The following is a 1,101,711-nucleotide window of genomic DNA, read 5'->3' on the forward strand; positions in this document are numbered from 1 at the left end:
CGCTGTTCTTCACTGTTTTCATACGGAATCTCTTCCTCGGTTTTCCGAGGGAAGCAAGCATATGAGGAAATTCAAATTGTAAAAAGTCAAGCTTGAAAAATCTAAGTGTTTAGTCTTAGTAAGATGGTAGCTTCTTAAAGCAAATACCATTGCTGAGTTTTATGTACGTGAAGAGAAGTACAATGAATTCAATTACGAGTACAATTGCAATGACAACTAAGGCAACTATTTTTGTCTTTTGCCAGCAAGGGTACTTCTTCTCTTCCAATGGTTCGGCAGAACTATACTCACTCATGAGAAATGCCAAAACGGTTTAATAGAAAAAGTGTCATTTTTTCATGTCCGAAGACTCGAAGGTGCAACACTTCCAAAATACCGACGAACTCAGAAGAGCAGCATGGCAGTATCTTCTTGACAACTTCTTTGAGTTCTCCAGGTACACCTTGGAAAATGCTGAAGAACTCCGACATAGAGAATTTGGAGAAATTGCACTCCAATACTACATTGACAAACAAAGGGTAAACAAAGGGTAAAATAAGACTAAAACTTAACGTTTAAAAAGTGACATTTTTATGAGCTCCGAGTCACCGAGAAAACTTGGTCAGATGTTAGCAGCTTACTTCCCTGAGGAGGATGGAAGCGTTACATACGTAAGGTTCAAAAACAACGAACCTGGAATTGCGTACCAAATTCGCAATTACATGACCATGGAAGAGTACGAAAGGTTCCTACAAGAGAAACCAGCTCTAAACAACTCAGAAAAGAAAGAATAAAAAGTTTAACTCGTAATTGTTTATTTTTTTACTTGTATGGGCAAGCTGCAAGAATGAAGTCGACTATCTCAGTCTTTGTCTTGACCAGTTGGACTGCTCTTGCGAGTACGTCTGTTTTGCGGTCTCCAGCTGGTGTCTGACCTTCGTAATTGCGCATGTTCTTGAGAGCTCCAACTGTAAATGGTTGTAGGATGAAGAGTCTCTCAGACTGCTTGAGGTAGTCTTCACGGTCACGAACCGAATCTGTGGTACGAGTCGAATTGGTCGACCTTAGGGAAGAGACTGAAAGCCTGTCGTCTTCCATAGGAGCTGTAGCATACTCTTTGCGTAAGCGGTTCAGGCCTTCTTCGAAGTCTTGGTCTCTCTTCGATTGGGATTGAGATTGGAATTGCTGGGGTGGAGCTTGCTGGAACATCCAAGGGTTGGGGAAGTAAGGCATAGGCTGAGGAGGGTAGTTCGGGAAGCCTTGTAGTGGAAATTGGTAGTAACCTTGAGGTGGAAATTGGTAGTAATTTGGTGGAGGGACTTGCTGGAACTGAGGTGCAGGGGCTGGTGCTTTAGGTTCCTCTGGTTTGGGAATGGACTCGGTTGGTGGGACGTCGGACATTCGTTTGTGGCTTAACCATCGGACCACAACGATAAAAATCTCTGCTACTAGCAGTACTTCTACTGACAGTAGAAGTACTTTTACTGACAGTAGAAGTACTTTTTCTGACAGTAGAAGTACTTTTACTGACAGTAGAAGTACTTTTACTGACAGTAGAAGTACTTTATCGTCGAAAACCCTCTCAAATTTTCCTTTTTACTGACGGTAGAAGTACTTTTACTGACAGTAGAAGTACTTTTACTGACAGTAGCAGTACTTTTTCTGACAGTAGAAGTACTTTTACTGACAGTAGCAGTACTTTTTCTGACAGTAGAAGTACTTTTTCTGTCAGTAGCAATGGTCGAGGTCGAACCTACCGACGAGGCAATTTACCTAATTGAAATTAACGAGCTTGTTAAAGACTTCCTCAGGCAGAATGTAAAAGGCAAGCTTGTTAGCGGTTGGATAACGGGAAGGGCTGCCTTGAATCTCGAGACTTCGACTGGAATTCCAATTCAAATACCAGACGGGACAGCCTACGATGGCATAAAGCAAGCAAAGAAAGAAGCTCTTCTCAAGTTCTTTGCCAAGCGTCCTTGGATACTACTTCCAAACAAGGAGAACCCTTTCCCAAGAATGAGCCAAATTCTCAAGGGTCTCCTTCACTTCTCGGTCAGCCGTTCTACATAACCTCAGAAGGCGACATCCAACCAGTTCAGTAAACCTTAACGTTTAGAGTAAAAACATTTTTTTTCATTTTTTTGAATGAAGCAAGTTAAATTCGTCCCACACCAATCTCAATGGACCGATGAAGAGTTTCAAGCCATAGTTGAAGACGTTGAGAACGACATAGACGGCGAACTTGAAGGAGCTCAAATCACAATTGCAACCAAAATTGCAGGAGTCAAGGAACAGATAGCTCCACTTAAAGCTACCAAAGCTACTCTTGACCTCATGGATAGTTACCGTTTAGATGTCAAGAGTGGAATAAGACATTTAAAATTAAAACTTCTAAACTACGAAGCTATACTCCAAAAGTTAGCAGAAATGAGAAGACTTTACCAGAGCTACTTACATGTAAGGGACTTACCTTCAAGCAGTCCGACCAAAGATGAATTTTCTGACATTGTCCCAATTTTGTCCGAAAGTCAGCTCAGATGTTTCGAACTGCTCCCAACATATCCGGAATATGAACGTTTGCCTGAACTCTTCCGCAATCTCAAAAAACGTTTTTTGGTTCTCATGTTCCAAACTTTTATCGGAAGAGACAACAAACGTTCAGAAGAAGAACAAGATATTATTTTAAACTTGTTGTATGACTTAACTGTCATAACAAGCTTTTTGAAGTAAAACCGTCATTCTCAAACCACTTCATTTTTCGATGTCCGAACAAGCACCGAAGCCAAACTCAATGGCAGATGTCCTTTCAAGGTTGCCAGACAAGCGCCCAATTCAAATTCAAATTGCCCAATTGAAAGCTCATCTGACAAACACCATTAAGACTCTCCAAAGTTGTCTTATGACAGAGATGACCAAGCTCAAAGCCGATGTCCTCATGAACCAAGCTTCCAATGAGAAATGCCTGAACGATTTCGCGGAAACCTTGCGCAATTACGAGAGAGAGAACCGAGACCTTTCCAGACTCATCTACCGTTTCTTCGAAGAGATAGATGCCATCTGGAAGGTACTCGGAAAGGACAGAACCTCCAACACCGTAATTCGTGAACACAGAATTGAAGAAGGAATTGTCGAGGAAGAAGAGAAACACGAAGAAGAGGAAGAGGAAGAAGAGGAAGAAGAGAAACACGAAGAAGAGGAAGTTTGGGCAACCCTTGTTGCCGATGACACTTACGAAATTTCCCAACCCTACCCATACAAAATCCGCAACAGGGAGACCGGCAAGGTTCTAACCCCAGTCCTCAACAACTTGGGACACTTGAACCTTAACCTTCGGAATCGCGGTTCAATCTCCATGGGCAAGCTTGTCGCAATTCAATGGGTTCCAAATCCAGGCAAGAAGACGAAGGTCAGACACATTGACGGTGACAAGCTCAACAACCGTAAGGAGAACCTCGAGTGGTTCTAAGAGTAAAAAAAATTTATTTTAGGGGGAAACCCCAAGTAAATTTAGGTGTTTATTTGGATAAGTATGTGAAATTAAGGTCAATTTGCAAAATTAGTTCCCGACCTTTGAATTGGACTCTTTCGTCATCCCAGTTGCGTAGGAGGTCGTCCCAGAGAAGTTGGTAGAATTGCCAATCCAAGGACGATTTGTCCTCCCAGGCATTGAGGATGTACTGCTCGTAGAGTTTCATGACCTCTGCCTTGCACCAGACACCCTCTCCCTTGGAACGTAAGGCTTCTTCGAAGTGCTCGAATGCGATTGGCTGCATGACCATCCGAAATGACACTTTTTGTCCGTTTGGTCAATGTTCGTGTCTCGTGCCATAGTCGACGAAAATACAGACAAACAGGTTATATATGAGTTTGAGACCAAGAATGGTGTAACTCGACCTGTCCGATTCAAAGACTCCGAGGGCGACCATGAAATTAAACGGAAATTACCTAGGAAGGAATATAAAATGGACTGGTTGCCACCACCTCCACCTCCACCACCTTTACCTGTTCCTCAAGTAAATAAGCCTTTCCCGTTCCCAAGAATTCCCACATTTTAATTCAAATTCGAATAAAAATTTTTTATTTCATGCAATGTTTTATTTCTGTGCCGTCTTCAAGTATGCCCCAGTACTTACGCTTGGAGAGGACATGAACTTCGGTGAAAATTTTGTCCAATTTGAATTGACCCATCTTCTCACCGACTAAACCCATTTCAATGAGTTTGTTGTATCCTTCTTCGTTCGTCATGAGTGCGTCAATGTTCTCATAGTAAACCACAACTTTGGATTTGACTTCGGAGAAGAATTTGTTGTAGTTGTCAAGGACTGCCTTTGCGAACTGAGGGTAAGACCAATGTTCGACAATAGGTTTTAATGTGGTTACTAAGCCACTTTGACCTTGAGTGAATTCGTACTTCAAAACAAAAGGAGAAAACCTTTCAACAAAGTTGTCGACCTTCTCATAATGTTTACTCTTCATCTCTTGAGGTTTCTTAATGGAATATCCCCATGTCGAATTCATAAGCAATTTGAGTGTCATTGCAAGTTTGGGGTTTGAAGCTTTCCTAATATCATACAGTTGTTGTATGACTTTTCCAACTGTATAGTTCCTTCCCGGGAACTCACCATCTTCGTTTGGAATTCCAGTCGGAATATATTGGACAAACCTCATGTATGCAGCGTTAAGGTCGACATAGTATATCTTTTCATCTGAGTCGAACTTGTCGCAACCAATTGGTCCAGTTTGTGGAAATTCAAGTGAGTCTCTTATCTTCTGAGAAACTTCTCCTGTTATCTCATAAACATCGTCGAAGCAACCTGTTTCATATAAAACCTTCTGACCTAACTCAGATGCTCTCCAATACAATTTGACGTCAATTGGATGTCTCAATGGAAGTTTATTTATAGCATCTTGAAGTTCTTGCAACCTCATTGGAAGTTCTTCTGGTTCAGGTTGGTATCCGAACAATCCAACTCCTTGTGGAATTGTGTACTTCTTTTGTACTAGAACTTTGTCTGGAACAACTTTTGGTCTTGCTAACAGTGAAAAGTTTGTTTCGTCTTTTGGTACAAAAGTTTCTGTCAGCTTGTCATCTGGAATTGGTTCCAACAAACCTTTCTCGAAAAGAATGTTTACAGCTCTGACAATGTTGCACTTGCCTTTTCCGAACAATGGGTTTGTAAGACTTTCGTTCAACATGAAGTGGTTGTGGACAATTACAATCTTCAACCATGGTAAATTGAACTCAACAACATAGTCGTCATGTGAAGAACCTTTAGCTGTAGGTATGTTGACTCGGATATTGACATTTGCCAACGGTGCAATTTTTGCCAATTGACCTCTGAGAATGTACCTTGTCTTCACACATGACTCAAGATACTTCATCTTCTCATCTGTAACAAGACCAGAGTTCCTGAGACATGTAAGAATACAAGGTTCATTGACAATTGTTTCAATTGAATTGTAAATTCCATACCTTGTCAAGTCAATGTCAGACTTATTTATGAACGGGAAGTATCCAGCATGTTGTCTGACTGCTTGAGGGTTAGGTTGGTACCATTCGAACTTGACACTTGCAATTCCTTCAATTGCATTCAAAATGTCTGAGTCGGAGTCAACCATTTGTTCTCTCTTTGTAGTCTTGAAAGCGTCAAGAAGTTTTGCGGCTGTTTGTTCATTGCCATGTGCATAGTAAATGTGACCATCCAAATCTGTTATGGTCAATCTGAGATTGTGTCCTTTCTTATTTCCGTCTTGAATTGCAGCAAGTACACCCATGAAGCCTTCTTTGTTCTTTCCTTCGTCAAAGTTTACTGTAAAGGTTCGACCAGATGTAATTTGACTTCTAACTTCACGATACTTTTCATATGCATATCTTGTTCTTTCCATGGGAGCATGTGCGTCTTCACCTTTTCCTTTTTTCCTTCTCAAAGGATGCAATTGTTCGTCATGTTTCCAGTAGAATCTGGCAAAGCCGTCGTGTCCTTCAACTTGAGGTTCACTAACATCGAAAGGCATGTCCATAAGACGTTCTTCTTCTAACCTCTCTAGTCTGTTTGGATAATTGGCACGTGCTGTTTCCAAATCCATTTCGTAGCGAAGACCAGACAATTTGTCATAGACTTTTATGGGTCTTCCCTTCCTATATTTAAAATTCTTCGAAACTCTCCAACCATATTTTTGTAACTCTGCTTTTATTCTAGCAGATTTTCTATCCATTCTATATGGGGGCATTTTTATAAAAATAAAAAAATATTTTTTTTCTTTACTTTACATAACCGCCTGCTGCCATAAGTCTTTGACGCCAACCCATACCAGCTAATGAAGGTTGACTTGGTTTAGTTTCCAAACTAAACTTTGGTTTTGGTTTATCTTCAGTTTTTGGTTTTTCTTCTTCTATCGGTTTTTCGTCACTTTTCGGTTCCTCGGGTTGTACCCCACCTGCAGGAACAGTTGTGTCGTCAACATCTTCATAAATATCATATGCCATTTGTTTTTGTTTTCCTTTCAACTTTTTGTGTTTGTTGTAAAGTTTAGAATATTTCGACTCTAAGTCAATGAGATGTTCTATAATGAACTGTTGGTCAGTGAAGTAAACTTTTCCATCTGTTGTCTCGAAAGCTCCTTCAGACTTCAATATTTTATTTGTGAGAGTCTGTTTCTTTTTTGAGATACTAGCCGTTCCATTTCTATGAAAAGTGACTTTATAGTTAGGGTTTGTATTTCCAGACCTGGCACTTTCTATTATTGAATTTTTCTCTTCATCTGTAAGTTCTTTGACAGGTTTTGACAATGGTTCTGAACTTTTTGTTTGTGGTGTCAAATCTACCGTTTCAACTTCTTCGGTCATTTTCAGGTCCGTAAAAAATTTTAGTTTGGTTTGTTTTCAACTGGTTGTTTAGGTTTTTTAAGTCGGTCTAAAACTTCCTGAGGTATAGGAAGAACTTGACAAACACGTGGTGTAACTGCTGGAAGTCGACAAATCCATCTTGAACCCATTTGTCTCAATGCTGTATTGTTCATTTCATCTCAGTAAAAAATTTTACATTCCCCACGTTTGAGGCGGTTGCGGTTGGTTATTGTTTACCCATTGTTGTGCATGGTTATATCCTCTGTTAAAGAATCTTTCACCTTGGTCCATATAGTGTCCTGCTTGGTTATAGTAGTCATTTGCTTTGTTATAATAGTTTCCTGCTTGTCTTCCTACATTGTCCATCCATCCTTGAACTTTTCCTCTTGTTTCAGGATTTGGAATAAGATTTGTTGCATCTCGTGCTACCTCCCAACCTTTCTGTACAGTTTGTATAATAGGTTGTGCTTTCTCTTTAAGTATACCTAATGTACTCAAAATCTTCTTTCCAATTCCAAATGCACCTCTAGCTATTGTTCCCACTGCGGGCAAAAATCTGGATGCAACTCCTGCTAATGCGCCAAATAAACCCATTTCTTATAGGGTAAAAAATGACGAATCCAAACAAGGACCCCTATGTTTCTAAAGCGACAAAGAAAGCACTCATGATAAAAATCTTTAGTTCAACACCAAATGCTTGGTTTATGGATATCTTGGAAAACATTCCGAGGTATAGAGAAGATGGACCTCCATACTGGTTAATATTTGTTGGTCAAAACACAAGATACTGTGAAGCCATACCATTATGGTCCAAAAATATTTTAGATGTGAAAACTGCTTTGACAATATTCGTTGACAAATACCATCCAACAAAACTGACATCTGACTGTGAAAGTTCTTTCAAATCAGATGATATTAAAAACTATCTGCGTTCAAAAAATATAAACCAATATTTCATTGTCGACCAAAACCATTCTGCTCTTGGTGTCATTGACGGTTGTATAAAAATATTAAGAGACTTAAACCAACCACAAGGTGGTGAAGCAAATGAAATGTCATATGACGACAAGTATAGACACTTCCCAGGCAAAGATGAGACAAGTTTTAAATATTTACAATAACCGTAAACAAAAAGGTTTGGGAAACCACTCCCCCGAAGAAATGAAAAACAACCCTGACTTAGAGAAAGACTATATATTTAATAATTTAGTCAAAAGAGACAAACAAGAAAGAATGCCGGGCTTCAAACTTCAGAAAGGTGACAAAGTAAAAATAGAAATACCTAAACGCGACCCATATGAAAATACTATTGACTATGACAACAATGGGAACTCGACAGGTACTCACATTCGTGTTCGTAAAAATAGAAGAAAGTATACAAGAGAATATTATGAAGTTTTAGGCAAACATGGCAAAATGTACACACTGCAAGCAGAAGATAAAACTACTATTGTCAGACCTCGTTTCAAACTTGTCAAAGTTCAAGGTGGTATACTTTCAAAGACAGTTCCTAACAAATATAAGACAACTCCTGACGAATATGCTAAAGAAGTTGAAAATGACGACTAAGCAATTCTATACCATGCGTAAACTGTCATGTAAGGTGGCATGTATTCTTTACTTTGTCCCGTTGTATGTGTATATCCTGTAACGAAATGTGAATGGATTCCTTCTCCCTGCGTGTCATCCCAGTAACAATTTATAGCAAACTTAACGTCCTCTTTAACATCATATCCTTTACCTTTTGTCATTCCCTCCAATCCCAATATCTATGCTTATGCCAACCACCTTCAGATGTAGTTAATCTACGTAATGTGTGCCAGGTAAATTTCACCTGAAATCGTTTTACTTCCACCTGTTTCCTTTGAAGAGTTTGTACAATACAAAAACCTGTCGACTATTTGAGTCCAAGTTCCAAAACCCAGAACTGTTTCTGGATTTGTTGAGTTCATTGACGTATAAATAGAGCCTATAGGATATAATGTTTGAAGTATTTCTGTCTTTAATGTTTGAAGCTCTGTTTTGTCTGCTTTCTTGTCATATAAATCTTGAGCAGTGAATTTAATATTATGTTCATCCTTCATGACATAAACATCTTTACATCTAATGTTCTCATCGTCGTTATGTCGTCATCCGATGTTAAACCTTGTGGAAAGTTAGGAGGTTTATAATATAATACATCCCCACCAGTTTCTCAACCGTTCCTTCAATACTTTCTATAGCAACAGTTTGTAAAAACTTGTATGTGTATGGTTCTTGTCTGCTTTATTTTCAAGGCTAACGTTTAAGTCTGTTATTTCAGATATAGAATGTGTATGTCCAACGTCACTTTTCCTGTTTAAGGTTTCTTGTAAGTTTGTAATATTTGCAATGGTATGTATATGAGTCTTTTTAGAATATTCGTTTTCAGCTCTTGTCACTTCACTTGACATTTTATTGTCAACATATGTTTTGTCTGCTAGTTCAGGATGAGTATGTTCTTTGTTGCATAAGCATTGTTAGCTCTTTCTTCTTCTTTTGCTATTGCATCGTCTACATATTCTTTGTCAGCTTTGTTGTCAACATCTGCCTTCAAAAGAAGTTCATTTATAGGTTTCTCGTTTAAAGTTCCTTTTGTTGGATTTATACAGACAGTATGGTTCTTATTGTCTTGAAAGAAACTCATCTGTCATTGGGTTTAATGTCAGTTTTAAGTTTCCTTCTTTCAATGACTCAGATATCTTAGAATAGTTTGAAAAGTTTGTTGTGTTCTTATTTAGAGCTTGCATAATGAGTTGTCGGTTGTGTTGTATTTCTCTCATGGAAGCAATATCTTTCGACATTTTTATTCTAGATAAAATATGCTTCCAATAGAAAAAGAAAATTCAAGAGTTGCTACAACTAAACCATTAGATGAACTTTTTACTAATGTCGGTCAAAAGTTTGAGACAGAGACCGTAAAGCATGAAGGCTATCGTTTTGACTACCCATTAAGATGGCTAAGAGACCCATCTGTCACAAAAGCTATTGGCTTTCGTAGAATGAAGTTCATTTCAGAAGCCATACATGGTTTCCCATTTACGGTCGGTTTTGAAGTTCGATACTATAACAAAGAAAAACATACGTATGAGAAATTTGAACAGGGAAAACTTTTACAAGTTAGTTTGCTTGTAAACTTAGAAACAACTCTTCAAGCTTTTCAAGAAAAAATAAACGACATCTATATCGAATATGCAAACCAGTATAACATTGACGAAGGAGAATACCATCTCGATATTATTTATGACAGGAAAATGCAACTGTTAAAATCAATAAAATAGAAGACCTTGGAGAAAACGTTTATATTTCTACAAAATATAACAACTTGGCATGGTATAGATTTATGAGGATGTTAAATCAGCCTGCAGCATATCCAGTACACCCAGACTTTTATGAAGTCGAAAACCCTAATGGAACATATGAAAATGTTTTCGACCAAGATGCTATTATTGTTCATGCTTCATTTTCTGGCGCCCAAAACTCTTTCTTATGCTTGGCAAATGACTTTTACGAAAAACCTACAAAGTTATATGAACCGCCGAGTGGAAGTATTTCAGACTTTCAAGTATGGTTTACTACAGATGGAAGAAAAAGAATAATTCCATTATACCATGCGTTTTACTTAGAACTTAGTTTCATATACAACTACTATCGAACGGTAAAAATATAATTTTTAATACGGTTGAGGTGTTGGATTTGGTTGCCAACTAGACTGTGGTGCAGGTTCAGGCTGTTGTATAACAGGAGCTTGTTCTTCTGGTTCAGGGTCTTTAGGTATAATACCAACAAACTGACCTACTCTTTTACCAATATTTTTGACTCCGTTCCATACTCCTCTTCCGACAGATTTTATTCCATTCCATATACCTCTTCCAACTCTTCTGAAGAAGTTTCCAATACTACTGAAGAAACCCATTTTACTATATGTAAAAATCTAATGTCCGCCTAGTCTCTTACGTTTCCTGTTGAGTTCCATAGCATTCTTTAACTGGAGCTCATACATTCTGTTTCTCCTCTGGTAGAAAACATATTCTGGGTCAACTCCTGTGTTCGCGTCATCTGCATAAAGTTGTTTATATCCCACTTCAGGGTTTGTATAAAACTCTTTCCATCTCATATTTGCATACCATGGTGGCAAACCTAACGCAGCGTCATTTGACATGGCAGTTTGCATTTGTACATCTGTTGGCACTTGACCATAGTTTGTCATTGCAGTTTGTATTCTAACTTCATTTGGAATATTCTCTGGGTTTGGTTGTCCAGGTTGCTGTGCATTCGCTAAGTTCTGTGCGTCCATTTAATATTAGATAAAAATATCTCTTACGAGTACATATACTGAACATTTGCAGGCATTGGTTCATCTTCATATTCTCTGTACTTTTCTGCCGTCAAATAAATAAATGACACAATGGAAAAAACCTAAAACAAGTAGTCCTATTTCAAACACATTTACTTACTAATAAAATTTCTTTGTTATGACACTTTCTCCAGTTTATAGGACCTCTCTCATATTCTATCTTGTCATATATAAACTCATAGTCATGTATGTCCTCTAACCATCTCATAACGGTTTCCAAACCACTTTTATCGGATGTAAAGTAAAAGCATGGACAGTTATGTAAACGTCTAAAGTTTCTAAAGAGTCTCTCAAAGTCCAGTCTACTTGGTATTGAAAATCCCATGTGTTTATAGAACGGCGGGTCCACTATAAAGAAAACATTTTCCTTGTCTTTATATTTTTCATACAACTTCTGTCCAATGACATCTCACAAACTCTATACCTCAATATATTTTTCTATGTCCTCTTTGAAAACATTTGTATAGTTGAGATATAAAACTTTTGACATGAGTGTTTCAATGTCATGAACTCTTATAGCACCACTATATAATAGTCTAGCAGATATACTATCCCAGTCTATATATTCTGCTTTTTTCAAAACCTCTCTCACAATATTTTTCTTATCTAATGGTATACGTTCCATCTTACCTATAGGTATCTTTTCTTTAACTCTTTCAATATATTGTTTGTGTCTGGAATATGTTTGAGACGGTCCATATAGTTGTCGAAGTCATTGCATATAATCTTTGAGTCTGGGAATATTATATGACATAAATGGGATATATAGAAACTTCCACCGAACAAATCTACAAATGTTAGACCATTCGGTAGTTTCTTAAGTTCTCTCAATATAATATCTTTACATCTACTCTTATTTCCAAAGAACGGTAACGGTGGTTTTGTAAAATTCATTTATATATAATAATAAAAATGTTTTTACCCGAAAAGTGATGGAAAAGTGACAAAAACGTGAAAACATATATAATTTGTGAAAAGCGACACCATTAATATGATGTAAATAACAACAGTTTTGGTTTTGTCACCGGCTGGTCGGCTGGGGTTCGGTCCTCCTCTTGGGTCTTGGCAAAATTTCTTATGGGCTAGAGGCGCAAACGCGCCTGGAACCCACTACCTTTTTTTTTTTCATTGTTTTATTACTTTCTCTTTCTTTTCATATTAATCATTGTTTTATGAATTTCTCTTTCTTTCATATTAATCATTGTTTTATAGAATTCTCTTTCTTTTCATATTAATCATTGTTTATAGAATTCTCTTTCTTTTCATATTAATCATTGTTTTATAGAATTCTCTTTCTTTTCATATTAACATTGTTTTATATAATATATTTCTTTTCATATTAATCATTGTTTTGAATTTCTCTTCTTTTCATATTAATCATTGTTTTATATAATAATATTCTTTTCATATTAATCATTGTTTTTATGAATTTCTCTTTCTTTCATATTAATCATTGTTTTATGAATTTCTCTCGATATTAATGAATGCCTCTTAGTATTGCCATCAAAGCGAATTCAATAGAAATTGTCCAATCCTAGTTGATCATGGTGCAGATGTTAACATGAAACTTATTCTCTTTCTTTTCATATTAATCATTGTTTTATCTAATTCTCTTTCTTTTCATATTAATCATTGTTTTATTACTTTCTTTTCTTTTCATATTAATCATTGTTTTATATATAAATTTCTTTTCATATTAATCATTGTTTTATGAATTTCTCTTTCTTTTCATATTAATCATTGTTTTATCTAATTCTCTTTCTTTTCAATTAATCATTGTTTTATTACTTTCTCTTTTTCATATTAATCATTGTTTTATATAATAATATTTCTTTCATATTAATCATTGTTTATAGAATTCTCTTTCTTTCATATTAATCATTGTTTTATAGAATTCTCTTTCTTTTCATATTAATCATTGTTTTATATAATAATATTTCTTTTTCATATTAATCATTGTTTTATGACTTTCTCTTTCTTTCATATTAATCATTGTTTTATATAATAATATTTCTTTTCATATTAATCATTGTTTTATGAATTTCTCTTTTCTTTCATATTAATCATTGTTTTATCTAATTCTCTTTTTTCTATTAATCATTGTTTTATTACTTTCTCTTTCTTTTCATATTATCATTGTTTTATAAATTATCTTTTCATATTAATCATTGTTTTTAAGAATTCTTTCTTTTCTTATTAATCATTGTTTTATAGAATTCTCTTTCTTTTCATATTAATCATTGTTTATAGATTCTCTTTCTTTTCATATTAATCATTGTTTTATAGATTCTCTTTCTTTTCATATTAATCATTGTTTTATCTAATTCCTTTCTTTTCATATTAATCATTGTTTTATTACTTTCTCTTTCTTTTCATATTAATCATTGTTTTATATAATAATATTCTTTTCATATTAATCATTGTTTTATGAATTTCTCTTTCTTTTCATATTAATCATTGTTTTATATAATAATATTTCTTTTCATATTAATCATTGTTTTATCTAATTCTCTTTCTTTTCATATTAATCATTGTTTTATAGAATTCTCTTTCTTTTCTTATTAATCATTGTTTTATAGAATTCTCTGAGTGGGGGACAAACTCGCCCATTGTCACTTTTTCATTAACCTTAAACTTGTAATTTTCATTATTTTTAATTAACCTTATTTCTTTCCCAATTCCTGATTTATTTTATTCACTTACTATTAAAAGTCACATTTTAATAAAATATAATAATTTATTTATAGCATTTTTTACTATACTGTAATAAAAAATTAATTATAATAAATTAAATGTTTATTAAATCAAATGTTTTCTTTGCAATAATATTTTTAATGTTGAGTAAACAATGTTGGGATCAAGTGTATCATTTTTCAGACCTTTCTGAACAGCTTCAAGCATACTGATGCATTCGACTTTTTTAAATTGTGTCATTTCTTCGAAATCTCTTGTGACTTTTTTGATAACTTTAACACTTCTCTCTGAATCCAGACCTTTAATTTGCAACTTAATCAGGAATGAAGGAACAACACTGGAATATAACTCGATGACAAGTTCATCGAGTCGAAGATTTCGCCTTTCTGGGAAGTACTGGTGCTTCAAAACCTTGAAATGTGATTCCGAGATGTTGTTTGTTCCATCTCCTTCATTTCTATAGCGAAGCATCCACCTGTCAAGATGATGGCGCCACTGTCGGTCAAAGTATTCACGGGCAGCAGGTTCCTCATTTAAAATTTCTTCTAAATTGTTGTAAACTTCATCAGGATCAATTTCTTCCTCTTCAGAACCAAAGACCAATAACTTCATTAAGTTATAGAAAGTTTCGAAGTTGGAACGATCTTGAAACTTTTCAGCCTTTCTCATGACAGCGCGCAACACATGAACGCCACACCAAATGATCTGGCATAAGGGGATGGCTGTTTCAACAGCATTTGTGATTTGAGGTGCGCAGTCCATTGAAAAATAAGATGGTTCGCGATTGATGGAGCCAAAATATGCTGTGAGACAAACTTGTATATTTTCACTTGTGTCGGGCCAAACGAAAAAATACAAAAACGGAAAAACAATTGATTCCGCGAATTTGCCAGTGACGGCATAAAATGGTATGCGAGAGCGCAAGAGCTTATAAGTGGAATCAATGTGATAAGTTTGTATTTGATGTGAAAAAGCATTTGCTTCGAATGGGGCGTAATAGAAAATCATACGATCTGGCTCGTGAATAAACTCGATGAGATCATCTGGAGAATGACTCTTAACCATGTCGACAAAAATTGCAAGAGATGTAACATCATCCGCTGAGAAACGGGTATTGATTGCATGAAGGCGTTTAGAAAACTTTTTTAAAGCATCTGTAGATTGTTGAAACATTTCCGGAATGATCCCACTATCAAATGGGATATTAAGATCTTTGAAACACCTTAATTGTGCGTAAACACGGTCTTGATTTGATTCAAAATATCTTGTTAAATAAGATCTATAAAAATATGATGTAATTTGTTGTGATTTGTTTGGAAAAGGGGCAGAATGATTGTGGGTGTTAATACATTTTCGTATGTGGTACTTGTCATCGGGAAGTGTATCAACAAGGAAGCGACATGGACAATTCGGCCACTTACAATTAAATTGGATTTGATTTCTTTCTTTCCTAGTTTTATATGAATAACTACAACCTGCTTGGATTTCTTGTTGCACTCCATACTTAAGCAACTCGATATATGTGAGTTCGTGATCTTGGATCTGCATTAAAATGAAATGATTTGAAAGAATAAAGAATTTTGAATATATTGGTCTTATTTTGATAAGCTTGGTCGTGTTTTGAATAGCTTGGCCATCTAATTCAATTATGATCTTTGAAAATTAGGTGAAATAAAACTAAACATAAATGTAAAACTAGGGATATGAAATTTTGGTTGTACACCACTTGTATGTGCCGGATACCATTGTGTCAAATTTTTTCTGAAATTAACTTTAAAAGTACTAAGTAAGATCATGAGATATAGCAATATATGTTTAAACCAACTTATATTTTGGTTGTACACCACTTGTATGTGCCGGATACCATTGTGTCAAATTTTTTCTGAAATTAACTTTAAAAGTACTAAGTAAGATCATTTATTTTTGCATAATATAATGCCAATATGGTTTCTTTTGATTTTATTTCATTTATAAGCAAATCAGATTTACCCAAAAACTCCACTCCATAAGCGTGCATTTGCTAAATTAAAAAGTGACAATGGGCTAGTCTGTCCCTTTCTCGAATTCTCTTTCTTTTCATATTAATCATGAGTGTGGTAGAATTTACGAAAAAGTGACACTTAACCTTAAATTTCCAAACACTATTTTTTGATTGTATTTTGTTATTTATATATTTATATATATATGTATATTTATATATGTATATATTTATATATGTATATATTTATATATGTATATATTTATATATGTATATATTTATATATGTATATATTTATATATGTATATATTTATATATGTATATATTTATATATGTATATATTTATATATGTATATATTTATATATGTATATATTTATATATGTATATATTTATATATGTATATATTTATATATGTATATATTTATATATGTATATATTTATATATGTATATATTTATATATGTATATATTTATATATGTATATATTTATATATGTATATATTTATATATGTATATATTTATATATGTATATATTTATATATGTATATATTTATATATGTATATATTTATATATGTATATATTTATTAGAAACTGCTTCATGCTGTGTTGAGTATTATTGAATAATTTGAAGTAGTGGTTTTTGAAATCAGCACCCCTATGAGAGCGCTGGCGACCGAAACACCACTAGTAAGATTGTGTATTAGAAACTGCTTCATGCTGTGTTGAGTAAGCTTCGATGTCTTTGTAGGATAGCTTTCTGAGAGCGAAACAAGATAGTGTTGAAAAAAAATTTTGAAAATCTGAGAGACTGTGCAAGAGCCAACGACCAAAACACTACCAGTAAGATACAGCAGTAGTAGCTGCTTCATGCTGCATTGAGTATTGTTGAATAATTTGAAGTAGTGGTTTTTGAAATCAGCACCCCTATGAGAGCGCTGGCGACCGAAACACCACTAGTAAGATTGTGTATTAGAAACTGCTTCATGCTGTGTTGAGTAAGCTTCGATATCTTTATCAGACCACCTTTAAATTAACCACTCACATTCTCACTGTGGTCCATCTAAAATTTGTAAGCTTTATGACATAAAATTATATTATATGCAGGATCCCACCTATTACTTAATCTTTTTGGAATAAATGTTTTATAATATTTATCGATTGATTGTAATTTTTTGTATAAAAAAAGTTTTTTATTTATATTAAAAATATATTCGGTTAATGATATTATCTTATAATTTGTAAATAAATCTAGTAATAAAATAACTTTAATAGTTGGTGTCACTTTTTCGAAAATTCTGGTTTTTTCAATCATTGTTTTATAGAATTCTCTTTCTTTTCTTATTAATCATTGTTTTATAGAATTCTCTTTCTTTTCATATTAATCATTGTTTTATGAATTTCTCTCGATATTAATGAATGCCCTCTTAGTATTGCCATCAAAGCGAATTCAATAGAAATTGTCCAATTCCTAGTTGATCATGGTGCTGATGTTAACATGAAACTTATTCTCTTTCTTTTCATATTCATCATTGTTTTATTACTTTCTCTTTCTTTTCATATTAATCATTGTTTTATTACTTTCTCTTTCTTTTCATATTAATCATTGTTTTATATAATAATATTTCTTTTCATATTAATCATTGTTTTATAGAATTCTCTTTCTTTTCATATTAATCATTGTTTTATAGAATTCTCTTTCTTTTCATATTAATCATTGTTTTATAGAATTCTCTTTCTTTTCATATTAATCATTGTTTTATATAATAATATTTCTTTTCATATTAATCATTGTTTTATGAATTTCTCTTTCTTTTCATATTAATCATTGTTTTATATAATAATATTTCTTTTCATATTAATCATTGTTTTATGAATTTCTCTTTCTTTTCATATTAATCATTGTTTTATAGAATTCTCTTTCTTTTCATATTAATCATTGTTTTATTACTTTCTCTTTCTTTTCATATTAATCATTGTTTTATAGAATTCTCTTTCTTTTCATATTAATCATTGTTTTATATAATAATATTTCTTTTCATATTAATCATTGTTTTATGAATTTCTCTTTCTTTTCATATTAATCATTGTTTTATTACTTTCTCTTTCTTTTCATATTAATCATTGTTTTATTACTTTCTCTTTCTTTTCATATTAATCATTGTTTTATAGAATTCTCTTTCTTTTCATATTAATCATTGTTTTATGGAATTCTCTTTCTTTTCATATTAATCATTGTTTTATTACTTTCTCTTTCTTTTCATATTAATCATTGTTTTATATAATAATATTTCTTTTCATATTAATCATTGTTTTATGAATTTCTCTTTCTTTTCATATTAATCATTGTTTTATGAATTTCTCTTTCTTTTCATATTAATCATTGTTTTATTACTTTCTCTTTCTTTTCATATTAATCATTGTTTTATTACTTTCTCTTTCTTTTCATATTAATCATTGTTTTATTACTTTCTCTTTCTTTTCATATTAATCATTGTTTTATAGAATTCTCTTTCTTTTCATATTAATCATTGTTTTATGGAATTCTCTTTCTTTTCATATTAATCATTGTTTTATTACTTTCTCTTTCTTTTCATATTAATCATTGTTTTATAGAATTCTCTTTCTTTTCACATTTATCATTGTTTTATGAATTTCTCTCGATATTAATGAATGCCCTCTTAGTATTGCCATCAAAGCGAATTCAATAGAAATTGTCCAATTCCTAGTTGATCATGGTGCAGATGTTAACATGAAACTTATTCTCTTTCTTTTCATATTAATCATTGTTTTATCTAATTCTCTTTCTTTTCATATTAATCATTGTTTTATTACTTTCTCTTTCTTTTCATATTAATCATTGTTTTATAGAATTCTCTTTCTTTTCATATTAATCATTTTTTTATTACTTTCTCTTTCTTTTCATATTAATCATTGTTTTATATAATAATATTTCTTTTCATATTAATCATTGTTTTATAGAATTCTCTTTCTTTTCTTATTAATCATTGTTTTATAGAATTCTCTTTCTTTTCATATTAATCATTGTTTTATATAATAATATTTCTTTTCATATTAATCATTGTTTTATCTAATTCTCTTTCTTTTCATATTAATCATTGTTTTATAGAATTCTCTTTCTTTTCATATTAATCATTGTTTTATTACTTTCTCTTTCTTTTCATATTAATCATTGTTTTATTACTTTCTCTTTCTTTTCATATTAATCATTGTTTTATATAATAATATTTCTTTTCATATTAATCATTGTTTTATGAATTTCTCTTTCTTTTCATATTAATCATTGTTTTATATAATAATATTTCTTTTCATATTAATCATTGTTTTATGGAATTCTCTTTCTTTTCATATTAATCATTGTTTTATAGAATTCTCTTTCTTTTCATATTAATCATTGTTTTATGACATTCTCTTTCTTTTCATATTAATCATTGTTTTATTACTTTCTCTTTCTTTTCATATTAATCATTGTTTTATAGAATTCTCTTTCTTTTCATATTAATCATTGTTTTATAGAATTCTCTTTCTTTTCTTATTAATCATTGTTTTATAGAATTCTCTTTCTTTTCATATTAATCATTGTTTTATGAATTTCTCTCGATATTAATGAATGCCCTCTTAGTATTGCCATCAAAGCGAATTCAATAGAAATTGTCCAATTCCTAGTTGATCATGGTGCAGATGTTAACATGAAACTTATTCTCTTTCTTTTCATATTCATCATTGTTTTATTACTTTCTCTTTCTTTTCATATTAATCATTGTTTTATTACTTTCTCTTTCTTTTCATATTAATCATTGTTTTATATAATAATATTTCTTTTCATATTAATCATTGTTTTATAGAATTCTCTTTCTTTTCATATTAATCATTGTTTTATAGAATTCTCTTTCTTTTCATATTAATCATTGTTTTATAGAATTCTCTTTCTTTTCATATTAATCATTTTTTTATTACTTTCTCTTTCTTTTCATATTAATCATTGTTTTATATAATAATATTTCTTTTCATATTAATCATTGTTTTATAGAATTCTCTTTCTTTTCATATTAATCATTGTTTTATAGAATTCTCTTTCTTTTCATATTAATCATTGTTTTATATAATAATATTTCTTTTCATATTAATCATTGTTTTATCTAATTCTCTTTCTTTTCATATTAATCATTGTTTTATAGAATTCTCTTTCTTTTCATATTCATCATTGTTTTATTACTTTCTCTTTCTTTTCATATTAATCATTGTTTTATTACTTTCTCTTTCTTTTCATATTAATCATTGTTTTATATAATAATATTTCTTTTCATATTAATCATTGTTTTATGAATTTCTCTTTCTTTTCATATTAATCATTGTTTTATATAATAATATTTCTTTATATTAATCATTGTTTTATGGAATTCTCTTTCTTTTCATATTAATCATTGTTTTATAGAATTCTCTTTCTTTTCATATTAATCATTGTTTTATGACATTCTCTTTCTTTTCATATTAATCATTGTTTTATTACTTTCTCTTTCTTTTCATATTAATCATTGTTTTATAGAATTCTCTTTCTTTTCATATTAATCATTGTTTTATAGAATTCTCTTTCTTTTCTTATTAATCATTGTTTTATAGAATTCTCTTTCTTTTCATATTAATCATTGTTTTATGAATTTCTCTCGATATTAATGAATGCCCTCTTAGTATTGCCATCAAAGCGAATTCAATAGAAATTGTCCAATTCCTAGTTGATCATGGTGCAGATGTTAACATGAAACTTATTCTCTTTCTTTTCATATTCATCATTGTTTTATTACTTTCTCTTTCTTTTCATATTAATCATTGTTTTATTACTTTCTCTTTCTTTTCATATTAATCATTGTTTTATATAATAATATTTCTTTTCATATTAATCATTGTTTTATAGAATTCTCTTTCTTTTCATATTAATCATTGTTTTATCTAATTCTCTTTCTTTTCATATTAATCATTGTTTTATAGAATTCTCTTTCTTTTCATATTAATCATTGTTTTATCTAATTCTCTTTCTTTTCATATTAATCATTGTTTTATTACTTTCTCTTTCTTTTCATATTAATCATTGTTTTATATAATAATATTTCTTTTCATATTAATCATTGTTTTATGAATTTCTCTTTCTTTTCATATTAATCATTGTTTTATTACTTTCTCTTTCTTTTCATATTAATCATTGTTTTATAGAATTCTCTTTCTTTTCTTATTAATCATTGTTTTATAGAATTCTCTTTCTTTTCATATTAATCATTGTTTTATGAATTTCTCTCGATATTAATGAATGCCCTCTTAGTATTGCCATCAAAGCGAATTCAATAGAAATTGTCCAATTCCTAGTTGATCATGGTGCAGATGTTAACATGAAACTTATTCTCTTTCTTTTCATATTCATCATTGTTTTATGGAATTCTCTTTCTTTTCATATTAATCATTGTTTTATATAATAATATTTCTTTTCATATTTATCACTGTTTTATAGAATTCTCTTTCTTTTCTTATTAATCATTGTTTTATAGAATTCTCTTTCTTTTCATATTAATCATTGTTTTATGAATTTCTCTCGATATTAATGAATGCCCTCTTAGTATTGCCATCAAAGCGAATTCAATAGAAATTGTCCAATTCCTAGTTGATCATGGTGCTGATGTTAACATGAAACTTATTCTCTTTCTTTTCATATTCATCATTGTTTTATTACTTTCTCTTTCTTTTCATATTAATCATTGTTTTATTACTTTCTCTTTCTTTTCATATTAATCATTGTTTTATATAATAATATTTCTTTTCATATTAATCATTGTTTTATAGAATTCTCTTCTTTTTATTAATCATTGTTTTATAGAATTCTCTTTCTTTTCATATTAATCATTGTTTTATAGAATTCTCTTTCTTTTCATATTAATCATTGTTTTATCTACTTCTCTTTCTTTTCATATTAATCATTGTTTTATATAATAATATTTCTTTTCATATTAATCATTGTTTTATCTAATTCTCTTTCTTTTCATATTCATCATTGTTTTATAGAATTCTCTTTCTTTTCATCTTAATCATTGTTTTATAGAATTCTCTTTCTTTTCATATTAATCATTGTTTTATCTAATTCTCTTTCTTTTCATATTAATCATTGTTTTATATAATAATATTTCTTTTCATATTAATCATTGTTTTATCTAATTCTCTTTCTTTTCATATTAATCATTGTTTTATTACTTTCTCTTTCTTTTCATATTAATCATTGTTTTATATAATAATATTTCTTTTCATATTAATCATTGTTTTATAGAATTCTCTTTCTTTTCATATTAATCATTGTTTTATAGAATTCTCTTTCTTTTCATATTAATCATTGTTTTATGAATTTCTCTCGATATTAATGAATGCCCTCTTAGTATTGCCATCAAAGCGAATTCAATAGAAATTGTCCAATTCCTAGTTGATCATGGTGCTGATGTTAACATGAAACTTATTCTCTTTCTTTTCATATTAATCATTGTTTTATACTTCTCTTTCTTTTCATATTAATCATTGTTTTATGGAATTCTCTTTCTTTTCATATTATCATTGTTTTATTACTTTTTCTTTTCATATTAATCATTGTTTTATAAATTCTCTTTCTTTTCACATTTATCATTGTTTTATGAATTTCTCTCGATATTAATAATGCCCTCTTAGTATTGCCATCGATTTTAAAGCAACAAACATTTTCAAATTCTTAGTTGAACATGGTGCTACAAATGACTAATAATTCTTTTTCCAACAACATTATTTTATATCGAAAAAAGCTATAGTAATGATGTTATTATTTAAGCATAAACATCTCATAATAATTTAATGTTAATTTATTGTATTAATACACTTTTCCATTATTAATTGAAATATCAGGGAATTAAAGATATATTTTGGATCGATTTTATGAATGAAATCCAAATATCAACTTTAAATGTATTGGATTGCATTAGAGATTTCGTTTTTTGATGATGACAACCGTTTTCAGGAAAGTTGTTGGAAGAAAGAGCAAAATTACTAAATGCCATCATATGAAAAATGATAAAATTAATGAATTGAAATAAAAAATGCATTATTTTTTTAATATGCCATTCCTATTTCACTCCGTTTTTGTGTCGAATTTATTGACAAAGGCTGTGACCATCAGTAGTACACCAATTATTAATGGTTCAACAATGACCATTACGAGATATAGTGATTGGAACAATAAAGTTGGTGAATTAATTGAGCAAAACAATATTGACACAGTAATTATCAGACCCGAAACACAGATGTTCAACACAATTACAGAAATCGATGGCTTAAAAGTTTCAACTTTCATCATTGATAATCTTTTTGTCACAACTTTTGATGAGAATGTATTCAAGGAAAATAAGTTTATCAAGACAGTTCAATTAACAGATTCAGTTACTGAAATCTCAGATTCATGCTTTGAAGACTCTACACTCGAGACAATTAATCTTGATCGTGTAACTAAGTATGGAGGAAGTGTTTTCAAAGGCTGCCTTAACTTAAAGAGTCTCTCAATAAATGCTGACACCATACCAAGTAGCTTTGCCCGTGGCTGCTATCAGTTGACATCAGTCAAATTCAATAAAGAAAAGACAACAATCTTAAACACCGCTTTCGCATCCTGCATTTCACTTACAGAGATCGATCTTACAAACGTTGTCTCCGTTGGCGATGGTGCTTTCAAAGATACTGAAATCACAAAAATTCATATCCCACAACAGTTACAATCCATTGGAGCAAATGGCTTCTATCGTTCCAAAATTACCGAAATAACAATTGATGATCGTAACAACCTCTACTTGGACATCGGAAGTGGTGCATTTGCTTATACAATGCTCAAAGAAGTCAAAATCCCAGAATACGTCACTTTAGCATCTGGTGCTTTCCAGAATAACCCATATTTAACAAAAGTTGAAGTATTAGGTGACTTAAACGCTTTGCCAGATTATTGTTTCTGCCATTGCCACTTACTCAAAACCGTAACCACCAAAAAGGTAACAACAATTGGAGTTCAAGCCTTCTACAATGACAAAGAATTGGCTGACTTCACAGTCGCCGATTTACAGGCAATTGGCGACCAGGCTTTCGAATTTTGTGGCAATTTGAAGATGACAATTCCAGCAACAACTCTTACAATTGGAAACTTCGCTTTCGGATACACTAAATCCGTGAAAATAGCAGAAGGAAGCCTGTTAAAGTCTGTCGGACAATACGCTTTCGTCGGCAGCCAAATCGATGAAGTTGTTGTCTCATTCGCAGTTGATATCGGTTCTTTCCAGGGTTGTCATAAACTTACAAAAGTGACAATCACTTCACCTTGCAACAAAATTGCCTCATATTGCTTCTGCAACTGCACAAACATTAACACACTCATTATCCAAGGTGGATTAGAATCAATTGACAGCTTTGCTTTCTCATCATGCTTCGGATTGAGAAATATTGATATTTCCAATGTTTCTGTTTTGAATTCTGACAGTTTCTCATTTGTCGAAATTGAGAAAGTCAAAATGTCAAATTGTGTCATTGCCAACAATGCGTTTTACGGATCATCATCTATTACCCAAATCACATTGACAAAAGAAACAAAATCATTTGATGCAACACCATTTTCTCAATTCAAGATCAAAAATGTTATTTTAGAAGATGGCAACAAGTATTTGACAGTTAAAGATGGTTCCTTTGTTTACTACAATTCTTCAACATTGGCATTCGCTTTGCCAGATGCTAAATCATTCACAGTTCCAGATTATTGCAAAGGAATCCAACATGGAGCATTTTCCATTGCAAGAAAACTCACAAAAATTGTCTTTGCAAATAAGATTGACTTAACACAAGTTAATTTGCAGGATTCTGCTTACATTTATCAAGTTACTTTCTCAATCAATGATGACAATTTGACAATTCCAAAAGAATTCTTTGCAAATTGTCAAAATCTTGAAAAAGTAATTTTCGAAACAAAGATAAAGACAATTCCTGAAAATTGTTTCGCAAATTGCATCAATTTGTACCAAGTTGTTTTACCAACAACATGCGAAACAATCGAAACACGCGCTTTCTATAATTGCCAATCACTTTCAAAGGTTGACATTTCAAAGGTAACTTCAATTTACCCAGAAACATTCATGAACAGTGGAATTTCTAATTTGAAGTTTGATAACTGTCACTTTTTGAACACATCACTTTTCAAGAATTGTTTCAATTTGAAGACCTTTGATTTCACAGGAATTATCTATGTTTCCAACAATTGCTTCGAGAACTCATCACTCAAAACAATTACATTAGATGAAAGAAGTTTCATTGAAGACGAAGCATTCAAAGATTGCCATCTTTTGACAAAAGCTGATTTGAGTTTAATTACATCCATTCCAAAGGGCTGCTTCTTGAACTGCATCAAATTAAGTGAAGTTGTCATGAGACATTCTGTTTTAACCATTGGTGAAGAAGCGTTTGCAAACACTTCACTCGTGGAAGTTGTTATTCCAGACAGAGTTTCATTTATAGGAAAGAGAGCATTCAGAGATACTCTTTCTCTTAAGACATTGACATTAGGAAAGGGAATTACAACACTCACATGGGAAGATGCATTATTCGTTCGTTCTAATGTCGAAAAAATCATCATCGACAAAGATTGCAAGATCATTGAAAGAGATGCTTTCGAATTGAATCCAAATCTCAAGATCGAATTCAAGGACAACAGATTCTTCTCATTCATTGATAATTTCATTGTCAACACATTGACATCAACATTATTGACATCTGTTGGTAAATTAGAGCCATTCATCAAGATCCCAACAACAATTGATTTCGTAAGTTTGGCAGGAATCAAACACGAAGAGTTCATTGATGAATTCCACCAGATCTACACAAGATACACTGACATTTCACAGACATTTGTAACAAGACCAGACAGAGCACAAATCATTGAAGTCCCAGAAACAGTCAAACAGATACAAGACAAACCAACAGGATACATTAATTACAAGAGATTATTCTACAATGGAACATACATGCAAGAAATGAGTGTTCCTCAAGCTGACGAAAGAATTGCAACACTTAGATATAACTTCCCACAGTTATACACAACAAATTATATAATTGGAGATTCTTGCTCTGATAACTTGGATTATGATGAATTCAAGTGGAGACATGTTTTGGGAATGTCTTCATTAGAGAAAGGAATGATTGCTGCTGTTTCTATCGCTGGAGTTGCCCTTATCGTTTCTTTGATCTTATTATTACTTATTGTCTTCAAGATGAAACGACACGGAAATTACGAAGCAGTTTCAATGCAGACAATTCTCACTTCTCAGCCAGAAAAAGTCTAAATAAACATTTGGATTTTTCTTAATTTTTCATTATTTTGTATTTTGTGTAATTTGAAATATTATGACTTTGCAAGATAGAATATGATATAGATAATTACAATCAATACTATTCTATGATGTTACGCAGCCATGAAACTTTGTTCATTCGGAAAGATTTCTTTTGAATCATTAATCAACGCTTAGATAGGGGTAAAATCAGACTTTATGAGGTATGTTGTATAATTATAGTTTGTGCTGTAATATGTCATGAGATCAGAATATGAAGGGAGTATATATGTGTTATTGTCACAGGTATATATGTGAGGATAGCTCAGTCGAGTCTGTAAAATAGTTTAGTAGAAGAAAAAGTTATATAAAGAACAAAAAATTAAAAATAAACATTATTAAGTGAAAACCAAAGTTTACCTATTTTATGTAAGGTTTTGTCTTTGTGGGTTGAGGTATATGACAAAAAAGATTGGATAATGCACTCTTGTCGGTCAAACTTCCGCATTCAAGTTATGAATGCGGAAGAGTGTCTCATTCTGGGAGACATGCAGAGGCAATGTCTCCCAGAATGAGAAACTGCGACCGACAGGAGTGCATAATGCACTCTTGTCGGTCAAACTTCCGCGTTCAAGTTATGAATGCGGAACATTGTTCCATTCTGGGAGACATGCAGAGGCAATGTCTCCCAGAATGAGACACTGCGACCGACAGGAGTGCACAATACACTCTTGTCGGTCAAAGTTTTGCAATCACATTCTGATTGCAGAAGATTGTCTCATTCTGGGAGACATGCAGAGGCAATGTCTCCCGAAATGATACCGTCATACCAACACCAATTTATTCCTTCTTTCCATTGTCATACAATTCAATATTTTTATCAATCTTAATCAACTTTTTTTATTCTTCTTTAATTCAATTTATCTTTCTCCTAGAATATCTATTCCTTTAACAGACATAAAATCACTAATCGAGCTTTTTCAATACTCAAAATTTCATATAAATCTTTGTTATTTTTTCTCTCATCGCTTATTTTATTAAATATACATATTTCCTCTCACATATCCCTCTTCATATATATTGGATCTCAACACTCATCTATTAGAACAATATATTTTCGCTTAATCTCATATTATTCACTAACAATCTTTCATCTTCTTATTTCTAGTTAACCTACCAATATATATATAGAATATATGCCCAATTGCATATTCAGATACATTAAATTCAAGAAATTCTTCTAATATTATTCTCCTATTCATAATAAAATCATATTTAGTCTCACATCACAATTCTATCAGTTCTCCAATATCATATCATATTGGTAACATCACATATATCTCTTATAATATCACTTAAATTTGTATTTTTTTATTAATTATATTTAATTAGTTCTACATTCTATTATTATAGAGGTTTGACAAACTCATCAATAGTTAAAATCAAAATCTATTCAGAACTTTGAATCTAATGAAAATTACATTTCGATATCTTTTTGCAAGCTTAATTTTTTGTATTATCTTAAAATACATTTAGTAATGTTATGTACATATTGAATTCAAATTATAGCGCAGTAACATGCAACTCATCTTGAGATTCACATTTCATTTTCACAATTATTGCATATATACATCAATAACATATTGTACTCATATATCTACACGACTCTAAACTCAATGACATCAAATAATGCTTGTAATATTTAAAATAATTTTTGCATTTTTGATTCTCAGCTTAACTTCTATAAATGTCACCAAAACATTTCATTCCTACCAAGAAATAATATATTAGTAATTAAGCGTTTATTACCATTGTTACTCACATCATATTAATTCATTTTTGTAATTTTTTAAATAAATGACTGGAATCATAAACCCTATGTACCCATATCAACATGTTAAAATTTCAAAGTCTGAAACTTAGTATACATTGAGTTTCATGAAATCAGATAATCTCGTAGATTTCTTAAATATTATATATTGCTGGCCAATAATGATGCAGCATGATTCTCCATCATATCAGCATTCTAAACATATCTTTATTTTGTCCATTGGCATAAATTAAGGGTGCTTTTCAGGCGATAAATGGTATTTTAGATACCTGGGGTATGTAAAAGTCAAAAATTGAGTGTATGTTAGATTTTCTGGGAATGTGAAATTTGTCAAATGACTACCAGAAAATGCACCACCTCCAAAATGTGTTAATTTTTTTGGTAAAGTGACACTTGTGAGTGGACATCTTGAAAATGCATAATTTCCAATATATGTTAAATTTTCTGGGAATGTGACACTTGTTATATTACAATCATAAAATGCAGAATTGTGAGATCAGATTGAATTAATTCAAGGTTCTTTTCAATTAATATTAATGACCATATTACGCATTTTCGAACATTCTAAACCAAATATATAAAAATGGGAGACGAATGTTAAATTTGCTAGACATGGGGGAGTTGTCTGCAAAGTTTTAGCTCTTATCTCTAACAAAAAATTAATTTTTAAAAAAATGACCGAATACGTTTCACAGCGAGAAAAAAATAAAAGGCAAGATAGAATTTTCTAGACATAAAGAAGTTGTTTACCGAGTTTTAGCTCTTATCTCTAACAAAAAATTAATTTTTAAAAAAATGACCGAAAACGTTTCACAGCGAGAAAAAAATAAAAGGCAAGATAGAATTTTCTAGGCATAAAGAAGTTGTTTACCGAGTTTTAGCTCTTATCTCTAACAAAAAATTAATTTTTAAAAAATGACCGAATACGTTTCACAGCGAGAAAAAAATAAAAGGCAAGATAGAATTTTCTAGACATAAAGAAGTTGTTTACCGAGTTTTAGCTCTTATCTCTAACAAAAAATTAATTTTTAAAAAAATGACCGAAAACGTTTCACAGCGAGAAAAAAATAAAACTGTACACTGATTTTCATTTTCATTTCCAGTCACTTTACTTATTATTTTTCTTTTTTTTTCATTTTAATTATAAATTATTTCATAATACGTTTATTTACATTACCATTTTCTTTATTCTTTTGAATTCCATACTAGACACTTATAGAATATTTTGATTGTTAACGTACTTCATTAGAATGAATCCTTACAAAGGGTATGTCGATCGAATTTACCTAATTGGTATTTCCAATCAGATTGAAGAAGGTAAAATGACATGGGAAGAAGCTTGCACCCATGTTCCTATCGCCCCAACCCTTCAATCAAATGATTTCAAATATTTAGATGTTTCAAAATCTTTTTTACAAAATCAATTTAGCTTACAGAATATCCCATTGCCTAAAGGCAAGAAAGGTCGTAGGGATTGACCCTACGACCAAATCAAAGCTCTTGCTGTGATACATGACCACTGGGCCTTTCCCTGTGGTCAAACAAACAATGGAAACGTTTGAAATTACAACAAATTGATGTATCTTATAGAGAAGTACGCAGATACTTCAAAGAAAATCATTTCACCAAGACGCGATTAGAGCATGCCGGGCCAGAAACAGCAGTAAGATATTGGGCGCTTTCACCCAATCTTATCTGGCACGCAGATGTTCATTATTTTAGGGGTGTTCGTGGCCAGTATATTTATGGCATAATCGACGATTTTAGCCGCAAAGTCCTAGCGTGTATACAAATACCAGATATGCTGGCAGCGACGACAGCGAACGTTGCGGCTTCCGCCTTCATTGAATTTGGCGCCCCTTATTGTTTCTGGACCGACAACGGTTCAGAAAATAGGGGCGCCTTCAAGATCTACTTGATCTTTGGGGCGTCCAATGGCGGCATACAGACTCTCATTCTCCTACCAAAATGGGAAGATTGAGAGATTCTGGCCGACATTGGAGCGCTGCCAAAGCATTCAGGCTATTCCTGCCTTTATTTATACTATATATAAACACACCGCATGAAGATCTCCCAATTAATCCATTAACTGGAACAAATTACACGCCAAATCAAATGTATCAGCTGAAACCGAAATACACAAATGCAGATACAGAAAGGTTGTGGCAAATATGGATACAGATACAGGCATGACCGCTGTTGACACATTCACAGCGTAATAATAAACATAATTTTTTAATTTCATTTTTAACAAGTTTTTTAAATGTATGTAATGAATAATTCATTAGAATATGATAATGCACATTGTAACAGAATAGAACAATCACCAAATTTTTTTTGAAATTAAAAAATAAAAAAAAAGTCTAAAGTAATCTAACCAAAAAGATATTTAAAAGAATTTTGGAAAAAACACAATAAGGATAATGATATTATTTAGATACACAATCGATGTACTGAAGAATAATCGGTAAAATGTTATATAAAATTAGATTATTTTACAAGTAGCTAAAAGAATAAAACTATAATATAAAAAATGAAGTTTAATGAAACAATAAAGGTTAAATAAATAAAAGATTTTTATTTTATATCATATTGAGAAGAAGTAACAGCTGACACTTGGTAGACAACTTCTTTATGCCTAGAAAATTCTATCTTGCCTTTTATTTTTTTCTCGCTGTGAAACGTTTTTTCATTTTTTTAAAAATTAATTTTTTGTTAGAGATAAGAGCTAAAACTCGGTAAACAACTTCTTTATGTCTAGAAAATTCTATCTTGCCTTTTATTTTTTTTCTCGCTGTGAAACGTATTCGGTCATTTTTTTAAAAATTAATTTTTTGTTAGAGATAAGAGCTAAAACTTGCAGACAACTCCCCATGTCTAGCAAATTTAACATTCGTCTCCCATTTTTATATATTTGGTTTAGAATGTTCGAAAATGCGTAATATGGTCATTAATATTAATTGAAAAGAACCTTGAATTAATTCAATCTGATCTCACAAAATATTTTAAATTACAAACTTTGTAGTTTGAATAGGTAATTAGTATTAAACTCAAATAACTAGTTTATTTTTGAATAAAATTATTTGAATTTATTCAATTTTGTGAATTTTCCTTCAAAAATCAAGTTTAAATATCTTATTTGCCATATAATTATAAATACAATGAAACATATTCGAAATTGAAAAGAATGACTTTTTCTGTTCTTTCAATCTTTCAATTTGAATTTTGCAATATTGGATTTCTCATCAAATAGCTATTAAAAACAACAAGCAATTTAACTTACATTCAAATTTATTTGTGTTATATTCAATCTTCTCAAAACTTATAATTTTCGGCTATAGCATAATTATATGCTATATAATATAATAAACCTATAATAGTATCATTCTTTCAATTATTTGAAGAGAAAACCGAAAAAATCTATTTTCGGTCTATAACAGATTAGTCATCGAATTTACATGCATCGAAAATATGAGATTTTAATCTAAAAATAATGTTTGAATATGAACTAATTATTTTTGAAAAATTTGGAAAGTGTAAAATATTCAAAGTTATGTGAAAATTTATGCTAGATATAACTAACATAAGATAGAGAATTGTAAATTGGAATTAATCTTAATTTGATTTTGTGTTTGAGCGGGCGCGTAAAGGGTTGGCGTCCTAAGGCGTCCTGATGTAAACTATTTAATTTTTGAGAAGTTTACACCATAATTGAATAGTTTATGGCGTCCTGAGAGGAGATTTCAATGGGGTATGGCGTCCTAAAAATAGAAGAAAATGATTTTTTCTCGATTTTTCTAGAAATTGAATTTTTTAAAAAAGAAAAAAATCAAAACGTATACATTCAAGAAAGACTATAAATGAAGATTTTTCTATTTTTTTCATTCTAAAACATCTTTTTTGGATAATTTTTTTTAATAAATATGTAAGAAAGATTGAAGAAAAAGTAAATTTACTTTAAGAAAATTCGTTTTACATGATGTAAGACCCATAACAACTATAAATATTCAATTATTTAAAATAAAAAAAGAAAAACAGATTAAATGTATCTCACATCAAAATCCATTGACCTAAGGATGTTAAGTTTCTGTTTTTAAAAGTTGATATTTTTTTTTAATTTTAAGAAAATTAATAGCATGTTATTAGACAATAGGAGTGTAATGATATTGACTAAACAGAAATGAGAGAATAGAGATATAATTTTGATAAGCAATATTGCGAACAAATTCTGAAGTAAAATCGCGATCAATAATTGAAAATTACGATCATGTACTGAAAAATGACGATCGAATTGAATGAATAGAATTATATCTAAGAAAAAATAAATTGTATTTAGAAGATGAACAAAGAAAGGTGTATGCTAAAAATCATTTAACAATAAATGGAAATAAAACGAAATTGTTAAAAGAAAAAAATGAAAATTGTTAAATAAGGCGTGTGGGCAATTTTAACGACATTTTTTAACGCGATACGAGCGTAAGTCCATAGAATGTGTTTTGAGGGAAACTATAAAAATCCAAAATAGAGGTAAGTGCGCCATTATTACCTGCGAAGTTACATGGAATAAATCGAAGAGTAAGTACAAGATGATCTTGCATCTTTCCAAGTAAATAAAATTTATTAAAATTAAGATGATAATATTCATTTATAGTATGTGTATGATGTGTTTTCAAAATTTCTTCAAATAAAATGCAATGATAATTTTTGAATAATTTTTTCTTGTGTATATTTCATTTTTTATTAGTGAAAATATCATTACATCAATAAGGAAAGCACAATCCAAATTCATATTAGTTAAATTAATCTACGACCAAAAGCCCGCCAAATTTGAATTAAACACGTTTTTTGATAAAAGTGTCATTTATGATTGTTGCATTTAGGGATAGTAGCCAATTTCGGTACCAATCTTGAAAATGCCTCGCCATGCCCGCAACATGGAAGAGAAGTATTGGTCTGATATTGAACTATCAATCAATGCAAACTGAATCACCTTGTCATGTTGCTCCACAGATACAGCAGTCTGAGTCCCTCGCTTGGTCATGTTGCTCCACAGATACAGCAGTCTGAGTCCCTCGCTTGGTCATGTTGCTCCACAGATACAGCAGTCTGAGTCCCTCGCTTGGTCATATCACACCAGATAAATAAAAGTTCAGCTTCACAATACTTACCTGCTCTATTATGTGATTTTTTCCAACTATCATATGTTAGTTGTTGTATTGAAGTTGAGTATGAAAGAATAATGTTGCAAGATTTCTCACCAAATAAAAAATCATTAAAGAACATTTTATTCTTTGAAAATGTATTTATGTTGAAAATAATGGAAGATGTTATTCTTGTTAGTTAGTTTACGAAGTTCTTTTGGAAGAAATTTGTTGAATATCTTTATTTTGAATGGGAATGAACTTAGGAAATTCACCACGAGCTCTTGAATAGGCAGAATTGTAATGGATGATTAGCTATGATGGGATTATACGATGTTGGTTTGTTCTAGAATGATTAAAAAGTTTTCAGGTAATGTGCTGATGCATTACAAAAGATGGAAATTATTTAAATAATAACATAGTTTAATAATATTCAATTTAACTGATTAAATATTTGAAAAATTATCTAATTAGGATTTTTTTAGTTTGAAAAGTTAATTTTAGGCATAGTGTATAAAATAAAAAGCATCTACCGTGTCAGAAAATCGAAAAGTTTTCCAAAAAAATCATAAATTTCAAATTTTGAAATAAAAATTGGTACTTTTTAATATGTAAAATAAGAAAATGTATTTTTTTTGAAAAATTTAGATAGAGTAGTTCTCTTTGTATCTAAGAGGAGTGAATTTTTTTTCTTTAACAAGATCTGGAAACGAACAATTGAAATTTATTTTATCAATATCAGGAGGAAAAGTTAAGATTCAATATGGGATTGGTTGGGTGTAAGGTAGAGGAACTATTGTGTGATAGTTGATGCTTAGAGTTGAAATTGAAGGAAAATAAAACGATAAAAATAAAATGAATACTACCATGGACCCGTCAGTAATAGGTAGTGAAGAGAATAAATCATCCTTACCTCATACAACAACTCATCCTTACCTCAGACAACAACTCATCCTTACCTCAGACAACAACTCATCCTTACCTCAGTCATTGACCATCCTTACCTCAGACAACAACTCATCCTTACCTCAGTCATTGACTCATCCTTACCTCAGACAACAACTCATCCTTACCTCAGACAACAACTCATCCTTACCTCAGACAATCATCCTTACCTCAGACAAAATCATCCTTACCTCAGTCATTGACTCATCCTTACCTCAGTCATAGACTCATCCTTACCTCAGTCATTGACTCATCCTTACCTCAGTCATTGACTCATCCTTACCTCAGTCATTGACTCATCCTTACCTCAGTCATTGACTCATCCTTACCTCAGACAAAAAGTCATCCTTACCTCAGTCATAGACTCATCCTTACCTCAGTCATTGACTCATCCTTACCTCAGTCATTGACTCATCCTTACCTCAGTCATAGACTCATCCTTACCTCAGACATCATCCTTACCTCAGTCATTGACTCATCCTTACCTCAGTCATTGACTCATCCTTACCTCAGTCATTGACTCATCCTTACCTCAGACAACAACTCATCCTTACCTCAGTCATTGACTCATCCTTACCTCAGTCATTGACTCATCCTTACCTCAGTCTAAGGAATATATATAAGAAATTATAGTGTTGGATGTCTCTGAGAGAAACTGAGTGTTGGATGTCAAAGAGAGACTGAGTGTTGGATATCCGTCTCTTATTATATAATTATTTCACATATTAATTAATTTATACCCACGAATAAAATCTTTGATAACTCAATGAATACTTGTCCAAATCTGATTTTCCAGTGATTCTGAATCTACACCGGCCAGAGATTCATATTTCGTTGCCAAATCGCGAAAATATTCATTATTGACAAAGTTATATCTATAATAGTATTGAACTAAAATATGGTTTTGAAAATTTAATATAATAAAATTATTTTGAATTTAAATGTAAAGTTCTGGTAAGGAGTTAAATTAAGAAAGAATAATTGAGTAATTGAGTGATATTTGATAAGTTAGGGAGAAAATTTCACATACATTGAAGTAAATATATGTTATTGCAAGAGTTAGGATGAGTCTATGACTGAGGTAAGGATGAGTCTATGACTGAGGTAAGGATGAGTCAATGACTGAGGTAAGGATGACTTTTTGTCTGAGGTAAGGATGACTTTTTGTCTGAGGTAAGGATGAGTTGTTGTCTGAGGTAAGGATGAGTCAATGACTGAGGTAAGGATGAGTCAATGACTGAGGTAAGGATGAGTCAATGACTGAGGTAAGGATGAGTCAATGACTGAGGTAAGGATGAGTTGTTGTCTGAGGTAAGGATGAGTATATGACTGAGGTAATGATGAGTCTATGACTGAGGTAATGATGAGTCTATGACTGAGGTAAGGATGAGTCAATGACTGAGGTAAGGATGACTTTTTGTCTGAGGTAAGGATGAGTCAATGACTGAGGTAAGGATGAGTCAATGACTGAGGTAAGGATGAGTCTATGACTGAGGTAAGGATGAGTTGTTGTCTGAGGTAAGGATGAGTCAATGACTGAGGTAAGGATAAGTCAATGACTGAGGTAAGGATGAGTCAATGACTGAGGTAAGGATGAGTCTATGACTGAGGTAAGGATGAGTCTATGACTGAGGTAAGGATGAGTCTATGACTGAGGTAAGGATGACTTTTTGTCTGAGGTAAGGATGACTTTTTGTCTGAGGTAAGGATGAGTTGTTGTCTGAGGTAAGGATGAGTCTATGACTGAGGTAAGGATGAGTTGTTGTCTGAGGTAAGGATGAGTCAATGACTGAGGTAAGGATGAGTCTATGACTGAGGTAAGGATCATTCCATTCCACATATATCACAACACCTACACCTTACACAACCCACAAATCATCTCCAAATTTCTTTTCAGAACTTCTTTTAAATGAGCATTTTTCAATCAACAAACATCCCTTCTTTTGCCCGCACAAAAGGTTTCAGATGTTATATTGTTCCAGAAACTCATGAAACAAAGTTCTAAATGAAAATCCACGGAATGAGCTTGTTCAATAGCATTATCAATAAAAAGAAATCTATGGTATCGCCCGCACAATACCAAAAGATTCCATTTTGTAATGAATGATTACTATGATCCAAGGATGGTTCCGTAGACTTGAAAATTTTAAATTGGAGGTTTAATTCAAATTTGGCGGGCTTTTGGTCGTAGATTAATTTAACTAATATGAATTTGGATTGTGCTTTCCTTATTGATGTAATGATATTTTCACTAATAAAAAATGAAATATACACAAGAAAAAATTATTCAAAAATTATCATTGCATTTTATTTGAAGAAATTTTGAAAACACATCATACACATACTATAAATGAATATTATCATCTTAATTTTAATAAATTTTATTTACTTGGAAAGATGCAAGATCATCTTGTACTTACTCTTCGATTTATTCCATGTAACTTCGCAGGTAATAATGGCGCACTTACCTCTATTTTGGATTTTTATAGTTTCCCTCAAAACACATTCTATGGACTTACGCTCGTATCGCGTTAAAAAATGTCGTTAAAATTGAACCGCGCCGTTAAATAATATATTATTTTTTAGTCATAAGAATAAAAATATAGTAGTTATAAAAGGAATTAGACTTCATATATCAATTCTTTTTCTCTGTAGATGTGGAACGTTTGCTTTTCGATCTCTTTCGATGAACTTGAAAATATAAGTTATTATCGCTGAGAATCCTTTCCGAAATAGGAGCTTTACGTTTAGGAGGATTGTCGGATGAATTTTGTTTTTTATTGTTTGATTTTGTTGTTATGGAAGATTTTTTCTTGTTTTTTTCAGAATTTTGCTTGCTATTAACTGAAACTTGTTTTGACGGCCCAACAATAGCATTTGTAGTAGGAAGAATTCCCAATAACGAGCGCATTTTCGATAATTGTTTTTCAATATGATCAAGAAGGTCCAGCTTATGTTCTAGATTACTAGACATTTGATTTGTAGAAGGATGGTTTTGATTTTCTGGTTCTAAATCTGTAGAGTCTGCAATATTTGAATTTTCGGAGCGAATTGGAGCATCTGAACCTTGATTTGTATCGGCTTGCTCAAAATTAGTTTGAATTGGAGTGGATGAATTAAAATCTGGATGATTTAATGTTTCATTAAATAATGCCATAATTTTTTCTCTTTTTTCATTAATAAACTTAGTGATCATTGTATCTTTATCTGTTAGATCGATCGATTTGAGTATATCTGCATCATGAACTGGAATATTTTCGAACAATGAACTCGATTCTATGGAACCATATGGAGAAATCTCGTTCTGAGCCAAAGAAAGATCACTTACGTTGTATTGTTTGATAGAAAAAATTGTTTTCTCAAGTTCTTTTTGAAAGCAGTCAAGAATATAATTTTTGTAGCTATCAGTGATAACGGTTTTTATATGGCGCTCGATCTTCTGGTTATTTTTGATGGCGTTATATTTATCTAATTGGATTTGAGATATCTTCTTAATAGCTTCATAAATGTTTGGATGTTTTAACGAAGAAAATTCTGAATGCATACTCTCGAGGCAATCATTAGTGAATATTGCAGTTGCATTATTATATTGAGATATTAAATTGTAGTGCGGCAACCAAACTTTGTTGAAATAATCAATATAATCTTTGATCGAATCAACTTTATTTTGATTAATTATATGCATTGTAAGTACAAATTCTTCATGAGACATGAATGGAGTAATAGAATATAGCTTAAATAAAGAATTTTGTAAAGTATTGAAATTTTTTGTATAAAGTGCTACAAGTTTCCTGTGTAAAGCTTGTTTGAAATGAAATAGGCATCCAATTATACGGACTTTAGGGAAAATTTGTTGAAGTGCCTCTATCATTCCCTTTTCAAAATCACAATGAATTTGAATTAGCTTTGAAAATTGAATACCCTTGACAGTAAAAATATATTCAAATGCCTTCTTATAAGATTCAAATGTGCGGTTTTTCATGAATATAAATAAAAGTGGTAGATATTGATTTGTTGAAGGTTCACAAATCATAATTGTTAGCATCTGTCCTTTTTGAAAATGTTTTGGTGTAATTTTAAAAGTTCCATCGCAAAATAAATCTGTGGCTTCTTTTGCAAATTGAATTGCCTTCTCAAAACCAAAAAACATCGTCTCACAATTTGCTTGAAAATCATGGCCAATGAAAAACTGCTCGCCATTTATTAAACAAAAATTAGCAATTTCATCGTCTGTAATTTTTTCTCCAACAGAAAATTTTCTGGACTTATTATAAACTTCCCTGACCAATGAATCTTTAATTAATGGGTTTTCATCAGTACCAACAGCAAGTTCTGTCATAAATTTTTTAATCTGCTGAAAAGTGCCGTTGTCTTCAGAAAATTTTGCCATTGCCTTATTGTATATTTCTGTCAGAGTCATTGATTTATGAAGATCATTTTTTTCATTTTGTAACTTTTTAAATTGTCTGCATTCGGGTATATGTTCCTTTTGTAAATCTTCGGAAACTGAACTGTTCTCAATTTTAACTAAATAACGTGCTTGACAAGAATGATCGATGCAACGGTAGTAACGTTCAATATTATTTGAATTAATAATATTTGTATGATCATGCGAATAAAGCATATCTTTGCGAACAATTGTATCAGGATATTTTCCAGTAACTGCGGGAATATTTTTAACTGCAATATAACTAAAATATCTTCTGACAGCTTTAGATTCATTTTCGGCGTATTTAATATTAAAATATTGAAGAACTTGTTTGATTATATTCGTTTTTTCATCTCTCGATGTTGATTTTTGGTATTTATCAGATTGTTCCCTGATAAATATTTTATTTTCGTCTGTAAAGTTTGCTCTTTTTTGATTAAATATAGATGATTTTCCCATTAAAAAATGAAATGATGCAAAATTTACGAAAACCGTTCGAAAATTGAATCAAAAATGAAAAGTAATACTTAAATGAGGAATTCTTTGAGATATTGGTCTTAGATTGAATGTAGCGTCATTCTTATATAGAATATATATTCATATCATCGGAAATATGATAAAAAGCATATAATAAATGTCAAAAAAGTGAACAAATAAGCAATAAAGATATTTTTTAAAAAACAATGAAAAGTAATACTTAAATGAGGAATTCTTTGAGATATTGGTCTTAGATTGAATGTAGCGTCATTCTTATATAGAATATATATTCATATCATCGGAAATATGATAAAAAGCATATAATAAATGTCAAAAAAGTGAACAAATAAGCAAAGATATTTTTTAAAAAACAATGAAAAGTAATACTTAAATGAGGAATTCTTTGAGATATTGGTCTTAGATTGAATGTAGCGTCATTCTTATATAGAATATATATTCATATCATCGGAAATATGATAAAAAGCATATAATAAATGTCAAAAAAGTGAACAAATAAGCAAAGATATTTTTTAAAAAACAATGAAAAGTAATACTTAAATGAGGAATTCTTTGAGATATTGGTCTTAGATTGAATGTAGCGTCATTCTTATATAGAATATATATTCATATCATCGGAAATATGATAAAAAGCATATAATAAATGTCAAAAAAGTGAACAAATAAGCAAAGATATTTTTTAAAAAACAATGAAAAGTAATACTTAAATGAGGAATTCTTTGAGATATTGGTCTTAGATTGAATGTAGCGTCATTCTTATATAGAATATATATTCATATCATCGGAAATATGATAAAAAGCATATAATAAATGTCAAAAAGTGAACAAATAAGCAAAGATATTTTTTAAAAAACAATGAAAAGTAATACTTAAATGAGGAATTCTTTGAGATATTGGTCTTAGATTGAATGTAGCGTCATTCTTATATAGAATATATATTCATATCATCGGAAATATGATAAAAAGCATATAATAAATGTCAAAAAAGTGAACAAATAAGCAAAGATTTTTTTAAAAAACAATGAAAAGTAATACTTAAATGAGGAATTCTTTGAGATATTGGTCTTAGATTGAATGTAGCGTCATTCTTATATAGAATATATATTCATATCATCGGAAATATGATAAAAAGCATATAATAAATGTCAAAAAAAGTGAACAAATAAGCAAAGATATTTTTTAAAAAAACAATGAAAAGTAATACTTAAATGAGGAATTCTTTGAGATATTGGTCTTAGATTGAATGTAGCGTCATTCTTATATAGAATATATATTCATATCATCGGAAATATGATAAAAAGCATATAATAAATGTCAAAAAATGTGAACAAATAAGCAAAGATATTTTTTAAAAAACAATGAAAAGTAATACTTAAATGAGGAATTCTTTGAGATATTGGTCTTAGATTGAATGTAGCGTCATTCTTATATAGAATATATATTCATATCATCGGAAATATGATAAAAAGCATATAATAAATGTCAAAAAAGTGAACAAATAAGCAAAGATATTTTTTAAAAAACAATGAAAAGTAATACTTAAATGAGGAATTCTTTGAGATATTGGTCTTAGATTGAATGTAGCGTCATTCTTATATAGAATATATATTCATATCATCGGAAATATGATAAAAAAGCATATAATAAATGTCAAAAAGTGAACAAATAAGCAAAGATATTTTTTAAAAAACAATGAAAAGTAATACTTAAATGAGGAATTCTTTGAGATATTGGTCTTAGATTGAATGTAGCGTCATTCTTATATAGAATATATATTCATATCATCGGAAATATGATAAAAAGCATATAATAAATGTCAAAAAGTGAACAAATAAGCAAAGATATTTTTTAAAAAACAATGAAAAGTAATACTTAAATGAGGAATTCTTTGAGATATTGGTCTTAGATTGAATGTAGCGTCATTCTTATATAGAATATATATTCATATCATCGGAAATATGATAAAAAGCATATAATAAATGTCAAAAAAGTGAACAAATAAGCAAAGATATTTTTTAAAAAACAATGAAAAGTAATACTTAAATGAGGAATTCTTTGAGATATTGGTCTTAGATTGAATGTAGCGTCATTCTTATATAGAATATATATTCATATCATCGGAAATATGATAAAAAGCATATAATAAATGTCAAAAAAGTGAACAAATAAGCAAAGATATTTTTTAAAAAACAATGAAAAGTAATACTTAAATGAGGAATTCTTTGAGATATTGGTCTTAGATTGAATGTAGCGTCATTCTTATATAGAATATATATTCATATCATCGGAAATATGATAAAAAGCATATAATAAATGTCAAAAAAGTGAACAAATAAGCAAAGATATTTTTTAAAAAACAATGAAAAGTAATACTTAAATGAGGAATTCTTTGAGATATTGGTCTTAGATTGAATGTAGCGTCATTCTTATATAGAATATATATTCATATCATCGGAAATATGATAAAAAGCATATAATAAATGTCAAAAAAGTGAACAAATAAGCAAAGATATTTTTTAAAAAACAATGAAAAGTAATACTTAAATGAGGAATTCTTTGAGATATTGGTCTTAGATTGAATGTAGCGTCATTCTTATATAGAATATATATTCATATCATCGGAAATATGATAAAAAGCATATAATAAATGTCAAAAAAGTGAACAAATAAGCAAAGATATTTTTTAAAAAACAATGAAAAGTAATACTTAAATGAGGAATTCTTTGAGATATTGGTCTTAGATTGAATGTAGCGTCATTCTTATATAGAATATATATTCATATCATCGGAAATATGATAAAAAGCATATAATAAATGTCAAAAAGTGAACAAATAAGCAAAGATATTTTTTAAAAAACAATGAAAAGTAATACTTAAATGAGGAATTCTTTGAGATATTGGTCTTAGATTGAATGTAGCGTCATTCTTATATAGAATATATATTCATATCATCGGAAATATGATAAAAAGCATATAATAAATGTCAAAAAAGTGAACAAATAAGCAAAGATATTTTTTAAAAAACAATGAAAAGTAATACTTAAATGAGGAATTCTTTGAGATATTGGTCTTAGATTGAATGTAGCGTCATTCTTATATAGAATATATATTCATATCATCGGAAATATGATAAAAAGCATATAATAAATGTCAAAAAGTGAACAAATAAGCAAAGATATTTTTTAAAAAACAATGAAAAGTAATACTTAAATGAGGAATTCTTTGAGATATTGGTCTTAGATTGAATGTAGCGTCATTCTTATATAGAATATATATTCATATCATCGGAAATATGATAAAAAGCATATAATAAATGTCAAAAAAGTGAACAAATAAGCAAAGATATTTTTTAAAAAACAATGAAAAGTAATACTTAAATGAGGAATTCTTTGAGATATTGGTCTTAGATTGAATGTAGCGTCACAAATTTCACAAATATAATTTACTATACAATTTTATTCATTTTTTTTAAAATGGCTGACGACAGTCTGTATCAACTAACTCAACTAGTCAAGCATAATGATTATTCTTCGGATTCATTAAATCAACTTTATCAATGCATAAGTACAATGACAGAAAGATCAATTGGATGCTTGAATTGGGATAAATTTTTCAAAAAAATCACAATGACTGATGAAGTTCTTTTACATTTTTTAGCATCCATTTTAAACATTGAAAAGATATCAGAATGTTTCAAGGATTCTATTTTTTATCACAATATTAATCTTGAAAAATTCAGTAATTTAACTGAAACAGAACAACAAACAATTTTAAATTCCTACAAAGCGGATAAATTTACATATTACATAATGTGCTCACAAATTGTAAAATCAAACTGGAACAATTTATCCCAAACTTTAGTTAATATCGCAAATCAATATTTGCCATTTTTAGATGAAGAAAAGCAAATATATATATTTACTGAAATAACTGGCAATTATCAAAATTTTGAAATTTCAGTTGCAAACTTGTTACTTTTTTATGAAAACAATGAAGAAAAATTAAGCAACTGTAATAAACAGAAATTCATCAAAAGTGACAGCTCTCAATTTTTTGACATTTGTAAATTCTAAATTGAATGAGAAAAATGAAATAATACTAAGCATAATACAATATTCTAGATTTAATTATAATTAGGAAAAAGTTAGTTTTGAGAGTACTTTTCATAGGCATATAGAATGAAATCTTCTGAAAAATAATATCACATAAACTCATATTATTTTCTAATATATAACTATTTTATATAAAAATCAAATTCAATGATCTTAAAAGCGAAGGATAAACCTCAAAATTTACGAATATAATGAGTGGGAATATAATGCTTATCTATCATAAAACCATATGAAATATCAATTTTTGCTTTACGCCTAATTTTTGACGACAATTAGCAAAAAATGTTAAATGTTAACACTCAGTCCATTTGAATATGAAAAATAAAATTGACTTTGATTAAATGTTTTTATTTATCATGCAATTCTTCTTGCGACCAAAGATTTGAATAAAAGTTCAAAAAATAAGATAGCTTAAAAAATAATATACGGTAGTGTTTACTAATAGATGAATAGTATATAAATTCTATTAAAATGGATTTGATCCAAAAAAATATAAAAAAATTTGATCATAAATAAAATTGTTTTAAATTACTTCTTCATTTAAATTATAACAATTATTTTTGGTTTTATATTTTTTGGATCAAATCCATTTTAATAGAATTTATATACTATTCATCTATTAGTAAACACTACCGTATATTATTTTTTAAGCTATCTTATTTTTTGAACTTTTATTCAAATCTTTGGTCGCAAGAAGAATTGCATGATAAATAAAAACATTTAATCAAAGTCAATTTTATTTTTCATATTCAAATGGACTGAGTGTTAACATTTAACATTTTTTTGCTAATTGTCGTCAAAAATTAGGCGTAAAGCAAAAATTGATATTTCATATGGTTTTATGATAGATAAGCATTATATTCCCACTCATTATATTCGTAAATTTTGAGGTTTATCCTTCGCTTTTAAGATCATTGAATTTGATTTTATATAAAATAGTTATATATTAGAAAATAATATGAGTTTATGTGATATTTTTTCAGAAGATTTTGTGTTCTTCTTCAAAATTTTATTTTTTATTAAAAAGAATCTTTACAAAATATACATTTACTTTAATTAATATTTAAAAACGTGCTCTATCAAAAGTTCCAAAAATTCAATATTTTAGCTTTTCTGAGGTGTCACTTTTGATGAATTTCTGTTTACAACAGAAAAATTAAGCAACTGTTTTAATTTAACATTGTTCCAGCAAATTTATTCCAAAAATGGAATCGAGCAAATGATATTTTTTGCTGTAAATACAATTTGTTGCAATAACACTTCTATCAATTTTTACAATCTCCTTGAAATTGAAGAAATGAATCCATTTGATTTTTTTTTATTTCTCAATTCAATATAAAGAGATATTAAATTGCGATGATTTTCCAAAAGTTACAGAAGTAATCACAGGTTTAATCTCAGCTTCAAATATTAATGCTATTATGCGAATTTGCCAAAAAATTTTGGATAAAATTACATTTTATAAATGTAATTATTGCCATATTACCTCAATATGGAATTTTATCACAAATGCAGCAATAATTCTTCCTGATGAAGATTTATTAATCAAATTATTAAAATTCATAGAAAAAACAGAAAAAGCAACAGATGAATTATTCGAACCGGAGAATGATTTGGGTTTCTATGAATATTTAAATTCGATTTTCTCAGATATTACATCTGCGAGAAAATAAGCAATTTCTCTTGGAATTTCTAAATACCCATGAAGATGACTTCACTTATGATCAAACATTGTGAGGTCATTTTTGATCAACAAATTAATTGAAATTCCGATCAAAAAAAAATTCACAAATTGGATCAAAAAAATCGAATCTCAAGTTAAAAATAAAAAATTTCTACATTTTTATCAAATTTAGATTTTTTTTTCAAATCATGCGAATTGATTGAATAATTGCATATTTTATCCCATGCATCTAGAAGTATGTGTAATATTTTTGCTTTCATCAAGAAATTGTCGAATTTGATCTTAATTTTTTTGAAAAATATACTTTTAGAAAAAGAAATAGTGATTGAATAGCTGCCCATGCTGTAAAAGGGTTATTTTTACAAGTAAAAAAATGTTATTTTTCGAGCAAGTCGAGGCTTTTTTACCATCTTATTTTTGAAAAATTTACGAAAAATTATATCTGAAAAAATGCTTCATTTTGATATCTTACAATGATAAAATACCAATGTTGCTGGGATATAATAGCTACACCTGGACATCTACTACATTAATGCGTATGACAGGTAAAGTTGATTTCAAAAGTATAGCCTGGAAAGATTACAATAAATCAACGATAATTCAAAAAAATTTCTTATAAGTTAACATAATAAAAATTTAATTTTTATATTGCTTGTATTATACTTAAGTATATAATATATTTAAATCTTAGAATGAAAATTCGGGACGCCCTAGCTATTCAATTTTCCCTTAGGACGCCCATAAACCTCTCAAAAATGTGATGTAAATATCACAATTTTGAGAAATTTACACTAGGACGTCTTAGGACGCCAACCCCATTTTTTACCAAAAATCACATGATATGCTTGTCCCACAAAAATGTTTATTTTAGGGTTGTTAAAAATATCAAAAAATAGCGTTTTGAAGACACGATGGTGTCTTATAATTTTCCCTTCCTTATTGGCGTGTAGAAATAAATGCGCCAATAGATTGAAGAAGAAGAATTGTTTTTCTCTTAATGAACTTTAATCCTTTTGATATAAGAATATTAAAAACATTAATATAATTTCGATTTCGGAAATTAAATTTCCAAATTTTTTGTCGATTTCGGAAATAAACATGTTTGCTTCATGACAGGATCCCGCATCCAACACGCAACAACAAAACACAAAATACACTTTTTGGTTCTTCCATCGTTTTAATCGTAATTTATGTAATACATGATTTGGATAAATTTTACAAAAATAGAACCTATATTATATTCTTTTCAAAGATTCTTGCAAATCATCAAAAATAATTGTATTTTAAAAACGATCAAATTATCCTTTCATTATTTTAAACTTAAATTAGTTTTTATGATTGACTAAAGCAATCATATTTATTCATCATTAAATAAACAAAAAATAATATTGAGAGTTATTTCAAAAAAAACACATTGAATTTATTAATTGGTCTCAATTTCAGTATTATAAATTTTATAATTTCAATATTTTGAAATACACTTTTTAATATTTCAATATTTATGATATTTCAATGTATTAAGTGGTCTCAAATTGAGCTTCTCAAATATAAGTTGGCCTATTCAAATAATAAAATTAAATAATATTTAAAATAATAAATAAAAGTGATTGAGGTCATAGCAAAACGGCTGTTTCAGTCATTAATTCTTAAAAATAAAAAGGGTAAAAACTAAATACAATGGTAAAATTCAATAGTGTCTGTGCTATCGTTCAATTTGAAGTGTCTTTTGAAACCGCAAGACACATTGAATTTTTGAATAGTGTATTATGGTTTGACAGACACCAATGAAAAAAAAATAAAATGATATTTATTTTAAATATATTGTAATAAACAGAAATTCATCAAAAGTGACAGCTCTCAATTTTTTGACATTTGTAAATTCTAAATTGAATGAGAAAAATGAAATAATACTAAGCATAATACAATATTCTAGATTTAATTATAATTAGGAAAAAGTTAGTTTTGAGAGTACTTTTCATAGGCATATAGAATGAAATCTTCTGAAAAATAATATCACATAAACTCATATTATTTTCTAATATATAACTATTTTATATAAAAATCAAATTCAATGATCTTAAAAGCGAAGGATAAACCTCAAAGTTTACGAATATAATGAGTGGGAATAGGCGTAAAGCAAAAAATTGATATTTCATATGGTTTTTATGATAGATAAGCATTATATTCCCACTCATTATATTCGTAAATTTTGAGGTTTATCCTTCGCTTTTAAGATCATTGAATTTGATTTTTATATAAAATACTTATATATTAGAAAATAATATGAGTTTATGTGATATTATTTTTCAGAAGATTTTGTGTTCTTCTTCAAAATTTTATTTTTTTATTAAAAAGAATCTTTACAAAATATACATTTACTTTAATTAATATTTAAAAACGTGCTCTATCAAAAGTTCCAAAAATTCAATATTTTAGCTTTTCTGAGGTGTCACTTTTGGTGAATTTCTGTTTACAACAATATAAGATCCTTATATAAAATATAAATATTTTATCATTTTATTTTCTTGTTTTAGAAATGTTTTTTATTGAAAAATCAATAAAACTAACTCCAAAATAAAATTTTTGATTTAAAGACACTATGATGACACCAGGCAAATCTTCCAAGACACCTATCGTCGGATTCAAAACTGGCAAAAAGCCTTTCGGCAATTTGTGAACGATTCCGAACCCTCATTTTTGAAATTTAATAAGAAAAAATAGAAACTTATATAATAGAAATTTATAAATTACCACCCTTAAAAGTGCCACAACCAAATTTTTCCAAAAGAATGTCAAGTTCAGAGCCAAAAAATGAAAATTGGCGCAATTACAGTGACCTTAAGCCAATTAATGTATTCGAATACCCAGACCAAGCATCAAAAATTATTTGGGGCATCAATTGCAATAATATTATACAAATATCTTCACAAATTATCGAATTAATAACAACCCACAAAATACCTATCCAAATGGCACTTTATTTCATAGATATTTTTTCACAAATTCGTATTAAAGAAATCAAATTATTTTCAGAACTTTATCAAAAGATATTAAACGCATTTTCATACATTTATAAACCGCAAAATAATAAATTAGCGACTCTTCTACATTATCAAGGTTTCAAATTCGAAAACTTCGAACCTATAATGAAAGAAGAAAAAATTCTGAAGTTATATTCAACAGAATCGCCTTTATACTATATTGCATGGGATAAAGTTAATGATCTTAAAAGTAAATTCCCAAATCTTGATATTAATCAGGAGATTAATGATATCACACCACTTGATTGTGCAAATAAATATGGCTCAGAATTATGTTTCAATTACTTGAAAAATTTAGGAGCTGATTACACTAATAAATCCGAAAAATATGCTGTTCAAGGCGGAAATAAAAACATTTTTATGCAAATGATAGAAGAAGGTAAATCATTTGATAACATGATTAATACAGCATTGGATTATCGAAACTATGAAATTGCTGAGTACCTTAAATCAAATTTGCGTCAAACTCCTGATTCAATGGCAGAAAGCATGTATTTTTGTAATTATAGCGTTGCTTCGTGTTTGATTTCTAATGGGGCTGATATCAACAAAATTTATAATCTCTTTCTTTTCATATTAATCATTGTTTTATAGAATTCTCTTTCTTTTCATATTAATCATTGTTTTATGAATTTCTCTCGATATTAATGAATGCCCTCTTAGTATTGCCATCAAAGCGAATTCAATAGAAATTGTCCAATTCCTAGTTGATCATGGTGCTGATGTTAACATGAAACTTATTCTCTTTCTTTTCATATTAATCATTGTTTTATATAATAATATTTCTTTTCATATTAATCATTGTTTTATAGAATTCTCTTTCTTTTCATATTCATCATTGTTTTATGAATTTCTCTTTCTTTTCATATTAATCATTGTTTTATGGAATTCTCTTTCTTTTCATATTAATCATTGTTTTATGGAATTCTCTTTCTTTTCATATTAATCATTGTTTTATCTAATTCTCTTTCTTTTCATATTAATCATTGTTTTATAGAATTCTCTTTCTTTTCACATTTATCATTGTTTTATGAATTTCTCTCGATATTAATGAATGCCCTCTTAGTATTGCCGTCAAAGCGAATTCAATAGAAATTGTCCAATTCCTAGTTGATCATGGTGCTGATGTTAACATGAAACTTATTCTCTTTCTTTTCATATTCATCATTGTTTTATTACTTTCTCTTTCTTTTCATATTAATCATTGTTTTATCTAATTCTCTTTCTTTTCATATTAATCATTGTTTTATATAATAATATTTCTTTTCATATTAATCATTGTTTTATGAATTTCTCTTTCTTTTCATATTAATCATTGTTTTATGACATTCTCTTTCTTTTCATATTAATCATTGTTTTATGAATTTCTCTCGATATTAATGAATGCCCTCTTAGTATTGCCATCAAAGCGAATTCAATAGAAATTGTCCAATTCCTAGTTGATCATGGTGCTGATGTTAACATGAAACTTATTCTCTTTCTTTTCATATTAATCATTGTTTTATGGAATTCTCTTTCTTTTCATATTAATCATTGTTTTATCTAATTCTCTTTCTTTTCATATTCATCATTGTTTTATTACTTTCTCTTTCTTTTCATATTAATCATTGTTTTATGACATTCTCTTTCTTTTCATATTAATCATTGTTTTATCTAATTCTCTTTCTTTTCATATTCATCATTGTTTTATTACTTTCTCTTTCTTTTCATATTAATCATTGTTTTATTACTTTCTCTTTCTTTTCATATTAATCATTGTTTTATATAATAATATTTCTTTTCATATTAATCATTGTTTTATGAATTTCTCTTTCTTTTCATATTCATCATTGTTTTATGACATTCTCTTTCTTTTCATATTAATCATTGTTTTATGAATTTCTCTTTCTTTTCATATTAATCATTGTTTTATGGAATTCTCTTTCTTTTCATATTAATCATTGTTTTATGACATTCTCTTTCTTTTCATATTAATCATTGTTTTATTACTTTCTCTTTCTTTTCATATTAATCATTGTTTTATGAATTTCTCTTTCTTTTCATATTAGTCATTATTTTATAACATTCTCTTTCTTTTCATATTAATCATTGTTTTATGACATTCTCTTTCTTTTCATATTAATCATTGTTTTATGACATTCTCTTTCTTTTCATATTAATCATTGTTTTATGAATTTCTCTTTCTTTTCATATTAATCATTGTTTTATGACATTCTCTTTCTTTTCATATTAATCATTATTTTATAACATTCTCTTTCTTTTCATATTAATCATTGTTTTATGACATTCTCTTTCTTTTCATATTAATCATTGTTTTATGACATTCTCTTTCTTTTCATATTAATCATTGTTTTATAGAATTCTCTTTCTTTTCATATTAATCATTGTTTTATAGAATTCTCTTTCTTTTCATATTCATCATTGTTTTATGACATTCTCTTTCTTTTCATATTAATCATTGTTTTATCTAATTCTCTTTCTTTTCATATTAATCATTGTTTTATATAATAATATTTCTTTTCATATTAATCATTGTTTTATGAATTTCTCTCGATATTAATGAATGCCCTCTTAGTATTGCCATCAAAGCGAATTCAATAGAAATTGTCCAATTCCTAGTTGATCATGGTGCTGATGTTAACATGAAACTTATTCTCTTTCTTTTCATATTCATCATTGTTTTATAGAATTCTCTTTCTTTTCATATTTATCATTTTTTTATGAATTTCTCTCGATATTAATGAATGCCCTCTTAGTATTGCCATCAAAGCGAATTCAATAGAAATTGTCCAATTCCTAGTTGATCATGGTGCTGATGTTAACATGAAACTTATTCTCTTTCTTTTCATATTTATCATTGTTTTATGACATTCTCTTTCTTTTCATATTAATCATTGTTTTATGACATTCTCTTTCTTTTCATATTAATCATTGTTTTATCTAATTCTCTTTCTTTTCATATTAATCATTGTTTTATGACATTCTCTTTCTTTTCATATTAATCATTGTTTTATAGAATTCTCTTTCTTTTCATATTAATCATTGTTTTATGACATTCTCTTTCTTTTCATATTAATCATTGTTTTATAGAATTCTCTTTCTTTTCATATTAATCATTGTTTTATATAATAATATTTCTTTTCATATTAATCATTGTTTTATGAATTTCTCTCGATATTAATGAATGCCCTCTTAGTATTGCCATCAAAGCGAATTCAATAGAAATTGTCCAATTCCTAGTTGATCATGGTGCTGATGTTAACATGAAACTTATTCTCTTTCTTTTCATATTAATCATTGTTTTATAGAATTCTCTTTCTTTTCATATTAATCATTGTTTTATCTAATTCTCTTTCTTTTCATATTAATCATTGTTTTATATAATAATATTTCTTTTCATATTAATCATTGTTTTATGAATTTCTCTTTCTTTTCATATTCATCATTGTTTTATAGAATTCTCTTTCTTTTCATATTAATCATTGTTTTATAGAATTCTCTTTCTTTTCATATTAATCATTGTTTTATCTAATTCTCTTTCTTTTCATATTCATCATTGTTTTATGGAATTCTCTTTCTTTTCATATTAATCATTGTTTTATAGAATTCTCTTTCTTTTCATATTAATCATTGTTTTATCTAATTCTCTTTCTTTTCATATTCATCATTGTTTTATGGAATTCTCTTTCTTTTCATATTAATCATTGTTTTATTACTTTCTCTTTCTTTTCATATTAATCATTGTTTTATTACTTTCTCTTTCTTTTCATATTAATCATTGTTTTATATAATAATATTTCTTTTCATATTAATCATTGTTTTATGAATTTCTCTCGATATTAATGAATGCCCTCTTAGTATTGCCATCAAAGCGAATTCAATAGAAATTGTCCAATTCCTAGTTGATCATGGTGCTGATGTTAACATGAAACTTATTCTCTTTCTTTTCATATTCATCATTGTTTTATAGAATTCTCTTTCTTTTCATATTAATCATTGTTTTATGACATTCTCTTTCTTTTCATATTAATCATTGTTTTATCTAATTCTCTTTCTTTTCATATTCATCATTGTTTTATAGAATTCTCTTTCTTTTCATATTAATCATTGTTTTATAGAGTTCTCTTTCTTTTCATATTAATCATTGTTTTATGAATTTCTTTCGATATTAATGAATGCCCTCTTAGTATTGCCATCAAAGCGAATTCAATAGAAATTGTCCAATTCCTAGTTGATCATGGTGCTGATGTTAACATGAAACTTATTCTCTTTCATTTCATATTAATCATTTCATATTAATCTAACTTTCTCTTTCTTTTCATATTAATCATTGTTTTATTACTTTCTCTTTCTTTTCATATTAATCATTGTTTTAATTACTTTCTCTTTCTTTTCATATTAATCATTGTTTTATAGAGTTCTCTTTCTTTTCATATTAATCATTGTTTTATGAATTTCTTTCGATATTAATGAATGCCCTCTTAGTATTGCCATCAAAGCGAATTCAATAGAAATTGTCCAATTCCTAGTTGATCATGGTGCTGATGTTAACATGAAACTTATTCTCTTTCTTTTCATATTAATCATTGTTTTATATAATAATATTTCTTTTCATATTAATCATTGTTTTATAGAATTCTCTTTCTTTTCATATTCATCATTGTTTTATGGAATTCTCTTTCTTTTCATATTAATCATTGTTTTATGGAATTCTCTTTCTTTTCATATTAATCATTGTTTTATGGAATTCTCTTTCTTTTCATATTAATCATTGTTTTATGGAATTCTCTTTCTTTTCATATTAATCATTGTTTTATTACTTTCTCTTTCTTTTCATATTAATCATTGTTTTATTACTTTCTCTTTCTTTTCATATTAATCATTGTTTTATTACTTTCTCTTTCTTTTCATATTAATCATTGTTTTATAGAATTCTCTTTCTTTTCATATTAATCATTGTTTTATGGAATTCTCTTTCTTTTCATATTAATCATTGTTTTATGGAATTCTCTTTCTTTTCATATTAATCATTGTTTTATTACTTTCTCTTTCTTTTCATATTAATCATTGTTTTATGAATTTCTCTTTCTTTTCATATTAATCATTGTTTTATAGAATTCTCTTTCTTTTCATATTCATCATTGTTTTATGACATTCTCTTTCTTTTCATATTAATCATTGTTTTATGGAATTCTCTTTCTTTTCATATTTATCACTGTTTTATCTAATTCTCTTTCTTTTCATATTAATCATTGTTTTATAGAATTCTCTTTCTTTTCACATTTATCATTGTTTTATGAATTTCTCTCGATATTAATGAATGCCCTCTTAGTATTGCCATCAAAGCGAATTCAATAGAAATTGTCCAATTCCTAGTTGATCATGGTGCTGATGTTAACATGAAACTTATTCTCTTTCTTTTCATATTTATCATTGTTTTATGACATTCTCTTTCTTTTCATAATTTTCATTGTTTTATGGAATTCTCTTTCTTTTTATATTTATCATTGTTTGATAGAATTCTCTTTCTTTTCATATTAATCATTGTTTTATCTAATTCTCTTTCTTTTCACATTTATCATTGTTTTATGAATTTCTCTCGATATTAATAAATGCCCTCTTAGTATTGCCATCGATTTTAAAGCAACAAACATTTTCAAATTCTTAGTTGAACATGGTGCTACAAATGACTAATAATTCTTTTTCCAACAACATTATTTTATATCGAAAAAAGCTATAGTAATGATGTTATTATTTAAGCATAAACATCTCATAATAATTTAATGTTAATTTATTGTATTAATACACTTTTCCATTATTAATTGAAATATCAGGGAATTAAAGATATATTTTGGATCGATTTTATGAATGAAATCCAAATATCAACTTTAAATGTATTGGATTGCATTAGAGATTTCGTTTTTTGATGATGACAACCGTTTTCAGGAAAGTTGTTGGAAAAAGAGCAAAATTACTAAATGCCATCATATGAAAAATGATAAAATTAATGAATTGAAATAAAAAGTGCATTATTTTTTTAATATGCCATTCCTATTTCACTCCGTTTTTGTGTCGAATTTATTGACAAAGGCTGTGACCATCAGTAGTACACCAATTATTAATGGTTCAACAATGACCATTACCGAGATATAGTGATTGGAACAATAAAGTTGGTGAATTAATTGAGCAAAACAATATTGACACAGTAATTATCAGACCCGAAACACAGATGTTCAACACAATTACAGAAATCGATGGCTTAAAAGTTTCAACTTTCATCATTGATAATCTTTTTGTCACAACTTTTGATGAGAATGTATTCAAGGAAAATAAGTTTATCAAGACAGTTCAATTAACAGATTCAGTTACTGAAATCTCGGATTCATGCTTTGAAGACTCTACACTCGAGACAATTAATCTTGATCGTGTAAATAAGTATGGAGGAAGTGTTTTCAAAGGCTGCCTTAACTTAAAGAGTCTCTCAATAAATGCTGACACCATACCAAGTAGCTTTGCCCGTGGCTGCTATCAGTTGACATCAGTCAAATTCAATAAAGAAAAGACAACAATCTTAAACACCGCTTTCGCATCCTGCATTTCACTTACAGAGATCGATCTTACAAACGTTGTCTCCGTTGGCGATGGTGCTTTCAAAGATACTGAAATCACAAAAATTCATATCCCACAACAGTTACAATCCATTGGAGCAAATGGCTTCTATCGTTCCAAAATTACCGAAATAACAATTGATGATCGTAACAACCTCTACTTGGACATCGGAAGTGGTGCATTTGCTTATACAATGCTCAAAGAAGTCAAAATCCAGAATACGTCACTTTAGCATCTGGTGCTTTCCAGAATAACCCATATTTAACAAAAGTTGAAGTATTAGGTGACTTAAACGCTTTGCCAGATTATTGTTTCTGCCATTGCCACTTACTCAAAACCGTAACCACCAAAAAGGTAACAACAATTGGAGTTCAAGCCTTCTACAATGACAAAGAATTGGCTGACTTCACAGTCGCCGATTTACAGGCAATTGGCGACCAGGCTTTCGAATTTTGTGGCAATTTGAAGATGACAATTCCAGCAACAACTCTTACAATTGGAAACTTCGCTTTCGGATACACTAAATCCGTGAAAATAGCAGAAGGAAGCCTGTTAAAGTCTGTCGGACAATACGCTTTCGTCGGCAGCCAAATCGATGAAGTTGTTGTCTCATTCGCAGTTGATATCGGTTCTTTCCAGGGTTGTCATAAACTTACAAAAGTGACAATCACTTCACCTTGCAACAAAATTGCCTCATATTGCTTCTGCAACTGCACAAACATTAACACACTCATTATCCAAGGTGGATTAGAATCAATTGACAGCTTTGCTTTCTCATCATGCTTCGGATTGAGAAATATTGATATTTCCAATGTTTCTGTTTTGAATTCTGACAGTTTCTCATTTGTCGAAATTGAGAAAGTCAAAATGTCAAATTGTGTCATTGCCAACAATGCGTTTTACGGATCATCATCTATTACCCAAATCACATTGACAAAAGAAACAAAATCATTTGATGCAACACCATTTTCTCAATTCAAGATCAAAAATGTTATTTTAGAAGATGGCAACAAGTATTTGACAGTTAAAGATGGTTCCTTTGTTTACTACAATTCTTCAACATTGGCATTCGCTTTGCCAGATGCTAAATCATTCACAGTTCCAGATTATTGCAAAGGAATCCAACATGGAGCATTTTCCATTGCAAGAAAACTCACAAAAATTGTCTTTGCAAATAAGATTGACTTAACACAAGTTAATTTGCAGGATTCTGCTTACATTTATCAAGTTACTTTCTCAATCAATGATGACAATTTGACAATTCCAAAAGAATTCTTTGCAAATTGTCAAAATCTTGAAAAAGTAATTTTCGAAACAAAGATAAAGACAATTCCTGAAAATTGTTTCGCAAATTGCATCAATTTGTACCAAGTTGTTTTACCAACAACATGCGAAACAATCGAAACACGCGCTTTCTATAATTGCCAATCACTTTCAAAGGTTGACATTTCAAAGGTAACTTCAATTTACCCAGAAACATTCATGAACAGTGGAATTTCTAATTTGAAGTTTGATAACTGTCACTTTTTGAACACATCACTTTTCAAGAATTGTTTCAATTTGAAGACCTTTGATTTCACAGGAATTATCTATGTTTCCAACAATTGCTTCGAGAACTCATCACTCAAAACAATTACATTAGATGAAAGAAGTTTCATTGAAGACGAAGCATTCAAAGATTGCCATCTTTTGACAAAAGCTGATTTGAGTTTAATTACATCCATTCCAAAGGGCTGCTTCTTGAACTGCATCAAATTAAGTGAAGTTGTCATGAGACATTCTGTTTTAACCATTGGTGAAGAAGCGTTTGCAAACACTTCACTCGTGGAAGTTGTTATTCCAGACAGAGTTTCATTTATAGGAAAGAGAGCATTCAGAGATACTCTTTCTCTTAAGACATTGACATTAGGAAAGGGAATTACAACACTCACATGGGAAGATGCATTATTCGTTCGTTCTAATGTCGAAAAAATCATCATCGACAAAGATTGCAAGATCATTGAAAGAGATGCTTTCGAATTGAATCCAAATCTCAAGATCGAATTCAAGGACAACAGATTCTTCTCATTCATTGATAATTTCATTGTCAACACATTGACATCAACATTATTGACATCTGTTGGTAAATTAGAGCCATTCATCAAGATCCCAACAACAATTGATTTCGTAAGTTTGGCAGGAATCAAACACGAAGAGTTCATTGATGAATTCCACCAGATCTACACAAGATACACTGACATTTCACAGACATTTGTAACAAGACCAGACAGAGCACAAATCATTGAAGTCCCAGAAACAGTCAAACAGATACAAGACAAACCAACAGGATACATTAATTACAAGAGATTATTCTACAATGGAACATACATGCAAGAAATGAGTGTTCCTCAAGCTGACGAAAGAATTGCAACACTTAGATATAACTTCCCACAGTTATACACAACAAATTATATAATTGGAGATTCTTGCTCTGATAACTTGGATTATGATGAATTCAAGTGGAGACATGTTTTGGGAATGTCTTCATTAGAGAAAGGAATGATTGCTGCTGTTTCTATCGCTGGAGTTGCCCTTATCGTTTCTTTGATCTTATTATTACTTATTGTCTTCAAGATGAAACGACACGGAAATTACGAAGCAGTTTCAATGCAGACAATTCTCACTTCTCAGCCAGAAAAAGTCTAAATAAACATTTGGATTTTTCTTAATTTTTCATTATTTTGTATTTTGTGTAATTTGAAATATTATGACTTTGCAAGATAGAATATGATATAGATAATTACAATCAATACTATTCTATGATGTTACGCGGCCATGAAACTTTGTTCATTCGGAAAGATTTCTTTTGAATCATTAATCAACGCTTAGATAGGGGTAAAATCAGACTTTATGAGGTATGTTGTATAATTATAGTTTGTGCTGTAATATGTCATGAGATCAGAATATGAAGGGAGTATATATGTGTTATTGTCACAGGTATATATGTGAGGATAGCTCAGTCGAGTCTGTAAAATAGTTTAGTAGAAGAAAAAGTTATATAAAGAACAAAAAATTAAAAATAAACATTATTAAGTGAAAACCAAAGTTTACCTATTTTATGTAAGGTTTTGTCTTTGTGGGTTGAGGTATATGACAAAAAAGATTGGATAATGCACTCTTGTCGGTCAAACTTCCGCATTCAAGTTATGAATGCGGAAGATTGTCTCATTCTGGGAGACATGCAGAGGCAATGTCTCCCGAAATGATACCGTCATACCAACACCAATTTATTCCTTCTTTCCATTGTCATACAATTCAATATTTTTATCAATCTTAATCAACTTTTTTTATTCTTCTTTAATTCAATTTATCTTTCTCCTAGAATATCTATTCCTTTAACAGACATAAAATCACTAATCGAGCTTTTTCAATACTCAAAATTTCATATAAATCTTTGTTATTTTTTCTCTCATCGCTTATTTTATTAAATATACATATTTCCTCTCACATATCCCTCTTCATATATATTGGATCTCAACACTCATCTATTAGAACAATATATTTTCGCTTAATCTCATATTATTCATTAACAATCTTTCATCTTCTTATTTCTAGTTAACCTACCAATATATATATAGAATATATGCCCAATTACATATTCAGATACATTAAATTCAAGAAATTCTTCTAATATTATTCTCCTATTCATAATAAAATCATATTTAGTCTCACATCACAATTCTATCAGTTCTCCAATATCATATCATATTGGTAACATCACATATATCTCTTATAATATCACTTAAATTTGTATTTTTTTATTAATTATATTTAATTAGTTCTACATTCTATTATTATAGAGGTTTGACAAACTCATCAATAGTTAAAATCAAAATCTATTCAGAACTTTGAATCTAATGAAAATTACATTTCGATATCTTTTTGCAAGCTTAATTTTTTGTATTATCTTAAAATACATTTAGTAATGTTATGTACGTATTGAATTCAAATTATAGCGCAGTAACATGCAACTCATCTTGAGATTCACATTTCATTTTCACAATTATTGCATATATACATCAATAACATATTGTACTCATATATCTACACGACTCTAAACTCAATGACATCAAATAATGCTTGTAATATTTAAAATAATTTTTGCATTTTTGATTCTCAGCTTAACTTCTATAAATGTCACCAAAACATTTCATTCCTACCAAGAAATAATATATTAGTAATTAAGCGTTTATTACCATTGTTACTCACATCATATTAATTCATTTTTGTAATTTTTTAAATAAATGACTGGAATCATAAACCCTATGTACCCATATCAACATGTTAAAATTTCAAAGTCTGAAACTTAGTATACATTGAGTTTCATGAAATCAGATAATCTCGTAGATTTCTTAAATATTATATATTGCTGGCCAATAATGATGCAGCATGATTCTCCATCATATCAGCATTCTAAACATATCTTTATTTTGTCCATTGGCATAAATTAAGGGTGCTTTTCAGGCGATAAATGGTATTTTAGATACCTGGGTATGTAAAAGTCAAAAATTGAGTGTATGTTAGATTTTCTGGGAATGTGAAATTTGTCAAATGACTACCAGAAAATGCACCACCTCCAAAATGTGTTAATTTTTTTGGTAAAGTGACACTTGTGAGTGGACATCTTGAAAATGCATAATTTCTAATATATGTTAAATTTTCTGGGAATGTGACACTTGTTATATTACAATCATAAAATGCAGAATTGTGAGATCAGATTGAATTAATTCAAGGTTCTTTTCAATTAATATTAATGACCATATTACGCATTTTCGAACATTCTAAACCAAATATATAAAAATGGGAGACGAATGTTAAATTTGCTAGACATGGGGGAGTTGTCTGCAAAGTTTTAGCTCTTATCTCTAACAAAAAATTAATTTTTAAAAAAATGACCGAAAACGTTTCACAGCGAGAAAAAAATAAAAGGCAAGATAGAATTTTCTAGACATAAAGAAGTTGTTTACCGAGTTTTAGCTCTTATCTCTAACAAAAAATTAATTTTTAAAAAAATGACCGAAAACGTTTCACAGCGAGAAAAAAATAAAACTGTACACTGATTTTCATTTTCATTTCCAGTCACTTTACTTATTATTTTTTCTTTTTTTTCATTTTAATTATAAATTATTTCATAATACGTTTATTTACATTACCATTTTCTTTATTCTTTTGAATTCCATACTAGACACTTATAGAATATTTTGATTGTTAACGTACTTCATTAGAATGAATCCTTACAAAGGGTATGTCGATCGAATTTACCTAATTGGTATTTCCAATCAGATTGAAGAAGGTAAAATGACATGGGAAGAAGCTTGCACCCATGTTCCCATCGCCCCAACCCTTCAATCAAATGATTTCAAATATTTAGATGTTTCAAAATCTTTTTTACAAAATCAATTTAGCTTACAGAATATCCCATTGCCTAAAGGCAAGAAAGGTCGTAGGGATTGACCCTACGACCAAATCAAAGCTCTTGCTGTGATACATGACCACTGGGCCTTTCCCTGTGGTCAAACAAAACAATGGAAACGTTTGAAATTACAACAAATTGATGTATCTTAGTTAGTATGGGTAAGTCGTGTACTGAGGCACTGCGCGCCTCCGTACACCACTTAACGGTTTTGACACTTTACGAAACCGGTAACGTATATTTTGCAACACAAACGACAACACTAACTTAACCTTAAATATTTACAAAGCCGCCAACCACTTCACCTCACTAACGACATCGCTAACGACTTCACTAATGTAAAAATAAACGTTTTCACAAACGACTTCACTAATGTAAAAATAAACGTTTTCACAAACCACTTCACTTCACTAACGAGCTCACTAATGTAAAAAATAAACGTTTTCACTAACGTTTTCACTAACGAACTCACTAATGAAAAAATAAACGTTCTCACTTACAAAAGTATTGCAACTCCTCCCATTGCTGTGCTTCACATAACAGCTCATAATCTTCTGACTCACTTTCTTCTTCATATAGGTCAAAATCACTGTCATAGTTTATACCTGTAAGTTTTGACAAAGCTAATGAAACACGCTTACCGTTTGTATCGTATGCTTGTATAAACTTTCCATTCTTCATTCCTTCATAAACGCTCAAACTAACTTTACCCTTTCTCCCTCGTATCTGATAGAATGTATTTTCACGAGGAACGAAGAACAAATTCTTGAACTCATGACCGTTGTAGTTTGTTATCTCAATAGTTTTCGTCATTACATCCAAAATAAAATAAAAATAATTTTAAAAATAAACTTAAAAATTAATGATATCACCACCCTCACACGTATGAAAACATAGCACAAAAATAAATTTAGGTGAAGTGGTGAGATCTCACCTCTTTTTTCACCTGTTTTTTCACCCTGTTGAATTCATTGCTTTATAACTCTCTTCCTTTCTCCAACTCTTCTAACTTCTTCTTAAGTTCAGCAATGTTGTCCTCATGAAGTTTAATCTTTCTCAAAATTCCTTCTTTATCTAATGGTTGCTTTATCTTTCTAAACTGAACTCTACCATCCTTCATAGTATGAATGTAAAAACCTTCTGGAATAGTTCCTGATTTAATGTATTCTACCAAAAACTTTTGTTTCATTGCTTCAGTGACTTTATTTGTCATTTCAATCAAATAAAAATTTTAATATTAAATAAAAATAACGTTATTTTTTCAGTAAGGAAACGCAGGAGTTTTACGATTTATTTGAGGAGTAGGTTCTGGTTTAAATGTTGGAGTCGGTTTAGGAGTTGACTTTTGAACAGGAGTTTGTACTTTCATAGGTTCAGGAGTCATTGAAGGTTTTGCTTGTGAAGGTGTTGGTTTTGACGTTGGTTTTGGCGAAGGTGTTGGAGTTTGTTTAACTTCAGCTACTTCAGTATTATTTACAACATTTGCTTTATTTCTTTTCAACATCATAATTGCTCCTGCTGTAGCTAGCAAACCTAGTGGGAGACCATATTTTATATAAGGACTTGACCAAATGCTATTTTTGACAGGAGCTGGTGGAACACCTAACCTTGGTGAGACTGCTCTTTGCCATTGTGCAGCTCGTAAGAAATATTCAATAGGTGCTCCATAATCGTTTGGTAAAGTTTGTTTCATAGATGGTGAAGGTTCGCGAGAGCTTGATGAAGAACTCATTTATAAGCTTTAAAAATAAACGTTCATCCTTTATTCCTCACTGTCGTCCGTGGCTAAGTTATAGTCATCTAATCTTATTATTGGGATGCCTGACTGTCTTACCTGAATGGCAAAGCAACAATCCCTCATAAATCCAATAAGTGGCTTTGGTACATTTTCAGTTGCTAGTTCAATAGGTTCTTTAACAGACAATTTGTATGTTATTGGAGCAGTAGATGTTTGACCTTGCTGGAAGCAAAAGTCCACTTCTGTTGGAAAACCACATAAGAAATGTGTGTTGTCATAGCTATCCCATTTATGTTCCACACTACCATCATCCACCAATGACCTCATAACATCTTCATTAAATCCTATCATATCATTGTTTGTATTGCAAGCGTTCGCAACCATTTCATAAAATACAGGTCCATATGATTTTTCAGGTTCTGCAGGCATATTTCCATAAGCTCCCATGGAAAGCTGAAGATATTTAAACTTAGGGTTCTCAAAATTAACATAATAGTTGTCTTTCTTTCTAAATAGTGCCCAAATACTTTTAACATTAATAGGCGATAAGCTGCTGTAAATGTTGCACTTGAACTATCTGTATTCTTTGAGAATGAACCGTCCATAGGAATCCAATCCATAACTTTAACAGGAAAACATAAAGCCTCGTTTGTATAATGTTCTACAAGTTCTGTATAAATGTTAGGGTCTAAAGAGAATGACTTTGGATGAATGAAACATTCATTTAAAATCCATCTTTGTTCGAAATAGTTGCTGGGTTACAGTTTGTAATAGTAACTGTTCCACTAGCTTCTACTCTTCGTTATCATAGTGAATGGTTCATTCCATGGAACAAATTTATTTGTCGGTGGATTTGAATCTGAAGCAAATGCAACTTTAAGAGTGGATTGAAAGCAATGATATCATTTACAGATATAGATGTGCATTGTAAGGCGTCGCTACTGAACTTTACTTTAAGCTGAATGTTTCCTGCAAAAGCTGGAATAAATCGAAATAGCTTCTAATGGAAGGAATCTTCTAACAGGAATTCTTAAACGAAGCTTAAAATCAAATGGTTTTCCTGCTGTAATTGGACCACTAACAATTTGTCCTGTTCTGCATGTTCCCGAATGACTCCATACATCTTCATGTCGAGTCTTTGAGAAAACATCTACTTTCTTTATTTGTTCGGTAGTTTGTGAGTTTGAAGTTATATATGCTTCTTCTCTTGCGTTGTCTTGAGAATATACGATACGACCATTTGCAAGGATTTGATATCCAGCAACTGCATAGAAAGCGTCATCGAAACCAATCCAAAATCCTGGTGGGTTTGTTTTATTGGAACCTGAACCAATTTCTTTATCTACAATAAATTGACCTTCCATTTTATACGTAATGAATGTATTGTAAAGGTCCAACATATTTTCACCAGGAGGTGAGAGATTGAATGTTACCCATGTGTTATCTTTAGCAGTTCCAGGTTGTGATGGAATCTTTGCGTCAGAATATTTTCTATTAGTGTCACCAATTTGAACTGCATTGTCTATGATATCGAAATATGAGCGAATCTGATGAATATGCTCTGCTGGAGTAAATTCGTTTAGCTGTTCGTTCTGCATGTATTTACTTCAGATAAAAATATCTATTTACTTCATTATTCTCACTCTTCTTCTTGGCATTCGTGGTGGAAGTTGTTTCTTGACATTTTCAATGAACTGTACATTCTCTTTTGTCTCAACTTCTTTCACTGGCGGGTCAGGATTCTTTGACTCGGTTTGTTTTTCAATGAAATTCACGAACTTTGCAATAAGCTCTTGGTTCGTTATTGAAAGTACATCTGGCTTCTTTTCTTCTGGTTCTATTGACTTTTCAGTTTGAATAGAAGGCTTAACATGGACTTCGTGGACTTCACCCTTGCCATACACCTTAATGTTGTCGCTTTCTGCATTCGCTAATGGAACCTTTCTTTTTCTTACGTATATTTTACCATCTTTACTCTGACTTACATAATAGAAAGGATGTTGTATTCCTCTTGCGTCATTTAATATAATAGACTCTCGCTCTGATTTTGACAAGCTCATTTTACATCGGTTAAAGTTTTAATTTTGTTTTTTATCTGCAGTCAAATGACTCAGACAAGCCCTACGGACAAGACCCAAGGGGTCATAGATGTTGAAGCATTGAAGAAAGAAATTCGTGAGCAAATTTTATCCGAACTGAAGGAACAAAAACAAGAACAAAAGCCAGAGAGACCAAAGAGAAAACTTAGTGAAAAACAACTTGCTGCATTAGCTGCTGGAAGACAAAAGAACCCACGTTTGCTGGCAAAGAAAGCTAGAGAAGAAGCAAAAGCAAAGGAAGAACAAAAAGCTAAAGAAGCTGAAGAAAAGAAAGAGTAAATGGTTTATTTTTATCCGAATTAAATGTATAGACAAATACCTTTAACTGTTGCGTTCAGTAGTGAAAACCCTGACGTCAAAATAAAGGGGAACAGAGTAACGTTTAAGTTTCCAACAGACTGGATTGTGAACATAAATGAAGAGAAGTACATTGGCATAACATCTATGTATATAACACGTGCTTTCAGAAAGGTTGACTTTATACTTCAAGTCGAGATAGAAAATGACGAACAGTCTTTAAGCGCCCAAAACATTCACATATACAAATACTTTAAAGACGATACAACATTGTTGCAATGTATGATTTCATTTAATGAGATGTTCGAGAAAAAGTTCAACATTGAAGTACAAACTTTACAGCCTTTACGTGAGTTTTTGCACAACTGAAAGAAGAAGGTAGTCAGCCACAACTTATAGACTTTCATTATGAATTTAATGAAAATGAAGATGGAACACATGACTGTCAGTTTGTTATATATTCACCATTCAATGAAGTAGCTAAAAAGAAAGAAAATCCATTACGTATAAGGTTTCAAATCTCTGAACCCAATGAAGACTTCAAGAATGTTTTCAATTATGATGCAATGCTTCCGAGGAAAAATGAATTTTCAAAGATTGTAACACCTGGCATTTGGGATAGAAAGCAAGCTATATTATATTCAAACTTAAGTAAGGGAGTTGAAAATGAGTTCATTGGTCATACAAGAACTTCACCACTTCCTAACCCTAAATACTATAAATTAACTGGCTTCAATCGTGAGTTTTGGATAGACATGTTCTCCACTCATGACCATAACTGCCCAGTGTTCTTACCTCCAGACCATAAGGACTGTCTCTACATTGAAGCACAACTCTTAAACTCTACCATCGCAGTATTGTAAAATCTACGCTAGTTTTATTTTTTCTGAAAAATTTTATTTGAGTGAAAGGCATGGAAGGTGAAGGACATTGGCAAACACTCGAACATGACAATGACTATGAAATCTTTTCAGAGTACCCATATCCAATTAGGCGCATATGTAACAAAAGAGTTGTAAGTGAGTTTGACAACGGTGATGGTTATATTTGTGTTTATTTAAACAAACATAAACTCTTTAAGCATAAAATTGTTGCAAATCAATTTATACCGAATCCTGAAGGACTTCGAGAAGTAGACCATATAAACAGAGACAGAGGAGACTTTCATATCTCAAACTTAAGGTGGGTGTCGAGAAGACAAAACATGAGAAATATTTCTGGTTCGAATGGCTATTGGTTTGACATTGTAGACACTCTTCCTGAAGATGCTGTTGAAATTATACAATACTCTAAATTTACTCTAGAAAATTACTACTATGTCCCAAGTGAAGATGCCTTTTACTATTTCATGGGAACTCAATACAGACGAATGAATGTCTTAAGACAGTATAACAAAGATTATATAAACATTACAGATGTAGAAGGAAGAAGAACAAAGCTGTCTATTGCAAAGTTTAAGAGAGACAATGGTTATACATAAATGACAAAAATATATGACCTCATGGGCTTCGCCCTTGCCGCTAGCGGCTTATTTTTATCACGAATGACCTCATTCATGACCTCACTGCTGACAAAAATAAATGACCTCAGAACTTCAACTTACGAATAAAGCTTGTTTTAGTCGTTATTGAGAAGTTAAACTTTTCAGCAAAGCAAGGACCAGAAGACTTACACAAGTCGAATGCAATCTCTTGACCGTCATGAAGTGCTTTGTAAAGTTTCATTAAACTGAACTCAGAGTCTTTGTCATATGTTCCAACAGGTATGTGAATGTTCTTATCTTCATTGTAATAGCATTGTATAGCTTCAGGAAACATTTCATTAGCGGTTAAAGCAAGAACGTCTTGTTTTACACCTTTGCAACGTGCATGGAATGCAACTTCATTTAAATCGTTAGTGAGTAAGTCTATGTAAGTCTTCTTTCCACAAAATATTGACTTGTATGCTAAACTTTGTTTTCCAGGTGTTATTTCTGCGAAGTCAGAATGGAACTGACCTAATGTTTTACCAATAAGTTCTCTACCGTATCTCTTCTTAAACTCTGCTGCAAGCTTTGGTATGTCTTCATTGAAAATATGCATGCTATCACAGTCCTGGTAAAATATTTGAAGTCCCATATCCTCAGCAGTACAGAATACTTCACACATTATTCTCTTCGACATAGATAGAATATTAACACCAAGTGGACAGAAGTTAAAGTGTCTGCAAATGCTTTTTGTTAGCTTGAAAATAGTTTTATCTGAACCATCCAAACCTTCGAACTTCACTATATGGTTGTAGTTTCTGATGGCATATCTTATAGCATCTTTGTCATCTACTATGGTTATTTTTGACTCAATAGGAGATAGAATAGTTTTGCCATAAATACTGTTCAGAATGAGCTTTATATTTTCTTGCAAAGGATTTCCTTCTTTCTTATACTTTAACCTTAACTCAAACAACTTCTTTACTTCATCTCTTATTCTAATATCTCTGTTTCCATCGTAATAGTATCCTTGCAACACTTCACATTTGACACCTTGATATTTTATGAGGTCTTGTAATGTTATATGGTCAACATACATTAAACAGCAAGTGTTTGAACTTCTGGGAACGTTAAGTTCTGGATTTAGTTCAGGGTCACAAACTATTAAAGGAAAGTGTCTGGGTATGCCAATCTCTGTTATCTTAATGAGAACAAAGAAGCCAGACATAAACTTTTCACCAATGGGTTCCTTTTGGTCGTCATCGAATAAATGTCTCATGAGATACTCTGTGCTTAACATTTCTTTCTTCATAACCTTTGGAATACCTTCTAAAGTATAAAGTCTTGCTATAGCTGATGGATATAATGAAACAGCGTCGAAATCAGCAATGAGTTTCTTTTCGCTCTTTTGTTTAATGTTATCTGACAGCATACATCTTCCACCTTGAATGCATCTCGAAATAAACTCTCTTGGTTTATTTGAGAGGTCATATAAATTTCCATTCGGGAAGTACACTCTGTTCTCAAATAATTTGTTAGCAATAGAACAAATACTAACGTAGTCATAAACGTTTAAATCAAACTCTTTCAATAAGTCATTGCGGAACTTTACAAAACCTTCTCTTAAAATTCTTACATCTTGTTTGCAATAGAATGTGCTATACTTTTCTAAGTCGAAGTGGTTTTCATCTATTCTGCAACCTTTGATGGAATCTATGTTTTTCATGAATGTATCTGCATCCCGGATAAACTTACATGCTTCAGAAATGACACCAGTTCTGTTGTCATTTGCTAACAAAACACTGCTGTAGTAGTTGTATGGAAATACTTCTTTCGGTCCTGTTTGTAAGTTAAACATAGCAGGAAATAGTTTAAGCTTCTTATTTATAACACTGTAAGAGTCTTTTATAATAATTGCCCTTCCTTTATATAAGCCAGTTATTTGCATTGTTCGTGAACCTTTAATGATGGGAGTTCCTTTCACTTCTGTCATGTGTCTTAAGATGAAGTTTATGTCATAACTGAGGTTATGGAAATATATTAAACTCTTGTCAGGAAGTCGCTCCAAAAATTCTGTTGCACAGTTCTGACCCCAAATGCTTTCACTCACTGAACCATCTTCACTGTCGTAACATATGTTAAAAGCTTTATGAAAGCCATCGGTACTGCACTCAAAGTCAGCAAAGAAAACGTGCTCAGGAATGAACTTGCACTTATTTTTATTTACTTCTTTTGACTCGGCTTTCTTCTTCAGTTGTACACAATACTTTGGAGCATATGTCAAATCTTTAAATGGTGCAAGGTTCTGTTTATATAAGTCAGTAGTATATGTGAAAAGTTCTCCATAAGAAATAGGTTCGAAATATTTGCACTCCCACAATGTTTTCATAACATCCCATAACGGTGTTGTTCTATCATAACGAACTACATATTTATCTTCTCTCTTTGTATAAATCTTCATCTGTTTCTCAATGTTCATTCCACCACAAGCTTTGAGAATTTCTATATAGTTGCGAATGAAATATGTTGTCATTGGTAATCTTTCATTTAGCATGTAGTAGTCTTCAACAAGAAGTAAGTCAATAGTTCGAACAGTTTTACATTCTTTTGGTATGTATCTCTTTATTTCATTATGTCTTGAGTCATTGAAGTAACCAATGGTAACATTAAATGCTATACCTGTTGCGTCAGAAATTTCTTGTACTTTACTTTGAGGAAAGTCTCTAACACGAATGACTTCTCTCATGTGGTCAATAGTCTCTCCATCTACTCCAGCCTGAATGCAAGCATAAACGAAACAATTGTCTTCTGTCATAAGTGTTGCAGTTCTTTTGTTCAATTCATTGAAATTTGGTAGCGTTCAAGATTTATAGGTAATGTGCAAAGATACTTCCAGAACTGACCGCTTCTCTTCTTATAAAACTTCTTTTCACCATTATCTTTCCAAAAGCTTTCTATAAGCGCTGGGTTTCCTGTTTGCTTAAGAGCTTCCAAAATGGCTTTCTGGTCATTTGTCAGTGTGCTTTCATCTCTATATGGTCTCTTTTTTGGTTTGCCTTTCTTTACATCTGACATCGTTAAGCCTTCATATTCTGTTAAATCATACATCTTTATTTCAGTAAGATTCTTTATGTTTGTCAAGAAGAAGTCATAGTGCATTTCAACAATACCTGCAGCATTTGCTTCTATCTCTGATATAAAGTTCTCCTTCAAGAGCTGATGTAGTAATGTTCCAATATTATTGAGGTTTAACGTAGAACATTCATACTTTCCACCAAGTTTATAACATACCATCCATCTCTGTTGTGAGTTTATTTTAATTTTCTCTAAGAGTCTCATGAAAACCTTACCGAAATGTTTGTGTAAGTAGTCTCTGTTTGGTTCATCTAAAGCTTCGATGTTAAAGTCAATGAGTCTATTGCCTGACTTCACATTTCTCTTCCTATTCTCTTCATCTTTCTTTAACCATCTCTCACCTTCTTTTGGTTTGTCGTCAATGGAACGAATGACATCGTTAGCTTTGCGAACTTGTTCTATAGCACTTTTAAACATCTCTCTTCTCTGTTTCAGTGTGTTGTCTCTTCTTCTTGTTTCACCAACGTTCGCATTTGTTATGTCAAACATCTCTTGACGAACATCATGCGAAAGAGCTTTACGAGTATGACCAACGTTCGCATTTGTTATGTCAAACATTTCTCTTCTTACTTCATGAGGTACTGAACGTCTATGATATAAGTCAATAGCAACGTCATTTAAAGGAAATGCTATTGCATGGACTTCGTCCTCGCCGTGTTGCGGCTTTATGAACTCATGAATTTTATCATAACTTATTGCACCATTATAGTCATTGAGGATGTCAGCGAGTGCCTTTTTGTTTGTTGCGTAATGCTTTGCAACATCTATATTAGCTTCTGTAAGAAGTTGTTTTATTTCCGAGTGTTCTAACTTAGACAACTTCCGATACATCTTTAGTAGGAAATAAAAAAATATTTTTTGAAAAAATTAGATTAGATTTTTTAAAGTTATTTTTCAAAATAATTTAATATTTTTATTTTAATGAAACACATGCAAGATTGCAAGTTCTTTTCATACAATGCTCTCGCTAATGCCATCAAGAATGAGTTCAATAATGCTTCAAATGTTAATGTTATCTTTAACAAGAAGTTTGTGAAAGAATCTAAGTTCGGTCAGTATGTCAGACCATTAGCTATCGTCATTGACCGCAAACGTTATACTTCACAAGAGTTAGCAGTAGTTTTGAAACAAAAGAGTTTCTTCGTGAATGTCAAAGATACTCATTATACTGTCATAAAGAACTCTAACATTGACTTCTTCAGTATTGTTTTAGATTTATCGCAGCAGAAAGAATATAAGAAAGGTGAAACAAATGTGAAATATTATCCTTCATCTCTGAAGACAATAACGAACAAAGATGTTATACAGAAATTCTTACCAAAGGTTGAAGAAGCTTCTATTGACATTGACGAAGGAAGTGAAATGGTTGAAGAAATAGACCCTGAAGCTTTATAAGCAAAAATATATTTTTGGTTAGTCTTCATATCGATATTTTACAACAATTCCCCAATGTATAAACTTTTCATACGCTTTTTCATAAGCTTTATATACCTTCAGAAATTTTGCATAATCTTTAGAAGCATTTAGATATTGTTTAAATGCTTTGTATTTCTTCAGAAATTTTGCATAATCTTTTACATGTTGTTCGTTCTCTTCTTCTGTCATGAGTTCCGAATATTCTAAATTCATGTTCTTTCATATGAGATAAAATTTTATAAAAAAATAAAATTAGCTTAGATTTTTTTATTCTTCCTCTTTGAAGTTATCGAAATATTCTGTTATTTTTTCCTTCAGTAATGGCAAGTCTTCTTTGAATGTAAGTATTGTGCAACCTTTGATGTCATAGTGTGTTTGAGGAAGAGTATTTTTGACAATTTCCTTTATTTGCTCATTCGGTGTCATTGAAATCGGTAAGTTTTCACGATAGAACCAGTTTCTGTCAGATTTATATATTTTAGCTAAGTCATAAAAGCTCTTGTTGTTTCTTCTAACTAAATGCAACATAACCATATCTCTGTCTTCTTCATTTTCCATCTCTTCAGTATAAATCATATACTTATAGTTCTTTTCCTTTCCTTTTGGTACTGAACGTGGTATTCTTTTCTGTATGCTTTTGTCTTTGGATTCAATGACTTCATCTTTTGCTTGAAGTTTCTTTTCCATCTCTCCACGTTCTTGTCTGTGAAGTTCATCTAACATCATGAAAATATAACAAGCATAACGAGGTGAAGTCCACATTGCTACAGCATTTACTAAAAGTCTATGAACATAATAACCTTTCAAACCAGGAGCCAAATTCTTGCGATTTTCATACGGAATCTCTTCCTCGGTTTTCGAGGGAAGCAATCATATGAGGAAATTCTTTCTAAAAGTTCTTTTGTCTGTTGGTTTTCAAACCAATGATATGCTTGCTTTGTAGAACGAAGAGCATTCATTATACTTTGCATCTGGTACATGTCATCTTTGACCGAACGAATGAGTCTCAATTGTTTGTTATACTGTATGTATTCGTATTCTTCATTTATGGCTTCATGAACGATAGCAATTGTTGTGTTCTCTAATGTTGACATTACTGTCTTTACATACAAAATAAAAAAATATTTTATAAAAAATTAGCGTTATTTTCTATCTTTCACAAAAGACCAAAAATAAACGCTTTACATGTATTTTTCAGCAACTTCGTCAAATAATTTTATAGCTTTATCTATCTCATCTACTTCAAACGTTTCTTTACCTTTCGTGGGAGCACCATACATTTTCTCAAACTTTTCAAGTAGTTCTGTTTCTGCAGCTCTCATATAATCATTAACAAACACAACCTTGACTCTATTGACTGTACTGTCATATCTTAGAGTTATATTATATGTCCTTCCTATCTTATATCTTTTTGTGTTGAAGTCCTTCGGTTTCTGAACGATGTAAAGTAAGCCTTCACTGCAACGTTCCGTATCGAATGAACCATATGTTATGAAGTTATATCCAACAACTGGGTCTAACCATAACAAAACTATTGGTATAAGACTTTTGTCAATGAGATATGCTGTAGTTCCATAGAATCTTACCGATATCATAAGCTCAGGATTTCTTGTCAAAATTTTCTGAGTAGAAGCAATTCTAACCCAGTCGTGTGTTTTCTTTCCAGATGGAGATAAAATGTCTGACAAAGAATATTTGTTGTATTTCTTTGAGTATCTTACGTTTAAATCACCTATTCTAACCAATTTGGTGTCATTGTCTATCTTTCTAACTGTTTCAAACTCATTGTTTGACATTTCTGTCTTTACATACAAAATAAAAAAATAAATAAAAATAAAACTAACTTTATTTTTTCTATCTTAAGGAAATTCACGATTTTCATACGGAATCTCTTCTCTCGGTTTTCCGAGGGAAGCAAGCATATGCCATTTTTTGACGAAGTGAAGATTAACACTTCGTCAAAAAAATCCCTGAAATCAAGAATTTTGTTGCTGAATTCAGCAAAAATAATGTTTAGGGTAGAAGGTTAGATCTCACCTGTTTTCTCACCTCTTTTCTCACCTCATGTTTTGTCAAGACTTCTTCGTAAATGTTTTGTCAAGACTTCTTCGTAAATGTTTTGTCAAACATGAACGTAAATGTTTTGTCAAGACTTCTTCGTAAATGTTTTGTCAAGACTTCTTCGTAATGAGCGTAAATCAGACAAAAATAATGTTTAGGTGAAGAGGTGAGATCTCACCCGTTTTCTCACCTGTTTTCTCACCCCAGTTATTTTATAAGCGTTTTACATGGTAAACGTTATTTTTTTAAATTTTGTGAAAACTCAACGGTTTGACACATGCCATATGCCATTTTTTGACGAAGTGAAGATTAACACTTCGTCAAAAAAATCCCTGAAATCAAGAATTTTGTTGCTGAATTCAGCAAAAATAATGTTTATGTTAACATGTTAGATCTAACACGTTTTCTAACCTCTTTTCTAACATAACTATTTACAAGCGTTTTACATGAATTGTACGATGTATATTTGAAATCTTAAACAGTTTCGTAGCTTCTATTTCTTCTTTTAGTATGTCAAAAGTTTTAACGATACCGAAAGTTTCTTTATACTTCTTCTTGACGTCAGATAGAAGGAAATCGTCAGCAGTTGGATAGTTTTTGTTCAGAAATGCTAACATGTCCATTTTATTTTCTACCGGCTTCTCTGCTTCTTTCTTTAAGTCTGCATAGTCGTTTCGCATACGTTCTATCTCTTTGACGGAGTAGTTATATCTCCTCATTGCTGCTTTACATTTAGAACATTGCGGGTTCATTTTTGCGTTATATTCTGAAACCTTACCTGCTAAAACAACTAAGGCGTCAATGGTTTTCTTTAACTCAAAAGCTGCTGGTTTTATCTGTTCATGCCATACCTTACCTCTTCTATCTTTATCTCTTATCTGCCATACACATTCTGCAACTAACGAAACAAAGTTGTCGTAGGTCTTAAATTCTTCAGATTTATATATGTCAGAAACATTCTTATATACCATATCGCAATCTTTGTCCATAACCTTATGGTTGCAATGAAAACCAAGGAATTCATAATTTACCTTTCGTATGAACTTCTTTATTTCTACTGAGTCAGTTGGTTTCACTTCAATTTCGTCAAATTCGGGAATAGTGAGTTTTTGTTGTTGGATTTCAGGTAGTTTAGGCAAATGGTCAATAATGTCCTGCATTTCATAAAGATACTGTTCATTTGTTTCATCTTTCGCACTACAGTCTAAATTACTTGTTAACAGTTCTTGCTTTATCTTCTGGATTTTTGTTTCGAAAGTATATGAAGAAGGAATGAAGTTTTTCATCTCTACCAACATTGACGTAGGATTCATAACTAACGAGTTTGGTGCTGTTGTTTGAATTGTTGTTGTGCCGATTGTTGAAATCATGTCTTTACATACAAAATAAAAAAATAAATAAAAATAAAACTAACTTTATTTTTCTATCTTAAGGAAATTCATGAAAATTCATGAGGTGAGAAAAGAGGTGAAAAAATGGGTGAGATCTCACCTCTTCACCTAAAATATATTTTTGGTCATTTACGCTCATTACGATGAAGAAGTCATGACAAAGCATGTACGATGAAGTTTTGACAAAACATAAACGAAGAAGTTTTGACAAAACATTTACGATGAAATCATGAAAATTCATGAGGTGAGAAAAGAGGTGAAAAAACGGGTGAGATCTCACCTCTTCACCTAAAATATATTTTTGGTGAATTCAGCAAAAATAAATGGTTCATTCATAACACCCTTTGTAAGCTCATAAAATGTTTGTTTTGAGGTCGAGCCACTTTTGGCTCCACCGTATTCTTTCAACCAAAACTCAAGAATTTCCTGCATGAATTTTGTATAAAAAGCAACCGTCTGAATTCCGGCGGTTGCTATATTCTTCACAAAATGCCTTATAATACTCTTCCCAGGACTTATTTTCCAACAACTTTCATGAGATAAATAAGAAATAACTTTCATTTTTCATTAGATAACTGTTATTTTTGACGAAGTGAAGATTTGCACTTCGTCAAAAAATCCCTGAAATCAAGAATTAATTCCCGTCAAATACAAAAAATGAGGGTAGAAATGAGGGTAGAAATGAGGGTAGAAATGAGGTTAGATCTAACCTTCTACCCTAAACATTATTTTTGTTCATGGACTTCGTCCTCGCCGCTTCGGTCTGAAAGACCTCAGGACTCAAAGAGTCCGTTTGCGTCTTTATGTTAAAATAAATGGTATCATTAATAATACATGACTGTTCTCATTCATGTCTGATTTACATCTAATGAAAAAGTTTAGAAGAATTTTCTTATTCTTTCTGGCATATTTTTGTCTTTCCAGTACTCCCGCTCTAATGGTCCCAGATGTGTTGGCTTTGACTCTCTCAAGTTCTTAGATGGTATAACATCTTCAACGCCTCCTTCATATCTTACTTTATAAGTGTCATCGTTTATGTTATAGCCAAGTATTTCAATAACCACTCCTCGCTTTGCTTCGTCAATGGTTTCAGCAAGTTTGCCATTACTACTTTCGACTAATTTATGTCGAGGATAAAATGCAATGGAGTCGTCAGCAGCTTTTATAAGATATCCATTACCTTGCGTAGAGTCTACGATATAATAGTTTCTACTTAACCTTAAACGTTTCTTTGTCAACGGTTTGTCGTCAAGAACTACACGAACTTTTGTACCAGGAATGAGGGTAAATTGTGTTGAATTTCTGATATTTTGTGTTTGGCTTCGTTTCTTTTGTATATACTTTTCTTCTTGTTGTTGTATCATTGAATTTGGTGTATGTCCTGTTGTAGAATGTGTTGAGGAATTATATACTTCGAGAAAATGTTTCATTGTTTCTTCGGTAAAGTCTCGCTCTTGATTTAAATCTCTGAGCGTTCTTATGAAGCGGTTTATGATGCCGAGTATGTTATGGTTATGGTCTTCAGTAGTGTAGTGAGTTATGTTATGCTTAATGAGAAAATCTGTGATTTCATTGCTGAGGTATGCACTGTCTTGGTCTGATGTTAAAGTACTTGGGCTATGTTCTGCTACAAACTTTTGTAAAACTCTTAACACTTCACGAGTTCCTTTATTTTTCATTGGATATGCATATGCTTTACGAGTGTTAACATTAATGAAGATGAGGAATGGTTTATGTCCTCCTTTTCTGCTTTGAATGAGAGTGTCAAATTGGTATGCGTCAGGAGTGTTGGAGTAAATTGGTAAAAAGTAGTCGTAAGGGTTTATTTTTGTTTGATGTACAACATTTTTGTCAAAGAACCTTTTCACTTCAGCTCTGTTAGTAAATCCCCAACTCTTTGCAGCTTCATTGAACTTCTTAAATGACCTCCATGGATGTTGTTCGAATACTTCTTTCAAGCTCATTTATGTAAAGTTAAAGATTTTATTCTAGGCTCAAGCGCGTTCATTGAACGCGGTACCATGCGAATATAGTCACAAATGGTGGCATATAATCTTCACCCAAGCCTGTTGGATTTGTTGTGAAAGTGTGTGAATGATTTCCTCCGGTTCAGTTTGTCGAAAAGTCTTTTTTGCTGCATTGTTATAAGATGGAGATAAAACATCATTGCCAGCTTCATACTCTGAGTTGTATAATGGGTGGTCTCTTAATGAGTGGCTATGGTCGCCAGAAAAGTTTGTAGTTCCCGTATGAGTGTGCGGTGGAAGGTTTGCTTCTTTAATTTTCTTCGAACCCCCTGTTTGCTTTGAAGAGTTAGCACAGTATAAGAATTTGTCTACAATCTGCTGCCATGTACCAAAACCTAAAACACTTGCTGGATTTGTTGAGTTCATTGACGTATAAATAGAGCCTATAGGATATAATGTTTGAAGAATCTGGGCCTTCATTGTTTGAAGCTCTGTTTTGTCGGCTTTATTGTCTAACATTGATGGTAGTTCATATGCTTCAAAGTTTCTGGCATGATCTTCGATATTCCTGCAACTCTTATCTAAATTGTTAAGAGTATCTTTTACGCTTGTACTCGGATTCTCTAAAGGTGCACTTGAACCCAAATCATAGTTCAATATTATGTCGTCTGCTCTAACAGTAGTGAAGGATTTATGTGTATGGTTTTTGTCTGCTTTGTTGTCTAAAGAAGTTTGAAGTTCATTTATATCGGAGATATTGTGTTTATGAGATTTCAAAACTTTGTTCGTTGCGTCAAGTTCATTTTTGTCCGCTTTACTTTTAATAGCATCTTCAAAAGTTATTTTTGACTTAACTCTCAAAGTAAATCTTGGTTCAACTAATACACCGTTAACAAAGAAGTATGAAGCATAAATTTCAGCGTTATAACCAAATGATTGTGGTGCTATACCTGTGTCATACTGTACAGTACAGTGTATGTCATAACCTTTAGCACGAATGAATTTATATCTTCTTTCATTAACATTTTTCGTCTTCACTTCTTCACTTCGTGTTAAATATCCATGATAGTCCGTTATAATCTGTTCGTCTGAACTTATATAATGAACATGGTTCTTGTCCGCTTTACTATTTAATGTAGCTTGAAGTTCATTTATATCGGAGATATTGTGTTTATGAGATTTCAAAACTTTCTTCATTGCGTCAAGTTCATTTTTGTCCGCTTTACTATTTAATGTAGCTTGAAGTTCATTTATATCGGAGATATTGTGTTTATGTTCTTTATCTGCTTTTTCGGCTAATTTCTCTTCTATCTCATTTATTTCAAGTTCATGCCTACCACCACCTCCCGAAGAAGTATTTTTCTTCAGCTCTTGAAGAACGTCCACTTCGCCATCTTTGGTGTCAATAATGAGACTTTGAGTTAAAACCTTTCCTGTCTTAATGGATGTTTGTAAAACTTCTTCTTCACCGTGTTCGGGGTCATGGTCGTCATCATATCTTGTGAAATCAGAGATGTTGTCATACATTAAGCATATCTGTCTCAAAAGTTCTGCTATTTGAAACTGGAACGAAAGATATACAGAACTTTCATCATCTCCTAAAGTCAAGTCTGCTTTCTTAAGTATTTCTTGAATGTATGCAATGAGAACAGAGTACCTTGGAAAATATTCGAACAATATTTCATTAGCTGTTGGTTTTGGTGGTTCTTCTGGAGTTTCTGTTGTTTCAGTTCCTTCTGTAGGTTCTGTTGGAGTTTCTGCATCTCTTGACTTCAATGCTCTTGCTCTCAAAGACCTAAATGTTAGAGCACCAGGTTTTACAAAGGACTTTATAAATGCTTTAATAGTTCCTGGTAAGTTATTGTTAGCATTAAGTAAGTTCCTTATGCTTCCATCATGTACGTCCATAGCACTATGTAAAAAATCTATACTTTTCTTGTAGTCAGCAATAGACTGACTGTGATTTTTTAAAGATTTGTCAATACCTTTAAGCCAATCTTCATGCATGTCTGATACTGAGCCAAGAATATCATTTGCTTCCTTTAGTGTATTTTGTGCTTCTCGTAAAGTATCCAATCCCGTACGTGCATTGTTTGCTATACGTCTTACAGTATCTATTTGACTCCTTGTTTCTTGCATCCAACCAGATAAAGTTTTAATAGTATCCGAACCATTTGAAATGAAGTTCAAAGCATTTTTAACGTCATCTAAAACTTGTTCACCAAGTACTGCCCATATCTTTCCGATTTGGTATTGAAGAACTCCATATGAAGCAGCTGTTAAACCAGTATTTATAAGGTCCCATATCCATGATTTAGCAGTTTTTCCATCCTTTCCATCCTTTCCATCCAAACCGTTTTCGCCTTGAATTCCTTGAATTCCTTGTATTCCTTGTATTCCTTGTATTCCTTGTGGTCCTTGAGGTCCGGTGTCACCCTTCTCTCCTTTCAGTTCATCTTTATGTTCGTTATAATATTCTAATGTCATAAGGTGTACATCATTACTGCTACCAGCAACGCCGAGAATTTGTTTCTCATTCATGACTAAATTCTTTAGGCATTTAATGTTGTCGTCAAATCGAAAGCTCTTTAACAATTCAATGAGAACATTTAATACTTTCACTAATGAGGCATCTACTGTAGAATTTATATATTGCACCGTTCCATCATTTATGATAGGAACCTTGCTTGTTGTAATGAATGGGTCATAAGTGTTAAAAGTATCGAAATCAATGACTTTTTTAGTCTTTCCATCGTCAATGACTAAATCATTGCCTTCAATGGTTAAAGTTGAGTTTTCGTTTACTAGTTCATGTGCTCTTCTTGCTTCATTTGTTTCATACGCATATGCAGCAATAGTCATATTTTAATGAGAATAAAATGTTGTTCTATTTGCAAAGTACAGACCCAAACGAATACGGGACAGTAAAGCTACAAACAAACTTAGGTCTTCAGAATGAAGCGCTTGCTTTCAGAGTTGTTGACTTCAATACTATCGCAACTTTTGTCATAACAGATGAAACAGATTTCATAGAGATTGAAATAGATGACAAAAGAAGTGTTATAACATTTCCTAACAGAGCAGAGTACAGAATAGATAAAATTGCTGGAGTCATAGATACTCTCATAAATGAAGAAACTATTGACAACATAGATGTCGAACTCTCTTCTGAGGGAACATTGAAGTTCAGTAGCAAGAAAGAGTTCAAGATAACACGAATGAGTCATAGAGTTCAATTGCTTCTGGGAGCATACCATATGCAACTACCTTTGAAAAGTGTTGACAAAACGATTGAGATGAAATCTGTTCCATACGTATGTTATGGCAACTGTTTGTACATTGAGTCAAAAATAGCTAATGTCACAGGCATTTCAGGAGTTAATAGTAAAGGTTCAGTAGAGTATAAATCTTTCTGTTATGAAGTAAATTCAATGTTCATTCCAAACGTTGCTGTCATAGCAACTCATTTAGGTAAATGGGTTCGCATTAGTCCTCATAATTTGAAAGACATGCAATTCAGACTTGTTGACTTTCAAGGAGAGCCTGTAGAACTGAAGGCACCAGTGCGAATGACTGTTGAAGTTGACTTTTTAGAAAATATTAAATGCAACAGCTTACAAGAGAACTCAGAGCTAAAAATATAAAGTATGAATGTTATGTATTAGGTCATGAACTTTGGTTGTTGCTGTTTGATGAAACAAATGAGTTAGTTATGTCAGTCAAGAGAACAGAAAAATATTGTGTTAGTGAAAACTGCACCAAGTCAATAAGATTAGGTTTGCATTATGAAGATGAGTTCGATACTGTTGAAGAAGTTTTGGATAGATATTACAAATTGCTTTAATTTACTAAAACATATTTCAAGCAAAGTTTATAGTAAGTAGATAGTTTTGTATACTCGTTTGAATATTTATACTTAAACTCAACTCCTGGAGTACCTGGTGTTTCAATGATGCGGATGTTACCTATTTTCATGAATATGGAGTTTGACCACAGCATTCGATTTCAGGGTCGAGATAGTCAATGACACATTGTTTCCCTGTTATTCGTGATATAACATTTTCAAGGTCCTCCTTTGTTAGAATTATTTGGTTCTTGCTTATAAGATTTGTCAAAAGCTTCTTATCGTCTTTGAGTAAAATTGTTTGGTATAACTGAAGAAGGTAATGGTCTACGTTATCTGAAGGATTTGTTTGAACATTTGTGTAAGGGTTGTCGTTGGCTTCTCTTGAAAGAATTTGGTCAGTGGTGGATACTCTAACTTAACATCTGATGTAGCGTTAGCGTTTGAAGCTGTGTTTAAATTCACGGCGCCATGCTCCAAGACCGAAGGTCCCGACTTAAGTTCTGGTTCTTTTTCTTTCAAACACTCCGAACTATAGTTCTTTATGACAATATTGTTTGTCGTTCGTGAGTCAACATTTGATGTTGGTTCAATTGGAACATTAACGGCACCAGCTAAGATGGATTTGCTTCTCATTTCATATAGAATAAAAACCTTTTATATGTATGAAATGAACAATATACTCGACAAGGGTTTGAATGTAAAGCTAACGAATGAAAATATTGTTGAATTCACTGAGACAGGTGCTGTGTATAAAGATGTAGAACTACTGAACAAAAGAGCTAAGGGAAGAAGCAGGAACATGAACAAAGGGTGGAAGCCTATAAAAATTTATGTCAATGATGGCTCAGGAGGTTCAAACATAAAGTATGCAGAAAGTTATAGAGTTTATGCTCTCAAAGGTGAAAAGCCTTCATTTAAGAACAGCTATTCTAACGCATATCCTCAAAAGCTAACGGATGGGGAAGTGGATGATATGAATGACAGCAAAAATATTAACAGAAATGGCGACAGAGATGCATGGAATTTGTTTACCATCAGTCAATTGAAGGTTAAACTTTAAAACAATGTTGGTCGTTCCCATGGAATATTTTTGACTTTAATGGTATTAGTCATGATATGAATCTCAAGGTATGAACGAGGAGAGATGAGAGACTTATATGCTTCCCAAATTTCTTCAAAAGGTAATGTTATACCTGACTGTTTCCAAATGAGTTCAATATCATAGCGTGAGAAACCTTGAAAGATAACGAAGTCAGTTATGAGACGTTTTATGTTTAAAGCTAAAAACTCCATGTTTGCATAAGTATTGCTACAGTTAAGTGGTAATGTCTGACTTTAGTATGATGTTAGCTAATGGTGAGTCAGGCTTTGACACTAAACCTTTTCCGGCGAAGTCGTCGCAAACGAGCAGAGTGTTTGAAGGATACTTTTTGAAGGGGTATTTTGAAAGTTTTGACAGAATGTAGTTTGTCAGTCGTTTCATATCGTAAACTCCTGAGTACTGACGTAAGTGGTGTTTGTCAATAATTCTTTCCATCTCCTCAGAAGTCTTTTGCATTCCTGACTGTATAAATTCAACGATGGCATAATATTTCCTCTTACGTCGAATGTAACGTTGAAGAAATTCAATGAGTTCACTGTCTGGAACTTTAACGACAGAGGCTTGAACTTTTGACATAAAATGTTTTCGCTGTTGAGTCCATAGAGTCTGAAGTTGCTGATATAATGATTTGGTCATAGTAAGAGTCGTTTCCTAAACGCTCTGTTATGAGTATATGACGAATGAGGTTAAATGTCTTACCTGAACCCATCTTTCCACAATAGAAATACACACCATTTGAACAGAACTCATAATCTTTGCTGAAAGGAAGAAAAGAGAAAGAGTTAAGTTTGTCTGTAGTTTCATTCATGTCTTCATCTACGTCATGTATTAAATGCTTCATTTTATCTCCATTAAAAATGCAAGTCAGAAATATTCAGAACATAGCACCGAGTCTAACTGACAAGAGTATAAAGATATACTATGAACACGTTATGATGAAACCTACCAAAATTCAAGAAAGTCAGTATACTTATGAATATCCAAGACACTGGGTAGAGTATGTAGGAGGTGAGAAAGCTATTGAAATCAGACAGGTTCGAAGTATTCCAGCAGGAAGAACAATATTATTGAAGAACTTTAATGTTTTGAGATATAATGATGAAACAAAGAAGCAAGATAGTTTTCCTGTTGCTGTGTATGTGAACCTAGACACAGGAGATGACATGAAAGTTTTTAACACAAAGCTTCAAACGGTAGTGAGAGAACAACTGACTGCGGAAGGACATCCATTACCTTCAGAAGTTACCATAGCATATAATTTTGAAACAAACTCAATAGATTTTAAAGTCATCTCTGCAAAGAAGTCAGGTTTTACATTTAATGAAGCAGATGTATATTCGAATGAAAACTTCAAAGCTATTGCATGGTTAGATAATGACGATTGCTTTAAGAAAATATTTAAATTCAGTGACTCAACGATGTCAATAGATGACCTTCGTGGAATGTTACCATCGACGTTTACAGTAGAAGGTTCAGCAGGATTGCTTACAAGATTGTCAATTGGTGGTATTTGGTCTCGTGAGAACATTGTTATAAAATCCAGTATAAGTGAATTTGCTGAAGAATCTATATTATGTCTTTCAAACTATATGTATTCGCCGCCGAAGCATTATAGTATAACAAACTTTGTCAGTAAGTTTAACATAAGACTTGTCGAACCTTCTTCAATGAAAGATGTTGTGCTACCTAAAGACGGAAAGGATGGACTCATTATTGAGATGATTTTAATAGCATATTAAATGAGCTTGTTCTTGAAGGTCATTCATGATGAAATAACTGTTGTAGAAGATGTTAGCAATTGTTCAGACATTTTGAAGCGTATAGATGATATAAGAAAGAAGTTAGATAGACCGCAAAGCGGTGAGGGCGAAGCCCGTGAGAACGCTTATGTTTCATTGACTTTCTCCAGTAACGAGAACTTTTATGAGATAATATTGAAGAGAGATGATTTTAATATGGTGTAAATGGTAGCTTGGGCAGCTTTAGGCGCAATGGGAACAAAAGCATTAGCATTTGGAGCAAAAGCACTTGGAGCTTATGACGCAGTAAATAAAATGAGTGGAGGAAGGGTTTCGAAGACATTAGATGCAAATAAAGGGAAGATTGGAGGCTGGGTTGCAAAGAAGTTAAGATTAAATAAAATAGGGCTCATAAATAAAGCATCCAATTTGGTTGCGACTGAGTCAGAAAATGCTTTAGGAAAGGACGATGAGTTTGCAAAACACGCAAAAGACTTTAATGACCAGATGAAAGGTGAAACAATGCATTTAAATAGAGTCGATGGAACTAAAGAAAATGTTTCTTCTCCACCAGTAGTTCTTCCGTATGGTCCCTATGGAATGTATGGAAACCCTTACGAAAGACCATTTGACCCATTGACTGGTGGAAGTAACTGGTATCATTACGGACGAAGAAGAAAGACAGTTAAGCTGGAGACAGACGTGAAGAAAGCAACTAAAAAGAAACCAAGGAAGAGAGTTATAAAGCAATGAATTCAACAGGGTGAAAAAAGGTGAAAAAAGAGGTGAGATCTCACCACTTCACCTAAATTTATTTTTGTGCTATGTTTTCATACGTGTGAGGGTGGTGATATCATTAATTTTTAAGTTTATTTTTATTATTTTTATTTTATTTTGGATGTAAATGACGAAAACTATTGAGATAACAAACTACAACGGTCATGAGTTCAAGAATTTGTTCTTCGTTCCTCGTGAAAATACATTCTATCAGATACGAGGGAGAAAGGGTAAAGTTAGTTTGAGCGTTTATGAAGGAATGAAGAATGGAAAGTTTATACAAGCATACGATACAAACGGTAAGCGTGTTTCATTAGCTTTGTCAAAACTTACTAACATTTATTTTGACAGTGACTTTGACCTATATGAAGAAGAAAGTGAGTCAGAAGATTATGAGCTGTTATGTGAAGCACAGCAATGGGAGGAGTTGCAATACTTTTGTAAGTGAGAACGTTTATTTTTTCATTAGTGAGTTCGTTAGTGAAAACGTTAGTGAAAACGTTTATTTTTTACATTAGTGAGCTAGTTAGTGAAGTGAAGTGGTTTGTGAAAACGTTTATTTTTACATTAGTGAAGTCGTTTGTGAAAACGTTTATTTTTACATTAGTGAAGTCGTTAGCGATGTCGTTAGTGAGGTGAAGTGGTTGGCGGCTTTGTAAATATTTAAGGTTAAGTTAGTGTTGTCGTTTGTGTTGCAAAATATACGTTACCGGTTTCGTAAAGTGTCAAAACCGTTAAGTGGTGTACGGAGGCGCGCAGTGCCTCAGTACACGACTTACCCATACTAACTATCTTATAGAGAAGTACGCAGATACTTCAAAGAAAATCATTTCACCAAGACGCGATTAGAGCATGCCGGGCCAGAAACAGCAGTAAGATATTGGGCGCTTTCACCCAATCTTATCTGGCACGCAGATGTTCATTATTTTAGGGGTGTTCGTGGCCAGTATATTTATGGCATAATCGACGATTTTAGCTGCAAAGTCCTAGCGTGTATACAAATACCAGATATGCTGGCAGCGACGACAGCGAACGTTGCGGCTTCCGCCTTCATTGAATTTGGCGCCCCTTATTGTTTCTGGACCGACAACGGTTCAGAAAATAGGGGCGCCTTTCAAGATCTACTTGATCTTTGGGGCGTCCAATGGCGGCATACAGACTCTCATTCTCCCTACCAAAATGGGAAGATTGAGAGATTCTGGCCGACATTGGAGCGCTGCCAAAGCATTCAGGCTATTCCTGCCTTTATTTGGGAGTACAATAATAACACACCGCATGAAGATCTCCCAATTAATCCATTAACTGGAACAAATTACACGCCAAATCAAATGTATCAGCTGAAACCGAAATACACAAATGCAGATACAGAAAGGTTGTGGCAAATATGGGATACAGATACAGGCATGACCGCTGTTGACACATTCACAGCGTAATAATAAACATAATTTTTTAATTTCATTTTTAACAAGTTTTTTTAAATGTATGTAATGAATAATTCATTAGAATATGATAATGCACATTGTAACAGAATAGAACAATCACCAAATTTTTTTTTGAAATTAAAAAATAAAAGTAAAAAGTCTAAAGTAATCTAACCAAAAAAGATATTTAAAAGAATTTTGGAAAAAAACAGAATAAGGATAATGATATTATTTTAGATACACAATCGATGTACTGAAGAATAATCCGGTAAAATGATGATATAAAATTAGATTATTTTACAAGTAGCTAAAAGAATAAAACTATAATATAAAATAAATGAAGTTTAATGAAACAATAAAGGTTAAATAAATAATAAAGATTTTTATTTTATATCAGTATTGAGAAGAAGTAACAGCTGACACTTGGTAGACAACTTCTTTATGTCTAGAAAATTCTATCTTGCCTTTTATTTTTTTCTCGCTGTGAAACGTTTTCGGTCATTTTTTTAAAAATTAATTTTTTGTTAGAGATAAGAGCTAAAACTTTGCAGACAACTCCCCCATGTCTAGCAAATTTAACATTCGTCTCCCATTTTTTATATTTGGTTTAGAATGTTCGAAAATGCGTAATATGGTCATTAATATTAATTGAAAAGAACCTTGAATTAATTCAGTCTGATCTCACAAAATATTTTAAATTACAAACTTTGTAGTTTGAATAGATAATTAGTATTAAACTCGAATAACTAGTTTATTTTTGAATAAAATTATTTGAATTTATTCAATTTTGTGAATTTTCCTTCAAAAATCAAGTTTAAATATCTTATTTGCCATATAATTATAAATACAATGAAACATATTCGAAATTGAAAAGAATGACTTTTTCTGTTCTTTCAATCATTCAATTTGAATTTTGCAATATTGGATTTCTCATCAAATAGCTATTAAAAACAACAAGCAATTTAACTTACATTCAAATTTATTTGTGTTATATTCAATCTTCTCAAAACTTATAATTTTCGGCTATAGCATAATTATATGCTATATAATATAATAAACCTATAATAGTATCATTCTTTCAATTATTTGAAGAGAAAACCGAAAAAATCTATTTTCGGTCTATAACAGATTAGTCATCGAATTTACATGCATCGAAAATATGAGATTTTAATCTAAAAATAATGTTTGAATATGAACTAATTATTTTTGAAAAATTTGGAAAGTGTAAAATATTCAAAAGTTATGTGAAAATTTATGCTAGATATAACTAACATAAGATAGAGAATTGTAAATTGGAATTAATCTTAATTTGATTTTGTGTTTGAGCGGGCGCGTAAAGGGTTGGCGTCCTAAGGCGTCCTGATGTAAACTATTTAATTTTTGAGAAGTTTACACCATAATTGAATAGTTTATGGCGTCCTGAGAGGAGATTTCAATGGGGTATGGCGTCCTAAAAAATAGAAGAAAATGATTTTTTCTCGATTTTTCTAGAAATTGAATTTTTTAAAAAAGAAAAAAATCAAAACGTATACAAAAAAAAAAAAAAAAAGTGGGGCTTCCAGGCACTTCGTGCCCTCTAGCCCTAAGAATTTTGCCCAAGACCCAAGAGGAGGACCGAACCCCAGCCGACCAGCCGGTGATAAAAACCAAAACCGTTGTTATTTACATCATATTAATGGTGTCGCTTTTCACAAATTATATATGTTTTCATGTTTGTCACTTTTCTGTCACTTTTCGGGTAAAAACATTTTTATTATTATATATAAATGAATTTTACAAAACCACCGTTACCGTTCTTTGGAAATAAGAGTAGATGTAAAGATATTATATTGAGAGAACTTAAGAACTACGAATGGTCTAACATTTGTAGATTTGTTCGGTGGAAGTTTCTATATATCCCATTTATGTCATACCGTATTTCCTGACTCAAAGATTATATGCAATGACTTCGACAACTATATGGACCGTCTCAAACATATTCCAGACACAAACAATATATTGAAAGAGTTAAAAGAAAAGATACCTATAGGTAAGATGGAACGTATACCATTAGATAAGAAAAATATTGTGAGAGAGGTTTTGAAAAAAGCAGAATATATAGACTGGAATAGTATATCTGCTAGACTATTATATAGTGGTGCTATAAGAGTTCATGACATTGAAACACTTATGTCAAAAGTTTTATATCTTAACTATAAAATGTTTTCAAAGAGGACATAGAAAAATATATTGAGGGTATAGAGTTTGTGAGATGTCATTGGACAGATTTGTATGAAAAATATAAAGACAAGGAAAATGTTTTCTTTTAGTGGACCCGCCGTTCTATAAACAATGGGATTTTCAATACCAAGTAGACTGGACTTTGAGAGACTCTTTAGAAACTTTAGACGTTATACATAACCATCCATGCTTTTACTTTACATCCGATAAAAGTGGTTTGGAAACCGTTATGAGATGGTTAGAGGACATACATGACTATGAGTTTATATATGACAAGATAGAATATGAGAGAGGTCCTATAAACTGGAGAAAGTGTCATAACAAAGAAATTTTATTAGTAAGTAAATGTGGTTTGAAATCGGACTACTTGTTTTAGGTTTTTTCCATTGTGTCATTTATTTATTTGACGCGGCAGAAAAGTACAGAGAATATGAAGATGAACCAATGCCTGCAAATGTTCAGTATATGTACTCGTAAGAGATATTTTTATCTAATATTAAATGGACGCACAGAACTTAGCGAATGCACAGCAACCTGGACAACCAAACCCAGAGAATATTCCAAATGAAGTTAGAATACAAACTGCAATGGCAAACTATGGTCAAGTGCCAACAGATGTACAAATGCAAACTGCCATGTCAAATGACGCTGCGTTAGGTTTGCCACCATGGTATGCAAATATGAGATGGAAAGAGTTTTATACAAACCCTGAAGTGGGATATAAACAACTTTATGCAGATGACGCAAACACAGGAGTTGACCCAGAATATGTTTTCTACCAGAGGAGAAACAGAATGTATGAGCTCCAGTTAAAGAATGCTATGGAACTCAACAGGAAACGTAAGAGACTAGGCGGACATTAGATTTTTACATATAGTAAAATGGGTTTCTTCAGTAGTATTGGAAACTTCTTCAGAAGAGTTGGAAGAGGTATATGGAATGGAATAAAATCTGTCGGAAAAGGAATTTGGAACGGAGTCAAAAATATTGGTAAAAGAGTAGGTCAGTTTGTTGGTATTATACCTAAAGACCCTGAACCAGAAGAACAAGCTCCTGTTATACAACAGCCTGAACCTGCACCACAGTCTAGTTGGCAACCAAATCCAACACCTCAACCGTATTAAAAAATTATATTTTACCGTTCGATAGTAGTTGTATATGAAACTAAGTTCTAAGTAAAACGCATGGTATAATGGAATTATTCTTTTTCTTCCATCTGTAGTAAACCATACTTGAAAGTCTGAAATACTTCCACTCGGCGGTTCATATAACTTTGTAGGTTTTTCGTAAAAGTCATTTGCCAAGCATAAGAAAGAGTTTTGGGCGCCAGAAAATGAAGCATGAACTATCACAGCATCTTGGTCGAAAACATCTTTAAATAAATATGGTTCATCTCTTACATATCGACTGTAAATATTTGCTAAAGGAAGTTTGACTTTCTGATTTAACATTCTTTGCAAATAATACCATGACATTGCAGTGAATTCTGTATATATTTGTTCGTCTTTATTTGGATTGTTTTCGTAGATTTGAAATGACACTTGTGAATTTTGTTTGTCATATACAATTCTCACATAAAGTGTGCTCTCGGTATTTGCATATTCATCAGCATATTTTGCATAACATGAATTTATTTTATCTTCTATATTTTTTAACGCAGTCTGTAGAGAAGATGAAAGGTCAACTTGTATTAGCTCAATTTCTTCCCACATTTTTCGTTTCCCTTCAGATATATAATCTATATGAAACTTTACAATAAATGGAAAACTTTTATCTTCTACAGACACAAACTTCATTCTACGAAAGCCAATAGCTTTTGTGACAGATGGGTCTCTTAGCCATCTTAATGGGTAGTCAAAACGATAGCCTTCATGCTTTACGGTCTCTGTCTCAAACTTTTGACCGACATTAGTAAAAAGTTCATCTAATGGTTTAGTTGTAGCAACTCTTGAATTTCTTTTTCTATTGAAAGCATATTTTATCTAGAATAAAATGTCGAAGATATTGCTTCCATAAGAGAAATACAACACAACCGACAACTCATTATGCAAGCTCTAAAATAAGAACACAACAAACTTTTCAAACTATTCTAAGATATCTGAGTCATTGAAAGAAGGAAACTTAAAACTGACATTAAACCCAATGACAGATGAGTTTCTATTTCAACAATAAGAACCATACTGTCTGTATAAATCCAACAAAAACTTTAAACGAGAAACCTATAAATGAACTTCTTTTGAAGGCAGATGTTGACAACAAAGCTGACAAAATATGTAGACGATGCAATAGCAAAAGAAGAAGAAAGAGCTAACAATGCTTATGCAACAAAAAGAACATACTCATCCTGAACTAGCAGACAAAACATATGTTGACAATAAAAGTCAAGTGAAGTGACAAGAGCTGAAAACGAATATTCTAAAAAGACTCATATACATTATATTAACCAAATACCAAGTCTTAAGGAAACATTAGAGACAAAAGCAGATAAGACTCATACACATTCTATATCTGATATTACAAACTTACAAGAACCTTAAACAGGAAAAGTGACGTTGGACATACACATACCATTGCAAATATTACAAACTTACAAGAAACCTTAAACAGGAAAAGTGCGTTGGACATACAACATTCTATATCTGAAATAACAGACTTAAACGTTAGCCTTGAAAATAAAGCAGATAAGGAATATGTGAATGAAATATACCAAGTTTGATAGGAACAACAAAAAAATATTGAAACTATTGTTGGTGACTTTTCTGTCAATGAAGAAAATAAATATTTTAGATGGGAGTTTGTACAGTCCTTAAGAAATGGTATACGGTATAAACTCATTCCGAAAAATAACAATGAAATGTATGTAAGCTATATAAAGAATGATGGTACACAAGTTAAAGTTCCATTAGACAACAACTGTTACTTAAACTTATATGGAGACGAACAAAAGAAATAATTTAAGAGTTTATGAAATGACAGATATGACATTGCCTGACCCAGCTCCGTACCATATTATTATGACTATGGATATGACGGCGGAGCACTACATGCAGATGAACAAAAGTTAACATTATATTTAGATTATTATAGATATAAAAGATATAATGCAATAGAAAAAACGAGAATAGTATATTATTATACAGATGACAAAAATAAATATTATAGTCAAGACTTTACCTACCCTGAAAACATAAGATTATATTATAAAAAATATTCTGACACAAACCAGAAGAAACCTGAAATGGTTGCACTATATTTTAAGTTCAAAAGAGACAATCCTATATTATCTCATATGTTTGATTTAATGAACCCAGTAGGTTCTATTTATACATCTATGGATGTAAGAGGTCCTCAAGCAATGTTTGGTGTTGGTGCATGGGAACAAATAGTCGACAGGTTTTTGTATTGTGCAAACTCTTCAAAGGAAACAGGTGGAAGTAAAACGATTTCAGGTGCAAATTTACCTGCACACAGTCACTACATAGATTTAAGTACATCTCAAGAAGGTTGGCATAAGCATAGATATTGGGATTGGACAGGAATGACAAAAGGTAAAGGATATGATGTTAAAGACAACGTTAAGTTTGCTATAGATTGTTACTGGAGTAACACTGAGGGAGGAGGAAGCCATACACATCGCGTTACAGGATATACGCAAACAACGGGACAAAGTAAAGAATACATGCCACCTTACATGACAGTTTACGCATGGTATAGAATTGCTTAGTCGTCATTTTCAACTTCTTTAGCATATTCGTCAGGAGTTGTCTTATATTTGTTAGGAACTGTCTTTGAAAAGTATACCATGAACTTTGACAAGTTTGAAACGAGTCTGAACAATAGTAGTTTTATCTTCTGCTTGCAGTGTGTACATTTTGCCATGTTTGCCTAAAACTTCATAATATTCTCTTGTATACTTTCTTCTATTTTTACGAACACGAATGTGAGTACCTGTCGGGTTCCCATTGTTGTCATAGTCAATAGTATTTTCATATGGGTCGCGTTTAGGTATTTCTATTTTTACTTGTCACCTTTCTGAAGTTTGAAGCCCGGCATTCTTTCTTGTTTGTCTCTTTTGACTAAATTATTAAATATATAGTCTTTCTCTAAGTCAGGGTTGTTTTTCATTTCTTCGGGGAGTGGTTTCCCAAACCTTTTTGTTTACGGTTATTGTAAAATATTTAAAACTTGTCTCATCTTTGCCATGGAGAAGTGTCTATACTTGTCGTCATATGACATTTCATTTGCTTCACCACCTTGTGGTTGGTTTAAGTCTCTTAACATTTTATACATCCGTCAATGACACCAAGAGCAGAATGGTTTTGGTCGACAATGAAATATTGGTTTACATTTTTTGAACGCAGATAGTTTTTTACATCATCTGATTTGAAAGAACTTTCACAGTCAGATGTCAGTTTTGTTGGATGGTATTTGTCAACGAATATTGTCAAAGCTGCTAAGATATCTAAAATAGCTTTGGACTGTAATGGTATGGCTTCACAGTATCTTGTGTTTTGACCAACAAATATTAACCAGTATGGTGGTCCATCTTCTCTATACCTCGGAATGTTTTCCAAGATATCCATAAACCAAGCATTTGGTGTTGAACTAAAGATTTTTATCATGAGTGCTTTCTTTGTCGCTTTAGAAACATAGGGGTCCTTGTTTGGATTCGTCATTTTTTACCCTATAAGAAATGGGTTTATTTGGCGCATTAGCAGGAGTTGCATCCAGATTTTTACCCGCAGTGGGAACAATAGCTAGAGGTGCATTTGGAATTGGAAGGAAGATTTTGAGTACATTAGGTATACTTAAAGAGAAAGCACAACCTATTATACAAACTGTACAGAAAGGTTGGGAGGTAGCACGAGATGCAGCAAATCTTATTCCAAATCCTGAAACAAGAGGAAAAGTTCAAGGATGGATGGACAATGTAGGAAGACAAGCAGGAAACTATTATAACAAAGCAAATGACTACTATAACCAAGCAGGACACTATATGGACCAAGGTGAAAGATTCTTTAACAGAGGATATAACCATGCACAACAGTGGGTAAACAATAACCAACCGCAACCACCTCAAACGTGGGGAATGTAAAATTTTTTACTGAGATGAAATGAACAATACAGCATTGAGACAAATGGGTTCAAGATGGATTTGTCGACTTCCAGCAGTTACACCACGTGTTTGTCAAGTTCTTCCTATACCTCAGGAAGTTTTAGACCGACTTAAAAAACCTAAACAACCAGTTGAAAACAAACCAAACTAAAATTTTTACTGAGATGAAATGACCGAAGAAGTTGAAACCGTAGATTTGACACCACAAACAAAAAGTTCAGAACCATTGTCAAAACCTGTCAAAGAACTTACAGATGAAGAGAAAAATTCAATAATAGAAAGTGCCAGGTCTGGAAATACAAACCCTAACTACAAAGTCACTTTTCATAGAAATGGAACGGCTAGTATCTCAAAAAAGAAACAGACTCTCACAAATAAAATATTGAAGTCTGAAGGAGCTTTCGAGACAACAGATGGAAAAGTTTACTTCACTGACCAACAGTTCATTATAGAACATCTCATTGACTTAGAGTCGAAATATTCTAAACTTTACAACAAACACAAAAAGTTGAAGGAAAACAAAAACAAATGGCATATGATATTTATGAAGATGTTAACGACACAACTGTTCCTGCAGGTGAGGTAAAGTCAGAGGAACCGAAAAGTGACGAAAAAACCGATAGAAGAAGAAAAACCAAAAACTGAAGATAAACCAAAACCAAAGTTTAGTTTCCAAACTAAACCAAGTCAACCTTCATTAGCTGGTATGGGTTGGCGTCAAAGACTTATGGCAGCAGGCGGTTATGTAAAGTAAAGAAAAAAAATATTTTTTTATTTTTATAAAAATGCCCCCATATAGAATGGATAGAAAGTCTGCTAGAATAAAAGCAGAGTTACAAAGATATGGTTGGAGAGTTTCGAAGAATTTTAAATATAGGAAGGGAAGACCCATAAAAGTCTATGACAAATTGTCTGGTCTTCGCTACGAAATGGATTTGGAAACAGCACGTGCCAATTATCCAAACAGACTAGAGAGGTTAGAAGAAGAACGTCTTATGGACATGCCTTTCGATGTTAGTGAACCTCAAGTTGAAGGACACGACGGCTTTGCCAGATTCTACTGGAAACATGACGAACAATTGCATCCTTTGAGAAGGAAAAAAGGAAAAGGTGAAGACGCACATGCTCCCATGGAAAGAACAAGATATGCATATGAAAAGTATCGTGAAGTTAGAAGTCAAATTACATCTGGTCGAACCTTTACAGTAAACTTTGACGAAGGAAAGAACAAAGAAGGCTTCATGGGAGTACTTGCTGCAATTCAAGACGGAAATAAGAAAGGACACAATCTCAGATTGACCATAACAGATTTGGATGGTCACATTTACTATGCACATGGCAATGAACAAACAGCCGCAAAACTTCTTGACGCTTTCAAGACTACAAAGAGAGAACAAATGGTTGACTCAGACTCAGACATTTTGAATGCAATTGAAGGAATTGCAAGTGTCAAGTTCGAATGGCATGAACCTAACCCTCAAGCAGTCAGACAACATGCTGGATACTTCCCCTTCATAAATAAGTCTGACATTGACTTGACAAGGTATGGAATTTACAATTCAATTGAAACAATTGTCAATGAACCTTGTATTCTTACATGTCTCAGGAACTCTGGTCTTGTTACAGATGAGAAGATGAAGTATCTTGAGTCATGTGTGAAGACAAGGTACATGCTCAGAGGTCAATTGGCAAAAATTGCACCGTTGGCAAATGTCAATATCCAAGTCAACATACCTACAGCTAAAGGTTCTTCACATGACGACTATGTTGTTGAGTTCAATTTACCATGGTTGAAGATTGTAATTGTCCACAACCACTTCATGTTGAACGAAAGTCTTACAAACCCATTGTTCGGAAAAGGCAAGTGCAACATTGTCAGAGCTGTAAACATTCTTTTCGAGAAAGGTTTGTTGGAACCAATTCCAGATGACAAGCTTACAGAAAGTTTTGTACCAAAAGACGAAACAAACTTTTCACTGTTAGCAAGACCAAAAGTTGTTCCAGACAAAGTTCTAGTACAAAAGAAGTACACAATTCCACAAGGAGTTGGATTGTTCGGATACCAACCTGAACCAGAAGAACTTCCAATGAGGTTGCAAGAACTTCAAGATGCTATAAATAAACTTCCATTGAGACATCCAATTGACGTCAAATTGTATTGGAGAGCATCTTGAGTTAGGTCAGAAGGTTTTATATGAAACAGGTTGCTTCGACGATGTTTATGAGATAACAGGAGAAGTTTTCTCAGAAGATAAGAGACTCACTTGAATTTCCACAAACTGGACCAATTGGTTGCGCAAGTTCGACTCAAACGAAAAGATATACTATGTCGACCTTAACGCTGCGTACATGAGGTTTGTCAATATATTCCGACTGGAATTCCAAACGAAGATGGTGAGTTCCCGGGAAGAACTATACAGTTGGAAAAAGTCATACAACAACTGTATGATATTAGGAAAGCTTCAAACCCCAAACTTGCAATGACACTCAAATTGCTTATGAATTCGACATGGGGATATTCCATTAAGAAACCTCAAGAGATGAAGAGTAAACATTATGAGAAGGTCGACAACTTTGTTGAAAGGTTTTCTCCTTTTGTTTTGAAGTACGAATCACTCAAGCGTCAAAGTGGCTTAGTAACCACATTAAAACCTATTGTTGAACATTGGTCTTACCCTCAGTTCGCAAAGGCAGTCCTTGACAACTACAACAAATTCTTCTCCGAAGTCAAATCCAAAGTGAAGTTTACTATGAGAACATTGACGCACTCATGACGAACGAAGAAGGATACAACAAACTCATTGAAATGGGAATGGTCGTTGAAAGATGGGCTGCTTTTAAGCTAGATAAGGTATTTTCCGAAGTTCATGTCCTCTCCAAGCGTAAGTACTGGGGCATACTTGAGACGGCACAGAAATAAAACATTGCATGAAATAAAAAATTATTTTTAAAAAGTGACATTTTTAAATTTATTTGAAATGTACGCTGAGTTTGTTGGAGAAGACCGTTGGGGAAACTTGTTTGTTAGATGAAAATATGAAATGGCATACCATTTTAAAACAATATATTTTTACATATATTAAATGCTTCAGGTTGAAAAACAAAGAACAAAAGTAGCAGATACAAAACCGTTAGACTATATCTTTACAAATGCTGGTAGGACTATTTCAGATGAAGAATTTCATCCCGAGCATTACAGGTTTGACTATCCAATTCGTTGGCTTCAAAGTCCTTCAGATGCAAAGGCAATAGGATTTAGAAGAGTTTTGTTTTCAAATAGAACTAACGCATTTATGTTCGCAGTATATTTTCATGGGCAGTATAAAGGTCCTGATGGTCTAATAGACAAATTTGACGAAATGAGAATCTTTACAGTTCGTTCAGACGAAAGTCTTGAGAAAACTCTAAATGACTTTCAAACTCAAAATGAACAAATATTATTGGAATTTCAAAAAAAATACGACTCTTTACTAAATGGAACATACTATCTGAAACTAGAATATGACAAGATGAACTCCACCGTTTCATTTCAAAAGATTGAAATTAACCCTCCAGGAGATACAGAGTTTTTATTTTGGGAAGTAGACAAACGTTCTTGGGCACAATTTCTTCGGTTACTAAACCAGAACGAACCATTACCAGATGGTCCATTTAAATTTATACTTCCACCAGCAGATTTGATGGTTTATAGAAACGTGTTTGACCCTCAAAATGTTATGTGTCATGCAAGTTTCAGTTCAAGCAACAATAGTTTTCTATGTATTGGTAAGGACTTTTATGACTTTGCTTCTAAATTCTACGAACCATCTAGTAACAGTTTCTCTGACTTTCAAGTTTGGTTCACAACAAATGGTGTGCAACATATTATTCCATTGTACTATGACTTTTATCTCGAATTGTCTTTCATATATAACTACGGAAAAGTGCTGAAAAAGTATTGAAAAATAATGTTTATGTTAGCATGTTAGATCTCACCCGTTTTCTCACCTCTTTTCTCACCTCATGAATTTTCATGATTTCATCGTAAATGTTTTGTCAAGACTTCTTCGTAAACTAAACGTAAATGTTTTGTGAAGAATATAGCAACCGTCTGAATTCCGGCGGTTGGTTTTTATACAAAATTCATGCGGGAAATTCTTGAGTTTTGGTTGAAAGAATACGGTCGAGCCAAAAGTGGCTCGACCTCAAAACAAGCATTTTATGAGCTTACAAAGGGTGTTATGAATGAATTCAGCAACATACATCCTGACCTCGTTCATTTTGTTGCTAAATTCAGTAAAAATAATGTTTAGGTGAAGAGGTGACATCTCACCCGTTTTCTCACCTCTTTTCTCACCTCATGAATTTTCATGAATTTCATCGTAAATGTTTTGTCAAGACTTCTTCGTACATGTTTTGTCAAGACTTCTTCGTACATGTTTTGTCAAGACTTCTTCGTACATGTTTTGTCAAGACTTCTTCGTAAATGTTTTGTCGAAACTTCTTCGTAAATGTTTTGTCAAGACTTCTTCGTACATGTTTTGTCAAGACTTCTTCGTACATGTTTTGTCAAGACTTCTTCATCGTAATGAGCGTAAATGACTCAAAAATATAATTTAGGTGAAGAGGTGACATCTCACCTGTTTTCTCACCTCTTTTCTCACCTCATGAATTTTCCCGAAATAAAAAATAAAGTTAGTTTTATTTTATTTATTTTTTTTTATTTTGTATAAAAGAACAGAAATGTCAACAATCGGCACAACAACAATTCAAACTACAGCACCAAACTCGTTAGTTATGAATCCAACATCTATGTTAGTAGAAATGAAAAACTTCATTCCTTCTTCATATACTTTTGAAACAGAAATCCAGAAGATAAAGCAAGAACTTTTAACAAGTAATTTAGACTGTAGTGCGAAAGATGAAGAAAATGAACAGTATCTTTATGAAATGCAGGACATTATTGACCATTTACCCAAATTGCCTGAAATCCAACAGCAAAAACTAACTATTCCTGAATTCGACGAAATTGAAGTCAAAGCAACTGACTCAGTAGAAATAAAGAAGTTCATACGAAAGGTAAATTATGAATTCCTTGGTTTTCATTGCAACCATAAAGTTATGGACAAAGATTGCGATATGGTATATAAGAACATCTCTGACATATATAAATCTGAAGAATTTAAGACCTACGACAACTTTGTTTCGTTAGTTGCAGAATGTGTATGGCAGATAAGAGATAAAGATAGAAGAGGTAAGGTATGGAATGAACAGATAAAACCAGCAGCTTTTGAGTTAAAGAAAACCATTGACGCCTTGGTTGTTTTAGCAGGTAAGGTTTCAGAATATAACGCAAAAATGAACCCGCAATGTTCTAAATGTAAAGCAGCAATGAGGAAATATAACTACTCCGTCAAAGAGATAGAACGTATGCGAAACGACTATGCAGATTTAAAGAAAGAAGCAGAAAAGCCAGCAGAAAATAAAATGGACATGTTAGAATTTCTGAACAAAAACTATCCAACTGCTGACGATTTCCTTCTATCTGACGTCAAGAAGAAGTATAAAGAAACTTTCGGTATCGTTAAAACATTCGATGTACTAAAAGAAGAAATAGAAGCTACGAAATTGTTTAAAGTCATGAACCATCGCAACATATACCATGTAAAACGCTTGTAAATAGTTATGTTAGAAAAGAGGTTAGAAAACGTGTTAGATCTAACATGTTAACATAAACATTATTTTTGCTGAATTCAGCACAAAATTCTGAGTAAAATGGCATATGGCATGTGTCAAACCGTTGAGTTTTCACAAAATTCCAAAAATAACGTTTACCATGTAAAACGCTTATGTTAGAAAAAATGTTATTTTCTAATATTCTAACATAAACATTATTTTTGAGGAAAAAAATGAAGGTTCTATACGGTTTCTAACCGTTAACAAGCTTGCCTTTTACATTCTGCCTGAGGAAGTCTTTAACAAGCTCGTTAATTTCAATTAGGTAAATTGCCTCGTCGGTAGGTTCGACTTCGACCATTGCTACTGACATTAGCAGTACTTTTACTGACAGTAGCAGTACTTTTACTGACAGTAGCAGTATTTTTACTGACAGTAGCAGTACTTTTACTGACAGTAGCAGTATTTTTACTGACAGTAGCAGTATTTTTACTGACAGTAGCAGTATTTTTACTGACAGTAGCAGAGATTTTTATCGTTGTGGTCCGACGGTTAAGCCACAAACGAATGTCCCACGTCCCACCAACCGAGTCCAATCTCAATCCAGAAGAACCGAAAGCACCAGCCCCTGCACCTCAGTTCCAGCAATTCCAATCTCAAACCAAATCGAAGAGAGACCAAGAGTTCGAAGAAGGTCTGAACCGTTTACGCAAAGATTATGCCACAGCTCCAATTGAGAGAAAGTTGTTCCCGGACCAAAAATATAATTTAGGTGAAGCCCACATTGCAACAGCATTTACAAGAAGTCTATGTACATAATATCCTTTCAAACCAGGAGCCAAATTCTTGCGATTTTCATACGGAATCTCTTCTCTCGGTTTTCCGAGAGAAGCAAGCATATGCCATTTTACTCAGAATTTTGTTGCTGAATTCAATAAAAATATATTTTAGGTGAAGAGGTGACATCTCACCCGTTTTCTCACCTGTTTTCTCACCCTCTTGAATTTGTCAAAACTTCTTCGTAAACGTTATTTTTTAAATTTTGTGAAAACTCAACGGTTTGACACATGCCCTAAAAATTATTTTACTCAGAATTTTGTTGCTGAATTCAATAAAAATATATTTTAGGTGAAGAGGTGACATCTCACCCGTTTTCTCACCTCTTTTCTCACCCTAGTTATTTTATAAGCGTTTTACATGAATTGTACGATGTATATTTGAAATCTTAAACAGTTTCGTAGCTTCTATTTCTTCTTTTAGTACATCGAATGTTTTAACGATACCGAAAGTTTCTTTATACTTCTTCTTGACGTCAGATAGAAGGAAATCGTCAGCAGTTGGATAGTTTTTGTTCAGAATTCTAACATGTCCATTTTATTTTCTGCTGGCTTTTCTGCTTCTTTCTTTAAATCTGCATAGTCGTTTCGCATACGTTCTATCTCTTTGACGGAGTAGTTATATTTCCTCATTGCTGCTTTACATTTAGAACATTGCGGGTTTTTTTGCGTTATATTCTGAAACCTTACCTGCTAAAACAACCAAGGCGTCAATGGTTTTCTTTAACTCAAAAGTTGCTGGTTTTATCTGTTCATTCCATACCTTACCTCTTCTATCTTTATCTCTTATTTCCCAAACACATTTTGCAACTAATGAAACAAAGTTGTCGTAGGTCTTAAACTCCCCAGATTTATATATGTCAGAGATGTTCTTATATACCATATCGCAATCTTTGTCCATAACTTTATGGTTGCAATGAAAACCAAGGAATTCATAATTTACCTTTCGTATGAACTTCTTTATTTCTACTGAGTCAGTTGCTTTGACTTCAATTTCGTCGAATTCAGGAATAGTTAGTTTTTGCTGTTGGATTTCAGGCAATTTGGGTAAATGGTCAATAATGTCCTGCATTTCATAAAGATACTGTTCATTTTCTTCATCTTTCGCACTACAGTCTAAATTACTTGTTAAAAGTTCTTGCTTTATCTTCTGGATTTCTGTTTCAAAAGTATATGAAGAAGGAATGAAGTTTTTCATTTCTACTAACATAGATGTTGGATTCATAACTAACGAGTTTGGTGCTGTAGTTTGAATTGTTGTTGTGCCGATTGTTGACATTTCTGTTCTTTTATACAAAATAAAAAAAAATAAATAAAATAAAACTAACTTTATTTTTTATTTCGGGAAAATTCATGAGGTGAGAAAAGAGGTGAGAAAACAGGTGAGATGTCACCTCTTCACCTAAATTATATTTTTGAGTCATTTACGCTCATTACGATGAAGAAGTCTTGACAAAACATGTACGAAGAAGTCTTGACAAAACATGTACGAAGAAGTCTTGACAAAACATTTACGAAGAAGTTTCGACAAAACACTTACGAAGAAGTCTTGACAAAACATGTACGAAGAAGTCTTGACAAAACATGTACGAAGAAGTCTTGACAAAACATGTACGAAGAAGTCTTGACAAAACATTTACGATGAAATTCATGAAAATTCATGAGGTGAGAAAAGAGGTGAGAAAACGGGTGAGATGTCACCTCTTCACCTAAACATTATTTTTACTGAATTTAGCAACAAAATGAACGAGGTCAGGATGTATGTTGCTGAATTCATTCATAACACCCTTTGTAAGCTCATAAAATGCTTGTTTTGAGGTCGAGCCACTTTTGGCTCCACCGTATTCTTTCAACCAAAACTCAAGAATTTCCTGTGTGAATTTTGTATAAAAAGCAACCGTCTGAATTCCGGCGGTTGCTATATTCTTCACAAAACATTTACGAAGAAGTCATGACAAATTCAAGAGGTGAGAAAAAAGGTGAAAAAAGAGGTGAGATCTAACATGCTAACATAAACATTATTTTTCAATACTTTTTCAGCACTTTTCCGTAGTTATATATGAAAGACAATTCGAGATAAAAGTCATAGTACAATGGAATAATATGTTGCACACCATTTGTTGTGAACCAAACTTGAAAGTCAGAGAAACTGTTACTAGGTGGTTCGTAGAATTTAGAAGCAAAGTCATAAAAGTCCTTACCAATACATAGAAAACTATTGTTGCTTGAACTGAAACTTGCATGACACATAACATTTTGAGGGTCAAACACGTTTCTATAAACTGTCAAATCTGCTGGTGGAAGTATAAATTGAAATGGACCATCTGGTGGTAATGGTTCGTTCTGGTTTAGTAACCGAAGAAATTGTGCCCAAGAACGTTTGTCTACTTCCCAAAATAAAAACTCTGTATCTCCTGGAGGGTTAATTTCAATCTTTTGAAATGAAACGGTGGAGTTCATCTTGTCATATTCTAGTTTCAGATAGTATGTTCCATTTAGTAAAGAGTCGTATTTTTTTTGAAATTCCCAATAATATTTGTTCATTTGAGTTTGAAAGTCATTTAGAGTTTTCTCAAGACTTTCGTCTGAACGAACTGTAAAGATTCTCATTTCGTCAAATTTGTCTATTAGACCATCAGGACCTTTATACTGCCCATGAAAATATACTGCGAACATAAATGCGTTAGTTCTATTTGAAAACAAAACTCTTCTAAATCCTATTGCCTTTGCATCTGAAGGACTTTGAAGCCAACGAATTGGATAGTCAAACTTGTATGCTCGGGATGAAATTTCTTCATCTGAAATAGTCCTACCAGCATTTGTAAAGATATAGTCTAACGGTTTTGTATCTGCTACTTTTGTTCTTTGTTTTTCAACCTGAAGCATTTAATATATGTAAAAATATATTGTTTTAAAATGGTATGCCATTTCATATTTCTCATCTAACAAACAAGTTTCCCAACGGTCTTCTCCAACAAACTCAGCGTACATTTCAAATAAAATTTAAAAAATGTCACTTTTTTAAAAATAATTTTTTATTTCATGCAATGTTTTATTTCTGTGCCGTCTTCAAGTATGCCCCAGTACTTACGCTTGGAGAGGACATGAACTTCGGAAATACCTTATCTAGCTTAAAACAGCCCTCTTTTCACCGACCATTCCCATTTCAATGAGTTTGTTGTATCCTTCTTCGTTCGTCATGAGTGCGTCAATGTTCTCATAGTAAACCTTCACTTTGGATTTGACTTCGGAGAAGAATTGTTGTAGTTGTCAAGGACTGCTTTTGCGAACTGAGGGTAAGACCAATGTTCGACAATAGGTTTTAATGTGGTTACTAAGCCACTTTGACCTTGAGTGAATTCGTACTTCAAAACAAAAGGAGAAAACCTTTCAACAAAGTTGTCGACCTTCTCATAATGTTTACTCTTCATCTCTTGAGGTTTCTTAATGGAATATCCCCATGTCGAATTCATAAGCAATTTGAGTGTCATTGCAAGTTTGGGGTTTGAAGCTTTCCTAATATCATACAGTTGTTGTATGACTTTTCCAACTGTATAGTTCCTTCCGGGAACTCACCATCTTCGTTTGGAATTCCAGTCGGAATATATTGGACAAACCTCATGTACGCAGCGTTAAGGTCGACATAGTATATCTTTTCGTTTGAGTCGAACTTGTCGCAACCAATTGGTCCAGTTTGTGGAAATTCAAGTGAGTCTCTTATCTTCTGAGAAACTTCTCCTGTTATCTCATAAACATCGTCGAAGCAACCTGTTTCATATAAAACCTTCTGACCTAACTCAGATGCTCTCCAATACAATTTGACGTCAATTGGATGTCTCAATGGAAGTTTATTTATAGCATCTTGAAGTTCTTGCAACCTCATTGGAAGTTCTTCTGGTTCAGGTTGGTATCCGAACAATCCAACTCCTTGTGGAATTGTGTACTTCTTTTGTACTAGAACTTTGTCTGGAACAACTTTTGGTCTTGCTAACAGTGAAAAGTTTGTTTCGTCTTTTGGTACAAAACTTTCTGTAAGCTTGTCATCTGGAATTGTTCCAACAAACCTTTCTCGAAAAGAATGTTTACAGCTCTGACAATGTTGCACTTGCCTTTTCCGAACAATGGGTTTGTAAGACTTTCGTTCAACATGAAGTGGTTGTGGACAATTACAATCTTCAACCATGGTAAATTGAACTCAACAACATAGTCGTCATGTGAAGAACCTTTAGCTGTAGGTATGTTGACTTGGATATTGACATTTGCCAACGGTGCAATTTTTGCCAATTGACCTCTGAGCATGTACCTTGTCTTCACACATGACTCAAGATACTTCATCTTCTCATCTGTAACAAGACCAGAGTTCCTGAGACATGTAAGAATACAAGGTTCATTGACAATTGTTTCAATTGAATTGTAAATTCCATACCTTGTCAAGTCAATGTCAGACTTATTTATGAAGGGAAGTATCCAGCATGTTGTCTGACTGCTTGAGGGTTAGGTTCATGCCATTCGAACTTGACACTTGCAATTCTTCAATTGCATTCAAAATGTCTGAGTCTGAGTCAACCATTTGTTCTCTCTTTGTAGTCTTGAAAGCGTCAAGAAGTTTGCGGCTGTTTGTTCATTGCCATGTGCATAGTAAATGTGACCATCCAAATCTGTTATGGTCAATCTGAGATTGTGTCCTTTCTTATTTCCGTCTTGAATTGCAGCAAGTACTCCCATGAAGCCTTCTTTGTTCTTTCCTTCGTCAAAGTTTACTGTAAAGGTTCGACCAGATGTAATTTGACTTCTAACTTCACGATACTTTTCATATGCATATCTTGTTCTTTCCATGGGAGCATGTGTGTCTTCACCTTTTCCTTTTTTCCTTCTCAAAGGATGCAATTGTTCGTCATGTTTCCAGTAGAATCTGGCAAAGCCGTCGTGTCCTTCAACTTGAGGTTCACTAAACATCGAAAGGCATGTCCATAAGACGTTCTTCTTCTAACTCTCTAGTCTGTTTGGATAATTGGCACGTGCTGTTTCCAAATCCATTTCGTAGCGAAGACCAGACAATTTGTCATAGACTTTTATGGGTCTTCCCTTCCTATATTTAAAATTCTTCGAAACTCTCCAACCATATCTTTGTAACTCTGCTTTTATTCTAGCAGACTTTCTATCCATTCTATATGGGGCATTTTTATAAAAATAAAAAAATATTTTTTTCTTTACTTTACATAACCGCCTGCTGCATAAGTCTTTGACGCCAACCCATACCAGCTAATGAAGGTTGACTTGGTTTAGTTTGGAAACTAAACTTTGGTTTTGGTTTATCTTCAGTTTTTGGTTTCTCTTCTTCTATCGGTTTTTCGTCACTTTTTGGTTCCTCTGACTTTACTTCACTTGCAGGAACAGTTGTGTCGTCAACATCTTCATAAATATCATATGCCATTTGTTTTTGTTTTCCTTTCAACTTTTTGTGTTTGTTGTAAAGTTTAGAATATTTCGACTCTAAGTCAATGAGATGTTCTATAATGAACTGTTGGTCAGTGAAGTAAACTTTTCCATCTGTTGTCTCGAAAGCTCCTTCAGACTTCAATATTTTTATTTGTGAGAGTCTGTTTCTTTTTTGAGATACTAGCCGTTCCATTTCTATGAAAAGTGACTTTGTAGTTAGGGTTTGTATTTCCAGACCTGGCACTTTCTATTATTGAATTTTTCTCTTCATCTGTAAGTTCTTTGACAGGTTTTGACAATGGTTCTGAACTTTTTGTTTGTGGTGTCAAATCTACGGTTTCAATTCTTCGGTCATTTTCAGGTCCGTAAAAAATTTTAGTTTGGTTTGTTTTCAACTGGTTGTTGTTGTTTTTTAAGTCGGTCTAAAACTTCCTGAGGTATAGGAAGAACTTGACAAACACGTGGTGTAACTGCTGGAAGTCGACAAATCCATCTTGAACCCATTTGTCTCAATGCTGTATTGTTCATTTCATCTCAGTAAAAAATTTTACATTCCCCACGTTTGAGGTGGTTGCGGTTGGTTATTGTTTACCCACTGTTGTGCATGGTTATATCCTCTGTTAAAGAATCTTTCACCTTGGTCCATATAGTGTCCTGCTTGGTTATAGTAGTCATTTGCTTTGTTATAATAGTTTCCTGCTTGTCTTCCTACATTGTCCATCCATCCTTGAACTTTTCCTCTTGTTTCAGGATTTGGAATAAGATTTGCTGCATCTCGTGCTACCTCCCAACCTTTCTGTACAGTTTGTATAATAGGTTGTGCTTTCTCTTTAAGTATACCTAATGTACTCAAAATCTTCCTTCCAATTCCAAATGCACCTCTAGCTATTGTTCCCACTGCGGGTAAAAATCTGGATGCAACTCCTGCTAATGCGCCAAATAAACCCATTTCTTATAGGGTAAAAAATGACGAATCCAAACAAGGACCCCTATGTTTCTAAAGCGACAAAGAAAGCACTCATGATAAAAATCTTTAGTTCAACACCAAATGCTTGGTTTATGGATATCTTGGAAAACATTCCGAGGTATAGAGAAGATGGACCACCATACTGGTTAATATTTGTTGGTCAAAACACAAGATACTGTGAAGCCATACCATTACAGTCCAAAGCTATTTTAGATATCTTAGCAGCTTTGACAATATTCGTTGACAAATACCATCCAACAAAACTGACATCTGACTGTGAAAGTTCTTTCAAATCAGATGATGTAAAAAACTATCTGCGTTCAAAAAATGTAAACCAATATTTCATTGTCGACCAAAACCATTCTGCTCTTGGTGTCATTGACGGATGTATAAAAATGTTAAGAGACTTAAACCAACCACAAGGTGGTGAAGCAAATGAAATGTCATATGACGACAAGTATAGACACTTCTCCATGGCAAAGATGAGACAAGTTTTAAATATTTACAATAACCGTAAACAAAAAGGTTTGGGAAACCACTCCCCCGAAGAAATGAAAAACAACCCTGACTTAGAGAAAGACTATATATTTAATAATTTAGTCAAAAGAGACAAACAAGAAAGAATGCCGGGGTTCAAACTTCAGAAAGGTGACAAAGTAAAAATAGAAATACCTAAACGCGACCCATATGAAAATACTATTGACTATGACAACAATGGGAACTCGACAGGTACTCACATTCGTGTTCGTAAAATAGAAGAAAGTATACAAGAGAATATTATGAAGTTTTAGGCAAACATGGCAAAATGTACACACTGCAAGCAGAAGATAAAACTACTATTGTCAGACCTCGTTTCAAACTTGTCAAAGTTCAAGGTGGTATACTTTCAAAGACAGTTCCTAACAAATATAAGACAACTCCTGACGAATATGCTAAAGAAGTTGAAAATGACGACTAAGCAATTCTATACCATGCGTAAACTGTCATGTAAGGTGGCATGTATTCTTTACTTTGTCCGTTGTTTGCGTATATCCTGTAACGCGATGTGTATGGTCTCCTTCTCCCCAAGTGTCATCCCAGTAACAATTTATAGCAAACTTAACGTCGTCTTTAACATCATATCCTTTACCTTTTGTCATTCCTGTCCAATCCCAATATCTATGCTTATGCCAACCTTCTTGAGATGTACTTAAATCTATGTAGTGACTGTGTGCAGGTAAATTTGCACCTGAAATCGTTTTACTTCCACCTGTTTCCTTTGAAGAGTTTGCACAATACAAAAACCTGTCGACTATTTGTTCCCATGCACCAACACCAAACATTGCTTGAGGACCTCTTACATCCATAGATGTATAAATAGAACCTACTGGGTTCATTAAATCAAACATATGAGATAATATAGGATTGTCTCTTTTGAACTTAAAATATAGTGCAACCATTTCAGGTTTCTTCTGGTTTGTGTCAGAATATTTTTTATAATATAATCTTATGTTTTCAGGGTAGGTAAAGTCTTGACTATAATATTTATTTTTGTCATCTGTATAATAATATACTATTCTCGTTTTTTCTATTGCATTATATCTTTTATATCTATAATAATCTAAATATAATGTTAACTTTTGTTCATCTGCATGTAGTGCTCCGCCGTCATATCCATAGTCATAATAATATGGTACTGGAGCTGGGTCAGGCAATGTCATATCTGTCATTTCATAAACTCTTAAATATTTCTTTTGTTCGTCTCCATATAAGTTTAAGTAACAGTTGTTGTCTAATGGAACTTTAACTTGTGTACCATCATTCTTTATATAGCTTACATACATTTCATTGTTATTTTTCGGAATGAGTTTATACCGTATACCATTTCTTAAGGACTGTACAAACTCCCATCTAAAATATTTATTTTCTTCATTGACAGAAAAGTCACCAACAATAGTTTCAATATTTTTTGTTGTTCCTATCAAACTTTGGTATATTTCATTCACATATTCCTTATCTGCTTTATTTTCAAGGCTAACGTTTAAGTCTGTTATTTCAGATATAGAATGTGTATGTCCAACGGCACTTTTCCTGTTTAAGGTTTCTTGTAAGTTTGTAATATTTGCAATGGTATGTGTATGTCCAACGTCACTTTTCCTGTTTAAGGTTTCTTGTAAGTTTGTAATATCAGATATAGAATGTGTATGAGTCTTATCTGCTTTTGTCTCTAATGTTTCCTTAAGACTTGGTATTTGGTTAATATAATGTATATGAGTCTTTTTAGAATATTCGTTTTCAGCTCTTGTCACTTCACTTGACATTTTATTGTCAACATATGTTTTGTCTGCTAGTTCAGGATGAGTATGTTCTTTTGTTGCATAAGCATTGTTAGCTCTTTCTTCTTCTTTTGCTATTGCATCGTCTACATATTCTTTGTCAGCTTTGTTGTCAACATCTGCTTTCAAAAGAAGTTCATTTATAGGTTTCTCGTTTAAAGTTCCTTTTGTTGGATTTATACAGACAGTATTGTTCTTCTTGTCTTGAAATAGAAACTCATCTGTCATTGGGTTTAATGTCAGTTTTAAGTTTCCTTCTTTCAATGACTCAGATATCTTAGAATAGTTTGAAAAGTTTGTTGTGTTCTTATTTAGAGCTTGCATAATGAGTTGTCGGTTGTGTTGTATTTCTCTCATAGACGCTGTTTCATTTGACATTTTTATTCTAGATAAAATATGCTTCCAATAGAAAAAGAAAATTCAAGAGTTGCTACAACTAAACCATTAGATGAACTTTTTACTAATGTCGGTCAAAAGTTTAGACAGAGACCGTAAAGCATGAAGGCTATCGTTTTGACTACCATTAAGATGGTTAAGAGACCCATCTGTCACAAAAGCTATTGGCTTTCGTAGAATGAAGTTTGTGTCTGTAGAAGATAAAAGTTTTCCATTTATTGTAAGGTTTCATATAGATTATATATCTGAAGGGAAACGAAAAATGTGGGAAGAAATTGAGCTAATACAAGTTGACCTTTCATCTTCTCTACAGACTGCGTTAAAAAATATAGAAGATAAAATAAATTCATGTTATGCAAAATATGCTGATGAATATGCAAATACCGAGAGCACACTTTATGTGAGAATTGTATATGACAAACAAAATTCACAAGTGTCATTTCAAATCTACGAAAACAATCCAAATAAAGACGAACAAATATATACAGAATTCACTGCAATGTCATGGTATTATTTGCAAAGAATGTTAAATCAGAAAGTCGAACTTCCTTTAGCAAATATTTACAGTCGATATGCAAGAGATGAACCATATTTATTTAAAGATGTTTTCGACCCAGCTGCTATTATTGTTCATGCTTCATTTTCTGGCGCCCAAAACTCTTTCTTATGCTTGGCAAATGACTTTTACGAAAAACCTACAAAGTTATACGAACCACCAAGTGGAAGTATTTCAGACTTTCAAGTATGGTTTACTACAGATGGAAGAAAAAGAATAATTCCATTATACCATGCGTTTTACTTAGAACTTAGTTTCATATACAACTACTATCGAACGGTAAAAATATAATTTTTTAATACGGTTGAGGTGTTGGATTTGGTTGCCAACTAGACTGTGGTGCAGGTTCAGGCTGTTGTATAACAGGAGCTTGTTCTTCTGGTTCAGGGTCTTTAGGTATAATACCAACGAACTGACCTACTCTTTTACCAATATTTTTGACACCGTTCCATACTCCTCTTCCGACAGATTTTATTCCATTCCATATACCTCTTCCAACTCTTCTGAAAAGTTTCCAATACTACTGAAGAAACCCATTTTACTATATGTAAAAATCTAATGTCCGCCTAGTCTCTTACGTTTCCTGTTGAGTTCCATAGCATTCTTTAACTGGAGCTCATACATTCTGTTTCTCCTCTGGTAGAAAACATATTCTGGGTCAACTCCTGTGTTCGCGTCATCTGCATAAAGTTGTTTATATCCCACTTCAGGGTTTGTATAAAACTCTTTCCATCTCATATTTGCATACCATGGTGGCAAACCTAACGCAGCGTCATTTGACATGGCAGTTTGCATTTGTACATCTGTTGGCACTTGACCATAGTTTGCCATTGCAGTTTGTATTCTAACTTCATTTGGAATATTCTCTGGGTTTGGTTGTCCAGGTTGCTGTGCATTCGCTAAGTTCTGTGCGTCCATTTAATATTAGATAAAAATATCTCTTACGAGTACATATACTGAACATTTGCAGGCATTGGTTCATCTTCATATTCTCTGTACTTTTCTGCCACGTCAAATAAATAAATGACACAATGGAAAAAACCTAAAACAAGTAGTCCTATTTCAAACCACATTTACTTACTAATAAAATTTCTTTATTGTGACACTTTCTCCCGTTTATAGGACCTCTCTCATATTCTATCTTGTCATATATAAACTCATAGTCATGTATGTCCTCTAACCATCTCATAACGGTTTCCAAACCACTTTTATCGGATGTAAAGTAAAAGCATGGATGGCTATGTATAACGTCTAAAGTTTCTAAAGAGTCTCTCAAAGTCCAGTCTACTTGGTATTGAAAATCCCATGTGTTATAGAACGGCGGGTCCACTATAAGAAAACATTTTCCTTGTCTTTATATTTTCATACAATCTGTCCAATGACATCTCACAAAACTCTATACCCTCAATATATTTTTCTATGTTCTCTTTGAAAACATTTGTATAGTTAAGATATAAAACTTTTGACATAAGTGTTTCAATGTCATGAACTCTTATAGCACCACTATATAATAGTCTAGCAGATATACTATTCCAGTCTATATATTCTGCTTTTTTCAAAACCTCTCTCACAATATTTTTCTTATCTAATGGTATACGTTCCATCTTACCTATAGGTATCTTTTCTTTTAACTCTTTCAATATATTGTTTGTGTCTGGAATATGTTTGAGACGGTCCATATAGTTGTCGAAGTCATTGCATATAATCTTTGAGTCTGGGAATATTGTATGACATAAATGGGATATATAGAAACTTCCACCGAACAAATCTACAAATGTTAGACCATTCGGTAGTTTCTTAAGTTCTCTCAATATAATATCTTTACATCTACTCTTATTTCCAAAGAACGGTAACGGTGGTTTTGTAAAATTCATTTATATATAATAATAAAAATGTTTTTTACCCGAAAAGTGACAGAAAAGTGACAAAGCATGAAAACATATATAATTTGTGAAAAGTGAAACAAAAAGTGACATTTTTAAAAGTGACATCATTAATATGATGTAAATAACAACGGTTTTGGTTTTGTCACCGGCTGGTCGGCTGGGGTTCGGTCCTCCTCTTGGGTCTTGGGCAAAATTCTTAGGGCTAGAGGGCACGAAGTGCCTGGAAGCCCCACTTCCTTTTTTTTTTTTTATACATTCAAGAAAGACTATAAATGAAGATTTTTCTATTTTTTTCATTCTAAAACATCTTTTTTTGGATAATTTTTTTTTAATAAATATGTAAGAAAGATTGAAGAAAAAGTAAATTTACTTTAAGAAAATTCGTTTTACATGATGTAAGACCCATAACAACTATAAATATTCAATTATTTAAAATAAAAAAAGAAAAACAGATTAAATGTATCTCACATCAAAATCCATTGACCTAAGGATGTTAAGTTTCTGTTTTTAAAAGTTGATATTTTTTTTTAATTTTAAGAAAATTAATAGCATGTTATTAGACAATAGGAGTGTAATGATATTGACTAAACAGAAATGAGAGAATAGAGATATAATTTTGATAAGCAATATTGCGAACAAATTCTGAAGTAAAATCGCGATCAATAATTGAAAATTACGATCATGTACTGAAAAATGACGATCGAATTGAATGAATAGAATTATATCTAAGAAAAAATAAATTGTATTTAGAAGATGAACAAAGAAAGAAAAAAAAAAAAAAAAAAAGGTAGTGGGGCTTCCAGGGGCTGCGCCCCTTCTAGCCCTGAAGATGTTTAGTATAAATGAAGTTTTTATTCGGAGGGCTTCCAGGCGCGTTGCGCCCTCTAGCCCCGAAGATGTTTAGTATAAATTAAGTTTTTATTCGGAAAATTGTTAGTCTTCTGGGTCGAAAACATTATATAATGTGTCGCTTTTCACAAATTATATATGTTTTCATGCTTTGTCACTTTTCTGTCACTTTTCGGGTAAAAACATTTTTATTATTATATATAAATGAATTTTACAAAACCACCGTTACCGTTCTTTGGAAATAAGAGTAGATGTAAAGATATTATATTGAGAGAACTTAAGAAACTACCGAATGGTCTAACATTTGTAGATTTGTTCGGTGGAAGTTTCTATATATCCCATTTATGTCATACAATATTCCCAGACTCAAAGATTATATGCAATGACTTCGACAACTATATGGACCGTCTCAAACATATTCCAGACACAAACAATATATTGAAAGAGTTAAAAGAAAAGATACCTATAGGTAAGATGGAACGTATACCATTAGATAAGAAAAATATTGTGAGAGAGGTTTTGAAAAAAGCAGAATATATAGACTGGAATAGTATATCTGCTAGACTATTATATAGTGGTGCTATAAGAGTTCATGACATTGAAACACTTATGTCAAAAGTTTTATATCTTAACTATACAAATGTTTTCAAAGAGAACATAGAAAAATATATTGAGGGTATAGAGTTTGTGAGATGTCATTGGACAGAGTTGTATGAAAAATATAAAGACAAGGAAAATGTTTTCTTTATAGTGGACCCGCCGTTCTATAACACATGGGATTTTCAATACCAAGTAGACTGGACTTTGAGAGACTCTTTAGAAACTTTAGACGTTATACATAGCCATCCATGCTTTTACTTTACATCCGATAAAAGTGGTTTGGAAACCGTTATGAGATGGTTAGAGGACATACATGACTATGAGTTTATATATGACAAGATAGAATATGAGAGAGGTCCTATAAACGGGAGAAAGTGTACAATATAAAGAAATTTTATTAGTAAGTAAATGTGGTTTGAAATAGGACTACTTGTTTTAGGTTTTTTCCATTGTGTCATTTATTTATTTGACGTGGCAGAAAAGTACAGAGAATATGAAGATGAACCAATGCCTGCAAATGTTCAGTATATGTACTCGTAAGAGATATTTTTATCTAATATTAAATGGACGCACAGAACTTAGCGAATGCACAGCAACCTGGACAACCAAACCCAGAGAATATTCCAAATGAAGTTAGAATACAAACTGCAATGGCAAACTATGGTCAAGTGCCAACAGATGTACAAATGCAAACTGCCATGTCAAATGACGCTGCGTTAGGTTTGCCACCATGGTATGCAAATATGAGATGGAAAGAGTTTTATACAAACCCTGAAGTGGGATATAAACAACTTTATGCAGATGACGCGAACACAGGAGTTGACCCAGAATATGTTTTCTACCAGAGGAGAAACAGAATGTATGAGCTCCAGTTAAAGAATGCTATGGAACTCAACAGGAAACGTAAGAGACTAGGCGGACATTAGATTTTTACATATAGTAAAATGGGTTTCTTCAGTAGTATTGGAAACTTCTTCAGAAGAGTTGGAAGAGGTATATGGAATGGAATAAAATCTGTCGGAAGAGGAGTATGGAACGGTGTCAAAAATATTGGTAAAAGAGTAGGTCAGTTCGTTGGTATTATACCTAAAGACCCTGAACCAGAAGAACAAGCTCCTGTTATACAACAGCCTGAACCTGCACCACAGTCTAGTTGGCAACCAAATCCAACACCTCAACCGTATTAAAAAATTATATTTTTACCGTTCGATAGTAGTTGTATATGAAACTAAGTTCTAAGTAAAACGCATGGTATAATGGAATTATTCTTTTTCTTCCATCTGTAGTAAACCATACTTGAAAGTCTGAAATACTTCCACTTGGTGGTTCGTATAACTTTGTAGGTTTTTTCGTAAAAGTCATTTGCCAAGCATAAGAAAGAGTTTTGGGCGCCAGAAAATGAAGCATGAACAATAATAGCAGCTGGGTCGAAAACATCTTTAAATAAATATGGTTCATCTCTTGCATATCGACTGTAAATATTTGCTAAAGGAAGTTCGACTTTCTGATTTAACATTCTTTGCAAATAATACCATGACATTGCAGTGAATTCTGTATATATTTGTTCGTCTTTATTTGGATTGTTTTCGTAGATTTGAAATGACACTTGTGAATTTTGTTTGTCATATACAATTCTCACATAAAGTGTGCTCTCGGTATTTGCATATTCATCAGCATATTTTGCATAACATGAATTTATTTTATCTTCTATTTTTTTAACGCAGTCTGTAGAGAAGATGAAAGGTCAACTTGTATTAGCTCAATTTCTTCCCACATTTTTCGTTTCCCTTCAGATATATAATCTATATGAAACCTTACAATAAATGGAAAACTTTTATCTTCTACAGACACAAACTTCATTCTACGAAAGCCAATAGCTTTTGTGACAGATGGGTCTCTTAACCATCTTAATGGGTAGTCAAAACGATAGCCTTCATGCTTTACGGTCTCTGTCTCAAACTTTTGACCGACATTAGTAAAAAGTTCATCTAATGGTTTAGTTGTAGCAACTCTTGAATTTTCTTTTTCTATTGGAAGCATATTTTATCTAGAATAAAAATGTCGAAAGATATTGCTTCCATGAGAGAAATACAACACAACCGACAACTCATTATGCAAGCTCTAAATAAGAACACAACAAACTTTTCAAACTATTCTAAGATATCTGAGTCATTGAAAGAAGGAAACTTAAAACTGACATTAAACCCAATGACAGATGAGTTTCTATTTCAAGACAATAAGAACCATACTGTCTGTATAAATCCAACAAAAGGAACTTTAAACGAGAAACCTATAAATGAACTTCTTTTGAAAGCAGATGTTGACAACAAAGCTGACAAAGAATATGTAGACGATGCAATAGCAAAAGAAGAAGAAAGAGCTAACAATGCTTATGCAACAAAAGAACATACTCATCCTGAACTAGCAGACAAAACATATGTTGACAATAAAATGTCAAGTGAAGTGACAAGAGCTGAAAACGAATATTCTAAAAAGACTCATATACATTCTATATCTGAAATAACAGACTTAAACGTTAGCCTTGAAGAGAAGGTAGATAAGGGACTTATGGCTAGTGTGTTAGTGAAGAAGGCGGATAAGGAATATGTGGATGAAAAAGATAAAGAAATTATAGAAAAGGTTGAATGGTATCATGAACGGACATCGAAGATTTTAAAAACTAAAGCTGATACAGGATGGGTTTCAGGATGTTTAGACCTTAAAGCAGATAAAACTTATGTTAACGATGAGTTAGAGAAGAAAGCAAATAAGACTCATACACATAACATTTCTGACGTAAATGAACTTCAAGAAAAGTTAGATGACAAAGCAGACTCGAAATGGATAGCTGGATATGTAGATGCAACAAAAGAATATATTTTCGCATGGACAGAAGGAACATACGCACAAAAATATCATAGACATAACATTTCTGACGTAAATGAACTTCAAGAAAAGTTATATGACATTGTGCTTCTAAGACAGGAACTCAATGTGCTTAAACAAAATTTGCCGAATCTTATTTACCCGGTTGGCTCATTATATGTTTCAATGAACTCTACCAGACCAGAAGTAGTACTTGGTGTTGGAACTTGGACTCAAATAGTCGACAGGTTTTTGTATTGTGCAAACTCTTCAAAGGAAACAGGTGGAAGTAAAACGATTTCGGGTGAAAATCTACCTGCACATAGTCACTACGTAGATTTAACTACATCTGAAGCAGGTTGGCATAAGCATAGATATTGGGATTGGACAGGAATGACAAAAGGTAAAGGATATGATGTTAAAGACAACGTTAAGTTTGCTATAGATTGTTACTGGAGTAACACTGAGGGAGGAGGAAGCCATACACATCGCGTTACAGGATATACGCAAACAACGGGACAAAGTAAAGAATACATGCCACCTTACATGACAGTTTACGCATGGTATAGAATTGCTTAGTCGTCATTTTCAACTTCTTTAGCATATTCGTCAGGAGTTGTCTTATATTTGTTAGGAACTGTCTTTGAAAGTATACCACCTTGAACTTTGACAAGTTTGAAACGAGGTCTGACAATAGTAGTTTTATCTTCTGCTTGCAGTGTGTACATTTTGCCATGTTTGCCTAAAACTTCATAATATTCTCTTGTATACTTTCTTCTATTTTTACGAACACGAATGTGAGTACCTGTCGAGTTCCCATTGTTGTCATAGTCAATAGTATTTTCATATGGGTCGCGTTTAGGTATTTCTATTTTTACTTTGTCACCTTTCTGAAGTTTGAAGCCCGGCATTCTTTCTTGTTTGTCTCTTTTGACTAAATTATTAAATATATAGTCTTTCTCTAAGTCAGGGTTGTTTTTCATTTCTTCGGGGGAGTGGTTTCCCAAACCTTTTTGTTTACGGTTATTGTAAATATTTAAAACTTGTCTCATCTTTGCCATGGAGAAGTGTCTATATTTGTCGTATATGACATTTCATTTGCTTCACCACCTTGTGGTTGGTTTAAGTCTCTTAACATTTTTATACAACCGTCAATGACACCAAGAGCAGAATGGTTTTTGGTCGACAATGAAATATTGGTTTACATTTTTTGAACGCAGATAGTTTTTAATATCATCTGATTTGAAAGAACTTTCACAGTCAGATGTCAGTTTTGTTGGATGGTATTTGTCAACGAATATTGTCAAAGCAGTTTTCACATCTAAAATATTTTTGGACCATAATGGTATGGCTTCACAGTATCTTGTGTTTTGACCAACAAATATTAACCAGTATGGTGGTCCATCTTCTCTATACCTCGGAATGTTTTCCAAGATATCCATAAACCAAGCATTTGGTGTTGAACTAAAGATTTTTACCATGAGTGCTTTCTTTGTCGCTTTAGAAACATAGGGGTCCTTGTTTGGATTCGTCATTTTTTACCCTATAAGAAATGGGTTTATTTGGCGCATTAGCAGGAGTTGCATCCAGATTTTTGCCCGCAGTGGGAACAATAGCCAGAGGTGCATTTGGAATTGGAAAGAAGATTTTGAGTACATTAGGTATACTTAAAGAGAAAGCACAACCTATTATACAAACTGTACAGAAAGGTTGGGAGGTAGCACGAGATGCAACAAATCTTATTCCAAATCCTGAAACAAGAGGAAAAGTTCAAGGATGGATGGACAATGTAGGAAGACAAGCAGGAAACTATTATAACAAAGCAAATGACTACTATAACCAAGCAGGACACTATATGGACCAAGGTGAAAGATTTTTAACAGAGGATATAACCATGCACAACAGTGGGTAAACAATAACCAACCTCAACCGCCTCAAACGTGGGGAATGTAAAATTTTTTACTGAGATGAAATGAACAATACAGCATTGAGACAAATGGGTTCAAGATGGATTTGTCGACTTCCAGCAGTTACACCACGTGTTTGTCAAGTTCTTCCTATACCTCAGGAAGTTTTAGACCGACTTAAAAAACAACAACAACCAGTTGAAAACAAACCAAACTAAAATTTTTTACGGACCTGAAAATGACCGAAGAAGTTGAAACGGTAGATTTGACACCACAAACAAAAAGTTCAGAACCATTGTCAAAACCTGTCAAAGAACTTACAGATGAAGAGAAAAATTCAATAATAGAAAGTGCCAGGTCTGGAAATACAAACCCTAACTATAAAGTCACTTTTCATAGAAATGGAACGGCTAGTATCTCAAAAAAGAAACAGACTCTCACAAATAAAATATTGAAGTCTGAAGGAGCTTTCGAGACAACAGATGGAAAAGTTTACTTCACTGACCAACAGTTCATTATAGAACATCTCATTGACTTAGAGTCGAAATATTCTAAACTTTACAACAAACACAAAAAGTTGAAAGGAAAACAAAAACAAATGGCATATGATATTTATGAAGATGTTGACGACACAACTGTTCCTGCAAGTGAAGTAAAGTCAGAGGAACCAAAAAGTGACGAAAAACCGATAGAAGAAGAGAAACCAAAAACTGAAGATAAACCAAAACCAAAGTTTAGTTTCCAAACTAAACCAAGTCAACCTTCATTAGCTGGTATGGGTTGGCGTCAAAGACTTATGGCAGCAGGCGGTTATGTAAAGTAAAGAAAAAAATATTTTTTTATTTTTATAAAAATGCCCCCATATAGAATGGACAGAAAGTCTGCTAGAATAAAAGCAGAGTTGCAAAGATATGGTTGGAGAGTTTCGAAGAATTTTAAATATAGGAAGGGAAGACCCATAAAAGTCTATGACAAATTGTCTGGTCTTCGCTACGAAATGGATTTGGAAACAGCACGTGCCAATTATCCAAACAGACTAGAGAGGTTAGAAGAAGAACGTCTTATGGACATGCCTTTCGATGTTAGTGAACCTCAAGTTGAAGGACACGACGGCTTTGCCAGATTCTACTGGAAACATGACGAACAATTGCATCCTTTGAGAAGGAAAAAAGGTAGTGCAGAGGATGGTCATGCTCCCATGGAAAGAACAAGATATGCATATGAAAAGTATCGTGAAGTTAGAAGTCAAATTACATCTGGTCGAACCTTTACAGTAAACTTTGACGAAGGAAAGAACAAAGAAGGCTTCATGGGAGTACTTGCTGCAATTCAAGACGGAAATAAGAAAGGACACAATCTCAGATTGACCATAACAGATTTGGATGGTCACATTTACTATGCACATGGCAATGAACAAACAGCCGCAAAACTTCTTGACGCTTTCAAGACTACAAAGAGAGAACAAATGGTTGACTCAGACTCAGACATTTTGAATGCAATTGAAGGAATTGCAAGTGTCAAGTTCGAATGGCATGAACCTAACCCTCAAGCAGTCAGACAACATGCTGGATACTTCCCCTTCATAAATAAGTCTGACATTGACTTGACAAGGTATGGAATTTACAATTCAATTGAAACAATTGTCAATGAACCTTGTATTCTTACATGTCTCAGGAACTCTGGTCTTGTTACAGATGAGAAGATGAAGTATCTTGAGTCATGTGTGAAGACAAGGTACATTCTCAGAGGTCAATTGGCAAAAATTGCACCGTTGGCAAATGTCAATATCCGAGTCAACATACCTACAGCTAAAGGTTCTTCACATGACGACTATGTTGTTGACAAAGACTTACCATGGTTGAAGATTGTAATTGTCCACAACCACTTCATGTTGAACGAAAGTCTTACAAACCCATTGTTCGGAAAAGGCAAGTGCAACATTGTCAGAGCTGTAAACATTCTTTTCGAGAAAGGTTTGTTGGAACCAATTCCAGATGACAAGCTGACAGAAACTTTTGTACCAAAAGACGAAACAAACTTTTCACTGTTAGCAAGACCAAAAGTTGTTCCAGACAAAGTTCTAGTACAAAAGAAGTACATAATTCCACAAGGAGTTGGATTGTTCGGATACCAACCTGAACCAGAAGAACTTCCAATGAGGTTGCAAGAACTTCAAGATGCTATAAACAAACTTCCATTGAGACATCCAATTGACGTCAAATTGTATTGGAGAGCATCTGAGTTAGGTCAGAAGGTTTTATATGAGACAGGTTGCTTCGACGATGTTTATGAGATAACAGGAGAAGTTTCTCAGAAGATAAGAGACTCACTTGAATTTCCACAAACTGGACCAATTGGTTGCGACAAGTTCGACTCAAACGAAAAGATATACTATGTCGACCTTAACGCTGCATACATGAGGTTTGTCCAATATATTCCGACTGGAATTCCAAACGAAGATGGTGAGTTCCCGGGAAGGAACTATACAGTTGGAAAAGTCATACAACAACTGTATGATATTAGGAAAGCTTCAAACCCCAAACTTGCAATGACACTCAAATTGCTTATGAATTCGACATGGGGATATTCCATTAAGAAACCTCAAGAGATGAAGAGTAAACATTATGAGAAGGTCGACAACTTTGTTGAAAGGTTTTCTCCTTTTGTTTTGAAGTACGAATTCACTCAAGGTCAAAGTGGCTTAGTAACCACATTAAAACCTATTGTCGAACATTGGTCTTACCCTCAGTTCGCAAAAGCAGTCCTTGACAACTACAACAAATTCTTCTCCGAAGTCAAATCCAAAGTGAAGGTTTACTATGAGAACATTGACGCACTCATGACGAACGAAGAAGGCTATAACAAACTCATTGAAATGGGAATGGTCGGTGAAAAGATGGGCTGTTTTAAGCTAGATAAGGTATTTTCCGAAGTTCATGTCCTCTCCAAGCGTAAGTACTGGGGCATACTTGAAGACGGCACAGAAATAAAACATTGCATGAAATAAAAAATTATTTTTAAAAAAGTGACATTTTTTAAATTTTATTTGAAATGTACGCTGAGTTTGTTGGAGAAGACCGTTGGGAAACTTGTTTGTTAGATGAGAAATATGAAATGGCATACCATTTTAAAACAATATATTTTTACATATATTAAATGCTTCAGGTTGAAAAACAAAGAACAAAAGTAGCAGATACAAAACCGTTAGACTATATCTTTACAAATGCTGGTAGGACTATTTCAGATGAAGAAATTTCATCCCGAGCATACAGGTTTGACTATCCAATTCGTTGGCTTCAAAGTCCTTCAGATGCAAAGGCAATAGGATTTAGAAGAGTTTTGTTTTCAAATAGAACTAACGCATTTATGTTCGCAGTATATTTTCATGGGCAGTATAAAGGTTCTGATGGTCTAATAGACAAATTTGACGAAATGAGAATCTTTACAGTTCGTTCAGACGAAAGTCTTGAGAAAACTCTAAATGACTTTCAAACTCAAATGAACAAATATTATTGGGAATTTCAAAAAAAATACAACTCTTTACTAAATGGAACATACTATCTGAAACTAGAATATGACAAGATGAACTCCACCGTTTCATTTCAAAAGATTGAAATTAACCCTCCAAGAGATACAGAGTTTTTATTTTGGGAAGTAGACAAACGTTCTTGGGCACAATTTCTTCGGTTACTAAACCAGAACGAACCATTACCACCAGATGGTCCATTTAAATTTATACTTCCACCAGCAGATTTGATGGTTTATAGAAACGTGTTTGACCCTCAAAATGTTATGTGTCATGCAAGTTTCAGTTCAAGCAACAATAGTTTTCTATGTATTGGTAAGGACTTTTATGACTTTGCTTCTAAATTCTACGAACCATCTAGTAACAGTTTCTCTGACTTTCAAGTTTGGTTCACAACAAATGGTGTGCAACATATTATTCCATTGTACTATGACTTTTATCTCGAATTGTCTTTCATATATAACTACAGAAAAGTGCTGAAAAAGTATTGAATGTGAAGATATTAGAAAATAACATTTTTTCTAACATCGTAGAAAACTCATGAAAACAATTTATTTTTGACACTTTCACAAAAAACATAAAAAAGTGAAGTTAAAATGAGATGTTTACTGAACTGGTTGGATGTCGCCTTCTGTAGTTATGTAGAATGGTTGACCCGAGAAGTGGAACAGTGCTCTGAGAATTTGGCTCATTCTTGGGAAAGGGTTCTCTCTGTTTGGAAGTTGTATCCAAGGACGCTTGGCAAAGAACTTGAGAAGAGCTTCTTTCTTTGCTTGCTTTATGTCGTCGTAGGCTGTCCCGTCTGGTATTTGAATTGGAATTCCAGTCGAAGTCTCGAGATTCAAGGCAGCCCTTCCAGTTATCCAACAGTTAACAAGCTTGCCTTTTACATTCTGCCTGAGGAAGTCTTTAACAAGCTCGTTAATTTCAATTAGGTAAATTGCCTCGTCGGTAGGTTCGACCTCGACCATTGCTACTGTCAGAAAAAGTACTGCTACTGTCAGAAAAAGTACTGCTACTGTCAGAAAAAGTACTGCTACTGTCAGTAAAAGTACTGCTACTGTCAGTAGCAGTACTGCTAGTAGCAGAGATTTTTATCGTTGTGGTCCGATGGTTAAGCCACCAACGAATGTCCCACGTCCCACCAACCGAGTCCAATCTCAATCCAGAAGAACCGAAAGCACCAGCCCCTGCACCTCAGTTCCAGCAATTCCAATCTCAATCCAAATTACTACCAGTTCCAATACAAATCGAAGAGAGACCAAGAGTTCGAAGAAGGTCTGAACCGCTTACGCAAAGAGTATGCTACAGCTCCAACCCTTGGATGTTTATGCAAAAACCTGCCCCACAATTCCAATCTCAGTCCAAGAGAGACCAAGACTTCGAAGAAGGTCTGAACCGCTTACGCAAAGAGTATGCTACAGCTCCAATTGAGAGAAAGTTGTTCCCGGACCAAAAAATAAAGTTTATGTTAGAATGTGAGATCTCACCTGTTTTTTCACCTCTTTTCTCACCCTCTTGAATTTGTCATGATTTCATCGTAAACTAAACGTAAATGTTTTGTGAAGAATATAGCAACCGCCGGAATTCAGACGGTTGCTTTTTATACAAAATTCATGCGGGAAATTCTTGAGTTTTGGTTGAAAGAATACGGTGGAGCCAAAAGTGGCTCGACCTCAAAACAAGCATTTTATGAGCTTACAAAGGGTGTTATGAATGAATTCAGCAACATACATCCTGACCTCGTTCATTTTGTTGATAAATTCAGTAAAAATATATTTTAGGTGAAGTGGTGACATCTCACCCGTTTTCTCACCTGTTTTCTCACCTCATGAATTTTCATGAATTTTATATATTAATGTTTTGTCGAAACTTCTTCATCGTAAATGTTTTGTCGAAACTTCTTCTTCGTAAATGTTTTGTCAAACATGAACGTAAATGTTTTGTCATGATTTCTTCATCGTAATGAGTGTAAATGACCCAAAAATATAATTTAGGTGAAGAGGTGACATCTCACCCGTTTTCTCACCTCTTTTCTCACCTCATGAATTTTCCCGAAATAAAAAATAAAGTTATTTTTATTTTTATTTATTTTTTTATTTTGTATAAAAGAACAGAAATGTCAACAATCGGCACAACAACAATTCAAACAACAGCACCAAACTCGTTAGTCATGAATCCAACATCTATGTTAGTAGAGATGAAAAGCTTCATTCCTTCTTCATATACTTTCGAAACAGAAATCCAGAAGATAAAGCAGGAACTTTTAACAAGTAATTTAGACTGTACCGCACAGAATGAAACAAATGAACAGTATCTTTATGAAATGCAGGACATTATTGACCATTTGCCTAAACTACCTGAAATCCAACAACAAAAACTCACTATTCCTGAATTCGACGAAATTGAAGTGAAACCAACTGACTCAGTAGAAATAAAGAAGTTCATACGAAAGGTAAATTATGAATTCCTTGGTTTTCATTGCAACCATAAAGTTATGGACAAAGATTGCGACATGTTATATAAGAACATCTCTGACATATATAAATCTGAAGAATTTAAGACCTACGACAACTTTGTTTCATTAGCTGCAAAATGTGTATGGCAGATAAGAGATGAAGATAGTAGGGGTACGGTATGGAACGAACAAATAAGACCCGCTATGTTTGAGTTAAAGAAAACCATTGACGCCTTAGTTGTTTTAGCAGGTAAGGTTTCAGAATATAACGCAAAAATGAACCCGCAATGTTCTAAATGTAAAGCAGCAATGAGGAGATATAACTACTCCGTCAAAGAGATAGAAAGAATGAGAAACGACTATGCAGATTTAAAGAAAGAAGCAGAGAAGCCAGCAGAAAATAAAATGAACATGTTAGAATTTCTGAACAAAAACTATCCAACAGCAGAAGATTTCCTATTATCTGACGTCAAGAAGAAGTATAAAGAAACTTTCGGTATCGTTAAAACATTCGATGTACTAAAAGAAGAAATAGAAGCTACGAAACTGTTTAAGATTTCAAATATACATCGTACAATTCATGTAAAACGGTTATAAAATAACAGGTGAGAAAACAGGTGAAAAAAGAGGTGAGATGTCACCTCTTCACCTAAACATTATTTTTTGCTGAATTCAGCAACAAAATTCTGAGTAAAATAATTTTTAGGGCTTGTGTCAAACCGTTGAGTTTTCACAAAATTTAAAAAATAACATTTACCATGTAAAACGCTTATAAAATAACTGAGGTGAGAAAACAGGTGAGAAAACGGGTGAGATGTCACCTCTTCACCTAAACTTTATTTTTGGGTCCTTTACGCTCATTACGAAGAAGAAGTCTTGACAAAACATTTACGAAGAAGTCTTGACAAAACATTTACGAAGAAGTCTTGACAAAACATTTACGAAGAAGTCTTGACAAAACATGTACGAAGAAGTCTTGACAAAACATTTACGAAGAAATCATGAAAATTCATGAGGTGAGAAAAGAGGTGAGAAAACGGGTGAGATGTCACCTCTTCACCTAAACATTATTTTTACTGAATTCAGCAACAAAATTCTGAGTAAAATAATTTTTAGGGCATATGCTTGCTTCCCTCGGAAAACCGAGAGAAGAGATTCCGTATGAAAATCATGAATTTCCTTAAGATAGAAAAAATAAAGTTAGTTTTATTTTTATTTATTTTTTTATTTTGTATGTAAAGACAGATATGTCAACAACAGAGAACACAACAACAGTTATAGTCCATGAAGCTATAAGTGAAGAATATGAGTACATACAGTTTAACAAACAGTTACGTCTCATTCGTTCGGTCAAAGATGACATGTACCAAATGCAAAGTATTTTGACAGCATGTTATGCTCCAGACACTAAACACGCAGACGACTGGTTCAAAAACCAAAGCACACAAGAACTTTTGAGTGAAATTTCTCTAGACCGAACTTTTTCGGTCTTGCATAAAACACATGAAAATCGTAAAAATTTGCCAATAAATTTAAGAGGATATTATGTACATAGACTTCTTGTAAATGCAGTTGCAATGTGGGCTTCGCCTCGTTATGCTTGGCATGTTTACAAACTTCTTGACGAAATTCATAGACAAGAACGTGAAGAGATGGAAAAGAAACTTCAAGCAAAAGATGAAGTCATTGAAGCAAAAGACAAAAGCATTCAGAAAAGAATACCACGTTCGGTACCAAAAGGAAAGGAAAAGAACTATAAGTATATGATTTATACTGAAGAGATGGAAAATGAAGAAGATAAAGATATGGTTATGTTGCATTTAGTCAGAAGAAACAACAAAAGCTTTTACGACCTTGCTAAGATTTACAAATCTGACAGAAATTGGTTCTATCGCGAAAACTTACCGATTTCAATGACTCCAAATGAAGATGTGAAACAAATAGTTCAAGATACGTTACCTCAAACACACTATGATATGAAAGGTTGTACAATACTTACCTTCAAAGAAGACTTACCGCTACTGAAAGAAAAAATAACAGAGTATTTTGACAACTTCAAACAAGTAGGGTAGATGCACTCTTTATTTTTCAAGCTTGACTTTTTACAATTTGAACTTTGTTTGCGTAGATATGAATTCTGAAAGAAGTATGAGGGTCTTGTATGACTTTGTACTTCTCCCATAGTTCATGTCTGTCAAACTTACCTGCCATGGACTCTTTCATAAGTTCCATGAAATCGTCTTCGGACAATCCGGGGAAAAGTATTATGTCAGTAAGTATTCTCTTTACATCCTTACTTAAACTCTTTGCTGTCTGTACACAAATGACAACTGAGATGTTAAAGTGTCTGAGCTTCTTAAGAATTCGACACATGTCTTGTTCTCTTTTCTTTAACAAAGGATGAGAAGCAAAGTCATCTAAGATAAGAAGACATCTATGAGGGTAAGTCTTCCAATCGTAAGATTGCAATTTCTTCGAAATGTATTCTATCTCTTTCTGTTTGTTTCTGAAGTGTTTCTTCTCTAATATTCTCTGCATTTCCTCATTTGGGTCTTTGAACTTCGAATTTATATACTCATTTATGGCATTATACTTCAAAACTCTTCTTTGGTACTTCTTTATCCAATCTAACAACTCAGTATCCTTTATACATACTAACTTAGACTTCTTTATAATATCTTTGAACGAATTGACGGTTTGGTCAAATTGACCAGAAGTCGAACAAATAACAACTAACTCATAGAATGGGTTCTTCTCATCTAGTTCTTGTTGTTGTGCAGCCATTTTAAGATAAGTGAAAGTCTTACCCGACCCAGGTGGTGCAATTAGACCTGTTATACCATTCTGAGCAAATAAGAACTTGTCATGTATAGGTTTTATTTGAGCATTTTCTAACTTCCTCTTGTTCTTGTTTAAAACATTCTCAAATTTCTTGTCAATGTCAGCAAACTTTTTTTCTAACATATTTTTAGAAAATTAAAATTTTTATCTTTTAGAAAATGTCTAGTGATTTCGCTATCTATATTCGAGACAAGCTTTTTGACTCTAAAACTTCTGTCGACCATAAAATCTTACATAGTGTAAACAAGAAAGGTGAATTTGTTCTAAAGTTCTGTTTCTGGGAATATGACAAGAACCATAAAACATTAAGCAGAGCAGTCTTAAAATTTGTCAATGACAGACTTGTTGACAGAGATGACGCCTCTTGGAGAGATGAAGTCCAACAAAACTTCTTAGAATGCAAAGAAGACACATGCGCTGTTCTTGAAGATGAAATAGAAAACAGAATAGATGAGCTATTAAAGGACAAAGAACTTTTACATAAATATGGTTGCGCCAAATTTGACATAACTCCACCAGAAAAGAAGAAGAGAGAAAAGAAAGAAAAGAAAGTAGAAGAAGAGAAGAAAGAACCTGAACAGTTCCAGAGAAAAAGAAATTTGACATGTAAAAATAAAATTTTATTTTTAGAACATTTCTGGTCAATGTCAATGTTCTCTTCCTCTTTAGGGGCAAACACTGGCTTAGACTCTAAAATCTTTTTACCCAATTTACCTTGAACTTCTACAACTTTAGACTCATAATATTCATAGTCGTCTGCTTTCTTTGGTTCATAAGGTATAACAAGTTTGTATGCTTTGCCTTCTTTAAGGTTTGAGAACCTTCTGTCAAAACTTTCTTTGACTGTTAACAAACCTTCTATGTCTAAGTCTTCAAATTTCGCACCATTTTTAGTCACAACAGCAAACTTAACTGGTTCGATGTTCCAAACTTTGCTGAATGAAGACTTTTCAAAATGGTAGAAGTAAACATTCAAATATGTGAATGGGTCTAGTTCTTCTTTAAGTCCTGACATGTACTTATTTACTGAGATGAATTTTGCCATCTTTTTCTATCGGATAAAAAAATATTTTTTTTAAAATTTACTCAGAAAAATTTTTCTTTGTATATACACCATTCTGAACATCTAAAAGACTTTTGACATTTGCCAAGAATGTTCGTTTAGAAGCTGCCATATAACCATATTCTTGACAATATTGTTTATACGAATCGTACAATGACCTTTCATCTAATGACACAAAGTCAGTTTCATCTATGAACAGTTCATAAACACTCTTGTTTGCTTCTAACAATGTTTGTCTCTCTTCTGTATGTGGAATTTGTCTTGGATTGAACTTAGAAATATCTAATGTCATGAAATATGAGAACAAGTGGTTGTAAAAGTCAGATGTCAAAGTTTCTGCTAAGTCGTCAAAATATTCTGTATCTTGCATATGAGCTTCTGACGTTCTGACAACTACATATCTTCTGTCAGAACTTTCTAACTTCATCGGAACAGTATTGTTTGAAACCATAATGAAGTTTGCAACATTTTCACAAACTCTTTGGTCTTTATACTTTCTTTCAACAACTCCAACTTTGTCTGTTATAAGACTCTTCAAAGCATCTGAGTTCAAAACTTTTGTTGTATCTATACTTTGAAGTTCATTGCAAACTATAAGTTTCATATTCTCAATTGAGGAGTTAAATTTACCGCAGATGTTTTCTAAGTTTGTCATATTCGGATTCGAATAACCTTCTAACAGTTTGCACAAAATATCTGTAAAGAATGTGTTCTTACCTGTTCCTTGTTTTCCAATTATAATGAGAGCAGTTTCATTTTTAGCACTTGGATGTTGTAAGATGTTTGCAAACCAACATAAGATATACTCATAAACCTTTTCGTTTCCATTGCATATAATTTCTTTGACATGGTCTAACCAAGCTTCTATAATATTTTCTTTCCATTCTACTTGTTCGTATTTATATCCAGTGAAGATAGAATAGAAGTTTGGAGAAGGTGTATAGAACTTTATACCTCGAACTGAAAAATCTTCTAACTTTGACAATAAGATATCCCAAGCATCTAACATCTTCATGCCAACTTGTACGACTTTTATTTTCTTAAGTTTCTGTCTACATTCTTGTTCAGACACTATTGTTGCTCTTGGTTTGTTAAAGACAACATCCCATTCTTTCATGACATAACATTCTGGGGCAGAGTCAACATAAATGACTAAACGTTTCAAATTCTCGACTGCTTTGTTATAGTCTCTAAATGGACACATATTTCTGAATGCTTGGAAGTCATAAAAATCTGAAACATCTATTCTGTACATTTTTATAAAAATAAAAAAAATATTATTTTTTTATTCTTGACTTTGTTGTTCCATTTGTTGCATTTGTTGTTCTTGAGCTATTTGTTGTTGAAGTTGTTCTTGTAATACAATACTTTCACCAGTTGCATCTTCCAATTCGAAACTTTCTGCCGTCATTGACAAATACATAGGACATAAAAGTTTTACAGGAACAAAGTTTGCGTCAACTAATGTCAACGTTATACTTGCCAAAGTGTTTGAGTTCACTAAGGTTGAAAATTCTGCATTCGAATGAACAATAGGCAAACCAGCAGAGAAAGTATTGTTTATACGCATAAGTATCTTTTGGTCATAATAGTTTCTGTCGACATTCGAATAACACTTTGAACCTAAGTTTGAAACAATATATAAGATTGGTGTGCTTAATGTCAATGGAATAGACATTCCTTGTATGACACCTTTTCCTGTTATAGGAAACTGTTGGTAGTAAAAACCAGAAAATAAGTTTTGTATTATAGCTCATATCGTTTATAGTAAACTCAGTCGGACATCCAAACATAATGAAACCTGCTCTAGTTGCAGCACATGTTACACCCGTCCTTAAAGTATTAAATAAGTCAACAAAACCTGTTGGTGGTATATCTGAGTAAGTATCTTCAAAGGAGTATTTTTTACCATTCACAACAATAAAGTCTTCTGGTGTCAAAAGAGCAAAACAGGCTTTAGTCGTCATTGTGTTTAAGGTTAGTTTACAATATCGTCCTTGAGGACTTTGTAAGTTTGTTGTTATAGAATTATATGACTCAGGGTTTTTAGTCGTAATAGTATAAACCATTATGTCTTCTGCCATTTATATATATTTAAAAGTTTTTCTGAAAGTGGAGAAGAACTTCATCTAAACTTTCACATGGCGTTTCTTGAAGTTCTCTGTCTAAGAAGTTCAAATATTTTGTAAAGACATAGAACTTTCCTTTGTCTACACGAACAAACAAAACAGGGTCTTTCATATCGTTCAAAAGTGTGTAAAGTCCTTTACATGAAATAAAGTCTATATTATTTTTCTTCAAACATCTTTCAAGAAGTTTTGACATTTTTACTTAGCAAATAAATTTTAATGAAATGTTGTGGTCGTCAAATATTTTTATAACGTCTGGGAAACTATATTTTAAGTTCAACGTTTCACCTCCTTTCATAACGTATATCTTGTCAATGACATTATATGAAACACCACAGCAACTAATGTCGGGTTCTATTTCTTTGATGTTTATATCGTCTGCCTCTGTCAAAAGTTTCAATAGTTCTTTCAAAATTTCATGAGGTGCAATGACATATGAGTTCACTTTTACAGGGTTGTGTTCGACCAAGTTTAACATTATACCTAAAGCTTGACAAATCTTCTCCTGAGTTTGAAGTTTGTCTTTCAGTTGTTGGTAGTCGTTTCGAATATCTGCAACAGAACTTAAGTCTCTGCTAACTTCAGGATATGTTGGTTCTTTTACAGGAACAATTGTTATACCATCTTCGTCTTCGTATGGTTTCCCCACTTCAACATCTCTGTCTTTGACATTGACAACAACACTTTGACTGTTTGTTTGAGTTGGTGAATTTAACTTCACATCTGCCACCGCCATTAAACCTTTTGAAACACTTACGCTTCTATTTTTTCGGAAATGACATTTTACTTAGAATAAAAAGATGGACGTATTCGGATATCTCTTCGAATTGAAGCAAAACAAGGTTTATACTCACAAACAATACAAATACATTGACAGAATAGTTCTTTACACAAACAATGGAAAATGTTATAGAATAGCAGTCTTTGCTGAACCTAAATATTTTCATAAAGCAAAGAAAGTTGGTATAACCGAGATGGTGAAAGTTCTTGAAGCAGACAAAAATATAACAACAAAACTGACCGATATTACTAAAGGAAAGTTTATAATACAATATTATGTCAAAACTGGCGTACTGTCAATATTTGACGGAGAGAAGTCAGTTCAAGAACAACTTACTGACCTGCTGCCAAAATCTGCTCGATGGAAGCTGTCGTTATACCAATCTGAGGAGCCCCAGCAGGTTTCATCGAACGAATCTTCAAAAGAGCATCTTCCGTGAAAAGTGCTATTGGTTTTGTAAACTTCTTTGCTCTCAATTCATCTGGACCGTCTCTGTCACCAGTATATTGTATTTGTACAGTACCAACAGTTGAAATACCACCCATAAAGTCTTCTGAGTCAGCAAATGGAATGCCAAGCCAAAAGTTTGAACGGTCTCCATTTGTATATTGAGTTTTTTGACCTCCTGTATGAGTCCATACTTTCACATATGGCATAATAGAACTTTGCATTTCAGGGTTAATAGTTGTTGTGAAGTTGTTGTTAAAGTTCATAGCATCTAATGTCAAGTTGTATGACCTCATATCCTCAACTGTAGAATATTCTTCTCTTGGATAATATTTGCCATCTATGTTTATATGATATTTAATACCAGGGTTGTAGAAACAAGAATAGTCATTTATAGTTCGTCTGAACAGTACAAACATAGTATCTGCATGTTTCATTGCAGTTGTTAAAGCAATATCTGTTCTTGCACCTGGGTCAGCACTTTGGTTTCCAACTTCACCTGCAAAGTCTTTGACAGATATTTGGTGTATAGGGAACATAAGTGGAACTGCAATATATTTGGCAGCTAAAGCATTTGAAATATCTGGGTCCAACATATAGACTGCAAGTCTGCTTTCTATTCTCTTGCATTCAAATTTTTCGCATGTGAACTTAACTGGGTCCCAAGCATCTCCAGCAGCATTGAAATAATAGTTTACTTCAGTGTTGAGGTTTGAGAAACCAAAGTCTAAGTCAACTTTGTCTTTGCAAAAGTCACAGAACTTGGCTCCACCAGTTCCAGCTACAGTAATGCTGAATGGGTCTTGTGTTGGTGCAATGACTAAGTTATTTTTGCTTGGAGTAAGTTCGATAGAAATTTTTCCTGCCCAGTTTGGCAAGTATCTTAAGAACCTAAAGATGAGGAAAGATGACAAAGGAACTCTAAGTTTCAGTTTTACTTTGGTTACTGCTGCTGCAGTTTGTCCAGAAAGGTTAACATAAACTCCTGGAACGTTAGGGTCAAGTCTTCTTATTTTCTCAATAGTTGCATACTGGTCTGTTTGTTCTCTAGCTTGTGGTTGTACTGAGTTTCTCAAAGCGAACCATTCATAGTTTGCCCATGTTACTGTTTGAACTAAGTCAGAGTTAGAATATATCTTATATCCCATGAAAACTTCTGGAGCATATTGGTATCCGACATAGAAAATTCCATTGCAACCTTTCTTGTCAGACAACTTGGCAGAAGGTTTTATTTCAATGTCTTGTTCCACGTATAAGAATGAGTTGTCAATAGAAATAATGTGAAACCTGTCGCAAGCAATATCTACTGTTGTTGAAGAACCTTCACCAAACTCACCTACGTTTCCATAAGAAACAGCAGTTGTATATTCGTAAGTTCCAGGAACTATTTCTGACCTTCTAATGGCATTGTCGCATTCGTTATACCATTCGGAAACATTTCCGTTCATGGCATCCAAAACTGTTGGCGTTATATTCTGAGCGGCGTACATTTCATATGGGTAAAAATATAGAATAGTTGGATTTATATATCATAATAGAACCCACTCGTACCAAGCTTTACTTTCTTCCTGACTGAGTTTTTAACTCTTCTTTTTCCTTCATTGCCACTACTTTCACTAGATGAAGTTACTTCTTCACTATTTTCACTTTGTTCTACTCTTCTCTTCTTCTTTGGTGTCGCTTTTGGTAACTTGCCCTCTGCTTCAAGTTGTTGCATCTTTGCCTCATGTTCACCTAGTATGTTGTTAATTTCCCATGTCCTTTTTGCCTTTGGGCTCTGGTCGCCCATCTCAGGTAACCTATATCCTAGAAAGATTTCGTCATAGTTTGTATTTGAGTCGTCGCTTATTGTTTGCATGACTCTTTCCTGAGTTTCCGGTTCAAGCTCTTCAAACAGAGCTTGACCATATGGAATAAGCTCGTTTCCAAATATATGTTTTTGTAGCCATTCTGGTTTTCTTTCCATGTTACCAATAATATCTTTTGTGAATGGGAAAGCTTTTACCCACTGTTTCAGTCTTGCGTCATTTATTTCTGTAGTTTCCAAAGGAGGGACTTGTTCGTTTCCTTCAGGCTCTTCTAGCTGTTGTTGCTGAACTATTTCTTCCATGTCTGGTTGTATCTGAACTTCTTCCTGTTGAGTTTCTTGTACCTCATCTGGTGGTATATAAGTTCCACCAGCTGGCACATATGTTCCATCTGCAGCATAATGTCCTACCTGACTTTTCGTTCTTAAGAAAGCATTTACTAGGTCTGTTTTGGTCTGTTGTAACTCTTTTTCTTGACTTTCCACAACAGTTGCTCTAACGGAGTCATAGGCACTTTGAACTGCCTGTCTCGTTGCTGCATCTGTTATTTTCGTCATATTTTGTGCTACTTCTCTTAACTCTTTGTCGAAACCTTCAGACTTCAGTTTCTTTCCAGATGAGAAGTCGTTCACTAGTTTCACCTTACTATGAAGAGCTTCGAAGGCGTTCTTAAAGTCAGCATTCATTAAAGCTTCATTTGAACTGTCTTCATCCGCTTGTATTTTTGTCCTTATTGACCCTATAAGTTGGGCTGCTTTAGCGTTGGCTTGGGCATCTAACCAGTCATTATTAGCTTTTATATATTCTGCGCTTTTCATTGCCTTTTGCATGGCTGCGTCGTTATTTTTACTTTCTTGTGCTAAGTTTTCATACTGTACGGTTTGGTTTTGCAACTGTAAAAGTTTTTCTGCCTTTACATTTGCTTCAACTTCTTTTTTATACTCATCGCTATCCATATATGTCTTCAGGCTTTTTGTTTTATCTCTTCATCTTTCAGTACTTTATATTGAGTAGTATGGTTTTTCAAATTTATAACATCTTGTTCCATTTTTGCTACTTCTGCTGCTTTTTCTGACACTTTTTTCGCATATTCCTCTGTACTTAGTTCTTTCAGTTGTTCTTCTTTCTTCTTTTTCTCTACGTTTAACTCATTGAGTTTCTTTGTGTGTCTGTCATATTCTAGTTTCTTTTCGTTTTCACTTATTTGTTTCTGTATGTCTATGTTTGACTTTTTGACATCTGTTATTTGATTTTTGAGTGAACTCAAATTCATTTGACTTTGAGGGTTATAAGCTGTTCCGTCTGCAGCTCCACCATAGCCTGCCATTTTCGCTAAAAGTGCCGCTCTTAAACCTCCACTCTGTGCACCAATAACTCGGTTTAAAAGCATAGGGTTGCTTGACATTTGTTGCAACATAGTGGGGTCATTCATCATTTGTTGTTGCAACTGTTGTTGTGGTGTCAGTTTTACTATTGGATGTTTCAATGCTCCCTTCCTCTTACGTATATTCTTACGTAGCTTACGTGGCATTTTAAGTGAAGTTAAAAAGCGGTTTTTGACAGATGTTTATATGACACTTTTTGTTCAGCACAAAAAACTACTCGGTCAAAGTGTTGTCGTTTTGTAAAATAACCGTCCTATCTCATTCTATAAGGGGAAAAGGCTTCTCAAAGTATACTTCCTTGGAACGCCTGTAACTTTTCCTGTAGCGACGATAGACCCTTACTTGTCCGGACAAAGTTATACTATTTTGAGTGCTCTACAAAAAAAGTCAACGGCGACGACTCTCAAAAACCGTTGTGTAAAAAGTTTTACCGTTGGACAAAAAAGTATATATAGAAAACAAAAAACGTTTATAGTTCATTCAATATTTGAGATGGAACGGTTTTCCAACGGTAACTATTAAATAAAATAAAAAAATAGAGGGGGTCTCCGTTGGTAAAACGGTTTATTTTAAACTTTTCTATGAGTAGTCCGAAAAAAACAGTTTATTTTTCATAATGGAAGGAAGAAAAAGTGTCGCAAACAATTCTTCGACTACCTCTGCAGTTAAAGTTCCTACAACTTATGTCTCACCATTCTCAAAACCCTTACGACCTCCTATAATACCAAAACAACTTCCTCATACAATTCAAGACAATTTGTCCAACAATTTGAGTTCTTCTTCTCAAAACACATCTGAAACAACAGATACAGTTGTCCAAACAGCACCAGAACAAGTTTCACATAGTTCTACAATTCAAGACAAATTGTCCAACAATTTGAGTTCTTCTTCTTCTCAAAACACAACAGAAACATCTGAAACAGATTTACAACCAGCACCAGAACAAGTTTCACATAGTTCTACAAGTATGTTAACAAGAGCACAATTTCAAGATTTAATTTCTCTTGAACAATATTCGAGTAACGAAACACAAAGCGACGACTGTAACCTCTCGCTACCCGAATCCATTCAAAGAAAATACGCCATGAAAAGACTGAAATTGTTGTATAAACTTCTTAACAATTGGGGGGTCGAAGACAACACAGATTATAGTGAAATGTTTAACAAAGTCATAGAATCTGTTAAACCAATTGAAAACGACATAAAAAATCCCGGTGTTCTTGTAGACCTTTTCGCCTCAAAATTACCAGTTACAACCAATCTAATAGCAACACAAGCTATAGAGCAATTTATTTTATGTTTTCCCAAGCAATATAGACAACACCTGAGGGAAACAAGAATAGGAAAATTTCAATTGGTGTATCCTACAACATACAACTATTACGAAGAAGCAAATGAATATGGAGAACTCTCATTCCATTTCACACTTTCAGTTCCTGAGGGAGAAGAAAAAGCAATCTATCATGTACAATCTCTTGCAGGATGTGAAGGAAAACCCACATAATAACTACTGTTGCAATTGACAAACCTGCAAGAGTCGAAGACGATGTTTTGTTCGCGTCCATTGCTGGTTTTGGCATGGGAGAACCAATTCCAATTTCCCATTTCACAGAATACTCAGCACAACATTTTCAAAATGTAGAATTCGTGTTCTACGACCATCAAAAGTTCCTGCTAACAAAACCAAAGAAACAATTTGTCTCAATATTTGTTGCTGGTCATGTGGCTGACAAAGAGCCATCAGATACTGACTATGAAGAAGAGGAGGAGGAAGAAGAAAACGATAGCGATGTCGTTCTTATCGAATAAAAACTTTAATTTTTTACTATATAATTTTTTTAGTTCTCCTCTAGGTTTTTCTTAGGGCTAGAAGGGGCGCAGCCCCTGGAAGCCCCACTTCCTTTTTTTTTTTTTTTTTTTTTTTTTTTTTTTTTTTGAAAGGTGTATGCTAAAAATCATTTAACAATAAATGGAAATAAAACGAAATTGTTAAAAGAAAAAAATGAAAATTGTTAAATAATATATTATTTTTTAGTCATAAGAATAAAAATATAGTAGTTATAAAAGGAATTAGACTTCATATATCAATTCTTTTTCTCTGTAGATGTGGAACGTTTGCTTTTCGATCTCTTTCGATGAACTTGAAAATATAAGTTATTATCGCTGAGAATCCTTTCCGAAATAGGAGCTTTACGTTTAGGAGGATTGTCGGATGAATTTTGTTTTTTATTGTTTGATTTTGTTGTTATGGAAGATTTTTTCTTATTTTTTTCAGAATTTTGCTTGCTATTAACTGAAACTTGTTTTGACGGCCCAACAATAGCATTTGTAGTAGGAAGAATTCCCAATAACGAGCGCATTTTCGATAATTGTTTTTCAATATGATCAAGAAGGTCCAGCTTATGTTCTAGATTACTAGACATTTGATTTGTAGAAGGATGGTTTTGATTTTCTGGTTCTAAATCTGTAGAGTCTGCAATATTTGAATTTTCGGAGCGAATTGGAGCATCTGAACCTTGATTTGTATCGGCTTGCTCAAAATTAGTTTGAATTGGAGTGGATGAATTAAAATCTGGATGATTTAATGTTTCATTAAATAATGCCATAATTTTTTCTCTTTTTTCATTAATAAACTTAGTGATCATTGTATCTTTATCTGTTAGATCGATCGATTTGAGTATATCTGCATCATGAACTGGAATATTTTCGAACAATGAACTCGATTCTATGGAACCATATGGAGAAATCTCGTTCTGAGCCAAAGAAAGATCACTTACGTTGTATTGTTTGATAGAAAAAATTGTTTTCTCAAGTTCTTTTTGAAAGCAGTCAAGAATATAATTTTTGTAGCTATCAGTGATAACGGTTTTTATATGGCGCTCGATCTTCTGGTTATTTTTGATGGCGTTATATTTATCTAATTGGATTTGAGATATCTTCTTAATAGCTTCATAAATGTTTGGATGTTTTAACGAAGAAAATTCTGAATGCATACTCTCGAGGCAATCATTAGTGAATATTGCAGTTGCATTATTATATTGAGATATTAAATTGTAGTGCGGCAACCAAACTTTGTTGAAATAATCAATATAATCTTTGATCGAATCAACTTTATTTTGATTAATTATATGCATTGTAAGTACAAATTCTTCATGAGACATGAATGGAGTAATAGAATATAGCTTAAATAAAGAATTTTGTAAAGTATTGAAATTTTTTGTATAAAGTGCTACAAGTTTCCTGTGTAAAGCTTGTTTGAAATGAAATAGGCATCCAATTATACGGACTTTAGGGAAAATTTGTTGAAGTGCCTCTATCATTCCCTTTTCAAAATCACAATGAATTTGAATTAGCTTTGAAAATTGAATACCCTTGACAGTAAAAATATATTCAAATGCCTTCTTATAAGATTCAAATGTGCGGTTTTTCATGAATATAAATAAAAGTGGTAGATATTGATTTGTTGAAGGTTCACAAATCATAATTGTTAGCATCTGTCCTTTTTGAAAATGTTTTGGTGTAATTTTAAAAGTTCCATCGCAAAATAAATCTGTGGCTTCTTTTGCAAATTGAATTGCCTTCTCAAAACCAAAAAACATCGTCTCACAATTTGCTTGAAAATCATGGCCAATGAAAAACTGCTCGCCATTTATTAAACAAAAATTAGCAATTTCATCGTCTGTAATTTTTTCTCCAACAGAAAATTTTCTGGACTTATTATAAACTTCCCTGACCAATGAATCTTTAATTAATGGGTTTTCATCAGTACCAACAGCAAGTTCTGTCATAAATTTTTTAATCTGCTGAAAAGTGCCGTTGTCTTCAGAAAATTTTGCCATTGCCTTATTGTATATTTCTGTCAGAGTCATTGATTTATGAAGATCATTTTTTTCATTTTGTAACTTTTTAAATTGTCTGCATTCGGGTATATGTTCCTTTTGTAAATCTTCGGAAACTGAACTGTTCTCAATTTTAACTAAATAACGTGCTTGACAAGAATGATCGATGCAACGGTAGTAACGTTCAATATTATTTGAATTAATAATATTTGTATGATCATGCGAATAAAGCATATCTTTGCGAACAATTGTATCAGGATATTTTCCAGTAACTGCGGGAATATTTTTAACTGCAATATAACTAAAATATCTTCTGACAGCTTTAGATTCATTTTCGGCGTATTTAATATTAAAATATTGAAGAACTTGTTTGATTATATTCGTTTTTTCATCTCTCGATGTTGATTTTTGGTATTTATCAGATTGTTCCCTGATAAATATTTTATTTTCGTCTGTAAAGTTTGCTCTTTTTTGATTAAATATAGATGATTTTCCCATTAAAAAATGAAATGATGCAAAATTTACGAAAACCGTTCGAAAATTGAATCAAAAATGAAAAGTAATACTTAAATGAGGAATTCTTTGAGATATTGGTCTTAGATTGAATGTAGCGTCATTCTTATATAGAATATATATTCATATCATCGGAAATATGATAAAAAGCATATAATAAATGTCAAAAAAGTGAACAAATAAGCAAAGATATTTTTTAAAAAACAATGAAAAGTAATACTTAAATGAGGAATTCTTTGAGATATTGGTCTTAGATTGAATGTAGCGTCATTCTTATATAGAATATATATTCATATCATCGGAAATATGATAAAAAGCATATAATAAATGTCAAAAAAGTGAACAAATAAGCAAAGATATTTTTTAAAAAACAATGAAAAGTAATACTTAAATGAGGAATTCTTTGAGATATTGGTCTTAGATTGAATGTAGCGTCACAAATTTCACAAATATAATTTACTATACAATTTTATTCATTTTTTTTAAAATGGCTGACGACAGTCTGTATCAACTAACTCAACTAGTCAAGCATAATGATTATTCTTCGGATTCATTAAATCAACTTTATCAATGCATAAGTACAATGACAGAAAGATCAATTGGATGCTTGAATTGGGATAAATTTTTCAAAAAAATCACAGTGACTGATGAAGTTCTTTTACATTTTTTAGCATCCGTTTTAAACATTGAAAAGATATCAGAATGTTTCAAGGATTCTATTTTTTATCACAATATTAATCTTGAAAAATTCAGTAATTTAACTGAAACAGAACAACAAACAATTTTAAATTCCTACAAAGCGGATAAATTTACATATTACATAATGTGCTCACAAATTGTAAAATCAAACTGGAACAATTTATCCCAAACTTTAGTTAATATTGCAAATCAATATTTGCCATTTTTAGATGAAGAAAAGCAAATATATATATTTACTGAAATAACTGGCAATTATCAAAATTTTGAAATTTCAGTTGCAAACTTGTTACTTTTTTATGAAAACAATGAAGAAAAATTAAGCAACTGTTTTAATTTAACATTGTTCCAGCAAATTTATTCCAAAAATGGAATCGAGCAAATGATATTTTTTGCTGCAAATACAATTTGTTGCAATAACACTTCTATCAATTTTTACAATCTCCTTGAAATTGAAGAAATGAATCCATTTGATTTTTTTTATTTCTCAATTCAATATAAAGAGATATTAAATTGCGATGATTTTCCAAAAGTTACAGAAGTAATCACAGGTTTAATCTCAGCTTCAAATATTAATGCTATTATGCGAATTTGCCAAAAAATTTTGGATAAAATTACATTTTATAAATGTAATTATTGCCATATTACCTCAATATGGAATTTTATCACAAATGCAGCAATAATTCTTCCTGATGAAGATTTATTAATCAAATTATTAAAATTCATAGAAAAAACAGAAAAAGCAACAGATGAATTATTCGAACCGGAGAATGATTTGGGTTTCTATGAATATTTAAATTCGATTTTCTCAGATATTACATCTGCGAGAAATAAGCAATTTCTCTTGGAATTTCTAAATACCCATGAAGATGACTTCACTTATGATCAAACATTGTGAGGTCATTTTTGATCAACAAATTAATTGAAATTCCGATCAAAAAAAATTCACAAATTGGATCAAAAAAAATCGAATCTCAAGTTAAAAATAAAAAATTTCTACATTTTTATCAAATTTAGATTTTTTTTTCAAATCATGCGAATTGATTGAATAATTGCATATTTTATCCCATGCATCTAGAAGTATGTGTAATATTTTTGCTCTCATCAAGAAATTGTCGAATTTGATCTTAATTTTTTTTGAAAAATATACTTTTAGAAAAAGAAATAGTGATTGAATAGCTGCCCATGCTGTAAAAGGGTTATTTTTACAAGTAAAAAAATGTTATTTTTCGAGCAAGTCGAGGCTTTTTTACCATCTTATTTTTGAAAAATTTACGAAAAATTATATCTGAAAAAATGCTTCATTTTGATATCTTACAATGATAAAATACCAATGTTGCTGGGATATAATAGCTACACCTGGACATCTACTACATTAATGCGTATGACAGGTAAAGTTGATTTCAAAAGTATAGCCTGGAAAGATTACAATAAATCAACGATAATTCAAAAAAATTTCTTATAAGTTAACATAATAAAAATTTAATTTTTATATTGCTTGTATTATACTTAAGTATATAATATATTTAAATCTTAGAATGAAAATTCGGGACGCCCTAGCTATTCAATTTTCCCTTAGGACGCCCATAAACCTCTCAAAAATGTGATGTAAATATCACAATTTTGAGAAATTTACACTAGGACGCCTTAGGACGCCAACCCCATTTTTTACCGTTTGAGCTTGAAAATAAAGAAATAAAAAAGTTTTTGTAGCAAATAATATGTAACATTGGTTTGCCAGAAGACAAGCTACAAGAATTCTGAATTTATTTTGAAATCATGAAGAGGAAGCCAAAGAAAGAATCATTCGTTATTGAATTTTATGAAAAATTTCGAACTCGTTTTTCGAATTGATATTTAGAATCATCTAATGAAATTATTTATTGTATGTACTATAATTTTTCAGTCTCATCACACTTTTCAATGCTCGATTTTTAAAAACTGTTTAAAAATGGAGCTTATATTGAAATAGTGTAGAGACTAAAAATTACCACAGACTATTTCAGAGGATTGAGTGGCAACTCAATCCTCTGAAAAGTCTGAGGTAATTTGCAAAATTTAAATGAAATAATTTTAAAAATTCAATGAAATAATTTTAAAAATTCAATGTGATTTTTCAAACTTTATCTATTCAATTGTGAATGATTTAGACAAAGGTTATTTTATACAGTATAAATAACGGAATATAAAATATCTTGGCCCAACTTTGAATCGAGCTAGTTTTGTAAAGTCAATTTTGTGAACCATTCAATGCAATAAATTTAGAAAAGTTTCAAAGACACTAGATTTTAAATGAAATTTGATAAAATTTTTTGAATAATTGAATAAATTCATTGGTGAGTAAGGATTAGGAATGTATTGTACAAGTAAATTCGCAAATAAACAAACAATGTTTAATTTTTCTATATGCAAAATCTAACAAAACTATATAAATATAAATAAAAATTAATAAATCTCTCCCTGATTTCTATCAAGAAGTCCTCTCATATACTTTCTGTCATTAAAAACTCTCTTGAAGTACTTGAAAATGATTCCAGAAAGGATCGAATCAGGACCGGTTGCATTCGAAATTTTTGCGTTGAATTCATCCAATTTAAAGCCACTGTCACTCAAAATGTAACAAAAAGCTATCAAATCAGGATGAATATTCTGAATTCCGAAGAAAACGCTTGGCCCTTTTCCAGATTTCGAATCATATTGAGACAAAGGCTTCAAGTTCTTTCCGAATATATATGTGAGCATGAAATAAAGCTCGGTCAAACCGGACAAAGACAAATTCATCAACGCGTTTGAGAACGCTGTCATAATATTTTTGTTTTTGAACATTTGCGCCAACAAGTCCAAATGTTGGTCAGCAATTGCATGAAATGTTCTCCACGCGTATCTTTGTGTCTCGTAGTTGCTGCTTTCCAATTGTTTGAAAAGAGAAACTGTCCAAAGATTATATGACTTTAAGAAAGAAATTGATTGTGGAAGTATCAATATCTTTCCAAACGCGCGGATGAAATATGCGTGGATGACTTTGTTCTGCAATCCGGGTGTTAAAAAGGTCAAACAGTTGAACGCGAGTCCTTTGTCATATTCAATTTTCGATGACAACAGACTGCATAAGTAATTGCAAATGCAATACAATGCAAATGATGACGAATCACTTGTTAACTGTACTAAGTGAGTGATCATTGAACAGATCCAATCATATTTGGGAAAAATAATTTTGTTAGGACTCATTGAAAAAACCGTCGCAATAATTGAGAACATGTAATTTGAATAGTTGTAAAGTTCCTCCAATGAAATGTATTCGATGTGAGGAACATACATGTTAACAAACAAAATTGTATTGGTTTGGATCTTGAGCATAGGAGCCATTATCCTCATAAATGCTTTGCTGTCTAATAGTGAAATCTCGTTTAAAAAGGCAAAAACGTTATTAAAGGAATTATAGAACTCTGCGACTTGATCTGGATGGCAATCTAAAATCATATTGAATATAGATACAATGACATCAAGGTTTTCCTTGCTCAAATGATTTTCAAGGTAATTTGTAATTTGACCTAAGAAATTTTCAAACAAAATCTCGATTTGTGTCGTTGTCATCTTCTGGTAATACTGAGCAAGTGAAGACCTGTCTTTTAGACCTGTTGTAGTGAAGAAATGAAGGAAAGTATTCGCTACAGATTTTTCACTTAAAACTTTGATCGTATGATTGATGATCTGATCGTCTACTTTGATTGGCCATGCTAAATACGCATTAACGAAGTACGAACGAGTTGGAAAATCGATTAATTTGTTGATGATATATCCAAGTGTGAGTAAAACTTTAGTATCTTGGAACATTCCAAGCATGAATGTAATGTTTGAGCTCGTAAACAGGTCTTTGAATATATCTAAGATGCACATAAGTACTAAATTTGATGTTTTTGAATTTACTTGAGCGAGAATGAAATGGAATTGACGGATAGTGACCTTAGGAGGTAAGTTACTCATGTAGATATCATTGTATTGAGCTCCATCAAAGAAAACTTTAGCTAACTTAAAATCATCTTCAAATGGAGAAAACAAAAGAGGACTGCCAGGATTTAGGAAGTTCTTGAATAATCGTTCGATAATACAATGATTCGTGATTGGTCTGTTTTCTTGGAAATTTTGGAAATTTTTCACTTCCTGGTAAGTAATTTTTAGTTTGGTAAAGTTGTACTGCTTATATGTACGATATAGAACTTGTATTGAGTCCTTTAATCGTTCTGAATTTTCTGAAAATTTAACGGTTAAAAATCTTTGATCGAAATGCGCGTATTTATGTTGGGGGATAGGTGTATAGGGATTGTTCGAATTAACACGTGCATAATTCATATATTTCGAGAAATGATCTGGATTATAAATTTCATTGTTGTAAAGGTTCTGTTTCTTATACCAATTGACTGACGCTTCTTCATATGACTCATATGTGTCGTAATTTGAGAGTTTCGGATATTCTTGTATGAAATCCGAGAAAACACCGGAATGCGTGAAAACCAATGACAATGGACGATATCTCTGATTTATTTTATTTGGAAATTGAGCTGCTGGGTCAATTGTTTCTGAAGTAATTAAGATTTTTTGGAGCCAAAGACGATTAAAACTTGATAGCTCCATTTTACTTGTCGTACCAGACAAATCAACCATTTCTTTATCAACTGCTGGCCTTTTTAACGTAAAAGAAATCGGAATTGAATTTTCTTTTTCTTCTAGCTTTGAAGTTATTTGTTCATACCACTTAATAACTTCTTTTTTATATATGCCAAAGTCATTGTAGCGCATTGCAACTGGTATTTTCGGATAAATATAATTTAAATTTTGTTCTAATTTATCTAAACTATATGATGAAGGCCCACTGTTATTTTCGAGAGAGCCCGATTCTTTTGAGTATTCTTCTTCTTCACAATCTATGGATATATTCGGTGATTGTGAAGTTTCAGTTTCATTCATTTTTCAAAAATATTCGAATCCCCCTGTCAAATTGACAAATTTGTTTTATTCACAAATAAGGGTTTCATTTTGCGAAAAAAACGTACAATACGCAATTTCGCTAAAAAAACATTTAGCTAGCAATTTCGACCTTTGACTCCACTCAAGACGTCACTTTTTTAATTTTGCGGTATCATATTTTTGGAAAATCTTTATGAATATTATATAAAAAGTCTCTTTAATATCTATATTTCATATTTTTATCGATTTTTCAAGTTTTTGCGAAAAGTATTCAATTATTTTTGCTATTTTGTCGGGTAAATGTCAGATTTGCGACATTTTCTGATATGATATTCAGATTCTACGTTGATAATAATGCTTATAGAACCCTCTTGCTATTGTGTCAAAATTGCGAAACCGATAGCAAAAATATCTCGCAATATCAAAATTGAGATATTGAGTGAATTATGCATTATAGAGATTAAAAATCTGATTTGTGAAAACATCTCATCAGTTTCTAGCTAATTCAAAAATCTTTACTATCTTATTCGATTAAAATGAAAAGGGAATAGTTTCATTATGCTTTAAATGGCAGCCTTATAATATAATCATAGTTTTCGCTCAATATGCAGCATTTTTTTTTCGAAATCTATGGTCAATATCCTAAATACTGATTGCTTTGCATTCATATCTCTTACATTTTCTATACCCACATCACTATTCATTGCTATTCCTATCTTTTTCATTTTTGTTTGTTTCTCATAATTTCTCAAAAAACATGATAACTTGATATTTGTAAATATCATACTTTATAACGTAAATAAGAACTTGACCTATTAAGAAAAGCAGTAATGAAAAGAAAATCTGAAATTCATAAAAATTACAAGTTTCTGATGACAATTAGCTTAATTAAACCAGGTACAAGATTATATAATTGTATTTTCTATCCAATTATCCATATAATATCTTATCCAGAAAAAATAACTTGATCAATACCAAATGATTTTTTAACTAGTAAATAAAGTATTTTCTTTACACACACATTGTATATCATAGTTTTTTTTTGGTTTCGCAAAACATCCAAAAACAAATATGCTATAAAAGTGACAATTTTAGCAAAACGAAACCCTTATCACAAATGATCTATAACTATATCTTATTATGATTTTAAACGAAAAAGCCCGATTTTTGTTTTATAAGAGTAATACAATTTGTCGAGTTCAGAACCTATTCAATCAGATGATTTACATTATTCAAAAATTGGAAGGGCATCGTTGTATTTACAATATGAATCTTCCGAGATATTTGTGATATATTAATAATCATTTTTATGTAATAATTTTTTTAAAAAATATTTTTTGTCATTCCCTAGACAATAATCAGAATTTACATAGTGAAATTAATTGCTATTATAAATTAAACAGATCATGGTGGTAACGATATCTTCAATTATTTTCATCATTTGAACTTTGAGAATTAAATCAAATATCTTAAAGCATCATGCTTCATGCACATAATATTGAATTATATTATAGAAAAATCAGAGATCTTTCATTTAAATATTTCCAAATAAAAAATATCAGACGTAAACAACATACTATATCAGATATTTAGTGATGATTTGGTATGACAAGCATAATGTATGCTTCAATACTGATCTAAAGAGTATTTCATGTAAATTTCGGAGAAATTTTACAAATGAAAACTTCATAAATGAAACGTATTAAATGAATATGTATCAAAAGCATAATGAAATCATGCTTTTATGATTATGCAACTGTATTGCGGACATTTTCCTATTATTTGATTAATCATAGCTCATTTTGGCTATTAACGATTGATTTCTTCATTTTCATCCCAACTGCATATTTTTGGTGAGTTTATTTGGGAAATTATCGTTGAATGAAAATTAGGCATAATAATATACACGATTCAATTAAGAATATAGCAAATATGGTACACTAGAATTAAAATAATCGAAGATGATTCGGAATTACTAGAAATATACGCCCTCAATACCAAATAATGATGAAATCGGAATTTGGCTCATCCAAAATATAACTGTTATGAACATCAATAGAACGATAATAACTAAGCAGTGGTGAATTGAACTATTGATGAATTTCCATTGATGATTAATCACTAGGGTTGTTAAAAATATCAAAAATTAGCGTTTTGAAGACACCATGGTGTCTTATAATTTTCCCTTCCTTATTGGCGTGTAGAAATAAATGAGCCAATAGATTGAAGAAGAAGAATTGTTTTTCTCTTAATGAACTTTAATCCTTTTGATATAAGAATATTAAAAACATTAATATAATTTCGATTTCGGAAATTAAATTTCCAAATTTTTTGTCGATTTCGGAAATAACAGGATCCCGCATCCAACACGCAACAACAAAACACAAAACACACTTTTTGGTTCTTTCATCGTTTTAATCGTAATTTATGTAATACATGATTTGGATAAATTTTACAAAAATAGAACCTATATTATATTCTTTTCAAAGATTCTTGCAAATCATCAAAAATAATTGTATTTTAAAAAACGATCAAATTATCCTTTCATTATTTTAAACTTAAATTAGTTTTTATGATTGACTAAAGCAATCATATTTATTCATCATTAAATAAACAAAAAAATAATATTTGAGAGTTATTTCAAAAAAAACGCATTGAATTTATTAATTTGTCTCAATTTCAGTATTATAAATTTTTATAATTTCAATATTTTGAAATACACTTTTTAATATTTCAATATTTATGATATTTCAATGTTTTAAGTGGTCTCAAATTGAGCTTCTCAAATATAAGTTGGCCTATTCAAATAATAAAATTAAATAATATTTAAAATAATAAATAAAAGTAAGGGTTTCGTTTTGCTAAAATTGTCACTTTTATAGCATATTTGTTTTTGGATGTTTTGCGAAACCAAAAAAAAACTATGATATACAATGTGTGTGTAAAGAAAATACTTTATTTACTAGTTAAAAAATCATTTGGTATTGATCAAGTTATTTTTTCTGGATAAGATATTATATGGATAATTGGATAGAAAATACAATTATATAATCTTGTACCTGGTTTAATTAAGCTAATTGTCATCAGAAACTTGTAATTTTTATGAATTTCAGATTTTCTTTTCATTACTGCTTTTCTTAATAGGTCAAGTTCTTATTTACGTTATAAAGTATGATATTTACAAATATCAAGTTATCGTGTTTTTTGAGAAATTATGAGAAACAAACAAAAATGAAAAAGATAGGAATAGCAATGAATAGTGATGTGGGTATAGAAAATGTAAGAGATATGAATGCAAAGCAATCAGTATTTAGGATATTGACCATAGATTTCGAAAAAAAAATGCTGCATATTGAGCGAAAACTATGATTATATTATAAGGCTGTCATTTAAAGCATAATGAAACTATTCCCTTTTCATTTTAATCGAATAAGATAGTAAAGATTTTTGAATTAGCTAGAAACTGATGAGATGTTTTCACAAATCAGATTTTTAATCTCTATAATGCATAATTCACTCAATATCTCAATTTTGATATTGCGAGATATTTTTGCTATCGGTTTCGCAATTTTGACACAATAGCAAGAGGGTTCTATAAGCATTATTATCAACGTAGAATCTGAATATCATATCAGAAAATGTCGCAAATCTGACATTTACCCGACAAAATAGCAAAAATAATTGAATACTTTTCGCAAAAACTTGAAAAATCGATAAAAATATGAAATATAGATATTAAAGAGACTTTTTATATAATATTCATAAAGATTTTCCAAAAATATGATACCGCAAAATTAAAAAAGTGACGTCTTGAGTGGAGTCAAAGGTCGAAATTGCTAGCTAAATGTTTTTTTAGCGAAATTGCGTATTGTACGTTTTTTTCGCAAAACGAAACCCTTAATAAAAGTGATTGAGGTCATAGCAAAACGGCTGTTTCAGTCATTAATTCTTAAAAATAAAAAGGGTAAAAACTAAATACAATGGGTAAAATTCAATAGTGTCTGTGCTATCGTTCAATTTGAAGGTGTCTTTTGAAACCGCAAGACACATTGAATTTTTGAATAGTGTATTATGGTTTGACAGACACCAATGAAAAAAATAAAATGATATTTATTTTAAATATATAAGATCCTTATATAAAATATAAATATTTTATCGTTTTATTTTCTTGTTTTAGAAATGTTTTTTATTGAAAAATCAATAAAACTAACTCCAAAATAAAATTTTTGATTTAAAGACACTATGATGACACCAGGCAAATCTTCCAAGACACCTATCGTCGGGAATCTAACAACCCTATTAATCACTATCATTGATATTGAAAAGTGACTTATCAGAAACATTCCGATCGCAAATTCATTACATGATTTCGCTTTTCAAATTCAAGCTTTCTGTATAAATTAAAGCAAAATCGTGAGCTGATGGTCGGAATCAAAGCTCAAAATTAATTTTAGATCGAGAATTTGAGAAAAATTCCAATAAATTTTGTCACTTTTTAGAAATTTCATGAAGAAATGTAATTATAACGAGCTCATGGAGTTAACTAAAGATTATCAAAATGTTTTTGATTCATTGTACAAGCTTAAGACATTTGATAACGCGGAAATTGATAAAATTTACGATGATATTAAAAAGAATTTGATTGAAACGAAAATTCTAAACCCAGAACAGATTGCAAGCAAAATTTCTAATATAGCACAATACAATAATCGTTACTTTAAATCATATTGGACAATTTTCAAAAAACTATTTGAAGAATATCGTATCAAAAAAGCTCCAGATATCACATCCGTATTTGATTATTTTGTTTTTAAAGAATATGGTATTGTTCTTGATCAAAAAAATCAATATTTCTTCCAGTTCTATGACCCTATCGCAATTTCAATTGATGTTCATGAAAAAAATTCAATTTTCATGGCAATTATGAATGATGATATGAAATCATTTATTGGATTCACAGAAAAAGAAGGATTTGATGAAAAGATATTATTCAATACTCATTTTTATCCTAATGAATTGCAATCATTACTTGAATTTTGTTGCTATTACGGCGCTGTAAATTGTTTTAAATTTTTGATTACAAAATTTGACTCAAAAATCACATTTTCATGCCTTCGTTTTTCATTTCTTAGTGGAAATGCTGATATCATGAATGAATGTTTAAAGCAAATAGAGCCTGACAGAGAGTGTATGAAGTATGCAATTATATCACACAACATAGATTTTGTTACTTTTTTGATGAATGAATATCATATCAAAATTTATTTATATGAATGCTATAGTTATAATAATCTTCAAGCATTTTTTGTTTATTTAGATCAAACAAATGATATTGATCTATGCTTAGTTTATTCTCCATTTTTTAATATTCCTTCTCTTTGCGAATATCTAATTTCTCATGAGGCAGATATTAATGCATCAAATGAATTTGGACAAACAGCTCTTTGTTCCGCAGCATGGATTGATAGTAAAGAAATTGTAGAAATACTTATTAATCATGGTGCCAATATCGAATCCAGGAATGAGTTTGAAAGAACAGCTCTTCATGTAGCAGCAAATAGAAATTGTTATGATGCTGCTGATGTTCTTATTTCTAGTGGCGCAGATATTAATGCAAAAGATAAAAAATACAATACACCACTTAATTTGGCTACAATATCTGGTTATAAAGAAACCTCTACACTTCTTATTTTCTATGGTGCAAATGTTAATGCAAAAGATAATGATAAAAAGACCCCTCTACATTGGGCTGCGTATAACAATCTCGCAGATATAGCAGAACTTCTGATTTCACATGGAGCCAGTATCAATGCAAAAGATCGAGATGGATTAACTCCTCTTCATTTAGCTTCGCATTATAAGTGCAAGGAAACAGCAAAAATACTTCTTTCCCATGGTGCTAACGTTCATGCACTAGATGGCAAGAAAAGAAAACCTATTTATTTTGCTTACAATAATAACGATAAAGAAATGATTCATCTGCTATCTTCGCATGAAGCATAAAGAATTAATCTTCATATTCTATAATGATTCCTTGTATCATTAATAAATTTGGAAATAAATAACTTGTGTGCTTTATTTTTTATATAGATAAGAATAATTTATGTAATTATTTAGAATTATAATTTAAAATTAATAAAGGATTAGTAACATTTTCATCAATGACCGTTCAAAAATCAAAGATATCATAACATCATCTTAGCTTTTTCATGAAATTCATAACAAGAATAGATATTTACATCAAAAAATCCTATGGTTCTTATCAAAAATGACCATGATTATGAGATATTTACATCATCAATATTCTATAAACAAAATAAATGCGATTTGTGTACGTTTATTATTTTCATTTTCTAATGTCTAATAAGGCCTATGATTTCAACACTCTTCTTTCTCCTGCATTTTCTAAATCAATTCCTAATTCCAATGCAGATTCAAACTTCACTCCCTCAACACCCATTCCAGTTGACATCTTTAAAGTTGATGTGATGGCATTTCTCAACAGTTTCAAAGAGAACAACATTCCAATCAAACCAATAACAGAAAACCAAGTTCATACTAGACGTACACTTGTTGATATAAAGCAAGCTGCTAATACAATGAATACATCTACAACCAGAAAGCGCGAATTCGAAAGAAGAAGTCTCAAAGCGGCCCCTCGTCAAGTTAACATTAAGTTTTAAGACTATTTATTATTTATTTTTATCAATTCTATTTGTTATATATTAATAAACGCATACTCATTCTGTTTTTGTACACATATCAAAAAAAATTAACATAATACTAATGTTGAATAAAATAACACACATTTATAAACAATAATATAATTAGTTTTCTACATTTTCATTGAACTTCTGTCCAAGGACAGATTCTTGCTTCGCAAAGGCCCTATTAAGGACCTCTTTCATTTCTCTTGATATCATATCAGTTTGGCCGCGTGGAGTTTGGAAATTAGTATTTGGTTGGTTTACATCTGCGCCATTTTCAATCAACATTTGTGCAATTTGGACATGATCTCTCAAAACAGCGTAATGTAGAGGGGTATTTGCAAATCTGTCAGGAATATTAACATCAGCTCCTTTCTTTATAAGATATGAGACCATTTCTATGTCAGAATTCAACATTTTACAAGCCATGACTAAAGGCGTCTCTCCAAAACCGTTTTTCTGATTAATATCTGCTCCGATTTCGAGTAAATAATCAAACAGATCAGAATTATTGTATTTGATTGATAAATGTATTGGTGCAAGTCCAGATTCATCAAAAAAGAAAATTGAATCAGGGAATTTTCCATTAATATAAGAAAATAGATCAGTTGCATGCATCTCAATACATTTAGATATCAATATACCGAGTTCTATATCACGACCAGTATCTAATAAGTAAATAACAAATTCTACATATCCAAGATCTAAAGCTAGCTTCGTAATTTCATTAAAATTAGCATCTACATCCATATCTATCATATGAATCGCTGCGTGAATATTATGATGTGCTAAGCAAAATTGAGTAGATGTTTTCAATTCGGGTTTATTTTCAAATATATAGTTAAATATATCAGTTGAATGATGAACAATCGATTGTCTCAAACATTCATCGTCAATTTCATTAAATTCTGTACATTTCATGAAAATTTCAAAATTTTCCCCAGCTGCAGCATACCAAATTAGATGATCTTTGTGCTCTCTTGTCAGTTGATATCTTTTATTCAAAAGAATATCCGTTTCCTTTTTTAAACCAATTTTCTTAATATCTTTTAAAAATTCATTTAAAAAACTCTCAAAACACTTTCTAGCTCCGTGAAATGCAGCAAATTCTATCCAAAGACACGGAGTTGGGAGATGAGAATGAATTTTTGTTTCTAATGGAGAAATTTCAACGATTTTCTTTCCAAATCTAGTGCAATATTTATCAAGATCATCAATTTTTATTAGATAATCTGTTGATGTAGGAATCACTCCGTATTCAACAAGATCATGACTAGCATTTGGAAATTTATTTCTAAATTTGATAATATCGTTGAATTTTTCGATTTTCCTTTCCATTTCTTTATATAAGTTCTTGTATAAAGTTTGCTGTGGATCTTTTTTGGTATGATTATATTTATTATCATTTATTTCAAGTTCAGCTTTGCGCTTTAGGTTTTGTAGTTCTACGTTAATTCTGTCTAAGGAATTTTGAAGCTCTTTAATTGATCCAAATTGCTCATTTAAAATTTCTAATTCAGGTGGAGTTTTATCGAGTCGAGGTAGTCCAAATTCATCCATAAATGCATATAAGAATATCTCATTTCCAGGTTTCATTGCTTCTTCATGAATTTTATCGAATTTATAAACTTTATTCTTCATTAAATGATTCAATAAGCTGCATGCTTTGTTTTTGAATATTGATGTAAACAGTATGGTCTTAAATTGAGCAGAAAATGTATAATTTTCGATAAGATTTAATAGTAAATCTGTGTAAAAGCTTATATTTGAAGGTCTAATGCGTGAAGCATATGTTATTTCGTTAGCAATCATTACTAAACCTGGATCACATAATACATATGTCGAATTTGAAATGTTTTGTGCGATTTCGAGTATATTTTCCGTTGAAATATGTTGTACATCATATTGAAACTGAAGATATGAAGTTATATACTCTGGAAGATCATAATGCATCATAGTCAGATTAACAAGATAAAGAGCACACCAAAAATAATGAGCTCCTTATGTGTTTTCTGTTATATAATTGTACAGGCTATATCATTTAGATTGATGTTACCTGGATTAATTCTAAATTTCTTAGATTCATCATTATTCAATTTTGCTCAAGTATCTCGAAATATACTTCATGTACAAAATTTATGTTCATACGAAAATAACCACGAAACCATATTTTTTGAAAAAAAAATCCACAAATTAACCAAATATTTGAAAAAAAAGGAAGCTATTTTCCTTAAAATCAGTTACTTATAAAAACTTATTATTTATTATAGTTGCATTGACCAAATTGGCCAATCTACTTTGTTTTCTCGTCTGTCTTCTGTACTTCAGCAAGAAGGAGTGTAGAGTTAAGCTCTCCTCTCTCGACTTTCTTCGTCTTTGTGCACATCTTAGAATCATTATCTTTCATAATTATACCCATTAAAATACTTATAGCGGCGCAAACACCACTGAACAACCAAACTCCCATTTGGTAGCCCTTCCATGTGTGTACTGGTTTATCTCCAACTTTAGTATCGTAAAGTGGGATAATTGCGCCAGAAATCATCTGGAAAACTCCGGCCATGAGGTTGAGGAAGAAGTTTGCAATGCCAACAGTTGATCCTGAAACAACAGGGCAATAATAGCTTGTTGCAATTGGATAACTGAGACTTAAAACAGGACGTGAGAATGTACCAATAATTGTCCAGTAAATCCAAATTGTAATGTATGTAGCCTTGTTACCAAGGAAGAATAGGGTGAATAATGGTGCTGCTATTAAAATAGCGCTATCAATTAAAACAATCTTCTTTGATTTCACCCATTTAGCGATCTGTGGCAAAATAATGGAGCCAATTAAAACGCCTGTATGGAAAGAAAGCATGGCTGAAGCTCTCTGGTTTGGAGTGAAGTGTAAAACATCTGTTAAGTAAATACCGCCAGAGAAACCTGCAATATTCAAGAAAACTGATACCGTGCCGACATTGAATAGAACAATGACCCAGAAATAGCCATAAATGAGGACTTGCCAGATATTTCTGAATAAGTTAGATAAACTCTCACAGAATGTCTCTTCTTTCTTAGCTTTGTTGGTTACATTGACTGGATCGAATCCTTGGCGTTCTGGACTACCACGGATGAAAATTAATACAAATGTACTTAAAACGCCGCCAACAATGCCAATGGTATGGAAAGCCCAGCGCCAGCCAAAAGTGTTGCAGAATGCTTGCAATGGTGTACCTGACAGGAAACCGCCGATACTGGAAAGTGCCATATTCAAACCAAGAACTGTAGGTAATTGATCTTTTGGATACCAATTTGAGAAGATTTTGAGTGCAGCGACGTATGTTGGCCCCGTTCCCAATCCTACTAAAATTCTTCCAAAGCTTCCAACACCCATGTTGTTAGAAAAGCCACAAATACTGGATCCAGCTGATGAAACTAATGCAAGGATTGCTAATACGATAGCAGGATCAAACAAATCGGACAGTAATCCCGAGAATGGTTGCATTACAGCGTATGTCCAAAAATATGACGATGAAAAGGTCTTCACTTCTGCTTTGTCGACACCATATGCTATGGCCATTTGATCTGCGACAACAGATGGACATGTCTTCTGGAAGTTTACTAACGTATTGAGAAGAACGATACTAACGAAAGCGCAAAAGCGCAGAATTTTGAACTTAAGTGGTCTCTTTGGTGGTGCTTGTACTTCTGACTCAGAAGGATTATCAAGAGTTATGGATACAATATCTTTGTTCTCCTTGTTTTCCATCACTTTGATTTGATTAGTTTACAACAAATCTTATATTCGTGATGAGTGACCAATTTTAAAGTCTATTAACATAGTGTATAAATAATGTAATATTGCAAGGATAACTTTTTTCAAATAAAATACACGATAAATTTATTCAATTATTTTACCTCATTTTTTAAATAAACTACATGAATTTATATTCCAATAAAATGATAGACGATGATGGCACTATCGTAATTTATTCAAAATTCGAAATGTTTACAAAATCGGAGAAAACGCTGGTTGGCCACATGATTTAGCTTATGTTTTATACACTATTTCCGAATTAAAAGACATTAAATCAATTTGAATATAATTCAAATTTTGGATAGCATTCAAATTTCATTTGAAAAATATACTTGCAACTTCAATACCTCAGATTTGATCGTTTACTTGGATAATTAGCCACAGCAAATGCATCGAAAGACTAAAGATGCAAATATATTATCTAAAATTCAAGTTCTAAATCAACCATCATCAAAAATTTTACATCTGTGATCAGTAGTCGTTCTTTAAATTGTATTTCGTCTAAAAACATCATTCTAATTAAAAATGAGCATTTATCTATTGAAATTCTAAGGTTTTCAAACAATTTCATATAAAACCTCATTAGATCACCAAATTAATAGGAGCCAATTATTTAAAAATCATATTATAAGAATTTGCTTTACTTTGAAACCATCAAAACTAATTTGAAATTTTGGATGACATTGATGTATCATCAGTAGTCATTTCAACACTAACCATCATACAGTTTTTATGAATCCAATAAATATACAAACGGAAAACTTTCAAACTACTTGTATTCTCTAGGCTGGAATATATTTAAAAAAAACAAAGCTCTTATCCAACATGCTTTAAGATGTATTCAAAGATTCCTTTATGCACTTTATATATTCGCCCTACAATCGAAATAAAAAATTATTGGAACAAATTTTTCTCTGAAAATAAACTGATTTGGTTTGAAATTAAGATATATTTATTTTTAAGACTATGATTCAATCAGGGTTATATTATTTAAAATAATTAATAGAAAATGTCATAAAAAAGAATCAGTTCTTGGTTTCTGGGAATAACTTAAGTACATCAAGTGTATACAACCAAGCGATGATGACTGGAACACAAAGAATTGTTGTCCAGAAAATCATTGTCGAAGAAACGCCCTGGCCTACACCAATTTCACATGCCATTGGGTAGACTGCAACAGCGCAAGTGACAGCAGCCATTGCAAGGACTTGTCTGATTTCGGTATTTGAAAGCTTCATAACCCAGCCAAACAAAACGCCGAAGAATGGGAATACGATGAATCTCCATACCAATCCAATGATGAACTCCGACCACTTGCATGCAATTAGTGAATGTTGAGCAAGGAATCCACCAACGCAGAACAAAGCGCAGGCAACGATTGGCTGGCCTGCAATCAGCATCAAACGGTCAAGGATTACAGGGAGTTTAAGTTTCGTAAGAGACCAAATGATTCCGATGATAATTCCTTGAATAATTGGGGATTTGAATACGGAAAGAATGGCCTTAATAACAACTTTGTAGCTGAATTTTTCTTCTGGCATATTGTTCTCTCTAAGGTACTCATTATTCTTGCGAATCTTCTAAATGGCGCCAAGAATCTGGTAAATGGGGACAATAACGATATCATTACTCATGATAATAACAGCGGTGATTGCGTTGTTTGCTTCGCCCCAAATGGAATTAAAAAGTGGAATTCCAATAATAACGTAGTTAACGTAAATAACAGGGAGTTGTATACTGATGAAAGTACCTAATTTGTCTTGGAAAGGTATAGCAAAGCATAAAATCGCCAATGTTATTTGACTGGCCAAGCTCATTAAAATGCATGCTGATAATGGCTTGAAGTTCATTTCGTAAAGGTTTCTGATTGCAAATGCACGGGCCATAAGAGGAATAAAAACTATTCTAAAATCAAATTTATTGATAAAACCAATGTATGACTTTGGAAATATGTTGAATTTGACGCATACATAGCCAATGGCTATTTCAAGAATGAGGGCAATGCCAACCCAAATAATCGGAGATAGTCCGTCATTTAAAATTTCTCACAAAATCTGGGCTCTCTCAATTTCGAAAAAACAATGCTGATCGTATATTTATTTAGGGTCATGTTCCGGCCAAGCAAGCCGTATCGTCATGGGATCACAGCGTCAATTTATTAAGGCATTTGAGGTTATTGTGTTAAATATATAATATATCTGATAAGCTAAATAGATTTTGCCTATAATATATGTGTAAATACTGAATATCGTCACAAAATAATTGAAATTTTCAAAAAATAACATTAAATAATCAATTGTTATAACAGAAAGTCACAATAATGTTCATTTGCGCTTTGATGTCAAGCATTTTACCATTTTATTATGAAGATATTATATTTCTCAATATTGTCATTAAACCTCAATGCATGTAATCATTATGCATCGTATCATAAGTATTATTTTTGAATTGAAGTTGTATTAAAGAAAATATGAATAAAAATACCTAAAATAAGAGAAATAAACTGAAAGAGAGATTTTAATATGATTATCTTGTACAACTAGAATAAGTTTGCCATTTTGATTTTGATCTGAAACTAACAAAATAATTAAAAATCAAAAATTATCGAGAGTTCGTTATGAATTTAATGTTGAACATTGGCAACCTTTGATTCAAGTAATGTGCAATATCCTTCAAGTTTTGAAATGGTATCTTCGAGGTTTGTGATGTCTGCTTCGATAACTGATAGGTTACTAAGGAATGATGCAACGCCAATCTCTTGTTCTTGAAGTGCTGTTGCCTTTTCTTTCAATGAAGAAGCTTCATCGACAAGCTCGCTATATTTTCCAATTGCAGCTTGATTTAACTGGAAAACAAGCTCAAAGTTATCAGAAAGCTCTTCAGCCTGGAGTTGCATATACTCTGCAATATTTTTTGTAAGATCATCTGCAGCGGCTTTGATAGGAGTTTCCTTTTGCTCAGTCATTTATTTTTTTGTTTTTTATGCGGAAAAAAAATTTATTGCTCACACAAAGGTGTTTATAAATTATGCTCACTCTATAAACTACCTTTATAATTCTCGGGCCTATATTGGGCCATGGTATCACAATTGCAAGAAAATATGAAGAAGATGAGGAAAATAATCACGATTCTTTTTTTGAACATATGAATAAGAGCTTTGAAAAAGATCTTCCACTACATTATGGCTAGTGAAAACTGACATTTAAATGAAAAAGAAAATCTCTAATTTCTGTTAAATCTTTGTTGAATGCAAATGAAAAAAAGACTCAATTATAGAAAATGTATCTAATCAATTGGTTTGCCAGTTAGAAATTAGTTTTCTGAAATAAATTGTTAATATTTCAATACTGAATCTTAAAATGAAGTAAATTATAGCTATGTTGATGAATTTCTATTATGGAATTAAAATTATAAATTTTGATTATCATCAAATATATAACAAATATCTTTAAAAAACAAAACAAAAATAATCAATATATAAATTAAACATTATTTGGTAAATCTTGAGGTACCAAATATGAATCAATTGGAATATAATAATATGAAACTTTTCTATCCTTAACATCAGTTACACTTAACTCTATTGGTGTCATCTTTAAAGGTTCAGCACATTCCAAAGTTGTTTTATCAAACAAAATTTGTCCTGGCTTTGCAATTTCCAACAATTTTTCAGCGATGGAAACAGGATCTCCATCTGCAATTGCAATAGGAGCAACATCAACAACTAATCTACAGAAAATAGGGCCACCTGTTGATAGTGCTCCTTTCCATTTCACTGTGAAATTCAACTTAATCATAAGTTCATGCAGAGCGATAGCTATTGATTCAAAGAAACCAAAACAATCTTCGACTTCTGTTATACCATTTTGATCTTCATTGAAAAGACCTGCAATGAAATAGCACCTTCCATTTCTTATATGCATGGTTGTTATATTAGAGAACTTGCCTAAAACACCGCCCAAACATTGTCTCATGCTATTCAATAGATTCATCACTTCTTTTTCTCCAAACATTCTTCCGTAATCGAGAAATTCACATAATTGTAAGACCACAAAACAACCAATTCCAGCGGAAAAGTTTATTGATTGTTCTCCGGAATGTATTCTTCTTGCAAGTGAATGCGGTATAACTGTTTCAAGCAAACTCAACGTTGTATTTGCTTCTGCTTGATATCTTTTATCATCTTCTGTTTCTTTAGTTATATCAAGGATTGACATTGAAACATAAGCATAAAAACCAGGCATTTCACTTAAATTCAATGAAATAGAGTCAGCTGTTGTTATACCATGAAGAGTTATTCTAAGCGGCCTATTGTCTCTCGAGATTCCTTTGAAAATAACGTTTTCCATTTTATCTTTTGCTTCAAGGAAATTTGCAAAACTTCTTTGAACATTATCCAACAAATTCGGTTGTTTCTTAAGTTCAAAGAAGATATTTAATATTGCTGCAAGATCGACATCACCTTGTATCTCTGATAAATCATAACTCTTGATATCAATGAAGCTTCCTTGTGTAGTAAACAAAAAGATTTTTTCAGGAATAAATTCAGAAACATTCGATTGCAACTGTGTTGAAACGCTTCGCTTAAATGTTGCTTCGTATTTGCTGAAATTACGTCTAGAAATGATCTTTTGGAGCCAATTGTTTATATAGAATGTATTTCTAAATATTTCAGGAGGAATTCCAGCCAAAATTTGTGTTGTCAAATTGAAATATTTTCTCAAATTCCTGGAATAATAAACAATTGGTCCAATATAAATTATCATTAACAGAATAATTGCTGCAACAGACATATGCAAAGCTGCCAAGAAAGAATGACTAATAACACTATTTGCGCCTTCTATATAAATCTCCGTTGTATTGGCTGTTTCTATAACAATATGGTCAACAATTAATCTGTTGTAATACAACCAATCACCAGTAGAAATGTTCAAAACAGAGAGATTCTTCGAGAAAATGTTTAATATTCCTCGTGTCGCACTCAAAAACAGCTGCATTTTGCTCTCTATCCCAAGATATTCGTAACCTTTATCACGTATAGAATAATGACTTCTTAATACTTCATTTGTGAATTTTTGCAAATCATTATTAGTTCCATCGAAAAGAGAAGCAATCATTGGATATTCTCTATATGTATAAGGAATATCATCATTTCCATATGTTAAATCTGATTCCAATCTCGAAGTATTCTTTAATATGTCTTTCGTCCAATCAACTAATTGTTGATGATCAAATAATCTGAGTTCTTCATTTTCGTAATTAAAACATTCAACAATTAATAAACTGACATATTGTAGACTGGAATATCTTCTTGTTGTATCACAAAGTTGAAAAATACGACCAATGAAACCTAAATTAACATGTTTTGCATAAAAAATCAATCCAAACATCGAAAGTGCACCAACAATAAAGAAAACAATCATTGAAACAGTGAACCCAATGATACCTGTTGTACTTGCTTCTTTTGAACTGTTTGTGAATTGATACAAACTTTCAACTTTCATTGCTTTTGATTTTTCCGTTGATTGACTTGTTTGTCCTTGACTTGCGCTTGTTAGATTCTTGTTGTTCTTCTGTTGGAGACCACTAGAAAAGAATGGAGATGATGAGGAATGGTAATAAACAAGCTTTTTGTCAATTTCGTTCTGTTTGTGAATTATATTACTCGCGATTTTTTCCGGAAGACTTAAATATAATGTCATTCGGAATGAGGACTCATGAATAACATAACTTCTAATAACTAACAATAAAATCAGGAAAAATACCAAAAAAGTGCCAGGCAAAATGTAAACTATCAATTTCAGAGTTTTATCAAATTCTCCAATCTCTTCTTCGGCGAGTTGCTTGAATCTATTGATAAATCTCGTTGTTAGATAGTTTATTGTATGAATTGTGCTTGTAATTGTCTTCATTTCTTCAGAACGGCAAATTGAATCTGAATTTGTGCCGTTTTTGTAGAATTCCTGGAAGTTTACAGCTAAGTTCCTAATGGAATTCGTAACTACACCAATTGTACGACCTAAGCATGCATGTATAGTTTGATTGAATAAAGTAATTTCAGAAAATGGAGTATTTAATGTATCAATCATTACTTTTCTTTGAGCTGTTGTAGTATAGAATGTCAATATCTTGTTTGGAAGTGCTTCTGACCCATTTAGTATGTATTCTGCCAAATTATTTGTTATATTTTCGTCTGTTTCAGGAATTGCACCCGATTTATACAAGCAAAGATGTCGAGCTGCAAGTGAAAGTGATGCTAGATCGATAATTACGTCTGATCCTCGTGTAATTATTTCTAATAAACTTGGATAACTCATTTGTCGTTTGAGAGTTGACCAAATAATACCAATAAAGCAAGCTATAATAACAATAAAGCTTAAAACAACTAAAGTCATTAACGCGCGGCTAGGACCACGCGATTTATATTTAACTCTTCTTTCTTGTTCAGCGTAAGTTGTGATGTTTGAGAGATATTCTGCATAACTACTGTTTGTGTCCTTCATTAATGTAGTTATTGCGTCTGTTCTTGTTTGATTTACGTTTTTATTTCCTTCAATTTTGCTTTCTATCATTGAGGAGCTAGTTTTATTGATGTACTTGTAGCATTCAAGGAAGGAGAATTTGTTTTCAAGGAGATAACTGAGATACATTGAAATTGCATCGATTGAATTTGGATAACATCTTAAAAGTTCATCGAAATGGGCTTGTGCGTCATTAATGGAATTTCTGAGTTTGCACAAACCTTCGTTCATAGAAGGAATGCTTTGGTTTAGAACTGCTGACCAAAATGAAGAAATACATCTTCGGCAACGAGCTTGAGCATTCATTGCTTTGACTTTTAGCGTTCTATAGAATATTGGTTGATCAGAAATTACATCTGTATGTTCCAAATCCAATAAATTAACAACAATTGTATCAAAATTTGATAATTTCGGATTTGATCTTAATGATTGAAGAATAATTGATTGCGTTTGTGCATTTTCATGATAATAATTGCATATCTGGGAGCATATCATCAACGAATTCTTATCAATAAAAAAATTTAATCCCCAACGAATGAAATCGAAGTTTGTTACTGCAGGCATTCTCATAGATGCACCAACTGTGACAATATTTTGGAACTCACGAGAAGTACTGATCTCCAAAGAAGAAAAAGCTTGCATTACATTGTAAGCTTCTTGAGTTAGAGCTACTTTTGCAGTGTTGTTACCAAATACCATTAAAGGAGGTGCTGGTGGTAATACTCCTGTACTTTGTTTGTATACTGAATATAGTTTCATTAAAAATCTGTTGGCATTTGCTCTTGTTAGAGTAAAGTATAGGAAATAATGAGCAATGTATATCACAATTATCACAAATAAATATATGATTGGCGTGATTCTTTTTGCGAAATATTTGATATCCATTAAAATTACCGAATACATACCTGAACTTAAGACTGTTAGTATATACACTGAATCTCTGGTATTCTGAAATACAGGATTTGCCATAAAATACCATAAAACAATTGGATTGCAAATAACTAAACATAAAATTGAAAAAATCAAGATATATATTGGTTTGTTCATGTCAAACAGACCTTCTAAAAGGCATAATAGTACAAAAAAGTAATCAAATGCAAGCACATTCATTAAATATGGTGACCATGGACGGAAAAGCATCTTAAAGTCAACAAATGTTGAGTGTCTGATCATCAAAACGCCATAATAATGAGCTGTAGCGGAAATCGAAACTGTCAAAATTCCAATAATGATACAGGCATATAATATTGGATCTCTGCGTTCATAGAATATAATCGATCTGAAGAGGACACCAAGATTAGAAGATGCTAGTACAAGAACAGTAGGGCATATCAAAATATTCGAAACGCAAAGATAATAAATTGTTTTGTTGGTTGTAGCTTTTTCTTTTGGATTTCTCCATATAACCATCATATGTATTGAGAAGTTGAAAATGTAAAAAACAGCGTAAATGAAGGTTTCGATTATATGATAAGTGAAATCTTTTGGACCAATGCCAAGATTGATAGGAAATGCAATAATTTTGATAATTATATCAGATGCAGACTCTGAGCCCCAAAAATCATCGGAGCTTGGCATTAAAAATATGGCTGCTATCTGAATCATACGAAGTATCATTGCTATTTGATGGAAAATAATACTAAAAGATTTAAATCTTGACATGTTTGCAGATAAATATTGAAAATTTGCTTGTAATTGATCCCATGTACCAGGTCCATCAGCTCCTTCCAATAGATTTTGACTGGATAAGCCTATAAAACCTTTAGAACGTCCGCTGCTTCCACTCGAAGTTCCTGAAGTTGTGCTATATTGAGAGTGGGCAGCATGCATATCAATCTCACAAAAATTGAAACGTTATTTCATAAATATTGTAAATTTGAACTGCAAAAATGCATCATGATATAGTTCTAAGAATAATTTAATATTCATATAAAATTTGTAAACTTCACAAATATAAAATCTATCATCATAAGAGTGAGAAATTTTGAGAAAACTCTTAGTAAGTAACAAAATCAAAACTATAAAATTGAAAGATTTACATAATATTTGGCGTGGCTTGAAAACCACTGGAATGAGTGAAGAATATTTAAAACTGTATGATGATTTTATCATGGCGTATGAGAAGCTCTATCACTTGCAATCGGATCAGCCTATTGATGAAGTTTTTAATCTTATTAATACTATTTTAGTCGATAAGTACAACATATCGCTATTTACAATTATAGGAAATATGATTTATGCAACTAGGTACAATTTCCGTTCTTGTTTGAAATATTTGGAATTATTGAATCAATTTTTCAAAAAATATTCGATAGCAGAATCAGATGTGATTGCATATTGTCCAGCAATCTATCCAGAATTTGATTTCTTTGCTAATATGGAAGAAATATGCCAATTTAGATTTTGGAAATCTATGATCAAAGGTGAAGATTCTATTGAATATATTATAATGCATGATTTAATTGATAAATTTAAAGACTATTCTATTCGCCACCAAATCGATGAAATTTTGATTAATAGCCATCAAAATTCACGTCTTTCTTTAATTGAAGCTTGTGCAATATATGGATCCGTCAATATATTTTATTTTATTCACTTAAACATGGAACAGGAAATAACCCAAGAATGCTTACAGTGTTCTATAATAGGTGGAAATGTCGATATTATTAACGAATGCTTAAAATTCAGAAATCTTGATAAAGTATGTTTGATTAATGCAATTATGTCTCATAATAATAATTTCCTCGAACACATTTTGCGGCATGATGTCATTCAGAAAGATGTGTTGTTATCTATTTTTGATTCCATAACTGACATAATTGAATCGCAAAACTTAAAAGCTTTTTTATTATTTTTCGAAAAGGATAAGAACACTGCTATTCCTTGGTGCGTTGGCTTCCCACAAATAGTTGAAATACTTAATGATGATGAAATTGATTTCTTGAAAGTTGATGATGATAATTGGAATATTCTCCACTATGCTGCCGTTTATAATAATATCGATATCTGTGGATTATTACTTTGTTGGCCTGAAATTTTCAAAAAATTGATCAATTCAAAAACTTGTGACGAATCTCTATCTCCAATTCACATATTAATAACAGAAGGTAAAAGTAACACTTTGATGATATCATTTCTATTAAATGGAGCAGATGTAAATGCAAAGGATTCTTCAATGAAGACTCCTCTTCATTATGCAGCTAGTGAAAATAACGTGCAACTAGCCTTTACTCTTTTGAAATTTGGCGCAGAAATAAATGCAAAAGATGAGAATGAGTGTACTCCACTTCATTTAGCATTTTATCATAACTGCAATGATATGATAACTCTTTTAATTTCGCAAAAGGCAGATGTTAATGCAAAAGATATTAATGGAGAAACGCCTCTAAATATTGCTATTTACCGATGCGATCTCTACAATGTAATTATTCTATTAAAATTTGGTGCAAATGTTATTGAAAAAAATAAATCAGGATTAACTGCCCTTCATTTGGCAGCAAGTGAAGGTTATAGTGAAATAGCAGTATATCTTATTTTTCACGGTGCAAATATTAATATATTATCAAGTAATGGTAGAACTCCTCTTCATTTAGCTGCGGAAGCTGGAAAGTTAGAAATGGTTCTAATTTTAATTTCTTATGGTGCTGATATTAGTATAAAGGATAATCATGGAAATACAGCATTTGATTGTTCATTAGATAATGATTTTACGAATGTTTCAAATTATTTTATTAGAATTGGGGTAGATATTGATGAAAAAAATGAAAAGGGAAAAACTCGCCTGCACCAAGCAATAGATGAACAGAATAAATTCAAAACCATTTATCTTATTAAGAGCAGCGCTTCTGTTCAAGTCAAAGACCTTGAAGGTAAAACACCACTTCATTATACTACAATAAATAAGTATCTTAACAGATATGAAATAATGGAAGAACTCATTTCTAATGGTGCAATAGTAAATGAAAAAGATAACGATGGAAAAACTGCCCTTTACTATGCAGAATTAAATCATGATAAAAATGCAGTTGATATTCTCATTAAACATGGAGCACAACAGAATTGAAAATATTTATTAATAGCATCAACTAGTAAACATTTTATCAGCTGATTTGCATTAATTCTATTACTGTCCTACCATTTGGTTTTTCCATGAATTAATTACATGTCAACCATTCGCGATAATGCAAAATTTGCACGCGCATTGGCAAAATAGTACTTGGATACTTAAAAATGCAATAAAAAAGTAATTATCATTCCAATGCTATCATAATTAGATTAGAAATTGAATTTAATACTAGATATTGTGTAAACGTAATTCAACAGATGTAAATGTATTGCTAATGCCAGAATTGCGCATAATATGAAATTGAAAGAAATATAAAGTGATAAAAAAGTGTCAATGTCAAGTCCAGAAAATCCAAGAATTGGGCAACTGAAAGCCGAGTTAGAAAAAATTGGACAAAGTGTTGCAGATCTTGATAACCACATAGATCAGATTTATTTGAAATACTTATCACAGCTCGAAGAAGTTTATCAACAAAAAATGAAAGAGCTTGAAGAGTGGAGAGAAAATGAAATAAATTCTGCACACAAGTTCCAAGAGGGCCAGGAATACTTAAATGATTGCAATTTCGAACACAAATTAGTCGAAATTCACGATAAAGTTTCAGAACTTACAAAATTCAAAGCAGGACTACTTAAATCGCAATTCCCTGAAGCATCACAATATTTCGTCGAACAAGGATACGATTTTTCATATTTGGGTCTCGATAACTCGTTAGCAAAGAAAGAAAAAGATTTTCTTATTACAGAAGATACACAGCAACCACTTCTTACAGATGAGGAAGCCCAAGCTGACATAGAATCAATCCGTCAACTTGATGATTGGAGACCAAAGGGAATTGAGCAAGGAAACCGCGTTTTAATAGAAATTCAAGGAATGCCACCAATCGTTGGAGTTGTTGGTGATTTTCTTGATAAAACATTCGAATTACATCTTGATTCCGGAAAAACACTCTTAATATCCAACTTAACTGTTAACAATGGTCTTGCAAAATTGTCAGTTGTGTAATTTTTATATAAAGATTTTGTTTGTTCATTAAAAAATATTTAATATATTTAATATATTTAATTTTAGAATTTTACCATATTATTATAACTGTAATGCTTACATATAAATTACTAAGTAGTGTTTTTCATAGTTGTTTATTCTACGAATGAACTATCAGGGATTTTATTGAATTGATAACTAGGAGAAGATCTTACATAATAACATCTGAACAGTAATTCCATCAGACTGATATTATTTATGCAAAATTGTGTCAAGCTTTTTTAAAATCTCATCAAAATAATATAATTTCTTCATAATTAAACTATGTAATATTAGCAAATCATATAAAATTGAATTTTTAGAAAAATAAATTATATCAGAAACAAAAATAAATAAATTTTGGTTTTGTTCTCGAAATTTATAAATCATCCTTCGAGAAAATAGATTTGTGAAGGGCCATTAACTTATCTTCTTTCTGTTCGATTAGTTCTAATAAAGCCTTATGTTCTTCTCCAACTTTTTCACGTCTAACGCGTCTTAATTCTTCGAGTGCAGAATGGCATTTCTTCATTAATTTTCCAGCTCTTCTTTCTAAGTCAGCAACGTTTGCCTGGCTTCCTTCCATAGTGTCTATTCCATCTAATGCGTCTGCTGTCTTGAATGGTCCATTTGAAGCTGAAACTCTTCTTCTCTGGACTTCATCCAAAGCAGATCTTACACTTTGACATCTTTTATCTAATTCTTTTTCTTCTCTATCGAGGTTCTGTTCTTCTTCTTCTAAATTAGCCAATTGCTTCTCAAGTTCAGCTCTTCTCTTTTCTAAACGTGCTTCTTCTAATTCACTTTGTCTCTGAGCTTCTTTGTCTGCAACTAAAAGCTGTTTAACGCGACTTGATTCTGCTTCTGCAGTAGACAAATTTCCACGCATTTTCTGGAGTGTTGCTTCCATTTGTGCTGCTTCTGTTTGGAGTTGTTGGAGTCTTCCTTCAAGCTGTTTCTTTTCCTTCTTTGCTGCATGTAATTGGCTTCTGAGTTCTGCTTCTTTCTTTTCACCTTCCGCTCTGATTTGTGCAATCATTCTTTGCTTGGCTTCTTCAGCTTGTGCTGCTCTTTGTTCTTCCTCCTTGCGAATTCTTTCTCTTGCAAGTGCATTCCTCTTTTCTATCTCTGCAAGTTCCGCTCTGGCTTTTTCAATTTTCTTTTGAAGTGGCTCCAAAGAAGGTTTTGGTTGTTTGCTTTGGATTAAGCGCTTTTTAGTCTCGAGTTCGACAGCACGTTCTTGATTCATGCGCCTCTTCTCTCTAAGTTCTTCTTTTCGACGTCTTAATTGATCATTCAAATCTGCAATTCTTTGTGTAGCCTTTAGTGACTCTTGTCTTGTCTTTTCAAGTGTTTGTCTGGCATTTTGCAATTCATCTCTTTCGCGTTCAAGAGTTGCTTCGAGATCATCAATTTTCATCAAATCGTCACCGATTCTGAATTCAGTATTCTTCATCTTCTCTGTTTCTCTCTCGAACTCTGCTTTAGCTTGCTCGAGCTCATTCTTAGCTTGGCGAAGTTGTTCGTCGTAATGTTCGTTTTTAGCTTCGAGCTGAGCTAATTCTTCACGAGCTGATGCAACAGCAGCCTCCTTACGACGAAGCTTATCAGTAAGTGTAGCTTCATCACGTTTAAGAGATTCAACTGTTAATTGTAATTCTGATGCAGCGTTTTTAGCAGCTTCTGTTGCAGATATTTGATCAGCAAGCTGCTTGGACAATTCAGCACGCTCGCGCTCATGTTGTGCTGTAATTTGTTTGAGTTCTTCTTCTAATTTAGCGACAGTTTCACGAGCTGCTTCAAGTTGAGCTTCTTCTTGAGCAACTTCACGACGCTTTTCTTCTTCTGTCTTTTGTAAGTCTTGTAATGTTGCAAGTTTGGATTGATATTCAGCTTTGAAGAGTTTGAGTTGAGATTGTAATTCAGCAGCAGTCTTTTGACGCTGTTCTGTTCTTGCTTGAGCCTCAAGAGCTTCTTGCTCCTTAAGTTCGACTTCTTTACGCTTCTGAGCAAGTCTCTTTTCGATCTTTGATGCACGATCTTTTAATTCTTGCATTTCGTTTTCTCTTATATGTAAAATTGTAGCTTGTTCATCAACTTCTTGCTGCTTAACTGCAACTTTTGAACGTAAATCTTCGAGACGCTTTGTCTTTTTCTCAATCTCTTTTTGTGCATTAAGTTTATCTTGCTCAAACTGTTCTTGAGTTTTCATTAAGTCATCAGCAAAGTCTTGTAATTGTTTTTCTCTTGCAGCAAGTTCTGCAAGGTGCTGTTTGTGTTTCTCGAATTCTTCTTTTAATTTAGCTTCGCGCTGAGATAATTCTGCATTTTTAGCTTTAATGGTATTGCCAACATCGTTCAGGTTGTCCATAAACTGATCGATAATTGGGTCACTGTCTGAATCAGTCGACATTAATTTATAAGTCCGTTTTATTTTTCTTTTTTTGATAGAATGTGAAATATTTATTGGTTATCAATATTTATTAATGTTGATGCCCGTTTATTTTTTGAATGCCTGAAATTATTTTCAAAATTTTGAAAATCTTTATAATTTCAAACATCAATCCTGTTTTAATACTCTCCTAGTATTTTTATATCTCAATTTCAATATCATTTATGGATCCATTAGATGCGTTCTTTGATAATTTAAATGAAGAAGCTCCAAATACAGCAAAAGCAACTGGAGTAGTTGATGAGGATGAATTATTATTAGAAAAGGAAGAAATCGAGAAAACTCCTGTTGAAAAACTTGAATCAAAGATTGAAATTAAACAAGAAGAGCAAAGATTACCAATTAGAAAGAATATTTATATTCCATCAAGCGAAATATCGTCTAAAAGTCAAACAGATATTGAAGATTTACGTAAAAGACTTGGCAATATTGTTGTTCACGGATTAAATGTACTATGCCCGATAGTAAATTGGACAGATTGCGGTTTACCTGCACCATTGATGTCTCATTTAAGACTTAGAGGTTTCAAACAACCAACTTCAATTCAATGTCAAGCAATACCTTGTATTTTATCAGGCAGAGATATTATTGGATGCGCTGTTACAGGTTCTGGTAAGACACTTGCTTTCATTATACCATGCTTACTGCATGTTCTCGCTCAGCCTCCAACAGGACAATATGAAGCAGCTGCAGTTATATTATCTCCAACCAGAGAACTTGCCTATCAAACACATATTGAATGCCAAAAGATATTCTCTCTTATGGATAAGAAATCTGCTTGTTTAGTCGGTGGAAATGATATCGAAAACCAATTACGTGCAATTAAGAATGGATCGAATGTAATTATTGCTACACCTGGTAGATTTATTGATTTACTTTCTAGTAGCGCATTCAATATTAAAAAAGTAAGTTATTTAGTTATAGATGAAGCAGATAGAATGTTTGATCTTGGATTTGAGCCTCAAGTTATAAGGATTGCAGAAAGAATGCGCAAAGATCGTCAAACATTGATGTTTTCTGCAACATTTCCGCATACAGTGGAAAGAATTGCAAGAAAACTACTCCAAAACTCGATAGAAATTGTCGTTGGACTTAGAAATGTTGTTACACCAAATATTAATCAGTCAATTTTGGTCACAAATGAAGATAATAAATTTAATTCTTTATTAAAGATCTTGGGAGATTATACTACCCAAGGTCAAGCATTAGTTTTCACAAATACCCAGGATAGAGCCGAAGATTTGTTCGGAAAACTCAATAAAAGTGGTTATTCAGTTGGATTGCTTCACGGATCAATGGATTCACCAGATAGGAACTCGATTCTCCATGACTTTAGAGAAGGAAGATTTTCTGTCCTTGTTTTGACTTCTGTTGGAGCTCGAGGAATTGATATAGCTTCAATTATTTGCGTAATCAACTACGATGCACCAGATCATGAAGCTGACTATGTACACAGAGTAGGTAGAACAGGAAGAGCCGGAAAGAAAGGCTACGCGTTCACTTTTGTCACTGATAAAGATAAAACAGCAGCTGCTGGCATCAAAAACGCGATGAAGAAAAGTGGATGTGAAATTCCTAAAGACTTAGAAGACTTGTGTCAAGGTGTTAAAGCTCCTGGCCTTAATGGTTTTTGGCGAGGAAGTGGATTCAAATTCGACAAAGAAGAAGCAAAAAGTTTACTTGCATTGAGAAAAGCACAAAATGATGATCCACTTCAACAAAAGGAAGAAGAAGATCAATGTGAAGAAGAAGCAAAAGAAATCATTGAAGACAAAAGTGTTCTTAAGGTCAATGACAATCTATACATCGGGGAAGCTAATATCAATGATTACACTAAGAAAGCAAGAGCGAGTGTTTCTTCTGCGGACAATTTAAATTCTGTAATGGATGAAACAGGAACAATGATCATCCAAAAAGGAGTTTTCTGTCCACCAGGAGTGAAACCACTTGCTGGAGAAAGACGTTTGTATTTGAGAATAGAAGGAACTACAAAGTTTGCTGTACAAGCTGCATTGAATAGAATCGAAGAAATGGCAAATGCTGCAGATCCAATCAAATCTAAACTCAAAACAAAGTTCCAATTATAAGAAAATGCCAAAAATAAGCACTGATTGACTTTTACATATCATATTAATGATTTCTGCCAAAGTATTTCTTAATTCAATAATTGTTAGTAAATATAGATATTTTAATGTATATTATTTTAGCACATATCTTTATAACATAGTTGAATTACGATTGCTGATCTTCTTAAGCCCAATTCATTTGTAATTGCTATTATTAAGGATAATTTTGATTTCTTAAAAAGAATATATGCGTCTATCTCAAATCATTTGGATTTTAATTTGTTAGAAAGTATATTGGTTATAACGGCATTATCAAAATTCAAGCTCTTCCAATTATATTTCTCAATGAGTTTTGTGTTCTCATAAATAAGAGAATTTGGCATGAGCATTGTTTGTATTTGTATCACCATCTGCCATACATCTTAAATCCACAGCAAAATCTCATTTTTGCGCCAAAAATTTTTATGCAATTCTTTCCTTTCAGAAAAATTTTTGAATATTTTGTAACAACTCCTGATGTATTACCTCTTTTGTTTCTATCATACGTTATCAATTTTTGGCGCCAAAATTTTGCACAATGGATTCAGAGGAGGAATTCGACAAACCACAGTTTAAACAGAAGCAAGTAAAATTCGAAATTCGTAAAGAACAACTTCTTCCTACACAACCGAACTTTTTATCTGCACCAAGGCCGCTTTCTGCTTCATCATTTTTCAATTTAGAGAAAAAGGACGCATTTCCTGTTAAACTACCAAAGAGAAGCAAATCTCAAATGATTTTAACAATAGATTTACCTGAATTGCCAAAAAACACGAAGACACAAGAAGAAATCACCAATGAAGTTATTGAAAAAATGTATCAATTAAGAGCTGATACGCCACCATATATTGAAACAGTTACAAAAACGTTATTACAAAACCGTAGCGTGATTCTTAATGATGAACTCGACAAACACATTTTTGTTGCACTTTCATCAATACTTCAAGTCAATAAGGAAAAGCGAGCATTGTTTATCGTACCTTCATCAAACATTTTAACATGGATTCGTTCATTTTTACCAGAAACATCCGCAAAATGGCCCGAAGGTCGTGTCGAGCAACAAAACGCATTATCAAAACTGCGAAGTGGCAGTACTCAAGTTCTTTTATGTATTAATACTAATACAAATAATTTAATTTTAGATCATATTGATTATATTTTCGTAGTTAAGGCAGAACTATCTACGAGATGTTTCCCACATATACAAGGCTTCAAAGGTCCAATACTATTCCACCAAACGCCTGGATATAATACAGATTTTCCATTTTCTTGTGAAAAGATTTCCGGAAATTTCGAATTCCAGACTGTTCCAAACATAGTTAAAGTTGCTGATTATGTTGGTGCAATACCAAAATTACTACAAACATTGAAAGGTCTGAAAACAATTATTATTTGTCCGACCAAGAAGATTTGTGGCGAAGTTATTGCACGTGCAGGCTCTTCAGTCTCGCACTTCACTAACCAGGAACCTTCAGAAGGTTCAACTTATGTTTCAACAACTGCATTTCTCTTTACAACCGCAAAATTCGACAGTTACATTTTTGCTGGTTTTCCTCCATCCCTTGACCTTCTTATGTCATCATGTCTTATTGGCAAGCAAGTTTCTATTCTCTTAAACATCCCGACCGCCCAACAAATGCAGAGATATTCACATGATTCTGCTGTTGATAGAACTGTTGTTTTCGAGGTTGTTAAAAAGGTTGTTTGGGGAGGAAGTTGCTACAGGAAAACTGGAGAGATTGTTACATTTAACAATCAAGAAATAGATGCAACTCCTGAAGGCCTTTCTGTTCTTTATACTTCCATGGCCAAACACGGAATTTGCGACTATATTCCTTTCGATGCAGAATCTGTTACAATCAAAGTTAAAACAATGATTGAAGAAATGAATTCTCCTTTGTTTAAGATCATTACACAATCAAAGTCTGATAGAAGAGGTTTGTACACTTTCAAGATGTCACAATTAGCCCATGATGCCAATCTTTCTCCAATGAAAATTGCAAATGACTTCAAAAGAATTGAGAGTCTTGGTGCAATCGATGTTACTTATTCAGGAAAAGTAACAATGTTAAGTTTGCATCAGCATTTTGGAGATAAGTCTTATCAAGAGATTCTCAACACAGTAACTAATGAAATGCAGAAGCACGAAGATGATTTCCACGATAGTTTCAACATTATTTACACAATCACACAATTACCAGATATTGCTAGAAAATACTATGAATCTGAATACAAAAAAGAAAGTCTCGGAGAGATCATGGAGATCCCATACGATAGAGTCGATGAAGACAAGATAAAGAAATTAGTAAAGAGCAGGTCAATTCAATGGACACCAAGAGTAGCTGCAAGAATATTGCAGGGAATTTCTTCGCCATTGTATCCTTTCGATATGTGGAAATCATCTGGTCATTGGTCAGCTTTGCAGAACTGTAAGTTCTCTGATATAATGAAAGCAACTCAAGATTTGTTGACAAGACAAATAACGAGACCAGATGAGGAAAAGAATTCCAAGAAAAAGTAGATTATAATAATTTGTTTGAAATATGTTATTATAAAGTTAAAAATTCACGTTTATTGAATATTATTTTAAAAATACATTTAGACCATTCCAATATTCATTTTGTAAGTAAATCGCATCAAAAATGAAATATGTTTTAATAAGGTATGATTTATTATCCTCGTGTACTATACTATGAAGTCTCTATATTACAGTTAAATGATTCCTACCCTTAGTATGATTCATATGACTTGGAAGAATTTCATGACATATGTTGTAGCTAATTAATTATTTGATATTTTAATTCTATTCACTAAATATATGCTAATATTACGATTTGGAAGTGAATGAAATTGGGTGGACGTTTTCTTTTTTTGTGTCAAAAAATTGAGTGCTTTACAAAGTGATGAATGATGAAATTATAGTAACTATGCCAGTTGTATCATCTCCTTTTATGGAAGAGATACATGCTGCATTTGATAGTATCCAGAAGTTAGAAAATTTGTTTTTATCTCCTTCTGCACCAGATTTATCATCATTTTATCACACATTCAAGAGACTTGTAGGCGAAGTTACATCATACGTTGGTCCATATCCTATTCCAGAAATTGATGAACTTCTTAAAAACACTCAAACACCATACGTTCCTACTTCGTTAGTTTCATTTTATACAAATTTCGATCCGAAACTTCCTCAACAACAAGGAAATTCGTACACAACTAAAATGGATCCAGTTATTCCACCATCAAACCCTACGGTTGATTTATTAAAATACCCTCAAATAAATTCAGTCCAATTTTCATTAATTGATACAAAAGAACAAATAGAAAGCCTTATATCTACGATTTCTTCATCACCTGATAAAGCAATTGGTGTGTCAGTCATAGATCATTATTTTCCAAATGTAATATGTGTTCTTTGCATATCAACGCGTGATTGCGAGTATCTTATTGATGTTCTAGAACTTCCTGATGCTATTACTTCTCTTGCTCCTATCTTTTCTGCCCGAGATATTACGAAAGTTTTCGGAAATGCAGCCCATTGCTGTAAATTACTTCATCAAGCTGGTATATCCGATATCTACAACTCATTTGATGTTACTACAGCGGCACAACACTTAAATATCTCTACTTCTCTTGAAGATTTAACTCAAGATTTCCGAAATCGTCTTCAAGAAGGCTGGATTCCTGATTCCGCCCGTAAGGTTGTTCCTCCTCCAGACTTCCCGCACAATAAAGTATGCGATTCCGAGAAATTAAGCCAAATTTTGACAGAATCAGAGTCAAATGCGATGCAAGATTGGCGAATTCGTCCTCTTTCACTATCCCAGATGCGCCTTGCCAGACAAAGAGTCCATTATCTCCTATATTTATACGACTCTCTGCGTCTAAAACTCACAGAAGAATCTACGAAACTTCTTGACAAAACCATTGCGATTTCCCATCACAAAGCATCGATGGATTGGACCAGTTACCGTACAATGATCATCAGCCCCAATGGTGCAATCCTTGCTGCAGCGTACGGCCAACCAATTCCTTCCGCAAATGTCCTGAGATCCATTAAAAACGCCCGACAAAACGAAACAAACAACGGAATTCTTCCACAAGCGATTATGTCCGATGCTGCTTTAACATGGTGCGCATTGACACTTCCAACAAACCAGAAGGCTCTGGATGCTGCTCTCATTGAGTCATCCCCGAAGCACAAGCAGATGTATGCCCCTGATCCGCATTCAATTCCAAAAAGACTTTCTGATGAAATTATCAAAGAAAAAAGTGTCAATGAAAATTACGAAATCAAGTCACCACCGTCTAAAACTCTTGATGAGATTGTTGCAGAGATCGGATGGGTTCCTTCTGAAGAGAACTTGGAATCTCCAAAGCGCCCAAGTGAAGTACATCTCGCATTGGACACAACTGTTTCTCCACGTGTTGCAAAAAGCGCAAAAGGAAAAACACAGACACCTGCTGGAGCTTATCTCAGGCACTTAAGAGATCCGGACCAGCCAACATCTGTTTCAAGACAAATTGATGGAATTCCTAGAACAGAAGCTCAGATTTTCGCTCTGGCAAATAATGTCAGATTACTTCAAAAGATCAATGGAAAAACAAAGACGAAACTTGCAGCTGCAAAAGAGGAAACTCTGCCTGATGAATCTCCTGAAGACGTCTTGAGAGCGTTGGTCGGAATGAATTATATTGATGAAGCTGACGCAAACCAAATAAAGGCAAAAATGAACGCGCCAAAACCAACAAAACCAGCGGCTAAGCCTGCAGCGAAACCTGCTGAGAAGAGAGGTAGATCGAAAGACTCGAAAACCCATAAATATCTTAAATATTGGTAATGTTTTTTAAATTAACTAAAATTTCACTGTTAATAATTTATTTTGCTTTTTGATTAAAATGGAAAACATCTTCTTTTAGGAATTATATCATGTTATAAGAATATATTTTTTATTAATTTCTTGATTAATGATCAAATTCATATCCAAATATCTCCGTTGTCTGTATTATTGAATGTTATCGTTCTAAAAACACATAAATATGGGATTTTAATTCCGAAAAAAGCAAATATTCAAAAATCAATACATCAAAAAATATAGTTTTTCACTTGAAAATTTTAATTTTCTCAAAATTTTCGTAAAAATTTATAAAATCAAATAAATAATTAATGCAGATTATTGGAATAGATTTTAAATCCGGGACCTCAGAACAAATTATTGATCTCTTTTCAAATTCATGTCAAAAATTCCGCCATTAAAAGTGACAATGAGTACACCAAAGATTGCTGGACAAGAGGTCCTTGAAAGAATAAATTTCTTGAACTCAATAGCGAGAACAGCAGCAAATCAAGAACAGCTTATACCATTGGCGCAATATTTCGGATCTGAAGCGATTTTAACTGCTCAAAGGTCGAAAATACGTACAAAACCAAAAAGAATTCTTTGTAAAAAGTGTAATGTACCTTTAGAATCCGAATACACATCAACCGTTTCTATTGGACCAAAATTCATTGTTTATAAATGTAAAATTTGCGGAAAAATCAAGAAAGATTACATTTCTGGTGAAAAAGAAAAAAGAACAGAACATACAGTTAAGAATTATCAAATTGGAAAAGGAAAAACTGTAGAAATTCAATAAACTTAAATTCCATGCAATTTTAAGTACTACAGTTATATATAATTGTTTTGTTATTTACATCTTACATTATGCACTACTTCCCATCTCATTATTTCTTAATTTTGAATAAAATATGTTTGTTTTTATATATTTTTCTTATTAGCTTGCTTGCAACATGCTTACAGTACTAGTTTTCTGTTAGATTGGCGATTATCATAATAAAGGGTCTCTGTAATTAAAATTGTGGGGTCTGAACTCGACATAATTTGCTCAGAAATATAATTATATTTGAAATGTAAGACATCACTCGTTATGCATTTTTACAATACTTTTGTGATTTTTTATTTTGAATATCTAACAATATTTGAGAAGTTTGCTGAAAAAAATTTTCATATCTAACAATAATCGCATTCATTTCCTTTTCATGTCTATTTGAAATGTTTCAATCAATGCTATAAATGACATGATATGAGATTTAATTTAATATCAGCGTCTCAAAAAGTTCTTTCAATTGCATAAAATTCACAATCCAATTTTTTCAAGGTGAAATTTAATTGTTGTAAACAGAAATTCATCAAAAGTGACACATCAGAAAAGCTAAAATATTGAATTTTTGGAACTTTTGATAGAGCACGTTTTTAAATATTAATTAAAGTAAATGTATATTTTGTAAAGATTCTTTTTAATAAAAAAGTAAAATTTTGAAGAAGAACACAAAATCTTCTGAAAAATAATATCACATAAACTCATATTATTTTCTAATATATAACTATTTTATATAAAAATCAAATTCAATGATCTTAAAAGCGAAGGAAAAGCCTCAAAATTTACGAATATAATGAGTGGGAATATAATGCTTATCTATCATAAAACCATATGAAATATCAATTTTTGCTTTACGCCTAATTTTTGACGACAATTAGCAAAAAATGTTAAATGTTAACACTCAGTCCATTTGAATATGAAAAATAAAATTGACTTTGATTAAATGTTTTTATTTATCATGCAATTCTTCTTGCGACCAAAGATTTGAATAAAAGTTCAAAAAATAAGATAGCTTAAAAATAATATACGATAGTGTTTACTAATAGATGAATAGTATATAAATTCTATTAAAATGGATTTGATCCAAAAAAATATAAAACCAAAAATAATTGTTATAATTTAAATGAAGAAGTAATTTAAAACGATTTTATTTATGATCAAATTTTATATATTTTTTGGATCAAATCCATTTTAATAGAATTTATATACTATTCATCTATTAGTAAACACTACCGTATATTATTTTTTAAGCTATCTTATTTTTTGAAATTTTATTCAAATCTTTGGTCGCAAGAAGAATTGCATGATAAATAAAAACATTTAATCAAAGTCAATTTTATTTTTCATATTCAAATGGACTGAGTGTTAACATTTAACATTTTTTGCTAATTGTCGTCAAAAATTAGGCGTAAAGCAAAAATTGATATTTCATATGGTTTTATGATAGATAAGCATTATATTCCCACTCATTATATTCGTAAATTTGAGGTTTATCCTTCGCTTTTAAGATCATTGAATTTGATTTTTATATAAAATAGTTATATATTAGAAAATAATATGAGTTTATGTGATATTATTTTTCAGAAGATTTCATTCTATATGCCTATGAAAAGTACTCTCAAAACTAACTTTTTCCTAATTATAATTAAATCTAGAATATTGTATTATGCTTAGTGTTATTTCATTTTTCTCATTCAATTTAGAATTTACAAATGTCAAAAAATTGAGAGCTGTCACTTTTGATGAATTTCTGTTTATTACATAATCACTCCAGATATGCATCCTTTATTTACTTTTTTAACAAATTGAAATAGCTTTTTTAAATATTTTTTAAAAAACAATTTCTAATTTGATGTTACTTTTATTCTTTTTCTTAGCGAGTTCAAAACTTAAAAACTACAATATTCCTTCTACATTCAGATTTGGACAGAATATGCTTGATGGAACAAGGAAAACATTTTGGTGGAAGGCTGGTCCTTACACAGGCACTAATGAATGGCCTTTTAATCCAGGATATTATCACAACTATCAATGGCTTGACAACTACAAATTAGGTTTTCTTGCAAACGGGTTTACATTTTTCGTTATTGCCGCTGTTGTTTTCTTAGTTTGCTGCATCTTCGGGTTTATCTCATATTTTTGCTTTAATGACAAACGCGATGGCAAGAGCAAATTAATCTGTATTTTTGCTCTTATTTTCATGTTTACTACAACTATTTTAGTTATAGCCTGCTTAATTTTAGTCATTGTTAATAATGCAGACAAAGTATCGATGGATCAATCAGTTACGAACTCTCCGATGGACAAAATCTTTTCGCAGCTTCGTACAATTAGTTTGTTATTTTCTAGTGCCGTTAAAGATATTGGAAACCAAAATAATACAAGACAAATCTATCGATGGATGAACAATTACATTACAGATCTTACTACTGCAGATGACGAGGCAAAAACCTTTCTTAACGCAGGAAATTATGTTTTTGATAAAGCAGATAAAGCAAAAGAAGATTATTTAAATCAGCTAAAATCATTGGCAGCAGCATGTAATAACTACATTAACGACTATAATGCCAATAATGGACTTAGCAAGAAAGGCTCAGATCTTGTTAAAGATATTTATGGATACGAAAGAATAGAACCAAAGACAATTAAGAATGTATTTGATGATAGAAATGGCAAAGATCAAGAATTCTTGGTGAACGTTTGCAATAACAAAGAAAAACTGACTCTCCTCCAAGAATCCTTCTTTGACTACATCAAAATGCATCAAAATCTCAGACCATACGTTAAGAGTCTTACAGATTCAATCTTAGTTCTTAACAAACGTGGAGTTCCTGCAATGGAAGCATGGATTACTGATGAGTTTAATCCATTCGTTGAAACTTTTCAAGTAACAGATTCAACAGCTGGTGATTCATTCGGAAATCATTTAAAATCATATAATAGCAATAACCAAACGTATGTAATTGTGTCAATTGTAGGTGCTGTCCTTGCAATTGGTGGTCTTGTCATGATCATTGTTTTCGTTCTTGCTCCAAAGATGAATATTGCTATTGCAGCATTTATTTGTGGCATTGGATTCATGATTTTATGTTTCGGCATTGGTGCATCATTCGGAACAACAAACTTCTATATATCATCCGATGATCACCTCAATAATTCATTTTCAGACAAAAACGCATCAGACAAAAACCAATTTGCATATTATAATATCTTTGTTTGTCCATATGATTCTATCATTGAATCCTTCAATTACCTTGAAACTCAAACAGAAGGATCTTTCTCAGGTTTCATTTCTAGTTACATACATTATTCTAATTATACAGATCAAATCGGACAATTGATAACCAAAATGGGTGACAATGGTTTAATTAAAAATAACCAAACCAAAATACCATTCTATACTGGAGATACCCAAGACAAGAGATATAATAGTTCAAATATACCAAGATCTCCAGCCCAGGCTAAACTTATTTCTGCTCTTAATTCAGCATTTATTAAGCAAAGAGTTTTCGATTTCAAAGAAATTCTGGAGAGAATTTTCACATTTACAGATTCTCCTTTTCATGATAAAAAAGACAGTTGGAAAGTTGTTCGGGATAGTTGTCAAGATTTTAATGAAAAAGATGTTAATGCTGTTAAAGAAAAAATTAATCAATGCAAAGCATCAGAAACTGATAATAATAAAAAGAAGAGCTATATTGAAATTGAGGAAAATAAATTCTTCAAGAAAATTAATTCACAGGAAGATTACGAGGCTATTTATCAGTATGCAAAAGATATCGATGCAGTTTATAAAGCTGATGAGGGACTCGCAAGTGTAATTAGAGAGTTCTTTGGTATGCATATGAACAAAATACACGCAACAATAAGCAGTCTCCATGAACTTAATAAAATTTATATTCAGCCTAACCTCAAAAATGGTACTGCATGGTACAATTTCGACAGGGCTGCTAATCAAATCACATCCCAATCTTGCGCAAAACTTGCAGAAGAGTATTCAATAATTAGAGAGGGTATTTACGATAAATCAGCTAAATATATGGGATTGGCAGCAATGCTCGGTTTGTTCGCATTAATTACATATGTTATTTCAATGCTATTTGCTGTTTTCTTCAAACTTTCATGGGGTAACAGAATGTCTAAAGATAAATCACCCACTGCTTACTCATACTCCAGCAAATCTTCGGTTGAAAATAATAAGAAGAAGAAACAAGAAGAAAAGAAGTCGGAATCCGATTCGTCTTCATTCTCAGAAGAAGCACCAAGACTTTCACAGCGCAGCATGGCTTCACAAAGAGGTTTGGCTTCTTCAAGACCATCTACACAACGAGGTTTTGGATCACAGAGAGGCCTTGCAACTAATAGAGGCTTTGTAGGTGCTCCTCCATCAAGAGGTCGTGCTTCTAATCGTGACTACTCATCAAGCACGGACAGCTCTTATACTTAAATTGGATGAGGATTTTAACAAAGCTATTTCTATCTGAGTAATTAATTAACGATAAAATAATATTTTGGTAATTCTGTTTCATATTATTAAAGCATTCGTTATAACAAATATACAAATTATTTGAATAATCAAAGACTGATATTCTTCAATGAATTTAGTCTTTGCAATTGATTCAGCAAACTTTTTTTCACCCTCAACTGTTTTTTCTCTTCATTCAGTCAATATTTAAATATTTAACTTCGCTTTGTGTTAATTCTTCTGCAAAATTAGCAATATCTTCACTAAGTTCGCTGCATCGTTGTCCAAGAGCTTTGATTGTTGCGTCGTAATGGTTCTTCATTTCGTTCTTCTCTTTATCAAAACGTTCTTCTGTTGTTGATTTATAAGTATCAAATTCTTTCTGTTGATTTGTGATTTCCGATTTAAGTTTATCGTTTTCAGCTGTAAGTTCCGAAATTGTTCGGTTCAATTTGTTGGCTTCACTCTGTAATTCAACTTGTTTGGATTTAAGGTTCTTGATTTCTTCGTTCATTTGTGACTTTTCGTCTTCGAATTTGCTCTTCATGTTTGTAATGATCTGTGTACGTTCTTCTTCAACTTTGTCATCAAGAGTGATGTCGCGTTCTGAGATTTCTGCTGACAAGTGTTGTGTCATTTCGTTGTATTGTTGTTGTGTCTTGTTCAGCTGTGATTTAGTTTGATCTAATTGTGCTTTCAAAATGTCCGTCTGGTCTAAAAGTTTTGTATTCTCTTGTTCGAGTTCATCATATTTTTGTTCACTCTCTGCGATCTCGTTTTAACGTTGAACCTTCATGTTCTTGTGAGGTTTTCGTTAAAAAGTTATTAAGCAAACCTATTAGTTCATTCATGTTGAATTTTGCAAAACATACCTGCAAAAACAAGAGCTAAATTTACCGCATCATCATCAGAATTTATACTTACACCAGTAAATATTAAATATTGTTGTATTTAAATGAGTTTATCTATTTTTTCCGGCATTGATAAGTCATATTAAGTTAATGATGAAATTTGATTCTATATACCTCGAGCATCTCTTATGATATGAGGATTTATATGCTTTTTATTTTTCGATCAATTTTCTATTGAAAGTTTAAGAGTTAACATAAGGATGTCAATTTGGAAGAAAAGTGAGAAAATTCCTAAAATGCTAAAAATGAATTTTCCAAACGTACTTTTTTATCTCATTTTTTTGATTTTGAAAAAAATTTGGAGAGAAGAACTCTTCGTTTTTGAATTTTGTCACGATGGGTTTAAAGTATATTAGACACATGTATTGATATTACTATTTTTGTATATTTTGAGAGAAAATCCCTAAAAAGTGAGAAAATCTGAGACGGTTTGAGAAAATATATAAACTATTGAAAATTTGAATTAAACTTCTAATTTGGAAAAAAGAAATTTGGAAAGAAGAAAATTCAAAAATCGAGATTTAGACTCAGTATCAAATGGAGAACAAAATGTTTCTTCATATGAAGGAAAAATTTTCTTGAGAAGAAATAGAGTTTTTAAAATTTTATTGTATGTAATGAAATAAACAAATATTAAAATTATTTTTTGATAACAAGAAAATTCCCAACAGAAAATATTTGAGACAAAGAAAAAAAGAAAATTGAAAAATATTACTCTCCTTTACATTTCATGAGATTTTCAATTTATTTTCATAAAATTGACAATTTTATACGTTTAGATGAAAATAAGTGATTTTGCTTGAAATAAAAATTATTGTTTGTTTACAGCTATCAAATAGATTTTTGCTATTTTGATTAAAATTTGTTAATCAAATTAATAATTTTTTTCTAAATATCTTAAATATCTGGATCACTCACTGATACGATGAATTAAACGATAAAAATAATACAAACTCAACTAAGTTTCCTGTCTTTCAACCAAAAAATATTATGCAATTTAAATTAAATTGTTTATTCAAAGATAAAACAAAGATAAAGTAATTATAATTATCATATACTTTATGAATAACTCTCTAATTGGATAAGATTTTCGTACAAATATTTTTATTAATATCGATAAGAATATGTTTACCTACTATCACCATATGTCGATAAACGAGAGTAGAGTGATTTTTATCATCGAAACTTTTTAAAAGCTGTAAGCAGGAAGTAATAATCTTGTTTTTTCTGAGTTAGTTGTAGAACTATTGATGCCCGAGTTATCATTGTGATGCAGAAGGATATCAATGTACTGACTGAAGGATATGAATTGAATTGAATTTTATTGAATTTCAATTTGATCAAAATTTGTTGAAATGATATGAATGTGTCAACTTCTGTATCATTCTCCTTCACTCCTTCCTTATTCTTTCGAGAACGAAGCTAGCTCAGCTTTCGCTGAGCGAATTGACACTTTTCATGCACTAAACGTACATACTCTCAAATTTATCGAAAAAATTAATACCACCTAAACTAGTATATTCTTATTTTAAATATGATATTATCCTTATATTCCACACTAAAATTCATTTAAATCAACTTTTAAAAAAGTTCGAATCCTGCGCGTCTCACTTTTAAAATTTTCCAAATGGAAAATTATATTCTCCTAAAGTGAAAAAAATTTTCCAAATTGACTTCCTTAGTTAACATTTTTAAGATATATAGTGTCATTATATACCATTAAGATTCAGATCTAAAAAGTGCCAAAAATTGCTCACAAGATTTCAGAATCAATTCCGATCGTAGAAGCAATTACTTTTTCTCCAAAAACTCTCGATAACTTTTTGCGTTATTTAAAGGCTATACGGATGAACATGCAGATTACATATATTCATTGGTCTTATTCAATTCCGAGCATAAAAATGATCCTGTGCTATAAAAATTATGCATTTTATATTTTTTATCAATACTTAATCGTCGCTTCTTTCAAAGAGTCCTTTTTTCAAACATAATAATGACGAAGCCTTCTCTTTAAACCATATAAAATGGTCATAAATTTTTCAAGAAATCTTTAACGCAAAATTTGATATCAAAAATTGTGCGCACATTTTACTCGTTTATATTTTTATCATATGTAAAACTATAACATTTTGAATAGCTTCTCAAAAATTAAAACTTCACAATCCAAAATTTTTAAAGAAAGAATACTATATATCGCTTTTTGTATTTTAAAATATTTTTTTCCTAATCAAAATCGGTTTTTTATGATTTTTCATCAATTTCTGATTTGATGCTACTTTTATTATTATCCTTAACCCGTTCAATCGTAAAAAATTATGACATTCCATCTGTTTTCAAGTTTGGGCAGAATATGCTCGATGGAACAAAGAAGACTTTTAGTTGGAAATCAGGTTTATATGTTGGAACAAATGATTGGCCTTTTAAACCAGGATATTACCACAACTATCAATGGCTTGATAACTATCACTTAGGTTTTCTTGCTGATGGATTCACATTTTTCGTTATTGCCGCAGTAATTTTCTTAGTTTGCAGCATCTTCGGATTTATATCCTATTATTGCTTTAATGACAAACGATCCGGCAAGAGTAAATGCATCTGCATCCTTGCCCTTGTTTTCATGTTCCTTACAACCATTTTAGTTATCAGTTGCATTATCCTAGTAGTTGTTGCAAGCGCCGATAAGGTCTCAATGGATCAGTCAGCATCAGGTTCTCCTATGAGCAATATCTATCAGCACCTTACTACCGTTCAAACAAGTTTTGCGTCAGGAATCGAGACAATTGGAAGTTCCGATAATACAAGGAACATCTATCAATGGATGAACAATTTTGAAACTGATCTCAATCGCGCCGATACAGCAAGAGCTGAGCTCCCCAATATTTCGTTGGAAAAAACACTTGCATTAAAATCATATACTGACAACTTAAAAGCCTTAGACGAAGCATACAACGCATTTAAACAGCAATTCGAAGCAAATACAAATGGCATTCAAAACGGACCAAATCTTGTAAACTCGATTTACGGATACGAACAACTTAATTATAGTGATTTATTACAGCCTCTGACAGACAGAAAGGAAACCGACCAGATGTACTTGGATGGTGTTTGCTCAAGAACTAATGATTTAATTTTTTTACAGAACTCCTTAAACGAATACATCACGATGCATCAGAAACTCAAAGGTTACGTTAAGAGTCTTACAGATTCAATTTTGGTTCTTAATTCCCGTGGTGTTCCAGCCATGAAAAATTGGGTTGACGAAGAATTTTCTGCTTTTGTTGACGCCTTCAAAGTAACAGACAACAAAGACACAGATTCATTCGGAAACCACATGAAATCATACGATGGTGGTACAAAGACATTCCTTATTGTTTCCATTATCGGTGCTGTCCTTGCAATTGGTGGTCTTGTCATGATCATTGTTTTCGTTCTTGCTCCAAAGATGAATATTGCTATTGCAGCATTTATTTGTGGCATTGGATTCATGATTTTATGTTTCGGCATTGGTGCATCATTCGGAACAACAAACTTCTATATATCATCCGATGATCACCTCAATAATTCATTTTCAGACAAAAACGCATCAGACAAAAACCAATTTGCATATTATAATATCTTTGTTTGTCCATATGATTCTATCATTGAATCCTTCAATTACCTTGAAACTCAAACAGAAGAATCTTTCCCAGGTTTCATTTCTAGTTACATACATTATTCTAATTATACAGATCAAATCGGACAATTGATAACAGAAATCATCGACAAAAAACTTCTTACTGTCAATAACGGTGCTATTCCTTTCTATGTAGGAACTGTTAATAATCCTAGATACAATGCTTCATACCAACCAAGATCTCCACCACAGACTAAACAGATTTCAGCTCTCGATGATACATTTGGTGAACTCGAACCAAAGGATGGCAATAACTTCGAATACACGAAAGTTCTTACAGCTGTATTTACTTATACATCTTCTCCATTCGTCGACCTTAAAGATACTTATGAAAAAGTAAAAGCTCAATGCAGTATTAATGGAAAAGATGTTGCGGAAGTTAAGGCTCAAATTACTTCGTGCAAAGATAATGTATCAGACGAAGCAACTAAGACTGCTGTAAACACAATCGAATCAAATGCATTCTTCAGGACAATTTCATCAAAAGAAGATTATAAAGCTCTTTACTACTATGTGAAAAATGTCCATGCTTTTTACCAAGCAGATAACTCAATTTCAAGTACTATCAGAAAATTCTTCGCCCAAAACATGAACAAAGTACATAATACTTTGGTTGATCTTTACAATTTAAACAGAACTTATATTCAGCCGAACGTCCAAAATGGTACTGCATGGTACAAATTCGATAGCGCTTCTAAACAAATCACAACCCAATCTTGTGCAAAACTTGCAGAACAGTATTCGGATATGAGAGAGAGCGTTTACGAGAAATCAGCTAATTACATTGGTTCGGCAGCAATGCTCGGCTTGTTCGCATTAATTGCATATGTTATTTCTATGTTATTCGCTGTTTTCTTCAAACTTTCATGGGGCAACAGAATGTCTAAGGACACATCATCTGGTTCTTACTCATACTCAAGCAAGGCTGACTCAAAGAAGAAGAAAGAGGAAGAAAAGAAGAAGGAGAAAGACTCCGATTCATCATCATTCTCCGAAGAAGCTCCAAGACTTTCTCAGCATGGTATGGCATCTCAGAGAGGTTTGGCTTCTCAAAGACCATCCACACAACGCGGAATGGCTTCTCAGAGAGGATTGGCTTCCAACAGAGGATTCGCAGGTGTTCCTCCATCAAGAGGTGGTAACCGTGGAGGTTCATCAAGCTCTAGTAGCTCGTATACTTAATTTAATTATCAATCAAAAAATACTACATTTAATTTATAAAAAAAATCGCGTTTTTAAACAACTTTATATTTTATTTAATAATACTTTTTTAGCTTATGTTTGATAAAGAATGTTGGTGAACAAATAGGGCAAAATTAGACATGTTAAATCTCAGTTCTTTTTGTATACAAATTTCAATTTTCAAATACCGAAAGTTTTTGAGATAGAAAACAAACACAGTTTTATAATATATTCACCTAGTTTTTGGGAGTCATGTTCAAATACTTTATCCATATGGGAGAACATACCACTTTCTGACAACAAAATTTTATTGACAAAAGAAATGCAATATTTGGATGTTTTGAAGATCTAAATTAATAATTAGGACTTCATGTCATAAATTAATTTTGTGGGAAAATTTTATGTTGACTGTTCAATCTACTTGACAGAAAGTCAGAAAGAGTTAAATGGTGTATGAATCAATTTATTCAAAAGAAAGTATTAAAAAAATTGTTAGTTAAGATTAAATAAATGAATAAAATAGTTTATTGAAGTTTAATGTCATTGTTAACAATAATTTGGGCTACAGCATCAGGAGTTGTTTGTCCTTGTTTTGCATTCAACAACTTCCTAATTTTCTCGTCTGCTGCCAGAAGTTTCTTATATTCGTCAAAGGCCTTTTCAACACCAAATCTATATTCATGGTCATCTATTGGTTTCATTGGAGAGAAGAAGTTCCTAAACTTATCTGCGAAATAGTTCATCAACTTCTTCTTTTCATCCTCGAATTTCATCTTCTGAAGAAGAAGCTTTTCATTAGAACTTGCTTGTTCTTCAATGATTTTAGTCTTTGCAAGGGCTTCTGCAAGCATTTTCTCACGTTCGACTGATGATTGAATACGTTTCTTCTCTTCGTTCAGTTTACGTTTATCTTCAATCAATGTCTGTTTTTCTTTTTGAAGTTTGTTATATTTAACTTCGCTTTGTGTTAATTCTTCTGCAAAATTAGCAATATCTTCACTAAGTTCGCTGCATCGTTGTCCAAGAGCTTTGATTGTTGCGTCGTAATGGTTCTTCATTTCGTTCTTCTCTTTATCAAAACGTTCTTCTGTTGTTGATTTATAAGTATCAAATTCTTTCTGTTGATTTGTGATTTCCGATTTAAGTTTATCGTTTTCAGCTGTAAGTTCAGAAATTGTTCGGTTCAATTTGTTGGCTTCACTCTGTAATTCAACTTGTTTGGATTTAAGGTTCTTGATTTCTTCGTTCATTTGTGACTTTTCGTCTTCGAATTTGCTCTTCATGTTTGTAATGATCTGTGTACGTTCTTCTTCAACTTTGTCATCAAGAGTGATGTCGCGTTCTGAGATTTCTGCCGACAAGTGTTGTGTCATTTCGTTGTATTGTTGTTGTGTCTTGTTCAGCTGTGATTTAGTTTGATCTAATTGTGCTTTCAAAATGTCCGTCTGGTCTAAAAGTTTTGTATTCTCTTGTTCGAGTTCATCATATTTTTGTTCACTCTCTGCGATCTCGTTTTGACGTTGAACCTTCATGTTCTTGACCTTCTCTTGTGTCTTCTGCAACTTATCTGCAAGAACTTCAATGTATTGCTTGAATTGTGCAACTTGATTTACTAATTCATCGTTTGATTCAGGTTCAATCTCGAAAACGTCACCAATACCTTCAATAACACCTTGCATCTTGTTGTTTTCTGTTGAAAGTCGGTCGTTTTCTTTGGATAATCTCTTGATTGCGTCTAATAACTTGGCTCCTTGGTCTTCAATGACTTGATCCAACGTGGAAGCTGTTTGTAAGAGCGCAATAGAGATATCTACGATGATTGGCGAGATCTTTTCCTTTAAATCACTGAGATCTTTGTTGGCTTTCGATGCTTTTTCGTCACGTTTTTCGATTTCCTTGGTAAAGTAGTCATTGATTTGCCTGTAAATGGCCTGGACTTTGGAAGCATCTTGAAGAGCATCATTGTGAGCAATTTTGTCGATGACAATTTGTAATTCATCTGGGAATGAAGAGAATTGCCATCCGGAAGGAGGAATTTGGGTCTCTTGGACTGTTTGTTGCTTCATGTCTCTGTACTTGGCTTCCGCTTCAAGCTCTTTGACCTTGTCTTCGGCATCTTCAAGTTTATGTTTCAAATCTAAGTTTTCTCCTTTAAGTTCGTTGCCTTCATTAACGAGTTCTGAGTTCTTTAACTGCGCTTCTGATAATTCTTGGCTTAGTTCATTGACTTTTTGCTCGAGTTGTTCGATTAATTTGTTCATTTCTTGTTCTGCTTGGTTCTCTGGCTTCTCTTCTTCTTCCTGGTTCTGCATTTCTTGCTTCTTAAGAAGGATTTCCCTAAGTTTTCCGATTTGTTGTGAGTAATTTTCGTTTAATAAGTTTAATGAGTCAATTTTTGCCTGTAAAGCGTTGATTATTGACTTAGAATCCTCTAAATTATCTGTTGCTTCCTTTAATTCTTGCATTAAAGCTGCTTTTTCGGCTTCTAATTCTTGGATTTTTTCTTCAGCAGCGTTAAGCTTTTCTCTGACCTCCTTTTGAAGGTAAGTAATTTCTTGGAGATGTCTTTCTTGTATTTCTTGGATCTTTTCGTGCTGTTCCTTCAATTCATCTTCGCTATTTTTCTCTTCTTCTGGGTTTACGTCACGAGTTCCAACGACAACTATATCATCTTCATCATTTTCCTTCTTTTGCTCCTTCTCTTTCTCTTTCATTTCAGCTTTGAGGTTTTTGAGCTGATTAATCAAATCGTTTACCTCGTGTTCATGGTTTTCCTTGGTCATTGCGTTCTCCTGATTCGCTGCATCTAACTCAGCTTGTAATTTATTGACTTCACGTTTGTTTTCTTGGTTGGATTTTTTCAGTTGATCCTTTAGATTTGCAATCTGGTCCTGGAGATCGTAGATTTTGTCCTTGAGCATTGCGTTTTTCTGCTTTAATGCCTGGACTTGGTTGTCATTATTTAATGAAGCTGCTGGAGATTTGAGGCCTGAAGGTGATGAAGGAGTCTGCTGAGCCTGGCGTTGCATTGATCTCATGTCTGGGCCGTTCTCGAATTTCTCAATGAGATTGTCAACGTTAGTAAATTTTTCGGCAAAATATCTCGAACTTGATTGAATAAGACGATCATTTTTGGATTTAAGTAACTTGGTTTCGACATCTTTACTTGATAACTGCTGTTTGGCGGCTTCAAGTTCTTTCTGGAGTTGATCAATTTTATTCTGAAAATTCTGTTTTGTGGTTTGAACATGCTCTGTCATGGTTGCATATTCTGCACTGCGTATTTGGTCGTGGTGCTCTTTTTCAAGCTTCAATTGGTTCTCGAGATCTTTGTTCGTTTCGGAACTAAGTTGGAGTCTGTGCTGTAGATCATCGATGTCGCGTTTAAGTTTACCATTTTCTGTCAATATATTGTGGTTTTCGGTCGATAACTGCTTATATTTGTCCATGAAGCCTTTGATCTGCTCAATTTGAGCGTTAAGATCTAGCTTTTCTTGTTTAAGAGTTTCTATTTGCTCTTGTAATTCTGCCTCGCGTGGGGAAATAGTTTGCTCCTCTCCGTCGGTGTTAGATTCTTGCTCAATGTCGCTCATTATTTTGTAAACTTTATTTTTTACAAAAATATAAATTACGACAATAGAAGATGTAAACAAATTTTCACTTCAATTTGAAAAATTGAGACCTCCAAATCGAAGTTTTCTAATAATATCTATTTTCATATGAAAAATGAAATCGTATCCAATCTTTCAATTTTGGACTTTTCAGTTCTCAATTTTTTTATCAAAGTTGATGACCAAAAATCTGCCTATTTGATAGCTTGTATATACTGCATAGGTAATAGAATGGGCAAAAACATATAACACCTCAAGTTAATTCAAGATTTTGTTTTATTCAAATTTAATTTCGTTTCATGAAACAAGACATGTTTACCAGCATGCCACATATAAGCAAAAAATAATAAATGACGCTGAACAATTGTCTTCTTTATGTTTTTGTTAAAAATTGACAGTCAGATCAAGTTCTCATAGCCTTGGTTTTGGTATCTAAGATTTTGAAGGCAAGTAGAAAAGTTTTTCATGACAGTTTTCATTCCACTCAATTGATTAAATAATTTGCAGAATATTAATATAACATTTTATATTACCATAATCATTAATTTTCTTATATCATAAGTGATACAAATATTCAACAATACATACTAAATTTATAACTTTTCAATATTCATAAATAAATCCGTAAACAAGGAATAATTGAAAATAATTCTGTCTATACACGGAACAATAATAAATCAAAAAAACGTATATTTAAATGGGTCTAATAAAAATATCTAGGGGCCATCAAAAACTATGCTTACTAAACCGGGAAGAACAAAGAGTGGAAGTCTTTCAATCCCGTCTCGAAGTAAGATATTAGCACCACAACAACAAAAGAAACCACAGATTCCTCCAGTTGATCAAAGTCCAAGTCAAATTGATTTAGATGCTGATAAACAACCAATTTCAGATCTTCCTATGCCACCATTTCAAGTCGTTTCTTTTAGACATGGCCAAGCTGGTGATTTAATTCCATTACCTTCACTTTCGACAGCTCCAAATGGCGAAATTCCTCAATTAACGTATCAAAAAGTAAAACAATGTATGAGAATTTGTGACTTTTCTGATCCAAATACAGATGTTGTTAGTAAAGAAACAAAAAGAGTAACATTAAACGAATTAATCGATGTTTACTCGAATTCTAAGATAATTCCTCGTTTAACAAGAGAATGTCATGCATCAGTTATTGAAATGTTCGCTACTAATGTCTTTCGTCCGATGCCTAACATTCCCCGTGCAGTTCTTATGTCAGATGATATTACATTTGAAGATTCTGCTTGGCCACATCTTAACTTAATCTATATACTATTCTTGAAGTTCCTAGAAGCGAATATTGACCAAAGAATTCTCCAATACCAGTTATCTCCAAAATTTATTTCTCAATTGTTCGCTGTTCTTGAATTTCCAGATGAACGCGAAAGTTCCCAAGCTAAGGCTGTTATAGCCGCCATTTTCAACAAGGTTCCTCCTCAGCGTCCTTTACTTCGTTTCATTACAACATCAATTCTTTCCGGAGTTCCAGAAGGAGTCTCTTTCAACGCTACAGGACACTTGCTTGAACTTTATTACCTCTTTAACTCCCAAACATTGCCACCTTTGGCTCCAGCTCAGATTCAATCTTTCGAAAGGGTAATTTTACCCTTACACCTTTTAAGTGGTCTGAAGGCGTATCACGGACAACTTGTCAGATGTGTCTTGTTAATGGTACGAAAAGACGCAAGATTATGTCCAACACTTCTTAAGTTTTTGGTCACACATTGGCCATTGACATTAGATCAGAAAAGTGAACTTTTTATTGACGAAGTTGGCCAAGTAATTGAAGAAATGCTTCCTGCTGATTTGAGGACAGTCATGGGAAGTCTTCTAGAGTGTATAACATTTGCTGCGGAGAGTCCTTCGATGACATTAGCTGAAAAAGCTTTGAATTTTCTGAAAAACGAAAGAATTAAAAACGCAATCACAGAAAATCCAAATGAACTGATGTCAATGATATTCCCAACATTGTTTAGAGTTGCTAGAGAACATTGGCACAAGAATGTACAGCTCATTGCTCTACAGGTAATGAATATATTGATGGAATTGGATCCAGTTGCTTTCAAAGCAAGTGCAAATGAATTTAAACAGAAAACAATGGTTGAAGGAACAAAGAAAGAGAAAAAGAAAATTCTTTGGCAGAAAGTCGCAAGTAAAGCCATCAAGAATGATAATACTATTGATGAAGCTTCTGTTCAGGCTGATATGGTCGCATATTTCGGTTATTCAGATTATAATGATAACACATGATAATAAGAATAAATAATTTTTGTTTGTTTTTTTATTTCATATGAAAATTATGTTTCTTCTTTCCAATGAAAAAATTATAATTTTATCAAATAAAAAATTACTAAATATAAATGAAATTCCAAATAAATGAATAAGTATTAATGCTTATGATAACAAAGCATTTTGCGTTATTTTGTGGTTTTCGGAAAAAAAATTTTTATCACATTTTTATTAGTTTGTAGATAACAATGAAATAAAATATATATCATACTAATACAAATACATAGAATGATGAGATAAACAATCCAAACATTTGGGAAAAATAACAAATATGATGTGAATTTTTTATCCCGCATGAATTGATTCTAGCAAAAAGTCTAACTCTTGGCTCATAACCGCAAAACCCGGGAATTCCATTATTTAAATAAGTTCCAGCTAAATCAGGATTGCAATACATTCCAATTGCAAAGCACCAATCTTTATGTTGAGGCTGTCCATCAAGTAAAGCATGTTTGTAAGGATCTTTAACAAGACCTCCAAAATGCGAATACTGATCGGTGGAAACATCAGCTTGAATATCTGTATAGTTATAACCGTATGCATTTTTTGATACATTTCGATCTGTGTCAAAGTATGGATTAACAAGCTGCTTCCAAGAGTTGAATATATTTTTTTGAGGGTACTCAAGGATAAAATGGTAGAACCCATCTTCTGTTATAAACCTTCTTTCGTTAAGATGTGAAAGGATGGAATATTTCCCAGCAACATCAGCATCAAGCGCATCTTTTTCGTCCGAAAAACACCGGTTAATGCTATGATTGTGCTCGAAAATCCGCAAATAGTAATATCCTTGATATTTTGCAGTAACAATCCCGTGATCGTAATATAATTCGAGGCCTATTACCTAAAATCTCTCGTAAACTATTGAAAAATAAATATAAGAATGAAGCCTCCATGCACTTATAAATATGTGCAGTAATGATTGTTTTTGCAGAATCATAAGAATCGCAGCTAAAACTGAGAATGTGAATTTTTGAGTGAATTAATATAGGTCGAGCTATTCCAAAAACTATCTCATAGCCCATAAAATCTGCACATGCACTATTAATTAGATCCTTCTCATAACTTTTAATAAATTATCTAAAATATTTGAAAATAGACCATGCTCGTCGTAAGTCTGCATTTATTATGAAACAGTGTATTGATAGTTAATCAAAAGCAAACAAACATTTTAAAGTATTTATTAAATAACAAAAATTAAAATCTAAAAAAATTAAAATTAGAATAAAGGAGGTGCAGATGCAGTTTGTCTTGGTATTTTTCTTTTGAGAGGTGATATTGACATAGGAATTGGCATCTTCACAGATCTCTTCAAACTTGTTTCGCTTGGAATCATCGGAATTGTTATCTTTTTCTCTTTCTTTGTATAAGAAATTGTAGCAGACATTCCCTGCTGCAACTGCTTGATCTGGCTTGTTAACTCTCTTTCTCTTGACAGAGGTGCAAGTTCTGGAAGTTTCTTTGGCGGCGGTGGCGGTGGATTCTCCACATCTTGGTTCAAACGAGCCTTTGGATGATATCTTTCCATGTTTATGAACTCTTCCATTTGTTTAAGAGCTTCGAATGCGTCCAATTGTTTCTCTTCTTCATTTTCTGTTTTTGTTTTTTCTTGTTTATTTGTATCATTGTTTTGTTCTTCTTCTTGTGTTTCGTTGTTTTCAACCATCATCATTTTTTGCTGGTTTGGATCAACAAGATTAAATGGTTGGAATCTCATTGACATGTTTGGTTTAATTCTCTTTATATGCTTCGCTTCGATTTCGAATGGTTTTTGTATAATCCATGTACTTTTATCGTTGATGTCCCAATGAGAATCATCAACAAAAGTTCCGACAAATTCGAAATCAGGTGACCACAATCTTGCGCAATTATCAATTCCACATGTAACGACAAAGTTGTTTTCAATGACAGTGATTGAACTGATTTCATCTCTGTGCAATCTATAGAAACCTTCTTTTTCTAATCTGACTTTGTCTTCACCTTCAATAATCACTGACCATTTCTTGAAATATCCCAATTCATCAGCTGTGTAAAGGAACTTTGTCTTGCTGTCGTAAGTGATCGCAGTCAAAGAAACACTGACTGTTAAGTCTTGGCAGAAGAAACTATCAACTTGTGTCAAATTTGGTATCGTAAAAATTGACAAATAACCGTCACTGTCACCAACAAAAACAAATTGGTCTTCGACCAAACAAATTGTCTCAATTCCGCTATCGAGATCTTTTTTGGCCATGACTTTATTGAGAACCGCATGGAAGCAAACAAGTTCTCCTGAGAATGTACCACTAACAATACCGTTTTTGAAGATGGCCAAACATGAAATATCATCATTATGACCTTTGAACCTTCTTGTGAGTTCAAATTTACCTTTTTCGACTTCTATATACATGAAAACTTCTCTGTCCCATCCTGCTCTTGCCAAAATGTCCTTTCCATCGACAACTCCGGTGATCATTGTCGAAATTAGCAAATTTCCATCGAGTTTCATCTCTTCGAGTAATCCACCTGAGTTATAGTTCCATAAACTTAACGTATTTTCGTAAGATGAGGTAAATAATCTCCGACCAGATAAATCCAAACAAGCGGCTGAGATATCGCTGCTTTCTTTGTGATTAGTTATCTGTATAGCATTCAGTTTTCCTTTTTCCGCTGAATGAACTTTGATACAACAAGCTGTATCTACAGTAACTATGTCTCTGAACTCAGGAGAATAGAAACAGCCAATAATCTGGCGATTATGGGTTGCAATACTCTCGTTTTCGATGGAATAAGAGACCTCTTCGCCCCACATGTTGAGAGAATTTGCTGCAACTAATAAAACTTTTCTTCTATCATCGAAAATGACAGCACTATATCTGTTCTCAGGTGACAAGAAAGATTGGTCCTGGAAAGCCCTTACTAATCGATAGTTTTGGGCATCCCATAATTTAAATTCTTTTTTGTTCGTAATTGTAAGGATATAGTTATCCCCAGATGTCGTATTATATTCAATCAAATGCGCAAGTACATTGTAATGGCCTCCAAGCTTGAAAATTTTTCTTGATGATTCGGCACTCCAAATGTAAGCATCTCTTGAGACTCCTATTGTAGCGATCATTCTCTGGCGCTCGCTATAAACAAATCTCATCATTGGTTCTTCTGAAATAAGTGACTGTATGATGTTAAAACTGTTATTAAAATTGTCGTAGCTCCAAAGATGGAGGGAACCATCAATACTCGATGAAGCAAAGCAGGATCTGTGCTTTATTGTAGCTATCTGTGTGATACTGTCATTATGGAATGATAATTTTGCCATTTTTGTGCATTTAAAATCTGTTCCTGATCTTCTCTTTGGCGCTGATAGATTAAACACTTCAATTATACCTCTGTCATCACCAACAAAGAAAGTGGCGCAGTCTGTAACTAATTCGATGTCGGAAACATGTATAGTTGTTGGCATATTGTATAATGGAGGTAAAGCGTTATCGATATTGTTTAAAGCAGCATTTGCTTCTTCTATTGTCATCAATTTAATCGCATTTCCTGATGGACTTGCGTCAATTGTGATTGGTAATTTCGTAAATGTTTGTAAATCATAAAAAATGAGACGTCTTTGACTTGTTGCTAGAGCGAGAACTTGGTAAGTATCGAAAATGGTGCCTGTAATGTATTTTACGCCTTCGTTTATCATTCTTGTAAATGTTAAATCATTTATTTTCCATAATCTTACGGAATCTGTACTAATTGTTATATATTTATTTGTCCTGGAACTAATAAGTATTGTCGATATCATATCACGATGCACATGCGTTCTACCTGGCTGTGGAGTTTTAATTTTATCAATAAAGTGCGCTGCTTCGTTAGTTGTAGATCCTTGTACAATTGACGCATCTTTTACGAGATATTGAACAAGTCGATTCCATGTGATACGTCCTTCTTTATTTGCATCAATTTTTTTGAATAAAAGTTCGAAATCTTCAGCAGAAATATGGCCATCTTGAATAACAGATTGAATACCTGATCTTTTCCATTGTTGTAGAGTGATGCTACCCACTTTATCAAGATCTGCATCCTCAAATTTTGTTCTTAATTTTGTCAAAAATCTTTGCTTCACAGCATTCTTTCTTTGTAATCGTTTTCTATCTATTCTTGAAATAGCATCACGCGGTGGTTGTTTCCAAATATGAGTATCTTGCGGAGTTTCATGAAGAGAATCAAACATTACAAGAGAATTTTGTTGACTATTTTTGAATAAAATATGGAAAAACGTATATTTTACATTTTTCTGACAAAAATTGGAAATGAATTATAAGACCTGAAAGATTTCAATTCCCCTTTTTCATTATCTCTCGCTTTTTCACGCACGCGATATCTTCTTTGAAGAAAGCATGTTTGGATAAATATACCTTAAGATTTAGTATATTTTCAAATCAAATACTAAAATTATGAAAGCATAGAACATGTACATGTACATCTTCATTAAATAGATGCATTTCCCTCCCTCATTTATACCAAAGTTTCCCATAATTATACTTCAATAATTTTATTTTTCAAAATTTTAAAGAATTAGCTATATGTCTACTTTAACGAATATAATTCACTTCAAAATTTCATGATTGAAATTCTTGAGAAATCCGAAAGAATAAATATCAAAGCGAATTTCAAATTGATATTCATAATGAAATCGAATTATGAGAATCTAAAAAGTTAACTTTATATGAAAATTTCTGTTTATTTAGATTAGTGCTTCACCAGTGCCATCCTTAAAGGAATTTTTCTTCTTGCAGGCGAATTTCTTGATTAAGCAAGCGACGACGACAATAATAATCAATGAGACAATGCCGATGACGACATAGATAATAATCATTATTACTGTGAGACCTGTAGTTTCGTCTCTCTCTTCATAGTTTAAGATATCGCCACCTGTGTTTGAGATCCTGAAAGCGTTATATTTGTTATATAGTCTTGTATCACGAATAACATATGGAGATTTTGTAGATCCACCAACTTCAAACGTGATACTTGATTTCTTGTCCTGATTGTTAACATAAACAGAGACAAAGTTCTCATATTGATCCTTCTTCTCTGCCAATTTATTTCCATTAGCATCATAGTATGTTGAGACCTTATTATCTTCAACTTTGATATTTCCATCATTAGTTACAGCGAAAACACAGTATTGTGCTTGTTTTCCTCCATCAAGCTTGTAACTTATTGAACCGAACATTGTAATTATTTCTTTGCACTTCATTTCAGTCGAATTCTTTGCAATTAAGAACTTTATATTGTCATTTCCCTTAATTCTGAAATAAGAATCATCAACAAATGATCATGCAACGATATCATGATTTACATTATAAGGAACTTTATGTTGATATGTGCCGGAGAATGCATCAATAGAATAATTCTCGTATTTAAGAATAAACATGTAAGATCTTGCTGAAACAACTAAGGCATATGAGCCATTAACATTGATATCGTACATACCATACTTGAAGTCTTTGATTTCAGGTAAAACGAGATATCCCCTGAGTACAGTTTCAAAATCTATAATATAATATCTATCTAAATAAGTTTCTTTCTTTCCCTTATTGATACCAAAACTATTGAAACTAATATTCTCGGTTATGTAGTCAATCATGAATGTTGTATAAGTTAATTCAAGGTCAGTGTTCTTCTTCAATTCACGATATGAAGTTCCATCGAGGATATAGTTATCATATGCATAAATCTTGCCACTAAGTTTATCGTTGTTTCCATAAACAACAGATTTCGTTTCATGGGAATTTGCGAAAACAATGCATATATGTTTTGACTTGTAATCATATGCATTGAAGGATATAGGTACACTTTCATTCTCATATTTGTTGAGAATAAAATCTAATGTAGTGCAATAACCCTTTTTGAGGCGAATTAAAGAATAATCTAAGACATTATTATCTGATTCAATAACTAATGTTTCTGGATTGTAGTAAATGCGTTTAAGTGTCTGTTTATTGACAGTGAACTTTTCTGGTGTTGGGAAAATAACAATAGAATCGTAGTTTTCAACAGAAGAGAATGTTAACTCAAGTTTAGCCTGAACTTGATCTGAAAATGATCCAGGAGTTTCAATTACTTTGGAAAGTGCATGAGAAGTCAATAAGAAACCAAGCATTGTATGGAATAACTTCGCAGTAACTTTTTCAATTTTTTCAGAACATTTGGATCATCATTCAATCTCAACCGCTCTCTCAATTTTCAGTATTGAAAACCATGTAAGATTTGGCAATTCAAATCATGAAAATTAGTCACCAATGATGATTTTAGAGTTAGATTAGAGAAGTGGAACATTATTGGGAAGAATCTAATTGATTTTGGGAAATTCGAAATTTAAAATTTGTTTTCAGAATTATTTCCTAATATTTTCTCAACCAATGCATTATGCCAGACTCATCCATATAGAATTCGAAGATTAATTAATTTAATTTTATTGTTTGAAATTTTCATATTGCGTGCAAGCAGGAATCAAAATAGTATTTGTAATTACATTAATTACTATATTGATTTTATATCGTATTCATATAAATATCAGAATAATTTGCAATTAGATATTAAGATCATAGTAGTTGCAATGTTTTCCAGACAATTTGTGATTGGAATTGCTTTGTTGGATTATGAGGATTTCAACATTTTTGATCCTGATATGCCATTGCTTCTTAAGGGATGAAGCACTATGGGAGATGACGAACTACTGTTCTCCAAAGGAGTTTGAGATGTACCTCAGAATATGAGAGCTGAAGTTAGACAATGTGAAGATTTCTTAGTCATCAATATTAATGATTGTTCATTTGAATATATGTCAATTATTATTATTTACTTCAATGCAAAATCGGATATAGATAAACATTGATCAAAATAAAATTCATAAAATTTAATGTCTGATAAAAGCATTTTTTTAAATAAATACAGCGAGCTTAGAAGTCTCTATAAATACTATATTGACTCATACACAGCATTGTATCAGCTAAAAACAGAAAATGAAGAAGAATTAAGCTCGATTTACAAAATGATCAAAACAAATTTGATTGATTCAAAGAATTATCTCCCAAAATATATCATAAAAGATATAGTTGGCATCATTCCGTTCAATAACCGCTATATAAAGTCATATTTGACTCTTATGAAATTCATCACTGATGAATATAATGTGAATGATGTAAGCAAAATTCCCATCATTTTTAACTTCGTTTTTTATAAAGAATATGGTGTTAAATTAGACAAATCTGCTGATTTTGAAAAAATGAATTTTATAAATTCAGACATCCATTCAGAAAATACTATTTACAGAGCAATTATGAATAACGACCTGAAAGCATTCATCTTATTCACAGAAAGAGAAGGATTTGATAAAGATAAAAAACTTGATAGCAAATTATATCCAGAAAACCGAGACAGATTACATTTATATTCTAATAAAGGATATTCATTACTTGAATTATGCTGTTATCACGGTGCAGTTGATTGTTTCAAGTTCTTAAGATCGAAATTTAACTCAGAAATAACTCAAAAGTGTCTAGAATTTTCATTTTTAAGCGGAAATCCAGAGATAATGAGTGAATGTTTGAAATATCAGAAACCATATGATGATTGCATGAGATATGCCATTATTTCACATAACATTGATTTTGTTACATTCTTGATGAATGAGTATAATATAAGTATCAATTTATTTGATTGTGGATTCTATAATAATCTTGAATCATTTTTAGTATATTTTGATCAAACAAATGATGTTAATAAATGTTTTGTTAATTCGGTAATGTTCGATATTGCTATTTGTGAGTATTTCTTTTCACTTGGTGCAGATATCAATGCAAAAATTGGAAATAAAACTACCGCTCTTCATATTGCAGCAAGGAATAACAGTAGAGAATTAGCCGAATATCTTATTTTGCATGGTGCAAATATCAATGAAAAAGATATATGTAATCATACCGCTCTTCATATTGCAGCCGAAAATAATAGCAAAGAAACGGCCGAAATTCTTATTTTGCATGGTGCAAATATCAATGAAAAAGATAAAAATGGAAAAACCTCTCTTCATATTGCATTAGAAAATAATAGCAAAGAAACAGCTAAACTTTTTATTTCATATGGTGCAAACATCAATGAAAAAGATAAAAATGGAATAATTGCTCTTCATTGAACAGCACAATATAATACCAAAGAAACAGCTGAACTTCTTCTTTCACATGGTGCAAATATCAATGAACAAGATAAATTTGGAGAGACTGCTCTTCATTTTGCAACAAAGCATGATAATAAAGAAATAATCGCCATTCTTACTTTATATGGTGCAAATATCAACATCAAAGATGATGCAGGAAAAACTGCCATCCATTTTGCAGCAAAGAATAATAGTAAAAAAGCGGCAGAATTTCTTATTTCATATGGTGCGAATATCAATGAAAAAGACATTTATGGAAAAACTGCTCTTCATTATGCATTGGAATGGGAAAGCAAAGAAATCACAGAACTTCTTATTTCACATGGTGCAAACATCAATGAAAAAGATGCAAATGATTATTCTACTTTATTTTATGCAGTAGATATTCAATCCGAAGAATCAGTCAAACTTCTTCTTTCGCATGGTGTAAATATCAATGAAAAAGATAATGCTGGGAAAACTGCTCTTCATCATGCAACAGAACGTGATAATAGAAAAATAACCAAACTTCTTATTTCATATGGTGCAAATATCAACATCAAAGATAATGCAGGAAAAACCGCTCTTCATTTTGCAACACAACATGATAATATAGAAATAATCACCATTCTTACTTTATATGGTGCAAATATCAACATCAAAGATGATGCAGGAAAAACTGCCATCCATTTTGCAGTAGATTATAATAGTAAAAAAGCAGCAGAATTTCTTATTTCATATGGTGCGAATATCAATGAAAAAGACATTTATGGAAAAACCGCTCTTCATTATGCACTGCAATATAAAAGCAAAGAAATCACAGAACTTCTTATTTCATATGGTACGAATCTCAATGAAAAAGCTCTTCACCTTACAGCAGTTAAGAAACAGTCAAATTTCTTATTTTATATTATGCAGTCATCAATAATAAGATTTTTAACGTTGCATAAATAAACTGTAATAACATAATTCTCTTAACTTTTTACGGCTCGAAAAAGTATCAAGCAACTATTCAAAAATTTAATTACTCATTTTACATAGTCATTTTGAATTACTTATACTAATGTATGAAAATATACTATTTCATTTAATTCATATGAATGATTAATATAATTATTAAGGTTGTTATAATATATACACTTTTACTAACATATAAAATATGATGACATATTACCATAAACCAAGGTAATATGATGAAGTCAGAAGAAGAGATGCATGTGTTTTCAAATCATTCTTCATTTGTTTCTTGATGATGTCGACTCCAACGAAGTTTGTCTCGATGATGTCGTCGCAAATGTACGATGCTTTGTGGAATATTGGCGATCCACAGAATACGTTGTGCTTATAACTCAATCCAACAATAACGTTCGTTCCTCTTTCGAAAGAAGGATAGAATTTAGAGAAATCTCGAGAACCGCAGTAATAGACAACTCGAACTTTTGTGCTCATGAACGAAGAAGATCCGATGAACTTTGTACCGGAACAAATTCTAAGAACACTTGGAACACTTGTCCCAATGAATGATGAATTTCCGAAATATATAACATTCTCTGGAACTTTATTAATGTTGAAACAGTTCTTGAACGCGAAGTTTCCAATTCTCTTCACAGAACTTGGAATTTTGAAAACGAGTTTACTGCAGTCTGTGAACGCATAATCAGAGATATTAACAATATTATTATTTATGGTGACTGACTCTAGATTGTTACAACCATAGAATGTTCCAGTCGGGATTGTGTAATATTCTTTCGTTGCTGACATTAATCTTTTTGAGTATTTGAAGTTGGTTGCTGAGGTAATTGGAGTATTCGATATTTGCTTTATATAAACTTTCTTGAGTTTGCTGCAATTTTTAAATACATAAGATGAAAGTGATACTTTGCAATCAAGATAAAAGTTATCGATCAATTTGTTTGCAAATGTAGAACTTTCTATAAAAGATATTGTTGTTCCTGAAGCAATCGTAATAGATTTTAGTTTGTATGGTGAAAATGCAGTTGAAACGATTTTGCTGATCTTCATTCCTGTTGGAATGCTTACTATTGTAATTGACGGTGCTCCACCAAAACAAGCAGAACTTATCTGGGTATAAGAATCAGGTACTGAATAATTAGTTAATGATGTGCATCCTGAAAAGGCCGTAGAACTCAAAGATGACATTTTAGACTTTGCCTGATATTTTACATACTTCAAAGATTGGCATCCTTTAAATGCATTATCTCGGATTGTTGTACAATTTGCAGGAATAACTACTGTTGTTAATTTTTTACAATTTGAGAATATATTCTTCCCAAATACTTTGAGTGCACAGAACTTGCCGAATGTGAATGTTGTCAACGATGTACAATCTGAAAATATTGAATCAGCATCCAAATTGACACGTGCATAGTCAGGGAATGTAATGATTGCAAGCTTTGTACAACCTGCAAAAGCATTTTGTTTAACTGTTTTCAATGATGTTGGAAGATCAACTCTTACAAGTGCTGTGCAAGAATAGAACGTTCCATCTTCAATCGTCTCTAGTTTGCATCCGCTTTGGAATGTCAAATTCTGAAGTTTTGTACATCTCCAAAATGCATTTGATCCGATGACAATAATGTAATTATAAATAAATGCAGATACTTTTCCTGCCGGGCAACAAACGAGTCTCTGCTTATTATATGTGTAAACAATTCCATCCCTACTTGTATAATGTGTGTTTGCAGAAGGAACGTATATACTGACTAGGCTTGAACAATATGCAAATGCAGATGGATCAAATGTTGAAACAGTTGATGGAATTGTAATTGTTGGTAATGATGTGCATGATTTGAAGACACCACCACCAAGTGTTGGTAAATTTGTTCCAGCTGCAAATGTAACAGATTTCAAACTTTTACAATATTGGAACGAATTTACTCCAAGAAATGTCAGTGTTTTCGGGAATGATATTGAAGTTAATGCTGTGTTATCAAAGGATAAATCTTCAATAGTGCTTAAAACCGATCCGGCTGGAATAGAGAATGTTGCCAACACTGAAGCATATTGGAAACATCTATCTTTTAATGATTTAACTTTTTTAGGTAATACGATACTTTTCAATTTTGAGCATCCAGCAAAAGCTTGACCTCCAATTGAAACAAGATTGCAATCTGCATTAAAACTTACTTTTTCCAGATAGCTATTATAATAAAAAGAAACACCTCCTATATTTTCAAGATTTTTGCCAAAGTTGATTTCTCTCAACTCGCAATACATCATGCAATAATCTTGAATATTTTTTGGTCCATTTCCTAGAGTAGTAATTTTACGAACTTTAGCATATGAAAATGAATCTCCAGCTATTACAGATACTGATGCTGGAAGAGTTATAGATAGAAAGGTTGTTCCATAGAAGCAAGCCCAGCCCAATGTTGTTACCTTGCTATTTAAACTTATGGTTTTTAAGTTTGTGCAATACGTTATTAATTGATTCAATAACTAATGTTTCTGGATTGTAGTAAATAGGTTTAATAATGTTGTTGTTGATAGTAAACTTATCAGGGGTTGGGAAAATAACAAAAGTATCGTAATTTTCAACAGATGTGAAAGTTAACTCGAGTTTTGACTGAACTAGATCTGAATATGATCCTGGATCTGCTACTACTTTGGATATAGCATGATATGCTAATAAGAAGCTGAGCATTGTCTAAAATGATCTTAGATCCAATCACTTATTTTTTTTTTTATGGATCTAAAAAAATTGGATCACCCTCTCAAAATGAACTGCTTTCTCAATTTTAGATTGCGGATCCAAAATGAAGGTATCGTATGACAATTAAATGTTTGATCCAATATTATAAGGCAAATTAATTTTTTTTTTTTTGAAACAATCAAATTGAAAATGTGGTTACGGATATCGTTGACATTCGATTTCATTGGATCATATTGTTTCATGTCATTCCATCAAAATTTATTTAAAAACCATAGAATATACTTGATTTCTTTGCGACAAAAAATTATTTATTGAGCAAATCTTACAATGCGTCGCATTTGATGAAGATCATATATCTCACATAATTGTAAAGCATTTTTGTTTATTCTTCAAAAGTTTTTGAATACATATGACTCCAGGAATTTGTTTCGAAACAGTTATTCTCAATTATGTGCTATCGATTACGATAACTTTTCGGATCCTGCATAATCCAAAATTAAATATTAGTTAAATTTGAATAAGGATTCATTTGCATCATGAAACTCATTAGATTATGCTTTTCGATATAGTAAATTTCTCAGTAACTCTACATTTTAAATAGCTTATTCATCAATTGGGTTAAATTCGGAATTTTTTTATAACATTTCCTGTTTATCACAAATTAATTGAGATTCTATTGTATTAAGTTTAAGAATTCTCTCAAGTGATTCTTTTGATGGCTGAACTATTGTTTATTCTCTATATTCCATCAGCTTTTCGTTTTTATTGGATAATTTTTTAATAATTTTTTGTTTTTATCTATCCACAAAGCGCACGAAATGTCCGCCGAAATGCAAGATAATAGTTACTATACAAAGATTCTTCTTGAAAAAGGTAGCGATTATTCAATGATTGACTCTAATGGAAACAGTTGTTTGATGTTAGCATGCGCTGCAGGAAATGCAGAGAATGTTAAAATGATTATAACAGCTTGTGAAGATATTAATAGAAAGAATAAAAAAAGGTCAAACAGCACTTTGTTTTGCAGCTAAAAATAACCGAACCGATGCCGCAATTGAGTTGCTTGGAAGAGGAGCCAAAATCGGAAACTCTATGAAATATACAAAAAAGAATGAAATGTCTGCCCTTATAAACATATATATATCAATCAAAGAAACTGAATGTTATTCATTTACCTTATTGTTAATTTTATAAATAAATGTTCTGTAATATTACAATTCTCTTTATATCTGATGATCTCAAACTTAAACTATACTATGTTTATAACTCACAGAATTTAGATAAAATAAATCTTAATTATAAATGCCGATTATACTTAATTGAAGGTTCGTTGAAAATGCTCTTTTTGAAATTCATTAATTATATTTTTCATCCAAAAATGTTTTTATTTGAAAGAATATGGTCGAAAGAGCACCGTTCTAACTGTCTTATTTAAAAAAGTCATTTTACCAAATCATAGCCAATATAAAGATTTGATGATAAAACTCATGTTTGACTCAGTGCCATGCAACTTATCAAAGGGATTCATTAACTTAACAATGCATACAATCACAATTTTGTTTAATATTAAGAGAATAATTGTCCAAGATTTTAACAATTGCAATATTGTAGAATATATAATGTGTTTATAAACTAGAAAGAAATAGAAAATCAATCTAAAAGCCACTTTTTGGATCATATCACAAAATCTGAAATCTTTTCAATAATTGAAAGAAAATACAAATTATCGGTATCGTCTCTCTCAATTTCAATGTTCAAATATAAACTAAAATCCTTTAATATATAATATTTTTCTGATTTTCTCTAAAATGGAGAAATTTTTTGACCCAATTGAAATTTCTTACTAATCTCTATATTATTTTGTTTTGTTTGTAACTTTACATAACTTAGATCTTAATCTTACATTATACCACATTAAACCTTCACCGGTATGTTTCTCAAGTTCTTGAATCTGATCCCAGCCATGTGGGAAGGTATTTAGATGAATAGCAACAATATCATCTGCAGATTGGGGTTTTCTGAAGCATGAAGGTGAATAGTTTTCTATATTGTTGCACTCTGGTATTGAATTCATTTTTATAGGTACTTGAACATCTAATGTATGTCCAACCATATGAGGAATGTTGCAAGACCCAGGAGTTTCTCCTATATGCCAAATAAACTCATTAAATTCTACGTCATCTGCCCAAATGACCTTTTCAATTATCCATTGGACTCCAAATTCAGTAAACTTGAATGCTGCTTTTCTGGAAAGAATCATTCCACTTCCACCTTGAATGAATGGGTTTGGATGACCAACACAGCCTCCTAAAACAATAGTATCTCTGTCTGTATCATATTTTGAATTTAATAAATTTACAAGTTTTCTTAGCCGTGTGATACTAACGGAAACATCATCATTGGATATCCACAGCCATTTATATGATGTATTATAATAAAAATAATAAGCAGCTGATTGTTTTTAAGCTGCTCTTTCACTATTTTTATCTGTTTTGATCATATACTGTTCTACTATTCCTGAATGATTATATGAAATATTTGGATTACCTTCAATGATATAGCTATATCCAAAATCATATAGATGTAGGAATTGTAACCAATTTGTAAACTGGAACTTTCTTCTGTGAACGCTTGACATGATATTACCTGTTACAAGACCAAAGAATATTCCATTATTCGGACTTGCTGATGTATTGACGCCGATATATACTTCAAAGAAGGGTACTTCATTCGTGTTCAAAAGTTTGACTGAGAGAATTACTGTAGGAACTATAAGAAGGATCTCCAAAAAAGAAGAGATCGAGAAACCTGAAACACAAGGCATTACTGATGAACCAACTCTGAATTCAATTTCATTCAAATTTTTGATTGAGAGCGCATATTCAAATAACAATTTTGCGTTATTACGCAATTAGTTTCCCTATTGGTTGATTGTTAAAAGAAACAGATTCCGATAATTTGCAAAATTGAATAGAAAAGTGAATTTAGATAAATTAGTGGATATCGTAACAAGGATGAGTATAAACGAATTATAAGTCTTATGAATTGAATATATTCAGAAAAATAGCTGGCGGATCATCTTGGTTTTTGACATTTGAATGAGAATCATCGATATTTTTGAATATAAGCGGTTTAAAGGAAAAGAGTTTGAGAAGATTAACCGATTTCTAAAGATAAAATAAAGCCTTGATTTTTGGCTAATGATTTTGTCATTGTCCAATATCAACATTTTTATCACGTGTATAATGTTACTAGAAACTGTTCCTATAGTGTGCAAATCGAACTTTCATTTTTTGAATCATAATTTTTCGGTTGGAATCCATGTATTATCATATATGACATCATTTTATACTATGTTTCAATTGTGGCGTTTGTCAAGCAATTAAAGAACATCATTCACCATAAAATATTTCGTATTTTTAATGCAAATTGTTCAAATTTAAATCAAGCTTACGTATATTTTTTGTATTTTAATTTGAATAATATATGGTTAGAAATACACTTTGATTAAATTAATATGAAACCAAATTAGATGAAATCTGGGATTTTTTTTTAATAGCCTTGTTTCTATTGCAATTTCTATTGCTGATACTACTTCCAAAAACGAAATTGAGAGTATGATATGTGACCGTTTATTTGGGAGAAATCAAACAAATTTTTTATGGAGAATAATGATAATCTTAAGACAAAAAGCTTATAAATGAAAACATTATTCTTAAGCAAGAGATAGAAAAGCTAAAATCTCAGCTAAACGAAGCATTGCTTGTTGCAAATCAAATTGACAAAATATTTCGAGAAAACATTCAGTTAATAAATCAAATCAGGAATTACGAAGCAATAAATGACGATTTGCAAAGGCGTTTAAGGATAATATTGCAAAAAAATAAAGATAATTCACCATGTTTACAAGAAAATGATTCGAAAGCAGGTAGATCATGTCAATCAACAAATACCGAATATCCTTATATTGATGAAAAAGAATTAGATCAAAAAATTTCAAATTTATCAAATCAAAATCAGTTTTATAGTACTCAAATCGCTAAACTTCAGCGTGATTTAAATATTGTTGTTTCATATTCATTAAATATTGTTGTTTCATTGAGATTACGTAAAGTCTCTCTATCGTTTTTCTGCCTCAATATTGAGTGAATCTCTATCAAAAATTTGAATGCGAGACTATATATGAAGGAAAAGGAGTTTAAATATTTCTGAGATGCCTTCACATTTCATGACTAAAGTTTCCTTTTCGTGGTCTCTGAACAATCATAATTATAAAATTTGAGAATATAAAATAAGATAGGAATCCTAAGAAAAAAAAATGTTAGTAATAATATAAAAATTTATTTATTTAAATGAGACCTTCACCCAGTACCTGTCTTATTAGTATTCTTTCTTCTGTCGATGACAAATTTCTTGACGAGGAAGATGGCAACGGCAATAACAATTAATATGCCGACACCAATAGCAACCCAGATTAGAACAACATATGTCAAGCTGTGATCATTTTCATCTCTATCTTCACTGTTTAAGCTGCCTGTACTTGTTTCTGATATCGCGAAAATATGATATTTGTTATATGTTTTTGTATTACGAATTACATAAGGAGTAACTGTTGAGCCACCAACTTCAAACTTGACACTTGAACTTGACTTAGTATTGTCAATATGAACAATAGCAATGTTATCATAAGAATATTTGTTCTCTTTCAAATTGTTTCCATTTTCATCAAAGTATGTTGCGACCTTACTATCTTCAACTTTGATCTTTCCATCATATGTTGCAGCGTAAACACAGAATTGTTCTCCTTTCTTTCCTTTGACCTTGTAGTCCATTTTGCCAAGAATTGTAATATATTCTGTGCACTTCATTTCTTCTGGATGCTTAACAAACATGAACTTAAAGTTTGTTTGTCCCTTAATTCTGATGTATGAATTATTGGCAAATGACCAGGCAACGCTTCGTTCAAGGTCTGAATGCTTTTCCTCGTGGTTTTGATTTCCGGAGAATGCTTGAATTGTGTATGTATCATATTGAAGCATGATCATGTAAGATTTTGCTGGAACATATAAGACATATGAGTCATTAAGTTTTACATCATACATACCGTACTTGAAGTCTTTGATTTCAGGGAGAATGACAGTTCCCTTTAACATTGTTTCGAAATTTGGAATATGATATCTATCTGAAGTTGTTGCATTCTTTTCTTTATTGATACCAAAATAGTTGTATTCATTTGATTCTGTTGTGAAGTCAATCATTAAGGTTGTGTATGTTAATTCAAGATTTGTATTCTTATTCCATTCATGATATGAAGATCCATTGAGGATATAGTTATCGTATGCATAAATCTTGCCATTAAGTTGATCGTTGTTGCCATAAACAACAGACTTTGTTTCATGAGCATTTGCGAAAACAAAGCATAAGTGTTTTGACTTGTAATCATATGCATTGATAGATAAAGATACAGTATCATTCTCATACTTGTTGAGAATAAAATCTAATGTGGTGCAATAACCCTTTTTAAGGAGAATTACGGAATAATCTAAGACATTGTTCTCGGATTCAATAACTAATGTTTCTGGATTGTAGTAAACACGCTTGAGAGCCTGATTGTTGATAGAAAACTTTTCTGGTGTTGGGAAAATAACAATTGAATCGTAGTTTTCAACAGGAGTGAATGTTAACTCGAGTTTTGACTCAACCTGATCTGAGAAAGATCCAGGAGCTCCTATCACTTTGGACATAGCATGAGAAGTCAATAAGAAACTGAACATTTAACAAAATGAACATCGACCTGTCCTCTCAATTTTTTCAGAACAATAAGTAATTCAAATTCAACCGCCCTCTCAAATTTAAATTCAAACAAGATTCAGAATCCGGGTATCGTATTACATTTCAAGATAAATGAATGAACTATTAGTGTATAAAGATAGGGAATATATATACGAAACATTATTGTGAAGCAAATTGATGTTTTTACGGAAAAATTCAAAATCAAAATCATGGTTGCAGGAATTGCTTATGATCTTTGCGTTGCGATCCTATTGTTTCATGAAAGTATTTCTGATTTTTTGTGGAAATTGTACATCGCTATATATGATCGTTTTGAAAAAAAAAATATTTTCTCAACAGACAAAACTAGACGTTGTTATTGAAGCATGAACCAAATCCTGAAATATTAGACTCTCTTCTGATATCATTATAATTTGGATTTCAAATCTCAGAGAATTCAGAGCTTAAAGCTAATTCTTATTCCATATTAATAGAACATGAGGAATAACGCTGCGTAAATTAACATATAATTTTATTAATAAATATTAGCATTAATGTCCTATAATATGCATAATTTTAAAGCTTTTATAATGTCTCCTCAAAAAATATCATCCGATATTTCATGTTCTCACAAATTTGTTAGTTTCGGGGCGGTTTCCCTCAATTGCTTTCAATTTCCAGTTATCGCTAACGATAACTTTTTTCCGATAACTTCATTGATTTTTACGATAAACATTAGTATGAGCTCATAGTTATAATGGAACTATATTATAAATTATAGAATTGTCTTTCGAAATCAGCATTATGGTTATTTTTTTATATAAGATAATGAAATAATATTGATTATTTAATATTTAGTGAATGATGCAATAAGGATTTATATTGAGTTGTATGTCGATATTAGCGTAATTATCATGATCATATCTACATTTGTAGTTTCACTAAATTGATAATATTGCCAAATCATTTTTTAAATTATCAAGTATAAATGCCAATAGGATTAATTTTTAATAATGATAAAAATCTAAGATAAATATTAGAAAAGATATATGTAATAAGAAGAAAAATATTTGTACACAACAATCTAATGCTTCGTAAGAATTATATTGAAGAATTTAATTTAAATTTAATCTTTATCCGTTTCTTGATATCACACAACATCTCGTTGATAACACTTCAAATATTCGATGTCGCGAGAAAACGTTTACGTTATTTAATGTTAGTTAATTTATATGTGTTTACTAGCATATAAAATATGATAAATGTTAGAAAAGATTCCAACAAACCAAGGCAAAATTACCAAATGAAAAGAAGAAATGTAAGTGTTTTCATTTCGCTCTTCATTCGTTTCTTGATAATGTCAACAACGATGCTAGTCTTGATAGTATATATTGTGATGATATTTTGATCTTAATATGACGTTCGTATCCTCATACGAAATAAGGATAGAGCTATAAGAAATCTCAAAGAACAATAGAAGTAGATAACTAAAAATTTATTGATACAGAAGATACCATGTTTTATTGCTTGGTTGATATTATTAAAATAATTAAAATAAAAATCAACTTTAGTTTTTCTCTATAAAAAAATATATAAATATATATAAAAAACATTATTGTAAAGATTTCTTTGCTTCAAGAGCTTTTCTATTTGCTTTCATCTTATCAATTCTCTGTTTTCTCTTATTCATCTTTGTCATGAAGATTGGTTCAATTGCCTGACCAGCGACTGTTTTCATGTCAGGTTGAATCAATTTCTGGAAACCTGTTACAGAGTTGAATTCAGGACCAATTGGATAAGACAACTGTGCAGCCAACTGCTTTGCATTTGTGTATCCTCTTGGTACTTCTGTGATTGCGTATTTGTTAGACGCTGTATCATTTTCTTCATTCAAAATGACACCGTCCAAATTCGCGTCTTTTCTTTCTTTGATGGCTTTTTCGATGATTGATTTTCTTTCTTTCTCCAAGTTCTCTCTTCTCTTCTTCGCCTTCTCTGATTCAACAGCTCCTAATCCTGTCCAGCTTCCCCAGCCAGCGATGTGTAATTCGTCCATTGAAGCAACATCTTTCGATGCTTCTTTCGCTGCTTGTTCTTCTTTCTCGCGTTTGAACTCATCTTCGTATCCGAGCATTTTCGCAAGTTCTTCTTCTTGTCCTTCCTTTGCGAAATCAACTGATGTGTTCATTGATTCGAGTTCTTCTTTCGTTGGCTGTTGGAAATTGGCGTTTATTGTCTTCTTCTGTTTCTTGTTGTGTCTCGACCATGGATTTGCTTTTGGAACTTTTGTTTGTGGTTTTTCTTCTTCTTTTTCTTCATCTTTCTTTGGTTCTTCTGTGACTTCTTCCTTCTGAACTTGTTTTTCTTCTGTTTTTTCTTGTTTTTCTGCTGGTTGTGATTTTTCTTCTGTCACTTTTTGTTCGTTATCTTTCTTGTCACCTTTTTTACGTAATTGTTGGACAGGTTTCGAAGCGACGTTGATGATACCTGATGAAGGTGTTGTATCGAAGTCTTTGATGGCTTTTTCGAGGTCTTCCATCGCGTTTTCTTTCTTTTGGGCGGCTTCTTTCATAAATGACATGTCAAGGAGTGGTTTGAGGTTGGAATCCTTGGCGGCTTGCTGTATAACCTCTTCATCTTCCTCTTCTTCGTCTCCGGCGGCTTCTGCTTTGAGGGCAATTTTGCGGGTTAATTCTTCTCCGAGTTTCAGCTGGTCTTCGTAGCTTTGACGGACATCTGCTGATGCTGCCTTAAGACCACGTGCTAAAACACGACGAACCCATTGAGATGTGTTCTTATGACGTAATGTAACTCTTTCTTTGGCACGATCTGCTTCAATTTTGGCTATTTTGGCCTGGAATGCCTCTGGATCAACTTCTGCAAGTTCTTCAAGAGGAATATCGGCCATTTCACGCTTATGTAATCTTCTGAAAGCTTTTGATTTGATTTTCTTCCAGCGACGGGCTTTCATTTCGTTGTAAAACTGGAGTCTTCTAAGATGTGCTAGTTGTTCAACACGCTCGCGGATTTCTTTGTCTGATAATTTGGACATTGCTTCGTCTTCAAGTGCGAGTTGGCTTTCACGTGTTAATTTCTGTTCTGTAAGGATGTTGTTGACTGTACTTGCAAGTTCTGACTTGACTGGTTGAAATTCTTGAACTTTCTTTTTCTCTGATTCGCCAAATGTGATAGTTCTTTGTTTATCAACTTCAGAGGCGACTATACCCCATGCATCGACATCTGATTTGACTTGCTCAAAAGCAGCCTTACGATTTGCTTTATTCTGGGCGACGAGAGAAGTCTCTTGGAGAGGTGCAACAGGATTCTGCGCCATCTTCTTGAGGTCACCAAAGTTGTTGACATCATTAAGATCTGAAAGCAGATCATTTACTGATACATTCTCATTCGACATTTCACTAAAAGATTTTACAAATTCAACCAGGACAAAATAGTTTTCAGGAATAGCAAATAGCCGTATTTATCTATAAAAATCAAAAATACTTCAACAAATCTCACTTATCTCTAATATTTCTTCAAAATCTTATCCAAATTTACTCGAAAATAAAATTAAACACATCGTAATGACAATACAAACATTACAAATGATCAATTGACATAAAATATAGAAGATTCTATTACATATTGTTTTAAGGTTAAAAATAAACGTCAAGTTAAAATCTAAAGTACTTCAATTCCTAATATGAAAGGATTGTTATCACAAATATATTCTTTACATGTATGCTACATTCTCTTACTCTAACATATTATGAAATAATTGAGCGTGTCAAGATAATTGAGAAAAGATTTAGATCAAAAATGAGTCTAATGTGGGCAACTATACGTAAATCTATATATTTTATTCTGTTTGTGAAGTTTATTTGGCAGACTATTTTTGTAATCTCTTGGTTGTTGAGATAGAAACGTAATTAGAGATGATTTTATGATTTATGATGTTTTTGAGATAAGAATAATGTTTAAATTATATAGTAGATAGTAATGATTATATTCATCGAGCTCGAGAAGAAAATAATTTTTTCAAAAAAAATTCAAAAAATCTTTATCAATGTGAAAAATACAAATTTGATAAGGGAAAATGAAAAATGAAAAAATTTTGGAAAAATAGATGCACATTATAATGGATAATGAAACGAATTGAATCATAATTTCTTCATAAATATTGCAATATTAGTAAAGATTTTATGATGAAAAAATTTAACTTGTTTTAAGGGTTTTATTATTAAGCTTTTTTCTTAGTATTAACAAAGTATAATGAATTTAGTGTAAATTCAAAGTATTAAAAAAATTAATATTTTTTGTAGATATACGAAAGGCTTTACGTAAAAAAGGTATAAAAAGTTGGGACTGGTAGGCATTGACAAGCAAGTAATTAAACATTTGAGTCAAAATCCATTAGAAATACGGGAAATCTTTTTGTATAATCATTTGATTGTAATATTTGACTAATGGTTCTCTAAGATTTTTCTTGATATATCGAAGAAAATTGAATTCTTTACTAATATATTTATTTATCGCAATTAATTTGGATCTTAAACCTATCCGATGTGATGATTCGATTTAAATCAGCCTAAATTTATGAGTCTTCACTTTATTTTGTAAATACGGGAAAGCTGAGTTAGTGAAAAGCAGAAGTAATAAATCTAAAATGACTTTTTCTCGAAAACGGCCCAATAAATGGGACTTGATATTTCAAGGAGTATAATAGTATACACTGATGAAGCATTTTATTATAGCAGCATCGGATTCTGAGAGTAATTTCATGAGATGCAGAATATTAATTTTTGAGGTATGAGTATGAGTGTAGGTTTATCATTCTAATGAAATCGAATCATGGTTAATAGTATTATCTTTCGAAAACAGCATTATTATTTTTTATCCAAGATATCTAACTCTTGAAGACAATTAAACGCTTCTTGAATGATGTAATAAGGAAGTATAGGAAGTTCTATTTCTATACTAATGCAATTACCATGGATAAATCTATTTGGAGGTGTAATTTGTATTTTCAATTCCAAATAACATAATAAATTATTAGTATTTAGTAAACGCGTTTTTGTTTAATTAAAAATCAAGAAAGTTTTATGAAATTTTTATTATAATTCTAAAATTAGACAAAAAAATATAAAAAAATAAGACAAAAATTAATAAAATTATCCGACATCAGAATCATCATCGAATTCTTCCTCCTGTTTCTCAACAGCGTACTTAAGAATCGCTGCAATTCCGCCAAGTTCTTGAAGTTGAAGACCAGATGAATGTTTTGATGAGAAAACAACAACCTCTGTTCCGCTATTCTCAAGGTCTGTCTTCAAGTTAAGGAATTCGAGTCTTGGAGCTAAATCTAATGTTCTGATGTAAATATCTGTAACAAGAAAGGTTTTAACTGCTCCTTCCTTAGCCAATCTGATAACATCTGCATCTCCGAGGCAAACCATGTTCTGATTATTGCCCATTGTAGACATAAATTCGTCATAAGCTTTAGCAGCAGTTACAGCCTTAAGAACGGAGACACGAGACTGTACTTCTGGTTTCAGTAAGACTTCGTCGAGCTCTCCAGCATCGCCATTGCTAATTGTTGCCTCGATAATTCTATTTGTAGCGAAAATATTTTGGAACTTGTAATTTACTTGGTTATTTCTGAGATACGTGACGAATTCATGCTGAAGGAAACCAGGAGATGCTACAATAATGGATGGCATGTCGTAAATATTTGGAACTTTAACTAATGCATCAGCTGTAAGGCCGAAGAATGTCTGCTTAGCTGTAGAATGCTTATCGCTAGCACCATGAGTTCTGATTTTAGGAATAGCCTTTGTAACGGTTGAAAATACAACTGATGTACTTCTTCCAACGACGCAAATGCTGGCGACGCCAGATTTCATGATAACAGCAGCAATGCTGGCTGTTAATGTTGGATCAGAAGCTTCTTTGAGTTCATCAAGTGTGAACTGATCCCAGCAATCTTTAATAAGAGTGAACGGTCTCGATGCGTCAAGGAGGACACGCTGGAATGATCCTTCCTTTGCATCGAAGAGGTCGTGAACTAGCCGACCACGAATATTCATTTCGTCAACGCCTGGTTGATAATCAACTTCCGTAACTTCAATTGTTGCAATTGCAAGTTTCTGTGTCTTGTCAGCGTTTCCTGTTGATGTTAATTTTGTAACTTTTCTACGAATTTGGCTTCGAAGACGATCACCAACTCTAATAACATTGGCAAGTGTCCAAAAATCTTCTAAATTATCAATGTTGATTTCAACTTGCCCGGTTTGGTTCACGACAAGATTAGATAAGTCGACCCTCATAATTAATAAAAGTGACAAAGATTTTAGGGACCTCGATGGAGAAAAACACTTCAAATCACATTTTTCGAATTTTTTATTTGTAGGAGAACTATGATATGTAAAAATTTTACCATTCAAGGACAAATTCTGGCAAAAATCCACCAAGTCGATTATCTTTTCCATTTAATCATAGAGCATAATATGTCAAAACAATCATAAATTGCTGTAAAAGAAACATAAACTCTTCGAAAAATAAATTAATTGAATTCAATTCATAGAAATCATGTTGCACAAGCAAAAGAGAATACTTCAGTGGTTTAAAAAAACTCGAATTATATGTTCTGAGATAGTATATAAGCTTTCTATGTATAAAATATTGCGTAAAAATGCTAAAGTATATGAAAATAAACAGATAAAAAAAAAAAAAAAAAAAAAAGGTAGTGGGGCTTCCAGGCACTTCGTGCCTTCTAGCCCTAAGAATTTTTCCCAAGACCCAAGAGGAGGACCGAACCCCAGCCGACCAGCCGTTGACTTTTTTGTCATGATTTCATCGTAAATGTTTTGTCAAGACTTCTTCGTAAATGTTTTGTCAAGACTTCTTCGTAAATGTTTTGTCAAGACTTCTTCGTAAATGTTTTGTCAAGACTTCTTCGTAAATGTTTTGTCGAAACTTCTTCGTAAATGTTTTGTCATGATTTCATCGTAAATGTTTTGTCGAAACTTCTTCGTAAATGTTTTTGTCAAACTTCTTCGTAATGAGCGTAAAGGACCCAAAAATATAATTTATGTTAGAATGTTAGATCTAACATGTTTTCTAACATGTTTTCTAACATGGTCTAAAACTCTTGAATTTTCATGAATTTTCATGATTTCATCGTAAATGTTTCGACAAAACATAGACAAGAAAGTTTTGACAAAACATAGACAAGAAAGTCTTGACAAAACATTTACGATGAAGTTTGACAAAGTCTCAACAAAGTCTTTACGATGAAGTTTGACAAAACATAGACAAGAAAGTTTTGACAAAACATGTACGATGAAACCTTGACAAAAACATATACGAAGAAGTCTTGACAAAACATATACGATGAAATCATGAAAATTCAAGAGTTTTAGACCATGTTAGAAAACATGTTAGAAAAGGTGTTAGATCTAACATTCTAACATAAAATATATTTTTGGGTCCTTTACACTCATTACGATGAAGTCTTGACAAAACATTTACGATGAAATCATGACAAGATAGAATATGAGAGAGGTCCTATAAACTGGAGAAAGTCTCATATAAACATCTGTCAAAAGCCTCTTTTTAACTTCACTTAAATGCCACGTAAGCTACGTAAGAATATACGTAAGAGGAAGAGAGCATTGAAACATCCAATAGTAAGACTGACACCACAACAACAGTTGCAACAACAAATGCTGAATGACCCCACTATGTTGCAACAAATGTCAAGCAACCCTATGCTTTTAAACCGAGTTGTTGGTGCACAGAGTGGAGGTTTAAGAGCGGCACTTTTAGCGAAAATGGCAGGCTATGGTGGAGCTGCAGACGGAACAGCCTATAACCCTCAAAGTCAAATGAATTTGAGTTCACTCAAAAATCAAATAGCAGATGTCAAAAAGTCAAACATAGACATACAGAAGCAAATAGGTGAAAACGAAAAGAAACTAGAATATGACAGACACACAAAGAAACTCAATGAGTTAAACGTAGAGAAAAAGAAGAAAGAAGAACAACTGAAAGAACTAAGTACAGAGGAATATGCGAAAAAAGTGTCAGAAAAAGCAGCAGAAGTAGCAAAAATGGAACAAGATGTCATAAATTTGAAAAACCATACTACTCAATATAAAGTACTGAAAGATGAAGAAATAAAACAAAAAGCCCTGAAGACATATATGGATAGCGATGAGTATAAAAAGGAAGTTGAAGCAAATGTAAAGGCAGAAAAACTTTTACAGTTGCAAAACCAAACCGTACAGTATGAAAACTTAGCACAAGAAAGTAAAAATAACGACGCAGCCATGCAAAAGGCAATGAAAAGCGCAGAATATATAAAAGCTAACAATGACTGGTTAGATGCCCAAGCCAACGCTAAAGCAGCCCAACTCATAGGGTCAATAAGGACAAAAATACAAGCGGATGAAGATAGTTCAAATGAAGCTTTAACAAATGCTGACTTTAAGAACGCCTTCGAAGCTCTTCATAGTAAGGTGAAACAAGTGAACGACTTCTCATCTGGAAAGAAACTGAAGTCTGAAGGTTTCGACAAAGAGTTAAGAGAAGTAGCACAAAATATGACGAAAATAACAGATGCAGCAACGAGACAGGCAGTTCAAAGTGCCTATGACGCCGTTAGAGCAACTGTTGTGGAAAGTCAAGAAAAAGAGTTACAACAGACCAAAACAGACCTAGTAAATGCTTTCTTAAGAACGAAAAGTCAGGTAGGACATTACGCTGCAGATGGAACATATGTGCCAGCTGGTGGAACTTATATACCACCAAACCCTCCAAGAGAAGCACCTGCACCAGGACTACCTAAAACATTTACATCGTCACATGGACATAGACACAGGCATGCACCAAAACCAACACAACAACCAACACAACAACCAGCACAACAACCACCTCCACAACCAGCACAACAACCACCTCCACAACCAGCACAACAACCAGCACAGCAACCAACAGTTCAAAACCCAGCACAACAACAACCACAAACAGAGCAAGGACATAAAAGAAGTAGAGAACAAGGAAACCAAGAATTCTTAAAAATGCTTAAAGAAGAGTGTGGTTTCCCAGATACTGTTGACTTTAGTGACAGATATAAAGAAGCTATTGGAAAGTTCAAGGATGGAAATACTGACCCGAACCTATTTAGCTTTATGGCTCAGCACCAAAACGGATATAATCTCAAACCTGGAAAATACAAGCTCGCTAAGGGATATGATTTAATAGCATATCATCCAAATGACATGGATGAATTTACTCCGAGATATTTGATGTCAGAGCTAAATGACAATTCAACTTTCGTCATGAAACGCGTAAAAAATAGAGACGGAACGAAAGAACAAAAGCTTATGAATGCGGATGACGTAGATAGGGAAATTGTTGAAAACGGTCTCGGAATATATGAAATGCCAGCAGATGAGGTACAAGAAACTCCACAGGAAGAAGTTCAGATACAACCAGACATGGAAGAAATAGTTCAGCAACAACAGCTAGAAGAGCCTGAAGGAAACGAACAAGTCACTCCTTTGGAAACTAACTTCACAGAACTAGATGAAGATTTGGAACAGCCGAAAAATCTTGACCCTCAACAAGAGTATGCGAAGAATATGGAATATTTCCAAGAGTCTAAAAAAAATTCGGCTGACATAGTAGAAGAATATCGAAAAATGTTTGCCGACATACAAAAGACTCCAGCACCAGATGAAAATATTCAGCATAGAATGGAAGCACTGAAAGAAAATGTACACAAATACAACAACCCTTTTTACTTACGAGCATTTAACGTTCAATCTTCGGATGAACTCGGTGAAAATAAAAGGTTAAATTTCAAGAAAACATATAGAAATGAAACATTGTTTAAAGTTCATTCAGAACCTAACCAAGATGGAAACAAACCTACTTTTGTTTCTGCAGACGATGGAACTACAATGAGATGGGGTCATAAAGCTAACCCGGATAGGTGGTTCATAAACTTACAACCTCAATTCCAAGAAGTTGTAGACGCAATGGAAGTCAATGGTGAACCAGATATAGCTGGTATTTTCAGCGCGGCTTTAATGCCATTGAAAGATATGAAAGATGCAGATATTTTGAACCAGTATGAAATGAACATGGCTGATGGAAATATAACACCTGACGTTCTAGAACATTTATCTCAAAGAACTACACAGAACCATAGAGATGGTATATTTGGTGAAGAGTTTAGAAAGAAAGTTAGGGAGAGCGAAGGAAGAGAACCTATTGTACATGACCTTGCAAACGAAAGTTTACAAAATGTCATAAAAACTTACTTTGCAGACAATGAACCGAGAAGGGATGAATATTTAAGAAAACTCAAATGGACAGTACCAAATGAAATGTTAGTATTGAAAAACATGTTCCTTGACAAAATAAAACCAACTACAGAAATAAACGACGCAAGACTGAAAGATTGGGTAAAAGCTTTCCCATTCACAAAAGATATAGTTGGTAACATGGAAAGAAAACCAGAATGGCTACAAAAACATATATTTGGAAACGAGCATATTCCATATGGACAGGCACTGTTTGAAGAGCTTGAACCGGAAACTCAGGAAAGAGTCATGCAAACAATACGCGAAGACTCAAATACAGACTATGACAAACTCTTTCTAGGATATAGGTTACCTGAGATGGGCGACCAGAGCCAAAAGGCAAAAAGGACATGGGAAATTTGCAACATACTAGATGAACATAATGCAAAGATGCAACAACTTCAAGCAGAGGCAATGAAGCAAAAAGAAGAGTTAAAAAACTCAGTCAGGAAGAAAGTAAAGCTTGGTCGGAGTGGGTTCTATTATGACATATAAATCCAACTATTCTATATTTTTACTCATATGAAATGTACGCCGCTCAGAATATAACGCCAACAGTTTTGGATGCTATGAATGGAAATGTTTCCGAATGGTATAACGAATGCGACAATGCCATTAGAAGGTCAGAAATAGTTCCTGGAACTTACGAATATACAACTGCTGTTTCTTATGGAAACGTAGGTGAGTTTGGAGAAGGTTCTTCAACAACAGTAGATATTGCTTGCGACAGGTTTCATATTATTTCTATTGACAACTCATTCTTATACGTGGAACAAGACATTGAAATAAAACCTTCTGCCAAGTTGTCTGACAAGAAAGGTTGCAATGGAATTTTCTATGTCGGATACCAATATGCTCCAGAAGTTTTCATGGGATATAAGATATATTCTAACTCTGACTTAGTTCAAACAGTAACATGGGCAAACTATGAATGGTTCGCTTTGAGAAACTCAGTACAACCACAAGCTAGAGAACAAACAGACCAGTATGCAACTATTGAGAAAATAAGAAGACTTGACCCTAACGTTCCAGGAGTTTATGTTGACCTTTCTGGACAAAACTGCAGCAGCAGTAACCAAAGTAAAATTGAAACTTAGAGTTCCTTTGTCATCTTTCCTCATCTTCAGGTTTTTAAGATACTTGCCAAACTGGGCAGGAAAAAATTTCTATTGAACTTACTCCAAGCAAAAATAACTTAGTCATTGCACCAACACAAGACCCATTCACTCTTACAGAAGTAGTGGGAACAAATAAAATGTCATTCGCCGACTTTTGCAAAAACAAAGTTGACTTAGACTTTGGTTTCTCAAACCTCAACACTGAAGTAAACTATTATTTCAATGCTGCTGGAGATGCTTGGGACCCAGTTAAGTTCACATGCGAAAAGTTTGAATGCAAGAGAATAGAAAGCAGACTTGCAGTCTATATGTTGGACCCAGATATTTCAAATGCTTTAGCTGCCAAATATATTGCAGTTCCGCTTATGTTCCCTATACACCAAATATCTGTCAAAGACTTTGCAGGTGAAGTTGGAAACCAAAGTGCTGACCCAGGTGCAAGAACAGATATTGCTTTAACAACTGCAATGAAACATGCAGATACTATGTTTGTACTGTTCAGACGAACTATAAATGACTATTCTTGCTTCTACAACCCTGGTATTAAATACCATATAAACATAGATGGCAAATACTATCCAAGAGAAGAATATTCTACAGTTGAGGATATGAGGTCATACAACTTGACATTAGATGCTATGAACTTTAACAACAACTTCACAACAACCATTAACCCTGAAATGCAAAGTTCTATTATGCCATATGTGAAAGTATGGACTCATACAGGAGCTCAAAAAACTCAATATACAAATGGAGACCGTTCAAACTTTTGGCTTGGCATTCCATTTGCTGACTCAGAAGACTTTATGGGTGGTATTTCAACTGTTGGTACTGTACAAATACAATATACTGGTGACAGAGACGGTCCAGATGAATTGAAAGCAAAGAAGTTTACAAAACCAATAGCACTTTTCACGGAAGATGCTCTTTTGAAGATTCGTTCGATGAAACCTGCTGGGGCTCCTCAGATTGGCATAACGACAGCTTCCATCGAGCAGATTTTGGCAGCAGGTCAGTAAGTTGTTCTTGAACTGACTTCTCTCCGTCAAATATTGACAGTACGCCAGTTTTGATATAATATTGTATTATAAACTTACCTTTAGAAATATCGGTCAGTTTTGTTGTTATATTTTTGTCTGCTTCAAGAACTTTCACCATCTCGGTTATACCAACTTTCTTTGCTTTATGAAAATATTTTGGTTCAGCAAAGACTGCTATTCTATAACATTTTCCATTGTTTGTATAAAGAACTATTCTGTCAATGTATTTGTATTGTTTGTGTGTGTAAACTTTGTTTTACTTCAATTCGAAGAGATACTCAAATACGTCCATCTTTTTATTCTTAGTAAAATGTCATTTCCGAAAAATAGAAGCGTAAGTGTTTCAAAAGGTTTAATGGCGGTGGCAGATGTGAAGTTAAATTCACCAACTCAAACAAACAGTCAAAGTGTTGTTGTCAATGTCAAAGAAAGAGATGTTGAAGTGGGGAAACCATACGAAGACGAAGATGGTATAGCAATTGTTCCTGTAAAAGAACAACCAACATACCCTGAAGTTAGCAGAGACTTAAGTTCTGTTGCAGATATTCGAAACGACTACCAACAACTTAAAGACAAACTTAAAACTCAGGAGAAGATTTGTCAGGCTTTGGGTATAATGTTAAACTTGGTCGAACACAACCCTGTAAAAGTGAACTCATATGTCATCGCACCTCATGAAATTTTGAAAGAACTATTGAAACTTTTGACAGAGGCAGACGATATAAACATCAAAGAAATAGAGCCCGACATTGCTTGCTGTGTGTTTCATATAATGTCATTGACAAGATATACGTTATGAAAGGAGGTGAAACGTTGAACTTAAAATATAGTTTCCCAGACGTCATAAAAATATTTGACGACCACAACATTTCATTAAAATTTACTTGCTAAGTAAATGGCAGAAGACATAGTGGTTTATACTATTACGACTAAAAACCCTGAGTCATATAATTCTATAACAACAAACTTACAAAGTCCTCAAGGACGATATTGTAAACTAACCTTAAACACGATGACGACTAAAGCCTGTTTTGCGCTCTTTTGACACCAGAAGACTTTGTTGTTGTGAATGGTAAAAAATACTTCTTTGAAGATACTTACTCAGATATACCACCAACAGGTTTTGTTGACTTATTTAATACTTTAAGGACGGATGTAACATGTGCTGCAACTAGAGCAGGTTTCATTATGTTTGGATGTCCGACTGAGTTTACTATAAACGATATGAGCTATAATACAAAACTTATATCTGGTTTTTACTACCAACAGTTTCCTATAACAGGAAAAGGTGTCATACAAGGAATGTCTGTTCCATTGACTTTAAGCACACCTATTTTATATATTGTTTCAAACTTAGGTTCAAAGTGTTATTCGAATGTCGACAGAAACTACTATGACCAAAAGATACTTATGCGTATAAACAACACTTTCTCTGCTGGTTTGCCTATTGTTCATTCGAATGCAGAATTTTCAACCTTAGTAAACTCAAACACTTTAGCAAGTATAACGTTGACATTAGTTGACGCAAACTTTGTTCCTGTAAAACTTTTATGTCCTATGTATTTGTCAATGACGGCAGAAAGTTTCGAATTGGAAGATGCAACTGGTGAAAGTATTGTATTACAAGAACAACTTCAACAACAAATAGCTCAAGAACAACTTCAACAACAAATAGCTCAAGAACAACAAATGCAACAAATAGCTCAAGAACAAAGTCAAGAATAAAAAAAAATATTTTTTTTATTTTTATAAAAATGTACAGAATAGATGTTTCAGATTTTTATGACTTCCAAACATTCAGAAATATGTGTCCATTTCGAGACTATAACAAAGCAGTCGAGAATTTGAAACGTTTAGTCATTTATGTCGACTCTGCCCCAGAATGTTATGTTATGAAAGAATGGGATGTTGTCTTTAACAAACCAAGAGCAACAATAGTTTCAGAACAAGAATGTAGACAGAAACTTAAGAAAATAAAAGTCGTACAAGTTGGCATGAAGATGTTAGATGCTTGGGATATCTTATTGTCAAAGTTAGAAGATTTTTCAGTTCGTGGTATAAAGTTTTATACACCTTCTCCAAACTTCTATTCTATCTTCACTGGATATAAATACGAACAAGTAGAATGGAAAGAAAATGTTATAGAAGCTTGGTTAGACCATGTCAAAGAAATTATATGCAATGGAAACGAAAGAGTCTATGAGTATATCTTATGTTGGTTTGCAAACATCTTACAACATCCAAGTGCTAAAAATGAAACTGCTCTCATTATAATTGGAAAACAAGGAACTGGTAAGAACACTTTTTTACAGATATCTTATGCAAACTGTTAGAGGGCTATTCGAATCCGAATATGACAAACTTAGAAAACATCTGCGGTAAATTTAACTCTTCAATAGAGAATATGAAACTTATAGTTTGCAATGAACTTCAAAGTATAGATACAACAAAAGTTTTGAACTCAGATGCTTTGAAGAGTCTTATAACAGACAAAGTTGGTGTTGTTGAAAGAAAATATAAAGACCAAAGAGTTTGTGAAAATGTTGCAAACTTCATTATGGTTTCAAACAATACTGTTCCGATGAAGTTAGAAAGTTCTGACAGAAGATATGTAGTTGTCAGAACGTCAGAAGCTCATATGCAAGATACAGAATATTTTGACGACTTAGCAGAAACTTTGACATCTGACTTTTACAACCACTTGTTCTCATATTTTATGACATTAGATATTTCAAAGTTCAATCCAAGACAAATTCCACATACCGAAGAAAGACAAACATTGTTAGAAGCAAACAAGAGTGTATATGAACTGTTTATAGATGAGACTAACTTTGAGTGTTTAGATGAAAGGTCATTGTACGATTCGTATAAACAATATTGTCAAGAATATGGTTATATGACAGCGTCTAAACGAACATTCTTGGCAAATGTCAAAAGTCTTTTAGATGTTCAGAATGGCGTATATACAAAGAAAAATTTTTCTGAGTAAATTTTATAAAAAATATTTTTTTATCCGATAGAAAAGATGGCAAAATTCATCTCAGTAAACAAATATATGTCAGGACTTAAAGAAGAACTAGACCCATTCGCTTATTTGAATGTTTACTTCTACCATTTTGAAAAGTCTACATATGACAAAGTTTGGAACATCGAACCCGTTAAGTTTGCTATTGTGACTAAAAATGGTGCGAAATTTGAAGACTTAGACATAGAAGGTTTGTTAGCAGTCAAAGAAAATTTTGACAGAAGGTTCTCAAACCTTAAAGAAGGCAAAGCATACAAACTTGTTATACCTTATGAACCAAAGAAGACAGACGACTATGAATATTATGAGTCTAAGATAGTTGAAGTTCAAGGTAAGTTGGGTAAAAAGATTTTAGAGTCTAAGCCAGTGTTTGCTCCTAAAGAGGAAGAGAACATTGACATTGACCCAGAAATGTTCTAAAAATAAAATTTTATTTTTACATGTCATATCTCCCCTTCTCTGGAACTGGTTCAGGTTCTTTCTTCTCTTCTTCTACTTTCTTTTCTTTCTTTTCTCTCTTCTTCTTCTTCTCTGGTGGAGTTATGTCAAATTTGGCGCAACCATATTTATGTAAAAGTTTTGTCCTTTAATAGCTCATCTATTCTGTTTTCTATTTCATCTTCAAGAACAGCGCATGTGTCTTCTTTGCATTCTAAGAACTTTTGTTGGACTTCATCTTTCCAATCGGCGTCATCTCTGTCAACAAGTCTGTCATTGACAAATTTTAAGACTGCTCTTTGTAATGTTTTATGGTTTCTTGTCATATTCCAGAAACAGAACTTTAGAACAAATTCACCTTTCTTGTTTACACTATGTAAGATTTTATGGTCGACAGATGTTTTGCTGTCAAAAAGCTTGTCTCGAATATAGATAGCGAAATCGCTAGACATTTTCAAAAAAGATAAAAATTTTAATTTTTCTAAAATATGTTAGAAAAAAAGTTTGCTGACATTGACAAGAAATTTGAGAATGTTTTAAACAAGAACAAGAGGAAGTTAGAAAATGCTCAGATAAAACCCATACATGACAAGTTCTTATTTGCTCAGAATGGTATAACAGGTCTAATCGCAACCACCTGGGTCGGGTAAGACTTTCACTTATCTTAAAATGGCTGCACAAACAACAAGAACTAGATGAGAAGAACCCATTCTATGAGTTAGTTGTTATTTGTAGTACTTCTGGTCAATTTGACCAAACCGTAAATTCGTTCAAAGATATTATAAAAAAGTCTAAGTTAGTATGTATAAAAGACTCTGAGTTGTTAGATTGGATAAAGAAGTACCAAAGAAGAGTTTTGAAGTATATGCTATAAATGAGTATATAAATTCTAAGTTTAAAGACCCAAATGAGGAAATGCAGAGAATATTAGAGAAGAAACACTTCAGAAACAAACAGAAAGAGATAGAATACATTTCGAAGAAATTGCAATCTTACGATTGGAAGACATACCCTCATAGGTGTCTTCTTATCTTAGATGACTTTGCTTCTCATCCTTTGTTAAAGAACAGAGAACAAGATATGTGTCGAATTCTTAAGAAGCTCAGACACTTTAACATCTCAGTTGTCATTTGTGTACAGACAGCCAAGAGTTTAAGTAAGGATGTAAAGAGAATACTTACTGATATCATACTTTTCCCCGGATTGTCCGAAGACGATTTCATGGAACTTATGAAAGAGTCCATGGCAGGTAAGTTTGACAGACATGAACTATGGGAGAAGTACAAAGTCATACAAGACCCTCATACTTCTTTCAGAATTCATATCTACGCAAACAAAGTTCAAATTGTAAAAAGTCAAGCGTAAAAATGTAAGTGTTTAGTCTTAGTAAGTCTGTTGTGGTGCTGGGGCTGTCGGTTCTTCTGGCTTTGGAAGGCATTCAGGAAGAGGGACGTGAGACATTCGTTTGTGTCCTGTCGGATGGAAGAACTTTTTCTGTCGGAAGGAAGGACTCGGAATGTCGGAAGGAAATTTTTTTCCAGTTGTCGGGAAATTTTTTTCCTGTCTGAAGGAAAAATTTTTCCAGTTGTCGGGAAAAAAGTTCTCAATTTTCGAAAATTTGAATGGTTTACGGACGAACAACAGGAAATTTTTTTCCAGTTGTCGGGAAATTTTTTTCCAGTTGTCGGGAAATTTTTTTCTTGTCGGAAGGAAGGACTCGGAATGCCAGAAGGATTTGACAAGACAATTTACCATCTAGAGCTACCTGAGCCATCTGAAGTCAAGCGTAAAAATAAATGGTTCATTTACTCTGCTTGTTTGAAGTTGTCAAAATACTCTGTTATTTTTTCCTTTAACAATGGCAAATCTTCTTTAAATGTAAGTATTGTACAACCTTTCATATCATAGTGTGTTTGAGGTAACGTATCTTGAACTATTTGTTTCACATCTTCATTCGGAGTCATTGAAATCGGTAAGTTTTCGCGATAGAACCAATTTCTGTCAGATTTGTAAATCTTAGCAAGGTCGTAAAAGCTTTTGTTGTTTCTTCTGACTAAATGCAACATAACCATATCTCTGTCTTCTTCATTTTCCATCTCTTCAGTGTAAATCATATACTTATAGTTCTTTTCCTTTCCTTTTGGTACCGAACGTGGTATTCTTTTCTGTATGTTTTTGTCTTTTGCTTCAAGCTTGTTTCTCTAGCTCTTCACGTTCTTGTCTATGAATTTCATCTAACATCATGAAAATATAACAAGCGTAACGAGGTGAAGCCCACATTGCAACAGCATTTACAAGAAGTCTATGTACATACCAACCTCTCAAACCATTTGGCAAATTTTGACGATTTTCGTACGGAATCTCGACCCGCGGTTTTCTACCGGTCGCAAACATATGAGGAAATTCTTCTAAAAGTTCTTTTGTCTGTTGGTTTTCAAACCAATGACGTGCTTGCTTTGTAGAACGAAGAGCATTCAAAATACTTTGCATTTGGTACATGTCATCTTTGACCGAACGAATGAGACGGAGTTGTTTGTTATACTGTATGTACTCGTATTCTTCATTTATAGCTTCATGAACGATAGCAGTTGTTGTGTTCTCTGTTGTTGACATATCTGTCTTTATATTCCGGATAAAAAAATAAAAAAAAATAAAACTAACTTTATTTTTTCTGTCTTAAGGAAACTCATGATTTTTGTGCTGAATTCAATAAAAATATATTTTAGGGTAGAAGGTTAGATCTAACCTGTTTTCTAACCTGTTTTTTTCACAAGCGTTTTACATGGTATATGTTGCGATGGTTCATGACTCTAAACAGTTTTGTAGCTTCTATTTCTTCTTTTAGTACATCGAATGTTTTAACAATGCCGAAAGTTTCTTTATATTTCTTCTTGACGTCAGATAGAAGGAAATCTTCTGCTGTTGGATAGTTTTTGTCAAGACTTCTTCGTAAATCAGACAAAAATATATTTTATGTTAGCATGTTAGATCTAACATGTTTTCTAACACGTTTTCTAACATGGTCTAAAACATACAAAACTCATGAAATTTCAAGACTTCTTCGTAAATGTTTTGTCAAGACTTCTTCGTAATGAGCGTAAATCAGACAAAAATATATTTTATGTTAGCATGTTAGATCTAACATGTTTTCTAACATGTTTTCTAACATGGTCTAAAACATACAAAACTCATGAAATTTCAAGACTTCTTCGTAAATGTTTTGTCAAGACTTCTTCGTAATGAGCGTAAATCAGACAAAAATATATTTTATGTTAGAATGTTAGATCTAACATGTTTTCTAACATGTTTTCTAACATGGTCTAAAACATACAAAACTCATGAAATTTCAAGACTTCTTCGTACATGTTTTGTCAAGACTTCTTCGTAATGAGCGTAAATCAGACAAAAATATATTTTATGTTAGAATGTTAGATCTAACATGTTTTCTAACATGTTTTCTAACATGGTCTAAAACATACAAAACTCATGAAATTTCAAGACTTCTTCGTACATGTTTTGTCAAGACTTCTTCGTAATGAGCGTAAATCAGACAAAAATATATTTTATGTTAGAATGTTAGATCTAACATGTTTCTAACATGTTTTTAACATGGTCTAAAACATACAAAACTCATGAAATTTCATACGGAATTCAGCAAAAATAATGTTTATGTTAGAATGTTAGATCTAACATGTTTTCTAACATGTTTTCTAACATAACTATTTACAAGCGTTTTACATGGTATATGTTGCGATGGTTCATGACTCTAAACAGTTTTGTAGCTTCTATTTCTTCTTTTAGTATGTCAAAAGTTTTAACGATACCGAAAGTTTCTTTATACTTCTTCTTGACGTCAGATAGAAGGAAATCTTCTGCTGTTGGATAGTTTTTGTTCAGAAATGCTAACATGTCCATTTTATCTTCTGCTGGTTTTTCTGCTTCTTTCTTTAAATCTGCATAGTCGTTTCGCATACGTTCTATCTCTTTGACGGAGTAGTTATATTTCCTCATTGCTGCTTTACATTTTGAACATTGCGGGTTCATTTTTGCGTTATATTCTGAAACCTTACCTGCTAAAACAACTAAGGCGTCAATGGTTTTCTTCATCTCGAACATAGCGGGTTTTATTTGTTCGTTCCATACCTTACCCCTACTATCTTTATCTCTTATTTCCCAAACACATTTTGCAACTAACGAAACAAAGTTGTCGTAGGTCTTAAACTCCCCGGATTTATATATGTCAGAGATGTTCTTATATACCATGTCGCAATCTTTGTCCATAACCTTATGGTTGCAATGAAAACCAAGGAATTCATAATTTACCTTTCGTATGAACTTCTTTATTTCTACTGAGTCAGTTGCTTTGACTTCTATTTCGTCAAATTCTGGAATAGTAAGCTTTTGTTGTTGGATTTCAGGAAGTTTAGGTAAATGGTCGATGAGGTCTTGCATTTCATAAAGATACTGTTCATTTGTTTCATTCTGTGCGGTACAGTCTAAATCTCCTTGGAGAAGTTCCTGCTTTATCTTCTGGATTTTTGTTTCGAAAGTATATGAAGAAGGAATGAAGTTTTTCATCTCTACTAACATAGATGTTGGATTCATAACTAACGAGTTTGGTGCTGTTGTTGCTAACATGTTCTTACAATAAAAATAAAAAATATTTTTTTAAAAAAACTAACTTTATTTTTTCTATCTTAAGGAAATTCATGAAAATTCATGAGTTTTAGACCATGTTAGAAAACGTGTTAGAAAACATGTTAGATCTAACATTCTAACATAAACATTATTTTTGCCGAATTCTGTATAAAACTCAAGAGTTTTGTGTGTTTTCTACGATGTTAGAAAAGTGGTTAGAAAACGTGTTAGATCTAACATTCTAACATAAAATATATTTTTGCTGTAAATTTCATGAAAATTCATGAGGTTAGAAAACGTGTTAGAAAACGTGTTAGATCTAACATTCTAACATAAACTTTATTTTTGGGTCCTTTACACTCATTACGAAGAAGTCTTGACAAAACATTTACGAAGAAGTCTTGACAAAACATTTACGAAGAAGTCATGACAAAACATTTACGAAGAAGTCATGAAAATTCATGAAAATTCAAGAGTTTTAGACCATGTTAGAAAACGTGTTAGAAAACATGTTAGATCTAACATTCTAACATAAACATTATTTTTGGTCCGGGAACAAAATGAACGAGGTCAGGATGTATGCAAATACCTTTGAATTCATTCATAACACCCTTTGTAAGCTCATAAAATGCTTGTTTTGAGGTCGAGCCACATTTGGCTCCACCGTATTCTTTCAACCAAAACTCAAGAATTTCCTGCATGAACTTTGTATAAAAAGCAACCCGCCGTTTTCCGCGGGTTGGTATATTCTTCACAAAATGCCTTAAAATACTCTTCCCAGGACTTATTTTCCAACAACCTTCTAAAGTCTTTCCTAAACTGCTGACACATCTTTGTTGCATTTATATAACCATCCTTGTCTCTACGTAAGACTTCAATACCGTTGTAAGTGCCTTTTGTGAATGTTTCGCCATTAGATTTGTTCGTGAACGTTTTTGCTTCGACTGTCATTTCAGTTCTTACAATAAAAATAAAAAATATTTTTTGGTGGGACGTCGGACATTCGTTTGTGGCTTAACCGTCGGACCACAAACGATAAAAATCTCTGCTACTAGCAGTACTGCTACTGACAGTAGCAGTACTTTTACTGACAGTAGCAGTACTTTTACTGACAGTAGCAGTACTTTTACTGACAGTAGCAGTACTTTTACTGACAGTAGCAGTACTTTATCGTCGAAAACCCTCTCAAATTTTCCTTTTTACTGCAACTAGCAGTACTTTTACTGACAGTAGCAGTACTTTTACTGACAGTAGCAGTACTTTTACTGACAGTAGCAGTACTTTTACTGACAGTAGCAGTACTTTTACTGACAGTAGCAGTACTGCTAGTAGCAGAGATTTTTATCGTCCAACTTTACAAATGTAAACTCCTATCGTTCTATTTTCTTCACTAGGGTCTAACACCAAAGTAACCTTACAAATGTAAACTTATATCGTTCTATTTTCTTCACTAGGTCTAACACCAAAGTAACTATGTACATGAAATTTCACTGCATAAAAGGAAAAAACCTGCGCGAATCGGGATTTGAACCGAGGTCTTCGACGTCTGTAGCGAGGTAGCCCATACCACTGAGCTATGAGCCGCTTGCATATTTTTAAGTAAAATATAGTATATTTGTCATACAGTGAAGGATGACCAAACTTAAAAAAAATAAAACTAAAATATATTTTTTTCTATCTTAAGGAAATTCATGAAAATTCAAGAGGGTAGAAAAGAGGTTAGAAAAGAGGTTAGATCTAACCTTCTACCCTAAAAGTATTTTTCAATACTTTTTCAGCACTTTTCCGTAGTTATATATTAAAGACAATTCGGGATGAAATTTCTTCATCTGATATAGTCCTACCGGCATTTGTAAAGATATAGTCTAACGGTTTTGTATCTGTTACATTTGTTCTTTGTTTTTCAACCTGAAGCATTTAATATATGTAAAAATATATTGTTTTAAAAAATGTTTTAAAATGGTATGCCATATAGCTTCTTGAATTTGTTAAGACGTATTTGAACGCGTTTTCCATCTGTATCTCTAGTGTTTACATAAGCATAGCCCGCCTTAGTAAAACATACTTGTAATTTCCTATAGTTTACGCCGGTATAAAAGTAGAAAGAGTCTTGTTCTTCGCTATAGTAGTAAAACTCAAACGTATGCTCGCCATAGTCTGTAATTTCAATTGCTTCATCTTCTAGTTCGTCGACAAATTCGAATACAATATCTCGAAATTTGCCTATGTTCTTATTGTTTTCAGAACAAGTGACCCAACGCAAGTTTTCAAGTCTATTGTCGTTTCTTATATGGTTTATATGGTCTACAAAAGGTAAATTGTTAGGGTTCGGTATAAAATGAGTTGCAATGACAACATGTTTAAAATAGTTTTTTCCACTCATCTTCATATTAGCATATCCGTTATTTTGCTCCCATTCGCTTAAAACTCTTTTTGTCTTTTTGTTTCTGACTTCAAAAGGCTCAGAACAGTGAATTTCATATTTCTCATCTAACAAACAAGTTTCCCAACGGTCTGTTCCAACAAACTCAGCGTACATTTCAAATAAAATAAAAAAAATATTTTTTTTAAAATATGTTGTTTTAAATGGTATGCCATTTCATATTTCATCGTCTAACAAACAAGTTTCCCAACGGTCTTTTCCAACAAACTCAGCGTACAGTTCAAATAAAAATAAAAAAATGTTTTTCTCTTTACTTTACGTAACCACCTGCTACCAAAAGTCTTTGACGCCAACCCATACCAGCCAATGAAGGTTGACTTGGTTTAGTTTGGAAACTAAACTTTGGTTTTGGTTTATCTTCAGTTTTTGGTTTTTCTTCTTCTATCGGTTTTTCGTCACTTTTCGGTTCATTTGACTTTACCTCACTTGCTTGAACAGTTGTGTCGTCAACATCTTCATAAATATCATATGCCATCTGTTTTTGTTTTCCTTTCAACTTTTTGTGTTTGTTGTAAAGTTTAGAATATTTCGACTCTAAGTCAATGAGATGTTCTATAATGAACTGTTGGTCAGTGAAGTAAACTTTTCCATCTGTTGTCTCGAAAGCTCCTTCAGACTTCAATATTTTATTTGTGAGAGTCTGTTTCTTTTTTGAGATACTAGCCGTTCCATTTCTATGAAAAGTGACTTTGTAGTTAGGGTTTGTATTTCCAGACCTGGCACTTTCTATTATTGAATTTTTCTCTTCATCTGTAAGTTCTTTGACAGGTTTTGACAATGGTTCTGAACTTTTTGTTTGTGGTGTCAAATCTACCGTTTCAACTTCTTCGGTCATTTCATCTCAGTAAAAATTTTAGTTTGGTTTGTTTTCAACTGGTTGTTTAGGTTTTTTAAGTCGGTCTAAAACTTCTTGAGGTATAGGAAGAACTTGACAAACACGTGGTTGTGTAACTGCTGGAAGCCGACAAATCCATCTTGAGCCCATTTGTCTCAATGCTGTATTGTTCATTTCATCTCAGTAAAAAAATTTACATTCCCCACGTTTGAGGCGGTTGCGGTTGGTTGTTGTTTACCCACTGTTGTGCATGGTTATATCCTCTGTTAAAGAATCTTTCACCTTGGTCCATGTAGTGCCCTGCTTGGTTATAGTAGTCATTTGCTTTGTTATAGTAGTTTCCTGCTTGTCTTCCTACATTGTCCATCCATCCTTGAACTTTTCCTCTTGTTTCAGGATTTGGAATAAGATTTGCTGCATCTCGTGCTACCTCCCAACCTTTCTGTACAGTTTGTATAATAGGTTGTGCTTTCTCTTTCAGTATACCTAATGTACTCAAAATCTTCCTTCCAATTCCAAATGCACCTCTGGCTAGTGTTCCCACTGCGGGCAAAAATCTAGATGCGACTCCTGCTATTGCGCCAAATAAACCCATTTCTTATGGGTTAAAAATGACGAATTCAAACAAGGACCCCTATGTTTCTAAAGCGACAAAGAAAGCACTCATGATAAAAATCTTTAGTTCAACACCAAATGCTTGGTTTATGGATATCTTGGAAAACATTCCGAGGTATAGAGAAGATGGACCACCATACTGGTTAATATTTGTTGGTCAAAACACAAGATACTGTGAAGCCATACCATTACAGTCCAAAAATATTTTAGATGTGAAAACTGCTTTGACAATATTCGTTGACAAATACCATCCAACAAAACTGACATCTGACTGTGAAAGTTCTTTCAAATCAGACGATATTAAAAACTATCTGCGTTCAAAAAATGTAAACCAATATTTCATTGTCGACCAAAACCATTCTGCTCTTGGTGTCATTGACAGTTGTATAAAAATCTTAAGAGACTTAAACCAACCACAAGGTGGTGAAGCAAATGAAATGTCATATGACGACAAGTATAGACACTTCTCCATGGCAAAGATGAGACAAGTTTTAAATATTTACAATAGCCGTAAACAAAAAGGTTTGGGAAACCACTCCCCCGAAGAAATGAAAAACAACCCTGACTTAGAGAAAGACTATATATTTAATAGTTTAGTCAAAAGAGACAAACAAGAAAGAATGCCAGGCTTCAAACTTAAGAAAGGTGACAAAGTAAAAATAGAAATACCTAAACGCGACCCATATGAAAATACTATTGACTATGACAACAATGGGAACTCGACAGGTACTCACATTCGTGTTCGTAAAAATAGAAGAAAGTATACAAGAGAATATTATGAAGTTTTAGGCAAACATGGCAAAATGTACAGACTGCAAGCAGAAGATAAAACTACTATTGTCAGACCTCGTTTCAAACTTGTCAAAGTTCAAGGTGGTATACTTTCAAAGACAGTTCCTAACAAATATAAGACAACTCCAGACGAATATGCTAAAGAAGTTGAAAATGACGACTAAGCAATTCTATACCATGCGTAAACTGTCATGTAAGGTGGCATGTAGTCTTTACTTTGTCCGGTTGTTTGCGTATATCCTGAAACGAAATGTGTATGGTTTCCTTCTCCCTGAGTGTCACTCCAGTAACAATTTATAGCAAACTTAACGTCGTCTTTAACATCATATCCTTTACCTTTTGTCATTCCTGACCAATCCCAATATCTATGCTTATGCCAACCTGCTTGAGATGTACTTAAATCTATGTAGTGACTGTGTGCAGGTAAATTTTCACCTGAAATCGTTTTACTTCCACCTGTTTCCTTTGAAGAGTTTGCACAATACAAAAACCTGTCGACTATTTGTTCCCATGCACCAACACCAAACATTACTTGAGGACCTCTTGCTTCCATAGATGTATAAATAGAACCTACTGGGTTCATTAAATCAAACATATGAGATATTATAGGATTGTCTCTTTTGAACTTAAAATATAGTGCAACTATTTCAGGTTTCTTCTGGTTTGTGTTAGAATATTTTTTATAATATAATCTTATGTTTTCAGGGTAGGTAAAGTCTTGACTATAATATTTATTTCTGTCATCTTCATAATAGTATACTATTCTCGTTTTTTCTATTGCATTATATCTTTTATATCTATAAAAATCTAAATATAATGTTAGCTTTTGTTCATCTACATGTGGTGTTCTAACGTCATCTCCATAGTCATAATAATATGGTGCTGGAGCTGGGTCAGGCAATGTCATATCTGCCATTTCATAAACTCTTAAATATTTCTTTTGTTCGTCTCCATAGAAGTTTAAGTAGCAGTTGTTGTCTAATGGAACTTTAACTTGTGTACCATCGTTCTTTTTATAGCTTACATACATTTCATTGTTATTTTTCGGAATGAGTTTACACCGTGTACCATTTTTTAAGGACTGTACAAACTGCCATCTAAAATATTTATTTTCTTCATTGACAGAAAAGTCACCAACAATAGTTTCAATATTTTTTGTTCCAACTAAACTTTGGTATATTTCATTGACATATGTTTTATCTGCTTTATTTTCAAGGCTAACGTTTAAGTCTGTTATTTCAGAAGATGTATGTGTATGTCCAACGGCACTTTTCCTGTTTAAGGTTTCTTGTAAGTTTGTAATATTTGCAATGGTATGTGTATGTCCAACGTCACTTTTCCTGTTTAAGGTTTCTTGTAAGTTTGTAATATTTGCAATGGTATGTGTATGTCCAACGTCACTTTTCCTGTTTAAGGTTTCTTGTAAGTTTGTAATATTTGCAATGGTATGTGTATGTCCAACGTCACTTTTCCTGTTTAAGGTTTCTTGTAAGTTTGTAATATTTGCAATGGTATGTGTATGAGTCTTTTTAGAATATTCTTTGTCAGCTCTTGTCACTTCACTTGACATTTTATTGTCAACATATGTTTTGTCCGCTAGTTCAGGATGAGTATGTTCTTTTGTTGCATATGTTGCATCTGCTCTGTCATGTTCTTCTTGAACTTTTTCAATGACATATTCTTTGTCAGCTTTGTTGTCAACATCCGTTTTCAAAAGAAGTTCATTTATAGGTTTCTCGTTTAAAGTTCCTTTTGTTGGATTTATACAAACAGTATGGTTCTTATTGTCTTGAAATAGAAACTCATCTGTCATTGGGTTTATCGTCAGTTTTAAGTTTCCTTCTTTCAATGACTCAGATATCTTAGAATAGTTTGAAAAGTTTGTTGTGTTCTTATTTAGAGCTTGCAAAATGAGTTGTCGGTTGTGTTGTATTTCTCTCATAGACGCTGTTTCTTTCGACATTTTTATTCTAGATAAAATATGCTTTCAATAGAAAAAGAAAATTCAAGAGTTGCTACAACTAAACCATTAGATGAACTTTTTACTAATGTCGGTCAAAAGTTTGAGACAGAGACCGTAAAGCATGAAGGCTATCGTTTTGACTACCCATTAAGATGGCTAAGAGACCATCTGTCACAAAAAGCTATTGGCTTTCGTAGAATGAAGTTCATTTCAGAAGCCATACATGGGTTCCCATTTACGGTCGCTTTTGAAGTTCGATACTATAACAAAGAAAAACGTACGTATGAGAAATTTGAACAGGGAAAAACTTTTACAAGTGAATTTGCTTGTAAACTTAGAAAACAACTCTTCAAGCTTTTCAAGAAAAAATAAACGATATCTATCTCGAATATGCAAAACAGTACAACATTGACGAAGGAGAGTACCATCTCGATATTGTTTATGACAGGAAAAATGCAACTGTTAAAATCAATAGAATAGAAGACCTTGGAGAAGACGTTTATATTTCTACAAAATATAACAACTTGGCATGGTATAGATTTTTGAGGATGTTAAATCAGCCTGCAGAATATCCAGTACACCCGAACTTTTATGAAGTCGAAAACCCTAATGGAACATATGAAAATGTTTTCGACCAAGATGCTATTATCGTTCATGCTTCATTTTCTGGTGCACAAAACTCTTTTTTATGCTTGGCAAATGACTTTTACGAAAAAACCTACAAAGCTATATGAACCACCGAGTGGAAGTATTTCAGACTTTCAAGTATGGTTTACTACAGATGGAAGAAAGAGAATAATTCCATTATACCACGCGTTTTACTTAGAACTTAGTTTCATATACAACTACTATCGAACGGTAAAAATATGATTTTAATACGGTTGAGGTGTTGGATTTGGTTGCCAACTAGACTGTGGTGCAGGTTCAGGCTGTTGTATAACAGGAGCTTGTTCTTCTGGTTCAGGGTCTTTAGGTATAATACCAACGAACTGACCTACTCTTTTACCAATATTTTTGACTCCGTTCCATACTCCTCTTCCGACAGATTTTATTCCATTCCATATACCTCTTCCAACATTTCGAAAGAAGTTTCCAATACTACTGAAGAAACCCATTTACTATATGTAAAAATCTAATGTCCACCTAGTCTCTTACGTTTCCTGTTGAGTTCCATAGCATTCTTTAACTGGAGCTCATACATTCTATTTCTCCTCTGGTAGAAAACATACTCTGGGTCAACTCCTGTGTTCGCGTCATCTGCATAGAGTTGTTTATATCCCACTTCAGGGTTTGTATAAAACTCTTTCCATCTCATATTTGCATACCATGGTGGCAAACCTAACGCAGCGTCATTTGACATGGCAGTTTGCATTTGTACATCTGTTGGCACTTGACCATAGTTTGCCATCGCAGTTTGTATTCTAACTTCATTTGGAATATTCTCTGGGTTTGGTTGTCCAGGTTGCTGTGCATTCGCTAAGTTCTGTGCGTCCATTTAATATTAGATAAAAATATCTCTTACGAGTACATATACTGAACATTTGCAGGCATTGGTTCATCTTCATATTCTCTATATCTTTCTGCCACGTCAAATAATAAATGACACAATGGAAAAAACCTAAAACAAGTAGTCCTATTTCAAACCACATTTACTTACTAGTAAAATTTCTTTGTTATGACACTTTCTCCAGTTTATAGGACCTCTCTCATATTCTATCTTATCGTATCTAAACTCATAGTCATGTATGTCCTCTAACCATCTCATGACACTTTCCAAACCACTTTTATCGGATGTAAAGTAAAAGCAGATGGTTATGTAAAACGTCTAAAGTTTCTAAAGAGTCTCTCAAAGTCCAGTCTACTTGGTATTGAAAATCCCATGTGTTATAGAACGGCGGGTCCACTATAAAGAAAACATTTTCCTTGTCTTTATATTTTTCATACAACTCTGTCCAATGACATCTCACAAACTCTATACCCTCAATATATTTTTCTATGTCCTCTTTGAAACATTTGTATAGTTAAGATATAAAACTTTTGACATAAGTGTTTCAATGTCATGAACTCTTATAGCACCACTATATAATAGTCTAGCAGATATACTATCCCAGTCTATATATTCTGCTTTTTTCAAAACCTCTCTCACAATATTTTTCTTATCTAATGGTTACGTTCCATCTTACCTATAGGTATCTTTTCTTTTAACTCTTTCAATATATTGTTTGTGTCTGGAATATGTTTGAGACGGTTCATATAGTTGTCGAAGTCATTGCATATAATCTTTGAGTCTGGGAATATTATATGGCACAAATGGGATATATAGAAACTTCCACCGAACAAATCTACAAATGTTAGACCATTCGGTAGTTTCTTAAGTTCTCTCAATATAATATCTTTACATTTACCCTTATTTCCAAAGAACGGTAACGGTGGTTTTGTAAAATTCATTTATATATAATAATAAAAATGTTTTTACCTGAAAAGTGACAGAAAAGTGACAAAACATGAAAACATATATAATTTGTGAAAAGCGACACATTATATAATGTTTTCGACCCAGAAGACTAACAATTTTCCGAATAAAAACTTCATTTATACTAAACATCTTCAGGGCTAGAAGGCACGAAGTGCCTGGAAGCCCCACTACCTTTTTTTTTTTTTTTTTTTTTTTTTTTTTTTTTTTTTTGATAATATCATCTGAGTAGATGTGTGTTTCCTCATTGATTACAAATCTACTTTATCACTGAGAGATGGAATTTCCTTAACGTACAATATAAAAAAGTGCAAGAAGAAATATGAGTGAATTCTTTTCAGTAAATTCTACGACCGCAAGTGATGAAACAGATCCAATGAGACTTGAATTAGATCGCGTGAAAGCTAAAGCTGCACAAGAGCATGCAAAAATTAAAGCATTAAAGAAGCAAGTTTCCGATTTAACATTAAAAAATCAGCTTTTAGAAGAAGAAAATAAATTATTACAAGCAACTAGAGTTGTTCCGCCTCAAAAGCCACAAGAAACTGTTAAAATGATTCCTCAAACAAAAGTTACCGAAGTTTTACTTGGTTTCGATCAACTGATTGAACAAAATAGTAAGGAAATTAACAAGCTCATGAATGATAGAGATCGATTATCTTCAGTATGTTTTAATTCTATATCATTAATTTCTTCTCAAGAAATTATTATCAAAAAATTTAAATCTGCAACACAAAAACTACTTAGATTTGTTAACCATTATGGAGAAACCTATGAATCAATTGTGCGTGACTTCAGATCCCTTGGAATTGATGTTTCTTCAGACTTAAATTCAATAAATCGTACCTATCAAGTTAATACAATCATTAATAATGTCTCTCTCGATAATAAAAAGAAGGTTGATTCTAGTGAGATTCAACAAATCTTGCAATTACTTCCAAAAACAAATATGAATGATGCTTCTCTTAAAACTGTAACTCAATATCTATATCAGCAGATTGATGCCGAAAAAGAATATAAAAACACTATAGAGGAATTAAGTAATCAAAAGAAGCAAGTAGAGGTCGATTACAATACATTATTAGCAAAACTTTGCACAAACCAAACAAAAAAGGTGAACTTAAAGCATGCAATGGAACAGATAGATATCTACAATCAGAGAAGTAAACAAGCTTCAAATCTTGAAAATCTTGTTTCAAATTTAGTCGATACATTTGCTTCATTCGGGGACAGATTTGACAATGATCCTGACATTCAACGCTGCTTAAGTCGGATTCGATTTTGGCTTCAGGGTTCACCAGCAGAAATTAACATAGTTCAAGAAATAGATTTCCTACTTGGAATGTGTTTAACAGAAAAGAAAGTCCAAAAGGTTTCGAATACACACGCGTACAATGACGATTCCTCTTGTTCATTCAAAGATCACAGGTATAAAAAGTGTTGCTATGAAAGGAATATGATTCGTCAGGTGAAGGAGTTAAAGGAATCAGTTATTGATATGAAAGACAGACTTGAAGATGTTAACCGAAGAAAATGCAGACGTTATTAATCTTCAATTTCAGTTATATTCGCTTTGTTTTTGATATTTGTAAATTTTATTGTTATTATTTTGATCAATCAAAAGCCGAGACTTTTTATTTTGTTTAATAATTTATGCGTCGATTAATACAATTTCATTCAATTTTTCTGAGAATTCGGATTTTTTGTTGGATCATCAGAAGTGAATAACGAGTCAGGAATTCTTTTCTAACAAATAGTCATAGAATAGTGTACAGACGATAATTACTGTAACAAATACCAGAAAATTCATTCCTAAATGAATTGAAATTCGGAAAACGATTCGAAATCACGTAATTTATTGATAACATAAGTATATATACTCTAATGAGCAACTTTTGTATGGTGTTATTATAATTAATGTCAAAATTGAGGTAAAAAAAAATCAAATGACAATCAAATCCATTGTCTTTCCTACTCAATCTGGGATTGACGAGTGGAATAACATCGAAAAGCCACCAATTGTGGAAGACGTTGAGATATCATCACCAGCGTCAACTTTCATCCACTACACGAATATGTCATATTTCCACCACGCATTATTCGCAAAAACCCATTTAACTGCATCAAGAGAAATCAATACAATTCAGTTATTTGATGATTGCATTAAAGCAGCCGATCATTTCATCTACGACCTTTATGCACGCAGATCTATTACAAAAGCACTCCTTCCTTCAGTCGATAGATCAGAAGTAATTCCAGATAATGAAACACCGCAACAAGCAGAAGAGCGTCAAGCAAGACAAGCAGCAGTTCGTAAAGCAACTGAACCTTTATTCACCGAACTTTACATTTTGTTAAATGACTGCAAAACTTTTGCTTCGGATACTGTCAGCCACTTAATCAGACTCTTCTCTGATAATGGCGTCTGGTCTAATGGCCAATACAGTGCCAATCTGATCCACGCAATCTGCAGATTGTTCTATCGTCTTGCAACACTCGATGAAATGCATCTTATCAAGCCATCTCTTGCAAACGACTTTTCCAACCTCATGAGCTACGCATTTTCCGGAAAAGGAAATCAAAATCAGAACGAATACATCCAATTAAAGCAATGGATTTCTGCTGAAAACTCAATCGAAAACGAGCTCCTTGACGGCACTAAGGAGATCCCAGAGGCACTCAGATCCAAGGTTTTTCACATTGTTATGCCAGTTTTGATTGATTTCATCGAGAAGAAGAAATATGTCGTTCCAGAAGATTTATACGCATATCTTCGTACTTCCCTCTTCATGATCAGATTTTTCACTCCAGATCAGAAATCAGATTCAAATGTCAAAGATTTCTTATTGAACCAGGCTATGGCTCACCCAGTTATTCCTCTTACAATCGAAATCGCCTCGACATTTACAGATCTTGTTCGTAAATCAAACGCTTTCCCGAATTTGAAGCCAACGAAAGCAAACTACAACTACGACCAGCTTCAAAGCGAGCTTCATAACTTCCTTATTACTTTCCCTGCCCACATTACCCTTGCTAACCAAGGAGATCTCGATGTTTCCCAAATTTACGACGAAATCTTACACTGCATCCAGCTGATTGGCCGCACAAAGAATGCAGTCCGCGAACTCCTTATCCAAAAGCTCCTCTATCCTCCGGACAACCCAACAATCAAATCTCCATTCGAAAGATCTGTTCGTATTGGCTTCTCCAACGCCGACCTCAAGACTGTTCTCCACATCATTTCCCTCTGGAGATCAGCCCACGACCTTCTTCGTGACCACTTTGCCACAATTACAAGATTGGTCACTCTCCACATCAACAGAACCGTCCAGAACTTCATCAAGAACGAGCTTGAGAAGATTCTCATTCGTTGCAAGAAGATGAAGGACCAAGTTGAAGCAATTATCAGCCCACTTCGAGAATTAACAGGAGATTGGATGAGAGGTGAAGAGAGAACTGGTCAGTCCAACATAAAGAACTTCAAGGACCATACAATTCTCGATAAATTGGCTCCAACTCCACCAGCAACGATCGAATTCATCAGAATTCAAGTTTCCCACATGATCAACGAAGGAAATGAGTTGCTCAGACCAGTAAAGCCAAAGGATAGAGGCCTTGGCAGCGACGATATCGCAGCAATTAACAATTTCTTGAACGCATCAGAGAATTTCGAGTCAATTCTCTTGTTCGATGAAGTTCTTATCGATGTTGGTGACCAATCCGACCTTTACTTCAGAGAAGTTCAACTCGATATCAACAACGTCACAGCTTTCCCAATCAGAGCTTCTCTTCCATTCGTTCTTTGCGAATACGCCCTTTCCGCACGTAAATCTTACGGAACAGAGAAGGACCAGCACGGAAAAGTCGTTCCAGAAAATGCCGAGTTAATCTTCTATCCACTGGCCATCTACGATGATGCCGCCAACAGAGCGCGCACGAAACTTGCTTCCAAGATGCTTATGGATGAAATTATGGGAGAAGCAACAATTTGCCTTTCGACATTAACAACGTTGATCTCCGATTTCACCTTCAATGCCTTCAGAAGCTACGCCACGATGAAATACATCCCAGACAATATCCAGGAAGGACTCAAGAAAACAGTCGATCCAGATCAGTGGCCGCAAAACAGATCTTACCGTCTTATTACTATGATTCAGCAGAACTCCTACTACTTGCACGGACAGAATCTCGATTTACGCTCTTTGATTACAAAAGTTGTCGATGGCTACATGTGCGATTCCGTCGAATCGACTGTTGGATTATTCGATAAATACGGTATAGCCTCTGGTATAGCAGTTACTAAGACTTTGGACATTCTCAATGATACAAGAAGATTATTATGCGAGGCAGGATTGACGTTAATGCCTTTCGAGCTCATGGTTAAGTCCGCTCTCGGCATTTCAGTACCATCTAGCTTCCACACGAGATTAATGGAAGGTCTCAAAGAAGATATTTGCCACAACATCGCATATAAATGCTACATGAGATCGAATCCAACGAGATTCTTCCCAGATAACCCAGGCGTTCCAGGTTCAGCTTCATTCGGTAAAGGTAATCTCGGTAAAATCCTCAGAGATGCACTTTTGCCAACATTCTCTGTCATTACTAACGAGCACTTCTCTGTTATCATCAGGCTCTTGGACTCTGGTACAATTGCTCAGCTCCTTAAAGACATCCAAGCAGATTTCAGCAAAAAGATTGAAAGATTCGTCGAACTTTACAACAAACAAGCTCCGAAATTACAGAGATTCAAGGATGAACCGATGAATACCCCAAGCACATTAGTTTTCGACAGATTCGAAGGTGCATATCGTTTCTTCGCCGAAGATACAGAGATTGAGAAGCTTTTCAAGGCCATGAAAGCTCTCGGCAACATCATGTCCATTGCCTCGATGTTGGATATCTCAATTGCAGTCAAGAAATTGACAAAAATGCACATTGCTGGCTTCTTGAGAGGATCATCCATCGATGGCAAGGAGTACAATGACGAAATCTTCAATTTCCTTCCTGAAGGATCTGTTGCATCTGATGCGATCAAGAGATTGGACGAAAGAGTCACCGGAAAAGACGTCCATCCTCCTTTCATATCAGCATTGATCCGTCAGATCTACGACACATCTGAGAAAACAGGAATCTTCGATGAAAGAGCCATAAATTACTTGATGTTCGAAACATTGACAGGTTTCGCCAGAGCCTGGTCTGTCCTTGAGTTTGTCTTCTGTATCAACTGCGTCGACAACAAGATGGGATCATCTCTGAGCCCACTCCAGGTCTACGGCGAAGGCGTGATGTTCATTGCCGGTGCAATCATCGCGATCATCGAGCAGGAGAACATCCACTTCGCAACAGACATCGGAAGGAGAATCATGAGAGTGAAAGGACTCGATTTCGCTTCTGCAAACAACGACAGACTCGCCAGATTTTGCTCTTTGTACGAGTTAGAGTCGAGTTCTCTTCACTGGGCAATATCTGTTATCTCTCCAATAGCTAAACAGATGAAGCTCGCTGACCAGTACGAAGACAAATAAACTAAACATAAGGAATCCTATTGCGATTTTTTTTATTATCAAAAAACCACTTTTTTTAAAGTGAAATCAAATCTATCTTATCTTTTGTATGAAATAGTAGTAGATTTCTAATTAAGGGTGCTTTTTTTCAAATTTTTCAGAGAGAAACAAATTTGAATGTTTATTAAAAGGTTATCCCACGAAGATCGAAACGACAGATTTCAAAATAAATAAGATAAACAGAATCAGTAGGCCCCAAATATGAATGATATGATCTTAGTTTGAAAAGTTACTTAAAGAATAAAAAGATTTGTGAATTACGTTTTAATTTCAATAATTTTTATCAATTAATTATCATGTTATGATTTATATATCAAATTTAATTTCAAATATAAGTAAATATCAATATTCATTATATGTATTTCAAATTTAAGTATAATTGGAGCTTTTGAATAAAACCATAATATTCCCAGCTTACATGATTATAGTTTATTATGTAATATCCGGTTTATCAGGTAAATAATAGATTTGAATTGTTACTTTTGAGGATTTGACTGAAAATAGTATAATGAAAATGGATCACTACAGAATTATTTTATATTCAATAAACCATTTTGCGTAAATGGTGGTTCTTATCATCTATCAAATTTCGTAAGAAGTCTCTTAAAAATCTTGGAGTTCTTCAAGAAACGATCTTGTTCAAGATACATGTCGAGATACTTTAATAAAAATAATCATAAATCGAAGCAAAACATCACGTTTGTTAATAATTTCAAGTAATATATAAAATTCAAGATTACAATGTCTACTGAATGCTAACAAAAACGAACAAAATCTCATCTCTCGACTAGAATATTAATATGATGCAGTTTTTTGTTTAGATCTAATATAAAAATGAATAAAAACTTTACGTTTACACTTTTCATTCAAGTATTTTACTAATACAGATCATGCTTTATCAATGCTAAGTACTATTCTTTTTAGAATAAAGGATAATAAGAAAGATATTTGTGATTTAAAATAATTTTTTAAAATTCACCTTTAACTCATCACTCTGTGAGATGTAAAAAGCATTCGCATTACTCATTCTGCTTAATTGATCAACTCCAAATTCCAAAAAAATTTCAAAAATTCAAAAATGAAAATCAAAAATCTGATTTTTCTCTTCAAAAAATCAATTTTGAAAAAAATTTGGAAAATCAAAGTATTGTATAATTAATCAAATCATCAAATGAAATCGTTTTTACTCATAAAAAACATCTGATTTTTGATTTTGATATCATTTTTGATAAAAACTCATTCTATAGTTGATGCAATGCCATGATTGCTGTTGGAAATATTATTTCCATAACAAAATTCTTATTTTAAGATAGTAAAATAATAAAGTTTTTATTTCAACAACAACAATTAAATAGATGAATGGAAACGCACTATATTCGCATAAATGTAGTAACTATCGTCTATATTTGAGTTACGACTATTCCAATCAAAATGTATAAAATTAAAATCAGAAATATCAAACAATTATATTCGGTACTGTGCACTCATTATAGAGGTCATCGTAATTTATAAGTAATTTATATCTAAAAGCCGACTTTTTTTTCTTATTGCAATAATTTTCTCAAATTTTAGTAACTTTTTCTATATTCAGGTTATTTGAATATATATCATAAGCGACGTAAGAACTCAAAATTACGAGGAATTCTGTCGTTGCATTTTCGAGATGCAAAATTTCGATTTTTAATATGGGGTTTTGGCAGGCGCAATCTTGATGTCATCTCCATATAGGAGTACAGTTGCAATATAATTAAAATTAACGAAGTTGATTTTAAATTGCATAATGCTGGAGAATAACTGACAATACAACTAAGAATACTCTACAAGATAGTTGCTAATTGTAGTAATAAATTAGACTCCACCAATCATTTCTTTCATCTCTGCCATAACGAGCAGAAAAGAAGCGATCAGCAACCCTAGGAAAAAAGAAGAAGGGTGTCACTTTTCGTGGGATTACCTTTGTTTATTAACAATTCCCGTTCTTAGTATAGTATCTTTATTATAAAATTAAAGAATAAATTTCAAATAATTTAGAATTCCATAAATACGTTATAGATTTCCAAGTAAACTCATAGAAGAATTACTGTACATATACTGATAAAATATTCGCAATTTATTTGGAAATCCAATGAGTTGATTCTTTGTACATTTTTTTTCCAAATTAAAAACTTCATTCACAGTTCCTAAAATCGCAAAATATTACTCTTGAGTATACTTTATCAAAATATTATTAGAATGTCACTTTTTCGATGGAACCTTCAAATTTGTGATTATTCAAAATATAAACAGAAAAACTTAATAAAACAATCTAGGATCTTTTAGACTTTGAAATATACGTTCTGAGATTATTCAATACTTGCATTGTTTTCAAAGAGCCACCTCAAAAATTGAATTGCTTATAGTTTAAAGATGCTAACATTTGAAAATTCTTCAAGTATTTTGTCATACTTCTGTAATTGATTGAATCATTCTTAATTTTTGATCGTTCGATATTCGAATTAAGGGTGCACACGAGAGGATCATGTAAACTTCAGAATTTAGAACCTTATTTTTAGGCATTATCTTGGCTACCTATTTAGGCTCGAAAAGCAAAAAATATCAAAAAATACAACTTGAGTCCATTATGACCCTTTCATGGAGGTAGTTTTTCTCCGCTAGTATTTTCCCTTTGAATCTCTTTACAATTCGAAATCAAATTCAAAACTCAGTAGAAGAAAGGAAGAATCGACTTACTACGGTTGTAATACGAATAAATACATATATTTAATTATTTTTATTTACATAATAATTGTTTGAAGCTCATATTCCATCAAATTTTTAAATAAAAACATTAAAATGTTGAAAATGTTCATATATTTTAATAGGGTTTTTGGCACTTTATTGAGGAATTACTACATACATAGTCGAACTGAACTTGATATTTTGAAATTTAAATTATTTATCAAAATTAAAATTTAACTTGAAATTTATAATTATTTAGTCATATTTTGCATAATTCTAAGTAGATTTTGTAAAAAATCAAGAAAGAAAAATTTTAACGTGCATTATTTTTTCTTTTTTATAATAATACATATTATTATATAATTAACATATTCATAATGTTTCACCCTTTCAAAAATATAATTCTCCTCCTCTCAAATAAACGTACATACGGGTGGCCTCTTTTTTCAAAAAATTAAAATTTGAAATTTTGGGCTCAAATATTAGAGATTTTTTTCAACCTTCAACGATATATGTTGTCTATATCAGACCTCCTTTCTTTTTGATACTTAACATTGTTCCTAAATCTTAGCCGTTAAGGCTGTTCTGAAAATATTTTTTTTTCGAAAAAATTCGAAAAAAATTCTTAAAATTCAAAAATCCCTTAATTCCTGAGGATTTTGGAAAAAAGTTTTTACATGAACATGTGTATATTATATGAAGTATATTGATAAGGTAAAAATCAAATTTTATTGCATATTCATCGAGAAAATAAACTAACGAATCCCTCAAAATTGAGAGGGTAATCCTCCTCCTCTCAAATAAACGTACATACAGGTGCACCCTTAAAATCCAGCATTTCTTATGGCTAACTGGTATCAAGATGAAAAATAAGAACTTTGCTAACTTGTGTGCTGCTAGGGTTACGTTAGGATAAATTTCATTTGTAACAAAATCAATTATTTCAAATCAAAAAATCAGATTATTTCAAAGATAAGGGAAAAAACTTAAATGAGACCCTTGACCAATGAATTTCAAAACAAATTTACTCATAATTTCTTTTTTTTTATTTCTTCTTCAATTCACAAAATTTTCTTACACTAAAACTCTTTTTTCTAAAGAAAAATTATTAATCTAAAAATCATTAAATATACAAAATCGGAATCAAAATTTTCCCTAAATATCAAATTTTTACTGCAACTTCATTTTAAAAAAAATTAAATAAATCAAAATGATAATATTATTTGGCGTTGTTTTATTTTCTACTTTCGGAAAGTAAATGTACTAATAATTTTCAATATCGAGAAGACAGTAATGATGAAATTCTTATTGGATGCTATGGATCAAGTGGTGATATTGTTATCCCTAAAACTGTCAAAGAGATAACTAATGATGATGGTTTTTGGTTTGCATTTTATTGTTGTAATGATCTCACATCAGTTAGTTTTGAAGAAAACAGTAGACTTGTTTATATTGGTGATATGAGCTTTGCCTCTTCTGCCATTGAATCAGCAGATCTCAGTAATTGTAATAATCTCACATATCTCTCTGGAAGTTTGTTTCTTTCTTGTAAAAAATTAGAAATAGTTAAACTTCCTAAAAATATAGGGTGTCCAAAGGTGCGTTTAGCACAGCGCTCTATATGAGACTATTAAAGGAGATATATGCTGATTATAAATATATAATAAAAAATATGAATATATGTATATGATGAGTATGTTGTATTTTGGCGCCATGCCGGGATATAAAATGAATTTTGAGACAAGAGGCGGTTTCGCGGGAAATTTTGGCGGGATTTTTTTCATTTTTTTAATGAATCATAAAGAAAACATCCTCGCTCTTGCAAAAAAATGCAAAGACTGTAAAAAAATCTACGAGACATTGGTAAAATGCTTCGGTATGGATGCTCCTAGCTATTCCACTGTAACGTATCATGTTAGGATGTATCACTTCATGAACAAAAAGGCGCCCATCATAAAAATTGACAAAAAATCGCCGGATCAAAGAAAAATCAAAGCAATTCTTCAAGCGCTAGATGAAGACCCAAGAGCATCACTCAGAAGGATAGAGGAGATGACAAAGATACCACGTACAACAGTCAGTTATTATCTGCACAATTATTTGAACTACAAACTAGCGTATACACGTTGGGTTCCGCACAATCTTAATTCAGTTCGAAAAAAATCTAGAGTCCAATCTTCGAAAGAGCTCCTCTCTATATTGGGTGCGTATCAATCCAAGAAGTTTCGCTTTTTAGTAACAGGGGACGATTCTTGGTTTCAATATGCAACAGAAGCCAAAATCATGTGGATCCCGAAGGATGAAAATCCGCAAACATTCCCGAAGAAAAAAATTGACACACCAATGATGATGTTGTCGGTTTTTTGGGGCGTGAATGGCATCATCGCAATTGATATTCTTCAAAAACCTAATACGATGAATGCTCAGTATCTAATTGACAATGTTCTTACTCAAATTATCAATTCTGATGAGTTTGAGAAATCCAAACAACAAAAACAAAAGTTTGCAATTCATTTTGATAATTCAAGAGTTCACAAAAGTCATAAGGTAATGAATTACTTGGTGGAAAACAATGTCAAAGTTGTTCCAAACCCAATTTATTCACCTGATATGAAACAATAAGAATTACCGAAAAAGTGACAAAACATCAAAAACAGGGAGGGGGTCTCAATTTTTATTACTTATATTATTTTACAATATTTATATAAATACTCTTTATAATATATTTTACTATAAAATTATACCTCAAATTCAAATATTTAAAATATTATTTACATAATTATCTCAAAATTATATTTTTATATATTATTTTTCATATGTATAAATCATATAATCTATATCTATGCAAATCTCATCTAAATTTTTTTGAAACAAACCGCTACCATTTTATAATGGTCCATCTTAAATTCATCATAAATTCTGGTACATGTTAGTACCAGAGTCTTCAAATCTCAAACACTCTGGTACCAACATGTACCAGACGCGAGTTTCAATGCCTCGTACGATTTTCTATTAAGATCTTCTTGAATGAGAAGGTCTTCATAGAAACTCGTACGAGGGCTTCTCTTTTAAATACTCTGGTACCTGCTGGTATCGGAGTCGACTTTACAGCCCTTTCCCCAATTTTGAAGCTGGGGAAAGTTTTCAAGCAATGAAAGGGAAGCTCTCGCTATGAGGTGAAATCTAGAATTTTTACCTCATAGCGAGTAATCCTTTGTTAATTGCTTGAAAACTTTCTTCAAATTATCAAAATTTCGAGGAAAGTTTCCTTGCTTCAAAGTAGAGATGGAGCCCTTTGAGCCACTGCATATAGGTCAGTGACTCAAAATAATCCATCTCTACTAGAAATCGCCAAAATTTGGGTCGCAATCTTTGAAATGCGACGCAAGTTTGGGCAATTTCGCGAGGGACTTGCTCCATTTGGTGCATAGATTCACACTCTATGCACCAGATGGAACAATTCTTTCGCTGACAGCGGGAAACTTTGTCTGAATAGTTTAACATTCAGACAAAGTTTCCCGCTGTCAGAGAGGGAATGGAAGGGTAAGAGGTATATATTCATAATGTATACCTCTTACTCTTCCATTCCTCAAGAAAGTTCAAAAACTTGGGTGCAATCAGAACTGATTGCACCCAAGTTTTTTGAACTTTATATAAGGAATTGTTGGCTATGATGTACTGATTCATGATCAGTACATCATAGCCAACAATTCCTTCGCAAACAGTGGGAAACTTTGTCTGAATAGTTTAACATTCAGACAAAGTTTCCCGCTGTCAGGGAGGGAATTAGAGGGTGGGAGATATATAGATAGACTATAAATCTCTCACCCTTTAATTCCCTCAAGAAAGTTCAAAAACTTGGGTGCAATCAGTTCTGATTGCACCAATTTTTTGAATTTTGTATAAGGAATTGTTGGCTATGATGTGGATAGCCGCTGCCAGACCAAATGAATTAACCGTTGTGAATAACGTTTCTGAATCTTTATTTAAAAAGATAAAATATCACGATTTTGGCTGCGTTAAAAATCAAAGAATTGATGTTTTTGTCAAAAATCTTTTAGAAGAAGTTGCACCCAATTACTTTTATCGTATTAAAAACGATTTACTTCAAACAGGTTTTATTCCTTCAATTAGAATTCGCGAGCCTCGATTGACAGATTATAAAACAAAATTGAAAAGAGAAGTTCAATCACGTTTATACCAAGTATTAAATTTTGTTCAGAATCAAGAAGCCAATTTGAATCCATTAAGATTTTTATTGGAAAATGCTGAAGAAAAACTTTCTCAAATAAATGAGAAGATACAAAATTCAATTACATATTTAAGATCGTTTGAAATTCCAAATGAATTGTTAGATACGTATATGTTAGAAATTAATGAATTTTGTTATAATTCTCCAGATTATATTTTAGAACATTTCGAAGAATTTTTAGAGGATTTCAAAGAAAAGAATAATTTAATAGACTAAAAAATTTATTATTTTTATTTATTGTGAATTTTAAATTGTCACTTTTTAAGTGTTACTCCCTATTGAAAGTGTCACTTTTTGGGTGTCACTTTTTCGGAAATTCTTATATACTCATTCAAGAGTTCACAAAAGTCATAAGGTAATGAATTACTTGGTGGAAAACAATGTCAAAGTTGTTCCAAACCCAATTTATTCACCTGATATTGCACCCTCTGACTTTTATTTATTCGGCACGCTAAAAAAGAGAGCTGAAGGACGCGAATTCGCGAGTCCAGATGATCTTGAAAATTTTGTAAGAGAGCAATTTGAGCAATTTTCTCATGATGATTTAAAGCGTGTCTTTCAAGCCTGGATCGATCGCTGCGAACGCGTGATTGAATCCAATGGTGATTATATTTAAATAAACTTTATATATATGTAACTTGTTTATTTCTATTCGCAGTATTCAGGTTTGTGCTAAACACACCTTTGGACACCCTATATTACAAGTATAGGAGATGGGTGCTTTTCTGATTGTGCATTAAAATCAATAAATTTACCAGAATGTTTAACATATATTGGAGATGGCGCATTTTATGGTTGCACATTAACAAACACCACTTTTCCAAAAAATTTAACATATATTGGAAATGGAACATTTGGTGGTTGTAAATTAACAAATATTACATTTCCAGAGAATATGACATATGTTGGAGACAAAGCATTTTATAGAAGTTCAATCCAAAGTATCACATTCCCAGGAAATTTAACATATATTGGAGATTATGCATTTAGTGAATGTCATTTAACAAATATCACAATATTTGGAATTGATCTATATATTAGTAATTATTCATTTTATGAATCCGGTCTAATTAATGTGACTCTTCTCGGAAGTGTTTCATATATTGGAGATAAAGCATTTTATAAAACGATAAATCTAACAACTATCACTATTCCAGGAAGTTTAACATATATTGGGAAACTTGCATTTTATGAATGCACAAACTTAACATATGCGGCAATCACAGGTAGTTTCACATATATTGGAAATTCGGCATTTTATCTCTGCCTTTCATTAAAAAGTATCACAATTCCAGGAAGTTTAACATATATTGGAGAAGCGGCATTTGGTGGTTGCATATCATTAACAAGTGCCAAAATTACATGTAATCTAGCATATATTGGACAATATGCATTTAGTAGTTGCATATCATTAACAAGTCTCACAATTTCAGGAAGTTTACAATATATTGGAAGAGAAGCATTTACTGGTTGCACATCATTAACGAGTTTCACAATTCCAGGTAATAAATATGATATTGGAGATTATGTAATGGAAGGTACCGAAAACATAACAAATATTACATTTCTAAACTGTCCAGATGATAAAAGTTCTATTAATGTTTTTATATGCTATATTAATCATCCTATAAATATTTCCATTCCTAGAAGATTTGTGACGTATGTCTATTGTATGGTTAAACGCAAAAGTCATTTATATGTAACAAGTCGAACAATTTTATCAAATACAACTAAATATTTGTTTGGTGAAAATTCAACATATGTTCATTATGATAACAAAAAAGGAATTTATGATAAAACAACAATTGAAGTTCTTGAATACATCTCTATTGAAAACAGCACCATTCCTCTCTTGATGCCTGAAACAGTAAATGACTTTATATATTATAAATCTCATCCTATCCATCTGTCACTTGCCATTATCAGTCTTAACTCACAATCAGTTTCATGAATAAAACATTTTTACATATTCGTATTATATATTTGTGATTAATCACACCTTCTAAACTTCTATTCCTCTCGAATATAAAGATTGTAAACAAGTCAAAATTCAAGAAAAAATTATTGTGAAATCTGAATCTTTGCGAGAAATTAAATTTGTATTGATAATATAGAGTGCTTTCTAAGTTAACATCTGATCCTTCAAAAAATAATGATAACTCGTGTTCAAGAGAATCAATACTATCAGGGAATTTAATATTACTTATATTACTAGATATTGTTAAATTATGAGGAAATTTCCCATTTAATTCTAGAGGTTTATCATTTAAAATTAAAAATTCCTTGGTAATGAAATTCAAGATATTGCATGAGCCAAAAGCACTGAATTCTACATTTTGGAATAAAGAGTGAATAGTTAAATAGTTAATTTTACTTCCATAAAAGATGTGTCTATTTAAATATGGAGTTGAAACTCCGTCAATAAAAGTTACATTATTTAATGATGGAATAAATGAATTTTTCACCTGAACTTCAATGTTTTCAATATTAGTATGGGCGAAGGCGTCAGATCCTATTATTTTTAATTCACAATCTCTATCAAAAGATAGTTTTGTTAGGTTGGTACATTTGTAAAATGCTAATGATGAAATGACTTCGACGGATCTTGGAATTGAAACATTTTCAATTCCTGATCCTGAAAATGAATATATGAAAATTCAACATGTGAAATATTTTTTGAATTGCGAAATTTATAATCAGGGATATTAACGATAGACTTTGGAATAAAAACCTTTCTAGAAGAATTCGTATAAAAATCAATGTTGGGAAATTCACTGTTATCTGACAAATAAATTGACGTTGTATTTTCAAACGCCTGCGAATCAAAAAATGTTACAGAATCTGGAAGAAATATTTCAAAAACTTCTGTATTCCAGAATGCATAAGCTTCGATTGTTGATAGTTTTGATGCAGACATAAATTCAACTGTTTGTAAGGAAGTACAGTTTGCGAAAGCATTCTGTTTAATGACAGAAACTGTAGATGGGATCGTTATGCTTGTCATTTTACATCCACAATATGAATATTCACCAATAATTTCAATACTATAGGGTGTCCAAAGGTGCGTTTAGCACAGCGCTCTATATGAGACTATTAAAGGAGATATATGCTGATTATAAATATATAATAAAAAATATGAATATATGTATATGATGAGTATGTTGTATTTTGGCGCCATGCCGGGATATAAAATGAATTTTGAGACAAGAGGCGGTTTCGCGGGAAATTTTGGCGGGATTTTTTTCATTTTTTAATGAATCATAAAGAAAACATCCTCGCTCTTGCAAAAAAATGCAAAGACTGTAAAAAAATCTACGAGACATTGGTAAAATGCTTCGGTATGGATGCTCCTAGCTATTCCACTGTAACGTATCATGTTAGGATGTATCACTTCATGAACAAAAAGGCGCCCATCATAAAAATTGACAAAAAATCGCCGGATCAAAGAAAAATCAAAGCAATTCTTCAAGTGCTAGATGAAGACCCAAGAGCATCACTCAGAAGGATAGAGGAGATGACAAAGATACCACGTACAACAGTCAGTTATTATCTGCACAATTATTTGAACTACAAACTAGCGTATACACGTTGGGTTCCGCACAACCTTAATTCAGTTCAAAAAAAATCTAGAGTCCAATCTTCGAAAGAGCTCCTCTCTATATTGGGTGCGTATCAATCCAAGAAGTTTCGCTTTTTAGTAACAGGGGACGAGTCTTGGTTTCAATATGCAACAGAAGCCAAAATCATGTGGATCCCGAAGGATGAAAATCCGCAAACATTCCCGAAGAAAAAAATTGACACACCAATGATGATGTTGTCGGTTTTTTGGGGCGTGAATGGCATCATCGCAATTGATATTCTTCAAAAACCTAATACGATGAATGCTCAGTATCTAATTGACAATGTTCTTACTCAAATTATCAATTCTGATGAGTTTGAGAAATCCAAACAACAAAAACAAAAGTTTGCAATTCATTTTGATAATTCAAGAGTTCACAAAAGTCATAAGGTAATGAATTACTTGGTGGAAAACAATGTCAAAGTTGTTCCAAACCCAATTTATTCACCTGATATTGCACCCTCTGACTTTTATTTATTCGGCACGCTAAAAAAGAGAGCTGAAGGACGCGAATTCGCGAGTCCAGATGATCTTGAAAATTTTGTAAGAGAGCAATTTGAGCAATTTTCTCATGATGATTTAAAGCGTGTCTTTCAAGCCTGGATCGATCGCTGCGAACGCGTGATTGAATCCAATGGTGATTATATTTAAATAAACTTTATATATATGTAACTTGTTTATTTCTATTCGCAGTATTCAGGTTTGTGCTAAACACACCTTTGGACACCCTATATTATTGACGAAGACTTCTTCTTTGAACGCTGGAAAATAGAAAATTTCTTTAAAATCTTTAGAATATATGATGGAATCTACAATTATTATGTATTCATTTTCTGTGTCAATCTTAAAATTGATTTCATATGTATTATTAAACATTAGAGGCGTGAAAGATTTCATATTTTTAGGAATTCTTAATTCAGATATTGATGTCCCTGTAAAGCAATCTTTTTCAATTATTTCAATTAGACAATTTACATGAAATGAAATATTTTTTAAATTACCACATTTGAAAAATGCATTGTTACTAATTTTTGTGACAGATGATGATATTGCAATTGATGATATATTTGATTCCGAAAATGCAAATTCTTCAATTTTCGTTACAGACAATGGAATAACAAACGATTCATTTATACATTTATAGAATGAATAGTTCCCAATTATTTGAAGCTGACTATTGTCTGAAAAGCTCAAGTTAGAGAAATGATAATATTTGTAATAATAAATAAGCTCCTGATTATTATTTAGAATAAGTACAGATGAAGGGATAACAATATGAAGAATTTTGGTGTTAATAAATGCATTCGGACTAAATTTTATTAATTGACAATTTTGATCAAATTCTATTGTTTCAAGAATGCTGCAAGATAAGAATGCTAAATCATGTATTTCAGATAAAGAGTGAGGGAAACTGAAATTTGTAATATTACAGTGTTCAAATGCAGATTCTTCAATAATTTTCAACTGTGAATTATCTAAAATTATAATATTGCTGAGTTTTGTGCAATATTTAAAACTGCTTTTTCCAATTTTAACAATAGATGAAGGGATTCTAATTGTAGATAATTTAGTATCTTGTAAACTACCTTCTGGAATAATTGACAATTTTGAATTTTCCGGAAAATTGAATATATATAAATTCAAGCAAAAGGAAAACGTATCTATTCCAAGTTCAGTTTAATTGGAATCCTTTTCGAAAAATACCTTTTCTAATTTTGATGAAGAAAACGCATTGTCTCCAATGAATTCAACTGAAGCTGGAATTGAAATAGACTTCATTATAACTTGATAAAATGCGGATGAAGCAATTGATCGCAATTGAGAATTATTTTGGAAAGTGATTGTCTCAATTGTAGATGAACCGAATGCATTTTTTTCTATGATCTCTACAGTAGATGGAATACAAATGGATCCTATTATTACTTTGAAAAATTCCTCTTCACCAATTTTTATCACATTTGATAGTATAACAGAGCTGGCATTGATTGAACAAAAAGCTTTATAACCAATTTCAGTTAAATTGGAGGTATTAGACAACGTTATATCATCTGCAATGACATTTCCAAAAGCTAATTCACCAATAAATTCTACTGAAGATGGAATTTTAAGAGAATTAATAGATGTTTCGTAAAATGCATAGCTTCCAATATATTGTAAGCTAGAATTTCCTGCGAATTCAATTTTTGATAATTTGACTGATTTGAAAGCATTATCCCCAATAAAAACTAAAGAAGATGGAAAGGAAATTATTGAAATTTTAGTTAAAATAAACGAATTTGAGAGTAATTTCAAAATATGGCTATTGGAATTGAAAATAACTGATGTTAATGAGGAACATTTTGAAAATGCGTTATTTCCAATAACTGTAACAGATGAAGGAATAACAATAGATCTAAGAGATGATGCTTCAAAAGAATAATCGCCGAGCTCTTCTAAATTACTCTCATTTGAAAATTGAATATCAGTTAATTTATTGCATTTATAAAAGGCATAAGGGCCAATTACCCTAACTGATGATGGAATGGAAATAGAAACAATTGGTATGGCTTCGAATGCATGACTACCAATATTCACCAAAACTCCATTTTCAGCTAATGTAATACTTCTTAGTGAATTGCATTTATTAAAGGCATATTCACCAATACTTCTAACATGTGAAGGTATTAAAAATGATATAATTGGAAGAGATTCGAATGAATGATCTGCAATTGATTCTAATTGGCTGTCTTCTGAAAGTGATATTTCTGTTAATATGTTGCATTTATAAAATGCATATGCACCAATAAATCTGACTGATGATGGGATATTAATGTGAATAATAGACAAGGATTCAAAAGCGTGCTCTCCAATACTTTCCAAAACACTATTATCTGCAAAAGTAATATTATTTAAAGAAGTACACGATTTGAATGCATTATCACCTATAATTTTAAGTGATGATGGGATGAATATATTGGATATTTTGCAATTTTCAAAAGCATTTGATGATATTTCAAATATTTCTGATTCTTGACTAAATGTTATATTTTCAAGTTTTGATCCAAAAAATGCCATACTTGCTAATTTAGTGACGTGTTGTGGAACATAGAAATTAGTGATATTTGAGAAAGCAAATGCGTAGGATCTTATTTCTTTAAGCTGACTATTTTTTTCAAACTCAATAACTTTGAGTGGGCATTGATAGAAAGCATAGTCATGAATAATTGTCACATTATTCGAAATAAAAATTCTTTCAATGTTTGAACCCCGAAATGATCCTTTTCCTATTTCTTTAATAAAAGATGGGACTGAGAAAAAATCATTATTCTGGCTCAAAAATCTAAAAATAGATTGATTTTGACCTGTATATAAGCAATTTCTGTCTGAAAAAAAGAAACTATTTGAAGGTGAAGTTTGTATATTAATATAACATTCATAACTAAAAGCACTAACGCTAATATTCATAACCCTCATTGGGATATAAAATGATTCAATATTACATGAAATAAATGCTTCCTGTCCAATAAATTTCAAAATACTATCATCAGGAAAATAGACATATTTTAGCCTTTTACATTCATAAAATGCGCGGTCATTAATTATTATAACACTTTTGGGAATATCTATTTTATATAAATTTGTTCCACTAAAGGCATTTTTGCCAATAAATGCAAGTTGACTGTTTTCTTTAAATCCAATATAGGATAGATAACGAGAATAAATAAATGTATCATCATGAATATGTGTTACTTGAGATGGTATTTCACTCGATATTATATTACCGAATGCTGGATAAATCTCTTTAAATAAATCATTTTCCGGAAAGACAATTGGATTACATGAAAATAAAGCATATGATTCAATAGTTGATAATTTCTTTAATAAAGACAGATTTAATTTAAGTTCCGATATAGTTGCCAATGCAAACTCTTCAATAATTTCAAGTTGTGAATCATCTTGGAAAACAATTTCATTAATTTTTGCCGTATAGAAAGCATATTTTCGAATTTTTTTAGCAGTTGATGGAATAACTATTGATTTTAAATATGAATTTGAGAAAGAATAAATGCCTATTTCTTCCAATGTTAATGGCAAAATAACTTCAGTTACATTTGGATAAATTGCAATGATTTTATTTAAATCAGATGAGAAAAGGCAATCATTCCTTCTAACAATATTTTGGTTTGTTTCATCAAAATATATATCTTTCAGTAATGGACAACCATTAAAGGCGCCCATTTGTATATCAGCAACTTTGGCAGTAATTGTAAATGATGATATTTTTGTTTTTGCAAATAACAGATTGGGAATTTTTATCAGATTGATATCAGATGGGATATTAATTTCTCTTAAATTATAGCAATATCCAAATGCACCTTCACCTAACTCGACAATTGAACTCGGAAGTGATAATATCTCGATTTCAGATTCATCGAAAGAATTTTCTTTGATTAATTTAAGATTACGACAGAAGCTCAAATCCAATATTTTGATATTGCATTTAGCAAAAGCATTGGCTCCTATTTCTTCCAGTAAAGGGCATTTCTCAAATTCGAATTTTTTAAAATTTTTATTTTGAAAAGCAGAATCGTTAATCTTTTTTAGTTGAGAAATTCCACTAAAGCTTAAAGTTGTGAAATATAAAGAATAGGATGCATGAGATCCAATGATTTCGCAATCTGCATCAATTTCAACAATGTTGGGTTGCCTAGCAGATAATTCATATTTCCAAAACATACTAGTAAGCGTTTTTCCTTCAGTTGTATAATGGTATTGAATTAATGAAAAAATGACCATTGTTATTACTGGGGTATACTTTTTATGTTATAAAATCTTTGATTTTATGAGTCAAAAGGCTCAGTTATAACAGATTAAGTAAAATCAAAGAAAGTTATTCAAAAAAAAAATCAAATGTGTTGTTGCATTAGATTCTATGATATTCTTAATAAAGAATGGTCCTAAATATTATCGTTATTAGATTTCGAAAAGACAGTCAATTAATTCAGAGGATACTTTCAAAAAGTTTTATCCAAAAAAAAATTCTGATTGTTTTATGCCCAGTCTATCTTTATTGATAAATAATGAATAAAACACATCAGAATGCTTTATTTCATTTGGAAGATTATAGTGTATACTCAAAAAATGTCAACCGCATTGATAAGATGAATATTTCATTGACAGTTTTCTAATTTTGGAGCTTTACTATCATTGACTGAAAGTATGCGTACTAAAGGTTAAGTGTATTGGGTAAACGTTTCATAATTAATATTTGAACACGTTTATGGTATATAAAGCATACTTGCATATTGCTAAGCGAAATTCAAAGAATAATTCATTAATTATATATAATTTTTACTCATATCAAAATAAGATTGTTTTTAAGCAAGTGAGCTGTTAATGCTGACAGGCTTAACTTGTTTTGGTGTAGATCCATGTTCAATTCCTATGTCATGGATGTTCTCAACAATGTGATATGGAAGAGTTCTGTCTTTGTATGTAAGATTGACCCACTTTGGATTCTTAATTGTGAGAACTGTCTTCTCACACATGAGATAAGCACGAATTGTCTGTGTGACAGCAATCAAACGTACTTCGCCTGTGATTGTGTAGCAAATTGCAAGTGGGCATGGATCTGTCTTTCCTCCTGTGATCTGGACAACTAAGTATTCATCGTTAGACTTTATACTGCCTTCCAACCTCTTAAAAAGCTTCTTGTTTGCAAGTGTTGCATCGTATCCGGAAAATGAGCGGGAAATTTCTTCCTGAAGACGGGCAAGACTAGCGGCTGGAAGTGCCCATCCTTCAACAATGACCATTGCTTGTTCGTAATTCTTCATTGCTTCGTTGTAATTAGCTAATAACTCGTTGATTGTACCCTGATTCATTAATGTATCGGCATTCTTATCTAATCCATTCATAATAGCCATCTTAATAGCTTTGTGGGCTTGAATAATGTTTTCTCTGCCACCAATTCCAAGATAAGCGAGTGCAAGATTTTCCCAGGACTTTCCTGACTTCATATCGAGTTTGACAGCCTTGTTAGCGTATTCAAGAGACTTCTCATGATTCTGTGGCTGTAAGCGACGGTAAGATAAGGAAATAAGGCTATAGATTTCTGGATTTGGATCGATTGCTGTGTTTCCTTCAAGGCACTCGAGAGCAGCAGCTGGGTTTCCGTCGTGAAGATTAGCTTCTGCCTCGCAGATGTAGATATCTGTGTTTGTCATGTCAAGGCGAGCGGCAGCATGGAAGTCTTCGATGAGTTTCTTGATGTCATGGTTCTTTCCAGCCTTGTACTCGATAAGTTTTACCTTTGCAACGAGGAATGAGTTTTCATTGAATTTTGGATTAGCGAGAAGCTCTTCAGTCTTCTTGAGGATCTCTACTTTGGCCTTTGGAGACTCTTCGTTTGTTTGAACGTGGTACCAAAGCTCGTTGGTAGTCTTTACATAGTCAGGTGAAGACATCGATAAAAAGTGTCGGTTTATTAATTCGGAAGAATTTAGTACGTTATTAGATGAGATATATTGTTTAAGTTTGAATTGATTTTGTATATGGTTCAGTTATTTAAATATCAAAAATTGGTCCTTCAAATTACTTTCATTATAACCAAAATTGAAAATTCTCAAATGAAATTGATGAATATAGTAATCGATATCATCACCTAAAGAAAAGAATTCGAGTTTCTAAACTTTAAACTGATTATGTGAAAAATTACAAAATATAAAAATTGTAATTTATGGATTTAGACAATTTTTATTTAAATATAATTTTAAAGAATGATAAATTGTCGTTACACTTTCAAAACATAACATAAAACTAAGCCACAATAAAATATTATTTTCATTTGCGTCCTGGAGACCTGGATCTATCTTTTCTTGGTGGGGATCGTGGTGGAGAGCGATCACGTCTTGCAGGAGATCTGCTTCTTCGTGGTGGATCTCTTTCCGGAGAGTAATCTCGTCTTGGAGGAGATCTTCTATGAGAAGGAGATCTTCCGCGCCTTGAATCTGGTGGAGATCGATCTCTTCTTGATGGAGATCTTCCACGACGTGGAGATCGACGGTCTTTTCTATCAAAATCGTCGTCATAATCAGAATCGTGTTTTCTATCTCTATTCTTTCTTGGAGGGCTTCTATCTCTCTTAGGAGCTGGTGGCTTTGTATCTTTTTCTTTGTCTTTTTCTTTCTCTTTGTCTTTATCCTTGTCTTTAGTTTCATTTTCAGTATTATTTTGTGGAATTTCAACAACCTTTTGATCTGCCGATTCGGCTGTTCTTGCCTTAATAACCATAACATCTTTCTCAGTTACGTTTGGATGTATTGGCTCTGTTTTCTCAATTTTGCGTTTTCCTTGTTTCTGCTTTTTATTTTTAGTAACAATAGAAAATCCAGAAAATGGGAATGGATTATTTGAATCCTCATATAATAATGGAGCCTTCTTGTATGTCTGGTCAGCCTTAATTTCGGCATGAATAGTTGTATCTTTAAATGGCGTTCCATTAATAGCATCAATTGTTTCGCGAATATCCCACTTGGTTTGGAGTATAACTTTAACGAAGCCTTCGAATCTTTTTGTATTTGGATTTAAAATCTTTTCAACTGTTTGAGGAGTACCAAAATCCTCAATGAATTCCTTGATTTCAGCTGTATGAGCTTCTGGAACTTTTGAAAGGATAAGATGAACTGGATTAGACATGAATTTTTTTGAAATTCAACGATAAATTATTGGAGATGTCACTTTTTGATGATAATTCCCCGCCAAAAATCTGAATTCAACCAACAAAGAAATAAGCTTATGAAGTCTTTTATTTTGAGAATGATTTTTACCATGTAAACCTGGTATCGTAAAATATTCAATAGGGGATAGTCATGGAAAAAGACCCTTCAAAAAAAAATATCAAAATCTTTCACTTTTTTAAAAATGTCTTCGGACTATAGTGATGATTTTGACGACAACTTTGATGATATTAATTTAGACAAGGCAGATAGGGCTTCAGGCGAACATATTGTTCCTAAAATGCTTGAAATGTATTCCCACAAGCTGAATTTTGAACTTCAAGGTAACTTATACGTCGATAAAACACGTGATTCAATTGAGCAGAACGATGCAAAAAGAAAGGCTTTACGTCCAGGAAAGGATATGAGAAGAACTGAAGAACAAGTTCTTGATAATCGTACAAAAGTTGTTTTATTCAAACTCTTAAACAGAAAAATCTTAGGTGATATTGAAGGTTGTATCTCTACTGGTAAAGAAGGCAACATTTACATCGGTCATCGTGGCGAATCCGCTCCTGAAACATGGCCAGAAAAATTTGCAATCAAAATCTTCAAGACATGCATTCTCAAATTCAAAGATCGTGCTAGATATGTTACAGGCGAGCAAAGATTCCAGCACCACTCCAAGTCAAAGAACTCAAGAAAAGCTGTTGTTCTGTGGTCGGAAAAAGAATTCAGAAACTTAAGTCGTCTTCACAAGAACGGTGTTCTTTGCCCTGAACCACTTCTTGTTAAGCACAATATTATCTTCATGGAACTCATTTTGAACAAAAATTCTCCAGCTCCAACCTTACGTCTTGCAAATCTTGCTACAAAGCAATTCCAAGACCTCTACATAGATCTGGCCAAGACTATCCGCTTCATGTACCATACCTGCGAGCTTGTTCATGCAGATCTTTCCGAATACAATCTACTTGTCAAAGGAACAAGTTTATACATCATCGATGTTGGTCAGGCAGTCGAAATAGACAACCCCAATGCCAACCAATTCCTCAGAAACGATATCTGCGTCATTACAAGTTTCTTCAAATCTCGTGGTGTAAAAACAGCTCCATTAAAGCTTCTTTTCGACTTCATCGTCGATCCAAAGCTCTACGGAAGCGAAGATGAAGTCCTCAGGAACATCATGGATGAGAAAGAAACAATTACTCCACAAGAATTTACTCAAGTTTACATTCCACAAAGACTTGACCAAGTAAATGACCCAGAAGCAGAAATTGCTGACTTAGAAGATGGCTACTACACCAATGCTCAATACCACGGTGCTTTCACTGGCATTATTCCTACTTACGTCGCTCCAGATGAAATTGATTTGGCAAGAATGGCCGAAGAAGAAGAGGAGATGGAGGAGGAAGAAGAAATGGAAGAAGAGGAAGAGAAAGGTGAGAAAAAGGAAACTCTTGACCGAAAGAATTATACAAAAGCTGAATGGAAGGAAATTCAGAAGAAACTTAAAGAACGGAGAAGAGAAAAGAGATTAACAAAGACTCCTAAGTACCAGAAGAGAAAGGCTTATAGAAAAGCTCATCCAAATGCCAAATAATTTTTTATATTTTTTTTATTTTTTATTTATATAGAGAAATAAAGATATCAAATGTATTTAATTTATTCAAAAAAATTGGTAATGTTAGTATTCGTTTCTTACTATAAAAAGTTTAAGAAAGATTTAAAAATTTATTACATTTCAAAGGTTAAAATAGGTAGGGAGCTCCATGATGTCTCCTGCTTAAACGTAAATTGAGTTTAGCATTGTGACGACTTTCTGCTTAGATGTTTCGACAACTTGTCCGTCAACGATGATTTCGTTAAGAGCAGTGTAGCATTGAGGTAGGTTATAAAGGATATGGAATTCAGTGATATCGCCGAAGTATTCTCTAAGTGTTTGGAAGAAGAAATCAAAGAATGAAACGACAGCGATTTCATTGGCGCCTTCTTCAACAGTGGCAATGCAATAAATAGCAAGATAACGCTTGTAAACGATCTTCAAATCGCCGTGATGGAATGTGAATGACATTTGTTCATTTCTGGAAACGCATTGACGGATGATTTCACTTTCAAGCTTTTGGCGCTCTTCAATTGATGGGCGTTCTCCGTAGTACTGAGCGAGACGAGTCTGACCATAGCGGTTCACGATCAAGAAGAATTTTATCATTTGTATTTCTGATTGTAGAAAAGTGACATTACCTGCCATTTCAATATTGGATGATATCGAATACTTATTATAGGAAAACCTTTATGGCCCACTTTGTCTAAATGGAATGAAAAATTGTTACATCAATAAGCGAACATTGATTATCTGATATGTTTTGGCTCGGATAGCCCTCGTTTAGAATGTTAATGTTAGACTGTATGTTTTAGGCAGATTTACTGTGAAGTGAGTCCAAAATATGAAAACATTTCTAATTATATCGTTAAAAAAAGAGTTAATTATTGGATAATAGCCTTCATCTCTATTTTTTCATAAAAATTTTCTTAGCAATCATATACCACGATTCCTATTCATCAAAATAAAATCATTTGGATATAAGAAACTACAAGATTTCTGTAAAATCGGAAAGTGAGCATTATTATTTTTAGTTTTCAGTACTATTTACATGACAATGGATGAAATAAATTTATTATAAAAATGAGATCAGATTTGATTTTGAAAGAATCGAGAAAAGAAAGAAACAATTAAAAAGCTAAATGTTTACAAAACAAGTCAAACAACTAAAAAAAACAAAATAATAAAAATTATATTGTTAATCAAATGTTAGACCTGTTCTGGAGTCTGTGGCTGTTCAACATTCACTGACACGTTCTGAGTTGACTGAGGAGGTTCTTGTTCGAGCTTTCCGGCAGCTCTCATAAAGAGAACGTGTTCATTTTCGTTGTGAGATTCACAATCAACGTGAACCCACGCTCTCTCTATATCAGGCATTCTTTCGACCTTCAACTGTAAGCTTTCTCCGATCCAATGGGCGAGTTCTAGAGGAAGATTTCCTGGAACTACAATATGGAGCTCAGTTAGATACATCGGACCGGCCTGGAATGCAATAACCTGTTCAACGGACATAATAAGAGGGTGATGGTGAGCGGCCACGTATGTAATGGATCTGATAATTTCGGGTGGTGCAGATTTACCGAGCATCATCTTGGCGTTCTCCAGTGCATTCATTGTCCACGAGAAGACGATGAAAGCAGAAAGAACAATGCCGCCGGCAGAATCCATCCACCAACCGAGTTTTGAGGATCCCCAGTACATAAAGAGGCCAAATGAGTTTGTAAGGACATCGTTTCTGTGATCTTCGGCAAGAGTCTTCGTAATAGGGTGTCCAAGAAGATAATAAACAATTGCCATGGTTAATTTGATACCAATTGTTGCTCCCATGATGATTATTGCTGGTAATGTTGTTTTATCTGGGACTTGATGACCGACCAGTGAAAGGATGCACTGTAAAATGATATAAAGGGCACATGCAGCCATAAGAACCGAGAAAACAAGGATACCAACGACATGAACTCTAGATTTTCCAAGAGGGTATTTGTCAAGGTCTTCACGAGTGAATTTGGAGTGAGCGGCAGTGCATGAGATAATTGTACCTGCAATTATATCAAGAGCTGAATCTGTAACAGAAGAAATAATTGTATATGAAACAGAGGATGAAACGGCAACAATCTTAGCAGCAAGCAAAAGTAAGTTAACTGTAAATGATATGTATGTAGCCCATCTGATGCAGCAACTTGCTTCCATGTTATCCTCAGGTAATGGGGAATCGTTTGTGATATCATTTAACTCTTCCAAAGTGTCCATCCATGAGTTCATTGATTTGTAGTATTTCTTGGTATTTCTTTTCTGTGATGAGATAGTGCATCCAACATCCTCAGGAGCAGCTTGAGCAATAGCCAAAGAACATTCTTCAAGAATGGAACTTGGAATTAAAGGCTCACAAATCGCACAATATCCTGTATTTGGATCTGATTTATCGTGAGTTAATGCGGTTTTGCATTTTGTGCATGTCTCTAAGACGCCTAGATGACGAGCCTTATGACAGATTGGACAAATCTGTAATTCTTCTTGAGGAACTTCTTCTTCAGTCATAATTACAATATTTTTGTCAATTTTTTGAAAATTTTAAAAATTCGGATAAGAAATCAAAGGTAGGTCAACAAAATCGTAACGATGCTTTCTTGATTTTGGTAATGGATTTAGACTATGTAGGTACTCGATGACTAATAGACGAAGAATGGAAGAAAACTGCAAGAGAGATTTCGAGGAAATATTATTAAAATTAACATTCGATTCTTTGACCTGCAAATAAACATATTTGTACTATTAATCGGTTTTACAAAATAGATATTGCGTTATTATATGTTTTGAAAAAGTATCTAGAATTTTTCCTAAGATACTCATTTTTCGAGATAAAATGATATACCATCTACTAGACATATGTGTATTGCTTCCCATATGTGGCTAGTAACTACAGAAATTGTAGTTTATGGAAATTTGAATACATTTGGTATCCTAAGAAAGACATTGTAATATTGAGCGTCTCCTATTTCAATACATCATAATGATGAAAATATAAATTCATGTAATCTGTCCTTAAATATGCTATCTAAACCTGTGATAGAAACTCAATTTCACCATTAAATATGAGAAAATTCCAAAATGTGAAATAAAACGAACATATTCACATATGAGATAACAACCATCTATATTAGGTTTCTCGATTCTTCATTTAAAATTCCAAAAAAAATTCGAAAATTTGAAAATCAAGTGAAGAAATACGAATTTTACATGAAAATTTGCAAAATGAAAAAATTTTGGAATTATAAACATTATTTATTTTTGATGCTTGTTCCAAGATTTGTCTTTTTCTTCATATATGATATGAATATTTTGGATTATAATTATAATTTATTTTTATTGACATATTTCATGATATTCATATAATAATTTGTTTTAAAAATGAATGAGAATATATTTATTTAAAAAAAAGAGAAAAGGTATTAGTATAGATTTTTATTTGAGCGTATTTAAAAGGTGCTACTTCAAAAACTTTATGTAGTTTGCTTTTGTAAGCAACATAAAACAACATCTTCAAGTTATTTGTTGCAATTCGGTGGATTAATCGTGAATTTTTGTTGTATATTAGTTATAAATTAGTTTTTAGTAGATAAATTCGTCATGTTCCCGTTTGTATCTCATTTTGTTTTTGCTTTATTGATGAAATTTCAATTTGTTGAGTGAACATCGACAAATTTGTTAAATCTTGTTTTAAGCGCAGCGGTAATATTTAGAGTCTATTAAATAGATCTAGACTTTCAGCATCGTGCATTATTTTTATGGTTGAGGTTAGATCAATCGCCTAACTCAGTAATGCATGTATGTAAAATGACTTTTTCGCGAAAACGGTCTTGCAGATTTTTATGAGAGTAAGATATCAATATATACAATAATGGAGGATTAATTTTATTGCAGTGGCTTACGATTTTCATCGTTCAAAGTATCGGGGCAAATTATTAAATTTTAAGCTATACAATTTCCTTTGTAGAGCTTTATATTTTGATAGAATAGAACGATTGGATATATTCTTATTAAGTATAAATAATATTGATTTTAAATTGCATATATGTCAACACTGTTTCTGACATTAATGTAAATACAAAGTACTAAACTACTATGCATGAAGAAAACTTCAATTTCTCTCCACAATTAAGAGAAGTTTGGAGTTTTATTACTGAGAAAAATCCGCTTGAAGTCGTTCATGAGAATTTTTTTCCCTTGCGAAATAAGAAATCAGATAAAATGTGTGAAATTGTTAGATAAACAATATTTTCGATGCGATGAAATTCTGTAAACAATTCCGCTGAAACTGAGTAAAAGTAACAACAGTTTAAAAACATCATCATGTATGTGAATCTTTACTAAATGGAATGTAAATGATGTCATCAGTTCAGTTATTCTTATTTAGAATGAATATTGAATCAAAAAAAAATGATCCTGTAAACAATTTTATCAGCGCCAGCAAACTATGATTCTGACTGAAATTATGGAATAAAGTATGTAAAGCATCTATTCTGAGATTATTTTAAAATTTATTTTAGATACAATGTTTATTGATTAGAATACACTATATGCACATTATATTTTACTTAATGTTGGATGAATTAATACGTAATAGTGCCTTTGCCTAGTTAATGATCAGATAATAAAATGAAAAATAAGATGAAAAAAAAATATGTAGTGGTATTATAGTGAAATATATGTATTTTAATAGATTTAATGTCTGCGGATAATATAGTCGATAAGTTTTGAATAAATCAAAGCATATGATAGTAATACTTCACTTCGTTTTGCATAATTGCATATTTGTATTTCTATCAATAATTTAGTGTATGATATCAAAATACTTTATTCTCTATATGTAATGTAATGAAGAAACAATCATACTCACTTCGATATAATCAAAATGACCCATTGATATAGTTTAAACTTTAATGATGCTTTTACAGTTTACAAATTGTCTTCGCTATCAATTTAAATATAGCCACCTGAAGTCAGAGCATGACAATAATTAACAAGTACGTTGAAATGACCTTGATAGCTTTCGCTTAGGATTTTAGTATTGAATGTAAATTTATGAAAATGAATTTCTGTTTTGATAAAATTGCGTTTCCAAATTGGGAGGATTCAAATTATCTGACAGATTATATATTCCTATTAGACAACATTTCAAAGATATCGAAAATTTTGATATTTTCTTCGCTCATTTGTGTCATTGATAATTGCGCCATGTGAACTAAGTTCAATTGTTTATTTACTATTTTTATATGCTGCATAATGAAGAATTGTTTTTCCAATTTTTATTAAGATTTGCACCATGTAAGATTAGAAGCTCTGTTATTTCTTTATAATTTTTACGCATTGCATAATGAAGAGCTGTTTTTCCCTTTTTATCTTTTTCGTTTAAATTTGCACCTTGTGATATAAGAAGTTCGGTAATTTCTTTCTTATTATTTTCCGCTGCATAGTGAAGAGCTGCTTTTCCTTTTTCGTCTTTTTCATTAATATTTGAACCACATAAAATAAGAAATTCGGTTATCTCTTTATAATTATTTTCTGCTGCATAATGAAGAGCTGTTTTTCCTTTTTCATCTTTTTCATTAACAGGTACACCATGTAAAATAAGAAGTTCGGCTATTTCTTTACTATTTTTGCATACTGTATAATGAAGAGCAGTTTTTCCTTTTTCATCTTTTTCATTAATATTTGTATTATGTAAAATAAGAAGTTCGGCGATTTCTTTACAATTATATGCTGCTGCATAATGAAGTGCTGTTTTTCCTTTTTCATCTTTTTCATTAATATTTGCACCATGTAAAATAAGAAGTTCGGCTATTTCTTTACAATTATATTCTGCTGCATAATGGAGGGTCGTTTGTCCATAATTATTTCTTTCATTAATATTTGCACCATGTAAAATAAGAAATTCGGCGATTTCTTTTTTTCTAATTGTTGCTGCATAATGGAGAGCAGTTTTTCCGCTTACATCTTTTTCATTAACATTTGTACCATGTAAAATAAGAAGTTCGGCTATTTCTTTACTATTTTTATTTACGGCATGATGAAGAGCAGTTTTCCCAAAATGATCTTTTTTATGAATATTTATTCCTTTTAAGATAAGTAATTCGGCTGTTTCTTTATTGTTTTTATCTGCGGCATAATGAAGAGCAGTTTTTTCATCTTCACCTTTTTCATCAATATTTGAACCATGTAAAATAAGAAGTTCAGCAGTTTCTTTACAATTTTTATCTGCTGCATAATGAAGAGCGGTTTTTCCATATTGATCTTTTTCATCAATTTTTGCCCCATGTAAAATAAGAAGTTTAGCTGTTTCTTTACTATTTATTTCTGCTGCACATTGAAGAGTGGTTTTTTCAAATCTATCCTTTTCATCAATATTTGCACCGTGTGAAATAAGAAGTTCGGCAATTTCTTTACTATTATATAATGCTGCAAATTGAAGAGCGGTTTGTCCAAGTTCGTCTTTTTCATTAATATTTGCACCATATGAAATAAGGAGTTCGGCAGTTTCTTTACTATTATATAATGCTGCTAATTGAAGAGCGGTTTTTCCAATTCTAACTTTTTCATTAAATTTTGCACCATGTGAAATAAGAAATTCAGTCATTTCTTTATTATTATTACTTATTGCAGTACGAAGAGCGAATTCTCCATATTCATCTTTTCCATTAATATTTACGCCGTGTGAGATAAGAAACTCGACCATTTCTTTATTATTATTAAGTACTGCACATATAAGAGCGGTTGGTCCACCTTCAGCTTTTTTATTAATTTTTTCACTATGTAAAATAAGAAGTTCGATTATTTCTTTATTGTTCCTACGTGCTGCGATATGAAGAGCAGTCTGATATTTTTCATCTTTTGCATTGAAAATCGCAAAGAGATGGAATATTGTAATCTATTAAATTAACAATGCAATAGTTGGCATCATTGGTTTGATCGTAATAAACTAAAAATGATTCAAGATTTTTATACAATTGACAATATTCTAAATTGATCTTTATATTGTACTCATTCATTAAAAATGTGATAAAATCAATGTTGTGTGAAATAATTGCATATTCCATACATTTTTCAGTTGGTTTCTGATATTTCAAACATTCACTCATGATCTCTGGATTTCCTCCTAAAAATGAGAGTTCTAGACATGGACCGGTTATTTCTAAGTTAAATTTAGTTCTTAATAGCTTGAAACAATCAACTGCTCCATGGTAACAACATAATTCAAGTAATGAATATCCTTGCATAGAAAATGGATATAAATCGCTATTAAGTCTCTGATCTTTATCAAATCCTTCGCTTTCCATGATTAATATGAATCTTTCTTTGTCATTATACACAATTGCTCTGCAAATTGTATTCTCCGTATGAATATCGAGATTGATTAATCTATTTTTTTCGAAATCATCGGATTTGTCTAATTTAATTCCATACTCTTTATAAAACAGGATTTTTGAAATAGATATAACATTACTGACCTCTTTGACATGATATTCATCAGAAATCAGTTTGGCAAGAGATAAATATGACTTTGTATAACGATTATTATACGGTATTATATGTAAAATGTCTTTTATTATATTTTGGGGAAGATTTTTCTTTGAATCAATCAATTCTGTTTTGATCATTTTGTAAATTGAGTTTAATTCTTCTTCTTTTTCAGTTTTTAGCTGATACAATGCAATATATGAATCGATGTAGTTTTTGTAGATACTTCGCAATTCAATGTATTTATTTGGGTGAATATCTTGATCAGACATGAAAAAATTTTAAAATTAAAAGTCATTTATTTGAATTTGAGTGAGACAAAGTTATGTTATACATGTAGAAATAGGGTTGCAAAGTTGGATCCAAAAGTGTAAATTTCCAAGTTTGAAAATCCCGCTTTTTGAGTAAGATCATGAATATCAAATGACACAATGTTACTAGTAAGTTCGAAAATGATATGATATTCAACAATAAACTTATTCTTTTTCAACATATTTTGATAAAATTGTAAGAAAATCAAAATATGTTATCTCTTATTTTTGGTTATGTATGAAAAAGTAGGGTTAGCAATTATATTCACAAAAAAATAACATTTACAAATTAATATACTTCAATCCTTTTTGGTTGCAGGAAGCGGAGCTGTCATACACTTATTAATGGTAATATATGTCTTATGTGTTGCATTTACCTTCGGATGGATCAATTCAACAGATGGAGTAGTAGAAATTTGTTGAATTACTTCTTTTAGCGGAGATTTGTTTAATAAATCGATCCACTCATTCATGTCTTCATTCTCAGCAAGAATTATAAGCGAATGTCTACTATCATACTTAATAAACATCGCTCCAGAAACAAATCTATTGAAACCGTTCAAAGTTAACAAGTTCGGAACTTCTGTTGTGTTTCTTTGTAGCCAATAGAAGCGTGGCATGCAATACCAACCGAATTCCCGTGGCATTTTCGACATAATATCAGAAGCTCTTATGAAATTCAACAATTTCGAAGCTGTTCCGAAGCACACACAAGCATATCTGAAGTTGTTATTGCCAGACGCAGTCAACATCAACTGAAGAAATGGCTGATTCAGAAAATCATCTCGAATTTTATCCAAAGACGAGAGCATTACAAGCTCATCTGCCTTCTCACGGCCATCTTCAATTGCCTGGATGATATAAGATTGCAAAATAAGGTCAATATTTGCATGATCCATGACAGATTTGTTATTATTCACCAAAGAGAAGGAATATGTGGCCACCGTGATAGATGTAGATCCATCATCATGTGTTAACCTCATCTGGTATAATATGGATGGATTAGTGAATTCAACCTGGTCAACAATATAATCGTAAAAAAAGAAAAAAGTGTCACCTGGCTCTGCCGCTGTCATAATAAAAGAATTTTGAGTTCTCATCATACCGCAGCCTTTTATGTCCTTTATTGCCAGGAAAGGTGGATGTGTGGACGAGACAAGTGCTGCGGGACATTTCTGGCAGAAAATTCTGTAAATAATGTCATCAGATGCTGATTCAACTTGAACTGGATTAAAAATGTTGATATGGCTATTGTTGAGCATCGACAATTCACCTACAGATGCGTAATCTGGTTGTGTATCAATGGAAGGGTTCATAATAAACAAGTCAAAATGAGATAACGATAAAAGTAATTTATGTCCGAGTTCTTTGGCTTCTTCCATTGTTCCTGTGGGAATTGTTGACGTACAGATGGTTGTCATGACATTCTGTCCTGCATATGATGATCCAATTGAGTCAATAAGCTCAAAAAGACTTGATGATATTGTTCCTTGAGAAAGTTCTGAAATAGAAGTAATATATTGTATGAGTAAGTCTTGTTCGGTCGATAAATCAAAGAATATGCTGTCTGCTGAGGGACATTGCATCTCAAAACAGTCTGGATAACTTGAATAAGCAAATTTGGTCCTATCTTCGCTAATTTTTGGAACTGTAAGAGTGTTCGTTAATATAATGAATGAGAAGTATCCGGATTTTAATGTTTTGATGCGATTGATGAGTTTTTCGATTGTTTTTGAAAATAGACCGTGATTTACTGTTAATTCTGACTTTTCTAGTACAAAAATGTTCTTTATGGGTGCATTGACAAGTGCTTGATCTGTATATGGGTATTCAACCATATTTACGTGAAATTGATTTGATTTGAATTTTTCGTCCATTGCAATAGGAATTTCATTAGCTGCTTTGCATGTACCACACAAGTATTTTGTACTGTCGTTAAAAATAATTGTTTTGGCGTTACAAATTGTTCCGCAATTTCCACATTTTGGAGCTTCTTCGAAACTGTATTCCATTTTAGGGATATTCTCTGGATCACTGATAATTGGAGTTACAGCTACAGTAAATGGAGCTCGTAAAAGTTCTTTATCACGCTTATTAATTGGAATAAAATTTATAGAAGATGTAATATATTTCTCTACATTAACTTTAGGATACTCTCTGACTTCTTCACGCTTTATTTCGGGCATTTGTGGTTTCGGAGGCCCCAAAATTGTTCGCCAAAAGCTTAAACCATCTTCTTTACTTTCCATGTTTATAATAAAACGTGTATGGATGTAAAAGTGTTTATTCATGAGCACAAGAAAAATCTGTTGTCCATGAGCAAAAATAAAGAGAAAACAGTAAAAGACTATCAGAAAACGAGCTTGTTCTCATGAAATGTTATTCACTCTTATTATAAGTGAATGAGGATAATATATTTGAGAATGAAACCGATTTCGCATGATCAGAAAGTCTTAATCATTTAAAAAAAAAATAGTTTGAATTAATATTAAATACAAATACATAAAAATCGTAATAAAAAGTATGCATCTGTACTCCACTTTCTGTTAAAACATATTTGATTTCTCCAAAATTTTTTTGAAAATCGAAAATTGAATTGAAAAATCTTTAAAATGAAAATCAATTTTTAATTTTTCTGATTTTTTTGGAAATTTTCAAGAAATTTAAATCAGTAAATAAGCATAAATTTATGTATAAATGAGGATTATGATAGGAAAATTTCAAAATGGAGAATTTTATTAAAATATTTCTTTCATTTCAAAGTTATACTAAAATATTGTGTAAATTTATTTTGTGAAATTTGAAAATAATGGATAGTAAATCTATAATTTATGATTATATATAATATATAGAAAGAATATTTTAAAATTCTCAGCTTTTTACATCTTTCTTCTTGCGGCAAGCTTAGCAGCAAGTTCTGACATTGGATCAGATGGTCTTGGAGGTGGCATTCCACCACCACCTCCAGATACAGGTCCGGCTCCTCCAGCTGGGGCAGCAGAGCCCGCACCAGCTCCAGAATCTGCCTGGAAGTAAAGTTTTGGCTCTGGTGGTTTGACTTTGGTAGCGTTCTTCTTTCTGAATTTGATCATATCTTGAAGGGCATTGTCTGTTGGCTTGACAATGCCACCGCCTCCTCCAGACTTCTTTCCTCCCTTCTTACCACCTTTTGCAGCGGGAGGAGGTGGAGGTGGTGCAGCGACATTAGCTGGTGGAGGTGGCGGTGGGGCTGCAGGTGCAGCTGGAGCAGGCCTTGATACTGTCTTAGGACCTGGTTTAGGTGCACCACCAAAACCTCCACCAAATGCTGGACGACTTGGTTCGGGTGGAGGAGCGGCAGTTACTGTTGCAGGTGGTAATGCTGCCTTATTTGCATTTGCCTTCCTTCTTGCAAGCATTGCAGCAGCGGCTGCAGCTGGATTTGACGGATCCGCAGCAACTGGGGCAGGTCCACCACCAACAGCTCCTGGAGATGTATTTGCTGCACTTGCACCAGAATCAGCCTGGAAATAAAGTTTTGGTTCTGGTGGTTTGACTTTGGTAGCATTCTTCTTTCTGAATTTGATCATATCTTGGAGAGCATCGTCTGTTGGCTTAACAACGCCTCCACCGCCTCCTCCAGACTTCTTTCCTCCCTTCTTGCCACCTTTTGCAGCTGGAGGTGGAGGGGGTGGTGCAGCAGCAGCTGGAGGGGGCGGTGGTGGTGGTGGCGCGCCAGCTCCAGGGGGTGGAGGTGGAGGAGGAGGTGCAGGACCACCTCCTGAGCTTGACTTATTCGGTGTACGTGAAGAACGTTTAGAAGATGACATACTTTTGCTTGGTTTTGCATCTGGGTTTAGTTTAGCGTTAGTATTTTGAATAACTTTAGCCATGACTTTCTGGGCAATAGCTTGATCTCTGAGCTGATCTTTAGTATAACCCATTTCTTGGAGTGTTTGGTCGACAATTGAGTTATCACCAGTGATTTGGATCGAAGTACTGTTGGATTGCTTGGCACCACTGATATAATCAACAGATTTGACATCAGAGATGATCATCTGTTCATCATCTTTGCGTCCGAATAAAGATTTCTTCTTTTTCTTTGGTGAAGCTGTTTTTACTTGTTTATAAAAGTTTTTCATTTCTGCATCATTAAGAAATTGCAATCCAATCATGCAGACATCGGATGGAAAGAGGAAAAAGTCTTTTGCTGGGGCTTTGCATTTATCCTTAAAGTCATAGTAAAGTTCGTGAGAGAAAAGCAGCTTGAGAGATTTGAAATCATAAAGATTGATATATACGCATTTCTGATTGTCGGCGTCTAAAGTTAGAATACCTTCAAATTTCTTTACCCAGACTTTTGGATCTGGAAAAGCAACATGAATCTGAGCAACTGATGCATAAATAAATGTATACTGAGGATTAGCTGACTTGATCTTATCTATTAGCTCGATAGGGACAGCTGCCTGCAGCTTCGGCATAATTGAAAAGTAAAATTGAGTACTTTAAAAAATATTTTATGCAATACTTTTTAAAGTGATATAATTTTGGTTAAGGAAATACTGAAATACGTATATAATCCTTAAAAACATTAAACAATGTCCTTCATTGAAAAAATGTCAGAAGTTGTTATCAATTATATAATGAAAATATAATTATAGACCATACAATATGAATTTAATTCCATTTGGGAAATTGTTTGACTAAACCTCATTTAATTGAAAATTTGAATTCCCATTGAAAATGCGACTAAGAAATATTGAATTAATTATACGAGAAATCTTATTTAATTTATATTAACCTTATTGAACAAAGATTTGAAAAAAGAGCATATTAATTTTGATTGTCCGCATAAAATCATTAAATCATCCTAAGAAAAAGCATCATTGCATAATTCTTCCCAATATTAATTTCTCCAACTTGTTATATATGGATGTCATTACATGTTGCTTTGAAATACTCAATTTTTTTTCAATGATTTCCAAAAAAAGAGAATTAATTCTTGGATATTCTATATTTTTCAATAACATACTTTGAAAAATTTAGAGTTAATTGCTCTGATATTGTTGATGTATCCTAATTGCTTGCTTAATAATCAAAGATCATCAACTCAATTGATAACAGGATGATTGGTTGCTGATTTGTGACAGAATTTGGAAATTTTAAAATTCAAGATGAAAGTCTATCTTATTTATCCAATTTTATAGGTTTTCCAGCATTTTTATGCTCATACAGCTCCATATTTCATAATTAAAAGGAAAAGTTAGAATCTAACGAAGGAAAAAAAAAAAAACTAAAAACCGATAAAAATGAAGAGAGGATCAACTTCAGCGAGAGGATACCTCCCAGAAAAGCCGTACAACATTTTGCATGATCCCAGAAGAGATAAGGGTGTTAACTCACGTCTCAAATCGGCTCATGTTACAAAAGAAGATGTTAACGATCTCAAAATTGAGAAGCAACGCTTGATTGATGAGAGAACGCAGCTTAAAGCAAAAATCGTTAGACTCGAAACCCAAAGCAAGCGCTCAACTCGCACTGGAACTTCTAATCAAAATTTACTTACACAATTAGATCGCGAATATAAATCTGTTGAGCACTTAATCAAGCAACAAAATGCTCAAATTAATGAATTACTTCGTAGCGATAATGCTGCAGAAAGGCAAGAACTCCAAGAAGAAGCAAAAATTATTTATCAAGAGAGACTTCGTCTTCATGATCTCCAATGCCAGCAACAACTTGACCTAAATCAAGCCAAGCGTGAATTAGATGAACTTTTATCCACAAATGGCCCTGCTGTTTATGAGAAACAAGCCAATAAGATTCAAATGTTAGAAGAGAAGCTTAAGAAATACGAAAATGCAAATGCAAAACTTGCAGCAAAGATCAAGAAACTCAAACAAGAAAAGAAAATACAAGAAGAAACTCAGAGCGGACAAGTTGGTATGCGCGCTGAGCAATTACGTGCTCAAATCAAGGAAGTTGAGCAGAAGACGGATGAAATCGAACAAAAGATTCGTGATTCCAAAGAAAAGCATGAAAAGATCATGAAAGAAATAAGGCAATCAATTATTGACCAAAACTCCAAAGATAACTAATGCCATTCGTTCTATTATTTTGTATACATTACCAATAGAATTAGTAAATAATTTTAATGTTCCATATTTAATAAATTGAAAATTATTTTTACTTTATAACCCAACAACTAGCTCAATAACAACACATAAGAATTTCAATCTAAGGCGATTGTTGTGCTTAGCTTATTATTTGGAATAGCTTAAAAATTTTTAACATATCTCACATTTCAAGTAGAAAAAGCCAAAATTGAAATCAAATTTATGGTTTTCTCCTTATAGAATGGATCATTTTCATATCAAATGAATTAAATTTAGATAATTTGAAAATTTGATATCAAATATTAGACTTTAGGTAAATATTTAGAGTTAAATAAGAGTTAGTTGATTTAATAATAAAACAAATAACTATATAAACTTTATTCTTGTTCAATTGCAGCTTCAATTTCTTCTTCTGGCATTTTCTCTTCAGTTCCTTCTTTATAGATATTAACATCCTGTCTCATTTCTGAGTCATCAACGAGGTCTTCCATGAAAGCATTGAACTGTTCGTCATCATCAGAAAGATGAGGTGTTAATTCTTTGACTTTCATCTTTGGCTTCTTCTCAGGTGGAGCACGGCCAGCGATGATGATTTCTGGGATCTTTTTCTTCTTAAAAACAGCAGCAACAGTGTCAGGAATGTTTGTAATTCTTCTATCGTAACAAAGAACGACAAATCCTTCTCTCAACTTGCCACCGAGATGTGTTCTAACAATAAATCTGTCTTCGTATGTTTCTTCATCTGTAATTTCGACATCTGCCATGTCAAATCTGCAATCTCTGTCATTTGTATCGATATGCTCAACATTTAGAACTACAAAGCGCTTGAGATCTTCATGTACGAATACTGGCTCGAATGGCTTCTTCCAAAATGTTATTGCATCAATATCGATGAATCTTCCAGTGAAAGGATCAACTAATCTGATAATCTTTGAGATCTTATGGACAAGAGCAACATGGCTGTGATTACCATTAGCACTTACGATCTCTTTAGGAAGGACAATCAAATCTTGTCTCGACATTGGTGGAAGTCTGACAAGGAATGAGAAACGGACATCGGCAGTCATCGATTGGAAGTCTTCGCTAAGAAGTTTTCCACTTTCTTTTGTTAAAATCGGGATCTTAGATTTTACAAAATTTACGAGTTTTCCAGCGCCAGCCTTATCTGGATAGTGGAAATCAAGGCCATCACTAACTCTTACAACACCTGTGCAGCCTTCATGGGCATTGTATGTAAGGATTTGCTGTTCTATCCAGAATAACAATCTCTTTGAGTTTCCGGCCTGGCGTAATTGAACGTTTGAGTTCCAGTGAGCACGTGGTGTAGCTGCCTCTTGGCAATCTGGGCACTGCTGAAGAGTGACTACGTAAGTAACAATAACAGATTGACGAAGAGTTACGTTTTCTGGAGTAACTGATTCTAATGTGAGCTCAACACGGATTCTTCTGGAGTGTGGCTCAGTGTATAAGAACTTTGCATCAACGATTTTGGCATCTTTTACGTTGGTCAATCTTGATAAACAAATTTTAAGGAGTTCTGGTGATTCAAGTGGTGCATTGATCCAATGATTTTTGTTTTCTTGATAGCGACCGCATCCTCTGCAATAGTTTACTGATAATGATTGTGGTAATTTGTCAGAAATTGAGTAATTTTTCTGTAAACAATCAACACACATATTACTTGGGTTTGGTTCAATCATAATGCCACAAATGCAGCATGGAATCTTATTTAGTGTCTCTGTGAACTCTGTCATCAAAAAATTTTTTGATCAAAAGATTTTATCGGAGAAGACATCAATCAAAAAATTAATGATTTCATCTTATCTGTTAGCATATTTATGGAAATTCACATATTAGAAGCCCAATCTCTCGAATTTTGATAAAATTTTGATTGAGGAATTTTGAAACAAATGATGCTAGAGATAGTGTCACATGAAATATTAATAAACATGACTTGACAACCACAGTTTGCTGTTCTTGACATCCTCATATATATATATCAATTAGAATCACAATCAATCATGACATAATATCATCCCACACTTGAATTTGCCAATGCTTTCCCCAAATATATTTATGTTCATCATTAGTTTTGAATCATTTCACCAATGATGAAGGATATTGTTAATCAATTTTGATAAAGATAATATTAAAGTATGATTCAGGAAAATTGGAACCAGGTAGAGTTAATTTACATAGGGTTCATAGCCAAATAAGATATAACCATAGGTTAAAATGGAAATCGGAAAAATAATGGGAAATATCAATATGATTTTGGAAAGTTTCCATATGAAAAAGAATGTTTGACTATAGGGCTATCATAATATGCAAAAAACCGATGATCATCAAAATATTTCGTTACTTATTTTTTTGAGGACGATAAAAATCTACGTTATAAGTAATGGATCGAAGTAGTTGGATCTCTCCAGACGATAAATCAATCAAAAAGGCAGACGCCAAGCGCCAGCGCGCAATTGATCGCGAACCCCATATTTTAGATCCACGTGTAAGAAAAATCGGTATAGATGTTGATGCAATCCAAAGACAAATCCAAGAAAAAAAGGAATTACAAGCTCGTGAAAAGGCTAGAGAGGATGCCTTTGATCATCAAACATTAGAGCATCAAAGGCTTCTTCTTCTTGGTCAGAAACGTTATAATGATCAAGTACGCCAGTTAAATGTCGAAAGAGAAGACTTCAGACATACATACCAACGCCCAGAACAATGCAGAGAGTTTGATATCTGGCGTAAAGATTACAATCAAGTTAACGCCCCAATCAGATACGAATGGAATGACCCAGCCCTTATGGCATTATTCCCTGATGATCCAAACAACAAACCATTCTTAGGAGGCGAAGTCGATGCTGATGGAATTTACGTTGCTGATCCAAGATGCGTCAACGGAAGCTACGGTGGAGCTGCTGGCCAGGCAGGTGCAGGTGGTGCTGGCGCAGCTGGTGCTCCAGGAGCTGCAGGAGCAGCTGGAGCCGCTGGATCAGGTGCTGCCGGAGCTGCTGGTGCTGCAGGTGTCGCTGGAGGCGCAGCAGGAGCCCAAGGTGGTGTTGCCGGAGCAGCTGGTGCAGCAGGCATGGCTGGTGCTCAAGGAGGCGCTGGTGGTGCTGCAGGAGTTGCCGGTGCTAAAGGTATCGCAGGAGCTGCAGGCGCACAAGGAGCCGCAGGAGCACAAGGAGGAGCTGCAGGAGCTGCTGGTGCAGCCGGTGCAACAGGAAAGCCTCCAGCTGGCTGGGTTGACCCACGTCTCGGAATCAGCAGCGGTCAATACTTCCAGGGTGAAGATTCCACAAAGTACGAAAGACAGGCTGCACAAGCTGCTCAGCGTAGAGAGTGGTACGAGGCTCAGATCAAGGAGAAACAAGCTCGCAAGGCTCGTGAAGATGCAGAAGATTTACGCAATCAAATTTACGAACTTCAGACACAAAAGAGAATCACAGAACTCCATGCTCAAACCGAAGCTCAGAAAGCCGAAATTCGTCGTCAACTTGCCGCAGATAATCTCAAACTTCTCGAAGAAAAGAAAGCTCGGGAACAACAAGACTGGGAATACGAACAAGCATACAACGACAACGAAAAACGCCATACAATGCGCACACGTACAATTGTCGAAGAAATGTGCCAAAGAAAGGGAGATCCACAAGACTACCGCGGCATGACAATTGAGGAACAGAAGGCAATTATCCTCGAGCAGAAGAAACAGATGGAAGATAACCAGCGCCGCCGCGAAGAAGAAGCAGAACGTGAAAGACAATGGCAGCAATACGAAGAGTACCTCAGAAATGAAGGCGATAAGAACGAACTCGAATGGTTAAAGAGGAAGCAACAGGTCAACATGGAATTGGCCGAATTCCAGAAGAAACAGCATAAACAGCAGACGGAGACCCAGAGATACCTGAATAAGGATCTCTACGGTACAAACGTCCCAGATGACTCTTACTATGAGCAATGGGGCCACTCCACTCGCTAAAGGTCAAATCAACAAAAATAGATTCAATTATTTTTTGTGTTCTTCATTTATTATATTTTATTTTAATATCTGGTTTTTTAAAAGTAAATAAAATTAATTATTATTATACGATTTTTTAGCTGATGCCAGCAAAATTTGATTTAATTTTATATTAATTGTAAATACAGTGATGAACAATGCACTCACTAGGTCTATATTTACAGAATATCAAAGAGTAGGTATGTGCAACAGATTAAAATTATTTTGTTATAATCATAATGCAATATATGAAGAAGATACTTCATCTCTTGCATTTTTATCAGTAAAAATGGAAGGCTTTTGACTCGGTATTAAAAATAAAACCTCGTTTTCGAAAATTTCAAAATCAAGGCTTAAAAAGGTATTTTAAGTAGTTTTTAAAAGAAGGGATTAGTAATTTGGAATGTAAAAATAATGCTTTTATAAATCATAAAGATTGGATTTATTTGGCCTGAGCTTCACGGATACGCTTGTAGGCAGCACGAGCTGTAAGAGCAGCTGGTGTTGTTGGTGTGTAAGCACCACCAGCGACAGCCTTACCGCACTTTGTGCAAGTCCAAATGCCAACAGCATTGCGCTTGACAGAATCCTTGCCGCAGAAGGCGCATGGGTACTTCTTACGCTGTGAGATTTCAATCTTCTTGATTGTCTTACGAAGGGAAGCACCATAGCGGACACCGTACTTACCACAGATACCTACTTTCTTTGTTCTGCGAGCCATTATTCAAAAAGACAGACCGAACAAAAGTGACAGAGATTTTGTAGAACCAACCCTAATGTAGAACACAGCACCCATTCTTTGTACATTATGAATCTACATTAAATTAGTATCCTATATTTATATTTTTTATGACTTAATTTTGATAGTTTTCGTTAGTAGTATAAGTGGACGGGTTGTGTGACTTTTTTTGTTACATCTATATATAGACGATGCATTAAAATATATTTATTTATAAATCATTAAAAAATTAACATTAATTTTAAAATAATTTATTTTTTTATCTTTTATAAAAGAAGCTATATATAGATGATGTCAGATATTCCGCGATTAATTAAACATCATTTAAATCCTGAATGGGTTAAACTTCAATTTAAAAATGAAGATTGTGAATTATTAAATGAATATGAAAGCCAAAATAAGCTAATGAGGTATAAATATAATGATAAAGAATATTTAATTTCATGGAATCAATGGAGTCATAATCAAAGACCTCATAAACGAGAAGAAGAAATTGAAAATAATGAAATGGAAATCATTGATGACATTAAAGAGGATGGAATTCCTAGTGTTAAATCCTTTTTCCCTTATCAATTCATCACATGGGGGAATTACGAAGATGAATTATATAAAAAGGAACCATTCACTCAAGATTCATTTTATTCAGCATTAACACAAGAAACAATATCCGATTCAGATTATCAAATATATCTCAATGATGCTAAAAATTTTGAGAATAGATTAGAATATTTTATTCATTATTGCAATAAAGACGTTGAAATTATGATTGACCCAATTGATAAAATTATCGAAGAAACATTTGTTTATAAAATTGACATGCTTCATAATCTTTCTTTATCATCGAATGCTTCAATGATTCGTTACGCTTTAGCATATAAAAACTTCAATCCTAACGAAACATATCCAGAAGAAGAAAATGTGGAATCAAGTTTTGAATTAACAAAAAAGTATTGGAAATATAAAATTGATTCATATAAGAAACAAGATGAAAAGGCGAAAAGAGATACCAAAAACAATGTTTCAATGGATGACTATCAATACTATCACGATTTAATCCTTTCATCTAAATGTAAAATGTGTGGTAAAGCGTTTACATATGTAAATAAACCAACATTGGATAGAATCGATAATGAAAAACCACATACCAAAGAAAATTGTCAGTTAATGTGTTGTTATTGCAATGTCGTGAAATCAAATAAAGATGAAGATGTTCAACGTTTAAGAATCAATTTAAGAAATTATGCATTAAAAAATAATTTACCAATGACTTTAGATTCAGTTGAAGCTTATCACATTCTCCGTAATGGAATTACTGGTGGTCTATCAAATGTTCAACATCGTGTTAATCTTAAAGGAATCACGCACATTAATAAACTTTCATATAATCCAGAAACTAAAACTGTATCAAATGAGGACACCACCAACATTATGACTCATTTCGTTGGTGTTGATTTTAATTCATTATATCCTTCATCATTTTCATCTAATCCTCATGATTTCATTCAATATACTGACCATAAATGTATATGCCGGGAAGATTGAATGGTGTTATCATTTGTGATACAGCAACAAAGAAAGCAAAAGCACTGGGAATAATTAAGAAGAAAAATACTTTATTCGTGGCTGAAGTAAAGGGTCACATTGATGAAAAATAATTAATGATTACATAAACTTTTTACCGATAATAAGAACTTAGATATTATCACAGATGAAAAAACAATTGGCAGTTTTATGTATAATTACATGAAATCAAACAATCTACCAGTTGACCAGAAACAGAGAAAATTAACTCAGTTAGCATCAACACACAACAATATCAACCATTTTTTTATTATCTATGGTATCTAATAGACAGATTTCATTTTATCATTGATGACATTCAATCAATTTTAACATTTACTAAAAACACTTGTTTTAATGAATTTGCGAACGAATTTATGAACGAAAGACAAAAGGCTGAATTAGAAGGAAATAAAGGAAAAAGTTTATTTTTGCAAGATTTCACTTAATGGATCATATGGTTACGATGCAATGAATACAAAATTACACAAAGACTAAAATAATGAATGCACAGAAGGCACGCGTTGCATGTATGTCAAATAAGTTTAAAAACATAAGAGAAATAGGTGAGGATACATATCAAGTGATGCTTAAAGATAGATTTTATAGATGTGATACATGTTTACAAGAGGCATTCTTCACTTTAGATAATGCTAAATACTGGTATTTGGTTTTCATTTATGATTTTATGTATAAATGCATGGATGTTAATCGTTTTCATTTCATTGAAGGTGATACTGATTCATCTTATTGGGCAATCGCTGGCGACCCAAATCTTCCTAACACTCAAGCATTTCAAGCAATTGTTACGAGAAACAATTTTATGATAAAAACATTTTCAAATTCGCACCATTTGATTTCTTCTGTTTTGATGAGAAATTTAAACCTAAATTAAAGAATAAAGCTGAAGAAAAAGCACATGAGAAGAAGTTATTGGGTTTAGCAATTGAGAAACAAGGTGATAACATGGTTGCTTTATGTCCTAAGTGTTATACATCATTCAACGGTTCAATTGATGGAAGTGATTTTAAAAAGATTGCACAAAAAATGAAGGGTGTTAGTTTAAGACAAAATAAGCAATTAACACCTAAAAAATATTTGGATATAATAAATGATAAAGTGATATTTGATGGTCAAAATATTAATTTACAACTTAAAAACGGGTCAATGACTCGCTTAACAATCGGTAAGACTGCATTAACAGGAGCACACACCAAGGCTGTATGTTGTGAAAATGGATGTTGTATGCCATTTATTTAAAAGAATTTAAAGTTTATTTTTAATGAAATGCCACAGAAGAGACAAAAGGAACCACAACAAATTTTTTAAATCCCATCACAGCATCAACAGCAACAACAACCGCCACCATTTGATACCGTTTTAGAAGAAGGAACCGTTAATGATGGTTTTAATACTATGATTCAAAGAGGTGGGCACCCTTAAACATTTATTTTATTTTTATATAAATGAATAGCGTAGATTTAAAAAATTTAATTGGTGATTTAGTACTTAATCAAAATTTTCTTAGTTATTATGAATTAAAATCATATCTCCAAAAACATATAATAAAATTAACGGGTGATGATATGGAATATTATTATCCATATTATAAAAATGAAATTTTGAAATATCATAATAAAATAATTTCTGAAATTAAAGACAAAATTAAAATAATGAATATTCAAAGGGAAAAACTAAATCACAACTTAACAGTTGAAAGATTTCAAAAATAAAGTATTAACAGAAGAAGATATTGATGAATTATATAAATTATATAATCCTGAGCCGCAAAAACAAAAGGTGCAAAACACCCAGGTCCTTCAGACCATAAATGATGCACAAGCTTTAATTTATGATTCATTAGTTAAACCATATTCAGCCCGACTTTTAAATGAAGATCAACTTTTGGAATTCATCCTTCAACATAAACTCGAAGCGGGAAAGTATATCAAACCTTTATATACAGCATATTTAAAACAAATAATAGAATACATCCAGAATTAATGAAGGAAGGAATGAAATCCAAAATCAAAGCAGATAAAATTAAACCACTTGCAACACCAAAACCTCCAACGACAGTACCGCCTCCTCCTTCAGTTAATCCTTCATCATTCACTTTATTATATCCATTTCAAACATTAAAGAAGCAAAAAGATTTTAAAAAGGATTTCAAGATATTAAATAAACCAATTGACCCAAAAATTCAACCGTTAAAGGAAAAATTTAGTCGCCCTTCATTTGCACCATATCCATATTCATACGAAATCGATCATCTGGAATCTTCAAAAGGAAACGTTACTTATTTATTTGCCATTAACATTAACACTAGATATTTATATTGCATTCCGGTGAAAGGGAAAACAGAACAGGAAACAAGAAGAGCTATACAATACTTACTAGATCATGAAAGAGTAGATAATATCAGGGGTGATGGTGATAAAGGATTTCAGGCAGCTATGACTCATTATTTCCCACAAATTAATTTTTTCTTCTCATCCTCTCCATATACGTTTCATAATAAAATAGTTGATGCGGTAATGAGAACTCTTAGAGATGCGTTAGGGGTTAACGGTCAGATATACTGGGATGGAAATCATGACTCCATCATACAACAGTTAGTATATTATTACAATAATACATGGCATAGAACTATAAACATGAAACCAGTGGAAATGAAAAATGATATTTCAAAAGAATGGGAATATATTAGAAAGCAAATGGAAAGGTTAAATGATGTTAAACGTGAACAAATTAATTTGGGGCTCATGAATTTTAAACAAGGGGATAAAGTTTTGATTCATCTCGATTATGGAAAAACTAATAAATCAATGACAAAAAGAAGACGAAGATTTGACACAATAGCTGAATTTGTTAGATATATTAACGGCAATGCATTAGTTGAAGTTGACAATAAATTAATAGAAATTCCGATTTATTTTATTACTCCATTATATTTAAATAATATTTAATTTTTTTATTTCGTAAGAAATGAGTGACAACAAAGCAGTCAAGAGTCCAGACGATGAATATAAAAAGAAACTAAACAGAATTAAATCAAAAATATGCTATTACAAAAAGAAGCCGCAATGCGGTGGGGTTGAAAACGATAAAGAGAGGAAAGAAATAATCGAAAAATTAGAAACTTACCGTTCAATCCTTAAACTGAGTGAAGCAAAAATAAAAGAATTTAATAGAATAAATAAATTGATTGGAAGAGATGAATTTAATAAAGATGAATTTTTAAACTCAATCCAAATTTAATTTTTATTCCTCTTCGACAACGTCTCTCTTTCCATCATTACTGCATAACCACATTTTCTCAGTTTTAGTGGTTTGTTATTTTTAGCAAGTTCTCGCATCATTTTTATCATTTCCTCCCTTGTTATGATTCGTGGTAAATTTTGAGCTTGTGGGGTATCCATTTATGATAAAAATAAAAATTTGTTATCACTTATTTTATCGTTAATGGTTTTAGGTTATTCAATAATTAATTATTTTTGAAGAACTGAAGGTGTCACCACGTCACCATGTCACCAGGTTAATTAACTTCTCTGAAAAAATGAGACAACATGACATTTTGACAACATCACAGGAGGAAGGTAGTTATGAATTATTTTTGAAGAACTGAAGGTGTCACCACGTCACCATGTCACCAGGTTAATTAACTTCTCTGAAAAAATGAGACAACATGACATTTTGACAACATCACAGGAGGAAGGTAGTTATGAATTATTTTTGAAGAACTGAAGGTGTCACCACGTCACCATGTCACCAGGTTAATTAACTTCTCTGAAAAAATGAGACAACATGACATTTTGACAACATCACAGGAGGAAGGTAGTTATGAATTATTTTTGAAGAACTGAAGGTGTCACCACGTCACCATGTCACCAGGTTAATTAACTTCTCTGAAAAAATGAGACAACATGACATTTTGACAACATCACAGGAGGAAGGTAGTTATGAATTATTTTTGAAGAACTGAAGGTGTCACCACGTCACCATGTCACCAGGTTAATTAACTTCTCTGAAAAAATGAGACAACATGACATTTTGACAACAATCCTGGAAATATGATGCAGTCCAAAAATAAAGTTAGTTTTAAAATTATTTTTATTTTTTTATTCCTATATAAATGACAGCAACAAACAACAACAACAACAACAACAACTATATCGTTTCTGATGAAAAAGTTATTGATTCATTAGCTGAGGAATTAGTTGTGGCAGAAACTAAAACCCTCAACGAAAGAATTGGTGAAAACAAGATTGATTTACATAACTACCTCAAACATGATGGAGGAAGAGGAAGGAAAACCGGTGTGGCTTTATTAGTAAATAAAATTTCAAATTTAACGATTATAGATGTTGATATCAATAAATCATACAATGATGAACTTAAAGAAACGGTTAGAAAAGACATTTTATCAAAACTTTCGGATAAAGATGTTATCGTTAAAACCGCTTCAGGAGGTCTTCACATTTATTGCAACACTAATTTCTTCTATTCAGTTTCGAACAGAATGATTAAATGTTATTCCTGCAATGATTATGATATTGATATAATGACTTCTATTGATGATTCAAAACGTTCATTAGTAGTCATGGCTGATTCAAGAGTTCGCAAGAATGCAACAGAACCAATCAATACATACTCATTCATTCGTGGAAGTTATGATTCAACATTAACTAGAACAGTGAATGATATATTAAATGATTTGAATATTAAGGTAAGAGTTGAACAGAAGAACGAAGAAATAAAGACTATCATGAATGAAAACAAAGATGTAAACATTGACGATAAACTTGCCCAGAGCATAGTTGATGGCATCTGTGATTTTGAAGTATATAATGACGGTGGAAACATGAATTTAGAAAAAGAAGTTACATTATTCACACTGTTTCAAGCAATTAATTCGTTACCTAATCATTTAATTAATGAAGCATACGATAACGTTTATAATTTCTGCAATTTAACTGAAAATGCAAAAAGTAATTTTGAAAAAGCACGTAGTAGATATGCACATTTAATGACTTCTCTATTTGTTTTGGTGAAGATTCTAAAACTATATCAAAAGGAATATTATGATGAATATGTTTTACCTTTATTACGTAAGCCAAAAATAACATTTGATATCAAACTTGATGACTCGTTTTTGATAACAGATATTAGACGCAGGGCTGAAAATCATCAGTATAAAAACAGTTCTGAAGTAATTGAGGATTTATCACGTGTAATCCGTTTTGTAGATTGTGGAAACAAATATTTCATTCAAAAGGACTATAATATCCACGACAAAATGAATCAAATATCATTCGTTCTTCAATCAAACATGAAAGAGTCACTCAAAATGATTAAATTATTTAAAGAAGAAGGTAAAACCATAACAGCATGGGACGTACTATTAAATCAATTGTCTTCATTAACCGTTAAGGGTGTTTGCTTTAAATCTGATTCCCCAGATGTTTTCTCAACGTTTCAGGGTTATAAATACAACATTCTTGAAAAGCCTGATTACTCAAAAATTGAGATGTTTATGGATTTCATTAAAGAAGCCATTTGTGATAATAACGATGAAGTGTATAAATATCTTCTCGGCTGGATTGCATCAATGATTCAACATCCTGGAATCAAGAATGAAACAGCAATTATTTTGAAAGGACTTCAGGGAACAGGTAAAAACAGATTCACAGACATTATTTCTGAACTTCTCGCTGGTTATTCATGTAAAAACATTACCGAAATAGGTGAGCTAACGGGTAATTTCAATTCGGTTGTTGAAAATAAAATGTTTCTTGTACTTAATGAACTCAAGAATGTAGGTGAAGACAGACTCGCAAACTTCAACGCTTTGAAATCAATTATTACGGATAATGAGATTAGAATTAATGAAAAGAATCAACCCAGAAGAACTGATCAGAACGTTGCAAACTTCATTTTCGTAACTAACAACGTCTACCCTGTCAAAATTGAAGTTGGAGACAGAAGATATGTAGTTTTAAGAGTTAATGGTAAATTCAAGGGTCAATTTGATTACTTCAAGAATTTGATGAATTCATGCACAAAGGAATTTTATGATAACCTTTTAACATATTTTATGCAATATGACCTTTCATCATTTAATGTACGAATCATACCGATGACTGAAGCCAAACAAGATTTAATCGAGTTATCAACAAATCCTTTAGATGAATGGATAAATACACATTATGATGAATTGAGTGCAGGTATGACATGTAAAAATGCTCTATTCTGCAAACCATCAGACATGAAAGACAAGAATTTCCAAATGAGCATTAAGGATAAATGTGATAGGAAACAGAGAAGAATAGATGGTAAACAAACATGGTGTTATGTTTTGAAAGAAGAAATGAAAGGGTTATATAAACAGGTTGAACCAAACGATAATGAGGATTCATTTACTGACGATGAAATACCTGTAAATGAGGCAGTATAAAGTATGATTGGAATTTATTTTTGCATTAATCCTCCTGTGTTGTTGTCAAAATGTCATGTTGTCTCATTTTTTCAGAGAAGTTAATTAACCTGGTGACATGGTGACGTGGTGACACCTTCAGTTCTTCAAAAATAATTCATAACTACCTTCCTCCTGTGATGTTGTCAAAATGTCATGTTGTCTCATTTTTTCAGAGAAGTTAATTAACCTGGTGACATGGTGACGTGGTGACACCTTCAGTTATTCAAAAATAATTAATTATTGAATAACCTAAAACATGAGACTTTGTCTCCGGACTCTTTGAGTCACTTAACGTAAACATTAACGTAAACATTTATTTCTGCAGTTCATCCATTACTTCATTACCTAATTAATTACAGACATAAAATATATTTAGTTCATTCATTGAACTCTATACCATGCGTAAACTGTCATGTAAGGTGGCATGTATTCTTTACTTTGTCCTGTTGTTTGTGTATATCCTGAAACGTGATGTGTATGGTTTCCTTCTCCCTGAGTGTCACTCCAGTAACAATTTATAGCAAACTTAACGTCGTCTTTAACATCATATCCTTTACCTTTTGTCATTCCTGACCAATCCCAATATCTATGCTTATGCCAACCTGCTTGAGATGTACTTAAATCTATGTAGTGACTGTGTGCAGGTAAATTTTCACCTGTAATTGTTTTACTTCCACCTGTTTCCTTTGAAGAGTTTGCACAATACAAAAACCTGTCGACTATTTGTTCCCATGCACCAACACCAAACATTACTTGAGGACCTCTTGCATCCATAGATGTATAAATAGAACCTACTGGGTTCATTAAATCAAACATATGAGATATTATAGGATTGCCTCTTTTGAACTTAAAATATAGTGCAACTATTTCAGGTTTCTTCTGATTTGTGTTAGAATATTTTTTATAATATAATCTTATGTTTTCAGGGTGGGTAAAATCTTGACTATAATATTTATTTCTGTCATCTGTATAATAATATACTATTCTCATTTTTTCTATTGCATTATATCTTTTATATCTATAAGAATCTAAATATAATGTTAACTTTTGTTCATCTACATGTGGTGTTCTGACATCATCTCCATAGTCATAATAATATGGTGCTGGAGCTGGGTCAGGCAATGTCATATCCACCATTTCATAAACTCTTAAATATTTCTTTTGTTCGTCTCCATATAAGTTTAAGTAGCAGTTGTTGTCTAATGGAACTTTAACTTGTGTACCATCATTCTTTTTATAACTTACATACATTTCATTGTTATTTTTCGGAATGAGTTTACACCGTGTACCATTTTTTAAGGACTGTACAAACTGCCATCTAAAATATTTATTTTCTTCATTGACAGAAAAGTCACCAACAATAGTTTCAATATTTTTTGTTGTTCCTATCAAACTTTGGTATATTTCGTTAACATATTCCTTATCCACCTTCTTCTCTAACTCATCGTTAACATAAGTTTTATCCGCTTTAAGGTCTAAACATCCTGAAACCCATCCCGTATCAGCTTTAGTTTTAAAAATCTTCGATGTCCATTCATGATACCATTCAACCCTTTCTTTAATTTCATTATCTTTTTCATCCACATATTCCTTATCCGCCTTCTTCTCTAATTCACTATCCACATATTCCTTATCTGCCTTCTTCTCTAATTCACTATCCACGTATTCCTTATCCGCCTTCTTCTCTAATTCACTATCCACATATTCCTTATCTACCTTCTTCATTATGTCATTTAGGAAACCTTCTATGAATTCCTCATTTAAATTAAATCTTCCAATCTTCAAAACTTTAGGAAATGCATTTAATGCGTAATATCTCTGTTCTTCTGGTGGAATTGATGTTATATCATCCGTTATTCCTTTAATTTTTGAATTCATAAATAAAATTTCTTTTATATTTGATATCACTGCACCACCCTTGCAAACGAATTCGAAATGTTCATTTTTCAATACTATCTCCAAATCTCCATATTTCAACCTTTGCGTTTGTTCTGCCGTCTTTGAATTATATGCATATATGGCGTATGTAATGGTCTGAAGGACCTGGGTGTTTTGTGCCTTAAGTTGTTGTGGTTTAATCATTTATTATGATTTAAAAATAAATATTTAATCCGTTATCTCATCACCTATTTTTTCTATTTGAAATTGCCATAATATTTCATTCATGAATTCTAAATCACAATCAAATAGGTCAGTTATTCTAAATTTAATATTTGATAAATCTTTTGAATGAAGAATAAATGAATTCCCAGATAATTGAAACGGATATGATAAAGAAAATGTGTTTAAGTTGATGGATAAAATGTTTTGTATTGATGGGTAAGAGTTAGGGTCTAATGTTTGATGTGAAAATCTCATTGGGGTATTAACTTTATCACATTTGATTAAAATGAAATTGGAACCGTGTCAGAATACAAAACATCCCCAACATCTTTTTCAAAATTTAATATCCCAACAATGAACGAAGATGAGGAGTACAAAATTTAATTTTCAGCGGAAATTTAATAAGGTTATTTATTTCATCAAGTTCAAAAAGTTTATCAGGTTTTGATTTAAAATTTTCTTCATACCATACGATAAATGATTCATTTAAATAACTTAAAATCGTGTTAATATCCCATTTCGTTATCACATTATTTATATACATATCATACGTTTTTTCATGGTCATCTTTAATAAATGATATATAATCTGAAGGGTCTAAAAGAATGGGATTAAATTTACCACTCACAGAAACGAGAGTAACATTATAAATTCCGCTAACTGTTAAATTTAATTCACAACTATTATTCGAAATAATATTGATAATTGACATTTTTATTACGATTAAAAATATGGTAAAGCGTTATTTTCCAGTGATAAATAAAACTAGAATAAGATTACCTCAAGAATTCATAAATTCAACGAATAAGAAATTCATTCATGTTATAAATTTTAGTGTTTTCAGAAAATATGAGTCGATGTCATATTCATCATCGGGTTATATTTCACTTCATTCAAATTTAGTTCAATCAAACCCATATAATGACCATTTCATAAGATTTTCAGATGGTATTAAAAATGTAATTGATAGATTAAAATATGAACAGATTGACAATATCGAATTTTTGGAATTTTGGTTTAAATATCCTGATGGAAAAAAGATTGAAGTTAAAGATAAAGCTGATACTATAACAAAAACAATTACAATGACCGATCCAGATAGTGGGGAACAAAAAGAAATAAAACAAACGATAGAAACTGGTGAAAGGTCAATTATTATCAATTATGATTCAAAGGATTATTATTCGATAATGTTAATGCTTGAATATTAAATAGCCTTAACAAAGAATTTTTCAAGTGATATTTTATATTCATCAACTATTTTATTATAAATATCATTATATGTTAAATGAAGTTCAGTTGTTGTTCCGTTCTATGATATCTTAATTGTGCTAATATCCTTTATAGGATTTATTTTTGCAACTGTTCCGCAGCATGAAACCTCATCATCTATGAAAAATTGAATCTTAACGTCTGAATCTTGAACATCACAAAGAATGGCGATAATGTGAATTAATGATTCATAAGGTAAAATAATTAAACCGGATTGGTCAATTAAATTTATTATTGAATCATAATTATTAATTATTATATCACGGTAAATTTTCATTAATTCAGAATTAATGTCTACTTTATATGGCGCATTGCGACTGGAATCGTAGATTCCTGGGTTCTCGATGTTTGATGAAAGAGGTGGGGGGTATGTTGGATAAGTGGGAATTTCAACGGGTTCTTTACCGGGTTCAGATAAAATGATTGGGTCTCCATCTTCTTTATTTTGCTCCTCCTCTTTCTTTGGTAAGTCACGAGTTAATAAATTGGACTGTGTTGCTGACCTTGTTAATTCAGGACTAACATTAACTTTAACATTTTGAATAATTCGTGATTTATCATCATTTACGTTATAACCAACCGTAATCTCTGCTTTTGCGTTTGTGTTCTTTTGACTTGTGAAACGTCTTCTCATTTATAATTGAATAAAAAAAAGAAAAATATATTTAAAGTTTTATTTAGTTGTTACGGTAATATCCCAAGGTTCATCCTTGTTTGCTTATACTTTCTTTGTAACTGCACCAATTATGTTATTGATAATGATTTGAGTTTCTTCCAGTCTTATTTTATCATTTACAATATCTTTAATCATTTCATTACATGCATTCTTAAAACCATCTGATTTTTCTAATTTACGTCTATCACTTTCTTTAATTAAATCAAAGTTATAACCTTGTTGAGAATAAAGTGGTTTCTTTATCAATTCCTTGAACGCTTCTGAAAGTGAAGATGAAGAAATTCTTGCCACTTGAATTGGTTTAAATTCTGCTTTCATTGCTTCTTTCTGTTCATTGAACACTGGATCGAATAAAGCAACTTTAAAGAATTTCTTAGCTGAAATTTCAGGTCTCAAATTTGCATATTGACCATCAAACTGATTAACATATTGAGGTAATCCGTTTGGTCCTTCTTCAATAGCGTTTAATTCTTCATTGAAATAAGAATATGGATTATGACGGTATGAAAGAATTGGTCCATCTTTACTGTCTCCGATATGTTGTTTAACAGCTTTTCCATTTACATCAAATTTCATAGGATAACGTTCATTATATGCTTTACGTTTAGGATAATCCGTCATTGTTAATTTATACCCATTTATGACTTTAATATTACCTTGACCATCAGTAACGAAAACTTCATTTATACCATCAGGTTTTCCATTTGGACCCGTAATGTCTGCTTCATGTGCTTCCCAATTTGGTCCTTGACGTTTGGCATATGCTTGAGCTTCTGGTAATGTTAAAACGTTTCTCATTTGTTTAACATCTTTTTGAAGACCGGCAACAATGTGGACTAATTCTTTCATTCCGTCTGGAACTTTCATAGTTCTATTATATGCACCCTTTTTGTTTGTCCCTTGTTTTAATGGAACCTGTAGAAGATTTGCATTTCTGTCATGTTTAATTATAAATAAAAAATAAAAATTAATTATAAAATTATTCGAATTAATGGAACCTTTATTTAAATCAACTATTATTTTTCCATGTTCACCTAATTGTTGATATTGTGTGTAAAGTTCATTAATGCTCATTGGTAAATTCACTTGATAAAGCATAACGTTCAACTGTTGACGACTAAACCCACTGAAAATGAAAAGGTGATAGTTTGATTTAATGTTTGTGCTTAATGCTTTAAAGTATTGAACAGCCATAAAGAATGAACACTGAATGTGTCGACATTGAGTTAATAATTGATTAAAATATGATTTCTCATTAGTTATTAGTTTTGATTTCACTGCATCATCTAGAAAAATTAGTGAATGCAAAAATTCTTATCAAAATTTGAAATAGAAAGTGTTTCAAATAATTCATCCCGTTGTTTATCAATAATTTTATCCTCTAATCCTTGCTTCTTGATTGTATTATATAATTCTTTATACATTAAAAAGTTTTTTAAATAATCTTCTGCTTCTTCTTGTGATAAATAAATAATTGGAATTTTGATTAAATGCTTTAAAGATTCAAATGTATCATCTGAAGGTGAACCTGAACGGTTGATATAAATTAACACATGTGAATAGGGGGAAGTGTTAGCAATAATGATAATTTGTTTTAATATCGTTAATGTTTTACCTTTATTTTGTTTACCAATTGCTGCAGTGATTGAATTTAAGTAACATTCAGAATATGGAATTTTCATTAATTTTTCCTTAGATAGAGCATTTCTATTATCACTCAATGCTTCATTAATCATATCATCTACATGTATTATATACTCCGCTAATTCTTCATAAGGGGTGGATGAATTTAAATCCATTTAATCAAAAATAAATTTATAATTTTAAACATTTCTATTCATCAATATTTCATCATATGAACTTCTATACTGTGGTGGTGTACCTGTTGGATGATATTTCAAACCTTCGTCCGGTGTCCATGTCCAATACGTAGTCCTAGTAAACCAAACCTGAGGAGGATTTGTCACCTTTGAACAGTAAGTGTCATTTTCACCCTGAATGATTGGATAAGCTTTCACTTGTACTGTAACTTGTGATTGAAAGTTTCTAATCCATCAAAGAATATACCCGCTCCATCACGTTGAACTGGAATAGTGCATAAGAATGAGGTTTGGTCTTTCCATGTTCTAGCTAATGGCTTGCCATTATCATCATTCAGTGGTCTAGTTAATGAGTCCTCGTATTCTTCTGTGCATTCATTCACTCCATCTAAATCAGAAGCTTGAAGCATACGTGTAAAGAATATGTCACCCACTGTGGTCATCGCTTGATCGGGGAAGTTTCTGGAATCTATAGTGACCTGAAGACCTCGAAGCATTGGATTTTCTAAAACCGTTCTTTGTATTGCATTCTTCGGAAATGCTAACACAACATCTGTAACGTTATGAAGAGCGTATGAGAAATCTGAGCTGATACCTTCAGGAGTGATGCAACCTCCATTTAGTGAACGAACGTCAATATGTTGAGCTGGAATCATGAATGGATCTTCCTTACTGAATAAACGTGGTATTGCTTTAACTGATTCTTCAATTAAACCGTATCCTGGTGTAATACATTTATCCTCTAAAACTTCCATCTTTGTGCATGAAATAATAACATCATCAACTGTTGCGTCAGCAGATGTAGCGGCTAAGCTTGTAATTAATTTGGCAGGAAGTCCGATTTGTTGGAATTTGCGATCATATTTATAAACATGATTCATAATCTTTTCATAATTTTCATCAGTTATCTTTTCATAAACGTAATTTTGTAAATCGGCAACTCTTAACGGGTCAACCTGACAAAATACTAAAGTATCCCTGAAAACATAATATTTAAGAATGATTTCACCAAATGATTTAGGATAATCATCGAACGCCTGAAATGCTAACAAATCATTTACCGGAATAATCATATCAAAAGTGACATCAACTTCTTCATTTGCTTTCTTGAAAACTTCTGAAGGGTCAATATATTTACCACATACTGAGTTATCATATTTTTGAACATTATTATATAACGAATGAACAAACTTTTTAACTTTCCTTTCTGATTTTGGTTTATATGTTGCAAATGCGAAAGATTCACGGGCACAATCCATCTGACGATAACCGGCATCACCTCTTTCGGTTTCTACTTCTAATTGTTTAAAGCTTTGATTTGATGATTTGTAACCAACGAATAAACGCATGCATTTAAAAGCGGCATCACATGTGAAAGCTTTATTTGAAACTAGAGTTACTTTAACTTTGCGTTTAATATATGTGTCACCTAATTGGTTCACATCATGAGCCGGATTTGTAATTCTTAAATGAGTTTGTTTATCATCAAAATATGGAGCATCAGAGTCATAGCATGAACTTTCAAGTTCTCTATAATATCTTCTACCATCATTCTTTGCGAATATTTCATTTATCTTTTCGAATGAATGAAACACATTTCCATTAATCGGTTTAGTGTTTGGCACCAAATAGTTAGTCGTCATTTATTAATAAATAAAAAATCAAAATTAAAAGATGAAAACGAATTTTTAATTTTAATGAAATAATCAACTATGGCCGCGGGTATATTTAAGAAACTGTGGGATAAAGTAAAAAGAGGAGCGCATAAAGTTTGGGAAACAATGAAGAAAGGAGCAGATTGGATATTTAAGAATAAAGAAGCAATTAGTGACATTGCTGAATCAATAACACCAAAAGCTGCCCCAATAAGAGAAGTTTTAAATAAAGGAGAAAAAGTTTATCAAAGACTTCAACCGATACTAAGATAAAAATAATATTTATTTATTTTTCCACTATCTACCTCCTATTTTATTAAGTATTCCTTCAGCAATTCCACCAATTGCGTTACCTGCTTGTGCTCCCATTGCCGGATTACCTGCTTTAGTACCTAATACTCCACCTATGATAGTTCCCGCCGTTTTCGCTACTGGTGCCAAAAAGTTTGCAACGGGTTTAATAATATTTTTATGAACCCAACCTGCAGCTTTCTTAATTCCATCCCATAATTTTTTAAAGAATCCTGCCGCCATTTCTGATTTAATATTAATTAAAAATATATTTCATCACTTATATTCTAATTTTTATTTAATGATAAATGAAACCAATTTTTAAAATAAATGAAACAGAGGAGGAAGAAATAAATGATGTTGGTAATGTTCAACAAAAAATAAACGTTGTTAAACCAATTACTGAAATAAAAAATTTTTCATCTGTTGAAGAATTTAATGACTATTATGCTAATAATAAAAAATTATTTGAAGAATTGACAACGTGTAAATTGAATAAAATGTTTAAAGTTGATGGATTCAAAATTTCAAAAATAAAAGGAGTGGTTAGTTTGAAATCTATTCCTCAATCAAGAATCACCTCATTAATGAAAATAGATGATTTAACAAAAAGAATAGAAATTATTGAAGAGCGAATAAATCAAATTATTGATTTCATAAATCATGACTCGTTGAGCCCGGGTCCTTAAAGCCCATCACTGAGTTCAAGGTTATATTCATCAAATATTTCATTATTAAATGCAACTTCTGCTAGTTTATTTATTTTTTCAATACGATCATTTGAAAGTCTATCGTTTAATTTTTTCTGAAGTTTTTCATTTTCTAGTTCTGAAACTTTATTTGGATGATATGTAAATTCATGAAATTCTTTGGCCTCGGTTTTGATCATTAATTTACAAAGAACTTTTGTGGTTGGAATTCGTTTGAACCATTTATTAGTTATATTCGTTATATATTCAATATCTGGAATTAATTCCCAAATTTTTGCATTTTCAATTAATTTATTATCAAATGCAAAAGCAATGGGTTTAATATTATGTTTACCTTTATAATATAAACTTTCTACATAATCATCGAAATAAACATCTACTTGTTTAACATTTTCAAGAATTGGTGAAAGAGCATCCATTAATTGATTGACGGTTACAAATCTTGATCCACTCATTTTCTTACGAATTAAAAAAATAAATTATTCAAAAATGTAAGACATGAATTTTTAAAGTTTATTTTTTAAAAATTTTTTTATTTTTTATTTCATTATGGTAGTGAATCTTTTATTCATGAAAATAATTATATCTGATTTATTTTATTCTCTCGTACATACTAGATTTGAAGAATTCGGAACTTTTACCATAATCTCCTAAATGTTTTCTTATCCCTAACGTGTGCCAGTTATTATATGAAACTGAATAAACTTTATCTTTATCTTTACACCTTTCATCACTTCCAATATATTTATATCTCAGTTTTGATTTAGCATTTTCATATTCATTAGCGTTTAATAATTCACAGTCTTCCTTTTTAAATAAATGTTTTATGTATTCAGGATTTAATACTCTACGTTTATATACTCCTAACTTAGTTCTAAAGGTTTTTCTACAAAATTTAGGAATTCCATCCTCTTTAATGTCATCAATGATTTCCATTTCATTATTTTCAATTTCATCTTCTCGTTTATGAGGTCTTTGATTATGACTCCATTGATTCCATGAAATTAAATATTCTTTATCATTATATTTATACCTCATTAGCTTATTTTGGCTTTCATATTCATTTAATAATTCACAATCTTCATTTTTAAATTGAAGTTTAACCCATTCAGGATTTAAATGATGTTTAATTAATCGCGGAATATCTGACATCATCTATATATAGCTTCTTTTATAAAAGATAAAAAAATAAATTATTTTAAAATTAATGTTAATTTTTTAATGATTTATAAATAAATATATTTTAATGCATCGTCTATATATAGATGTAACAAAAAAAGTCACACAACCCGTCCACTTATACTACTTTCGTTCAGATATTCTAATCATATTTTAAATAAATATATGATATTATTCTTCGATATTTGGATGGTGCTTTGCACTAACCAAATATCAAAGAATTCAATTTTTCAAATTATATATATTTTAATTTTCATCAAAACTCATAGAAAACTTAATATTTGGTTACAGTAATGCCTAAACATAATACTCTCCATAGTATCAAAGCAGATTCTTTTCAAATATCTCAAATCTCGAATTTAGAATCCACGTAAAGGGTTAATTTTGTTTTCTCATTAAAATAATTTTCCTGAATGAATGTTATTATTAAGATTGCATGATTTAGAATGACAAAGATTCCATTAATACAATTTTTATTTAACTGAATTCTAATCTAATCATACTAAAATGAATCATATATGCATTACTGCTATCTGTTTGCTACACATTTAATTAGGAATATAAATATTACACATAATTTGGCAAAATCTAATTTAGAAATTGACTTTGCTAAAAGATATACGCAAACAATGTTTATAGATATATGTGATGGACTAAGAGATGTAGTGAATATCTGCAAAACAATGAGATTAAATCCAAAAACAGAGTACTTTATACTTCGATTTTTTTTTCACATCACATTTTTAAATGGATAGTGAAACACTTAAACAGCAAGGAAACAAAAAGTTTAATGAGGGCAAGTATCAGTCAGCATATGACCTATATACACAAGCAATAGAACTTAATCCAAGAAATCATCTTCTATATTCAAATAGAGGCGCAGCTTTAATTAGAATGCAAAGATTTCGTGAAGCAATAGATGATTTAGAAAAATGCATACAAATCAACCCTTACTTCAGAAAGGCTCATGTTAGATTATTATTCTGCTTAATACATGCTACGAGCAATAAAGAGTTAATCAAAGCTGCAAATGAAAGAGCATTCTGCTTAATGCCAGGATTTGATCCACTGCATGAAGCAATTCATTGGGGCCAAGATATCAATCGAGAGATAAATAAGAAATATGTTGAATACTTTGGTCAGGGAAATAATTTTGAACAACTTAAAGAAATAACCAGTCGTTTAAGACAGAAATACAACGGAAATGAGGAATTATTGTTGCATGATCCGGAGTATCAACATTTTATTGAGAAAGTTCATCAATATTCTTTTGAAAATAGACCGCAGTATGAATAAAAATTTATTGTAATAAGAATATGAATATAATTAATGTTAGAATTTTTTTGGGCATCATTTTGTTGGATTTCAACTGGCGAGTATATTTAAAATTACCATACAGCTCTCTTAAAGTTTTTCCTGTAGCGTCGATGGCAGATGATACGAGCAAAGCTCAATTTCACAGTTTTTTTAATTTTACAATTTTTTTTGACAACCATACTATTTCAAAAATCGTAAAAGAATCAATACTTGCTTATTTTACAAAAATAATAATTACTTTATTAACTACATATGCAATCAATAAAAATTTTATAGTAATTGATGCCAAACCATGGAAATTTCATAATTTAGTTATATTTATCCATCTCCAGGTACAGTGGTTTTCAGGATTAGGTATATCGAAATCGAAGGATATATTAAGTACACTAATATAATAAACAATTTATTTATGTAAATTTATCGATAATAACTACAAACAGATGCCCAGTGGGGCTTATAATAAACATATATATCATCAGATACTCTATTAAGAATGTCATAGCCACTTACAACAGGTAGAGTGTCTTCTCTTCCCGAATGCCAAATAATTAATTTGTTCAATTGTATTGGTCTATCAGTAGAAATCGTTGTCATACTTGGACAGACATCAATACCAGTGAAATTATTCGACCTTAAGGCGCGAATCGAGAAATCATCCAGTCGAACGCCTAAAACTGATGTTGAATGCATTTCTTCATCAGTTAAATTAAATACTCGCCTAATAGAATCAGTTATAGTATCGTCACCTCCGATACTTTCGAAATATATTCGTTCAATTTGTTCTTTGTTTTTTTCATACATTTCTGCAGCGTATCTTGACATTATCCATCCGGAACCTCCATGTATGAAGGCAAAATCTTCATCAATACGACATAACTGGCCGAGAATAACAATATCTGTAAGTGGATTATATTTTGATTCTAATTCATCAATAAAATCTTGAAATTTTGGGACATTTATTAAACTATCTTCTGTTGTACGAAAATACCAACGTAATGTTGTATTTTTGACAAAATATGCTAGAGATTCAATAAATCCAAACGCAAAATTCTGATCTTCGCGCAAATTTGGATCAGTATGAAATAAAAATGATCTGCTAGTATAATTAGTTAAGTCTTTCGAAGAAATGATTAATAGTTGTGAATCTGGATATGAAGATATAAAATCTAATCCCCAATATTGATAAGTATGAATAACTCTCGATATATTTCCAGGAGTAACAACTAATATACCTACTAAAACTGATGCATTTTTGGTCGAATATTTCATTGAACGAGTTCGAATGTTTTTTTGCGGTAAGAGTCGAAAAAAGAATGATAAAACACCACTAATAATCAATATGAACAATGGTATGAGGATGTTATTCTTTGAAGTCCTCCATGATGGCCCAGAAAAACTAAATGTGTGGGAGATCTCCAAAAAATATAAATAATTTTGAAATTTTACCGCCAAAAATAGAATAACCTATGATTAATGAATTTGTTTTTATATCAAAGAATTCTCAAAAACAAATTATAGAAATTTAGATGGCAGGATGATAAAAGTGACCTTTTCAAATGTCTTCTCGCGAAACATCTGAACCAACTTCAGAATACATCTGCGTCGATTGTGGCGCTACAGTCAACATCCCTAATGGCACCAAGGATTCTAACTTAATCAAGTGCAAGATGTGCAGCTGCAATCTTCTTGTCAAGAAGAGACCAGAGAGAAGTATCCAAGTTGATGCGGTATAAGTACAACCCGAAGCATCAACAAATGATCGAGAAAACTTAAATTTTGCTTTTTCAATGTTTGCATTTCATAGATTTCTTCATTACAGAGTAAAACCGTCAATATACTTACATTACTTAACTTTAGTTTTTATATATCTTCTTATTACATTTTTTAAATCTAGCTAATATTATATATTATGCTAAATTGTTTGAAAATCATGCATTAAACTTTCTGCTTTGTCATGTAGATTTATAGTTAATCAGCCAAATCATCTCTATTTCTTGATTTTGTCATGAGATTCATTGATCTTTTCCAAATCGAATGTAAACTATTCAAATATGTCGAACGTTTTTTTATTAGATGTCTGCAGATCCTCAAGGCGAGTGCAGTGTTTCACTCTCCAAGACGTTGACGCTGACTCTTCCTAAAGAAAAATTTACACAAAAATCAAGTGCTTTAGTTAAATGCGTTTATGTTCCACCTTCATACATTTTTGCCGGCGCTAAGAGTGGCACCTTATATCGCTGGACTATTCCTGAGAAGCTAGATAACCCAGTTCTTTTACCATCTTATGAAGTTACTGAACATGAAGGTGTTATTTCAGTTTTATACTGGTCGACTACACTTCAATTGCTGTTTTCTGCTGGTGCTGACCGTAAAGTTCTTGTCTGGAATCTAGGACAGAAAACAATTCCTGAACATCCTCTCGTTCAAACAATTAGTGTTTTTGAACAAACACCACTTCATATAGAAGCATTCCAGAAGCATATATTCGTTGTTGAAATGCGTGGAATTACAGTTCTCGTTCAACAAACTCTCAGAGGAACCATGAAATCAGTATCTTTATTCAAAAAAGTCCATTTCATTGAATCTCGTACACCATTCTTCTGCATGTGCATATATTCAAACTCAAGAGTTGATAACAGCGGATATATCTACGCAGGATTCGAAAATGGCTCAATTGCACAATACGAAGTTCAATTATCAGATCATCCAACATTTACACAGATAAACCGCCCTAAGCATCTTGCAGATCATGGAATCTGCGATATCGTCTACAATCCACGTACAGAAAACATTTTGGCTTTCTCATATAATCATATCATTCGTGTTTTCAATCCAAAGAACTATTGCATACATTCAAAGATCATTAATCCAAACCAAGTCAATTATACAAGCTATTTCTGCACAAAACAAGGAACTCTTGTTTTATTAGACACTTCTGGCTCATTATTCATTTACAACGCCGAAGAAAGAATCACATTATTATATACAGAGAAGCTTGGACTTGGCGGACTTCAAATTACTCCTGTTTCCAAAGATACATTTTTATATTTAGTTCGAGACAGCGTAACTCTCTTCAGAATCAATCGCGGTACAGTCGAGAAGTCATATAAAGTACATAACAAGTCAGTGTTCTACGTAAAAACTACTAGAGACCAGGCAAATGACGTAATTTCGACAATTGGTGTTGACAAAGTCATCAGGACATGGGATCGCAATGATTTCTCAATGCGTAGTGAGTTTAAGATACCAACACACCTCGCAATCCTTTCTGGATACATCGGATTACGTGAAAGATTAATTGGAGACCTAATTTACGCAATAACTGGCCATGATAACGGCCAAATCATCTACCTCAATCTGACTGATAAGAAGAACGTAGAACTTCCTTCCAGACATAAGAATTCTATTTCATCAATGTCAGTTGTCTCAAATGAGATGAAAACCGTTATGTTTTCATGCGATTACGATGGATATATTTCCCTTTGGCAAATCGATGCTATTTTTGAGAGTTTGTCTTATGCAGCAGTTTCTATGGTCAAAATGTGGAAAGGACACAACAAAGAAATTTTGACAAGCTCTGCAACATGGATGTGCGGACAATTGACGCTTGCTACGGGAGGAAACGACAATATTATTAAAATTTGGAGAGAAAATGACGGAGGAACATTTGTTGAGACACAATTATTAGGACATACTGATTCTATCACCTCTCTTGAGTTCGATGGCTTCTTCTTGTTCTCAGGAAGTGAAGATTTTTCTGTCAGAATCTGGGATATCGAAAATAACGTTCAATTATTTGTTTTGAACAACTTGCATACTCATGCCATTCGCCAGGTATTCCCAGTTTATGATGAAAACAAATTTGCTTCATGTGATGCAGGCGGATCGATTTATATCTACGATTACGTGAAGAAACAAGTTGTTTGGGAGATGCACCATACAACAGACTGCACGGCAATCTACATTGATAAAGGAATGGAAACATTATTCGCATGCGTAAGGAAAGAACTCATTCCTCATAAGATGCCACCAGGAAAAGTATTCAGACAAGGATTGCCTTCAATCATGCCTCTCAAATCACAACTTTCTATCATTATGAAATAATTTTTTTTTTATGTTTTATGATTTCTTTTGTTATCTTTTTATATTATTAATAAACACTCTATTTTGTTTGCTTTTTACCAACTTAAAGCTTCTTTTGACCAAAATTATTTTTTGAATTCTTTTATTTTATTATCTATGACAGTATATTTCGATTAAAGCGTAATCAGTAACTTAAAATAAAGAAAACCTAACTTGCCATTGTTTCGGATCTTCGAAAAAAATCTTCTAAAAAAAACGTTATTTATGATGAAAGAAACGAAAAAAACACGAAATCCATTTTTAGAAACATCCTCGAAATTAAAGGTAACACCATTTTCTACCCAAGAGCTTGTTGTTGATCAAGCTAATATTCATGAAATCGGACCAAACGACCTTTCATTTTATCCAAATTTAGTGGCTTTATATATTCCTCACAACAAAATAGAAGTATTGAACAATTTAGAAAAGAATATTCGTCTTACACTGTTAGATGCTCGCGATAACCTCATAAAAGATTTAAATTTATCAAGACAAACTTTTCTCACAGAATTATATCTATCATCAAATAAATTACAAGATCTAGAACAAACACTCGCTAAAATCGTTCATTTAAGAAACTTAGAGGTCCTTGATTTACGTGGAAATCCACTGACATTAGAAAAAGGTTATAGACAAACAGTAGCTGCTGCCATGCCGTGGCTTAAAGTACTAGATGGACTTGACATTTCAGCAGCAGATCGTCCAAAACATACAATAAAAAGAGATAATTCAAATTCTAGACCTAGAAGACCACAATCAATTCTTCAGCATCTCATGGAAAGACCACCGAGTGCTGCCGATGCAGTAATTATTCGTAAAGCTAATAAAATACGTGCACAAACTGCATTGAAGCAACAAAGAGATGTTGTCGAAGAAAAACCTGTAGTTGTACAACAAAGAACAATGCCACTTCCTGATTGCTTAACGATAGGTTTAAGAAAGCAACCGAAAGAAGAGGAAGAACAAAAAGATAAAACTACAGAAATTCCAAGACGTAAGACTTACTCAAGGATGTACATCAAACGTCCTGTATATACAAAGACATCCGAGCTTAGTGATAACGATCAAAAGCTTATTAAGCTTAATCCAGATTTACCTCCTATTTTCACTCAACTTAAGAGTGAAAAGGTAATGGCCAATTAATGTTTTTTTTTATATTTGTAAACTGTATTTTCTATTTATCTAATCTAAATCATTTTGATATTATTTTTTTATAAAAATTAAATAAGGATTATAAAAATATCTGTTATTTTAGTATAAAATTTTAACTACATAGTCCAAATGAGTTATAACCAAATGATTTTAGAATTTTTATCTAAATTTTTATGTATTTTCGAGAATTTATAAAAGAAATGTAAGAAAGTTATGTGCTTTGAATCTAATTTTTCTGTTACAAGGCATTGAGTAACAAAAGAAATCACTAAATCAATGATATGAAATCGTCACTTTTGTTTCAAAAAAATGACCTCGTTAAAACCTGATGCAAACAAAATCTATTTACAAAATAACAGTAAATATGCAAATCAAGAATTCGCCGATCTCATTCCTCTGGATAATAAAGTCAAATTCCATAAAACCGGTTTAACAATCGGTAGAATCGTTGCTGATCCGAAGAAAGAGAAAGAAGCAGAGATGGCGAAAACAATCATGAAAAGTGACTGGGTTGCAGGTAAATTAGTCGATAAACCAATAAGAGATATGCAATCAGAATTAACTTTTGATCAAATTGCTGAAGAACAAGCTGCCGAGAAAAAAGCACAGAAGCGCATGAAGAGTTGGGGTCGCTCAGGCATGCAAGCTGGTACAGGAAGGCGACAACCCTATCAAGAAGAAAGAAGAATTCCTCAGCGTCCAGACCCAGCACTTCTAGAACCAGAACCAGATCCAGAAAAAGAGAGAATGGCCATACAGCAAGAAATGGCAAACAGATTCGGAGGAACTCCTATCAACGACAGTTCTCGACGTGGCGGATACGGTGGATTTCGATTTGGCGGAAGAGGCCGTCAGCAAGTCTCTATGCCTAGCGAGCGTTCATGGCAAACACCAGTGCAACGATACGGAAAACCTATCAGCTCTCTTGCTGATAGTAATTTACCTGTTGGCGGCGGATTTACCGAAAAAGCCGTTACATCGCAATCCCAGCCTCGCATGCGTCGCAAAGCCGAAGATATCAAAGCATACATGGCCGCACACGAAAAGAAAGAAGAAGACAGCGACAGATCAAGTTCATCAATGGATGAAATCGAAATGGAACGATTAGGACTCAACAAATCATCCTCATCAGATGACGAATCAGGCTCCATCAAAGAGGATCCCGACCAACCACGTATTATCTATTCCAGACGTTTCGGATACATGTTACCTGATGGAACATCCGTTAAAATGCCCGAAGAAGAAGAAGAAGACAAACACGAAAAGGAGAAAAAGAGAGCACCACCGAGAAGCAAATACCAAGACGCTGTTTCTATCAATCCTTTATACGATCTCCGCGAAATTGAAGAAGAAAAAGGCGAAACAACAGTTAAAAGACGTGGAGGAGTTGCCGGACACAAAGAAGTCAGATTAGTTGGAGCAGCAGCCCAGCAACAAGAAGAGGAAAACCAAAGGAAGAGAGAAGAGCAACAATCAAAGATTATGGCGTTGAAAGCTGCACAAGAAGAAATAGAGAGATTGAAAGAAGCGAAGAAGCAAAAAGAGCAAGAAAAGAAGAAGAAAAACAAAATGGATGAAGCGATCGAAGAACAACTGAATCAAGGGAAAGGATTAAACAGATGGATAAATGTCCATGAAGTACAGGAACAATCAATAGAAAACCAAAAAATGCTGGAAGAAAATCAGATGAATAAAGATAAAAACACAAGAAGAAGATTCATCCCAAGCCAATCGGATTCACCGCAATCATCTATTTCTCCTGTTAGCTCAGGAACAGCTGTGCAATTGGATGATAAATTTTATGATAAAATTAGAGATTTGATTACAACGACGATAACTGATTTATATGGTACCACTGCTGACAGACCCCTTTATCCTTTGTATATGAAAGAAAAACCTGTTGATGAAAACAACCTGTTGCAGCTTAAGGAGAAAACAGATTTCGTTAGGCCAGGTGTTGTATTAAGAGATCGCATCTCAAGATTGCCAATGAGATCTCAAGATCCTCCTGGAGCATTTAATATTGACACGGATTACAATGCTATCGAAGCAACTGACTTCAACACGAAGACTAATTTCAATGAAGAGGAAGAACACGTGTTCGTGGAAGAAGAAGAAATTGTTGTTATTGAGGAAGAAGAAATTATTGAAGAAGTTCCGGCGGATCAGGCAAAAGAACAGCCTGACAACAATGCAGATCTCGATGCACAGGCAGATGATGAAGAAGCTTAAATATTTTTTAATGTTTTGTTTTTATTAATTTTTATTTTAGTCTAAAATGTATTATTATTTATATATTTCTATGCTATTTTAACCTGCTACTTTTATGAAGAGGTGTCTTCATCATCTTTATCATTGATTTTTGCATCTTCAATATGAAAGATAAAGTTAGGTGATTCCTTCACGATTATTATCTGCTGCTTTATGAAGGGTGTTTTGACCTTTATTATCTTATTCATTTATATTTGGACCATGTGAATTAAGAAGTTTGACTGTTTCTTTGATATTTGGCTGGAATTACGAAGAGCAATTCCTTCATATTCATTGATATTTGCACCATGTGAAATGAAACATTCACGAAGCCAGAAATCTTTATTAAGTCTTTTTCTAAACTGCTTATGTTGTCAATAATTTCTTTTTTACTATCTTAAACTTATTTCTTGGCTCTATTTCTCTCTTTATCTTCCTTTACATATTTAACTTACTACTTTTTGACATCCTCTCATCTTAGAAAAATGAAACATAAACTTGAAATCATATTCTTCGCGTGTAAATCTTTCAATTCACTATATTTTGAAAAAGTTAAGGCTGCACTTACGTGAAGCGTCATTGAAAATTAACATTAAGCATCTGAATTGAAGGCCATGTCATAGGTGTGTAAGTCCATGCTAAAAAAAAAGTGAGAGAAAGACAAATTTAAATAAATATAGGGATGAAAGATCACCACAAAACAAACAATTTAAAGTTAACACAACGACAGAAAATTGATCAAAGATAACTGGAACTTCTATCAGAATAATAACGATCTTCTTCTAATTCAGATCCACGAGATTCAGAGTTATTACAATCTAGATCATTTGTACAAAACTCCTGAGTAGTTCCATTGTTATTTGTAGTCGGATGAAGTATATTACTATGCTTTGTATCATTTCCAATTGCGTCAATTTCATTGTATTTTATTCTTGCCAAATTTTCTTCAGATTTTAATTCATTTTCAGGAATTTCATGAATAGAAAGGACTTTTTCCAATTTCATTGTTAATTCATCATTTTTACCTTGTTGCTTTCTTATAAAATACAATCTAACTTGAGCAATCCAATTTCCTCGTTTTGCATCTTCAATCAGTTTCTGATTTACAAGTTGATACACTTCTTTTACATCAAATTTACCTTTAGGGAGTTCTATTCCAAGTTTATATGCGTAGTCAGAAACAAATTCATCGCTGGAAGGAAATTTGATTCTTTTTGCTTCTAATGCGAAGAAAATTGCTTGATAATAGTCATTTCTTGCAAAAAATCCATTCGCCCACATGTGGCTGAGTATGAGAAGTGCATGACCATTTCCAAGATTCGCCATTTTGTAGAGATTATATTGGATTTCTTTGAAATAAGGTAATTTAATTAAATTATTAAGACTAAACATGCTAAAAGTGGCTCCATCCGATCGTTCCTTATTCTCTTTCACTATATATTTATCTCTAAACGTGTTAAATTCATCTACTTCGTAAATTTCTTTCTTAAAAAGTTGATTATTTTGTAGCCATTCGCAAATTGTCGACATCTTTGTATTTTTAGGTATTTGAAAGGCCAAGTAATTCTCATAAAGCCGAGTTACCATTAAACCAAAGGCATAACAATCTGAAAATTTGTTTTCGTTGTTTTTATCAAAGTAAGTACCACCGATTCTTTTCTTCTCGCCTGATTCAGCGTTTCCGAAATCAATTAGCCATGCATTTTTGCCATTTACCATAATATTATTGTCAGAAACGTCGCCGTGATAAATTCCTCTTTCATTGAGAGTCATTAATACTCTGGCAATGCAAAAAAGCTGACAGATAGCATCAGTAATGTCTGTTAGCGTTTTTTTATGGATATATTTTTGGTGATATTCACGTAAAGTGTCGCCTTCTTTCTTTTCCGTAATTAAGAAAGCTTCGGAACTTTCGAATAGTTCCTTTACTGGGCTATTAATTTTTTTTAATACATCAGGATCAATGTAAAGACTGTGGCCAAGTGGTTTGACAATAGCTGGATGTGATATAAGATTTGGAAATAGGGCTTCGCGTATATATGATGACTTATCGTTATCTCTTTTTAAAATTTTGAAAATTTTGATTTTAGCCTTTTGTTCTTGATATATGCAGTTAAAAACACGACCAAAAGTACCTTCCTTGATAGTACTATCTGGATCAAGTTCAAAATCATTCCATTTGATTGTTAGCATATCAAATGATTCATCCATTTTCGAAAAATTTGAAATTTTTGTTTTTTTCATATTACTGCTAATAAAAAAAGTCGTATATCAGCATATGATTATTTATAGCTATGACATGTATAATTTAATAACAATAACAAAGCTATTTTTTTTATCTGCAGAGCTTATTTAGACTTGATTTATTCTTTACTTATGAATATTTCTGTTAAGCTCAATTCCAATAAGATTAATGAAAATATAGGTGGATAATTTAAAATTTGATTAGGTTAAATATTGGACTCCTAGGTCCATTCTATACATTTATATTGATAAATACTTGAATGATATAAGATCATTATGTTTCTTTATTAAAACACTTCGTTATGATAGAAAATTATTCGAAAATTTTAAGATTTCTAATTTTGCTTACAAGGACTGCCAGTTTTAAGCATATGTACTATAGTATTCCCTTTATGATGACATAAATAAATATGAGAACTTATTGAAATGGAATTTCATACCGAAAGAAGAGTTAATTGACCAATTTTGAAATAAAATAGTAACGTATAGCTTAAGAGAAGCTATTATGAACAATTTAATTTCATGATGTCATTTTTTTTTTCTTTTGAGGCGAAATTTTCTCATGAAAAAAATATTTTTTTTATCCTTCAATCAAAAAAATGGAAGATTTTTATACTGCAGTTGATCTTGTAGCCAATTTTGATGGTAAAAGCCAAGAGGAAATTAATGCATCCAATAATTTTTTGAAGGAGTTTACTGAATCTCCAGATTTTCCTGCTTTTGCAATCCAAAATTATGAATCTTGCGGAACTTTACTTCGTGTTAAATTCATGAACACTAAAATGAAAGATATTATTAAATTCCATGGCTCTGAACTACCAATTGAAATCATTGTTGCCTACAAAGATTTAATTTTCAACCAAAATTCGAACTTTAATGGGACAAATGATCAATCATTTATCAATATTCTTTCAGAGTCACGCGTTGCTACAATTTGGCATCTATATCCTGAACAATGGCCTTCATTTTGGTCAGATTTTCTCAATTCATTCAGCAAAAGGGATGTTATTACATTTTTCAAATACTTTGGTCTTTATTCAGAAACTTTAACATACGAAAATACGCAATTATTTACTCATATCAAAGATTCAATGCGTGCAGACGGTTCTGATCTTATTGTTACTAAATATCTTATTGACAACCTCGAACCAGACCATCTCGATGTCTTTGAAGCTCTTAGAATGCTACTTAAATGGGTAAGTTTAGTATTTGTCGTAAATAATGAATCATTAACTGCAATTTGGAAAGGTATTAACTCAAAAATTACATGTCCTGAGACTCTTAACATCTTCAAGACAATTGTAAAGCGCGGAATGCCAGATGAAAACAGAATTGCCGTTTTAGAGGTCATAAATCCACTCCAAATCGTGGCAAATGTATGCGAAACAGAAATAGATACAAAGATTGAGTGCGCAGTTGCCGCATTCCTATGCGCAGCCGGCGAATATGCAATTCAATATCAAATGTACGATGGATACTACGAAATGTCACTTAATTTCCTTCGCGCAGCTAATGATAACTCAGTTGTATCCATTCTTCCTTTCTTTGAAGCATATATCGAAGTAGATCCAGAAAAAATTCCAGATATTCTCACAGAAATCATTCAGAGGCTCTCTATTTTCTTCGAAAATGTTACTACATTGGACAGCCTTGACGAAGAAATCCTAGAAGTCTCAATTCACGCAGCGCAAAAGTGTTTGAAGAAAGACAAAGAAAATGTCTTAAATATTTTCATCCAATTCATTGACATGGCTAACTTCGATGATTTCTCAACTGCTGTATCCGTTCTCTATGTCATTTCCTCGATCCTAAAGAACAAACAGCTGAAGGACCACATTAATTACTTAGTTGGCAAATTTTCACCGATTGTCGGTTTAGAATTTCCCTGTGAAGTTCCCCTCCAAGAAATTTCTTATTGTATTTTTACAACGTACTTTTTGGCGGTTGCCGAAATTTTTGAGACAGATGTTATTACAGAAGTCTTCAACTCCTTGGTTAGAGCTAGTACATCGGAGATAGACAACGAAGAAGTCCACGAACGCATTACAAACGCGTTGTTTACATTAGTCAAGAAAAATGGAAATCTGATTCAATTCGATCCATCATTAATCCATCAGCTTGTCCAATACAAAGATGGAAACATCATAGCAACAAGCGCAATGCTCATCCAATACATGTCCGGCCAACAAGCTGATTTCTTCCAGCAATGTATGGATGAATTATTGGAAATTTTCAATAAAACACCTGAATCAGAACAACCGGACTATTTGATCTTAATCCTTCAGTTCGTTAGATCAATGACATACTCCCCTAACTCCACACACATACAGCCTGTCACTGAGTTCCTTATGAACATTATGCCATTTGCAACACAAAGTGATAAATTGTTGTCAAATTTCATAAGGACAGTTTACGCTTCCATCGAACATTACGGTTTGGAGATACTTGGATTGCTCATACCTGTTGACAAGGACACCGAATCATACAGAGAATTGTGTCTCGCGATCAAAGCTTTGTTGAATTCAAAGGAATTAACTGATCACTCGTGGGCACATGACTATATACAGCCATTGATAATACCAATCATTTCTATATATAACTCTATAACGCCACTCGACTGGAGCAACGTTTTGGGTGATGATGCTCGGTTGAAAGTTGAAATGACGGCAAGATTTTTGGAAATGATCGGCGTGGCGATCGGAAATCCAGATGAGCACTTGATTGACCAAGACAATATGACAACTATACTTACTATGGTGCAAACAGCCCTCCAAAATCAATACGACCATCCATCTGTTATTGCACCTTTGATTTCGTTCGTAAGGAGTGTAGTTCCATTGAATCCGCACCAGATAACACAGGATTTCGTTGGCCCAACACTTTGTTTCATACAATCAAGCAAGTTTAGACCAGATTCAAAAGAATGGACAGCTGTTGTTGAAGCAATCATCGAATTGCACTACAGAATGTATGTATCTACTGAAGGTCAGGCAAATGACTTGATTGGACAACATCTTCTTGAGTATTATTCTTCTTCTGGACAAGATGATATCCTTGGTTACTTAGAGAAGATCAGCCAAACTGCTTCGAATGAAGAACTTAACAGGCATAGAAGAAAGTTCGGCAAGCAGTTCTATATCAGACTGTCAAAGTTCATTAAATCATAAAAAATTCATGTATTTTTCTTTTTGTTTTAATCAGATTAATTTTTCTCTATAATTTAAATTCTTTTTTAAGGAAATCATTTTATTGAAGTTCAAAACCTTATTTTTGACACTTTTTCATATATTTTATTGTTAAATCAATCTTTTCATGAAGTTTCCATAGCTACATCAGACAGCAAATAAATTTAAACTGTCAATAGAGATTTTTATGAAAGATTTTTTTTATTGTTTTTTAATTTTTGATCATTTTGAACTTTTTCCAATATGTTCATAGATGTTTATTATTGTCAGTAATAAATATCCATTAATTTAGATAAATCAAAATAGAATGCATTTACGATAGATAAATTGAGATGTACGATACAATTACATCACTAATTTTACATTCGACATAAAAACAATATGCCTGATGATAAATATGCAGTCTCATTTAATGCTGGCGTAGATTTCTATAAGAAGGGCCAGATTTATCAATCATTGCAGTGCTTTGCCGATATTATCAATGAAGGTAAAACACTTTCACAGGAACCAACAGAAGAGTTTGTCAGATACTTTGCAAACACTGTAAACTATATCAGAATTATTTCTCTTTCAATTCAATCCCCTCTTGAAAAGAAAATTTCTGCAATTGAGGATGAATTCGAAATCAACACAAAGAAGATCAAAGAATTCGGAGATCAGCAAAAGAATTCAAAAACACTTCGTGAGCTATGTGTTGAAACAGCTAACTACATTTCACCTCTAATCGATGATCTTTCCATTGACTTTACTGACGAAAAGGAAACAACATCCACTTACAAGATTATAACTGCAGTTGCAGTCAGTGTGTCTATTTGTGCTGCTGCTTACTTCTTATTCCGCAAAAAGAAATTACCAGAAATCAAGACAGCAAAGAAGTAAGTAACTACATTATTACATGTACTAAACTATATCCAATTACATGAATCATGAAATATCAATTATTAATTATTTATCTTTAAAAACTTTTTTTAAACACTACTTTAATATTATTTTATCATAGGAACATGTTGGGTGTTGCATCCGTACACTTGAAATGGAGATTCAAAGTAATAATTTTTAATATTTTTATGAATTTAAACTTTATCAAAAAGATAATAAGCAGAAATGCAATTAAAATCCATTTGATAATAGTACTTATATTGTCTCAAGTTGGTGTCGTTTACATATTTCATATCAAACCGATAAGAATGAATTCATCTGATGATTCTTTTGAATTGGGAACATTGAAGTAATTTAGATATTATATTCCACAAGTTCAATATCCCAAACCAGATAATGCAGCCTTATGCATACATCACTTCTCACTTTTCAGATCCGTTTGGTATTCTACATATCAAAATGTATGGAATTACATTAAAAATTAAATCTTACGTTAGGATGCATAGGAATTGAATCCTAACGTAAAAAGTTTTTTTAATCTTATTTTTGTTATGTGCAAAGAAGAAGACGATGTTCAGTTTAAGCAGGAAGAGGTTGGAGGCATGGAAACACAGCAAGCTAAGAAGGAAGAAAATAAATATAAGGGCTTTCCAGAGCCAGGAAATGTTCCAGAACCTCCAGATAAATTAGTTAACCTTCCAAAACATAGTGCTGGCGTGAAGGAAGATTCTCTCAAAGTAAAATCTTTGCAGGAATTCCACGATTTAGATTTATCGGATATGTCGAACAAATGAAATTTGGAAAATTCTATTATATACCATTCTCATAGAGAACGCTCGACATATATTTATATACTCAAAGTACACGACACATATTCATGCGAATATGGCCCTACTTTCTTTGTTAATTAAGGATAACTATCTTCTCATGTTTATGTTTATTATCGATTATCTTATTGTTAGTAATAAAGATTATAATATCTCATACTATCTATTTTTTTTACAATAACGAACATCCACATTATAATTTCAATTTATCGAATTTTTCTATTCCCAAACAAGTCAATCCTATGAACGACATCTAAAATACCATCATTTTGCAAAACATGGAGCCTCATTTTACAAAATATTTGAAAAAAATAAATTAAAGGTAAAAAAATAAAAAACCTATGAGGAAGTTAGCAATAATGAACTTTACACATTTATTGTAGAATTTACAAAAATTTATTTCTTCTTATTCTTCTTGGAAGGCTGTTGAACTTCGCTTGTGCGATTATTTGCTCTATTTTCCTTTATTTTTGCAGCTAAAGCAGCATAAATGGATTTTCTGTTTTTATAATTTGGATTAAGTAATGTTTTCTTTTTTGTTTCTTCGTTAATAGAATAAAAATCGATTGAAACGCGTCCTGATCTGAAGAAGTCGCGGGGATGCGTTTTGTCTGCTTCTTCCTTTCCTGTGAATCCGCAATCCTTAAATGCAAGGATTAATTCCTTAATTGTTGGCTTTTCAACACATAATTCTTTGGAAATTTTTCTTCCATCGAATTCTTTTGTTGTAGAGTCAATGTAGCATGGATAACAAACAATCCTTGAACGAAGCATTTTTTTTTCTGGGAGTTTTTTTTGGCCATTCACTTATTATTGCCAATATTGAAATGCATAATAGGGCTTCAACTAACAAACAATTTTAGCTCATTGTTATTTGAAAATTTCAAAAATATTTGTTGGATCGTTCATATCTTTGTAATATATACTATTATACCATATTAGAAGATTCTATATAGAGGATTTAGAACTCATTACACTATAATTTCATGTAATTTTAATAGAATTAGAATAGATTGTGCTGTAACAATATGAAAGATAGGTTTAACTGACTATCACTCTATTGAATTGCTCATATATTGTTATGTATTATCTATATGTCAATATAACGCTCCATATAAATAAGTACATTTCAAAATTAATTTACAAAATGTGATCATTTCTCATTATTTATGAGCGAATGCTGCATAAATTAATCTTTTTAGACCATTCTATCAATTATAAGTTTAAAATCTAAATTGAATATCGCGAAATTTTTATAAAAATTTGTCACTTTTTTATCTAAGATTTTATAATGACTTTTCCAAATGTCACGTGGAGAGACATATATAACTATTATTATCAGAGAGGTCTTAAATCATTCATTATAAATAGCATTAGTAATATAGTAATTGGTCTTTTTATTGCGTTTTCACCAGTACTTCTATTTCGCTGCATAGATATTTCCAAAATAAATACTACGACAAAGATATCAGATGTAATTAGACCATTTTCAGAAGGATGGAAGCGCTCAAACTTATTCATTGAATGTTGTGTTGTTATTTTTTCGATTTACGTCCTAATTCAGATACTTCAGTTTGCTTACACACTTCCGACATTTATAAGAATATGGAAATATTTTAAAGAAACATTAGAAATTAAAGATGTCGATCTTTATGTTCTCGATTGGATTGAAATTTTAGATGCAATAGCACAGAAAGATAGTACAGTTCGCATTTCATCACTCGAAATCGCCCAAGAAATCTTACGAATGGAAAATTATATCACTGCCTTCGTTACAGACCCAGAATTACTTACATGGAAGCTTCCTTATATGAATCAGGCATGCCACTTCCCAATGACCCGGTTTTTCTTTTACATTTTCCAAATATCTTTGAATGGAACCGTAATGGACTCAACAGGAGCTTCAATTGTTAGCGATGTACCAGATATTAGACTTCCTCAAGTCAGAGATTCTCTTTCAAAGCGTTTCAAAGTTATAGGGTTCATATTATTTTTAATTTCACCTTTTTACTTAGCTTTTCAAGCTTTATACCTAATATTCCACTACTTCCAGTCAGTTAAGAGTTCTCCAAGTTCTCTTAGCATGCGAAGATGGTCTCCTGAAGCAAAATGGGCAATTCGAGAATATAATGAACTTCCACATCTGTTTAATGAGAGATTACAACGTGCAGACTATTTCTCTAACCTGTATATAGAGCAATTCCCACCGGATGCGATGCAAACTGTCTATAAAACGGTCTGTTTCCTTTGTGGATCGTTTATTGCATATTTTATTTTCATTGGTTTGTTTTCTGATGTTTCCATTGTTTTTGGTGCATTAATTGGCCAAAAAAGCATTGTTTGGGTTATGGCATTACTTGCTACTATATATAGTATATTCAATGGATTGATTAAGAAGAAGAAAAAGTCTAAAGATAGTTTAGAACTTTACGAAGAAATCAGAAAATTCATTCATTATGATTTCACTGATGAAAACCACAACGCTCTTTCTTGGGAAGCACAAAGTAAGTTTACTGAATTCTTCCAACCCTTGTGGTTGCATATTGTTATTGAACTGTGTGGATGCATCATTAATCCTGTTGTTTTCACTTTTGTTCTTCCTTTGCATTCTGAAAAAATTATTGATTTTGTCAGGAAAAATTCAGTTAGAAACGAAAATATTGGATGTATTTGCAGATTTTCTAATTTCGAGGATGTTATTAATGGAGGAAATGTTGCACAGAATGGAAAGATCAAGAGATCTATATCTAATTTCAAACTCTATGGACAGCAATCAATTAGAAAAGATCAGCCAAATTTGATACAATTTGATGCTGACGAAATGCAAGCATTAGTTGACTCAAATCAACCCGCAGCAACGCTAATGGAACCATCACTGACTGATGTAAGAAGTATGCTCCCTCCACCTTCATATCCAAGATTTTGAATCTTATATTTTTTTTATTTTGTTTCAAATAAATTATTATTGCTATGTTATATTTATTTTAAAAACAATCAATTTTTATTTATTGATTCTTTAAATTTGATGACTTGAATTGATTACTCTACATCTATAGATATGTAACAAAGAATAAGGATGACAATATCATTTATTACCATCATGGAAATCAATATAAAGTCATTTTTTAGGAATGAATTCGATTTTTATTCAGCATATTATTTTTGAATTATATTCATCTACCATTCAAGAAGAAATTATGGAACAATATAAGCAAGGATATATACATGTTGACTTCATTTCATCTCAAGTAACCAAATTCAGAAGAAGCAACTTAAAACTGCTTCAAGTTAAAGCCAAGTATGAATTAGAAGAAGAAATTTTTTAAAATAGAAATGATTGTTTAAGATTCAATAAGTACTATAAAGATATAGAAAACGGCGTTGAAAAGACGGTAATAACATTGATTATTATGTGATCTGCATTGTAGTTCGAAGTCTTCAACTGCTTTAGGAAAAACGCAATTGATTGAATTATCAATAATTACTATGTCATCCTTCCCAAAAGTTTTGGATGGAAATTTAGAAGTCACTTTGATTTTCACACCTGTTGAAGTAATAGCGTGTTTTGGATCCCTATTAAAAACATCTTTATTAATTTCCATTTTTCCGCAAAAATCGATTTGTTCAATATCGCGCAATCCTCTTAATGATTCAAAGTCAAGAAAAGCTACAGATGGTGGGAATCTAAAGGATTTTAGTTCATGATTAAATCCAAAAACATATGGACCGATTTTTTCGAGACTATCACCACCAAATTCGATGCTTTTCACATGATATAAATCATAAAATGCCTGTTTTTCTAGAACTTTCAAACGACTATGAGGCTCAAATATAACACTTTGAATATTAAAACAACAGTGGAATGCTTTTTCTGCTACAACTTCAACATTATAACCTATTTTCACAGAAGAAATATTTTCACATAATGCAAATGCACATGTGCCTATTTCTATAACACTCCAGACTTTATGAGAGTATACGACAAAGTGAGGGACATGTATCATACTATTATATGCAATATTAACTGCATTTGGAAATGAATCATTAAATACTCCAGTTCCAACCCTAACTTCTCTTCGAAAAACATTAACTATTGAATATGTGATACTATCAACTTGAAATGTTTTTCCAATATTCAATTCTGAGATTGAGATAAATTCAAAACTTTTTTAATAATAAAGAGAGTGTCATTTTTAAACACCAACAAATCCAGATAAATAATAGGTCTTACGGAAAAGGCGAAAAATGTTTCTTGCTAGCATATTGCTCAATGAAAAATGAGAAAACTCTTTAAAACCGTCACTTTTCCTAAGAAATTGTAGATCTATAAAACAGTATACTCTAAATGTAGCAAGTAACTAGAAATATACCTTTCAATAGCAGGAAGAAAACAATTGTAAAATCCAATTTTTTTATCTTTTGGATTATACTTATAATGGAATAACTCCTCTTAATTGTGCTTCAAAAATTATCATAAAAATTTCATGTAATCATAGATACTTTTACATATATCAACACAAAATTTCATATTTCGAACTCACAGAAATTGTTACACTAAGTTAATAGCTGAAATTTGTCCAAAGGGGGCGGCGACAAATTTGCCCAGCCAGTAAAGTATTCAATTTTTTTGCATTTTTTAAGGGGGCACACGAGAGGATCATGTAAACTTCAGAATTTAGCTTCTTAAGGGCGCACCCGTATGTACGTTTATTTGAGAGGAGGAGGATTACACTCTCAATTTTGAGGGATTCGTTAGTTTATTTTCTCGATGAATATGCAATAAAATTTGATTTTTACCTTATCAATATACTTCATATAATATACACATGTTCATGTAAAAACTTTTTTCCAAAATCCTCAGGAATTAAGGGATTTTTGAATTTTAAGAATTTTTTTCGAATTTTTTCAAAAAAAAATATTTTCAGAACAGCCTTAACGGCTAAGATTTAGGAACAATGTTAAGTATCAAAAAGAAAGGAGGTCTGATATAGACAACATATATCGTTGAAGGTTGAAAAAATCTCTAATATTTGAGCCCAAAATTTCAAATTTTAATTTTTTGAAAAAAGAGGCCACCCGTATGTACGTTTATTTGAGAGGAGGAGGATTATATTTTTGAAAGGGTGAAGCATTATGAATATGTTAATTATATAATAATATGTATTATTATAAAAAAGAAAAAATAAAGCACGTTAAAATTTTTCTTTCTTGATTTTTTACAAAATCTACTTAGAATTATGCAAAATATGACTAAATAATTATAAATTTCAAGTTAAATTTTAATTTTGATAAATAATTTAAATTTCAAAATATCAAGTTCAGTTCGACTATGTATGTAGTAATTCCTCAATAAAGTGCCAAAACCCTATTAAAATATATGAACATTTTCAACATTTTAATGTTTTTATTTAAAAATTTGATGGAATATGAGCTTCAAACAATTATTATGTAAATAAAAATAATTAAATATATGTATTTATTCGTATTACAACCGTAGTAAGTCGATTCTTCCTTTCTTCTACTGAGATTTGAATTTGATTTCGAATTGTAAAGAGATTCAAAGGGAAAATACTAGCGGATAAAAACTACCTCCATGAAAGGGTCATAATGGAGTCAAGTTGTATTTTTTGATATTTTTTGCTTTTCGAGCCTAAATAGGTAGCCAAGATAATGCCTAAAAATAAGGTTCTAAATTCTGAAGTTTACATGATCCTCTCGTGTGCACCCTTAAAAAAAATGCAAAAAAAAATGTAATAAAATAAAAAAATTTTTAGTATCGATAATCTGAAATATGTTGTTTACTTAAGCCGCTCGCTTCGCTCGCGGCTTAGTTTCGTAATTTCGTACAATCTTTTTTCGAACCTGTTCTTTTCTTAAGCCGCGAGCGAAGCGAGTGGCTTAGTTTCGTAATTTCATACAATTATTTTACGAATTTGTTCTTTTTGTCAACCGCGAGCGAAGCGAGTGGCTTTTTATTTTTAAAAAATTTTTTTTTCTTTCTTACTTTTTTTCCCCTTACTTACAAATTTGATAGTAACTTACCAAATCTCTCTATCATATAATAATAAATTAATCCATTTTTTGTTTCAAATCTGACACTTTACATTTCTGATATGTAAACCTGTCACTTTTCACTTCACTTCACTGGGCAAGTTTGTGCCCCCCTCTGTCCAAAGCATGGCATCATGCGCTGAAAAAATTTCATATAAGGTAATGGGAATATGAAGCTGCTTGGATATAGATTCCCAAAGAATTCTAAAGAGTATAAAGCAAAAGGTGTGGGTGAAACGAACCGGAGATACCTTACAACAATCTCTTCAGTTTTGATACAAGCAAATAAATTAAATCCATTTAAGGTGTTATCATTTATATGGGAATTAAGTACAATCCAATTTACATCGTCCATTAATCCTATAATTTTCCAAGTCTTGGGATGCTCTTTTGAATTTGTGGGATTGAACGAAGAACTAATGGAGAAAGAATTGATACTAAATACGTGCTTTTTAAAACCAAAGCCAATGTAGTACTCTGGACATATTTCATCAGAAACCCTAAATGAGTGACGCGATTTATAGAATAATAATTGTTCTGGATTATCTCGACTTGATGACGTTTCATATTCAATATATTGCATCTTATTGTCAGATAATTTGTCAATATAGTCTAACAGGCCATTGGACTTATCTTTTGGATTATATGGAATTGAAATCAAGTGTTCTTAGTAAAAAAGTATGTCAATCAAAAATGCATATTGCAGGTAATGTTAGGGGAGTATATATATGCTTGGATTTTTATATTTAATAATTCAATTTGATATTTGTCAAAAAAATGTGAAATAATGGCCTAAAATCTTTAAATAACAATGAATTATATTTATTTTTTCAGCAAGGAATAAAATTCACCTGAGAGAAAACTTCTCATATTTTGATATAAGAAACGTGACAAAATTTGATGATAGGGATTGAATGGTTTACAATGAATTGAAATTCTATCGACAGAATTTACATAAAAAAAATTAATTCGTCATGACCCAACTCTTCAAGAAAGCCTTTTCGAAAGTTATGGATGTCATCAGTTCTAATCCAGAATTCGATGATGTTATCGATGCCCTCAAGAAGATGAGCAAAAACGAACGCGAAATGATTGATGGCATGTCAAATGCTTTTGGCGAGCCATACGATATCTTTGTCAAGGGACAGAACCCAGCTATCTCCAACTCTCTTCAGCCAATTGGCCAATCAATGAAAAAGCAAATCAAGGCAATGAATGAATGCTTTGAACGCATTTCAACATTGCCAGATGTTTTAAGCCCACTCAAGGCAGATCACAGAGAATTCGTTAAAGCACACAAGGATCACTTCGATCTTGTTGAACAGCACAACAAGACTGTTTCAGATGTTGCAAAAGCACGTGAATTCTATGAGAAGCAACAAACAGGTTCTCCATATCGCCTTACAGCAGAGGAAAGCCTCAAGAACGCTGAAGCTAAAGAAGCTGAAGCAAAAGCTGCTCTCGACAAATCTCTCGGGACTTACTCTTCTGCTCTTCACGAATACGAAGACAAATTCATCGAACAGCTTACAACAATTCTTAGTACTGCTGCAGCTGAACGCCAGAAACTTGCCGCTGAGCAACGTGCAATTGCTAACGACATTTCAGAATCTATCAAGACTATCGCGTCATACAATGATAAGACAATCCCAAGACTGAAACAAGCCTTAAAGAACCTCGATTACGAAGTCGTTGACTAACTATCTTAATAAAATTAGCTTTTCTAAACTCATTATGATTGTTTTTCTGGAATTAAAGCATTTGGTATCTTTAAAACTTTTTGGGTGTTTCAAATTCAAAATAAGATTTTTGTCAGATATAAAAATAGTGCATGTGGATCATATCGGATTATTGTAGTATGCATATGACTTCTAAATAATACGAGTTTATGAAGTTTTTGTCGGAAATTGGTACTTTATCCATAAAATAATGCATACATGCATCTTTTACCCTCAACAAATAATTTTTATCGATTAACAATGCATATTTCTAAAGATACATCAACTAAACATAGAATCAATTTTGGTCTCATTTTGAATATGCAATAACGCGAAGTTTGAGATCCATACAGTAAAAATATCAAAAATAGCAAAATAATGTTTAACTTGAAATTCATATCCTTAGTAAATATTTTTTATGTTTGAATATTATGATCCAAATTCGAACATTGATATATAGATATTAAATTACTTGGGATAAAATCAGAAAACATTCATTTCCAGAGCAATATTACTATATCTGGCGAGGGTTACGCTAGGAAGTTGACACATATTTATATTTGATTGACGGAAATATATATACTATTACATATGGTGACTTTCCAATGCATATAAAAAGAAAGAAATATATTTAATATAACAAAATAATCTATATATTAAAAAGATGGTTCAAGCAATGCTGTAACCATTAAAATTCACGTAGAGAGGGATCTTATTCTCTTTGAACAGTTTGTTGATGAGTTCTCCTTGTTCAGATGAGAAACTTCTTTGACATATTTTAGTCATCATCACATCAACATAATCTCTTTTGTCGATGATACTTGAAATGATCTTATAAGTGTAAGATTCACCAAGTTCAACAATGATTTCTTCTTGTTCAGCAAACACTGTCATTAAAACATCAGTCAACATTTCGAATTCTTCAACATTGTTGATGATATTATCAGCAACTAAAGGAATCAATGATACAACACGTAATCTTGTTTCAATGCAATTTGATGTGTTCAAAATTTGAGAAATTGTTGTGATTATATATGATGCATATTTCCTTGATTGTTTGCTATAATCAATGACACATTTCTCAAGAATATCAAGTGCTTGTGATGAACAATTTTGATTGTCTTTCATCTCATCCAATGCAACAATTTGCAAGATATAAATCCATGAAGAACTAATTTGATCTTTCAATGAATTAATTACATTTGAAATAGAATCAACAATTCTCGTTTTTTGTTTATCATTAGCATCAGGATAAGCAGTTAAGTATGCTTCAAACAACTCATCTTGTCTGTTATATCCTGAATTATGGGAACTAATGATTGATAACTCAACAAATTTCAAACATATTTTGTAATGTATTATCCCAATCAAAACTTTTTGTTTGATTTCATTCCAAACTTGTTTCCAGATGTAATCTGGAGATCTAGCTGCATGTAACATTATATTCAAGATCTGCTTGAGAATAATCTTTCTTGGTTTATTGTTTTCATCATAGAACTCTTTATCAAATGCATCAATCATCAAATTAATTGAATATGAATCTAAATTTTCAAAATTAAGATCAAAATCAATTTGATTTCTGAGAATGAACTTAGTATATTCATTCCATGATGTTCTTATTGTTGGGAAACACTTGGACAACTTCTTTATTATACTATTTGGAACTTTTTTGATTCCATTCTTTAGATACTTTTGAATCAATATTTCAGAAAAAGAAAAAAAATCTTCAAACTTTGCAAATTGATTTGCATAGCTTGATAATCCAAGAAATGCTTTCAACATCATCAATGATCCTTGGCAATACATTAGGTTCTCTTTTGGAAAGTCTGAACAGAAATTCAATGATTTTTTGAGTAAATCATAACAAATATCATAAATTCCATCAAATATTGTAATCAGTGGATAATAGTATTCATTAATAATCGATCTTCTGATATTCATTTCTGCAATTTCAGTTTTTTCTTTGTCAATTTCAGAATTATCAAATATCTCAAGTTTTTGATCAATATTTATCATAATTGAGGTTTCAACTATTGAATTAGATAATATTTCATTGTATCCTTTTGAAGAAAGTTCGTGTAAAACATCTTGATAATTAAATTGGGAATTCATTTTCTTTTCTTTGAGAACAAATGATGTTCTAATGATTTCATAAGTATAATTAAATGTTTTTTTCGTCATTAGAAAGAAAATCTTCATGAATCAAGTGACTAATTCTTCTAATTAAGTTTTCAAAAACTTCTTTTTGTCTTGGAATCAAAATATATCTAAATAATTCATTAATCAAATCGCATACATTGTTTTTTGGTAGGAATTCAATGAATTGATTGAAGATTTCAATGTCTCCAAGAGATAAAAGCTCTCCTAATCTAAGTTTATCAATATAATCATGAATTTTGTATAAAAACTCACCAATTGTTTCATAATCACAAAAATTATTTTCAATGAATAAATCTAAACCTTTTTGATAGTTATTACTAAATATATCTGCACAACAAAGCAACTTCTCATTGTTTCTGTCTCTTTTAGGCTGCTGAAAACTTCTTTTCATTAACTTATCGAAGGAATTTAATAATTTACCAAGAACAATCATTGCTTCTTGTTGTTTATGACTTACAACGTCTGATTTTGGCATTGCTACATCACAAATATCCTTGAAAATTGATAAAATTGTTTTGTTTCCATTTCGTATTTGTGAATTCAAAATTGAAACCAAAAATTCAGGTGATTGAGAAAGTTTTTTAAGCATTTCACATGCATAATAAAACATTTCATCATTATTTTGGTTCAAAATAAATGAAATTTGAATGATTAACTGCTTATGATCAGTGATTAAATCAAATTTCTCCCAAATTATGCTTGCAAATGAACATGGAAGTTCTAAGTTCATCTTTGAATTCGTAGCAGCTACAATTTCTTCATAAACAGGGATAATAAATTCTTTTGCCATTTCTTTCGCGAATGGCTTTTTCCAGAAGTCTATTTCTGTATTCATTGATCTACAAATAAGCATAGCAATCTGATTGACTGTTGTTCTCTTTAAATTCTCTGATTCAATTAATTCAAACAAAGAATGATAAATTGCAATCATATCTAGATCGAGTATTGATATTTGATCATTGGGTTCTTGAACATCTTTAACAATATCACTTGAATCTTCGTAAACATTGTTCAAAATTGTTTTTGCGTAATTATTGAAGTTATCAATATGTATATTAACTGATGTATCAAGACTTCTCATTATTATGAATCTTATTCCTGCACTAAGAACGTTATCAATCAATTCTTTATCTGTATTCTTATATTCATGGGAATTCGAAGCATAAATGAGAATTTTGTATATAATACCTAGTAATTCTCCGATTACAACATGAAATCCTGCATAAGAAGAGAAGATTAAGTTTACAAATTGAATTGATTTGATTGAGGTTTCATAATTGGAATCTTTTGATATAAGAATTGCCAAACTGAGTAGATTCTTAGCAAGTTCTATTGATGGATATAGCTCAGAAGACGAAAATTTAAATAGAGAAATCATAAAATCAAGGGTTAGATTGCCGTATTTAGTCTTATTGGAATTGCAAGCAAGTATAAATGGATAAACAACACTATCAAGATCAAAATTGTCCGGAGATATCCCTTTATGATAAAATTTTTGAATTTGCTGAACTTGATACTTAAGATCTTTGTCTGAGAACATGCCAAGCGAGCTATTCAACAAGTCAATGTATTTGTATATTTCTTCAATGAGATTGGCCGAAAGTCCCATCAAAAAATTTAGAGTAAAAACTCAATTATATGTATTATCTCAAAATTCAGAAGCGTATTCGGATGTCTCTTTCAAATTTAAATTCTATAGAATTAACGATACCGATCGTTAATTAGCTGAGCATCATCTATCATGAACTGTTACCAGATTTATTTTCATAAAATTTTGAGAATATTTCTTGGTCTAGTTATTTTCTGGTAATAATTAACCATTTCTATTTTCTATCATGAACCTTATTAAAATAAAGCAATTCTGGCAAAAATTATTAATCTGACATGAATTTTTGAGATTTTTGAGTTCTGAAGCAAGGTTTATAGAAATCAAAAGAATACGGGTGTTTAAGGAATGGATTTGTTCATTGGTATAATTACAAGTATTTTGACGATGCCTACCGCATTTTTCATTAATTTTCAATCAATTTTATCGCTTCGATGCGCCCAAATAACTCATATCGTCAAATTACAACTTTTTTTAATAATTGTCAAGTCTGTATCCTTACTAATGGATTTAAAGAATACTTTCTATGTTAAAATTTGATTTATAGCTTTTATATTTATTTTATTTTTACCCAGATTTTCCTTACTTTTACCACTCCCCATGTAATTTCTGGGGAAAACGATAATTCATTTTTTTTATGGATGAATAGATCATTTTCCTAGAAAGGACCTCATATCTCTGGCTAAAAAGAGTGTCAGATCCTAAATAGGTTATTGATCTAGTGTACAAATCCAATAAAAAGCCTATTTTTTTGGCTTTTTTGGTGCTCATTTTTTCGAAGATCTACATGAATATGGGGAAACCATCGGATTTTTTTGGTTAACCCACATCTTCATGTAGTCTGGACTATCTTTCCTCGAAGGACCTCTTTACGGGTGTAAAAACTCATAAAGTTCTCAAAAGATTCATTCTCGATCTCCATGCTGAAAGAATTTACAATAAAAAAGAGATCTACACATCAAACTACAGCCATAAATGAACTGAACCCCTAAAGCTCAGCTCTTAGTTTATCAAAAACGTCGAAATCCTTCTCATTGCAATCAAATTTTCTCAATAACTCATAAGAAAAATCGAATTTTGATTAAGCCGATGTTATAGGTATCACAAATACTACAAACTTGAGCAATATCGAAATTGCCAGCAAAAGTTTGAAATTGCATTGCTCATATTTGTTTTGTAAACTAAAAATCTGCTTATATTATTCATTAATTTTTTATATATTATTCATATACTTTAATAAAAACAATACTATTTCACCTTAAAAATGAATTTCATAAGTCAATATTATTTTTTTGAAAATGTATCAATTTTCGATTAAAACAACATGAGAATAAAATTTACGCAAAATTATTTTAAAAAATGGTTTTAAAAATTTACAATTGATGAAGAATAAGATTGCAAGAAGTTTTGAAGTTTAATTTTAAGAAAAAAAATTCGGATATTATTCATGGATCTAAGTAATCTGATATTTGAGTATCGGCACTATGCATAAAACATATATTTATAGTTTTTTTGGAGTTTTATGATTTTAAATATATTCAAATTTGGCAATCCAATAGATTTTTAAAAAATAGGTAAATAAAAATAGATTACATATGCAGCAGATTTAGAACATGAAACAAATCTTATAGTGACCTAAAAAAAATTCATGATCCAAAAAAGAAAAAAATTGGCTAAATGGGAATCAAACCTTAGCATAATGAATCATTATGTCGGATGTTTCCACTACACTACACCAGCAATTCGAAAAGTACCCTTGGTGGTTCTATTTAATAGCTACTCCCAACGATAGGCGGTGTCCCCAGCTTTAGAGAGGTGGTAAAAGTAAGGCAAATCTGGGTAAAATTTTTTCATGTCTGATCAAGACGCTCATCCAAAAGAATACATTGAATTGAGAAATACCTACAAATACTACATAGATTCATATATTGCATTGTACCAGCTAAAAACGGAAAAAAGTGATGAATTAAATAAGATTTACAAAATGATCAAAGCAGAATTGATTGATTCAAAGAAACATCTCCCCGAAAATGTAATAAAAGACATTTTAAATATCATTCCATATAATAATCGCTATGCAAAGTCATATTTATTTCTTGCCAAACTCTTATATGATGAATATCATATAGAAAATGTCAACAAAGTTGAAGATATTTCAAACTTTCTGTTTTATAAAGAATATGGAATTAAATTAGACAAGTCTGTTGATTTTGAAGATATTTATTTAGGAAAACTCGATATTCATACAGAAAATACGATCTACAGAGCAATTATGCATAATGACTTAATAAAGTTCATCAGCTTTATTGAAACTAAAAGATTTAATAAATATAAAAAACTTAACAGCAGATTATATCCATTTTCTATGCATGGATATTCATTACTTGAATTATGTTGTTACCATGGAGCTGTTGATTGTTTCAAGTTCTTAAGAACCAAATTTAAATCAAATATAACTGAAACATGTCTAGAACTTTCATTTTTAGGAAGAAATCAAGAGATCATGAGTGAATGCTTGAAATATCAAAAGCCAAATAAAGATTGCATGATATATGCAATTATTTCACACAACATTGATTTTGTTACTTTCTTGATGAATGAATACAAAATAAAGATCGATTTAGAAAATTGTGGAATTTACAATAATCTTGAATCCTATTTAGTTTATTTCGATCAAACTCATTCTATTAATTATTGTTTAATTAATTCGGGAATATTTGCTATCCCATCTCTTTGCGAATATTTCCTATCAAATGGTGCAAGTATCAATAAAAAGTATATTCATGGATTTACCGCTCTTCATTATGCAGCAAAAAATAATTATAAAGAAATGACGGAATGTCTTCTCTCACATGGTATAAAAATCAATGAAAAAAATTATGATGGATTTACCGCACTTCATTATGCAGCAAAATACAATAGTGAAGAAATAGCTGAACTTCTTCTTTCATATGGTGCAAATGTCGATGAAAAAGATAATATTGGATATACAGCACTTCATTATGCAGCAAAATTCAATAGTAAAGAAACTGCCGAAGTTCTTCTTTTATATGGTGCAGATATCGATGAAAAAGATAATAGAGGATGTACCCCACTTCATTATGCAGCAAAATGTAACGGTAAAGAAACAGCAGAAATTCTTCTTTCATATGGTGCAAATATTGAAGAAAAAAATCAATTTGAAGAAACTCCTCTTCATATTGCAGCAGACCATAATTATAAAGAAATGGCGGAACTTCTTCTTTCATATGGTGCAAATATTGAAGAAAAAAATCAATTTGAAGAAACTCCTCTTCATATTGCAGCAGAACATGATTATAAAGAAATGGTTGAACTTCTTCTTTCACATAATGCAAATATCAATGAAAAAGATAATATCGGAAGTACTGTTCTTCATTATACAGCAACGAATAATTGCAAAGAAATAGCTGGACTTCTTCTTTCACATGGTGCAAATATCAATGAAAAAGATAATGATGGGTTTAATGCACTTCATTATGCAGCAAAATATAATAGTAAAATAACAGCTGAATTTCTTCTTTCACATGGTGCAAATATCGATGAAAAAGATAACATCGGAAGAACTGCTCTTCATTATGCAGCAATAAATAATAGTTAAGAAACAGCCGTGGTTCTTATTCCTCTTGGTGCAAATATCGATGAAAGAGATAATTATGGAAAAACCGCTTTTTATTATGCAACAAAATGCAATTGTAATGAAATAACGGAAATTCTTATTTCACATGGTGCAAATAAGTCGATGTTTCATTATAAGATGCTATTGTCATTGCTTTATTCAATAATAAATTTCATTAGAAATAAAAAATAATTATGCTTTTACGAATTTTTATTAAGCTGGTATCCGCGATCTAATGCTTCTTGGTCTGGTAGAATAAGCAGTCGCTGCTCATATTGGTGCTCCAGTAGTGATATTCCTTCACGTAAGTAAAATAACTGGCATAGCTTTACTATATTAGATGAATGAGTGAAAATTAAAGCTGATGAAAATGAGATTGAATTATCTTTGAGATTTTGAAGACTTAAATGTTGCCTATGAATCACCTCTTCATATGTAAATAATTCATTGAATATTCTCCTTCTCTAACTATCAACCTTATAAGAATTAAAGCTAAAAATCGTAATTCTTATTAGATTTACTGACCTTTTGATGAATTCATAACATATACAAAATGTTTTCATCAAGTATTCGCTCAAAATCAATACAGTTCCAAAAGTGAGATCATTTAATCAGGAATTTGATATCGTTATACTGAACATTCACTTGAATCAGTCATTGAATATCTTATAAAGAAGGTTGTTCTACTCTAGTGTGTAAAAAGAATGTTAATTTTCAAAAATATTAAGAATTTGATATCATTATACTGAGTATATACTTGAATCAGTCATTGAATATCTTATAAAGAAGGTTGTTCTACTCTAGTGTGTAAAAAGAATGTTAATTTTCAAAAATATTAAGAATTTGATATCATTATACTGAGTATATACTTGAATCAGTCATTGAATATCTTATAAAGAAGGTTGTTCTACTCTAGTGTGTAAAAAGAATGTTAATTTTCAAAAATATTAAGAATTTGATATCATTATACTGATTATATACTTGAATCAGTCATATAATATCTTGTATAGAAGGTTATTCTGACTTTGTGTTAAAAAAGAAGGTTAATTTTCAAAAATATTAAATAATAATTTTTTTATTGTTTCTCCACAAATACAGCGTATTTAGCGACCTGACCCTGTTCACCTTTGATATTCTCGCAGGTGTAATGGGTGTCATTTTCGCCGATAATTGTTAAAAGTTCGCCAGTTTCGACTGCGAGTGAACCTTTTCCGGTAGAGAGCTGAGCGGCTCTGACGAGAGCTATCTTAGATCTATCAATTTTTAAGCAAGCTGATGGAGCATAGCGTTTTTGGCCCAACGGATCGCGAGCAAGGACCCATTCGTGCTCTAGGTTATCGTAAGTAAAGATTTTCGTACCTGCGGTGATATTCATCTGGAATGGATGCTGAGATTGGAAATCTTTAGTGACTGTAGCAATAAATAATGGAGCGTCGATCTGGTTAAGAGGTGCAGCAACGATTTCGTATTGCGACAACTCCGTAAATGGTAAAGAAATCGGAACAAAATCTTTTGGTTTGATAATCATTCTTACGATGCCTTTTGAGTGAATAAATTGAGTGAAATGGATCTTCCATGGGATTGCGCTTTGCTCGAACCAATTCTTGACATCGCGATAGTTGTTTGAAAATGTATTGCAAGATGGAACGAGGCATTCGTTTACGAGGGACGAAATGAGTTGGATTCTCTTCGGATGGTATTGATTCATCTGTTCAATGGCACTTTCAACGAAATCTACGTAGTTATTGTGAGCAGTGTTGAATTTGCAAACAGCTTGCCTTAAATTGCATACAGACTTCTGGTAATTGGCGCAGGCATCCTTGAGAGCCTTATTGGCCTTCTCAATCTTATCTGTCTTTCCTGATTTCGTCACTGTCAGAAATTCTTTATAGGCTTTCTCTGCGGCAGTGCTTGCATTCGTGTAATCTTTGAAGCAGGATTTGGCAGTTTGCTTTGTGTTATGGCGATATTTGGTGTATTCATTGAATTTGTTCACAATTCCTTTTAATTGCTCTTCGCATTGGAATGTGAAGTCAGCCATAGGCTCAAGGATGGCTCCTTCGATAAAATTGGAGAACGAATCAAGTTCTGATACAATTTGCTCAGACATTGATCCTAAAATTTCTAATCTTTGAGTGTGGCAGCCAGGAATTCCGGGAGCTGCTTGCTGACTTTGATCTGGAATATATTTCTTGAAATTGTTAACTTTCAATGTTGGCATAGATGAAGTGTGTTTTTTGTATTCAGTTTTTACAGTGCGAATGTATTCACGAAGTTTCTTCATTCTCATATTGGATAGATCTAAATAGGCAGATGCCCATTCGAATCTCTTCTGTAGTGCCTCATTTTGTGCCTGAGTTGCATCAAAGTTGAGCATTTTTCAGAATTTGTCACGTTTTGGATTTTTCTCTACAAATTTCTTCCTTGATTCGATAATTTCCCATTCCAAAGTTCAAAGTTCGGTCATTGTCATGTAAATTATTGGCTTGGTCTAATGAACTATCCATGAGAAATGGATATTTGATAATTCATTTCCTATTACACAAACTCAATTAGAAGCCAATATGCTTCGAAATATTGAACAATTAACCTTATTGAAGATATAAGCCACTTGATAGCATTCTCATTGAATAATTGGCTCACATATGATTTCGATTTTATATTGATCTTAAATATATGTGATTCAATTAGATATGAGTAAGATTAGTCTTTTATGTCTCATTTGCTGAAATTAATAAACAAAACACCTATATGTTAAAATTCATCTAAATGTTCTACAAGCTATACCCCAATCAATCACATATATTCAAATGTATACTTTGTGTAACTCTTACTCCTTTAACAGCGCTTTCATAATTGCAATAATTATTTCAAATTTTAGGTAAATAAAATATATTTTGATGAAATTTGGTTTGTTGGTGCATATATAAAATATTTGCTAGATCTAATCAGCAAATCTAAAATTGTGTCACCATTCGGAACGATTATTGTAAACTTGCTATGCTACTTCCAGATAATTATTCCACTGTTTGGACAACAATTATCTCCAGCGAAAAACCATGCACAGTTAAAGTTTCTGAGCATGCAACACTCCATATAACAAATCTTTGCGTTGGCCGCGAAGAATATACTCCACAAACAGGACGCCTCGTTCTTTATGCTAAAGTTAACGATCAAGATGAAGTTGCACTCATTCCATTTACATTGGGCTCATTTGAATCCTCCCAAGTTGATTTCAATTTCAATGAAGGAGATGTTATTGTATTTACAGTTAAAGGCGCTAAAGCTTCAGTTCATGCATCCGGATTTCTAACAGGATTGCTTGCAATTGATATCGAAAATGCAAGAGAGCCTCTTATTAAGAATGAAGTTAAGGAAGAAGAAAAGTAAGACTATAGTACGAATAGAAAGTAATTTGTATTTCAAATAAAGCTTTTATTTTAATATATTACAAATCGTCAAAACTAATATTTTTGAATTTATATGATCATATTTTTAAAAAAGAATCATAATTAATCCTTGATATTTTAGGGCATGAATTTTTATTAGTTAAAAGTACTAGAAATGTAATGATGGCCATATAATCCGAGTTTTGATAATTGAATGACAGATTAAGCATTAAATTAAAAGAATTTGCAAAAAAATATTTGAATTATTTATAGTATATAATATGAATGTATTATATCCCAATTTTTTAGTTTGTGGACTTCTTGCAATCGACAATGAGGTTTTCGCCATTGGAAGAAAGAACTGTAACAACAACCTGGTCGTTTGTGTTGACGCATTCGTTGAAGAGGTCGATAACGCGCTGGCGCATTTCGTTGCCCTCTGGTGGAAGATCAACATCTTCACGGAGTGTGCCATCGAGTGTAAGGAGCTGTGTGTGGCCATCATCGATGTTGATGAGACCGTAATCGGAACGATCGACGAATGGAACTTCGATTTCGTGGGATGTTGGAAGGTGGGTTTCGTAACGGCGGCCTGTGAAGAGATCTGTGCCGGCGATACCAGCCTTAGCGTGTCCGTGCTTGCCTGTCTTGGACTTTGTAATATCGACAACACGGCATGGACGGCCTTCGATGAGAACGTAGCCACCCTTCTTGAGCTTGTTAACTGGGATTGTAGCTTTTTCCTGGGAGCCAGCATCGACTTCCTGGATTTCTAAATCATGATGGACTTCTTCTTCAGCTGAAGACATGTTAAAAAAATAATGGCCAAACTTCGAGAATTGAATATATTCTCAAATAATTGAGAGATAGGGTCTTGCAAAGGGTAATATTTTGCCCTTTTTCAAAGTTTCAATGCTGGCAAAACGATAAATATTTGCAAATCGAACAAATATTGTTTTTTTGAGTAATCCTGTCTCTGTGTATTGAACTGGAGGAATCTGTTCAATATCGGTTTTTAATGTTCGTAAAAATGTCAAAAATGCATATTTATTGTATTGTAAAGAAACACATCTCATCTATACAAATAGAATCTAGTTATCCTTGATCGCGGTCGATAAGTTTTCAATATCTTTCAATTATTTTATCACTAATTTTGGTTCAGATGCATTAGTATTTGATTGTATGAATAATATTTTTGAAAATCCCATTGTAAAATTTGAAAACCAAAGAATGGACATAACCGTCCATCTTGGAAAATATTTATTTTCTATAATTCTCTTAAAATTTTCTACATTTGTCGATTTTGTCAAAAACGTTTTTGAACCGATAGACAAAATATTGAATGTAACTTCACCCTCCACTATTCACTACAAAATTTTAATATCATGTACTAATTATGATAATGATTCTAGATTTTTGGGAATTGGCCTGTGAATTAATGTGTCTTCTCCATATTTCAAAAAGATTTCTTCTTTACTTATACTACCTTCAAAAATTCGGATATATTTCAGTTCTATCAAGTCAAATTAGAATAATTTATTGAATTTCTTACCTATTAACACTGATTTTCTACTTCAAAACAAATTATCTTCAGAATTTCCTTTTACAAGAAACAACATTTCACATCATCTACTTCTCATTCTGGTGTTAAGCTTTCATCCGATTTATTCGTAGGTTTTTTTATTGCGCACATTTTATTTACTTTAAATTTCAATAACTAGCTTAAAACCAACAATGTACATGAAGTTTAGATGTTTTTTATTGATTAAAGCTTGTCCTTGAGCATTATGAAAATTAATCTCTTTATTTTGCTTCCCTTTCAAAAGATATTATTGTACAGACGCAATGGATGCCATGCGCTTAAATTCTTTTATTTATATAGATAAAATTTTATATAGAATTAATAATCCCAATATCCTACCTTAATATCATATATACAAACATTAATTTCCTGAGTACAGATGAAATCTACTTCACAATAGCTGAATTCCCATAAATAATTGATAAAATTTGATAATAAAGATAAGAGTTTTCTTTTCTAATAACAATTGAATCTACTTATTGACTGATTGAATATTCATATCAATTATTTGCCTTGTTGTTTCATCAATATTATTTTAACCAATAAACATCTTTATTAATGAAACACCCTTTAACACTATATACTTTATTAGATTTCTAATTAAAACTTACCGGAAACAATTGAAAATGATCAAGATTGAAGATAGATCAGTACGCATTTAGATTTTTTCTCATATAAAGATATACATTTGATCTGAAATTATTGCTCTATACATAATGGCTATATCAAATACATCATAAAATTACAATATATATTTTTTGCACGTTTTTAGACCCTCCAATAAATTTGTAACAGAAAAAAAATGAGCTCGAGTCAGCAATCTGAGGAAAGCAGGAAACTGATTCAGCAAATGTTCCAGAAGGCTCGTCAGAGCACATCTGCAATGGTCCAAGAGCATCTTTCTATCGAACAAGAACGTACATATAGATTTAAGAATACGAAGAAAGGAATCCAAGAGAAATTTAAAGAAATTGATGAGAAAATTGAAGATGACAAAGCTGAATGGGGTGATGCCTGGGATAATGTTTTGGCTCAGACAAATCCAGTTGATTTCGATAAAGAACTTCGTAAAACAAGGGAGCAGTGCGAAAACGTTATTGCCATGAAGCTTGCATTCGTCAAGCAATTAGAACAAGAAGTTATGAAAAGAGATCATGAGTACGTTAATAAGATAGCAGCACAGAATCTCCAAATTGATAACATTGTTAAAACTATGAGAGACAATGAAAACAAACTGCGTCAAGAAATTACCACACAGTTAAACACCGTCGTTCAAAACTACGAACAATCACGAAGTGCAGATTCATATCGACTTTCACGTGAAGCTAAGGAAGTCGAAGCTAAGCGCCAAGAGAGAGAAAAGGTTCTTCTTCAAGAAGTTACAAATATGGCTATTGCAAACCGTGACGAACTTGAACACATCCGTCGAGTTAACGCTGAGAAGTACATTGTCCAGCGTACCGAGTTCGAGTATCGTCTTCAAGCTGCTCAGAAGGAATTAGAAGATTCCCTTGCAAAATACCACTTTTCCATGGAACAGTTAGAATACGATACTCGTATTCTCACAGATAACCAAGGAGAGCACGATGACAAAGCCAAGCAGCAAGCTAAAAAGATTTCACGTCAAAAGGATACAATTCGCAACCTCAAAGCCAAGTACTACGATGAAGAAAAGCACTTCAAGCACGAGAACCAGAAAACGACCGATGAATACAAGAAGATTGCCGAAAATTATCGTAAACTACAAGAAAGGTTCCGTAAAGTCGCTTTTGCCGACTTCAATGCATTCAGAGAAGTCTGGAACTACAACGAGAAGCGTCTTCACGACCTTGTTCTCAAAGTTATCGATGCGAATCAAATTATTACTTCACAACAACTCGGCAAGGAAGTTCCTCCTGTCAATCCAGAGTATGTTGCCCGTCTTATCATCGGCACAGAAGAATTTGAGGACCTTACGAAGACTCCGCAAGCTCCAGCAGAAGTCAAAGAAGATTCAGCCACAGAAAAGACCACGACAGGACTTATTTCGGGCAAAAAACTCTCAGAGAACCTTGAGCATCTTTGGCGCCTTGTCTCCGATGAAGTTGGTTTCCTTGTTGACGAACGTGTCAAGAATCTTATTAATCTTCCAGAAGACGAAGACCCCGAGACATCAATGATGAAGATCCGTGTTGACCTTTTGCTCCAAGATTTAGGCATCACTTCCGATGAAGACGCCGCTCAATTACTTTCTTATTTCTTGAAAGATACAGAATTCGAACTCGAAACTCCAGGTTTCGTTCGTCCACATGAAGTTCTTGAAGGTCTCCGTCGTTTCGTCGAAGCTTATCACCCAAGTACACAACAGAACCAGACAAGTCTTTTCGGCCAAATCACAGCCGATGCAACACAAAACACATCATCCGAAGTTGCCAGAGCCATCATCCAATTGCAGCAGAAGATGAAGAAGGAGTTGCCTGACCAGCTCAAATTCATCGAGAAGAAGACTGATGTTGTCACCGATGAAATGGAAAGAATATGGAAGACGGCATTCAAAGTCATGCAGAGATACGTCACAGAACTTGAAGAACGTGCGAAATTGATCGAAGAAACAGATGCACTTAAGCGCCAGAACGAAGAACTTGAACAAATCTTGCAGAACTCAATCGAATCAGAGCAAAATGATCAACTCATTTATGCTCCACATGAAACTGTTGACTTCTAAAAAAAATTAACTATATTTTGATGTAAATAAATTATTTATTAAATTTATGATTTTAAAATTATGCTGTTGTCTATAGCTTGTAAGATAAATTAATACCCAAAAAGAAAGAAAGAAAGAGATAGGTTCCTGTGTTTAGCTGGGAGCTCCAGAATGAAAACTCTGCCTTTTAAAGCCAATAAATTATCCCTAAGGATGGAAAAAATAAAGCACTCTCAAATTGATCCACATTCATATAATTTTTTTTTCGAATAAAATTATCATCATTCTATTTCAAAAGGTGTATTTTGTTAAAAAAACTTGAAAGAATTTCAATGTGATCATTTGGGGAAAAAAAGTGGAAAATTGAGTGTATTTTGAGCACCTTTTTTTACTTTTTTCCTCACTCTAAAATAAACTGCAAAAAAAAAATGAATAACAATCATATAAAGTAATATATAAATCATGTTGCTATTAATATTGATAAAGAGTTTAAAATTTGCTGGAGTAAAAATCTTAGTATAGGAGTATGTAAAATTTATATATGTTTTATTCATGAAACTGATTGTGAGTTAAGACTAATAATGGCAAATGACAGGCGGTTAGGATGAGATCTATAATATATAAAGTCATTCGCTGTTTCAGGCATCAAGAGAGGAATGGTGATGTTTTCAATAGAGATGTATTCAAGGACTTCAATTGTTGTGTTATCATAAATTCCTTTTTTGTTCTCAAAATGAACATAAACATTCTTATAGCCAAAGAAATTTTTAGATGAATTTGTTAAAATTGTTCGGCTTGTGACATATAAATGACTTTTGTATTTAACATATCCAGAATAACCACTTGAATTAAACATTCTTGGAATGAAAATATATGGAGGTTTAGTAGAAATACGAGTAAAATAAGTGTCATAACTGAATCTATTTGGACTGTTTAGGAATATAATATTTGTGATGTTTTCACATTTATAAAATATACTATCTCCAATAGTTTGTACATTCCCAGAAATCGCGATAGTTGTTAATGATGTGCAATGATAAAATGTAGTATGTCCAATATTTGTGACACTATTTGGAATTGTGATACTTGTTAATGATGTGCAATCACTAAATGTCCAATCTCCAATATATGTGACACTATTTGGAATTGTGATATTTGTTAATGAAGTGCAACTACTAAATGTCCAATCTCCAATATATGTGATACTATTTGGAATTGTGATACTTCTTAATGAAGAGCAACTACTAAATGTAGAATTTCCGATATATGTGACACTATTTGGAATTGTGATATTTGTTAATGAAGAGCAATTGTAAAATGCATATTTTCCAATATATGTGACATTATTTGATATCATGACATTTGTTAATGATATGAGATCTTTAAATAATTTATCTCCAATATATGTTAAGCTGCCTGAAATTGTGACAGTAGTTAGGTTGATCAATTCAGAAAATGCATGATCTCCAAAATATGAAACATTTCCGAGAAGAGTGAGATTAATTAATAATTTGCATGCATAAAATGAATAACTACCAATATATAGATCAATTCCTGAAATTGTGATATCTGTAGATTGACACTCAGCAAATGCATATTTTCCAATATATTTCAAATTTTTTGGAAGAGTGATATTTGTCATTTGACAACCATAAAATGCTTCATCTCCAATATATGTTAGATTTTCTGGAAATGTAACACTTGATAATTTACAATCAGAAAATGCACGATCTCCAATGTATGTTATATTTTCTGGAATTGTAATACTATTATTTAATAAACAACCTGTAAATGAAAAATTTCCAATATATGTTAAATTTTTTGGAAGAGTGATGTTTGTTAATTTACAATAAGAAAATGCGCCATCTCCAATATATATTAAACACTCGGGTAAATCTATTGATTTTAATGCACAACAATAAAAGCATCGATTTCCTATACTTGTAATATTTTTAGGAAGTTTAACTATTTCTAAATAGTAACACTCTTCAAATATTGATTCGTCGAGAAATGAAAGTTTATTACAATTGCTGAGATCTGCTGATGTAATAATTGACCACTGAAAGCTAAAATTATATATTCTGATTATTTCACTGTTTTCTTCAAAACTAACTGATGTGACGTCATATGCACAAAAATATATAAAATCTGAAACTATCACTTTGACATGTTTAGGGATAATAATATCACCACTTGATCCAGAACATCCATCAAGAACTGTATTTCTACTACCACTTTGATATTGAAAATTATTAATACATTGACTTAGCCAAAGTAGAAAATAAAACAATAGAAAATAATTTTATCATTTATATAGTTTTAAAATATGAATTTGGTGTGAAATGTTGTTTTTAAGTTAAATTTTGTTTACGACTTTTTATATTCATTGATTTTAACTGAATAACAAATATGTAATTTGAATTAAATTTTTGTAACTTATAAAAGTTGAGAAATGAAATCGGTTATTAAAAAAAATTCAGAAGTTAATAGAACATTGTATCAGATGTCACTAATTAAGTATAAAATTAGATTTTTCTCATATCTTTGGGGGAAAAAGTCATTTGATTTGATAAAATGAAAGATAAATAACTTGGAAACAAATGATATATATTCTGAAGTTGCTATACAATTCTGCATGTGAAAAGTTCTTATCTCATTTTGATATCATGAAGATAAAGCACATGTCCATCATATTTCATGCATTTATAATTGTGAGATGGACGATGGAAATTGACAATCTTTGAACGTTAAAATCAAAAAGCATTTAAAAGTGATATACATTCTCTGTTCCGATAATTATTTTAATTTGAATTTCTCACAAATTTGAATGTTTCATCGAAAAAGTGTATTGTTGCGAAGGAAAATTACAAAATTTACGTGTCAAAAATTTATGATGCATTAATTTTTGATAAAGATATTGATAAATCACTCCTTCTTACAAATTCAAGAACAAAGAAATACATTCGCATAATGGTTTTGACATCAAATTAGAGGATTCATGTAAATCTCTTTTTTTATATAAAGATTGGTTCATTTAACTTCAATTTTGCTGATACTAGTGCTGATAATTAGTACGAAAATGAACAATTCAGCAGGAATCAATATATTAGGTAAAATTATTAAAGATAAGGAACCTGGATATAAGATATATTCCTATACATAGCTTCATTTCTTGGTTATTTTAAAATACAATCACAATAGTTTTATTTATTGGTGAAAACAGAAATGTTAAAATTTGATGAAAGCAAACACTTTTATTTATTAATATCATGGTTAAAAGAATTAAGCGAAAGAAAAGAAAGTGTCGGTTGCTGTTTGTGGATAGAAGAACTGTACTGGGAAACAGCAAGCTGAATCAGAGTAGAAATCGAAATCGTCGCAGTCGCGACCGCATTCTATTCCTGACTTAATCTTAACATCAAGGACATCAAATAAATTAAGCATAGCATCTGATCCTGGAATTGAAAATTCCTGATTCTGGGTTGGCTGAGGTGTAGCGCTAAGGTAATCCTCCTCAAACTTGGCTTTGATGGATGGAGCTGGTGTCATTGTTGGGTTGACACGGATTGTCCAAAATTTCTGTTCAATATGGTTGCCCCTTAAGATTGGGAGTGTTTCGATTAAATCACGGCGAAGGTTAGCTTGCTTGTTATCTGTAATATAACCAAGCTTTGAAAATACACCGTTTATATTAGATTTTGATTTCTGAATTAAGATAGAAAGTTGCTTAACATTAACAGCCAAGCAGCCGGACAACCAGCAAATACCACAAACTAAGCAGCGCTTCCAGTCGTCGTTATCGTTTCTGATACAGTACTTCTTGATCTCAGATAAAATTCCATCGAAAGTATCAACTCTACGGAATCTCTGATATCTGTGCTTCTCACTACCGACCTCGCTCCTAAGCTTGAAGTATCCTTCCTGGTCATCAGCGACAAGGATCTTAAGGTAAGGAATGCTGTTCTTAGATTCCATGAAAGTTATGAAGTTATTTTTTTGTGATGTTTACATTATAGTGGGTCATAGCAAATATTTATGAAATATGAATCTACAACATAAATGAGTATTTTAAAAATCAAACTCTTTGAAATGATAAAATTCTCACAAAAATTGTGGCGGCTTTTTATTTTTTGTGGAAGTATGGGATCACAGCGGTTTTTCTCAAAATCAGTATTTGGCTACTCTATATTATATTCTATATAACTAATTATATATAATTCATCGAAATTTTAGGTTTGAAAAAATAAATAAAATTAATGAATTTATATGAACGATTGCATGCTATGCATAATAAATGGATTATGTAGATTTCAGTTAAAAATTTTCCTTTTCAAAATTCAATTCTGAAATTTTTATAGATTATAGTTCTATGGTTAGCAAATGCTATAAAAATGTTGATATGCGAATATCTATTGAAATTTGTCAAATTTGAATTCTGAAATCAAATTTAGTTCATTGAAAAAATAATATCTCTCAATTTGTGTTAAATCTTCCGTCAATCAGTCCTGAAGTGCGATGCTCATAATTTTTTATGTTTTGATTGGCATCATGCACCTATCCATTTCGTTTATTTCGATTTCCAATAAACAAAATGTCAAAAAAATTGCGTCAAAAATGCATATTTGTGCTTCGTGACAATCAAATACCTACTATAAATTATACATCATCTCATATTTATTCAAGTAACTTAAAAATTAAAGAAGAAATCCAAATTTCGTAACAAAAATTGTGATTATTTCCTTGTTTGATCTGAATAATCATATTTCATTTGGTAGTGTATACTTTATCAAACTATTTTGAATTATAAAAGCAATATTTCAATTGCAATCGAACCATTTTCATCATTAATCAATATTTTTAATATCAAGCACATTATCACTGAATAATTGCAAGTCAATTTGTATGATTATTTGATTAAAAATATAAAGTTCAAATTCAAATTTTCAATCATTGCCAAAAATTTATATAACCATAACTTTTAAATATTCAATGCATAATGTCCACTACAATATCTTTCGTAGTGTAATTAAAACGGCATATCATATTAAAGAAAACTATATTTTATCAGCTACACCATTGTGTAACTCAACTTAGAGAAAACCACAGATCAAATTTGATATATCTAACTGTATGCATTAAATGAATTCATGAAATTTCATTATCAATCAATATTATTGCAAAATTGAATATAAAAAGTTCTAAGAACTATGCTGAATAGAGCTGTATATCCCAAACCATCTATATTCTAATAAAAACATTCTGCAAAGCATCAACAAATCAGAAATAGATTGTCGTAATCTATAAATTGAATTATTTCAATATCTCTCGCATGATCGGGTAAATCTTTCAATACTAGGGCTCACTATTGTATGCGTCATTGAATTTATACAAACTTTATAACTTAGATCAAACTAGATTGTGATCACAAGATTCTGTTCTATATCTAGAATATGATGTGTCCTATGCTCTGTTTATATGAACAGATTCGGCAATGCTCATTTGCTTATGATTATTCTCTAAAAATTTGAGAATAGAGCACATGTCAAGAAAATAAAAATAAAAATATGTGATAAAAAAAAATATTTTCCTTTTTTTAAAACAGAAATTAACAAGTCTGACAGAAAATTGAGTCACTTTGATCCCAATAAGACATTGGGTTATATGTTGGTGCGAGAAGTCTTCTATCATCTCTGTTCTGCTGTCTTGAAACCAAATAAACAGGTTCGAAAACAGATCTTTTCACAGTTTCGTTCTTTCTTATAATTTGTGTCCTTGTTGGGGTGACCATTGAAGCCACAGCCTGTACAAAGAAAGGAGGAGCAATGGCCGAACTAACCATTGTTATAACTGTGCACCAATGTATTGGATTTGCTGTTGTTCTCCACATGACGAGATACATGTCTTTGAGCATCTCGATTGATGATATTGATGATGCAACAACTGCAACAAAAACATAGAGAATCCAACTGCCCCAAATGAAAATTAAATTCAATGCAGTGAAATGCATTGTCTCTAAAGTAACTGTGAACAGGATAATTAATATTAATGCGGAATATACAACTTGCTGGGCCTCATCTAATGAAGCTGCGTTGCCATCAACGTTATTCGCATGATGTTCAGTGAAAACGAAGTACCAAATGATGGTAATGACAATTGCTTGGTATATACCTCTCATGTACCACCAAAACAATGTCCTCTTGTTGCAAAAAATCGAATGTTGTGTATCTTGGTAAACGTAAGGGTGCAAAAAGATGGAACTCTCTTCAATGTCTTTGTCCTGCAAGAAGAATATGACAGGGAGAATGGTGAATATGGCATTGTAGCACATAATATTAAATGAATTGAAGAAGGAAGAGCCGGAGAAGCCGCTTGAGAACATAAATAATAACTGGATCAAGCAGAGAACTGTCGATTTGTAGAAACAGAACTGGCTGAGCCAAGATGTTCTGTATCCGGCATATCTTCCATGAACTAAGAGCAATCGCTGCAAAAATCTGTATTGGTGTAATGCAAAATCACCGGCTGCAGCTGCTTGCATTCCTTCCTTTCCATGGATGCCAACTCCGATTTGGGCTGCTCTGATCATTGGAACGTCATTGCCGCCGTCGCCAATTGCAAGGACTGTCTTGTTCATGCTTTTGATGCATTCAACAATTTGAGCTTTTTGTAATGGAGTGGCCCGACTTACAATTACGCATTTCGCTCTTGATGCGAGCGATTTGAAGTCTTCTACAAGTGGAGGTGATAATAACTCTGGTAAACAGGCTTGGTTGGTCGTTCCTTGGAGAGTTAAATAAAAAACAAAATTTGGAGAAACTTTAAATTGTGAATCTACGTATTCTTTTGCAGTACTAAGTAATTTACTGACCGGTGTTCCCTTGTAGGAAAGGTCTAAAATCTTTCCATCGCCCTGAATTAATTGAGTAGAGAAAGATATCTTAATTGCGGTCTGTAAAATATCACCTGTGACCATCCAGATTTTAATGCCAGCATCTCTGAGCATTGAAATTGTTTCTGGGACTCCTTGTTGTAATTTATCTTCAATTGCGGTCATTCCGAGCAATTCTGAGTCTTTTTCGAGATTATCATAGACAATTGCCTCATTCTCCTCTCTGTTATTGATTTCTCTTCTAATGTGTTCAATATTAGATATAAAAGTATTGAATTCTTGTTCAGAAAGCTCTTTTTGGGACTGAGCCATAACTCTCAAGCCCATACCAGCAAGTTGATATTGCTGTCCATCGAAATATTCAAAGGATTTCGGAACAGCGCAATTTTTAGAGACAATTTCGCCAGCACCTTTAGTAAGAAGCCAATATTTATTGGAATCAAGGTCTTTTACGATAACTGACATCCTCTTTCTGATATAATTAAATGGAATAACATATTTAATTTCATATCTCATCAAAGGAATGTTCAAACTCTCACTTTGTATGGAGAATATCTTTCCTTCTTGCGTAACAGTAATTCCTAGCCTATTAAGACCTTTAATAAATGAAATTTCTTCCGGAGATATTCCAATAGGTTCATTATTTTCGATTTTTAGGGTATGGCAGAGTGCTAGGCATCTTATTAGATTATAAACATTCATATCATGTTCGACAAATGCGTTATGTAATAACGGATCTTCATAAATTGTTTCTGTATCGGAAGAATAACCGTAAATGACACCTTTGGCCGAAAATTTCTTCAATTCCATAACGTTTTCGGTTAAAGTTCCTGTCTTATCAGTGAAAATATATTCAACAGCACCAAGATCTTCAATTACACTTGTATTTGCGCATGTTGTATGCTTTATTTCGGTATCATTGTTCCTTCTATCACTTAATATCATCTTGTTATCGAGTTCTATCCACAAACTGTAAATGAATTTACAGATATCTAACGTAACTTTGAGAGAAATCGGAATCATTGAGGTTGTCAATAGGAAGAACCTGACGTATAGTGTAAGCCAATCACGCCAATCGTATTTAGTAATCTCTAAATATGCGAAATCCATCATATGCTTGATTTGGTAAAAATTACCAAATGAGCCACAAGCGATTGACAGCAAAATTTGAATGCCGAAGACCCATTTGGAGACAGTATTAAGGAGAATCTCGATTTTTGTCCATTTGACTGGTGGTTTCTGGCTGTTTAGGCCAAGTTTCGTTTGCTTGCCGGCATATACGATTGTTCCTATGATTTTGTTAGTATTTCTGAGAATAGTACCCGCTTGGATAAAATTGGAACTCGTAATTGCGTGTAAATTGCCTTGTATTTCGACTGTACCGTTGAATAAATATAATTCTGAATTTGGAGGTTGACATTTTACTTTTGCGTTTAAATCTTTGAATGTAGATGGATCCATTTCGGCAAAAACAGGTAGCATTGTTCTTTCTTTGAGGTTTGTTTCACCATCAAGATTTGATGTTTCAATTGAGCATGTTCCATCTTTTTCGGAGGATTGAAGTACGATTATATCTGCTGGGCATTCTTTATCACGCTCTAAAATTATTACATCACCAACATGAAAATCTTTTGACTGAATTTCTTTCAAATCGCCGTTTACATAGCCTGTGTATTTTCGTTCATTAATTTTCTTATCTTCCCTGTGTAATTTGATGTCATCGTAGCCTTCTCTGAGGATTGCGATAACAAAAATAACAATAATTGGAAGCCATGTTGTCCATGGATTGACAGGTGATAGTTCTCTGAAAGATTGAAGAATACCAATAAGAATAAAGTAAAAATTCATAAAACGAGTGATGTGAGTGAACAAAATAAGCGGAAGGAATGAATACCATGTATATTTCGAGTTCACAACAACATTACTAGAATGTGATGAAACAGTTGACCTCACGCCTACATTAAAAATGCGTTCAGTCTCCTGTTTCTTTCGAGAGAAAACCATTTTTTTTGTTTGGAGAAAAAAAATTCACCGAAATTATGTCAAAATAAATATTCCATTTATCTTGTCATTTGATGTTAATACGTTTTTTGATTCTAAAATATGTTTCTGATCAAAGATTAGATTTTCATTTTTTCCTTCATAAATATTAACTCACAAGGATTTGAGAATTATTACAGTATTGTACGATATGCAATTCTGTGAATTATCACATGAGAAATCAAATGTTTTTAAAAATTCCAAAAAATATTTCTAGAATTATATCAATTGAAGATATTAAAAATAAGTGCTAGTTTCAAAAAAATGAATTGTCGATATAATGAAACATTTTAACTAATTAAAAAAAAATCTATTTCTTTTTTCCAGCGGGAGCTTTTTTACCTGCAGGAGCCTTATTTACTACAGGTGTAGCAGGTGTTTTGAAGTGTTTGAAAGCAATAAAACAGCCAACAGCTAATAAAACAGCGATAACTACAGCAGCAATGATATAAATTAAATTATTCTTCTTTGGTGTAGATGTATTTGCAGATTTCTCAACGATTTCATCCTTCTTAACAGGTTCTTCGTTCTGAATTTTTTCTTTCTTTTCTGGCTCTGGTTCGTCTATATTTTCATCGTCTTCTGGTTTGATATCTCTTGTCTTCGCGGCATTTGCTTTGTTGTTTGGCTCCATGAAGCCGCGTTTTTCTGCTAATTCAACAAATTCATCTTCAAGTGGTTTATCCCATGGATCAACATTATCTGTCTGTGGTTCTGAATCAGATACATCTGAAAAGGTAGAAAGAGCTGCAGATTCGACGTAATTAAAGCCTTGATTGTAATATCCAGGTCTAAGAGATCCTGGAGTCTGAAATGTATAAAGAGGCTTGGCTGGTTTGATATTTAGAATGTCTCCAAGTGGCATTCCAATGATTTCTGGAGACTTTGCGAAAGCTCTTGAAGCAAGTTCGATTCTTTGGCTTTCAAAGTAGCGTGTTGTCTCGGAAAGATCCTGTATCATCATTTTACGATCAACATTTTCTCTGATTTCATCCCAATCCATTCTAATAATTTCTCTTCTCCAGTTATGCCAAAACGGACGCATTCTAATTGCTCTAAACTTTGGACTTTTACCTTTAGAGCCTAAATTTGCGAAAACATACTGCATTTGCTGTTGTCTGTTGTACTCCATTGCAACATTTAACCATTTCAGTCTGTAAGATGTCATCTTGTCTCCATTTTCAGCTTCTTCAACTGCTTGTTGTGCTATTTTCTTTATTGCCGATGTTTGCAATGAGCAAACATGAACGGATGTTGGAATAGGCTCCATTCTTTGTTGATTTCTAAGAAAATTTAGAACGCATATCGATAAATTTTTTGTCATGTAAACTTGCAAAAAAAATTCTTGTAAAGACATATGAACTTTGAAAGAGTTTGTTTGGTTTTGAAAATCCTTTTGTCTGAATGAGAATTACACTCGCTTATCCAGAAAACGGTACACAAGTTGTTGTCGATATTGATGACCCAGCCGCCCTCAACGCCCTCTACGAAAAGCGTGTTGGCCAAGATATCGAAGGCGAGAAGCTCGGTGGCCAATTCAAGGGCTATCTCTTCCGCATCGGTGGTGGTTTCGATAAGCAAGGCTTCCCAATGAAGCAGGGTGTTATCACACCACGCCGTATCCGCCTTCTCCTCAAGACCGGCGCATCCTGCTACCGCCCACGTAAGGATGGTGAGCGCAAGCGCAAGACAGTCCGTGGTTGCATCATCTCCGATGAAATCTCAGCCCTCCACTGCGTTGTTCTCCAGAAGGGTGAAAAGGAAATCGATGGCCTTACAACAACAGTCGTTCCACGCCGCTTCGGTCCAAAGCGCGCCTCTACACTCCGCGCCATGTTCGGCATCACAGACTCCAAGTTCGATGCTTCCAAGCTCGTTCTTAAGCGTGAAGTCAAGCCAGGCAAATTCACATCTCCAAAGGTCCAGCGCCTTATCACAGCTCGCCGTGTTGCTCGCAAGAACCGTATGCTCAAGGAGCGTAAGGAGAAGCGTGAGGCTACAAAGAAGAAAGCTGAGCAATACCAGGCTCTCCTCAAGCAGCAGCAGAAGCAGTAAAGAATTATACTTATAGATGCTAAATTACAAAACCTTTTTATTTATTACTTTAATATATCGAAATTTCAAAATTTTGAAAATTTCGATAATTTGGTATCGAACCTTTATGTTTATGCATTATTTAGTTCATTTACTTTTAATTTTTGAAGATTTGGTTTCAGTTTAATTAATTCACAGAAATGTTCCTATCAATCTTATATTATCACTCAAATTCTATGATGAAATTGGAATATTTCAGTGATGCTGAAACTATAGGAAACAGAATTTCTCCTTTTAAAGAAATATTTTCGAAAAATTGTATCAAATATTTACACAGATCCCTAAATTCAAACCAAAATCTACAATTTCAGCCTCTAATAAACAAAGATATCATACTTAATTCGGAATTTAAGACTTTCCAAGATCGAGAAGTTTATTCTACCTATGTTATAACACTTTCCAATACAATATTCCAAAATATTACTGAAGAAAATGTTGCTGGTGGAGCCATTTATGCTACCAGTCCATTAATTTTAGAAAATGTTTTATTTCAATCTTGTAAAGCTTTACGTGGTGGAGCCATTGTATGTTCATCTAACTTATCTATTAACTCCTGCTCATTTATACAATGTTCTGCTACTGCATCTAAAGGATCCATTGAATTAAGAACAAAAGCTGTTGTTAACTTTGATTTCAATAGCTCTGTTATTCATAAATCCACTTCTCGTAACCATGGTGGTATTATGAGAAACTCCAAAGGAATTTTCAATATGTTTGATTCAAATCACACAACAGTACGAGCAAATGACTGTGTTGGAGACACAGAGATACAGAATGGGTTTGTATACATTACTCATGTAGTATTTCATAATATAAGTGCTGCAATGCATCACGGATGTCTTGTTTTAACTTATTCAGTTAATTTCGAAGTAACAGATTGTATATTCATGAGATGCAGTCAAGGATCAGTTATAACTTCAACAAGTGCTGCAATAACAGTTGATTTTAATCGTCAGTTTGGAAAAATTTCGGATTGTTTATTTTATTATTGTAATGCTGCTCAAGGTAAAACAGTTAATGCAGGAACACATGCTAAGATGTTTAATTGCAAGTTTTCCGGTACAAAAGATAAAGAAGTAGGAGAAAACGTAAATCATGTTGATTGCGAGTTCAATGCTAAATTTACACTATTTATAATTACAGGTATAGGTTTTAAGCAAGATCCTTCTTATGTAAGACCAATGCATGATAAAAATGTTGAAAATTTGATAATAATCTTGAAATCTCTTGGATGTGCAATTGTAACAGGCATATTATTCACAACCCTGCATAAAAAGATTATCCATTGGATACATGCTTCAAGAGCCATCAAAGGAACAAATTTAGTTTAGATTATTTTAAATAATAGCAAAATACTATATGTATTATGCTATATCATATGAACACAAACACAACATAGTGTTTGCTTCTTAATAATATATTAGAATAAAGATTTGTTTATTTATTTCATTCGATAGCTATTTCTATTCATGGAAAACATGTTCCAAACATTTTCCATGTTCAAGAAAATGCAGCTGAGAACTTGATATTAAGTAATTAAATAAAATTTTCTTATTCTAATTCAATTTAAGCTAAATGATGAAGTATTCTGTTAAATATCAAATCGAAACTTGACACTAATTCTACGATAGTCATTCGGTCTGTTGAGAATACTAATATAATATCATAATAAGAAACTTGGAATACTCAGAACATGTTTGTTTATGATCCTTAAAAAGTACTATTAGATGGTATTTCGATTATCCCATATAAATTATCACTTCTTATATAAAAAATTTGAGATATTTTTGCCAATATAGAATATAGCTTAAAAAGAAGAAGAATTGATAACTAAAAACATTTATTTACTTACAAAAGATTAATTCAGATCTGGAAATTTTTGATCAAAAATTTCCTTAATTAATTGAGGATTTGGATGTGGGAATGGAAGGTGATTAACTAATTTGAAATAATTTGAATATGAATCTATAGGTTTGTTGTCGTATTTGTGAGGAATTACTAAGTAATTTGTTTTTGTTACTTCAGCCCATTTTGAAAGCAAATTACTTCCTTCTTCACCTGATATTTGGTATTCAACCAATGTTGCTCCTTCATTGAGGAACACAGAATAAGCTAAATTAAAGATATTTGTCCCAATTAAAATTCTGGACCTAGAAACAATACTTGCTATATATGAAATAGAATCTGTATCGTGTATGACCTCAATTTTAGCCTTTGGATACAAATTCTTCAAAGTTGGAATTAAAAATTTCAATTTCTCAACAACAGTTATTTGTTTGTTCTTCATCTTCTTTGATGTGAACTTCTGTTTGATATCAGCAAATATTTCTCTGTCAATATTGAATATTTCTTGGAATCTAATTATATATCCAAGATTTTCATCGAAATTATGCAAATCTGGGTCAATATCATATCTCAGTCCTGTTGATGATGTTAAGACAGCACCATTCTTGTAGCAAACCTTTCTATCCTTTTCAATAATTTCGCCATCAAAAATTTTTTCAACAATTGGACGCAAATCGTTTTGATCTTTGGTGAGGACAAGGCAATGTCCTGATCCCTCATTACTTTTCGAATAGAATGATACAGGAATTATGACATCTATGATTGTTTCATAAGCAAAATGTGGATTTGCAGTTACAAACACAGCCATTACGGCCAAATCGTTTGGAGAATCATAGTAAGTAATATTGAAGTAATCCGCATAAGCTTTTGGATCGAAATTACCATTGTTTACGGCAACTGGTTGAAAATCATTTTTTCCAACGACAAATGGACGAACTTGAATGTCGTTAGTAATGAAAAATGAAATATCTGTATTTTCCCAGCAACCATTTCCAACTATAGCTGAAGCAAAATAGCCTTGCATTAATCTAGTGAATCCAATGGGATAAATATTAACGCTAGAGATTGTTTTTTGGTCGAAAGCGATTGGGTAGTTGCCGCATCGTGTTGTTATGATAGCATCTCCAATAATTGGATGTAGAACGTTAAATGAAATTTCTGAAATATTTCCTTGTCTATCCCAAATGCTTGACATATTATATGTTGCTTTAAATAGGCCTGTTTGTACATCAACCTTTAGCATTGACATTGCAGTTTGCTTGGGAAATTGTAAAAAGTCGCCAACTTTAAATTTAAATGACAATCTCGAATCATTGACTGATAAACTTTCTTGTTTTATATATGGGCAATCATATGAATAATCTCTGCTATTTGTAGGTAAGGCTGGAGGATCATTATCCGAATTAAGTATATAAATTGCGAATGTAAATGAAATAAATAGTATAATGGCAGTTGGAACGTACATAAGTATCTCTGTAAAAGTCTCGAATTTGTTAGAATTCGAAGATTGCATATTTCCTTTCAAAATTTGTCACTTTTTCATTCCACAACAAAGTTTACTGAAAAGGAATTAGGTCTCTGAAATCATAGAGTTTATGTATTTCTTGGATCTAAATGATTTCGTATAGGAAATTTTGGATTTCATTAAAGAAAAATTTAAATTGTTGTGTAATTCGACAAATTAAAGGGAAGTTTATCGAAACATATCTTTTATATATGCACATCTATCATTTAAGCTAGCCTGTCATGTGTTTCTTTAGTCTGTAATTGATCCTTCATCAAATGATGATGATATTTATGAAATGAATAATTTTGAACAAATAAGCATGCTATTGTGCTTTAAATGCAATATGAAGAGTGATATTGGATGATGATCTTGTACTAGCTGAGTCATTTAGCAAGATCTATCCTATGTATCTCATTTAACACTTTTAAAAAAAAAATGTTAAAAAAAAAGTGTTAAAATTTAAATAATGATAGTACTTACAGTTTATTTAGCATCAGTCTCTTCCATGAGAGCGACCATATTGTTCCATTTATTTCTATATTGTTGAATAAAAGGATGATTCACTAATTCTGTGGCTGTCATCCTTGTATCTGGGTTTTTATCAAGCAGTCTACTTAATATATCTTTTAGCTCAGTTGGTAGGCTAGGATAAGTTGGAAAAACTAAATCTCCGAGTGGTTGAATTCTAGAAACATTGTTTTTGGGATTATTAATGCCAGCTGAGTCGTATATTTGCTGTAAATCGTAAGGATATGTTCCGTAAATTAATACAAAAGCTGAAACGCCTAAACTCCACATATCAGCAGGTTTTGGCTTGTATGGTTCTTGATTTGCAACTTGAGGAGCCATGAAAAATGATGTTCCTATTTCTCCTGATAACAGCTCGTTTGGATTGTTCAGTTTCGTTGAAACTGAAAAATCACATAATGTAAGGACGGAATCGAAAATAAGGACATTCTGTGGTTTAATATCTCTGTGTACATATCCGTTGTTGTGCATATATTCTAATGCTCTTCCTACTTGATCTAAGAAGCGAATAGCGTCGTATGTCGTTAATTCTGGCTTTTTTGAGATTTGGAAAGCTCCGTATTTTGATAATGGCATTGATATAACATACTCATTTGAAGGTGTAACAAAAGATCCTAAAATTGGTAAGCAATTTGGATGATTTAAGGATTGAGCTATTTCGATTTCTTTCGGCTTTTCTGTGCCAAGTCTTTTATCTTTACGAAAAACTTTAAGTGCTATAATATCTGAAGTTCCGATTTTCGTAGCTGAGTAAACAGAGGCTTCTGCGCCTTCTCCGATTTTCTGTAAAATAGCATAACCTTGTAGTTCAAAATTTTCGGGAGGTTCTTCTTGAATTTCTGATTTTGAGTTTGATATTAGATTATCTTCGACTAAATTGGAGCAAAAGTCATCACAAAATCTATTAATAGGATTCCCTATTGGCATTAACAAAGAAGAAGTGGTTAATCCAGGTTCAGAAGCGTCACTACTCACAAAAATACCCAAAACAGAATTAATTTATCGTCTCTCATTGAATAGCTGCCAACTTAAAATTGAATATAATTATGCATTTTCTATCGAGATATACCATAATTCCTTAAATTGAATATCATTTAAAAATTGAAATTTCAAATGAATTTTTTTGAATAAGTTTTGAAAATTGATAATTGAAATAATTGTATTCATTTTTCCTTATTATTTGCATGTATCATAAAATAATACACAACATTTTTAAAATTTTTTTATTGAGATGATTAGAATATAATCTATGAAATTTCTGATGCCTTTTTCCCTATTGTAAGTCATGCAACACCTGCCATTGATATTTTTAATCGAATAATAAAAATATTGATTATTCTGAGGGTTGAAAAAAAAAATTCTGTTTCATCGACCATGTTCTAATTAAAGATTTCGGAATATTGACCTTAAATGGTCCTCATTTAAAAAAAAAAAAAAAAGGTAGTGGGGCCTCCAGGCACTTCGTGCCCTCTAGCCCTGAAGATGTTTAGTATAAAATGAAGTTTTTTGGGGTATTGGGGGCTTCCCGGGCGCGTTGCGCCCTCTAGCCCATAAAAAATTTTTGAGAGTCGTCGTCGTTGACTTTTTTGTAGAGCACTCAAAATAGTATAACTTTGTCCGGACAAGTAAGGGTCTATCGTCGCTACAGGAAAAGTTACGGGCGTTCCAAGGAAGTATACTTTGAGAGACTCTTTAGAAACTTTAGACGTTTTACATAACCATCCATGCTTTTACTTTACATCCGATAAAAGTGGTTTGGAAACCGTTATGAGATGGTTAGAGGACATACATGACTATGATTTAGATATGACAAGATAGAATATGAGAGAGGTCCTATAAACCGGAAAAGTGTCATATAAACATCTGTCAAAAACCGCTTTTTAACTTCACTTAAAATGCCACGTAAGCTACGTAAGAATATGTAAGAGGAAGAGAGCATTGAAACATCCAATAGTAAAATGACACCACAAAACAGTTGCAACAACAAATAATGAATGACCCCACTATGTTGCAAAAATGTCAAGCAACCCTATGCTTTTAAACGAGTTTTTGGTGCACAGAGTGGAGGTTTAAGAGCGGCACTTTTAGCGAAAATGGCAGGCTATGGTGGAGCTGCAGACGGAACAGCTATAACCTCAAAGTAAATGAATTTGAGTTCACTCAAAAATCAAATAAGATGTCAAAAAGTCAAACATAGACATACAGAAACAATAAGTGAAAAAAAGAAACTAGAATATGACAGACACACAAAGAAACTCAATGAGTTAAACGTTGAGAAAAAGAAGAAAGAAGAACAACTGAAAGAACTAAGTACAGAGGAATATGCGAAAAAAGTGTCAGAAAAAGCAGCAGAAGTAGCAAAAAATGGAACAAGATGTTGTAAATTTGAAAAACCATACTACTCAATATAAAGTACTGAAAGATGAAGAGATAAAACAAAAAGCCCTGAAGACATATATGGATAGCGATGAGTATAAAAAGAAGTTGAAGCAAATGTAAAGGCAGAAAAACTTTTACAGTTGCAAAACCAAACCGTACAGTATGAAAACTTAGCACAAGAAAGTAAAAATAACGACGCAGCCATGCAAAAGGCAATGAAAAGCGCAGAATATATAAAAGCTAACAATGACTGGTTAGATGCCCAAGCCAACGCCAAAGCAGCCCAACTTATAGGGTCAATAAGGACAAAAATACAAGCGGATGAAGACAGTTCAAATGAAGCTTTAATGAATGCTGACTTTAAGAACGCCTTCGAAGCTCTTCATAGTAAGGTGAAACTAGTGAACGACTTTCTCATCTGGAAAGAAACTGAAGTCTGAAGGTTTCGACAAAGAGTTAAGAGAAGTAGCACAAAATATGACGAAAATAACAGATGCAGCAACGAGACAGGCAGTTCAAAGTGCCTATGACGCCGTTAGAGCAACTGTTGTGGAAAGTCAAGAAAAAGAGTTACAACAGACCAAAACAGACCTAGTAAATGCTTTCTTAAAAACGAAAAGTCAGGTAGGACATTATGCTGCAGATGGAACATATGTGCCAGCTGGTGGAACTTATATACCAGCTGGTGGAACTTATATACTAGCTAGTGGAACTTATATACCACCAAACCCTCCAAGAGAAGCACCTGCACCAGGACTACCTAAAACATTTACATCGTCACATGGACACAGACACAGGCATGCACCAAAACCAACACAACAACCAACACAACAACCAACAGTTCAAAACACTGCACAACAACCACCTCCACAACCAGCACAGCAACCAACAGTTCAAAATCCTGCACAACAACAACCACAAACAGAGCAAGGACATAAAAGAAGTAGAGAACAAGGAAACCAAGAATTCTTAAAAATGCTAAAGGAAGATTATGGTTACCCAGATACTCTTGACTTTAGTGACAGATATAAAGAAGCTATTAGAAAGTTCAAGGAAGGAAATACTGACCCGAACCTATTTAGCTTTATGGCTCAGCACCAAATGGGATATAATTTCAAACCTGGAAAATACAAGCTCGCTAAGGGATATGATTTAATAGCATATCATCCAAATGACATGACTGAATTTACTCCGAGATATTTGGTGTCAGAGCTAAATGACAATTCAACTCTCTTCATGAAACGCGTAAAAAATAGAGACGGAACGAAAGAAGAAAGGTTTATGAGTCCGGATGACTTAGATAGGGAACTTGTTAAAAACGGTCTCGGAATATATGAAATGCCAGCAGATGAGGTACAAGAAACTCCACAGGAAGAAGTTCAGATACAACCAGACATGGAAGAAATAGTTCAGCAACAACAGCTAGAAGAGCCTGAAGGAAACGAACAAGTCCCTCCTTTGGAAACTAACTTCACAGAACTAGATGAAGATTTGGAACAGCCGAAAAATCTTGACCCTCAACAAGAGTATGAGGTGAATATGGAATCTTTCCAAGAGTCTAAGAAAAATTCGGCTGACATGGTAGAAGAATATCGAAAAATGTTTGCCGACATACAAAAGACTCCAACACCAGATGAAAATATTCAGCATAGAATGGAAGTACTGAAAGAAAATGTACGCAAATACAATAACCCTTTTTACTTACGACCATATAACGTTCAATCTTTGGCTGAACTCGGTGAAAATAAAAGGTTAAATTTCAACAAAACATATAGAAATGAAACATTGTTTAAAGTTCATTCAGAACCTAACCAATATGGAAACAAACCTACTTTTGTTTCTGCAGACTATGGAACTACAATGAGATGGGGTCATAAAGCTAACCCGGATAGGTGGTTCATAAACTTACAACCACAATTCCAAGAAGTTGTAGACGCAATGGAAGTGAATGGTGAACCAGATATAGCTGGTATTTTCAGCGCGGCTTTAATGCCATTGAAAGATTGAAAGATGCAGATATTTTGGACCAGTATGAAATGAACATGGCTGATGGAAATATAACACCTGACGTTCTAAAACATTTATCTCAAAGAACTACACAGAACCATAGAGATGGTATATTTGGTGAAGAGTTTAGAAAGAAAGTTAGGGAGAGCGAAGGAAGAGAACCTATTGTACATGACCTTGCAAACGAAAGTTTACAAAATGTCATAAAAACTTACTTTGCAGACAATGAACCGAGAAGGGATGAATATTTAAGAAAACTCAAATGGACAGTACCAAATGAAATGTTAGTATTGAAAAACATGTTCCTTGACAAAATAAAACCAACTACAGAAATAAATGACGCAAGCCTGAAACATTGGGTAAAAGCTTTCCCATTCACAAAAGATATTGTTGGTAACATGGAAAGAAAACCAGAATGGCTACAAAAACATATATTTGGAAACGAGCTTATTCCATATGGACAAGCTCTGTTTGAAGAGCTTGAACCGGAAACTCAGGAAAGAGTCATGCAAACAATACGCGAAGACTCAAATACAAACTATGACAAACTCTTTCTAGGATATAGGTTACCTGAGATGGGCGACCAGAGCCCAAAGGCAAAAAGGACATGGGAAATTTACAACATACTCGGTGAACATGAGGCAAAGATGCAACAACTTGAAGCAGAGGGCAAGTTACCAAAAGCGACACCAAAGAAGAAGAGAAGAGTAGAACAAAGTGAAAGTAGTGAAGAAGTAACTTCATCTAGTGAAAGTAGTGGCAATGAAGGAAAAAGAAGAGTTAAAAACTCAGTCAGGAAGAAAGTAAAGCTTGGTCCGAGTGGGTTCTATTATGACACATAAATCCAACTATTCTATATTTTTACCCATATGAAATGTACGCCGCTCAGAATATAACGCCAACAGTTTTGGATGCCATGAACGGAAATGTTTCCGAATGGTATAACGAATGCGACAATGCCATTAGAAGGTCAGAAATAGTTCCTGGAACTTACGAATATACAACTGCTGTTTCTTATGGAAATGTAGGTGAGTTTGGAGAAGGTTCTTCAACAACAGTAGATATTGCTTGCGACAGGTTTCATATTATTTCTATTGACAACTCATTCTTATACGTGGAACAAGACATTGAAATAAAACCTTCTGCCAAGTTGTCTGACAAGAAAGGTTGCAATGGTATTTTCTATGTCGGATACCAATATGCTCCAGAAGTTTTCATGGGATATAAGATATATTCTAACTCTGACTTAGTTCAAACAGTAACATGGGCAAACTATGAATGGTTCGCTTTGAGAAACTCAGTACAACCACAAGCTAGAGAACAAACAGACCAATATGCAACTATTGAGAAAATAAGAAGACTTGACCCTAACGTTCCAGGAGTTTATGTTAACCTTTCTGGTTCAGATGGAACTGCTGCAACTAAAGTAAAACTGAAACTTAGAGTTCCTTTGTCATCTTTCCTCATCTTCAGGTTTTTAAGATACTTGCCAAACTGGGCAGGAAAAATTTCTATTGAACTTACTCCAAGCAAAAATAACTTAGTCATTGCACCAACACAAGACCCATTCAGCATTATTGTAGCTGGAACTGGTGGAGCCAAGTTCTGTGACTTTTGCAAAGACAAAGTTGACTTAGACTTTGGTTTCTCAAACTTCAACACTGAAGTAAACTATTATTTCAATGCTGCTGGAACTGCTTGGGACCCAGTTAAGTTCACATGCGAAAAATTTGAATGCAAGAGAATAGAAAGCAGACTTGCAGTCTATATGTTGGACCCAGATATTTCAAATGCTTTAGCTGCCAAATATATTGCAGTTCCACTTATGTTCCCTATACACCAAATATCTGTCAAAGACTTTGCAGGTGAAGTTGGAAACCAAAGTGCTGACCCAGGTGCAAGAACAGATATTGCCTTAACAACTGCAATGAAACATGCAGATACTATGTTTGTACTGTTCAGACGAACTATAAATGACTATTCTTGTTTCTACAACCCCGGTATTAAATATCATATAAACATAGATGGCAAATATTATCCAAGAGAAGAATATTCTACAGTTGAGGATATGAGGTCATACAACTTGACATTAGATGCTATGAACTTTAACAACAACTTCACAACAACCATTAACCCTGAAATGCAAAGTTCTATTATGCCATATGTGAAAGTATGGACTCATACAGGAGGTCAAAAAACTCAATATACAAATGGAGACCGTTCAAACTTTTGGCTTGGCATTCCATTTGCTGACTCAGAAGACTTTATGGGTGGTATTTCAACTGTTGGTACAGTTCAAATACAATATACTGGTGACAGAGACGGTCCAGATGAATTGAAAGCAAAGAAGTTTACAAAACCAATAGCACTTTTCACGGAAGATGCTCTTTTGAAGATTCGTTCGATGAAACCTGCTGGAGCTCCTCAGATTGGCATAACGACAGCTTCCATCGAGCAGATTTTGGCAGCAGGTCAGTAAGTTGTTCTTGAACTGACTTCTCTCCGTCAAATATTGACAGTACGCCAGTTTTGACATAATATTGTATTATAAAACTTACCTTTAGAAATATCTGTAAGTTTTGAAGTTATATTTTTGTCTGCTTCAAGAACTTTCACCATCTCGGTTATACCAACTTTCTTTGCTTTATGAAAATATTTTGGTTCAGCAAAGACTGCTATTCTATAACATTTTCCATTGTTTGTATAAAGAACTATTCTGTCAATGTATTTGTATTGTTTGTGTGTGTAAACTTTGTTCTGCTTCAATTCGAAGAGATACTCGAATACGTCCATCTTTTTATTCTAAGTAAAATGTCATTTCCGAAAAATAGAAGCGTAAGTGTTTCAAAAGGTTTAATGGCGGTGGCAGATGTGAAGTTAAATTCACCAACTCAAACAAACAGTCAAAGTGTTGTTGTCAATGTCAAAGACAGAGATGTTGAAGTGGGGAAACCATACGAAGACCAAGATGGTATAACAATAGTTCCTGTAAAAGAACAACCAACATACCCTGAAGTTAGCAGAGACTTAAGTTCTGTTGCAGATATTCGAAACGACTACCAACAACTGAAAGACAAACTTCAAACTCAGGAGAAGATTTGTCAAGCTTTAGGTATAATGTTAAACTTGGTCGAACACAACCCTGTAAAAGTGAACTCATATGTCATTGCACCTCATGAAGTTTTGAAAGAACTATTGAAACTTTTGACAGAGGCAGACGATATAAACATCAAAGAAATAGAACCCGACGTTAGTTGCTGTGGTGTTTCATATAATGTCATTGACAAGATATACGTTATGAAAGGAGGTGAAACGTTGAACTTAAAATATAGTTTCCCAGACGTTATAAAAATATTTGACGACCACAACATTTCATTAAAATTTATTTGCTAAGTAAATGGCAGAAGATATAATGGTTTATACTATTACGACTAAAAACCCTGAGTCATATAATTCTATAACAACAAACTTACAAAGTCCTCAAGGACGGTATTGTAAACTAACCTTAAACACAATGACGACTAAAGCTTGTTTTGCTCTTTTGACACCAGAAGATTTTATTGTTGTGAATGGTAAAAAATACTCCTTTGAAGATACTTACTCAGATATACCACCAACAGGTTTTGTTGACTTATTTAATACTTTAAGGACGAGTGTAACATGTGCTGCAACTAGAGCAGGTTTCATTATGTTTGGATGTCCGACTGAGTTTACTATAAACAATATGAGCTATAATACAAAACTTATATCTGGTTTTTACTACCAACAGTTTCCCATAACAGGAAAAGGTGTCATACAAGGAATGTCTATTCCATTGACATTAAGCACACCTATTTTATATATTGTTTCAAACTTAGGTTCAAAGTGTTATTCGAATGTCGACAGAAACTACTATGACCAAAAGATACTTATGCGTATAAACAATACTTTCTCTGCTGGTTTGCCTATTGTTCATTCGAATGCAGAGTTTTCAGCTTTAGTAAACTCAAACACTTTAGCAAACATAAACTTAACCTTAGTTGACGCAAACTTTGTTCCTGTAAAACTTTTATGTCCTATGTATTTGTCAATGACGGCAGAAAGTTTCGAATTGGAAGATGCAACTGGTGAAAGTATTGTATTACAAGAACAACTTCAACAACAAATAGCTCAAGAACAACAAATGCAACAAATAGCTCAAGAATAAAAAAAATATTTTTTTATTTTTAAAAAATGTACAGAATAGATGTTTCAGATTTTTATGACTTCCAAACATTCAGAAATATGTGTCCATTTCGAGACTATAACAAAGCAGTCGAGAATTTGAAACGTTTAGTCATTTATGTCGACTCTGCCCCAGAATGTTATGTTATGAAGAATGGGATGTAGTCTTTAAAAACCTAAAGCGACAATAGTTTCAGAACAAGAATGTAGACAGAAACTTAAGAAAATAAAAGTCGTACAAGTTGGCATGAAGATGTTAGATGCTTGGGATATCTTATTGTCAAAGTTAGAAGATTTTTCAGTTCGAGGTATAAAGTTCTATACACCTTCTCCAAACTTCTATTCTATCTTCACTGGATATAAATACGAACAAGTAGAATGGAAAGAAAAATATTATAGAAGCTTGGTTAGACCATGTCAAAGAAATTATATGCAATGGAAACGAAAAGGTTTATGAGTATATCTTATGTTGGTTTGCAAACATCTTACAACATCCAAGTGCTAAAAATGAAACTGCTCTCATTATAATTGGAAAACAAGGAACTGGTAAGAACACATTCTTTACAGATATTTTGTGCAAACTGTTAGAAGGTTATTCGAATCCGAATATGACAAACTTAGAAAACATCTGCGGTAAATTTAACTCTTCAATAGAGAATATGAAACTTATAGTTTGCAATGAACTTCAAAGTATAGATACAACAAAAGTTTTGAACTCAGATGCTTTGAAGAGTCTTATAACAGACAAAGTTGGAGTTGTTGAAAGAAAATATAAAGACCAAAGAGTTTGTGAAAATGTTGCAAACTTCATTATGGTTTCAAACAATGCTGTTCGATGAAGTTAGAAAGTTCTGACAGAAGATATGTAGTTGTCAGAACGTCAGAAGCTCATATGCAAGATACAAATATTTTGACGCTTTGTCAGAAACTTTGACATCTGACTTTTACAACCACTTGTTCTCATATTTCATGACATTAGATATTTCAAAGTTCAATCCAAGACAAATTCCACATACCGAAGAGAGACAAACATTGTTAGAAGCAAAAAGAGTGTATATGAACTGTTCATAGATGAAACTGACTTTGAGTGTTTAGATGAAAGGTCATTGTACGATTCGTATAAACAATATTGTCAAGAGTATGGTTATATGACAGCGTCTAAACGAACATTCTTGGCAAATGTCAAAAGTCTTTTAGACGTACAGAATGGTGTATATACAAAGAAAAATTTTTATGAGTAAATTTAAAAAAAAATATTTTTTTTATCCGATAGAAAAGATGACAAAATTCATCTCAGTAAACAAGTACATGTCAGGACTTAAGAAGAACTAGACCCATTCACATATTTGAATGTTTACTTCTACCATTTTGAAAAGTCTTCATTCAGCAAAGTTTGGAACATCGAACCAGTTAAGTTTGCTGTTGTGACTAAAAATGGTGCGAAATTTGAAGACTTAGACATAGAAGGTTTGTTAACAGTCAAAGAAAGTTTTGACAGAAGGTTTTCAAACCTTAAAGAAGGCAAAGCATACAAACTTGTTATACCTTATGAACCAAAGAAAGCAGACGACTATGAATATTATGAGTCTAAGATAGTTGAAGTTCAAGGTAAATTGGGTAAAAAGATTTTAGAGTCTAAGCCAGTGTTTGCTCCTAAAGAGGAAGAGAACATTGACATTGACCCAGAAATGTTCTAAAAATAAAATTTTATTTTTACATGTCAAATTTCTTTTTCTCTGGAACTGGTTCAGGTTCTTTTTTCTCTTCTTCTACTTTCTCTTTCTTTTCTCTCTTCTTCTTTTCTGGTGGAGTTATGTCAAATTTCTCCGAACCATATTTATGTAAAAGTTCTTTGTCCTTTAATAGCTCATCTATTCTGTTTTCTATTTCATCTTCAAGAACAGCGCATGTGTCTTCTTTGCATTCTAAGAACTTTTGTTGGACTTCATCTTTCCAATCGGTGTCATCTCTGTCAACAAGTCTGTCATTGACAAATTTTAAGACTGCTCTGCTTAATGTTTTATGGTTCTTGTCATATTCCCAGAAACAGAACTTTAGAACAAATTCACCTTTCTTGTTTACACTATGTAAGATTTTATGGTCGACAGATGTTTTGCTGTCGAAAAGCTTGTCTCGAATATAGATGGCGAAATCGCTAGACATTTTAAAAAGATAAAAATTTTAATTTTTCTAAAAATATGTTAGAAAAAAAGTTTGCTGACATTGACAAAAAATTTGAGAATGTTTTAAACAAGAACAAGAGGAAGTTAGAAAATGCTCAGATAAACCCATACATGACAAGTTCTTATTTGCTCAGAATGGTATAACAGGTCTAATTGCACCGCCTGGGTCGGGTAAGACTTTCACTTATCTTAAAATGGCTGCACAACAACAAGAACTAGATGAGAAGAACCCATTCTATGAGTTAGTTGTTATTTGTAGTACTTCTGGTCAATTTGACCAAACCGTCAATTCGTTCAAAGATATTAAAAGAAGTCTAAGTTAGTATGTATAAAAGACTCTGAGTTGTTAGATTGGATAAAGAAGTACCAAAGAAGAGTTTTGAAGTACAATGCTATAAATGAGTATGTCAATTCGAAGTTTAAAGACCCAAATGAGGAAATGCAGAGAATATTAGAGAAAACACTTCAGAAACAAACAGAAAGAGATAGAATACATTTCGAAGAAATTGCAATCTTACGATTGGAAGACTTACCCTCATAGATGTCTTCTTATCTTAGATGACTTTGCTTCTCATCCTTTGTTAAAGAATAGAGAACAAGACATGTGTCGAATTCTTAAGAAGCTCAGACACTTTAACATCTCTGTTGTCATTTGTGTACAGACAGCAAAGAGTTTAAGTAAGGATGTAAAGAGAATACTTACTGACATTGTACTTTTCCCCGGATTGTCCGAAGACGATTTCATGGAACTTATGAAAGAGTCCATGGCAGGTAAGTTTGACAGACATGAACTATGGGAGAAGTACAAAGTCATACAAGACCCTCATACTTCTTTCAGAATTCATATCTACGCAAACAAAGTTCAAATTGTAAAAAGTCAAGCGTAAAAATAAATGGTTAGTCTTAGTCTGTTGTGGTTCTGCAGCTTTCGGTTCTTCTGGCTTTGGAATGGACTCGGTTGGTGGTACGTCGGACATTCGTTTGTGTCCTGTCGGAAGGAAGAACTTTTCCTGTTGGAAGGAAGAGTTCTTCCTGTCGGAAGGAAAATTTTTTCCTGTTGGAAGGAAAATTTTTTCCTGTTGGAAGGAAAATTTTTTCCTGTCGGAAGGAAAAACTTTTTCTGAAGTTCGACCAAAAAGTTCTCAATTTTCGAAAATTTGAATGGTTTACGGACGGACAACTGGAAAAATTTTTCCTGTTGGAAGGAAAATTTTTTCCTGTCGGAAGGAAGAGTTCTTCCTGTCGGAAGGAAAATTTTTTCCTGTCGGAAGGAAGGACTCGGAATGCCAGAAGGATTTGACAAGACAATTTACCTTATAGAGCTACCTGAGCCATCTGAAGTCAAGCTTGAAAAATAAATGGTTCATTTACTCTGCTTGTTTGAAGTTGTCAAAATACTCTATTATTTTTTCTTTCAGTAGCGGCAAATCTTCTTTGAAGGTAAGTATTGTACAACCTTTAATATCATAGTGTGTTTGAGGTAACGTATCTTGAACTATTTGTTTCACATCTTCATTTGGGGTCATTGAAATCGGTAAGTTTTCGCGATAGAACCAATTTCTGTCAGATTTGTAAATCTTAGCAAGGTCGTAAAAGCTTTTGTTGTTTCTTCTGACTAAATGCAACATAACCATATCTCTGTCTTCTTCATTTTCCATCTCTTCAGTATAAATCATATACTTATAGTTCTTTTCCTTTCCTTTTGGTACCGAACGTGGTATTCTTTTCTGAAGGCTTTTGTCTTTTGCTTCAAGCTTGTTTTCCATCTCTTCACGTTCTTGTCTATGAATTTCGTCAAGAAGTCTGTAAATATACCAAGCATAACGAGGCGAAGCCCACGTTGCAACAGCATTTACAAGAAGTCTATGTACATAATATCCTCTCAAACCGTTTGGCAATTTTTCACGATTTTCATAGAGTTTTGGCGACTGGGGTTTTTTACTTACTCGCTGTTCTTCACGATTTTCATGAGTTTTTGCGACTACGAGAAAATCCGTAGTCGAATTTTCAGCTTCATTTAATAGTTCAATAGTGCTTTGGTTCCTAAACCAGTCTTGTGGTTTCTTGGTATCTGGAGCAAAACATGCTGTCAAAATACTTTGCACTTGGTACATATCGTCTTTGACCGAACGAATGAGACGTAACTGTTTGTTATACTGAACCCACTCGTATTCTTCATTTATGGCTTCATGAACGATAGCAGTTGTTGTGTTCTCTGTTGTTGACATTTCTGTCTTTACATACAAAATAAAAAAAAATATTTTATAAAAAATTAGCGTTATTTTCTGACTTTCACAAAAGACCAAAAATAAACGCTTTACATGTATTTTTCAGCAACTTCGTCAAATAATTTTATAGCCTTACCTATCTCATCTACTTCAAACGTTTCTTTACCTTTCGTGGGAGCACCATACATTTTCTCAAACTTTTCAAGTAGTTCTGTTTCAGCAGCTCTCATATCGTTAACAAACACAACCTTGACTCTATTGACTATACTGTCATATCTTTGAGTTATATTATATGTTCTTCCTATCTTATATCTCTTTGTATTGAAGTCCTTCGGTTTCTGAACGATGTAAAGTAAGCCTTCACTGCAACGTTCCGTATCGAATGAACCATATGTTATGAAGTTATATCCAACAACTGGGTCTAACCATAACAAAACTATTGGTATAAGACTTTTGTCTATAAGATATGCTGTAGTTCCATAGAATCTTACCGATATCATAAGCTCAGGATTTCTTGTCAAAATTTTCTGAGTAGAAGCAATTCCAACCCAGTCCTTCGGTCTCTTTCCAAATGGAGATAAAATGTCTGACAAAGAATATTTCTTGTATTTCTTTGAGTATCTTACGTTTAAATCACATATTCTAACCATTTTGGTGTCATTGTCTATCTTTCTAACTGTTTCAAACTCAACCTTTAACATTTTCTGTTCTTACATACAAGATAAAAAATATTTTATAAAAAAAACTAACTTTATTTTTTCTATCTTGTATAAAAGATATGATTTCAGGGATTTTTTTGACGAAGTGTCAAAGTTCTCTTCGTAAAAAAATAACAGTTATATAATGAAATTTGGTCATTTTTTCACGATTTTCGTACGGAATCTCGTTCCTCGGTTTTCCTCGGGTCGCAAACATATGAGGAAATTCATGAAATTTGGTCATTTTTTTACGATTTCAGGGATTTTTTTGACGAAGTGTCAAAGTTCTCTTCGTAAAAAAATAACAGTTATATAATGAAATTTGGTCATTTTTTTACGATTTCAGGGATTTTTTTGACGAAGTGTCAAAGTTCTCTTCGTAAAAAAATAACAGTTATATAATGAAATTTGGTCATTTTTTACGATTTCAGGGATTTTTTTGACGAAGTGTCAAAGTTCTCTTCGTAAAAAAAATACAGTTATATAATGAAATTTGGTCATTTTTTTACGATTTCAGGGATTTTTTTGACGAAGTGTCAAAGTTCTCTTCGTAAAAAAATACAGTTATATAATGAAATTTGGTCATTTTTTCACGATTTCAGGGATTTTAGGCGACTGGGTTTTTTTTACTACTCGCAATTTTTCACGATTTTCGTACGGAATCTCTACCCTCGGTTTTCCTCGGGTAGCAAACATATGAGGAAATTCATGAAATTTGGTCATTTTTTTCAGCAAAAATATATTTTAGGGTAGAAGGTTAGATCTAACCTCTTTTCTAACCTCTTTTCTACCCCAGTTATTTTATAAGCGTTTCACATGGTAAACGTTATTTTTGGAATTTTGTGAAAACTCAACGGTTTGACACAAGCCCTAAAAATTATTTTACTCAGAATTTTGTGCTGAATTCAGCAAAAATATATTTTAGGGTAGAAGGTTAGATCTAACCTGTTTTCTAACCTCTTTTCTACCCCAGTTATTTTATAAGCGTTTTACATGGTAAACGTTATGAATTCGTGAGACTCTAAACAGTTTTGTAGCTTCTATTTCTTCGCTGAGGATATCGAATGTTTTAACTATGCCGAAAGTCTCTTTATATTTCTTCTTGACGTCAGATAGAAGGAAATCGTCAGCAGTTGGATAGTTTTTGTTTAGAAATGCTAACATGTCCATTTTGTTTTCTGCTTCTTTCTTTAAGTCAGCATAGTCGTTTCGCATACGTTCTATCTCTTTGACGGAGTAGTTATATTTCCTCATTGCTGCTTTACATTTAGAACATTGTGGGTTCATTTTAGCATTGTACATTGAAATTTGTCCTGCTAAAACAACTAAAGCGTCAATGGTTTTCTTTAACTCAAAAGCTGCTGGTCTTATTTGTTTGTTCCATATTTTACATCTTTTATCTTTATCTCTTATCTGCCATACACATTCAGCAACTAACGAAACAAAGTTGTCGTAGGTCTTAAATTCTTCAGATTTATATATGTCAGAGATGTTCTTATATACCATGTCGCAATCTTTGTCCATGACTTTGTGGTTGCAATGAAATCCAAGAAACTCATAGTTTACCTTTCGTATGAACTTCTTTATTTCTACTGAGTCAGTTGCTTTGACTTCAATTTCGTCGAATTCAGGAATAGTGAGCTTTTGTTGTTGGATTTCAGGCAATTTGGGTAAATGGTCAATAATGTCCTGCATGTCGTAAAGATACTGTTCATTTTGTTCATCTTTCGCACAACAGTCCAAAGTACTTGTTAAAAGTTCCTGCTTTATCTTCTGGATTTCTGTTTCAAAAGTATATGAAGAAGGAATGAAGCTTTTCATTTCTACTAACATAGATGTTGGATTCATGACTAACGAGTTTGGTGCTGTTGTTTGAATTGTTGTTGCTTCGACTGACATTTCTGTTCTTTTATACAAAATAAAAAAAAATAAAAAAATAAAACTAACTTTATTTTTTATTTCGGGAAAATTCATGAAAATTCAAGAGGGTAGAAATGAGGTTAGAAAACAGGTTAGATCTAACCTTCTACCCTAAATTATATTTTTGGGTCCTTTACACTCATTACGATGAAGAAGTCTTGACAAAACATTTACGAAGAAGTCTTGACAAAACATTTACGAAGAAGTCTTGACAAAACATTTACGAAGAAGTCTTGACAAAGCATGTACGTTCATGTTTGACAAAGCATATACGATGAAATCATGAAAATTCAAGAGGGTAGAAAACAGGTTAGAAAACAGGTTAGATCTAACCTTCTACCCTAAATTATATTTTTGGGTCCTTTACACTCATTACGAAGAAGTCTTGACAAAACATTTACGAAGAAGTCTTGACAAATTCAAGAGGGTAGAAATGAGGTTAGAAAACAGGTTAGATCTAACCTTCTACCCTAAATTATATTTTTGGGTCCTTTACACTCATTACGAAGAAGTCTTGACAAAACATTTACGAAGAAGTCTTGACAAATTCAAGAGGGTAGAAATGAGGTTAGAAAACAGGTTAGATCTAACCTTCTACCCTAAATTATATTTTTGGGTCCTTTACACTCATTACGATGAAGTCTTGACATTTTCCCGACTGTTGTCAAAATGTCATGTTGTCACCATTTTCAAAAAGATGTTAAATGACCGAGTGACCGAGTGACCCCTTCAGTAAACATCTCATTTTAACTCACTTTTTTTCTATCTTAAGGAAATTCATGAAAATTCAAGAGGGTGAAAAATTAGGTGAAAAAACAGGTGAGAAAAGAGGTGAGATCTCACCACTTCACCTAAATTATATTTTTGCCGAATTCAATAAAAATAAATGGTTCATTTACTCACAATATTTTTTTACAAAACGACCCCAAACTTTTAACTTCTTTTCTGCAGCTTCAAATGCTATCTTAGCGAGTTCATATTCTCTAAATTCTCTCTTTAAATCTTCTTGTTCCCATTGGTCTAGTTCGTATGGAGAATCTCTATAACCATAACATATCTCACGTTCATGTTCAAATTGTTTTTCGCACATTTTTCTAACTTCTTGTTCGAACAAAGGTTTAGCATTCTCTACTGTATCTTCAAGTTCTTCTTCATCTAATTTCTCATGAACTTTCTTGTCTATGGAGTCCATAATTTTTCCAACTGCTATGCAATATTTTGGAGAAGCCCACATTGCTATATAGTTTATAAGTCTTGGGTCTACATACGTTCCTCTAACCTGTTTGATTTCATCAGAAATTCCTGCATGAATTTTGTATAAAAACCAACCGCCGGAATTCCGGCGGTTGCTATATTCTTCACAAAATGCCTTATAATACTCTTCCCAGGACTTATTTTCCAACAACTTTCTAAAGTCTTTCCTAAACTGCTGACACATATTTGTTACATTTATATAACCATCCTTGTCTCTACGTAAGACTTCAATACCGTTGTAAGTGCCTTTTGTGAATGTTTCGCCATTAGATTTGTTCGTGAACGTTTTTGCTTCGACTGACATTACTGTTCTTACAATAAAAATAAAAAATATTTTTTTTAAAAAACTAACTTTATTTTTTCTATCTTAAGGAAATTCATGAAAATTCAACGGGTGAAAAAAGAGGTGAAAAAACAGGTGAAAAAACAGGTGAGATCTCACCACTTCACCTAAAATATATTTTTGGTTCATTTACACTCGTTACGATGAAGAAGTCTTGACATTTTCCCGACTGTTGTCAAAATGTCATGTTGTCTCATTTTTTCAGAGAAGTTAGTTTACCTGGTAGCACATGGTAACATGGTAGCACCTACAGTAAACATCTCATTTTAACTCACTTTTTTTCTATCTTAAGGAAATTCATGAAAATTCAACAGGTGAAAAAACAGGTGAGAAAACGGGTGAGATCTAACCATCTACCCTAAAATATATTTTTGCTGAAAAATGACCAAATTTCATGAGTTTTGGTTGAAAGAATACGGTGGAGCCAAAAGTGGCTCGACCTCAAAACAAGCATTTTGTGAAGAATATAGCAACCGGAAGAATTCTGGCGGTTGGTTTTTATACAAAATTCAACAGGTGAAAAATTAGGTGAGATCTAACATGCTAACATAAACTCACTTTTTCAGCACTTTTCCGTAGTTATATATGAAAGACAATTCGAGATAAAAGTCATAGTACAATGGAATAATATGCTGCACACCATTTGTTGTGAACCAAACTTGAAAGTCAGAGAAACTGTTACTAGGTGGTTCGTAGAATTTAGAAGCAAAGTCATAAAAGTCCTTACCAATACATAGAAAACTATTGTTGCTTGAACTGAAACTTGCATGACACATAACATTTTGAGGGTCGAACACATTTCTATAAACTGTCAAATCTGCTGGTGGAAGTATAAATTTAAATGGACCATCTGGTGGTAATGGTTCGTTCTGGTTTAGTAACCGAAGAAATTGTGCCCAAGAACGTTTGTCTACTCCCCAAAATAAAAACTCTGTATCTCTTGGAGGGTTAATTTCAATCTTTTGAAATGAAACGGTGGAGTTCATCTTGTCATATTCTAGTTTCAGATAGTATGTTCCATTTAGTAAAGAGTCGTATTTTTCTTGAAATTCCCAATAGTATTTGTTCATTTGAGTTTGAAAGTCATTTAGAGTTTTCTCAAGACTTTCGTCTGAACGAACTGTAAAGATTCTCATTTCATCAAATTTGTCTATTAGACCATCAGAACCTTTATACTGCCATGAAAATATACTGCGAACATAAATGCGTTAGTTCTATTTGAAAACAAAACTCTTCTAAATCCTATTGCCTTTGCATCTGAAGGACTTTGAAGCCAACGAATTGGATAGTCAAACCTGTATGCTCGGGATGAAATTTCTTCATCTGAAATAGTCCTACCAGCATTTGTATAGATATAGTCTAACGGTTTTGTATCTGCTACTTTTGTTCTTTGTTTTTCAACCTGAAGCATTTAATATATGTAAAAATATATTGTTTTAAAATGGTATGCCATTTCATATTTCTCATCTAACAAACATGTTGTCTGACTGCTTGAGGGTTAGGTTGGTACCATTCGAACTTGACACTTGCAATTCCTTCAATTGCATTCAAAATGTCTGAGTCGGAGTCAACCATTTGTTCTCTCTTTGTAGTCTTGAAAGCGTCAAGAAGTTGTGCGGCTGTTGTGACATTGCCATGTGCATAGTAAATGTGACCATCCAAATCTGTTATGGTCAATCTGAGATTGTGTCCTTTCTTATTTCCGTCTTGTATGGCAGCAAGTACTCCCATGAAGCCTTCTTTGTTCTTTCCTTCGTCAAAGTTTACTGTAAAGGTTCGACCAGATGTAATTTGACTTCTAACTTCACGGTACTTCTCATATGCATATCTTGTTCTTTCCATGGGAACATGTGCGTCTTCACCTTTTCCTTTTTTCCTTCTCAAAGGATGCAATTGTTCGTCATGTTTCCAGTAGAATCTGGCAAAGCCGTCGTGTCCTTCAACTTGAGGTTCACTAACATCGAAAGGCATGTCCATAAGACGTTCTTCTTCTAACCTCTCTAGTCTGTTTGGATAATTGGCACGTGCTGTTTCCAAATCCATTTCGTAGCGAAGACCAGACAATTTGTCATAGACTTTTATGGGTCTTCCCTTCCTATATTTAAAATTCTTCGAAACTCTCCAACCATATCTTTGCAACTCTGCTTTTATTCTAGCAGATTTTCTATCCATTCTATATGGGGGCATTTTTATAAAAATAAAAAAATATTTTTTTTCTCTTTACTTTACATAACCGCCTGCTGCCATAAGTCTTTGACGCCAACCCATACCAGCTAATGAAGGTTGACTTGGTTTAGTTTGGAAACTAAACTTTGGTTTTGGTTTATCTTCAGTTTTTGGTTTCTCTTCTTCTATCGGTTTTTCGTCACTTTTCGGTTCCTTTGACTTTACTTCACTTGCAGGAACAGTTGTGTCGTCAACATCTTCATAAATATCATATGCCATTTGTTTTTGTTTTCCTTTCAACTTTTTGTGTTTGTTGTAAAGTTTAGAATATTTCGACTCTAAGTCAATGAGATGTTCTATAATGAACTGTTGGTCAGTGAAGTAAACTTTTCCATCTGTTGTCTCGAAAGCTCCTTCAGACTTCAATATTTTATTTGTGAGAGTCTTTTCTTTTTTGAGATACTAGCCGTTCCATTTTTATGAAAAGTGACTTTGTAGTAGTTAGGGTTTGTATTTCCAGACCTGGCACTTTCTATTATTGAATTTTTCTCTTCATCTGTAAGTTCTTTGACAGGTTTTGACAATGGTTCTGAACTTTTTGTTTGTGGTGTCAAATCTACCGTTTCAACTTCTTCGGTCATTTCATCTCAGTAAAAAATTTTAGTTTGGTTTGTTTTCAACTGGTTGTTGAGGTTTTTTAAGTCGGTCTAAAACTTCCTGAGGTATAGGAAGAACTTGACAAACACGTTGTGTAACTGCTGGAAGCCGACAAATCCATCTTGAACCCATTTGTCTCAATGCTGTATTGTTCATTTCATCTCAGTAAAAAACTTTACATTCCCCACGTTTGAGGCGGTTGAGGTTGGTTATTGTTTACCCACTGTTGTGCATGGTTATATCCTCTGTTAAAGAATCTTTCACCTTGGTCCATATAGTGTCCTGCTTGGTTATAGTAGTCATTTGCTTTGTTATAATAGTTTCCTGCTTGTCTTCCTACATTGTCCATCCATCCTTGAACTTTTCCTCTTGTTTCAGGATTTGGAATAAGATTTGTTGCATCTCGTGCTACATCCCAACCTTTCTGTACAGTTTGTATAATAGGTTGTGCTTTCTCTTTAAGTATACCTAATGTACTCAAAATCTTCCTTCCAACTCCAAATACACCTCTGGCTATTGTTCCCACTGCGGGTAAAAATCTGGATGCAACTCCTGCTAACGCGCCAAATAAACCCATTTCTTATAGGATAAAAATGACGAATCCAAACAAGGACCCCTATGTTTCTAAAGCGACAAAGAAAGCACTCATGATAAAAATCTTTAGTTCAACACCAAATGCTTGGTTTATGGATATCTTGGAAAACATTCCGAGGTATAGAGAAGATGGACCACCATACTGGCTAATATTTGTCGGTCAAAACACAAGATACTGTGAAGCCATACCATTATGGTCCAAAAATATTTTAGATGTGAAAACTGCTTTGACAATATTCGTTGACAAATACCATCCAACAAAACTAACATCTGACTGTGAAAGTTCTTTCAAATCAGACGATATTAAAAACTATCTGCGTTCAAAAAATGTAAACCAATATTTCATTGTCGACCAAAACCATTCTGCTCTTGGTGTCATTGACGGTTGTATAAAAATGTTAAGAGACTTAAACCAACCACAAGGTGGTGAAGCAAATGAAATGTCATATGACGACAAATATAGACACTTCTCCATGGCAAAGATGAGACAAGTTTTAAATATTTACAATAACCGTAAACAAAAAGGTTTGGGAAACCACTCCCCCGAAGAAATGAAAAACAACCCTGACTTAGAGAAAGACTATATATTTAATAATTTAGTCAAAAGAGACAAACAAGAAAGAATGCCGGGCTTCAACTTCAGAAAGGTGACAAAGTAAAAATAGAAATACCTAAACGCGACCCATATGAAAATACTATTGACTATGACAACAATGGGAACCCGACAGGTACTCACATTCGTGTTCGTAAAAATAGAAGAAAGTATACAAGAGAATATTATGAAGTTTTAGGCAAACATGGCAAAATGTACACACTGCAAGCAGAAGATAAAACTACTATTGTCAGACCTCGTTTCAAACTTGTCAAAGTTCAAGGTGGTATACTTTCAAAGACAGTTCCTAACAAATATAAGACAACTCCTGATGAATATGCTAAAGAAGTTGAAAATGACGACTAAGCAATTCTATACCATGCGTAAACTGTCATGTAAGGTGGCATGTATTCTTTACTTTGTCCCGTTGTTTGTGTATATCCTGAAACGAAATGTGTATGGTTTCCTTCTCCCTGAGTGTCACTCCAGTAACAATTTATAGCAAACTTAACGTCGTCTTTAACATCATATCCTTTACCTTTTGTCATTCCTGACCAATCCCAATATCTATGCTTATGCCAACCTGCTTGAGATGTACTTAAATCTATGTAGTGACTGTGTGCAGGTAAATTTTCACCTGAAATCGTTTTACTTCCACCTGTTTCCTTTGAAGAGTTTGCACAATACAAAAAACCTGTCGATATTTGTTCCCATGCACCAACACCAAACATTACTTGAGGACCTCTTGCATCCATAGATGTATAAATAGAACCTACTGGGTTCATTAAATCAAACATATGAGACATTACAGGATTGTCTCTTTTGAACTTAAAATATAGTGCAACTATTTCAGGTTTCTTCTGGTTTGTGTCAGAATATTTTTTATAATATAATCTTATGTTTTCAGGGTAGGTAAAGTCTTGACTATAATATTTATTTCTGTCATCTGTATAATAGTATACTATTCTCGTTTTTTCTATTGCATTATATCTTTTATATCTATAATAATCTAAATATAATGTTAGCTTTTGTTCATCTACATGTGGTGTTCTGACGTCATCTCCATAGTCATAATAATATGGTGCTGGAGCTGGGTCAGGCAATGTCATATCTGCCATTTCATAAACTCTTAAATATTTCTTTTGTTCGTCTCCATATAAGTTTAAGTAGCAGTTGTTGTCTAATGGAACTTTAACTTGTGTACCATCGTTCTTTTTATAGCTTACATACATTTCATTGTTATTTTTCGGAATGAGTTTATACCGTGTACCATTTTCTAAGGACTGTACCAACTGCCATCTAAAATATTTGTTTTCTTCATTGACAGAAAAGTCACCAACAATAGTTTCAATATTTTTTGTTCCTAGCAAACTTTGGTATATTTCATTGACATATGTTTTATCTGCTTTATTTTCAAGGCTAACGTTTAAGTCTGTTATTTCAGAAGATGTATGTGTATGTCCAACGGCACTTTTCCTGTTTAAGGTTTCTTGTAAGTTTGTAATATTTGCAATGGTATGTGTATGTCCAACGTCACTTTTCCTGTTTAAGGTTTCTTGTAAGTTTGTAATATTTGCAATGGTATGTGTATGTCCAACGTCACTTTTCCTGTTTAAGGTTTCTTGTAAGTTTGTAATATTTGCAATGGTATGTGTATGTCCAACGTCACTTTTCCTGTTTAAGGTTTCTTGTAAGTTTGTAATATCAGATATAGAATGTGTATGAGTCTTTTTAGAATATTCGTTTTCAGCTCTTGTCACTTCACTTGACATTTTATTGTCAACATATGTTTTGTCTGCTAGTTCAGGATGAGTATGTTCTTTTGTTGCATAAGCTTTGTTAGCTCTTTCTTCTTCTTTTGCTATTGCATCGTCTACATATTCTTTGTCAGCTTTGTTGCCAACATCTGCTTTCAAAAGAAGTTCATTTATAGGTTTCTCGTTTAAAGTTCCTTTTGTTGGATTTATACAGACAGTATGGTTCTTATTGTCTTGAAATAGAAACTCATCTGTCATTGGGTGTAATGTCAGTTTTAAGTTTCCTTCTTTCAATGACTCAGATATCTTAGAATAGTTTGAAAAGTTTGTTGTGTTCTTATTTAGAGCTTGTATAATGAGTTGTCGGTTGTGTTGTATTTCTCTCATAGACGCTGTTTCATTTGACATTTTTATTCTAGATAAAATATGCTTTCAATAAGAAAAAGAAAATTCAAGAGTTGCTACAACTAAACCATTAGATGAACTTTTTACGAATGTCGGTCAAAAGTTTGAGACAGAGACCGTAAAGCATGAAGGCTATCGTTTTGACTACCCGTTAAGATGGCTAAGAGACCCATCCGTCACAAAAGCTATTGGCTTTCGTAGAATGAAGTTCATTTCAGAAGCCATACATGGTTTCCCATTTACAGTCGGTTTTGAAGTTCGATACTATAACAAAGAAAAACGTATGTATGAGAAATTTGAACAGGGAAAACTTTTACAAGTGAATTTGCTAAACTTAGAAACAACTCTTCAAGCTTTTCAAGAAAAAATAAACGATATCTATATCGAATATGCAAACCAGTTATAACATTGACGAGGGAGAGTACCATCTCGATATTATTTATGACAGGAAAAAATGCAACTGTTAAAATCAATAGAATAGAAGACCTTGGAGAAAACGTTTATATTTCTACAAAATATAACAACTTGGCATGGTATAGATTTCTGAGGATGTTAAATAAAGAGGCTGAAAAAACAGCCCGTGAAAAAAACAGGTAGGATCTCACCACTTCACCTAAAATATATTTTTGGTTTCATTTACACTTCGTTAGATGAAGAAGTCTTGACATTTTCCCGACTGTTGTCAAAATGGTCATGTCGTGTTGTCATTTTTTCAGAGAAGTTAGTTTACCTGGTAGCACTGGTAACATGGGTAGACCACCCTACAGTAACATTCTCATTTTAACTCAATTTTTTTCTATCTTAAGGAAATTCATGAAAATTCACAGCGTGATAAAAACAGGTATAGAAAACGAGGTTAGATCTAACTTCTACCCTTAAACATATATTTTTGCTGAAAAATGACCAAATTTCATGAGTTTTGGTTTTGAAGAATACGGTGGAGCCAAAAGTGGCTCGACCTCAAAACAAGCATTTTGTTGAAGAATATAGCACCGGAAGAATTCTGGCCGGTGGTTTTATTACAAAATTCAACATGGTGAAAAATTAAGCGTGAGCATCTAACATTGCTAACATAACTCACTTTTTCAGCACTTTTCCGTAGTTATATATGAAAGAACAATTCGAGATAAAAGTCCATATGCTACAGATGGTAATAGATATGCTGCACACCATTTTAGATTGTGATAACCAAACTTGAAAGTCCAGAGAAACTGTTTAACTAGGTGGTTCGTAGAATTTAGAAGCAAAGTCTATAAAGGTCCTATACCAAATACATAGAAAACTAATTGGATGTTGCCTTGAACTGAAACTTGCCAATGACACTATATACATTTTGAGCCGGTTCGAACACATTTCTATAAAACTGTCAAATCTGCTGGTGGAAGTATAAATTTAAATGGACCATCTTAGTTGGTAATGCGTTCGTTCTGGTTTAGTAACCGAAGCGAAATTGTGCCAAGAACGTTTGTCTACTCCCCAAAATAAAAACTCTGTTTATCTCTTGCGAGGCCTGTTTAATTCAATCTTTTTGAAATGATAACGGATGGCGTTCATCTTGTCATATTTCTAGTTTCAGATAGTATGTTCCATTCTAGTTAAAGAGTCGTATTTTTCTTGAAATTCCAATAGTATTTGTTCATTTTGAGCTTTGAAAGGTCATTTTGAGCTTTTCTCAAGACTTTTCGTCTGAACGAACTGTTAAAGATTTCTATTTCATCAAATTTGTCTATTAGACCATCAGAACTTTTATACTGCCATGAAAATATACTGCGAAACATAAATGCCGTTAGTTCTATTTGAAAAACAAAACTCTTTCTAAATCCTATGCCTTTGCATCATGATAGGACTTTTAAGCCAACGAATTGGATAGTCAAACCTGTATGCTCGGGTATGAAATTTCTTCATCTGGAAATAGTTCCTACCAGCATTTGTATAGATATAGTTCTAACTGGTTTTTGTATCTTGCTACTTTTGTTCTTTGTTTTTCAACCTGAAGCATTTTAATATATGTTAAAAATATATTGTTAAATATGGTATGCCATTTCATATTTCTCATCTAACAAACATGTTGTCTGACTGCCTGGAGGGTTAGGTTGGCTACCATTTCGAACTTGACACTTGCAATTCTTCAATTGCATTTTCAAAATGTCTGAGTTCGGCAGTCAACCATTTGGTTCTCTCTTTGTTAGTCTTTGAAAGCGTCAAGCTAAGTTGTGCGGCTGCTTGCTGACTTGCCATGTGCATAAGTAAATGTGACCATCAAAATCTGTTTATGGTCCAATCTGAGATTTGTGTAGTCCTTTCTTATTTCCGTCTTGTATGCAGCAAGTACTCCATGAAGCCTTCTTTGTTCTTTACCTTCGTCAAAAGCTTTAACTGTAAAGGTTCGACCAGATGTAATTTGCACTTCTAACTTCACGAGTATACCTTCTTCATATTGCATAATCTTAGTTCTTTCCATGGGAACATTGCGTCTTCACATTTTCCTTTTTTTCCTTCTTCAAGGATGCAATTGTTCGTCATGTTCCAGTAGGAATCTGGCCCAAAGCCGTCGTTGTCCTTCAACTTGAGGTTCACTAACATCGAAAGGCATGTCCATAAGACGTTTCTTCTTCTAACCTCTTCTAGTCTGTTTGGAATAATTGGCACGTGCTGTTTCAAATCCATTCGTAGCGAAGACAGACAATTTTGTCATAGACTTTTATGGTTCTTCCCTTCCTATATTTTTAAAATTCTTCGAAACTCTCAACCATTATCTTTTGCCAACTCTGCTTTTTATTCTAGCAGATTTTCTATCCATTCTATTATGGGGGCATTTTTTATAAAAATTAAAAAAATATTTTTTCTTTACTTTACATAACCCCGCTGCCAAAGATCTTTGACGCCAACCATACCAGCTAATGAAGGTTGACTTGGTTAGTTTGGAAACTAAAACTTTGGTTTTGGTTTTCTTCAGTTTTGGTTTCTCTTTTCTATGGTTTTTCGTCACTTTTCCGGTTCTTGACTTAATCACTTGCAGAAGTTGTGTCGTCAAACATCTTCATAAATATCATATGTCCATTTGTTTTTGTTTTCCTTTCAACTTTTTTGTTTGTTGTAAAGTTTAGAATATTTTGACTCTAAGTCAATGAGATGTTCTATAATGAACTGTTGGTCAGTGAAGATAAACCTTTTCCATCTGTTGTCTCAAACTCCTTCAGACTTCAATATTTTTATTTGTGAGAGTCTTTTCTTTTTTTGAGATACTAGCCCCTTCCATTTTTATGAAAAAGTGACTTTTTGTTAGTTGGTCTGAGGGTTTGATTTCCAGACCTGGCACTTTCTATTATTGAATTTTTCTCTTCATCTGTAAGTTCTTTGACAGGTTTTGACAATGGTTCTGAACTTGTCTGTTGTGGTTCAAATCTACCGTTTCAACTTCTTTCGGTCATTTCAAGTCAGTTAAAAAATTTTTAGTTTGGTTTGTTTTCAACTGGTTTGTTATGGTTTTTATAGTCGGTCTAAAACTTCCTGAGGTATAGGAGAAACTTGACAAACACTGTTGTGTAACTGCTGGAAGCCGACAATATCCATCTTTGACCCATTTGTCTCAATGCCTGTATTGTTCAATTTCATCTCAGTAAAAAATTTACATTCCCCAGTTTGAGGCGGTTGAGGTTGGTTATTGTTTACCCATGTTGTGCATGGTTATATCCTCTTTAAGAATCTTTCACCTTGGTCCATATAGTGTCCTGCTTGTTATAGTAGTCATTTGCTTTGTTATAATAGTTTCCTGCTTTTCTTCCTACATTGTCCATCCATCCTTGAACTTTTCCTCTGTTTCAGATTTGGAATAAGATTTGTTGCATCTCGTGCTACTCCCAAACTTTCTGTACAGTTTGTATAATAGGTTGTGCTTTCTCTTAAGTATACCTAATGTACTCAAAATCTTCCTTCCAATCCAAATCACCTCTGGCTATTGTTCCCACTGCGGGCTAAAAATCTGGATGCACTCTGCTAAGCGCCAAATAAACCCATTTCTTATAGGATAAAATGACGAATCCAAACAAGGACCTCTATGTTTCTAAAGGACAAAAAGAAAGCACTCATGATAAAATCTTTAGTTCAACACCAAATGCTTGTTTATGGATATCTTTGGAAAACTATTCCGAGGTATAGAGAAGATGGACCACCATACTGGCTAATATATTGTCGGTCAAACACAAGATACTGTGAAGCCATACCATTAGTCCAAAAATATTTTAGATGTGAAAAACTGCTTTGACAATATTCGCTTGACAAATACCATCCAACAAAACTACATCTGACTTGAAGTTCTTTCAAATCAGACGATATTAAAAAACTATCTTGCGTTCAAAAAAATGTAAACCAATATTTCATTGTCGACCAAAACCATTCTGCTCTTGGTGTCATTGACCGTTGTATAAAAATTTAAGCAGACTTAAACAACCACATAGGTGGTGAGGTAGCAATGAAATGTCATATGACACAAAATATAGACACTTCTCCATGGCAAAGATGAGACAAGTTTTAAATATTTTACAATAACCGTAAACAAAAAAGTTTTGGGAAACCACTCCCCGAAGAAATGAAAAAACAACCCTGACTTAGGAAAGACTATATAATTTAATAATTTAGTAAAAGAGAAAGACAAGAAAGAAATGACGGCTTCAAACTTAGAAAGGTGACAAAGTAAAAATAGAAATACCTACGCGCCCATATGAAAAATACTATTGACTATTGACAACAATGGCGAAACCCGACACGGTACCACATTCGTGATTCGCGTAAAAATAGAAGAAAGTATACAAGAGAATATTATGAAGTTTTAGGCAACATGGCAAAATGCTACACACTGCAAGCCAGAAGATATTGATTCCATCAGAATTTCCTGATGAACTTTGTATAAAAACAACCCGCTGTTTTTCCGGGGTTGGGTATATTCTTCACAAAATTGCCTATAAAATACTCTCTCCCAGGACTTATTTTCCAACAGCCTTCTAAAGTCTTTCCTAACTGCTGACTATTTTTGTTGGCATTTATATGAACCATCCTTGTCTACGTATGACTTTCAATACCGTTATATAAGTTCCTTTTTGTGAATGTTCGCATTAGATTTGTTCGTGAACGTTTTGTGCTTCGACTTGACATATCTGCCTTACATACAAAATAAAAATAATTTTAAAACTAACTTTATTTTTATTTCGGGAAAATTCATGAAAACTTCATGAAGGTTAGAAAACATGTTAGAAAACATGTTAGATCTAATTCTAACCTAAACATTATTTTTGGTTGTAGAATTTCATGATTTTCGAGAGTTTTAACCAGTTAGAAAACATGTTAGAAAAGAGGTAGATCTAACATTCTAACATAAATTATATTTTTTACGAATTAGCAACAAAATGGAACGAGGTCAGGATGTATGTTGCTGATTCATTCATAACACCCTTTGTTAGCTCATTAAAATGTTCTGTTTTGAGGTCGAGCCACTTTGGCTCCACCGTATTTTCTTCAACCAAAACTAAGAATTTCCCGCATGTGAATTTTGTATAAACTAACTTTATTTTTCTATCCTAAGGAAATTCATGACAAATCATGAGGTTAGAAATGAGGTCTAGAAAACAGGGTGTTAGATCGTAAACAGTCTACCCTAAACATATTTTTCTGAATTAGCGAACAACTTTTCTCTCAATTGGACTTGTGGCCATATACTATTGCGTAAGCGGTTCAGAACCTTCTTCGATTTGTATTTGGATATTGGTAGTAATTTGGATTGAGATTGGATTATGGAACTGAGGTTGCTGAGGAGATGTTGTGTTCTTCTGGATTGAGATTGGACTCGTTGGTGGACGTGGGACCATTCGTTTGTGGCTTAACCGTCGGACCACAAACGATAAAAATCTCTGCTACTAGCAGTACTGCTACTGACAGTAGCAGTACTTTTTTGACCAGTAGCAGTACTTTATGTCGAAACCCTCTCAAATTTTTCCTTGTTACTGCAAGTAGCAGTACTTTTACTGCTCGTAGCAGTACTTTTACTGACAGTAGCAGTATTTTGACGACAGTAGCAGACTGCTAGGAGCAGAGATTTTATCGTCCAACCTTACAAATTAAACTTATATCGTTCTATTTTCTTCACTAGGGCTAACACCAAAGTACCTATGTACATGAAATTCACTGCTAAAAGTGAAAACCTGCGCGAATCGGGATTTTGAAACCCGAGGTCTCGACGCTGTAACGAGGTTAGCCCATTACCACTGAGCTATGAGCCGCTTGCATATTTTAAGTAAAATATAGTATATTGTCATACAGTGAAGGATGACCAAACTTAAAAAAAATAAAGTTAGTTTATTTTTTTCTATCTAAGGAAATTCAGACAAATTCAACGGCGATGAACTTTGATAAAGCAACCCGCTGTTTTCCGCGGGTGGTTATTCTCACAAAATGCTTGTTTGAGGTCGCAGGCCACTTTTGGCTCCACCTCTTTTCAACCAAAAACTCATTTTTGTCGATTCAGCACAAAATTCATGAAAATTCAACGGGTTAGAAAACAGCGCTTAGGAAAACAGGTTAGAAACAGGTTAGATCACCTCTACCCTAAAATATATTTTCAATACTTTTTCAGCACTTTCCGTAGTTATATATGAAAGACAATTCGAGATAAAAGTCATTAGTACAACTGGTATAATATGCTGCACACCATTTGTTGTGAACCAACTTGAAAGTCAGGAGAAAACTGTTACTAGGTAGGTTCGTTAGAAATTTAGAAGCAAGTCATAAAGGTCCTTACCAATACATAGGAAAACTATTTTGCTTGAAACTGAAACTTGCATGAATATAAACATTTTGAGGGTCAAACCTGTATGCTCGGATGAAATTTCTTCATCTGATATAGTCCCTACCGTATTTGAAAGGATATAAGTCTAACGGTTTTGTATCTGCTATGTTGTTCTTTGGTTTTTCAACCTGAAGCTTTGAATAATGTAAAATATACTGTTTTAAAAACTTTAAAATGGTATGCCATATAGCTTCTTGAATTGTTAAGATATAGTTCTAACGTTATTTTCCTCTGTATCCTAGCGTCATAAGCACAGCCTTCCTTTGTTAGTAAAACATACTTGTATTTCTTTAGTTTACGCCGTATAAAAGTAGAAAGAGTCTTGTTCTTCGCGTATAGTAGTAAAACTCAAAACGTATCTTTACCATAGTCTGTTAATTTCAATTGCGTTATCCTTCTAGTTCGTCGACAAATTCGAACAATATCTCGAAAATTGCTTTTTGTTCTTATTGTTTTCAGAACAAGTGACCCATTTCGTAATTTTCAAGTCTATTGGTTTTTTATATTGTTTATATGGTTACAAAAGGTAGATTGTTAGGTTCGGTAAAATGAGTTGCAATGACAACATGTTTAAGATAGTGTTTCCCACCAATCCTCATTTCCTGCATATCCGATATTTTGCTCCATTCGTTAAAAACTCTTTTTGTCTTTTTGTTTCTGACTTCAAATGACTCAGCAACAGTGGAAAGAAATTTTCTATTTCCATCTAACAAAACAAGTTTCCCAACGGTCTGCTCCAACAAACTCAGCGTACATTTCAAATAAAATAAAAAAAATTTTTTTTAAAAATATATTGTTTTAAATGTATGCCATTTCATTATTCATCTAAAAACAAGTTTCCCAACGGTCGTCTCCAAACAAAACACAGCTACATTTCAATAAAAATTAAAAAAAATTTTTTTCTCTTTACTTTACGTAACCACCGCTGCCAAAATCTTTGACGCCAAACCATACAGCTAATGAAGGTTGACTTGTGTTAGTTTGGAACTAAACTTTGGTTTTGGTTTTTCTTCAGTTTTTTGGCTTCTCCTTCTTCTATTGGTTTTTCGTCCACTTTTGCGGTTCCATCTGACTTTAACTCACTTGCAGTATGGTTGTGTCGTTCAAACATCTTCATAATATTCATATGCCATTTGATTTTTGTTTTCCTTTCAACCTTTTTGTTTGTTGTAAAGTTTTAGAATATTTTGACTCGTAAGTCAATGAGATGTTCTATAATGGAACTGTGGTCAGTTGAAGTAAACTTTCCATCTGTTGTCTCATAAAGCTCCTTCAGACTTCAATATTTTTATTTGTGAGAGATCTGTTTCTTTTTTTGAGATACTACGCCCCAGTTCCATTTCTATGAAAAGTGACTTTGACATATCGGTTGTTAGGGTTTTCATTCCAGACCCTAGGCCTTCTATTATTGAATTTTTCTCTTCATCTGTAAGTTCTTTGAAGGCTTTTACAATTGGTTTCTGAACTTTGCTTGTTGTAGCGTTGTCAAAATCTACCGTATTCAAACTTCTTTCGGTCAATTTTCAATGTCCAGTTAAAAAATTTTTAGTTGGTTTGTTTTCATGGTTGTTATGGTTTTTATAAGTCGGTCTAAAACTTCCCTGAGGTATAGGAGAACTTGACAAACACGTGGGTGTGTAACTGCTGGAAGACCGACAATATCCATCTTTAAGCCCATTTGTTCCAATGCTGTATTGTTCAATTTCATCTCAGTAAAAAACTTTACATTCCCCAAGTTTGAGGCGGTTGAGCGTTGGTTATTGTTTACCCACTTGTTGTCGCATGTTATATCCTCTTTAAGAATCTTTCACCTTGGTTCCATATAGTGTCCTGCTTGCTTATAGTAGTCATTTGCTTTATTTATAATAGTTTCCGCTTTTCTTCCTACATTGTCCATCCATCCTTGAACTTTTACCTCTGTTTCAGATTGGAATAAGTATTTGCTGCATCTCGTGCTACCTCCCAACTTTCTGTACAGTTGTATAATAGGTTGTGCTTTCTCTTTAAGCTTACCTAATGCTAACTCAAATCTTCTTCGCAATCCAAATCACCTCTGGCTATTGTTCCACTGCGGGCTAAAAAATCTGGATGCACTCCTGCTAACTGCGCCAAATAAACCCCATTTCTTATAGGAGTAAAATGCGAATCCAAACAAGGACCCCTAGTTTCTAAGGCAAAACAAGAAAAGCACTCATTGATAAAACCAATTCTTAGTTCAACACCAAATGCTTGGTTTATGGATATCTTTGGAAAACATTCCGAGGTATAGAGAAGTGGACCACCATACTCGGCTAATATTGTCGGTCAAACACAAGATACGTGTGAAGCACCATTACCATTATAGTCCAAAAATATTTTTAGATCGTGATAAACTGCTTTGACAATATTCGCTTGACAAATACCATCCAAAAAACTAACATCTGACTTGAAGTTCTTTCAAATCAGACGATATTAAAAAACTATCTTGCGTTCAAAAATGTAAACCCAATATATTTCATTTGTCGACCAAAACCCATTCTGCTCTTGTATCACTTGACGAGTTGTATAAAAATGCTTAAGAGACTTAAACCAACCCCAAAGGTGGTGAGGTAGATGAAAATGTCATATGACACAAATATAGACACTTCTCCATGGCAAAGATGAGACAAGTTTTAAATATTTACAATCGCCGTAAAAAAAAGGTTTGGGAAACCACTCCCCTGAAGAAATGAAAAAACAACCCTGACTTAGAGAAAGACTATATATTTAATAGTTTAGTTAAGAGGATAACAAGAAAGAATGCCAGGCTTCAAACATTAAGAAGGTGACAAAGTAAAAAATAGGAATTACCAAACGCGACCCATATGAAAAATACTATTGACTATGACAACAATGGGAACTCGACAGGTAACTCACATTCGTGTTCGTAAAAATAGAAGAAAGTATACAAGAGAATATTATGAAGTTTTAGGCAAACATGGCAAAAGTACAGACTGCAAGCAGAAGATATAAACTACTATTGTTCAGACCTGCGTTTCAAACTTGTCAAAGTTCAATGTGGTATACTTTCAAAAGACAGTTCCTAACAATATAAGACAACTCCTGACGAATTATGTAAGAAAGTTGAAAATGACGATAAGCAATTCTATACCATGCGTAAACTGTCATGTAAGTGGCATGTAGTCTTTACTTTGTCCCGTTGTTTTGCGTTATACCCTGAAACGCGATGTGTTATGGTATCCTCCTCCCTCAGTGTTATTCCAGTAACAATTTATAGCAAATTAACGTCCTCTTTAACATCATATCCTTTACCTTTTTCATTTCCTGACCAATCCCAAAATCTATGACTATGCCAACCTGCTTTAGATGTTACTTAAATCTATGTAGTGACTGTGTGCAGGTAATATTTTCACCTGAAATCGTTTACTTTCACCTGTTTCCTTTGAAGAGTTTGCACAATACAACAAACCTGTCGACTATTTGAGTCCAAGTTCCAAAACCCAGAACTGTTTCTGTCTGGGTAGAGTTCATTGACGTTATATAGAGCCTATTAGAATAATGTTTGAAGTATTTCTGTCTTTAATGTTTGAGCTCTGTTTTGTCAGCTTTTTTATCATATAAATCTTGAGCAGTGAATTTAACTTTGTTTTCACTCCATGATAGACATTCTAGCATTTAATGTTCTTTATCCGATGTTAAACCTTCTGGAAAGTTAGGAGGTTTAAAATATAATCCACCCCCACCAGGTTTTTCAATCGTTCCAAAATACTTTCTATCCAACAGTTGAGAGAAGTTATGTGTATGTCCAACGTCACTTTTACTGTTTAAGGTTTCTTGTAAGTTTGTAATATTTGCAATGGTATGTGTATGTCCAACGTCACTTTTCCTGTTTAAGGTTTCTGTAAGTTTGTAATATTTGCAATGGTATGTGTATGGGTTCTTGTCGGCTTTAAGGTCTAAACATCCTGAAACCCACCCTGTATTGGCTTTACCTTCTAAAATCTTCGATGTCCGTTCATGTACCATTCAACCCTTTTATAATTTCATTGTCTTTTTCATCCACATATTCCTTATCTGCCTTCTTCACTAACCCACTAGCCAGATATGCTAACTCATCGTCAACATACTCTTTGTCAGCTTTCTTTTCAACATCCTCTTTTGTTGCATATGTTGCATCTGCTCTGTCATGTTCTTCTTGAACTTTTTCAATGACATATTCTTTGTCAGCTTTGTTGTCAACATCTGCTTTCAAAAGAAGTTCATTTATAGGTTTCTCGTTTAAAGTTCCTTTTGTTGGATTTATACAGACAGTATTGTTCTTCTTGTCTTAAACAGAAACTCATCTGTCATTGGGTTTAATGTCAGTTTTAAGTTTCCTTCTTTCAAGACTCAGTATCTTAGAATAGTTTGAAAAGTTTGTTGTGTTCTTATTTAGAGCTTGTATAATGATTGTCGGTTGTGTTGTATTTCTCTCATAGACGCTGTTTCATTTGACATTTTTATTCTTAGATAAAATATGCTTCCAATAGAAAAAGAAAATTCAAGAGTTGCTACAACTAAACCATTAGATGAACTTTTTTACTAATGTCGGTCAAAAGTTTGAGACAGAGACCGTAAAGCATGAAGGCTATCGTTTTGACTACCCATTAAGATGTTAAGAGACCCATCTGTCACAAAAGCTATTGGCTTTCGTAGAATGAAGTTTGTGTCTGTAGAAGATAAAAGTTTTCCATTTATTGTAAGGTTTCATATAGATTATATATCTGAAGGGAAACGAAAAATGTGGGAAGAAATTGAGCTAATACAAAGTTGACCTTTCATCTTCTCTACAGACTGCGTTAAAAAATATAGAAGATAAAATAAATTCATGTTATGCAAAATATGCTGATGAATATGCAAATACGAGAGCACACTTTATGTGAGAATTGTATATGAACAAACAAAATTCACAAGTGTCATTTCAAATCTACGAAGACAATCCAAAGAAAGACGAACAAAATATATACAGAATTCACTGCAATGTCATGGTATTATTTGCAAAGAATGTTAAATCAGAAAGTCGAACTTCCTTTAGCAAATATTTACAGTCGATATGCAAGAGATGAACCATATTTATTTAAAGATGTTTTCGACCCAGCTGCTATTATTGTTCATGCTTCATTTTCTGGCGCCCAAAACTCTTTCTTATGCTTGGCAAATGACTTTTACGAAAAACCTACAAAGTTATACGAACCACCAAGTGAAGTATTTCAGACTTTCAAGTATGGTTTACTACAGATGGAAGAAAAGAATAATTCCATTATACCATGCGTTTTACTAGAACTTAGTTTCATATACAAACTACTATCGAACGGTAAAAATATAATTTTTTATACGGTTGAGGTGTTGGATTTGGTTGCCAACTAGACTGTGGTGCAGGTTCAGGCTGTTGTATAACAGGAGCTTGTTCTTCTGGTTCAGGGTCTTTAGTATAATACCAACGAACTGACCTACTCTTTTACCAATATTTTTGACTCCGTTCCAAATTCCTCTTCCTACGGTTTTTATTCCATTCCATATACCTCTTCCAACATTTCGAAAGAAGTTTCCAATACTACTGAAGAAACCCATTTACTATATGTAAAAATCTAATGTCCGCCTAGTCTCTTACGTTTCCTGTTGAGTTCCATTGCATTCTTTAACTGGAGCTCATACATTCTATTTCTCCTCTGGTAGAAAACATATCTTGGGTCAACTCCTGTGTTCGCGTCATCTGCATAGAGTTGTTTATATCCCACTTCGGGGTTTGTATAAAACTCTTTCCATCTCATATTTGCATACCATGGTGGCAAACCTAACGCAGCGTCATTTGACATGGCAGTTTGCATTTGTACATCTGTTGGCACTTGACCATAGTTTGCCATTGCAGTTTGTATTCTAACTTCATTTGGAATATTCTCTGGGTTTGGTTGTCCAGGTTGCTGTCTCTCGCTAAGTTCTGTGCGTCCATTTAATATTAGATAAAAATATCTCTTACGAGTACATATGCTGAAAATTTGCAGGCATTGGTCATCTTCATATTCTCTATATCTTTCTGCCACGTCAAATAAGTAAATGACACAATGGAAAAACCTAAAACAAGTAGTCCTATTTCAAACCACATTTACTTACTAGTTAAATTTCTTTGTTATGACACTTTCTCCAGTTTATAGGACCTCTCTCATTCTATCTTGTCATATATAAACTCATAGTCATGTATGTCCTCTAACCATCTCATAACGGTTTCCAAACCACTTTTATCGGATGTAAAGTAAAAGATGGATGGTTATGTAAAACGTCTAAAGTTTCTAAAGAGTCTCTCAAAGTCCAGTCTACTTGGTATTGAAAATCCCATGTGTTATAGAACGGTGGTCCACTATAAAGAAAACATTTCCTTGTCTTTATATTTTTCATACAACTCTGTCCATGACATCTCACAAACTCTATACCCTCAATATATTTTTCTATGTCCTCTTTGAAAACATTTGTATAGTTGAGATATAAAACTTTTGACATAAGTGTTTCAATGTCATGAACTCTTATAGCACCACTATATAATAGTCTAGCAGATATACTATTCCAGTCTATATATTCTGCTTTTTTCAAAACCTCTCTCACAATATTTTTCTTATCTAATGGTATACGTTCCATCTTACCTATAGGTATCTTTTCTTTTTAACTCTTTCAATATTTTGTTAGTGTCTGGAATATGTTTGAGACGGTTCATATATAGTTGTCGAAGTCATTGCATATAATCTTTGAGTCAGGAAATACAGTATGGCACAAATGGGATATATAGAAACTTCCACCGAACAAATCTACAAATGTTAGACCATTCGGTAGTTTCTTAAGTTCTCTCAATATAATATCTTTACATTTACTCTTATTTCCAAAGAACGGTAACGAGGTTTTGTAAAATTCATTTATTATAATAATAAAAATGTTTTTTCCTGAAAAGTGACAGAAAGTGACAAAACATGTACGAAGAAGTCTTGAAAATTCAAGAGGGTAGAAAAGAGGTTAGAAAAGAGGTTATATCTAACCTTCTTCCCTAAACATATTTTTGTCTGATTTTACGAAGAAGTCTTGACAAAACATGAAACAATATATAATTTGTGAAAAGCTCCTGGAAGACCCGTATATAAGAACTTCATTTATACTAAACATCTTCGGGCTAGAAGGGGCGCAGCCCCTGGAAGCCCCACTACCTTTTTTTTTTTTTTTTTTTTTTTTTTTTTTTTTAATTATATAAAAAAAGTCTCTTTAATATCTATATTTCATATTTTTATCGATTTTTAAAGTTTTTGCGAAAAGTATTCAATTATTTTTGCTATTTTGTCGGTAAATGTCAGATTTGCGACATTTTCTTATAGATATTCAGATTCTACGTTGATAATAATGTGCTTATAGAACCCTCTTGCTATTGTGTCAAAATTGCGAAAACGATAGCAAAAATATCTCGCAATATCAAAAATTGAGATATTGATGAATTATGCATTATAGAGATTAAAAATCTGATTTGTGAAAACATCTCATCAGTTTCTAGCTAATTCAAAAATCTTTACTATCTTATTCGATTAAAATGAAAAGGGAATAGTTTCATTATGCTTTAAATGACAGCCTTATAATATAATCATAGTTTTCGCCTCAATATGCAGCATTTTTTTTTCGAAATCTATGGTCAATATCCTAAATACTGATTGCTTTGCATTCATATCTCTTACATTTTCTATACCCACATCACTATTCATTGCTATTCCTATCTTTTTCATTTTGTTTGTTTTCTCATAATTTCTCAAAAAACATGATAACTTGATATTTTGTAAATATCATACTTTATAACGTAAATAAGAACTTGACCTATTAAGAAAAGCAGTAATGAAAAGAAAATCTGAAATTCATAAAAATTACAAGTTTCTGATGACAATTAGCTTAATTAAACCAGGTACAAGATTATATAATTGTATTTTCTATCCAATTATCCATATAATATCTTATCCAAAAAAATAACTTGATCAATACCAAAAGATTTTTTAACTAGTAAATAAGTATTTTCTTTACACACACATTGTATATCATAGTTTTTTTTTTTTGGTTTCGCAAAACATCCAAAAACAAAATATGCTATAAAAGTGACAATTTTAGCAAAACGAAACCCTTATTTTATTTATTATTTTAAATATTATTTAATTTTATTATTTGAATAGGCCAACTTATATTTGAGAAGCTCAATTTGAGACCACTTAAAACTTTGAAATATCATAAATATTGAAATATTAAAAAGTGTATTTCAAAATATTGAAATTATAAAAATTTATAATACTGAAATTGAGACAAATTAATAAATTCAATGCGTTTTTTTTGAAATAACTCTCAAATATTATTTTTTTGTTTATTTAATGATGAATAAATATGATTGCTTTAGTCAATCATAAAAACTAATTTAAGTTTAAAATAATGGAAGAGATAATTTGATCGTTTTTAAAATACAATTATTTTTGATGATTTGCAAGAATCTTTGAAAAGAATATAATATAGGTTCTATTTTTGTAAAATTTATCCAAATCATGTATTACATAAATTACGTTTAAAACGATGAAAGAACCAAAAAGTGTGTTTTGTGTTTTGTTGTTGCGTGTTGGATGCGGGATCCTGTAATTTCCGAAATCGACAAAAAATTTGGAAATTTAATTTCCGAAATCGAAATTATATTAATGTTTTTAATATTCTTATATCAAAAGGATTAAAGTTCATTAAGAGAAAAACAATTCTTCTTCTTCAATCTATTGGCGCATTTATTTCTACACGCCAATAAGGAAGGGAAAATTATAAGACACCATGGTGTCTTCAAAACGCTAATTTTTGATATTTTTAACAACCCTAGTCGGGATCTACAATTGTATTCTCTTTGACATAGGATAAAAACATCCTTTCTTATAATTTCATTGTAAAATAAAATTTTCTTAAATTTATTGAATCCAAACTCAACTTTGCAACATTTTATTATCATAAAAACTAAGAAACATCAGGTAAACTTCAATTTGGAGAGCTTAAAATCATATCTAAATTGAAAAATAAGGGGAAAAAATTGTACCCAGATTTTCCTTACTTTTACCACTCCCCATGTAATTTCTGGGGAAAACGATAATTCATTTTTTTTATGGATGAATAGATCGTTTTCCTAGAAAGGACCTCATATCTCTGGCTAAAAAGAGTGTCAGATCCTAAATAGGTTATTGATCTAGTGTACAAATCCAATAAAAAGCCTATTTTTTTGGCTTTTTTGGTGCTCATTTTTTCGAAGATCTACATGAATATGGGGAAACCATCGGATTTTTTTGGTTAACCCACATCTTCATGTAGTCTGGACTGTCTTTCCTCGAAGGACCTCTTTACGGGTGTAAAAACTCATAAAGTTCTCAAAAGATTCATTCTCGATCTCCATGCTGAAAGAATTTACAATAAAAAAGAGATCTACACATCAAACTACAGCCATAAATGAACTGAACCCCTAAAGCTCAGCTCTTAATTTATCAAAAACGTCGAAATCCTTCTCATTGCAATCAAATTTTCTCAATAACTCATAAGAAAAATCGAATTTTGATTAAGCCGATGTTATAGGTATCACAAATACTACAAACTTGAGCAATATCGAAATTGCCAGCAAAAGTTTGAAATTGCATTGCTCATATTTGTTTTGTAAACTAAAAATCTGCTTATATTATTCATTAATTTTTTATATATTATTCAATACTTAATAAAAACAATACTATTTCACCTTAAAAATGAATTTCATAAGTCAATATTATTTTTTTGAAAATGTATCAATTTTCGATTAAAACAACATGAGAATAAAATTTACGCAAAATTATTTTAAAAATGGTTTTAAAAATTTACAATAGATGAAGAATAAGATTGCAAGAAGTTTTGAAGTTTACTTTTAAGAAAAAAAATTCGGATATTATTTATGATATCTAAATAATCTGATATTTGAGTATCGGCACTATGCATGAAACAATATTTTTTGTTTTTTTGGAGTTTTATGATTTTAAATATATTCAAATTTGGCAATCCAATAGATTTTTAAAAAATAGGTAAATAAAAATAGATTACATATGCAGCAGATTTAGAACATGAAACAAATCTTATAGTGACCCAAAAAAAATTCATGATCCAAAAAAGAAAAAAATTAGCTAAATTAGAATCAAACCTTGGCATAATGAATCATTATGTCGGATGTTTCCACTACACCGGCAGTTCGAAAAATACCCTTGGTGGTTCTATTTAATAGCTACTCCCAACGATAGGCGGTGTCCCCAGCTTTAGAGGGGTGGTAAAAGTAAGGAAAATCTGGGTAAAAAAAATCTCATTAGATGAGGCAAAAAGTGACTTTTTTAATGTGTTTTTTAAAAAAATCGTGCCAGCTGGCCAAAAAAGGTGTGCCAGCAGGCGTGCCAGTTTGTACAACCCTAATTTTGTATGATAGCTTACATCCTTTAATATTGACTTCAGCGAAATGCAAGGATAAAAGCTTAAGTTTGATCTGTGAAATAGAAAATTTGAAGAATGAACTCATATTAGCAAGAAATCACATTGAAGTAAGTGAATTTTAATAATATTGCAGATATTGATTCTTTTGTTCAGAAAGAAGTGAATGATTGCAATATACTCAAAATGATTGGAAGACCTGACAATCAGAAGACATTTGTTGAGCTTTTTTCCAAACTCCTTGAGACACAACAAATAGGCCAAGCTCAATTTGATTCCCTCGCGTTAGGTATTCCGCGTCGTGTCAGAGAATGTGGTGATGTCAACAAATTTTTACGTCGAATATCATGCAATCAAGGATAATATCATTAATGAACCACCTCCACATGTTGTAGAACAAGTGAATGAGAACGCAGTTAAATTATTATCTCATTTCCAATTAATAACGATGTATTGAACGATATGATATCTTGTAGTGAAATGTTATTCTTCGGTACCTTTGTTGGCTTAATTTTGACCTTTAAATTACTTTTAATTATAGTTACAATCCGATTTTTCGTTTCTTCCACTGTATTCCTACTTACCATCAACCGTGGCATTAAGTTCCTCTTCTCTAAAGACTCAAAGAACATCAAACAGAAGATGAAAGAGTTGGATCAGCAGTTACGTAAGAGATTCAAGAAGATTCTTGGCAGTTTCGAGGAATTCAAGTCATCTTTCGATCGCGAACTACTTTGGAAGAATCCAAGACAAACTATGGAAGTCGAATTATTTTTATTTTCAATTGCACTCATGTTTTACAACTTTGATTCAGCATTTGTGTTGGCAACATCAATATTGGGCCTTGGATTCGTCGAAAGATGGGATCCTTTCGGATTTTGCTCTCTCTAAGAAATTCTTGCAGAATTATTCACATTCTCACATTAATAATTCTGTTTTCTCTGTAAAACTCTTCATTAAAAGTGATCATCTTAATAAGAGTTCTGACCGACCACTTAACTCCTCTCAGTTTTTTCAACCCTTATCAATACGTTTCTCTTTTTAAATGTGTTGAAGCATTGAGAAATAAGTTTGTGTAAGGATTCAGACTTAGCAATTCTGAGGTCATTTTGGCAATTCTTTCCGACTTAAATAATGCAAAATTTACTAATTTTTTTTCAAAACTTCGCTCATCTAAGAATTGCCAAGCTTGGCAATTCGTGATGAACAAAATTTGCGCTTTTGGCAGTTCCGACATCCTTAGTTTGTGCTCCTGCAGAATACCATGAAAATTGACATAATTTGATTTTTTTTACCACCTTATTTCATAAAAAATATTACCACCTTATGTATTATTTTGATAAATGTTTGACGAAGACGTACAAACAATTGTTATAGATAATGGTTCATATATGTGCAAAGCTGGTTTCGCTTCAATGGAAGCTCCACATTCTGTTATCCCAAACATTGTTGGACGTCCAAAAAATAATCAACGATTACGTCAAGATTTTTTCATTGGAAATGAAGCTTTATCTATGTCTTGTATCCTCGACCTCAAATATCCAATTAAACACGGGATTATTACAAATTGGGATGATATGGAAAAGATTTGGCACTACGAATTCTATAATCAACTTCACATCGATCCAACAGAACACCCGATTCTTCTTACAGAATCTTGTTTAACTCCAGCTCTTTACAGTGAAATAACGTATTACAACAATTATTTTATTTAGAGCATAATAACACAAAAATTTTAGATTACACGACAAAATTAAAGGATTATGGAAAAAACATTAAATTATTTGCTAAAGCAATTGATTTTCCTTTCTTTTCATTTGCATCAAATTTTCCGACTTTTGATTATGCATACAACTAGAGATGCGATTTTCGGAATTTTTTTAGCCCTGGGATGTCATAACCGCTGCGGTTTTGTAAAATTTGTGATAAATTTTGACAATCCATTTTTTGTGGGATGTACGTTTATATCAATTTGCTCAACGTTTGCCGATCTATTGTACAATCCTACTCGAACACATTACGCAGCCCTGGTCACTCAAAGGCCAGGGCATACAATTACAAAATAGTAGAGTGAGGCTCTTCGAATTTCTTCCAATCACAAGGGAAGATCTTAGAAGAGCCTTACTCTACTCGAACACATTACGCAGCTCCTGTTCAACAATGAGCAGGTCTTACCACTTTGAGAGGCTTTCGCTCGAGTTCTGATGCAGATCCCAACGCGAGCGAGAGTCTCTCAAGCAAGCTTCTAATTTGTAGCTAGAGTTTCACTCTTATGAACTGGCAGCCAATTTGAGAGACTTTCGCTCGAGATCTAATGAAAAATCAGAACTCGGCCAAAAATCGCCCAAACAGGCTTGTAATTCGTAGCTCTAGTATTGATCGTATGGATGTGTAGCCAATCTGAGAGACTTTCGCTCGATGTCTGATGCAATATCAGACATCGAGCGAAAGTCACTCAAAACAGCTTCGACATGTCTATTTTGACGGCATTAAATGGTTTCATAGGAAATGTCTCAGTTGTTAATTAAGTTCACGTGAGCTTTTATGAATGAAAATAAGTAAAAAAAGAATTTTCTCAAAAAAAATTGTGTATGCATTGAAATTTTTATCTATAAATTTAGATATGTCGTCAATAATATAATATAATTTTAAATTCGTGGAGTACACTTGGGATAATTGAATATGGGCTACCCCATCCCAACCTCTCAAACTTCCTCTGAATTTGGACAAGGTATCCCAATCCCAAAGACCTATCTGAATAAAATGAAATAAGTATATTCTATATATTATTTATTTGCTAATAATGAGCATAAATCGCTAAAATTATGAAGAAATTAAAAATTAAAAATTAAAATTAGAAAAAATTGTTGATTTAATGAGAGAATATTGTATAAAAATAGAATTATTAGCTAAAATACGTATTAATTTTATGATATTTCAATCACATTAACGAAAATCGCCCATTTTTAATTCAAATGGGCGGGAAAAAAATAAAATTCCAAAAAAAAATTGAATTGGGGAAACGATAGGGGACGGGATATGAGAAGCCCCATATGTTTGGGAATTTTTCGCATCACTACATACAACGATCCAAAAATGAAGTTTGAATCAGTAACACAAAGTTTGATTAATGAAGATAAAGTTGCACCAAAATCAATTAATTTTGATTTTTGTGGGTCAAATCTGAAAAATGATGATTACATTGTAGAAACATCCTCTTCAAAACACAATCCTATAGTTGTTGGAGGAGATTTCGCTTTTGGATATAAAAAAAATGGAATTTAAAATCTTAATTTGGGTTCCATTTGGCACATCTTGGACAAAATTAATGCATGAGTTGTTAAAAAAATTTCCAGATATTGCACTCCATCCGGATTTTCAAAAAAATGAGCCAGAATTTTATTCAGATTTATTATATCATATTGGATATGACAAAACTTATATGAATCTTAAAGAATTATTAAAATTCGTTGATGTGACTGATAATGTTGAAATTTTTATAGATAAAATTCCTGGGTTTAAAGATTCTATAGATACTACGATCATTAAATTTGTAGACGTAAATAAACCAGATCCGCCACAATCTGAGGAGGCAGAACAACCTGAATAAACGATAGAATTTAAGGGACGACTACATTTTTTAAGAAACTCAGAAAAATTGAGAAGTAAATGAGATTAATCGGTTTCACCTCAATTACATATACAGGACCAGCGGCTTCCGAGATGGAATATTCCAAAGAATTTTAACAGATGTAACTATCAACAATCCTTTCTACTGATTATTTTTGAATGGATAAAAGGAATTGTTGATAATTGCATCTGGAAGTTGGAACAGAGGAGCGCCATAGCTCCCAATCCTACGAAAAAGAGTTATGGAGCTCCTACAGCGAACTCTTTGTTCGCTGATCTTCTGATCAGCAGAGACCCAAAAAATGTCGTGGATTCATTTTTCATTTTTTGACACTTTACAAAAAAATAAATGGTCAAAAATTTTAAAATGTCAGGAAAAAACGAAATACAAGTAAAGAAAACAGAAATACAAGAATACTTACCGAAATATGGCGGCGTTGTTGCATGTTATAAAGCTTTAGAACAAGAAAAACGGCCAGCCAAAATCGCAACAATTTGTTCAGATATTGATCACGTATTTGGAGCAAATCCAGCAGAAGACACTAGCACTTTTATGAGAAAAGTGGTTGCTTTTTATGAGCATGTCGGAGATAAACAACTTATTTCGTTGGCTGGATATTCTCATCTTATTTTAGCAGAGCAAATGGCAGCAAATAAATTCTCAAAAGTAGACATAAATAAGGAAATTGATAAAGCTTGTGCTTTAATTGATATGGCTGAACTTGGTGGAAAAAATCCTCTTATGAAACGAGCAATGAGTCTAAAAAGAAGGATAAATTTCAAAGACTACGTTATCCTTATTGTTTCTTTGACATTTTTAGCATTATTTATTCTTTTTATTGGTTGGGGTTATAGATTTCTTGTAGATCACGCAGATAAGTTCTAACCATTATATCATTTTGTTCTTGTATGCTAGTGGTTTATATGTTCTTATTTTCTTTAGCATTTGAAATCTTATTTCATTTATCTTTATAGATCTTTGATCTTTCTTTGAATAATTCCGGACAATTTTGATATCTTCCGTGTTGTTAAATAACATCATTCCATTTAGACCATCAGATAACCTAAACATTCCAAAATTCACCATGTTATAATATATGAGCAAAAGGAAGAAAAAGCGACTCGACTATATCCGCTAACTCAATAGCCTAAGTATCCTCCTCAATATTATCATCATCTACTACCTTATCCATATCCTTATTTGCTCCTATGCCAAATTATGGGTCGTGGTGATAAAAATGTTATCAATAAACTGTTATTTGTTTTTTACTATCAATCTCGCTTTGATTTTTTAATTTTAGAATACAAATTTGCAAAAGTCTAAAAGATAGTAAAAAGGAATGGCTATATATACAAAAATTTAATTGATACCGATTGTTCATATACTTAGCTAAATTTAACTTATTTTCACATGCAAATTTTATTCACATGGGGCTTGGTCGACATTGTGGTCACACAGGGTTCAAACTTTTGAATCAAAACAGTCACAATGCCTTTAAAATGATATCAATATGATGCGAACACTCCAAAAAATTATTAAAATGATGTCAATATGATGCTAACTTAAAAATCACTCTGCTGGACAGCTTGTTTGATACCAAAGATCAATACAAATAAGCAGAAATTCGAAACACCAAATCCAAATGCTTAAACATTTATGATATAAGTTTTTTCCGGTGAAATAAGAAAAAAAAATTTTTTTTTCAATGTCGTTCAAGTTTCCGCCGATTTATTCCTTCCCACCATTCTGGACAATTCAACCATGCATGGAAGCAAGGAGAATGCAGACCCAAACATGGTGCGATCTAATACTCTCATGGTGCAAAGCAAATAAAAAAGAAGACTTAAAAGTAGCAGATGCGTTAAAAACAGATTTATTCAACAATAAAGCAATCGGTAGAGCTTTATCTCAGCAAGATGCCGAATTCTTTTTGGACCAACTCGTTCAAAGACAAAATGCCCAATGGTCTGATGACAAACACACAAAATGCAAAATCATTTTCAGAAAGCCAGCTCAATGGGCAAATATTTTCTACCAATGGGCGGTCAAGAATAATCTTCAGGGCGTAGTTTTCACATTTTACGAACTCCGTGAAGGCGATGATACTCAAAGTGAAGCATTTCATAATATGGATCAAGAACAGATGCTTAAAGCAATTGAATGTCTTGTAAAAGAAAAGAAAGCAAATTTAATTAAAGCGGCCGACTTTGATGAGAATGGTGTTAAGTTCTTATGAAGTTACGATTCTACTTTATCAAAAATGTTATTTTATAGCTTATGTAAACCAATATTTTTTTCAAATAAAATTTTTTTAGATTTTACAATTTCACAACATGGACTTCTCTTTTAATATCTACCTTTGGTAGAATAGCAGTTCTCAATCAATTACTTGCCCTTATTTGAATCAATATTTCATTAAAAACATATCATTTTCTACTACCAGCATATAATTTATACTTAAAGAAACAAATAGAAATCCATTCTACTAAGTTATGTTAGCTGAAATATAACTTCTCAGATTATATTTAACAATTAATAGCATTTTCTCAAGTATATCTATGTTTTTGATACATATTATAGCTATGAAAATTGAATGTGAACTAAAGATGAGAATTGAAACTTATACTGCCAAGATCGAAAACCAAGTTCAAATTTGTAGTATGTTTACATCATATCTTCCTGAAAATCTTCCCAAACTTAAATAATTTACTTCCGAAATTGAAATTAACTTCCAAATCGGCATCACTACATGAATCACTTATACATTGTTTCTTAATGATAAAAATAAGCAAAATAATATGAAAATTCTCAATATTTACCGAATAAAACCTATTTTTATTACAACTCTCATTTAATATGCCTTTCGACATTGGCATCATTAAATTCAGAGAGTTCTCTCAATTCAATCTGTTGATTGAATTCAATTCCGCAACTCTTGCATCCACTGATAAACGACTGCTTGCAAGTTGAAGCCATCATCTTCTCACGTGGCTTTGCAGAGTCAGAGCAGAATAAGATGAAGCAAAAGCCTTCTTTTCCTGGTTTCTGGTAATGCATAGCGATGTATCTAGCTCCATCAGTCTTGATATCCTTCAATGAATTACCTGTTCCACATAATTTCAGGCCATTTCCTGTTGGTTCGCACATTCCAGCGACAATCTTTGGTCCTACCTTTGTAGCTAGCTTCTTTAAGGTTGCTGTAAGTTGTGCATCACATTTCCATGTGAATGCATCTTTCTTTTCTGGATGCTTTGATTCTTGGATTGCATCATGAAGTGCTTGCTTCTCAATCCTTTCTTCAGGTGATAGAGCAGCATCATCTTTAGTATTCTGCTTTTCAAAGTCGGAATAGTTAAAGTCCTTAAGATCATCAATGAAATAAGAGTCTAATCCTGATGTAATTGTACTCTTGAGCTTTTTCTCGATAGATGATCTTGATTGAACATAGGCTGTTCTGGTACGGAGTGGGCATGCCATTGGAATAAATATGACAAGTACATTTCCAGCGTGTCCACCTGTCTTTGGAACGTGAACAAGTGTGAAACATGGTTCTGCTTTATTCATATGGCTGGTGAGACCGTTGAAATCGCTTTGTGGACTGCCTTGAGAGTTAATTTTTTCTGCAATTACAAGTTTATCGGTTTGAATTGTAAGTTTAATGGCACGAAGTGTTGTATTGTGCTCAAAATCACGTATTGCGGACAATGTATCTGGAGGAATATCAACAGTTCCTATAGCTTTCATGATAAATGAAGTGAATTTTTCTTTTGATTTCATTTCGGATCGAATGCCGCCATCACGAACTAGTATGGTGTGTATTTCAATTTATCGGAGTATTTGTCCAAAAGGAGAGGGTATTCAAATTTCTGAAAAAATGATTTTATATCAGATGATGCTAAATTCGCTTCGGTAATACAAGTTCAGACTTCAAATAAGCTATCATTTCGAATTCATTCATTAGATCTAGTATTAATTAACCTTTGTTGTCAAAAATTAATCAATTACATCTTAGAAATCTGATTTGTATGAAGAGCTAAATGACATATAAATTATTTGTTTTAGTGGAACTTATAACAACGTAATATAATGTTAATTAGAACTATTGAATTCAATATTTTGTTACAGACCAATAGTTATATCATTTTAAGATATATGTTGAGCAGAAATATGCTTATCAAGACAAAGTTCAAACTAGTTCAATGTACATCCAACTGAATTTGATAAAAACTAAAAGAAATACGAGTTTCATTGTAAAGGATGCCATCTCATTATCTGTATTGGCATAACAATTATTAAATTTCTTAAGAACAAACTCATGTCTTAGGCTGAAGGAAAGAAAAAAATTTACAAGGAAGAAAAGTGACAAAATAATGAGTCATCCATTGGAAAATTCTTGGACTTTTTATTACTATAGCACAAGTAAAACTCAAAGAAGGTCTGAAGATTATTTGCAATGCATTCAAAAAATCTCAACTGTTACAACAATAGAAGATTTTTGGGCTGTTTATTCCCATACAATTCCTCCTTCAAAACTGAAGCCGAATACAGCACTCCACTTCTTCCGTGGTAACTATAGAGCAGTTCGCGAAGATAAAGAAAATCAAAATGGAGGAACTTTCTTCATTAAATTACTCAAAAACCATGCTTCTCAAGAATGGGAAAAACTCCTTCTTGATTTTATTTCAGACAACGTTAGTGATGATGTTACAGGTGCTGTTGTATCAGTAAAGTTAGATGCTGAAAGAATTTTAGTCTGGAATAAGACTTCTGATGATCCAAATCTACGTTTAACAATTGCAAATCAACTTGCTCAATGTCTCAACCTCCCATTCAAGAGCAAAATCGAATATCTTGCTCATCAGAGAATTGGAAATTCGAAATCAATTATTTACATCATTGAATCTGAAGGAGCTGTAGAACAACGTAATAACAGCAGGTAGTAATTACAGAATTTGTTTTGAATTCCAATTTTCGAGCAAAATATTTTATTTTTTATATTTCTGTTTGGATTAAGAATGAAATTCTCTCGTTTTAGAAATACAGAATGTTAATATCCTATAAAAAGCTTTGATTTTATGTTTTTCTGATATTTTTTAATAACTTTAGCAAATTCTGAATTTCATTGCTTCAAAACCAATGACGTTACAAATGTTTATTTGAACATCTTCAAAAGAATATTAAATCAATGAATTAATATCAACAATATTTAATTTATAACTTAAATAAAGATGATTCAGCGGCCAGATATGTTGTCACTAGCTGAATCTGAATAAAATATGTCTCATATGAAGTCAATAATAAACTACGAGGAGCATCATTATGGAAATATATCTTGAACAAGGATGTCTTTATGGCCTCTTTGAGCAACACTATGTCCATCACTTGTAGGATCAATACCGATAGATATTAATCAGCTATTAACTAAAGAATCAAATATGAAAAATAATTTTATAAGTAGCATGCTTTTACCTATATGGTTTAATGGTATCCAACAATCTTCGAATTTCCCAACATCATATTTGCTTGGTGTTGATTCCATCTAAAAGTAAACGTCTGAAATCAAGACGATAGCCATTCATCACGATGGAGGATGTGTAACAGCCACCATACTGATAAACTTGTTCTGTCTTACGGCTGTGGGAAAGTCTGAGAGCGCTAATTGTTTTCTTGGCGGAACATGCGGTGAACGCATTGCTTGGAACCAGTAACGAGCCCATATAATGGCGAGCCCTGCGAAGACCCATTTGGGATGGAACGACTAAGCACGCTGCGTTTGTGAGTGAGATACATGTCGCCGGATTCGTCCGGAAACTCGATTCAGATTACTCCTGTTCGTGATGGATCCCGGATTAAACAATTAATTTTGTTATTTACTTAAATTTTTTAATACAACTAACATAGAAGATATTAACATCATTTTTATTAAATAACATAAATTAAGAAATAACTCTGAAGCAGTAAACGTATTGTTGTGTCATGTGCAATCAGAAGGTAAAACGTTTACAGTCTAAGAGCATAGTTTTTCGTTTTGAATTAATTGAAATCGAAAAAGAAACTCTTTATGGTGTCTCTGCTTTCGCATATTTTACAATTCATGTAATTTTAACGAATTTACTCAGCATTAATTATATCATTGAGTTAATTCAATACTGAATAACATTATTTATCTAATTCTGATAAAATTATTGACGTAAGTACTCCATTCTGTATTGCTGGACATATTGCACATAATTTGCAAATGATTTAGATAATTTGTAGAAAAATATTTTAAAATTTAACATTTAGAGTGTAATGCGCAATAAAAATATAAAAATATAATGAATGAAGAAATAAACGACTTTATTTAATGCTTGTACAATATTATATTTAAAATTTAATTATTTTGCGTGGCGTAATGAATCCATTAGGCTATGATTTTCTACAAATACAAAAGGTGCGCCACCAATATCAATAATATCCTTATCATGAAGCCTAACAATAGATCCTTTCTTGAATATTGAACCATTAACTATAACTATGGCTCCAAGGCATTCAATGTAGAATCTAAGGTCTGTGCAAAGCTTAATTGCGCAATGGCGTCTTGAAATACTTTGTAAATTCAAATAAGCAAGATCTACGTCAGGTTTGCATTTTGGAGATGCTCTTCCGAATACTACGTTTGTAGATTCAATTAAACGAACATCTGTTCCACCAACTAAAACTGCGAATGATTTCTTTGTCCATTTTCCTTCAACTTTTGAAGTAATGACATCGAAAGATAAACCTTTAGTTTGTTCTTCTTGTTTGAGAAGATTATCTGTTTCTGATTTTATAAATTCAGTTACATCTTTAACAGGATCTTCTGAACCTGGGAAAGCAACTAAATCATGGTTATCAACAAATTTGTATATCTCGTCTTGATATTGACGCCATATGGCATTTTGTGATTCTATTGAACTTTGCTCTTTTTGACGTAATTTTTCGTCCATTGTGGTAATTGCTGTTGCTGTTCTTGACGGATGAAACATTGATGGGAATCTTTCGAGGAATGTTGTTGGAATGCAACGCTTGTTTTGATGACATAAACGAACTAAATTGTACGTTTCGAGTGTAGTCCATGGAACTGGACGATATGACAAAATATCATTATGGCTTTCATGGTTGACTCTTTCTGTTAGCTCTGGATCGTTCATAATAACTGTAAACCTTTCAACGATTTCAGAAGGAGATCTGTTTGGTAAAGCTGCTGCTTGTTTAGAAAACTCGCTGAATGGGCATGATAAAACAAGCCAAACTACTAATGTATCTTCTGATGCAGACCATGGCTGAGTGTTTTTTGATTTATCCATTCTGAGTATAAATTAGGAAGAGAAAAAGTGACAATATTTAAAAAAAATGCTCCTTTTCTGGATTTTTTCATTAGTAAAGGCTGAACTTCCTGATGATTCCCTAGGGGAGCATGTATCATTCTCGTCAACTGGTGCACATCCAATAGCTATGATTATAATGTTTTTATCATTAGCTTTATTATTAGGCTTCTACGGATATCATTTACGACGAATTATGAAAGAAATTACAACTGTATCTCCAATGTTTGATATTGCAGAAACAGAAACAAAGATGGAATTTACTATTGCCGAACGTGGTACAGAAGAGAAATAAATATGTTCATTCCCAATCACATAGTCCCATAAAATCATAGATTTTCGTGTTATTTTACAAAAATTAAAAAACAAAAACAAGATATGTTAATAAAATGTGTATTTTACAGTACCTGCTATTATTTTTGACCATAAATATTTTAAAACAGATAGTGCTGTCTATTATTTTTCATTAATGGGAATGATTCAATATATGATTCTGAAATTTGATGTTTTAAAGAATATTTCAAAATATATCACCATATATAACATATATTATTAAATTCTGTCATTATCTATAGTAAAAAATTCAATTATTTATCGATTGAATCCAATTCTTTTACATTAATTCACATATAAGTAAGCTAACTCCTAGAAACGAATGAAATTATACAATGTTAATGAGGATATTCTTAATAGGTTATGAATTACCCAAATTAAAAACCAAATTCGGAATAATTTTTATGACAATCATTGACTTTCAAGTTGTGGAGCTATAATATTTACGCAATTAAAGAAAATCAGATGTAAAAAATAATGATTTCAAGCGTTAAATAATATTATATAATTTTATACAAAAAAAAATCAGTCATTATTCAAACAAAATATAAGAAAAATTAATCCTCATCACTAGAATAATCTTGTATGATAACAATATTAGATTCAGCGTATTTCTGGTTGATTAATGAAGCAACATCTCCAAAGCCACATTCACATGCGACGATAAATGGAGATTTCATGAATTCATCGCATAAATTGTAATTTGCGTTGTTATTCAAAAGAAATTCCGTAAGTTTTAACATTCCATTGCTTGCAGCGTAGTGTAGAGCTGTTTCTTTTGCATGGTTTTGGTAGTTAATGTTTGCACCTTTCTCTAAAAGTGATTTCATATAATCATATTTTTCATTTTTTGCAGCTACAACGAAAGGAGTATCTCCAGCATAATCTTCAGAGTCGATTACAATGTTTGGAGCCTTTAGTAATAAATTAAATATCTCTACAACGTCACCTTGAACTGCATAATGCAATGGAGTCTGTCCTAAAGCTCCTTGTTGATTAACATCAGCGCCTTTCTTTATTAGATACTCTACAGCTTCTGTTCTATCATTGAAAACAGCACAATGAAGTGGATATCCAACTCTATCAAAACAACTTTGAATAAGTTGGGGATTTTGTATTAGATAGTGCTGTATTTCCTTTATATCTCCTGTCCAGGCTGCTCTGAGTATTCCTAATGGCACTTCTGCTAATGTAATTTCGGAATTTATTTCCTCTTCTTCTTCAAATTCTCCTTCTTCGTCTTCTTCTTCAAAGATCTCGCAATCTTCTTCCTCTTCGGCGATAGGGATAGGCTCTTTTGTAGGTGCATATGCTACAAATGATAAAGATTTGTAGACATTTTCGATACTTTTGAATTTTCGAACGTAGTTTTCTCCGAATTTTGCTCGAATCTTATCGCATACTCTATTTATTTGTTTTTGTGAGAGATCTCCTTTGTGCATTTCTGTAATTTTAAAAATCACGTTAATTGGAAGATTATAAAACTCATCATGCTTGATACAATCAGTATACTTGGATGATAGTTTTTTGCATTCATCTGAACAATCTAAAGAGTCCTTTATTTTCTGAGTTATTGTGTTAAGAAGTTCTCTCACACTCATCAGAAAAAAAAAGCTTTACACTCTTTCACCCACATTTTTATAAGTGTACCCTCACCATTTCTAGCCGGGGAAAGGGACTCATATTTATGTTATAGATAGAGTAGATCATAACTGTATCACACCTCGGAGTGAAGGCACACTTATTTTTATACTGTCTTCTCTTCTGGTCTTGCTAAGTATGATAACTATCTAATGTCTTATTGCAGCGTATATAAGTCCCAACAAACTCTTAATAAATACCTTACTTTCATAGCAATATAATGTTATTTCTCAATTATCGAATGATATTTTGTCATTCTCTAAACAAATGTGATTATGCTAAAAGTCTGTCTTATGTTTTGCGTGATAAATTTTGAAATCGAATTTTAAACAATCTCACTCAAAATCATTTGAATAAGCTCATTTACTACGATCAATATATGCCATTTTTGCCGAAAATGGCTACAAATGGCAAACACAGCCATCTGAAACAGTAATTATATAACAAATTTGATATTTAGAACTCAAAAATCATGGTAAGTAAGATCATATAACTTTATTTAACTCATTCGGATAAAAAGAAACATGATATGCTTGTTTACTTAAAAATTATTAGTTTGCAAACTTGAATAACATGTTCAATAATAGTAATTTGGAACATGGAGATTTAACATAGATTTTGTAAGCATGAGGAACTCATTTAACAGTATACTTTTTCCGTATACTGTAATTTGCTAATAATATCTTTAAAAGTCAACAATCAGATATTGAACTTTAATATGAATCATAAATTTGCTAATATTAACTTTACAAGTCTTCTAATTACTTGTTTTCAGGAGAAAAAACACCATATATGTTAACTAAGCACGTGAATTTGTTTGTTGAGTATGAAGTAGCAACATAATCATCTGTGCGCTGGTCCCATAGAGACATTGATGCTGAAATTATTGATTGACCTAAGTTTTCAAGAAGTGTTACCTGAACAAAAACAGAAAAATCCGAACTTATATCATTATGGATTTCGAATGTAATTGCTTTTGAAGCCATATCTAGAAAGTATTGAATATAATTATAATCAAATTGAGGATCTTCAAATATATCTTTTAAAATAAAGTCTGCTATCTCTTTAGCTCTTTCTTTCGGGAATTTTGGAAGCGTCTTCAGTTCAGCTTGCTGTTGATTTTGCTTCATTCATCAAATCTTCTCAATTATTTTCCAGGGGTTTACCGGTGTATTTACCCTAAATTATTTGATATAACTGACAAATGCCATGTAAAACTCTCAAAAGTGGGATCTCACGTTGCCGAAAATGAGATGTTTGCAAAACATTCATATTTCTTAAATTAATTCCATTTGCATGAGTTACTCTAGCTAAATAACTAAAAATCAAAATATGTCTTAGAATCTTTAATATATCAATAGTAAATGATAATGTTGAACTAAACAATCTTAATAACTTAATATGTTATGTCCTACACAATACAAAATCAACATCAATTACTCTCTAAATATCTATGCAAGTTCAATAAATGCAATATAAAATACATTAAGGAAAAATTTCAGGGGGTGACACCATTAGGCGAAACTACACTAAAGTTATGATTACTCTCGAGGAATATGGAATAATGAAGGAACAGCTCCTCCAAATGAGCGATGAGCACGAGGAAATGGAGAATCAGATAACAAAGCTGCAAGCGCAGAACTCTCAACTCCCTCTTTTGAGAAGTCAATTAGCCGAATCTCAAAAAGCACTGAAGGACCTTGAAGAGGAGTTCGCTCAAACACAAATTAAGTTAAATGCAGAATTCGATCGTCTAAGCGATATAAATGCATTAAAAACACCTGAAATAAGAAATCTCAAACAAAAAGAAGCGAATTTACGAGAGCAATTATCAAAAGCGCAACAGTATTATGATACTCTATTCCAAGAAGAATCAGAAATCGCTGAAAATCTAGCCAATGCCGCTGCACAAGAACAAGAAATTACGTTAGTCATAGAAGACTCTGGCGCATATTTCACAAAGCAAGAAGTATTGGTTCACCAACTTCAGACATGCAGATTTAGCCGTATACAAATCGAAGATCTATTACAACAATGCGAATTATTAAAAATAGAAAGAGAAGCACAACATGGCAGAAGGTTTAGATTGAACGGATGGAAGCAACAAGCAGCTACAATTAATGAACAACAATTAGTAGCGTATAATGATCTTGTTTCTTCATTTAATAAAAAATCTGAAGAAGTTCGCGCAGAAGAAGATAAACTATCATCAACGTTAAATGAACAAGCAAGAGATCAAACAAATCTTTCGGAATTAGAAATGAATATCGTTAAAATTGAAAAAGAAAACAGCGAAACAGAATCTAAAACAACAAACGAGATACAGACCGCCAAAGAAGAATTGGAGAAGCTCAAACAAAAGATTGCTTCAAACAAATCCGAAATTTCCGAAATGAAAAATACAATTCAAAATTACAACAGAAGCGAAGCAAAATCGATCCAGAAAAAGATTGGTATCGTGAGAGATCTCGAGAAACGCTTAATACAAGAGAGAAATAACCTTCCTGTCATTCAAATTGATTCTCCATACATAGAAGAGCTTACAAGAACAGTTGATGCAGAGATGAGAGAAAGAGAATCACTCCTAAGGACTGTTAAGGACCTAGAAAAGGAGTTAAAACGTGTAAAAGCTGATTCTGACAGAAAAACCGTTGTTATTGAAGAATTTTCAACTGTCAGACCATCGGATGAACCGTTATCTGATGAAGTATGCTATAGGGATTTCTTAAATCTCTTAAAAGAAGCAGAAATCAAACATCTTAACTACGTTTCAGATTTGCAAGGAATTGCTGAAATAATTTCTTGCATTGGCCAGGAAAACGAAGTTCTCCGTGAAACACTTTCTCAACTTTCAAATTAATTTTGTATTTTTTTTATATTATTCTTTATTTATTTTATATAAAGCATTCTATCTAATATAGTTTTATTACAGATCATTTGCCGTATTTGAAATGTTTAAATTTTTGAAAATATAATTTTTAATTTCAAAACAGGATTTTGAATGCCTACAATAAGGCTAAAATGAAGTTTTATAAAGTAGAACATACAAATATGTTTTAGAGATTATAAGTCAGTGCATATTGTATAAAAAAGATATAAATGAGCAGTAGAAACTTATTTTATAGAGTATCTGCTAATATGAAGTGAATGAATGCAATATGTAAATGATGTTAGGTGTTAAAACATTAAATAAGAGAAAAATAATCTTTAATCTATTCTAATCATTCATTTCTGGATCAAATTGTATTACAGCTCAAAGTACTTACATTTATTGAGTTCTTAAAAGATAATGTCATATGAATATCATGAAATTCAGTTGATCTTGATATTTAAAAAAGTGACAACATTTTTAATCGTTTAAAAATTCAAAAATGAGTGGAGATCAGAATAACGAAGAGCTTAGGAACAAACTCAGAGAGGGTATTAAAGAGCTTCAGGAATGTGCTAATATAGAAATCGCTGTTGGTTCACAGTTGGACCGAGTAAAAGCACAAATTGAAGAATTAAAGAGCCAAATTGCAGCAGACACAGCAAAAGTTGAAGAACTTTCATCATTATATCAAAATGATGAATCATTAGCTAAGGATGAATTGGGTGGAGAACCAATTCAACAAGAACCACCAAAATACGAAAAAGAAATTGATCAAATTAACGAATTAGAAGAGAAAATACGACAGCTTTCAAAAAGGAAGGCAGAACTATTAAGCAAAGCTCAAAAATAATCTGTTTATTTAAAACGTGAGCGAACAATAGTTGTATCTACCTGTCATGACTATACTAACAATGAGATTGTATGTCCTTACTTTATACTTGTTAATTAAAACGCTTGTTTTCAAACTTTAAATTTCATCAACTGATTTAGCTGTTTTAATGTGAAAAGTTTCAGGATTTCGTTTGGAGAAATAACGTCTGGGATCTCCAAAATTCAAATCATCAATATAAATAGCAGGTAGTATGATTTAATATATGATCTGTAGAATAACATATCAGTATTTGGTTAGTTTTTGAAAATCATATCCGAAATCTTTGATATCATTGTTTTCCACATCTATAATATAGAATTTTTTTTATTTCTAATTAATTTAAGGAGTATTTAAATATCAAACGATTATATGCGGTACAGTGCACTCATTATAGAGATAATCGTAATTTATAAGTAATTTATATATAAATTTACTAGTAATTTTCTCAATTTTTAGTAACTTTTTCTATATTCAAGCTATTTGAATATATATCATAAGCAACGTAAGAACACAAAATTACAAGGAATTCTGTCGTTGCATTTTCGAGATGCAAAATTTCGATTTTTAATGTGGGCTTTGGCAGGTGCAATCTTGATGTTATCTCCAAGTAGGAGTACTGTTGCAAAATAATTAAAATTAACGAAGTTGATTTTAAATTGCATAATGCTGAAGAATAACTGACAATACAACTATGTTTACTATACATGATAGTTGCCAATTGGAGTAATAAATTAGGCTGCACCATTCATTTTTATCATCTCTGCCATAACGAGCAGAAAAGAAGCGATCAGTAACCATATGAAAATAAGAAGAATGCCACTTTACACGGAATTTCCATAAGAAAAAAGAAGAAGAAGATTTTTTTTTCTAATTAATTTAAATAATATTTTATATGGTAAAACAGGAATGTGTCCTTATTAAAAATTATTAATGTCCGATCAAGACATTCATAGTAGTATATGTTGAAGGGTTTTGTGACTTTTTTTGTAAACGTAAGAATTCATACATTTTTGAGCGATTTTGTATCATTTTTTTTACATATGAAGTAAAAAATGTATGATTTTTACGGTTTTTATTCTTACGTTTTTGAATAAATCAAGATTTAAAAATTTTCAGAATCGTAAGAAATTTTCACTAAACCCATACATAATGAAATAAAAAAAAATAAAAAAAATAAAAAAATAAACTTTAAAAATTCATGTCTTACATTTTTTGAATAATTTATTTTTTTAATTCGTATGAAAATGAGTGTCAAGACTAACGACGTTAAAAAATTGGGATTCACAAACGAGGAAATAAAGGATATATTAGAGGAGGCGAGTTATGAAGTTAATAAATATTATTTAAGAAATTGTCAAAAATTCGCGGAGTTATTAAATGATTTAGATTATGATGGAAAAATGAATAAAGATGATGTTATAAATTTCTTATATCCCACATCTGAAGAAGAAAAACCTAAAGAACCTGATGTTTTCCCTGAATATTATGAAGAACGGATTAAAGATGATGAATATGATGAAATTGAAAGACTGGAAAAAATAAGAGATGAAATAGATGAAAAAATTAAGGAATTAAGAGAAGTTGAAAAATATAATGAGAATGAAGTAGAGGGTTTAATGAATATCCCAGCTTCAGAATCAGAAGTTCAAAAAATCTCATGAAGAAAGATATAAAAATTACTTTTTGGAATCTACTAAAAATTTATTAGATGGTGAAATAGATGAAACACTTTCAGAAGAAGGCACAAAATTTATTCATAAACATAAGTTACAATTTATTGACGATGGAGATTATCCATGTATATTACTTTCACCTCCTCTTGATTCTGAAAAATTCAAAAAGCACTGAAAAATGTAACATATGCAACAAATACGATTAAGAAAGAAGACCATGATATTTACACAAATTATTATTTAAATAAATGTACAGGTGTTGATAAAGTTTTTGATTTGTTAGATAAAATATCAAAAGAAACAATTGGTACATATAAAATTTTATGCGATTGTGGTTTCATTATTGAAGATACTAATAATGTTTCATATGAAAGAACAGCACCGAAGGAAGACGAAGTTGAAAGGTCTATACCATTCGTTATTAAGAATATAAAAGATATGAAAACTTATAAACATTATATTTATTCATTTATTTCAGAAAAATGGAAGCAACCCATAAAACATCATCTCATCATTTTATAGCTATTCATACATTCCTTTTCAAAGTTGTGAAATTAAATAAGACAGGAATTAGATTTAATGTATCAGGGTACGCATTCTTGAGTAAATTAAAATGTATTCGTCACGTCGCAGATGATAAAAATTTATGTGTTCTTAATTCATTTTATGGACTTTAGCCCTGGACTTTAAAAAAAATAAACTTTATTTTTATTTATTTTTTAATTTTTTATTCTTACATAAATGAACAAAAACGGAACAGCTAAAATGAATGATAATCAAATAAGAGCCGAAGGTAGAAGGTTATTTAAACGCTTCTATAACATTCCTGATGGTGTTAATCCTAAAACTCGTAGAAGTTATTTAAATGAAGCCATAGATGCATATGAAGGATTTGACATTTCATCAGAAAGTGAGAGGTTAGCAAGAATGTTAAACGTTAATATTGATTTTTATTATTGTGACCCTCAACCAGAAGACGTAGACATAAATAAGGTAGACTTTCCATTAGTGGAATCAATAATGATAGATCCAGAATTTGAAACAGTAAATATTTTATTAACACAGAGTCCATGTGGAAAACTTCACGCTGACAGAATTACAGACGTTGAAGCACTCACAGGATATAAAGTTTGCCCCTTTTGCAAAGAAGAAGTATATTCTATCCGTGATGACCCAGAAAGGAAAAACCAAAGAAGATTTTTAAAACATTGTGAGAAATGTAAAGAAAATAATGGAAGATTAATTCAAGACGTTCAATTGCAAAACACACAACAACCATATGCACCACATATCACGAAACAGAAGATATATCAATGGCTATTAGCTCACAATTTGCAGGAATATTATAAACCAACAAGATATTATATTACTTTTGACTTCGAAACATTAGAGACTAAAGAAGAACTTCAACTTTCTGAATGTGCAACTTTGAACGCTTACTTAAAACCATTTATGGTATCATCAACTGTCAAAATAAAGCCGCAAACGGACTCTTTGAGTCCTGAAGGTCTTTCAGACCGAAGCGGCGAGGTCGTAGACCGTGATAAAACATTTACGAGGAATTTTTGCTTAACATCAAGTGATTCGTTCATCTCTGATTGGATTGAATTTTTATTTTCAACCTGTTCATTAGTTGCTAAATCAAATATTGAACAATATGAAGAATTAATGAAGCCGCAAACGGACCAAACGGCGGGGACTTTGTCCCATACATTAAATGAAAAACAGAAGGAAGCATTTAAAGAACTTCTAGATGAGGAATTCAATAAAGTGAATATCATAGGTTTTAATTCGGGAAAGTTTGATTTAAATTTAATTCTTCGTGATTTAAACACTGCAAAATGGAAAATAAAATCAATGCTGGGTTCTTCTTCTCAATTTAAGCAAATCATTGTAAAGAAAACAAACTGTCCATATGAATTAAGATTTATTGACATCAGAAATTATATAGCGGGTGGAACATTAGACCAATTTACTCAAGATTTCGGAAACAATAAATCACGTGTTAAATCATTCTTCCCATATCAATTCATCACATGGGAGAATTACGAAGAAGAATTATATAAAAAGGAACCATTCACGAAAGATTCATTTTATTCAGCATTAACACAAGAAACAATATCCGATTCAGATTATCAAATATATCTCAATGATGCTAAAAATTTTGAGAATAGATTAGAATATTTTATTCATTATTGCAATAAAGATGTTGAAATTATGATTGACCCAATTGATAAAATTATTGAAGAAACATTTGTTTATAAAATTGACATGCTCCATAATCTTTCATTATCATCGAATGCATCAATGATTCGTTACGCTTTAGCATATAAAGACTTTAATCCTAACGAAACATATCCAGAAGAAGAAAATGTGGAATCAAGTTTTGAATTAACGAAAAAGTATTGGAAATATAAAATTGAATCATATAAGAAACAAGATGAAAAAGCAGAAAGGGATACTAAAAACAATGTTTCAATGGATGACTATCAATACTATCACGATTTAATCCTTTCATCTAAATGCAAAATGTGTGGTAAAGCGTTTACATATGCAAATAAACCAACATTAGATAGAATCGATAATGAAAAACCACATACCAAAGAAAATTGTCAGTTAATGTGTTGTTATTGCAATGTCGTAAAATCAAATAAAGATGAGGATGTTCAACGTTTAAGAATTAATTTAAGAAATTATACATTAAAAAATAATTTACCAATGACTTTAGATTCGGTTGAAGCGTATCACATCCTCCGTAATGGAATTACTGGTGGTTTATCAAATGTTCAACATAGAGTTAATCTTAAAGGAATCACACACATTAATAAACTTTCATATAAGCCAGAAACTAAAACTGTATCAAATGAGGACACCACCAACATCATGACTCATTTCGTTGGTGTTGACTTTAATTCATTATATCCTTCATCATTTTCATCTAATCCTCATGATTTCATTCAATATACTGACCATAAAATGTATATGCCGGGAAGATTGAATGGTGTTATCATTTGTGATACAGCAACAAAGAAAGCAAAAGCACTGGGAATTATTAAGAAGAAAAATACTTTATTCGTGGCTGAAGTAAAGGGTCACATTGATGAAAAATACATTAATGATTACATAAACTTTTTACCAATAATAAGAAACTTAGATATTATCACAGATGAAAAAACAATTGGTGGTTTTATGTATAATTACATGAAATCAAACAATCTACCGGTTGACCAGAAACAGAGAAAATTAACTCAGTTAGCATCAACACACAACCAATATCAACCATTTTCTTCTTATTATCTTTGGTATCTAATAGACAGATTTCATTTTATCATCGATGATATTCAATCAATTTTAACATTTACGAAAAACACTTGTTTTAATGAATTTGCGAACGAATTTATGAACGAAAGACAAAAGGCTGAATTAGAAGGAAATAAAGGAAAAAGTTTATTTTGCAAGATTTCACTTAATGGATCATATGGTTACGATGCAATGAATACACAAAATTACGCAAAGACTAAAATAATGAATGCACAGAAGGCACGCGTTGCATGTATGTCAAATAAGTTTAAAAACATAAGAGAAATAGGTGAAGATACGTATCAAGTGATGCTTAAAGATAGATTTTATAGATGTGATACATGTTTACAAGAGGCATTCTTCACTTTAGATAATGCTAAATACTGGTATTTGGTTTTCATTTATGATTTTATGTATAAATGCATGGATATTAATCGTTTTCATTTCATTGAAGGTGATACTGATTCATCTTATTGGGCAATCGCTGGCGATCCAAGTCTTCCTAACACTCAAGCATTTCAAGCAATTGTTACTGATAAACAATTTTATGATAAAAACATTTACAAATTCGCACCTTTTGATTTCTTTTGTTTTAATGAGAAATTTAAACCTAAATTAAAGAATAAAGCTGAAGAAAAAGCACATGAGAAAAAATTATTGGGTTTAGCAATTGAGAAACAAGGTGATAACATGGTTGCTTTATGTCCTAAGTGTTATACATCATTCAACGGTTCAATTGATGGAAGTGATTTTAAAAAGATTGCACAAAAAATGAAAGGTGTTAGTTTAAGACAAAATAAACAATTAACACCTAAAAATTATTTGGATATAATAAATGATAAAGTGATATTTGATGGTCAGAATATTAATTTACAACTTAAAAATGGGTCAATGACTCGCTTAACAATTGGTAAGACTGCATTAACAGGAGCACACACTAAGGCTGTATGTTGTGAAAATGGATGTTGTATGCCATTTATTTAATGAAATGTCATAGAAGAGACAAAGAGGTGGGCACCCTTAAACATTTATTTTATTTTTATATAAATGAATAGCGTAGATTTAGAAAATTTAATTGATGATTTAGTACTTAATCAAAAATTTCTTAGTTATTATGAATTAAAATCATATCTCCAAAAATATGATGAAACAATTACAGGTGATGATATGGGTGAATACTATCAGTATTATAAAAATGAAATTTTGAAATATCATGATAAAATAATTAAACGTTTAAGAGAGAACATTAAAGAAGAAAAATATACAAAGGGAAAAACTAAATCACAACTTAAACAGTTGAAAGATTTCAAAAATAAAGTATTAACAGAAGAAGATATTGATGAATTATATAAATTATATAATCCTGAGCCGCAAAAGCAAAAGGAGCAAAAACAAAAGGTGCAAAACGCCCAGGTCCTTCAGACCATAAATGATGCACAAGCTTTAATTTATGATTCATTAGTTAAACCATATTCAGCCCGACTTTTAAATGAAGATCAACTTTTGGAATTCATCCTTCAACATAAACTCGAAGCGGGAAAGTATATTAAACCTTTATATACAGCATATTTAAAACAAATGAATAGAATACATCCAGAATTAATGAAGGAAGGAATGAATTCCAAAACTTCATCATCCAAAATCAAAGCAGATAAAATTAAACCACTTACAACACCAAAACCTCCAACGACAGTAGTACCTCCTCCTTCAGTTAATCCTTCATCATTCACTTTATTATATCCATTTCAAACATTAAAGAAGCAAAAAGATTTTAAAAAGGATTTCAAAATATTAAATAAACCAACTGACCCAAAAATTCAACCGTTAAAGGAAAAATTTAGTCGCCCTTCATTTGCACTATATCCATATTCATACGAAATTGATCATTTAGAATATTCAAAAGGAAACGTTACTTATTTATTTGCCATTAACATTAACACCAGATATTTATATTGCATTCCGGTGAAAGGGAAAACAGAACAGGAAACAAGAAGAGCTATTCAATACTTACTAGATCATGAAAGAGTAGATAATATAAGGGGTGATGGTGATAAAGGATTTCAGGCAGCTATGACTCATTATTTCCCACAAATTAATTTTTACTTTTCATCCTCTCCATATACGTTTCATAATAAAATAGTTGATGGGTAATGAGAACTCTTAGAGATGCGTTAGGGGTTAATGGTCAGATATACTGGGATGGAAATCATGACTCCATCATACAACAGTTAGTATATTATTACAATAATACATGGCATAGAACAATAAACATGAAACCGGTGGAAATGAAAAATGATATTTCAAAAGAATGGGATATATTAGAAAGCAAATGGAAAGGTTGAATGATGTTAAACGTGAACAAATTAATTCAGGGCTCATGAATTTTAAACAAGGGGATAAAGTTTTTGATTCATCTCGATTATGGAAAAACTGATAAATCAATGACAAAAAGAAGACGAAGATTTGCACAATAGCTGAATTTGTTAGATATATTAACGGCAATGCATTAGTTGAAGTTGAACAATAAATTAATAGAAATTCCGATTTATTTTATTACTCATTATATTTAAATAATATTTAATTTTTTTTATTTCGTAAGAAATGAGTAAACAACGAAGCAGTCAAGAGTCCAGACAATGAATATAAAAAGAACTAAACAGAATTAAATCAAAAATATGCTATTACAAAAAGAAGCCGCAATGTGGTGGGGTTGAAACAATAAAGAAATAATCGAAAATTAGAAACTTACCGTTCAATCCTTAAACTGAGTGAACAAAAATAAAAGAATTTTAATAGAATAAATAAATTGATTGGAAGAGATGAATTTAATAAAGATGAATTTTTAAACTCTATCCAAATTTAATTTTTATTCCTCTTCGACAACATCTCTCTTTCCATCATTACTGCATAACCACATTTTCTCAATTTTAGTGGTTTGTTATTTTTAACATGTTCTTGCATCATTTTTATCATTTCCTCCCTTGTTATGATTCGTGGTAAATTTTGAGCTTGTGGGGTATTCATTTATGATAAAAATAAAAATTTAAATTATGCCGTTCTAAAGTTTGTGACAACAGTCACTGTGTGACGAGACCTGAAGGTCATGACATTTAGACAACAACACAGGAGGAAGGTAGTTATTCAAAAATAATTAATTATTGAATGACTGGGAAATAAATTTACGTCAAATATGTAATTTATAAAATCTTATGTCGACAGGCTACGTAGCACAGTGGTCTAAGGTGGTGTTATGGAGGGGTCAAGGTCTGTGGTTCGAACCGCGACGGCGCCGTATTTTCTCATTTTCTCATTTTCTTTGTTTGTCTTGTTTGTCGTGAATCAAAAATGTCATAAAAGTGCTCTATCTTCCACGGGAATAAATAAAAAATTTACTTTATTTCTTCTTTATTTCTTCTTTATTTCTTTGTTCCCGTGGAAGAAGGGTTTTGCTGTTTTTTCTCAGCCGAAATCAATGATTTTTTCATTTTTGGAATCCTTAGCGAATGAGGAATCTTTTCTCTCGTGGAAGCTTTGACCAAAAATATAATTGAGGTGAAGAGGTGAGATTTCACCTGTTTTTATGGTAGCACTGAAATAAAATTTTGTTATCAGTTATTTTATCATCATTTTATTAACTTCATCTTTAGTTAATAATTTGAATGGATTCACTAATGTTCCACCTTGAGTCCCAACACTTACCCCGGCTAATTGTGAAGAACCTGGGATAAGTACTCCATGAAATGATTTCATTGGTAACATTAATTTAGAAATAGTTGGCTTAATTAATGTTGTCATTTATGATAAAAATAAAATTACATAATTTAAATTTTTTTCTTTCTCATTTTCTCATCCTGTTTTGGTTTCAATAACTTTTCAAGTTGTTGTCTTGTCAGTAACTTTAATTTTAACTTTGGATCAAATATTGGGTTTCCTTCTTTATCTCTTCCAATAACACCATATGGTAGAATCTTCATTTATACTAAAATAAAAATTTAAATTATGCCGTTCACTCTTTTGGAGCTCCTAAAGTTTGTTTCACAAACATTGAGCATTCATTGAACTCTATACCATGCATAAACTGTCATAAATGGTGGCATGTAATCTTTACTCTGTCCCGTCGTTTGTGTATATCCTGAAACATTATGTGTATGGTTTCCTTCTCCCTGAGTGTCACTCCAGTAACAATTTATGGCAAATTTAACGTCGTCTTTAACATCATATCCTTTACCTTTTGTCATTCCTGACCAATCCCAATATCTATGCTTATGCCAACCTGCTTGAGATGTGCTTAAATTAACGTAGTGACTATGTGCAGGTAAATTTTCACCCGTAATTGTTTTACTTCCACCGGTTTCCTTTGAAGAGTTTGCACAATACAAAAACCTGTCAACTATTTGTTCCCATGCACCAACACCAAACATTACTTGAGGACCTCTTGCATCCATAGATGTATAAATAGAACCTACTGGGTTCATTAAATCAAACATATGAGATATTATAGGATTGTCTCTTTTGAACTTAAAATATAGTGTAACTATTTCAGGTTTCTTTTTGTTTGTGTCAGAATATTTTTTATAATATAATCTTATGTTTTCAGGGTAGGTAAAATCTTGACTATAATATTTATTTCTGTCATCTGTATAATAATATACTATTCTCGTTTTTTCTATTGCATTATATCTTTTATATCTATAAAAATCTAAATATAATGTTTGCTTTTGTTCATCTGCGTGTAGTGTTCTTTCGTCAACACCATAGTCATAATAATATGGTGCTGGTGCTGGGTCAGGTAATGTCATATCTACCATTTCATAAACTCTTAAATATTTCTTTTGTTCGTCTCCATATAAGTTTAAGTAGCAGTTGTTGTCTAATGGAACTTTAACTTGTGTGCCATTATTCTTTATATAGCCTACATACATTTCATTGTTATTTTTCGGAATGAGTTTATACCGTATACCATTTCTTAAGGACTGTACAAACTCCCATCTAAAATATTTATTTTCTTCATTGACAGAAAAGTCGCCAACAATAGTTTCAATATTTTTTGTTCCTATCAAACTTTGGTATATTTCGTTAACGTATTCCTTATCTGCCTTCTTCCCTAACTCATCGTTAACATATGTTTTATCTGACTTCTTATTTAACTCATCGTTAACATATGTTTTATCTGACTTCTTATTTAACTCATCGTTAACGTATTCCTTATCTGCCTTCTTCCCTAACTCATCGTTAACATATTCCTTATCTGCCTTCTTATTTAACTCATCGTTAACATATGTTTTATCTGCCTTCTTCCCTAACTCATCGTTAACATATTCCTTATCTGCCTTCTTATTTAACTCATCGTTAACATATGTTTTATCTGACTTCTTATTTAACTCATCGTTAACATATGTTTTATCTGCCTTCTTATTTAACTCATCGTTAACATAAGTTTTATCCGCTTTAAGGTCTAAACATCCTGAAACCCACCCTGTATTGGCTTTACCTTCTAAAATCTTCGATGTCCGTTCATGGTACCATTCAACCCTTTTTATAATTTCATTATCTTTTTCATCCACATATTCCTTATATGCCTTCTTCACTAACACACTTGCCACATATGCGAACTCAGTATGAACGTATTCCTTATCTGCTTTCTTCATTATGTCATTTAGGAAACCTTTTATGAATTCCTCATTTAAATTAAATCTTCCAATCTTCAAAACTTTAGGAAATGCATTTAATGCGTAATATCTTTGTTCTTCTGGTGGAATTGATGTTATATCATCCGTTATACCTTTAATTTTTGAATTCATAAATAAAATTTCTTTTATATTTGATATCACTGCACCACCTTTGCAAACGAATTCAAAATGGTCATTTTTCAATACTATCTCCAAATCTCCATATTTCAACCTTTGTGTTTGTTCTGCCGTCTTTGAATTATATGCATATGTGGCGTATGTAATGGTCTGTGGTTGTTGTTGTTTAATCATTTATTACGATTTAAAAATAAATATTTAATCCGTTATCTCATCAGCTATTTTTTCTATTTGAAATTGCCATAATATTTCATTCATAAATTCTAAATCACAATCAAATAGGTCAGTTATTCTAAATTTAATATTTGATAAATCTTTTGAATGAAGAATAAATGAATTCCCGGATAATTGAAACGGGTATGATAAAGAAAATGTGTTTAAGTTGATGGATAAAATGTTTTGTATTGATGGGTAAGAGTTAGGGTCTAATGTTTGATGTGAAAATCTCATTGGGGTATTAACTTTATCACATTTGATTAAAATGAAATTAGAACCAGTGTCAGAATACAAAACATCCCCAACATCTTTTTCAAAATTTAATATCCCCAACAATGAACGAAGACGAGGAGTACAAAATTTAATTTTCAGCGGAAATTTAATAAGATTATTTATTTCATCAAGTTCAAAAAGTTTATCAGGTTTTGATTTAAAATTTTCTTCATACCATATGATAAATGATTCATTTAAATAACTTAAAATCATGTTAATATCCCATTTCGTTATCACATTATTTATATACATATCATACGTTTTTTCATGGTCATCTTTAATAAATGATATATAATCTGAAGGGTTTAAAAGAATGGGATTAAATTTACCACTCACAGAAACGAGAGTAACATTATAAATTCCACTAACTGTTAAATTTAATTCACAATTATTATTCGAAATAATATTGATAATTGACATTTTTTTATTACGATTAAAAATATGGTAAAGCGTTATTTTCCAGTGATAAATAAAACTAGAATAAGATTACCTCAAGAATTCATAAATTCAACGAATAAGAAATTCATTCATGTTATAAATTTTAGTGTTTTCAGAAAATATGAGTCGATGTCATATTCATCATCAGGTTATATTTCACTTCATTCAAATTTAGTTCAATCAAACCCATATAATGACCATTTCATAAGATTTTCAGATGGTATTAAAAATGTAATTGATAGATTAAAATATGAACAGATTGACAATATCGAATTTTTGGAATTTTGGTTTAAATATCCCGATGGAAAAAAGATTGAAGTTAAAGATAAAGCTGATACTATAACAAAAACAATTACAATGACCGATCCAGATAGTGGGGAACAAAAAGAAATAAAACAAACGATAGAAACTGGTGAAAGGTCAATTATTATCGATTATGATTCAAAGGATTATTATTCAATAATGTTAATGCTTGAATATTAAATAGCCTTAACAAAGAATTTTTCAAGTGATATTTTATATTCATCAACTATTTTATTATAAATATCATTATATGTTAAATGAAGTTCAGTTGTTGTTCCGTTCTTTGATATCTTAATTGTGCTAATATCCTTTATAGGATTTATTTTTGCAACTGTTCCGCAGCATGAAACCTCATCATCTATGAAAAATTGAATCTTAACGTCTGAATCCTGAACATCACAAAGAATGGCGATAATGTGAATTAATGATTCATAAGGTAAAATAATTAAACCAGATTGGTCAATTAAATTTATTATTGAATCATAATTATTAATTATTATATCACGATATATTTTCATTAATTCAGAATTAATGTCTATTTTATATGGCGCATTGCGACTGGAATCGTAGATTCCTGGGTTATCAAGTGGCTGGTATGTTGGATAAGTGGGATTTCAACAGGTTCTTTACCGGTTCAGATAAATGATTGGGTCTCCATCTTCTTTATTTTGCTCTCCTCATTCTTCGGTAAGTCACGAGTTAATAAATTTGGTTGAGTTGCTGACCTTGTTAATTCAGGACTAACATTAACTTTAACATTTTGAATAATTCGTGATTTATCATCATTTACATTATAACCAACCGTAATCTCTGCTTTTGCGTTAGTGTTCTTTTGACTAGTGAAACGTCTTCTCATTTATATTCGAATAAAAAAATATATTTAAACTTTTATTTTGCTGGAACTTTTGAATCTATTATTTCCTGTATTTGTTCATGAAGTTGATTTTTAGCATTTTCATCGAAATTAATAGACCTAATATATTCATTAATTGCATTCTTATAATTATTTGATTTCTCAAATTTTCTTTTATCTGATTCCTTAACTAAATCATAAGTTAAACCTCGTTGCTGATATAATGGTTTCTTAATTAAATCTTTGAATGCTTGAGATAAAGCACCTGATGCAATTCTTGCTACTATAATTGGTTGGAATTGCTGTTTAAGTTCATCTTTAACATTTGCGAAAACTGGATCGAATAAAGCAACTTTAAAGAATTTCTTAGCTGGAATTTCAGAAATCTCAAATTTGCATATTGACCATCAAACTGGTTAGAATATCGTGGTAATCCATCCGGTCCCTCTTCAATAGCATTTAATTCTTCATTGAAGTAAGAATATGGATTATGACGGTATGAATTAATTGGACCATTTTCACCTTCTCCAATGTATTGTTTAACAGCTTTTCCATTTTCATCAAATTGCATAGGATAATGTTCATTATATGCTTTACGTTTAGGATAATCCGTCATTGTTAATTTATACCCATTTATGACTTTAATATTTCCTTGACCATCAGTAACGAAAACTTCATTTATTCCATCAGGTTTTCCATTTGGACCCGTAATGTCTGCTTCGTGTGCTTCCCAATTTGGTCCGTGACGTTTGGCATATGCTTGAGCTTCTGGTAATGTTAAAACGTTTCTCATTTGTTTAACATCCTTTTGAAGACCGGCAACAATATGAACTAATTCTTTCATTCCGTCTGGAACTTTCATAGTTCTATTATATGCACCCTTTTTGTTTGTTCCTTGTTTTAATGGAACCTGTAGAAGATTTGCAATTTCTGTCATGTTTAATTATAAATAAAAAATAAAAATTAATTATAAAAAGTTAATCAAATTTAATGGAACCTTTATTTAAATCAACTATTATTTTTCCATGTTCTCCTAATTGTTGATATTGTGTGTAAAGTTCATTAATGCTCATTGGTAAATTCACTTGATAAAGCATAACGTTCAACTGTTGACGACTAAACCCACTGAAAATGAAAAGGGTGGACAGGTTTGATTTAATGTTTGTGCTTAATGCTTTGAAAGTATTGAACAGCCATGAAGAATGAACACTGAATGTGTCGACATTGAGTTAATAACTGATTAAAATATGATTTCTCATTGTTTATTAGTTTTTGATTTCACTGCATCATCTAGAAAAATGAGTGAATGCAAAAATTCTCTATCAAAATTTGAAATAGAAAGTGTTTCAAATAATTCATCCCGTTGTTTATCAATAATTTTATCCTCTAATCCTTGCTTCTTGATTGTATTATATAATTCTTTATACATTACAAAGTTTTTTAAATAATCTTCTGCTTCTTCTTGTGATAAATAAATAATTGGAATTTTGATAAATGCTTTAAAGATTCAAATGTATCATCTGAAGGTGAACCTGAACGGTTGATATAATTAACACATGTGAATAGGGTGAAGTGTTAGCAATAATGATAATTTGTTTTAATATCGTTAATGTTTTACCTTTATTTTGTTTACCAATTGCTGCAGTGATTGAATTTAAGTAACATTCAGAATATGGAATTTTCATTAATTTTTCCTTAGATAGAGCATTTCTATTATCACTCAATGCTTCATTAATCATATCATCTACGTATGTATTATATACTCCTGCTAATTCTTCATAAGGGGTGGATGAATTTAAATCCATTTAATCAAAAATAAATTTATAATTTTAAACATTTCTATTCATCAATATTTCATCATATGAACTTCTATACTGTGGTGGTGTACCTGTTGGATGATATTTCAAACCTTCATCCGGTGTCCATGTCCAATATGTAGTCCTAGTAAACCAAACCTGAGGAGGATTTGTCACCTTTGAACAGTAAGTGTTTTCACCCTGAATGATTGGATAAGCTTTCACTTGTACTGTAACTTGTGAGTTGAAAGTTTCTAATCCATCAAAGAATATACCCGCTCCATCACGTTGAACTGGAATAGTGCATAAGAATGAAGTTTGGTCTTTCCATGTTCTAGCTAATGGCGCCATCATCATCATTCAGTGGTCTAGTTAATGAGTCCTCGTATTCTTCTGTGCATTCATTCACTCCATCTAAATCAGAAGCTTGAAGCATACGTGTAAAGAATATGTCGCCCACTGTGGTCATCGCTTGATCGGGGAAGTTTCTGGAATCTATAGTGACCTGAAGACCTCGAAGCATTGGATTTTCTAAAACTGTTCTTTGCATTGCATTCTTCGGAAATGTTAACACAACATCTGTAACATTATGAAGAGCGTATGAGAAATCTGAGCTGATACCTTCAGGAGTGATGCAACCTCCATTTAGTGAACGAACGTCAATATGTTGAGCTGGAATCATGAATGGATCTTCCTTACTAAATAAAACGTGGTATTGCTTTAACTGATTCTTCAATTAAACCGTATCCTGGTGTAATGCATTTATCCTCTAAAACTTCCATCTTTGTGCATGAAATAATAACGTCTTCAACTGTTGCGTCAGCAGATGTAGCGGCTAAGCTTGTAATTAATTTGGCAGGAAGTCCGATTTGTTGGAATTTGCGATCATATTTATAAACATGATTCATAATCTTTTCATAATTTTCATCAGTTATCTTTTCATAAACGTAATTTTGTAAATCAGCAACTCTTAACGGGTCAACCTGACAAAATACTAAAGTATCCCTGAAAACATAATATTTAAGAATGATTTCACCAAATGATTTAGGATAATCATCGAACGCCTGAAATGCTAACAAATCATTTACCGGAATAATCATATCAAAAGTGACATCAACTTCTTCATTTGCTTTCTTGAAAACTTCTGAAGGGTCAATATATTTACCACATACTGAGTTATCATATTTTTGAACATTATTATATAACGAATGAACAAACTTTTTAACTTTCCTTTCTGATTTTGGTTTATATGTTGCAAATGCGAAAGATTCACGGGCGCAATCCATCTGAAGATAACCAGCATCACCTCTTTCGGTTTCTACTTCTAATTGCTTAAAGCTTTGATTTGATGATTTGTAACCAACGAATAAACGCATGCATTTAAAAGCGGCATCACATGTGAAAGCTTTATTTGAAACTAGAGTTGCTTTAACTTTGCGTTTAATATATGTGTCACCTAATTGGTTCACATCATGAGCCGGATTTGTAATTCTTAAATGAGTTTGTTTATCATCAAAATATGGAGCATCAGAGTCATAGCATGAACTTTCAAGTTCTCTATAATATCTTCTCCGTCATTCTTTGCGAATATTTCATTTATCTTTTCGAATGAATGAAATACATTTCCATTAATCGGTTTAGTGTTTGGCACTAAATAGTTAGTCGTCATTTATTATTAAATAAAAAATCAAAATTAAAAGATGAAAATGAATTTTTAATTTTAATGAAATAATCAACTATGGCTGCAGGATTCTTTAAGAAACTGTGGGATAAAGTAAAAAGAGGAGCGCATAAAGTTTGGGAAAAATAAGAAAGGAGCAAATTGGATATTTAAGAATAAAGAAGCAATTAGTGACGTTGCTGAACAAATAGCAAATGTTCCGGTAAGGAAGTATTAAATAAAGGAGATAAGGTTTATCGACTACAACCGATACTAAGATAAAAATAATATTTATTTTTCCACTATTCCTCCTATTTTATTAAGTATTCCTTCAGCAATTCCACCAACTGCGTTACCTGCTTGTGCTCCCATCGCGGATTACCTGCTTTAGCACCTAATACTCCTCCTATGATAGTTCCTGCCGTTTTCGCTACTGGTGCCAAAAAGTTTGCAACGGGTTTAATAATTTTTGATGAACCCAACTTGCAGCTTTCTTAATTCCTTCCCATAATTTTTTAAAGAATCCTGCCGCCATCTCTGATTTAATATTAATTAAAAAATATATTTCATCACTTATATTCTAATTTTTATTTAATGATAAATGAAACCGATTTTAAAAATAAATGAAACAGAGGAGGAAGAAATAAATGAAAGTGAAAATGTTCAACAAAAAATAAACGTTGTTAAACCAATTACTGAAATAAAAATTTTTTCATCTGTTGAAGAATTTAATGATTATTATGCTAATAATAAAAAATTATTTGAAGAATTGACAACATGTAAATTGAATAAAATGTTTAAAGTTGAGGACAGAGTCCAAGACCCGGAGGGTCATGGATTCAAAATTTCAAAAATAAAAGGTGTTGTTAGTTTAAAATCTATTCCTCAATCAAGAATCACCTCATTAATGAAAATAGATGATTTAACAAAAAGAATAGAAAGATTGAAGAAAGAATGAATCAAATAATTGATTTCATAAATTCAAATAATCATTAGTTTCTTAAAGTTCAATGTTGAACTCATCAAATTCATCTTCATCATCATTACCTTTAGTGAGTTTATTTACTCTTTCAACTTTATCTTTTGATAGTCTTTCGTTTAATTTTTTCTGAAGTTTTTCGTTACCAAGTTCTAAAATTTTACATGGATGATATTTAAATCCGTTAAATTCTTTTTCCTCAGTTTTAATCATTAATCTACAAAGAACTTTAGTGAAAAGGTTTTGTTGTTTAAACCACTTATCCTTAATATTTGTTATAAATTCAATATCCAGAATTAATTCCCAAATTTTTGAATTTTCGATTAATTTACCATCAAATGCAAAAGCAATAGGTTTAATATTAAACTTACCTTTATAAAATAAACTTTCTATGCAATCATCAAAATAAACGTCTACTTGTTTAACATGGGTGAGAATTGGTGAAAGTTTATTCATTAATTGATTCACAGTCACGAATTTTGATTCACTCATTTTCATACGAATTAAAAAAATAAATTATTCAAAAAATGTAAGACATGAATTTTTAAAGTTTATTTTTTTATTTTTTTTATTTTTTTTATTTCATTATGTATGGGTTTAGTGAAAATTTCTTACGATTCTGAAAATTTTTAAATCTTGATTTATTCAAAAACGTAAGAATAAAAACCGTAAAAATCATACATTTTTTACTTCATATGTAAAAAAAAATGATACAAAATCGCTCAAAAATGTATGAATTCTTACGTTTACAAAAAAAGTCACAAAACCCTTCAACATATACTACTATTCATCCAAGCAAATACAGTGAACTAAGAAACATCTACAAATCCTATATTGATATATACAACGTGTTGTATCAGTTGAAAAGTGAAAAAGAAGAAGAATTAAATTTGATTTTCAAAATGATCAAAACAGAATTGATTGATTCCAATAAACATCCACCCAAAGATATTATGGCAGACATTTTAAATATCATTCCGTATAACAATCGCTATACAAAGTCATATTTATTTCTTGCCAAACTCTTTTATGATGAATATCATGTTGAAGAAGTCAACGATCTCACATTTACCCAAAGCATCCTGTTTTATAAAGAATATGGAATTAAAATAGACAAATTTTTTGATTTCGAAAAAGATGATTTTGAAAATCTTGATATTCACACAGAAAATACAATATACAGAGCAATTATGAATAATGACTTAGAAAGATTCATCACATTCACTGGAATCGATGGATTTGATAAAGATCAAAAACTTAAAAGCGAATTATATCCATATTCTCATGAAGGATATTCATTACTTGAATTATGTTGTTATCATGGAGCAGTTGATTGTTTCAAGTTCTTAAGAACTAAATTCAACTCAGAAATAACTGAAAAATGTCTAAATTTTTCATTTTTAGGTGGAAACAAAGAGATCATGAGTGAATGTTTGAAATATCGAAAACCAAACAATTATTGCATGGGATTTGCAATTATTTCATACAACATTGATTTTGTCACATTCTTGATGAATGAATACAATTTAGAGATCAATTTAGAAATTTGTAAATTTTACAAAAATCTTGAATCCTTTTTAGTTTATTTCGATCAAACTAATGATATAAACAAATGTTTTATTTATTCACCTATTATTGGTATTACATCCCTTACCGAATACTTCCTTTCACATGGTGCAAATGTCAATGAAAAAAAATGAATATAGAGAAACCGCACTTCATATTGCAGCATATGCAAATAGTAAAGAAATTGCAGAAGTTCTTATTTCACATGGTGCGAATATCAATGAAAAGGATCAAAATGGAGAAACCGCACTTCATGATGCAGCATATGCAAATAGTAAAGAAATTGCAGAAGTTCTTATTTCACATGGTGCGAATGTCAATGAAAAGGATCAAAATGGAGAAACCGCACTTCATATTGCAGCATGGAATAATAATAAAGAAACAGCCGAACTTCTTATTTCACATGGTGCCAAAAAATAATGTTCTTACATAAGATAATATTCTTTATTTTTTGATATTTTCGAAGATTGATTCGATTATAAATAAAAAATAATTCAATTTTCCCCACTGATTCTATACATTTCTCTGTATTTTTAGTTTTTTTTTAATCTTTGACTATTCTTTCAAACTTACAACAATCTATCATAACTTATACAATCACTTATAGCATATCTACCTACAAGAGATAAGAGAATGTACTTTTACTAGAAGTCTCTCATTTGATAAGAGGCTTCGAAAAAACTCTGCTCTAGTGTGGTGTAGCTGTGGTGCTTGGCCGACAAAGAGCGAGAAGAAATTATCTGAATTTTCTTCTTCTCCTATTATTATGATTTGAAAAAAAGTGACAAATTAGTCAATCATCGAAATTATCTCTGCAACTTGTTCTATTTTTATTGTAAAAATTCTTTTAATTGAAACAATTAGGTAGATATGCTATAAGTGACAAATTATTATTCACATGTCCACAAAATTTCTGATATGTCAAATATTGTTGTGATTCGAACAAATCCATTTCCAAGATGTCCGATTTCGAATGTACCATTTGGAGATTTCATTTCATGTTTTCCATCATCAATAACTGTTCTTTCGAATTTAAATCCTGAATAGTGGATACTGATATCTCCTTGTGTTTTGAAAGATATATTATCCATTTTTGATTCTTTATGATATAACAATGTCCTTTATTCCAGTAATTTTATAAAATCAACTTTTTAATTATTAACAGTATGTGTTAATCCGAATAAACTATAATTTAGAATATGACACTTTTTGGAATTGGAATTGCCGAGTTTAAAGTTTACTTTATCCGAATCAAAAATTCTTGTCATCAGAATTAAATTGATCCTTCTGTAATAGGAATCAACATGATAGAAAATATTGTTGAAGATATAGATATGCAAGATATATTGCTGATATATATATAAATAAAAGATATATAGTTGGGTATGCTGGCGGAAAATAATATATTAGAGAAAAATCTGTACGATTTTTTATTATCATTTTTGCCTGGAAAAGTGACAAAATTATAATTTTCGTAAGGCATCATAATTATTGAATTATAACTCGATTTCTATTAATCTAAGTGTAATATTCTCATACACAACTTTATTTAATAGCTCCTCATGCATAATTTTATTCGATTTATAACTTCAAATTATTTAATTTTTTGTGTATTTTGAGTAAATTTTTTAGCGAAGTCAAAAACCCAACTCAAGTGCCTTCGGCAAACCCAAATTTTAGCTAAAAGTGACAGAAAAAAAACGTTTAGTATTAAAAAAAGACCGATGAGAGCTTCGTTCGAAATATAGAGGGAACTGAGAATGTGCAACCATTCTCAGGGAATATTGGATGCTATTCCCGTTCCCTCTGTATGAAAAATTGAGGTTTTCAAAGGGAGTTAAAATAATATCAAATTTATACTAATTTACTTCAAAATACAAAAGTATTTGACAGCTAAAATTAGTTACTTTAGCAAGCCTATCAATACCCTTTTACGATTATTGCTACTTTTTTCGAAATAAAATAAATTTATTATCAAAACCTTTTTTTCTTAGTAAAAATAAAAATGTTATTTTATATCAAGTTTTTATTCATAAATTTTTATAATGTTGTATAAATTTGAAGGTGGAAATCTGTAATAATTTTATCTTGAAAAGACTTGGCATTCTCAACAACGAATTGAGGGGTATTGCATCCAAATTCTGTAATTTGCGTGAGAATACTAAGCTTGATTTCCATTGGGATACTTAATTTCGAAAAATACTGGGTCATTCGTTTTTGAACCTTTGCTGCCTTGACAACTTTATCAAGTAGGTCATCTAAACCCAATTGAAGCGTATTTAAGTTTGCTGATGAGTTAACTATTAACGATTTAATTTTATCAGTGAGCATTATAAATTTTTCTGTATCCAGTCTGATTGTAGACTTTTTTGGCTTTTTTTCAGATGGCAACGGATTTGGAATTTTGTCTCTGAGCCTTATATCTTGAGAAATTCTGTAATAAAATGAAGGAACGATAAAATCGATTAATTCATCACAAATCGATCACAATCTCATGAAAATTGTTCCGCCAAAGTAGTAATATTTAATTTTTTTGTTAATCGATTCTGAAATGTTATTTGTGAGAGCTAAATTTTCATCTCTTTCAGCGGCTGTCCATCTTTCTTGGTTTGATATCCATTGATTTTGTATGTATTTTGAAAATTCTGGGAATTTTTCGGCTATTTCCAGAATTTTTTTGAACGTTGGTTCAATCCATTCTTTCTTGCCATTTCTGCCGTATGCAAGATAGTTCATTTTTGTATCTAATATCAATTTGTCTGAACTCTCAAATGCATAATCTTTCAAATTTTTTCTGAACGCCCTCATTACATGAACTGCACACCAATGAAGGATAACTTCTGGAAAAGAGTTGATAATCGCATTTTCGATTTCTTGTGCACAATCTGACATAAAATATTTTGGTTTTACTTTTGCCCAGTTAAAAAATGCCTTGAGACAGAATGCAATATTTTCTGAAGTGTTTGGATAAACAACAAATTGAAAAATTGGGAATGCATGTGTATTTGGAAATTTGGCTGATATCATGTAAAACAACATTTTAAATTCAAGTAATGAATGGGTTGCATCAATAAAATGCTCTTTCACAATTTTGATTATGTCCAGAAATTTGAAAGAAGCATAATAAAAGATTAATTTCTTTGGTTTGTTGTAATTATCGACATCGAAATAAATTAAATCTTTTGGTGACTCTTGTTCTTTGATACCCTTAAATAATTGAGTTGACTTGAATTGATTATCATCGTACTTTTGAATACCTTTGATCTTTTTATTTCCTTTTTCCTGAATTGTTTTCATTTGATCTGAAGAAGTTAGTATCCCTATCTTGGGTACGGCGGCACTGCGTTCCACCTTACCCATGATAACGGTTTGACACTTTACAAAACTGCTAACATATATTTTACAACACAAACGACAACACTAACTTAACCTTAAATATTTACAAAGCCACCAACCACTTCACCTCACTAACGACTTCGCTAACGACTTCACTACTGTAAAAAATAAACGTTCTCACTAACGTTCACACTAACGTTCTCACTTACAAAAGTATTGCAACTCCTCCCATTGCTGTGCTTCATATAACAGCTCATAATCTTCTGACTCACTTTCTTCTTCATATAGGTCAAAGTCACTGTCAAAATAAATGTTAGTAAGTTTTGACAAAGCTAATGAAACACGCTTACCGTTTGTATCGTATGCTTGTATAAACTTTCCATTATGCTTGTAGTCATAAACGCTCAAACTAACTTTACCTTTTCTCCCTCGTATCTGATAGAATGTATTTTCACGAGGAACGAAGAACAAATTCTTGAACTCATGACCGTTGTAGTTTGTTATCTCAATAGTTTTCGTCATTTATATAAAAATAAAATAAAAAATAAACTTAAAAATTAATGATATCACCACCCTCACACGTATGAAAACATAGCACAAAATAAATTTAGGTGAAGAGGTGAGATCTCACCTCTTTTTTCACCCGGTTTTTCACCCTGTTGAATTCATTGCTTTATAACTCTCTTCCTTGGTTTCTTTTTAGTTGCTTTCTTCACGTCTGTCTCCAACTTGACTGTCTTTCTTCTTCGTCCATAATGATACCAATTACTTCCACCAGTCAATGGGTCAAATGGTCGTTCATAAGGGTTTCCATACATTCCATAGGGACCATACGGAAGAACTACTGGTGGAGAAGAAACATTTTCTTTAGTTCCATCGACTCTATTTAAATGCATTGTTTCACCTTTCATCTAGTCATTAAAGTCTTTTGCGTGTTTTGCAAACTCATCGTCCTTTCCTAAAGCATTTTCTGACTCAGTCGCAACCAAATTGGATGCTTTATTTATGAGCCCTATTTTATTTAATCTTAACTTCTTTGCAACCCAGCCTCCAATCTTTCCTTTATTTGCATCTAATGTATTCGAAACCCTTCCTCCACTCATTTTATTTACTGCGTCATAAGCTCCAAGTGCTTTTGCTCCAAATGCTAATGCTTTTGTTCCCATTGCGCCTAAAGCTGCCCAAGCTACCATTTACCCCATATTAAAATCATCTCTCTTCAATATTATCTCATAAAAGTTCTCGTTACTGGAGAAAGTCAATGAAACATAAGCGTTCTCACGGGCTTCGCCCTCACCGCTTTGCGGTCTATCTAACTTCTTTCTTATCTCATCTATACGCTTCAAAATGTCTGAACAATTGCTAACATCTTCTACAACAGTTATTTCATCATGAATGACCTTCAAGAACAAGCTCATTTAATATGCTATTAAAATCATCTCAATAATGAGTCCATCCTTTCCATCTTTAGGTAGCACAACATCTTTCATTGAAGAAGGTTCGACAAGTCTTATGTTAAACTTACTGACAAAGTTTGTTATACTATAATGCTTCGGCGGCGAATACATGTAGTTTGAAAGACATAATATAGATTCTTCAGCAAATTCACTTATACTGGATTTTATAACAATGTTCTCACGAGACCAAATACCACCAATTGACAATCTTGTAAGCAATCCTACTGAACCTTCTACTGTAAACGTCGATGGTAACATTCCACGAAGGTCATCTATTGACATCTTTGAGTCACTGAATTTAAAGATTTTCTTAAAGCAATCGTCATTATCTAACCATGCAATAGCTTTGAAGTTTTCATTTGAATATACATCTGCTTCATTAAATGTAAATCCTGACTTCTTTGCAGAGATGACTTTAAAATCTATTGAGTTTGTTTCAAAATTATATGCTATGGTAACTTCTGAAGGTAATGGATGTCCTTCCGCAGTCAGTTGTTCTCTCACTACCGTTTGAAGCTTTGTGTTAAAAACTTTCATGTCATCTCCTGTGTCTAGTTCACATACACAGCAACAGGAAAACTATCTTGCTTCTTTGTTTCATCATTATACTCAAAACATTAAAGTTTTTCAATAATATTGTTCTTCCTGCTGGAATACTTCGAACTGTCTGATTTCAATAGCTTTCTCACCTCCTACATACTCTACCCAGTGTCTTGGATATTCATAAGTATACTGACTTTCTTGAATTTTGGTTGGTTTCATCATAACATGTTCATAGTATATCTTTATACTCTTGTCAGTTAGACTCGGTGCTATGTTCTGAATATTTCTGACTTGCATTTTTAATGGAGATAAAATGAAGCATTTAATACATGACGTAGATGAAGACATGAATGAAAGCAGTGAAAAGCTCAACAGTTCTCTCATTCTTCCTTTCAGCAAAGATTATGAATTCTGTTCAAATGGTGTGTATTTCTATTGTGGAAAGATGGGTTCAGGTAAGACATTTAATTTAATTCGTCATATACTCATAACAGAACGTTTAGGAAATGACTCATATTATGACCAAATCATTATATCAGCAACTTCAGACTCTATGGACTCAACAGCGAAAACATTTATGTCAAAAGTTCAAGCCTCTGTCGTTAAAGTTCCAGACAGTGAACTCATTGAATTTCTTCAACGTTACATTCGACGTAAGAGGAAATATTATGCCATCGTTGAATTTATACAGTCAGGAATGCAAAAGACTTCTGAGGATGGAAAGAATTATTGACAAACACCACTTACGTCAGTACTCAGGAGTTTACGATATGAAACGACTGACAAACTACATTCTATCAAAACTTTCAAAATACCCCTTCAAAAATATCCATCAAACACTTTGTTAGTTTGCGACGACTTCGCCGGAAAAGGTTTAGTTTCAAAACCAGACTCACCATTAGCTAACATCAGTACTAAAGTCAGACATTACCACTTAACTGTAGCAATACTTATGCAAACATGGAGGTTTTTAGCTTTAAACATAAAGCGTCTCATAACTGACTTCGTTATCTTTCAAGGTTTCTCACGTTATGATATTGAACTCATTTGGAAACAGTCAGGTACAACATTACCTTTTGAAGAAATTTGGGAAGCATATAAGTCTCTCATCTCTCCTCGTTCATACCTTGAGATTCATATCATGACTAATACCATTAAAGTCAAAAATATTCCATGGGAACGACCAACATTATTTTAAAGCTTAACCTTCAATTGACTGATGGTAAACAAATTCCATGCATCTCTGTCGCCATTTCTGTTAATATTTTTGCTGTCATTCATATCATCCACTTCTCCATCCGTTAGCTTTTGAGGATATGTGTTAGAATAGCTGTTCTTAAATGAAGGCTTCCCTCCCGTGAGAGCATAAACTCTATAACTTTCTGCATACTTTATGTTTGAACCTCCTGAGCCATCGTTGACATAAATTTTTATAGGCTTCCACCCTTTGTTCATGTTCCTGCTTCTTCCCTTAGCTCTTTTGTTCAGTAGTTCTACATCTTTATACACAGCTCCTGTCTCAGTGAATTCAACAATATTTTCATTCGTTAGCTTTACATTCAAACCCTTGTCGAGTATATTGTTCATTTCATACATATAAAAGGTTTTTATTCTATATGAAATGAGAAGCAAATCCATCTTAGCTGGTGCCGTTAATGTTCCAATTGAACCAACATCAAATGTTGACTCACGAACGACAAACAATATTGTCATAAAGAACTATAGTTCAGAGTGTTTGAAAGAAAAAGAACCAGAACTTAAGTCGGTGAATTTAAACTCAGCTTCAAACGCTAACGCTACATCAGATGTTAAGTTAGAGTATCCACCACTGGACCAAGTTCTTTCAAGAGAAGCCAACGACAACCCTTACACAAATGTTCAAACAAATCCTTCAGATAACGTAGACCATTACCTTGTTCAGTTATACCAAACAATTTTACTCAAAGACGATAAGAAGCTTTTGACAAATCTTATAAGTAAGAACCAAATAATTCTAACAAAGGAGGACCTTGAAAATGTTATATCACGAATAACAGGAAAACAATGTGTCATTGACTATCTCGACCCTGAAATCGAATGCTGTGGTCAAACGCCAATATTCATGAAAATAGGTAACATCCGCATCATTGAAACACCAGGTACTCCAGGAGTTGAGTTTAAGTATAAATATTCGAACGAGTATACAAAACTTTCAACAGAATATAAACTTTGCTTGAAATATGTTTTAGTAAATTAAAGCAGTCAGGACCTTCGGTCTTGGCGCTTTGCGCCGTCAGTCAAAAAAATTTCAAGTTAGCAATTTGTAATATCTGTCCAAAACTTCTTCAACACTATCGAACTCATCTTCATAATGCAAACCTAATCTTATTGACTTGGTGCAGTTTTCACTAACACAATATTTTTCTGTTCTCTTGACTGACATAACTAACTCATTTGTTTCATCAAACAGCAACAACCAAAGTTCATGACCTAATATATAACATTCATACTTTATATTTTTAGCTCTGAGTTCTCTTGTAAGCTGTTGCATTTAATATTTTCTAAAAAGTCAACTTCAACAGTCATTCGCACTGGTGCCTTCAGTTCTACAGGCTCTCCTTGAAAGTCAACAAGTCTGAATTGCATGTCTTTCAAATTATGAGGACTAATGCGAACCCATTTACCTAAATGAGTTGCTATGACAGGAACGTTTGGAATGAACATTGAATTGACTGCATAACAGAAAGACTTATATTCTACTGAACCTTTACTATTAACTCCTGAAATACCTGTGACATTAGCTATTTTTGACTCAATGTACAAACAATTACCATAACATACGTATGGAACAGATTTCATCTCAATCGTTTTGTCAACACTTTTTAAAGGAAATGTCATATGGTATGCACCCAAAAGAAGTTGTACTCTATGACTCATTCTTGGTATCTTAAACTCTTTCTCGCTGCTGAACTTCAATGTTCCCTCAGAAGAGAGTTCGACATCTATGTTGTCAATAGTTTCTTCATTTATGAGAGCATTTAACACTCCAGCAATTTTATCTATTCTATACCCAGCTCTATTAGGAAATGTTATAACACTTCTTTTGTCATCTATTTCAATCTCTATGAAATCTGTTTCATCTGTTATGACAAAAGTTGCGATAGTATTGAAGTCAACAACTCTGAAAGCAAGCGCTTCATTCTGAAGACCTAAGTTTGTTTGTATCTTTACTGTCCCGTATTCGTTTGGGTCTGTACTTTGCAAATAGAACAACATTTTATTCTCATTAAAATATGACTATTGCTGCATATGCGTATGAAACAAATGAAGCAAGAAGAGCACATGAACTAGTAAACGAAAACTCAACTTTAACCATTGAAGGCAATGATTTAGTCATTGACGATGGAAAAACTAAAAAAGTCATTGATTTCGATACTTTTAACACTTATGACCCATTCATTACAACAAGCAAGGTTCCCATCATAAATGATGGAACGGTGCAATATATAAATTCTACAGTAGATGCCTCATTAGTGAAAGTATTAAATGTTCTCATTGAATTGTTAAAGAGCTTTCGATTTGACGACAACATTAAATGCCTAAAGAATTTAGTCATGAATGAGAAACAAATTCTCGGCGTTGCTGGTAGCAGTAATGATGTACACCTTATGACATTAGAATATTATAACGAACATAAAGATGAACTGAAAGGAGAGAAGGGTGACACCGGACCTCAAGGACCACAAGGAATACAAGGAATACAAGGACCTCAAGGCGAAAACGGTTTGAATGGTGAAGATGGAAAGGATGGAAAAACTGCTAAATCATGGATATGGAACCTTATAAATACTGGTTTAACAGCTGCTTCATATGGAGTTCTTCAATACCAAATCGGAAAGATATGGGCAGTACTTGGTGAAGAAGTTTTAGATGACGTTAAAAATGCTTTGAACTTCATTTCAAATGGTTCGGATACTATTAAAACTTTATCTGGTTGGATGCAAGAAACAAGGAGTCAAATAGATACTGTAAGACGTATAGCAAACAATGCACGTACGAGATTGGATACTTTACGAGAAGCACAAAATACTCTAAAGGAAGCAAATGATATTCTTGGCTCAGTATCAGACATGCATGAAGATTGGCTTAAAGGTATTGACAAATCTTTAAAAAATCACAGTCAGTCTATTGCTGACTACAAGAAAAGTATAGATTTTTTACATAGTGCTATGGACGTACATGATGGAAGCATAAGGAACTTACTTAATGCTAACAATAACTTACCAGGAACTATTAAAGCATTTATAAAGTCCTTTGTAAAACCTGGTGCTCTAACATTTAGGTCTTTGAGAGCAAGAGCATTGAAGTCAAGAGATGCAGAAACTCCAGAAGAACCACCAAAACCAACAGCTAATGAAATATTGTTCGAATATTTTCCAAGGTACTCTGTTCTCATTGCATACATTCAAGAAATACTTAAGAAAGCAGACTTGACTTTAGGAGATGATGAAAGTTCTGTATATCTTTCGTTCCAGTTTCAAATAGCAGAACTTTTGAGACAGATATGCTTAATGTATGACAACATCTCTGATTTCACAAGATATGATGACGACCATGACCCCGAACATAGTGAAGAAGAAGTTTTACAAACATCAATTAAGACAGGAAAGGTTTTAACTTAAAGTCTCATTATTGACACCAAAGATGGCGAAGTGGACATTCTTCAAGAGCTGAAGAAAAATACTTCTTCGGGGGGTGGTGGTAGGCATGAACTTGAAATAAATGAGATAGAAGAGAAATTAGCCGAAAAAGCAGATAAAAACCATGTTCATTATATAAGTTCAGACGAACAGATTATAACGGACTACCATGGATATTTAACACAGGATGAACAAATAAGCACTGAAGATGTTAATGAAAGAAGATATAAATTCATTCGTGCTAAAGGTTATGACATACACTGTACTGTACAGTATGACACAGGTAAAGCACCAGAAGCATTTGGTTATAACAATGAAATTTATGCTTCATACTTCTTTGTTAAAGGTGTATTAGTTGAACCAAGATTTACTTTGAGAGTTAAGGCAAAAATAACTTTTGAAGATGCTATTAAAAGTAAAGCTGACAAAGATGAACTTGACGCAACGAACAAAGTTTTGAAATCTCATAAACACAATATCTCCGATATAAATGAACTTCAAACTTCTTTAGACAGTAAAGCAGACAAAAACCATACACATGAATCCTTCACTACTGTTAGAGCAGACGACATAATATTGAACTTTGACCTTGGTTCAAGTGCACCTTTAGAGAATCCAAGCACTAGTGTAAAAGACACGCTTAACAGTTTAGATAACAGTTGCAGGAACATTGAAGGTCATGCCAGAAACTTTGAAGCACATGAACTACCAGCAATGTTAGATAATAAAGCAAACAAAAACCATACACATAACTCCTTCTCAACTGTTGCTATAGAAAGTATTGAAGGAACGGTTGAAGGAACTGGTGGGGAGGGCGGAGCCCCGCCGCACGCGGCTGCTTTATATTATAAACCTCCTAACTTTCCACAAGGTTTAACATCGAATGAAAACATAACAACGAAGAAAGAAATTAGCTGTAAAAATGTTTATGTCATGGACGATGAAAATAATGTTAAATTCACTGCTCAAGATTTATATGATAATAAAGCTGACAAGAACCATACACATAAATCCTTCACTACTGTTAGAGCAGACGACATAATATTGAACTTTGACCTTGGTTCAAGTGCACCTTTAGAGAATCCAAGCACTAGTGTAAAAGACACGCTTAACAGTTTAGATAACAGTTGCAGGAACATTGAAGGTCATGCCAGAAACTTTGAAGCACATGAACTACCAGCAATGTTAGATAAGAAAGCAGACAAAACAGAGCTTCAAACATTAAAGACTGAAATACTTCAAACATTATATCCTATAGGCTCTATTTATACGTCAATGAACTCAACAAATCCAGCAAGTGTTTTAGGTTTTGGTACGTGGAAGCAGATTGTAGATAAATTCTTATACTGTGCTAGATATTCAAAGCAAACAGGAGGCTCGAAGAAAATTAAAGAAGCAAACCTTCCACCGCACACTCATACAGGAACTACAAACTTTTCTGGCGACCATAGCCACTCATTAAGAGACCACCCATTATACAACTCAGAATATGAAGCTGGCAATGACGTTTTATCTCCATCTTATAACAATTCAGCAAAAAAGATTTTTCGACCAACTGAACCAGGAGGAAATCATTCACACACTTTCACAACAAATCCAACAGGCTCGGGTGCAGATTATATGCCACTATTTGTGACTGTATTCGCATGGTACCGTGTTCAATGAAATCTTTAACTTTACATAAATGAGCTTGAAAGAAGTATTCGAACAACATTCATGGAGGTCATTTAAGAAGTTCAATGAAGCAGCAAAAAGTTGGGGATTTACTAACAGAGCTGAAGTTAAAAAGTTCTTTGACAAAAATGTTGTACATCAAACAAAAATAAACCCTTACGACTACTTTTTACCAATTTACTCCAACACTCCTGACGCATACCAATTTGACACTCTCATTCAAAGCAGAAAAGGAGGACATAAACCATTCCTCATCTTCATTAATGTTAACACTCGCAAAGCTTTTGCGTATATAATGAGGAATAAAGGAACTCGTGAAGTGTTAAGAGTTTTACAAAAGTTTGTAGCAGAACATAGCCCAAGTACTTTAACATCAGACCAAGACAGTGCATACCTCAGCAATGAAATCACAGATTTTCTCATTAAGCATAACATAACTCACTACACTACTGAAGACCATAACCATAACATACTCGGCATCATAACCGCTTCATAAGAACGCTCAGAGATTTAAATCAAGAGCGAGACTTTACCGAAGAAACAATGAAACACTTTCTCGAAGTATATAATTCCTCAACACATTCTACAACAGGACATACACCAAATTCAATGACACAACAACAAGAAGAAAAGTATATACAAAAGAAACGAAGTCAAACACAAAATATCAGAAATTCAACACAATTTACCCTCATTCCTGGTACAAAAGTTCGTGTAGTTCTTGACGACAAACCGTTGACAAAGAAACGTTTAAGGTTAAGTCGAAATTATTATATAGTAGATTCAACGCAAGGTAATGGATATCTTATAAAAGCTGCTGACGACTCCATAGCATTTTACCCTCGTCATAAATTAGTCGAAAGTAGTAATGGCAAACTTGTTGAAACCATTGACGAAGCAAAGCGAGGAGTGGTTATTGAAATACTTGGCTATAACATAAACGATGACACTTATAAAGTAAGATATGAAGGAGGCGTTGAAGATGTTATACCATCTAAGAACTTGAGAGAGTCGAAGCCAACACATCTGGGACCATTAGAGCGGGAGTTCTGGAAAGACAAAAATATGCCAGAAAGAATAAGAAAATTCTTCTAAACTTTTTCATTAGATGTAAATCAGACATGAACGAGAACAGTCATGATATCATTAATGGTACCATAAATTTTAACATAAATACGCAAAGCGGCGGGCATAGCCCATGAACAAAAATAATGAATTTCATTAGTTAGAAAAATAACGCTAATTTTTTTCTAAGAAAAATTTTTATTTTGTATGTAAAGACAGTAATGACAAACATTGAGTTTGAAACAGTTAGAAAGATAGACAATGACACCAAAGTGGTTAGAATAGGTGATTTAAACGTAAGATACTCAAAGAAATACAACAAATATTCTTTGTCAGACATTATATCTCCATCTGGAAAGAAAACAAACGACTGGGTTAGAAATGCTTCAACTCAGAAAATTTTGACAAGAAATCCTGAGCTTATGATATCAGTAGCATTTCATGGAACAAGAGCATATCTTATAGACAAAAGTCTTATACCAATAGTTTTGTTATGGTTAGACCCAGTTGTTGGATATAACTTCATAACATATGGTTCATTCGACTCAGAACGTTGCAGTGAAGGCTTACTTTATATCGTTCAGAAACCGAAGGACTTCAACACAAAAAGATATAAGATAGGAAGGACATATAATATAACTCAAAGATATGACAGTACAGTCAATAGAGTCAAGTTGTGTTTGTTAATGATATGAGAGCTCTGAAACAACTGCTTGAAGTTTTTGAGAAAATGTATGGTGCTCCCATGAAAGGTAAAGAAACGTTTGAAGTAGATGAGATAGATAAAGCTATAAAATTATTTGACGAAGTTGCTGAAAAATACATGTAAAGCGTTTATTTTTGGTCTTTTGTGAAAGTCAGAAAAAAAGTTAGTTTTATTTTTTTTATTTTTTTATTTTGTATGTAAGAACAGAAATGTCAACATTAGAGAACACAACAACTGCTATCATCATGAAGCCATAAATGAAGAATACGAATACATACAATATAACAAACAACTTCGCCTCATTCGTTCGGTCAAAGATGACATGTACCAAAATGCAAAGTATAATGAATGCTCTTCGTCTACAAAGCAATCATATCATTGGTTTGAAAACAACAGACAAAAGAACTTTAGAAGAATTTCCTCATATGATTGCTTCCCTCGGAAAACCGAGAGAAGAGATTCCGTACGAAAATCGCAAGAATTTGGCTCCTGGTTTGAAAGGATATTATGTTCATAGACTTTTAGTAAATGCTAGCAATGTGGGCTTCACCTCGTTATGCTTGTTATATTTTCATGATGTTAGATGAACTATATAAAGCAGAACGTGAGAGATGGAAAGAAACTTCAAGCAAAAGATGAAGTCATTGAATCCAAAGACAAAAGCATACAGAAAAGAATACCGCGTTCGGTACCAAAAGGAAAGAAAAAGAGTTATAAGTATATGATATATACTGAAGAGATGGAAAATGAAGAAGATAAAGATATGGTTATGTTGCATTTAGTGAGAAGAAACAACAAGAGCTTTTATGACTTAGCTAAGATATATAAATCTGATAGAAACTGGTTCTATCGTGAAAACTTACCGATTTCAATGACACCGAATGAGCAAATAAAGGAAATTGTCAAAAATACTCTTCCTCAAACACACTATGATATTAAAGGTTGTACAATTCTTACCTTCAAAGAAGACTTACCATTACTGAAGGAAAAAATAACAGAATATTTCGATAACTTCAAAGAGGAAGAATAAAAAAAATCTAAGCTATATTTTTTATAAAATTTTATCTCATATGAAAGAACATGAATTTAGAATATTCGGAACTCATGACAGAAGAAGAGAACGAACAACATGTAAAAGATTATGCAAAATTTCTGAAGACATACAAAGCATTTAAACAATATCTAAATGCTTCTAAAGATTATGCAAAATTTCTGAAGGTATATAAAGCTTATGAAAAAGCGTATGAAAAGTTTATACATTGGGGAATTGTTGTAAAATATCGATATGAAGACTAACCAAAAATATATTTTTGCTTAAATGACGTCAGGGTCAATTTCTTCAACCATTTCACTTTCTTCGTCAATGTCAATAGAAGCTTCTTCAACCTTTGGTAAGAACTTCTGTATAACATCTTTGTTCGTTATTGTCTTCAGAGATGAAGGATAATATTTCACATTTGTTTCACCCTTCTTATATTCTTTCTGTTCGGAAAGATTTAAAGCAATACTGAAGAAGTCAACGTTAGAGTTCTTTATGACAGTATAATGAGTATCTTTGACATTCACGAAGAAACTCTTTTGTTTCAAAACTACTGCTAACTCTTGTGAAGTATAACGTTTGCGGTCAATGACGATAGCTAATGGTCTGACATACTGACCAAACTTAGATTCTTTCACAAACTTCTTGTTAAAGATAACATTAACATTTGAAGCATTATTGAACTCATTCTTGATGGCAGTAGCGAGAGCAATGTATGAAAAGAACTTGCAATCTTGCATGTGTTTCATTAAAATAAAAATATTAAATTATTTAGAAAAATAACTTTAAAAAATCTAATCTAATTTTTTCAAAAAAAAAAATTTTATTTCCTACTAAAGATGTATCGGAAGTTGTCTAAGTTAGAACACTCGGAAATAAAACAACTTCTTACAGAAGCTAATATAGATGTTGCAAAGCATTACGCAACAAACAAAAAAGCACTCGCTGACATCCTCAATGACTATAATGGTGCAATAAGTTATGATAGAATTCATGAGTTCATAAAGCCGCAACGCGGCGAGGACGAAGTCCATGCAAGAGCATTTCCTTTAAATGACGTTGCTATTGACTTATATCATAGACGTTCAGTACCTCATGAAGTAAGAAGAGAAATGTTTGACATAACAAATGCAAACGTTGGTGAAACAAGAAGAAGAGACGACACACTGAAACAACAGAGAAGAGAGATGTTTAAGAGCGCTATAGAACAAGTTCGCAAAGCTAACGATGTCCTTCGTTCCATTGACGACAAACCAAAAAAGGTGAGAGATGGTTAAAGAAAGATGAAGAGAATAGGAAGAGGAATGTTAAGACAGGCAATAGACTCATTGACTTTAACATCGAAGCTTTAGATGAACCAAACAGAGACTACTTACACAAACATTTCGGTAAGGTTTTCATGAGACTCTTAGAGAAGATTAAAATAAACTCCCAACAAAGATGGATGGTATGTTATAAACTTGGTGGAAAGTATGAATGTTCTACGTTAAACCTCAATAATATTGGAACATTACTACATCAGCTCTTGAAGGAGAACTTTATATCAGAGATAGAAGCAAATGCTGCAGGTATTGTTGAAATGCACTATGACTTCTTCTTGACAAACATAAAGAATCTTACTGAAATAAAGATGTATGATTTAACAGAATATGAAGGCTTAACGATGTCAGATGTAAAGAAAGGCAAACCAAAAAAGAGACCATATAGAGATGAAAGCACACTGACAAATGACCAGAAAGCCATTTTGGAAGCTCTTAAGCAAACAGGAAACCCAGCACTTATAGAAAGCTTTTGGAAAGATAATGGTGAAAAGAAGTTTTATAAGAAGAGAAGCGGTCAGTTCTGGAAGTATCTTTGCACATTACCTATAAATCTTGAACGCTACCAAATCTTCAATGAACTGAACAAAAGAACTGCAACACTTATGACAGAAGATAACTGCTTCGTTTATGCTTGCATTCAGGCTGGAGTAAATGAAGAAACTATTGACCATATGAGAGAAGTCATTCGTGTTAGAGACTTTCCTCAAAGTAAAGTACAAGAAATTTCTGACGCAACTGGTATAGCATTTAATGTTACCATTGGTTATTTCAATGACTCAAGACATAATGAAATAAAGAGATATATACCAAAAGAATGTGAAACTGTTAGAACTATTGACTTACTTCTTGTTGAAGACAACTACATGTTAAACGAAAGATTACCTATGACAACATATTTCGTCAGAAATTACAAAGAAATTCTCAAAGCTTGTGGTGGAATGAACATTGAGAAACTGATGAAGATTTATACAAAGAGAGAAGATAAATATGTAGTTCGCATGGATAGAACTACACCGCTATGGGATGTTATGAAAACATTGTGGGAGTGCAAATATTTCGAACCTATTTCTTATGGAGAACTTTTCACATATACGACTGACTTATATAAACAGAACCTTGCACCATTTAAAGATTTGACATATGCTCCAAAGTATTGTGTACAACTGAAGAAGAAAGCAGAGTCAAAAGAAGTAAATAAAGCTAAATGTAAGTTCATTCCTGAGCACGTTTTCTTTGCTGACTTTGAATGTAGCACTGATGGAGTTCATAAAGCTTTTAACATATGTTACGACGGTGAAGATGGTTCAGTGAGTGAAAGCATATGGGGTCAAAACTGTGCAACAGAATTTTTGGAGCGACTTCCTGACAAGAGTTTAATATATTTCCATAACCTCAGCTATGATATAAACTTCATCTTAAGACACATGACAGAAGTGAAAGGAACTCCCATCATTAAAGGTTCACGAACAATGCAAATAACTGGTTTATATAAAGGACGGGCAATTATTATAAAAGACTCTTACAGTGTTATAAATAAGAAGCTTAAACTATTTCCTGCTATGTTTAACTTACAAACAGGACCGAAAGAAGTATTTCCATATAACTACTACAGCAGTACTTTGTTAGCAAATGACAACAGAACTGGTGTCATTTCTGAAGCATGTAAGTTTATCCAGGATGCAGATACATTTATGAAAAACATAGATTCCATCAAAGGTTGCAGAATAGATGAAAACCATTTCGATTTAGAAAAATATAGCTCATTTTATTGCAAACAAGATGTAAGAATTTTAAGAGAAGGTTTTGTTAAGTTCCGCAATGACATATTAAAAGAATTTGATTTAAACGTTTATGACTACGTTAGTATTTGTTCAATTGCTAACAAATTATTTGAGAACAGAGTGTACTTCCCGAATGGAAATTTATATGACCTCTCAAATAAACCAAGAGAATTTATTTCACGCTGTATTCAAGGTGGAAGATGTATGCTGTCAGATAACATTAAACAAAAGAGTAAAGAGAAACTCATTGCTGACTTCGACGCTGTTTCATTATATCCATCAGCTATAGCAAGACTTTATACTTTAGAAGGAATTCCAAAGGTTATGAAGGATGAGATGTTAAGTTCTGAATATTTGTTAAAGCATTTATTCGATGACGACCAAAAGGAACCCATTGGTGAAAAGTTTATGTCAGGCTTCTTTGTTCTCATTAAGATAACAGAGATTGGTATACCCAGACACTTTCCTTTAATAGTTTGCGACCCTGAACTAAATCCAGAACTTAACGTTCCCAGAAGTTCAAACACTTGCTGTCTCATGTATGTTGACCATATAACATTACAAGACCTCATAAAATATCAAGGTGTCAAATGTGAAGTGTTGCAAGGATACTATTACGATGGAAACAGAGATATTAGAATAAGAGATGAAGTAAAGAAGTTGTTTGAGTTAAGGTTAAAGTATAAGAAAGAAGGAAATCCTTTGCAAGAAAATATAAAGCTCATTCTGAACAGTATTTATGGCAAAACTATTCTATCTCCTATTGAGTCAAAAATAACCATAGTAGATGACAAAGATGCTATAAGATATGCCATCAGAAACTACAACCATATAGTGAAGTTCGAAGGTTTGGATGGTTCAGATAAAACTATTTTCAAGCTAACGAAAAGCATTTGCAGACACTTTAACTTCTGTCCACTTGGTGTTAATATTCTGTCAATGTCGAAGAGAATAATGTGTGAAGTATTCTGTACTGCAGAAGATATGGGACTTCAAATATTTTACCAGGACTGTGATAGCATGCATATTTTCAATGAAGACATCCCACTGTTAGCTCAGGAATTTCAGAAGAGATACGGTAGAGAACTTATTGGTAAAACATTAGGTCAGTTCCATTCTGACTTCGCAGAAATAACACCTGGAAAACAAAGTTTAGCATACAAGTCAATATTTTGTGGAAAGAAGACTTACATAGACTTACTCACGAATGATTTAAATGAAGTTGCATTCCATGCACGTTGTAAAGGTGTAAAACAAGACGTTCTTGCTTTAACAGCTAATGAAATGTTTCCTGAAGCTATACAATGCTATTACAATGAAGATAAGAACATTCACATACCTGTTGGAACATATGACAAAGACTCTGAGTTCAGTTTAATGAAACTTTACAAAGCACTTCATGATGGTCAAGAGATTGGATTTGACTTATGTAAGTCTTCTAGTCCTTGCTTTGCTGAAAAGTTTAACTTTTCTATTCAGACTAAGACTTCATTCATAAGAAAGCTTAAGTTCTGAGGTCATGAATGAGAAAAATAATGAGGTCATTTATTTTTGTCAGCAATGAGGTCATTCGGGATAAAAATAAGCCGCTAGCGGCAAGGCGAAGCCCATGTGGTCATTTACAATACTGCGATGGTAGAGTTTAAGAGTTGTGCTTCAATGTAGAGACAGTCCTTATGGTCTGGAGGTAAGAACACTGGGCAGTTATGGTCATGAGTGGAGAACATGTCTATCCAAAACTCACGATTGAAGCCAGTTAATTTATAGTATTTAGGGTTAGGAAGTGGTGAAGTTCTTGTATGACCAATGAACTCATTTTCAACTCCCTTACTTAAGTTTGAATATAATATAGCTTGCTTTCTATCCCAAATGCCAGGTGTTACAATCTTTGAAAATTCATTTTTCCTCGGAAGCATTGCATCATAATTGAAAACATTCTTGAAGTCTTCATTGGGTTCAGAGATTTGAAACCTTATACGTAATGGATTTTCTTTTCTTTAGCGACTTCATTGAATGGTGAGAATACAACAAATTGACAGTCATGAGTTCCATCTTCATTTTCATTAAATTCATAATGAAAGTCTATAAGTTGTGGCTGACTACCTTCTTCTTTCAGTTGTGCAAGAAACTCACGTAAAGGCTGTAAAGTTTGTACTTCAATGTTGAACTTTTTCTCGAACATCTCATTAAATGAAATCATACATTGTTGCAATGTTGTATCGTCTTTAAAGTATTTGTATATGTGAATGTTTTGGGCGCTTAAAGACTGTTCGTCATTTTCTATCTCGACTTGAAGTATAAAGTCAACCTTTCTGAAAGCACGTGTTATATACATATTTGTTATGCCAATGTACTTCTCTTCATTTATGTTCACAATCCAGTCTGTTGGAAACTTAAACGTTACTCTGTTCCCCTTTATTTTGACGTCAGGGTTTTCACTACTGAACGCAACAGATAAAGGTATTTGTCTATACATTTAGTTCCGATAAAAATAACACATTTACTCTTTCTTTGCTTCAGCTTCTTTAGCTTTTGCTTCAGCTTCTTCTCTAGCTTTCTTCGCCAGCAAACGTGGGTTCTTTTGTCTTCCAGCAGCTAATGCAGCAAGTTGTTTTTCACTAAGTTTTCTCTTTGGTCTCTCTGGCTTTTGTTCTTGTTTTTGTTCCTTCAGCTCGGATAAAATTTGCTCACGAATTTCTTTCTTCAATGCTTCAACATCTATGACCCCTTGGGTCTTGTCCGTAGGGCTTGTCTGAGTCATTTGACTGCAGATAAAAAACAAAATTAAAACTTTAACCGATGTAAAATGAGCTTGTCAAAATCAGAGCGAGAGTCTATTATATTAAATGACGCCAGAGGAATACAACATCCTTTCTATTACGTAAGTCAGAGTAAAGATGGTAAAATATATGTAAGAAAAAGAAAGGTTCCATTAGCGAATACAGAGAGCGACAACATTAAGGTGCATGGCAAGGGTGAAGTCCATATAAAACCTTCTATTCAAACTGAAAAGTCAATAGAACCAGAAGAAAAGAAGCCAGATGTTCTTTCAATAACGAACCAAGAGCTTATTGCAAAGTTCGTGAATTTCATTGAAAAGCAAACCGAGTCAAAGAACCCTGACCCACCAGTGAAAGAAGTTGAGACAAAAGAGAATGTACAGTTCATTGAAAATGTCAAGAAACAACTTCCACCACGAATGCCAAGAAGAAGAGTGAGAATAATGAAGTAAATAGATATTTTTATCTGAAGTAAATACATGCAGAACGAACAGCTAAACGAATTTACTCCAGCAGAGCATATTCATCAGATTCGCTCATATTTCGATATCATAGACAATGCAGTTCAAATTGGTGACACTAATAGAAAATATTCTGACGCAAAGATTCCATCACAACTTGGAACTGCTAAAGATAACACATGGGTAACATTCAATCTCTCACCTCCTGGTGAAAATATGTTGGACCTTTACAATACATTCATTACGTATAAAATGGAAGGTCAATTTATTGTAGATAAAGAAATTGGTTCAGGTTCCAATAAAACAAACCCACCAGGATTTTGGATTGGTTTCGATGACGATTTCTATGCAGTTGCTGGATATCAAATCCTTGCAAATGGTCGTATCGTATATTCTCAAGACAACGCAAGAGAAGAAGCATATATAACTTCAAACTCACAAACTACCGAACAAATAAAGAAAGTAGATGTTTTCTCAAAGACTCGACATGAAGATGTATGGAGTCATTCGGGAACATGCAGAACAGGACAAATTGTTAGTGGTCCAATTACAGCAGGAAAGTCATTTGATTTTAAGCTTCGTTTAAGAATTCCTGTTAGAAGATTCCTTCCATTAGAAGCTATTCGATTTATTCCAGCTTTTGCAGGAAACATTCAGCTTAAAGTAAAGTTCAGTAGCGACGCATTACAATGCACATCTATATCTGTAAATGATATCATTGCTTTCAATCCAACTCTTAAAGTTGCATTTGCTTCAGATTCAAATCCACCGACAAATAAATTTGTTCCATGGAATGAACCATTCACTATGATAACGAAGGCAATAGAAGCTAGTGGAACAGTTACTATTACAACTGTAACCCAGCAACTATTTCGAACAAAGATGGATTTTAATGAATGTTTCATTCATCCAAAGTCATTCTCTTTAGACCCTAACATTTATACAGAACTTGTAGAACATTATACAAACGAGGCTTTATGTTTTCCTGTTAAAGTTATGGATTGGATTCCTATGGACGGTTCATTCTCAAAGAATACAGATAGTTCAAGTGCAACATTTACAGCAGCTTATACGCCTATTAATGTTAAAAGTATTTGGGCACTATTTAGAAAGAAAGACAACTATTATGTTAATTTTGAGAACCCTAAGTTTAAATATCTTCAGCTTTCCATGGGAGCTTATGGAAATATGCCTGCAGAACCCGAAAAATCATATGGACCTGTATTTTATGAAATGGTTGCGAACGCTTGCAATACAAACAATGATATGATAGGATTTAATGAAGATGTTATGAGGTCATTGGTGGATGATGGTAGTGTGGAACATAAATGGGATAGCTATGACAACACACATTTCTTATGTGGTTTTCCAACAGAAGTGGACTTTTGCTTCCAGCAAGGTCAAACATCTACTGCTCCAATAACATACAAATTGTCTGTTAAAGGACCTATTGAACTAGCAACTGAAAACATACCAAAGCCACTTATTGGATTTATGAGGGATTGTTGCTTTGCCATTCAGGTGCGTGCTAATGGAATCCCAATAATAAGATTGGATGACTATAACTTAGCTGCGGACGACAGTGAGGAATAAAGGATGAACGTTTATTTTAAAGCTTATAAATGAGTTCTTCATCAAGCTCTCGTGAACCTTCACCATCTCTGAAACAAACTTTACAAAACGATTATGGAGCACCTATTGAATATTTCTTACGAGCTGCACAATGGCAAAGAGCAGTCTCACCAAGGTTAGGTGTTCCACCAGCTCCTGTCAAAAATAGCATTTGGTCAAGTCCTTATATAAGATATGGTCTCCCACTAGGTTTGCTAGCTACAGCAGGAGCAGTTATGATGTTGAAAAGAAATAAAGCAATTGTTGTAAATAATACTGAAGTAGCTGAAGTTAAACAAACTCCGACACCTTCGCCAAAACCAACGCCTTCACAAGCAAAACCTTCAATGACTCCTGAACCTATGGAAGTACAAACTCCTGTTCAAAAGTCAACTCCTAAACCGACTCGAACATTTAAACCAGAACCTACTCCTCAAATAAATCGTAAAACTCCTGCGTTTCCTTACTGAAAAAAATAACGTTAGTTTTATTTTATTTGAACATTTTATTTAGAGTAAAATGACGACTAAAGTCACTGAAGCAATGAAACAAAAGTTCTTGGTAGAATACATTAAATCAGGAACTATTCCAGAAGGTTTTTACATTCATACTATGAAGGATGGTAGAGTTCAGTTTAGAAAGATAAAGCAACCATTAGATAAAGAAGGAATTTTGAGAAAGATTAAACTTCATGAGGACAGCATTGCTGAACTTAAGAAGAAGCTAGAAGAGTTGGAGAAAGCAGACGACAGTGAGGAATAAAATATTTCATTAGTTTTATTTTTACTGAAAATTTTTATTTGGATGTAATGACGAAAACTATTGAGATAACAAACTACAATGGTCATGAGTTCAAGAATTTGTTCTTCGTTCCTCGTGAAAATACATTCTATCAGATACGAGGGAGAAAAGGTAAAGTTAGTTTGAGCGTTTATGACTACAAGCATAATGGAAAGTTTATACAAGCATACGATACAAACGGTAAGCGTGTTTCATTAGCTTTGTCAAAACTTACTAACATTTATTTTGACAGTGACTTTGACCTATATGAAGAAGAAAGTGAGTCAGAAGATTATGAGCTGTTATATGAAGCACAGCAATGGGAGGAGTTGCAATACTTTTGTAAGTGAGAACGTTAGTGTGAACGTTAGTGAGAACGTTTATTTTTTACAGTAGTGAAGTCGTTAGCGAAGTCGTTAGTGAGGTGAAGTGGTTGGTGGCTTTGTAAATATTTAAGGTTAAGTTAGTGTTGTCGTTTGTGTTGTAAAATATATGTTAGCAGTTTTGTAAAGTGTCAAACCGTTATCATGGGTAAGGTGGAACGCAGTGCCGCCGTACCCAAGATAGGGATACTAACTGAAGATGCATTCAAAAAAGATGACCTGTTAAGTGGATCATCCAGATCAAGTTTTTTGTCGCATTCAATTTGAGCCATTTTCGGATCACCCCCTGTTTTATAAAATTAATAAGTACCCGACGATAGCATTGTGATAATGTGTGGTATTTCTTTGTCTCATCTTTGATTTGATTGTGATTATGTGTTCCATTATATTCTGTTAGGATATATTCTTCATCATCCTTTAGAAATGAGATACATGCTTCACATTTATCTGCACTGCACCTGAATTTTAATTTTGTTCCCCCTAAATTTGGATTTTTTTTTAATTGATATGGACAACCTGCATGGCATTCGTTATCAATGACAGCTTTCATAGCATCTATATAAGATAGCCTTTCTTTAAGTTCGCATGGTGCATCGATATGCATCGAAAAAATGAAATGAAATTTCAATATCAAAAAAAGCACAAAATTTGAAAAAATTCACAAATCTCGGTTTCTGAAAGAAAATGGCCTCTTAAACTTTGTGCATATATTCATCTATAAGACACATTGCATCCATATATTATTTAGCCAACACAACTTATCTGGTATCGAGAAAATTCAAAAAAAGCACAAAATTTGAAAAAATTCACAAATCTCGGTTTCCGAAAGAAAATGGCCTCTTAAACTTTGTGCATATATTCATCTATAAGACACATTGCATCCATATATTATTTAGCCAACACAACTTATCTGGTATCGAGAAAATTCAAAAAAAGCACAAAATTTGAAAAAATTCACAAATCTCGGTTTCCGAAAGAAAATGGCCTCTTAAACTTTGTGCATATATTCATCTATAAGACACATTGCATCCATATATTATTTAGCCAACACAACTTATCTGGTATCGAGAAAATTCAAAAAAGCACAAAATTTGAAAAAATTCACAAATCTCGGTTTCCGAAAGAAAATGGCCTCTTAAACTTTGTGCATATATTCATCTATAAGACACATTGCATCCATATATTATTTAGCCAACACAACTTATCTGGTATCGAGAAAATTCAAAAAAAGCACAAAATTTGAAAATTGCTCGGTTCTACATTCAAAATAAATTTCATTAATTTTTACGTACATATTAAGGTACTTATCTTCTACATATATAATCTTCATTAGATATATACAAGGTCAGGTATGAGGGGCTTCCAGGGGCTGCGCCCCTTCTAGCCCCGAAGATGTTTAAAAAAAGTTGGAATTGAGGTAAAATTAGATGTTTAGTTTCATGGAACTTGACTGTCCATTGCATCTGCCATTTGTTGGTCGTCTTCTGATGGTGTTCTTGAATGATATTCTTCTTCTTCGGGTACAAATTCGTCATCATCAGGTGAGTCTTGTGGTTCATCTTCTTGAGTAGAGTCTTCTTCTTCAACATCAAAGTCATCTGGTGTATCGAACTGAATGTATGAAAGCCAAATGTTGTATGTGTTTTCCAATTGGCTTTCAAACTTGAGATACATTCCATGCATGAGTGTTATTTCAGTTTCAACGTAGAGTTGCTGACGTGGCTTGAAGACATGCATGAGAATTGGTCCTCCAAATTCGTCCTTGAAAAACTTGCAGTAGCAAACATAAACTGAGATAGAGTCTCCTTCTTCAATGTCTTCTGCTTGGTTAACGAAATGAATAGCAATTTTGCGTACTTGAATTGTGTTGTTGTCTGAGTAAAATAATGGTTTGAACTTGGGGTTGAGTGAGCTAAGACATTGCCATTTTGCTGTTTCTTGTCCGTACTCACGTTCTTCTTCGTCATCCTGATATCCGTAACTCTTTAATTTGAATTCGACCCAAAACTGTTCGACTTTTTTTGCAGCTTTGGGTGGAAGACTTTCAATAAGCTGACATATAGTTCTGTCAACCATTATCTTTGTTATTGTTGGAAAATAGTTGACAATTGTGTCACCTAATTCGAATGGGTCAGGTGTTTCTTTTTGTAGTTTGGTAAAGTCTGCAAGAACTTTGTTGAGTTGTTCACAATATTCTTTGTTAAAAGTTGCAGCAACTCTTTCTTCTGGCTTTGAATTGAAGTATTCTTCAGACAATCTGAGTAGTATTTTGCGTAGTTCAGCGTTGCTGTGGTTCTTTGTAATACGGAGCTCGTTTGGTATTGTTTTTGGTAGTGAAAGTGGCTTTGGATTGAGCGAATTGCAGGACAAATTTGAATTTGAATTGTCTGTTCTGCTTGGAGAATGTGTAGATGCTGCAGTTTGATATTGAGGCTCTAAACCTGTGGGTGCTGAAAGTTTGCAAGCAATTTCTTCAGGTGAATTTGGAGCGAACACGCTAGCGAATGCCATTATGAAAAATAAACTGTTTTTTTCGGACTACTCATAGAAAAGTTTAAAATAAACCGTTTTCGTCAACGGAGACCCCCTCTATTTTTTTATTTTATTTAATAGTTACCGTTGGCAAACCGTTCCATCTCAAATATTGAATGAACTATAAACGTTTTTTGTTTTCTATATATACTTTTTTGTCCAACGGTAAAACTTTTTACACAACGGTTTTTGAGAGTCGTCGCCGTTGACTTTTTTTGTAGAGCACTCAAAATAGTATAACTTTGTCCGGACAAGTAAGGGTCTATCGTCGCTACAGGAAAAGTTACAGGCGTTCCAAGGAAGTACTTTGAGAAGCCTTTTCTCCATTATAGAATGAGATAGGACGGTTATTTTACAAAACTGACAACACTTTGACCGAGTAGTTTTTTGTGCTGAACAAAAAGTGTCATATAAACATCTGTCAAAAACCGCTTTTTTACTTCACTTAAAATGCCACGTAAGCTACGTAAGAATATACGTAAGAGGAAGGAGCATTGAAACATCCAAGAGTAAAACTGACACCACAACAACAGTTGCAACAACAAATGATGAATGACCCCACTATGTTGCAACAAATGTCAAGCAACCCTATGCTTTTAAACCGAGTTATTGGTGCACAGAGTGGAGGTTTAAGAGCGGCACTTTTAGCGAAAATGGCAGGCTATGGTGGAGCTGCAGACGGAACAGCTATAACCCTCAAAGTCAAATGAATTTGAGTTCACTCAAAAATCAAATAACAGATGTCAAAAAGTCAAACATAGACATACAGAAACAAATAAGTGAAAACGAAAAGAAACTAGAATATGACAGACACACAAAGAAACTCAATGAGTTAAACGTAGAGAAAAAGAAGAAAGAAGAACAACTGAAAGAACTAAGTACAGAGGAATATGCGAAAAAAGTGTCAGAAAAAGCAGCAGAAGTAGCAAAAATGGAACAAGATGTTTAAATTTGAAAAACCATACTACTCAATATAAAGTACTGAAAGATGAAGAGATAAAACAAAAAGCCCTGAAGACATATATGGATAGCGATGAGTATAAAAAAGAAGTTGAAGCAAATGTAAAGGCAGAAAAACTTTTACAGTTGCAAAACCAAACCGTACAGTATGAAAACTTAGCACAAGAAAGTAAAAATAACGACGCAGCCATGCAAAAGGCAATGAAAAGCGCAGAATATATAAAAGCTAACCATGACTGGTTAGATGCCCAAGCCAACGCTAAAGCAGCCCAGCTTATAGGGTCAATAAGGACAAAAATACAAGCGGATGAAGACAGTTCAAATGAAGCTTTAACAATGCTGACTTTAAGAACGCCTTCGAAGCTCTTCATAGTAAGGTGAAACAAGTGAACGACTTCTCATCTGGAAAGAAACTGAAGTCTGAAGGTTTCGACAAAGAGTTAAAGAAGTAGCACAAAATATGACGAAAATAACAGATGCAGCAACGAGACAGGCAGTTCAAAGTGCCTATGACGCCGTTAGAGCAACTGTTGTGGAAAGTCAAGAAAAAGAGTTACAACAGACCAAAACAGACCTAGTAAATGCTTTCTTAAAAACGAAAAGTCAGGTAGGACATATGCTGCAGATGGAACATATGTGCCAGCTGGTGGAACTTATATACCAGCTGGTGGAACTTATATACTAGCTAGTGGAACTTATATACCACCAAACCCTCCAAGAGAAGCACCTGCACCAGGACTACCTAAAACATTTACATCGTCACATGGACACAGACACAGGCATGCACCAAAACCAACACAACAACCAACAGTTCAAAATCCAGCACAACCACAACCAGCACAGCAACCAACAGTTCAAAACACTGCACCACAACCAACAGTTCAAAACACTGCACCACAACCAACAGTTCAAAACACTGCACAACAACAACCACAAACAGAGCAAGGACATAAAAGAAGTAGAGAACAAGGAAACCAAGATTTCTTAAAAATGCTTAAAGAAGACTATGGTTACCCAGCTACTCTTGACTTTAGTGACAGATATAAAGAAGCTATTAGAAAGTTCAAGGAAGGAAATACTGACCCGAACCTATTTAGCTTTATGGCTCAGCACCAAATGGGATATAATTTCAAACCTGGAAAATACAAGCTCGCTAAGGGATATGATTTAATAGCATATCATCCAAATGACATGAACGAATTTACTCCGAGATATTTGGTGTCAGAGCTAAATGACAATTCAACTCCCGTCATGAAACGCGTAAAAAATAGAGACGGAACGAAAGAAGAAAGGTTTATGAGTCCGGATGACTTAGATAGGGAACTTGTTAAAAACGGTCTCGGAATATATGAAATGCCAGCAGATGAGGTACAAGAAACTCCACAGGAAGAAGTTCAGATACAACCAGACATGGAAGAAATAGTTCAGCAACAACAGCTAGAAGAGCCTGAAGGAAACGAACAAGTCCCTCCTTTGGAAACTAACTTCACAGAACTAGATGAAGATTTGGAACAGCCGAAAAATCTTGACCCTCAACAAGAGTATGAGGAGAATATGGAATCTTTCCAAGAGTCTAAGAAAAATTCGGCTGACATGTAGAAGAATATCGAAAAATGTTTGCCGACATACAAAAGACTCCAACATCAGATGAAAATATTCAGCATAGAATGGAAGAACTGAAAGAAAATGTACACAAATACAACAATCCTTTTTACTTACGAGCATATAACGTTCAATCTTTGGATGAACTCGGTGAAAATAAAAGGTTAAATTTCAACAAAACATATAGAAATGAAACATTGTTTAAAGTTCATTCAGAACCTAACCAATATGGAAACAAACCTACTTTTGTTTCTGCAGACTATGGAACTACAATGAGATGGGGTCATAAAGCTAACCGGATAGGTGGTTCATAAACTTACAACCACAATTCCAAGAAGTTGTAGACGCAATGGAAGTGAATGGTGAACCAGATTTAGCTGGTATTTTCAGCGCGGCTTTAATGCCATTGAAAGATATGAAAGATGCAGATATTTTGAACCAGTATGAAATGAACATGGCTGATGGAAATATAACACCTGACGTTCTAGAACATTTATCTCAAAGAACTACACAGAACCATAGAGATGGTATATTTGGTGAAGAGTTTAGAAAGAGAGTTAGGGAGAGAGAAGGAAGAGAACCTATTGTACATGACCTTGCAAACGAAAGTTTACAAAATGTCATAAAAACTTACTTTGCAGACAATGAACCGAGAAGGGATGAATATTTAAGAAAACTCAAATGGACAGTACCAAATGAAATGTTAGTATTGAAAAACATGTTCCTTGACAAAATAAAACCAACTACAGAAATAAATGACCCAAGACTGAAAGATTGGGTAAAAGCTTTCCCATTCACAAAAGATATTGTTGGTAACATGGAAAGAAAACCAGAATGGCTACAAAAACATATATTTGGAAACGAGCTTATTCCATATGGACAAGCTCTGTTTGAAGAGCTTGAACCGGAAACTCAGGAAAGAGTCATGCAAACAATACGCGAAGACTCAAATACAAACTATGACAAAATCTTTCTAGGATATAGGTTACCTGAGATGGGCGACCAGAGCCCAAAGGCAAAAAGGACATGGGAAATTTACAACATACTAGGTGAACATGAGGCAAAGATGCAACAACTTAAAGCAGAGGGCATGTTACCAAAAGCGACACCAAAGAAGAGAAGAGTAGAACAAAGTGAAAGTAGTGAAGAAGTAACTTCATCTAGTGAAAGTAGTGGCAATGAAGGAAAAAGAAGAGTTAAAAACTCAGCCAGGAAGAAAGTAAAGCTTGGTCCACGTGGGTTCTATTATGACACATAAATTCAACTATTCTATATTTTTACCCATATGAAATGTACGCCGCTCAGAATATAACGCCAACAGTTTTGGATGCCATGAATGGAAATGTTTCCGAATGGTATAACGAATGCGACAATGCCATTAGAAGGTCAGAAATAGTTCCTGGAACTTACGAATATACAACTGCTGTTTCTTATGGAAACGTAGGTGAGTTTGGAGAAGGTTCTTCAACAACAGTAGATATTGCTTGCGACAGGTTTCACATTATTTCTATTGACAACTCATTCTTATACGTGGAACAAGACATTGAAATAAAACCTTCTGCTGACTTGAGAGGTAAGAAAGGTTGCAATGGTATTTTCTATGTCGGATACCAATATGCTCCAGAAGTTTTCATGGGATATAAGATATATTCTAACTCTGACTTAGTTCAAACAGTAACATGGGCAAACTATGAATGGTTCGCTTTAAGAAACTCAGTACAACCACAAGCTAGAGAACAAACAGACCAGTATGCAACTATTGAGAAAATAAGAAGACTTGACCCTAACGTTCCAGGAGTTTATGTTAACCTTTCTGGTTCAGATGGAAATGCTGTCACTAAAGTAAAACTGAAACTTAGAGTTCCTTTGTCATCTTTCCTCATCTTCAGGTTTTTAAGATACTTGCCAAACTGGGCAGGAAAAATTTCTATTGAACTTACTCCAAGCAAAAATAACTTAGTCATTGCACCAACGCAAGACCCATTCACTCTTACAGACGTAAAGGGAGCAAATCAAACGTCATTCGCCGAATTTTGCAAAGACAAAGTTGACTTAGACTTTGGTTTCTCAAACCTCAACACTGAAGTAAAGTATTATTTCAATGCTGCTGGAACTGCTTGGGACCCAGTTAAGTTCACATGCAAACAGTTTGAATGCAAGAGAATAGAAAGCAGACTTGCAGTCTATATGTTGGACCCAGATATTTCAAATGCTTTAGCTGCCAAATATATTGCAGTTCCACTTATGTTCCCTATACACCAAATATCTGTCAAAGACTTTGCAGGTGAAGTTGGAAACCAAAATCCAGGAACCGCAGGTGCAAGAACAGATATTGCTTTAACAACTGCAATGAAACACGCAGATACTATGTTTGTACTGTTCAGACGAACTATAAATGACTATTCTTGTTTCTACAACCCCGGTATTAAATATCATATAAACATAGATGGCAAATATTATCCAAGAGAAGAATATTCTACAGTTGAGGATATGAGGTCATACAACTTGACATTAGATGCTATGAACTTTAACAACAACTTCACAACAACCATTAACCCTGAAATGCAAAGTTCTATTATGCCATATGTGAAAGTATGGACTCATACAGGAGGTCAAAAAACTCAATATACAAATGGAGACCGTTCAAACTTTTGGCTTGGCATTCCATTTGCTGACTCAGAAGACTTTATGGGTGGTATTTCAACTGTTGGTACTGTACAAATACAATATACTGGTGACAGAGACGGTCCAGATGAATTGAGAGCAAAGAAGTTTACAAAACCAATAGCACTTTTCACGGAAGATGCTCTTTTGAAGATTCGTTCGATGAAACCTGCTGGGGCTCCTCAGATTGGCATAACGACAGCTTCCATCGAGCAGATTTTGGCAGCAGGTCAGTAAGTTGTTCTTGAACTGACTTCTCTCCGTCAAATATTGACAGTACGCCAGTTTTGACATAATATTGTATTATAAACTTACCTTTAGAAATATCTGTAAGTTTTGTTATATTTTTGTCTGCTTCAAGAACTTTCACACATTTCAGTTATACCAACTTTCTTTGCTTTATGAAAATATTTTGGTTCAGCAAAGACTGCTATTCTATAACATTTTCCATTGTTTGTGTAAAGAACTATTCTGTCAATGTATTTGTATTGTTTGTGTGTGTAAACTTTGTTCTGCTTCAATTCGAAGAGATACTCAAATACGTCCATCTTTTTATTCTAAGTAAAATGTCATTTCCGAAAAATAGAAGCGTAAGTGTTTCAAAAGGTTTAATGGCGGTGGCAGATGTGAAGTTAAATTCACCAACTCAAACAAACAGTCAAAGTGTTGTTGTCAATGTCAAAGAAGAGATGTTGAAGTGGGGAAACCATACGAAGACGAAGATGGTATAACAATTGTTCCTGTAAAAGAACAACCAACATATCCTGAAGTTAGCAGAGACTTAAGTTCTGTTGCAGATATTCGAAACGACTACCAACAACTGAAAGACAAACTTCAAACTCAGGAGAAGATTTGTCAAGCTTTAGGTATAATGTTAAACTTGGTCGAACACAACCCTGTAAAAGTGAACTCATATGTCATTGCACCTCATGAAGTTTTGAAAGAACTATTGAAACTTTTGACAGAGGCAGACGATATAAACATCAAAGAAATAGAACCCGACATTAGTTGCTGTGGTGTTTCATATAATGTCATTGACAAGATATACGTTATGAAAGGAGGTGAAACGTTGAACTTAAAATATAGTTTCCCAGACGTCATAAAAATATTTGACGACCACAACATTTCATTAAAATTTATTTGCTAAGTAAATGGCAGAAGACATAATGGTTTATACTATTACGACTAAAAACCCTGAGTCATATAATTCTATAACAACAAACTTACAAAGTCCTCAAGGACGATATTGTAAACTAACCTTAAACACAATGACGACTAAAGCCTGTTTTGCTCTTTTGACACCAGAAGACTTTATTGTTGTGAATGGTAAAAAATACTCCTTTGAAGATACTTACTCAGATATACCACCAACAGGTTTTGTTGACTTATTTAATACTTTAAGGACGATGTAACATGTGCTGCAACTAGAGCAGGTTTCATTATGTTTGGATGTCCGACTGAGTTTACTATAAACATATGAGCTATAATACAAAACTTATATCTGGTTTTTACTACCAACAGTTTCCTATAACAGGAAAAGGTGTCATACAAGGAATGTCTGTTCCATTGACTTTAAGTACACCTATTTTATATATTGTTTCAAACTTAGGTTCAAAGTGCTATTCGAATGTCGACAGAAACTACTATGACCAAAAGATACTTATGCGTATAAACAACACTTTCTCTGCTGGTTTGCCTATTGTTCATTCGAATGCAGAGTTTTCAACTTAGTGAACTCAAACACTTTAGCAAACATAACGTTAATTAGTTGACGCAAACTTTGTTCCTGTAAAACTTTTATGTCCTATGTATTTGTCAATGACGGCAGAAAGTTTCGAATTGGAAGATGCAACTGGTGAAAGTATTGTATTACAAGAACAACTTCAACAACAAATAGCTCAAGAACAACAAATGCAACAAATGCAACAACAAAGTCAAGAATAAAAAAATATTTTTTTTTATTTTTATAAAAATGTACAGAATAGATGTTTCAGATTTTTATGACTTCCAAGCATTCAGAAATATGTGTCCATTTCGAGACTATAACAAAGCAGTCGAGAATTTGAAACGTTTAGTCATTTATGTCGACTCTGCCCCAGAATGTTATGTCATGAAAGAATGGGATGTTGTCTTTAACAAACCAAGAGCAACAATAGTTTCAGAACAAGAATGTAGACAGAAACTTAAGAAAATAAAAGTCGTACAAGTTGGCATGAAGATGTTAGATGCTTGGGATATCTTATTGTCAAAGTTGAAGATTTTTCAGTTCGAGGTATAAAGTTTATACACCTTCTCCAAACTTCTATTCTATCTTCACTGGATATAAATACGAACAAGTAGAATGGAAAGAAAATATTATAGAAGCTTGGTTAGACCATGTCAAAGAAATTATATGCAATGGAAACGAAAGAGTCTATGAGTATATCTTATGTTGGTTTGCAAACATCTTACAACATCCAAGTGCTAAAAATGAAACTGCTCTCATTATAATTGGAAAACAAGGAACTGGTAAGAACACTTTCTTACAGATATTTGTGCAAACTGTTAGAGGTATTCGAACCGAATATGACAAACTTAGAAAACATCTGCGGTAAATTTAACTCTCAATAGAGAATATGAAACTTATAGTATGTAACGAACTTCAAAGTATAGATACAACAAAAGTTTTAACTCAGATGCTTTGAAGAGTCTTATAACAGACAAAGTTGGAGTTGTTGAAAGAAAATATAAAGACCAAAGAGTTTGTGAAAATGTTGCAAATTCATTATGGTTTCAAACAATGCTGTTCCGATGAAGTTAGAAAGTTCTGACAGAAGATATGTAGTTGTCAGAACGTCAGATTCTCATATGCAAGATACAGAATATTTTGACGACTTAGCAGAAACTTTGACATCTGACTTTTACAACCACTTGTTCTCATATTTATGACATTAGATATTTCAAGTTCAATCCAAGACAAATTCCACATACCGAAGAGAGACAAACATTGTTAGAAGCAAACAAGAGTGTATATGAACTGTTCATAGATGAAACTGACTTTGAGTGTTTAGATGAAAGGTCATTGTACGATTCGTATAAACAATATTGTCAAGAATATGGTTATATGACAGCGTCTAAACGAACATTCTTGGCAAATGTCAAAAGTCTTTTAGATGTTCAGAATGGTGTATATACAAAGAAAAATTTTTCTGAGTAAATTTTAAAAAAAATATTTTTTTATCCGATAGAAAAGATGACAAATTCATCTCAGTAAACAAGTACATGTCAGGACTTAAAGAAGAACTAGACCCATTCACATATTTGAATGTTTACTTCTACCATTTTGAAAAGTCTTCATTCAGCAAAGTTTGGAACATCGAACCAGTTAAGTTTGCTATTGTGACTAAAAATGGTGCGAAATTTGAAGACTTAGACATAGAAGGTTTGTTAGTCAAAGAAAATTTTGACAGAAGGTTCTCAAACTCGAAGAAGGCAAAGCATACAAACTTGTTATACCTTATGAACCAAAGAAAGCAGACGACTATGAATATTATGAGTCTAAGAGTTGAAGTTCAAGGTAAATTGGGTAAAAAGATTTTAGAGTCTAAGCCAGTGTTTGCTCCTAAAGAGGAAGAGAACATTGACATTGACCCAGAAATGTTCTAAAAATAAAATTTTATTTTTACATGTCAAATTTCTTTTCTCTGGTTCAGGTTCTTTCTTCTCTTCTTCTACTTTCTTTTCTTTCTTTTCTCTTCTTCTTCTTTTCTGGTGGAGTTATGTCAAATTCTCAGAACCATATTTTGTAAAAGTTCTTTGTCCTTTAATAGCTCTTCTATTCTGTTTTCTATTTCATCTTCAAGAACAGCGCATGTGTCTTCTTTGCATTCTAAGAACTTTTGTTGGACTTCATCTTTCCAAGGGCGTCATCTCTGTCAACAAGTCTGTCATTGACAAATTTTAAGACTTCTCTGCTTAATGTTTTATGGTTCTTGTCATATTCCCAGAAACAGAACTTTAGAACAAATTCACCTTTCTTGTTTACACTATGTAAGATTTTATGGTCGACAGATGTTTTGCTGTCGAAAAGCTTGTCTCGAATATAGATAGCGAAATCGCTAGACATTTTCTAAAAGATAAAAATTTTAATTTTTCTAAAAATATGTTAGAAAAAAAGTTTGCTGACATTGACAAAAATTTGAGAATGTTTTAAACAAGAACAAGAGGAAGTTAGAAAATGCTCAGATAAAACCATACATGACAAGTTCTTATTTGCTCAGAATGGTATAACAGGTCTAATTGCACCACCTGGGTCGGGTAAGACTTTCACTTATCTTAAAATGGCTGCACAACAACAAGAACTAGATGAGAAGAACCCATTCTATGAGTTAGTTGTTATTTGTAGTACTTCTGGTCAATTTGACCAAACCGTCAATTCGTTCAAAGATATTATAAAGAAGTCTAAGTTAGTATGTATAAAAGACTCTGAGTTGTTAGATTGGATAAAGAAGTACCAAAGAAGAGTTTTGAAGTACAATGCTATAAATGAGTATATAAATTCGAAGTTTAAAGACCCAAATGAGGAAATGCAGAGAATATTAGAGAAGAAACACTTCAGAAACAAACAGAAAGAGATAGAATACATTTCGAAGAAATTGCAATCTTACGATTGGAAGACTTACCCTCATAGATGTCTTCTTATCTTAGATGACTTTGCTCTCATCCTTTGTTAAAGAAGAGAACAAGATATGTGTCGAATTCTTAAGAAGCTCAGACACTTTAACATCTCAGTTGTCATTTGTGTACAGACAGCAAAGAGTTTAAGTAAGGATGTAAAGAGAATACTTACTGACATTGTACTTTTCCCTGGATTGTCCGAAGACGATTTCATGGAACTTATGAAAGAGTCCATGGCAGGTAAGTTTGACAGACATGAACTATGGGAGAAGTACAAAGTCATACAAGACCCTCATACTTCTTTCAGAATTCATATCTACGCAACAAAGTTCAAATTGTAAAAAGTCAAGCGTAAAAATAAACGCTTTACATGTATTTTTTCAGCAACTTCGTCAATAATTTTATAGCTTTATCTATCTCATCTACTTCAAACGTTTTTACCTTTCGTGGGAGCACCATACATTTTCTCAAACTTTTCAAGTAGTTCTGTTCTGCAGCTCTCATATCGTTAACAAACTTGACTCTATTGACTTACTGTCATATCTTTGAGTTATATTATATGTTCTTCCTATCTTATATCTCTTTGTATTGAAGTCCTTCGGTTCTGAACGATGTAAAGTAAGCCTTCACTGCAACGTTCCGTATCGAATGAACCATATGTTATGAAGTTATATCCAACAACTGGGTCAATCCATAACAAAACTATTGGTATAAGACTTTTGTCAATGAGATATGCTGTAGTTCCATAGAATCTTACCGATATCATAAGCTCAGGATTTCTTGTCAAAATTTTCTGAGTTGAAGCAATTCCAACCCAATGCCATGTTTTTTTTCCAGATGGAGATATAATGTCTGACAAAGAATATTTGTTGTATTTCTTTGAGTATCTTACGTTTAAATCACCAATTCTAACCATTTTGGTGTCATTGTCTATCTTTTTAACTGTTTCAAACTCAGTGTTTGTCATTTTCTGTTCTTACATACAAAATAAAAAATATTTTTTTAAAAAAACTAACGTTATTTTTTCTATCTTGTATAAAAGATATGATTTCAGGGATTTTTTTGACGAAGTGTCAAAGTTCTCTTCGTAAAAAAATAACAGTTATATAATGAAAAAGTGTCATTTTTTCACGATTTTAGGGATTTTTTTGACGAAGTGTCAAAGTTCTCTTCGTAAAAAAATAACAGTTATATAATGAAATTTGGTCATTTTTTCACGATTTCAGGGATTTTTTTGACGAAGTGTCAAAGTTCTCTTCGTAAAAAAATAACAGTTATATAATGAAAAAGTGTCATTTTTCATGTCCGAAGACTCGAAGGTGCAACACTTCCAAAATACCGACGAACTCAGAAGAGCAGCATGGCAGTATCTTCTTGACAACTTCTTTGAGTTCTCCAGGTACACCTTGGAAAATGCTGAAGAACTCCGACACAGAGAATTTGGAGAAATTGCACTCCAATACTACCTTGACAAACAAAGGGTAAACAAAGGGTAAACAAAGGGTAAAATATAGACTAAAAACTTAACGTTTAAAAAGTGACATTTTTAATGAGCTCCGAGTCACCGAGAAAACTTGGTCAGATGTTAGCAGCTTACTTCCCCGAGGAGGATGGAAGCGTTACATACGTAAGGTTCAAAAACAACGAACCTGGAATTGCGTACCAAATTCGCAATTACATGACCATGGAAGAGTACGAAAGGCTCCTACAAGAGAAACCAGCTCTAAACAACTCAGAAAAGAAAGAATAAAAAGTTTAACTCGTAATTGTTTATTTTTTTTACTTGTATGGGCAAGCTGCAAGAATGAAGTCGACTATCTCAGTCTTTGTCTTGACGAGCTGGACGGCTCTTGCGAGTACGTCTGTTTTGCGGTCTCCAGCTGGTGTTTGACCTTCGTAATTGCGCATGTTCTTGAGAGCTCCAACTGTAAATGATGTAGGATGAAGAGTCTCTCAGACTGCTTGAGGTAGTCTTCACGGTCGCGAACCGAATCTGTGGTACGAGTCGAATCGGTCGATTTGAGGGAAGAGACTGAAAGCCTGTCATCTTCCATTGGAGCTGTAGCATACTCTTTGCGTAAGCGGTTCAGACCTTCTTCGAAGTCTTGGTCTCTCTTCGATTGAGATTGGAATTGGAATTGCTGGGGTGGAGCTTGCTGGGGTGGAGCTTGCTGGGGTGGAGCTTGCTGAGATTGGAATTGCTGGGGTGGAGCTTGCTGGAACAACCAAGGGTTGGGGAAGTAAGGCATAGGCTGAGGAGGAGGGTAGTTCGGGAAGCCTTGTGGTGGGTAGTAACATTGAGGTGGAAATTGGTAGTAATTTGGTGGAGGTACTTGCTGGAACTGAGGTGCAGGGGCTGGTGCTTTAGGTTCTGCAGCTTTCGGTACTTCTGGCTTTGGAAGGCATTCAGGAAGAGGAACGTCAGTCATCCGTTTGTGTCCTGTCGGAAGGAAAATTTTTTCCCTTTGTCCGTAAAATATTTTCCCTTTGTCCGGAAAATTTTTTCCTGTCGTTCGACCAAAAAGTTCTCAATTTTCGAAAATTTGAATGGTTTACGGACGAACAACAGGAAAATTTTTTCCCTTTGTCCGTAAAATATTTTCCCTTTGTCCGGAAAATTTTTTCCCTTTGTCCGGAAAATATTTTCCTGTCGGATGGAAGGACTCGGAATGCTAGAAGGATTTGACGAGGCAATTTACCTAATTGAAATTAACGACTGCGTAAAAGACTACTTGCGCAAGGTAATGAAGCCCAAGGTCAAGTTCACCAGTATTTCTGGAAGGTCTACACTTCAGCTCGAGACTTCGACTGGAATTCAATTCAAATACCAGACGGACAGCCTACGATGGCATAAAGGACGCAAAAGAGAAACTCTTGTTAAGTTCCTAAACAAACGTCCTTGGATAAAAATACCAAACAAGGAGAACCCCCTACCCCATATGAAATTGGCAATTCAGTCTCTCCTTCACTTCTCGGGTCAGCCGTTCTACATAACCTGTGAAGGCGACATTCAGCCAGTTCAGTAAACATCTCATTTTAACTTCACTTTTTTTATGTTTTACGCATGTGAAGAAGAAGCCTTCTGGTAAGTTTTTATAGCCATATACATGGCACGCTTTGAGTAAAAACATTTTTTGAATGAAGCAAGTTAAAATTCGTCCCACACCAAATCTCAATGGACCGATGAAGAGTTTCAAGCTATGGTTGAAGACGTTGAGAACGACATAGACGGCGAACTTGAAGGAGCTCAAATTACAATTGCAACCAAAATTGCAGAAGTCAAGGAACAGATAGCTCCACTTAAAGCTACAAAGCTACTCTTGACCTCATGGATAGTTACCGTTTAGATGTCAAGAGTGGAATAAGACAATTAAAATAAACTTCTAAACTACGAAGCTATACTCCAAAAGTTAGCAGAAATGAGAAGACTTTACCAGAGCTACTTACATGTAAGGGACTTACCTTCAAGCAGTCCGACCAAAGATGAATTTGTTGACATTGTCCAATTTTGTCCGAAAGTCAGATCAGATGTTTCGAACTGCTCCCAACATATCCGGAATATGAACGTTTGCCTGAACTCTTCCACAATCTCAAAAAACGTTTTTTGGTTCTCATGTTCGAAACTTTTATCGGAAGAGACAACAAACGTTCAGAAGAAGAACAAGATATTATTTTAAACTTGTTGTATGACTTAACCGTCATAACAAGCTTTTTGAAGTAAAACCGTCATTCTCAAACCACTTCATTTTTTCGATGTCCGAACAAGCACCGAAGCCAAACTCAATGGCAGATGTCCTTTCAAGGTTGCCAGACAAGCGCCCAGTTCAAATTCAAATTGCCCAATTGAACGCTCATCTGTCAAACACCATTAAGACTCTCCAAAGTAGTCTTATGGAAGAGATAACCAATCTCAAAGTCGAAGTCCTCACGAACCAAGCTTCCAATGAGAAAGTCCTGAACGATTTCGCGGAAACCTTGCGCCAATACAACATAGAGAACCAAAACCTTGCCCAACTCATCTACCGTTTCTTCGAAGAGATTGACACCATCTGGAAGGTACTCGGAAAGGATAGAACATGCAACACCGTACTTCGTGAGTACCAAATTGAAGAAGGAATTTTCGAGGAAGAAGAGAAACACGAAGAAGAAGAGGAAGAAGAAGAGAAACACGAAGAAAATGAAGTTTGGGCAACCCTTGTTGCCGATGACGCTTACGAAATTTCCCAACCCTACCCATACCAAATCCGCAACAAGGAGACCGGCAAGGTTCTTACCCCAGTCCTCAACAACTTGGGACACTTGAACCTTACCCTTCGAAATTACGGTTCAATTTCCATGGGAAGGCTTGTCGGTATGCAATGGGTTCCAAATCCAAACAAGAAGATGAGGGTCAGACACATTGACGGTGACAAGCTCAACAACCGTAAGGAGAACCTCGAGTGGTTCTAAGAGTAAAAAAATTTTATTTTAGGGGGAAACCCCGAGTAAATTTAGGTGTTTATTTAGATAAGTAGGTTAAATTAATGGTAATTTGTAAAATTAGTTCCCGACCTTTGAATTGGACTCTTTCGTTATCCCAGTTGCGTAGGAGGTCGTCCCAGAGGAGTTGGTAGAATTGCCAATCCAAGGACGATTTGTCCTCCCAGCATTGAGGATGTACTGCTCGTAGAGTTTCATGACCTCTCCTTGCACCAGACACCCTCTCCCTTGGAACATAAGGCTTCTTCGAAGTGCTCGAATGCGATTGGCTGCTTGACCATCCGAAATGACACTTTTTGTCCGTTTGGTCAATGTTCGTGTCTCGTGCCATAGTCGATGAAAATACAGACAAACAGGTTATATATGAGTTTGAGACCAAGAATGGTGTAACTCGACCTGTCCGATTCAAAGACTCCGAGGGCGACCATGAAATTAAACGGAAATTAGCTAGGAAGGAATATAAAAATTTTTTACTTCATGCAATGTTTTATTTCTGTGCCGTCTTCAAGTATGCCCCAGTACTTACGCTTGGAGAGGACATGAACTTCGGAAAATTTTTCCAATTAAAACAGCCCATCTTTTCGCCGACCATTCCCATTTCAATGAGTTTGTTGTACCCTTCTTCGTTCGTCATGAGTGCGTCAATGTTCTCATAGTAAACCTTCACTTTGGATTTGACTTCGAGAAGAACTCATTGTAGTTGTCAAGGACTGCCTTTGCGAACTGAGGGTAAGACCAATGTTCGACAATAGGTTTTAATGTGGTTACTAAGCCACTTTGACCTTGAGTGAATTCGTACTTCAAAACAAAAGGAGAAAACCTTTCAACAAAGTTGTCGACCTTCTCATAATGTTTACTCTTCATCTCTTGAGGTTTCTTAATGGAATATCCCCATGTCGAATTCATAAGCAATTTGAGTGTCATTGCAAGTTTGGGGTTTGAAGCTTTCCTAATATCATACAGTTGTTGTATGACTTTTCCAACTGTATAGTTCCTTCCCGGGAACTCACCATCTTCGTTTGGAATTCCAGTCGGAATATATTGGACAAACCTCATGTACGCAGCGTTAAGGTCGACATAGTATATTTTTTCATCTGAGTCGAACTTGTCGCAACCAATTGGTCCAGTTTGTGGAAATTCAAGTGAGTCTCTTATCTTCTGAGAAACTTCTCCTGTTATCTCATAAACATCGTCGAAGCAACCTGTTTCATATAAAACCTTCTGACCTAACTCAGATGCTCTCCAATACAATTTGACGTCAATTGGATGTCTCAATGGAAGTTTGTTTATAGCATCTTGAAGTTCTTGCAACCTCATTGGAAGTTCTTCTGGTTCAGGTTGGTATCCGAACAATCCAACTCCTTGTGGAATTGTGTACTTCTTTTGTACTAGAACTTTGTCTGGAACAACTTTTGGTCTTGCTAACAGTGAAAAGTTTGTTTCGTCTTTTGGTACAAAAGTTTCTGTCAGCTTGTCATCTGGAATTGGTTCCAACAAACCTTTCTCGAAAAGAATGTTTACAGCTCTGACAATGTTGCACTTGCCTTTTCCGAACAATGGGTTTGTAAGACTTTCGTTCAACATGAAGTGGTTGTGGACAATTACAATCTTCAACCATGGCAATTTGAAGTCAACAACATAGTCGTCATGTGAAGAACCTTTAGCTGTAGGTATGTTGACTCGGATATTGACATTTGCCAACGGTGCAATTTTTGCCAATTGACCTCTGAGAATGTACCTTGTCTTCACACATGACTCAAGATACTTCATTTTCTCATCTGTAACAAGACCAGAGTTCCTGAGACATGTAAGAATGCAAGGTTCATTGACAATTGTTTCAATTGAATTGTAAATTCCATACCTTGTCAAGTCAATGTCAGACTTATTTCTGAACGGGAAGTATCCAGCATGTTGTCTGACTGCTTGAGGGTTAGGTTGGTACCATTCGAACTTGACACTTGCAATTCCTTCAATTGCATTCAAAATGTCTGAGTCGGAGTCAACCATTTGTTCTCTCTTTGTAGTCTTGAAAGCGTCAAGAAGTTTTGCGGCTGTTTGTTCATTGCCATGTGCATAGTAAATGTGACCATCCAAATCTGTTATGGTCAATCTGAGATTGTGTCCTTTCTTATTTCCGTCTTGTATGGCAGCAAGTACTCCCATGAAGCCTTCTTTGTTCTTTCCTTCGTCAAAGTTTACTGTAAAGGTTCGACCAGATGTAATTTGACTTCTAACTTCACGATACTTTTCATATGCATATCTTGTTCTTTCCATGGGAGCATGTGCGTCTTCACCTTTTCCTTTTTTCCTTCTCAAAGGATGCAATTGTTCGTCATGTTTCCAGTAGAATCTGGCAAAGCCGTCGTGTCCTTCAACTTGAGGTTCACTAACATCGAAAGGCATGTCCATAAGACGTTCTTCTTCTAACCTCTCTAGTCTGTTTGGATAATTTGCACGTGCTGTTTCCAAATCCATTTCGTAGCGAAGACCAGCAGTTTGTCATAGACTTTTATGGGTCTTCCCTTCCTATATTTAAAATTCTTCGAAACTCTCCAACCATATTTTGCAACTCTGCTTTTATTCTAGCAGATTTTCTATCCATTCTATATGGGGGCATTTTTATAAAAATAAAAAAATATTTTTTTCTTTTACTTTACATAACCGCCGCTGCCATAAGTCTTTGACGCCAACCCATACCAGCTAATGAAGGTTGACTTGGTTTAGTTTGGAAACTAAACTTTGGTTTTGGTTTATCTTCAGTTTTTGGTTTCTCTTCTTCTATCGGTTTTTCGTCACTTTTCGGTTCCCTGACTTTACCTCACTTGCAGGAACAGTTGTGTCGTCAACATCTTCATAAATATCATATGCCATTTGTTTTTGTTTTCCTTTCAACTTTTTGTGTTTGTTGTAAAGTTTAGAATATTTCGACTCTAAGTCAATGAGATGTTCTATAATGAACTGTTGGTCAGTGAAGTAAACTTTTCCATCTGTTGTCTCGAAAAGCTCCTTCAGACTTCAATATTTTATTTGTGAGAGTCTGTTTCTTTTTGAGATACTAGCCGTTCCATTTTTATGAAAAGTGACTTTGTAGTTAGGGTTTGTATTTCCAGACCTGGCACTTTCTATTATTGAATTTTTCTCTTCATCTGTAAGTTCTTTGACAGGTTTTGACAATGGTTCTGAACTTTTTGTTTGTGGTGTCAAATCTACCGTTTCAACTTCTTCGGTCATTTCATCTCAGTAAAAAATTTTAGTTTGGTTTGTTTTCAACTAGTTGTTGTTGTTTTTTAAGTCGGTCTAAAACTTCCTGAGGTATAGGAAGAACTTGACAAACACGTTGTGTAACTGCTGGAAGCCGACAAATCCATCTTGAACCCATTTGTCTCAATGCTGTATTGTTCATTTCATCTCAGTAAAAAACTTTACATTCCCCACGTTTGAGGTGGTTGCGGTTGGTTATTGTTTACCCACTGTTGTGCATGGTTATATCCTCTGTTAAAGAATCTTTCACCTTGGTCCATATAGTGTCCTGCTTGGTTATAGTAGTCATTTGCTTTGTTATAATAGTTTCCTGCTTGTCTTCCTACATTGTCCATCCATCCTTGAACTTTTCCTCTTGTTTCAGGATTTGGAATAAGATTTGTTGCATCTCGTGCTACATCCCAACCTTTCTGTACAGTTTGTATAATAGGTTGTGCTTTCTCTTTAAGTATACCTAATGTACTCAAAATCTTCCTTCCAACTCCAAATACACCTCTGGCTATTGTTCCCACTGCGGGTAAAAATCTGGATGCAACTCCTGCTAACGCGCCAAATAAACCCATTTCTTATGGGTTAAAAAATGACGAATCCAAACAAGGACCCCTATGTTTCTAAAGCGACAAAGAAAGCACTCATGGTAAAAATCTTTAGTTCAACACCAAATGCTTGGTTTATGGATATCTTGGAAAACATTCCGAGGTATAGAGAAGATGGACCACCATACTGGCTAATATTTGTCGGTCAAAACACAAGATACTGTGAAGCCATACCATTACAGTCCAAAAATATTTTAGATATCTTAGCAGCTTTGACAATATTTGTTGACAAATACCATCCAACAAAACTGACATCTGACTGTGAAAGTTCTTTCAAATCAGACGATATTAAAAACTATCTGCGTTCAAAAAATGTAAACCAATATTTCATTGTCGACCAAAACCATTCTGCTCTTGGTGTCATTGACGGTTGTATAAAAATGTTAAGAGACTTAAACCAACCACAAGGTGGTGAAGCAAATGAAATGTCATATGACGACAAATATAGACACTTCTCCAGGCAAAGATGAGACAAGTTTTAAATATTTACAATAGCCGTAAACAAAAAGGTTTGGGAAACCACTCCCCCGAAGAAATGAAAAACAACCCTGACTTAGAGAAAGACTATATATTTAATAATTTAGTCAAAAGAGACAAACAAGAAAGAATGCCGGGCTTCAAACTTCAGAAAGGTGACAAAGTAAAAATAGAAATACCTAAACGCGACCCATATGAAAATACTATTGACTATGACAACAATGGGAACCCGACAGGTACTCACATTCGTGTTCGTAAAAATAGAAGAAAGTATACAAGAGAATATTATGAAGTTTTAGGCAAACATGGCAAAATGTACACACTGCAAGCAGAAGATAAAACTACTATTGTCAGACCTCGTTTCAAACTTGTCAAAGTTCAAGGTGGTATACTTTCAAAGACAGTTCCTAACAAATATAAGACAACTCCTGACGAATATGCTAAAGAAGTTGAAAATGACGACTAAGCAATTCTATACCATGCGTAAACTGTCATGTAAGGTGGCATGTAGTCTTTACTTTGTCCCGTTGTTTGCGTATATCCTGAAACGAAATGTGTATGGTTTCCTTCTCCCTGAGTGTCACTCCAGTAACAATTTATAGCAAACTTAACTCGTCTTTAACATCATATCCTTTACCTTTTGTCATTCCTGACCAATCCCAATATCTATGCTTATGCCAACCTGCTTGAGATGTACTTAAATCTATGTAGTGACTGTGCGCAGGTAAGTTTTCACCTGAAATCGTTTTACTTCCACCTGTTTCCTTTGAAGAGTTTGCACAATACAAAAACCTGTCGACTATTTGAGTCCATGCACCAACACCAAACATTACTTGAGGACCTCTTGCTTCCATAGATGTATAAATAGAACCTACTGGGTTCATTAAATCAAACATATGAGATATTATAGGATTGTCTCTTTTGAACTTAAAATATAGTGCAACTATTTCAGGTTTCTTCTGGTTTAAGTCAGAATATTTTTTATAATATAATCTTATGTTTTCAGGGTAGGTAAAGTCTTGACTATAAGATTTATTTCTGTCATCTTCATAATAGTATACTATTCTCGTTTTTTCTATTGCATTATATCTTTTATATCTATAAAAATCTAAATATAATGTTAGCTTTTGTTCATCTACATGTGGTGTTCTGACGTCATCTCCATAGTCATAATAGTATGGTGCTGGAGCTGGGTCAGGCAATGTCATATCTGTCATTTCATAAACTCGGAAATATTTCTTTTGTTCGTCTCCATATAAGTTTAAGTAGCAGTTGTTGTCTAATGGAACTTTAACTTGTGTACCATCGTTCTTTTTATAGCTTACATACATTTCATTGTTATTTTTCGGAATGAGTTTATACCGTATACCATTTTTTAAGGAGTGTACAAACTGCCATCTAAAATATTTGTTTTCTTCATTGAAAGAAAAGTCACCAACAATAGTTTCAATATTTTTTGTTCCAACTAAACTTTGGTATATTTCATTGACATATGTTTTATCTGCTTTATTTTCAAGGCTAACGTTTAAGTCTGTTATTTCAGAAGATGTATGTGTATGTCCAACGGCACTTTTCCTGTTTAAGGTTTCTTGTAAGTTTGCAATATTTGCAATGGTATGTGTATGTCCAACGTCACTTTTCCTGTTTAAGGTTTCTTGTAAGTTTGCAATATTTGCAATGGTATGTGTATGTCCAACGGCACTTTTCCTGTTTAAGGTTTCTTGTAAGTTTGTTATTTCAGATATAGTATGTGTATGAGTCTTTTTAGAATATTCGTTTTCAGCTCTTGTCACTTCACTTGACATTTTATTGTCAACATATTTTTTGTCTGCTAGTTCAGGATGAGTATGTTCTTTTGTTGCATAAGCTTTGTCAGCTCTTTCTTCTTCTTTTGCTATTGCATCGTCTACATATGTTTTGTCTGCTTTGTTGCCAACATCTGCTTTCAAAAGAAGTTCAGATATAGGTTTCTCGTTTAAAGTTCCTTTTGTTGGATTTATACAAACAGTATGGTTCTTATTGTCTTGAAACAGAAACTCATCTGTCATTGGGTTTAAAGTCAGTTTTAAGTTTCCTTCTTTCAATGACTCAGATATCTTAGAATAGTTTGAAAAGTTTGTTGTGTTCTTATTTAGAGCTTGTATAATGAGTTGTCGGTTGTGTTGTATTTCTCTCATAGACGCTGTTTCATTTGACATTTTTATTCTAGATAAAATATGCTTTCAATAGAAAAAGAAAATTCAAGAGTTGCTACAACTAAACCATTAGATGAACTTTTTACGAATGTCGGTCAAAAGTTTGAGACAGAGACCGTAAAGCATGAAGGCTATCGTTTTGACTACCCGTTAAGATGGTTAAGAGACCCATCTGTCACAAAAGCTATTGGCTTTCGTAGAATGAAGTTCATTTCAGAAGCCATACATGGTTTCCCATTTACAGTCGGTTTTGAAGTTCGATACTATAACAAAGAAAAACATACGTAAGTTAGTATACAAGTCTCGTGTACTGTGGCACTGCGTTCCTCCGTACGCAATACTTGTGAATTTGACACTTTACAAAACCGTTAACGTATATTTTACAACACAAACACAAACACCAACTTAACCTTAAATATTTACAAAACCGCCAACCACTAATGACTTCATTAATGTAAAAATAAACGTTCTCACTTACAAAAGTATTGCAACTCCTCCCATTGCTGTGCTTCACATAACAGCTCATATTCTTCTGACTCACTTTCTTCTTCATATAGGTCAAAATCACTGTCAAAATAAATGTTAGTAAGTTTTGACAAAGCTAATGAAACACGCTTACCGTTTGTATCGTATGCTTGTATAAACTTTCCATTCTTCATTCCTTCATAAACGCTCAAACTAACTTTACCCTTTCTCCCTCGTATCTGATAGAATGTATTTTCACGAGGAACGAAGAACAAATTCTTGAACTCATGACCGTTGTAGTTTGTTATCTCAATAGTTTTCGTCATTTACATCCAAATAAAAATAAAAATTTTCAGTAAATAAAAAATAAACTTAAAAATTAATGATATCACCACCCTCACACGTATGAAAACATAGCGCAAAAATAAATTTAGGGTAGAAGGGTATATCTCACCTCATTTCTACCCTCATTTCTAACCTGTTGAATTCATTGCTTTATAACTCTCTTCCTTGGTTTCTTTTTAGTTGCTTTCTTCACGTCTGTCTCCAACTTGACTGTCTTTCTTCTTCGTCCGTAATGATACCAATTACTTCCACCAGTCAATGGGTCAAATGGTCTTTCGTAAGGGTTTCCATACATTCCATAGGGACCATACGGAAGAACTACTGGTGGAGGAAGAGTTCCATCGAATCTATTTAAATGCATTGTTTCACCTTTCATCTGGTCATTAAAGTCTTTTGCATGTTTTGCAAACTCATCGTCCTTTCCTAAAGCATTTTCTGACTCAGTCGCAACCAAATTGGATGCTTTATTTATGAGCCCTATTTTATTTAATCTTAACTTCTTTGCAACCCAGCCTCCAATCTTTCCTTTATTTGCATCTAATGTCTTCGAAACTCTTCCTCCACTCATTTTATTTACTGCGTCATAAGCTCCAAGTGCTTTTGCTCCAAATGCTAATGCTTTTGTTCCCATTGCGCCTAAAGCTGCCCAAGCTACCATTTACACCATATTAAAATCATCTCTCTTCAATATTATCTCATAAAAGTTCTCGTTACTGGAGAAAGTCAATGAAACATAAACATTCTCATTCATAAACTTCTTTCTTATATCATCTATTCTCAATAAAATGTCTGAACAATTGCTAACATCTTCTACAACAGTTATTTCATCATGAATGACCTTTAAAAACAAGCTCATTTAATATGCTATTAAAATCATCTCAATAATGAGTCCATCCTTTCCATCTTTAGGTAGCACAACATCTTTCATTGAAGAAGGTTCGACAAGTCTTATATTAAACTTACTGACAAAGTTTGTTATACTATAATGCTTCGGCGGCGAATACATATAGTTTGAAAGACATAATATAGATTCTTCAGCAAATTCACTTATACTGGATTTTATAACAATGTTCTCACGAGACCAAATACCACCAATTGACAATCTTGTAAGCAATCCTGCTGAACCTTCTACTGTAAACGTCGATGGTAACATTCCACGAAGGTCATCTATTGACATCGTTGAGTCACTGAATTTAAATATTTTCTTAAAGCAATCGTCATTATCTAACCATGCAATAGCTTTGAAGTTTTCATTCGAATATACATCTGCTTCATTAAATGTAAAACCTGACTTCTTTGCAGAGACGACTTTAAAATCTATTGAGTTTGTTTCAAAATTATATGCTATGCTAACTTCTGAAGGTAATGGATGTCCTTCCGCAGTCAGTTGTTCTCTCACTACCGTTTGAAGCTTTGTGTTAAAAACTTTCATGTCATCTCCTGTGTCTAGGTTCACATACACAGCAACAGGAAAACTATCTTGCTTCTTTGTCTCATCATTATACCTCAAAACATTAAAGTTCTTCAATAATATTGTCCTTCCTGCTGGAATACTTCGAACCTGTCTTATTTCAATAGCTTTCTCACCTCCTACATACTCTACCCAGTGTCTTGGATATTCATAAGTATACTGACTTTCTTGAATTTTGGTTGGTTTCATCATAACGTGTTCATAGTATATCTTTATACTCTTGTCAGTTAGACTCGGTGCTATGTTCTGAATATTTCTGACTTGCATTTTTAATGGAGATAAAATGAAGCATTTAATACATGACGTAGATGAAGACATGAATGAAACTACAGACAAACTTAACTCTTCTCTCATTCTTCCTTTCAGTAAGGACTCTGAGTTCTGTTCAAATGGCGTTTATTTCTATTGTGGAAAGATGGGTTCAGGTAAGACATTTAATTTAATTCGTCATATACTCATAACAGAACGTTTAGGAAATGACTCATATTATGACCAAATCATTATATCAGCAACTTCAGACTCTATGGACTCAACAGCGAAAACATTTATGTCAAAAGTTCAAGCCTCTGTCGTTAAAGTTCCAGACAGTGAACTCATTGAATTTCTTCAACGTTACATTCGACGTAAGAGGAAATATTATGCCATCGTAGAGTTCATACAGTCAGGAATGCAAAAGACTTCTGAGGAGATGGAAAGAATTATTGACAAACACCACTTACGTCAATACTCAGGAGTTTACGATATGAAACGACTTACAAACTACATTCTGTCAAAACTTTCAAAATACCCCTTCAAAAAATATCCTTCAAACACTCTGCTCGTTTGCGACGACTTCGCCGGAAAAGGTTTAGTGTCAAAGCCTGACTCACCATTAGCTAACATCATTACTAAAGTCAGACATTACCACTTAACTGTAGCAATACTTATGCAAACATGGAGGTTTTTAGCTTTAAACATAAAACGTCTCATAACTGACTTCGTTATCTTTCAAGGTTTCTCACGTTATGATATTGAACTCATTTGGAAACAGTCAGGTATAACATTACCTTTTGAAGAAATTTGGGAAGCATATAAGTCTCTCATCTCTCCTCGTTCATACCTTGAGATTCATATCATGACTAATACCATTAAGTCAAAAATATTCCATGGGAACGACCAACATTGTTTTAAAGTTTAACCTTCAATTGACTGATGGTAAACAAATTCCATGCATCTCTGTCGCCATTTCTGTTAATATTTTTGCTGTCATTCATATCATCCACTTCTCCATCCGTTAGCTTTTGAGGATATGCGTTAGAATAGCTGTTCTTAAATGAAGGCTTTTCACCTTTGAGAGCATAAACTCTATAACTTTCTGCATACTTTATGTTTGAACCTCCTGAGCCATCATTGACATAAATTTTTATAGGCTTCCACCCTTTGTTCATGTTCCTGCTTCTTCCCTTAGCTCTTTTGTTCAGTAGTTCTACATCTTTATCACAGCACCTGTCTCAGTGAATTCAACAATATTTTCATTCGTTAGCTTTACATTCAAACCCTTGTCGAGTATATTGTTCATTTCATACATATAAAAGGTTTTTATTCTATATGAAATGAGAAGCAAATCCATCTTAGCTGGTGCCGTTAATGTTCCAATTGAACCAACATCAAATGTTGACTCACGAACGACAAACAATATTGTCATAAAGAACTATAGTTCGGAGTGTTTGAAAGAGCCAGAACCAGAGCTGAAATCCGTGAATTTAAACACAGCTTCAAACGCTAACGCTACATCAGATGTTAAGTTAGAGTATCCACCACTGGACCAAATTCTTTCAAGAGAAGCCAACGACAACCCTTACACAAATGTTCAAACAAATCCTTCAGATAACGTAGACCATTACCTTCTTCAGTTATACCAAACAATTTTACTCAAAGACGATAAGAAGCTTTTGACAAATCTTATAAGCAAGAACCAAATAATTCTAACAAAGGAGGACCTTGAAAATGTTATATCACGAATAACAGGGAAACAATGTGTCATTGACGATCTCGACCCTGAAATCGAATGCTGTGGTCAAACGCCACCATTCATGAAAATAGGTAACATCCGCATCATTGAAATACCAGGAACTACAGGAGTTGAGTTTAAGTATAAATATTCGAATGAATATACAAAACTTTCAACAGAATATAAACTTTGTTTGAAATATGTTTTAGTAAATTAAAGCAATTTGTAATATCTATCCAAAACTTCTTCAACGGTATCGAACTCATCTTCATAATGCAAACCTAATCTTATTGACTTGGTGCAGTTTTCACTAACACAATATAGCGCTTTGCGCTCGGCGCCTTTGACGCCTTTTTCTGTTCTCTTGACTGACATAACTAACTCATTTGTTTCATCAAACAGCAATAACCAAAGTTCATGACCTAATACATAACATTCATACTTTATATTTTTAGCTCTGAGTTCTCTTGTAAGCTGTTGCATTTAATATTTTCTAAAAAGTCAACTTCAACAGTCATTCGCACTGGTGCCTTCAGTTCTACAGGCTCGCCTTGAAAGTCAACAAGTCTGAATTGCATGTCTTTCAAATTATGAGGACTAATGCGAACCCATTTACCTAAATGAGTTACTATGACAGGAACGTTTGGAATGAACATTGAATTGACTGCATAACAGAAGGATTTATATTCTACTGAACCTTTACTATTAACTCCTGAAATACCTGTGACATTAGCTATTTTTGACTCAACGTATAAACAATTACCATAACATACGTATGGAACAGATTTCATCTCAATCGTTTTGTCAACACTTTTCAAAGGAAATGTCATATGGTATGCACCCAAAAGAAGTTGTACTCTATGACTCATTCGTGTTATCTTAAACTCCTTCTCATAACTGAACTTCAAAACTCCTGCAATAAGTTTAACATTCATTAAGTTTTCTTCGTTATCCTTGTTTATTGTAGTATTTATGAGAGCATTTAACACTCCAGCTAATGTTTCCATCTTATATTCTACATTATTGTGAAATCTTATTTCGTGATTCTTTCCATCTATTTCAAGCTCCATGAAATCTGTTTCATCTGTTATAACGAATGAAGCGATAGTATTGAAGTCAACAACTCTGAAAGCAAGCGCTTCATTCTGAAGACCTAAGTTTGTTTGTAGCTTTACTGTCCCGTATTCGTTTGGGTCTGTACTTTGCAAATAGAACAACATTTTATTCTCATTAAAATATGAGTATTGCTGCATATGCGTATGAAGCTGACAGAGCTAAACGTTTATATTTTGGTCAATACTCTCTCACACTTACTGACAAATATATTGTTATTTCTGATGGAAATACCGAGAAATACATAACATGGAAGGACTATGAAAAGTTTGACCCTATTTTAACTCCATGCACTATGCCATTCATTGTAAATGGTGAAGTTGTCATGAAGAACGACACAACTGTTTATAGGTCTGTATATGAAGCGTTAGAATATATGTTGAATTATAATCCCGAAAGATTTGACCCAAGCACTACGTCATGTACAATGCCTTTTATTAAGGATGGTGAAATCGTAAGAGTTCCGAATTCAACGGTTTACACAGCTGTTCAAAACAGTTTACAAAACATTTTAGCGAATATCTTTAATTCAGAAACTACAGAAATAAAATTACCATATATAACAGATGCTAAAGAAATTAAATCAAAAACGACAACATTATTTACGTCACTTAATGATTTAATGACTTATATCATTAATATTCCTGCACCAACTACAGCATTTGATCCAAACTCGACGGTTTGCAGTGTACCTTTCATTAACGACAGTTCATTAATTGTTTTAAGGGATTCAACAGTTAATGAATCATTAAAGGCGTCATTAATAAAAATCATTGATTTTAACTCATTCATGAATACATATAATTCATTCATTAATGTTTCATATGCTTCTAAAGAAGGTGAGCCAAAAACTATCAATAAAGCGGTGTATGAAATAAAAGCATCAACGACGAAATTGAATTCGTTAACTTTTGACGGTGATAGTTTCGTTAATGACATAACATCGGGGAAAACAATTTTAACGAAAGAATATTTAAAATCTCATGTTAGTGAGTTCGTTGAAATTGAAAAAGAAGGTGGAATTAAGTTCGATCCACTGAATTTCATTTTCAGCTTAGCGAATGCGGGTGTTAGTTTCGCTGAATGGACAACTATACAGAGTGAAATAAATGCAATATGGACGTTTTTGGGGTCAAAAGCGGGAATGGGTGAGCTTGTAAATGCTGCAAGAACATTAGGTGAAACAGGAAATTTTGTAGATGGTTTTAAAAGACTTGTTTCAAATGTTTTAACAAACACAAAGAAATTATTTAGATATACCATACATAACGGACGGATTTTCGAACGGTAGCAACAAACCTCCGGTTATGGCTGCGTTGATGATGGTTAGATATATAAAACCACGTAACGACGGGACGAAGAACATGAACAACAGAGCCCAACGGCTCAGAGCCACATAGTGGCGAGGATACTGGTCGGGTTATTCAAGACATTAAAAACGTGTATCTGAAGTTATTGATTTATTTAGAGGAGTTAATGATTCAATTTCAAAAAACTTCTATAACCCTCGATGAAGAGAATAAATTAACAGATTATATATTCGTCATTATTGCAGAATTAATGAAGAGAATAAATGAAAAAGAATTGGTGATATCATTAATGTCAGCGATGTAATGATGAAAAGAAATTTGACTCATTATTTACAAAACCGAAAACAGAATATAGTCTTTATGACGTAATTACCGAATTAATGAAAAAGATTAATGATAATAAGAGTTCTGGCGGAAGAGTTGAATTAGAAGTGAATGATGTTAATGAGAAATTAGCCGAAAAGCAGATAAAAACCACGTTCATTATATAACTTCAGACGAACAGATTATAACGGACTACCATGGATATTTAACACGAAGTGATGAAGCGAAGACAAAAAATGTTAATGAAAGAAGATATAAATACATTCGTGCTAAAGGTTATGACATAAGCTGTACTGTACAGTATGACACAGGTAAAGCACAAGAAACATTTGGTTATAACAATGAAATTTATGCCTCTACTTTCAATGTTAACGGTGTATTAGTTGAACCAAAATTTACTTTGAGAGTTAAGTCAAAAATAACGTTTGAAGATGCTATTAAAAGTAAAGCTGACAAAGTTGAACTTGAAGCAATGAACAAAGTTTTGAAATCTCATAAACACAATATCTCCGATATAAATGAACTTCAAGCTACATTAGACAGTAAAGCAGACAAGAACCATACACATAAATCCTTCACTACTGTTAGAGCAGACGACATAATATTGAACTTTGACCTTGGTTCAAGTGCACCATTAGAAAATCCAAGTACAAGCGTAAAAGATACTCTTAACAGTTTAGATAACAGTTGCAGGAACATTGAAAGTCATGCCAGAAACTTTGAAGCACATGAACTACCAGCAATGTTAGATAAGAAAGCAGACAAGAACCATACACATAAATCCTTCACAACTGTTGCTATAGAAAGTATTGAAGGAACGGTTGAAGAAACTGGTGGGGATGCATTATATTGTAAACCTCCTAACTTTCCACAAGGTTTAACATCGGATGACGACATAACGACGATGAGAAACATTAGATGTAAAGATGTTTATGTCATGAAGGATGAACATAATATTAAATTCACTGCTCAAGATTTATATGACAAGAAAGCAGACAAGAACCATACACATAAATCCTTCACTACTGTTAGAGCAGACGACATAATATTGAACTTTGACCTTGGTTCAAGTGCACCATTAGAAAATCCAAGTACAAGCGTAAAAGATACTCTTAACAATTTAGATAAGAGTTGCAGGAATACCGAAGATCATGCCAGAAACTTTGAAGCACATGAACTACCAGCAATGTTAGATAAGAAAGCAGATAAAACTTATGTGGATGCAGAACTAACAAAGAAATTTTCGAAACCAGATACAATGACATTTACAACAGAAATTATAAATGGTGAACCAGCAACTCCATTTGAATTTGTTAGAGGTCTTCAACCAGATACTTTTGAATTTTTCTTGGATAATTCTATTGAACTAACATTACATTATAAAAGTGGAACAAATGCAACATTTCATCCGGGAGATACATTCCAAATGGTATTTAATGACATAAGTTCTTTAGAATATGTTTATAGAGTTATGAGCATATATGATTTAATATATCCTATAGGAGCTGTTTATACGTCTATGAATCCAATAAATCCAAACACTTTATTTGGTGGTAGATGGTATGAAATAGTTGACAGTTTTCCATTCTACACTAATACGCAGTCAATGAAGATGGGAGGTTCAAAGAAAATAGGTATTGAAAACCTTCCTTCACATATGCATAGGTTCAGTGGAAGAACATCTGTGGAAGGAAACCATTCACATTCAATAACAAAAAGAGGTTATACAAATCTTGCAGCGGGTTCGGATAGACAGGGAATGCATAGATATGATATCACAACTGACCCCAAAGATGTTAGCACAGGTATTTTCTGTGGAACTGCAGGAAATCATACACATGTTGTAGCTGGTATTACAGACCCAGCAGGTAATGGAAAAGATTATATGCCTCCTTATATAACAATGCACGCTTGGATACGAGTTGGTTAAAATCTTTAACTTTACATAAATGAGTTTGAAAGAAGTATTCGAACAACATCCATGGAGGTCATTTAAGAAGTTCAATGAAGCTGCAAAGAGTTCGGGATTTACTAACAGAGCTGAAGTGAAAAGGTTCTTTGACAAAAATGTTGTACATCAAACAAAAATAAATCCTTACGACTACTTTTTACCAATTTACTCCAACACTCCTGACGCATACCAATTTGACACTCTCATTCAAAGCAGAAAATGTGGTCATAACCCATTCCTCATCTTCATAAATGTTAACACTCGTAAAGCATATGCGTATATAATGAGAAATAAAGGAACTCATGAAGTGTTAAGAGTTTTACAAAAGTTTGTAGCAGAACATAGCCCAAGTATTTTAACATCAGACCAAGACAGTGCATACCTCAGCAATGAAATCACAGATTTTCTCATTAAGCATAACATAACTCACTACACTACTGAAGACCATAACCATAACATACTCGGTATCATTAACCGCTTCATAAGGACTCTCAGAGATTTAAATCAAGAGCGAGACTTTACCGAAGAAACAATGAAACATTTTCTCGAAGTATATAATTCCTCAACACATTCTACAACAGGACATACACCAAATTCAATGACACAACAACAAGAAGAAAAGTATATACAAAAGAAACGAAGCCAAACACAAAATATCAGAAATTCAACACAATTTACTCTCATTCCTGGTACAAAAGTTCGTGTAGTTCTTGACGACAAACCATTGACAAAGAAACGTTTAAGGTTAAGTCGAAATTATTATATCGTAGACTCTACGCAAGGTAATGGATATCTTATAAAAGCTGCTGACGACTCCATAGCATTTTACCCTCGACATAAATTAGTCGAAAGTAGTAATGGCAAACTTGCTGAAACCATTGACGAAGCAAAGCGAGGAGTGGTTATTGAAATACTTGACTATAACACAAACGATGACACTTATAAAGTAAGATATGAAGGAGGCGTTGAAGATGTTATACCATCTAAGAACTTGAGAGAATCTAAACCAACTCATCTGGGACCATTAGAGCGGGAGTACTGGAAAGACAAAAATATGCCAGAAAGAATAAGAAAATTCTTCTAAACTTTTTCGTTGGATGTAAATCAGACAAAAATATAATTTAGGTGAAGAGGTGAGATGTCACCTGTTTTCTCACCTCTTTTTTCACCTCTTGAATTTTCGTGAATTTTCACAAAAGACCAAAAAAATAAAGTTAGTTTTATTTTTATTTATTTTTTTATTTTGTATGTAAGAACAGAAATGTCAGTCGAAGCAAAAACATTCACGAACAAATCTAATGGTGAAACATTCACAAAAGGCACTTATAACGGTATTGAAGTCTTACGTAGAGACAAGGATGGTTACATTAATGCAACAAAGATGGCAAGAGAAGCAGGAAAGTTAAACCATTTAAACAGATTTCTCAATAGTACTAAAATGCAGGAAATTCTTGAGTTTTGGATGAACGAATACGGTGGAGCCAAAAGTGGCTCGACCTCAAAACAAGCATTTTATGAGCTTACAAAGGGTGTCATGAATGAATTCAAAGGTATTTACATACATCCTAACCTCGTTCATTTTGTTGCTGAATGGTGCTCTGTAAAGTATGCATTTTATGTCAAAGATATTATGGACTCCATAGACAAGAAAGTTCATGAGAAATTAGATGAAGAAGAACTTGAAGATACAGTAGAGAATGCTAAACCTTTGTTCGAAGAAGAAGTTGGAAAAATGTGTGAAAAACAATTAGAACATGAACGTGAGATATATTATGGTTATAGAGATTCTCCATACGAACTAGACCAATGGGAACAAGAAGATTTAAAGAGAGAATTTAGAGAATATGAACTCGCTAAGATAGCATTTGAAGCTGCAGAAAAGAAGTTAAAAGTTTGGGGTCGTTTTGTACAAAAATATTGTGAGTAAATGAACCATTTATTTTTGGTCAAAGCTTCCACGAGAGAAAAGATTCCTCATTCGCTAAGGATTCCAAAAATGAAAAAATCATTGATTTCGGCTGAGAAAAAACAGCAAAACCCTTCTTCCACGGGAACAAAGAAATAAAGAAGAAATAAAGAAGAAATAAAGTAAATTTTTTATTTATTCCCGTGGAAGATAGAGCACTTTTATGACACTTTTTATTCACGACAAACAAGACAAACAAAGAAAATAAGAAAATACGGCGCTGTCGCGGTTCGAACCACAGACCCTGACCCCTCCATAACACCACCTTAGACCACTGTGCTACGTAGCCTGTCGACATAAGATTTTATAAATTGCATATTTGACGTAAATTTATTTCCATCTGGCTTCCCACTGCATAAGATATTCATACGTGTTTGTAAGACATTCATTAAACTTCTTTTCTATTGCATCTAATCTTGCGTTATTTTTTTCAATAACTTGTCTGTATTCTTCATCATCTCCAGCAGTGTTTGGGTCTTCACGTTTAAAATATTCATTGTTAACCAATTTTTTATCTACAAATTTTATTAGTGTTTGATTCACTTCGTTATGATAACGGTCATATTCTTTCAATACGTAAGTGAAGACAAAATGCGTCGTACCTTCAATCTTAAAGCTTAAAGAACTTTCAACACAGTTTTGAGGGTCTGTCAGTGCGTCAATGAGATAGTATTCGAAGTCAGTCAATAATCTTTTTAAAGTCATTTCATACAGGATAAAATTTAATGTTGTGAAGAAATAGTGTTTATCTCAGAAAAAATAAAGTTAGTTTTTATTTTATTTATTTTTTTATCCTGTATGTAAGAACAGTAATGTCAACATTAGAGAACACAACAACTGCTATCGTTCATGAAGCCATAAATGAAGAATACGAATACATACAATATAACAAACAATTGAGACTCATTCGTTCAGTCAAAGATGATATGTATCAAATGCAAAGTATAATGAACGCTCTTCGTTCTACAAAGCAAGCATATCATTGGTTTGAAAACCAACAGGCAAAAGAACTTTTAGAAGAATTTCCTCATATGATTGCTTCCCTCGGAAAACCGAGGGAAGAGATTCCGTACGAAAATCGCAAGAATTTGGCACCTGGTTTGAAAGGTTATTATGTTCATAGACTTTTAGTAAATGCTGTAGCAATGTGGGCTTCACCTCGTTATGCTTGTTATATTTTCATGATGTTAGATGAACTATATAAAGCAGAACGTGGAGAGATGGAAAAGAAACTTCAAGCAAAAGATGAAGTCATTGAATCCAAAGACAAAAGCATACAGAAAAGAATACCACGTTCAGTACCAAAAGGAAAGGAAAAGAGTTATAAGTATATGATTTATACTGAAGAGTTGGAGAAAGAAGAAGATAGAGATATGGTTATGTTGCATTTAGTCAGAAGAAACAACAAAAGCTTTTACGACCTTGCTAAAATATATAAATCTGACAGAAACTGGTTCTATCGTGAAAACTTACCGATTTCAATGACACGAATGAGCAAATAAAAGAAATTGTCAAAAATACTCTTCCTCAAACACACTATGACATCAAAGGTTGCACAATACTTACCTTCAAAGAAGACTTAACATTACTGAAGGAAAAAATAACAGAATATTTCGATAACTTCAAAGAGGAAGAATGAAGTCACGACAACATTAACGAAGAAGTCACGACAACATTAACGAAGAGAGAATGAGGTGAAAAAACAGGTGATATCTCACCTCTTCACCAAAAATATTTTTGGTTAAATAGCTTCAGGGTCAATTTCTTCAACCATTTCACTTCCTTCGTCAATGTCAATTGAAGCTTCTTCAACCTTTGGTAAGAACTTTTGTATAACATCTTTGTTCGTTATTGTCTTCAGAGATGAAGGATAATATTTCACATTTGTTTCACCCTTCTTATATTCTTTCTGTTCGGAAAGATTCATAGCAATACTGAAGAAGTCAATGTTGGAGTTCTTTATGACAGTATAATGAGTATCTTTGACATTCACGAAGAAACCCTTTTGTTTCAAAACTACTGCTAACTCTTGTGAAGTATAACGTTTGCGGTCAATGACGATAGCTAATGGTCTGACATACTGACCAAACTTAGATTCTTTCACAAACTTCTTGTTAAAGATAACATTAACGTTTGAAGCATTATTGAACTCATTCTTGATGGCAGTAGCGAGAGCATTGTATGAAAAGAACTTGCAATCTTGCATGTGTTTCATTAAAATAAAATATTAAATTATTTTGAAAAATAACTTAAAAAAATCTAATCTAATTTTTTCAAAAAATATTTTTTATCCGATAGAAAAGATGACAGAAAAATTAACTTTTTACATAGCGCCAGACCCTTCTTGCCCACATCCTTTTAAGCCACAATATATAGACATAGAACTAAATAGAGAAAGCGAAATTCTACAAATAGAAGAAAGCGAAATTCTACAAACAGAAGAAACATATAGAGACCTAGATAACGAAAATGGATATGCGCTATTCTGGTTAGATTGTCCTTATAAAATGTATGAAAAAAAGGCTTTATATGAAGAATATAGAAAATATTGTCATGAAAACGATATAAGACCAAGCTCTAGAGAAAAATTCTATGCTGGTATAAAACATCTTTTCGAAGTTCGGAAATGGCAAATATAGAAAGAAATAATTTTTCTAAGTTTATTTTTTCAAAAAATATTTTTTTTTTATTTCCTACTAAAGATGTATCGGAAGTTGTCTAAGTTAGAACACTCGGAAATAAAACAACTTCTTACAGAAGCTAATATAGATGTTGCAAAGCATTACACAACAAACAAAAAGGCACTCGCTGACATCCTCAATGACTATAATGGTGAAATAACTTATGATAGAATTCATGAGTTCATAAAGCCGCAACGCGGCGAGGACGAAGTCCATGCAAGAGCATTTCCTTTAAATGACGTTGCTATTGACTTATATCATAGACGTTCAATACCTCATGAAGTAAGAAGAGAGATGTTTGACATAACAAATGCAAACGTTGGTGAAACAAGAAGAAGAGACGACACACTGAAACAACAGAGAAGAGAGATGTTTAAAAGTGCTATAGAACAAGTTCGCAAAGCTAACGATGTCATTCGTTCCATTGACGACAAACCAAAAGAAGGTGAGAGATGGTTAAAGAAAGATGAAGAGAATAGGAAGAGAAATGTGAAGTCAGGCAATAGACTCATTGACTTTAACATCGAAGCTTTAGATGAACCAAACAGAGACTACTTACACAAACATTTTGGTAAGGTTTTCATGAGACTCTTAGAGAAAATTAAAATAAACTCGCAACAGAGATGGATGGTATGTTATAAACTTGGTGGAAAGTATGAATGTTCTACGTTAAACCTCAATAATATTGGAACATTACTACATCAGCTCTTGAAGGAGAACTTTATATCAGAGATAGAAGCAAATGCCGCAGGTATTGTTGAAATGCACTATGACTTCTTCTTGACAAACATAAAGAATCTTACTGAAATAAAGATGTATGATTTAACAGAATATGAAGGCTTAACGATGTCAGATGTAAAGAAAGGCAAACCAAAAAAGAGACCATATAGAGATGAAAGCACACTGACAAATGACCAGAAAGCCATTTTGGAAGCTCTTAAGCAAACAGGAAACCCAGCACTTATAGAAAGCTTTTGGAAAGATAATGGTGAAAAGAAGTTTTATAAGAAGAGAAGCGGTCAGTTCTGGAAGTATCTTTGCACATTACCTATAAATCTTGAACGCTACCAAATCTTCAATGAACTGAACAAAAGAACTGCAACACTTATGACAGAGGACAATTGTTTCGTTTATGCTTGCATTCAGGCTGGAGTAAATGAAGAAACTATTGACCACATGAGAGAAGTCATTCGTGTTAGAGACTTTCCTCAAAGTAAAGTACAAGAAATTTCTGACGCAACAGGTATAGCATTTAATGTTACCATTGGTTATTTCAATGACTCAAGACATAATGAAATAAAGAGATATATACCAAAAGAATGCGAAACTGTTAGAACTATTGACTTACTTCTTGTTGAAGACCACTACATGCTAAATGAAAGACTTCCAATGACAACATACTTCATTCGAAACTATATAGAAATCAAAGCTTGTGGTGGAATGAACATTGAGAAACAGATGAAGATTTATACAAAGAGAGAAGATAAATATGTAGTTCGTTATGATAGAACAACACCGTTATGGGATGTTATGAAAACATTGTGGGAGTGCAAATATTTCGAACCTATTTCTTATGGAGAACTTTTCACATATACTACTGACTTATATAAACAGAACCTTGCACCATTTAAAGATTTGACATATGCTCCAAAGTATTGTGTACAACTGAAGAAGAAAGCAGAGTCAAAAGAAGTAAATAAAGCTAAATGTAAATTCATTCCTGAGCACGTTTTCTTTGCTGACTTTGAGTGTAGTACGGATGGCTTTCATAAAGCTTTTAACATCTGTTATGACAGTGAAGATGGTTCAGTGAGTGAAAGCATTTGGGGTCAAAACTGTGCAACAGAATTTTTGGAAAGACTTCCTGACAAGAGTTTAATATATTTTCACAACCTCAGTTATGACATAAACTTCATCTTAAGACACATGACAGAAGTGAAAGGAACTCCCATCATTAAAGGTTCACGAACAATGCAAATAACTGGTTTATATAAAGGACGGGCAATTATTATAAAAGACTCTTACAGTGTTATAAATAAGAAGCTTAAACTATTTCCTGCTATGTTTAACTTACAAACAGGACCGAAAGAAGTATTTCCATATAACTACTACAGCAGTGTTTTGTTAGCAAATGACAACAGAACTGGTGTCATTTCTGAAGCATGTAAGTTTATCCATGATGCAGATACATTTATGAAAAACATAGATTCCATCAAAGGTTGCAGAATAGATGAAAACCACTTCGACTTAGAAAAATATAGCACGTTTTACTGCAAACAAGATGTAAGAATTTTAAGAGAAGGTTTTGTAAAGTTCCGCAATGACTTATTGAAAGAGTTTGATTTAAACGTTTATGACTACGTTAGTATTTGTTCTATTGCTAACAAATTGTTTGAGAACAGAGTATACTTCCCGAATGGAAATCTTTATGACCTCTCAAATAAACCAAGAGAATTTATTTCGAGATGCATTCAAGGTGGAAGATGTATGTTGTCAGATAACATGAAACAAAAGAGCAAAAAGAAACTCATTGCTGACTTCGACACTGTTTCATTATATCCTTCAGCTATAGCAAGACTTTATACTTTAGAAGGTATTCCAAAAGTATTGAAGGAAGAAATGTTAAGCACAGAGTATCTCATGAGACATTTATTCGATGATGACCAAAAGGAACCCATTGGTGAAAAGTTTATGTCTGGCTTCTTTGTTCTCATTAAGATAACAGAGATTGGTATACCCAGACACTTTCATTTAATAGTTTGCGACCCTGAACTAAATCCAGAACTTAACGTTCCAAGAAGTTCAAACACTTGCTGTCTCATGTATGTTGACCATATAACATTACAAGACCTCATAAAATATCAAGGTGTCAAATGTGAAGTGTTGCAAGGATACTATTACGATGGAAACAGAGATATGAGAATAAGAGATGAAGTAAAGAAGTTGTTTGAGTTAAGGTTAAAGTATAAGAAAGAAGGAAACCCCTTACAAGAAATTATAAAACTCATTCTGAACAGCATTTATGGCAAAACTATTCTATCTCCTATTGAGTCAAAAATAACCATAGTAAATGACAAAGATGCTATAAGATATGCTATAAGAAATTACAACCATATAGTGAAGTTCGAAGGTTTGGATGGTTCAGATAAAACTATTTTCAAGCTAACGAAAAGCATTTGCAGACACTTTAACTTCTGTCCACTTGGTGTTAATATTCTGTCTATGTCAAAACGTATTATGAATGAAGTATTCTGTACTGCAGAGGACATGGGTCTTCAAATATTTTACCAGGATACCGACAGTATGCACTTATATAATGAAGACATCCCAAAGCTTGCAGCAGAGTTTAAGAAGAGATATGGTCGCGAACTTATAGGAAAGAACCTTGGTCAATTTCATAGCGACTTTGCAGAAATAACACCTGGAAAACAAAGTTTAGCTTATAAAAGTATTTTCTGTGGAAAGAAGACCTACATAGACTTACTCACGAATGATTTAAATGAAGTTGCATTTCACTGCAGAATGAAAGGCGTGAAGCAAGATGTTATTGCTTTAACCGCTAATGAAATGTTTCCTGAAGCTATACAATGCTATTACAATGAAGATAAGAACATTCACATACCTGTTGGAACATATGACAAAGACTCTGAGTTCAGTTTAATGAAACTTTACAAAGCACTTTATGATGGTCAAGAGATTGCATTCGACTTATGTAAGTCATGTCAACCTTGCTTTGCTGAAAAGTTCAACTTTTCAATAACGACTAAAACAAGCTTTATTCGTAAGTTGAAGTTCTGAGGTCATGGGCTTCGCCCTTGCCGCTAGCGGCTTATTTTTGTCAGCAATGAGGTCATGAATGAGGTCATGAATGAGGTCATGAATGAGGTCATTCGTGATAAAAATAAAGCTAGCGTAGATTTTACAATACTGCGATGGTAGAGTTTAAGAGTTGTGCTTCAATGTAGAGACAGTCCTTATGGTCTGGAGGCAAGAACACTGGACATTTATGGTCATGAGTGGAGAACATGTCTATCCAAAACTCACGATTGAAGCCAGTTAATTTATAGTATTTAGGGTTAGGAAGTGGTGAAGTTCTTGTATGACCAATGAACTCATTTTCAACGCCTTACTTAAGTTTGAATATAATATAGCTTGCTTTCTATCCCAAATGCCAGGTGTTACAATCTTTGAAAATTCATTTTTCCTCGGAAGCATTGCATCATAATTGAAAACATTCTTAAAATCATCACTTGGTTCGGAGATTTGAAATCTTATACGTAATGGATTTTTTTTCTCTTTAGCGACTTCATTGAATGGTGAGAATACAATGAATTGACAGTCATGAGTTCCATCTTCATTTTCATTAAATTCATAATGAAAGTCTATAAGTTGTGGCTGACTACCTTCTTCTTTCAGTTGTGCAAGAAACTCACGTAAAGGCTGTAAAGTTTGTACTTCAATGTTGAACTTTTTCTCGAACATCTCATTAAATGAAATCATACATTGCAACAATGTTGTATCGTCTTTAAAGTATTTGTATATGTGAATGTTTTGGGCGCTTAAAGACTGTTCGTCATTTTCTATCTCGACTTGAAGTATAAAGTCAACCTTTCTGAAAGCACGTGTTATATACATAGATGTTATGCCAATGTACTTCTCTTCATTTATGTTCACAATCCAGTCTGTTGGAAACTTAAACGTTACTCTGTTCCCCTTTATTTTGACGTCAGGGTTTTCACTACTGAACGCAACAGATAAAGGTATTTGTCTATACATTTAGTTTGGATAAAAATAAACCATTTACTCTTTCTTTGCTTCAGCTTCTTTAGCTTTTTGCTTCTTCTCTGCTTTTTTCGCCAGCAAACGTGGGTTCTTCTGTCTTCCAGCAGCTAATGCAGCTAGTTGTTTTTCACTAAGTTTTCTCTTTGGTCTCTCTGGCTTTTGTTCTTGTTTTTGTTCCTTCAGTTCGGATAAAATTTGCTCACGAATTTCTTTCTTCAATGCTTCAACATCTATGACCCTTGGGTCTTGTCCGTAGGGCTTGTCTGAGTCATTTGACTGCAGATAAAAAACTAAATTAAAACTTTAACCGATGTAAAATGAGCTTGTCAAAATCAGAGCGAGAGTCTATTATATTAAATGACGCAGAGGAATACAACATCCTTTCTATTACGTAAGTCAGAGTAAAGATGGTAAAATATACGTAAGAAAAAGAAAGGTTCCATTAGCGAATGCAGAGAGCGACAACATTAAGGTGCATGGCAAGGGTGAAGTCCACGAAGCCCATATAAAACCTTCTGTTCAAACTGAAAAGTCAATAGAACAAGAAGAAAAGAAGCCAGATGTTCTTTCAATAACGAACCAAGAGCTTATTGCAAAGTTCGTGAATTTCATTGAAAAACAAACCGAGTCAAAGAACCCTGACCCGCCAGTGAAAGAAGTTGAGACAAAAGAGAATGTACAGTTCATTGAAAATGTCAAGAAACAACTTCCACCACGAATGCCAAGAAGAAGAGTGAGAATAATGAAGTAAATAGATATTTTTATCTGAAGTAAATACATGCAGAACGAACAGCTAAACGAATTTACTCCAGCAGAGCATATTCATCAGATTCGCTCATATTTCGATATCATAGACAATGCAGTTCAAATTGGTGACACTAATAGAAAATATTCTGACGCAAAGATTCCATCACAACCTGGAACTGCTAAAGATAACACATGGGTAACATTCAATCTCTCACCTCCTGGTGAAAATATGTTGGACCTTTACAATACATTCATTACGTATAAAATGGAAGGTCAATTTATTGTAGATAAAGAAATTGGTTCAGGTTCCAATAAAACAAACCCACCAGGATTTTGGATTGGTTTCGATGACGCTTTCTATGCAGTTGCTGGATATCAAATCCTTGCAAATGGTCGTATCGTATATTCTCAAGACAACGCAAGAGAAGAAGCATATATAACTTCAAACTCACAAACTACCGAACAAATAAAGAAAGTAGATGTTTTCTCAAAGACTCGACATGAAGATGTATGGAGTCATTCGGGAACATGCAGAACAGGACAAATTGTTAGTGGTCCAATTACAGCAGGAAAATCATTTGATTTTAAGCTTCGTTTAAGAATTCCTGTTAGAAGATTCCTTCCATTAGAAGCTATTCGATTTATTCCAGCTTTTGCAGGAAACATTCAGCTTAAAGTAAAGTTCAGTAGCGACGCCTTACAATGCACATCTATATCTGTAAATGATATCATTGCTTTCAATCCAACTCTTAAAGTTGCATTTGCTTCAGATTCAAATCCACCGACAAATAAATTTGTTCCATGGAATGAACCATTCACTATGATAACGAAGGCAGTAGAAGCTAGTGGAACAGTTACTATTACAACTGTAAACCAGCAACTATTTCGAACAAAGATGGATTTTAATGAATGTTTCATTCATCCAAAGTCATTCTCTTTAGACCCTAACATTTATACAGAACTTGTAGAACATTATACAAACGAGGCTTTATGTTTTCCTGTTAAAGTTATGGATTGGATTCCTATGGACGGTTCATTCTCAAAGAATACAGATAGTTCAAGTGCAACATTTACAGCAGCTTATACGCCTATTAATGTTAAAAGTATTTGGGCACTATTTAGAAAGAAAGACAACTATTATGTTAATTTTGAGAACCCTAAGTTTAAATATCTTCAGCTTTCCATGGGAGCTTATGGAAATATGCCTGCAGAACCTGAAAAATCATATGGACCTGTATTTTATGAAATGGTTGCGAACGCTTGCAATACAAACAATGATATGATAGGATTTAATGAAGATGTTATGAGGTCATTGGTGGATGATGGTAGTGTGGAACATAAATGGGATAGCTATGACAACACACATTCATTATTTTCTTATGTGGTTTTCCAACAGAAGTGGACTTTTGCTTCCAGCAAGGTCAAACATCTACTGCTCCAATAACATACAAATTGTCTGTTAAAGGACCTATTGAACTAGCAACTGAAAACGTACCAAAGCCACTTATTGGATTTATGAGGGATTGTTGCTTTGCCATTCAGGTGCGTGCTAATGGAATCCCAATAATAAGATTAGATGACTATAACTTAGCCACGGACGACAGTGAGGAATAAAGGATGAACGTTTATTTTTAAAGCTTATAAATGAGTTCTTCATCAAGCTCTCGTGAACCTTCACCATCTATGAAACAAACTTTACCAAACGATTATGGAGCACCTATTGAATATTTCTTACGAGCTGCACAATGGCAAAGAGCAGTCTCACCAAGGTTAGGTGTTCCACCAGCTCCTGTCAAAAATAGCATTTGGTCAAGTCCTTATATAAATATGGTCTCCCACTAGGTTTGCTAGCTACAGCAGGAGCAGTTATGATGTTGAAAAGAAATAAAGCAAATGTTATAATAATACTGAAGTAGCTGAAGTTAAACAAACTCCAACACCTCACAAACAACACCTTCAATGACTCCTGAACCTATGGAAAGTACAAACTCCTGTTCAAAAGTCAACTCCTAAACCGACTCCAACATTTAAACCAGAACCTACTCCTCAAATAAATCGTAAAACTCCTGCGTTTCCTTACTGAAAAATAACGTTATTTTTATTTAATATTAAAATTTTTATTTGATTGAAATGACGACTAAAGTCACTGAAGCAATGAAACAAAAGTTTTTGGTAGAATACATTAAATCAGGAGCGGTTCCAGAAGGTTTTTTACGTTCATACTATGAAGGATGGTAGAGTTCAGTTTAGAAAGATAAAGCAACCATTAGATAAGAAGGTATATTAAGAAGATTAAACTTCATGAGGACAACATTGCTGAACTTAAGAAGAAGTTAGAAGAGTTGGAGAAAGGAAGAGAGTTATAAAGCAATGAATTCAACAGGTAGAAAAGGTAGAAATGAGGTGAGTATACCCTTCTACCTAAATTTATTTTTGCGCTATGTTTTCATACGTGTGAGGGTGGTGATATCATTAATTTTTAAGTTTATTTTTTTATTTACTGAAAATTTTTATTTTTATTTGGATGTAAATGACGAAAACTATTGAGATAACAAACTACAACGGTCATGAGTTCAAGAATTTGTTCTTCGTTCCTCGTGAAAATACATTCTATCAGATACGAGGGAGAAAGGGTAAAGTTAGTTTGAGCGTTTATGAAGGAATGAAGAATGGAAAGTTTATACAAGCATACGATACAAACGGTAAGCGTGTTTCATTAGCTTTGTCAAAACTTACTAACATTTATTTTGACAGTGATTTTGACCTATATGAAGAAGAAAGTGAGTCAGAAGAATATGAGCTGTTATGTGAAGCACAGCAATGGGAGGAGTTGCAATACTTTTGTAAGTGAGAACGTTTATTTTTACATTAATGAAGTCATTAGTGGTTGGCGGTTTTGTAAATATTTAAGGTTAAGTTGGTGTTTGTGTTTGTGTTGTAAAATATACGTTAACGGTTTTGTAAAGTGTCAAATTCACAAGTATTGCGTACGGAGGAACGCAGTGCCACAGTACACGAGACTTGTATACTAACTTACGTATGAGAAATTTGAACAGGGAAAACTTTTACAAGTGAATTTGCTTGTAAACTTAGAAACAACTCTTCAAGCTTTTCAAGAAAAAATAAACGACATCTATATCGAATATGCAAACCAGTATAAATTGACGAGGAGAGTACCATCTCGATATTATATATGAAACAGGAAAAATGCAACTGTTAAAATCAATAGAATAGAAGACCTTGGAGAAAACGTTTATATTTCTACAAAATATAACAACTTGGCATGGTATAGATTTATGAGGATGTTAAATCAGCCTGCAGAATATCCAGTACACCCGGACTTTTATGAAGTCGAAAACCCTAATGGAACATATGAAAATGTTTTCGACTCAGATGCTATTATAGTTCATGCTTCATTTTCTGGTGCACAAAACTCTTTCTTATGTTTGGCAAATGACTTTTACGAAAAACCTACAAAGCTATATGAACCACCAAGTGGAAGTATTTCAGACTTTCAAGTATGGTTTACAACAGATGGAAGAAAGAGAATAGTTCCATTATACCATGCGTTTTACTTAGAACTTAGTTTCATATACAACTACTATCGAACGGTAAAAATATAATTTTTTAATACGGTTGAGGTGTTGGATTTGGTTGCCAACTAGACTGTGGTGCAGGTTCAGGCTGTTGTATAACAGGAGCTTGTTCTTCTGGTTCAGGGTCTTTAGGTATAATACCAACAAACTGACCTACCCTTTTACCAATATTTTTGACTCCGTTCCAAATTCCTCTTCCTACGGTTTTTTATTCCATTCCATATACCTCTTCCAACTCTTCTGAAGAAGTTTCCAATACTACTGAAGAAACCATTTTACTATATGTAAAAATCTAATGTCGCGCTAGTCTCTTACGTTTCCTGTTGAGTTCCATAGCATTCTTTAACTGGAGCTCATACATTCTGTTTCTCTTCTGGTAGAAAACATATTTCTGGGTCAACTCCTGTGTTCGCGTCATCTGCATAGAGTTGTTTATATCCCACTTCGGGGTTTTGTATAAAACTCTTTCCATCTCATATTTGCATACCATGGTGGCAAACCTAACGCAGCGTCATTTGACATGGCAGTTTGCATTTGTTACATCTGTTGGCACCTTGACCATAGTTTGCCATTGCAGTTTGTATTCTAACTTCATTTGGAATATTCTCTGGGTTTGGTTGTCCAGGTTGCTGTGCATTCGCTAAGTTCTGTGCGTCCATTTAATATTAGATAAAAATATCTCTTACGAGTACATATTACTGGACATTTGCAGGCATTGGTTCATCTTCATATTCTCTGTACCTTTCTGCCACGTCAAATAAATAAATGACACAATGGAAAAACCTAAAACAAGTAGTCCTATTTCAAACCACATTTACTTACTAGTAAAATTTGCTTTATTGTGACACTTTCTCCAGTTTATAGGACCTCTCTCATATTCTATCTTGTCATATATAAACTCATAGTCATGTATGTCCTCTAACCATCTCATAACGGTTTCCAAACCACTTTTATCGGATGTAAAGTAAAAGCATGGATGGTTATGTAAACGTCTAAAGTTTCTAAAGAGTCTCTCAAAGTCCAGTCTACTTGGTATTGAAAATCCATGTGTTATAGAACGGCGGGTCCACTATAAAAGAAAACATTTTCCTTGTCTTTATATTTTCATACAACTCTGTCCAATGACATCTCACAAACTCTATACCCTCAATATATTTTTCTATGTCCTCTTTGAAAACATTTGTATAGTTAAGATATAAAACTTTTGACATAAGTGTTTCAATGTCATGAACTCTTATAGCACCACTATATAATAGTCTAGCAGATATACTATCCCAGTCTATATATTCTGCTTTTTTCAAAACCTCTCTCACAATATTTTTCTTATCTAATGGTATACGTTCCATCTTACCTAATAGGTATCTTTTCTTTTAACTCTTTCAATAATTGTTTGTATCTGGTATATGTTTGAGACGGTCCATATAGTTGTCGAAGTCATTGCATATAATCTTTGAGTCTGGGAATATTGTATGGCACAAATGGATATATAGAAACTTCCACCGAACAAATCTACAAATGTTAGACCATTCGGTAGTTTCTTAAGTTCTCTCAATAGAATATCTTTACATCTACTCTTATTTCCAAAGAACGGTAACGGTGGTTTTGTAAAATTCATTTATATATAATAATAAAAATGTTTTTTCCTGAAAAGTGACAGAAAAGTGACAAAACATTTACGAAGAAGAAGTTTATTTCCTGGACTGTTGTCAAAATGTCATGTTGTCACCATTTTCAAAAAGATGTTAGTTGACCGAGGGACCGAGGGACCTGGTGACACCTTCAGTTCTTCAAAACATTTACGAAGAAGTCTTGACAAAACATTTACGATGAAATCATGACAAAAACATATACGAAGAAGTCATGACAAAACATATACGAAGAAGTCATGACAAAACATGAAAACATATATAATTTGTGAAAAGCGACACATTATATAATGTTTTCGACCCAGAAGAAGGCTTCTCAAAGTATACTTCCTTGGAACGCCTGTAACTTTTCCTGTAGCGACGATAGACCCTTACTTGTCCGGACAAAGTTATACTAAACATCTTCAGGGCTAGAGGGCACGAAGTGCCTGGAGGCCCCACTACCTTTTTTTTTTTTTTTTTTTTTTTTTAATTGCGTATTGTACGTTTTTTTCGCAAAACGAAACCCTTATTTAATATTATTTTGATAATGAAGATTTTATTTTGCAATAATATAAACGAAATTTTTTACCTTATGAACTCTTGATGGAAATATTCAAATTTAAAATAATAAAGAAAGCCGCGAGCGAAGCGATCGGCTTAGTTCGAAGATTTTGATTCAAATCTTTGCTGATCTGTAATTCGCGGAAGCCGCGAGCGAATCGAGCGGCTTAGGTCTAAGATTTTGATTCAAATCTTTGCTTATATTCCTTAAATTCTTTATGAAACTCGCAACAGTTCCATAAAAAATTTTAAATTCTAAACTGTCGAAATTACCGATCGGTAATCACACCCTTCACGGGTGTATCACTTTTTACAAGTGTGTCACTTTTAGCTAAAATTACCCCTACTCATCAAAGTCAATAATATAGTTTGTGGAATAGAGAATATGAATTGACTTGCGTTGTAATTTTTGATGACTTATTCATTCGTTCAGTTATTTAGGATTCAACAATAAGAAATTTATATTTTATGTTGTAATGCATAATTAATGGGTGTTATAATCTTACATGGATGTAGATTTTGTATTGGTATTAGGAGAAATAGAAATTATTTCAGAAAAATAAACAAATTTATTTTATGTTAAATACAAAACATCATTAGCAATACGGAGTTGTCCGCCAACACCATATATAGTCAACTGTCTATAGAATTTACACATTTTATCAGAATCTTTTTCAAGAGCAACATTTCCAACGAGATTCACAGAATAAAATATTCCGCAGACAAGATTTATGCTCTTGCTTTCAATTCTGCCTGAAAAACCGCTCGGAAATATTACTTTTTGGGTGGATGATATATTTACACTTCCCTGAGTGACAGATTCTCCTGGTTCCTTGCGGCTAAGGTTCTGATTGTATGATATGAGTGCAGCAAGAGGTTCTTGACGTGAACAATTCCTGATTATGAAGCTGAAACAAGCATTTTGCAAATAGAAGTCACTTGTTGAGCCAATATCATTATTTTGTGCTGACCAAAATTTATCTAAGAAGGATTCAACCTCTGAATCCCCTTGGGAACTTCTATTTTCATATCTATTTGATTTTGGTTGAGGAGGAGGAATTTCAATCTCTGGTATGTCTTTTGGATTTGTAACATCTGGAAAACCGTTCTCATCTTCGTTGTAAAGTGATCCTAACTCTAATCCGTTGAATCTAATGATCATTCCTTTCATTTTCTCGGTTAATTGTGTGGTATCTTGGATAGGATTCTTGTCAAGAATAACAGCCTTCAAATTCGGAATGAAATTATGTAATTTTGTGAAAACATTCACATTAGAGATTCTATTATTAGTTAAATTAAGAATATCAACTTCAAAACCAAATTTTCGAGAAAATGATCCGATGAAAAAGAATAAGAGTTGAAGATCAACGTAATAATTTGCATTAAATAAAGGAAGATGCGATCTAATATCTGTTAAGTCAAACATTTTGTCTGTATAACTATTTTTAAGATAGTCTACGATTTGTGAATGCAATTCCCTGTATTTTTCCATATTATATTGAGTAATTAATAAAGAAGTTTCATTATAACTGATTCCATTGAGATTAATAACTCCATTCATGTCTTTTGCATTCTTGAATTTAATGCATAAGAAATTTTTGAATTTAATTGGTTCATTATCAACGGAAAAACTGTGATTATACCGTTTTGTGAATTCCTTTGAGATAAATTCAAATGTTTCATCTTTAGACAATTTTGGTCCCGCATCAATTATCACACTAAATTCAGTTGGTTCTTTATGAGGATGCATTTTGGCACTTTTTTGATATGAATGGTGTGATATGAATAACTACATTTATTAGTTCTTAATTGAAAAAAAATGTAAAGCACCGCTGGTCTAATGGTAGAATTTCACCTTGCCAAGGTGGGGGCCCGGGTTCGATTCCCGGGCGGTGCATTCATTTTTAAATATATTTTTTGTTAAATCTCTCGTTATCATACGCTTTTCGAGAGTATTCTTAAGTTTAGTTGCTTCAACTTTTGAATAAAAATGGTTATGATGGCATTTTTATCTTATAGTATCAAACACTGACGATATATCATTAAGGGTCCACTATAAGGCCAAATAAGACCTATCGTCGTCCCAAAAATATTGCTCAAGATGGTGTTTTTACTAAGGCCCAAAACTTAAAAAAACACAAAAAAATTAACTTTACTCTTTTGAGATCCTTATCAGATGTGCAACAATTTGATGCAGTATCGCAATTCGAATCCGATTTTTTAATGTAGATGTACTCTAACATTCTTGAAAAAATGCAAAATGATATTAATCAAGCTTTTCATTTCTGTATCATACACGAAACAAAATCATTCATTATACTAAAATTTATCAAAGTTTGAATAATGAAAAAAATAATATCTAAATTTTTACATTGAGTCGGCTATTGATATGGTCAATATTAAATCGTTTAAAAATGGGCATTGGCCAGAATAATACCCACTAAAATACACATTTTTTAAAATTTTATCAATTTGTTTTGGTATATCTTTATGATAATGAATAAAATGCTTATCTTTCATAAGTCAATACATAATTTATGCTGAAACACAAAAAATAACACGAAAATTTTTGGCCAACATTTCAAAACGAAGGATAATGCTTTGAATATATAAACAATAATACTTTGTCTAGAGAATTAAATTTGTGCTATCCAATTGTCAATTCTTTGAATTTTTTATAAAATGCACGATATTCCGGCATTAGCCTCAATAAATATAAACTACATGCATCACAATATTAGGATGTAATGGCATTAAAGCGAATTTCCTAATTTCTTCTCAATTAAATTCCTAGAAAAACTTAGGAATTAATGATTGGAAATAGGTCAAAAAAATTCCTAATATAAAATTTATACTTAAATTAAAATCAAAATTCGAAAATATCTATTTTTCAAAACACGCATCCAGAAGCAAAAAAATAGGAAAAAATCATGTTCTTATAAAACTCGCTGATTTTGCAATTTTTATGTGATTTGAAGTGATAGAATGTATTATCATCTTACTAAAACATATACTTTATTGTTAGATTCACAAAATATTAATCAGAACACTAGGAAAAGTGGATTTTCGAAAAAAGACAATAATGATTATTTGCAAATCGCCTCTCAATTTTGAGAGACTTTCAATTTTTACATTGGACCCTTAAGCAATCTCAATATCATTTTTCACTGACAAAAGTAAAGAATATTTTAGAAATAGAAAGTTTATCAATGTTTTTATAAATCGAATAAATTCGGAATAAATTTTAAACTATTCATAAATCAATAATTATATTTAATATAAATGTGCAGCACCGCTGGTCTAATGGTAGAATTTCACCTTGCCAAGGTGGGGGTCCGGATTCGATTCCCGGGCGGTGCATTACTTTTTCTTTATTTTTGGAATAAAAGTGACAATATTTAATTAAATAACGTATAATAATGACTTTTCGATATACTCCTGAGGAAATTGAGGAGTTATGCAAGATTCCTCCATGGACTGATAGTCCACTTGACAAGCAGAATAAATTAATTTATGATCAAGTTCCTTTAACTAGAAAATGCATTGTCGACCAATGTTTGTTTTGGTGCGACGTAGCTCAAAGATTCAAACATAACTTACATTTTAAGAGAAAACACCCTACAGATTCACAAAATCCTAATGCTTCAGATCCCTATGGTGAATTCATTGTAGGTATTGTTGGATGTGGCTCTGTAGGATCAAAATTCGTAAAAGAATTGCTCAAGCGTGAAATTGTTAGACCTGAACAAATTAGAATCTCTTCTCGAACTCCATCAAGAGCAAAACAACGCTGTGGACTTGAAGTCGTACAAAATAACGTCGAAGTCGCTTCTCATTGCACAATTCTCTTTTTGTTTGTGTTACCATTTCATTTTAGAAACTTTTCAAGAGAAATTAGAGATGCAATTCAAGGTTCAAGACCTTTAGTCGTATCTTCTCTTGCAGGCTTCACACCTATGTACTTACAGCGCGCTCTTAATACTCCATTTTTGATTACAACGGGAGTTGATATGGATACAATCAAAGCTGCAGCTCAGCATCTTGATGAAGAATTCCCACTTGCATCATTTGCTACTGGTGAAGAACTTGTTCACTTCCAAGAATACTTTGTTGGTGTTTTTCAAGAAGTTAATCAACAAAATTCAAAATTAACCTTTTCTGATTTAAATCCTCAACAACCTGAACAAGATTTGAAGAATGCATATAATCCATTCCAAGCCACCATTAGTAATCCAAAAACTCTTGCAAGATTACATCGCGCTTCTTTTGCAGCAGAAAGCCTTGCAAACTGCGGAATTGACTTCTTAAATTCGACTATTACTGCTCTAAAGGATTGGATTTCACTGGATCCTGCTTATACAAGAATTCAAATTAAAGAAGAGACTTACAACAAACTTTGGGCAAGAAGTTTTATACCATTGTCATCTCTTACACGTGTTGAATCTATCTATACTTCAGGAGCTGTTGAACAGCAACTTCCAGTAAGATTTATGCTTAAAAGAGCTTTTATTCGTTCCCTTCTTGGAAATGCTCTTGGAATGAATATTCAATCAGAGCAAAAGGTTTCTCAGGGAATGCCTCTGCAGATTCCTTCAGAAGAAAGGCCGGAACAAAAATAATTTTAATCTTCATTTACTTTTTCTTTTTTTGTGTTATGTTTAAATATTGTATGATATATTTTTCTATAATTCTCATTGGATATTCAACAATTTTCTGTTTTCCTTATACATAATTTTTAAATCAGTTGAATTGTGTATTACACTTGGAAAACAGACTTATTTTGAGTAAATATTAACTTTATTATATATAACAAAACAAAAAAGGATCATGAAATAAAAAATACAAATTCTTTTCTGCTTATTTCAGATTTTCTAACTGAACAAATGCAGAAAATAATATCTATGAATGTGTGTGAACTGTGTTATTTTTGTGATTTTTGCAAATCATCATATAACTTCAAATAATAGCTTGCATGCTGATAAACTTCATTGTCATCTGATTGTAATAATTCCGAAGCATTATGTATGCATTCTTCAGTAAAATACCTAAGTTTTATCAATGATATCAAGCTAAGCATTAAGATATCATGGTTTTCATAAGTAAGTGATTCTTCAATGATACCAAACAGATCATCTGTCATATTCTGGCAATTTGTAGTCATTATTATTTGTAATATGACTTTTAATGTTGAAATTTTAATATTAAATTCTGAACTTCTATACAAATCAATAAATCTATCCATATATGGAAGTAATTTGTTTCCCCATGGCGATCCAGCAATGAGAAGTAAGAGAGCAAGAGATAATAATAAATTGTTTGATTCAATCAAACCTTGAAGAACAATTTGTTTTCCAGCTAACAATCCACAGAAATCATCGTTATCAGATGCTAATTCTAGCAATAGTAAAAGAACTTGTTTGTTATATGGAGAAAAGTCATCTGAAAATAGCTTATCAATATCTAAAATGAATATATCTTGCTTTGCTAGAATTTGATGACATTTAAAAAGTATTATATCTAAATCATTGATACCGGTTGGGAATTTAGTTAATTGAAGTATTTCAACAACCATACTGTTTTCGGTTCTCTGTATGAGTTTATAAATTTGGTGTATTAAAACTGAAAAGAGTTGTTTGTTTTGAGTTTTTAATTCTTGCTCAAAAAATGGACCAAAATAATCAAAATAGTCTGAGTCTATTGTGCAAATACATGTAACAAGTCTAATTATATCAATTTTTAGTTGGTCTGAGTTAATTAAATCCAAATAAGACAGTGTTTTCTCTTTGATGTTCGAGAGATCAACAATTTCTAAGTTTGTTTCATCTGATGCATGTTCCATTATGTATATAAGTACTCTCATTGCTGCTTGTGAAATTTGTTGATTTTCATCATTATATAATTCGACAAATGTTTTAAGGAGCGATTCTTGGCATATGTAATCCTCTGGAAATTCTTCTAATGACTGTAAATAGAATGGAAGATCTAAAAATTGCTTTTTATCAATGAAAGACCATTCAACGACCTTTTTTAAATTATCATATGCCTTTAATTCCTTTTCGTTATCAAGTATTGGATAGGCTTCATCACATTTATGATTTTCTTGACCTTCTTTATATTCCATAATTTTTGTTACAAATTTCGAAAAAGTGCACGTTTATTATTTTCTAAAGTTGAAAATAGGCCATGATTGCAATACAAATCAAATGCTTGTCTGGGATCATAGTTTTTAAAACATATTGTAATAATTAAACTGAATAGCATTATAAGCCTGGATTCTTTTATTATAACGGAAAAAGCAGATGAATATTCATTTGAATGTTTGTCATTCATTTAGTACTTGTATTAAGGAGTTTAAGATGTGGTCAGGTTCTTTTGAGTAAGTTCAAGAAACTTAATTACCTTAAGATTGGATAGAAAATACTAGATTATCTCTGATCGCGTAATTCACACATATATTTCATATTTCCATAAATATCCGATTCAAATATTAGATATTACGTCTGGATAAAGAGGAAAAAAAAATCAATATTAACAAAAAATGAAATATAACGTGGCATAAATGCGTAATATAAATACTTTATTTCATACAATAGTAGATTATTCACTTAAAATATAAAAAGTTTCAATATTTTATAAAGTGAAATAAAAATTCTGAAAGATTTTAAAAGAATTTTGTAAGTGATGATATGTTTCCTGGATGCTTGAATAAGGACTGTTGGTCTCGTTCGATGAAATTAACATATTGCTTAATCATTTCTTGGATTATTCGTTTTCAAGAAGTTTAATTAGAATTCCTAGCTTGTTCTTACAAATGTAAGCTTTATAGAATGCGGTTCTTTACCCAAAGTCAATGAGTTCAATGAAAAAACTCTATAAAAGGAAATAAAAAATATCTCAAAAAAATATATATAAATGTAAACTAACTTTACAAAAAATAAAATAAAAATAATAGATGACGGTGAAAGAAGTATCCGAAAAGCTGCGTCGCTTGATTAACGAGAAATATACAATTGACCAAGTGGGTAAGGTACTATCGGCCGCCGATCAAAACCACGATGGTTATATTGATCAGAAAGAAAATTTTGCCCAAGTTATGCGTGAACTTGGCATTCAACTCACCGATCGCGAAACACGTAGTGCGGCAAAAGCACTCGGAGCAACAGAGCAAGGAATTCGTATTGATACTTTCTTGGCATTCTTCAGCCCTGCAATTCCTAAAGAAAGAATGAAATTTATACAAGACGCCTACAAAAAACTTGATACCGATGGTGATGATGTTGTAGATATTGACGAGCTCGTTACTCGCTTCGGAGATGGAGACTTTGTTAATTTCTTCGGCAGAAGAATGACAAAAGAAATGTTTAAATCACACATGATGAAATGCTTTGATGCTGATAGAGATGGAAAGTTCCAACTTTCTGGATTTAGTACATATTTCCAAGAATATAGCCAATATATTAAGTCTGATGAAGAATGGGCAAATGTTATGAATGGAATGTGGGGATTAGCCCAGTAATTCCGCGTACTTATTTTTTATTTATATTTTACTACTTGCTCTTTTCTAAATAATTTACTTATTTTTGAATTACAAAATCACAACAAATTAATGTTAAATTCTTGATTTTTATTCACGGTTCATCGAGTAATTTCTCTTTCGTGGCAATAAAATATAAAAAAATTAGTATTGAGCAATCTAAAAAATTCATGATTTCAATAAAAAATCAATTATTTGATATTTTGTTTGTTAAAATCACTATTATCATCCATAAATTAAATGAAATTAATAAGCGTTGTAAAAATGGACCGCATAACACTCTATATTTGAACATCTTGGCTAATTTACAACGGATAATTATTTCAACATAGGATATTGAATGGAAAAATTTAGTTGGAGAAAGAATGAACATTTGTTATAAAAAATTGTCGATCCAAAATTTTGCAAAGTAAATATTATACACTCATTTTAGAAGATTTTCACATATGTGCCAAAAGATGACGTATATTTAAAAATGCGTTGAAAATGCCAGACCAATTGATGATTTTTAATTTAATCTCAAGTGAAAAAATCAAGATTATGAATAGCTTATCTACGAATAAAACTCTTAATGACCTATATATAAAAAAAAGGAAAATAATTTATCAATATAAAATCATTTGATTTTGTATAAATTTTATTTATTAAATTCCATTCTGATTCATAATCGAAAAAATCAGATAAGAAAGAATAGCATCTTATATAGAAATATTATTCTTTTGCACCATGTGAAAGAAGAAGTTCGGTTGTTTCTTTACGATTATTCTCTGCTGCATGATGAAGAGCGGTTTTTCCATCTTCATCCTTTTCATTGATGTTTGCGCCATGTGAAAGAAGAAGTTCAGCTGTTTCTTTACTATTAGTATATGCTGCATCATGAAGAGCAGTTCTTCTATCTTCATCTTTTTCATTGATGTTTGCACCATGTGAAAGAAGAAGTTCGGTTGTTTCTTTACGATTATTCTCTGCTGCAAAATGAAGAGCGGTTTTCCCATCTTCATCTTTTTCATTGATGTTTGCACCATGTGAAATAAGAAGTTCGGCTGCTTCTTTACCATTTTCACTTGCTGCATAATGAAGAGCGGTTTTCCCATCTTCATCTTTTTCATTGATGTTTGCACCATGTGAAAGAAGAAGTTCGACTATTTCTTTATAATTATTTTTTGCTGCATTATGAAGAACCATTTCTCTATTTTCATCATTTTCATTGATATTTGCACCAAGTGAAAGGAAGTATTCGCAAAAGGATGGAATATTAAACATCCATGAATAAGCAAAGCATTTGTTAATATCATTAGTTTGATCCAAATAAACTAAAAATGATTCAAGATTATTGTAATTTCCACAATCACATAAATCAATCTCCATATTGTATTCATTCATCAAGAATGTAACAAAATCAATGTTGTGTGAAATAATTGCATATATCATGCAATTATTGTTTGGTTCTTGATATTTCAAACATTCACTCATGATCTCGGGATTTCCTCCTAAAAATGATAATGCTAGACATGTATAAGATATTTCTTTGTCAAATTTCGTTCTTAAAAATTTGAAACAATCAACTGCTCCATGGTAACAACATAATTCAAGTAATGAATATCTTTCATCAGAATCTGGATATAAATCGCTTTTAAGTCTTTGACATCCATCAAATCCTTCTCTTTCTGTGAATGTGATGAATGTTTCTAAGTCATTATTCATAATTGCTCTGTAAATTGTATTTTCTGCATGAATATCCAGATTATTAATTATAAAATCCTCATCTTCGAAATCATATTTGCCTAATTTAATACCGTATTCTTTGTAAAATAAGTATTTAAAGATATACGCAACATTATTGACCGCTTGGACATGATAATCATCATATATAAGTTTGGCAAGAGATAAGTATGACTTTGTATAGCGATTATTATACGGAATGATATTTGAAATATCTTCTATGATCCTATTAGGTGGATATTTCTTTGAATCAATCAATTCTGTTTTGATCATTTTGTAAATCTCGTTTAATTCTTCGTCTTTTCCAGTTTTTAGCTGATACAATGCATTGTATGAATCGATGTAGTACTTATAGATACCTCGCAATTTGCTGTATTTATTTGAATCAATGTCTTCGTCAGACATTAATAATTTTTAAAAAGAACACAATTGTATCTTACCATATAAAACATTCTTAAAAAATCATTGGGAGAAATGGATGCTATACGATACATGTGAAAAACAATGACCAAAAGATTTCGGATATAATTTTTGAATTTTAATTAAGTTCATAAATACAAAATTACATAAAAAGAATAAGAAAGTCGAACTCAATAAGATTTTCATCCAGATACATATATTATTATTCAAGCAGTCCAGCATTTCGAAGTTTTTTATTGGATTTATGCATATTTTATAAAACTTAAGTTTATCATTATAAGCAGAAGTCAACAAAGTATGATTCCAAGCTAAAAAATAATTTTAATGTGAATAAACATTTTTAGAGTAGTTTATGGATTGAAGTCTCAGTTTTTAAAGTGAAAGGAATTCATAGGTTCGATTTTTTAGATGATAAGAGATCTCAATTTTGGCAAAAAGCGACTTATGTGGGAGAATATGATTAAGCATGAAATTCATGCTAAATTAGATGTTGTAATTTATCCCTATCTTTTTTAAACTAGAAGTAAAATAGGGAATGCTATAGGAAGAAATACTAATTTAAATCACCAAATTAACTGCAGTTCTTATTGAATCACACAGCCTAGATAAACAAAATCTAAATAAATGGAGTGAATGATCTTCATTAAGCAAAGTAAAAGTGAGTATGTATAAAAAAATTAGTTGATCAATTATTGAAAAACAATGACAAAAAGAAATATTTAAAAATTACAAAATGTAGTTAGAAGATAAAGATCGAACGAGTCTCATTGCGACTTCCTTGACAGTATCGATACTTCCTGTCCTGTATTTCTGCGCAATCTCATCAACTCTGTACGTAGCAAAGAAAGCTTTAGGAGATGGATTCACATCAACAAAAAGTGCCAAAATATTGAAAGTAGACAACAAAATTTCTGGGTGACTTCTGAACACTTTTCCTCTCAAAACTTTCATTACTGTTCCAACGAATTCGGATGTTGACATAGAAATTGCTAGATCAGGGCATTTCTCAAGAATAGATAATATCTTTGCAGCGCAATCCGCCTGCATTGTTGTTCCGACGCTTGTTGTGATCAATTCAGCGCAAATCGCTGGGAAATCAGCGTGTTTCATCAATTCTTCCTGTATTTGCTGTGGTTTCTGAAGAGCCCAAGTTTCGAAGCCATTTAGAACTTGGTCTTTGTGGTTGTGAGTGTGGAACAATGAATACAAGACACCTAAAGCGTTGTATGTACTCAATCTCTGTCGGACTTTGGAATCGCTTGAATGTGTCTTAATTAAATCTAAGAAAACGGTTTTTGCCAATTCCGTTAACAATGATTGATGCTTTATGATGTAAACGAGCATCGGAATGAGCGGAGCGATCTGGGAGGCCTCTTTGTGGGTCATGCAGCGTGTCATGTTGAACAAGGCGGAGAAGCAGTTCGAAACTAACTGGGTCATTGACACTTCGGCCTTATCTACTCGTAGATAATTCAAGAGCTTGTCACAAAGTGTTGTAGACCACAATGCTTTGGCTACCTGCTGGTCCATCGTGATGTTGTTGATGGCTCTTGTCAACATAATAAGAACTTCATCGGATAATTTGTTATCGTGGCCGGCCACCTTCTCTGCCTTTGTGAATATGGCATCGATAAACTTAGGAGTAGCCATGTTTAAGCGGACAACGCTGTCTGCTTCTGAAAATGTGACAAATAATTCAGCGATGTAAGGCATTGTTTCGGAATTAGCGTCGATATCTGCATACCTTTCAGCAAGTAAGTCGATCAGGCCTGCTTGTGAAAAGATTCTGGACAATGCTGATTTGGATGTGGACATTGGAGCTTTGAAGACATATCGGACGCATCCAATGAGAATTGGAGTGAGTTCTGGACGCTCTGAATGCCTGTTTCGTCTGAAAATATTTGTCAATCCGACCAAACCTCCAGCAGAAACGAATAACTGAAGGAGATGGTAGTCGATGTTGCATCCGAGTGCACAAATGTATGAAATCATCTTCAAAGCGTTCATTTGTACGTTCGGACCGTAAAATCTTTTCTCATCTACCCAATCTTCAGCGTATCTGAGGAGCGGAGGCACCAAACCCATGATGCAGAACGATCTCATGAGGGTTGGCTGGTCTTTTACGACTTCAATTACAACCGGAATTGCATGCTCAAGGATTTCTGGGACATCGCACTGTACAACGGATAAGATTGGAATAATACCGTGTCTTATACCTAAGTTTGCGCGTAACTTCGCATTTTCGTGGAGAATTTTGATAATTTCCGCGCAAATTTCGTTCGGTCTGCGTTTTGTCATTGCTATTAAGTTCTCTGATGATTCAAGGGTCTTGAGAGTGGCTTCATCTTCGTCATCGTCATTATGAGATGCTCGAAATTGATCGGCGTACTGGATCAAACCGTCTAAGTCGTTGAGGATTGTATCCATGAGCTCGCTTTCCTTCTGGACGGCGTTATCTTCGGCCGCTGAGAAAATTCCGGTAAATAAGTCGTCAATGTTCGCTTTTGGCTTATGCTGGTTGTTTCCCATGATCTGTAGAGTTGGCTGGATCTGCAAACCACCGGATTTCGGTTGTATCTGTAATCCGCCAGATTTTGGTTGAATCTGGAGTCCTCCTTGTTTCGGCTGTATATGCAAGCCTCCACCACCTCCACTGGACTTTCCTGGTAATGGTTTGAGACCGGATTCTGATGGTTTTCTTGGACCATTATCTTGGATGTTGAACATTGGCTTCTTTTTTGGAGAGAATGGCTTGCCATCGCTTATAGCGATCGTTGGCTTATCGGATGTCCTGATCTTTGTAAGGGTTGGTGAGGCAAGTTTGAGATCTCCGAAGTCGTCATCATCATCTTCCGCAAACTTTGATAGCAATGGCTGTGGCTTTATCTTTCTGGCTGGTTTAGGTGCCGCTGCCGCTGGTTTGAGATCTCCGAAGTCATCATCGTCGTCGTCTTTGAATTTGTCGAGTCCTGATGCGGCTGGCTTTGGCTGTAGACAAACTGGCTGAGGTTGCTGGATCTTTGGAGTGGCTGGTTTAAGATCTGCAAAATCATCATCGTCATCTTCTTGGAATTTACTAAGATCGTTAGCAGCAGGCTTTGGCTTTATGGCTGATGGTCTTTGTTGTGGCTGGCTTGGCTTCAAATCTGCGAAATCATCGTCGTCATCTTCTTTGAAAGAGCTCAAAGAAGTTCTCGGCTTCTTTAGATTGAATGTTTGATCGTCGTCATCGTCTTTTTCTGTAAAAGTGCTAAGAGATGGCCTTGGTTTGTGAGATTCCATGTTTTTCTTCGCATCTGCGAGATTTATGTCCATAATATCATTGAAATTGTCATCCTTCTCTTGGAATGAACTCAATGATCTCTGTTTTGATGATTTACTCTCAAGTTTTATTGGTTTTGAAGAATCAAGGTCATCAAAATCGGAAGAACCCTCTTTAAACAAGCTGAGAGTGCGGTTCCTTTGTGGAGGGTTCTCAAGATTCTTTAATCTGTTGATTTGGGACTCAGGATCTGCTGGTGGCAAATCCAAAAAATCGTCATCGCCGCTTTCATCTTCTGCGAAGCTGGCAAGTGACGTAGGGCCACCAGATTTTCCTCCCGCAAGCAATGGCGATTCCTCTGGCTCTTCGTCGCCTAATGAAAAATTACTGGTTCCTTCTGAGGCTTTTTTGAGATTTACGTTTGTAGACATGAAAATATCTTCCTGTAGATCGGTGTCTTCTTGGAATCGACCAAGTTTGCCTTCAATTTTTTGTTCTCCCATTAAATCGTTATGTTCTAAAATAAATGGATGTTTTAAAAGCTGTTCTGTATTTTTCCTGAATGTTACATTCTTTGTTAAGCATGAAGTAAGAAAATCTTTGAAGTTTGCGCTAATATCTTTTGGTAATGGCGGTTCTGGGTTCTGTACGATCTGAAACATAGCGCGGACTGCATTTAGCTCAAAGTATGGTGGCTGTCCTGCGAAAAGTTCGATGGCAGTAATGCCAAGAGACCAGATGTCGCATTTTTCTGTGATAGGTTCCATCGAAATAACTTCTGGAGCGGCCCAAAATGGACTGCATTGAGAGAGTGCATCTGGGTTTTTGTTATCTGTTAATTTTACTGAAATACCGAAATCTGATAATTTGCAATGTCCTTTTGTGAGTAAGATATTTGCTGCTTTAATATCGCGATGAATGATGGACTGTTCGTGCAAGTATTTGAGGCCAAGGAGAACCTCGTATAAGTATTTAGACGCTAAGTGTTCGTTGAAATTTTCGAACTTTTTCTGGACGTTCTGAAGGGATCCGCCTTCTGCAAACTCCATAACAATATATAGAAAGTCCTTTGTTTGATGACTTGTAATGTATTTAACAACATTTGGATGTTCTAGCGGTGCCATTAAATCAATTTCTTGTTGCACCGAATCCAAAGCATCTGGAAAGCGTGTTAATGAGATTGTCTTAATGGCTACATAATCACCTGTGTCTTTATTTAAGCCTTGATACACGCATCCAAATGCACCACGTCCTAATTTCGGCCCTAGTTGAAATTCGTTAAAATCTTGTGGCTCAGCCTCAATAATAGGAGGTGGTATAATGATCGGTTCCTCTTTCTTTACTTTCTTTTTCTTTTTGATCACCTTCTTACCATGAGGTTTCCCTGACATCGTGTGAAACCGGCTTTACTTTTTAAGAGAACTACGATAAAAATTCTCTCAAAATGATATCGAAATTTTGGTAAATATGTTTATTATTCGTTATATATTAATTTTTATATAATTTTTTCTTCAAAAAGTTGAACGAATTTTATCAAAATTTTCACCAAAAGTAATTACATTTGTTATGGTTGGTTGAAAAAATGTTTGAAATCTTCAAAATCTTGAAAATCTAAAAAATCAATGAAACGAATTGAGTAGGGGTAATTTTAGATAAAAGTGACACACCCGTGAAGGGTGTGATTACCGATCGGTAATTTCGACAGTTTAGAATTTAAAATTTTTTATGGAACTGTTGCGAGTTTCATAAAGAATTTAAGGAATATAAGCAAAGATTTGAATCAAAATCTTAGACCTAAGCCGCTCGATTCGCTCGCGGCTTCCGCGAATTACAGATCAGCAAAGATTTGAATCAAAATCTTCGAACTAAGCCGATCGCTTCGCTCGCGGCTTTCTTTATTATTTTAAATTTGCATATTTCCATCAAAAGTTCATAAGGTAAAAAATTTCGTTTATTTTTACTAAGAAAAAAAAGGTTTTTGATAATAAATTTATTTTATTTCGAAAAAGTAGCAATAATCGTAAAAGGGTATTGATAGGCTTGCTAAAGTAACTAATTTTAGCTGTCAAATACTTTTGTATTTTGAAGTAAATTAATATAAATTTGTTTTTACTTTTATTTCGAAAAAGTAGCAATAATCGTAAAAGGGTATTGATAGGCTTGCTAAAGTAACTAATTTTAGCTGTCAAATACTTTTGTATTTTGAAGTAAATTAGTATAAATTTGATATTATTTTAACTCCCTTTGAAAACCTCAATTTTCCATACAGAGGGAACGGGAATAGCATCCAATATTCCCTGAGAATGGTTGCGCATTCTCAGTTCCCTCTATATTTCGAACGAAGCTCTCATCGGTCTTTTTTTTAATACTAAACGTTTTTTTTCCTGTCACTTTTAGCTAAAATTTGGGTTTGCCGAAACGAATTTATCCAATCTCGAATAATCTTTCGATAACTTTTATTCTATTAATGAAATACAAATAAATCTGATATTTTAAAGTCGATTATGCATATTTTAGTGTTCGCTCGGAAACGCATTATTCCTGAATATGAGCCGAATGATTCAAAATTTGTATTTAAAATCTCAAGGCAGATGATATTTTATGATTCTTGTCTCAATATTCCAAGCTTTCTCAGTATTATTACCTTTATTTTCATTTTATCAAGTTAATGTAATGGGATAAATCTATGTTGATGAATTAATGTTCAATTTATGGAAAGTTATGCCATAGAAAGTGTTTATTGTGAGCAATTTATCTGATTTTATTATTCGAAATGAATTAATTTATTGATTTTTGCACCATATGAGCGAAGGAGCTCGATATTTCTTCATTTTGTTAAATTTCTGTGACTTAAATAGTACTAAATCCTTTATCATTTTTAATATTGATATCAGCTCCAAGTGAAATAAGGATTTCGGCAACTTCTTTGTTTTTACACTGTGCTGCATAATGAAGAGTTGCATTTCCATTTTGACCTTTAGCATTTATATTTGCACCATGTTTAATTAGTACTTCAATAACATCTTTGCTTTTTTCTTGCTTCGCCGCACAATGAAGAGTGGTTTCTCCTTCTTTGTCTTTTTCATTGGGGTTATATCCCCAATTTACGTCAACTTCATGGCATCAAACAGAGCCCCAGAATTAATATATCTCGATGATTCAGTAGAAGATATGATAGGAGATAAGTCAATGATTAATAGAACTTTAGGTGCTTCACGCTGATAGTTGACACTTTTTATCCTAAATGACTGCTCCTTTTCCTGATTTCGCAAATGAAGTTCGTTATGATGAGCAGTATTTAAAGAACTTCATGGACAATGGTTTTGATAACATGTTCAAAGAAGTGTACGAATTCATCAGCCAATATCAAAAACCAACAAAGAAAGGCATCTTTTCAAAAACTCCACTTAAGCGTGTTCTCACTTTGTTGGAGAGTGTTGAGTTCGTCCTAGAAAGATCAAAAGCCCAGCATTACCATAAAGAAATGATTCCGGACATAACTAACACTTTTATTGCAATCCTTCACCCACTCACACCACCAGAAATCAGAACTATAGCCGTACGTCTTTATGTTATGATTAGAAATATTCTAGAAGATGAAGCAGAGCAATATGTTGAAAAATTCGAAAATTTAGTTTTTGATTTTACACTTCTTCCAGAAGAAACCGTCAACAAATCAAAATTAACAATCAATATCGACCCTGAACTTCGAATTCAAAATACAGATCCGATTATTCGACCAAATAATTCACTTTTAGAGCATGTAGAGTACGTCTTATCACAAGTTTTATTACTCAAAGACAGGACAAGTGCATTCAACTGCTGGTGGAACATAATTCAAAAGAGATTAATCAGTGTTGCTTATAGATCAGTCACTGAGCAGATTAATCCTCAGAATGCATCATACGGAATTAACGGACTTGTTCCATGGGTTCTTCAGAAACTAATTTTAAGTTTTATCACTAAAGTTTTTCAAAATCCAGAATATCTCACTTGTATCCTCGGAACAGCCAATACACCAGCATATTTATACGCTATACTTAACCAATGTGCTACAGATGATATCAATCACACAGAAGCTTTCAATTTTATCATTAATTTTATCAAATTAGTTTGTGACAACATAACAGTCTTAGATTCTCTCAAGAAAGCACATCCCATTATATTCCCACACATTATTTTCTGTTTACAGAAGCTTTTCGAACAAACATTTATTATGAACGATACAAAAGCAGACCAGCGCCTTAACATATGCGTAGATACTCTCAAAAGAACAATTGTAGTGTTTTACAACGCATTTGATGCAGAAGCTCAGTACAAATTGTGTTCACAGTTGGCAAGTTGGCCGGAGATCAAAAATATCAACTGCTGCCTTCATGTCTTATCAATACTACTCTCCTCGAGTGTCAATTTGAAGATACAAGACCCGAATTTCTGGAATTGCATCGTAAACGGCGGCGGATGCCAAAGACACACGTATTTAACTGCTGTTGCTGATTTTGCCTCATTCTACGCGTTCAACATTGTCGACAAGCTCTTAAAGTTCCCAATTCCGAGTATTGCCGACGCAATCGCTGGTATTCATCAAGAAAGCGACTGGACAGGTGAAAACGAGATGTGGCTGGAGAAGTTGCTACCTCTTACAGTCAATCCTATCGATATTTTCTCGTTCTTCCTCTCTAATAGAGACAAATTGACAATTTCTGAGATCGCGAACGATAACTCTATTCAAAAAGTGAAATTACAACCATTGAATATTTCCGAATGGACATTAGAAGAGTGTCTTTCCAATTCCAGAGCATTTATTTCCGCTTTTGACTGGACAAAATTTTCGGACGATATCGACACTCAATTTTCCGTATATTTGGTCGGAGCCTCTTTCATACATCCCTTACTGAAAATGACACAAGTTTTTCCTCCGACACTTGAATACGACAAAAACTTTTTGATCAAGGAATACATGGCATGGCTGGACAAGGCTGCTTCACCTAAAGTAACGAACAAATTAATCGTCGTCCATGCACTCAAAATTTTGGGAGAAATTATGTGCAGAAGTGAAGTGAACCAAATTTTGAATGATTTTCAGTTGTCGAACTTCTATCTGACACTCAAATCACACATAGCCGACGACAACATGAAAGTTAAACAGACTGCATTGGTCTACGCCTGCAGATCTATTTTGGTCGGTTTGAGACATTCAAATATTTTGATAACAACCGTTTGTAATTCAATACAGACATTGTTGATTCCTGTTGAAGGTGGCGTAGCATTGAGTGGGTCTGAGAAGAGCCAGTTCTGTCTAGCTCTTTTCTCAACAATCGATATTTCAAATAAAATCGATTTTGAACCAAAAAGTGACAAAAATAAGGTTAATTGTAAACAAAAACTATCAGAGTTTTGTTTCGGACTGAATCCAAGACTCCGCATTGCCACGTTGATAGAAATCATCACTGAAGAGTGCATAAACAAGAGAAGTGATGTGACAGAAAATTGTATCACTTCACTTTTGAAATCATTCAATCAGCGGACATTAGAAGATGTCTACGCCTTCTTTGGACTGTTGAATTCCTTCCCATATCTCGAGAAGTCCTCTCCTGGTTCAATTACTCGTGTTTTGCAGACTTTCTTGAATGCAATTGAGATTTTTAATGAAGGAGATGAGTTTTTGTACTTTTTGACAGTTATGTTGACAGTTGAAAGTCTCATCGACTCTTCTTTCATCATAGACGTCTCCCAGCACTACAAACATTTCGAAGTTATCGCTGCTAATTGGTCACTTCACATGGAAAATTGTAAATTCACTTCACTTTGCCAACAAAGGTTAGATTATTCACTTCTTTATTTGTCGTATCATTTCCAGAGGTACCACTTCCCAATCGAGAAAGATGTTGTTGGCGGAGAAATGAATGATTCAACTGTTTTCAAGTCAAATGAAATTGACAACATTCTCAGACTCAAAAAAGAGAAAATTGTCACTGATCTTCCTGTTGCAAGAATGACTTGGAACTATAAATCATTAAACCCACAAATGGTGGATATTTCTGTCAAACCGAAAACCGTTTTAGAAAACGTGACAATCCCATCTGCCAGTGACATTTCCGAGCAACAAAAATACACGAAACATTTCACAGATTTCGTTGACGATTTGTTTGACAACAAATTACTAAATTTGGGTCTCAAAACAAAAATTTGTCAACCTTCTGATTTTATGTCACTTTTGGATAAGTCACCTCACCTCACTTCCAATACATTACAACTTGTGAAAGCACAGAACATTCCAACGAATAGTTCTGGTCATGAAAGTGCTTCTTTCATGACATCTCTTGGTTTCTTTGACAAAACGAATGTTTTTCCGTCAATTTCAGCTGAATCTTCCCAGAAAATGAAAGAATTGGACAACAAAAAGTTCATGCACACTATTCCTGCGAGATTTGCGAAATTGGCACCTTCTTTGAAGTCATCTGAGTTATTTGATGATTTCAAAAACGGTTTGGGTGTCAAAACCGAAAATGGAGACATTGTTCATTCATCATGGGCGCATTCTATTATATTTAACGAGGAGAGGTCCATTGGATCTGTTTTGATTGTTTGGGGAGAAGAAATGAATCGAACAGAGATTGTTCAAACGTTTTCTCTCGAAAATCCTTTGAGAATTGAAATTTATCCAACAAAAAGTGGTTTGTTTGATGTGAGAACTTGTTCTATCCACAAAATTGCTGAGGATGTTGTTCAGATAAAGAGGGCTTTCGTAACTAAAAGAGCTCTTCCTCTCTTCGTTGTTTCGCAAATTAATTCTGCAGTTCACGCAATAAATATCAAGGATAATAACAACCACGAATCTTTCTTGTCGAATGGAAACATGATAAGAGAGATGAAGGAAAAGGAATTCCATTCTCACTACATAATGTTGTTGTGCGAAAAGAAGATCCTTCAGGAAGTACAACAATAAATTAAAAATATTTTTTTGTATCTTTATAAATTCATCAATATTTTGGGTTTTCATATAAGTACAAAAAATGCGCAAAAACGATTATTCTAAATTCAATCTGTGCATCATTTGTGCATTTAAAAATAAATCCGTGTAAAATTGTTAAAAATGAAAGAATTGTTTCTTTTATATTTTTTGCATACGCAATTGTTGTTATTATTTATTAATGGATTTGATTTTTAATAATGACCAACTCCAAAATTTTTCAAATACGCAAAAAATGTGCAAATTAAATTTTAAATGATGATTTTTGCGCATTTTTTGCACCCTATGTAAAACCCAATTTTTTTCAACAAGTTTGTAATTAATTGTTTAGGTATAAAAAATAAAACTAAAAGATAAAGATCGATTAGATTGATTACTTTTCCTATTCTAAAACCATTGTTTGTCCAGAAATAACGTTTCTTTAATTAGGTTATGGAGATTAAATAGAAAGTAAATAATCTTTAACGGCATTTTTTGCAACTGATAGTGCATTTTTTCCAAATTTACTCTTTACTTCTTTATTTGCTCCAGATGAGATAAGATATTTAACAACTTCAAAGTGATCTTTTAATGATGCCCAAATGAGTGGAGTTTCTCCAGATTTATTCTTTGCTTCTTTATCAGCTCCAACTGAGATAAGATATTTAACAACTTCAAGATGACCTTCTTTTGATGCCCAAATGAGTGGAGTATTTCCCTCTTTATCTTTTGCTTCTTTTTTAGCTCCAGCTGAGATAAGATATTTAACAACTTCAAGTTGATCATATTCTGATGCAATAATGAGTGGAGTCCATCCTTTATTAGAAGTTGCTTCTTTATTAGCTCCAACTGAGATAAGATATTTAACAGCTTCAAGATGACCTTTTTGTGATGCAAGCATGAGTGGAGTATATCCATCATTATTCTTTGCTTCTTTATTATCTCCAACAGAGATAAGATATTTAACAATTTCAATATAACATTTATCTAATGCAATAATGAGTGGAGTACGTCCAAATTTATCCTTTTCTTTTATATTAGCTCCAACTGAGATAAGATATTTAACAATTTCTAGATGACCATTATTTGTTGCTGTAATTAGTGGAGTGCTCCCATCACTACTCTTTGCTTTTTTATTTGCTCCAACAGAGATAAGGTATTTAACAAGTTCGAGATGACCATTTTGTGATGCACAAATGAGTGGAGTATACCCATCATTAGCTTTTGTTTCTTTATCAACCCCAATAGAGATAAGATATTTAACAACTTCGAGATGACCTCTATCTGATGGAAAAATTATTAGAGCCCATTTGTTACCATTTGGCTTTTAATAGCTCCAATAGAGATTAGAAATTTAACAACTTCAGCATGACCATTTTCTGATGCAAAAATAAGTGGAGTCCTTCCATTAGCAGTTATTTCTTTACTAGCCCCAATATAGATAAGATATTTAACAACTTCAAGATTGCCTCCAATTGATGCATGAAAGAGTGGAGAATTTCGATTACTCTTTGCTTCGTTTTCACAGCCGGCTCTTACGAGGGATTTAACAAGGTTGAGATTTCCTCTTTTACATGCTTCATGAAGTCCATTCCTTTCATATTCCCACTTGTATTTTTTAGGAGCTGTCTTTTTCGAAAGCCCTTCTTCATATGCTTTTGAAAGAAATTTTTGATTTCCTTCAGATGAAAGTTCATCAAGGAAATTGTAAATACTTTCAAAATCATCGGATGCTTTTAGTTCTGAAATTTTTGATAGAATTTCGTTATCACTTTTTGGTTTTTGGATTTCGTTGTCACTTTTTGGTTTTTGGATTTCGTTGTCACTTTTTGGTTTTTGAATTTCATTATCACTTTTTGGTTTTTGTATTTCATTGTCACTTTTTGGTTTTCGGATTTCGTTGTCACTTTTTGGTTTTCGGATTTCGTTTAGCTCTGTTTGGTGTTTTTGGATTTCCTCTGTAGAGTCAAACATTTCTTTATATTTCTGATCTAAAAAGTCGATAGCGCCATTAAGTATTCCGAGTTTCATGTACTTTTTGATTGATTTCAGTATTGAGATGGTATCTTCAAAGCTTTGTATAGAAATATTAGCATCTCGAGTACAAACATATAATTTTTTTGCTCTGATAGTATTATGTGATTGCTTAAGAAGAGTAATGAAGTCATTTGTAGTTAAATTTGAAAAGTTCATGATCTTTTTGATGTCTTCGATTGCAAAAGCATCAAAGAAATTCCCTGCTTTAATATAATCACTGATGTGAGCAGCAATGTATTCATAATTCTAAACAATATCTTGATCCATCAAAGTGAATTATCGTAACTTTACAAATATTAGGCAAAATCGCAACCGAATTTTTAAATCTCGATCGCAAAGAAAAATTTCGATTTTTTATAAAATCGCGAACTTCTGAAAAATTGCGAACAGAAAAAAATCGCGATTGTTTTTGAAATCGCGTTTTATTAGAAGTACGCGATTTTATAAAAAATCGAAATTAGATTAAAATATAGCGTCTAAAACCAAATTGCGAACAAGTTATGTATTGATTAAGAAAAATATATTTAAGATGAAGAATTGCTTGCTATGATGTACTGATTCATGATCAGTACATCATAGCAAGCAATTCTTTACATGAAGTTCGAAAACTTGGGTGCAATCAGATCTGATTGCACCCAAGTTTTCGAACTTTGTATAGGGAATTAAAGGGTGAGAGATATATAGTCTATCTATATATCTCTCACCCTTTAATTCCACCTCTGTAAGCGATAAAATTTTATCAAATATTTTATACTACGAGAAATTATGGCTTTGTTTCAGAGACGTATTGAATTTACCGATTGTGTTAAAATGAGATCGCTTAATCTTTAAATTTATTAAGTTAATCAAATTTTTGATTAAACGCAACGCTGTTTTGTGAAATCAAAACGATAAATATTCAATGCAAACGCACCTGAGCTATGTTCCTTTATTGCAGCCATTAAACATTTGTCTGGCTCACAATTTGAGAGCACTTCACCTAAATAATGCTATAATGAAAATTGAATTAATAAAAATCGTTTCTTCAAATAAACTTCACAAATATATTATCATTATGTGAATTTTTACTTATAAAATTAAATACATATTTAGTTTCTAGTATTTTTTTTCTATTGTCATTCAAAATATAGCTACAAAACGAAGAACCATAATTTTGATAAACACTAAATGATAATATGATTTATAATATAAATAAAATATTTTCAAGTCCAATAAATCAAAATTGATATTTTTAAAAAAACTAATTAAGAATTCAGTGATAATTTTATCAAATATTACAAGACAATATGATTTATAAGCAGAATAAAATGGGGAGAAGCTTCCTAAACTTTTTAATCCCATAAATATGGTCATTATCTGGAATAAAGAGTTAAGCGTCATATGTCACTTTTTGTACTAAGGAAACATCGACTTTATGCGTTATGACTTTTCGATGAGGAAACAAGTGTTCACGTATTATAAACTTCCTTATTCCAATAAACCGACCCTAAACATAATTAATTCTAAGCATGATAATGGTCTCTTTTCTATGATAACCAAATCAATTTGGTTATCATAGTAAAGCACCAAAAACTGGAATAGGAATCGGCAATATGGAATCATGAAGCAACTCGGATAAAATAAATATGGAACATTCATACATCCATTCCCTATTTTTAACCATATTATATTTTCAAACAAAATTCTCGTACTATTTTCAATAAAATTTGCATAACCTTGTTATTACTCTTAGGCGAAAGATGATTTTAATGTTAATTTTATAGAAGAACTTTTAATGCATAATAAAATAACCCTTTCCTATAAATTTAGACTTAAAACGGTGACAATAAACAAGCTTTAGTCTAGAAATTAATTTTCTACTACTATAAATGCATCTTTATCTTTAATTAGAAAAAAATTTATCAATTTTATTATCCAGATGAAAAAAGAAGTGACATATGATATTTTATCTAATTTAAAATCTTTTATTGATTGTTTTTAAAAACTTTGCATTTTGTATGAGTATTTCATGTTTAAATCAGTATAAATACGCAAAATACTTATGAAATTCCAGCTGTTATTCAGTACTATTCATTTTTCAGCAATCATTAACTGTGGAAGAGTATGGCAAACGTTCGATAATGATCATGTATACTCAGATCATCAAGAATGAATTAAAGTCAATGCAGGGAAATGGATAATCCGATTAAAAACCCCAAAAAGGAAAAAGATATTATATGAACGTCTCACAAATGGTTAGTACTAAGCTCTTTCCTGATGATTGAATATTCTTTCATATTTTTGTATATTGTAAGGGATTTTCTCCCCAAATATATAATACCTTCCTTATAAACGATCTACTTTCTTTGAATACAAGTATAATTTTACATTTTAGGAAAAAATTTATTTTTTCAAATTTATCTTATAACAATAGAGATTTATATATATGTGTGTCAATATAGGCTTTAGTGGTATAAAATTGGGTAGATTTTGTTTTATTTTGAGTAAAAAATTCAAAAAATACTACCTCATTTTGCGTGCAAAGGAATAGTCAGAGCTATTTAATAACATTTTACGAATGAACTATGGAATTACTATAACTTTTGAAGAAATTTCAAAGTTAATAGAAGATTGTATTTTAGAAATCAGCTAAAAGAATGATGTGCATACATCAAGCGTTAAAGTATCCTAATCAGAATATAGTAATATACAATGATTAGCAAAGCAGATTTGAATCGGCAAGAAGAGTTGCTTAAAAAATCAGTTGAGTCTTCTCTAGTTTCCACACTGCCTATTCCTGTTTAAGTGCGGTTATTCCTATTCCAGTTTTTGGTGCTTTACTATGATAACCAAATTGATTTGGTTATCATAGAAAAGAGACCATTATCATGCTTAGAATTAATTATGTTTAGGGTCGGTTTATTGGAATAAGGAAGTTTATAATACGTGAACACTTGTTTCCTCATCGAAAAGTCATAACGCATAAAGTCGATGTTTCCTTAGTACAAAAAGTGACATATGACGCTTAACTCTTTATTCCAGATAATGACCATATTTATGGGATTAAAAAGTTTAGGAAGCTTCTCCCCAATATTTATTATTAAATTTGAAAAAACACTTTTTTTATAAAAAAAAATTCGGGCTATTTATCTTATATATATATTATACAATGATTTGACATATATAGTATAATAGAAATATCATAAAAACTAACATCCATTCGAATATAATAAACAGAAATTCATCAAAAGTGACAACTCTCAATTTTTTGACATTTGTAAATTCTAAATTGAATGAGAAAAATGAAATAATACTAAGCATAATACAATATTCTAGATTTAATTATAATTAGGAAAAAGTTAGTTTTGAGAGTACTTTTCATAGGCATATAGAATGAAATCTTCTGAAAAATAATATCACATATACTCATATTATTTTCTAATATATAACTATTTTATATAAAAATCAAATTCAATGATCTTAAAAGCGAAGGATAAACCTCAAAATTTACGAATATAATGAGTGGGAATATAATGCTTATCTATCATAAAACCATATGAAATATCAATTTTTGCTTTACGCCTAATTTTTGACGACAATTAGCAAAAAATGTTAAATGTTAACACTCAGTCCATTTGAATATGAAAAATAAAATTGACTTTGATTAAATGTTTTTATTTATCATGCAATTCTTCTTGCGACCAAAGATTTGAATAAAACTTAAAAAAATAAGATAGCTTAAAAAATAATATACGGTAGTGTTTACTAATAGATGAATAGTATATAAATTCTATTAAAATGGATTTGATCCAAAAAAAATATATAAAATTTGATCATAAATAAAATCGTTTTAAATTACTTCTTCATTTAAATTATAACAATTATTTTTGGTTTTAATGTATTATAGTCCATACAATACTATTGTAATCTCTTTTCTCGAATTTAATTTTTCAATTAGCAATTCGAGAAAAAAAATATTACTTAAAGGACGACTTATCACTCCGAAAAAGACCAAAATTAAGGACGTGATTTTTTTGAAAGTTCGCGATTTTTCAAAAAGTCGCAATTTTTTCCCGAATCGCGATTTTTTAAAAAAATCGAAATTTATCGTTCAAATCGCGATTTATTAATAAATCGCGAAAAAATTCTGTTCGCGATTTTTAAAAAATCGCGATTTAAGCTAAAAATCACAATTTATCATCAAAATCTAGATTTAAAAATTCGGTTGCGATTTTGCCTATTTTAAATGAAAGAATCGTCGTAACAGTTTTTCTAAAAAAATATACTAGTCCATTTTCACTTTGGTGGTTCCAGAAGGCATTAGAAATGGATGAAAATAGGTTGTATGCTCCCTTATTAATAGTAGATGTATCCTACATCAATGAATTATCTGGGAAACGAAGTTTTTCACTCCAAAAAAAATATCATATTAACAACTTCAAGTGGTTTAATTGTGGAGAGAAATTGAAATTTTCTTCATGAATAGTAGTTTAATACTTAATAAGTATATATCCAATCGTTCTACTCTTTCAAAATGCAATGCTTCAGGAAATTGTATAGCTTAAAATTTAATAATTTGCGCCACTTACAGAAATTGTCGTGAAGAACCCAAATATAAAGTTATTCTATTTCCAGAGATAGTTATCGAGTAAAATAAGCACATTTTCCTGTAGTGTTATATGAAATAAACAGCTTTGATTAAGAATTTAAAAGTCTGATGAGTTTAAAAATCTTATTTATTATTTGTTTGCATGAGATATAAAACTTCTTTAGTATTAAAAAAAAGAAAAATTACAAAGTTCTACATAAATAAAAATAAATAAATTACAAAAATAAATTAATTAAAATTAAACACAGTCTTTGATCATTAACAAAGAGCATTCGTCGCTCTTTCTGACCTTTTCACGTAATCTTTGTGGGATATCTCTATCCAAGTAGAAACAATGTAATTCATCTTCATTCGAGTTATCCAATGAATGCAACATCATTCCTAATTCAGGGAAGAAAACATTGAATTTTGCCTTGTTGATTGAAGGAATTCCAATGAAACACATCTTTGCGTATGCAACAGAAGCAGAAATAGAAATTCCATTGCTTGAGCATTCACTGTTTACCTGTTTGATGATTTCCAGGGCCTGTTCCATTGGTTGTGTCATTGATCTCTTTTGAGATTTGAAGTTAAATATCACGAAATTCGTCATGTTGTGTTTCTTTGCGATTGCGCAATCATCACTGGACTTTGAAGCATTAATTATAGATTTGTTGAAGATACTCATCTTGTTGAGTGTCACCTTGAGTTTGTCGTCATCATCATCTTCATTGAAAGTGATGTTTTTAGCTCTGATTGCGAGAACAAGCAAATTTTCGAACTGAACAGTTCTGAACAAATTATCACCAAAGATTTCTCTGAAATCGTGAGGAACTAATCTGTAAATGATGTTCTTGAGTTTGCTCTCTGTCTTCTCGCGCTCTTCCTTCAATTGTTCTGCAACAATATCTCTATGAATAATGATAAAGATGTCGTTGTTGTTTGTTTGAGTGATGGAAACTGCTGCTTTGTATTCTTTTCCATCATCATCTTTCATTATTCTTTCTACTGATTCCATGCATGGCTCATTAGATTCAACAACCTTTCTGAATTCATTAGGGATGTTTCCAAAGAGATCTTCGACATTCTTAGCGTGTACAGCGTTCTTTGAAATGTTCTTTGCTGCATTATTCATCTCGATAATGTCGAAGTTCTTTGTTGTCAGAATTACAGGATCATTTGTGTGTTCTTTCAAACACTGGATGTAATGTGAAGGAATAGATTCACTCTGCTTATCAGAGTTGAAGTCTCCTGCAACAATATCAAGTAATCTTTCATTGGATTGAATGAATTTTTGGTCGAGCATTGACAAAGACATAATTGTGAATCTGAATGTCCTAAGAACTTTTCCTTGGTAATAAACAAAGATACCAATGAAAGTTGCCAAAATAAGGAATCCAACAATAGGTGTAACAATTGCCAAAGCAACTTGTTTCTGGATGACATCATTCATATCAACGAAAGTGTTGCTAATAATTTTATCAAGAATTCCTGTAGATAAGTGGATATCGTTATAATGCAACATATTGTTCAATCTTTCATTATCTCTGTTGAAGATGTTTTTGTTTGTTGCTTTGTCATCGAAGAATCTGATTTCGCTGGCATCGACTTCGATACTGAACACGTATCCGAACTTAATCATGAAATCATGAAGACTTGTTCCTGTAGAGTTTTCGCCTGAGAAGAAAAGATTTCTGGAATTTGATTTCGTCAAAAGATAGCCATAAGAAACATTTGTTTGTGATGAAACACCAAACAACATTTGGTTAATGGAATCTTCGATCTTTCTTGTTGTTTCTGGCCAAATAGTTTTACCAAGATATGATGTATCGGTGTTGAATGAAAGATTTTGATTTACACCGAAAACTCTCTTCATTGTAGCCATTTCATCATAAATGTGGTTTGCAAGCAATGCACTGTTCATCATCTGATATGGAAGAACTCTGAATGAATCAGTGGATTGTGTCAAAACTAAATAATTAACAACATAAATTGCGGCAAAAATTATAATGCAAAAACCTGACAAAATTGAGACCAAAACTGTCTGAATTCCATGAGAATTCTGAATTTGTAAAGCAACTTCAGCTCTGTTGTTTTTATCTTCCAAGGAGTTATTTGTGAGTTCAGAGATGTGCTGGATAATGACTAATGATGGGATCTTGTGCATTGAATTGATGATGTAATCGTATTTCTTTGCTTGTATTCTGAGCATGATTAATGTGATTGGGAAAACCAAAACAGAAATACAAGAGAAAACAATACACATTATCATTGCGAATTGATTGATTTCAGTAGCGAAATCAAGCATGTTCGATGCTACATATTTAGAAAGAAGATCCAAAGCATCATTAACTCTATAATTGTTTTCTAACATGTACATAAACCACTTCTCTCTCTGATAACTTGCAGCGTTTTCAACAAATTTTTGAGAGAAACTAGAAATGTAAGAAGCCTGTACATTCATGGCTGCCAAGAGAGGAATGTAAGGTTTGTTGTTATTGAATATATTTGAAGTATTCAAATATATCATGTTATATTTAATTTGAATGTTTGTAACTAATTCTGTTACATTTCCTATGTAATCTTTAACAGTTGGCTTCAAAGAAAGGAAGTTTGCAATGTTTGTATTCAGTTCCATTATGTCAGAAATGATGAGATTCGATGTTGAATTTAATGTTGCCAATTCTGATTCAGCACCTAAAAGTTTTGTCACTGTTGTTGTATTATAACTCAAACCGAGTTTATCAGCAACAAAAGAAGCCATGTAATAAACAGTTCTTGAACTGTAGAACAACATCGAAGTGAAAGAAGAAAGGAACTCAAGAAGAGTCTTGAAAACTTGGTACTTTTGGAGAATGATGACATTTGTCATTACAACACCTAATCCGAACAACAAAATGAAGGAAATGATGACAAATGCTGTGATGCAGTAATTAATAGGAATTGAAGCTCTTTTACCCATTTCATACAAAGTGTTTTGTTGGGCAAGTTCCGCTTCAAGTTCTTCATTATCGTTCAATGAGTTTGATGAACTTCCTGCAAGAGATGCTGATAAAACAGAAGCACCATCATTCTTGTTGTGGGCATCTTCACGCATTGCATTCTCTGGATCAGGTAAAACCATTGGTAATAACGGGAATAACTTCTTTGCACGGATTTCTATGAGATCGATCTTACGAGTTACGCTTCCTAACGCTGCGTACTGTTCGCCTTTCATCCTGTTGTTGCAGATGTGGTTAATGAACCTGGAATACGACTTGTAAATCAAAGATGCGTTCGGCCATTTAGTCAATGCTGAGTCGTAGACCTTTTCTATCTGGTCCATCTGCTTCTGTGCGGATGCGCCGTATGCGTATGCACCTCCTGGATAGTCGCTTTCGATGGCTTCCCAGTATTTGACGACTGTGCCTTTGAGCATACGAGTTTGGGTCTGGATATTCTTGAGGATGGACTTGCATTGCTTAGTTACCTTTGGAGATCTGTATTCTATGATGTGTTCGATGCCTCTGACAAATAATATGGATTGAATATCGGCAAATCCGAGACGCTTGAACTCGGAGCAAGCGTTCATGAGATCGTAGATACGGCTGTTGTAGATTGCAAGTACTCGGAGATAGAACATCCATACTTTTGAATTGGTATTTTCATTATGAGCGCCTTCGACTAATGGTTTGAAGGTAAGAAGGTAGGGATGGCCCATCTTGAAGGCTTCCATGCAGTATCTTAAGTATTGGCCATTTATTTTTGGAAATACATCTTCGAAAGTTAATTCTTCGTTTTCCATGGCTGTAAAGATTTCGGATACTTTCTTTTGTTGACGCTTAAGGATAATGTTAATCACAAATGTACCAATTGCGATGATGCCAAAGAATATAAGTAAACGGATGACCCAATCAAGGCTGATGAAGATACCGAGTACATCGAGGACAAAACCAGCACAGAAAACTGCGGAAATGAAGGCTGAGTATGTACGTGAATGGTTGATGTTATAAAATATAATGATGAAAATGCCAATAGCCAATAAGATAGCTATTAAAACACGACATATCTTGGCAACAATTGTTCCGATTGTTGCATTTGCCGATCTTGCAAGAATTCTGATGACAATAATGATATTTAACTCAAAGCTCTGGAATGCCGGTGTTAAAGCTGAAGATCTACCAGGAACAAATGGAATGTATGATGCAAGGAACAAGCTATTGAAAATAAACGTAACAACCACCCAAAACAACTGGATGATCGTATATAACCAGATTATGGAATTACGGATATCATCATATAGCAAGCCGACATTATTTCCGATTTGGCTACCACTAGTCAATAAAATGAATGGCATAAGGAATTCGATGCAAATAACGTTGAAAGTTGTCGACCATTTTCGCATATGACTTCGTGTTGCGTATACAATTGAGCAGCCGATGATACTGGAATAAATAATAACATTTAAAATCAAGTTGATGATGAAATTTATTGTTGTCCATTGATCATCCAAAGCTGTGGCGTAAAGGTTTAAGAAAACTTCTAATGGCTTAATACCTGTTCCAGCTTGATGGAAGTTTGTAAAGAGCAAACAAGTTGCAAATGTAACATAAACTTTTGCAAAGGGATATAACCATGTAGGAAGAATGAAATTGTCGAGAATATATGTGTAATAATCATATATGGTTTCACAAGCAATCTGCTTGACGGTTCTCGGGAGGATAGTGCCTCCTTTTTTCATTCTATTATAATGTGTAAATTTTTTTTGAATAGATATCTAATTTTTTTAATATAAGTTCTGAAATATAACGTGTTGATTTTCGGATCTTGATTGATTTCATTAAGGTTAGATAAAACCAACGCAAAGAAAATAATCGATAGATTCAAATATTGAATAAGGTTTCATTTTTTTCAAGAACTAATTCTCGTAAATTATATAAAATCTTATTGGTACAGGATAAAACGATTGATATATCATGGGCGCAAATTTGAATGGTTCCGATGTTGTTATGAAAAAATAAAAAAATGTCCTATAATTCTATATAAATTATGATGTTACTTAGGAGGAACAATTTTAAATTAAAATTCATAACGATTTTTTTCTCAGCATAAAAAAATTTTTGTTATAGACCGAAAATAGATTTTTTCGGTTTTCTCTTCAAATAATTGAAAGAATGATACTATTATAGGTTTATTATATTATATAGCATATAATCATGCTATAGCCGAAAATTATAAGTTTTGAGAAGATTGAATATAACACAAATAAATTTGAATGTAAGTTAAATTGCTTGTTGTTTTTAATATGTATTTAATGAGAAATCCAATATTGCAAAATTCAAATTGAATGATTGAAAGAACAGAAAAAGTCATTCTTTTCAATTTCGAATATGTTTCATTATATTTATAATTATATGGCAAATAAGATATTTAAACTTGATTTTTGAAGGAAAATTCACAAAATTGAATATATTCAAATAATTTTTATTCAAAAATAAACTAGTTATTTGAGTTTAATACTAATTATCTATTCAAACTACAAAGTTTGTAATTTAAAATATTTTGTGAGATCAGATTGAATTAATTCAAGGTTCTTTTCAATTAATATTAATGACCATATTACGCATTTTCGAACATTCTAAACGAAATATATAAAAATGCGAGACGAATGTTAAATTTGCTAGACATAAAGAAGTTGTTTACCGAGTTTTAGCTCTTATCTCTAACAAAAAATTAATTTTTAAAAAAATGACCGAATACGTTTCACAGCGAGAAAAAAATAAAAGGCAAGATAGAATTTTCTAGACATAAAGAAGTTGTTTACCGAGTTTTAGCTCTTATCTCTAACAAAAAATTAATTTTTAAGGGTGCCCTATAGACGATAGACCACCCTCAGAAAAGCACTTTTAAGGCTATTATATTGAGAACTAGAATCTGGATAATCCATTCATTCGAGTTCTAATAAGGTTAATTTTGTGATGTTTACATTATCGTTATAGGGCACCCTTAAAAAAATGACCGAATACGTTTCACAGCGAGAAAAAAAATAAAAGGCAAGATAGAATTTTCTAGACATAAAGAAGTTGTCTACCAAGTGTCAGCTGTTACTTCTTCTCAATACTGATATAAAATAAAAATCTTTATTATTTATTTAACCTTTATTGTTTCATTAAACTTCATTTATTTTATATTATAGTTTTATTCTTTTAGCTACTTGTAAAATAATCTAATTTTATATCATCATTTTACCGGATTATTCTTCAGTACATCGATTGTGTATCTAAAATAATATCATTATCCTTATTCTGTTTTTTCCAAAATTCTTTTAAATATCTTTTTTGGTTAGATTACTTTATACTTTTTACTTTTATTTTTTAATTTCAAAAAAAAATTTGGTGATTGTTCTATTCTGTTACAATGTGCATTATCATATTCTAATGAATTATTCATTACATACATTTAAAAAAACTTGTTAAAAATGAAATTAAAAAATTATGTTTATTATTACGCTGTGAATGTGTCAACAGCGGTCATGCCTGTATCTGTATCCCATATTTGCCACAACCTTTCTGTATCTGCATTTGTATATTTCGGTTTCAGCTAATACATTTGATTTGGCGTGTAATTTGTTCCAGTTAATGGATTAATTGGGAGATCTTCATGCGGTGTGTTATTATTGTACTCCCAAATAAAGGCAGGAATAGCCTGAATGCTTTGGCAGCGCTCCAATGTCGGCCAGAATCTCTCAATCTTCCCATTTTGGTAGGGAGAATGAGAGTCTGTATGCCGCCATTGGACGCCCCAAAGATCAAGTAGATCTTGAAAGGCGCCCCTATTTTCTGAACCGTTGTCGGTCCAGAAACAATAAGGGGCGCCAAATTCAATGAAGGCGGAAGCCGCAACGTTCGCTGTCGTCGCTGCCAGCATATCTGGTATTTTGTATACACGCTAGACTTTGCGGCTAAAATCGTCGATTATGCCATAAATATACTGGCCACGAACACCCCTAAAATAATGAACATCTGCGTGCCAGATAAGATTGGGTGAAAGCGCCTAATATCTTACTGCTGTTTCTGGCCCGGCATGCTCTAATCGCGTCTTGGTGAAATGATTTTCTTTGAAGTATCTGCGTACTTCTCTATAAGATACATCAATTTGTTGTAATTTCAAACGTTTCCATTGTTTTGTTTGACCACAGGGAAAGGCCCAGTGGTCATGTATCACAGCAAGAGCTTTGATTTGGTCGGAGGGATTGACCCTACGACCTTTCTTGCCTTTAGGCAATGGGATATTCTGTAAGCTAAATTGATTTTGTAAAAAAGATTTTGAAACAGCTAAATATTTTAAATCATTTGATTGAAGGGTTGGGCGATGGAACATGGGTGCAAGCTTCTTCCCATGTCATTTACCTTCTTCAATCTGATTGGAATACCAATTAGGTAAATTCGATCGACATACCCTTTGTAAGGATTCATTCTAATGAAGTACGTTAACAATCAAATATTCTATAAGTGTCTAGTATGGAATTCAAAAGAATAAAGAAAATGGTAACGTAAATAAACGTATTATGAAATAATTTATAATTAAAATGAAAAAAAGAAAAAATAATAAGTAAAGTGACTGGAAATGAAAATGAAAATCAGTGTACAGTTTTATTTTTTTCTCGCTGTGAAACGTATTCGGTCATTTTTTTAAAAATTAATTTTTTGTTAGAGATAAGAGCTAAAACTCGGTAAACAACTTCTTTATGTCTAGAAAATTCTATCTTGCCTTTTATTTTTTTCTCGCTGTGAAACGTATTCGGTCATTTTTTTAAAAATTAATTTTTTGTTAGAGATAAGAGCTAAAACTCGGTAAACAACTTCTTTATGTCTAGAAAATTCTATCTTGCCTTTTATTTTTTTCTCGCTGTGAAACGTATTCGGTCATTTTTTTAAAAATTAATTTTTTGTTAGAGATAAGAGCTAAAACTCGGTAAACAACTTCTTTATGTCTAGCAATTTAACATTCGTCTCGCATTTTTTATATTATTTCGTTTAGAATGTTCGAAAATGCGTAATATGGTCATTAATATTAATTGAAAAGAACCTTGAATTAATTCAATCTGATCTCACAAAATATTTTAAATTACAAACTTTGTAGTTTGAATAGATAATTAGTATTAAACTCAAATAACTAGTTTATTTTTGAATAAAAATTATTTGAATATATTCAATTTTGTGAATTTTCCTTCAAAAATCAAGTTTAAATATCTTATTTGCCATATAATTATAAATATAATGAAACATATTCGAAATTGAAAAGAATGACTTTTTCTGTTCTTTCAATCATTCAATTTGAATTTTGCAATATTGGATTTCTCATTAAATACATATTAAAAACAACAAGCAATTTAACTTACATTCAAATTTATTTGTGTTATATTCAATCTTCTCAAAACTTATAATTTTCGGCTATAGCATGATTATATGCTATATAATATAATAAACCTATAATAGTATCATTCTTTCAATTATTTGAAGAGAAAACCGAAAAAATCTATTTTCGGTCTATAACAGCATAAAAAATTTTATCAATGACATTGATTGCTAATACATTATTATTTAACTTTTGATTCAAATCAAAATGGCACACAAAAACATTTACTTTTATTAGCGCTGAATTCAAAGAAATCTGGTAGTTAACAAATTTTTGAATCAAATAAAACTCAAAAGTGAGCACACTATTTTACTTGATCGTTTCTATAATTTTCTATTAAAATTTCAAAAAATAGCAACTGCAAATTTTTTGAATAAAAAAAAATACAGGCGATAAACTAATTAGCTATTCATCCTCTAAGACTCACTTCATACTTATCTAGGTGTATGCTCATTAGAAGCGGAAACTCTTAGGTTAACTCAAGAACTTAGTCATTGAAAAAATCAAAATATCAACAGAACGTAGTTTGGAGAATTGCATTTAGCGTACTATTGTTTACTCATATACGTTGAATTGGAGTAATTATGTCTAGGAATTGAGACAGCTGTATTTGATGGGAAATAATTAAACTTAATACCTTATTAAACTATTATATGGAGTAGGTAAGTAACAATATCGTATATTTTTGTCTATTTCGATACATATTTACTCAATTATTGTGATAATTTTGTAAAGTTATTGGAGTTTACATTAAGATATTCATATATATGCTGTGTAATAGTAAATTCATTGATTGATTGTGTTTGATAAAGATATGACATCAAGCAATAAAGTCATTTTGAGAAAAATTTATCAAAGAATTCAAGAATTTTCCTTAACACTAAAAGAATTTGAGGTTTAAGAATGAATTCTAAAAGAAATTTGGAATATTTGTGATTGAAAAGCAGCATTCTAATTAGAATAAGAAGATAATTCCTTATGAATCTATATGTATATTTATGATTCTGCTGAATGCCCTTTAGAATTCTTATTTAAATACGAGATCAAAGGAATATAATTTTATTTAAAGAAATCATTATAATTTGCTGGGAAATTTGACACATGTCGCCTGCTTGATCCAGTTATTTTAGTTATTCGATCTCAAAATTTTCCAAAAAAAAAATTGAAATTTTAAAAATAAATATAATTTTATATAAAATTATAGATATATTTAGAAATATGAAGATTTTTTGGAAAATTTGAGACTATGAAACTATTATATATTATCATTAAATATTAAATGCATTATGATTATCATAAATTCACAAAAAACTTTAATTTTTATTGCTAAATCAATGAAAATATCCTCATTATTTCATAGTATAATTGATTCATGATCCATCATAGAATTTAAAAGTTTGTTCATATTTGATCTATATTATTTTACAAATCCAAAATCTCTTATTTTTTCGATGTAACGAGTTTTTTCGTCACTTTTGTAAAGATTTTGGGATGTCGAAGGAAAAGCTAGAGACGGCTGATGAAGTTTCCTCGGGCCCCGAATCAGCTGAATCAGTAGAAAAACACATGTATACTCGACCGGCCAATCCGTTCAGGATTCCCGAGGACAAAGAAGAATTTGCACTGCATGATCAAATGCGTGCATCATCAAATAAGGCAAGATCTCGATTGCTTGATGTGAAATCAGTGCGCGAGAACTTCCGTCATTTAACACAAGTTTCAACTCAACCAATTACTGCTGAAGAAAAGGCATTGGATCAGTTAATTCCTCCACCAGACTCATCAAAGAATAGAGAAGGACTTAAAGAATTCATTTCTCAGAAGCGCGAAATCTTTCTTGCTCAATTAGCTATTGATACAAAACAAGAAGAATTACAAAGACTTGAAAAGCTTGAAAAAGAGGAAGAGTCAGCTCTTAAGGCAAAAGCAGCCGAAATCAATCTATTTAAGACACAATTCGCCAATTTTATCGAATCTGATGGTAAAGCTACAATGGACGCTGGAAAAGCTGCCGAAAAGAAGGCAAAAGAAAGACTCGAAGTTTCTATGAAGATCAAGCAAGTATCAGGACAGATATCTACTCTCAGAAACGAAATCGCTCATCAAGACGAAAAACTTACAGAATGTCAGCAATACGAACAATTCTTAGAATCTCTTACACCACCAGAATGGCGAAAAACACATCCTGGTGAAATGTACTTCAAAGATCCCGATCAACTTATTAATATCATCGCATCTCTTGAAGAACAGAACATGTTCTTAATACGACATTGCCAAGAAGCTGAAGAAGCCGTCGAGCGATACAGAACTAAGTTTAATGAGTTACTTGAGAGCAGAGAAGGCGGATTAAAACAAATGGCAACAAATAAAGAAGAAAAAGAGAGAGAATTACAAGTAACTCGCGAAAAGAATGGTCAGTATAAGATTGATAGCGAATTTAAGTACGGAAATGAGCTTGGAGACGAAGAATATAATCAAATTCAACAAGACATTATTAATTTCCATAAAAGTCTTGGATTTGATGTTTCCAGCTCAAATGATATAGCAATGATGCTCAGAAGAATCGAAAATCGCATGGAAGAACTAATTATGAGATTAGAAAAGTTTGAACAGTCAACGGTTAAATCTTTGGCTCTAGAAAAAGAGAGGGAAAGAAGAGATTTGAAGAGAACAAAGGATCAAGAAGAGAAACAGAGAGGACAAGCAGAGAAAGTTAAAAAGGCAATTGAACTGGCCAATAAGCCAATTGAGCGCAAACTCGGAAGACCACTCGTGGAGAGAATCATTCCGAAGAAGGGCCAGAGCAGGCAAGAAGAGGAAGATAAAGCGCGCCAAGAAAAATTGGAAAAAGAAGCAGACGAACAGCTTCTTTTTGGACAGATTTGGGATTGATAATAGATTTTTGTTATTCATGTTTGATAAATTTATTGTTTTTTCTTTCATTTACTGAATTTTTCTTTTCATTACCAACAAATAATAATTTGGATAAATTGGTCACTATTGTCATGTTATTTGATACATAATCGTCTTTATGTTAAAGTATTTTGTTTCATTCAATTGCAAAGAATCGCAAATTTACAGCATTTTCTCTTTCGGTAATACACTGTTTTCACTCGATCAAATTAGCGATATAATATCAAAGCAAATTAAATATCACTCATCCATGTAAAATTCAAAAAACGATTTTTTACAACTCTCAAAAAATGGGCAGCTGCGTGAGCCGCTCCTCAGTGAAGGTGAGCGCAGCGTCCAATGAGGAAGAGGACAAAAATGATAATAGTGAAGGCAGTCTTCTCCCCATGTTTGAGAATAACGATGATGTGGATGAATTTGTTTTTCAAGTAGCTGATAGTAGTTCAGAAGAAGAAAAACCTAAAATGGTCTTTGATGGAATGACTCCAGGACAAATAATTAAGTTTTTGATCTATAATTCAAGTTCACCATTTTTGATTGGCGGAAATCCTCCCGAAGCAAATTCAAAACCCGATGAAAAAGATGATAGTAGTTGTTCTGGATACAGATACGTCAAGCATATTGGTTCTGGTGCTTCATCTGAAGTTATTGAAATGGAAAAGGATAGTGTTCATTATGCAGTTAAGTCATGCACTAAAAACAATAAAAAAGTCAATTTCCTCAACCTTCAAACTCATGAACCTAAAGAGGAAGCAGCAATTCTTAGAAATTTCAACAGTCCTTTTGTTATTAAAATTTACGATATAATCGAGTCAGAAGAAAACGTAATGATCGTCATGGAATTACTTAAAGGCGGATCGATCTTAAAATTGAGAGAAATTCCTCAACTTAAAAAAGCCTTCGGACAATCATTAATTGCCTTAGAATATATTCATTCTCGTTACATAGCACACCACGATATTAAGCCAGACAATATATTACTGGATTCAGATAATAACATACGACTCGTTGATTTTAGTGTCTCCGAATACGTTGAAGACCCGGATGATTTGAAGTCTCATGTACAGAAAGGAACTGCCACATATTCTGCACCAGAAGTTTTTGATTCTCAGCCATATGATTTATTTAAAGCTGATATTTGGTCTATGGACATTACATTTTACCAGGTAATGTATAAAACATTGCCTTTTACTGGTAAAAACGTCTTTGCCTTGCAAAACAATATTGCAACAAAGCCAATTGAATTTCCACCAGATTCAGATCCAGATTTCAATAATTTAGTCTCTAGTATGGTTGAAAAAGAACCTTCGAAGCGAGCAAACTTTATAGATTTATGGAAAAACCCTTGGCTGAAAGGAGTAAGAGAAATTGCAATGGATGTTCCTGTCCGCTCTTCTGTACAGAAAATTTATCAGTCACAGACTGCTATTCGATTCTGCTCTGTCAAAGTATAATTTGTTTGTTAATAAATACCATTTAATTTTAACTAATTTAAGAATTTTAATATTTCAACTATTGCCAATCGTGTGAAGATCTTGAGCTTTATATAACTACTCATTAAAACATAATTAATCAAATGAATAATAAATTTTCCAGAAAATTTATTACGACTTTCTGAAAATAATATGCAACCTAATCATGCAATGCATATATTTAACGGAAATGATCATTATAATGCTTTTTCTTACTTCAATAAAATATTGTTTTTCAAAAATAAATACAATAGAATTTTACTGGACTTTTACAACAGTTCCATGTAATTCGAACTGAATTACACCATAAGCTCGACCTACTATGCTTTCAGTTTGCTGAATTCGGAAAGCTTTGTAATATTGATCACAAAACAAAGTATTAACATGCAATCCAATTGTACTAGGATTCAAATATGTTTTTCTTGCTTCATCTAAAAGAACCCAATTATCATCTTCGGTTAAACCATAAATTACAAAAGAAAATATTGGTTGATTTGATGACTCATTATATCTCATTGCGTAAGCAGTAGGATTTATTAGAAAATTATGAAAACTGATTTCAATCGGGTTTAATATTTCTGTAGTGACTTCTGAATTGTCGCCATAAAGAATGTCAAGAGAAGCTTTATCACCTGATGGCTTTTTTGAAATAGCTTTGACAATTTGTTGGATATTTATTTTTTTATTTTCGTCATTTTTGATTTGATTCATAAGACCTGTAAATATTCCGTTGAAATAATCACCTTTATATTGCAAATCTATATTCTGAAGCCTCGCATCATTCCTTTGCAGTCCAAAATATACTCCTTGATCTGTCATCAATAAAAAATGAAAAAATATGCCACCAATTATCAAAAATTAAGATAAATGCTACAATTATTAAACAATTTATTGAGATTTATATGGAAAAACAAAAAAATTACAATCGTATAAATGAAAAAACAAGAAAAACAATAAGAATAACGAACGCTACATCTGTAAGAGGATTAAATCTAATAACATGAGAATTCTCAGCATTGTCTGAATTCGTATTTTGCTCATTAACTACTTTAACAACAATATTATTGTTGAACAAATCTGATGCACCAATTTGTGTCTCAGTCTCGGCTTTAATATCAGATGGTATATCAGTAATAACAGTTGTTAAAATTTCAAAAGGAGTACGTTTTTCTTGGACATTTCCATTGGAATTAGCTTCTGAATCAGGAATTATGTTTTCTTGGCTAGTATTTTCTAGACTTTCTGGGGATGAAACTTGATTATTTATTTCATCTTGGTTTTTAACGTTATCTTCTGGTTTTTCTTGAGCTAATTCATTCTGTGATGGATTTTCTTGAACTGGCTCTTCTTCAATTGGAGTTTCTTGGGAAATATTATTTTCATTTTCGTTATTTGGTTGTTCTTGGTTGTCATTTTCATCATGATGAAGTTCCTCTTCTTCAGGATGTTCATGGTCGTGGCAATGATCTTCATTTTCTTCTGGCTCTTTTGGTTCTTCAGTTTTCTCTTCAGGAAGAGGATCTGGGTCGATATGGAGACTGCATTTAGTACATTTCCATTCTCTACTGGCTTTTGCTAGCTTTCTTACTGAAACAGGATCAGTATAAATTCCTCCAATTGCGCCTTCTGGATTTGTAGGGAAAAATGCGATCAATGCTGTAAGAGCAGTTCTAATGTCCCATCCAGGATTCCATTGTTCTGGATGATATGAAGTAAATGATAAACATAATCTTGTATCTGTTGCAAATCTTCCATTTGGAGTTAAGAAAGTTATATCAGGCGGCGCTAAAGGATAATTTAATGGAAATGTTAATGTGCCATGATAAATACCGCCTTCAAATGGAGTGTCTTTTGGACCTTTTACTGTGAAATGCCATAAGAAAATATCATCATCACTAATTGGACCTGCAACGAATAATCCGTCGTTATCTTTTTGTATTTTTTTAAGCTCTGACATCAGTCTTTTGGCTCCAGTCATTTTCCAAAATTTATTGTCACTTTTTTACCTAAAATATCGAAAAGAATCTCAAATTCTGCCTTAAATAGTGGTTAGATTCACTATGCATTCATATACAGGCAGATTTGTTGAGTGATACATCAAATTACAATGGAATTCGAATAGTGATTCTCTTTATCTTAAGAAATGTATCTTCTTTAATTCTGATTAGTTATAATTCATCCGCTCACTTAAGTCAACATTCATGAGAGATATAAGTTTAAATACAATGAACGCTTTTAATTACAATAATATAATAAACAATTTTTTATTTGTGACGTAAGTTAGCAACACTATCGGTAATAAAACCATGGGGATCTATATCAGCAGGTGGATGAGATATGCAATGCATAAATCTCTGTGAAGCTCTTTGCATTTTACCCATCCATTCTTCTTCCTGAGAAGATGGAAAATTCTGAACTTTCTTATTAAACCAAAGCTTTGCTTCAGCAGACATATGAGTGTAGAGTGCATCTTCTCCGTTATATTTTCTTGCATTATCCCAGATGAGATTTACATCAGATTTCCATGCTTCTATTGTGTCATACTTTCCATTCTTCAAGTTTGAGAGTACTTTTTGCAAAGCCATTGGTTCTTTAATAATTTGCAAATAATTTGGTGCTCCATCTCTTTCAGGATCCACCATCTCGACAAATGGTTGACATAATGGCCAAGCAATAAGTTTTTCTGTTAATGATTTGCATTTTTCGAGTTGATATTTTGTTAATGGCATTTTCGAGAAATTGACATGTGACATGAAATAGAAAATCACTTCATTGAAACTGATTGATTTTAGCTAATAATTATATGCATTGTAGTTGCACATTCATATTTTTAAAGTCAAAATGGACTTATATTCTTCCTAGACTCATTTTTTTGCTTCATAAATCTTCGATATTCAAATTTGACGGTTTGGTCCAATCAAACATCTATTTCCCTTCCTACCCAGTTGTCATTGGTATGCCAGCTAAGCCTGGAAGGGGTAAAATTACAGGTTGTGTTGGTGTGCAGATGCTTCCGTTATACCTTCAAAGGCCTGTCACAATTCCAAAAAATTTTTAGAGTTTTTTTCCTATTCACATCTAAATTACACTGAGGAATCTATTTTGAGCTTGCACAGTTCTTTTAATATTTAATTTAATATTTGCAAGTGAATAATTTCATTTTTTTTATGAATCAAACAAAATTACCTTTTATTCTACTGTAAATATATGACATATATAAGTGTAATAAAACAACGAAGCTGATGCTTCATATTTTTCCTCTTGAGCATCAGATTCTGCGTAACTATCAATATCATAACCAGAACAAGTTTCTTTGAACTCAAAGAGCTTATTCATATTATAAAAGTATTTGCCAATAGCTGCTAGACCATCATAGATCTCATCTTTCTCTATTCTTTCGCTCATTTGAAGCAAAAATCCAAAACATCTGGCGTAATTTTTTGGATCAGGATTTTCATCGCTGTCGTTTTCGTTGTAAGTCATGAATGAGTCTACGAACAAAGATGGGTTCAACTGTGCAACAACAGCTAAGAATTGGCCAGCTGCATTTCGTATTTTCATTGTTCCATTGAAGATCCTTGATGTTGTAATTGATAAAACATCATCAATCGAAAATGGACACTTCCAATCTTCGTTTTTGAGAACAAAAGCGAGTAATTCGAAGGCTCCACTCTCTGAGTTTGAATCATCTGTATCTAATGACTTGTAAATCGCTTGATAACCTCCATTTTCAAGGAGATTATTTAATACTTCTCTGGAAAGTCCGAATTGCATAAGAAGGAATAATAAAGAATTAATATCTGAATCGTCAAATGCCCAAAAATTATTGAATTGAAGAATTGCTTCAGAATAATCTTCAATTTTTCTTTCTTCTTCAAAATGTTCAATTGTTTTGCCGACAATTTTGATAACATAGAAACCAGAATCACGAATATATGGAGAATTTATAAAGATATTAACTCCTGCAAAAATAATATCGATACTTTCTGGATCAAACTTAAATTTCTGGTATTTGCAAATAAATCTGGCTACACTTCGATCTAAATTAGGAGACAAGCCAACAAAATTATAGAAAGGTTGTAAATTTAATTTATCTGGTAATTGTGAGATTCTTTTGATAAGTATTTCGAATATATTTTGATATATTTCTAATACTATACCATTTCTTGCTAACTGCTGATTATCTAAGAGAGAAAATAAGTATGAAAGCAATTCATCTGTAAGATCATGGTTTGTCATTCCTATTATAGCTTTTAATATGCAAGTCAAATCATTTATTATTGAGATATCGGTTGCATGAAATAAAAGGATCAATAATCTTTCATAAAGTTGAATTTGCTTAATTGATGGATGTGCTTGATTAAAAGATGTGATTTCCACTAGATATTTTAATGCATTTCTTATTGAGGTTTCATTTTCTGATTGAAGATTTTGAAATTGGTTTGGAAAATCTAAAATTAAAGTTCTAAACTGAATGTCCTCCTCTTTAGAAAGACCACGCGTAATGTAAGAATTCGAGTTTTGTAGTTTATAAGGGTTTTCTTGGTCTTTTCCCTTATGGTCAGATAAAGAAGGAATCATTTCAAGAGAAATGAATTGCCAAACATATGTTGCCCCCAATTGCTATCGAACACGAACCATATGAATAAATGAGGTTTATACATTATAATTCCAATTAAATAAAAAATTTAATTTTATCATCCACAATCTTAACTATATTGGTTAACATATGATAAATACATTAGATGATGAAATATACAATAAAGATTAAAAGTCTAATATTTACAAACAATTTATAATTAAAAATTAAAGCTATTGTTTCTTTCTTTTCTGAACATCCACGTTGAATTTGCAATCATATACTTCTACTTGGCATGACTTGTAGAGCACAATGATTTCTTTTGATTTGAACTCAGTGAAATAACTGTCTGTGATATCCAGAGCACAAGAATCGGATTCAACCAATACGGAACAATTCTGGTTATTAATGAAGGAACATTCTTCGATTTCACCATGAAATCTCATTAAAAATAAATTAATTCCTGCGGAATTATCAAGAGCGGAATTATTAATAATACTACATCCATAAAATGATTTAAAGCCAGGACTACTACTAAATTCAAAGACTGCACCATACTTTGTAGCAGTGTTTCCACCAAAAATACAATTTTTAATCTTTCCAGAATTGTGTTGAAGGCGGATACCACCAATCCAAGTATTTGCATTGCAGTTAGTAAAATTCGAATTCTCACAGAAAACTAGGCTTAACATGTTTTTACCGTCGAAAAAGCATGCTCCAATACGATTGGCATGGCAATTATCTATGGAGTTATATGTAAAATTGATATAGTCGGAATCTGTTATTTCAGCTGCGCCTGTTGCTTTTGCGATACAAGATTTGAAAATGGATTTTCGAATGGTCGCATTACAAGTCATAACATACAATCCTCCTCCAGAGCGTTGGAGATCAATACACTTTAAGAATGTGCATTGTTCTATTGTAACAAGATTTTGTTGTTTTAAAAAAATTCTTGAGCTATATGTTGTCTTACTAAACGATTTTTCTGAATCAATTCGAACAGGCGTGGTAAGAAAGTTTTTCATCGTAGTTTGGTATAATTTTATAATTGAGTTTTGGAATGATTGGAGTAACGGGCCAAACGAGTGAGAAAAATATGATTTACTGAGTTGAAATTTCATATTGTCTGCTTGAATTTGAGGAGATGTATGATAAATTGAAGCAATTGCTAAATTAATCAGAGAAACATTCTTCATTTATGAAAAATTAATAAGCCAAATCATATTCAGTGGTATAATGTGTTAATATTTCCTTATAGACTAGTCTTGAAAACATACATTTTCTATTATGAATTTTTTTATTATATGATGGTATCAATTCATTTATAAAGAAAACATGTTTTAATTAAATGATAAGTTTATTCACAATCATATCTACCAAGAAAACCTTGAATATTATAATATGGTCCTTCTTCAGCATTTGGATCACCAACTTCATATAATTTCTCAGGTTCTAAGAGCATTTCATTTAATTTATCAATTACAACTTCATCTACAAATTGTTGAATTAAATCAGATAATTCTTCATCTTCAAACATTTCCTGCATATAGTTAAGGTGGTATAAGAAAGACATCAAATCATCGAATAGAGAATATTGAATTTCTTCGAAATAGTCTGAAAGATAATTCAAGAAATTCATTTCAACTAAATTTCGAAATTGTTGATTTTGTGATGTCGCTCCAATGACCAACAAGAACTTTATCATTGATTTCTTGACTGTAAAACTATATTTCCCATCCAAAGAGTCGATTAAATACTTAGTTATACCTAATGATTCGCATTCTTCCGCAAAATTGGACAAATTTGATAAATTAGACAATGATTCAAGTACTGATTGAAATATATCTTCATTATCAACATATTTCTCTAATAAACTGTAAAAATAATCAAAAAGGAACAAATGATGATTTTTCAGAACTTCCTTTAAATTAACAACCTTAGATCTAACGCATGTAGTGTCTGTACCTGAGATCAACTCATTGTACTTCTTATCTGAGTCATCGAATGTATAATCTAATAATAATTCTAATTCAGGAATTATCATTGCAGGATCTTCTTTCTCAAGCATTTCCTGAAGCGATGGATTAAGTAGGAAGTTAAGCGCACAATTTTGGTCATACATGAAATTTGTAAGAGCTTTAAATGTATATTTTACTAAATGTGGATTAGCAAATGTAAAATCACGTAATTTATTATATAAAGATAACATATTATCGAAAGCAGTACCTTTGTAATCGGTCATTGCTTCAATAAAACATAAAACATCGACAATTATACTTTCATATGTTGGAGGAGAGTCGAAAAATTGATTTAAAGCTTGTACAACGTTCCATTGGATTAGACAATTAGCAATATATTCGCTGTGTATGACAAAAAATTGAAAAATAAATGGTGTACCAAAGTTTGGAAAAGCAGTAAATAGCTCACTAGCTATTGGTGTTTGAATAAATTGATCTGCTACCTTATCTGTTATAATAAGACGAAAAATTTGATAAAATAATGTTCGATATTCAGGAACTCGATCTGCATTCATAATAACAAATTGTAAAAATGGAAACATTTCTTGGAATCCATACGTGTATTTATATTTTGAATAAAAATCTAAGATTACTTGTAAATTGTCTGGTTGAGATTCGATGTTTTGAAGCATTTCGATGACTTGGCTTTCATGAAGATCATCATTTTCATCCTGACATTCCATATCTTGATCTTTTTTTCCAATACTGATTTGGTCAGGTGTATCATCATCTTTTCGTGGAATCATTTATAAAAATGGTAAATGTAAAACCATCATGAGGTGATAACATAAACATTTGCTATGAATTTATGATTAAAATCCTGAGAAACAGTAAAATAATATATCTAATTTTATTAAAAACAACACAAAATATATAGAATCTTTATTGATTAGTGGGATATCGGGAAACTTATCGGTCTGAGAATAAAAACAACAAATATAAGTAATAATTTTTGTAACATCTTGTAAAATCATTTCATGAACTTGTATTTCTAAAATATCATATTAATGACAATGAAAGTTCCATAAAGGAATGATTAAATAAATGAATATTCTATCAGGCAAATAATGAAGTTAAACTTCGACAAGATCAGGGCTATTCAAAAACTTCATAGCAACTGAATAAAATTCTTGGGGAGAATATGATTCATCTGATTTTCCAACGAAATATTGAAGCTTTAAAAATCGATCTAAATCGATTTCCGGAGATAAATCACTATCTGATACACCAATAAAAGCCATCAACCTTTTAATTCTTTCTTCCTCTTCACTAATTGGCTTTGGTTGAGGAGGATTTGGTGGTTTAACTTCTATGACTGTATTTTCTTTCTTGGTTTCTGTAATTTTTTGAGCTGCTTTTCGTTTTTTCTGTTCATCTTGCAATTCGACTAATTTATTAATTTCATCTTGCAAATCTTTTTGTTTTGACATCATTTCTTTAATTGAATCGAGTTCAGATTTGAAAGTTTCAATTGATACTGATTTTGCTAGCAATTTATTGTGATTTTTCAAATTATATTCTATTGCATCGAGAAGTTTATCAAGAGAATCAAGTTTACCATCAATCTTTGATGACACATTTCTGAAATCTTCAAGGATATCATGGCTAGCATCTTTTGCGATTCTAATGGCAACTCCAAATTTATCGTATTTTGACATTATCTAAAAATGAATGCTTTTATTCACAAATGATATTAAACATGCTATGAAAAAGATATTATGTTCCTTAAAATTAAACTATTCCTATTTAATTACTCAATATTCAAAAAATTTAGCACAAAAAGTTAAAAATAGTAGAGATTTAATAAACAATACATTTAAACATATTAATTTGCATCCTTATGCGCATTAGCTATTGATCTTAAAAATTCAGGATTTGTTTGAGTGTTTTCATTCCTCCATAAGCTAAGTTCATTCGAGAATTTAGCAAATGTAATAAATTGTTGATTGTGCTCAACATTTCCTTCAATAGCTGCAATAATTGGTGCTGAAATATGTTCTGGTGTTTCGCGCAATATTTGGCAAATATTTATCATGATATTTTGCTTTTCTTCAGGGAATGTCTCACATATACTTGATAAAATCCTAAATGTAAGAAGTAAAATTTTCGGATTTAATGAATTTCCGAAAATTTGGTAAATTGTATCAATAAACTGGGATGTTATCTCTTTCTTATATCTGATAAGCATCTGGATGACTAAAAGAGCATTATAAGCTATCAAATTGTTTGGTAACATCGATAATTCCTTTAATTGGTCGATTGAGAGGACACTAAGAGCTTTTTCAATCATTGAATCAGCATCCTTCTCGTAACTTAAGCTTAAAATCAAATTAAATGCGTTATTATAAGTTATTTCCTTATCTTCGCCTTCTACAGAAGAAATATACTGTACAAGTTCATCGCATGGCAATAATTGTGGGAAACCTATGAAACAATTAACATGAAATGGATGGGGATTATGAGTTAGAACAAAAATTAAGTATTCTCTATAGTTTTCTATTGGAATGTATCTTCCTATTGCACGGAATAATATTGCAATAGAACTTTGTGTAAAATTATTTGGAATTTGAACGTATCCGGAAATATTCGTAAAAATTGCTTCCGAAATATAAGACATAATGTCAATATTTGATACTTCTGTCTCATAAATTGCATTTGTTATTTCATTCAAGAATTCATTGAACGATTCTTGCTTATTTGCAATTTGATACTCAATCATTTCAGAAACATAATTAGAAACAGCATCTGTGATATCATCTTGATATTGAGGATACCAAAATGCTATAGCTATTAATGTTTTTACAACATAAATTGAATGAATATCTTTTATGTTGTTTAAACCAGTTGCCAGCCATGAAATCATATTAGAATTAATATAACTCCTTGAAGCAGGAACTCGTTCCATGATTTCACAAATTTTTTGGGCAGAATCATAAATTAATTCAATTGGAACGCTTGTAAGGATATTTATGAATTCTCTGATATGTGATTTATATTTAATACCATATGATGCAATAAACAATATTGAATTCAAGTCATAAAATGGATTTTCAATTAAATATTGAACCATTGGGTTAATTATTCGTTGAGGAATCATTTTAAACTTGGTAACAAGCATAAAATGGCCTGGCTGAAGGTTTGATGTCAATCTTTGTTCAAAATAAGTTACAATTCTGGATTGTAAATATCCTTCAACGAAATCGAATTCGCAGTCGCCAAATTGAACGCCATTGTTTGCGAAAAGAACAACGATATCCAAAATCAATATGTAAAAGTTAAATTTTTTGTCAGATTCGATTGGAACAGCACAAGAAAAAATAAACAGTTTTATGAGTTCCCTGAACATTTCGTTACCGAATAATTCATTTTCAACAAGAGTATTAAGTGTTCGGACGATAAATTCGAGTTCTTCAGAAAAATCAGGTGAAAATATGTAAATTGCGTCAAATTCTACGGCCATAGTAATCATAGCTAAAGCGTCATCGATATTCTCTTGTTGGAGATAAATATTGGCAACTTGAAAGGCAGAATGAAGGATTGTTTTGAAAAAGCTTTCATTTGTTTCATCAACGCGTGTATTGGAGATGCTGCATATTGAATCAATGATTGGTACTAAATAATCGATGGTTTCTGGGTTCGTTGACAACGAATATAATTCTGTCTCGAATGGAATGTAAATTGAGACGTTAACAGCTAGTCGGATTGAGTTATTAATTAAATCATATCTTTGCTTACCTTCGTAATTATCAAAATTATCAAAAATGACCTGTAATAATTGTGCTAAAATTTCATCAATTGTTTCTTGATTTCTAAAGCGTTTTAAGAGATTTTTACTTGAGTCGAATACAATGTTCGTAAGGAAATCGTACCTTAATTCTTTATCGTCGATGGAATCAAAATAATTTTGAGCAATATTGGGATTAAGTAGTACAATATCTGATAAACAGCAATTTAATTGCAAATATGAGTTGACTTTTTGTTTAACAAATTCAGTTAATGAATTGAATAAAGATTCTTGAACATCTGCAGATAATTCATCCCAATGGTTTTGTAAAAACAACTTAAATATAATAGAAAACATCAAATGTACCATCTGCGAGTCCGTTCTTGTGTAAATTTCCCTACAAAAATCTAAAACATTATGAACCTTGATGAAATTAAGGAAATACTTCTCGAAATCTGGTATAACTCCTGTTTTTAATGATGAAAATATATTGACATTTTCAATAAATTCATTAATTGCATCCATTTTTTTACACGAAGTTTTGAGGTCAATTGAAAAAATTGTCACTCAATTTCTATCGGCGATTCATATTAGAGCTGATATTATGTCTTAACTATTGTTGAAAACATCATTCTCATTTACAATCACATAGCAAAAATCTTAATTTAAGGTAGTATCATAACAATGTTTATATTTCAACCACAACAATTAAATATGCATCATGAGATACGTAAATACACAAAATACGAGTTATTCCGTTGTTGCATTTTGGAAATACAATATTTCGATTTTTAACATGGGGTTTTGGCAGGTGCAATATTATTCTTATCTAAGTACAGTGAGAATGCTACAATATGATTAAAATTAACGAAGCTAATCTTAAATTGAATAATGTTGTTGAAAAACTGAAAATGCAACTAATTGTATTATACAAGATAGTTGCCAATTGGAGTAATAAATTAGGCTGCATCAATCATTTCTTACATTACCAGCATGTCGAGCAGAAATGAAGCTAACAATAACCCTAGTAAAACAAAAGAAAAAGTGTCATTTGCAATGGTTTGGAAAAAGAATTCATAAATAAAACATTGAACATTTTATATAAAAATAAATCAAATAAATATTATACACCACCAGCTCTTGAGATCACTTGTCTCATTTCCTGTGAAACAGCTAGTGTCAAAGGTGTTGACACATGAGGAGAAGCCGGGTTTACATTACAACCGTATTTAATAAGTAATTTCACAATTTCGACCAAATCATTTTTGACAGCGATATGAATTGGAGCTCTTCCCAAATCATCCTTTTCGTCGATCAAACATCTTCTCTTTATCAAAGCCTCAGCGATAGACGCGTTCTGGCTTAACAAAGCAACATGCAAAGGTGTCATGTTATGGTTATCTTTTGCGTTTATGTCGCAATATTGTTTGATCAAAGTATTTGCGAGATTTTGGTATCCGCAAATTGCTGCCAAATGAAGAGGAGTTCTTCCATCACTGTCTTTTTCATTCTTCGTCATCTGGCCGCCATTCAACTTATCAATTGCATCCTGTTCCGATATTTCCACAGACAAAGGTGGAAATCCTCCTTCTGGATAATGAGGACCATTATGAGAATTATTATGATTTTGTGGATTATTGTGGTTTTGTGGATTATTATGGTTTTGTTGTTGTTGTGGATTCTGTTGGTTCTGGTTTTGGTTGTTTGCGGGAGCTTGTTTCTTCGGTTGCCTTTGTGGTTGCCGCGGTGTTTGTTGAACAGGTCTTGGTGTTTCTGTCAATCCTTTCTTTCTCAAAAATTCAACAATTTCTGGCACTTTTTGTTTAATTGCGCAATCCAAAGGATTATCGTTATCAAAGATTGTTGTCATGTAAGCGCCGCATTCAATTAATGTCTTGACAAGTTCGAACTTCTTCCTTCGAATTGCTGAAAAAAGAGGAGGAATTGATTTTCCAGAACCGCTCAAATTCGCTGAAGCTCCGAAAAGAACTAAAGTCTTGATAACTGTTGGATCTGGTTCAGGATCATCGAGAGCGATCTGAACAAATGATTTCTGGGCTGTCGGAGAGTCTTCTGGCTTCAATCCGTGCGTTGCAAGGATTCTTATCATTGAAACATTTTGTGTTCGAATACAACTTCTGAAAATATCGATCTTTTTGTCTTCTGGAATTGCTGATACATTGTATCCGTTATCTAGAAGAAGTCTGGCGGCTTCATCTCGACGTTTTTGAACACAAATTTCAATTAAAGTTGAATCACGGAGTTTTCCATCGAAAGAAGAGCCATTCTTGATAAGAAGCTTCATTATGTCGAGATCTGAGACTGCTGTGGCTTTAACAAGCGCCGTTTCCTTAGTTTTTAGTTTTTCTGGATCAATTGGCTGATTTTCACCTGGTGGAGGTGGTTTCATAACGGTGAGGTTCACATCAGCACCTTGGGATATCAGATACTCACATGTGGAGTAGTGTCCTCTGTATGCAGCTTCAATTAAAGCTGTTCCATGGTTTTCGAACACGTGATTGATGTCAGCACCATTCTGAACGCAAAACATGATCTGTCTGATGCTTCCGCTTGAAGCACAATCGATTAATGGCATTGGATATAAACCATAATCTGCAATTATGCGGTCAAATAGCTTATGATGACGGAAATTAAGTGCTGGGAACATTCCACGACGAAAATCAGCTCCACGTTCCCGTAAAAGTTCGTAAATTTCGATACTTCCGCCACATGATGCTTTTGCAACAGCATTTTTGTCTACTTCTGCTCCATTTTCGAGTAATACTTTAACACATTGAACACTGCCGTAGTATGCTGCAAAAGCTAATGGAGAAATGCCTCGATCTATTGCATATTTGTCAACTTTCTCGGTAAATTCAGAAAACATCGAGTCTTGGATATTCTCTTTAATAAAATCTGGATCTTTTTGAATCGTTTCGATAATTTGATCAACTTTGTCATATTTTAAGAAATAACTTGGAGTATTTTTAACATATCCGTATCCAATCAACTGAGAAAACAGTTCCCAGTCATTTGCTTTGAGGTTATCCCATTGCTTAAATACTTTTCCGAGATGTTGTTTTATAACTTTTTGTGAAGGAAGAATTTTTTCATCAGGTAAGAAGAAACCAACTTGCTGAGGAATTCTAGTAAGTTTTTCTTGCATTTCTTGCTCTGAAAAGATAGCTTTTTTGTATAATGAACGTAATAAACGTCCATGAGATTTAAGGAATAAATGATCTTTGAAATCAGGTATCTTAATTACCAGTTGCTGAGCCAGTTGCGAATATAGCTGCAATTTTTTGATTCTTATTTTTGCGTAAATATTCAGCTCTGAAGCGACCGTATTTAATTGCTCGTCAGATTTGAAATTGATACTGATCCAATCAGCAAGATCTTTGACTTGCTCTTCGACAAAAGTATCAAGTTTATCCTGAAGTTCAACAATGTTTTGAAATTCTGGAGCAATTTCTACTTCGTCAAGCGATTTAACCTTAAGAGGGATTTGTATCTCTGTTGGGGATGGTTCGTGTGGAATTTCCTCTTCTGTTTGCTCCATTTTTAATTTTTTTATTATCCCCCCCAAAAAAAATACTTATTGGGCAATCTAATTTTATCTTTTATTATGCACTCGTTCTAAGGGTTTCGTTTTGCGAAAAAAACGTACAATACGCAATTTCGCTAAAAAACATTTAGCTAGCAATTTCGACCTTTGACTCCACTCAAGACGTCACTTTTTTAATTTTGCGGTATCATATTTTTGGAAAATCTTTATGAATATTATATAAAAAGTCTCTTTAATATCTATATTTCATATTTTTATCGATTTTTAAAGTTTTTGCGAAAAGTATTCAATTATTTTTGCTATTTGGTCGGGTAAATGTCAGATTTGCGACATTTTCTGATATGATATTCAGATTCTACGTTGATAATAATGCTTATAGAACCCTCTTGCTATTGTGTCAAAATTGCGAAACCGATAGCAAAAATATCTCGCAATATCAAAATTGAGATATTGAGTGAATTATGCATTATAGAGATTAAAAATCTGATTTGTGAAAACATCTCATCAGTTTCTAGCTAATTCAAAAATCTTTACTATCTTATTCGATTAAAATGAAAAGGGAATAGTTTCATTATGCTTTAAATGACAGCCTTATAATATAATCATAGTTTTCGCTCAATATGCAGCATTTTTTTTTCGAAATCTATGGTCAATATCCTAAATACTGATTGCTTTGCATTCATATCTCTTACATTTTCTATACCCACATCACTATTCATTGCTATTCCTATCTTTTTCATTTTTGTTTGTTTCTCATAATTTCTCAAAAAACATGATAACTTGATATTTGTAAATATCATACTTTATAACGTAAATAAGAACTTGACCTATTAAGAAAAGCAGTAATGAAAAGAAAATCTGAAATTCATAAAAATTACAAGTTTCTGATGACAATTAGCTTAATTAAACCAGGTACAAGATTATATAATTGTATTTTCTATCCAATTATCCATATAATATCTTATCCAGAAAAAATAACTTGATCAATACCAAATGATTTTTTAACTAGTAAATAAAGTATTTTCTTTACACACACATTGTATATCATAGTTTTTTTTTGGTTTCGCAAAACATCCAAAAACAAATATGCTATAAAAGTGACAATTTTAGCAAAACGAAACCCTTACTCGTTCTTTCCAATAATATGTAAAAAGGATTTTATTTCTTGGAATCAACATGACTGGTATGGCTTCTTGATGAGACTTTCATGTTATATTATTTTACTATTGAAAAGAAGACACTATCATGAAGTGAGGAACAAATTTTCAAAAATATACGATATTAGTATAACGTTTATGGAAAATAAGCCTTATTTACCCGGCCAATCTTCCCCTCAATTTGGTCTTTCAAAATTGGCAGATGCCAGTCACTTTTTACTATGGTAATGATACATAATCATTAATATAGATTCAGGATAGTATGTTATATCATATTTAATCATTATTAAGCAACTTCTATGATATTTTTTTTCCATTCATATAAAAAGTTTTATGAAGTTAATATTAAATAAACTATTTATTTTCCCTTTTCTTTACAATTTTTATACAAAAATTAGTAATAAAACAATTATATTTATAATATGATGAAACTAGTTTATTTTCATTGGTATCAGCTCGAGATCATCTGACTTGGAGGTACTGAATATTAGTTTCTTATTGTAAAGCCATATCTGCGTTGTGATTTGAATTTTTTGCTTATAATTCAAAAGAAATGCAATCTGAGTGAATTTTATCGGCTATTTAAAACCCTTGTAAGAATTAGCATTCGACTCTTTCTGTGAGCAAGCACTGAGAAGCTGACTGTGAAGCCCGTGTCCTACCTAAAAAATGAAAACGATAGGGGTAAAAAGGGAAAAATGTGAAAGAAAATAAAACCCTCAAAAATATGTTATATATACAATAACAAATCGATATCCAAGATAAATTTTAAGGATGTCAATTTGGAAGAAAAGTGAGAAAATTCCTAAAATGCTAAAAATGAATTTTCCAAACATATTTTTTTATCTCATTTTTTTGATTTTGAAAAAAATTTGGAGAGAAGAACTCTTCGTTTTTGAATTTTATCACGATGGTTTTAAAGTATATTAGACACATGTATTGGTATTACTATTTTTGTATATTTTGAGAGAAAATCCCTAAAAAGTGAGAAAATCTAAGACGGTTTGAGAAAATATATAAACTATTGAAAATTTGAATTAAACTTCTAATTTGGAAAAAAGAAATTTGGAAAGAAGGAAAATTCAAAAATCGAGATTTAGACTCAGCATCAAATGGAGAACAAAATGTTTCTTCATATGAAGGAAAAAAATTTTCTTGTGAAGAAATAGAGTTTTTAAAATTTTATTGTATGTAATGAAATAAACAAATATTAAAATTATTTTTTGATAACAAGAAAATTCCAATAGAAAATATTTGAGAGAAAGAAAAAAAGAAAATTGAAAAATATTACTCTCCTTTATATTTCATGAGATTTTAAATTTATTCTCATAAAATTGACAATTTTATACCTTTAGATGAAAATTAATGATTTTGGTTGAAATAGAAATTATTATTTGCTTACAGCTATCAAATAGATTTTTGCTATTTTGATTAAAATTTGTTAATCAAATTAATAAATTTTTTCTAAATATCTTAAATATCTGGATCACTCACATATACAATGAATTAAACGATAAAAATAATACAAACTCAACTAAGTTTCCTGTCTTTCAACTAAAAAAAATTATGCAAATTAAATTAAATTGTTTATTCAAATATAAAACAAAGATGAAGTAATTACCGTTATCATAAACTTTATGAATAACTCTGTAATTGGTTCAGATTTTCGTAAAAATATTTTTATTAATATCGATAAGAATACGTTTACCTACTATCACAACATATCGATAAACAAGAGTAGAGTGATTTTTATCATCGAAACTTTTTAAAAGCTGTAAGCTGGAAGGAAAAATCTTGTTTTTTCTGAGTTAGTTGTAGAACTATTGATGCACGAGTTATCATTGTGATGTAGAAGGATGTCAATGTACTGACTGAAGGATATGAAGTGAATTGAATTTCATTGCATTTCAATTTGATCAAAATTTGTTGAAATGATATGAATGTGTCAACATCTGTATCACTCTCTTTCACTCCTTCCCTATTCTTTCGAGAACGAAGCTAGCTCAGCTTTCGCTGAGCGAATTGACACTTTTGATGCCCTAAACGTACATGCTCTCAAATTTATCGAAAAAATTATACCACCTAAACTAGTATATTCTTATTTTAAATATGATATTATCCTTAGAATCCACACTAGAATATATTTAAATCAACTTTTAAAGAAGTTCGAATCCTGCGCGTCTCACTTTTTAAATTTTCGAAAAGGAAAATTATATTCTCCTAAAATGGAAACAATTTTCCGAATTGACATCCTTATAAATTTTTTTAATTTCATGAGCGCTATATGGAATTATAATCCCTCAACTAGAAAAATAAATACTATATGCTATAACAAATCTATATCCAGCATAAAAAATATTACTCCATTACTATCATTCTGCATGGCAAAGGCAAATGACGGCAAAACCGCGTCAGAAACTCTCAAAATTGAGGGGATGATTGGCCTGGTAAATAAGCTTATTTTCCCTAAACGTTATATTATAAAAAAATTTATAAAGTTATTTATTTGCTGCAAAGAAAAAATTTTATTTCTCAAGGTGGGATCCAATTTTACTTGGATATATTAAAATTCTTAAGACTTTTCATAAGTTATAGATCGAACACTTGATTTGCTCATGGAATGTGAAAATTTATTTTGAAATAGAGTTTGCAAATTAAGCTGTAAATGGATTCTATCTTGATAAATATATTTCATATATTTCATATATATCTTCATTAATGTGTGCGTCTTTCTTGTTTTAATAAAGTTGTTTACAACTTTTTCCGTTGTTTACAACTTTTTCCGTTGTTTACAACATATTTCGCTAACTGTATCTTTAATTGAATAAAATTTCGGTATGATAATCGACACAATCAAATTTAGAATCTCGAAGCACAACAAGCTGCTGCTCTAGACTGTTGATCAATATATCTTTAAGTAGGAATAGATAAAAGGATTAAAAAAAAATGAAAAAACCGTTGTCATTTCTCTAAAAATTATAATCCAAGCACAATTTTAGTTAATCTAAAATTTTTGAGTATTGAAAAATGAGTATATTCGAATTGAATGCAACACTTTATCGTTTGAATAACCGTTGGATTTTTATCTGATATTATTATATACTAAATATTTTATGCATAATTTCAAAATTTAGCTAATCGAGCAAATAAATTTTGAGAACAACTTAATCGCAATTCTCTTGTTATAATATCTAAGGGTTTCGTTTTGCGAAAAAAACGTACAATACGCAATTTCGCTAAAAAACATTTAGCTAGCAATTTCGACCTTTGACTCCACTCAAGACGTCACTTTTTTAATTTTGCGGTATCATATTTTTGGAAAATCTTTATGAATATTATATAAAAAGTCTCTTTAATATCTATATTTCATATTTTTATCGATTTTTAAAGTTTTTGCGAAAAGTATTCAATTATTTTTGCTATTTGGTCGGGTAAATGTCAGATTTGCGACATTTTCTGATATGATATTCAGATTCTACGTTGATAATAATGCTTATAGAACCCTCTTGCTATTGTGTCAAAATTGCGAAACCGATAGCAAAAATATCTCGCAATATCAAAATTGAGATATTGAGTGAATTATGCATTATAGAGATTAAAAATCTGATTTGTGAAAACATCTCATCAGTTTCTAGCTAATTCAAAAATCTTTACTATCTTATTCGATTAAAATGAAAAGGGAATAGTTTCATTATGCTTTAAATGACAGCCTTATAATATAATCATAGTTTTCGCTCAATATGCAGCATTTTTTTTTCGAAATCTATGGTCAATATCCTAAATACTGATTGCTTTGCATTCATATCTCTTACATTTTCTATACCCACATCACTATTCATTGCTATTCCTATCTTTTTCATTTTTGTTTGTTTCTCATAATTTCTCAAAAAACATGATAACTTGATATTTGTAAATATCATACTTTATAACGTAAATAAGAACTTGACCTATTAAGAAAAGCAGTAATGAAAAGAAAATCTGAAATTCATAAAAATTACAAGTTTCTGATGACAATTAGCTTAATTAAACCAGGTACAAGATTATATAATTGTATTTTCTATCCAATTATCCATATAATATCTTATCCAGAAAAAATAACTTGATCGGTAAAAAAGGGGGTTGGCGTCCTAAGGCGTCCTAGTGTAAATTTCTCAAAATTGTGATATTTACATCACATTTTTGAAAGGTTTATGGGCGTCCTAAGGGAAAATTGAATAGCTAGGGCGTCCCGAATTTTCATTCTAAGATTTAAATATATTATATACTTAAGTATAATACAAGCAATATAAAAATTAAATTTTTATTATGTTAACTTATAAGAAATTTTTTTGAATTATCGTTGATTTATTGTAATCTTTCCAGGCTATACTTTTGAAATCAACTTTCCCTGTCATACGCATTAATGTAGTAGATGTCCAGGTGTAGCTATTATATCCCAGCAACATTGGTATTTTATCATTGTAAGATATCAAAATGAAGCGTTTTTTCAGATATAATTTTTCGTAAATTTTTCAAAAATAAGATGGTAAAAAAGCCTCGACTTGCTCGAAAAATAACAATTTTTTTACTTGTAAAAATAACCCTTTTACAGCATGGGCAGCTATTCAATCACTATTTCTTTTTCTAAAAGTATATTTTTCAAAAAAAATTAAGATCAAATTCGACAATTTCTTGATGAAAGCAAAAATATTACACATACTTCTAGATGCATGGGATAAAATATGCAATTATTCAATCAATTCGCATGATTTGAAAAAAAAATCTAAATTTGATAAAAATGTAGAAATTTTTTATTTTTAACTTGAGATTCGATTTTTTTTGATCCAATTTGTGAATTTTTTTTGATCGGAATTTCAATTAATTTGTTGATCAAAAATGACCTCACAATGTTTGATCATAAGTGAAGTCATCTTCATGGGTATTTAGAAATTCCAAGAGAAATTGCTTATTTCTCGCAGATGTAATATCTGAGAAAATCGAATTTAAATATTCATAGAAACCCAAATCATTCTCCGGTTCGAATAATTCATCTGTTGCTTTTTCTGTTTTTTCTATGAATTTTAATAATTTGATTAATAAATCTTCATCAGGAAGAATTATTGCTGCATTTGTGATAAAATTCCATATTGAGGTAATATGGCAATAATTACATTTATAAAATGTAATTTTATCCAAATTTTTTGGCAAATTCGCATAATAGCATTAATATTTGAAGCTGAGATTAAACCTGTGATTACTTCTGTAACTTTTGGAAAATCATCGCAATTTAATATCTCTTTATATTGAATTGAGAAATAAAAAAAATCAAATGGATTCATTTCTTCAATTTCAAGGAGATTGTAAAAATTGATAGAAGTGTTATTGCAACAAATTGTATTTGCAGCAAAAAATATCATTTGCTTGATTCCATTTTTGGAATAAATTTGCTGGAACAATGTTAAATTAAAACAGTTGCTTAATTTTTCTTCATTGTTTTCATAAAAAAGTAACAAGTTTGCAACTGAAATTTCAAAATTTTGATAATTGCCAGTTATTTCAGTAAATATATATTTGCTTTTCTTCATCTAAAAATGGCAAATATTGATTTGCAATATTAACTAAAGTTTGGGATAAATTGTTCCAGTTTGATTTTACAATTTGTGAGCACATTATGTAATATGTAAATTTATCCGCTTTGTAGGAATTTAAAATTGTTTGTTGTTCTGTTTCAGTTAAATTACTGAATTTTTCAAGATTAATATTGTGATAAAAAATAGAATCCTTGAAACATTCTGATATCTTTTCAATGTTTAAAACGGATGCTAAAAAATGTAAAAGAACTTCATCAGTCACTGTGATTTTTTGAAAAATTTATCCCAATTCAAGCATCCAATTGATCTTTCTGTCATTGTACTTATGCATTGATAAAGTTGATTTAATGAATCCGAAGAATAATCATTATGCTTGACTAGTTGAGTTAGTTGATACAGACTGTCGTCAGCCATTTTAAAAAAAAGAATAAAATTGTATAGTAAATTATATTTGTGAAATTTGTGACGCTACATTCAATCTAAGACCAATATCTCAAAGAATTCCTCATTTAAGTATTACTTTTCATTGTTTTTTTAAAAAATATCTTTGCTTATTTATTCACTTTTTTGACATTTATTATATGCTTTTTATCATATTTCCGATGATATGAATATATATTCTATATAAGAATGACGCTACATTCAATCTAAGACCAATATCTCAAAGAATTCCTCATTTAAGTATTACTTTTCATTGTTTTTTTAAAAAATATCTTTGCTTATTTGTTCACTTTTTTGACATTTATTATATGCTTTTTATCATATTTCCGATGATATGAATATATATTCTATATAAGAATGACGCTACATTCAATCTAAGACCAATATCTCAAAGAATTACTTATTTAAGTATTACTTTTCATTGTTTTTTAAAAAATATCTTTGCTTATTTGTTCACTTTTTTGACATTTATTATATGCTTTTTATCATATTTCCGATGATATGAATATATATTCTATATAAGAATGACGCTACATTCAATCTAAGACCAATATCTCAAAGAATTACTTATTTAAGTATTACTTTTCATTTTTGATTCAATTTTCGAACGGTTTTCGTAAATTTTGCATCATTTCATTTTTTAATGGGAAAATCATATATATTTAATCAAAAAAGAGCAAACTTTACAGACGAAAATAAAATATTTATCAGGGAACAATCTGATAAATACCAAAAATCAACATCGAGACATGAAAAAACGAATATAATCAAACAAGTTCTTCAATATTTTAATATTAAATACGCCGAAAATGAATCTAAAGCTGTCAGAAGATATTTTAGTTATATTGCAGTTAAAAATATTCCCGCAGTTACTGGAAAATATCCTGATACAATTGTTCGCAAAGATATGCTTTATTCGCATGATCATACAAATATTATTAATTCAAATAATATTGAACGTTACTACCGTTGCATCGATCATTCTTGTCAAGCACGTTATTTAGTTAAAATTGAGAACAGTTCAGTTTCCGAAGATTTACAAAAGGAACATATACCCGAATGCAGACAATTTAAAAAGTTACAAAATGAAAAAAATGATCTTCATAAATCAATGACTCTGACAGAAATATACAATAAGGCAATGGCAAAATTTTCTGAAGACAACGGCACTTTTCAGCAGATTAAAAAATTTATGACAGAACTTGCTGTTGGTACTGATGAAAACCCATTAATTAAAGATTCATTGGTCAGGGAAGTTTATAATAAGTCCAGAAAATTTTCTGTTGGAGAAAAAATTACAGACGATGAAATTGCTAATTTTTGTTTAATAAATGGCGAGCAGTTTTTCATTGGCCATGATTTTCAAGCAAATTGTGAGACGATGTTTTTTGGTTTTGAGAAGGCAATTCAATTTGCAAAAGAAGCCACAGATTTATTTTGCGATGGAACTTTTAAAATTACACCAAAACATTTTCAAAAAGGACAGATGCTAACAATTATGATTTGTGAACCTTCAACAAATCAATATCTACCACTTTTATTTATATTCATGAAAAACCGCACATTTGAATCTTATAAGAAGGCATTTGAATATATTTTTACTGTCAAGGGTATTCAATTTTCAAAGCTAATTCAAATTCATTGTGATTTTGAAAAGGGAATGATAGAGGCACTTCAACAAATTTTCCCTAAAGTCCGTATAATTGGATGCCTATTTCATTTCAAACAAGCTTTACACAGGAAACTTGTAGCACTTTATACAAAAAATTTCAATACTTTACAAAATTCTTTATTTAAGCTATATTCTATTACTCCATTCATGTCTCATGAAGAATTTGTACTTACAATGCATATAATTAATCAAAATAAAGTTGATTCGATCAAAGATTATATTGATTATTTCAACAAAGTTTGGTTGCCGCACTACAATTTAATATCTCAATATAATAATGCAACTGCAATATTCACTAATGATTGCCTCGAGAGTATGCATTCAGAATTTTCTTCGTTAAAACATCCAAACATTTATGAAGCTATTAAGAAGATATCTCAAATCCAATTAGATAAATATAACGCCATCAAAAATAACCAGAAGATCGAGCGCCATATAAAAACCGTTATCACTGATAGCTACAAAAATTATATTCTTGACTGCTTTCAAAAAGAACTTGAGAAAACAATTTTTTCTATCAAACAATACAACGTAAGTGATCTTTCTTTGGCTCAGAACGAGATTTCTCCATATGGTTCCATAGAATCGAGTTCATTGTTCGAAAATATTCCAGTTCATGATGCAGATATACTCAAATCGATCGATCTAACAGATAAAGATACAATGATCACTAAGTTTATTAATGAAAAAAGAGAAAAAATTATGGCATTATTTAATGAAACATTAAATCATCCAGATTTTAATTCATCCACTCCAATTCAAACTAATTTTGAGCAAGCCGATACAAATCAAGGTTCAGATGCTCCAATTCGCTCCGAAAATTCAAATATTGCAGACTCTACAGATTTAGAACCAGAAAATCAAAACCATCCTTCTACAAATCAAATGTCTAGTAATCTAGAACATAAGCTGGACCTTCTTGATCATATTGAAAAACAATTATCGAAAATGCGCTCGTTATTGGGAATTCTTCCTACTACAAATGCTATTGTTGGGCCGTCAAAACAAGTTTCAGTTAATAGCAAGCAAAATTCTGAAAAAAATAAAAAAAATCTTCCATAACAACAAAATCAAACAATAAAAAACAAAATTCATCCGACAATCCTCCTAAACGTAAAGCTCCTATTTCGGAAAGGATTCTCAGCGATAATAACTTATATTTTCAAGTTCATCGAAAGAGATCGAAAAGCAAACGTTCCACATCTACAGAGAAAAAGAATTGATATATGAAGTCTAATTCCTTTTATAACTACTATATTTTTATTCTTATGACTAAAAAATAATATATTATTTAACAATTTTCATTTTTTTCTTTTAACAATTTCGTTTTATTTCCATTTATTGTTAAATGATTTTTAGCATACACCTTTCTTTGTTCATCTTCTAAATACAATTTATTTTTTCTTAGATATAATTCTATTCATTCAATTCGATCGTCATTTTTCAGTACATGATCGTAATTTTCAATTATTGATCGCGATTTTACTTCAGAATTTGTTCGCAATATTGCTTATCAAAATTATATCTCTATTCTCTCATTTCTGTTTAGTCAATATCATTACACTCCTATTGTCTAATAACATGCTATTAATTTTCTTAAAATTAAAAAAAAATATCAACTTTTAAAAACAGAAACTTAACATCCTTCGGTCAATGGATTTTGATGTGAGATACATTTAATCTGTTTTTCTTTTTTTATTTTAAATAATTGAATATTTATAGTTGTTATGGGTCTTACATCATGTAAAACGAATTTTCTTAAAGTAAATTTACTTTTTCTTCAATCTTTCTTACATATTTATTAAAAAAAAATTATCCAAAAAAAGATTTTTTTAGAATGAAAAAAAATAGAAAAATCTTCATTTATAGTCTTTCTTGAATGTATACGTTTTGATTTTTTTCTTTTTTAAAAAATTCAATTTCTAGAAAAATCGAGAAAAAATCATTTTCTTCTATTTTTTAGGACGCCATACCCATTGAAATCTCCTCTCAGGACGCCATAAACTATTCAATTATAGTGTAAACTTCTCAAAAATTGAATAGTTTACATCAGGACGCCTTAGGACGCCAAACCTTTACGCGCCCAACTTGATCAATACCAAATGATTTTTTAACTAGTAAATAAAGTATTTTCTTTACACACACATTGTATATCATAGTTTTTTTTTGGTTTCGCAAAACATCCAAAAACAAATATGCTATAAAAGTGACAATTTTAGCAAAACGAAACCCTTACTCGTTCTTTCCAATAATATGTAAAAAGGATTTTATTTCTTGGAATCAACATGACTGGTATGGCTTCTTGATGAGACTTTCATGTTATATTATTTTACTATTGAAAAGAAGACACTATCATGAAGTGAGGAACAAATTTTCAAAAATATACGATATTAGTATAACGTTTATGGAAAATAAGCCTTATTTACCCGGCCAATCTTCCCCTCAATTTGGTCTTTCAAAATTGGCAGATGCCAGTCACTTTTTACTATGGTAATGATACATAATCATTAATATAGATTCAGGATAGTATGTTATATCATATTTAATCATTATTAAGCAACTTCTATGATATTTTTTTTCCATTCATATAAAAAAGTTTTATGAAGTTAATATTAAATAAACTATTTATTTTCCCTTTTCTTTACAATTTTTATACAAAAATTAGTAATAAAACAATTATATTTATAATATGATGAAACTAGTTTATTTTCATTGGTATCAGCTCGAGATCATCTGACTTGGAGGTACTGAATATTAGTTTCTTATTGTAAAGCCATATCTGCGTTGTGATTTGAATTTTTTGCTTATAATTCAAAAGAAATGCAATCTGAGTGAATTTTATCGGCTATTTAAAACCCTTGTAAGAATTAGCATTCGACTCTTTCTGTGAGCAAGCACTGAGAAGCTGACTGTGAAGCCCGTGTCCTACCTAAAAAATGAAAACGATAGGGGTAAAAAGGGAAAAATGTGAAAGAAAATAAAACCCTCAAAAATATGTTATATATACAATAACAAATCGATATCCAAGATAAATTTTAAGGATGTCAATTTGGAAGAAAAGTGAGAAAATTCCTAAAATGCTAAAAATGAATTTTCCAAACATATTTTTTTATCTCATTTTTTTGATTTTGAAAAAAATTTGGAGAGAAGAACTCTTCGTTTTTGAATTTTATCACGATGGTTTTAAAGTATATTAGACACATGTATTGGTATTACTATTTTTGTATATTTTGAGAGAAAATCCCTAAAAAGTGAGAAAATCTAAGACGGTTTGAGAAAATATATAAACTATTGAAAATTTGAATTAAACTTCTAATTTGGAAAAAAGAAATTTGGAAAGAAGAAAATTCAAAAATCGAGATTTAGACTCAGCATCAAATGGAGAACAAAATGTTTCTTCATATGAAGGAAAAAAATTTTCTTGTGAAGAAATAGAGTTTTTAAAATTTTATTGTATGTAATGAAATAAACAAATATTAAAATTATTTTTTGATAACAAGAAAATTCCCAATAGAAAATATTTGAGAGAAAGAAAAAAAGAAAATTGAAAAATATTACTCTCCTTTATATTTCATGAGATTTTAAATTTATTCTCATAAAATTGACAATTTTATACCTTTAGATGAAAATTAATGATTTTGGTTGAAATAGAAATTATTATTTGCTTACAGCTATCAAATAGATTTTTGCTATTTTGATTAAAATTTGTTAATCAAATTAATAAATTTTTTCTAAATATCTTAAATATCTGGATCACTCACATATACAATGAATTAAACGATAAAAATAATACAAACTCAACTAAGTTTCCTGTCTTTCAACTAAAAAAAATTATGCAAATTAAATTAAATTGTTTATTCAAATATAAAACAAAGATGAAGTAATTACCGTTATCATAAACTTTATGAATAACTCTGTAATTGGTTCAGATTTTCGTAAAAATATTTTTATTAATATCGATAAGAATACGTTTACCTACTATCACAACATATCGATAAACAAGAGTAGAGTGATTTTTATCATCGAAACTTTTTAAAAGCTGTAAGCTGGAAGGAAAAATCTTGTTTTTTCTGAGTTAGTTGTAGAACTATTGATGCACGAGTTATCATTGTGATGTAGAAGGATGTCAATGTACTGACTGAAGGATATGAAGTGAATTGAATTTCATTGCATTTCAATTTGATCAAAATTTGTTGAAATGATATGAATGTGTCAACATCTGTATCACTCTCTTTCACTCCTTCCCTATTCTTTCGAGAACGAAGCTAGCTCAGCTTTCGCTGAGCGAATTGACACTTTTGATGCCCTAAACGTACATGCTCTCAAATTTATCGAAAAAAATTATACCACCTAAACTAGTATATTCTTATTTTAAATATGATATTATCCTTAGAATCCACACTAGAATATATTTAAATCAACTTTTAAAGAAGTTCGAATCCTGCGCGTCTCACTTTTTAAATTTTCGAAAAGGAAAATTATATTCTCCTAAAATGGAAACAATTTTCCGAATTGACATCCTTATAAATTTTTTTAATTTCATGAGCGCTATATGGAATTATAATCCCTCAACTAGAAAAATAAATACTATATGCTATAACAAATCTATATCCAGCATAAAAAATATTACTCCATTACTATCATTCTGCATGGCAAAGGCAAATGACGGCAAAACCGCGTCAGAAACTCTCAAAATTGAGGGGATGATTGGCCTGGTAAATAAGCTTATTTTCCCTAAACGTTATATTATAAAAAAATTTATAAAGTTATTTATTTGCTGCAAAGAAAAAATTTTATTTCTCAAGGTGGGATCCAATTTTACTTGGATATATTAAAATTCTTAAGACTTTTCATAAGTTATAGATCGAACACTTGATTTGCTCATGGAATGTGAAAATTTATTATGAAATAGAGTTTGCAAATTAAGCTTTAAATGGATTCTATCTTGATAAATATATTTCATATATTTCATATATATCTTCATTAATGTGTGCGTCTTTCTTGTTTTAATAAAGTTGTTTACAACTTTTTCCGTTGTTTACAACTTTTTCCGTTGTTTACAACATATTTCGCTAACTGTATCTTTAATTGAATAAAATTTCGGTATGATAATCGACACAATCAAATTTAGAATCTCGAAGCACAACAAGCTGCTGCTCTAGACTGTTGATCAATATATCTTTAAGTAGGAATAGATAAAAGGATTAAAAAAAAATGAAAAAACCGTTGTCATTTCTCTAAAAATTATAATCCAAGCACAATTTTAGTTAATCTAAAATTTTTGAGTATTGAAAAATGAGTATATTCGAATTGAATGCAACACTTTATCGTTTGAATAACCGTTGGATTTTTATCTGATATTATTATATACTAAATATTTTATGCATAATTTCAAAATTTAGCTAATCGAGCAAATAAATTTTGAGAACAACTTAATCGCAATTCTCTTTTATAATATCTAAGGGTTTCGTTTTGCGAAAAAAACGTACAATACGCAATTTCGCTAAAAAACATTTAGCTAGCAATTTCGACCTTTGACTCCACTCAAGACGTCACTTTTTTAATTTTGCGGTATCATATTTTTGGAAAATCTTTATGAATATTATATAAAAAGTCTCTTTAATATCTATATTTCATATTTTTATCGATTTTTAAAGTTTTTGCGAAAAGTATTCAATTATTTTTGCTATTTGGTCGGGTAAATGTCAGATTTGCGACATTTTCTGATATGATATTCAGATTCTACGTTGATAATAATGCTTATAGAACCCTCTTGCTATTGTGTCAAAATTGCGAAACCGATAGCAAAAATATCTCGCAATATCAAAATTGAGATATTGAGTGAATTATGCATTATAGAGATTAAAAATCTGATTTGTGAAAACATCTCATCAGTTTCTAGCTAATTCAAAAATCTTTACTATCTTATTCGATTAAATGAAAAAGGGAATAGTTCATTATGCTTTAAATGACAGCTTATATATAATCATAGTTTTCGCTCAATATGCAGCATTTTTTTTTTCGAAATCTATGGTCAATGTCCTAAATACTGATTGCTTTGCATTCATATCTCTTACATTTTCTATACCCGCATCACTATTCATTGCTATTCCTATCTTTTTCATTTTTGTTTGTTTCTCATAATTTCTCAAAAAACATGATAACTTGATATTTGTAAATATCATACTTTATAACGTAAATAAGAACTTGACCTATTAAGAAAAGCAGTAATGAAAAGAAAATCTGAAATTCATAAAAATTACAAGTTTCTGATGACAATTAGCTTAATTAAACCAGGTACAAGATTATATAATTGTATTTTCTATCCAATTATCCATATAATATCTTATCCAGAAAAAATAACTTGATCAATACCAAATGATTTTTTAACTAGTAAATAAAGTATTTTCTTTACACACACATTGTATATCATAGTTTTTTTTTGGTTTCGCAAAACATCCAAAAACAAATATGCTATAAAAGTGACAATTTTAGCAAAACGAAACCCTTATAATATCTTATTCATTATGATGATACTTATAATGAATTAAACAAAATCAAGGAAAAGAAAAATTCTGTTAAATTTTACATCATTAACCGCCACATTCAAAAGTCATTCTTATAAATGTTTTTGCTAACTTGCTTTGCTCGATCTTTCAAGGATTCAGATCCTCTTATAACACAAGATATGGTTGATGCAATTAACAACGATCCTAATGCACCATTCAAGGCAACACTTTATCCAAAGTTTGCAAAAATGACTGTTGGTGATGCTAAGCGTTTCTTGTCACCAGTTCGCCCACCACCACAAAACCACGGCTCAGCTGTTCCAGTTGGTGCTAACGAAGAATTCTTCAACTGGGTTGATAACAACTACATTACAGGTCTCACAAATGTTGTCGCCTTTAATGGATGGAATAATGCTTCGAACCAAGATGCAGATCAGAGTCATATTTCAGGAGGCAGATCTATCCGTCCTAATACCAGCATTGTCAAATTCCCAGTTTTTGATGTCACAAAGTTGTGCAGCTCATGGGCACCAGCAGTCACATCTGCAATGACAATCTCTGTTTCACGTTGGGCCGGTCAATTCGTCAACTTCTCTCTTCAGTACGTTCTTGATTGTGACATGCTCGGCGATTCATGCATTGAACGTACTCCACTCAATGCATACCAACTCTTCTGGACATACCATCCTCCGGACTTCGATAGCTGGGACAGACCAGGCGATGAACACTCAGAAAGAAAAGAATCTATGCAAGCACCACGCTCTGATTTCAAGAGAGCCAACTGTGCTAATAACAGATGCTATCCAGGCTTGACAGGCTGCAAGCGTCACTGGGCACTCACAGGAAGCTGCAACCCAGGTGATCCAGAAACAGGTTGCCCAATCTACTTCCTTTATAACTGGCGCTGGATTAAATCTCATCTTTGGGAAGTTGGTGCAGTTACTTCTTCAATCACTGTTTACCAAACTCTTTTCTCTTATCAGGATGGTGTTTACTCAAGCTATTATAAATCAGCTGGAGGAGATGGTTTTGATAATCAGGGAATTCTTGGTATGCTTGATGTTACAATTATTGGATGGGGCCAAAAAGAGTTGAATTTATCCACTAACAATGAACTTTACACTAAGGAACTCCAAAGATATTGGTGGGTTATTCCACACTTTGGAGTTAAATTTGGTGTGAAATATGATCCATGTGATGTCAATTCACACAAATGCGTAGATAGGGCACTTGTTGCAGAAAGTGGAAAAACTAAAGTTACAACGAAAGACGATCAAATCAGAATTGATACATTAAATATTGCTGGTTATGGTGGTGGTGTACAATCTGATTCAGTTAAAGGTTTCATAAAGTTCAACCGTAGATTTGATGACTGCAACATTGAATCACATGCAGTTGGTGCTGTTCCATACAACTTTGTTCCACTTCCACACAGAACACCATCTCCAACAGATGATGAGACAACATAAATGAATAAACAATAATTTTGATGCGTTTAATTTTGATCAAATCACAAAAGTCGTAAATATTTAAATTTGTAAATTTGTTGTAAAATGTATTATTTGCAAGAGTATGTTTGGCGTTGCAATTCTTGCTGCTTATATAATTCCACAAGTATTGTAAACTTTTGCAAGATCAATATTTAAATTTCATTCAATATATAATTATAATATATAATTTCAAATTTACATCTCATCAGCTATTATCCATTTTACAAGAGCATCAGTAGCATAAAATTAATAAAAACTCAAAACAATTTTAGCGAAAATTCATTTAATAACTAAAATATTCACAGAGAATCAGAGTATTTTAATTTTCTCTATCTATTTACTAATCTTATGCTTGCATGTGGGCAAATGGTGGGAAAAGATATGGGAGTAAGATAATCGAAAACTATCTAAAAATATTAAATATCATATTTAAACTAAGTAAAATCGATGTTTATGATTATTAGGTTATCGAAACCACCTGAGGCCCCAAATTATTTTTGATCAAATATATATTTTCATACTGCAGATCAATAAATCATATGATATGCTTGTTATTATTTTATATGATTATGCAATATCAAGTCATAGTATTATATCAGACCTTCAAACAATCTATGATTTGAACTTCTTTTGTCAAAAAATTATTTAAATGTGCACTTATGCCCCTATAACATGATTTTCAATTCTTCATAGGTGAGGCTTATGTCTCAAATATAGGTGTAGTAGACACTATCAATTCCAATAACGTGGGTTGGACCATTACATCAAATTTTCTGTCTTTACACTTTAATTCAATTTTGAATTGTTTGAAAAATTAAATAGTTGTAAACTAATATTTGAAGCTCCTCATGATTTAATTTTTCGTCTTTACAATAATTGATTTCTGATATTATATTGTAATAAACAGAAATTCATCAAAAGTGACAGCTCTCAATTTTTTGACATTTGTAAATTCTAAATTGAATGAGAAAAATGAAATAATACTAAGCATAATACAATATTCTAGATTTAATTATAATTAGGAAAAAGTTAGTTTTGAGAGTACTTTTCATAGGCATATAGAATGAAATCTTCTGAAAAATAATATCACATAAACTCATATTATTTTCTAACATATAACTATTTTATATAAAAATCAAATTCAATGATCTTAAAAGCGAAGGATAAACCTCAAAATTTACGAATATAATGAGTGGGAATATTTCATATGGTTTTTATGATAGATAAGCATTATATTCCCACTCATTATATTCGTAAATTTTGAGGTTTATCCTTCGCTTTTAAGATCATTGAATTTGATTTTTATATAAAATAGTTATATAGTAGAAAATAATATGAGTTTATGTGATATTATTTTTCAGAAGATTTTGTGTTCTTCTTCAAAATTTTATTTTTTTATTAAAAAGAATCTTTACAAAATATACATTTACTTTAATTAATATTTAAAAACGTGCTCTATCAAAAGTTCCAAAAATTCAATATTTTAGCTTTTCTGAGGTGTCACTTTTGATGAATTTCTGTTTACAACAATATTTTCCTATATATCATTTTAAAAACAGTTTTAAATGCAGGCTTCTTGAAACAGATATTGACAGAATTTTATAGATTTTTCAAAATTGAATAACTAGAAGGTTATAATAAGTCGAATGAAAATTAGCATAAATACATCCAAAAGTTAATAGAGGTTAAACTCTTTTGCAAGCAGATTTTTGTATAGTAATTATTTAAAAAAAAAGTTTACATTTAATTCTATTAATTTCGATTCATGCTTTTATTATTGTGCTTTGTTCGATCTTTCAAGGATTCAGATCCTCTTATAACACAAGATATGGTTGATGCAATTAACAACGATCCTAATGCACCATTCAAGGCAACACTTTATCCAAAGTTTGCAAAAATGACTGTTGGTGATGCTAAGCGTTTCTTGTCACCAGTTCGCCCACCACCACAAAACCACGGCTCAGCTGTTCCAGTTGGTGCTAACGAAGAATTCTTCAACTGGGTTGATAACAACTACATTACAGGTCTCACAAATGTTGTCGCCTTTAATGGATGGAATAATGCTTCGAACCAAGATGCAGATCAGAGTCATATTTCAGGAGGCAGATCTATCCGTCCTAATACCAGCATTGTCAAATTCCCAGTTTTTGATGTCACAAAGTTGTGCAGCTCATGGGCACCAGCAGTCACATCTGCAATGACAATCTCTGTTTCACGTTGGGCCGGTCAATTCGTCAACTTCTCTCTTCAGTACGTTCTTGATTGTGACATGCTCGGCGATTCATGCATTGAACGTACTCCACTCAATGCATACCAACTCTTCTGGACATACCATCCTCCGGACTTCGATAGCTGGGACAGACCAGGCGATGAACACTCAGAAAGAAAAGAATCTATGCAAGCACCACGCTCTGATTTCAAGAGAGCCAACTGTGCTAATAACAGATGCTATCCAGGCTTGACAGGCTGCAAGCGTCACTGGGCACTCACAGGAAGCTGCAACCCAGGTGATCCAGAAACAGGTTGTCCAATCTACTTCCTTTATAACTGGCGCTGGATTAAATCTCATCTTTGGGAAGTTGGTGCAGTTACTTCTTCAATCACTGTGTACAAAACTCTTTTCTCTTATCAGGATGGTGTTTACTCAAGCTATTATAAATCAACTGGAGCAGATGGTTTTGATAATCAGGGAATTCTTGGTATGCTTGATGTTACAATTATTGGTTGGGGCCAATCACAGCTGAATTTATCAACTGACCATGAAAAATACACTAAGAAACTCGAGAGATATTGGTGGGTTATTCCACACTTTGGACCAGGTTTTGGTATTAAATATGGGCCATGCAATGAAAGTGGCCACAATTGCAAGACTAAAGCATATGGAAGTGATGGACAATTTACCAATACTGCCCAAATCGACATCGGCAAATTGACTGTTGTTGGTTTAGGTGGAGGTGAGCAATCTGATTCTATTAAAGGTTTCATGAAGTTCAACCGTAGATTTGATGATTGCAACATTGAATCACATGCAGTTGGCGCCGTTCCATATAACTTTGTTCCACTCCCACACAGGACGCCATCTCCAACAGATGATGAGACAAAATAAATTTTTATTTGATATTTTTTTTACTAATGTTTGATATTTCTTATTTGAACGAAGAGAGTTTCTATCATAAGAATTCTGAATGAATGTTACCTCGAACAAGATAATATTTCTGAAGATCAGATAAATCTATCATATTTTTTGTTATTCTACAATATCTATGTATATATTTCACAGACAAGTATGTAAGTTATCTTGTAAGTTGTGCATTTAAATAGCAACGTAATTTAGGCTGAGCCCACATTTGGAAAACTTTTTTTTATTTCAAAAAAATTCTAAACAGACGTTAATAAATGCAGACGATTGGGCGCTTTGTTAAGCTCTCACTCGATGATTCCGCTCTTGATCGAGCATTTGAGCAGATTAATACAAGGATCGACCGTCAAGAAGAAATGATTCATGAACTTCAGCGACAAATGAAAGATCGACCTACTCGAAGTGAGTTAAAAGATGTTAATGACAATTTACAGAAACTTATAGATGATAAGAACAAAGAAACTAACAAACAAATTGACACACTGATTGAAGGCCTCGAAAACAAGTTGAAAGACCTCGAAACAACATTAGAAAACCGCATGCTTGATACAGCTAACATGATGAACCTCACAATTCAACAAAAATTCGACGAACTCGAAAATCGCAACAATAACGGAGATACCAAAATGTCTGATTTCATCGAACGCTTGCAAGCACTTGAAGAAACAACTTTTAACAATGGTAAGAAGCTCCATCTTACACGCGAAGCCGTTCAACAAATCGCTTCATCTATTTGTTATCTCAATAATACAAACGCAATCTTAGACAACACACTTCCAGACACACTAAAAGCAGCTGTTGGAACAGTCACAACAAATTTCAAAGATATCTTCGATCAACTCAACAAACTTAAAGATCGTGTTTCAAACATTGCACTCAAAGAACGACGAGCACCTCCACAAGTCATTGAGAAACCAGTTCAACAAGGCAATCCACTGGACATCGACATATCAAACATCCATCCATATCCAAGTGTTACCGCGCATTGGCGAGATGCACCAGATTTACCACCGATCAATCAGTTTATGAACATCGGCGAAGTTGTTGACTACATCTACAGAATGGTTCCTAAGTTACAAGCACATCTTACGGCCATGCAAGGCAAGATTGTCGAAAATGCAAACGACATTCTCGGCAAAGTTGACAAATCACTTGTTGAGAAGATGTTTGAGAAGTTCCAAGCTGTCATTGGCGAAATGGCAGGTCGTGTTGATGAACTCAAAGACTGTATTGAAGAAACAGCAACAAGAGATGAAATCAACGCTATGATTGAAGATATATTCAACTCAATGACACAAGGCGGACAAACAGCAATTGGAAGAGTTCGTTGTATTGCATGCGGTAGAGAAATACCTCAAGTTACTGGTGCAACAAGCGAAGAAGATGCTACAAGAATGCTTGGACAACCAACAAATAGTTATGCAGGAAAAGGTGGAACAACAAATCTCGGACTTTTGTACGCGAAGAAGGATGGTATGGATTCTGCAATTATAGAATCTCCAAGGTCTATTAGACCATTCAAGCCACAGACTGCTCGTCCAAAGACACCACGTTAACTTTTATTCTATTTTATAATATTATTTTTGTCATGACATTATTTTTTTGATATAAATAATTCTAAATTTGCTGTTTAACAATTACATATGTTTATCTTTTCAAGTTACAAACTACCAAATCATAATTATTATTTGATCAAATCAATTATCAATTTCCCTCTGAATAGCTTAAGTGCTTCTTTCTAGCCATCTAAAAAGATCTATAGGGAGTTTAATATTGCAACATGCACCAATATAGATTCATATATATAAATGATATGCATACATTGAATGAAAGCAAATAGATCTCAGTGAACAAAGGAAATTTAGCTTTCACAAATAAATTCACATTGATACTGAAATTCTGAGTTATAACTTTGAAAACACATGCAAATTAAAATCGAGGAGATAGATACAATACAATCTGAAACCAATTTATAGCACCCAAGAAGACGCGGAGATTGGTGTAGTCTGCTCACTTTTTATTAACAAAAGTATTAATATCAAGAAATTATAAAACATTATAATCTATCATTATTCCAAATATTTAACCATAACCATATAAAATTTCTCTCATAAGAAAGTAAAGATCAATTGTTATTTTACGCTATAGAAGTAAAGATTTTTATGTTAATTCTAAAATACCAAAAAAATATGTCAATTTAATTTGCATTCTTGAGTTCGTTGAGGAGTTTGATTGTTTCCTGAACGACATCAGCCTCTGGAACTACTCTCTCTATTGGTTGTCTTTCTACACCCTTTGGTGTCATCTCTCTGATCTTAATCTGACCCTTCTCGAGTTCATCTGGTGCGAGCAACACGAAAACTTTCGCTCCGAGTTGTTCAGCAGCGAGAAGCTGTTGTTTGATATCTGGCTTCTCCTTCGGGAAGAACTCTGTTGGAACACCGAGTTCCCAGAACTTAGAAGCGAGTTCGAATCTCTTCTTTGTGTAGTCAGAGAAAATACCTGCGATGTAAACTTCAGTGTCACTTTCCTTGACTTCCTCATTTGCCTTGAGTCTCTCGATGAGTGCGAAGATTCTTTCGATACCGAGGGAAACACCGACAGCAGGAACCTGTCTTCCTGAGAACATGCCGATGAGGCCATCGTATCTGCCACCACCAGCGATGGATCCGACATCTCCTGATGTTGTTCCTGCCTCGTAAATGACGCCTGTGTAGTAGTCAAGACCACGAGCGAGGGACAAGTCGAAGTTGATGTTTCCAAGGCATCCTGTTGCTTCGAGGTAGTTGAATAATACTTCCATTTCATCAAGAACCTTTCCAGCAACAGCAACGAAGTCTTGTTTCTGTCTGAGAGCGGCAAGAACTTCGCGTGGATTGCCTTGGATGGAAACAAACTCTCCAAGCTTGTCTGCAGCTGCCTGTGAAAGTCCCTTGACGTCAACAAGTTCGCGGGAGACATCGGACCATGGCAACTTATCGAGTTTGTCGACTGATGAGCAAATTGTCTTGAATTTCTCGTCTGGAACTCCGGCAACTTTTGTCATCGCGGAAAGTAACTGGCGGTGGGAAACTCTGATGCTGTAGTTGAAGTTGTCGAGACGGCAGAGTTTGCCAATGGCTGTAAGTAACTCGCTGACGATGGAAATAACTTCGGCATCAGAAATCATGAGACCAGATGTACCGGCAACATCGAAATCGCACTGGTAGAATTCTCTGAATCTGCCGCGCTCGATGGCTGGCTTGTCTCTTCTGTAAACTTTTGCGATGTGGTAGCGTTTGATCTTTGTGATGCCGTGAGTAGCAACGAATCTTGCGAATGGAACTGTAAGGTCGTATCTGAGTGAAAGAAGTTCACCACCTTGGTCTTCGAGGTTGTAAATTAACTTGGATTCTTCACCGTACTTCTCAGTGAGGACTGATCTAAGTTCGAAGACTGGTGTATCGATGGCAACACCACCGTGTCTCTTGAAGATGCTTGTGACCAGCTGGATGACTTCCTGACGGACTTTCATCTGCTTTGGAAGAAGATCGATGCAGCCTACTGGTTCCTTTGGAAGAACCTTCTTGCCGGCTGGTGGTGCGTAAAAGTTCATCATTGTAAGGGCGGCTGGACCGTTCTCAGCAACGGCGACGGCAATTTCCTTCGAAATTGTGCCGACTGTAATGCGCTTCTTCTCAATGGACTCTTGGACCTTTGGTGCGAGGCCGGAAATCATTGAAAAAGCGGCTGTGGCGAGTAATTGAGAGGCATTCTCAACAGTGACGTTGTCTGCTGGCTTGCCGAGGTACTTGCAGATCTCGACTGTGGAGTAGACAATGTTGGATGTGTATGAGAAGAGTGTAAACTTGTCGAAGAAGTGCTGTGGCTTGACAACAGCTGTACGGAGCTGAGCAACAGCGGCGAAGATTGGAGCAAAGAGCTTTGGAAGGGAGGAAAGGATCTTTGAGCCTTTCTTGCGGAGGTTCTTTGAGTTGAGAGCGATATCGAAGATACGCTGAGCAACGATGGAGACAAACTGTGGAGCAAGTTCACGGGAGAACTCTTCGGATGAAAGAAGAGCAGCACCCTTGAATTCAGCATCAAGAACAGCGGCAATAAGGGCATAGTCGGAAACAAGCTCGATTGTGGAGACAAGGAGTAAAACTTGAGCTGCTGAGACGTATGGCTCTTCGAAAAGCTCTAAAACTTCCTTCTCTGCATCTGGATAGATTGCTTTGAGGAAGTTTGTGAAGTCTTCATCAGAAAGAGGAAGGCCTGGTGTGAAATCATATGGAGAGTTCTTGAATTCTGGTGTTGTGTTGTAAGCTGGGCCTGGAAGTTCGTTGAAAATTGTGATGAGTGTCTGAGCAACCTTTGGAGCTGGAACAGCAAGGTGGGCTGCAGCAGAAAGGAGAGCAACACGATGTACTGGTGAGAAAATTTCAACACATTGGCTCATTGGGAGTTTCTTGAGCTCTTCAAGTGAAACAACTTTGGCGCCTTCGGATTTTTCTTTGAGATCTTGTGGGAGTTGCCATGTTGTCTTACTTAGAAGAATGCTGCGGACTTCATCGAGCTTCGGAACTGGAGACGCGAGGACAGTCGACATTCTTTTTCAAAAATAGTGGTCAATCGAAAAAGTGACAAATTTTAATGCTTTTTTTTGAGAGCTAAGTTCGCCTCAAATTGAATGCATATGAAGTTCGATTTACTGAAACAAAATTTTGGAGCCATTTTAGATATGTCTCCAATATTCATTTTAAAAATATATGTTCTCCATTGAAAATGTATGAATAAGCTCAATTCATCACAAATAATAGGATTAATCATTTAATTCATCTATGGATATATTGTTTGTTGTAACTGGGATTCAATATTAGATTGCCTTTATGAAATTTTAAGTTTCAGATAATATTTTTTTTGATCTCATATTTAAATGTTAATTATGAATTGACAGATTGTGAATATTGTTCTTTGAACATCTCTAAGGTAGAATATCAAGAAATAATTACCGCATTAAAAAAATTCTCTTCAAAATGCAATTTCAATGATAAATTAGGTAGTGCATGAATTTTTAAATCTTAATTCCTCCTATAGAAGCTAGATATTATTCAAATTAGAGAGCAAAATTACAAGTTCCAAACTCGTCGAGGAATAGAGATTTATATTTTAATTGTCAAATGGCAGCGAAATATTCCATTTTGAAGTTATATTATTCTTGATAATTGAATCCGAAATTAATAGTCATAAGAAAACAATCAAGCGGCTTTTTTCATAATAGCTATGATGAAATCTACTTAAGTGGAAGGTATTCATCTTCTTAAGATTACAAAATTTGTTATTTTTTCATTATCAAGCTCAGACTAGTGATTACTGACATATGTTTTAGACACAAAGGATTCTGCATGAAAAACTGTTACATTTAACTATATGCATACATTTTGTTTATTCTTTATAAGTAATTTCCTTTGACAATTTTAATATATTCTTCACTTAAATGAAAAATTTAAGGTCTAAGAGGCAAGCCTAGACGATGCTTAAAAGTTTTCTGTTCTCTGAGCATGAAGAATAACTCTTGGACCATTTGTGCCAAGTTGGACCTCGCGTGTGCATGGAGAATTAGCATCAAAGTTATCAAGAGTGATTTCTGTCTTGCCGAGTTCCTGATCCTCAGACCAGAAGTTCTTACGGTTGTACAAAGCAATGACAATGGAAGAACGCTTCGCGTTTGTGTAATTGAAGTTGTATTGTGTTTCCTTCAGGCGCTGGCCAACTTTGAATTCTTGAGCGTTCTTCTTGAAGTTCTTGTGGGAGCCAACGCAAAGTGTATAAGTGCCTTCACGAGTGCAGCCATTTGGATTTACTGCAGAGACAGAAAGCTTGAAGTTGTTCTTGTCTGAGCTGAGGAGCTTTTCGTACTGGGAATCAGCGAGCATTTTTAAAAATGAAGTGTTTTGTTAACATCGTTCGGGTCGTTATCGTCTTTTTGTAATTGAATCGTTATCGTTATCGATTTTGTAATTTAATCGTTATCGTCTTTTTCTAAACGTGCATTTTCTTCATATTGGGATAATGAACATAACTTGTTCTGAGCTTCCAATGCACAAATCGTTTTTATTCTAAATGGATTCATTCCTACAAGTTTGGCAGAAATCAGTGAATTTTATAAAATAATGATAAATATGAAAAGAAAGAGAATGGCATAAAATGATGATTAATATGTAATAAACAGAAATTCATCAAAAGTGACAGCTCTCAATTTTTTGACATTTGTAAATTCTAAATTGAATGAGAAAAATGAAATAATACTAAGCATAATACAATATTCTAGATTTAATTATAATTAGGAAAAAGTTAGTTTTGAGAGTACTTTTCATAGGCATATAGAATGAAATCTTCTGAAAAATAATATCACATAAACTCATATTATTTTCTAATATATAACTATTTTCTATAAAAATCAAATTCAATGATCTTAAAAGCGAAGGATAAACCTCAAAATTTACGAATATAATGAGTGGGAATATAATGCTTATCTATCATAAAACCATATGAAATATCAATTTTTGCTTTACGCCTAATTTTTGACGACAATTAGCAAAAAATGTTAAATGTTAACACTCAGTCCATTTGAATATGAAAAATAAAATTGACTTTGATTAAATGTTTTTATTTATCATGCAATTCTTCTTGCGACCAAAGATTTGAATAAAACTTCAAAAAATAAGATAGCTTAAAAAATAATATACGGTAGTGTTTACTAATAGATGAATAGTATATAAATTCTATTAAAATGGATTTGATCCAAAAAAATATATAAAATTTGATCATAAATAAAATCGTTTTAAATTACTTCTTCATTTAAATATAACAATTATTTTTGGTTTTATATTTTTTTGGATAAAATCCATTTTAATAGAATTTATATACTATTCATCTATTAGTAAACACTACCGTATATTATTTTTTAAGCTATCTTATTTTTGAAGTTTTATTCAAATCTTTGGTCGCAAGAAGAATTGCATGATAAATAAAACATTTAATCAAAGTCAATTTTATTTTTCATATTCAAATGGACTGAGTGTTAACATTTAACATTTTTTGCTAATTGTCGTCAAAAATTAGGCGTAAAGCAAAAATTGATATTTCATATGGTTTTATGATAGATAAGCATTATATTCCCACTCATTATATTCGTAAATTTTGAGGTTTATCCTTCGCTTTTAAGATCATGAATTTGATTTTTATAGAAAATAGTTATATATTAGAAAATAATATGAGTTTATGTGATATTATTTTTCAGAAGATTTTGTGTTCTTCTTCAAAATTTTATTTTTTTATTAAAAGAACCAAAATACATACTTTAATTAATATATTAAAAACTGCTCTATCAAAAGTTCCAAAAATTCAATATTTTAGCTTTTCTGAGGTGTCACTTTTGATGAATTTCTGTTTACAACAATCTTCATGTAGTCAAATAAAACGGAAATGCGAAAACAAACTTTTATTCGATATTACAAAAAAAATTATATTGATCGCTAAGATTTAAATACGTATAGTTTAAGTATATGTGGTATCATTATGTGCATATTCTGATATATATACTTGAATGATATCACAAAAATAACAGAAATACAAATCTTGAATTAAATTATATCATAGAATACAATTTTAATAAACGAAAAATCAAACCCTCTCGCAATACAGCCATTTTTAAGAGTAGTTCTTTCAAGATCTTCGAAGATTTGGAAGATCTTGGAAGAACTGCCTCTAAATGGCTGTAGCTTCGGTATTGTTACTATCAAGTAGAAAGTTACGGTAATTACTGCCATTTTAAGAGTAGTTCTTTCAAGATCTTCCAAATCTTCGAAGATCTTGAAAGAACTGCTCTCTAAATGGCAGTAGTTTCGATGTTAACATGATAATATGAGTGAAATTTTCTTATTTGAAGTCGGTTAAAGAGCAGTTCTTTCAAGTTCCTTCAAATCAGGAAGGGTCTTGACAGAACTGTCCTCTTATTGATTGGAATACCGGTATTTTACGTTGGTAAATGCTTGATTTGAATTGGGGGCTGAGTGTTGGAGAAAAAAAAACATTAAAAAAATAAAAAGTGCCAAAATAAAAGAATTCAATCTACATATATATAGTATTTCTAGGCCTGTCCAAACTTTTAAAAAAGCTTACCACGTGGAAGGAAGAGACCAAAAAAATCGTGCCTCGGCGGCTTCGCCGCCTCGGCACTAAAAACAGCATATCGTATTTAATATGTCCTTTTTTCTTTTTCTCTTTTCCTCTTTCTCTCTCCTTCTTTTCTTTCTTCTCTTTTTCCTTCTTTTCTTCTCACTTTCTTTTTGGAGCTGCTTTACTTTGAAATCTCTCATCAATTGATGAGAGAAATAATAGTAAAGTAGCTTCAATGTAAATACGTACATTGATTGGGTTATGGTTAGCGGTAATGTCTGTATGTAGTTCGATTGGAGCTGCCTCATCTGAGATCTCTCATCAAATGAAGAGAGTTCTCAGAGTGAGGCAGCTCCAATGTATATGTGCGTATTGATTGGGTTGCTGTAAGAAGCAGTGCTTGTGTGTAGTTCGATTGGAACTGCTTTACTCTGAGATCTGTCATCAATCGATGAGAGTTCTCAGAGTAAAACTGTTCCAATGTGTAATCTTGTGCTAGCTTGTCTGTTCGATTGGAACTGCTTTACTCTGAGTTCTCTCATCAATTGATGAGAGAAATAAGAGCAAAGTAGCTCCAATGTATATATGTGTATTGATTCGGTTTGGTTAGCTGGACTGTCTGTGAGTAGTTCGATTGGAACTGCCTCATTCTGAGATCTCTCATCAATAGATGAGAGAAATAAGAGTAAGGCAGTTCCAATGTATATAATCGTATTGATTTGGTTGCTTTAAGTTGGAGTGTTTGTGCATAGTTCGGTTAGAACTGCTTTGCTCTGAGAACTCTCATCGATTGATGAGAGTTCTCAGAGCAAATCAGCTCCAATGTGTAAATTTGTATTAGTTCGGGTACCACAACTCAATTTGTGGTCACTTCATCTTACCACGTGGTAAGTTTTTATAAAACTCTTTATTTACCATTGATTTCTGATTTAATATCAATATCTTGAATAATCAAGCATATCTATCGCTTTAAATTTTATTCTCTAATTCCAAAAAAAATTCAAAAATCAAAAAATGAAAAAAATATTTAGAATTTTTTCCGTCAAAAATAAAAAATGTTCCCACTGAGTGGTTTCCATGGAAAGTTACCACTGGGTCCCACAGGGATTGGCCTAAGTATTTCTTAATAGAATGTGAAATATAGTAAAATTAACTATATTCAAAATGGAAAAAAATCCAAAAAATTTTTGAAAAAAAGAATTTCATGATAAAAAGCGTAAATTTTGCATCAGAAAATTAAATTCAGGTATTTTTGAATAGAAAGAGTCCTAAAATTAGTTAAAAATCATTTTTTATTCAAAAGAAACGCTATTTTTAAGGAATTGAAAAGAATTTTATTTAATAATATTTTATTTATAGAATTTGCATATATCATATGCATAGACATATTGAATTGTAAACATGAGAACACTAATTACATTAACTTGTCGTTCAAATTATTGCATCGAGAAAAAAAGTGCTATAAATTTACTCAATTAGTTTACAAACGTAAATATTTGGCATAAACTTTACGTTTGTAAACTAATTTGGTAAACTCGTAGTTCAAATTATTGCATCGAGAAAAAAAAGTGCTATAAATTTACTCAATTAGTTTACAAACGTAAATATTTGGCATAAACTTTACGTTTGTAAACTAATTTGGTAAACTCGTAGTTCAAATTATTGCATCGAGAAAAAAAGTGCTATAAATTTACTCAATTAGTTTACAAACGTAAATATTTGACATAAACTTTACGTTTGTAAACCAATTTGATTAAATTTAGTAAATTTTAGTTCGAATGCAAGTTTTCTCGGTAAATCATTTTTAAGACCTCAAATGAGATGTATGATCATATGAGTCACATATGATTTAATCCGAATATGTGTGAGAATTGAGTTTAAAACGAAGTTTATTTTTTGGACTATATTTCGCCATTTTAAAATGTGTAATAATGATATAATTCGCATGAAATTGAAAAATATTGACTGGATGTGTAATGGTTTTATAATTGCAATGTTGATTTGATCGAATTTAAATGAATATATAACGCGATGAAATTTCGAATTGCTCAAATGTCTGTAATTCATATATGGTGCACATATTAATATTACATTTCGTTGATATTTACCACATAAACCTTTAAATATTAAGTCATTTTAAAGTTATATGCGATTTAGTTCCAAAATGCACGTTTAGAAAAAGACGATAACAATTAAATTACAAAATCGATAACGACCCACATCGTTCAAATCAATCGTGAGTTCTCAATATCGAACAATTGGGAATTTTAATAATTAATTCAAAACTTATATTTTCATCCATGTTCTGAATCAACATAATATGATGATTTTAATAATAAAAATGCATATCATAATTTGAATGAGCATTGAAATTACCAATCAAAAACGTTTGAGTGATTGTCATAGGATAAAAGTTTTACAGGAATTAACGATTCTCTATTAATTACGCCACCTGACTCAATATGATTTATGGAAACTAATTTATTGAATCGCGCTATCAAAACTTCGTTACAAAATCGAACAATTGAATAAAGTCAGATATAAACAATTAAGAGCCATTTTTATTCATTTTCTTATTTGATGAGTGATTTTCTTTAATGAGATTTTTTGTATGAAAAAAATTTTAAAATCATATAAAATTTATTAGATTAGTTATTTATCATATATCAATATTTTAAAATCCAACGAAATTTATTATAAGAAAAAAACGTATTCGATTCAATTTTGGCTGACCAAATTTGAGCGATCAACGAAAGTTTTTATTTTATGATCATAATAGTTATTGCTTATCATTTAAGATTTTAATCCGTTTCACATCAACATTTTTTGAATGGTTTACAAAATAAATTATTTTTTGATAACTTTCAGTTTCTCTTTCAAAATTTAGTTTTTAGTCTCGATCAATAATTTGAAATATTTCTGGTTTATATCTTTGCTATCTGATTGCTATAGATTATAATTTACGCAACACTTGGCAAAATAACTTTGAAATTCTTCAGCTAACTTCCTAACAGACCGGTTAATCAATCAATATAATCAATACTGTAATAATACATAAACTGTATCACTACCGTCAATTGAGAAACAAAAACAACAACCTCTCAATTTCATTTCTGACCAATCAAATTGAAATATTGTCATCGTCACTTTTTAAATTTTCAAATCCAACAACGTTGGAGATTCCTTTTAACCTATATGTACTTATTTATTTTGCGGTATTTGTAAAGCATTCACCATATACACTAACATCCTACTCCCGATAAGAGCTTTTTCTTTTCCTTCATCTCAAAATCGAACAATCACTCATCAGTTGATATTCATTTAAACTAGCAATTCATTCATGAATTTCTTTTTTGTGAACATTTGGAACTCCTCCCAACAAAATTAGCTCATATAAACATTCTTTCCAGAATCTCAATTTTTAAATTTCAATTATTTTTCTTAAAAATTGGCGTTTTCAATCAGACTCTATGTGAATACTTAATTTCTTGATTCTTTACTCCAAAATAAATAATTACTAAGAGTTTCAAATTTAAATTTACAAGATGACTCATTGTATTTCAGGTGATTCAAACATCATAGCTTACAATCAAGACAGTGACTTAATTCTATGTCTTAAAATCCATTGGATAATGATATAAATGACAAAGTTTTGAGGGTATTTTTTCAGAAGTTTATGTTCCCGAAAAATCTTGTTTTTACCCCCTTATCTAGCAACCGACCCAGGAAAATTCATGAGTTTCTATTTGCCTGGCAACTGAGAACTTTAAGCTGATTGTCTTTACCACCATTATCATGTCCATAATTCTCAAATCTTCGAGATTTGATTAAAACGAAGTATTTTGATCTTTATTCAAGTAAAAAAGTTCGTATCATGATGGATTTTAATCGTTCGCATAGTTTCAATAAAATTCTTATGCCTATCGTCTTCGATATTTTTTTTTATATGAGCGATGAGATTTTAGATAGAAAACAAAATGTTCCACCTTTTGTCGCTCCTAACAAAATAGATCCTGTGTACAATGCGATTCATAACTTCTTCAATAAAGTTCCAAACTATAAAAACGCAGATTTTCTGAAAATTTTTAAGGAACCATTAAAACCATCGCCACTCGATCAAAAAAGCAAAGCATTTCTCACCAATGCCAAGAACACCAATGATTATGATTCGATAATTTCATTTTTCAATCAACATCGAGAATTAATTCCTGAAGGTGTAAAATTAATCACATCTGAATCTTTAGTTGAAAACTATAAGACAAAATATTACTTCGATTATCTTGGTATAGCAATAGATTCAAATAATATTCATTTACTTTATGAAATTCTTTTTAATCTTAAGCAGAAAACATCATTATTCCATGGAAAAGACTTATCTGCAATTACTGAGACTCTTAAACAAACAGAATATATAACTCCATTATTTTTCGACTATACAATTTCTTCCTATTATGGAATAGAGCATAAATTACCTCGTGACATATTGGCTAGTGCAACTTCCATAGCTTGTAACGAGTCTTCAGTTTATATCGGCACAAAAAATAATACGATTATTGTTTTTCAATCTCCTGGATGCCATCATCATTTCCAGCCTTACCAAATTAACTTAGAAGATATCAAAATGTACAAACATTATTCATTATGTCTTGTCGAAAATCATCTTTTCATAGTTTCTCCAAATCAAGTTGCCGATTACAATACGGAAACCAAGAAATTCCAACAGATATCTTACAAGCGTCAAAAAGATAATCCAGCTTGCATTGATGGAAAATTTTTGTATGATGTTAACATTAACACCAACAAAGTACATGTTTACAAGTTCGAAAATGGAACTTTTGCTCAAGACAGAACAATCAAGCTCCAATTCCCTCAATATCAAAAATCAACAATCAAAGAATGGGAAATTCCAATGGCAACGAACGGAACTTTCATGGCAATACTTCTTCCAGGCGTTAACCAGTACGTTTTCCATATCTTTTCATTGATTACTGGCGAATTATTGTATCTTAAGTCAATTCAGTCAGTTCCTGAAGTCCAAGCCGTTACGATCTGTCCTATTTCAGGTCGTACAGTTGTACACACACCAACAGAACTCACAATATTCCCTTCTCCCCATAATATGCCAAAATCTCATTTCAATACTAAGTATCCATCGAATCCTGATCCGAAAAACATCATCGACCAACTATATCTTGCATTGTATTATGGTCGTGAAATGTTTTACGAAGCAGATCCCAACTATTCACTTGGCATATTAAATAAATTTATCCAAGACAACAACGAGAAAGGAATCAACATTGCATTACAAATCCTTATGAGGCAAGACTTAAGTCACAACCCAGATGCCAATGCTTTACTCTGTGGTTTCTGCAAAAAACAGAGTTCACAAGATATGAAAAGAGCTGCTTTATCTGTTTTCTTCTCTTGGATCCGAAATAACAATGGAAAAGACAAGAAGAAAGTCCCACTCCCTAATATCTGTAACGATATGTTCAAGGAAGGCCAGAACTTGGACATGGTCTATCCTTTCTTCGATTGCATCAACTTTTCAACTTTCAAATTATCAATGAAAGCTATTGAAAACATGATCGTTTATTTATCAGACAAAATTGATAAATATCCAATGCAATCGGAGCATATCATCAAGCCATACTTGATCAAGTACGTTCCAAAGCATTTCTTGAGAGATTACAAACAAATCATCAACACTCTCCAGAAAATTTTGGAAAATACCAAAAATATTTTACAAAAAGTGACAAAATCAGAAATTTTGGGACAAGATTTCATTGAAACAGTACATTTTAGGATCTGGAAAGTTCTCATTTTCATCTTGTATTCCATCAAAGACAAACTAGTTGAATATATCCCTGATTTCGTTCCTTATTTGAACTTTTTGTCGATTGAAGGAATTCCTGAGAATCCTGCCACTTTTTCAATAATTCAAGTTATTGATGACAGTCTTTATTTATTGCTTTGCTTGTTATTTAGCAGCCCGCACAAGCGCCAAAGCAAATTGTTCAAAGATATTGAAGAATTCTATCAAGAATTCGAACATCCTTTGAGCAGAAAATATCCTGATGTCGATAACAGATTATTTGAAGTTTTAAACAACTGTTATGATGTATACGACAAAAAGAAATTCAGTGAAGTTCTGTTTAGTCTCAGAAGATATTTGGTTTTCGAGAATCCTGGCGCGAAACAAAGATTGAAATACAGATTCGAAACACACAGTTATTCCCTCAAAAACTGTGAATTGTTCTTCATGACAGGAAACTCAAAGAACATGTTTGAAGTATCAGAAAACAAAATCATCAAAGAGTTCGTTGATTCAATCACAAGAAAATCACAAGTTCCGTTTGGTTTCGAAGTAGCTTTCTTCGGATTTTTACCAGAAATAAAAGAAAGAGTCGAAGAATTTACAATAGATATCGAACGCCCGAAACTTGCAAAGTTCATACAACTCTTCAGATGGCCTTACGCTTTCCCTTCTGAGATCTTAAAGTCAGCGAGAATCATCATTGACGCGTCAACATTAAGTAATTTGCCTCTTGAAGATTTAGTAAGTAAAGGTTTTTCAATGGAGAATCTTCCACCGATAAATGATCCGAAGATTGCTATCCAAGCACTTGCTGATGATAAAGAACCGGACATGGAGTTCAGGAACTCTTTGATTTGGTTGTATGGCTGTCAAATAACAAATGAAAGTATTTTTGACAAAAATTTGTCAGAAATTTTCATTACAAAAGTTTTGACAAGCGACATCAAGACGATTGAAGTTTTAGTTAATGGATTGACTTATGATAATTGTGATAATGAATATTCTATATTTGTTTTCAAGAATTTGTTGACAATTTTGCAAAAATATTGTGAAGGAAAACAAAACATTTTAAGAGGAATCAAAGATTTGACTAATTTAACAACTTGTATCCTTTACATTGTTGACTGCATGAGAAAACAATTATTGAACGAGAAAAGCAAATTCAAAGAATTATTATTGAATTTTTGTAATGAAAAAAGTGACAATTTCAGTACAATTTGCTTGATTCTCCAGAATTCTATTGATATCGCAAGAAAAGGTGTCAAAACATCTATTGTTATGGAGTCAGGTGAACTAATAAAAGGTGAAATAACGTTCATGGACGATAACGGAGAAGATATAACGGTTTTGACAAAAGAAAACACGGAAAGAAAGATTTCTCTTCTAAATGTGAGACATTGCTGGTGTTATCCGAAGACAGAAATCAATCCTCGCATGTTTGACATGGATTATTTCGTTCAAAAATTCAAAACTGTCAAACCATCGTCAGAAATTTCTGAAATTTGGATTACTGCTTCTTTCATGTTCTTCGCATCATCAAAGAGGTTCAGATCCAAATGCGATGATGATTTAATCAAAAGATCTTTGACAGATGATTTTAGTCACTTCACTTTTCGTAATTTGATTCCACAACTTCTTAATTCGATACCGAGTTATTACGATGGCAATCTTCCGATATTTGCTTTCACGGAAGCAAATGATGAAAGTGAAATACCATGTGACATGAAAGATGGATATATTTCCACACATTTCTTGAGTGCAACTTACATTTCTACACCTATTTATCCGTTTTCTGCTCAAAGAATAATAATGAGAGTAATGTCAAACGATCAAATTCAACCTGCATTAGGATTGAGAGTTTGTGGTTATTCCTCTGAATTAGATAACCGTTTTGAAATGTCAAAAGTTGACATTGAAATGTCAAATTTAATGGAACGAAAGATTGTTGTCGAAATTCATCCAAGCAGATCAGAAATCATCGTTGACATTGACAGTGGTGCTCAAACAATAAGAAATTGTTATTCACCAAGTTTGGATGTGATTTATTTCATATCACATATCAGTCGATTTACTGTTATTGAGTATCATTTTGAAGAATTGGAAGAAGAGAAGTATTCCATTGATTACAACTTCAAACAGAAGATAATGAACATAGAAACAACTGATTACAATGTTCCTTCAGTTGAATCTAAACTTTATAATCGAAAATTGTTTGCAGATAGAAAGAGATTAATCATCAATTCTATCAAACAAATAATTACGGCATTATTCAAGATCCAATTGAATCCTTCCCAATTCTTCGATGTCTTAAGAAATATCAATCATTTCCCATTAGAAGAAGTCATTGACATCGAAAAAATGTCTTTGTCAGAATTGTGGCTTGACAGTTCTGACATTTTTGTCAAAAATATTATTTCTTCAATGAATAATCTTGATATGGAGCAAGTCAAAGAATATGTTTTGGCAAAGATCAATAGGATAAGTATTTTGGATGGAAATAATCGTTCAGCTGTTTTGATTCCACCAAATAATCCTGTTTTATTATCAAATACTTTTGTTTTGTCAAAGGATTCTTCCGTTCCTGTCAAATATTTGACAGTTGAAAAAGTTGGATTCAAAACAACGAATGCTTCAATATCTATTCCTTATGATGATGTTGAAGGAACAGTATTTGATTATCTTTTGTTGTTGAGACATTGTTGTTTCATTCTGAAACCGAAAATGATTTGGGAAATCAAAGAAAAAATTTTAGAGAAAATTAGTTCGATTCCTTTATTCGATTTAATTTTCTCTAAACTCTTGAATCTCATCAATATCTTGTATCCGAAAGTTTCACCGAAGAATGGAATAATTCCTATTTGTAACGAATTATTCTTACTTCATAATGAAATAACAAACAAACGCCTTAATCAACTATTAATACTTTATTTCATGAATGAAGGAAAAACTGCAAAAATCGATTCTAAATCTGTCAAAATTGAATTGAAGGGCAAAATTGTTATCGGAATCAAATGTCTTAATGAAGAAGAAACAAACCTTAAATTCCAAATCAACGATAACAATGATAAATACGAGATATCTCCCAATAGTTTTATTGTTCTTGAAAACGCAAATAACCCTGTTGTTAAGACGAAATCAAGTATGTATGATTTATCAAATTACGAAGTTGTTTATAATGTTTTGCCTTCTAATTTCGAAACTCTGATACAAGATATCGAAAAATGGAATGTAAGACATTCACAACAACTCTTACAAGTATTCCCAACTATATTTGATAAATCTATTTATCAAAAGATTCCTCTTTCTACATCATTTTCTGTTGGAACTGCTCAGTTTATGTTTGATTTGCTGAAAAAGATTCCGAAATCGAATTTGTATTCGATTTCCAGACATCTTACGAACTCGATACAGAACACGAGAGAAGAAGAAGGAGTTAAGACACGTTTCCCAACGAGAATCAAAGGAAACAACCTGGAAAGAATCGATTTCTTGAAAGTTACAAAACAAACTTTGTTTGCGGATGATGATTACAGGACACAATTGATCAATAACTTGCCACCACAGAACTTTTCCATAAAGAGATCCATTGACAATTTCGCAATCATGGTTGATGGAACAAGAGAACAAACAGCGTGGATGGACAGATATTTGAAGTCTTTGAAAGATTTTCCTTTCTTGATTTTCACTGAATTCGCAACTGGTTCATTTAATTTGTCGAAATTGAAGAATAAGAAGATTTGTATAAGATTTGTGTCACAGGAGAATAATATTGATGCATTCCCTGATGATATGCTTGTAAACGTCGGAAAATTCGCTAATGAAACTGAATTTATTAACGGGTTCAACAAAGTTCTCCAGAAACATGATGAAAACACGTTTTAAACCAAATTTTATTTATTATTAAATTTTGAAATTATTTTTATGAGTTGAAAAAATTATTAATATTATATTTATTTATGATGAATTAGTTATTATTTATAAGGATGATGTAATAAATTGATAGATAATAAGTTAAGGGTGGCTTCCGACCAAATTGTCACTTTTTAGCCCAAGTGAGAAAATTTCGTAATTTATAACCAAGTTTTTTTAAAATCTATATTTAATAAAGATTCTATTTTTCTTATTAAATTTCAAAAATGAGGGGGTTCGGAATCGTCCACAAATTGCCGAAAGGGTTTTTGCCAGTTTTGAATCCGCTTATTTTTATCGACCAAAATTATAATAAATATAATTTTCGATAAGTATTCTACCCAAATGATTCTTCAAAAAATTATTTTTCGGATTTTATTTCTTAAAAAAACGTTACAGAAAACGCCTAGAAAATTTCGAATTTTCCCTAAAAAATTCAGTGCAGGTCGATTTAAGAGATTTTTCAAAAATAATCATATCAGTAGATAGGGTATAATATAGAGGAGCTTTATGAATAACTAAAAATCCGGGAAACTCAATATTCAACGAGAAAAACGCTTAACGAATCTCACTTTTGGTGTAAACATCACAAAAAATTGAGAGAGCTTTCTGGTCGGAAGCCTCCCTTAAAGATGTAATAATGGAGAAATATTTAATATCAATTGATTTAAATTGGAAATAAGAAATTGAATAAACACAGTGTGAGAATATGAACTCAGAGTACTTAAGTGAAGATTTTGATAAAATTAGAACAAATTAAAAAAATAAATCACAGTTTAGATAATATTATTCAGCTTATTTCTTCTTATCTGCTGGTTTCTTGTCTGCTGGAGCAGCAGCAGCAGGAGCCTTTGCACCATCACCAGCTGGAGCAGCTGCTGGCTTGCCTTGGCCTGCGTGGCCATGAGCAACTGGAGCCTTCTTGACTTGGATTTCCTTGTGTGATGTGTGGAGTGGATCTACACCATGAATCTTCTCGTGGTGGTTTGTCTTCTCGTCAACTTCCTTCTGGTGGAGGGCGAGGATCTTGCGGGAAGCGGAGTTAGCACCATGCTCGACGGATGACATCTATTCAGAAATGAACTGATATATCTAATCTCAAAACGTTCTTCAAATTCTTCAAACTCTCAAAATCATAAAATCGCAATAATTATGCAGCATATGATATACATGTGAATAATACTTCCAAAATTTATTTCCTAAATCGAAAATCAAAATCTCAGTGAAGCTCTCAGAATTTTTCAATGAGGATCGAAGCGATTTTTCACAAGTGAAATTTTCGTTTTTTCGAAAAAATAAGAAAAACAGAATCTATGTCATGCACAAATCACCACAGACTAGTTTTCCAAATTTGCTACTTATCGTCGAAAAAACCATTTCTTGATTGAAATTTGCCAAACATTTACAGATAATATCGAAATCGTTACGCTGTCACAAATGTTAAATCATATTTGAGAATTGAGAGAAGAACGAAATTTTGACGATGAAAGAAATTGTGAGAGAAATTTTTTTTATGAAAATCAATTCCGATGATTTTTATCAATATGTCATTTATTGCATATTTATATTCATATTTTCATAGTAAAATCGAAATCCATGAATTCAGAGAGTTTGAAGAATTTGAAGAACGTTTTGAGATTAGATATATCAGTTCATTTCTGAATAGATGTCATCCGTCGAGCATGGTGCTAACTCCGCTTCCCGCAAGATCCTCGCCCTCCACCAGAAGGAAGTTGACGAGAAGACAAACCACCACGAGAAGATTCATGGTGTAGATCCACTCCACACATCACACAAGGAAATCCAAGTCAAGAAGGCTCCAGTTGCTCATGGCCACGCAGGCCAAGGCAAGCCAGCAGCTGCTCCAGCTGGTGATGGTGCAAAGGCTCCTGCTGCTGCTCCAGCAGACAAGAAACCAGCAGATAAGAAGAAATAAGCTGAATAATATTATCTAAACTGTGATTTATTTTTCTAATTTGTTCTAATTTTTTCTTTTTTCTTTTCTAATTTACATTTACTATCAACACTAAATACAATACAATATAAAGATGAATTATATTCTCAAAATATGTTATTTCAGAAATTCTATAATTCATAATTTTTTTTTTTATCCAGATAAAGATTGACATGTTCATCCAAAATGAGACACAAATCGTCTTTGCCATATGATTATAAGGATGCAAACTTGGCAATTCTTAAAAAATTTCGCCCAATAAGATACATATATCATAGTTATTAGTATTTGGTTTTAGGACCTATTTTTTTCTCCTTTTTCTTCATTTTATTTTTAATTATATTGTATTTTAATTTCTATGTGAAAAATAAATCACACTCTGTTCATTTTGATGAGATTCCTCTGCTATATTTTGTGAGCGGTTAAAAAAATTATTTTAAAAAATTATTCGAAATATAATAACAGAAATGCATTATCTTATTGAGAATTGAATATTAGTTCAACAAATGTATCATATTCACAAAAGAACTCCCCAAAACAGTTCAAATGATTAATATTATTCCAAAATAATCAAAAATTTACATAATAATTCATGTAAGAAGGTCATCTCAGATGTAAGAAAGAATTTAGTCTTAAATTCATGTTGATTAAACAAAACAATAAGTATAAATATATTGCATTTTTAATAAATGAGTCTGATTTGATTTTACGTGTAGTTAAATATGTTTCAGTGTCATTGTTTCAGCTTTCTTGAAGCTTATGGCAATTGGGCAATTCTCAATAACGTACAATTGCCAAGAAAGTTTAAGGTTTGGCAATTCACTCAAATCACTGCGAAAAAAAATAACGTACAATTGCCAAAATTGCCTTGGCAATTGTACGTTATTTTAAAAAGAGTTTACATTGAGTATCTCTAGTTTCGCTATAACCTAATACACAACATCACAAAAAACATAAATCCTTCGGCAAAAATATCAAATGATTCAATTTCAAATATCAAATTTCCAAAAATCATCAATAATGCCACCATTTTATTTCAAAAATATATAGAAACTAAAATATAGCATTCTCTTGCTTCTTTCAGACTTAAATAATGCAAAATTTACTATTTTTTTTCAAAACTTCGCTCATCTAAGAATTGCCAAGCTTGGCAATTCATGATGAACAAAATTTGCGCTTTTGGCAGTTCCGACATCCTTAATGATTATTAATCAAAATTGCATTATTCGCTTTCATTTTATACTTAACAGAAATTAACAATAAGTCACATATATAATCGCATAGATTGACATAACTATAATGCAACACATACAGACATATAATATTCACATTCACAGTCTAATATGAATACTCTAAATTTAAAGATGGTATATTTTTATCATCTTTGTCTCCAAAAGATTTTATACTCAATGATTACTCTCAATAATTAAAATATTACAAGATGAAAGAACATATTTGAATTTTGCGTCACTTTTTAAGGAAAGTATTGAAAAAAATTTAAAAACCAGGATACGTAGACCAAAAACCAGGAAATTTGAATTTCATGAGTTTGGGGGCTGAAACTCATGCTGTGATCAGAGCAGGTATATGAGATAATTATATCATTGTTACAAAGCCTAATTGAGTTTGAATAAAAAGATTATTTTTAATTTAGAATATATTTTTGAATTATGAAGTGGTTCAATCTCAGAATATGTTGATTTTGTTGTTTTTAGAGTGAAATTGATAAAAAACGAGTATTGATAAAGATATGAATTAGAATTAGGTTATTTTTGAGTAAATGAGTATAACAAATATATTACATATATTGATAACAGATAGTGATTAATGTAACATGATTATAATTGAATAGATATGATTTTTGAATAGAAAATATAAATGGTGAATTAAAAATATGACTTTTATAAGGTTTTTTAATAGTATATAGAAGTGAAAAGGAAGGACTATTGTAAATTAATAAATGTACTTGTGAAACTAAAGAATTTGATATGGATTAGAGAAAAAAAAATAGTATATAGAAAAATTGAATTGAATCAAAAAAAAGACAGATTTTGAATATCAAAAGGAAAGCTAGTATTTTGAAAAAAATTGTGTAAAAAAATTCTAAGTTTTCTTGATGGTTTTGAATTTCAATTTTTAGTTAGAATAGATATTAACGAAAGAATACTATTATTCTATTGTCTTTTAAAATAAATATTTCAATTTTTGAAAGTAATTCATTTTTTCATGAATAATGCCTATTTATAATATTACAGATGTTTTTATGATATTTAAGTAAAAAGAAATTGAATTTGATTTCAAAATTTAAGTTGCACAATAGAATTGAGAATAAATGTAATAATATGTCGTATTCAAGTTAAATAAAGAATATAAGAAATCTTATCTGAATTGTAAAAAAATATTGAATATTTTACAAAACGATGAACATGTATTTTATTATATAGATTAGTGAGTACAATTGTTTGTTATCAAAGATCAATAATCGATTATATTAAAATTTTGAGAAGGACTATTATGAATAATATTAAATAAAGTATTTTATCTATATTTATGATCGCAATGTGATTTTCCCGATAAACTTAGTATTTTTGCTTAATTTTAATTTTATTTAATTTTGCAAATTACCTCAGACTTTTCAGAGGATTGAGTTGCCACTCAATCCTCTGAAATAGTCTGTGGTAATTTTTAGTCTCTACACTATTTCAATATAAGCTCCATTTTTAAACAGTTTTTAAAAATCGAACATTGAAAAGTGTGATGAGACTTGAAAATTTTGCTTTTCAAGTAAGTTTGTACGAGTCTATATTAAAAAGTGACTTTTTTTTAATACGACCTCTCAATTTATTATCACTTTTTCATCTTTTTTTATGTGATTTGTCTATATAATGTGGGATTGCACATATGATCAGAACTCATTCTTGTGATGATCATATTATGCAATGGGCATACTATTAAAGTTATATAAAAATCAATATTAAGCATTTAGCAATATATTAATGTTTACTATAACAATTAAATTAGATATAATTAGGGGAATATATATATAAAATGGTAATGACTATAATTGAGTTTTGATCAAGATGCTAATTTGAATTAGAATGAATATATCGAATACACATATTTTTATTATTATATATGCGTTATATTGTGTTATTGATGATTATTGTTCAGTAAATATAGTCAGATATCGGATATTTTGCAATTGAAATTAAATTATTAAATGATTAATAGATAAAAATAGGATTTGATGATAGACGTTAGATATATATTATGATATACTTAGAAATACATGTATTTGGATTCATAATGAAGGTAATTAAACATATTATATGTTTTTGATATGAAAAGAAGAGTTAGTAACGTATATAAATTAATATATGGTTACATATTATAGAATTAATATTCAAACTGATAGATAAATGATATTAAGAGTCAAAAATTCAAAGAAATCTTACTTTTTTGTATCATTCAAAATTGAATGTAATAAAATCATATTGAAAATAAATTAAGGATTTTCGCCATATTTTTGATATAATATATTATTGAACTCTTTATTGTATTTTTATTGCTTTCAATTTTGAGACAACTTTTGATAAAAAAAATCTTTTCAAAATTACTAGATATTTATTTTGTTATTCAAATAATGTTCTTATAAAATTATTTGTTATAAAATTATTGAAGGAGATTTCAAAAATTCATTCCTTATTTAATTTAGTGAGACCTTATGTTATTTAAATAAATCAACCGATAAATTTCCTAATAGGTGTCAAAAGATTAATTCACATCCAAGTCAAATTAGGCTATAATGTATGTAGATGAGGACTGTCTTCAAGGCAGTCCTCATCTACCTACATTATATAACCATGTCTCCCATATTTTTATTTGAATGTGAATGTGTAATTCTCAATTCCAGGACTGAGTGCATGGTTGCAGCGGGTTACTATATGCTCTTGCATCCATGTAGTCAGATCTGGAAATTGGCTTACTTTTCCTTTCGATGCGAATGTGACAAATACTTTTCCAATTGTGCACATATAAGTGCAGGGTACATCGATTTTTTAGAATAAAGAGTTTTTTATTCAGCTGGAGAAATGAATATGAGTTTGAATTGCTTGAGCTGATTCTCAAATAACGTTTTTATGCACATCTACTGGTATATATATGATAGTAAAAATTTATATACAATATATTCACTGTGCCCTATTCCAAGTAATTATATCTGAGGGATCAAAAATAAGAAATTGAGATATAGAGTTAATCAACTAAATACATTTGAACAGCAGATTAGTTCCATTCAAGAGCTTCAAGTAGTCGATACTAGAATTGTGACTGTATAATCCAAGGGCGAAACTATCCCTGGAAAATCATAAGAAACTTGATGTCTGATATTTCAGACTAATTAGTACTATGATTCTATCAAACAAATCATTTAAAATGCCCTGCAATTGCATATTGCAAGCGATAATATTTCTTTAATGAAAAACACGTTGATTAAGAATGAAAAAGATACAAATTCATAATTAATACTTCTTCCAAATAATGCTTAGAAAACTATTTAACATTGACTATTCATATTTGAGGGTGAATGTGAATATTATATGTCTGTATGTGTTGCATTATAGTTATGTCAATCTATGCGATTATATATGTGACTTATTGTTAATTTCTGTTAAGTATAAAATGAAAGCGAATAATGCAATTTTGATTAATAATCATATGACAAAGACGATTTGTGTCTCATTTTGGATGAACATGTCAATCTTTATCTGGATAAAAAAAAAAATTATGAATTATAGAATTTCTGAAATAACATATTTTGAGAATATAATTCATCTTTATATTGTATTGTATTTAGTGTTGATAGTAAATGTAAATTAGAAAAGAAAAAAGAAAAAATTAGAACAAATTAGAAAAATAAATCACAGTTTAGATAATATTATTCAGCTTATTTCTTCTTATCTGCTGGTTTCTTGTCTACTGGAGCAGCAGCAGCAGGAGCCTTTGCACCATCACCAGCTGGAGCAGCTGCTGGCTTGCCTTGGCCTGCGTGGCCATGAGCAACTGGAGCCTTCTTGACTTGGATTTCCTTGTGTGATGTGTGGAGTGGATCTACACCATGAATCTTCTCGTGGTGGTTTGTCTTCTCGTCAACTTCCTTCTGGTGGAGGGCGAGGATCTTGCGGGAAGCGGAGTTAGCACCATGCTCGACGGATGACATCTATTCAGAAATGAACTGATATATCTAATCTCAAAACGTTCTTCAAATTCTTCAAACTCTCTGAATTCATGGATTTCGATTTTACTATGAAAATATGAATATAAATATGCAATAAATGACATATTGATAAAAATCATCGGAATTGATTTTCATAAAAAAAATTTCTCTCACAATTTCTTTCATCGTCAAAATTTCGTTCTTCTCTCAATTCTCAAATATGATTTAACATTTGTGACAGCGTAACGATTTCGATATTATCTGTAAATGTTTGGCAAATTTCAATCAAGAAATGGTTTTTTCGACGATAAGTAGCAAATTTGGAAAACTAGTCTGTGGTGATTTGTGCATGACATAGATTCTGTTTTTCTTATTTTTTCGAAAAAACGAAAATTTCACTTGTGAAAAATCGCTTCGATCCTCATTGAAAAATTCTGAGAGCTTCACTGAGATTTTGATTTTCGATTTAGGAAATAAATTTTGGAAGTATTATTCACATGTATATCATATGCTGCATAATTATTGCGATTTTATGATTTTGAGAGTTTGAAGAATTTGAAGAACGTTTTGAGATTAGATATATCAGTTCATTTCTGAATAGATGTCATCCGTCGAGCATGGTGCTAACTCCGCTTCCCGCAAGATCCTCGCCCTCCACCAGAAGGAAGTTGACGAGAAGACAAACCACCACGAGAAGATTCATGGTGTAGATCCACTCCACACATCACACAAGGAAATCCAAGTCAAGAAGGCTCCAGTTGCTCATGGCCACGCAGGCCAAGGCAAGCCAGCAGCTGCTCCAGCTGGTGATGGTGCAAAGGCTCCTGCTGCTGCTGCTCCAGTAGACAAGAAACCAGCAGATAAGAAGAAATAAGCTGAATAATATTATCTAAACTGTGATTTATTTTTCTAATTTGTTCTAATTTTTTCTTTTTTCTTTTTTTATCACCATATACTATCAACACTAAATGTGATACAATAATTAACTACAATTACATGCTCAAAAACTATTATTTCTTACTTAATAAAATTATAATTTTTCTATATCTACTTAAGAGTCACAATAACAAATAAAATAACTTTTCTAAATGTTATATTCTCTAAATCTGTCAAAATCACTTGATCAACAAGCGCTGAAATGATGATTGGCGCTTACATTTTACTTTTATAATAATGTATTCAAATTATAGTTAACTATCTCCTTCTTGAAATGATATCAGAAAAGGTAAATTCGGGGAATTATTCCACAAGACTGGATCGAGTTTTCACTATTTTCAGAAAATTTGATTTTATATTACAAGAAAATCAAAAAGATTTGCACTCACGAGCATAATTATTAAGTGAATTTTTGAACATTTGGTAGGAATATCTCAGATAGTGTCATAAACATGACAGTTTCGAAATTCAAGAAAATCTTGATTTGAAGACACTGATTTTGGTGATTGATTTAAATACAAAGTACCATCAGGAAGTTTGCACTTCTCAAGATCAAAACTGGACAAACTAACTATTGATATAATATCTGCATATTTTTTTTTAGATTAATCAAAAAATTTTCATAATGAGTTCTGACTATTCTAAACAATATGAGGACTTTATAGGGGCGCTTGAAAGGCTCTTCCACATAAAATCTAATGAGCCTATCGAAGATATGTGTAATATAATTACAAATACTTTGATTTAGAAATATCAGCTTTCCATCAAGCATCTTACAAAGTTAATTCGTGAGGCAATTAGATACAATTATGCATCTGGTTCGAATTACACGAAAATACTCAAACAAATCGGCGTCGATTTCATATTTGCGGATTACCAATTTGAAAAAGAAGATTCTATCGAATATATAGTTATGCATGATCAAATTGATAAGTTCAAGGAATACGTAGCTCAGCATTCAATATCGGATGATAAAGATTTTCTCAAAATTACTAATTTCAGTATCGATGATTTCTACCAAGATAATGATGTAGGGTTAACACTAATCGAAGCTTGTGCCTACTTTGGATCAGTTAACATATTTTATTTCTTAACTTCAAATGATATTAGTAAAATAACCGAAAACTGTCATAGCTACGCAGTAATTGGAGGAAATCAAGACATCATCAATGAATGCTTGAAAGAAAAGAAAATGGGCATTGATTGTCTCAGAAGTATTATAAGAACACACAATCATAAATTGTTTGAATATGTTTTAGATAGAAGTTTTTACAGGGTTGCTGATTTATACGGAAAGAATTGGAATTCGCCAAAAGAAAAGAATTTGATGCATGAAGAAAAATATAAATCCATTTATGAAGATATCATCACATATCAAAACCTTAATGCTGTATTTATTCTATTCAAAAGGAACAAAAAAATTATCTTTCCGTGGGCTGCTGCATTTCCGCAAACTATAGATATTTTCAAAAATAATACATTTTCTAACAAAGATAATCGCACTAATTGTGGAATTATTCATTTTGCAAGTAAAGCGCAAAATTCTGATATTTGCAGATTATTACTTGAGTCATACAATCAAATTATAGTCGACACTAATGAAGGAGATGAATGCATTTCACATGGTGTTAATATCAATAAAAAAGATAAATATGGAAATACAGATCTTTATTATGCAACATGGAATAATAATAAAGAAACAATCGAGCTTCTTATTGCACATGGTGCAAATGTCAATGAAAAATATAAAATTGGAAAAACCGCTCTTCATGTTGCAGCATTTAATGAAAGTAAAGAAATAGTTGAACTTCTTCTTTTACATGGTGCAAATATCAACGAAAAAATAATAATGGAAAAATCGCCCTTCATTTTGCAGCACTTAAATATTGTAAAGAAATAGCCGAACTTCTTATTTCTCATGGTGCAAATATCAATGAAAAAGAAAATACTATTAAGCAAAGAACAACTGAATTTTGACTTTGTTCCTCATTTAAGATACATGTTGACATATATTTCAAAAAATTGAGATATGACATGATAATATCTTTCTAAATATGACGAAATTGGAATGAAATACATAAATGTTTTGTATGCTGATATATATTTTGATAGTTTACTTGACTTAACACACTATAATTCTTCATCACAAGTATCATTTTTAATATTGAGAAATCATACTAATACACATTCTAAATTCAGTTTCATTTTAATTTTATGACCATTGCTAGCTTTTATGATTAAATCCTGCAAATATTGAAGTAAATATTTTTCTTGTCTTGTATGTGTCAATTGATGATGTGTTAATATTGTTCATTGTAGCTTAATACATTTGAAAACAATTAAATGATTTCAAATGATGAATACTATTCTTTAATATGGGCTATCATAAAATGCATGAATGTTTTATTATAGATATAACGAGTATATCCATTTAATTTCACAGCCTTTATTCAATAAAAGCAAAAGAGTTATGATTTTTATCATCTGCTTGATTTTCAATTCTTTGCTATTTCTCAGTTCAAGTTAAATAGTATAAATCATTAATTTGAAATTATTTGAATTGCTATATGTTAGACTATTTGCATGAATGAAAAATTCGATGAGTTATTCGTGGGTTTTATTGCAATAAGGTCAGGTAAGTGGGGCTTCCAGGGGCTGCGCCCCTTCTAGCCCCTAAGAAATTTTGCCCAAGACCCAAGAGGAGGACCGAACCCCAGCCGACCAGCCGGTGACAAAACCAAAACCGTTGTTATTTACATCATATTAATGGCGTCACTTTTAAAAATGTCACTTTTTGTTTCACTTTTCACAAATTATATATGTTTTCATGCTTTGTCACTTTTCTGTCACTTTTCGGGTAAAAACATTTTTATTATTATATATAAATGAATTTTACAAAACCACCGTTACCGTTCTTTGGAAATAAGAGTAGATGTAAAGATATTATATTGAGAGAACTTAAGAAACTACCGAATGGTCTAACATTTGTAGATTTGTTCGGTGGAAGTTTCTATATATCCCATTTATGTCATACCGTATTTCCTGACTCAAAGATTATATGCAATGACTTCGACAACTATATGGACCGTCTCAAACATATTCCAGACACAAACAATATATTGAAAGAGTTAAAAGAAAAGATACCTATAGGTAAGATGGAACGTATACCATTATATAAGAAAAATATTGTGAGAGAGGTTTTGAAAAAAGCAGAATATATAGACTGGGATAGTATATCTGCTAGACTATTATATAGTGGTGCTATAAGAGTTCATGACATTGAAACACTTATGTCAAAAGTTTTATATCTTAACTATACAAATGTTTTCAAAGAGGACATAGAAAAATATATTGAGGGTATAGAGTTTGTGAGATGTCATTGGACAGAGTTGTATGAAAAATATAAAGACAAGGAAAATGTTTTCTTTATAGTGGACCCGCCGTTCTATAACACATGGGATTTTCAATACCAAGTAGACTGGACTTTGAGAGACTCTTTAGAAACTTTAGACGTTATACATAACCATCCATGCTTTTACTTTACATCCGATAAAAGTGGTTTGGAAACCGTTATGAGATGGTTAGAGGACATACATGACTATGAGTTTAGATATGACAAGATAGAATATGAGAGAGGTCCTATAAACTGGAGAAAGTGTCACAATAAAGAAATTTTATTAGTAAGTAAATGTGGTTTGAAATAGGACTACTTGTTTTAGGTTTTTTCCATTGTGTCATTTATTTATTTGACGTGGCAGAAAAGTACAGAGAATATGAAGATGAACCAATGCCTGCAAATGTTCAGTATATGTAATCGTAAGAGATATTTTTATCTAATATTAAATGGACGCACAGAACTTAGCGAATGCACAGCAACCTGGACAACCAAACCCAGAGAATATTCCAAATGAAGTTAGAATACAAACTGCAATGGCAAACTATGGTCAAGTGCCAACAGATGTACAAATGCAAACTGCCATGTCAAATGACGCTGCGTTAGGTTTGCCACCATGGTATGCAAATATGAGATGGAAAGAGTTTTATACAAACCCTGAAGTGGGATATAAACAACTTTATGCAGATGACGCGAACACAGGAGTTGACCCAGAATATGTTTTCTACCAGAGGAGAAACAGAATGTATGAGCTCCAGTTAAAGAATGCTATGGAACTCAACAGGAAACGCAAAAGACTAGGCGGACATTAGATTTTTACACGTAGTAAAATGGGTTTCTTCAGTAAGATAGGAAACTTCTTTCGAAATGTTGGAAGAGGTATATGGAATGGAATAAAAACCGTAGGAAGAGGAATTTGGAACGGAGTCAAAAATATTGGTAAAAGAGTAGGTCAGTTTATTGGTATTATACCTAAAGACCCTGAACCAGAAGAACAAGCTCCTGTTATACAACAGCCTGAACCTGCACCACAGTCTAGTTGGCAACCAAATCCAACACCTCAACCGTATTAAAAAATTATATTTTTACCGTTCGATAGTAGTTGTATATGAAACTAAGTTCTAAGTAAAACGCATGGTATAATGGAATTATTCTTTTTCTTCCATCTGTAGTAAACCATACTTGAAAGTCTGAAATACTTCCACTTGGTGGTTCGTATAACTTTGTAGGTTTTTCGTAAAAGTCATTTGCCAAGCATAAGAAAGAGTTTTGGGCGCCAGAAAATGAAGCATGAACTATCACAGCATCTTGGTCGAAAACATCTTCATATGTTCCATTAGGGTTTTCGACTTCATAATAGTCCGGGTGTACTGGATATGCTGCAGGCTGATTTAACATCCTCATAAATCTATACCATGCCAAGTTGTTATATTTTGTAGAAATATAAACGTTTTCTCCAAGGTCTTCTATTTTATTGATTTTAACAGTTGCATTTTTCCTGTCATAAATAATATCGAGATGGTATTCTCCTTCGTCAATGTTATACTGGTTTGCATATTCAATATAGATATCGTTTATTTTTTCTTGAAAAGCTTGAAGAGTTGTTTCTAAGTTTACAAGCAAACTAACTTGTAAAAGTTTTCCCTGTTCAAATTTCTCATACATACGTTTTTCTTTGTTATAGTATCGAACTTCAAAACCGACCGTAAATGGGAAACCATGTATGGCTTCTGAAATGAACTTCATTCTTCGAAAGCCAATAGCTTTTGTGACAGATGGGTCTCTTAACCATCTTAATGGGTAGTCAAAACGATAGCCTTCATGCTTTACGGTATCTGTCTCAAACTTTTGACCGACATTAGTAAAAAGTTCATCTAATGGTTTAGTTGTAGCAACTCTTGAATTTTCTTTTTCTATTGGAAGCATATTTTATCTATAATAAAAATGTCAAATGAAACAGCGTCTATGAGAGAAATACAACACAACCGACAACTCATTATGCAAGTTCTAAATAAGAACACAACAAACTTTTCAAACTATTCTAAGATATCTGAGTCATTGAAAGAAGGAAACTTAAAACTGACATTAAACCCAATGACAGATGAGTTTCTATTTCAAGACAATAAGAACCATACTGTCTGTATAAATCCAACAAAAGGAACTTTAAACGAGAAACCTATAAATGAACTTCTTTTGAAAGCAGATGTTGACAACAAAGCTGACAAAGAATATGTAGACGATGCAATAGCAAAAGAAGAAGAAAGAGCTAACAATGCTTATGCAACAAAAGAACATACTCATCCTGAACTAGCAGACAAAACATATGTTGACAATAAAATGTCAAGTGAAGTGACAAGAGCTGAAAACGAATATTCTAAAAAGACTCATATACATACCATTGCAAATATTACAAACTTACAAGAAACCTTAAACAGGAAAAGTGCCGTTGGACATACACATTCTATATCTGAAATAACAGACTTAAACGTTAGCCTTGAAAAGAAAGCGGATAAGGAATATGTGGCTAGTAAGTTAGAGAAGAAAGCGGATAAGGAATATGTGGATGAAAAAGATAATGAAATTAAAGAAAGGGTTGAATGGTATCATGAATGGACATCGAAGATTTTAAAAACTAAAGCCGATACAGGATGGGTTTCAGGATGTTTAGACCTTAAAGCAGATAAAACTTATGTTAACGATGAGTTAGAGAAGAAAGCAGATAAGACTCATACACATACAAGTTTTACAACTTTTACAGCAGATGATATTACACTAAACACAACCTTGCCAAGTAAAGGTCCAACAATACCACCGGCAACAAGTCTTGTAGATACTTTGATATCTAATGACAATAGTATTATGCATCTAAGACAGGAACTCAATGTGCTTAAACAAATTTTGCCGAATCTTATTTACCCGGTTGGCTCATTATATGTTTCAATGAACTCTACCAGACCAGAAGCAGTACTTGGTTTTGGAACTTGGACTCAAATAGTCGACAGGTTTTTGTATTGTGCAAACTCTTCAAAGGAAACAGGTGGAAGTAAAACGATTTCAGGTGAAAATTTACCTGCACACAGTCACTACATAGATTTAAGTACATCTCAAGCAGGTTGGCATAAGCATAGATATTGGGATTGGTCAGGAATGACAAAAGGTAAAGGATATGATGTTAAAGACGACGTTAAGTTTGCTATAAATTGTTACTGGAGTGACACTCAGGGAGAAGGAAACCATACACATTTCGTTTCAGGATATACACAAACAACGGGACAAAGTAAAGAATACATGCCACCTTACATGACTGTATTCGCATGGTATAGAATTGCTTAGTCGTCATTTTCAACTTCTTTAGCATATTCGTCAGGAGTTGTCTTATATTTGTTAGGACTGTCTTTGAAAGTATACCACCTTGAACTTTGACAAGTTTGAAACGAGGTCTGGCAATAGTAGTTTTATCTTCTGCTTGCAGTGTGTACATTTTGCCATGTTTGCCTAAAATTCATAATATTCTCTTGTATACTTTCTTCTATTTTTACGAACACGAATGTGAGTACCTGTCGAGTTCCCATTGTTGTCATAGTCAATAGTATTTTCATATGGGTCGCGTTTAGGTATTTCTATTTTACTTTGTCACCTTTCTGAAGTTTATTCTTTCTTGTTTGTCTCTTTTGACTAAATTATTAAATATAAGTCTTTCTCTAAGTCAGGGTTGTTTTTCATTTCTTCGGGGGAGTGGTTTCCCAAACCTTTTTGTTTACGGTTATTGTAAATATTTAAAACTTGTCTCATCTTTGCCATGGAGAAGTGTCTATATTTGTCGTCATATGACATTTCATTTGCTTCACCACCTTGTGGTTGGTTTAAGTCTCTTAACATTTTTATACAACCGTCAATGACACCAAGAGCAGAATGGTTTTGGTCGACAATGAAATATTGGTTTACATTTTTTGAACGCAGATATTTTTACATCATCTGATTTGAAAGAACTTTCACAGTCAGATGTCAGTTTTGTTGGATGGTATTTGTCAACGAATATTGTCAAAGCAGTTTTCACATCTAAAATATTTTTGGACCATAATGGTATGGCTTCACAGTATCTTGTGTTTTGACCAACAAATATTAACCAGTATGGAGGTCCATCTTCTCTATACCTCGGAATGTTTTCCAAGATGTCCATAAACCAAGCATTTGGTGTTGAACTAAAGATTTTTATCATGAGTGCTTTTTTTGTCGCTTTAGAAACATAGGGGTCCTTGTTTGGATTCGTCATTTTTTAACCCATAAGAAATGGGTTTATTTGGCGCATTAGCAGGAGTTGCATCCAGATTTTTGCCCGCAGTGGGAACAATAGCCAGAGGTGTATTTGGAGTTGGAAGGAAGATTTTGAGTACATTAGGTATACTTAAAGAGAAAGCACAACCTATTATACAAACTGTACAGAAAGGTTGGGATGTAGCACGAGATGCAACAAATCTTATTCCAAATCCTGAAACAAGAGGAAAAGTTCAAGGATGGATGGACAATGTAGGAAGACAAGCAGGAAACTATTATAACAAAGCAAATGACTACTATAACCAAGCAGGACACTATATGGACCAAGGTGAAAGATTCTTTAACAGAGGATATAACCATGCACAACAATGGGTAAGCAATAACCAACCGCAACCACCTCAAACTTGGGGAATGTAAAGTTTTTTATTGAGATGAAATGAACAATACAGCATTGAGACAAATGGGTTCAAGATGGATTTGTCGGCTTCCAGCAGTTACACCACGTGTTTGTCAAGTTCTTCCTATACCTCAGGAAGTTTTAGACCGACTTAAAAAACAACAACAACCGGTTGAAAACAAACCAAACTAAAATTTTTTACTGAGATGAAATGACCGAAGAAGTTGAAACGGTAGATTTGACACCACAAACAAAAAGTTCAGAACCATTGTCAAAACCCGTCAAAGAACTTACAGATGAAGAGAAAAATTCAATAATAGAAAGTGCCAGGTCTGGAAATACAAACCCTAACTATAAAGTCACTTTTCATAAAAATGGAACGGCTAGTATCTCAAAAAAGAAACAGACTCTCACAAATAAAATATTGAAGTCTGAAGGAGCTTTCGAGACAACAGATGGAAAAGTTTACTTCACTGACCAACAGTTCATTATAGAACATCTCATTGACTTAGAGTCGAAATATTCTAAACTTTACAACAAACACAAAAAGTTGAAAGGAAAACAAAAACAAATGGCATATGATATTTATGAAGATGTTGACGACACAACTGTTCCTGCAGGTGAGGTAAAGTCAGAGGAACCGAAAAGTGACGAAAAACCGATAGAAGAAGAAAAACCAAAAACTGAAGATAAACCAAAACCAAAGTTTAGTTTGGAAACTAAACCAAGTCAACCTTCATTAGCTGGTATGGGTTGGCGTCAAAGACTTATGGCAGCAGGCAGTTATGTTAAGTAAAGAAAAAAATATTTTTTTATTTTTATAAAAATGCCCCCATATAGAATGGATAGAAAGTCTGCTAGAATAAAAGCAGAGTTACAAAGATATGGTTGGAGAGTTTCGAAGAATTTTAAATATAGGAAGGGAAGACCCATAAAAGTCTATGACAAATTGTCTGGTCTTCGCTACGAAATGGATTTGGAAACAGCACGTGCCAATTATCCAAACAGACTAGAGAGGTTAGAAGAAGAACGTCTTATGGACATGCCTTTCGATGTTAGTGAACCTCAAGTTGAAGGACACGACGGCTTTGCCAGATTCTACTGGAAACATGACGAACAATTGCATCCTTTGAGAAGGAAAAAAGGTAGTGCAGAGGATGGTCATGCTCCCATGGAAAGAACAAGATATGCATATGAAAAGTATCGTGAAGTTAGAAGTCAAATTACATCTGGTCGAACCTTTACAGTAAACTTTGACGAAGGAAAGAACAAAGAAGGCTTCATGGGAGTACTTGCTGCAATTCAAGACGGAAATAAGAAAGGACACAATCTCAGATTGACCATAACAGATTTGGATGGTCACATTTACTATGCACATGGCAATGAACAAACAGCCGCAAAACTTCTTGACGCTTTCAAGACTACAAAGAGAGAACAAATGGTTGACTCCGACTCAGACATTTTTAATGCAATTGAAGGAATTGCAAGTGTCAAGTTCGAATGGTACCAACCTAACCCTCAAGCAGTCAGACAACATGCTGGATACTTCCCCTTCATAAATAAGTCTGACATTGACTTGACAAGGTATGGAATTTACAATTCAATTGAAACAATTGTCAATGAACCTTGTATTCTTACATGTCTCAGGAACTCTGGTCTTGTTACAGATGAGAAGATGAAGTATCTTGAGTCATGTGTGAAGACAAGGTACATTCTCAGAGGTCAATTGGCAAAAATTGCACCGTTGGCAAATGTCAATATCCGAGTCAACATACCTACAGCTAAAGGTTCTTCACATGACGACTATGTTGTTGAGTTCAATTTACCATGGTTGAAGATTGTAATTGTCCATAACCACTTCATGTTGAACGAAAGTCTTACAAACCCATTGTTCGGAAAAGGCAAGTGCAACATTGTCAGAGCTGTAAACATTCTTTTCGAGAAAGGTTTGTTGGAACCAATTCCAGATGACAAGCTGACAGAAACTTTTGTACCAAAAGACGAAACAAACTTTTCATTGTTAGCAAGACCAAAAGTTGTTCCAGACAAAGTTCTAGTACAAAAGAAGTACACAGTTCCACAAGGAGTTGGTATGTTCGGATACCAACCTGAACCAGAAGAACTTCCAATGAGGTTGCAAGAACTTCAAGATGCTATAAACAAACTTCCATTGAGACATCCAATTGACGTCAAATTGTATTGGAGAGCATCTGAGTTAGGTCAGAAGGTTTTATATGAAACAGGTTGCTTCGACGATGTTTATGAGATAACAGGAGAAGTTTCTCAGAAGATAAGAGACTCACTTGAATTTCCACAAACTGGACCAATTGGTTGCGACAAGTTCGACTCAAACGAAAAGATATACTATGTCGACCTTAACGCTGCATACATGAGGTTTGTCCAATATATTCCGACTGGAATTCCAAACGAAGATGGTGAGTTCCCGGGAAGGAACTATACAGTTGGAAAAGTCATACAACAACTGTATGATATTAGGAAAGCTTCAAACCCCAAACTTGCAATGACACTCAAATTGCTTATGAATTCGACATGGGGATATTCCATTAAGAAACCTCAAGAGATGAAGAGTAAACATTATGAGAAGGTCGACAACTTTGTTGAAAGGTTTTCTCCTTTTGTTTTGAAGTACGAATTCACTCAAGGTCAAAGTGGCTTAGTAACCACATTAAAACCTATTGTCGAACATTGGTCTTACCCTCAGTTCGCAAAGGCAGTCCTTGACAACTACAACAAATTCTTCTCCGAAGTCAAATCGAAAGTTGTGGTTTACTATGAGAACATTGACGCACTCATGACGAACGAAGAAGGCTATAACAAACTCATTGAAATGGGTTTAGTCGGTGAGAAGATGGGCTGTTTTAAGCTAGATAAGGTATTTTCCGAAGTTCATGTAATATCGAAAAGGAAATATTGGGGCATACTTGAAGACGGCACAGAAATAAAACATTGCATGAAGTAAAAAATTTTTATTTGAAATGTACGCTGAGTTTGCTTATGTAAACACTAGAGATACAGATGGAAAATACGTTCAAATACTTCTTAACAAATTCAAGAAGCTATATGGCATACCATTTTAAAACAATATATTTTTACATATATTAAATGCTTCAGGTTGAAAAACAAAGAACAAAAGTAGCAGATACAAAACCGTTAGACTATATCTTTACAAATGCTGGTAGGACTATTTCAGATGAAGAAATTTCATCCCGAGTATACAGGTTTGACTATCCAATTCGTTGGCTTCAAAGTCCTTCAGATGCAAAGGCAATAGGATTTAGAAGAGTTTTGTTTTCAAATAGAACTAACGCATTTATGTTCGCAGTATATTTTCATGGGCAGTATAAAGGTTCTGATGGTCTAATAGACAAATTTGACGAAATGAGAATCTTCACAGTTCGTTCAGATGAAAGTCTTGAGAAAACTCTAAATGACTTTCAAACTCAAATGAACAAATATTATTGGGAATTTCAAGAAAAATACGACTCTTTACTAAATGGAACATACTATCTGAAACTAGAATATGACAAGATGAACTCCACCGTTTCATTTCAAAAGATTGAAATTAACCCTCCAAGAGATACAGAGTTTTTATTTTGGAAAGTAGACAAACGTTCTTGGGCACAATTTCTTCGGTTACTAAACCAGAACGAACCATTACCACCAGATGGTCCATTTAAATTTATACTTCCACCAGCAGATTTGACAGTTTATAGAAACGTGTTTGACCCTCAAAATGTTATGTGTCATGCAAGTTTCAGTTCAAGCAACAATAGTTTTCTATGTATTGGTAAGGACCTTTATGACTTTGCTTCTAAATTCTACGAACCACCTAGTAACAGTTTCTCTGACTTTCAAGTTTGGTTCACAACAAATGGTGTGCAACATATTATTCCATTGTACTATGACTTTTATCTCGAATTGTCTTTCATATATAACTACGGAAAAGTGCTGAAAAAGTATTGAAAAATAATGTTTATGTTAGCATGTTAGATCTAACACGTTTTCTAACCACTTTTCTAACATCGTAGAAAACTCATGAAAACAATTTATTTTTGACACTTTCACAAAAAACATAAAAAAATGTTTTTACTCTAAACGTTAAGGTTTACTGAACTGGTTGGATGTCGCCTTCACAGGTTATGTAGAATGGTTGACCAGAGAAGTGGAACAGTGCTCTGAGAATTTGTATAATTCGTGGAATTGGACTCTCTCTGTTTGGAAGTAGTATCCAAGGACGCTTGGCAAAGAACTTTATAATGGCTTCCTTCTTTGCTTGCTTTATGTCGTCGTAGGCTGTCCCGTCTGGTACCTCAATTGGAATTCCAGTCGAAATCTCGAGAGTCAAGGCAGCCCTTCCAGAAATAGTGGTGAACTTGACCTTGGGCTTCATGACTTTGCGCAAGTAGTCTTTTACGCAGTCGTTAAGTTCAATTAGGTAAATTGCCTCGTCAAATCCTTCTGGCATTCCGAGTCCTTCCATCCGACAGGAAAATATTTTCCCGACAACTGGAAAAAATTTTCCGGACAAAGGGAAAAATTTTTCCTTCCGACAGGAAGAACTCTTCCAGTTGTCCGTCCGTAAACCATTCAAATTTTCGAAAATTGAGAACTTTTTGGTCGAACTTCAGAAAAAAATTTTCCATCCGACAGGAAAAATTTTTCCATCCGACAGGAAAAAATTTTCCGGACAAAGGGAAAAAAAATTCCTTCCGACAGGAAAAGTTCTTCCTTCCGACAGGACACAAACGAATGTCCGACGTCCCACCAACCGAGTCCATTCCCAAACCAGAGGAACCTAAATCACCAGCCCCTGCACCTCAGTTCCAGCAAGTACCTCCGAATTACTACCAATTTCCACCTCAAGGTTACTACCCACCCCAGCAATTCCAATTCCAATCTCAGCCTATGCCTTACTTCCCCAACCCTTGGTTGTTCCAGCAAGCTCCACCCCAGCAATTCCAATCTCAATCCAAATCGAAGAGAGACCAAGAGTTCGAAGAAGGTCTGAACCGTTTACGCAAAGATTATGCTACAGCTCCAATTGAGAGAAAGTTGTTCCCGGACCAAAAATATAATTTAGGTGAAGAGGTGAGATCTAACACGTTTTCTAACACGTTTTCTCACCCTCATGAATTTTCATGAATTTTATATATTAATGTTTTCGCTAAGCCACTTTGTGCCGTCAGTCAGTCAGTCAGTCAATGAAATTTACACCAAAAAATAATGTTTATGTTAGAATGTTAGATCTAACACGTTTTCTAACCTCATTTCTAACATGGTCTAAAACTCTCGAAAATCATGAATTTTCATGAATTTCCTTAAGATAGAAAAAATAAAGTTAGTTTTATTTTATTTATTCTTCATTTTTTTGTATGTAAGATATGATTTCAGGGATTTTTTTGACGAAGTGCAAATCTTCACTTCGTCAAAAATAACAGTTATATAATGAAAAAGTGAAAGTTATTCTTCATTTTTTTGTATGTAAGATATGATTTCAGGGATTTTTTTGACGAAGTGTCAATCTTCACTTCGTCAAAAATAACAGTTATATAATGAAAAAGTGAAAGTTATTCTTCATTTTTTTGTATTTGACGAGAATGTTTATGTTAGCATGTTAGATCTAACACGTTTTCTAACCACTTTTCTACCCTCTTGAATTTTCATGATTTCATCGTACATGCTTTGTCAAGACTTCTTCGTATATGCTTTGTCAAACATGAACGTAAATGTTTTGTCAAACATGAACGTAAATGTTTTGTCGAAACTTCATCGTAATGAGCGTAAACGACCAAAAAATAATGTTTATGTTAGAATGTTAGATCTAACACGTTTTCTAACCACTTTTCTAACATCGTAGAAAACACACAAAACTCAAGAATTTTATACAGAATTTCCTTAAGATAGAAAAAATAAAGTTAGTTTTTTTAAAAAAATATTTTTTATTTTTATTGTAAGAACATGTTAGCAACAACAGCACCAAACTCTTTAGTCATGAATCCAACATCTATGTTAGTAGAAATGAAAAGCTTCATTCCTTCTTCATATACTTTTGAAACAGAAATCCAGAAGATAAAGCAAGAACTTTTAACAAGTAATTTAGACTGTACCGCACAGGATGAAGAAAATGAAGAATATCTTTATGAAATGCAGGACATTATTGACCATTTGCCTAAACTACCTGAAATCCAACAACAAAAACTCACTATTCCTGAATTTGACGAAATTGAAGTCAAACCAATTGACTCAGTAGAAATAAAGAAGTTCATACGAAAGGTAAATTATGAATTCCTTGGTTTTCATTGCAACCATAAAGTTATGGACAAAGATTGCGACATGGTATATAAGAATGTTTCTGACATATATAAATCTGGGGAGTTTAAGACCTACGACAACTTTGTTTCGTTAGTTGCAGAATGTGTATGGCAGATAAGAGATAAAGATAGAAGAGGTAAGGTATGGAATGAACAGATAAAACCAGCAGCTTTTGAGTTAAAGAAAACCATTGACGCCTTGGTTGTTTTAGCTGGTTTTATTTCAATGTATAACGCAAAAATGAACCCGCAATGTTCTAAATGTAAAGCAGCAATGAGGAGATATAACTACTCCGTCAAAGAGATAGAACGTATGAGAAACGACTATGCAGACTTAAAGAAAGAAGCAGAAAAACCAGCAGAAGATAAAATGGACATGTTAGCATTTCTGAACAAAAACTATCCAACTGCTGACGATTTCCTTCTATCTGACGTCAAGAAGAAGTATAAAGAAACCTTCGGCATAGTTAAAACATTCGATGTACTAAAAGAAGAAATAGAAGCTACGAAATTGTTTAAAGTCATGAACCATCGCAACATATACCATGTAAAACGCTTGTAAATAGTTATGTTAGAAAAGAGGTTAGAAAACGTGTTAGATCTAACATGCTAACATAAAATATATTTTTTCTATCTTAAGGAAATTCACGAGAATTCATGAGTTTTGTGTGTTTTAGACCATGTTAGAAAAGAGGTTAGAAAACGTGTTAGATCTAACATGCTAACATAAAATATATTTTTGCTGAATTCAGCACAAAATTCTGAGTAAAATGGCATATGGCATGTGTCAAACCGTTGAGTTTTCACAAAATTCCAAAAATAACGCTAATTTTTTATAAAATTTGACGAAGTGCAAATCTTCACTTCGTGTCATAATGTAAAAATAACGCTAATTTTTTATAAAATTTGACGAAGTGCAAATCTTCACTTCGTGTCATAATGTAAAAATAACGCTAATTTTTTATAAAATTTGACGAAGTGCAAATCTTCACTTCGTGTCATAATGTAAAAATAACGTTTACCATGTAAAACGCTTATAAAATAACTGAGGTGAAAAATTAGGTGAAAAAAGAGGTGAGATCTCACCTCTTCACCTAAAATATATTTTTATTGAATTCAGCAACAAAATTCATGAGTTTTGTGTGTTTTAGACCATGTTAGAAAAGAGGTTAGAAAACGTGTTAGATCTAACATGCTAACATAAAATATATTTTTTCTATCTTAAGGAAATTCACGATTAATGAGAATGCATATCTTCATTAATAAGACAATGAATGTTTATATGAAGTATTATAATGTACATATGATTATGTAATGGATTTCATATATGTAGAAAGATTTGAATAAAAATTAAAAAAATTTAAGTAAAAATGAGAGGTGAATAGTTTTTGAGAATGTAATTGTAGTTATTTATTGTATTGTATTTAGTGTTGATAGTAAATGTAAATAAAAAAAGAAAAAAGAAAAAATTAGAACAAATTAAAAAAATAAATCACAGTTTAGATAATATTATTCAGCTTATTTCTTCTTATCTGCTGATTTCTTGTCTGCTGGAGCAGCAGCAGCAGGAGCCTTTGCACCATCACCAGCTGGAGCAGCTGCTGGCTTGCCTTGGCCTGCGTATGGAACTGTTGTAGCAGACATATGTTGCTGGTGGAGATAAAGAAATGACTAATGGAAAAAGAGGAAATTGGAATTTCGATGATGGAACATGGCAAGGATTCCATTACAGTACTTCCTATGAATATACATTTGATGTAACTATTGATCTCGAAAATGTTACTGAGATGCACGAGATCTATGCAACATTCTTGAGAAACGACCAACAAATGATTTATCTTCCTGAACACGTTAAAATTTCACTCTCTTATGATGGTACAACATTCATGAATATCATGGATGAACACTACCAATGGACTGACTCCCCAACAACTGCTTACCAAGCGAAGGGATGGAAAGGCGCTGCTTATGGAAGATACATCAGGTTCCAGGCTGCAGTATATAGTGACCATCCACACTGGATGTTTGTCGATGAAGTTGTAGTTTTTTAACTCCTTCGTCTCTCAAGAATAATAAAATTACTTTCTTTTAAATCTTCATATTAAAAAATAACAACAATTTTTTAGATCTCACATCCAGTCATTCAAGTATTTAGAACTATAATCAGATGCATTTTTATATTGTATTGCTCACAAAAAACCTTTTCTTTCATAAATATTCATAATTCTAATGCGATCAATTGTATTAAAGTGACCTTAACCACAATGATTCATGGACAACAATCTTGCACGATTTAAATTTTATATGATAGTATTACAAGATAGTGTATTTGGCATTCATTCCAAGTTATCAAAACTGCAAGCTATAATATTGTCCAATGTATATTCAAAAGGTATAAAAAAAAGCAGATTTCGATGAAATGATTTAAGAATGAATTAGAGCTTTCCTGAAGGAATCAGAATCCTGCGAAGAGGTCATCATGGATTAGTTCCTGCTCGTATACCTTAGATAATTATTAAAAATTATATAAAATAGATCGTTAACAAATAATGAAATTTTTTAAAAAGAATATCTCTATAAAATAAAAATCTCTAAAACAAAAAAATATAAAAATAAAATAAAAATTAGTTAAGAACAGCTTGTAATCTTCTCATCTTAGCTCTCTGCTTTGCGTAATCATTCTGCAAAACTCCCATCAATGATTCGTTCTGCTGAACAATCTGTTTGAACAGTCCGTACAACTGATCCTTCAATGACTGATCAATTTTACTTTTTTCGATGTTTTTATCATCCCAAACAACGAATCTCGCCAAAGCCAACGCGACATGTCCCAAAATATCAGCGTTATTCAATCTCGGAACAATAGTCAACAAGCATTTGGCCATCATCGGTGTTTCTAAGACGTCTGATGGAGGAAATTCGTCAATTGCTTGAATCAACTGTTGATCTGGGAAGTCAGGCATTGCTGCGGCGATCTCCAGATAAAGAGAAGCAATGTTTGCAAGTGTGTCTTGGTATCCGTAAATTTGGTTCTTTCCGATATTGTACCATTCATCGATTACTGGCAAGAACTGTAAGATCTGTTCGATAACTGAGTGGTTGGCCCTCAAAATAGTGTTAAGGAAGAAAACTAAGTTCTGTTGAACACCTGGATCTTGGCAATTCTGGAACATCTGGTTGACAGACTGGAAGATTCCTTCTCTTATATCATCAGAAATAACTCCTGTCTTGATAGCTTCTGTGTAAGCTCCTGTTATATCATCAGCTTCAAATTCAGTGCTTTCTATTGGCCATTCGAGGAGGAATTTGCAGATAGCATCACTCTCCGGTACAGGATATCTCAGTACGGCTGCCAAAAAGTGCTCAATTGGTCGGGCCACGATAGCGAATGAAGGAATTTCAATGAGTTGCTGGCCATGGAGGAAAGGAAGAGTAGCATTGATGATAGAGTTTGTGATTTCAATGCACTTTCCGATGATTTGTTCTTTGTTTTCCTCATGAAGATATTTAATAATCTTTGAAATTGTCAAGAAAGCATCGCCGACGTCATCAGCGTCATCTGTGTCTTCAACGGCGATATCCACAACCTTCTGGAATACTAATAATTGTACATCAGCTGGGAAATCTTTCTTCAAAGCTCTTGCTGTGGCCATAGCTGTTGTTGGAACGATTCCTTCTTCACCATCATCCTCAGAGAAGGCAGGAACGATGACTTTCAATAGCGGTTCGAGTACAGTTTCTTTTAATGAAGGGCAAGAAATGACAAACTGGGCCAAACTCTCCAAAGAACCAGATAATATTAATTCGTTTATATTAATCTGCAATCTGGAGATCAATGTTTCCAAGAATGGCGAAATAAATTCAGATGATGCGTCTCCGATCGTCAAAGCAATATTCTTTAAGAAGTAATCAGCGTGGAATATATTTCTCGCTTGTGATTCATCCTTTAACAATAAAGAAACCGCTGGGTTCAACATTTCCAAAATATATTCCGCCTGTGTCTCGTCTCTTCTTATGAGGGCCACACCAATATCCAAGAGCGGCATGAGGAAGGACGGGTTGTCGCCGTGCTCAGACATGATATTCTCGACCAAGCCGAGGATTTCGTCCACTTGTTCGTCCTCAAATTCTTCGGATAAGTTAATTGTCGGTGCAAGAAGGGAAAGGAAGGACGACCACTTGGTCTCTGTAATATTCTGAGCATCACCTTCCTCTCCTTCGGCCACGGTATCGAGAGTTTCGAGTAATTTGACTACATCTGCAAAAAGTCCTGGAATTTTGTGGTCAGATGGATTCAAAACCGTTTCTGCAGCTTGGTAGGCCACATCTCTTATCGCCGAAACAGGGGATGCGCAAAGGGAAATGACCTGAGAAAGGAAATGCATTCCGTGAACGTTAATTGAAGCGAAAGAGTCATCAAACTTGTTGATACATGTAAGAGCAGCTTGTTGCAACAAAGGATTTTCGGAAGAAATGGCCGAGTCAATGAATTCAAGGATTGGTTGGATATCTGCGAACGCGCAGTCCTTTGCTTCAGTTAGAATGACTGAGAATACCAATAATGATGCAATCTGTTGGGATACATCTTCAGAAGAAAGCTTCTCCAACACAATTGTTCGAATTATTGGATAAATTTCTTGGTGGCTGTAGGAATGGAAGGAATCTTCGAGTTCTTTGAGCTGGTCTACTGGTATTTCGTTGTCTAGTTTGATAGTTCTAGCACAAATGTCAATTGAAATTTCCAATAATTTGGATGCAGCTTCTTCTCCAAGGGAATCGAGGGCTGGAATCAAGGATCTCAATGGCATTGAGATAATGTCGGGGCTCATGTCCTCATCTGAGGCAAGAGTGAAGACAAATTTGGCAATTTCAAGAACTTGTTCTGGAGTAAAGATCTGAAGGAAAACAAGGAGTTTTACGTTCTCCCAGAACTCACAGAACTCATCGTGATGGAGCTTTTCTGAATTTAAGACTAAATTTAGCATTAATTTGACATGTTCTGAATAATCTATCTCTTCGCCTTGATGCTTCTTGACACAGTTCGCCAATAAGTCGGATCCTTGGAATTGTAATTCAATATCTGGTGAATTCAGTGAATTAAAGGCAATATTAAGAAAATTCGAAGAAATTTGAGCGTAAGTGGCATCATTTATAATGACAAATATTGAGTTGAGTATTTTAAGGCCGGTTTTAATACGATCTGAGTTGAGCATTTCTAAAATTAAGTTGATTAAATCTGGCCATTCGCAGTTGACATTTGCATATAGGATAATGATGGAGTGGAGTAGTGTGTGGAGTGCGGAAGGACTTAAATTTGATTGTAAAATTGAAATGAATGAATTCAAAAATTGATTTTGTTCAGATTGATCTATTTCATCCCAAAAATTGTTGATCTTATCGATAATCTTATTGATATAGATTGTTGCAGCATGTTTGATAGACATATCTGTGTGACCAACGGCAATTTCAGCGAGTGGGAAGAAATTTGCTCGATCTTCTATAAGTTCATCGGCAAATCTCATGATTTTCTCGTTGTTCTCATCTGTAATATGTGTTGTACTAGCTAAAAACTCTATAATTTCTTGATTCATAATTATGAAAAAGTGACAGTAGGACAAAATTTTCATGCTCTTCTTTCACGACTAAATATATGAGATTGTGTTTAATGTCATAAACCATTGAAAATAGTTTTTCATGAGAGAGTATATCCAACTAACAAATCAAATTGGCCACACTCTATTCAATAAAATTTTCTCATAAACTGTATCTTTGGTTGTCACGCAACTAATAGGCTATAATTTCACGGAGCTATAATCCCTGTCTGCTAATGTTTTATATTTCTTATTCGTTGAGTAAAATTTCAATCAAAATTTTATATTTTCCTTATTAAATATCTTTCATGATGTTCATTAATGCAGGTTTAGTAAACTAGACACTTATCATTGTTCTTAATAAAGCCAAATTGAGTCGTTGAGGAGATCCTTTATTTTATTGTAATTTTTTGACATGTAAAGTAATTTTTGATGCATTGTCAAAAAAATCTTTGTTCTAAAATTGAAGTCTATTTAAGGATAATCTTGTATACATCTGACCTTAATTAAAAATTCTTACAAATAATATGAATCATCATTAAACAAGTGAATTGAATGATATGTTATTCGGATGTATGTTCACACATTTAAGTTTGTTTCGAAACCATTCGCTCTGAATAAGACAATTATGAAATCTGAAGCATAATCAATGAATACATAATTGCATTGATGAAATTAAAAAAAATTGATTAAGAAGTAAATAAGAATAAAATAAATTTATACTTTATTATAAATATAAAACTCTATGAACTTTTAATGCTTCAAATACTCTGGTGTGAATGAATATTGCTCACCAGTTTCATCGATCTTCATCTCAGAAAGTCCGATTGTTGTTTCCAAGAGTTGATTTTCTGGTTTTCCTTCAGCGTCTGGGTTCTTGTAGATATCGACATCTTGTCTGAGTTCCTTGTCATCTTCCATCTCATCCATGAAGTTCTCGAACTCTTCATCATCAGAAGACTTATGAGGAGCGAGTTCTTTGACCTTCCACTTTCTGATGCCGTGTTTCTTTTCGTGTGTCCTGCCAACGATGATAACTTTGGAGATGTCGTATTTCTTGATGACATCTTCGACCTTGTCTGGGAGAACAAGTGTCCTGAGATCGTATGCAAGGCATGGCTCTCCAATGTGTAAGTGGTCGCCGAGATGTGTCCTGACCATGATCTGTTCTTCGTAGTTTTCATCGGCCAATTCGACATCAGCTAATTGGAACTGTCCGTTCCTTGGTCCGAATGGTTCAATGTTCAATACATTGAACTTTGTAACGGAGTCGATTGTGCAGACAGGGTCGAATTGGTTCTTCCAGTATGTTGGACCATCAATGTCGATTGGTGTTGCTGTCATTGGGTCGACAAGACGGATAATCTTAGTAACTCTGTGGACAACAGCTACGTGAGCTTGGTTTCCTGTCTTTTTGACAAAGAAATCTGGTAAAATGACGAAATCTTGGCGACATACTGGTGGAACTTTGACTGGATATGAGAATCTCATATCGAGAGTACCGTTTTGGATATCTTCACCAACTTGCTTGGCTGTTTCATCGTACTTGGCTGGAGAATGCTGAAGTAAGAAGTTGATAAAACGATTTGCACCGGCTTTGTCTGGGAAATGGAAGTCAACGCCGTCATCAACGCGTTCAAGTGATGTAGTGCCTGCATGGGCTCTGTGCTTGAGGATAAGCTGCTCAAGTCTGAAGAGAGATCTTTTGTGTCTAACGTTTTGACGGAGCTGAACGTTAGCAATCCAGTGCTCACGTGGTGTAGCTGCTTCAACACACTTAGGGCATTGGACAATGTTGACGACAAATGTGACAATGACTGTTTGGCGAAGGACTGTTCCATTTAATGCTTCTTTTTGAAGAGTAAGAGATACACGGATACGGCGAGAGTGTGGTTCTGTATATAAGAATTGAGAATCAACGATTTTCATGTCTTTGAGGCCATTGACTTTGGATAAGCAAATGGATAAGAGTTCTGGTGATTCAAGTTCGGCATGCTGCCATGTTGTTGGGCCAGTCTGATAACGGCCACAGTTCTTGCAGTAAACAACAGCAGAAGTATTTGGAACTGTGTCTGTAAAATCGACCTTCTGCTTTAAGCAATCAATGCACATGTTGAATGGATTTGGTTCTGTTGGGACACCGCAAATGCAGCATGGTACTTTCACTACTGCGTCATCAACTACCTCAGTCATCAGATTTGTCTTCTAAAATTTTAATTGAGAGCACATTTCTTTTATGTTCAATGTAATATGCTTGGAAATATCAATTTAAATAAAATCTAAATGACATTAGTTTCTCAGAATTTTTTGAAGATTTTTTTTCAATGAACATCCTACAATCTAATTTTCTTAATTTCATGCAGTAATCTTTCTACCTTGGCATCTCATAAGTATATTGCCCGGTAAAAAGCGAATCCGAAAAAATATTATAACAATTTTTTTACAAATGTCTTCCTATTGTTTTCAGATCTTGTGTATACTTCAATTGAAAAAGAATCATACTATAAAATAACATTTTTATATAACACAAACATTATTCAAACAAAGATGTATTTTTTGGAGTCAAATCTGCTGCATCTAAATTTCTAAACTGCGTTATTGCGCTAATATTAGCAGCAATTTCTTGAGCTTCCTGATATTTGTTTGTAGAATCCGTTAGGTATGGAATTAAGTCTTGAGCTTGTTGTATTGTTTCTGTAAATTTATTCATTGATTGTTCAACTCTTCTATTTAATTCTATCTGTTTTTCAAGAATATTTGCGAGATTTGAATTTAATTCGCTTGTTTCTGTGGCTTCTAACTCTCTCAGAAGTGCTTGGTCTTCGGGACTAAAGCTATCCAAAACCGAATCATTTGTTTCTGCAAAATTCAAAATATTGGTTTCTCTCTGCGTAGGTTTTGTATGATTGGTAATATTGTATGGCGTAGACATGCTCCTTGGAGGCATTTTCCTTGGTGAATCCCCTTGAGTGCGTGGAGGAAGATCGAATATCATATGATATCAATTAAAACAGTTGTAAATTCAGGGTCTTTTGAACTATAATTACGGTTCCTTTTACACCCCCATAATATCAATCCTACATTTAAAGCAAATATATAGTTAATTTTAAATCTGTAGCCGATGTACATATACAATTAATAAGAAAAGAAGCATTCTAACAGTAAATAATTGATTGAAACTAAAATAATGATTATTGGAGTCAGCCTCTCTACATAACAATATCTCGTATAGTAGTTCATGAAATTAAGTTGTAAGATATTGATTTTCGGTCATATAACGTACTTTCGTGGTCGCTATACATTCAATTTTTCCATGCAATTCCATTATAATCCATATTCGTAAATTTAAAACCTAAAAATGCATTTTAGATTTGTTACAAAATTTTCTTTCTGTCAAGCCGCAAAATTTTTCAAAAACAACATGCTAGCTGGTTTAGTATATTATGAAAACAATTTAACTAACTTTGAAGAATATCATCAGAAAGTGCTTAAGAAATGTAAGATCCATATAGATAACCCTCGTAAATATGATGACAAGATTATTGAACTTAGCGAGAAGTTATATAGTATCTATCCTGATATCATCCCTACGAAACTGTATTCTTATTATAATCAAATTCAAGTAAAATATCAAACATTCTTGTCATATACACATTTCCACTATTTTGGTCAAATTGAAACAGAAAATATTCTTAATCATCTTGCATACGTATCAGATAAAGCATACGAATATTTAGAACAAATTTCAATTATCAATTCTTGGAAATATCGAATTTGTTGTTTTCTCTTGCCTCACACAAACTGGAATACATGGCTTCACAACCTATTGGAAATGATGATAGATGACATTTACGGTATCATCAAATCAAGCGCATGGAACTTTGTTACTGAAGTTCAAAATCTCGCCAAATATCTTCATACACAAAGCCAAAATTATTGTGATTTAAGGAAATGTCAAGATGGTGAACTACTCCAAATTACTCGAGAACTAGCCGAAGATTTTACCCTCTTTCGACCATTAAAATTAGGGAATTTCTTCACGACCGAAAAAGAATGGGAAAAATGTCTTGAGTTTGCATCATACGCTGAAAAATTAATTAATGAAGGGAAAAATAGAGTTCCACATTACCTTTATGATCTGAATAATCGGTCAGAAGAATATAATCCTATTTATGATGTTGTTGTTTTTTATTTCTCAAAAAAAGTTACTACAATTGAAGAATTGAACAAAGTATTAAAATTAAATTAACTTAATTTTTACAAAGTAGTTCAATCCATATTGTTACCTCTCCAAATCAGAGTCTGTCCGCTCACTCTGAGATACAAAATCACAATGTGTAAATGTTTGTAATATGCCTCTATATGCATACATACAGTTTCCCGAAATACGCGTCGAATACACGACAAATCTGTCAAAAAAAATTATATTGGATTAAGGGTGCCCTATAACGATAATGTAAACATCACAAAATTAACCTTATTAGAACTCGAATGAATGGATTATCCAGATTCTAGTTCTCAATATAATAGCCTTAAAAGTGCTTTTCTGAGGGTGGTCTATCGTCTATAGGGCACCCTTAAAGGTACATTCACTAGGCGATAACAGTAAAATGGGATGAAAATAGGATAAATAGCATCCCTATATAGTGCCTAACAATATTTATACGGGCCAAAAAAAATTTGGCTAGAGATTTGGCGAGTTATAAAACTTAGAAAATTGAGAGGGATTTTTATTTTTGAATTTTTTTGGAAAGTTAAAATTGCGATTAAAAATCGATTTCCAGGAGAACTAAGCATCTCATCATATATTTAAATCAATAAAAATATTAAATAATAGTTGAATAGTATAACAACGTGAAATTATGGCTGAATCTACAGAAAAAATGAAAATATTTGACATTTTTGAAAATTCATACGTTAGATGGTGACAGACTCATAAACTATACTTTAGCTAAGATTGATATATGGTTTCAACAACACATGGTTAAAATCGTAAAAATGTTTTAGATTTCAAAAAGATATATATGGTAATATAATGGAACAAAGTCAACAAATAGCATGTTAAATATGTTATAATTAACTTTTTATTAGATCCAATAGTAGATATCGAATGGTTTCCAGCTTTATGGTTAAATATTTTCTTTCGAGCTTCTCTTTAACTGTTGTATTAAGGTTGTAAATTTTTGATGCTAGAAACTATGGAATCTTCTTTGCTGCTGCATTTTTCTTGAGAGTTCTTGCAATTTCGAATAGATCTGCGCATTGTATGAAATGGAGGCTTTAAAATATCTTGAAAACAGAATAGGACTGCTTTTCCAAAGGAATGCTTACTTGTAAATCAGAGAGTTTCAAAATTGAGAGCAAGATTATCATCATAACTTTCGATTTTGCTGCGAAAAAGGAAGACAAGTAATTAACAAATCATTTACTGTTGTTCATCAAAAGAAGAAAACTTTGATAACAACTAATGATGATAAAATCAAGCTATCTTTTAATATTTTAAATTGATAAGACATTCAAAATATTTGAATGGTTTAAAATATTTTTTTTAATTTCTATAAGATATTATCATGATTATATAATAAAATTTAAATTTTTATTCAAAAAGGCAATATTTCAAACTTTTAATTTCAAAAATCTTAATTCTGCAATAAGTGTATTTAATTGTAGCAAATTTAATGATCCTTCGTCATGCTTAGCAATTTGGAACTCATAAATTAATGATTTCTTCAAGTAAAATTCTGCATTATTTCAAAAGTCAATAATTCTCGAGTAACTTTTCTTCAAACCCTAACCATTATATTATATGTATAATGGAGAATAATTGCAAAGAAAGATAGCCGAATTTACTGGGTAGTTCTTGTGATGCGAAATAATTGCAAATTAACACCTAGTTTTAACAGCATCAATCTCTTTTTGCTCTCATTTAAATGCATTCGCACACTTTAATTTTGAAATATAAGAGTTTTGGAAATTATCAAATTTATCTGCTCAAATACTATAGATCTTCATAAGTGTTAATAGAATCATTAGCCTTACATATAGTGTTTAATATAATGATGCACATTATACTGGGATTCATTCCTTATTCATCTAGTTATTATAAGATTTACAACCCCATGAAAATTTAAAATTTTGTCAAAAATAGTGAATGTACCTTTATTGGATTAAAAATATAATATTAAAAGAAACGTTTATTAATAGTACCTTAAAGATACTACGGAAGTTTGAACGTTATTTTGGCAAATAAAAAAAATTTCCTTGACAATTGTCTAACAGGCAAAGTCGTTCAATACTTGCAATATAGATTATATCATTTGGTATAATGAAGTATACTCTTAACTCTAATATATGTATGACTTTTAAGCAATTATAATTAGTTTTATTTCTGCATAACCTACATTGAAAAAAAAATATTGGTAATTTTCCAAATGCTGAAAAATATGGGACTTACATGAAGAAAATAAGAGATCTGTGCATCAGAATATATATGTTAATTTTTGATATTTTATATGAAAAAATCCCTTGATGATTCGACAATATTATTTATATATTTATATAGTATTTGGAAAAGATATAATAATATTAAACTTTCAGAAGATTCTGCCTAAGCGTTTTGGAGAAAAAGTGTTTTCAAGTTCATTATTTAAAAGGTAGACTGTTTCATAGTCATTAGACATCTACAAACTTTATCAATAGAACTTCGGTCAAAAAGGTTTGCTACAAACAATCACGAAAATTCGCTAATCTTTGATATTCATTAAACGTATACGGATTTTAAAATTTAATTCAGCCAACCACAAAATTTCCAATTTACCATTACACTCATTTAATTTTCCAAACGGGATCCCTAAATTAAAAATCAAATATTAAAAGAAATGTTTATTAATAATATCTTAGAACTTATTTGGCAATGTAGATGTCTTTCATTCTGTAAAATTAGAATATTTGAGATCATCTGTGCAAATTAGTAATTCTAAGAATTTTCAGAGGATTTACATGTTTTAACTATTAACTATCTGAATAATCTATTTATTGTACATATTTTTCTGAACGATGTCTGGAATTCAACAAAAAATCACTTCAAAAAAGAAGTGTCTGGATATTTAAATGTAACATTGAACATTATCATTCAGATAATCATTTTGGATGTAATATGGTTTGGAAACATACAACTTTTTGAATTCTTTTGATGAGAACTGGAAATATTTGGTTTGAAGAGGACTTTCCGATATGAGATAAGATCAATCTTCCAATTATATCATTTATGCAGCATGATCTTGTTCAGATGACTCGTATTCCGTGCCAAAAAAAAATTATGACATAGATCTATCGTTGTTTCGCCCACTTTGTAAAATATTTTGAGAAAAAGGAAGTATAATTTGAATTTAAAACCTAAGAATGCATTTTAGGTTTGTTACAAAATTTTCTTTCTGTCAAGCCGCAAAATTTTTCAAAAACCACATGTTCGCTGGTATTGTCAATTATGAAGACCATTTCTCTTACTTTGAAGAAATTCATCAGAAAGTGCTTGAGAAATGTAAGGTCCATATAAAAGACCCTGGTAATCTTGATCTCAAGATTATTGATCTTAGTGAGAAGTTATATAGTATCTATCCTGATATCATCCCTACGAAACTGTTTTCTTATTATAATCAAATTCAACAAAAATATCAAATCTTCTTGTCACAAACAAAATTCGACTATTTTAGTCAAGCTGAAATCGAAAATATTATTAATCATCTTGCATACGTATCAGATAAAGCATACGAATATTTAGAACAAATTTCAATTATCAATTCTTGGAAATATCGAATTTGTTGTTTTCTCTTGCCTCACACAAACTGGAATACATGGCTTCACAACCTATTGGAAATGATGATAGATGACATTTACGGTATCATCAAATCAAGCGCATGGAACTTTGTTACTGAAGTTCAAAATCTCGCCAAATATCTTCATACACAAAGCCAAAATTATTGTGATTTAAGGAAAGATGAAGATAGTGAACTATACCAGCTTACTCAATCACTAGTCTCAAATATCTCCCACTTTCAACCTTTAAAATTAGGGGATTTCTTCTCGACTGAAAAAGAATGGGAAAAGTGCCTTGAGTTTGCATCATATGCTGAAAAATTAATTAAGGAAGGAAAAACTAATATTCCACGTTACCTTTATGATCTGAGGAATCGATCAGATGATTTTGATCCTTATTATAGTGTTCTTTTTTATTATTCATATAGGATTTCTACAATTGAAGAATTGAACGAATTATTAAAATTAAATTAATTTGATTTTTGCAATGTAGGATAAGTTAGTTTAGTGGGATATAAAACAACAGAGCGTAAATTTTTTTAAACATACTTTGAAAAGTTTTTTTTTTTGGTCTTGACAAACAAGTGGTAAAAATGACATTTTACAAATGTAAACTTTGTAAAGTTAAAATGTCGTTTTTTTGGAAAATGTAGCTCTCCATTTCAAATTTCCGAAATCGTTGTTTTCCATAGGTATAATATTGTTTTCGCTTACAATGAGCACCAAATTTTTTTATTTGAATACACGCCTAAGTATGAAGAAATATAAAATTTTTTAATGTCTGCTAAAGACAATCATCCAAAGAAATACAGTGAATTTAGAAGTATTTATAAATACTACATTGATTCATATAATGCGTTGTATCAATTAAAAACTGAAAAAGAAGAAGAATTAAACTCGATTTACAAAATGATCAAAACAAACCTCATTGATTCAAAGGAATATCCACCAGAAAAGATTATGAATGGAATTTTACACACCATTCCATTTAATAACCGCTACGCGAAGTCATACTTGAAACTTGCCAAACTCATTTCGGATGATTATCATGTAACAGAGATCCATGATATCGATAAGATGCTTAGATACTTGTTTTATAAAGAGTATGGAATTAATTTAGACAAATCCGATGATTTTAATAATGAGAAGTATGAAATACTAGATATTTTTGAAGAAAATACAATTTGCAATGCAATTATGAAAAATGACCTTAAAAAATTCATCTCGTTCACGGAATCGGAGCATTTTAATAAAGATCAGCAGATTAACAGCCAATTATATGCATATTCTTACGTAGCTTCTTCATTACTTGAAATTTGCTGTTACTACGGAGCAGTTGATTGTTTCAAGTTAATGAGATCAAAATTTTGTTCGGAAATTACAAAAGGTTGTCTTATTCTTTCTTTTTTGGGAGGAAATCCAGACATCATGAGTGAATGTTTGAAGCATCAACAACCCGATAAAGACTGCATGGAATATGCAATTATTTCACATAACATTGACTTTGTTTCATTCTTGATGAATGAATACAACATTGAGATCAATTTAAATTATTGCGGAACTTTTAATAACCTTGATACATTTTTAGTTTATTTGGATCAAACTAATAATGTTAACGAATGCTTTGTTGAATCTCCAGCATTTGACACTCCATCTCTTTGCGAATATTTCCTTTACATTGGTGTAGATATCAATGCACAAAATAGAGAATTAGCAACTGCTCTTCATTATGCAGCATTGGATAATAAAAAAGAAATTGCCGAACTTCTGCTTTCCCATGGTGCAAATATCAATTCAAAAGATTTGAATGGAGAAACACCTCTTCATTATGCGACAAGTTCAGATTACAATGAAACATATGAATTATTTCTCTCACATGGTGCAAATATCGATGAAAAAGATACACAAGGACAAACCTCTCTTTACAAAGCAGCATTTTATGGTAAAAAAGAAGTAGTTGAACTACTTCTCTCACATGGTGCAAATATCAATGAAAAAAATAAATTTGGACAAACTGTCCTTCATGGAGGAGTATTTAGTGATAACAAAGAAACAATTGAATTCATTCTCTCACAAGATGTAAATGTCAATGAAAAAGATAACTGTGGACAAACAGCTCTTCATCTTGCAGCATTAAATAATAAAATAGAAATGGCTGAAATTCTTATCTCACGTGGTGCAAATATCAACGAAAAAGATGAAGTTGGACATACAGCTCTTGATGATGCACTCTTGACAAACAGTACAGAAATTGCTGAATTTCTTAAAAATCGGGTTTAAAAAATCATTTTAGTGTCCAAGGAGTTCGTTTGAATCATTCATAATTTTGGTAAAAAACTCGTTATATAAATCCATCTCTAGAGAATTTTTTTTAATAATGCAAAATGTGTCTGATAAGCGTATCATATATGTTTTGTCACAATTTTTGTAAAGGCTGTAGACTTTTCAATTAAAGACTAACGAAAATGAAAATTATCTGAATATTTGAAATGAAAATAAATTTGATAGTAGCGGAAGCTATGTAAAATTGTAATAATGAAATAAAGAAAAGTATTTTGGGCAAACAAGAGGAGTTTATGATGATTTAGAGACGACGACCACGGCGGCCACCCTTCCTGCGAGTAGAATCGTGTGGGAGTGGTGTAACATCCTCAATACGGCCAATCTTAACGCCAGCACGGGCAAGGGCGCGAAGAGCAGATTGGGCACCCTGAGCTGGGAGGCGGCGGGATGAACCACCTTCACCACGGAACTTGATGTGAACGCCATCAACGCCGAGCTCCTTCAGACGGGCAGCAACGGCCTGAGCGGCAAGCATAGCGGCGTATGGTGTAGCTTCATCACGCTGAGCACGAACGGCGATACCACCTGTGCAGCGAGCAAGTGTTTCAGAGCCAGAAAGATCTGTAACATGGACGAATGTATCGTTCTTTGAAGCATAAATGTGAGCAACGCCCATAACGATTTCGCCATCGCGCTTGACTGGGCCGAGTTGGACATCCTTCTTGGAGGTAGCCTGTTGTTCAGCTGGGGCAGCAGCTGGTTGTGCTTGTTGTTCAGCAGACATGAAAAAAAAAGGAAGGGCCAAAAAACGGGGACGATAGATTTAGAGCGAGGACAAAAGAAATACTATTAATTTTATGTATATTCTCATATTTTGATGCATTTTTGCTTTTTTCCTTAAAATTACCTTTCAAAAATGTCTCTATTTCATTCGAATTTCAAAAATTATTATTTTTTGACTTTCGCAATAGAGAAATAATTAAATCTAAATGTTCTACTCTGAAATTATTCTCTCTCCAACTTGAATAGCTGCTATATTCTATTTGGATTCTCTAATTTTACTGAATATTTCTTGATAATAGTCATCTCCATTATCATTCTTCGAAATATTAACTAATTGTTAATGCTTTTTAGATATTTTCATTAATAAGTTCGAAATATTGAAATAATGAAATAAGGATTTATCAAATATTGCTTAAGACAGAATTTTAAGAGTTACTTATAATCAAAATATCTATGATAGAAGGTATTTACAAATAAAAAAATTAAAATTAAACAAGAACATATAAACAACAAGTATAATGACTGCTTAGTGGTAATATAATTGATTTGATTAATAGTCAAGAATAAATCAATTTGAAAGTTTTTGGTTTCGAAAATTTTCGTGCAAATTGCAAAATTTCCAGAAAAATCAGGTAGGTAATAAATATAATTATTCAACATCTTCGGATTCGTCGTGGAGAGCTTCTAATTCTTGTCTTTCCCACTTATCATATTCTTCGCGATGTAATTTTTCAATATCAAGGTCTTTAACATTAATTGGTGCTTCATAGCAAGCTAGTCTATCATTTCTTTCTCTGAAAATTAGTCTAATATTATAATTTCCTACCGGAAGCGTTGGGGGAACAGGAATTTGAACACCATAAACCACTTGAGAAAATGAAGCTGGGCAAATCAAAATTCCAGGCCTGCAAAGTGGATCTAAAAGACGTTGAAATGGAATTCGGCTATTTATGAGCTGAACTTCTAAGTATGGTTCTTGAACTTTATGATTAAGTTCAGCAATGAGTTGAATAACCAAATTCATTCCTCGAGTATCCAAAGGATGATAAATTTCGAATTTTTTGATTTGAAAATATTGCTTTGTTTGCCCTGGGCACTGTTTGTACTGTGTTTTAACGAATTGCTCTCCGCCTTCGGCTGCAGTTAGAAAAAGTAGAAAGCTAAACATTTGAAAAATAAAAAAAAAATCGGAAATTTTTAGGATATTGAGAATGAATCAGATTTTATATGATTTTTTCATTGCTTATAGTGCCATTCTTTTGTGTTGATGAAACACTACTCCAAAATCCTATCCCGGAATGAAGTTAGATCAATTTCAGAAATTTCGATTATTGGAATTGCTATTCATTCATTTAACATGTTACATTTGAGAAACATGCATCCTAAAAATGAGGTTCATAAACAGAAAACATGATATCAAATTGATTTGATATCGAATTAATATATTTGAAAGGTATATTGAACGAAAAAGCTTTAAAATTAAATTTATTCAAACAAAAAATATAAAGAAATATATTAAACGTAGCCAGGTCTTGCAATCATTGGTAAATTTGAGATCATCCTGTTATTTGATCCGGAACAAAGCAGTAGATAGTTTCTTATTTTCACTTTTTGGTCATCATTTGCTTCAGATTCGGCCATCATCAAAAAATCATTCCATGATTGATTAGAAATTATGATTTCTTGTGATGCGCAGTGCACAGCGAACTCTACTCTCTTTGATATCCATGTTCCCACTCCGAAAAATAGTTCTTCGTAAGGAATTGATTTTTTCAAAATTTCGGAAACTTCGATTTGTCTTCTCTTCAAAATCTGAATTGCATCAGGGAATTTTGATTCACAAATGGAGAAGACAATGCATGGCTCTGTCCACTCCATCTCTGGCCTAATCTCCATGAACTTGACAATATCCCATCCGTGTCTAGCAATCGTAGAAACAACTGCATAGAAAAAATTTTTTCTTTGGTCTTTGATTGGTGTTGACAACTTGTTTTCTATGACCAAAATAGCTGTTTTAATAATATCAGGTGCTGGTATTGACGATACATATGAATACTGGTACAAAATAGCAGCAAAAGCATGAGGAAAATTTGATAATAACATTTTGTGCTTTTGTTGGTCTAATAAGTATAATAAATTGCATGATAGAATGAAATCTGGGTGCTTAAGAGTATCTATCACATGAGGATGGTATAATACTTTTCGGTTCCATATAAAAGGTGTCATTGATAAAAAAGTGACATTGGGAACTTCCCCAAAAACTAAGTCATCATCATTTATACAAGAAATATCGATACTTGCAAGGAATGTTCGTGCTATTTTATCATCTACATTCTGTAATTTGATCATGCCGTTGAATGCTTGCACTTTCTTCTCTTTTGAACCTAAATTTATCGATGAAAGCATTTCTTGAGACATTGGTGGATTCGTTGTAGTCTCCCATTTGATATATAATGCAATATCATCTTCAGCAAGACCTAAAAACCTGTAATCTAAGCATAAACTGTCAAGTGTATCTCCTCGATTATATCTCCATCGTAATCTCTGAACAATGAATGAGTCTATGTATACACCATACTTTGGTAATGGTTTTCCTCTAAATACTATTGATTTTGAGGACTTTATTGCTGCATTATGAAGCAATATTAATCTTTTGCAGTCAAGTGATGGGTCGTCGACCATAAAGTCTTGCATGAGCCTATTTATTGGTAGTCTAAGTATAAGAAAGCATATTACTTCGCTCGAATCTTCCTCATTAAACTGAATTATTTGAGTTCTTGCATGTTTATCAATGTTTGATTGGTTTGAGTCATTATCTATGTTTTTCTTAAGTGTTTCTACTAAACTTTGAGCAATGTTTGCTTTAATTTTCGGAGGTAATTTCATTAAAACTTCTTGTTCGAATTCACAGCAATGGATTGGTAGATTTTCTTGGTCCTTATCACTTATAAAATCTTTAAATGCTTGAAGAAGTCTTCTATCAGAATCAGGAAAACCATTTTTGAGATGGTTAATTAAATTATCGAAATCATTTGCAATTTTTGGCCTTTCGATCATGTTTAAGTTAACAAGTTCTTCTTGTAACACTTTGACTGTGTTATATCTCGAACTAAGTCGAGTTATTTTTTCAACCAAAATATTATCGAAATAAGCTCTGTTTTTGTAGAATATTTCGGTTATAATCTTTGGTATAACTCTTGAATTATAATAAACATCGGCTAAAGATATTAAAATGTCATCAGATTCAATTTCTAAAATTTCTGCCATATATTTTCTTTTCAGAGGACTAGAAATTGATTGTGGTAATACATCTAATTGAATTCTACCGAAATTCTTTGATTTATTGCTTTCTGATCTCTCTGCCAAATATTTTACAAATGATGAATTAGAAAATGGAGAAACAAGCTCTTGGAACTTGTCTTTGTAGTCTAATGCATTACATATTGATGCAACTTCTAAAAAATCCAAGAAAATTCCGACTTTTAGATAATTTTCGTTCATTATTAATTTTTCGAATTGTTCTTTAAGGTAATTATCGAAATTTTCTTGCATATATATTGTTGCTAAGGTTTTTAGGAAATTATCGTAATGATCTTCGTTGAACTTGTATTTTTCGAACAAAAATATGATAATATCACGTATTTGAAAAGATTTTATGATGTCAAGAACGATTTCATTATGGTACTGAAAGTAAACATCAAATATTCTCTGAAAAAAACAATCTAATTTTTCAGAAGTTCCCAATATTGAAGAAATGTTTAATCTTTTCACGGATTTTGGAGATATTCTCAGAACTGTATCAATAAATGTCTTAGCAAATGGATTCTTTTGAACTAAAAGCGATAAACAATTAATAAATAAGATAGAATCATTTTCTGCAATGAAATAACTAGCTATTTCTGATGGTGTGTATGTGGTGAATAGAATTTCGATGTTAGATTTATCTCGCTTTATATCATCAAATTTAGAATTCAAATTATTGCTCCGATTGCCAATATATTCAACTAAATTTGACCAATTTCTATCCGATATTATGCATTGAAGGTCTGACATGATATTCTCGAGGGTGTCTCCGGGTGAAATAAAGGAGAAACATTTTTCCATCAAGAAATGTGACTTCAAAACATAATTTGTAATAAAGTCTTTTCCTCTAATGTATATTATTATGAAAACATTAGGATTAAACTTAATTATAAAATCTCTAATAAAAAATTAAATTTATTCTCTATTTCAAATTAAACAATAAAGCTTAATAAACATGTTCATCTTCGTCATCATCTTCATTGCCATAAATATCGTCATCATCTGAAGGTTTTTCAACAGCTTCATCGAATTTGTTAGAAGCATCAGTTCCCTTATATTTCCTAGCAATTAATTCCGGATCTGGTACTGAAGAATCTTCAACAACAGTGTACAAAACAGTTCCAACTGGATAATCACCATTTATGATCAATTTAGGATTCTCAATTTGTCCAAAGAGCTCAAGGACACGTGTAGTTGGCTTTCTGTCTTGTGTAAGAAGAAGAGAGCCTGGTTCTAATGGTTTACCTAAAAGATCTGCAGTGCAAAGGTTTCCTACTTTGTTAGAAATCCTGCATGCTGGTAATAGCTTCCAGTTTTCTGGAATGTTCTCTGGTACTTCGCCAGGTGGTAATTCGTGAGTTGGAATTTCATGAACGGATCTGATTGGCTTGTTGCTATCTGGATCATTATCTGTATACTTTGTTTCTAACTGTTCGTCGTCTGAATCGCTTGAACTTACATACATTTCAACGATTTTGAAAGCGTTTGCGGAAACTCTTACTTGTGGTTGAGGTTCTTCGTTCTTTTCCTCTTCTTCATCCATTAAGCTGTGGTATGCTTCCCACAAATCACTCTTCTGTTCACCATTCATGAAAAATTCTGTTAGACAAAAATACAAATAAACTATATAAATATAATGTATATAGACTAAAAATCATAAATTATAAATTTGACCAGACAAAACTTTAAAATTATCTAAAATTAAAAATATTACATGTTATAAGCAGTTATTTCTTTAAGTATTGGTAGTATAGGTAATGTTATGGTGATTTTCATTGTAAAAAGCTAAAATTTGAAAATAATTAAAAATTTTTAAAGGAAATTAATGCTGAGAAGGAACTAATGTGCTTTGCATATTTTTAATTCATCATTTAGCTCCATGACTCATTAAATACTGTTTGATACTTTGAGATTTGCAATGGGATGCAAAATTCATTACTGATTGACCTTGTTTTGTTTTTGCCTTGAGATTTGCACTTTTGTCAACGAGGTAACGAACAAGTTCTTCCGATTCTTCAGCAATTGCAACCATCAGAACAGTTGATCCGTCCGAAGGCATTTTGTAATTGATGTTCGCTCCATTATCAATAAGGAATTTGGCGATTGGATAATTACTGACGGCAACAACAAGAGGAGTCCTTCCAAAATTGTCAACGGCATCAATCTTTGCTCCTTTACTTAATAACAACTTTGCAGCATCAACAGAATTGTATGTTGCGCAGAAATGCAAAGCAGTCATTCCGTAAAAACTTGTTTTGTTGAAATCAGCACCATGTTCAAGTAACAAATTCAAAATGTATGAGGAAGAATTAGTTGATGCCATCATAACAGGAGTAACACCTTGCTTCAAATTCTGACTATTCATATCTGATCCCAGAGATATTAATTTCTCAATAACATCATTGCAATTATTTCCGCATGCGATGTGTAAAGCATTTTCTCCATCAGGATTCTTTTTATTGACATCAACACCAAGACTTGCAAGTTTATTTACAAGTTCAATGTTATTATTTTCAGCGGCAATCATCAATGCGTTCCATCCTGTTCTATCAACAGTGTTTACATCAGCACCTTTGGAAAGCATTGGTTGTAATTGTGTTCTTTGCATAAAGAATAAACAAATAATTGGAAATTCCTGTAATAGCAAATTTGGTAATAATCAAAAGGAATATGATATTGATCATATAACAATTTTCCATAATCAAGATTATGACTTATTGAAGCGGTTATATTACAATCAGTTCCAGGAGAAAATTTTGAAAGACATAAATGAATAATTTCGTCATTCCTTCCCATGAAGCTTTTGATTAAACAATTCCTTGTTATTTGTGCACCTTTCTCCAAAAGAAACTTGAAACACTTGACTGAACCATATTGTGAGCACCATTCAAGAATGAATTGATTTTTATAAAATAGATTTTCATTAAATGTTCCTTTTGCATAATGTCCCTTGAATACTTCGATGTTGTCATAAAGACATGAATGCATAACTGAATTGTTGCGATAAATATTCAAGATTTCATCGATAGTTTTTGGAATATATTCTTCTTGGATCATTGCAACTAAATTGAATGTCTTCTTGACAAGAGCTTGGAACCTAGGACTTAAATCAAAGTTTGGTCCAAAAAATTTAAACTTGAATTTATCATGCAATTTAAGGAAGAGTGAGTAGTAAGAACGAAGGGCTCTAGCATTGTAATTAGATGCTTGAACAATCATTCTAATAATGGAATTAATATCAAGTTTTTTGGACTCAACAACGTTAACAATTTTTTCGAACAATTCGTCTGCTTGTTCTTCCTTTAACAAATAAATCTCTGTGATTAATTTGTCAAGCCATGCATATTGTGCGCAAAGTTCCTCATATAGAAGGGAATCAAAGGTCATGATGCCTTTAAAAAATATGAAATTATAAACGAAAATTTTCAAATTTGTAAACGAAAATTTGCCACCGATTTCTTTACTGTAAGGATGTTTATATATGAAATAGTAAATATTATCAATTTTCTCGGAGAAAATGAGAAATTATAAGTTAAATTTTGGAAAATTTTCGATATCTCATTTTTTTATACCAACAATTGTATGATGTATGATTTGTTATGCATTGTAATGCAATATTTCAAATTTATTTAAAGCTAAACCTTCAATAAATTCATTGGAAAAAAAAACTTGAAAGTAAATTGCCGCAAGTCTTTGTTTTCATCTTAAATAGAATCAGTAAGCAAAATTATTAGAAATGATCATCAATTTTAATGTAGAATTACAAAATCAAATTTAAAATGAGACTAATTAACTATGCACTTAAAGATTGATTGAACTCATATTAAACCATCTATTATCTATCATTATTAATGCTAAGATTCTTTTATATTGATTTCATATTATAATGGTGGCGGAATGTGATGTGACCGAATAAAAAAAAGCTCATTATAGTTAAGAGAGATAGATAAATAACTTTATTCTATAAGTTGTGGATACAGGATAGCCTTTTTCATTTCAAGTTGATAATCACGAAGCATATCAAATGCTTCACCAATCTTCATTGATGGATGAACTTTTTGCATACCATACATAATTGAATTTCCGAATATTCTAGCATCTCCATCTCCGAAATGAGAAGATGCTGTTCTCAGTCTTCCAGAAATAGTATTAACACCATTCTTCTTAATGGAATATCCTAGAAAACCAACTAAGTTAAGGCCATCTTCAAGAATCTTAAGATTTCCCCATGCATCTTTGAATTTTCCTTTATCGAGGTCAAACTGGCCAATTAAAGAAAGAGAGAATGGAATTCCTGGAACAGGAGCCAATTGACTTGATTTGTTACTTTGGCTTTGTGCAGCTTTGAGAGCAGCGAAATGTTCACCTTTACTTACTCTTTCGTTGAAGTCTGCTCTCATTTTCCTCATTAATGTGTCTACTGTATCATCTTTAGTAACATTTGCAATGACTCTGATGTGGGAGAAGCAATTTGCAATATTAAAATCTGATTTGTTCAAGAATCTGCGAAGATTGATGCATGTGTTAAGCCCACACTTGTCAAACTTGTTATTGAATGCTGAAATTGCTAAAACAACATTTGCCCAATAGTAATCAGTTAAATTCTTAACTTTTCCATTGAGTTTGTATGTCATAAGATCTTTAGTATCTGTATGTACTTCTGTCATTGTTGTGGTTGCTGAGTAATGAAGCTCAAATGGATTTTGTGGATTGATTCTTGTTAAATCTGAATCATTTCCGGCAAATGGCGGCATAAAGCCATTATAGTTCTTAATTTCCTTATCAAAGATATCATCTGATGATATAATAGATGTAGCTGATTGAGATTCGTTTCCATCTTGGTTCAAATAATCAAAAAGATTTCTCAAGAACATTCCATCGCATGCCAAGTGGTTAACATTGAGAACTACTGTATCTTTGTTGGCTCCGATGGATGCAAGAGCTAATTCTTTTGGTCTGGTGAAATTATTATACATATAATCGCATAGCTCAGGAAGACTCTTGTGATCATCTGGTAATTTATACACTGGAGTCTTTTCAAGAGTTTTATAAAGATATTTTCCGTCAGTTGCATGATGTAATCCTGAAACAACTCTGTTCATCTTGATAATTGTTTTTTCGATGTCGTTTGGGTTCTTAAAGCTAAGAGCGAACTGAAGATATGCTTTACCTGATGTGAAAAGCTTTTCCCATCCAATTAGAGGCCTTTTGTTCAGCATTTTGTTCAAGAAAAGTGATTCTATCGTTAATTTTTCTAATCAATCTAGAATTGAATATTGTTTTGGTCATCATTTCTGAAGCATACGATATTCAATAGATTCGTGAATCATTAAGTGAAACATATCATCTCAAAGTGTTTTTAGTTAATAAAATTCCGAATAAACTAAAGAAATTTTGTTGATCGTATGGAGAACTGATTTCATAAAGTTTTCAAAAATATTTTCCAGTTCTTATAAAAGAAGCATTGATGGCAAGCTCTGCTTATTTTCAACGGCCTTGAATTGTACTTCTTATTCCAAAACTCTTGCATTGAATAGGAAATTTGATTTTATCCTTTATCAATAAAAGCCAATAATCAAACATTCATCTTACATATGTGTGTAGTTTCTATTTCTTCTTTTTATTCATTCTTTTATTGATATTATGAAGAAAATCTGAGATGATAATTCAATTTTACTTTGAAAAATGATATGACTTTACATGTATTACATGTTACAGTAAGAAAAATTCAGAACCTTATCATGAGCAGATGGGTCTTACGGGTGTGAATTGTGTCATATGACTTCCGAAGACCCAAGAATAGTTCAATTTTATAATCTAATTCATGAAGAAGAGAAGAGTGGAATTATAGATAGAAAGGAGCATTTTGAATATGCGAATAATCAGCTTCCAAAAGGAGATAATTTGATAAGATTTTACCATTGGATTTTGTCTTTAGAAGTAGTACCATATCAGCGTGAGAAATGGGATTCTGTGATACAAGGACTAAGAAATAATTACGTAGAAATACTCAATCAGCATCTTGAATATGATGAAAATTTCCTTCATAAACCAATAGAAGAAGAAATGGATTCAGAGATGTCAAAGTTGCTTCAAGAAGTTGATAATGATATGAAAAGGACAGTAAATTCATTTAGATCCTCATTAATTTCACATTTAGAAACTTCGGATTTAGAAATTCATACAAGAAGGATGGAAAGAATCTTAATCTTATTCGCAATTACAGAACCAGATCTAAACTACATTCAAGGACTTAATGAATTAATTTTACCAATTTATACAGTTTCTTATTATGCAGGAATGAAACTCAACTATGATGTCATAACAATTGAAGCCGTATCTATGAAATTACTATCCCAACTCTTGATTCGAAATGGTTTAATCGTAATTTATTCATCATTAGAAAATACTCGTCAGATATATCAATATTTCAATGTTATTAACAAAGCAATTGCAATGAATGATAAGGAATTGTCATCATACTTTAACGAAATTGGAATTTTAAATCCGATGCATTATTGTTTCTCTTGGATCCTTACAATGTTTGCCCAAGTACTATGCTTTGATGATGTAATTCGTCTTTGGGATTATTTAGTAATATTAAATGAAAATATGGTTCATTTCCAATTCATGATGACTGCTGCAATTGTTTTATATAAGAAACGAAGTATAATAGGTGTAAAAGCAGATAGAATTATTGGAACTCTTCATTCCATAAAAGATCTTCCTTATATTCCGATCCTTAGGATTGCAAACTCTCTTTACTCTTCTATGTATAGAGATTTAACTCATTGAATAAAAATATTATGTTTGATTATTTGAAATTAATAATTTCATATTTTTATGAATCAGAAATTGCCCAAAAACTCTGTTTTTCTACTTATTAATGTATGTTTTCTTTTAATGTGTATCTGCATGATATATCTTTCAATGAATTTATAATAATATTCCTAGAATTCTGACAGAGAGATATTTGAGTTGAATTCAAAAAATTCTGAAAGATAACGATTGTTTTGAAAAAATTGAATGTGAATTCATATCAAAAATAATTATTTTATAGGCAACAGAATAATATGCATTTTTAACCAAAAATAATTTGATATGAATTCACACTCAAATTAAGGCTTCTCTCCGATGTGAACTGATCCTCTCAATTTTTCCATGATCCTAAGGTACCAAACTCCTCATGCAGTCAGTTTCATGGGACATTACCTATAAGATATCATTGTTTGACCTTTGCAGATATTATAACAGAGGTTATTTTTAAAAAAATCCTAAAATTAAAAGAATTTGAAATTATTCCGCATTTTCGTCTAAAACAAGTTTTTTTTAACTTTGGATAATATGATTCTACTATCCATGTGTTCATCATTGCGCTTACTCCCACCTCTAAATTACATACATTTTATGTCGAAAAAGTAGATTTTGGTCTAAATTTTTTCGATTTTGTACGAGGTCTCCGAAGGGTGGTGAAGTGACTTTTTTAAAACTCTGATGCTATATTCATAATCCTTATTAATTGAATAAGCATAAACCACTCTTCTTTTTTCATTTTATGTGGAAAAACAGGAAATATTTAAATCCAAATTTGAATTTGAGTAGGTGACAAAAGTGCATACTCTTAAACAACCGTCGGATTTCCGGGTGAAATCGTGACACACTTTCGTCTTTCGTAGGCAGTGGTGGTTGTTACAAAAGGTAACTTCGAATGTAGCGTGAAATCTGCAAAAAAAATTCTGAAATTTGAATGGAGAACACAAAAATTGAATAGTTTACGTCAATAAAAAAGAGAAAAATGAAGCCAATGTGTCTCGAACCTAGGACTTAGAGCAGCAATCACAATGTTTATCACATTACACTACATGCATCTCTCACCTCAGTGAATGAGATCAACTATATGATAACTTTTTCCCCATTATATTCTTGTGGAAAAGTGACAAATAGCAACTTTGACCCTCTCTCATTTGAATTTGAAAAAGAATGATTGTAAATGTTTTGATTGGAAGTGTAGTATGCAAATTTATGGTCAATCAAAAGTTTTTCACTTGATAATCTTCATAATTTAATTTGTTGATGAATTTTTGGATAAAAGGATTTCAATTAAGTATTTTCAGATGGAACACATGCTATTCTAAAAGAATTTAGTTTATCATCATGAAAAGATATACTGATAAGAAAAAGTCTAAATTTGATTAAACTGATATAGGGATCGTTGCCTTTTCAAGTTGAATTTCTATTATGAAATTCATAAAAGCCTATAATATATGTTTTGGCAAATAATGTTTTTATATCAATTAAGAAAATCATAATAAAGTAAATTATAGCCTTCCTTATGCCAGATAGCTTATCATACGAAATAGGACATCACTATGTTCCTTATATTAGATTCGAAAATTATGAAGAAGATGTATTTGTATATCTAGATGATGCAAAAAATATTCGCATTACAGATTTTGAATCTCATTGCAGCATTCAATTAGAAGATCATAGGCCAACTTTATTAGTATTTGAAAAATTTGAAATTTAATTTCAAGTAATTATACTTTTTATATTGAATAAATATTTGTTTGTAACATTCTTTTAAATTGGTACTGTTTATTTTTTCGTCTATTCTTTTGAATCTAATTTTTAAAAATGTAGCGTCTTATTGGTTTCGGAATACAAAATAAATTAATAGGTTTGAATATATTCTCTAGGCATTTTCGTAATATACTGCTTGAGTTACATGCTTTCGGTCAAATTTTGGATAATGCAATTTATTCTTGAGCAAAAACCGCGACTTCGGACCTCATACTCTGGAGTATTAATGCCCTACCAACAAGCATTTAAAAGAACCCAAGTTGTATTTTTTTGAAATTTTTTATTTTTGAGATATCAAAATCCCCATCTCCAGAAAGAATGTGAAATGAAAGCCGATACAGACCGTTTGGTCGGAGAGAAGCCTTAAAGATTGAAACTGATGAATTCACAGCTATCTTATGAAGGCAATTTTTTCATAAGAACAATTGCAGAAGGTTATATTTGCACCTTATCTCTTTATTTTTAAAGTTTGGCAAGAGTTCCAAGTGTGAATTCACAATTTATTTTTTGACTCTCAAATTTGAATCAATTCAAACTTAAGGATACCCTTACATTGCGTAGTTAGAAAGAGAATATGATATTGTCATGATTGCTAAAGTTTTAGGCTCCAGAAATGAATATACATCAAACTGAAACAATTGATAAATTGAATGAACTTTTGAGAGGTTCTCAAATAAAAAAAATTATCTAATTTTTTACAATATTACTATTATTTTATCCACATATGTATATATAGTAATTTGAGAAAACTTTTAGGAAAAAATAAGTTTAATAAAAATCTGAATTTTACTTGTTGTGGGATTGTTATTAATTGACACTCCAGACGTATTACTAATAGTTATGCGTATGCAATTAAAGTATTTCTGATGGACAAAATGTGAGATTTATATCAGATAATTCATTTCTATTATTAAGTTATTCATTTATGAGTTTGCACTTATTCGCACTAAATAAATAACTATTAAAAATTGTTTTAATTAATTGACACCATATAATAGAGTGAATTTTGTTTGATCAAACAACAATAGATGATAGATATAAAGCCAAGAAACTTGCTATTAATATGCTCTACTTGCTATTTCAATGTAAGTATGATATTTTCTAAATGTTTCGTTCAGATAACTTAGATATATTAGTCAAAATTTGAAATTTTAATAGCACATATATTAAAAATAATTATTATTCATAAAAGATTAATGAAATAGTAAAAAAAATCAATCAAATTATAAAAATACAACATTTAGAAGAATTCTTATTATCCTTCAAAAAGTCAGTATTTCTGCTGTAATTTTCTACAACATTGTAGTTATTGCACTTTGTCTATGGATTTGTATATATGTTATATATAAATTATATATCTAAACTGCCCATAAGTGCAATTTTTATATAAATTGTTTATTTCTTTAACAATTTCATATGAAATATGCTTTTCTAAGCGTATCAAAGCTGTGTTCTTAATGTGCATGGATATATCAAGAAAAATGTCGAAAAAAATGTGAATTCACAAATTCACTGAATTTTCACTGTTTTTTGAATTTTGCTACAGCACTAATATTAAATAATACTAAAATCTTCTGTCTTTGTAAAAGAATAAATTCTGACAAAAAGTGCTCGTTTAAATTTAATGATCATCTGTATGACTAAGTGGTAAAAAGTGTTTATGACCAAAAAAGGGTTACATGCTTAGTCTATTTTTCTGACAGGATACTCTAGATTTACATGATCTCTATTTCATATCTCCGTTTTTAGATTCTTCGACAGATTTTATGATAGAAAACCAAGATTAACAAATTTCCGGCATGTTAATGAAGAAATCTGCAGCTACCCTCAATATTATTTCAATAATCAGTATCGTTTCTCGTACAATTTATTTTTTTCTCAATAATTTAACAAGAAATAACAATACACACTTGGTTTTACGTATAAAAGCTAAGTGTCGAACTTAATCAACTTTACTTACTTAGCAAATGAATATTTTTGTGGTTGCGAGTTCTGAATGCTGAAGTTTTAGATTTCTCTATAAATGATATCATTGCACTTACAATGTTGTTCCAGCCTATCGCATAAATCATAGAAAATCCAAAAAAAAAAAATAATATAAAGAAAATTCATGTCATGAAGTTCAAAAAATACCGTGTAACATTAAAATTTGTTATGCATAATACATTTTAGCTATTATTGATTTTTTTTAATTTTCGAGAAATTGAATGGTGAGTCCGATAGAGAAATTTTTAAAAATCCTAGTGCCTCATAGAAGTAATTTCCCTCGTCTCCCATACTTCCAAATGTATGCATATGACATAAACTTTTATGCATTACACAAGTGGCCAATAATATCTATAGAGTAAAAAATTAGAAATTTAATTTTTTTATATGATAGTTATATTTCAGATTTGCGAGCGTAACTTTTTTCTCCATGGCATACTTGTTTTAAGAGCAAATGATCAAAATCGTCCTTCAATTATTGAAGGAGCTGATATCTTTTGAAAATTGAATTGAAAGGGTATTCAATTTTCAAATTTCCTCTCAATTTTGGAAACATATCAACTCTATGAATTAACAATTATGTGCCTTCACAGTTTATCAGTCATATAAGATGCTTATAAAGAAAAAAGTTACGCTCGCAAAATATGTTTTTATATAGATTTCACATAAAATAATTATGTAATTTCTAAAAAGAATATTTTTGTTCTTGAATATTAAAGTGTATTGTAGTTTAAAAAGTTTTAAATATGTTGCTAAAATTTCAGGTTTATAGCTCATGTCTAGCATGACTTCTTCGTATGCGCAAAAAATCTGACACGTAAGGGTATCCTTAATCATTTTTATTAATGAGTGCATTGAACAAGATTCTCATTATTGGTGCAAGTGGAAGCTTCGGCAAGGTTGTTACTAGCACAGCATTAGCACGTGCTCTTGATGTTACTTTATTCGTCAGACGTAAAAGTCGCCTTGGAAATTCTGGAAATGCAAAGGTTATTGAAGGTGATGCAACCGATTTGGCAGCTGTTGAAAAGGCTGTCAAGGGTCAGGATGTTGTTTATATTAATCTTGCTGGCGATTTGGAGAGAATGGGAAGAACAATTGTTAAAGCAATGAAGAATCAAGGCGTTAAACGTGTTGTTGCTATCAGCTCAATTGGTATTTATGATGATCCAGTCCCATCAATCCTTCATCCATATCGTGGCTTAGCAGATATCATAGAATCAAGTGGACTTGATTACACAATCCTTAGACCTAATTGGTTCACAAGCGCCAACGAGATAGATTATATTCTCACACCGAAAGGCCAGCCAGAAAGAGGAACATCCATTTCAAGAAAGAGCATTGCAGATTTTGTTGTGAAAATCTTCGAAAATCCAAGTGAATATATTGGTGAAAACTTGAATATTGCTAAGCCAAATTAATATTTGTCAGGTTAGGAATAAAATATTTACTGATATCAATTTTTACATGAATTTTTTCCACTTATCTGAGTGAAATGAATAATATTATGGAAAATTTTGTTAAATTATACTTAATTTTTCCAAAAATCGCTTTTAAAAGTTCAAATCTTCCTGAATTTTATTGATCATCAAATTTAGGATTTATAAGCAACAAATTTTGTTGTTTATAATGTGGTTGAACAGTGTAACGATCAAATTCCATATAATTCAATGATTGACCAGATTTTTCCAAATTTTTGACTGAAGATTTTAATTGAATAGATATTCAAAATAACTCAAGTGTTAAAAAGATATATTCAAACAATATGATTGATTCCACAGTAAAAAAATTAGTGGAATTTTTTTCAAAAGACTTTGATTTTTCAATACCATTGAATCATTTTTAACAATGGGAAGTTACTACACTGAACTAGTGCATTTATTCAATAGGTGCAACAGTACCCTGGATGCCCTGTACAAACTCGAGACAGATGATTTTAAAAGCTTATTGGGGATTTATGAAATGATCAAAGAAAATTTGCTCGAGGCAAAGATCTTTTTCCCACATGATCTGATAATGAAGATCCAATTACTTTCTTTATATAGGAACCGCTATTTTAAATCGTACTGGACCATTATTCAATTGATATGCAGAGAATACAGATTAAATAAAGTTAGATTTATGCCAATTTTTGGTTATTTAGCAAATAGAGATCTTGGAGTCAAGATAGATCCTAAGCAAATAAAACAGATTTAAAAATACAGCACTTTCAAAAATATATTAGATGTTCATGATGAGAATACAGTTCACTGGGCAATTATGCATGATGATGTTAAATTATTAATAGTACTAACAGAAACAGAAGGATTTGATATAAATCAAATGCTCAAAAGTGATCTCTATCCTGATTCAAAGAAAGGTTTCTCATTGCTTGAATTATGCTGTTATCATAAGGCAGTTCAGTGTTTCAAGCTTCTGAGAACAAAATTCAACCTTTCAATTACAAGAATGTGTCTTAATTTTTCATTTTTGAGCGGAAATCCAGAAATAATGAATGAGTGTTTGAAATTCAAGACTCCCGACAAAAAATGTATGAAATATGCAATTATTTCTCACAATATTGATTTTGTTACCTATTTGATGAATGAGCACAACATAAAAATTGATTTAGCAAGTTGCTGTCGGTTCCTCAATCTTAATGCATTTTTCATTTATGTAGACCAAGCAAATGAAATCAACAGATGCTTTGCTTTTTCAGGTGGTTTCAATTCTTTATCTTTCTGTTTATACTTTTCATATAAAGGTGTAGATGTAAATGCAGCAAATGAAAAAGGAAGGACAGCTCTTCATTATGCAGCAAAATATAACAGTTTGGAAATTGCTCAATATCTTATTTCAAAAGGAATTGATGTCAATGCAAGAGACATCAAAGGGTATAATTCGCTTTCATGTGCATTTTATCAACAAAACTTTGAAATGTTGGATTTATTGAAATCACATGGTGCAATTCCCACATTCGAAGTCGGACTTCGTATAGGATTTATGAATAAGAAATAAATGCATATTCATGATTGATGAAATAAAAATTTTATTTAAAATTAAATGATATGGGGTTTTATGATAGTAGAGGAAAAGATAATGTTGGTCTTTTTATAGTTTTTGTGCTATTTCTGCAACTTTTTGATGTGATCTGTAATTTAATGAAAGACATCAAAAAGAACAATAATATTAAAAATTCATGCTTATAATATGCTACATTGAGCATGGCTATTCTTGTATAGTCATAATTTTCATTTGAAACTTCAATCTCATCATAGAAACAGTGTTTCAAAAATAAAATAATTTCTGTCACTTTTTGCAAACGTATAAATGAATTTTGTTGTAGATTGCCTTTTGGAAAGCGTAACTATACTCAATCCAAGTATTGAAGGATCGAATGTTAGTTTATCTATTCCTGGTTTGGAAGAAAAATGTCTTGGTCAAATTACAAAATCAAAAGGCAGAATTATTTACAAAAAGAGTATTATAATGAGCTTTGCAATGGCTCCAGAAGCTAACTCGCAAGAACTCCCGTTAATAATATCAATTTCAAACTTTACTAAAACGTATTTTGGAAATTTAAATTTAATTCCCGGAATTGATGCAGCAAAGAAAGGGTCACCTGTTATAGTATCAAGTACTATGTTTTTACGTACAGAAGATGGTAGAATTGGAGCTGAAGTTAAAGTTCAATACTGTGTTGATTTATTAGCAAGTGTTATACCACAAAGTAATATTGTTCAGGCTGCTTCAAATGATATTAACTACTATGCAATTGTTCAATTAGAAAAAGACAGACGAAATGATGCAAATGTTTATACTCTACAAAATGTAGGAGATTTAGACGAAATGAATACCCTTTCTATGGCATTTGATGAAGGATCGGATTCAGAAAGCTTCAAATCAATCCATTCAGATACATCTTATATTAGTGAAGATTCAAAATCTTCGAAATCCTCAAAGTCATCCAAATCATCTTCCTCATCATCCTCTTCACATAAATCTGCGAAATCTAAATCTTCTCATCATTCATTACCAGAAAAAGACGAAAAAGAAAATAATAAAATGAAATCCGATGATAAGAAACCAGAACCTAAGAAAGAAGCGCAATCTCCGCCACCTCAACCACCTCAAAATCAGCTGCCACCATTGCCAATTAAAAGTTTTGTTGCAGATGAAAAAGCAAAATCAGATCACGAAGAACCTAAAGCAGAAGAAAAGAAAGATAAGTCAGATGATAAAAAGAAGAAGTCAAGTTCATCGAGTTCTGATTCCTCATCATCATCTTCTTCTTCAGATTCTAATGTTTTTGAGGATAAACCTATTCCTGTTGCTCCAGATTCTCCGAAATCAAAGGATATGCCATCCTTATTGGATCAAAGTGTCAGGCAAGGTATGATATGGACAAAAGGAAACAAACCTGATGTAATGACCAAAGATGATACAAAAGTAGAAGAAAAAGAAGAAATTATTGAATCTTCTTCATCAATTGTTGATGAATTCGAAAAAGAAGAGAAAACTGAGAAGAAGAAGGAAGAAACCCCACCTCCTACTAATAATGCTACTCCAGAAAAAGAAACCCCACGAGTTGAATTCGATATCAAAGATAATGAAGATGATTCTGAATCAAGTGAGTTCTTTTAAATATGATATATGTTTGTTAGAAATAAATATTGTTATGTTTGATAGTAATTTTATCTCTTTATAAATTTCATTGGGATATTCCAAAAATTTAGATTTACTTTCAACACATGCTATTTCACAAGAGTTTTTAATTAGATGATTCATCAAGTTATTACTTTTTAGGTGTTTTTGAGTGAAAATTTATGAAAATTTCTAAAATATTTGAAATAAAGCATGTCTCTATAAAGTGTTTTCGACTAAACACCTAACAGGTAGATTAATTTTTGTATAATTGGTCTCGTTAATGAAGATTTTAGAAATTTCTTTCGGAAAATATTTGATTTTCACAGAAATCTTTAATGATTCATACTATTTATAGCTACTAGTTTATAGCCAGTGTGAAATTTTCATAAAATAAGAAATAACCGACAAAGAAAAATACGTTATAAAACAAAAATGAGTGGTGGTAAGCTTCCCAGATTCCCAGTCACTAAACCTCCAAGGGCCGTCTTACATCCAGAGACTGAAGTAGCCACCCGCGAGGTTGCACCAGTTAAGAGACAAAAGAGGAGTCTTCACAAGAAAGTTTCTCCAAATCAACATACAGAATTTCGTCGTTTTTACGATCGTGGAGATATTCCAGTTCGTCTTGTACATACTACATTCAAGAATGCTATTGCTTGGTCAGTTGATCCATCCGTTCTTGACTATCAGCATTATTTACCATTGTTTTTCGATGGTCTTCGTGAAAAGGAAGAGCCATATCGTTTCTTCGCACGTAAGGGCACATGGGAGCTCCTTAAAAACGGTGGCACCCGCGTTCTTCAGTGCATCCCACAAGTTGTTATTCCATTAAAGAAAGCTCTCGATACACGCGATATGGACATTGTCCCAGTTGCACTTCGAACAATGCAGAAATTAGTCAAGTCCAGCGAACTTGCTGGCGAAGCTTTAATTCCATTTTACAGACAACTCCTCCCAGTTCTTAACGAGTTCTCATTATGCAACAAGAACTTAGGAGATCGCATCGAATACGGTCAGAGAAAGAAAGAGAACATCGGAGATCTCATTCAAGAAACTCTTGAATGCCTCGAACTCAACGGTGGTCCAGAAGCTTTCATTAACATCCAATATATGATTCCAACATACCAGTCTGCGAAGGCGCCAGGCGACGACGAATAAATGCTTTTTTTTATTTTACAGAAAAATTACAAAAATTTTAACTAAACAATTATACTCTATATTAAACTACTTGATGTTTAGAAATAATTTTGAGGTTTTTTTAAAAAATAATATAAAAATATAAATTTATTCAATTGATGCAGCCTGGCGCTTAATTGTTATAAGGGAAAGGTGGTCGAGGAGAGATCCGAGAGAGTAAATTCCGCCAAGAATGGCCATCAGTTCGATTACAAAATTCAAAACAGTAGTATCGCGTTTGTACATTACAATAATTGGAGAAACGTCGTAATTAAAGTAAAGTCCAGGGAATTTTCCTGTTGTTCCCTCACGATATCTGTCGTAATGGCTTGATGTAGCTCTGTAAACCTGAAGGGAACCTTTCTGTTCGCGCAATGTGCGGATAAAGTATAATCCTTTGTATCTGCCGACTTCTTTTTGTACTTTCTTGATTCCTTTCAATGGATGATCTCCAAGATCATTTTCACCGATGTAAATATCATTAATTTTATGTGTAAAGTTAAAATCATCAATCGAAATTCCTAAAGAAGAGGTTGTAGTATTCATTTGTGCACCATATGAATCGCCTGAGTTCATTACGATTGTTCCATGAGTTGGAGGAACAATAACGGTACCATAGACATGGCAACTCTCATTTCTAATGTGATTGTAGTCTATAACAGCATCTCTGCATTGGCGAATGGTTGATAAAGAAGGTGGAACTCTTCCTTTCTTTTTGAAGGCGTTCTTGACATCTTTGCATGTATTGCAGCATCCTGATGCTGCTCCATAGCAAGAACCGCAAACTTCTGGTTTCTCTGTCTTTTTATTTTTGATAATTTTTCCATCTGGTCCGATTCTTTTCAGTTTGACTTTAGAAAATGAATCGGATTGGATTTCTTCGAATCTGTCAAGAACTTGAAAATCAATAACTGGGCATGGTAATGAAGGAAATTCGATATCTATGTAAATTTGGAGTTTTGGAACAAAAGGCCAGTCAAGAACATTATCTTCATTGACTGGGAGCTTTGCTTGGTCGACGACGAGTTTTTGTTTTGGAGGTGATGCAATAAATCCCAAAGTCTGAAAAACTAAGAGATAGCTCATAATAGCTAAGCACACTACTGTTACTGTGCCACTGAAATCTGTCTTTCTTGAATGATCTTCAAAAACTTTAGGGAAAAAATCAAAATCTTTCAGAGGCATCGAAAAAAAATTTTTTTCAGAGAATTTTGAGATTTTTTTCATCGCTCTAGCCAAATACTTCATAACCATTTGAACTCTACATACTCACTCTTTGTGCTCACATATTGAATAAGGACATATAACCAACAGATATACACATATTTCACATCAAATAAGTTTCCATAATTTAGTCATGATTTTGAAGATCTAAAATAGGATGTTTCATATAACATATGAATGTGTAGTATTAGATATTCGTCATTGCATCAATAACCCATTGATTGAATAAATAATCTCAAGTCATGAAATCTATTCACATTTGAATATTCAGAATCTAGCCTTATAAGTGTATGCAATATATGTGTGTATGATTGCTCATACAAAAGTTGATTAGAAACACCTGAAAATGTAAAATTTGATTTTCCTCAAAAGCAAATTTACATAAAATAACGTATTTAGATTTATGGATTTATCTGAAGCCCTTCCTATCTCTGAGACCATCACTCGCCTTTCATCACCACATGAAGAAAAGCAGGATGCTCCAGAAGAGCCAAAGGATATTGATCTTGAGCAGTTAAAAGAAAAAGGAATGAAAGAAGTAGAAAATGAAAAACGTCGTGATGAAGAAAGACAGAGAAAAGCAATTAAAAGTCAAAAGAAATACGGAAAAGTAACAGAATCATTCGTCAGAAAATCAAAAGAATTTGTTGAATTTACAAAGACTCAAATGTGTGATGAAATGATTATGGCGTCTATATACTATGTTTCATCATCAATGGCTCTCACTATTGGTCCAGAGCTTGATGATGACGAACGCGCAGAACAAGAAGATATTCAATCTGATTCTTATCAAATATTGAGCTCGTTATACTGCCAGCTTTTGATGTCCCCGATATCATCAAACCTTCCTGTTAGAACAGAAAGAATTTTCTACGAAACTTTAATCTTTTATTTAGACGCTTGTATTACGTTTGCTATTCATACTGCTCCACCGGAAATGATCATTGAACTTATGGGAAATGTTTTCAGAGGTGGAATTAAGGATCCTCAATCCCAAACTCAAGTTGAATTTCTTCCAATTACAGAAATTGTTAAAAAGCATTGGCTTTCTCAAAGAGTTCCTGGAAAGAATAGAGCAACAATCAAACATAGTACATTACGCGGAAATACAAAACTTGTCGAATCTCTTGTAGAAACTTCCCAAGATTACTCCAAATTCAATCCAAAGGAGAGATCCGTTCCTGTTAAAACACAAAAGAAATGGGATGCTGACGGATTTCCAATTGATACAAGAGTTCCTTTCAGAGAAAAACAAATTCCAATTAGCAGCTTAGTTGTTATACCACAACCAAAGCCAACATCAGAGCCTATTAGTACTGTTGTTACTCGTGAGGGAACTCCGCGCAAAGCTGAAGGTCAATGAAAAATTTATATAGATCTATTCATAAAATATTGTTTTATTTTCCATAAATTACCATTTTTTATTTTAACTCAGATATATTTCTTCTTCAAGACCATTTATTGGAAAAATAAATATTATTTTTCAAAACATTTAAAATTTGAAAAACAATTTCTTGTAAATTTATTTCATTTTCAATAATAACACGAATTGCATTATTTAATTTTTCCAAAATTTTTAGATTTTCGTGATTTTATTGCAAAATCTATATTTTTTAAAGAATTTTTTATTCAACTCTGATTTTTTTGGAAGATTGTAAGTGATCTAGTCCAATAAGAGATGGGTGGGTAAGGAGATTTTTGATATAGAAATTAAATAATATAAAAATTTAGAAATATATTTTTTGAAATTGCATCATTTTTTAAGGAATTATAATAGGAATCTTTCTGAATTAAAAATTATAAATAGTTATCCCTTTTAGTCATTTCATATTGTGAATAATAACCAAAAGAAACAACAATTTTTAAAAAGGAATAGTTAATTATTTTTGGTACATCAAAGGCAAAATCTTGATGAGAAAGAAACGACTTCATCTCTAGATTTTTCATTTCAATTTCCTCATTTTATGGCCATCCTTTGTTGGATATCCCTGTTGAACTCTGCACTATTCTAATTCTACGTCTGTGATGATAATTTTTATCTCATGTAATAAATTGCCAGGTGAAATTTTTTTTTTCTATCGGCGGAAAAGGAAAAAAAAACTGAACCCTTTCAAAATGAGTGATTCCGGCTTCGAGGATGTCGATGACTTCCAGGATGTTCCTGAAGAAACAACAAGCAAGCCAGAACCCCCTAAGCAGGAATCCTCAGGATTTGAAGACGCAACTACAGAAATTGCTCCTGCAGAACCAGAAAAATTAGATGCGAATGCACTTGCAGAAGAAAACAAAAAGAGGTTTGTCATGGAGCTGGAATTCGTTCAATCTCTTGCAAATCCTCAATATTTGAACTTCTTAGCCTCGCAAAATTATTTTAATGATCCAGCATTTTGCAGATTTTTACAATACTTACTGTATTGGGATACACCAAAATATTCTAAGTACATTCGTTATCCACAATGTCTATTTTTCTTGCACCAATTGCAAGATCCAAATTTCAGAACATTTCTTCTCAATACAAATAATATTAGAAACATAGATACATGCACATATCAATATTGGGCATATTATATGAGAAATAGATTAGATTTCACGCTTCCGGACGATGATAAAATCGGATTTGTTAGTTTACTTCCTAAAACAGAGAAGAAGAAGGAACATAAGAAGCATAAAGATAAATCCAAACATAAAGATAAGCATAAATTGAAGGATAAACCAGCTAATCCTCAACCTGCTCCAGTTCCTCCAGTATAAAGTTTTACCTGCTTGAAATGAATACAATTTTCATGCAACTTTGTTTTAAAATTTAAAAATTAAATATCGATATCTCCTTTGAGGGATATTCACTTTCTTAACATTAACAAATAACATTTTTACCACTAACAATCCATAATATCAGCTTATTAGTTTTACACAGGTTTATCATCAAAAGAAAACAAAATTTATCAAAAAAACTTTAATATAATTGTAAATTATATATGTATTTCTTCATAAATTCATACAAAATATCTTTTTTATTATGCAATTATGAATTATCCAGAATGACCAAAATATTATTTTTGAAAAATTAGTTATCAGCAGGATCGGTAGCGACATACACCGGCTACAAATCTGCAATTATTATTGTATACAGCTCAGATTTTTATATTTCAGGTAAATACGAAATCAAATTGATAACAAGTCAAGATAATAAGCTTTCTAAAATGTAAATCATATATTTTATAGTTATGAAAATAAGATATCTGTATGTTAAAGAGGGTTCTCTGTTCATTCTAATTATGAATAACGAAATAGCAAGAAAAATTATTTAATTGTAAATGATTGTTCACAAATTAAAGTTTATAAGCCATTATGGGCCATGTAGAGTGCATCACGAAGGATTGTAAGGTTCTTGACTGCAATACCCTTGGCATTCTTAGCTTCTGCAGAGGACATTTGAGCCTGTCCGATCATGAATGGATGATCGCAATCAAGAAGATTAACTTGAACGATAGCACCGGCTTCGAATTCCTTTGGAACCAACTTGATACCTGGAGCCATAAGATCAGCACCACGAAGAAGGGCATTGACAGCACCTTCATCTACGTAGATAACTGGAAGGAGTCCTGGGTAGTCGATGGCTGTTCGGAGCATTGGGAAGACATCACCAGTACCAAGTTCAACCATAACTGGCTTATTATCAACAGCGTAAAGCTTGAGGTGCTGTTCAATAGAATAAACAATAACTGGGGTCTTCTTTGGGAAAATTTCATCGATAATGCCTTCGATAAGTGGCATCTCCTTGATAGCCTGATTCTTCAGCTTTGTAAGAAGGTTACTCTTTAATGTTGTATGCTTCTTAAGCTTTTCGGCTGGGAGTTTCTGAAACATTTTGTTTCTAAATTTCCTTTTGTAAACTCCATCTACTGGTCGGATATTAGTTTCTCTCAAAACACCAAAAATATCAAAGCTTATTTGATGTTTAAAATTTTTCATCATATAATAGAGTGCTTTTATCTTAAAATTAGGATTTCATGATTGCTAATTTAGAATAGAAATAAAAAGTTCTTTATGCAAATAATACAAAAACATTTATTAAGTCTATTAATCTTGGTCGTCCTTCTTCTTTGTCTTAAAATTCAGAGATACTTCTACAGAAACTGTTGGATTACCAATAAAGGGCTGACGTGTAAATACTGCAAGAGTAACAACATCATTAAGGTTTGCATTCACTAACGATTTGAATTTATCCTTTTGAATAATCATTGTTGTTTGAATATCATATTTCAAGCCAAGTAATTTGAATGGCTTGAATGATAAACCAATGCTTGGTCCAACCTTTGTCTCATATTCAAGAGTAGCTGCATAATTTTCTTCTGCGTATTGAAAGCCAAAAAGATGGGTAAATTTTGGTTTCTTAGGAGTATAAATCACTCTATATCCTAAATTATTCAATTTTTCCTTGAAATTAAAAGCAGCAAGTACTCTTTCAATGGAATATTGAGGAGATAATGTGAATTGAAAGCCAGATTGGAATGTAGGTCGCTGGTAGAATGCAAATAAAGAAACTATGTTTTGACAGACAAATCCAGTCCATAACATTTTATTATAATTGTAGCAAGCGCACATTCCAGGATTTTTACCGAAGATAACATCATTTGTGACTTCTCCGTAATAAGCTGGAATGGTAGTCTGAATGTCAACTTCATTAGGCCGCAAAAATAATATTGTTTTCGCTGTTTTTGTCAATTTGAATCTCATAAAAGTCTGTAAGGAGCTAAATTCACCACGCATGTAGTTATTGCTGGCAGTGACACAGTTGATAGAACTGTTATTAAATTTAATCGGTCCAAATCCGATTTCTTGTGAAAAAATATCATTTGGAGAGAAGTAAGCCTTGAAATAATCAGTTTTTACAACGAAATGGGGCTTTTGGGCTTCTGTCTTGAAAATTTGGCGTGAGTTAACAATTCTATTAATTCGAAAAATCTTCCTTTTTGCTCCCTTCATTTTAAAAGTGACAAAGAGCCAATTTCAATAAATTCAAGTCATTCCACTAATCAAAAACACATCTACAGAATCCAGGAAATCCATGTTATCTTCTATAGCTCTCAAAACAACTAAAATTAACATCTCTATTTTATAAAGCTAAAAATGTCTCATTCCTAATGTGTATTGCATCAGATAATACACTCTGCCCTTTTGAATATAGACAATGAATGTGTTATCTTTCATCGAAATTCCAATGAAAAAGACTTACAATTGGTTTGTTCTTGATATGATACACATATAAAACTCATCCATACAGATATAATTATGACTATATTATTCGCAAAATATGTAATTTCTTCACCAAATGATTTACAAATATGACTTACAGCTTTGATTTCGTTCTGATATTAACAAGAAATCGATTATATAATAGATTTCGTGTCTGAAATCGGGATTTACTAATTTTTCTTACATTTTTCGGATGGAAAAGCATGATAACTTTTTCATCTTTAATGACCCACATTCCTCCCCTAAACCGATCATCAAATCACAGTATTTATGCTTAACAACAATATTCTTTGGATTTACTGCAGAATTATTTGTTCTTTTGACAGAATTTAGGCATTTGAAAGTATTATCACATCAATATAAAGCATATTCAGCAGAAACAGATTCCATTGATTACAAAAACTCGACGTTAGTTGCTTACTTGATCAAAATCATCCTTTTATACGGTTCAATGTTTATTTGCATTTATAAATTAAAATATTTTTGGAGACACTTCCATTCTAACACAAAATTTTCATTATTAATCTTCTTATATGCAGAAAATGTTGTCAATTTCATTCCATCTATTCATAAAACGTTTTTTGTCGAAAGAAAATTCGGATTTAACAAGACAACAATACCATTATTCCTACGCGATTTCACTCTTAAGCTAGTAATGCACTTTTCTGTATACGTTTTGTTCATTGTTCCTGTTTGTTTCCGCGCAAATAAAGTAGATTTACCAGCTCCTTTGAAAAGGCGTACGAAATTGCATATTGTAGAATATAAAGCCAAAGATATCGGTCAAATCGATGACAATACAGATGAATTATCTCCAGTTGACTTAATTGGAATGGGCGACGACGATTCCGAAGAAGGCGAGGATGGAAATGCATTTTTCGAGCATGCTTCCAATTTTTGGGCATTTACAACCATTCATTTGTTCTTTATTGTCCTTCTTTGCTCATTTATTTATCCATATACAGACCAACTCTTCATTACAATGAAACCATTACCAAAAGATAACAATACGAACAAATACAATGCCATTATGAGCGGTTTCAAACACAACAATGGAAAAGATTTACAATTATTGGTTCCAACACGAAATACGCATATGAGCTACGGAATTCATGGTTACTGGTCTGCCAAACCATTTATTTCTGAGCAAATGATAGAGCTTTTCCAATTAGATGAGTTAAAAGCAATCGGAAAAATATTGAATACACAAATGAAGACAAAAGCAGGTTTCAACATACTCCGTATATCATACAACCTGTTCCCAGTTATTTTCTATGGCATGATCTTCAGACAAATCATGAGAACCGGAGTTGCACCTTATGGCGTCCAAAGAGGTCGGCCAATTGCAATTGTATGCTTTATTTCGTTTTGTTTCTTCTACACCTGCCATGTTTTCGCACAGACATTTATATTTATCGTTGAAAGAAAAGCGGTAATAGATACTGACATATCTGTAGCGAAGAAAGGGTATAATATTAAGAATGCCTTGATAAAGATATATAGGATCAACCATGAAGCCGTGTCTCCAAGCCTTTTGTTCAGGAATTTTTATGATTCAATTCCTCCTTTGGCTGAAAGAGTCGACAAGATAGAGAAATATATTAGTAGTAAGCCACAACTGGCATCAAGTCTAGAAAATCTTCAAAAATAATTGTTTGTATAAAAATAATATCAGTTATTTCATTTTTTACATTATTTTTCATAATATTTTTAACCGAAAGAAATGTTATTACTCTGATATTCAAAACTTCGGGTGAATAGTGTATTTAAAGTAATTTGGAATTCAAATTATCAATAAAAATTCTTAATGATTTAGAGAATATTCAATTATATCATATTGCATAAATATAAAATCCATTGAATATGTTAATGAGCATAGAATTATGGCATAATGAAAATAATAACGATATTTTCAGTGTTTATCTTGTATTAGTGAATATTATATAAGCCCGGGAATCTGGATAAGCATTAATCTCACATTGTTTCTATAATTTATTTGATATGAATAAAATATGAGAAGGGTTCAGACCGCCCGCACATTTTATACCAATTTTCATCAACTTTGAGACCTCATACAGGGCCATATGGTTGATATATTTTTTTTGCTACTATACACAATACTATTATTATATAGAAAATTCAAACAGTTAAATATTTTGTTATTAACATTCAGCACCATGTGAAATAAGGAATTCAGCTATTTCTTTATTGTTATTTTTTAATGCAGTATGAAGAACTGAATATCCATCATTGTCTTTTGCATTAACATAAGCACCATGCGAAATAAGGCATTCAACTATTTCTTTATTGTTAAATTTTGCTGCAGCATGAAGAGATGACCATCCAAAATTGTCTTTTGCATTAACATCAGCACCATGAGAGACAAGAAATCCAACTATTTCTTTACTATTAGTGTTACATGCTGCAATGTGAAGTACTGACGATCCATTACTGCATCTAACATTAACATCAGCACCATGTGAAATAAGGAACTCAACTATTTCTTGATTGCTATTTTTTAATGATGCAATATGAAGTATTGACAATCTATTATCATCTTTAGCATTTACATCTGCACCATGCAAAATAAGGAATTCAACTATTTCTTTATTGCTATTTTTTGTTGCCGTATGAAGAACTGACCATCCAAAATTGTCTTTTGCATTAACATCAGCACCATGAGAGACAAGAAATCCAACTATTTCTTTACTATTAGTGTTACATGCTGCAATGTGAAGTACTGACGATCCATCATCGTCTTTTGCATTAACATCAGCACCATGAGAGACAAGGAATTTAACTATTTCTTTACTATTACTATTACATACTGCAATGTGAAGAACCGATGATCCATCATTACGTTTAGCATTAACATCAGCACCATGAGAGATAAGAAATCCAATTATTTCTTTGCTATTACTATTACATACTGCAATGTGAAGAGCTGTGAATCCATTATTGCTTTTAGCATTAACATTAGCACCATGTGAAATAAGGAATTCAGCTATTTCTTTATTGTTATTATCTGCTGCAGCATGAAGAGCTGAACATCCATTAATGTCTTTTGCGTTAACATCAGCACCTTGAGAGACAAGGAATTCTACTATTTCTATACTGTTATTATTTTTTGCTGCAGCATGAAGAACTGACCATCCATTACTGTCTTTTGCATTAACATCAGCACCATATGAAATAAGGAATTCAGCTATTTCTTTACTATTATTACATACTGCAGCATAAAGAACCGACATCTCATTATTGTCTTTTGCATTAACATCAGCACCATGAGAGACAAGGAATTCTGCTATTTCTTTGCTGTTATTATCTGCTGCAGCATGAAGAATTGACCATCCACTATTGTTTTTAGCATTAATATCTGCACCTTGAGAAACAAGAAATTCAGCTATTTCTTTACTGTTATTTTTTGCTAAAGCATGAAGAACCGACAATCCATCTTTGTCGTTAATATTAATATCGGCACCACGAGAGATAAGAAATTTAATTATTTCTTTACTGTTTTTATTGGTTGCTGCAGCACGAAGAACCGACAATCCATTATTGCTTCTGGCATTAACATCAGCGCCATGTAAAATAAGGAATTCAGTTGTTTCTTTACTGTTATTACTTACTGCAGCATGAAGAACCGACAATCCATCTTTGTCTTTAGCATTAATATCGGCACTATGAGAGATAAGGAATTCAGCTATTTCTTTACTATCTTTATATGCTGTAGCATGAAGGACCGACCATTCATCTATGTCTTTGGCATTAACATCAGCACCATAAGAGATGAGGAGTTGGGATATTTCTTTGCTATTAAAATCTACTGGTGCATGAAGAATTGAATATCTCTTTTCAGCATTAACATTAACATTAGCGCCATGTAAAATAAGAAGTTCTGCTACTTCATAGTTATTCAATTTTGACGCAACATGAAGAGGAGTCCATCCATTGTTACTTTTTGCATTAATATCAGCACCATTCATAATAAGATATTCTGCAGTTTCTTTACCATAATTTAATCTTGCTGCATCATGAAGAACTGTAAATCCATTATTATCTTTTATCTTAACATCGGCACAATGTGAAATCAAAATTTCTGCTATTTCCCTGCAATTAAATTTTGCTGCAACATGAAGTGCAGTTTTTCCGAATTCAGTTTTTGCATTAACAAAAGCACCATGCGAAAGATAATATTCACATAGAGAAGGAATACAAAAACAAACTGAATAAATAAAGGATTTATTAATATATTTTGATTGATCCAAATAAACTAAAAATGCCTGAAAATTGTGATATATCGCGCAATTATATAAATCAATTTCTAACTCGAATTCATTCATCAAAAAGGTAACAAAATCAATGTTATGTGAAATGGTTGCGTATTTCATGCATTCTTTATCTGGCTCCTCATATTTCAAACATTCATTAATAATGTCAGGATTTCCACCCAAAAAGGAATAATTGAGGCATTTCCGTGTAGTTGTTGAGTTATATTTTGAAATTAGCAATTTAAAACAATTAACAGCTCCATGATAACAACATAGCTCAATCAATGAATTAGGTGAGGATGGATATAAATCACTATTAAGCACTTGCTTCTTGTTAAAACTACCTGTTTCCGTGAATTTAATGAAAGAAAATTTGTCATCATACATAATAGCTCTGTAAATCGTATTTTCTTCAATAAATTGCATTGAATAATCTTTAGTTTTGTTTGCTTCGAATTCAAAACTATATCTCACTGATAATAAAATACCATTCTCATCTTGTAAATCTGCCCACAAAACATATGGGATACTTTGAATTTCTCCTCGAGAAAAGACTGGATGATATTCTGTATAAATCTTTTTGAAAATCTCCTTATATGATTTTATATATTTGACATTAAAAGTCATTGCAGTAGAAATCATTGTTAGAATTCGAGCTGGCATTGTGCGTTTGGTATCAATTAGCAAATTTTTGATATCAAGATAAATTTTGTTAATTTCTTCTTCGCCGAAAGTCTTCAGCTTATACAATGTATCATATACATAAATAAAGTCATGATACAATTCCATTAACTCTTCATAATTTACTTTTTTCATGAAGATTAAAAAAAAAATATAAAAAAGTGAATTTCTGAAGTTTACACTATCTTCTTTTATTATGTATAAGTTCTATAGATATTCAGCTTTACCGCATGAATATTAAAATCATTTTCATGAATGTATTTTGTTATTAAGATTGCAAGATTTATAATGACTTAGATTCCATAAATACAATTTTGATTTAACTGATTTCGAACCTAACCATACTAAAATGAATCAGATATGCATTGATGCTAACTATCCGTTACATCTTAAATTAAGAAGATAAATATTGCATATAATTTGGCAAAATCTAAATTAGAATTTGACTTTGCTAAAATATATGCGAACAATATTTATAGATATATGCATGATAAGATATCACACATAGTATTTTTATAAAGGTACAGTCACTCTTTAATCTTAAAATAAAAAAATATCTAGGATATTTATATGCGTCGAATCTGCCTATGTATTTTAAAAAAGCCTTCAATGGGTCATTGAAACAGAACATAACCATCTATACTTTCTCAATTTGTTTTTTCACGTCTCAATACAAGCTTTCTTTTTGCATAACAGCAAAACGAAATTTCAAATCAGTTAAGCTTGGATTCTGGGAATGTAAACGCCCAGAATGCCAAAATGAGCAGAGCGTCGATGCCGAAATCACATTTAATATGATAGTATTTTTTATGTTTTTACTAAAAATTAAACTGATATAACACACTGTTGCATGATAATCTTGTCCTCCCTTTCATTGTTATTGAAAGAACTTTGGAGGAATATATATTCATATTTAACATGGAACTTTGCAAAAAGTCCATTAACATCTTAATATTTGTGACTATATGCAGTATCCAAATAAAATATTATCGTGTATTCAGAAGTTTATACTTTTTTACAAGTAATAAAATAAGAGAACCATTATATAAAGAAATATTACATTTGAGCACCATATGAACGAAGAATCTTGGCCATTTCTTCTAAATAATGAGCATTTGCAATATCAAGAGCAGTTCTTCCATTATTATCTTTTTCGTCAATATTTGCACCATGTGAAACAAAAAAATCGACCATTTCTTTACTATTTTTTCCTGCTGCTTTATAAAGAGCGGTTTCTCCTTCATCATCTTTTTCATCAATATTTGCACCATGTAAAATAAGGATTTCTGCTACTTCTTTACTATAAGTCCATGCAGTAATATGGAGAGCGGTTCCTCCTTTAAAATTTTTTTCATCAACATTTGCACCATGTGAAACAAGAAGTTCTGCTACTTCTTTACTATTATAATATGCTGTATTATGAAGAGCGGTTTCTCCATGTTTTTCTTTTTCATCAATATTTGCACCATGTAAAATAAGGAATTCTGCTGCTTCTTTACTATTTTTTATTGCTGCTTTATGAAGAGCGGTTTCTCTATCTTTATCTTTTTCATCAATATTTGCACCATGTGAAACAAGAAGATCGATTATTTCTTTACTATTTATTTTTGCTGCTTTATGAAGAGCGGTTTGCCCATTATTATCTTTTGCATTGATATTTGCACCATGTGAAACAAGAAATTCTGCTGCTTCTCTACTATTTTTTTGCTGCTTTATGAAGAGCGGTTTCTCTATCTTTATCTTTTTCATCAATATTTGCACCATGTGAAACAAGAAGATCGATTATTACTTTACTATTTTTTTTGCTGCTTTATGAAGAGCGGTTTGCCCATTAATATCTTTTGCATTGATGTTTGCACCATGTGAAAGGAAATATTCGCAAAGAGATGGAATATTGAACCTCGTCGAATAAATAAGGCATCCATTAACATCATTAGTTTGATCGAAATAAACTAAAAATGATTCAAGATTATTATTCCGTGCACAAGTATATCTATTGATCTCCAAATTGTACTCATTCATTAAGAATGTAACAAAATCAATGTTGTGTGAAATAGTTGCATATTTCATGCATTTCCAATCTGGTTTTTTATATTTCAAACATTCACTCATGATATCTGGATTTCCTCCTAAAAATGAATATTGAAGACAAGTTTTAGTTATTTTTGAGTTAAATTTTGTTCTTAAGAACTTGAAACAATCAACTGCTCCATAATAACAGCATAATTCAAGTAATGAAAAACTACTACAAAAATCTGGATATAAATTGCTTGTAAGCTTTTGTTTTTGATCAAAACCAACCATTTCAGTTAAGCAGATAAAACTTTCTTTGTCATTATACATAATTGCTGGGTAGATTGCATTTTCTGTATCAAAAATGAGATCTTTTGATTCAATTTTTTCGAAATCATTAGCGTAGTCTAAATCAATGGAATATTCTTTGTAAGTTAGGATGCCATCTTCAATTGAAATTTTAGAATCCTCTGTTACTTGATAATCATCAGTTATGAATTCGGCAAGAATCAAATATGACGTTATATAGCGGTTATTATACGGAATGATGTCTAAAATATTTTTGATCATCCTTTGCGGAGGATATTTCTTTGAATCAATCAACTCTGTTTTGATCATTTTGTAAATCGAGTATAATTCTTCTATGTTTTCCGTTTTCAGCTGATACAACGTATTAAATGTATCGATGTAGTATTTATACTTACTTCGCAGTTCATTGAATTCGTTTGGATGAGTGTCTTGTTCAGACATCAGAAAATTGTAAAATAGAAATATTATAATATGCATAGAAAAGATCTTCATAGATTGTTAGGAGAAAAAGACTATATTATACATGAGAAACACAAGGATCAAAAAGATTTCGGATTTAAATTTAGGAATTCTGATAATGCTTATAGATCTATAAAAGGACACAATGACAATAATTAAGTTAATGACAAAAAGATACTCATCAATAAACTTAGTATGAAATTTGTTTATCGTTTTTTATATCTATAGAATCATACACCATCGTAGACGTTAACAGTAAAGCACTAAATAAAAATTATTAATAATTTAAATTATTTTTTAAAAATATCACTTTATAAATATAAAAAAATATCAATTATAGCCATCTGGCAAGAAGAAAGCGCGTAATTTCAGCTTTTCTCTTGATATTGTCTTATCCTGAGCTAAAATATCATTTTCAATTCTATGAATAATTTCATCAATCTTTTCCATGATATTTCTGATGATCACAATAGCTTTATCAATAATTCCAAACAAACTTATTGCCTGATACAAGTCTTTTGCAGAGTGGGAGTTAACTAATGATTCAATTGTTCTCCTAACCAAGTCTCCAGAGAAAATATCATCGCCCAACTCGGATTTCACGGCATTTTCGAAGTCATCACCATGAGTACTAAGTGCAAACTCGAAGACCAAATTAATATTCTTTTCATATGAGGCCAAAGTTGGAATATACTCCTTGATAAGGTCAAGGGTCTTTCTTGGGGCTTCGTTTGTCTGTAAGGACCTCTGTCCTTTGTAATCTGACAGCAATGTACTTAGATTTTTAACAACACGGCTGAGACTCGAGGACAAACCGCCGGATTTATCGTTGGCCAACCTAAAGAAATCCAGCAATCTCCAGGACAATTCCATTCTCTTGTCCTTGTGAAGCTGGCAAACGTTGTCGTATGCATCAATAAGTCCTTCTATGTCGTTTAATTTGATTGCAAGGGAAACATATTCTTCGATATAAGCTGAATCTGTCTTGTAAATTTGTAAGCCAGCGTGTAAAATGTTTTTAGCAGATTCTCTGTCAAGATTTACAGCGTTTTCGATCTCAGCGACTGCGATGAGGAGATGATATGTGAAATTACCCTTTTCAAAGGCCATGACGAACTCTCTGCGCATTGCATCTGGTCCTTCTGTTCTTTGGAGGAACTTGAGAAGCTGAATTTGAGATAATGTTGCATCTGATATGTTAAGTGAATTTTTAATGATGTTTCTGTAGACTGGAAGTGCTTCTGATACTCTCTTGCGGCTTTCTAGAAGCTCTGCATATGCAAATGATAACATTAAGTTATGAGGTAAAATACTTACGGCTTCTGCATATGTTCTGATGGCTGCAGCATCGTTAGAGTAGCTTAGATAGTGTTGCGCGAACTCGTGCCATATAATCCATTGGTATCTGAGTGGCCCGAGAGCTTTTCTATACGCATATTCAACAAATGCGTGTAATTGATCTGGTTTTACGTGTACTTCGTTTTGGGACTCTTTGAGAATAAAGAATCTCCAGTAGAAAAGGACAGAAAGAAGTCCTGGTCCGGTTTCGAAGAAATCTGTTGTTTTTAGACGCTGAGTAATGATATTCTTTTCTGCGTATGCTTGTTTTGTTGTCTTAAAATGTCCATCCCACTCTTTAAAAAGGCTTGGAGCTACTTGTTGAGCACGTTCATTTTCAAAATCATGATATTCTTTATTTAAAATAGGTAATCCGTCCATAGGTACAACAAATGCACGATGATAAACTTTACGGCACTTATCGAGATCTCCTTCGATTTGACTTCTGTGAGAATTCAAAAATGCGATATATTCTGAATAAATTGGGCACGCTTTAATATCCAATCCGACCTTGTCTAATGCATAATCGTACGCAGCCATTATGTCTTCTAGTGAAAGATTTGGTTTGCTCCTAATATATTGTAAATAAAAGGTAAAAAGATCAACACTCGGGACATTTGGTAAACATCTGTAAAATAGCTTTTCGACTCTATCAAAATTATCTGTTGAAATTTGAACTTCTTCACTAATATATTTAATCCAAATATTAAATGCTCCAGGAAATGCTTCAAGAAACGTATCATATAATTTTCTGTTTTCATCGGTGATAGGTCCAGGCAATGGTCTTTGAATTTGCTCATAAACTTCTTTAAGATATGAAAATCGCTCTGGATCCATTTTTGATGAGGGAGAATTTAGGATTTAATTAGGTGCAATCCCCTAAAATATCTAAAAAGTGACAATATTTTTGGAATTTCAAAAAAATGTACACGAAACTTGTTCGTGAATCAGATTCGATCAACTTTGAGACACCTGCTAAGTTCACACTTACAGCAAAATACGATCATTTATATACATATGGTGAATTTCTTAAATTTACGCCGACAGATGTCCAAACAACATTTGGCGGCTGCTATAAGAGTTCTGTAGGTAAATTTGAATTTGCTAGGCTTCAACAAGATAACTTTAATGTCCGCATCAAACCAAAATTAAATTATATTGTTGGTCCTGTTAAGCTTCGTGTTGGATTTAAGAACAAAGCACACTTAAAATACGAATACAAGTTCAAACAGCCATACGTACCAACAATTAAAACCGATACAAAAGTTGTTTTGAAGGATTTATTCGAAGAAGCTCCAAAATTTGAAATTTACACAGAAAACGTCTTCACTTATAAGATTTCAAGCTTAATGGCTTACTATTCCAGAAAAGGAAACTTAAACAACACAGAAATATCAGCCCATCTCAATCTTCCTCAATTTTCTGCTGCAGTTTTCACAAACTTCAATCAGAAGAGCTACGGAGTCATTGGAACATCAGAGATCAATAAATATCCAGTTGCTTTCCAATTGAAAAATACTCCTCAAGGATTTGACTTCAGAGTTGGCGGAAAGATCAAAGGAGTCCAGAATAGTCTTTCCCTTTACATACAGAACATTACAACTCTTTGTGCAAAGATTGAACTTCATTTCTCGAAACCATTGACATTTACAGGCTGGATGAAGACTCTTGTGACTAACACAGAGAATGCTACATATGGTTTCAATATCAACCTTGACTATGATAAATTAAAATAAAATATTTTGAAATTTGTCCTTAATTTATCGAATAAAATGTTAATTTTATATAAATTACGATTGCTTATTTGCCTGTATTCATTCTATCTCAATTTATGCATTGATTATTTTTGTATTTTTTTTTCTCCACTAATAATTCCGTCAAAAAAAGCCGCTATTTTGAAAGGTTTACAAAAAATTTGAGACACCTGCCCTCTCAAATCAATTTTCTATGGTTGTAATTATGATTCCATTTATTTTTTTATTGGCTTGAACGGATCATGTAAAATAGTCATTCTCAACTAGTCTGATTATTTCATAATGTTAAATATGATATTCCTGCATGACATTATATAAAATCCTTCACTATGATAGGCATCATTTCCTTAGCATAAGTATTGGATACAACAAGAGCTAATACAATACTGTCTCCCATAATAAGATGATAAATATAATAAAATTTTAAGAAATATGATTTGATCAAAAATTATGATTCCACTGCTGAATGCTCATATCATCTGACAGTTGGAAATTCATCTTACGATATGCAAAAGCTCCATATTCATTAATTATTACAAATTATTCTTTATTTATCCACAAAAATCAAACCAAAATCTCTTCTAAGCAACACATTGTTTTTGCAATCATTAGATGGCCAGAATAAATGATTGTTCCTGATAATTCTATATGATTGTCACTTTTTAAACAATGACTGAGGAAACATATCCTCTTCCTCAGTTTGTTCTTGAATATTTAAACAGAAATCCAGCTGCTTTCAGCGCTCTCAATCAAAATAGAACCAATCCTGAAGCTCATAACGCTGTTGGTTCATTGAGATTGTTTGATTCATCAAGAACACCTCATAAAATCGATTATGCCTATAATTATTTTACACAAAACATTGTCCTGAACTCACCACCAGCTTATCAAAGAGAATACAAGCAACTTTTATTTCCACTCTTTATTAACTTAGCTCAGCAGCTCTTTTTATCACAGGATTATCAAGCACCTCTCGACTTTATCGAAAAATACAGATACGAGCAACCACCTCAATGCCAAGAGAAAATTCAAGAATTAATCAACAATCGTCGCATTCCTAAAGAGGTAATACCACTCAAAATGTGCAGTGAAGCCTACCACCAGCTTCTCGCGAAAATTGACGCTGTTGCAGATAATCCAAACACTGCAATTTTGTCTTACATTATAAATTCAGCAGTTAAAGTCACAGAAGAGGAAGACATTAACCATGAGTACTTATATTCTAATGATTCGAGCATTTCTCGCCGACCAAATTCCTCAGAACTTACAAATCCTGTAAAAGTCACTCTTCCGCCATATTCAGCACGCTACAGTGGAGAGTTATCCATGCAGCGTCCACAGTTGACCAGCGAAGAAGATATTCCTTGTGTTCATCAAAGTTTTCCAGATATTGCGAATATAGAAATATACAACCATCACAACAGAATTTCCGATATACAGATTGCTCCTAACGGCAGATTATTCTCTTTCGCCCAAGGACCAAACGTATATTTAAATACAATCGACCAACTCTCCAATTTGGGCGAACATAATACAATGAGACTTGTTTCTCATAACACACAGATTCTTGCTACAGCGTTTTCACAGGATTCCAGGCTCTTCGCGAGCTCAAGTATCGATGGAATCATAAAAATATCCCATCTCGAAGCATTTATACCATACATGCGTATTAATACAGGTGTTTATCCCATTTTCTCTCTCGCATTTGATTATTCAGGCACTTTTCTCGCTTGTGGATGCGGAGATAAAACAATTAAGGTCTATCATACCAAAGATGGTTCCCTTCTTAGGCTTTTAATCGGCCACGCACAATCGCCAATGAAAATCCTCTTTACTCGTGATTCCAAACGCTTAATTTCGATTTCGGAAGATATGACTGTCAAATTCTGGGACTTATACTCATCCCAGCCATTCATCGGCAGTTTCACAGTCCCGTACATTCCGACCGCACTCGCCCTGGACCCAACGAACACGAAAATCGCCGTGGGAATGATAAATGGCTGTTTGTCACTTTGGGACACTAAAAACGGGACAAAACTTTGGGAATCGAAGAACGATTTGGACTCCATGATCACTGACATCAAGTTCACTCTGGATGGATCAATGGTTTTGGCATCAGGAGTGAACGGAATCATTGGCGGATGGAAGTGGGAAGAAAAGGAAATGGTGATGAAGATTGACGCTGTTTCTTCAACAATTGACCAGATGATTATAACAGAAAGAAACTCTGTATTGACTGCTGGAAGATCTGTAAGAGGTAATGTAATTATATAAAATAAAAAAAAATAAAATTAAATAATTATTTTTATTTTTTTTAATGGTAAACTTACGCCCCTATGACACGGCTTTCAATTCGGATGTTTAAGGTTAATTTTAAATGACGCTTCACGCCGGTTGTCAGAAATTTGAATTAAAGTCAGATGGGCATAAGTGTAGCCTTAAGAATGCAGTTACCACTTTCTGACATTCTCTCAATTTTTTTCTGATATCCAAGCTTTTTATCCCAATTTTCTAAGATAAAAAGATAATATTTTTGGTCAGGAGAAAGTAAATATAAATCACTATCTAGTGCTTAGCATGATTGCTATACTTTTTTGTTATGGGAACGTTGACAAAAAAAAATAAAATTATATAATATTTTAATAATGATTCTTTGCATCAGAAGAAACGAAAAGATTTACAATACGTTTATAATTTTTTTCGATTGCATATTGGAGGGGAGTATTTCCATTTTTATCCATGGCATTCACATTTGCTCCGCCTGAAATAAGATTTTTTATAATATCTTTGTATCTATGAAGAGGATATTTCCAATATGAATCTTTTGCATTTACATCCGCCCATTTTGATTCATTTCTGAAATAGTTCCATATTCCAAAACTATATGAAGAGGCGTTTTCCCATCATTATCTTTTGCGTTTACATCGGCTCCTTGCAAAATAAGTAATTTTACTATATGCGTAAAAAACTCATTTTTGACAGCAATATGAAGAGGTGTACATCCAAACATATCTTTTACATTTATATCAGCTCCATGTGAAATAAGAATCGCAGCAATTTCTTCAGAGTAGTTTTGTATTGCAATATGAAGAGGGGTCTTCCCTTCTGAGTTCTTAGCATTGATATTTGCACCATTTGTAATTAAAAATTCAGCAATTTTTTAATTATTAACTCAATCTGAAAAAAGATCACATTTAAAAAAATATAATAGAAGTTTTGTCATTATATCATAGTTAATTTTCCTGTAAGAAAGGAAATGAAATTCTTCATCATTTATATGTTCACTGTTTGAAAGAAAGTATTCACAAACAGATGGTATATTAAATGCTGGCGAATATATTATGCATTTTGTGAAGTCATTAGTTCTATCCAAATAAACGAAAAAAACTTGTAGATTATTGAAGTATTCACAATCTCTTACGTCAATCTTGATATTATGGACATCAATTAAATAAGTAACAAAATCGATATTATGAGACATAATTGCATATTTCATGCATCTATAATTCGGCTTTTGCTTTTTTAAACATTCACTTATTATGTCTGGATTGCCACCTATAAATGATAAACCTAAACAATGATGAGTGATATCTGAATTAAATTTTGTCCTTAAAAACTTGAAACAATTAACGGATCCAAGATAAGAACATAATTCAAGTAATGATAATTTATCTAAATTGAAAAGATAAGTTGACAAACATTGATTTACATCAAATTCATCCATTACTGCATATGAGATAAATGACTCTATATCATCATATAGAATTGCTTTGTAGATGTTTTTCTCATCATTAAAAAAGGGATTAATGAATTTTTTTTAAATACTCAAACTCATGGCCTCTAATTGGCATTAGTTGATATTTATCACCAATATTTCTATAAATTGTTAAATATGATCTATAGTAACGGATATTCCACATAGATAGAAATTTGATTTTATGGCAAATATAAGAAGGTGTACATATTTTGGATTCAATCAGGTTGATTTTGATTTTTTCGAAAATTTTGTTGAGCTCATCTTCTTCGTTTGTGTTTAGCTTGTATAATGCATCGAATGCATCGATATAACCCTTATTCATCTCCATTAGTTTTTGATAATGATTGCTCTCTTCCATCACAAAAAAATTTATGTAATTACAATATTTTGAAAAATGCTCAGAAAGATGTTGTAATTACCATACGATAAAGGAAATCGAAGACTAATCAAAAAATTGCATGATACATAATATAGATATATCATTTTTAATAAGAACTCACACTTACATGTTATCTTTTTTAGTATTATTAATTTTTTAGGCATAAAAGTTTTTATATAATGTTCATATTTCTTTAAAATTGGATAACATTTGGTTGATTCAATCAAAATTTACTATAGCACAAGTGAACTTATGTACAAAAAATTTAACAATGCAATGAATCAAATGTTACAATAATGTATGCTATTGAGTTAATGCAAAGCAACTTGGGGATTAAGGATGAATATAGATTCTCCAAAAGATTATTTGAGAGTCATTCACAAAGGGATGAAATATCATAATTTGATGAACAAACAAGGCTTTTATTACAATAATAATATATTTCACATAGCCAGGTAAATCGAACATTGTATTGAAATTATTAAAACTTTATAAAATATTGCAATATTGATTCTTTGCCCCATAAGAAATAAGAAGATTTACAATTTCTTTATGATTTTTAACGATTGCATAATGGAGGGGAGTATTCCAATCAAAATCCATATCATTCACATCTGCTCCATGGGAAATAAGAATTTTTACATTTTCTACGGATCTACCAAATTTTTCTTTTGCATAGTGAATAGAATTCTTTCACATTTATCTATTGCATTTACATTAGCTCCATAAAAGACAAGATATTGCACAATTTCAGAACAAGCTGATTTTCTCAAAGCTTTATGTAGAGGCGTTTCCCCATAATGATCTTGTGCATTCACATCTGCCCCATGTAAAATAAGAAATTCTACTAATTCAAAAGAACTTACAATAGTAGATTCAACAGCAACATGAAGAGGTGTATATCCATATCTATCTTTTGCATTTACATCTGCCCCACGTGAAATAAGAACCGCAGCTATTTTTTTAGAATGGCATTCAGCTGCAAAATGAAGAGGTGTATGCTCAAATCTATCTTTTGCATTAATATATGCTCCATGTGAAATAAGAACTGCAGCTATTTCTATGGAATGTTTTTGTAATGCAATTTGAAGAGGAGTCTTTCCTTCCGAGTCCTGATCATTGACATATGCACCATTTGCAATAAGAAATTCAACAATTTTCTTATTATTATCATCATCGATTGACCCAAGGTCAAATGATTGTTCCAAAAAATAAAATAAATATTCTGTCATTGTTTTGTGATAATCATAATAAGAAAAATAATAATATCGAAAATTTGAAAGAAAATAGTTACTAATGAATGGAATATTAAATGCTGGCGAATATATAACACATTTTTTGGTGTCATAAACATTATTAAAATAAGCTAAAAAACATGTAGATTATTGAAGTTTACACAATCTCTTACGTCAATCTTGACATAATGGACATTAATCAAATAAGTTACAAAATCGATGTTATGAGACATGATTGCATACTTCATGCATCTATAATCCGGTTTTTGTTTTTTTAAACATTCACTTATTATGTCAGGATTACCACCTATAAATGATAAACCTAAACAATGATGAGTGATTTTTGAGTTAAATTCTGTTCTTAAAAACTTGAAACAATTAACAGATCCAAGATAAGAGCAATATTCAAGTAATGAAAATGTAGTTAAATACGGAGGACCAGTAAATAGACATTGATTTACGTCAAATCCATCCATTACTGCATATGAGATAAATAATTTTATATCATCATATAGAATTGCTTTGTAGATGCTTTTTTCATCGTTAAAAAATAAATTACCGAATACCTTTAAACAAATAAACTCATAACCTCCATATTCCTTTACTTGATATTCATCACAAACATTTTTTAAAATTGACATATATGAACTGTAATAGCGAATATTTAACATAGATGCAGTTATGATTTTTTTACAAATATAAGAAGGTGTACATATTTTGGATTCAATCAGGTTGATTTTGATTTTTTCGAAAATTTTGTTGAGTTGATCTTCTTCGTTTGTGTTTAGCTTGTATAATGCATCGAATGTATCGATATAACCCTTATTCATCTCCATTAGTTTTTGATAATGATTGCCCTCTTTCATCACCAAAAAAAAAAGATGTTGTAATTACCATACAATAAAGGATAATTAAAGATGAATTATTAAAAATTGCATGAATCATAAGATCCATCACTTTTTAAATAAGTTCACATATTTTCATCATATCCTTTTAGAATTTTTTTAAGAATGATGTCCATTATAAAAACGGTACATTTATAAGAAATTCCAATTAATTGGAAAAAAAGGAAAGATCTCGCTTGTAGAAATAACGGCTGGGATCTCCATATCCCAAAATATAAGCTTCTCCAGTTTTTTAATTTTAATGTAAACAATGCTTTATTTTTACAAATATTACCTTGTTGTTTCTTATCAAAATATCAGATTTTACCTTTACAAACCATTAGATTTGTAAAGTTTGAAATATCAAATTTATTTATTTATTTATTAAATTTGGAAAATAAAATTGATATTACTAAAACCTTATATAATATTGCAATAATAATTCTTTGCATCATTAGGAGTAAGAAGCTTTACAATTTCTTTATGATTTTTTTGATTGCATATTGAAGGGGAGTATTTCCATTTATATCCATGGCATTCACATTTGCACCACTGGAAATAAGAATTTTCACATAATCTATGCTCGGATCGTATTCTTCTACTACATAGTGAAGCGGTGTTTTCATATCGTTATCTATTGCATTTACATCGGCTCCTTGCTCAGTAAGAAATTTTACCATAGAGCTAAAATATTTAGATTGGACAGCAATATGGAGAGGTGTATATCCGAATATATCTTTTGCATTTATATTAGCTCCATGTGAAATAAGAACTTCAGCTATAATTACAGATTTGTTTGCTGCAAGATGAAGAGGAGTTTTCCCATCTGAGTAGTGAGCTTTGACATATGCACCATTTGCGATTAGAAATTCAGTAATTTTTTCATCAGAAGCAGCATTTGAAAAATGATGACATTCTAAAAAATAAAATAGAAGTTTTGTCATTATATCATAGTTAATTTTTCTATATGGAAGGAAATGAAATTCTTCATCATTTATATGTTCACGATTTGACAGAAAGTATTCACAAAGAGATGGGATATTGAATATTGGCGAATATATTAAACATTCTTTGAAGTCATTAGTTCTATCCAAATGAACAAAAAAAGCTAGTAGATTATTGAAGTATTCACAATCTCTCACCCGAATCCTGCAATAATGGAAATCAATTAAATAAGTAACAAAATCGATGTTATGAGACATAATTGAATACGGCATGCATCTATAATCCGGTTTTAAATTTTTAAAACATTCACTTATTATGTCAGGATTACCACCTAAAAATGATAAACCTAAACAATGATGAGTGATATCTAAGTTAAATTTTGTCCTTAAAAACTTGAAACAATTAACAGATCCAAGATAAGAACATAATTCAAGTAATGATAGTTTATCTAAATTGGGAAGATAAGTATATAGACATTGTTTTACATTAAATCCATCCATTACTGCATATGAGATAAATAATTTTATATCATCATATAGAATTGCTTTGTAGATGTTTTTCTCATCGTTAAAAAATAATTTGCCGAATTGCTTTAAATGGTAAAACTCAAATGAATTACCTTCATCTTCCCTGACTTGTTATTCATTACAAACATTTTTTAAAATTGACATATATGATCTATAGTAACGGATATTCAATATAGATGCAGTTATGATTTTTTTACAAATATAAGAAGATGTACATATTTTGGATTCAATCAGGTTGATTTTGATTTTTTCGAAAATTTTGTTGAGTTGATCTTCTTCGTTTGTGTTTAGCTTGTATAATGCATCGAATGTATCGATATAACCCTTATTCATCTCCATTAGTTTTTGATAATGATTGCTCTCTCCCATATCAAAAAAAAATGGAATGTTTTGAGAACAACTCATAGAACTGTCTCAAATTTTAAAAATCGGAAATAAATGATTATTCATAATAAGCATAATGCGTATTCCATAGATTTACAACTTTATGTAAATACAATATTTTGAAAACCGCTGAAAAAAAAAAGATGTTGTAATTACCATACAATAAAGGGTAATTAAAGATCAATCATTAAAAATTGCATGAATCATAAGATCCATCCCTTTAAAGTCCAGAATTGAGGGTATCCTTTTATAATTTTTTTAAGAATAGGGTCCATTATAAATTCCACTGTTTATAGGAAAATTTATAATGGAAAAACAGCCTAAAAACAGATCTAACGAAAATTACAACTTTTCGCGTGACTTTTTCACTCAATTTTTGAAAAGTCAGCGCGAAAAATTCGAATCTTTTGAATATATCAATGGAATTTATAATGAACTCCAATGTAAAATAGGAATTTTCATATAAAATGTTAAAATATAAAGGATAAAATGGTTCATATTACTTTAAAATAGGATAAAACAGGAATAAAAATCTATTGATACTCTTGACAATTCTGCAACAATCATATTTTACTTTAGAAAATTAGTTCATAATATAAAATAAAAAAAATATTGTTTATTCTAAATAATTAAATGATTGTTCGCAGTAATCGAGAACTGTGTGATGAGGGATATCAGATAAAACATTGAGCATTGCATAAGTTGCAACGGATTTCTTGATTGACTTAGAGATTTCTTTGAAATCTAATTCATTTGTCTTAGATTTCAATTCACTGATATTTTTAACATTATTTCCATTAATAAATGGAATGTTTTGATAGGAAATAGACTTGATTCTATTTTCGAAGTAAATAACAGTGAAATCTTCTTTGAGAATTGAAATACTTTCTTTGATTATCTTTGGACCTTTCACAGCACAAACAAAGATATTTTTGTTTCCAATCAATGAAAGAAATTCTGTTTCAAAACTGTTTTTGTTTGGTTCATAGAAAATCATCAAATAGTTGTTGTTAGAAATAAACAAAGAAATTCCTTCAACTAATGAAATTTCAATTCCAAAAACGGTTTTGACAAATGTCAAAAACTGAGTTGAATTCGAATCCAAAACGAAAACAAACAAATTCGATTTGTTTTCTTTAGGAACAATGTTCAATAGTTCATGACATGAAACAGCGAAATATGATTCAACAAATCCATTGTGAATCAAAGAAGGAATGGAAGAAACACTTTTTTGTGGTAAAAATCTGGAATTTTCATTCGAAATAATGTAAAATTCTTTGTCAGATTTTCTCTCAAAAAGTGAATTGTAAAAAGTGACATTTTTGTCAGATTTGTTTGTTGTCACTTTTATGTCATCAAGGACTTGACCGTTAAGGATTGTCAGTTTTGTATCATTAGATTTGAAGAAAACAAACGAATCGAAACCGAAAAATTCGTAATTATTTCTGTCAAAATCTTTCAACTGACAAACAGATTCTTCATCTCCAACCTTAAATATTTCAAATGAGTTTACATCTGTTTGAACAATCTCGTAAACGTTATCTTCATCACCCGCAGCGATATCCTTGATCTTTTCGTCGTTTTCGTTGGAATCTACGATCAATCTTTTTTCAAAGCCAAATTTAATTGTCAACAAACTCATTGATTCTGGTTTTTCGCACAAAAGATACAAATTACTTGATTTCGGCAAAAACAGACCTTTCTGGAATTTGCACTTCTCATATTTAATTACAGGAAGTTCCTTGGAAATATCAATAGTACCAACTAATCCTAAATAAATTGAAAGAGTGGCAAAACCGTCAATTTCATCTTCTTTGAAAACCGCCAAAATATTTTTGTCATCAGAATAAACATCCAACAAATCTTTGTTGTTTTCTGCTGTTAAACGACATAAGAATTTGCCGTTTTTGGTGACATTGAAAATTTTTGTTTGGACGGTTTTTTGTAAACTATTCAATTCATTTGAATTTTCATCAGAAAAAACAATTTTGAAATCCTTTGAAATTTCGAATTTTCTGATTTCATTTCCTTGTTTCATCAAGTCCATCATTTGGACATCACTGTCGAAGTTCTGCAGCTCATTGGAGAACTCGTTTAAAAGGAATTGCGGCGACTTCAAAACGGAATAAGGACAAAACTCTCTTTCAATCGGATTCTGAGAAATGTATTCATCAAAAATCGAAGGCAAAAGTGGATAATTCTCAGTGTTCTCGAGAGTTGTAATGCACTTGACGTCATTGATGGACTTCAGGTTATTTATTACCTTTGAATCAGCGAATTGGACGAAAACTCCGTTGATGTATTTAATTGTATTTTTCAATAAATTGAAAATTTTCTCAATTTGTTTGGAATTTTTCGTTTTCCGCATGTTCTCGAAGGATTCTTTGATTGCTTCGTACGTCTTCTTGATTGTCTCTTCACTCTTGACTGCATTACGGCTGTGCGTAGACGGCTTGAAGATTTGTGGAAAATAATTTATTGATTTGTCAAAAAATGACGTTTTCATCTTACAAGCGCATTCGTAGCAGCAGAAGGAGATTGAAGGAACTGAATCTCGTGATCCTTCCTTGATTGTCGGAATCATCGTCATTTGTGGCTGAATAATCTTATTACAACATGTACAATGACGTTCTGAGTCAAGGAACATGTAATCGTATATGGACTTCAAACAGAGAATGTCTGCGTAGATTGGGAGCTTCTGAATTCCAAATTCTGGTCGATCAATAATTATTGGCTGGTTTTTGTGGATGATTTTGTCTAAAAACTTCTCACTATAGCGCATACGATTCCAGTTTTGTGTATTGCTGTCGAAAACTTTAACACAAATGAGTTTTTCTTTATCTGCCAAATTTTGAATTTGTTTTGGCGAAAATTGCGGTTCTGACTCAACGGTTGTCTCTGTAATTTCGATTTTCTCTGATTTCCTGTCAATTACTTTAGACTTATTGGCATTTTCTAATAATTTCGGATTTAATAACTTGGAATAGCATTTAGAAGGTTGTAAGAAGGAAAATGTCTTATCAGGATTGAATAATACATAAAGAGAGTACTTAGCATTGTAGCTACCAATTGGTTGAGTGAATAATAAATCTTGTGATAAAATGTTAACGAAAAACAATCTAATATTGAGTGAACAAGCGAGTATATGCATTGAGAATAAGTCATCAAGTGAATTTAGCTCCCAATTGGTATCAGGAACGTTAAATTTGACATGAGATAAGTAATCATCAATTGCAGCCTGAATTTCTTCAGAGTTTCCTTCTCTATCTAATATAAATAATGATGTCCATTCATTTTTGATCTCTTTCTCGTTGATTTTTGAACGAATTATTGTATATAAGTCTTCGTATTCACATTTGAAGATAGATTCGCATAATTCTTGAACAATGTATTGCGTTTTTTTGATAGAGGATATCTCAATTTGAAATTGGGATAATAAATTTTCAATATTTACGGAATCTTGAAGTACTGGATCGTGATTAGCAAAATGTATTAAATCTATGGGATACGGGAATTTGTAATTTTCAAATAACTTACGTAAATAGCTATCTGAATTGAATATTTCGAATTTTTGATTGTATTGATCATAATTACCATCTGTAAAATTGTTCATATCAACAAATGAACTCCTAAGTATTTCTGATTTTGATGCCATTTTGACTTATGGAGTTTAAAAAAAATTTGACTAATAAAATCTGAGGTGGCAAAATTTCAAATTTAGAATGATAGGAATTCTTCAAAAATTATAGATTTATATTATGAAATTATTTTACGTTTTTTTATTAAAAATTTTAACCTTCTGGAATAAGAATAAATTTACCATCAATTTTCAAACTCATATTTTGTCATTTTACATAGGCATTTTAAACTATTATGTCTATGCTGTTGCATTGCCATTGACAATGGAAACAGTTAAGAATGATTTTTGTGCAAAATTTGAAAAACATACCATCGACATACTTACATCAACTCTATGAGATGAAAGTCTATTTAACTTATCATATTTCATAATTTAACGCATTTTAATTTATTCGGGAAATTTCTTTTTTCATTTATTTGATTGTTTCATATGATTTTAGAACTTTTATAAAACTGATCTTAACTGAGTTAAGTCAGCCATTTTTTACAATGATGACTCAGATTAACTACTTTGACTAATGATATCCTACTATTTAGAAAATAATCCGTCAAGTAAAGGTAAGGTTAGCATCGATGAGGTCACACAGACATATAAATTCGATTATCCGTGTGAATCATATTCTGATTGCACCGAGTATGTCATCCATTTATCACCCGGCCTATACAAATTTGAGTTATTTGGTGCCTCAGGCGGTGCCTGCACAAACAGAACCTCATTATTCATGAATTCAGATGGTAATTGCACGCACCGCGAAGCTGCCTTCCTTTATGGCGGAAATGCTGTTTGCCGTCAGATTGTTAACCGTGGTGGTGCTGGCGGTTACATATCAGGCATTATAAAAATCCTCCACAAAATAACCGCTTTTGCCACTATCGGCGGAAAAGGAATCCATACTTGTACCCGAGCTTCAGCAAATCAAGACTCCGATTACTACCCATCAAACATGGTGAAAGGCGGATATGGAGGTGGAGGATGGGCTGCAAATTGGTACTGGCAACCAGGAAATAATGGAGCAGGGAGCGGAGGTGGCCAAACCGCCGTCATGTTTTTGCAGAATGATCTTTGGCATCGTGTAATTGTGAGCGGCGGTGGTGGCGGTTCTGACAACTGTCCTGCTCATCAGACTGAATTTATGGGAGCTGATGATGGTTCCGGCGGTGCTGGTGGTGGTTTTACAGCTCAAGGGTTTTGGATTAATGGTGAATTAAAATCGAGTCATGTAGCAAATTCCACCTACGGCTTCAGTTTCGGTTCTGGTGAATCTGCTCAAAAAGACGGCTCTAAGAATCAATGGGGAGTTAAACGAGGTGAAATGGAAAGCGACAGACCAGGATCAGGTAGCGGATGGTTTGGTGGATTCGCTGGACACCATGGTGATGGTGGTTCTGGCGGTGGAAGTTCGTGGGTGCTGTCGAAAAATGCAGTCATTCCTCCCGGAGAAATCCAAGCATATGACAGTTTTTATAATCCAATTGGAAAACATCCATATGCATTCCTTAACCACGAGTACACATTTAGTGACATTAAATCGTATCCCGGAATCCGGGAAGGCCATGGTCGCTTAATTATCACAATTCTCGACAACGTTAAACTTCAAACACAAAACATCCAATGTTTGCACGATTTTAACTTTATGCTTCTTTATATCATTCTTATTGAGAAATAAAACCTATGTGTCTTTATGTGTAATGATGACCATAGTGAATAGAATAATGAATAATTTATGGAATAATAATATAGAATCACATGTTCGTTTACAATATGCTAAAAACAATATGAGGATTGAAGATTGTGAAACTAGCTAGTGCAAAACTTATAATTGAAAATCTAAAAAAATTAGATTAGGCAAATCAAAATTGACTAATGTATAAATCATGACATTTTTAAATTGAGTTTGATCTGCCATTTTTTTACAATGATGACTCAGATTAACTACTTTGACTAATGATATCCTACTATTTAGAAAATAATCCGTCAAGTAAAGGTAAGGTTAGCATCGATGAGGTCACACAGACATATAAATTCGATTATCCGTGTGAATCATATTCTGATTGCACCGAGTATGTCATCCATTTATCACCCGGCCTATACAAATTTGAGTTATTTGGTGCCTCAGGCGGTGCCTGCACAAACAGAACCTCATTATTCATGAATTCAGATGGTAATTGCACGCACCGCGAAGCTGCCTTCCTTTATGGCGGAAATGCTGTTTGCCGTCAGATTGTTAACCGTGGTGGTGCTGGCGGTTACATATCAGGCATTATAAAAATCCTCCACAAAATAACCGCTTTTGCCACTATCGGCGGAAAAGGAATCCATACTTGTACCCGAGCTTCAGCAAATCAAGACTCCGATTACTACCCATCAAACATGGTGAAAGGCGGATATGGAGGTGGAGGATGGGCTGCAAATTGGTACTGGCAACCAGGAAATAATGGAGCAGGGAGCGGAGGTGGCCAAACCGCCGTCATGTTTTGCAGAATGATCTTTGGCATCGTGTAATTGTGAGCGGCGGTGGTGGCGGTTCTGACAACTGTCCTGCTCATCAGACTGAATTTATGGAGCTGATGATGGTTCCGGCGGTGCTGGTGGTGGTTTTACAGCTCAAGGGTTTTGGATTAATGGTGAATTAAAATCGAGTCATGTAGCAAATTCCACCTACGGCTTCAGTTTCGGTTCTGGTGAATCTGCTCAAAAAGACGGCTCTAAGAATCAATGGGGAGTTAAACGAGGTGAAATGGAAAGCGACAGACCAGGATCAGGTAGCGGATGGTTTGGTGGATTCGCTGGACACCATGGTGATGGTGGTTCTGGCGGTGGAAGTTCGTGGGTGCTGTCGAAAAATGCAGTCATTCCTCCCGGAGAAATCCAAGCATATGACAGTTTTTATAATCCAATTGGAAAACATCCATATGCATTCCTTAACCACGAGTACACATTTAGTGACATTAAATCGTATCCCGGAATCCGGGAAGGCCATGGTCGCTTAATTATCACAATTCTCGACAACGTTAAACTTCAAACACAAAACATCCAATGTTTGCACGATTTTAACTTTATGCTTCTTTATATCATTCTTATTTAGATGAAATAAAACCTATGTGTCTTTATGTGTAATGATGACCATAGTGAATAGAATAATGAATAATTTATGGAATAATAATATAGAATCACATGTTCGTTTACAATATGCTAAAAACAATATGAGGATTGAAGATTGTGAAACTAGCTAGTGCAAAACTTATAATTGAAAATCTAAAAAAATTAGATTAGGCAAATCAAAATTGACTAATGTATAAATCATGACATTTTTAAATTGAGTTTGATCTGCCATTTTTTTACAATGATGACTCAGATTAACTACTTTGACTAATGATATCCTACTATTTAGAAAATAATCCGTCAAGTAAAGGTAAGGTTAGCATCGATGAGGTCACACAGACATATAAATTCGATTATCCGTGTGAATCATATTCTGATTGCACCGAGTATGTCATCCATTTATCACCCGGCCTATACAAATTTGAGTTATTTGGTGCCTCAGGCGGTGCCTGCACAAACAGAACCTCATTATTCATGAATTCAGATGGTAATTGCACGCACCGCGAAGCTGCCTTCCTTTATGGCGGAAATGCTGTTTGCCGTCAGATTGTTAACCGTGGTGGTGCTGGCGGTTACATATCAGGCATTATAAAAATCCTCCACAAAATAACCGCTTTTGCCACTATCGGCGGAAAAGGAATCCATACTTGTACCCGAGCTTCAGCAAATCAAGACTCCGATTACTACCCATCAAACATGGTGAAAGGCGGATATGGAGGTGGAGGATGGGCTGCAAATTGGTACTGGCAACCAGGAAATAATGGAGCAGGGAGCGGAGGTGGCCAAACCGCCGTCATGTTTTTGCAGAATGATCTTTGGCATCGTGTAATTGTGAGCGGCGGTGGTGGCGGTTCTGACAACTGTCCTGCTCATCAGACTGAATTTATGGGAGCTGATGATGGTTCCGGCGGTGCTGGTGGTGGTTTTACAGCTCAAGGGTTTTGGATTAATGGTGAATTAAAATCGAGTCATGTAGCAAATTCCACCTACGGCTTCAGTTTCGGTTCTGGTGAATCTGCTCAAAAAGACGGCTCTAAGAATCAATGGGGAGTTAAACGAGGTGAAATGGAAAGCGACAGACCAGGATCAGGTAGCGGATGGTTTGGTGGATTCGCTGGACACCATGGTGATGGTGGTTCTGGCGGTGGAAGTTCGTGGGTGCTGTCGAAAAATGCAGTCATTCCTCCCGGAGAAATCCAAGCATATGACAGTTTTTATAATCCAATTGGAAAACATCCATATGCATTCCTTAACCACGAGTACACATTTAGTGACATTAAATCGTATCCCGGAATCCGGGAAGGCCATGGTCGCTTAATTATCACAATTCTCGACAACGTTAAACTTCAAACACAAAACATCCAATGTTTGCACGATTTTAACTTTATGCTTCTTTATATCATTCTTATTGAAAAATAAAGCCAATCTAAAGAATCTGATTCAATTAATTTTTTTTTATCCAAATAATCATCAAAATCGCAAATTCGCAACAATATTTATGATGGCATTTATTCCATCTAGAATCCCTTTATGAAATGAGTTCAAAAAAATCGGATTTTCTAAATAACCTTTTTACTGGGATTTAATAAACACAACTGAATAGCAATAACAATGCGTTTTTATTCGTAACGATGGTCTTAGCTGAAAGAAAAAAGAATTTTGAATAATTTTTGAAACAACAATATAAAATCACCTGCTCGTTTACGATATGCTAAAAACAATATAAGGATTGTTGTACAATCTATTGCAAAACTTATGTTTGATAATCTAAAAATAAAAAAATAGATTGGGCAAATCAAAATTAACTAATGCATAAATCATGACATTTTTAAATTGAGTTTGATCTGCCATTTTTTACAATGACGACTTCGATTAAGGGTCCACTGTAAAAATTGAAAGTCTCTCAAAATTGAGAGGTGATTTGCAAATAATCGTTATCGTCATTTTTCGAAAATCCACTTTTCCTAGTGTTCTGATTAATATTATGTGAATACAACAATGAAGCATATGTTTCAATAAGATGGTAATATATTCTATCACTTCAAATCTCATAAAAATTGCAAAATCAGTGAGTTTTATAAGAACATGATTTTTTCGAATTTTTTCGCTTTTGGATGCGTGTTTTGAAAAATAGATATTTTCGAATTTTAATTTTATCTTAAGTATAAGTTTTATATTAGGAATTTTTTGACCTATTTCCAATCATTAATTCCAATGTTTTTCAAGGAATTTAATTGAGAGGAAATTAGGAATTTCGCTTTAATGCCATTACAAACTAATATTATGATGCATAATATATATATTTATTGAGGCTAATGCCGGGATATCTTGCATTTAAAAAAAATTCAAAGAATTGACAATTGGATAGCACAAATTTAATTCCCTGGACAAAGTATTATTGCTTATATATTCAAAACATTATCCTTAGTTTAGATATGTTGGCCAAAAATTTGGTAAAAAAGGGGGTTGGCGTCCTAAGGCGTCCTGATGTAAATTTCTCAAAATTGTGATATTTACATCACATTTTTGAGAGGTTTATGGGCGTCCTAAGGGAAAATTGAATAGCTAGGGCGTCCCGAATTTTCATTCTAAGATTTAAATATATTATATACTTAAGTATAATACAAGCAATATAAAAATTAAATTTTTATTATGTTAACTTATAAGAAATTTTTTTGAATTATCGTTGATTTATTGTAATCTTTCCAGGCTATACTTTTGAAATCAACTTTACCTGTCATACGCATTAATGTAGTAGATGTCCAGGTGTAGCTATTATATCCCAGCAACATTGGTATTTTATCATTGTAAGATATCAAAATGAAGCGTTTTTTCAGATATAATTTTTCGTAAATTTTTCAAAAATAAGATGGTAAAAAAGCCTCGACTTGCTCGAAAAATAACAATTTTTTTACTTGTAAAAATAACCCTTTTACAGCATGGGCAGCTATTCAATCACGATTTCTTTTTCTAAAAGTATATTTTTCAAAAAAAATTAAGATCAAATTCGACAATTTCTTGATGAAAGCAAAAATATTACACATACTTCTAGATGCATGGGATAAAATATGCAATTATTCAATCAATTCGCATGATTTGAAAAAAAATCTAAATTTGAAAAGGTGACCAAACTATTTTTTGAAAGTCCGCCATAACTTTAAGGTACTATTTCAGCGTGTACAATGAATACAAAAATTCTAAGAGTGCCACATAAAATAGTACTTTAGACTTGAGTTAATGCTACCAAGCAAATGTTAAAAAGATGACTTTAGTGTTTTGATAATCAAAGATTAAAATCATTATTGTCTAAATCAATAATCATAACGACAGAAGTTAATGTTTTTTCATAAGTGCTTTAAATCCACTTTTAAAAGTATACCTCAAAAATCAAAATATCAAAAAAAATTGGCCGATAGGTTTGGCTTTAATTTTTGTCTGCTTTTATGATTTGATATGGATGTTATAATTTTTAAAAGTTGAGCCAAATTCACCAATAGATTTTTGAGATTTGCAAATACTCAATAATTTTCAGCGTGTTATCTTTTATTAAAAGAACTATTTGGTTTCAGTATCATATAAATTGATATTTACTTTCTATTTGAACCTTCATTTAGCTAATGATTTAATAATACAGATTTCATCTAGTCCTTATAAGAGAATTTTGAATTTGTTATAATAAAAAACAAACAGATATAGCTTACACTTCTAATAACATGCTATTAATTTTCTTAAAATTAAAAAAAAATATCAACTTTTAAAAACAGAAACTTAACATCCTTAGGTCAATGGATTTTGATGTGAGATACATTTAATCTGTTTTTCTTTTTTTATTTTAAATAATTGAATATTTATAGTTGTTATGGGTCTTACATCATGTAAAACGAATTTTCTTAAAGTAAATTTACTTTTTCTTCAATCTTTCTTACATATTTATTAAAAAAAAATTATCCAAAAAAAGATGTTTTAGAATGAAAAAAAAATAGAAAAATCTTCATTTATAGTCTTTCTTGAATGTATACGTTTTGATTTTTTTCTTTTTTAAAAAATTCAATTTCTAGAAAAATCGAGAAAAAATCATTTTCTTCTATTTTTTAGGACGCCATACCCATTGAAATCTCCTCTCAGGACGCCATAAACTATTCAATTATGGTGTAAACTTCTCAAAAATTGAATAGTTTACATCAGGACGCCTTAGGACGCCAACCCTTTACGCGCCCAAAAATTTTCGTGTTATTTTTTGTGTTTAAGCATAAATTATGTATTTACTTATGAAAAATAAGCATTTTATTCATTATCATAAAGATATACCATAACAATTGATAAATTTTTTTTTAAAAAAAATTGTGTATTTTAGTGGGTATTATTCTGGATAATGCCAATTTTTACAAGATTTAATATTAACCATATCAATAGCTGACTCAATGTAAAAATTTAGATATTATTTTTTCATTAATCAAACTTTGATAAATTTTAGTATAATGAACGATTTTGTTTCGTGTATGATACAGAAATAAAAAGCTTAATTAATATCATTTTGCATTTTTTAAAGGATGTTAGAGTACATCTACATTAAAAAATCAGATTTGAACTGCGATACTGCATCAAATTGATGCATATCCGATAAGGATCTCAAAAGAGTAAAGTTAATTTTTTTGTGTTTTTTTAAGTTTTGGGCCTTAGTAAAACACCATCTCGAGCAATATTTTTGGGACGACGATAGACCTTATTTGGCCTTACAGTGGACCCTTAACTACTTTGACTAATGATATCCTACTATTTAGAAAATAATCCGTCAAGTAAAGGTAAGGTTAGCATCGATGAGGTCACACAGACATATAAATTCGATTATCCGTGTGAATCATATTCTGATTGCACCGAGTATGTCATCCATTTATCACCCGGCCTATACAAATTTGAGTTATTTGGTGCCTCAGGCGGTGCCTGCACAAACAGAACCTCATTATTCATGAATTCAGATGGTAATTGCACGCACCGCGAAGCTGCCTTCCTTTATGGCGGAAATGCTGTTTGCCGTCAGATTGTTAACCGTGGTGGTGCTGGCGGTTACATATCAGGCATTATAAAAATCCTCCACAAAATAACCGCTTTTGCCACTATCGGCGGAAAAGGAATCCATACTTGTACCCGAGCTTCAGCAAATCAAGACTCCGATTACTACCCATCAAACATGGTGAAAGGCGGATATGGAGGTGGAGGATGGGCTGCAAATTGGTACTGGCAACCAGGAAATAATGGAGCAGGGAGCGGAGGTGGCCAAACCGCCGTCATGTTTTTGCAGAATGATCTTTGGCATCGTGTAATTGTGAGCGGCGGTGGTGGCGGTTCTGACAACTGTCCTGCTCATCAGACTGAATTTATGGGAGCTGATGATGGTTCCGGCGGTGCTGGTGGTGGTTTTACAGCTCAAGGGTTTTGGATTAATGGTGAATTAAAATCGAGTCATGTAGCAAATTCCACCTACGGCTTCAGTTTCGGTTCTGGTGAATCTGCTCAAAAAGACGGCTCTAAGAATCAATGGGGAGTTAAACGAGGTGAAATGGAAAGCGACAGACCAGGATCAGGTAGCGGATGGTTTGGTGGATTCGCTGGACACCATGGTGATGGTGGTTCTGGCGGTGGAAGTTCGTGGGTGCTGTCGAAAAATGCAGTCATTCCTCCCGGAGAAATCCAAGCATATGACAGTTTTTATAATCCAATTGGAAAACATCCATATGCATTCCTTAACCACGAGTACACATTTAGTGACATTAAATCGTATCCCGGAATCCGGGAAGGCCATGGTCGCTTAATTATCACAATTCTCGACAACGTTAAACTTCAAACACAAAACATCCAATGTTTGCACGATTTTAACTTTATGCTTCTTTATATCATTCTTATTGAAAAATAAAGCCAATCTAAAGAATCTGATTCAATTAATTTTTTTTTATCCAAATAATCATCAAAATCGCAAATTCGCAACAATATTTATGATGGCATTTATTCCATCTAGAATCCCTTTATGAAATGAGTTCAAAAAAATCTGGATTTTCTAAATAACCTTTTTACTGGGATTTAATAAACACAACTGAATAGCAATAACAATGCGTTTTTATTCGTAACGATGGTCTTAGCTGAAAGAAAAAGAATTTTGAATAATTTTTGAAACAACAATATAAAATCACCTGCTCGTTTACGATATGCTAAAAACAATATAAGGATTGTTGTACAATCTATTGCAAAACTTATGTTTGATAATCTAAAAATAAAAAAATAGATTGGGCAAATCAAAATTAACTAATGCATAAATCATGACATTTTTAAATTGAGTTTGATCTGCCATTTTTTACAATGACGACTTCGATTAAGGGTCCACTGTAAAAATTGAAAGTCTCTCAAAATTGAGAGGTGATTTGCAAATAATCGTTATCGTCATTTTTCGAAAATCCACTTTTCCTAGTGTTCTGATTAATATTATGTGAATACAACAATGAAGCATATGTTTCAATAAGATGGTAATATATTCTATCACTTCAAATCTCATAAAAATTGCAAAATCAGTGAGTTTTATAAGAACATGATTTTTTCGAATTTTTTCGCTTTTGGATGCGTGTTTTGAAAAAATAGATATTTTCGAATTTTAATTTTATCTTAAGTATAAGTTTTATATTAGGAATTTTTTGACCTATTTCCAATCATTAATTCCAATGTTTTTCAAGGAATTTAATTGAGAGGAAATTAGGAATTTCGCTTTAATGCCATTACAAACTAATATTATGATGCATAATATATATATTTATTGAGGCTAATGCCGGGATATCTTGCATTTAAAAAAAATTCAAAGAATTGACAATTGGATAGCACAAATTTAATTCCCTGGACAAAGTATTATTGCTTATATATTCAAAACATTATCCTTAGTTTAGATATGTTGGCCAAAAATTTTCGTGTTATTTTTTGTGTTTAAGCATAAATTATGTATTTACTTATGAAAAATAAGCATTTTATTCATTATCATAAAGATATACCATAACAATTGATAAATTTTTTTTTAAAAAAAATTGTGTATTTTAGTGGGTATTATTCTGGATAATGCCAATTTTTACAAGATTTAATATTAACCATATCAATAGCTGACTCAATGTAAAAATTTAGATATTATTTTTTCATTAATCAAACTTTGATAAATTTTAGTATAATGAACGATTTTGTTTCGTGTATGATACAGAAATAAAAAGCTTAATTAATATCATTTTGCATTTTTTAAAGGATGTTAGAGTACATCTACATTAAAAAATCAGATTTGAACTGCGATACTGCATCAAATTGATGCATATCCGATAAGGATCTCAAAAGAGTAAAGTTAATTTTTTTGTGTTTTTTTAAGTTTTGGGCCTTAGTAAAACACCATCTCGAGCAATATTTTTGGGACGACGATAGACCTTATTTGGCCTTACAGTGGACCCTTAACTACTTTGACTAATGATATCCTACTATTTAGAAAATAATCCGTCAAGTAAAGGTAAGGTTAGCATCGATGAGGTCACACAGACATATAAATTCGATTATCCGTGTGAATCATATTCTGATTGCACCGAGTATGTCATCCATTTATCACCCGGCCTATACAAATTTGAGTTATTTGGTGCCTCAGGCGGTGCCTGCACAAACAGAACCTCATTATTCATGAATTCAGATGGTAATTGCACGCACCGCGAAGCTGCCTTCCTTTATGGCGGAAATGCTGTTTGCCGTCAGATTGTTAACCGTGGTGGTGCTGGCGGTTACATATCAGGCATTATCAAAATCCTCCACAAAATAACCGCTTTTGCCACTATCGGCGGAAAAGGAATCCATACTTGTACCCGAGCTTCAGCAAATCAAGACTCCGATTACTACCCATCAAACATGGTGAAAGGCGGATATGGAGGTGGAGGATGGGCTGCAAATTGGTACTGGCAACCAGGAAATAATGGAGCAGGGAGCGGAGGTGGCCAAACCGCCGTCATGTTTTTGCAGAATGATCTTTGGCATCGTGTAATTGTGAGCGGCGGTGGTGGCGGTTCTGACAACTGTCCTGCTCATCAGACTGAATTTATGGGAGCTGATGATGGTTCCGGCGGTGCTGGTGGTGGTTTTACAGCTCAAGGGTTTTGGATTAATGGTGAATTAAAATCGAGTCATGTAGCAAATTCCACCTACGGCTTCAGTTTCGGTTCTGGTGAATCTGCTCAAAAAGACGGCTCTAAGAATCAATGGGGAGTTAAACGAGGTGAAATGGAAAGCGACAGACCAGGATCAGGTAGCGGATGGTTTGGTGGATTCGCTGGACACCATGGTGATGGTGGTTCTGGCGGTGGAAGTTCGTGGGTGCTGTCGAAAAATGCAGTCATTCCTCCCGGAGAAATCCAAGCATATGACAGTTTTTATAATCCAATTGGAAAACATCCATATGCATTCCTTAACCACGAGTACACATTTAGTGACATTAAATCGTATCCCGGAATCCGGGAAGGCCATGGTCGCTTAATTATCACAATTCTCGACAACGTTAAACTTCAAACACAAAACATCCAATGTTTGCACGATTTTAACTTTATGCTTCTTTATATCATTCTTATTGAAAATAAAGCCAATCTAAAGAATCTGATTCAATTAATTTTTTTTTATCCAAATAATCATCAAAATCGCAAATTCGCAACAATATTTATGATGGCATTTATTCCATCTAGAATCCCTTTATGAAATGAGTTCAAAAAAATCTGGATTTTCTAAATAACCTTTTTACTGGGATTTAATAAACACAACTGAATAGCAATAACAATGCGTTTTTATTCGTAACGATGGTCTTAGCTGAAAGAAAAAAGAATTTTGAATAATTTTTGAAACAACAATATAAAATCACCTGCTCGTTTACGATATGCTAAAAACAATATAAGGATTGTTGTACAATCTATTGCAAAACTTATGTTTGATAATCTAAAAATAAAAAAATAGATTGGGCAAATCAAAATTAACTAATGCATAAATCATGACATTTTTAAATTGAGTTTGATCTGCCATTTTTTACAATGACGACTTCGATTAAGGGTCCACTGTAAAAATTGAAAGTCTCTCAAAATTGAGAGGTGATTTGCAAATAATCGTTATCGTCATTTTTCGAAAATCCACTTTTCCTAGTGTTCTGATTAATATTATGTGAATACAACAATGAAGCATATGTTTCAATAAGATGGTAATATATTCTATCACTTCAAATCTCATAAAAATTGCAAAATCAGTGAGTTTTATAAGAACATGATTTTTTCGAATTTTTTCGCTTTTGGATGCGTGTTTTGAAAAATAGATATTTTCGAATTTTAATTTTATCTTAAGTATAAGTTTTATATTAGGAATTTTTTGACCTATTTCCAATCATTAATTCCAATGTTTTTCAAGGAATTTAATTGAGAGGAAATTAGGAATTTCGCTTTAATGCCATTACAAACTAATATTATGATGCATAATATATATATTTATTGAGGCTAATGCCGGGATATCTTGCATTTAAAAAAAATTCAAAGAATTGACAATTGGATAGCACAAATTTAATTCCCTGGACAAAGTATTATTGCTTATATATTCAAAACATTATCCTTAGTTTAGATATGTTGGCCAAAAATTTTCGTGTTATTTTTTGTGTTTAAGCATAAATTATGTATTTACTTATGAAAAATAAGCATTTTATTCATTATCATAAAGATATACCATAACAATTGATAAATTTTTTTTTAAAAAAAATTGTGTATTTTAGTGGGTATTATTCTGGATAATGCCAATTTTTACAAGATTTAATATTAACCATATCAATAGCTGACTCAATGTAAAAATTTAGATATTATTTTTTCATTAATCAAACTTTGATAAATTTTAGTATAATGAACGATTTGTTTCGTGTATGATACAGAAATAAAAAGCTTAATTAATATCATTTTGCATTTTTTAAAGGATGTTAGAGTACATCTACATTAAAAAATCAGATTTGAACTGCGATACTGCATCAAATTGATGCATATCCGATAAGGATCTCAAAAGAGTAAAGTTAATTTTTTTGTGTTTTTTTTAAGTTTTGGGCCTTAGTAAAACACCATCTCGAGCAATATTTTTGGGACGACGATAGACCTTATTTGGCCTTACAGTGGACCCTTAACTACTTTGACTAATGATATCCTACTATTTAGAAATAATCCGTCAAGTAAGGTAAGGTTAGCATCGATGAGGTCACACAGACATATAAATTCGATTATCCGTGTGAATCATATTCTGATTGCACCGAGTATGTCATCCATTTATCACCCGGCCTATACAAATTTGAGTTATTTGGTGCCTCAGGCGGTGCCTGCACAAACAGAACCTCATTATTCATGAATTCAGATGGTAATTGCACGCACCGCGAAGCTGCCTTCCTTTATGGCGGAAATGCTGTTTGCCGTCAGATTGTTAACCGTGGTGGTGCTGGCGGTTACATATCAGGCATTATAAAATCCTCCACAAAATAACCGCTTTTGCCACTATCGGCGGAAAAGGAATCCATACTTGTACCCGAGCTTCAGCAAATCAAGACTCCGATTACTACCCATCAAACATGGTGAAAGGCGGATATGGAGGTGGAGGATGGGCTGCAAATTGGTACTGGCAACCAGGAAATAATGGAGCAGGGAGCGGAGGTGGCCAAACCGCCGTCATGTTTTTGCAGAATGATCTTTGGCATCGTGTAATTGTGAGCGGCGGTGGTGGCGGTTCTGACAACTGTCCTGCTCATCAGACTGAATTTATGGGAGCTGATGATGGTTCCGGCGGTGCTGGTGGTGGTTTTACAGCTCAAGGGTTTTGGATTAATGGTGAATTAAAATCGAGTCATGTAGCAAATTCCACCTACGGCTTCAGTTTCGGTTCTGGTGAATCTGCTCAAAAAGACGGCTCTAAGAATCAATGGGGAGTTAAACGAGGTGAAATGGAAAGCGACAGACCAGGATCAGGTAGCGGATGGTTTGGTGGATTCGCTGGACACCATGGTGATGGTGGTTCTGGCGGTGGAAGTTCGTGGGTGCTGTCGAAAAATGCAGTCATTCCTCCCGGAGAAATCCAAGCATATGACAGTTTTTATAATCCAATTGGAAAACATCCATATGCATTCCTTAACCACGAGTACACATTTAGTGACATTAAATCGTATCCCGGAATCCGGGAAGGCCATGGTCGCTTAATTATCACAATTCTCGACAACGTTAAACTTCAAACACAAAACATCCAATGTTTGCACGATTTTAACTTTATGCTTCTTTATATCATTCTTATTGAGAAAAAACCTATGTGTCTTTATGTGTAATGATGACCATAGTGAATAGAATAATGAATAATTTATGGAATAATAATATAGAATCACATGTTCGTTTACAATATGCTAAAAACAATATGAGGATTGAAGATTGTGAAACTAGCTAGTGCAAAACTTATAATTGAAAATCTAAAAAAATTAGATTAGGCAAATCAAAATTGACTAATGTATAAATCATGACATTTTTAAATTGAGTTTGATCTGCCATTTTTTTACAATGATGACTCAGATTAACTACTTTGACTAATGATATCCTACTATTTAGAAAATAATCCGTCAAGTAAAGGTAAGGTTAGCATCGATGAGGTCACACAGACATATAAATTCGATTATCCGTGTGAATCATATTCTGATTGCACCGAGTATGTCATCCATTTATCACCCGGCCTATACAAATTTGAGTTATTTGGTGCCTCAGGCGGTGCCTGCACAAACAGAACCTCATTATTCATGAATTCAGATGGTAATTGCACGCACCGCGAAGCTGCCTTCCTTTATGGCGGAAATGCTGTTTGCCGTCAGATTGTTAACCGTGGTGGTGCTGGCGGTTACATATCAGGCATTATAAAATCCTCCACAAAATAACCGCTTTTGCCACTATCGGCGGAAAAGGAATCCATACTTGTACCCGAGCTTCAGCAAATCAAGACTCCGATTACTACCCATCAAACATGGTGAAAGGCGGATATGGAGGTGGAGGATGGGCTGCAAATTGGTACTGGCAACCAGGAAATAATGGAGCAGGAGCGGAGGTGGCCAAACCGCCGTCATGTTTTTGCAGAATGATCTTTGGCATCGTGTAATTGTGAGCGGCGGTGGTGGCGGTTCTGACAACTGTCCTGCTCATCAGACTGAATTTATGGGAGCTGATGATGGTTCCGGCGGTGCTGGTGGTGTTTTACAGCTCAAGGGTTTTGGATTAATGGTGAATTAAAATCGAGTCATGTAGCAAATTCCACCTACGGCTTCAGTTTCGGTTCTGGTGAATCTGCTCAAAAAGACGGCTCTAAGAATCAATGGGGAGTTAAACGAGGTGAAATGGAAAGCGACAGACCAGGATCAGGTAGCGGATGGTTTGGTGGATTCGCTGGACACCATGGTGATGGTGGTTCTGGCGGTGGAAGTTCGTGGGTGCTGTCGAAAAATGCAGTCATTCCTCCCGGAGAAATCCAAGCATATGACAGTTTTTATAATCCAATTGGAAAACATCCATATGCATTCCTTAACCACGAGTACACATTTAGTGACATTAAATCGTATCCCGGAATCCGGGAAGGCCATGGTCGCTTAATTATCACAATTCTCGACAACGTTAAACTTCAAACACAAAACATCCAATGTTTGCACGATTTTAACTTTATGCTTCTTTATATCATTCTTATTGAGAAATAAAACCTATGTGTCTTTATGTGTAATGATGACCATAGTGAATAGAATAATGAATAATTTATGGAATAATAATATAGAATCACATGTTCGTTTACAATATGCTAAAAACAATATGAGGATTGAAGATTGTGAAACTAGCTAGTGCAAAACTTATAATTGAAAATCTAAAAAAATTAGATTAGGCAAATCAAAATTGACTAATGTATAAATCATGACATTTTTAAATTGAGTTTGATCTGCCATTTTTTTACAATGATGACTCAGATTAACTACTTTGACTAATGATATCCTACTATTTAGAAAATAATCCGTCAAGTAAAGGTAAGGTTAGCATCGATGAGGTCACACAGACATATAAATTCGATTATCCGTGTGAATCATATTCTGATTGCACCGAGTATGTCATCCATTTATCACCCGGCCTATACAAATTTGAGTTATTTGGTGCCTCAGGCGGTGCCTGCACAAACAGAACCTCATTATTCATGAATTCAGATGGTAATTGCACGCACCGCGAAGCTGCCTTCCTTTATGGCGGAAATGCTGTTTGCCGTCAGATTGTTAACCGTGGTGGTGCTGGCGGTTACATATCAGGCATTATAAAAATCCTCCACAAAATAACCGCTTTTGCCACTATCGGCGGAAAAGGAATCCATACTTGTACCCGAGCTTCAGCAAATCAAGACTCCGATTACTACCCATCAAACATGGTGAAAGGCGGATATGGAGGTGGAGGATGGGCTGCAAATTGGTACTGGCAACCAGGAAATAATGGAGCAGGGAGCGGAGGTGGCCAAACCGCCGTCATGTTTTTGCAGAATGATCTTTGGCATCGTGTAATTGTGAGCGGCGGTGGTGGCGGTTCTGACAACTGTCCTGCTCATCAGACTGAATTTATGGGAGCTGATGATGGTTCCGGCGGTGCTGGTGGTGGTTTTACAGCTCAAGGGTTTTGGATTAATGGTGAATTAAAATCGAGTCATGTAGCAAATTCCACCTACGGCTTCAGTTTCGGTTCTGGTGAATCTGCTCAAAAAGACGGCTCTAAGAATCAATGGGGAGTTAAACGAGGTGAAATGGAAAGCGACAGACCAGGATCAGGTAGCGGATGGTTTGGTGGATTCGCTGGACACCATGGTGATGGTGGTTCTGGCGGTGGAAGTTCGTGGGTGCTGTCGAAAAATGCAGTCATTCCTCCCGGAGAAATCCAAGCATATGACAGTTTTTATAATCCAATTGGAAAACATCCATATGCATTCCTTAACCACGAGTACACATTTAGTGACATTAAATCGTATCCCGGAATCCGGGAAGGCCATGGTCGCTTAATTATCACAATTCTCGACAACGTTAAACTTCAAACACAAAACATCCAATGTTTGCACGATTTTAACTTTATGCTTCTTTATATCATTCTTATTGAGAAATAAAACCTATGTGTCTTTATGTGTAATGATGACCATAGTGAATAGAATAATGAATAATTTATGGAATAATAATATAGAATCACATGTTCGTTTACAATATGCTAAAAACAATATGAGGATTGAAGATTGTGAAACTAGCTAGTGCAAAACTTATAATTGAAAATCTAAAAAAATTAGATTAGGCAAATCAAAATTGACTAATGTATAAATCATGACATTTTTAAATTGAGTTTGATCTGCCATTTTTTTACAATGATGACTCAGATTAACTACTTTGACTAATGATATCCTACTATTTAGAAAATAATCCGTCAAGTAAAGGTAAGGTTAGCATCGATGAGGTCACACAGACATATAAATTCGATTATCCGTGTGAATCATATTCTGATTGCACCGAGTATGTCATCCATTTATCACCCGGCCTATACAAATTTGAGTTATTTGGTGCCTCAGGCGGTGCCTGCACAAACAGAACCTCATTATTCATGAATTCAGATGGTAATTGCACGCACCGCGAAGCTGCCTTCCTTTATGGCGGAAATGCTGTTTGCCGTCAGATTGTTAACCGTGGTGGTGCTGGCGGTTACATATCAGGCATTATAAAAATCCTCCACAAAATAACCGCTTTTGCCACTATCGGCGGAAAAGGAATCCATACTTGTACCCGAGCTTCAGCAAATCAAGACTCCGATTACTACCCATCAAACATGGTGAAAGGCGGATATGGAGGTGGAGGATGGGCTGCAAATTGGTACTGGCAACCAGGAAATAATGGAGCAGGGAGCGGAGGTGGCCAAACCGCCGTCATGTTTTTGCAGAATGATCTTTGGCATCGTGTAATTGTGAGCGGCGGTGGTGGCGGTTCTGACAACTGTCCTGCTCATCAGACTGAATTTATGGGAGCTGATGATGGTTCCGGCGGTGCTGGTGGTGGTTTTACAGCTCAAGGGTTTTGGATTAATGGTGAATTAAAATCGAGTCATGTAGCAAATTCCACCTACGGCTTCAGTTTCGGTTCTGGTGAATCTGCTCAAAAAGACGGCTCTAAGAATCAATGGGGAGTTAAACGAGGTGAAATGGAAAGCGACAGACCAGGATCAGGTAGCGGATGGTTTGGTGGATTCGCTGGACACCATGGTGATGGTGGTTCTGGCGGTGGAAGTTCGTGGGTGCTGTCGAAAAATGCAGTCATTCCTCCCGGAGAAATCCAAGCATATGACAGTTTTTTATAATCCAATTGGAAAACATCCATATGCATTCCTTAACCACGAGTACACATTTAGTGACATTAAATCGTATCCCGGAATCCGGGAAGGCCATGGTCGCTTAATTATCACAATTCTCGACAACGTTAAACTTCAAACACAAAACATCCAATGTTTTGCACGATTTTAACTTTATGCTTCTTTATATCATTCTTATTGAGAAATAAAACCTATGTGTCTTTATGTGTAATGATGACCATAGTGAATAGAATAATGAATAATTTATGGAATAATAATATAGAATCACATGTTCGTTTACAATATGCTAAAAACAATATGAGGATTGAAGATTGTGAAACTAGCTAGTGCAAAACTTATAATTGAAAATCTAAAAAAATTAGATTAGGCAAATCAAAATTGACTAATGTATAAATCATGACATTTTTAAATTGAGTTTGATCTGCCATTTTTTTACAATGATGACTCAGATTAACTACTTTGACTAATGATATCCTACTATTTAGAAAATAATCCGTCAAGTAAAGGTAAGGTTAGCATCGATGAGGTCACACAGACATATAAATTCGATTATCCGTGTGAATCATATTCTGATTGCACCGAGTATGTCATCCATTTATCACCCGGCCTATACAAATTTGAGTTATTTGGTGCCTCAGGCGGTGCCTGCACAAACAGAACCTCATTATTCATGAATTCAGATGGTAATTGCACGCACCGCGAAGCTGCCTTCCTTTATGGCGGAAATGCTGTTTGCCGTCAGATTGTTAACCGTGGTGGTGCTGGCGGTTACATATCAGGCATTATAAAAATCCTCCACAAAATAACCGCTTTTGCCACTATCGGCGGAAAAGGAATCCATACTTGTACCCGAGCTTCAGCAAATCAAGACTCCGATTACTACCCATCAAACATGGTGAAAGGCGGATATGGAGGTGGAGGATGGGCTGCAAATTGGTACTGGCAACCAGGAAATAATGGAGCAGGGAGCGGAGGTGGCCAAACCGCCGTCATGTTTTTGCAGAATGATCTTTGGCATCGTGTAATTGTGAGCGGCGGTGGTGGCGGTTCTGACAACTGTCCTGCTCATCAGACTGAATTTATGGGAGCTGATGATGGTTCCGGCGGTGCTGGTGGTGGTTTTACAGCTCAAGGGTTTTGGATTAATGGTGAATTAAAATCGAGTCATGTAGCAAATTCCACCTACGGCTTCAGTTTCGGTTCTGGTGAATCTGCTCAAAAAGACGGCTCTAAGAATCAATGGGGAGTTAAACGAGGTGAAATGGAAAGCGACAGACCAGGATCAGGTAGCGGATGGTTTGGTGGATTCGCTGGACACCATGGTGATGGTGGTTCTGGCGGTGGAAGTTCGTGGGTGCTGTCGAAAAATGCAGTCATTCCTCCCGGAGAAATCCAAGCATATGACAGTTTTTATAATCCAATTGGAAACATCCATATGCATTCCTTAACCACGAGTACACATTTAGTGACATTAAATCGTATCCCGGAATCCGGGAAGGCCATGGTCGCTTAATTATCACAATTCTCGACAACGTTAAACTTCAAACACAAAACATCCAATGTTTGCACGATTTTAACTTTATGCTTCTTTATATCATTCTTATTGAGAAATAAAACCTATGTGTCTTTATGTGTAATGATGACCATAGTGAATAGAATAATGAATAATTTATGGAATAATAATATAGAATCACATGTTCGTTTACAATATGCTAAAAACAATATGAGGATTGAAGATTGTGAAACTAGCTAGTGCAAAACTTATAATTGAAAATCTAAAAAAATTAGATTAGGCAAATCAAAATTGACTAATGTATAAATCATGACATTTTTAAATTGAGTTTGATCTGCCATTTTTTTACAATGATGACTCAGATTAACTACTTTGACTAATGATATCCTACTATTTAGAAAATAATCCGTCAAGTAAAGGTAAGGTTAGCATCGATGAGGTCACACAGACATATAAATTCGATTATCCGTGTGAATCATATTCTGATTGCACCGAGTATGTCATCCATTTATCACCCGGCCTATACAAATTTGAGTTATTTGGTGCCTCAGGCGGTGCCTGCACAAACAGAACCTCATTATTCATGAATTCAGATGGTAATTGCACGCACCGCGAAGCTGCCTTCCTTTATGGCGGAAATGCTGTTTGCCGTCAGATTGTTAACCGTGGTGGTGCTGGCGGTTACATATCAGGCATTATAAAAATCCTCCACAAAATAACCGCTTTTGCCACTATCGGCGGAAAAGGAATCCATACTTGTACCCGAGCTTCAGCAAATCAAGACTCCGATTACTACCCATCAAACATGGTGAAAGGCGGATATGGAGGTGGAGGATGGGCTGCAAATTGGTACTGGCAACCAGGAAATAATGGAGCAGGGAGCGGAGGTGGCCAAACCGCCGTCATGTTTTTGCAGAATGATCTTTGGCATCGTGTAATTGTGAGCGGCGGTGGTGGCGGTTCTGACAACTGTCCTGCTCATCAGACTGAATTTATGGGAGCTGATGATGGTTCCGGCGGTGCTGGTGGTGGTTTTACAGCTCAAGGGTTTTGGATTAATGGTGAATTAAAATCGAGTCATGTAGCAAATTCCACCTACGGCTTCAGTTTCGGTTCTGGTGAATCTGCTCAAAAAGACGGCTCTAAGAATCAATGGGAGTTAAACGAGGTGAAATGGAAAGCGACAGACCAGGATCAGGTAGCGGATGGTTTGGTGGATTCGCTGGACACCATGGTGATGGTGGTTCTGGCGGTGGAAGTTCGTGGGTGCTGTCGAAAAATGCAGTCATTCCTCCCGGAGAAATCCAAGCATATGACAGTTTTTATAATCCAATTGGAAAACATCCATATGCATTCCTTAACCACGAGTACACATTTAGTGACATTAAATCGTATCCCGGAATCCGGGAAGGCCATGGTCGCTTAATTATCACAATTCTCGACAACGTTAAACTTCAAACACAAAACATCCAATGTTTGCACGATTTTAACTTTATGCTTCTTTATATCATTCTTATTGAAAAATAAAGCCAATCTAAAGAATCTGATTCAATTAATTTTTTTTTATCCAAATAATCATCAAAATCGCAAATTCGCAACAATATTTATGATGGCATTTATTCCATCTAGAATCCCTTTATGAAATGAGTTCAAAAAAATCCGGATTTTCTAAATAACCTTTTTACTGGGATTTAATAAACACAACTGAATAGCAATAACAATGCGTTTTTATTCGTAACGATGGTCTTAGCTGAAAGAAAAAAGAATTTTGAATAATTTTTGAAACAACAATATAAAATCACCTGCTCGTTTACGATATGCTAAAAACAATATAAGGATTGTTGTACAATCTATTGCAAAACTTATGTTTGATAATCTAAAAATAAAAAAATAGATTGGGCAAATCAAAATTAACTAATGCATAAATCATGACATTTTTAAATTGAGTTTGATCTGCCATTTTTTACAATGACGACTTCGATTAAGGGTCCACTGTAAAAATTGAAAGTCTCTCAAAATTGAGAGGTGATTTGCAAATAATCGTTATCGTCATTTTTCGAAAATCCACTTTTCCTAGTGTTCTGATTAATATTATGTGAATACAACAATGAAGCATATGTTTCAATAAGATGGTAATATATTCTATCACTTCAAATCTCATAAAAATTGCAAAATCAGTGAGTTTTATAAGAACATGATTTTTTCGAATTTTTTCGCTTTTGGATGCGTGTTTTGAAAAATAGATATTTTCGAATTTTAATTTTATCTTAAGTATAAGTTTTATATTAGGAATTTTTTGACCTATTTCCAATCATTAATTCCAATGTTTTTCAAGGAATTTAATTGAGAAGAAATTAGGAATTTCGCTTTAATGCCATTACAAACTAATATTATGATGCATAATATATATATTTATTGAGGCTAATGCCGGGATATCTTGCATTTAAAAAAAATTCAAAGAATTGACAATTGGATAGCACAAATTTAATTCCCTGGACAAAGTATTATTGCTTATATATTCAAAACATTATCCTTAGTTTAGATATGTTGGCCAAAAATTTTCGTGTTATTTTTGTGTTTAAGCATAAATTATGTATTTACTTATGAAAAATAAGCATTTTATTCATTATCATAAAGATATACCATAACAATTGATAAATTTTTTTTTAAAAAAATTGTGTATTTTAGTGGGTATTATTCTGGATAATGCCAATTTTTACAAGATTTAATATTAACCATATCAATAGCTGACTCAATGTAAAAATTTAGATATTATTTTTTCATTAATCAAACTTTGATAAATTTTAGTATAATGAACGATTTGTTTCGTGTATGATACAGAAATAAAAAGCTTAATTAATATCATTTTGCATTTTTTAAAGGATGTTAGAGTACATCTACATTAAAAAATCAGATTTGAACTGCGATACTGCATCAAATTGATGCATATCCGATAAGGATCTCAAAAGAGTAAAGTTAATTTTTTTGTGTTTTTTTAAGTTTTGGGCCTTAGTAAAACACCATCTCGAGCAATATTTTTGGGACGACGATAGACCTTATTTGGCCTTACAGTGGACCCTTAACTACTTTGACTAATGATATCCTACTATTTAGAAAATAATCCGTCAAGTAAAGGTAAGGTTAGCATCGATGAGGTCACACAGACATATAAATTCGATTATCCGTGTGAATCATATTCTGATTGCACCGAGTATGTCATCCATTTATCACCCGGCCTATACAAATTTGAGTTATTTGGTGCCTCAGGCGGTGCCTGCACAAACAGAACCTCATTATTCATGAATTCAGATGGTAATTGCACGCACCGCGAAGCTGCCTTCCTTTATGGCGGAAATGCTGTTTGCCGTCAGATTGTTAACCGTGGTGGTGCTGGCGGTTACATATCAGGCATTATAAAAATCCTCCACAAAATAACCGCTTTGCCACTATCGGCGGAAAAGGAATCCATACTTGTACCCGAGCTTCAGCAAATCAAGACTCCGATTACTACCCATCAAACATGGTGAAAGGCGGATATGGAGGTGGAGGATGGGCTGCAAATTGGTACTGGCAACCAGGAAATAATGGAGCAGGGAGCGGAGGTGGCCAAACCGCCGTCATGTTTTTGCAGAATGATCTTTGGCATCGTGTAATTGTGAGCGGCGGTGGTGGCGGTTCTGACAACTGTCCTGCTCATCAGACTGAATTTATGGGAGCTGATGATGGTTCCGGCGGTGCTGGTGGTGGTTTTACAGCTCAAGGGTTTTGGATTAATGGTGAATTAAAATCGAGTCATGTAGCAAATTCCACCTACGGCTTCAGTTTCGGTTCTGGTGAATCTGCTCAAAAAGACGGCTCTAAGAATCAATGGGGAGTTAAACGAGGTGAAATGGAAAGCGACAGACCAGGATCAGGTAGCGGATGGTTTGGTGGATTCGCTGGACACCATGGTGATGGTGGTTCTGGCGGTGGAAGTTCGTGGGTGCTGTCGAAAAATGCAGTCATTCCTCCCGGAGAAATCCAAGCATATGACAGTTTTTATAATCCAATTGGAAAACATCCATATGCATTCCTTAACCACGAGTACACATTTAGTGACATTAAATCGTATCCCGGAATCCGGGAAGGCCATGGTCGCTTAATTATCACAATTCTCGACAACGTTAAACTTCAAACACAAAACATCCAATGTTTGCACGATTTTAACTTTATGCTTCTTTATATCATTCTTATTGAGAAATAAAACCTATGTGTCTTTATGTGTAATGATGACCATAGTGAATAGAATAATGAATAATTTATGGAATAATAATATAGAATCACATGTTCGTTTACAATATGCTAAAAACAATATGAGGATTGAAGATTGTGAAACTAGCTAGTGCAAAACTTATAATTGAAAATCTAAAAAAATTAGATTAGGCAAATCAAAATTGACTAATGTATAAATCATGACATTTTTAAATTGAGTTTGATCTGCCATTTTTTTACAATGATGACTCAGATTAACTACTTTGACTAATGATATCCTACTATTTAGAAAATAATCCGTCAAGTAAAGGTAAGGTTAGCATCGATGAGGTCACACAGACATATAAATTCGATTATCCGTGTGAATCATATTCTGATTGCACCGAGTATGTCATCCATTTATCACCCGGCCTATACAAATTTGAGTTATTTGGTGCCTCAGGCGGTGCCTGCACAAACAGAACCTCATTATTCATGAATTCAGATGGTAATTGCACGCACCGCGAAGCTGCCTTCCTTTATGGCGGAAATGCTGTTTGCCGTCAGATTGTTAACCGTGGTGGTGCTGGCGGTTACATATCAGGCATTATAAAAATCCTCCACAAAATAACCGCTTTTGCCACTATCGGCGGAAAAGGAATCCATACTTGTACCCGAGCTTCAGCAAATCAAGACTCCGATTACTACCCATCAAACATGGTGAAAGGCGGATATGGAGGTGGAGGATGGGCTGCAAATTGGTACTGGCAACCAGGAAATAATGGAGCAGGGAGCGGAGGTGGCCAAACCGCCGTCATGTTTTTGCAGAATGATCTTTGGCATCGTGTAATTGTGAGCGGCGGTGGTGGCGGTTCTGACAACTGTCCTGCTCATCAGACTGAATTTATGGGAGCTGATGATGGTTCCGGCGGTGCTGGTGGGTGGTTTTACAGCTCAAGGGTTTTGGATTAATGGTGAATTAAAATCGAGTCATGTAGCAAATTCCACCTACGGCTTCAGTTTCGGTTCTGGTGAATCTGCTCAAAAAGACGGCTCTAAGAATCAATGGGGAGTTAAACGAGGTGAAATGGAAAGCGACAGACCAGGATCAGGTAGCGGATGGTTTGGTGGATTCGCTGGACACCATGGTGATGGTGGTTCTGGCGGTGGAAGTTCGTGGGTGCTGTCGAAAAATGCAGTCATTCCTCCCGGAGAAATCCAAGCATATGACAGTTTTTATAATCCAATTGGAAAACATCCATATGCATTCCTTAACCACGAGTACACATTTAGTGACATTAAATCGTATCCCGGAATCCGGGAAGGCCATGGTCGCTTAATTATCACAATTCTCGACAACGTTAAACTTCAAACACAAAACATCCAATGTTTGCACGATTTTAACTTTATGCTTCTTTATATCATTCTTATTGAGAAATAAAACCTATGTGTCTTTATGTGTAATGATGACCATAGTGAATAGAATAATGAATAATTTATGGAATAATAATATAGAATCACATGTTCGTTTACAATATGCTAAAAACAATATGAGGATTGAAGATTGTGAAACTAGCTAGTGCAAAACTTATAATTGAAAATCTAAAAAAATTAGATTAGGCAAATCAAAATTGACTAATGTATAAATCATGACATTTTTAAATTGAGTTTGATCTGCCATTTTTTTACAATGATGACTCAGATTAACTACTTTGACTAATGATATCCTACTATTTAGAAAATAATCCGTCAAGTAAAGGTAAGGTTAGCATCGATGAGGTCACACAGACATATAAATTCGATTATCCGTGTGAATCATATTCTGATTGCACCGAGTATGTCATCCATTTATCACCCGGCCTATACAAATTTGAGTTATTTGGTGCCTCAGGCGGTGCCTGCACAAACAGAACCTCATTATTCATGAATTCAGATGGTAATTGCACGCACCGCGAAGCTGCCTTCCTTTATGGCGGAAATGCTGTTTGCCGTCAGATTGTTAACCGTGGTGGTGCTGGCGGTTACATATCAGGCATTATAAAAATCCTCCACAAAATAACCGCTTTTGCCACTATCGGCGGAAAAGGAATCCATACTTGTACCCGAGCTTCAGCAAATCAAGACTCCGATTACTACCCATCAAACATGGTGAAAGGCGGATATGGAGGTGGAGGATGGGCTGCAAATTGTACTGGCAACCAGGAAATAATGGAGCAGGGAGCGGAGGTGGCCAAACGCCGTCATGTTTTTGCAGAATGATCTTTGGCATCGTGTAATTGTGAGCGGCGGTGGTGGCGGTTCTGACAACTGTCCTGCTCATCAGACTGAATTTATGGGAGCTGATGATGGTTCCGGCGGTGCTGGTGGTGGTTTTACAGCTCAAGGGTTTTGGATTAATGGTGAATTAAAATCGAGTCATGTAGCAAATTCCACCTACGGCTTCAGTTTCGGTTCTGGTGAATCTGCTCAAAAAGACGGCTCTAAGAATCAATGGGGAGTTAAACGAGGTGAAATGGAAAGCGACAGACCAGGATCAGGTAGCGGATGGTTTGGTGGATTCGCTGGACACCATGGTGATGGTGGTTCTGGCGGTGGAAGTTCGTGGGTGCTGTCGAAAAATGCAGTCATTCCTCCCGGAGAAATCCAAGCATATGACAGTTTTTATAATCCAATTGGAAAACATCCATATGCATTCCTTAACCACGAGTACACATTTAGTGACATTAAATCGTATCCCGGAATCCGGGAAGGCCATGGTCGCTTAATTATCACAATTCTCGACAACGTTAAACTTCAAACACAAAACATCCAATGTTTGCACGATTTTAACTTTATGCTTCTTTATATCATTCTTATTGAGAAATAAAACCTATGTGTCTTTATGTGTAATGATGACCATAGTGAATAGAATAATGAATAATTTATGGAATAATAATATAGAATCACATGTTCGTTTACAATATGCTAAAAACAATATGAGGATTGAAGATTGTGAAACTAGCTAGTGCAAAACTTATAATTGAAAATCTAAAAAAATTAGATTAGGCAAATCAAAATTGACTAATGTATAAATCATGACATTTTTAAATTGAGTTTGATCTGCCATTTTTTTACAATGATGACTCAGATTAACTACTTTGACTAATGATATCCTACTATTTAGAAAATAATCCGTCAAGTAAAGGTAAGGTTAGCATCGATGAGGTCACACAGACATATAAATTCGATTATCCGTGTGAATCATATTCTGATTGCACCGAGTATGTCATCCATTTATCACCCGGCCTATACAAATTTGAGTTATTTGGTGCCTCAGGCGGTGCCTGCACAAACAGAACCTCATTATTCATGAATTCAGATGGTAATTGCACGCACCGCGAAGCTGCCTTCCTTTATGGCGGAAATGCTGTTTGCCGTCAGATTGTTAACCGTGGTGGTGCTGGCGGTTACATATCAGGCATTATAAAAATCCTCCACAAAATAACCGCTTTTGCCACTATCGGCGGAAAAGGAATCCATACTTGTACCCGAGCTTCAGCAAATCAAGACTCCGATTACTACCCATCAAACATGGTGAAAGGCGGATATGGAGGTGGAGGATGGGCTGCAAATTGGTACTGGCAACCAGGAAATAATGGAGCAGGGAGCGGAGGTGGCCAAACCGCCGTCATGTTTTTGCAGAATGATCTTTGGCATCGTGTAATTGTGAGCGGCGGTGGTGGCGGTTCTGACAACTGTCCTGCTCATCAGACTGAATTTATGGGAGCTGATGATGGTTCCGGCGGTGCTGGTGGTGGTTTTACAGCTCAAGGGTTTTGGATTAATGGTGAATTAAAATCGAGTCATGTAGCAAATTCCACCTACGGCTTCAGTTTCGGTTCTGGTGAATCTGCTCAAAAAGACGGCTCTAAGAATCAATGGGGAGTTAAACGAGGTGAAATGGAAAGCGACAGACCAGGATCAGGTAGCGGATGGTTTGGTGGATTCGCTGGACACCATGGTGATGGTGGTTCTGGCGGTGGAAGTTCGTGGGTGCTGTCGAAAAATGCAGTCATTCCTCCCGGAGAAATCCAAGCATATGACAGTTTTTATAATCCAATTGGAAAACATCCATATGCATTCCTTAACCACGAGTACACATTTAGTGACATTAAATCGTATCCCGGAATCCGGGAAGGCCATGGTCGCTTAATTATCACAATTCTCGACAACGTTAAACTTCAAACACAAAACATCCAATGTTTGCACGATTTTAACTTTATGCTTCTTTATATCATTCTTATTGAAAAATAAAGCCAATCTAAAGAATCTGATTCAATTAATTTTTTTTTATCCAAATAATCATCAAAATCGCAAATTCGCAACAATATTTATGATGGCATTTATTCCATCTAGAATCCCTTTATGAAATGAGTTCAAAAAAATCCGGATTTTCTAAATAACCTTTTTACTGGGATTTAATAAACACAACTGAATAGCAATAACAATGCGTTTTTATTCGTAACGATGGTCTTAGCTGAAAGAAAAAAGAATTTTGAATAATTTTTGAAACAACAATATAAAATCACCTGCTCGTTTACGATATGCTAAAAACAATATAAGGATTGTTGTACAATCTATTGCAAAACTTATGTTTGATAATCTAAAAATAAAAAAATAGATTGGGCAAATCAAAATTAACTAATGCATAAATCATGACATTTTTAAATTGAGTTTGATCTGCCATTTTTTACAATGACGACTTCGATTAAGGGTCCACTGTAAAAATTGAAAGTCTCTCAAAATTGAGAGGTGATTTGCAAATAATCGTTATCGTCATTTTTCGAAAATCCACTTTTCCTAGTGTTCTGATTAATATTATGTGAATACAACAATGAAGCATATGTTTCAATAAGATGGTAATATATTCTATCACTTCAAATCTCATAAAAATTGCAAAATCAGTGAGTTTTATAAGAACATGATTTTTTCGAATTTTTTCGCTTTTGGATGCGTGTTTTGAAAAATAGATATTTTCGAATTTTAATTTTATCTTAAGTATAAGTTTTATATTAGGAATTTTTTGACCTATTTCCAATCATTAATTCCAATGTTTTTCAAGGAATTTAATTGAGAGAAATTAGGAATTTCGCTTTAATGCCATTACAAACTAATATTATGATGCATAATATATATATTTATTGAGGCTAATGCCGGGATATCTTGCATTTAAAAAAAATTCAAAGAATTGACAATTGGATAGCACAAATTTAATTCCCTGGACAAAGTATTATTGCTTATATATTCAAAACATTATCCTTAGTTTAGATATGTTGGCCAAAAATTTTCGTGTTATTTTTTGTGTTTAAGCATAAATTATGTATTTACTTATGAAAAATAAGCATTTTATTCATTATCATAAAGATATACCATAACAATTGATAAATTTTTTTTTAAAAAAAATTGTGTATTTTAGTGGGTATTATTCTGGATAATGCCAATTTTTACAAGATTTAATATTAACCATATCAATAGCTGACTCAATGTAAAAATTTAGATATTATTTTTTCATTAATCAAACTTTGATAAATTTTAGTATAATGAACGATTTTGTTTCGTGTATGATACAGAAATAAAAAGCTTAATTAATATCATTTTGCATTTTTTAAAGGATGTTAGAGTACATCTACATTAAAAAATCAGATTTGAACTGCGATACTGCATCAAATTGATGCATATCCGATAAGGATCTCAAAGAGTAAAGTTAATTTTTTTGTGTTTTTTTAAGTTTTGGGCCTTAGTAAAACACCATCTCGAGCAATATTTTTGGGACGACGATAGACCTTATTTGGCCTTACAGTGGACCCTTAACTACTTTGACTAATGATATCCTACTATTTAGAAAATAATCCGTCAAGTAAAGGTAAGGTTAGCATCGATGAGGTCACACAGACATATAAATTCGATTATCCGTGTGAATCATATTCTGATTGCACCGAGTATGTCATCCATTTATCACCCGGCCTATACAAATTTGAGTTATTTGGTGCCTCAGGCGGTGCCTGCACAAACAGAACCTCATTATTCATGAATTCAGATGGTAATTGCACGCACCGCGAAGCTGCCTTCCTTTATGGCGGAAATGCTGTTTGCCGTCAGATTGTTAACCGTGGTGGTGCTGGCGGTTACATATCAGGCATTATAAAAATCCTCCACAAAATAACCGCTTTTGCCACTATCGGCGGAAAAGGAATCCATACTTGTACCCGAGCTTCAGCAAATCAAGACTCCGATTACTACCCATCAAACATGGTGAAAGGCGGATATGGAGGTGGAGGATGGGCTGCAAATTGGTACTGGCAACCAGGAAATAATGGAGCAGGGAGCGGAGGTGGCCAAACCGCCGTCATGTTTTTGCAGAATGATCTTTGGCATCGTGTAATTGTGAGCGGCGGTGGTGGCGGTTCTGACAACTGTCCTGCTCATCAGACTGAATTTATGGGAGCTGATGATGGTTCCGGCGGTGCTGGTGGTGGTTTTACAGCTCAAGGGTTTTGGATTAATGGTGAATTAAAATCGAGTCATGTAGCAAATTCCACCTACGGCTTCAGTTTCGGTTCTGGTGAATCTGCTCAAAAAGACGGCTCTAAGAATCAATGGGGAGTTAAACGAGGTGAAATGGAAAGCGACAGACCAGGATCAGGTAGCGGATGGTTTGGTGGATTCGCTGGACACCATGGTGATGGTGGTTCTGGCGGTGGAAGTTCGTGGGTGCTGTCGAAAAATGCAGTCATTCCTCCCGGAGAAATCCAAGCATATGACAGTTTTTATAATCCAATTGGAAAACATCCATATGCATTCCTTAACCACGAGTACACATTTAGTGACATTAAATCGTATCCCGGAATCCGGGAAGGCCATGGTCGCTTAATTATCACAATTCTCGACAACGTTAAACTTCAAACACAAAACATCCAATGTTTGCACGATTTTAACTTTATGCTTCTTTATATCATTCTTATTGAGAAATAAAACCTATGTGTCTTTATGTGTAATGATGACCATAGTGAATAGAATAATGAATAATTTATGGAATAATAATATAGAATCACATGTTCGTTTACAATATGCTAAAAACAATATGAGGATTGAAGATTGTGAAACTAGCTAGTGCAAAACTTATAATTGAAAATCTAAAAAAATTAGATTAGGCAAATCAAAATTGACTAATGTATAAATCATGACATTTTTAAATTGAGTTTGATCTGCCATTTTTTTACAATGATGACTCAGATTAACTACTTTGACTAATGATATCCTACTATTTAGAAAATAATCCGTCAAGTAAAGGTAAGGTTAGCATCGATGAGGTCACACAGACATATAAATTCGATTATCCGTGTGAATCATATTCTGATTGCACCGAGTATGTCATCCATTTATCACCCGGCCTATACAAATTTGAGTTATTTGGTGCCTCAGGCGGTGCCTGCACAAACAGAACCTCATTATTCATGAATTCAGATGGTAATTGCACGCACCGCGAAGCTGCCTTCCTTTATGGCGGAAATGCTGTTTGCCGTCAGATTGTTAACCGTGGTGGTGCTGGCGGTTACATATCAGGCATATAAAAATCCTCCACAAAATAACCGCTTTTGCCACTATCGGCGGAAAAGGAATCCATACTTGTACCCGAGCTTCAGCAAATCAAGACTCCGATTACTACCCATCAAACATGGTGAAAGGCGGATATGGAGGTGGAGGATGGGCTGCAAATTGGTACTGGCAACCAGGAAATAATGGAGCAGGGAGCGGAGGTGGCCAAACCGCCGTCATGTTTTTGCAGAATGATCTTTGGCATCGTGTAATTGTGAGCGGCGGTGGTGGCGGTTCTGACAACTGTCCTGCTCATCAGACTGAATTTATGGGAGCTGATGATGGTTCGGCGGTGCTGGTGGTGGTTTTACAGCTCAAGGGTTTTGGATTAATGGTGAATTAAAATCGAGTCATGTAGCAAATTCCACCTACGGCTTCAGTTTCGGTTCTGGTGAATCTGCTCAAAAAGACGGCTCTAAGAATCAATGGGGAGTTAAACGAGGTGAAATGGAAAGCGACAGACCAGGATCAGGTAGCGGATGGTTTGGTGGATTCGCTGGACACCATGGTGATGGTGGTTCTGGCGGTGGAAGTTCGTGGGTGCTGTCGAAAAATGCAGTCATTCCTCCCGGAGAAATCCAAGCATATGACAGTTTTTATAATCCAATTGGAAAACATCCATATGCATTCCTTAACCACGAGTACACATTTAGTGACATTAAATCGTATCCCGGAATCCGGGAAGGCCATGGTCGCTTAATTATCACAATTCTCGACAACGTTAAACTTCAAACACAAAACATCCAATGTTTGCACGATTTTAACTTTATGCTTCTTTATATCATTCTTATTGAGAAATAAAACCTATGTGTCTTTATGTGTAATGATGACCATAGTGAATAGAATAATGAATAATTTATGGAATAATAATATAGAATCACATGTTCGTTTACAATATGCTAAAAACAATATGAGGATTGAAGATTGTGAAACTAGCTAGTGCAAAACTTATAATTGAAAATCTAAAAAAATTAGATTAGGCAAATCAAAATTGACTAATGTATAAATCATGACATTTTTAAATTGAGTTTGATCTGCCATTTTTTTACAATGATGACTCAGATTAACTACTTTGACTAATGATATCCTACTATTTAGAAAATAATCCGTCAAGTAAAGGTAAGGTTAGCATCGATGAGGTCACACAGACATATAAATTCGATTATCCGTGTGAATCATATTCTGATTGCACCGAGTATGTCATCCATTTATCACCCGGCCTATACAAATTTGAGTTATTTGGTGCCTCAGGCGGTGCCTGCACAAACAGAACCTCATTATTCATGAATTCAGATGGTAATTGCACGCACCGCGAAGCTGCCTTCCTTTATGGCGGAAATGCTGTTTGCCGTCAGATTGTTAACCGTGGTGGTGCTGGCGGTTACATATCAGGCATATAAAAAATCCTCCACAAAATAACCGCTTTTGCCACTATCGGCGGAAAAGGAATCCATACTTGTACCCGAGGCTTCAGCAAATCAAGACTCCGAATTACTACCATCAAACATGGTGAAAGGCGGATATGGAGGTGGAGGATGGGCTGCAAATTGGTACTGGCAACCAGGAAATAATGGAGCAGGGAGCGGAGGTGGCCAAACCGCCGTCATGTTTTGCAGAATGATCTTTGGCATCGTGTAATTGTGAGCGGCGGTGGTGGCGGTTCTGACAACTGTCCTGCTCATCAGACTGAATTTATGGGAGCTGATGATGGTTCCGGCGGTGCTGGTGGTTGTTTTACAGCTCAAGGGTTTTGGATTAATGGTGAATTAAAATCGAGTCATGTAGCAAATTCCACCTACGGCTTCAGTTTCGGTTCTGGTGAATCTGCTCAAAAAGACGGCTCTAAGAATCAATGGGGAGTTAAACGAGGTGAAATGGAAAGCGACAGACCAGGATCAGGTAGCGGATGGTTTGGTGGATTCGCTGGACACCATGGTGATGGTGGTTCTGGCGGTGGAAGTTCGTGGGTGCTGTCGAAAAATGCAGTCATTCCTCCCGGAGAAATCCAAGCATATGACAGTTTTTATAATCCAATTGGAAAACATCCATATGCATTCCTTAACCACGAGTACACATTTAGTGACATTAAATCGTATCCCGGAATCCGGGAAGGCCATGGTCGCTTAATTATCACAATTCTCGACAACGTTAAACTTCAAACACAAAACATCCAATGTTTGCACGATTTTAACTTTATGCTTCTTTATATCATTCTTATTGAGAAATAAAACCTATGTGTCTTTATGTGTAATGATGACCATAGTGAATAGAATAATGAATAATTTATGGAATAATAATATAGAATCACATGTTCGTTTACAATATGCTAAAAACAATATGAGGATTGAAGATTGTGAAACTAGCTAGTGCAAAACTTATAATTGAAAATCTAAAAAAATTAGATTAGCAAATCAAATTGACTAATGTATAAATCATGACATTTTTAAATTGAGTTTGATCTGCCATTTTTTTACAATGATGACTCAGATTAACTACTTTGACTAATGATATCCTACTATTTAGAAAATAATCCGTCAAGTAAAGGTAAGGTTAGCATCGATGAGGTCACACAGACATATAAATTCGATTATCCGTGTGAATCATATTCTGATTGCACCGAGTATGTCATCCATTTATCACCCGGCCTATACAAATTTGAGTTATTTGGTGCCTCAGGCGGTGCCTGCACAAACAGAACCTCATTATTCATGAATTCAGATGGTAATTGCACGCACCGCGAAGCTGCCTTCCTTTATGGCGGAAATGCTGTTTGCCGTCAGATTGTTAACCGTGGTGGTGCTGGCGGTTACATATCAGGCATTATAAAAATCCTCCACAAAATAACCGCTTTTGCCACTATCGGCGGAAAAGGAATCCATACTTGTACCCGAGCTTCAGCAAATCAAGACTCCGATTACTACCCATCAAACATGGTGAAAGGCGGATATGGAGGTGGAGGATGGGCTGCAAATTGGTACTGGCAACCAGGAAATAATGGAGCAGGGAGCGGAGGTGGCCAAACCGCCGTCATGTTTTTGCAGAATGATCTTTGGCATCGTGTAATTGTGAGCGGCGGTGGTGGCGGTTCTGACAACTGTCCTGCTCATCAGACTGAATTTATGGGAGCTGATGATGGTTCCGGCGGTGCTGGTGGTTTTACAGCTCAAGGGTTTTGGATTAATGGTGAATTAAAATCGAGTCATGTAGCAAATTCCACCTACGGCTTCAGTTTCGGTTCTGGTGAATCTGCTCAAAAAGACGGCTCTAAGAATCAATGGGGAGTTAAACGAGGTGAAATGGAAAGCGACAGACCAGGATCAGGTAGCGGATGGTTTGGTGGATTCGCTGGACACCATGGTGATGGTGGTTCTGGCGGTGGAAGTTCGTGGGTGCTGTCGAAAAATGCAGTCATTCCTCCCGGAGAAATCCAAGCATATGACAGTTTTTATAATCCAATTGGAAAACATCCATATGCATTCCTTAACCACGAGTACACATTTAGTGACATTAAATCGTATCCCGGAATCCGGGAAGGCCATGGTCGCTTAATTATCACAATTCTCGACAACGTTAAACTTCAAACACAAAACATCCAATGTTTGCACGATTTTAACTTTATGCTTCTTTATATCATTCTTATTGAGAAATAAAACCTATGTGTCTTTATGTGTAATGATGACCATAGTGAATAGAATAATGAATAATTTATGGAATAATAATATAGAATCACATGTTCGTTTACAATATGCTAAAAACAATATGAGGATTGAAGATTGTGAAACTAGCTAGTTATATTGAAAATCTAAAAAAATTAGATTAGGCAAATCAAAATTGACTAATGTATAAATCATGACATTTTTAAATTGAGTTTGATCTGCCATTTTTTTACAATGATGACTCAGATTAACTACTTTGACTAATGATATCCTACTATTTAGAAAATAATCCGTCAAGTAAAGGTAAGGTTAGCATCGATGAGGTCACACAGACATATAAATTCGATTATCCGTGTGAATCATATTCTGATTGCACCGAGTATGTCATCCATTTATCACCCGGCCTATACAAATTTGAGTTATTTGGTGCCTCAGGCGGTGCCTGCACAAACAGAACCTCATTATTCATGAATTCAGATGGTAATTGCACGCACCGCGAAGCTGCCTTCCTTTATGGCGGAAATGCTGTTTGCCGTCAGATTGTTAACCGTGGTGGTGCTGGCGGTTACATATCAGGCATTATAAAAATCCTCCACAAAATAACCGCTTTTGCCACTATCGGCGGAAAAGGAATCCATACTTGTACCCGAGCTTCAGCAAATCAAGACTCCGATTACTACCCATCAAACATGGTGAAAGGCGGATATGGAGGTGGAGGATGGGCTGCAAATTGGTACTGGCAACCAGGAAATAATGGAGCAGGGAGCGGAGGTGGCCAAACCGCCGTCATGTTTTTGCAGAATGATCTTTGGCATCGTGTAATTGTGAGCGGCGGTGGTGGCGGTTTGACAACTGTCCTGCTCATCAGACTGAATTTATGGGAGCTGATGATGGTTCCGGCGGTGCTGGTGGTGGTTTTACAGCTCAAGGGTTTTGGATTAATGGTGAATTAAAATCGAGTCATGTAGCAAATTCCACCTACGGCTTCAGTTTCGGTTCTGGTGAATCTGCTCAAAAAGACGGCTCTAAGAATCAATGGGGAGTTAAACGAGGTGAAATGGAAAGCGACAGACCAGGATCAGGTAGCGGATGGTTTGGTGGATTCGCTGGACACCATGGTGATGGTGGTTCTGGCGGTGGAAGTTCGTGGGTGCTGTCGAAAAATGCAGTCATTCCTCCCGGAGAAATCCAAGCATATGACAGTTTTTATAATCCAATTGGAAAACATCCATATGCATTCCTTAACCACGAGTACACATTTAGTGACATTAAATCGTATCCCGGAATCCGGGAAGGCCATGGTCGCTTAATTATCACAATTCTCGACAACGTTAAACTTCAAACACAAAACATCCAATGTTTGCACGATTTTAACTTTATGCTTCTTTATATCATTCTTATTGAAAAATAAAGCCAATCTAAAGAATCTGATTCAATTAATTTTTTTTTATCCAAATAATCATCAAAATCGCAAATTCGCAACAATATTTATGATGGCATTTATTCCATCTAGAATCCCTTTATGAAATGAGTTCAAAAAAATCCGGATTTTCTAAATAACCTTTTTACTGGGATTTAATAAACACAACTGAATAGCAATAACAATGCGTTTTTATTCGTAACGATGGTCTTAGCTGAAAGAAAAAAGAATTTTGAATAATTTTTGAAACAACAATATAAAATCACCTGCTCGTTTACGATATGCTAAAAACAATATAAGGATTGTTGTACAATCTATTGCAAAACTTATGTTTGATAATCTAAAAATAAAAAAATAGATTGGGCAAATCAAAATTAACTAATGCATAAATCATGACATTTTTAAATTGAGTTTGATCTGCCATTTTTTACAATGACGACTTCGATTAAGGGTCCACTGTAAAAATTGAAAGTCTCTCAAAATTGAGAGGTGATTTGCAAATAATCGTTATCGTCATTTTTCGAAAATCCACTTTTCCTAGTGTTCTGATTAATATTATGTGAATACAACAATGAAGCATATGTTTCAATAAGATGGTAATATATTCTATCACTTCAAATCTCATAAAAATTGCAAAATCAGTGAGTTTTATAAGAACATGATTTTTTCGAATTTTTTCGCTTTTGGATGCGTGTTTTGAAAAATAGATATTTTCGAATTTTAATTTTATCTTAAGTATAAGTTTTATATTAGGAATTTTTTGACCTATTTCCAATCATTAATTCCAATGTTTTTCAAGGAATTTAATTGAGAAGAAATTAGGAATTTCGCTTTAATGCCATTACAAACTAATATTATGATGCATAATATATATATTTATTGAGGCTAATGCCGGGATATCTTGCATTTAAAAAAAATTCAAAGAATTGACAATTGGATAGCACAAATTTAATTCCCTGGACAAAGTATTATTGCTTATATATTCAAAACATTATCCTTAGTTTAGATATGTTGGCCAAAAATTTTCGTGTTATTTTTTGTGTTTAAGCATAAATTATGTATTTACTTATGAAAAATAAGCATTTTATTCATTATCATAAAGATATACCATAACAATTGATAAATTTTTTTTTAAAAAAAATTGTGTATTTTAGTGGGTATTATTCTGGATAATGCCAATTTTTACAAGATTTAATATTAACCATATCAATAGCTGACTCAATGTAAAAATTTAGATATTATTTTTTCATTAATCAAACTTTGATAAATTTTAGTATAATGAACGATTTTGTTTCGTGTATGATACAGAAATAAAAAGCTTAATTAATATCATTTTGCATTTTTTAAAGGATGTTAGAGTACATCTACATTAAAAAATCAGATTTGAACTGCGATACTGCATCAAATTGATGCATATCCGATAAGGATCTCAAAAGAGTAAAGTTAATTTTTTTGTGTTTTTTTAAGTTTTGGGCCTTAGTAAAACACCATCTCGAGCAATATTTTTGGGACGACGATAGACCTTATTTGGCCTTACAGTGGACCCTTAACTACTTTGACTAATGATATCCTACTATTTAGAAAATAATCCGTCAAGTAAAGGTAAGGTTAGCATCGATGAGGTCACACAGACATATAAATTCGATTATCCGTGTGAATCATATTCTGATTGCACCGAGTATGTCATCCATTTATCACCCGGCCTATACAAATTTGAGTTATTTGGTGCCTCAGGCGGTGCCTGCACAAACAGAACCTCATTATTCATGAATTCAGATGGTAATTGCACGCACCGCGAAGCTGCCTTCCTTTATGGCGGAAATGCTGTTTGCCGTCAGATTGTTAACCGTGGTGGTGCTGGCGGTTACATATCAGGCATTATAAAAATCCTCCACAAAATAACCGCTTTTGCCACTATCGGCGGAAAAGGAATCCATACTTGTACCCGAGCTTCAGCAAATCAAGACTCCGATTACTACCCATCAAACATGGTGAAAGGCGGATATGGAGGTGGAGGATGGGCTGCAAATTGGTACTGGCAACCAGGAAATAATGGAGCAGGGAGCGGAGGTGGCCAAACCGCCGTCATGTTTTTGCAGAATGATCTTTGGCATCGTGTAATTGTGAGCGGCGGTGGTGGCGGTTCTGACAACTGTCCTGCTCATCAGACTGAATTTATGGGAGCTGATGATGGTTCCGGCGGTGCTGGTGGTGGTTTTACAGCTCAAGGGTTTTGGATTAATGGTGAATTAAAATCGAGTCATGTAGCAAATTCCACCTACGGCTTCAGTTTCGGTTCTGGTGAATCTGCTCAAAAAGACGGCTCTAAGAATCAATGGGGAGTTAAACGAGGTGAAATGGAAAGCGACAGACCAGGATCAGGTAGCGGATGGTTTGGTGGATTCGCTGGACACCATGGTGATGGTGGTTCTGGCGGTGGAAGTTCGTGGGTGCTGTCGAAAAATGCAGTCATTCCTCCCGGAGAAATCCAAGCATATGACAGTTTTTATAATCCAATTGGAAAACATCCATATGCATTCCTTAACCACGAGTACACATTTAGTGACATTAAATCGTATCCCGGAATCCGGGAAGGCCATGGTCGCTTAATTATCACAATTCTCGACAACGTTAAACTTCAAACACAAAACATCCAATGTTTGCACGATTTTAACTTTATGCTTCTTTATATCATTCTTATTGAGAAATAAAACCTATGTGTCTTTATGTGTAATGATGACCATAGTGAATAGAATAATGAATAATTTATGGAATAATAATATAGAATCACATGTTCGTTTACAATATGCTAAAAACAATATGAGGATTGAAGATTGTGAAACTAGCTAGTGCAAAACTTATAATTGAAAATCTAAAAAAATTAGATTAGGCAAATCAAAATTGACTAATGTATAAATCATGACATTTTTAAATTGAGTTTGATCTGCCATTTTTTTACAATGATGACTCAGATTAACTACTTTGACTAATGATATCCTACTATTTAGAAAATAATCCGTCAAGTAAAGGTAAGGTTAGCATCGATGAGGTCACACAGACATATAAATTCGATTATCCGTGTGAATCATATTCTGATTGCACCGAGTATGTCATCCATTTATCACCCGGCCTATACAAATTTGAGTTATTTGGTGCCTCAGGCGGTGCCTGCACAAACAGAACCTCATTATTCATGAATTCAGATGGTAATTGCACGCACCGCGAAGCTGCCTTCCTTTATGGCGGAAATGCTGTTTGCCGTCAGATTGTTAACCGTGGTGGTGCTGGCGGTTACATATCAGGCATTATAAAAATCCTCCACAAAATAACCGCTTTTGCCACTATCGGCGGAAAAGGAATCCATACTTGTACCCGAGCTTCAGCAAATCAAGACTCCGATTACTACCCATCAAACATGGTGAAAGGCGGATATGGAGGTGGAGGATGGGCTGCAAATTGGTACTGGCAACCAGGAAATAATGGAGCAGGGAGCGGAGGTGGCCAAACCGCCGTCATGTTTTTGCAGAATGATCTTTGGCATCGTGTAATTGTGAGCGGCGGTGGTGGCGGTTCTGACAACTGTCCTGCTCATCAGACTGAATTTATGGGAGCTGATGATGGTTCCGGCGGTGCTGGTGGTGGTTTTACAGCTCAAGGGTTTTGGATTAATGGTGAATTAAAATCGAGTCATGTAGCAAATTCCACCTACGGCTTCAGTTTCGGTTCTGGTGAATCTGCTCAAAAAGACGGCTCTAAGAATCAATGGGGAGTTAAACGAGGTGAAATGGAAAGCGACAGACCAGGATCAGGTAGCGGATGGTTTGGTGGATTCGCTGGACACCATGGTGATGGTGGTTCTGGCGGTGGAAGTTCGTGGGTGCTGTCGAAAAATGCAGTCATTCCTCCCGGAGAAATCCAAGCATATGACAGTTTTTATAATCCAATTGGAAAACATCCATATGCATTCCTTAACCACGAGTACACATTTAGTGACATTAAATCGTATCCCGGAATCCGGGAAGGCCATGGTCGCTTAATTATCACAATTCTCGACAACGTTAAACTTCAAACACAAAACATCCAATGTTTGCACGATTTTAACTTTATGCTTCTTTATATCATTCTTATTGAGAAATAAAACCTATGTGTCTTTATGTGTAATGATGACCATAGTGAATAGAATAATGAATAATTTATGGAATAATAATATAGAATCACATGTTCGTTTACAATATGCTAAAAACAATATGAGGATTGAAGATTGTGAAACTAGCTAGTGCAAAACTTATAATTGAAAATCTAAAAAAATTAGATTAGGCAAATCAAAATTGACTAATGTATAAATCATGACATTTTTAAATTGAGTTTGATCTGCCATTTTTTACAATGATGACTCAGATTAACTACTTTGACTAATGATATCCTACTATTTAGAAAATAATCCGTCAAGTAAAGGTAAGGTTAGCATCGATGAGGTCACACAGACATATAAATTCGATTATCCGTGTGAATCATATTCTGATTGCACCGAGTATGTCATCCATTTATCACCCGGCCTATACAAATTTGAGTTATTTGGTGCCTCAGGCGGTGCCTGCACAAACAGAACCTCATTATTCATGAATTCAGATGGTAATTGCACGCACCGCGAAGCTGCCTTCCTTTATGGCGGAAATGCTGTTTGCCGTCAGATTGTTAACCGTGGTGGTGCTGGCGGTTACATATCAGGCATTATAAAAATCCTCCACAAAATAACCGCTTTTGCCACTATCGGCGGAAAAGGAATCCATACTTGTACCCGAGCTTCAGCAAATCAAGACTCCGATTACTACCCATCAAACATGGTGAAAGGCGGATATGGAGGTGGAGGATGGGCTGCAAATTGGTACTGGCAACCAGGAAATAATGGAGCAGGGAGCGGAGGTGGCCAAACCGCCGTCATGTTTTTGCAGAATGATCTTTGGCATCGTGTAATTGTGAGCGGCGGTGGTGGCGGTTCTGACAACTGTCCTGCTCATCAGACTGAATTTATGGGAGCTGATGATGGTTCCGGCGGTGCTGGTGGTGGTTTTACAGCTCAAGGGTTTTGGATTAATGGTGAATTAAAATCGAGTCATGTAGCAAATTCCACCTACGGCTTCAGTTTCGGTTCTGGTGAATCTGCTCAAAAAGACGGCTCTAAGAATCAATGGGGAGTTAAACGAGGTGAAATGGAAAGCGACAGACCAGGATCAGGTAGCGGATGGTTTGGTGGATTCGCTGGACACCATGGTGATGGTGGTTCTGGCGGTGGAAGTTCGTGGGTGCTGTCGAAAAATGCAGTCATTCCTCCCGGAGAAATCCAAGCATATGACAGTTTTTATAATCCAATTGGAAAACATCCATATGCATTCCTTAACCACGAGTACACATTTAGTGACATTAAATCGTATCCCGGAATCCGGGAAGGCCATGGTCGCTTAATTATCACAATTCTCGACAACGTTAAACTTCAAACACAAAACATCCAATGTTTGCACGATTTTAACTTTATGCTTCTTTATATCATTCTTATTGAAAAATAAAGCCAATCTAAAGAATCTGATTCAATTAATTTTTTTTTATCCAAATAATCATCAAAATCGCAAATTCGCAACAATATTTATGATGGCATTTATTCCATCTAGAATCCCTTTATGAAATGAGTTCAAAAAAAATCCGGATTTTCTAAATAACCTTTTTACTGGGATTTAATAAACACAACTGAATAGCAATAACAATGCGTTTTTATTCGTAACGATGGTCTTAGCTGAAAGAAAAAAGAATTTTGAATAATTTTTGAAACAACAATATAAAATCACCTGCTCGTTTACGATATGCTAAAAACAATATAAGGATTGTTGTACAATCTATTGCAAAACTTATGTTTGATAATCTAAAAATAAAAAAATAGATTGGGCAAATCAAAATTAACTAATGCATAAATCATGACATTTTTAAATTGAGTTTGATCTGCCATTTTTTACAATGACGACTTCGATTAAGGGTCCACTGTAAAAATTGAAAGTCTCTCAAAATTTAGAGGTGATTTGCAAATAATCGTTATCGTCATTTTTCGAAAATCCACTTTTCCTAGTGTTCTGATTAATATTATGTGAATACAACAATGAAGCATATGTTTCAATAAGATGGTAATATATTCTATCACTTCAAATCTCATAAAAATTGCAAAATCAGTGAGTTTTTTATAAGAACATGATTTTTTCGAATTTTTTCGCTTTTGGATGCGTGTTTTGAAAAATAGATATTTTCGAATTTTAATTTTATCTTAAGTATAAGTTTTATATTAGGAATTTTTTGACCTATTTCCAATCATTAATTCCAATGTTTTTCAAGGAATTTAATTGAGAAGAAATTAGGAATTTCGCTTTAATGCCATTACAAACTAATATTATGATGCATAATATATATATTTATTGAGGCTAATGCCGGGATATCTTGCATTTAAAAAAAATTCAAAGAATTGACAATTGGATAGCACAAATTTAATTCCCTGGACAAAGTATTATTGCTTATATATTCAAAACATTATCCTTAGTTTAGATATGTTGGCCAAAAATTTTCGTGTTATTTTTTGTGTTTAAGCATAAATTATGTATTTACTTATGAAAAATAAGCATTTTATTCATTATCATAAAGATATACCATAACAATTGATAAATTTTTTTTTAAAAAAAATTGTGTATTTTAGTGGGTATTATTCTGGATAATGCCAATTTTTACAAGATTTAATATTAACCATATCAATAGCTGACTCAATGTAAAAATTTAGATATTATTTTTTCATTAATCAAACTTTGATAAATTTTAGTATAATGAACGATTTTGTTTCGTGTATGATACAGAAATAAAAAGCTTAATTAATATCATTTTGCATTTTTTAAAGGATGTTAGAGTACATCTACATTAAAAAATCAGATTTGAACTGCGATACTGCATCAAATTGATGCATATCCGATAAGGATCTCAAAAGAGTAAAGTTAATTTTTTTTGTTTTTTAAGTTTTGGGCCTTAGTAAAACACCATCTCGAGCAATATTTTTGGGACGACGATAGACCTTATTTGGCCTTACAGTGGACCCTTAACTACTTTGACTAATGATATCCTACTATTTAGAAAATAATCCGTCAAGTAAAGGTAAGGTTAGCATCGATGAGGTCACACAGACATATAAATTCGATTATCCGTGTGAATCATATTCTGATTGCACCGAGTATGTCATCCATTTATCACCCGGCCTATACAAATTTGAGTTATTTGGTGCCTCAGGCGGTGCCTGCACAAACAGAACCTCATTATTCATGAATTCAGATGGTAATTGCACGCACCGCGAAGCTGCCTTCCTTTATGGCGGAAATGCTGTTTGCCGTCAGATTGTTAACCGTGGTGGTGCTGGCGGTTACATATCAGGCATTATAAAAATCCTCCACAAAATAACCGCTTTTGCCACTATCGGCGGAAAAGGAATCCATACTTGTACCCGAGCTTCAGCAAATCAAGACTCCGATTACTACCCATCAAACATGGTGAAAGGCGGATATGGAGGTGGAGGATGGGCTGCAAATTGGTACTGGCAACCAGGAAATAATGGAGCAGGGAGCGGAGGTGGCCAAACCGCCGTCATGTTTTTGCAGAATGATCTTTGGCATCGTGTAATTGTGAGCGGCGGTGGTGGCGGTTCTGACAACTGTCCTGCTCATCAGACTGAATTTATGGAGAGCTGATGATGGTTCCGGCGGTGCTGGTGGTGGTTTTACAGCTCAAGGGTTTTGGATTAATGGTGAATTAAAATCGAGTCATGTAGCAAATTCCACCTACGGCTTCAGTTTCGGTTCTGGTGAATCTGCTCAAAAAGACGGCTCTAAGAATCAATGGGGAGTTAAACGAGGTGAAATGGAAAGCGACAGACCAGCCAGATCAGGTAGCGGATGGTTTGGTGGATCGCTGGACACCATGGTGATGGTGGTTCCTGGCGGTGGAAGTTCGTGGGTGCTGTCGAAAATGCAGTCATTCCTCCCGAGAAATCCAAGCATTGACAGTTTTTATAATCCAATTGGAAAACATTCCATAATGCACCTTAACCACGATACACATTTAGTGACATTAAATCGTATCCGGAATCCGGGAAGGCCATGGTCGCTTAATTATCACAATTCTCGACAACGTTAACTTCAAACACAAAACATCCAATGTTTGCACGATTTTAACTTTATGCTTCTTTATATCATTCTTATTGAGAAATAAAACCTATGTGTCTTTATGTGTAATGATGACCATAGTGAATAGAATAATGAATAATTTATGGAATAATAATATAGAATCACATGTTCGTTTACAATATGCTAAAAACAATATGAGGATTGAAGATTGTGAAAACTAGCTAGTGCAAAACTTATAATTGAAAATCTAAAAAAATTAGATTAGGCAAATCAAAATTGACTAATGTATAAATCATGACATTTTTAAATTGAGTTTGATCTGCCATTTTTTTACAATGATGACTCAGATTAACTACTTTGACTAATGATATCCTACTATTTAGAAAATAATCCGTCAAGTAAAGGTAAGGTTAGCATCGATGAGGTCACACAGACATATAAATTCGATTATCCGTGTGAATCATATTCTGATTGCACCGAGTATGTCATCCATTTATCACCCGGCCTATACAAATTTGAGTTATTTGGTGCCTCAGGCGGTGCCTGCACAAACAGAACCTCATTATTCATGAATTCAGATGGTAATTGCACGCACCGCGAAGCTGCCTTCCTTTATGGCGGAAATGCTGTTTGCCGTCAGATTGTTAACCGTGGTGGTGCTGGCGGTTACATATCAGGCATTATAAAAATCCTCCACAAAATAACCGCTTTTGCCACTATCGGCGGAAAAGGAATCCATACTTGTACCCGAGCTTCAGCAAATCAGACTCCGATTACTACCCATCAAACATGGTGAAAGGCGGATATGGAGGTGGAGGATGGGCTGCAAATTGGTACTGGCAACCAGGAAATAATGGAGCAGGGAGCGGAGGTGGCCAAACCGCCGTCATGTTTTTGCAGAATGATCTTTGGCATCGTGTAATTGTGAGCGGCGGTGGTGGCGGTTCTGACAACTGTCCTGCTCATCAGACTGAATTTATGGGAGCTGATGATGGTTCCGGCGGTGCTGGTGGTGGTTTTACAGCTCAAGGGTTTTGGATTAATGGTGAATTAAAATCGAGTCATGTAGCAAATTCCACCTACGGCTTCAGTTTCGGTTCTGGTGAATCTGCTCAAAAAGACGGCTCTAAGAATCAATGGGGAGTTAAACGAGGTGAAATGGAAAGCGACAGACCAGGATCAGGTAGCGGATGGTTTGGTGGATTCGCTGGACACCATGGTGATGGTGGTTCTGGCGGGGAGAAGTTCGTGGGTGCTGTCGAAAAATGCAGTCATTCCTCCCGGAGAAATCCAAGCATATGACAGTTTTTATAATCCAAGGAAAACATCCATATGCATTCCTTAACCACGAGTACACATTTAGTGACATTAAATCGTATCCCGGAATCCGGGAAGGCCATGGTCGCTTAATTATCACAATTCTCGACAACGTTAAACTTCAAACACAAAACATCCAATGTTTGCACGATTTTAACTTTATGCTTCTTTATATCATTCTTATTGAGAAATAAAATCCATATTTAAATAGCAAATTTCTTCCAATAATTTTTAATTTTGCCATTAGAAAAAAATTGGGATAATCTCAATAATACCCAATCATCATAAGAATATAGGTGTATGTAATGATTCTTGTAATAGCAGTTAAAACAAACTCTAATGATTTTAATGAAATATGAACAGACCATTGAGAATATAAAGGATGATGCATAAAATCAGATGTGTTGTCTCAGATATTGTTCGGATATATACTAATGCATACTTTCAGTATAAATTTTTTCTTAATGAAATAAAAATAATCTAGTATTTTCAAGTATTTTGTGAGTTTATGAACATGTAAGGGGCTATTGAAAGTATTCAAGCTAGTAGATGAGCCAAATAAAGCGGTTTCCGCTTGAAAGAGCTTGGCATCAAAATGATATTTTGCTCATTATATCTGAAAATCAGATGCCAAGTTTGTCATGTATTTTCAATACAAATACTACACATAATATCACCAAGAAATGGCAAGAAAGAAGAAGCGGTTTCCTAGGACGATAATCGCATTGAATCAAACCGCTTTTTCATTTTTTAGATCAAAAATGGAAAATTTAATTCCTATAGTCAACGATTTGCAAAATGTGTTTAATACAATAGAGGGTGATTTAGTAGATCTCCCGCAAATCGTTGTTGTTGGTTGCCAGTCTTCCGGAAAGTCATCTGTTTTGGAATCAATCGTCGGCCGCGATTTCTTACCTCGTGGTGCCGGCATTGTCACACGTAGACCACTTGTGCTTCAATTGGTACACGTTGATCCAGAAGATGACCAGTACGCCATGTTCTTACATCAACCAGGCAAAAAATACACACGCTTTGCAGAAATTCGCGATGAAATTTCAGCAGAAACAGACAGATCTACAGGCACAGGCAAAAACGTCACAAATCAGCCAATTAATCTTACAATTCGCGATTCATCAGTTCCAAATCTTACAATGGTTGATCTTCCTGGTCTTACAAAGGTCGCTGTCGAAGGCCAAGATCCAAACATTGTCGAAATGATTCATACAATGGTTCTTCAATTCATTACTAAACCAAACTCTCTTATTCTCGCAGTTACACCCGCGAACCAAGATCTTGCCAACTCAGACTCCCTCAAGATCGCTCGCGAAGTCGATCCAAACGGCGAAAGAACAATTGGTGTCATTACAAAGATTGATTTGATGGATGCCGGTACAGATGCTGGCCTAGTCTTGCGTAATGAAATTTACCCACTCAAACTCGGCTATATCGGCGTCATTAACCGTTCCCAGAAAGATATTGATAACAAACGCCCAATGAAGGACGCCATGCGTGCCGAAATGGAATATTTCGAGAGCCATCCAATCTACAAGAACTTGCTCGACAGAGTTTCTACAAAAGTCCTTTCAAATACCTTGAATCGTCTTCTTGTCGATCATATCAAGAAATCCATTCCAGGATTGAAGACACGTGTTACAACCCTTATCCAGGATAAGGAGCGCGAGCTAGAACGCTACGGAGAAGACCCTACAAACGGCGGAATGAAAGCATCCGAATTAATCCTTACAATTATCCAACAATACGTCCAAGGCTACGAAGATCTTATCGAAGGTAAGGTCAGCAACGAGATGGATAACGAAGTTAAGGGTGGTGCTCGAATTCTTCGTATTTTCCAAGATCAATACGAGAAAGCCATCATGGAAATCCCTCCAATCAGCGCCATGGACATCAACGAAGTCATGTACCTCATGAGAAACCAAGCCGGTATCACAGTTCCAATTTATGTATCTCATCAAGCATTTGAGTCCTTAATTCGCCGCCAGATCGAGAAACTCCGTCCTCCAGCCATGAAAGCAATCAACCTCGTCGCTAACGAAATCCTCCAGATCCACGCCAACGTTAATTTCCCAGAACTCGAGCGTTATCCACAAGTTAAAGACGCAATCCGCAATGTCGTTGAAGACCTCGTCAACGGCTGCGTGGAACCATCCGTAAAGTTCATCAACGACGTTATGGATAATGAGAAGATTTTCGTAAACACGACGAGACACGATTTCAGAGGTGCAGCAGTTCTGGCCGAGAAGAAGCTGAAAGAGGACATCCCAATCAAGAAGGACAAGAAGACAGTTCAGAAGGAACAGGCCCAGCAACTGATAAACCTCGCATCGAGGTATTTCGAACTCTGCAGGACACAAATCGTCGATGTAATTCCAAAGACAGTCGTCATGATGCTCGTCGACGGAAGCAGAAAGAGTTTGAGCGAAACTCTCTTCAGAAAGATTTACGGTTCGGGCCTCGCCGACGAACTGTTGAAGGAGGACCCAAGAATCACAAAGAACAGAAAGAAATGCGTCGAGTCTCTCGCCGCCCTTCGTAAGGCCTCTGAGATCCTATCTAGGGTTGGCAAATTCAGAATTTAAATTTTTTATAATAAAAATAAAAAAACTATTTTCGTTACAATATTTAATTATAATGCATTTTCTTCCTACCAAAAATATTGATCTTTTACCTTAGAAAACTGTGAGATATGGCTTTTAAGGGTGCACTTACCACTTTCTGGCATGCTCTCATGATATCAACATATCTTTATTTTAATAACAAAAAAGTATAACGGTCATATGAGGTACTAGCTAATGAATTATAATAACATTTTCCCGATCAAAAATATTAACTTTGTGTCATAGTAAATTAGGATATAAAGCATATGTGTCAAATAAACTGGAGGATGCTTGAAAGTTGCATGAACATCCTTAAAGATTGATTTAAAAAGTTAATAAGAATATATTCATATTTGAATGGCATTGCCTTCAATTCTAGTGTTTTAATTAAAAAAAAATCTGTCACAAAACAACCAATTGTCAGAATTTTCTAAGAGAAAATGAACTCAATAAAAACTTTCTGATTAAAAAAATTGTCTCTTACGAGGAGATTACATAATTTGGATGTTTGTGATTAGAATAAACAATTTTCTAACTTGGAGATGTTGTAAATAAATACTGAAAATTTTGACACCTTTTGTTTTTTTTATCAACAATTATGACAAGTATATATTATACTGATAGTAAATACTATCTTGATTTCAGCAACCGTAAGCCTATCGAAGTGTTAAAATACCCTGACCAAGCTTCAAAAGTTATATTTGGTGTTAGTCCAACGAATATTATACAAACATCATCACAAACCATAGAATTGATTAAAAACAAGAAAATTACTATCCAAATGGCCATCCACTTGATTCAAATTTTTTCAAAAATTCGCCCTAAAAAAATACAATTATTTGCAGAACTTTATCAAAATATATCAAATGAATTTTCACACTTCATTAAACCAAAAAATAAAAAATTAGCAGCGTTGTTATATTATAGAGGTTTTAGGTTCGAAAGCTATGAACCTGAAATAGAAGAAGAAAAAATAATCAATCTATATCCAATCGAATCTCCTTTCTACTATATTGCATGGGACAAAATTGATGATCTTAAAAATAAATTTCCAAATCTTGAAATAAACACGAGAGCTTCAGATGGATTGTCTCCTCTTGATTGTGCAATAAAATACGGATCGGAGCTATGCTTCAATTTCTTGAAAAATATAGGAGCAAAATATTCCAGGGAATCTTCATCATATGCTGTTATGGGTGGAAATGAATATATTTTTTCGCAAATGATAGAAGATGGAGAATCATTTGACAATATGATTTACACAGCATTGAATTATCATAATTTTGAAATTGCAGAGTATCTTCAAACCAATCTTGGACAATTTCCAGAATCGATTGCCCATAGTTTTTTGTATGGAAATTATGATGTTGCTTCGCATATACTTTATCAAGGAGGATCTTCACGTGATTATCGAATTATCTTTCTTTTCACATTAATTATTGCTTTATCAAATTATCATTATTTTCACAAACATCATCAATTTATATAATTCTTTTTCTTTTCATATCTATCATTATTTCTTTATATTTTCTTTCTTCTCATATCTTTTATAGTTTTATGGATTTTTCCTTCTATATATATCAATTAATATTTTATGTAGTTCTAATTCTTCAAATATTTATTTCTGTATTATTCTATTGTCTTTAATTTCATATATTCATTTACTTTATATAACTCATTTTCTTTTAATATCTATCGTTATTTTATAGAATTCTCTTTTTTTTAATATTTTTCATTGAATCATGACATTCTATTGAAATCAATATGTGTCCTCTTTGTATTGCTATCGAAATGAATTCAATTGATATTGTTAAATATTTAGTTGGAAAAGGTGCAAATACCAATTTGAAAGTTGTTATATATCATTTAATATCAATAATACTTTTAAGATATTCTCATTCATGTCATATTTTGATTTGATTTATAATATTCACTTACTTTTCATATTTATCATTATATTATCGAATTTTTCTTGTATAAATATATGCCCACTTAGTGTTGCAATAAAAATGAAATCAATCGAAATTGTTCAGTATCTAGTTGAACACTGGGCAGATGTCAATATACGACTTTTTATATTCAATTTCAAATGAAATATTGTTTTATGTATTTCCATTTCTCTTCACATCAATATTTGCTTTATCGAATATTCTTTCTTTTGATATCAAATTTTGTTCAATGAATTTCCATTTCTCTTCATATCTCTCAATATTAAATGAAATTTGCCTTCTTTTCATATCGATCATCATTTTATTTCATTCGCATACTTTTTATATCGAACATTGCTTTATTTAATTTCATTTCTTTAAATATTTATTCATGTATGACCTCATCAAATTTCATATCATACAATTCTATTACTTTATATATATATCATTATTTTCTGAAATTATATTTCAATTCACATCTATCCATGTTTTCTAAAATCCTCTTTCCACATATATCTTTCATTCTTTCATTTGGTTCTCTTTATTTTCATATTTATTGTGAGATTCTTTTGATATACATGAATGTCCTCTTAGTTTGGCGGTTAAAACAAATTCGTTAGAGATTGTTAGAATTTTAGTTGAACATGGTGCACATGTCTGTAAATGGCTCCAAGTGAATGATGGGATAATCTTTCTTTATATAACACAGGCATCAATCATTATTTTATAACATTCTCTATATAAAAAAAAAAAAAAAAAAAAAAAAAGGGAGTGGGGCTTCCAGGCACTTCGTGCCTTCTAGCCCCCGAAGATGTTTAGTATAAATGAAGTCTTTACAAAGTCTTTACGAAGAAGTCTTAACAAAACATTTACGAAGAAGTCTTAACAAAACATTTACGAAGAAGTCTTAACAAAACATAGACAAGAAAGTTCATGAGTGTAAATGACCCAAAAATAATGTTTATGTTAGAATGTTAGATCTAACATGTTTTCTAACATGTTTTCTAACATGGTCTAAAACTCTTGAATTTTCATGAAATTTACACCAAAAATATATTTTAGGGTAGAAGGGTATATCTAACCTCTTTTCTAACCTCTTTTCTACCCTCTTGAATTTTCATGAAATTTACACCAAAAATATACTACTAGGGTCATTTACGATGAAATCTCAACAAAACATTTACGAAGAAATCTTAACAAAACATTTACGAAGAAATCTTAACAAAACATAGACAAGAAAGTTCATGAGAAATTAGATGAAGAAGTCTTAACAAAGTCTTTACGAAGAAATTCATGAGTTTTCTACGATGTTAGAAAACATGTTAGAAAAGGTGTTAGATCTAACATTCTAACATAAACATTATTTTTTGGTCATTTACGAAGAAGTCTCAACAAAGTCTTTACGATGAAATCTTAACAAAACATCTGTCAAAAACCTTAACCGAGTAGTTTTCATGTTTTGTCACTTTTCTGTCACTTTTCAGGTAAAAACATTTTTATTATATATATATAAAATGAATTTTACAAAACCACCGTTACCCTTCTTTGGAAATAAGAGTAGATGTAAAGATATTCTATTGAGAGAACTTAAGAAACTACCGAATGGTCTAACATTTGTAGATTTGTTCGGTGGAAGTTTCTATATATCCCATTTGTGCCATATAATATTCCCAGACTCAAAGATTATATGCAATGACTTCGACAACTATATGGACCGTCTCAAACATATTCCAGACACAAACAATATATTGAAAGAGTTAAAAGAAAAGATACCTATAGGTAAGATGGAACGTATACCATTAGATAACAAAAATATGTGAGAGAGGTTTTGAAAAAAGCAGAATATATAGACTGGGATAGTATATCTGCTAGACTATTATATAGTGGTTCTATAAGAGTTCATGACATTGAAACACTTATGTCAAAAGTTTTATATCTTAACTATACAAATGTTTTCAAAGAGGACATAGAAAAATATATTGAGGGTATAGAGTTTGTGAGATGTCATTGGACAGATTTGTATGAAAAATATAAAGACAAGGAAAATGTTTTCTTTATAGTGGACCCGCCGTTCTTTAACACATGGGATTTTCAATACCAAGTAGACTGGACTTTGAGAGACTCTTTAGAAACTTTAGACGTTTTACATAACCATCCATGCTTTTACTTTACATCCGATAAAAGTGGTTTGGAAACCGTTATGAGATGGTTAGAGGACATACATGACTATGAGTTTATATATGACAAGATAGAATATGAGAGAGGTCCTATAAACCGGAGAAAGTGTCACAATAAAGAAATTTTATTAGTAAGTAAATGTGGTTTGAAATAGGACTACTTGTTTTAGGTTTTTTCCATTGTGTCATTTACTTATTTGACGTGGCAGAAAGATATAGAGAATATGAAGATGAACCAATGCCTGCAAATGTTCAGCATATGTACTCGTAAGAGATATTTTTATCTAATATTAAATGGACGCACAGAACTTAGCGAATGCACAGCAACCTGGACAACCAAACCCAGAGAATATTCCAAATGAAGTTAGAATACAAACTGCAATGGCAAACTATGGTCAAGTGCCAACAGATGTACAAATGCAAACTGCCATGTCAAATGACGCTGCGTTAGGTTTGCCACCATGGTATGCAAATATGAGATGGAAAGAGTTTTATACAAACCCTGAAGTGGGATATAAACAACTTTATGCAGATGACGCGAACACAGGAGTTGACCCAGAATATGTTTTCTACCAGAGGAGAAACAGAATGTATGAGCTCCAGTTAAAGAATGCAATGGAACTCAACAGGAAACGTAAGAGACTAGGCGGACATTAGATTTTTACATATAGTAAAATGGGTTTCTTTGGAAGAATAGGAAACTTCTTTCGAAATGTTGGAAGAGGTATATGGAATGGAATAAAAACCGTAGGAAGAGGAATTTGGAACGGTGTCAAAAATATTGGTAAAAGAGTAGGTCAGTTCGTTGGTATTATACCTAAAGACCCTGAACCAGAAGAACAAGCTCCTGTTATACAACAGCCTGAACCTGCACCACAGTCTAGTTGGCAACCAAATCCAACACCTCAACCGTATTAAAAAATTATATTTTTACCGTTCGATAGTAGTTGTATATGAAACTAAGTTCTAAGTAAAACGCATGGTATAATGGAACTATTCTCTTTCTTCCATCTGTTGTAAACCATACTTGAAAGTCTGAAATACTTCCACTTGGTGGTTCGTATAACTTTGTAGGTTTTTCGTAAAAGTCATTTGCCAAGCATAAGAAAGAGTTTTGGGCGCCAGAAAATGAAGCATGAACAATAATAGCAGCTGGGTCGAAAACATCTTTAAATAAATATGGTTCATCTCTTGCATATCGACTGTAAATATTTGCTAAAGGAAGTTCGACTTTCTGATTTAACATTCTTTGCAAATAATACCATGACATTGCAGTGAATTCTGTATATATTTGTTCGTCTTTCTTTGGATTGTCTTCGTATATTTGAAATGACACTTGTGAATTTTGTTTGTCATATACAATTCTCACATAAAGTGTGCTCTCGGTATTTGCATATTCATCAGCATATTTTGCATAACATGAATTTATTTTATCTTCTATATTTTTTAACGCAGTCTGTAGAGAAGATGAAAGGTCAACTTGTATTAGCTCAATTTTTCCCACATTTTTCGTTTCCCTTCAGATATATAATCTATATGAAACCTTACAATAAATGGAAAACTTTTATCTTCTACAGACACAAACTTCATTCTACGAAAGCCAATAGCTTTTGTGACAGATGGGTCTCTTAGCCATCTTAATGGGTAGTCAAAACGATAGCCTTCATGCTTTACGGTCTCTGTCTCAAACTTTTGACCGACATTAGTAAAAAGTTCATCTAATGGTTTAGTTGTAGCAACTCTTGAATTTTCTTTTTCTATTGGAAGCATATTTTATCTAGAATAAAAATGTCGAAAGATATTGCTTCCATGAGAGAAATACAACACAACCGACAACTCATTATGCAAGCTCTAAATAAGAACACAACAAACTTTTCAAACTATTCTAAGATATCTGAGTCATTGAAAGAAGGAAACTTAAAACTGACAATAAACCCAATGACAGATGAGTTTCTATTTCAAGACAATAAGAACCATACTGTCTGTATAAATCCAACAAAAGGAACTTTAAACGAGAAACCTATAAATGAACTTCTTTTGAAAGCAGATGTTGACAACAAAGCTGACAAAGAATATGTAGACGATGCAATAGCAAAAGAAGAAGAAAGAGCTAACAATGCTTATGCAACAAAAGAGGATGTTGAAAAGAAAGCAGATAAAACATATGTTGACGATGAGTTAGCATATCTGGCTAGTGGGTTAGTGAAGAAGGCAGATAAGGAATATGTGGATGAAAAAGATGAAAAAATTAAAGAAATGGTTGAATGGTACCATGAACGGACATCGAAGATTTTAGAAGGTAAAGCCAATACAGGGTGGGTTTCAGGATGTTTAGACCTTAAAGCCGACAAAGAAACTGTAGATATGTTGGCACAAACGGTTTCAAGTCATACCAGAGGTTTAATGGAAGATGGACAACAGTTGAAAGAGCTTGAGAAAGGTGTTACAGAGTTAAGGAATACAAAAGCAGACTCGACATGGATAAAAGGATATGTAGATGCAACAAAAGAACGTATTTTCGCATGGACAGAAGGAACATACCCACAAAAATATCATAGACATAGCATCTCTGACGTAAATGAACTTGAAGAAAAGTTATATAAAAAAGCAGACAAAACAGAGCTTCAAACATTAAAGACAGAAATACTTCAAACAGTATATCATATAGGTTCTATTTATACGTCAATGAACTCTACCAGACCAGAAGTAGTACTTGGTTTTGGAACTTGGACTCAAATAGTCGACAGGTTTTTGTATTGTGCAAACTCTTCAAAGGAAACAGGTGGAAGTAAAACGATTTCAGGTGAAAATTTACCTGCACACAGTCACTACATAGATTTAAGTACATCTCAAGCAGGTTGGCATAAGCATAGATATTGGGATTGGTCAGGAATGACAAAAGGTAAAGGATATGATGTTAAAGACAACGTTAAGTTTGCTATAAATTGTTACTGGAGTGACACTCAGGGAGATGGAAACCATACACATCGCGTTTCGGGATATACGCAAACAACGGGACAAAGTAAAGACTACATGCCACCTTACATGACAGTTTACGCATGGTATAGAATTGCTTAGTCGTCATTTTCAACTTCTTTAGCATATTCGTCAGGAGTTGTCTTATATTTGTTAGGAACTGTCTTTGAAAGTATACCACCTTGAACTTTGACAAGTTTGAAACGAGGTCTGACAATAGTAGTTTTATCTTCTGCTTGCAGTCTGTACATTTTGCCATGTTTGCCTAAAACTTCATAATATTCTCTTGTATACTTTCTTCTATTTTTACGAACACGAATGCGAGTACCTGTCGAGTTCCCATTGTTGTCATAGTCAATAGTATTTTCATATGGGTCGCGTTTAGGTATTTCTATTTTTACTTTGTCACCTTTCTTAAGTTTGAAGCCTGGCATTCTTTCTTGTTTGTCTCTTTTGACTAAACTATTAAATATATAGTCTTTCTCTAAGTCAGGGTTGTTTTTCATTTCTTCGGGGGAGTGGTTTCCCAAACCTTTTTGTTTACGGCTATTGTAAATATTTAAAACTTGTCTCATCTTTGCCATGGAGAAGTGTCTATATTTGTCGTCATATGACATTTCATCTACCTCACCACCTTGTGGTTGATTTAAGTCTCTTAAGATTTTTATACAACTGTCAATGACACCAAGAGCAGAATGGTTTTGGTCGACAATGAAATATTGGTTTACATTTTTTGAACGCAAATAGTTTTTTACATCATCTGATTTGAAAGAACTTTCACAGTCAGATGTCAGTTTTGTTGGATGGTATTTGTCAACGAATATTGTCAAAGCTGCTAAGATATCTAAAATATTTTTGGACTGTAATGGTATGGCTTCACAGTATCTTGTGTTTTGACCGACAAATATTAGCCAGTATGGTGGTCCATCTTCTCTATATCTCGGAATGTTTTCCAAGATATCCATAAACCAAGCATTTGGTGTTGAACTAAAGATTTTTACCATGAGTGCTTTCTTTGTTGCCTTAGAAACATAGGGGTCCTTGTTTGGATTCGTCATTTTTTAACCCATAAGAAATGGGTTTATTTGGCGCATTAGCAGGAGTTGCATCCAGATTTTTACCCGCAGTGGGAACAATAGCCAGAGGTGTATTTGGAGTTGGAAGGAAGATTTTGAGTACATTAGGTATACTTAAAGAGAAAGCACAACCTATTATACAAACTGTACAGAAAGGTTGGGATGTAGCACGAGATGCAGCAAATCTTATTCCAAATCCTGAAACAAGAGGAAAAGTTCAAGGATGGATGGACAATGTAGGAAGACAAGCAGGAAACTATTATAACAAAGCAAATGACTACTATAACCAAGCAGGACACTATATGGACCAAGGTGAAAGATTCTTTAACAGAGGATATAACCATGCACAACAGTGGGTAAACAATAACCAACCGCAACCACCTCAAACTTGGGGAATGTAAAGTTTTTTACTGAGATGAAATGAACAATACAGCATTGAGACAAATGGGTTCAAGATGGATTTGTCGACTTCCAGCAGTTACACAACGTGTTTGTCAAGTTCTTCCTATACCTCAGGAAGTTTTAGACCGACTTAAAAAACCTAAACAACAACCAGTTGAAAACAAACCAAACTAAAATTTTTTACTGAGATGAAATGACCGAAGAAGTTGAAACGGTAGATTTGACACCACAAACAAAAAGTTCAGAACCATTGTCAAAACCTGTCAAAGAACTTACAGATGAAGAGAAAAATTCAATAATAGAAAGTGCCAGGTCTGGAAATACAAACCCTAACTATAAAGTCACTTTTCATAGAAATGGAACGGCTAGTATCTCAAAAAAGAAACAGACTCTCACAAATAAAATATTGAAGTCTGAAGGAGCTTTCGAGACAACAGATGGAAAAGTTTACTTCACCGACCAACAGTTCATTATAGAACATCTCATTGACTTAGAGTCGAAATATTCTAAACTTTACAACAAACACAAAAAGTTGAAAGGAAAACAAAAACAAATGGCATATGATATTTATGAAGATGTTGACGACACAACTAAACCTGCAAGTGAGGTAAAGTCAGATGAACCGAAAAGTGACGAAAAACCGATAGAAGAAGGGAAGCCACAAACTGAAGAAAAACCAAAACCAAAGGTTAGTTTCCAAACTAAACCAAGTCAACCTTCATTAGCTGGTATGGGTTGGCGTCAAAGACTTATGGTAGCTGGTGGTTATGTTAAGTAAAGAAAAAAATATTTTTTTTATTTTTATAAAAATGCCCCCATATAGAATGGATAGAAAATCTGCTAGAATAAAAGCAGAGTTAGAAAGATATGGTTGGAGAGTTTCGAAAAAGTTTAAATATAAGAAGGGAAGACCCATAAAAGTCTATGACAAACTGTCTGGTCTTCGCTATGAAATGGACTTAGAAACAGCGCGCGCCAATTATCCAAACAGACTAGAGAGGTTAGAAGAAGAACGTCTTATGGACATGCCTTTCGATGTTAGTGAACCTCAAGTTGAAGGACACGACGGCTTTGCCAGATTCTACTGGAAACATGACGAACAATTGCATCCTTTGAGAAGGAAAAAAGGAAAAGGTGAAGACGCACATGCTCCCATGGAAAGAACAAGATATGCATATGAGAAGTATCGTGAAGTTAGAAGTCAAATTACATCTGGTCGAACCTTTACAGTAAACTTTGACGAAGGAAAGAACAAAGAAGGCTTCATGGGTGTACTTGCTGCCATACAAGACGGAAATAAGAAAGGATACAATCTCAGACTAACCATAACAGATTTGGACGGTCATATATACTATGCACATGGCAATGTCACAACAGCTGCAATGCTTCTTGACGCTTTCAAGACTACAAAGAGAGAACAAATGGTTGACTCCGACTCAGACATTTTGAATGCAATTGAAGGAATTGCAAGTGTCAAGTTCGAATGGTACCAACCTAACCCTCAAGCAGTCAGACAACATGCTGGATACTTCCCCTTCATAAATAAGTCTGACATTGACTTGACAAGGTATGGAATTTACAATTCAATTGAAACAATTGTCAATGAACCTTGTATTCTTACATGTCTCAGGAACTCTGGTCTTGTTACAGATGAGAAAATGAAGTATCTTGAGTCATGTGTGAAGACAAGGTACATTCTCAGAGGTCAATTGGCAAAAATTGCACCGTTGGCAAATGTCAATATCCGAGTCAACATACCTACAGCTAAAGGTTCTTCACATGACGACTATGTTGTTGACAAAGACTTACCATGGTTGAAGATTGCAATTGTCCACAACCACTTCATGTTGAACGAAAGTCTTATGTTCGGAAAAGGTAAGTGTAACATTGTCAGAGCTGTTAACATTCTTTTCGAGAAAGGTTTGTTGGAACCAATTCCAGATGACAAGCTGACAGAAACTTTTGTACCAAAAGACGAAACAAACTTTTCATTGTTAGTAAGACCAAAAGTTGTTCCAGACAAAGTTATAGCACAAAAGAAGTACACAGCTCCAAAAGGAGTTGGATTGTTCGGATACCAACCTGAACCAGAAGAACTTCCAATGAGGTTGCAAGAACTTCAAGATGCTATAAACAAACTTCCATTGAGACATCCAATTGACGTCAAATTGTATTGGAGAGCTTCTGAGTTAGGTCAGAAGGTTTTATATGAAACAGGTTGCTTTGACGATGTTTATGAGATAACAGGAGAAGTTTCTCAGAAGATAAGAGACTCACTTGAATTTCCACGAACTGGACCGATTGGATGCGACAAGTTCGACTCAAACGAAAAGATATACTATGTTGACCTTAACGCTGCGTACATGAGGTTTGTCCAATATATCCCGACTGGAATTCCAAACGAAGATGGTGAGTTCCCGGGAAGGAACTATACAGTTGGAAAAGTCATACAACAACTGTATGATATTAGGAAAGCTTCAAACCCCAAACTTGCAATGACACTCAAATTGCTTATGAATTCGACATGGGGATATTCCATTAAGAAACCTCAAGCGATGAAGAGTAAACACTATGAGAAGGTCGACAACTTTGTTGAAAGGTTTTCTCCTTTTGTTTTGAAATACGAGTTCACCGAAGGTCAATGTGGCTCAGTAACCACAGTAAAACCTATTGTCGAACATTGGTCTTACCCTCAGTTCGCAAAGGCAGTCCTTGACAACTACAACAAATTCTTCTCCGAAGTCAAATCCAAAGTGAAGGTTTACTATGAGAACATTGACGCACTCATGACGAACGAAGAAGGATACAACAAACTCATTGAAATGGGTTTAGTCGGTGAGAAGATGGGCTGTTTTAAGCTAGATAAGGTATTTTCCGAAGTTCATGTCCTCTCCAAGCGTAAGTACTGGGGTGTACTTGAAGACGGCACAGAAATAAAACATTGCATGAAATAAAAAATTGCATGAAGTAAAAACGTTTTTAAAACAGTATATTTTTACATATATTAAATGCTTCAGGTTGAAAAACAAAGAACAAAAGTAGCAGATACAAAACCGTTAGACTATATGTTTACAAACGCCGGTAGGAATATATCAGATGAAGAAATTTCATCCCGAATTGTCTTTCATATACAACTACGGAAAAGTGCTGAAAAAGTATTGAAAAATATATTTTAGGTGAAGAGGTGAGATTTCACCTGTTTTTTCACCTGTTTTCTCACCCGTTGAATTTTCATGAATTTTGTGCTGAATTCGACAAAAATGAGTTTTTGGTTGAAAAAAGAGGTGGAGCCAAAAGTGGCTCGACCTCAAAACAAGCATTTTGTGAAGAATATACCAACCCGCGGAATTCCGGCGGTTGCTTTTTATACAAAGTTCAACAGGTGAATTTTCATGAATTTCCTTAAGATAGAAAAAAATATATTTTAGGCGACCAGGTCACTCGGTCACTCGGTCACTCGGTCAACTAACATCTTTTTGAAAAAGTGTGACAACATGACATTTTGACAACAACACAGGAAATAGATTTCATCGTATATTTTTTGTTTAGACTTCATCGTAAATGTTTTTTTGAGACTTCATCGTATATGTTTTGTCGAGATTTTTATCGTTGTGGTCCGACGGTTAAGCCACAAACGAATGTCCGACGGTTAAGCCAAAAATATTTTTTATTTTTATTGTAAGAACAGTATGACAGTCGAAGCAAAAACGTTCACGAACAAATCTAATGGCGAAACATTCACAAAAGGCACTTACAACGGTATTGAAGTCTTACGTAGAGACAAGGATGGTTATATAAATGCAACAAAGATGTGTCAGCAGTTTAGGAAAGACTTTAGAAGGTTGTTGGAAAATAAGTCCTGGGAAGAGTATTTTAAGGCATTTTGTGAAGAATATACCACCCCGCGGAATTCCGCGGGTTGCTTTTTATACAATGTTAATGCAGGAATTCCGGATGAAATCAAACAGGTTAGAGGAATGTATGTAGACCCAAGACTCGTAAACTATATTGCAATGTGGGCTTCTCCAAAATATTGTATAGCAGTTGGAAAAATTATGGACTCCATAGACAAGAAAGTTCATGAGAAATTAGATGAAGAAGAACTTGAAGATACAGTAGAGAATGCAAAACCTTTGTTCGAAGAAGAAGTTAGAAAAATGCATGAAAAACAAATAGAACATGAACGTGAGATATGTTCTGGTTATAGAGATTCTCCATACGAACTAGACCAATGGGAACAAGAAGATTTAAAGAGAGAATTTAGAGAATATGAACTCGCTAAAATTTCATTAGAAGCTGCAGAAAAGAAGTTAAAAGTTTGGGGTCGTTTTGTACAAAAATATTGTGAGTAAATGAACCATTTTTTTTATTGAATTCAGCAAAAATATAATTTATGTTAGAATGTTAGATCTAACATGTTTTCTCACCTGTTTTCTAACATGGTCTAAAACTCTCGAAAATCATGAATTTTACACCAAAAATAATGTTTATGTTAGAATGTTAGATCTAACATGTTTTCTAACACGTTTTCTAACATGGTCTAAAACTCTTGAATTTTCATGAATTTTGACACTTTCACAAAAAACATAAAAAATAAAGTTAGTTTTTTAAAAAAAATATTTTTTATTTTTATTGTAAGAACATGTTAGCAACAACAGCACCAAACTCGTTAGTCATGAATCCTACGTCAATGTTAGTAGAGATGAAAAACTTCATTCCTTCTTCATATACTTTCGAAACAAAAATCCAGAAGATAAAGCAAGAACTTTTAACAAGTACTTTGGACTGTAGTGCGAAAGATGAAACAAATGAACAGTATCTTTACGACATGCAGGACCTCATCGACCATCTACCTAAACTTCCTGAAATCCAACAACAAAAACTAACCATTCCCGAATTTGACGAAATAGAAGTCAAAGCAACTGACTCAGTAGAAATAAAGAAGTTCATACGAAAGGTAAATTATGAATTCCTTGGTTTTCATTGCAACCATAAGGTTATGGACAAAGATTGCGACATGGTATATAAGAACATCTCTGACCTTTACAAATCCGAAGAATTTAAGACCTACGACAACTTTGTTTCGTTAGTTGCAAAATGTGTTTGGGAAATAAGAGATAAAGATAGAAGAGGCAAAGTATGGAACGAACAAATAAAACCCGCTATGTTCGAGATGAAGAAAACCATTGACGCCTTGGTCATACTTGCAGGTAAGGTTTCAGAATATAACGCAAAAATGAATCCGCAATGTTCAAAATGTAAAGCAGCAATGAGGAAATATAACTACTCCGTCAAAGAGATAGAACGTATGCGAAACGACTATGCAGATTTAAAGAAAGAGGCAGAAAAACCAGCAGAAGATAAAATGAACATGTTAGAATTTCTGAACAAAAACTATCCAACCGCTAACGATTTCCTTCTATCTGACGTCAAGAAGAAGTATAAAGAAACTTTCGGTATCGTTAAAACTTTTGACATACTGACAGAAGAAATAGAAGCTACGAAATTGTTTAGAGTCATGAACCATCGCAACATATACCATGTAAAACGCTTGTAAATAGTTATGTTAGAAAACATGTTAGAAAACATGTTAGATCTAACATTCTAACATAAACATTATTTTTGCTGACTTTTTACAATTTGAACTTTGTTTGCGTAGATATGAATTCTGAAAGAAGTATGAGGGTCTTGTATGACTTTGTACTTCTCCCATAGTTCATGTCTGTCAAACTTACCTGCCATGGACTCTTTCATAAGTTCCATGAAATCGTCTTCGGACAATCCAGGGAAAAGTATAATGTCAGTAAGTATTCTTTTAACATCCTTACTTAAACTCTTTGCTGTCTGTACCAAATGAAACTGAGATGTTAAAGTGTCTGAGCTTCTTAGAATTCGACACATGTCTTGTTCTCTGTTCTTAACAAAGGATGAGAGGCGAATCATCTAAGATAAGAAGACACCTATGAGGTATGTCTTCCAATCGTAAGATTGCAATTTCTTCGAAATGTATTTATCTCTTTCTGTTTGTTTCTGAAGTGTTTCTTCTCTAATATTCTCTGCATTTCCTCATTTGGGTCTTTAAACTTAGAATTTATACTCATTTATAGCATTATACTTCAAAACTCTTCTTTGGTACTTCTTTATCCAATCTAACAACTCAGTATCCTTTATACATACTAACTTAGACTTCTTATAATATCTTTGAACGAATTGACGGTTTTGGTCAAATTGACCAGAAGTACTACAAATAACAACTAACTCATAGAATGGGTTCTTCTCATCTAGTTCTTGTTGTTGTGCACCATTTTAAGATAAGTGAAAGTCTTACCCGACCCAGGTGGTGCGATTAGAACCTGTTATACCATTCTGAGCAAATAAGAATTGTCATGTAATAGGCTTTATCTGAGCATTTTCTAACTTCCTCTTGTTCTTCTTCAAAACATTCTCAAATTTCTTGTCAATGTCAGCAAACTTTTTTTCTAACATATTTTTAGAAAAATTAAAATTTTTATCTTTTTGAAAATGTCTAGCGATTTCGCCATCTATATCGAGACAAACTTTTCGACAGCAAAACATCTGTCGACCATAAAATCTTACATAGTGTAAACAAGAAAGGTGAATTTGTTCTAAGTTCTGTTTCTGGAATTGACAAGAACCATAAAACATTAAGCAGAGAAGTCTTAAAATTTGTCAATGACAGACTTGTTGACAGAGATGACGCCTCTTGGAGAGATGAAGTCCAACAAAACTTCTTAGAATGCAAAGAAGACACATGCGCTGTTCTTGAAGATGAAATAGAAAACAGAATAGAAGAGCTATTAAAGGACAAAGAACTTTTACAAAAAATATGGTTCTGAGAAGTTTGACATAACTCCACCAGAAAAGAAGAGAGAGAAAAAGAAAGAAAAGAAAGTAGAAGAAGAGAAAGAAAGAACCAGGCCAGAGAAGAAAAGAAATTGACATGTAAAAATAAAATTTTATTTTTAGAACATTTCTGGGTCAATGTCAATGTTCTCTTCCTCTTTAGGAGTAAACACTGGCTTAGACTCTAAAATCTTTTTACCCAATTTACCTTGAACTTCTACAACTTTAGACTCATAATATTCATAGTCGTCTGCTTTCTTTGGTTCATAAGTATAACAAGTTTGTATGCTTTGCCTTCTTTAAGGTTTGAGAACGTTTCTGTCAAAATTTTCTTTGACTGCTAACAACCTTCTATGTCTAAGTCTTCAAATTTCGCACCATTTTTAGTCACAATAGCAAACTTAACGGGTTCGATGTTCCAAACTTTGTCAAATGTAGACTTTTCAAAATGGTAGAAGTAAATATTCAAATATATGAATGGGTCGAGTTCTTCTTTGACTTCTGTCATGTACTTGTTGACTGAAATATATTTCGTCATCTTTCTATCGATAAAAATATTTTTTTTAAAAACGTTTTAAAATGGTATGCCATATAGCTTCTTGAATTTGTTAAGACGTATTTGAACGCGTTTTCCATCTGTATCTCTAGTGTTTACATAAGCATAGCCATCCTTAGTAAAATACTATTGTAATTTTCTATAGTTACGCCGGTATAAAAGTAGAAAGAGTCCTGTTCTTCGCTATAGTAGTAAAACTCAAACGTATGCTTGCCATAGTCTGTAATTTCAATTGCTTCATCTTCTAGTTCGTCGACAAATTCGAATACTATATCTGCAAATTTGCTTTTGTTCTTATTGTTTTCAGAACGAGTGACCCAACGTAAGTTTTCAAGTCTATTGTCGTTTCTTATATGGTTTATATGGTCTACAAAAGGTAAATTGTTAGGGTTCGGTATAAAATGAGTTGCAATGACAATATGTTTAAAATAGTTTTTTCCACTCATCTTCATCCTAGCATATCCGTTATTTTGCTCCCATTCGCTTAAAACTCTTTTTGTCTCTTTTTTTCTGACTTCAAATGACTCACAACAGTGAATTTCATATTTCTCATCTAACAAACAAGTTTTCCAACAGTCTTTTCCAACAAACTCAGCGTACATTTCAAATAAAATAAAAAAATATTTTTTTAAAATTTACTCAGAAAAATTTTTCTTTGTATATACGCCGTTCTGAACATCTAAAAGATTTTTGACATTTGCCAAGAATGTACGTTTAGACGCTGTCATATAACCATACTCTTGACAATATTGTTTATATTCATCGTACAATGACCTTTCATCTAAACACTCAAAGTTAGTCTCATCTATAAACAGTTCATATACCTCTTGTTTGCTTCTAACAATGTTTGTCTCTCTTCGGTATATGGAATTTGTCTTGGATTGAACTTTGAAATATCTAATGTCATAAATATGAGAACAAGTGGTTGTAAAAGTCAGATGTCAAAGTTTCTGCTAAGTCGTCAAAATATTCTGTATCTGCATATGAGAATCTGAGTTCTGACAACTACATATCTTCTGTCAGAACTTTCTAACTTCATCGGAACAGTATTGTTTGAAACCATAATGAAGTTTGCAACATTTTCACAAACTCTTTGGTCTTTATATTTTCTTTCAACAACTCCAACTTTATCTGTTATAAGACTCTTCAAAGCATCTGAGTTCAAAACTTTTGTTGTATCTATACTTTGAAGTTCGTTACATACTATAAGTTTCATATTCTCTATTGAGGAGTTAAACTTGCCGCAGATGTTTTCTAAGTTTGTCATATTCGGGTTCGAATAGCCCTCTAACAGTTTGCACAAAATATCTGTAAAGAATGTGTTCTTACCAGTTCCTTGTTTTCCAATTATAATGAGAGCAGTTTCATTTTTAGCACTTGGATGTTGTAAGATGTTTGCAAACCAACATAAGATATACTCATAGACTCTTTCGTTTCCATTGCATATAATTTCTTTGACATGGTCTAACCAAGCTTCTATAATATTTTCTTTCCATTCTACTTGTTCATATTTATATCCAGTGAAGATAGAATAGAAGTTTGGAGAAGGTGTATAAAACTTTATACCTCGAACTGAAAAATCTTCTAACTTTGACAATAAGATATCCCAAGCATCTAACATCTTCATGCCAACTTGTACAACTTTTATTTTCTTAAGTTTCTGTCTACATTCTTGTTCAGACACTATTGTTGCTCTTGGTTTGTTAAAGACAACATCCCATTCTTTCATGACATAACATTCTGGGGCAGAGTCAACATAAATGACTAAACGTTTCAAATTCTCGACTGCTTTGTTATAGTCTCGAAATGGACACATATTTCTGAATGCTTGGAAGTCATAAAAATCTGAAACATCTATTCTGTACATTTTTATAAAAATAAAAAAAATATTTTTTTTATTCTTGACTTTGTTGTTCCATTTGTTGCATTTGTTGTTCTTGAGCTATTTGTTGTTGAAGTTGTTCTTGTAATACAATACTTTCACCAGTTGCATCTTCCAATTCGAAACTTTCTGCCGTCATTGACAAATACATAGGACATAAAAGTTTTACAGGAACAAAGTTTGCGTCAACTAATGTCAACGTTATACTTGCCAAAGTGTTTGAGTTCACTAAGGTTGAAAATTCTGCATTCGAATGAACAATAGGCAAACCAGCAGAGAAAGTATTGTTTATACGCATAAGTATCTTTTGGTCATAATAGTTTCTGTCGACATTCGAATAACACTTTGAACCTAAGTTTGAAACAATATATAAGATTGGTGTGCTTAATGTCAATGGAATAGACATTCCTTGTATGACACCTTTTCCTGTTATAGGAAACTGTTGGTAGTAAAAACCAGAAATAAGTTTTGTATTATAGCTCATATTGTTTATAGTAAACTCAGTCGGACATCCAAACATAATGAAACCTGCTCTAGTTGCAGCACATGTTACACTCGTCCTTAAAGTATTAAATAAGTCAACAAAACCTGTTGGTGGTATATCTGAGTAAGTATCTTCAAAGGAGTATTTTTTACCATTCACAACAATAAAATCTTCTGGTGTCAAAAGAGCAAAACAGGCTTTAGTCGTCATTGTGTTTAAGGTTAGTTTACAATATCGTCCTTGAGGACTTTGTAAGTTTGTTGTTATAGAATTATATGACTCAGGGTTTTTAGTCGTAATAGTATAAACCATTATGTCTTCTGCCATTTACTTAGCAAATAAATTTTAATGAAATGTTGTGGTCGTCAAATATTTTTATAACGTCTGGGAAACTATATTTTAAGTTCAACGTTTCACCTCCTTTCATAACGTATATCTTGTCAATGACATTATATGAAACACCACAGCAAGCAATGTCGGGTTCTATTTCTTTGATGTTTATATCGTCTGCCTCTGTCAAAAGTTTCAATAGTTCTTTCAAAACTTCACGAGGTGCGATGACATAGGAGCTCACCTTTACAGGGTTGTGTTCGACCAAGTTTAACATTATACCTAAAGCTTGACAAATCTTCTCCTGAGTTTTAAGTTTGTCTTTAAGTTGTTGGTAGTCATTTCGAATATCTGCAACAGAACTTAACTCTCTGCTAACTTCAGGATATGTTGGTTGTTCTTTTACAGGAACAATTGTTATACCATCTTCGTCCTCGTATGGTTTCCCCACTTCAACATCTCTTTCTTTGACATTGACAACAACACTTTGACTGTTTGTTTGAGTTGGTGAATTTAACTTCACATCTGCCACCGCCATTAAACCTTTTGAAACACTCACGCTTCTATTTTTCGGAAATGACATTTTACTTAGAATAAAAAGATGGACGTATTCGAGTATCTCTTCGAATTGAAGCAAAACAAAGTTTACACACACAAACAATACAAGTTCATTGACAGAATAGTTCTTTATACAAACAATGGAAAATGTTATAGAATAGCAGTCTTTGCTGAACCTAAATATTTTCATAAAGCAAAGAAAGTTGGTATAACCGAGATGGTGAAAGTTCTTGAAGCAGACAAAAATATAACTTCAAAACTTACAGATATTACTAAAGGAAAGTTTATAATACAATATTATGTCAAAACTGGCGTACTGTCAATATTTGACGGAGAGAAGTCAGTTCAAGAACAACTTACTGACCTGCTGCCAAAATCTGCTCGATGGAAGCTGTCGTTATGCCAATCTGAGGAGCCCCAGCAGGTTTCATCGAACGAATCTTCAAAAGAGCATCTTCCGTGAAAAGTGCTATTGGTTTTGTAAACTTCTTTGCTCTCAATTCATCTGGACCGTCTCTGTCACCAGTATATTGTATTTGTACAGTACCAACAGTTGAAATACCACCCATAAAGTCTTCTGAGTCAGCAAATGGAATGCCAAGCCAAAAGTTTGAACGGTCTCCATTTGTATATTGAGTTTTTTGACCTCCTGTATGAGTCCATACTTTCACATATGGCATAATAGAACTTTGCATTTCAGGGTTAATGGTTGTTGTGAAGTTGTTGTTAAAGTTCATAGCATCTAATGTCAAGTTGTATGACCTCATATCCTCAACTGTGGAATATTCTTCTCTTGGATAGTATTTGCCATCTATGTTTATATGATATTTAATACCGGGGTTGTAGAAACAAGAATAGTCATTTATAGTTCGTCTGAACAGTACAAACATAGTATCTGCATGTTTCATTGCAGTTGTTAAAGCAATATCTGTTCTTGCACCTGGGTCAGCACTTTGGTTTCCAACTTCACCTGCAAAGTCTTTGACAGATATTTGGTGTATAGGGAACATAAGTGGAACTGCAATATATTTGGCAGCTAAAGCATTTGAAATATCTGGGTCCAACATATAGACTGCAAGTCTGCTTTCTATTCTCTTGCATTCAAATTTTTCGCATGTGAACTTAACTGGGTCCCAAGCAGTTCCAGCAGCATTGAAATAGTAGTTTACTTCAGTGTTGAAGTTTGAGAAACCAAAGTCTAAGTCAACTTTGTCTTTGCAAAAGTCACAGAACTTGGCTCCACCAGTTCCAGCTACAGCAATGCTGAATGGGTCTTGTGTTGGTGCAATGACTAAGTTATTTTTGCTTGGAGTAAGTTCGATAGAAATTTTTCCTGCCCAGTTTGGCAAGTATCTTAAAAACCTGAAGATGAGGAAAGATGACAAAGGAACTCTAAGTTTCAGTTTTACTTTGGTTACTGCATTTCCATCTGAACCAGAAAGGTTAACATAAACTCCTGGAACGTTAGGGTCAAGTCTTCTTATTTTCTCAATAGTTGCATACTGGTCTGTTTGTTCTCTAGCTTGTGGTTGTACTGAGTTTCTCAAAGCGAACCATTCATAGTTTGCCCATGTTACTGTTTGAACTAAGTCAGAGTTAGAATATATCTTATATCCCATGAAAACTTCTGGAGCATATTGGTATCCGACATAGAAAATTCCATTGCAACCTTTCTTGTCAGACAACTTGGCAGAAGGTTTTATTTCAATGTCTTGTTCCACGTATAAGAATGAGTTGTCAATAGAAATAATATGAAACCTGTCGCAAGCAATATCTACTGTTGTTGAAGAACCTTCTCCAAACTCACCTACGTTTCCATAAGAAACAGCAGTTGTATATTCGTAAGTTCCAGGAACTATTTCTGACCTTCTAATGGCATTGTCGCATTCGTTATACCATTCGGAAACATTTCCGTTCATGGCATCCAAAACTGTTGGCGTTATATTCTGAGCGGCGTACATTTCATATGAGTAAAAATATAGAATAGTTGGATTTATATGTCATAATAGAACCCACGTGGACCAAGCTTTACTTTCTTCCTGACTGAGTTTTTAACTCTTCTTTTTCCTTCATTGCCCTCTGCTTGAAGTTGTTGCATCTTTGCATTATGTTCATCTAGTATGTTGCAAATTTCCCATGTCCTTTTTGCCTTTTGGCTCTGGTCGCCCATCTCAGGTAACCTATATCCTAGAAAGAGTTTGTCATAGTCTGTATTTGAGTCTTTGCGTATTGTTTGCATGACTCTTTCCTGAGTTTCTGGTTCAAGCTCTTCAAACAGTGCCTGTCCATATGGAATATGCTCGTTTCCAAATATATGTTTTTGTAGCCATTCTGGTTTTCTTTCCATGTTACCAACAATATCTTTTGTGAATGGGAAAGCTTTTACCCAATCTTTCAGTCTTGCGTCGTTTATTTCTGTAGTTGGTTTTATTTTGTCAAGGAACATGTTTTTCAATACTAACATTTCATCTGGTACTGTCCATTTGAGTTTTCTTAAATATTCATCCCTTCTCAGTTCATTGTCTGCAAAGTAAGTTTTTATGACATTTTGTAAACTTTCGTTTGCAAGGTCATGTACAATAGGTTCTCTTCCTTCTCTCTCCCTAACTTTCTTTCTAAACTCTTCACCAAATATACCATCTTTATGGTTCTGTGTAGTTCTTTGAGATAAATGTTTTAGAACGTCAGGTGTTATATTTCCATCAGCCATGTTCATTTCATACTGGTCCAAAATATCTGCATCTTTCATATCTTTCAATGGCATTAAAGCCGCGCTGAAAATACCAGCTATATCTGGTTCACCATTGACTTCCATTGCGTCTACAACTTCTTGGAATTGAGGTTGTAAGTTTATGAACCACCTATCCGGGTTAGCTTTATGACCCCATCTCATTGTAGTTCCATCGTCTGCAGAAACAAAAGTAGGTTTGTTTCCATCTTGGTTAGGTTCTGAATGAACTTTAAACAATGTTTCATTTCTATATGTTTTCTTGAAATTTAACCTTTTATCTTCACCGAGTTCATCCGAAGATTGAACGTTAAATGCTCGTAAGTAAAAAGGGTTGTTGTATTTGTGTACATTTTCTTTCAGTACTTCCATTCTATGCAGAATATTTTCATCTGGTGTTGGAGTCTTTTGTATGTCGGCAAACATTTTTCGATATTCTTCTACTATGTCAGCCGAATTTTTTTTAGACTCTTGGAAATATTCCATATTCTCCGCATACTCTTGTTGAGGGTCAAGATTTTTCGGCTGTTCCAAATCTTCATCTAGTTCTGTGAAGTTAGTTTCCAAAGGAGTGACTTGTTCGTTTCCTTCAGGCTCTTCTAGCTGTTGTTGCTGAACTATTTCTTCCATGTCTGGTTGTATCTGAACTTCTTCCTGTGGAGTTTCTTGTACCTCATCTGCTGGCATTTCATATATTCCGAGACCGTTTTCAACAATTTCCCTATCTACGTCATCCGCATTCATAAGCTTTTGTTCTTTCGTTCCGTCTCTATTTTTTACGCGTTTCATGACGAAAGTTGAATTGTCATTTAGCTCTGACATCAAATATCTCGGAGTAAATTCATCCATGTCATTTGGATGATATGCTATTAAATCATATCCCTTAGCGAGCTTGTATTTTCCAGGTTTGAGATTATATCCGTTTTGGTGCTGAGCCATAAAGCTAAATAGGTTCGGGTCAGTATTTCCATCCTTGAACTTTCCAATAGCTTCTTTATATCTGTCACTAAAGTCAACAGTATCTGGGAAACCACACTCTTCTTTAAGCATTTTTAAGAATTCTTGGTTTCCTTGTTCTCTACTTCTTTTATGTCCTTGCTCTGTTTGTGGTTGTTGTTGTGCTGGATTTTGAACTGTTGGTTGCTGTGCAGGGTTTTGAACTGTTGGTTGTTGTGCTGGTTGTTGTGTTGGTTGTTGTGTTGGTTGTTGTGTTGGTTTTGGTGCATGCCTGTGTCTGTGTCCATGTGACGATGTAAATGTTTTAGGTAGTCCTGGTGCAGGTGCTTCTCTTGGGGGGTTTGGTGGTATATAAGTTCCACCAGCTGGCACATATGTTCCATCTGCAGCGTAATGTCCTACCTGACTTTTCGTTTTTAAGAAAGCATTTACTAGGTCTGTTTTGGTCTGTTGTAACTCTTTTTCTTGACTTTTCACAACAGTTGCTCTAACGGCGTCATAGGCACTTTGAACTGCCTGTCTCGTTGCTGCATCTGTTATTTTCGTCATATTTTGTGCTACTTCTTTTAACTCTTTGTCGAAACCTTCAGACTTCAGTTTCTTTCCAGATGAGAAGTCGTTCACTTGTTTCACCTTACTATGAAGAGCTTCGAAGGCGTTCTTAAAGTCAGCATTCGTTAAAGCTTCATTTGAACTGTCTTCATCCGCTTGTATTTTTGTCCTTATTGACCCTATGAGTTGGGCTGCTTTAGCGTTGGCTTGGGCATCTAACCAGTCATTGTTAGCTTTTATATATTCTGCGCTTTTCATTGCCTTTTGCATGGCTGCGTCGTTATTTTTACTTTCTTGTGCTAAGTTTTCATACTGTACGGTTTGGTTTTGCAACTGTAAAAGTTTTTCTGCCTTTACATTTGCTTCAACTTCTTTTTTATACTCATCGCTATCCATATATGTCTTCAGGGCTTTTTGTTTTATCTCTTCATCTTTCAGTACTTTATATCGAGTAGTATGGTTTTTCAAATTTATAACATCTTGTTCCATTTTTGCTACTTCTTCTGCTTTTTCTGACACTTTTTTCGCATATTCCTCTGTACTTAGTTCTTTCAGTTGTTCTTCTTTCTTCTTTTTCTCTACGTTTAACTCATTGAGTTTCTTTGTGTGTCTGTCATATTCTAGTTTCTTTTCGTTTTCACTTATTTGCTTCTGTATGTCTATGTTTGACTTTTTGACATCTGTTATTTGATTTTTGAGTGAACTCAAATTCATTTGACTTTGAGGGTTATAGGCTGTTCCGTCTGCAGCTCCACCATAGCCTGCCATTTTCGCTAAAAGTGCCGCTCTTAAACCTCCACTCTGTGCACCAAGAACTCGGTTTAAAAGCATAGGATTGCTTGACATTTGTTGCAACATAGTGGGGTCATTCAGCATTTGTTGTTGCAACTGTTGTTGTGGTGTTAGTCTTACTTTTGGATGTTTCAATGCTCCCTTCCTCTTACGTATATTCTTACGTAGCTTACGTGGCATTTTAAGTGAAGTTAAAAACATTTACGATGAAGAAGTCATGACAAAACATTTACGAAGAAATCATGAGTTTTCTACCCTCTTGAATTTTCATGAAATTTACACCAAAAATATATTTTATGTTAGAATGTTAGATCTAACATGTTTTCTAACATGTTTTCTAACATCGTAGAAAACTCTTGAAAATCATGAAATTTACACCAAAAAATAATGTTTATGTTAGAATGTTAGATCTAACCTTCTACCCTAAATTATATTTTTGGGTCCTTTACGCTCATTACGAAGAAGTCTTGACAAAACATATACGATGAAGAAGTTTCGACAAAACATTTACGAAGAAATCATGAGTTTTCTACGATGTTAGAAAACATGTTAGAAAACGTGTTAGATCTAACATTCTAACATAAACATTATTTTTGGGTCATTTACGCTCATTACGAAGAAGTCTTGACAAAACATATACGATGAAGAAGTTTCGACAAAACATTTACGAAGAAATCATGAGTTTTCTACGATGTTAGAAAACATGTTAGAAAACGTGTTAGATCTAACATTCTAACATAAACATTATTTTTGGGTCATTTACGCTCATTACGAAGAAGTCTTGACAAAACATTTACGAAGAAGTCTTGACAAAACATTTACGAAGAAGTCTTGACAAAACATTTACGATGAAGTCTTGACAAAACATTTACGATGAAGTCTTGACAAAACATTTACGATGAAATTCATGACAAAACATTTACGATGAAGAAGTTTCGACAAAACATTTACGAAGAAATCATGAGTTTTCTACGATGTTAGAAAACATGTTAGAAAACGTGTTAGATCTAACATTCTAACATAAACATTATTTTTGGGTCATTTACGCTCATTACGAAGAAGTCTTGACAAAACATTTACGAAGAAGTCTTGACAAAACATTTACGAAGAAGTCTTGACAAAACATTTACGATGAAATCATGACAAAACATTTACGATGAAATCATGACAAAAAAGTCAACGGCTGGTCGGCTGGGGTTCGGTCCTCCTCTTGGGTCTTGGGAAAAATTCTTAGGGCTGGAAGCCCTCCGAATAAAAACTTCATTATACTAAACATCTTCAGGGCTAGAAGGGGCGCAGCCCCTGGAAGCCCCACTACCTTTTTTTTTTTTTTTTTTTTTTTTTTTTTTTTTTTTTTTTTTTTTTTTATATATACCATATTTTTATTCAATTCATTTGATATAAGGTCGCCAAAAAAAGTGCGGAAATTAAAAACCGCAGTTTGAGTACTTTCTGAGAGTCTGTTTGTCAGAAAGTATACATTTGTAAACTTTCTGACACTAAAATTTTTTTAGTCCTTTCAAAGTTTTTGACAATGTCAAAAAGTTTACATCAGGCTCTCAATTTTCCTCTCAAACGGCGGTTTTTTAAAAACGCTCATTTTTTCATCGACCTTAAATAAAAGACTTCTTGATATTGCAATGAGACAAAATTCAACTGATATTGTTAATTTCTTAATACAACATGGGGCCTAAACATTAATAAATTTCCTACATTTTATTAAGAGTAAAGATTTATAATTTAAAATTACCAAAATTATATATCAGCAGATATTGTTCAATTTCAAGAAAATTTTGAGCACTTTCTCAAAGATAACAAAACTGTAAACTCATCTCAGTATTATAATTGGCTAAATAATCATCTAATATAAAAGATATTTTAAGTACATTTGTATTTCTATATTAACTAAAAATGTGTTCAAAATTGTTTTAAAATTTGAAGAGTATTTTTATTAAAACATGTTATTATGAAAAGGAAAGATAAGTTACTTGTCAATTGTGAAGAATCCCCAAACTTCCACGATATCAGCTCTGAAGTTTGGCTCTCCAGCTAAGAAAGTTTGTGCTTCTGTACTTCCTCTATCGAATCCAACGCCGTAAGAGTTTTCAATGACAGCGCTGCAAGTGTCGAAGTTGTCATCAAGAATCAAATCCCATTTTCCGAATGTCAAAGTATCCTTTGTTGCGTAGAGGCAGCAAGAGTCAGCAACTCTTGGTCTGTAAGGGATATAAGCATCGAGAGATACAGAGAATAAGAAAGAGTTTGATCCATTTCCAAATGGTTTTCCATCGCTGTTCCATTTAGCTGCAGCGAAACCACCAAAAATGAAATCACCTTTCTTGATGAGCAAACAAGTGATTCCGATGTTGTCGATCAACTGGTGCATCTTAGCGATATCTCTGCCATCACGTTCTGTGCTGAATAAGAGATGTGTCTGAGGAACATTCCTGAATGGGAAGCAAAGATAAAGAGCTGTTGATTGAGACTGAATTGTCAAAATCTTTGACTCTTCGAATGGTTGGAATGTTAACTCAATTCCACGTGACTTGTTCTTTGCCTCTTTCTTCCTGGCCATTTCGACAAGGGATGGTGGTTCTACAGGTGGACGCATTGGAACAATCTGCTGTCTCTGAGGAAGAGGAGCTGATGTTGGAGGAGGTGTGTCATGATGTTTCTTCGGTGAATCAAATGCACTTGAAATACTTGCTGTTGAATCGAAGTTCTTTCTTGGTGGTAAACTGTTTCCTGTCTCTTCTTCATCGTAGCCTTCTTCTTCCTGGTTGTTATCTTCTTCACTTTCGACTTTCTTCTGTTTCTCAGCACTCGAAATTTGCTGTTTGGAAGCAGATGATCTACGTCTCGTTTGTTGCATGTCGGATGGAGATGATTCGCGTCTTGCAATTGGAGCAGCGCGAGGAGCAACGTCTAACTGGTTCTCACGGAGCTGTGAGATAGATTCGCGAACATTCCTTGTTGGTTTGTTCGTTGTTGGACAGACATCAAGTTTTCCATAAACGCAAAGATCAGCTTCGACTGTTAAGTCTTCTGGAAGATCTTCTGTGCCTTGGAGATTGGCAACAGCCATGGAGTGTCTGTCGAAAGCGCTGAGGAAGGCGAGTGGTCCGGCGTATTTCTTTTGGACACCAATGAACTTGGCGAGAACATCGAGTTCCTTCGTTTTCCTCTGCAATTCTGTTTTGACAGATCTGACAATCAAAGCTTTTTCGCTTGAAAGCTGCTTTGCGCGTTCTATTGCAGCGTTTGCAAGTCTCATGATCTCTTGCTCGACATCGCGCTCGTTCTGCATGATTGCTTCGAGCTTGGCATCAGCAGCTTCTGATTTCTGGGCGATTTCTTGTCTTCTTCTTGCGAAAATTGGATCTTCTTTGGAAGCTGCTTCAATTGCTTCAGCGTAGGCTTGTTTGATTGGAATGAGAGGGTGGCTGGCTGCTTGGCCCTTTGAGTGGCTGCCAACCATCTTGCATTGAATACAAACAGGCATTTGGCACTCTGTGCAATAGTATTCAACTCTTGTATCTTTATGGAATGGGCAGTATTCCATGAGAGCGCGTGCTTCTGCAAGAGTCATTCTGCGGTGACGTGCTGCGATGTGGGATTGATGTGCTTCTGCATCACATTTATCACAGAATTTTGCGTTATCGTTTTCACACCATATTGTAGCAGGTGCGACACCACATTGGTCGCAGATATCACCTTCCTCTTTAAGCTGTTCAAGAGAAGCTCCGCCTGGGAATCTTATGTATTCGCAAGTTTTAATTTGGGCAGAATTGAACACTACGTATTCACTCTTATCGGAAACACAAAGAGAATGATATCCAGCACGAAGAACACCACTTGTTGGCTGGTCTTGAGCGAATTCATAATTCTTTAAGTCGGATGATGCAGATTGAAAGTTAAGAGTGTTACCAAGAGCAACAGTAATGCGTATGACTTCGATCATTTCTTGTTCTCTATCAATATCAAATGTTCCTACCTTAAAACGAAATCCTGTTTGTGGATTAACGATAATTCCTTTTGCTGCGATATCAGAAATTGTCTGATCGATTGATGTAAGTGGAACAAAGACATCAACGACATTTTGAGGCGTCAATGTTTTGAAGTAATTGATATAAGATGCTTCAACGTGTGGATTTTTAAGAACATAGCAGTCAGAAATCCTAAGCTTTGGGGCATTAAGCTGTAGCTGAAGCTCATACTCAATATAGTTATAGTCCTCTGTATGAGGAGCTAAAGGAACTAAGTTCTGAGTCATTTTTCTAATTTTTTTCTAAACGGGCATTTTAAAACGTCACTTTTATGGTTTTATACTTTATCAAACATAATCAATAGCTTGAAAGTCTTTCTATCATAGGCATGATTCTACATAACAAATAATTGATCAGATGAAAGGAAAGAATAATCGGATAATGAAATATGTCAACAAAGTAATATTTTTTTATTATATCAACAATTATTAAACTTATTTCGGAAGCTCAAGACCCATGGAAACCCAACCTTCTCTGAGGTTGTGGGGTCTTGCGAAAATTTCGAGATACATTGAGTTGGGGAAAACTCTTTCGATAAGTTCGTATATTTCGACTGGTTTGTGGCTTTGACGAAGTCCTCTTTGTTGGATAATAAGGTCATCAAACATTTCAGCGCGCATGTTTTCGGGATCTCTTCCCTTGCGGCCAATTAGAACAGTTTCCTTATTGTGCTGAAGATAGTAACCGTGTGATGGCATGTAACGACCGTACTTCGAAATCTTTACCCAATTGAGATACGTTAAGAACTCATATCCCCATTTATTGAGAATTTGGATACCGTTTTCTAACTGGGATGCAATAACCCATAAGAATATGTATCCATTCTTTTGAATTTTATGAAGAGGAATTTGGGTGATTGTGTCAGTGCCAAGTTGGTCATAGTTAATGGCGACACCACGTGTAATTGAAGCCTGTGCAATAAGCCACGGCGGATCCATTGTAATGACATCGAATTGAGTAATTGCTCCAAGTTTATCAAATGGAAATTCTCTGACATCACATGCAATAGCTGCCGAATGCTTGATGTTTTCATCAAATGCTGGAACAATTGTGCATGTGCAATCGCCTTTTGTATCGTATTTCTTTATTTCGGCTTCAATCTTTTCGATTTCAGCATCAAGTTCTTCGTCTGTGTAAGCACGAATTTCATTAAGGTCAACTTTAACTAATTCCTGATTATATCCAAAGTATTTCAGTTTATCAGGGTCATCTGGTTTGAAATTCGTTAAAAATGTATTAACACCACGATATTTTGAGTTAATATATTCTTCTGGGCGGAGAACTATGTCCTTAAGCTTCTCAAATTCGATGAATTCGCATGGATCGCCGCCAGGGCAGTGGTGTAAATCTTCAGTTGAGAAATCTGTCACAAATTTAGCTGGAGGATTGTATGCCATTTGGCTCAATGGGATACTCTTCGACTTATCAGTTTTTTCTTTTCTTGGTTTGTCAGTCCAAGTATAATCTCTTGACTTTCTACTTGTCTTCTTCTTTTTCTTTGTATCTTCCTCATCTGAAGATGAATCATCTTCCCAATCTCCATCATCAGGATCGTCAGAGTCCGAGAATCTATAATTTGGGACTCGGCGATTCTTCATTGCGCGCGACGACATCTTTTATTTCCGATTTTTTGGCCATGCACGTTTATTTTTCGCGGTAAGTATTTGAATGATTTACAACATTTTTTGGCACCACAATTCTTTCAATTCTGAGTTTTGGCGGGCTGTAATAAATACATTAAAAACATCTTGAAATATCACACTAATTGATTCACTTCGTATTCTTTTTGTTTTTCGAAAATACAGCCTATTTTAATACATATAGTAATTGATCAATATACTTACTTTAACATTTCTTGCAGAAATTAGGATGCACAATTATTTCACTGGTCATAACAATTAACAACACATATTGAAGAGCATATTATCTCATAATTTGAAGTTAAAAAAAATCTGACTTATTTTCAAGCTCTTTTATGGTTCAAAACTACAGAAAGTAGAAAATTGAAGTTTATCTAGTTGTTTCTTTTATTTGTGAATCATTTTAGAAAAGCTTCTTTATTTAGCTCCAATTGAGACAAGATATTTAACAACTTCGAGATGACCATTGCTTGATGCACTAATGAGTGGAGTGAATCCATAAATATTCTTTTCATCTTTGTCGGCTCCAGCTGAGATAAGATATTTAACAACTTCAAGATGACCATTGTTTGATGCACTAATGAGTGAAGTGAGCTCATCAATAGTCTTTGCATCTTTATCAGCTCCAGCTGAAACAAGATATTTAACAACTTCAAGATGACCAATAATTGATGCAGCAATGAGTGAAGTGAGCCCATTAATATTCTTTGCTTCTTTATTAGCTCCAATTGAGACAAGATATTTAACAACTTCAAGATGACCATTTTGTGATGCAACAATGAGTGAAGTGAATCCATAAATATTCTTTGCTTCTTTATCAGCTCCAGCTGAAACAAGATATTTAACAACTTCAAGATGACCATTGTTTGATGCAGCAATGAGTGGAGTGAATCCATTAATATTCTTTGCTTCTTTATCAGCTCCAGCTGAAACAAGATATTTAACAACTTCGAGATGACCATAGTTTGATGCAACAATGAGTGAAGTGAGCCCATCAATATTCTTTGCATCTTTATCGGCTCCAATTGAGACAAGATATTTAACAACTTCAAGATGACCTTCAGCTGATGCAACAATGAATGGAGTATTTCCATCTTTATTCTTCGCTTCTTTATCAGCTCCAATTGAGACAAGATATTTAACAACTTCAAGATGACCGCCAGCTGATGCATGAACGAGTGGACTAGTGCCAAAATTATTCTTTGATTCCTTATCACAACCATTTTCAATGAGTAGTTTAGTAAGTGTGAGATTTCCTTTGTAACAAGCTTCATGAAGTACATTGTTGCCGTTAGATCCATTAATCTTCCAGAGACCGCTTTCACAAGATTCTGAAATAGTTTTTTGATCGCCTTGGGATGCAAGATCTTCAAAGAATTTATACATACACTCGAAATCCTCAGAATTGTTAAGTTCTTCTTTGTTTGTAATAATCTCCTTCTTTTCTTGTTCTTTGGTAATTTGATTGATTTGCGGGATTAAATCAGACTTTGGCATTTCAAATTGGCCCAAAAAATCAATAGTACCGTCAAGTATTCTCATTTTCATGAATTTACTGACTGATTTAAGAAATGAAATTGCATCTTCAAAGTTTTGAATGATTATATTTGCATTTCGGATGCTGTAATATAATTTATTTGCACCATGTGTAGAACTAGCTTGTTCCAGTATTTTAATGAAGTCAATTGTTGATAAATTGGCAAATTTCATGATTTTAACGATGTCTTCGATTTCGAACGTGGTAAATAACTTTTCATCTTAAATGTATTGTCCGAGGTGAGCGGCAATGTACTTATAATTGTGAGTAATACCTATACTCATATTTTTTTTAATTTTCAATGCTTTACAAAAGTCGAAATTTACTTTACAAATTTTAAGATTTCTCATGATTCTATAATTCTTTAGAAATTTCCTCTTTTTGACTCTAAATAAGGAATATTTTACAAGATTTCCATTTAATGTGATATAAATATGCTTGAGTAATTAAAATGAATTTGAATATATTTTGGGTATTTGCATTTGTAGAAATTCGCGGGAAAAGGGGGCGAATACACCTTTTTCCATACCTATACATGCTGTCTTAGCCATTTCAGATCAGATTTAGTTACTAGATCTTTAAAAAATTAGATTTCGATTCATTGAAGACCTTTGAAACATTGATTTTGGGAGCAGCTTAAGATTCAATGAGAAATATATTAAGGCTGCACTTACGCCCATCTGACTTTAATTCAATTTTGACAACTGGTGATAAGCGTCATTGAAATGCCATCTGAATTGAAGGCCATGTCATAGGGGATTAAGTGCACCCTAAAAAAAAAACATGAAAATATAACATTTATTTATTAAGTTTATGCGCGTTGGCCACGGCTGAAGAGAATCATAGTGATATCTGGGTTCTGAGAGTTCATAGCCAACTTACCAGGTGTGTTACCGTTGTTATCAGCGACATCAGTCAAAGCGTAGTTATCGAGCAAGATTCTGCAAGCTTCGACGTTCTGTGTTTCGATTGCTGTATGAAGCAAAGTCTTGTTTTCGCTGTTCCTGATCTGTGTGGAAACACCCCACTGAAGGATTGCCTTGAGCAACTCGTTCTGTCCTGTGTGGATGACCTCGTGGATGAATGTGTTTCCGTTTTCATCGTAGTGAGCCATATCAGCACCGTACGCGATCAATATCTGTACAATCTCAGGGTTCTTCAGTCTTACTGCGTCATCGATTGGCATTCTCATTGTTGACTTATTGAGTTTGTTCTGGTTTGCGCCGTATTTGAGAAGGAGTTTGACCATTTCGGCATCTCCATTAAGAACTGCTTGATGGAGTAATGTAAATCCTTCTTCATTCCTTATGTTTGGAGAAGCACCTGCTTCGAGAGCTGCCTGCATCATCTCAACTTTGTTCCTGTGATATGAAATTCTGATCATTTCAACAGCGAGTTTTGTCAAAACGTCTTTCTTGACATTGACATCGTTTGAGTTCAAGGCGTTCTTTATTGCGTCTGTTGCTTGTGGACCTAAAATCTTCTGTGTGACAGAGAGATCCAATCCGCTCAAGCAGTTGTGCATGTCGTCGATTGATCCCTCCCAAATTGCCTTCTTTATGGAGTTGACATCGACTTTCTGCAGCATTAACTGGAAGAGTTGTATCGATATCTTTGAGAAAGCGTATTCGAATTTCTGTCGATCGTTTTCTGTCAAAAGACTCTGGATATCGATCTGTTCCAATGCGGCCATCAAGAACTGGTACATTGTGTATCTGTGTGAAACTTGGATGAACTTACGGAGTTCTGCAGGAAGATATCTTTGTCCGAAATTGATGACTTCTTTGAGCAAACTTTCGTGGATTTCAACTGATCTTCTTCCTCTGATTTCAGCAATTCTTTGTGGCAAGTTTGGCATGAATGAGCCTAATATTGCTGTGTTTGTGTTGTTTAGATAAATCTTCATCAAGAACTGGCAGAGTTCATCGTATTCCAACACATAAGCGCATGCAAAAGCAGTGAAATCTTGGTCTTTTACTGGTTGCATGACCTTTGCTGTTGTTATCAACCATTTGATTGTATTTATGTCCTTTCTCAAAACAGCCCATGTCAACAAAGAATTCTTTCCTGACTTGAGATAAGGATGTAAACCGTGTTCGAGCATTTGTCTGGCGAACTCGTATTCGTTTCTCGACAAAGGACCTCTCAAAGCGTTGAATGACTGTGAAGGAGAGAACTTCGCTCCCAAAGAGAAGAAATAGGAAACTAAATCAGCATTTGACTGATTTGATGCCATTGTAAGTGGAGTTTCTTTGTCATTGTTCATTTCAACGATTGTTGTTCTGTCTTGTGTCAACAACCTAATGACATTCAACTGGTTGTATTTGACTGCATAATGTAGAGGAGTATTTCCTTTGGAATCTCTCAGTTTGACTTGTCCTGGAATACGAACTAAGTCATAGAGAATTTCCATGAGACCCTTTTCTGCAGCGATATGGATTGGAGCAACTCTGTTCTTGTCAGAAGCGAATGGAGAAGCTTCATTTCTAAGTAGGAATCTGAAACTGTCGAAGTTTCCATCAATAACTGCGTAATTGATTGGAGGAACACCTTCGTAATCGACGAGGTTAACAGATGCACCGTGTTCGACCAAGAAAGCGAGGAATGGACCTTTTGAGTGCTGGCATGCATAAGAGAAAGGAGTTCTTCCGAAATTGTCCACTTCGTTGTAGTGAACGTTTTGGATGTTATCCAATCTCTCGATGTTGTCGCAATCTCCTGTAATTGCGATATGATGTATTGGTGTTTGTTTGTTGTTGTCTTCTGCATTGATGTTTGCTCCTTTCTGGACTAAGTAGTCGACCAAAGAAATGAGGTTGTTTCTGCAGAAAACGTGGAGAATTGTTTCATTATTTGGTAACAATGAATCAATCTTTTCTCCAAGTTTAATTGCCAATACAACAATATGTGCCATCATACTGATATCGATCTTTGTTCCGTTCATTTCGAAATCATCATCAGGCTGTCTATCGAAGTCAGTATTGATATATCTTGTAAAATCTAATCTGTCACGAGAAGTGAAGTCAGTAAGACTTAAAACATATTGGAAGAATGATTGTGTTGATTGGCTGAAGTTTCTATCTGCATTGTGTCTCATTAAAACTTCGACCATTCTCATGTTTCTGCATTCAAATGCAATTTGAAGTGGACTTTTTCCATTATGATCTTTTGCATCGATTTGTTCACCTCTTTCCATCAACAATTCAACAACACGTGTCAAGTATTCATATCTCATTTGTGTTGTCTTAGTTTTGACTAAAGAAATCGCTTGTGTTGCAGCCAAAGAGTAAATTAAGTTAGGATGTGAAATGTCAATTGGTGTTCTACTTGCTTCGTATTCGAACAAGATTTCTAAGTTAGTAATCATTCCATTTAATATGGCTTGGTGTACTGGTCTTCTCCCGTGATCATCTTCTTCATCGATATCAATGATTCCTTCACCTTTTTCTACGATATATCTCAAAATTTCAGGAGGAGAGAATTTAGTACAAATCTGCAAAATCTTGTTATTTGAGAAGAAGAGTTGGAACAGAGGAATATCTTCTTCATGAACTTCTACTTCATCATCTGAAGCACCGAAGAAAATAAGAATAGCTGCAATAACACTCAAACCTCTCTCAGAAGCCTCAGAAATCAAAGTTCTTCCATTCATTAATCCTGCTGGATTTGCACCCATAACTAACAAGAAGAAAACAGCTAAAGGATCACCAGAAAGAATTGCGTTCTGAAGAACATTTGGATCTGTTGGATCAGCGCCATAATTAATTAGCATGATTGCTGCTTTGAAATGCTCTTCAAACACATCAACATCCAATAAACAACTGATATCATCCAAAACAGATGGAACATCACCTGATTCCAGTGGGAAAGAAAATTCTGGATTGGCTGATGCTGCTGCCATAAGAGGTGTTTGATCTCCAAATGGCATTTTAACATCAACTTTGTGCGTATCAATAACCATTTTCATTATCTCTGTGTTGTTAAATGATGCTGCACAATGTAATATAGAATATCCATCGGAAAACATTGGTGTTCCGTTCTTAATCAAAGCGGCAATAGCTCTTGAATCTCCTGCTCTTACAAGTAACTCTGCAGGTGTTGTTCCATCAGTTGCTTCTGTTGAAAGACTTGCACCGCTTTGAATAAGTTTCATGAAGATTTGTTCATCGTATGGGGTGTGATCTGCTGAATAATGTAACATGGAGTAGCCTTTCTGGTCCAAAGCATTGATATCTTTGAGGTTTGTGATGAATCTGTTGATGACTTCGACGGATGAAACATCAATTGCGGTCTTGAATGGCATTTCGCTTCCGCCAATGAGAGGATTGGCTCCGTGATCCAGTAAATAGTCGACCATCTTGATCTGATCACGTTGTATGGCAAAAACTAATGGAGTATATCCGGTTTCGTCCGGTTCATTGACATCTTCGCCAATTGTAATGAAGTATTTGAGGAGATCTTGGTTGGATAGGAAAATACTCGTGTTAATGTGATGTTTCGAGTCACGACCTGATTGCTTATTCATCAGGTAAACAACGATATCTGTGTATTTGTGCTTGATAGCGCAGTTGATGACATCATCACTGGACATGATTTCACCACGAATCTGTTCATAGTACAACTCGAAAAGAGTTTGGACGGATGATAAGTTTCCTGACTGAACAGCGATGTAGAATGGGGAATGGCCTTGAGAGTCGGACTTGTATGAACAGATCTTGTACTGTAAAATAAGTCTGAGAAGTGCAGAATCTGTCATTTCGAGAGCTTTTGTTAATAAGTTCTTGTCACTGTTATCAACTGAGTTGAAATTGATGCCTTTGCGTGAGAAGAATTCGATTAATGATGGAATGTTTGGTGAATAACCGAGGAAATGAACTGGCTCACGACCGAAATCGTCTGTATCTGTGAAATCTGCGCCTTTTGATGACAAATATTCAAGGCACTTTTTGGCTCCATAGTAGACGCAGATTGAAACTAATGGAGGCTGATCTTTTAGTAATTCTTCTGTTGGCTTGTAAAATTGTGTTGGAAATGAATATAATGGGAAGACACTTGGGCAAAGCTTGGCAAATTCACGGTCATTGTCTGCCTGAATTGCTTTAATAAGGGCTTCTGCTGACTGTGAATTCATTTTTAAATAAAAAGTGACAATAGAAGTGAAATCTTTTCGTATTCGACAAAGTTGGAATATAATCTAACCAATATGGATGAAATTTTCATCCATATGGAGAAAAATCTTCTCCAACTCGAAACTTCAGTTTGGAGACATTTTACAAATTGTAAACTTCAAATTGGCAAAATATATATCTCAATATCAGTCATGTTCCTAAATTTAACAAGCTTGTGCTCAAACTTGATATGTAGGAAGTACTTAACATTTAATTAACAATTGGCAAATTATATCAAAGAATATTTTTGTAATTTCATGAATAATATAAATGAAAGTAATCAACATAGAAATGCGAAAGCAAACTCCCTTAGGCTAAACTGATTTTATTGGGAATCAATGAAAAATATTTTAGATTTAATTTTATCGATGATCTAAGAGAGATCATTAATAGATTAGATGAAAGCTATTGTAGTTTTATTCGTATTATCAAATAAAGATTGTTTTAAATTGAAAATGCATAAAAAATCTGTGATATGATATTTTGTGGTAGTGACTAATATCTATAGGTGAAATATAATATAAACTCGCCATAAATGCTGATTAACATTCAAGAAATAAAAATTCAAATAATATATCTAAATAAATATTGGAATTATTTCTTGGGATCAGTAGATCATTGAAATCCCAAAAATATTGCCCATAGGAAGTTTCCATGAAAACGAAGGCAATGCCCGTCTCCAAAGCTTCTCCATTCCTCCATCTCCATGGAGAAATTGAACTAGTCTGTCTTCTTCACCAATTCAAAATTGAATACTTTCTCCACGTCTCCATGGAGAAAATGTGAGGTGAACTCATTGGGAGTTTTGACATTTCAAACTTTACAAATCTAATGGTTTGTAAAGTTAAAATCTGGCATTTTGATAAGAATCTAGGGAGTAATATTTGTAAAAAATAGGGTATAATTTACATTAAAATTTACAAAATTGGAGAAGCTTATATTTTGGAATTTGGAGATCCCAGCCGTTATTTCTCCAAACGAGATCCTTAAATGAAAATACATTAGATATACATATGTGAAAAATGAGAGTTATTTAAAAAAAAAAAATAATCCCAAATTGCGAATTGAATATTGACAAAGATTGCATTATTTAAATAATTATAAAGGATACAAGGTTGCAACAATCAATGATACAAATTGGGTTCGTATTTTCCATCATAACACAACAAACTACAAGTTATTCAGCAACGACAATAACACACTTCGAGAACAAGTTTCATTTATTAACGAAACGGACCGATTTAGTGTTCTTGGCTCTATAGACGAACGATTTTACATCGAAAACACATTTAACTTTTTATACTACGAACCCGACACATACCCGAATGACTTTTTCTTTTTCAATCAAACAAACAATCCATTCAGGACCAAAAACGCTACAGATGTTTCTTTTCGACCTGTAATCAAAGATTGTAATTTAAAGAATGATTCGAGGTATGATTTTACAGGTTTAACGATCTCTAATGAAAATAATACATGTTTAGATGGTAATTCATACACTAATTTTTGGCACTACAATATAGGAGAAAACACTTTTTGGCCGAAGTACAATATAAATACTATACCTGGTGTACCATGTAATTCAACATCTGAAACTCAATGCGTCGAGCTTTGGATTCGGTATAATGACTTGAAGGTTTTCGATTGGATCCCTTCAAAACAGAATTGCTCTATATGCCGATGTGTGATTTGGAGTAATCCCAATTATATTATATTCCTCTCTTTATTATTCGAATTTTCATAAAAATATATTTTCTAAATTCATTGATTAATAATATATTAATGCCAAGTACGAACGGTTAAAAGAAATAGAGATATTGTTAAGTTTAAATTTTTCAAAGTAAATCATCGACCTGTGAATTGCTTGAAAGAAAAAGCTGCATTATTTAAATAATTATAAAGGATATAAAGTTGCGACAATCAATGATACAAATTGGGTTCGTATTTTCCATCATAACACAACAAACTACAAGTTATTCAGCAACGACACTAACACACTTCGAGAACAAGTTTCATTTATTAACGAAACGGACCGATTTAGTGTTCTTGGCTCTATAGACGAACGATTTTATATAAACAACAAATATAATTTTTTATACTACGAACCTGATACATTTCCTAACGACTTTTTCTTTATCAATCAAACAAATAACCCCTTTAAAACAAAAGTTGCAACAGGTTTTTCTTTTAAACCTGTACTCAACGATTGTACATTTATTTCAGATAGAAATTCCACATTAACAGGTTTAACGATTTCTAATGATCTATCTACGTTTATAGATGGCAATTCAGCCTTATATTATTGGTTTTTCCCGATAGGAGAAAATCAATTTTGGCCAGATCTAAGCGTAAATACTATTGCTGGTGCCCCATGTACTTCGCCAAAAGGAACTAAGTGTGATGAGCTTTGGATCAGGTTTAATGATTTGAGGGTTTTTGACTGGCTTCCAACAAAAAAGTATTATTCTGTTTGTCAATGCATATTCTGGAACAGACTGAATATTGATGTCTTGATTCCCATATTATTCGATATTTCTTAAAAATTTAATTTTCTCATTTTTTCTTTCATTGAATTTAATGATTTTTCATAAATGTATGCTATATTATATCGTCCAAAAAGAAAGGATATTCATTTAATTTTCATTTTTTTATTATTCAAATATCGAAAGGTAAGATCTGTGATAGTCGAAGTTGCACTATTTAAACAATTATAAAGGATATAAAGTTGCGACAATCAATGATACAAATTGGGTTCGTATTTTCCATCATAACACAACAAACTACAAGTTATTCAGCCGTGACAATAACACACTTCGAGAACAAGTCTCGTTTATTAACGAAACGGACCGATTTAGTGTTCTTGGCTCTATAGACGAACGATTTTACATCGAAAACACATTTAACTTTTTATACTACGAACCCGACACATACCCGAATGACTTTTTCTTTTTCAATCAAACAAACAATTCATTCAGAACAAGTTCAGCCACTGATGTCGTATTTCGTCCAATGAATATCCAATGCACTCTTATTAATGAATCAAAATTAACATTTGAGGGCTTATTCGTTTCTAATGAGACGTATGCGTATATAGATGGCAACACGTTTCATAAGTATTGGCATTACCAAATTGGGGCCACTCAATTTTATCCATATCCAAATAATAACACTATTCCTGGAGTACCTTGCAAACAAGGTACATATGTTAAATGTGTTGAGCTTTGGATTCGATATATTGATCTCAATATTTTTGAATGGCTACCAACCAAAAACTTCTACTCGGTTTGTCTATGTTCAAGCTGTAGCCAAATTAACTTTTCTAATTTCATTCTTTTCTTATTTGATATTTCATAAAAATTTAAAAAAATTGTAGAATCTTCCAGAAATGAGTGAACATATTTTCTCTTTACTTCATATGAGTGACGTTCATTGTATATTTCCATGTTCTGATCATAAGTGCCAAAACACAAAAATCATGTTCCATGAGTGTAAAAGTTGGAATATTTAAACAACTTTAGAGGCTATAAGGTTGCAAAAATCAATGGAACTGATTGGATCCGTATATTTCATCATGATGTAACAAATTTCAAATTATTTTCCGTTGAAAAGAGTAAACTTAAAGCTGAAATCTCATTTATTAATGAAACAGACAGATTTAGTGTTCTAGGCTTCATTGATGAAAGATTTCATATAAACAATACTTTTGTTTTTATGTACTATCAGCCACTATCTTATCCTAATGATTTTTTCTTTTTCAATCAGACCAATAACCCATTTAGAACAAAAATAGCAACAGATGTTTCCTTTAAACCGACATTTAATGAATGCAAAATAATACCTGATGGAAAAGTAGATTTTACAGGTTTCACTGTATCTGAAGATAATACTTCTTATATGGATGCTAATTCATATGGAAACCACTGGCATTATGCTATTGGGGCTACTGAGTTATGGCCAAATAATACAGTTAATGAAATTCCGGGTGCTCCATGTCAAGCGAAAAGAAAAAATAGATGTAATGAGCTCTGGATCCGATATAATGATTTAAATGTGCTGTTTTATCTCCCTTTAGGCATTCATTGTTCTTTGGGTAGAATTGAATCTTGGTATAGATTTGCCTTTGCGGTGTTGTTCCCTATATTAATTGATCCAAAATAAGTTATGTGCATATATGCAATAAGTCGACTATAAAATATTGGTACCGATTATTAAATATTGATCGCATCCAATTATAATTCTTTTGGAATCGGTTTATCATTGCTTGATGTAAAACCATATGTCCAATTTGCTTAATGAGATAGATCTATTTCTGAATTGCATACAGATAAGAGATAATCAAATTACTAAAAAGGCACGATGAGAATTAAGAAATTAATTCCTTCAATCATAAACTTTTACCAATAAATAAATAAAAGAGGAATTGTATCAAGGCAATTATGAGATTCTGAATTCTCTATTTCAGTTAATGTGATGTCAATTCAACAATATCTAATATTATATCCCTTTGCGATTACTTTCATGCATTCAAACAAGGAATATGGACAAACAGCCTTTCATATTTTTGTAATTATTGAGTTCCCTGAAAAACCTGTCTACAAAGAAATAACGCTTCATATTGCCGCATCTAGTTAGAGTATATAATTAGTTGAACCTCTTCTTTCACATACTATAAATATGAATGAAAAAGAAAATAATGGATAAACTGCTCTTCATATTGCAATAAAAAATTAAAATTAAAATAAATCAAACAATTTATTCATTTATCTTCAACAGAAGTTATAACAACTCTTCCTCCGTATCTGCGGCCAGACAAAGCAAGTTGTGCGGCTTTCGCTTCTGATGGAGTTGAAAATTTAACTTTAATCACGGCGTAATCGGATCTAATTGGTAACTGTTCAACTTCTACATCGAGTACATTGCCAAACTTTGAACATTCTTGTTGAATATCTATAATAAGTTCTTCAATCAAATCATGTTCAAAAACAATGACTGATTTAGCAATATTATAGATGTATAAGAATGTGCCTGACTCTGGTTGTAGTTTTTCAACATCTGGAGTGATTACAACTGAAGGATTAATATTCGTATTTAATATATCAATCAAATTTGGATTTTCTAGTAGTTTCCTGTTAATTACTGAATAGTAATTTTGTCCACCGTCTGCAATTTGGTTTCTGATGAGTTCATTTTGAGATATATCTAAATCATCTGGATTTTCATTGTAACAAACTCTTGCAGTGACAGTTTTATCTTCAACTTGTTTTCCATTGACTGTGTATGCTGCCAAATGTGCTTTATATGGATCATTTAGCTCAACAAAAGCATAATCTGTTTCTTGCTGTATAATTACTTCTTTAATTGGGAATTCCGGTTCAAATAAAGCTCTTATATTATCTTCTTGTATTGTTGTGGATGGAATTTGAACGTAAATCGGATTAGAATATTTAGATTCGCTTAATTGAAGTTCTGAAGCAACATTGAGATTGCCTTCATTATACCAAAACAAGTTAATTGTGTAATTGTTGATAATGAGTGTTTTTTCAAGTAACATGCAAGCTTCTGCATCTTTATGTGATTTAAATTCGATAATTGCGGTGAATTTTTGAGTCATGTACTCGATATTTTCTATTGGATCTGTATCTGTGATTAACTTACGTTTTAATAAAGTAGAGACGATTAAATTTTTGAAATCTTCAACAGAAGTTCCTGTTGGAATATTTGTTGCCATGATCTTTCTTTTTATTAGTTCTTGGTTTATTGGTATATGAGATGGAATTGCAATTCCATTTGTTTTCTTGATTTTTTCGACTAACTCTAAAATTTCGGGTTTTAAGGGCATTTTGATTCCTGGAGGAAGTCCTAATGTATAACCCATCTGTTCATATTCTTCTGGTCCAACAAACCAGCCACCTCTTAAATGTGGTGGATTTTGAAAAGATTGATCATACATTTTAATGGCTAAATATTAATGATATATAGTAGTTATGAAATACAAAACAACGTTATGATAAAAACATATGATAAAATCCGAAAAAAATCATTCGAAATGAAAAATATTAGTCAGATTTTTTGATTTCAGATTTAAATTGAATTAACATGTTAAAACATTAATTTTGGTAGAGTAAAAATGTGTTTTAATAAATTTGAGAGAAAATGATCGGGAAAGGTGACAACAATGAATACATCTGTTGATTATATTTTAGGCTCTTTGGAGCGTGGCTATTCCATAGAAATAGAATTATATAAAATAGCAGCTGCAATTGATGATTTCGTAAATTGTTCAAAGTTCAATCTCGTTCCTTTACACATAATTCGTCAAATTATACAAGACTCAAGCGGATTTTCCCCAAAATCTGCAGCAAGATTTATAGAAAAGCTAGTTGAAGTGCATGGTAATGCAGCAGCATCATTAATTTACGATTTTAAATTCAAAGAACAGAAAGATTACGTAGAAACATTTAAGAATTGCAAGAAGCTCGCATTAAACACTCGTGATGATATTTTCACCGCTATTACTAACAAAGATTGTTTTTCAATCAGATATTTTTTATTCGATCCTAAAAATGCTAATCTCGCAAACAGTGATAACGAAACGCCCATATTCAAAGCTGTTGCAAGTGGGGAAATTGATACAGTCAAGTTTTTAATCAAGTGCGGAGCAGATGTAAGACATACATCAAGAACAGGCAGTACTTGTCTCCATTACGCGTCATTAAACCCTACAACTGAGATTGCTGAGTTATTGATATCATACGGATGCCAAGTAAACAAAAGAGGAGAAAGATATCCGATTGAATACGCCATTTTCGATAATTCTATTGAACATGTTAAATTATATATTAACCATCGAGCAATTCTGATGCCAGAGCTACTATGTTTGTGTTGTATTTACGATAGATTGGAAATCTTTAAATTATTAGAAGATTTATGTCCTTTAACACAAAAACACGAGTTCTTATACTTGTGTTCTGTCAATGATTCCATTGATGTGATGACGTATTTGCTAGATAACGTACAAAAGTATAAATTGAATGTTTTTCAAATTCAAAAAGACGGAAAAACAATTTTTGGATTTGCAGCTGAAAAAGGATCCGATAGATGTTTGGCAATACTTGCTGAAAGGTATAAGAGTGCTCTATTAAGAGAAGATGACATCTTCAATCTCGCAATTAACAGTGGAAACGCGAAATGCGTAAAAATTCTTCATGAAAATGGATTTGATGTTACGAGTTTTAGTTTTTATTTGGCAGCGAAAAATGGTCATTACGATATCATGGAGTACTTCTTTGATAAGTTTGATGGTAATTATTATTACTATGATTCAAATGGATATGATGGATTGTTGTGTTCAATTTATAATAATTATGTAAGCACAACAAAATTTTTCATTTCGCATCAATTAAAGATTTCTTATGAGTATTTGAAAACAGCAATAGAAGAAGATAAAACGGAGATTGTGGATTTGATTACTGACGCTGTGGATGTGGATAGTAACCATCCTTTGTTTTTGGCAGCGCGCTTGAATAAGAAAAAAATGATGCTGATGTTACTTAAAAAAGGTGCAAATCCAAATGTAAGTGAAAATAATGAATGCTGTTTGACTTATTGTATTAAACATGGAACTCCGAAGTTGGCACAATTACTATTAGATTATGGTGCTGATCCTTGTTTATTTAATAAGGATCAGGATTTGATTCCAATTGTAGCAGCTTTTAATATGAAGATTGACATCTTGAAATTAATTTTGAATTATATTGATCCAAAGAAATTGGATACAAACATTCAAGGTATACTATTTGCATTGTGTGTAAAAAATCCAGGAACTCCAATCTCTAGCATGATATTGAAGCAATTTTGTTTTACACCAAATTTAGCGAGCGGAAAATAATTTTTATTTTTATATTTTGTATTGTATAAATAAATAAAAAAATAGTATTTAACTAGACTTATTTTCACAAACTCCGCTTCCAATTCTGTATCTTTTATCTCAATGTTCTGTGATAGTTATAGAGAATTAAACCATGAAAATATGTTTAAGAAGTCAATGCATTCAAAATGTAAATAGAAAGATGAAATTACTGTGTAAAAGAAACATATTCTGTTAAATTAGTCATACATTTGAAGTCTTGTAGATATTGCAAAAGTGTAAAATCATACTAACGAAATGTTCTTTGATATGAGCCAGAATGGAGTAAAGATGTATTTAAATCTAAATCCGAAACCATTTTGCCTTATGAATAATTGTGTAATAGGGTGTATATTCTATGTATAACCATGAAATATAACTATAAATTCAAATATATTCGTTGAATTGAAGAAATTGCATTTCATAAAGAAATTATATGTATTTTACTATAATAATTGAATAAACTAACATATGTGCATAATAAAGTCATTCAAAACATTAATATTTATACAAAAATTAAAAATATTTTATAAAAAATTTTCATAATCATATAAAAATAGTATTTACAGCTCTTCAACTTTTTCATCAAAGAATGCAAGGATGTCTGCAGAGGTAGCAGGTCCTTCATATTTAATTTTGTTATTTCCTTGAAGAAGAACCATGCAAGGTTCAGTAGATCCGCAGTATTTCTTTACTTCTTTTGGATTCTCAACAGGATCTATTGCTCTGATGTCGACATCTCTCTTTTCCTCGACTAATCTGATTTCTGTCTGATTGTAATGGCAATTTCTATGTGTATCAAAGACGAGGAACACTGGGTTCTCCTTTAGTATCTTTTCGACTTCATTTGGCTTAGCATAAGCTAAATGATTTGGAGATGTGTAAGGTAACATATTTGCGTTGTTCTTTACGAACTTGGTTAAGCCAACAACGTCCTTTCCTCCGAATCTCTGACCCATCTTTGAATGTGGAGCGAAGAATTGTGTTGTTGGTGTGCTAGATCCGTCAAATGCAGTGCAAACACTCTTATATCTATCGCAGTTTACTGTAGCAAATGTGATATTGGTGAATGGATTGTACATTCTTGTGACTTCATTCCAAACTGGTGAGAATTCGGCGCAATGAGGGCAATCTGGAGCATAGAAGTGAATAATTGCTGGTTTTTTCTGACCAATGATTGTGTACATGTTTTCTTTAGTTAATACTTCCGAAAATGGATGCGTGAATTGCTTTGTAAGCTGAGAAAACAGAAGAAACATTGTTAAATTTTTGATTGAAACAAAAAATTGACAAAATTTTATGAACTGCTCATGTAATGCTTTGTTTGTAATATTGTTATCCAACTGCTAAAGATGCCATTTATTGTTGAAACATTTCAATAATTATTCATTTCACCTCATCCAATGAACCAAAGAAACAAATTAATCCATTACTTCGGTATTGGCTTTTCTTATATATGGCAATACCATTTCGGACTGAAATATTTCGCTACAATCACTAATATTTGATGATGAATTATATTGTACCATTGTTATCAAAGATTGTTACAAAATATATACACTACTTTTAGAAAATTCTAAATATTTTGAAAACACATCTAGTTTAAAAAAATTAAATATCACAATGGTCTTAAAAGGCATCATCGGATCCATCGTCGGCTGGAAGAGGCTCTGCTTCATCGCCAGAATCTTGGATTGGGATGTTTGGATTGAAGGAGTCCTTAAGATCTGAAATTAAGACCTCTTGGCTCTTACCAATCTTCTTAGAGTAGCGGGACTGGTAAGCTTCGTTATTCTTCTTAACTTTCTCGGCTTGCTTTGAAATTTCTTTCTCGAAATAGTCGACATTGCGATAATGTTGGAAGTATGTCTTGAATAATTCGCCTAATTCCTGTTCGAGCATTTCGTATTCTTCCATATAAGCTGGACGGATTGTTTGAACACTCATCAATCTCTTTGATTGGCGCTCATATTCGTGCTTCCTTTGTTTAATCTTTGTATTTAAGGCATCCTCGTCAGAGTTAAGGCGATCTAACTCCTTTGTTAATTGTTCTAATCTAGCAGCAGCTCCATCAACTGATTCAAGAACTGACTTTTCAACTTCATCAAGAGAAGGAACTGTGGAAAGAATCTTGGTTCTTGTCTCACGAATCTGGACTTCTTTATCAAGCTGATCGTATAATTCAACAGAATGGCGAGGAACAGTTGCAGACAGCTGAGAAATTTTCTGGGTATTTTGGTTTTTAGGGAATGATGTTGTCTTTGTATCTGCAAGGCGGCCAGAGCTTGAAATGCCGCGATATATTGGAACAGCAATTTTAAGTAATTCACGAACTGCAAATCTATCTGATGCATATAATTTTCTTGGATTAAGCCTTATACCTGATTTAATAGCCATTTGCTGAACAATTCCTCTGACAAATTCAACACGTCCGTGTTCATTTGAAAGCTCTGCGAGGATTACAATTTCCGGATCATACAACGTTGCAAGCCAATGTAAGAGATTTGCCATCAATCCGAAGTTAGGTGTATCGAAAGAATCAATACCTACCGGATGAGGGTACCCGAGAATTCTAACGATCTCAGTAAACTGCCTGAGCTCTCGATAAGTCATTAATGTACGTTATCATTTACACTCAATTTCATTTTATTTTATAATTTGGCCCACAGCAATAAAGAATTGCATTGTACACGCATAAACAAAACATATTCATCATACAATTTCGAAAACAACTTGAAAAATCCCGCCAATTGATTCATTTCGTATTCTTTTTGTTTTAGAAATACAGAGTATATGTTAATGAGATTACCTTAACAATTCTGGTAGAAATTAGTATGCACAATTATTTCACAGGTCAAAACATAATCTGAAGATATTAAAAATTCTGACTTATTCTCAAGCTTTTTTATGGTTCTTTATTAGCTCCAACTGAGATAAGATATTTAACAACTTCAAGATGACCATTTTGTGAATCAATAATGAGTGGAATAATTCCGCCATTTTTTGATTCTTTATTATTATTCAACTAGCTGCACTTCAAATATGAATCAAAAGATTTTCGGGGAAAAATATCAAAATGTTTCTTCCCATTTCGCAACTATCCAGAAATTAATAAAATTTTGTTGGAGAAAACAAAACAATATCTGAAATTGTCGGCCGTCCTAAGTTTAAAATGATAGTACTCCCTGTGAAAACTTAATTTTTATTGAATTTCGAAATAGAAAAAGTATAAAATTTTGTATTCCGTATAATTTTTTACTCTGTGATTTCACCGCAGTCAGCGATGATGATCTTGGCCTTTGGTGTGCCAGATTGTGAACCTAATGATTCGATCTTCTTAACGATTTCCATACCTTCGATAACCTTGCCGAAAACAACGTGCTTGCCATTAAGCCATGGGCATGGAACTGTTGTGATGAAGAATTGGGAACCATTTGTGTTTGGACCAGAGTTAGCCATGGAAAGGAGACCTGGGCCATCATGTGTGATCTTGAATGACTCATCAGCAAACTTACTGCCGTAGATTGACTCGCCACCATAGCCGTTGCCAGATGTGATGTCACCACCCTGAATCATGAAGTTAGGGATAACTCTGTGGAATGGAGAGCCCTTGTAGTGGAGTGGCTTTCCAAGCTTGCCCATTCCCTTCTCGCCTGTGCAGAGGGCGCGGAAGTTTTCGGCTGTCTTTGGAACATCATCGCCGAACAAGCCAAACTTGATTGTGCCGGCATCCTCTCCATTAATGGAGATCTTGAAGAAGACTTTCTTTGTGACCTTTGGTGCGGAGATCACGCGTGTAGCAAAGAATGCTAACATTGAAGTGAAAAAGTGACGAGAATTTGCAACCAAATATAATTATCTCACTGTTGATGAAATATATGACTATCAAAGTTTTGTCGATGATTTTATTAATTAAAAATTAATTTTTAGATATTATTTCACATCTGGAATATTCATAAAAGTGCACGTTTAGCATTTATTTTTTCATGAAAACAAATCTCCATGATATAACAAAGAAAGCACTTTGGAATGTTTCTACAACGAAAGGTGGATATGAAATCAGTGCAATGTTCGATGGAAGCAACGAAACATTTTGGCAATCAGACTCTGTTCCACCTCATTACATAATTGCTCAGTTTTCAAAGAAAACATATATATCTAAACTTTCTATGTATATATCAATTCAAAATGATGAAACTTATACACCAGTTGAAGTTGCTTGTTATATAGGTTCTGATCCAAACTTGATGCAACAGTACAGTCGCGAAGAATTAAGCATTTTACAAGGATGGGTTGATATTCCACTTGGTATCTCTACAATTTTCCTTAAAATAGAAATAACTAAAAATCATCAAGGCGGTAAAGATTCAAGAATACGTCAAATCAAACTATGGGGACTTCCTCAATCTCTTACATTTGATACATCATGCTTTGTCACTTCAAATGCTACTCAATTCTTAACAATTCGTTAAAAAATCATTAGTTTCATTCTTGTTTGATAGTAAGTTAATAAAATTGTTATGTTAAATATTAAATTACAATATAATTTTTTGAAAAAATTTGAGATGAAATTAGATAAAAGAAAATAATCTGAATTTTTATTCTCAACTTAATATAAAGCTATCACATAAATTTCTTTAAGTTATTAAGGATTGATCCAGCGAGCTGATGTGTTTCTTTTTCTAAAACATTTTGGAATTTGTTTTGAATCATAATTTTTGCGCATTCTTCGGACTGTGAAACAGCCACTAAGTTCATGAGTGCGAATTCGACGAGATTACTAGGAGTCTTTGTTCTAACAATGTCAATTTCCGGAGCAACGATGTATTTCAAGTCCGGAATATAAGCAATTCTAATCAATGTGTCTGTTAGGACCATCAAGTTCTGGAGGACATAATTATCCTGCATTGCAATGCCTACTTGGTACCAATCTGAGAAAACCCCAGCATTAGATAATTTTAAGAGCAAATCTGGCGTCAATGAGCATCTTCTTATGACAGATACCAAAACTACTAATATAAATGGTATCTTTGACGCAATCAAATTTCTCATTAAAATTGGGAAGCTTTCGCGGTTGGCAACGTAAGGTCTCATTGGTGGGTATTTGAACAGGATCAACAAAACCTTGAGAGTATCGATTATTGTAGGTAAACTTGCATTACACCATGATTTGTCGTAAAGGAAAACGTTTGCCTGGTTGATAGATGTATCCGCGTACTTAAGAAGTACAAGACTTGCAAGTTGGCTCGTCCTTGCAGCGGCAATTAAATTTTGTGTTATATCTGTAGAGGCAGGAAGGTCCGGATGGCGTATGAATATGGAGAGGATTGGATTAACAAGCGATGGGATGTTCATGTGCCAGAGCATCATGTAGAAATCAAGCTGAATTTTTGGTTTGAAATGTTGGGCCAAAGCGTTGTAAGCTGCCTTTGCAGTTTCAACACTCTTGGTCTCTGAGAAAGCGACCAATTGCCTCAAAGCTGCATCTCCGTAGTTCATCTCAAATGATTGAACGTTTTTCAGCATGAAAGAGATGATTCCGATGGCTCGCGTTGCTGCTGGTGTGTCCTTGAACAATGATGTTGTTGGTAAAATGTACTGCATCACTGTAGATTGGATGGATTCCGGATCATTAATAAGAATTCTTATCAAAACAGCGGCATCGAGTGGTTTCTTCTTGGCCAGATAGAGAATTTGTGGCCAAAAGTTGGCGGTTACGAGTTTTCTGGCGCGTTGGAAGACGATAGATAATAAATCTGCTGCCAAAACTTCGCATCTTTGATCAGCGAATGGCATACCGTTGAAAGCACTTGCAGATATTAATGGTTCAATGAATTTTGGCCCAAACTTGATGCATAATCTGACAGTTGCGAGCAAAACTGCATATTGAACGAGAGGACTTGTATTTTTAGCCATGTAGAACGCAATGAATGGTGCAAGTGTTGCAAGATGCTGGTCCTGGATCTTTGTAAGAAGAGATTCGACGCATTGAAGGAATTGTGGCAAAGAAGGATTGGAAAGGATGCTCGAATCGACCGGCAAATTTCTTGATGGCTGCGGGAAAGGTGCAGGGGAGAACTCCCTAATCTCAGGAGGGGGGAGAAATGCAGGAGTAATAGATGGAGGTGGAGGAATGTTAGATGGCAATGGAATATCACCATCATAGTTAACTTCTGGTAAAGGATGTGAACCTGCTCTTGTCTTATTTGGCCTTGGTCCGAAATTAGTTGGCTGATTTTGCATCATTGGCATCGGAGGAGGTTGGTATGAAGACTGTGGGCCATTCATGATCTGCGCGAACGCTGATTGTTGTCTTTGCTGGACAACTGACATCGGATTTCTTGGAGGAGCTCCTCTGTAGCCATGGGGAGTGGAACTTTGGGCCATCGCTGGCATAGGAATATTCCCTTGTGCAGGAGGGAATCCCTGTGCCTGTGGGAATGGCTGTGGCCTCCCGAAATGTGGATTGATCATTGTAGAGTTCGGAGGATTGACACCAACGCTGTTATCAGGTGGTCTCTGTTCCTGTCTTTGTACGTAATCGATATCTTTTCGAGTTACTTCGCCTCCTACGTTAACTTTCGGAGCCAAATCGAGATCTTCATCGGAAGAAGGATCTTGTAGCTTGAGAACCTTTGGTGCTGGCTCTGGTTCCTTTGGTTTCTTCGGTTCAAGAGTGTCAAGAAGCCTTTGAATGTTGACTCTGACTTTTGATGAAACTTCTCTTGGAACTTCTGGCTTTTTGTCGTTCTCGCGGATCTGGTTGACGACCTTTTCGACTTTCTTTCTGTCGGCATCCTTCCATTTGGCTTTTCCGTCGGCAATTTGATCGAAAATTTCAGTAAACTCTGGACGATTGTTTGGATCTTGATCCCAGCATCTTGTGATCAAGTGCTGCATTGTTTTATGTGTCTTACGAGTGAATTGAGGGCGTTCTCCACGAGTAATTGCGTTAATTAACTCTGATTTTACTGTATAGCCTGTGAAAGCACGTTGGCGTTCAACCATTTCGTAAAGCATGACACCGTAAGCGTAGACATCGACCTTATGAGTATATTGTGTTGATTCAATTTGTTCTGGAGCCATGTAATTTGGTGTACCGATACCTTTAGAGCATTTTGTGCCATTTTCAATTCGAGCCAAGCCGAAATCGCAAATTCTGGGGATTTCTTTCTCATCGAGTAAAACATTTCCTGGTTTTAAGTCGCGATGGTAAACTCCGTGGGCGTGAATGTGCGCCATACCGTTTGCAATGCAAAGAGCAATAATGCACATGTGTGTTTCGGACATTTGTTTTCGATTTGCTCTAAAAATAGCTTCATCAAGGGAACCGTTTTGCAAATATTCAAGAACAAGGCAGTATGGAGGTACTGCTGAAAATCCAAGCATTGGCATGCAAAAACGGTTATTAATTAATGCCATTGTATGAATTTCACGAATTAGATGTGCTAAAGACTTATCTGATAGGTCTTCTTTGTATAATCTCTTGACTGCGCATTCTACTTTAAGTTTGGAATCGTAAGATTTGAAAACTTCGGCAGCACCACCTCTGCCAATCATACTAATTTCACTAAAATCATCCATATCAACTACAAGAGCTTGATGCTCTCGAACAAGATCGGCCATGGTTGCCGGAACTTTCGAAATCGTCATCGAAATGCTCTAAATAATTTTTTTTCACCCTTATCGTCCATGTATGAAAATCTTCTGAAAAACGCATTTTTTGAAGAATATTTTGGCTAAACGACTCGCATTTGAAACACAATGATTTCTTTTAAATTTCGTGGGTGACAGCTGTCAAAATGTTGTTTATTAATACATCCGTATTAATTGAAATTTTGAAAAAAATTGAAAAGAGTCATGGAAAGAAAAATAAACATTGGTTTGATCTGATAAATATAGTTCATGTTTCTGTCCTCATTAGAATTGTTACATTTGTCAATTGACATAACAATCTCATAATTTTCAAGTCCCTTTGATCTGTTGTCAGAATATGCGCTTTATTTTTATAGCAATTTGTCTACAAATAGTAACCCACCCGCTACCAAAACATATATTATTCCAAAATCACAAGTGCTAAAATCGCGCTGATGACTATTTATTGCTTAAATTTATATCATCTCAGCTTTGGATATGTATCTACGTAATATCTAATAGATATATTACTAATATGCTCAATAACGAGAACGTATCAAATATTTGTAATGATAAAATCGAAGAAATTTTTTCAAACAATGAGAAACAAGAAAAATATTTTCAATAAAAAGCATAACTTTTATATAACTCTAATATACAAACAAAATATACAAAATATAATATTAATCAGATGAATAAGAAACGTCAATTGACACTGATCTGGAAGAATCTTCTTCTTTATCTTTATAATTTTTCTTTTTCTCATCTTTTTCATCAGAATCTTCTTCGTAATCATATTCTTCACTTTCTTTCTGATCCTTATCTTCGACTTTTTGCTTATTCTTCCTAAACATGAGAACAATAATCAAAATAGTTATAACAATAATAACAACGCACAATATACTTATAATAAGAACAATTGCAACTGTTGCATGAGACAATGATTTATTGGAATCAGCTGTCAAAGTTTCTGTTGTTGTCATATTCCCTGTCAAAGTAACTCTTTGAGTAGGAGTGTTATCAATGTCTTTACCGATGAATATTCTACTCAAAGAAGGGCTCTGTTGTATTGGCGCTATTGCCAAGTAAGCCTTGATTGAACTGTCTGCGTAAAACCAACCTAATCTCACTTCCATTGTTGACATTCTACAATAACAGTTGTAAGTGATTTCGGTTGTCGGACACATGCAAGCGTGGAAGTATCCGTGTGTTAAGTCATTGATGTACACGGAGTAGTCAGTGTTGTTATCTGTTGTGAAAGAAAACCACGAGTACTGCATGTTCGGAAGGATTTTTGTCGCTGAAATATTGTAAGGAATTGTTTCGACTTTTTCACGACAAAGAAATCCTCTTGTACCATCAGGACACTCGCATCTGCCTTTGTCATTGTATTTGGATGATGTACAAATGACAGCGGATTCTTCATTACTTATCTTTCTGACAGCACTTGATGAAGTACTCGAAAAACCGCCCAAAATTGACAAAGCATATCTTTCATGGTATTTGTCTTGGTAATTATTAGCATAAACATAGAGTTTGTAGACACCTGGGTCAGCGTCTTGAAGAAGAATCCTTTCGTTGGTGCTGAGGCATTCTTCGGCGTAGTTTGTTCTGTTATTCGGATAAATGAAGTCGCCTTCAGTTGTTTCAAGGACAATTCCGATATCTGCAAATAAAATAAAAGTATTCGCAGTTGGTCGGTCGAGATAACTCATTGTTATGCTAAGATTCAGTTTCTTCGTGGTAGAAATCCTGTAGGTATGGAGTTCCCCGGGATCTAATGTAACGTTGTCGAAGAATCTCGAGGAAAGTTCTTCTAATCCGAGTCCACGACTGACAAATGGGACTCCGTAGCCGGAACCTGGTGTTCGGAAGTTACCTGGATAGAGCTGTATGCATGAATTAATTATGACGGCTCTAATGAGGTATGATGACGGTTTTTTAATGGATGGATATTTTCCTTGCATGAACCACTGCCTCACCAAAGCTGCGGAACCGCTAACTAATGGTGTGGCCATGCTTGTACCTGTTTTCTCGGAAAGTCCATCGATTCCATTTGATGTAGAAAGAGCCCTGGCAGATAAAATATTATATCCAGGGGCGGCAACATCTGGTTTGAAGATTCCATTGAAGCATGGACCTTGGCTTGAGTAAGGATGTAAGAAAATATCGTATTCAATAAGTAAATCTGAACAAATCGAAAGACTTGTCCAAGTTCTGATAATATCTGCATCTGAAGTAGCAACTCTCGCACAAACAATATTCTGTACTTTATCTCTTGAACATGACTCACTCGTATATAAGAAAATTGCAGCCTTTGCGTCAATAGCCCTTTGTAATTCCGTACAAGGATCATCTGTTGAGAAATACGCCTTACCTTCCTCAGGTTCATCAAAAGTGATGGGGATATCGCGATAAGTCTTCAGCTTTTCGCCTGTTGGAAAATAGGGCAAACTGTAATTTGGAGTACCAATGAGAAATACGCGGTCTTCTGTACCTCCCGATACGTAATATTTACGATAGAGTGGGTATTCGAAGTGAAATACGGATGGTTTTGATGTCATTCCAACTGTCAAGACGTTTTTAGTGTCTCCAGGCGAAAGAATGGTCATTGGGCCATATACGTTACCAGCCGAGAACACGAATAGTATGTCTGAGTTGTTATAAGCCATTGAATCGAAGTTTTGGGTAATTTCTTGTGAATATTCATTATAACTCCAACTATTTGAGAAAATTCCTGAATTAAATGTTTTCATGTTTGATAAAACAACTTGATAATCAAGGTATGCGCTTAAATCTCTGTTAATATTTGCTGATCCCATATCTAACATGTAAAGTTTAGCTTTTGGGGCAACACCTTTGTATTGGAATGAGTATGCTGTTGAATCATATGGTTCGCCAAGTGCAACACCCGCTACATGTGTCCCGTGGCCGTTTGCGTAATCTGAATAATCTGAAAATGCTTCAATGCGGATTATTTTCCTATGATATTTGTTGGTTTTGTTAACAAGTGTGGATACATCAAAGTTAGGGTCTACAAAGAAAGGATGAAGGTAATCAACGCCCGTATCTCCGATTGTGATGACTTGATCTTGGCCCATTATTCCAAGCTCATGGAGATCACGTCTGACAACGTATCCATCATTACTATCATAAGATAAATTATTTTCGTGACTCAGAATGAAGCCCGTAGCATATCTGTTATTTAAATTCATTTTCGGAGCGATTCTGTATGTTTTAATGCATTTGTCTTGTGAAAATATCGAGGGATCTGAAATATTTCCGACGTAATACAAATCATCATAAATTTTGATGAATTTATAGCTTGGTTTATATGATTTGCATGCTACAACAATATAATTTTCCATCGTAGATTCTAATAAGCGTGTCCTTTTTGAAGTATTTGTACACCATGTTGAAATAAAATTTTGGTTTTTAAATGTCGAGTATTCTGTTTCATTTAAGTATGAATAATATAAATGTGGGTAAACCATGTTCTCTATATTGAAGACGTTAGAGTGCCTTTCTTTGAAATCTGTTATATTTTGCATCTGAGTTACATTCGTAAGAAGCTGAATGTAAAACCACCCAAACAGCTGACTACAATTGTATGTATACTGCCGATTTGAGCTCGGATGAAAAGGTGAATCTAAAAGTCTTATTATTGGAAAAAATGTGCTCAGACAGAAAAGTTTGAGAACATTCCAGTGAAAAATTAAAAGTGCTTAGATATCGATGACGATCATAATGTGCTACTCTTAGTTGATGGGAAACCGCGGTATTTATTGAATTTCAAAAAATTGAATAGGATCTTTGAAAAATAAATCTTAGGTAAAGCCATCGTATTATCTGCATATTGAATAGGATATTCTTCATTATTAAATATCAGATAGATATTTCACGATGATATATAGACATTGTATTAAATATTTTTGAAAAATCTATGAAGATAAATTTTATTTAGATAATATCAATTGCTTTACATGAACTCATTCAGTGTAACTAAAAGCCTTCAGGAGTTTAGTTATTTTATTAGCTTTACATCTCTACTTATGGGGGTATATCTGATCAAAAAACGTCTTCTTGGTTATATAGTGTATGAATGAAAGGATCTTACTCAAGAATAAATATAAATTTGTTTCGTGCATTATAATGTTTGGTCTATACAAGAAGTTTACTCGTTGTTATTGAAATCATTTTTTTACTTCCGATTATAAATCCTATATTTTGCTGTCTTTTAATATGCTTATAATTGTTATATATGATAGTTGCTGCAAAACAGCGCAATCAAGAAAATTGAAAAATATCCAAATGAAAAACCTTAGTAGTAGATATATTGCTTGCTTATTTTATGTATTGTTGTGTGTACTGATTCCTTATTAGAAAAACAAAATCACATAATAAATTACTTTATGCACTGAGAAATATCATATCTGTTAGTTAATACCGAACTTATCATTGATGACTACGACAAATATTCATCTTTCTCCAAACAATTTCAGAAAATTGAACTCAAAAATTCGTGAAAAGTTGGTTAAGTCATTTAGGATCTTCAATGTGTATTCGAACAGACGAAATATTGTCATCGGAATGAGAAAAAGAAAAATCTGAATATTTTGCTGTCTTTAACATCATTTATGCTTAGGAAACTCTCGGCATAATTCAAGCATTCAAAATTACCTGAAATCCTGAATGCATGAAGGATACTTTATCCTTCTGTTCAAAGCTCTATTTCATGTCAATAAGCCATTCCTTTATATATCCTGCAATGAGCAAGCAATTCATTCCTTTGATTTATCATTCACAATATTCATGCTTACAACAAATTTCTTTTGATTTTTTGAATATTGGGATAACTCCTCTTCATTCAACAGCAAATTAAGCAGTTGATAAAAAGAAATTATTTACAGATCGCATATTTAGACATGCACAAATAAATGGAATGAATGTGATCATTTATCATAATAATGTAGGGAAGTTTCATATATATTATGATAAATTTATATTGATTGCTATAAGCACAGAATCCCATTGTTTTAATTCAAATAGAGCTTCAGATTTCAAATTCTCAATTTTCATTCGATACTAAAATAAATAAAAAATTTAACAAAATATCAAAACGAAAAAGCAAGCATTGTCTACATGTTACACAATAATAATCAATATCCTTAGAAACAATAGCAGAATACCGTGGAGGAAGCGTATTATTGAAGCGCGTATTCCCAAAAAACATCCGTACTGATGCTCTCATTGCTTTGGCTCCATTTTGCACATTTATTTTTAATTTTTCACCTTCAACCGGGATATAATCGATATATCTATATTGATCACCATATTGGAGCAAAAATGTATTTTCATATGTATTAATACAAACCATGTATTTATCATTTAATTTTGCATTCATGATTGTATTCTCTGTTGTTATTCTATTACCATTTTTTCCCAAAGCAATTGGTGAACGTTATCAATCATAAATACCTGAAGATCTAGTGACCGACTTGTAAACCCTACTACATATCCACCAGTTCCACTTTCCCATAAAAATTCCATGCATTTTCTTCCAGAAACAAAATGGTTACTTGTATAGCCTATGTAAGTTCCAGAAGCATAGTATAAGTCAAAGGCTTGATTATCAATAGAAGTATCAAGACTCAATTAAATATAACTCGATATTAAAAAAATTCTTATAAACGATTATTTTTCATTCAAATTTTCTGTAATGTTTTTTTTTTTTTTTGATTGTAAAACACAGCACACCTGAAAAATATAACATGATGAAAGGATCAATTAACGCCTTGTCTATATTGAAGACATGTTGATTATAAACATTAAACAGTAGATGTATATGATGTTGTAAAGTTTTTTTTATAATGAATTTCAAATGACTGATTTTTAATTGAATCATTTATATTTTGATAACATATCTGATGTTTGCATCAGATTACACTTTTCATTCCCGTAAACCGGATCTAGTCACTTATTTTCCACTTAAAAAAGAAGTTGAATTTATATTTTTATAATTGCGCTAGAACTAACTTGTAAAACGTAAAACAAGTTGTTGTTAAGCCAATCGGCCAAATGCCACTAGGTTCCGGCATTTTCCACCATATAATGTTGAAAATGGTCATCATTAATAACCCTCAAACGATCAGAATCATGTTAATTCCTTCAAATGGTAGGAAAACATTGGAAGACCTAACAGATTGGTCCCATCTAACTTCTTGTTACCAGTGGATTCGCTGCTTTTATCGATTGTCCAAAATGAATCTGTTTTCATCTTTGAAGATATAAGACCTAAAACTCAAGAAATTAAAATTTCCTGGTTTTTGGTTCTAGGTATCCTGGTTTTTGGAATTTTTTTGATAACATTCCTTTAAAAGTGACGCCAAATTTAGGATACCTCGATATTTATAACTTATGAAATAAGAAGTTTGGCTATTTCTTCATTATTATATTGTTCTGCAATATGAAGAGGGGTTTCTCCATTATCATTTTTTTCATTGATATGTATACCATATGATATAAGAAGCTCTGCTGTTTCTTTATTATCATTTAATGCTGCAATATGAAGAGCGGTTTCTCCATTATCATTTTTTTCATTAATATTTGCACCATGTGAAATAAGAAGCTCTGCTGTTTCTTTGCTATTAAATAATGCTGCAATATGAATAGCGGTTTCTCCATCATCATTTTTTTCATTGATATTTATACCATATGATATAAGAAGTTCGGCTGATTCTTTACTATTATTTTTTGCTGCAAAATGAAGAGCAGTTTCTCCAAATTCATCTTTTGCATTGATATTTGCACCATTTGTTAGGAAATATTCGCAAAGAGATGGGATATTAAACATCCATGAATAAGCAAAGCATTTGTTAATATCATTAGTCTGATCGTAATAAACTAAAAATCATTCAAGATTATTATACAATCCACAATAAAATAAATCTATCTCTATATTGTATTCATTCATCAAGAATGTAACAAAATCAATGTTGTGTGAAATAATTGCATATTTCATGCAATCATCATCTGGTTTTTGATATTTCAAACATTCACTCATGATCTCTTGATTTCCACCTAAAAATGATAATTCTAGACATTCTTTAGTTATTTTTGATTTAAATTTGGTTCTTAATAACTTGAAACAATCAACTGCTCCATGGTAACAACATAATTCAAGTAATGAATACCCTCTGAAAGAATATGGAAATAAATCGCTTTTCAGTGTTTGATCTTTATCAAATCCATCTCTTTCTGTGAATTGGATGAATCTTTCTAAGTCATTATACATAATTGCTCTGTAAATTGTATTTTCTGTATGAATATCCAGATTTTCTGAGTTAATTCCTTCGAAATCATCGGATTTGTCTAATTTAATTCCATATTCTTTATAGAACAAGAAGTTGTAAATAAGTTTAATATTTATGACCTCTTGGACATGATATTCATCAGATATGAGTTTGGCAAGAAATAAATATGACTTTGTATAGCGATTATTATACGGAATGATATTTAAAATATCTCGCATAATTATTTGTAGAGGATATTTATTTGAATCAATCAATTCTGTTTTGATCATTTTGTATATTGAGTTTAATTCTTCTTCTTTTTCTGTTTTCAGCCGATACAACGCAATATATGAATCAATATAGCATTTATAGATACTTCGTAGTTCGCTGAATTTATTTGGAGGAATGTCTTTGTCGGACATTAATTATTTTTTAAAAAGACATATTTGCATTTTAACGGATAAGTATCTTTTAAACTCATTACAAGAAAGAAAGATTGTGTTAGATATGTGGAAATCAATGATCACAAAGATTTCGGTAATAATTTATGAACTTTAATTGAAATCATAGGTATTAAATGACACAACAACAATATAAAAGTCGAAACCAATAGGATTTTCATTCAAATGATTATATTCAAACAAAATTGATAAGATTTTAAGTTTTGAATTTGTACTATTATTGTTTCGGTTTTTGTGATTCCTAATCACCATTACTTTACATCAATTAACTGTAATTCTTCCTGAAAACGTGCAAATTATATAAAGATAGAATAATTGTCAATAGATATACTCTATACATTGTTTCATTGACTTAAGAATCATAATTTTAGGAAATGCGGCTGAAAATAATATATCCCATTGAGACGGAATAATTTTCAATCTATTATCTTTACTAATGAGTCTAATATAATATATTATTATAGTCAACCACGATCTTAAAAGAAATCGTTGTTTCTTTGAAGATTTAATATCAGTGCGTCAAATTTACTCTTTAAACAGAATTCTTTTCATAATATAAGCATATGTTTTAGAACCAATGTATAAATATCATAATTAAAATTCTCAAATGTCATTCCTCGAAGAAATTTTTGAGATGCCAGTTTTTAGAAGAAATAAAATCACCTTAGTGAAAAAAATGATTATTGTACTGATGTGATTAAAATATGATCATAAAAATGTCGGATTCATTTTAAGGATTTTTCAAAAAAATTGAATGATAAAGAGGCCGTACGATAGTAAATTTTGAAATGATGCATCGGTATAAATTTGTCAGACCTAATTATATATTATTGTATTCGTCGTATTTAGCATATTTCATTGGGTTATTGATTGAGAAGTTTCTAGAATTCAATTAGAATATTTTGAATAACTAGCCTTGGATTTTTCAGAAAATTATAAATATGGAAACAGATCTCTTGTCCTCACACGCCCAAGATCCATTAACATACGATTCCATTGAAAAGGTCCATCATAGTGATAAGAGGAAAATCATCATTCTTGGCTTACTTTCCTTGATTTTTGTGGTCTCATTGATTGTTGCTGGAATTATTTACAGAGCGCGTAGTCATAGAGCTGCCGCTAACACTATCAGAAGAATTGCGCCATCAGAAGCTAGTTTCCTCTATTTGAACGATATTCATGCTGACCCATTATATTCACCAATTATTCCTTCTAAACATGACTGCCGTGGAGATCATAAGAAGACTATTGATCCTCACAAGTATGGACAGTACGAATGCGATTCCCCAATGGAACTCTTCGAATCTCTTGTTTCAAATGCCAAACAAACAAATGAAAAGCCCGCATTCATTTTGCTTGGTGGAGATTTAATTGCCCATGGATTAAATACAGATTCTAAGATGCTCAAGCAAAGTTTCAAAAATGTCACAGCTCCTTTAGAAGCAGCGTTCCCTAACACTAGCATCTATATTACTTTAGGAAATAATGACTTTGCATCAGATTACGGATCATTTGACACTGATGCCGACAATTTCAAGACAGCTTACAAAGTTTTCGGTAAATGGATGAATGACGAGCAATCCAAGACATTCTTGAAGGGTGGATATTATTATGCTGACTTCCCAGAAGTCAATTTAAGATTTTTGTTCCTTAATTCAGTAATGTACGCTGCAAAGAGAGATCAGACTCAACATGCTGAAGATCCATATGATCAATTTGCATGGATCGAATCTTCATACGATGATGCCGTTCAAAAAGGCTTCAAAGTCAGTGTTGCTTTGCATATTCCACCAGGCGTATATTATTACAAGAACAAACTCGGTTGGAATGAAGATTACATCACGAAATTCTCCAAGATCATGAAGAAATGTGATTTCTCGTTCATTCTTTCCGGACATTCTCATACAGATATGTTTCTTCCTTTGTATTCTCCAACAGCTGATAAGGATAGTGTCCTTTATTCATTAAGTGCTCCATCAGTATCTCCTGTTAACTATAACAACCCTGGTTACAGAGTATTCGAATTATCTAACGGCATTGTAAAGGATTATACACAATACTATGCAGATCTCTTGATGAATCCTTCTGTTCTCAAGTGGCAGGTTGAATATAAGTTCTCAGATGCTTATTCAGCATCAAATGTCACAAGAGAAACGATCAACAATGCTGCAGAATGGGTAAGAACAACAGGAGAAGGACAGTGGAGATACAGAGAGAGAATTTATACTAGAGCTGATGAGCACAATGCTTTCTATTATTGTGCACTCAAAGCATTGTTGCCAGATGATATTGTTGATTGCGAGAATAAGCTTAATATTGATAAGCTTAGCGCTCAGCCATACTACAAAAAAGCGGACTTTCTAATTTGAAAAAAAAAATGAAAAATTTCTTATGAAATTTTTTTATTTTGCATTAAAAACTTTCATATATTTGTGTACATGGTGTACATTATAATAATGTACATAGAATTAGAAATGCAAAAGTTAATCTTACCATGTTATTAAAATATTGTTTTGTAAAAGCTTATTTTCATGTCAAATTGTTTCTCTTTCTACACTATAGTGCTCTGGATATTGACTTTTCGTCAATAGCAATCATATGACTCAAGTTGATTTGCAATTTCTTTAAAAACATTCTCAGTTGCACCTTTAATGATTATCAAGTCTGTGTATCTATTTGTATTGGTATTTTGAGAACGCTCAATAAGGAGTCTTTCTTATTATTAGCGATCATTTTCTAACTCACATTATGATGGGATATAACACTTTCAAAGTTATCTATAAATAGTGTTTGGGTAATGCAGACTCGGGTCGATCTTAAAAACACGGCAATCGGCGCATCTTGTTATGGAGAAAAGATGATTTTGAATGTAAAAAACGAAAAATCTGTCAAAATTCAGAAATGAACATTTTTGTACGCTTCTGGCGATGGCTATTAAGCTTATTCTGGTCTAAAAGTATTTCTATGACAATAGTTGGTCTTCCATCTGCAGGAAAAACAACATTAGTCCGTGCATTTGCAAATCAAGATACAGAAGAACCTGTTGTCCCAACAATTGGAGCACAAAATTCAACAATGAAGATCGGAAAAATCAATGTAAATGTTCATGATATGAGTGGAAATAAAAACTCACGTGCATTATGGGAAGAATATTGCCAAAGAGCAGATGTTATTCTCTATGTCATCGATTCGTCTGATCAGGAAGCTGTACTTGCAAGTGAGAATCAGCTCTCTGAACTATTCCAGAATTTTTCATTATCTCGAAAGCCATACTTAATAATTGCTAATAAGCAAGATATTCCTGGAGCATTAAATAGCGAAGATATCATGTCTCGCTTGAAATTAGATTACGTTAGTGACAGAACTGTTAAATTATTCTGTATTTCTGCCAAAAAGAAGACGAATATCGATCAGATCATTGAGTGGATTAACAATGAATTTTAATTGTTTCTTAAAATATTAGATTTAATCTTCTATCCGATATATTTCTTTAAAATGAATGAAATTACTTTAACTTTTAATTAATCTAAATAGCAAACAAGTATTTGTAATTACAGAGGCTTAGAAATATCTTTAATGCAAAAAAAAAAAAAATAAACTTTATGCACTGCCTGCAACAGCGGATTGATATGAAGGAATCATGTATTTGATGTTAATGTAAGCTTCTGGACCACCGCTCTTTTCCATTTCTTCGAGAGTTTCGTGAATCAAATCTGAAAGATTGTTATGCTTGCGCTGGCTATATTCGATACGATCACCGATGTTCTTGTTATCAAGGAAGAATTCATTGAAAACAGGGAGAATCTGGCGGTAATATGGAACAAGAGCTTCACTAATGAGAGGATCTGCTTTGACAAGAGCCTGGATAACGGCCATGCAACGGCACAAGATTTCTGGTTCGCGTGTATTTAAGTCTTTCTTTAACGGAATAATTAATTGTGGAACAACTGCAAGGATTTTAGTTGGACCTTGAGCAATAAGATCAAGAGTTCCATAGTATGCAAAGTACCAGTATGGCTCTTCTGTTTCACGAAGGCCATCGAAAAATACTGGTAAATAGTGATGATAATCCAGAAGATCTGGAGATACTTTCCAGTGAATTGGACCTTGCTCATCACCGTAGTTACGTGAGATTGGAAGATCGCCACGATCATAAAAACGGCGGAATTGTGTAAATTCACGCGGCGGTTTAGGCTTTGGTGCCATTCCAAGTCCACATGATGTTACTGTAGCTTTCTTACGTTTGATTGTGCGTGATTGGACTGTTGGTTGTTCTTCTGTCTTTCCAAGGCGAGGCCTTTCTACAGACATTTTAGAATAAAAACGTATTTTTTTCCTAATTATCGTTGTTAAAAAAGTGCATTACATTTGAACGAGAATTCCTACTTCTCACTCACTAAAAATAGTATGAAGCTTTTCTATGAACCTTATAAGATGCTCTTCACCATTGTTTATTGAGGTTTGAATCCGAAAATATTATTTGAATTAAAAATCAAGTATTTATATTCCCATATATAGCTATTTCTTTGATTTCTTGTGCATTGCCATTGTGGTCTAATTGTATACATATTCATAACTTGAGACCACAAATCATTAACTGCAATATCCACTAGATGGATTTCGGAAATTCCAAGGTTTACATAAGAAAATGTGTTATGATTCAAAAGATTAGTTTAATATTTTAAAATATATTCTTGTAATAGAATTATCATTGGATTTGAAATATGTATTCAGACATTTTGATCATTAGAAATATATTATTAACTAATCTAAGACTTTTTACATAAGCATTTATTTACTAAAAAAACTAAAGTACATAAAAATAAACATATATTATAAGTATTACTGAATAGTTTGCTTTGTCTTCACCTTAACTTGTTCTTCCACATCAAAGAAATCAGGTAGAGAAGATTCTTCAGTCAAAAGGTTTCCATTTCCTTTAACAATGACTTTTTCCTCTCTATTTACAGAGCTAAATGAAGAAGAAACAATGAATAGAGTTGAATCTTTTTGAAGTTCAATTGAAGAAGGCAAATTTGGTTTAGAAACTCCATCATCGCATTGAACTTTCACATTTTCTGTTACAACTAATTCAAAATCTCTATTTTTGAATGTTGTATTTTCAAATGGATCAACTGCTGTCACGTTTTCATTGTCAAAAATTAACTTTTTGATTTGGTTTGTTAAGAAAGTAAATTTATTGGATTTAATTATATCCAATGTTTGTGATATTCCACATACAACAAGTTGATTAGTTGTTATACTTGTTGTATTGATAATATCGCTTGAAACTAATTTCAACATTTCCAAAACATTGTCACTTTTTGTGTAACATAAATTAATACCATTCAAAATCAATTTTTCTGTTTGACAATCCAATATGACGTCTTGTATTGTAACAAGAGCGAACATCTCTACCTGGGAGAACTTTATTCTTGATTTGATTCTCAAAGGAGAGACCGGATTCGTGTCACAAATGTAAAACCAAACAGAATTCAATGCGAAAATTTCGACAGAATTCTCAGAATACTTCACTTGTCTTGCACCGCGTGGACACGATTCAGAAGACATCGAATCTGAGAAAAGACAGATATCTTGGGACATTACTGTCTGTGTGATTGTTGGGTCGATGTCATAGATCAATTCTGGAAATGTGTCGTATATAACAACTTCTGTCATTCCTTTCAAAAATCCATGGGATTCTGATCTGACATTTATCCATTTTCCATCGAAAAACACGATTCCTTGCTTCATTGAGATTGATGGTATCAATGATGCTGTGTCTGAATGTGTACTCATGTTAAGATAATAACTACTCACGAGAAGATAAATGGATCGGATCTTTCTCGTGTCAAATTTCGTTTTTTCGTTGTTTTTCTCATGGAAAATGTAGTATTTCTCGAAAACTTCGATTCCTTCAACATCCAATGGCAAATTAAGTGTCAAGTTATTGATGTAATTGTCATTGAAACTGTCTAAAATGTCTTTGGACTCATAGTTCAATTCGAAACTCGTCAAATCGAAGCCTTTCGAAATTTTGGAAATTCCTTTTGCTCGAACATGATTCACTCTGAACATGTCATTGATATTTAATGTAATGTTCTCAAGCTCTATGTATTCTAAAACAGATTTCGTTTTAATAATTTCGATGGTTTTGACAGAATTTGCCAATAATTTGAGAGAAAACAAAGAAAATGATTCCCCGTCAATTATGACTTTTTCTGGCATTATGAGTAACTCCATCTGTTTAATGGACGAGTCGAGGACTAATGGCTTGTTATTGTACTGCAATTTAGTATATCCGGACGGACAAGAGTCATGACGACCGTGGACGCAGATTTTGGCAGCAGAATTTATGTATTCTTTGGAGAATTGGAAGCCATCGTGGACAACACCGAAGATTTTAATCGGAACATCACTCGTCATGTTGGCATTGGTCCTGTTTGCGGTCGGAATCGTTTCCCAGGATGAATCAAAAGTAACTGAAGGGTCATTTCCGGCGAAATCGATATTTAGAGGCTTGGAACATATGTAATTACTACCATACGGAGCGAAAATGACTGTATGGAGGATCGTTAGTGAGATATGGTCGTAATACGTATAATAAATCGGAATTTCGTTGATGTAAATTACATCGTTTCTGAAATAAATGGTTGACATGTTCTCATCGAGTATGATTATGTCAGTAGTTGGTCGTAATTTGTCTTGTATGTTCTTATAACATTCTAAAGACAAAGTTGCGTGGCTAATGTTCATTGTATCTGATAATATGGTTGAAGATCCAATCATTGATAAGTTATAAACAGGAATATTCGTCTGAGAGAAAACATAAATATTGGTATTAATTAAATTCAGCGTTTTGATGACTTTTTCGGCATGTATTGCAACAAACTGTGTATACTTAGCCGTAATTGTCAACTTATCAAGCGATGCGACGTCTTCATCTATAGTTGGCATATCTGATGGAGTCGAATCCGCAATAAATATTGTTAATTGCTTGGTATACGACTCCAGGACCTTCATACTGATCTTCTTTGAGGAGTATTTGAAAGGAATGTACGAATCCGGACAAGATTTCGGATTTGATTTGTACAAACAATAAGAAGAGTCAGAGAAAAAGCTGACAATTGGTTCTTGGTCGAAAATAAAAATATCCGGAATTACATTCCTCGGAGTAAAGACTTGTGCTGGATAAGCATGACGAGTTGTGATATGGCCTTTACTGGATACGACAGGGTTGAGCTCGAACCAATCCTCGGAGAAGGAGATATAAGTTGATAAGCTGAGGAATTCTAAATCTGGCATTTTCGGCAAAAATACACCAAATCGGTTAGTTGGAGCAATAGTAATCTTCGTAGCCTTCTGGGAAGCATGGATATATGTGATAGATGCAAACATTGAGAAGTTTGCTATAACTGTATATTGAGATGTCATTTCGAAAACGAAATGGTCGGGACAAACGATAATGTTTGATATTGGCTTGGAGTCATCGCTTGAAACTAACTCGATTCTACGCGTCGTCGATGGAGTTAAAAACGAAACTAAGTTAAAATAGGCCGTAGCCAAGATTTTCATAAGATTATGGACATCTATCGGCTTGTTCATTCCGGCTGTTTGGATTTCGGATGTATCTGAGATCAATGTTCCGATGATAATCGAATCCATTTCATCTACAGTTCTGAAATTGGTTGTTAAGTAGTAGATTTCGAGTTTCGGAATAATAACATTAGGTCTGAAAAGCAAGGTGATCGTATTTGAGGACTGTGAGTATAATTTCACATTAATTCCTCCGAAACAATGCATATCGAGGATAACATTAGGGGAAACTACCTTTATAGTGCAATCTCCATACGGATCAGGCAAGAATATTCTACTCAAGACCTTATCTGAGTTTGGTATAACTTGTTGATCTTGTCCGCATTGGGATGGATCATCAGAAATGCAATATCCGGAGCTGTGAATTCTATCTGAGTGGATATATTCCTTTAAATCGAAGATCTCGAGCAGTTTCGTAATTGATGATTTCGAATGAATGTAATTTATCTTAGTTGGATGGAAGAAATCACCTCTACCGGACTTAACACCAATATTGTTGTCTTCCCAACTCTCGTCAAAGTCGTAGTTGACAGAAGATTCGTTCAAATAAATTATTTTAGGGAAAAACTCCAATTTGTACTCATAAGGAAGTACTGCTCTTATTTTAATTTCTTGGTTCTGTTGATACGGAAGTACAAAAGACAATTTCAAGAGCTGTTGGTTCGGAATTCGAAATGCTTTGCCAGCAAACTGGATTTGGAAGCTGTTTTGCCTGAAAACGAGCTCCTTTATTTGGTGGCCTTCCTTGAAATTGACGTAGGTGTAGTCAACTTGGTCATCATCCAAATCATCAATTAAATTGAAGTTATTTGAAGGAATAATGAGGTTATGGCAGTGGAATCTGCAGTCCTGGAAGAAGTCAGTTGGTTCCATGCATTCCAATGTCGAAACATTGAAAACTGGAAGGTTTTCGTCTTTGAAATTTAATTTAACTTTTTTTCCAAGGGTTAAATTCTGAATTGAGAGCTCTGAACCGATCAGTTCGATATCGGCGTTCTCAAGAAACATGTGTGCAGGGCCACCATGTGATAAATCCACTGAAATTTTTGTGATGAAGTCAGCTCCAACGATTGAGATGGTTCTACCTGCGAAATAGGCTGCATCTATCTGTGCTTGTGTTGGGTAGGTATCGTATATCAAGAAGTTGGCCAGTTTTAACGTGTTTGGAATTGGATATGTGATTGGACCGCCCAAATTGTACTTCACGAAGGCGCAATCTTTATTTTCTGGTATGTTAACGTTGTAGAAGCAGAATTTGCCGTTGTATTTGGTGGTATTCTTAGTAATATGTCGAGCATAAATTTTATAAATGGATGGAGTGATATCTTCGATGTTTTCGAAGTCAATTGTAATTGAATTTTCCGCTCTGATAGTCCCTGGACCAACAGTTGTAACAGGAGCCGCTCCCCAAATTGGATTAAAAGTAATGAAAGCATCTGGTGAAGAAAATTCGATGCTTGGTATCTCTTGCATGAATATAGGTATCGGGGCTGACTTTGTTAGCCTAACTGTTGACTTTGCTTTGAATAAAATCGATTTAAATTTCATTGTATTAATAAAGATCTCGGAAGCATAAATACCTTCATTAGCAAACTCTATTACATCGTTTTCTTCTAATACAACTTCAAGTTTAAATGAAGGATTCACAAATAACTCTTCATAAATGGGAAATGTAACCATAGATGTCCGAAATACATTTGTAATCGTGAAGTTTTTAATTGTAATTAGGTTTTTCTTGACTCTATCGCGAAATTCGATATCTCCATCATTGCAATAATTTTCTATGATAAATGAGCTCTGCCTGCTACCATAGAATATAACTTTAGTCGGGCTATCGAAGATTAATGATTTCATATTGAGATCATAGTCCTTGTATAGAAAAGTAAAAGAATATCCGCTAAAATGAATGCTTTTTTGGTTCAATTGCTTATTTGAGAACTCAACGATATCAATAGGTTTGACTGATTGTTGAACATATATTTCAATATGTCCAGATACACTTGGTTGAAAAGTGTATTGATCAACTCTATCCAGCAAAACGTAATCTGTTGCTCCTTTACATTCTGATTTGTATCGACTGCTCTGAATGAGACAGTACTTTTTGTCTTCATAGAATGTAAGGAAAAGAAAAGAAAGCATTTTTGAATTTTTTTTTATTGTTTATATAAATTTCGTAAGTTTAATACGTTTGTTTTAATACCATAGAATACCTTTGTTGATTCAATTCCATAAACAAATGAGAAAATATTGATATGACAATGTTGAGAAATTCAATTCTAATGATTCTAATAGAATTGTTGTGAAAAGCAAAAAAGTTATATTTGGAATTCATTTATCTCAAATATTCCTCAGCAATAAATATATAAATAATTAGTTTATTATGATAAATCTATCTCGTTTGTAATAATTTCATCAGTGTGGATTGAAAATGATTCACCAGAATCTTCATTGTCATCTTCATTGATATCAATTGGAACCAAATTATGCGGTCCAAATGGTGGGGGATTTTCATCATCCATATCATCAGAATGGACAGATATTGTTTCACCCGAGTCATCTCTATCAATTTCTTCACTTGGTTCCTTAACAACCTGTTTAATCTTCGGTTCTGGTCTAATGAGAAGAATGATAATAAAAATAATGAATAGAATAACTGCAATTATGCAAGCAACAACAACTAAAATAATCCATCTTCTCTCAACAAGGATACGTAAATCGACATTACCAGCTAAAGCTGCATAACTTCCTCTGATTTTAATCATTACATAAGTAGAATTGGATTCAGCACCAAACTTATCTGTTGCCCAAAGAGTGATGTTATAATCATCATCTTTGTAATCACTTGGGATAGTAAGATTGAACTCGAAATATGTCCAATTTTGACCTGTTTTTGTTTTATTTATGATATTGACTTTGTTAAATAATTTTTTTTCATCTGGATAAATCTTCATGTAAATGTTTGCCCAGTCGCCAAAATTCGAATCTTTGACCCTGAATTTTATTGTGATATTTCTAGTTTGGTAATATTCGTTGTCTTTTTCTAATTCACTCTTATTTGTGTATTCAATTTGAGGTGCTCTGTTTCTGAATGGAATTTCCGCTGTGATATTTTGGCCTTGGCCATCTGAATCAATAACTGTGACGTTGATGATATATGGTTTTGTGATTGGATGATCTTCAGGAATCTTAATATCGATTTCATAAGGATTGTTATTGCATTTAAGTTCAGGTTCGTTAATTCTACTGCAATCTGCTTGTTTTGAAATGTTTGTTCCATCAGGGAGATTGATAATAATTGTAATATTCTTATCTCCATCTTTGTCAGAGACTAAGAACTTAGGACGTGCAAAGTTGCCAGGGATTGTTGTATTGGAGTCTGTCCCTTCATATTGGATCACAGGAGCAGTGGGAATATAGATCGATGTTGTGTCACTTGATGAAAGATTAAAATAATCCTTTGCAGTAACTATGATGCTTTCATTACCTCCTTTAACATCTGAAGGTATGGTTATAGAAAGGTTATGGTTTGCACCTGATTCGTTTGTTTGAAATGCATCATTGAAATGGAATTCTTTATCTAGGAATTTAACTATAAATGTAGAATTATCACCTGGATCATCATCTTTAATGAAAACGCTCAAATTAATTGTACTTCCTGGAATAAATCGTTTTCTTTGACCCTCATTGATCTTAATTTCAGGTTTCGATCTGATTGAGAAATTCAATTGTACTGGTTCCGATTGAAGTCCATATTTATCAACAGCTTTTAATATGATATTTGTTTCACCTAATAGGTTATTTGGTATTTGAATATCCAAATCAGCATCAGTTTCTTTACTATTTGAATAGAATTTCTTTGTATAATTTTTTCCATTAATAAAGAATGAGAACTCTTCTTCTGCATCATTATCTGTGACTTTTACAGAAATAGTGTATTTTTCATTCCTTTGAACAATTTGAGGAATTCCTTTTTCAATTTGAATTTCAGGTTTATTCCTGATTTCGACAGTCAATGTGATGTTCTGTGATGTTATGTTGTGACTGTCAATTGCATAAAATGTTATACTGAAAACACCGCTATATTCTTCAGGAAGAGGGATTTCGACTGGTACAGATGCTTGATGTGTAGATTGATTAATTGAAGTTCGTGAAACATTAACAGGTTCTTCAATGCCATCATAATGATAGAATAAATCACAATAATCATTTTCATCATTATCTTCTACCTTGATCGTAAATATTGCATTGCTCGATGGTGTTTTGATTTCTGATATGTTTTCACCTGTGATAACTAGTGGATCAACAATGTGAATTGTTATATTCAGGTAATTTGATGTCATTTCGTAATCATCTTCAACGATAATACTAATATTGTTTACACCAAGATGAAGTTTATCTTTTTCGATGATAATATAAAGTGGAGTGACTTCTGATGCTCTATTAACACGACCACTATAATTATTATAGTTTTGATCATCGATGGCATACTTCATTTGGAATGAATCTGTTGGATCTTTATCTTTGCAATCGAATGTGATGTTGAAGACATCTGTCATCAAATATTGTTCTTTGTGTTTGATATTCGATATTTCAGGTTTATTCCTGATTTCGACAGTCAATGTGATGTTCTGTGATGTTATGTTGTGACTGTCAATTGCATAAAATGTTATACTGAAAACACCGCTATATTCTTCAGGAAGAGGGATTTCGACTGGTACAGATGCTTGATGTGTAGATTGATTAATTGAAGTTCGTGAAACATTAACAGGTTCTTCAATGCCATCATAATGATAGAATAAATCACAATAATCATTTTCATCATGATCTTCTACTTTGATCGTGAATGTTGCATTGCTCGATGGTGTTTTGATTTCTGATATGTTTTCACCTGTGAGAACTGGAGGTTCCCGAATTGTAAGAACTAAAGTAGCATTTGTTGTAAAGTTATATCTATCAGTGACAACAATTGTAAGATTGATAGTTCCAGATCTGGCAGTTGATGGTATCTCAATTTGTTGCAAATCACCGTTATAAACATGTGTTGAGCTATCAATTAATATTGATTGGAGATGTTTCTTACTATTTTCATCATTATCGAAATAGTAAGATATACTTTCATTTTCATCTTCATCAAGATCAGTAATTATAATATGTGGCGAAATTTTAGAACCTGGAATGAAGAAAGACTCATTATTCGATACGATAATAGTCGGTGGCTCAACGATCATAATTAAAAGACTTATAGGATCTGATTCTATTGAATAATTATCAACAACACTTAGATTGAAAATATTCCTACCTCGCTTGAGCTTATTTTTATCTACCAGGAAACTCATTTTTGTTGTATCACCTTCTCGTGGTACTCTTTCCCCATAATTTTTGTATCCTGCATCATCTTCCATTAAATATTGAATTTGGAATGAATCAGTTGAGTCATGATCAATGCAATCAAATAATATATTGATAGTTTCAGAAATTAAATATGTTTCTTTGTTCACTATATTTGTCAAAACTGGTTTGTCTCTTATCTTGAGAGTTAAACTGTGATTTTCTGATTTTAATATATCTTCGACTGTAACACTGTATGTGATTTGAAAATCACCGAGTTCAGCTGTAGATGGGATTTGATATGAAATATGAAATGGTTTATTATTTGTTATCAATACAGATTTCTTCTCATTAACATAAACAGTATACCATGTGTCAATTTCTTCTAGAATTGGGAAGACAAATGTCAAGTTTGATTCATCATTTGGATAGTAAAATTCTTTATCGTGCTTAACAAAATTTATGTCCATCTTTTTTCTAACAGCATAATCAATATTGAATTCGGTTTTTGAATTTTGAACGGTTCCATCTATAACATATAAATTTAGCGTATAATTATGTCCAGAAGGCTTAATAGAATGTAATTTAGTGGTTCCTTGAGTACTTTCTTTCTGATGTTCAAAATAATAGTTAATAGACTTATTATTTGGCCAACCTATTCTTCTCCTTGGTGATTGAAGAAATATTTGTGAATTATGATCAGGATTATAATTGGTGAGATTTATTACAATTGGAAGTACAGTTTTGGGTGAGTATTCAATTATCTTTGGTTCCATAACAGCTTTATGAACCTCAATTGGTAACGCAATAAAAGCTGTAAAATTTCCTATACCTTCAACTACGCCATTCTTGATGAACTTCACATCGAACGAAACGGAACCTCTTGGAAAGTAATTTTCATAATCTTCATCCATGTCCAAACCAGCAGCTCTAAAATATGGTTCTGAGTCTAAATTCAACTGGTATTCATATGTTTTACTTGATTGATTAATTGTATAAACAACTGTATAATTTCCTGTAAAATCATCTACATTTTTTATTTCGAATTGGTTTCCAGTCATATCAAATAGATCTCCAAATGGAATGATTGGTGATTCGAAATTTATCTCAATAATTGATAGTGCAGCAGCCAATAAAAAACACAACATCAATGAAAAATAAATTTCAATTAAAAAAAAATAAAATTGAATTATGTCATATATATGTGTGAATAACAATATGGTAACTAAAATTTATTTTCTGACCAATTTCAAATAGAATTAAGTCCAATTTTGAATAGTCATTCAAAACAAATAAAATAATTTATTCAATTTGATTTAGAAATTCCAAAAGCAATATCTTTAAATTCTTAAAATGAATTCAAAACATTTTAAAAAAATTGAAGTAGCTCTCAAAAAATCTGAGTGAATCGACACTTAAGTGATCTTACAATTCATGAATTGCTAACTTAAAAATAAAACTCTGTCACATAATAATTGTATTTCGTTGGAGATAGATGACACGTAAAATTAAATTTTCAACATAAAAATATTGTAATTCCGAACGACAAAATCTTATATAGTTTCGTTATATATTAAAAATTGATAATTACAAAAATTTATATTAAATTAATTATTCAAAACCAAAAATTCAATTAATTAACATTATTAGCTTCACAACATAATATATTGATATTCTACATCAAATTGTGAATATTTTTTTTATAAAGTAAATGTATATTTTGTAAAGATTCTTTTTAAGGATACCCTTACATTGCGTAGTTAGAAAGAGAATATGATATTGTCATGATTGCTAAAGTTTTAGGCTCCAGAAATGAATATACATCAAACTGAAACAATTGATAAATTGAATGAACTTTTGAGAGGTTCTCAAATAAAAAAAATTATCTAATTTTTTACAATATTACTATTATTTTATCCACATATGTATATATAGTAATTTGAGAAAACTTTGAGGAAAAAATAAGTTTAATAAAAATCTGAATTTTACTTGTTGTGGGATTGTTATTAATTGACACTCCAGACGTATTACTAATAGTTATGCGTATGCAATTAAAGTATTTCTGATGGACAAAATGTGAGATTTATATCAGATAATTCATTTCTACTATTAAGTTATTCATTTATGAGTTTGCACTTATTCGCACTAAATAAATAACTATTAAAAATTGTTTTAATTAATTGACACCATATAATAGAGTGAATTTTGTTTGATCAAACAACAATAGATGATAGATATAAAGCCAAGAAACTTGCTATTAATATGCTCTACTTGCTATTTCAATGTAAGTATGATATTTTCTAAATGTTTCGTTCAGATAACTTAGATATATTAGTCAAAATTTGAAATTTTAATAGCACATATATTAAAAATAATTATTATTCATAAAAGATTAATGAAATAGTAAAAAAATCAATCAAATTATAAAAATACAACATTTAGAAGAATTCTTATTATCCTTCAAAAAGTCAGTATTTCTGCTGTAATTTTCTACAACATTGTAGTTATTGCACTTTGTCTATGGATTTGTATATATGTTATATATAAATTATATATCTAAACTGCCCATAAGTGCAATTTTTATATAAATTGTTTATTTCTTTAACAATTTCATATGAAATATGCTTTTTTAAGCGTATCAAAGCTGTGTTCTTAATGTGCATGGATATATCAAGAAAAATGTCGAAAAAAAATGTGAATTCACAAATTCACTGAATTTTCACCGTTTTTTGAATTTTGCTACAGCACTAATATTAAATAATACTAAAATCTTCTGTCTTTGTAAAAGAATAAATTCTGACAAAAAGTGCTCGTTTAAATTTAATGATCATCTGTATGACTAAGTGGTAAAAAGTGTTTATGACCAAAAAAGGGTTACATGCTTAGTCTATTTTTCTGACAGGATACTCTAGATTTACATGATCTCTATTTCATATCTCCGTTTTTAGATTCTTCGACAGATTTTATGATAGAAAACCAAGATTAACAAATTTCCGGCATGTTAATGAAGAAATCTGCAGCTACCCTCAATATTATTTCAATAATCAGTATCGTTTCTCTTACAATTTATTTTTTTCTCAATAATTTAACAAGAAATAACAATACACACTTGGTTTTACGTATAAAAGCTAAGTGTCGAACTTAATCAACTTTACTTACTTAGCAAATGAATATTTTTGTGGTTGCGAGTTCTGAATGCTGAAGTTTTAGATTTCTCTATAAATGATATCATTGCACTTACAATGTTGTTCCAGCCTATCGCATAAATCATAGAAAATCCAAAAAAAAATAATATAAAGAAAATTCATGTCATGAAGTTCAAAAAATACCGTGTAACATTAAAATTTGTTATGCATAATACATTTTAGCTATTATTGATTTTTTTTAATTTTCGAGAAATTGAATGGTGAGTCCGATAGAGAAATTTTTAAAAATCCTAGTGCCTCATAGAAGTAATTTCCCTCGTCTCCCATACTTCCAAATGTATGCATATGACATAAACTTTTATGCATTACACAAGTGGCCAATAATATCTATAGAGTAAAAAATTAGAAATTTAATTTTTTTATATGATAGTTATATTTCAGATTTGCGAGCGTAACTTTTTTCTCCATGGCATACTTGTTTTAAGAGCAAATGATCAAAATCGTCCTTCAATTATTGAAGGAGCTGATATCTTTTGAAAATTGAATTGAAAGGGTATTCAATTTTCAAATTTCCTCTCAATTTTGGAAACATATCAACTCTATGAATTAACAATTATGTGCCTTCACAGTTTATCAGTCATATAAGGTGCTTATAAAGAAAAAAGTTACGCTCGCAAAATATGTTTTTATATAGATTTCACATAAAATAATTATGTAATTTCTAAAAAGAATATTTTTGTTCTTGAATATTAAAGTGTATTGTAGTTTAAAAAGTTTTAAATATGTTGCTAAAATTTCAGGTTTATAGCTCATGTCTAGCATGACTTCTTCGTATGCGCAAAAAATCTGACACGTAAGGGTATCCTTAATAAAAAAATAAAATTTTGAAGAAGAACACAAAATCTTCTGAAAAATAATATCACATAAACTCATATTATTTTCTAATATATAACTATTTTATATAAAAATCAAATTCAATGATCTTAAAAGCGAAGGATAAACCTCAAAATTTACGAATATAATGCTTATCTATCATAAAACCATATGAAATATCAATTTTTGCTTTACGCCTATTCCCACTCATTATATTCGTAAATTTTGAGGTTTATCCTTCGCTTTTAAGATCATTGAATTTGATTTTTATATAAAATAGTTATATATTAGAAAATAATATGAGTTTATGTGATATTATTTTTCAGAAGATTTCATTCTATATGCCTATGAAAAGTACTCTCAAAACTAACTTTTTCCTAATTATAATTAAATCTAGAATATTGTATTATGCTTAGTATTATTTCATTTTTCTCATTCAATTTAGAATTTACAAATGTCAAAAAATTGAGAGATGTCACTTTTGATGAATTTCTGTTTATTACACACATGTACTATTCAGCTCTCTTAAATGTCTCAAACTATGTTATTGGTAGATCCTGAAGTCGATGCCAAACTTTTTTATTAGTATTTTTGTGTAAAAACAGTCTTAATCTCTTCTTTTCTTCTTAAAAATATGCAAATGTCTGATTTTTTATTTTTTCAAATCCATGCCAAATTTGAAATTCTTTTTATTTTATATGTTCTGAGTATAATAGTTTTTGTCAAATATTTTCTTTACAAAGCATTAAAATAAGGAGATTCGATTGATATTTCAAAACACCCAAATTTTAGCAGCCAAATCTCTATTCCCATATATCTGCTCTGGATGCTTTGTTATTTTCATTATGTAGCTAATGCTATCATAATTTTCTTTATGATGAACGTTTAATAAAAAAAAAATAAGATGTCGGAGGAGCTCCAAGAGGTCAACATGTCATATGTCTTGGCATGGCATCCATATTCGCGAGCTAACGACCTCCCAGAGGCATTTGGACAATTTGCGAAGGAACTCGAAGTTGTTGCTAGATCCAGAGGTGGTGTGGCCGCTGTAGATTTATTCACAGGAAGAGGTTTGCAGAATGGCTTCCATATTGCGAAGACCATTCTCCAATCAGTTGTATTTGGTGTTACAGATATATACGATTTATGTCTTCAACAAGCTGATGAAATTGAAAAATGCTGTGTTATAGAAGAACATGATATGGTTGCAAAAGTTAAAGGTCTTGAGCAAGGAGAAAGAGTTCCTATCCACTTTGGACCTGTTCCTGAACTCTTTGATTCCCTTTGCGAATTCTTGTGCTGCAACATCCTTCGCCGCGTCTTGGAGATGTGGATGGCTGTTGCTTACGTCAAGGCTGCTCATAAAGTTGCAAATGGCGATGCAAATGCTACAGTACCAAATGAAAAAATGATTAAATTCCTTACATACATAGCAACAGAATTGTCAGAACCACCGTTAGTTGTTGATGATGATCTTCTCGAATGGATCAAAGATGCAGCTCAGGACGCTATCAAGGATATTGATGCAAAATTCCAAGAATTTAAGGGTCTCTCCGCTCATCGCGTTGATGATTTCATATTCATGATTAATTGGCAAAATCTCTTTATCAACTTGTACAACGATATTCTTGTCATTTCTGAAATTATTTACACATCTTACGGAAGCAGCAAGTCCTGGGATCAGTCACCACTTTTACTCCCAATTGTTATGATGAGTGCTGGCGCTGTTTCTCTTCAACGCACTATTATGAACGTATTCAAGACATGCATTCCTGAAAACGCTCCAAAGATGCGTGCTCACCAACGTCTCATGCAAAAACTATTTCCAGCTTAAATTATTTTCATACAAAAAAAACATTTTCTGAATAAAACTAACTTATATTTAAGGGATTTTAAACACCTGATCGTTTTTGGTAATTGCTTTACCAAGTAGAGGCATTGACCTTGTTATTTGTCAAAAATAAGCAATTCAATACAATATGAATTTTCTTATTCTGATGATGAAAATGGCAACGTATATTTTATTAGAAAATTTATTAGTTCCTTGAACTACTTTTTGATTTGTAATCAATATCTCTGATTTTTTTTAGAATTCTAGCAATAGATTGATATAATATTGCAACATGCTTCAACATATAACAATAAAAATGGAATATGAACTTCTCAAACCTAATTTGTTTAAAACAATTTCATTGAATTTGAAATCATTTGATATATATCGACAAATCTTTTCCTTCTTGATTGTAATTTACAGTAATTTAGAAAGATAAAACATTTGATATTAATGATTTGTATAAATAAATATTTATTAAAAACTCTTTTTTGTTTTATTCCTCATCGAGTTTGACTTTATCCTTGACTTCCTTGAAAATCTTAACCACTCTGTGAGTAGAATCTCTCTGGAAGTGGTAAATTCCGTCATCGCTAGCAATCATTTTCTGGAAGACCTGGTAAATCTGGCCCATCATAGAAGCTTCAGGTAATGTGATGATGCTTGCGCCTCTTCCGTAAGCCTGTCTTTCTGAAGCCAACAAGACGTGCTGCTGCTTGTTTGTGCTGACCTTTCTCTCTACGAAACCGAGGAAGATCTGTTGGCAATCCATGAAACGACCGATTGCGACCCACTTTGCGAAGATGTTGGAGTTATCCTTAACTTCTGCGAGTAACAATGATGATCTGGCCTTCTCGAGGTCTGTTGCGTAGCTGACTTGTCTCAAAGATGTTGGTAAGTTGTTGAATGTGCGGCAGATAGCAATGGATGGACGTTCGCCTGGCTGTAATGGATCTCTGAGGCAATCGATCTCAGCACGGATGATGAATTCGACATTGTCGAGGACCAAACGACGATAAAGATATGGCTTTGAGTCATCATCGTCGCCTGGATGTTCTAAGTCATCGCCAAGTGTAAATGTTGGGCCATCACCGGAATTGGCAGCTGCCTGGAACTGGGCGGCGATGTTGGAGGCTTCAACAAGATTTCTGAGGAATTCTTCTCTTGTATCGTCACGGCGTTGGTTAACTGGGATTGTAATTGTTTCGAAGGATGATTCAAAAATGGCTGGAGACTCTTCGGTGCGTTGGTATACCCAAAGATTGATTCCGTCCTTCTTGAAGATTAACTCGAATGGACAGACGGATCTGTTAACAACAGAAATGGCTGCAAGAGCTTTGGCTGAAGCGAAAACACGGATGTTGGCCTTTGTCTTCTCCTGGGCGATTTCCTTGAAGACAGGATCTTCGAGGATTGGGCTTTCTTCCTTGTAATTTGCTTCTGGAAGTGCACGCTTCTTGTGTGGGCGTGTTGAAAGTAAGCTGTTGTTGAAGACTTTAGCTCTACCTGTGAATTTGATATCTTCTTCTGTAATTTTGCCGTTGAATGTAGCATCATTAAGAGCAGCACCTTCGATTGTATGGATTTGTTGCCAGTCGACGTTTGGTTCGACTAAGCCATGGAAATCGTATGGTGAAGCTGTAGCGATTGTACGACGCTTGGCACCTGGGCCCTTTGGCTCTACGTAGTTCCTATCATCGAATGTTTGTCTTAATCTGAATGTAAGCTGTGGAGCTGTGAAGGAATAGATTGAATGGTATGTAACCTGTCTGTATAAATCTTCAGAGATTTCTGTTGTATAAATATAGCCGTAGTTATGAGAAGAGCCTTTGAAAAAGGTAATGAACTCATTAACATCAAGTTCTGGATCGCCTGAGGCTGTTTGTTGCATTTTGACAAAAATTTTTGGGCTGAGGGACCAAGTCCTTTTAGGACATATTTGTTTTATTAAAGATTTTGGATATGGGGCATATGCTCAATATAAAAAATGAATTTTACCTTGATTTCTCATCAAACGAAATTCAAAAAAAAATTAATCTTCAATAGTTATGCTTTTATATGCATATATAAGAATCCACACGTGATTTACAATGGAAGTAAATAAGTAGATTTCTCACCTTTATCTCTATTTGTTGCGGTTCATATCTAGCCTATTCATACAGATGCATTCTACTTTTAGAAACCTTTTCAGTAACTTAAATGATTAATATTTCAGAAAAGCAAACATTTAAAATAAGATTTAAAAATTCCACAAAAAATACTTAATAACTCACTTATTTTATTAAGTTTTCATCAGTCTCCATTAATTTTTATTACATTTACATGATTTGTTATTTCATAAAAATCATTATGAATCATGAAAAATGTATTTTAAATTTAAAAACCTCCAAAAAAATTTCGAAAATCGAATTTTCTTTGTAAAAACATAGGGAATGATTGATCTTTTTCGAAAAACAAAAAAAGTTTGGAAAATCCACATGATGCAAAATGATATCAAATATCGTAGTCATTCAAATGGGCATGATTTGGGAATTCATTTCTTGAATTCAACATCTCGAACTTGATAAATGTGAATTTTTTCTCAAACATATAGCAAAATTAATGATTTTTGGATTTATTTCCTCATGATGGATCAACTTGGCAAAATTAGAAAAGAAAACCGATATAATTTACATAAAATGAGTAAACAAGATACTCGTGTTATCTTTGTAGGATGTTTAAGACCAAAAACAACAGAAGAAGACCTAACCAAAGCTTTCAGTACTGTTGGAAAAGTCGAAGACGTAATGATTCTTAGAGATGAAAATGGAAAATCAAAGCAAGTCGCTTTTATTTCATACGAAACACCAGAAATAGCTAAACTAGCCGTAGAAAAGTACGATCAAACTCTCCAATGCAATACTATCGTTCATGTTGAATTAAGAAAAACTAGATCCCCAAAGAATGAACAATCAGATGATGATCAATATCATAGAACGGAAACAGAACAATCCAGCTCCTCAAATTCATCATCTTCTGAAGATGAAAAACCTAAAAAGAGAAAACACAGCCACCACAGACATCACAAACATCATCATAGAAGACACAGACATAGTTCGAGTTCTAAGAGTGGTTCGGAAGATTCAAACAGTGAAGCTGATAAAGGAAAACACCGTTCTCACAGACATCATCACCATCACCATTCTAGATCCAATCATAGCTCCGAGTAATTTACTTTCGTTGAATCTTACTAGTTATTTAGTATTTATGTTTATTAATATTATTTTTATTCAAAATAAAATGCTTTCATAGAGTTTAATTACATTTTATCAGAGGCCCATTCGTACAAAGATAAAATCATTTTCTTTATGCAGGATAAAAACCAAATTTTTGTTTTTTATTTCTCAGTTCATTACTTTTTTGTCTTGTTTGAGATGATATGTGCTTGGTAATGTCTTTAAAACTAATGCTCCTTTAGTATTTTTGATAAAACTTAAAAAATTTGTTTTAGAATTTTAATTGTTTTCTTGCTTTTAAGGTTTTGCAACATACATATCAAAGCATTTAAATCCATGTTAATTAAAAATGAAACAAACAAATATGAAAGTTTTATAAGATAGAATTTCTATAAAAAAACAAAACAAGATATTGCTCTATTGTTGACTTCTAATGAGCTCACTTGGCATCTTAGCCATACCGTCAACTAAACTGTCATTTCCTGTACATTTTCCAAAACACATGTTTGCCCTTAATAAAATAGCGCAGGATATCATGAAGAATACAACTGACGTACTAAGGGCAATAAGAGGTGTTAGTGACAGTTTTTCAACGTAAATATATTGCGTTGGGAGAGGAATTGGAGTAAATGGATCAGTATCCATTACACCGTAGTAAATCGATTTAGGTTCGGAGGTTCCGTTGATGTATAATTGAAAAGATCGACTGGAATCAAGATTTTCAAAATTAAATTGAATCAAAGCAGTTAAATTATTTATGGTATTGCTATAATTGAACGGCTGCAATGATTTGTAACAATCCATTTTACCATTTTGATGAATGCAAATTTGATCATTTGGATTTATGGATTGGAAAGCGCCTTGTATTGAAAAAGGTTTAGGATCAGATATGAATATGCATTTCTTAACTGTATACGAAATATCGAAGTATGTATAATAAGATGACGGCAAATCAATGTATTGAGTATTTCCATTTAATAAAAGCACTCCATCTGGACACTGTTCGCTCGAAAATGTTGAAATGCATTGACATGAATCTTCAAGTATTGTGAAATCAAAAGAGTTTTTGAGAGATTTTGTTCTAATCGCGTATAATAAAGATGACTGAAGAGCCTCATAGTCAAAGTATGATTCATCGTCTTTGTTATATGCGTGATAGTGTTTTATCACTGTTCTGTTATTTAATTTGTTGAAAACCAGAAAATACTGAGGTTTTGTTGAATTAACACATATTGTTTTGCCTTTTGAAGGACAATAGCATCCAAGAATCGGTCCTGCATCTGGGCTTATCGATAAATCGCATGCTGACCGAGATAAAGAGAAAAAGAAAGATAACATTTGAATTAAAAGTGACAAAAATTTATTAAAGTTGAGAAGATTTTGAACAAATTTACATATCCTTTTAACCTAACTTTCAGAGTTATTTATGTTTAATAAAAAATGATAATGCTTTGAACAATTTTTGCATTAAATATTTTTATCATTTCATTTAAATTGAATTAAATCAGTATATTCTTTGGTTATGGATGAAAAGAGAATCATTGTTTAGATGGCAGAATCTAATGATATGATATATCCAAGAAATTGATCTCGGATAAGGAATAAATTCAAAATATTGAAATGTTCATATCACAAAATGACTCAAACAATTGAGAGACACAATTCAAATCACATTAGTCAAAATTACATTTTGGTATTTTTTTTTTCGATTAGTCAAAAAGAAACCTATATTTCTATCTGGAAGAAACAAATGTAAATGGCTTCAGAAACAATTCCTATCAGAGTGAGTTCAAAAAAAAATCTTAATTCTATGTAAACGACGTCAAAAAAAAATTCAGATGACTTCATTACTTTCTTTGTATTTATATGAATACTGGTCTTGTATATGACGAAAACAAGGCTGGCTTAGCTGCTCCAGCTGAAGAAGTAAGAGAAAAGATTATGAGCATTTCAAAAGGTTCAAAATACTTTGAACAACAACAAAAACGATCAACACGAGCAGATAAACAAATTTTGCAAATGAAAAACAAGCTTAAACATACAAGTGAGAGTGAACGCCATTTTGCAGAGATGCAAGTCGAAAATTATTTACAAAATCTTGAAAAACTTCGAGATTATTCAAAAACGTATTTACATGCTGATCTTGATTCATTCTTTGCCTCATGTGAAGCCTTGCGAGATCCATCTCTTGTTGGAACAGCCTTTGCAGTTGGCGGAGAAATTAAACACGGCGTTTTATCAACAACATCATACGAAGCGAGAAAGTTTGGTGTGAGAAGTGGTATGGCTGTGTTCATTGCTCTTCAGCTCTGTCCGCATCTAAAGATTGTTGAATCCCATTACGAACTTTACAAACATTATTCTTCTATCGTCCGAAAAATTTTTGAAAAATATGACAGTCATTATATCTCATTTGGCTTAGACGAAGCATCATTAGACTTATCAGAACATGTCAAGCTTGACTACGAAAAGGCCATGGATATCGCAAAAAACATACAGAAAGAGGTTTTCGAGCAAACAAAATTAACTATCTCATGTGGCATCGCCATCACTCCTCAGCTGGCCAAAATAGCAAGTGATGTGAACAAGCCGAATGGTATTTTCGAAATAAAGCATGACAGAGAATCAACACTCGATTTTATTTCGAAATTACCGATCAGAAAAATTCCAGGTATTGGAGGAGTGGCTGAACAACTACTCCACGGTATAGGAATTACTACAATGAAGGATGTTATGGATAAAAAAACTGATTTGTGGATTTGCATGCGTCCATTATTTTGTCAATTCATTTTTTCTGCATGTTTAGGTATCAATCGCCAGACATTTGGTGTTACCCGACATCAGCAAAGTATCTCCAAGGAGAGAACATTCGATAATACCAATGATAGAGTGTTTATGGAAGAAATTATCGAAAAATTATGCATGGAAGTATGCAAATTACTTCAAGAAATGAACGTATTATGCAGGAACGTGACAGTTAAATTCAAAGACAGTAGTTTCCAGACAATCACAAGATGTCTGTCGTTCGACCATGATACCAACAAAATTTTTGACATTTTTTGTGCATGTGTCAAAATTTTGAATGATGAATTGAGAAGTAGGTATGTGAAGTATAGGTTACTTGGTGTTAGATGCGGCCAACTTTCTACACCAAGAGCTAAGAGACAGATCTCAATTCAAACGATGTTCAAGAAATGCGAAAAGAAACAAAATGAAAGCCAATTTCCGAAAGAAGATGAAGAAATAGAGTACTTTAGCCAGCAATGTGATGAAGAAGAGCAGGAATACGAATGCGAAAGCATGGTTGAAGATAATCTTGATAATAAAGTTGTAATTGAAAGCGAATCTAGTCAGCAAAAGATTGTTGTTGATAACGAAGAGTTCATTTCGTTAGAGAAAGAGTTCGCCAACAGCCAGAAAGAAGAAGAAACCAAAAATGGAACTGGAAAGAAACAAAATTCAATTACACTTTTCGATTTCTTTGATAAGATCAAGGACACAAACTCAAAGATCGCTGTAATCAATCCTCCAAAGAAAAAATCGGAGAAAAAACAAAAAACTACAGGATTCTTCAAAAAGAAACCAACAGAAAAGAATCCAAAGCCAAAGCAGGTACAAAAGCAACTCCCATTTGCTCCTAATTAATCACAATCGTTCAATATATTGTTTATCCTGTTTTTTTTAAATAAAATTTTAAATCTTATTATTTCATTTAATTTTTAACAATGTATACATATTCTAATTATTTGAGCTCATGATAGATAGAAGATATTGATTTAGTTAAGAATTAAATATTGAAATAGAAAATATATTGGAAACTTCATAATCAGCAACCAATTTTATAACCATTTTCTACAATATGATTATGCTTTCATTCTCTATTAGCTAAAACAATAAAATGCATGAAATATTAAATGTTTTCAAAATTGTTTAGCGTATTGAATAATTTTCTCTACTAATATATGGTTACTATTAGTAGTTACTTCACAGATATCATAGAAGGATAGATTTTCTCACTTCGAGTTAATGATTTTAAATATTGCTTTCAAATGTATCTTATTTCATTCAATTATATATAAATAAGATTTTTCAATAGTAAAAAAGAAAGGCATTTGTATTTTGAAGAATAGAAACAATGTTTATTTTGATTATTTTCCTGGTTTTTTAGCGCGTGAAGCTGGTTTTGGTGGTGGCTTTTTAGCAACATCTTTTTTGTCTGGTTTAGTTGGCTTGACATCAATCGTTCCTTCTTCAGGAGTTAACGTAGCTAATAATTTATAAGTATATTGCTTTGGATCTTCTGTTGCACTGACTAAATAATATGTTTCGCCAACGCTTAAAAACTGTGTTGCATATGTTGTAAGATTAGGGCGAAGAAGCTTGACGTTTCCATCTTTATCACTTAAGTCTAATAAAAGAGAAGAATCAAGATTTGCGCACTTTCTGATGTGCTCTAGTATAACTCCGCATTTACAGTTTATGTTAATTGGTTTATTCTGATCATTAAATCTAATATTTATCTGCATCTTTTATCTAACGTTTTTTTTCCCCTTTCAAAAGAACCGTTTTTTAACATTATGGGATTTTTTATTGAGAAACATATTTGTGATCATTGAGAAATTTACTTACTATAAAGAAAATGAGCTTTTACTAATAATATAGTTATCCGGCCGAATAGCAGCTATCGTTATTAAAATCAAAAGATGAAATTAAGCTATTGAGATCAAAGGGCAAATTCACTAGTACGAAAGTTCAACATAGCATAAAACTATTTCCAAACAAGATAGGTATATATGTGAATGCCAAAGGAATCACTCAGAGTAACAATGTCCACTCAATTCAAGTTCAAATACTACCTAGTAATTTTTTCCTTTTCGAAAAATTGACATTTTTTCCAATTTTCCTACGATTAAAAGATCAAGTTGAAATGAATAACCATAACTCATAAACTTTTTTCATGAATATCTATCGCTATAATATCGTAAATAAGGGTTTCGTTTTGCTAAAATTGTCACTTTTATAGCATATTTGTTTTTGGATGTTTTGCGAAACCAAAAAAAACTATGATATACAATGTGTGTGTAAAGAAAATACTTTATTTACTAGTTAAAAAATCATTTGGTATTGATCAAGTTTTTTTTCTGGATAAGATATTATATGGATAATTGGATAGAAAATACAATTATATAATCTTGTACCTGGTTTAATTAAGCTAATTGTCATCAGAAACTTGTAATTTTTATGAATTTCAGATTTTCTTTTCATTACTGCTTTTCTTAATAGGTCAAGTTCTTATTTACGTTATAAAGTATGATATTTACAAATATCAAGTTATCATGTTTTTTGAGAAATTATGAGAAACAAACAAAAATGAAAAAGATAGGAATAAAAAAAAAAAAAAAAAAAAAAAAAAAAAAAAAAAAAAAAAAAAAAAAAAAAAGGTAGTGGGGCTTCCAGGCACTTCGTGCCTTCTAGCCCTGAAGATGTTTAGTATAAATGAAGTCTTAGAGGACAAACATGACTATGAGTTTTGATATGACAAGATAGAATATGAGAGAGGTCCTATAAACCGGAGAAAGTGTTATATAAACATCTGTCATATTACTCAGAATATTATACAGAATTCAATAAAAATATATTTTAGGTGAAGAGGTGAGATTTCACCTGTTTTTTCACCTCATTTTTCACCTCTTGAATTTTCATGAATTTCATCGTAAAGACTTTGTCAAGATTTCATCGTAAAGACTTTGTCAAGATTTCTTCGTAAAGACTTTGTCAAAACTTCATCGTAATGAGCGTAAATCAGACAAAAATATATTTTAGGGTAGAAGGGTATATCTACCCCGTTTTCTACCCTCTTTTCTACCCCATATGTACTTACTGAAAAAGTATGTGTTCCATCTGTCATTTTACTCAGAATTTTACACCAAAAATAATGTTTAGGTGAAGAGGTGAGATTTCACCTGTTTTTTCACCTCTTTTCTCACCTCTTGAATTTTCATGAAATTTACACCAAAAATAATGTTTAGGTGAAGAGGTGAGATTTCACCTGTTTTTTTCACCTAATTTTTCACCCTCTTGAATTTTCATGAAATTTACACCAAAAATATACTACTAGGGTCATTTACGAAGAAATCTCAACAAAGTCTTTACGATGAAATCTTGACAAAGTCTTTACGAAGAAATCTCAACAAAGTCTTTACGAAGAAATTCATGAAAATTCAAGAGGTGAGAAATGAGGTGAAAAAAGAGGTGAAATCTCACCTCTTCACCTAAAATATATTTTTGGGTCATTTACGAAGAAGTCTTAACAAAGTCTTTACGAAGAAGTCTTGACAAAGTCTTTACGAAGAAGTCTTAACAAAGTCTTTACGAAGAAATTCATGAAAATTCAACGGGTGAGAAATGAGGTGAGAAAACAGGTGACATCTCACCTCATATGTCCTTACTGAAAAAGTATGTGTTCCATCTGAAGTTCTTATATACGGGTCTTCCAGGAGCTTTTCACAAATTATATATGTTTTCATGCTTTGTCACTTTTCTGTCACTTTTCGGGTAAAAACATTTTTATTATTATATATAAATGAATTTTACAAAACCACCGTTACCGTTCTTTGGAAATAAGAGTAGATGTAAAGATATTATATTGAGAGAACTTAAGAAACTACCGAATGGTCTAACATTTGTAGATTTGTTCGGTGGAAGTTTCTATATATCCCATTTGTGCCATACAATATTCCCAGACTCAAAGATTATATGCAATGACTTCGACAACTATATGGACCGTCTCAAACATATTCCAGACACAAACAAAATATTGAAAGAGTTAAAAGAAAAGATACCTATAGGTAAGATGGAACGTATACCATTAGATAAGAAAAATATTGTGAGAGAGGTTTTGAAAAAGGCAGAATATATTGACTGGGATAGTATATCTGCTAGACTATTATATAGTGGTTCTATAAGAGTTCATGACATTGAAACACTTATGTCAAAAGTTTTATATCTTAACTATACAAAGGTTTTCAAAGAGAACATAGAAAAATATACTGAGGGTATAGAGTTTGTGAGATGTCGTTGGACAGAGTTGTATGAAAAATATAAAAACAAGGAAAATGTTTTCTTTATAGTAGACCCGCCGTTCTTTAACACATACGATTTTCAATACCAAGTAGACTGGACTTTGAGAGACTCTTTAGAAACTTTAGACGTTTTACATAACCATCCATGCTTTTACTTTACATCCGATAAAAGTGGTTTGGAAAGTGTCATGAGATGGTTAGAGGATATACATGACTATGAGTTTAGATACGATAAGATAGAATATGAGAGAGGTCCTATAAACCGGAAAAAGTGTCATAACAAAGAAATTTTATTGGTAACTAAATGTGGTTTGAAATAGGACTACTTGTTTTAGGTTTTTTCCATTGTGTCATTTACTTATTTGACGTGGCAGAAAGATATAGAGAATATGAAGATGAACCAATGCCAGCAAATGTTCAGCACATGTACTCGTAAGAGATATTTTTATCTAATATTAAATGGACGCACAGAACTTAGCGAATGCACAGCAACCTGGACAACCAAACCCAGAGAATATTCCAAATGAAGTTAGAATACAAACTGCAATGGCAAACTATGGTCAAGTGCCAACAGATGTACAAATGCAAACTGCCATGTCAAATGACGCTGCGTTAGGCTTACCACCATGGTATGCAAATATGAGATGGAAAGAGTTTTATACAAACCCTGAAGTGGGATATAAACAACTCTATGCAGATGACGCGAACACAGGAGTTGACCCAGAGTATGTTTTCTACCAGAGGAGAAACAGAATGTATGAGCTCCAGTTAAAGAATGCTATGGAACTCAACAGGAAACGTAAGAGACTAGGCGGACATTAGATTTTACATATAGTAAAATGGGTTTCTTCAGTAAGATAGGAAACTTCTTTCGAAATGTTGGAAGAGGTATATGGAATGGAATAAAAACCGTAGGAAGAGGAATTTGGAACGGAGTCAAAAATATTGGTAAAAGAGTAGGTCAGTTCGTTGGTATTATACCTAAAGACCCTGAACCAGAAGAACAAGCTCCTGTTATACAACAGCCTGAACCTGCACCACAGTCTAGTTGGCAACCAAATCCAACACCTCAACCGTATTAAAAATTATATTTTTACCGTTCGATAGTAGTTGTATATGAAACTAAGTTCTAAGTAAAACGCATGGTATAATGGAATTATTCTCTTTCTTCCATCTGTAGTAAACCATACTTGAAAGTCTGAAATACTTCCACTTGGTGGTTCATATAACTTTGTAGGTTTTTCGTAAAAGTCATTTGCCAAGCATAAGAAAGAGTTTTGAGCGCCAGAAAATGAAGCATGAACAATAATAGCAGCTGGGTCGAAAACATCTTTAAATAAATATGGTTCATCTCTTGCATATCGACTGTAAATATTTGCTAAAGGAAGTTTGACTTCTGATTTAACATTCTTTGCAAATAATACCATGACATTGCAGTGAATTCTGTATATATTTGTTCGTCTTTCTTTGGATTGTCTTCGTAGATTTGAAATGACACTTGTGAATTTTGTTTGTCATATACAATTCTCACATAAAGTGTGCTCTCGGTATTTGCATATTCATCAGCATATTTTGCATAACATGAATTTATTTTATCTTCTATATTTTTTAACGCAGTCTGTAGAGAAGATGAAAGGTCAACTTGTATTAGCTCAATTTCTTCCCACATTTTTCGTTTCCCTTCAGATATATAATCTATATGAAACCTTACAATAAATGGAAAACTTTTATCTTCTACAGACACAAACTTCATTCTACGAAAGCCAATAGCTTTGTGACAGATGGGTCTCTTAGCCATCTTAATGGGTAGTCAAAACGATAGCCTTCATGCTTTACGGTCTCTGTCTCAAACTTTTGACCGACATTCGTAAAAAGTTCATCTAATGGTTTAGTTGTAGCAACTCTTGAATTTTCTTTTTCTATTGAAAGCATATTTTATCTAGAATAAAAATGTCGAATGAAACAGCGTCTATGAGAAATACAACACAACCGACAACTCATTTTGCAAGCTCTAAATAAGAACACAACAAACTTTTCAAACTATTCTAAGATATCTGAGTCATTGAAAGAAGGAAACTTAAAACTGACGATAAACCCAATGACAGATGAGTTTCTGTTTCAAGACAGTAAGAACCATACTGTCTGTGTAAATCCAACAAAAGGAACTTTAAACGAGAAGCCTATAAAAGAACTTCTTTTGAAAGCAGATGTTGACAACAAAGCTGACAAAGAGTATGTAGACGATGCAATAGCAAAAGAAGAAGAAAGAGCAGATGCAACATATGCAACAAAAGAACATACTCATCCTGAACTAGCAGACAAAACATATGTTGACAATAAAATGTCAAGTGAAGTGACAAGAGCTGAAAACGAATATTCTAAAAAGACTCATACACATACCATTGCAAATATTACAAACTTACAAGAAACCTTAAACAGTAAAAGTGACGTTGGACATACACATACCATTGCAAATATTACAAACTTACAAGAAACTTTAAACAGGAAAAGTGACGTTGGACATACACATACCATTGCAAATATTACAAACTTACAAGAAACCTTAAACAGTAAAAGTGCCGTTGGACATACACATACATCTTCTGAAATAACAGACTTAAACGTTAGCCTTGAAAAGAAGGCAGATAAGAACCATACACACGATTTCTTCGCAACTGTTGGTATAGAAAATATTGCAGGAACGGTTGAAGAACCTGATGGAACTGGTGGGGATGTATTAAATTGGAAACCTCCTAACTTTCCACAAGGTTTAACATCGGATGAAGACATAACAACGATGAAATACACTAGATGTAGAAATGTTTTTGTCATGGAGGATGAAAACAAAGTTAAATTCACTGCTCAAGATTTATATGACAACAAAGCTGACAAAACATATGTTAACGATGAGTTAGATAAGAAAGCTGACAAAACATATGTTAACGATGAGTTAGATAAGAAAGCTGACAAAACAGAGCTTCAAACGTTAAAGACAGAAATACTTCAAACACTATATCCTATAGGCTCTATTTATACGTCAATGAACTCTACCAGACCAGAAGTAGTACTTGGTTTTGGAACTTGGACTCAAATAGTCGACAGGTTTTTGTATTGTGCAAACTCTTCAAAGGAAACAGGTGGAAGTAAAACGATTTCAGGTGAAAATTTACCTGCACATAGTCACTACATAGATTTAAGTACATCTCAAGCAGGTTGGCATAAGCATAAATTTTGGGATTGGCACGCCTTGAAAAAAGGTAAAGGATATGATGTTAAAGACGACGTTCAGTTTGCTATAAATTGTTACTGGAGTGACACTCAGGGAGATGGAAACCATACACATCGCGTTACAGGATATACGCAAACAACGGGACAAAGTAAAGACTACATGCCACCTTACATGACAGTTTACGCATGGTATAGAAATGCTTAGTCGTCATTTCAACTTCTTTAGCATATTCGTCAGGAGTTGTCTTATATTTGTTAGGAACTGTTTTTGAAAGTATACCACCTTGAACTTTGACAAGTTTGAACGAGGTCTGACAATAGTAGTTTTATCTTCTGCTTGCAGTCTGTACATTTTGCCATGTTTGCCTAAAACTTCATAATATTCTCTTGTATACTTTCTTCTATTTTTACGAACACGAATGTGAGTACCTGTCGAGTTCCATTGTTGTCATAGTCAATAGTATTTTCATATGGGTCGCGTTTAGGTATTTCTATTTTTACTTTGTCACCTTTCTTAAGTTGAAGCCTGGCATTCTTTCTTGTTGTCTCTTTTGACTAAACTATTAAATATATAGTCTTTCTCTAATCAGGGTTGTTTTTCATTTCTTCAGGGGAATGGTTTCCCAAACCTTTTTTTTACGGCTATTGTAAATATTTAAAACTTGTTTCATCTTTGCCATGGAGAAGTGTCTGTACTTGTCGTCATATGACATTTCATCTACCTCACCACCTTGTGGTTGGTTTAAGTCTCTTAAGATTTTTATACAACTGTCAATGACACCAAGAGCAGAATGGTTTTGGTCGACAATGAAATATTGGTTTACATTTTTGAACGCAGATAGTTTTTAATATCGTCTGATTTGAAAGAACTTTCACAGTCAGATGTCAGTTTTGTTGGATGGTATTTGTCAACGAATATTGTCAAAGCAGTTTTCACATCTAAAATATTTTTGGACTGCAATGGTATGGCTTCACAGTATCTTGTGTTTTGACGCGACAAATATTAGCCAGTATGGTGGTCCATCTTCTCTATACCTCGGAATGTTTTCCAAGATATCCATAAACCAAGCATTTGGTGTTGAACTAAAGATTTTTATCATGAGTGCTTTCTTTGTCGCTTTAGAAACATAGGGGTCCTTGTTTGGATTCGTCATTTTTTACCCCATAAGAAATGGGTTTATTTGGCGCATTAGCAGGAGTTGCATCCAGATTTTTGCCCGCAGTGGGAACAATAGCCAGAGGTGTATTTGGAGTTGGAAGGAAGATTTTGAGTACATTAGGTATACTTAAAGAGAAAGCACAACCTATTATACAAACTGTACAGAAAGGTTGGGATGTAGCACGAGATGCAGCAAATCTTATTCCAAATCCTGAAACAAGAGGAAAAGTTCAAGGATGGATGGACAATGTTTCCAGACAAGCAGGAAACTATTATAACAAAGCAAATGACTACTATAACCAAGCAGGACACTATATGGACCAAGGTGAAAGATTCTTTAACAGAGGATATAACCATGCACAACAGTGGGTAAACAATAACCAACCGCAACCACCTCAAACTTGGGGAATGTAAAGTTTTTTACTGAGATGAAATGAACAATACAGCATTGAGACAAATGGGTTCAAGATGGATTTGTCGACTTCCAGCAGTTACACAACCACGTGTTTGTCAAGTTCTTCCTATACCTCAAGAAGTTTTAGACCGACTTAAAAAACCTAAACAACCAGTTGAAAACAAAACAAACTAAAATTTTTTACTGAGATGAAATGACCGAAGAAGTTGAAACGGTAGATTTGACACCACAAACAAAAAGTTCAGAACCATTGTCAAAACCCGTCAAAGAACTTACAGATGAAGAGAAAAATTCAATAATAGAAAGTGCCAGGTCTGGAAATACAAACCCTAACTACAAAGTCACTTTTCATAGAAATGGAACGGCTAGTATCTCAAAAAAGAAACAGACTCTCACAAATAAAATATTGAAGTCTGAAGGAGCTTTCGAGACAACAGATGGAAAGTTTACTTCACTGACAAACAGTTCATTATAGAACATCTCATTGACTTAGAGTCGAAATATTCTAAACTTTACAACAAAACACAAAAAGTTGAAAAGGAAAACAAAAACAAATGGCATATGATATTTACGAAGATACTAACGACACAACCATACCTGCAAGTGAGGTAAAGTCAGAGGAACCAAAAAGTGACGAAAAACCAATAGAAGAAGGTGAGCCAAAAACTGAAGATAAACCAAAACCAAAGTTTAGTTTGGAAACTACTAAAACAAGCCAACCTTCATTAGCTGGTATGGGTTGGCGTCAAAGGCTTATGGCAGCAGGTGGTTATGTAAAGTAAAAGAAAAACATTGCATGAAATAAAAACATTTTTTTAAAAAATATATTTTTTTATTTTATTTGAAATGTACGTTGAGTTTGTTGAAGAAGACCGTTGGGAAACTTGTTTGTTAGATGAGAAATATGAAATTCACTGTTCTGAGCCTTTTGAAGTCAGAAACAAAAAGACAAAAAGAGTTTTAAGCGAATGGGAGCAAAATGACGGATATGCTAGGATGAGGATTGGTGGAAAACACTATTTTAAACATGTTGTCATTGCAACTCATTTTATACCAAACCCTAACAATCTACCTTTTGTAGACCACATAAACCATATAAGAAACGACAATAGACTTGAAAACTTACGTTGGGTCACTTGTTCTGAAAACAGTAAGAACATAGGCAAATTTAGAGATATTGTATTCGAATTTGTCGACGAACTAGAAGATGAAGCAATTGAAATTACAGACTATGGTAAGCATACGTTTGAGTTTTACTACTATAGCGAAGAACAGGACTCTTTCTACCTTTATACCGGCGTAAACTATAGAAAATTACAAGTATGTTTTACTAAGGCAGGCTGTGCTTATGTAAACACTAGAGATACAGATGGAAAACACGTTCATATATTTCTCAACAAATTCAAGAAGCTATATGGCATACAATTTTAAAACCATATATTTTTACATATATTAAATGTTTCAGGTTGAAAAACAAAGAACAAAAGTAGCAGATACAAAACCGTTAGACTATATCTTTACAAATGCCGGTAGAAATATTTCAGATGAAGAAATTTCATCCCGTTCATACAGGTTTGACTATCCAATTCGTTGGCTTCAAAGTCCTTCAGATGCAAAGGCAATAGGATTTAGAAGAGTTTTGTTTTCAAAAAGAACTAACGCGTTTATGTTCGCGGTATATTTTCATGGGCAATATATAGGTCCTAATGGTCTAATAGACAAATTTGATGAAATGAGAATCTTTACAGTTCGTTCAGACGAAAGTCTTGAGAAAACTCTAAATGACTTTCAAACTCAAATGAACAAATACTACTGGGAATTTCAAGAAAAATACGACTCTTTACTAAATGGAACATACTATCTGAAACTAGAATACGACAAGATGAATTCCACAGTTTCATTTCAAAGGATTGAAATTAACCCTCGAAGAAGTACAGAGTTTTTATTTTGGGAAGTAGACAAACGTTCTTGGGCACAATTTCTTCGGTTACTAAACCAGAACGAACCATTACCACCTGACGGTCCGTTTAAATTTATACGCCCACCAACAGATTTGACAGTTTATAGAAACGTGTTTGACCCTCAAAATGTTATGTGTCATGCAAGTTTCAGTTCAAGCAACAACAGTTTTCTTTGTATCGGTAAGGACTTTTATGACTTTGCTTCTAAATTCTACGAACCACCTAGTAACAGTTTCTCTGACTTTCAAGTTTGGTTCACAACAAATGGTGTGCAACATATTATTCCATTGTACTATGACTTTTATCTCGAATTGCCTTTCATATATAACTACGGAAAAGTGCTGAAAAAGTATTGAAAAATAATGTTTAGGTGAAGAGGTGAGATTTCACCCGTTTTCTCACCTGTTTTCTCACCTGTTTTCTCACCCGTTGAATTTTCATGAATTTTGTGCTGAATTCGACAAAAATGAGTTTTTGGTTGAAAAAAGAGGTGGAGCCAAAAGTGGCTCGACCTCAAAACAAGCATTTTGTGAAGAATATACCAACCCGCGGAAAACAGCGGGTTGCTTTTTATACAAAATTCAACAGGTGAATTTTCATGAATTTCCTTAAGATAGAAAAAAATATATTTTAGGCGACCAGGTCACTCGGTCACTCGGTCACTCGGTCAACTAACATCTTTTTGAAAAAGTGTGACAACATGACATTTTGACAACAACACAGGAAATAGATTTCATCGTATATTTTTTGTTAAGACTTCATCGTAAATGTTTTGTTGAGACTTCATCGTATATGTTTTGTCGAGATTTTTATCGTTGTGGTCCGACGGTTAAGCCACAAACGAATGTCCGACGTCCCACCAAAAAATATTTTTTATTTTTATTGTAAGAACAGAAATGTCAGTCGAAGCAAAAACGTTCACGAACAAATCTAATGGCGAAACATTCACAAAAGGCACTTACAACGGTATTGAAGTCTTACGTAGAGACAAGGATGGTTATATAAATGCAACAAATATGTGTCAGCAGTTTAGGAAAGACTTTAGAAGGTTGTTGGAAAATAAGTCCTGGGAAGAGTATTTTAAGGCATTTTGTGAAGAATATACCAACCCGCGGAAAACAGCGGGTTGCTTTTTATACAAAATTCATGCAGGAATTCCTGATGAAATCAAACAGGTTAGAGGAATGTATGTAGACCCAAGACTCGTAAACTATATTGCAATGTGGGCTTCTCCAAAATATTGTATAGCAGTTGGAAAAATTATGGACTCCATAGACAAGAAAGTTCATGAGAAGTTAGATGAAGAAGAACTTGAAGATACAGTAGAGAATGCAAAACCTTTGTTCGAACAAGAAGTTAGAAAAATGCATGAAAAACAAATAGAACATGAACGTGAGATATGTTCTGGTTATAGAGATTCTCCATACGAACTAGACCAATGGGAACAAGAAGATTTAAAGAGAGAATTTAGAGAATATGAACTCGCTAAGATAGCATTAGAAGCTGCAGAAGAGAGGTTAAAAGTTTGGGGTCGTTTTGTACAAAAATATTGTGAGTAAATGAACCATTTTTTTCGACAAAAATAATGTTTAGGTGAAGAGGTGAGATTTCACCTCTTTTTTCACCTGTTTTTTCACCCGTTGGATTTTCATGAATTTCCTTAAGATAAAAAATATATTTTAGTTTTTTATAAAATATTTTTTTTTATTTTTATTGTAAGAACATGTTAGCAACAACAGCACCAAACTCGTTAGTTATGAATCCAACATCTATGTTGGTAGAGATGAAAAACTTCATTCCTTCTTCATATACTTTCGAAACAAAAATCCAGAAGATAAAGCAAGAACTTTTAACATCTAATTTAGACTGTAGTGCGAAAGATGAAACAAATGAACAGTATCTTTATGAAATGCAGGACATTATTGACCATTTACCCAAATTGCCTGAAATCCAACAACAAAAACTCACTATTCCTGAATTCGACGAAATTGAAGTTAAAGTTACTGACTCAGTAGAAATAAAGAAGTTCATACGAAAGGTAAATTATGAATTCCTTGGTTTTCATTGCAACCATAAAGTTATGGACAAAGATTGCGACATGTTATATAAGAACATCTCTGACCTTTACAAATCCGAAGAATTTAAGACCTACGACAACTTTGTTTCATTAGTTGCAAAATGTGTATGGGAAATAAGAGATAAAGATAGTAGGGGTAAGGTATGGAATGAACAGATAAGACCCGCTATGTTTGAGATGAAGAGAGCAATTGACGCCTTGGTTGTTTTAGCAGGTAAGGTTTCAGAATATAACGCAAAAATGAATCCGCAATGTTCTAAATGTAAAGCAGCAATGAGGAAATATAACTACTCAGTCAAAGAGATAGAAAGAATGCGAAACGACTATGCAGACTTAAAGAAAGAAGCAGAAAAGCCAGCAGAAGATAAAATGGATATGTTGACATTTCTTAATAAAAACTATCCAACAGCAGAAGATTTCCTTCTATCTGACGTCAAGAAGAAGTATAAAGAAACTTTCGGTATCGTTAAAACATTCGATGTACTGACAGAAGAAATAGAAGCTACGAAATTGTTTAGGATTTCAAATATACATCATACAATTCATGTAAAACGCTTATAAAATAACAGGTGAAAAAAGAGGTGAAAAAAGAGGTGAAATCTCACCTCTTCACCTAAAATATATTTTTATTGAATTCAGCAACAAAATTCTGAGTAAAATAATTTTTAGGGCTTGTGTCAAACCGTTGAGTTTTCACAAAATTTAAAAAATAACGTTTACCATGTGAAACGCTTATAAAATAACTGAGGTGAAAAAACAGGTGAAAAAAGAGGTGAAATCTCACCTCTTCACCTAAAATATATTTTTATTGAATTCAGCAACAAAATTCATGATATAACTGTATTTTTTTGACGAAGAGAACTTTTACACTTCGTAAAAAAATTCTATGAAATCATATCTTTTATACAAGATAGAAAAAATAAAATTAAAGTTAGTTTTATTTTTTTTTATTTTTTTATTTTGTATGTAAGAACAGGAAATGTTAAACATTGAGTTTGAAACAGTTAGAAAGATAGACAATAACACCAAAGTGGTTAGAATAGGTGATTTAAACGTAAGATACTCAAAGAAATACAACAAATATTCTTTGTCAGACATTATATCTCCATCTGGAAAGAAAACATCCCACGACTGGGTTAGAATTGCTTCTACTCAGAAAATTTTGACAAGAAATCCTGAGCTTTTGATATCGGTAAGATTTCATGGAACTACAGCATATCTCATTGACAAAAGTCTTATACCAGTAGTTTTGTTATGGGTAGACCCAGTTGTTGGATATAATTTCATAACATATGGTTCGTTCGATACGGAACGTTGCAGTGAAGGCTTACTTTACATCGTTCAGAAACCGAAGGACTTCAATACAAAGAGATATAAGATAGGAAGAACATATAATATAAGTAGTAGATATGACTCTACAGTCAATAGAGTTAAGGTTGTGTTTGTAAATGATATGAGAGCTGCAGAAACAGAACTACTTGAAAAGTTTGAGAAGATGTATGGTGCTCCCACGAAAGGTAAAGAAACGTTTGAAGTAGATGAGATAGATAAAGCTATAAAATTATTTGACGAAGTTGCTGAAAAATACATGTAAAGCGTTTATTTTTGGTCTTTTATACAAGATAGAAAATAAAGTTAGTTTTATTTTTATTTATTTTTTTATCCGGAATATAAAGACAGATATGTCAACAACAGAGAACACAACAACTGCTATCGTTCATGAAGCTATAAATGAAGAATATGAGTACATACAGTATAACAAACAGTTACGTCTCATTCGTTCGGTCAAAGACGATATGTACCAAATGCAAAGTATTTTGAATGCTCTTCGTTCTACAAAGCAAGCATATCATTGGTTTGAAAACCAACAGACAAAAGAACTTTTAGAAGAATTTCCTCATATGTTTGCTACCCTCGGAAAACCGAGGAATGAGATTCCGTATGAAAATCGTAAGAATTTGCCAATAAATTTAAGAGGATATTATGTACATAGACTTCTTGTAAATGCCGTAGCAATGTGGGCTTCACCTCGTTACGCTTGTTATATTTTCATGATGTTAGATGAAATTCATAGACAAGAACGTGAAGAGATGGAAAACAAGCTTGAAGCAAAAGACAAAAGCGTTCAGAAAAGAATACCACGTTCGGTACCAAAAGGAAAGGAAAAGAACTATAAGTATATGATTTATACTGAAGAGATGGAAAATGAAGAAGATAAAGATATGGTTATGTTGCATTTAGTCAGAAGAAACAACAAGAGCTTTTACGACCTTGCTAAGATTTACAAATCTGACAGAAATTGGTTCTATCGCGAAAACTTACCGATTTCAATGACACCGAATGAAGATGTGAAACAAATAGTTCAAGATACGTTACCTCAAACACACTATGATATGAAAGGTTGTACAATACTTACCTTCAAGAAGAAGATTTGCCATTGTTAAAGGAAAAAATAACAGAGTATTTTGACAACTTCAAACAAGCAGAGTAGATGAACCATTTATTTTTACGCTTGACTTCAGATGGCTCAGGTAGCTCTATAAGGTCAATTGTCTCGTCAAATCCTTCTGGCATTCCGAGTCCTTCCTTCCGACAAGAAAAAAAATTTCCCGACAACTGGAAAAAAATTTCCCGACAACTGGAAAAAATTTTCCAGTTGTCCGTCCGTAAACCATTCAAATTTTCGAAAATTGAGAACTTTTTTCCCGACAACTGGAAAAATTTTTCCCGACAACTGGAAAAAAATTTCCCGACAACTGGAAAAATTTTTTCCCGACAACTGGAAAAAGTTCTTCCTTCCGACAGGACAAAACGAATGTCTCACGTTCCTCTTCCTGAATGCCTTCCAAAGCCAGAAGAACCGACAGCCCCAGCACCACAACAGACTTACTAAGACTAAACACTTAGATTTTTCAAGCTTGACTTTTTACAATTTGAACTTTGTTTGCGTAGATATGAATTCTGAAAGAAGTATGAGGGTCTTGTATGACTTTGTACTTCTCCCATAGTTCATGTCTGTCAAACTTACCTGCCATGGACTCTTTCATAAGTTCCATGAAATCGTCTTCGGACAATCCGGGGAAAAGTACAATGTCAGTAAGTATTCTTTTAACATCCTTACTTAAACTCTTTGCTGTCTGTACACAAATGACAACAGAGATGTTAAAGTGTCTGAGCTTCTTAAGAATTCGACACATGTCTTGTTCTCTGTTCTTTAACAAAGGATGAGAAGCAAAGTCATCTAAGATAAGAAGACATCTATGAGGGTACGTTTTCCAATCGTAAGATTGCAATTTCTTCGAAATGTATTCTATCTCTTTCTGTTTGTTTCTGAAGTGTTTCTTCTCTAATATTCTCTGCATTTCCTCATTTGGGTCTTTAAACTTAGAATTTATATACTCATTTATAGCATTATACTTCAAAACTCTTCTTTGGTACTTCTTTATCCAATCTAACAACTCAGTATCCTTTATACATACTAACTTAGACTTCTTTATAATATCTTTGAACGAATTGACGGTTTGGTCAAATTGACCCGAAGTACTACAAATGACTACTAACTCATAGAATGGGTTCTTCTCATCTAGTTCTTGTTGTTGTGCAGCCATTTTAAGATAAGTGAAAGTCTTACCCGACCCAGGTGGTGCGATTAGACCTGTTATACCATTCTGAGCAAATAAGAACTTTTCATGTATAGGCTTTATCTGAGCATTTTCTAACTTCCTCTTTTCTTCTTCAAAACATTCTCAAATTTCTTGTCAATGTCAGCAAACTTTTTTTCTAACATATTTTTAGAAAAATTAAAATTTTTATCTTTTAGAAAATGTCTAGCGATTTCGCTATCTATATTCGAGACAAGCTTTTCGACTCTAAAACTTCTGTCGACCATAAAATCTTACATAGTGTAAACAAGAAAGGTGAATTTGTTCTAAAGTTCTGTTTCTGGGAATATGACAAGAACCATAAAACATTACAAAGAGCAGTCTTAAAATTTGTCAATGACAGACTTGTTGACAGAGATGACGCCGATTGGAAAGATGAAGTCCAACAAAAGTTCTTAGAATGCAAAGAAGGCACATGCGCTGTTTCTTGAAGATGAAATAGAAAACAGAATAGATGAGCTATTAAAGGACAAAGAACTTTTACATAAATATGGTTCTGAGAAATTTGACATAACTCCACCAGAAAAGAAGAAGAGAGAAAGAAAGAAAAGAAAGAAAAGAAAGTAGAAGAAGAGAAGAAAGAACCTGAACCAGTTCCAGAGAAAAAGAAATTTGACATGTAAAAATAAAATTTTATTTTTAGAACATTTCTGGGTCAATGTCAATGTTCTCTTCCTCTTTAGGAGTAAACACTGGCTTAGACTCTAAAATCTTTTTACCCAATTTACCTTGAACTTCAACTATCTTAGACTCATAATATTCATAGTCGTCTGCTTTCTTTGGTTCATAAGGTATAACAAGTTTGTATGCTTTGCCTTCTTTAAGGTTTGAAAACCTTCTGTCAAAACTTTCTTTGACTGCTAACAAACCTTCTATGTCTAAGTCTTCAAATTTCGCACCATTTTTAGTCACAATAGCAAACTTAACTGGTTCGATGTTCCAAACTTTGCTGAATGAAGACTTTTCAAAATGGTAGAAGTAAACATTCAAATAAGCGAATGGGTCTAGTTCTTCTTTAAGTCCTGACATGTACTTGTTGACTGAGATGAATTTTGCCATCTTTTCTATCGGATAAAAAAATATTTTTTTTAAAATTTACTCAGAAAAATTTTTCTTTGTATATACGCCATTCTGTACGTCTAAAAGATTTTTGACATTTGCCAAGAATGTACGTTTAGACGCTGTCATATAACCATATTCTTGACAATATTGTTTATACGAATCGTACAATGACCTTTCATCTAATGACACAAAGTCAGTTTCATCTATGAACAGTTCATATACACTCTTGTTTGCTTCTAACAATGTTTGTCTCTCTTCGGTATGTGGAATTTGTCTTGGATTGAACTTTGAAATATCTAATGTCATGAAATATGAGAACAAGTGGTTGTAAAAGTCAGATGTCAAAGTTTCTGCTAAGTCGTCAAAATATTCTGTATCTTGCATATGAGAATCTGACGTTCTGACAACTACATATCTTCTGTCAGAAACTTTCTAACTTCATCGGAACAGCATTGTTTGAAACCATAATGAAGTTTGCAACATTTTCACAAACTCTTTGGTCTTTATATTTTCTTTCAACAACTCCAACTTTGTCTGTTATAAGACTCTTCAAAGCATCCGAGTTCAAAACTTTTGTTGTATCTATACTTTGAAGTTTCGTTACATACTATAAGTTTCATATTCTCTATTGAAGAGTTAAATTTACCGCAGATGTTTTCTAAGTTTGTCATATTCGGGTTCGAATAGCCCTCTAACAGTTTGCATAAGATATCTGTAAAGAAAGTGTTCTTACCTGTTCCTTGTTTTCCAATTATGATGAGAGCAGTTTCATTTTTAGCACTTGGATGTTGTAAGATGTTTGCAAACCAACATAAGATATACTCATAGACTCTTTCGTTTCCATTGCATATAATTTCTTTGACATGGTCTAACCAAGCTTCTATACATTTTCTTTCCATTCTACTTGTTCGTATTTATATCCAGTGAAGATAGAATAGAAGTTTGGAGATGGTGTATAGAACTTTATACCACGAACTGAAAAATCTTCTAACTTTGACAATAAGATATCCCAAGCATCTAACATCTTCATGCCAACTTGTACGACTTTTATTTTCTTAAGTTTCTGTCTACATTCTTGTTCTGAACTATGGTTGCTCTTGGTTTGTTAAAGACAACATCCCATTCTTCATAACATAACATTCTGGGCAGAGTCAACATAAATGACTAAACGTTTCAAATTCTCGACTGCTTTGTTATAGTCTCTAAATGGACACATATTTCTGAACGCTTGGAAGTCATAAAAATCTGAAACGTCTATTCTGTACATTTTTATAAAAATAAAAAAAAATATTTTTTTTATTCTTGACTTTGTTGTTCTTGAGCTATTTGTTGCATTTGTTGTTCTTGAGCTATTTGTTGTTGAAGTTGTTCTTGTAATACAATACTTTCACCAGTTGCATCTTCCAATTCGAAACTTTCTGCCGTCATTGACAAATACATAGGACATAAAAGTTTTACAGGAACAAAGTTTGCGTCAACTAAGGTTAAGTTTATGTTTGCTAAAGTGTTTGAGTTTACTAAAGCTGAAAACTCTGCATTCGAATGAACAATAGGCAAACCAGCAGAGAAAGTGTTGTTTATACGCATGAGTATCTTTTGGTCATAGTAGTTTCTGTCGACATTCGAATAACACTTTGAACCTAAGTTTGAAACAATATATAAGATTGGTGTGCTTAATGTCAATGGAATAGACATTCCTTGTATGACACCTTTTCCTGTTATAGGAAACTGTTGGTAGTAAAAACCAGATATAAGTTTTGTATTATAGCTCATATCGTTTATACTAAACTCAGTCGGACATCCAAACATAATGAAACCTGCTCTAGTTGCAGCACATGTTACATCCGTCCTTAAAGTATTAAATAAGTCAACAAAACCTGTTGGTGGTATATCTGAGTAAGTATCTTCAAAGAAGTATTTTTTACCATTCACAACAACAAAGTCTTCTGGTGTCAAAAGAGCAAAACAGGCTTTAGTCGTCATCGTGTTTAAGGTCAGTTTACAATATCGTCCTTGAGGACTTTGTAAGTTTGTTGTTATAGAATTATATGACTCAGGGTTTTTAGTCGTAATAGTATAAACCACTATGTCTTCTGCCATTTACTTAGCAAGTAAATTTTAATGAAATGTTGTGGTCGTCAAATATTTTTATGACGTCTGGGAAACTATATTTTAAGTTCAACGTCTCACCTCCTTTCATAACATATATCTTGTCAATGACATTATATGAAACACCACAGCAAGCAATGTCAGGTTCTATTTCTTTGATGTTTATATCGTCTGCCTCTGTCAAAAGTTTCAATAGTTCTTTCAAAATTTCATGAGGTGCGATGACATATGAGTTCACTTTTACAGGGTTGTGCTCAACCAAGTTTAACATTATACCTAAAGCTTGACAAATCTTCTCCTGAGTTTTAAGTTTGTCTTTAAGTTGTTGGTAGTCGTTTCGAATATCTGCAACAGAACTTAACTCTCTGCTAACTTCAGGGTATGTTGGTTGTTCTTTTACAGGAACTATTGTTATACCATCTTCGTCTTCGTATGGTTTCCCCACTTCAACATCTCTGTCTTTGACATTGACAACAACACTTTGACTGTTTGTTTGAGTTGGTGAATTTAACTTCACATCTGCCACCGCCATTAAACCTTTTGAAACACTCACGCTTCTATTTTTCGGAAATGACATTTTACTAAGAATAAAAAGATGGACGTATTTGAGTATCTCTTCGAATTGAAGCAGAACAAAGTTTACACACACAAACAATACAAATACATTGACAGAATAGTTCTTTATACAAACAATGGAAAATGTTATAGAATAGCAGTCTTTGCTGAACCAAAATATTTTCATAAAGCAAAGAAAGTTGGTATAACCGAAATGGTGAAAGTTCTTGAAGCAGACAAAAATATAACAACAAAACTGACCGATATTTCTAAAGGAAAGTTTATCTTACAATTTTATGTCAAAACTGGCGTACTGTCAATATTTGACGGAGAGAAGTCAGTTCAAGAACAACTTACTGACCTGCTGCCAAAATCTGCTCGATGGAAGCTGTCGTTATACCAATCTGAGGAGCCCCAGCAGGTTTCATCGAACGAATCTTCAAAAGAGCATCTTCTGTGAAAAGTGCTATTGGTTTTGTAAACTTCTTTGCTCTCAGTTCATCTGGACCGTCTCTGTCACCAGTATATTGTATTTGAACTGTACCAACAGTTGAAATACCACCCATAAAGTCTTCTGAGTCAGCAAATGGAATGCCAAGCCAAAAGTTTGAACGGTCTCCATTTGTATATTGAGTTTTTTGACCTCCTGTATGGGTCCATACTTTCACATATGGCATAATAGAACTTTGCATTTCAGGGTTAATGGTTGTTGTGAAGTTGTTGTTAAAGTTCATAGCATCTAATGTCAAGTTGTATGACCTCATATCCTCAACTGTAGAATATTCTTCTCTTGGATAATATTTGCCATCTATGTTTATATGATATTTAATACCGGGTTGTAGAAACAAGAATAGTCATTTATAGTTCGTCTGAACAGTACAAACATAGTATCTGCATGTTTCATTGCAGTTGTTAAGGCAATATCTGTTCTTGCACCTGGGTCAGCACTTTGGTTTCCAACTTCACCTGCAAAGTCTTTGACAGATATTTGGTGTATAGGGAACATAAGTGGAACTGCAATATATTTGGCAGCTAAAGCATTTGAAATATCTGGGTCCAACATATAGACTGCAAGTCTGCTTTCTATTCTCTTGCATTCAAACTTTTCGCATGTGAACTTAACTGGGTCCCAAGCAGTTCCAGCAGCATTGAAATAATAGTTTACTTCAGTGTTGAGGTTTGAGAAACCAAAGTCTAAGTCAACTTTGTCTTTGCAAAAGTCGGCGAATGACGTTTTATTTGTTCCCACTACTTCTGTAAGAGTGAATGGGTCTTGTGTTGGTGCAATGACTAAGTTATTTTTGCTTGGAGTAAGTTCGATAGAAATTTTTCCTGCCCAGTTTGGCAAGTATCTTAAAAACCTGAAGATGAGGAAAGATGACAAAGGAACTCTAAGTTTCAGTTTTACTTTAGTGGCAGCATTTCCATCTGAACCAGAAAGGTTAACATAAACTCCTGGAACGTTAGGGTCAAGTCTTCTTATTTTCTCAATGGTGGCATACTGGTCTGTTTGTTCTCTAGCTTGTGGTTGTACTGAGTTTCTCAAAGCGAACCATTCATAGTTTGCCCATGTTACTGTTTGAACTAAGTCAGAGTTAGAATATATCTTATATCCCATGAAAACTTCTGGAGCATATTGGTATCCGACATAGAAAATTCCATTGCAACCTTTCTTGTCAGACAACTTGGCAGAAGGTTTTATTTCAATGTCTTGTTCCACGTATAAGAAAGAGTTGTCAATAGAAATTATATGAAACCTGTCGCAAGCAATATCTACTGTTGTTGAAGAACCTTCTCCAAACTCACCTACGTTTCCATAAGAAACAGCAGTTGTATATTCGTAAGTTCCAGGAACTATTTCTGACCTTCTAATGGCATTGTCGCATTCGTTATACCATTCGGAAACATTTCCATTCATAGCATCCAAAACTGTTGGCGTTATATTCTGAGCGGCGTACATTTCATATGAGTAAAAATATAGAATAGTTGGATTTATATGTCATAATAGAACCCACTCCGACCAAGCTTTACTTTCTTCCTGACTGAGTTTTTAACTCTTCTTTTTCCTTCATTGCCCTCTGCTTGAAGTTGTTGCATCTTTGCATTATGTTCATCTAGTATGTTGCAAATTTCCCATGTCCTTTTTGCCTTTGGGCTCTGGTCGCCCATCTCAGGTAACCTATATCCTAGAAAGATTTTGTCATAGTTTGTATTTGAGTCTTCGCGTATTGTTTGCATGACTCTTTCCTGAGTTTCCGGTTCAAGCTCTTCAAACAGTGCCTGTCCATATGGAATATGCTCGTTTCCAAATATATGTTTTTGTAGCCATTCTGGTTTTCTTTCCATGTTACCAACTATATCTTTTGTGAATGGGAAAGCTTTTACCCAATCTTTCAGTCTTGCGTCGTTTATTTCTGTAGTTGGTTTTATTTTGTCAAGGAACATGTTTTTCAATACTAACATTTCATTTGGTACTGTCCATTTGAGTTTTCTTAAATATTCATCCCTTCTCAGTTCATTGTCTGCAAAGTAAGTTTTTATGACATTTTGTAAACTTTCGTTTGCAAGGTCATGTACAATAGGTTCTCTTCCTTCGCTGTCCATAACTTTCTTTCTAAACTCTTCACCAAATATACCATCTTTATGGTTCTGTGTAGTTCTTTGAGATAAATGTTCTAGAACGTCAGGTGTTATATTTCCATCAGCCATGTTCATTTCATACTGGTCCAAAATATCTGCATGTTTCATATCTTTCAATGGCATTAAAGCCGCGCTGAAAATACCAGCTATATCTGGTTCACCATTGACTTCCATTGCGTCTACAACTTCTTGGAATTGTGGTTGTAAGTTTATGAACCACCTATCCGGGTTAGCTTTATGACCCCATCTCATTGTAGTTCCATCGTCTGCAGAAACAAAAGTAGGTTTGTTTCCATCTTGGTTAGGTTCTGAATGAACTTTAAACAATGTTTCATTTCTATATGTTTTCTTGAAATTTAACCTTTTATTTTCACCGAGTTCAGCCAAAGATTGAACGTTATATGGTCGTAAGTAAAAAGGGTTGTTGTATTTGTGTACATTTTCTTTCAGTACTTCCATTCTATGCTGAATATTTTCATCTGGTGTTGGAGTCTTTTGTATGTCGGCAAACATTTTTCGATATTCTTCTACTATGTCAGCCGAATTTTTTTTAGACTCTTGGAAATATTCCATATTCTCCGCATACTCTTGTTGAGGGTCAAGATTTTTCGGCTGTTCCAAATCTTCATCTAGTTCTGTGAAGTTAGTTTCCAAAGGAGTGACTTGTTCGTTTCCTTCAGGCTCTTCTAGCTGTTGTTGCTGAACTATTTCTTCCATGTCTGGTTGTATCTGAACTTCTTCCTGTGGAGTTTCTTGTACCTCATCTGCTGGCATTTCATATATTCCGAGACCGTTTTCAACAATTTCCCTATCTACGTCATCCGCATTCATAAGCTTTTGTTCTTTCGTTCCGTCTCTATTTTTACGCGTTTCATGACGAAAGTTGAATTGTCATTTAGCTCTGACATCAAATATCTCGGAGTAAATTCATCCATGTCATTTGGATGATATGCTATTAAATCATATCCCTTAGCGAGCTTGTATTTTCCAGGTTTGAGATTATATCCGTTTTGGTGCTGAGCCATAAAGCTAAATAGGTTCGGGTCAGTATTTCCATCCTTGAACTTTCCAATAGCTTCTTTATATCTGTCACTAAAGTCAACAGTATCTGGGAAACCACACTCTTCTTTAAGCATTTTTAAGAATTCTTGGTTTCCTTGTTCTCTACTTCTTTTATGTCCTTGCTCTGTTTGTGGTTGTTGTTGTGCAGGGTTTTGAACTGTTGGTTGTGGTGCTGGTTGTTGTGTTGGTTGTTGTGTTGGTTTTGGTGCATGCCTGTGTCTATGTCCATGTGACGATGTAAATGTTTTAGGTAGTCCTGGTGCAGGTGCTTCTCTTGGAGGGTTTGGTGGTATATAAGTTCCACCAGCTGGCACATATGTTCCATCTGCAGCGTAATGTCCTACCTGACTTTTCGTTCTTAAGAAAGCATTTACTAGGTCTGTTTTGGTCTGTTGTAACTCTTTTTCTTGACTTTTCACAACAGTTGCTCTAACGGCGTCATAGGCACTTTGAACTGCCTGTCTCGTTGCTGCATCTGTTATTTTCGTCATATTTTGTGCTACTTCTTTTAACTCTTTGTCGAAACCTTCAGACTTCAGTTTCTTTCCAGATGAGAAGTCGTTCACTTGTTTCACCTTACTATGAAGAGCTTCGAAGGCGTTCTTAAAGTCAGCATTTGTTAAAGCTTCATTTGAACTGTCTTCATCCGCTTGTATTTTTGTCCTTATTGACCCTATGAGTTGGGCTGCTTTAGCGTTGGCTTGGGCATCTAACCAGTCATTGTTAGCTTTTATATATTCTGCGCTTTTCATTGCCTTTTGCATAGCCGCGTCGTTATTTTTACTTTCTTGTGCTAAGTTTTCATACTGTACGGTTTGGTTTTGCAACTGTAAAAGTTTTTCTGCCTTTACATTTGCTTCAACTTCTTTTTTATACTCATCGCTATCCATATATGTCTTCAGGGCTTTTTGTTTTATCTCTTCATCTTTCAGTATTTTATATTGAGTAGTATGGTTTTTCAAATTTATGACATCTTGTTCCATTTTTGCTACTTCTGTTGCTTTTTCTGACACTTTTTTCGCATATTCCTCTGTACTTAGTTCTTTCAGTTGTTCTTCTTTCTTCTTTTTCTCTACGTTTAACTCATTGAGTTTCTTTGTGTGTCTGTCATATTCTAGTTTCTTTTCGTTTTCACTTATTTGCTTCTGTATGTCTATGTTTGACTTTTTGACATCTGTTATTTGATTTTTGAGTGAACTCAAATTCATTTGACTTTGAGGGTTATAGGCTGTTCCGTCTGCAGCTCCACCATAGCCTGCCATTTTCGCTAAAAGTGCCGCTCTTAAACCTCCACTCTGTGCACCAACAACTCGGTTTAAAAGCATAGGGTTGCTTGACATTTGTTGCAACATAGTGGGGTCATTCAGCATTTGTTGTTGCAACTGTTGTTGTGGTGTCAGTTTTACTATTGGATGTTTCAATGCTCCCTTCCTCTTACGTATATTCTTACGTAGCTTACGTGGCATTTTAAGTGAAGTTAAAAAGCGGTTTTTGACAGATGTTTTATTGTGACTTCTTCGTAAAGACTTTGTTGTGACTTCTTCGTAAAGACTTTGTTGAGATTTCTTCGTAAAGACTTTGTTGAGATTTCTTCGTAAATGACCCAAAAATATATTTTAGGTGAAGAGGTGAGATTTCACCTCTTTTTTCACCTCATTTCTCACCTCTTGAATTTTCATGAATTTCTTCGTAAAGACTTTGTTAAGACTTCTTCATCTAATTTCTCATGAACTTTCTTGTCTATGTTTTGTTGAGATTTCTTCGTAAAGACTTTGTTGAGATTTCTTCGTAAATGACCCTAGTAGTATATTTTTGGTGTAAATTTCATGAAAATTCAAGAGGGTGAAAAATTAGGTGAAAAAACAGGTGAAATCTCACCTCTTCACCTAAACATTATTTTTGGTGTAAAATTCAACGGGTGAAAAATTAGGTGAGAAAACAGGTGACATCTCACCTCTTCACCTAAACATTATTTTTGGTGTAAATTTCATGAAAATTCAAGAGGTGAGAAATGAGGTGAAAAAACAGGTGAAATCTCACCTCTTCACCTAAAATATATTTTTGGTGTAAATTTCATGAAAATTCAAGAGGTGAGAAATGAGGTGAAAAAACAGGTGAAATCTCACCTCTTCACCTAAAATATATTTTTGTCTGATTTTACGAAGAAGTCTTGACAAAACATTTACGAAGAAGAAGTCTTGACAAAGTCTTTACGAAGAAGTCTTAACAAAGTCTTTACGAAGAAGTCTTAACAAAACATGAAAACATATATAATTTGTGAAAAGTGAAACATTATATAATGTTTTCGACCAAGAAGACTAACAATTTTCCGAATAAAAACTTCATTTATACTAAACATCTTCGGGGCTAGAAGGCACGAAGTGCCTGGAAGCCCCACTACCTTTTTTTTTTTTTTTTTTTTTTTTTTTTTTTTTGGAATAGCAATGAATAGTGATGTGGGTATAGAAAATGTAAGAGATATGAATGCAAAGCAATCAGTATTTAGGATATTGACCATAGATTTCGAAAAAAAAATGCTGCATATTGAGCGAAAACTATGATTATATTATAAGGCTGTCATTTAAAGCATAATGAAACTATTCCCTTTTCATTTTAATCGAATAAGATAGTAAAGATTTTTGAATTAGCTAGAAACTAATGAGATGTTTTCACAAATCAGATTTTTAATCTCTATAATGCATAATTCACTCAATATCTTAATTTTGATATTGCGAGATATTTTTGCTATCGGTTTAGCAATTTTGACACAATAGCAAGAGGGTTCTATAAGCATTATTATCAACGTAGAATCTGAATATCATATCAGAAAATGTCGCAAATCCGACATTTACCCGACCAAATAGCAAAAATAATTGAATACTTTTCGCAAAAACTTTAAAAATCGATAAAAATATGAAATATAGATATTAAAGAGACTTTTTATTTAATATTCATAAAGAGTTTCCAAAAATATGATACCGCAAAATTAAAAAAGTGACGTCTTGAGTGGAGTCAAAGGTCGAAATTGCTAGCTAAATGTTTTTTTAGCGAAATTGCGTATTGTACGTTTTTTCGCAAAACGAAACCCTTATCGTAAATTTCTTATTTACTAAATTCTGTTTTGTTTTCCAGATGAATAACATATATATTTCTCATTTTAAATTTCAAAGTTGATGATGGAAAATTTCTAATGTGTCATTTTTTTCTCAAAATTATTAATGTCTGAGCAAGATAATCATCCAAATAAATACAGTGAATTGCGAAGTATCTCTAAATACTACATTGATTCATTTAATGCATTGTATCATTTAAAAACAAAAAATGAAGAAGAATTAAAAGATATTTACAAAATGATCAAAACAGAATTGATTGATTCAAAGAAATATCTCCCAGAATATATTATAAAAGATATTTTAGGTATCATTCCGTATAATAACCGCTATACAAAGTCATATTTATCTCTTGCAAAACTCATTTCTGATGATTATCATGTCCAAGAGGTCAGAAATACTATACTTATTTCCAACTTCTTGTTCTATAAAGAATATGGAATTAAATTAGACAAATCCGATTATTTTGAAAAATCCGACTCAGAAAATCTGGATATTCATACAGAAAATACAATTTACAGGGCAATTATGTATAATGACTTAGAAAAATTCATTGCATTCACAGAAAGAGATGGATTTGATGAAGATCAAACACTTGAAAGCGATTTGTATCCAGTATATTACCCAAAATATTCATTGCTTGAATTATGTTGTTACCATGGAGCAGTTGATTGTTTCAAGTTATTAATATCGAAATTTCACTCAGAAATAACTCAATCATGCCTTCAATTATCATTTTTGGGCGGAAATCAAGAGATCATGAGTGAATGTTTGAAATATCAAACGCCATCTAAAGAATGCATGTTTTATGCAATTCTTTCACACAACATTGATTTTGTTACATTTTTGATGAATGAATACAACATAGAGATTGATTTAGAAAATTGCGGAAGATTTAATAATCTTGAATCATTTTTAGTTTATTTCGATCAAACTAATGATATTAACAAATGCTTTATTTATTCCACACAGTTCAAGACTCTATCCTTTTGCGAATATTTCCTCTCATGCGGTGCAAATATCGATGCAAAAGATGAAAGTGGAGAAACTGCTCTTCATATTGCTACTCAAGTTAATAGTACTGAAATAGTCGAATTTCTTATTTCACATGGTGCAAAAATCAATCAAAAAGATAATGATGGATTCACCGCTCTTCACTGTACAATATTTTATTTTAATAAAGAACTAGCTGAACTTCTTGTCACACATGGTGCAAATATCAATGAAAAAGATTATGATGGAAAAACTCCTCTTCATATTGCAGCATTTAATAATATTAAAGAAGTAGCCGAACTACTTATTTCACATGGTGCAAATATCAATGAAATAGATGCAAGTGGACGAACTGCTCTTGATGTTGCAATATATACTAATAGTAAAGAAATGATGGAACTTCTCTTTTCACATGATGCAGAATTTAATTCTACTTTGTAAGACGTTTAAGCAAAACGTGTATGGTGAAAGATTTATATATACATTACGCAAATCGATGTTTAAGAATCAGCTGCAACGATAGAGAGGGTTCAATTTTTGTGTACTTTTTTACAAAATAATCGTTATTGTCCATTTTAATAATATCTGCTGCATTTGATGAAAATGATTAAAAAGTAACACACAATCGCGTATCATTGAAGCGGACCCTTAAGAGTCGCCTCTACTCGCTACCTTTACGGGCATGAATTGTTCAAATTGTACAATTAGTACTAATTATATAGGAATATTTTCGTCTTTGTATTACCTTTCACATAGTCAGATATAGTCAAAGTACCTTTATACTGGACAGTGATAGTATGAAATATTAAGAATCAGAGTTATTGCTTTGAAGGAGAAGTGAAGTGACTCTACTAGTAGACTCGACCATTAAATTTACAAATAATTCACAGATTTTTACAAAGTTGGAGATCCCAGCCGTTATTTCTCCAAACGAGATCCTTACTGTGGACCTTATAAAATGAAACAATATAAAACTTTAGTAGAATAACTGAAACGGTTTTTAAAGGTTTCCCAAACCGTTAACACCATCACCTCATTTTATGTTTTGATGATAAAGAATTATATTACAATATGAGCTATCTAAGAAAAACATTGGTAAACTCAATGTTACTCGCAATGGAAGTCGATTTACTTTTGGTTTTCCATGTGATGATTCATCAGGTGATTGTACACCATATACAGTTAAACTTGTTCATGGAGTGTACTTATTTGAAGCATGGGGTGCATCAGGAACGGCCCAAATACATCCTAATGGGCCAGTATTTCCAGGTTTAGGTGGATATTCATCGGGAATTCTTAAGGTTAATGAACCATTATTGACGATATATTTATATATAGGATCCCAAGCTTTGTTTAATTCCATCAAAGAATCAATAGGAGAGGCATATATTGGTGGAGGTTCTTCTGATATTCGCCTGTATTCAAATCCTTCCTTTGATTGGTTTGACCCTTTGTCTCTCCGCTCCCGAATTTTGGTTTCAGGTGGGGGTGGTGGGTCAGAATGGGCTGGTTCACAAGGAGGCCACGGTGGAGGATTAGAAGGAGGTGCTAGTAACAAAGATGCAAAAGGAGGAACACAAACAAGAGGTGGAATTGCATGTCATGATTTTATTGGGTATAATTGCACAGAAGGATTGTTTGGTATGGCATCATATGTTTCAAATTCATATGATTTTGGTGGTATGGGAGGTAATGGATATTATAGTGGTGCTTCTATTGATTATGCAGGTGCTGGTGGTGGGGGAAGTTCATTTATTTCAGGATATGAAGGTTGTATTGCTCTTAATAGTGATGCAGACAACTCTCCAAATCCAAATAACTCTTCTATCCACTATTCAGGTAAATATTTTATTAATCCTATAATGATCCAAAGAAATAATCCTATGCCTCTTTACGCATCAGATTCTTATGGTATTGGAAATTTAGGGCGAGGTGTTATTCGAATTACAGTCCTATCTTATTACCTTTGTACCAATCAGCGTAGTTATATTTTTGAATTAAATCTTGTTAAACTTTCTTTAGTTTTTATTGAATTGTAAATATAAAAAAATATCATTTTTATTAATTATTTTTTAATCTTTCAGTTTTTCCTAATTATTGTAAGAAAATAGGAAAATAGGATTTGCAAACGCAAATTTAATTTTCAGAAATATTTTTAATATTCTTATACATTTACATTATGATTTCCAAACATTTTATGGAATGTTATAATATTTAACTAATAATATTAAGGCTGCACTTACGTCCATCTGACTTTAATTCAGTTTTTTGGCAACTGGCGTGAAGCATAATTGAAAATTAACCTTAAACATCTGAATAGAAGGCCGTGTCATAGGGGTGTAAGTACACCTTTAAGAAAAAAATTGTTTTTGCATGTTTTTTGCATTTGTAAACTTGAATTTAGATTATTGGCGTGTTAACTTTTCAATTCTCTCAAATTTTGAGAGGCAGACCAGCCATTTTTCATTTTTATGTACATTATATAGCTAGTTCAAGTTTTAGAAAAACTATTTTTTTTAATATGAGAAATAATCTTTATAAAATACAATAGAAATCAAGGTAATTTACAAAGCATCTGGTGAAAGAATGTAACCATGATACTGAGGAAGCTTTGGACAGCAATATTTGCACATAGATTCCTTGAAACTTCGTTTGTGGGCCATGAGTTCGCCAGCATCAGTAATTAATTGGTCTACATTCCAATTCTTGAACTTTTTGATCTCATCTAAAGCGTTTATACAGTTTTCTGGTATTTTGATCTGATGTGTATGCGCAATTGTAAATGCATTGATCATATAGTTGTAACTCTCAAGCCTACCGAATATTTGATCCCAAATTCTCAATGTTGATTCAATATCGTGCTCATCTGAGAATAATAATAATTCGAATTTGACTCCAAACAAAAGGATGGAGACTCCTTTGGATGAAAGGAGATTGTACTTAGGGCGGTCATAGTTTAAAAGGATCTTATCGAGGTCATTAAAGTGTTTAACAAGCTCTTTCTGATTATCAAGGAGTCTGGCCATTGGAATGAGACTTAATGTGCTGCAAACAAGGTGATAAGCTATAGCTTCAGCGAATTCTAGAGGAAGATTGCCTTGTTGGCAAAATCTTAAAGCAAGAGCGAAATAAATGTAGCCATACTTATCATAGCCCTGTGTATATTGTATTTCTGGATGTTCTCGTTCGAGTACTGCAAAAATTCTTGAAATTCTAAATTCAATATCAATCTTTTTTGAAAGATCAAGGCCAAATGATGGATCAATGGACTTAAAATACGGCATGGCCTTTGTTATATCTGTTCTTAATGCAGTTTCAGTTTTTGTTGATACAATTGCCAAAGGATCATCTTGAGATTTTTCAAAATAGAATTTGAGGTGATCATAATACATATCTGTAGCCTTTAATAAGCTTTGAGACCATTTTGATCTATTAGGAACAATAATTTTCAGATAAATCAAGTAGGAAATGAGTCTATCAATTGGATTTTTCTTTGCACTGTCTGTAAGAAGGAATTTTCTAGCATCCATGTAATTAAAGATGAGGCCATCTCCAAGTCTGAATGCATCGGTCAAAACAACTTCATCAGGAGTCTTAAGTTGCATTTGTAATAAGTGATTTTTTCTACGATCAAAGAAAAAAAAATTTATTTGAATGGAGAATAAATTTTGGCACTTTTCACCAAAATTAATTTTGTCTAAAATAAGGGTTTCGTTTTGCTAAAATTGTCACTTTTATAGCATATTTGTTTTTGGATGTTTTGCGAAACCAAAAAAAAACTATGATATACAATGTGTGTGTAAAGAAAATACTTTATTTACTAGTTAAAAAATCATTTGGTATTGATCAAGTTATTTTTTCTGGATAAGATATTATATGGATAATTGGATAGAAAATACAATTATATAATCTTGTACCTGGTTTAATTAAGCTAATTGTCATCAGAAACTTGTAATTTTTATGAATTTCAGATTTTCTTTTCATTACTGCTTTTCTTAATAGGTCAAGTTCTTATTTACGTTATAAAGTATGATACTTACAAATATCAAGTTATCATGTTTTTTGAGAAATTATGAGAAACAAACAAAAATGAAAAAGATAGGAATAGCAATGAATAGTGATGTGGGTATAGAAAATGTAAGAGATATGAATGCAAAGCAATCAGTATTTAGGATATTGACCATAGATTTCGAAAAAAAAATGCTGCATATTGAGCGAAAACTATGATTATATTATAAGGCTGTCATTTAAAGCATAATGAAACTATTCCCTTTTCATTTTAATCGAATAAGATAGTAAAGATTTTTGAATTAGCTAGAAACTGATGAGATGTTTTCACAAATCAGATTTTTAATCTCTATAATGCATAATTCACTCAATATCTCAATTTTGATATTGCGAGATATTTTTGCTATCAGTTTCGCAATTTTGACACAATAGCAAGAGGGTTCTATAAGCATTATTATCAACGTAGAATCTGAATATCATATCAGAAAATGTCGCAAATCTGACATTTACCCGACCAAATAGCAAAAATAATTGAATACTTTTCGCAAAAACTTTAAAAATCGATAAAAATATGATACCGCAAAATTAAAAAAGTGACGTCTTGAATGGAGTCAAAGGTCGAAGTTGCTAGCTAAATGTTTTTTTAGCGAAATTGCGTATTGTACGTTTTTTTCGCAAAACGAAACCCCTATCTAAAACCATTTAATATGTCACAGAATACCATCAGATCAATTCTTGTAGTCCGAATTCAATTCCGAGGTTAGAATGCGAGGATGATCGGAAAATTTGTGAAATTTACATTTAAAAAATTCGAATCAATTTCAAGACATATCAAAAAAGAATCTATTCTCTATCCTCTTAACTTACATTTTGATAAGGAGATACTCATGAAATGCTGCTGCTCACATTACACATGATTAACAACGATTTTTTTTTAAAATTCATAACAAATACTCAACAATGATACATTTTTGGAGATAACATACTCATATCCATGTAATAGCAGATGCATATCTATGTAGTATAAGATGTAAATACTCTTTGCAACATATTTTATAAATAAAAAGTAATCCAAATTAAGTGCTATTTGCTGAAATCAGCTTAACTGTCCTAGTCATTGATGTTTTATAACAATTCTTTATTCCAAGAACTGTGCGGAACTTTTCAAAATTTTGTATTAAAAATTATGATTCGTAAATTTTAGTAGTTACTATATGCGCAGTAATATTTTCTAAAAAGGTGACAAGAATTAGAAGTTTTGAGAGCAATGTACGTTTTTTGTTCTTGAAAATGAATTCTTATTGATCGATGATATTGTACTTATCCTAAAAAGCAAATTTATTTAAATATTTTTACAAGATTTTTTGTTTATTCAATTCAAAATGCTTGGAAAGGCTGGAGCATCCCAGAACGAAGAAAAGCGTCTGTTCAAGGAATATCGTTACAACATCAATTTCTTTCCAATGCTTTTATGTCTTATCAATGCTGCTGTAGGTAGAGGCATTGTCTCTCTTGGAAATGCTTTTCGTTGTGGTGTATTTACTTCTTTAATTCTTTGCACAGTTATTGGCATAGTTAGCTATTATTCGATGTACTTCTTTATTAAAGCTGGAGCTGCAACACATTCAGGAACCTTTGAAGATATTTGGGCTGCTACATTTGGACCAAGGACTATTTGGATTTGCGCCTTTTTGTCCATTTCAAGAAAATTTGTTACTCTTAAGAGCTACTTCTCTTATATTATTTCAACAATCATCTCTTTGATCAAACAATATAGCAACACTGATAATGTTCCATGGTGGGCATTAACAAACGAGTTCTACCTTCTAATTTTCATTGTTTTGTTCATTATTCCTTTTGCTCTTACAAAATCACTCAAAACGGTCTCAGTAATCTCAGCCATTTCATGCTTTTGCATATTATATCTTCTCGCAGTTGTTATTTACTATTTCGTCGATTCCGTCAAAACAAATGGTTTTGATCCAAACAAACAAATTGTTTATTTCTCTTTTGACAAGAAAGTTTCAACATGCATCTCATCCTTGATGACTGCATACCTTGTTTACCCTCTCGCTTACCCTGGTTTAAATCATCTCCGTCATGCAACAGTAAAACGCCTCAACTTACTTGCCATTACACTCATTGTAATTCTTTGGGCCTTGTATTACACATTCGGTATCCTTTGCTACCTTTCTCTCTTTGATACAAACACAGGAGGTGCAATTCTTTCTTATTTCAAGAAAAGACCTCTTAAAACAGTCTCCGAAGTTGTCCAAATGCTCATGATCGCTACAACAATCCCAATTGTTATAAGTCCAATGAGATATATCATGATTAACATTTACGTTAAAGTTACAACCATTCAGTATGCAATTTGGGTTGTTGTTGGTATCATTATTGGCCTTATTGGCATTGTTTTGATTGGTGCCCAAGGTGATTTCTCGACATACCTCGGTTTTGCTTCTGATGTCTTGGCTCCTGTTGTTCTTTGGGGCCTACCTGCCATTCTTTACCTTAAGGCATGTGGAAGACAAAACATGTTCCACTTTATCGGAGCAATTTTCACAATTTGCTTAGGAATCGCTGCCATTGTATTTATTGTCTACATGAAGTTTTTCGCATAAAGAATTTTATATTTTTCATGAAAATTTTCATTATTATTTTTTTATTATTATGACAACTCTCAAATTTTTTGACATCCAAGCTTTATATCATTTGCATGAGAGTTGTCATAAAGAATTTTATATTTTTCATGAAAATTTTCATCAATAATTTTTTATTGTTAAGGGTGCACTACAAGGATTAGAAAGTTCTCAAAAAATTCATAGAGCTCTATCAATTCTCTTATCCTCCAAAATAATAAAACCCTATATTTCGCTTCATTGTAATAAAATATTTTAATTTTGATTTAAGATATAGAATTAATTAAGGCACCCTCATTACATATATAACTTTGGGCTTCAAATTTTTATTATTGGCCGAGTTAGAAAAAATCATGAAAAAATCAACTTTTTAAAATTGAACTTGAGGAAAAAATTTTCAGCATTTTTTGATCGATAAAGATATTTTTTCTTCTCATCAATACATTGGTACACATATACCCTTGCTATTTATCCTATTTATTTTTTAAAAAACTCATTTTTCAAAGAGTTGAAAAAGAGGTCCAAAAAACAAAGTCCTGCACTCCAAGGATAAAAATTCTTAAAAAATTGAAATTAGAACATAAAAATCATAACATAAGTTCTTAATGATATCAGTATTATATATTTCGTGTTATTTTTGATATATCTTAAATGTGTTGTGAATTATTCTTAAAAAAATTTAAAAAGCTTCTAAATATCATATATTAAAACAACAATAGTAAGGAATATAAAATGCATCATAATGTTAAGGAAAATCACTTTATAAATATTATGAAAAATTTGAAAAATGAGAGGAAAGCATATAATATATCATAAATGTATTCTATTTCTCACAATGTATTGGTTTATCATGCTTAAAATGCAAAGAAGTGCGAAAAAATTAAAATTGAAAAATATTAGCAATCACAAATCAAATTTTGATGTTTTTCTAGATTAGAATTCATACTTATTTCATTTATATTAGATATGCAGAACATATTAAGGTGCTTATCGGGAAAATTAAGAAGATTTAATTAAAATTTTGAAATATGTTTTAGTTCAAGGATAATGAGATATATGATATGAATACACTCTCATTGAGGATGCATTTAAGCTCATGTTAATTTTTCATGATATTTTTAGAGTTCGAAAGTACCAAAAGTACAAGGATTTTTTTAGAAAAAAAGGAGGATTAAAAAACCGTAATCCTCCTAGTGCACCCTTAAGAGTACACTTACGCCCCTATGACAGGGCCTTCAATTCAGATGTTTAAGGTTAAATTTCAATGGCGCTTCACGCCAGTTGTCAAAAATTTGAATTAAAGTCAGATGGGCGTAAGTGCAGCCTTAAGTGTGCACTTACCACTTTCTGAATGCTATGAAAAAATCAATGTTTCTTTATATAGGGATTTATATTTACTTTCTCTCGACCAAAAAATATTAACTTTCGACCTTAGAAAATTGTGATATAAAGTTTGGATGTCAAAAAAATTGAGAGTTGTCAGAAAGTGGCAAGTGCATCCTTAAGGGCTCACTGCCTCAGTTTACAACTATTCAATTTTTTAGACTCAATAAAAAGCTATTTTAATGACAATATCCTGTTCACTGTTTCTTTACTATTATAATATGCATCATTATGAAGAGCGATTTTTCCATCATAATTTTTTTTCGTTGATATTTGCACCATGTGAAATTATCAGTTTGGCTGTTCCTTTATTATTAAACTGTGATGCAATTTGAAGAGCTGTTTGTCCAAATTTATCTTTTTCGTTGATATTTATACCATGTGAAACAAGAAGTTCTGCAGTTTCTTTATTATTATAATATGCTGCAATATGAAGAGCAGTTTCTCCATTTTCATCTTTTTCGTTGATATTTATACCATTTGAAATAAGAAGTTCGGCTATTTCTTTGCTATTACGAATTGCTGCATTATGAAGAGCTGTTCTCCCAAAATTATCTTTTTCATTGATATTTATACCATGTGATATAAGAAATTCAGCTGATTCTTTACAATTATTTTCTGCTGCATAATGAAGAGCTGTTTCTCCATTTTCATCATTTTCATTGATATTTGCACCATTTGATAGGAAATATTTGCAAAGAGATGGTATATCAAACATTGCAGATTTAACAGAGCAATTGATAACATCATTAGTTTGATCGAAATAAACTAAAAATGATTCAAGATTATTATGCATTCCACAATAAAATAATTTGATCTCTATATTGTATTCATTCATCAAGAATGTAACAAAATCAATGTTGTGTGATATAATTGCATAAAACATGCATTCTCTATATGGTTTCTGATGTTTCAGGCATTCACTCATGATCTCTTGATTTCCTCCTAAAAATGAAAGTTGTAGACATTTTTCAGTTATTTCTGACTTAAATTTCGTTCTTAATAACTTGAAACAATCAACAGCTCCATGGTAACAACATAATTCAAGTAATGAATACCCTCTGAAAGAATATGGAAATAAATCGCTTTTCAGTGTTTGATCTTTATCAAATCCATCTCTTTCTGTGAATTGGATGAATCTTTCTAAGTCATTATACATAATTGCTCTGTAAATTGTATCTTCTGTATGAATATCCAGATTTTCTGAGTTAATTCCTTCGAAATCATCTGATTTGTCTAATTTAATTCCATATTCTTTTAAAAACAAGTAGTTAGAAATAGGCAAAATATTTCTGACCTCTTGGACATGATATTCATCAGATATGAATTTGGTAAGTGATAAATAAGACTTTGAATAGCGAATATTATATGGAATGATATTTAAAATATCTTTTATAATATATTCTGGGAAATATTTCTTTGAATCAATCAATTCTGTTTTGATCATTTTGTAAATATCTTTTAATTCTTCTTTGTCCGTTTTCAGCTGATATAAAGCAATATATGAATCAATGTAGTGTTTATAGATACTTCGCAGTTCGCTGTATTTATTTGGAGGAATGGCTTTGTCGGACATTAATAATTTTTTAAAAGGACATATTTGTATTTTAATGCATAAGTATCTTTTAAACTTATTAGAAGAAAGAAATATTATGTTAGACATATGTAAATCAATGATCACGCTCAAATTTATTTTAATAAACTCACTTCCTATAGCTAACTGAGGTCAGAAATTATATTATATCAAATTTGATATTTTTGTCTATAAAATTGTTGTAAGTTTAAACATTCAAACTACAGATCTCTAGACATTATTCAATTCATTCTGACAAAAAGCATCATGACATGCTTGTCCAATTAATTTTAAATTCAAAATAAGGGTGTATATTTTTAAATTCACTGCTATTTATAAATAAGTCTAATGTCAAAGAAGAAAATTTTACCCGTCTGTAGTCAAATATTGAAATTATTTTAAATCCAATGATGTGTGATAACTGAAAGGTTTCTAATTTTAAGAAAAATACTGTAAATATTTCATTAGAGAAACAGTTTTCAATTATTTTTCCACAAATTTTGTAAAGCTTTCAATCTGTATCAAGAATTAGATTGCATTTTTCAAAAGTTTTATGATATTTGTAAATGATCCAAATAATATGGAATTTTTCTATTCTCACAAAATTGTATAAAAACATTCAATCATTGAATTAATTGGCAAAATTTTTAAATTCAGTTCATTTCCTATTTGATTTCCATGGAACCTAGCTGGAGAGCTATTGCTGGAAATATATCTAATTATGTTGATGATGATACATTCTTATCTTCAAGAAGTCCTCAGCAGATTGCCAAAGTTCTTAGTCATGCACAATTAACTCCATGTGAATTTGCAACTTTATTCACAAATCTTTCAAACCATCATGGAAAAGCTGAAATATTGATGATGTTAAGTCGTGCGCACCTAAAAGAATTCACAACTCAAGAAGAGGCAGCTGAAATTTCTGAAACAATTTCATCAATCCTCGGAATTCATGTTCTTGATTCACTATTTTCATTCTATCAAAATAGAATTCATGCAAACTCAGCAAATGCCATTTCAATAAAGGATCTTCATGGAAAAGTTACCATTATTGAAAATGTAGATCTCAATTGGAGAACTGAAGATTTGAAAACTGTGATTCAGCAAAAAACAGGCCAGCCTCCAGATCTACAAAGGCTAATTTATGCTGGAATACAATTGGAGGATGGAAAAACATTAAGAGAATATAGTATTCAGCATGGAAGTATGCTTCATCTTATCTTTAGATTACGTGGTGGAAAACCAGTGATCTATTTGTATCCAAAGGAAGAAATAGATGCCAAAGTAAGTATCAAAATCAATGATGGTGTTTTTTCGTTCACATATCCTTCATTTGATGAAGAAAGCACATGGAATGTGAAAGCTTTTCCATCAGGTGAGATCGTCCACAGAGGAAAGAAGATGAGGTATCTCTTCTGGGAAACACTCTTCTATCCTAATCTCAATATGGATAAAGGATTCATTATCAAAGGAGAAGATTGTGTATCTTTCTTCGAGGATAAGCTCAAGTCTATGAACCTGAACGACACAGAGATATGCGATTTTGTCACGTTTTGGTGTCCAAAGCTCTGTGGATACAAATATGTCAAAATTTGCTTCCAGTTCGAAAACTTTGATGAGATGTGCCCAATGAATGTCGAACCAAAACCAGACAACATCAACAGAGTCTTCTTCGCAGCTCTCCCTCTAAATAATCCTTGCGATATCGAGCCACAAGAACTTCCGACATTCAAGCGTGATGGCTTCACAGTCATCGAATGGGGCGGAACAATTGTTACTTCTGAAAATCTATAATGCTTGATATCTTCTTTATGCAGTGAATTAAAATATTTAACATAAACTAGCCAGCTTTTTATTTAGATATAAGACTATCTTCCTATATTTAGAAATGAATTCTTTCAATAAAGAACATGTTATAAAGTATTCTACTGTTTAATCTTCTTCATAATGACTTATATGGAATAATATTCTGAGTTAGTTATATAATTATCTATGCTTCAAAATAGTGAATGAATGCTAATAAAGAACTGATATTTATGAAAGATTCCATAATGAATATCTTGATGAACCTTATTCTTAGCATCCATTTATTCTAAGAACTTGAGAAGCAAACAATTGTGAATTACTCTACCCAGTCATTTACAAAGTTGTTGAAATAATTGACAAAATTAATGATCATTTTGAATTCTTCGTCATTATCATTATCTTCTGTAGCATCTTTCAAATCTTTGATGATACTAGTTTTACCAATAAGATCACAGATGGTTTTTCCTTGATCATATTCAGCGTACTTTTTGATAAGCACATCAAGAACATTCAAAGCATATCGGATGTGATCTGGAATGAAAGAACTGATCACGCTTAGTATATCACGCTCAATTGCTGCCTCTGCTGTATCATACCCGCTGTATTGTATTATATTAGAAATAATTACAATTAAATGTATCTTAAACTCAAATTCGCAACTGTGAGACATTTCAACAAAATCAGTTAAATCCCAGATATCGACAGAATCCAATGCGTCTTTATGTAAAAAATCGTGAGAAATACAAACCTCGAAGAACCGAAGGGCACTCCACTGAGAGTCATCATCACAATCTATGTGCACGATATATCTAAAAGCATTCCAAACCATATTACTTTCATGAATAATTAACAATATATCTTCTTTGATGTCGATGTTGCTCGTTAGAGGAACTATAAAAGCTTCCATTAAACCCATCATGTTCTCAACGTCATCTTTTTCATCACAGCCACGAAAGATATGTGATGCGAGCCTTCTCAAGAAACATGGTTCATCACTTAATTGCAGTTCGATAAGAAAGTTAATCTCTTCTGGATAAACAGGTAGAATGCTTTTCAAAATCATGACTATGTCTTTATAGCAATTAAATTCTGTTTTTTCGTAAATAAATTGAGCTATTGATCTAAATTGATCTTTATTTGGATTAAGTTCTATTAATTTGGTGAATAGTGAAACAACTTCATCTAGTTTGCTAAGAAAACAGAATTAATCGATTGGGTGATCTGTTAAATATACTTCATTGTTTTCAACATGAGGAAGTAATCTTGTGAGGATCCTAATCGCAATATAGTTGTCTTTTTGCAAATCATCTTTTCTTAATGCAATTGTATATAGGAGGTTGATTATATCTTGATCATTAAGAAATTCGATGACTTTGTCTAACTTTGATAGACTATAAATGATTTCGAGAACTTCAGAACGATTAATACATTCTTCTGATTCCAAGATTGCAATCAGGTCCGAAAGCAAATCAAAATTAATATATATTGACGAATCAACGCGGGATTTGTTATTTTGAATCATATCTATTATGCATTTGAAAAAATCATGATGCTTATTAAGTTTTTCAGGATAACAGATTTTTATGTTATTTAGATCTTGTAAAACTTTTGCAGATTCATCGTCAGATGGAATATCATCTTTCTGTGGAGCAGAAAATACAGTTGATGAGAAGGATAAATCATCAGATGATGCTTTATAGTCAAGCATTAAGGGTTCACTACAACGATACAATGTATTCAATTTTTCAATAATTTACAACATATAATTGTTATCGTATTTATTGAAAATCAACTTTTTGGACGTTTCTACTTAATATCATCTATTGAGGATAAAATAAATGCCTTATATAGTAGTATTACTAACGCCTTGCACATTTTCAGACCAAAATTTAGTAAACTCAATGACTTCAGTTTAAATAAAATTTTCAAAAAATTTTAGATAGTTTTTTATTATAGTTTTCGTTTCAATGATCATATAAAGGCGAAACAATATACTCAGGTGCAACTTTTTTGTTCTAATAATTTCTGGCCTCAGGTGGCAACCTTTTTGGCCTGTTGTAGGCCTGGACAAAATCAAAAAAAAATTCGAGGACTTTAGAACGATCAACAAATTCTTCTGATTTCAAGATTTCTATCAAGTCCCAGAGGATATTGGGATTAATATAAGTTGACGAATCAACACAGGATTCGTTATAGTATTTAGAACATATTGGGCAATGGAAAAGAAAAGCATTTTTAATGAGTTCTTCAGGATAAAAGTTTTTTATGTTATTAAGATCCTGTAACGCTGTTGCGAAAGCAACTATAAATGGAATATCATCTTTTTGTGGCGAGCAAAATGCTGATAATGAGAAGGATAAATCATCAGTTGATACTTTATAGTCAAGTATTAATTTGAATAATTTGAAGTTAAAAATTGAGGGTAGTTTTTATTCGAACACGAGCATATCTTGTTACCTTTTGTCCAAATGAGTTAAATAATATATGTTTTTGTAGAATTTATTAAAGAATAATTGGTGAAATATGTTTTCATATTTCAAACGAGTACTGTCTCTTAATAGTACATCGAATAACTTATATAGTTTTAAGAATATATCATGAAGAATCTATTTTTGGTTAAAAAAAATCTTCATGTTTTGGAAATAAAAAGTAGTATAATAGTGTGTAGTAAATTAATATTACAAATCTAAATACTTTATGAATATATAAACTTATGCTTCATCGTCTGAATATTCGGCAATAGTTTGTACAGATTCTTTATGTCTGGACTGAAGTAATTGTCTAGCAAATTCGAAGTGGAAGTTCTTAGAAACAAAGGAGCATTCCTTGAGGCGTTCAAAGGTTTCAGCCTTCTTTTGGATCAAAATTTCTGAAAGTCTATCGCCAATTTTTTCGGAAATTTCTTCAAATCCATCCTCTTCTAGAATCTTTCTAAATTGATTTGTTTGAACATCTCCTGATTTTAACTCTTGATTTAAAATTGCTGCGTTATGTTGAGCGAAGCCATATGCAAGTTTTGCTAATAACTGAGCAGCATCGTCATTAAGTTTCTTTTCTTCTTTAATATACTGAGTTAAGGCAGCAATTCGCTTCGAATCCTCAGACATTTTTTATATTTTTTTTTCTCTAAACGTCATTTTTTTTCTTACCCCCGATTTTGAATTTTTTTTTGTGAAGCCAAGGACCAATTTTCATTGATAAATTATGATCTATTATTTTGAAAATCCATATTTTCACCAAAAAGAAGTCAGAAATTTTGCTTACAATTGCGGAAAATTCACTTTTCGACATGCTCTCGAGTGAAGAAATCGAAAATCTTGAGCATGAGATCACTAAATTCTATGGTGGCTCGATGTCATTAGACGAGTTTACTCAATGGTACATCAATGAGGACTCTTTTCCAAAGCTAAAATCGATTTTATTTTATCCAAATTCAAGTCGAAACGCAATCCACTTTGCATTATGTGGTATCACAAACTTGATCGATTCTCTATTCACGCAGTGGACAACCGAGAACTTTTTGCAGCTTTCTAATGAATTTTTAGCTTTATTATACAATGAAATCGCTAGATTTGACGATGATAATTCATTTGTTTGTCTCGCATACTGCAGAATGTATGCTACAATGACAATGTATGGCTGGAATACGTCTCCTGATTTCGCAAAAGAAATAAATGATCTCGAAAAGTTCTTTAACTCTAGTTTTCATCATTACAAAGTTGGCATCATTCTTTGCAGAGAGATCTCAAAGAAAATGGATCAATTACGACATCTTTCTACCATTCAAATGACAGAATTCAGAAATGAAACAATGTCAACATTCTTAAGCTATGCATTTAATACATTAAATAATATAAGTAGCGGAGGCTTTGGCACTCGCTTTTCACAGCCAGAACTCCATATTTTGCAGCTAGAAAGTCTTCAATTATTAATTGCCTTATTTGAGTTCAATTTCAACATGAAAATCACTACAGAGAACGAGAATTCGAAAGCCGATCAAATGAAAGTCGAAATACCTCAAAAATGGATTACTACAATTCCATTCGATCAATTGGTCACATTAGTTTACAATCTTTATTCAGATAACGACGAATTAATGCAGAAACAATCCCTCGATGTTATATTCCTACTTGCGGCCATCCAAAAGCGAAGTTTGTCGACAGAAAACATAAATTTCAATAAAAACATCAGAAGTCAGATTTTTGCATCGTCAGTTATCCAAACCAACCCTATATCATCATTTTTCGGGGTTCTGATATCAGGAATCTCAGAAGTAATTGAAAATGAGATACATTTGGACATGTTATCAAATGTTCAAGCAATATGTGCCATTTTCGCAAGGATTCGTAACTCAATAGACTCAAAGTTCCTCGTAGAGCTCGATTTCCCTCGTTTCGTAAGAGCTGCGACGAAATTAACTTATGGAATTTTCTCAACTTCCTTTTTAGCCGAAAATCCATGGACAATATTGGACATAATGAAGTTCTGGAAGCAGCTTGCCCCTATAGCTCTCTTCAACGACCGAGATGAAGAGACAGGAACCGTTGTCCAGCCAAATATCGAATACGCAGCGGTTATTAAGGAAATTTACGGTAATTACATATCGTTAATTCTCACTTTTATTAACGAAAACCCGACCAAAGCCATTGAAATCATATTTGCCGAGTTTAATGAGATAACCAAGCTTATTGAGATCACTCACAACATAGCAATGATCGATATGGAATGCCTCAACCAGATTTTGCAGGCTTTCAACGCTGAAAGTGAGTTATATTTCTCATCTCAATCAGATCCATCGTTAAATCTCATTGAAATCCGCATGATCTTCTTCGCTTTGACCATGGTATCATTTTTGGCATCGCAAAGAATGAATCAATCCATTCCAAATGGAAATTTAATGGATATATTTTTAAATTATACTTCGGCTTTACTCAAATTCATAACAAATACGGGTAATTTGGTCGATAAACAGAAGGGTGGTTCACTTGTCGTTGAAGCTGCTGTACTCCTTATAACAAATGTGTTATCTAACACTCTTATCATCAAATCCGCGTATAATTCACCGGATATTCCTGATTTCATCAAGGAAAACAATGGTTTTACATGCGTACAAGAGGTAGTTGCCCTGATATTAAGAAGAATTTTCTTATCTACGAATTATTTCGCCGAACATAAGGAAATAATCAGTTTGGCAACGGCCAGTCTTGAGAAATACATCACTTGCAAAGAGAGACAGTTCATAGATGAGGCTGTAAGTGTTGTTTTTCTCGATGAATTCATGAATTTCGAAACCGAGTCACAGTTCCAGTTCCTTTTCATGCCGGATAATGCAGAGTCAAGGGTAAAGTTCTACAGTATCATTTCCAGCATCATGATTCGAATGTGGAAAACATCTGATAAATTTAGAACGGTCGTACAAAGAGTTGTTGAACGTATTGAGTCGTACAATAAATCGTTCAATGAGGATTCGTATATTCTAGACCTCTTGGCCCTAAACGGCTTCTTTAAAGGTTCATATTCGAACGACCACTATCTTAGTATGGTCGAATTCTTCTACCCCGCATCAATAGAGAATATGATAAACCATATCCCAGAAGCCCCGGCCGCAATTCCGCATTTAATGGATTTCCTCGAAGAATTTGTTTTCAACAGAGCCGAAAGAATCAAATTCCCGAAGCATTCCGCTCAAGGACTTTTGATTTTTAAGACGGTTGCTGTTGCTTTAACGAATTTCTTCAACATTATCGATGTTCCCAACTTTGAGAACCTCGAAAACTCAATTGCAACCTCTATGTCGATCATGACTAAGATTTTATCCAATCCTGAATCGAATATTGGAGCAATTGAGACTTACGAAGACCCGACATTAACAAATCTTTTTGTCGCGTACTTCGATATGTGCGAAAGGGTAAATTACGAGGTATTTACCACTTACCCACCTATTCTCAATAAGATGCTTGAACTTATCGAGACAATTTTCAATGAATTTTCCGATTACATAATTCAGAACAAACCGTCGTTTATCGTCGCATCATTGAAAATTGCACAGAAAGGACTTGACCAGACAATCAGTATGAAAGACATTATAGAGACTCCTCTTGCTGCCGTTAAGAGTATCGGCGTGTTTTCTCTAAATAACATGGAAGTTCCTGAGTTCCAACCTTTGTTTGAAGAAATGAAACCAAGTTTCGAGTTTATCTTAGTTCTGTTAGAGAAAGAACTCTTGAAACTAAGCTATAGAAACGTTATTGGTGCTTTGGAGATCATTGTAAAGCTTAATTTGGATAATTGGCCTCTTGTCAGAACTCGACTCAGATTATTCTTCGACACTTTGAGTATTAGCGACCAGAAGGATGCTCTAAGTGTTATATTGGGAGAAACAGAAGAAGAAGTCGCCCAAGAAGAAAATTAATATATAATAAAGTGTGTTTTTAATTTTGTATTTTTTAAATTTACTTCATCTGTGTTTTTTAAACGAATTCTACCAATAAATATATTCGATTAAGCTAAGAATACATTATTTGAATAGAACAAGACATGATATTTTTTAAATTTACTTCATCTGTATTTTTTAGACTAATTTTACCGATAAATCTATTAGATTAGGCTAAAGATACATTATTTGAATAGATTTATGCATTAGAGTTTTTGAAATTTGTTTTCGAAATTTGCACTACAATTAAAGCAATGACTGTTCTTATATTGATTTTCATTAACTTACATGTAGCAATAAATTTTATCCTATTAAAAAGTATTTTTATGCTACATTTGATAATTTTTTGACAATTTTTATGTTAAAATGTAACATTTAGATAGGATTTCAAACAAATTAATAATAAGTTAACGAAATAAAAAACAGGATTTAGTTGCAAATAAAAAATAAAAAACAAAATTAAAATAATTATGACTTTTGCTTCATTTGATTAATGAGTTTCTTAGCTTCTTCAATAACTTGATGGAAGCTGTTGACAGATGCATTCAAATAGCTAATATGCGTGTGTAAATCGATGGGTCTATTAATTTCTTCATCTGGATCGAATAATTCGAAATTAAAGTCAAGTTTAAGGTCTTCTGTTTTTGATGGCATAAGTTTTTCGTTGATTGTGTAGAAAGATCCTGGATCAATTGGAGATTGGAAGCCAATTTTGTTTCCAATCCTGCATACATTCCTAGAACCAGGTAAATGCAACAATACTGCTCCGAAAAGTAAGATATACTTAATAAATAAAATTTCTTCTTCATCGGGATTGGAGTTCTTGAAAAATAGCTCTTGAAGTATTGCTATAATTTCTGACTGTATCGGGGAATGAACAAATGAGTTGGACATGCAAATCACAAATTCAGAAATGAGAGAATGAGATGAAACAGGGAGCATAAGCAAAAACATGTATAACTGCTGGCATACTTTGAACTGGTTATCGTTTTTAACTATTGATTTAGCAAAACCGATCATATCTGGAGGAATTAGTGGTTCTTCAAATTGAGCAAGGATAACGAAGAGTAATGTTATTTGCTGATTGAATGGTATCTCACCAATACCTGAATTTAATTCATATTTTTTAAAAACAGCTTCTAATTCTTCTTGAGTAAAATTGACAAGAGAAAAGTCGCCAAATTGGCTTTTAAGTGTAGTAAATAAGATTCTTATCTGGAACTGCATAATTGTTTTCGATAGCGAAACAAAAGGAAATGAGCTTAATCCACTCGGTTCAATAAAATTCAAAGTTGGGAACACCAATTCCCTTCCTCTGAATTGCAATGGCTTCAGGATTAATTTTGTAAGTTTTGTGGGTGAATGCATTGCTTCGATAGTATAACTTTTCGGATTCATGAATAAATATTGTTCATTATCAGAAAGGTTAAAGATTTGCAAGCATATTTCCATTATGCTCGAGAGTGGCTTAAATTTATCGTATGCTATAGATGCCTTTTGCATTTTGTAGTAAACTTCAATTGGCTCGGTTTCTAATTGAAGGAGTTGGAAGGATGTCGCGTTAGAAAATCCGATATCAAAGCATACTGAATCACGTGGTATTTGAATAAAATCATTTGCAAGCATAAATAAATTCCATAATTCTGGATCCGGAATATTCATGCTTTTTAGAATCGAATCAATAACAGATTTAACTTGTGTACCAGGTTCTGCATCCCAGATGATTTGCTTTGAAAGTTTGGGTATTGTAATATGCAAGTTTATCATAAAAGGGCAACTCATCTCAGAAATTTTACACAAAAAGTGACATAATTTTATTGCAATTGAAAAGAAATCTCCTCAATGCTGATGTATTTGATCATTACATTAGCTGTGCGTTTGAAATGTTGTCAGTAATTTTAATTCTGCATTTTACCTGCAATTCATGGATTTCGTTTTTTGTTATTTCCTATTACCATTAAGGAATATGAAAACCACATACGCATTAAATATGAAAAATGAAGGGATAATCATTGTATCTTGAAATTTCAAAATCTGCCTCGGACAATTAAAATTTAAAGTGTTATAAGTATTGAAATCGAGATATACACTCTTAGTAGCTTATATTTTTCTAAAAATATTGTTTTTATGTACAGAAATGAATTTTTCAATATTCAAAATACTGCTACCATTACGAAATTAAGTAGTTGATAGGTAATAGCTGGATGAGAAATGGCTTTGGATTCGTAATTGGATCATTTGTAAATAAATAATTTAAAAATAAAAGTAAGTTTAAAAAATACAATAATATTTGCTAATAAACAATATTAACTCGAGAACATTATGAGAATTCTGAAGTTAATGGTCAATATAAATCTCAAAATTAAAATTCAAATCTAATTCATTTGCAACTGGCTGGAACAAACACGTATATCTAGTATACATAAGCATGGAATAGAAAATCTTGAGGATTTTTCACTCTACGTAGTCAAAATCTTCAGGAATTTGAAAACTATCATTGAAAGCTTTTCCTTCAATGTTGTATGTTTTCGTGGCCCAACTCTTAAGAACAAAAATGTTATCAGTCCATCTATTTGCAGCATCTTTTGCTAGTTGGATCTGTTCTTGCGTCTTTTTGATTTGAGCAGGATCAAATTGTTCGTACTTACTGCACTCCTTTTGTATTTCCGATAATTGTTGAGAAAATGTAGATATTTCAGAATCTAATTTTGTTCTTTCTTCGCATGGTTCTCTTCCTGGTTCCAATTCTTGTATTTCTTTTTGCAGCTGTTGAATTTCCTGTTCAACTTCAGAAATGGATGCATTTAATTTATTTTCACGAACTTTTCTTTTATTGAATGCTTCTGATGGAAAACACCAATAAAAATTGCCACTTCCGATCTTTTCAAACGAAACCAAATCATTATCACACAGTTCTTGCAATACTTCTTTGACACTCATCGCTGTAATTCCTTTTTTCTTTGGACAATCACGCTCAAGATCTTTTAAAGTCCAAATATCAGCGCTCTCCATCATAAGCTCTTGCATTGCCATGAGCTTTTCTTCTCTAGACATACCTTTCTTTCTCGACATCTTAATTATTTGACAAAATTGATTTTACAAAAAATTTACATGTTAGAAATAATTTTCATAATATGAGATGATCATGCAATCTAGAGTTTCTTAGGATCGCATACAGTTTGATATATATGATACAATAACAGGTATATTATGAAAATTAAAAATGAGCATCGATTTCATACAAATGAAATAGAAAGGAACTTCCTTTTGTCACTTTTATTTTTATTTCATTATGGCGGAAGAAGCGAAATTTCGAACAGCAACAATCAAAGCAATTATTGAATCAGCATTAGCAGATCAAAATGATGACCAAAAACTAAGAATTCCGCCAACAACTGTTGAGCTTATTGCAGAATATTTAAGATGTGTAGTTGTAGAAGCAACAGAAAGAGCAGCGGATGTAGCAGGAGATGAAAAGGTAATAGACGAATCTCATTTAGAGAAAATTTTACCACAATTACTTCTTGATATTGCTTGATTTCGTTATTCGATATTTAACTATATTATTGTTTATACTTCTTGTCGATTTGTATTTTGTAAATATTATTTTTTTATTTATGCAAAAAGAAAATAATTTTTTCAATATAATAATCCATATAAAAAGCTTTATTTCTCTCTGAAACAATAATATCATCACATATGTGATTGCATTAAACTTAAATATATTCATGAAATCTGAGATCTAATCATTGAAATATTTGAACATCTAAATTTGTTTGTGTTTTCACAATATTGTAATTATTAGAATATAATTAGTCATGTTATCAATTGAATTGGCCGAATTACAATTTTTTGAAAAGTTTACATAATCATTTTACAACACCTTTAGTTAAAATATTTGTGCATGTTTAGTGTAATGTTTCTAAGTTATTAAATATCAACAAAAATCATGGAGCAATAATAAGTTTTGTCAAATTTTTATTTTTATATTTTTCATTGATGAATCAAAGTGTCATTCATTTATCATATGACGAATTGATGGGAATATCGAAAGATTATATTGATACTGTTAACTCTGTTTATCAACTTCATATAGGGTGTCCAAAGGTGTGTTTAGCACAAACCTGAATACTGCGAATAGAAATAAACAAGTTACATATATATAAAGTTTATTTAAATATAATCACCATTGGATTCAATCACGCGTTCGCAGCGATCGATCCAGGCTTGAAAGACACGCTTTAAATCATCATGAGAAAATTGCTCAAATTGCTCTCTTACAAAATTTTCAAGATCATCTGGACTCGCGAATTCGCGTCCTTCAGCTCTCTTTTTTAGCGTGCCGAATAAATAAAAGTCAGAGGGTGCAATATCAGGTGAATAAATTGGGTTTGGAACAACTTTGACATTGTTTTCCACCAAGTAATTCATTACCTTATGACTTTTGTGAACTCTTGAATTATCAAAATGAATTGCAAACTTTTGTTTTTGTTGTTTGGATTTCTCAAACTCATCAGAATTGATAATTTGAGTAAGAACATTGTCAATTAGATACTGAGCATTCATCATATTAGGTTTTTGAAGAATATCAATTGCGATGATGCCATTCACGCCCAAAAACCGACAACATCATCATTGGTGTGTCAATTTTTTTCTTCGGGAATGTTTGCGGATTTTCATCCTTCGGGATCCACATGATTTTGGCTTCTGTTGCATATTGAAACCAAGACTCGTCCCCTGTTACTAAAAAGCGAAACTTCTTGGATTGATACGCACCCAATATAGAGAGGAGCTCTTTCGAAGATTGGACTCTAGATTTTTTTTGAACTGAATTAAGGTTGTGCGGAACCCAACGTGTATACGCTAGTTTGTAGTTCAAATAATTGTGCAGATAATAACTGACTGTTGTACGTGGTATCTTTGTCATCTCCTCTATCCTTCTGAGTGATGCTCTTGGGTCTTCATCTAGCGCTTGAAGAATTGCTTTGATTTTTCTTTAATCCGGCGATTTTTTGTCAATTTTTATGATGGGCGCTTTTTTGTTCATGAAGTGATACATCCTAACATGATACGTTACAGTGGAATAGCTAGGAGCATCCATACCGAAGCATTTTACCAATGTCTCGTAGATTTTTTTACAGTCTTTGCATTTTTTTGCAAGAGCGAGGATGTTTTCTTTATGATTCATTAAAAAAATGAAAAAAATCCCGCCAAAATTTCCCGCGAAACCGCCTCTTGTCTCAAAATTCATTTTATATCCCGGCATGGCGCCAAAATACAACATACTCATCATATACATATATTCATATTTTTTATTATATATTTATAATCAGCATATATCTCCTTTAATAGTCTCATATAGAGCGCTGTGCTAAACGCACCTTTGGACACCCTATATTAAAAATAATAATAAACAAACAGCTCTTCATCAAGCAGTCTATGAATATGCAAAAGAATCAGCAGAATTTCTTATTTCCCACAATATTGATATAAATATAAGGAATAGTCAAGGAATGACCCCTCTTTGTTATGCTCTCTCTTACAATCGAATAGAATTAGCAGAAATTCTTCTTTCGCATCATGCAGATATTGAAGCATTTGATGATTCTGGACTGACAGCACTGCATTATGCGTCAAAAAATAATTTTATAGATGGAGTTGAAATCCTTTTATCTAATGGTGCAAATATAAATGCAAAAAATCCGTATAATGGAAAAACAGCACTTCATTATGCAGCAAAACATAACAGAATTGAAACAGCAGATATTCTCATTTCTAATGGAATTGATATTAATGCTGAGAATAAAAATGAAGAAACTGCACTTCAGGTTGCATTTAATCATAAAAATGGAGAAATAATTTTGTTACTTATTTTAGCTGGAGCCGAATTTGATGAACAGAATTTTCCTCAAAGGTCGTCATGTTGTTATGATTTTTTTATGTCATCTTACTCAAAAGCTGAAGAATTTCAGAAATATATTGATATCACAAACTTCATAATATCGAATGACTTCGATTTAAATGCAAAATATTGTAATGGAAAAACTCTTCTTCATGATGCAGTTAAAAATAATAGATTGAACTTTGCACAATATCTTATTGCATATGGTTCTAATATCAATTCAAAAGATAATGATGGCACAACTGCTCTTCATATCGCAACGAAGAATGGTTTAAAAGAAATGTTAGAGATTCTTATTTCATATGATGCAGATATCAATGCAAAAACTAATGATGGCGCAACTACTCTTCATATCGCAACGAAGAACGGTTTAAAAGAAATATTAGAGATTCTTATTTCAAATGGTGCAGATATCACTGCAAAAGATAGATATTTAAAGACTGCACTCCATTATGCAGTGTTGAACATTGATCAAGAAATAGTTGAAATTCTTATTTTGCATGGAATTGATCTTAATTCAAAAGATAATAATGGAGAAACTGCTCTTCATTACGCAGCAAGTCATAGTTTTCAAGAAATGGCAGTAATCCTCATTATGCATGGAATAGAAATCGATTCAAAAAATAATTCTGGTATGACAGCGCTTCATTATGCAGCTAATAATAATCAAAAAGGAATTATAGAAACACTTATTTCACATGGGGCAGACATCAATATGAAAGATAATTATGGATGTACTGCACTTCATAATGCATCAACTGGAAATAATAAAGAAACTATTGAGATTCTTATTTCACATGGTGCAAATATCAATATAAAAAATAATAATGGACAAACTCCACTTTATTATGCAACCACCAATAATCAAAAAGTAATTATAGAAACTCTTGTTTTACTTGGTGCAGATATCAATGCAAGAGATGATTGTGGAAGAACTTTACTTCATCATGCTGTACAATTCAATCAAAAAGAAATCATCGAAACATTGATTTCACTAGGTCTGGATATCAATGCTAATGATAATAATGGAGAAACTGCACTTCATAAAGCATCAACTGGAAATAACAAAGAAACTATTGAGATTCTTATTTCACATGGTGCAAATATCAATGCAAAAGATGATAATGGAGAAAGTGTGCTTCATAAAGCAGCATATTTTAATAGCATAGAAATCATGGAAACTTGCATTTCACTTGGTGCAAATATTAATGAAAGAGATAATTATGGATATACCCCACGTCATGATGCAGCAAAAAGAGGAAACAAAGAAATTGTGGAATTTCTTATTTCGCAAGGTGTTAATATAAGCATAACAAACAACTCTGAAAAAACTGCCCTTAATTTGGCAGAAAGAAATAAATGTACAGAAATAGTTGAACTTCTTTCTTCATATGGAAAACATGTAGAATCAAAATGCCAATTTGAAAAAATTGTTCATAAATCTCAAAGATGCTACAATAAAGTAATGATGCAATTTTTAAGCTCGCATTGGGATGAAATCAAATCAAACGATAAATATGATTTCCATGAATTGATAGAATATCTCGATTCAAATAAAATGGATAAAAATATTGTTGCTGGCTTTTTAAAGCAACTCATTGTTCAACTTGAATCAAATACTCGTCATAAATGAATATCGTTTTGTTCTTTTTCAATACTAAAGCAATAAAAATATATCATTAATCATCAAAAAAAATATATGAATGAGTCAAACTATATAATATGATGTATCAATTCAAATGTTGATAAAAGTTTTAATATAATCAATAAATTTAATCATGTGGTATTAGAATTTAAATTACTGGCTCAATTATCTTACCATCATTTAATTCAAAACAATGATTTTCACATTCTTTTTGAAAAAAAAAGATTGAAAGTGATAATTCGATAGGGAATTATTTATTTTATTGAAAAAATGAGTATATAATGATATTTTGAGCTCTAATTCTTTCCCATAAATTTACCATTAAATGTAAAAGGATGAGATGAAAAGAATAGCTCATGTGAAAAAGCATAACACAGACTTTTTAATACGCTCCAATTAAAAGAACTAAAAGGTCAAAATATCACATCAGAATTTTTTTGGTCGCGAAAAAGTAATCATAAATCATCATATAGTACCTAATATGGCTGTTATTCTTTCCTGCTATGAAAATAAAGATATATTGATTTTTTATGATTGTGTCAGAATAAAATAAACAAAAATAAACAATTCTTTACTAATACATCTAGTCAACTAATTTGTAAAACAAAATATAAGCGTTAGCTGAATGCAAATCTGATAATTGGCATTCAGTAACAATTTTGTCATTAAACAAGTATGCCGTTCCATCTATTTTTACACCTGCTGTGTAGTGGCCACCACTCATTGAACCTCCATGGTTAACAACACCAAATAATTCATAATTTCTTTTCTTTGTATTCGAAATCATAAATTTACTGAGTTCAATGGTATCAGGGAATGTTACTTCTCGTGTGTCTTTCTCATAAGCATTTTTCTGAATACTAAAACCCCATCTTGATAAGTAAAATGCTAAAATCTTAGGTGATTGGTATATAAAAGAGTTTCTAGTAGCTTGAACTTGCCTGCAGCAATTCGGACAGTCCCATAAATTCTTATCATCTAATAATACTGTTGTTGAGTACAATTTCAGGCAGTTTTCTAATGTTAAGGCCATTTCTTCATGCTTGAAATTACTGAGATCTTGATCTGTAGGGTATATATTTGGATAAATTTTTATAATTATTTTATTTAATTTCGAAAAATTCGGAATTGTAACATTCTCTACTCCTAAAATTGTTTTAAGTTGGTTTTTAATTGATTCTTGGACATTAGGTGGAAGATCCCGTGAATTTTCCATTATTTGGTTAGGATCATAAAACAAAACTATTGGATCCAAGCCATCTATCTCAGCAATTGTAATATTGTACTTAGGTTCGATATTTGATACGTCATAAATGTAAATAAAATCTCTATTATTCAATTTTTCTCGTGGTAAATTAGATTGAGTAATTAATTCATATTGGTGGTATTTTCTGTTCCTGTCTGAAAGTTCCTTGATACCTACCAATTGGTATCTATCAAGATCTGGGAAATTGAAACTCGATTTCAAATCTTTAAGAAGAGATTTTACCGTGAAATCCTTTCCTGGTTGTTTCTGAAGGTAATAGATCTCTTTCTTTTTCATTCCTATTGAATAAAAAACTACTTCCATTTTTAATTCAGAACTTGGCAAACGTAAAGGCAACAACGAGAAAGAAGCATAATTTTCTGTTACATGGTTGCATTTTGGACATGTTGTTTTATTATTTAATAATCCATAAAAAATATCTCCAAGGAATGAGTTATCAATTTCCTTTTCTACTATTTCCTTTGCTTTATCTGGTAACTCTTTATCTCCAATTGGCTCCCTCTGATCCTTCGGTCTCATGATTGCAGCTGAAATCATCGACAAAAGGGAAGTAAAGAACTCTCCCGCGTCTTGTTGTGTTGTATCTTTAAAAGCATGGTTTGCATTACTAAGAGATTCTTTGAATTCTTTCATTGGAATAAAAGAATTTCGATTATTTATCATCATTTTCAGAATTTTAATGAATTCTTGGGTTAACTTTACATATTCTTCCTTGCCATTCATGTATTTGTTTATATCGTTTGATAAGAAGTAATCTGTGATCAATTTGCAATGAGATAAACATTGAATTATGGCATTTATGTAACAAGTTTGTCCAACGTTTTCTAAGCCGCAAATTCCACGAGAAATAACTGCTAGGAATACATGGTATGGTTTTTCGGATAGTAGTAGGTCTATTGAGTAGTTTGAAGTTAAATCTTTTAGTTTTTGTTCTTCATTAGATAATAAAGTTGGAAAATTCTTTAAACTGAAGTTGTAGAGATGGTAATTGTTATTATTGATGTTGAAGCACTTTTTGGATTGCTCTAAAACTTGTTTTATTGTATTTTCTTCGCTTAATATTAAAGTTGCAAAAGTTTGAGAATAATAGATTGATATTTCTTTGGGGTGAATGCATGGAACATATTCTGAAAGTTCTGAGTTGTAAAATACTGGAATTTCAACTTCTTTAGAAAATTTGTAAGTATTTTTTATTTTATTCCAAGCTTTTTGCGGAACAATTACGTAATCGTATTTTGGTGTTAATCTAGGATCGATTCTCCAATTTGAATCTGTAATATCATTGATGATTTTCTTGGAAAAATTGTTATCCTTTGTTTTTGCAGCTATTGCAAACGCATTATACCACTTGGATGTAATAGCGTAAGCTTTGTCACCATCACTGTATTTGTAATTCTGTATTATGTTATCTATCTGTTCAAAAAATTTGGCTACATTCACATTCATCAAAAAAATGCCAAAAATTTTAGACGACTCATTAAAAGATATGATCTAAATAACAAAAGTAAAATTATTTTTGTTTTTACTATAACCAATTTTCTAAATTGTTGGTTTTTTCATAAAAAATCCATAAAATAACAAAATAACACACCTTAACAAGATTTCGTGATCTATCAAGTTCCAGCAAATGTAAATCGCCATTTCAATAAAATGAAATTAACAAGTTATCTTGCTTCATTTGTACCAAGACCCACAAATACATTGCCTTAGGGCATAATTCTGCCCCATTCGAGTAAACTTCCATTCACTGGTCTGCAAAGAGCCTTGTATTACAAGTATATTGCCTTAGAGCAGAATTTTCCCGAATTCTCTCATCGAATGAGTGATTTCGGGAAAACTCTGCTCTACATGATCAATCACAACTCACTTGGCCATTTATAGACTAAGCGACAATAATTGAGGCGAATTCTTTTTTTTTTATCATCATCATTTATTGCATATATATAATGTACATCTTTATATTATTTCTCCATCTAAGAAAAATTCCTTAATATTGCATCTAAATAGTAATTCACCAATTTAATCCTTAATACCCTCAGATCAATATATTAAGTATAGCAAAATCTCAATATCTAACAAAAATACTATTTAATACATTGCCTTAGGGTGCTTAACAGAAAAAAAGTTTTTACTATTATTTAATACAAAATTTTCAAAAATACTCGTTTTTACTATACCAATATATGCCTCATATATTGCTCTACATATCTTCCATTCAATAATTGAACAATTCATATTCTCCCCATATCAAGTTCTTAAGAAAATGTGAAAATTCCAGGAAGACTATATATAGATGTACTTTTAATTTTAATGTTCTAAAGAAAAATTATCTTGTCTCATATTCAAATCTTATTATTTATATATAACGTGGGTGAGTTTTCATGCAGCCATATTTCTAATGAAATTCATCTTTAAAAATATCAGAAAAATAAAGAATAGTATCTTATAGGAATATTATGTTTTGCACCATGTGAAATAAGAAGTTCGGCTGTTTCTTTACTACTATATTTTGCTGCAATATGAATAGCTGTTTCTCCGTCATAATCTTTTTCGTTGATATTTATACCATGTGAAATAAGAAGTTCGGCTGTTTCTTTACTATTATACCATGCTGCATAATGAAGAGCGGTTTTTCCATAATTATCTTTTTCGTTGATATTTATACCATGTGAAATAAGAAGTTCGGCTGTTTCTTTACTATTATACCATGCTGCATAATGAAGAGTGGTTTTTCCATAATTATCTTTTTCGTTGATTTTTACACCATGTGAAATAAGAATTTCGGTTGTTTCTTTACTATTTTGTTCTGCTGCCAAATGAAGAGCGGTTTCTCCATATTTATTTTTTTCATTGATATTTATACCATGTGAAATAAGAAGTTCGGCTGTTTCTTCATTATTATAATATGCTGCTTTATGAAGAGCGGTTTCTTCATATTTATCTTTTGCATTGATATTTGCGCTATTTGATAGGAAATATTCGCAAAGAGATGGAATATTAAACTTTGCAGAAATATTAAAGCATTTGTTAACATCATTAGTTTGATCGAAATAAACTAAAAATGATTCAAGATTACGATACAACACACAAACATCTAAATCAATCTTTAGATTATACTCATTCATCAAGAATGTAACAAAATCAATGTTATGTGAAATAATTGCATATTCCATGCATGCTCCATCTGGTTTTTGATATTTCAAACATTCACTCATGATCTCTTGATTTCCTCCTAAAAATGAAAGTTGTAGACATTTTTCAGTTATTTCTGACTTAAATTTCGATATTAATAACTTGAAACAATCAACAGCTCCATGGTAGCAGCATAATTCAAGTAATGAATATACTTCGAAAGAATCTGGATATAGAATGCTGTCAAGTGTTTGATCTTTATCAAATCCATCTCTTTCGGTGAATGCGATGAATGTTTCTAAGTCATCATACATAATTGTTCTGTAAATTGTATCATCTGTATGAAGATCGAGATTTTCAAATTTCAATTTTTCGAAATCATCGGATTTGTCTAATTTAATTTCATATTCTTTATAGAACAAGAAGTTGGAAATACATTTAATATTTATGACCTCTTGGACATGATAATCATCAGATATGAGTTTGGCAAGAAATAAATATGACTTTGTATAGCGATTATTATACGGAATGATATTTAAAATGTCTCGCATAATCATTTTGGGAGGATATTTTTTTGAATCAATCAATTCTGTTTTGATCAGTTTGTAAATTGAGTTTAATCCTTCTTCTTTTTCTGTTTTTAGCCGATACAACGCAATATATGAATCGATATAGCATTCATAGATACTTCTTAGTTCGCTAAATTTATTTGGATGAATGTCTTGTTCTGACATGAATAATTTTTTAAAAGGACACATTATCATTTTAACATATAAGTATCTTTTAAACTTATATTGTATTAGGCATGTGGAAATCAATGATCACAAAGATTTCAGAAATGATAAATAGTTTACATATCTATTAATCTTTGATATAGCAGATTTATTGATATTTTGTTAAATATTTCATATTAAAAAGAGCCTTATAGACTAATTCCATGAATAGAAAATTGCTAAAAAAAGCATTAAAAAATAGAATCAGAATCAAGAATAACCTCGGAAAAGCAAAATTTTCTAATCAATTCTAAAGAAACTAATGACAAAATATCTAATTTCAAATTTTTATAGATGAAGTTTTTAAAAATGGATGAGAAAATTATTACACCAAAAAATAATTCTTTAGCGTTCAAATCAAATAACTGCTTAAGCGGCGGCTTCACCTTCCTCATCTTCTTCGCCTTCGCCCTGTTCTTCGACGCCGGCTGTTTCGTACATTTCGTACTCCTGGATGAGATCTGTCATGTTGGAGCGAGCTTCATCGAATTCGACTGTTTCGAGGCCTTCGTTGACGTACCAGTGGATGAAAGCACGGCGAGCGTACATCTTCTGGAACTGGGAGTCGACACGTGTGAAGAGTTCACGGAAGGCTGTTGTGTTGCCGATGAATGTAGCAGCCATCTTAAGACCACGTGGTGGGATATCGCAGATAGCGGACTTGACGTTGGATGGGATCCACTCGACGAAGTAGGATGTGTTACGAGCCTGGATGTTAAGCATCTGCTCATCGACTTCCTTAGATGACATACGGCCACGGAAGTGAGCGGAGGCTGTAAGGTAGACACCACGGCGTGGATCGCAAGCAGCCATCATGTTCTTGTTATCGAAGAGCTGGGATGTGAGCTCTGGGACTGTAAGAGCGCGGTACTGCTGGGAACCACGGGATGTGAGTGGAGCGAAGCCAACGATGAAGAAGTGGAGACGTGGGAATGGAACAAGGTTGACAGCGAGCTTACGAAGGTCGGAGTTGAGCTGACCTGGGAAGCGGAGAGCGCATGTTGTGCCGGACATAACCATGGAAACAAGGTGGTTAAGATCGCCGTATGTTGGTGTTGTGAGCTTGAGTGTACGGAAGCAGATATCGTAAAGAGCTTCGTTATCAATGCAGAAAACTTCATCAGCAGACTCGACGAGCTGGTGGACGGAGAGTGTGCAGTTGTATGGCTCGACGACTGTATCAGAAACCTTTGGAGATGGGACGATGGAGTATGTGGAGAGGATACGATCTGGATACTCTTCACGGAGCTTGTTGAGAAGGAGTGTGCCGAGACCAGCGCCTGTGCCACCACCGAGGGAGTGGACGAGCTGGAAGCCCTGAAGGCAGTCGCAGGATTCAGCCTCTTTACGGATAACATCGAGGATGGATTCGCAAAGTTCCTGGCCTTCTGTGTAGTAGCCCTTAGCCCAGTTGTTACCAGCACCGGACTGGCCGAAGACGAAGTTATCTGGGCGGAAAAGCTGACCGAACTGGCCGGCACGGACGGAGTCCATTGTGCCTGGTTCAAGGTCGACAAGGATAGCACGTGGGACGTACTTGCCGCCTGTAGCTTCGTTGTAGTAAACGTTGATGCGCTCGAGCTGAAGATCTGAGTCGCCATGGTATGAACCTGTTGGGTCGATGCCGTGTTCGTCGGAGATGACTTCCCAGAACTTAGCACCGATTTGGTTACCGCACTGTCCAGCTTGGATGTGAACGATTTCACGAACCATGTGTAATTATGATTAAAAACGAATTATTCGGTTTATTTCAATTTATTCAGCCCGGGCGTTTATATTTTTTGAGCCTTTTTATTTGTTGATTTTTTACTTATATAATTGATACTAGCTATTTTTATTTTTGTGAAATTAGGAATTGAAATGGATGTGAAGTGATTAATAACGAGATTTTTGAATCAAACCGAATGTCATATTTATCCCGTCCAAATAAAAATATTTGTATAACAAAGAAGCGTAATTATTATTGATTTTTGGCCTCAGTACTCAAAACAAAAATTAATTGAAAGTGAATTAACAATGAATTAAATATTAGCAAAATGATTGTTAAATTAAATTTAAAGGGAGAACAAAAAAAAGAGGTAGGGCAACGATAGGTCAAAAAGGCTTCTCTGATAGATTTCCTTGCCTTTTGGATATGCTATAATATATAGCCTAGCATGATAGGATATGATGTCAAAAGTTAGAACATAACTTAGGATCTTGAGAAAAATGAAAAACAAAAATTACATAAAAAAGAAAAATTTTATCTAATTTGTTTTTTTGGACTGAATAAGTAATTTTATTGAATTTCAATACGACAGATAGATTTTATTATTAGTAATAAATATAATGGTTTACTATTAACAAGGAACCTAAACTAATGAAAATTTGATTTCAAATATTGTATATGATTATCATAGATTACCAAAATATATTGCTATTTATGAGGATATAATATTGATTATTAGTAAATCGTATAAATTTAATAAATATACCATGAATATTGAATGAATTTCTTGATTCATAGGGGTAAAACGCGCTTTTATATGATTTAGACAGAGAATTTATGAGATGTAAATAACACAATAAAGGTTTATATTGAATATTTTCTAAAAATAAATCGAAATTATAAAAAACAATACATTTATTCATTGAAACTACTTGGACAAATATGAAACAAGCATTCAGGCAATACTTTTGAGACTTCAACGCATCTGATAATTTTTATATAACTTCACCTCTTATGCTTAGAGTGGAGGTATTGAGATCGTATAAGTATAGATGAGCTCACATTCAGATATGATGTGTGAACTTCTGTTTTCACTGCAATTTTGAATCAGAATAAACTCAAAACAAGAATAAAATGATATACTCACTCTCTAAATGTGTTCGAGATTTAAAGTTGTATGAATAAAATGATTCATCTTTCGAAGCCTCCCATTTAATGAGAGACTTCGAAAGATGAATGTATTCATGTAGATGAAATACTATATATGACCATGTGTGATACTAAAGATATCAAAATGTTCATTTTTAAGTGCAATAGAAGGGTTATCTCTCGTAAAATCTCAATTTAAGGAAGATTTAGAAAGAACTCCTTTCCTAAGTAGATAGTGTGTGGTTTCTGTCTTTTGGTTGATCAGGAACTATGAAATTAAGTCGGACAGAAAGAAGTTCTTTCCAAAACAGACTCCAAATGAGTTGTTCGAAAAGAACTTCCTTCTGTATATGGATAATTGTAGTTACCGCACTGAAGTATGTGATTGTGATGATGGAGTTCTCGATAAATCTAAAATCGGATTAAGATTAATTGAAAACTCAAGTAATTCTTTGAAATCTTGTGTTGTCTGGCACTATAATAACCAAAGAATGAGAATATTATGTTGAATGATGAGTACGTGTGCTCGGCATTCGCCGAGCGAATTGAGTTTAACGTACTATGAAAAGTGAGAAATTTGGGCTTTTTTTCCTAGGGTTATGATCTCTTCCTTTCTGCTCAATACGACAGAAATGAAAGAATGAATTTGTACTCCCTAATTGATTACTACAATCTGTATCTATCTTTAACATAGAATTAGCTGCATTGTGATTTATACTCCAGAATTATTCAATTTAAGATCAACCTCGTAAATTTTAATCATATTGCACCAATACTCCTACGTTGAGATAAGAACATGATTATACATACCAAAGCCCCATATTAAAAATCAAAATTTAGCACCTCCATTATGCAACCACATTATTCGTCGCAAATAAGTATGTTTACGCATATTATGATGCATATTCACACAACTCGTATACATGAAAAGTTATTAAAATCAGACAAAATTATTGCAATAAGGAAAAAAAACAAACTTTATTATATATGTTAGTAATGAATTACAAATATTTCTACAAAGAATGCTCAATACTTCATATAATCTTCGAATATTTCTTATTACAAGTTAATACATTTTGACTCGAACATGATAAACAAAAGCCGACACGCCGATTACTACATTTATGAAAATATAGTACGTTTCCATTCATCTGTTTACTTGTTTTTGTTGGAATAAAATCATTTTTTTTTCTTTCATGAAATAAGAATTTTGCTGCGAAAGCAATATCTCTAACAATAATTAATACATTACGTCAACTCTGGAATGAGTATTTATCAAATATGATATCAAAAATTAGTTGTTTTTTATGAGTAAAAACGATGTAAATTGATTATTTGACTAATTATCAAATACTTTGATTTTCCAAATTTTTTTCGAAATTGATTTTTTCATGTGAAAATTCAAATTGTTTAATTTCATTTTTGAAATTTTGAATTTTTTTTGGAATTTTGAGTTGATCAATTCAGCAGAATTGATAATGCTATTGCTTTAGGGCATACCACAAGGTGATGAATAAAAGGTGAACATTAACAAATTATTTTAAAATCACAAATATCATCCTCATCAACTTTAATTCTAAAAAGAACTGTACTGAATTATGAAAATGCATGATTTACATTATTAAAATCTTTGAATGAAAATAGTACAAGATAAGTTTTTATTCATTTTTAATTAGATTTAAACGAAAAACTACTCCATATTAAAATTTAAGTCGAGAAATCGTATTTTGTTCTTATTTGTTAGCATTTTGTAGACATTCTAATCTTGAATTAATTTGTTACATGATATTATTAACAAATTTAACTGAAAAAATATGTTAATATGGAATAAACCATGATTATATAAGCTATCAATGCTATATATACATATGTAAAAGATTCATATTAACTCAATTAACAAAAATGATAGATTTTCATAAAGGTTCAATCTAGGTTCGTCCGAAAATTTTGATTTTTATATAGAAGACATAGTTTCATATACATAATTAAATTTTCAAACAAATTTGATCGTACCATTTATTAAGCAGGATAGTATATTAATTACTATCAGTATAAAAATATAAAAATGATTATATTTAATTATTGCATAATTTAGTCAAAGAGTTATAAGCCTCAAGTGATCGTTATCACCTTCAATGCACGTATAGTTTATTGATTCATAGATATTTAATCTATGTTTGACATGTTGTTGTCGTCATTCGTTTTGTTCCCATTCTTCCTAAGTTAGAATTAGAGAATACACCATCCACATCATCTAATTTGGTCCTCAGCGATAGATTAGTTCATTTTGGAGGAGTCCCATCAGACAGTTTTCGAGCACCAAATATCAAATTTTAATGTATACAAATCTTTAGTGATTTATCTCTTTTATGATGAGTAAAAGGTTTCTGCTCATCAACATTTGATTTCCGACATATATGATTTCTAATTGCAATTATTTACTTTCTTTTTATAATCTAACTCTGTGACTCATACCATAAATTAATTATTGGAAAGTGTCAATATGTTTGGCACAACGCATGGCGGAAGATACCAAACCATGCAGGGAATATGATACGTTTAAGATCTCCGAACTTTTTTTCCAAAAATTTTCTATCGTTGCCCTACCTCTCAAAAAAATAATCTGAATATTATCCCTCGACAGATAGAAAATCAGAAATATCTCCATAGTGGCACATTAGAATAGCACAATACGTGTTCGTTACCCTCTCTACTTTGCCTATACTTCCATTGGCTGGCAAACTTCATTCAACAAAACATTTCATTAAATCGTTAATTCTAACTTAGGCGAAAAACCTCACATTTGTACGTTGTATCCTTTTGATTCCCTTTTTTGATTCGATTAACTATCTAATACTCAAGTACTGCCAATGCTTTGTGTAATTATTCGGAACCACTATCAAATGTAAATTTTATTCGCTAAATGAATCAAAAACGAGCGAAAACTTACTATATCTGCTTTGAAAATATAAGAATTCAATATTACACGCCTTCATTGTTATCGAATTTTAAAGGTATTAGACAGACCATATAAAATTGGTTTGAATATATAAATTACTTTATGTGAATAAGCTAACGATATCTTTTTAAGCATAATTTGTGCCTCGATTTGGAAGAATTGAAAATTTGAGAATTTACGCGCTCATATAAGTTCCGTTTCGTGTAACAAACGAGTAATAACAATTGTAAAATTGCTAAAATTGGCCATAAATAACTCATTGATTTCAAATTTGCTCAATCATCGATCTGATTTGAAGTTTTAAAAGCACTAATACAAATTTGCATATTTCTATTGAATAAAGTGTATTTTCTCTCAATTTATTTATTATATATTAATGTTTTTAATATTTCTCGAATTTTATTTTTTCAAAACTACAAGAAAGTCGACTCAACTTGAAAATCTTTTCCCTTCTTTCTCATTTCAGAAAGGTGGTATGTTTTCAATCAACCTAAGTTCTCAAGTTATATCAAAATATATGCTATTAATGCCATCATTCAGAGAATTACATCAAATCAGGCTCAGTAACTTTTCTATTACAGATCCATGTGATAAATTAGGTCATATTTCGAATATTAATCATACTTTCGAATTTCAGAAGCCAGACGAATACCAAGAATGGAAAGGCCTCTTTAATTCTCCAGCTACAATAAAGCCAATTCTAGTATTATGTAGCCCCCAGAATCCACGACCAACTTACACTCTCAGTATCAACTATACAAATCCGAATACACTATTAGATCTCAGATGGATTCCATCGTTAATTATTAAGCCAGTAGCAATATGCTTATTTGCGCTCGTATTTCTATTCATGTTCTTTAATATTTTCAAATTCCAAAAGAATGCATCTCGATACAATATCTTAGTTATGATAAGTACATTTTTTATTCTCCTTTACACAATATTTTCTTATTTACAACTCAATCACGATTATTATTCTGATAAACACACTCCTTTCCGCGAACTCTCAATCACAAGCTACTTTGTTGGCCGTGTCTTGATATTTATGGCAGTGTTACTTGGTTCAAACGGCTGGGAGATTATAAATACAGAATATTCGAAAATGTACATTTTTAAGACTGCAGTTCTCTCTATTATATTATTTGCATCATCAGCGTTGAATGCTAATGTATACCTTGCTAATTATGCTTTCGCATTTCTCATTTTTGTCATTTTAGTTTTAATTATTTTGACAAAAATGATAATTGTCAATATAAACGGTGTTGAACTCGAAATCAAAGGTCATCTCTATGTCATCCATGAAAGAGGCATAGATCCTTCCACTACACCTGTTTTCAAGCAATTTGTTACTTATCATAGATATAAGACAGTTATTCTTATCTATATTCATTTTGTATTTGCAAATACATTGATTAGTTGCATTGCCGACGAAATTCCTTATTGGCTTTCAGATTTAATCAATGATTTCGCTGATCTCTTCATTTCCTTTGCATCAGCCATTCTTTTCGTATCAATAAAGAATGTTTCATCAGGTTATTCCAACATTGATGCACAGTCTGTATATCTTGAAGATATACAAGAACTGGGAATCGAAAATGACGTCTTCCAAAACCATAATTTAACTAAATGGGAAGATGGAATGGAGCTTCCTCTCAAACCACAATTAATCAATAAATCTAATGAACATGAGTCTTCCGAAGGACATCCTCAAAATGTTGATGGGGAGTTTGATACATCCATGTTATAATATATTAATTAAAAACTTCTGTCTATTTATATTATTTCATATATGTTTGGCGTTTTTATAGAGATAAGTATCGATTTCTATCTTTTATACTAACCAAATAGAATAGTTAATTGCAAGTGAAAGCATTTATTGATGATAGCTTGTCTCAAATTTTTTAAGATATGCATTCCCTTTTTTTCCAAATATTGATTTGATTACTTTCAATGTAAATGTGTTCACTATACGTCTTAGTCCATATATGCATAGTGAAAAAAGCAATTCCTTATTATGAAATTCAGATACAAGATACACAAGCTTAAAAAAAAACTATAACTTGACATCCTCTTCAAAATTGATTGAGAGGTCCAAGGTTAAGGAATAATTGTTGAATCCTTCATGTAAATGAAAGACTAAATCCACTGTGGAAAATATATTATGAAAATTTGGAAAAGGAAGGAAGCCAGTGTTAGTTTTTAACGATTATTTTTTTGTTCAATATTTTTTTTAGAAGCGCTTGGTTTTAATTGGTTATAATTCAGGCAATGTGTTTAAAGGTCTGATGGATTACATTGAAAGCTTATCTGATGATAAAATGGAATATCTTGGTTATGAGTCAACACCTAGCGACAACGCTCCTGATCAATTGTTTTACTATCGTAGTGGAGGTTCATATTTCACAGGTGAATATTCATATGAACATTATATAGGATTTTACTTAAAAAGACACATATTTGGTATTAGTTCGTTTTCGATATGTTCATCTAAAAATCCAACAAACTCAAATGTTCACCCATTGACATGGAAAATTATTGGTTCTGTTGATGGGAAAAATTGGTTTGTGATAGATTCGCACACAAATGATAACATTCTGAATGGATATGAATATACTGCTCATATTAATGTGGAAGAATGTCTTGTTCGGCATTTAAGATTTGTGTCCCCTACCTATTTTGCTTTAAGACACTTAGATTTTTTCGGAAATTTATATCCCTATAACTTTATAGCTTCACACTATCTTGCCAAATGCTATTATAGCCAAATGATAAATATTTTGCTCATGGTAATTCCTATTCTATTATGACATGTGTAATGAAGGTATAATTCAAACATGTTACAAAGTTTTGTAAAGAAAATTATTAAAATCGTTTATACTATCTAATCCGAATAGCTATCAGCAAATAAAAATTTTTCGATAATAACGATTATTTTGTATTCAATTTCATAAACAGAATAAGGATTTCTTGCGTGTTATGAACTGGTTTTAATTGAGTATGATCCTAAAAATCAATTTAATGGTCTGATGGACTACATTGAAAACATATCTGATGATAAAATGAGATATCTTTATTATGAATTTTCACCAGGACAAATTTCGCCAGAGCAATTGTTTTTCTATCGTACCGGACATTCTTATACCTCAGGTAGTAATTCAAATGAGTATTACGTTGGTTTCTACTTGAGAAAACATATATTTGATATAAGATCATTTACAATACGAACATCTGATAATCCAAGAAACTCAAATCATCATCCATTAACATGGAAACTTATTGGTTCTGTTGATGATCAAAATTGGTTTGTTATCGATTCTCATATAAACGATAATGCACTTAATGGAGGCTTATTAACAGTTCACTTTGAAACGCAAGGATGTCTTATCCGACATTTAAGATTTGTTTCACCAAAATTTTTTGCTTTAAATCAGTTTGATTTTTTTGGGAATCTATATCCATATAAATTTATAGCTTCGTCATGTCTTGCTAAATACTATTATAGCCAAACGATAAGTTCATTACTCATGGTAATTTTTATCATATTATGAAAGATTCTGAAATCCTTAAGGAAACTAATAAAATCTCTTATGCTGACTAATTAGAATAGCTAACAACAAGTAAAAAGATTTTTCATAAATTTAAATGATGTGACAAAACATTTAAAAATATCGATTATTTTGAATTCAAATGCATAGACTTATAAAGTATAACTTAAAATTATAAAATAATAACTTGGTTTTAATTGAATATAATCCTAAAGATCAATTTAATGGTCTGATGGACTATATTGCAAGCCTGTCTGATGATAAAATGAGATATCTTTATTATGAATCTTCACCAGGACAAACTTCACCAGAACAATTGTTTTACTACAAAGATGGATACTCATATGGTACAGGTGAAAATACAAATCAGTACTATGTTGGATTCTATTTGAAAAAACATATATTTGATATCAGATCATTTTCAATTGGCTCATCTCTTAATCCAACAAATTCAAGGGTCCATCCAGTGACATGGAAGCTTATGGGCTCTGTTGATGAACAGAACTGGTTTGTTATCGATTCTCACACAAATGATAATTTACTAAATGGATTTGACTTAAAAGCCCATATTGATGTGCAAGGATGTCTTGTACGACATATAAGATTTGTATCACCCTCATACTTTGCTTTAAGATACCTAGATTTTTTCGGAAATTTATATCCTTATAACTTTAAAGCTTCACCTTGTCTTGTAAAATACTATTATTGCCAAATTATAAGTTTATGGCACATGGTTATACCTATCTTATTATGATATATTTTTATAATTTTGAACTATCTACCTACATTATCAATATTTTATATCCTTCCTTCTTACTACATTAAACTCTTTTTAATAGAACTTTATATACGAATTTTTCACTCCGGAATAAAGATAATGATGAATCATTTCTTACTGAATGGTAATTCATATATAATAATTGCATAATATTAATTTATACATGATTACATATATAGTCACTATGGATTGACTATTTAATTCTGTTTTATTGATTTGCTCAATTTGTATCAATGTCGTTTTAATATATTCATATGACGCTTATGAATGATTATCTAAGTTTATGATATTCTATATGACTTGGCCGCTCATATTGAGATCAAATAAATGTTGTTTGATATCTTATCATAACATTATAAATTCTACACCCAAAAGCCATGTAAATCATCTTAAGCGACACATTCCTATAGATTAATCGATCATTTTTTAGAATGTCAACCGATGTTGTATGCGTCGGCGTAATGGTCGCTGATGTATTAGCAGATGGTGTTGATAACGGAATTTTCGATCGTGATATTACTCGTGTTTCAATGGTAAAGCTTGCTACAGGTGGTGATGCATTTAACCAAGCTATAAACATTTCTGCACTCGGATATAATGTTAAATTATGCGGTAAAGTTGGTCAAGATGGTGTTGGCACTTATCTTTTAGCTGAAGGCGCAAACCACCACATAGATATGTCTTCTGTGAAGACAACAAATGAATATCCGACATCAATATCCATAGTACTTATCAACAAAAATGGCGAAAGAAACTTTATCGGAAACGCACGTGGTACAAACAGCTCTCTTTGTTCAAATGATATCGATATCTCCTGTTTCAAAGGAGCCAAGATTGTATCATTAGGTAGTCTTTACGGAAGCCTCTCTCTAGATGGAGAAGCCGCTAAATATGTTCTTTCTCATGCAAAAGAAGTCGGATGTATCACAGTTTCAGATATGATGCATGCTGATCGCCATTCACTTGAAGATGCTAAACTTTGTTTACCATATATAGACTATTTCCTTCCTAACTTCGAAGAAGCTTCACAACTTACAGGAAAGAAAGATTTGAACGAAATTGCAGATACTTTACTTTCTCTTGGCGTCAAGAATGTTCTTATCAAACTTGGCCGTGATGGTGTTTTCATCAAGAACAGTCAGCTTTGCACAAAAGTTCCTGCATATCTTACTGAACCAATTGATACAACAGGAGCCGGAGATGCCATGGTTTCTGGATTTATCAGTGGTTTACTTGATAACTGTGATATTGTTGATGCTGCAAAGAGAGGTTGTGCTGCTGGCTCAATTGCTGTGAGATCAATTGGCGCCACAGGAGGAATTCACTCCAAATCACAACTTCTTGAAATAACAAATCCAGAACAGCACTAAATTTATACATGATATGAATAAAATATATTTTATAAAAATTATTACAATTAATTCTTACATGTTTTTATGAGGTATGAACGTTGAAATTTCATTTAGGTTGTTTTTACTAATATTTGCTTTACCATAATTAATTCTTAAAATTCCGGCTTTAATTTGATGATTTTTATGATTTAATGGCCTACATATGCAATATAATGGACATTAAAATTTCCAAAATTTTGAGATTTTGTAATAAATGTCAACAAAATGCTAAATTCTTTTTGAGATTTTTGAGATTTTGAAATTTTTTTGGCGGTTTATGAAATTAAAATTTACATATCTCGTGCTATGCGCTAAAAATCCGAATTCTAAATGTATGGAATTTCTTTATTTTAGAATGGGTATTCTTTTATCTGTTAGTTATTTCAAATTTCAAGAATTTCGAACCAAAAAATTATTATATAGTAAAGATGAAGGAATAATTCGTAAAAATTAGTTTTTTCATTCATTGGCATATCATATGAACCAATGCTTATTTGAAAGGGTTTTGACTTTTTTTCAATTTTATAGGGTATTATTTGCTTTGCCAAAACAATTGTATCCTACATTTCAGAGACTCACATCCTGCCACTAATATACACAGTTAGATTGCTATTAATGATACATAGCTTGATGGCTTTTTGTTCAGAATTGAGGTATTTTCATACATAACAATTCATTCAAAAACATTGAAAATTTAGGATTTGAAATGTTTTTGTCAGTTAGAAAAAAAAGTAAAAAATGTCAAGTAGTGAGATATGGAATAGAGTGAATAACATAATTTCAAGTTCCTATTGTAAAAGTCTTACTACTAATGAAGCAGAAACTCTTCTTGAGATTCAGGAATTGAAAAATGAAGAAACAAAAATATCAACTGCCGAAACTGTTCTAAAGTTGGATTTGATAGATGCATATACACAAAGAGTTAAGAAAATCAAGAAACTTGAAAAGTTTCTGGATTTAGCTGATGAATTAAAAGATAATAAAAAATTACGTTCCGATATTCGTGATATTCTTCTTACAGGCAATGAAAAATTCACCTTATCATCAAAGCGAACAGTCGTACCAAATTAATTTCATTACATTTTGACAATTTGTTCATTTTTAATTTATATCACTTATTTTTTCTCAAGACAATAGGATAATGTCGTTTAATTGATGTAGTTACAAGATCAGCTTATCATTTGGTTACCAAAACAAACAGAACGTTTATTTTATTTCTATTGTCCAATATCGACTTGTTCTTTAGATATTGTCGCTCTTATATCTAGCACTTTACGCATGGATGATGCATGTTTTCATCAATTGATTGCTTGTTTCAAAAAATAATTTCGATTTTTAATCTGACAAGCCGATTCGATCACTTCTACCCAAAAACTAATATAACATACATTATTAGTTGCTGCTATCCATATTTGGAAGCTTTAGACCTTAATTTTTCAGAGATATATCATTTTAACGTTTATTTAAAAAATTCCTTATTCTTAATTACTGTAATTCTTTCGAGCTTGCACTCATTTATTTTATTGTATCATTCTAATCCTTTTAAAATCTGTTTTTTTTAGTGAGTAACATTTTTTTCGATTATTTTTTTTATGTAATATAAAAATAAGTTTAATTGATAAGGATATATAAGATAAAGAATTTAGTGCTTTAACTGAAGGAGGAGAGTCTTCATGCGAGAAACATCCTTGACATGTAAATCTGCGCGGTTAAAGTCGATAAAGCTAACAACACCTTCCCACTGATTATCGTGCTTTTCTTCAAGAGATGCAATTGTTTCCTTGTCAACGTCAAGATTATGCTTTTTACGGCTCTCTTGTCCTTCCTCGAGTTTTTTATAATAGGCAGCGAGATCATCGTTTGCCTTCTGTTTCATTTTCTGTATATCTTCTTCTTCTTTACTGTCTATTTGAGCAATCTCGACATTCTTCTTCTCCTGCCATTCTACAAGAGCAGAGACCTTTTCTGGTTCAGCAGCTGGCTCGTTATAAGCAGCATAAATGTCGTCCTCGTTTTCTTGTTGTTCTTGTGGTGTATTTTCGGCAATTTCCTGATTTTCTTGATTTTCGACTGGTGTTTCAATATTTTCTGGCTGTGCGACACCATCCTGGCTGCCTGCTGGTGCTGCACCAGCACCAAAGAGGTCATCGCCGTTGTTGTCATTCAGCATACTTTCCATTTGTAAATGGCCTCCAAAACTGCAAACAAACTTTTTCAAATTTTGATGGCAACCGTTCACTTTCCCCATATAAAACTTTTTTTAACGATGAGATTTTTATATCCCGATTGCAAGTGTTAAAAATTAGGAATGCTAATTATTCTATAGAATATTTCAGTGAGCATCATATCTTTATTTACTATCTTTTTTTTCATCACCAGATTTGATTTTTTTTTTCTAGCGTCTGTTTTTTATTGGTAACCAATGAAGTGATTCGTGTTACACACAATTGTCACAAAAATAGTTATTTCTCTTAGTATCGTTTTATTTTTATCTTCAGTTTTGATTTTTTTGTTTGTTTTCTTTTCCGTGTTACCATCAAATTATATTTTGTTGCATTCATCGACAAACACACGCCTCCTAAATGTATTTAAACTTCTATGTTTAACAATATTGAGTATAGAACAAAGATATTAATTCGATTATTTTGTTTAAGTTTTAAGATTGAGTAATATATAGGTAAATATACAAGATGAGCATATTTAAACTCATCAAATAGAATTTAATGATTCCATATTAATATCAACTCATTTTAAAACAATTTAAATTGAGAAACCTATGTTCCTCGTAGCGAAAGCTTGAAAATAGGATCATTTGGAAATCTAGTGGAAATTTATTCAAAATTGTTTTAATCCGCTATACGAATACGAGATTTTCCTTTTCCTTTACTAACACCCACATAAGTAAGAATCTAGATTCCCAATATATATAAGAGATTTATATTAATATTTTTATTTGAGTCAGCCTATCACTATTACAGTCAGTAATTTTTGCTTATATCTAGACTTTGTGCGACGGCGTTGATTTAGGGCTATGATATGATTACTTCATATCCTTACGATGAGACTTTGATATCATAAATGAGAGACAATATGTATCGAATAGAACTCTAAGCCGCTGAACTATTAATGCAATGGATTTAGATAAGAACGAAATATTTAGGTAGGATCCATTTTTGACGATCCGATCAACACATTCAAAATTTGAGAGAATTTTGAGTTCAATCGTTCAAACTTCAAACTTTCACAAATAGCATATAAAGTTGTAATCTTAAAATGTAATTTTGCTATACGTTGAAGAAGAGTTATTGAATAAGAGAGAATTGCATAGAAATAACCTCAGAACTATCATCTGGCAGGTTATCCAGTTGGATTTAGAATTGATTATACAAGTTCTGGCTGCGTGAATAACAAAACTATCAGAATAACAGATTTCAACACTCATTTTACTATTTGCCCATAAATTTCCTTCAATATTTCACTACGATATCACAGCTGAGTTAAAATATATTTTAGAAATCCATTAGATTTCACTTCAACGAACTTTGCGTTTGGATTCCATTTTGAATATGCCAGTCATTTAAAACAACTTTGATATTATGAATCACTATTAATTGTAATCATGATCCATCATTTATCTCATAAGAGTTATTTTGAGAATGCGCTATAATTCAAATTTTTATATCATTCTGAAAAGTATATTTGGTGCTAATAAACTGCATTAGCTCAATTTTTAAGAATTTAAAAAATGTGGTCAATTTACACTCGAATGGAATCTCACAGTCTCATCACACTTTTCAATGCTCGATTTTTAAAAACTGTTTAAAAATGGAGCTTATATTGAAATAGTGTAGAGACTAAAAATTACCACAGACTATTTCAGAGGATTGAGTTGCCACTCAATCCTCTGAAAAATCTGAGGTAATTTGCAAAATTATTTTTAACTTTTCAATGCACCTTCAATTTTTTAATTGCACCATTTATCTTGGTATAGTATTATGTTATTAAACGCTCGTAATATCTATTCAAAAATCGTACTATTCAATTTTATGAAAATTTACACTCATCACCATGTTATCAAATATCAAATGCATTTATTTTTTTAAAACGTATTTTAGCACTTCTCAAATTTTGAAACTGTTTTCTGAACTTCCCTTATTAACGTAGACATCTTTCTTATGAGATTTTCAAATGAATTTTAAATTTTTAGATGTTTTGAATTTATTTTTTCTCAATGGAAAACAATACTAATCACTCACGTGGATCTACTTCTTTTTCATCAAATCTTAGCATGAGCGTTACAAATCGCTGGGCTGGTATGATTGAACAGTCTGTTTACAAAAAAACACGTAACTCACTGTTTCAATTAATATCTTATGTCTACATTCAATGTCCTTCAATGTTCATCATGCATACAATTGTTTCAATCTTTAGATTGCTTCAATTTGTAGGACCTTTGTTCTTTGTTTCCTATAAAACACTTTGGTCCTCAGGTTCAATGTCATCGACAATTGTTTCTTTATTCAGTGTTTTCTTCCATATTTTTCCACCATCTATCCGCGAGAGCTGCACAATTCCATTTTTAGGTGTCTACGTTGGCTTATTAGGTTTGTTTTTCATTTTTACAATTTACTGTGCATTTTATTACAAACAGAACGCCAAATTACCAGATTGGGTTCCTATTTTCATATATGTTTTCTTAAATACATTTGGATATTTATTACATCCAATCGCATTTCAGCTTGGTGGTGAAGAACTAAGCTTATTGATCATGGGAAAATCATCGATTAATCATAAGGCCAGTATTGCATTGCTTTGTTTAACTTTAATTTTCTTCGGAATTTATACATGGTTAATCGCTACGATTACATCGACATCAATCCTATTCAATCCAACATCTTTGCTATCAGTTGTTGGCAGACCGCAGCTTATGATCTTTATTCTAACAAACGTTGTTACGTTATTAATCTCTACAGGCACAAGTCTTACGAAGATTCCTCGATTAGTTCTTCTCGGTGTTGCTGGTATCGGATATATTATTTCGATAATGATACCATTCATTGATGGCGGCTTTATTTCATTCTTACATTCAAGTTTAATCTTCGCTACATCAATGGCAGGACCATTATTATGCATCGGATGCATCGTCTTAGAAGTACTTAACGTTAAAGGTACAGAAGTTGTAATTATTCTCATTCTTGCAATATGGGGTATTATGTATGTGGTTTCTATCCTTATTTTGAATGCAAGAAGGCGTAAAATCCTCTTATTACTCGATGAGATAGAAGAAAGCCAAGAAGCTTTCGAGCGTGTCAAATCTCCAAGATATTTCTCCGAAATTTGTGTCCAAGGATTCGCAAATGCCCATCCGATCTGCATCTCCTGTACAATCTTCACATATGCAACCAATGCATGGCAGGATAATGTCCTTATTTGGGTTCTTTACGCCAAATTTGCAACAATTTATCCAGAAGAAACAATGAAAATTGGTTGGATACAGCATCAAATGATGAGTTTGCATATCAAAGGTGCTACAAGCAAACACATACAAGAAGAGATCATTACCATTATCAGGACACGTGAAATCAACATTTCTGCCGAGTTAAAGAAGAAGTTGAACAGATTAAACAAAAAAGTTCAACTTGTCAAGAACAAATTAAGACATATTTGGGATCTCGTTATACAAGGAAACACAGGAGATATGGATACATACATCACATTAACATACAACTCCATTGAAGACACATTGGCCGAGTACAACCACATAATGAGACAATATCCAAACTCAAGATTTGTTGCGAGAAGTTATGCGAGATTTATGTTGGAAGTTCTTGCAGATCACGAGAAATTCAATGAATGGGCTGAGAAATCGAAACTCCTTCAGCGTGGTATCACTGTTAAACCTGATCACGCACATGAATTAGGTGTTTACTATTTCCCTAATTTGCCACAAAAATTAGAAGTTGGAGAAAACCAAGTCCAAGGACAAAACCCAGATTCCGAATCGAATTTCATGGAAATGGATGGAGAATATGATGAAAAAACTGCTACATCAATGGAACAATCAATTGCTTTAAGAAGACAAATAGAAAATTTAAGAATTCCTTCAACATTCCATTCAACAATTCAGAGGATTTTAATCATCTTCATTTTATTCCTTCTTCCGATTGTTGCTGCCACAGTATTGATCTTTTCCAAGACAAAGACATACAGCGAGCCATTGACATATCTCCAGAGTGTTTCCTTGCTGAGAACTTATCTCTTTATGACTGTTTCTTTCGGTGTTCACTACATTCACACTGAATTAGATCTTGTCAAACCAATTGAATCAAACGGTTTGGCCGGACCGTCATCTTTAGGTGGAACATTTAATTTGACACAGCAATTCAGCTACTTGTTGAATGAACTAACGAGTACTGTACAAGATTTGAACGGTTTGAGAGCAATTGCACAAGGAAATGTTGACATGGACTCAGCAAGACATCATTTATTTGGCAATTTCTTGAATTTCACGCAATTCAAGAACACAACGTCCAACAAAACAGAATTAACATCAGTTTCCGTTGGCATCATGGAGATTGTCACACAATTGAGTCATTTAACTGACAAAGCTTTTAATACTTCTATTTATGAAGACCCTAAGATTGTTACTCCAACATATAACGCTGTTCCTGTTGCAGATGCGATTTCTCTTTGTTTGAATGATATCAATAATTACATGGATGATCATCACGAATATATAACGAAAATTTTGTTGATTTTACAAATAGTTTGTTATATATTGATACCTGTTTTGTTGTTTGTTTTCTTGTATGTCGAAATCAAACACATAAACAACAACAAACTGACAATTTACAAATGCATGACATCATTACCTAAAAACGTTGTCAGTGGTATCAGTGATTCATTCAAGATGATGAAAGATGAGCAACAAAGTGAAAATGCAAGTCATACGGAGCAAGACAGCAAAATCAACAAACAAGAAGAAAACATGCTTAAGATTTTCGCTACAGCAACTGATTCTAGTGGTTCCAAATTCAGTGATGCAATTTTAATGGTTACTTGCACTGTTTTATCAGTTATTTTGGCTGTTTTAATGATTTATTTCATTGATCAACTCTTCATGACAATGTCTATTTCTATCCATGATTCAGCACCAAACATGGATAATTTGATGGGTGCTTTCGCTTACCAATGCTCAATGATGATGATGCTTTCAATCGTTTCTTCTGAAAACGTTGGTTATTCAATACATGGCGAGAAAAGTGAAGATATTATCACAAAAATTAACACACAATTGGTCAGTTCACTTGCATATTTCCACAAAGCTAGATATGGAAAAGAAGATGGTTCTACACGTCCTTTCAATGAATTTAATGAAGCCATTGTTGAATTGAACGAGAAATCCCATTGTTCGACATCAAACATTGTTGTTCCAAAGAATATGAGAGAATCATATGAATGTTTGAGTTTAGAAATGTTGTATTATTCTGTGGAAACAATTATTGAGTCATTGACACAACCAATGGAACAAAATCACCAATTGTTCTTCCCGAATGAAACAACGTTAACTAATCTTTGGGATATAGAAACAGAGTTCCTTTATGATAAGTTCTTCCATCCAATATTCACAGAAATCATTCCTTTCATTGAAGATTCACTTTTGAAGTCAGAAACATCAAAATTAATTGTTATTTATGTTATTTTTGTTTTGGAATTATTGGTTGAATTATATGTTATTTACCACTTCAAGATCGAAGAACAGTACATGAGATTCGCCCTCAAACTATTGTTACATTGCACACCATCGACAATTACTCAAATTCCTTTAATTGTCAATGTTTTGGGCGGAAACTTTAAATCAATAAAAGGTGACAGTACTTTATTGAACAAACAATTCTTCGATGAAGTTCTTGTTCAGCTTCCTGATCCTCTTATTATTGTTGATGAGTCCGGATGTATTTCATCAGTAAATACTCAAGGACAAAGGATGTTCCAACAACCGAATTTGATTGGCACAAAAATGTCAGAATTTTGGAGTTTGGATGCTTTCGAAAGATCCATTTATAACTTGAGAAAACAACCTCCTCAAGAAGAAGAGATTACTTATGTCGATACAACGAACACTAAGTTCAATCTCTCAGTGAAATCCTTGTCTTTCAACCAAGTAACCGCTTATCTTTTCAAGGATATAACTCAAAATGTAAGATATAATACTTTGATCGATGAAGAAAGAGGAAAAAGTGACAAATTATTAGAAAGTATTTTGCCAGCTAAATTAGTTAGAAGAGTACAGCAAGGAGAGAAGAACATCTCATTCTCTGTACAGTCAGCGAGTGTTGTATTCATGGATATCGTGTCTTTCACACCTTGGTGTGGAAGTTTGCCTGCAAACAGAGTTATGGAAATTTTGAACAGATTGTATAAAGAATTTGACGCAAAAGTAGCAAGTTTCCCGACAATGACTAAGATCAAATGCATCGGTGACTGCTACATGGCTGCTGGTGGTATTTTCGCAGAGATAAACCAACCAGCTGTTCATGCAAAGGAAATTGTTGAATTCGGAATTGAAGCAATTGGTGCTGTAGGTGTTGTGAATGAAGAAACGAAACAATCACTACAGATTAGAGTTGGTATTAACACGGGTGGACCTTTGGTTGCTGGTGTTTTAGGCTCTGGTAAACCAACTTTCGAAATCCTTGGTCCAACAATTAACATGGCTCAACAAATGGAGCACCATGGTGTTCCAATGCAGGTACACATATCTAGAGCTGTCTATGAACTGATTTACGGCGGTAATTTCAAGATTAAGGAAAGAGGTCAGATCGAGATTAAGAATGGTACAGTTGTAACATACCTTGTATCACCATAATTTCTTTTTTTACTTTTTATATTTCTTTTTATTTTTTATTTTTTCATGCTAAAATTTTTTATTTACTTCTTTATTTCATTTTTACATGGCTAATATACACAGAGAATATTTGGACTGCCATTCTTAAGGGTGTACTTACAATCATTTTACATCTGATGTGATGAATTTCTCCTCATTCGATAGTTTACCGGCGTCGATGCTTTCCTACGTAAATGTATTCCTCCAAAACATTTCCATAATGAACTTCTCGCTTGAGTTATACCAGCCATTATGCCACAAGAAGAGATGGTTTCTTCTTTTTGAGCAGTTCGATTGTGGATAAGATATTCCATAAAGTCTTTTTAATCACTGGTGGAATGGAATTGAAATATAGTGTAGGGCAAAATATGATGATGATGATAGAGAACAGTACGATTGATTTGGAGTCAGAATTCTGTCTCCAACTCCCTTACCTTTTCTGAGAGTATCAACTAGATAATTACGTTAGAAACTGATAATTTACTAATCAGGAAATGGAAAACAGTACTGAGTTCCAATGTTATTACCAACACATTGCTCAATTCAATATTTATTACTAGATTTTTTTTTGAATATTTTAGAAAAATAAAAAAAAGATCTGTAATTTAGTTTAATTTTAAAGAGTTTAATAATACAATAGTAATGGTGTAACAATATATTGTAGTATTATAATATAACAATATTTTAACCTGAATTTTGTATGATAAAGAACAAAATTTGATAATTTCAAACATGAAGTACGCTTAGACCTTTTGGGCTACGATGTACATGATTGCTGAGCCGATACCTAGGATAAATTCTAGAATTTCGAGTGCTAAAGCAAAAATGTTGAAAATGAATTCAAGTCTTAATACGTATGTCTGAAATAGTGCGAAATATAAACTTCCGATGCCTGAAAACAGTGTAACAACTGCAAACATGATGAGTGCAACACCATCTAAACGTCTAACACCTCTATTACCAACTTTCGTACGGATTAATGACATAATTCCCCAACATACATAAAGAATAACATCCATTGGATAGTAAGGACCTGCATATGGTAATTCTATGCCTTTATAAATGAAAAGAAGAATATTAATGATAAATATAAGTGCTAACCATCCACTACTGACGTGAAGTAAAAGTCCGAGGAAAAGGCCTAAGATATTAGGTTGAGTTTCACGCATTTTCAAACGGATTCTGACTTGTGATATAAAAAAACCAGTATAAAATTGGATTTCAATCAAATAAAATCATGAAATAAACATGAAATATTATTATATACTTGCTCTTTAGTTTAAACAATAACATAAAAATGCTGAAAAAAGACAAATTTCACCAGAATATGGTTATTCTAAAGAAATATTAAATGCTTATTATTGAGTTTAGCTTTTACATCATCAGTGGGCCATTTCAACTCTATGAACTTCATCATATTTCATAATTTTAATTAGGATTTTTATCTGATCATTGTTTTGACATGCGCAACACAGTTATTTTTTCTTCAACAGATATTTAAAACATTTTCCCCATTTAAAATGTTAATGAATGCCTTCGTTAATTTATATAAATCTTGTCACATAGTTATATGTTCATTGTTTTCCACTTGCATAGCAAGGATTTCCTCTCTTCCAAATAATTCGTAATTTGCAGGATATTTTATTTTTAAAAATTTTTTATGAGTGATCAAGATTTTCATCTAAATAAATACAGAGAACTGCGAAGTATCTATAAATGCCACATCGAGTCATATATTGCGTTATTTCAATTAAGAACGAACAATGAAGAAGAATTAAACTCAATTTACAAAATGATAAAAACAGAATTGATTGATTCAAAGAAATATCTCCCTCAAATTATTATAAAAGAAATTTTGAGTATCATTCCGTATAATAATCGCTACATAAAGTCATATCTGATGCTTGCCAAACACATATCAGATGATTATCATATTACAGAGGTCAGAAAAATTCCAATTATCTCCAACTTTCTATTTAATGAAGAATACGGGATTCAATTAGACAAATTTCATGATTTCGAAGATATTAATTCAGAAAATCTAAAAATTCATTCCGAAAATACGATTTACAAAGCAATTATGGATGACGATAAAGACGAGTTCATCTCTTTCACAATGAAAGAAGGATTTGATATAAATCAAAAGCTTCGAAGCAAATTATATCCAGAACATAATCATTATTATAAAGGATTGTCATTACTCGAATTATGCTGTTATCATGGAGCCGTTAATTGTTTTAATTACTTAAGAACAATGTTTGACGCATATATAACTGTAACATGCATTAATTTTTCATTTTTAGGAGGAAATGCAGAGATAATAATTGAATGTTTGAAATATCAAAAACCAGATGAAAATAGTATGGAATACGCAATTATTTCACACAATATTGACTTTGTTACATTCTTGATGAATGAATATAATATTGAGATCGATTTATCATATTGTGGAAAATATAATAATCTTGATTCTTTTTTTGTTTATTTTGAACAAACAAATGATATTAACAAATGCTTTACTTTTTCAATTGTTTTTGATATACCTTCTCTTTGTGAGTATTTCCTTTCACTTGGGGCAAATATTGATGAGAAGGATCAAAAGGGAAATACAGTTCTTCATATAGCAGCAGAGGATAAGAGCTTAAAACTAATTGAATTAATACTTTCAAAAATAACAAATGTCGATGCAAAAAACAAATACGGTTACACAGCTCTTCATAATGCCACATGGAGAAATAGGAAAGAAGTTGTTGAATTACTTCTTTCATATAATGCAAATGTCAATGAGAAAGATTATGATAGAGAAACCGCTCTTCATATTGCAGCAGCGAGAAATAGTAAAGAAATAATCAAACTGCTTATTTCACACGGTGCAAATGTCAATGAAACGGATGATGAAGGTCAAATTCCTCTCCACAAAGCAGCATATAATAACGCTAAAGAAGTGATTGAACAGCTTATTTTTTACCGATCACATATCAATGAGAAAGATAACAATGGAAGCACAGCTCTTCATCATGCAACCAGCCGTAATAATAAAGAAGCAATTGAAGTTCTTCTTTCATATGGTGCAAAAATTGATGAAAAAGACTATTACGGAGAAACTGCTCTTATTATTGCCGCGTGGAGAAATCAGAAAGAAATAGTTGAATTACTTCTTTCACACGGTGCCAATGCCAATATAAAAGATAACAATGGAAGCACAGCTCTTCATCATGCAACCAGCCGTAATAATAAAGAAGCAATTGAAGTTCTTCTTTCATATGGTGCAAAAATTGATGAAAAAGACTATTATGGTTACACCGCTCTTATTATTGCCGCGTGGAGAAATCAGAAAGAAATAGTTGAATTACTTCTTTCACACGGTGCCAATGCCAATATAAAAGATAAAAAAGGAAGAACAGCTCTTCATCATGCATCAATGGAAAATAACAAAGAAATAGCTGAGATTCTGCTTTTACATGGTGCAATTGTAAGTGAAAAAGATATCTATGGACAAACACCTTTTTATTATGCATATTGGAGTGGTGAAGACAATGTCGACTATCATTCACAGAATAAAAATGACAAATATAGTGGAGGCCAATATTGGTAAGAGGACGAGTTTAAATGAGTGCTAGTTACATTAGTGGCTTTGAAAAAAATGCTTTTTGCTATCTAGATTTTGTAAAGTCAGAGCAAACTACTTTAAACGAATAACAATAGAAATTATCATGTATTTAATAAAATATACTGTTTAATGCTAAATATTTATAATGAATTTTCAAAATATGATGTATTGACTTGAATGCGCAACTAAATTCATTGATGATAAAAATAATCTTTTGCGATTATTCAAACTTTTAGATTTTTAACTTTTATAAAAGCTAGAATTCGCAAAATATTAAAGACATTGTTAAAAAAGGGAGTTTTTGGTTATAATAATAAATTTGTTTAAATAACAAGATATGCCTAAGTGCAGATAAACTATTTCTGACTCATACAACATTGAGATAACTCATAATGATTTGTTCGGAAAGATTCAAAAATTAAGTCATAAAAAAATAGAAATTTCTGATACTAATTGAAATTCCAATACCTGTAAGTGTTATATTCCTGACGTAGTGCCTTCATTTTATCAGCACGAAGCGGCAAAAGAAATTAAATCAAAATATGATTCAATCTAGTAAATTAAAGCTAATATAATATTAGTTACTTGTCTGATCAATGTATACTGGGACGTAAAGGCGCCATTGTGCGTACATTGAGAAGAATTTTGATGCGAACTGTTCACTTGGTAATTTTTGATAGAAGAACTTACGAGATGTTTTCGGATCTGAATTCAATATAAGTTTTAGAATTTCATCATCGTTTGCTGTTGAACCTAAATCTCTAAATGTCTTGAAAACCCAAATAACGAAAGGCTGAGCGAGTTTGTTAATTCTAGATATAAACATTGGGGCTTGGTCTTTAGGAATTGGACCTTCCATGAATTGTTCAAAATCTTGAAGTCCGGTAATTGGAGTTGGATTCGTTTTATGCTCAGATAAGCTTTGGCGAGTTATAAATGATTTATTTACCTTGTTAACCATATTGTTAAACGGACTTTTGTTATCAGTCCATAAAAACCAATCTGAAGGAGGTGCTCCTTGAATTGGCTTTTCAGATAATATTTGTGATACAGGCTTTGATTGAATTGAACCTACTTCAAGCGCTAAAGCGTTTCCATCGACCAAACCAGAATCAAACCAAGCTTGAAGCATTGCAGTATCCATTGGACCAATATTACCGACGCGCTCATCTTGGATATTGTATTGTTCTTTTCGTCCATAACTCTGCTGATTTTGATAGTTATCCATTTTTATGAGAAAAGTGACAAAATTGAATTTAACTCAGATTCCATGAAACAATAGCTCTTTCTCATTATTTCAAACATCTCATTAGTATTATTTTTTGTAATATTGTCATATGTTAATAGATGGAGTCAATATAAACCTGTAATAATTTTTTTTAGTCACCAATCGGAAAAATTTTGTGGCTTCGAAATTTCCTTTTTCTAAAGATACTGCATTGTTTTATTCCAATAAAAATATATCCATAATAGCACCGGTTAGTGCATGCACATATCTCTATAGATAGATTCCTCTTAAGATTTTCAGATAGCAAGATAGAAACACCCAAAATCCCCTATAAAATTGAATGTTCTTTCAAAATTGAGAGATAAGTTATTTATCCGGAAAAATAAAAACAATACATATTGAAACAATATTACAATGTGAAACAAAACATTATTCTTTTACTTCGAAAGATATTGAGATAATTCAGTTCTTAACATTGGCGCAAGTTTGCAAACCGCGTTAATTGCGCCGTTATTGCACTTATTTTCTTGATCAAATTGGATCAATTCCTGAATACCTTCTTGCTTGGTTGCCATCGTTCCGATTTTATCAACAATCTTAACGAAAATAAGCTTATCATTAACAGTCATCTCAGGAGGTTCCTCATATTCTTCTTCCATTGCAACTTTGCCGACAATTCTTTGATCAACACTCTGATTTTGCTTAAAGAATTCTGATGTCATTCTTCTTTGCTGATCAAGTGTAACCGTTTCAGTGAGAAGGCTCTTATAGAGAACAGGGCGAAGATCTTCCTTTGGAACATCTCCATATCTTGTGATGGCGTCTTTAACGTAATCTCTGAGCATCATTAGATCAGCTCCAACTCTATCTAAGCAGAAGAGAGAGTTTGCAGTCATGAAAACATTATAAACAAATGTTTGTCTCGTGATTCTCTCAGGCTGCTTATCAATGAACATGATTAATGACTGATATAATGAAAATACAGGGACGACAGTGACCAAAATAAAACCAATTGCATTCATTGGCTCACTAAACTTCTGATCAATGTCTAAAGAGAAATTGAGCATTGAATTAAACAATGCAACAAGTGATTGATTCTCGATTGCACTGATAAGTGTTGGCTCTGATAAGAATGCATAAGTACAATACAATAAGTATCTAACAAGTCTTTCATCTGTTGGCTGATCTTCATATAATGAGAATAAAAATGAGAAAATTTCTCTTTGATTTCTGATGAATTCAGGAATTGATCTAATTCTCTCGATCTGAGCTTGTAAAGCAGCAATAGGATCGCTTGTGTCTATATTTCCGTCGCCATCAACACCTTTTGGAGCAATTGAGAATAATAATTGTTTTGCGGGTTCGGAAATGATCTTAAGCCTGTTGTGAGATAAATCCTTTAACTGAGATTCAACACTTGTTAAATCGTCAAGCTTGCCAAGCTCTTCGAAAATAATTGTAATGATTGCAGAGTGTTCAAGCGAAATTGACTTAAGAAGAGCATAAGCGTAATCTGAGTTCTTAGAACTGAACTTAAGTGCATCAAGAAGATCACTGTATGCATCACTTTTTGTTGCAATGCACCATAAAACAATTGGAACAATAAAAGTCAATTCTACCTTTGAAACCTTTATGCCTTCCTGTAAGTTATCCAAAAGCAAGCCCAAAGCTGCTTGGGCGCATGAAACTTGTCTCATTAAAAATTGAATTCCGCACCATTTGAGCATAATATCAATTGTGTACTGGAATTTCTTTGGAGGCTTGAATGCTGTGCGCAAACTTTCGAGAGCACTCAATCTGTCAACGTATAAAGTAGAAAGAAGTAATTTCGAAATATCATCATCAAAAACATCGCGAACATCATTAGAAAGTGAAGCTAAAAATGGAGCAAAAGCTGTTGAATCATGAATAAGTTTCAGTCCATCTTCTTCAGACATTTGCTCATTTCTTGATTTACGAGAGAAAGCTGAAGAATTGATTGCTATTGTTGCTTCTGGAGTTTCAACTATCTCGGAGATCATTGATTTACTCTTGTCAACTTCAATTCCAGAAGCATCGATATATTGATGTAATAATTTCTGCTGACTTGATGGCAATGAGGCAAATGCTTGCTGTAATGCATCAGTGAAGTCTTGATTCTTTGAAAATACTTGCGCAATTAGCTTTGTATTTTCGACCTTATCTTCTACAGCGGTTGCAATAAGTAGCATGCATGACTTCCAATCATTAATGGTCAAAGTATCAATTTTTTCGTTAATATAGCTTATTAATTCATTTCTGATTTCAGATGAAAAATTATTATTGAATTGATCGAATTGTTGGATGAAAAAGCCAGCAGGAATTACGCTTAAGAGAGATGTTAGTGTTCTTAATGCTTGTGATTTGATGTTTTCTCTTTGGTCAGTGAGACATAAAATTATTGAATAACAAACTGTTGTTGTATCTTCTGGTATTTGGAAATCTTTTGTGCCAATATGTTCCAAAATCTTTAAGCTACGCTGTCTAACTGCTTTATCATCGTTTTGCAGGTATTTTGGTAAAATCTTGAAACAATTTTCGCAAAATGTAGCGTCTACAATATCATTATCATCGTCAATCAATTGATTTTCAATATCTTCTATATATTCTAGCTGTGATTTTGAGTCATTGGCCTTAAAAGCAGCGGTATTCATTTTAGTGTACGTTTATTTATATTTCCATTATAAAACATACAGTCCAATCTAATTAGATATATCATTTAATTCTACTGTCAAACTGAAACAAAATAATTTTATCATGGTATCTCATTTTTTACAAGATTTCAAATTATTATCAAGCTTTTTATTAGAATAATAAGGTGTAACCTATCATTTTATTAGGAGTTAGTGAGAAACTCTACCAACTAGAGGCAGAAATATCAATATTTTAGTTTGAATTGGAACATTATCTCGAATACAGAATTATCTTGTGTCTCTAACATTGATAAGAAGATATATGACATATGCATATTAGATTTATGACATAAATATATCTTCTCAGTCAAATTCGATTAATGAAGTTCAAAATCATGTTTATAGAGATATAAATACAAGACTTATGAATAATATTGATAATTTAACTTTAGGATTATGGCGAAATAGATCAATATTATGGAATATCAAAATATCTCAAATTTTTCGAAACACTTAGTCGTATCGCCTAATCATCTTTTAGTGATAAGGTTCCTTCTTTTCATAAGTTCTAATTTCCAAGGAATATAAAGTACCACCTTGAAAGAGCAACTTCCTCTCCCTTATTTTGACAAATTTTTTTGTCTAATTTTCTGATGGCTGAATCTGGTAAAACAACATTAGTCAGCTTGACGAAAGGATTTATATCAATGCTAGCTTGCTCAAGCACTGGCGAAATAGATTTGGTTGAAGCCGAAGCAGCTCTCGGAACTTCTAAAAGAAGATTATACGACGTTGCAAACGTTCTTGCTGGCGTTGGGCTTGTCGAAAGGTGTGGAAAGTCCAAGGTCAGATGGGTTGGCGATCTTAGTACTGTTGATAGCGGCACAAATCAAGCCTCATTAATCGAAAAAGAAGCAGAGATAGATAAAATGATAGAACATGTAGACAAATGCCTCAATGATCTATCTTCTTCAGAATTATTCCAAAATTACGCTTGGGTTTCTGATAAAGATGTTTTAGCACTTGCCCCTGATGATGAAGTTACTCTATTTGCTTTACGAGGTCCGCCATCGCTAACAATCTCTGTACTAGAAGGCGAAGGCGATGATCCTTATCAATTAGTTTGCAGAGCACCTGATGGAGAAGTTGATTTACTTTCGATTGGAAAGACAGGAGCAAGTACAGTAGCATTACCTAAGTGATATTTTCTACAATTTAATGTTTAAATACTAAATATGTTCGCTTTGATATGTATAATTTTCCATATTTTTTAAAACAACATTGAATAACATTTTATATATGGCCAGTATTGGCCAAATTTCATCATAAATTGCTGAAAGAAATCAAAAAAATGTTTGATATGAAATTTACCAAGTTAATCAATCAGAGCGAACAATCAAATTCTTTTATAGATAGACTGTTAAAATAGAATTTGCAATATTGGAATGTGAGAGTTTGATCGATTTATTCAATCTCATTTATAAGAGCAGTTATTCAAACTCTATGCAATAATCTTATTTGTAAGATTATACATCATATGATTTTTAGTGCTATACCAAATAATTTTTTAAATATTACTCTATAATTTTTATTTTATGTGGATAATAACAAAATGACAGATAGAAATTGTGTAAAATCTACTGGGTAGGCTGATTGAATGGGAATTTAAGCGAGTTAGGATGAACAATATTATCGGAAGTCCATCCTCTTAGAATTTCGCAAATAAGATCACGAACTTGATGCTGATCAAAAACCTTTTCTTCTGCTCCCAGACTAAGCTCAAGTTGGAAGTTAAAATCAGGATCTTTTTCAAAGAATGCAATAATAGCATCTCCGAGGTAAAGAATGCATAGTTTTCCACTTATGGATAAATTCGATATTGAAGCATTGAATGGGAATTTAATACAACCTGGTGCAATTTTATCATAAGACAAACAAGCACTGAATGCAAATGATCCATTGCTTTCCCAATTAATAGAAACAGTTGCTTGAAAAGGAGCATTAAATGGAATTTGTTGTAATTGAGGAAGTTCGTAAATATGAGTCTTTAAATGCCATTGGAGTTTAACATCTATATCCTTCATTGATATTATATCGATTGTTGGTGGAATTGTACCAAAAGATAATGTATTTACCATAAATGTTGAACTAAATTCTGGTGAATCTTTCAAAGCATTCAAAAACATCTGAGTAATATACTCTATTGTTCTTTCTTGAACTACATATGACTGTAATGCATCCCAGTTAATGCGTAATGACATTAGAATGCACTAAAATCTTTTTTTGTTTATAAAAAAGAGTGCTTTGAAAAAAAAATTATAAAGAGGGATGATTGATCCCTCTGATATTGGGGAAAGGTCATCAGAGGGTTACTCAGATGGAGAAACATCCGATGATCTTGCCGTTAAATATCCTTCAGCAACTGGTTCATATGATACGCCAAAATCAATTTCATTACTTCCACAACAATGCCTTTATGACTTGATCAATAAAGTTGACGTTTCTGTTGCTGAAAATAGTAAATTAACTAATCTAGCTCATACAACAGATCAAGATTATTACATTGATCAATTAAATAAGCCATTTCTTTATATTAATTCTGCCATGATTGAGCCAATACAATCTGTTATACTTATAACCACGAAAACATACCAATTTTCTGAAAATGTATCAGAATATTTAAAAGATACGCCTATTATTTTCGGATGGCAAAATATATATCAAATGCAAGCATCAGATATATCATCTAACATACAGACATGCTATAGATCTCTTTATTTACATTTAAGGCAACACCTTGTTTTTAGCTACGTAATTGGCTTATCCCAAACAAAAATAGACACCATTATACAGCTACGAAAGAATTGTCCACGAGGGCGACAAATGTTTCATTTTATTGGCTATCAATTTCCCAAAATTACAAATCGAGGAATTTCTTACTATCCAATTTCAAGCACTAATATTTTATCATTCGAATCACTCTTCAATATCATTAGTCCTCCGTCTTGCTTTCTTTTTGATTGCGACAACGCAGGAATTGTCATTCCAATATTTGAAGAGGCATCTAAGCATTTTGTTACACCTTCAGCAAGGAAAACTGATGGAAATCAAGCATCCGATTGGTTTTGCTTTTGTGCTACATCTCCTGGTGAAGAATTACCAATTATTCCGTATTTACCGAAAGATTTTCTTTCTCAATGCATTTTGAACCCAATTCCATTAGTTATTCTATGCCATATACTTCAAAATTACAGAACTTCTTTTCCAACCGAAAATTTTCCAATTTCAATTTTAAATGATATACTTTTAAACAGCCAAAACGGCGAAATCGAACGAAACAAGATCAGTTTAGTACTACTAGCCGTTGCTGATGCAATTGCAAGTGATAATCTCCAGCCATTTATGTTCAAACAAATGTTTCGAAGAGACAGAACAACTTCTCGAATGTTTGAACATTTTATTGTGGCCCAACACTTGTTACAACCCTATGGAATCCATCCGCAGTCTCATCCACGTCTCCCTAATCTTTCTACACACCAATTATGGAGCACATTGGAATCAGAACTTTCAATTTGGGTATCGTCGAAGATAAGTGGCCGGCCAAATATCGAATTCGACTTTTTCAATAGAGTTCTGACATCTTTTGAGAACACCATGGATAATGGCTACATCAGTCAAGTATTATTAGCATTGATGTGCCATGCGCCATTTTCAGGATTCGACGGTGCGAAACGTTCTGTAATTTTATTGAGTCAATTGGCAGCGAGAAGCCAATCAAACAGAAACATGCTGTCAAAGATTTCCATCTTCCATGCTTTCTTTGCGAGGTTAGTTTCCAATTTGAGTGCCGAGGAATTACACTCTATTTCATACATCGTTGTTTCTCTTCTTCAATGTGATCCGAATTCTGTTTTTGACATCAGACATGATTTGGACATTTCTGCACTTCCTAATGCGCTTTTTGATAGAAATGTCAATTGCCAGACACGATCTTTGATTGCAGCAATCCTTGCAGCTGTTATCGATACTGTTAAAGCTGTGGAAGCTTTCTGTTCTACAGCGGAATTCTTCGATTCATTGACACAAGAAATTCCAATTGCTTCTCCACAGTTACAATTATGGTTATTGATCTTAGTTAAAAGAGTTTTCGGATCATTCCCTGCGATATCTGGCTCTTTCACACCTTCAGGAGCTCACCTGCAAATTGCAGCTTGTTTAAACCATAAAAGTCCTGAAGTTCGTGCAGCAGCAATTGCTTCTTTAACAGCTTTCATCGGAGAAAGAGGTCCTGCAACAGCTTTGATTTATTTGGCTTCACCTTTGTTGTTCGATATGAGTTTCGTAGTAAGATACGAGTTCGCACAGTTCTTGTCGCGTTTCTTTGAGTTGCAAAATCTAGATTTGTCACTCTTGGAAAAAATTCAAAATGAAAGGAACTCAAAAAATTCAAAAAATACCAAAAATACCAAAACCGAAAATTTCCCAGAAAATTCAGAGCAAAAAATTGAAAATTCTGAGAAAAATGAGAATGAAGAGGAAGACTTGACAATTAACGGTATTATTGACAAGATTGTTGGAAGTCATGTTAGTTTAGAACGAACTAGCGATAGTTTCATTGATTTCGTCCATAAATGTGATGATATTAATAATTCAGAAAAAAGTGATGAGTATTTAGTCAAAGCTATCACTTTATACTCAGATATTCTTGAAAAGGATCCACATCCCAGTGTAAAACAAGCAGGATCTCGCTTGAAAAAGGCTGTTTTCGAAGGTGGAGAAATATCTGATGGAGATACTGATGCCTTATTCAATATATCTCTTCGCCAACTGGTTAATTCCGGCCAATACAAAGTATCTGAAGAGATAAATGAAGAAAAACCTTTCACTTTTACTCCATTCCATTCTAATGACGTTCCAGCTTGTTCTGCTCATGAACTATTAGTTGCTAAACTTACAGATATGATCCCATACCACGTGATATTCGAGCAAACTAAGTATTCTCTTGCAGTTGCTTCCCCGGCCAAATCAATAATCAGATTGGATGAGGGTTTACACCAATTTGGCCGACTCAGCTGCACAGATGCTGCTATTACAGACCTCCGAACAACGGAATGGGACGATGTTCCTCGAATTATTATTGGTTCAAGTGACGGATGCGTCAATGTATGGGAAGGAAACCATCACGAATGTTCCCTTACATTCAAAGCAACTACATGTTCAGCGAATGAGTCGACTTACCAACTAGTTAGTCCTGCCAGACAAAAACACAAATTTGCCACTTCGAATTTTAATGGTGGCGTTGTTTTGTGGGACGCTGATTACTCCCAATTCATTGGAGAATGGAAAGGCGACAAAGCGAAGATGACTTCCCTCGAAATTGCAGCCAGAGACGATACAACCGTTATTAGTGGCTATGAAAATGGCCTTTTATCAGTTATCGACACTCGCCAGCCTCATTTGTTTTCTGTTTCATCACCTAACTACAACTTAGGGGGAATTGTCAAGATCAAGTCATCTTTTTCATCAGATGTAATCATAAACACTATGTCACACACAGGTGTTTATTCAGCATGGGACGCCAGAATGTGGGAACCAGTACATTACGCGCAAATCAACACTTTCGTTGATGAATGCGATATTCATCCTTGTTATTCCATTGCAATATTGACTCCAAACAATGGAAACACGATGATTGTTTCTTCGAGCGGAAAAGTTTTGTGTACATTGCCAAATTTGAAGAATGTGAGTTCTGTCGCAATGCACCCGACATTGCCTATCTTCGCTTGCTCTACACAGTCAGGTGAGATAGTTTCTTATCAACTCGCATTCTCATATAATTGAAATTAATTTTTTTTTGTATAAAATTTATATGTATGTAGCATTTTTTTTAAACATCAAATCAAAATTTAGTGTTAGTTTGCAGAAGTCCAAACTATTTTTCAAACAAGTTCATCCTCAATTCATTTTTTCCACAGTGAGAGGATCTCTCAATTTTCTGAGCGAAAATACGTTAGGGAGACGTAAACTTTGAATTTGAGGTTAATTTCCGTTCTTAACTGATATAAAGTATTATAGTAATCCTTGTAATATTGATCATTACTTCTTAATTCAATGCATTTATTTGTATGAATGACTTGAATTATTTTTACCAACATTAATTTTTACTTTTTCCTCAGGACTTTTTTTTAAATCTGAAATAGTAGAATGATAGATTATGATACATATATGTTACAATTTTGCTGTTTCAAGAAAAAAATAAATTATATCATCGAGAAATAAGTACTTTTAAATAGCAAAAATTGAATAGTTGTAAATGATTTTCATTAAAGAATGAATTTCGGATTGAACTTTGTATAGATTTTCTATAATATTGGACAATTTGCAACTGAATTTCACTATTTCTACCCTCCCTTTTATATATAATTCATATAATTAGTTTGATTTCAATAAATCTACATTATCTTTTTCCTCAAATGAAGTTAACATTTATTGATGTCACTTTTATATTCGGTCAAAATGTTTTTATCATTGATTTGTGGTAACTTACCTACATATAAATACTTCGTTATTAAAGACGGATACGAAGAAATCGATATTCACGAGCCTGGCGTTCAATCTTCTTATGAGTACCTTTGCGGCGTTGTTCCAAAATTTTTACCCGACTTTACAACATATCACGCTATCACATTGATTCACTGCTGGCATAAGAAAGAAGGAAATTACTACGCTGTTGAAGTTATGACACAGAGAATTAGATATTTAGTCACTGTTCAAGACATTGAAGGCACACATTATTTATATTCCGTAAGAATTCTAAATTGTGATGGCCCAGGAGGCGCCAAATGGTCACAACCAGAACAAGATATCATAGATCTAGTTATGGAAGAAGCCAAAGAGAAGTTTGGACAAGATTTGAAGCTAAGAAATGTTGCAGCATTTACTACAAGACTTCAAGGCACAAAATACGCTCACTTTGTCGCTGATGTTGAAACAGATTCCGAAAGATTCTTAATTAATGTCCATTTAGAGAAGCCATTTGGCGGCCAGCAATACTCAATTAAGGACATAGTGCGTGTTGAATAAATTATACATTGAAAATTACATAAAATTATATTATTTTAGTTATATACGTGTAATATCCTTAACAAACTATATCTGATTTTTTTATTATTCATAAGTTAAATGGTTTATACATATTCAATTCATAAAATCCTTCATTTTATTTGAAAACGTTTTAAATTAGAAATATATAACTCAAAAAACCTAACCATTAGCAAAAACCTAAATTGATATTTAAGGGTGCACTTACCACTTTCTGGCCGTCTCTCAATTTTTTTGACAAGCAAGCTTTATATGATAAAAAAAAATATTTTTGACTGGGAAAGAGTTATTATAATTCACTATCTAGTACCTCATATGGCTGATATACTTTTTTGTTATTAAACTAAAGATATGTTGATATTATGAGAGCATGTCAGAAAGTAGTAAGTGCATCCTTAAAATTTAAAAAGGAAAAAAGGCCACTTTTTTAGCGATAATTTCTAAAAAATCATGCCACTTTGCAAAAAACTATCTAATGGGAAATTAAGCTTAATTATTTTTTTAATTTCTAATGAAATTAATTTTCAAATATATCAGAAAAAAGAAAGAATAGTATCTTATGCAAGGATATTATATTTTTGAACCATGTGAAATAAGAAGTTCAACTGTTTCTTTGCTATTATTTTTTGTTGCAGTATGAAGAGCGGTTTTTCCATCATTATCTTTTTCATTGATATTTATACCATGTGAAATAAGAAGTTCGGCTGTTTCTTTACTATTATATATTGCTGCATAATGAAGAGCGGTTTTTCCATCATTATCTTTTTCGTTGATATTTATACCATGTGAAATAAGAAGTTCAACTGTTTCTTTACTTTTATATTGTGCTGCCAAATGAAGAGCGGTTTTTCCATAATTATCTTTTTCGTTGATATTTATACCATATGAAATAAGAAGTTCGGCTGTTTCTTTACTATTATACCATGCTGCATAATGAAGAGCGGTTTTTCCATCATTATCTTTTTCATTGATATTTATACCATGTGAAATAAGAAGTTCGGCTGTTTCTTTACTATTATATATTGCTGCATAATGAAGAGCGTTTTTTCCATCATTATCTTTTTCGTTGATATTTATACCATGTGAAATAAGAAGTTCGGCTGTTTCTTTACTATTATACCATGCTGCATAATGAAGAGCGGTTTTTACATCATTATTTTTTTCATTGATGTTTGCACCATTTGATAGGAAATATTCACAAAGGGATGGAATATTAAACATTACCGAAATATTAAAGCATTTCATAACATCATTAGTTTGATCGAAATAAACTAATAATGATTCAAGATTATCATATAGTGCACAATAAAATAAATTGATCTCAAAATTGTATTCATTCATTAAGAATATAACAAAATCAATGTTGTGTGAAATAATTGCATACTTCATGCATTCTTCATCTGGTTTTTGATATTTCAAACATTCACTCATGATATCTGGATTTCCTCCTAAAAATGATAATTTTAGACATTTTTGAGTTATTTTTGAGTCAAATTTCGTTCTTAAAAACTTGAAACAATCAACTGCTCAATGGTAACAACATAATTCAAGTAATGAATATCCTTCGAAAGAATCTGGATATAATTTGCTTTTTAGTGTTTGATCTTTATCAAAACCATTTCTTTCTGTGAATGCAATGAATCTTTCTAGGTCATTATACACAATTGCTCTGTAAATTGTATTTTCTGAATGAATACCAAGATTTTCTGAGTTAAAATTTTCAAAATCATAGGATTTGTCTAATTTAATTCCATATTCTTTGTAAAATAGGAAGTTAAAAATAGGTATAACACTCCTGACATCTTCCACATGATAATCATCAGATATGAATTTGATAAGAGATAAATATGACTTTGTATAGCGATTATTATACGGAATGATATTTAAAATTTTCCAAATAACATCCACAGAGAGATATTTCTTTGAATCAATCAATTCTGTTTTGATCATTTTGTAAATGTCTTTTAATTCTTCTTCTTTGTCCGTTTTCAGCTGATATAAAGCAATATATGAATCAATGTAGTGCTTATAGATACTTCGTAATTCGCTGTATTTATTTGGAGGAATGTCTTTGTCGATCATTAATAATTTTTTTAAAAGATCACATTTGCTATTTAACATGTATGTATCTTTTAAACTCATTAGAAGAAACAAACATTATATTATACATGCGGAAGTCAATGATCACAAAGATTTCGGAAATAATTTATGAACATTAACTAAGTTCATAGCTATTAAATGACACAATAACAATAGAGAAGTCGAAATCAATAGGAATTTCATCCAGATGATTATATTCAAACAAAATTATATAAGGGACTTCAAGGGAACCATTATCTTTGAGGTTTCAATGAACCTGACATGAATTATAATGCTGATGTTCATCAGCTGCGAGTGCGGGACAAATTTGCCAGGTGTCACTTTTTCAATAACCTTAAATTACGCTTTTCTAATTTTTAAAAAATAACCTTAAATTATATTTGAAGAAATTATGTCTATGATATATGTTTTATGCTAGAATCTTGGAGTTTTCATGCACTACACAAGAGCTCCAAGGTTCCAAGAGTGAATGCTCAATAGCAATTATAGAGATGTACCTTTTCAAAATGACTTTTACTGATTAAATTTAATCAATAGAAGACATTTTGAAAAGGTACCTCTACAATTAGATATACAAGAGATTCAAAGCTTCATTTCAGATAGATTTGAAACTTTGAAACTCTTGGTAGATTTTGAGTGAATGCTGACAATCATCTTTGAGAAGGTTTTCTTAAAGAAAACCTTCTCAAAGAGGTTTCTCAGGAGCCCCGAGGCTCCCTTTCGTAATGATTGGGAGCCTTGGGGCTCCTGAGACGAAGAATGGCTTCGCCGAATCTTTGATCAGCAGAGGCCAAATGAAAAGGCCTCTGCTGATGGATTCTCAGGAGCCCTGAGGCTCCCTTTCGTAATGATTGGGAGCCTTGGGGCTCCTGCAGCAGAGTATCGCTCCGCTCCATTAAATTTTTTAAAAAAAGTGCCGTGTGGCAAATTTGTCCTGTTCCCCATCTTTATTATTTTTTTTATTCCTTTGAAAAGTGACACTGGATAGTTTGTCCCTTTCTCATCAGCTGCGCGAAAATTTAAAAATCAAATCTCAAATTAAATCAAATCACAGTCACATCTATTGGTGTTAATGTTTTAGAAACATCTCAAATCTTAAATTCATATATATATATATATATTCCTAATTCGATCACTCTACATGCCTTAGGTATTTTTGCTTAAAATTTGCAAAGAGTCATATTTGACGAAAGATATAATATACCTTTGGAATTTGATCGAGGAGTTTTCTATAAATCACAAAAACTCCGAGAAATTTGTGTGTAAATTAAATCATTGGGACGACTACGGCTGTCCAATAGCTCTTAGACTCAGCGTTTGTGATGTTAAGCTCTAGCTGATGTTGGATAATGTTTGGAAACAGGATAATGTAATTGCATATGAGTAGTATAGCTAAATAAAATATAAAAATCTATACTACAGTATAGCTAAATTACTTGTTAGAGTTAGCATTTTAACTCCTATGCTATATTAATTCTATTTTACTAAAAATATTTTATGAGATTTGATATATTCAATTTCAATTTTGAGAGTTATTGACATCAGAAAGTGATGATATCAATTGTATTCTAAAATAAATGAGTATCCTCATCTTAATCATTGCATGTGGCAATTAGACAAAATTTTCAATCCGAAGAATTTGTAGTTAACACTAGATCGGCTAATATTATTAACGCTTTTATTTAAGCTTTTAGAATTCAACAAAATAATGAATAATTAGTTGATGTCCACTATGATTTAGGCATAGGTCATTTAAATTTTTGACATCTGTAAACAAAAGTGTCGGTTTTTTTAAAATGTCAAGTAAAGCAAAGCAAGAGATTTTGGCAGAAACCAAGATAATCCCCGAGTTGAGCAAATTCTGCATAGCTGAAAATGCTATTTGGAACATTAACAGCGAGAATATGGAAGAAACTATTTCAAAAATCAAAGAACTTATATCAAGTAAAGACGTTACGCTCAAGTTTGTTGAGCTTTTAATTGAAAAAACAAAGAAATTCAGAATTAGACAGAATTCAGTTCTACTCCATCTCATAACGGTGCTCCATAATATTTATCCAGAATACTCTCAATTCGAATCGATGATTAAGATGTGGGTACCGCTCTCAGACATCGAGCAATCATCTCCTCTTGAATATCATATCATAATGGACAATGTTGAAGAATTTAAGAAATTTATCGAAGGAAAGGCAACAAAACAAACCAAAAAGAAAAACTATCTCGAACAGGCATGTAAATACGGCTCTGTTGATTGTTTCAAGTACTTAGTTTCAAACGGAGCCGTATTATCAGACGACGCTCCAAAACTCGCAGCAACAGGCGGAAATATTACCATATTACAGTTGATTGAAGGCCTAGGAAGAAATATTGTAGGAATTCATCAACAGGCGATCAAAGCTCACCACAATGATGTAGTTGAATGGCTTATGGACAAGTATGACTTTATCAAGGAGCTAAATTCAGCAGAGATATTACAGACAACAAATGTCACGCTCTTTAATTACTGTATGGCCAATAATATTGACGTCAATAACACCGATCTTCTTTTCTTCCCTTGCCAGATTGGTTCTTTACCATTATTGAAGTATTTCGTTGAGAAACTAAATATTACAGATAGCAGTGGTGCCAAGCAGAGCCCGCTTATTGCAGCAATCCTAAATGATTCTGCAGAATTAATTGAATACTTGGCATCCCATGCTTTCGAATTGAATCAAACCGTTCAATTTGAGAACCACAAAATTTCCTTACTATCTTTTGCGTTAAAACATCAGAAAATAGAAGCAGCAAACGCATTAGCTGACCATGGAGTCCAAACTTCGTGGGATGAGCTCAATAAATCACTTGAATCTAACCAATTATCATTGACAGCCAAGATTATGAGTAATGGCGCATTGAATAACCCATGCGAATGCGAATCACCGTTGATGGGCGCAACAGAAAAAGGAAATTTAGATGTAATGAAGATATTCTACGGCCAAGGACAAGATGTTAACTATGTATTCAAGGGAAAGAGTGCACTATCAATCGCTGCAACCAAAGACGACCAAAAATTGATGGCATTTCTCATTGAAAAAGGAGCAAACGTCAATTTGCAAACAGACCAAAACCCTCTTTTCCTTGCTATTGAAAGTGGTAAGGAAGATAATGTTAAGTTCTTACTGGATCACGGTGCAGATCCGAACATGCACTGCATTATTAACAAAAAAGATTATTCTCCATACGAATACGCAATGATTAAGAGGAAGCTAGAGATAGCCCAACTCTTTGAGACACCAAAAGAACATGAAGCAATTGATCAAATTTTAGAAATCCAAAATCCCGATGAACCTCAACAGGTTCCTCCACCGCCAGCTGAAGTTGACGAACCAAAGCTCCAATTAGTAAAGAAGAGTAAGAAGAAATCAAGAATTGCCAAATTTAATATTCCTCAGAACGAATTAGAAGAAGTAAAAGCCAAAATACAGCATACATCCGACCAAAGACCATCAAATTGGAGTGAGCTTCTCCAAAAGATCAGAATGGTCCAGCAACAAGAGCAAGTTCAGCAACAACAGCAGAAAATGCAGCAAGAATATCAGAAGAGGATTCAGAGACAAAAGGCGGCAATCCAAGCTGAAGAAGCTGCAAAAAGAGAGCAGCAGGCTCAAAATGAAAAAGCTCAGCAGGAGAATCAAAACGAAAACAAGTTTGTTGCAGGAAAAACATTAGACTGTCAACTTGTTTGTCCCAACGAGATTGTTGACAGACATTACGTTGAGTATTTGGTCAAGAAAGGAATCTTGAAGGGTGTTGACATGGAAATATTAACAATGTAAAAATTTTTAAATGATTTTAATTAATTAGTAATTGTTACTTTGATTTTCCCCTCATTATTTTTTATTTTTTTAAAAAAAGTTACCGAGATATCTGTCAATCAGGGATAACATTAACTTATTTTCTACTCTTTCAAGTGTTTTTGAAAAGAATAAGGGGCGGAGGTTTTTGTGATATGGAAAAATGTTCGTTGCTCAATTATCTCACTATTGGATGGACTTTTATCGAGCGAAATTTTGGCTGTAAAGACAATTCTGATATTGGTAACATGGTGATAAGAACAAATAGTCAGTTTGCATGGTTTATGATGAGATAATTTCGATTTAAAAAAAACATAAAAATTGATTTTAATGAGCGATTATATTTGAATATGCTCTCCTAATTTGAAGGAAATGGTTAAATCATGAATTGATCATGAATAATTTTTTTTCAAAATAACAATTATAATTTCATATTCATTATAAGTTGAAAATATATCATAAAGACTTTATGAATGATAAATTCCTAAAAAACAAGTTAGTTTGTTTCTGAAAATAATAATAATAAAAACCAATTTAGACCCAATAATTTTTGGCGGGATAATTGAGATGTTTAACAAAAACTGAAAGGTGTCATTATTATCTATGACCAACAAGCAACTGACCTAGTCTGGATTACAATATTCGGTTCATCAAACCGCCAATTTGATGAATCAAGCCAAATTGTAACAAACCAGTTGTTGATTGCATGGTATTATTCATCGAACTGCCAATTTGATGAATTACATTTCTTAGTCATCAAAATAGTGGTCATGTTACTATTCGTTAGGTTAAATTACTTTTAATGCCCATTAGTTAGTATGGCTAAGTCGTGTACTGAGGCACTGCGTTCCACCTTACCCAACTTAACCTTAAATATTTACAAAACCATCTGACACATAAACGACTTCACTAACGACTTCACTAACGACTTCACTAACGAATTGACTACCATCCTCACTAAATAAAAATAACCTTATTTTTATTTTTTTTAAATTTTTATTTCATTACAAAGACATGTCCGACTACATTTACTATGACTCTTTCCCAGAACGTTTCCGTGAACTATTCAAAACTCAAGTAAAACTGAGAAACATGCATTTTAACAAAGACAGACCCATTGACGATGAAAGAAACCCTGAATATATTACAATCCCATATGACGCAAAATTCATTGCATACATTCCTTATGGTCGCAGAGGAACGAAAACTATTTCAACAAAGAACAAAAATTATTTCTGGAGCAATGAAGAAAATAGCCTTATCTACATAAATGCATACTTAAATAAAGCTACATATTGTACAAAAGAAGGTTGGACTGGATTTGAGCTCTACATATACGACGACGATGGAAACAGACGCTGTGTATACCCATACGATAATATGTACCATTGTTTTCATCAAGCATTAAACGAATACATAGTCAGTAAGGGTCTCATTCCTGCTGAGTAGAAATGTTATATTTTTGACCCATTACATCCAAAATAAAATAAAAATAAACTTAAAAATAAACGTTGTCAGAGGTGAAAAAATAAATTTAGGGTAGAAGGGTAGATCTAACCTCATTTCTACCCTCATTTCTAACCTTGTTGAATTCATTGCTTTATAACTCTCTTCCTTTCTCCAACTCTTCTAACTTCTTCCTAAGTTCAGCAATGTTGTCCTCATGAAGTTTAATCTTTCTCAAAATTCCTTCTTTATCTAATGGTTGCTTTATCTTTCTAAACTGAACTCTACCATCCTTCATAGTATGAACGTAAAAACCTTCTGGAACCGCTCCTGATTTAATGTATTCTACCAAAAACTTTTGTTTCATTGCTTCAGTGACTTTAGTCGTCATTTCAATCAAATAAAAATTTTAATATTAAATAAAAATAAGGTTATTTTTTCAGTAAGGAAACGCAGGAGTTTTACGATTTATTTGAGGAGTAGGTTCTGGTTTAAATGTTGGAGTCGGTTTTGGAGTTGACTTTTGAACAGGAGTTTGTACTTCCATAGGTTCAGGAGTCATTGAAGGTGTTGTTTGTGAAGGCGTTGGTTTTGGCGATGGTGTCGGAGTTTGTTCAAATTCAGCTACTTCAGTATTATTTATAACATTTGCTTTGTTTCTTTTCAACATCATTACTGCTCCTGCTGTAGCTAGCAAACCTAGTGGGAGACCATATTTTATATAAGGACTTGACCAAATGCTATTTTTGACAGGAGCTGGTGGAACACCTAACCTTGGTGAGACTGCTCTTTGCCATTGTGCAGCTCGTAAGAAATATTCAATAGGTGCTCCATAATCGTTTGGTAAAGTTTGTTTCATAGATGGTGAAGGTTCACGAGAGCTTGATGAAGAACTCATTTATAAGCTTTAAAAATAAACGTTCATCCTTTATTCCTCACTGTCGTCCGTAGCTAAGTTATAGTCATCTAATCTTATTATTGGGATTCCATTAGCACGCACCTGAATGGCAAAGCAACAATCCCTCATAAATCCAATAAGTGGCTTTGGTACATTTTCAGTTGCTAGTTCAATAGGTCCTTTAACAGACAATTTGTATGTTATTGGAGCAGTAGATGTTTGACCTTGCTGGAAGCAAAAGTCCACTTCTGTTGGAAAACCACATAAGAAATGTGTGTTGTCATAGCTATCCCATTTATGTTCCACACTACCATCATCCACCAATGACCTCATAACATCTTCATTAAATCCAATCATATCATTGTTTGTATTGCAAGCGTTCGCAACCATTTCATAAAATACAGGTCCATATGATTTTTCAGGTTCTGCAGGCATATTTCCATAAGCTCCCATGGAAAGCTGAAGATATTTAAACTTAGGGTTCTCAAAATTAACATAATAGTTGTCTTTCTTTCTAAATAGTGCCCAAATACTTTTAACATTAATAGGCGTATAAGCTGCTGTAAATGTTGCACTTGAACTATCTGTATTCTTTGAGAATGAACCGTCCATAGGAATCCAATCCATAACTTTAACAGGAAAACATAAAGCCTCGTTTGTATAATGTTCTACAAGTTCTGTATAAATGTTAGGGTCTAAAGAGAATGACTTTGGATGAATGAAACATTCATTAAAATCCATCTTTGTTCGAAATAGTTGCTGGGTTACAGTTGTAATAGTAACTGTTCCACTAGCTTCTACTGCCTTCGTTATCATAGTGAATGGTTCATTCCATGGAACAAATTTATTTGTCGGTGGATTTGAATCTGAAGCAAATGCAACTTTAAGAGTTGGATTGAAAGCAATGATATCATTTACAGATATAGATGTGCATTGTAAGGCGTCGCTACTGAACTTTACTTTAAGCTGAATGTTTCCTGCAAAAGCTGGAATAAATCGAATAGCTTCTAATGGAAGGAATCTTCTAACAGGAATTCTTAAACGAAGCTTAAAATCAAATGATTTTCCTGCTGTAATTGGACCACTAACAATTTGTCCTGTTCTGCATGTTCCCGAATGACTCCATACATCTTCATGTCGAGTCTTTGAGAAAACATCTACTTTCTTTATTTGTTCGGTAGTTTGTGAGTTTGAAGTTATATATGCTTCTTCTCTTGCGTTGTCTTGAGAATATACGATACGACCATTTGCAAGGATTTGATATCCAGCAACTGCATAGAAAGCGTCATCGAAACCAATCCAAAATCCTGGTGGGTTTGTTTTATTGGAACCTGAACCAATTTCTTTATCTGCAATAAATTGACCTTCCATTTTATACGTAATGAATGTATTGTAAAGGTCCAACATATTTTCACCAGGAGGTGAGAGATTGAATGTTACCCATGTGTTATCTTTAGCAGTTCCAGGTTGTGATGGAATCTTTGCGTCAGAATATTTTCTATTAGTGTCACCAATTTGAACTGCATTGTCTATGATATCGAAATATGAGCGAATCTGATGAATATGCTCTGCTGGAGTAAATTCGTTTAACTGTTCGTTCTGCATGTATTTACTTCGGATAAAAATATCTATTTACTTCATTATTCTCACTCTTCTTCTTGGCATTCGTGGTGGAAGTTGTTTCTTGACATTTTCAATGAACTGTACATTCTCTTTTGTCTCAACTTCTTTCACTGGTGGGTCAGGGTTCTTTGACTCGGTTTGTTTTTCAATGAAATTCACGAACTTTGCAATAAGCTCTTGGTTCGTTATTGAAAGTACATCTGGCTTCTTTTCTTCTGGTTCTATTGGTGGCTCAGTTTGAACAGAAGGTTTTATATGGGCTTCGTGGACTTCACCCTTGCCATGCACCTTAATGTTGTCGCTCTCTGCATTCGCTAATGGTACCTTTCTTTTTCTTACGTATATTTTACCATCTTTACTCTGACTTACGTAATAGAAAGGATGTTGTATTCCTCTTGCGTCATTTAATATAATAGACTCTCGTTCTGATTTTGACAAGCTCATTTTACATCGGTTAAAGTTTTAATTTAGTTTTTTATCTGCAATCAAATGACTCAGACAAGCCCTACGGACAAGACCCAAGGTGTCATAGATGTTGAAGCATTGAAGAAAGAAATTCGTGAGCAAATTTTATCCGAACTGAAGGAACAAAAACCAGAACAAAAGCCAGAGAGACCAAAGAGAAAACTTAGTGAAAAACAACTAGCTGCATTAGCTGCTGGAAGACAAAAGAACCCACGTTTGCTGGCAAAGAAAGCTAGAGAAGAAGCTGAAGCAAAAGCTAAAGAAGCTGAAGCAAAAGCTAAAGAAGCTGAAGCAAAGAAAGAGTAAATGGTTTATTTTTATCCGAATTAAATGTATAGACAAATACCTTTAACTGTTGCGTTCAGTAGTGAAAACCCTGACGTCAAAATAAAGGGGAACAGAGTAACGTTTAAGTTTCCAACAGACTGGATTGTGAACATAAATGAAGAGAAGTACATTGGCATAACATCTATGTATATAACACGTGCTTTCAGAAAGGTTGACTTTATACTTCAAGTCGAGATAGAAAATGACGAACAGTCTTTAAGCGCCCAAAACATTCACATATACAAATACTTTAAAGACGATACAACATTGCTACAATGTATGATTTCATTTAATGAGATGTTCGAGAAAAAGTTCAACATTGAAGTACAAACTTTACAGCCTTTACGTGAGTTTCTTGCACAACTGAAGGAAGAAGGTAGTCAGCCACAACTTATAGACTTTCATTATGAATTTAATGAAAATGAAGATGGAACTCATGACTGTCAATTCATTGTATTCTCACCATTCAATGAAGTCGCTAAAGAGAAAGAAAATCCATTACGTATAAGGTTTCAAATCTCTGAACCCAATGAAGATTTCAAGAATGTTTTCAATTATAATGCAATGCTTCCGAGGAAAAATGAATTTTCAAAGATTGTAACACCTGGCATTTGGGATAGAAAGCAAGCAATACTTTACTCTAATATAGCCAAAGGCGTTGAAAATGAGTTCATTGGTCATACAAGAACTACACCACTGCCAAATCCTAAATACTATAAATTAACTGGCTTCAATCGTGAGTTTTGGATAGACATGTACTCCACTCATGACCATAAATGTCCAGTGTTCTTGCCTCCAGATGGGAAGGACTGTCTCTACATTGAAGCACAACTCTTAAACTCTACCATCGCAGTATTGTAAAATCTACGCTAGCTTTATTTTTATCACGAATGACCTCATTGCTGACAAAAATAAATGACCTCAGAACTTCAACTTACGAATAAAGCTTGTTTTAGTCGTTATTGAGAAGTTAAACTTTTCAGCAAAGCAAGGACTAGCAGACTTACATAAGTCAAATCCAATCTCTTGACCATCATGAAGTGCTTTGTAAAGTTTCATTAAACTGAACTCAGAGTCTTTGTCATATGTTCCAACAGGTATGTGAATGTTCTTATCTTCATTGTAATAGCATTGTATAGCTTCAGGAAACATTTCATTAGCGGTTAAAGCAATAACATCTTGCTTCACGCCTTTCATTCTGCAGTGAAATGCAACTTCATTTAAATCGTTAGTGAGTAAGTCTATGTAAGTCTTCTTTCCACAAAATATTGACTTGTATGCTAAACTTTGTTTTCCAGGTGTTATTTCTGCGAAGTCAGAATGAAATTGACCAAGGTTCTTTCCTATAAGTTCGCGACCGTATCTCTTCTTAAACTCTGCTGCAAGCTTTGGGATGTCTTCATTGAAAATATGCATGCTATCACAGTCCTGGTAAAATATTTGAAGACCCATATCTTCAGCAGTACAGAATACTTCACACATTATTCTCTTCGACATAGACAGAATGTTAACACCAAGTGGACAGAAGTTAAAGTGTCTGCAAATGCTTTTCGTTAGCTTGAAAATAGTTTTATCTGAACCATCCAAACCTTCGAACTTCACTATATGGTTGTAATTTCTTATAGCATATCTTATAGCATCTTTGTCATCTACTATGGTTATTTTTGACTCAATAGGAGATAGAATAGTTTTGCCATAAATGCTGTTCAGAATGAGTTTTATAATTTCTTGTAAGGGGTTTTCTTCTTTCTTATACTTTAACCTTAACTCAAACAACTTCTTTACTTCATCTCTTATTCTCATATCTCTGTTTCCATCGTAATAGTATCCTTGCAACACTTCACATTTGACACCTTGATATTTTATGAGGTCTTGTAATGTTATATGGTCAACATGCATGAGACAGCAAGTGTTTGAACTTCTTGGAACGTTAAGTTCTGGATTTAGTTCAGGGTCGCAAACTATTAAATGAAAGTGTCTATGTATTCCAATCTCTGTTATCTTAATGAGAACAAAGAAGCCAGACATAAACTTTTCACCAATGGGTTCCTTTTGGTCGTCGTTGAATAAATGTCTCATGAGATACTCTGTGCTTAACATCTCATCCTTCAATACTTTTGGAATTCCTTCTAAAGTATAAAGTCTTGCTATAGCGGATGGATATAATGAAACAGCGTCGAAGTCAGCAATGAGTTTCTTTTCGCTCTTTTGTTTCATGTTATCTGACAACATACATCTTCCACCTTGAATGCATCTCGAAATAAACTCTCTGGTTTATTTGAGAGGTCATAAAGATTTCCATTCGGGAAGTATACTCTGTTCTCAAACAATTTGTTAGCAATAGAACAAATACTACGTAGTCATAAACGTTTAAATAAACTCTTTCAATAAGTCATTGCGGAACTTTAAAAACCTTCTCTTAAAATTCTTACATCTTGTTTGCAGTAAAACGTGCTATATTTTTTAAGTCGAAGTGGTTCATCTATTCTGCAACCTTTGATGGAATCTATGTTCTTCATAAATGTATCTGCATCATGGATAACTTACATGCTTCAGAAATGACACCAGTTCTGTTGTCATTTGCTAACAAAGTACTGCTGTAGTAGTTATATGGAAATACTTCTTTCGGTCCTGTTTGTAAGTTAAACATAGCAGGAAATAGTTTAAGCTTCTTATTTATAACACTGTAAGAGTCTTTTATAATAATTGCCCGTCCTTTATATAAACCAGTTATTTGCATTGTTCGTGAACCTTTAATGATGGGAGTTCCTTTCACTTCTGTCATGTGTCTTAAGATGAAGTTTATGTCATAACTGAGGTTTGGAAATATATTAAACTCTTGTCAGGAAGTCTTTCCAAAAATTCTGTTGCACAGTTTTGACCCCAAATGCTTTCACTCACTGAACCATCTTCACTGTCATAACAGATGTTAAAAGCTTTATGAAAGCCATCCGTACTACACTCAAAGTCAGCAAAGAAAACGTGCTCAGGAATGAATTTACATTTAGCTTTATTTACTTCTTTTGACTCTGCTTTCTTCTTCAGTTGTACACAATACTTTGGAGCATATGTCAAATCTTTAAATGGTGCAAGGTTCTGTTTATATAAGTCAGTAGTATATGTGAAAAGTTCTCCATAAGAAATAGGTTCGAAATATTTGCACTCCCACAATGTTTTCATAACATCCCATAACGGTGTTGTTCTATCATAACGAACTACATATTTATCTTCTCTCTTTGTATAAATCTTCATCTGTTTCTCAATGTTCATTCCACCACAAGCTTTGAGAATTTCTATATAGTTTCGAATGAAATATGTTGTCATTGGAAGTCTTTCATTTAGCATGTAGTGGTCTTCAACAAGAAGTAAGTCAATAGTTCTAACAGTTTCGCATTCTTTTGGTATATATCTCTTTATTTCATTATGTCTTGAGTCATTGAAATAACCAATGGTAACATTAAATGCTATACCTGTTGCGTCAGAAATTTCTTGTACTTTACTTTGAGGAAAGTCTCTAACACGAATGACTTCTCTCATGTGGTCAATAGTTTCTTCATTTACTCCAGCCTGAATGCAAGCATAAACGAAACAATTGTCCTCTGTCATAAGTGTTGCAGTTCTTTTGTTCAGTTCATTGAAGATTTGGTAGCGTTCAAGATTTATAGGTAATGTGCAAAGATACTTCCAGAACTGACCGCTTCTCTTCTTATAAAACTTCTTTTCACCATTATCTTTCCAAAAGCTTTCTATAAGTGCTGGGTTTCCTGTTTGCTTAAGAGCTTCCAAAATGGCTTTCTGGTCATTTGTCAGTGTGCTTTCATCTCTATATGGTCTCTTTTTTGGTTTGCCTTTCTTTACATCTGACATCGTTAAGCCTTCATATTCTGTTAAATCATACATCTTTATTTCAGTAAGATTCTTTATGTTTGTCAAGAAGAAGTCATAGTGCATTTCAACAATACCTGCAGCATTTGCTTCTATCTCTGATATAAAGTTCTCCTTCAAGAGCTGATGTAGTAATGTTCCAATATTATTGAGGTTTAACGTAGAACATTCATACTTTCCACCAAGTTTATAACATACCATCCATCTCTGTTGGAGTTTATTTTAATTTTCTCTAAGAGTCTCATGAAAACCTTACCGAAATGTTTGTGTAAGTAGTCTCTGTTTGGTTCATCTAAAGCTTCGATGTTAAAGTCAATGAGTCTATTGCCTGACTTCACATTTCTCTTCCTATTCTCTTCATCTTTCTTTAACCATCTCTCACCTTCTTTTGGTTTGTCGTCAATGGAACGAATGACATCGTTAGCTTTGCGAACTTGTTCTATAGCACTTTTAAACATCTCTCTTCTCTGTTGTTTCAGTGTGTCGTCTCTCTTTTCGTGTTTCACCAACGTTTGCATTTGTTATGTCAAACATCTCTTGACGAACATCATGTGAAAGAGCTTTACGAGTATGACCAACGTTTGCATTTGTTATGTCAAACATTTCTCTTCTTACTTCATGAGGTACTGAACGTCTATGATATAAGTCAATAGCAATGTCATTTAAAGGAAATGCTCTTGCATGGACTTCGTCCTCGCCGCGTTGCGGCTTTATGAACTCATGAATTCTATCATAACTTATTGCACCATTATAGTCTTTGAAGTCAGCGAGTGCTTTTTTGTTTGTGCGTAATGTTTTGCAACATCTATATTAGCTTCTGTAAGAAGTTGTTTTATTTCCGAGTGTTCTAACTTAGACAACTTCCGATACATCTTTAGTAGGAAATAAAAAAAATATTTTTGAAAAAATTAGATTAGATTTTTTTAAGTTATTTTTCAAAATAATTTAATATTTTTATTTTAATGAAACACATGCAAGATTGCAAGTTCTTTTCATACAATGCTCTCGCTACTGCCATCAAGAATGAGTTCAATAATGCTTCAAACGTTAATGTTATCTTTAACAAGAAGTTTGTGAAAGAATCTAAGTTTGGTCAGTATGTCAGACCATTAGCTATCGTCATTGACCGCAAACGTTATACTTCACAAGAGTTAGCAGTAGTTTTGAAACAAAAGGGTTTCTTCGTGAATGTCAAAGATACTCATTATACTGTCATAAAGAACTCCAACATTGACTTCTTCAGTATTGCTATGAATCTTTCCGAACAGAAAGAATATAAGAAGGGTGAAACATCTGTGAAATATTATCCTTCATCTCTGAAGACAATAACGAACAAAGATGTTATACAAAAGTTCTTACCAAAGGTTGAAGAAGCTTCTATTGACATTGACGAAGGAAGTGAAATGGTTGAAGAAATTGACCCTGAAGTTATTTAAGCAAAAATATATTTTTGGTGAAGAGGTGAGATTTCACCTGTTTTTTCACCTCATTCTCTCTTCGTTAATGTTGTCGTGACTTCTTCGTTAATGTTGTCGTGACTTCATTCTTCCTCTTTGAAGTTATCGAAATATTCTGTTATTTTTTCCTTCAGTAATGTAAGTCTTCTTTGAATGTAAGTATTGTGCAACCTTTGATGTCATAGTGTGTTTGAGGAAGAGTATTTTTGACAATTTCTTTATTTGCTCATTCGGTGTCATTGAAATCGGTAAGTTTTCACGATAGAACCAGTTTCTGTCAGATTTTAAATTTAGCAAGGTCGTAAAAGCTTTTGTTGTTTCTTCTGACTAAATGCAACATAACCATATCTCTGTCTTCTTCATTCTCCAACTCTTCAGTATAAATCATATACTTATAGTTCTTTTCCTTTCCTTTTGGTACTGAACGTGGTATTCTTTTCTGAATGCTTTTGTCTTTGGATTCAATGACTTCATCTTTTGCTTGAAGTTTCTTTTCCATCTGTTCGCGTTCTTGTCTGTGAATTTCGTCAAGAAGTTTACAAACATACCAAGCATAACGAGGTGAAGCCCACATTGCTACAACATTTACGAGAAGTCTATGAACATAATATCCTCTCAAACCGTTTGGCAATTTTTCACGATTTTCATAGAGTTTTGGCGACTGGGTTTTTTACCTACTCGCTGTTCTTCACTGTTTTCAGAAAAAAGTATGTCTCGCTGTGCTTCATTTAATAGTTCAATAGTGCTTTGGTTCCTAAACCAGTCTTTAGGAAGTTTAGTATCTGGAGCATAACATGCTGTCAAAATACTTTGCATTTGGTACATGTCGTCTTTGACAGAACGAATGAGACGTAACTGTTTGTTATACTGTATGTATTCGTATTCTTCATTTATGGCTTCATGAACGATAGCAGTTGTTGTGTTCTCTAATGTTGACATATCTGTCTTTACATACAGGATAAAAAAATAAATAAAAATAAAACTAGCGTTATTTTCTGACTTTCACAAAAGACCAAAAATAAACGCTTTACATGTATTTTTCAGCAACTTCGTCAAATAATTTTATAGCTTTATCTATCTCATCTACTTCAAACGTTTCTTTACCTTTCGTGGGAGCACCATACATTTTCTCAAAAACTTCAAGCAGTTCTGTTTCTGCGGCTCTCATATCGTTAACGAACACAACCTTAACTCTATTGACTATACTGTCATATCTTTGAGTTATATTATATGTTCTTCCTATCTTATATCTTTTTGTATTGAAGTCCTTCGGTTTCTGAACGATGTAAAGTAAGCCTTCACTGCAACGTTCCGTATCGAATGAACCATATGTTATGAAGTTATATCCAACAACTGGGTCAATCCATAACAAAACTATTGGTATAAGACTTTTGTCGATGAGATATGCTGTAGTTCCACAGAATCTTACCGATATCATAAGCTCAGGATTTCTTGTCAAAATTTTCTGAGTTGAAGCATTTCTAACCCAGTGGTTTGTTTTCTTTTCAGATGGAGATATAATGTCTGACAAAGAATATTTGTTGTATTTCTTTGAGTATCTTACGTTTAAATCACCTATTCTAACCACTTTGGTGTCATTGTCTATCTTTCTAACTGTTTCAAACTCAATGTTTGACATTACTGTCTTTACATACAAGATAAAAAAATTTCTTAGAAAAATTAGCGTTATTTTTCTAACTAATGAAATTCATGAAATTTGGTCATTTTCAGCAAAAATAATTTTTAGGGTAGAAGGTTAGATCTAACCTCATTTCTACCCTCATTTCTACCCCAGTTATTTTATAAACGTTTCACATGGTAAACGTTATGAATTCGTGAGATTCTAAACTGTTTTGTAGCTTCTATTTCTTCGCTGAGGATATCAAAAGTTTTAACAATGCCGAAGGTTTCTTTATATTTCTTCTTGACGTCAGATAAAAGGAAATCGTCAGCAGTTGGATAGTTTTTGTTCAGAAATGACAGCATGTCCATTTTATCTTCTGCTGGCTTTTCTGCTTCTTTCTTTAAGTCTGCATAGTCGTTTCTCATTCTTTCTATCTCTTTGACTGAGTAGTTATATTTCCTAATTGCTGCCTTACATTTTGAACATTGCGGGTTCATTTTTGCGTTATACATTGAAACATTACCAGCTAGAACAACTAAGGCGTCAATGGTTTTCTTTAACTCAAAAGCTGCTGGTTTTATCTGTTCATTCCATGCCTTACCTCTTCTATCTTTATCTCTTATCTGCCATACACATTTTGCAACTAATGAAACAAAGTTGTCGTATGTCTTAAACTCCCCAGATTTATATATGTCAGAGATGTTCTTATATACCATGTCGCAATCTTTGTCCATAACTTTATGGTTGCAATGATATCCTAGAAACTCATAATTTACCTTTCGTATGAACTTCTTTATTTCTACTGAGTCAGTTGGTTTCACTTCAATTTCATCGAATTCAGGAATAGTTAGTTTTTGCTGCTGAATTTCAGGCAATTTGGGTAAATGGTCAATAATGTCCTGCATGTCATAAAGATACTGTTCATTTTCTTCATCTTTCGCACTACAGTCTAAATTACTTGTTAAAAGTTCTTGCTTTATCTTCTGGATTTCTGTTTCAAAAGTATATGAATAAGGAATAAAGCTTTTCATCTCTACTAACATAGATGTTGGATTCATGACTAGCGAGTTTGGTGAAGTTGTGGACAGAGTCCCGCCGTTCGCGGCTTGAATTGTTGTTGTGTTCTCTGATGTTGACATTACTGTCTTTACATACAAAATAAAAAAATTTGTTAGAAAAAAATTAGCGTTATTTTTCTAACTAATGAAATTCATGAAAATTCATGAGGGTAGAAATGAGGGTAGAAATGAGGGTAGATCTAACCTTCTACCCTAAACATTATTTTTGGTGTAAATTTATGACAAAAATAAATGGTACCATTAATGATATCATGACTGTTCTCATTCATGTCTGATTTACATCTAATGAAAAAGTTTAGAAGAATTTTCTTATTCTTTCTGGCATATTTTTGTCTTTCCAGTACTCCCGCTCTAATGGTCCCAGATGAGTTGGTTTAGATTCTCTCAAGTTCTTAGATGTTATAACATCTTCAACGCCTCCTTCATATCTTACTTTATAAGTGTCATCGTTTATGTTGTAGTCAAGTATTTCAATAACCACTCCTCGCTTTGCTTCGTCAATGGTTTCAGCAAGTTTGCCATTACTACTTTCGACTAATTTATGACGAGGGTAAAATGCTATGGAGTCGTCAGCAGCTTTTATAAGATATCCATTACCTTGCGTAGAGTCTACGATATAATAATTTCGACTTAACCTTAAACGTTTCTTTGTCAACGGTTTGTCGTCAAGAACTACACGAACTTTTGTACCAGGAATGAGAGTAAATTGTGTTGAATTTCTGATATTTTGTGTTTGGCTTCGTTTCTTTTGTATATACTTTTCTTCTTGTTGTTGTGTCATTGAATTTGGTGTATGTCCTGTTGTAGAATGTGTTGAGGAATTGTAAACTTCGATGAAATGTTTCATTGTTTCTTCGGTAAAGTCTCGCTCTTGATTTAAATCTCTGAGAGTCCTTATGAAGCGGTTAATGATACCGAGTATGTTATGGTTATGGTCTTCAGTAGTGTAGTGAGTTATGTTATGCTTAATGAGAAATTCTGTGATTTCGTTGCTGAGGTATGCACTGTCTTGGTCTGATGTTAAAGTACTTGGGTTATGTTCTGCTACAAACTTTTGTAAAACTCTTAACACTTCACGAGTTCCTTTATTTTTCATTGGATATGCATATGCTTTACGAGTGTTAACATTTATGAAGATGAGGAATGGTTTATGTCTCCTTTTCTGCTTTGAATGAGAGTGTCAAATTGGTATGCGTCAGGAGTGTTGGAGTAAATTGGTAAAAAGTAGTCGTAAGGGTTTATTTTTGTTTGATGTACAACATTTTTGTCAAAGAACCTTTTCACTTCAGCTCTGTTAGTAAATCCCCAACTCTTTGCAGCTTCATTGAATTTCTTAAATGACCTCCATGGATGTTGTTCGAATACTTCTTTCAAGCTCATTTATGTAAAGTTAAAGATTTTAACCAACTCGTATCCAAGCGTGCATTGTTATATAAGGAGGCATATAATCTTTTCCATTACCTGCTGGGTCTGTAATACCAGCTACAACATGTGTATGATTTCCTGCAGTTCCACAGAAAATACCTGTGCTAACATCTTTGGGTCAGTTGAAATATCATATCTATGCATTCCCTGTCTATCCGAACCCGCTGCAAGATTTGTATAACCTCTTTTTGTTATTGAATGTGAATGGTTTCCTTCCACAGATGTTCTTCCACTGAACCTATGCATATGTGAAGGAAGGTTTTCAATACCTATTTTCTTTGAACCTCCCATCTTCATTGACTGCGTATTAGTGTAGAATGGAAAACTGTCAACTATTTCATACCATCTACCACCAAATAAAGTGTTTGGATTTATTGGATTCATAGACGTATAAACAGCTCCTATAGGATATATTAAATCATATATGCTCATAACTCTATAAACATATTCTAAAGAACTTATGTCATTAAATACCATTTGGAATGTATCTCCCGGATGAAATGTTGCATTTGTTCCACTTTTATAATGTAATGTTAGTTCAATAGAATTATCCAAGAAAAATTCAAAAGTATCTGGTTGAAGACCTCTAACAAATTCAAATGGAGTTGCTGGTTCACCATTTATAATTTCTGTTGTAAATGTCATTGTATCTGGTTTCGAAAATTTCTTTGTTAGTTCTGCATCCACATAAGTTTTGTCTGCTTTCTTATCTAACATTGCTGGTAGTTCATGTGCTTCAAAGTTTCTGGCATGACTTCGATATTCAACTCTTATCTAAAGTTTAGTGTATCTTTTACGCTTGTACTTGGATTCTCTAAAGGTGCACTTGAACCAAGGTAAGTTCAATATTATGTCGTCTGCTCTAACAGTAGTGAAGGATTTATGTGTATGGTTCTTGTCGGCTTTACTGTCTAATGTAGCTTGAAGTTCATTTATATCGGAGATTGTGTTTATGAGATTTCAAAACTTTGTTCGTTGCTTCGAGTTCAACTTTGTCAGCTTTACTTTTAATAGCATCTTCAAACGTTATTTTTGCCTTAACTCTTAACATAAATCTTGGTTCAACTAATACACCGTTAACATTGAAAGTAGAGGCATAAATTTCACCGGTATAACCAAATGCTTCTGGTGCTTTAGCTACATCATACTGTACAGTACAGCTTATGTCATAACCTTTAGCACGAATGTATTTATATCTTCTTTCATTAACATTTTTTGTCTTCGCTTCATCACTTCGTGTTAAATATCCATGGTAGTCCGTTATAATCTGTTCGTCTGAAGTTATATAATGAACATGGTTCTTGTCCGCTTTACTATTTAATGTAGCTTGAAGTTCATTTATATCGGAGATATTGTGTTTATGAGATTTCAAAACTTTGTTCATTGCGTCAAGTTCATTTTTGTCCGCTTTACTATTTAATGTAGCTTGAAGTTCATTTATATCGGAGATATTGTGTTTATGTTCTTTATCTGCTTTTTCGGCTAATTTCTCTTCTATCTCATTTATTTCAAGTTCATGCCTACCACCACCTCCCGAAGAAGTATTTTTCTTCAGCTCTTGAAGAACGTCCACTTCGCCATCTTTGGTGTCAATAATGAGACTTTGAGTTAAAACCTTTCCTGTCTTAATGGATGTTTGTAAAACTTCTTCTTCACCGTGTTCGGGGTCATGGTCGTCATCATATCTTGTGAAATCAGAGATGTTGTCATACATTAAGCATATCTGTCTCAAAAGTTCTGCTATTTGAAACTGGAACGAAAGATATACAGAACTTTCATCATCTCCTAAAGTCAAGTCTGCTTTCTTAAGTATTTCTTGAATGTATGCAATGAGAACAGAGTACCTTGGAAAATATTCGAACAATATTTCATTAGCTGTTGGTTTTGGTGGTTCTTTGGAGTTTCTGTTGTTTCAGTTCCTTCTGTAGGTTCTGTTGGAGTTTCTGCATCTCTTGACTTCAATGCTCTTGCTCTCAAAGACCTAAATGTTAGAGCACCGGGTTTTACAAAGGACTTTATAAATGCTTTAATAGTTCCTGGTAAGTTATTGTTAGCATTAAGTAAGTTCCTTATGCTTCCATCATGTACGTCCATAGCACTATGTAAAAAATCTATACTTTTCTTGTAGTCAGCAATAGACTGACTGTGATTTTTTAAAGATTTGTCAATACCTTTAAGCCAATCTTCATGCATGTCTGATACTGAGCCAAGAATATCATTTGCTTCCTTTAGTGTATTTTGTGCTTGTCGTAAAGTATCCAATCCCGTACGTGCATTGTTTGCTATACGTCTTACAGTATCTATTTGACTCCTTGTTTCTTGCATCCAACCAGATAAAGTTTTAATAGTATCCGAACCATTTGAAATGAAGTTCAAAGCATTTTTAACGTCATTTAAAACTTCTTCACCAAGTACCGCCCATATCTTTCCGATTTGGTATTGAAGAACTCCATATGAAGCAGCTGTTAAACCAGTATTTATAAGGTCCCATATCCATGATTTAGCAGTTTTTCCATCCTTTCCATCCAAACCGTTTTCGCCTTGAGGTCCTTGTATTCCTTGTATTCCTTGTATTCCTTGTATTCCTTGTGGTCCTTGAGGTCCGGTGTCACCCTTCTCTCCTTTCAGTTCATCTTTATGTTCGTTATAATATTCTAATGTCATAAGGTGTACATCATTACTGCTACCAGCAACGCCGAGAATTTGTTTCTCATTCATGACTAAATTCTTTAGGCATTTAATGTTGTCGTCAAATCGAAAGCTCTTTAACAATTCAATGAGAACATTTACTTTCACTAATGAGGCATCTACTGTAGAATTTATATATTGCACCGTTCCATCATTTATGATGGGAACCTTGCTTGTTGTAATGAATGGGTCATAAGTGTTAAAAGTATCGAAATCAATGACTTTTTTAGTTTTTCCATCGTCAATGACTAAATCATTGCCTTCAATGGTTAAAGTTGAGTTTTCGTTTACTAGTTCATGTGCTCTTCTTGCTTCATTTGTTTCATACGCATATGCAGCAATAGTCATATTTTAATGAGAATAAAATGTTGTTCTATTTGCAAAGTACAGACCCAAACGAATACGGGACAGTAAAGCTACAAACAAACTTAGGTCTTCAGAATGAAGCGCTTGCTTTCAGAGTTGTTGACTTCAATACTATCGCAACTTTTGTCATAACAGATGAAACAGATTTCATGGAGTTTGAAATAGATGACAAAAGAAGTTTTATAACATTTCCTAACAGAGCAGAGTATAGAATAGATAAAATTGCTGGAGTCATAGATACTCTCATAAATGAAGAAACTATTGACAACATAGATGTCGAACTCTCTTCTGAGGGAACATTGAAGTTCAGTAGCAAGAAAGAGTTCAAGATACAAGAATGAGTCATAGAGTACAATTCTTCTGGGAGCATACCATATGACATTTCCTTTGAAAAGTGTTGACAAAACGATTGAGATGAAATCTGTTCCATACGTATGTTATGGTAATTGTTTGTACGTTGAGTCAAAAATAGCTAATGTCACAGGTATTTCAGGAGTTAATAGTAAAGGTTCAGTAGAATATAAGTCTTTCTGTTATGCAGTCAATTCAATGTTCATTCCAAACATTCCTGTCATAGCAACTCATTTAGGTAAATGGGTTCGCATTAGTCCTCATAATTTGAAAGACATGCAATTCAGACTTGTTGACTTTCAGCAGAGCCTGTAGAACTGAAGGCACCAGTGCGAATGACTGTTGAAGTTGACTTTTTAGAAAATATTAAATGCAACAGCTTACAAGAGAACTCAGAGCTAAAAATATAAAGTATGAATGTTATGTATTAGGTCATGAACTTTGGTTGTTGCTGTTTGATGAAACAAATGAGTTAGTTATGCCAGTCAAGAGAACAGAAAAAGGCGTCAAAGGCGCCGAGCGCAAAGCGCTATATTGTGTTAGTGAAAACTGCACCAAGTCAATAAGATTAGGTTTGCATTATGAAGATGAGTTCGATACTGTTGAAGAAGTTTTGGATAGATATTACAAATTGCTTTAATTTACTAAAACATATTTCAAGCAAAGTTTATATTCTGTTGAAAGTTTTGTATACTCGTTCGAATATTTATACTTAAACTCAACTCCTGTAGTTCCTGGTGTTTCAATGATGCGGATGTTACCTATTTTCATGAATGGTGGCGTTTGACCACAGCATTCGATTTCAGGGTCGAGATAGTCAATGACACATTGCTTCCCTGTTATTCGTGAGATAACATTTTCAAGGTCCTCCTTTGTTAGAATTATTTGGTTCTTGCTTATAAGATTTGTCAAAAGCTTCTTATCGTCTTTGAGTAAAATTGTTTGGTATAACTGAAGAAGGTAATGGTCTACGTTATCTGAAGGATTTGTTTGAACATTTGTGTAAGGGTTGTCGTTGGCTTCTCTTGAAAGAATTTGGTCCAGTGGTGGATACTCTAACTTAACATCTGATGTAGCGTTAGCGTTTGAAGCTGAGTTTAAATTCACGGATTTCAGTTCTGGTTCTTTTTCTTTCAAACACTCTGAACTATAGTTCTTTATGACAATATTGTTTGTCGTTCGTGAGTCAACATTTGATGTTGGTTCAATTGGAACATTAACGGCACCAGCTAAGATGGATTTGCTTCTCATTTCATATAGAATAAAAACCTTTTATATGTATGAAATGAACAATATACTCGACAAGGGTTTGAATGTAAAGCTAACGAATGAAAATGTTGTTGAATTCACTGAGACAGGAGCTGTGTATAAAGATGTAGAACTACTGAACAAAAGAGCAAAGGGAAGAAGCAGGAATATGAACAAAGGGTGGAAGCCTATAAAAATTTATGTCAATGATGGCTCAGGAGGTTCAAACATAAAGTATGCAGAAAGTTATAGAGTTTATGCTCTCAAAGGTGAAAAGCCTTCATTTAAGAACAGCTATTCTAACGCATATCCTCAAAAGCTAACGGATGGGGAAGTGGATGATATGAATGACAGCAAAAATATTAACAGAAATGGCGACAGAGATGCATGGAATTTGTTTACCATCAGTCAATTGAAGGTTAAACTTTAAAACAATGTTGGTCGTTCCCATGGAATATTTTTGACTTTAATGGTATTAGTCATGATATGAATCTCAAGGTATGAACGAGGAGAGATGAGAGACTTATATGCTTCCCAAATTTCTTCAAAAGGTAATGTTATACTGACTGTTTCCAAATGAGTTCAATATCATAGCGTGAGAAACCTTGAAAGATAACGAAGTCAGTTATGAGACGTTTTATGTTTAAAGCAAGGAAACGCCATGTTTGCATAAGTATTGCTACAGTTAAGTGGTAATGTCTGACTTTAGTATGATGTTAGCTAATGGTGAGTCTGCTTTTGACACTAAACCTTTTCCGGCGAAGTCGTCGCAAACGAGCAGAGTATTTGAAGGATACTTTTTGAAGGGGTATTTTTGAAAGTTTTGATAGAATGTAGTTTGTCAGTCGTTTCATATCGTAAACTCCTGAGTATTGACGTAAGTGGTGTTTGTCAATAATTCTTTCCATCTCTTCTGAAGTCTTTTGCATTCCTGACTGTATGAACTCTAATAGCATAATATTTTCTCTTACGTCGAATGTAACGTTGAAGAAATTCAATGAGTTCACTGTCTGGAACTTTAACGACAGAGGCTTGAACTTTGACATAAATGTTTTCGCTGTTGAGTCCATAGAGTCTGAAGTTGCTGATATAATGATTTGGTCATAATATGAGTCATTTCCTAAACGTTCTGTTATGAGTATATGACGAATGAGGTTGAATGTCTTACCTGAACCCATCTTTCCACAATAGAAATACACACCATTTGAACAGAACTCATAGTCCTTACTGAAAGGAAGAATGAGAGAACTGTTGAGCTTTTCATGCTTTCATTCATGTCTTCATCTACGTCATGTATTAAATGCTTCATTTTATCTCCATTAAAAATGCAAGTCAGAAATATTCAGAACATAGCACCGAGTCTAACTGACAAGAGTATAAAGATATACTATGAACATGTTATGATGAAACCAACCAAAATTCAAGAAAGTCAGTATACTTATGAATATCCAAGACACTGGGTAGAGTATGTAGGAGGTGAGAAAGCTATTGAAATCAGACAGGTTCGAAGTATTCCAGCAGGAAGAACAATATTATTGAAGAACTTTAATGTTTTGAGATATAATGATGAAACAAAGAAGCAAGATAGTTTTCCTGTTGCTGTGTATGTGAACCTAGACACAGGAGATGACATGAAAGTTTTTAACACAAAGCTTCAAACGGTAGTGAGAGAACAACTGACTGCGGAAGGACATCCATTACCTTCAGAAGTTACCATAGCATATAATTTTGAAACAAACTCAATAGATTTTAAAGTCATCTCTGCAAAGAAGTCAGGTTTTACATTTAATGAAGCAGATGTATATTCGAATGAAAACTTCAAAGCTATTGCATGGTTAGATAATGACGATTGCTTTAAGAAAATATTTAAATACAGTGACTCAACGATGTCAATAGATGACCTTCGTGGAATGTTACCATCGACGTTTACAGTAGAAGGTTCAGCAGGATTGCTTACAAGATTGTCAATTGGTGGTGTTTGGTCTCGTGAGAACATTGTTATAAAATCCAGTATAAGTGAATTTGCTGAAGAATCTATATTATGTCTTTCAAACTACATGTATTCGCCACCGAAGCATTATAGTATAACAAACTTTGTCAGTAAGTTTAACATAAGACTTGTCGAACCTTCTTCAATGAAAGATGTTGTGCTACCCAAAGACGGAAAGGATGGACTCATTATTGAGATGATTTTAATAGCATATTAAATGAGCTTGTTCTTGAAGGTCATTCATGATGAAATAACTGTTGTAGAAGATGTTAGCAATTGTTCAGACATTTTGAAGCGTATAGATGATATAAGAAATAAGTTTATGAATGAGAACGCTTATGTTTCATTGACTTTCTCCAGTAACGAGAACTTTTATGAGATAATATTGAAGAGAGATGATTTTAATATGGTGTAAATGGTAGCTTGGGCAGCTTTAGGCGCAATGGGAACAAAAGCATTAGCATTTGGAGCAAAAGCACTTGGAGCTTATGACGCAGTAAATAAAATGAGTGGAGGAAGGGTTTCGAAGACATTAGATGCAAATAAAGGGAAGATTGGAGGCTGGGTTGCAAAGAAGTTAAGATTAAATAAAATAGGGCTCATAAATAAAGCATCCAATTTGGTTGCGACTGAGTCGGAAAATGCTTTAGGAAAGGACGATGAGTTTGCAAAACACGCAAAAGACTTTAATGACCAGATGAAAGGTGAAACAATGCATTTAAATAGATTCGATGGAACTAAAGAAAATGTTTCTTCTCCACCAGTAGTTCTTCCGTATGGTCCCTATGGAATGTATGGAAACCCTTACGAAAGACCATTTGACCCATTGACTGGTGGAAGTAACTGGTATCATTACGGACGAAGAAGAAAGACAGTCAAGTTGGAGACAGACGTGAAGAAAGCAACTAAAAAGAAACCAAGGAAGAGAGTTATAAAGCAATGAATTCAACAAGGTTAGAAATGAGGGTAGAAATGAGGTTAGATCTACCCTTCTACCCTAAATATATTTTTGCGCTATGTTTTCATACGTGTGAGGGTGGTGATATCATTAATTTTTAAGTTTATTTTTATATAAATGACAGAACAAAAATATAACATTTCTACTCAGCAGGAATGAGACCCTTACTGACTATGTATTCGTTTAATGCTTGATGAAAACAATGGTACATATTATCGTATGGGTATACACAGCGTCTGTTTCCATCGTCGTCGTATATGTAGAGCTCAAATCCAGTCCAACCTTCTTTTGTACAATATGTAGCTTTATTTAAGTATGCATTTATGTAGATAAGGCTATTTTCTTCATTGCTCCAGAAATAATTTTTGTTCTTTGTTGAAATAGTTTTCGTTCCTCTGCGACCATAAGGAATGTATGCAATGAATTTTGCGTCATATGGGATTGTAATATATTCAGGGTTTCTTTCATCGTCAATGGGTCTGTCTTTGTTAAAATGCATGTTTCTCAGTTTTACTTGAGTTTTGAATAGTTCACGGAAACGTTCTGGGAAAGAGTCATAGTAAATGTAGTCGGACATGTCTTTGTAATGAAATAAAAATTTAAAAAAAATAAAAATAAGGTTATTTTTATTTAGTGAGGATGGTAGTCAATTCGTTAGTGAAGTCGTTAGTGAAGTCGTTAGTGAAGTCGTTTATGTGTCAGATGGTTTTGTAAATATTTAAGGTTAAGTTGGGTAAGGTGGAACGCAGTGCCTCAGTACACGACTTAGCCATACTAACTCCATTCAAGGAAGTACATGTCAGTTACAGGGTTTATAGTTTTACTCGAATTGAGTAAACCTCTCGGAAGCAATTACCACAAGAGCCAAGACTTCTCGTTTACAGACTTTGAAAGCCAGGAAGGAGCCAGGTAACAATAATGGGCTCTCTTATGATATTTTGGGATATTTATCAACAATTTGAGTTTCTACCTATTGTCTTCAATGAGGATTTTTTAGGCCAGAAGTACAATACCTGTACAGTCTAACTACTAGGGCAATGTAGTCAAACTGTGCACGTATTGAACTTCTAAGGCTATTATTTATCTGCTATTGACATCATTCTTTTACATTACCGTCCTCTGGTCCTTAGAGGACCATAGATTCTGAAATTACTTGTGCAGAGCAAAGTTCTTCCGAGATCTCTCTATCCTTCGTAGATCTCGGAAAAACTTTGCCTTAAACTACTGCATTAATGTTTCCTAGTATTCAAAGAGCTATGAATTCTATAGTTGATCTTATAAGGTAGAGTTTTTCCTAACTTTCTCATTCGTTGAAAGGTTTTCAACAAAGCTATACCTTAAAAATCTGTGCTTGTTATATCTGATCATTTGTGTGTTAGGGGAGGTAAATTTATTCCACTAGAGCAAATTTTTTCCGAGGTTTCTCATTCGATGAGAAACCTCGGAACAACTCTTCAATAGTGTAATGAATTTGTGGTATTTGTCCTGCAAACAGCGAGAGAACTTGTCTGTAATTCGTTTATGATGAAGTTATCTGGATGTCTCTCAGATGAGGAAGGAAGTCCAGAAAACTTCACCATAAGTTAATACTTGTGTATTTCTATGACTCTCTTCACGTCAGAGAATGTAAATTTACTCGAATAGGGCAAAGTTCTGCTCAAGTTTCTCATTTGATGAGAAACCTCGGAAGAACTTTGCCCTAAGGTAATGTATATGTGATTGTTGGCCCGCAGAGAAACAAGGAATCTGTTTGTATTTCGTTTATGGTGAAGTTCTCGGATGTTCTCTCAAATTATATGGAAAATCAAGATAACTTCACCATAATTTGTTGTAGTTGTGATTCTCTGGCTCTTTGCCGGCCAGAAAACTAGAAAATAGTTTATAGTGGGAGTATGCTCGATGAATACCTACTCACTAAAAATATACGTTATTTTTTGTTTTCCTATGGGAAAATAGTTTTGATTTTTATACTATCGTATGCTTTGTTATTGCATGAATTGTCTATTTTCTTAATAAAAACTCATTTTTCCGTGTGATTCTGAATCAATGCATTCCAAAAAAGCGTTTTCCGCCTTTGAAACGTGAAAACACACATTGCATGAAGAATCAGAGAAGATTTTCTATCTTTCAATTTTTTAGACTTATTGAAATTTGATAATAACTCCAAATTAAGCTGATAAACTCATAGAGCACATAAAATAACACATGCCTATCATATTTGAATTTTCTAAAAATCTCCAAAAAAATCGCGTTTTAAAAATTTCGTAGTTAAAAAGTAAATTTTTCACGATAAAAAAACTATAATTGGTTTTTTTTGGAATTCTTCGAGTTAGAAAATCTTCTCTGATTCTTCATGCAATGTGTGTTTTCACGTTTCAAAGGCGGAAAACGCTTTTTTGGAATGCATTGATTCAGAATCACACGGAAAAATGAGTTTTTATTAAGAAAATAGACAATTCATGCAATAACAAAGCATACGATAGTATAAAAATCAAAACTATTTTCCCATAGGAAAACAAAAAATAACGTATATTTTTAGTGAGTAGGTATTCATCGAGCATACTCCCACTATAAACTATTTTCTAGTTTTCTGGCCGGCAAAGAGCCAGAGAATCACAACTACAACAAATTATGGTGAAGTTATCTTGATTTTCCATATAATTTGAGAGAACATCCGAGAACTTCACCATAAACGAAATACAAACAGATTCCTTGTTTCTCTGCGGGCCAACAATCACATATACATTACCTTAGGGCAAAGTTCTTCCGAGGTTTCTCATCAAATGAGAAACTTGAGCAGAACTTTGCCCTATTCGAGTAAATTTACATTCTCTGACGTGAAGAGAGTCATAGAAATACACAAGTATTAACTTATGGTGAAGTTTTCTGGACTTCCTTCCTCATCTGAGAGACATCCAGATAACTTCATCATAAACGAATTACAGACAAGTTCTCTCGCTGTTTGCAGGACAAATACCACAAATTCATTACACTATTGAAGAGTTGTTCCGAGGTTTCTCATTCGATGAGAAACCTCGGAAAAAATTTGCTCTAGTGGAATAAATTTACCTCCCCTAACACACAAATGATCAGATATAACAAGCACAGATTTTTAAGGTATAGCTTTGTTGAAAACCTTTCAACGAATGAGAAAGTTAGGAAAAACTCTACCTTATAAGATCAACTATAGAATTCATAGCTCTTTGAATACTAGGAAACATTAATGCAGTAGTTTAAGGCAAAGTTTTTCCGAGATCTACGAAGGATAGAGAGATCTCGGAAGAACTTTGCTCTGCACAAGTAATTTCAGAATCTATGGTCCTCTAAGGACCAGAGGACGGTAATGTAAAAGAATGATGTCAATAGCAGATAAATAATAGCCTTAGAAGTTCAATACGTGCACAGTTTGACTACATTGCCCTAGTAGTTAGACTGTACAGGTATTGTACTTCTGGCCTAAAAAATCCTCATTGAAGACAATAGGTAGAAACTCAAATTGTTGATAAATATCCCAAAATATCATAAGAGAGCCCATTATTGTTACCTGGCTCCTTCCTGGCTTTCAAAGTCTGTAAACGAGAAGTCTTGGCTCTTGTGGTAATTGCTTCCAAGAGGTTTACTCAATTCGAGTAAAACTATAAACCCTGTAACTGACATGTACTTCCTTGAATGGGCATTAAAAGTAATTTAACCTAACGAATAGTAACATGACTCTCGTAAACGAAAAAGAGAATTTGACGCAGTCAAATCCTCTCTCTCAAAAAGTGGACTTTACATGGCAAATTTCAAATGCATGTAAGGTCCACTTTGATCAGTTTCAGGATGGAATTGGAGGCCATGAGGTACTGACATTGCATCAGTATCTCATAGCCTCCAATCCCTTCAAAAAATGGGAGAAACTTTGGTCGAATAATTTAACATTCGGCCAAAGTTTCTCCCATAATTAATGAGAATGAAAGGGTAAGAGGCATATAGGGTCACTATATACCTCTTACCCTTTCATTTTCATTTGGAGGTCAACAAACCCGGAGTTAATTGCAAACAATTAACTCCAAATTTGTTTATGTTAAGGAAGGAATTGGAGGGTAAGAGGTACATAGTATGAATATGTACCTCTTACCCTGCAATTCCTTCTAGAAAGTTCCAAAACTTTGGGTTAATTGCAAACTATTAACCCAAAGTTTTGGAACTTTCAAGTGGAGATGGAAGGCTTTGGGGTATATATTAATATAATATACCTCAAAGCCTTCCATCTCCACTACAAATGGAGAAACTTTGTCCGAATAGTTTAACATTCGGACAAAGTTTCTCCCATCTTTCAATGTAATTGCTACCTGTGAGGTACTGACTTGAAGTCAGTGCTTCACAGGTAGCAATATCCAAAAATTTAAAAACATTTTATCAGTTCGTTAGAGAACTAGAGCCTCCTAGGTACTGAACCAGAATCAGTGCCTAGGGGACTCTAGTGATCTATATAAATCTGAGAAACTTTGAGGAAATTGTTCGACATTTCCTCAAAGTTTCTCAGCAATTTAGCGAGGAATGTTCGTTATCGTGTAGATATTTATAATATATACATGATAACAAACATTCCCCGCTAAAAGATGTAAAATCTTATAAGAAATAATTGCAAAAGAATAACAAATTGCAACAAATTTTATATGAAACTGAACCTTATGAGGTAGTGATTCAAGATCACCGCCTCATAAGATTCAGTTTCAATCTCAAGTATCTCAAAAGTAAGGCTCTATTTTTTGCCATGTAAAGTGTCACTTTACTGTCAAGCCGTTTTTATCGTTTTCGTTTACAACATGACCACTATTTTGATGACTAAGAAATGTAATTCATCAAATTGGCAGTTCGATGAATAATACCATGCAATCAACAACTGGTTTGTTACAATTTGGCTTGATTCATCAAATTGGCGGTTTGATGAACCGAATATTGTAATCCAGACTAGGTCAGTTACAATTTGGCTTGATTCATCAAATTGGCGGTTTGATGAACCGAATATTGTAATCCAGACTAGGTCAGTTGCTTGTTGGTCATAGATAATAATGACACCTTTCAGTTTTTGTTAAACATCTCAATTATCCCGCCAAAAATTATTGGGTCTAAATTGGTTTTTATTATTATTATTTTCAGAAACAAACTAACTTGTTTTTTAGGAATTTATCATTCATAAAGTCTTTATGATATATTTTCAACTTATAATGAATATGAAATTATAATTGTTATTTTGAAAAAAAATTATTCATGATCAATTCATGATTTAACCATTTCCTTCAAATTAGGAGAGCATATTCAAATATAATCGCTCATTAAAATCAATTTTTATGTTTTTTTTTAAATCGAAATTATCTCATCATAAACCATGCAAACTGACTATTTGTTCTTATCACCATGTTACCAATATCAGAATTGTCTTTACAGCCAAAATTTCGCTCGATAAAAGTCCATCCAATAGTGAGATAATTGAGCAACGAACATTTTTCCATATCACAAAAAACCTCCCCAGAATAAGGGTACTTTTTTTTATCAAAATATGAAAAAAAAAACTAGGCGGTGTTTTATAGGTCCTCAAGGAAGAATGGAAGCACAAGAAACTCGTATTTCGCCTAGCCTTTGTGAAGAGGTCACACTTGTAGCAGTTAGTGAAGAAAATGAATTCTTGTTGGAAAATTGAGAAGATATTAATTTTTATCACTTTTCGAAACTTCAATGGGGAGAAGCTTCCTAAACTTTTTAATCCCATAAATATGGTCATTATCTGGAATAAAGAGTTAAGCGTCATATGTCACTTTTTGTACTAAGGAAACATCGACTTTATGCGTTATGACTTTTCGATGAGGAAACAAGTGTTCACGTATTATAAACTTCCTTATTCCAATAAACCAACCCTAAACATAATTAATTCTAAGAATGATAATGGTCTCTTTTCTATGATAACCAAATCAATTTGGTTATCATAGTAAAGCACCAAAAACTGGAATAGGAATAACCGCGTTTAAACAGGAATAGGCAATATGGAAACTAGAGAAGACTCAACTGATTTTTTAAGCAAATCTTCTTTCTGATTCAAATCTGCTTTGCTCATCATTGTATATTACTGCATTTTTATTAAGATACTTTAATGCATGATCAATGTACATCATTCTTTTAGCAATTTTTTAAATTCATTCTGCTAATTACGTTGAATTTTGTTCAAAAGATATCGTAATTCCATAATTTAATACGTAAAATGTTATTGAATAACTCTGATTATTCCTTTACATGCAAAATGAGTGTGTTCTTTTTTACATTTTTACTCATATTAGATCAAATTTAACCTGATTTTATACTATTAACACTTATTTTAGAGGGGATATACTTAAATCTCTATTGTTTTAATAAAAACTTAAAAAAAAATATAAAAATTTTCAAAAATGTTAAAATATACTAGCTTTCAAAGAAAGCAAGTCATTTTATAAGGAAGACATTATATGTTTAGGAAGGAAATTCCGTGTAATAACCAAAATAGGAAAGAATATTCAATCATTATGAAAGAACTCTATTCTAACAATTTGTGAGACATATATCTTTATAGCGACATAGTTGCAATTCATGTTTTATCCCCTTTCCTTCATTGATTTTAATTAATGCATTCATTCACTGAATATGCATGCTCAAAATCGAACATTTGCCTTACTAATCAACGGACAATGAATGTTTAAAAATGATTAGTATTGAAAAGTAGCTGGAATTTCAGTGTTGTTTTGTATATTTATTCCAAGTGCAAATTTAAATAAAATATACTTATTCAAAGTGCAATGTTTACAAACAATCAATCAATAAAAGTCACATCTTTTTTTCACTGGAAAAAAAAATGATATTTTTTTATAAAGATAAGTATTTAATTACAATAGTACGAATTTAATTTTTAGACTGAAGTTTATTCATTGTTACCGTTTTTAGTCTAAGTTTCTAGGAAATGAGTATTTTATTTTGCAAGATAAAGTTCTTCGATAAAATTAGCATGAAAAATCTTCTTTCGTATAAGAGTAATAATAAGTTTCCGCAAATCTTATTGAGAATAGTACGAGAATTTTGTTTGAAATTTAAATTTTGCATAAATAAAGAATGGATGCAAGAATTTTCCAATTCCATTTTGTTAGAGTTGATTCGTGATTCCATATTGTCGATTCCTATTCCTGTTTTTGGTGCTTTACTATGATAACCAAATTGATTTGGTTATCATAGAAAAGAGACCATTATCATTCTTAGAATTAATTATGTTTAGGGTTGGTTTATTGGAATAAGGAAGTTTATAATACGTGAACACTTGTTTCCTCATCGAAAAGTCATAACGCATAAAGTCGATGTTTCCTTAGTACAAAAAGTGACATATGACGCTTTTCAATAACCTTTGCATTTCCAGAATTTCCAAGGCGACTTTTACGTCTGACGAATAAAGTAACATCAAGAGCACGTGCTAATGCTGTGCTAGTAACAACCTTGCCGAAGCTTCCACTTGCACCAATAATGAGAATCTTGTTCAATGCACTCATTAATAAAAATGATTAAGGATACCCTTACGTGTCAGATTTTTTGCGCATACGAAGAAGTCATGCTAGACATGAGCTATAAACCTGAAATTTTAGCAACATATTTAAAACTTTTTAAACTACAATACACTTTAATATTCAAGAACAAAAATATTCTTTTTAGAAATTACATAATTATTTTATGTGAAATCTATATAAAAACATATTTTGCGAGCGTAACTTTTTTCTTTATAAGCACCTTATATGACTGATAAACTGTGAAGGCACATAATTGTTAATTCATAGAGTTGATATGTTTCCAAAATTGAGAGGAAATTTGAAAATTGAATACCCTTTCAATTCAATTTTCAAAAGATATCAGCTCCTTCAATAATTGAAGGACGATTTTGATCATTTGCTCTTAAAACAAGTATGCCATGGAGAAAAAAGTTACGCTCGCAAATCTGAAATATAACTATCATATAAAAAAATTAAATTTCTAATTTTTTACTCTATAGATATTATTGGCCACTTGTGTAATGCATAAAAGTTTATGTCATATGCATACATTTGGAAGTATGGGAGACGAGGGAAATTACTTCTATGAGGCACTAGGATTTTTAAAAATTTCTCTATCAGACTCACTATTCAATTTCTCGAAAATTAAAAAAAATCAATAATAGCTAAAATGTATTATGCATAACAAATTTTAATGTTACACGGTATTTTTTGAACTTCATGACATGAATTTTCTTTATATTTTTTTTTTTTTTGGATTTTCTATGATTTATGCGATAGGCTGGAACAACATTGTAAGTGCAATGATATCATTTATAGAGAAATCTAAAACTTCAGCATTCAGAACTCGCAACCACAAAAATATTCATTTGCTAAGTAAGTAAAGTTGATTAAGTTCGACACTTAGCTTTTATACGTAAAACCAAGTGTGTATTGTTATTTCTTGTTAAATTATTGAGAAAAAAATAAATTGTAAGAGAAACGATACTGATTATTGAAATAATATTGAGGGTAGCTGCAGATTTCTTCATTAACATGCCGGAAATTTGTTAATCTTGGTTTTCTATCATAAAATCTGTCGAAGAATCTAAAAACGGAGATATGAAATAGAGATCATGTAAATCTAGAGTATCCTGTCAGAAAAATAGACTAAGCATGTAACCCTTTTTTGGTCATAAACACTTTTTACCACTTAGTCATACAGATGATCATTAAATTTAAACGAGCACTTTTTGTCAGAATTTATTCTTTTACAAAGACAGAAGATTTTAGTATTATTTAATATTAGTGCTGTAGCAAAATTCAAAAAACGGTGAAAATTCAGTGAATTTGTGAATTCACATTTTTTTTTCGACATTTTTCTTGATATATCCATGCACATTAAGAACACAGCTTTGATACGCTTAAAAAAGCATATTTCATATGAAATTGTTAAAGAAATAAACAATTTATATAAAAATTGCACTTATGGGCAGTTTAGATATATAATTTATATATAACATATATACAAATCCATAGACAAAGTGCAATAACTACAATGTTGTAGAAAATTACAGCAGAAATACTGACTTTTTGAAGGATAATAAGAATTCTTCTAAATGTTGTATTTTTATAATTTGATTGATTTTTTTTTACTATTTCATTAATCTTTTATGAATAATAATTATTTTTAATATATGTGCTATTAAAATTTCAAATTTTGACTAATATATCTAAGTTATCTGAACGAAACATTTAGAAAATATCATACTTACATTGAAATAGCAAGTAGAGCATATTAATAGCAAGTTTCTTGGCTTTATATCTATCATCTATTGTTGTTTGATCAAACAAAATTCACTCTATTATATGGTGTCAATTAATTAAAACAATTTTTAATAGTTATTTATTTAGTGCGAATAAGTGCAAACTCATAAATGAATAACTTAATAGTAGAAATGAATTATCTGATATAAATCTCACATTTTGTCCATCAGAAATACTTTAATTGCATACGCATAACTATTAGTAATACGTCTGGAGTGTCAATTAATAACAATCCCACAACAAGTAAAATTCAGATTTTTATTAAACTTATTTTTTCCTAAAAGTTTTCTCAAATTACTATATATACATATGTGGATAAAATAATAGTAATATTGTAAAAAATTAGATAATTTTTTTTATTTGAGAACCTCTCAAAAGTTCATTCAATTTATCAATTGTTTCAGTTTGATGTATATTCATTTCTGGAGCCTAAAACTTTAGCAATCATGACAATATCATATTCTCTTTCTAACTACGCAATGTAAGGGTATCCTTAACTCTTTATTCCAGATAATGACCATATTTATGGGATTAAAAAGTTTAGGAAGCTTCTCCCCAATAAAACATCCTCTATAAAAATTTAGAGCTCGCCATAATTTTACAATAGATTTGAGATTGGCAAAATTGGCATGTGTGGATGGCAAAATTGGCATTTGACAATTTTGTCATTGAATTCGGTTTTTATTGAATTGAAATAATTTTCACTCATAATTTCTCAATGCTTGCTCTATTAGGTTTTGCATATCGTGCAAGAATTGATCGAAGCTATGATTATAGAGCTGGAGACGTATGTGTTTCTCAATGCCACAGTAGAGATAGAACATACTCACACTGCATTACAAAGTGTAATCGCACTTCTTATCATCTTGAATTTGATGAAAGATGCTGGAAGAAAGACACTATCAAGTGCGAACGATTTGGAAGAGAAGATGACGTCCCACAAGCAAACTGCCCAACAGGATGCTTAGTTCCAATGTATTCTAGTTGCACAGATAAGTCAGCCCCACATTACACCTGTGTGACATCATGCATGAAAGAAGTCAGATACAAATCGGAATGCGACAATCTTCCATCAGGCAAAACGAAATGCGTATATTGGAAACCAATTTACAGTGAGTCAAAACCAAGATATGATTTCGATAATGCGAAATCAATAACAAAGTTTGTTGTTTAAGTATCGAAGAGAATCAATACTTTAAAAACTAGTTCTTGATTCAGGAATTTAATGTTTTTTATTTTTTATTGTTTCAAGTAGTCGATTATAGCTGAAAACATAGAATTGCAAGGTATGTAAAAAAAATTAAAGTAAAACTGTTCTTCGAGCCCTAGCACAAGCCATTTACGAACATAAATGTATTCTTCACAACCAAATCATTTGGTAAACAGGGCTTGACTTTCCAAAAATAGTTTTTTTGTATCAATTTTGGAACTTGGACGTAGAGATAACAAGATTTCGGCTAGAATCCACTCCTTTTGACTTATAAATAAATTGCCTTTGGACATTATAAACTTTGTTTTCTGAAACTAATTAAAATCTCCAAATTGTTTTGTAAAACTCTAATAAATTTGATTTTTGTACAAACTACATGCAATAGCAGGACCCGGACATTTGATTACATGAGTTGAAAATTTAAAATTTTGATAGATTCTTTGCTCCAAATTCTATAATGATAAAAAAAAGTGACCTAAAATGGAGGAAGAAAATCTTGTTACATATGCCGTACTTGATAGGTTTATTGATACGTCAATAGCTGAACAATACGCCAACTCTGCATTTCCAGAGCAAGTCGCTCGTGAAAATGCAGATATGACACTCCATTCTTGCGATGAAAACTTTTTCAAAGGATTATTCGATAAAGCATGTACTCAAACACAAAACCAATCAATTATATACAACTATGGTAAGTTTGTCAGACCGCAACCAAAAAGATCGGGAAAACGTATTATTTTAATCTATAATCAAGTGTTAAAATTCAATTTAGATTTCAGAATTTTCGGTCATACAAGAGCAATAGCACATTTTACGTTTGATTCTACAGGTGAATTCCTCATTACAGGTTCAGAAGACAGTCAATTAAAAGTTTGGCATCTCCCATCTCTCAGTATTGTTTATACTATGAAAGGCCATGAAGAAGGTCTTAAATCATTTGATGTTTCGCCAGACAGAAAGCTAATTGCATCAATTTCTACTGATCAATCGATACGACTTTGGAAATTCGATAATGGTGCGGCCGTTGCGATGATATATATTGCCGAGACCGGTCCATTAGTTGCCATCAAATTCTCTCCATGCGGAAGATTCCTTGTTTGCGCTTCAGATTCAGGTTTAGTCAGAATCTTTCAGATATCTCAGCTTATCCCTAAGCTAGACCAAATTAAAAAACAAATACATGACGGTATCCAATTCTTTAGTTGCCCAGATACTTTAACATATTTCAATAATTACGATCCAATGATATTTTTACAGAATACGCCAGTACCATTCAGACAACCACAACTACGCGAATGCATTCACTGCGTTGCATACTCTCCAGGTGGCAATTTCGTTGCATTTGGTCTTGAATCGGGAAATGTCATTGTTACAGCCATAGAAACCAGCCGAACATGGCGCTTCTATGCCCATACCAATGCCTGCGATGGCATTTACTTCTACAAGAACAATTTCCACCAAATCTTAACATGGACCAACAAAGGTGGCGAAGTTAAGGTCTGGAACCTCCAAAACAAGGTTAAACAAGTCACATCCTTCTCAGTGCGCTTCCAGCAGAGCCGTTCTCACATCATTGACGTTGAAGTTTCATGCGATGAATCATTAATTTTTTGTGTCACCGCACAAATGATATTTGCATGGAACTTGGACTCCCAGAACTCCCTCCTCCACATAGAAGGCCTCAGTCAAGTCGTATCCGTCTCTGCACATCCAATAATTCCGACGGTTTTTGCGGTTGCAATGAAAGGCAAAATTTTAATTGCAGATGCTATTAAAAGCAACAAACCGATCAGGTCTCTTGACATTCCATTCGAAACACCCAAACTTAACAGAGCGCAGTGGACACCCGATGGCCTAGGAATCATTGCTGTCGATGCAGGAGGCGGATATTATCATTTTAAAGCCGCTGATGTTGCTGCTTGTCGACAGATCCCAACTTTCTTCCCAAGCGACTTCCTGGCAAGCGAATGGGTACCTGGTGTGGGTCAGATAGAAGAGGAGACAAAGAAACACACACATTTGTCTCCTAGAAACACAATTATCGATTCTGACAAAGTTATTCGTTGCAATGATTACAAACCTGTAAAAATTTTGAATGAAAACACGGTTTTCCCTCCGGAAGTGATGTCCGCGTGGATAACGGAAGAGAAGTGGCTGACGGAGAACGCAGATACAAGCCACGATGAACAGGAAATTGTTGTTCCAGTGCAAAAACCTGTTCAACAGAAACCAACTTACGAATCTGATGGAGAAGAAGGTCCTTTGCCTGGAACTGGTTACGGACCAAAGAAGAAGAGGAGAGATAATGACGGTGACTTCGTAGATAATTGATTTTTCTTTTCTTTATTTTTTAATATATAATTTTTTTTTTCTTTATGTTCTTATCTTTTTTAAAATAAAAATACTTTGTATAAGTAATTTCCTTTTTTACACATTTAATATTAATATCTAGTTTGGAAAAATTACTAAAAAATTTTGGAAAGTTCATTGCCTTTACATTTTAACGCTAGAACAATATAGTGAAACCAATTCCACAATATCTAATAAGTCAGTGTGGGGTTAGCATGGAAAAAATTAAGATATTGTAAGATTTTTCCAACTTTGCAAACATATATATTATAGTTGGAGAAGATATATATGCTTCTGATCTATATTTCACATCTAAATACGATCGGCAGCAAAGTTTGTCTATAGATTTCCCACTCGTTTCTGAAAAAGAAGTTCAAGAAAATGAAACGAATCATATATTTTTATTTCATGAGGACTTTTCACTCATCAAATTGTTTAGAAAAGTCGAATTGATCCGACGGCAAAAAGTGCAACAAATTGACAAAGATTTTAGCTAGATTTATAAAAGTGACAATCTGCATGCAAACGAGGCATTCACGTCGTAGGAGTAATTACATACCCGAAGACGTGTCGATTGAAGAAATCGAACAAATGTTCAAGCAGAACGATGAGTTCGATAAGAAAAACAAGCATGTGCATGTTGATCCACTAATTTATGCGGATTATGTCGATGATTCAACAAATTTGTATGATATCGAAAAGAGATTTCAACTTCTTGAAATGCGACAAAGAAATGGAGAGAACGTATCAGATGCTGCAAGAAAAGTTTATCTCGAACTTTCAAATCCATCAGAGATCCACGATATTGATGGATGGCTCGATACATCAGGTGGTGTATTATGGGATGAAATTGCTTCCGATGATGATGTTGACTTTGATGAAAATATGTTTGATGATGACGACGAAGGTGGCTTAGAATCCAGAGATAAAGGCAAAAATAGAGGTAAGCGTATCAAAATTTCCACATTTTCAGACATATTCCATGTAGAACGCTTCGGTTTGATGATAGAACGTTGGCCGATTCGTAAATTAGCCAGAACTACACCAATTCCTGCAGAAGGCTTACAGCAAATAGTTTCTGAAACTAAAATGAAGAATTTCATTGAAATTAGACATGAAAAATTCAAACCATTATCAAATCCAAATAATTACGTCACTTATCCAAAAATTACAGGTGAAATTGTCAAAAAGCAATTACATAGAATCAATATCGATGGGTTTGTTATCGATCCACCCATAGGAATTAACATGGATCAAGATGAATTAGCAGATTTTCTTACAGCCTTGATTAGTTGTGGCGAAAACCCTTATATTATTATTTGGTCTGATCCAGATACCTTAGTTGATATTATTGACGCTGCAAATAAAGCATCTCTTAAACATTGCGATTCTGTAGCTGTAGAATTGTTCGATGGATTAATGGAACCAATCACATTACGTACGAAACATGGATTTCCACAGCATTCAAGGATGCTTCTGATGTTCCGCGCATTTGATGCAGAAAGAAGCAGTCTTGCGCAGCAAAGAATAAGAGACACAGGTTGGGGACTTGTTTATCCAAATGGGAAGAGCCACGGAAGGCTCGGAATGCCTACAGTCCCTCATGAGATTCTCGAAACTATGCTTCCTGCAAAAAGAAGGCAAAGAAGCTTTGTTGAAATATGGCCAAGTAGATTTCATTTAAGAGAGAATTGGATTTCAATAGATGAAAAATAATTTTTAATAATTTTTTTATAAATATATGTTAAAAACTTTTTTTAAAAATACTATTTTAATCATAATGGATATCTTTTCACTATTTTAAAGAAAAGGTACATTCACTGGGCGATAACAGTAATTCGGGACGGGACCCAGATAAATTAACACCCCATTTTAACATTTTTAAAACGCATTTCTATTATAATTAAATATGCTTCACAGCATTAAAATTGAAAAATAAGACTTTTAAAAATTATCTAATTTATCTGCTGAAGAACTAGAAAATTTCATATATTGTAAGAGAATCATCAATTGTTCAGATGGTGTTTAATATCACGGTATCAATACAACTGGAATATATACTTTATTCATCTAGTTCTATGATGATTTATAGCCTCATGAATTTTTAAAATTTTGTCAAAAATAGTGAATGTACCTTTTTTAAAGAAAGGGAACTCATATGAACATTTCTCAATAAACGTTATTTAAAACATTTTTAAGACTAATACTAGAACTTATATATTTGAAAATTAGAGAATAAGTCTTTTAAACAAGTATTTAGAAATGACAACAACAAAATAAAACCAAAGATGACCAAATATATCATTTTTATGATAAAATTAATTATCTTGCAATTACTATTCTGTAAATCCATTTTTGAGAAGAATTTCAATAATATTTTGTTTATTGAAATCTTTTGCAAATTGGAGAGGAGTTTTGCCACAATAGTTTTTGGCATTTTTATCTATATTTGGTTGAGAACTAAGATATTCACAAACATCAGCTTGGTTAAAAAATATAGCAAAATCAAGTGGTGTATTATCGCAATTAGTTTTTTCATTAATATCGATGTATTTTAGAGCAAATTTAACACCTGCGAGATTTCCTCTTAAAGAGAATGAAAAATTGTTTGTTTGGCTATATTTCTACTTCTCATATCAGCGCCATTATTAAATAAATGCTTCACAAGACATAAATTATTCCGCCACGCTGCTTCACAAATCATATTATATCCATTTTCATTGCAAACATCAGAATATTTTTCATCAACTGAATACTTGATTGCTGAGATATCACCTTCATTAGATGCCTTTTCAATGATTTCATAAATATGATTAAAATTATCTTTCGTCTTTCTCAGTCCTCCGAATTTTCTCATGTTTTCATATGTATTTTCATTGATTTCATGCTCTTTGATATTTGAAATTTCGAATTTAGTGGTAGTTTCTCTACTAAAGTAATTTATGTTGGAGAGTTGGAGTTTTGGCGCAGTTATCTCTGGTTTATTAATGTAGCTTGTGTTAGAAAGTGCAAGATTGTGAGGAATTTGAGACCGATTAAGGAGTGCACGCTCAAAAACCTCCGTTGAGATAGATTCTAAACCATGTTTAACTGAAAAGTTTTTGATGGATTTGATAGAATCATTACTGCAAAATTCAACTCTGACATAGCCAAGAATAGAGAAGAATGAATTATCAAATTCACTCAATGAATCTTCATTTGATATTTTAAGAGATTCTGATATCAAAACACTCTCAAAAAAGTCATATCCATATCTTTGGATAGTTTTGATCTTATATTCTTCTTGTAGATTAAACATTCTTGATGCAAAGAACGAAATACACTCGTTAATCTTATTTTGATCGTTTTGAACACTTGCATAATCGAAGATATCATAAAGGTTTTCTTCGTTGATTTCTTGATATGTTGACTTAACATATTCACAAAATATGTTTGTCAAATATTCGATACCGAATGCGCTGCTAAATTCGAATAAATCCCGATTGTGTGCTCGATCATTTTCAAACCTGAGAACACCTGTTTTGAAAAATTCCGAAATGATGTCTATTGTATTGTTGCATGATAGATTCAAATATTTTCTCACTGATTTTATTGAACTGTCGCGTAAATATTCATCATGAACGAGTTTGGAAATCATAATTGAGACGTCCTTTGATAATTCTATTCTCTCGTTATTAACATAGAATGAAAAAGGTTCTTTACCTTTAATATCATTACCCCTCTCGATCACCAGAAACTTTCTTGTGAACATATTCATTTTTTTAAAAGATGGTTTTTTTATAAACACTTCACTTCATCGTCATAATTTTATTAGTCATTAATATCGTTCGATATCAAGGTACAGTAAATATCATTTTGGGAAGGCTTGATAATCTAAATTAAATATCTGATTTTTTATTTTATCAATATTTCCTATTCACTATCGGCGCAATTAGTGAGTCATTATATGGTGATGAAAATTAACTATTTTCAAAACATAAAATGGTTAATAAATATTATTGCTGATAATTTTTCATCAAAATCGATCAGATGAACCAAGTTTACTTAGTAAATTATTAAACAAAGCATTTTAGATGATAATAGTAAAGTAGATACACTTCAAACATCCATGAAATAAGAAATTAAATTCAAATTAATATTAATGCATCTAATAACAGTATTTTTAAAACAAAAGCTTTACAAACAAACAAAGAAGCGCTATATAATAAGAATTAGAAGTATCTAACAACTAATATAATTTAATTTCTCATCTGAATTGCAGTTTTCCCTTGAAAGGTTTGATCAGTAATAATATCAGGTTTCTCCTTTAAATAAGCAATAACTTCATCAATGTTTCCAGAATATGCAGCCATAAGAATATTAAACTTTGTTGGTGAACTAAAATTGTGGTCAAAGTATTTCTTTTTATCAATCAGCCATTTAACTGCCTTAATATTGTTATTTTGCGCAAAAAAGTGGATGCATGATTGCATTTTTTCTTTATCTTCTTTATCTACTGGCGATTTTATATCAACATCTAGTTTGTCAAGTAATTTTAATTTAAAATCGTTACTTTTTGAAGCATTTATAACTAAATCTTCTATTTTAGATTTAAATTCCTGGTAATGCGTTTTTATAAAACTCCTTACAGTTCTATGATGAACTTTTGCTTCATCTTTAAATGATTTTAGATCAATAATTTTTTGTTTGAAAATTTCTGTAATTTTTGTGAGATTCATTGCATTTTTATCATTTTTCGCAGTGTGTTGAGAAATTTCTTCGTCCATTTGCTCATCATCTCTATTTGAATAAGGAATATCAACAATCGAATCATTACCTGAGTTCCCAATAGATAAAATCGGACAATATTGTGTAGTATTCATCATAAATTCATAAATTGAAGTAAATATGTTATGAGGCGAGATTCGGAGCAAAGTTGGTAATCTTTTGAGGAAATTGTCGAGCGATTTGTGATCGTTGAAACATAAATCTAGATGTAATAGTAGAAAAATACATTGGTCGTCTGTTAGATCTGTATTATTAATAATTTCTCTGAGTAATTTGATTGCATAATCTGGTTCTATTTTTCTTGTAACATTAAGAATCTCTACTATACGATCAAAGCTAGAAAATGTTTTTGTGAATTCACCTTCGTTTATTAATTTACAGACAAGCTTCGTGTTGTTTTTAAAAACCTCATCAAAACTCATCGAAATTATGATTTTTTATTTGGAAGACTGCAAAAGAATATGTAACAACAAATAGAATCTTTACTATATGAAAAATCAATTTCATGATCTTTCCTTTTCAATTGAAGGATTATCAGAACATAGAGAGATTTGGGCGCTTATAGCTAGTTAAATGATGTGTTTTATATGAAACTCCCTATATAACAATGCACATATACAATCATAAGTATATAATGGACATGGTTATAATGAACAAAAACCATGAATATATATGATAAAGACCTTTCAAAATTGGCCGTCGGAAACCTTCAAAATATGGCATATTTTCACAAATTTTCTAGAACAATCATTTGCACATGCATACGAATATATTTGAATATTATTGAATGAGTCTTTCTTGAAAATAATCGTTAGAATTGTTGTCAATTGATGTATTAGGGGATAAAATATAGAAAAATCGAATTGATCAATTTTTGTATTGCTTCTATTTATTATATCTCTATAAAATTTAATTCGATTTTGATCTTAAAGTACAAATTTGAGATATTCAGTCATTAAAAGAAAAGAGAACAGTAATTTTGAGAAATCGAACATTTATTCATACAAATTTACTTGCCTTCGGCAGCTTTCTTAGCAGCAGCAGCCTCTTGCTTAGCTCTCATGGCGGCAGCATCGCGCTCCTTTCTTGAGGCGAGATCGCCAGTGGCTCCCTTCTTTTCATGCTTAGCATTTCTTGCTTCAGCACGAGCCCGCTCACGTTCACGCTGTGGTCCGCGTGTCATTACTGATACTAATTCTAACAGCTTTTTGAATCAGAATTTAATTGTTCAGCCAATTTCGTTCGAAATCGGCCCATCAATACCATATTTCATTTTGCTTTACAATATTAATCTAAATATCGGAATAAAATTTAAAAACATCCGATGTGTAAACTTCTCAATTCTATAATCAAATGAAAGTACCTGAGATTATTTTGACCTCAAAACAATTTGATTTTATATTATTTTTTGATCTATTATTTTATATATTTTCAAGATTATCATAAATTATTTCAATTCAATTTTAACTCTCAGCGAAAAAAATATATAATTAAAATGCATTTTAAGCATTTGATCTAATTTGATAGCATTTTTTTTGTAATAAACAGAAATTCATCAAAAGTGACAGCTCTCAATTTTTTGACATTTGTAAATTCTAAATTGAATGAGAAAAATGAAATAATACTAAGCATAATACAATATTCTAGATTTAACTATTTCATATGGTTTTATGATAGATAAGCATTATATTCCCACTCATTATATTCGTAAATTTTGAGGTTTATCCTTCGCTTTTAAGATCATTGAATTTGATTTTTATATAAAATAGTTATATATTAGAAAATAATATGAGTTTATGTGATATTATTTTTCAGAAGATTTTGTGTTCTTCTTCAAAATTTTATTTTTTTATTAAAAAGGATCTTTACAAAATATACATTTACTTTAATTAATATTTAAAAACGTGCTCTATCAAAAGTTCCAAAAATTCAATATTTTAGCTTTTCTGAGGTGTCACTTTTGATGAATTTCTGTTTACAACATTTTCAAAAATATTTTCATTTTTGATCAAAGGTAGTCTCACGAGAAAACTGACGGTAAAAATTCGATGAAACCAGGTGCATTGTATAGTACATATATGTGGTAAATAAATGTCGATTAGCTTTGTAAAAAATATCCCACAGTTTTTGAGATCTTGAAAACGGCCATTCAAAAAGTCGAAAATTTTCGCGAGATGTTAATGGGCAAGACAGTTTTTCGACAAATAAATCGTAAACATGGGAATTAAAATAAGGCGTTATATTACATATATGGTAAAGAATATGGATGTGAAGAGCGTTAGTAGAATGGAAAGACTTTGAAATTTTAAAAAATTTATCTGGACTAAAAATTATTTGATTATAAAAAACATATTATATATCAATTGCTATATAGAACTATCATAACAGATTTTGGAAAAGCCGCAAATCCCCAAGTTGGAGAATTCATTAAATACTAATTATTCAGCTTTTTATCAGAAAGGAAGGTAGTGTAGTGGTCGGGAACACTATGCTCTTTTTGAATCTAAAAGGCAACTGTTCAAATCATAACATCTTTGTTTTTTTTTCTTATTCTGCCATTATTGTTTTTCCTTGTTATGATTCAAATTAAAAATATTTTAGTAAAGGTATTTTGGACATCATTTTTTCACATTGTCTCAATGCAAATGTTTGAAAATTTTGTAGGCAATATGACAACTCTTTCAACATTTGTTCTCTTTTATTAACTCAAACAGATTTATGATCTAATTTCATGCCTTCGAAGACATTTAAACCATCTTCAACATAATTTATTGACAAATTGATAACAATTACTCATGAATGTCGTAGATTTAATATCCTGTCACTCAGCAACAAATTCGGGTTCAATAACAAAGCTCAGTAAAAACTTTACAGAAATTCTCCAATTTATTTTAGTGTCTTTTTGCGTCATTACGGCTGCATTTTCTTCTGCATCTGAACGCTGTGTTTGGAAGAAGACGAAATACAGAAACTTTCAACACAAGTAATCAGATTTTCTTGTCTTTCATGTTAAAATGCTTCATCTCGCTAGGTATACGTCATTTATTGGATGGATTGTTAGCTTTGTGTCCAAATAGCAAAAAAAAGTATTAATTTAAATTTCGCATTTTGCATAAGTATACGCTTTAATTTATATCAAAACAGATTTAGATAGCTTAAAACAATATAGTTTACTCATAAATACATCTTGATAATTCACTTCTTCAATTTTCATAATCTTATATCCTGACCTATATCCTCTTATAAACCATATTTCTACTGAGATCTTCTTAAAGCATCTTTTTATCCCTATCTACGCCTCGAAACCCTATTTTTCCGGCGGAATATGAATCTTCGGGTCTCGCTGATTCGATTTCTGCAGTCAGATCGTAAAAATACCACTACATAGCCTGATAATCTCAATTTAAGTTCCTTAATTTTTTTGAAAAAAAAATTAAAACTCCCTTATCAAACATCATGCTCATTTTTACGAATTTCATTTTTCCTTTAAGTTTAAAATATACGCTTTTTAGCATGTTTATAATACATTTTCAATTTACATTTACATTTTTATTTTTGAATTGTTTATTTATATTTCCGTTTGAACAATAATATTTATTGAAAATTGTGAGAGAAACGGATATAATAAAAAACACCATACAACAAAATTCACTTTTTTTCATACTTACGCGGATCACTCCTTTTCGGCCCAATATGCCGGAAATGATAAAACTCTCAGATCTAGTTGCTAAGATCCAAACTCTCGACTCTCAAATCTACTTCCTCAGATCTTGTTGCTAAGATCTACTTCCTCAGATCTTGTTGCTAAGATCTAAACTCTCGACTCTCAAATCTACTTCCTCAGATCTTGTTGCTAAGATCCAAACTCTCGACTCTCAAATCTATTTCCTCAGATCTTGTTGCTAAGATCTAAACTCTCGACTCTCAAATCTACTTCCTCAGATCTTGTTGCTAAGATCGATCTATTATACTCAATTTTACTTAAGCAATATAGATCACCTTTATTATGATTCTCTTTATCTGTACTTGTTTAAAATTAAATTACATCATAAAGATCTAATTACAAATTATTTAGAATTTTGAAATAAAACCAGTATTTTATCAAATGCTTTGAGATTAATGCATTCAAACTTAAAAAAAAAGATATATTCAGATCAATTTCAATATTATTGATTTTTTAATGTAAAAACTATGTCTACATAGATCTCAAACAATTTTATTAGATACTCTTTTTCCCAATTTTTTTCAAAATCTCTTTTTACATATCAAAAATTGTATTTTTCAATTTCATTTTTATTTTTTCCATATTTTTTTTGGAATTTGGATATGCGTCCAAAGTAGTTATGTCATTAGAAAAATATTAGATATCTGAAGAGAAAATGATAACTTAGAGAGTTTTAAAGATTTTATTTTCGAATACAAATATAGACCTCAGAGGAATACATTCTAAATAAATTTGTATCTGAGGGTGAATAAATAAGAACAAAATTTAAAGGGTTAGCATAAATAATGTAGAAATTAAGATTGGAATTTAAATTTAATACAAAATTAAAGGGAATGAATTTGCGATTAGTAGGGTATGGCAAATGGATTGGGAAACATTGGTTACACATGAAAATTATCAGATGTAAGAATTTGGTGCAGATATTTTAAAAATGAGATCTGAGTGCTTAAACAATATCTCAAAATTCAAATTTTCCAAATGAAAATTTGGAAAATTCCCAAAATGCAGAATCAACTGATGATTTTCAATCATTAATAACGCCAATACAAGAAGATCATTTTCCTTCTGCCAACGAACTAAAACAATGGTTTGATATTGCCCATGATGTTTTAATTAGTCCGCCACCTGAGAATCAACATCCAGAAATTGATGAAGAAGAGACACAAAAAGCAATTTATCTATTACAAAACTTAGACTTTCCTAAGAAATAAAATTATTTAATTTATTCTGTTTGTTTTTTAATTAAACATGTATATTTATTAACATTTCCTTTTTTAATACCTTTCCAACTTCTATTAGTAACAAACACATAACTAATTTGAAGATTTAGCGTTATGAAGAAGTATCCAAGTAATAACGTCAATAATGCATTTGCGATAGGATATAATTGCACCAAAGGTTAAAACTTGTATAAAGAATGAAAAATGAAATTTAATACAATTTTTTTTCGAAAAAAATCCATGCTTGGCTAGATTTTCATAGTTATTGAATATGCATTACTGACATCTTGTAAAAGATGCCGATCAAGGCTTTCAAGATTGCTAAATTTCTCGATTAAAATTTACATTTTTTTTATTTGTGTTTAATTACATTTTACAGTTTGCAGACTTACATAAAATCCGCAACATAGTGGTTATTTAATATTTGCCCCACAGTATTGTAGTTTGAAATTTACGATAAGATTATAATTGATAAAGTAAGGTTTTGTCATTAATGCATCTTATAAACTTTCATTGATAAATATGGATAGATAAGTTCTGTGTTCAAAAGTAAGCATTTTTTAAAACGCGCAATTATATCAAGAACGACTATCATAAATTCATGAGTATCGATGATTTTCGTTTAGGATGGACTTAATCGGCTTGATTGATATACATATTTAAAATGGCATAGCTTTGTGCATGTTATGTCAAGCATTGTGCCAAACCAATTTAAAAATGAAACAAATTATTTTAAAGAAACTATATATGAACTATTCGAACACTTTATATTAATGTAGGGAGCTATAAATTTAAATATTCTAAAAATTTATTTATTTGTTAAGAGTTCGGAACAAATTTATTATTGAATATATAGGAAATCAAATAATTATGCATAATCGCATAAAAAAATGCTGAAACAATGAAAAGAAAAAAATAGTTGCCCAATAGAAAAAGTCGAACCCTTACCCCTACCCATTGAGTTATCCTCACTTTCAAGTTTCGATCGAAAAAAAGGTATTTAATCGCGTAACTCGCACCGTTTAGTCGTATTTCGAAGTTCTATATAGTATTAAAGATTAAGTTACATTATGTACAAAATAACTTTTTATTGTTATTTGATTTTGATAGCATTATTAGCTGAATATGAAAAATCTCGTAGAAATAATCATTTCATTCAGACATAAGTATTGGATTGTTTCCCAACAAGCATAATAACACACGTTTCATATTATAATTTATTCCATTTCTGTACAAAATTTAGATAACGATATCAAATAAAAAAAACTGTGGCATTTTTTTACTTCAAACTATCATGAAGTGTAACCAAATTGGGTGAGTATTCTTGCTATCAGTATGACATGAAAAAGTGAACGACAAAAATTGAAGATATTGTAGTTAACTCGGATTTTTTTAATTGCAAACACATCTATAATTTGTTTAAATATCATTTATTATATCAAAATTGAAAAATTCGTTTTTGGAAATCTTTGAATTTATGAGAAGTTCTACAAAGACACTTACAAATATAGCGTTTGCAATAAAAAGGCTCTTTAATCTTCTTCATCCTTGCTCAGAAACTTCTACTGGTTACCTTACGGGTAACCTGCAAAGCTGCTTCCAAGGCATCGGGAAAATAACGTATTTTCGTGAGACTACCTTTTTTTGATCCCATAATTTTTTCTCATTCAAATAACATTTAATTTGAATTGCCAAAATCGCGTATTAGCTTCAATGAAAGCTGTATTTCCCTCTGATTAAAAGACATTTGAAGTTAACCTGTTACAAAATTATTCATTGAAATAGCTGCTATTAAACCAAAAATAACGAAAGAAATTGTTATATGCTTGTAATAGATATTTTACTTTAACTAATATCAATCTTCAATAGCTCCACTACGATTTGAATCTCTTTTTCAAGATATTGATGAAGAAACTCCAGAAAATGTTTAAATCTGCATCCAGATTGACTGATTAATAAGAATAGTAAACTTTAATTTCAGAAATGATTATTATTTTTATGAAGAATTAGCATTTATTCAGAATTAGAACTAATATTTAGATAGTATGAACAGTACTTATATGGTTTCAAGCTGTAGTTTGATATATTCAACTTCTGAAATCAATATTGGAAATTCTAAACGTCTACAAAATGCAAAAGAGGCAAAAATCACCGACAACTAATAAATTTGTTTATGTTGTTCTGGAAGATGATTCCTCCAACAAAAAGAAAGTTCATATTGTTAATGATATTGATGTTTTTTTGAAATCTTGTTGTCAAATATTTAATAATCCAAACTTACAGCGAATCCTAAATGATGATGGAGAGACAGTTGAAGATGGATCAGAGTTAATACCAGAAAACACTTACTATGCAACAGAAATTTCATCAGATTTTGTTCCTATTGAGCAGGCAACAACAGATTTAACAGCTAATATCGAACAGAAGTACGAATTATTCAAAGTACCAGAAAATGATATCAAAAATAAACTTAAAAAAGCTAAAGTAGAAGCAAAAGAGAAAAAGGCATTAATAATTAAATCTAAAATACAAAAGATCGAAGCAATCAAAGCCAAAGAAAAAGAGAAATCTTCCACAGTTATTTCTTCAAAGTTTTCGGTCTGTTCTCGTGCTAGCAGCAAAAGAAATAGTAAATTTTCTCAATTTGAGCCAGAGGAATTCAACTCAATGTCAGAAAGTTCTGTTTCTGAACCTGTTGACGATTCTTTATCAATGAGTGTTGTTTCTCAAAGAATTAGAAGCAGATTCGGATCAGATACCGGATCTGTCGTGAGATCTCGAATAGACAGCCAAAGAAGAAGTGTTTTTGGCTTGAGTGCAACTGGTGGTGCTTCGCAATTCAGTCTTTCAAAACAAGATATACTAAATACTTGCATGCCTCCTGATTACGGCATTGAAATGGCAAAAGTTCCTGATGACCTTGTAAATAGAGAAGTTGAACAAGCTATTTTATGGCAAAAGAACGTTAGTCAGATGTTATTTTTCAATCGTAAGAGTGAATCTCCATTTGACCCATTAAATGATGGTCTCGCATATGATACTTTGGCCAACCATGCTCTCCTTGTTGGACCAAGTAACTTGCATCACATTCTTAAAGTTAATATCGTCGGACCACCAAATTCAGGCGTTCCTTCTTTAATGAGATCATTTGCCAAATTATATACAGCTCAATTAGTTGCTGCCGAAACCTGGAAGTCACATTTTCTTTTTGGATATGATGCAAAAGAGTTAGTTCCGCTTATTAGAGAACCAGCAAAGCTCTATAAAAAGATGCTTGACTTAGTTTTGAATGCATTATCTGCTCAGAAACCATCCATTTCCCAATATATTCCTCGCATCAGAAAACAAATGTTATCAATTCTTGACTTTGAAGTTCCATGCAAAGGTTTGCATCCATTCCATGATATTGACATTGCTGCCAGATTATTTGGAGAGACATGGCGCAATGACGAAGCTCTCGAAAACTGGCTTACGACCGTAGTTTCATTACCATCAATTATTTCTTCTGCTGTTGGATTCCAGAATCTCACAGTTTTTGTTGATAATCTTGAATCTGCTGATGAAACAGTTAGAGACATCCCTCCATTTACAGAAAGCCACAACAACTCGAATTTCATTGAATTCATCAAGTATTCCTTGACAAGATGTAATTTTGTCATCAGCTGCAACAAGTTTAATTTACTTTTGCCAACCGATGCATATGGAATCGATATAACACGCGGCATGGAAACAATTTCAACATGTCAAACACCTCAAGACATGCTTGAAGGTGAAACACAAAGCATTGCACTCCTCATTGCCAATGAAAGCAAACCAATAATTTTAGATGATAATGTTCATGGAGGAATTCCTAAATTTTTGGATCAGTGGGAAAAGACACAAAGAGCGCTTTGCAAATACGAACGCGTTAAGAACATGAAAAAAGAAGTCTGCTATTTAGAAGCACTCGAGGAAGCACAGAAACTTGCTGATCTTGTCTTATGCAGAACCGATGGACAAAAGGTATCAGTGCAGGAAATTGGAAGACCGTATCCTCCTAAGTGAATTTTATTTGTTTTGTTATTTGTTTATTAATAAACTAGATTCTGACAAATCAAACCTATCACTTTACAATAAACAAGTATAGTAAACTTTAAATAGTATCCCAAAGGCAAGTCGCTTGGCCGGACCGTGGACACCTAAGTCAAAAGGAGTGACTTCTTCTTTCACATGGTGCAAATGTCAATGAAAGTGATAACGAATATGGAAAAACCGCTCTTCATATTGCAGCTGACAAGAATAGTAAAGAAATAGTCGAACTTCGTCTTTTACATGGTGCAAATGTCAATGAAAAAAGTAAATCTGGGGAAACGCTCTTTATAATACAGCCGATGAATTTCTTTTGAAATAAAAAAATTATTTTCATTAATTTAAATTATTATAAACTTTTTTAATGAAATCAACAATAAAAGTTGCAAATCTCTCTCCCTCTCTCTCCCTCTCTTTAAAAAAAGTAAATATACGGTCATCATAATCTAAATTTTTGATTCGATTGTAATTTTTATTTAAACTCTATTCCAAACTCGAATGAAATGGAAATTGTCAGAAATGAAAATCGATGAAATGTCAAGTAATTAGATCAATTATATGAACATATTTTTGATAAATCCGGAATGCGAAAAATTTGAATATCGAAAAGCGGTTGTGAGATAAATGAGGTCAATGATCGATAGATTTGAAAGATTTACATCGTAAATATAAAATAAAATGCAAGTTCACGTTCGTGTTGTCGAAGCTAAGGAACTGCCAAAGATGGACACATTCGGAAAAACTGATGCTTTTGCTATCCTTCAGTACAACGCCAACCGCAACATCCAGAAAACAAAAACAATCGAAAATGATTATACACCAGTTTGGAACGAGGAATTCCACTTCACAGCCGAAGATTTGTCCATTGATACTCTTATAGTCTTCTTAAAGGATGACGATTCAGGCAGCAATGATGATCCAATTTCTATGCTTAAGATCCCAATGAACCAATTCCAAGTTGGCCAGGTCGTTGACAGATGGCACTCTTTGATCCCTGTTAAGGGTGTTAAGAAGGGTGGCCAGATCCGCCTTGTTATTCACATCGCTCCAGCTGGCGCAGCTCCATTTGTTGCTGCATAAGCAATCTGCTGCGCAAGTACTGGTGATACTTGATGTAAATTATCGAGATTAATCTTATTCTTGAAATAAGATAATAAAATCTTTTGCTTCAAAATAATCGTATATTATTTCTTCTTTTACCTACAAATCTCTTTCAACTTCCCAAATATCTGGGCTAATTTTTTTTAACTCTGATAAAAAAAGCAATAGAATTTCTCAGAAACATATGTCTTGAGATATCTTACTAGATTTCAACTAATTTATTTTGTCTCTAGATCAATATTTCTCAGAAACTCTTCCTATTACGATCAAAAATTATTTCGAAATAAATCATGTAAATCAAATAATATCATTTAGGTATGAAATGTCAACACCAATCCAGTTGCATGGTTCAGCATTATTAATCATCTGAAATGCTCAAATAAACTATTAGATTCAATATTAAATAGGAAATTGGTGAAAATAAGACAGTATGCACTTTTCTACTTACGGAAGAGCAGAGAGTAAATGAGGTTCTGGGGAAACATTGAATGATTGCTTGAATTCTAATTGAATTGGGATAGAGAGTAAGATCTTTTACTGTTTGGTTGAATTATCGCATGTATTACTATGCGATAAATCAAATTAGACACAACTTCGTTTAGTGATCATTATAAAAAAAATCTTTACAAAATAAATAAAAAATGGCGAGTGCTCAAATTGCATGGGGAGAAAGAATGAAGCAACTTCCTTGGGTTGGCGATATCACTCGTGAAGAACTCGCAAAGCATAATACACCTGAGGACTGCTGGTGCTCATACAGAGGTGAAGTTTACAATATGACACCATACCTGGCCATGCATCCAGGAGGTCCTAAGATTATATGCTCAGTTGCTGGTGGCGATATGGGCGAACTTTGGATGAAGCACCATCCTTACATTTCCCCAGCTTTGATTGCTAAGGTTAAGATCGGCAGACTTGTCAAATAAAACTATTGCAAATTCAATTATGATATATATATACATATATAATATTGCAGGTATAATTCCAACGTAAATATATTAACAATTTATCCAAACAATCATTGAATTAATTATAAAAAATGCGTTCTTTACTTATTTTACTTGTAAAGCACTTTCAATAATATCCACCTTTACTTCTTCATTTTTAGATTTTTTTTTAGATATATATAATTTTATAGGGAAGGTAAGTTTGCTGTGAATATCCAATAATAAAAGAATAGATATGGTAAATATTACAAAATACTCTTCTACATCATGATGTTGAAGTTAGATATCAAAAAGCCAAACAGCCTGTTTCACATAGTGCAAATATGAAATAGGTTTCCAAACAAAAATTTCACTCTTTTTCAATCAATCGAATCTAAAATCTTGAAATTTTAATTTCAATTTACCCTAGATATAGTTTTAATATAGATAAATAATGTTTAATTTTGCTAATGTATAAATTAACATTTATTCTTGAAGATAAAATATCTATTAAGAGATTTAAAGAGGATGTGACTCTCTTATGTATCTTTGGGCAGAGAACTTCCTCTTAATAACAAGGTAAAGAGGAAGAAGGACAGAAAATGCAACAATGTTGGCGAAAATAAGAGCAGTAAATGGAATATTTTCTTCTTTGACGATTTCTACATCAGAAATGTGAGCAAGCATTGCACCAATGGCCCAGCTAAGGTCAATACCATTGATATCATCAAGTTTCTGAATTTCAGCGTTTTGATCGTTGAAATTGAAACCTTTTGTAAGAAGAACGTATTGGTAAGCTGCGCAATAGCAGTATGTATGAGCGTATTCGAGAGATTCCTTGCCCTGGAGCTCTTTTGAAATGTCTTTCCAATCTCTAGCGCAATATTCTGTTCCTTTTGTCTTTAGATCGGCAAGAGATGATGTAGTCGGTAATCCGAAGAATGCATTTGCGAAATAGAGGTTGGCCATGCCAACTAATTTGTTGATATTTGAAATTCCTGGAATGTTAACGGTTTCGAAGTGAGGACCATCAATTAAGATCTTCTTCGCAATCTTAGAGCATTTCTCGAAGTCGCCGGTGCCATGAACTGTAATTGTATCCTTTCCTACGATTGTATCTGTATATCCCTTAGGGAAGCAAGGGTTTGAGATGTTGTCAGAGTCAGTAACTGCGGAAATTGCTTTCGTGATGGAGCGTGATGAAACGTCAACGCCATATCCAAGATATGAATGGGAGAAAACACGAATTCTCTTTGTACCAACAGTAACGAGTAAGGATTCTTCATACTTGTCGTTCTCATTAACTTCAACAGCTATTTGGAATGAGGCACCGCCTAAATCCATGGCTCCGTAGTATGGTTTATTTTCTTTGAAGTTTCCAAGAAGAAGGTTGACAGAGAGCCAGCCGTAAACGCCTTCCTCGACACCATTGATGACACGAATGTTCTGTCTAGAAATCTTGAATTTGTAGTTTTTGCTGATGAAGCCGTAGACTTGGTCGCAAACTTGATTTTGCTGATTATTTCCAAGTAAACGCATACCAGCAGTAGCAAAAACGTACATTGGTGTGGAACTATAGAGTTTTGCAGGAACATATTTTTCGGCAAACTCACAGATTGGTTTGAAAATCTCTTCAACGAGTTCTGGTTTCTTAGCACTGTCAGCTAAGCGTATTTTTATCTTTTTCTTTAATGGCTTGCCGTTTTCATAGACAGGCTTGAGATCTGGAATTTCTGAAGAGGAATCCCATGTATATACAAAAGCACGGGTTCCTGAAGAGCCTGCATCAACCATGATGCCATACTTGGCTTTGGATAATGAAGTTGCAAAGAGAAGGCTTAACATTGTCACTTTTTTCAAATTTCAATTTAATTTTCCAATAAAATAAGCATCAAGACATGCATAATCACATCGAACAAAGAATAATTACAAAATTTCGGGACATTTGGTTTCAATATATTTTGATTTTTTTGTTCATAAGTTCATATGGGATGGGAAGCGCATCGTAATTTCAAATTGTATCATGATTCCATTCAAATATTCATTGAGAGAGCATTCCAAACAAAAAATAATATTTAATAAACCATTATATCGATAAACGTGTATTTCCATTATGTCATAAAAGCAGTCCACAAAAGCAAAGGAGTTTGCAGATGAATGCTTAAAAGAATTTGCAAATTGATTCAAAAAAAAGTTAAATATTAGATAATTGTGTTAAAAGGTAATTATTGGTTACATATTGAAAGAAAAATAAATAACAAAAGTAAAAAATAAATTTCTTTATTAGTATTTTGCAAAATAATAAATAATAAAGCACTTTCAGAAAGCAATACTAGTAATGAAAAATTTCCGTAAAGATATAAATTCTGTGTGTTAGTTTTTTTTAAAGAAAAAATTGTTCAAAATGAGCTCTGTTGTGGTTGCAACATTCATCAGTATAAGCAGATGGCCGTTGGTAAATTTCTTCGTAGCTCATTTTTTGAACAATTATGAATACATACTAAACTTGAATGAGATGCAAAAATAATGTTGAGCCAAACCGTTAAATTTTCAATGATAGATTTTTTTTTGTGGATGGGTGTAAATGCGTTTCTGTTTGCGCGTGCGTGTGTACGTGCGTGTGATATTATATTATCGAAACTTTTAAACCCAAAGGTACCTTTTCCTTTTGGAAATTAAATAACACCTTAACCCGGGTGAGTTTTCATGCAGTCATAAAGATTACACCTTTGAGAGCTTTACATGGCATGTGCCAGCAAATGGAAAATAATTGAGAAGATTTTACATGACATTTGCCGGCAAATGCTATGTAAAACTCTCAAAAGAGTAATCCTTATGGCTGCATGAAAACTCACCCACGTTATGTGATTAATTTCGTTCTTTGATTGTCATACAAAAATCGAGGGAATAAATTGACTTAAAAGATATTAAGACAGATTTTGATATTTTTGAGTTAATTTATGTTCTCAATATTCACCTTGCCGTAACGAAAATGATACATGTCTCTCACATACTTTTAGATATGCATAGTCTCTCTGTTAACGAATCAGTTTATATGGTCTCAATGAGATTTTTTTAGAATAAATTGCCTGAAATATGAATATTTAATTGTCTGATACATGGGTAATATCAGTCATTTACCATTAGTTATATTAAAACAAAACTAATATTTATTAACAAACAAATAAAATTAAAAGATTGGATGAGTAAATAATCTCCACATTCCGTCTTTTCCTACAGTTAGAAGTGATTTCGGATCATTCTCAATAAACTTTGCTCTTAGTATAGGAACATTGTGGTTCTTTAAAACAGAATAAATTCTGAAATCAAGAAGACTCCAAATTTTCATGGTTTGATCAACGGATGATGTCATTAGAAGATCATCATAGATAGATACAGATGAAATCGGAGCCAGATGTGCGCCAATTTTCTTAGATCTTGTTAAATTTCGTAAATCCCAAACAATAACAGTATTATCATAAGATCCTGTTATGCAATGGAATCCAGTATCGAATGATGAGCATGTTATCTGCCGAGAGTGTCCCATCATTGTTTTAATTGCGTGACAATTTCTTAAATCCCACAATTTTCCGACAGAATCATTGCCGCCGCAAAAAACAAGGCCACCATCAGTATGAGAAGAAACTGCTGTCACTGATCCATCGTTGGATTTCATTGTAACAATGTTTGTTTCTCTTTCTATGTCAATAACATTAAAAGTGCCATCACTCAAACCAGCAATGATATACCTCTGTGATGGATGAATGTCCATTGACGAAATTTCTGAATTCATTGCGATACAACTTTCTGAATTTGGAGATTTCCAAATTCTGATGGTTTTATCGGCAGATGATGATATTATTATATCGTCTGTAAGAAATTTAGCATCTATAATTCGATTGGAGTGGCCGTTGAAGTCACAAATTTTAGATAAATTTGAAAGATTCCATAATGAGATATTTCCTGATCTAGAACCTATTAAAAACATGTTATTACGACAATATAATGATGAAAGTGGACGAGTATCTGCATGATCGCAAGCAGTGACTGAATAATCTTTGAAATTAGATCCTAATTGATTTGTAGTATTAATTCTTTCTTGATCGATTTGTCTTTCAGCTTGCATACGTAAGTGTGCTCGAGGAATTGAAAAAGAGATTAAAAATTTCTTCATTTCGCTAATTTCATTCCCTCCTGTATCATATTTTGGAATAAAACTTATTTCTTCCTCTTCATCGAATACATCTGTTGCTATTCCTTGTGCTAAAACTCTTTTAAGTCTTTCTCTTCTGTCAGCTGGATCTTCTCCGAACAAACAAATTGGTTCTCCAACTTTTCTAAGCATTTTCATGATATCTGCATCATCTGTTGGAACTGGGATTTGACTCATCTTCTTCTTAAGAAGATAATTTTCATATTCACTTCCAACATGAGTCATAAAAAAATAAATATGAATTTTAAAGATCATATATGTTAATATCATAACATATAACACATCAAATGTTTCAAAAAAACTTCAATTTTTGATGATTTTTGATGAATGAGTTACTATCAAATTTAACAAAACCAAATGTAAGCCAAAAAGAGATCATGCACACAACCTTTGACTTGCAACTGATAGTAACCAGAGAAATTGCGAAAACAGATTCAAATTTGAATGAAATTGCAAATTTAATTTTTGATCTATTAAATAGAACTGATCAAATTAATGAATATGCACTCTTTCCATTCTTAAGCATAGTTCCACAAATATTTTACAAGCTAGATTCTGATAAACAAACATTTTTACAAAAATTAATCGAAATTGATGTTCCAATTCATATTCTAATACCTTTATTTCGATCTCTATCAGAAATAAATCTTAACAATGCATCAACAGAATCATATTTCAACAAATTAAGTCAAGTTATTGAAAATAATCCAAAATCAGCTTCAAGTTTACTTAATATCATTCTTTTCTTCTATGAATACAAGAAATTACCAAAATGTGCCGATTTAATCTGCAAAATTTTTCAATATTTAGATTCAAATGAATTACCAGACTGTTTTTACTTAATCAGACAACGTAGATCGCATTCATTCGACCTAGTATCTGCAATCACTAGGCACATATCCTCATATGTCAACAAAAAAGATGCAAAATTTAATAATTCAGATTTACTACTATTATTTATTATTTCTAAGATCGACATTGGCCAACCATCTGCTCTCATACGTAAACTGATTACAAAAGATGAAAAATTTCACTTATCTTTGGAAAAATTTAATATGAAAGTTTTTTCACCATCAGATTTAATTGATTGTTTTTGTGGTATATGTTCTGATAATCTAAAGAAGCAATACATAACTATTGTAGCTCGATTACTCTATCAATGCTTTGTTTCGACTGAATACAGAGAAATTATCACTTATGCTTTATACAATGAAGATGAAAATAGAAATTTATTTGATGCTACAATCGAAGCTTTTGAATTATGTTCAAAAAATTCGAAAAAATTGATTTTAGACAAAATTGACGTTATTTCTATTTTGTATTCTGTTTCTAAGAACGTTTGTGCTTTAATCATTGGCTCTATATTGCGTGTAGCTGCTTATTCACCAATAACTATCGATTCTGCAATAATTTATTTAAAAAAATTGTTGATGAGACCGGTACATGCAGAAAAAGCGATCAAATGTTTCTGTTTATTATATGAAAGTATAGAAGGACCTCAAAATGCTCAATTTCGTCTTCAAATTATTGATATTTTATTTCAAATTTTTGATGAACCTTATTTTCGCTTTAAAATATGCAAGGAACTTCGTAAAATCGATATTAATCATTTTGATAACGAAATAAAGCAAAAGATCCTTAAATATTGCGAAAAATTTGAAAATAATATTCATGAACTGAATAGCTTAGTTAGTTTGGACCAAAATCAGTGTATTATTATAAATGATACACCTGCAGCTCTCCTTGACTTGTTAATTTACTTAGGAAAGGATCCAAAAGAGTATTTTCATCTTATTGAGTTAAAAGACCGTATTTTTGAAGATGATCAGTTAGAAACGATTAAGTTTGCACTAATAGTTGATATATTTGCTGTTCTTGCTCCATTTAATGAAGATTTTTTCAAGATTTTTTGTGAATTTTCCATTTCTCTAACAAAAAAGACTCTTTGTAACCAAGATATCATTAAAGAATGGTGTACATTGAGTCTGAACAGAGATTTTGCAGAAAAACAACTAATTAAGGCGGAAAAGGTTTCATTTATTAATAATATCTTTTTAATTGAATCATTGACCGACCACCAGATATCCAATGAATGTTACAATGCATTATCCCAATTATTTATATCAGATGACTTGAAAAATGAAGAATTTTCAATTCTTACGAAAGAATTAGCTAAATATGGAGTATTTGATCCAAGTGAATATCATGCTATATATAAGGAGCTCATTCTTGGTATTCTTCTTGAATCTGATGCTTCTTTCAAGTTAGATTCAAATCAAATAATAAATCAACTGATAAGCAGCCTAGAAACGGGTGATTTATCAACTGAAGCATTACTTTCATATGTTTCTCTCCTGTCCACGCAGATACCAAGCGGAGATCTAGAGATTTCAGCAAGATTATATGATTTAATCAAAAAACTTGAATTTAACAACACAAAAGTTGTTAGTAAATTCATAGAATTGCTTCTTCTCAAATCTCCAAGGGACATGGCCATACAATATTCATATGAAATTTTAAATTCATGGGAAGACAAAGGAGAATTCATCGTCAACAAGCAAAAGTCGAAGAAATCAGCAATGTATGTCTCAATGTGCAAATGTTTGGCCGCAAGAGCCATAGCTGAACAAAAAATTTCCGATGATTTATTAGATCTTTTGTGTGAAGTACTTGAGCCATCAAATATCATCAGTACAGCATTTGTTTTAAATGCAACACTCGAATTGATACTAAATTTCATTAAATTACTTGAAAATCCTCCACCTCAAAATTTCGAGAAATTTAGAAATTTAGTTTATAGTTTTCTCTCAAGATTTCGAAGTGAAAAGGGCTCCAAGCTTAGTGGATACATCGAATCCCTTCTTACTGTCTATGTTTCCAACCTAAACCAAGGAAAACTTCCGAAAGAGAGAAAGAAAAACCAAACAATGAATCCTTACTCAAAACAGAGGTGGAGATCAAGGAACAAATGGATTGATCAAGCCCTCAGAGAGCAGAGTTCTTCTGATGAGGATAATTATGCTGATTTAGAAGGATTCATCGTTGAATCCGAAGACGAAAACTCAAAAGAAGAAAAAACATCAGAAAATGAAGAATTTGAACCAAATAAAGAAGAGGAAGAAGAACTAGATGAAGAAACTCAAAAGAAATTGTATGAAGAAGCAATGAAAAGAGTCCTTCGTTACAAACCAAAATTTGGTAATATGTTTGATAGAGTTGTATAAAGATATATATAGTTTTATATTTGTTTTTTTATATTTATTATAAACTTTTCCAGGATCTACAAAATAATATAATTAAGGGTGAACATACGAACCTATGACATGTCTATCAAAATGTCGATAATATGCTTGAAGAGACACATAAAATAAAAATCTTTGTCAATAAAAGTGAGAGAATGTCAGAAAAGTGGTAAAAAATACAAAACATGTTTATTCGACTGAATTAATATAATTATATAAATTAGTAGTAAATTCTACAATACCTAGAATCATTTGTTTAAATGGATCATCGATTTCTTTCAAAATTGTATCAAAATCTTCAAAAATTTCGCAAATCCAATCTCTAAACTCTTCATCACTTTCTACAAATTCCTTGAATTCTTGCTTTCCTGTTAATATGCAATATTTATCAATTCTAAAAGCGATATCGAGTGTCAGCAAAATAATATTGGATGTTTCATTAGGAACATAACTATGATACCTTGTAAGGAAGTAAATAAAGAAATTTGATTGTTCAAAAAGAGAATTAAATTTTTCGGTTGATAATCTTTGAATTCTAGCTAAAATATCTAAAAATACAACACGTTTCTTTTGATAGCTGAGCGATTCTATTAATTCTACTGTTTCATCAACATAATTTACAGATTGTTTAATTAATATCAAAATACAGCTCAAAATTGATGTGTATTTATCAATAACATGATCAAAACTACTTGAACTCTTGATACATTGAATGAATCCCCATAAATTTAAGTCATCATTTGAAATATAACTTTCAAATTGACTGTAATTAGATAAATTGATAAGAACATTAAAGGCTGGTATTAGTGGATGAGCTTCCACGCGTAAAATAAAGTGTTCATCAAATAAATTTAAAATTAAGGGAATTATTTCTTCTTCAACGACTTTTGATGCAAAATTTATGTCATATCCAACAACTACAGATAGAAATTTGAGCATTGATGTTTGAACAATGACATCTGCTCGTTGTAATAAAATCTTAGAAAAATGAATGATTTGTAAGTAGTCATCGGTATTCAAAGGTATATCTGATGGATTTTGGATATAAAATGGAAATATTTCGGTAAGAAAACGAAATAATGTATCAAAATTTGTAATTGACCATGTTTTATAGTTTTTAGGATTAAAATTAGAAACTGCTTCGATAATATTCTTAAACAAATTCGTTTCATATACAAGATATCGATAACAATCCGGAGAAATTTTGAAAAATCGTGTGAATATGTTGAATGCAACAGTAGTAAGCGGAATACTTGCTATGTTAGATATTGTATCGTTTTTGCTTAAAATTTCTAACTTACTTGGAAATGAAATCTGGTATGCTAAAATTTTTAAACTTGCAAGGATAATATTTGGAGCTGTAACATGTGGATCATAAATCGTATACTCTAGTTGTAATTCTTTGAGATTTGGATCAAGGCATGCCAAATTAAGTAATTTAATAAAAACTTCATCAGGAATTTCGAGCTCAGGATTGAATTTTAGAGCTTGAAGAACAGAGATTGATCCATCTAAGATGTCATCAAATCGATCTGACATTAATAAATTTATTCCATCATTGAATTTAGCTTCAATAAACTGTTCTATGCGTTCGTTTTCTTCTTTTTCTATCATATCTTCTTCATAAGCTTGATTACTATTTGTTTCCGAAATGTCTTTATATTCCATTTGTCACTTTTTAATTTTATTCTAATCATATAGTATTAAAACAATACATGTGATGATGGTATTATCGCTGATGATGTGGTGTAGCTAAAAATAAGCAGATAGTAATTTAAATATCATTAATTCCCTTAATTATTTGAAAATATAGTGTTTTTGAGTATCAAATTGTACAAATTACGATAGTTAATACTAAATACTTTGTGCTCTCCCATATTTGCCATATATGTAATAAGCTGATCATTAATTAGTTGTTGAAACTTGTAAAAACATATGTAATTATCAATTGTATTAGATATGTTTACATAATGTGCAATATATTCTCCTTTAATAGAAAGATTATCACTGAGAACAATCTTGTCTAAAATTTTCAGGTTGTTTTTTCTTTGAGGAACGAAGCATTCGGCATGATTTATCATGCATAATATATGGTATGAATATAATCTCCAAACACCTAAATTGGAATACAAAAATAATTCAAATATTGCCATTTTGGAGCAACGTTTTTTATTATTTTAGTTTATCACATGTTATTATTATAAATGGTCAAAACACATTAAAATCAAATTAGCTCTCAAATTTTTGACAAAAACATTTATGTCAAGTGTTTTCTTGAGTTTCGGTCCCAAGAGTGGATTTCTCATTGGGCATACATTGAATAGCATGATTGAGTGCCAAGATTCACCACCAACATGGTATGCTGAGTCAATGACAGGTTTGCTTCCAAATGTTGTTTTTTATGACAAAGCAAAGAGCGTTCACCTCTACGAAGACTACAGTTTAGATTTCGAAAAAGACGGTGCACCACAAAATATTCAAAAACTTCAACTTCCTAAAGATGGTCCGGTTCAAATGCCGCTTTTCAAGCCAACTCCTTTCATTGAGTACATCAAGAAGGGTGGAGCAACATTTTTACCACTTGATCAGCCAAGGCCAAACTTCAAACTTGAAGAATCAACAATTGCTTGGTGTGACATTGTCAATTTCAACATGAGCAGACGTTCATTTGTCGAAATTCCTGGTACAGATCTCGAACCTATGACAACATATGCAAATGGCTTTGCAAGAGCTTCAGATACAGAAAATTACGACGATTATACAGATCCTATCAGGCGTCAGTTCGAAAATTGTGACAGAGTAGGATCTGTTATCTTCTCAGCCGACAGAAACAATGGTTATGGTGGCTTCTGCGCCAAACTTTCCGAATATGTTCAAGAAGAAACACCAAAAGCTGTTCGTTTTGTCTTTTCAACTGCCGAAGACGTTCCATCAGACGAAATTGCATGCAATGCCTCACTCGCAACCGCTGCTTTTCTTGAATTTGCTGATATCCACACACTTTTAGTTCCTCCGGCCAATTTACCAAACATTATCGACCAAACAAAGTACAAAGCCGACAACGACTTCTCTAGAATGGCCTTACTTTCAATGCCATTAACAACCGCATTAATTCCTTTACTTAACAACACATGCCATGCCAGGAAATACAAAGATACTATTGCTCCAAGCAGTATCCTCAAGTTTACTTCCTTAGATGCTTGTTTCCCGACCTTCGATGAGCTAAATCACTTTTCCTTCCCAGCAGAAGACAGAATCCTTACATCTTTCGTTACTACATGCGGTACAGGAAACGCTGCCCCAGAAATTGTCGAGAAATTCAAACCAGATTCCCCATATTTCTTCGACCACGCTTCATCGTCACAACCGTTATTTATCGGTTTCAATGCTCCCCACTTTTTCAAGGACGATTATGTGACACGCGAGGGAATGAAGCCATCTCAGAAACCAGCCTCCCTCAGCGATGCGGACTACCAACGCCTTGTTGCTGCAGGAGTAATCAAACCGAAAGTTGGTGTGAAATGCGAGTACATCAGAGCTCTCTCTGCAGCGGCAACAATCTCTACATCGAAGTCTCTCGCTGTTCAACTTGAGAACACAGTCAATTTCATTCGAGGCGCTCCTGCAATTCAACACGACATTGCACAGTCTGATTGCTCGCAAATGATTGAAACAGTGTTGAATATTGTTGACGGCCTGAGAGCTGATGAGTAAAATTGTTTATTTTATTATTATTTGTTTTAAAAGAAAAAAATTTTTAAGGGTGCACTTACCACTTTCTGAAACCCTCAGATAAATATCAACATGTTTAATGGCAAAAGAGTATATAACATCGATGTTAGGAAATATTATAATAACTTTTTCTCGATCAAAAATATTCCCTATTGGGATATAAAGATATGTTGGTATTATCTGAGGGTTTCAGAAAGTGGTAGGTGCACCCTTAATAAAAAAAATTTATAGTGGGGTGCGTTAGCGGAAAATGGTGCGTTGAGGAAAATCTGACACAATTTTTTTTCTTTTTGAGTATTTTTTTCTTATTTTCCTCAAGCTGTGCTCTTTAAAAGTGTGATATTATATGAGCATATATGCTATACTATATGTGTAAAATGTATGTATTATATACATGCATGTTTTTATTAATTTAATGTGAAGATCTCGAAATCTTTGATTGCAAAAAAATCTCAAGACTTGAAGCAGCTTGGAGTGAATACATATTCTTTACAGTGAGAGAGATATTTCTGCACTACATTTAGCTCTTCATCGCAACCCAGTGAGTCTCTGAAGTTATGTAAAATCCGAATTTTTTTACTTTATTCACAGACTAGTGAGAGCGACATCTCAGATCAGATAAAAACTATGATGTATAGATAATATATCTTGAGTGTGTTATATCTTCTGCAGTAATCACATTGCTATCAGTGTTATGTGTAGAGCTATATTGGAATATGTCAATTTTTGCATGTGAATTTTTTGATGCAGACAAATCCATAATACCTCCGAATAGGCAAAAAATAGTAATATATACGAATATGGTGGTGTGTGTAATATATGATTTATTAGGTTTAAATTGGTATTAGTCATATCTTATGGTGACATTTTTTCACATTTTTCATTATTAAAAAAATTCAAATTTTGTTTTTGATATTAATGACCAGTGCTTTTCTCTGATCAATTTCACCTGACAATATTATAAGTAATTAGTGTACATTATAATTATATTATTGTTTTCCCTTACAGGCTCAACTCCTCCGTTGAAATCCAAACTGCTTAAAAAATTTGACAATTTTTTTCTAGTTCTCATATTGAAGAGATATCACTATCTTGGTTGGGAAAGAGTGATATGATATTAATCATTATAATAAACAGAAGTTATAATTCACTGAAAGTATATGATGAGATGGTAAGTTTATAAAAATTAGTTTAGATATGTGAACTTTTAACGTTAAAAGTTCTGAAAATTTGAATGCTTGCAAACGATTTTATTATTTGTCAGTTGTAGCACCATGTTCAACTAAGAATTCGAAAATATTTGTTGCTTTAACATCGATGGCAATAGAAAGAGGGCATTTGTTAATATCGAGAGAATGCAATAAAACAATGATAAATATGAAAATAAAAAGAATGTAATAAAACAATGATTAATATGAAAAGAAAGAGAATTACATAAAACAATGTTAAATATGAAAAGAAAAAGAATTTCATAAAACAATGTTAAATATGAAAAGAAAGAGAATTTCATAAAACAATGTTAAATATGAAAAGAAAAAGAATTTCATAAAACAATGTTAAATATGAAAAGAAAAAGAATTACATAAAACAATGATTAATATGAAAAGAAAGAGAATATTATAAGATAATGTTAAATATGAAAAGAAAGGGAATGTAATAAAACAATGTTAAATATGAAAAGAAAAAGAATTTCATAAAACAATGATAAATGTGAAAAGAAAGAGAATAAGTTTCATGTTAACATCAGCACCATGATCAACTAAGAATTGGACTATTTCTATTGAATTCGCATTGATTGCAATACTAAGAGGGCATTCATTAATATCGAGAGAATTTCATAAAACAATGATTAAATTGAAAAGAAAGAGAATTCTATAAAACAATGTTAAATATGAAAAGAAAGAGAAATTCATATAACAATGTTAAATATGAAAAGAAAGAGAATTACATAAAACAATGATAAATGTGAAAAGAAAGAGAGTGTTATAAAACAATGATTAATATGAAAAGAAAGAGAATGTAATAAAATAATGATTAATATGAAGAGAAAGAGAATTCTATAAAACAATGAAAATTATGAAAAGAATGAGAATGTAATAAAACAATGATTAATATGAAAAGAAAGAGAATGTAATAAAACAATGATTAATATGAAAAGAAAAAGAATTTCATAAAACAATGATAAATGTGAAAAGAAAGAGAATTCCATAAAACAATGATTAATATGAAAAGAAAGAGAATTCTATCAAATAACGATAAATGTGAAAAGAAAGAGAATAAGTTTCATGTTAACATCAGCACCATGATCAACTAAGAATTGGACAATTTCTATCGATTTCACTTTGATGGCAATACTAAGAGGGCATTCATTAATATCGAGAGAATTTCATAAAACAATGATTAAATTGAAAAGAAAGAGAATTCTATAAAACAATGTTAAATATGAAAAGAAAAAGAATGTAATAAAACAATGTTAAATATGAAAAGAAAGAGAATTACATAAAACAATGATAAATGTGAAAAGAAAGAGAGTGTTATAAAACAATGATTAATATGAAAAGAAAGAGAATGTAATAAAATAATGATGAATATGAAAAGAAAGAGAATGTCATAAAACATTGATAAATACAAAAAGAAAGAGAATATCATAAAACAATGATTAATATGAAAAGAAAAAGAATTTCATAAAACAATGATAAATGTGAAAAGAAAGAGAATTCCATAAAACAATGTTAAATGTGAAAAGAAAAAGAATTTCATAAAACAATGATAAATGTGAAAAGAAAGAGAATAAGTTTCATGTTAACATCAGCACCATGATCAACTAAGAATTGGACAATTTCTATCGATTTCACTTTGATGGCAATACTAAGAGGGCATTCATTAATATCGAGAGAATCCAATAAAACAATGATTAAATTGAAAAGAAAGAGAATTTCATAAAACAATGATAAATATGAAAAGAAAGAGAATGCAATAAAACAATGATAAATATGAAAATAAAAAGAATGTAATAAAACAATGATTAATATGAAAAGAAAGAGAATTACATAAAACAATGTTAAATATGAAAAGAAAAAGAATTTCATAAAACAATGTTAAATATGAAAAGAAAGAGAATATCATAAAACAATGATTAATATGAAAAGAAAGAGAATGTAATAAAACAATGATTAATATGAAAAGAAAGGGAATGTAATAAAACAATGTTAAATGTGAAAAGAAAAAGAATTTCATAAAACAATGATAAATGTGAAAAGAAAGAGAATAAGTTTCATGTTAACATCAGCACCATGATCAACTAAGAATTGGACAATTTCTATCGATTTCACTTTGATGGCAATACTAAGAGGGCATTCATTAATATCGAGAGAATTTCATAAAACAATGATAAATATGAAAAGAATGAGAATTCTATAAAATAATGATTAATATGAAAAGAAAGAGAATATTATAAGATCATGTTAAATATGAAAAGAATGAGAACTCCATAAAACAATGTTAAATATGAAAAGAAAGAGAATGTAATAAAACAATGTTAAATATGAAAAGAATGAGAACTCCATAAAACAATGTTAAATATGAAAAGAAAGAGAATGATATAAAACAATGATAAATATGAAAAGAAAGAGAATGGTATAAAACAATGATTAATATGAAGAGAAAGAGAATTCTATAAAACAATGAAAATTATGAAAAGAATGAGAATGTAATAAAACAATGTTAAATATGAAAAGAAAGAGAATTACATAAAACAATGATAAATATGAAAAGAAAGAGAATGTAATAAAACAATGTTAAATGTGAAAAGAAAAAGAATGTAATAAAACAATGTTAAATGTGAAAAGAAAAAGAATTTCATAAAACAATGATAAATGTGAAAAGAAAGAGAATAAGTTTCATGTTAACATCAGCACCATGATCAACTAAGAATTGGACAATTTCTATCGATTTCACTTTGATGGCAATACTAAGAGGGCATTCATTAATATCGAGAGAATCCAATAAAACAATGATAAATATGAAAAGAATGAGAACTCCATAAAACAATGTTAAATATGAAAAGAAAGAGATTATAAATTTTGTTGATATCAGCCCCATTAGAAATCAAACACGAAGCAACGCTATAATTACAAAAATACATGCTTTCTGCTATTGAATCAGGAGTTTGACGAAAATTTGATTTAAGGTACTCAGCAATTTCATAGTTTCGATAATTCAATGCTGTATTAATCATTTTTTTAAATGATTTACCTTCTTCTATCATTTGCATAAAAATGTTTTCATTTCCACCTTGAACAGCATATTCTTCGGAGTAATCAGTGTATTGAGCTCCTAAATTTTTCAAGTAATTGAAACATAATTCTGAGCCATATTTAATTGCCCAGTCAAGTGGTGTGATTTTATTAATTTCCTCATCAATATCAAGATTTGGGAATTTACTCTTAAGATCATCAACTTTATCCCATGCAATATAGTATAAAGGAGATTCTTTTGAATATAAATTCAGAATTTCATCTTCTTCAATTTCAGGTTCGAAGTTTTCGAATTTGAAACCTTGATAATGTAGAAGAGTAGCTAATTTATTATTTTGCGGTTTATAAATGTATGAAAATGCGTTTAATATCTTTTGATAAAGTTCTGAAAATAATTTGATTTCTTTAACACGAATTTGTGAAAAAATGTCTATGAAATAAAGTGCCATTTGGATATGTATTTTGTGGGTTGTTATTAATTCGATAATTTGTGAAGATATTTGTATAATATTATTGTAATTGACGCCCCAAATGATTTTTGATGCTTGATCTGGGTATTCGAATACATTAATTGGCTTAAGGTCGCTGTAATTGCGCCAATTTTCATTTTTTGGCTCTGAACTTGTCATTCTTTTTGAAAATTTTGGTTGTGGCACTTTTAAGGGTGGCATCCGACCAAATTGTCACTTTCTAACCCAAGCGAGAAAATTTCGTAATTTATAACCAAGTTTTTTAAAATCTATATATATAATGCTTCACTAACATGACAAAAATTATCCCTACAAATCCGCATAAATTAAAATAAACATTTTTACAAATTTTTATAAAAAAATTTTTCAAATTACCACAGGCTATTTCAGAGGATTGAGTGACAACTCAATCCTCTGAAATAGCCTGTGGTAATTCTTAGTCTCTACACTATTTCTAGGGTTGTTAGATTCCCGACGATAGGTGTCTTGGAAGATTTGCCTGGTGTCATCGTAGTGTCTTTAAATCAAAAATTTTATTTTGGAGTTAGTTTTATTGATTTTTCAATAAAAAACATTTCTAAAACAAGAAAATAAAACGATAAAATATTTATATTTTATATAAGGATCTTATATATTTAAAATAAATATCATTTTATTTTTTTCATTGGTGTCTGTCAAACCATAATACACTATTCAAAAATTCAATGTGTCTTGCGGTTTCAAAAGACACCTTCAAATTGAACGATAGCACAGACACTATTGAATTTTACCCATTTTATTTAGTTTTTACCCTTTTTATTTTTAAGAATTAATGACTGAAACAGCCGTTTTGCTATGACCTCAATCACTTTTATTTATTATTTTAAATATTATTTAATTTTATTATTTGAATAGGCCAACTTATATTTGAGAAGCTCAATTTGAGACCACTTAATACATTGAAATATCATAAATATTGAAATATTAAAAAGTGTATTTCAAAATATTGAAATTATAAAAATTTATAATACTGAAATTGAGACAAATTAATAAATTCAATGTGTTTTTTTTGAAATAACTCTCAAATATTATTTTTTTGTTTATTTAATGATGAATAAATATGATTGCTTTAGTCAATCATAAAAACTAATTTAAGTTTAAAATAATGAAAGGATAATTTGATCGTTTTTTAAAATACAATTATTTTTGATGATTTGCAAGAATCCTTGAAAAGAATATAATATAGGTTCTATTTTTGTAAAATTTATCCAAATCATGTATTACATAAATTACGATTAAAACGATGAAAGAACCAAAAAGTGTGTTTTGTGTTTTGTTGTTGCGTGTTGGATGCGGGATCCTGTTATTTCCGAAATCGACAAAAAATTTGGAAATTTAATTTCAGAAATCGAAATTATATTAATGTTTTTAATATTCTTATATCAAAAGGATTAAAGTTCATTAAGAGAAAAACAATTCTTCTTCTTCAATCTATTGGCGCATTTATTTCTACACGCCAATAAGGAAGGGAAAATTATAAGACACCATGGTGTCTTCAAAACGCTAATTTTTGATATTTTTAACAACCCTAACTATTTCAATACAAGCTCCATTTTTAAACAGTTTTTTAAAAATCGAGCATCGAAGAAAGTGTTGAAACCCTCAATTTGTGGGAAAAGTTCTCAATTTTGTATTAATTTTAGGTATCACAATTCGATTTGTGGTCATTTCATCTTATCACGTGGTAAGTTTTTATAAAACTCTTTATTTACCATCGAAAAGTATAGGAAGTATTTGGTATTTATACATTGATTTTGTGCAAATATGATAAGTAGTTCCGGATCTCATCACTTAGATTTAATAGATACGTGTTTTGCTGAATAGAAAAGATAGATTTTTGTACCTATATTGAATACCTTAAGTATTTTTGATATTAATTCAAAAAACAGAGACTAGATAGATACAATTAATGTAAAATTCAATTTTTTCATTCATTAGATCTATTTATAAATAGCAGTGAATTTATACCCTTCATTTCCTGGTATCATCGTCACTTTTATTTTGGTGGTAATTTTTGTTTAAATCATAACTCGATGAATATCGTGTTCTAGAATACGAGAATAGCATCACTAGTTAGAGCACATACTAAATATAAATACTTTGTACTTTTTATTTGTTTTTGATATCATGACCTAATGAGATAGTTTAAGGAAATAAAAGTCATATTAAATAAATTAAATATTATTTTTATACAATGTAGTATCTATTTATCATATTTTTTATGAATTTACTAAAGAAAAATTTTTGCATTTCAAAAACGTCGATTCCAGGCTCGCATCAAAATTGGTATTTACATAGTATGATTCGTGCGAAAATATAATTAAAATCCAAAAAGGAGATTCGACCAAACCGTTTAACCGCCAAAAATGAAATATTGCCAAATACAAAAAGAATTAAGCCAAACAAATTTACAATGTATGTACTATTTATTTTTTATACTTTCAATATTTTTTAATTTTTTTTATTAAATATTAGGTTTTGGAATGATTCAGTTATGTATTCATGTAAATCCTATAGGTAGAAAGCATCTTTGAGCTTCAAAATTTTGAAATCTCTTAAGGGTGCACCCGTATGTACGTTTATTTGAGAGGAGGAGGATTACCCTCTCAATTTTGAGGGATTCGTTAGTTTATTTTCTCGATGAATATGCAATAAAATTTGATTTTTACCTTATCAATATACTTCATATAATATACACATGTTCATGTAAAAACTTTTTTCCAAAATCCTCAGGAATTAAGGGATTTTTGAATTTTAAGAATTTTTTTCGAATTTTTTCGCAAAAAAAGTATTTTCAGAATATAGATCCGTATTTTTCCCAAGTGAGCGGGGTATCTCCAATCCCAGCCCTATCGTCCTCCCAGTGTCAGTTTTCAATATAAAATCCAAATTTTTTTTTGAAAATAAAAATTTCGAGAAATTTTTCTGATTTTTTTTCTTTGATTTCAATAATTCAAAATAAATTTGGGAGTAAAAAGACACTATTTAATGAAATTCATATGAGTGAATGTGGATAAATACTCTCAAAACATACAATTTATCTATTTTTTCTTTATATTATCAACTAATTAGTGATAATTTTTTTTGAATCAGATTTTTTTTTCATTAAAAACATAATATATAACACAACAATGATGCACACATACGTATCTACACATCAAAATATAAAGCTTGTTTTGGTCTGGGCATCCCAACCCAAAATTCTTTAAAAATTGAATAAAATTGAATACTTGGGGCTGGGATACCCATCCCAAAACCGAATTGAATTTTTTGAATTAAAGAATATATTTATGTATTTATAATATACATGTGATGTCTATAAAAAAATACTAAATTCTAAAAAAAATTCAATTTATTCAAAACGTATACTAAGTGATCACTTCATTAGTAGGATCAGCAATCCTACTAAATGGTGAGAACGCCACTAACTAAAAAGGGAGTCCTTGGAGCTCTTGATCTCTTGTCAGTAGAGTTCATAATGAGGCATGGCATCTACTGATTAGAGATCAGAGCAATCCTACCTTACCTTCAGGAGCTACAAAGCTCCTAATCGTTACGAGAGGGAGCCTTGGAGCTCCTGAAGCTCATCAGCAGAGGCTATTTAGCATTTGGGCCTCTTCTGATGAAAGATGCGAAACACGTCTACGAACCAGGAGCTTCAAAACTTCTAATCCTTACTAAAGGGAGCTTTGGAGCTCCTGAGTCTCCATCAACAGAGTCCCAGATGGTAAATGTCCTTTGCTGATGAAAGATGCGAAACACATCTACGAACCAGGAGCTCCAAAGCTCCTAATCCTTACGAAAGGGAGCCTTGGAGCTCCTGAAACTCCTTTTACTATAAAATAGGACAGTTTTCTTCTGAGGTTCTCATCAAATCTAAGACTTCAGAAGAAAGCTGTCCTATCAATGTATACTTACACTCTCATGGACTACAAGTGTACAATTTTAAGGCAGAGATTATCCGAGGCCTCTCATCAAATGAGGGACCTCGATAATCTCTACCTTAAGTAGTCAAATAACTTTTCTCACTATTTAGGAACAAAAGAACAAGAGTTGGAGTACTTTAAGGCAAGATTCTTCCGAAATCTCTCATCGAATGAGAGACTTCGGAAGGACCTTGCCAAATCCTTGAACGCCAATATCCTTGGAACTGAGCTAGAACCAGGGAGAAGTAGCATACTATAGAGCACGATGGTAATCTCGGAAATGCTTATATCGCCCCAAGCACAATATTTAAGAAGTCTAACTCATATATACAAGAAGTCAGGCTGAATAGATATTGTGCATATGGTTTGCAGAACTCTCATGATATTTAAAATTCATGTTATCCCAAAAAGGTGACACTTTGGGTGTATCGTCCATCCCAGGGATGCAAAAATCACATCACCTTGGATCTATATTTCAGAACAGCCTTAACGGCTAAGATTTAGGAACAATGTTAAGTATCAAAAAGAAAGGAGGTCTGATATAGACAACATATATCGTTGAAGGTTGAAAAAATCTCTAATATTTGAGCCCAAAATTTCAAATTTTAATTTTTTGAAAAAAGAGGCCACCCGTATGTACGTTTATTTGAGAGGTGGAGGATTATATTTTTGAAAGGGTGAAACATTATAAATATGTTAATTATATAATAATATGTATTATTATAAAAAAGAAAAAATAAAGCACGTTAAAATTTTTCTTTCTTGATTTTTTACAAAATCTACTTAGAATTATGCAAAATATGACTAAATAATTATAAATTTCAAGTTAAATTTTAATTTTGATAAATAATTTAAATTTCAAAATATCAAGTTCAGTTCGACTATGTATGTAGTAATTCCTCAATAAAGTGCCAAAACCCTATTAAAATATATGAACATTTTCAACATTTTAATGTTTTTATTTAAAAATTTGATGGAATATGAGCTTCAAACAATTATTATGTAAATAAAAATAATTAAATATATGTATTTATTCGTATTACAACCGTAGTAAGTCGATTCTTCCTTTCTTCTACTGAGATTTGAATTTGATTGCGAATTGTAAAGAGATTCAAAGGGAAAATACTAGCGGATAAAAACTACCTCCATGAAAGGGTCATAATGGACTCAAGTTGTATTTTTTGATATTTTTTGCTTTTCGAGCCTAAATAGGTAGCCAAGATAATGCCTAAAAATAAGGTTCTAAATTCTGAAGTTTACATGATCCTCTCGTGTGCACCCTTAACAATAGTGCCAATTCAGTAGCATATTTTAAAACTTGGATTAGTTTGGTATTTCTTTAATAATATATGATGACATTGAAGAATAATGAGCTTAATCTCTAAGGGCATCCGGTTTCAAATTTCTGACAAAAAAATTTGAAAATTGTAGTTTTACCATTTTAATTTTACCAATATACGATTTACTTAATAAACTGCTACGAATTGTATTTAAAATGATTTATTGTAAAAAATCTTTAAAAACTAAAAATTGGGGATTTGGGATTGAAATATCTTTAAAAATGGCTAATATAATGATTTAAAATTATTTAGAATAAAAAATATTCAATACTAATAATAAATGAATTAAAATCTATATGCTAACTAACAAATTCAAGTAATTTTAGATTTTTATGTAGCAATACTAAACATTGTGATGAATACTGATACTATTTTTTCTTTCTTAGTACAAATACTTGTAAATGACTGAAAAATGCTCAATCATTCCAATTGTTCATTATCAACATATTCTTTATGAATAGACAAGGATATGAACCCAATAAAATATTCTTATGTCGTGGAAACATTTTAAATTGAATTTAATTTAACTATTTTAACTTAAATTTGAATAAAAATCTCATAAACTTTATTGCTTATGATTGGATTAAGTATTAATTATGAGCTGTCAATCTATTATTAATAAAATATGATGAACAAAGATTTGCAATAAAATTCAATTCAATATTTGCATTATTTAGGAGGTTTAGTTATGCATGAATATAGATAACGTTTCTCCCAAGTAATTTGTGATGTTTTTTTTGATATGGAAGGAATAATTGAAGATTATCTTTGAAAATAATTGTTCACTTAATATAAATACAAACTATTGTAACCATATGTGTAAATCTTATTGGTATGTAGATAAATTTAATGGTGAATTTGTTTATCTATTTTGATAAAATTCATTTTTTCATTCGATAATTTTTCAAATCATAGTCATTATTCATGTATATTAACATGGCCTGTTTTTGTGATTACTACATATAATAGCAACTTTTTGCTGAATGAATAAAAAATATCTGTTAATTACTAACCGAATTACTATTCTAGAACTACAAAAAATATTTTGATGCAAATCTATTCATTTTGTGAGAGTTTTGCAATTTTTTCAAAATTTATAGTTTGAGATGATGGATTACCCATGAATTTCGAAAAAAAATCAAAATGAAAGAGTTCTTAATATAGAATGTTTTTGATATAAAAAAAAGGTAGTGGGGCTTCCAGGCGCGTTGCGCCCTCTAGCCCATAAGAAATTTTTCCCAAGACCCAAGAGGAGGACCGAACCTCAGCCGACCAGCCGTTGACTTTTTTGTAGAGCACTCAAAATAGTATAACTTTGTCCGGACAAGTAAGGGTCTATCGTCGCTACAGGAAAAATTACAAGCGTTCCAAGGAAGTATACTTTGAGAAGCCTTTTTCCCCTTATAGAATGAGATAGGATGGTTATTTTACAAAACTGACAACACTTTGACCGAGTAGTTTTTTGTGCTGAACAAAAAGTGTCATATAAACATCTGTCAAAAACAGTTTTTTACTTCACTTAAAATGCCACGTAAGCTACGTAAGAATATACGTAAGAGGAAGGGAGCATTGAAACATCCAATAGTAAAACTGACACCACAACAACAGTTGCAACAACAAATGATGAATAACCCCACTATGTTGCAACAAATGTCAAGCAACCCTATGCTTTTAAACCGAGTTATTGGTGCACAGAGTGGAGGTTTAAGAGCGGCACTTTTAGCGAAAATGGCAGGCTATGGTGGAGCTGCAGACGGAACAGCCTATAACCCTCAAAGTCAAATGAATTTGAGTTCACTCAAAAATCAAATAACAGATGTCAAAAAGTCAAACATAGACATACAGAAACAAATAAGTGAAAACGAAAAGAAACTAGAATATGACAGACAGACAAAGAAACTCAATGAGTTAAACGTAGAGAAAAAGAAGAAAGAAGAACAACTGAAAGAACTAAGTACAGAGGAATATGCGAAAAAAGTGTCAGAAAAAGCAGCAGAAGTAGCAAAAATGGAACAAGATGTTATAAATTTGAAAAACCATACTACTCAATATAAAGTACTGAAAGATGAAGAAATAAAACAAAAGGCCCTGAAGACATATATGGATAGCGATGAGTATAAAAAAGAAGTTGAAGCAAATGTAAAGGCAGAAAAACTTTTACAGTTGCAAAACCAAACCGTACAGTATGAAAACTTAGCACAAGAAAGTAAAAATAACGACGCAGCCATGCAAAAGGCAATGAAAAGCGCAGAATATATAAAAGCTAATAATGACTGGTTAGATGCCCAAGCCAACGCTAAAGCAGCCCAACTTATAGGGTCAATAAGGACAAAAATACAAGCGGATGAAGAAAGTTCAAATGAAGCTTTAATGAATGCTGACTTTAAGAATGCCTTCGAAGCTCTTCATAGTAAGGTGAAACTAGTGAACGACTTCTCATCTGGAAAGAAACTGAAGTCTGAAGGTTTCGACAAAGAGTTAAGAGAAGTAGCACAAAATATGACGAAAATAACAGATGCAGCAACGAGACAGGCAGTTCAAAGTGCCTATGACGCCGTTAGAGCAACTGTTGTGGAAAGTCAAGAAAAAGAGTTACAACAGACCAAAACAGACCTAGTAAATGCTTTCTTAAAAACGAAAAGTCAGGTAGGACATTATGCTGCAGATGGAACATATGTGCCAGCTGGTGGAACTTATATACCACCAAAACCTCCAAGAGAAGCACCTGCACCAGGACTACCTAAAACATTTACATCGTCACATGGACACAGACACAGGCATGCACCAAAACCAACACAACAACCAACAGTTCAAAATCCAGCACCACAACAACAACCAACACAACAACCAACAGTTCAAAATCCAGTACAGCAACCAACAGTTCAAAATCCAGCACAGCAACCAACAGTTCAAAATCCAGCACCACAACAACAACCAACACAGCAACCAACAGTTCAAAACCCTGCACAACAACCACCTCCACAACCAGCACAACAACCACAAACAGAGCAAGGACATAAAAGAAGTAGAGAAAAAGGAAACCAAGAATTCTTAAAAATGCTTAAGGAAGATTATGGTTACCCAGATACTCTTGACTTTAGTGACAGATATAAAGAAGCTATTAGAAAGTTCAAGGAAGGAAATACTGACCCGAACCTATTTAGCTTTATGGTTCAGCATAAAATCGGATATAATCTCAAACCTGGAAAATACAAGCTCGCTAAGGGATATGATTTAATAGCATATCATCCAAATGACATGAATGAATTTACTCCGAGATATTTGGTGTCAGAGCTAAATGATAATTCAACTCTCTTCATGAAACGCGTAAAAAATAGAGACGGAACGAAAGAAGAAAGGTTTATGAGTCCGGATGACTTAGATAGGGAACTTGTTAAAAACGGTCTCGGAATATATGAAATGCCAGCAGATGAGGTACAAGAAACTCAACAGGAAGAAGTTCAGATACAACCAGACATGGAAGAAATAGTTCAGCAACAACAGCTAGAAGAGCCTGAAGGAAACGAACAAGTCCCTCCTTTGGAAACTAACTTCACAGAACTAGATGAAGATTTGGAACAGCCGAAAAATCTTGACCCTCAACAAGTGTATGCGGAGAATATGGAATCTTTCCAAGAGTCTAAGAAAAATTCGGCTGACATAGTAGAAGAATATCGAAAAATGTTCGCCGACATACAAAAGACTCCAACATCAGATGAAAATATTCAGCATAGAATGGAAGTACTGAAAGATAATGTACGCAAATACAATAATCCTTTTTACTTATGACCATATAACGTTCAATCTTTGGCTGAACTCGGTGAAAATAAAAGGTTAAATTTCAACAAAACATATAGAAATGAAACATTGTTTAAAGTTCATTCAGAACCTAACCAATATGGAAACAAACCTACTTTTTGTTTCTGCAGACTATGGAACCTGGAACTACAATGAGATGGGGTCATAAAGCTAATCCGGATAGGTGGTTCATAAACTTACAACCTCAATTCCAAGAAGTTGTAGACGCAATGGAAGTGAATGGTGAACCAGATATAGCTGGTATTTTCAGCGCGGCTTTAATGCCATTGAAAGATATGAAAGATGCAGATATTTTGGACCAGTATGAAATGAACATGGCTGATGGAAATATAACACCTGACGTTCTAGAACATTTATCTCAAAGAACTACACAGAACCATAGAGATGGTATATTTGGTGAAGAGTTTAGAAAGAAAGTTAGGGAGAGAGAAGGAAGAGAACCTATTGTACATGACCTTGCAAACGAAAGTTTGCAAAATGTCATAAAAATTACTTTGCAGACAATGAACCGAGAATGGATGAATATTTAAGAAAACTCAAATGGACAGTACCAAATGAAATGTTAGTATTGAAAAACATGTTCCTTGACAAAATAAACCAACTACAGAAAAAATGACGCAAGACTGAAACATTGGTAAAAGCTTTCCCATTCACAAAAGATATTATTAGTAACATGGAAAGAAAACAGAATGGCTACAAAAACATATATTTGGAAACGAGCTTATTCCATATGGACAAGCTCTGTTTGAAGAGCTTGAACCGGAAACTAAGGAAAGAGTCATGCAAACAATACGCGAAGACTCAAATACAAACTATGAAAAATCTTTCTAGATATAGGTTACCTGAGATGGGCGACCAGAGCCCAAAGGCAAAAAGGACATGGGAAATTTACAACATACTAGGTGAACATGAGGCAAAGATGCAACAACTTGAAGCAGAGGGCATGTTACCAAAGCGACACCAAAGAAGAAGAGAAGAGTAGAACAAAGTGAAAGTAGTGAAGAAGTAACTTCATCTAGTGAAAGTAGTGGCAATGAAGGAAAAAGAAGAGTTAAAAACTCAGTCAGGAAGAAAGTAAAGCTTGGTCCGAGTGGGTTCTATTATGATATATAAATCCAACTATTCTATATTTTTACCCATATGAAATGTACGCCGCTCAGAATATAACGCCAACAGTTTTTGGATGCCATGAACGGAAATGTTTCCGAATGGTATAACGAATGCGACAATGCCATTAGAAGGTCAGAAATAGTTCCTGGAACTTACGAATATACAACTGCTGTTTCTTATGGAAACGTAGGTGAGTTTGGAGAAGGTTCTTCAACAACAGTAGATATTGCTTGCGACAGGTTTCATATTATTTCTATTGACAACTCATTCTTATACGTGGAACAAGACATTGAAATAAAACCTTCTGCCAAGTTGTCTGACAAGAAAGGTTGCAATGGAATTTTCTATGTCGGATACCAATATGCTCCAGAAGTTTTCATGGGATATAAGATATATTCTAAATCTGACTTAGTTCAAACAGTAACATGGGCAAACTATGAATGTTTCGCTTTGAGAAACTCAGTACAACCACAAGCTAGAGAACAAACAGACCAGTATGCAACTATTGAAAAAATAAGAAGACTTGACCCTAACGTTCCAGGAGTTTATGTTAACCTTTCTGGACAAACTGCAGCAGCAGTAACCAAAGTAAAACTGAAACTTAGAGTTCCTTTGTCATCTTTCCTCATCTTCAGGTTTTTAAGATACTTGCCAAACTGGGCAGGAAAAATTTCTATCGAACTTACTCCAAGCAAAAATAACTTAGTCATTGCACCAACACAAGACCCATTCAGCATTACTGTAGCTGGAATTGGCGGAGCCAAGTTCTGCGACTTTTGCAAAGACAAAGTTGACTTAGACTTTGGTTTCTCAAACCTCAACACTGAAGTAAACTATTATTTCAATGCTGCTGGAGATGCTTGGGACCCAGTTAAGTTCACATGCGAACAGTTTGAATGCAAGAGAATAGAAAGCAGACTTGCCGTTTATATGTTGGACCCAGATATTTCAAATGCTTTAGCTGCCAAATATATTGCAGTTCCACTTATGTTCCCTATACACCAAACATCTGTCAAAGACTTTGCAGGTGAAGTTGGAAACCAAAATCCAGGAGCCGCAGGTGCAAGAACAGATATTGCTTTAACAACTGCAATGAAACATGCAGATACTATGTTTGTACTGTTCAGACGAACTATAAATGACTATTCTTGTTTCTACAACCCTGGTATTAAATATCATATAAACATAGATGGCAAATATTATCCAAGAGAAGAATATTCTACAGTTGAGGATATGAGGTCATACAACTTGACATTAGATGCTATGAACTTTAACAACAACTTCACAACAACCATTAACCCTGAAATGCAAAGTTCTATTATGCCATATGTGAAAGTATGGACTCATACAGGAGGTCAAAAAACTCAATATACAAATGGAGACCGTTCAAACTTTTGGCTTGGCATTCCATTTGCTGACTCAGAAGACTTTATGGGTGGTATTTCAACTGTTGGTACAGTTCAAATACAATATACTGGTGACAGAGACGGTCCAGATGAATTGAGAGCAAAGAAGTTTACAAAACCAATAGCACTTTTCACGGAAGATGCTCTTTTGAAGATTCGTTCGATGAAACCTGCTGGGGCTCCTCAGATTGGCATAACGACAGCTTCCATCGAGCAGATTTTGGCAGCAGGTCAGTAAGTTGTTCTTGAACTGACTTCTCTCCGTCAAATATTGACAGTACGCCAGTTTTGACATAATATTGTATTATAAACTTTTCTTTAGTAATATCGGTCAGTTTTGAAGTTATATTTTTGTCTGCTTCAAGAACTTTCACCATCTCGGTTATACCAACTTTCTTTGCTTTATGAAAATATTTTGGTTCAGCAAAGACTGCTATTCTATAACATTTTCCATTGTTTTGTGTAAAGAACTATTCTGTCAATGTATTTGTATTGTTTGTGAGTATAAACTTTGTTCTGCTTCAATTCAATAAGATATCCGAATACGTCCATCTTTTATATTCTAAGTAAAATGTCATTTCCGAAAAATAGAAGCGTAAGTGTTTCAAAAGGTTTAATGGCGGTGGCAGATGTGAAGTTAAATTCACCAACTCAAAAAAACAGTCAAAGTGTTGTTGTCAATGTTAAAGACAGAGATGTTGAAGTGGGGAAACCATACGAAGACGAAGATGGTATAACAATTGTTCCTGTAAAAGAACCAACATATCCTGAAGTTAGCAGAGACTTAAGTTCTGTTGCAGATATTCGAAACGACTACCAACAACTGAAAGACAAACTTCAAACTCAGGAGAAGATTTGTCAAGCTTTAAGTATAATGTTAAACTTGGTCGAACACAACCCTGTAAAAGTGAACTCATATGTCATTGCACCTCATGAAGTTTTGAAAGAACTATTGAAACTTTTGACAGAGGCAGACGATATAAACATCAAAGAAATAGAACCCGACATTAGTTGCTGTGGGTGTTTCATATAATGCCATTGACAAGATATACGTTATGAAAGGAGGTGAAACGTTGAAACTTAAAATATAGTTTCCCAGACGTTATAAAAATATTTGACGACCACAACATCTCATTAAAGTTATTTGCTAAGTAAATGGCAGAAGACATAATGGTTTATACTATTACGACTAAAACCCTGAGTCATATAATTCTATAACAACAAACTTAGAAAGTCCTCAAGGACGATATTGTAAACTAACCTTAAACACAATGACGACTAAAGCTGTTTTGCTATTTTGACACCAGAAGACTTTATTGTTGTGAATGGTAAAAAATACTCCTTTGAAGATACTTACTCAGATATACACCAACAGGTTTTGTTGACTTATTTTAATACTTTAAGTACAGGTGTAACATGTGCTGCAACTAGAGCAGGTTTCATTATGTTTGGATGTCCGACTGAGTTTACTATAAACGATATGAGCTATAATACAAAACTTATTTCTGGTTTTTACTACCAAAGTTTCCTATAACAGGAAAAGGTGTCATACAAGGAATGTCTATTCCATTGACATTAAGCACACAATCTTATATATTGTTTCAAACTTAGGTTCAAAGTGTTATTCGAATGTCGACAGAAACTATTATGACCAAAGATACTTATGCGTATAAACAATACTTTCTCTGCTGGTTTGCCTATTGTTCATTCGAATGCAGAATTTTCAACCTTGTGAACTCAAACACTTTGGCAAGTATAACGTTGACATTAGTTGACGCAAACTTTGTTCCTGTAAAACTTTTATGTCCTATGTATTTGTCAATGACGGCAGAAAGTTTCGAATTGGAAGATGCAACTGGTGAAAGTATTGTATTACAAGAACAACTTCAACAACAAATAGCTCAAGAACAACAAATGCAACAACAAAGTCAAGAATAAAAAATAATATTTTTTTTATTTTTATAAAAAATGTACAGAATAGATGTTTCAGATTTTTATGACTTCCAAGCATTCAGAAATATGTGTCCATTTAGAGACTATAACAAAGCAGTCGAGACTTTGAAACGTTTAGTCATTTATGTTGACTCTGCCCCAGAATGTTATATATGAAAGAATGGGATGTAGTCTTTAACAAACCTAAAGCGACAATAGTTTCAGAACAAGAATGTAGACAGAAACTTAAGAATAAAAGTCGTACAAGTTGGCATGAAGATGTTAGATGCTTGGGATATCTTATTGTCAAAGTTAGAAGATTTTTCAGTTCGAGGTATAAAGTTCTATACACCTTCTCCAAACTTCTATTCTATCTTCACTGGATATAAATATGAACAAGTAGAATGGAAAGAAAATATTATAGAAGCTTGGTTAGACCATGTCAAAGAAATTATATGCAATGGAAACGAAAAGGTTTATGAGTATATCTTATGTTGGTTTGCAAACATCTTACAACATCCAAGTGCTAAAATGAAACTGCTCTCATTATAATTGGAAAACAAGGAACAGGTAAGAAACATTCTTTACAGATATTTTGTGCAAACTGTTAGAAGGTTATTCGAATCCGAATATGACAAACTTAGAAAACATCTGTGGCAAGTTTAACTCCTCAATAGAGAATATGAAACTTATAGTTTGCAATGAACTTCAAAGTATAGATACAACAAAAGTTTTGAACTCAGATGCTTTGAAGAGTCTTATAACAGACAAAGTTGGAGTTGTTGAAAGAAAGTATAAAGACCAAAGAGTTTGTGAAAATGTTGCAACTTCATTATGGTTTCAAACAATGCTGTTCCGATGAAGTTAGAAAGTTCTGACAGAAGATATGTAGTTGTCAGAACGTCAAAAGCTCATATGCAAGATACAGAATATTTTGACGACTTAGCAGAAACTTTGACATCTGACTTTTACAACCACTTGTTCTCATATTTCATGACATTAGATATTTCTAAGTTCAATCCAAGACAAATTCCACATACAGAAGAGAGACAAACATTGTTAGAAGCAAACAAGAGTGTATATGAACTGTTCATAGATGAAACTGACTTTGTGTCATTAGATGAAAGGTCATTGTACGATTCGTATAAACAATATTGTCAAGAATATGGTTATATGGCAGCTTCTAAACGTACATTCTTGGCAAATGTCAAAAGTCTTTTAGATGTTCAGAATGGTGTATATACAAAGAAAATTTTTTCTGAGTAAATTTTAAAAAAATATTTTTTTATCCGATAGAAAAGATGACGAAATTCATCTCAGTAAATAAGTACATGACAGAAGTCAAAGATAAGTTAGCTCCATTCGCATATTTGAATGTTTACTTCTACAATTTTGAAAAGTCTACATTTGACAAAATTTGGAACATTGCACCAGTTAAGTTTGCTGTTGTTAGAAAAAGTGGTGCAACTTTTGAAGACTTAGACATAGAAGGTTTGTTAACAGTCAAAGAAAATTTTGACAGAAAGTTCTCAAAACTCGAAGAAGGTAAAGCATACAAACTTGTTATACCTTATGAACCAAAGAAAGCAGACGACTATGAATATTATGAGTCTAAGATAGTTGAAGTTCAAGGTAAGTTGGGTAAAAAGATTTTAGAGTCTAATCCAGTGTTTACTCCTAAAGAGGAAGAGAACATTGACATTGACCCAGAAATGTTCTAAAAATAAAATTTTATTTTTACATGTCAAATTTCTTTTTCTCTGGAACTGGTTCAGGTTCTTTCTTCTCTTCTTCTACTTTCTTTTCTTTCTTTTCTCTCTTCTTCTTTTCTGGTGGAGATATGTCAAATTTCTCAGAACCATATTTATGTAAAAGTTCTTTGTCCTTTAATAGCTCATCTATTCTGTTTTCTATTTCATCTTCAAGAACAGCGCATGTGTCTTCTTTGCATTCTAAGAACTTTTGTTGGACTTCATCTTTCCAATCGGCGTCATCTCTGTCAACAAGTCTGTCATTGACAAATTTTAAGACTGCTCTGCTTAATGTTTTATGGTTCTTGTCATATTCCCAGAAACAGAACTTTAGAACAAATTCACCTTTCTTGTTTACACTATGTAAGATTTTATGGTCGACAGATGTTTTGCTGTCAAAAAGTTTGTCTCGAATATAGATAGCGAAATCGCTAGACATTTTCTAAAAGATAAAAATTTTAATTTTTCTAAAAATATGTTAGAAAAAAAGTTTGCTGACATTGACAAGAAATTTGAGAATGTTTTAAACAAGAACAAGAGGAAGTTAGAAAATGCTCAGATAAAGCCTATACATGACAAGTTCTTATTTGCTCAGAATGGTATAACAGGTCTAATTGCACCACCTGGGTCGGGTAAGACTTTCACTTATCTTAAAATGGCTGCACAACAACAAGAACTAGATGAGAAGAACCCATTCTATGAGTTAGTTGTTATTTGTAGTACTTCTGGTCAATTTGACCAAACCGTCAATTCGTTCAAAGATATTATAAAGAAGTCTAAGTTAGTATGTATAAAGGATACTGAGTTGTTAGATTGGATAAAGAAGTACCAAAGAAGAGTTTTGAAGTATAATGCTATAAATGAGTATATAAATTCGAAGTTTAAAGACCCTAATGAGGAAATGCAGAGAATATTAGAGAAGAAACACTTCAGAAACAAACAGAAAGAGATAGAGTACATTTCGAAGAAATTGCAATCTTACGATTGGAGGACTTACCCTCACAGATGTCTTCTTATCTTAGATGATTTCGCCTCTCATCCTTTGTTAAAGAATAGAGAACAAGACATGTGTCGGATTCTCAAGAAGCTCAGACACTTTAACATCTCAGTTGTCATTTGTGTACAGACAGCCAAGAGTTTAAGTAAGGATGTAAAGAGAATACTTACTGATATTATACTTTTCCCCGGATTGTCCGAAGACGATTTCATGGAACTTATGAAAGAGTCCATGGCAGGTAAGTTTGACAGACATGAACTATGGGAGAAGTACAAAGTCATACAAGACTCTCATACTTCTTTCAGAATTCATATCTACGCAAACAAAGTTCAAATTGTAAAAAGTCAAGCTTGAAAAATAAAGAGTTCATCTACCCTACTTGTTTGAAGTTGTCAAAATACTCTGTTATTTTTTCTTTCAGTAGCGGTAAGTCTTCTTTGAAGGTAAAAATTGTACAACCTTTCATATCATAGTGTGTTTGAGGTAACGTATCTTGAACTATTTGTTTCACATCTTCATTTGGGGTCATTGAAATCGGTAAGTTTTCGCGATAGAACCAATTTCTGTCAGATTTGTAAATCTTAGCAAGGTCGTAAAAGCTTTTGTTGTTTCTTCTGACTAAATGCAACATAACCATATCTTTATCTTCTTCATTTTCCATCTCTTCAGTATAAATCATATACTTATAGTTCTTTTCCTTTCCTTTTGGTACCGAACGTGGTATTCTTTTCTGAATGCTTTTGTCTTTTGCTTCAATGACTTCATCTTTTGCATGAAGTTTCTTTCCATCTCTTCACGTTCTTGTCTATGAATTTCGTCAAGAAGTCTGTAAATATACCAAGCATAACGAGGCGAAGCCCACATTGCAACAGCATTTACAAGAAGTCTATGTACATAATATCCTCTCAAACCGTTTGGCAATTTTTCACGATTTTCATAGAGTTTTGGCGACTGGGGTTTTTTACCTACTCGCTGTTCTTCACTGTTTTCAGAAAAAAGTATGTCTCGCTGTGCTTCGCTCAAAAGTTCTTGTGTGCTTTGGTTCCTAAACCAGTCTTTAGGAAGCTTAGTATCTGGAGCATAACATGCTGTCAAAATACTTTGCATTTGGTACATATCGTCTTTGACCGAACGAATGAGACGGAGTTGTTTGTTAAACTGTATGTACTCGTATTCTTCATTTATAGCTTCATGGACTATAACTGTTGTTGTGTTCTCTGTTGTTGACATATCTGTCTTTACATACAAAATAAAAAAATAAATAAAAATAAAACTAACTTTATTTTTTCTATCTTAAGGAAATTCATGATTTTTGTGCTGAATTCAATAAAAATATATTTTAGGTGAAGCCCACATTGCAACAGCATTTACAAGAAGTCTATGTACATAATATCCTTTCAAACCAGGAGCCAAATTCTTGCGATTTTCGTACGGAATCTCTTCTCTCGGTTTTCCGAGGGAAGCAAGCATATGAGGAAATTCATGATTTTTGGTCATTTTTCAGCAAAAAATAATGTTTAGGTGAAGAGGTGAGATTTCACCTGTTTTTTCACCTCTTTTTTCACCTCATTTCTACCCCAGTTATTTTATAAACGTTTCACATGGTAAACGTTATTTTTTAAATTTTGTGAAAACTCAACGGTTTGACACAAGCCATATGCCATTTTACTCAGAATTTTGTTGCTGAATTCAATAAAAATAATGTTTAGGTGAAGAGGTGAGATTTCACCTGTTTTTTCACCTAATTTTTCACCCCAGTTATTTTATAAGCGTTTTACATGAATTGTACGATGTATATTTGAAATCCTAAACAGTTTTGTAGCTTCTATTTCTTCTTTTAGTACATCGAATGTTTTAACAATGCCGAAAGTTTCTTTATACTTCTTCTTGACGTCAGATAGAAGGAAATCGTCAGCAGTTGGATAGTTTTTGTTCAGAAATTCTAACATGTTCATTTTATCTTCTACCGGCTTCTCTGCTTCTTTCTTTAAATCTGCATAGTCGTTTCGCATTCTTTCTATCTCTTTGACGGAGTAGTTATATCTCCTCATTGCTGCTTTACATTTAGAACATTGCGGGTTCATTTTTGCGTTATATTCTGAAACCTTACCTGCTAAACAACCAAGGCGTCAATGGTTTTCTTTAAATCTGAAGCAGTTGGTTTTATCTGTTCATTCCATACCTTACCTCTTCTATCTTTATCTCTTATCTGCCATACACATTTTGCAGCTAATGAAACAAAGTTGTCGTATGTCTTAAACTCCCAGATTTATATATGTCAGAGATGTTCTTATATACCATGTCGCAATCTTTGTCCATAACTTTATGGTTGCAATGAAAACCAAGGAATTCATAATTTACCTTTCGTATGAACTTCTTTATTTCTACTGAGTCAGTTGCTTTGACTTCAATTTCATCGAATTCAGGAATAGTGAGCTTTTGTTGTTGGATTTCAGGTAGTTTAGGCAAATGGTCAATAATGTCCTGCATTTCATAAAGATACTGTTCATTTGTTTCATCTTTCGCACTACAGTCTAAATTACTTGTTAAAAGTTCTTGCTTTATCTTCTGGATTTCTGTTTCAAAAGTATATGAAGAAGGAATGAAGCTTTTCATTTCTACTAACATAGATGTTGGATTCATGACTAACGAGTTTGGTGCTGTAGTTGTTTGAATTGTTGTTGTGCCGATTGTTGACATATCTGTTCTTACATACAAAATAAAAAAATAAATAAAAATAAAACTAACTTTATTTTTTCTATCTTAAGGAAATTCATGAAAATTCAAGAGGGTGAAAAAACAGGTGAAAAAAGAGGTGAAATCTCACCTCTTCACCTAAATTATATTTTTTCTGAATTCAGCAACAAAATGAACGAGGTCAGGATGTATGTAAATACCTTTGAATTCATTCATAACGCCCTTAGTAAGCTCATAAAATGCTTGTTTTGAGGTCGAGCCACTTTTGGCTCCACCGTATTCTTTCAACCAAAACTCAAGAATTTCCTGCATGAATTTTGTATAAAAAGCAACCGTCTGAATTCAGACTGTTGCTATATTCTTCACAAAATGCCTTATAATACTCTTCCCAGGACTTATTTTCCAACAACTTTCTAAAGTCTTTCCTAAACTGACTGACTGACTGACTGACGGCACAAAGTGGCATAACGAAAACATTAATATATAAAATTCATGAAAATTCAAGAGGGTGAAAAAACAGGTGAAAAAAGAGGTGAAATCTCACCTCTTCACCTAAATTATATTTTTGGTCCGGGAACAACTTTCTCTCAATTGGAGCTGTAGCATACTCTTTGCGTAAAGCGGTTCAGACCTTCTTCGAAGTCTTGGTCTCTCTTGGACTGAGATTGGAATTGCTGGGGTGGAGCTTGCTGGAACATCCAAGGGTTGGGGCAGTAAGGCATAGGCTGAGGAGGGTAGTTCGGGAAGCCTTGTGGTGGGTAGTAACCTTGAGGTGGAAATTGGTAGTAATTCGGAGGTACTTGCTGGAACTGAGGTTGCTGAGGAGACTGTTGTGGTTCTTTAGGTTCCTCTGGTTTGGGAATGGACTCGGTTGGTGGTACGTCGGACATTCGTTTGTGGCTTAACCGTCGGACCACAACGATAAAAATCTCTGCTACTAGCAGTACTTTTACTGACAGTAGCAGTACTTTTTCTGACAGTAGCAGTACTTTTTCTGACAGTAGCAGTACTTTTTCTGACAGTAGCAGTACTTTTTCTGACAGTAGCAGTACTTTTTCTGACAGTAGCAGTACTTTTACTGACAGTAGCAGTACTTTTTCTGACAGTAGCAGTACTTTATCGTCGAAAACCCTCTCAAATTTTCCTTTTTACTGACAGTAGCAGCAGTTTTACTGCTACTAGCAGTACTTTTACTGACAGTAGCAGTACTTTTACTGACAGTAGCAGTACTTTTTCTGACAGTAGCAGTACTTTTTCTGACAGTAGCAATGGTCGAGGTCGAACCTACCGACGAGGCAATTTACCTAATTGAAATTAACGAGCTTGTTAAAGACTTCCTCAGGCAGAATGTAAAAGGCAAGCTTGTTAACGGTTGGATAACGGGAAGGGCTGCCTTGAATCTCGAGACTTCGACTGGAATTCCAATTCAAATACCAGACGGACAGCCTACGACGACATAAAGCAAGCAAAGAAGGAAGCCATTATAAAGTTCTTTGCCAAGCGTCCTTGGATACTACTTCCAAACAGAGAGAACCCTTTCCCAAGATGAACCAAATTCTCAAGGGTCTCCTTCACTTCTCTGGTCAACCATTCTACATAACTACAGAAGGCGACATTCAGCCAGTTCAGTAAACATCTCATTTTAACTCACTTTTTTTATGTTTTTGTGAAAGTGTCAAAAATAAATTGTTTTCATGAGTTTTCTACGATGTTAGAAAAAATGTTATTTTCTAAATATCTTCACATTCAATACTTTTTCAGCACTTTTCCGTAGTTATATATGAAAGACAATTCGAGATAAAAGTCATAGTACAATGGAATAATATGTTGCACACCATTTGTTGTGAACCAAACTTGATAAGTCAGAGAAACTGTTACTAGGTGGTTCGTAGAATTTAGAAGCAAAGTCATAAAGGTCCTTACCAATACATAGAAAACTATTGTTGCTTGAACTGAAACTTGCATGACACATATACATTTGAGGGTCAAACACGTTTCTATAAATCCATCAATCTGCTGGTGGAAGTATAAATTTAAATGGACCATCTGGTGGTAATGGTTCGTTCTGGTTTAGTAACCGAAGAAATTGTGCCCAAGAACGTTTGTCTACTTCCCAAAATAAAAACTCTGTATCTCTTGGAGGGTTAATTTCAATCTTTTGAATGAAAACGGTGGAGTTCATCTTGTCATATTCTAGTTTCAGATAGTATGTTCCATTTAGTAAAGAGTCGTATTTTTCTTGAAATTCCCAATATATTTGTTCATTTGAGTTTGAAAGTCATTTAGAGTTTTCTCAAGACTTTTCGTCTGAACGAACTGTAAAGATTCTCATTTCGTCAAATTTGTCTATTAGACATCAGGACCTTCATACTGCCCATGAAAATATACTGCGAACATAAATGCGTTAGTTCTATTTGAAAACAAAACTCTTCTAAATCCTATTGCCTTTGCATCTGAAGGACTTTGAAGCCACGAATTGGATAGTCAAACCTGTATGCTCGGGATGAAATTTCTTCATCTGAAATAGTCCTACCAGCATTTGTAAAGATATAGTCAACGGTTTTGTATCTGCTACTTTTGTTCTTTTGTTTTTCAACCTGAAGCATTTAATATATGTAAAAATATATTGTTTTAAAATGGTATGCCATATAGCTTCTTGAATTTGTTAAGAAGTATTTGAACGTATTTTCCATCTGTATCTCTAGTGTTTACATAAGCAAACTCAGCGTAACATTTCAAATAAAATAAAAAAATTTCACTTTTTAAAAAATAAATTTTTTATTTCATGCAATGTTTTATTTCTGTGCCGTCTTCAAGTATGCCCAATATTTCCTTTTCGATATTACATGAACTTCGGAAAAACCTTATCTAGCTTAAAAACAGCCCATCTTTTCACCGACTAAACCCATTTCAATGAGTTTGTTATAGCCTTCTTCGTTCGTCATGAGTGCGTCAATGTTCTCATAGTAAACCTTCACTTTGGATTTGACTTCGGAGAAGAATTTGTTGTACTCGTCAAGGACTGCCTTTGCGAACTGAGGGTAAGACCAATGTTCGACAATAGGTTTTAATGTGGTTACTAAGCCATTTTGACTTGAGTGAATTCGTACTTCAAAACAAAAGGAGAAAACCTTTCAACAAAGTTGTCGACCTTCTCATAATGTTTACTCTTCATCTCTTGAGGTTTCTTAATGGAATATCCCCATGTCGAAGTCATAAGCAATTTGAGTGTCATTGCAAGTTTGGGGTTTGAAGCTTTCCTAATATCATACAGTTGTTGTATGACTTTTCCAACTGTATAGTTCCTTCCCGGGAACTCACCATCTTCGTTTGGAATTCCAGTCGGAATATATTGGACAAACCTCATGTATGCAGCGTTAAGGTCGACATAGTATATCTTTTCATCTGAGTCGAACTTGTCGCAACCAATTGGTCCAGTTTGTGGAAATTCAAGTGAGTCTCTTACTTCTGAGAAACTTCTCCTGTTATCTCATAAACATCGTCGAAGCAACCTGTTTCATATAAAACCTTCTGACCTAACTCAGATGCTCTCCAATACAATTTGACGTCAATTGGATGTCTCTCAATGGAAGTTTGTTTATAAGCATCTTGAAGTTCTTGCAACCTCATTGGAAGTTCTTCTGGTTCAGGTTGGTATCCGAACATACCAACCCTTGTGGAACTGTGTACTTCTTTTGTACTAGAACTTTGTCTGGAACAACTTTTGGTCTTGCTAACAATGAAAAGTTTGTTTCGTCTTTTGGTACAAAAGTTTCTGTCAGCTTGTCATCTGGAATTGGTTCCAACAAACCTTTCTCGAAAAGAATGTTTACAGCTCTGACAATGTTGCACTTACTTTTACCAAAGAATGGGTTTGTAAGACTTTCGTTCAACATGAAGTGGTTGTGGACAATTACAATCTTCAACCATGGTAAGTCTTTGTCAACAACATAGTCGTCATGTGAAGAACCTTTAGCTGTAGGTATGTTGACTCGGATATTGCATTTGCCAACGGTGCAATTTTTGCCAATTGACCTCTGAGAATGTACCTTGTCTTCACACATGACTCAAGATACTTCATCTTCTCATCTGTAACAAGACCAGAGTTCCTGAGACATGTAAGAATACAAGGTTCATTGACAATTGTTTCAATTGAATTGTAAATTCCATACCTTGTCAAGTCAATGTCAGACTTATTTATGAAGGGGAAGTATCCAGCATGTTGTCTGACTGCTTGAGGGTTAGGTTGGTACCATTCGAACTTGACACTTGCAATTCCTTCAATTGCATTCAAAATGTCTGAGTCGAAGTCAACCATTTGTTCTCTCTTTGTAGTCTTGAAAGCGTCAAGAAGTTTTGCGGCTGTTTGTTCATTGCCATGTGCATAGTAAATGTGACCATCCAAATCTGTTATGGTCAATCTGAGATTGTGTCCTTTCTTATTTCCGTCTTGAATTGCAGCAAGTACTCCCATGAAGCCTTCTTTGTTCTTTCCTTCGTCAAAGTTTACTGTAAAGGTTCGACCAGATGTAATTTGACTTCTAACTTCACGATACTTTTCATATGCATATCTTGTTCTTTCCATGGGAGCATGTGCGTCTTCACCTTTTCCTTTTTTCCTTCTCAAAGGATGCAATTGTTCGTCATGTTTCCAGTAGAATCTGGCAAAGCCGTCGTGTCCTTCAACTTGAGGTTCACTAACATCGAAAGGCATGTCCATAAGACGTTCTTCTTCTAACCTCTCTAGTCTGTTTGGATAATTGGCACATGCTGTTTCCAAATCCATTTCGTAGCGAAGACCAGACAATTTGTCATAGACTTTTATGGGTCTTCCCTTCCTATATTTAAAATTCTTCGAAACTCTCCAACCATATCTTTGTAACTCTGCTTTTATTCTAGCAGACTTTCTGTCCATTCTATATGGGGGCATTTTTATAAAAATAAAAAAATATTTTTTCTTTACTTTACATAACCGCCTGCTGCCATAAGTCTTTGACGCCAACCCATACCAGCTAATGAAGGGTGACTTGGTTTAGTTTGGAAACTAAACTTTGGTTTTGGTTTATCTTCAGTTTTTGGTTTTTCTTCTTCTATCGGTTTTTCGTCACTTTTCGGTTCCTCTGACTTTACTTCACTTGCAGGAACAGTTGTGTCGTCAACATCTTCATAAATATCATATGCCATTTGTTTTTGTTTTCCTTTCAACTTTTTGTGTTTGTTGTAAAGTTTAGAATATTTCGACTCTAAGTCAATGAGATGTTCTATAATGAACTGTTGGTCAGTGAAGTAAACTTTTCCATCTGTTGTCTCGAAAGCTCCTTCAGACTTCAATATTTTATTTGTGAGAGTCTGTTTCTTTTTTGAGATACTAGCCGTTCCATTTCTATGAAAAGTGACTTTATAGTTAGGGTTTGTATTTCCAGACCTGGCACTTTCTATTATTGAATTTTTCTCTTCATCTGTAAGTTCTTTGACAGGTTTTGACAATGGTTCTGAACTTTTTGTTTGTGGTGTCAAATCTACCGTTTCAACTTCTTCGGTCATTTCATCTCAGTAAAAAAATTTAGTTTGGTTTGTTTTCAACTGGTTGTTTAGGTTTTTTAAGTCGGTCTAAAACTTCCTGAGGTATAGGAAGAACTTGACAAACACGTTGTGTAACTGCTGGAAGTCGACAAATCCATCTTGAACTCATTTGTCTCAATGCTGTATTGTTCATTTCATCTCAATAAAAAACCTTACATTTTCCAAGTTTGAGGTGGTTGCGGTTGGTTATTGTTTACCCACTGTTGTGCATGGTTATATCCTCTGTTAAAGAATCTTTCACCTTGGTCCATATAGTGTCCTGCTTGGTTATAGTAGTCATTTGCTTTGTTATAATAGTTTCCTGCTTGTCTTCCTACATTGTCCATCCATCCTTGAACTTTTCCTCTTGTTTCAGGATTTGGAATAAGATTTGTTGCATCTCGTGCTACATCCCAACCTTTCTGTACAGTTTGTATAATAGGTTGTGCTTTCTCTTTAAGTATACCTAATGTACTCAAAATCTTCCTTCCAACTCCAAATACACCTCTGGCTATTGTTCCCACTGCGGGTAAAAATCTAGATGCAACTCCTGCTAATGCGCCAAATAAACCCATTTCTTATAGGGTAAAAAATGACGAATCCAAACAAGGACCCCTATGTTTCTAAAGCGACAAAGAAAGCACTCATGATAAAAATCTTTAGTTCAACACCAAATGCTTGGTTTATGGATATCTTGGAAAACATTCCGAGAGTTAGAACAGATGGACCTCCATACTGGCTAATATTTGTTGGTCAAAACACAAGATACTGTGAAGCCATACCATTATGGTCCAAAAATATTTTAGATGTGAAAACTGCTTTGACAATATTCGTTGACAAATACCATCCAACAAAACTGACATCTGACTGTGAAAGTTCTTTCAAATCAGATGATGTAAAAAACTATCTGCGTTCAAAAAATGTAAACCAATATTTCATTGTCGACCAAAACCATTCTGCTCTTGGTGTCATTGACGGTTGTATAAAAATGTTAAGAGACTTAAACCAACCACAAGGTGGTGAAGCAAATGAAATGTCATATGACGACAAATATAGACACTTCTCCATGGCAAAGATGAGACAAGTTTTAAATATTTACAATAACCGTAAACAAAAAGGTTTGGGAAACCACTCCCCGAAGAAATGAAAAACAACCCTGACTTAGAGAAAGACTATATATTTAATAATTTAGTCAAAAGAGACAAACAAGAAAGAATGCCGGGCTTCAAACTTCAGAAAGGTGACAAAGTAAAAATAGAAATACCTAACGCGACCCATATGAAAATACTATTGACTATGACAACAATGGGAACCCGACAGGTACTCACATTCGTGTTCGTAAAAATAGAAGAAAGTATACAAGAGAATATTATGAAGTTTTAGGCAAACATGGCAAAATGTACACACTGCAAGCAGAAGATAAAACTACTATTGCCAGACCTCGTTTCAAACTTGTCAAAGTTCAAGGTGGTATACTTTCAAAGACAGTTCCTAACAAATATAAGACAACTCCTGACGAATATGCTAAAGAAGTTGAAAATGACGACTAAGCAATTCTATACCATGCGTAAACTGTCATGTAAGGTGGCATGTATTCTTTACTTTGTCCCGTTGTTTGCGTATATCCTGAAACGAAATGTGTATGGTTTCCTTCTCCCTGCGTGTCATCCCAGTAACAATTTATAGCAAACTTAACGTCGTCTTTAACATCATATCCTTTACCTTTTGTCATTCCTGACCAATCCCAATATCTATGCTTATGCCAACCTGCTTGAGATGTACTTAAATCTATGTAGTGACTGTGTGCAGGTAAATTTTCACCTGAAATCGTTTTACTTCCACCTGTTTCCTTTGAAGAGTTTGCACAATACAAAAACCTGTCGACTATTTGTTCCCATGCACCAACACCAAACATTACTTGAGGACCTCTTGCTTCCATAGATGTATAAATAGAACCTACTGGGTTCATTAAATCAAACATATGAGATATTATAGGATTGTCTCTTTTGAACTTAAAATATAGTGCAACTATTTCAGGTTTCTTCTGGTTTGTGTCAGAATATTTTTTATAATATAATCTTATGTTTTCAGGGTAGGTAAAGTCTTGACTATAATATTTATTTCTGTCATCTGTATAATAATATACTATTCTCGTTTTTTCTATTGCATTATATCTTTTATATCTATAATAATCTAAATATAATGTTAGCTTTTGTTCATCTACATGTGGTGTTCTGTCGTCATCTCCATAGTCATAATAATGTGGTGCTGGAGCTGGGTCAGGCAATGTCATATCCACCATTTCATAAACTCTTAAATATTTCTTTTGTTCGTCTCCATATAAGTTTAAGTAGCAGTTGTTGTCTAATGGAACTTTAACTTGTGTACCATCATTCTTTTTATAGCTTACATACATTTCATTGTTATTTTTCGGAATGAGTTTATACCGTGTACCATTTTCTAAGGACTGTACCAACTGCCATCTAAAATATTTATTTTCTTCATTGACAGAAAAGTCACCAACAATAGTTTCAATATTTTTTGTTCCTATCAAACTTTGGTATATTTCATTGACATATGTTTTATCTGCTTTATTTTCAAGGCTAACGTTTAAGTCTGTTATTTCAGAAGATGTATGTGTATGTCCAACGTCACTTTTCCTGTTTAAGGTTTCTTGTAAGTTTGTAATATCAGATATAGAATGTGTATGTCCAACGGCACTTTTCCTGTTTAAGGTTTCTTGTAAGTTTGTAATATTTGCAATGGTATGTGTATGTCCAACGTCACTTTTCCTGTTTAAGGTTTCTTGTAAGTTTGTAATATCAGATATAGAATGTGTATGAGTCTTATCTGCTTTTGTCTCTAATGTTTCCTTAAGACTTGGTATTTGGTTAATATAATGTATATGAGTCTTTTTAGAATATTCGTTTTCAGCTCTTGTCACTTCACTTGACATTTTATTGTCAACATATGTTTTGTCTGCTAGTTCAGGATGAGTATGTTCTTTTGTTGCATAAGCATTGTTAGCTCTTTCTTCTTCTTTTGCTATTGCATCGTCTACATATTCTTTGTCAGCTTTGTTGTCAACATCTGCTTTCAAAAGAAGTTCATTTATAGGTTTCTCGTTTAAAGTTCCTTTTGTTGGATTTATACAGACAGTATTGTTCTTATTGTCTTGAAATAGAAACTCATCTGTTATAGGGTTTATTGTCAGTTTTAAGGATGGGCACTCATTAGGGTGATGAAAAAAATCAAGTCTAGCAAAGTCAATATATTAAAAACAGTGAAGACTATTATATAGCATTATAGTGCACAAGCTCAAATATTTAGTGATGCATTTCTCGAACTTATTTTATTTATAAGTTAACCTTGAAACATGAATTTTAGTATATCATGAGCATATTTTTTTCTAATTTTGCAATACTTATAATATCATACCAGGATTCATGTGGAAGTCTAATATTTGGTATATAATATTCTTACAATAAATGTATTAATTCAATTATATTCAAAATGATGGGTCGCAATTTTTACTGAAATTGCAAATTTAATTTCAACAATGAAATTATTGTTTAAAAAAAATAGCACAACAGCAAGATGGACAATCATATATAGAATTATAATGCTCCATATAATGCTTTGATTTGATGCGTATATAATGTTATTTTTCGAACATCTTTGTAAAAAATTGATTTTTGTAATTTTTGAAAAAATTCGATTTTATTTCGAGATTTCCTCTATAGGTGAAGTATATTGAACAATATTCCTATGGGAGAAAATAATTGTAAGTATGAGTACTTTCATTAATACTATGGGTGCCATGGTTATCGCTCAAACGATCAAGTTATATCTCGATTGCGTAAATTGAAATTTTGCTATTTTCTAAATTCACGGCAACAACATTCTTTTATCCTGATCGTACATCACAATATTTGAATGTGCGACCATTTGTTCAAGAAACCGTCAAGTTATTCTTCATTTTTCATGCCGCGGCGAACAAAAGCAGTTGCAAAGCGTATAAAGAACTTAGTTCAAAGCGCGAAAAATAGGGTAGAGCCATATGTCGTCAACACTGTTGAATTTGTGCTATCTGTATTATTGAGCGGCGCTACATTTTGCCAATCAGAATTTCAATTCATGCTGAATAACATCAAAGTTCCGTCAGAAGCTACATTTCATCGAGTCCAAGAAAAGGTTGGTCGTGTTATCATAGAAGTTGCCAGAGAATCTGTTAATTATTGGAAATCTCGAATGAGAAAATGTTCGGGACTTTTGTTTGACGGTTCTTGGAGTCAGAGAAGAAATGCAATGTTTTGCTATGTACAATTTGTAGAAGAGAAACTCAAAAAAATTGTAGATTGGGAAGTGATATCTAAATCTTTTAAAAATTTCAAAGGTAATTTCAACGGAAAATCAAATGAAATGGAATTTGAAGGCTTAAAAAGAATGCTGAAGCGTTGGAATAATGAAAAACGTGTAAATTTTTTTGTGCATGATGGCGATGTCAAAATTGTTTCTACAATCAAAAATACGTTCAAAGGTATCAGAGAATACAGAGATCCTGGACATTTTCTTAACAATATACAGAAAAAGCTCAAACTGCCAGAATTCAGAATCTTATCTAGCATTTCAAAGAATTTATTGCGTTGGCTTAGGCAACTTCTCAATGACACACATATGTCAATTAAAACAAAGAAGTTTTTATGGTTGAATTCCGCTAAACATTATGCCGGAAATCATAAATTTTGTCCAGATCCTGAAAAATGCAAGATGATTAAACCATGGAAATATGCAAAAAATAAAACTGCTATAAAAACACTTAAAAAATTCCTCGAAGATACCGTAAAAATCTTTGATATGGTAAAAAAGATTCATTCAATTCAAGTAGTTGAATCGATAAACCATATCAAAGCAATGCTTGCTAATAAAAATATTAATTGGCATGCTTCTTGGCCAATTAGGATGGCAGTCACAATATTGCATTTCAATGAAAGTATGTTTGAAACGATTGTAGCAATAAGATACAGGTTAAATTTACCAACAATGCCAGAAATGATGAACAGATATTTCAGAATGTATGATACAACGAAAGATTTAATCAAAGCATTCAAAAATTCAAAGCAAGTTCAAAAAAAGTTTGCGGCATTAAGAGCTATAAAGAGAGGTCTTCAAGCTACCGATGATCGTATTACTCTTAAATCACATAAATAATTATTAAATTTATTTCACCCTCAAAACATCATAATCTTGCACCTTCTTTGAATAAACACTTTCACCTTCTATTTTTAATTAATGTTTTTTAATTGAAAAAAAAAAAAAAAAAAAAAAAAAAAAAAAAGGAAGTGGGGCTTCCAGGCACTTCGTGCCTTCTAGCCCTGAAGATGTTTAGTATAAATGAAGTTTTTATTCGGAAAATTGTTAGTCTTCTGGGTCGAAAACATTATATAATGTGTCGCTTTTCACAAATTATATATGTTTTCATGTTTTGTCAAGACTTCTTCGTAAATGTTTTGTCAAGACTTCTTCGTAATGAGCGTAAATGACCCAAAAATATAATTTAGGTGAAGAGGTGAGATGTCACCCGTTTTCTCACCTGTTTTCTCACCTCTTGAATTTTCATGATTTCATCGTAAATGTTTTGTCAAGACTTCTTCGTAAATGTTTTGTCAAGACTTCTTCGTAAATGTTTTGTCAAGACTTCTTCGTAATGAGCGTAAATGACCCAAAAATATAATTTAGGTGAAGAGGTGAGATGTCACCCGTTTTCTCACCTGTTTTTCTCACCTCTTGAATTTTCATGATTTCATCGTAAATGTTTTGTCAAGACTTCTTCGTAAATGTTTTGTCAAGACTTCTTCGTAAATGTTTTGTCAAGACTTCTTCGTAATGAGCGTAAATGACCCAAAAATATAATTTAGGTGAAGAGGTGAGATGTCACCCGTTTTCTCACCTGTTTTCTCACCTCTTGAATTTTCTGATTTCATCGTAAATGTTTTGTCAAGACTTCTTCGTAAATGTTTTGTCAAGACTTCTTCGTAAATGTTTTGTCAAGACTTCTTCGTAATGAGCGTAAATGACCCAAAAATATAATTTAGGTGAAGAGGTGAGATGTCACCCGTTTTCTCACCTGTTTTCTCACCTCTTGAATTTTCATGATTTCATCGTAAATGCTTTGTCGAAACTTCTTCATCGTAAATGTTTTTTACTTCACTTAAAATGCCACGTAAGCTACGTAAGAATATACGTAAGAGGAAGAGAGCATTGAAACATCCAATAGTAAAACTGACACCACAACAACAGTTGCAACAACAAATAATGAATGACCCCACTATGTTGCAACAAATGTCAAGCAATCCTATGCTTTTAAACCGAGTTTTTGGTGCACAGAGTGGAGGTTTAAGAGCGGCACTTTTAGCGAAAATGGCAGGCTATGGTGGAGCTGCAGACGGAACAGCCTATAACCCTCAAAGTCAAATGAATTTGAGTTCACTCAAAAATCAAATAACAGATGTCAAAAAGTCAAACATAGACATACAGAAACAAATAAGTGAAAACGAAAAGAAACTAGAATATGACAGACACACAGAAACTCAATGAGTTAAACGTAGAGAAAAAGAAGAAAGAAGAACAACTGAAAGAACTAAGTACAGAGGAATATGCGAAAAAAGTGTCAGAAAAAGCAGCAGAAGTAGCAAAAATGGAACAAGATGTTATAAATTTGAAAAACCATACTACTCAATATAAAGTACTGAAAGATGAAGAGATAAAACAAAAAGCCCTGAAGACATATATGGATAGCGATGAGTATAAAAAAGAAGTTGAAGCAAATGTAAAGGCAGAAAAACTTTTACAGTTGCAAAACCAAACCGTACAGTATGAAAACTTAGCACAAGAAAGTAAAAATAACGACGCGGCTATGCAAAAGGCAATGAAAAGCGCAGAATATATAAAAGCTAATAATGACTGGTTAGATGCCCAAGCCAACGCTAAAGCAGCCCAGCTTATAGGGTCAATAAGGACAAAAATACAAGCGGATGAAGACAGTTCAAATGAAGCTTTAATGAATGCTGACTTTAAGAACGCCTTCGAAGCTCTTCATAGTAAGGTGAAACAAGTGAACGACTTCTCATCTGGAAAGAAACTGAAGTCTGAAGGTTTCGACAAAGAGTTAAGAGAAGTAGCACAAAATATGACGAAAATAACAGATGCAGCAACGAGACAGGCAGTTCAAAGTGCCTATGACGCCGTTAGAGCAACTGTTGTGGAAAGTCAAGAAAAAGAGTTACAACAGACCAAAACAGACCTAGTAAATGCTTTCTTAAGAACGAAAAGTCAGGTAGGACATTACGCTGCAGATGGAACATATGTGCCAGCTGGTGGAACTTATATACCACCAAACCCTCCAAGAGAAGCACCTGCACCAGGACTACCTAAAACATTTACATCGTCACATGGACACAGACACAGGCATGCACCAAAACCAACAGTTCAAAATCCAGCACAACAACCAACACAACCAGCACAACAACCAACACAACAACCAGCACAGCAACCAACAGTTCAAAACCCTGCACAACAACAACCACAAACAGAGCAAGGACATAAAAGAAGTAGAGAACAAGGAAACCAAGAATTCTTAAAAATGCTTAAAGAAGAGTGTGGTTTCCCAGATAGTATTGACTTTAGTGACAGATATAAAGAAGCTATTAGAAAGTTCAAGGATGGAAATACTGACCCGGACCTATTTAGCTTTATGGCTCAGCACCAAAACGGATATAATCTCAAACCTGGAAAATACAAGCTCGCTAAGGGATATGATTTAATAGCATATCATCCAAATGACATGGATGAATTTACTCCGAGATATTTGATGTCAGAGCTAAATGACAATTCAACTTTCGTCATGAAACGCGTAAAAAATAGAGACGGAACGAAAGAACAAAAGCTTATGAATGCGGATGACGTAGATAGGGAAATTGTTGAAAACGGTCTCGGAATATATGAAATGCCAGCAGATGAGGTACAAGAAACTCCACAGGAAGAACTAGTTCAGATACAACCAGACATGGAAGAAATAGTTCAGCAACAACAGCTAGAAGAGCCTGAAGGAAACGAACAAGTCCCTCCTTTGGAAACTAACTTCACAGAACTAGATGAAGATTTGGAACAGCCGAAAAATCTTGACCCTCAACAAGAGTATGAGGTGAATATGGAATCTTTCCAAGAGTCTAAAAAAAATTCGGCTGACATAGTAGAAGAATATCGAAAAATGTTTGCCGACATACAAAAGACTCCAACACCAGATGAAAATATTCAGCATAGAATGGAAGTACTGAAAGAAAATGTACACAAATACAACAACCCTTTTTACTTACGACCATATAACGTTCAATCTTTGGCTGAACTCGGTGAAAATAAAAGGTTAAATTTCAACAAAACATATAGAAATGAAACATTGTTTAAAGTTCATTCAGAACCTAACCAATATGGAAACAAACCTACTTTTGTTTCTGCAGACTATGGAACTACAATGAGATGGGGTCATAAAGCTAATTCGGATAGGTGGTTCATAAACTTACAACCTCAATTCCAAGAAGTTGTAGACGCAATGGAAGTGAATGGTGAACCAGATATAGCTGGTATTTTCAGCGCGGCTTTAATGCCATTGAAAGATATGAAAGATGCAGATATTTTGGACCAGTATGAAATGAACATGGCTGAAGGAAATATAACACCTGACGTTCTAAAACATTTATCTCAAAGAACTACACAGAACCATAGAGATGGTATATTTGGTGAAGAGTTTAGAAAGAGAGTTAGGGACAGAGAAGGAAGAGAACCTATTGTACATGACCTTGCAAACGAAAGTTTGCAAAATATCATAAAAACTTACTTTGCAGACAATGAACCGAGAAGGGATGAATATTTAAGAAAACTCAAATGGACAGTACCAAATGAAATGTTAGTATTGAAAAACATGTTCCTTGACAAAATAAAACCAACTACAGAAATAAATGACGCAAGACTGGAACATTGGGTAAAAGCTTTCCCATTCACAAAAGATATTATTGGTTACATGGAAAGAAAACCAGAATGGCTACAAAAACATATATTTGGAAACGAGCTTATTCCATATGGACAAGCTCTGTTTGAAGAGCTTGAACCTGAAACTCAGGAAAGAGTCATGCAAACAATAAAGGAAGACTCAAATACAAACTATGACAAAATCTTTCTAGGATATAGGTTACCTGAGATGGGCGACCAGAGCCCAAAGGCAAAAAGGACATGGGAAATTTACAACATACTAGGTGAACATGATGCGATGCAACAACTTGAAGCAGAGGGCAAGTTACCAAAGAAGAAGAGAAGAGTAGAACAAAGTGAAAATAGTGAAGAACAAAGTGAAAGTAGTGGCAATGAAGGAAAAAGAAGAGTTAAAAACTCAGCCAGGAAGAAAGTAAAGCTTGTGCCAGGTGGGTTTTATTATGACATATAAATCCAACTATTCTATATTTTTACCCATATGAAATGTACGCCGCTCAGAATATAACGCCAACAGTTTTGGATGCCATGAACGGAAATGTTTCCGAATGGTATAACGAATGCGACAATGCCATTAGAAGGTCAGAAATAGTTCCTGGAACTTACGAATATACAACTGCTGTTTCTTATGGAAACGTAGGTGAGTTTGGAGAAGGTTCTTCAACAACAGTAGATATTGCTTGCGACAGGTTTCATATTATTTCTATTGACAACTCATTCTTATACGTGGAACAAGACATTGAAATAAAACCTTCTGCCAAGTTGTCTGACAAGAAAGGTTGCAATGGAATTTTCTATGTCGGATACCAATATGCTCCAGAAGTTTTCATGGGATATAAGATATATTCTAACTCTGACTTAGTTCAAACAGTAACATGGGCAAACTATGAATGGTTCGCTTTAAGAAACTCAGTACAACCACAAGCTAGAGAACAAACAGACCAGTATGCAACTATTGAGAAAATAAGAAGACTTGACCCTAACGTTCCAGGAGTTTATGTTAACCTTTCTGGTTCAGATGGAAATGCTGTCACTAAAGTAAAACTGAAACTTAGAGTTCCTTTGTCATCTTTCCTCATCTTCAGGTTTTTAAGATACTTGCCAAACTGGGCAGGAAAAATTTCTATCGAACTTACTCCAAGCAAAAATAACTTAGTCATTGCACCAACACAAGACCCATTCACTCTTACAGAAGTAGTGGGAACAAATAAAACGTCATTCGCCGACTTTTGCAAAGACAAAGTTGACTTAGACTTTGGTTTCTCAAACCTCAACACTGAAGTAAACTATTATTTCAATGCTGCTGGAGATGCTTGGGACCCAGTTAAGTTCACATGCGAAAAGTTTGAATGCAAGAGAATAGAAAGCAGACTTGCAGTCTATATGTTGGACCCAGATATTTCAAATGCTTTAGCTGCCAAATATATTGCAGTTCCACTTATGTTCCCTATACACCAAATATCTGTCAAAGACTTTGCAGGTGAAGTTGGAAACCAAAGTGCTGACCCAGGTGCAAGAACAGATATTGCTTTAACAACTGCAATGAAACACGCAGATACTATGTTTGTACTGTTCAGACGAACTATAAATGACTATTCTTGTTTCTACAACCCTGGTATTAAATATCATATAAACATAGATGGCAAATATTATCCAAGAGAAGAATATTCTACAGTTGAGGATATGAGGTCATACAACTTGACATTAGATGCTATGAACTTTAACAACAACTTCACAACAACCATTAACCCTGAAATGCAAAGTTCTATTATGCCATATGTGAAAGTATGGACCCATACAGGAAGTCAAAAAACTCAATATACAAATGGAGACCGTTCAAACTTTTGGCTTGGCATTCCATTTGCTGACTCAGAAGACTTTATGGGTGGTATTTCAACTGTTGGTACTGTACAAATACAATATACTGGTGACAGAGACGGTCCAGATGAATTGAAAGCAAAGAAGTTTACAAAACCAATAGCACTTTTCACGGAAGATGCTCTTTTGAAGATTCGTTCGATGAAACCTGCTGGGGCTCCTCAGATTGGTATAACGACAGCTTCCATCGAGCAGATTTTGGCAGCAGGTCAGTAAGTTGTTCTTGAACTGACTTCTCTCCGTCAAATATTGACAGTACGCCAGTTTTGACATAAAATTGTATTATAAACTTACCTTTAGAAATATCTGTAAGTTTTGTTGTTATATTTTTGTCTGCTTCAAGAACTTTCACCATTTCAGTTATACCAACTTTCTTTGCTTTATGAAAATATTTTGGTTCAGCAAAGACTGCTATTCTATAACATTTACCATTGTTTGTATAAAGAACTATTCTGTCAATGTATTTGTATTGTTTGTGTGTGTAAACTTTGTTCTGCTTCAATTCGAAGAGATATCCGAATACGTCCATCTTTTTATTCTAAGTAAAATGTCATTTCCGAAAAATAGAAGCGTAAGTGTTTCAAAAGGTTTAATGGCGGTGGCAGATGTGAAGTTAAATTCACCAACTCAAACAAACAGTCAAAGTGTTGTTGTCAATGTCAAAGAAAGAGATGTTGAAGTGGGGAAACCATACGAGGACGAAGATGGTATAACAATTGTTCCTGTAAAAGAACCAACATATCCTGAAGTTAACAGAGACTTAAGTTCTGTTGCAGATATTCGAAACGACTACAACAACAACTGAAAGACAAACTTCAAACTCAGGAGAAGATTTGTCAAGCTTTAGGTATAATGTTAAACTTGGTCGAACACAACCCTGTAAAAGTGAACTCATATGTCATCGCACCTCATGAAGTTTTGAAAGAACTATTGAAACTTTTGACAGAGGCAGACGATATAAACATCAAAGAAATAGAACCCGACGTTAGTTGCTGTGGTGTTTCATATAATGTCATTGACAAGATATACGTTATGAAAGGAGGTGAAACGTTGAACTTAAAATATAGTTTCCCAGACGTTATAAAAATATTTGACGACCACAACATTTCATTAAAATTTATTTGCTAAGTAAAAATGTCAAAACTTCTTGAAAGATGTTTGAAGAAAAATAATATAGACTTTATTTCATGTAAAGGACTTTACACACTTTTGAACGATATGAAAGACCCTGTTTTGTTTGTTCGTGTAGACAAAGGAAAGTTCTATGTCTTTTACAAAATATTTGAACTTCTTAGACAGAGAACTTCAAGAAACGCCATGTGAAAGTTTAGATGAAGTTCTTCTCCACTTTCAGAAAAACTTTTAAATATATGTAAATGGCAGAAGACACAATGGTTTATACTATTACGACTAAAAACCCTGAGTCATATAATTCTATAACAACAAACTTACAAAGTCCTCAAGGACGATATTGTAAACTAACTTTAAACACAATGACGACTAAAGCCTGTTTTGCTCTTTTGACACCAGAAGATTTTATTGTTGTGAATGGTAAAAAATACTCCTTTGAAGATACTTACTCAGATATACCACCAACAGGTTTTGTTGACTTATTTAATACTTTAAGGACGAGTGTAACATGTGCTGCAACTAGAGCAGGTTTCATTATGTTTGGATGTCCGACTGAGTTTACTATAAACGATATGAGCTATAATACAAAACTTATTTCTGGTTTTACTACCAACAGTTTCCTATAACAGGAAAAGGTGTCATACAAGGAATGTCTATTCCATTGACATTAAGCACACCAATCTTATATATTGTTTCAAACTTAGGTTCAAAGTGTTATTCGAATGTTGACAGAAACTATTATGACCAAAGATACTTATGCGTATAAACAATACTTTCTCTGCTGGTTTGCCTATTGTTCATTCGAATGCAGAATTTTCAACCTTAGTGAACTCAAACACTTTGGCAAGTATAACGTTGACATTAGTGACGCAAACTTTGTTCCTGTAAAACTTTTATGTCCTATGTATTTGTCAATGACGGCAGAAAGTTTCGAATTGGAAGATGCAACTGGTGAAAGTATTGTATTACAAGAACAACTTCAACAACAAATAGCTCAAGAACAACAAATGCAACAAATGCAACAACAAGTCAAGAAAAAAAAAATATTTTTTTTATTTTTATAAAAATGTACAGAATAGATGTTTCAGATTTTTATGACTTCCAAGCATTCAGAAATATGTTGTCCATTTAGAGACTATAACAAAGCAGTCGAGAATTTGAAACGTTTAGTCATTTATGTTGACTCTGCCCCAGAATGTTATGTCATGAAAGAATGGGATGTTGTCTTTAACAAACCAAGAGCAACAATAGTGTCTGAACAAGAATGTAGACAGAAACTTAAGAAAATAAAAGTTGTACAAGTTGGCATGAAGATGTTAGATGCTTGGGATATCTTATTGTCAAAGTTAGAAGATTTTTCAGTTCGAGGTATATAAGTTCTATACACCTTCTCCAAACTTCTATTCTATCTTCACTGGATATAAATACGAACAAGTAGAATGGAAAGAAAATATTATAGAAGCTTGGTTAGACCATGTCAAAGAAATTATATGCAATGGAAACGAAAAGGTTTATGAGTATATCTTATGTTGGTTTGCAAACATCTTACAACATCCAAGTGCTAAAAATGAAACTGCTCTCATTATAATTGGAAAACAAGGAACTGGTAAGAACACATTCTTTACAGATATTTTGTGCAAACTGTTAGAAGGTTATTCGAACCCGAATATGACAAACTTAGAAAACATCTGCGGTAAATTTAACTCTTCTATTGAGAATATGAAACTTATAGTTTGCAATGAACTTCAAAGTATAGATACAACAAAAGTTTTGAACTCAGATGCTTTGAAGAGTCTTATAACAGACAAAGTTGGAGTTGTTGAAAGAAAATATAAAGACCAAAGAGTTTGTGAAAATGTTGCAAATTTCATTATGGTTTCAAACAATGCTGTTCCGATGAAGTTAGAAAGTTCTGACAGAAGATATGTAGTTGTCAGAACGTCAGAAGCTCATATGCAAGATACAGAATATTTTGACGACTTAGCAGAAACTTTGACATCTGACTTTTACAACCACTTGTTCTCATATTTTATGACATTAGATATTTCAAAGTTCAATCCAAGACAAATTCCACATACCGAAGAGAGACAAACATTGTTAGAAGCAAACAAGAGTGTATATGAACTGTTCATAGATGAGACTAACTTTGAGTGTTTAGATGAAAGGTCTTTATATGATGAATATAAACAATATTGTCAAGAGTATGGTTATATGCCAGCTTCTAAACGTACATTCTTGGCAAACGTCAAAAATCTTTTAGACGTACAGAATGGTGTATATACAAAGAAAATTTTTTCTGAGTAAATTTTAAAAAAAATATTTTTTTATTCTGAAGAAAAGATGGCAAAATTCATCTCAGTAAATAAGTACATGACAGAAGTCAAAGATAAGTTAGCTCCATTCACATATTTGAATGTTTACTTCTACCATTTTGAAAAGTCTTCATTCAGCAAAGTTTGGAACATCGAACCAGTTAAGTTTGCTGTTGTGACTAAAAATGGTGCGAAATTTGAAGACTTAGACATAGAAGGTTTGTTAACAGTCAAAGAAAATTTTGACAGAAAGTTCTCAAAACTTGAAGAAGGTAAAGCATACAAACTTGTTATACCTTATGAACCAAAGAAGGCAGACGACTATGAATATTATGAGTCTAAGATAGTTGAAGTTCAAGGTAAATTGGGTAAAAAGATTTTAGAGTCTAAGCCAGTGTTTGCTCCTAAAGAGGAAGAGAACATTGACATTGACCAGAAATGTTCTAAAAATAAAATTTTATTTTACATGTCAATCTCACCTTCTCTGGCTTGGTTCAGGTTCTTTCTTCTCTTCTACTTTTTTTCTCTTTCTTTCCTTTCTTCTTCTTTTCTGGTGGTGAGACGTCAAATTTCTCAAGAACCATATCTATGTAAAGTTCTTTGTCCTTTAATAGCTCATCTATTCTGTTTTCTATTTCATCTTCAAGAACAGCGCATGTGTCTTCTTTGCATTCTAAGAACTTTTGTTGGACTTCATCTTTCAAGAGGCGTCATCTCTGTCAACAAGTCTGTCATTGACAAATTTAAGACTGCTCTGCTTAATGTTTATGGTTCTTGTCATATTCCCAGAAACAGAACTTTTAGAAACAAATTCACCTTTCTTGTTTACACTATGTAAGATTTTATGGTCGACAGATGTTTTACTGTCAAAAAGTTTGTCTCGAATATAGATGGCGAAATCGCTAGACATTTTCAAAAAGATAAAAATTTTAATTTTTCTAAAATATGTTAGAAAAAAAGTTTGCTGACATTGACAAGAAATTGAGAATGTTTTAAACAAGAAAAGAGGAAGTTAGAAAATGCTCAGATAAAGCCTATACATGACAAGTTCTTATTTGCTAGGATAAGGTCTAATTGCACCGCCTGGGTCGGGTAAGACTTTTCACTTATCTTAAAATGGCTGCACAACAACAAGAACTAGATGAGAAGAACCCATTCTATGAGTTAGTTGTTATTTGTAGTACTTCTGGTCAATTTGACCAAACCGTCAATTCGTTCAAAGATATTATAAGAAGTCTAAGTTAGTATGTATAAAGGATACTGAGTTGTTAGATTGGATAAAGAAGTACCAAAGAAGAGTTTTGAAATATAATGCTATAAATGAGTATATAAATTCTAAGTTCAAAGACCCTAATGAGGAAATGCAGAGAATATTAGAGAAGAAACACTTCAGAAACAAACAGAAAGAGATAGAATACATTTCGAAGAAATTGCAATCTTACGATTGGAAGACTTACCCTCATAGATGTCTTCTTATCTTAGATGACTTTGCTTCTCATCCTTTGTTAAAGAACAGAGAACAAGACATGTGTCGAATTCTTAAGAAGCTCAGACACTTTAACATCTCAGTCGTAATATGTGTACAGACAGCCAAGAGTTTAAGTAAGGATGTAAAGAGAATACTTACTGATATTATACTTTTCCCTGGATTGGCACAAGACGATTTCATGGAACTTATGAAAGAGTCCATGGCAGGTAAGTTTGACAGATATGAACTATGGGAGAGGTACAAAGTCATACAAGACCCTCATACTTCTTTCAGAATTCATATCTACGCAAACAAAGTTCAAATTGTAAAAAGTCAAGCTTGAAAAATAAATGTTTAGTCTTAGTAAGTCTGTTGTGGTGCTGGGGCTGTCGGTTCTTCTGGCTTTGGAAGGCATTCAGGAAGAGGAACGTCAGTCATCCGTTTGTGTCCTGTCGGAAGGAAGAACTTTTCCTGTCGGAAGGAAGAACTTTTTCTGAAGGTCGACCAAAAAGTTCTCAATTTTCGAAAATTTGAATGGTTTACGGACGGACAACTGGAAAATTTTTTCCCGACAACTGGAAAAATTTTTCCCGACAACTGGAAATTTTTTTTCTGTCGGAAGGAAGAACTTTTTCCCGACAACTGGAAATTTTTTTCCTGTCGGAAGGAAGAACTTGGAATGCCAGAAGGACTCGGACAAGACAATTTACCTTATAGAGCTACCTGAGCCATTGAAGTCAAGCTTGAAAAATAAAGAGTTCATTTACTCTGCTTGTTTGAAGTTGTCAAAATACTCTGTTATTTTTTCCTTTAACAATGGCAAATCTTCTTTGAAGGTCAGTATTGTACAACCTTTCATATCATAGTGTGTTTGAGGTAACGTATCTTGAACTATTTGTTTCACATCTTCATTTGGGGTCATTGAAATCGGTAAGTTTTCGCGATAGAACCAATTTCTGTCAGGTTTGTAAATCTTAGCAAGGTCGTAAAAGCTTTTGTTGTTTCTTCTGACTAAATGCAACATAACCATATCTCTGTCTTCTTCATTTTCCATCTCTTCAGTATAAATCATATACTTATAGTTCTTTTCCTTTCCTTTTGGTACTGAACGCGGTATTCTTTTCTGTATGCTTTTATCTTTTGCTTCAAGCTTGTTCTCTAGCTCTTCACGTTCTTGTCTATGAATTTCGTCAAGAAGTTTACAAACATACCAAGCATAACGGGGTGAAGCCCACATTGCAACAGCATTTACTAAAAGTCTATGTACATAATATCCTCTCAAACCGTTTGGCAATTTTTCACGATTTTCGTACGGAATCTCGACCCGCGGTTTTCTACCGGTCGCAAACATATGAGGAAATTCTTCTAAAAGTTCTTTTGTCTGTTGGTTTTCAAACCAATGACGTGCTTGCTTTGTAGAACGAAGAGCAGTCAAAATACTTTGCATTTGGTACATATCGTCTTTGACCGAACGAATGAGACGGAGTTGTTTGTTAAACTGAACCCACTCATATTCTTCATTTATAGCTTCATGGACTATAACTGTTGTTGTGTTCTCTGTTGTTGACATATCTGTCTTTACATACAAAATAAAAAAATAAATAAAAATAAAACTAACTTTATTTTTTCTATCTTAAGGAAATTCATGATTTTTGTTGCTGAATTCAATAAAAATAATGTTTAGGTGAAGAGGCGAAGCCCACATTGCAACAGCATTTACAAGAAGTCTATGTACATAATATCCTCTCAAACCATTTGGCAAATTTTTACGATTTTCATAGAGTTTTGGCGACTGGGGTTTTTTACCTACTCGCTGTTCTTCACTGTTTTCATGTGTTTTAGGCAAGACCGTTTTTTTACCTACTCGCTGTTCTTCACTGTTTTCATGAGTTTTAGGCAAGACCGAAAAAAACCGGTCTAGAGAAATTTCACTCAAAAGTTCTTTTGTCTGTTGGTTTTCAAACCAATGACGTGCTTGCTTTGTAGAACGAAGAGCATTCAAAATACTTTGCATTTGGTACATATCGTCTTTGACTTTCACAAAAGACCAAAAATAAACGCTTTACATGTATTTTTCAGCAACTTCGTCAAATAATTTTATAGCTTTATCTATCTCATCTACTTCAAACGTTTCCTTACCTTTCGTGGGAGCACCATATATTTTCTCAAACTTTTCAAGTAGTTCTGTTTCAGCAGCTCTCATATCATTTACAAACACAACCCTGACTCTATTGACTGTATTGTCATATCTTTGAGTTATATTATATGTTCTTCCTATCTTATATCTTTTTGTGTTGAAGTCCTTCGGTTTCTGAACGATGTAAAGTAAGCCTTCACTGCAACGTTCCGTATCGAATGAACCATATGTTATGAAGTTATATCCAACAACTGGGTCTAACCATAACAAAACTATTGGTATAAGACTTTTGTCAATGAGATATGCTGTAGTTCCATAGAATCTTACCGATATTATAAGCTCAGGATTTCTTGTCAAAATTTTCTGAGTTGAAGCAATTTTAACCCAGTCGTTTGTTTTCTTTCCAGATGGAGATATAATGTCTGACAAAGATATTTGTTGTATTTCTTTGAGTATCTTACGTTTAAATCACCAATTCTAACCACTTTGGTGTCATTGTCTATCTTTCTAACTGTTTCAAACTCATTGTTTGACATTATCTGTTCTTACATACAAAATAAAAAAAATAAAAAAAATAAAAATAACTTTATTTTTTCTATCTTAAGGAAATTCATGAATTTCATACGGAATCCCTTCTCTCGGTTTTCCGAGGGAAGCAAGCATATGCCATTTTACTCAGATTTTTGTTGCTGAATTCAATAAAAAATATATTTTAGGTGAAGAGGTGAGATTTCACCTGTTTTTTCACCTAATTTTTCACCTCATGAATTTTCATGATTTCATCGTACATGTTTTGTCAAGACTTCTTCGTACATGAATTTTCATGATTTCATCGTAAATGTTTTGTCAAGACTTCTTCGTAATGAGCGTAAATGACCCAAAAATATATTTTAGGTGAAGAGGTGAGATTTCACCCGTTTTCTCACCTCTTTTTCTCACCTCTTTTTTCACAAGCGTTTTACATGAATTGTACGATGTATATTTGAAATCCTAAACAATTTCGTAGCTTCTATTTCTTCTTTTAGTATGTCAAATGTTTTAACGATACCGAAAGTTTCTTTATACTTCTTCTTGACATCAGATAGAAGGAAATCGTCTGCTGTTGGATAGTTTTTGTTCAGAAATTCTAACATGTCCATTTTATTTTCTGCTGGCTTTTCTGCTTCTTTCTTTAAATCTGCATAGTCGTTTCTCATTCTTTCTATCTCTTTGACGGAGTAGTTATATTTCCTCATTGCTGCTTTACATTTTGAACATTGCGGGTTCATTTTTGCATTGTACATTGAAACCTTACCTGCAAGTACGACTAAGGCGTCAATGGTTTTCTTTAAATCTGAAGCAGTTGGTCTTATCTGTTCGTTCCATATTTTACCCCTTCTGTCTTTATCTCTTATCTGCCATACACATTCAGCAACTAACGAAACAAAGTTGTCGTAGGTCTTAAACTCCCCAGATTTATATATGTCAGAGATGTTCTTATATACCATATCGCAGTCTTTGTCCATGACTTTGTGGTTGCAATGAAAACCAAGGAATTCATAATTTACCTTTCGTATGAACTTCTTTATTTCTACCGAGTCAGTTGGTTTCACTTCAATTTCGTCGAATTCAGGAATAGTTAGTTTTTGTTGTTGGATTTCAGGTAGTTTAGGTAGATGGTCAATAATATCCTGCATTTCATAAAGATACTGTTCATTTTCTTCATCTTTCGCACTACAGTCTAAATTACTTGTTAACAGTTCTTGCTTTATCTTCTGGATTTCTGTTTCGAAAGTATATGAAGAAGGAATGAAGCTTTTCATTTCTACTAACATTGACGTAGGATTCATGACTAACGAGTTTGGTGAAGTTGTTGCTAACATGTTCTTACAATAAAAAATAAAAAAAAATATTTTATAAAAAACTAAAATATATTTTTTATCTTAAGGAAATTCATGAAAATCCAACGGGTGAGAAAACAGGTGAGAAAACGGGTGACATCTCACCTCTTCACCTAAAATATATTTTTGTCGAAAAAAATGGTTCATTTACTCACAATATTTTGTACAAAACAACCCCAAGCTTTTAACCTCTCTTCTGCAGCTTCTAATGCTATCTTAGCGAGTTCATATTCTCTAAATTCTCTCTTTAAATCTTCTTGTTCCCATTGGTCTAGTTCGTATGGCGAGTCTCTATAACCAGAACATATCTCACGTTCATGTTCTATTTGTTTTTCATGCATTTTTCTAACTTCTTCTTCGAACAAAGGTTTTGCATTCTCTACTGTATCTTCAAGTTCTTCTTCATCTAATTTCTCATGAACTTTCTTGTCTATGGAGTCCATAATTTTTCCAACTGCTATGCAATATTTTGGAGAAGCCCACATTGCTATATAGTTTACAAGTCTTGGGTCTACATACATTCCTCTAACCTGTTTGATTTCATCAGGAATTCCTGCATGAATTTTGTATAAAAAGCAACCCGCTGTTTTCCGCGGGTTGGTATATTCTTCACAAAAATGCCTCAAAATACTCTTCCCAGGACTTATTTTCCAACAACCTTCTAAAGTCCTTCCTAAAACTGCTGACACATATTTGTTGCATTTATATAACCATCCTTGTCTCTACGTAAGACTTCAATACCGTTGTAAGTGCCTTTTGTGAATGTTTCGCCATTAGATTTGTTCGTGAACGTTTTTGCTTCGACTGACATTTCTGTTCTTACAATAAAAATAAAAAATATTTTTTTGGTGGGACGTCGGACATTCGTTTGTGGCTTAACCGTCGGACCACAACGATAAAAATCTCGACAAAACATATACGATGAAGTCTCAACAAAAACATTTACGATGAAGTCTTAACAAAAAATATACGATGAAATCTATTTCCTGTGTTGTTGTCAAAATGTCATGTTGTCACACTTTTTCAAAAAGATGTTAGTTGACCGAGTGACGAGTGACCGAGTGACCTGGTCGCCTAAAATATATTTTTTTCTATCTTAAGGAAATTCATGAAAATTCACCTGTTGAATTTTGTATAAAAAGCAACCCGCTGTTTTTCCGCGGGTTGGTATATTCTTCACAAAATGCTTGTTTTGAGGTCGAGCCACTTTTGGCTCCACCTCTTTTTTCAACCAAAAACTCATTTTTGTCGAATTCAGCACAAAATTCATGAAAATTCAACGGGTGAGAAAACAGGTGAGAAAACAGGTGAGAAAAACGGGTGAAATCTCACCTCTTCACCTAAACATTATTTTTCAATACTTTTTCAGCACTTTTCCGTAGTTGTATATGAAAGACAATTCGAGATAAAAGTCATAGTACAATGGTATAATATGCTGCACACCGTTTGTTGTGAACCAAACTTGAAAGTCAGAGAAACTGTTACTAGGTGGTTCGTAGAATTTAGAAAGCAAAGTCATAAAAGTCCTTACCAATACAAAGAAAACTACTGTTGCTTGAACTGAAACTTGCATGACACATAACATTTTGAGGGTCAAACACACGTTTCTATAAACCATCAAATCTGCTGGTGGAAGTATAAATTTAAATGGACCATCTGGTGGTAATGGTTCGTTCTGGTTTAGTAACCGAAGAAATTGTGCCCAAGAACGTTGTCTACTTCCCAAAAATAAAAACTCTGTATCTCTTGGAGGGTTAATTTCAATTTTTTGAAATGAAACGGTGGAGTTCATCTTGTCATATTCTAGTTTCAGATAGTATGTTCCATTTAGTAAAGAGTCGTATTTTTCTTGAAATTCCCAATAATATTTGTTATTTGAGTTTGAAAGTCATTTAGAGTTTTCTCAAGACTTTCGTCTGAACGAATTGTAAAGATTCTCATTTCGTCAAATTTGTCTATTAGACCATCAGGACCTTTATACTGCCCATGAAAATCTACTGCGAACATAAATGCGTTAGTTCTATTTGAAAACAAAACTCTTCTAAATCCTATTGCCTTTGCATCTGAAGGACTTTGAAGCCAACGAATTGGATAGTCAAACTTGTATGCTCGGGATGAAATTTCTTCATCTGAAATAGTTCTACCAGCATTTGTAAAGATATAGTCTAACGGTTTTGTATCTGCTACTTTTGTTCTTTGTTTTTCAACCTGAAGCATTTAATATATGTAAAAAAATGTCACTTTTTTAAAATGGTATGCCATATAGCTTCTTGAATTTGTTAAGAAGTATTTGAACGTGTTTTCCATCTGTATCTCTAGTGTTTACATAAGCATAGCCATCCTTAGTAAAACATACTTGTAATTTTCTATAGTTACGCCGGTATAAAGTAGAAAGAGTCTTGTTCTTCGCTATAGTAGTAAAACTCAAACGTATGCTTGCCATAGTCTGTAATTTCAATTGCTTCATCTTCTAGTTCGTCGACAAATTCGAATACAATATCTCGAAATTTGCTTTTGTTCTTATTGTTTTCAGAACGAGTGACCCAACGTAAGTTTTCAAGTCTATTGTCGTTTCTTATACGGTTTATATGGTCTACAAAAGGTAGATTGTTAGGGTTCGGTATAAAATGAGTTGCAATGACAACATGTTTTAAATAGTTTTTTCCACCCATCTTCATAATAGCATATCCGTCATTTCGCTCCCATTCGCTTAAAACTCTTTTTGTCTTTTTGTTTCTGACTTCAAATGACTCACAACAGTGAATTTCATATTTCTCATCTAACAAACAAGTTTCCCAACGGTCTTCTCCAACAAACTCAGCGTACATTTCAAATAAAATAAAAAAATATTTTTTTAAAAAATGTTTTATTTCATGCAATGTTTTACTTCTCATCTAACAAACAAGTTTCCCAACGGTCTTCTCCAACAAACTCAGCGTACAGTTCAAATAAAAATAAAAATATACTGTTTTTTACTTTTTTACATAACCTCCTGCTACCATAAGTCTTTGACGCCAACCCATACCAGCTAATGAAGGTTGACTTGGTTTAGTTCCAATACTAAACTTTGGTTTTGGTTTATCTTCAGTTTTTGGCTCACCTTCTTCTATCTGTTTTTCGTCACTCGTTCATCCCTGACCTTACCTCACTTGCTGGTATGGTTGTGTCGTTTACATCTTCATAAATATCATATGCCATTTGTTTTTGTTTTCCTTTCAACTTTTTGTGTTTGTTGTAAAGTTTAGAATATTTCGACTCTAAGTCAATGAGATGTTCTATAATGAACTGTTGGTCAGTGAAGTAAACTTTTCCATCTGTTGTCTCGAAAGCTCCTTCAGACTTCAATATTTTATTTGTGAGAGTCTGTTTCTTTTTTGAGATACTAGCCGTCCATTTCTATGAAAAGTGACTTTATAGTTAGGGTTTGTATTTCCAGACCTTGCACCTTCTATTATTGAATTTTTCTCTTCATCTGTAAGTTCTTTGACAGGTTTTGACAATGGTTCTGAACTTTTTGTTTGTGGTGTCAAATCTACCGTTTCAACTTCTTCGGTCATTTCATCTCAGTAAAAAATTTTAGTTTGGTTTGTTTTCAACTGGTTGTTGTTGTTTTTTAAGTCGGTCTAAAACTTCCTGAGGTATAGGAAGAACTTGACAAACACGTTGTGTAACTGCTGGAAGTCGACAAATCCATCTTGAACCCATTTGTCTCAATGCTGTATTGTTCATTTCATCTCAGTAAAAAATTTACATTCCCCACGTTTGAGGCGGTTGAGGTTGGTTATTGTTTACCCACTGTTGTGCATGTTATAATCCTCTGTTAAAGAATCTTTCACCTTGGTCCATATAGTGCCCTGCTTGGTTATAGTAGTCATTTGCTTTGTTATAGTAGTTTCCTGCTTGTCTTCCTACATTGTCCATCCATCCTTGAACTTTTCCTCTTGTTTCAGGATTTGGAATGATTTGTTTCATCTCGTGCTACATCCCAACCTTTCTGTACAGTTTGTATAATAGGTTGTGCTTTCTCTTTAAGTATACCTAATGTACTCAAAATCTTCCTTCCAACTCCAAATACACCTCTGGCTATTGTTCCCACTGCGGTAAAAATCTAGATGCAACTCCTGCTAATGCGCCAAATAAACCCATTTCTTATGGGTTAAAAAATGACGAATCCAAACAAGGACCCCTATGTTTCTAAGGCAACAAAGAAAGCACTCATGATAAAAATCTTTAGTTCAACACCAAATGCTTGGTTTATGGATATCTTGGAAAACATTCCGAGAGTTAGAACAGATGGACCTCCATACTGGTTAATATTTGTTGGTCAAAACACAAGATACTGTGAAGCCATACCATTATGGTCCAAAAATATTTTAGATGTGAAAACTGCTTTGACAATATTCGTTGACAAATACCATCCAACAAAACTGACATCTGACTATGAAAGTTCTTTCAAATCAGACGATATTAAAAACTATCTGCGTTCAAAAAATGTAAACCAATATTTCATTGTCGACCAAAAACCATTCTGCTCTTGGTGTCATTGACGGTTGTATAAAAATATTAAGAGACTTAAACCAACCACAAGGTGGTGAGGTAGATGAAATGTCATATGACGACAAATATAGACACTTCTCCATGGCAAAGATGAGACAAGTTTTAAATATTTACAATAACCGTAAACAAAAAGGTTTGGGAAACCACTCCCCCGAAGAAATGAAAAACAACCCTGACTTAGAGAAAGACTATATATTTAACAATTTAGTCAAAAGAGACAAACAAGAAAGAATGCCAGGCTTCAAACTTCGGAAGGGTGACAAAGTAAAAATAGAAATACCTAAACGCGACCCATATGAAAATACTATTGACTATGACAACAATGGGAACCGACAGGTACTCACATTCGTGTTCGTAAAAATAGAAGAAAGTATACAAGAGAATATTATGAAGTTTTAGGCAAACATGGCAAAATGTACACACTGCAAGCAGAAGATAAAACTACTATTGTCAGACCTCGTTTCAAACTTGTCAAAGTTCAAGGTGGTATACTTTCAAAGACAGTTCCTAACAAATATAAGACAACTCCTGACGAATATGCTAAAGAAGTGGAACATGACGACTAAGCAATTCTATACCATGCGTAAACTGTCATGTAAGGTGGCATGTAGTCTTTACTTTGTCCCGTTGTTTGCGTATACCCTGAAACGCGATGTGTATGGTTTCCTCCTCCCTCAGTGTTACTCCAGTAACAATCTATAGCAAACTTAACGTTGTCTTTAACATCATATCCTTTACCTTTTGTCAAGCTGTGCCAATCCCAATATCTATGCTTATGCCAACCTGCTTGAGATGTACTTAAATCTATGTAGTGACTGTGTGCAGGTAAATTTTCACCTGAAATCGTTTTACTTCCACCTGTTTCCTTTGAAGAGTTTGCACAATACAAAAACCTGTCGACTATTTGAGTCCAAGTTCCAAAACCAAGTACTACTTCTGGTCTGGTAGAGTTCATTGAAACATATAATGAGCCAACCGGGTAAATAAGATTCGGCAAAATTTGTTTAAGCACATTGAGTTCCTGTCTTAGATGCATAATACTATTGTCATTAGATATCAAAGTATCTACAAGACTTGTTGCCGGTGGTATTGTTGGACCTTTACTTGGCAAGGTTGTGTTTAGTGTAATATCATCTGCTGTAAAAGTTGTAAAACTTGTATGTGTATGAGTCTTATCTGCTTTCTTCTCTAACTCATCGTTAACATAAGTTTTATCTGCTTTAAGGTCTAAACATCCTGAAACCCATCCTGTATCGGCTTTAGTTTTTAAAATCTTCGATGTCCATTCATGATACCATTCAGCCCTTTCTATAATTTCATTATCTTTTTCATCCACATATTCCTTATCTGCTTTCTTCTCTAACTTACTAGCCACATATTCCTTATCCGCTTTCTTTTCAAGGCTAACGTTTAAGTCTGTTATTTCAGATATAGAATGTATATGAGTCTTTTTAGAATATTCGTTTTCAGCTCTTGTCACTTCACTTGACATTTTATTGTCAACATATGTTTTGTCTGCTAGTTCAGGATGAGTATGTTCTTTTGTTGCATAAGCATTGTTAGCTCTTTCTTCTTCTTTTGCTATTGCATCGTCTACATATTCTTTGTCAGCTTTGTTGTCAACATCTGCTTTCAAAAGAAGTTCTTTTATAGGTTTCTCGTTTAAAGTTCCTTTTGTTGGATTTATACAGACAGTATTGTTCTTCTTGTCTTGAAACAGAAACTCATCTGTCATTGGGTTTAATGTCAGTTTTAAGTTTCCTTCTTTCAATGACTCAGATATCTTAGAATAGTTTGAAAAGTTTGTTGTGTTCTTATTTAGAGCTTGCATAATGAGTTGTCGGTTGTGTTGTATTTCTCTCATAGACGCTTTCATTTGACATTTTTATTCTAGATAAAATATGCTTTCAATAGAAAAAGAAAATTCAAGAGTTGCTACAACTAAACCATTAGATGAACTTTTTACGAATATCGGTCAAAAGTTTGAGACAGAGACCGTAAAGCATGAAGGCTATCGTTTTGACTACCCATTAAGATGGCTAAGAGACCCATCTGTCACAAAAGCTATTGGCTTTCGTAGAATGAAGTTCATTTCAGAAGCCATACATGGTTTCCCATTTACAGTCGGTTTTGAAGTTCGATACTATAACAAAGAAAAACATACGTATGAGAAATTTGAACAGGGAAAACTTTTACAAGTGAATTTGCTTGTAAACTTAGAAACAACTCTTCAAGCTTTTCAAGAAAAAATAAACGACATCTATATCGAATATGCAAACCAGTATAACATTGACGAGGAGAGTACCATCTCGATATTATATATGACAGGAAAAATGCAACTGTTAAAATCAATAGAATAGAAGACCTTGGAGAAAACGTTTATATTTCTACAAAATATAACAACTTGGCATGGTATAGATTTATGAGGATGTTAAATCAGCCTGCAGAATATCCAGTACACCCGGACTTTTATGAAGTCGAAAACCCTAATGGAACATATGAAAATGTTTTCGACTCAGATGCTATTATTGTTCATGCTTCATTTTCTGGTGCGCAAAACTCTTTCTTATGTCTGATGAATGACTTTTACGAAAAACCTACAAAGTTATATGAACCGCCGAGTGGAAGTATTTCAGACTTTCAAGTATGGTTTACAACAGATGGAAGAAAGAGAATAGTTCCATTATACCATGCGTTTTACTTAGAACTTAGTTTCATATACAACTACTATCGAACGGTAAAATATAATTTTTTAATACGGTTGAGTGTGGATTTGGTTGCCAACTTGACTGTGGTGCAGGTTCAGGCTGTTGTATAACAGGAGCTTGTTCTTCTGGTTCAGGGTCTTTAGGTATAATACCAACGAACTGACCTACTCTTTTACCAATATTTTTGACTCCGTTCCAAATTCCTCTTCCTACGGTTTTTATTCCATTCCATATACCTCTTCCAACATTTCGAAAGAAGTTTCCAATACTACTGAAGAAACCCATTTTACTATATGTAAAAATCTAATGTCCACCTAGTCTCTTACGTTTCCTGTTGAGTTCCATAGCATTCTTTAACTGGAGCTCATACATTCTGTTTCTCCTCTGGTAGAAAACATATTCTGGGTCAACTCCTGTGTTCGCGTCATCTGCATAAAGTTGTTTATATCCCACTTCGGGGTTTGTATAAAACTCTTTCCATCTCATATTTGCATACCATGGTGGCAAACCTAACGCAGCGTCATTTGACATGGCAGTTTGCATTTGTACATCTGTTGGCACTTGACCATAGTTTGCCATTGCAGTTTGTATTCTAACTTCATTTGGAATATTCTCTGGGTTTGGTTGTCCAGGTTGCTGGGCATTCGCTAAGTTCTGTGCGTCCATTTAATATTAGATAAAAATATCTCTTACGAGTACATATGCTGAACATTTGCAGGCATTGGTTCATCTTCATATTCTCTATATCTTTCTGCCACGTCAAATAAATAAATGACACAATGGAAAAAACCTAAAACAAGTAGTCCTATTTCAAACCACATTTACTTACTAATAAAATTTCTTTGTTATGACACTTTCTCCGGTTTATAGGACCTCTCTCATATTCTATCTTGTCATATTTAAACACATAGTCATGTATGTCCTCTAACCATCTCATAACGGTTTCCAAACCACTTTTATCGGATGTAAAGTAAAAGCATGGATGGTTATGTATAACGTCTAAAGTTTCTAAAGAGTCTCTCAAAGTCCAGTCTACTTGGTATTGAAAATCCCATGTGTTATAGAACGGCGGTCCACTATAAAGAAAACATTTTCCTTGTCTTTATATTTTTCATACAACTCTGTCCAATGACATCTCACAAACTCTATACCCTCAATATATTTTTCTATGTCCTCTTTGAAAACATTTGTATAGTTAAGATATAAAACTTTTGACATAAGTGTTTCAATGTCATGAACTCTTATAGAACCACTATATAATAGTCTAGCAGATATACTATCCCAGTCTATATATTCTGCTTTTTTCAAAACCTCTCTCACAATATTTTTGTTATCTAATGGTATACGTTCCATCTTACCTATAGGTATCTTTTCTTTTAACTCTTTCAATATATTGTTTGTGTCTGGTATATGTTTGAGACGGTCCATATAGTTGTCGAAGTCATTGCATATAATCTTTGAGTCTGGAAATATTATATGGCACAAATGGGATATATAGAAACTTCCACCGAACAAATCTACAAATGTTAGACCATTCGGTAGTTTCTTAAGTTGTCTCAATATAATATCTTTACATCTACTCTTATTTCCAAAGAACGGTAACGGTGGTTTTGTAAAATTCATTTATATATAATAATAAAAATGTTTTTACCCGAAAAGTGACAGAAAAGTGACAAAACATTTACGATGAAATCATGAAAATTCAAGAGGTGAGAAAACAGGTGAGAAAACGGGTGACATCTCACCTCTTCACCTAAATTATATTTTTGGGTCATTTACGCTCATTACGAAGAAGTCTTGACAAAACATTTACGAAGAAGTCTTGACAAAACATGAAAACATATATAATTTGTGAAAAGCGACACATTATATAATGTTTTCGACCCAGAAGACTAACAATTTTCCGAATAAAAACTTCATTTATACTAAACATCTTCAGGGCTAGAAGGCACGAAGTGCCTGGAAGCCCCACTTCCCTTTTTTTTTTTTTTTAATTGTCCAAAATTTTTAGATTATATTGTTGTAAACAGAAATTCATCAAAAGTGACACCTCAGAAAAGCTAAAATATTGAATTTTTGGAACTTTTGATAGAGCACGTTTTTAAATATTAATTAAAGTAAATGTATATTTTGTAAAGATTCTTTTTAATAAAAAAAAATAAAATTTTGAAGAAGAACACAAAATCTTCTGAAAAATAATATCACATAAACTCATATTATTTTCTAATATATAACTATTTTATATAAAATCAAATTCAATGATCTTAAAAGCGAAGGATAAACCTCAAAATTTACGAATATAATGAGTGGGAATATAATGCTTATCTATCATAAAACCATATGAAATATCAATTTTTGCTTTACGCCTAATTTTTGACGACAATTAGCAAAAAATGTTAAATGTTAACACTCAGTCCATTTGAATATGAAAAATAAAATTGACTTTGATTAAATGTTTTTTATTTATCATGCAATTCTTCTTGCTAATTGTCGTCAAAAATTAGGCGTAAAGCAAAAATTAATATTTCATATGGTTTTATGATAGATAAGCATTATATTCCCACTCATTATATTCGTAAATTTTGAGGTTTATCCTTCGCTTTTAAGATCATTGAATTTGATTTTTATATAAAATAGTTATATATTAGAAAATAATATGAGTTTATGTGATGTTATTTTTCAGAAGATTTCATTCTATATGCCTATGAAAAGTAGTCTCAAAACTAACTTTTTCCTAATTATAATTAAATCTAGAATATTGTATTATGCTTAGTATTATTTCATTTTTCTCATTCAATTTAGAATTTACAAATGTCAAAAAATTGAGAGCTGTCACTTTTGATGAATTTCTGTTTATTACAATATAAGATATAATTTTTTATAAAAGTATTATTTTCTAAAAGATAAGTATATATTCTTAATCACAAAACCTAGCATTTTATCATATCTATATATCAGCTTCCTAAATATAATACTCATATAGTTAGTATGATTTTAATGTTTTTGAACATGAAACGAAAATATGATTACAATCATATAACATAATGGAGTTATTGATATAACTTATATGCATGATACATTAAGAAGTCTTCCAACAATATAGATATAGTTGTAGATTCCTATGATTCCTTTTATATTGTGAGATAATAACATTTTTATGCTGTCAGGAGCCTATGAGTGCCCATCCTTAAGTCACCCCCTTTCAATGACTCAGATATCTTAGAATAGTTTGAAAAGTTTGTTGTGTTCTTATTTAGAGCTTGCATAATGAGTTGTCGGTTGTGTTGTATTTCTCTCATAGACGCTGTTTCATTTGACATTTTTATTCTAGATAAAATATGCTTCCAATAGAAAAAGAAAATTCTAGAGTTGCTACAACTAAACCATTAGATGAACTTTTTACTAATGTCGGTCAAAAGTTTGAGACAGATACCGTAAAGCATGAAGGCTATCGTTTTGACTACCCATTAAGATGGTTAAGAGACCCATCTGTCACAAAAGCTATTGGCTTTCGTAGAATGAAGTTCATTTCAGAAGCCATACATGGTTTCCCATTTACGGTCGGTTTTGAAGTTCGATACTATAACAAAGAAAAACGTATGTATGAGAAATTTGAACAGGGAAAACTTTTACAAGTTAGTTTGCTTATAAACTTAGAAACAACTCTTCAAGCTTTTCAAGAAAAAATAAACGATATCTATATTGAATATGCAAACCAGTTTAACATTGACGAAGGAGAATACCATCTCGATATTATATATGACAGGAAAAATGCAACTGTTAAAATCAATAAAATAGAAGACCTTGGAGAAAACGTTTATATTTCTACAAAATATAACAACTTGGCATGGTATAGATTTATGAGGATGTTAAATCAGCCTGCAGCATATCCAGTACACCCGGACTATTATGAAGTCGAAAACCCTAATGGAACATATGAAAATGTTTTCGACCCAGATGCTATTATTGTTCATGCTTCATTTTCTGGTGCGCAAAACTCTTTCTTATGTCTGATGAATGACTTTTACGAAAAACCTACAAAGTTATATGAACCGCCGAGTGGAAGTATTTCAGACTTTCAAGTATGGTTTACAACAGATGGAAGAAAGAGAATAGTTCCATTATACCATGCGTTTTACTTAGAACTTAGTTTCATATACAACTACTATCGAACGATAAAAATATAATTTTTTAATACGGTTGAGGTGTTGGATTTGGTTGCCAACTAGACTGTGGTGCAGGTTCAGGCTGTTGTATAACAGGAGCTTGTTCTTCTGGTTAGGGTCTTTAGGTATAATACCAACAAACTGACCTACTCTTTTACCAATATTTTTGACACCGTTCCATACTCCTCTTCCGACAGATTTTATTCCATTCCATATACCTCTTCCAACATTTCGAAAGAAGTTTCCTATCTTACTGAAGAAACCCATTTTACTATATGTAAAAATCTAATGTCCGCCTAGTCTCTTACGTTTCCTGTTGAGTTTCATAGCATTCTTTAACTGGAGCTCATACATTCTGTTTCTCCTCTGGTAGAAAACATATTCTGGGTCAACTCCTGTGTTCGCGTCATCTGCATAAAGTTGTTTATATCCCACTTCAGGGTTTGTATAAAACTCTTTCCATCTCATATTTGCATACCATGGTGGCAAACCTAACGCAGCGTCATTTGACATGGCAGTTTGCATTTGTACATCTGTTGGCACTTGACCATAGTTTGCCATTGCAGTTTGTATTCTAACTTCATTTGGAATATTCTCTGGGTTTGGTTGTCCAGGTTGCTGTGCATTCGCTAAGTTCTGTGCGTCTATTTCATATTAGATAAAAATATCTCTTACGAGTACATATGCTGAACATTTGCAGGCATTGGTTCATCTTCATATTCTCTGTACTTTTCTGCCACGTCAAATAAATAAATGACACAATGGAAAAAACCTAAAACAAGTAGTCCTATTTCAAACCACATTTACTTACTAATAAAATTTCTTTATTGTGACACTTTCTCCAGTTTATAGGACCTCTCTCATATTCTATCTTGTCATATTTAAACTCATAGTCATGTATGTCCTCTAACCATCTCATAACGGTTTCCAAACCACTTTTATCGGATGTAAAGTAAAAGCATGGATGGTTATGTATAACGTCTAAAGTTTCTAAAGAGTCTCTCAAAGTCCAGTCTACTTGGTATTGAAAAATCCCATGTGTTATAGAACGGCGGGTCCACTATAAAAGAAAACATTTTCCTTGTCTTTATATTTTTCATACAACTCTGTCCAATGACATCTCACAAACTCTATACCCTCAATATATTTTTCTATGTCCTCTTTGAAAACATTTGTATAGTTAAGATATAAAACTTTTGACATAAGTGTTTCAATGTCATGAACTCTTATAGAACCACTATATAATAGTCTAGCAGATATACTATCCCAGTCTATATATTCTGCTTTTTTCAAAACCTCTCTCACAATATTTTTGTTATCTAATGGTATACGTTCCATCTTACCTATAGGTATCTTTTCTTTTAACTCTTTCAATATATTGTTTGTGTCTGGAATATGTTTGAGACGGTTCATATAGTTGTCGAAGTCATTGCATATAATCTTTGAGTCTGGGAATATTGTATGACATAAATGGGATATATAGAAACTTCCACCGAACAAATCTACAAATGTTAGACCATTCGGTAGTTTCTTAAGTTGTCTCAATATAATATCTTTACATCTACTCTTATTTCCAAAGAACGGTAACGGTGGTTTTGTAAAATTCATTTATATATAATAATAAAAATGTTTTTACCCGAAAAGTGACAGAAAAGTGACAAACATGAAAACATATATAATTTGTGAAAAGTGACACATTATATAATGTTTTCGACCCAGAAGACTAACAATTTTCCGAATAAAAACTTCATTTATTTATTGTCGTGGGAAGTATCTCAATTCCTTCAAAAAAATTGAAAAACTATTTAATTTTAAAAATATAATACTTTTAATTAGTTAATTAATTGGAGATATTTTTAAAAAATCACTTTTGATAATACTTTTGAGAACTTTAATTAAAAAAATATATTCAAAAATATCCAGGATATCAAGAGGGAATTGTTCCTTATGAGGTATATAGTTATGATGTATACCTCATAAGGAACAATTCCCTCCTTAAAACGAGAAAACTTGTTCGAAATTGTTTATCATTTCGAACAAGTTTTCTCGTTTTTAATAAGAAACTAAAGGCTATGAGGCACTGATTATATATTAGTGCCTCACAGCCTTTAGTTTCTAATAGATAGCTGGGAAACTTTCTCCAAATGATAAGTTATTCAGAGAAAGTTTCCCAGCTATCAAGAGGGAATTGTTCCTTATGAGGTATATAGTTATGATGTATACCTCATACGGAACAATTCCCTCCTTAAAATCGTAGACATTTTTATACTTATTAATCAACCATTCAAAATCATATTCTCTGAAAAGTTATTTTATTAAAAATTTAGAATTTTAATAAATATAGAGTTTGAATTTCATACAATACCTATATATTTTCAATACTGGAATTTGAAAACCATTCTCAAAAGTTCTCAGAAAACCTTTTTTTCATTAATTTTAAGAAATCTGAGTATTAAATTAAGTGATAAATTCGTTTGACACTACTTTAATTTTTAAATTCAAAAAATTATATGTGCTTCTTAAAATGACTCAAAAAAATTTTATTATAAAATAATATATAATATTAAAAATCCCACAACATTTTTTTACTTTACATAATCGTACTTCCTCGACGATTAATTTCCACTCAATTTCTATCGTTGACCGAACTTAGCATGCAACAATTACAGTAAACATTATAGTTAAAATAGCTAATTGTATTCTAATAATTGTAAAAATGGTTTTATAGTTTGAATTATTAAGTGATTCAGCAAATAGAGATATGATTTTCTAAAATAAGATTGTAAAAGAGTATTTATACATATGTGCAGATATATTTTCAAAATATATCTTACAGTGTGCATAAAAAATGATGAGATATTTTATTATCAATATTTTGTTTTAGAAAACTAATAACAAATTTAATCATTTATGTTATTTTTGTGTTATTATCAGTAGAGAGTGAAGACAGCAAACAGCCCTTGGGCTGACAGGCTATTAAATACTATAAAATCGAATTTAAAAAAAAAAAAAAAAAAAAAAAAAAAGGTAGTGGGGCTTCCAGGCACTTCGTGCCTTCTAGCCCTGAAGATGTTTAGTATAAATGAAGTTTTTATTCGGAGGGCTTCCAGCCCATAAGAAATTTTGCCCAAGACCCAAGAGGAGGACCGAACCCCAGCCGACCAGCCGTTGACTTTTTTGTCATGATTTCATCGTAAATGTTTTGTCAAGACTTCTTCGTAATGAGCGTAAAGGACCCAAAAATAATGTTTATGTTAGAATGTTAGATCTAACACGTTTTCTAACATGTTTTCTAACATCGTAGAAAACTCATGAATTTTCATGAATTTTCATGATTTCATCGTAAATGTTTTGACAAAACATAGACAAGAAAGTTTTGACAAAACATAGACAAGAAAGTTTTGACAAAACATAGACAAGAAAGTTTTGACAAAACATAGACAAGAAAGTTTTGACAAAACATAGACAAGAAAGTTTTGACAAAACATAGACAAGAAAGTTTTGACAAAACATAGACAAGAAAGTTTTGACAAAACATATACGATGAAGTTTGACAAAACATATACGATGAAGTTTGACAAAACATTGACGATGAAGAAGTCTTGACAAAACATATACGAAGAAATCATGAGTTTTCTACGATGTTAGAAAACATGTTAGAAAACATGTTAGATCTAACATTCTAACATAAAATATATTTTTGCTGTAAATTTCATGAAATTTCATGAGTTTTGTGTGTTTTAGACCATGTTAGAAAACGTGTTAGAAAAGGTGTTAGATCTAACATGCTAACATAAAATATATTTTTGTCTGATTTACACTCATTACGAAGAAGTCTTGACAAAACATTTACGATGAAATCATGACAAGATAGAATATGAGATAGGACGGTTATTTTACAAAACTGACAACACTTTGACCGAGTAGTTTTTTGTGCTGAACAAAAAGTGTCATATAAACATCTGTCAAAAACCGTTTTTTACTTCACTTAAAATGCCACGTAAGCTACGTAAGAATATACGTAAGAGGAAGAGAGCATTGAAACATCCAATAGTAAAACTGACACCACAACAACAGTTGCAACAACAAATTATGAATGACCCCACTATGTTGCAACAAATGTCAAGCAACCCTATGCTTTTAAACCGAGTTATTGGTGCACAGAGTGGAGGTTTAAGAGCGGCACTTTTAGCGAAAATGGCAGGCTATGGTGGAGCTGCAGACGGAACAGCTTATAACCCTCAAAGTCAAATGAATTTGAGTTCACTCAAAAATCAAATAACAGATGTCAAAAAGTCAAACATAGACATACAGAAACAAATAAGTGAAAACGAAAAGAAACTAGAATATGACAGACACACAAAGAAACTCAATGAGTTAAACGTAGAGAAAAAGAAGAAAGAAGAACAACTGAAAGAACTAAGTACAGAGGAATATGCGAAAAAAGTGTCAGAAAAAGCAGCAGAAGTAGCAAAAATGGAACAAGATGTTATAAATTTGAAAAACCATACTACTCAATATAAAGTACTGAAAGATGAAGAGATAAAACAAAAAGCCCTGAAGACATATATGGATAGCGATGAGTATAAAAAAGAAGTTGAAGCAAATGTAAAGGCAGAAAAACTTTTACAGTTGCAAAACCAAACCGTACAGTATGAAAACTTAGCACAAGAAAGTAAAAATAACGACGCAGCCATGCAAAAGGCAATGAAAAGCGCAGAATATATAAAAGCTAACAATGACTGGTTAGATGCCCAAGCCAACGCTAAAGCAGCCCAACTCATAGGGTCAATAAGGACAAAAATACAAGCGGATGAAGACAGTTCAAATGAAACTTTAACAAATGCTGACTTTAAGAACGCCTTCGAAGCTCTTCATAGTAAGGTGAAACAAGTGAACGACTTCTCATCTGGAAAGAAACTGAAGTCTGAAGGTTTCGACAACGAGTTAAGAGAAGTAGCACAAAATATGACGAAAATAACAGATGCAGCAACGAGACAGGCAGTTCAAAGTGCCTATGACGCCGTTAGAGCAACTGTTGTGGAAAGTCAAGAAAAAGAGTTACAACAGACCAAAACAGACCTAGTAAATGCTTTCTTAAAAACGAAAAGTCAGGTAGGACATTATGCTGCAGATGGAACATATGTGCCAGCTGGTGGAACTTATATACCACCAAAACCTCCAAGAGAAGCACCTGCACCAGGACTACCTAAAACATTTACATCGTCACATGGACACAGACACAAGCATGCACCAAAACCAACACAACAACCAACAGTTCAAAATCCAGCACCACAACAACAACCAGCACAACAACCAACACAAACAGAGCAAGGACATAAAAGAAGTAGAGAACAAGGAAACCAAGAATTCTTAAAAATGCTTAAAGAAGAGTGTGGTTTCCCAGATACTGTTGACTTTAGTGACAGATATAAAGAAGCTATTGGAAAGTTCAAGGATGGAAATACTGACCCGAACCTATTTAGCTTTATGGCTCAGCACCAAAACGGATATAATCTCAAACCTGGAAAATACAAGCTCGCTAAGGGATATGATTTAATAGCATATCATCCAAATGACATGGATGAATTTACTCCGAGATATTTGATGTCAGAGCTAAATGACAATTCAACTTTCGTCATGAAACGCGTAAAAAATAGAGACGGAACGAAAGAACAAAAGCTTATGAATGCGGATGACGTAGATAGGGAAATTGTTAAAAACGGTCTCGGAATATATGAAATGCCAGCAGATGAGGTACAAGAAACTCCACAGGAAGAAATAGTTCAGATACAACCAGACATGGAAGAAATAGTTCAGCAACAACAGCTAGAAGAGCCTGAAGGAAACGAACAAGTCACTCCTTTGGAAACTAACTTCACAGAACTAGATGAAGATTTGGAACAGCCGAAAAATCTTGACCCTCAACAAGAGCATGAGGTGAATATGGAATCTTTCCAAGAGTCTAAGAAAGATTCGGCTGACATAGTAGAAGAATATCGAAAAATGTTTGCCGACATACAAAAGACTCCAACACCAGATGAAAATATTCAGCATAGAATGAAAGTACTGAAAGAAAATGTACACAAATACAACAACCCTTTTTACTTACGAGCATTTAACGTTCAATCTTCGGATGAACTCGGTGAAAATAAAAGGTTAAATTTCAACAAAACATATAGAAATGAAACATTGTTTAAAGTTCATTCAGAACCTAACCAAGATGGAAACAAACCTACTTTTGTTTCTGCAGACGATGGAACTACAATGAGATGGGGTCATAAAGCTAACCCGATAGGTGGTTCATAAACTTACAACCTCAATTCCAAGAAGTTGTAGACGCAATGGAAGCGAATGTGAACGAGATATAGCTGGTATTTTCAGCGCGGCTTTAATGCCATTGAAAGATATGAAACATGCAGATATTTTGGACCAGTATGAAATGAACATGGCTGATGGAAATATAACACCTGACGTTCTAGAACATTTATCTCAAAGAACTACACAGAACCATAGAGATGGTATATTTGGTGAAGAGTTTAGAAAGAAAGTTAGGGAGAGCGAAGGAAGAGAACCTATTGTACATGACCTTGCAAACGAAAGTTTACAAAATGTCATAAAAACTTACTTTGCAGACAATGAACTGAGAAGGGATGAATATTTAAGAAAACTCAAATGGACAGTACCAGATGAAATGTTAGTATTGAAAAACATGTTCCTTGACAAAATAAAACCAACTACAGAAATAAACGACGCAAGACTGAAAGATTGGGTAGAAGCTTTCCCATTCACAAAAGATATAGTTGGTAACATGGAAAGAAAACCAGAATGGCTACAAAAACATATATTTGGAAACGAGCATATTCCATATGGACAGGCACTGTTTGAAGAGCTTGAACCGGAAACTCAGGAAAGAGTCATGCAAACAATACGCGAAGACTCAAATACAGACTATGACAAACTCTTTCTAGGATATAGGTTACCTGAGATGGGCGACCAGAGCCAAAAGGCAAAAAGGACATGGGAAATTTGCAACATACTAGATGAACATAGCAAAGATGCAACAACTTCAAGCAGAGGGCAATGAAGGAAAAAGAAGAGTTAAAAACTCAGTCAGGAAGAAAGTAAAGCTTGTCCACGTGGGTTCTATTATGACATATAAATCCAACTATTCTATATTTTTACTCATATGAAATGTACGCCGCTCAGAATATAACGCCAACAGTTTTGGATGCCATGAACGGAAATGTTTCCGAATGGTATAACGAATGCGACAATGCCATTAGAAGGTCAGAAATAGTTCCTGGAACTTACGAATATACAACTGCTGTTTCTTATGGAAACGTAGGTGAGTTTGGAGAAGGTTCTTCAACAACAGTAGATATTGCTTGCGACAGGTTTCATATTATTTCTATTGACAACTCATTCTTATACGTGGAACAAGACATTGAAATAAAACCTTCTGCCAAGTTGTCTGACAAGAAAGGTTGCAATGGAATTTCTATGTCGGATACCAATATGCTCCAGAAGTTTTCATGGGATATAAGATATATTCTAACTCTGACTTAGTTCAAACAGTAACATGGGCAAACTATGAATGGTTCGCTTTGAGAAACTCAGTACAACCACAAGCTAGAGAACAAACAGACCAGTATGCAACTATTGAGAAAATAAGAAGACTTGACCCTAACGTTCCAGGAGTTTATGTTGACCTTTCTGGACAAAATGCAGCAGCAGTAACCAAAGTAAAATTGAAACTTAGAGTTCCTTTGTCATCTTTCCTCATCTTCAGGTTTTTAAGATACTTGCCAAAAACTGGGCAGGAAAAATTTCTATCGAACTTACTCCAAGCAAAAATAACTTAGTCATTGCACCAACACAAGACCCATTCAGCATTACTGTAGCTGGAACTGGTGGAGCCAAGTTCTGTGACTTTTGCAAAGACAAGTTGACTTAGACTTTGGTTTCTCAAACTCAACACTGAAGTAAACTATTATTTCAATGCTGCTGGAGATGCTTGGGACCCAGTTAAGTTCACATGCGAAAAATTTGAATGCAAGAGAATAGAAAGCAGACTTGCAGTCTATATGTTGGACCCAGATATTTCAAATGCTTTAGCTGCCAAATATATTGCAGTTCCACTTATGTTCCCTATACACCAAATATCTGTCAAAGACTTTGCAGGTGAAGTTGGAAACCAAAGTGCTGACCCAGGTGCAAGAACAGATATTGCCTTAACAACTGCAATGAAACACGCAGATACTATGTTTGTACTGTTCAGACGAACTATAAATGACTATTCTTGTTTCTACAACCCCGGTATTAATATATATAAACATAGATGGCAAATATTATCCAAGAGAAGAATATTCCACAGTTGAGGATATGAGGTCATACAACTTGACATTAGATGCTATGAACTTTAACAACAACTTCACAACAACCATTAACCCTGAAATGCAAAGTTCTATTATGCCATATGTGAAGTATGGACCCATACAGGAGGTCAAAAAACTCAATATACAAATGGAGACCGTTCAAACTTTTGGCTTGGCATTCCATTTGCTGACTCAGAAGACTTTATGGGTGGTATTTCAACTGTTGGTACTGTACAAATACAATATACTGGTGACAGAGACGGTCCAGATGAATTGAGAGCAAAGAAGTTTACAAAACCAATAGCACTTTTCACGGAAGATGCTCTTTTGAAGATTCGTTCGATGAAACCTGCTGGGCTCCTCAGATTGGTATAACGACAGCTTCCATCGAGCAGATTTTGGCAGCAGGTCAGTAAGTTGTTCTTGAACTGACTTCTCTCCGTCAAATATTGACAGTACGCCAGTTTTGACATAATATTGTATTATAAACTTTCCTTTAGAAATATCGGTCAGTTTTGTTGTTATATTTTTGTCTGCTTCAAGAACTTTCACCATTTCGGTTATACCAACTTTCTTTGCTTTATGAAAATATTTTGGTTCAGCAAAGACTGCTATTCTATAACATTTTCCATTGTTTGTATAAAGAACTATTCTGTCAATGTATTTGTATTGTTTGTGTGTGTAAACTTTGTTCTGCTTCAATTCGAAGAGATACTCAAATACGTCCATATTTTTATTCGAAGTAAAATGTCATTTCCGAAAAATAGAAGCGTAAGTGTTTCAAAAGGTTTAATGGCGGTGGCAGATGTGAAGTTAAATTCACCAACTCAAACAAACAGTCAAAGTGTTGTTGTCAATGTCAAAGAAAGAGATGTTGAAGTGGGGAAACCATACGAAGACGAAGATGGTATAACAATAGTTCTGTAAAAGAAACAACCAACATATCCTGAAGTTAGCAGAGATTTAAGTTCTGTTGCAGATATTCGAAACGACTACATGCAACTGAAAGACAAACTTAAAACTCAGGAGAAGATTGTCAAGCTTTAGGTATAATGTTAAACTTGGTTGAGCACAACCCTGTAAAGTGAATCATATGTCATCGCACCTCATGAAATTTTGAAAGAACTATTGAAACTTTTTGACAGAGGCAGACGATATAAACATCAAAGAAATAGAACCCGACATTAGTTGCTGTGGTGTTTCATATAATGCCATTGACAAGATATACGTTTATGAAAGGAGGTGAAACGTTGAACTTAAAATATAGTTTCCCAGACGTCATAAAAATATTTGACGACCACAACATTTCATTAAAATTTATTTGCTAAGTAAAATGTCAAAACTTCTTGAAAGATGTTTGAAGAAAAATAATTGACTTTATTTCATGTAAAGGACTTTACACACTTTTGAACGATATGAAAGACCCTGTTTTGTTTGTTCGTGTAGACAAGGAAAGTTCTATGTCTTTACAAAATATTTGAACTTCTTAGACAGAGAACTTCAAGAAACCCATGTGAAAGTTTAGATGAAGTTCTTCTCCACTTTCAGAAAAACTTTTAAATATATGTAAATGGCAGAAGACATAATGGTTTATACTATTACGACTAAAAACCCTGAGTCATATAATTCTATAACAACAAACTTACAAGTCCTCAAGGACGATATTGTAAACTAACCTTAAACACAAGACGACTAAAGCCTGTTTTGCTCTTTTGACACCAGAAGACTTTATTGTTGTGAATGGTAAAAAATACTCCTTTGAAGATACTTACTCAGATATACCACCAACAGGTTTTGTTGACTTATTTAATACTTTAAGGAGGATGTAACATGTGCTGCAACTAGAGCAGGTTTCATTATGTTTGGATGTCCGACTGAGTTTAGTATAAACGATATGAGCTATAATAACAAAACTTATATCTGGTTTTTACTACCAACAGTTTCCTATAACAGGAAAGGTGTCATACAAGGTCTATCTGTTCCATTGACTTTAAGTACACCTATTTTATATATTGTTTCAAACTTAGGTTCAAAGTGCTATTCAAATGTTGACAGAAACTAACTATGACCAAAAGATACTTATGCGTATAAAACAATACTTTCTCTGCTGGTTTGCCTATTGTTCATTCGAATGCAGAATTTTCAACCTTAGTGAACTCAAACACATTGGCAAGTATAACGTTGACATTAGTTGACGCAAACTTTGTTCCTGTAAAACTTTTATGTCCTATGTATTTGTCAATGACGGCAGAAAGTTTCGAATTGGAAGATGCAACTGGTGAAAGTATTGTATTACAAGAACAACTTCAACAACAAATAGCTCAAGAACAACAAATGCAACAAATGCAACAACAAAGTCAAGAATAAAATAATATTTTTTTTTATTTTTATAAAAATGTACAGAATAGATGTTTCAGATTTTTATGACTTCCAAGCATTCAGAAATATGTGTCCATTTAGAGACTATAACAAAGCAGTCGAGAATTTGAAACGTTTAGTCATTTATGTTGACTCTGCCCCAGAATGTTATGTTATGAAAGAATGGGATGTTGTCTTTAACAAACCAAGAGCAACAATAGTTTCAGAACAAGAATGTAGACAGAAACTTAAGAAAATAAAAGTCGTACAAGTTGGTATGAAGATGTTAGATGCTTGGGATATCTTATTGTCAAAGTTAGAAGATTTTTCAGTTCGAGGTATAAAGTTTTATACACCTTCTCCAAACTTCTATTCTATCTTCACTGGATATAAATATGAACAAGTAGAATGGAAACACAGTATTATAGAAGCTTGGTTAGACCATGTCAAAGAAATTATATGCAATGGAAACGAAAGAGTCTATGAGTATATCTTATGTTGGTTTGCAAACATCTTACAACATCCAAGTGCTAAGAATGAAACTGCTCTCATTATAATTGGAAAACAAGGAACAGGTAAGAACACATTCTTTACAGATATTTTGTGCAAACTGTTAGAGGGCTATTCGAACCCGAATATGACAAACTTAGAAAACATCTGTGGCAAGTTTAACTCCTCAATAGAGAATATGAAACTTATAGTTTGCAATGAACTTCAAAGTATAGATACACAAAAGTTTTGAACTCAGATGCTTTGAAGAGTCTTATAACAGACAAAGTTGGAGTTGTTGAAAGAAAATATAAAGACCAAGAGTTTGTGAAAATGTTGCAAACTTCATTATGGTTTCAAACAATTCTGTTCCGATGAAGTTAGAAAGTTCTGACAGAAGATATGTAGTTGTCAGAACGTCAGAAGCTCATATGCAAGATACAGAATATTTTGACGACTTAGCAGAAACTTTGACATCTGACTTTTACAACCACTTGTTCTCATATTTTATGACATTAGATATTTCTAAGTTCAATCCAAGACAAATTCCATATACCGAAGAGAGACAAACATTGTTAGAAGCAAACAAGAGTGTATATGAACTGTTCATAGAAGAAAGCAACTTTGAGTGTTTAGATGAAAGGTCATTGTACGATGAATATAAACAATATTGTCAAGAGTATGGTTATATGGCAGCGTCTAAACGAACATTCTTGGCAAATGTCAAAAATCTTTTAGATGTTCAGAACGGCGTATATACAAAGAAAAATTTTTCTGAGTAAATTTTAAAAATATTTTTTTTATCCGATAGAAAAGATGACAGAAAAATTAACTTTTTACATAGCGCCAGACCCTTCTTGCCCACATCTTTTTAGCCACAATATATAGACATAGAACTAAATAGAGAAAGCGAAATTCTACAAACAGAAGAAACATATAGAGACCTAGATAACGAAAATAGATATGCGCTGTTCTGGTTAGGCTGTCCTTATGAAATGTATGAAAAAAAGGCTTTATATGAAGAATATAGAAAATATTGTTATGAAAACGATATAAGACCAAGCTCTAGAGAAAAATTCTATGCTGGTATAAAACATCTTTTCGAAGTTCGGAATGGCAAATATAGAAAGAAAATAATTTTTCTGAGTAAATTTTAAAAAAATATTTTTTTATCCGATAGAAAAGATGGCAAAATTCATCTCAGTAAATAAGTACATGACAGAAGTCAAAGAAGAACTAGACCCATTCGCATATTTGAATGTTTACTTCTACCATTTTGAAAAGTCTTCATTTGACAAAGTTTGGAACATCGAACCAGTTAAGTTTGCTATTGTGACTAAAAATGGTGCGAAATTTGAAGACTTAGACATAGAAGGTTTGTTAACAGTCAAAGAAAATTTTGACAGAAAGTTCTCAAACTTGAAGAAGGTAAAGCATACAAACTTGTTATACCTTATGAACCAAAGAAGGCAGACGACTATGAATATTATGAGTCTAAGATAGTGAAGTTCAAGTAAATTGGGTAAAAAGATTTTTAGAGTCTAAGCCAGTGTTTGCCCCTAAAGAGGAAGAGAACATTGACATTGACCCAGAAAATGTTCTAAAATAAAATTTTATTTTTACATGTCATATCTCACCTTCTCTGGAACTGGTTCAGGTTCTTTCTTCTCTTCTACTTTCTTTTCTTTCTTTTCTTTCTTTTCTCTCTTCTTCTTCTTTTCTGGTGGAGTTATGTCAAATTTCTCAGAACCATATTTATGTAAAAGTTCTTTGTCCTTTAATAGCTCTTCTATTCTGTTTTCTATTTCATCTTCAAGAACAGCGCATGTGTCTTCTTTGCATTCTAAGAACTTTTGTTGGACTTCATCTTTCCAAGAGGCGTCATCTCTGTCAACAAGTCTGTCATTGACAAATTTTAAGACTTCTCTGCTTAATGTTTTATGGTTCTTGTCATATTCCCAGAAACAGAACTTTAGAACAAATTCACCTTTCTTGTTTACACTATGTAAGATTTTATGGTCGACAGATGTTTTGCTGTCAAAAAGTTTGTCTCGAATATAGATAGCGAAATCGCTAGACATTTTCAAAAAGATAAAAATTTTAATTTTTCTAAAAATATGTTAGAAAAAAAGTTTGCTGACATTGACAAGAAATTTGAGAATGTTTTAAATAAGAACAAGAGGAAGTTAGAAAATGCTCAGATAAAACCCATACATGACAAGTTCTTATTTGCTCAGAATGGTATAACAGGTCTAATTGCACCACCTGGGTCGGGTAAGACTTTCACTTATCTTAAAATGGCTGCACAACAACAAGACTAGATGAGAAGAACCCATTCTATGAGTTAGTTGTTATTGTAGTACTTCTGGTCAATTTGACCAAACCGTCATTCGTTCAAAAATATTATAAAGAGTCTAAGTTAGTATGTATAAAGGATACTGAGTTGTTAGATTGGATAAAGAAGTACCAAAGAAGAGTTTTGAAGTATAATGCTATAAATGAGTATATAAATTCGAAGTTTAAAGACCCAAATGAGGAAATGCAGAGAATATTAGAGAAGAAACACTTCAGAAAAACAGAAAGAGATAGAATACATTTCGAAGAAATTGCAATCTTACGATTGGAAAACGTACCCTCATAGATGTCTTCTTATCTTAGATGATTTCGCCTCTCATCCTTTGTTAAAGAATAGAGAACAAGATATGTGTCGAATTCTTAAGAAGCTCAGACACTTTAACATCTCAGTCGTAATATGTGTACAGACAGCAAAGAGTTTTAAGTAAGGATTGTAAAGGAATACTTACTGACATTGTACTTTTCCCAGGATTGTCCGAAGACGATTTCATGGAACTTATGAAAGAGTCCATGGCAGGTAAGTTTGACAGACATGAACTATGGGAGAAGTATAAAGTCATACAAGACCCTCATACTTCTTTCAGAATTCATATCTACGCAAACAAAGTTCAAATTGTAAAAAGTCAAGCTTGAAAAATAAAGAGTTCATTTACTCTGCTTGTTTGAAGTTGTCAAAATACTCTGTTATTTTTTCTTTCAGTAGCGGTAAGTCTCTTTGAAGGTAAGTATTGTACAACCTTTCATATCATAGTGTGTTTGAGGTAACGTATCTTGAACTATTTGTTTCACATCTTCATTTGGGGTCATTGAAATCGGTAAGTTTTCACGATAGAACCAATTTCTGTCAGATTTGTAAATCTTAGCAAGGTCGTAAAAGCTTTTGTTGTTTCTTCTGACTAAATGCAACATAACCATATCTCTGTCTTCTTCATTTTCCATCTCTTCAGTATAAATCATATACTTATAGTTCTTTTCCTTTCCTTTTGGTACCGAACGTGGTATTCTTTTCTGTATGTTTTTGTCTTTTGCTTCAATGACTTCATCTTTTGCTTCAAGCTTGTTCTCTAGCTCTTCACGTTCTTGTCTATGAATTTCGTCAAGAAGTCTGTAAATATACCAAGCATAACGAGGCGAAGCCCACATTGCAACAGCATTTACAAGAAGTCTATGTACATAATATCCTCTCAAACCGTTTGGCAATTTTTCACGATTTTCATAGAGTTTTGGCGACTGGGGTTTTTTACCTACTCGCTGTTCTTCACGCTTTTCATAGAGTTTTGGCGACTGCGGTTTTTCTCGTAGTCGCTGTTCTTCACTGTTTTCAGAAAAAAGTATGTCTCGCTGTGCTTCGCTCAAAAGTTCTTGTGTGCTTTGGTTCCTAAACCAGTCTTGTGGTTTCTTAGTATCTGGAGCAAAACATGCTGTCAAAATACTTTGCATTTGGTACATGTCATCTTTGACCGAACGAATGAGACGTAACTGTTTGTTATACTGTATGTACTCGTATTCTTCATTTATAGCTTCATGGACTATAACTGTTGTTGTGTTCTCTGTTGTTGACATATCTGTCTTTACATACAAAATAAAAAAATAAAAAAATAAAAAAAAATAAAATTAGCGTTATTTTCTATCTTGTATAAAAGACCAAAAATAAACGCTTTACATGTATTTTTCAGCAACTTCGTCAAATAATTTTATAGCACTATCTATCTCATCTACTTCAAACGTTTCTTTACCTTTTATGGGAGCACCATACATTTTCTCAAACTTTTCAAGTAGTTCTGTTTCAGCAGCTCTCATATCGTTAACAAACGCAACCTTAACTCTATTGACTGTAGAGTCATATCTTTGAGTTATATTAAATGTTCTTCCTATCTTATATCTCTTTGTATTGAAGTCCTTCGGTTTCTGAACGATATAAAGTAAGCCTTCACTGCAACGTTCAGTATCGAACGAACCATATGTTATGAAATTATATCCAACAACTGGGTCTAACCATAACAAAACTATTGGTATAAGACTTTTGTCAATGAGATATGCTGCAGTTCCATAGAATCTTACCGATATCATAAGCTCAGGATTTCTTGTCAAAATTTTCTGAGTAGAAGCAATTCTAACCCAGTCGTGGGATGTTTTCTTTTCAGATAGTGTTAAAATGTCTGACAAAGAATATTTTTTGTATTTCTTTGAGTATCTTACGTTTAAATCACCAATTCTAACCACTTTGGTGTCATTGTCTATCTTTCTAACTGTTTCAAACTCAATGTTTAACATTTCCTGTTCTTACATACAAAATAAAAAAATTTTTTTTAAAAAAACTAACTTTATTTTTTCTATCTTAAGGAAATTCATGATTTTCATACGGAATCTCTACCCTCGGTTTTCCTCGGGTAGCAAACATATGAGGAAATTCATGAAATTTGGTCATTTTTCAGTAAAAATAATGTTTATGTTAGAATGTTAGATCTAACATGTTTTCTAACACGTTTTCTAACATGGTCTAAAACACACAAAACTCATGAAATTTCATACGGAATTCAGTAAAAATAATGTTTATGTTAGCATGTTAGATCTAACATGTTTTCTAACACGTTTTCTAACATAACTATTTACAAGCGTTTTACATGGTATATGTTGCGATGGTTCATGACTCTAAACAGTTTTGTAGCTTCTATTTCTTCGCTGAGGATATCGAATGTTTTAACTATGCCGAAAGTCTCTTTATATTTCTTCTTGACGTCAGACAGAAGGAAATCTTCTGCTGTTGGATAGTTTTTGTTCAGAAATGCTAACATGTCCATTTTATCTTCTGCTGGCTTTTCTGCTTCTTTCTTTAAATCTGCATAGTCGTTTCTCATTCTTTCTATCTCTTTGACGGAGTAGTTATATTTCCTCATTGCTGCCTTACATTTTGAACATTGCGGGTTCATTTTAGCATTGTACATTGAAACCTTACCTGCTAAAACAACTAAAGCGTCAATGGTTTTCTTTAACTCAAACATAGCGGGTCTTATTTGTTCGTTCCATACCTTACCCCTACTATCTTTATCTCTTATTTCCCAAACACATTTTGCAACTAATGAAACAAAGTTGTCGTAGGTCTTAAACTCCCCAGATTTATATATGTCAGAAACATTCTTATATACCATATCGCAATCTTTGTCCATAACCTTATGGTTGCAATGAAATCCTAGAAACTCATAGTTTACCTTACGTATGAACTTCTTAATTTCTACCGAGTCAGTTGCTTTGACTTCTATTTCGTCAAATTCGGGAATGGTTAGTTTTTGTTGTTGGATTTCAGGCAATTTGGGTAAATGGTCAATAATGTCCTGCATTTCATAAAGATACTGTTCATTTGTTTCATCTTTCGCACTACAGTTTAAATTAGATGTTAAAAGTTCTTGCTTTATCTTCTGGATTTTTGTTTCAAAAGTATATGAAGAAGGAATGAAGCTTTTCATCTCTACCAACATTGACGTAGGATTCATGACTAACGAGTTTGGTGCTGTAGTTGCTAACATGTTCTTACAATAAAAATAAAAAATATTTTTTTTAAAAAACTAACTTTATTTTTTATGTTTTTTGTGAAAGTGTCAAAATTCATGAATTTCGAGAGTTTTCTACGATGTTAGAAAACGTGTTAGAAAACATGTTAGATCTAACATTCTAACATAAACATTATTTTTGGGTCTTTTACGCTCATTACGATGAAGAAGTTTCGACAAAACATTTACGATGAAGAAGTCTCAACAAAACATTTACGATGAAGTTTCGACAAAACATTTACGAAGAAGTCTTGACAAAACATTTACGATGAAATTCATGAAAATTCATGACAAATTCATGAGGGTAGAAAACAGGTTAGAAAACGGGTGCGATCTAACATGCTAACATAAACATTATTTTTACTGAATTTAGCAACAACTTTCTCTCAATTGGAGCTGTGGCATACTCTTTGCGTAAGCGGTTCAGACCTTCTTCGAACTCTTGGTCTCTCTTCGATTTGGATTGAGGTGGAAATTGGTAGTAATTTGGATTGAGATTGGAATTGCTGGAACTGAGGTGCAGGGGTTGGTGCTTTCGGTTCTTCTGGATTGAGATTGGACTCGGTTGGTGGGACGTCGGACATTCGTTGGTGGCTTAACCGTCGGACCACAACGATAAAAATCTCTGCTACTAGCAGTACTGCTACTGACAGTAGCAGTACTTTTTCTGACAGTAGCAGTACTTTTACTGACAGTAGCAGTACTTTTACTGACAGTAGCAGTACTTTTTCTGACAGTAGCAGTACTTTTTCTGACAGTAGCAGTACTTTTTCTGACAGTAGCAGTACTTTTACTGACAGTAGCAGTACTTTATCGTCGAAAACCCTCTCAAATTTTCCTTTTTACTGCTCGTAGCAGTACTTTTACTGCTCCTAGCAGTACTTTTACTGCTCCTAGCAGTACTGCTACTGACAGTAGCAGTACTTTTACTGACAGTAGCAGTACTTTTTCTGACAGTAGCAGTACTTTTTCTGACAGTAGCAATGGACAACATCGAGCCATTAGATGAGGCAATTTACCTAATTTAAATTAACGACTGCGTAAAAGACTACTTGCGCAAGGTCATGAAGCCCAAGGTCAAGTTCACCACTATTTCTGGAAGGGCTGCCTTGACTCTCGAGATTTCGACTGGAATTCCAATTCAAATACCAGACGGGACAGCCTTCGACGACATAAAGGAGATGAAGAAAGAAGCCATTATAAAGTTCTTTGCCAAACGTCCTTGGATACAACTTCCAAACAGAGAGAGTCCAATTCCACGAATTATACAAATTCTCAGAGCACTATTCCACTTCTCGGGTCAGCCGTTCTACATAACCTCAGAAGGCGACATCCAACCAGTTCAGTAAACATCTCATTTTAACTCACTTTTTTTCTATCTTAAGGAAATTCATGAAAATTCAACGGGTGAAAAAAAGGTGAGAAAACAGGTGAGATGTCACCACTTCACCTAAAATATATTTTTGCCGAAAAAAATGGTTCATTTACTCACAATATTTTTGTACAAAACGACCCCAAACTTTTAACTTCTTTTCTGCAGCTTCTAATGCTATCTTAGCGAGTTCATATTCTCTAAATTCTCTCTTTAAATCTTCTTGTTCCCATTGGTCGAGTTCGTATGGCGAGTCTCTATAACCAGAACATATCTCACGTTCATGTTCTATTTGTTTTTCATGCATTTTTCTAACTTCTTCTTCGAACAAAGGTTTTGCATTCTCTACTGTATCTTCAAGTTCTTCTTCATCTAATTTCTCATGAACTTTCTTGTCTATGGAGTCCAAAATTTTTCCAACTGCTATACAATATTTTGGAGAAGCCCACATTGCTATATAGTTTACAAGTCTTGGGTCTACATACATTCCTCTAACCTGTTTGATTTCATCAGGAATTCCTGCATGAATTTTGTATAAAAAGCAACCCGCTGTTTTCCGCGGGTTGGTATATTCTTCACAAAATGCCTCAAAATACTCTTCCCAGGACTTATTTTTCCAACAACCTTCTAAAGTCTTTCCTAAACTGCTGACACATCTTTGTTGCATTTATATAACCATCCATGTCTCTACGTAAGACTTCAATACCGTTGTAAGTGCCTTTTGTGAATGTTTCGCCATTAGATTTGTTCGTGAACGTTTTTGCTTCGACTGACATTTCTGTTCTTACAATAAAAATAAAAAATATTTTTTGGTGGGACGTGGGACATTCGTTTGTGGCTTAACCGTCGGACCACAAACGATAAAAATCTCGACAAAACATATACGATGAAGAAGTCTCAACAAAACATTTACGATGAAGTCTTAACAAAAAATATACGATGAAATCTATTTCCTGTGTTGTTGTCAAAATGTCATGTTGTCACACTTTTTCAGAGAAGTTAAAATGACCGAGTGACCGAGTGACCTGGTCGCCTAAAATATATTTTTTTCTATCTTAAGGAAATTCATGAAAATTCACCTGTTGAACTTTGTATAAAAAGCAACCCGCTGTTTTCCGCGGGTTGGTATATTCTTCACAAAATGCTTGTTTTGAGGTCAAGCCACTTTTGGCTCCACCTCTTTTTTCAACCAAAATATATTTTTGTCGAATTCAGCACAAAATTCATGAGTTTTCTACGATGTTAGAAAACATGTTAGAAAACGTGTTAGATCTAACATGCTAACATAAACATTATTTTTCAATACTTTTTCAGCACTTTTCCGTAGTTATATATGAAAGACAATTCGAGATAAAAGTCATAGTACAATGGAATAATATGCTGCACACCGTTTGTTGTGAACCAAACTTGAAAGTCAGAGAAACTGTTACTGGGTGGTTCGTAGAATTTAGAAGCAAAGTCATAAAAGTCCTTACCAATACATAGAAAACTATTGTTGCTTGAACTGAAACTTGCATGACACATAACATTTTGAGGGTCAAACACGTTTCTATAAACTGTCAAATCTGCTGGTGGAAGTATAAATTTAAAAGGACCGTCAGGTGGTAATGGTTCGTTCTGGTTTAGTAACCGAAGAAATTGTGCCCAAGAACGTTTGTCTACTTGCCAAAATAAAAACTGTGTATCTCTTGGAGGGTTAATTTCAATCCTTTGAAATGAAACTGTGGAGTTCATCTTGTCATATTCTAGTTTCAGATAGTACGTTCCGTTTAGCAGAGAGTCGTATTTTTCTTGAAATTCCCAATAATATTTGTTTATTTGAGTTTGAAAGTCATTTAGAGTTTTCTCAAGACTTTCGTCTGAACGAACTGTAAAGATTCTCATTTCGTCAAATCTGTCTATTAGACCATCATCACCTTTATACTGACCGTGAAAATCTACTGCGAACATAAACGCGTTAGTTCTATTTGAAAACAAAACTCTTCTAAATCCTATTGCCTTTGCTTCTGAAGGACTTTGAAGCCAACGAACTGGAAAGTCAAACTTGTATGAACGGGATGAAATTTCTTCATCTGAAACAGTCCTACCGGCATTTGTAAAGATATAGTCTAACGGTTTTGTATCTGCTACTTTTGTTCTTTGTTTTTCAACCTGAAACATTTAATATATGTAAAAATATATTGTTTTAAAATGGTATGCCATTTCATATTTCTCATCTAACAAACATGTTGTCTGACTGCTTGACGGTTAGGTTGGTATCGTTCGAACTTGACACTTGCAATTCCTTCAATTGCATTCAAAATGTCTGAGTCGGAGTCAACCATTTGTTCTCTCTTTGTAGTCTTGAAAGCGTCAAGAAGTTTTGCGGCTGTTTGTTCATTGCCATGTGCATAGTAAATGTGACCATCCAAATCTGTTATGGTTAGTCTGAGATTGTGTCCTTTCTTATTTCCGTCTTGTATGGCAGCAAGTACTCCCATGAAGCCTTCTTTGTTCTTTCCTTCGTCAAAGTTTACTGTAAAGGTTCGACCAGATGTAATTTGACTTCTAACTTCACGATACTTTTCATATGCATATCTTGTTCTTTCCATGGGAGCATGTGTGTCTTCACCTTTTCCTTTTTTCCTTCTCAAAGGATGCAATTGTTCGTCATGTTTCCAGTAGAATCTGGCAAAGCCGTCGTGTCCTTCAACTTGAGGTTCACTAACATCGAAAGGCATGTCCATAAGACGTTCTTCTTCTAACCTCTCTAGTCTGTTTGGATAATTTGCACGTGCTGTTTCCAAATCCATTTCGTAGCGAAGACCAGACAATTTGTCATAGACTTTTATGGGTCTTCCCTTCCTATATTTAAAATTCTTCGAAACTCTCCAACCATATCTTTCTAACTCTGCTTTTATTCTAGCAGACCTTCTGTCCATTCTATATGGGGGCATTTTTATAAAAATAAAAAAATATATTTTTTTCTTTTACTTTACATAACCTCCTGCTACCAGAAGTCTTTGACGCCAACCCATACCAGCTAATGAAGGTTGACTTTTAGTATTGAAACTAAACTTTGGTTTTGGTTTATCTTCAGTTTTTGGCTCACCTTCTTCTATCGGTTTTTCGTCACTTTTCGGTTCCTCTGACTTTTCCCCACCTGCAGGAACAGTTGTGTCGTCAACATCTTCATAAATATCATATGCCATTTGTTTTTGTTTTCCTTTCAACTTTTTGTGTTTGTTGTAAAGTTTAGAATATTTCGACTCTAAGTCAATGAGATGTTCTATAATGAACTGTTGGTCAGTGAAGTATACTTTCCCATCTGTTGTCTCGAAAGCTCCTTCAGACTTCAATATTTTATTTGTGAGAGTCTGTTTCTTTTTTGAGATACTAGCCGTTCCATTTCTATGAAAAGTGACTTTATAGTTAGGGTTTGTATTTCCAGACCTGGCACTTTCTATTATTGAATTTTTCTCTTCATCTGTAAGTTCTTTGACAGGTTTTGACAATGGTTCTGAACTTTTTGTTTGTGGTGTCAAATCTACCGTTTCAACTTCTTCGGTCATTTCATCTCAGTAAAAAATTTTAGTTTGGTTTGTTTTCAACTGGTTGTTGTTGTTTTTTAAGTCGGTCTAAAACTTCCTGAGGTATAGGAAGAACTTGACAAACACGTGGTGTAACTGCTGGAAGTCGACAAATCCATCTTGAACCCATTTGTCTCAATGCTGTATTGTTCATTTCATCTCAGTAAAAAATTTACATTCCCCACGTTTGAGGCGGTTGAGGTTGGTTATTGTTTACCCACTGTTGTGCATGGTTATATCCTCTGTTAAAGAATCTTTCACCTTGGTCCATATAGTGTCCTGCTTGGTTATAGTAGTCATTTGCTTTGTTATAATAGTTTCCTGCTTGTCTTCCTACATTGTCCATCCATCCTTGAACTTTTCCTCTTGTTTCAGGATTTGGAATAAGATTTGTTGCATCTCGTGCTACATCCCAACCTTTCTGTACAGTTTGTATAATAGGTTGTGCTTTCTCTTTAAGTATACCTAATGTACTCAAAATCTTCCTTCCAACTCCAAATACACCTCTGGCTATTGTTCCAACTGCGGGCAAAAATCTGGATGCAACTCCTGCTAATGCGCCAAATAAACCCATTTCTTATGGGTTAAAAATGACGAATTCAAACAAGGACCCCTATGTTTCTAAGGCAACAAAGAAAGCACTCATGATAAAAATCTTTAGTTCAACACCAAATGCTTGGTTTATGGATATCTTGGAAAACATTCCGAGGTATAGAGAAGATGGACCACCATACTGGCTAATATTTGTCGGTCAAAACACAAGATACTGTGAAGCCATACCATTATGGTCCAAAAATATTTTAGATGTGAAAACTGCTTTGACAATATTCGTTGACAAATACCATCCAACAAAACTGACATCTGACTGTGAAAGTTCTTTCAAATCAGATGATATTAAAAACTATCTGCGTTCAAAAAATGTAAACCAATATTTCATTGTCGACCAAAACCATTCTGCTCTTGGTGTCATTGACAGTTGTATAAAAATCTTAAGAGACTTAAACCAACCACAAGGTGGTGAGGTAGATGAAATGTCATATGACGACAAATATAGACACTTCTCCATGGCAAAGATGAGACAAGTTTTAAATATTTTACAATAGCCGTAAACAAAAAGGTTTGGGAAACCACTCCCCCGAAGAAATGAAAAACAACCCTGACTTAGAGAAAGACTATATATTTAATAATTTAGTCAAAAGAGACAAACAAGAAAGAATGCCGGGCTTCAAACTTCAGAAAGGCGACAAAGTAAAAATAGAAATACCTAAACGCGACCCATATGAAAATACTATTGACTATGACAACAATGGGAACCCGACAGGTACTCACATTCGTGTTCGTAAAAATAGAAGAAAGTATACAAGGAATATTATGAAGTTTTAGGCAAACATGGCAAAATGTACAGACTGCAAGCAGAAGATAAAACGACTATTGTCAGACCTCGTTTCAAACTTGTCAAAGTTCAAGGTGGTATACTTTCAAAGACAGTTCCTAACAAATATAAGACAACTCCTGACGAATATGCTAAAGAAGTTGAAAATGACGACTAAGCATTTCTATACCATGCGTAAACTGTCATGTAAGGTGGCATGTAGTCTTTACTTTGTCCCGTTGTTTGCGTATATCCTGAAACGCGATGTGTATGGTTTCCATCTCCCTGAGTGTTACCCCAGAAACAATTTATAGCAAACTGAACGTTGTCTTTAACATCATATCCTTTACCTTTTTTCATTGCTGACCAATCCCAAAATTTATGCTTATGCCAACCTGCTTGAGATGTACTTAAATCTATGTAGTGACTGTGTGCAGGTAAATTTTCACCTGAAATCGTTTTACTTCCACCTGTTTCCTTTGAAGAGTTTGCACAATACAAAAACCTGTCGACTATTTGAGTCCAAGTTCCAAAACCAAGTACTACTTCTGGTCTGGTAGAGTTCATTGACGTATAAATAGAGCCTATAGGATATAATGTTTGAAGTATTTCTGTCTTTAATGTTTGAAGCTCTTTTTTGTCTGCTTTCTTGTCATATAAATCTTGAGCAGTGAATTTAATATTATGTTCATCCTTCATGACATAAACATCTTTACATCTAATGTTTCTCATCGTCGTTATGTCGTCATCCGATGTTAAACCTTGTGGAAAGTTAGGAGGTTTACAATATAATGCATCCCCACCAGTTTCTTCAACCGTTCCTTCAATACTTTCTATAGCAACAGTTGTAAAACTTGTATGTGTATGAGTCTTATTTGCTTTCTTCTCTAACTCATCGTTAACATAAGTTTTATCTGCTTTAAGGTCTAAACATCCTGAAACCCATCCTGTATCGGCTTTAGTTTTTTAAAAATCTTCGATGTCCGTTCATGGTACCAGTCAACCCTTTCTATAATTTCTTTATCTTTTTCATCCACATATTCCTTATCCGCCTTCTTCACTAACACACTAGCCATAAGTCCCTTATCTACCTTATTTTCAAGGCTAACGTTTAAGTCTGTTATTTCAGATATAGAATGTGTATGAGTCTTTTTAGAATATTCGTTTTCAGCTCTTGTCACTTCACTTGACATTTTATTGTCAACATATGTTTTGTCTGCTAGTTCAGGATGAGTATGTTCTTTTGTTGCATAAGCATTGTTAGCTCTTTCTTCTTCTTTTGCTATTGCATCGTCTACATATTCTTTGTCAGCTTTGTTGTCAATATCTGCTTTCAAAAGAAGTTCAGATATAGGTTTCTCGTTTAAAGTTCCTTTTGTTGGATTTATACAGACAGTATGGTTCTTATTGTCTTGAAACAGAAACTCATCTGTCATTGGGTTTAATGTCAGTTTTAAGTTTCCTTCTTTCAATGACTCAGATATCTTAGAATAGTTTGAAAAGTTTGTTGTGTTTTTATTTAGAGCTTGTATAATGAGTTGTCGGTTGTGTTGTATTTCTCTCATAGACGCTGTTTCATTTGACATTTTTATTCTAGATAAAATATGCTTCCAATAGAAAAAGAAAATTCAAGAGTTGCTACAACTAAACCATTAGATGAACTTTTTCTAATGTCGGTCAAAAGTTTGAGACAGAGACCGTAAAGCATGAAGGCTATCGTTTTGACTACCCATTAAGATGGCTAAGAGACCCATCTGTCACAAAAGCTATTGGCTTTCGTAGAATGAAGTTTGTGTCTGTAGAAGATAAAAGTTTTCCATTTATTGTAAGGTTTCATATAGATTATATATCTGAAGGGAAACGAAAAATGTGGGAAGAAATTGAGCTAATACAAGTTGACCTTTCATCTTCTCTACAGACTGCGTTAAAAATATAGAAGATAAAATAAATTCATGTTATGCAAAATATGCTGATGAATATGCAAATACCGAGAGCACACTTTATGTGAGAATTGTATATGACAAACAAAATTCACAAGTGTCATTTCAAATCTACGAAGACAATCCAAAGAAAGACGAACAAATATATACAGAATTCACTGCAATGTCATGGTATTATTTGCAAAGAATGTTAAATCAGAAAGTCGAACTTCCTTTAGCAAATATTTACAGTCGATATGCAAGAGATGAACCATATTTATTTAAAGATGTTTTCGACCCAGCTGCTATTATTGTTCATGCTTCATTTTCTGGCGCCCAAAACTCTTTCTTATGCTTGGCAAATGATTTTTACGAAAAACCTACAAAGTTATACGAACCACCAAGTGGAAGTATTTCAGACTTTCAAGTATGGTTTACTACAGATGGAAGAAAAAGAATAATTCCATTATACCATGCGTTTTACTTAGAACTTAGTTTCATATACAACTACTATCGAACGGTAAAAATATAATTTTTTAATACGGTTGAGGTGTTGGATTTGGTTGCCAACTAGACTGTGGTGCAGGTTCAGGCTGTTGTATAACAGGAGCTTGTTCTTCTGGTTCAGGGTCTTTAGGTATAATACCAACAAACTGACCTACTCTTTTACCAATATTTTTGACTCCGTTCCAAATTCCTCTTCCTACGGTTTTTATTCCATTCCATATACCTCTTCCAACATTTCGAAAGAAGTTTCCAATACTACTGAAGAAACCCATTTTACTATATGTAAAAATCTAATGTCCGCCTAGTCTCTTACGTTTCCTGTTGAGTTCCATTGCATTCTTTAACTGGAGCTCATACATTCTATTTCTCCTCTGGTAGAAAACATATTCTGGGTCAACTCCTGTGTTCGCGTCATCTGCATAGAGTTGTTTATATCCCACTTCAGGGTTTGTATAAAACTCTTTCCATCTCATATTTGCATACCATGGTGGTAAGCCTAACGCAGCGTCATTTGACATGGCAGTTTGCATTTGTACATCTGTTGGCACTTGACCATAGTTTGCCATTGCAGTTTGTATTCTAACTTCATTTGGAATATTCTCTGGGTTTGGTTGTCCAGGTTGCTGTGCATTCGCTAAGTTCTGTGCGTCCATTTAATATTAGATAAAAATATCTCTTACGAGTACATATACTGAACATTTGCAGGCATTGGTTCATCTTCATATTCTCTATATCTTTCTGCCACGTCAAATAAGTAAATGACACAATGGAAAAAACCTAAAACAAGTAGTCCTATTTCAAACCACATTTACTTACTAGTAAAATTTCTTTATTGTGACACTTTCTCCAGTTTATAGGACCTCTCTCATATTCTATCTTGTCATGATTTCATCGTAAATGTTTTGTCAAGACTTCTTCGTAAATGTTTTGTCAAGACTTCATCGTAATGAGTGTAAAGGACCCAAAAATATAATTTATGTTAGAATGTTAGATCTAACATGTTTTCTAACATGTTTTCTAACATGGTCTAAAACTCTTGAATTTTCATGATTTCATCGTATATGTTTTGTCAAGACTTCTTCGTATATGTTTTTGTCAAGGTTTCATCGTACATGTTTTGTCAAGGTTTCATCGTAAATGTTTTGTCATGACTTCTTCGTAAATGTTTTGTCAAAACTTCATCGTAAATGTTTTGTCAAGACTTTCTTGTCTATGTTTTGTCAAACTTCATCGTAAAGACTTTGTTGAGACTTTGTCAAACTTCATCGTAAATGTTTTGTCAAGACTTTCTTGTCTATGTTTTGTCAAGACTTTCTTGTCTATGTTTTGTCAAGACTTCATCGTACATGTTTTGTCAAGACTTCTTCGTAAATGTTTTGTCAAGACTTCTTCGTCAATGTTTTGTTGAGATTTCTTCGTCAATGAGTGTAAAGGACCAAAAAATAATGTTTATGTTAGAATGTTAGATCTAACATGTTTTCTAACATGTTTTCTAACATGGTCTAAAACTCTTGAATTTTCATGATTTCATCGTATATGTTTTGTCGAAACTTCTTCTTCGTACATGTTTTGTCAAGACTTCTTCGTACATGTTTTGTCAAAACTTTCTTGTCTATATTTTGTCAAACTTCATCGTAAAGACTTTGTTGAGACTTTGTCAAACTTCATCGTAAATGTTTTGTCAAGACTTTCTTGTCTATGTTTTGTCAAGACTTTCTTGTCTAATTTCTCATGAACTTTCTTGTCTATGTTTTGTCAAAACTTTCTTGTCTATGTTTTGTCAAAACTTTATTGTCTATGTTTTGTCGAAACATTTACGATGAAATCATGAAAATTCATGAAAATTCAAGAGTTTTAGACCATGTTAGAAAACATGTTAGAAAACATGTTAGATCTAACATTCTAACATAAATTATATTTTTGGGTCCTTTACGCTCATTACGAAGAAGTTTGACAAAAACATTTACGAAGAAGTTTCGACAAAACATTTACGATGAAATCATGACAAAACATTTACGAAGAAGTTTCGACAAAACATTTACGAAGAAGTTTCGACAAAACATTTACGATGAAATCATGACAAAACATTTACGAAGAAGTCTTGACAAAACATTTACGAAGAAGTCTTGACAAAACATTTACGAAGAAGTCTTGACAAAACATTTACGATGAAATCATGAGTTTTCTACGATGTTAGAAAACATGTTAGAAAACGTGTTAGATCTAACATTCTAACATAAATTATATTTTTGGGTCATTTACGCTCATTACGATGAAATCATGACAAAACATTTACGATGAAATCATGACAAAAAAGTCAACGGCTGGTCGGCTGGGGTTCGGTCCTCCTCTTGGGTCTTGGGAAAAATTCTTAGGGCTAGAAGGCACGAAGTGCCTGGAAGCCCCACTTCCTTTTTTTTTTTTTTTTTTTTTTTTTAATTTTTGCTCCACTTCTAGTATAGTACAATGGTTAGGAAACATCCTAGAAAAACTTGTTTTGTAATAAACAGAAATTCATCAAAAGTGACAGCTCTCAATTTTTTGACATTTGTAAATTCTAAATTGAATGAGAAAAATGAAATAATACTAAGCATAATACAATATTCTAGATTTAATTATAATTAGGAAAAAGTTAGTTTTGAGAGTACTTTTCATAGGCATATAGAATGAAATCTTCTGAAAAATAATATCACATAAACTCATATTATTTTCTAATATATAACTATTTTATATAAAATCAAATTCAATGATCTTAAAAGCGAAGGATAAACCTCAAAATTTACGAATATAATGAGTGGGAATATAATGCTTATCTATCATAAACCATATGAAATATCAATTTTTGCTTTACGCCTAATTTTTGACGACAATTAGCAAAAAATGTTAAATGTTAACACTCAGTCCATTTGAATATGAAAAATAAAATTGACTTTGATTAAATGTTTTTATTTATCATGCAATTCTTCTTGCGACCAAAGATTTGAATAAAAGTTCAAAAAATAAGATAGCTTAAAAAATAATATACGGTAGTGTTTACTAATAGATGAATAGTATATAAATTCTATTAAAATGGATTTGATCCAAAAAATATAAAACCAAAAATAATTGTTATAATTTAAATGAAGAAGTAATTTAAAACGATTTTATTTATGATCAAATTTTATATATTTTTTTTGGATCAAATCCATTTTAATAGAATTTATATACTATTCATCTATTAGTAAACACTACCGTATATTATTTTTTAAGCTATCTTATTTTTTGAACTTTTATTCAAATCTTTGGTCGCAAGAAGAATTGCATGATAAATAAAAACATTTAATCAAAGTCAATTTTATTTTTCATATTCAAATGGACTGAGTGTTAACATTTAACATTTTTGCTAATTGTCGTCAAAAATTAGGCGTAAAGCAAAAATTGATATTTCATATGGTTTTATGATAGATAAGCATTATATTCCCACTCATTATATTCGTAAATTTTGAGGTTTATCCTTCGCTTTTAAGATCATTGAATTTGATTTTTATATAAAATAGTTATATATTAGAAAATAATATGAGTTTATGTGATATTATTTTTCAGAAGATTTTGTGTTCTTCTTCAAAATTTTATTTTTTTATGAAAAAGAATCTTTACAAAATATACATTTTCTTTAATTAATATTTAAAAACGTGCTCTATCAAAAGTTCCAAAAATTGAATATTTTAGCTTTTCTGAGGTGCCACTTTTGATGAATTTCTGTTTACAACAGTTTTGAGGTTCATTTGCCGAACGTAAAACTTTTTTTGAAAATCTAAATTATCAGAAAAATATATATGATATTTTATGCTTTTTAAAACAGACAATACATAAAGAGTAATAACCATTTAGTGTTATATAAAATATTTAGCTTTTTAAATTATTAAATTTTAATTCGTTAAATTTTGTTCAATTTTAGCATCTCATTTAGACTATAATTTCATAACACGGTGTTTCTTAATCAAATTGCATCTAAATTAATGAGAAAAATTTTGAAATTTGAAAATTCAGTATCTAATTCAAATATCTATCTAATAGCATTTCTACAATCGCAGTAATTATGAGATTTCAGGTTCAGTTGGTTAGTGAAATTAAATTAAATATATAGTATAGTGGCAAATCTGTAATAATGATTGCGAGAATAAGACCGACAAGACTTTCTTGGCCGATCTTATGATCGAAATACAGTCATTTCTGGTACACTGTCAGTGCAGTGTATCAGAATTGACTGAATCTCTCGCAATCACATTCTGATTGCGAGAATAAGACCGACAAGACTTTCTTGGCCGATCTTATGATCGAAATACAGTCATTTCTGGTACACTGTCAGTGCAGTGTATCAGAATTGACTGAATCTCTCGCACTCACATTCTGATTGCGAGAATAAGACCGACAAGACTTTCTTGGCCGATCTTATGATCGAAATACAGTCATTTCTGGTACACTGTCAGTGCAGTGTATCAGAATTGACTGAATCTCTCGCACTCACATTCTGATTGCGAGAATAAGACCGACAAGACTTTCTTGGCCGATCTTATGATCGAAATACAGTCATTTCTGGTACACTGTCAGTGCAGTGTATCAGAATTGACTGAATCTCTCGCACTCACATTCTGATTGCGAGAATAAGATCGACACTATAGTGCAATTGAGTCTAATTGTGTCTGTTTTGTCATTTCTGGTACACTGTCAGTGCAGTGTATCAGAATTGACTGAATCTCTCGCACTCACATTCTGATTGCGAGAATAAGATCGACACTATAGTGCAATTGAGTCTATTGTGTCTGTTTCTGTCATTTCTGGTACACTGTCAGTGCAGTGTATCAGAATTGACTGAATCTCTCGCACTCACATTCTGATTGCGAGAATAAGACGACAAGACTTTCTTGGCCGATCTATGATCGAAATACAGTCATTTCTGGTACACTGTCAGTGCAGTGTATCAGAATTGACTGAATCTCTCGCACTCACATTCTGATTGCGAGAATAAGATCGACACTTAGTGCAATTGATCTATTGTGTCTGTTTCTGTCATTTCTGGTACACTGTCAGTGCAGTGTATCAGAATTGACTGAATCTCTCGCACTCACATTCTGATTGCGAGAATAAGACGACACTTTCTTGGCCGATCTTATGATCTACAGTCATTTCTGGTACACTGTCAGTGCAGTGTATCAGAATTGACTGAATCTCTCGCACTCACATTCTGATTGCGAGAATAAGATCGACACTATAGTGCAATTGAGTCTATTGTGTCTGTTTCTGTCATTTCTGGTACACTGTCAGTGCAGTGTATCAGAATTGACTGAATCTCTCGCACTCACATTCTGATTGCGAGAATAAGATCGACACTATAGTGCAATTGAGTCTATTGTGTCTGTTTCTGTCATTTCTGGTACACTGTCAGTGCAGTGTATCAGAATTGACTGAATCTCTCGCACTCACATTCTGATTGCGAGAATAAGATCGACACTATAGTGCAATTGAGTCTATTGTGTCTGTTTCTGTCATTTCTGGTACACTGTCAGTGCAGTGTATCAGAATTGACTGAATCTCTCGCAATCACATTCTGATTGCGAGAATAAGACGACAAGACTTTCTTGGCCGATCTTATGATCGAAATACAGTCATTTCTGGTACACTGTCAGTGCAGTGTATCAGAATTGACTGAATCTCTCGCACTCACATTCTGATTGCGAGAATAAGACGACAAGACTTTCTTGGCCGATCTTATGATCGAAATACAGTCATTTCTGGTACACTGTCAGTGCAGTGTATCAGAATTGACTGAATCTCTCGCACTCACATTCTGATTGCGAGAATAAGACGACAAGACTTTCTTGGCCGATCTTATGATCGAAATACAGTCATTTCTGGTACACTGTCAGTGCAGTGTATCAGAATTGACTGAATCTCTCGCACTCACATTCTGATTGCGAGAATAAGACGACAAGACTTTCTTGGCCGATCTTATGATCGAAATACAGTCATTTCTGGTACACTGTCAGTGCAGTGTATCAGAATTGACTGAATCTCTCGCACTCACATTCTGATTGCGAGAATAAGACGACAAGACTTTCTTGGCCGATCTTATGATCGAAATACAGTCATTTCTGGTACACTGTCAGTGCAGTGTATCAGAATTGACTGAATCTCTCGCACTCACATTCTGATTGCGAGAATAAGATCGACACTATAGTGCAATTGAGTCTATTGTGTCTGTTTCTGTCATTTCTGGTACACTGTCAGTGCAGTGTATCAGAATTGACTGAATCTCTCGCAATCACATTCTGATTGCGAGAATAAGACGACAAGACTTTCTTGGCCGATCTTATGATCGAAATACAGTCATTTCTGGTACACTGTCAGTGCAGTGTATCAGAATTGACTGAATCTCTCGCACTCACATTCTGATTGCGAGAATAAGACGACAAGACTTTCTTGGCCGATCTTATGATCGAAATACAGTCATTTCTGGTACACTGTCAGTGCAGTGTATCAGAATTGACTGAATCTCTCGCACTCACATTCTGATTGCGAGAATAAGATCGACACTATAGTGCAATTGAGTCTATTGTGTCTGTTTCTGTCATTTCTGGTACACTGTCAGTGCAGTGTATCAGAATTGACTGAATCTCTCGCAATCACATTCTGATTGCGAGAATAAGACCGACAAGACTTTCTTGGCCGATCTTATGATCGAAATACAGTCATTTCTGGTACACTGTCAGTGCAGTGTATCAGAATTGACTGAATCTCTCGCACTCACATTCTGATTGCGAGAATAAGATCGACACTATAGTGCAATTGAGTCTATTGTGTCTGTTTCTGTCATTTCTGGTACACTGTCAGTGCAGTGTATCAGAATTGACTGAATCTCTCGCACTCACATTCTGATTGCGAGAATAAGATCGACACTATAGTGCAATTGAGTCTATTGTGTCTGTTTCTGTCATTTCTGGTACACTGTCAGTGCAGTGTATCAGAATTGACTGAATCTCTCGCACTCACATTCTGATTGCGAGAATAAGATCGACACTATAGTGCAATTGAGTCTATTGTGTCTGTTTCTGTCATTTCTGGTACACTGTCAGTGCAGTGTATCAGAATTGACTGAATCTCTCGCACTCACATTCTGATTGCGAGAATAAGATCGACACTATAGTGCAATTGAGTCTATTGTGTCTGTTTCAGTCATTTCTGGTACACTGTCAGTGCAGTGTATCAGAATTGACTGAATCTCTCGCACTCACATTCTGATTGCGAGAATAAGATCGACACTATAGTGCAATTGAGTCTATTGTGTCTGTTTGTCATTTCTGGTACACTGTCAGTGCAGTGTATCAGAATTGACTGAATCTCTCGCACTCACATTCTGATTGCGAGAATAAGATCGACACTATAGTGCAATTGAGTCTATTGTGTCTGTTTCTGTCATTTCTGGTACACTGTCAGTGCAGTGTATCAGAATTGACTGAATCTCTCGCACTCACATTCTGATTGCGAGAATAAGACGACAAGACTTTCTTGGCCGATCTTATGATCGAAATACAGTCATTTCTGGTACACTGTCAGTGCAGTGTATCAGAATTGACTGAATCTCTCGCAATCACATTCTGATTGCGAGAATAAGACCGACAAGACTTTCTTGGCCGATCTTATGATCGAAATACAGTCATTTCTGGTACACTGTCAGTGCAGTGTATCAGAATTGACTGAATCTCTCGCACTCACATTCTGATTGCGAGAATAAGACGACAAGACTTTCTTGGCCGATCTTATGATCGAAATACAGTCATTTCTGGTACACTGTCAGTGCAGTGTATCAGAATTGACTGAATCTCTCGCACTCACATTCTGATTGCGAGAATAAGATCGACACTATAGTGCAATTGAGTCTATTGTGTCTGTTTCTGTCATTTCTGGTACACTGTCAGTGCAGTGTATCAGAATTGACTGAATCTCTCGCACTCACATTCTGATTGCGAGAATAAGACCGACAAGACTTTCTTGGCCGATCTTATGATCGAAATACAGTCATTTCTGGTACACTGTCAGTGCAGTGTATCAGAATTGACTGAATCTCTCGCACTCACATTCTGATTGCGAGAATAAGACCGACAAGACTTTCTTGGCCGATCTTATGATCGAAATACAGTCATTTCTGGTACACTGTCAGTGCAGTGTATCAGAATTGACTGAATCTCTCGCACTCACATTCTGATTGCGAGAATAAGATCGACACTATAGTGCAATTGAGTCTATTGTGTCTGTTTCAGTCATTTCTGGTACACTGTCAGTGCAGTGTATCAGAATTGACTGAATCTCTCGCAATCACATTCTGATTGCGAGAATAAGACCGACAAGACTTTCTTGGCCGATCTTATGATCGAAATACAGTCATTTCTGGTACACTGTCAGTGCAGTGTATCAGAATTGACTGAATCTCTCGCACTCACATTCTGATTGCGAGAATAAGATCGACACTATAGTGCAATTGAGTCTATTGTGTCTGTTTCTGTCATTTCTGGTACACTGTCAGTGCAGTGTATCAGAATTGACTGAATCTCTCGCACTCACATTCTGATTGCGAGAATAAGATCGACACTATTGCAATTGAGTCTATTGTGTCTGTTTCTGTCATTTCTGGTACACTGTCAGTGCAGTGTATCAGAATTGACTGAATCTCTCGCACTCACATTCTGATTGCGAGAATAAGACGACAAGACTTTCTTGGCCGATCTTATGATCGAAATACAGTCATTTCTGGTCACTGTCAGTGCAGTGTATCAGAATTGACTGAATCTCTCGCACTCACATTCTGATTGCGAGAATAAGATCGACACTATAGTGCAATTGAGTCTATTGTGTCTGTTTCTGTCATTTCTGGTACACTGTCAGTGCAGTGTATCAGAATTGACTGAATCTCTCGCACTCACATTCTGATTGCGAGAATAAGATCGACACTATAGTGCAATTGAGTCTATTGTGTCTGTTTCTGTCATTTCTGGTACACTGTCAGTGCAGTGTATCAGAATTGACTGAATCTCTCGCACTCACATTCTGATTGCGAGAATAAGATCGACACTATAGTGCAATTGAGTCTATTGTGTCTGTTTCTGTCATTTCTGGTACACTGTCAGTGCAGTGTATCAGAATTGACTGAATCTCTCGCACTCACATTCTGATTGCGAGAATAAGATCGACAAGACTTTCTTGGCCGATCTTATGATCGAAATACAGTCATTTCTGGTACACTGTCAGTGCAGTGTATCAGAATTGACTGAATCTCTCGCACTCACATTCTGATTGCGAGAATAAGATCGACACTTAGTGCAATTGAGTCTATTGTGTCTGTTTCTGTCATTTCTGGTACACTGTCAGTGCAGTGTATCAGAATTGACTGAATCTCTCGCAATCACATTCTGATTGCGAGAATAAGACGACAAGACTTTCTTGGCCGATCTTATGATCGAAATCAGTCATTTCTGGTACACTGTCAGTGCAGTGTATCAGAATTGACTGAATCTCTCGCACTCACATTCTGATTGCGAGAATAAGACCGACAAGACTTTCTTGGCCGATCTTATGATCGAAATACAGTCATTTCTGGTACACTGTCAGTGCAGTGTATCAGAATTGACTGAATCTCTCGCAATCACATTCTGATTGCGAGAATAAGACCGACAAGACTTTCTTGGCCGATCTTATGATCGAAATACAGTCATTTCTGGTACACTGTCAGTGCAGTGTATCAGAATTGACTGAATCTCTCGCACTCACATTCTGATTGCGAGAATAAGATCGACACTATAGTGCAATTGAGTCTATTGTGTCTGTTTCTGTCATTTCTGGTACACTGTCAGTGCAGTGTATCAGAATTGACTGAATCTCTCGCACTCACATTCTGATTGCGAGAATAAGATCGACAAGACTTTCTTGGCCGATCTTATGATCGAAATACAGTCATTTCTGGTACACTGTCAGTGCAGTGTATCAGAATTGACTGAATCTCTCGCAATCACATTCTGATTGCGAGAATAAGACCGACAAGACTTTCTTGGCCGATCTTATGATCGAAATACAGTCATTTCTGGTACACTGTCAGTGCAGTGTATCAGAATTGACTGAATCTCTCGCACTCACATTCTGATTGCGAGAATAAGATCGACAAGACTTTCTTGGCCGATCTTATGATCGAAATACAGTCATTTCTGGTACACTGTCAGTGCAGTGTATCAGAATTGACTGAATCTCTCGCACTCACATTCTGATTGCGAGAATAAGATCGACACTATAGTGCAATTGAGTCTATTGTGTCTGTTTCTGTCATTTCTGGTACACTGTCAGTGCAGTGTATCAGAATTGACTGAATCTCTCGCACTCACATTCTGATTGCGAGAATAAGACCGACAAGACTTTCTTGCCGATCTTATGATCGAAATACGTCATTTCTGGTACACTGTCAGTGCAGTGTATCAGAATTGACTGAATCTCTCGCAATCACATTCTGATTGCGAGAATAAGATCGACACTATAGCAAGAGTCTATTGTGTCTGTTTCTGTCATTTCTGGTACACTGTCAGTGCAGTGTATCAGAATTGACTGAATCTCTCGCAATCACATTCTGATTGCGAGAATAAGATCGACAAGACTTTCTTGGCCGATCTTATGATCGAAATACAGTCATTTCTGGTACACTGTCAGTGCAGTGTATCAGAATTGACTGAATCTCTCGCACTCACATTCTGATTGCGAGAATAAGATCGACACTATAGTGCAATTGAGTCTATTGTGTCTGTTTCTGTCATTTCTGGTACACTGTCAGTGCAGTGTATCAGAATTGACTGAATCTCTCGCACTCACATTCTGATTGCGAGAATAAGATCGACACTTTGCTTGGCCGATCTATGTCTGTTTCTGTCATTTCTGGTACACTGTCAGTGCAGTGTATCAGAATTGACTGAATCTCTCGCACTCACATTCTGATTGCGAGAATAAGATCGACACTATAGTGCAATTGAGTCTATTGTGTCTGTTTCTGTCATTTCTGGTACACTGTCAGTGCAGTGTATCAGAATTGACTGAATCTCTCGCACTCACATTCTGATTGCGAGAATAAGATCGACACTATAGTGCAATTGAGTCTATTGTGTCTGTTTCTGTCATTTCTGGTACACTGTCAGTGCAGTGTATCAGAATTGACTGAATCTCTCGCACTCACATTCTGATTGCGAGAATAAGATCGACAAGACTTTCTTGGCCGATCTTATGATCGAAATCAGTCATTTCTGGTACACTGTCAGTGCAGTGTATCAGAATTGACTGAATCTCTCGCATCACATTCTGATTGCGAGAATAAGATCGACAAGACTTTCTTGGCCGATCTTATGTCGAAATACAGTCATTTCTGGTACACTGTCAGTGCAGTGTATCAGAATTGACTGAATCTCTCGCACTCACATTCTGATTGCGAGAATAAGATCGACAAGACTTTCTTGGCCGATCTTATGATCGAAATACAGTCATTTCTGGTACACTGTCAGTGCAGTGTATCAGAATTGACTGAATCTCTCGCACTCACATTCTGATTGCGAGAATAAGATCGACACTATAGTGCAATTGAGTCTATTGTGTCTGTTTCTGTCATTTCTGGTACACTGTCAGTGCAGTGTATCAGAATTGACTGAATCTCTCGCACTCACATTCTGATTGCGAGAATAAGATCGACACTTTCTTGGCCGAGTTATGTCGTCTGTCATTTCTGGTACACTGTCAGTGCAGTGTATCAGAATTGACTGAATCTCTCGCACTCACATTCTGATTGCGAGAATAAGATCGACACTCTTGTGCGATCTATTGTGTCGTTTCTGTCATTTCTGGTACACTGTCAGTGCAGTGTATCAGAATTGACTGAATCTCTCGCATCACATTCTGATTGCGAGAATAAGATCGACAAGACTTTCTTGGCCGATCTTATGATCGAATCAGTCATTTCTGGTACACTGTCAGTGCAGTGTATCAGAATTGACTGAATCTCTCGCACTCACATTCTGATTGCGAGAATAAGATCGACACTATAGTGCAATTGAGTCTATTGTGTCGTTTCTGTCATTTCTGGTACACTGTCAGTGCAGTGTATCAGAATTGACTGAATCTCTCGCACTCACATTCTGATTGCGAGAATAAGACCGACAAGACTTTCTATTGTGTCTTTTCTGTCATTTCTGGTACACTGTCAGTGCAGTGTATCAGAATTGACTGAATCTCTCGCACTCACATTCTGATTGCGAGAATAAGATCGACACTATAGTGCAATTGAGTCTATTGTGTCTGTTTCTGTCATTTCTGGTACACTGTCAGTGCAGTGTATCAGAATTGACTGAATCTCTCGCACTCACATTCTGATTGCGAGAATAAGATCGACACTATAGTGCAATTGAGTCTATTGTGTCTGTTTCTGTCATTTCTGGTACACTGTCAGTGCAGTGTATCAGAATTGACTGAATCTCTCGCACTCACATTCTGATTGCGAGAATAAGATCGACACTTTCTTGGCCGATCTATTGATCGAAATCTGTCATTTCTGGTACACTGTCAGTGCAGTGTATCAGAATTGACTGAATCTCTCGCAACTCACATTCTGATTGCGAGAATAAGATCGACACTTTCTTGGTCTATGATCGAAATCAGTCATTTCTGGTACACTGTCAGTGCAGTGTATCAGAATTGACTGAATCTCTCGCACTCACATTCTGATTGCGAGAATAAGATCGACACTATAGTGCAATTGAGTCTATTGTGTCTGTTTCTGTCATTTCTGGTACACTGTCAGTGCAGTGTATCAGAATTGACTGAATCTCTCGCACTCACATTCTGATTGCGAGAATAAGATCGACAACACTTTCTTGGCCGATCTTATGTCGTTTCAGTCATTTCTGGTACACTGTCAGTGCAGTGTATCAGAATTGACTGAATCTCTCGCACTCACATTCTGATTGCGAGAATAAGATCGACAAGACTTTCTTGGCCGATCTATGATCGTTTACAGTCATTTCTGGTACACTGTCAGTGCAGTGTATCAGAATTGACTGAATCTCTCGCACTCACATTCTGATTGCGAGAATAAGATCGACACTATAGTGCAATTGAGTCTATTGTGTCTGTTTCTGTCATTTCTGGTACACTGTCAGTGCAGTGTATCAGAATTGACTGAATCTCTCGCATCACATTCTGATTGCGAGAATAAGATCGACAAGACTTTCTGGCGATCTTATGATCGAAATACAGTCATTTCTGGTACACTGTCAGTGCAGTGTATCAGAATTGACTGAATCTCTCGCACTCACATTCTGATTGCGAGAATAAGACCGACAAGACTTTCTTGGCCGTCTTATTGTGTCTGTTTCAGTCATTTCTGGTACACTGTCAGTGCAGTGTATCAGAATTGACTGAATCTCTCGCACTCACATTCTGATTGCGAGAATAAGATCGACAAGACTTTCTTGGCCGATCTATGTCGTTTACTGTCATTTCTGGTACACTGTCAGTGCAGTGTATCAGAATTGACTGAATCTCTCGCACTCACATTCTGATTGCGAGAATAAGATCGACACTATAGTGCGATCTATTGTGTCGAAATCAGTCATTTCTGGTACACTGTCAGTGCAGTGTATCAGAATTGACTGAATCTCTCGCATCACATTCTGATTGCGAGAATAAGATCGACAAGACTTTCTTGGCCGATCTTATGATCGAAATACAGTCATTTCTGGTACACTGTCAGTGCAGTGTATCAGAATTGACTGAATCTCTCGCATCACATTCTGATTGCGAGAATAAGATCGACTAAGTGCAATTGAGTCTATTGTGTCTGTTTCTGTCATTTCTGGTACACTGTCAGTGCAGTGTATCAGAATTGACTGAATCTCTCGCACTCACATTCTGATTGCGAGAATAAGATCGACACCTTAGGCAATTGAGTCTATTGTTTCTGTCATTTCTGGTACACTGTCAGTGCAGTGTATCAGAATTGACTGAATCTCTCGCACTCACATTCTGATTGCGAGAATAAGATCGACACTATAGTGCAATTGAGTCTATTGTGTCTGTTTCTGTCATTTCTGGTACACTGTCAGTGCAGTGTATCAGAATTGACTGAATCTCTCGCACTCACATTCTGATTGCGAGAATAAGATCGACACTATAGTGCAATTGAGTCTATTGTGTCTGTTTCTGTCATTTCTGGTACACTGTCAGTGTGCATGTATCAGAATTGACTGAATCTCTCGCAATCACATTCTGATTGCGAGAATAAGATCGACAAGACTTTCTTGCCGATCTTATGATCGAAATACAGTCATTTCTGGTACACTGTCAGTGCAGTGTATCAGAATTGACTGAATCTCTCGCAATCACATTCTCGATTGCAAATAAGATCGACAAGATTCTTGGCCGATCTTATGATCGAAATACAGTCATTTCTGGTACACTGTCAGTGCAGTGTATCAGAATTGACTGAATCTCTCGCACTCACATTCTGATTGCGAGAATAAGACCGACAAGACTTTCTTGGCGCATCTTATGATCGAAATACAGTCATTTCTGGTACACTGTCAGTGCAGTGTATCAGAATTGACTGAATCTCTCGCAATCACATTCTGATTGCGAGAATAAGACCGACAAGACTTTCTTGGCCGATCTTATGATCGAAATACAGTCATTTCTGTACACTGTCAGTGCAGTGTATCAGAATTGACTGAATCTCTCGCACTCACATTCTGATTGCGAGAATAAGATCGACACTATAGTGCAATTGAGTCTATTGTGTCTGTTTCTGTCATTTCTGGTACACTGTCAGTGCAGTGTATCAGAATTGACTGAATCTCTCGCAATCACATTCTGATTGCGAGAATAAGATCGACAAGACTTTCTTGGCCGATCTATATGATCGAATACAGTCATTTCTGGTACACTGTCAGTGCAGTGTATCAGAATTGACTGAATCTCTCGCACTCACATTCTGATTGCGAGAATAAGACCGACAAGACTTTCTTGGCCGATCTTATGATCGAAATACAGTCATTTCTGGTACACTGTCAGTGCAGTGTATCAGAATTGACTGAATCTCTCGCAATCACATTCTGATTGCGAGAATAAGACGACAAGACTTCTTGGCCGATCTATACTCGAAATACAGTCATTTCTGGTACACTGTCAGTGCAGTGTATCAGAATTGACTGAATCTCTCGCACTCACATTCTGATTGCGAGAATAAGATCGACACTATAGTCAATTGAGTCTATTGTGTCTGTCATTTCTGGTACACTGTCAGTGCAGTCATCAGAATTGATCTGAATTCTCGCACTCACATTCTGATTGCGAGAATAAGACGACGACAAGACTTTCTTGGCCGATCTTATGATCGAATACAGTCATTTCTGGTACACTGTCAGTGCAGTGTATCAGAATTGACTGAATCTCTCGCACTCACATTCTGATTGCGAGAATAAGACGACAAGACTTTCTTGCGATCTATATGATCGAAATACTGTCATTTCTGGTACACTGTCAGTGCAGTGTATCAGAATTGACTGAATCTCTCACTCACATTCTGATTGCGAGAATAAGACCGACAAGACTTTTTGGCCGATCTTATGATCGAAATAAGTCATTTCTGGTACACTGTCAGTGCAGTGTATCAGAATTGACTGAATCTCTCGCACTCACATTCTGATTGCGAGAAAAGATCGACACTATAGTCAATTGAGTCTATTGTGTCTGTTTCTGTCATTTCTGGTACACTGTCAGTGCAGTGTATCAGAATTGACTGAATCTCTCGCAATCACATTCTGATTGCGAGAATAAGACCGACAAGACTTTCTTGGCCGATCTTATGATCGAAATACAGTCATTTCTGGTACACTGTCAGTGCAGTGTATCAGAATTGACTGAATCTCTCGCACTCACATTCTGATTGCGAGAATAAGATCGACACTATAGTGCAATTGAGTCTATTGTGTCTGTTTCTGTCATTTCTGGTACACTGTCAGTGCAGTGTATCAGAATTGACTGAATCTCTCGCACTCACATTCTGATTGCGAGAATAACGACACTATAGGCTTGATCTATGTCGTTTCTGTCATTTCTGGTACACTGTCAGTGCAGTGTATCAGAATTGACTGAATCTCTCGCAATCACATTCTGATTGCGAGAATAAGACCGACAAGACTTTCTTGGCCGATCTTATGATCGAAATACAGTCATTTCTGGTACACTGTCAGTGCAGTGTATCAGAATTGACTGAATCTCTCGCACTCACATTCTGATTGCGAGAATAAGATCGACACTATTAGTGCAATTGAGTCTATTGTGTCGTTTCTGTCATTTCTGGTACACTGTCAGTGCAGTGTATCAGAATTGACTGAATCTCTCGCACTCACATTCTGATTGCGAGAATAAGATCGACAAGACTTAGTCATTGCCGATCTTTGTCTGTCATTTTCTGGTACACTGTCAGTGCAGTGTATCAGAATTGACTGAATCTCTCGCATCACATTCTGATTGCGAGAATAAGACGACAAAGACTTTCTTGGCCGATCTTATGATCGAATACAGTCATTTCTGGTACACTGTCAGTGCAGTGTATCAGAATTGACTGAATCTCTCGCACTCACATTCTGATTGCGAGAATAAGATCGACAATACTGCAATTGAGTCTATTGTGTCTGTTTCTGTCATTTCTGGTACACTGTCAGTGCAGTGTATCAGAATTGACTGAATCTCTCGCACTCACATTCTGATTGCGAGAATAAGATCGACACTATAGTGCAATTGAGTCTATTGTGTCTGTTCTGTCATTTCTGGTACACTGTCAGTGCAGTGTATCAGAATTGACTGAATCTCTCGCACTCACATTCTGATTGCGAGAATAAGACGACAAGACTTTCTTGCCGATCTTATGATCGAAATACAGTCATTTCTGGTACACTGTCAGTGCAGTGTATCAGAATTGACTGAATCTCTCGCACTCACATTCTGATTGCGAGAATAGATCGACACTATAGTGCAATTGAGTCTATTGTGTCTGTTTCTGTCATTTCTGGTACACTGTCAGTGCAGTGTATCAGAATTGACTGAATCTCTCGCAATCACATTCTGATTGCGAGAATAAGACCGACAAGACTTTCTTGGCCGAGTCTATTATGATCGAAATACAGTCATTTCTGGTACACTGTCAGTGCAGTGTATCAGAATTGACTGAATCTCTCGCACTCACATTCTGATTGCGAGAATAAGATCGACACTATAGTGCAATTGAGTCTATTGTGTCTGTTTCTGTCATTTCTGGTACACTGTCAGTGCAGTGTATCAGAATTGACTGAATCTCTCGCATCACATTCTGATTGCGAGAATAAGACCGACAAGACTTTCTTGGCCGATCTTATGATCGTACAGTCATTTCTGGTACACTGTCAGTGCAGTGTATCAGAATTGACTGAATCTCTCGCACTCACATTCTGATTGCGAGAATAAGATCGACACTATAGTGCAATTGAGTCTATTGTGTCTGTTTCTGTCATTTCTGGTACACTGTCAGTGCAGTGTATCAGAATTGACTGAATCTCTCGCACTCACATTCTGATTGCGAGAATAAGATCGACAAGACTTGCCGAGTCTATGTCTGTTTCTGTCATTTCTGGTACACTGTCAGTGCAGTGTATCAGAATTGACTGAATCTCTCGCACTCACATTCTGATTGCGAGAATAAGACGACAAGACTTTCTTGGCCGATCTTATGTCGTTCTGTCATTTCTGGTACACTGTCAGTGCAGTGTATCAGAATTGACTGAATCTCTCGCACTCACATTCTGATTGCGAGAATAAGATCGACACTATAGGCAATTGAGTTATTGTGTCTGTTTCTGTCATTTCTGGTACACTGTCAGTGCAGTGTATCAGAATTGACTGAATCTCTCGCATCACATTCTGATTGCGAGAATAAGACCGACAAGACTTTCTTGGCCGATCTTATGATCGAAATACAGTCATTTCTGGTACACTGTCAGTGCAGTGTATCAGAATTGACTGAATCTCTCGCACTCACATTCTGATTGCGAGAATAAGATCGACACTATAGTGCAATTGAGTCTATTGTGTCTGTTTCTGTCATTTCTGGTACACTGTCAGTGCAGTGTATCAGAATTGACTGAATCTCTCGCACTCACATTCTGATTGCGAGAATAAGACCGACACTATTCAATTGATCTTGTGATCTGTTTCTGTCATTTCTGGTACACTGTCAGTGCAGTGTATCAGAATTGACTGAATCTCTCGCACTCACATTCTGATTGCGAGAATAAGATCGACACTATAGTGCAATTGAGTCTATTGTGTCTGTTTCTGTCATTTCTGGTACACTGTCAGTGCAGTGTATCAGAATTGACTGAATCTCTCGCACTCACATTCTGATTGCGAGAATAAGATCGACACTATAGTGCAATTGAGTCTATTGTGTCTGTTTCTGTCATTTCTGGTACACTGTCAGTGCAGTGTATCAGAATTGACTGAATCTCTCGCAATCACATTCTGATTGCGAGAATAAGATCGACACTTTGCTTGAGTCTATTGTGTCGTACAGTCATTTCTGGTACACTGTCAGTGCAGTGTATCAGAATTGACTGAATCTCTCGCACTCACATTCTGATTGCGAGAATAAGATCGACACAAGACTTTCTTGGCTGATCTTATGTCGTACAGTCATTTCTGGTACACTGTCAGTGCAGTGTATCAGAATTGACTGAATCTCTCGCACTCACATTCTGATTGCGAGAATAAGATCGACAAGACTTTCTTGGCCGATCTTATGATCGAAATACAGTCATTTCTGGTACACTGTCAGTGTGCAGTGTATCAGAATTGACTGAATCTCTCGCACTCACATTCTGATTGCGAGAATAAGATCGACAAGACTTTCTTGGCCGATCTATGATCGTACAGTCATTTCTGGTACACTGTCAGTGCAGTGTATCAGAATTGACTGAATCTCTCGCACTCACATTCTGATTGCGAGAATAAGATCGACACTATAGTGCAATTGAGTCTATTGTGTCTGTTCTGTCATTTCTGGTACACTGTCAGTGCAGTGTATCAGAATTGACTGAATCTCTCGCACTCACATTCTGATTGCGAGAATAAGACGACACTTTAGTGCAATTGATCTTATTGTGTCAGTCATTTCTGGTACACTGTCAGTGCAGTGTATCAGAATTGACTGAATCTCTCGCACTCACATTCTGATTGCGAGAATAAGATCGCACTAAGTGCAATTGAGTCTATTGTGTCTGTTTCTGTCATTCATTGGTACACTGTCAGTGCAGTGTATCAGAATTGACTGAATCTCTCGCACTCACATTCTGATTGCGAGAATAAGATCGACACTATAGTGCAATTGAGTCTATTGTGTCTGTTTCTGTCATTTCTGGTACACTGTCAGTGCAGTGTATCAGAATTGACTGAATCTCTCGCAATCACATTCTGATTGCGAGAATAAGACGACACTTTCTTGGCCGATCTTATGATCGATACAGTCATTTCTGGTACACTGTCAGTGCAGTGTATCAGAATTGACTGAATCTCTCGCACTCACATTCTGATTGCGAGAATAAGACGACACTATAGTCTTGAGTCTATTGTGTCTGTTTCATCATTTCTGGTACACTGTCAGTGCAGTGTATCAGAATTGACTGAATCTCTCGCACTCACATTCTGATTGCGAGAATAAGATCGACACTATAGTTTCTTGAGTCTTATTGTGTCTGTTTCTGTCATTTCTGGTACACTGTCAGTGCAGTGTATCAGAATTGACTGAATCTCTCGCACTCACATTCTGATTGCGAGAATAAGATCGACATAGTGCAATTGAGTCTATTGTGTCTGTTTCTGTCATTTCTGGTACACTGTCAGTGCAGTGTATCAGAATTGACTGAATCTCTCGCACTCACATTCTGATTGCGAGAATAAGATCGACACTATAGTGCAATTGAGTCTATTGTGTCTGTTTCTGTCATTTCTGGTACACTGTCAGTGCAGTGTATCAGAATTGACTGAATCTCTCGCACTCACATTCTGATTGCGAGAATAAGATCGACACTATAGTCTTGAGTCTATTTGTCGTTTCAGTCATTTCTGGTACACTGTCAGTGCAGTGTATCAGAATTGACTGAATCTCTCGCACTCACATTCTGATTGCGAGAATAAGATCGACACTATAGTGCAATTGAGTCTATTGTGTCTGTTTCTGTCATTTCTGGTACACTGTCAGTGCAGTGTATCAGAATTGACTGAATCTCTCGCAATCACATTCTGATTGCGAGAATAAGACGACAAGACTTTCTTGGCCGATCTTATGATCGAAATACAGTCATTTCTGGTACACTGTCAGTGCAGTGTATCAGAATTGACTGAATCTCTCGCACTCACATTCTGATTGCGAGAATAAGATCGACACTATAGATTTCTTGGCCGATCTTATGATCGTACAGTCATTTCTGGTACACTGTCAGTGCAGTGTATCAGAATTGACTGAATCTCTCGCACTCACATTCTGATTGCGAGAATAAGACCGACAAGACTTTCTTGGCCGATCTTATGATCGAAATACAGTCATTTCTGGTACACTGTCAGTGCAGTGTATCAGAATTGACTGAATCTCTCGCAATCACATTCTGATTGCGAGAATAAGATCGACACTTTCTTGGCCGATCTATGTCGTCAGTCATTTCTGGTACACTGTCAGTGCAGTGTATCAGAATTGACTGAATCTCTCGCACTCACATTCTGATTGCGAGAATAAGATCGACACTATAGTGCAATTGAGTCTATTGTGTCTGTTTCTGTCATTTCTGGTACACTGTCAGTGCAGTGTATCAGAATTGACTGAATCTCTCGCACTCACATTCTGATTGCGAGAATAAGACGACAAGACTTTCTTGGCCGATCTTATGATCGAAATACAGTCATTTCTGGTACACTGTCAGTGCAGTGTATCAGAATTGACTGAATCTCTCGCACTCACATTCTGATTGCGAGAATAAGACGACAAGACTTTCTTGGCCGATCTTATGATCGAAATACAGTCATTTCTGGTACACTGTCAGTGCAGTGTATCAGAATTGACTGAATCTCTCGCACTCACATTCTGATTGCGAGAATAAGACGACAAGACTTTCTTGGCCGATCTTATGATCGAAATACAGTCATTTCTGGTACACTGTCAGTGCAGTGTATCAGAATTGACTGAATCTCTCGCACTCACATTCTGATTGCGAGAATAAGACGACACTTTGCTTGAGTCTATTGTGTCTGTACTGTCATTTCTGGTACACTGTCAGTGCAGTGTATCAGAATTGACTGAATCTCTCGCAATCACATTCTGATTGCGAGAATAAGACGACAAGACTTTCTTGGCCGATCTTATGATCGAAATGTCATTTCTGGTACACTGTCAGTGCAGTGTATCAGAATTGACTGAATCTCTCGCACTCACATTCTGATTGCGAGAATAAGACCGACAAGAGTTTCTTGGCCGATCTTATGATCGAAATACAGTCATTTCTGGTACACTGTCAGTGCAGTGTATCAGAATTGACTGAATCTCTCGCACTCACATTCTGATTGCGAGAATAAGATCGACAAGACTTTCTTGGCCGATCTTATGATCGAAATACAGTCATTTCTGGTACACTGTCAGTGCAGTGTATCAGAATTGACTGAATCTCTCGCACTCACATTCTGATTGCGAGAATAAGATCGACACTATAGTGCTTGAGTCTATTGTGTCGTTTCAGTCATTTCTGGTACACTGTCAGTGCAGTGTATCAGAATTGACTGAATCTCTCGCAATCACATTCTGATTGCGAGAATAAGACGACAAGACTTTCTTGGCCGATCTTATGATCGAAATACAGTCATTTCTGGTACACTGTCAGTGCAGTGTATCAGAATTGACTGAATCTCTCGCACTCACATTCTGATTGCGAGAATAAGATCGACACTATAGTGCAATTGAGTCTATTGTGTCTGTTTCTGTCATTTCTGGTACACTGTCAGTGCAGTGTATCAGAATTGACTGAATCTCTCGCACTCACATTCTGATTGCGAGAATAAGATCGACAAGACTTTCTTGAGTCTTTGTGTCGTACAGTCATTTCTGGTACACTGTCAGTGCAGTGTATCAGAATTGACTGAATCTCTCGCACTCACATTCTGATTGCGAGAATAAGACGACAAGACTTTCTTGGCCGATCTTATGATCGTACTGTCATTTCTGGTACACTGTCAGTGCAGTGTATCAGAATTGACTGAATCTCTCGCACTCACATTCTGATTGCGAGAATAAGATCGACACTATAGTGCAATTGAGTCTATTGTGTCTGTTTCTGTCATTTCTGGTACACTGTCAGTGCAGTGTATCAGAATTGACTGAATCTCTCGCACTCACATTCTGATTGCGAGAATAAGATCGACAAGACTTCTTGGCCGATCTTATGAAATACAGTCATTTCTGGTACACTGTCAGTGCAGTGTATCAGAATTGACTGAATCTCTCGCACTCACATTCTGATTGCGAGAATAAGATCGACAAGACTTTCTTGGCCGATCTTATGATCGAAATACAGTCATTTCTGGTACACTGTCAGTGCAGTGTATCAGAATTGACTGAATCTCTCGCAATCACATTCTGATTGCGAGAATAAGACGACACTTAGTCTTGATCTATGATGTCGTTTCAGTCATTTCTGGTACACTGTCAGTGCAGTGTATCAGAATTGACTGAATCTCTCGCACTCACATTCTGATTGCGAGAATAAGATCGACACTATAGTGCAATTGAGTCTATGTGTCTGTTTCTGTCATTTCTGGTACACTGTCAGTGCAGTGTATCAGAATTGACTGAATCTCTCGCACTCACATTCTGATTGCGAGAATAAGATCGACAAGACTTTCTTGGCCGATCTTATTCGTACAGTCATTTCTGGTACACTGTCAGTGCAGTGTATCAGAATTGACTGAATCTCTCGCAATCACATTCTGATTGCGAGAATAAGACCGACACTTTCTTGATCTATGATGTCGTCATTTCTGGTACACTGTCAGTGCAGTGTATCAGAATTGACTGAATCTCTCGCACTCACATTCTGATTGCGAGAATAAGATCGACACTTTCTTGGCCGATCTTATGTCGTACAGTCATTTCTGGTACACTGTCAGTGCAGTGTATCAGAATTGACTGAATCTCTCGCACTCACATTCTGATTGCGAGAATAAGACCGACACTTTGCTTGATCTATGTCGAAATACAGTCATTTCTGGTACACTGTCAGTGCAGTGTATCAGAATTGACTGAATCTCTCGCACTCACATTCTGATTGCGAGAATAAGATCGACAAGACTTTCTTGGCCGATCTTATGATCGTACAGTCATTTCTGGTACACTGTCAGTGCAGTGTATCAGAATTGACTGAATCTCTCGCACTCACATTCTGATTGCGAGAATAAGATCGACACTTAGTGCTTGAGTCTATTGTGTCGTACAGTCATTTCTGGTACACTGTCAGTGCAGTGTATCAGAATTGACTGAATCTCTCGCACTCACATTCTGATTGCGAGAATAAGACGACAAGACTTTCTTGGCCGATCTATGATCGAAATACAGTCATTTCTGGTACACTGTCAGTGCAGTGTATCAGAATTGACTGAATCTCTCGCACTCACATTCTGATTGCGAGAATAAGACCGACAAGACTTTCTTGCCGATCTTATGATCGAAATACAGTCATTTCTGGTACACTGTCAGTGCAGTGTATCAGAATTGACTGAATCTCTCGCACTCACATTCTGATTGCGAGAATAAGACGACACTATTCTTGATCTTATGATGTCAGTCATTTCTGGTACACTGTCAGTGCAGTGTATCAGAATTGACTGAATCTCTCGCACTCACATTCTGATTGCGAGAATAAGACGACAAGACTTTCTTGGCCGATCTTATGATCGAAATACAGTCATTTCTGGTACACTGTCAGTGCAGTGTATCAGAATTGACTGAATCTCTCGCACTCACATTCTGATTGCGAGAATAAGATCGACACTTTGCTTGATCTATTGTGTCGTACAGTCATTTCTGGTACACTGTCAGTGCAGTGTATCAGAATTGACTGAATCTCTCGCACTCACATTCTGATTGCGAGAATAAGATCGACACTATAGTGCAATTGAGTCTATTGTGTCTGTGTTTCTGTCATTTCTGGTACACTGTCAGTGCAGTGTATCAGAATTGACTGAATCTCTCGCACTCACATTCTGATTGCGAGAATAAGATCGACACTATAGTGCAATTGAGTCTATTGTGTCTGTTTCTGTCATTTCTGGTACACTGTCAGTGCAGTGTATCAGAATTGACTGAATCTCTCGCACTCACATTCTGATTGCGAGAATAAGATCGACACTATAGTGCAATTGAGTCTATTGTGTCTGTTTCTGTCATTTCTGGTACACTGTCAGTGCAGTGTATCAGAATTGACTGAATCTCTCGCACTCACATTCTGATTGCGAGAATAAGATCGACACTATAGTGCAATTGAGTCTATTGTGTCTGTTTCTGTCATTTCTGGTACACTGTCAGTGCAGTGTATCAGAATTGACTGAATCTCTCGCACTCACATTCTGATTGCGAGAATAAGATCGACAAGACTTTCTTGGCCGATCTATGATCGAAATACAGTCATTTCTGGTACACTGTCAGTGCAGTGTATCAGAATTGACTGAATCTCTCGCACTCACATTCTGATTGCGAGAATAAGATCGACAAGACTTTCTTGCCGATCTTATGATCGAAATACAGTCATTTCTGGTACACTGTCAGTGCAGTGTATCAGAATTGACTGAATCTCTCGCAATCACATTCTGATTGCGAGAATAAGACGACAAGACTTTCTTGGCCGATCTTATGATCGAAATACAGTCATTTCTGGTACACTGTCAGTGCAGTGTATCAGAATTGACTGAATCTCTCGCACTCACATTCTGATTGCGAGAATAAGATCGACACTTAGTGCAATTGAGTCTATTGTGTCTGTTTCTGTCATTTCTGGTACACTGTCAGTGCAGTGTATCAGAATTGACTGAATCTCTCGCACTCACATTCTGATTGCGAGAATAAGATCGACACTATAGTGCAATTGAGTCTATTGTGTCTGTTTCTGTCATTTCTGGTACACTGTCAGTGCAGTGTATCAGAATTGACTGAATCTCTCGCAATCACATTCTGATTGCGAGAATAAGACCGACAAGACTTTATTGGCTGATCTTATGATCGAAATACAGTCATTTCTGGTACACTGTCAGTGCAGTGTATCAGAATTGACTGAATCTCTCGCACTCACATTCTGATTGCGAGAATAAGATCGACACTATAGTGCAATTGAGTCTATTGTGTCTGTTTCTGTCATTTCTGGTACACTGTCAGTGCAGTGTATCAGAATTGACTGAATCTCTCGCAATCACATTCTGATTGCGAGAATAAGACGACAAGACTTTCTTGGCCGATCTTATGATCGAAATACAGTCATTTCTGGTACACTGTCAGTGCAGTGTATCAGAATTGACTGAATCTCTCGCACTCACATTCTGATTGCGAGAATAAGACGACACTATTGCTTGAGTCTATTGTGTCTGTTTCAGTCATTTCTGGTACACTGTCAGTGCAGTGTATCAGAATTGACTGAATCTCTCGCAATCACATTCTGATTGCGAGAATAAGACGACAAGACTTTCTTGGCCGATCTTATGATCGAAATACAGTCATTTCTGGTACACTGTCAGTGCAGTGTATCAGAATTGACTGAATCTCTCGCACTCACATTCTGATTGCGAGAATAAGATCGACAATAGTGCTTGAGTCTATTGTGTCTGTTTCTGTCATTTCTGGTACACTGTCAGTGCAGTGTATCAGAATTGACTGAATCTCTCGCAATCACATTCTGATTGCGAGAATAAGACCGACAAGACTTTCTTGGCCGATCTTATGATCGAAATACAGTCATTTCTGGTACACTGTCAGTGCAGTGTATCAGAATTGACTGAATCTCTCGCACTCACATTCTGATTGCGAGAATAAGATCGACACTATAGTGCAATTGAGTCTATTGTGTCTGTTTCTGTCATTTCTGGTACACTGTCAGTGCAGTGTATCAGAATTGACTGAATCTCTCGCAATCACATTCTGATTGCGAGAATAAGACCGACAAGACTTTCTTGGCCGATCTTATGATCGAAATACAGTCATTTCTGGTACACTGTCAGTGCAGTGTATCAGAATTGACTGAATCTCTCGCACTCACATTCTGATTGCGAGAATAAGATCGACACTATTGCAATTGAGTCTATTGTGTCTGTTTCTGTCATTTCTGGTACACTGTCAGTGCAGTGTATCAGAATTGACTGAATCTCTCGCACTCACATTCTGATTGCGAGAATAAGATCGACACTATAGTGCAATTGAGTCTATTGTGTCTGTTTCTGTCATTTCTGGTACACTGTCAGTGCAGTGTATCAGAATTGACTGAATCTCTCGCAATCACATTCTGATTGCGAGAATAAGACGACAAGACTTTCTTGGCCGATCTTATCTGTACAGTCATTTCTGGTACACTGTCAGTGCAGTGTATCAGAATTGACTGAATCTCTCGCACTCACATTCTGATTGCGAGAATAAGATCGACACTATAGTGCAATTGAGTCTATTGTGTCTGTTTCTATCATTTCTGGTACACTGTCAGTGCAGTGTATCAGAATTGACTGAATCTCTCGCACTCACATTCTGATTGCGAGAATAAGATCGACACTATAGTGCAATTGAGTCTATTGTGTCTGTTTCTGTCATTTCTGGTACACTGTCAGTGCAGTGTATCAGAATTGACTGAATCTCTCGCACTCACATTCTGATTGCGAGAATAAGATCGACACTATAGTGCAATTGAGTCTATTGTGTCTGTTTCTGTCATTTCTGGTACACTGTCAGTGCAGTGTATCAGAATTGACTGAATCTCTCGCAATCACATTCTGATTGCGAGAATAAGACCGACAAGACTTTCTTGGCCGATCTTATGATCGAAATACAGTCATTTCTGGTACACTGTCAGTGCAGTGTATCAGAATTGACTGAATCTCTCGCACTCACATTCTGATTGCGAGAATAAGATCGACAAGACTTTCTTAGCCGATCTTATGATCGAAATACAGTCATTTCTGGTACACTGTCAGTGCAGTGTATCAGAATTGACTGAATCTCTCGCACTCACATTCTGATTGCGAGAATAAGATCGACACTATAGTGCAATTGAGTCTATTGTGTCTGTTTCTGTCATTTCTGGTACACTGTCAGTGCAGTGTATCAGAATTGACTGAATCTCTCGCACTCACATTCTGATTGCGAGAATAAGACCGACAAGACTTTCTTGGCCGATCTTATGATCGAAATACAGTCATTTCTGGTACACTGTCAGTGCAGTGTATCAGAATTGACTGAATCTCTCGCACTCACATTCTGATTGCGAGAATAAGATCGACAAGACTTTCTTGGCCGATCTTATGATCGAAATACAGTCATTTCTGGTACACTGTCAGTGCAGTGTATCAGAATTGACTGAATCTCTCGCACTCACATTCTGATTGCGAGAATAAGATCGACACTATAGTGCAATTGAGTCTATTGTGTCTGTTTCTGTCATTTCTGGTACACTGTCAGTGCAGTGTATCAGAATTGACTGAATCTCTCGCAATCACATTCTGATTGCGAGAATAAGACCGACAAGACTTTCTTGGCCGATCTTATGATCGAAATACAGTCATTTCTGGTACACTGTCAGTGCAGTGTATCAGAATTGACTGAATCTCTCGCACTCACATTCTGATTGCGAGAATAAGATCGACACTATAGTGCAATTGAGTCTATTGTGTCTGTTTCTGTCATTTCTGGTACACTGTCAGTGCAGTGTATCAGAATTGACTGAATCTCTCGCACTCACATTCTGATTGCGAGAATAAGATCGACACTATAGTGCAATTGAGTCTATTGTGTCTGTTTCTGTCATTTCTGGTACACTGTCAGTGCAGTGTATCAGAATTGACTGAATCTCTCGCACTCACATTCTGATTGCGAGAATAAGATCGACACTATAGTGCAATTGAGTCTATTGTGTCTGTTTCTGTCATTTCTGGTACACTGTCAGTGCAGTGTATCAGAATTGACTGAATCTCTCGCAATCACATTCTGATTGCGAGAATAAGATCGACAAGACTTTCTTGGCCGATCTTATGATCGAAATACAGTCATTTCTGGTACACTGTCAGTGCAGTGTATCAGAATTGACTGAATCTCTCGCACTCACATTCTGATTGCGAGAATAAGATCGACACTATAGTGCAATTGAGTCTATTGTGTCTGTTTCTGTCATTTCTGGTACACTGTCAGTGCAGTGTATCAGAATTGACTGAATCTCTCGCAATCACATTCTGATTGCGAGAATAAGACCGACAAGACTTTCTTGGCCGATCTTATGATCGAAATACAGTCATTTCTGGTACACTGTCAGTGCAGTGTATCAGAATTGACTGAATCTCTCGCACTCACATTCTGATTGCGAGAATAAGATCGACACTATAGTGCAATTGAGTCTATTGTGTCTGTTTCTGTCATTTCTGGTACACTGTCAGTGCAGTGTATCAGAATTGACTGAATCTCTCGCACTCACATTCTGATTGCGAGAATAAGATCGACACTATAGTGCAATTGAGTCTATTGTGTCTGTTTCTGTCATTTCTGGTACACTGTCAGTGCAGTGTATCAGAATTGACTGAATCTCTCGCAATCACATTCTGATTGCGAGAATAAGACCGACAAGACTTTCTTGGCCGATCTTATGATCGAAATACAGTCATTTCTGGTACACTGTCAGTGCAGTGTATCAGAATTGACTGAATCTCTCGCACTCACATTCTGATTGCGAGAATAAGATCGACAAGACTTTCTTAGCCGATCTTATGATCGAAATACAGTCATTTCTGGTACACTGTCAGTGCAGTGTATCAGAATTGACTGAATCTCTCGCAATCATATTCTTAATTCGTTTTAAAATAAGATTTGAATCATTATTTTGAGATAACATGTAAGTGCACAACGACCAAAATACGATAATGATTGTTGTGGATATCTAACACAAAATAAAAATATCCAAATATAAATTAGTTTAAAAGATGTATTTAAGAGAAAGTATGAAATTATATGAAATGGAAAAGTTTCATAGACATTATTGATAATATTGAGATGAAAAAAAAAATTTGATAAAAAAATGTGAAAATTGATTTCGATTATAGATTGAAAGAGAAAGGTACATTCACTATTTTTGACAAAATTTTAAATTTTCATGGGATTGTAAATCTTATAATAACTAGATGAATAAGGAATGAATCCCAGTATAATGTGCATCATTATATTAAACACTATATGTAAGGCTAATGATTCTATTAACACTTATGAAGATCTATAGTATTTGAGCAGATAAATTTGATAATTTCCAAAACTCTTATATTTCAAAATTAAAGTGTGCGAATGCATTTAAATGAGAGCAAAAAGAGATTGATGCTGTTAAAACTAGGGGTGAATTTGCAATTATTTCGCATCACAAGAACTACCCAGTAAATTCGGCTATCTTTCTTTGCAATTATTCTCCATTATACATATAATATAATGGTTAGGGTTTGAAGAAAAGTTACTAGAGAATTATTGACTTTTGAAATAATGCAGAATTTTACTTGAAGAAATCATTAATTTATGAGTTCCAAATTGCTAAGCATGACGAAGGATCATTAAATTTGCTACAATTAGATACACTTATTGCAGAATTAAGATTTTTGAAATTAAAAGTTTGAAATATTGCCTTTTTGAATAAAAATTTAAATTTTATTATATAATCATGATAATATCTTATAGAAATTAAAAGAAAATATTTTAAACCATTCAAATATTTTGAATGTCTTATCAATTTAAAATATTAAAAGATAGCTTGATTTTATCATCATTAGTTGTTATCAAAGTTTTCTTCTTTTGATGAACAACAGTAAATGATTTGTTAATTACTTGTCTTCCTTTTTCGCAGCAAAATCGAAAGTTATGATGATAATCTTGCTCTCAATTTTGAAACTCTCTGATTTACAAGTAAGCATTCCTTTGGAAAAGCAGTCCTATTCTGTTTTCAAGATATTTTAAAGCCTCCATTTCATACAATGCGCAGATCTATTCGAAATTGCAAGAACTCTCAAGAAAAATGCAGCAGCAAAGAAGATTCCATAGTTTCTAGCATCAAAAATTTACAACCTTAATACAACAGTTAAAGAGAAGCTCGAAAAGAAAATATTTAACCATAAAGCTGGAAACCATTCGATATCTACTATTGGATCTAATAAAAAGTTAATTATAACATATTTAACATGCTATTTGTTGACTTTGTTCCATTATATTACCATATAAATCTTTTTGAAATCTAAAATATTTTTACGATTTTAACCATGTGTTGTTGAAACCATATATCAATCTTAGCTAAAGTATAGTTTATGAGTCTGTCACCATCTAACGTATGAATTTTCAAAAATGTCAAATATGTTCATTTTTTCTGTAGATTCAGCCATAATTTCATGTTGTTATACTATTCAACTATTATTTAATATTTTTATCGATTTAAATATATGATGAGATGCTTAGTTCTCCTGGAAATCGATTTTTAATCGCAATTTTAACTTTCCAAAAAAATTCAAAAATAAAAATCCCTCTCAATTTTCTAAGTTTTATAACTCGCCAAATCTCTAGCCAAATTTTTTTTGGCCCGTATAAATATTGTTAGGCACTATATAGGGATGCTATTTATCCTATTTTCATCCCATTTTACTGTTATCGCCTAGTGAATGTACCTTTTGAAAGAGTAGTGCTGTACTTTATAAAAATTTCAACAACTCAATTGCAGTATAGTGTCGATCTTATTCTCGCAATCAGAATGTGATTGCGAGAGATTCAGTCAATTCTGATACACTGCACTGACAGTGTACCAGAAATGACTGTATTTCGATCATAAGATCGGCCAAGAAAGTCTTGTCGGTCTTATTCTCGCAATCAGAATGTGATTGCGAGAGATTCAGTCAATTCTGATACACTGCACTGACAGTGTACCAGAAATGACTGTATTTCGATCATAAGATCGGCCAAGAAAGTCTTGTCAATCTTATTCTCGCAATCATTATTACAGATTTGCCCCTATACTATATATTTAATTTAATTTCACTAACCAACTGAACCTGAAATCTCATAATTACTGCGATTGTAGAAATGCTATTAGATAGATATTTGAATTAGATACTGAATTTTCAAATTTCAAAATTTTTCTCATTAATTTAGATGCAATTTGATTAAGAAACACCGTGTTATGAAATTATAGTCCAAATGAGATGCTAAAATTGAACAAAATTTAACGAATTAAAATTTAATAATTTAAAAAGCTAAATATTTTATATAACACTAAATGGTTATTACTCTTTATGTATTGTCTGTTTTAAAAAGCATAAAATATCATATATATTTTTCTGATAATTTAGATTTTCAAAAAAAGTTTTACGTTCGGCAAATGAACCTCAAAACAAGTTTTTCTAGGATGTTTCCTAACCATTGTACTATACTAGAAGTGGAGCAAAAATTCGATTTTATAGTATTTAATCGCCTGTCAGCCCAAGGGCTGTTTGCTGTCTTCACTCTCTACTGATAATAACACAAAAATAACATAAATGATTAAATTTGTTATTAGTTTTCTAAAACAAAATATTGATAATAAAATATCTCATCATTTTTTATGCACACTGTAAGATATATTTTGAAAATATATCTGCACATATGTATAAATACTCTTTTACAATCTTATTTTAGAAAATCATATCTCTATTTGCTGAATCACTTAATAATTCAAACTATAAAACCATTTTTACAATTATTAGAATACAATTAGCTATTTTAACTATAATGTTTACTGTAATATCTGATAAACTCATATATAATGACATTTTGCTCTGCAATAATAATTTTTTATACTAGAGCATATTTTTTAATATTATATCATGATGCAATATAATCTACATGTAGTGGTAACATAATTCAAACAACTTTGCATGCTATTTAACTTGTGCTTTGATACCATTTTGACAATTAACTAGAAAAATGAGTGAAATTTCAAATCATCCATAGTAATGTTTTCCCCATCATTATATAATTAATGCAACCATTGATCACACTCAAAAACATAACAATCATACAAATTTATCATATTTTTCTCTTTTCCACATTGAACAAATCAAAATTGCTTAATTTATTATAATTTCCATCTTAATACATTGATATATAACGCATAATAATATCTAATCTATATTGAAAAATTCGCAATTCAAAAAAGATTTCTAATTTATCTATTTCATTATAAACTAACTTATTAAATATTATTTAAATAAGAAATAAATTCAATTTTAAATTTGCTAAACGCATATATTAAATGGTTAAATGACAAAATCATATTTCTTTATATATTTTTAGCTAATAAGCTTAAATTCTATATTTTCCTGCTTCTGTGCTCATTGGAATGCATTTTATAAGAATAATACACTTCAGAATAGTTATATTATTTCGAATTATATCTTTTTTGAGATTGCTCTATTTAGAAAGTACATTTAGAAAATTTATGCCATATATAATAAAATATCTGTTTTTCAACATGCTTGAATAATTTTGAGCTTATCATATTTTGCAATATTTTTGAAATTTCGAAACGGTGATCTGTTTATTCACAATAGCCTATCAGCATAATAGTGCTAAAATTTCAGGCTTGTGTCATCTAAATTGGGTGAGTTATGACATGATCAAATCTTGAATAATCATGTCCGTTACCTTCTCAGATTTGCAAGGAAGTTGTCCATTTATTATCTCCTAGCTATGCTCCTAGATGTTCTGCTATTCAAAATTGTCTAGCTGTCTTCTGTCCCTATGCTTTAGAAAAATATGCTATTTTAGAACCATGGGTAGGGGGTCATGCAAAAAAAATTTATTCCTGGAAATGAATGGTAAATAGGTCTATTATTTCCCTACCAAATAAAGACATCAGACTATGCAAACTTTGTAGTAAATACTTGTTTATATACACTATTTAGTTATGCTACAATAATAAAAGGATCTCAAATAGACACTTTTTGTTATTCCGTCACATCACTTTCCGCCACCCTAAATAATAAAAAGTCTTAAGGTTAGCATAACAATCAGCTATATGAGAATGTATGTAAGTATGTATTTAATAAAAAATGGTGTTGTTAATATTTATAATTTTACAAATGAATAAAAAAATCCATGGTAATGAAAAAGAAAGATGAATAAGCTTATTTGCCATCTGAGTCGATTGTAATATCATTATCCTTTGCCCAACCCTTAATTTTTCCTGCTTGGGCTGGGGGAGCTTTATCTAATGCACGCTGAATTGCGCAGGTTGACATTCTTTGGAATGTTTCTCTGTTCAAGTTTCTGATTGTAAGAATTTCTTTCTTTAGAAGATCACTTATTAATTCTTCAACAGATTTCCCTGCACCCCAGTACTGGTTATTGATAATGTCACTAATAACTGCGTTGTAGAGATCGAACGTATCGGCCATAAGCATATCGCAGAAGTTCATCATTTCTGGATCTGGGTTATGCTGTCTAAGAACTTCTGATGCGTAAAATAGCTCGTTATGAAGGACAGCAATCTTTGTAAGCGAAGGGGTTGTTGTTAATTCGAAGAATTTTTTCTGACATTCAAGAAGGAACTTTCTAACTATAAGATTGCGACCGATAACACATTCTGGCTCTGCTAACTTCTTCGGATCAAGCTTCTTTTTGCCTTCACCTTCACCGTCTTCGTTGTCACCTTCGTTATCGAATGCTGTGCAAAATGTTTCTAAAGCTGGTGAGAATTCTTGATTTGGGTTGAGATCATATGATTTCACGTGATAATTTACAAGACTGAAATAAAGTTGAAATAGATCATAATTGAAATCTTCAGTTAAGGCTGAGTATTTTGGAACTAAGGCTGGGTTAGGATTTGGTATTTTCATCAAACGTGGTATTGGAAATGGCTCTTCATGAATTTGAGACATCTCCTCGCTGTTATCATCATCGGCAGCAACAACAGCCATTTTTTTGAATAAAAAAAATTCGATGAAAATAATAATTATAAAAGAATTGTACTACAAATTATTAGTCTATTCCAGAAATTTTTGTACTTTTGTTTGGAACCATTGAAAAATAATTGTGAGGATTTTTATACTCAAAAAGTTTCATGGTTGATAAGAGATAATATTTTATTCATTCACAAAATATTCAAATAAAACTGTAACGTAGAAAATTTTCTGTTATTTTCGTTATTCAAGAAAGTTGTATAGATTCAATGTCTATACCCCATTCCATCAAAATGGACTCAATGTCACGTCGAGAGATAAATACGTTATAGTTTAAACATTCAAGATATTCAATCTCGAAACTCTGTACTGATTCCTGTTTGTTAGAAAATAAAAAGTACTGAAGAATATCCTAAGGCATGCGCAAAGTCATAATTGCTTGCAGGACTGTCTTCAATGAACTTATCCGCTAGTAATAATGAGATCAGCATAAGTCTTTGCATATTATTGACACTGATTTTTTTATCGTGTCCATTTGTAATACGTCTGATGAGTACTATGGCTCCTGGGTATGTAGCCCATTCAAACTGTGTCGACTTTACGATCTTTGAAACAGCTGCGTAAAGAGGAATTTTCGGATCTGATGAAAATTCTTGGTAGTCTGGGTCTGTTGACTCTAAGTAAGGAATGCTGTAGTCGATTAAATCCCGAAAACTATCGATGAAGCATGTCTTGAGTTTTTCCATTACATTTGTTTGTATCTTCGGGGAGCTTTTGCTCTTTAGTTCTGTAAGGAAATCGATATTCTTTGCTGGAACTCTCTTGACAAAATTTATTGATGAATTAATGATAGTTCCCATGAAATCCATTGTTGTCAAATGTATTCATTCATTGCATCACATCATAACGATATTTTGACTAATTTCGAATCAGAATATACAAATCAAAATATTTTTACAACTCATATATCCGGATTTTGTTTTTCCGCATAATTCTAATTTTGAATTTAGCCTTAACTTAACTTCATATCATAAAAAATAAATTGTCAGCAATATCACATGCTAGATTTTATATAATGTATTAAAAACACTCTATTTAATTTTATTTGTTGTTGTTGCGCCTAAGCCTTCATGGATCAAAACATCCAATGTAACTTCGACGATTGAAATGATAACATTAATGATTATACCACAAGTAAGATTGGTCCATACAACAATATATGAAATAATTAACCAATCTGGAACAACCGCAAATTCTTTCACCAGTTCGACTGTATCCATGACAATGTCACAGTGGAATATGGAGAAAAGAACTTTAATTGTTCTTAAAAATCCTTTGAATACGTTACAGAAGTATCCGAAAAACGCGATACCCATGAAAACGAATCCGAGGTAAATAGGAACGAATCCAAATGCTAACGTTGATGACTGGCCTAAGCTACGGCCAGTCAAACGCGACACAAGCCACAATTCTTCCTTCATTCTTAAGGATCTGAAGAGACCCATAGAATGGACGAATCCAGCAGTTCCTAGTAAACATAAGAGCCATCTATGGGCTCCGAAATCATCTTCGACGATGATTAAAAATGTTAAAATTGAAACGAAGGTTAAGATCTGGTAACTCAGGTTGAAAAGTTCCCAGCGATCAACTTTCCACATAACGGCTCTGTAAAATGAAACGTAATTCTGTTTTGCATATTGTCTCGCATGTTTGAAGAAAGAAATGAATCTTGAGAATGAAAATATCATAGCAATAGCATCAACTACTAAGATCGATATGGGAAATACTTCTGCATTTAGCCTATCTTGAACTTTTTTACCACCAATAATCTTGGTTTCTGTTTTTCGTAGACGCGAGCGCCATTCAATGATTCCTAATTCATCAACATCGAGAAATGTCATTGAGTACTTAATGGTCATCATGATAATATTATTTGGCTCGCTTCTATTAATTAAGTAGTCAACATCACATATAAGACCACGAAAATCTACCGACGAAGAAGCAGTATTTGCTATATCTTCGACCAACGATAAGTTTTCTGGGCAAATAATAAATTGCTGATTTGGTTTTCCTTTTTTCATAACTGTAATAGTTAAATTTGAACTCCGTTGAAATGGTTCTTGAGATGGGAATGAATCAACAAAAGTGAAAAATAGTCCAGAGACATTTTTAACTACATCAATAAACTTGTTATGATAGTACAGATAAGTAAGGCCATCTGTATCTGAATCTGCATCGCCCATAAAATAATTATCGAAAATTTGATTGAAATTGTGAACGAGACTCATTTTTGTTGATTGATAAGAAAGTGCAAAGAATATATAAAGTAAAACGATAAAAATATCAAGCAATGTGCTCCATGGAACAATGTATTCATGTTTCCATGTTTCAAAGTTCTCATCTTTATTCCCAAATAAATCATCATTCTTCAGATGAGATGCAAGAAGTCTAACTTCCTCATCGCGTCGCGTAGGAATTAAACTTTGAAATGCTATTTGGGAGTTCAGACGTAATCTATAGGACATCAGATATTTTTAATCGCTTTTTTTATCTTTCTGAACGCCTCCCTCAATTATTTTTATCCCCGTGTCAAAAATATATCCGACAAGTATTCAATATATTGTATAAATTATGAGGTCGAAACGGAATGATTTTTGGATAAAAAAATCGGATCTTCGTTACATCCGAATGATAGATAATTATGAGATAGAAATAACAGCAGTAAATTGTTTCTCAATTAATTTAGTGATCATGGATTGGCCAATATTTGTACTCTTCCATATGGCAAATGAGTTAGCACTCTAATTTGTTAGCAGATTTTATGTTCAATGTTTAAAGATCAGATCGAAATTAGAGCAACATTCGGGATACAAATAAAAATATAGACATTTTTCTGTATTCGTTTGAATATGTTGTGTTTTGAGTAAAAGCTATTCTTTTTGTATTACAATGATTGTAAAACTTATAATTTTGTGCTCAATACATCAATCATCTACCATATTCACTCGATTTTGCAAAGTTTCCGATTTGAAAGATGATCTTATTCCAGTAATGTTTGTTAATGAATTCTATATTAGAGATGTTTGGAAGATTTTTGGCAAAAAAAAAACATGTCAGAAAAATATGTCATTGCCAGGTTCTCTTTCACCGTCATCATCTCCTTTTATATCTTATGTAAATTCCATGTATTTCCTTGATGAAGAAGAGGAAAATGAGCCTATGATCGAAAGAGAACCTTTACCTGTTTCATCAGAATACGATTTTTTTTGCAGGAACTATTTTTCTGACGAAACTATAGATAGATCGCACTGGTATGCTCAAGCTATAAAAGAAAATCCTGAAATTTTAGAATATAAAGAACGAGTTAATCCGATTTCAAGAGCTGCAAAGTTTGGACGATTATATTTACCTTCAAGTAGACTCATACAGCAACCAATTCTCTTATCACTTATTTCACAGCACTTACGTACACTCGGTTTAATAGGAACTCAAACTTCATTACTTTCAGAATGGAATGCACCTATGGACATACCTGCATATATGAAGAAATCGCAACTCACGTTTTTGATACAGCGCGGTATAAGCAAAGCAGAAAGATTTTGGGATCTCACCCAAAATTGTACTGAAATGACAGATGAAGAAAGGAAGACCGCTATAGATGAAGAAATTTCACGCACAATTGGCGGTGCTCCAAACATTGACGATCTGAAATCAGATGATTCAGAAGATATTCCCCCGATTTTTGATAATAATGGATGTCTTCGCGCAGCCACGCTTAAGCAATTGATATTTCTACTTACATCACCACCAGATTCAGAAAAATACAGTGAAGTTGAATCTGCTTTTCTTCTGACATATAAAAGCGTTGTTTCATCACAGCAATTGTTCATTCATATCAGAGATAGATTCCGTCGTTGCGTTAAAGAAGAAAACAGAGAAGCAGCCATGTCATGCTTTTATTTAATCCAAAACTGGATGACAAAATCCTCTGAAATAGAACAGCCGATTATAGAGGCAATTAAATCTTTTTACGAAAAGGAAGTCAAGTCAATCGTAAACTGCCCTCTCTCCGAGCCACTAATTTCGGAAAGTGACAGTGCTTCCCTTCCATTTGGTGTCACTTTTCCTCCCGTTGATTTAGGAAATTGCAGTACCTCACTTTGGACGGGATCCTTCAAGATTACAGACTTGCCAGCACTTGAAGTATCGATGCAAATAACTGTCTGGACTTCTTCGAGGTATTATGCCGTAGAAAGATCTGAATTATTGAACGGAAGTTGGCAGAATCCTCGTTTGAAGCATAGAAGCCCTAACATTGTCAGTATTATTGACCATATGAACCTTATTTCTAAATGGGTTTCGACACTTATCATTATGAGTCCAAAATCAGAAGAAAGAGTTAAGCTCATGACATATTTCATTGATGTAATGCAATGCCTTTTCGATTTACAGAACTACTGCGATACATACGCCATACTCGGAGGCTTTGAATCCCCAGAAGTTTTCAGATTACATAATCATTTCAGCCAACTTCCAAAGAAAGAGCGAGATTTCTTCAACAAAGTGCATAAGATCTTCATGGAAGGTGGTTCCAACATGAAATTGATTAGAGAATTACATGAATCATCCCAAAAGACAGAAAAACCGATTATTCCTTACCTCGGAATCCTTCTT

The 1,101,711-nt window shown here is 32.9% G+C and overlaps 464 protein-coding genes, 2 non-coding genes and 80 pseudogenes across 546 annotated transcripts in view, besides 106 other annotated features; 263 read left to right on the forward strand and 283 right to left on the reverse strand.

Moving 5' to 3' along the window:
* Nucleotides 1-61, reverse strand: part of TVAGG3_0575860 — a 160-nt pseudogene extending 99 nt beyond the window's left edge. The window contains exon 1 of the mRNA in view: nt 1-61. This exon is cut by the window's left edge and continues 99 nt beyond it. Coding sequence covers nt 1-61 — 61 coding nt within the window.
* Nucleotides 1-9,528: part of a mobile genetic element that runs on past the window's edge.
* TVAGG3_0575870 (uncharacterized protein) lies at nt 339-533 on the forward strand (the record flags this gene model as incomplete). Its single annotated transcript, XM_051239014.1, has 1 exon — nt 339-533. One exon carries the CDS (start codon nt 339-341, stop codon nt 531-533), a length of 195 nt encoding a protein of 64 aa, XP_051096838.1.
* TVAGG3_0575880 (uncharacterized protein) lies at nt 573-773 on the forward strand (the record flags this gene model as incomplete). The annotated part of the gene is made up of 1 exon (XM_051239015.1): nt 573-773. The coding sequence occupies one exon, from the start codon at nt 573-575 to the stop codon at nt 771-773; it is 201 nt and encodes a 66-aa protein (XP_051096839.1).
* TVAGG3_0575890 (uncharacterized protein) lies at nt 802-1,356 on the reverse strand (the record flags this gene model as incomplete). The annotated part of the gene is made up of 1 exon (XM_051239016.1): nt 802-1,356. A coding segment is annotated over one exon (555 nt), but the record flags the coding sequence as incomplete, so codon positions are not given.
* On the forward strand, nt 2,741-3,445 carry TVAGG3_0575900 (cytochrome B-C1 complex subunit 6, mitochondrial family; the record flags this gene model as incomplete). Its single annotated transcript, XM_051239017.1, has 1 exon — nt 2,741-3,445. One exon carries the CDS (start codon nt 2,741-2,743, stop codon nt 3,443-3,445), a length of 705 nt encoding a protein of 234 aa, XP_051096841.1.
* On the reverse strand, nt 3,495-3,758 carry TVAGG3_0575910 (uncharacterized protein; the record flags this gene model as incomplete). Its single annotated transcript, XM_051239018.1, has 1 exon — nt 3,495-3,758. The coding sequence occupies one exon, from the start codon at nt 3,756-3,758 to the stop codon at nt 3,495-3,497; it is 264 nt and encodes an 87-aa protein (XP_051096842.1).
* On the forward strand, nt 3,789-4,034 carry TVAGG3_0575920 (uncharacterized protein; the record flags this gene model as incomplete). Its single annotated transcript, XM_051239019.1, has 1 exon — nt 3,789-4,034. The coding sequence occupies one exon, from the start codon at nt 3,789-3,791 to the stop codon at nt 4,032-4,034; it is 246 nt and encodes an 81-aa protein (XP_051096843.1).
* Nucleotides 4,057-4,224, reverse strand: TVAGG3_0575930 (DNA/RNA polymerases family; the record flags this gene model as incomplete). The annotated part of the gene is made up of 1 exon (XM_051239020.1): nt 4,057-4,224. One exon carries the CDS (start codon nt 4,222-4,224, stop codon nt 4,057-4,059), a length of 168 nt encoding a protein of 55 aa, XP_051096844.1.
* On the reverse strand, nt 4,609-5,598 carry TVAGG3_0575940 (uncharacterized protein; the record flags this gene model as incomplete). The annotated part of the gene is made up of 1 exon (XM_051239021.1): nt 4,609-5,598. A coding segment is annotated over one exon (990 nt), but the record flags the coding sequence as incomplete, so codon positions are not given.
* Nucleotides 5,749-6,195, reverse strand: TVAGG3_0575950 (uncharacterized protein; the record flags this gene model as incomplete). Its single annotated transcript, XM_051239022.1, has 1 exon — nt 5,749-6,195. A coding segment is annotated over one exon (447 nt), but the record flags the coding sequence as incomplete, so codon positions are not given.
* TVAGG3_0575960 (phage tail repeat-like family) lies at nt 6,242-6,826 on the reverse strand (the record flags this gene model as incomplete). Its single annotated transcript, XM_051239023.1, has 1 exon — nt 6,242-6,826. One exon carries the CDS (start codon nt 6,824-6,826, stop codon nt 6,242-6,244), a length of 585 nt encoding a protein of 194 aa, XP_051096847.1.
* Nucleotides 7,019-7,420, reverse strand: TVAGG3_0575970 (uncharacterized protein; the record flags this gene model as incomplete). The annotated part of the gene is made up of 1 exon (XM_051239024.1): nt 7,019-7,420. The coding sequence occupies one exon, from the start codon at nt 7,418-7,420 to the stop codon at nt 7,019-7,021; it is 402 nt and encodes a 133-aa protein (XP_051096848.1).
* TVAGG3_0575980 lies at nt 7,438-8,278 on the forward strand (annotated as a pseudogene). The gene has a single exon. A coding segment is annotated over exon 1 (841 nt).
* A 399-nt stretch (nt 9,529-9,927) lies between the features above and the next one.
* TVAGG3_0575990 lies at nt 9,928-10,514 on the forward strand (annotated as a pseudogene). Its single transcript has one exon. A coding segment is annotated over exon 1 (587 nt).
* A 3-nt stretch (nt 10,515-10,517) lies between these two features.
* On the reverse strand, nt 10,518-10,760 carry TVAGG3_0576000 (serine threonine-protein phosphatase family; the record flags this gene model as incomplete). The annotated part of the gene is made up of 1 exon (XM_051239025.1): nt 10,518-10,760. One exon carries the CDS (start codon nt 10,758-10,760, stop codon nt 10,518-10,520), a length of 243 nt encoding a protein of 80 aa, XP_051096849.1.
* Nucleotides 10,761-13,788: 3,028 nt separating this feature from the next.
* Nucleotides 13,789-15,956: a mobile genetic element.
* On the reverse strand, nt 14,001-14,992 carry TVAGG3_0576020 (annotated as a pseudogene). The gene has a single exon. A coding segment is annotated over exon 1 (992 nt).
* Nucleotides 15,957-23,007: 7,051 nt separating the features above from the next.
* Nucleotides 23,008-26,259, forward strand: TVAGG3_0576030 (leucine-rich repeats (6 copies)-containing protein; the record flags this gene model as incomplete). The annotated part of the gene is made up of 1 exon (XM_001297947.2): nt 23,008-26,259. One exon carries the CDS (start codon nt 23,008-23,010, stop codon nt 26,257-26,259), a length of 3,252 nt encoding a protein of 1,083 aa, XP_001297948.2.
* A 4,419-nt stretch (nt 26,260-30,678) lies between these two features.
* Nucleotides 30,679-31,513: a mobile genetic element.
* Nucleotides 31,514-31,713: 200 nt separating this feature from the next.
* Nucleotides 31,714-32,507: a mobile genetic element.
* A 4,216-nt stretch (nt 32,508-36,723) lies between these two features.
* Nucleotides 36,724-43,098: a mobile genetic element.
* Nucleotides 43,098-43,134: a mobile genetic element.
* Nucleotides 43,135-44,309: 1,175 nt separating this feature from the next.
* Nucleotides 44,310-44,347: a mobile genetic element.
* Nucleotides 44,347-45,708: a mobile genetic element.
* Nucleotides 45,709-46,705: 997 nt separating this feature from the next.
* Nucleotides 46,706-46,742: a mobile genetic element.
* Nucleotides 46,743-47,321: 579 nt separating this feature from the next.
* Nucleotides 47,322-47,359: a mobile genetic element.
* A 130-nt stretch (nt 47,360-47,489) lies between these two features.
* TVAGG3_0576120 (protein ubiquitination) lies at nt 47,490-48,663 on the forward strand (the record flags this gene model as incomplete). The annotated part of the gene is made up of 1 exon (XM_051239026.1): nt 47,671-48,516. The coding sequence occupies one exon, from the start codon at nt 47,671-47,673 to the stop codon at nt 48,514-48,516; it is 846 nt and encodes a 281-aa protein (XP_051096850.1).
* A 5,643-nt stretch (nt 48,664-54,306) lies between these two features.
* On the forward strand, nt 54,307-57,216 carry TVAGG3_0576130 (annotated as a pseudogene). Its single transcript has one exon. A coding segment is annotated over exon 1 (2,910 nt).
* A 2,914-nt stretch (nt 57,217-60,130) lies between these two features.
* Nucleotides 60,131-83,488: a mobile genetic element.
* TVAGG3_0576150 (uncharacterized protein) lies at nt 60,476-60,796 on the reverse strand (the record flags this gene model as incomplete). The annotated part of the gene is made up of 1 exon (XM_001299068.1): nt 60,476-60,796. One exon carries the CDS (start codon nt 60,794-60,796, stop codon nt 60,476-60,478), a length of 321 nt encoding a protein of 106 aa, XP_001299069.1.
* On the reverse strand, nt 60,960-61,196 carry TVAGG3_0576160 (uncharacterized protein; the record flags this gene model as incomplete). The annotated part of the gene is made up of 1 exon (XM_001299069.1): nt 60,960-61,196. One exon carries the CDS (start codon nt 61,194-61,196, stop codon nt 60,960-60,962), a length of 237 nt encoding a protein of 78 aa, XP_001299070.1.
* Nucleotides 61,245-61,715, reverse strand: TVAGG3_0576170 (uncharacterized protein; the record flags this gene model as incomplete). The annotated part of the gene is made up of 1 exon (XM_001299070.1): nt 61,245-61,715. One exon carries the CDS (start codon nt 61,713-61,715, stop codon nt 61,245-61,247), a length of 471 nt encoding a protein of 156 aa, XP_001299071.1.
* On the reverse strand, nt 61,746-63,319 carry TVAGG3_0576180 (annotated as a pseudogene). The gene has a single exon. A coding segment is annotated over exon 1 (1,574 nt).
* TVAGG3_0576190 (uncharacterized protein) lies at nt 63,347-63,781 on the reverse strand (the record flags this gene model as incomplete). The annotated part of the gene is made up of 1 exon (XM_051239027.1): nt 63,347-63,781. One exon carries the CDS (start codon nt 63,779-63,781, stop codon nt 63,347-63,349), a length of 435 nt encoding a protein of 144 aa, XP_051096851.1.
* Nucleotides 63,827-64,099, forward strand: TVAGG3_0576200 (uncharacterized protein; the record flags this gene model as incomplete). The annotated part of the gene is made up of 1 exon (XM_051239028.1): nt 63,827-64,099. One exon carries the CDS (start codon nt 63,827-63,829, stop codon nt 64,097-64,099), a length of 273 nt encoding a protein of 90 aa, XP_051096852.1.
* On the reverse strand, nt 65,704-66,279 carry TVAGG3_0576210 (organellar and viral DNA polymerase type B; the record flags this gene model as incomplete). The annotated part of the gene is made up of 1 exon (XM_001284575.1): nt 65,704-66,279. The coding sequence occupies one exon, from the start codon at nt 66,277-66,279 to the stop codon at nt 65,704-65,706; it is 576 nt and encodes a 191-aa protein (XP_001284576.1).
* On the reverse strand, nt 66,551-67,575 carry TVAGG3_0576220 (organellar and viral DNA polymerase type B; the record flags this gene model as incomplete). The annotated part of the gene is made up of 1 exon (XM_051239029.1): nt 66,551-67,575. A coding segment is annotated over one exon (1,025 nt), but the record flags the coding sequence as incomplete, so codon positions are not given.
* On the reverse strand, nt 68,597-69,059 carry TVAGG3_0576230 (organellar and viral DNA polymerase type B; the record flags this gene model as incomplete). Its single annotated transcript, XM_051239030.1, has 1 exon — nt 68,597-69,059. A coding segment is annotated over one exon (463 nt), but the record flags the coding sequence as incomplete, so codon positions are not given.
* Nucleotides 70,401-71,227, reverse strand: TVAGG3_0576240 (annotated as a pseudogene). Its single transcript has one exon. A coding segment is annotated over exon 1 (827 nt).
* TVAGG3_0576250 (organellar and viral DNA polymerase type B) lies at nt 71,336-71,929 on the reverse strand (the record flags this gene model as incomplete). The annotated part of the gene is made up of 1 exon (XM_051239031.1): nt 71,336-71,929. A coding segment is annotated over one exon (594 nt), but the record flags the coding sequence as incomplete, so codon positions are not given.
* TVAGG3_0576260 (organellar and viral DNA polymerase type B) lies at nt 72,626-72,913 on the reverse strand (the record flags this gene model as incomplete). Its single annotated transcript, XM_051239032.1, has 1 exon — nt 72,626-72,913. The coding sequence occupies one exon, from the start codon at nt 72,911-72,913 to the stop codon at nt 72,626-72,628; it is 288 nt and encodes a 95-aa protein (XP_051096856.1).
* Nucleotides 73,044-73,564, reverse strand: TVAGG3_0576270 (organellar and viral DNA polymerase type B; the record flags this gene model as incomplete). The annotated part of the gene is made up of 1 exon (XM_051239033.1): nt 73,044-73,564. A coding segment is annotated over one exon (521 nt), but the record flags the coding sequence as incomplete, so codon positions are not given.
* TVAGG3_0576280 (integrase core domain containing protein family) lies at nt 74,464-75,264 on the reverse strand (the record flags this gene model as incomplete). The annotated part of the gene is made up of 1 exon (XM_051239034.1): nt 74,464-75,264. The coding sequence occupies one exon, from the start codon at nt 75,262-75,264 to the stop codon at nt 74,464-74,466; it is 801 nt and encodes a 266-aa protein (XP_051096858.1).
* TVAGG3_0576290 lies at nt 75,590-76,749 on the reverse strand (annotated as a pseudogene). The gene has a single exon. A coding segment is annotated over exon 1 (1,160 nt).
* On the reverse strand, nt 76,869-77,691 carry TVAGG3_0576300 (organellar and viral DNA polymerase type B; the record flags this gene model as incomplete). Its single annotated transcript, XM_051239035.1, has 1 exon — nt 76,869-77,691. A coding segment is annotated over one exon (823 nt), but the record flags the coding sequence as incomplete, so codon positions are not given.
* On the reverse strand, nt 79,393-80,032 carry TVAGG3_0576310 (annotated as a pseudogene). Its single transcript has one exon. A coding segment is annotated over exon 1 (640 nt).
* TVAGG3_0576320 (uncharacterized protein) lies at nt 81,359-81,752 on the forward strand (the record flags this gene model as incomplete). The annotated part of the gene is made up of 1 exon (XM_051239036.1): nt 81,359-81,752. A coding segment is annotated over one exon (394 nt), but the record flags the coding sequence as incomplete, so codon positions are not given.
* On the forward strand, nt 82,466-82,993 carry TVAGG3_0576330 (protein of unknown function, DUF4107 family; the record flags this gene model as incomplete). Its single annotated transcript, XM_001294775.2, has 1 exon — nt 82,466-82,993. One exon carries the CDS (start codon nt 82,466-82,468, stop codon nt 82,991-82,993), a length of 528 nt encoding a protein of 175 aa, XP_001294776.1.
* On the forward strand, nt 83,145-83,465 carry TVAGG3_0576340 (uncharacterized protein; the record flags this gene model as incomplete). Its single annotated transcript, XM_001294774.1, has 1 exon — nt 83,145-83,465. One exon carries the CDS (start codon nt 83,145-83,147, stop codon nt 83,463-83,465), a length of 321 nt encoding a protein of 106 aa, XP_001294775.1.
* Nucleotides 83,489-84,848: 1,360 nt separating the features above from the next.
* Nucleotides 84,849-85,564: a mobile genetic element.
* Nucleotides 85,565-85,765: 201 nt separating this feature from the next.
* Nucleotides 85,766-85,971: a mobile genetic element.
* Nucleotides 85,972-87,158: 1,187 nt separating this feature from the next.
* TVAGG3_0576370 lies at nt 87,159-87,782 on the forward strand (annotated as a pseudogene). Its single transcript has one exon. A coding segment is annotated over exon 1 (624 nt).
* Nucleotides 87,783-87,786: 4 nt separating this feature from the next.
* On the reverse strand, nt 87,787-88,633 carry TVAGG3_0576380 (annotated as a pseudogene). The gene has a single exon. A coding segment is annotated over exon 1 (847 nt).
* A 442-nt stretch (nt 88,634-89,075) lies between these two features.
* Nucleotides 89,076-106,932: a mobile genetic element.
* Nucleotides 91,773-91,925, forward strand: TVAGG3_0576400 (uncharacterized protein; the record flags this gene model as incomplete). Its single annotated transcript, XM_051239037.1, has 1 exon — nt 91,773-91,925. One exon carries the CDS (start codon nt 91,773-91,775, stop codon nt 91,923-91,925), a length of 153 nt encoding a protein of 50 aa, XP_051096861.1.
* Nucleotides 92,905-93,953, forward strand: TVAGG3_0576410 (annotated as a pseudogene). Its single transcript has one exon. A coding segment is annotated over exon 1 (1,049 nt).
* TVAGG3_0576420 (organellar and viral DNA polymerase type B) lies at nt 96,875-97,432 on the forward strand (the record flags this gene model as incomplete). Its single annotated transcript, XM_001283169.1, has 1 exon — nt 96,875-97,432. One exon carries the CDS (start codon nt 96,875-96,877, stop codon nt 97,430-97,432), a length of 558 nt encoding a protein of 185 aa, XP_001283170.1.
* On the forward strand, nt 97,997-98,248 carry TVAGG3_0576430 (uncharacterized protein; the record flags this gene model as incomplete). The annotated part of the gene is made up of 1 exon (XM_051239038.1): nt 97,997-98,248. One exon carries the CDS (start codon nt 97,997-97,999, stop codon nt 98,246-98,248), a length of 252 nt encoding a protein of 83 aa, XP_051096862.1.
* TVAGG3_0576440 (organellar and viral DNA polymerase type B) lies at nt 99,059-99,544 on the reverse strand (the record flags this gene model as incomplete). The annotated part of the gene is made up of 1 exon (XM_051239039.1): nt 99,059-99,544. A coding segment is annotated over one exon (486 nt), but the record flags the coding sequence as incomplete, so codon positions are not given.
* On the reverse strand, nt 100,291-101,151 carry TVAGG3_0576450 (uncharacterized protein; the record flags this gene model as incomplete). Its single annotated transcript, XM_051239040.1, has 1 exon — nt 100,291-101,151. One exon carries the CDS (start codon nt 101,149-101,151, stop codon nt 100,291-100,293), a length of 861 nt encoding a protein of 286 aa, XP_051096864.1.
* On the reverse strand, nt 101,301-101,756 carry TVAGG3_0576460 (annotated as a pseudogene). Its single transcript has one exon. A coding segment is annotated over exon 1 (456 nt).
* Nucleotides 104,671-105,542, forward strand: TVAGG3_0576470 (annotated as a pseudogene). The gene has a single exon. A coding segment is annotated over exon 1 (872 nt).
* Nucleotides 106,933-107,644: 712 nt separating the features above from the next.
* On the forward strand, nt 107,645-108,229 carry TVAGG3_0576480 (uncharacterized protein; the record flags this gene model as incomplete). The annotated part of the gene is made up of 1 exon (XM_051239041.1): nt 107,645-108,229. The coding sequence occupies one exon, from the start codon at nt 107,645-107,647 to the stop codon at nt 108,227-108,229; it is 585 nt and encodes a 194-aa protein (XP_051096865.1).
* Nucleotides 108,230-108,233: 4 nt separating this feature from the next.
* On the reverse strand, nt 108,234-108,475 carry TVAGG3_0576490 (annotated as a pseudogene). The gene has a single exon. A coding segment is annotated over exon 1 (242 nt).
* Nucleotides 108,476-108,493: 18 nt separating this feature from the next.
* TVAGG3_0576500 (uncharacterized protein) lies at nt 108,494-108,769 on the reverse strand (the record flags this gene model as incomplete). The annotated part of the gene is made up of 1 exon (XM_001582154.2): nt 108,494-108,769. The coding sequence occupies one exon, from the start codon at nt 108,767-108,769 to the stop codon at nt 108,494-108,496; it is 276 nt and encodes a 91-aa protein (XP_001582204.2).
* A 1,304-nt stretch (nt 108,770-110,073) lies between these two features.
* Nucleotides 110,074-110,591: a mobile genetic element.
* A 286-nt stretch (nt 110,592-110,877) lies between these two features.
* Nucleotides 110,878-111,334, forward strand: TVAGG3_0576520 (phage tail repeat-like family; the record flags this gene model as incomplete). Its single annotated transcript, XM_051239042.1, has 1 exon — nt 110,878-111,334. A coding segment is annotated over one exon (457 nt), but the record flags the coding sequence as incomplete, so codon positions are not given.
* Nucleotides 111,335-111,836: 502 nt separating this feature from the next.
* TVAGG3_0576530 (uncharacterized protein) lies at nt 111,837-112,199 on the forward strand (the record flags this gene model as incomplete). The annotated part of the gene is made up of 1 exon (XM_001582153.1): nt 111,837-112,199. One exon carries the CDS (start codon nt 111,837-111,839, stop codon nt 112,197-112,199), a length of 363 nt encoding a protein of 120 aa, XP_001582203.1.
* Nucleotides 112,200-112,217: 18 nt separating this feature from the next.
* On the forward strand, nt 112,218-112,460 carry TVAGG3_0576540 (serine threonine-protein phosphatase family; the record flags this gene model as incomplete). The annotated part of the gene is made up of 1 exon (XM_001582152.1): nt 112,218-112,460. The coding sequence occupies one exon, from the start codon at nt 112,218-112,220 to the stop codon at nt 112,458-112,460; it is 243 nt and encodes an 80-aa protein (XP_001582202.1).
* Nucleotides 112,461-112,464: 4 nt separating this feature from the next.
* TVAGG3_0576550 lies at nt 112,465-113,313 on the reverse strand (annotated as a pseudogene). The gene has a single exon. A coding segment is annotated over exon 1 (849 nt).
* A 524-nt stretch (nt 113,314-113,837) lies between these two features.
* Nucleotides 113,838-130,785: a mobile genetic element.
* TVAGG3_0576570 lies at nt 115,691-116,091 on the forward strand (annotated as a pseudogene). The gene has a single exon. A coding segment is annotated over exon 1 (401 nt).
* Nucleotides 116,284-116,868, forward strand: TVAGG3_0576580 (phage tail repeat-like family; the record flags this gene model as incomplete). The annotated part of the gene is made up of 1 exon (XM_051239043.1): nt 116,284-116,868. The coding sequence occupies one exon, from the start codon at nt 116,284-116,286 to the stop codon at nt 116,866-116,868; it is 585 nt and encodes a 194-aa protein (XP_051096867.1).
* TVAGG3_0576590 (uncharacterized protein) lies at nt 116,914-117,312 on the forward strand (the record flags this gene model as incomplete). Its single annotated transcript, XM_051239044.1, has 1 exon — nt 116,914-117,312. A coding segment is annotated over one exon (399 nt), but the record flags the coding sequence as incomplete, so codon positions are not given.
* Nucleotides 118,201-119,052, forward strand: TVAGG3_0576600 (DNA/RNA polymerases family; the record flags this gene model as incomplete). The annotated part of the gene is made up of 1 exon (XM_051239045.1): nt 118,201-119,052. The coding sequence occupies one exon, from the start codon at nt 118,201-118,203 to the stop codon at nt 119,050-119,052; it is 852 nt and encodes a 283-aa protein (XP_051096869.1).
* TVAGG3_0576610 (uncharacterized protein) lies at nt 119,202-120,062 on the forward strand (the record flags this gene model as incomplete). Its single annotated transcript, XM_051239046.1, has 1 exon — nt 119,202-120,062. The coding sequence occupies one exon, from the start codon at nt 119,202-119,204 to the stop codon at nt 120,060-120,062; it is 861 nt and encodes a 286-aa protein (XP_051096870.1).
* Nucleotides 120,701-121,093, forward strand: TVAGG3_0576620 (uncharacterized protein; the record flags this gene model as incomplete). Its single annotated transcript, XM_001582151.1, has 1 exon — nt 120,701-121,093. One exon carries the CDS (start codon nt 120,701-120,703, stop codon nt 121,091-121,093), a length of 393 nt encoding a protein of 130 aa, XP_001582201.1.
* Nucleotides 121,691-122,626, forward strand: TVAGG3_0576630 (organellar and viral DNA polymerase type B; the record flags this gene model as incomplete). Its single annotated transcript, XM_001582150.1, has 1 exon — nt 121,691-122,626. The coding sequence occupies one exon, from the start codon at nt 121,691-121,693 to the stop codon at nt 122,624-122,626; it is 936 nt and encodes a 311-aa protein (XP_001582200.1).
* On the forward strand, nt 123,277-124,101 carry TVAGG3_0576640 (KilA, N-terminal/APSES-type HTH, DNA-binding family; the record flags this gene model as incomplete). Its single annotated transcript, XM_001582149.1, has 1 exon — nt 123,277-124,101. The coding sequence occupies one exon, from the start codon at nt 123,277-123,279 to the stop codon at nt 124,099-124,101; it is 825 nt and encodes a 274-aa protein (XP_001582199.1).
* TVAGG3_0576650 (protein of unknown function, DUF4106 family) lies at nt 124,118-124,993 on the reverse strand (the record flags this gene model as incomplete). The annotated part of the gene is made up of 1 exon (XM_001582148.1): nt 124,118-124,993. The coding sequence occupies one exon, from the start codon at nt 124,991-124,993 to the stop codon at nt 124,118-124,120; it is 876 nt and encodes a 291-aa protein (XP_001582198.1).
* Nucleotides 125,029-125,480, forward strand: TVAGG3_0576660 (uncharacterized protein; the record flags this gene model as incomplete). The annotated part of the gene is made up of 1 exon (XM_051239047.1): nt 125,029-125,480. A coding segment is annotated over one exon (452 nt), but the record flags the coding sequence as incomplete, so codon positions are not given.
* Nucleotides 126,348-127,188, reverse strand: TVAGG3_0576670 (uncharacterized protein; the record flags this gene model as incomplete). Its single annotated transcript, XM_051239048.1, has 1 exon — nt 126,348-127,188. A coding segment is annotated over one exon (841 nt), but the record flags the coding sequence as incomplete, so codon positions are not given.
* Nucleotides 127,219-128,017, reverse strand: TVAGG3_0576680 (annotated as a pseudogene). Its single transcript has one exon. A coding segment is annotated over exon 1 (799 nt).
* On the reverse strand, nt 128,265-128,798 carry TVAGG3_0576690 (protein of unknown function, DUF4106 family; the record flags this gene model as incomplete). Its single annotated transcript, XM_051239049.1, has 1 exon — nt 128,265-128,798. One exon carries the CDS (start codon nt 128,796-128,798, stop codon nt 128,265-128,267), a length of 534 nt encoding a protein of 177 aa, XP_051096873.1.
* Nucleotides 129,176-130,780, reverse strand: TVAGG3_0576700 (protein of unknown function, DUF4106 family; the record flags this gene model as incomplete). The annotated part of the gene is made up of 1 exon (XM_051239050.1): nt 129,176-130,780. One exon carries the CDS (start codon nt 130,778-130,780, stop codon nt 129,176-129,178), a length of 1,605 nt encoding a protein of 534 aa, XP_051096874.1.
* A 27-nt stretch (nt 130,786-130,812) lies between the features above and the next one.
* Nucleotides 130,813-131,928, reverse strand: TVAGG3_0576710 (protein of unknown function, DUF4106 family; the record flags this gene model as incomplete). The annotated part of the gene is made up of 1 exon (XM_051239051.1): nt 130,813-131,928. One exon carries the CDS (start codon nt 131,926-131,928, stop codon nt 130,813-130,815), a length of 1,116 nt encoding a protein of 371 aa, XP_051096875.1.
* A 170-nt stretch (nt 131,929-132,098) lies between these two features.
* Nucleotides 132,099-132,629, reverse strand: TVAGG3_0576720 (protein of unknown function, DUF4106 family; the record flags this gene model as incomplete). Its single annotated transcript, XM_051239052.1, has 1 exon — nt 132,099-132,629. A coding segment is annotated over one exon (531 nt), but the record flags the coding sequence as incomplete, so codon positions are not given.
* Nucleotides 132,630-133,099: 470 nt separating this feature from the next.
* On the forward strand, nt 133,100-134,132 carry TVAGG3_0576730 (annotated as a pseudogene). The gene has a single exon. A coding segment is annotated over exon 1 (1,033 nt).
* A 287-nt stretch (nt 134,133-134,419) lies between these two features.
* Nucleotides 134,420-139,204: a mobile genetic element.
* Nucleotides 134,568-136,271, reverse strand: TVAGG3_0576750 (MULE transposase domain-containing protein; the record flags this gene model as incomplete). Its single annotated transcript, XM_001582147.2, has 1 exon — nt 134,568-136,271. The coding sequence occupies one exon, from the start codon at nt 136,269-136,271 to the stop codon at nt 134,568-134,570; it is 1,704 nt and encodes a 567-aa protein (XP_001582197.2).
* A 687-nt stretch (nt 139,205-139,891) lies between the features above and the next one.
* On the reverse strand, nt 139,892-142,496 carry TVAGG3_0576760 (armadillo (ARM) repeat-containing protein family; the record flags this gene model as incomplete). The annotated part of the gene is made up of 1 exon (XM_001582146.1): nt 139,977-142,496. The coding sequence occupies one exon, from the start codon at nt 142,494-142,496 to the stop codon at nt 139,977-139,979; it is 2,520 nt and encodes an 839-aa protein (XP_001582196.1).
* A 4,506-nt stretch (nt 142,497-147,002) lies between these two features.
* Nucleotides 147,003-148,570, forward strand: TVAGG3_0576770 (spectrin binding; the record flags this gene model as incomplete). The annotated part of the gene is made up of 1 exon (XM_001582145.1): nt 147,003-148,499. One exon carries the CDS (start codon nt 147,003-147,005, stop codon nt 148,497-148,499), a length of 1,497 nt encoding a protein of 498 aa, XP_001582195.1.
* Nucleotides 148,571-148,852: 282 nt separating this feature from the next.
* TVAGG3_0576780 (uncharacterized protein) lies at nt 148,853-149,179 on the forward strand (the record flags this gene model as incomplete). The annotated part of the gene is made up of 1 exon (XM_001582144.1): nt 148,853-149,179. One exon carries the CDS (start codon nt 148,853-148,855, stop codon nt 149,177-149,179), a length of 327 nt encoding a protein of 108 aa, XP_001582194.1.
* A 144-nt stretch (nt 149,180-149,323) lies between these two features.
* Nucleotides 149,324-151,156, reverse strand: TVAGG3_0576790 (spectrin binding; the record flags this gene model as incomplete). The annotated part of the gene is made up of 1 exon (XM_001582143.1): nt 149,324-151,156. One exon carries the CDS (start codon nt 151,154-151,156, stop codon nt 149,324-149,326), a length of 1,833 nt encoding a protein of 610 aa, XP_001582193.1.
* A 340-nt stretch (nt 151,157-151,496) lies between these two features.
* On the reverse strand, nt 151,497-152,954 carry TVAGG3_0576800 (major facilitator superfamily transporter; the record flags this gene model as incomplete). Its single annotated transcript, XM_001582142.1, has 1 exon — nt 151,497-152,954. The coding sequence occupies one exon, from the start codon at nt 152,952-152,954 to the stop codon at nt 151,497-151,499; it is 1,458 nt and encodes a 485-aa protein (XP_001582192.1).
* Nucleotides 152,955-154,007: 1,053 nt separating this feature from the next.
* Nucleotides 154,008-154,999, reverse strand: TVAGG3_0576810 (intracellular auxin transport; the record flags this gene model as incomplete). The annotated part of the gene is made up of 1 exon (XM_001582140.1): nt 154,583-154,888. The coding sequence occupies one exon, from the start codon at nt 154,886-154,888 to the stop codon at nt 154,583-154,585; it is 306 nt and encodes a 101-aa protein (XP_001582190.1).
* Nucleotides 155,000-155,508: 509 nt separating this feature from the next.
* Nucleotides 155,509-155,972, reverse strand: TVAGG3_0576820 (biogenesis of lysosome-related organelles complex 1 subunit 2 family; the record flags this gene model as incomplete). The annotated part of the gene is made up of 1 exon (XM_001582139.1): nt 155,626-155,967. One exon carries the CDS (start codon nt 155,965-155,967, stop codon nt 155,626-155,628), a length of 342 nt encoding a protein of 113 aa, XP_001582189.1.
* A 465-nt stretch (nt 155,973-156,437) lies between these two features.
* On the reverse strand, nt 156,438-161,356 carry TVAGG3_0576830 (guanylate cyclase protein; the record flags this gene model as incomplete). The annotated part of the gene is made up of 1 exon (XM_001582138.1): nt 156,485-161,101. The coding sequence occupies one exon, from the start codon at nt 161,099-161,101 to the stop codon at nt 156,485-156,487; it is 4,617 nt and encodes a 1,538-aa protein (XP_001582188.1).
* A 238-nt stretch (nt 161,357-161,594) lies between these two features.
* Nucleotides 161,595-163,586, forward strand: TVAGG3_0576840 (spectrin binding; the record flags this gene model as incomplete). The annotated part of the gene is made up of 1 exon (XM_001582137.1): nt 161,595-163,586. One exon carries the CDS (start codon nt 161,595-161,597, stop codon nt 163,584-163,586), a length of 1,992 nt encoding a protein of 663 aa, XP_001582187.1.
* A 336-nt stretch (nt 163,587-163,922) lies between these two features.
* On the forward strand, nt 163,923-164,594 carry TVAGG3_0576850 (uncharacterized protein; the record flags this gene model as incomplete). Its single annotated transcript, XM_001582136.1, has 1 exon — nt 163,923-164,594. One exon carries the CDS (start codon nt 163,923-163,925, stop codon nt 164,592-164,594), a length of 672 nt encoding a protein of 223 aa, XP_001582186.1.
* A 383-nt stretch (nt 164,595-164,977) lies between these two features.
* On the reverse strand, nt 164,978-167,040 carry TVAGG3_0576860 (meiotic spindle midzone assembly; the record flags this gene model as incomplete). Its single annotated transcript, XM_001582135.1, has 1 exon — nt 164,992-167,025. The coding sequence occupies one exon, from the start codon at nt 167,023-167,025 to the stop codon at nt 164,992-164,994; it is 2,034 nt and encodes a 677-aa protein (XP_001582185.1).
* Nucleotides 167,041-167,228: 188 nt separating this feature from the next.
* Nucleotides 167,229-169,235, forward strand: TVAGG3_0576870 (RNA helicase family; the record flags this gene model as incomplete). The annotated part of the gene is made up of 1 exon (XM_001582134.1): nt 167,229-169,151. One exon carries the CDS (start codon nt 167,229-167,231, stop codon nt 169,149-169,151), a length of 1,923 nt encoding a protein of 640 aa, XP_001582184.1.
* A 382-nt stretch (nt 169,236-169,617) lies between these two features.
* TVAGG3_0576880 (ATP-dependent DNA helicase family) lies at nt 169,618-171,760 on the forward strand (the record flags this gene model as incomplete). Its single annotated transcript, XM_001582133.1, has 1 exon — nt 169,708-171,690. The coding sequence occupies one exon, from the start codon at nt 169,708-169,710 to the stop codon at nt 171,688-171,690; it is 1,983 nt and encodes a 660-aa protein (XP_001582183.1).
* Nucleotides 171,761-171,859: 99 nt separating this feature from the next.
* On the forward strand, nt 171,860-174,027 carry TVAGG3_0576890 (3'-5' exonuclease protein; the record flags this gene model as incomplete). The annotated part of the gene is made up of 1 exon (XM_001582132.1): nt 172,073-174,010. One exon carries the CDS (start codon nt 172,073-172,075, stop codon nt 174,008-174,010), a length of 1,938 nt encoding a protein of 645 aa, XP_001582182.1.
* A 1,313-nt stretch (nt 174,028-175,340) lies between these two features.
* Nucleotides 175,341-175,378: a mobile genetic element.
* A 1,175-nt stretch (nt 175,379-176,553) lies between these two features.
* Nucleotides 176,554-176,590: a mobile genetic element.
* An 86-nt stretch (nt 176,591-176,676) lies between these two features.
* On the forward strand, nt 176,677-179,385 carry TVAGG3_0576920 (uncharacterized protein; the record flags this gene model as incomplete). Its single annotated transcript, XM_001582131.1, has 1 exon — nt 176,683-179,277. The coding sequence occupies one exon, from the start codon at nt 176,683-176,685 to the stop codon at nt 179,275-179,277; it is 2,595 nt and encodes an 864-aa protein (XP_001582181.1).
* A 106-nt stretch (nt 179,386-179,491) lies between these two features.
* On the reverse strand, nt 179,492-179,932 carry TVAGG3_0576930 (uncharacterized protein; the record flags this gene model as incomplete). Its single annotated transcript, XM_001582130.1, has 1 exon — nt 179,492-179,932. The coding sequence occupies one exon, from the start codon at nt 179,930-179,932 to the stop codon at nt 179,492-179,494; it is 441 nt and encodes a 146-aa protein (XP_001582180.1).
* Nucleotides 179,933-182,467: 2,535 nt separating this feature from the next.
* Nucleotides 182,468-185,118, forward strand: TVAGG3_0576940 (uncharacterized protein; the record flags this gene model as incomplete). Its single annotated transcript, XM_001582129.1, has 1 exon — nt 182,476-185,061. The coding sequence occupies one exon, from the start codon at nt 182,476-182,478 to the stop codon at nt 185,059-185,061; it is 2,586 nt and encodes an 861-aa protein (XP_001582179.1).
* A 400-nt stretch (nt 185,119-185,518) lies between these two features.
* On the reverse strand, nt 185,519-188,746 carry TVAGG3_0576950 (A-type inclusion protein-related family; the record flags this gene model as incomplete). Its single annotated transcript, XM_001582128.2, has 1 exon — nt 185,586-188,654. One exon carries the CDS (start codon nt 188,652-188,654, stop codon nt 185,586-185,588), a length of 3,069 nt encoding a protein of 1,022 aa, XP_001582178.1.
* A 642-nt stretch (nt 188,747-189,388) lies between these two features.
* TVAGG3_0576960 (protein phosphatase regulator protein) lies at nt 189,389-191,024 on the forward strand (the record flags this gene model as incomplete). Its single annotated transcript, XM_001582127.1, has 1 exon — nt 189,408-190,937. The coding sequence occupies one exon, from the start codon at nt 189,408-189,410 to the stop codon at nt 190,935-190,937; it is 1,530 nt and encodes a 509-aa protein (XP_001582177.1).
* A 1,117-nt stretch (nt 191,025-192,141) lies between these two features.
* TVAGG3_0576970 (WD repeat-containing protein family) lies at nt 192,142-195,373 on the reverse strand (the record flags this gene model as incomplete). Its single annotated transcript, XM_001582126.1, has 1 exon — nt 192,196-195,177. The coding sequence occupies one exon, from the start codon at nt 195,175-195,177 to the stop codon at nt 192,196-192,198; it is 2,982 nt and encodes a 993-aa protein (XP_001582176.1).
* A 127-nt stretch (nt 195,374-195,500) lies between these two features.
* TVAGG3_0576980 (uncharacterized protein) lies at nt 195,501-197,131 on the reverse strand (the record flags this gene model as incomplete). Its single annotated transcript, XM_001582124.1, has 1 exon — nt 196,285-197,112. One exon carries the CDS (start codon nt 197,110-197,112, stop codon nt 196,285-196,287), a length of 828 nt encoding a protein of 275 aa, XP_001582174.1.
* A 740-nt stretch (nt 197,132-197,871) lies between these two features.
* Nucleotides 197,872-199,143, forward strand: TVAGG3_0576990 (protein ubiquitination; the record flags this gene model as incomplete). The annotated part of the gene is made up of 1 exon (XM_001582123.1): nt 197,872-199,143. One exon carries the CDS (start codon nt 197,872-197,874, stop codon nt 199,141-199,143), a length of 1,272 nt encoding a protein of 423 aa, XP_001582173.1.
* A 1,170-nt stretch (nt 199,144-200,313) lies between these two features.
* Nucleotides 200,314-202,383, reverse strand: TVAGG3_0577000 (leucine-rich repeats (6 copies)-containing protein; the record flags this gene model as incomplete). Its single annotated transcript, XM_001582122.1, has 1 exon — nt 200,314-202,383. One exon carries the CDS (start codon nt 202,381-202,383, stop codon nt 200,314-200,316), a length of 2,070 nt encoding a protein of 689 aa, XP_001582172.1.
* Nucleotides 202,384-202,546: 163 nt separating this feature from the next.
* On the reverse strand, nt 202,547-202,807 carry TVAGG3_0577010 (uncharacterized protein; the record flags this gene model as incomplete). Its single annotated transcript, XM_001582121.1, has 1 exon — nt 202,547-202,807. The coding sequence occupies one exon, from the start codon at nt 202,805-202,807 to the stop codon at nt 202,547-202,549; it is 261 nt and encodes an 86-aa protein (XP_001582171.1).
* Nucleotides 202,808-204,671: 1,864 nt separating this feature from the next.
* TVAGG3_0577020 (uncharacterized protein) lies at nt 204,672-205,076 on the reverse strand (the record flags this gene model as incomplete). Its single annotated transcript, XM_001582120.1, has 1 exon — nt 204,672-205,076. The coding sequence occupies one exon, from the start codon at nt 205,074-205,076 to the stop codon at nt 204,672-204,674; it is 405 nt and encodes a 134-aa protein (XP_001582170.1).
* A 201-nt stretch (nt 205,077-205,277) lies between these two features.
* Nucleotides 205,278-205,640, reverse strand: TVAGG3_0577030 (uncharacterized protein; the record flags this gene model as incomplete). Its single annotated transcript, XM_001582119.1, has 1 exon — nt 205,278-205,640. The coding sequence occupies one exon, from the start codon at nt 205,638-205,640 to the stop codon at nt 205,278-205,280; it is 363 nt and encodes a 120-aa protein (XP_001582169.1).
* Nucleotides 205,641-207,177: 1,537 nt separating this feature from the next.
* TVAGG3_0577040 (uncharacterized protein) lies at nt 207,178-208,590 on the reverse strand (the record flags this gene model as incomplete). Its single annotated transcript, XM_001582118.1, has 1 exon — nt 207,178-208,590. One exon carries the CDS (start codon nt 208,588-208,590, stop codon nt 207,178-207,180), a length of 1,413 nt encoding a protein of 470 aa, XP_001582168.1.
* A 1,511-nt stretch (nt 208,591-210,101) lies between these two features.
* On the reverse strand, nt 210,102-212,023 carry TVAGG3_0577050 (maturation of SSU-rRNA; the record flags this gene model as incomplete). The annotated part of the gene is made up of 1 exon (XM_001582117.1): nt 210,201-212,000. One exon carries the CDS (start codon nt 211,998-212,000, stop codon nt 210,201-210,203), a length of 1,800 nt encoding a protein of 599 aa, XP_001582167.1.
* Nucleotides 212,024-213,379: 1,356 nt separating this feature from the next.
* On the reverse strand, nt 213,380-214,911 carry TVAGG3_0577060 (nuclear-transcribed mRNA catabolic process, no-go decay; the record flags this gene model as incomplete). The annotated part of the gene is made up of 1 exon (XM_001582116.2): nt 213,757-214,911. One exon carries the CDS (start codon nt 214,909-214,911, stop codon nt 213,757-213,759), a length of 1,155 nt encoding a protein of 384 aa, XP_001582166.1.
* Nucleotides 214,912-216,213: 1,302 nt separating this feature from the next.
* Nucleotides 216,214-219,450, forward strand: TVAGG3_0577070 (protein of unknown function, DUF4106 family; the record flags this gene model as incomplete). The annotated part of the gene is made up of 1 exon (XM_051239053.1): nt 216,214-219,450. One exon carries the CDS (start codon nt 216,214-216,216, stop codon nt 219,448-219,450), a length of 3,237 nt encoding a protein of 1,078 aa, XP_051096877.1.
* Nucleotides 219,451-219,536: 86 nt separating this feature from the next.
* Nucleotides 219,537-235,430: a mobile genetic element.
* On the forward strand, nt 221,469-222,004 carry TVAGG3_0577090 (annotated as a pseudogene). The gene has a single exon. A coding segment is annotated over exon 1 (536 nt).
* Nucleotides 222,009-222,838, forward strand: TVAGG3_0577100 (annotated as a pseudogene). The gene has a single exon. A coding segment is annotated over exon 1 (830 nt).
* TVAGG3_0577110 lies at nt 222,868-224,102 on the forward strand (annotated as a pseudogene). The gene has a single exon. A coding segment is annotated over exon 1 (1,235 nt).
* On the forward strand, nt 224,169-224,558 carry TVAGG3_0577120 (uncharacterized protein; the record flags this gene model as incomplete). The annotated part of the gene is made up of 1 exon (XM_001582115.1): nt 224,169-224,558. One exon carries the CDS (start codon nt 224,169-224,171, stop codon nt 224,556-224,558), a length of 390 nt encoding a protein of 129 aa, XP_001582165.1.
* TVAGG3_0577130 lies at nt 224,578-225,028 on the reverse strand (annotated as a pseudogene). Its single transcript has one exon. A coding segment is annotated over exon 1 (451 nt).
* Nucleotides 225,065-225,941, forward strand: TVAGG3_0577140 (annotated as a pseudogene). Its single transcript has one exon. A coding segment is annotated over exon 1 (877 nt).
* Nucleotides 225,960-226,331, reverse strand: TVAGG3_0577150 (uncharacterized protein; the record flags this gene model as incomplete). Its single annotated transcript, XM_001582112.1, has 1 exon — nt 225,960-226,331. One exon carries the CDS (start codon nt 226,329-226,331, stop codon nt 225,960-225,962), a length of 372 nt encoding a protein of 123 aa, XP_001582162.1.
* TVAGG3_0577160 lies at nt 226,385-227,189 on the reverse strand (annotated as a pseudogene). Its single transcript has one exon. A coding segment is annotated over exon 1 (805 nt).
* TVAGG3_0577170 (organellar and viral DNA polymerase type B) lies at nt 227,344-227,547 on the reverse strand (the record flags this gene model as incomplete). The annotated part of the gene is made up of 1 exon (XM_051239054.1): nt 227,344-227,547. A coding segment is annotated over one exon (204 nt), but the record flags the coding sequence as incomplete, so codon positions are not given.
* Nucleotides 228,300-229,214, reverse strand: TVAGG3_0577180 (organellar and viral DNA polymerase type B; the record flags this gene model as incomplete). Its single annotated transcript, XM_001582110.1, has 1 exon — nt 228,300-229,214. The coding sequence occupies one exon, from the start codon at nt 229,212-229,214 to the stop codon at nt 228,300-228,302; it is 915 nt and encodes a 304-aa protein (XP_001582160.1).
* Nucleotides 231,169-231,753, reverse strand: TVAGG3_0577190 (HNH endonuclease family; the record flags this gene model as incomplete). Its single annotated transcript, XM_051239055.1, has 1 exon — nt 231,169-231,753. The coding sequence occupies one exon, from the start codon at nt 231,751-231,753 to the stop codon at nt 231,169-231,171; it is 585 nt and encodes a 194-aa protein (XP_051096879.1).
* On the reverse strand, nt 231,908-232,492 carry TVAGG3_0577200 (phage tail repeat-like family; the record flags this gene model as incomplete). The annotated part of the gene is made up of 1 exon (XM_051239056.1): nt 231,908-232,492. One exon carries the CDS (start codon nt 232,490-232,492, stop codon nt 231,908-231,910), a length of 585 nt encoding a protein of 194 aa, XP_051096880.1.
* TVAGG3_0577210 (uncharacterized protein) lies at nt 232,511-232,666 on the reverse strand (the record flags this gene model as incomplete). The annotated part of the gene is made up of 1 exon (XM_051239057.1): nt 232,511-232,666. One exon carries the CDS (start codon nt 232,664-232,666, stop codon nt 232,511-232,513), a length of 156 nt encoding a protein of 51 aa, XP_051096881.1.
* Nucleotides 232,686-233,087, reverse strand: TVAGG3_0577220 (uncharacterized protein; the record flags this gene model as incomplete). Its single annotated transcript, XM_051239058.1, has 1 exon — nt 232,686-233,087. One exon carries the CDS (start codon nt 233,085-233,087, stop codon nt 232,686-232,688), a length of 402 nt encoding a protein of 133 aa, XP_051096882.1.
* A 1,304-nt stretch (nt 235,431-236,734) lies between the features above and the next one.
* Nucleotides 236,735-236,977, reverse strand: TVAGG3_0577230 (serine threonine-protein phosphatase family; the record flags this gene model as incomplete). The annotated part of the gene is made up of 1 exon (XM_001582108.1): nt 236,735-236,977. One exon carries the CDS (start codon nt 236,975-236,977, stop codon nt 236,735-236,737), a length of 243 nt encoding a protein of 80 aa, XP_001582158.1.
* Nucleotides 236,978-236,994: 17 nt separating this feature from the next.
* TVAGG3_0577240 (uncharacterized protein) lies at nt 236,995-237,270 on the reverse strand (the record flags this gene model as incomplete). Its single annotated transcript, XM_001582107.2, has 1 exon — nt 236,995-237,270. One exon carries the CDS (start codon nt 237,268-237,270, stop codon nt 236,995-236,997), a length of 276 nt encoding a protein of 91 aa, XP_001582157.2.
* A 456-nt stretch (nt 237,271-237,726) lies between these two features.
* TVAGG3_0577250 lies at nt 237,727-238,310 on the reverse strand (annotated as a pseudogene). The gene has a single exon. A coding segment is annotated over exon 1 (584 nt).
* Nucleotides 238,311-238,563: 253 nt separating this feature from the next.
* On the forward strand, nt 238,564-239,908 carry TVAGG3_0577260 (uncharacterized protein; the record flags this gene model as incomplete). The annotated part of the gene is made up of 1 exon (XM_001582106.1): nt 238,658-239,884. The coding sequence occupies one exon, from the start codon at nt 238,658-238,660 to the stop codon at nt 239,882-239,884; it is 1,227 nt and encodes a 408-aa protein (XP_001582156.1).
* A 360-nt stretch (nt 239,909-240,268) lies between these two features.
* Nucleotides 240,269-243,889, forward strand: TVAGG3_0577270 (cytoplasmic FMR1-interacting protein-related family; the record flags this gene model as incomplete). The annotated part of the gene is made up of 1 exon (XM_001582105.2): nt 240,282-243,863. One exon carries the CDS (start codon nt 240,282-240,284, stop codon nt 243,861-243,863), a length of 3,582 nt encoding a protein of 1,193 aa, XP_001582155.1.
* Nucleotides 243,890-246,401: 2,512 nt separating this feature from the next.
* Nucleotides 246,402-247,444: a mobile genetic element.
* Nucleotides 247,445-248,204: 760 nt separating this feature from the next.
* Nucleotides 248,205-251,568: a mobile genetic element.
* Nucleotides 248,301-251,488, forward strand: TVAGG3_0577300 (annotated as a pseudogene). Its single transcript has one exon. A coding segment is annotated over exon 1 (3,188 nt).
* Nucleotides 249,233-251,201: a mobile genetic element.
* A 199-nt stretch (nt 251,569-251,767) lies between the features above and the next one.
* TVAGG3_0577340 (BspA type Leucine rich repeat region (6 copies) family) lies at nt 251,768-252,823 on the forward strand (the record flags this gene model as incomplete). The annotated part of the gene is made up of 1 exon (XM_001582104.1): nt 251,768-252,823. The coding sequence occupies one exon, from the start codon at nt 251,768-251,770 to the stop codon at nt 252,821-252,823; it is 1,056 nt and encodes a 351-aa protein (XP_001582154.1).
* A 1,096-nt stretch (nt 252,824-253,919) lies between these two features.
* Nucleotides 253,920-255,222: a mobile genetic element.
* Nucleotides 254,016-255,142, forward strand: TVAGG3_0577360 (annotated as a pseudogene). The gene has a single exon. A coding segment is annotated over exon 1 (1,127 nt).
* Nucleotides 255,223-256,168: 946 nt separating the features above from the next.
* TVAGG3_0577370 (leucine-rich repeats (6 copies)-containing protein) lies at nt 256,169-259,207 on the reverse strand (the record flags this gene model as incomplete). The annotated part of the gene is made up of 1 exon (XM_001582103.1): nt 256,169-259,207. The coding sequence occupies one exon, from the start codon at nt 259,205-259,207 to the stop codon at nt 256,169-256,171; it is 3,039 nt and encodes a 1,012-aa protein (XP_001582153.1).
* Nucleotides 259,208-259,848: 641 nt separating this feature from the next.
* TVAGG3_0577380 (tetratricopeptide repeat domain domain-containing protein) lies at nt 259,849-260,937 on the reverse strand (the record flags this gene model as incomplete). Its single annotated transcript, XM_001582102.1, has 1 exon — nt 259,849-260,937. One exon carries the CDS (start codon nt 260,935-260,937, stop codon nt 259,849-259,851), a length of 1,089 nt encoding a protein of 362 aa, XP_001582152.1.
* A 287-nt stretch (nt 260,938-261,224) lies between these two features.
* Nucleotides 261,225-262,188, reverse strand: TVAGG3_0577390 (RNA-binding domain, RBD family-containing protein; the record flags this gene model as incomplete). Its single annotated transcript, XM_001582101.1, has 1 exon — nt 261,314-262,168. The coding sequence occupies one exon, from the start codon at nt 262,166-262,168 to the stop codon at nt 261,314-261,316; it is 855 nt and encodes a 284-aa protein (XP_001582151.1).
* Nucleotides 262,189-262,388: 200 nt separating this feature from the next.
* TVAGG3_0577400 (positive regulation of rRNA processing) lies at nt 262,389-263,817 on the forward strand (the record flags this gene model as incomplete). Its single annotated transcript, XM_001582100.1, has 1 exon — nt 262,394-263,791. One exon carries the CDS (start codon nt 262,394-262,396, stop codon nt 263,789-263,791), a length of 1,398 nt encoding a protein of 465 aa, XP_001582150.1.
* A 60-nt stretch (nt 263,818-263,877) lies between these two features.
* Nucleotides 263,878-264,439, reverse strand: TVAGG3_0577410 (protein transport; the record flags this gene model as incomplete). Its single annotated transcript, XM_001582099.2, has 1 exon — nt 263,975-264,439. One exon carries the CDS (start codon nt 264,437-264,439, stop codon nt 263,975-263,977), a length of 465 nt encoding a protein of 154 aa, XP_001582149.1.
* A 502-nt stretch (nt 264,440-264,941) lies between these two features.
* Nucleotides 264,942-266,343, reverse strand: TVAGG3_0577420 (cation transmembrane transporter protein; the record flags this gene model as incomplete). Its single annotated transcript, XM_001582098.1, has 1 exon — nt 265,001-266,329. One exon carries the CDS (start codon nt 266,327-266,329, stop codon nt 265,001-265,003), a length of 1,329 nt encoding a protein of 442 aa, XP_001582148.1.
* Nucleotides 266,344-269,060: 2,717 nt separating this feature from the next.
* Nucleotides 269,061-270,524, reverse strand: TVAGG3_0577430 (myotrophin family; the record flags this gene model as incomplete). The annotated part of the gene is made up of 1 exon (XM_001582097.1): nt 269,061-270,524. One exon carries the CDS (start codon nt 270,522-270,524, stop codon nt 269,061-269,063), a length of 1,464 nt encoding a protein of 487 aa, XP_001582147.1.
* Nucleotides 270,525-270,672: 148 nt separating this feature from the next.
* Nucleotides 270,673-271,578, reverse strand: TVAGG3_0577440 (protein of unknown function (DUF3447); the record flags this gene model as incomplete). The annotated part of the gene is made up of 1 exon (XM_001582096.1): nt 270,673-271,578. One exon carries the CDS (start codon nt 271,576-271,578, stop codon nt 270,673-270,675), a length of 906 nt encoding a protein of 301 aa, XP_001582146.1.
* Nucleotides 271,579-271,909: 331 nt separating this feature from the next.
* On the reverse strand, nt 271,910-273,922 carry TVAGG3_0577450 (ER to Golgi vesicle-mediated transport; the record flags this gene model as incomplete). The annotated part of the gene is made up of 1 exon (XM_001582095.1): nt 271,917-273,866. One exon carries the CDS (start codon nt 273,864-273,866, stop codon nt 271,917-271,919), a length of 1,950 nt encoding a protein of 649 aa, XP_001582145.1.
* A 511-nt stretch (nt 273,923-274,433) lies between these two features.
* Nucleotides 274,434-276,077, reverse strand: TVAGG3_0577460 (positive regulation of Arp2/3 complex-mediated actin nucleation; the record flags this gene model as incomplete). Its single annotated transcript, XM_001582094.1, has 1 exon — nt 274,497-276,077. One exon carries the CDS (start codon nt 276,075-276,077, stop codon nt 274,497-274,499), a length of 1,581 nt encoding a protein of 526 aa, XP_001582144.1.
* Nucleotides 276,078-276,894: 817 nt separating this feature from the next.
* TVAGG3_0577470 (uncharacterized protein) lies at nt 276,895-277,786 on the forward strand (the record flags this gene model as incomplete). The annotated part of the gene is made up of 1 exon (XM_001582093.1): nt 276,906-277,694. The coding sequence occupies one exon, from the start codon at nt 276,906-276,908 to the stop codon at nt 277,692-277,694; it is 789 nt and encodes a 262-aa protein (XP_001582143.1).
* A 234-nt stretch (nt 277,787-278,020) lies between these two features.
* On the reverse strand, nt 278,021-279,479 carry TVAGG3_0577480 (nonsense-mediated mRNA decay protein 3 family; the record flags this gene model as incomplete). Its single annotated transcript, XM_001582092.1, has 1 exon — nt 278,090-279,466. One exon carries the CDS (start codon nt 279,464-279,466, stop codon nt 278,090-278,092), a length of 1,377 nt encoding a protein of 458 aa, XP_001582142.1.
* Nucleotides 279,480-280,113: 634 nt separating this feature from the next.
* On the forward strand, nt 280,114-281,694 carry TVAGG3_0577490 (ciliary and flagellar microtubule protein RIB43A family; the record flags this gene model as incomplete). The annotated part of the gene is made up of 1 exon (XM_001582091.1): nt 280,114-281,694. The coding sequence occupies one exon, from the start codon at nt 280,114-280,116 to the stop codon at nt 281,692-281,694; it is 1,581 nt and encodes a 526-aa protein (XP_001582141.1).
* A 381-nt stretch (nt 281,695-282,075) lies between these two features.
* On the reverse strand, nt 282,076-282,448 carry TVAGG3_0577500 (structural constituent of ribosome; the record flags this gene model as incomplete). Its single annotated transcript, XM_001582090.2, has 1 exon — nt 282,155-282,433. The coding sequence occupies one exon, from the start codon at nt 282,431-282,433 to the stop codon at nt 282,155-282,157; it is 279 nt and encodes a 92-aa protein (XP_001582140.1).
* A 765-nt stretch (nt 282,449-283,213) lies between these two features.
* On the forward strand, nt 283,214-284,086 carry TVAGG3_0577510 (annotated as a pseudogene). Its single transcript has one exon. A coding segment is annotated over exon 1 (873 nt).
* A 1,928-nt stretch (nt 284,087-286,014) lies between these two features.
* TVAGG3_0577530 (integrase core domain containing protein family) lies at nt 286,015-286,980 on the forward strand (the record flags this gene model as incomplete). The annotated part of the gene is made up of 1 exon (XM_051239059.1): nt 286,015-286,980. The coding sequence occupies one exon, from the start codon at nt 286,015-286,017 to the stop codon at nt 286,978-286,980; it is 966 nt and encodes a 321-aa protein (XP_051096883.1).
* Nucleotides 286,015-296,938: a mobile genetic element.
* On the forward strand, nt 287,000-287,272 carry TVAGG3_0577550 (uncharacterized protein; the record flags this gene model as incomplete). Its single annotated transcript, XM_001582089.1, has 1 exon — nt 287,000-287,272. One exon carries the CDS (start codon nt 287,000-287,002, stop codon nt 287,270-287,272), a length of 273 nt encoding a protein of 90 aa, XP_001582139.1.
* TVAGG3_0577560 (uncharacterized protein) lies at nt 288,147-290,468 on the forward strand (the record flags this gene model as incomplete). Its single annotated transcript, XM_051239060.1, has 1 exon — nt 288,147-290,468. One exon carries the CDS (start codon nt 288,147-288,149, stop codon nt 290,466-290,468), a length of 2,322 nt encoding a protein of 773 aa, XP_051096884.1.
* TVAGG3_0577570 (phage tail repeat-like family) lies at nt 290,871-292,571 on the reverse strand (the record flags this gene model as incomplete). Its single annotated transcript, XM_051239061.1, has 1 exon — nt 290,871-292,571. The coding sequence occupies one exon, from the start codon at nt 292,569-292,571 to the stop codon at nt 290,871-290,873; it is 1,701 nt and encodes a 566-aa protein (XP_051096885.1).
* TVAGG3_0577580 (uncharacterized protein) lies at nt 293,905-294,498 on the reverse strand (the record flags this gene model as incomplete). Its single annotated transcript, XM_001582088.2, has 1 exon — nt 293,905-294,498. The coding sequence occupies one exon, from the start codon at nt 294,496-294,498 to the stop codon at nt 293,905-293,907; it is 594 nt and encodes a 197-aa protein (XP_001582138.2).
* Nucleotides 294,583-295,122, reverse strand: TVAGG3_0577590 (uncharacterized protein; the record flags this gene model as incomplete). The annotated part of the gene is made up of 1 exon (XM_051239062.1): nt 294,583-295,122. A coding segment is annotated over one exon (540 nt), but the record flags the coding sequence as incomplete, so codon positions are not given.
* Nucleotides 296,939-298,072: 1,134 nt separating the features above from the next.
* Nucleotides 298,073-298,288, forward strand: TVAGG3_0577600 (uncharacterized protein; the record flags this gene model as incomplete). The annotated part of the gene is made up of 1 exon (XM_001582087.1): nt 298,073-298,288. The coding sequence occupies one exon, from the start codon at nt 298,073-298,075 to the stop codon at nt 298,286-298,288; it is 216 nt and encodes a 71-aa protein (XP_001582137.1).
* Nucleotides 298,289-300,942: 2,654 nt separating this feature from the next.
* Nucleotides 300,943-301,491, forward strand: TVAGG3_0577610 (positive regulation of catalytic activity protein; the record flags this gene model as incomplete). Its single annotated transcript, XM_001582086.1, has 1 exon — nt 300,943-301,491. One exon carries the CDS (start codon nt 300,943-300,945, stop codon nt 301,489-301,491), a length of 549 nt encoding a protein of 182 aa, XP_001582136.1.
* Nucleotides 301,492-301,929: 438 nt separating this feature from the next.
* Nucleotides 301,930-302,923, reverse strand: TVAGG3_0577620 (uncharacterized protein; the record flags this gene model as incomplete). Its single annotated transcript, XM_001582085.1, has 1 exon — nt 301,930-302,781. The coding sequence occupies one exon, from the start codon at nt 302,779-302,781 to the stop codon at nt 301,930-301,932; it is 852 nt and encodes a 283-aa protein (XP_001582135.1).
* A 145-nt stretch (nt 302,924-303,068) lies between these two features.
* Nucleotides 303,069-303,352, forward strand: TVAGG3_0577630 (RNA polymerase ii, chain L domain-containing protein; the record flags this gene model as incomplete). Its single annotated transcript, XM_001582084.2, has 1 exon — nt 303,069-303,245. One exon carries the CDS (start codon nt 303,069-303,071, stop codon nt 303,243-303,245), a length of 177 nt encoding a protein of 58 aa, XP_001582134.1.
* A 233-nt stretch (nt 303,353-303,585) lies between these two features.
* TVAGG3_0577640 (SCF-dependent proteasomal ubiquitin-dependent protein catabolic process) lies at nt 303,586-305,616 on the forward strand (the record flags this gene model as incomplete). Its single annotated transcript, XM_001582083.1, has 1 exon — nt 303,586-305,616. One exon carries the CDS (start codon nt 303,586-303,588, stop codon nt 305,614-305,616), a length of 2,031 nt encoding a protein of 676 aa, XP_001582133.1.
* Nucleotides 305,617-305,862: 246 nt separating this feature from the next.
* TVAGG3_0577650 (uncharacterized protein) lies at nt 305,863-306,786 on the forward strand (the record flags this gene model as incomplete). Its single annotated transcript, XM_001582082.1, has 1 exon — nt 305,863-306,777. The coding sequence occupies one exon, from the start codon at nt 305,863-305,865 to the stop codon at nt 306,775-306,777; it is 915 nt and encodes a 304-aa protein (XP_001582132.1).
* Nucleotides 306,787-307,070: 284 nt separating this feature from the next.
* Nucleotides 307,071-309,035, forward strand: TVAGG3_0577660 (uncharacterized protein; the record flags this gene model as incomplete). Its single annotated transcript, XM_001582081.1, has 1 exon — nt 307,096-309,018. The coding sequence occupies one exon, from the start codon at nt 307,096-307,098 to the stop codon at nt 309,016-309,018; it is 1,923 nt and encodes a 640-aa protein (XP_001582131.1).
* A 739-nt stretch (nt 309,036-309,774) lies between these two features.
* TVAGG3_0577670 (CAMK family protein kinase family) lies at nt 309,775-311,280 on the reverse strand (the record flags this gene model as incomplete). The annotated part of the gene is made up of 1 exon (XM_001582080.2): nt 309,775-311,280. One exon carries the CDS (start codon nt 311,278-311,280, stop codon nt 309,775-309,777), a length of 1,506 nt encoding a protein of 501 aa, XP_001582130.2.
* A 592-nt stretch (nt 311,281-311,872) lies between these two features.
* TVAGG3_0577680 (exportin-T/LOS1 family) lies at nt 311,873-314,458 on the forward strand (the record flags this gene model as incomplete). Its single annotated transcript, XM_001582079.2, has 1 exon — nt 311,880-314,447. One exon carries the CDS (start codon nt 311,880-311,882, stop codon nt 314,445-314,447), a length of 2,568 nt encoding a protein of 855 aa, XP_001582129.1.
* Nucleotides 314,459-314,827: 369 nt separating this feature from the next.
* Nucleotides 314,828-315,593, forward strand: TVAGG3_0577690 (uncharacterized protein; the record flags this gene model as incomplete). The annotated part of the gene is made up of 1 exon (XM_001582078.2): nt 314,847-315,344. The coding sequence occupies one exon, from the start codon at nt 314,847-314,849 to the stop codon at nt 315,342-315,344; it is 498 nt and encodes a 165-aa protein (XP_001582128.1).
* Nucleotides 315,594-315,895: 302 nt separating this feature from the next.
* On the forward strand, nt 315,896-316,138 carry TVAGG3_0577700 (uncharacterized protein; the record flags this gene model as incomplete). Its single annotated transcript, XM_001582077.1, has 1 exon — nt 315,896-316,138. One exon carries the CDS (start codon nt 315,896-315,898, stop codon nt 316,136-316,138), a length of 243 nt encoding a protein of 80 aa, XP_001582127.1.
* A 381-nt stretch (nt 316,139-316,519) lies between these two features.
* On the reverse strand, nt 316,520-316,951 carry TVAGG3_0577710 (SRP19 protein family; the record flags this gene model as incomplete). The annotated part of the gene is made up of 1 exon (XM_001582076.2): nt 316,568-316,945. The coding sequence occupies one exon, from the start codon at nt 316,943-316,945 to the stop codon at nt 316,568-316,570; it is 378 nt and encodes a 125-aa protein (XP_001582126.1).
* Nucleotides 316,952-317,462: 511 nt separating this feature from the next.
* TVAGG3_0577720 (process utilizing autophagic mechanism) lies at nt 317,463-319,148 on the forward strand (the record flags this gene model as incomplete). The annotated part of the gene is made up of 1 exon (XM_001582075.2): nt 317,463-319,097. One exon carries the CDS (start codon nt 317,463-317,465, stop codon nt 319,095-319,097), a length of 1,635 nt encoding a protein of 544 aa, XP_001582125.1.
* A 1,606-nt stretch (nt 319,149-320,754) lies between these two features.
* Nucleotides 320,755-320,858: a mobile genetic element.
* Nucleotides 320,859-321,898: a mobile genetic element.
* Nucleotides 321,899-322,046: 148 nt separating this feature from the next.
* Nucleotides 322,047-322,142: a mobile genetic element.
* A 173-nt stretch (nt 322,143-322,315) lies between these two features.
* Nucleotides 322,316-322,338: a mobile genetic element.
* An 840-nt stretch (nt 322,339-323,178) lies between these two features.
* Nucleotides 323,179-324,355, forward strand: TVAGG3_0577770 (arfaptin homology (AH) domain/bar domain domain-containing protein; the record flags this gene model as incomplete). The annotated part of the gene is made up of 1 exon (XM_001582074.1): nt 323,197-323,922. One exon carries the CDS (start codon nt 323,197-323,199, stop codon nt 323,920-323,922), a length of 726 nt encoding a protein of 241 aa, XP_001582124.1.
* Nucleotides 324,356-324,609: 254 nt separating this feature from the next.
* On the reverse strand, nt 324,610-326,052 carry TVAGG3_0577780 (protein of unknown function (DUF1981) family; the record flags this gene model as incomplete). Its single annotated transcript, XM_001582073.1, has 1 exon — nt 324,610-326,052. One exon carries the CDS (start codon nt 326,050-326,052, stop codon nt 324,610-324,612), a length of 1,443 nt encoding a protein of 480 aa, XP_001582123.1.
* Nucleotides 326,053-326,101: 49 nt separating this feature from the next.
* TVAGG3_0577790 (regulation of ARF protein signal transduction) lies at nt 326,102-327,709 on the reverse strand (the record flags this gene model as incomplete). Its single annotated transcript, XM_001582072.1, has 1 exon — nt 326,102-327,709. One exon carries the CDS (start codon nt 327,707-327,709, stop codon nt 326,102-326,104), a length of 1,608 nt encoding a protein of 535 aa, XP_001582122.1.
* A 1,849-nt stretch (nt 327,710-329,558) lies between these two features.
* Nucleotides 329,559-331,325, forward strand: TVAGG3_0577800 (ankyrin repeat and SOCS box-containing protein 4 family; the record flags this gene model as incomplete). The annotated part of the gene is made up of 1 exon (XM_001582071.1): nt 329,559-331,325. One exon carries the CDS (start codon nt 329,559-329,561, stop codon nt 331,323-331,325), a length of 1,767 nt encoding a protein of 588 aa, XP_001582121.1.
* Nucleotides 331,326-332,395: 1,070 nt separating this feature from the next.
* On the reverse strand, nt 332,396-334,180 carry TVAGG3_0577810 (arfaptin homology (AH) domain/bar domain domain-containing protein; the record flags this gene model as incomplete). The annotated part of the gene is made up of 1 exon (XM_001582070.1): nt 332,419-333,720. The coding sequence occupies one exon, from the start codon at nt 333,718-333,720 to the stop codon at nt 332,419-332,421; it is 1,302 nt and encodes a 433-aa protein (XP_001582120.1).
* Nucleotides 334,181-334,342: 162 nt separating this feature from the next.
* On the forward strand, nt 334,343-334,795 carry TVAGG3_0577820 (nucleoplasmin core domain domain-containing protein; the record flags this gene model as incomplete). The annotated part of the gene is made up of 1 exon (XM_001582069.1): nt 334,344-334,733. One exon carries the CDS (start codon nt 334,344-334,346, stop codon nt 334,731-334,733), a length of 390 nt encoding a protein of 129 aa, XP_001582119.1.
* Nucleotides 334,796-334,995: 200 nt separating this feature from the next.
* On the reverse strand, nt 334,996-335,569 carry TVAGG3_0577830 (initiation factor 5A; the record flags this gene model as incomplete). Its single annotated transcript, XM_001582068.2, has 1 exon — nt 335,038-335,541. The coding sequence occupies one exon, from the start codon at nt 335,539-335,541 to the stop codon at nt 335,038-335,040; it is 504 nt and encodes a 167-aa protein (XP_001582118.1).
* Nucleotides 335,570-336,981: 1,412 nt separating this feature from the next.
* On the forward strand, nt 336,982-339,462 carry TVAGG3_0577840 (cilium-dependent cell motility; the record flags this gene model as incomplete). Its single annotated transcript, XM_001582067.1, has 1 exon — nt 337,117-339,018. The coding sequence occupies one exon, from the start codon at nt 337,117-337,119 to the stop codon at nt 339,016-339,018; it is 1,902 nt and encodes a 633-aa protein (XP_001582117.1).
* Nucleotides 339,463-339,521: 59 nt separating this feature from the next.
* On the reverse strand, nt 339,522-340,894 carry TVAGG3_0577850 (surface antigen family; the record flags this gene model as incomplete). Its single annotated transcript, XM_001582066.1, has 1 exon — nt 339,548-340,639. One exon carries the CDS (start codon nt 340,637-340,639, stop codon nt 339,548-339,550), a length of 1,092 nt encoding a protein of 363 aa, XP_001582116.1.
* A 1,117-nt stretch (nt 340,895-342,011) lies between these two features.
* Nucleotides 342,012-342,981, reverse strand: TVAGG3_0577860 (transcription-initiator DNA-binding domain ibd family; the record flags this gene model as incomplete). The annotated part of the gene is made up of 1 exon (XM_001582065.2): nt 342,280-342,972. One exon carries the CDS (start codon nt 342,970-342,972, stop codon nt 342,280-342,282), a length of 693 nt encoding a protein of 230 aa, XP_001582115.1.
* Nucleotides 342,982-343,469: 488 nt separating this feature from the next.
* On the reverse strand, nt 343,470-347,887 carry TVAGG3_0577870 (putative phospholipid-transporting ATPase family; the record flags this gene model as incomplete). The annotated part of the gene is made up of 1 exon (XM_001582064.1): nt 344,603-347,734. One exon carries the CDS (start codon nt 347,732-347,734, stop codon nt 344,603-344,605), a length of 3,132 nt encoding a protein of 1,043 aa, XP_001582114.1.
* A 297-nt stretch (nt 347,888-348,184) lies between these two features.
* TVAGG3_0577880 (uncharacterized protein) lies at nt 348,185-349,201 on the reverse strand (the record flags this gene model as incomplete). The annotated part of the gene is made up of 1 exon (XM_001582063.1): nt 348,237-349,196. The coding sequence occupies one exon, from the start codon at nt 349,194-349,196 to the stop codon at nt 348,237-348,239; it is 960 nt and encodes a 319-aa protein (XP_001582113.1).
* A 118-nt stretch (nt 349,202-349,319) lies between these two features.
* Nucleotides 349,320-350,002, forward strand: TVAGG3_0577890 (Chain G 40s Ribosomal Protein S6; the record flags this gene model as incomplete). The annotated part of the gene is made up of 1 exon (XM_001582062.2): nt 349,331-349,981. The coding sequence occupies one exon, from the start codon at nt 349,331-349,333 to the stop codon at nt 349,979-349,981; it is 651 nt and encodes a 216-aa protein (XP_001582112.1).
* A 197-nt stretch (nt 350,003-350,199) lies between these two features.
* TVAGG3_0577900 (pectin lyase-like family) lies at nt 350,200-351,451 on the forward strand (the record flags this gene model as incomplete). Its single annotated transcript, XM_001582061.2, has 1 exon — nt 350,200-351,351. One exon carries the CDS (start codon nt 350,200-350,202, stop codon nt 351,349-351,351), a length of 1,152 nt encoding a protein of 383 aa, XP_001582111.1.
* Nucleotides 351,452-351,878: 427 nt separating this feature from the next.
* On the reverse strand, nt 351,879-353,378 carry TVAGG3_0577910 (uncharacterized protein; the record flags this gene model as incomplete). Its single annotated transcript, XM_001582060.1, has 1 exon — nt 351,879-353,378. One exon carries the CDS (start codon nt 353,376-353,378, stop codon nt 351,879-351,881), a length of 1,500 nt encoding a protein of 499 aa, XP_001582110.1.
* A 461-nt stretch (nt 353,379-353,839) lies between these two features.
* TVAGG3_0577920 (positive regulation of hh target transcription factor protein) lies at nt 353,840-354,827 on the reverse strand (the record flags this gene model as incomplete). Its single annotated transcript, XM_001582059.2, has 1 exon — nt 353,856-354,827. One exon carries the CDS (start codon nt 354,825-354,827, stop codon nt 353,856-353,858), a length of 972 nt encoding a protein of 323 aa, XP_001582109.1.
* Nucleotides 354,828-355,323: 496 nt separating this feature from the next.
* Nucleotides 355,324-391,360: a mobile genetic element.
* On the forward strand, nt 355,796-359,128 carry TVAGG3_0577940 (annotated as a pseudogene). Its single transcript has one exon. A coding segment is annotated over exon 1 (3,333 nt).
* Nucleotides 359,161-360,765, forward strand: TVAGG3_0577950 (protein of unknown function, DUF4106 family; the record flags this gene model as incomplete). Its single annotated transcript, XM_051239063.1, has 1 exon — nt 359,161-360,765. One exon carries the CDS (start codon nt 359,161-359,163, stop codon nt 360,763-360,765), a length of 1,605 nt encoding a protein of 534 aa, XP_051096887.1.
* Nucleotides 361,143-361,679, forward strand: TVAGG3_0577960 (protein of unknown function, DUF4106 family; the record flags this gene model as incomplete). The annotated part of the gene is made up of 1 exon (XM_051239064.1): nt 361,143-361,679. The coding sequence occupies one exon, from the start codon at nt 361,143-361,145 to the stop codon at nt 361,677-361,679; it is 537 nt and encodes a 178-aa protein (XP_051096888.1).
* Nucleotides 361,684-362,472, forward strand: TVAGG3_0577970 (uncharacterized protein; the record flags this gene model as incomplete). The annotated part of the gene is made up of 1 exon (XM_051239065.1): nt 361,684-362,472. One exon carries the CDS (start codon nt 361,684-361,686, stop codon nt 362,470-362,472), a length of 789 nt encoding a protein of 262 aa, XP_051096889.1.
* TVAGG3_0577980 (protein of unknown function, DUF4106 family) lies at nt 365,131-365,559 on the forward strand (the record flags this gene model as incomplete). Its single annotated transcript, XM_051239066.1, has 1 exon — nt 365,131-365,559. A coding segment is annotated over one exon (429 nt), but the record flags the coding sequence as incomplete, so codon positions are not given.
* TVAGG3_0577990 (KilA, N-terminal/APSES-type HTH, DNA-binding family) lies at nt 366,040-366,900 on the reverse strand (the record flags this gene model as incomplete). Its single annotated transcript, XM_051239067.1, has 1 exon — nt 366,040-366,900. The coding sequence occupies one exon, from the start codon at nt 366,898-366,900 to the stop codon at nt 366,040-366,042; it is 861 nt and encodes a 286-aa protein (XP_051096891.1).
* Nucleotides 366,990-367,601, reverse strand: TVAGG3_0578000 (organellar and viral DNA polymerase type B; the record flags this gene model as incomplete). The annotated part of the gene is made up of 1 exon (XM_051239068.1): nt 366,990-367,601. The coding sequence occupies one exon, from the start codon at nt 367,599-367,601 to the stop codon at nt 366,990-366,992; it is 612 nt and encodes a 203-aa protein (XP_051096892.1).
* Nucleotides 368,577-369,497, reverse strand: TVAGG3_0578010 (organellar and viral DNA polymerase type B; the record flags this gene model as incomplete). Its single annotated transcript, XM_051239069.1, has 1 exon — nt 368,577-369,497. The coding sequence occupies one exon, from the start codon at nt 369,495-369,497 to the stop codon at nt 368,577-368,579; it is 921 nt and encodes a 306-aa protein (XP_051096893.1).
* On the reverse strand, nt 370,414-370,710 carry TVAGG3_0578020 (uncharacterized protein; the record flags this gene model as incomplete). Its single annotated transcript, XM_051239070.1, has 1 exon — nt 370,414-370,710. One exon carries the CDS (start codon nt 370,708-370,710, stop codon nt 370,414-370,416), a length of 297 nt encoding a protein of 98 aa, XP_051096894.1.
* TVAGG3_0578030 lies at nt 371,670-372,526 on the reverse strand (annotated as a pseudogene). Its single transcript has one exon. A coding segment is annotated over exon 1 (857 nt).
* TVAGG3_0578040 (uncharacterized protein) lies at nt 372,583-373,287 on the reverse strand (the record flags this gene model as incomplete). The annotated part of the gene is made up of 1 exon (XM_051239071.1): nt 372,583-373,287. The coding sequence occupies one exon, from the start codon at nt 373,285-373,287 to the stop codon at nt 372,583-372,585; it is 705 nt and encodes a 234-aa protein (XP_051096895.1).
* TVAGG3_0578050 lies at nt 373,336-373,922 on the reverse strand (annotated as a pseudogene). The gene has a single exon. A coding segment is annotated over exon 1 (587 nt).
* Nucleotides 373,942-374,094, reverse strand: TVAGG3_0578060 (uncharacterized protein; the record flags this gene model as incomplete). Its single annotated transcript, XM_051239072.1, has 1 exon — nt 373,942-374,094. One exon carries the CDS (start codon nt 374,092-374,094, stop codon nt 373,942-373,944), a length of 153 nt encoding a protein of 50 aa, XP_051096896.1.
* On the reverse strand, nt 374,114-374,515 carry TVAGG3_0578070 (uncharacterized protein; the record flags this gene model as incomplete). The annotated part of the gene is made up of 1 exon (XM_051239073.1): nt 374,114-374,515. The coding sequence occupies one exon, from the start codon at nt 374,513-374,515 to the stop codon at nt 374,114-374,116; it is 402 nt and encodes a 133-aa protein (XP_051096897.1).
* TVAGG3_0578080 lies at nt 387,239-388,346 on the reverse strand (annotated as a pseudogene). Its single transcript has one exon. A coding segment is annotated over exon 1 (1,108 nt).
* A 3,111-nt stretch (nt 391,361-394,471) lies between the features above and the next one.
* TVAGG3_0578090 (uncharacterized protein) lies at nt 394,472-395,924 on the forward strand (the record flags this gene model as incomplete). Its single annotated transcript, XM_001582719.1, has 1 exon — nt 395,090-395,500. The coding sequence occupies one exon, from the start codon at nt 395,090-395,092 to the stop codon at nt 395,498-395,500; it is 411 nt and encodes a 136-aa protein (XP_001582769.1).
* Nucleotides 395,925-395,952: 28 nt separating this feature from the next.
* TVAGG3_0578100 (ATP binding) lies at nt 395,953-396,324 on the forward strand (the record flags this gene model as incomplete). The annotated part of the gene is made up of 1 exon (XM_001582720.1): nt 395,953-396,324. One exon carries the CDS (start codon nt 395,953-395,955, stop codon nt 396,322-396,324), a length of 372 nt encoding a protein of 123 aa, XP_001582770.1.
* Nucleotides 396,325-398,414: 2,090 nt separating this feature from the next.
* Nucleotides 398,415-399,482, forward strand: TVAGG3_0578110 (uncharacterized protein; the record flags this gene model as incomplete). The annotated part of the gene is made up of 1 exon (XM_001582721.2): nt 398,589-399,125. One exon carries the CDS (start codon nt 398,589-398,591, stop codon nt 399,123-399,125), a length of 537 nt encoding a protein of 178 aa, XP_001582771.1.
* Nucleotides 399,483-399,708: 226 nt separating this feature from the next.
* TVAGG3_0578120 (protein transport to vacuole protein) lies at nt 399,709-400,716 on the forward strand (the record flags this gene model as incomplete). The annotated part of the gene is made up of 1 exon (XM_001582722.2): nt 399,946-400,476. One exon carries the CDS (start codon nt 399,946-399,948, stop codon nt 400,474-400,476), a length of 531 nt encoding a protein of 176 aa, XP_001582772.1.
* A 371-nt stretch (nt 400,717-401,087) lies between these two features.
* Nucleotides 401,088-401,984, reverse strand: TVAGG3_0578130 (negative regulation of actin filament polymerization; the record flags this gene model as incomplete). The annotated part of the gene is made up of 1 exon (XM_001582723.1): nt 401,088-401,984. One exon carries the CDS (start codon nt 401,982-401,984, stop codon nt 401,088-401,090), a length of 897 nt encoding a protein of 298 aa, XP_001582773.1.
* A 626-nt stretch (nt 401,985-402,610) lies between these two features.
* Nucleotides 402,611-403,180, forward strand: TVAGG3_0578140 (translation initiation factor protein; the record flags this gene model as incomplete). The annotated part of the gene is made up of 1 exon (XM_001582724.1): nt 402,611-403,180. The coding sequence occupies one exon, from the start codon at nt 402,611-402,613 to the stop codon at nt 403,178-403,180; it is 570 nt and encodes a 189-aa protein (XP_001582774.1).
* Nucleotides 403,181-403,508: 328 nt separating this feature from the next.
* TVAGG3_0578150 (uncharacterized protein) lies at nt 403,509-404,113 on the reverse strand (the record flags this gene model as incomplete). The annotated part of the gene is made up of 1 exon (XM_001582725.2): nt 403,754-403,984. The coding sequence occupies one exon, from the start codon at nt 403,982-403,984 to the stop codon at nt 403,754-403,756; it is 231 nt and encodes a 76-aa protein (XP_001582775.1).
* Nucleotides 404,114-404,569: 456 nt separating this feature from the next.
* On the reverse strand, nt 404,570-405,578 carry TVAGG3_0578160 (G-quadruplex RNA binding; the record flags this gene model as incomplete). The annotated part of the gene is made up of 1 exon (XM_001582726.1): nt 404,618-405,568. One exon carries the CDS (start codon nt 405,566-405,568, stop codon nt 404,618-404,620), a length of 951 nt encoding a protein of 316 aa, XP_001582776.1.
* Nucleotides 405,579-405,614: 36 nt separating this feature from the next.
* TVAGG3_0578170 (uncharacterized protein) lies at nt 405,615-405,881 on the forward strand (the record flags this gene model as incomplete). The annotated part of the gene is made up of 1 exon (XM_001582727.1): nt 405,615-405,881. The coding sequence occupies one exon, from the start codon at nt 405,615-405,617 to the stop codon at nt 405,879-405,881; it is 267 nt and encodes an 88-aa protein (XP_001582777.1).
* Nucleotides 405,882-406,241: 360 nt separating this feature from the next.
* On the reverse strand, nt 406,242-407,584 carry TVAGG3_0578180 (histone-lysine N-methyltransferase family; the record flags this gene model as incomplete). Its single annotated transcript, XM_001582728.1, has 1 exon — nt 406,477-407,520. One exon carries the CDS (start codon nt 407,518-407,520, stop codon nt 406,477-406,479), a length of 1,044 nt encoding a protein of 347 aa, XP_001582778.1.
* Nucleotides 407,585-408,057: 473 nt separating this feature from the next.
* On the reverse strand, nt 408,058-408,691 carry TVAGG3_0578190 (TCTEX1 domain-containing protein 2 family; the record flags this gene model as incomplete). Its single annotated transcript, XM_001582729.1, has 1 exon — nt 408,322-408,690. One exon carries the CDS (start codon nt 408,688-408,690, stop codon nt 408,322-408,324), a length of 369 nt encoding a protein of 122 aa, XP_001582779.1.
* A 359-nt stretch (nt 408,692-409,050) lies between these two features.
* Nucleotides 409,051-410,502, forward strand: TVAGG3_0578200 (uncharacterized protein; the record flags this gene model as incomplete). Its single annotated transcript, XM_001582730.1, has 1 exon — nt 409,098-410,420. One exon carries the CDS (start codon nt 409,098-409,100, stop codon nt 410,418-410,420), a length of 1,323 nt encoding a protein of 440 aa, XP_001582780.1.
* Nucleotides 410,503-410,919: 417 nt separating this feature from the next.
* Nucleotides 410,920-411,685, forward strand: TVAGG3_0578210 (uncharacterized protein; the record flags this gene model as incomplete). The annotated part of the gene is made up of 1 exon (XM_001582731.2): nt 410,932-411,282. The coding sequence occupies one exon, from the start codon at nt 410,932-410,934 to the stop codon at nt 411,280-411,282; it is 351 nt and encodes a 116-aa protein (XP_001582781.1).
* An 894-nt stretch (nt 411,686-412,579) lies between these two features.
* Nucleotides 412,580-425,845: a mobile genetic element.
* TVAGG3_0578230 (DNA/RNA polymerases family) lies at nt 413,718-417,260 on the forward strand (the record flags this gene model as incomplete). The annotated part of the gene is made up of 1 exon (XM_051239074.1): nt 413,718-417,260. The coding sequence occupies one exon, from the start codon at nt 413,718-413,720 to the stop codon at nt 417,258-417,260; it is 3,543 nt and encodes a 1,180-aa protein (XP_051096898.1).
* Nucleotides 417,324-418,699, forward strand: TVAGG3_0578240 (annotated as a pseudogene). The gene has a single exon. A coding segment is annotated over exon 1 (1,376 nt).
* Nucleotides 420,329-420,721, reverse strand: TVAGG3_0578250 (phage tail repeat-like family; the record flags this gene model as incomplete). The annotated part of the gene is made up of 1 exon (XM_051239075.1): nt 420,329-420,721. One exon carries the CDS (start codon nt 420,719-420,721, stop codon nt 420,329-420,331), a length of 393 nt encoding a protein of 130 aa, XP_051096899.1.
* On the reverse strand, nt 421,659-422,236 carry TVAGG3_0578260 (uncharacterized protein; the record flags this gene model as incomplete). The annotated part of the gene is made up of 1 exon (XM_051239076.1): nt 421,659-422,236. A coding segment is annotated over one exon (578 nt), but the record flags the coding sequence as incomplete, so codon positions are not given.
* Nucleotides 424,797-425,103, reverse strand: TVAGG3_0578270 (uncharacterized protein; the record flags this gene model as incomplete). The annotated part of the gene is made up of 1 exon (XM_051239077.1): nt 424,797-425,103. A coding segment is annotated over one exon (307 nt), but the record flags the coding sequence as incomplete, so codon positions are not given.
* Nucleotides 425,846-430,281: 4,436 nt separating the features above from the next.
* Nucleotides 430,282-430,587, forward strand: TVAGG3_0578280 (cyclin-dependent kinase inhibitor 2C-related family; the record flags this gene model as incomplete). The annotated part of the gene is made up of 1 exon (XM_001299061.1): nt 430,282-430,587. The coding sequence occupies one exon, from the start codon at nt 430,282-430,284 to the stop codon at nt 430,585-430,587; it is 306 nt and encodes a 101-aa protein (XP_001299062.1).
* Nucleotides 430,588-431,829: 1,242 nt separating this feature from the next.
* Nucleotides 431,830-433,476: a mobile genetic element.
* Nucleotides 433,477-453,979: a mobile genetic element.
* TVAGG3_0578310 (uncharacterized protein) lies at nt 433,705-434,025 on the reverse strand (the record flags this gene model as incomplete). The annotated part of the gene is made up of 1 exon (XM_001299063.1): nt 433,705-434,025. The coding sequence occupies one exon, from the start codon at nt 434,023-434,025 to the stop codon at nt 433,705-433,707; it is 321 nt and encodes a 106-aa protein (XP_001299064.1).
* On the forward strand, nt 435,850-436,409 carry TVAGG3_0578320 (annotated as a pseudogene). Its single transcript has one exon. A coding segment is annotated over exon 1 (560 nt).
* Nucleotides 437,378-437,739, forward strand: TVAGG3_0578330 (annotated as a pseudogene). Its single transcript has one exon. A coding segment is annotated over exon 1 (362 nt).
* Nucleotides 437,994-438,758, reverse strand: TVAGG3_0578340 (uncharacterized protein; the record flags this gene model as incomplete). The annotated part of the gene is made up of 1 exon (XM_051239078.1): nt 437,994-438,758. One exon carries the CDS (start codon nt 438,756-438,758, stop codon nt 437,994-437,996), a length of 765 nt encoding a protein of 254 aa, XP_051096902.1.
* TVAGG3_0578350 (organellar and viral DNA polymerase type B) lies at nt 438,776-440,164 on the forward strand (the record flags this gene model as incomplete). The annotated part of the gene is made up of 1 exon (XM_051239079.1): nt 438,776-440,164. One exon carries the CDS (start codon nt 438,776-438,778, stop codon nt 440,162-440,164), a length of 1,389 nt encoding a protein of 462 aa, XP_051096903.1.
* TVAGG3_0578360 (phage tail repeat-like family) lies at nt 440,897-441,847 on the forward strand (the record flags this gene model as incomplete). The annotated part of the gene is made up of 1 exon (XM_051239080.1): nt 440,897-441,847. The coding sequence occupies one exon, from the start codon at nt 440,897-440,899 to the stop codon at nt 441,845-441,847; it is 951 nt and encodes a 316-aa protein (XP_051096904.1).
* TVAGG3_0578370 (integrase core domain containing protein family) lies at nt 442,400-442,951 on the forward strand (the record flags this gene model as incomplete). Its single annotated transcript, XM_051239081.1, has 1 exon — nt 442,400-442,951. The coding sequence occupies one exon, from the start codon at nt 442,400-442,402 to the stop codon at nt 442,949-442,951; it is 552 nt and encodes a 183-aa protein (XP_051096905.1).
* On the forward strand, nt 443,837-444,657 carry TVAGG3_0578380 (annotated as a pseudogene). The gene has a single exon. A coding segment is annotated over exon 1 (821 nt).
* On the reverse strand, nt 444,942-445,415 carry TVAGG3_0578390 (uncharacterized protein; the record flags this gene model as incomplete). Its single annotated transcript, XM_051239082.1, has 1 exon — nt 444,942-445,415. The coding sequence occupies one exon, from the start codon at nt 445,413-445,415 to the stop codon at nt 444,942-444,944; it is 474 nt and encodes a 157-aa protein (XP_051096906.1).
* TVAGG3_0578400 (organellar and viral DNA polymerase type B) lies at nt 445,506-445,836 on the forward strand (the record flags this gene model as incomplete). Its single annotated transcript, XM_051239083.1, has 1 exon — nt 445,506-445,836. A coding segment is annotated over one exon (331 nt), but the record flags the coding sequence as incomplete, so codon positions are not given.
* TVAGG3_0578410 (organellar and viral DNA polymerase type B) lies at nt 446,111-447,704 on the forward strand (the record flags this gene model as incomplete). Its single annotated transcript, XM_001292367.1, has 1 exon — nt 446,111-447,704. A coding segment is annotated over one exon (1,594 nt), but the record flags the coding sequence as incomplete, so codon positions are not given.
* Nucleotides 448,709-449,284, forward strand: TVAGG3_0578420 (organellar and viral DNA polymerase type B; the record flags this gene model as incomplete). The annotated part of the gene is made up of 1 exon (XM_051239084.1): nt 448,709-449,284. One exon carries the CDS (start codon nt 448,709-448,711, stop codon nt 449,282-449,284), a length of 576 nt encoding a protein of 191 aa, XP_051096908.1.
* Nucleotides 449,392-449,603, reverse strand: TVAGG3_0578430 (annotated as a pseudogene). The gene has a single exon. A coding segment is annotated over exon 1 (212 nt).
* Nucleotides 450,270-450,530, reverse strand: TVAGG3_0578440 (uncharacterized protein; the record flags this gene model as incomplete). The annotated part of the gene is made up of 1 exon (XM_051239085.1): nt 450,270-450,530. One exon carries the CDS (start codon nt 450,528-450,530, stop codon nt 450,270-450,272), a length of 261 nt encoding a protein of 86 aa, XP_051096909.1.
* Nucleotides 450,576-451,001, forward strand: TVAGG3_0578450 (uncharacterized protein; the record flags this gene model as incomplete). Its single annotated transcript, XM_051239086.1, has 1 exon — nt 450,576-451,001. The coding sequence occupies one exon, from the start codon at nt 450,576-450,578 to the stop codon at nt 450,999-451,001; it is 426 nt and encodes a 141-aa protein (XP_051096910.1).
* On the forward strand, nt 451,893-452,603 carry TVAGG3_0578460 (uncharacterized protein; the record flags this gene model as incomplete). The annotated part of the gene is made up of 1 exon (XM_051239087.1): nt 451,893-452,603. The coding sequence occupies one exon, from the start codon at nt 451,893-451,895 to the stop codon at nt 452,601-452,603; it is 711 nt and encodes a 236-aa protein (XP_051096911.1).
* Nucleotides 452,633-453,091, forward strand: TVAGG3_0578470 (repellent protein 1 family; the record flags this gene model as incomplete). The annotated part of the gene is made up of 1 exon (XM_001297893.1): nt 452,633-453,091. The coding sequence occupies one exon, from the start codon at nt 452,633-452,635 to the stop codon at nt 453,089-453,091; it is 459 nt and encodes a 152-aa protein (XP_001297894.1).
* On the forward strand, nt 453,141-453,383 carry TVAGG3_0578480 (uncharacterized protein; the record flags this gene model as incomplete). Its single annotated transcript, XM_001297894.1, has 1 exon — nt 453,141-453,383. The coding sequence occupies one exon, from the start codon at nt 453,141-453,143 to the stop codon at nt 453,381-453,383; it is 243 nt and encodes an 80-aa protein (XP_001297895.1).
* Nucleotides 453,978-455,126: a mobile genetic element.
* Nucleotides 455,127-455,221: 95 nt separating this feature from the next.
* Nucleotides 455,222-456,295, reverse strand: TVAGG3_0578500 (uncharacterized protein; the record flags this gene model as incomplete). The annotated part of the gene is made up of 1 exon (XM_001297895.2): nt 455,222-456,295. The coding sequence occupies one exon, from the start codon at nt 456,293-456,295 to the stop codon at nt 455,222-455,224; it is 1,074 nt and encodes a 357-aa protein (XP_001297896.2).
* Nucleotides 456,296-457,736: 1,441 nt separating this feature from the next.
* TVAGG3_0578510 lies at nt 457,737-459,028 on the forward strand (annotated as a pseudogene). The gene has a single exon. A coding segment is annotated over exon 1 (1,292 nt).
* A 65-nt stretch (nt 459,029-459,093) lies between these two features.
* Nucleotides 459,094-475,578: a mobile genetic element.
* On the forward strand, nt 460,511-461,247 carry TVAGG3_0578530 (protein of unknown function, DUF4106 family; the record flags this gene model as incomplete). Its single annotated transcript, XM_051239088.1, has 1 exon — nt 460,511-461,247. A coding segment is annotated over one exon (737 nt), but the record flags the coding sequence as incomplete, so codon positions are not given.
* Nucleotides 462,109-462,560, forward strand: TVAGG3_0578540 (annotated as a pseudogene). The gene has a single exon. A coding segment is annotated over exon 1 (452 nt).
* On the reverse strand, nt 466,565-467,165 carry TVAGG3_0578550 (annotated as a pseudogene). Its single transcript has one exon. A coding segment is annotated over exon 1 (601 nt).
* TVAGG3_0578560 (uncharacterized protein) lies at nt 467,748-467,948 on the forward strand (the record flags this gene model as incomplete). Its single annotated transcript, XM_051239089.1, has 1 exon — nt 467,748-467,948. One exon carries the CDS (start codon nt 467,748-467,750, stop codon nt 467,946-467,948), a length of 201 nt encoding a protein of 66 aa, XP_051096913.1.
* On the reverse strand, nt 467,978-468,627 carry TVAGG3_0578570 (annotated as a pseudogene). Its single transcript has one exon. A coding segment is annotated over exon 1 (650 nt).
* TVAGG3_0578580 (uncharacterized protein) lies at nt 468,853-469,219 on the forward strand (the record flags this gene model as incomplete). Its single annotated transcript, XM_051239090.1, has 1 exon — nt 468,853-469,219. A coding segment is annotated over one exon (367 nt), but the record flags the coding sequence as incomplete, so codon positions are not given.
* Nucleotides 469,952-470,647, forward strand: TVAGG3_0578590 (MazG nucleotide pyrophosphohydrolase domain-containing protein; the record flags this gene model as incomplete). The annotated part of the gene is made up of 1 exon (XM_051239091.1): nt 469,952-470,647. One exon carries the CDS (start codon nt 469,952-469,954, stop codon nt 470,645-470,647), a length of 696 nt encoding a protein of 231 aa, XP_051096915.1.
* TVAGG3_0578600 lies at nt 470,697-470,958 on the reverse strand (annotated as a pseudogene). The gene has a single exon. A coding segment is annotated over exon 1 (262 nt).
* Nucleotides 471,506-472,509, reverse strand: TVAGG3_0578610 (annotated as a pseudogene). Its single transcript has one exon. A coding segment is annotated over exon 1 (1,004 nt).
* On the reverse strand, nt 472,570-473,086 carry TVAGG3_0578620 (uncharacterized protein; the record flags this gene model as incomplete). Its single annotated transcript, XM_051239092.1, has 1 exon — nt 472,570-473,086. A coding segment is annotated over one exon (517 nt), but the record flags the coding sequence as incomplete, so codon positions are not given.
* On the reverse strand, nt 474,100-474,501 carry TVAGG3_0578630 (uncharacterized protein; the record flags this gene model as incomplete). The annotated part of the gene is made up of 1 exon (XM_051239093.1): nt 474,100-474,501. The coding sequence occupies one exon, from the start codon at nt 474,499-474,501 to the stop codon at nt 474,100-474,102; it is 402 nt and encodes a 133-aa protein (XP_051096917.1).
* Nucleotides 474,612-475,477, forward strand: TVAGG3_0578640 (annotated as a pseudogene). Its single transcript has one exon. A coding segment is annotated over exon 1 (866 nt).
* Nucleotides 475,579-476,380: 802 nt separating the features above from the next.
* On the reverse strand, nt 476,381-477,209 carry TVAGG3_0578650 (phage tail repeat-like family; the record flags this gene model as incomplete). The annotated part of the gene is made up of 1 exon (XM_051239094.1): nt 476,381-477,209. A coding segment is annotated over one exon (829 nt), but the record flags the coding sequence as incomplete, so codon positions are not given.
* An 18-nt stretch (nt 477,210-477,227) lies between these two features.
* Nucleotides 477,228-477,494, forward strand: TVAGG3_0578660 (uncharacterized protein; the record flags this gene model as incomplete). Its single annotated transcript, XM_051239095.1, has 1 exon — nt 477,228-477,494. The coding sequence occupies one exon, from the start codon at nt 477,228-477,230 to the stop codon at nt 477,492-477,494; it is 267 nt and encodes an 88-aa protein (XP_051096919.1).
* Nucleotides 477,495-477,511: 17 nt separating this feature from the next.
* Nucleotides 477,512-499,367: a mobile genetic element.
* On the reverse strand, nt 477,677-477,997 carry TVAGG3_0578680 (uncharacterized protein; the record flags this gene model as incomplete). The annotated part of the gene is made up of 1 exon (XM_051239096.1): nt 477,677-477,997. The coding sequence occupies one exon, from the start codon at nt 477,995-477,997 to the stop codon at nt 477,677-477,679; it is 321 nt and encodes a 106-aa protein (XP_051096920.1).
* TVAGG3_0578690 (protein of unknown function, DUF4107 family) lies at nt 478,159-478,674 on the reverse strand (the record flags this gene model as incomplete). Its single annotated transcript, XM_051239097.1, has 1 exon — nt 478,159-478,674. One exon carries the CDS (start codon nt 478,672-478,674, stop codon nt 478,159-478,161), a length of 516 nt encoding a protein of 171 aa, XP_051096921.1.
* Nucleotides 479,804-480,527, forward strand: TVAGG3_0578700 (protein of unknown function, DUF4106 family; the record flags this gene model as incomplete). The annotated part of the gene is made up of 1 exon (XM_051239098.1): nt 479,804-480,527. A coding segment is annotated over one exon (724 nt), but the record flags the coding sequence as incomplete, so codon positions are not given.
* TVAGG3_0578710 (uncharacterized protein) lies at nt 481,080-481,694 on the forward strand (the record flags this gene model as incomplete). Its single annotated transcript, XM_051239099.1, has 1 exon — nt 481,080-481,694. The coding sequence occupies one exon, from the start codon at nt 481,080-481,082 to the stop codon at nt 481,692-481,694; it is 615 nt and encodes a 204-aa protein (XP_051096923.1).
* Nucleotides 481,921-482,697, reverse strand: TVAGG3_0578720 (uncharacterized protein; the record flags this gene model as incomplete). Its single annotated transcript, XM_051239100.1, has 1 exon — nt 481,921-482,697. One exon carries the CDS (start codon nt 482,695-482,697, stop codon nt 481,921-481,923), a length of 777 nt encoding a protein of 258 aa, XP_051096924.1.
* TVAGG3_0578730 (organellar and viral DNA polymerase type B) lies at nt 482,715-483,792 on the forward strand (the record flags this gene model as incomplete). The annotated part of the gene is made up of 1 exon (XM_051239101.1): nt 482,715-483,792. A coding segment is annotated over one exon (1,078 nt), but the record flags the coding sequence as incomplete, so codon positions are not given.
* On the forward strand, nt 484,151-485,543 carry TVAGG3_0578740 (annotated as a pseudogene). Its single transcript has one exon. A coding segment is annotated over exon 1 (1,393 nt).
* Nucleotides 485,744-486,154, forward strand: TVAGG3_0578750 (ATP binding; the record flags this gene model as incomplete). The annotated part of the gene is made up of 1 exon (XM_051239102.1): nt 485,744-486,154. The coding sequence occupies one exon, from the start codon at nt 485,744-485,746 to the stop codon at nt 486,152-486,154; it is 411 nt and encodes a 136-aa protein (XP_051096926.1).
* On the forward strand, nt 486,174-487,026 carry TVAGG3_0578760 (integrase core domain containing protein family; the record flags this gene model as incomplete). The annotated part of the gene is made up of 1 exon (XM_051239103.1): nt 486,174-487,026. A coding segment is annotated over one exon (853 nt), but the record flags the coding sequence as incomplete, so codon positions are not given.
* On the forward strand, nt 487,437-488,102 carry TVAGG3_0578770 (uncharacterized protein; the record flags this gene model as incomplete). Its single annotated transcript, XM_051239104.1, has 1 exon — nt 487,437-488,102. One exon carries the CDS (start codon nt 487,437-487,439, stop codon nt 488,100-488,102), a length of 666 nt encoding a protein of 221 aa, XP_051096928.1.
* Nucleotides 488,472-488,846, reverse strand: TVAGG3_0578780 (uncharacterized protein; the record flags this gene model as incomplete). Its single annotated transcript, XM_051239105.1, has 1 exon — nt 488,472-488,846. One exon carries the CDS (start codon nt 488,844-488,846, stop codon nt 488,472-488,474), a length of 375 nt encoding a protein of 124 aa, XP_051096929.1.
* On the forward strand, nt 488,954-489,311 carry TVAGG3_0578790 (KilA, N-terminal/APSES-type HTH, DNA-binding family; the record flags this gene model as incomplete). Its single annotated transcript, XM_051239106.1, has 1 exon — nt 488,954-489,311. A coding segment is annotated over one exon (358 nt), but the record flags the coding sequence as incomplete, so codon positions are not given.
* Nucleotides 489,883-490,356, reverse strand: TVAGG3_0578800 (uncharacterized protein; the record flags this gene model as incomplete). The annotated part of the gene is made up of 1 exon (XM_051239107.1): nt 489,883-490,356. The coding sequence occupies one exon, from the start codon at nt 490,354-490,356 to the stop codon at nt 489,883-489,885; it is 474 nt and encodes a 157-aa protein (XP_051096931.1).
* On the forward strand, nt 490,844-491,296 carry TVAGG3_0578810 (organellar and viral DNA polymerase type B; the record flags this gene model as incomplete). The annotated part of the gene is made up of 1 exon (XM_051239108.1): nt 490,844-491,296. A coding segment is annotated over one exon (453 nt), but the record flags the coding sequence as incomplete, so codon positions are not given.
* TVAGG3_0578820 (organellar and viral DNA polymerase type B) lies at nt 493,016-494,620 on the forward strand (the record flags this gene model as incomplete). The annotated part of the gene is made up of 1 exon (XM_051239109.1): nt 493,016-494,620. One exon carries the CDS (start codon nt 493,016-493,018, stop codon nt 494,618-494,620), a length of 1,605 nt encoding a protein of 534 aa, XP_051096933.1.
* Nucleotides 494,745-495,598, reverse strand: TVAGG3_0578830 (annotated as a pseudogene). The gene has a single exon. A coding segment is annotated over exon 1 (854 nt).
* Nucleotides 497,996-498,431, forward strand: TVAGG3_0578840 (annotated as a pseudogene). Its single transcript has one exon. A coding segment is annotated over exon 1 (436 nt).
* On the forward strand, nt 498,882-499,202 carry TVAGG3_0578850 (uncharacterized protein; the record flags this gene model as incomplete). Its single annotated transcript, XM_001312587.1, has 1 exon — nt 498,882-499,202. The coding sequence occupies one exon, from the start codon at nt 498,882-498,884 to the stop codon at nt 499,200-499,202; it is 321 nt and encodes a 106-aa protein (XP_001312588.1).
* Nucleotides 499,368-499,647: 280 nt separating the features above from the next.
* Nucleotides 499,648-499,974, forward strand: TVAGG3_0578860 (uncharacterized protein; the record flags this gene model as incomplete). The annotated part of the gene is made up of 1 exon (XM_001312586.1): nt 499,648-499,974. One exon carries the CDS (start codon nt 499,648-499,650, stop codon nt 499,972-499,974), a length of 327 nt encoding a protein of 108 aa, XP_001312587.1.
* Nucleotides 499,975-502,103: 2,129 nt separating this feature from the next.
* Nucleotides 502,104-502,485: a mobile genetic element.
* Nucleotides 502,486-502,710: 225 nt separating this feature from the next.
* Nucleotides 502,711-503,875, reverse strand: TVAGG3_0578880 (ribonuclease inhibitor domain-containing protein; the record flags this gene model as incomplete). Its single annotated transcript, XM_001312583.1, has 1 exon — nt 502,711-503,562. One exon carries the CDS (start codon nt 503,560-503,562, stop codon nt 502,711-502,713), a length of 852 nt encoding a protein of 283 aa, XP_001312584.1.
* An 87-nt stretch (nt 503,876-503,962) lies between these two features.
* Nucleotides 503,963-504,033, forward strand: TVAGG3_0578890. The gene has a single exon. It is a non-coding gene; the product is annotated as a tRNA-Gly (tRNA).
* Nucleotides 504,034-504,183: 150 nt separating this feature from the next.
* Nucleotides 504,184-505,277: a mobile genetic element.
* Nucleotides 505,278-505,425: 148 nt separating this feature from the next.
* TVAGG3_0578910 lies at nt 505,426-505,496 on the forward strand. Its single transcript has one exon. It is a non-coding gene; the product is annotated as a tRNA-Gly (tRNA).
* A 59-nt stretch (nt 505,497-505,555) lies between these two features.
* TVAGG3_0578920 (pyrroline-5-carboxylate reductase family) lies at nt 505,556-506,758 on the forward strand (the record flags this gene model as incomplete). The annotated part of the gene is made up of 1 exon (XM_001312582.1): nt 505,556-506,755. The coding sequence occupies one exon, from the start codon at nt 505,556-505,558 to the stop codon at nt 506,753-506,755; it is 1,200 nt and encodes a 399-aa protein (XP_001312583.1).
* Nucleotides 506,759-506,920: 162 nt separating this feature from the next.
* TVAGG3_0578930 (armadillo (ARM) repeat-containing protein family) lies at nt 506,921-508,523 on the reverse strand (the record flags this gene model as incomplete). Its single annotated transcript, XM_001312581.1, has 1 exon — nt 507,058-508,257. One exon carries the CDS (start codon nt 508,255-508,257, stop codon nt 507,058-507,060), a length of 1,200 nt encoding a protein of 399 aa, XP_001312582.1.
* Nucleotides 508,524-509,074: 551 nt separating this feature from the next.
* TVAGG3_0578940 (calcyphosin family) lies at nt 509,075-510,030 on the forward strand (the record flags this gene model as incomplete). Its single annotated transcript, XM_001312580.2, has 1 exon — nt 509,089-509,652. The coding sequence occupies one exon, from the start codon at nt 509,089-509,091 to the stop codon at nt 509,650-509,652; it is 564 nt and encodes a 187-aa protein (XP_001312581.1).
* Nucleotides 510,031-510,126: 96 nt separating this feature from the next.
* TVAGG3_0578950 (ankyrin repeat and SOCS box-containing protein 4 family) lies at nt 510,127-511,797 on the reverse strand (the record flags this gene model as incomplete). The annotated part of the gene is made up of 1 exon (XM_001312579.1): nt 510,382-511,797. One exon carries the CDS (start codon nt 511,795-511,797, stop codon nt 510,382-510,384), a length of 1,416 nt encoding a protein of 471 aa, XP_001312580.1.
* Nucleotides 511,798-512,501: 704 nt separating this feature from the next.
* Nucleotides 512,502-516,546, reverse strand: TVAGG3_0578960 (STKc Cdc7 like domain-containing protein; the record flags this gene model as incomplete). The annotated part of the gene is made up of 1 exon (XM_001312578.2): nt 512,539-516,465. One exon carries the CDS (start codon nt 516,463-516,465, stop codon nt 512,539-512,541), a length of 3,927 nt encoding a protein of 1,308 aa, XP_001312579.1.
* Nucleotides 516,547-516,708: 162 nt separating this feature from the next.
* Nucleotides 516,709-517,489: a mobile genetic element.
* An 829-nt stretch (nt 517,490-518,318) lies between these two features.
* TVAGG3_0578980 (GTPase activator protein) lies at nt 518,319-522,023 on the forward strand (the record flags this gene model as incomplete). The annotated part of the gene is made up of 1 exon (XM_001312577.1): nt 518,319-522,023. One exon carries the CDS (start codon nt 518,319-518,321, stop codon nt 522,021-522,023), a length of 3,705 nt encoding a protein of 1,234 aa, XP_001312578.1.
* A 329-nt stretch (nt 522,024-522,352) lies between these two features.
* On the reverse strand, nt 522,353-522,927 carry TVAGG3_0578990 (ankyrin repeat, PH and SEC7 domain containing protein SECG-related family; the record flags this gene model as incomplete). Its single annotated transcript, XM_001312576.2, has 1 exon — nt 522,487-522,927. One exon carries the CDS (start codon nt 522,925-522,927, stop codon nt 522,487-522,489), a length of 441 nt encoding a protein of 146 aa, XP_001312577.1.
* A 398-nt stretch (nt 522,928-523,325) lies between these two features.
* TVAGG3_0579000 (protein ubiquitination) lies at nt 523,326-524,057 on the reverse strand (the record flags this gene model as incomplete). The annotated part of the gene is made up of 1 exon (XM_001312575.1): nt 523,326-524,057. The coding sequence occupies one exon, from the start codon at nt 524,055-524,057 to the stop codon at nt 523,326-523,328; it is 732 nt and encodes a 243-aa protein (XP_001312576.1).
* Nucleotides 524,058-524,587: 530 nt separating this feature from the next.
* Nucleotides 524,588-524,800: a mobile genetic element.
* A 572-nt stretch (nt 524,801-525,372) lies between these two features.
* Nucleotides 525,373-527,131: a mobile genetic element.
* A 138-nt stretch (nt 527,132-527,269) lies between these two features.
* Nucleotides 527,270-527,306: a mobile genetic element.
* Nucleotides 527,307-528,889: 1,583 nt separating this feature from the next.
* TVAGG3_0579040 (PAS domain domain-containing protein) lies at nt 528,890-533,350 on the reverse strand (the record flags this gene model as incomplete). The annotated part of the gene is made up of 1 exon (XM_001312574.1): nt 528,890-533,350. The coding sequence occupies one exon, from the start codon at nt 533,348-533,350 to the stop codon at nt 528,890-528,892; it is 4,461 nt and encodes a 1,486-aa protein (XP_001312575.1).
* Nucleotides 533,351-533,732: 382 nt separating this feature from the next.
* Nucleotides 533,733-534,474: a mobile genetic element.
* Nucleotides 534,475-534,614: a mobile genetic element.
* Nucleotides 534,615-534,822: 208 nt separating this feature from the next.
* Nucleotides 534,823-534,851: a mobile genetic element.
* A 265-nt stretch (nt 534,852-535,116) lies between these two features.
* Nucleotides 535,117-536,037: a mobile genetic element.
* A 286-nt stretch (nt 536,038-536,323) lies between these two features.
* Nucleotides 536,324-537,165: a mobile genetic element.
* A 1,353-nt stretch (nt 537,166-538,518) lies between these two features.
* On the forward strand, nt 538,519-539,919 carry TVAGG3_0579100 (inner dynein arm assembly; the record flags this gene model as incomplete). Its single annotated transcript, XM_001312573.1, has 1 exon — nt 538,519-539,919. The coding sequence occupies one exon, from the start codon at nt 538,519-538,521 to the stop codon at nt 539,917-539,919; it is 1,401 nt and encodes a 466-aa protein (XP_001312574.1).
* A 321-nt stretch (nt 539,920-540,240) lies between these two features.
* On the forward strand, nt 540,241-541,405 carry TVAGG3_0579110 (protein serine/threonine kinase protein; the record flags this gene model as incomplete). Its single annotated transcript, XM_001312572.1, has 1 exon — nt 540,327-541,394. The coding sequence occupies one exon, from the start codon at nt 540,327-540,329 to the stop codon at nt 541,392-541,394; it is 1,068 nt and encodes a 355-aa protein (XP_001312573.1).
* A 250-nt stretch (nt 541,406-541,655) lies between these two features.
* Nucleotides 541,656-542,231, reverse strand: TVAGG3_0579120 (uncharacterized protein; the record flags this gene model as incomplete). The annotated part of the gene is made up of 1 exon (XM_001312571.2): nt 541,671-542,231. One exon carries the CDS (start codon nt 542,229-542,231, stop codon nt 541,671-541,673), a length of 561 nt encoding a protein of 186 aa, XP_001312572.1.
* A 100-nt stretch (nt 542,232-542,331) lies between these two features.
* Nucleotides 542,332-543,390, reverse strand: TVAGG3_0579130 (ubiquitin protein ligase binding; the record flags this gene model as incomplete). The annotated part of the gene is made up of 1 exon (XM_001312570.1): nt 542,332-543,390. One exon carries the CDS (start codon nt 543,388-543,390, stop codon nt 542,332-542,334), a length of 1,059 nt encoding a protein of 352 aa, XP_001312571.1.
* A 286-nt stretch (nt 543,391-543,676) lies between these two features.
* Nucleotides 543,677-544,197, reverse strand: TVAGG3_0579140 (histone acetyltransferase protein; the record flags this gene model as incomplete). The annotated part of the gene is made up of 1 exon (XM_001312569.2): nt 543,677-544,165. One exon carries the CDS (start codon nt 544,163-544,165, stop codon nt 543,677-543,679), a length of 489 nt encoding a protein of 162 aa, XP_001312570.1.
* Nucleotides 544,198-544,434: 237 nt separating this feature from the next.
* Nucleotides 544,435-545,993, reverse strand: TVAGG3_0579150 (armadillo (ARM) repeat-containing protein family; the record flags this gene model as incomplete). Its single annotated transcript, XM_001312568.1, has 1 exon — nt 544,602-545,993. One exon carries the CDS (start codon nt 545,991-545,993, stop codon nt 544,602-544,604), a length of 1,392 nt encoding a protein of 463 aa, XP_001312569.1.
* A 231-nt stretch (nt 545,994-546,224) lies between these two features.
* On the reverse strand, nt 546,225-547,187 carry TVAGG3_0579160 (pectin lyase-like family; the record flags this gene model as incomplete). The annotated part of the gene is made up of 1 exon (XM_001312567.1): nt 546,225-547,187. The coding sequence occupies one exon, from the start codon at nt 547,185-547,187 to the stop codon at nt 546,225-546,227; it is 963 nt and encodes a 320-aa protein (XP_001312568.1).
* Nucleotides 547,188-547,348: 161 nt separating this feature from the next.
* Nucleotides 547,349-548,755, reverse strand: TVAGG3_0579170 (uncharacterized protein; the record flags this gene model as incomplete). The annotated part of the gene is made up of 1 exon (XM_001312566.1): nt 547,349-548,755. One exon carries the CDS (start codon nt 548,753-548,755, stop codon nt 547,349-547,351), a length of 1,407 nt encoding a protein of 468 aa, XP_001312567.1.
* A 108-nt stretch (nt 548,756-548,863) lies between these two features.
* Nucleotides 548,864-549,667, reverse strand: TVAGG3_0579180 (uncharacterized protein; the record flags this gene model as incomplete). The annotated part of the gene is made up of 1 exon (XM_001312565.2): nt 549,083-549,667. The coding sequence occupies one exon, from the start codon at nt 549,665-549,667 to the stop codon at nt 549,083-549,085; it is 585 nt and encodes a 194-aa protein (XP_001312566.1).
* A 145-nt stretch (nt 549,668-549,812) lies between these two features.
* On the reverse strand, nt 549,813-552,277 carry TVAGG3_0579190 (armadillo (ARM) repeat-containing protein family; the record flags this gene model as incomplete). The annotated part of the gene is made up of 1 exon (XM_001312563.2): nt 549,835-552,258. One exon carries the CDS (start codon nt 552,256-552,258, stop codon nt 549,835-549,837), a length of 2,424 nt encoding a protein of 807 aa, XP_001312564.2.
* Nucleotides 552,278-552,586: 309 nt separating this feature from the next.
* Nucleotides 552,587-555,425, reverse strand: TVAGG3_0579200 (spectrin binding; the record flags this gene model as incomplete). The annotated part of the gene is made up of 1 exon (XM_001312562.1): nt 552,857-555,292. One exon carries the CDS (start codon nt 555,290-555,292, stop codon nt 552,857-552,859), a length of 2,436 nt encoding a protein of 811 aa, XP_001312563.1.
* Nucleotides 555,426-560,560: 5,135 nt separating this feature from the next.
* Nucleotides 560,561-566,223: a mobile genetic element.
* On the forward strand, nt 563,110-564,163 carry TVAGG3_0579220 (MULE transposase domain-containing protein; the record flags this gene model as incomplete). Its single annotated transcript, XM_051239110.1, has 1 exon — nt 563,110-564,163. A coding segment is annotated over one exon (1,054 nt), but the record flags the coding sequence as incomplete, so codon positions are not given.
* Nucleotides 564,454-565,200, forward strand: TVAGG3_0579230 (MULE transposase domain-containing protein; the record flags this gene model as incomplete). The annotated part of the gene is made up of 1 exon (XM_051239111.1): nt 564,454-565,200. One exon carries the CDS (start codon nt 564,454-564,456, stop codon nt 565,198-565,200), a length of 747 nt encoding a protein of 248 aa, XP_051096935.1.
* Nucleotides 566,224-570,746: 4,523 nt separating the features above from the next.
* Nucleotides 570,747-572,170, forward strand: TVAGG3_0579240 (cysteine proteinases family; the record flags this gene model as incomplete). The annotated part of the gene is made up of 1 exon (XM_001319282.1): nt 570,764-572,116. One exon carries the CDS (start codon nt 570,764-570,766, stop codon nt 572,114-572,116), a length of 1,353 nt encoding a protein of 450 aa, XP_001319317.1.
* Nucleotides 572,171-573,034: 864 nt separating this feature from the next.
* Nucleotides 573,035-573,071: a mobile genetic element.
* Nucleotides 573,072-573,628: 557 nt separating this feature from the next.
* Nucleotides 573,629-573,666: a mobile genetic element.
* A 218-nt stretch (nt 573,667-573,884) lies between these two features.
* TVAGG3_0579270 (cysteine proteinases family) lies at nt 573,885-575,263 on the forward strand (the record flags this gene model as incomplete). The annotated part of the gene is made up of 1 exon (XM_001319283.2): nt 573,903-575,243. One exon carries the CDS (start codon nt 573,903-573,905, stop codon nt 575,241-575,243), a length of 1,341 nt encoding a protein of 446 aa, XP_001319318.1.
* A 270-nt stretch (nt 575,264-575,533) lies between these two features.
* On the forward strand, nt 575,534-576,832 carry TVAGG3_0579280 (uncharacterized protein; the record flags this gene model as incomplete). Its single annotated transcript, XM_001319284.1, has 1 exon — nt 575,534-576,832. One exon carries the CDS (start codon nt 575,534-575,536, stop codon nt 576,830-576,832), a length of 1,299 nt encoding a protein of 432 aa, XP_001319319.1.
* A 576-nt stretch (nt 576,833-577,408) lies between these two features.
* Nucleotides 577,409-579,881, reverse strand: TVAGG3_0579290 (histidyl-tRNA synthetase family; the record flags this gene model as incomplete). Its single annotated transcript, XM_001319285.2, has 1 exon — nt 577,474-579,867. One exon carries the CDS (start codon nt 579,865-579,867, stop codon nt 577,474-577,476), a length of 2,394 nt encoding a protein of 797 aa, XP_001319320.1.
* Nucleotides 579,882-580,682: 801 nt separating this feature from the next.
* Nucleotides 580,683-581,194, reverse strand: TVAGG3_0579300 (uncharacterized protein; the record flags this gene model as incomplete). Its single annotated transcript, XM_001319286.2, has 1 exon — nt 580,796-581,194. The coding sequence occupies one exon, from the start codon at nt 581,192-581,194 to the stop codon at nt 580,796-580,798; it is 399 nt and encodes a 132-aa protein (XP_001319321.1).
* A 33-nt stretch (nt 581,195-581,227) lies between these two features.
* Nucleotides 581,228-581,431: a mobile genetic element.
* A 49-nt stretch (nt 581,432-581,480) lies between these two features.
* Nucleotides 581,481-581,517: a mobile genetic element.
* Nucleotides 581,518-582,681: 1,164 nt separating this feature from the next.
* Nucleotides 582,682-582,719: a mobile genetic element.
* Nucleotides 582,720-585,657: a mobile genetic element.
* Nucleotides 585,658-587,385: 1,728 nt separating this feature from the next.
* On the forward strand, nt 587,386-591,860 carry TVAGG3_0579350 (uncharacterized protein; the record flags this gene model as incomplete). Its single annotated transcript, XM_001319287.2, has 1 exon — nt 587,386-591,860. A coding segment is annotated over one exon (4,475 nt), but the record flags the coding sequence as incomplete, so codon positions are not given.
* Nucleotides 591,861-592,188: 328 nt separating this feature from the next.
* On the forward strand, nt 592,189-593,139 carry TVAGG3_0579360 (uncharacterized protein; the record flags this gene model as incomplete). Its single annotated transcript, XM_001319288.1, has 1 exon — nt 592,189-593,139. The coding sequence occupies one exon, from the start codon at nt 592,189-592,191 to the stop codon at nt 593,137-593,139; it is 951 nt and encodes a 316-aa protein (XP_001319323.1).
* Nucleotides 593,140-593,272: 133 nt separating this feature from the next.
* Nucleotides 593,273-593,792: a mobile genetic element.
* Nucleotides 593,793-593,961: 169 nt separating this feature from the next.
* Nucleotides 593,962-594,234, reverse strand: TVAGG3_0579380 (uncharacterized protein; the record flags this gene model as incomplete). The annotated part of the gene is made up of 1 exon (XM_001319289.1): nt 593,962-594,234. The coding sequence occupies one exon, from the start codon at nt 594,232-594,234 to the stop codon at nt 593,962-593,964; it is 273 nt and encodes a 90-aa protein (XP_001319324.1).
* Nucleotides 594,235-594,832: 598 nt separating this feature from the next.
* TVAGG3_0579390 (uncharacterized protein) lies at nt 594,833-595,102 on the forward strand (the record flags this gene model as incomplete). Its single annotated transcript, XM_001319290.1, has 1 exon — nt 594,833-595,102. One exon carries the CDS (start codon nt 594,833-594,835, stop codon nt 595,100-595,102), a length of 270 nt encoding a protein of 89 aa, XP_001319325.1.
* A 4,963-nt stretch (nt 595,103-600,065) lies between these two features.
* TVAGG3_0579400 (uncharacterized protein) lies at nt 600,066-600,338 on the reverse strand (the record flags this gene model as incomplete). The annotated part of the gene is made up of 1 exon (XM_001319291.1): nt 600,066-600,338. One exon carries the CDS (start codon nt 600,336-600,338, stop codon nt 600,066-600,068), a length of 273 nt encoding a protein of 90 aa, XP_001319326.1.
* A 598-nt stretch (nt 600,339-600,936) lies between these two features.
* TVAGG3_0579410 (uncharacterized protein) lies at nt 600,937-601,209 on the forward strand (the record flags this gene model as incomplete). Its single annotated transcript, XM_001319292.1, has 1 exon — nt 600,937-601,209. One exon carries the CDS (start codon nt 600,937-600,939, stop codon nt 601,207-601,209), a length of 273 nt encoding a protein of 90 aa, XP_001319327.1.
* Nucleotides 601,210-602,184: 975 nt separating this feature from the next.
* TVAGG3_0579420 (ATP binding) lies at nt 602,185-604,029 on the forward strand (the record flags this gene model as incomplete). Its single annotated transcript, XM_001319293.1, has 1 exon — nt 602,185-603,171. One exon carries the CDS (start codon nt 602,185-602,187, stop codon nt 603,169-603,171), a length of 987 nt encoding a protein of 328 aa, XP_001319328.1.
* A 1,085-nt stretch (nt 604,030-605,114) lies between these two features.
* TVAGG3_0579430 (uncharacterized protein) lies at nt 605,115-605,477 on the forward strand (the record flags this gene model as incomplete). Its single annotated transcript, XM_001319294.1, has 1 exon — nt 605,115-605,477. The coding sequence occupies one exon, from the start codon at nt 605,115-605,117 to the stop codon at nt 605,475-605,477; it is 363 nt and encodes a 120-aa protein (XP_001319329.1).
* Nucleotides 605,478-605,495: 18 nt separating this feature from the next.
* On the forward strand, nt 605,496-605,738 carry TVAGG3_0579440 (serine threonine-protein phosphatase family; the record flags this gene model as incomplete). The annotated part of the gene is made up of 1 exon (XM_051239112.1): nt 605,496-605,738. One exon carries the CDS (start codon nt 605,496-605,498, stop codon nt 605,736-605,738), a length of 243 nt encoding a protein of 80 aa, XP_051096936.1.
* Nucleotides 605,739-605,742: 4 nt separating this feature from the next.
* On the reverse strand, nt 605,743-606,591 carry TVAGG3_0579450 (uncharacterized protein; the record flags this gene model as incomplete). The annotated part of the gene is made up of 1 exon (XM_001319296.1): nt 605,743-606,591. The coding sequence occupies one exon, from the start codon at nt 606,589-606,591 to the stop codon at nt 605,743-605,745; it is 849 nt and encodes a 282-aa protein (XP_001319331.1).
* A 453-nt stretch (nt 606,592-607,044) lies between these two features.
* Nucleotides 607,045-616,228: a mobile genetic element.
* On the forward strand, nt 608,956-609,357 carry TVAGG3_0579470 (uncharacterized protein; the record flags this gene model as incomplete). Its single annotated transcript, XM_051239113.1, has 1 exon — nt 608,956-609,357. The coding sequence occupies one exon, from the start codon at nt 608,956-608,958 to the stop codon at nt 609,355-609,357; it is 402 nt and encodes a 133-aa protein (XP_051096937.1).
* TVAGG3_0579480 (uncharacterized protein) lies at nt 609,377-609,529 on the forward strand (the record flags this gene model as incomplete). Its single annotated transcript, XM_051239114.1, has 1 exon — nt 609,377-609,529. One exon carries the CDS (start codon nt 609,377-609,379, stop codon nt 609,527-609,529), a length of 153 nt encoding a protein of 50 aa, XP_051096938.1.
* TVAGG3_0579490 (phage tail repeat-like family) lies at nt 609,549-610,133 on the forward strand (the record flags this gene model as incomplete). Its single annotated transcript, XM_051239115.1, has 1 exon — nt 609,549-610,133. The coding sequence occupies one exon, from the start codon at nt 609,549-609,551 to the stop codon at nt 610,131-610,133; it is 585 nt and encodes a 194-aa protein (XP_051096939.1).
* On the forward strand, nt 610,179-612,317 carry TVAGG3_0579500 (DNA/RNA polymerases family; the record flags this gene model as incomplete). The annotated part of the gene is made up of 1 exon (XM_051239116.1): nt 610,179-612,317. The coding sequence occupies one exon, from the start codon at nt 610,179-610,181 to the stop codon at nt 612,315-612,317; it is 2,139 nt and encodes a 712-aa protein (XP_051096940.1).
* TVAGG3_0579510 (uncharacterized protein) lies at nt 612,461-613,321 on the forward strand (the record flags this gene model as incomplete). Its single annotated transcript, XM_051239117.1, has 1 exon — nt 612,461-613,321. The coding sequence occupies one exon, from the start codon at nt 612,461-612,463 to the stop codon at nt 613,319-613,321; it is 861 nt and encodes a 286-aa protein (XP_051096941.1).
* On the reverse strand, nt 613,464-613,838 carry TVAGG3_0579520 (uncharacterized protein; the record flags this gene model as incomplete). The annotated part of the gene is made up of 1 exon (XM_051239118.1): nt 613,464-613,838. One exon carries the CDS (start codon nt 613,836-613,838, stop codon nt 613,464-613,466), a length of 375 nt encoding a protein of 124 aa, XP_051096942.1.
* TVAGG3_0579530 (uncharacterized protein) lies at nt 614,108-614,500 on the forward strand (the record flags this gene model as incomplete). The annotated part of the gene is made up of 1 exon (XM_051239119.1): nt 614,108-614,500. The coding sequence occupies one exon, from the start codon at nt 614,108-614,110 to the stop codon at nt 614,498-614,500; it is 393 nt and encodes a 130-aa protein (XP_051096943.1).
* A 959-nt stretch (nt 616,229-617,187) lies between the features above and the next one.
* TVAGG3_0579540 (uncharacterized protein) lies at nt 617,188-617,313 on the reverse strand (the record flags this gene model as incomplete). The annotated part of the gene is made up of 1 exon (XM_001319299.1): nt 617,188-617,313. One exon carries the CDS (start codon nt 617,311-617,313, stop codon nt 617,188-617,190), a length of 126 nt encoding a protein of 41 aa, XP_001319334.1.
* Nucleotides 617,314-617,336: 23 nt separating this feature from the next.
* TVAGG3_0579550 (N-acetyl-beta-D-galactosaminidase protein) lies at nt 617,337-617,720 on the forward strand (the record flags this gene model as incomplete). The annotated part of the gene is made up of 1 exon (XM_001319300.1): nt 617,337-617,720. One exon carries the CDS (start codon nt 617,337-617,339, stop codon nt 617,718-617,720), a length of 384 nt encoding a protein of 127 aa, XP_001319335.1.
* Nucleotides 617,721-618,293: 573 nt separating this feature from the next.
* Nucleotides 618,294-621,260, reverse strand: TVAGG3_0579560 (armadillo (ARM) repeat-containing protein family; the record flags this gene model as incomplete). The annotated part of the gene is made up of 1 exon (XM_001319301.1): nt 618,294-621,260. One exon carries the CDS (start codon nt 621,258-621,260, stop codon nt 618,294-618,296), a length of 2,967 nt encoding a protein of 988 aa, XP_001319336.1.
* A 750-nt stretch (nt 621,261-622,010) lies between these two features.
* On the reverse strand, nt 622,011-623,458 carry TVAGG3_0579570 (nonsense-mediated mRNA decay protein 3 family; the record flags this gene model as incomplete). The annotated part of the gene is made up of 1 exon (XM_001319302.1): nt 622,014-623,453. One exon carries the CDS (start codon nt 623,451-623,453, stop codon nt 622,014-622,016), a length of 1,440 nt encoding a protein of 479 aa, XP_001319337.1.
* Nucleotides 623,459-623,763: 305 nt separating this feature from the next.
* On the reverse strand, nt 623,764-624,255 carry TVAGG3_0579580 (uncharacterized protein; the record flags this gene model as incomplete). The annotated part of the gene is made up of 1 exon (XM_001319303.2): nt 623,794-624,255. The coding sequence occupies one exon, from the start codon at nt 624,253-624,255 to the stop codon at nt 623,794-623,796; it is 462 nt and encodes a 153-aa protein (XP_001319338.1).
* A 426-nt stretch (nt 624,256-624,681) lies between these two features.
* TVAGG3_0579590 (uncharacterized protein) lies at nt 624,682-625,509 on the forward strand (the record flags this gene model as incomplete). The annotated part of the gene is made up of 1 exon (XM_001319304.1): nt 624,682-625,509. One exon carries the CDS (start codon nt 624,682-624,684, stop codon nt 625,507-625,509), a length of 828 nt encoding a protein of 275 aa, XP_001319339.1.
* Nucleotides 625,510-625,697: 188 nt separating this feature from the next.
* Nucleotides 625,698-625,837: a mobile genetic element.
* A 2-nt stretch (nt 625,838-625,839) lies between these two features.
* Nucleotides 625,840-627,424: a mobile genetic element.
* A 1,300-nt stretch (nt 627,425-628,724) lies between these two features.
* TVAGG3_0579630 (uncharacterized protein) lies at nt 628,725-629,549 on the forward strand (the record flags this gene model as incomplete). Its single annotated transcript, XM_001319305.1, has 1 exon — nt 628,725-629,549. The coding sequence occupies one exon, from the start codon at nt 628,725-628,727 to the stop codon at nt 629,547-629,549; it is 825 nt and encodes a 274-aa protein (XP_001319340.1).
* Nucleotides 629,550-629,852: 303 nt separating this feature from the next.
* TVAGG3_0579640 (spectrin binding) lies at nt 629,853-631,355 on the forward strand (the record flags this gene model as incomplete). Its single annotated transcript, XM_001319306.1, has 1 exon — nt 629,853-631,355. The coding sequence occupies one exon, from the start codon at nt 629,853-629,855 to the stop codon at nt 631,353-631,355; it is 1,503 nt and encodes a 500-aa protein (XP_001319341.1).
* Nucleotides 631,356-631,572: 217 nt separating this feature from the next.
* TVAGG3_0579650 (ribosomal protein S14) lies at nt 631,573-632,143 on the reverse strand (the record flags this gene model as incomplete). Its single annotated transcript, XM_001319307.2, has 1 exon — nt 631,660-632,142. One exon carries the CDS (start codon nt 632,140-632,142, stop codon nt 631,660-631,662), a length of 483 nt encoding a protein of 160 aa, XP_001319342.1.
* A 459-nt stretch (nt 632,144-632,602) lies between these two features.
* Nucleotides 632,603-633,309, reverse strand: TVAGG3_0579660 (E set domains family; the record flags this gene model as incomplete). The annotated part of the gene is made up of 1 exon (XM_001319308.1): nt 632,791-633,309. One exon carries the CDS (start codon nt 633,307-633,309, stop codon nt 632,791-632,793), a length of 519 nt encoding a protein of 172 aa, XP_001319343.1.
* Nucleotides 633,310-633,656: 347 nt separating this feature from the next.
* TVAGG3_0579670 (uncharacterized protein) lies at nt 633,657-636,245 on the reverse strand (the record flags this gene model as incomplete). Its single annotated transcript, XM_001319309.1, has 1 exon — nt 633,657-636,245. One exon carries the CDS (start codon nt 636,243-636,245, stop codon nt 633,657-633,659), a length of 2,589 nt encoding a protein of 862 aa, XP_001319344.1.
* A 145-nt stretch (nt 636,246-636,390) lies between these two features.
* On the reverse strand, nt 636,391-637,035 carry TVAGG3_0579690 (H/ACA ribonucleoprotein complex non-core subunit NAF1 family; the record flags this gene model as incomplete). Its single annotated transcript, XM_001319310.1, has 1 exon — nt 636,391-637,035. The coding sequence occupies one exon, from the start codon at nt 637,033-637,035 to the stop codon at nt 636,391-636,393; it is 645 nt and encodes a 214-aa protein (XP_001319345.1).
* A 276-nt stretch (nt 637,036-637,311) lies between these two features.
* On the reverse strand, nt 637,312-638,479 carry TVAGG3_0579680 (spectrin binding; the record flags this gene model as incomplete). The annotated part of the gene is made up of 1 exon (XM_001319311.2): nt 637,312-638,052. The coding sequence occupies one exon, from the start codon at nt 638,050-638,052 to the stop codon at nt 637,312-637,314; it is 741 nt and encodes a 246-aa protein (XP_001319346.1).
* A 919-nt stretch (nt 638,480-639,398) lies between these two features.
* On the reverse strand, nt 639,399-640,663 carry TVAGG3_0579700 (uncharacterized protein; the record flags this gene model as incomplete). Its single annotated transcript, XM_001319312.2, has 1 exon — nt 639,401-640,663. The coding sequence occupies one exon, from the start codon at nt 640,661-640,663 to the stop codon at nt 639,401-639,403; it is 1,263 nt and encodes a 420-aa protein (XP_001319347.1).
* A 557-nt stretch (nt 640,664-641,220) lies between these two features.
* Nucleotides 641,221-642,239, forward strand: TVAGG3_0579710 (regulation of vesicle fusion; the record flags this gene model as incomplete). Its single annotated transcript, XM_001319313.1, has 1 exon — nt 641,223-642,239. The coding sequence occupies one exon, from the start codon at nt 641,223-641,225 to the stop codon at nt 642,237-642,239; it is 1,017 nt and encodes a 338-aa protein (XP_001319348.1).
* An 801-nt stretch (nt 642,240-643,040) lies between these two features.
* Nucleotides 643,041-643,070: a mobile genetic element.
* A 3,704-nt stretch (nt 643,071-646,774) lies between these two features.
* TVAGG3_0579730 (NAD(P)H-binding) lies at nt 646,775-647,457 on the forward strand (the record flags this gene model as incomplete). Its single annotated transcript, XM_001319314.1, has 1 exon — nt 646,856-647,431. The coding sequence occupies one exon, from the start codon at nt 646,856-646,858 to the stop codon at nt 647,429-647,431; it is 576 nt and encodes a 191-aa protein (XP_001319349.1).
* A 409-nt stretch (nt 647,458-647,866) lies between these two features.
* On the forward strand, nt 647,867-649,250 carry TVAGG3_0579740 (spectrin binding; the record flags this gene model as incomplete). Its single annotated transcript, XM_001319315.1, has 1 exon — nt 648,333-649,007. One exon carries the CDS (start codon nt 648,333-648,335, stop codon nt 649,005-649,007), a length of 675 nt encoding a protein of 224 aa, XP_001319350.1.
* A 69-nt stretch (nt 649,251-649,319) lies between these two features.
* On the forward strand, nt 649,320-650,731 carry TVAGG3_0579750 (uncharacterized protein; the record flags this gene model as incomplete). Its single annotated transcript, XM_001319316.1, has 1 exon — nt 649,320-650,633. The coding sequence occupies one exon, from the start codon at nt 649,320-649,322 to the stop codon at nt 650,631-650,633; it is 1,314 nt and encodes a 437-aa protein (XP_001319351.1).
* Nucleotides 650,732-651,063: 332 nt separating this feature from the next.
* Nucleotides 651,064-651,832, forward strand: TVAGG3_0579760 (negative regulation of cell death; the record flags this gene model as incomplete). The annotated part of the gene is made up of 1 exon (XM_001319317.2): nt 651,069-651,794. The coding sequence occupies one exon, from the start codon at nt 651,069-651,071 to the stop codon at nt 651,792-651,794; it is 726 nt and encodes a 241-aa protein (XP_001319352.1).
* A 58-nt stretch (nt 651,833-651,890) lies between these two features.
* TVAGG3_0579770 (vesicle-mediated transport) lies at nt 651,891-653,007 on the reverse strand (the record flags this gene model as incomplete). Its single annotated transcript, XM_001319318.2, has 1 exon — nt 651,921-652,997. One exon carries the CDS (start codon nt 652,995-652,997, stop codon nt 651,921-651,923), a length of 1,077 nt encoding a protein of 358 aa, XP_001319353.1.
* Nucleotides 653,008-653,300: 293 nt separating this feature from the next.
* On the forward strand, nt 653,301-654,451 carry TVAGG3_0579780 (uncharacterized protein; the record flags this gene model as incomplete). Its single annotated transcript, XM_001319319.1, has 1 exon — nt 653,440-654,399. One exon carries the CDS (start codon nt 653,440-653,442, stop codon nt 654,397-654,399), a length of 960 nt encoding a protein of 319 aa, XP_001319354.1.
* A 695-nt stretch (nt 654,452-655,146) lies between these two features.
* On the forward strand, nt 655,147-655,923 carry TVAGG3_0579790 (transcription, DNA-templated; the record flags this gene model as incomplete). Its single annotated transcript, XM_001319320.1, has 1 exon — nt 655,152-655,787. The coding sequence occupies one exon, from the start codon at nt 655,152-655,154 to the stop codon at nt 655,785-655,787; it is 636 nt and encodes a 211-aa protein (XP_001319355.1).
* A 396-nt stretch (nt 655,924-656,319) lies between these two features.
* Nucleotides 656,320-656,919, reverse strand: TVAGG3_0579800 (formation of translation preinitiation complex; the record flags this gene model as incomplete). Its single annotated transcript, XM_001319321.2, has 1 exon — nt 656,373-656,903. One exon carries the CDS (start codon nt 656,901-656,903, stop codon nt 656,373-656,375), a length of 531 nt encoding a protein of 176 aa, XP_001319356.1.
* A 197-nt stretch (nt 656,920-657,116) lies between these two features.
* Nucleotides 657,117-658,022, reverse strand: TVAGG3_0579810 (uncharacterized protein; the record flags this gene model as incomplete). Its single annotated transcript, XM_001319322.1, has 1 exon — nt 657,117-658,022. The coding sequence occupies one exon, from the start codon at nt 658,020-658,022 to the stop codon at nt 657,117-657,119; it is 906 nt and encodes a 301-aa protein (XP_001319357.1).
* Nucleotides 658,023-658,485: 463 nt separating this feature from the next.
* Nucleotides 658,486-659,943, forward strand: TVAGG3_0579820 (CAAX prenyl protease 1 family; the record flags this gene model as incomplete). Its single annotated transcript, XM_001319323.1, has 1 exon — nt 658,486-659,943. The coding sequence occupies one exon, from the start codon at nt 658,486-658,488 to the stop codon at nt 659,941-659,943; it is 1,458 nt and encodes a 485-aa protein (XP_001319358.1).
* Nucleotides 659,944-660,454: 511 nt separating this feature from the next.
* On the reverse strand, nt 660,455-663,352 carry TVAGG3_0579830 (ankyrin repeat family A family; the record flags this gene model as incomplete). Its single annotated transcript, XM_001319324.1, has 1 exon — nt 660,455-663,352. One exon carries the CDS (start codon nt 663,350-663,352, stop codon nt 660,455-660,457), a length of 2,898 nt encoding a protein of 965 aa, XP_001319359.1.
* A 948-nt stretch (nt 663,353-664,300) lies between these two features.
* Nucleotides 664,301-665,008, reverse strand: TVAGG3_0579850 (cyclin-dependent kinase inhibitor 2C-related family; the record flags this gene model as incomplete). The annotated part of the gene is made up of 1 exon (XM_001319325.1): nt 664,301-665,008. One exon carries the CDS (start codon nt 665,006-665,008, stop codon nt 664,301-664,303), a length of 708 nt encoding a protein of 235 aa, XP_001319360.1.
* A 21-nt stretch (nt 665,009-665,029) lies between these two features.
* TVAGG3_0579840 (protein of unknown function (DUF3447)) lies at nt 665,030-666,007 on the reverse strand (the record flags this gene model as incomplete). The annotated part of the gene is made up of 1 exon (XM_001319326.1): nt 665,030-666,007. One exon carries the CDS (start codon nt 666,005-666,007, stop codon nt 665,030-665,032), a length of 978 nt encoding a protein of 325 aa, XP_001319361.1.
* A 322-nt stretch (nt 666,008-666,329) lies between these two features.
* On the reverse strand, nt 666,330-668,214 carry TVAGG3_0579860 (mRNA processing; the record flags this gene model as incomplete). Its single annotated transcript, XM_001319327.2, has 1 exon — nt 666,356-668,200. One exon carries the CDS (start codon nt 668,198-668,200, stop codon nt 666,356-666,358), a length of 1,845 nt encoding a protein of 614 aa, XP_001319362.1.
* Nucleotides 668,215-668,280: 66 nt separating this feature from the next.
* TVAGG3_0579870 (uncharacterized protein) lies at nt 668,281-669,108 on the forward strand (the record flags this gene model as incomplete). Its single annotated transcript, XM_001319328.1, has 1 exon — nt 668,287-669,099. One exon carries the CDS (start codon nt 668,287-668,289, stop codon nt 669,097-669,099), a length of 813 nt encoding a protein of 270 aa, XP_001319363.1.
* A 678-nt stretch (nt 669,109-669,786) lies between these two features.
* On the forward strand, nt 669,787-671,391 carry TVAGG3_0579880 (transcription initiation from RNA polymerase II promoter; the record flags this gene model as incomplete). Its single annotated transcript, XM_001319329.1, has 1 exon — nt 669,787-671,391. The coding sequence occupies one exon, from the start codon at nt 669,787-669,789 to the stop codon at nt 671,389-671,391; it is 1,605 nt and encodes a 534-aa protein (XP_001319364.1).
* Nucleotides 671,392-671,432: 41 nt separating this feature from the next.
* Nucleotides 671,433-671,559: a mobile genetic element.
* A 388-nt stretch (nt 671,560-671,947) lies between these two features.
* TVAGG3_0579900 (uncharacterized protein) lies at nt 671,948-672,127 on the reverse strand (the record flags this gene model as incomplete). Its single annotated transcript, XM_001319330.1, has 1 exon — nt 671,948-672,127. The coding sequence occupies one exon, from the start codon at nt 672,125-672,127 to the stop codon at nt 671,948-671,950; it is 180 nt and encodes a 59-aa protein (XP_001319365.1).
* A 162-nt stretch (nt 672,128-672,289) lies between these two features.
* On the reverse strand, nt 672,290-672,841 carry TVAGG3_0579910 (spectrin binding; the record flags this gene model as incomplete). Its single annotated transcript, XM_001319331.1, has 1 exon — nt 672,290-672,841. The coding sequence occupies one exon, from the start codon at nt 672,839-672,841 to the stop codon at nt 672,290-672,292; it is 552 nt and encodes a 183-aa protein (XP_001319366.1).
* Nucleotides 672,842-673,900: 1,059 nt separating this feature from the next.
* TVAGG3_0579920 (myotrophin family) lies at nt 673,901-674,485 on the reverse strand (the record flags this gene model as incomplete). The annotated part of the gene is made up of 1 exon (XM_001319332.1): nt 673,901-674,485. One exon carries the CDS (start codon nt 674,483-674,485, stop codon nt 673,901-673,903), a length of 585 nt encoding a protein of 194 aa, XP_001319367.1.
* A 1,357-nt stretch (nt 674,486-675,842) lies between these two features.
* TVAGG3_0579930 (ankyrin repeat-containing protein DDB G0279043 family) lies at nt 675,843-676,316 on the reverse strand (the record flags this gene model as incomplete). The annotated part of the gene is made up of 1 exon (XM_001319333.1): nt 675,843-676,316. One exon carries the CDS (start codon nt 676,314-676,316, stop codon nt 675,843-675,845), a length of 474 nt encoding a protein of 157 aa, XP_001319368.1.
* A 1,414-nt stretch (nt 676,317-677,730) lies between these two features.
* Nucleotides 677,731-680,909, reverse strand: TVAGG3_0579940 (uncharacterized protein; the record flags this gene model as incomplete). The annotated part of the gene is made up of 1 exon (XM_001319334.1): nt 677,845-680,883. One exon carries the CDS (start codon nt 680,881-680,883, stop codon nt 677,845-677,847), a length of 3,039 nt encoding a protein of 1,012 aa, XP_001319369.1.
* A 476-nt stretch (nt 680,910-681,385) lies between these two features.
* TVAGG3_0579950 (glycine-rich protein family) lies at nt 681,386-682,534 on the forward strand (the record flags this gene model as incomplete). The annotated part of the gene is made up of 1 exon (XM_001319335.1): nt 681,386-682,534. The coding sequence occupies one exon, from the start codon at nt 681,386-681,388 to the stop codon at nt 682,532-682,534; it is 1,149 nt and encodes a 382-aa protein (XP_001319370.1).
* Nucleotides 682,535-684,666: 2,132 nt separating this feature from the next.
* On the forward strand, nt 684,667-685,389 carry TVAGG3_0579960 (glycine-rich protein family; the record flags this gene model as incomplete). The annotated part of the gene is made up of 1 exon (XM_001282238.2): nt 684,667-685,389. The coding sequence occupies one exon, from the start codon at nt 684,667-684,669 to the stop codon at nt 685,387-685,389; it is 723 nt and encodes a 240-aa protein (XP_001282239.2).
* Nucleotides 685,390-686,422: 1,033 nt separating this feature from the next.
* Nucleotides 686,423-687,091: a mobile genetic element.
* Nucleotides 687,092-687,674: 583 nt separating this feature from the next.
* Nucleotides 687,675-688,187: a mobile genetic element.
* A 545-nt stretch (nt 688,188-688,732) lies between these two features.
* Nucleotides 688,733-689,400, forward strand: TVAGG3_0579990 (glycine-rich protein family; the record flags this gene model as incomplete). The annotated part of the gene is made up of 1 exon (XM_051239120.1): nt 688,733-689,400. A coding segment is annotated over one exon (668 nt), but the record flags the coding sequence as incomplete, so codon positions are not given.
* Nucleotides 689,401-690,338: 938 nt separating this feature from the next.
* Nucleotides 690,339-691,435: a mobile genetic element.
* Nucleotides 691,436-693,058: 1,623 nt separating this feature from the next.
* Nucleotides 693,059-694,154: a mobile genetic element.
* A 2,863-nt stretch (nt 694,155-697,017) lies between these two features.
* Nucleotides 697,018-698,010, forward strand: TVAGG3_0580020 (glycine-rich protein family; the record flags this gene model as incomplete). Its single annotated transcript, XM_051239121.1, has 1 exon — nt 697,018-698,010. A coding segment is annotated over one exon (993 nt), but the record flags the coding sequence as incomplete, so codon positions are not given.
* Nucleotides 698,011-698,444: 434 nt separating this feature from the next.
* On the forward strand, nt 698,445-699,282 carry TVAGG3_0580030 (glycine-rich protein family; the record flags this gene model as incomplete). The annotated part of the gene is made up of 1 exon (XM_051239122.1): nt 698,445-699,282. A coding segment is annotated over one exon (838 nt), but the record flags the coding sequence as incomplete, so codon positions are not given.
* Nucleotides 699,283-702,905: 3,623 nt separating this feature from the next.
* Nucleotides 702,906-703,998: a mobile genetic element.
* Nucleotides 703,999-709,901: 5,903 nt separating this feature from the next.
* Nucleotides 709,902-710,995: a mobile genetic element.
* Nucleotides 710,996-718,310: 7,315 nt separating this feature from the next.
* Nucleotides 718,311-719,406: a mobile genetic element.
* A 4,478-nt stretch (nt 719,407-723,884) lies between these two features.
* Nucleotides 723,885-724,980: a mobile genetic element.
* Nucleotides 724,981-726,423: 1,443 nt separating this feature from the next.
* Nucleotides 726,424-727,589, forward strand: TVAGG3_0580080 (annotated as a pseudogene). Its single transcript has one exon — nt 726,424-727,570. A coding segment is annotated over exon 1 (1,147 nt).
* A 543-nt stretch (nt 727,590-728,132) lies between these two features.
* TVAGG3_0580090 (dynamin family) lies at nt 728,133-730,009 on the forward strand (the record flags this gene model as incomplete). Its single annotated transcript, XM_001579567.2, has 1 exon — nt 728,138-729,973. One exon carries the CDS (start codon nt 728,138-728,140, stop codon nt 729,971-729,973), a length of 1,836 nt encoding a protein of 611 aa, XP_001579617.1.
* A 78-nt stretch (nt 730,010-730,087) lies between these two features.
* Nucleotides 730,088-730,120: a mobile genetic element.
* Nucleotides 730,121-730,589: 469 nt separating this feature from the next.
* Nucleotides 730,590-731,480, forward strand: TVAGG3_0580110 (spectrin binding; the record flags this gene model as incomplete). The annotated part of the gene is made up of 1 exon (XM_001579568.1): nt 730,590-731,480. One exon carries the CDS (start codon nt 730,590-730,592, stop codon nt 731,478-731,480), a length of 891 nt encoding a protein of 296 aa, XP_001579618.1.
* A 1,181-nt stretch (nt 731,481-732,661) lies between these two features.
* Nucleotides 732,662-755,602: a mobile genetic element.
* Nucleotides 734,772-735,014, forward strand: TVAGG3_0580130 (serine threonine-protein phosphatase family; the record flags this gene model as incomplete). Its single annotated transcript, XM_051239123.1, has 1 exon — nt 734,772-735,014. One exon carries the CDS (start codon nt 734,772-734,774, stop codon nt 735,012-735,014), a length of 243 nt encoding a protein of 80 aa, XP_051096947.1.
* TVAGG3_0580140 (phage tail repeat-like family) lies at nt 736,035-737,174 on the forward strand (the record flags this gene model as incomplete). The annotated part of the gene is made up of 1 exon (XM_051239124.1): nt 736,035-737,174. The coding sequence occupies one exon, from the start codon at nt 736,035-736,037 to the stop codon at nt 737,172-737,174; it is 1,140 nt and encodes a 379-aa protein (XP_051096948.1).
* TVAGG3_0580150 (uncharacterized protein) lies at nt 737,338-738,130 on the reverse strand (the record flags this gene model as incomplete). Its single annotated transcript, XM_051239125.1, has 1 exon — nt 737,338-738,130. A coding segment is annotated over one exon (793 nt), but the record flags the coding sequence as incomplete, so codon positions are not given.
* On the forward strand, nt 738,148-738,549 carry TVAGG3_0580160 (uncharacterized protein; the record flags this gene model as incomplete). The annotated part of the gene is made up of 1 exon (XM_051239126.1): nt 738,148-738,549. One exon carries the CDS (start codon nt 738,148-738,150, stop codon nt 738,547-738,549), a length of 402 nt encoding a protein of 133 aa, XP_051096950.1.
* On the forward strand, nt 738,569-738,724 carry TVAGG3_0580170 (uncharacterized protein; the record flags this gene model as incomplete). Its single annotated transcript, XM_051239127.1, has 1 exon — nt 738,569-738,724. The coding sequence occupies one exon, from the start codon at nt 738,569-738,571 to the stop codon at nt 738,722-738,724; it is 156 nt and encodes a 51-aa protein (XP_051096951.1).
* Nucleotides 738,744-739,328, forward strand: TVAGG3_0580180 (phage tail repeat-like family; the record flags this gene model as incomplete). Its single annotated transcript, XM_051239128.1, has 1 exon — nt 738,744-739,328. The coding sequence occupies one exon, from the start codon at nt 738,744-738,746 to the stop codon at nt 739,326-739,328; it is 585 nt and encodes a 194-aa protein (XP_051096952.1).
* On the forward strand, nt 739,375-740,344 carry TVAGG3_0580190 (uncharacterized protein; the record flags this gene model as incomplete). Its single annotated transcript, XM_051239129.1, has 1 exon — nt 739,375-740,344. A coding segment is annotated over one exon (970 nt), but the record flags the coding sequence as incomplete, so codon positions are not given.
* TVAGG3_0580200 (uncharacterized protein) lies at nt 742,240-742,902 on the forward strand (the record flags this gene model as incomplete). Its single annotated transcript, XM_051239130.1, has 1 exon — nt 742,240-742,902. The coding sequence occupies one exon, from the start codon at nt 742,240-742,242 to the stop codon at nt 742,900-742,902; it is 663 nt and encodes a 220-aa protein (XP_051096954.1).
* TVAGG3_0580210 (organellar and viral DNA polymerase type B) lies at nt 743,193-744,107 on the forward strand (the record flags this gene model as incomplete). The annotated part of the gene is made up of 1 exon (XM_051239131.1): nt 743,193-744,107. One exon carries the CDS (start codon nt 743,193-743,195, stop codon nt 744,105-744,107), a length of 915 nt encoding a protein of 304 aa, XP_051096955.1.
* Nucleotides 745,534-745,952, reverse strand: TVAGG3_0580220 (annotated as a pseudogene). Its single transcript has one exon. A coding segment is annotated over exon 1 (419 nt).
* Nucleotides 745,989-746,572, reverse strand: TVAGG3_0580230 (annotated as a pseudogene). Its single transcript has one exon. A coding segment is annotated over exon 1 (584 nt).
* On the reverse strand, nt 746,606-747,033 carry TVAGG3_0580240 (annotated as a pseudogene). Its single transcript has one exon. A coding segment is annotated over exon 1 (428 nt).
* On the reverse strand, nt 747,167-747,837 carry TVAGG3_0580250 (uncharacterized protein; the record flags this gene model as incomplete). Its single annotated transcript, XM_051239132.1, has 1 exon — nt 747,167-747,837. A coding segment is annotated over one exon (671 nt), but the record flags the coding sequence as incomplete, so codon positions are not given.
* TVAGG3_0580260 (uncharacterized protein) lies at nt 747,866-748,663 on the reverse strand (the record flags this gene model as incomplete). The annotated part of the gene is made up of 1 exon (XM_051239133.1): nt 747,866-748,663. The coding sequence occupies one exon, from the start codon at nt 748,661-748,663 to the stop codon at nt 747,866-747,868; it is 798 nt and encodes a 265-aa protein (XP_051096957.1).
* On the reverse strand, nt 748,668-749,204 carry TVAGG3_0580270 (protein of unknown function, DUF4106 family; the record flags this gene model as incomplete). The annotated part of the gene is made up of 1 exon (XM_051239134.1): nt 748,668-749,204. The coding sequence occupies one exon, from the start codon at nt 749,202-749,204 to the stop codon at nt 748,668-748,670; it is 537 nt and encodes a 178-aa protein (XP_051096958.1).
* On the reverse strand, nt 749,581-751,185 carry TVAGG3_0580280 (protein of unknown function, DUF4106 family; the record flags this gene model as incomplete). Its single annotated transcript, XM_051239135.1, has 1 exon — nt 749,581-751,185. One exon carries the CDS (start codon nt 751,183-751,185, stop codon nt 749,581-749,583), a length of 1,605 nt encoding a protein of 534 aa, XP_051096959.1.
* On the reverse strand, nt 751,218-753,458 carry TVAGG3_0580290 (protein of unknown function, DUF4106 family; the record flags this gene model as incomplete). Its single annotated transcript, XM_051239136.1, has 1 exon — nt 751,218-753,458. The coding sequence occupies one exon, from the start codon at nt 753,456-753,458 to the stop codon at nt 751,218-751,220; it is 2,241 nt and encodes a 746-aa protein (XP_051096960.1).
* TVAGG3_0580300 (protein of unknown function, DUF4106 family) lies at nt 753,610-754,433 on the reverse strand (the record flags this gene model as incomplete). The annotated part of the gene is made up of 1 exon (XM_051239137.1): nt 753,610-754,433. A coding segment is annotated over one exon (824 nt), but the record flags the coding sequence as incomplete, so codon positions are not given.
* Nucleotides 755,603-756,237: 635 nt separating the features above from the next.
* On the reverse strand, nt 756,238-758,526 carry TVAGG3_0580310 (zinc ion binding; the record flags this gene model as incomplete). Its single annotated transcript, XM_001579575.1, has 1 exon — nt 756,238-758,526. One exon carries the CDS (start codon nt 758,524-758,526, stop codon nt 756,238-756,240), a length of 2,289 nt encoding a protein of 762 aa, XP_001579625.1.
* Nucleotides 758,527-758,733: 207 nt separating this feature from the next.
* Nucleotides 758,734-759,912, reverse strand: TVAGG3_0580320 (N6-adenosine-methyltransferase family; the record flags this gene model as incomplete). The annotated part of the gene is made up of 1 exon (XM_001579576.1): nt 758,734-759,912. The coding sequence occupies one exon, from the start codon at nt 759,910-759,912 to the stop codon at nt 758,734-758,736; it is 1,179 nt and encodes a 392-aa protein (XP_001579626.1).
* Nucleotides 759,913-760,116: 204 nt separating this feature from the next.
* Nucleotides 760,117-761,744, reverse strand: TVAGG3_0580330 (ankyrin repeat protein family; the record flags this gene model as incomplete). Its single annotated transcript, XM_001579577.1, has 1 exon — nt 760,357-761,649. The coding sequence occupies one exon, from the start codon at nt 761,647-761,649 to the stop codon at nt 760,357-760,359; it is 1,293 nt and encodes a 430-aa protein (XP_001579627.1).
* Nucleotides 761,745-762,138: 394 nt separating this feature from the next.
* Nucleotides 762,139-762,247: a mobile genetic element.
* Nucleotides 762,248-762,269: 22 nt separating this feature from the next.
* TVAGG3_0580350 (spectrin binding) lies at nt 762,270-766,607 on the reverse strand (the record flags this gene model as incomplete). The annotated part of the gene is made up of 1 exon (XM_001579578.1): nt 762,288-766,607. The coding sequence occupies one exon, from the start codon at nt 766,605-766,607 to the stop codon at nt 762,288-762,290; it is 4,320 nt and encodes a 1,439-aa protein (XP_001579628.1).
* A 4,793-nt stretch (nt 766,608-771,400) lies between these two features.
* TVAGG3_0580360 (RNA-binding protein family) lies at nt 771,401-772,677 on the reverse strand (the record flags this gene model as incomplete). Its single annotated transcript, XM_001579579.2, has 1 exon — nt 771,401-772,594. One exon carries the CDS (start codon nt 772,592-772,594, stop codon nt 771,401-771,403), a length of 1,194 nt encoding a protein of 397 aa, XP_001579629.1.
* A 142-nt stretch (nt 772,678-772,819) lies between these two features.
* TVAGG3_0580370 (protein ubiquitination) lies at nt 772,820-774,532 on the forward strand (the record flags this gene model as incomplete). Its single annotated transcript, XM_001579580.1, has 1 exon — nt 772,820-774,532. The coding sequence occupies one exon, from the start codon at nt 772,820-772,822 to the stop codon at nt 774,530-774,532; it is 1,713 nt and encodes a 570-aa protein (XP_001579630.1).
* A 555-nt stretch (nt 774,533-775,087) lies between these two features.
* Nucleotides 775,088-775,819, reverse strand: TVAGG3_0580380 (cell redox homeostasis; the record flags this gene model as incomplete). Its single annotated transcript, XM_001579581.1, has 1 exon — nt 775,114-775,809. One exon carries the CDS (start codon nt 775,807-775,809, stop codon nt 775,114-775,116), a length of 696 nt encoding a protein of 231 aa, XP_001579631.1.
* A 323-nt stretch (nt 775,820-776,142) lies between these two features.
* TVAGG3_0580390 (cilium assembly) lies at nt 776,143-777,178 on the reverse strand (the record flags this gene model as incomplete). Its single annotated transcript, XM_001579582.2, has 1 exon — nt 776,180-777,163. The coding sequence occupies one exon, from the start codon at nt 777,161-777,163 to the stop codon at nt 776,180-776,182; it is 984 nt and encodes a 327-aa protein (XP_001579632.1).
* Nucleotides 777,179-777,741: 563 nt separating this feature from the next.
* On the reverse strand, nt 777,742-778,503 carry TVAGG3_0580400 (peptidyl-prolyl cis-trans isomerase protein; the record flags this gene model as incomplete). The annotated part of the gene is made up of 1 exon (XM_001579583.2): nt 777,806-778,366. The coding sequence occupies one exon, from the start codon at nt 778,364-778,366 to the stop codon at nt 777,806-777,808; it is 561 nt and encodes a 186-aa protein (XP_001579633.1).
* A 6-nt stretch (nt 778,504-778,509) lies between these two features.
* TVAGG3_0580410 (anaphase-promoting complex-dependent catabolic process) lies at nt 778,510-779,025 on the forward strand (the record flags this gene model as incomplete). The annotated part of the gene is made up of 1 exon (XM_001579584.1): nt 778,537-779,022. The coding sequence occupies one exon, from the start codon at nt 778,537-778,539 to the stop codon at nt 779,020-779,022; it is 486 nt and encodes a 161-aa protein (XP_001579634.1).
* Nucleotides 779,026-779,107: 82 nt separating this feature from the next.
* On the reverse strand, nt 779,108-782,221 carry TVAGG3_0580420 (protein kinase protein; the record flags this gene model as incomplete). Its single annotated transcript, XM_001579585.2, has 1 exon — nt 779,174-782,203. The coding sequence occupies one exon, from the start codon at nt 782,201-782,203 to the stop codon at nt 779,174-779,176; it is 3,030 nt and encodes a 1,009-aa protein (XP_001579635.2).
* Nucleotides 782,222-782,803: 582 nt separating this feature from the next.
* On the reverse strand, nt 782,804-785,950 carry TVAGG3_0580430 (proprotein convertase-related family; the record flags this gene model as incomplete). Its single annotated transcript, XM_001579586.1, has 1 exon — nt 782,869-785,400. The coding sequence occupies one exon, from the start codon at nt 785,398-785,400 to the stop codon at nt 782,869-782,871; it is 2,532 nt and encodes an 843-aa protein (XP_001579636.1).
* Nucleotides 785,951-788,600: 2,650 nt separating this feature from the next.
* Nucleotides 788,601-789,038, reverse strand: TVAGG3_0580440 (cyclin-dependent kinase inhibitor 2C-related family; the record flags this gene model as incomplete). Its single annotated transcript, XM_001579587.1, has 1 exon — nt 788,601-789,038. One exon carries the CDS (start codon nt 789,036-789,038, stop codon nt 788,601-788,603), a length of 438 nt encoding a protein of 145 aa, XP_001579637.1.
* A 57-nt stretch (nt 789,039-789,095) lies between these two features.
* On the reverse strand, nt 789,096-789,899 carry TVAGG3_0580450 (protein of unknown function (DUF3447); the record flags this gene model as incomplete). Its single annotated transcript, XM_001579588.1, has 1 exon — nt 789,096-789,899. The coding sequence occupies one exon, from the start codon at nt 789,897-789,899 to the stop codon at nt 789,096-789,098; it is 804 nt and encodes a 267-aa protein (XP_001579638.1).
* A 980-nt stretch (nt 789,900-790,879) lies between these two features.
* Nucleotides 790,880-792,307, forward strand: TVAGG3_0580460 (sphingomyelin catabolic process; the record flags this gene model as incomplete). The annotated part of the gene is made up of 1 exon (XM_001579589.1): nt 790,880-792,307. The coding sequence occupies one exon, from the start codon at nt 790,880-790,882 to the stop codon at nt 792,305-792,307; it is 1,428 nt and encodes a 475-aa protein (XP_001579639.1).
* A 532-nt stretch (nt 792,308-792,839) lies between these two features.
* On the forward strand, nt 792,840-793,382 carry TVAGG3_0580470 (small GTPase superfamily, Arf family; the record flags this gene model as incomplete). Its single annotated transcript, XM_001579590.1, has 1 exon — nt 792,840-793,382. One exon carries the CDS (start codon nt 792,840-792,842, stop codon nt 793,380-793,382), a length of 543 nt encoding a protein of 180 aa, XP_001579640.1.
* A 110-nt stretch (nt 793,383-793,492) lies between these two features.
* Nucleotides 793,493-794,298, reverse strand: TVAGG3_0580480 (negative regulation of cell death; the record flags this gene model as incomplete). The annotated part of the gene is made up of 1 exon (XM_001579591.2): nt 793,539-794,249. One exon carries the CDS (start codon nt 794,247-794,249, stop codon nt 793,539-793,541), a length of 711 nt encoding a protein of 236 aa, XP_001579641.1.
* A 169-nt stretch (nt 794,299-794,467) lies between these two features.
* On the reverse strand, nt 794,468-799,686 carry TVAGG3_0580490 (uncharacterized protein; the record flags this gene model as incomplete). Its single annotated transcript, XM_001579592.1, has 1 exon — nt 794,781-799,388. The coding sequence occupies one exon, from the start codon at nt 799,386-799,388 to the stop codon at nt 794,781-794,783; it is 4,608 nt and encodes a 1,535-aa protein (XP_001579642.1).
* Nucleotides 799,687-799,905: 219 nt separating this feature from the next.
* Nucleotides 799,906-804,010, reverse strand: TVAGG3_0580500 (uncharacterized protein; the record flags this gene model as incomplete). Its single annotated transcript, XM_001579593.2, has 1 exon — nt 799,913-804,010. The coding sequence occupies one exon, from the start codon at nt 804,008-804,010 to the stop codon at nt 799,913-799,915; it is 4,098 nt and encodes a 1,365-aa protein (XP_001579643.1).
* Nucleotides 804,011-807,346: 3,336 nt separating this feature from the next.
* Nucleotides 807,347-807,383: a mobile genetic element.
* Nucleotides 807,384-807,596: 213 nt separating this feature from the next.
* TVAGG3_0580520 (uncharacterized protein) lies at nt 807,597-808,876 on the forward strand (the record flags this gene model as incomplete). The annotated part of the gene is made up of 1 exon (XM_001579594.1): nt 807,786-808,715. One exon carries the CDS (start codon nt 807,786-807,788, stop codon nt 808,713-808,715), a length of 930 nt encoding a protein of 309 aa, XP_001579644.1.
* An 84-nt stretch (nt 808,877-808,960) lies between these two features.
* Nucleotides 808,961-810,849, reverse strand: TVAGG3_0580530 (translation initiation factor protein; the record flags this gene model as incomplete). Its single annotated transcript, XM_001579595.2, has 1 exon — nt 809,209-810,603. One exon carries the CDS (start codon nt 810,601-810,603, stop codon nt 809,209-809,211), a length of 1,395 nt encoding a protein of 464 aa, XP_001579645.1.
* Nucleotides 810,850-811,388: 539 nt separating this feature from the next.
* On the forward strand, nt 811,389-812,078 carry TVAGG3_0580540 (RNA-binding domain, RBD family-containing protein; the record flags this gene model as incomplete). The annotated part of the gene is made up of 1 exon (XM_001579596.1): nt 811,391-811,921. One exon carries the CDS (start codon nt 811,391-811,393, stop codon nt 811,919-811,921), a length of 531 nt encoding a protein of 176 aa, XP_001579646.1.
* Nucleotides 812,079-812,344: 266 nt separating this feature from the next.
* TVAGG3_0580550 (uncharacterized protein) lies at nt 812,345-813,265 on the reverse strand (the record flags this gene model as incomplete). The annotated part of the gene is made up of 1 exon (XM_001579597.1): nt 812,345-813,265. The coding sequence occupies one exon, from the start codon at nt 813,263-813,265 to the stop codon at nt 812,345-812,347; it is 921 nt and encodes a 306-aa protein (XP_001579647.1).
* A 504-nt stretch (nt 813,266-813,769) lies between these two features.
* On the forward strand, nt 813,770-815,596 carry TVAGG3_0580560 (DNA repair polymerase UMUC / transferase family member family; the record flags this gene model as incomplete). Its single annotated transcript, XM_001579598.1, has 1 exon — nt 813,794-815,572. One exon carries the CDS (start codon nt 813,794-813,796, stop codon nt 815,570-815,572), a length of 1,779 nt encoding a protein of 592 aa, XP_001579648.1.
* Nucleotides 815,597-816,038: 442 nt separating this feature from the next.
* TVAGG3_0580570 (putative interleukin 2 receptor, gamma chain) lies at nt 816,039-816,458 on the reverse strand (the record flags this gene model as incomplete). The annotated part of the gene is made up of 1 exon (XM_001579599.2): nt 816,076-816,453. One exon carries the CDS (start codon nt 816,451-816,453, stop codon nt 816,076-816,078), a length of 378 nt encoding a protein of 125 aa, XP_001579649.1.
* Nucleotides 816,459-817,337: 879 nt separating this feature from the next.
* Nucleotides 817,338-841,371: a mobile genetic element.
* TVAGG3_0580590 (phage tail repeat-like family) lies at nt 818,511-819,329 on the forward strand (the record flags this gene model as incomplete). Its single annotated transcript, XM_051239138.1, has 1 exon — nt 818,511-819,329. The coding sequence occupies one exon, from the start codon at nt 818,511-818,513 to the stop codon at nt 819,327-819,329; it is 819 nt and encodes a 272-aa protein (XP_051096962.1).
* TVAGG3_0580600 (uncharacterized protein) lies at nt 819,469-819,831 on the forward strand (the record flags this gene model as incomplete). The annotated part of the gene is made up of 1 exon (XM_051239139.1): nt 819,469-819,831. The coding sequence occupies one exon, from the start codon at nt 819,469-819,471 to the stop codon at nt 819,829-819,831; it is 363 nt and encodes a 120-aa protein (XP_051096963.1).
* On the forward strand, nt 819,849-820,091 carry TVAGG3_0580610 (serine threonine-protein phosphatase family; the record flags this gene model as incomplete). The annotated part of the gene is made up of 1 exon (XM_051239140.1): nt 819,849-820,091. One exon carries the CDS (start codon nt 819,849-819,851, stop codon nt 820,089-820,091), a length of 243 nt encoding a protein of 80 aa, XP_051096964.1.
* On the forward strand, nt 821,108-822,111 carry TVAGG3_0580620 (phage tail repeat-like family; the record flags this gene model as incomplete). Its single annotated transcript, XM_051239141.1, has 1 exon — nt 821,108-822,111. A coding segment is annotated over one exon (1,004 nt), but the record flags the coding sequence as incomplete, so codon positions are not given.
* TVAGG3_0580630 (uncharacterized protein) lies at nt 823,409-823,810 on the forward strand (the record flags this gene model as incomplete). Its single annotated transcript, XM_051239142.1, has 1 exon — nt 823,409-823,810. The coding sequence occupies one exon, from the start codon at nt 823,409-823,411 to the stop codon at nt 823,808-823,810; it is 402 nt and encodes a 133-aa protein (XP_051096966.1).
* On the forward strand, nt 823,830-823,985 carry TVAGG3_0580640 (uncharacterized protein; the record flags this gene model as incomplete). Its single annotated transcript, XM_051239143.1, has 1 exon — nt 823,830-823,985. The coding sequence occupies one exon, from the start codon at nt 823,830-823,832 to the stop codon at nt 823,983-823,985; it is 156 nt and encodes a 51-aa protein (XP_051096967.1).
* On the forward strand, nt 824,005-824,593 carry TVAGG3_0580650 (annotated as a pseudogene). Its single transcript has one exon. A coding segment is annotated over exon 1 (589 nt).
* On the forward strand, nt 824,658-825,242 carry TVAGG3_0580660 (His-Me finger endonucleases family; the record flags this gene model as incomplete). Its single annotated transcript, XM_051239144.1, has 1 exon — nt 824,658-825,242. One exon carries the CDS (start codon nt 824,658-824,660, stop codon nt 825,240-825,242), a length of 585 nt encoding a protein of 194 aa, XP_051096968.1.
* Nucleotides 825,268-826,128, forward strand: TVAGG3_0580670 (uncharacterized protein; the record flags this gene model as incomplete). Its single annotated transcript, XM_051239145.1, has 1 exon — nt 825,268-826,128. The coding sequence occupies one exon, from the start codon at nt 825,268-825,270 to the stop codon at nt 826,126-826,128; it is 861 nt and encodes a 286-aa protein (XP_051096969.1).
* Nucleotides 826,669-827,331, forward strand: TVAGG3_0580680 (uncharacterized protein; the record flags this gene model as incomplete). Its single annotated transcript, XM_051239146.1, has 1 exon — nt 826,669-827,331. The coding sequence occupies one exon, from the start codon at nt 826,669-826,671 to the stop codon at nt 827,329-827,331; it is 663 nt and encodes a 220-aa protein (XP_051096970.1).
* Nucleotides 827,496-828,410, forward strand: TVAGG3_0580690 (organellar and viral DNA polymerase type B; the record flags this gene model as incomplete). The annotated part of the gene is made up of 1 exon (XM_051239147.1): nt 827,496-828,410. One exon carries the CDS (start codon nt 827,496-827,498, stop codon nt 828,408-828,410), a length of 915 nt encoding a protein of 304 aa, XP_051096971.1.
* On the forward strand, nt 828,829-829,443 carry TVAGG3_0580700 (organellar and viral DNA polymerase type B; the record flags this gene model as incomplete). The annotated part of the gene is made up of 1 exon (XM_051239148.1): nt 828,829-829,443. One exon carries the CDS (start codon nt 828,829-828,831, stop codon nt 829,441-829,443), a length of 615 nt encoding a protein of 204 aa, XP_051096972.1.
* On the forward strand, nt 829,532-830,340 carry TVAGG3_0580710 (annotated as a pseudogene). Its single transcript has one exon. A coding segment is annotated over exon 1 (809 nt).
* TVAGG3_0580720 (protein of unknown function, DUF4106 family) lies at nt 830,762-831,214 on the reverse strand (the record flags this gene model as incomplete). Its single annotated transcript, XM_051239149.1, has 1 exon — nt 830,762-831,214. A coding segment is annotated over one exon (453 nt), but the record flags the coding sequence as incomplete, so codon positions are not given.
* On the reverse strand, nt 831,329-831,636 carry TVAGG3_0580730 (annotated as a pseudogene). The gene has a single exon. A coding segment is annotated over exon 1 (308 nt).
* TVAGG3_0580740 lies at nt 831,673-832,134 on the forward strand (annotated as a pseudogene). Its single transcript has one exon. A coding segment is annotated over exon 1 (462 nt).
* TVAGG3_0580750 (uncharacterized protein) lies at nt 833,870-834,673 on the reverse strand (the record flags this gene model as incomplete). The annotated part of the gene is made up of 1 exon (XM_051239150.1): nt 833,870-834,673. One exon carries the CDS (start codon nt 834,671-834,673, stop codon nt 833,870-833,872), a length of 804 nt encoding a protein of 267 aa, XP_051096974.1.
* Nucleotides 834,678-835,214, reverse strand: TVAGG3_0580760 (protein of unknown function, DUF4106 family; the record flags this gene model as incomplete). Its single annotated transcript, XM_051239151.1, has 1 exon — nt 834,678-835,214. One exon carries the CDS (start codon nt 835,212-835,214, stop codon nt 834,678-834,680), a length of 537 nt encoding a protein of 178 aa, XP_051096975.1.
* TVAGG3_0580770 (uncharacterized protein) lies at nt 836,642-837,197 on the reverse strand (the record flags this gene model as incomplete). Its single annotated transcript, XM_051239152.1, has 1 exon — nt 836,642-837,197. A coding segment is annotated over one exon (556 nt), but the record flags the coding sequence as incomplete, so codon positions are not given.
* TVAGG3_0580780 (protein of unknown function, DUF4106 family) lies at nt 837,230-837,700 on the reverse strand (the record flags this gene model as incomplete). The annotated part of the gene is made up of 1 exon (XM_051239153.1): nt 837,230-837,700. The coding sequence occupies one exon, from the start codon at nt 837,698-837,700 to the stop codon at nt 837,230-837,232; it is 471 nt and encodes a 156-aa protein (XP_051096977.1).
* On the reverse strand, nt 838,541-839,703 carry TVAGG3_0580790 (annotated as a pseudogene). The gene has a single exon. A coding segment is annotated over exon 1 (1,163 nt).
* On the reverse strand, nt 840,144-840,405 carry TVAGG3_0580800 (protein of unknown function, DUF4106 family; the record flags this gene model as incomplete). Its single annotated transcript, XM_051239154.1, has 1 exon — nt 840,144-840,405. A coding segment is annotated over one exon (262 nt), but the record flags the coding sequence as incomplete, so codon positions are not given.
* A 746-nt stretch (nt 841,372-842,117) lies between the features above and the next one.
* On the forward strand, nt 842,118-843,483 carry TVAGG3_0580810 (protein kinase protein; the record flags this gene model as incomplete). Its single annotated transcript, XM_001579604.1, has 1 exon — nt 842,158-843,483. The coding sequence occupies one exon, from the start codon at nt 842,158-842,160 to the stop codon at nt 843,481-843,483; it is 1,326 nt and encodes a 441-aa protein (XP_001579654.1).
* A 751-nt stretch (nt 843,484-844,234) lies between these two features.
* TVAGG3_0580820 (uncharacterized protein) lies at nt 844,235-844,405 on the reverse strand (the record flags this gene model as incomplete). Its single annotated transcript, XM_001579605.1, has 1 exon — nt 844,235-844,405. The coding sequence occupies one exon, from the start codon at nt 844,403-844,405 to the stop codon at nt 844,235-844,237; it is 171 nt and encodes a 56-aa protein (XP_001579655.1).
* An 864-nt stretch (nt 844,406-845,269) lies between these two features.
* Nucleotides 845,270-845,396: a mobile genetic element.
* Nucleotides 845,397-845,606: 210 nt separating this feature from the next.
* On the reverse strand, nt 845,607-846,667 carry TVAGG3_0580840 (Rab-GTPase-TBC domain family; the record flags this gene model as incomplete). The annotated part of the gene is made up of 1 exon (XM_001579606.2): nt 845,607-846,647. One exon carries the CDS (start codon nt 846,645-846,647, stop codon nt 845,607-845,609), a length of 1,041 nt encoding a protein of 346 aa, XP_001579656.1.
* Nucleotides 846,668-848,428: 1,761 nt separating this feature from the next.
* TVAGG3_0580850 (amino acid transmembrane transporter protein) lies at nt 848,429-849,886 on the forward strand (the record flags this gene model as incomplete). Its single annotated transcript, XM_001579607.2, has 1 exon — nt 848,433-849,674. The coding sequence occupies one exon, from the start codon at nt 848,433-848,435 to the stop codon at nt 849,672-849,674; it is 1,242 nt and encodes a 413-aa protein (XP_001579657.1).
* Nucleotides 849,887-850,894: 1,008 nt separating this feature from the next.
* Nucleotides 850,895-851,048: a mobile genetic element.
* Nucleotides 851,049-851,169: 121 nt separating this feature from the next.
* Nucleotides 851,170-851,197: a mobile genetic element.
* A 436-nt stretch (nt 851,198-851,633) lies between these two features.
* TVAGG3_0580880 (proteasome regulatory particle assembly) lies at nt 851,634-852,630 on the reverse strand (the record flags this gene model as incomplete). The annotated part of the gene is made up of 1 exon (XM_051239155.1): nt 851,634-852,630. A coding segment is annotated over one exon (997 nt), but the record flags the coding sequence as incomplete, so codon positions are not given.
* A 696-nt stretch (nt 852,631-853,326) lies between these two features.
* Nucleotides 853,327-854,442, forward strand: TVAGG3_0580890 (cellular macromolecule catabolic process; the record flags this gene model as incomplete). The annotated part of the gene is made up of 1 exon (XM_001579608.1): nt 853,327-854,442. The coding sequence occupies one exon, from the start codon at nt 853,327-853,329 to the stop codon at nt 854,440-854,442; it is 1,116 nt and encodes a 371-aa protein (XP_001579658.1).
* A 328-nt stretch (nt 854,443-854,770) lies between these two features.
* On the reverse strand, nt 854,771-855,517 carry TVAGG3_0580900 (armadillo (ARM) repeat-containing protein family; the record flags this gene model as incomplete). Its single annotated transcript, XM_001579609.1, has 1 exon — nt 854,771-855,517. The coding sequence occupies one exon, from the start codon at nt 855,515-855,517 to the stop codon at nt 854,771-854,773; it is 747 nt and encodes a 248-aa protein (XP_001579659.1).
* Nucleotides 855,518-855,658: 141 nt separating this feature from the next.
* On the reverse strand, nt 855,659-856,162 carry TVAGG3_0580910 (uncharacterized protein; the record flags this gene model as incomplete). Its single annotated transcript, XM_001579610.1, has 1 exon — nt 855,659-856,162. One exon carries the CDS (start codon nt 856,160-856,162, stop codon nt 855,659-855,661), a length of 504 nt encoding a protein of 167 aa, XP_001579660.1.
* Nucleotides 856,163-857,128: 966 nt separating this feature from the next.
* On the reverse strand, nt 857,129-857,566 carry TVAGG3_0580920 (uncharacterized protein; the record flags this gene model as incomplete). Its single annotated transcript, XM_001579611.1, has 1 exon — nt 857,166-857,561. One exon carries the CDS (start codon nt 857,559-857,561, stop codon nt 857,166-857,168), a length of 396 nt encoding a protein of 131 aa, XP_001579661.1.
* A 177-nt stretch (nt 857,567-857,743) lies between these two features.
* Nucleotides 857,744-860,866, forward strand: TVAGG3_0580930 (nuclear export signal receptor protein; the record flags this gene model as incomplete). Its single annotated transcript, XM_001579612.1, has 1 exon — nt 857,744-860,866. The coding sequence occupies one exon, from the start codon at nt 857,744-857,746 to the stop codon at nt 860,864-860,866; it is 3,123 nt and encodes a 1,040-aa protein (XP_001579662.1).
* Nucleotides 860,867-861,309: 443 nt separating this feature from the next.
* On the reverse strand, nt 861,310-862,770 carry TVAGG3_0580940 (uncharacterized protein; the record flags this gene model as incomplete). The annotated part of the gene is made up of 1 exon (XM_001579613.1): nt 861,356-862,669. One exon carries the CDS (start codon nt 862,667-862,669, stop codon nt 861,356-861,358), a length of 1,314 nt encoding a protein of 437 aa, XP_001579663.1.
* A 355-nt stretch (nt 862,771-863,125) lies between these two features.
* On the reverse strand, nt 863,126-863,959 carry TVAGG3_0580950 (homologous recombination protein, MND1-like; the record flags this gene model as incomplete). The annotated part of the gene is made up of 1 exon (XM_001579614.1): nt 863,342-863,959. One exon carries the CDS (start codon nt 863,957-863,959, stop codon nt 863,342-863,344), a length of 618 nt encoding a protein of 205 aa, XP_001579664.1.
* Nucleotides 863,960-864,179: 220 nt separating this feature from the next.
* On the forward strand, nt 864,180-864,513 carry TVAGG3_0580960 (CENP-S associating centromere protein X family; the record flags this gene model as incomplete). The annotated part of the gene is made up of 1 exon (XM_001579615.1): nt 864,180-864,425. One exon carries the CDS (start codon nt 864,180-864,182, stop codon nt 864,423-864,425), a length of 246 nt encoding a protein of 81 aa, XP_001579665.1.
* Nucleotides 864,514-864,980: 467 nt separating this feature from the next.
* Nucleotides 864,981-866,282: a mobile genetic element.
* On the reverse strand, nt 865,061-866,186 carry TVAGG3_0580980 (annotated as a pseudogene). Its single transcript has one exon. A coding segment is annotated over exon 1 (1,126 nt).
* A 118-nt stretch (nt 866,283-866,400) lies between the features above and the next one.
* TVAGG3_0580990 (myotrophin family) lies at nt 866,401-868,422 on the forward strand (the record flags this gene model as incomplete). Its single annotated transcript, XM_001579616.1, has 1 exon — nt 866,401-868,422. The coding sequence occupies one exon, from the start codon at nt 866,401-866,403 to the stop codon at nt 868,420-868,422; it is 2,022 nt and encodes a 673-aa protein (XP_001579666.1).
* A 505-nt stretch (nt 868,423-868,927) lies between these two features.
* Nucleotides 868,928-871,147, reverse strand: TVAGG3_0581000 (ubiquitinyl hydrolase protein; the record flags this gene model as incomplete). The annotated part of the gene is made up of 1 exon (XM_001579617.2): nt 869,018-871,147. The coding sequence occupies one exon, from the start codon at nt 871,145-871,147 to the stop codon at nt 869,018-869,020; it is 2,130 nt and encodes a 709-aa protein (XP_001579667.1).
* Nucleotides 871,148-872,121: 974 nt separating this feature from the next.
* TVAGG3_0581010 (ankyrin repeat and SOCS box-containing protein 4 family) lies at nt 872,122-873,567 on the reverse strand (the record flags this gene model as incomplete). The annotated part of the gene is made up of 1 exon (XM_001579618.1): nt 872,122-873,567. One exon carries the CDS (start codon nt 873,565-873,567, stop codon nt 872,122-872,124), a length of 1,446 nt encoding a protein of 481 aa, XP_001579668.1.
* A 336-nt stretch (nt 873,568-873,903) lies between these two features.
* Nucleotides 873,904-875,339, reverse strand: TVAGG3_0581020 (tubulin beta 4 chain; the record flags this gene model as incomplete). The annotated part of the gene is made up of 1 exon (XM_001579619.2): nt 873,976-875,319. The coding sequence occupies one exon, from the start codon at nt 875,317-875,319 to the stop codon at nt 873,976-873,978; it is 1,344 nt and encodes a 447-aa protein (XP_001579669.1).
* A 1,636-nt stretch (nt 875,340-876,975) lies between these two features.
* Nucleotides 876,976-877,023: a mobile genetic element.
* Nucleotides 877,024-878,454: 1,431 nt separating this feature from the next.
* On the forward strand, nt 878,455-882,308 carry TVAGG3_0581040 (lung seven transmembrane receptor family; the record flags this gene model as incomplete). The annotated part of the gene is made up of 1 exon (XM_001579620.1): nt 879,949-881,169. The coding sequence occupies one exon, from the start codon at nt 879,949-879,951 to the stop codon at nt 881,167-881,169; it is 1,221 nt and encodes a 406-aa protein (XP_001579670.1).
* Nucleotides 882,309-883,199: 891 nt separating this feature from the next.
* On the forward strand, nt 883,200-883,721 carry TVAGG3_0581050 (uncharacterized protein; the record flags this gene model as incomplete). The annotated part of the gene is made up of 1 exon (XM_001579621.1): nt 883,200-883,721. One exon carries the CDS (start codon nt 883,200-883,202, stop codon nt 883,719-883,721), a length of 522 nt encoding a protein of 173 aa, XP_001579671.1.
* A 356-nt stretch (nt 883,722-884,077) lies between these two features.
* TVAGG3_0581060 (carbohydrate kinase protein) lies at nt 884,078-885,166 on the forward strand (the record flags this gene model as incomplete). The annotated part of the gene is made up of 1 exon (XM_001579622.1): nt 884,177-885,115. One exon carries the CDS (start codon nt 884,177-884,179, stop codon nt 885,113-885,115), a length of 939 nt encoding a protein of 312 aa, XP_001579672.1.
* Nucleotides 885,167-885,874: 708 nt separating this feature from the next.
* Nucleotides 885,875-886,207, forward strand: TVAGG3_0581070 (uncharacterized protein; the record flags this gene model as incomplete). Its single annotated transcript, XM_001579623.1, has 1 exon — nt 885,875-886,207. The coding sequence occupies one exon, from the start codon at nt 885,875-885,877 to the stop codon at nt 886,205-886,207; it is 333 nt and encodes a 110-aa protein (XP_001579673.1).
* Nucleotides 886,208-886,670: 463 nt separating this feature from the next.
* Nucleotides 886,671-887,362, reverse strand: TVAGG3_0581080 (clathrin light chain family; the record flags this gene model as incomplete). Its single annotated transcript, XM_001579624.2, has 1 exon — nt 886,779-887,315. One exon carries the CDS (start codon nt 887,313-887,315, stop codon nt 886,779-886,781), a length of 537 nt encoding a protein of 178 aa, XP_001579674.1.
* A 2,005-nt stretch (nt 887,363-889,367) lies between these two features.
* On the forward strand, nt 889,368-894,348 carry TVAGG3_0581090 (guanylate cyclase protein; the record flags this gene model as incomplete). Its single annotated transcript, XM_001579625.1, has 1 exon — nt 889,368-894,005. The coding sequence occupies one exon, from the start codon at nt 889,368-889,370 to the stop codon at nt 894,003-894,005; it is 4,638 nt and encodes a 1,545-aa protein (XP_001579675.1).
* Nucleotides 894,349-894,406: 58 nt separating this feature from the next.
* On the reverse strand, nt 894,407-895,198 carry TVAGG3_0581100 (GEO07735P1-related-related family; the record flags this gene model as incomplete). The annotated part of the gene is made up of 1 exon (XM_001579626.2): nt 894,767-895,192. The coding sequence occupies one exon, from the start codon at nt 895,190-895,192 to the stop codon at nt 894,767-894,769; it is 426 nt and encodes a 141-aa protein (XP_001579676.1).
* Nucleotides 895,199-895,683: 485 nt separating this feature from the next.
* Nucleotides 895,684-897,709, forward strand: TVAGG3_0581110 (ankyrin repeat and SOCS box-containing protein 4 family; the record flags this gene model as incomplete). Its single annotated transcript, XM_001579627.1, has 1 exon — nt 895,684-897,618. One exon carries the CDS (start codon nt 895,684-895,686, stop codon nt 897,616-897,618), a length of 1,935 nt encoding a protein of 644 aa, XP_001579677.1.
* Nucleotides 897,710-897,931: 222 nt separating this feature from the next.
* On the reverse strand, nt 897,932-898,977 carry TVAGG3_0581120 (uncharacterized protein; the record flags this gene model as incomplete). Its single annotated transcript, XM_001579628.1, has 1 exon — nt 898,211-898,861. The coding sequence occupies one exon, from the start codon at nt 898,859-898,861 to the stop codon at nt 898,211-898,213; it is 651 nt and encodes a 216-aa protein (XP_001579678.1).
* A 318-nt stretch (nt 898,978-899,295) lies between these two features.
* On the reverse strand, nt 899,296-901,533 carry TVAGG3_0581130 (uncharacterized protein; the record flags this gene model as incomplete). Its single annotated transcript, XM_001579629.1, has 1 exon — nt 899,299-901,533. The coding sequence occupies one exon, from the start codon at nt 901,531-901,533 to the stop codon at nt 899,299-899,301; it is 2,235 nt and encodes a 744-aa protein (XP_001579679.1).
* Nucleotides 901,534-902,135: 602 nt separating this feature from the next.
* Nucleotides 902,136-902,783, forward strand: TVAGG3_0581140 (protein dimerization protein; the record flags this gene model as incomplete). The annotated part of the gene is made up of 1 exon (XM_001579630.1): nt 902,166-902,714. One exon carries the CDS (start codon nt 902,166-902,168, stop codon nt 902,712-902,714), a length of 549 nt encoding a protein of 182 aa, XP_001579680.1.
* Nucleotides 902,784-903,099: 316 nt separating this feature from the next.
* On the reverse strand, nt 903,100-903,786 carry TVAGG3_0581150 (mitochondrial distribution and morphology protein 12 family; the record flags this gene model as incomplete). The annotated part of the gene is made up of 1 exon (XM_001579631.1): nt 903,150-903,773. One exon carries the CDS (start codon nt 903,771-903,773, stop codon nt 903,150-903,152), a length of 624 nt encoding a protein of 207 aa, XP_001579681.1.
* Nucleotides 903,787-903,838: 52 nt separating this feature from the next.
* On the forward strand, nt 903,839-907,383 carry TVAGG3_0581160 (TOR signaling; the record flags this gene model as incomplete). Its single annotated transcript, XM_001579632.1, has 1 exon — nt 903,841-907,353. One exon carries the CDS (start codon nt 903,841-903,843, stop codon nt 907,351-907,353), a length of 3,513 nt encoding a protein of 1,170 aa, XP_001579682.1.
* Nucleotides 907,384-908,028: 645 nt separating this feature from the next.
* On the forward strand, nt 908,029-908,595 carry TVAGG3_0581170 (uncharacterized protein; the record flags this gene model as incomplete). The annotated part of the gene is made up of 1 exon (XM_001579633.1): nt 908,029-908,595. One exon carries the CDS (start codon nt 908,029-908,031, stop codon nt 908,593-908,595), a length of 567 nt encoding a protein of 188 aa, XP_001579683.1.
* Nucleotides 908,596-908,805: 210 nt separating this feature from the next.
* Nucleotides 908,806-908,838: a mobile genetic element.
* Nucleotides 908,839-908,979: 141 nt separating this feature from the next.
* Nucleotides 908,980-909,012: a mobile genetic element.
* Nucleotides 909,013-909,183: 171 nt separating this feature from the next.
* Nucleotides 909,184-910,044, reverse strand: TVAGG3_0581200 (ankyrin repeat and SOCS box-containing protein 4 family; the record flags this gene model as incomplete). The annotated part of the gene is made up of 1 exon (XM_001579634.1): nt 909,184-910,044. One exon carries the CDS (start codon nt 910,042-910,044, stop codon nt 909,184-909,186), a length of 861 nt encoding a protein of 286 aa, XP_001579684.1.
* A 96-nt stretch (nt 910,045-910,140) lies between these two features.
* On the reverse strand, nt 910,141-910,695 carry TVAGG3_0581210 (protein of unknown function (DUF3447); the record flags this gene model as incomplete). Its single annotated transcript, XM_001579635.1, has 1 exon — nt 910,141-910,695. One exon carries the CDS (start codon nt 910,693-910,695, stop codon nt 910,141-910,143), a length of 555 nt encoding a protein of 184 aa, XP_001579685.1.
* Nucleotides 910,696-911,005: 310 nt separating this feature from the next.
* Nucleotides 911,006-911,655: a mobile genetic element.
* Nucleotides 911,656-911,715: a mobile genetic element.
* A 794-nt stretch (nt 911,716-912,509) lies between these two features.
* On the forward strand, nt 912,510-914,528 carry TVAGG3_0581240 (spectrin binding; the record flags this gene model as incomplete). Its single annotated transcript, XM_001579636.1, has 1 exon — nt 912,510-914,528. One exon carries the CDS (start codon nt 912,510-912,512, stop codon nt 914,526-914,528), a length of 2,019 nt encoding a protein of 672 aa, XP_001579686.1.
* Nucleotides 914,529-914,683: 155 nt separating this feature from the next.
* Nucleotides 914,684-915,117: a mobile genetic element.
* Nucleotides 915,118-915,405: 288 nt separating this feature from the next.
* Nucleotides 915,406-937,108: a mobile genetic element.
* On the reverse strand, nt 916,147-916,383 carry TVAGG3_0581270 (uncharacterized protein; the record flags this gene model as incomplete). The annotated part of the gene is made up of 1 exon (XM_001285703.2): nt 916,147-916,383. The coding sequence occupies one exon, from the start codon at nt 916,381-916,383 to the stop codon at nt 916,147-916,149; it is 237 nt and encodes a 78-aa protein (XP_001285704.2).
* TVAGG3_0581280 (uncharacterized protein) lies at nt 916,432-916,890 on the reverse strand (the record flags this gene model as incomplete). The annotated part of the gene is made up of 1 exon (XM_001284801.2): nt 916,432-916,890. The coding sequence occupies one exon, from the start codon at nt 916,888-916,890 to the stop codon at nt 916,432-916,434; it is 459 nt and encodes a 152-aa protein (XP_001284802.2).
* TVAGG3_0581290 (uncharacterized protein) lies at nt 916,982-918,495 on the reverse strand (the record flags this gene model as incomplete). The annotated part of the gene is made up of 1 exon (XM_051239156.1): nt 916,982-918,495. A coding segment is annotated over one exon (1,514 nt), but the record flags the coding sequence as incomplete, so codon positions are not given.
* TVAGG3_0581300 (uncharacterized protein) lies at nt 918,662-918,975 on the reverse strand (the record flags this gene model as incomplete). The annotated part of the gene is made up of 1 exon (XM_051239157.1): nt 918,662-918,975. A coding segment is annotated over one exon (314 nt), but the record flags the coding sequence as incomplete, so codon positions are not given.
* Nucleotides 919,003-919,284, forward strand: TVAGG3_0581310 (uncharacterized protein; the record flags this gene model as incomplete). The annotated part of the gene is made up of 1 exon (XM_001319588.2): nt 919,003-919,284. One exon carries the CDS (start codon nt 919,003-919,005, stop codon nt 919,282-919,284), a length of 282 nt encoding a protein of 93 aa, XP_001319623.2.
* Nucleotides 919,309-920,166, forward strand: TVAGG3_0581320 (uncharacterized protein; the record flags this gene model as incomplete). The annotated part of the gene is made up of 1 exon (XM_051239158.1): nt 919,309-920,166. One exon carries the CDS (start codon nt 919,309-919,311, stop codon nt 920,164-920,166), a length of 858 nt encoding a protein of 285 aa, XP_051096982.1.
* On the reverse strand, nt 920,227-922,911 carry TVAGG3_0581330 (annotated as a pseudogene). The gene has a single exon. A coding segment is annotated over exon 1 (2,685 nt).
* Nucleotides 924,153-924,485, forward strand: TVAGG3_0581340 (uncharacterized protein; the record flags this gene model as incomplete). The annotated part of the gene is made up of 1 exon (XM_051239159.1): nt 924,153-924,485. A coding segment is annotated over one exon (333 nt), but the record flags the coding sequence as incomplete, so codon positions are not given.
* On the reverse strand, nt 924,734-925,586 carry TVAGG3_0581350 (annotated as a pseudogene). Its single transcript has one exon. A coding segment is annotated over exon 1 (853 nt).
* Nucleotides 926,448-927,410, reverse strand: TVAGG3_0581360 (organellar and viral DNA polymerase type B; the record flags this gene model as incomplete). Its single annotated transcript, XM_051239160.1, has 1 exon — nt 926,448-927,410. One exon carries the CDS (start codon nt 927,408-927,410, stop codon nt 926,448-926,450), a length of 963 nt encoding a protein of 320 aa, XP_051096984.1.
* TVAGG3_0581370 lies at nt 927,646-928,730 on the reverse strand (annotated as a pseudogene). Its single transcript has one exon. A coding segment is annotated over exon 1 (1,085 nt).
* TVAGG3_0581380 lies at nt 928,750-929,159 on the reverse strand (annotated as a pseudogene). The gene has a single exon. A coding segment is annotated over exon 1 (410 nt).
* TVAGG3_0581390 lies at nt 931,979-932,590 on the forward strand (annotated as a pseudogene). Its single transcript has one exon. A coding segment is annotated over exon 1 (612 nt).
* TVAGG3_0581400 (uncharacterized protein) lies at nt 933,613-933,858 on the forward strand (the record flags this gene model as incomplete). Its single annotated transcript, XM_051239161.1, has 1 exon — nt 933,613-933,858. A coding segment is annotated over one exon (246 nt), but the record flags the coding sequence as incomplete, so codon positions are not given.
* Nucleotides 934,754-935,352, forward strand: TVAGG3_0581410 (uncharacterized protein; the record flags this gene model as incomplete). Its single annotated transcript, XM_051239162.1, has 1 exon — nt 934,754-935,352. A coding segment is annotated over one exon (599 nt), but the record flags the coding sequence as incomplete, so codon positions are not given.
* TVAGG3_0581420 (protein of unknown function, DUF4107 family) lies at nt 935,834-936,361 on the forward strand (the record flags this gene model as incomplete). The annotated part of the gene is made up of 1 exon (XM_001579641.2): nt 935,834-936,361. One exon carries the CDS (start codon nt 935,834-935,836, stop codon nt 936,359-936,361), a length of 528 nt encoding a protein of 175 aa, XP_001579691.2.
* Nucleotides 937,109-940,197: 3,089 nt separating the features above from the next.
* Nucleotides 940,198-940,753: a mobile genetic element.
* A 704-nt stretch (nt 940,754-941,457) lies between these two features.
* Nucleotides 941,458-941,892: a mobile genetic element.
* A 970-nt stretch (nt 941,893-942,862) lies between these two features.
* Nucleotides 942,863-944,004, reverse strand: TVAGG3_0581450 (NAD(P)H-binding; the record flags this gene model as incomplete). Its single annotated transcript, XM_001579643.1, has 1 exon — nt 943,717-943,923. The coding sequence occupies one exon, from the start codon at nt 943,921-943,923 to the stop codon at nt 943,717-943,719; it is 207 nt and encodes a 68-aa protein (XP_001579693.1).
* Nucleotides 944,005-946,441: 2,437 nt separating this feature from the next.
* On the forward strand, nt 946,442-946,897 carry TVAGG3_0581460 (uncharacterized protein; the record flags this gene model as incomplete). Its single annotated transcript, XM_001579644.1, has 1 exon — nt 946,442-946,897. The coding sequence occupies one exon, from the start codon at nt 946,442-946,444 to the stop codon at nt 946,895-946,897; it is 456 nt and encodes a 151-aa protein (XP_001579694.1).
* A 492-nt stretch (nt 946,898-947,389) lies between these two features.
* Nucleotides 947,390-949,325, forward strand: TVAGG3_0581470 (regulation of cell shape; the record flags this gene model as incomplete). The annotated part of the gene is made up of 1 exon (XM_001579645.1): nt 947,414-949,264. The coding sequence occupies one exon, from the start codon at nt 947,414-947,416 to the stop codon at nt 949,262-949,264; it is 1,851 nt and encodes a 616-aa protein (XP_001579695.1).
* A 455-nt stretch (nt 949,326-949,780) lies between these two features.
* Nucleotides 949,781-951,034, forward strand: TVAGG3_0581480 (uncharacterized protein; the record flags this gene model as incomplete). Its single annotated transcript, XM_001579646.2, has 1 exon — nt 949,874-950,998. The coding sequence occupies one exon, from the start codon at nt 949,874-949,876 to the stop codon at nt 950,996-950,998; it is 1,125 nt and encodes a 374-aa protein (XP_001579696.1).
* Nucleotides 951,035-951,089: 55 nt separating this feature from the next.
* Nucleotides 951,090-951,119: a mobile genetic element.
* An 85-nt stretch (nt 951,120-951,204) lies between these two features.
* Nucleotides 951,205-951,423: a mobile genetic element.
* A 106-nt stretch (nt 951,424-951,529) lies between these two features.
* Nucleotides 951,530-953,039, reverse strand: TVAGG3_0581510 (protein ubiquitination; the record flags this gene model as incomplete). Its single annotated transcript, XM_001579647.1, has 1 exon — nt 951,870-953,039. The coding sequence occupies one exon, from the start codon at nt 953,037-953,039 to the stop codon at nt 951,870-951,872; it is 1,170 nt and encodes a 389-aa protein (XP_001579697.1).
* A 133-nt stretch (nt 953,040-953,172) lies between these two features.
* TVAGG3_0581520 (uncharacterized protein) lies at nt 953,173-954,562 on the reverse strand (the record flags this gene model as incomplete). The annotated part of the gene is made up of 1 exon (XM_001579648.1): nt 953,521-954,471. The coding sequence occupies one exon, from the start codon at nt 954,469-954,471 to the stop codon at nt 953,521-953,523; it is 951 nt and encodes a 316-aa protein (XP_001579698.1).
* A 339-nt stretch (nt 954,563-954,901) lies between these two features.
* On the reverse strand, nt 954,902-955,237 carry TVAGG3_0581530 (uncharacterized protein; the record flags this gene model as incomplete). The annotated part of the gene is made up of 1 exon (XM_001579649.2): nt 955,059-955,232. One exon carries the CDS (start codon nt 955,230-955,232, stop codon nt 955,059-955,061), a length of 174 nt encoding a protein of 57 aa, XP_001579699.1.
* Nucleotides 955,238-955,587: 350 nt separating this feature from the next.
* Nucleotides 955,588-955,624: a mobile genetic element.
* Nucleotides 955,625-955,994: 370 nt separating this feature from the next.
* Nucleotides 955,995-956,032: a mobile genetic element.
* Nucleotides 956,033-961,123: 5,091 nt separating this feature from the next.
* On the forward strand, nt 961,124-963,486 carry TVAGG3_0581560 (uncharacterized protein; the record flags this gene model as incomplete). The annotated part of the gene is made up of 1 exon (XM_001579650.1): nt 961,124-963,037. One exon carries the CDS (start codon nt 961,124-961,126, stop codon nt 963,035-963,037), a length of 1,914 nt encoding a protein of 637 aa, XP_001579700.1.
* A 247-nt stretch (nt 963,487-963,733) lies between these two features.
* Nucleotides 963,734-964,388, forward strand: TVAGG3_0581570 (endoplasmic reticulum-plasma membrane tethering; the record flags this gene model as incomplete). Its single annotated transcript, XM_001579651.2, has 1 exon — nt 963,740-964,141. One exon carries the CDS (start codon nt 963,740-963,742, stop codon nt 964,139-964,141), a length of 402 nt encoding a protein of 133 aa, XP_001579701.1.
* Nucleotides 964,389-964,438: 50 nt separating this feature from the next.
* On the forward strand, nt 964,439-965,392 carry TVAGG3_0581580 (oxidoreductase activity, acting on NAD(P)H, heme protein as acceptor; the record flags this gene model as incomplete). Its single annotated transcript, XM_001579652.2, has 1 exon — nt 964,804-965,088. One exon carries the CDS (start codon nt 964,804-964,806, stop codon nt 965,086-965,088), a length of 285 nt encoding a protein of 94 aa, XP_001579702.1.
* Nucleotides 965,393-965,580: 188 nt separating this feature from the next.
* On the reverse strand, nt 965,581-966,934 carry TVAGG3_0581590 (8-oxo-dGTP phosphohydrolase protein; the record flags this gene model as incomplete). Its single annotated transcript, XM_001579653.1, has 1 exon — nt 965,608-966,933. The coding sequence occupies one exon, from the start codon at nt 966,931-966,933 to the stop codon at nt 965,608-965,610; it is 1,326 nt and encodes a 441-aa protein (XP_001579703.1).
* Nucleotides 966,935-968,278: 1,344 nt separating this feature from the next.
* TVAGG3_0581600 (U4 snRNA binding) lies at nt 968,279-969,526 on the reverse strand (the record flags this gene model as incomplete). Its single annotated transcript, XM_001579654.1, has 1 exon — nt 968,279-969,526. The coding sequence occupies one exon, from the start codon at nt 969,524-969,526 to the stop codon at nt 968,279-968,281; it is 1,248 nt and encodes a 415-aa protein (XP_001579704.1).
* Nucleotides 969,527-969,624: 98 nt separating this feature from the next.
* On the forward strand, nt 969,625-972,525 carry TVAGG3_0581610 (uncharacterized protein; the record flags this gene model as incomplete). Its single annotated transcript, XM_001579655.1, has 1 exon — nt 969,625-972,525. The coding sequence occupies one exon, from the start codon at nt 969,625-969,627 to the stop codon at nt 972,523-972,525; it is 2,901 nt and encodes a 966-aa protein (XP_001579705.1).
* Nucleotides 972,526-972,702: 177 nt separating this feature from the next.
* TVAGG3_0581620 (armadillo (ARM) repeat-containing protein family) lies at nt 972,703-974,680 on the reverse strand (the record flags this gene model as incomplete). Its single annotated transcript, XM_001579656.1, has 1 exon — nt 972,733-974,157. One exon carries the CDS (start codon nt 974,155-974,157, stop codon nt 972,733-972,735), a length of 1,425 nt encoding a protein of 474 aa, XP_001579706.1.
* A 122-nt stretch (nt 974,681-974,802) lies between these two features.
* TVAGG3_0581630 (mitochondrial distribution regulator misato family) lies at nt 974,803-976,257 on the forward strand (the record flags this gene model as incomplete). The annotated part of the gene is made up of 1 exon (XM_001579657.1): nt 974,803-976,257. The coding sequence occupies one exon, from the start codon at nt 974,803-974,805 to the stop codon at nt 976,255-976,257; it is 1,455 nt and encodes a 484-aa protein (XP_001579707.1).
* A 43-nt stretch (nt 976,258-976,300) lies between these two features.
* Nucleotides 976,301-976,326: a mobile genetic element.
* Nucleotides 976,327-976,464: 138 nt separating this feature from the next.
* Nucleotides 976,465-976,490: a mobile genetic element.
* Nucleotides 976,491-980,260: 3,770 nt separating this feature from the next.
* TVAGG3_0581660 (spectrin binding) lies at nt 980,261-981,160 on the reverse strand (the record flags this gene model as incomplete). Its single annotated transcript, XM_001294494.2, has 1 exon — nt 980,261-981,160. The coding sequence occupies one exon, from the start codon at nt 981,158-981,160 to the stop codon at nt 980,261-980,263; it is 900 nt and encodes a 299-aa protein (XP_001294495.1).
* Nucleotides 981,161-981,283: 123 nt separating this feature from the next.
* Nucleotides 981,284-981,304: a mobile genetic element.
* Nucleotides 981,305-982,641: 1,337 nt separating this feature from the next.
* Nucleotides 982,642-982,758: a mobile genetic element.
* A 1,082-nt stretch (nt 982,759-983,840) lies between these two features.
* Nucleotides 983,841-985,439: a mobile genetic element.
* A 154-nt stretch (nt 985,440-985,593) lies between these two features.
* Nucleotides 985,594-986,246: a mobile genetic element.
* Nucleotides 986,247-988,406: 2,160 nt separating this feature from the next.
* Nucleotides 988,407-990,020, forward strand: TVAGG3_0581710 (protein of unknown function, DUF4106 family; the record flags this gene model as incomplete). The annotated part of the gene is made up of 1 exon (XM_051239163.1): nt 988,407-990,020. A coding segment is annotated over one exon (1,614 nt), but the record flags the coding sequence as incomplete, so codon positions are not given.
* A 171-nt stretch (nt 990,021-990,191) lies between these two features.
* Nucleotides 990,192-1,008,428: a mobile genetic element.
* TVAGG3_0581730 (protein of unknown function, DUF4106 family) lies at nt 991,614-992,766 on the forward strand (the record flags this gene model as incomplete). The annotated part of the gene is made up of 1 exon (XM_051239164.1): nt 991,614-992,766. A coding segment is annotated over one exon (1,153 nt), but the record flags the coding sequence as incomplete, so codon positions are not given.
* TVAGG3_0581740 lies at nt 994,661-995,839 on the forward strand (annotated as a pseudogene). Its single transcript has one exon. A coding segment is annotated over exon 1 (1,179 nt).
* Nucleotides 995,875-996,294, forward strand: TVAGG3_0581750 (protein of unknown function, DUF4108 family; the record flags this gene model as incomplete). The annotated part of the gene is made up of 1 exon (XM_051239165.1): nt 995,875-996,294. One exon carries the CDS (start codon nt 995,875-995,877, stop codon nt 996,292-996,294), a length of 420 nt encoding a protein of 139 aa, XP_051096989.1.
* On the reverse strand, nt 996,311-996,763 carry TVAGG3_0581760 (uncharacterized protein; the record flags this gene model as incomplete). Its single annotated transcript, XM_051239166.1, has 1 exon — nt 996,311-996,763. One exon carries the CDS (start codon nt 996,761-996,763, stop codon nt 996,311-996,313), a length of 453 nt encoding a protein of 150 aa, XP_051096990.1.
* Nucleotides 996,800-997,675, forward strand: TVAGG3_0581770 (protein of unknown function, DUF4106 family; the record flags this gene model as incomplete). Its single annotated transcript, XM_051239167.1, has 1 exon — nt 996,800-997,675. One exon carries the CDS (start codon nt 996,800-996,802, stop codon nt 997,673-997,675), a length of 876 nt encoding a protein of 291 aa, XP_051096991.1.
* TVAGG3_0581780 lies at nt 997,692-998,110 on the reverse strand (annotated as a pseudogene). Its single transcript has one exon. A coding segment is annotated over exon 1 (419 nt).
* On the reverse strand, nt 999,393-1,000,021 carry TVAGG3_0581790 (annotated as a pseudogene). Its single transcript has one exon. A coding segment is annotated over exon 1 (629 nt).
* TVAGG3_0581800 lies at nt 1,000,587-1,000,908 on the reverse strand (annotated as a pseudogene). Its single transcript has one exon. A coding segment is annotated over exon 1 (322 nt).
* TVAGG3_0581810 (uncharacterized protein) lies at nt 1,004,487-1,004,933 on the reverse strand (the record flags this gene model as incomplete). Its single annotated transcript, XM_051239168.1, has 1 exon — nt 1,004,487-1,004,933. A coding segment is annotated over one exon (447 nt), but the record flags the coding sequence as incomplete, so codon positions are not given.
* Nucleotides 1,004,978-1,005,562, reverse strand: TVAGG3_0581820 (phage tail repeat-like family; the record flags this gene model as incomplete). Its single annotated transcript, XM_051239169.1, has 1 exon — nt 1,004,978-1,005,562. The coding sequence occupies one exon, from the start codon at nt 1,005,560-1,005,562 to the stop codon at nt 1,004,978-1,004,980; it is 585 nt and encodes a 194-aa protein (XP_051096993.1).
* On the forward strand, nt 1,006,569-1,006,963 carry TVAGG3_0581830 (annotated as a pseudogene). The gene has a single exon. A coding segment is annotated over exon 1 (395 nt).
* On the reverse strand, nt 1,007,127-1,007,519 carry TVAGG3_0581840 (phage tail repeat-like family; the record flags this gene model as incomplete). The annotated part of the gene is made up of 1 exon (XM_051239170.1): nt 1,007,127-1,007,519. The coding sequence occupies one exon, from the start codon at nt 1,007,517-1,007,519 to the stop codon at nt 1,007,127-1,007,129; it is 393 nt and encodes a 130-aa protein (XP_051096994.1).
* Nucleotides 1,008,429-1,008,800: 372 nt separating the features above from the next.
* Nucleotides 1,008,801-1,010,886: a mobile genetic element.
* TVAGG3_0581860 (zebrafish ch211-108c17.2-related family) lies at nt 1,009,565-1,010,275 on the forward strand (the record flags this gene model as incomplete). The annotated part of the gene is made up of 1 exon (XM_051239171.1): nt 1,009,565-1,010,275. A coding segment is annotated over one exon (711 nt), but the record flags the coding sequence as incomplete, so codon positions are not given.
* Nucleotides 1,010,351-1,010,791, forward strand: TVAGG3_0581870 (uncharacterized protein; the record flags this gene model as incomplete). Its single annotated transcript, XM_001290972.1, has 1 exon — nt 1,010,351-1,010,791. The coding sequence occupies one exon, from the start codon at nt 1,010,351-1,010,353 to the stop codon at nt 1,010,789-1,010,791; it is 441 nt and encodes a 146-aa protein (XP_001290973.1).
* A 1,484-nt stretch (nt 1,010,887-1,012,370) lies between the features above and the next one.
* On the forward strand, nt 1,012,371-1,013,544 carry TVAGG3_0581880 (protein of unknown function, DUF4106 family; the record flags this gene model as incomplete). The annotated part of the gene is made up of 1 exon (XM_051239172.1): nt 1,012,371-1,013,544. A coding segment is annotated over one exon (1,174 nt), but the record flags the coding sequence as incomplete, so codon positions are not given.
* A 509-nt stretch (nt 1,013,545-1,014,053) lies between these two features.
* Nucleotides 1,014,054-1,031,438: a mobile genetic element.
* TVAGG3_0581900 (uncharacterized protein) lies at nt 1,015,109-1,015,534 on the forward strand (the record flags this gene model as incomplete). Its single annotated transcript, XM_051239173.1, has 1 exon — nt 1,015,109-1,015,534. A coding segment is annotated over one exon (426 nt), but the record flags the coding sequence as incomplete, so codon positions are not given.
* On the forward strand, nt 1,016,306-1,016,716 carry TVAGG3_0581910 (protein of unknown function, DUF4106 family; the record flags this gene model as incomplete). The annotated part of the gene is made up of 1 exon (XM_051239174.1): nt 1,016,306-1,016,716. The coding sequence occupies one exon, from the start codon at nt 1,016,306-1,016,308 to the stop codon at nt 1,016,714-1,016,716; it is 411 nt and encodes a 136-aa protein (XP_051096998.1).
* Nucleotides 1,018,698-1,019,405, forward strand: TVAGG3_0581920 (annotated as a pseudogene). Its single transcript has one exon. A coding segment is annotated over exon 1 (708 nt).
* On the forward strand, nt 1,019,504-1,019,935 carry TVAGG3_0581930 (uncharacterized protein; the record flags this gene model as incomplete). Its single annotated transcript, XM_051239175.1, has 1 exon — nt 1,019,504-1,019,935. One exon carries the CDS (start codon nt 1,019,504-1,019,506, stop codon nt 1,019,933-1,019,935), a length of 432 nt encoding a protein of 143 aa, XP_051096999.1.
* TVAGG3_0581940 (protein of unknown function, DUF4108 family) lies at nt 1,019,972-1,020,390 on the forward strand (the record flags this gene model as incomplete). Its single annotated transcript, XM_051239176.1, has 1 exon — nt 1,019,972-1,020,390. A coding segment is annotated over one exon (419 nt), but the record flags the coding sequence as incomplete, so codon positions are not given.
* Nucleotides 1,020,406-1,020,670, reverse strand: TVAGG3_0581950 (annotated as a pseudogene). The gene has a single exon. A coding segment is annotated over exon 1 (265 nt).
* Nucleotides 1,021,060-1,021,754, forward strand: TVAGG3_0581960 (annotated as a pseudogene). Its single transcript has one exon. A coding segment is annotated over exon 1 (695 nt).
* On the reverse strand, nt 1,022,175-1,022,981 carry TVAGG3_0581970 (KilA, N-terminal/APSES-type HTH, DNA-binding family; the record flags this gene model as incomplete). Its single annotated transcript, XM_051239177.1, has 1 exon — nt 1,022,175-1,022,981. The coding sequence occupies one exon, from the start codon at nt 1,022,979-1,022,981 to the stop codon at nt 1,022,175-1,022,177; it is 807 nt and encodes a 268-aa protein (XP_051097001.1).
* On the reverse strand, nt 1,023,045-1,023,434 carry TVAGG3_0581980 (KilA, N-terminal/APSES-type HTH, DNA-binding family; the record flags this gene model as incomplete). Its single annotated transcript, XM_051239178.1, has 1 exon — nt 1,023,045-1,023,434. One exon carries the CDS (start codon nt 1,023,432-1,023,434, stop codon nt 1,023,045-1,023,047), a length of 390 nt encoding a protein of 129 aa, XP_051097002.1.
* Nucleotides 1,024,496-1,025,410, reverse strand: TVAGG3_0581990 (organellar and viral DNA polymerase type B; the record flags this gene model as incomplete). Its single annotated transcript, XM_051239179.1, has 1 exon — nt 1,024,496-1,025,410. The coding sequence occupies one exon, from the start codon at nt 1,025,408-1,025,410 to the stop codon at nt 1,024,496-1,024,498; it is 915 nt and encodes a 304-aa protein (XP_051097003.1).
* On the reverse strand, nt 1,025,576-1,025,949 carry TVAGG3_0582000 (uncharacterized protein; the record flags this gene model as incomplete). Its single annotated transcript, XM_051239180.1, has 1 exon — nt 1,025,576-1,025,949. A coding segment is annotated over one exon (374 nt), but the record flags the coding sequence as incomplete, so codon positions are not given.
* TVAGG3_0582010 lies at nt 1,027,674-1,028,256 on the reverse strand (annotated as a pseudogene). The gene has a single exon. A coding segment is annotated over exon 1 (583 nt).
* On the reverse strand, nt 1,029,005-1,029,157 carry TVAGG3_0582020 (uncharacterized protein; the record flags this gene model as incomplete). The annotated part of the gene is made up of 1 exon (XM_051239181.1): nt 1,029,005-1,029,157. The coding sequence occupies one exon, from the start codon at nt 1,029,155-1,029,157 to the stop codon at nt 1,029,005-1,029,007; it is 153 nt and encodes a 50-aa protein (XP_051097005.1).
* Nucleotides 1,030,720-1,031,271, reverse strand: TVAGG3_0582030 (annotated as a pseudogene). The gene has a single exon. A coding segment is annotated over exon 1 (552 nt).
* Nucleotides 1,031,439-1,034,711: 3,273 nt separating the features above from the next.
* Nucleotides 1,034,712-1,034,749: a mobile genetic element.
* A 766-nt stretch (nt 1,034,750-1,035,515) lies between these two features.
* Nucleotides 1,035,516-1,035,552: a mobile genetic element.
* Nucleotides 1,035,553-1,036,031: 479 nt separating this feature from the next.
* On the forward strand, nt 1,036,032-1,036,508 carry TVAGG3_0582060 (uncharacterized protein; the record flags this gene model as incomplete). The annotated part of the gene is made up of 1 exon (XM_001285090.1): nt 1,036,032-1,036,508. A coding segment is annotated over one exon (477 nt), but the record flags the coding sequence as incomplete, so codon positions are not given.
* Nucleotides 1,036,509-1,036,553: 45 nt separating this feature from the next.
* On the forward strand, nt 1,036,554-1,036,880 carry TVAGG3_0582070 (uncharacterized protein; the record flags this gene model as incomplete). Its single annotated transcript, XM_051239182.1, has 1 exon — nt 1,036,554-1,036,880. The coding sequence occupies one exon, from the start codon at nt 1,036,554-1,036,556 to the stop codon at nt 1,036,878-1,036,880; it is 327 nt and encodes a 108-aa protein (XP_051097006.1).
* A 264-nt stretch (nt 1,036,881-1,037,144) lies between these two features.
* On the reverse strand, nt 1,037,145-1,037,420 carry TVAGG3_0582080 (uncharacterized protein; the record flags this gene model as incomplete). The annotated part of the gene is made up of 1 exon (XM_051239183.1): nt 1,037,145-1,037,420. The coding sequence occupies one exon, from the start codon at nt 1,037,418-1,037,420 to the stop codon at nt 1,037,145-1,037,147; it is 276 nt and encodes a 91-aa protein (XP_051097007.1).
* A 1,369-nt stretch (nt 1,037,421-1,038,789) lies between these two features.
* Nucleotides 1,038,790-1,039,103: a mobile genetic element.
* Nucleotides 1,039,104-1,040,852: 1,749 nt separating this feature from the next.
* On the forward strand, nt 1,040,853-1,041,183 carry TVAGG3_0582100 (protein of unknown function, DUF4106 family; the record flags this gene model as incomplete). The annotated part of the gene is made up of 1 exon (XM_051239184.1): nt 1,040,853-1,041,183. A coding segment is annotated over one exon (331 nt), but the record flags the coding sequence as incomplete, so codon positions are not given.
* A 245-nt stretch (nt 1,041,184-1,041,428) lies between these two features.
* TVAGG3_0582110 (protein of unknown function, DUF4106 family) lies at nt 1,041,429-1,043,004 on the forward strand (the record flags this gene model as incomplete). The annotated part of the gene is made up of 1 exon (XM_051239185.1): nt 1,041,429-1,043,004. A coding segment is annotated over one exon (1,576 nt), but the record flags the coding sequence as incomplete, so codon positions are not given.
* A 264-nt stretch (nt 1,043,005-1,043,268) lies between these two features.
* TVAGG3_0582120 (protein of unknown function, DUF4106 family) lies at nt 1,043,269-1,043,946 on the forward strand (the record flags this gene model as incomplete). The annotated part of the gene is made up of 1 exon (XM_051239186.1): nt 1,043,269-1,043,946. The coding sequence occupies one exon, from the start codon at nt 1,043,269-1,043,271 to the stop codon at nt 1,043,944-1,043,946; it is 678 nt and encodes a 225-aa protein (XP_051097010.1).
* A 161-nt stretch (nt 1,043,947-1,044,107) lies between these two features.
* Nucleotides 1,044,108-1,061,451: a mobile genetic element.
* On the forward strand, nt 1,044,395-1,045,384 carry TVAGG3_0582140 (annotated as a pseudogene). Its single transcript has one exon. A coding segment is annotated over exon 1 (990 nt).
* On the forward strand, nt 1,046,808-1,047,604 carry TVAGG3_0582150 (annotated as a pseudogene). The gene has a single exon. A coding segment is annotated over exon 1 (797 nt).
* On the forward strand, nt 1,047,633-1,048,415 carry TVAGG3_0582160 (annotated as a pseudogene). The gene has a single exon. A coding segment is annotated over exon 1 (783 nt).
* Nucleotides 1,048,516-1,048,866, forward strand: TVAGG3_0582170 (uncharacterized protein; the record flags this gene model as incomplete). The annotated part of the gene is made up of 1 exon (XM_051239187.1): nt 1,048,516-1,048,866. One exon carries the CDS (start codon nt 1,048,516-1,048,518, stop codon nt 1,048,864-1,048,866), a length of 351 nt encoding a protein of 116 aa, XP_051097011.1.
* On the forward strand, nt 1,049,270-1,049,598 carry TVAGG3_0582180 (annotated as a pseudogene). The gene has a single exon. A coding segment is annotated over exon 1 (329 nt).
* TVAGG3_0582190 (uncharacterized protein) lies at nt 1,049,704-1,050,165 on the reverse strand (the record flags this gene model as incomplete). The annotated part of the gene is made up of 1 exon (XM_051239188.1): nt 1,049,704-1,050,165. The coding sequence occupies one exon, from the start codon at nt 1,050,163-1,050,165 to the stop codon at nt 1,049,704-1,049,706; it is 462 nt and encodes a 153-aa protein (XP_051097012.1).
* TVAGG3_0582200 lies at nt 1,050,202-1,051,072 on the forward strand (annotated as a pseudogene). The gene has a single exon. A coding segment is annotated over exon 1 (871 nt).
* TVAGG3_0582210 lies at nt 1,051,089-1,052,002 on the reverse strand (annotated as a pseudogene). The gene has a single exon. A coding segment is annotated over exon 1 (914 nt).
* Nucleotides 1,053,049-1,053,963, reverse strand: TVAGG3_0582220 (organellar and viral DNA polymerase type B; the record flags this gene model as incomplete). Its single annotated transcript, XM_051239189.1, has 1 exon — nt 1,053,049-1,053,963. The coding sequence occupies one exon, from the start codon at nt 1,053,961-1,053,963 to the stop codon at nt 1,053,049-1,053,051; it is 915 nt and encodes a 304-aa protein (XP_051097013.1).
* Nucleotides 1,054,374-1,054,571, reverse strand: TVAGG3_0582230 (uncharacterized protein; the record flags this gene model as incomplete). Its single annotated transcript, XM_051239190.1, has 1 exon — nt 1,054,374-1,054,571. The coding sequence occupies one exon, from the start codon at nt 1,054,569-1,054,571 to the stop codon at nt 1,054,374-1,054,376; it is 198 nt and encodes a 65-aa protein (XP_051097014.1).
* On the forward strand, nt 1,055,169-1,055,336 carry TVAGG3_0582240 (uncharacterized protein; the record flags this gene model as incomplete). The annotated part of the gene is made up of 1 exon (XM_051239191.1): nt 1,055,169-1,055,336. One exon carries the CDS (start codon nt 1,055,169-1,055,171, stop codon nt 1,055,334-1,055,336), a length of 168 nt encoding a protein of 55 aa, XP_051097015.1.
* TVAGG3_0582250 lies at nt 1,055,472-1,056,135 on the reverse strand (annotated as a pseudogene). Its single transcript has one exon. A coding segment is annotated over exon 1 (664 nt).
* TVAGG3_0582260 (uncharacterized protein) lies at nt 1,056,659-1,057,519 on the reverse strand (the record flags this gene model as incomplete). The annotated part of the gene is made up of 1 exon (XM_051239192.1): nt 1,056,659-1,057,519. One exon carries the CDS (start codon nt 1,057,517-1,057,519, stop codon nt 1,056,659-1,056,661), a length of 861 nt encoding a protein of 286 aa, XP_051097016.1.
* TVAGG3_0582270 (uncharacterized protein) lies at nt 1,057,576-1,057,839 on the reverse strand (the record flags this gene model as incomplete). Its single annotated transcript, XM_051239193.1, has 1 exon — nt 1,057,576-1,057,839. The coding sequence occupies one exon, from the start codon at nt 1,057,837-1,057,839 to the stop codon at nt 1,057,576-1,057,578; it is 264 nt and encodes an 87-aa protein (XP_051097017.1).
* Nucleotides 1,058,329-1,058,910, reverse strand: TVAGG3_0582280 (phage tail repeat-like family; the record flags this gene model as incomplete). The annotated part of the gene is made up of 1 exon (XM_051239194.1): nt 1,058,329-1,058,910. One exon carries the CDS (start codon nt 1,058,908-1,058,910, stop codon nt 1,058,329-1,058,331), a length of 582 nt encoding a protein of 193 aa, XP_051097018.1.
* TVAGG3_0582290 (uncharacterized protein) lies at nt 1,058,930-1,059,082 on the reverse strand (the record flags this gene model as incomplete). Its single annotated transcript, XM_051239195.1, has 1 exon — nt 1,058,930-1,059,082. The coding sequence occupies one exon, from the start codon at nt 1,059,080-1,059,082 to the stop codon at nt 1,058,930-1,058,932; it is 153 nt and encodes a 50-aa protein (XP_051097019.1).
* On the reverse strand, nt 1,059,101-1,059,502 carry TVAGG3_0582300 (uncharacterized protein; the record flags this gene model as incomplete). Its single annotated transcript, XM_051239196.1, has 1 exon — nt 1,059,101-1,059,502. The coding sequence occupies one exon, from the start codon at nt 1,059,500-1,059,502 to the stop codon at nt 1,059,101-1,059,103; it is 402 nt and encodes a 133-aa protein (XP_051097020.1).
* On the reverse strand, nt 1,060,475-1,060,867 carry TVAGG3_0582310 (phage tail repeat-like family; the record flags this gene model as incomplete). Its single annotated transcript, XM_051239197.1, has 1 exon — nt 1,060,475-1,060,867. The coding sequence occupies one exon, from the start codon at nt 1,060,865-1,060,867 to the stop codon at nt 1,060,475-1,060,477; it is 393 nt and encodes a 130-aa protein (XP_051097021.1).
* A 1,304-nt stretch (nt 1,061,452-1,062,755) lies between the features above and the next one.
* TVAGG3_0582320 (serine threonine-protein phosphatase family) lies at nt 1,062,756-1,062,998 on the reverse strand (the record flags this gene model as incomplete). The annotated part of the gene is made up of 1 exon (XM_051239198.1): nt 1,062,756-1,062,998. The coding sequence occupies one exon, from the start codon at nt 1,062,996-1,062,998 to the stop codon at nt 1,062,756-1,062,758; it is 243 nt and encodes an 80-aa protein (XP_051097022.1).
* Nucleotides 1,062,999-1,063,016: 18 nt separating this feature from the next.
* TVAGG3_0582330 (uncharacterized protein) lies at nt 1,063,017-1,063,379 on the reverse strand (the record flags this gene model as incomplete). Its single annotated transcript, XM_051239199.1, has 1 exon — nt 1,063,017-1,063,379. The coding sequence occupies one exon, from the start codon at nt 1,063,377-1,063,379 to the stop codon at nt 1,063,017-1,063,019; it is 363 nt and encodes a 120-aa protein (XP_051097023.1).
* Nucleotides 1,063,380-1,065,226: 1,847 nt separating this feature from the next.
* Nucleotides 1,065,227-1,065,263: a mobile genetic element.
* A 1,175-nt stretch (nt 1,065,264-1,066,438) lies between these two features.
* Nucleotides 1,066,439-1,066,476: a mobile genetic element.
* Nucleotides 1,066,477-1,092,190: 25,714 nt separating this feature from the next.
* Nucleotides 1,092,191-1,093,774: a mobile genetic element.
* Nucleotides 1,093,775-1,096,161: 2,387 nt separating this feature from the next.
* On the reverse strand, nt 1,096,162-1,097,060 carry TVAGG3_0582370 (uncharacterized protein; the record flags this gene model as incomplete). The annotated part of the gene is made up of 1 exon (XM_001301394.1): nt 1,096,264-1,097,055. The coding sequence occupies one exon, from the start codon at nt 1,097,053-1,097,055 to the stop codon at nt 1,096,264-1,096,266; it is 792 nt and encodes a 263-aa protein (XP_001301395.1).
* A 360-nt stretch (nt 1,097,061-1,097,420) lies between these two features.
* TVAGG3_0582380 (uncharacterized protein) lies at nt 1,097,421-1,097,906 on the reverse strand (the record flags this gene model as incomplete). Its single annotated transcript, XM_001301395.1, has 1 exon — nt 1,097,421-1,097,906. One exon carries the CDS (start codon nt 1,097,904-1,097,906, stop codon nt 1,097,421-1,097,423), a length of 486 nt encoding a protein of 161 aa, XP_001301396.1.
* Nucleotides 1,097,907-1,098,100: 194 nt separating this feature from the next.
* On the reverse strand, nt 1,098,101-1,099,596 carry TVAGG3_0582390 (mucolipin family; the record flags this gene model as incomplete). Its single annotated transcript, XM_001301396.1, has 1 exon — nt 1,098,129-1,099,280. One exon carries the CDS (start codon nt 1,099,278-1,099,280, stop codon nt 1,098,129-1,098,131), a length of 1,152 nt encoding a protein of 383 aa, XP_001301397.1.
* A 426-nt stretch (nt 1,099,597-1,100,022) lies between these two features.
* TVAGG3_0582400 (guanyl-nucleotide exchange factor protein) overlaps nt 1,100,023-1,101,711 on the forward strand; it is a gene marked incomplete at both ends in the record, with an annotated part of 2,069 nt that continues 380 nt past the window's right edge. Inside the window, one exon of the mRNA XM_001301397.1 lies at nt 1,100,161-1,101,711. This exon is cut by the window's right edge and continues 237 nt beyond it. Within this exon, the coding sequence (XP_001301398.1) occupies nt 1,100,161-1,101,711 (1,551 nt within the window).

The sequence above is a fragment of the Trichomonas vaginalis genome, chromosome II (assembly GCF_026262505.1).
Source record: "Trichomonas vaginalis G3 chromosome II, whole genome shotgun sequence".
Taxonomy (NCBI): domain Eukaryota; phylum Parabasalia; order Trichomonadida; family Trichomonadidae; genus Trichomonas; species Trichomonas vaginalis.